This window comes from Pleurodeles waltl, chromosome 2_1, assembly GCF_031143425.1.
Source record: "Pleurodeles waltl isolate 20211129_DDA chromosome 2_1, aPleWal1.hap1.20221129, whole genome shotgun sequence".
Classification (NCBI taxonomy): Eukaryota; Metazoa; Chordata; class Amphibia; order Caudata; family Salamandridae; genus Pleurodeles; species Pleurodeles waltl.
The window spans coordinates 211,620,109-212,773,541 of record NC_090438.1 but is presented as its reverse complement, the minus strand read 5'-3'; the positions used below and the strand labels follow the sequence as shown (position 1 = coordinate 212,773,541).

The 1,153,433-nt window shown below is 43.7% G+C and overlaps 1 protein-coding gene across 3 annotated transcripts; it reads left to right on the top strand.

Annotated features, from left to right (window-relative positions):
- Positions 1-182,049: 182,049 nt before the first annotated feature.
- Positions 182,050-1,110,920, top strand: AFF2 (ALF transcription elongation factor 2). 3 transcript variants are annotated; one of them, XM_069212416.1, is made up of 21 exons: positions 182,050-182,305; positions 361,269-361,401; positions 383,948-384,826; positions 606,184-606,228; positions 668,653-668,739; positions 692,703-692,739; positions 692,977-693,028; positions 825,542-825,593; positions 852,059-852,096; positions 973,271-973,433; positions 979,441-980,463; positions 1,008,375-1,008,496; positions 1,012,027-1,012,243; positions 1,017,129-1,017,265; positions 1,017,993-1,018,056; positions 1,032,571-1,032,707; positions 1,052,975-1,053,046; positions 1,053,381-1,053,474; positions 1,057,384-1,057,433; positions 1,104,801-1,105,012; positions 1,107,463-1,110,920. In XM_069212416.1, exons 1-21 carry the CDS (start codon positions 182,259-182,261, stop codon positions 1,107,582-1,107,584), a joined length of 3,783 nt encoding a protein of 1,260 aa, XP_069068517.1. In that variant the 5' UTR covers positions 182,050-182,258; the 3' UTR covers positions 1,107,585-1,110,920. The 3 variants fall into 3 exon arrangements, with proteins under 3 accessions (XP_069068517.1, XP_069068516.1, XP_069068519.1); XM_069212415.1 differs by having other exon boundaries at positions 1,008,372-1,008,496; XM_069212418.1 differs by having other exon boundaries at positions 182,065-182,305; positions 361,269-361,389; positions 1,008,372-1,008,496.
- The last annotated feature ends 42,513 nt before the right edge of the window (positions 1,110,921-1,153,433 follow it).

Sequence of the window (1,153,433 nt, the reverse complement as noted above, 5' to 3'; positions counted from 1 at the left end):
CACAGAGGGCCGAGGTGACAATCAAGAAGGCTGGAGGGCACACAGAGGAGGAGAATGTGGGTGGGGAAGTGCAGAGGATACACAGTGGTGTAGTGGAGGTACCTGTTACGCCTGGGGGGAGGGTCCCCAGGAGGGATGGCAGGGTGTCACCCAAGGGTCTGACTCCTGAAGAGTTACAGGACAGACAGGCAGAAAGGGTTCGCCGGTTGGAGGCAGAAAAGTTGAGGATGCAAAGGGAGTATGACAAGTGGGAAGAGTTGGAAGTAAGGAGGAAGAACTTAGAGATTAAAAAAATGATTTATGCTTACGAGCTTAAATTGAAAGAGCTGGAAGTCATGAGGGCTGAGTCCAGCTGGAATGGTGGCAGCAACAATTGTATATCCAGTGATGCTGCAGAAGTGCACATGCCCAGAGAGGTGGTGCCCTACTTGAAGGAGGGAGTTAACACACGCCAGGAGGTTCAGGGGTATGAGGTAGCTCCAGTGATGCACAGGGTCCCTGAGGTGGATTGGGGAACTGGCATGGGGAGTCATATTCCTACTGGTGGGAGGGACACTCTACTGACTCTAGGTGAGAGTGACAGGGAGAGGGGTTCCCCCCAGGTAGAAGTCCTGGTTATGGAGTGTGAAAACATCCCAGAAGAGTGTGGGTTGAGTGTCAGGGACAGTCAGGTACTGTCTCACCAGTCTCAGGAGGGTGATGTGGGGTGCTTTTTCAAGGCAGAGTCACTGGATGGTTGGGTGACGGGTACTTTGGTTAATTCATGTGAGGGGCTGAGTGATGTAATTGCTGGAGAGCATATGTCTAGTCCTTATGTTCCAGAGCTATGCCAACACCAGGTGGAGTGTGAGTTCTCTGACCCCAGGGAGCTTACAATGGAGGCAGACTTCTGGGTGAGTACCAGAGAGTCTGAAGAGGCATTTGGGGGTGCTCCTGAGAGGAGTGGTCTAGGTAGTTCCCAACCAGGTGAGGTAGGGAAGGATTGTAGTGTCCCAGGTAGGCCCCAGTGTAGTGGGATGGGTGAGGGACCCCATGTCCAGTCTCAGAGGAGAGGGAATGGGGATGGGTTGAGGCCCAAGGTGCCCGAGATCCGGTCCCAGGTCCTGGAGGGTTCCCTGCGGGAACACCAGGAAGGGAGCCTAGCCTGTACCATAGGGCCATCTGTTGAGGGAGACCCCACAGTGTCAGGAGAACTTGGGGTGGCGGCTGTAGCCAGCGTCCCACCAGTTCTGGTGTCTGGCAGTACCACTCCTAGTGAGGGGGTGCAGAAGTCCGGACAGAGGGTTGAGAGGGGGTTGCGGACCCCAGTGGAGAACCTGGAGGGTCAGGGGTCAGCTCTGAGAGCAGAGCCCCCCATGAATGACCTTGGTGAGACCATTTCTGGGTTGGGGGGAATCCAGACTCTGTCAGATGGGCAGAGGTCAGGAGACCTGCGCCAGCCAGACTCTTGTGTGGCCCTTCGGGACAGTGTGTCCCTTGAGGGGGGTAAGTGTGCCCCCCTGGAAGTCCTGGTGTGCCAGGCAATGGTTCAACCGCAGGGTGGTGACTCTGGGTTGAATGATCAGGTTCAGGGGGTAAACTCTGACCTGATGGGGGGTAAGTGTGCTCCCAAGGAAGTCCTGGTGTGCCAGGCAGTGGTTCAACCGCAGGGTGGTGACCCTAGGTTGGATGACCAGGTTCAGAGGGTAAACTCTGACCTGGTAGGGGGTAGGTATGCCCCCCAGGAAGCCCTGGTTTGCCAGGCAGTGATCCAGTCTGTGGGTACAGACCCTGGATTGGGAGGCCCGGTTAAGGGTGTCCCCCCTGACCTGGAGGAAGGGGCTACTGCTAACGGTGCCCCTACCATGTTGTCTTCTGGGGGGGCCACTCCTAGTTGGGTGGTTCAGGACCCCAGAAGAGAGGGCAGGGGGAGGGAAGCCTCACCCCTGGCCCTGGTCCAACCTGAAGGTACAGACCCCAGGTTGGAGGATCAGTTGCAGGTTAACATCCCTGCACTGATGGAAGAATTGTGCAGGACTGCTTCTACAAGCACCCTGACAGTTTTTGACTCTGGGGGTGCCGCTTCTGCAGGGAGGGTACAGAGCCCCAGAGGGGAGGACCAGGGTCAGGTTAACATCCCTGACCTGGTGGAAGAGAGAGTGGTCAAAGGGTGCCAGGCACCTGGGGCTACCACCCCCCACTCTCCACAGTCACAGTGGTTAGAGAGGCCTGAGGTCGGGCTCTCATCCCTGACAGTTGTCTGGGGCCACTGTGGCTTGCTGTCCTGGTGGACAGAGTTGCCCCTGGGGGGGGGAGGACGAGAGTCACACCCCGGGGGTGGAGTGGGCAACACCACTGTGTTGGCCCTGGTGGTACTATCTGCCCATTGCAATACATCTGTGAGCAAAGTAAAGTTAGGTGTTGCACAGATGGTGTCTGTAGATGTGGAGAAGGGTTCCCCATGGGTTAGCTTAGTGGGCCCTGAGAGTATGGACAGAGGGATCCAACTGGAGTCAGGAAGGCGTAGAACTGGAACATGCCCCTGCTGTTGTGGGCCTGGGTCCCTGTTCTATCGCCCCAATCAGGGAAGTACATCAAGGTATTGATTGTTCTCCCCTGGCTTTAGGCTGGTAGGGGGTCGTGTTGGACTTTTGCTTATGCAGGGTCATCCCCAGTCTTTTTTGCCTCCTGCCTCCTATTTTTTTCTGACCTGTTGCTGTTGGCTTTTCAACTCTGAGCACTTTACCACTGCTAACCAGTGCTAAAGTGCATATGCTCTCCTGTTTAAATTGTATGTAAGTGGTTTATCCATGATTGGCATATTTGAATTACTAGTAAGTCCCTAGTAAGGTGCACTAGAGGTGCCAGGGCCTGTAAATCAAATGCTACTAGTGGGCCTGCAGCACTGGTTGTGCCACCCACATAAGTAGCTCTGTAATCATGTCTCAGACCTGCCATTGCAGTGTCTGTATGTGTATTTTTACACTGTAAATTCGACTTGGCAAGTGTACCCACTTGCCAGGCCTAAAACCTTCCCTTTCCTTACATGTAAGGCACCCCTAAGGTAGGCCCTAGGTAGCCCCAAGGGCAGGGTGCAGTGTATGGATAAGGTAGGACATATAGTAATGTGGTTTATATGTCCTAACAGTGAAATACTGCCAATTTCGTTTTCACTGTTGCAAGGTCTGTCTCTCTCATAGGATAATATGGGGGCTACCTTTAAATATGATTAAAGTGTAGATTCCCCTAGAGAGTAGATGGACATGTGGAGTTTGGGATCCCTGAACTCACAATTTAAAAATACATCTTTTAGTAAAGTTGATTTTGAGATTGTGAGTTTGGAAATGCCACTTTTAGAAAGTGAGCATTTTCTTGCTTAAACCATTCTGTGACTCTGCCTTGTTTGTGGATTCCCTGTCTGGGTCAGTTTGACAGTTGGGTTGTTTTTCACCTCACACCAGACAGTGACACAAAGGGAGCTGGGGTGTGATCTGCATTTCCTGATTAGCCATCTCTGCTAGGAGGGAGGGGTGGAGTGGTCACTCTCATCTGAAAGGACTGTGCCTGCCTCTGACAATGCTGTCTCCAGCCCCCTGGTGTGTGTCTGAGGCCTTGCCTGGGCAAGGCAGGATTTCACAAGAAGGTGTGAGTCCCCTTTGAAGAAAGGTGACTTCAAAGACTAAAATGGGTATAAGAAGGGCACCCAAACTTACAAACTTTAGAAACACTTCTGGAATCAAGGGGAACCTCTGCCTGGAGAAGAGCTGATCGCTGAGGAACAAGTGCTGCCCTGCCTGTGACTGTGCTTTGTGGAGCTTTCCTGCAGTGCTGCTTCTGCCAGAGTAAGAGGGCAAAGACTGGACTTTGTGTGCCTTCCATCTTGAAGAAGAAATCTCCAAGGGCTTGATGTAGAGCTTGCCTCCTGTTGTTGAAGTCTCAGGGATAGCAAAGACTTCTTCCTGCCAGCACCTGGAGTCTCTGGAGAGACCCCTACTCTGCTCTGTGGTGCCCTTCCAGTTCCTGGGACCCTGAAAGGAGAGGCTGGCAGCCTAAGGACAAAAATACACGCACCGAGCGCCGTGCGGAGAAAAGATCGACGCGAATCCGATCGCGGCTGAGAAAACGACGCGACGCCGGTTCCGCAGCTGAGAAACGACGCCGCAGGAAACGCGACCGAGAAACCGACGCCCGGAGCAGGAGAAACGACGCGCAGCATCGCTGACGGAGGCTGAGAGATCGCACCCTGCGCCGCGGGACTTTCGGATCGTCGTGTGGCTGGCTTTTTCAACGCGCACCGCCGTGCCGAGTTGTTTTCGACGCACACAGCCGTGCAGGGTTACTTTCGACGCACATCGCCCGTGCGGGGTTATTTTTGACGCAAACCAGGTACATTTTCACGCTAGCAGCGCTAGTGTGGTGTTACAACTACCTAAAGACTCTTTTTATTTTTTAACCTTTAAAAAATCATAACTTGACTTGTGTATGTTGGATTTTTGTCGTTTTGGTCTTGTTTTGTCTAGATAAATATTTCCTATTTTTCTAAACTGGTGTTGTGTCATTTTGTAGTGTTTTCATTGAGTTACTGTGTGTGTTGGTACAAATACTTTACGCCCAGCACTCTGAGGTTAAGCCTACTGCTCTGCCAAGCTACCAAGGGGGTAAGCAGGGGTTAGCTGAGGGTGATTCTCTTTTATCCTAACTAGAGTGAGGGTCCTTGCTTGAACAGGGGGTAACCTGACTGTCAACCAAAGACCCCATTTCTAACACAGCCCAACTGTCAAACTGACCCAGACAGGGAATCCACAACAGGCAGAGTCACAGAAATGGTATAAGCAAGAAAATGCTCTCTTTACCAGGGACTTACTAGTGAATTAAATATGCAAGTCATGGATAAGCCAATTACATACACATTTTGTAAAGGAGCACTTGCACTTCAGCACTGGTTAGCAGTGGTAAAGTGCCCAGAGTAACGAAAACAGCAAAATCAGAGTCCAGCACACATCAACAACCTGGGGAACAGAGGCAAATATTTAAGGGAGACTACGCCAAGGATGAAAAGTCTAACACAGGGCATCAACTTTCTCCAAATGCGTCTTAAAATGTCCTATCATTTTATCCTTGAAAACAGATAAAAATCTTTCTACTGAGCTAATAATTGACTTACTACATGAATGAATAACATCTTTGGCAATGTCCCAAAGTGATTCACCAAGGGTGTGGGCATTTGATGAACAAGATATAATGTTGTCTCCATCAGTCCAGTTCGCTGGGCCATTTCCAGTTTTGCCATTACATATCCTGTTATGGGCAATTTTTTGAGTGGTCCCTGGTTTTTCCCCTGCTACTCGTTTTCTCTTGGTTGGTGGCACAACTTTTGGGGATTCAGAGCATAATGGGATTTCAATGATATCTGTGGTTTCCTCTAGAGCTACACAGGGACTTCCTTTCCTACGTTTAATATGTTTAACACTTTTTGATGTTTTGGCGACTTTCTTTGGTAATAAACTAGCTTTGCCAGGGCCCCCACTAATATCACCTTTTTGAATACCCTGACTTAAGTCTAATGGAGGTGACTCTGAGATAATTTTTTCAACACCCTTGATATGGTCCTCCACTATGTGAAATTCTGAGGAAAGGGCTCCTATAGCTGATGAAAGATAATTAGTAATCAAGGGAGTAGTACATAGATCCTTTTCCCCTTCCTTTGGAGTCTGGGAGTTTTTCTTCCCCGTGATAGAAGTATTAATCCCCCCAGTCAATGACTTTACAACAAATTAAGAAGAAGAAAAATATGACTGGGGTGTAAGAGACGAACAGCAAAAAGTTGACACCAAGTAGGGCTCACCCAAACTCCTATGTCCATAAGTCTGATAGAATCCCAAAAACCAAAAGACCCGGCTGAGCCCCGCCTCGTTTGGATGCAGACAGGCGCAGATAGGCCCGCTCTTGGTTTGGCCTTCAACCAGGCACGTGTCCATGTGCGACCCATGTGCATCCGGTGCCACAGTGACGGAAGCAGCACTTTATAGCGCTCAGAACGGCTGGTGGAGAACAGGCAGTTGTAATCCCACAGGGCCTTCTCTTGGGGCTCTGTGCACTCTGGTCAAGGTAGTCCCTTTCAGCGGGCTGGAAATGCATGCCCTGCAGTGATAGAAGCAGTGATTTGTAGTGCTTAGAGTGGGTGGCGGAGAACAGGTGGTTGTAAGCCCACAGGGCTGCCTCCTGGGGCCCTGTGCACTCTGGTCAAGGTAGTTCCCCTTCAGCGGGCTGGAAATGTGTGTCCCGTGGCATGGTGATAGAAGCAGCACTTCATGGCACTCAGAGTGGCTGGCGGAGAACAGATGGTTGTAATCCACAGGGCCTCCTCCTGGGGCCCTGTGCACTCTGTTCAAGGTGGTCCCCCTTAAGCAGGATGGAAATGCACATCCTGCGCAATGGGGATGGAAGCAGCACTTTATAGTGCTTAGAGCGGCTGGTTGGAGAACAGGTGTTTGTGATCCCACAGGGCCACCTCCTGGGGCCCTGTGACCTCTGGTGAAAGTAGTTCCCCTTCAGGGTGCTGGAAATGTGCACCCGGCACCGCAGTGATGGAAGCAGTGCTTTATAGTGCTTAGAGCAGCTGGCGGAGAACAGGTGGTTGTAATCCCACAGGGCTGCCTCTGGGGGTCCTGTGCACTCTGGTCAAGGTAGTCCCCTTCAGCAGGCTGGAAATGCACAGATATGTATAGGATATATCTATTTCCTGATGCTGTCTGAGGGTCAGGGGGCAACAATATCAACCCCTACCCTTCCAAAGGGTACCCCATGACAGGTCAGGTATTGGAATTAAGGGGGCCTTAAGGTGGCCACCTGCTTTGCCACTGGCTTGGTAGGTGGCACAGGACTGGCAAAAGTCCTTCACCTTCTGGGACATTCTATGTCATTAAAAATGATTCAGTGGCCTACTCCAACTTTTAATTTGCCCCAAATGCCCAGCTGGGGAAACGTCATGAGCTAGAGTGAGGAGAAACTCGTTGTACTGTTGAGGCACTACCATCCTCCTGGCTGCACCATGCTTGAGGTCTCTGGCATCAGTGAACAGGAGTCCATCCTCCCAGTAATCCCTGTAGGTACCACTGACACTACCCTTTTTTTCCTGTGCAGCGTGCTGCCTCAGGCCTTCAAGAATGGGACATGTTCTTTGTCCCTGGTATAGATCCTCCCTAGATGGTCCCCCTGGGCCTAGGAGCTCTGCGTGGTGAGGCTCAAGCTCTGCAGGCTCAGTTCCCTTTGGGAATAACAAGTCTTCTTCCTGGGAAGAGGGGTTCTGACTTGAGATCTATTTTAAAGCTGACTCCCCAGTCTTCTTGTATTTTCTCTTGGGAGGTTGGTCTAATGTTTCAGGATCCAACTCTCCTTTTTCTCTCAGAAGTTTGCACTGTGCACTAGTCTTAACACAGGCTACTCTGGGATTCCAAAAATTGCTGCATGGGTCTTTGGTTCTACTTCAGCCCAGGGGGAATGTTCCAGGTCATTTCCAAGCAGACAATCTACTGGAATAGATGAGAACACAACCACTCCCCCCCCAAATCAAATGTTGCCATAGCCATGGGACGGAATTGTGTCTCATTGTCAGCATTGGTGACAGGATAAGACTTCCCCACTGTGGTGACACTAGCTCCTGTGTCCCTCAGGGCTTCAACTTCTTCCCCATTTCTCAAAGTGTTCTGTCTGTATTTCTGCATATTGCTTGGCCAGGCAGCACAGGGTAATTCTATCCCTCTCTCTTAGACTAATGTTGCCTCTGTGTGTACACTGACAGGGTGGGGCCACAACTGTGATCGAATCTGGAGATTAGCAACTGCATTTACTGCAGGTTGACTAGAGGCATTGTTCTTGATTTTACTGCTAGAGTCTCCAGTTTGGTGCCCTCTATTTTTGTAATCATAGCACCAAGCCTTGTTGGGATCAAGGTTCTTTCCTTTCTACACACCCCTAGACTGTGAGAAGCCTCTGGGCCCACCCTCCTGTGAAGGTTTTTGGGTGCCTTGTGAAGACTCTTTATTTTTATTTTGGCTCCCATCCTTCCCTTTGGGGGGGCTTTTTGGCCTCTTCCTTTTGGTCTCCCCCACCAATGGTTGTTTTGGTCACCCTTGTCTAGACCAAATGGTCTGCCTTCTTTTCCAACTATAGAGGAGAAAGTGAACCTAGGTCCTCCAGGTATTGATGTAGCTTCTCATTATAACAATTACTTAGCAGATGCTCTTTCATGAATAGGTCATACAGCCCATCATAATATTACACATTGTTACCAACTAACCAAACCCAAGCATTTTTACTGAATAGTCCACAAACTCTACCCAAGCTTGGCTCCGGGTGTTTTGAGCCTCTCTGAATTTTACACGGTATTCTTCAGTTGTAAATCCAAAGTCCTCAATCAGGTTACCCTTCATAAGGTCATAGGATTTAGAATCTACCCCATTCGGTGTCAGGAGTATATCCTTGTACTTTCCTGAGAATAAATCCCACAAGAGTGTGCCCCAATGTTTCTTTCAATTTCCCACCCAATGCAGGCTCTTGCAAAGGCAGAAAAACATTTTACCATATCATCCCCTTCTGAGAAGGGATGGGCATCTCATTTTGCAAGTTTGAGTTTGAAATGTTTCTCTCACAGTGCCTGAATGCTGCCACAAGAGGTGGGTCCTAGGCCCAGCTTTTTTCTCTTTGTTTCTATTTCCAAAAGCTGAGCTTCTAGGTTCAGTCTTTTGGTCAACCTGGTAAAAGCCAGGTCTTCCTCTGTAGGTGCACTAATGCTAGGGGTAGAGGAGCTACCCTCAACCCCACTGCCCACAGCACTTTCCTCTACACCAAAGGTTTAACCATCTATTTCTTCTGTGGAGTATGCTTCCTCATAATGGGCTACCAGATTACTAGGTTGGTCTAATTTGGCATGTCTTCCAGTAGAGTTTCTGTACAGCATGGAGAGTTTCCTTTACTGGGCATAGTTATACACCATGAAAGGGGCCAGGTCGAGCTCCTGGTTCTGGTTCTCTGCATCGGGCATGTTTCATGTTACTAAAGGTCTGACCTTTTTAGAAACGTGGAACCCCTTTTGTATAAGGCCAACTAAAGTAGGGACTTTTAATTCTTACTCTTGTTTTAGGGACCTAACCAGGGCCCTAGCAGTTAGTTGAAGATTTTGCAAAGATTTTAGCATGTTGAAAAAAATGCAATTAAGCTAAAGACAATCTGGAGAGTTATTCATATGCTCACAAATTGGCAAAGTGGCATCAGCAAATGCAAAGTCTTTACCCCGCCATTGCCAACAGATGTAGGAAGCTGGCTCTCTTTATGGTGTACAAAACTGATGTGCACTGTGCAAAGAGTCCATGCAACCTCACCTTGGTTTACAGAGGTGAAACCTAGACCACCTATTGCTCTAATTTTTATGGTATCTTGTTCGAGTAGTTAGGTCAATCTTGGAGAAGTGCTAAGTATATGTTGTACTCACAGTATCAAAGATCATCAAAATTGGGTAAGTACTTTTTAAGTTATGATTTTTCAAAGCTTAGCAAAAATAGTCTTTTTGTGTGTAATTACACACCATATAAATCAATGGGAGAAAACTTTAAAAATGCATATAAAATCAGGCAATGTGTTTAATTTGTTTATAGGTTGAGGTCGTCGAGATGTCCTGTGGAGCAGCCCGGGAAGTTCAGCTAGCTCCCGGTTTTGGTGGGAGAAGCTGCTGAGAAGTCCTTGGAGCTGGTGTAGGACCACTGGGGGAGACCATTCGGGAAAACAATGCACAGCTGGACTTCAAGGTGGGTCCGGTGGGTCCCCTGGGAGTGTACAGGCTGCAAGGGTTGGGAGACCCTTAGAATACAGCTGGTTCCCCTGTGCAGGGGCCAGGGAGGCCAGGTGCAGAGCAGATATATGAGCCAGGAGCTCTGGGCGAAGGTGCCCTTGGAAGCAAGAGGCAAGTCATTTTGAGGATGGATTACACGTCAGCAGGACCACTCTGGGGTGGTTCTTATGTGTCCTTAAGTCCCTCAACTGGGGCTTGCTCCTGATCCTCTGAGAGTCCGTAGTAGACTTTTCTTCTTGGTGTCCAATGTTGGGTAACCAGTACCTAGGCTATTGCACGGTTCAACCACTCGAGGTCACAGGGTCATCAAAAGTGGCACACCTGCAGAATTTGTCCTCCAGGTCCAATAGTTGGAATTTGGTCTGGCTGCTGTGTCCGCGGCTGGTCAGTGAATTGGACTTTACTGTATTTGTGCTTCTTTGTTGCAGGGAGTGATGCCTTCACTTTGGAGGTAGATCTTTGGTGACTTTCAGAAGGGTGGAGGTCCACTGGGGTTTTGTCCGATGTCCATGCAACCCCACAGTGGTGATTGTCGAGTCCTAGGTTTAGCACGCAGGGTTTGGTGCTTTTTTCTTTGTGCAGCAGGAGTGCAGTTCTCGAGCTTTGGGTCTTCTTTGTTGCAGGCTTTCTTGTGTCCTTGGAATCTGAACTGAAGGTCTAGGTGTGCTCACTAAATATTGCATTTAGTGGGCATTTAGGGGAGTCCTTAGTAGTGATCAATGGGTCATCTACCTTAGGGAGGATACACCCACTATGTGACAACATTCTGATCGCAGAGGACTGTTCCCTATCCCTGATAGGTTATTTTCCTGCCATGGAAGATGGAGGAAAATGAAACAGAGAGGTCATCTTGCATGCAACACCTTAGAGGTGGTGCAAGCTGGGGGTGGCCACTCCTCCTATCCTTTGTGCATTTTCCCACTGCTGCTCCTACAAAAAGTGGGGGCTTGCGACGGGGTGACCATCTTCTGCTAGCAGCAGAGCTGGGGGTCGATTTTCAAAGGCAGTAAGCCTCTGCCCAGGAAGGACTTTGTTTTCTGAACCCAGAGAGCACAGGCTTTCACCCCAGGGTTCCCAAATATTGTCTGGTGGTGGCATGCTGCATGTGATCAGCCAGCAATCATGCCAGGATTAATTAGATTTTGCAGGGGGCACCTCTAAGGCTGCCCTTGGGTACATTTTGCAATAAATCATACCAAATACCCCAGTGTTCAGAGTGACCATCATGTAGCTGTGAAACTCATTCTGACCAGTGTCCAGCACATGCATTTAAAATGGCTGCTCTGTTCAATTACTATGTCCCAGGTTTGGCAAGGACACTGTAGGGGCATATTGCTCAATATCTATGCCCACACATGCAGTATAGTGCACCCTGGATTAAGACTGGAAGGCCTGCCAGAGGGGTGGCTTACCTATATTGCATGCAGTGTGTTGTGGACAGGTCACACAGTTTGTGTGCCGTGTCGAGTTTGCATTCTAGGATTGCACCAGGACACTCAGCCTGTAACGGCAGTGCTGGGTGCATTTGGATGCACGGTCCCTGAGTGTAGCACAGTCAGTGCTGCCACCATCAGGGGCCTATCTTTAGTACTCCATGTACTGGGTGCATAAGTACCACTTACTAGGGACTTATAGTGGCAGCTAAAGGTGTTGCCAATTGTGCCAATGCATCACAACAGTTTTTGGGAAGAGATCTGCCCCAGGGAACCTGGTTAGCAGGGTCCCTGGGCACTAACAATTTTGAACATCAAATACAAGGCAAACATTGGAGGGCTAACCATGTCAAAAGAGGCCCTTTCTCACAATAAGAGAGGCAAAATTGTCATGGTTCATGAATTATGTATTGCCAATTGGAGTGATTCAGTGATAAAGATAAAAAGCAGGAGTAGTAGACCCATTTTCTCCTCAGGAAATGCTAGTGTTCTCCAGGGGTGACGGGGGGCCTTTTTGTCCACATAAATGGAATAACAAGGCCCTACAATTTCTTCAACAAAGGTCTCAAGGGAAAGTGTAGCAGATGTTTTCGAAAACAAATTATCCACATTGGGAAGACAAGTATCTCAATTGCATTAAATGTCCCTATATTTTTCATGGAGAAATGTTGCTGCTTTCTCAGCTTTTCCCTCTCATGTGGTAGCAACTACTATTGAAGGTGCGGGTGATGAATGGAATGCTTGACTTAATCTCATTCTCTGGTGTTCACTTGGGTTTGCATTACAGTCCATCATTTTTTGCGCAGTTTGCAACTCTAGAAAAAGGCTATCTCCTTCTATCACCTTGGAGTTTTTACAGTAGAGGTCCTGTAAGAAATTGGGTTGCTGGTTGAGGGGGGTGAAACCCTATTTAAGCAGCAACCACAATCCTTGTCCAAGTGAAGTCACAAGCAAACCTCAAATGAGCCTGTGCTATCTCTGGTAGCTTGGAACAAAAGAAGTCAGGCTTAACTTAGAGATAATGTGTAAAGTATTTATGCAGCACTCCAAATTGTAGTAAAGTGAAATACAACAAAATACAAAATCCCACACCAATTTCGAAAAAAATTGAGTAATATTTTAATTATTTAGGACAAAAATGACAAAAATCTAATCAGTAGAACTGGAGGCATGCAATTTTCACAATTTAAGGTAAGGATAGTGCCTAAAAGCACAAAGCACCACTCATGGTCATCTGTGCATGGGAGACGGGGTAAAGTCACAAATTCAGGCCACCACAATGGAGCATGGGCCAGATGCAGGGACCAGGTTATTCCTCCTGAAAATGTTACCTTCTAAAGTCCAGCGCATAGAGTTCTGTTCATGGTGGAGAGGGCCTAAGGAGCAGGCAGGGTATCGTGGACGGTCATCACTGTGCTGCGAAGAGTAGGTAGGGTGTTGTGGGTGGTCATACCTGCAGTGCAAAGATCCTGTCAGGTATCTTTAATGGTCATTGCTGGAATTTTGTGTTGGCAGTCCCCGCAAGCTGTCGATACTGTAGCGCAAAGAGGAGCTCTTGTGTTGCTGATTGTCGTTAGTGGCCACTGTAGCATGAAGAGTCGGGTTCACCGAAGCTTTGATTTGGCGGCCTTTAAGGGCAGTTGATGCTGTAGCATGAAGTGCAGATCTTGCGTAGCCTGGGATGAAGGGTGCAGGTCCAGTCTTCCTCAAGTAGGCCTCAAGCAGCAGTGCAGCCAATTTCTATAGTATCCACAGGTCCAGGAGAGTACTGAAGAGTGGGCCTGAGGGTCCCATTTTTATTCCAGGTCCTAGCTTTGAAATGCTTCAAAGAGTTTTTCGCCCATGAAGGTGTTTGGAATGTCATGCCTTAATTTCCTGGTTCCCGTTTGTTTCACAACAGTCACAATAGGCTAGCGTGAAGTTCTTTGTGTGTGAGCTTAGTCAGAATCTTTGAAATGCAAGTATGATAGGTGACAGGTGACAGCTTCACCCACAATGTTCAACTGCGAAATGTACTGAGTCATGTGACCCATGATCCAGGCTGCAGGCACCAAACGGTTAGCACAAGAAAGTGCCACATTTCTAAAAGTGGCATTTGTAGAACAATGACTAAAAATCCAACTTTACCATTGAAAAGGGTTTTAAATTGCAATTCCTCAGACCACAGCATGACATCCCTACCTGCTCCCAAACAAAGTTATCACTTATTAAATGTAATAAAATAACCTGTTGTTATGAGTGAGGCCTAACAGCGGTGAAACACAAATTTGTTAGTTTTTTCTACCAGCACATGTAAAACTTAAAAGTACATGTCTAATTTTTTTAATACACTACTCCCTGCCATAGGGTATGTTTAAGACCTCTCCTAGGGTGATTTGTATGTATTAAAAATGAAGGTTTAGGCCTTGAAAGAGAGTTAAGCTGCCAAGTCAAATTAGCAGTTTAAAACTGCACACACAGGTTGCAAAGTAAGGCCTGAGACATGTTTGAAAAGGGCTAGTTAAGTGGGTGGGACAATAAGAGCTGCAGGCTCACTAGTAGCATTTAATTGACAGGCCCTTCGTGCATTTAGTACTACTTTACTAAGGACTTACAAGTACATTAAATGTGCCATTTGGGTGTGAGTCAATGTTACCATGTTTAAAGGAGAGAGCACTTCAGCACTGGTTGGCATTGGTAATGTGCACCATGTCCCAAAAGCTAACATAAAGGGGTTCATGAAGCAGGAGGAGTGAAGGCAAAACGTTTGGGGTTGATCCTGCAGAGAGGGACAGGTACAACAGCTATTTATTTCGATATTGACAGTATAGAATACAACTGGCAGCAGGCACTTATGTTTGAAGTAATGTGAAATTGTGTTTTTTATTTAGCATCGATATCTAAGTTATAACTTAAAATGTTATTTTTTCTTGGTATTCCTTGAAAGAATATCAAATACAAGATACCTTCAGTTCATGATAATCACCACATAACACAGTGATTAAATTGTTCCGCAAAGTGCTGGGCACAAAGACCTCAGGTTTTCTGGCACCTATAATTTTGTCTAATGTTTAAAAATCGCTCTGACCTTCTGTCACCTCTAACCTGGCATGAAATATGTTACTTTCTCTGCCTGCAGGGCTTATGAAAGGATTTGTTTTACATTTGGCTTCTTGTTCATCAAAGTACCTTCTAAAACCTTATAGTGTCTAACATTTTGTCCATTTCTTTGAACCATTTGCACCTTTCTAATTTCAAATAACACATTATTAGAAATCAAACTAGCCTCCACATTGCTAGTGATTCGAAAGAGTAAACACTTAAGACGAAGAATGAATGCTTTCAAGACAGACATCCCGCGTTATATTTAATACATAATCTTGCGCACGAGCCTTCCTGGTCATTAATTGGAGATGTTAAAAGTCAGTGTCATAAAATGTGAGCCCTTGAGGCTTAAAGCTCAAATCTATAGAAAAGTGAGGAAACTAACAAGGTCCGCAACAATTAAATAGGTTTCCTTCTACACGTGCTGTAAAACATGCTTCATGTTCAGGGACAGGGTGCCTTGACTCCTGCGCCAATATAATGTTACGCCCTGGTTTCCAGCGAACACCAGTCATAAACACAGACCAGCACACAGCTGCTCGTAAAAGTAAAAAAAAACAGAGACCATTGAACGAAGCAGACAAAGCCATGAAGGTAATGTCTGTTTCGAGGCAGCCTGTGTTAGGAGATGTGTGACTGAAAGTTATCGGAAGGAGGTAAAAAAGTGACATTCTTGCAGCAACACATAGTGCCTCCTATGACCTAGTTTTAATTGCGTTTAAGGTACCTCTAAATTCCACTGTGCTCTATTCTGATTGTGCATGCTTTCTTACGTTATGTGCCTAGAAGCAAGCAGGGGTGTTTTCTAATGTACATGGTTTGATATTTTAACGTTGAAATACAGACATGCACACAGTTTTTCTTTTGGGATATTTATTTATTTTATAGGTGTGCACAGTGTATGCCCCTTTGGGATTTCTCTGTATTCCTTTGCAGCTCGAACGTAAAGTATGTCTGTCATAATGTAGCCACTGTAGTTATGTTATTGTCTTACTATGGGAACTCACAGCTGATTTCCTAACCCAATATCTGTATAATTGTATTGTGTTTGGCAATCTTAACGTTTACTGCCACTATTAGTGTGGTCTTCAAGTACTGTGCACCCCTTATCCGTTAAGCGGTACCTGCATATATTTTCAGTAAATTAGATGCTTATTGTGTGGTCCATGAAGGCGTTGTATACGAAGGGCGATTACCAGAAAATCGTAGTTTAAACACCGTGCTACAAAAATAATTCAGCCATAATTTCGATAATTGGCTTCAATACTATTGTAGCAGGATATTTTCAGCATTTTGAAATACATCTTGAACAGGTCCAGAGGGGGTGCTTCAGTCTTGGCGTGGAAAACTTGGGTGGTCATTACAACCCTGGCGGTCGGTGTTAAAGCAGTGGTAAGACCGGCAACAGGCCGGCGGTAAAAATGTGCAATTACGACCGTGGCGGAAACCGCCAACAAATACAGCCACTTTAACACTCCGACCGCCACGGCGGTACAAACAAACAGCGCAGCGGTCACCACCAATAGACAGGCGGGAGACAAAGTACCGCCCACAGTATCACAGCCTACCAATCCGCCACCTTTTCCGGGGCGGATTCACCGCGGATAAAAACACGGCGGAAACAGGATTCCGAAGGGAAAACGCTCACCTCTACACACCCCACGAGGAACGAGGACACCATGGATCCGGAACTCCAAATTCTCTCTGCGATAGTCTTCCTTCGCCTCTACTAGGAGCACGAACGGCGGCAGCAAAGACCACGGTGAGTACTGCACCTACGACACAGGGGAGAGTGGAGGAAAAAAACAGGGACACACACGCAACACCCCCACCCCCACCCTCACCCACTATAACACACACACTAATATATATTGATACATCACAGTTATACCCCCCAATCCCTCCGGAAGAATGCAAAGACCAAAGGAAATGAGTGTAACCATTGTAATATATTAAAATCAAGTAAGCAAAAATATATATATACACCATTAACAAAATATACACCAAGCATAGTAGTCCAGGTAGTGCTCCAATTAAGTCCCTGGAACACTGGACCCACACGGTATGGGCGAGGCCCACACAAGATCCCCGACCATGATGAAGAGAACACTGCAGGGGCATCAGAGAGCAAGAAAACAGGCACCTCAGGGTGAGGGAATGGGGGGGGGGGGCACCTCAGCCGCTTGAGTGCACAACGCCAATTCCACGAGGGGGCCACATGCCCACTGTTCAATCCTGGGGAGTGCAAAGCCACAGTCTCTCAAGTCTCTACAGTGGGTGGGTTGCCCACTGTTCCATCCTGGGGAGTGCAAAGCCACAGTATCTCAAGTCTCTACAGTGGGTGGTTTGCCACTGTTCAATCCTGGGGAGTGCAAAGCCACAGTCTCTCAAGTCTCTACAGTGGGTGGGTTGCCCACTGTTCCATCCTGGGGAGTGCAAAGCCACAGTCTCTCAAGTCTCTACAGTGGGTGGGTTGCCCACTGTTCAATCCTGGGGAGTGCAAAGCCACAGTCTCTCAAGTCTCTACAGTGGGTGGGTTGCCCACTGTTCCATCCTGGGGAGTGCAAAGCCACAGTCTATCAAGTGGATAACAGTCTCCACTGGTTCTGGAGGGGGCATGGTGCCCAGAGTGCTTCATCCTGCTAAGGACAGAGGTAGTGGATGGATCTCTCCACTGGTTCTGGAGGGGGCATTGTGCCCAGAGTGCTTCATCCTGCTAAGGACAGAGGTAGTGGATGGATCTCTCCACTGGTTCTGGAGGGGGCATTGTGCCCAGAGTGCTTCATCCTGCTAAGGACAGAGGTAGTGGATGGATCTCTCCACTGGTTCTGGAGGGGGCATGGTGCCCAGAGTGCTTCATCCTGCCTGTGACAGACACAGTAGCGTCAGTGCCCTTGGCGCTCATGGGCCAGCGGTGCTTGAGATGGCGGTGCCCTGTTCAGTGGTGCGTGAGACGGCGGTGCCCTGTTCATCAGTGCTTGAGACGGCGGTGCCCAGTTCAGCAGTGCTTGAGACCGCGGTGCCCTGTTCAGCGGTGCTTGAGACGGTGGTGCCCTGTTCAGCGGTGCATGAGACGGCGGTGCCCAGTTCAGCGGTGCTTGAGACGGCGGTGCCCAGTTCAGCGGTGTTTGAGACGGCGGTGCCCTGTTCAGCGGTGCTTGAGACGGCGGTGCCCTGTTCAGCGGTGCTTGAGACAGCGGTGCCCTGTTCAGCGGTGCGTGAGACGGCGGTGCCCTGTTCAGCGGTGCTTGAGACAGCGGTGCCCAGTTCAGCGGTGCTTGAGACGGCAGTGCCCTGTTCAGCGGTGCTTAGAGCGGCGGGCTCCTTTGCAGTGACTCAGCTGCTGGCGGTCCTTCATGGCCCATCGGTGCTTGTGCTGGCGGTCCTCTCTGGCCCAGGGGGGATGATAGCGGTCGCCTCCTGGGCAGCAGGGCTGGTGGCGGTGGCCTCCTGGGCAGCAGGTCTGGTGCTGGCGGTGGCCTCCTGGGCAGCTGGGCTGGTGCTGGCGGTGGCCTCCTGGGCAGCTGGGCTGGTGATGGCGGTGGCCTCCTGGGCAGCAGGGCTGGTGGCGGTGGCCTCCTGGGCAGCAGGGCTGGTGCTGGCGATGGCCTCCTGGGCAGCAGGGCTGGTGGCGGTGGGCTCCTGGGCAGAGGGGATGATGGGGTCTTCTCCGCTGTGCTGCTTTTCCCAGACTTGCTGAGTTTCTTGTGCCCCTTCCCCACCTTGGACGGTGTCACAACTGATTCCACACTCCCACCTGGACCCCTGGGAGCGGCTTTAGTGTCTGGAGTCTTCCCCCTCTCCCGCCGGGCACTGGCCAACTTCTGATGCTTCACAGGTGGGGGACTGTCTGTGCTGTGGCTCCGTGCCACACTGGCTGCCCTGGTGGCCGGTGCACTCCAGATTACGGTGACTACAGGCACCACTGGTCCCGGAGATGTTGTGGCTGAGGTGCTAGTTCGGGACCTAGGAGACGGACGGGGTGGGGGAGCTGTGGGAAAGAGGTCAAGGTTGGACAGGAAAAGTTTTTGGGAGACACTGGGACGGGTAGCTGGAGGGGGTTTGGGAGTGGCAGAAGAGGTTGTGGTTGTAGGAGGTGTTCGTTTGCTGACTTTAGGTGAAGGTGCATGCGCTGGAGGCTGTCGTGAGGTGGATGGCTGTTGGGTGGGTGTGTGCCTGCGTTTGTGTATCTTGGGAGGGGGCGTCACAGACACACTGGGAGAGGACACAGGGTTGTTTGCGCTGATGATGGGATGTGTAGTCATTCTTTGATTTGGGTGCAGTGTTTGTGAGGTTCTACTTGGTGTCCCTGCAGAGTGTTCTATGGTATGGTGATTCTGATTGATGGGTGTGAGGAAAAAAATGTATTATAAGGTATGATTGTGAGACCGCACTCTGTAATAAACTCACTATCTCTACTGGGTCTAGTCAGATTTATTTGAAAAACCTTAGCTCAACCCTGGGTAACTGTGGTTCGGCGCTATCAGGCTTTATCAAAGGAACAAGTGTAACTCATTCAAAATGTTCCAAAGTAGCTGAATAGGAACAAAGCAGGCTCAATAAAAATCCAACACAAATTTATAAAAATAGGTTGTAGTTTTATCTTTAAAACACACATCAAAGACAAGATCCACCTGGATTTATGAAATATTAACAAGATAATAAATCACTGCTTTTCATTTGAAATGCAAACAAACATCGGGAACTACGATGGTTAGTGGTTCACTTTGGAAACCACCCAGTCCACTGTAGGTGACCATCTCTGGCAGAGAGTAGGTCACAGAGGTCAATGAGGCATGTTTGAGCAGTTCCCTTGCAGTCAAGTCAGTCTTCAGCCTAGTTCCTGGCTCTATGGCCTCACCACCATAAACTTTAATGGAGTAGTCCTGATATAGGATTCTGAATATGTTGAAGAATGCTGAAGATGCTGATCTGGTGAGTGGGATCTTCCTGGTGCTACTCCTCAATCCATAATCACAGTGGGGTGACTTTGGCCACAGGGGTCGAGGTCCCTCGAAGTCCAGCTGAAGTCCAGCAAAAAAAAGTTGTGATTGGTCTACTGGTATCTGGTTACAATGCAACCAATGGTTCCTTTTAACTGGTGATAACTTCCAACTTGGGTGACCAAAATACACTCCAAACCCTCTCCCCTCGTTGCATCATTTCATTACCAACTTATCAAGGCCGGCTTCTTCAGCTTTTGTGGCCCTGTTGCTGTAACAGGAAGCTATCCAACTTACTCTTGGAGTCACTCCTTCTCTCTGAGGCTTGGGGATGACCTTTAGTCAAACAAGGCACCTCAGGCACAGGCCTCTATTTGCTTGTTCAAGGAACAACAGGGGCAGTTCACTCTTGGTGCAACCTCACTTAGTTGGGTCCTGGAAACATCAGGGTAGTCTTTCTTTGGTTTGATCTTGAGTACAGACATGATCTGATGTATAGGTGCAAGAGGTGCCACTTTTATGCCAGTTAGGATTTGAGACTACTAGTCAGTGGGCTACCAGGTCCCTTCCCACCTAGTGACAACTTCCTGTGAAGTGGGGCATCTAACTATCTCCGAAAGCACTATTCCCAACATGGCAGACCCCTTTGCTTGGTGTGAATACCTCCCTAGTCCACCCTAGAGGTGTGGCTAGCTGGGAACTACACAAATATGGAAAAAATGGTTTGGCAACGGCTTTCCCTTCTCATACTTGATGGCAACCTGTCTGCAAGAATGAAAGAGTAGCCTCTCTTGTGTGGATTCACCATGTGTCCTTCAAAGACAGCTTTCATTTTGAAGATCTCCTGGTGGGCTCACACCCTGTTAAATCAATCAATCAATAAATAAATGGATTTGTAAAGTGTGGCTTATCAACCTGGGGGGGAGGTATCCAGGTGCTCTGGGAGGTTTGTTGTGCGCTGGTGGCTATTCCTCAAGCAGCCATGTCTTGAGTTTCTGCTGAAGTTGAGGAGTGTGTGCGATGTGCTTAGTTTAAGGGGGTGGCCATTCCAGGACTTTGTGGCGAGCCAGGAGCAGGAGCTACTTCTGCTGGCATCTACGTCAGATTCTTGGGACCTGTGTGAGGGCAAGGGTTGTAGAGCGAAGCACCCTGGTTGGGTGGTGGAAGGAGAATCTGTGGTTGATAGGCTTCGATCTGATGTTGTGGAGGGCTTTGTATGCGATGGTGAGAACCATAAATTTGCACCTCTTGTGCACCGGCAGCCAGTGTAGCTCTCTGAGGTGGGGGGTGATGTGGGCCATTCTGGGGAGGTCTAGGACAAGTCTTGCAGCTGCATTCTGAATGGTCTGGAGGTAGTGGAGGAGCTGGCAGGGAGTCCGACATTGATGGTGTGTCAGTAGTCTAGTCTGCTGGCAATGATTGCCTAGATGACCATCTTTCAGGTTTTGATAGGGATCCATTTGAAGATCTTACATAGCATGCAGAGGTAATGGAAGCTGGAGGAGGCCACTGTGTGTATCTGCCATTTGAAGGTACGTTTGCTGTCAATGATGATGCCCAGGTTGTGTTCATGGTACGTAGGTGTCGGAGGATGGCCGAGTGTGGATGGCCACCAGGAGTCACCCCAGGTGGAAGGGTTGCTTCTGAAGATGATCACCTTTGTTTTGTCGGTGTTCAATTTCAGGCATTTGGATCTCATCCATTCGGTGACATGTGTCATGGCATTGCTGAAGTTGTCTCTGGTGGTAGCATGGTCTTCGGAGAAGGAGATTACTAGTTATGTGTCATTGGCATAGGAGATGATGTTAGGTCCATGGGAGCGGGTGAGGTTGACTACCGGCGTCACATAGACATCGAAGAGGGTGGGGCTGAGGTGTGGCCTGTGATGAAGGCATGGATCCATTTGAGGGTGTTGCATCAGATCCCAGTGGCGTTTAGAGGTGAGGGCAAAGTGGGAGATGGTGTTGAACACAGCAGAGAGGTCTAAGAGGATCAGGGCCACTTTCTGTCCGTGGTGCAGATGGGTCCTGATGTCATCTGTTATGACAATGAGGGCAGTCTCTCTGCTATGGTTGGAGTGGAAACCGCATGGGAGGAGTCTAGCAGGTTGTGTCTTTCAAGGTGTTCGGGGAGTTGCTTGTTGATGGCTTTTTCCAGGACATTGGCTAGGAAGGGGAGCAGAGAGGTGTGGCTGTAATTTTGTAGCTCACTGGGGTCAGCTGAAGGTTTCTTCAGGAGCGGTTTGACCTCTGTATGGTGGCAGTGTCGATGGAGGTGTTGTGGATGTGTGTGGGGAAGCTGTGGACCTTCTTCTAATTCATGTTGAAGATGTAGTGTGAGCTGCAGTTATTGGGTGTACCCGAGTGGGTTCAGGCCATGAGGGCAGCTGTTTCCTGCATGGATAGCGACATCCAGTCTGTGATGATGAGGCTGGGGGTGGTCCTCAGATGGAGTCGAAAGGTGATCTATGTTGGTGGGTTGCTGAGAAAAGTTACTGTAGATGGCTGTGATCTTGTGGAAGTAGTCAGCAAGGGTAGGGAAGGGTGGATTGTGTTTTCAGTAGTTGCTGGTTGGAAGATCTCTCTGACAATCTTGAAGAGTTCCTTCGGGTGGTTGGTGCTTTCCACGATGCGACTGAACTTCTTTGCTTTTCTGAGGCGGCGATGGTACTTGTTCAGCGCGTCTTTGAAGGTCGGCGATCTGCAAGGTTCCTCGTGCAACACCAACATCTTTCTAGCCTTTTGCATTCTCTCTTGTGAGTGCACAGTTCAGGTTTGAACCACCTGGGAGGGCTCACTGGATCTTCTGGAGGTGGAGTTCCTCACGGGGTGACTTTTTTGGCACAGTTGATGAGCCATTCAGAAAGGTTGCTGGCGTCTCACATGAGGTTGACGAAGATGCTGTGTTTGTTGGACTGGAGGGTGGTGGTCCATTGTACCTCTGCGACCTTACCCCATCTGCGGAGAGGAGGAGGCAGAGGTGTGTTGGATGGTCCTGGTCTGCTGGCTATGGTGATATGTACCAGGTGGTGGTCAGTCCATTCCAGGTAAGCTCTATTGTGTGGGTGAACTTGATTTTCTCACTGGCTGTGAAGATGGGTAGAGGGTGTGTCCCGTGGGTGAGTGGATCTGGTGACTAGTTGTTTGAGTCCAATTATGTTAAGGTTGTCTAGAAGATTGGGGATATTATGGTTGGTGAGGTCATCCAGATGGAAGTTAAAATCTCCCAGAAATATGTAGTCTGTTGAGTTGATGGCTAAAGAGGAGATGAGGTCAGCAATGGCTCTGCAGAGCGTGGGTCGAGATCCATGTGGTCTGCATGTGAGGGATGCTCTGATGGTTGTTCTGGTGTCGGTTTGATCTTCCCGCCAGATAGAAGTCATAGTTCTCACTATGGCAGGCCCTTTGTGTTCCTTCCTGAGAGTCAGTCACACCTCCCTCCAGAAGGGCAAAAGGCTGTCCCGTGGCCAGCAACTGTAAATGGTTGCAGGAAACTTTGGACAGCAAAGTGGCTACTTATTGAAGTGCAAAAGTTATATCACATTTGACTTGAGTCATTTATAGTGCATTGATTATTTTGATATCTTGAAGTGTCATATTTAGTAGTCCCATTCAGAATTTAGTGCTGCTGAGTTGTCAGTGGTAGCTCTATATTTGCCAATGGGGCTACTACCCTTCCACAGTAAAAACAACAATGTGAGATGTTTACTGTCAAGGCAGGTAAAGTCCAGTACTATATGCCCAACTATTTAATATAATGCACCCTGCCTTTAGAACTCAGTAAGCCAACCTAAGACATGATTTATAAATATTAAAAAAGAAAGGTTTGTGCTTTGCCATTGCTTTAAATGGCAAAGTTTACTTAGCAGCTGGAAAATGTTCTGCCAGCATACTTTGCGTTGTTACACTTTTGAGATACTTTAACTTGCATGTCCTCGGTCCCCCTAGTACCATATGCCAGGGAGCTAACGTGCCAATTATAGGTGAACCAAACAGACATAAACCATTTCAGGGTTAGAGCACTGGTCTCAGTGCACCTTCAGAGTAAAAAAAAAACAAGTAGCATTCGTCCAAAAACGCGGGTATGATCATGTAAAAAGAGGCATTTCCTGACAACGTACACCAATTCTAGTAGTGTAATGAAGTATAACTCAAATGCTTTGAGGTTTTGTTCTGCTGTTTGTATCAGGATGTTACCATTTTTGTATATTGATATGAATCCTTCTCCTTTGAAATTCTTTGATGGCGATGTTGCTAGCTGTAGGCTTTATGGATTTTGACTGTGTTGGGTATGAGCAGTTTGTAAGGAATTAATTCCATCTAATAGGTCTATGCATGTAGAAGATTGGGTCCATTTTCTGCCTGCCTTTTTGAGTATAGAAGTAGTTATCTGAGATGAGGGTCTCACACCATTCTTTGAGCAGTCTGTGTTTTAGTTTTTTGGGCATTTTTGGGAAGATTTGATGTGTAGGTGATTCTAAATAAGTTAGAACCACATTACTGTAGTGTTTTGTTTGATGTTTAATTTTACAGATTTTTTTTTAAAAAGTGGGACCACTTTTACCCAGTAGCACAGAATGTATCCACCCCTCCATCCCCTATCTCTGAATGCGCACACAGGGGCAGCGTGAGTGAATATGGTGGGATGTTCTTCAACGAGTTTCTGGTGAAGAGATGAGATTACCCTGGCGTCCCTAAAACTTGCAGTGCCAAAGTGTTTGAAAATACTGGTGTGTGATCTTCATGCCCTCTTACACTCCTGCCATGGAGAGTGTGTGCCCCTCAAGCCCTGAATGTATGCACAGGGGCAAGGCAATATTGGGGTGAACTTCATGGACCTCTCATACGTCTGCCATAGGAAGTGGACACCCCTGGAGCCCTGAATGCAAGTGCTAGAGGCAGCATGTATGAATGTATATGTTTTTTCATCCTGCAATTGGCACTAACTTATGATTAACGTTAAAGCATTTCTCGTGGATACACATATCGTAGTAATGGTGTGTGAAGATAGCGTTTCATTTGTGAAAACAAAACAAATTAAAAACAAAGGTATTCTGGAACCTCAAACGTTGTTTCAGTAGCCAGCCCCCGGTGCTTTTGAATGCTGCTACTGAGCCTTTATTCCATCTCATGCCTCTTCGCCCCAGTACACCAGACTTCCTGTCTCTTTATCTCTCTCTTACTGATTTTGTATCCCTTCTTTCACCCTTTGTAAGTGTTTAGGTATCATTTTCTTCCTCCTTCTTTCTCGCTTTTTGTGCCTTTCACTCTCTTGCTCTGGTGCATAATCTAGTAATGAACTGTAAGTCCTGGTCCCTCAAAATCAAAGCCGCTGCCTACCACCTGCTAAGTGTTGGAATGTTGGTTAATTTAAATTCAGTCAAGCCTCCTTAAAAACGAACAATAGCAGGGGCTCTATTGTTCCACCTCTGCCCAGAATGAACAATGCTTTGGAAAAAGTGACTTTTAATAAAAACGCAGCACCCCACCACCCATTGTACCCTGCTTTATGGAGCTAACGTGATCCTAGACAGTGCTGACCTCACGCAGGCGAGGCCTGAGGGATCCTAAAATGGCAATCAGGCAGGGATGGCTCCTCCATTAGGAGAAGCTGCAAACCTTTCACCACAAAGGGATAATAAACTATATTTATTGTCCCTTCGTGGTGGAAGGGACGGGGCCACGGGGTGAGAATCAGTGAGGGGAGTGCACTGTGCACTCCCCTCAGAGCGCATGTGTGTTTTGCCGGCTTTCCCGGGCCGGCCAAACACACATGCGCTGTAGGCTCTCTCTAGCCTAGCAACACAATTGCTGGGCTGGAGAGACCCTGCATAGGCTCCCAGTCTGCCTGGGAGCACCCAGCCAGGGCACTCCCAGTCAATCCCGATGCTGCTCTGAGCAGCATCTGGGCTGGCCGCAGGGCAGGCTTGGAGCCTGTGCCTGCCTGCAGCGAGACGGAGGAGAGGAGCGGTGTGGCGAGGAGCGAGGTAAGTTTTTATTTTATTTTATCATTTTTTAAATTAATTTTTTGACCCACGCGTGGCCACCCATGCGTGGCCAGCCCCGCGCACACACCGCACCCGCTTTCTTCCTCATTAATGATGTGAGCCACGACTGTATTCAGGTAATCTTACATAGAAGTTAGATACCTGTTAACTTTGCTGTTTTTTGTATTCATATTTTTCACATATTTACTTGCAGTTCTTACAGAGAGAACTGAAACCAGAGGGAAATGAAGGCACTCATGTAGGGACCCTCAGTCCCATTTCGAATCCTTGTGAAGTTGACAGAATGAACATCATTGCTTATGCTAGTCAGACACTGAAAGTTTAACTGTCTAGATACAAATCTGCTCGCTTATACTGTAACCTTTACTACATGGGAGGGATATTTTAAATGGGCAGAGAATATCTGATGTTTCAGGTCTCTGAAATAACTGCATTATTTAGACTAATAACGAACAAACGCACTTAAGAGTGAAGTGGCTTTCCATTGTATTGTGTAATGAATTACCGCTTGGGAAAGGAAAAATTCACCCAAGAAAAAATTCCCAATGCATATATTTACCCTTTCTTTCGTTGGGTAAGTAGCACAAGTGCTGCAAATATGTCTGGTGTATTTTTCAACCTGTGTAAATTGAGTACACAACATGGACACAATTTCCTGTGTTTGCTTCTTCCTGTTATTTTAATTTTCATTATTCTTATTATTACTAATTTTTGGGCTGTTTATGTTATATTAAATCACCATTAATGGCAGCGTTGAGAACAATATTAGGGCCTGATTTAAAGAAAGTGGCACTGCACCCAGTGCAGCACCATTTTCCTTGCACCCATACGCACTCCCCTAATACCGCCATGTGTAGCCTGTATCTAAGATACGGCGCACCATGGCAGGAGTAAGGGAACTAGTGTCAACATTTTTGATGCTAGTTCAGAGCTTTGCGGGATTAGCGTAAAACAAATGGACGCCAATCCTGCAAAGCCCATTGAGGCCCATTGTAAACAATGGTGTGCCTCCTTTTAATGCCTGCTCTGAGTGTTTCTGGCCTCGTTGGGAGCAAGGAGACTCTAGGATCTCTTAAATCTGCCTCTTACTGTTTGCTCTCCCTTGGCAGAAGCTTTAAATGGATCAACTCAAGCAAAAGCAAACAGAGGTTTCCCTGCCTGCACTAATGCAGGGAGAGAAAACACTATGGGGGTCATTCTGACCCTGGCGGTAAATACCGCCAGGGCGGAGGTTGGCGGTAGCACCGCCAACAGGCTGGCGGTGCACCGCCGGGCATTTAATTCCTATCAAGCTAGGAATTAAATATATATATATATATATATATATATATTTTAATATATAAATTTCAAAAAGTATTCACTGCACTCCACGAGGTATCAATAGTGCAAATTTAATCCAAATAACGACCACCAATGCGTTTCAACTCCCTCAGGATCTTGTTCACAGTAACAAGAGTGGAGTGCAGTGAATACTTTTGAAATTTACATTTTTACGAGACTGGTCCTCTCCGTCACTGGCACAGACAGTGGAGTGCGCCGCTCAACAATTTTCAGACCATATTTGCTTGAGGATATTTTAATATATATATACTTAAGTAGTTATAGTGAGGACCTAGTTTCCATAGGAAAAGCAATTTTTGACTTGCCTATATATTTGGCACCGTTTGACAACTCTTCATGACATTTTCCAAAAAGAAGTGTTCTCTAGGGACTTGTTCTACAGGGAAAGGTTCAGGGTGATCCGTCAAGCGGGGACCGAGAAAAAGGGGGTCCAATAAAGTGTGTTTCCTAAGTTAATTCACATAGGGATTTTAGACACAACTGCAGCCCCAACCACTGGACAGAATTATACCAAATTTGTCAGAAAGGTAGCTCTTAGTCCAGAAAGTACCCTTTTTGTTATTAGATGTAAATATGTTCAGTAGTTTTTTAGATATTTACAGAAAACCAAATTTGTATATCTGGGACCAATAAACATGATAGTACCCATTAAAATGCATTGTAGGGAATGGCTGATTTTGAGGGTCACAAAAGGAGAATGTAAAAAAGGGTGATAACAGATTTTAGTTACAATATAAACCATTTGTTGCTAAGGTGTGAAAAAGCTTTCTGCTGGGATTTCGTGAATCATGTTTCTATAAATTCACACTATCATTCTAAGTCATATGAGAATGACGTCTAACATTCTCAGTAAAACATATACTTCCAACAGGAGCAGTCTGTCAGTTGATTCCTTTATGTTCTACTGCATCCTCCCAGGGTGTTCTAAGGGTGATAATAGTCTCACTTCTTACAAAAGTATGGCACACCTGAAGCAATCTTGATTGAATCAAACTGGTAAAATGTAAAGCATTCAGTTACGAAAGGAACAATTTGTCATAGAAATCATGGTTAGTGCTGTAGGAAGTAACATTAGGACACATTTCAAGTGAGTTATCAAATATCTTCCTCTTGTACCTCCAACAGGAGCACCCTGTCAGTTGATTCCTTTATGTTCTACTGCATCCTCCCAGGGTGTTCTAAGGGTGATAATAGTCTCACTTATGACAAAAGTGTGGCACACCTGAAGCAATCTTGAGTGAATCAAACTGTTAAAACTTAAAACATTTAATTCAGAAAGGAATAAAATGAGGTGTTTCATTTTCTCATATTAATTATCGTTAGTGCTGTTGAAAGACAAATTAGGAGACATTTTAAGTGAGTTCTTAAGTATCTTTCTCTTGTATTTCATTAAAGCATCCTGACATATAGAAATATGCACTTTCAACACCAGTTGTGACTGCCAGTTAACTCCCTGGTGATCAGCAGTTTATTACAATGTTTTAATGAGCAACTAAAGTACTAGCATTCTGAATTTAGGTCAAACGCATGGCATATCTGACTGCCATCTTGATAGTATCAAAATGGAAAACTCAAAGCATTTTATACTAAGAATATTGCAGTAAATGAGATTAGGGTGCTTCTTAACAAATACGTCTCCCAAGGTTGCCATCAGAGAAAAATTAGCCCAAATGTAGCACAAATATCGCCCAAATGCAGCCCAAGTGTAGCCGAACTACAGTAGTGTGCAAAACGCTTATGTGTTTTTGTTTTTTTTGCAGTTTCATATAGTGTAGGCTTGACCCAAAGGTGTTGGGGTGCTTTACGTGAGCATCAGTTACATTACACAAGGACACATTCCTTTTGGGCTTCAAGCATGGGGAAATTAAGGGGCAGATTTAAGATTTCCTTGCGCCCCTTAGCGCCCACCTACCGCAACCATGAGTGTGCTGTATCTAAGATACAGTGCACTATGGGGGGGAGGGGACAATAGCGTCAACATTTTTTATGCTATTGATGTACTGTTCAGAGTTAGCAGCAAAGTTTTGCTGCTAACCGTGAACAGTACATAGGGGCCCATTGTAAGCAGGCATTAAAAGTTCCACAAAAAAATGACACAAAGAAATCTCTTCAATTTCTTTGTGCCATTTTTTCGGCCCCCCTAACGGGGGGCGCCCCCATTGCATACATTATGCCTGATGCAGGCATAATGTAGCGCAAAGGGTTACAAAGTGGTGCAATGCATGCATTATGCCACTTTGTAAATCTAGCCCGAGGAAAAGGCCACCTCAGTGCCGCCCTAAGGTGAAAAAAAAAGGCACAGACGCGCTAAAGTGGCACTAAGTCCTCTTAAATCAGGGACTAAGTGATTTGACCTGAATCACAGGATGTCAACCTGACACCTAATATCAAACCTATTTCCCCAGATGCAAAGTCTGCAGCTCTGGCCGTAACACTACATTCTCTCCTCTAAGTGTAACATATAATCAAGTGATCAAGTGGATACAAAAATATCAAAATAGCAAATAATTTAAAAGTGCTTTGTCGCTATTTGAGAACTCAGAAGATATACCCTCATTTTAGTATTTAGTGCACTAACCATAATTCCTATGAGAGCCTACTGTTTTTTTTAATTTCTAAAAGGAAATGCTTTAGGTATTTTAGTTTTGATTACATCAAGATGGTGTCAGGCATGCCACACTTTTGTAATAAATATAGAATGTTAGCAATCTTGCTGTTCATTAGAATACTGTGGGGAGGAAGATGTCAGGGGCTCGGACTTGGATAATTGAGGGCAGGGAGGAGGGTGCTGAGGCAACAAATTGACCATGCTGGGCAGGCGGGAGAGGCAGTTGCAGGACAATCAACAATGGAGGGCAGGTGAAAAGGGGGTAGGAGTAACAAACCAACCATGGAGGACAGGCAAGAAAGGCTGTGGCAATATGACAGACCATTGAGGGCAGAAGGAAGGGGCAGTGGTAGCACAACAATACATGCCAACAGACCCAATTGAGGCAGAAGACTACCAATGTTTTAAAGCCCAACATGACTTTATTTTATCTGTCTCTTAACTAAAATCTCCTCTTTTTCAATGTAAATCAATGGGGGAAATCAATTATGCCTCCTACCAAGTTGAAAATGTTGTCAAGTATCGTACACTGAGGAATGGGATAGGGACCTAGACTCAGTAATCACTTATGGCAGGATGGAGATGGGCAGGGGAACCAAACTGACCTTACAGGTGAGGTGTCAGGAGTTGCAGCAGCACAATATACCACAGAAGGCAAGCGGGATGGCAATGCAGGACAACAGACCATGGAAAGCAAAAGGGAGGTCATGGACAACAGAGAGCTTAGGGGAAAGAGGCAAGGGCAGCAAGCAACCATACCGGACAGACAGGAGGGACAGTTGCAACATAATAGACCATGGAGGACAGAAGGGTGGGGGCAGGGCACAACAACGGATCAGACAAGACAGGAGAGAGGCGATAGAGGCCTGCACATGGAAAACGGAGGGCAGGGTGTAAGATGGCAGAGCTGGAGCAGCAAGCCGACAAGAGAGGGCAGGCATGATGGGCACTGGAAGCACAACTCAACAGTGAGACTATGATGGCATATACACAGACAACTGAGGGAGGGTGGGGATGTCAGGGGCAGCAAGCAGACCAAACAGGGCAGGTAGGGGGGGCTGTGGCAGCCCAGAAGGCCATACATGGCAAGCAGGAAGGTTAGTGTCAGCACAACAGCCATGGTGGGCAAGAGGGAAGGGGCAGGGGCATGAACAAATAACCATGGAAGACAGATGGATGGGTATAGGCTGGACATGAACAAGAGAGGGCAGGGGTTTCACAACAGACTATGCTGGGGAGGCAGGAAGAGTAGTTGCAGCACAACAGAGCATGAAGGCAGAAGAGAGTGTTAGCAAAATGGACCATGGAGGATGGGAGGGGATAGGGACATGGAACTCGGACAGGCAAAGTAGAGGTGGCAGGGACAGTTTGCAGTCATCTAACTTTGCTAGGCAGGTGGGAGGGGCAGTGGCAGCTCAACAGAACACTCAGAGTAGATAGGAGGGGCAATAGCAGATCCATGGAACATAGTGGGCAAAAAGGAGGGAGCTGGGGTAAGCACAAATACATCAGAGGGCAGTGGAAAGGAGGATAGGTGAAGCAAGCTAAGCACAGCAGTTAAGCAAGAGAACAATGATGGGACATAGATTTGGGAAATGGAAGGCAGGAGGAGTTGACAGGGACATCAAGCTAAAGGATGGCAGTGGCAACACTTCGAGCCATGCAGGGCAGAAGGGAGGGGGCTGGTGCATGGACTCGGACCACAGACGTTAGGGAGGAGGTCGATGGGACAGCAAGCTAACTGTTCAGGGAAGGCAGGAAAGGCAGTGGCAGAACAACAACCACACAGGGCTGTAATGATGGGGCTTGGGCATGGACTTGGACAATGGATGACAAGGAGGAGGGAGGCGAGCAAGGTATTTCCCGAGGTCCGCCGGGCGTGCAAGACTCCCTGATTCCCAAAAAAGAATGAGATTGTACTTGAGAACTGGGTAGAGTCTTCCCACAGTACTGAGGCGCAAGATGGTCGTAGGACCCTGCATATTTAATGTGCACAGTTCTCTTTGAACGAGGAACCCCTTGACTGCCACAAGTCTCATGAATAGTCAAGGCAATGTTGTCCCTCTGTAGTCCTGATGAGGCCCCGAATTGAAGGGGCCAAAACGCGTCTACAACTTTGTTGATTGTGGCGAGGTTGGGTAAAAAGTGTACTTGTCTCTTTAAAATTACATCACACAGTTCCAGGAACCCTAAGAAGAAATTGTTAAGGGTCCAGCACTTGTGGGTACAGTTACCCACAACCATCGCTCTTTAGTGGATCACGACTTTAAGCGATTTTTGTACCACCACCTCTTCTGGAGATTTATTTGGGACAATTGTCAAACGATGTATTCTTTTCACTTTTGTGATTATTCTTTATATGTTCCCTAATTGTTGATCTTGTGTAAATGTTATTCCAGGTGCTATGTTTTGGTTTAATTGGGACATTCTGTCTTCGTGTATGGTTTCTTCGTCCTGTTAAATCACGGATTAATACATTTAGAAAATAAATTATTTTTCAAAGAGAGTATTTATCACTTCTCTTTATAGAAAATAGGGCAATTTATCCCGATCTTATGACCAACTTTGTATTATAATGTGTTCTCTTACCCAGGTTAGGTAGAGTAGTTGGGTAAACCTCTTCTTTATTTCAAGGAGGAGGGAGGCAGCAGCAGAAAGCTTGCATGGGGACAACACAATGCCATGCTAGGACCTGCATCCAGCCCCTTCACCATGCATTGCGATGGGCATTTTACCTAACATTAAAAAAACTAGAAATTAACTAAAAAACCAAAGGTTATCGGAATGTTACATTTAGCAAAAATATTTTTTTTTTTACTTAGAAAGTCACTAAAAAAACAAAGGTAACAGGGGCGTTACAGTTGTATTCAGATTTTACATGTACAAAACCGTAGACATTTAGCTGCTATAAAGTTATTTCAAGGAAGTATAACTTGTGCCCTAAGGCAGTGGTTCCCAACCTGTGGTCCGGGGACCCCTGGGGGTCCGCGAAGCCTTCTCAGGGGGTCCGTGAGAGCTTATAAAATTTAAAAATATTAACAAATATTGACAAATTAGGTCCCCAGCTTCCAGTAATCACTCAGGCGGGGGTCCCCGGATTCCAATGAAGTTTCAGTGGGGGTCCCTGGGTTCCATTAATGTTAAAGTGGGGGTCCACAGAAATCAAAAGGTTGGGAACCACTGCCCTAAGGTAACTGTAACTCATGCCCTCGCCATAACAGCTACATTTCAATGGTCTTGTACATGTAAAATCTGAACCTAACTATAACTAGCTAAAACGTCCCTTTAGTTTTTTAGTGAATATACATATATATATACACACTCACACATTATTTAATGCTTGCCATGTACATAGGTCACAATATAGTTTTCAAATCAGTTATGTGATTAGATGTTTATAAGTCCCTATTTATTTATTTTTCTATCACAGTATTCAAGTATGATCATAAAAGTAGTACATATAAATATATATAAGTGAACCACTATTTATATATTGAGGAAAACATAAAAATAAAATAAATATGTAAAAAAGAAGAAATACAAATAAATGAGATTTTACATACAGCAATACCTCAAAGTCTCTATCTATTCATACTTGCACATATGGAACGTTATACAATACAATTTTACATCTCTTTATTTTTTTCCTTGTACTGTTTCTATGTAGTTATGTATATATATTTAGTATGAGAAAGAAAGAAAGGCTTCAACTCCCTCCAATATACTTCTCCATGTCTCATCCTATACCTCTCTCAATATATCCTCTACCTCTCTCTGACACATCCTAAACCTCATTCTCCTGGTCTGTCTAAGATCCTTTCTAGACTCTTCCCTCCTCTATCCCTCGACTCACCATAAAAATCATTTTACCAATATGATCTCCAAAATGCCACTTCCTAGACTCTTCTCTCCTGTATCCCTCCTTGGACTCATCCCAAACCTCATTTTACTGCTATGATCTCCCAAATAACTATTTCTAGGCTCTTCCCTCCTCTATATCTTTTATGACTCATCCCAAACCTCATCTAACTGATATGAACTTCCAAATAGCACTATTTAAACTTTTCCCTCCTTCTCCCTCTACTTTATCCTATTCAATCAAACTAACAGACTCCCATCTCTACCGAGCAAATTATCAACTTATATTTCTCTACAAAAATCACCACCAATCCTTTGGTTTCCAGATGAGCTTGCTACTTCCTGAAAAGTGCATCAATGCCTCAACAGGGGTAGTAAGTAATTATAAATACAATATATATGTGTGTGTGTGACATCACTCATGACATGTTCTATGACATCAATGATGACATCTTTGATGTCAACTCAACTAACATCAGTGATGAAGTGTGATTTTTATGGGAAGGGGACACATGACACCCGTCCCTGGGCCAACTTGGCCTAGTGCCCCCATCTCATGGGACGCAGTGCATTTTTCAGGGGGAGGGGACTTGTGGTATACCTCCCTAGCCCATTTCGGCCCGAGAGCCCCATCCATCAGGATGCCGGGCTTTTTACATAGGAATGGGGAATATGCCCCCTCCCCTGGCTGACTTCAGCCCCAGAGATCTCATCTTCCGGGGCCCTGCTTTATTATCAGGGGGAGGGGGCACACGCTCCCCCTCCCAAGGCTGATTTCATCCCCGGGGATCCCATACCCCAGAATCGGCATGCTTGTTTGGAGAAGGGGGTCATGTGCTTGTTCATGTGCATCTGCTTGCTCAGGCCCATTGCAAATAAAGAATTAGTGCCCTGTACCCACCCAGTACACCCACCATAGTGTCATTGGGGGCTATGGGAAGAGCCCAAAGGCCCCGATACTCACACCCGGTTCCTTGCATCCAGCAGAAGTGGGCATTTCTCTCACCCACAGAAAGCAGCTTCTAATGCTACTCCAGTGGAGAGAAGCACTATTCAGATCTGTTTCCCTGCCCACATAACAGTCCTAGCCGACAGGAGCATTTTTGATGCTCCCGCTTGCTGGGAGCTTACTTCATATTTGCTCCCTCTTGGTGGGAGATTTGAAAATATTCCTGCCAAGAGCGCATACACAGTTTAACCTGTCCGTGGTGCTGGGGACAGGAAAATTGCTGCTTAGCTGTAGTGAGCTTCCTGGCCCCCCAGGACATAGCTTGCAAGCCAGTCCTGAGAGATAGGGTTCCCTTGGGCCATTTATTGCTCAAGGAGGGGACCAGTGTGACCCCCTCCCCATTTTCTTAAATTTCAACACCAGATGTGTGCTCCCAAGGTCTTTTGAGGCTTAGGAAGGAGGGCCTTGTGACCCCCATTTTCTTAAATTTCGGCCCCTGGGGTGTGCCCCCCAGGGCCTCTCAAGGGACAGGAAATGAGGGTTCCAAGGGTGGGCTTCCCTGGGCCTCTAGAGGCCCTGGAAAGGCAGCTGCATGGCCTCCTCCCCATTTTTTTACATTTCAGCCCCCGGGGTGGGCTCCTCTGGGCCTCCTGAGACTTGAGTAAGGGGGCTGCGATGCTTCCCTCTCCATAAACATGTATATATGTATATATATATATATATATACATTTTTATTATTATATTAAAATGACTGACCCTTTTTTAGTGGAGTTGTGAGCTTTTGAGTGTTATAAGGTTGGGTGCGTTTTTAAATAAATAGTCTTAATTACTTATTTCTATTTCTAATTCTTCCATTATTTTTAAGATTTATGCTATATTTATTAAATGTTTCCAAATTACATTTGCATTTTAAATGCTAATTTAGTTAATATTTATTTGGAATTGAAGTTTTAGTTTTTGTTAGTTCGTTAATTATACTTTCTAGGTTTTTTATATTGTTTTTGGATGTAATAATATATGGGATGAGTAAATTAATATTATTTACATACACAAATACATTTATTATTTGTTCATTTTTGTGCACTATTATGCTTTATGATTTGTTATTTATATACCTGTTTTTCTTAAGCATTTTATTTGTTTATTGTTTTACTTCTTGTTGTATTTTGTTTTATTTTAGCTTGTTTCCTAATTATTAGTTCATCTGGAGTCAGAATAGCAATTCTGATCTCCAGATACATGCATCATGACTAGCAGCACCCAGGATCTTGAACAATATCTTTGTATCCATCAGGACTACCCCAAAGCTGTTTCAATTTAGGAAAGAGTTGAAGATGCTCCTCTTTAAAGAACGCTACATCACAATACATTTAGGGGTGGGTGGAATGTTTCCTCCCACCCGAGCTTTGCTACTCTTCTAAAACAGAGTTCCGGTCAAATCCTGCCAATCGCTGTGTGGTGGAAATTTTTTCTTGTGAGTATCCAGAAAAGCGAACAGGAACAAGATTTGGCATCTCCTGGTGCCATTTTCTAATGCGGGCAGTCCAAGTCAGAGGGCTGCTTCTCAAGTAGATTTGCTGCAACTCATGAAAATTTTGTACTTGACCGCCAGCAAAATGAACTTGAAAGGCCATGGCCTCTTGTGCACCGTGTGGTGCCATTCACACTGATTTTTCAGCACTGCTTGTCCTGCTGGCACTAAATTGCAACGCAAATAGAGTGATATGCATATTTCCACCTCTTGGCAGAACTCTGTGGAATGTTAATGAGTTTTTATGTAACATTAACTGGCCACAAACCTGCATAGTCTCAGATCAGTTGTTGACTTTGTGATAGTCTTGGACCCTTTACAACACTCCAATGCCTTTTGGTTATGTTTGAGATATAAAACTTTTAAGTGGATACACAAATACTGTAAAAAAGGTGGGTTATTACTTGCAAAGGATGTGAGTCATTCCTAAGAAGTCCAAAATATTTTCAGTTGCAACACACAAGCCCAATAAATAAATATGGACCCAGCCATTTGTTTCTATTCCACAGAGCAGGCCTTTAGCGATAAGTGTGTGAAGTGTTTAGCATCACCAAAACAAATGAAATTTAAAGCACAAAACAAGAAAAATCCCATAACATATTCATCAGAATAGAGAAAATTCAATAAGAAAAAGGAGATCAAAATGACTAAAATCTATAAAGAAGAGCCAGAGATATACATTTTGAAAATATTAAGGTAAAAAGTACCAAGAACAAGTAAAGCAACAATCAGAAGTTACTCCTAGTAGCTGACTGGGGTCCAGGCATGATTTCAGGCGAACTGCATCGGAGAGGAAGTCGGATGCCCCATGATTGTTTTCCCAGATAAATATTTTATCATCTGACTTGGTCCAGATAGAAGGCAAAATAATCCAGCAGGGCAAGGCTGCAACCTGTATCTGATGAAGTCTTCTTAAGGTAAGATACCCATTGAATTAGAACCTACTGAAGCCATTGGTTTTATTAGGAAAACCTCTGAGCAGGGAAATTCAAATTTCATTTCCTCCGAAGTCTTATTGTCAGTCAGATTCTTTTGCACCTTTGCCTAGTCACACGTTCTACCTTCCGTGGAGCTTAGCCCCAAACTGCATTTTTGTAGTATATTTACTAGGACTGCAATGGTACTACTAACATATTGCAAAATGTGATTCACAAACCTACATGTGGAGTTCTCTGCCACTGCCTATACTGTGTTTTCTATGCAGAGATCTCTGGCCCACACATATGCAAAGATTTTTGTTGTAAATGTTAGAGGCACTGGGTGAGTGGCAGGAAAATGGGGACTGCTTACTACAAAAGGAGAGTGCTTTACAGAATGATTAGGAGGGGTTTTTAGAGGGCGTAACATTCACCAAATGGAGGAAGACAAATGCTATTCAGAAATTGTTCTTCTAAATTTACAACAGCCAAAATTTGCGGCAGCGTCAAAATCGATGGTTGTTGCTGTAGAACACCCACAGCAACACCCATTGCATGCTCCTCTGACACAGAAAACTGTGTTGGAGGGTGTTAGAAATGGGGTTTTTGGTTGGCAGTCAGGTTACCCCCTGTCCAAGCAAAAGCCCTCACTCTAGTCAGGGTAAGTCACACACAATCCAAGCTTATCCTGTGCCCACCCTCTGGTAGCTTGGCACGAGCAGTCAGGCTTAACTTAGAAGGCAATGTGCAAAGTATTTGTGCAATAAATCATACAATACCACCATATAGCACCACAAAAATACACCACACAGTGTTTAGAAAAATATATAATATTTATCAGGATAATTGTTGGTCAAAACGAATAAAGTTGCAATGTGAATTTGTAGAGATATCACTGAAAAGTGATATAAAGGCCCTCATTCTGACCCTGGCGGTCGGTGATAAAGCGGCGGCCAAGCCGCCAACAGGCCGGTGGTCTAAAATATGCAATTCTGACCCTGGCGGGAACCGCCAACACAGCCCGCCGTATTAACACTCCGCCCGCCACGGCGGTACAAACAAACAGCGCGGCGGTCCCCGCCAACAGCCAGGCGGCAGACAATGTACCGCCCACCCTATCACGACCCACCAATCCGCCACCTTTTCCGGGGCGGGAGCACCGCCGATAAGAACACGGCGGAAACAGACTACGAACGGGAAAACGCTCACCTCTACGCACTCCACGCGAGATTCCGGCAGTATGGAACCAGAGTTGCAGGTCATCCCCGCACTCCTATACCTGCTCATATACCAGGAGCACGCCCGGCGGCGCGGAAGACATCGGTGAGTACTGCACCTACGACACAGGGGAGGGAAAAGATTACCGGCACACACCCACCCACCCACACCCACTACAACACACACATCAATGCATTCCCACAGATCACTGTCACAACCCACAAACCACCCCCCTCCGAAATAATGCAAAGACCAAAATAAGAGATCATAAACGGGCAGATATATTGAAATATGTACACCAGTAATCCCAATAAATAAATAAACTATGTACAAAATATACACAGCTACTAAATGTAGTCCAACCACTGTCCGTGGATCACAGGGGTCCTGTGCAAAGGGGCAAGGCCCAGTCCCACGACAAGAACTCCACGGAGAGAACACTGCAGGGGCATCATAAAGAAAATAGGACAGGCACCTCAGGGGGAAGGGAAGGGGGGGCACCTCAGCCACTTGAGTACACGACGCCAGATCCACGAGGGGACTCCATGACCACTGGGCCATCCTGGGGAGTGCAAAGCCACAGTCCATACAGTCCATACAGTGGGTGGCCTGCCCACTGGGCCATCCTGGGGAGAGCAAAGCCACAGTCCAAACAGTCCATACAGTGGGTGGCCTGCCCACTGGGCCATTCTGGGGAGTACAAAGCCACAGTCCAAACAGTCCATACAGTGGGTGGCCTGCCCACTGGGCCATCCTGGGGAGTGCAAAGCCACAGTCCATACAGTCCATACAGTGGGTGGCCTGCCCACTGGGCCATCCTGGGGAGTGCTAAGCCACAGTCCATACAGTCCATACAGTGGGTGGCCTGCCCACTGGGCCATCCTGGGGAGAGCAAAGCCACAGTCCAAACAGTCCATACAGTGGGTGGCCTGCCCACTGGGCCATCCTGGGGAGTGCAAAGCCACAGTCCATACAGTCCATACAGTGGGTGGCCTGCCCACTGGGCCATCCTGGGGAGTGCAAAGCCACTGTCCATACAGTCCATACAGTGGGTGGCCTGCCCACTGGGCCATCCTGGGGAGAGCAAAGCCACAGTCCAAACAGTCCATACAGTGGGTGGCCTGCCCACTGGGCCATCCTGGGGAGAGCAAAGCCACAGTCCAAACAGTCCATACAGTGGGTGGCCTGCCCACTGGGCCATCCTGGGGAGAGCAAAGCCACAGTCCATACAGTCCATACAGTGGGTGGCCTGCCCACTGGGCCATCCTGGGGAGAGCAAAGCCACAGTCCAAACAGTCCATACAGTGGGTGGCCTGCCCACTGGGCCATCCTGGGGAGTGCAAAGCCACGGTCCATACAGTCCATAACAGACCCCACTGCCACTGGAGGAGGCAAGTTGGCCAGAGGACATCCTGCAGCCCTGCCCGAGATAGATCCTGCCCTGCCACGTCTGCCAAAGGGCCAGCGGTTCTTGCCTTGAAGGGCCCAGTTCAGCGCTCCTTGCCTTGAAGGGCCCAGTTCAGCGGTTCTTGAGACGGCGGGGCCCAGTTCAGCGCTCCTTGCCTTGAAGGGCCCAGTTCAGCGGTTCTTGAGACGGCGGGGCCCAGCGGAGCGGTGCTTGAGACGGCGGGGCCCAGTTCAGCGGTTCTGGAGACGGCGGGGCCCAGTTCAGCGCTCCTTGCCTTGAAGGGGCCAGTTCAGCAGTTCTTGAGACGGCGGGGCCCAGCGGAGCGGTTCTTGAGACGGCGGGGCCCAGTTCAGCGGTTCTTGAGACGGCGGGGCCCAGCGGAGCGGTGCTTGAGACGGCGGGGCCCAGTTCAGCGGTTCTTGAGACGGCGGGGCCCAGTTCAGCGCTCCTTGCCTTGAAGGGCCCAGTTCAGCGGTTCTTGAGACGGCGGGGCCCAGCGGAGCGGTTCTTGAGACGGCGGGTCCCAGTTCAGCGGTTCTTGAGACGGCGGGGCCCAGCGGAGCGGTGCTTGAGACGGCGGGGCCCAGTTCAGCGGTTCTGGAGACGGCGGGGCCCAGTCCAGCGCTCCTTGCCTTGAAGGGCCCAGTTCAGCGGTTCTTGAGACGGCGGGGCCCAGCGGAGCGGTTCTTGAGACGGCGGGGCCCAGTTCAGCGGTTCTGGAGACGGCAGGGCCCAGTTCAGCGGTTCTGGAGACGGCGGCCGGTCTATGGCCAACTGCTCATTGCCTGGTGGTGCCCTCCTGGGCAGCGGGGATGGTGCTCCTTCAATGCCCACCTGGGCTGTGGGTGGTGGGGCCCTCCTGGCCAGCTGGGCTGGGTCCTCCCTGGGCAGCGGCTATGGGGGTGGTGGGCTCTCCCGGGGCAGCTGTGCCGGTTCCTCCCGGGGCAGCGGCTATGGGGGTTGTGGGCTCCTCCTGGGCAGCAGGCCTGCTGCCTGACCTCTCCGACTTGCTGCCCTTGCCCTCCTTAGTCGTGGGCCTGTGGCCCTTTCCTCCCTTTGGAGCTGTGGCTGGTGACTGTCTCTGGGTGGTGTCCGGGGGGGATGTAGAAGGCGGGCTCCTGCGGCGCCCCTTCCGCCTTCTGCTCCTCTTCCCAGGGGGTGGGCTGGCTGTCCCCTTGCTGCTGGGCGAAGATCCAGACATGCGGGCTGGCGGGCTCCAATACCCCTGCACCCTTGTCAAGGGGGCTGCAGGGCTGGTGGTGGCTGAGGTGCTCTTCTTACCCCGACGAGAAGGAGGGGGGGGCTCAGGGTCAGGAAAGAAGTTAGTAGTGGCGAGGAAGAGCTTCTTGGGACAATGGAGAGTGGTAGGTACAGTGGGAATGGGAGTGGAGGGAGAGGATGTGGTTGTAGGTGAGTCACGTTTGCTGTCTTTGGGTGCAGGTGCAGGAGGGATAGGCTGTCGTGAGGTGGATGGCTGTTGGGTGGGTGGGTGGCTGCGTTTGTGTGGTGTGGAAGAGGGGGTGACAGACACAGTGGGAGAGGACACAGGGGACGTGTAAATGGCAGTGGGGGTGGTGACTGCACGTGTGCGGACTGGAGTGGAGGGTGTGCTGGTGATGGAAACACTGGCTGATGGTGAGGTGAATGGAGGTGTGAGTGTAGACGTCACAGGGAGGGAGGAGGGAGACGAGGAGGTGGGGGTCACAGAGGTGGTAGTGACTGTTGGCATGTCTGCATCGGAATGTTGCGTGTGTGAATGTCTGCGTGATCTGTGGTGCTTATGTTTGGATGAGCTTCTCTTGGGTGTTGAGGTGTGTGCAGGCTGGTCTGATGGTGTGGGTGGGACAGGCAGAGGAACAGGAGACTGGGAGGAGGGAGTTAGTAGAGGGAGGCAGGAGACAGGGACAATGGCTGCCGTCAGTGCTGAGGCCAGAGCCTGGAACGATCGCTGATGGGCAGCCTGACCCGAATGAATACCCTCCAGGTACGCATTGCTGCGATGAACCTCCCTCTCCACCCCCTGGATGGCATTCAAAAGGGTAGTCTGCCCAACAATGAGCGTTCGGAGGAGGTCAATGACCTCCTCACTGAGGGCAGCGGGGGTAACAGGGGCAGGGCCTGAGGTGCCTGGGGCGAAGGAGATGCCCGGCTTCCTGGCAGAGCGGGCACGGGGCGAACGCTGAGGGGCTGCTGGGAGGGCGGAGATGGTGCGCTGGGTGGCGGCTGTACCTGTAATGGCGGGGGGCACGGATGGTGCCACCCCCGCAAGGGAGCCCCCTTCCGAGGACGTGTCCGTGTCGCTGCAGGGTCCAGTCGTCCCCGTCGTGGAGCTCCCCTCGCCCTCCGTCTCACTGGTCCAGTCTGACTCTGTGGCATGGCCCTCCTGGGCCATGTGAGATGCAGCTCCCTCCTGCCCCGATGCCACTTCTCCTCCGCTTGATGATGCTGATGCACACAAGCACAGAAAGACAAACAAAAAGGGGGGGGGAGAGAGAAATAAAGGGATATTGATTACATGGATCTCCGGTACAGTTAGCGGACATGACAGACACAGATGCCCCCTGCACTAAGTTGCGCACTTGGGGTCCGCTACGCATTCCGTGGAACATGCCCTACACGCCTAGAGTTGACAACTGCACCCATGGATGACACGGCCCAGGGATGGCTGTACTGACAAACTACTGAGGGTGGTGGCTGGGGACACAGGGGCTTACGGGGGTGCCCAGCCTACAGATATCGCCCTGGCCTAGGGGGACCCCCAGCCCTCCTCCCCCACCCAGACACCTCCACTGCGCGACAACAGAGTAGATAATGCTTGTACTCACCCCCTTGTGTCTGCTGTGCTGCCCTCACGCGCCCATCCAAATCAGGGTAGGCCACCACCAGGATCCGGAACATCAGGGGGCTCAGTTGACGGCAGGCACCCCGCCTACGTTGGGAGGCCATCCCCAGCAGAGACTCGGCGGTCTTCTTGGTCCCGCGGCAGATGTCCTCCCACCTCTTGCGGCAGTGGGTGCCCCGTCGATGGTGGACCCCCAGGGTCCGGACTTCCTTGGCGATGGCACGCCAAATCCCGATCTTCTCATGGGCGCGGACCTATGTGACACGTACAGGGAGGGAGAAATACCACGTTCAAGTTTGTCAGCATTTTCCTTGCCAGTGGCCCAACGCCCCCCATCCCCGCCAGGCCCCCCGCCATGCCCCCCGCCAGGCCCAACATGCCCCCCATCCCCGCCAGGCCCCCCGCCATGCCCCCCGCCAGGCCCAACATGCCCCCCATCCCCGCCATGCCCCCCGCCAGGCCCAACATGCCCCCCATCCCCGCCAGGCCCCCCGCCATGCCCCCCGCCAGGCCCAACATGCCCCCCATCCCCGCCAGGCCCCCCGCCAGGCCCCCAAGCCAGCCAGTGGCCCCAAATCCAAATTGAATTAAACTCACTTGTTGGTCTGGAGGACCGTAGAGTAGCGCATACTGGGGGAGGACCCCATCCACAAGTTTCTCCAACTCCTCTCCAGTGAAGGCAGGGGCCCTTTCCCCAGGCGCAGCAGCCATTGTCCCTTCCAGACCGAGGTCACAGCAACACTTGCAGTATAGGTCCTCTCCTGTGAAAGTTCAAGTCGCAAGTGGATAAGTAGATAGAAAATGGCGGTCACGTCCGCCGCGGTGCGTACCGCGGCGGTGCGTCCCGCCACCGCCGGCGCCCTTCGCCATTGGCTCCTGAAACCCATAGGCTTCAATGTTAACCAATGCGGCTTCGCGCCGCGGTCTTCGCCCGCCGCCCGCCGCGGTGTGCCACGCCAGCGCATTGACCTCACATCCCATTGTCACACTTCACAGGTCAGGCAGCCGCCATTTCCAGGGCCCACATGGCTCAATTTCAACTGCGTCACACAGGCCTAGGCCTTGCATAGCCACTCAGACACGCCATTCACTGCATAGAGAATCGTTTACTGTGCTAGCTGTGAGTACGTACCTGTGGGTTGCTTGACTGTGTGCTCCATGTTGTCCTTCCTAGGCACCGTCCGCTGGGTTGGGCGAGGAGACGGATGAATCCTCCCGTGTACCGACCGCTGGTGGACCTGTCGACAATGGAAGAACGCCACATTATCCTGACCTACCGTCTTAACCGTGCCACTATCCATGAACTGTGTGCCCAGCTGGAGCCCGACCTGATGTCCCCCATCCGCCAACCCACAGGGATTCCCCCTCTGGTGCAGGTCATGTCAGTACTCCATTTCTTGGCAAGTGGGCCATTTCAGACAACAGTGGGAATTGCTTCTGGGATGTCTCAGCCCATGTTTTCGAAGGTGTTATCCAGAGTGTTGTCTGCCCTGATGAAATCCGTGAGGAGCTACATCATTTTCCCTGAGGTGGGCGAATTGGCTACAGTGAAGGGTGATTTCTACGCCCTTGGACATATTCCCAGCGTAATTGGTGCCATTGATGGGACCCATGTGGCTTTGGTTCCCCCAAGAGACAGGGAGCAGGTGTACAGGAACAGAAAAAATTACCATTCAATGAACATCCAGGTGGTGTGTTTGGCTGACCAGTACATCTCGCATGTAAATGCCAAATTCCCAGGGTCAGTGCATGACGCCTACATCCTCAGGAATAGCAGCATCCCTTACGTGATGGAACAGCTACAGAGACACCGTGTATGGCTAGTGGGGGACTCTGGGTACCCCAACCTGTTGTGGCTACTGACCCCAGTAAGGAATCCCCGGACCAGGGCAGAGGAACGGTACAATGAGGCCCATGGGCGTATTAGGAGGGTGATCGAACGCACCTTTGGCCTCCTAAAGGCCAGGTTTAGGTGCCTGCATATGACAGGTGGATCCCTAATGTACTCACCTAAGAAGGTGTGTCACATCATCGTGGCCTGCTGCATGCTTCACAACCTGGCTTTGCGCCGCCAGGTGCCTTTCCTGCAGGAGGATGGTCGAGACGGTGGTGTTGTGGCAGCGGTGGAACCTGAGGAGAGTGACGAGGAGGAAGACGACGGGGCTGAAACAGACAACAGGGACAGAATCATTGAACAGTACTTCCAATAGGACACAGGTAACATTTCAAAGATAATTTAGTAAATGTTAACTACTCTCCTGCATCTCTGCTGCCTGTCTATTTGCCCCAGTGTATGATGACTGAGTTTTGGCTTTTCCCTCCCTATTTCAGATCTGGGGTCCCCACTACGAGTCCTGTGCTTCGTTTCCCCATGGACTACAGCTTTGTGGCAGCTGTTTGTTGACTTCACCATGTACAAGGACATATTTGCACTGTCATGTCAATTACAATATATTGAAATCACAGCCAGACTCCAGATATTTTGGTGCAAAATAGGTGTTTATTTAAGTGCTCAAAATGGGATGGGTGGTTTCAAGTGGGTGGGGGCTATGGTGAAGGAATGTCCATGGCAGAGTCCAGAGTAACAGTCACACAGGTGCATTGTCCAGAGGCCTGTGGAGAGATGGAGCATGGGCAGTTCAAGGATGGACAGGGTGACAATGTGGGACAGTGGGATGACATCAGGTGGTATCCATTGCTGGCGGGGGTCTTGACATCCTACTCTGTCTTCTTGCGAGATCTCAGGGCCCTCTTGCGGGGTGGTTCTTCTCCTGCAGGAGGTGGGGGTCTGGTGGGCTGCTGCTGTGCGGGGGCCTCCTGTCCACTAGCGCCGGCGGAGGTGGTTGGCTGTTCTTGGTCCAGGCTAGTGGCAGGGGCCCTTGGGTGTTGTTGAGTGTCCGCCCTGGTGTTGACGAGGTCCTGCAGCAGCCCTACCATGGTAACCAGGGTGGTGTTGATGGCTCTGATGTCCTCCCTGTACCCCCGATAGTGTTCCTCCTGCAGTACCTGGATCTCCTGGAACCGGGCCAGTACCGTCGCCATCGTCTCCTGGGAGCGGTTGTATGCTCCCATGATGGTGGTGAGGACCTCGTGGAGAGTGGGTTCCCTGGGCCTCTCCTCCCCCCCCTGTCGCACAGCTGCCCTCCGAGTTGCCCTGTTTCCCTGGGCCTCTGCCCCCTGGCCGGTGTGCCCACTACCACTGCCCCCAGGTCCCTGTTGTTGTTGGGGTGGTGGGTTATCCTGGGTGCCCTGTAGTGGTAGACACACCGCAGATTGACGCGCCCTGGAGACAGAGGCATGGGCCCGCTGGGTGGGAGCTGTGCTGGTGTTCCCAGAGGGGTTTGGGTCTGTAGTGGCCTGGGCCTGTGTGAGGGGAACCGACTGTCCAGAGGTCCCCGATGGTCCGGTCTGGTCATCGGTGTCCAGGTCGACAGAGCTGCTGTCATCGCTGACGGCCTCTTGGGTGGGGGGTGTGGAGAATTCTGGCCCCTCCGCCGCGGTGTGTTGACGGTCGGGTCCTGCAGGGGTATAGAGGTATGGTTATAGTTTCAATGTGTGGCATATGGGTGTATCTATGGGTTCTCGTGTCCCCAAGTGCTGGCATTCGTGTGTGGGGGCTTTGGTGAGGGTGGCTTGTGGGGGGGATGTGTATATGCATTGGGCATGCTTTGGTGATGGGTGTCCATGCTTAGTGGACGCATGCAGGCCTAGGTTTTGGGATGTGTGGGTTGTGATGGTGAGACATTGGCGGGGAATAGGTGTGCTGGGGGTGGGGGTGAGGATGGTGGTGGGGGTGAGGATGGTGGTGGGGGTGAGGGTGGGGGTGAGGATGGGGGTGGGGGTGAGGGTGGGGTTCGAGGATTGGGGTGAGGGTTGGGGTATGATTTGGCATGCAGGTGGGGGGGAAGCAGTATTGAAGCTTCAACTTACCAGTATCCATTCCTCCGCCGACTCCTGCGAGGCCGTCAGGATGCAGGATGTTCAAGACTTCCTCCTCCCATGATGTGAATTGTGGGGGTTGAGGTGGGGGTCCTCCGCCAGTCTTCTGCACGGCGATGTTGTACCTGGATACCATGGAACGCACCTTCCCCCGTAGGTCGTTCCATCGCTTCCTGATGTCTTCCCGATTTCTGGGGTGCTGTCCCACTGCGTTGACCCTGTCGACAATCCTCTGCCATAGCTCCGTCCTCCGGGCAATGCTGGTGTATTGTATCTGTGTGCCGAACAGCTGGGGCTCTACCCGAACGATTTCCTCCACCATGACCCTGAGTTCTTCGTCTGTGAAGCGGGGTTGTCTTTGGGGTGCCATGGGGTGGTGTGTATGATGTGTGGGGTGGAGTATGTGTATTTAAGTGTGTTGAGTGTGGTGGTGTGTGTTGTTTTGTGTGTGGATAGTGTGTGGGTGATGGTGTTGAGTGGCTGTGGCTGTTAGTTTGTGGATGCTGGTGTCTCGCTCTGGCCTTCTTTCAGAATTTTTTTGCGTAGGGGTTTGTGGGTGATGTGGGTGGGTGTTTTATATTGTATTGTGTGTGTGGGAGTGGTGTGTGTATGTGTATCAGGTGTGTGGGATTCAAATCGTCCAATGTGGCTGAGTTTTGTTCGTTTGTGTGTATTCTGACCGCGGCGGTGTGTCCCGCCAATGGAATACCGCGTTTGAATGACCGCCGCGTGGATTCGTGGGTCGTAATGGCATGGGCGTATTTCTGTTGGCGTGGCGGTGGAGGTTTGGTCACCTCCACCTTTCCGCCGACCGCTGGTCTGGCGGTCGGTTGTGGCTGTCGGATTTTCGGAGGTTTGCCTTCTGCGGGTCAGAATGACCGTGGCGGGTTTCCGCGGCCGCGGCGGTGTTATGGCGGTCTTCTGACCGGCGGTAAGTGCATTTTACCGCCGGGGTCAGAATGACCACCAAAGTGTCTTAAGTCTTTAAAAAGCAAACAAGGGTGGTCATTCTAAGTTTGGCGGGCGGCAGTCGCCGCCCGCCAAACTTACGCCGTCAATTGGCCGCTCCGCGGTCAAAAGACCGCGGGGGCCATTCAGACTTTCCCGCTGGGCAGGCGGGCGCCCGCCAAGGGAGCGCCCGCCGGCCCAGCGGGAAAGGCCCTGCAACACAGAAGCCGGCTCCGAATGGAGCCGGCAGTGTTGCAGGGGTGCGACAGGTGCAGTTACACCTGTCGCGATTTTCACTGTCAGTGAAAATCATGCTGGGGCCCTGTTAGCGGGCCCCTGCACTGCCCATGCCAGGGGCATGGGCAGTGCAGGGGCCACCAGGGGCCCCACGACACCCGTTCCCACCATCCTGTTCCTGGCGGTAAAAACCGCCAGAAACAGGCTGCCGGGAAGGGGGTCGGAATCCCCATGGCGGCGCTGCTTGCAGCGCCGCCATGGAGGTTCAGCCCAGCCAGGGGAAATCCGGCGGGAAACCGCCAGATCCCCTTTTCTGACCGCGGCTTTACAGGCGCGGTCAGAATGGGCAGGAAAGCACCGCCAGCCTGTTGGCGGTGCTTTCCGTCGTTCACGGCCCTGGCGGGTTTTACCGCCAGGGTCGGAATGACCCCCAAAGTCTCTTTCAAGCACAAAGTACCTGGTTTGGAGTGGAAAATCTCCTCAGAGGGCCACAGAAGAAGAGATACGTGGAAAAAGGGTGTGTGCGTCGATTTCTCCCCAGCACACACGGACTTGCGTCGTTATTTTTCACGCAGGGAAGTCGTGCGTCGTTTTCCGGCGTGCGGACCGTCTCTTTCTGTGGATCGCGGGGATTACCAGATGTCCCGGGTCTGTGCGTGGATTTTCCTGCTTGTTTTCCGGCTGCACGTCGTTCTGCTGGGCTGCGTGTCGAAATTTCGATCTCCCGGCAGGCATCGCGTCGATTTCTCCTCTGGAGGTCGGGCGGCGTTGTCCTTGCGAAGCCGTGCGTCGAAGTTCCGGTCGTCCCGAAGGCGTCACGTCGATCAGCGTCGGTGTGCGGCGTTTTTATCGCCGCAGAACATGCTGTGCATCGAAAATTTAAGGCGCACGGAGCGTCCAAGTGAAAAAGATAAGTCTTTTTGGTCCTGAGACTTCAGGGAACAGGAGGCAAGCTCTATCCAAGCCCTTGGAGAGCACTTTCACAGCCAGACAAGAGTTCAGCAAGGCAGCAGGCCAACAGCAAGGCAGCAGTCCTTTGTAGAAAGCAGACAGGTGAGTCCTTTGAGCAGCCAGGCAGTTCTTCTTGGCAGGATGTAGTTTCTGGTTCAGGTTTCTTCTCCAGCAAGTGTCTGATGAGGTAGGGCAGAGGCCCTGTTTTATACCCAAATGTGCCTTTGAAGTGGGGGAGACTTCAAAGAGTGGCTAAGAAGTGCACCAGGTCCCCTTTCAGTTCAATCCTGTCTGCCAGGGTCCCAGTAGGGGGTGTGGCAGTCCTTTGTGTGAGAGCAGGCCCTCCACCCTCCCAGCCCAGGAAGACCCATTCAAAATGCAGATGTATGCAAGTGAGGCTGAGTACCCTGTGTTTGGGGTGTGTCTGAGTAAATGCACAAGGAGCTGTCAACTAAGCCCAGCCAGACGTGGATTGTAAGGCACAGAAAGATTTAAGTGCAAAGAAATGCTCACTTTCTAAAAGTGACATTTCTAGAATAGTAATATTAAATCCAACTTCACCAGTCAGCAGGATTTTATATTACCATTCTGGCCATACTAATTATGACCTTCCTACTCCTTTCAGATCAGCAGCTACCACTTCAATACTGTATGAGGGCAGCCCCAATGTTAGCCTATGAAGGGAGCAGGCCTCACAGTAGTGCAAAAACAAATTTAGGAGTTTTACACTACCAGGACATGTAAACTACACAGGTACATGTCCTGCCTTTCACCCACACAGCACCCTGCTCTAGGGGTTACCTAGGGCACACATTAGAGGTGACTTATATGTGGAGAAAGGGGAGGTTTAGGCTTGGCAAGTACTTTTAAATGCCAAGTCGAGGTGACAGTGAAACTGCACACACAGGCCTTGCAGTGGCAGGCCTGAGACAAGGAAAAGGGGCTACTTAAGTGGTTGGCACAACCAGTGCTGCAGGCCCACTAGTAGCATTTAATCTACAGGCCCTAGGCACAGAGAGTGCACATTACTAGGGACTTATAAGTAAATTAAATATTCCAATCAGGTATGATTCAAGGTTACCATGTTTTAAGGGAGAGAGCATATGCACTTTAGCACTGGTTAGCAGTGGTAAAGTGCGCAGAGTCTAAAAGCCAGCAAAAACAGTGTCCAAAAAGTGGAGGGAGGTAGGCAAAAACTTAGGGGTGACCACCCTAAGGCTGTCAGGTCTAACAGAGGGGCCCATATTTACAAGGAGGCGTAAAGCCACAAAAGTGACATTACACCTCCTTGTAAATATGGAGAAGTGTTTAGCACCACCGGAGCGTTGCACAAAGTGACACTCCGGTGGTGCTTGGGCCTTGTAAATCTGGCCTACAGCCTCTCACATGTTCTGCAAAACACTCTCATAGAAAATAATAGAAAAAACAAATAACCTTATAATTATGCCTCAAAATAGAATAAATTTGTGGCTTTAAATATGAATTAAAGAAATATTGTGTAATGTTGTTTACCATTTTTGCCCATCAATGTTTTCAAGCCATTCCAGTTTTTGAGGACAAGTCTAATATTTGTTCTTAAATCCAACATTTGTTTCTTAAAAGAAAATCCTGTTGAATTTTAAGAAAAAGGGTAATATTGTTTTAAGATCCTAATTTTTTTTTAAAGAAAATCCTTTTGAATTTTAAAACAAGGCTAATTGTTTTAAGATCCTATGCTTTCCTTCAAAACAATTGATTTTGAACTGTAGAACACTTATAATACATGTGCTACTGCAAGGTATGATTGTTATGAACTCCACCACCTATCTTCATGTGAAATGCAATTCAACATCAGCCTATCGCAGCCAGAATCATCACATAATAAATGAACTCACACACCAAAGAACGTTTTCTGCCTTCACTATGTCAGTAGAAATGCTTGTTGGTTTGCCCCTCATCTTGAGGAATCATACGTTGAGGAGGAAAAAAGAGGAGGTTTACAGGCAAAGGAACTGCATCTTTTGACACGTAAAGAGAAGAAATCATTGTCAGACAACACCTCTAACCAGATGTGATTCTTTACATGGTTGCAGACTGGAAACAGAAGCTTTATTCACTGGCAGCCAGCTCCTAAGCTACCACTGCCTGTTATCAGAATGCTGGCTGTGCTCTATTTTATGGCCACTGGAGTCTTCTAGAGATTCAGCTCTGACAGCATTGGCACATGACAGGAGTATCAGTCCAGATGTTTGCACCATGCCCTGAGATGCAACAGCAGAAAAATGAATCAGGTTATTGGTGTGCCACAGTCACAGGGAGAAAGGCAAAGGTTGTCTAGGCAATTTTATGCCTTTGCCCATTTCTCTCATGTGTAAGGTGCCATTGAATGCAACCCGGTGGCATTTCAGCCACCTTTCCACGCAACACACATTTTCTGCAATAAACACAGCTGATAGTCCATCTATATGGGAGTTTTCTGTGATGCTATGTTTCGTTCACTAATGTGTATGCTACCTTTCTTGGAAGAACACACAAACTTTGCATGTTCTGAAGGTCACATCTTGCATGGCACCTGGTTGCTCGGAATTTCGGTGATATGTAACTCATTGTTACATATCAACACCTCAGTCCTGGGCTATATGGGCACCTGAAGATGCCATCTGAAACATACTCATTAATTACTACAACACAATACACACCTCCTTATCCTCACTCCGCTGCATGTTTGCAGACCTAATGTTTTAAATTTAGAATAGAGGACCTGTCATGAAAATCCATGTCTTTTTTTCAGGTGATGCTGGATATGATGTCTCTCCCCATCTTCTCAGATCATGCAGACATCCAAGCACATCAAAAGTACAATACGGAACCCGTACATATGTAAGCATTATTGAACATACATTTGGTATCCTTAAGTCATCATTCCGATGTCTTGGCCATACATGGGTGCTGGTGTATTTCTCAGATGCTATGAACAACATTGATGTTCTTTATTGCTCAGGATGGGGCTTACAAATAAATCTTGACTTGGTCTACACCCACAACCAGGTAGCTGGGGTAGGCTACAGAATAGGATTCTGTGGAATTAAGGGTGGGGTTGTAAGTTAACAAATTTGTTTTGCTGCTGCTTTCTTGTGGGTGGATGGTCTCTTGTAAATGATGAATAGTAGACTACTATCACACTGGCCATAAATAACATCCTGAGACAAATAGTGAAAAATAATTTGTCTCTTCATTTTGTATAACATTTAAACCCTTGTCATTAACAACACTTAATGACAAACTCATGTTTTAGGTCAAACATACTAAAAGCTTCAGTTTACACACATATATTAGGTACACACACATCCACTATTATTAGTTTTGTAGTCCTATCAATTGTTTTGGGTTTTCTATGCTATCAGGGATCTCCCTCTGTTAGAAATGGGGTTTCTGGTTGGCTTGGGTTTTCACCTAAGCCAGGCAGAACCCACCACTCTAGTCAGGACTTGTGCCCTCTTGGAAGCTTGGCACGATACACAATACACGTGACAATACACGTGACACAATAAATACACTACATAGTAAACTCTACAAGTTATATAAAAATATACTGTATTGCACAAAACATCATTAGACCAAACACGACAAGTATCGGTAATACCCTGCTACACAAGCTGTTGTCACACAGGTTACTAGTACTCTGCAAAAGCAAGCAGTAGTCAGGTAAACAAAGAGGTTACCAGTATTCTGCAACACCAGCAGTAGTCAGGTTGTCATTATCACCAAAAATGCACATGCCAGAATAAACATATTATCAGAAATGTCAAGAGATCATCATGAATGCACATAAATTGAATCATTCTCATCTGGCACGTCAGGCACCAGTAATGCAAATCAGAATAACCATATTATCAGAAATGCCAAGACATTGTCATGAATGTACATATCATGAAACATTCCCAGGAGAGGCCATAAAAAGGAAGCATCTCCATATGGCACAAAAGTATTGTAGAAAAGACATTATCGTGCATACCACAGTGTTTCCTGAACAGCATTTTGTGTCCCTGTCTGCTTCCAGCAAGACCTGCATCAGCATCGGAACATCGATATGCAGCCTGTTGTAGAGCAGAGCAGAAGCGCCTAAGGCCCAGCGCTCCTGGGTCCCTATTGTAGATTATACGTGGATCACAGTCCTCCACACTCACACCAGGAGCTCTTGTGCTCCTAATACAGCAATTACTTGAATGGGTGGCTTTGGCAGGAACAGGCCCTCCTATATGGATTCCCTTCCCATTCTGCTGGTCGTACTGTGCGTTCCCTCAAACAAATGACACCACAAAAAAGGGGGTGGGGTGCACACCACCGAAATCTGTGGGGAGACCTTGTCAGGTGCCCGGGCCTACCGCCGGGCAAGGCAGACTGCCAACAAGACTTCATGTCACATTTCCCTCCTGGACTGCTGAACACAAAAAACATATCTCCACTGGTCTCTGGAGGGGTAGCTGCTTCCTGCTGCTCCACTTTTCCTCACCCTGCTGGGCTGCACACACTGGCAGCATGGTCCTGACCACCTCACGGTCTAAGAAGTCTACCAGCAAATGCCCAGAAGGGCTTTCCCACCCTCATGGGCTCCTTTAGTGAGCCCAGAGCTGTCCTCACCTTCTGGGCCAGTGGGGCAGCTGCTTCCCGCTTCCATGCCGACAGTGCAGTTCCAGTTGCCCTACTCTTCAGAAGGTCCTGCACAGTCAGCCTGGGGCTGCAGCAGTGAATGGCCTCAAAGGTGGTACCCGATTGTGCCCCTGGGGCAGGACACGGAGCACGCTTGTCTGTATTAGGTCAGCGGCTCCTCAGGACCTCTCTACATTGGGAAGAGGGACCGCGCCCATGGGGATGATTTTCCTGCGCCTGGAACGGAGGCACACAGAAATAAAATAAAGCACTCTTCATGCGATTAAGGAGTAGCACTCTGGAGAACAGATACAATGCACATCCTGTGCCAAAGTCCCTGAGGCTCTGTCCTCTTACTCAGCAGAGGACAACAACACAGAAGCGACACACATTCAGGGGAGATGGGGACACACCACCCGGCCCCTGGAGACAGCTATAGGAGCATAGGACTGCAGGACTCAGGCCAGCCAGCCAGCACAACGGTCCAGGCAGCAGTGGAGGTCCCTCTCAGTGACCTAGCAGGTCGCAGGCCAGCACAGCAGCAGAACAGTCTCAAGGCGGTTTCTGGTGAGTCCTTCCAGCATCTGGGTCCACGTTTATCCAGAGTCTAAACATGTGGGGGTCAGTCCCCTATACTTCTAGTAATTTTTGCTCAGCTTACATAAAGGAGGGAATGGGGGTTCTAACCAGCACTAACTGGTTCCAGGAATGCCCCTTTCTTCTCCAGCACTGGCTCCAGACATATGTAGGGGCTAAGCAAGCCCTTTGTGTGAGGGCGGGGTACAGCCTATGCAAATGTAAGTGCACTCCACCTCTCCCTCTGCCAGCCCAGGAAGACCATTCAGTATGCAGATGCAATTCTGTTACACCTCCACCCTCCCTGTGTACTAGCTCTCTGAGATGTATGCACAAAGCTCAGCTGTCACTCTACCCCAGACGTGGATTGGAGTCAAGCTGCAAAACACCAGAGTCATAGGCACAGCAAAATGCTCACTTTCTATAAGAGGCATTTCTATGATGGTAATACAAATCCACCTACACCAGTAAGCAGCATTTCTCACTACCATTCCAACCATATCAAACATGCCTGCACTACCCCTTCAAGATCAGACAATACCACTTAGACATATGTTAGGGCATTTCCAATGCAATCCTATGAAAGGAGCAGAGTTCACAGTAGTGAGAAACTAAATAGGCTGTTTGTCACTACTAGGACATGTAGTACATAAAGAAATATGTCCTACCTTTTACATATGGGAAGCACCCTACTCATAGGTCTATCTAGAGCCTACCTTAGGTGTAGGCCTTGGCAAGTAGTTGGACTTGCCAAGTCAATGTCGCAGTAAACTGCGCACACAGGCTCTGCAGTGCCAGGCCTGAGACAGGTTTGAAAGGCTACTTCTGTCAGCGGTGCAAGCTGCGCTGCACGCCCACTAGTAGCATTTTATTTACAGGCCCTGGGTATAGTGATACCACTGTACAACAAACTTACAGGTAAATTGAATGTGGCATTCAGGTGTAAGCCAATCATACCAGGTTCAGAAGGGAGAGAACATGCACTCCCTGACCAACAGTGATAAAGTGTTCAGAGTCCTAAAGCCAACAAAAAGAGGTCAGGAAAATAGGAGGGGGAAGTCAAAAAGTTTGGGGATGACCTTGCAAAATGGGCCAGGTCCAATACCCTCCTACAAGTGGCGGTATTTCTTCCAACTGGGAACAGTTTCCTCCTGCATGCTGAAGGTTCCCTTCTACATGCAGAGAGTCTTTCCCACATGTGGAACAGAGACCTCTGATCTCTTTCTATGGCAACAAGCCAGGAATTACCTACACAATGAGGAAGTCATCCATTATGTCGTCATTCTGAGCAGTCCTCTCACCACCACAACAAAGTCCTCCTCCATCCTGCTGCTCCTTTCATATTCTAACCCCGAACATGGCTGAGAGGGAAGATGAGCGGGTCTCCTTCAACCACCAGTGAGGAATTAAAGATTATTTGTGAGGGCAGTCTCCAAAAATACTGTCAGCTGTATAGGAGTCCAGAGACATTGCTGAGTAATGCAGTGTGGACCAAAATGTGGCATGACATTGCCACACCCTGCACTGAAGTGAGTCCACACCTGGTAAGCAATGTGCAGAGGTAAGCTCTGAGAGGACATTTATTTGTGGGCCCAAATCAAGGCTTAGGTTATTATGTACTTGTCCTCACAGCCATATTCTAGCCCCCCTCCACTGACACCACAGTGCAGCCTTGCTGAACCTTCATGCACTGCTTGAAGAATTTAAGCAGCAGACTGTTATTGTACTTTTTGAATAGTCATTTAAGTACACATGTGTTTTTCATTTCATGTTGTGTTCAGTTGAAGCTTCATTCTAATACTTCATGATGTCTTTCACCTGTGCTCTATGTGTGTTATGAAATGATTGAAACATACAATTAGTAACATGTTTATATATTTGTAGTTTTATCAGGATTAACTTATCAGGTGATAATATAATGAAAAGGTTTTTAAAGTTAAAGTTTTCTATTTGTGACAATAGGACAGTTAAAACACAACGGGGGTCATTACAACCCTGGCAGTTGGTGATAAAGTGACAGTAATACCGCCAACAGGCTGGTGGTAAATACCGCCAAATTATGAACATGGGGGAAACAGCTCAGACAGACAGCCACTTTAACACACCGACCGCCAGGGCGGATTCAACAGGCACCACAGCGGTAACCGCCTACAGCCAGACGGAAGACAATGTTCTGCCCACCATAATATGAGAGTCCAATCCGCCACCTTTTCCAATGACATCAAAAGCCTGGCGGAAACACTGCACAGAAGGGAAACGACTCACCTGTGGAGACTCAGGGAACAAACACGCCGCCATGGAGCCCGAGCTGCATGTCTCTCCCCATGCTCTTCTACGTGCTGCTCCACTACAAACACCAACGACGGCGAAGACAACCACGGTGAGTACAGCCACCTAGCACACAGGGGAGGGAGGGAGGAAAAAGAGAGTGACACACACATGCAACACACACACCCTCAACACCACACACACATGCAGATGCAGCAACATAACATACTGACCCCGTACCTCTCAGGTGTAATGCAAGGACAACTACAATAGAGTAAAAAGAGTGTAATAAGACAAAATAGTAGCAATCCGTGCATTCAAATCAAAAAGTATATGTATATTTACAAATGAAGGGACACTGCCCAGTCCTCAATGTTCATGGGCCACAGGGCCACATTACAAAGTCCAAGGCCCCACTTCACTTCTGCAACAACAGGGAGAGAACTCTGCAGGGGCATCAGTTAGAAAATAGGCAGGCACCTCAGGGGGATGGGGAATGGGCGGGCACCTCAGCCGGAAGATGTTACAACGCCACTGGTCCTGGAGGGGGCAACATGCCCTGTGCTTGGTCCTTGGGAGTGCAAGGCAACAGTCTCTCAAGTAGGTGACTTGCCCACTGGCTCTGGATGGGGCAACATGCCCGGTGCTTGGTCCTGGGGAGTGCAATGCTACAGTCTCTCAAGTGGATGGCTTCTCCACTGGTTCTGAAGGGGGCATTGTGCCCAGTGATCTTCATCCTGGGGAGGATGGGTTGAGTGGATGGCTTCTCCACTGGTTCTGGAGGGTGCTTCTGGCGGTGCTGCTGGCAGAGCTGGTGGTGGGAGAGGCTCTAGCCCATCCCCTGCAGCCTCGGACGGATGCACAACCATGGTTGGTGGTGGGGTCTCCAACTGAGTCCCAGCACCAGGCCCCTGGTCCTCACTGCCTGCTGGTGCAGGCCCCCTGCCCTTCCTGCCAGCAGCTGGAGCTGGCTCCTTGCCCTTCCTTCCTGCAGCACCTGGGGCTGGCTCCTTGCCCTTCCTTTCTGCAGCACTTGGGGCTGGCTCCTTGCCCTTCCTTCCTGCAGCACTTGGGGCAGGCACCCTTTCTGTCTGGCTGGCTGGAGTTACTGGGGACACTACTGTGCCCATGGACTTGGTGGCTGAGGTGCTTGCCTGGGTTTTGACCACCCTGGCCTGACATGAAGGATGGGGGTGGAGAGATCAGTGTTGGAGAGAAAAGCTTCTTAGGGACATTGGGGCGGGAAAAGGGAGATGGTGTGGGAGTGGAGGAAGAGGTAGAGGTTTTAGAAGTAGTCAGTCTGCTGTGTTTTGATGCGGGTGTATGGGCTGGATGCTGTTGTGAGCTGGATGGCTGTAGGGTGTCTAAATGCTTGCATTTGTGTACTTTTGGAGGGGAGGCACAGACACAATGCGTGAGGACATAGGGGATGTGTGCATGGATGTGGGGGTGGTGACTGCCAGTGAGGGGTGTGTTCTGATAGGTGTGCGGGTGATGGTGGTAGTGGATGAGGATGTAGTACATGCAGGTGTGAGTGGAGATGCAACTGGGAGGGAGGTGGAGGATGAGAAGGAGGGGGCCACAGTGGAGGCAGTGGATGTTGGTATGTCTGCATCTGGATGGTGTTTCTGTGAGTGCCTGTGGGATGAAGTGTGGCGCTTGTGTTTGCCATGTCCACTCTTGTGTGTTGTCCTGGGTACCTGCTCTTCTGACTGTGTGCTTGGGATAGGTTGGGGTTGAGGGGACTGGGATTGGGTGGAGGAAGTTGGAGGGGGGAGGGTGTAAAAAGGGACAATGGCTGCCATCAAAGAGGAGGCAAGAGCCTGGATTGATCTCTGTTGGCCCGCCAAGCCAGTGTGAATGTCCTCCAGAAATGCATTGGACTGTTGCATTTGGGCTGCCAGCCCCTGGATGGCATTCACAATGGTTGACTGCCGAACAGAGCTGGATCTCAGGAGGTCAATAGCCTCATCACTCAAGGCAGCAGGGCTCACTGAGGCAGGGCCTAAGGTGCCTGGGGTGAAGGAGATGGCCAACTTCCTGGGTGAGCGGGCACAGGAAACTCGCTGAGGGGCTGCTGGGAGGGCGGTGCTGGTACGGGGGTGGCGGCTGTACCTGTAGCTGGGGTGGGCACAGAGGTGTCCGCCACCACCAGGGAGCTTCCATCGGAGGAGGTATCCCATCCAGTCTCCGCCATGGTGCTCCCCTTGCCCTCCGTCCTACTGCTGCCCTCACCGTAAATTCGGCCTCCTGGGTCCTGTGGGATGCAGATCCCTCCGTTGCTGGTGCCTTTGCTCCTCCGCCAGATGATGCTAATGCACATAAGGACAGGATGACAAAACAAAAAGGGAGGGGGGAAGAGACAAAGGATACACTTGGTCAATTGCGGCACCAACACCCCTGTTGTCGTACTCAACACACTCACACATAGGGAACAGCCCTATGCACTAGGCAATGCACTACCAGTTACAATGCTAGTCACCAGGCCATGGGTAGGGACAGATACCACCAACTGCAGCATACCTGAGACCCACACACCCCTGCCCAGTAGTGGATGCCTACTAGCTAGGTTGGAGGAATTTCACATCAGGACCCTGCCCAACATGGGACCTACTCTGCAATGTCAAGCCTGGCCTAGGGTCACACACAGGCCACATCCCCCACCAGGATACCACCCCACCAGGCTTAAGTAGTAATGAAGGACACTGAACTCACCTCCTTGTTGCTGTTGTAATGCTCCCAAGTGCCCATCTAGCTCCTGATAGGCCACCGCCATTATGCGGTCCATCAGGGGGGTCAGGGTTTGATGGGCACCCCTTCCTCGTTGGGAGGCCATCCTCATCTGGGCCTCCGCCATCTTCCATGCCCAGCATCTCAGGTCCTCCCACCATTTCCCACAGTGGGTGCTCCACCTGCTGTAGACCCCCAGGGTCCGCACGTCCTTGGTGATGGCATGCCATATACCCTTCTTTTGATGGGCGCTGACCTGCAGAGGAAATATACACAGGGAAAGGTATTAGTCTGACCGTCCTGCCTGTTACACTCATGGCTCACCATGCCCCTTCCCATCCCCATTAGCACAGACATGGCCCACCATACATGCTGCATGCTGCCCAGGGCCAATCCATCAACCCCCCCTACACAAGGCCTTCACACACAGCAATCCATGCATTCATGCCCCATGCATCGTACTCACAGTGCACTCACCTGTTGTTCTGAAGGCCCATTCAGCAGTCGGTACTGGGGTAGGACCCCATCCACCAGTCGCCCCAACACCGCTGAGGTAAAGGCAGAGCCCCTTTCTCCAGTCACACGCGCCATGGTAGGTTCCAGACACAGGTCACAGCAGCACATGCAGTGTAGGTCCTCTCCTGTTGAGGGTCAGGTAGCAAGTGAGTGAACAGATAGAAAATGGCAGTGATGTCTGCAGCAGTGCGTACCATCACAGCCGGCGTACATCACCATTGGCCACTGTACCCCATAAGGCACAGTGATAACCAATGAGGAGTTGCACTGCGGTTTTCGACCGCCTCCCGCAACGGCGCACAACATCAGCAGAATTACCTCATTTCCACCTGTCCCTCCATACTGAACAGGTGGACTCCTTTTCGGGGGCGAGCCAGGCCATGGATCCTAACTGCGTCACAGTTCACTATTTCACATTCTGGACATACGCCACCAAAATATTGTAACAATCACAATATGCATTGAACTGTAGTGGTTACAATGTACAGATAATGACCAGCTGCTCACTCTTTTACCCAATAGAATGCAACCACTGCGGATGAATAGGAGATGGAGACATCCCCGGTGTACAGACCCCTGGTGGACTTGGCAACAATGGAGGACAGACACCTTATCCTCACCAATAGACTGGACCGGGTCACAATCACAGACCTGTGTGCCCAATTGGAGCCTGACCTAATATCTGCTATCCGTCACCCCACTGGTATCCCCCCCCTCTTGTGCAAGTCCTATCTGGGCTACATTTCTTGGCAACTGGTTCTTTCCAAGTGGCAGTGGGCTTGGCAGCAGGAATGTCACACCCAATGTTCTCAGACGTGCTGAACAGAGTGTTGTCTGCCCTGATTAAACACATGTGCAGCTACATAATTTTCCCCCAGGTAGAGGATTTGGCAACAGTGAAGGCTGACTTCTATGCAATGGGACATATCCCCAACATCATTGGTGCAATTGATGGGACACATATTGCATTTGTCCCCCCACCAGCAAAATGAACAGGTCTTCAGAAATCATAACAGTTATCACTCGATGAATGTGCAGATGGTGTGTTTGGCGGACCAGTACATCTCCCATGTCAATGTAAGTATCCTGGGTTGGTGCATGATGCTGTTATACTGAGGAATAGAAGCATCCCAAATGTGATGGCCCAACTCCAGAGGCACAGGGTGGGTCTAATAGGTGAGCCCTGGTTCCCACCCAGTGGATGTTGGTGTATGGGTATGTTGTGGGCCATAAGGGTTAGTGTGTGGCTAACAGTTGTCCCTCGATATTTGCACGTGACTCTGGTTACCCCAACCTCTCATGGCTACTGACCACTGTGAGGTATCCCAGGACAAAGGCAGAGGAGTGTTACAATGAGGCACATGGGCGAACAAGAAGGATAATAGAAAGGACCTTCAGGGCCGTATTTATACTCCGTTTGCGCCGAATTTGCGTTGTTTTTTTCGACGCAAATTCGACGCTAAACTAACGCCAACTAACGCCATATTTATACTATGGCGTTAGAGGCGTATAGCGCCAAAGTTCCCGGAATGTGCGTCATTTTTTAGCGTGAACCCCTTCCTTGCGTTAATGATATGCAAGGGAGGCGTTCCCGTCTAAAAAATGACTCCCAGGCCTTTACGTGGTATTTATACTCCCGGGCAAAAGAGACGCCCGGGAGTGGGCGTGGCTAAAAACGGCGCATTTGCGCCGCTTTTTAACGCCTGGGTCAGGCATGGCGTTAAGGGACAAGTGGGCTCAAAATGAGCCCAGAGTGCCCTCCCCTTCCCCCAGGGACCCCCCCTGCCACCCTTGCCCACCCCAGGAGGACACCCAAGGCTGGAGGGACCCACCCCAGGGACATTCAGGTAAGTTCAGGTAAGTATTTTTTTATTTTTTTTTAATAATTTTTTTTGGCATAGGGGGGCCTGATTTGTGCCCCCCTACATGCCACTATGCCCAATGACCATGCCCAGGGGACAGAAGTCCCCTGGGCATGGCCATTGGGCAAGGGGGCATGACTCCTATCTTTACAATGATAGGAGTCATGTTGATGGGGGATGGGCGTCGAAAAAAAATGGCGCAAGTCGGGTTACGACGATTTTTTCGACGTAACCTGACTTGCCCCATTTTAAGACGCCCATACGCCATTTTCCCCCTACGCCGGCGCTGTCTGGTGTACGTGGCTTTTTTCCACGCAAACCAGGCAGCGCCGGTCTGCTTGCGCCGGCTAACGCCATTCCATAAATACGGCGCCCGCATGGCGCTTCAGAATGGCGTTAGACGGCGCAAAATTTTTTGACGCTAAACTGCGTTAGCGCAGTTTAGCGTCAAAAAGTATAAATATGGGCCTCAGTGTCCTGAAGGCCAGGTTTTGTTGCCTCCATCTAGCAGGTGGATCCCTGTGCTACTCACCCAAGAAGGTCTGCCAAATCATCGTGGCATGCTGTATGTTGCACAATCTTGCCTTGCGACTCCATGTGCCTTTTCTGCAGGAGGAGGCTGGAGATGGCCGTGTGGCAGCAGTGGACCCTGTGGATAGTGAAGATGAGGAGGCAGAAGATGAGGATGAGGACAACAGAAGTGCAATTATTTGTCAATACTCCCAATGACACACAGGTAAGGCAGTGTTATTTCACATTTCATTGACAGTTTGATGTGTAACATTGTCACAGGCAGGCTGTGAATTCCTACTTCTATGCCCACTTGCTGTACCCATTGGCATCTCTTTTTGCAGATGTTGGTGCCCCACTATTGATGTGTTCAGTGCAGCCAACTACAGGTCTTTCCTATGTAAACATTACTGTACATTTGAATTGCATTGTTTGAACCTTGTTAAATGAATACATTTTTAAATCATTTGACATACTCCATACTTGTATTTTTCCAATGTGTATTTATTGCAGTGCTCTGATGACAAGGGGGAAGTGCAATGGTCTGGGGTGATGATGGAGGACAGTCCAGGATAGAGTCCAGTCTATTTGTAGGAGAGGTGCAGTGTCCAAGGGGGCATAGGAAGGGGAGCAATGGCAGTTCAAGGTGGACAGGGTGACTGAGTGGGACACATGGGTGACAATCAGGAGAATCTTATTTCCTGGCGGGGGTCTCGGCAATAGTCTCTGGCTTCTGCCTGGATCACAGGGAACGTTTGTGGGGTGGTTCTCCTTCTGCAAGGAGAGGGGTGCTGGTGGCCTGTTGGTCCTGTGGCAGGGCCTCCTGTCCACTAGCGGCAACGGAGGTAGAGGGCTGTTCAGTTGTCTGGCTAGTGTCAGGGGCCCGCTGTTGTGCACTGCCTTTCTCATACTGTTGGCCATGTCTGCCAGCACCCTTGCAATGGAGACCAGGGTGGTGTTAATGCCCTTCAAGTCCTCCCTGATCCCCAGGTACTGTCCCTCCTGCAGCCGCATGTTCTCCTGCATCTTGACCAGGATCTGGCCCAGTGTATCCTGGGAATGTTGGTATGCTCCCAGGATCGTGGTGAGTGCCTTCTGGAGGGTCGGTTCCCTGGGCCTGTCCTCTCCTTGTCGCACAGAAGTCCTCCCAGCTTCCCTGTTGTCCTGTGCCTCTGTCCCCTGAACCGTGTGCCCACTGCCACAGACCCCAGGAACCTGATTGTCCTGGGTTTGTGGGGTTCCCTGGGGTTCATGTAGTGGTGAACACACTGCTGATTGACGTGTCGTGGGGATAGAGGTATGGGCCCGCTGGGTAGGTACTGGGGTGGTGTGGGACTGTGCATGGGTAACTGACTGTCCGGCAGTCCCTGATGGGCCAGGTTGGTCATCCAGATCCAGGTGACCAGAGCTGCTGTCATCACTGTGGGCCTCTTCTGTGGGGGGACTGGATGTTGCTGGCACCTCTTCTCCAGTGACATTGGGTTGGATACCTATGGGAATGTAAATGCAGTGTTATTGTTTCTGTGTGTGACATATTGTGCATGGGTGTGTTGCCCTCCATGGTTGTTATTGCCCTAGCAGCTTTGCCTTGTGTGATTTGTTATTTGGTGGGCTAGGTGATTCTCCCTAGTTTGCATGCTGTGGTAATAGATGTCCATGCAGGTCTGTGAGGGGTGTCCATGCATTGGTAGAGCATGCAGGGCTTGGCATTGGGATGAGTGGGTTGTGATGGTGGTGTTTGTGGGAAGTGGTGGAGTGATGGGACTGAGGGAAGAGGTGGGGGTATGTGATGGCATGCAGGTAGGGGGGTGATAATAATATAGAGTTGACTTACCAGAGTCCAGTCCTCTTGCTACTCCTGTCGGGCCCTCAGGATGCATGATTGCCAAGACTTGCTCCTCCCATGTTGGTAGTTGCGGGGGAGGAGGTGGGGGTCCACTGCCAGTCCTCTGTACTGCGAGCTGGTGTCTTGCTGCAATGGAACGCACCTTCCCCTGTAGGTCGTTCCACCTCTTCCTGATGTAACCCCTTGTTCTGGGCTGCTGTCCCACGGCATTGACCCTGTCCATGATCCTCCGCCATAGCTCCATCTTCCTAGCAATGGATATCTGCCGCACCTGTGATCCAAATAGCTGTGGCTCTACCCGGATGATTTCCTCCACCATGACCCATAGCTCCTCCTCAGTGAATCTGGGGTGTTGCTTTGGTGCCATGGGTGTAGTGTGAGTGGTGTGGTTGAGGATGTGCAGGGTGATGTGTTGGGGTGTGTGATGTAAGGTGAGTGGGTCATGTATAGGTGATGGTGGTATGTGGCTCTGGTTGTGTGAGTTCTCTTGCTGTCTCTCTTTGCTGGCAATTATTTGTATTCGTAAGGGGTTCTGGGTAGTGTGAGTGTGTGTTTTATAGTGGTGTGGGTGTGGTGTGTGTATGTGCGTCAGGTGTGTGTAGTTTGAATTGTCCAATGTGATGTTGTTTTGTGTGTGTGTATTTTAAACGTGGCGGTATGTACCGCCAATGGTTTACCGCCATCGAATGTCCGCCTTGGTGATTTGTGGGTCATAATGTTGTGGGCATAGTTCTGTTGGCGTAACGGTGTGGGTTTGGATACTGCCAAGTGACAGATTAGTGTGTATGTGTCAGAATATGGTTAGTGGATATCCGCTGCAGCGGCGGTATGTTGGCGGCAGTCAGCATGGCGGTAAGTGGTATTTGCCACCAATGTCATAAGGAGGGCCAAAATCATCATTTGGGATTCAGTAAGGTGGTCATTACAACCCTGGTGGTCGGTGTTAAAGCAGCAGTAAGACCGCCAACAGGCCGGCGGTAAAAAAAATGGAATTATGACGGTGGCGGAAACCGCCAACATAGACAGCCACTTTAACACTCCGACCGCCACGGCGGTACAAACAAACAGCGCAGCGGTCACCGCCAACAGACAGGCGGAGGACAATGTACCGCCCACAGTATCACAACCTACCAATCCGCCACCTTTTCCGGGGCGGATTCACCGCGAACAAAAACACGGCGGAAACAGGACTTCGAAGGGAAAACGCTCACCTCAACACACCCCACGAGGAACCAGGACACCATGGAACCAGAGCTTCACATTTTCCCAGCCTTCATCTTCTTGCTCCTCTACCAGTAGCACGAACGCCGGCGGCGAAGACCACAGTGAGTACTGCACCTACGACACAGGGGAGGGGGGAGGGAAAAAACAGGGACACACGCACGCAACATGCAACACACCCACCCCCACCCTCACCCACGACAACACACACACTAATACATATTGATACATCACAGTTACACCCCCCAGTCCCCCTGGAAGAATGCAAAGACAAAAGGAAATGAGTGTAACCATTGTAATTTATTAAAATCCAGTACGCAAAAAAATATAAACACTATTAACAAATATATACACCAAGAATAGAAGTCCAGGTATTGCTCCATTTAAGTCCATGGAACACTGGGCCCACACTGCATGGGCGAGGCCCACACAAGGTACCCGAACATGACGGAGAGAACACTGCAGGGGCATCAGATAGAAATAAAACAGGCACCTCAGGGGGAAGGGAAAGTGGGGGCACCTCAACTGGATGAGTACACAACGCCAAATCCACGAGGGGGCCACATGCCCACTGTTCAATCCTGGGGAGTGCAAAGCCACAGTCTCTCAAGTCTCTACAGTGGGTGAGTTGCCCACTGTTCAATCCTGGGGAGTGCAAAGCCACAGTCTCTCAAGTCTTTACAGTGGGTGGGTTGCCCACTGTTCAATCCTGGGGAGTGCAAAGCCACAGTCTCTCAAGTCTCTACAGTGGGTGGTTTGCCCACTGTTCAATCCTGGGGAGTGCAAAGCCACAGTCTCTCAAGTGGATAACAGTCTCCACTGGTTCTGGAGGGGGCTTTGTGCCCAGAGTGCTTCATCCTGCCAAGGACAGAGGTAGTGGATGTAAATCTCCTCTGGTTCTGGAGGAGGCTTTGTGCCCAGAGTGCTTCATCCTGCCAAGGACAGAGGTAGTGGATGCCTGTCTCCACTGGTTCTGGAGGGGGCTTTGTGCCCAGAGTGCTTCATCCTGCCAAGGACAGAGGTAGTGGATGTAAATCTCCACTGGTTCTGGAGGGGGCTTTGTGCCCAGAGTGCTTCATCCTGCCAAGGACAGAGGTAGTGGATGTAAATCTGCACTATTCTGGGCAGCGTGGCTGGGGCTGGCGGTCGCCTCCTGGGCAGCGGGGCTGATGGCGGTCTTCTCCGGGTTTCTTGTGCCCCTTCCCCACCTTGGAAGGTGTCGCAGCTGACTCCACACTCCCACCTCTACCCCAGGGAGCGGCTTTGGTGGCTCGTGTCTTCTCCCTCTCCCGCCGGGCACTGGCCAACGTTTGATGCTTGACAGGTGGGGGACTGTCCGTGCTGTGGCTCCTTTCCACACTGGCTGCCCTGCTGCCTGGTGCACTCCAGAATCCGGTGACTACTGGCACCACTGATCCCGCCGATGTCGTGGCTGAGGTGCTAGGTTGGGACCTGGAGAGTCGGGCCCTAGGGGACTGACAGGGTGGGGGAGGTGAGGAAAAGAGGTCAAGGGTGGACAGGAAAAGTTTCTTGGGAACACTGGGACGGGTAGCTGGAGGGGGTTTGGGAGTGGAGGAAGAGGTTGTGGTTGTAGGAGGTGTAGGTTTGTTGACTTTGGGTGCAGGTGCATGTGCTGGAGGCTGTCGTGAGGTGGATGGCTGTTGGGTGGGTGTGTGCCTGCGTTTGTGTACCTTGGGAGGTGGCGTCACAGACACACTGGGAGAGGACACAGGGGATGTGTGAATTGGAGTGGGGGTGGTGACTGCACGTGAGCGGGGTGTGGTGGTGATGGAAGTAGTGGCTGTAGATGTAGTGCATGCAGGTGTGAGTGGAGATGAGACTGGGAGGGAGGAGGGAGACGAGGAGGAGGGGGACACAGTGGAGGCAGTGGATGTTGCTATGTCTGCATGTGTGTGATGTTTGCGTGAGTGCCTGTGGGATGTGTGGTGCTTATGTTTGTCTGAGCTTCCTTTGTGTGTTGGGGTGTGTGCATGCAGGCCTGATGGTGTGCTTGGGGTAGGCTGAGGTACAGGGGTGTGGGTCTGGGTAGAGGAAGTTGGAGGGGGAGGCTAGAGACAGGGACAATGGCTGCCATCAGTGCTGAGGCCAGAGTCTAAAAAGCTCGCTGAAGGGCTGCCTGACCAGAATGAATGCCCTCCAGGAATGCATTGGTTTGTTGCAACTGCCTCTCTACACCCTGGATGGCATTCAAAATGGTAGACTGCCCAACAGTGATGGACCTGAGGAGGTCAATGGCCTCCTCACTGAGGGCAGCGGGGGTGACTGGGGCAGGGCCAGAGGTGCCTGGGGCGAAGGAGATGCCCACCCTCCTGGGTGAGCGGGCACGGGGCAAAGGCTGAGGGGCTGCAGGGAGGGCGGTGCTGGAAGGGGGGGTGGCGGCTGTACCTGTAGATGGGGGGCGCAGATGGGCCCGCCACAAGGGAGCTCCCAACAGAGGTTGAGTCCGTATCACTGGTCTCAGCTCCTGTCCCCGCCGTGGAGCTCCCCTCGCCCTCCGTCCCACTGGTGAAATCCGACTCCGTAGTGTCGCCTTCCAGGGCCATGTGGGATGCAGCTCCCTCCTGCTCCGGTGCCACTGCTCCTCCACCTGATGATGCTAATGCACACAAGAACAGGGAGAACATAAAACGGGGGAGGACGACAGAAGAAAGACATGTTGAGTGCATTCATTACCGCTACAGTTGGCGGACACGACAGACACAGAAGCCCCCTGCACTACACCGCGCACTTGGGGTCCACTATTCAATCCCTGGGACATGGCCTACAAGGCTATGGCCGACATCTGCACACATGGATGTCACAGGAGCCTGACTAGGTGTAGTTGGCACTGTACCCAGGTGGGGTGGGGTGCCACAGGGCCTGCCTAAAAAAGGAGACCTAACTAGCACACTCGCCCTGGCCTAGGGGAACCCACAGCCCACCTCCCCCACCCAGACACCTCCACTGCACGCTGAATCAGCATAATGAGAGTGTACTCACCCCCTTGTTGCTGCTGTGATGCCCTCAAGTGCCCATCCAACTCCGGGTACTCCACCGCCATGATCCTGAACATCAGGGGGGTCATGGTGCGACGGGCACCCCTCCCACGCTGGGAGGCCATCCCCAGCTGGGCCTCCGCCGTCTTCTTGCTCCAGCGGCGAATGTCCTCCCATCTCTTACGGCAGTGGGTGCTCCGTCTGTGATAGACCCACAGGTTCCGGACGTCCTCGGCGATGGCACGCCAAATATCCTTCTTCTGGTGGGCGCTGACCTGCAGAAATTGTACAGGGGAAAAAGAGAAGTTAATACCAACTGCACTGTCACAGTCATTGGCCCGCATCTCTACCCTTGCCATGTGGCACATGCACTCACCATCATTTCATGCACGACTCATTCTCCCCCCCATCTTTCATCCACCCCACTCCACACAGGCATTGCCCATACAGCATGCTCCCAGTGTACTTACCTGTTTATCTGGAGGACCGTAGTGTAGCGTATACTGGGGGAGGACCCCATCCACGAGTTTCTCCAACTCCTCCGATGTGAAGGCAGGGGCCCTTTCCCAAGACCCACGAGCCATTGTCTCTTCCAGGTCACAGCAGCACTTGCAGTGTAGGTCCTCCCCTGTCGAAGATCAGGTATCGAGTGATTGAACAGATAGAAAATGGCTGTCACATCCGCGGAGGTGCGTACCGTCACCGCCAGCGTACATCGTCATTGGCTCCTGGAACCCATAGGGTCCAATGTTAACCAATGCAGAATTGCGCCGCGGTCTTCGACCGCCTACCGCGACGGTGTACAACGCCAGCGCAGTTACCTCATATCCCATTGTCCCACTTTACAGGTCAGGCAGCCGCCATTTCAGGGGCCCACAAGGCTCTATTTTTAACTGCTTCACACATAACTAGGCCTTGCCTCAACACTCATACATGCTAATTTCGGATTATGATTCTTGTTCTGTGTAAACTGTGTGTACGTACCTCTGAGTTGGTTGACTCTGTGCTCGCTGTTGTCCTGCATAGGAACCGTCCGCTGGGACATGTGAGGAGATGGCGGCATCCTCTGGTGTACAGACCGCTGGTGGACCTGTCGACAATGGAGGAAAGACATGTAATCATCACATACAGGCTTGATCGTGCCACAATCCTGGAACTGTGTGCCCAGTTGGAGCCAGACCTGATGTCAGCTAGCCGCCATCCTACAGGAATCCCCCCTCAAGTGCAGGTGCTGTCAGTACTCCATTTCCTTGCAAGTGGGTCATTTCAAACAACAGTGGCCATAGCATCAGGGATGTCCCAGCCTATGTTTTCCAACGTGTTGTCCATAGTGTTTTCTGCCCTGCTGAAACACATGCGGAGCTACATCGTTTTTCCTCAGGTGGAGGATTTGCCTACAGTGAAAGGTGACTTCTATGCCATGGGACATATCCCCAACATCATAGGTGCCATTGATGGGACACATGTGGCCTTGGTCCCCCCCGCAGGAGTGAACAGGTGTACAGAAACCGGAAGAGTTATCATTTGATGAATGTGCAGATGGTGTGTTTGGCAGACCAGAGTATCTCCCATGTGAATGACAAATTCCCTGGCTCAGTGCATGACGCTTACATCCTGCGGAATAGCAGCATCCCTTATGTGATGGGGCAACTCCAGAGGCACTGGGTGTCGCTATTAGGTGAGCACCTGGAACCAAATCAGTGGGAATAGTTGTCTGGGTCTGGAGATATCCCTACAGGTTAGTGTGTGTCTAACAGTTGTCCCTCACCTTTTTCAGGTGACTCTGGTTACCCCAACCTGTCATGGCTACTGACCCCAGTGAGGAATCCCAGGACAAGGGCAGAGGAACGCTACAATGAAGCCCATGGGCGAACTAGGAGGATTATACAGCGGACCTTCGGCCTCCTGAAGGCCAGGTTCAGGTTCCTCCATATGACAGGTGGTTCCCTATTCTACACAACTTAGCATTGCGACAACAGGTGCCTTTTCTGCAGGAGGATGGTCCAGATGGAGGTGTTGTGGCAGCTGTGGAGCCTGTGGACAGAGAAGACGAGGAAGCAGAAGAGGAGGACATCGACAACAGGAACTTGGTTATCCTGCAATACTTCGAGTGAGACACAGGTAAGAAGACAAACTTGCCTACTACATGTAATGTAACACTACTAACTCGCTACTGTCTGTCCTTTTCACCCAGTGTATGGTCACTGAGTTTTCACTCTCCCTTACGATTTCACAGATGTGGGTCCCACTGTGTGACATCTGCTTTGTTTCCTCATGGACTAGAGCTGTGTGACATAGGTATGTTGACATTACAATTGTAAGAGCATTTTGTCACTGTAATTGCTAATACACTATTTCGAAATCACAGACAGACTCCAGATTGTTTTGTGCTTTAAGGGTGTTTATTTAAGGGCTCAATATTGGAGGGTGCTGTAAAATGGGGAGGGGTGATGGTGGAGGAATGTCCATGGCAGAGTCCAGTCTATCAGTCTCACAGGTGCATTGTCCAAAGGGGCATAGGAAGTGGAGCTGGGGCAGTTTGAGGATGGACAGGGTAACAAGGTGGGACAAAAGGATGACATTCAGGGCGGTCTCATTTCTTGGCGGGGGTCTTGGCATCGTTCTCTGTCTTTGTCCTGGATCTCAGGGACCGTTTGCGGGGTGGTTCTCCATCTGCAGGGGGTGGGGTGCTGGTGTGGTGGTCCTGTGGCAGTGCCTCCTGTCCACTAGCGCCGGCGGAGGTGGTGGGCAGTTCATCGTCCAGGCTAGTGTCAGGGGCCCCTTGTTGTGCCACAGTGTCCCTCCTGGTGTTAAGGACTTTCTTCAGCACCCCTACGATGGTGCCCAGGGTGGAAGTGATGGATCTGAGTTCCTCCCTGAGGCCCAAATACTGTTCCTCCTGCAGCCGCTGGGTCTCCTGAAACTTGGCCAGTACCGTTGCCATCGTCTACTGGGAATGATGGTATGCTCCCATGATGTTGGAGAGGGCCTCGTGGAGAGTGGTTTCCCTGGGCCTGTCCTCCCCCTGTCGCAGAGCAGCCCTCCCAGTTTCCCTGTGTTCCTGGGCCTCTGTCCCCTGAACGGTTTGCCCACTGCCACTGCCCCCAGGTCTCTGTTGTTGTTGGGGTGGTGGGTTAGCCTGGGTTCCCTGTAGTGGTGGGCACACTGCTGATTGACGTGGCGTGGGGACAGAGGTGTGGGCCCGCTGGGTGGGTGCTGTGCTGGTGTTTCCAGAGGGAGGAAGCTCTGTGGTGGCCTGTGACTGTGTCAGGGGATCCGACTGTCCCGCAGTCCCAGATGGGCCGTGCTGGACGTCTAGATCCAGTTGGACAGAGCTGCTGTCATCACTGTGGACCTCTTCTGTTGGTGGTGTGGACATGTGTGGACCCTCCTGTGCAGTGACGTTGGGTAGGGGTCCTGCAGGGGTGTAAAAGCATGATTATTGCATCTGTGTGTACCATGGTGTGCAATGGGTGGGTGACCGTGTACCCCAGTGCTTGCACTCCTGTGTGGGACCTTGTGTGATGATGGTTTAGGGGGGTGTATTGGTATGTCCTGTGGCCATGCATTGGTGATGGGTGTCCATGCTTTGGTGTTGGGATGTGTGGTTTGTGATAGTGGGACATGTGTGAGGAGTTGGAGTGATGGGGGTGAGGGCGAGGGTGGGGGTATGTGATGGCATGCAGGTAGGGTGGAGGTTGTAATAGTTAAGGTTTGACTTACTAGAGTCCATTCCTCCAGCTACTCCTTCAAGGCCCTCAGGATGCAGAATCGCCAAGACTTGATCCTCCCATGTTGTTAGTTGTGGGGGAGGAGGTGGGTGTCCGCCGCCAGTCCTCTGTACTGCAAGGTGGTGTCTGGATACCACGGAACGCACCTTCCCCCGTTGGTCGTTCCACCTCTTCCTGATGTCATCCCTATTTCTTGGTTGCTGTCCCACTGCGTTGACCCTGTCCACTATTCTGCACCATAGCTCCATCTTCCTAGCTATGGAAGTGTGCTTCACCTGTGATCCGAATAGCTGTGGCTCTACCCGGATGATTTCCTCCACCATGACCCTGACCTCCTCCTCCGAGAACCTGGGGTGTCTTTGCCGTGCCATGGGGTGGTGTGGGTGATGTGTGGGGTGGTGTGTGTTGTGATATGTGGGGTGATATTTAGTGGTGTGTTGTGTGGGGTGCGTGGATGTTATGTGGGTGGTGGTGTTGTGTGCCTGTGGATGCCTGGTTATAGATTGTGGTGTCTCTCTCTGGGCTTCTTTCAGGATTTTTGTCATAGGGGGTTGTGGGTGATGTGGGGGTGTGTTTTATATTGTATTGTATGTATGGGAGTGGTGTGTGTATGTGTATCAGGTGTGTGTATTTTGAATTGTCCAATGTGGATGTGTTTTGTATGTGTGAGTGTATTTTGAGCGCAGCGGTGTGTACAGCCAATGGAATACCGCTGTTGACAAACCGCCGCGTGGATTCATGGGTCGTGATAGTGTGGGCGTATTTCTGTTGGCGTGACGGTGGAAGTTTTGTTATTGCCAGTTTATCACTGACCTTTGGTGTGGCGGACTTGTGTGGGTGTCTGAATTTTGGCGGATTCCGAGCTGTGGGTCATAATAGCTGTGGCGGATTTCCGCTGCCGCAGCGGTGTGTTAGCAGTCTTCTGCACGGCGGTAAGCGGCTTTTACCGCCAATGTTGTAATGACCCCCTACATTTTTACTTTGTCATACTTAGTTTATGATCCTTACATTGTGTACTTTTAACTTTTTTTCTATCTATCATATATTTTTTTTAAAATACAATATCATTATACAAACTAATATTCAATATTTTGGCGAATATTTCACAAAAATCAAGAAGAAGACATTATTCTTTAGAATGCATTTGTTGCCTTGTAGTAAGGCACGCTAATCTCCAATAGTTAATATGTGGAACATGCTGCAAAACATATTTTTCTACTTTAAGTAAAGGAATAGGCAAAAAAAAGTCTTAGCATAACCCTTTCTCCTTCTTCGAATGGGTCATTTCAAAGATTACTTTGAAAAAAAAACATTTTTTAATTTGGAACTTCACAAAAGTTAGTATGTAAACCTTTGATAGCGGCAGGTTTGATAAAGACTGAACATCAGCTCTTGTATTTATAGATATAATATGCCTTTTAAATAAAATACTTGCATTATTGAACAAAGGAATTTAAAACACCTCTCTTATTTCACTTTGCTTTCAGTGAACCGGGCTGGCCAACTGTCATGACAGCAGGACAAGGGGCAAGGAAGAAGATCCTTAACTGTGAGGTCACTTTTTATCAGCAGCATAAAGGAAGTGGAAGCTACCTCAAACAGGATCAGTCCACCACAGAAAAGTGATCTCTACTGTAGGTGGTGATAAACCTAATTACATTGTTTCTTTGGACTTCCCCCTGGGGTCTCCCCTTGAATAATACTTTTTCATTGCTTTGTTTCTTCACTCTCTCTCGTTTGCTGTCTTTGAGATATTATCACTGTATTCCCTTCATTTGAATCTTTCTGACATCTCACTACTTATTCTTCTTCTGAAACTGTGTTGGTATTACAAGATCCCCTAGCTCTCAAACATTCTCCATATAAGATACTTTTTTCAAACTCTCCGGGTGGCATCTAGCAGCATGTAACACAATATTTCCTGATGTTTTCTTCCGGTATATGCCTAACCTGCCTTCTTCAATGTCAATAGCGATATCCAGAAACTTGCTGTGGGTCGCTCTTATTTGCCTAGTCAGTCTTAAGTTGATATTGTTATCCTTCAACTCCTGAATGAATGATTGGGCTGATTTTACATTACCTCGCCTGATTACAAACAAATCATCTATATATCTTATCCAACACACTATCTTTTGGCTCCAGCTGTTTGAAAGGTCATGGACCACCTGCTCCTCCCACCAGCTCATATGCATATTCGCATAGCTGGGGGCAAAGCAGGTGCCCATTGCCATCCTGCATTCTTGCCTGTACAAGTGCCCATCAAAGAAAAAGTTAGACAGAATTCAATAATTTCCAGCTACATTTTACTATATTCATAAAACTTGATAGGTCTTGCTCGGAAGAAGTGTTTTACTGTCCTTATGCCATCCTCATGAACTATACTTGTATTTAGTGCTGAAATATCCATCATAATCATCGACATATCAGAGTTCCAAACAACATCAAAGATCCTTTTAAAAATTCCATAGAATCCTTGATGTATGTTGGAAGACCAGTTACAAAGGGTCTTAAATAAAAGTTCAGAAACCTTGAAGTATTTTCCAAAAGACTACCATTGGCCAATATAATGGGCCTCCCTGGAGGTCGCTGGGCATTCTTGTGCACCTTAGGTATAAGGTAAAAAATTGGTAATTTGGTAAAATAATTTTTCTGAAATCTCACTTCATCATTATTCAACAAATCCTTTGAGGACCACTCTTTCAACTTCACATAGAACTCTTTGAAAGTATCCGTATATTCACGTCTTTCAATCTTTGTTTATCAGATAGGGTCACTTAATTGCTTATAAGCTTCTTCCATATACCAGTCTCTGGGCCATAACACCCTATTACCACCTTTGTTTGCTCTTCATATTAGACATTCTCCCTCTTTTCTCAGTTTACTCTTCAGACAATTAATCTCCATTTGTGTTGCACCATTATCTCTATTGAAACAATTGTCAGAGTTTGAAAAAGAGTGCAGTGGAGAGAAAGCGGAAATTGATTAATCTATTGAGGAACAAATGGGTATGGAATTATCAGCAGATGGAGAATCACATTTTAGAGTCAAATAAAGGGTTATTCCACTGAGTGTACTCGACAATATAACCCTGTTCTCAAAAGCAATGGAGAAAGAACTATGTGAATTGAATGTTAGATAAAAGTTCATTAGAGGACGTTGTTTTTTACCTTAGATATATTACATCAGCTGGTGATGCCTCTCTGCATCTAACTGCCTGTGGTCCACTATGTTACACTCCTTCTCCAAATCCTCAGAAGGCAGGCACTCCATGGAAAAAAATCTTTATTGTGTGCAAACCAACACCAGGAACAGGAACGTGGGTTGGCATTTGTTGACCTTGTCAACCTGTTCTGCGTTATTTCCTCATGACATTTAACCTCACACATGATTATTCATTTGACATTCAATATTCTTATTAAAACTAGTCATTTTTCATTCTTCGCTTGTTGGCAAATATTGAATTCATCTCCGTTTGATAACTATCCAAGTTAGATATCTAATATTACATTAGTTTACAAGATCAACCTATAAGAACCGTATTATTCCCCAAACATTGCACAAAGAGGTAGATGGTTAAATTTTTACCGGCACCCATTGATGTTCTGCTGCAGAGTAATATCAAAATCGCATGTGGAATTAGAAATATCCTGACAGCCACATGGTTATGTACATATTTGCAAACATCTCTGGTGCACTTAAAGTTCATTTATTCACCTTCACTGTGCCGCCACTGGATAGGAGCACCTATATAATTTTTATTGTTCATTGTTTATTGTTTTTAATCTTGATTTTTTCATATTACATGATATTGGATTGATAAAGACAAACCAGCTACAAAGGAATTTGTTGTGCATATGAAAAGTATTTCAATACTAGGGAGAATTTATTGTACTACTGCTGAGGAAGTCGAGGCTTACACTTCCCCCGTAGAGGCCACTCTTTATCTGACACTTTCTTACCCAGGTCCATGGGTGACAGGGTCCGCCCCTTTTTTGTTTAACTTACCATCACAAATGAGAATAGGTAATGTAGACCCTGTTACTGGTAACATGGCAAAATGCACACATGATACAGTAGATGTATCAAACTTGACACTGGTAAGTTGGTGATATGGCAACATAATAATGAGTATCTGCTCCAATAGGACTGGAAACTTGTTCAATACCATCATCCCTTATCATATGTGTTTGAAAACTGTTTTCACAGCAAACTTCTAGTCAGTTCATGTGGACAGTAACAGATTGACATGAGGCCTTAGACCATCATAAATTTGCATGTAGGCCAGTCTGTGCACAAAAAAAGGATTTTGTATGCCAACCTATTGATTGCAGCAGACAGGAATGTGTCTGCATTGGTGAGAGAGTTGCACATACCCCTAAACAACATTTTGGTGTCCTTAGTTCTGTCCAGATGGGAAATCAATGATGGAGAAAATGTGATACTTAAAGGGACATTTGCAGATGGAAGGTTACACCACATAGATGGTGTGGTATCACATCTTGAGAAGTCAATATATGGTCCAATAGATGTTTGCACTCTGTCAAAGTAGGGATCACAATCCTAGATTTGACATGAAAGGTTTACTTGTGCTCACCCTCTTGTCACAGAGCAGTCAGACTAAACTAAAGAGGCAATTTTTAAAGAATATGTGCACACACACACACACACACTCACTGTAACACAGTGAAAAAAACAAAAAACAACTCTACACCAGTTTAGAAAAATAGCCAACATTTATCTAAGTCAAAAAGGGCCAAAACAACAAATATCCAACATACACAAGCCAAGTTATGAATTTTGAAACGTTAAGTAACAATGCAGTGCTGATAAGACAATAACTCCCACCGGGGGATATTTGTGCTGGACTGGGGCACAGCCACAAGTTCACTCCGACTGCAATGAAGCGCTACCTGGGTACAGGAGTCACGCAGACCTGCTAACAGTACTTTGGTTGCGTCAAGGCTCGGTGACAATCTATTGATCCAAGGAGGTGACGTTTTGCACTTGCAGGCAATGCGTCATTTCCTGATCGGGCAGAGGCCCAGAAGTGATAAGTACTGGTTTTGATGTGTCGGTGTTGTTTCAGCCAAGCTGGGGCTGCATTATAAGTTGGGGTTGTTGCATCACAGAGTCAGTGAGCAGTGTCTGTGGCTTCAGTGCAGGCAGCAGCAAAAGCAGTGTTTCTGCAGCAGGATGTATCGGTCCAAAGTAAGGCGCCTGTGTTTTTGCCTCAATTCTTGTGTTGCAGCACCACACTCACCTCTAAGGGCCCAGGACTAGATTTGGCACCACTTAGCGGAGCAGGACTCACAGCAAAGAAGCCCAGGTGCTGGTAGCAAGATGCAGGTAAAGTCTTTGATATCTCTGAGACTTCAGAAACAGAAACAAAAGCTCTGTCAGGCCCTTGGGCAAACTTTAGATTAGAGGATTTATAGTGTTAGATCTAATCCTTTCAGTCCCAGGCAAGAAGTAGCAGGCAGCAGACCAACACAGCAGAGCAAACAGCAAAGTGGAAGTCCCTCCTGACAGCCCAGTGGTCTTTTTTCCTGGTAGAATGTCCTCAGTCCAGAAGTGTTCTGGGTATATGGTGTCAGAGGCCCGGTACTCATACTCAAATGTGCCTTTGAAGTGTGGGAGAGTGGTTTTGAAGTGCCTTAGTTGCCTTGCAGCTCATTCCTGTCTGCCAGGAGGTCTGTGGGGGGTTAGCAGTCCCTTTTGTATGGTCAGGCCACTATCCATTGAAGTGTAAGTGAGAGCCCGTCCACCCTTCCTGCCCAGGAAGATCCATCAGTATGCAGATGAAATGCAGGGGCAACTGAGTGGCCTGTATTTATGGCTGTCTGGATGGAATACACAAAGGTAGCTATCTACTAACCTTACGCAGACCGGACATGGATTGCAGGCAGGCTAAGGCACAGGATGGTTAAAGTAAGAAAATGAATTTTTCAGACCTGCATTAAAAATAAAACACTTTTGCCACAAGATGTCTTTTAAAATTGTGAGTCCAGAGATATGAAATGTCCATGTTTCTATATTTTCCCAATCTGAAATTATACTTAAAATAGGCTGTAAGGCAATCCCCATATAAGCCTATAGGAGAGATAGTCCTTGCAATTCCAAACTGGAATGGCATGACAAGCAAAACACTGATGGATTAAACTCAGATCTGGGACTGAGGTGAATGTTTGATTTGTTCTGCATTCCTGCCATCATCTGTTGTTTTTTGCATTTGTTGCCCTAAGTGGGAAGGGTATGCCTAGACTTGGGTCCTGTCCTTGCTATGCCACCAGATTCAAGGTAGCCTGGCTGATGAAGGGTGATACCTTGAAACTGGTACCAGGATGCTTGTTTCTGCTCCTGAGAAGATCTGGCCTGGCAGGTTGGGCTGGACTGTTCCCATGGGGAACTGGGTCAAGACTGATTTGCATATGCCTGGGTCCAAACTGGAATGGCATGGCAAGCAAAAAATGGATGGATTAACCTCAGATATGTGACTGGTGTGAATGTTTGATTTGTTCTGCATTCTGGACATCATCTGTTGTTTTTTCATTTGTTGTCCTAAGTGGGGAGGGTATGCCCAGACGTGGGTCCCATTCTTGCTATGCCATCAGATTCAAGCTAGCCTGGCTGATGAAGGATGATACCCTGAAACTGGTCTCGGGATACTTGTTTGTGGTCCAGAGAGGACCTGGCCTGGCAGTTCTGGCTGGACTGTTTACATGAGGAAAGGGGTCAAGACTGATTTGCTTATGGCTGGATCCAAATTGGGGTGGTATGCTGAGCAAAAGAATTGATGGATTAAACTCACATCTGCAACTGGGGGTGAATGTTTGATTAGTTTTGCATTCTGTCCATCATTTGTGTTTGTTTGCTTTTGTTGCCCTACGCATGCCGGGTGTGCTTATACGGTTGTCCCGGGCTCACTGTGCCACTGGATTCAAGCTAGCCTGGCTGATGAAGGTTGATACTCTGGAATAGATCCCTGGATGCTTGTTTCTGGTCCAGGGAGGACCTGCCCTGGCAGTTCGGGCTGGACTGTTCCATGGGCTACAGGGTCAAGACTGATTTGCATTTGGCTGGGTCCAAACTGGGGTGGCATGGTGAGCGAAAAAATGATGGATTAAACTGGGGGTGAATGTTAGATTGGTTCTGAATTGCATGCATCCATCATTTGTGTCTGTGTACATTTATGATGGACATATTCATTTTGGAGCAAGCATTTGTCATGTTACTGAACACCAAAATGGTGTGTTTCCGATATTGTAAATGGAGAATGCATTTGTGTTTATTTTGACAGGTTGTGCCAATAATATGCACTTATGCATTTCACAGGGAACCTGACACATTGGGTTAAATGTCATCTACTGTTTTTCAAAAATTGCACACAGCAAGGAAACAAGCGACCTTCGTAGATCTCTAGCATGTTTGCAGTTTGGAGGTAGGATTGTTTGTATATTCTGTGTACACCCCCTTGTAGCATTTTGCAATGCTATTGCTACAGTATGATGGATTTGAGTAGTTCCTGCTGGGTATGCTATTTATGTATGTGATGTTAGTTTAGGGGACATTATAGCACACAAGTATAGAGACACCTTTTTATTTAGGATCGCTGTGACTGTTGGTATAGGTGTCCATTGCCAGGAAGGCAGTTAGTGCTAGATTGGTGGATATTACTGATATCTCGAGGTGTGTTTTTAAACATTTTTCTAAATACAACAATACAGACATATGCACTACACGTCATTGTACTGTTGTTTGAAAACTTTTGGTAAACAAGCTCAAGTCCAGTGCTACTGTACAATGACAATTCCGGGGATGACAGGTAAAACAGTGACTTGCTTTCTATTTCGGTGATCCCTCCCAATCTGCCAATTCAGGTGTGGAGATTTAGCCACCACAGCTGCATTGGCAGGAATGCACATCATGATTGTCTTGGCAGTAAAAAGGGCTGGAGTCCCACCGCCAGCCACTTTTGCCTCTGGCACCATTGACTCAGGTGGGGATTCTTGCCAGTGACGGCAGACCATTAGCCATATTTCGCCTATGGTCCCACTAACATTTAAATAGAGCAGCCCCACCGTCATTGCAGCGAGTGGATTTTTAGATACAAACATGACAGTAGGACCATTACCAGCAAGATCTAAATCAAGCCTTTAGTCACTTTTCTTGAGCTTTTTCTCTCAATGCCGAGTGAGTCTCCTTGGCAGGCTGGGTTGCAATTCAATAACAGCAGCCTGCTTCAGCGTGAGGACTCAGTGAATGCTAGAGGTCTTTGTTCTCATCGTCGACGGCGAAGAGCTCCATAGCTTCAGTGGGGCAAGCCTCAATTTCAGGCCAAATTCGCCAGCTTGACTCTCATCTACAGGTCGGTCAACTTATGGAGCTTTTTACCCAGAACTCTCCATATTATTCCAAACTTCTGGATCTTCTTCCAGAAGGTCCTTTTAGGGCCTTAAAAGGGTCATGAGCCAAGGGTCCAGAAGCTCTGATTTGCCTCTTAGAGTTTTGGGACTACAGTTTTCAGAATGGACAAATCCTTAAACGTCCAGTTGGTCAGCTGGGCTTGACTTTCAAGAGTTGATGCAGGAGACTATTGGTAGCTCTCTTGTACCTGTTGCTTTCAGGGAGTTTGCTACTTAATTCTTTTGAAGTCAGGCAAATTCCTCTTTTTTGAAGTTCAAAGTGTTCAGCAGGTGCAGTCCTTTTAAGTGTAGTTCTCTTGGAGTACAGACCAGGGGCTCAGCAGAGCAGTCCTTCTTCACTTGATCTTTTTTTGATGAATTTAGCATTGTGGGTTGAAATGTCGACAACTTTCAGATGTGGTCTGTTTTTAATTTGAATGTGGATTGTGATAATACAGAAGCAAGTATTTCTAAAAACATCATACCATCCATTTCAGTCACATGTATATAATATAGTATATAGCATCATTGCACAATTTATTCACCTTGTCACTTTGCACAGTGCCATCATTGAATAGGAACACCCTTATGCAATATTAGTTTTTACATGAATTTGAGATTAATTTGTTGCATTATAAATAAATTACATTGAATGTATAAATAATCCCTAATTGTGAGAAGGATTTTGTAAGTAACCATTGCTGTGGAAGTCAAGGGCTACACTTCCCTTGCGGGGCCATTTGTGCCCTCATTTATACTATACCCAGGTCCTAGGTATCTAGGAAGAAATGTAGGGATAGTCAAAAGATTTCCCAGCAGACCTGGGTGGATTGTGTGGATTCTTTCTGCAAGGCACTGGATGGTTGGGTGAGGGGCAGTGACATAAACTTTTATCAGGGGTTGTGCAATTTGTCTGCAACAGAGCACCTATTCAGTCTTTGTTTTCCAGATCTGCACCAACACCTTGTTCACAGACCGCACAGAAATTGCTAAGGAGGCAAATCACTCAGTAAGCACTTGGGTCTACAAGAAGGTACCTGAGAGTGACCCCAAGGAGGGTGGTTCAGGTTCCCTCCAGCAGAATGAGGGGGAGGTCAAGCTAAGCTACCAGAGGGTAAGCACATGTTAATTTACGGTGTGTATCTGACTTACCCTGACTAGGATTGTAGACCCTACTTGGACAGGGTGCATACCTCTGCCAACTAGAGAGACATTTTCTAACACAGAGGGTCTCATCTGGCTGGGGGTGCGGGAAGTGAAGGCGGGCCTGGGTCCTGTGTTGTCTTTCTCCCTTTGAAGACCAGTTTGGCTACCTAGCCCCCTTCCTGTCATGGCATCTGCAGCAGCAGATCTTCTCCCACAAGTTGGTCTCTTTGTATCAGCTCAGGTTACTTCACGCCTCATCAGAACAGCTTGGGTCAGCTTGTCATAGGCTGCTGCAGGGCTGTTTTATGTAACTTTATGAAAGCAGGTCTAAAGCTCAGAAACAGTTATAATAAATCGAACCATGGCAAATTGTTGGATTAATTGTAGTTAATATTTTGATACTTTGAGTCACTGTTCTAGTTCGTTCTTGTCGAAAGTTAGTCTTAATTGAAGTTTAAAAAGCCTTCCCATGTTAGCCTAGGGAGCTAGCAGTGGTACAATGGGGAAACACGAAATAGGCAGTTTTCCCTCACCAGGGCATATAAAACATATTTTATAATATCGCTGCTTTTAATGACAATCCATCCTATCCTTGGGGCACCTAGGGAAGACCTGCAGACTGCAGACACCACACCAGTGCACACTTAAGTGCATTAAGTTCACTGGGGTCTCTAAGCCTACATGCCCTACCATAGACTAGGGACTTGCAGGTAGGTTGTCAGAGCCAATTGCAACTATGCCTAATTACCATATACCTTTTAAACAGAGCACTGGTCCTGGGCCTTATTAGCAGAGCTCAGGGCACAATCAGAGTCAGAAAACCAGCATCTAGTAGTCCAAATGGGGGCCAAAAAGTCGGGGGACATCTACAAAAAACCCTGTATTCTTACACATAATAAAATATTTTGTATATGTAGGTAACTTTGAATTTGCATACACTATGACTAATTGTTGGTGAGAGTCCAATTACACGAGACGCTGCAGATGCCACAAAAGTCAATGTGCAAGGAGCGAAACACTACAGACACTGTAGAAGCTGCATAAGGAAAGTGTTGCACAAGGAGATTGAGGAAGCACAGGATGTGGGGAGCTAGAGCCTGTGTTTGTGCCCAAACCTGTACTATACTGTGCTAGACCATTAGTAGTAGTTCCCTTACTTGAGCTCTGTTTTCAGTGACACTTGAGTATATGCTGTGTGCCCCGCACAGTGAAATCACTAGGTTCTGCATGGGGAACAACAGTGGTAGAAGGCAGTAGGGACACAGTTGTATGTTGTGGACCCTGCAAGATCACAGGCTGATATCTGAGAAGGTGGTGGCTGGTGTACCAGAGATTGAGAAGCAACAGAAAGGACAGACAGTGGCAAGGCATTAAGATTACAGCAGAGCTCTAAGTCTTTGGGCTGCCAGGAGTAACAGTGAGCAGTAAGCGTTTTCAGAGAGCATGCAGCTTGTGTTGTATTCCCCTCTGTCTACATATTTCAATTAGATACTTGATTATTCATTCATTTGCTGACCACCTTGCTAATCTAACATCCTTCAAAACTCTACAAGACTCACCAATACATTTTGCCTCTTTTTTCCATTATGTGGTAAATCAAGGAAGCAGCTGGGAGTGGCCGTGCCCCATGTCCCCTCATTTTGCAATTTATTATTTACCTGGCCGCCTGCTCCAACTTTGGTTTAGGCAAACCTTCAATAAGAGTTTGGGCTTTTCTGGCAGTGGAAGCTACCAGTGAGCATACTTTGATGAAGGTGATTGTATTAGAGGTGACAGGGAGTGGTGAGTGCTGTGGGTAGATGCATGTAAAGGCGGCTTTAGGAGCAGCTTGCAGATCACAATAGGAAGCATGGACAGACAAGAGTAGTTGATTCAGTCTCTCACTTATGCAAGATGTTTGGATCCCTCACTCCTGTGCCAGAATGACAGCCAAGTAACTCAGATCTGGAATATTAATCAGCATGAGATCATGAACAAAACTAAATCAAATTGCATGCAAAATAAAATCTTCCATTTTGGGGTTTTGAATGGCTAGGCATCTATTCTAACTTACTTCTCAGAGGTAGAAGAGAACATCGAATAGGAACCACTAAGATGAAAAATCAACATATTTTGTACAGGTATGATGCATTAAGTTGTATGACACTAAAACTAAAACAAGTCCATAGAAGATACAGAAGGACATCAATAGTGCAATTTTAGTTGTTGTTGCTTATTTTACTCTTCCTGATATTGACCTTGATGTTAACACTTATATCGAAGGTATAATAGTGAAGGTATAGTAGTGAAACCCACTTGTGTAGCTCTTATCAATTGTCAAAAACAACTAAAATGTGTTTAACTGCACACCAAGTATGCAATCAGTTTCAGTATCTGAATTATCTGTTACTCCTGAAATTGATATTAAATCAATTGAAAGGTTCAACTAGTAATTCTGGTCATATCCTTAATACCCCCCCCCCCCCGGATTTCTTTCAAATTTGGCCTCAAAGATTACAGGGGCCCTTGTCATTAGTTGCAGAGATCGTATAACCTACACAGAGACAGCAACTTTCAACATCAGGACCAAATATGCATACAACCAATAAGAGGACGCTGATCTGAAAAATATACTTCTCGATCTATACTATCATACAGGAGAGTACAACCCAAGGTTAACCTGGATTTTGAAAGACAAATTTGTTCAAAGAATGAAAGGAAGGCAACAATATACATGGCTCGGATACTACTGAAGCCCTTTTTCCTATTTTTCTAAAAAAGGGAAGAAAGCTCAAAGCAGTAATTGAAATTGGAAAAACAGTCAGAGAAAAAGAAATAAACTTTAAAGTAAACACCAGATGTTACATAGGAATAGTGAAACTAAAATTAAACTTGATCCATCCCTGTCCAACAAAATTTCTCTGTTGTCACTGCAAGACTGAGATAGTTATCTCATCCTTTATTATAGTTAGTGGATAATACTAACCCAGAATTGGGCTAAATAACTCTTTAGGCCACTTGTAGGTACAAACACATGCCCCAAAAGATAGATTAATACATATGATGACTCAAGAAAACTACAGATTAACAGCCTCATTATGAGGCTGGCGATCCTCGGACCGCCAGCCTCGTGATGGTGGTTGCACCACTACGGCTGTGAAGGTCCGACTGCCACATTACGACTTAGGTGGGTGGACCTGCCTAAAGACCACTGTCCCTGCCAGGATCACAGGTCTCCATGGGGTAATGTCTTAGTTGTAATCAGTGCTGAACTCAGCACCGTCCTGCTGATTACAACCTTCTTCTCCACCAGGCTTTCATGGCGGTTTACACACCACGAAAGAGCTGGTGGAGAACAAGTGCAGGGGCTACAGGGGGCCCCCTGTCCAGCACCATTCAAATGGGCACTGTCTGCTTTGCAGACAGTGTGCATTCTGAGGGTGCTGGTCGCCCCCACTCTGTGCTACGAGATAGCACTCGCCTCCTTTAAGGGACCCGAGTGCTACCTCGTAGCACTGTTCCCACCGGTGTGACTGGCGGGAACACTTTATTTAATGGTTTCCGCTGGTCAGCCAGGTCAGGCCAGCGGAAACTTTGTAATAGGGTGGGGGGGATTCCAACGCCATGGTGATGCTACCACCATGGTGGCTTCCCTGCAAGTTTGGTGGTCCCACGGTGGGACAGCTGAAGTCGTAATGAGCCTCAAAGTTTTGAATTAAATCCAAATGCAAAATCTTTTATACTGCCTAAAGTGTCATCTCCATCATATATAACTTGATTAACAATATATTCGTTTTTACCAAATGATGACAATTTTACTGGAATTTCTTTAACATGAGATTTTATTGTACTCTTTGATGAACAAAGTATGCCTTTAATAGATCCTTTTTTACTAAATTGTTGATCTGAAATAGAAGCATCGAAAATGGTAAAAAGTACCTGTTGCCATTCTTGAATAATATAGTGGCAATTTTTCTAGAGTTACCTTTAATTCAAATGTAATTGTGAATTTGATTTTAGAAAATTATGAATATTTTTTCAGTAGAGGAACTGATGCCATCTCTTTTTTCCCCTACAAATATGCTAAAATGGGGTTTTGAGCATCTTAGTGACACAGAATGGTGCAATGATTTTAAGGTGTGTCAAAAAGATGTATTAAAAATGCAACAGTAGAATCTTTAAGGTCAGGAGGGTGAATGGTTTCTACTTTACAGCAAAAGGAAGTGCCACGTTTTTCATGTAAAGATGATGACCTATCAGACTGAGATAGGTTGGCTGGTACATTTAATAAAAATTCTAATAAGGGACAAATGAATCACTAGCAATTTTAACAAACTGATAAATGTCCTATCCTAGAATATGGCAGAATTTCTGATGGGCAGCCACATTTTGGTTTATCTAAAATGCTTAAAAGCCAATCTCACTTATGTTCAAGAAATGTGGTGTATTAATAAGGTTGAATTTCAGAAATAATTTTTACTTAGTTGCCCGTAAAAAAATCCAAGAAGGGCCTTGATAACGGAGGTATAGACATCCTTTTAAGTATGAAATATAAATGGTCTTATTGCTTGACCAGCCACCCATCCAATCTAGCACTATATATAAAGATCATTGAAAATATAGGTACAACAGAAATAATTTCTTTACAGCTACCCAATGTATATATGCCACCCAGTATAAAACATATCTCTCTGACTAAATATATATTGTCATTAATATCTCATTTATATATTAAACCATTAAAAAGCAAAAGTGTTACCATATAATTTTGTTGTGCACTTGTTATGCACTTTTAATGCTAGAATGTCAAATCAAGTTATTGAGATATTAGGAACAAGAGAAAGCCTTTGATCCTATTACTGATATTGCCTGCTAGTTTCAAAGCTGACAAACATGGACTGATAATCTTACATTTTCTATTTAAATTTGACTATTATCCATAATGTGTATAGTGATCACAAAATATTAACTCTGAATTTTAAGTTCTTACTTGATATTGTATTGCTTTGTAACATGATTGGGGATATGGTTTAATTTTTGAAAGATGGTATGCATTAGAATGCGAGAAAGACAGGTCACTGTGCTATTGCAGAAATGTCTAAGTCTGATTCAAATCCATTGGTAAGGTATTAGTCGTGTATAAGAATGATCCCCAGTAACAAAAGTAGCCTAAGATAAAGTCAACTGTGAAGAATTATCATTGGAATGTAATCTTACCAGGAAACAATAGGCTAATTAGACATCAGTTTATATACTTTTCTTCAATAACAAGTAAAACAATAAACCTTAACAAAGGTGGAGAATCCTTATGGTAACAATTTGGGCAGACCGACTTTTGACTGACTTACAGACTTCAAAGGCAAACAATATTAAGAAATAATGAAGGTTTCTTATTAAGTCCAGTGGCAATTGAATTGAGTCAAAGCCAGTTCCAGTTAATGATGGTGAATGGATTACACATCTTTCTGAGCTATATGCACCTAATTCTGCACAACTGGCTGACACGTCAACGTTTTTCTGCCTTCTTTTGGATTATAGATGCAAATATGGATCCTGTCTTTAGATCAAATAAGGGATTATATTTCAAAGGGTAGATCTTCAGGAGATCAGGGACAAATGAAATCTCTATTACGTCATAAAGAATGAAGGAAACTAATGGGCCACTTTTCTAGATCCTGTAACCTCCCTAGTGATTATAAGTAGAGAACCTTCTTAGATTCACTTTGGAAACTTTTTTTGCAAACTTGTATTAGAATACCTTTAAAGTTGGGTAGTAGACAATGACATTGTTTTATTAGATCAGACTCCAAAGGGTCTACAAAAATGGCTTGATGATCTTCATCAATATAGGTAAGAGTGTTATTTAGCTTTGAACCTAGTGAAAAGTAAAGTTATATTTTTTAAGGGTATGAGATGTAAAAAAGAATTAACTACATCTGGTGTTTGGTGAAATAAAGTTTTAAAGCTGTAAAAACATATCCCTATTTAGGGACGATTCGCTCTTCCAATTTGAATTGCAAAGGATACGTTTCCCACTTGACCCACATCACATGCAAATGGTCTTATAAATTTCTATAATGCTTTTGGGTGCACACATTTTACTCACATGTCATTGCTATATCGGTTAAAAAGTACCTCCATGCCTAATGTATACAATCAAATGTTTTTGTGTGATTTTTTCAATTACTATGATATAAAGAAAACTATTGGGTAAATTATATAATTTGAAAACCTGGCAGCTATCCAGGCTATTTCCTTGGAGGATGGTATGAAAAGTTCCTTTGTTTGGGGTCTAGCCGCAGTGCTACAATGAAGATATCCACTGCTTCACTGTACTGAAAACTATTTGTATAATTTATTCCATTTTGAAATATTTTATCCAAATAAAAAGGTAGCATATTTCCCAGAATTTATTTTATGTGTGTTACAGCTGTTTGAGATCCAACAGGATGACTTTGAGTCTGTAACACTGACTCAGTTGAAAGTCCATCTTAAATCATTTACTGCAGCATGAGTATACAATTGTTTGTTGAATACAGCTTGTTCGAGTATAAATTCAGCACGATTATCTCCTCCTGTAATGAACAAAAAACACAGCCCTATCTGACTTGATAAATGTGGCATGGTATTGCTGCTTCTTTTTATTGGTACAAATTAATATATTACCATTTAGAATTTAGAGCCAGATGTAGCAAAGGTTTTTACCCATTCTGTGTCTATGGGAAAAAGTGTTTGTACATATGGCCCTTAAAGTTTTAAGTAAAAAGAGAGCCGGAGAGTGTTAAGTGCCAACCACAGTCATATGCTTGCACTTGACTGGTACCTAGACATGAGTTAAGGCCGACCGTGATGGAGGGCCATATGTACGAGCACATTTTCCCATAGACATAGTATGGGGAAAACCCTTTGATACATCTGGCCCGGAGTGTGGCTCAGATACAGAGACCATGTTCATCCCGGTAGGAAGTATTACCTTCTGACTTAGTCTCGGAAAATGAGGTAAAAAATAATCAGTGGAGCAAGGCAGCAGGCTGGGGCCAAGATGGGCTCCATGAGGCATTTAGCCATCAGAGGAAGTCCCTGTGAAGTTGTTGATTTTTGGTGGGAAAGCTCTAAGCAGGGGGAATTAAACATTTGTGCCCAAGGAGGGAGTTTTGCCACTGGATACTTTTGGCACCTTCGCTTGGTGAATATTTCTACCTGTGGACTTTGAGGCCTGATTCAGAGTTTGGCGGATGGGTTACTCCCTCACCACTGTGATGAATATCTCATGTGCCATATTACAAATGCCATTGGATACAATGCACTTGTAATATGGTGGACAGGATATCCATCACAGTTGTGACAGAGTAACCCTTTTGATGCACTCTAAATCAGGACCTGTTATTGTTTTTAAGCTTAGATTCCTCTAGAGGGACAAAAGTGCAAGCTGTAACTGAACAGGGCTCAGTAAGGCTGGACACCTTCTCTGCTATGTTCCCTGAAACAGTTTTGCTGCTGCAAAAAAGCTCGGAGCAATAGCAGCCTAAATGTTTGGCCCAGCGACAACACACTTTAATTGGATTGACTTAGCAGGTTTGTTCCAGTCCTCTGTCAGTTCTCCAGACAAAAAACCTTGAAAAGGTGTGTAAATCCCAGGTTTTGGGGTAACACAGCAGAAGTACACTCTGATACTGGACAAGCCTTCCAGGACCTCAAGAAAAGGACTTGTGGGTTAGGACTCATCTCACGGAAGCCATCCGCAGGGTCCAGGGAAGGCGCAGATGAAACTGGTCGGCTGGGTTCCATCAGGAAAATAAGCTTCTTCTAACTTAACAATTCTTAGTCCAGGGTACAAGTGGGAGCAGGTCCAGTGCTTACAGTTCTCCTCACAGGTCACAACAGCCAGTACAGTCCTTCTTTTGTCAGCCACAGGACCACTGGTGTTCTAAAGAATATGCTCAGTGTTGGCACCTTAATGCCTGGCACTAACCAGTGGGTGGGGTGACTCTTGGCCCGCACTGACTGAACAGGGAAAATGTTCCTTGGGGCAATGCTGTCCACCTTTGCAGAAGTTCCTGTATGCCCTACTGCAGATAATATCACACTACACCTATCTACGTAAATCCAAGATGTCAGAATATTTCATTACTTGTGCAAGCTCCTTTGCCCACCCTAGAGGTGTGCCAGGGACATGATCATATCCTCCCTTGTGGTCACTCAAACCCTGTTCTAGGGGTAGCTTTCTTACCAGTGGGGTCAGTGACTGGATGGCTAGAAGACATAAGGGAAGCAGGCCCAGGTTTCAGCTAAATCAGTCACTGACAGGGTAGATATCCTTTGAAAATATGCAAGGGCCTGAGCACAGCCCCAAAACCATCCTCTCATGGGACGGTCAACCTCTTCCCACACCTAAGGCCTTTGTGTCAGCTCTAAAACTCAATTCTCACCTCGTCAAGGAGCTATTCAGCTCCTGGGTGACAGTTGGACGCTTAACCAAATAGGCTTTTAGAGGCTTTAGGCAGATTAAAAGTGACTTTAAAAAAAAAAATATGCAGCACAAATTTGACTTTACCAACGTATTGGATTTGTAATAAATATTTTAAAAGGCTCAAGAATTCACTTTTTATCTGGTTCATAGGCCCAGATAGCATTATTAACTTAAATAAATGATCCCAATGCTTTTTTATGTAATGGCATACCCTGCTACAATGAAAATAACCTTTAGGATATTGTCAACATAAGGACATGTTTTTCAATAAACGGTTACATGTCCTCCTTTTAAATAGCATTCACCTTTTTTAAGGCCTTCCTAAGGATGACATTAATATTTATAAGGAGGGTTCAGGCCTGCCAAACGGGCTTATTTTGACAGGTCAAAGTTGCAGTTAAAAGCTGCACAGCCAGGGTACTGACCGCAAGCCTGCAGTCATGTTTTACATTGTCACCTTAATGGTGACATAAAATGTGCTGCAGTCCACTAGTGACATTTAAATTATAGGCCCTGGGTACACATTGTACTATACACTATGGACTAGTAGGTACATTAAATGTGCCAATCAGGGAGTATACCAATTCCACGTGTTTTAGTAGTTAGGGTGCAGAAACTGCAGAGTCCCAGTATGCAGATTCCAAAAAACAGAAGAAAAAAAAATAGAGCAAAATGGGGGAAATCATGAATAAAGGGACACAAAGGGACATGTTCCCACATTTAGGATTGCCTACATTCTTGGTAGACCTCACATCTTTGGCGTGGTATTCCCTCAGACGTTTTTGCTTTTACTACCCTATTTTTGCTGAACTCATTTTTGTTGACATTAAGAGGGTCATTACAACATTGGCGGTAAAAGGCGCTTACTGCCATGCAGAAGACCGACAACACACCGCGGCGGCAGCGGAATTCCACCACGGTCATTATGACCCACTGCTCGGAATCCGCCAAAACAGAGACACCCACACAAGTCCGCCACACCAAAGGTCAGTGATAAACTGGCGATAACAAAACCTCCACCGTCACGCCAACAGGAATACGCCGACACTATCACGACCCATGAATCCACGCGGCGGTCTTTCAACCGCGGTATTCCATTGGCGGTACACACCGCCGTGCTCAAAATACACACACATATACAAAACACTACCACATTGGACGATTCCAAATACACACACCTGATACACATACACACACCACTCCCACACACCCAATACAATATAAAACACCCGCCCACATCACCCACAAACCCCTACTACCAAAAATTCAGAAAGAAGGCCAGAGACAGACACCACAATCTACAAACAAGCATCCACAGGCACTCAACACCATCACTCACACAACATTCACGCACCTCACACAACACACCACTAAATATCACCCCACACAACACACACCACCCCACACATCACCCACACCACCCCATGGCACGGCAAAGACACCCCAGGTTCTCTGAGGAGGAGCTCAGGGTCATGGTGGAGGAAATCATCCGGGTAGAGCCACAGCTATTCGGATCACAGGTGCAGCACACCTACATAGCTAGGAAGATGGAACTATGGCGAAGAATAGTGGACAGGGTCAACGCAGTGGGACAAGACCCAAGAAATAGAAATGACATCAGGAAGAGGTGGAACGACCTACGGGGGAAGGTGCGTTCCGTCGTCTCCAGACACCACATCGCAGTTCAGAGGACTGGCGGCGGACCCCCACCTCCTCCCCCACAACTAACAACATGGGAGGAGCAAGTCTTGGCTATTCTGCATCCTGAGGGCCTCGCAGGAGTAGCTGGAGGAATAGACTCTGGTAAGTCAAATCTTAACTATGACATCCCCCACCCTACCTGCATGCTATCACATACCCCCGCCCTCACCCCCATCACTCCAACTCCCCACAAATGTCCCAATATAACAAACCACCCATCCCAACACCAAGCCCTGCATGCAACAGCAAAGCATGGACACCCATCACTAAAGCATGGCCACTGCACATACCCATACAGCCACCAAACCATCATCACACAAGGTCCCACACAGGAATACAAGCACTGGGGTACACGGTCACCCACCCATTGCACACCATGGCACACACAGATGCAATAATCATGGTTTTACACCCCTGCGGGACCCCTACCCAACGTCACCGGACAGGAGGGTCCAGACATGTCCACACCACCAACAGAAGAGGCCCACAGTGATGACAGCAGCGCTGTCCAACTGGATCTAGACGACCAGCCCGGCCCATCTGGGACCTCAGGACAGTCGGTTCCCCTCACACAGTCACAGGCCACTACAGAGCTTCCCCCTCTGGAAACACCACACAGCACCCACCCAACGGGCCCATACCTCTGTCCCCAGGACACGTCAATCAGCAGTGTGTCCACCACTACAGGGAACCCAGGATAACCCACCACCCCAACAACAACAGGGACCTGGGGGCAGTGGCAGTGGGCACACGGTTCAGGGGACAGAGGCCCAGGGAAACAGGGGAACTGGGAGGGCTGCTCTGCGACAGGGGGAGGACAGGCCAAGGGAATCCACTCTCCACAAGGCCTTCTCCAACATCATGGGAGCCTATCATCATTCCCAGGAGACGATGGCAACGGTTCTGGACAAATTTCAGGAGACCCAGCGGCTGCAGGAGGAACAGTATTTGGGCTTCAGGGAGGAACTCAGATCCATCAATTCCACCCTGGGCACCATCGTAGGGGTGCTGAAGGAAGTCCTCAACACCAGGAGGGACACTGTGGCACAACAAGGGGCCCCTGACACTAGCCTGGACAATGAACTGCCCACCACCTCCGCCGGCGCTAGTGGACAGGAGGCACCGCCACAGGACTACCACACCAACACCCCACCCCCTGCATATGGAGAACCACCCCACAAACGGTCCCTGAGATCCAGGACAAAGACAGAGAACGATGCCAAGACCCCCACCAAGAAATGAGACCACCCTGATTGTCATCCTTTTGTCCCACCTTGTCACCCTGTCCATCCTCAAACTGCCCCAGCTCCACTTCCTATGCACCTTTGAACAATGCACCTGTGAGACTAATAGCTTGGACTCTGCCATGGACATTCCTCCGCCATCACCCCTCACCATTTTACAACCCCCTCCAATATTGAGCACTTTAATAAACACCCTTAAACCACAAAACAATCTGGAGTCTGTCTGGAATTTTGAATTAGTGTATTAGCAATTACAGTGACAAAATGCTCTTTCAATGGTAATGTCAACATACCTATGTCACACAGCTATAGTCCATGAGGAAACAAAGCAGATGTCACACAGTGGGACCCACATCTGTGAAATCGTAAGAGAAAGTGACAACTCAGTGACCATACACTGGGTGAAAAGGACAGACAGTAGAGAGGTAGTAGTGATAAAGTACATGTAGTAGGCAGGTTTGTCTTCTTACCTGTGTCTCACTAGAAGTATTGCAGGATCACAGAGTTCCTGTTGTCGATTTCCTCTTCTTCTGCTTCCTCGTCTTCACTGTCCACAGGCTCCACAGTTGCCACAACACCTCCATCTGGACCATCCTCCTGCAGAAAAGGCACCTGTTGTCGTAAAGCCAAGTTGTGAAGCATACAGCAGGCCACAAGATCTGGCACACATTCTTTGGTGAGTAGAATAGGGAACCACATGTCATGTAGATGCACCGGAACCTGGCCTTCAGGAGGACGAAGGTCCGCTCTATAATCCTCCTAGTTCACCCATGGGCCTCATTGTAGCGCTCCTCTGCCCTTGTCCTGGGATTCCTCACTGGGGTCAGTAGCCATGACAGGTTGGGGTAACCAGAGTCACCTGCAAATGGCGAGGGACAACTGTTAGACACACACTAACTCTTAGGGATATCCCCAGACCCAGACAACTATTCTCACTGATTTGGTTCCAGGTGCTCACCTAGTAGCCACACACAGTGCCTCTGTAGTTGCCCCATCACATAAGGGATGCTGCTATTCCGCAAGATGTAAGCGTCATGCACTGAGCAAGGGAATTTGGCATTAACATGGGAGATGTACTGGTCTGCCAAACACACCATCGGCACATTCATCGAATGGTAACTCTTCCGGTTTTTGTACACCTGTTCACTCCTGCGTGGGGGTACCAAGGCCACATTTGTCCCATCAATGGCACCTATGATGTTGGGGATATGTCCCAGGGCATAGAAGTCACCTTTCACTGTTGCCAAATCCTCCACCTGAGGGAAAACGATGTAGCTCCGCATGTGTTTCAGCAGGGCAGACAACACTCTGGTCATCACGTTGGAAAGCATAGGCTGGGACATCCCTGATGCTATGGCCACTGTTGTTTGAAATGACCCAGTTGCAAAGAAATGGAGTACTGACAGCACCTGCACTTAAGAGGGGATCCCTGTGGGATGGTGGACAGCTGACATCAGGTCTGGCTCCAACTGGGCACACAGTTCCAGGATTGTGGCACGATCAAGCCTGTAGGTGATGATTACATGTCTTTCCTCCATAGTCGACAGGTCCACCAACGGTCTGTACACCGGAGGATACCGCCATCTCCTCACATGTCCCAGCGGACGGTGCCTATGGAGGACAACAGCGAGCACAGAGTCAACCAACTCAGAGGTACGTAAACACAGCTGACTCAGAAAACTATTCATAACCCGAAATTTACCTGTATGAGTGTTGAGCCAAGGCCTAGGTATGTGTGACGCAGTTAAAAATAAAGCCATGTGTGCCTGACCTGTAAAGTGGGACAATGGGATATGAGGTAACTGCACTGGAGTTTTACACCGTCGCGGTAGGCGGTCGAAGACCACAGTGCAATTCTGCATTGGTTAACATTGAACCCTATGGGTCCCAGGAGCCAATGACGATGTACGCCGGTGGTGACGGAACGCACCACCGTGGATGTGACCGCCATTTTCTATCAGTTCAATCACTCTATACCTGATCTTCGACAGGAGAGGACCTACACTGCAAGTGCTAATGTGACCTCAGTCTGGAAGAGACAATGGCTTGTGCGTCTGGGGAAAGGCCCATGCCTTCAGCACGGAGGAGTTGGAGAAACTCGTGGATGGGGTCCTCCCCCAGTACACGCAACTCTACGGTCCTCAAGACAAACAGGTAAGTACACCGTGAGCATGCTGTATGGGCAATGCCTGTGTGGAGTGGGGTGGATGAAAGATTGGGGGGGGGAGAATGAGGCGTGCATGAAACGATGGTGAGTGCATGTGCCACATGGGAAGGGTAGGGATGCGGGCCAATGACTGTGACGGTGCAGTTGGTAATAACTTTTCTTTTTCCCCTGTACAATTCCTGTAGGTCAGCGCCCACCAGAAGAAGGATGTTTGGCGTGCCATCGCCAAAGAAGTCCAGACCCTGGGGGTCTACCACAGACAGAGCACCCACTGCCGTAAAAGATGGGAGGACATTCACCGCTGGAGCAAGAAGACGGCAGAGGCCCAGCTGGGGATGGCCTCCCAACTTCGGAGGGGTGCCCGTCGCACCATGACCCCCCTGATGTTCAGGATCCTGGCGGTGGCGTATCCAGAGTTGGATGGGCGCTTGAGGGCATCACAACAGCAACAAGGGGCTGAGTACACTCTCATTCTGCTGATTCAGCGTGCAGTGGAGGTGTCTGGGTGGGGGAGGTGGGCTGTGGGTTCCCCTAGGCCAGGGCGCGTGTGCTAGTTAAGTCACCTTTTTCAGGCAGACCCTGTGGCACCCCATCCCACCTGGGTACAGTGCCAACTACACCTAGTCAGGCTCCTGTGACATCCATGTGTGCAGATATCGGCCATAGCCTTGTAGGCCATGTCCCAGGGATTGAATAGTGGACCCCAAGTGTGCAGCGTAGTGCAGGGGGCTTCTGTGTCTGTCGTGTCGGCCAACGGTAGCGGTAATGCATGCACTCAACATGTCTTTCTTCTGTCTTCCCCCCCTTTTCGTGGTCCCCCTGTACTTGTGTGCATTAGCATCATCAGGCGGAGGAGCAGTGGCACCGGAGCAGGAGGGAGCTGCATCCCACATGGCCCTGGAGGGCGAGACTACAGACTCCAATTTCACCAGTGGGTCGGAGGGCGAGGGGAGCTCCACGGCGGGGACAGGAGCTGACACCAGTGATACGGACTCATCCTCTGATGGGAGCTCCTTTGCGGTGGCGGGCCCATCTATGCCCCCGCATCTACAGGTACAGCCGCCACCACCCCCTCCAGCGCTGCCCTCCCAGCAGCCCCTCAGCCTTTGCCCCGTACCCGTTCACCCAGGAGGGTGGGCACCACCTTCGCCCCAGGCACCTCAGGCCCTGCCCCAGTCACCCCTGCTGCCCTCAGTGAGGAGGCCATTGACCTCCTCAGGTCCCTCACTGTTGGGCAGTCTACCATTTTGAATGCCATCCAGGGTGTAGAGAGGCAGTTGCAACAAACCAATGCATTTCTGGAGGGCATTCATTGTGGGCAGGCAGCCCTTCAGCGAGCTTTTCAGACTCTGGCCTCAGCACTGATGGCAGCCATTGTCCCTGTCTCTAGCCTCCCCCCTCAAACTTCCTCCACCCAGACCCACACCCCTGTACCTCAGCCTATCCCAAGCACACCATCAGACCAGCATGCACACACCTCAACACACAAAGGTAGCTCTGGAAAACATAAGCACCACACATCCCACAGGCACTCACGCAAGCATCACACATATGCAGACATACCAACATCCACTGCCTCCACTGTGTCCCCCTCCTCCTCATCTCCCTCATCCCTCCCAGTCTCGTCTCCACTCACACCTGCATGCACTACATCTTCAGCCACTACGTCTATCACCAGCACACCCACCACCACACCCCGCTCACGTGCAGTCACCACCCCACTACCAATCACACATCCCCTGTGTCCTCTCCCAGTGTGTCTGTGAGCCCACCTCCCAAGGTACACAAACGCAGCCACACACCCACCCAACAGCCAACAGCCATCCACCTCACGACAGCCTCCAGCCCATGCACCTTCACCCAAACTCAGCAAATGTACACCTCCTACGACCACTACCTCGTCCTCCACTCCCAAACCCCCTCCATCTACCCGTCCCAGTGTTCCTAAGAAACTTTTCCTGGCCAGCCTTGACCTCTTTCCCTCACCTCCCGCACCCCGTCAGTCTCTTAGGGCCCGACTCTCCAGGTCCCAACCTAGCACCTCAGCCACAACATCGGCGGGACCAGTGGTGCCAGTAGTAGATTATGGAGTGCACCAGGGCAGCAAGTGTGGCAAGGAGCCACAGCACAGACAGTCCCCCACCTGTCAAGCATCAAAAGTTGGGCAGTGCCCGGCAGGAGAGGGGGAAGACACCAGCCACCAAAGCCGCTCCCAAGGGTACAGGTGGGAGTGTGGAGTCAGCTGCGATACCTTCCAAGGTGGGGAAGGGGCACAAGAAAACCGGCAAGTCTGTGAAGATCAGCACGGCGGAGAAGACCGCCATCAGCCCCGATGCCAAGGAGCCGACCGCCAGCAGCCCCACTGCCCCAGACAGGACCGCCAGCAGCAGCCCCGCTGCCAAGGAGCCGACCGCCAGCAGCCCCACTACCCCGGACAGGACATCCAGCAGCAGCCCCGCTGCCCAAGACAGGACCACAAGCAGCAGCCCCGCTGCCCAAGACAGGACCGCCAGCAGCAGCCCCGCTGCCCGAGACAGGACCGCCAGCAGCAGCCCTGCTGCCCAAGACAGGACCGCCAGCAGCAGCCCCGCTTCCCCAGACAGGACCGCCAGCAACAGCCATGCTGCCAAGGAGCCGGCCAGCAGCAGCACCACTGCCAAGGAGCCGACCGCCAGCAGCCCCACTGCTCAAGACAGGACCGCCAGCAGCAGCCCCGCTGCCCAAGAGAGGACCGCCAGCAGCTGAACCACTGCCAAAGACACCGCCGCCACAAGCACCGCTGCCAAAGACACCGCCGCCACAAGCACCGCTGCCAAAGACACCGCCACCACAGGCACCGCTGCCAAGGACACTGCCGCCACAAGCACCGCTGCCAAGGACACCGCCACCACAAGCACCGCAGGCCCATGAGCGCAAAAAGCTCTGGCGCTACTGAGGCCGCCACGAGCAGGATGAAGCACTCTGGGCACAAGGCCCCCTCCAGAACCAGTGGAGAGATACATCCACTACCTCAGTCCTTGGCAGGATGAAGCACTCTGGGCACAAGGCCCCTCCAGAACCAGTGGAGAGATACCTCCACTACCTCAGTCCTTGGCAGGATGAAGCACACTGGGCACAAGGCCCCCTCCAGAACCAGTGGAGAAAGGCATCCACTACCTCAGTCCTTGGCAGGATGAAGCACTCTGGGCACAAGGCCCCCTCCAGAACCAGTGGAGAGAGACATCCACTACCTCAGTCCTTGGCAGGATGAAGTACTCTGGGCACAAGGCCCCCTCCAGAACAAGTGGAGACTGTTATCCACTTGAGAGACTGTGGCTTTGCACTCCCCAGGATAATGCAGTGGGCAAACCACCCACTCAGAGACTTGAGAGACTGTGGTTTTGCACTCCCCAGGATTGAACACTGGGCAAACCACCCACTGTAGAGACTTGAGAGACTGTGGCTTTGCACTCCCAAGGATTGAACACTGGGCAACCCACCCACTGTTATCGACTTGAGAGACTGTGGCTTTGCTCTCCCCAGGATTGAACACTGGGCAAACCACCCACTGTAGAGACTTGAGAGACTGCGGCTTTGTACTCCCCAGGATTGAACAGTGGGCATGGGGCCCCCTCGTGGATTTGGCGTTGTGCACTCAACCGGCTGAGGTACCCACCCTTTCCCTTCCCCCTGAGGTACCTGTTTTATTTCTATCTGATGCCCCTGCAGTGTTTTCTCCGTCTTGTTCAGGAATCTTGTGTGGGCCTCACCCATGCATTTTGGGCCCAGTGGTCCACGGACTTTAATGGTGGAATACCTTGGACTAATATTATTGGTGTATATATTTGTAAATAGTGCATGTATATTTTTTGAATACTGAATTTTAATATATTACAATCGTTCACCTCATTTCCTTTTGTCTTTGCATTCCCGCCGGGGGGGGTTGGTGGGTGTAACTGTTATGTATCATGCTGTATTAGTGTGTGTGTTGTCGTGGGTGAGGGTCGGGGTGGGGGTGTTGCGTGTTGCATGTGTGTGTCACTGTTTTTTCCCTCCCCTGTGTTGTAGGTGCAGTACTCACGTGGTCTTCGCCGCCGGCGTTCATGCTCCTGGTAGAGGAGCAAGAAGATAATGGCTGGAAAAATGTGGAGCTCTGTTTCCGCCGTGTTTTTGTTCACAGTGAATCCACCCCGGAAAAGGTGGCGGATTGGTAGGTTGTAATTCTGTGAGCGGTACATTGTGTTCCGCCTGTCTGTTGGCGGTGACCGCCGCTTTGTTTGTTTGTACCGCCGTGGCGGTCGGAGTGTTAAAGTGGCTGTCTATGTTGGTGGTTTCCGCCACGGTCGTAATTCCATTTTTTTTACCGACAGACTGTTGGCGGTCTTACCGCTGCTTTAACACCGACCGTCAGGTTTGTAATGACCATCTAAGTCTTGGTGCACTTTACTCCTGCTGACCAGTGCTAAAGTACTTGTGTTCTCTCCCTCAAACATGGTAAAATGGCATACACCTAATTGGCTCATTTACTTTACATGCATCCCAGGTATAAGGTACTCACTGTGCCGCTCACTCATGTAGCAGTATAAAATATGCCTCAGGCCTGCCACTGCATCCTGTAGTGCACTTTTAGACTGCCTGTTCAATATTACAATGCACACCTTTTCTCAGGTCTAAACCTTCCTTTTTAATACTTATAAGTCACAATATGGCAGGCCTTTACGTTTTACATGTCCTGACTGAAAAACTCCTAAAGATGTTTTTCACTGTAGGAAAGCTATCTTGCCCATAGACTAACACTAGGTTATTTCATCACACTTAATATCTGATAGCTTTCGGTTTGGGTGCAAATAGAGAAATACTTCTGACCCTCATGAATTGTAATTTAAAATCCTCTTTAATGGAAAAGTCGGATTTTAAGTGATTATTCTGAAAATGCCACTTTTAGAGAGTTGCCATTTTCCTGTCTAATTCAAATGTGCATTTCTGCCAGTGTCCAGGTTCACATGTAATGGCTCTTCTGTGGTGTGATATGTGTTGCTCCCAGAGGGGGATAAAAAGGATCTTGGGTGTAGGGAGGGGTAGGGAAGAGTTCCCCTCAACTGAGCAGAATGGCCTGGTAATTGTACTCAGCCTTTCCTGGGTGTCAAAGGGTAGCCCGAGGGCTATGCCCTCCCCCTCCCTGGCTTCTTAAGCTACCTACTCTGTCACCAGAAAATGCAGCGGACACCTGTGCCTGCCTGACCTTTGTCACCCTAGACAACTTGGAGCCAAACCTAAGGTTAGGGTGACTGGTTAAGGGGTATACAAAGAGAGACATCAGAACAGTCCTGGACCTATGGAGGATTCAGAAAAAAGGACTGCCCTGCTGTCTAAAGAAGGAAGACTGGACCTGCTTTCCTTGAACCCAGGATCCTCAGTAGGCACTCTAATCCTCAATCGGCTGACCTCCTCTATGAGCTACGGGAACATGAAAGGCTTCCGCTGGCCTTCACTGCATCTGCCCAGCACCAACTGGGCCTGTCTGAGCCCTGATGCTAGTCTCTGTTGGAGTGAGTCATGATACACATGAGGTGTCCCACAAGGCCCTGGGCCCTAGGCTGGCATCAGAATGTTCTCATCCTACTTGCAAAGACTAAGTTGCAGGTGAAAAGCCAGCTCTTCCCAACTGCAAGCAGGCTCTTCATGCCAACTATGACAGCTGCGTCTCCTGCCAAGGTGAATGCCTCTTCATGCCAACAGCATCCGCCAGTATCTCCTGCCAATGTAAGGCTCCAGTGGCAACCTGCTGTTCACGCTGACAATGATCTCCATGCGAATCCAGCCATCTTGAATGGCTGATTGAGGCTCCTAACATGGACTTGGACTGCGAGAAGGAAAACTCTTCACCAGAATGAAACTGATCCCTGTACCTTCCCCATGATCGATAATGGTTGGCCTGAACTCCTGACTTTGACCTGGTCCAGCATGACCAGATACCCACAAGCGGCACTGTTGGATCCGACATCCTTGATGTGGTTTTCCTCCAACTTTTTCCCATCAATCCTCCTATTTTACTGACTTCCTTTTTGCTGGCCTTAGGACTCTGTGCACTTTACCAATGCTAACCAATGCTAAAGTGCTTGTGCTCTCTCCCTTAAACATGATAGAATTGGCTTGCACCTAACTCACACATTTAATTAATTGTAAGTCCATAGTAAAGTGGTACCACATGTACACAGGGCCTGTAAATTAAATGTTCCTAGTGGCACAGAAGCACCTATTGTGCCTTACACCTATGTAGCCCTCTTAAACATGTCTCAGGTCTGCCACTTCAGCCTGTGTGAACAGATTTAAACTGCCATTTTGCCCTGACTAAATAAACGTTTTTTCGGACCTAACATTTTTAATACATATAAGTTACCCCTAGTTTAGGCCTCAAACAGCCAATAGGGCAGGGTGCAGTGGACTTAAAAAGTTGGACATATACTTTTGACCTTTACATGTCCTGGTAGTGAAAAACTCTTACATTCTTTTTTTTCACTACTGCAAGGCCTACCTCTACCATGGGACTACTTTGGGTTACCTTATTACTAATTAAAAAGTGATAACTTTCCATTGGGAGCAAGAAGAAATGTCCAATTTGGTCTCTATAGAATTAAAATTTAAAAGCCTCTTTGATGGTAAAGTAGGATTTTAAACCACAACTTTGAAAATACTACTTTTAGAAAGTTGGCATATTCTTGTCCCAACCATTTGGTGCCTGCAGTCTGTATCCTGGGTCACTTGGCTAGGTACAGCTGGAAGTTGGCCTTTGTGGATTTCTCCCAGACAGTGAAACCAGTGGGGAATCTGTGTTGGTAGGACAGGCCATTTGTGACCTAATGAAGAGATGAGATGTTACCTACCACAAACACATTCCGGACACCTCTGTAGAGGGAAGACTCTAGAAATTATAATGCTTCAAAGTGGGCATCAGGTGCTAATGGTGGACCCTCAGACTCAACATTGTAGATCATCTCTGGACCTGTGGACTGTGCCGGGAAGAAGGACTACTCAGCTGTGAAGTCTGCCCTGCTGACCTGCTTGCTGACCAATAAAAGGCCTGCTGTGGCTGTACCAGGACTCTTCTGATGCTATAAGGAGACCTGTTACATCCAGCCTGCCTGTGGGCCACAGCTCTAGGGAATCTGTAAAGGTCAGTTGGCTGTACCCCAGTTCAAAGCCATAGGGATATAACAGGCTTCTCGAAGTTGATGCATCTTCACACATCTCCATGCAGCTTGGCACAGCTCACTATTGACTCTGGCCGAGAGCAATGCAGCTCATCCTTGACACTGACTCAAATCAAAGCAAATCCTGGCAGCTCCCTTGATGATAACACAGGACCTTGCATCACATTGCCTCATCGACGAACCGTTGACCCACTACTGTGCAAAGCATCTCGATGCCACAGCTTGCATCGCATCTCCTTGTCATAGGCTCCTCAGTGCTGGCCTGATCAGCGTGTCAAGCACTTTGCTTCTCAATGTCCAGGCTAAAAGATACTTTTCAGCAGACTACACTCAGTCCTATATCTGGCCCACTCTCCGTCATGGTTGGCCTGAGCTTCTGACTGGGACCCAGTCTATGGTGACCAGATAGCCACAATTGATGCTTTTTGCTTCTTAGCACTTGATTTAAAAAAAATAATTCAAATTACGTAGCTCTGGTTCTACTATTGAGTTTTGTTATTTTGGTGTCAAAAAATTAATTGTGTTTCACTCTTTTTCTAAATTGGTGTCGGATGTTTCTTTTGTTGTGTTTACACTTCATTACTGTTTGAAGTGCTGCATAAATACTTTACACATTACCTCTAAGTTAAGCCTGACTATGTTTGTGCCAAGCTATCAGAGGTTAATTTGGGGTTTGCTTGTGTTTCACCCTGACAAGAATTGTGGTTGCTGCTTGAGGAGGATTTTACCTCCTCAACCAGTAACCCAGTTTTCTACAGGAGCTTTCTACTTTTTGGTGCTACTTTCACTTGAAATTTTACAACTTCATAGCTTGCATTTGCTTATTTGATTTTTGTTGTTTTTGTGGGTTTTTTAAATGAAAATCTACTCTATTTTTCTAAATTGTTTTTGATTTTTCTTGTGTTTTGTTTTCACTTTATTACTGTTTGAGTGCTCATAAAAACTTTACACATTGCCTCTAAGTTACGCCTGACTGCTTTTGGCTCAGACTACCAGAGGGTTAAACACAGGGTTATTTAGTTACATTTGTGGTACACTCTGGCAAGGATCTTGTTTATTACTTGACCCCTCTCCATTAATAACCCAGTTTCTCACACTGATGCACACATGTTGACAATTACTGATCACTGCCCGCATTACTCTTTTGAATCATGTGTTAAATATATATAAATAAATATATGTATGTATATATATGTGTGTGTTGATGGATTACAATTTAAATCAATTGGAATCAAGGAAGCAACTGAGTAATATTGCACACTATAGTTGCCTTGGAGAAAAGGAAAAAGAATATCATATGATATTGAAATATTGGTTTGACTGTGAGTTATTAGATTGGGAAGAATACCAATATTTAAGAGTAGAGCATGCGGTTATGTCAACCATCTATTTCTCCCAAAGATTCATAAGAATAGAAAGATTTCTCGAAGAAGACCAATTGTGAGCTTAATTGGGTCCCTAAAACAAAACATATCACAGTATTTGGAGCTGTTTCTACAGGAATATGTGATTAACATGCCTTCATTTTTCATATGGATGGTACACCTTGGAAACAGGAGTATATCATGGTGATGCTCGATGTGATGTCCCTATGCATATCAATTGATCATAAACAAAGGACACAAGCTTGTGAATATTTCCTGAGAGGGAGCCCTATAGAATTATTAGAACTTACGCAGATGTTAATGGAAATGCTTAGATACTGTCTTACACACAATGTATTCCTCTTTGATAAAAAAAAATACTATCTACAGGAACAGGGTAATGCAATGAGCACCTCCTTCACCCCCACCTATGAAAGTTTATTCATGAGATGGAGGAGATAGCCTGGACTGAGGAAAATGAAGTACATCCAGAAGGTTGCATTATGGACAAGATTTATTGATAATCTTTTTATGCTTTGGGAGGGTGATGAAGTGGTGTTGTGTTCCTTTATTGAGAAGTTAAATCACAATTAGATGAATTTACAATTTAAAAGTTCATACAGTAGAATGCATTTGGGGCCTGACAGACTTCACCCACCCGAACAACGTCTCCCTCACCAAGACACGGACAAATACAACATCCGAACCAGACACCTCCATCCCCAGAGACTATAAACTGCTCCGCAAGGACCGACCCTCAAGACCAGGCGGGGTCATAGCCATCACCCACAAGACCACCCTCCTACTAACGATCAACACTCATGAATTCTCCCCACCATGAAGCACCTCCACTTGTAGACCACCCCTAAGACCACCACTTGTGTCACTCTCATCTACAAACCACCCCGCCCACGTCCAGCTTTTAGCAACTCCATCGTCGACCTCATAACCCCCCACGCACCTGCCTCCACCAACTACATACTCCTCAATGTCCACATCGATGACCACTACAACCACAACACCTCATCTCTGCTCAAGAACATGGACACAATCAGGCTCAAGCAACTGGTCACCTCACCAACTTACTTCGTCGGACACACTCTCAACCCCATCTTATCTGCCAGCAGCAACGTCACCATCGATGACTCAACACTGCTACACTGGACTGACCACTACTGCATACAGTTTTTCATCTCCACACCTAGAGCGCGCGCTTACGCCACTCACCCTCCCACAGGACATGGAACCAGACCACAGAGGAATAACTCGTCAACACCCTTAGGAACTCAACACCCGACACAACAGATGCCAACACCTCTGCACACAAACTCCACAAATGGATCACCGATTGCTCCAACACCCTAGCCCCTCTCTGAACAACCACAGGGAAACCTACCACCAAGAAAGCCAGCTGGTTCACCCCGCACACCAGGAATCAAAGGGCACCTGCATGAGGCTGGAAAAGAAATGGAGGATCAGCAAATCCCTGGAGGACCTTGCAGCCTTCAAATCCACCACAAGATCCCACCATGGCCTCATCAGGTCTACCAAGAAAACAGCCCTGCAGGATCGCATCAACACCACCACATAAAACGCAAAATAACTTTTCAACATCATCAAAAAATTTGCCAAACTACAACCTGAGACCACTAACATCCCTCCATGTCAGGACCTCTGTGACAGACTAGCTGCCTTCTTCCATTGGAAAATCAAGCACATCTATGATAGCTTCGGACCCCAAGATTTCAAACTCACCAATAATGTCACAAACAGGATCCTCCGAACCCTTACTGCTCCTGCAAGCCTGGACCCCCTTCATGTTGGATGAGACTCACCCATCATGACTAGCATCAATTCTGGAGCCCCTACCGACCCCTGCTCTCAATATATCTTCAACAAGGCCAGTGCCTCGATCGCACCCGAGCTTCACAAGATCATCAACTGCTCCCTGGAGTCAGCGACCTTCTCCGAGGACTGGAAGCATGCTGAGATCCGCTAGTGAAGAACCCATAGCTGACCCACTGGGTCTCAAGAACTACCGCCCCATCTCGCTGCTGCCTTTCTCAGCTAAGGTCGCTGAGAAAGCAATCAACGAGCAGCTCCGCTAACACATCGAGGACAACAACATCCTAGATCCCAATCAGGATTCAGAACTAACCACAGCACCGAGATCACCCTTCTCACTGCCACAGCTGGCATCTGCTTTCTCCTCGACCGCGGCCTGACAGCAGCCCTCATCCTACTGGACCTATTGGCCGCCTTTGATACAGTGCCCCACTGCACCCTATGCACCAGACTCCACACAGCAGACATACGCGGCAAGGCCCTTTGATGAATTCACTCCTTCCTGACAGGCAGCAAGCAGAGAGTCAAGCTCTTGCCACACCTGTCAGAACCTACAGAAATCAGTTGTGGAGTACCTCAAGGATCTTCGTTGAGCCCCACGCTGTTCAACGTCTACATGACTCGCTCGCCCCAATCATCAGGAACTATGGTTTGAACATCGTCTCCTATGCTGTTGGCACCCAGCTGACCATCTCCCTGACTGAAAACCTCTCAACAGCCAAGAAGAATTTCAATGATGGGATTGAAGTAGTTGTCGCCCGGATGAAGGGCAGCTGTCCTAAGCTGAACTCCGACAAGGCCGAGGTTCTCATTGTGGGACCATCCTCCTCAGCCTGGGATTACTCCTGGTGGTCCTCAACACTTGGCAGCCCCACCCCACCCACACAGATCATGCATGAAACCTCAGTGTCGTCCTCAACTCAGTGCACACCATGACTAGACAGGTCAACTCTGTCGCATCCACCTGCTTCCACACCCTCTGACTCCCAAGGAATATTTTCAGATGGATATCAAGTGACTGCCGCAAAACTGTGACACACTCCTTGATCACAAGCAGACTTAACTACAGCAATGCCCTCTATGCCCGAACCACCAAGAAGCACCTGAGCAAACTGCAACAAATCCAGAACGCTGCCACCAGACTCGTCCTGAACATCCCCGGGCGAGAACACGTCATAGGACACCTGAGAGACCTCCATTGGCTCCCTGTCAAGAAAAGGATCAACTTCAAACTCCTCATACATGCCTACAGAACCATCCACAACATTGGACCCAGCTACCTCAACCACTGCATCACCTGGTACTCCCATTCTAGACTCCTCTCTGCTCCTTCCAGCAGTCACTAGCCACTGTAGCCCGCATAAAGAAGTCCTCGGCTGGAGGAAGATCGTTCACTTACCTGGCGGCAAAAGGTTGGAACACCTTACCTCTCCACCTCAGACAGTCCCCATCGCTACCTCAATTCAGGAAGGACCTCAAGACCTGGCTCTTCAACTGAACCCTGTAGACACCTCACAGTGCCTTGAGATCCTATGAGTGAGTAGCGTGCTCTACAAATGGCTGATTAATTGATTGATTGTTTGTGAACTTTTGGATTTTGAAATGTTGATCCTTGATAATCAGTTGGGAACTAAAATATATAGGAAACCTTTTGTCACCAACACATTACTGCATTCCAATAGCGGGCATCCAAGAATTTGAAATGGAGCATTCCCTATAGCCAATTATTGAGGGCCAAGAGAGCGTGCTCAACAGTTGATGAATACAACAAGGAGGCATCAGGCCTTATGAAAATGTTTCTAGAGTGTGGGTATCCTAGGAGTGTGCTTGATGATGCAAAGAGGAGAGTGGATATCAAATCAAGGGAACAGGTGCTTTCCCCACAAGAGAGGAGTATGGGTAAACAGAAGAATGGTATGAAAAGACTGTTTCTCAAATATGATATGGCACAGTCAAGTGTCAGAAAAACACTATGTAAGAACTGGCATATGTTGAACAAAGATAAACACTTAAAAACAATAGTGCAGGCTGGACTGCAGATCACCTTTAAGAAAGTGAAATCGCTGGGGGACATTTTGATCAAGTTATCAAGTTATTTGGATGTGGACATGAGGAGTGAAAATTGGATAGTTAAGAACATTTTGGGCTTTAGTAGATGCCCCTTATGTAAAGTTTGTCGATATGGTTTGAAATGCAAGAGCAATCAAACCTTTGAGGGACGACATGTGCCAATTCAGGAAAGAATCACCTGCAATACAGACCATGCGGTTTATGTTCTAAAGTGTGGGTGCAACAAATTGCACATAGGGAGTACCATTAGGAAGTCAAAGAGCAGAATTCTCCAACATATGAGAGCCATTGTGAATGATGATAAGAGATATCCTATGGCAGCTCATTTTGAAAAATATCATGTCCGTTCCCTGGATACTTTTAAATATTTTTGGAGAAAATACATCAGGGCCCATACAAAAGGGCGTGATAGAGAGAGATCACTGTAAAAGTAGGAATCCAGGTTGATGTTGGAAACGGATGCTTCTTATGGTCACAATTTGGATGCTGAATTATATTTTCATTTGTGATGATGCAAATTGTTGCACTTTGTTACTTATTTACACATTCTTAAGCACTTTAAAGCACTTGCACTTAGAACAAGATCCATTAAATGTATGCATTTCCGATGTGGTTGATATGAATAACAAACACTTCTAAAACTGAGGTGTCTTAGAAATGCAATATACCATCTTTTGAGATATTGCCCTTGGCCCATACTCTATAATCTTAGATTTTTTGACTTGCTGAGTAAGGTTGAAGCCCTTAATCACATGACAGTGCATATGTATTACGAACTTTGCACATCATTACGGATTCCACCTAGGATAATTGTTTATTATAATAAGCCTCTCCTTTTGTTATGACTATTGTGTGTTATAATTTCATCATTGATTGAGTTGATTTGAATTGAAACCTATGGATTGTCAGATTAAATAATATTACAGGTGGAGATGCTTCTATGCTTCAGGTTTTGAGGCGATGCCTTCTTGGTCATTGTCGTATATTCACACTCAGAATTCTGTTTTGCATTTTAGATGCTGAACGAGTAACCCTCATATATCATGGTACATGTGGTTTTTAGAATTCTGTATAGTATGGTTCAATGCTTTGAATATTGTAGTGATGCTAATTCAGTCACTCATTGCATATTGGCACTTGGATGTTTTGCCCTGGTCTCAACTTTTTTGCACTTCAGATATCAAATATGGTGTTGGTTCGATATTTCAAATTCTGAATTGATGCCCCTTTGCACATTATTGCGTATTTGCACTTAGAATCTTGCATTGCGCTTTAGGTAATGAGCGAGTAAGTTTATGAACGTTATTGTGCAATTGCACTTAGAATCTGGTTTTGCACATTAGCACTTGAATTAGTACCCTCATGAACAACACTGCATATTTGCACTTAGAGTTCTGCATAGCAGAGTATGGTGCCTCAGACATCATGTTGATGGTTTTTCAGAAATAATCATTTAGAGTTTTGGCATTATGTTTCCTAGAATCCTATGTCACCTAGAATTAAATAAAATTAATATATTGTAATACTGGACTAGGTGCCGTTTGTACCTGTGCCACCATACTGCCGGTCTGGAGGAGGGACTATGCTTATCAGAAATATATATAAACTGGATACAAAGGATTGGTGGGACGCTGCAATCTTTCCTGGAGTTTTGGGCAATTTGATTAACTTTTAGGATTTGTAACGGAGTGCGAGTCATCACTGACACCTGCTTCGCTAGGAGGGAACACTGCAGTCATGAATATAGTTTTATGGAGTTATATCGAGTTGAAATGCTTTTAAGCTCTGGAGGGGGGGGGTCTCTCTGGGACCCCAGTATCAGAGCTAAAGGGTTAAGGTGTCCCTGCCTGACCTCTTTTGTGTTTTTACATCTTTTTTTTCTGGGACTCGGCTGAAGCTGAGTCCTAAGATGGCTGCCAACACTTCCTCGTTGAAGTGTTGGCAGTCAATAAGATCTCAGCACGAGATTGGGAGGGTTGGTGGAGCCTTCATGTCCCTATATATACAAATTTGGATTTTCTTTAGTTTCTCAAAAACTACTCAACAGACTTACACTAGATGACAACAAGCATTTTCAATGCAACGGGCCTTGCATTTGCTCGATTTAGAGCTAGTAGGGTTGTAAAGAAAAAAACGCAGTGCAATCGCACTATGTAAAATGCACGTGCTGCGTGGAAGATAAACAGGTAAAGTAGTCCAGACCCCAGGTTGACAACATCGAGCATCGTATGTTTTTAGTAGTTTACCTGTGCTGTGTAAGTGGGCTAAACACCGGAAAAGGCATGACCTATGCATGCCTTTAAATACACAAGAAAGTACGGGGTTCTCTAACGAGGGCGTCGCGGGTACCAGCGTGGCCCTGGGTAGTATGTGTTCCTATTTGGAAGGGTAATGTCAGTGAAATGTCAGTAAGTAACTGCAGAGTGCATGCGCGGGGAGAAACACCGGGGGGAGTTCCTTTACGGACTAGGTGGTCTCACACACTGGCGGGAGCACCGCCAACAGGCTGGGTGGATTCAGACACCCCATACCGCCATCCTGTTCCTGGCTGTTCGCCCGCCAGGAACAGGATGGCGGTATGGGGTGTCGTGGGGCCCCTGGGGCCTGCAGGGGCCCCCGTAAGAGGGCCCCACAAAGTATTTCAGTGTCTGCTCAGCAGACACTGAAATACGCGACGGGTGCAACTGCACCCGTCGCACCTTCCCACTCGGAGCCGGCTTCCTCGTGGGAAGGGGGTTTCCCGCTGGGCTGGCGGGCGGCCTTCTGGTGGTCGCCCGCCAGCCCAGCGGGAAACACAGAATAACCGTAGCGGTCTCTTCCCTCCATTAATTTTAATTTTACTTTCTATCTGTTTTTCGACTACTAATTGTAGCCATCCCTTGTTACTACTTTATTTATTATGTAGTATCATTTTATTTAACAATGACAGTGGGTTCCTAGTGGGAACCTCGCCGCCAGTCTTGTTCTCCCCTGTATTTATACTGGTTACACCTGTTCCCCTCCCTTCCTCACTTTGTCTTTGTGTCCGTCTCTTTCTGTGTCTCCCCTTAGTGTTTGACTATAAGGGGGCACTCCCCCTCCTGGATACCAGAGGCTAGCAGCCTCTATGAAAGGGTAAGAGTTGTAATTCCCTGCAGTGGTAGGACTGTCCACTTGTATAGATAGATGTACCCACTTGGTCACTCTACGCATGAATATTGCCTATTATGAACATATGTGTTATGTGCATGAATGCATCCCCTTGACACGTGTGTAGTTGGTTGGTTTTTGCAGTGTCGTGTGCCACTATTGTTCTAATTGTCTGTTTATCCCCCATAGGCCGCCTCAAGGTAATTCCTTGGGTAAGGTAGACCTTTTACTTCACACTTTTTGACCCTCACATAGAGTATATTTCCTCCAACGTGAGACGTAGGGATCCTAGGCCCTGACGAATGCCCCGAGACCTTCATTGGCTCACTTCTGAGGGCAGAAACATGTTGGCTATTAGTTAGGTGACCCTGTGAGTCCTTATCCTCACAGAGGTGTCCCAACCCCTGTTTTAACCACACCAGTCAGACACCACCATTAAATTTGTCACTCCTCACAGGTGTCTGCTTAGGTGTTTTTAATTTTTTCACTAGATTAGCTGGATCCCGATCTTTCCAGAAACAAGTTTATTTACGCACTCCCTCCTGTTCCTTTAACAGTGAGGTTGAGTCCGCCCAGGTGGCACTGTCCTACCTGGGTGGGTCTAGGTGGTCAAATGATGAAGCATGACACTATATAGTGTGTGAGACCACCTAGTCCGTAAAGGAACTCCCCCCGGTGTTTCTCCCCGCGCATGCACTCTGCAGTTACGTACTGACATTTCACTGACATTACCCTTCCAAATAGGAACACATACTACCCAGGGCCACGCTGGTACCCGCGACGCCCTCGTTAGAGAACCCCGTACTTTCTTGTGTATTTTGAGTTATAGGGAGCTAAGTACGGTGTGTTCTTCCATATTTGTCCCTCCTTCTCCCTCCTCCTCTCTCCATGTGTAATGACTATGCATGCCTTTCACAAATGAAAGCAAGCGGATTTTAAAAGGCAAGCCCACAAACCAATGTAAGTGACTGACGTGACATGGGCGTGGTTTGAAGCCCAAAGAGAAATTACAGAATGGACAGAGCGCTTTGCGCTCACCCATAAAAGGGATGCTTTCTGGACCAATAGCTACCTTTTTCCCAAATTTAGTGTAATTCTGTCCAGTGGTACAGGCGCTATTGCTGTAAAAATCCCTATGAAAAAATTAATGGGAAAAAAGCACTTTGAGTCCCTCCTTTTTCTCGCCCCCTCTTGACAGATCACCCAGAAACCTTCCAGACAGATGCTGAAGTGAGGGTTGTATTTTCTTGATAAAGTTCACTAAGATTCCTTAAACAGCACCAAAGTTATTAGCAAAACAAAAAACGCTTTTTCTATAGAAACTAGATCCTAACTATAACTACATTGGAATTGGATTATTGTGAGGAAATAGGGCTGATTGCAGAGGACTCCTAACTTTTTGCCCCCATTTTTCACTTTTTGTTGGTGTTTTCCTGACGCTGATGGTGCCCTGGGTACTGCAAACCAGTCCCAGGGCCAGTGCTCTGTAGAAAATGAGTATGCCAATTAGGCTAATTATAATTGGCTATGTCAACCTACCTATAAGTCTCTAGCATGTGGTAGGGCATGTAGGTTTGGGGATCCCAGCATAGGTAGTGCCCCAATAGGTGCATTGCTGAGGTGCCCAGTGTCATTTTGAAGGCAGGCCTGCCTTGCTTGCTGCTTTTAAACTAAAGTTACATGCAAATTCAACTTTGTAATTAGAAGTACTTCCAAAGTCTTAACCTACCTTATTTTTACATATAAGTCACCCCTAATGTGTGCCCTTTTGTGCCCTTAGGGCTTGGGTGCCATGTAACTATAAGAAGGGACATAATGGAAATTGTTTTACAGGCCCTGGTGAGGTAAAACAGCCAAATTCGTGTTTCCCTCACTGTAGTGAATGACCTCCTTAGTCTAACATGGAAAGACTTTATTTTAATTAACAAAGTCCCCTTAAGTGTCAGATACCTTGGGTTTGGTATCAAATTGATTGTTATAGTGAATCCCACAACTTGCAATTGTTGTATTTAATATAACTAGTTCGGGTAAAGAGTTTTTTTACACTGTACCTGAAAGTTGCCAACTTCAGCTCTGTAGTGACCTTCTCTGATTGGCCAGCCTCTGGAAGCCTGACCAGGCTGCCTTGATGAGGTGTGAAGTGGCCTGAGTTGAACACAAAGGATGTGTCTGGGGGAGAAAATCTGCCTTTATCCCTGTCCAGTGTGACCTTTTTTAACCGTTTGAACGCTAGTTGCTTCTATGTGCTAAAAAACATAAATTCTTTACAAATTCATATCTCCGGTTCCCTTTATCCAATTTTAATCATTTTGGTTTCATTTCAAAGATAAAAATAGAATCTATTTTTATGAATTGGTGTAGGATTTTTATTGTGTTTTGTATTTTACATATTTACTGTTTTGTTCTTTTGAAATGCTTTACACACTTGTCTCCTAAGGTAAGCCTTGTCGCTCGTTGGCAAGCTACCAAGGGTTGGGCTGGGTTTAATTTATTGAGACCTAACTGGACCTAAGTGGAGGTTAGTGGCCTATTGCTAATGGTAGGTACTTACCTGCCCTTACCAATAAACCACTTTCCAACAATTATTAATTGTGTGACCTCCAATAGGTACACAATTGTTCTAACTGGGAACCAAACACCTCATTGTATCGCCTGACTCTCATAGGGTAGCGGAGCAGTCCAGGTCCTACTCAAGGGAGGTGGTGTGGGCTAGTAATCACCATTCACTGGCACTCAATAATAATAATGCTCATAAATGATTGTCCAGTCAGTACTTTTTCTTTAGAAAAAGGAGAATACATTTATTACACACACTACTAAATACAATGCAATCATTTACAAATATGGATATTGGCAAATCGAGCATACCATAACTGACATTGTGTACCCACTGGTGATCCCCTTAAAGGGGCCACCCAAACATACCAAGTGAATATCACCTTTTCGTACTGAAATAAAACACATTTTATACCTTTAGTAACAGTCATTGTCATGATTACAGTAATCAATAAAGCACTTGAGATCATTATGGTGAACCAATAAATTGATTGTTATGAATAAACCCTTTGTTTGTGTATTTCTTACACATCTTACCATTAAGCTGTGACAACAAAAAGAGTCCCTAGAGAACATCACCTTGATATAATATTGCATTACAAGTATACACTTTGCCCCTAGAGGGTGTAACAGTTCCAGTACTACATATAACCACTTTTAGGCCAGTCGTGCCCACATGAATATCACCACAGATATGGCCTCTAGAGGGCGCAGCACTCCTAGATGTAAAGCAAAAACTTCAGCTTTGGGAGTGCTTGAAACATAAAGAAAAGCAAGGTGAGGTAATGATTTTGGAGTCCCCACAACTTTTAGGGGGAAAGGTGGCATCTTCCTGAGTTTGTTGGTGCTGGCCTCGTTGTCTTGGGGCCACCACAAAGGGTGCTATATCCTCCAACAGGTTAAAAACGGTCAAGCCCTGCAATGCATTATGGGATGATTTGTGTTGAGTGCATTGAATTTCATAGCATTGGCTCTCCCTCTGGCTAGATGAGCCTCTTCAGGTTTCCTTTTTGTGGTACTGTTTTAGTGGCATTGCGCAGTGTCTTGGCTTCCTGAGGTGCCCGGTCCCAACCGGGCACCCAATGTATGACTCCATCATTGAAAGGCAGTCTCAGGGAGCCCACCCCCAGCTGCCCTCACTAGATCTCCTTACGACCAGCTCACTGGTGTGCTGCTGTGGGATCTGGCTGCTTCATTCTGGTGTACCCACTCCTGAAGGCAGATGCATGCTGTATGGCTGACCTTCCCGCTCCCCCCAGTCACCAGCATGGGAAGTGGGAAAGAAGGGTCACGTGGGGGGAGTGCAGTGGCATCCCTCCATTCCTTGTTGTTACTTTGGGCCCAGGGATAGGGTCATCTGCCCCCTTCCCACACTGGCAGAGGAGCGCAATAGTGTTCCTTCATGCGCTTGTTTTTCTCAGGTTTTTCTCAGGGATGGGGGCCTGGCCCCCGACAACATTAGCGCACCCAAGTGATGGGGTCCCCGGGTGAGATGAAGGAAGGGGTGGGTGTCCCCATGCATGCCCTCTCCTCCTGAGCAAACAAACAGCTTCTTTGCACCGTCCCCTGGGGGAATCTTACTGGCTGGGCAGTGGATCCCCAAGCGCTCCAAAGCAGCAAAGGGTCTAAGGTCACCAAATTTTAAAATGCCATAACTCAGGCTCCGTTGAGCCAATGTGGGAGATCATGGGCTCATTTTCCTCCTGGGGACATGCTTCTTCGACCAGGGGTAGTTGCAGCAACCTATTATACCTCCAAAGTGGTGCAGAGCTCAAACTGCTGATCCCCCTGGCACCTTGCACCAGATATCCTCTTGATCTTTGTTTCTGGGTGCAGAAACGTCCAGGGCTTTCCTCCAACTGGTCCTCAGGTGGTGCAAGGGGGCCAGTTTCACTGGTCTTTGGGGAGACCCACAGGTCCCTGGGAAGAACCACTGGTCCTGGGGTCAGCTTGGTCCTGACAGATGGGTCAGGGGGTTCCTCCTTCCAGTTCTCCATGGCAGTCCCAGCATCCAGTAGCAAAATGTAGAAACATTCACAGGCAAAAGAGAGTCTCCCCCTTGTGCAAGAGTTTTTAAAGGAGAGAGGAAGTTTCCAGAATTCAGACACCCCTGGCAAATCCTGGGGTACCACGTCACCTGTCCACCCCTGTCCCAACCCTCCTGCATGGCATGCTGGGACAGTCCAAAACGGCATCATCCAGGAGCCACTGCTCACATCAGCTCCTGGGGTCTCGCTCCACCCGCTGCTGACATCACCAACAAGGGCTTGCACACTAGAATTTCAAAGGAAGCACCCAGTAGGTTGGCTCCAGCTGTCTGGACACTCTACTTTGTTCAGTTGGTTTGGCCAGGCACATCCCTGATACAGTGTGACATCTGGGTGATAGCTGCAGATCATTCTGCCCCACCACTTCCCTCCTCAGGAGCTGGGAGAAGTACTGCTAATTGCTACTTTTGTGTTGGGCGGCCTTTGGTCCTGCTGCTGGAGAGAAATGTCATTAACTGGGCACAGCAGGATGACAAAAGACCTAGGCTCTGATCCTGAGGTGACTCATGGAAATATAAAAACTCTGGATGACCGATTGGGTATACATTTATCATTTGGTACGTTATATAACTGATTTTCTCACACAGGTTACACTCCTTTTCAAGACATGAGTGGCTGTAGGCTAAAGAGAAGTAAAACCTCACTATAAGGCAGTTCTTGCCCTATGTGTATAATGCAGTGCCACTATAGACAAAACAGGAAATCATACTGACTTTCTCTATTAGTGGATGATACCCTTATAAAGCCTGTACCAGGTCAATACCTAATCCTGCAGAGCCCCCAGTGTTCCACGCTACCTGTGTACAGGTACTGGGCTGGGCACAACAGTAGTCTTCCATGTGAGTCCACACATATGAGCACACATGTGAGCACACATGTAATTAGAAAAGTGCCCCTTACCCTTGCTACGTCATAGCAGCCTAATCTTAAAAGGCAGACACTGGCTGTAAACATGCACAGACAGTTTCCCATGTAATTTCGATGTGTGAGACACCAGTAGTGAGCCTCACCCCCACAGTAAAAAGTTAAAAACTGGGTGAACAAAAAAGCAAAAAATCTGTGTGTACTGAATGGGCCGCAACCCAATTGTAACATGTGTGTGTGTGTGTGTGTGCGCGTGTGTGTGTGTGTGTGTGTGTTGTGCATGATGGATGTACATGCACTCGGAAGGAAAATAAATGGCTTTATTTCAAGAGTGTTTTACTGGGATTTCATACAAAAGGAAAATTAAATAACATAAATGAAAATAAATAATACATTGTATTACACCAATAAATCAAGTGTGAATAGTAGTTTATGTCTACATAGAATGACAAGTCGTTCCACATTTACAAAAGTAGAGGCTAGAGATAAGTGTATTTGTTTGTAACGGTGAGGTGAGGCTTATCAGTTTAAGTATTGTGATGGAGCAGTTATTGATGTTGTGGTGAATGATTAAGGTACCTCAGTTGTAGATGAATGAGTCAGAGTAAAAGAGCAGAGATGAGAGAAGAGAAGAAGAAGGTGATGGAGATGAAAAGTTGGGAATACCTGGGAAAGGGGAGTAGGTAGGGAGAGGAGGAGGTGGGCGAGTGGGGAGAGGAGAGGGATGGTGGGTGAATGAGTGAGTGAATGCATGAATGGTGCAGTGAGACATGAAGTTATAAAGACGAGTGAGACATGAAGTTGTCTAGTGTGCACCAGAGTTTACCATTCTTCTTTGCTGTTGTCATTAAGTGTAAGCTTAGTGAGTTACAGGCAGTTTTGGTGAATTGGACCTATTCCCACCATGTGTGGGGGGATAGTTTGGATGAGTCTTTCCATTCACTAAAGATAACTTTAAGACCAGTTGTGACTAGAATGTCCCTCTGGAGATGACCCTCTTTGTTTAATGCCTGTTTAATGTCAGTGGGTAGGATGCCCAGTGTAATAGAGGCTAAAGTAGGAGTCCATTTTGTATGAAGAATTTGAGATACTGTATTACTGATGTCCTGCCAGACCTTTTTGGTGGAGACGCACTCCATAACATGTGTTTTAAGTCTCATGTTTCCTTCTCACAGCTTTAGCATGTGTCAGAGGATCAGAGGCCTAGTTGATAAAGTTTGGCCAGAGTCCAGTGGGCCATATTGGCAATCCAGTATCTGCTTTGTGCTAGTGATAAAGTTATTATGTTGGAAGTGAGGTTACTCCAGGTAGATGGCCAGTCCGGTGAGACCTTTGGAGTGTTGTTAGAGTCTGATAGTAGAGTTTCCTACTTATGTTGTGTATGTTTATTTAGTGAGGTTTTGTGGGGGATAGGAGGGAGTACAGTTTCGAAGCTAGGTGACAGCCTTTGGCAAATTTTTCTAATGTGTTGGATAGGTCAGGGGTTGGTGGTTTATGTTTGGCTATCAGTGATTTTATTTTAAGGACATGGTAAAAGTCTAGGGGCCAGATGTAGGTAGCCGTTTGCGCCTCGCAAACGGCGAAAAACGCCGTTTGCGAGGCGCAAAAGGCCTCATGCGATGCAGAAACACATTTTGTGAGTCGGTACCGACTCGCAAAATGTGTTTCCGACTCGCAAATAGGAAGGGGTGTGCCCTTCCTATTTGCGTCCGCATCGCGATGTAGAGTTGATTTGTGACCGCGAAAGCGGTCGCAAATCAACTCGCAGTTACCATCCACTTGAAGTGGATGGTAACTCATTCGCAAACGGGAAGGGGCACTTTGTGAATGCAAACAAAAATATTTTTTCAGAGCAGGCAGTGGTCCTATGGACCACTGCCTACTCTGAAATAAACCGAAACAAAAAGGTTTCGGTATTTTTTCTATTTGCAGCTCATTTTCCTTTAAGGAAAACGGGCTGCAAAAAGAAAAAAAAACTGCTTTATTCAAAAGCAGTGATGGACATGGTGGTCTACTGTCTCCAGCAGGCCACCATCCCCGTGAGTGCCTAGACTCGCTATGGGGTCGCAAACTGCGACCCACCTCATAAATATTTATGAGGTGGGTCTTTGCAACCCCATAGCGAGTCGCAGAAGGTGTCTGAGACACCTTTCTGCATAACATTTTGCGAGGTGCAAATTGCGAGTCGCTGGTACTCGCAATTTGCACCTCGCAAAATGTTTTCTTCCCACATCTGGCCCCTGGTCATTTAAGTCAAATTTGTTATTAATTTGAAAGAATGGTATGGGTTATGAGGGATTGCCAATATCTCTCACCAGAAGAATATATTTTTCTGCCAATTTCTCTAGATACATACTCTCTTCAAGTTTTAAGTTTTCATTGTGCCATAGCGAGGCTAGAGATGAGTGTTTAATTTTGTTGGGTAGTTTGTTGTCAATTTTGGAGTGCCTGTGCTGTGCTGGGTAGAATGTTTATACAGTGGAGTGTTTTAATTTTTTTGACGGTTAGAAATAGAGTGAGAAATAAGGGCCAGATGTATGAAAGCATTTTGCATTCGCAAATGGTGCGAATGCCCGTTTGCGAAAGCAAAATGCCATTTCTGAATGTATGAAATACATTCTGAACGCAATTTTAAGGAATCGCTAAAATAGCGATTCCTTAAAATTGCGACTCTCTAAATTAGAAATCGCAAATAAGGATTCCTTATTTGCGATTTCTTAGCACATGTATGAAGCAATTCCTAAATGCGATTTTGGCATTTAGGAATCGCTAATTACCACCAAGTTGAACTTAGTGGTAACCATGTGCAAAATTTAAAAATGCATTTAAAATGCATTTTTAAATTGTACATGTAAAGCACACATGCCCTTTTGGCATGTGTGCACCTTACATGTCCCCCAAAAAATGTTTGGGGTGCAGCAGAGGGGGCCTTAGCCCCCCAGCACCCTGGGGTTTTGCATTTCCAAAATTGCGATTTCTGGTTCAAAAATCGCAATTTTGGAAATGCAAAAAATTCGCAGATGTGGGCCAACAGGCCCAAAGCTGCTAATGGGGCCGGTATCGCAATTTTCGATTCGGTAATAGCATTTGCGATTTTTAAGAAATCGCTATTATCGATTCGCAAATGTGATACATGGCACTTTGCGAGTCGGAAATAGCGATTTCTTAAAAATCGCTATTTCTGAATCGCAAAGGGCCGTGATGATACATCTGGCCCTAAATGCTTAGCAAGGGTGATTTCAACAGCAAGCCATGGTGGCGAGGTGTTGGTGGTTCCAGTGGCTCCCTTGTTTCACTAAGAAGGCATGTTGGTATCTCTGGTAGTCAGGTAAATTTAGGCCGCCAAGTTTTTTAAGAAGTCTCACTTTCTTTAGGGCAATTCTGGGCTTTTTAGACTTCTACATGAATTTGGTAAGGAACATGCCTATTTTAGTAAAAGAAAAAGGTATCTGAAAGGTATATGGGGGGCATGCTGACTGAAAAGTTAATGAGGGGGGTAATCATCATTTTGATAGATTCTATTCTACCCCACCAAGTAAAGAATCTGGTTGACCATTTGTCTAAGCTATCTTTGATGTTATCTACCATCTCTTTTTTGTTGAGATTGATGGAGTCTTTAAGGTTATGGGTGAACCATATATCTAGGTGTTTTATCTTATCGGGCCCATTTGAGTCCATAGGGGCTGATGTGTGAACGGTTGCAGTACAGATTGAGAAGAAGAACCTCCATCTTTTTCTTGTTGCAGCAGTAGCCTGACATCTTAGAGTAGTCGGTGATGGTGGTATTATGTGCGGCAAAGCTGAGTCTGCCTGGGTGGTAAAAAGGAGAATGTCATCCATGTAGCTGGCCAGTTTTTGTGGGCCTGATGAGATAGGGAACCCAGGATGAATGGATTTTGTCTGTAGGGATTCTAGCATTAGTAGAAATAGCAGGGGTTTCTTGTTAGAGGTAAAAAGGATTAGACAAATTTCCATTGATGTTTATTCTAGCTTTCAGTTCTTTGTATAGAGCAAGGATCAATTTTGAGAGAGCAGGGCCAAAGTATATGGAGGTGAGTGAGACTTGGAGGAAGGTCCACGTTATCTCATCAAAGGCTTTGTCTGCATCTAGTGCTATCGCACAGGTTGGTTGGTGCAGGATTTTGTCTATTTCAATTGCATGGCTAAAAAGTCTGATATTATCTGCGCTGAATCTCCCCTTCATAAATCCTGATTGAGAGGTGTTAGAAATGGGGTCTTTGGTTGACAGTCAGGTTACCCCCTGTTCAAGCAAGGACCCTCACTCTAGTTAGGATAAAAGAGAATCACCCTCAGCTAACCCCTGCTTACCCCCTTGGTAGCTTGGCAGAGCAGTAGGCTTAACCTCAGAGTGCTGGGCGTAAAGTATTTGTACCAACACACACAGTAACTTAATGAAAACACTACAAAATGACACAACACCAGTTTAGAAAAATAGGAAATATTTATCTAGACAAAACAAGACCAAAACGACAAAAATCCAACATACACAAGTCAAGTTATGATTTTTTAAAGGTTTAAAATAAAAAGAGTCTTTAGGTAGTTGTAACACCACACTAGCGCTGCTAGCGTGAAAATGTACCTGGTTTGCGTCAAAAATAACCCCGCACGGGCGAGGTGCGTCGAAAGTAACCCTGCACGGTTATATGCGTCGAAAACAGCTCGGCACGGCGAGGCGCGTCGAAAAAGCCAGCCACGCGACGGTCCGAAAGTCCCGCGGCGCTGGTTGCGATCTCTCAGCCTTCGTCAGCGATGCTGCGCGTCGTTTCTCAGCTGCGGAGCCGGCGTCGCGTCGTTTTCTCAGCCGCGATCGGATTCGCGTCGATCTTTTCTCCGCACGGCACTCGGTGCGTGTATTTTTGTCCTTAGGCTGCCAGCCTCTCCTTTCAGGGTCCCAGGAACTGGAAGGGCACCACAGAGCAGAGTAGGGGTCTCTCCAGAGACTCCAGGTGCTGGCAGGAAGAAGTCTTTGCTATCCCTGAGACTTCAACAACAGGAGGCAAGCTCTACATCAAGCCCTTGGAGATTTCTTCTTCAAGATGGAAGGCACACAAAGTCCAGTCTTTGCCCTCTTACTCAGGCAGAAGCAGCACTGCAGGAAAGCTCCACAAAGCACAGTCACAGGCAGGGCAGCACTTGTTCCTCAGCGATCAGCTCTTCTCCAGGCAGAGGTTCCCCTTGATTCCAGAAGTGTTTCTAAAGTTTGTAAGTTTGGGTGCCCTTCTTATACCCATTTTAGTCTTTGAAGTCACCTTTCTTCAAAGGGGACTCACACCTTCTTGTGAAATCCTGCCTTGCCCAGGCAAGGCCTCAGACACACACCAGGGGGTTGGAGACAGCATTGTCAGAGGCAGGCACAGTCCTTTCAGATGAGAGTGACCACTCCACCCCTCCCTCCTAGCAGAGATGGCTAATCAGGAAATGCAGATCACACCCCAGCTCCCTTTGTGTCACTGTCTGGTGTGAGGTGAAAAACAACCCAACTGTCAAACCGACCCAGACAGGGAATCCACAAACAAGGCAGAGTCACAAAATGGTTTAAGCAAGAAAATGCTCACTTTCTAAAAGTGGCATTTCCAAACTCACAATCTTAAAATCAACTTTACTAAAAGATGTATTTTTAAATTGTGAGTTCAGGGATCCCAAACTCCACATGTCCATCTACTCTCTAGGGGAATCTACACTTTAATCATATTTAAAGGTAGCCCCCATATTATTCTATGAGAGAGAGACAGACCTTGCAACAGTGAAAACGAAATTGGCAGTATTTCACTGTCAGGACATATAAACCACATTACTATATGTCCTACCTTATTCATACACTGCACCCTGCCCTTGGGGCTACCTAGGGCCTACCTTAGGGGTGCCTTACATGTAAGAAAAGGGAAGGTTTAGGCCTGGCAAGTGGGTACACTTGCCAAGTCGAATTTACAGTGTAAGAATACACATACAGACACTGCAGTGGCAGGTCTGAGACATGATTACAGAGCTACTTATGTGGGTGGCACAACCAGTGCTGCAGGCCCACTAGTAGCATTTGATTTACAGGCCCTGGCACCTCTAGTGCACCTTACTAGGGACTTACTAGTAAATCAAATATGCCAATCATGGATACCCCTTACATACAATTTAAACAGGAGAGCATATGCACTTTAGCACTGGTTAGCAGTGGTAAAGTGCTCAGAGTTGAAAAGCCAACAGCAACATGTCAGAAAAAAATAGGAGGCAGGAGGCGAAAAAAGACTGGGGATGACCCTGCATAAGCAAAAGTCCAACACGACCCCCTACCAGCCTAAAGCCAGGGGAGAACAATCAATACCTTGATGTACTTCCCTGATTGGGGCGATAGAACAAGGACCCAGGCCCACAACAGCAGGGGCATGTTCCAGTTCTACGCCTTCCTGACTCCAGTTGGATCCCTCTGTCCATACTCTCAGGGCCCACTAAGCTAACCCATGGGGAACCCTTCTCCACATCTACAGACACCATCTGTGCAACACCTAACTTTACTTTGCTCACAGATGTATTGCAATGGGCAGATAGTACCACCAGGGCCAACACAGTGGTGTTGCCCACTCCACCCCCGGGGTGTGACTCTCGTCCTCCCCCCCCCAGGGGCAACTCTGTCCACCAGGACAGCAAGCCACAGTGGCCCCAGACAACTGTCAGGGATGAGAGCCCGACCTCAGGCCTCTCTAACCACTGTGACTGTGGAGAGTGGGGGGTGGTAGCCCCAGGTGCCTGGCACCCTTTGACCACTCTCTCTTCCACCAGGTCAGGGATGACAACCTGACCCTGGTCCTCCCCTCTGGGGCTCTGTACCCTCCCTGCAGAAGCGGCACCCCCAGAGTCCAAAACTGTCAGGGTGCTTGTAGAAGCAGTCCTGCACAATTCTTCCATCAGTGCAGGGATGTTAACCTGCAACTGATCCTCCAACCTGGGGTCTGTACCTTCAGGTTGGACCAGGGCCAGGGGTGAGGCTTCCCTCCCCCTGCCCTCTCTTCTGGGGTCCTGAACCACCCAACTAGGAGCGGCCCCCCCAGAAGACAACATGGTAGGGGTACTGTTAGCAGTAGCCCCTTCCTCCAGGTCAGGGGGGACACCCTTAACCTGGCCTCCCAATCCAGGGTCTGTACCCACAGACTGGATCACTGCCTGGCAACCCAGGACTTCCTGGGGGGCATACCTACCCCCTACCAGGTCAGAGTTTACCCTCTGAACCTGGTCATCCAACCCAGGGTCACCACCCTGCGGTTGAACCACTGCCTGGCACACCAGGACTTCCTTGGGAGCACATTTACCCCCCATCAGGTCAGAGTTTACCCCCTGAACCTGATCATTCAACCCAGAGTCACCACCCTGCGGTTGAACCATTGCCTGGCACACCAGGACTTCCAGGGGAGCACACCTACCCCCTACCAGATCAGAGCTTACCCTCTGAATCTGGCAATCCAACCCAGAGTCACTACCCTGCGGTTGAACCACTGCCTGGCGCACCAGGACTTCCTTGGGAGCACACGTACTCCCCATCAGGTCAGAGTTTACCCCCTGAACCTGATCATCCAACCCAGAGTCACCATCCTGCGGTTGAATCATTGCCTGGCGCACCAGGACTTCCTGGGGGGCACACCTACCCCCCACAAGGGAAACACTTTCCCCAAGGGCCATACAAGAGTCTGGCTGGCGCAGGTCTCCTGACCTCTGCCCATCTGACAGAGTCTGGATTCCCCCCAGCCCAGAAATGGTCTCACCAAGGTCATTCCTGGGGGGCTCTGCACTCAGAGCTGACCCCTGACCCTCCAGGTTCTCCACTGGGGTCCGCAACCCCCTCTCAACCCTCTGTCTGGACTTCTGCAACCCCTCACTAGGAGTGGTACTGCCAGACACCAGAACTGGTGGGACGCTGGCTACAGCCGCCCCCCCAAGTTCTCCTGACACTGTGGGGTCTCCCTCAACAGATGGCCCTATGGTACAGGCTAGGCTCCCCTCCTGGGGTTCCCGCAGGGAACCCTCCAGGACCTGGGACCGGATCTCGGGCACCTTGGGCCTCAACCCATCCCCATTCCCTCTCCTCTGAGACTGGACATGGGGTCCCTCACCCATCCCACTACACTGGGACCTACCTGGGACACTACAATCCTTCCCTACCTCACCTGGTTGGGAACTACCTAGACCACTCCTCTCAGGAGCACCCCCAAATGCCTCTTCAGACTCTCTGGTACTCACCCAGAAGTCTGCCTCCATTGTAAGCTCCCTGGGGTCAGAGAACTCACACTCCACCTGGTGTTGGCATAGCTCTGGAAAATAAGGACTAGACATATGCTCTCCAGCAATTACATCACTCAGCCCCTCACATGAATTAACCAAAGTACCCTTCACCCAACCATCCAGTGACTCTGCTTTGACAAAGCACCCCACATCACCCTCCTGAGACTGGTGAGACAGTACCTGACTGTCCCTGACACTCAACCCACACTCTTCTGGGATGTCTTCACACTCCATAACCAGGACTTCTACCTGGGGGGAACCCCTCTCCCTGTCACTCTCAACTAGAGTCAGTAGTGTGTCCCTCCCACCAGTAGGAATATGATTCCCCATGCCAGTTCCCCAATCCACCTCAGGGACCCTGTGCATCACTGGAGCTACCTCATACCCCTGAACCTCCTGGCGTGTGTTAACTCCCTCCTTCAAGTAGGGCACCACCTCTCTGGGCATGTGCACTTCTGCAGCATCACTGGATATACAATTGTTGCTGCCACCATTCCAGCTGGACTCAGCCCTCATGACTTCCAGCTCTTTCAATTTAAGCTCGTAAGCATAAATCATTTTTTTAATCTCTAAGTCCCTTCTCCTTTCTGCCAGGGCTAAGGCTCTCTTCTCCTCGGCCCTCTTAAGCTCTTCCAGACTCCGGATTCGAGCTAGGAGCCTATCATCTCTTTCTGTTCCCTCCTCAGGGCCACTGCCCTCCTCTTTGGAGTAGTCCTCCTCCTCAGAGTAGTTATCCTCCTCAGACTCATTTGGTGGTGTTGCCTGACAACGTTTCAATTCATCCTGAAACAGGGCTGACTCAAGATCCTCCCTTCTGGATTCCTTGTTCACAGCCAGTCCCCTTTCCATGCAGAATGCTTTAAGCTGCCACTTTTTATACATAGATAGGTGCCAGAAATTGACTTCCATTTCTGCAAAGGCTTCACAACCAAAAAACAAAGTCCAAAAATATCATCAATACTTCCAGGAGGACATCAGAGAACAAAAAGCAGAATCACAAGACAAGTAGTATGTGGTCACGTAGTGGTCTGAGATCAAAACAGTAGTGTACACTTAATTACTGTATGTCAAGTACAAATACAAGTCCAAATCCCGACCGCTGGTCACCAATGTTAGAAATGGGGTCTTTGGTTGACAGTCAGGTTACCCCCTGTTCAAGCAAGGACCCTCACTCTAGTTAGGATAAAAGAGAATCACCCTCAGCTAACCCCTGCTTACCCCCTTGGTAGCTTGGCAGAGCAGTAGGCTTAACCTCAGAGTGCTGGGCGTAAAGTATTTGTACCAACACACACAGTAACTTAATGAAAACACTACAAAATGACACAACACCAGTTTAGAAAAATAGGAAATATTTATCTAGACAAAACAAGACCAAAACGACAAAAATCCAACATACACAAGTCAAGTTATGATTTTTTAAAGGTTTAAAATAAAAAGAGTCTTTAGGTAGTTGTAACACCACACTAGCGCTGCTAGCGTGAAAATGTACCTGGTTTGCGTCAAAAATAACCCCGCACGGGCGAGGTGCGTCGAAAGTAACCCTGCACGGTTATATGCGTCGAAAACAGCTCGGCACGGCGAGGCGCGTCGAAAAAGCCAGCCACGCGACGGTCCGAAAGTCCCGCGGCGCTGGTTGCGATCTCTCAGCCTTCGTCAGCGATGCTGCGCGTCGTTTCTCAGCTGCGGAGCCGGCGTCGCGTCGTTTTCTCAGCCGCGATCGGATTCGCGTCGATCTTTTCTCCGCACGGCACTCGGTGCGTGTATTTTTGTCCTTAGGCTGCCAGCCTCTCCTTTCAGGGTCCCAGGAACTGGAAGGGCACCACAGAGCAGAGTAGGGGTCTCTCCAGAGACTCCAGGTGCTGGCAGGAAGAAGTCTTTGCTATCCCTGAGACTTCAACAACAGGAGGCAAGCTCTACATCAAGCCCTTGGAGATTTCTTCTTCAAGATGGAAGGCACACAAAGTCCAGTCTTTGCCCTCTTACTCAGGCAGAAGCAGCACTGCAGGAAAGCTCCACAAAGCACAGTCACAGGCAGGGCAGCACTTGTTCCTCAGCGATCAGCTCTTCTCCAGGCAGAGGTTCCCCTTGATTCCAGAAGTGTTTCTAAAGTTTGTAAGTTTGGGTGCCCTTCTTATACCCATTTTAGTCTTTGAAGTCACCTTTCTTCAAAGGGGACTCACACCTTCTTGTGAAATCCTGCCTTGCCCAGGCAAGGCCTCAGACACACACCAGGGGGTTGGAGACAGCATTGTCAGAGGCAGGCACAGTCCTTTCAGATGAGAGTGACCACTCCACCCCTCCCTCCTAGCAGAGATGGCTAATCAGGAAATGCAGATCACACCCCAGCTCCCTTTGTGTCACTGTCTGGTGTGAGGTGAAAAACAACCCAACTGTCAAACCGACCCAGACAGGGAATCCACAAACAAGGCAGAGTCACAAAATGGTTTAAGCAAGAAAATGCTCACTTTCTAAAAGTGGCATTTCCAAACTCACAATCTTAAAATCAACTTTACTAAAAGATGTATTTTTAAATTGTGAGTTCAGGGATCCCAAACTCCACATGTCCATCTACTCTCTAGGGGAATCTACACTTTAATCATATTTAAAGGTAGCCCCCATATTATTCTATGAGAGAGAGACAGACCTTGCAACAGTGAAAACGAAATTGGCAGTATTTCACTGTCAGGACATATAAACCACATTACTATATGTCCTACCTTATTCATACACTGCACCCTGCCCTTGGGGCTACCTAGGGCCTACCTTAGGGGTGCCTTACATGTAAGAAAAGGGAAGGTTTAGGCCTGGCAAGTGGGTACACTTGCCAAGTCGAATTTACAGTGTAAGAATACACATACAGACACTGCAGTGGCAGGTCTGAGACATGATTACAGAGCTACTTATGTGGGTGGCACAACCAGTGCTGCAGGCCCACTAGTAGCATTTGATTTACAGGCCCTGGCACCTCTAGTGCACCTTACTAGGGACTTACTAGTAAATCAAATATGCCAATCATGGATACCCCTTACATACAATTTAAACAGGAGAGCATATGCACTTTAGCACTGGTTAGCAGTGGTAAAGTGCTCAGAGTTGAAAAGCCAACAGCAACATGTCAGAAAAAAATAGGAGGCAGGAGGCGAAAAAAGACTGGGGATGACCCTGCATAAGCAAAAGTCCAACAAGAGGGATGTATTATGTTTTTGAGAATGGGCTCTATTCTGAGGGCTAGGATCTTTGCGTATATTTTGCAGTCTGTGTTTATGAGAGATGTGGGTCAATAGTTCTTGTGATTGGATGGGTCATTTCCTTCTTTGGGTATAACAATTATCGGTGCCTCCATGGCAGAACTCTCAATGGAGCCAGTGGAGCAGAAGTGGGTGAATAACTCTTCTAAGCGAGTGATTAGGGTGGTACAACAAGTTTGATAGAATGGCCCTGGCCCTTCCTGACTTTCATTGTTTTGATCGTGTTTATGATTTCTTTGAGAGAAATCGGTTGTTGCAGTGATTCTTTTCTTGATTCATCTATCTTAGTTACATGAATTCTGTTGAGGTAGTTTAAGCATATGTCACAAGATGTGTTATTAGTTTTGGAGTAGAGGGAATGGTAAACTTTTTCAAAGGTATTTAGGATGTCCTTCTGGTTTGTTGCTGTGATGCCATGTTCGTTGGATATTGAAATAATTCTTCTGACGGGTCTGTTTAAAATAAGACACAAGTGTTTTGCCAGTTTTAGTATGTCCACAGCAATTGATGGCTTCAGATTTTTGGACGATTAGGTGGGCTTTGTTACTCAGAATCTTGCTGTATTCATACTTGAGTTTAATTAGATTGTTTAATTGAGTTTTGTCTTTTGTGTGTTTGAGATCTTTCTCTAATGTTTTTATTTATAGTTCTAGCTGCTCTAAGGTTTTGTTGTCTAATATGCTTTTCTTTGACATAGGTTTAATCATGTGCCCGCAAATAGTGCATTTCTGGGCGTCCCAGATGATTTGTGCAGAAGACCCAATTGAGTTCTATGTATTCATCAATCTCTTTTATTATTTCCTTGATGGAGGTTTCCTCCATGAGGAGGTCGTTCATTCTCCAAGTTTTTGTTCCTGATGTGTTGCAAGCGATATCATAGAGTAATAAAATACAGGCATGGTCTGAGACTAGGATTGGTTCAATTGTTGGGGAAGAGGTGGCTGGGATGTGAATTTTGTCAATTAAGATATAATTGATGCAAGAGAATGTATTGTGCGGATGGGAGAAAAATTAGTAATCTTTCCCTGTGGGATTGAAGAGACTCCATATGTCTTTACTTTTGAGATAATTGCACATGTTATAGCATTTGCTTATGGGATTTGTTGGGTTTAAATTGACATGCAGAATTCCTGTCAAGGGTGGCATCCCAGGGTAAATTGTAATCTCTTACAAGTATCTTTCTGCCATTTGGAGGTAAAGTTGAGAGTTTTTTATTTAGAATAATCCAAAACGTAGGGTTGTCATTATTGGGGGCATAGATGTTCATGGCTATGATTTCAGTGTTCCAACTCTGTATTTTAGTAAGAAGCCATCTGCCTTCGATGTCTGCTTCTAATTACAGGATAGTGAGGCCAGAGGCTTTCGATATGAGGGTGATCAGCCTATTTTTTTGTTTGTGGCTGGGGCATATGCTAAGTCCCTAACCCATGCTTCTTTAGGAGGAATGCCTCACTCATGGTCAACTTGGTTAGTTGAAGCAGAATGAGGTCTTCCTTAAATGTATGTGTTTGGTCTAGGATTTTCTGTCCGTAACAGTAAATAATTTATTAGCAAAGTTAATTAAAACCAACCTTAATCACATATTCGTACACTACAACACTCAAACATGCTCTTGAGTTAAAATTTAAATACAACTAAAAACTTGGTTTGTCCTAATGCTAATTATTTCTTAAAATATTAGGCTTAAAATGCTTACAGGCATGAATAAACCTACTCAACTAATTTAATAATTTCTTTGTTGGTCTTAAGTTCAAGCGCTTGCTTACGTCCATGAAAAAGTGACAGTGCATCCTAGTTACTAAAATAAACACACAATCGAATTCATAAAGACAGATGACTCATAATTTAAACTGATTGGACAATCTAAATGGCTTAAGACTCCCCCTGTTGTGCACACTAGTCCTTCAAGTCTAAAAATTGGTGCTGTTTTCTCTGTCCACCCAATATACTAAGATTTACCATTTAGGTTCTGTAAGGAAATGCCTCCTTGGCATGGTTACCCCCTGACTTTTTGCCTTTGCTGATGCTATGTTTTGAATTGAAAGTGTGCTGAGGCCTGCTAACCAGGCCCCAGCACCAGTGTTCTTTCCCTAACCTGTACTTTTGTTTTCAAAATTGGCACACTCTGGCATCCAGGTAAGTCCCTTGTAACTGGAACCCCTGGTACCAAGGGCCCTGATGCCAGGGAAGGTCTCTAAGGGCTGCAGCATATCTTATGCCACCCTGGGGACCCCTCACTCAGCACAGACACTCTGCTTGCCAGCTTGTGTGTGCTGGTGAGGACAAAACGAGTAAGTCGACATGGCACTCCCCTCAGGGTTCCATGCCAACCTCACACTGCCTATGCAGTATAGATAAGTCACCCCTCTAGCAGGCCTTACAGCCCTAAGGCAGGGTGCACTATACCATAGGTGAGGGCACCAGTGCATGAGCACTGTGCCACTACAATGTCTAAGCAAAACCTTAGACATTGTAAGTGCAGGGTAGCCATAAGAGTATATGGTCTGGGAGTCTGTCAAACACGAACTCCACAGCACCATAATGGCTACACTGAAAACTGGGAAGTTTGGTATCAAACTTCTCAGCACAATAAATGCACACTGATGCCAGTGTACATGTTATTGTAAAATACACCCCAGAGGGCACCTTAGAGGTGTCCCCTGAAACCTTAACCAACTACCCGTGTAGGCTGACTGGTTTTAGCAGCCTGCCACACTCGAGACATGTTGCTGGCCACATGGGGAGAGTGCCTTTGTCACTCTGTGGCTAGTAAAAAAGCCTGCACTGGGTGGAGATGCTATCACTTCCCCCAGGCAGGAGCTGTAACACCTGGCGGTGAGCCTCAAAAGCTCACCCCCTTTGTTCCAGCACCACAGGGCACTCCAGCTAGTGGAGTTGCCCGCCCCCTCCGGCCACGGCCCCCACTTTTGGCGGCAAGGCCGGAGGAAATAATGAGAATAACAAGGAGGAGTCACTGGCCAGTCAGGACAGCCCCTAAGGTGTCCTGAGCTGAGGTGACTCTAACTTTTAGAAATCCTCCATCTTGCAGATGGAGGATTCCCCCAATAGGGATAGGAATGTGACCCCCTCCCCTTGGGAGGAGGCACAAAGAGGGTGTACCCACCCTCAGGGCTAGTAGCCATTGGCTACTAACCCCCCAGACCTAAACACGCCCTTAAATTTAGTATTTAAGGGCTCCCCTGAACCTAGGAACTCAGATTCCTGCAACCTAAGAAGAAGAGGACTGCTGAGCTGAAAAACCCTGCAGAGAAGACAGAGACACCAACTGCTTTGGCCCAAGCTCTACCGGCCTGTCTCCCCACTTTGGAAGAAAACTGCTCCAGCGACGCTTTCCCCAGGACCAGCGACCTCTGAATCCTCAGAGGACTGCCCTGCTCTAGAAGGACCAAGAGACTCCAGAGAACAGCGGCCCTGTTCACCCAAGACTGCAACTTTGTTTCCAAAGGAGCAACTTAAAGGCAACAGCGTTTCCCGCCAGAAGCGTGAGACTTGCAACCCTGCACCCGGCGACCCCGACTCGACTGGTGGAGAAACAACACTTCAGGGAGGACCCTCCGGCGACTCAGAGACTGTGAGTAACTAAAGTTGTCCCCCCTGAGCCCACACAGCGACGCCTGCAGAGGGAATCCCGAGGCTCCCCCTGATCGCGACTGCCTGACTCTCAGATCCCAACGCCTGGAAAAGACCCTGCACCCGCAGCCCCCAGGACCTGAAGGATCGGAACTCCAGTGCAGGAGTGACCCCCAGGAGGCCCTCTCCCTTGCCCAGGTGGTGGCTACCCCGAGGAGCCCCCCCTTGCCTGCCTGCATCGCTGAAGAGACCCCTTGGTCTCCCATTGATTCCAATTGAAAGCCCGACGTGTGTTTGCACACTGCACCCGGCCGCCCCCGTGCTGCTGAGGGTGTACTTTCTGTGCTAACTTGTGTCCCCCCCGGTGCCCTACAAAACCCCCCTGGTCTGCCCTCCGAAGACGCGGGTACTTACCTGCTGGCAGACTGGAACCGGGGCACCCCCTTCTCCATTGAAGCCTATGTGTTTTGGGCACCACTTTGAACTCTGCACCTGACCGTCCCTGAGCTGCTGGTGTGGTAACTTTGGGGTTGCTCTGAACCCCCAACGGTGGGCTACCTTGGACCCAAACTTGAACCCCGTAGGTGGTTTACTTACCTGCAAGAACTAACAATTACTTACCTCCCCTAGGAACTGTGAAAATTGCAGTGTGTCTAGTTTTAAAATAGCTATATGTGTTTTATTTGAAAAGTATATATGCTATTGTGATTATTCAAAGTTCCTAAAGTACTTACCTGCAATACCTTTCATGCAAAGTATTACATGTAGAATTTGAACCTGTGGTTCTTAAAATAAACTAAGAAAATGTATTTTTCTATACAAAAACCTATTGGCCTGGAATTGTCTCTGAGTGTGTGTTCCTCATTTATTGCCTGTGTGTATGTACAACAAATGCTTAACACTACTCCTTTGATAAGCCTACTGCTCGACCACACTACCACAAAATAGAGCATTAGTATTATCTCTTTTTGCCACTATCTTACCTCTAAGGGGAACCCTTGGACTCTGTGCATACTATTCCTTACTTTGAAATAGTGCATACAGAGCCAACTTCCTACAGGTTCTCATCAGCATGGACCCATATCGACAATGCTGGGCACACACTACTTACTCAGTTATTTTCTCCATTTCTTTATGGGCCTGACCCATGAATTTAATCCCTTGACAAGAAAACAGGATTGAAATACCACTTAACCAACTAATAATAGCCAGCCTGCATGAGCGTATGTTCAGTGACCTAAGAATGTTTTCCAAGTACATTCTACTGTGTTCTGACAATGACGGGCACACACAAAAACATGTACAAGTGACTCTTGTTTGTACCCCCAAAGTCAATAAGAATTCAACAAGAATGTGACTGTGCTTGCTGTCTCCATGAAGGGACCATCTCTTTGGTTTCCATCATACCAAATTGTTCCATTAATGAACCATGGAAAGTTTGAACTTCATATCAACCAAAAGGACAACCTTAGTTTTGCTCAAGTTCAATTCCAGACTGTTGTGTTTATTAATTTAATGTCGGGCTCGAGGGATTTACATGGAAAGTGGGGCCCGTGGGTAGAATGCGGGCAATGGAATGTGAGCCTCGCGGGGGAGGAATGTAGAATGTACGGGAGTAGGGAAGGCGGTTGGAGAGGCTGTAACACGCTTGGGAGGTGGCTATCTATTCTTATGGACATGTTGTGAAATAAACCCGCTTTCAACGCCTACCTTGAGTCACAGCTTTCATTGGACCATAACATAATTCTGGCGACGAGCTGTGAGCCACCTCGGAACCTACGCACTGGTTTATCCAGTATCAGGAAGCGGACGCGACTCCACGGATCAACTTTATCCTCGTCTGTTATGGTGAGACCGGTTTAGATGCCAGAAGGAAATTATTGTTTCCGGTCTCCACTGAAGTTTGACTGTGTGTAGCTCGCACGCGCTGCGTCCACTCTTCGTGTTGTCCACGCGAGCTGTGCAGTGAGTCCTTCTCTAAGGCGCGAGGAAGACGCGCGTGCGAACCCGGTACGCTAGCAACCAAAGTGTACCATAACAACCGACTATATTACGCCTCTCGCTAAAGCGCGTGCAAGGCGGGCATGCGCAAGCAACCAACGCGCACCATAACAACTGACTCCTTTTATACAAAATACGATGATGTAACGCTGGTTGCTGTGCCAACGTGTGCCGCTTCTTTTCAAACAATGCCATTACCTGGTTATTTCTGGTGTTGGTGATACTTTGTGTTTTTCAAATTCTCCGATCTCCTACCATCTTCCTCTTCCTGCTCAGGTTATTAATCACAATTTGTCTATCCTATTTAAGTTTTTTTTTTCAGACATTATTACCATTTAAAAACTATGCAATCTGTGTCTGCCCCTCCTCCTTTTCTTGATACACCCGGTGAACCTCCCGTGTCTTGGTCTCAGTGGTTTGATGCGTTTGAAACTTATTTAGGGGCCATTGGTGCATCACGTTTTAGACCTTAAAGAAAAAAGGTTTTATTGCTTCATTCACTGGGATTTGAGGGGCGAGAAACTTTAAAACATCTTCCTGATATTGAAGCGTTAGAAGCAGAAGATTTGGATGAGTATCAGGAGACTGTAAAACAACTCATCTTGAGATTCGACAAACAACCTAGCATGGTCGTGCTGCGCTACAAATTCTTTAAGAGGATCCAACTACAAAATGAATCCATTGATTAGTTTGTCAGTGCGCTTCGTAAACTGTGTGCACAATGTCAATTTGGAGCTTTTCGTGATCAACTGATCAGGGATCAACTCATAGGCAAATGTTTTGACCAACACATCCAACAAAGATTACTGACAATGGGAGATCCCTCGCTCGAGGATGTAATAAAACAGGCAAAGAGTATTGAACTTGCTCAAGCTTCTTTTAAGGAACTTTCCTATCAACCCAAGGAAGAGGGGAAAGTTGGTGTCAATGTTGTCTCTTCGCGTAAAGAACTCAAACCATCTAATAATCTATTTTTCAAACGCAGTAATATTTGTTTCAGATGTGGCAATTCACCACATTCAAAAGACTCTAAGGGTTGTCCTGCTAAGAATATAGTATGTCACGAATGCGGCCGTACAGGTCACTTTGCTAGAGTATGTCAGAGTACAAAGAGTGATAAGAACGTCAAAATTAGCACTGTGGTTGATACTAGTGATGTGTCTAGTCAGTGTTTGGAAAATGATTTCCGTGACATGATTGTAGTTGTCACTGAGGAACAATTTCTTTCCGAGGATGTTGAAGAATGTGTGAACCCGTATGTAGATATTTGTGTGGAGGGCAAAACGCTCCATTTGCTAGTGGATTCTGGTGCACGCATTACCATGATAACTTTAGACCTGTTTAAGAAGACGTGGGGTCCTAGGGAACTGTTTCCACCTGATAGAGCGCCGGTTTCCTACGAGGGAAGGAGGATTGAGCTGGAAGGCTTTATTGAAGAGGTAATGGAGTTCAAGGGGCGCAAGATCCGTGGGAAGGTCTATGTTGCTCTCAAGGGCCTTAATATTTTAGGTTGGTTCCACCAAGGCCTCTTCGGTATGGTTTTGAGACCAGGAACTACTGAGCAAGTAATGGTGGTTAGGGACCATTGTGACATGGATCTGTTTACTATCCATGTGATGTTCCCAAATGTGTTTTAAAAAAAAATAAGGATGTATAAAGGGTTTTAAGCATTCTATTAAAATCAAAGTCAATGCTTTTCCCATAAAACACAAGTTGAGAGCAATCCCATTTAGTTTGAGGGAGGATCTTAAATCGGAGTTGGAGAGATTACAGGCGTCTGGTGTAATTGAGCCGGTTGAATCTAGTCTATGGTTATCTCCCATAGTGGTCGCTCGCAAACGCAATGGGGAAATCCGCTTATGTGTTGATTTAAGAAGTCTCAACAAAGAGATTTGGGTAGATTCCTTCCCATTGCCTAGGATTAATGATTTGCTTGAGAAACTCAGTGGTGCGGTTTGGTTTTCCAAAATTGACTTGGCTTCGGCTTACCACCAGGTTGTCCTTGAAAATGAGTCCAAACATCTAACAGCTTTCAACACTCCTTTTGGTACTTTCCAATTTTGTTGTATGCCCTTCGATCTTGCTTCGGCTGCTTCGATTTTCCAACGTATTATGTCGCAGTTGCTCAAAGATATAGAAGGTGTACTGGTGTTTCAGGATGACGTACTGATTTTTGCCAAACAGTTACTTGATCATAACACTGTGCTTAAGATGGTTTTACAAATTTTTGAGGAGAATGGGGTGGTTGTTAAACAGGACAAGTGTGCATTTTGGAAAAAAGAGATAGAATTCCTGGGGCATGTGGTTTTGTCGGAAGGAATCAAACCAAGACCTGGTTTGGTGGATGCCGTTCGCCATTGTCCTCCTCCTAAGAATAAGGATGAGTTACGTTCCTTTGTTGGATTGTGTGAATTTTATTCTAGGTTCACACCTAATTATGCATCGAAGATGAAATGTTTGTCCAACATGTTGAAAAAGTGTGTTGAATTCAGTTGGGACAAGAATTGTCAGGATACATTTGAATTGATAAAATCTGAGATGACGGATGCTAAGGCTCTAAGTCCTTACAATCCTGCATTAATGTGTAAGATTATGGTTGATGCTAGTAAGTATGGTTTGGATGCGATTCTAGTTCAAGACACAGAACAAGGTGAAGCCACAATCAGCTATGCTTCTAGAGTTCTGAGGGAAGCTGAAGTTAACTATTCTGTAATAGAGAAGGAATTGTTGGCCTGTGTCTGGGCAAGTGAAAAGTTTAGGAGTTATATATGGGGCAGGAGGTTTGTCATGGTGACGGATCATTAACCTTTACTTTACATTCTTGGTGGGGATAGAACCAATTATACCACCCCACGTATTGCCCGTCTCACCACTAAGTTATTGCAATCAAACATGGATGTCAAGTTTTTGCCTGGGAAGCTCAATGTGAGAGCCGATTTTCTTTCTAGATTACCCATGGATAGGCTAGATGATTTTGATTCCGAGGATGATAGGGAGGATTGTTTTGTGGCATCTGTCGACCTCCCACAGTCCAAAGCCTAATACAAATCTGATTGGGAGGTAGCCTGTATGAAAGATCCCATTTTGGCCCAGGTTAGTGAGCTTGTGATTAATGGGTGGCCGAAAGAAAAGAATGTTCCCTTACCATTGCAACCTTTTTGTAAAGTAGCGAATGAAATCTCTTTAGAAGATGGTGTATTGTTGAGAGGTGAAAGGTGTGTGCCTCCCCATGATTTACGTTCAGGTCTCATAAATTTAGCACATGATGGACATTTCGGTGCGACAATGACGAAAAGAAGGCTGAGGGAGAGTTATTGGTGGCCATCTATGGACAAAGAAGTTGATCTTGTGGTCAAGAGGTGTCTAGTATGTAATTCTGCAGAAAAGGGATTGAAAACATGTACTCCACCTTTACGTCCCATTGAGATTCCTGTAAGACCATGGTCTAAGGTGGGGATAGATATGATTGGACCATTTAATTTTCTCCCTTACAATTTAAGCTATGCGTTCGTTCTTATGGACTATCACAGTCGATGGCCAGAAGTTCGTTTTTATGCTGTTCCATCAGCATCTAATGCTGTTAACTTTCTTAAAGAGATATTTATGAGAGAAGGTTTTCCTGAAACAATTATTTCTGATAATGGGGTACAGTTTATTAATTCTGAAATGGAGAATTTCTTAAAACAATCAGGCGTTAGGCATTTGAAAAGCTCACTATTCCATCCCCAAACTAATGGTTTAGTTGAAAGAATGAATAGGGTGGTCAGTGATTGCATCAAATGGGCTAGACGCAATAATTATGACGTCAGTGAAGCGGTGAGCACCATGTTGTGGGTTTATCATTCCACTCCCCATTCATTAACCAATGTGTCTCCTTTTGAAGCTCTAAGGGGTCGCAAAGCTACAACCGTTCTTTTCCCTTCATGGTTAGCTAATTCCTTGAAATCTAAGGGATTCTGTGAAGGGAGAAGAGTAGTTGAGTGGGAAAAGGTGAGGTCAGGTCAAGAACGCATGAAAAGAAGATATGATGCTATTAAAGCAACCAAGTTTTATGTTGTTTGTCCTGGAGATTTAGTGCAAATTAAGAGTAAGGTGTCTGTTAGAAAAGGTGATGATATTTTCAGTAAACCTGTCAGGGTGAAGAAAGTATGTGGGAGTGCTATTATGGTTGAAGATGGTCGATGGTGGAATTCGTCCAAAGTGGTAAAACTTTCTGAGGGTTCTGAGTCGAGTGAGTGTATTGACCGTGATGGTTACAAGAGTAAGAGTTCCATGACACGTGTTCAGAATTCGCATGGATTGAATACTCGATGGTCTGCCTCGAACTGTGTGGAGAATTATCCACGCAGATCTTCGCAGGAAAAATTCTTACCATGGAAACTAAGATCTGATCAGTAATGTCTTTTAGTTCTGGATTTTCCTTGTTTTTTTTGTTTGTATTTTTGTATTCATAGGATGTATTACTTTTTTTTTTTTTTTTTTTTTAAAGGCGGGGAGATAGTATGTTGTGTTTAGTAATTTAATGTTGGGCTCGAGGGATTTACATGGAAAGTGGGGCCCGTGGGTAGAATGCGGGCAATAGAGTGTGAGCCTCGCGGGGAGGAATGTAGATTGTACGGGAGTAGGGAAGGCGGTTGGAGAGGCTGTAACACGCTTGGGAGGTGGCTCTCTATTCTTATGGACATGTTGTGAAATAAACCCGCTTTCAACGCCTACCTTGAGTCACAGCTTTCATTGGACCATAACACAGACCTTGCTTCATAATATAAGTAATAAGTGCATCAATGCTGTGCTGCAGTCCGACTGGTGTTTGACTTAGTAAAACTATGTCATCTGCAGCCATGCTATTCCTTCCCTGGCCAAACCAGCGGATGACTATTTATGGGTGCGAGGGCATCAGCCAAGTCTGCAAGGTGTAAATTGATGTTGTCTGCATACTGTAGCCATGCTATTCCTTCCCTGGCCAAAAGCGGCAGATGACTGATATGGGCGCAAGGGCGTCAGCCAACTCTGCAAGGTATAAATTAAACAGCATGGGAGCTAGTACACATCCTTGTTTTAATCCATTTGCTGTTTAAATTCTGTTGGTGACTTGGCCACTTCTCCAATTTTTACTTACGCCCAAGTACCCGAATATTAGTCCATCATTGCATTCATTAGACTGCAGGGAAGGCCCCAACCTTTCAATTTTTCCCATAAGCAAGTTCTTGGCACGCAGTCAAAGGTGGACTTCAAATCAATAAAACATGCAAATTACTGACTGTCTTTGAGTCTGGCTTTAGTACCCAACAGAGCCAGTGCTGCCAGATGGGTTGAGACTCCCATGCCAGCTCTGAAGCCGGTCTAACTTTGTGGCAAAAGTTGTCTTTTTTATATCCACACCGACAGCTGTTGCAATAGACAGGCTGCATACAGTTTGGCTTCCACATTGATCAAGGCTATTAGCCTATAGTTTGAGGGGGATGCAGGATTTCCTGTCTTGTATATCGGGTGGAAGATGCTGCCTTTCCATGCATCCAGAAGCCGCTTAGTTCTCTGGAGATCATTAAAAAGCAGAGCCAAATAGTAAGCCCAGTATGTAATGTTTCCTCTAAAAAGGGCATTTGGTATCCCACTCTGCCCGGCTGCCCCTTACAATTTTAGATTCTTAATGAGGCCTGTCAGCTGTTCAATGTCTATATTCATTAAAGTGTATTCTTGTTCAATATCAGATGGAGAGGAATCTGTTTTCAACTTCACTCTAAAGCCAAAGTTTGTTGTACTTGGATTATGGTGACTTAAGGCCCGAAGGCCTCCTCCTTCCTGTGATGCTCTGGGAGTGAATACATTGTTGATAGATAGGCTTCCCGCATGGCTGCATCTATACCTGCATTCACATGTAGATTATTACCCTGGCTTAGCCTGTTCACCAATTGCTAGAACTTTTTATTATTATTCTGTTTGTTAGACATAAGGAGCTTAGACAACAGATCTTCTTAATATCTCTGTTTTTCCATCCAGCAATTTTTCTTGTCTTTAGCTCTCAGTTCAATAAGCCTTGTTTTGTTGGTGTTCTTTCCCCCTCAAATATTCTTTGCCATTTTTTTTGTTTCACTAGAGACTTGTTATACCATGGGTGCTCCAGAAGGCCACCATTAGCTTTATTATTTGCTTCAATTGCCGTTATGGGAAAACGCTTTTTAATAGGGAATTTGATAATAGAGAATCGCATAAATGCTTTCAACCCTTCACCCATTCTCCTGGATTCAGTTCTGCTTGTTCTTACATTCTTAGTTTTTCTTTAAGCTCTTCAATAGACCCTGCACTGTGATACACTTCTTCCATCACTTTCTCACTGCCCGGTCCCCGCCATTTCAGTTTTTTTGCCTCTTAAGTCACAGGGGCAGAGATTAGAATGTTTGCAGATGTTAGCCATTTCCATTTGTGCCATATCTTAATAAGTTGTGGGAAGTGGTCGCTCTCTGGGCATACTTGAACATTATATGAAGAGACTAATGGCAGTGCAGTTTCACTTATTAATGTGAAGTCAATTTTGGATTTTTTTGTACCACTTAAGAAAGTTACTGTTGCAATGGGAATGTCTCCTGGAAAGGACGTCAAATGACACAAGCCAAGATTTTCAAACCTTTTATTCAGGTGGATTCCATGGTAGGGTTTTGTACTGCCTTTACTAAAATCTATGTTGAAATCACCAGACACAATAGGAGTAGCATCCTTATATTGCCTTTGCAGCATTTTTATGATACTGAACAATATTTCCATGTATTCCCTATTTTGGTCTTTATTCGGATGGATCAACAGCAATGTTCTGTCAGAACCAGATAAGTCCTGAGGTTTCAGCTTTATTGGTAGGAGCCAGTCGATTCCAAGATCGATCAGTTTAATGATACAGTTGATTTTGGTTGAACAGAACGTTGTGAGGCCACCTTTAGGGTGTCCTAATCTTTGAGGTTGTTTTGTAGAAACATTCATCCCAGTGTATTCAGAGATTTGAATCGGCTCCATACACCTGGAACATGATATCTAACTGTTGTAGCAATCTCCGTGCCACCACATCAGTAACCAAATGTTTCAAACCGTGGGTGCTCCGGGAGCATATGTAAATGCTGACATCAATTGCTGGTTTTCCGTCAGGACCAATTACGGTGATAGTCGTTTAAGGTTTGCCTTCCTACTTGTTTGTGGGTTGAAGGCATATTGTTAGAAATGGCAATCAGGTTACCCCCTGTCCAAGCAAGGACCCTCACTCTAGTCAGGGTACGTCACACACAATCCAAATTATCCTGTGCCCACCCTCTGGTAGCTTGGCACTGAGCAGTCAGGCTTAACTTAGAAGGCAATGTGTAAAGTATTTGTGCAATAAACCATACAATACCACAATATAACACCTCAAAAATACACCACTCAGTGTATAGGAAAATATATAATATTTATCTGGATAAATGCAGGTCCAAAAAGATTAAAGATGAAATAAACAAATGTAGGGATATCAAGTGTCTTTAAAGTTAAAAGATTACTGTTGAAGCAAACAAAAGTGTCATAAGTTCTCCTAGAAACAACGAGTGTCTCTTGCAGGGCAAAGTACCTGGTTTGCGTTGAAAAATCCTTGCGAGGGACCGCAGGTGAGGAGATGCGTGGAAAACGGTGAGTGTGCGTCAGTTTCGCCACTTCGCACACGGACTTGGGTCATTATTTTCCACGCGGAGAAGACGTTGCGTCAATTTCCGGCATGCAGACTTGGATCCTCTTTGGGTTGTGGAGTTTCCAGATGCCCCGGGGACGATGCGTGGAATCCTGGGCTTGTGGAGCGAAGTCACAGCGGCTGCGGCGATTCCGGTAGGTGATGCGTGGAATTTTCTTCCGCACGGCAGGCACTGTGTCGATTCCTCTCTGGAAGTCGGGCGGCGTCGTTCTGAGTCAGCTTGCATCGATCCAATAGGGCTGTGCATTGAAGTTCCTGTTGCGTCACTGGCGCTGCATCGATCTTCTGTCGTGAAGTCGGGCTGCGTCGTTCCGGACTCTGCGTGTGGTGAAATTTTCACTGCTAGCGGGCTGTGCATCGTTCTTGGCAGTTGGTGCGTAGAATTTTCCCTGCACAGGGTTTTCAGCTGCAGGAGAGAAGTCTTTTTGGTCCTGAGACTTAAGGGAACAGGAGGCAAGCTCTATCCAAGCCCTTGGAGAGCACTTCTGCAGCAAGGCAAGAGAGCAGCAAGACAGCAGGGCAACAGCAAGGCAGCAGTCCTCTTCAGAAAACAGTCAGGTGAGTCCTTTAGGCAGCCAGGCAGTTCTTCTTCTCAGGGTACAGGTTCTGGTTCAGGGTTCTTCTCCAGGAAGTGTCTGAGGTGGTAGGGCAGAGGCCCTGTTTTTATACCCAAATGTGCCTTTGAAGTGGGGGAGACTTCAAAGTGTGGCTTAGAAGTGCACCAGGTCCTCTTTCAGTTCAATCCGCTCTGCCAGGGTCCCAGTAGTGGGTGTGGCAGTCCTTTGTGTGAGAGCTGGCCCTCCACCCTCCCAGCCCAGGAAGACCCACTCAAAATGCAAATGTATGCAAGTGAGGCTGAGTATCCTGTGTTTGGGGTGTGTCTGAGTGAATGCACAAGGAGCTGTCAACTAAACCCAGCCAGATATGGATTGTAAGGCACAGAAAGATTTAAGTGCAGAGAAATGCTCACTTTCTAAAAGTGGCATTTCTAAGATAGTAATATTAAATCCAACTTCACCAGTCAGCAGGATTTTGTATCACCATTCTGGCCATACTAAATATGACCTTCCTACTCCTTTCAGATCAGCAGCTACCACTCAAACAATGTATGAGGGCAGCCCCAATGTTAGCCTATGAAGGGAGCAGGCCTCACAGTAGTGTTAAAACAAATTTAGGAGTTGTAGACTACCAGAACATGTGAACTACACAGGTACATGTCCTGCCTTTTGCCTACACAGCACCTTGCCCCAGGGGGTACCTATGACACACTTTAGGGGTGACCTATATGTAGAAAAAGGGGAGTTTTAGGTTTGGCAAGTACTTTTAAATGCTAAGTCAAATTGGCAGTGATACTGCATACACAGCCCTTGCAATGGCAGGCCTGAGACATGGTTAAGGGGCTACTGAAGTGGGTGGCACAATCAGTGCTGCAGGCCCACTAGTAGCTTTTAATCTACAGGCCCTGGGCACATATAGTGCACTCTACTAGGGACTTATAAGTAAATTAAATAGCTCAATTGGGTGTGATCCAATGTTACCATGTTTAAAGGGAGAGAGCATGTGCACTTTAGCACTGGTTAGCAGTGGTAAAGTGCGCAGAGTCTAAAAAACAACAAAAGCAGTATCTCAAAAGTAGAGGGAGGCAGGCAAAAAAGTTAAGGGGGTGACCACCCTAAGGCTGTCAGGTCTAACATGTCCCCCCCAGCTGAAAGTGGGGAGAGCTACCCAACCTCCTGGGAGCACTCATCGTTAAGGCATCACTAAGGCAGAAGTATCTGGAGAGACCAACAGTGTTGCCGTGGTCAATCCCCGGGTGATGCTCCACAGTAAAGTCAATCCCTGTAGGGAAATGGACCACCTCAAGAGTTTAGGATTCTCACCCCTCATCTGCATGAGCCATGTCAAGGGCCTGTGGTCTGTCTGAACCCGTAAGTGAGTCCCAAACAGGTATGGTCTCAGCTTCTTCAGTGCCCTGACCACAGCAAATGCTTCTCTTTCAATAGCACTCCACCTTTGTTCCCATGGTAATAGTCTTCTGCTAATAAAGACTACTGGTTAGTCTAGGCCCTCCTCATTTAGCTATGCTAGGACCGCCCCTATGCCATGCTCTGAAGCGTCTGCCTGCGTCTGTCTGCCCAATAAATTCCTTGGAGTAGTCAGGAGCCTTGAGCACGGGGGCCGTGCACATGGCTTCCTTCAGGGACTCAAAGGCTTTCTGACAAGCCTCTGTCCAATTCACCAACCTAGGTTGCTTTTTGGATGTGAGTTCTGTCAATGGTGTCACTATGGTTCCATAACCCTTGACAAATCTGCGGTAATACCCAGTGAGGCCTAAGAAGGCTCTCACCTCTGTTTGGGTTCTAGGTGGTTGGCAGGCCTCTGTTTAAGATGTCAAATGCCCCCTTCAAATCATAGCAAGGGATTAAAAGTAATTTATTATCTTCCGAAACCACATTGAGATGCGATGTCTGATATCTTAGAGTTCTTATTTGCACCGGGCTATTTGTACAATTGCCTGGCCAAGGGTGGTGTTCCTTGCTGGTGATCAGCTTTTTGATCCTTACAAGCTGGTTTAGTGAGTTTGTGGGATTTTCAGTGCTTGTACATTTTCGATTGTTTTCCCAAGATTTACCAGCTTCCAACCTGGCAGTGTCCCACTGATTGCCTTGTCCTCGGTGCTGACAAATGTTGAGTCCCTCTTCCAGGGAGTCGCTTACAGCCACCTCACCTTCTGTAGGACTTCCATCCAGGCCGCCGCTGGTAACTGATATTTTTATCTTAAAAGACTGTTGCTGCTGTTTTGGTTGACTACTGAGAGCAGATGGTTCAATAGTGGGGTTTTCCTTGCTATCAGGCTACACTTCCATCCTCTGTCTGGACAGTATCCTACTTATTGCCTTGTTACTATTGTCTGTCCCCTCTGGTTCCTTGCTCTGCGTACCATTGGAATTAGCAAATTTCTTCCATATACTATACTGGAACCCCTTAACCTCTTCCGTGCTTTCCTTTGTTGTTTCTTTTCCCTTTTCGTGAGTGAGGCCTTGTGCACTGTTAGATCCTTGGTAACTGTTCTCACAGTACCGTCCATAGCAAAGCTTATTTCTAGTGTGCTGAGACCTGACCCACCCTCAGTTATGCTCAAAGCCCTTTCTTGACCGGGGGAATGTTTAACCATTGGATTTTTGCTTTCATGTGAGGGGTACACTTCGTTGAATGCAATTTTCTTGTCCACAAGGTTTTTATACACCATATCTCCCCTACAGCTAAAGTGATCTTGTGTTCTGAGAGCCTGTGTCTTTACTTCTTTCAAGATGTTGTTTCAAATTTCTGTGGCCTTTTATGAATTATCACGTATAGTGGTGCAATGGCATGTCACTTGCTGAGTATACAAGTGGGTTTGAGCCCTTTTTATCAGGTTTTCAATGTTTGAAGCTTATTGTCGATGCTCACTATGTGCACTGCCAAGATATTAAGTAATTCTACCTGGGTGTCTTGTTTATCTGCTTGAAATTGGATGGCTACGGACATCACATTTAGGGTTGATAGCAAAGCCCTCCACGAATCTCCTGTGTCCCCTTGATGGGCTGATGCCATGTCTGCTGCAGTTACCTGTGTATCAGAGGTCATTGGACTCATTGTTTTGCAAAGGGAGTCTTCCTTTATTGGTGAGCTAGTACTACAGGTGGGTCTCAAAATGACTTTTAGGGTTTCCCTGGCAGCCTGTTTGCTGAAAAGTGTATCTGAGCAAGACTCTGAGAGATCAATTAATGGATGTTCCTCCTTCCTAATACAGTCAATATCGTTTTCCTCTTGCAGTGGTTGTTCAGTATGTGGTGTGGAGCACGGACTCTCACTCCAATTATTCCAGTTACTAAGGTGTAGAGTGGAGAATGAATCAAATTGGTAGCAGTTATGAATTCCTGCGTTGATCGTTAAGCCTGTGTTACTAGAATGCGGATTAAGTGTATTAATTGCTACCATGTCGACGCAATACCTTTCTGTGTCCTGAGGGGACTTCACAGCCACTGCAGCCATTGTCTCAGTGTCAATGGTGGGTAGGAAGACGCTGGGACGTTTGAAGGGGATGATGGAATTCGTAGCCATCTTGGTAATCAAAAAGTCACTGATTTTATCTCCTGCTTTCTTGTCGTGGCTCAGTGATTTATGAGAGATGTTCTTCAAATTTGCCAGGTCTGGGGGGGGTGGACTCACTCCTCTGCTCGATCTGACCCTTCCCTGGGGAGCCTTGTCTTTGCCTCTTTGCTGCGAGTTAGTGTCATCCTTACTTTACCACCAGAGTTATCAGACTATGTCAGAATAATTCAGCCAATACTAGAATTCTTGCGCAGGTAAGGGGTGGTTTGGCAGCTTCCCTTGAGCACAAGCCACACCGGTCTATTACTAGCCACTTCTGTGCAAAGAGGGCAGGCTGTGGCCTAATGCCTTGATGAACTCACACCCTATGGCTTACCTCTGACACCAGTCGCCAAGTTACCCTGTCTATACAGGCCAGTCGGTGCTGCTTGTTACTTGCATACTTGCTGCTATTTGCTGTTTACATGCTGGTTGTTGCCTTTAGGTGCTACTGACTTGCTTGATGCTTGCAAGCATGCCCTGTAACCATCGCCTGGTCTCCTGTCTCTGCTGCTCCAACTCCTTGGCCTGCCCTCTTTCTCCTCTTGAGGACCAGCTGAAGCCAACACCAAGAGGGTCCGACCAGGCATGTTTCAGGTTCCTCCACCTGATACAAACTAGGGGGGTGCCTGTAAGGTGGAGGGGGTGTCTTGTTAAATCTCAGTGCGTCTCTGTGCATCTCCGTACCTCTGTGCCTCTCAGTACCTTTCATCCTCCTCTCAGTTTCCTCTATGTGCCACAAGCCAGTGGCAACCGGGGGGGGGGCTGGGACTCTCAAAGCTGCAGCTCCTTTGGCTCCTTTAGTCCCCCGTTTCTAAATGGTGCAGTCTCTTTATAGCTGCAGCTCCTTTGGCTCCTTTAGTTCCCCGTTTTTTCAAACTGATGCAGCCGGGAAACCGCTGCGCTGCACTGCGGCGTGTAGCTGTGCAGTGATAGAAGCAGCACTGCAGTACTTCTCTGGCTTCTCTTCCTTGTGTAACAAGGGGTCACCTCACTCACCACTCGGCAAGCCACGCAGCCCCTTGGAAGCTACGGCACCACAGCAGCAGCAGCCGTGGCACCTAAGGCACTTATCCGGTGCCTGCAGCTGCCACTCCTCGCTCACTCATTGCCACGTCTCGCACCTTCCTTGCCGTGAACCACCCAGCACAAACGTTCTCAGCATCTCAGCTCTTCAGCATCACCGGGTCACTGAGTCCTCCTTGCTCAAAGGGCTCATAGAAACCAGAGTGCCCCAGGATTTTCTGTCATTTGGTTGGGTGATTTAGACCCTTGACATTAAGGGAGAGTATTTTTATGTTCTGCATTTTTGTTGGAGGTGTGTCTTCTTGTTCATGTAACCACCTAAATTCCAGTTCTTGTTTGCTGGTGAGGATGGGCAATGGGGGGTGGGCGTTTTGCTTTGATGGGACGGCATGGATGAGGGGAAAGGGAATGGATAAGAGAGGAAGGGGACGGGTAAGGAGGAAGAAAAGGAGATAGTAGAGTAGTACAGTACAGGAGGAAAGATAGGAAAGGAAAAAAGAAAATGGAGAAGAAAATGATAGTATAGTGATTGAATAAATATTTGTGATGAGAATCTAGATACCATGGAGAGGTATCCAACAAAATCTAATTGAGGAGGGGTGATGGAGGCTACGAGTGATCGAGCCTAGGTCCAGAGTGCACTTTTGCCATTCCCTGTATAGAATAGGGTGTGTTTTAAGAGTCATAGCAGTGTCTATGAATGGTATGTTTACATATATTGTATGGTGGCTGGAGTGCCTGGGTTTGTTTCCATAGTGATGCCTAGTGAGTTAGTTTCCATTTTGTGGGAGTGGGTAATAATGTGTATTGTGTTGTTTATATTAATGTATTTGCAGATACAGTAGCCATAGTATATAGAGAAAGTGTAATATTTGTAGTGAGTGAGGTGGCTATTTGTGGGATGGGTGTTAGTTGGTGACACATGTCATTATTTCTGCTGAGTTAAGGTGTTATGTCAATAGTTAGGGTTATGAAAAATGGTACCTGATGTCATTATAGTGCTATCATATTATCAACATAGTGTCAACGTAGAGCTAACAGATTTTCAACGAGTTATTAGTAAGATGTCCATCTAGAAACAACATAATATCAAACTAGTACCAGCATAATGTTCACATAGTGCCAGCATGTTCTCAACATAGATTCAACACATATCAAAGTGAGTTGATTGACTGCTCCCCCACTTACTGTATTGCAGGAAGTGCAGGCAAACGGTACAAATTTTTGTATGGTCCAACCTGTGGATCAAAACGCAGTTTCAATAGCAATTGGACAACAGCTATGTACCCATTGGACGGCACAAGATTTGTATGATATTATTACTAATGTAAAACTGGTATCAATATTAATTGATGCCAATATGAGATTTGATAAATGTAAATTATGTTGAAAGTGAGAAGAAACATTGCAATAAATCTGTCATCGGATTGAAGGCAATTTTGGAACATCCGATTTAACCAGAGCAGGTTGAAGGTCGGTATAGAGATACAGTACCAGTCATTGAAGAAGAGAAAATAAATCTTAACATTGGTTAGAGTTAACAGTAGGTTGTTGGGTTTATTATTAGGTTATTAGTAGGTTAGTAGGTGCTAGTTAGTAAGTTTATTTAAGGTTTTGTAGGTTGCAACCACTTTAATTATTCTGCCTTGGTTTGAAGAAGTAGAAGCAACTCAAACAAATATTTCGGACTGTTAGAGTTATTATGGAAGAATTAGCTTTTACGCCCATGTGTTGATCCCATGGGTCAATCACAGTTCTGCAGCATTATCGGAAGACCGTGAATTGGTATTTGTTTAGGGCGTTTGTGGGCAGTCTGATTATTGTATGTTACTAAGTGAGTAGAAAGTTATTGAAAGTTTGTAGAAAGGATTTGTGTTAAGTGTTAGCCATTCTGTCCTAGTTTTTAAGAAGTCATTTTCAGGTCTTGGATTTCCACAACGTAGGAGTCAATTTCCTTAGGGTCTTCAAAAATGATGGTTTTGCCCTTGTACATTGTTCTTATTTGTGCAGGACCAATAAATTAAAATTGTCTTGAGAGATCTTTCAGTGTTTTCCTTTGGGAAAGGAACACCTTTCATTTCTTGACAGTGTCTTTAGAGTAACCTTGAGAGATCCCAATAGAAGCACCTTGCCACTTAATTCTCTATATTTTCTTCACCTGTATGAGGATAGTTTCAATATTTGAGTAACGGAGGGGTCTGAAAAAGAGGGCTCTTGGAGCTTCGCTGTTTGTGGGCTTATGTGTGGGTACTCTTGGGTTATATAAAAGTCCTTGTCTACGTTTATATTGAGTACTTGGGGGATCCATTTTTCACTGAAGGTTGCACAGGAAGGAGCTTGGTTTTCACTACCGTTAGGAAGTCCAAAAATGCACAAGTTGCCCCTCCTATTTCTATCTTCGAGCTCGTTGATGTTCCTTTCCACTCGAGCCAGTTTCGCAGTGGTGGTTGATGAGGTTTTAGAAGAGCTGTGTGTGTGGTCTTCCAGGAGGTTTATCCATGATTCTATTTCAAAGACTCTGCCACCCAGTTGTATCATTTCTAGTTTCAAAGATGCAAGGTTGCACTGTATTATTTCTGTGGTAAATTTTGTCAGTTGAGCAAGCAAATGTAGCATGTTGAGTTTCTGCATAATTAGGTGTAGAGTTATGGAGTTCTCGGATTTAGATTTTATAGGGGAGTCTGGGGTCGGGGTCCTGCTTGTGTCTCTTTTGTGCTGGTTTGATGTCTTTCAGACCTCCCCTCTCTTCTTTGGGGTCGTGAAATTTGGAGTCCGCCATTTTGAGAGCAGACCTTACTTAATACTTTGCGTTAGGTGCACCTAGTGGGATTTCAGTAGTCCTTGTGATGTTTGACAGAGGTGCCAGATGTTGGGAGGTAGGGTGAGGTACAGAAGTCTGTATCCTTCCTGGGTTAGTAACACTTAAATAATTTTATATTGTGAGAAAACAGGACTGATTGCAGAGGCCCTCTGACTTTTTGCCCCCATTTTTCACTTTTTGCTGGTGTTTTCCTGACTCTAATGTTGCCCTGGGTACTGCTAGCCAGTCCCAGGGCCTGTGTTCTGTGTAAAATCAGTATGCAAATTGGGCTAATTATATTTGGCTAAGCTAACCTACCTATAACTCCCTAGTATATGGTAGGGCATGTAGGTTTAGGGACCCTAGCATAGGTAGTGCACCCATAGGTGCAGTGCTGAGGTGCCCGGTGTCATTTTAAAGGCAGGCCTGCCTTGCTGTCTGCTTTCAAATTAAAGTTACATGCATCTTCAACTGTGGAATTGAAAGTACTTCCAAACTCTTAAACTACCTTATTTGTACATTTAAGTTACCCCTAAGTTACCTCTAAGTGCCCCCATAGTTGGGTGCAGTGTAACTATAATCAGGGACCTCATAAGATATGTTTTATAAGCCCTGGTGAGGAAAAATAGCTACATTCATTTTTCCCTCATTGTGGTGAATAGGCTCCATAGGCTAAAATGGGAAGACTTTATTTTAATTAACAAAGTCCCTAAAGGAGCTAGACCTGTCAAGTTTGGTATTACATTTAATTTGCCACTGTTGAATTTAATATGACTTTCGCCTAGAAAGAGTTTTGGAACTCTTCCTAAACGTTACCAGTTTCAGCTCTGTAGTGCCCTTCTCTGATTGGACAGTCACTGGCAGCCTGGCCAGGCTGCCTTGATGAGATGTGAAGTGGGCTGGCCTGACCACAAAGGAAGTGCTTGGGGGAGGAGATTTGCCTCAGCAGATGGTGAAATAGGATGTGGGAGAGCAGCCAAGTTGGTCTTCCAAGTAGGGAAGGACATTTGGAGCAGCTCAGGACCTCCCCCATTTAATGCAAACCCAGACTGCCAGGTGCCATCTTGATTAGATTAGGAGAGGGGTGTGTTAAGGATGTTTAGCCACACCAGTGGGTGGGCTCAGCCAGACCTAACCTCTGAAATTCAGTTTCTGCCATTTTTGATTTTTAAGGAATGCTGCTCCCTGGGATTGCTTTTTGCCGCACTTCTCAGGAAGTGGTCATCCAAGAGGGTGTGGCCTGCCTGTGGTTGGACAGTTGCCCCCCTTGCTTTTCACCCAAGGAGCAAGGATAAATTTGGCAGAGCTGCACTCACACCTCAAATCCCTACAAGGAACAAGACAAGGAAGAAGAAGGACTGCCCTGCTGGACCCCTGACCTGCACCTGGACTGTGCTCTTTGAAGGACTGCACCAGCTGCACACTTGGGCTTCATCACTAAAAGTCTTTGGCCTGTCTTCAACTGCTTCAAGAAGGGACTCCCTGTAAACTACAGCTAAAAAGGAGTTGCCCAGAGTCCCCTGCATCAAGACCTGCAAGAAGAGCCCAGCTGGCCAGCATCCAGTGGCCATTAGAGAATTTTGTTGTGGTCCCAACTCCCAAGAAACAACCCAGAGCTTCTGGAACCTTGGATCAAGTTCTGGAGTCTTCAATGACCAAAAAAGGACCTCTGGAAGAAGATCCAGAATTTTGGTGACATTTGGAGCAACTGTTGTAAACAACCCCATAAGTTAAAGAGTTGCATTGTGAGAGATGTAGTCCCAGACCACAAAAGGCAAACCACAGCCTGTGAACCCTTGGCTGGTGCTGTGGACCACTTTCCTGTATCAAGAAACACTTCTGAAAGTAAGTGTAACATTGTTACACTGTGGGTGGCCTAAACTCTGGACTTTGTCTCTGTCCAGTGTGACCTTTTTTAACCCTATAAGCGCTATTTGCTTCTAAGCGCTAGAAATACTTTTAATCTTTAAAAAAATTCATATATCCAATTCCCTACATTGAATTTTAGTTGCTTTGGTGTCATTTTAAAGAAAAAAATATAGGCCCTCATTACAACCCTGGCGGCCGATGATAAAGTGGTGGTAATACCGCCAACAGGCTGGTGGTAAATACCGCCAAATTATGACCATGGCAGAAAGAGCTCAGACAGACAGCCACTTTACCAAACCGACCGCCAGGACGGAATCAACAGGCACCATGGCGGTAGCCGCCTACAGCCAGGCGGAAGCCAATGTTCCACCCACTGTATTAAAACACAGGAAACCACCACCTTTTCCTGGGCGGTACTAACAACATCAAAAGCTTAGTCAAAACAATGTACAGAAGAGAAACCTGTGGAGACTTAGGGAAGAACCACGCCGCCATGGAGCCTGAACTGCATATATTCCCAATGATTTTCTACATCTTGCTCCACCACGAACATCAACGATGGCGAAGATGACCACAGTGAACATAGCCGCCTAGCACACAGGGGAGGGGGGAGGAAAAAGAGAGTGACACACACACGCAAAATGCAACACCCCCAGCACCATACACACAAGCAGATGCAGTAACAAAACATATTCACCCCGTAACCCCTCAGGAATAATGGAAGGACAACACTAATAGATGAAAGTGAGTGTAATAAGATAAATACAGTAGTAATACGAACATCAAATGTAAAAGTATATACATATTTACAAATCAAGGGGCACTGCCCAGTCCTCAATGTTCGTGGGCCTCAGGGCCACATTATAAAGTCCAAGGCCCCACTTGACTCCTGCAACAACATGGAGAGAACACTACTGGGGCATCAGTCAGAAAATAGGCAGGTACCTCAGGGGGGCGGAGAACTGGGGGGCACCTCAGCCGGCAGATGGAACAACACCAGTAGTCCTGGAGGGTGCAACATGCCCTGTGCTTGGTCCTGGGGAGTGCAAGGCCAGTCTCTCAAGTGGGTGATTTGCCCACTTGCTCTGGAGGGGGCAACATGCCCTGTGCTTGGGCCTGTGGAGTGCAAGGCCACAGTCTCTCAAGTGGGTGATTAGCCCACATGCTCTGGAGGGGGCAACGTGCCCTGTGCTTGGTCCTGGGGAGTGCAAGGCCACAGTCTCTCAAGTGGGTGTCTTTCCCACTGGTTCTGGAGGGGGCATCATGCCCTGGGATCTTCATCCTAGGGAGGATGAGGTGAGTGGATGACTTCACCACTGGTTCTGGAGGGGGCATCGTGCCCTATGATCTTCAACCTGGGGAGGATGGGGTGAGTGGATGGCTTCTCCACTGGTTCTGGAGGGGGCATCGTGCCCTGTGATCTTCATCCTGGGGAGGATGGGGTGAGTGGATGGCTTCCCCACTGGTTCTGGAGGGGGCATCATGCCCTGTGATGCAGATCGTGGCGAGTGCAAGGTCACAGTCTCTCAGGTGTGTGTCATACCCACAGGATTTACAGGGGCAGGCCACACAACAGCCCATGGATGCAGGACTGTCCGCCGGCGGTGATGGCTGCCCACTGGTGCCTCTGCTGCTTGTGGGGAAAGCTCCGGCCCATCCCGTGCAGCCTCGGACGGCTGCCCACTGGTGCTGCTGCTGGTGGTGGTGGTGGGGGGAAGCTCCAGCCCATCCCCTGCAGCCTCGGATGGCTGCCCACTGGTGCCTCTGCTGCTGGTGGTGGTGGGGGAAGCTCCTGCCCATCCCCTGCAGCCTTGGACGGCTGCCCACTGCTGGTGGTCGTGCTGGTGCTGCTGCTGCTGGCGGTGGTGGGGGGAAGCTCCTGCCCATCCCCTGCAGCTTCAGATGGCTACACCACCATGGTTGGTGGTGGGGGCTCCGACTGAGTCCCAGCACCAGGCCCCTTGTCCTTTCTGCCTGCTGGTGCAGGCCCCTTGCCCTTCCTGGCAACAGCTGAGGATGGCTCCTTGCTCTTCTTGGCAGCAGCTGGGGATTGCTCCTTGCTCTTCTTAGCAGCAGCGGTGGATTGCTCCTTGCTGTTCCTGACAACAGCTGGGGGTGGCACCTTGATCTTCATGGTAGCAGCTGGGGGTGGCACCTTGACCTTCCTGCCAGCACTTGGGGCAGGCACCCTTTCAGTGTGGCTGCCTGGTGCCTGGGATCCTTTCGCACCATAAGTTGCTGTGGACACTAATGGACCTGTGGACTGGGTGGCTGAGGTGCTTGCCTGGGTTTTACCCACCTTGGCCAGACGAGAAGGATGGGGGAGGGGTAGGGAAGAGGTCAATTGTGGAGAGGAAAAGCTGCTTAGGAACATTGTGGCAGGGAGAGGGAGAAAGTCTAGGAGTGGAGGAAGAGGGAGTGGTTGTAGGAGGTGTTTGTTTGCTGTGTTTGGGTACAGGTGCATGAGCTGGATGCTGTGGTGAGGTGGATGGCTGTTGGGTGTCTGAGTGCTTGCGTTTGTGTATTTTGGGAGGAGGGGGCACAGACACAGTGGGAGAGGACAGAGGGGACGTGTGCATGGATGTTGGGGTGGTGACTGCCAGTGAGGTGTTTGTTCTGATAGGTGTGCCGGTGATGGCGGTAGTGGAAGAGGATGTAGTGCATGCAGGTGTGAGTGTAGACACAACTGGGAGGGAGGTGGAGGACAAGGAGGAGGGGGCCACAGTGGAGGCAGTGGATGTTGATATATCTGCTTCTGGATGGTGTTTGTGTGAGTGCCTGTGGGATGAATTCTGGTGCCTGTGTTTGCCTGTGCTACTCTTGTGTGTTGTCCTGTGTGCATGCTCGTCTGCCTGTGTGCTTGGGATAGGTTGGGGTTGAGGGGAATGGGATTGAGTAGAGAAAGTTGGAGGGGGGAGGGTATACACAGGGACAATGGCTGCCATCGAAAAGGAGGCCAGAGCCTGGATTGATCTATGTTGGGCCGCCAAGCCAGTGTGAATGCCCTCCAGAAATGCATTGGTCTATTGCATTTGGGCTGCCAGGCCCTGGATGGCATTCGCAATGGTTGACTGCCCAACAGAGATGGATCTCAGGAGGTCAATAGCCTCCTCACTCAGAGCAGCAGGGCTAACTGGGGCAGCGCCTGAGGTGCCTGGGGCAAAGGAGATACCCACCCTCCTGGGTGAGCAGACACTGACAACTAGATGAGGGGCTGCAGGGAGGGCAGTGCTGGTACGGGGGTGGCGGCTGTACCTGTAGCTGGGGTGGGCACCAGGGAGCTTCCATATGAGCTCCCTGTACAAACTGTCCCCTCCAGTCTCTGCCGTGGTGCTCCCCTCACCCTCTGTCCCACTGGTGCCCTCACCATTGGTGGACTCTGCCTCCTGGGTCCTGTGGGATGCAGCTTCCTCCGTCGCCGGTACCTCTGCTCCTCCGCCAGGTGATGCTAATACACATAAGGACAGGATGACAAAACAAAAAGGGGGAGAGAGACAAAGGATACACTTGGTCAATGGCTGCACCAACACCACCATTGGCGTATACACACAGGGAACAGCCCTACGCAGTGCACTACCAGTACACAATGCTAGTCACCAGGGCATGGGGAGGGACACATACCACCAACTGCAGCAAACCTGGGACCCACACACCCCTGCCCAGTAGTGGATGCCTACTAGGTAGGTTGGAGCAATTTCACATCAGAACCCATGCCCAACTCTGCAATGTCAGCCCTGGCCTAGGGACACCCACAGGGACACATCCACCACCTGGATACCAACCCACCAGGCGTAAGTAGTAATGTTGGGCACTGTCCTCACCCCCTTGTTGCTGCTGTGATGCCCCTTCCTCGTTGGGAGGCCATCCCCAGCTGGGCCTCCGCCGTCTTCCGTGCCCAGCGTCTCAGGTCCTCCCACCATTTCCGACAGTAGGTGCTCCGTCTGCCATAAACCCCCAGGGTCTGCACATCCTTGGCACCCCATATACCCTTCTTTTGATGGGCGCTGACCTGCAGAGAAAATATACACAGGGAAAGTTATTAGTTAGACCGTCCTGCCTGTTACACTCATGGCCCACCATAGCCCTTCCCATACCCTTACGCACAGACATGGCCCTGCATACATGCTGCATGCTGCCCAGGGCCCATCACCCCCCAACACGAGGCCTTCACACACAGCACTCCATGCGTTCATGCCCATGCATCGTGCTCACAGTGTACTCACCTGTTGGTCTGAAGGCCCATACAGTAGTCTGTAATGGGGTAGGACTCCATCCAGTGGTCTCTCCAACCCTGCCGAGGTGAAGACGGGGGCCCTTTCCCCAGTAACACGGGCCATGGTAGGTTCCAGACACAGGTCACAGCAGCACATGCAGTGTAGGTCCTGTTGAAGATCAGGTAGCAAGTGAGTGAACAGATAGAAAATGGCAGTGATGTCTGCGGCGGTGCATACCGTCATCACCGGCGTACATCACCATTGGCCACTGTACCCCATAGGGCCCAATCATAACCAATGAGGAGTTGCACGGCGGTTCCCAACCGCCTCCCTCAACGGCGCACAACGTCAGTGGAATTACCTCACTTCCACCTGTCCCTCCATACAGGACAGGTGGCCGCCATTTAAGGGGGGCAGGGCATGGATCATAACTGTGTCACAGATCACAATTGTACGTACAGGACATATGCTACTAATACATTAAAAAATCACATTATGCCTTGAACTGTAGTGGCTACAATGTAAAGATTATGGCCGGCACCTCACTCTTTTGCCCCATAGATTGCAACCGCCGCAGATGAATAGGAGATGAAGACATTCCCCCGTGTACAGACCCCTGGTGGACTTGGCAACAATGGAGGACAGGCACCTAAAGACTTGACAGGGCCACAATCACGGAGCTGTGTGCCCAACTGGAGCCTGACCTGACATCTGCTATCTGTCACCCAACTGGGATCCCGCCTCTTGTGCAAGTGCTATCAGTGCCCCCTTTTCTGGCAATTGGTTCTTTCCAAGTGACAGTGGGCTTGGCAGCAAGAACGTCACAGCCAATGTTCTCAAATGTGCCGACACGAGTGTTGGCTGCCCTGATTAAACACATATGCAGTTACATTGTTTTCCCCCAAGTGGAGGATTTGGTCACAGTGAAGGCTGGCTTCTATGCAATGGAACATATCTCCAACATCATTGGGGCGATTGATGGAACACATATTGCATTTGTTCCCCCCCCCCCGGCAAAATGAACAGGGCTTCAGAAATCAAAAAAGTTTTCACTCGATGAATGTGCAGATGGTGTGTTTGGCGGACCCAGTACATCTCCCATGTCAATGCTAAGTATCCATGCTCGGTGCATGATGCTTTTATCCTGAGGAATAGCAGCAGCCCAAATGTGATGGTCCAACTATAGAGGCACAGGGTGTGGCTAATAGGTGAGCCCTGGTTCCCACCCAGTGGATGTTGGTGTATGGGTATGGTGTGGGACGTAAGGGTTAGTGTGTGACTAACAGTTGTCCCTCGATATTTGCAGGTGACTCTGGTTACCCCAACCTCTCATGGCTACTGACCCCTGTGAAGAATGCCAGGACAAAGGAAGAAGAATGTTACAATAAGGCACATGGATGAACAAGAAGGATCATTGAACGTACATTTGGCCTCCTGAAGGCCAGGCTTCGGTGCCTCCATCTAACAGGTGGATCCCTGTGCTACTCACCCAAGAAGATCTGCCAGATAATCGTGGCATGCTGCATGTTGCATAACCTTGCCTTGAGACACCATGTGCCTTTTCTGCAGGAGGAGGAGGCTGGAGATGACCGTGTGGCAGCAGTGGACCTTGTGGACACTGAAGATGAGAAGGCAGAGGATGAGGATGAGGACAACAGAACTGCAGTGATTAGACAAAACTTCCAATGACACACAGGTAAGAGAGTGTAACTTCGCATTTAATTGACAGTTTCTTGTTTTGACATTGTCACTGGCAGGCTGTGAATTCCCACTTCTCTGCCCACTCACTATACCCCTTGGCAACTCTTTTTGCAGATGTTGGTGCCCCACTATCACTCCTGGTGTGTTCACTGCAGTCAACTACAGGTCTTTCCTATGTATACATTACTGTACCGTTGAAGTGCAATGTTTAAATCTTGTTAAACGAATACATACTTAAATCATTTGACATACTCCATACTTGTATTTTTTCAAAGTGTGTTTATTGCAGTGCTCTGAAGAAAAGGGGGAAGTGCAATGGGCTGGGGTGATGATGGAGGAACGCCCAGGGTAGAGTCCAGTCTATTTGTAGCAGAGGTGCATTGTCCAAGGGGGCATAGGAAGGGGAGCAATGGCAGTTCAAGGTGGACAGGGTGACAGAGTGGGACACAATGATGACAATCAGGAAAGTCTCATTTCCTGGTGGGGGTCTTGGCAATAGTCTCTGGCTTCTGCCTGGATCGCAAGGAACGTTTCTTAGGAATGTTGATATGCTCCCAGGATCGTGGTGATTGCCTCCTGGAGAGTCAGTTCCCTGGGCCTGTCCTCCCCCGGTGCACAACTGTCCTCCCAGCTTCCCTGTTGTCCTGTGCCTCTGTCCCCTGAACCCTGTTGTCCTGTACCCCAGTTCCCTGATTGTCTTGGGTTTGTGGTGTGGCCTGGGGATCCTGTAGTGGTGAACACACTGCTGATTGATGTGTCCTGGGTATGGAGGTATGGGCATGCTGGGTGGGTTCTGTGGTGGTATTTCCTGAGGGGGGAGGCTCTGTGGTGGCAGAGGACTGTACCTGGGTAATCGACTGTCCGGATGTCCCTGATGGGCCAGGTTGGTCATCCAGATCCAGGCGAGCAGAGTCACTGTCATCACTGTGGGTCTCTTCTTTGGGGGGACTGGATGTTGCTGGCACCTCTTCTCTGGTGACATTGGCTGGGATACCTGTGGGGATGTAAATGCAGTGTTATTATTTCTGTGTGTGACATAATGTGCATGGGGGGGGTTCCCTCTATGGTTGTTATTGCCCTGGCAGCTTTGACTTGTTGAGTTGTTATGTGGTGGGCTAGCTGATTCTCTATAGTGTGTATGCTTTAGTGATAGGTGTCCATGCAGGTCTGTGAATGGTATCCATACATTGGTATGGCATGCTGGGCTTGGCATTGGGATGAGTGGGTTGTGATGGGGTGTGTGGGAGGTGGTGGAGTGATGGGAGTGAGGGTAAGGGTGGGGGTATGTGATCATGCAGGTAGGGGGGTGATAGTAATAGAGAGTTGAATTACCAGAGTCCAGTGCTCCTCCTACTCCGGCCAGGCCATCAGGATGCATGATTTCCAAGACATGCTCCTCCCATGTTGTTAGTTGTGGGGGAGGAGGTGTGGGTCCACCACCAGTCCTCTGTACTGCGAGCTGGTGTCTTGCTGCAATGGAATGCACCTTCCCCCGTAGGTCGTTCCACCTCTTCCTGATGTCATCCCTTGTTCTGGGGTGCTGTACCATGACGGTGACCCTATCCATGATTCTCCCCCATAGCTCCATCTTCCTAGCAATGGATAGCTGCTGCACCAGTGATCCAAATAGCTGTGGCTCTACCCGGATGATTTCCTCCACCATGACCCTTAGCTCCTCCTCAGAGAATCTGGGGTGTTGTTGTGGTGCCATGGGTGTTGTGAGAGTATTGTGGGTGAGGGTGTGTAGGGTGATGTGTTGGGGTGTGTGATGTAAGGTGCATGGTAGGTGTATAGGTGATGGTGGTATGTGGCTCTGGTTGTGTGAGTTCTCTTGCTGTCTCTCTCTGTTAGCAATTATTTGTAGTTGTAAGGGGTTGTGGGTACTGTGAGTGTGTGTTTTATAGTGGTGTGGGTTTGGTGTGTGTATGGGTGTCAGGTGTGTGTTGTTTGAATTGTCCAATGTGTTTTTTGTTTGAGTGTGTGTATTTTGAGCGTGGCGGTATGTACGACAATGGTTTACAGCCATTGAATATCCGCCATGGTGATTCATGGGTCATAATGTTGTGGGCGTTGTTCTGTTGGTGTAATGGTGTGGGTTTTGATACCACCAGTTTATCACTGACCTTTGGGCTGGCGGACTTGTGTGTGTGGCTGAATAGTGACGGATTGGTATGTGTGTGTCATAATATGGTGAACTGATATCTGCCACGGCAGCGGTATGTTGGCTGCAGTCAGCATGGCGGTAAGTGGGATTTACCGCCAATGTCATAATGAGGGCCATCATCTATTTTTATAAATTGGTGTTAGATTTTTATTGTGTTTTGTATTTTACCTTCCCTCACCAATAATCCACTGTAAGACAGATTGTCATTGCAATGGTCTCTCCATACAATGACTTCAAAGAGTCAGACTAGCAAGAGGTTTGGTATGAATATTATAGTTAGGTTCGGATGCAGAGCAGAACAGAGTCACTTCTGGCCTAATGGTCATGGTCTTGTGCTGTCACTTAGTCGGCTGAAGGTTCAAGTCCTAGTATCGCTGGGCATGTGTCTGTTCATTTTCTAGTGTTTTGACTGTTAAACCTTCTTAGCGATGGAACATTGAAGTCTTTTTCCCCTCAAAATTTGTGGTTTGAATGCCATAGTTAATTCTGGACAGTGCACAGAATGGTTAGTGGTTAAGGTCTCAGACATGTGCACTAAAGGTTAAGGGTTCTAGTCTAGGGGAGTTTGTTGTCGTTTCCTGCTTTAGTTTCATTTCAACTATAAATGTTCAAGTTACATACTGAAACGCGATCTCATTCTTTTCAATTGACAAAAACATTTTTCCATTCAATTTCTCTGGAAATATCCCATTCTAAGTACATCATTCATCAAAGCCTAAATCTCTCTCTCTCTCAGTCTCTCACTTTCTCCTTCTCCCTCTCTCTCTGGGTTGGGTGGTTAGGGGGCTGGCTGCAGGTACTGGCTGAAGGCTGTGCGTGGTGCAAGGTTCGGTGGCTATATGGTTATAGGAGTTGACCACAGGGCCTGGCCATAGGCCAGACCATGTGCCCAATCACTGCTGCGCCACCATGCACGGCTGACGTGCATGGCCAAAGGACCACCACCTCACTGACCAAAACACTACCACCTCCCCGGGGCTAAGTACAAACATTGGAGGCCAGGCTCTGCAGCAACCCCACTCTGCAGAGCCAAAGGCTGTGTGTGGTGCAAGGTTAGGTGGTTATAGGGGTTGAACACAGTGCCTGGCCGTAGACTAGGCCCTGTGGCGAACCGCTGCCGTGCTGCTGTGCCACTGCGCCGCCATGCACAGCTGACGTGCATGGCTGAAGGACCACCACCTGCCTGGCTGAAATACCATAACATCCCCGGGGCTTCATACAAATGTTGGAGGGGGGCTGCGCAGCACCCCTCAAAGAGCCAGTAATGGACCTGCGGACCACCACCATGCAGGTCCGGCTCCTGCTAAGTCCCGGGTGACAACCCCCGGGACATAGCTGTTTGTTCTAACTTGGCGGGAGCTTTGACAGGTCCCGCAAAGTCAGAGAAAAGACAATTTTGCTGCCAGCAAGTGAGAGCTAGCAAACAGTTCTTGCTTGCTGGGAGCAGAGGTTTCCTCTGTTTCCCTGACTGGAGACATGTGGGCCGGGAAACAAGGGAAACGATTGCTATCACAGACAAGAAACTGCACATTTAGCACCTCCCTGTCTGTAACTGCAAGACTCTGTCCCACAGGAGGTGGGGAACCAGCAGGCACCGCTGGGTCCCTAAGATTTCCCCTGTGGTCCCATTGCACACTGGGTGCCCTGGAGGCCATCCAGGAGAATTAGTCAGGCATCAGGGATGGGGTCCCTGGGCCACAAATTAGCCCAGTGAAGGGGCATGTAGCCCCCTATTCCATTTAATTAAGGCTGGCTATGGATGATGGTGTCCTCAGGGCCAAGATCAGCCCAAGAATGGGTCACACAGCCCCCCTCCTGCATTTAATGGAGGCCAGGCCCTGTGGATGGGTTTTAGGGCCTAGACTGGTTGGGGAAAGGGGGGCAGCACAGTCCCTCTACACTAAATATAAAATATATCATAAGGCTGGGCCCAAGGAGATGGGGTCCATGGGGCCAAAATTGGCCAGGGGAAGGGATCTCACAGCCCCTCTCCTCCATGTAATGAAGGCCGGGGGATGAGGTCCCCAGGGCTGCATGCCCCCCTCTCCCACACTGGCCATTCACCCAACAAAGTAGCATTTACTAACTAACCAGTAGAAAGTCCTCCAGTTGAACAGACATTTGGTGCAAAACTGGGGACTCTTGCTTGATAAACAAGCAGGTGAGCTTCCGTTCTGGCCATGATGCTCATTTTGCAGAAATTAAACCACAACAGGAAGCACTTACAAATATAAATGTAGCAGGTGCCCCAGTTGAAGCTCCACTTCTGGAAAGGACTAATGATCCTAACTGCTGGGCTTCAAGCAAGTATGTTTACTTCGCGATTCCATACTGAAAAATGATCTGTAATCCTTCTTGGAGGTGAATGTTTCTTTCACCTATTGCAGCACAATCAGACTCTCTCACACCCACTCTCACAACCACATAGACCCTCTCACACCCACTCTCACACCCAGACACTCTCACATCCAGAGACACCATCTTGCACCAATTCTTATACCCAGAGAGACAGGCCTTGCGGCCAACTCCTACCTCACACAACCAAAGGCCATGCGCAGTGCGGGGTTGGGTGGTTAGGAGTGGGTGGCCATGTACAGCACGGGGTTGAATGGTTATAGGAAGTTGGTCACAGGGCATGGCCACAGGCCAGGCCCTCCAGCTAACCCCTGCCATGCACACCCAAAGGCCGCGCATGGTGGTGGTTGGATTAACATATAGTAATGAAAACTATGTTAAAAAATAGAAATTCACCGAAAAAAATCAAAGGTTACAATAGTTAGGAAATAGACCTTAAAAAAACACAGAAATTCACTTAGAAAAATAAAGGTTACAGGGATGTTATAGTTAGGTTCTGAATTTACTTGCACATAACCAGAGAATTGTTAGCACTTACAGTTACAGTTGCAGTTATTTCAAGTAACTATAACTACCTGCCTACAGTAGCTATGACTTGCGCCTTTGCCATGCACTGCTAATTACCCCAGACACCACAGCACTCATGACAACTTGTATAACGTCAATAAAAATATCAATAAAACAGTAGCAGTCAAATTATTGAAGAAAAAAACTGCACATAGTTGGGGGACGATTTATAGTTACCTTAGGCCGCGAGTTATAGTTACTTGAAATAACTCTACCTATAACTGCTGAATTTCTCTGGTTTTGTATGAGTAAATTGAGAACCTAACTAGAAGCCCCTGTAACCTTTTGAATTTTATGTGTATATATAGAGAGATAGATAGATAGATAGATAGATAGATAGATAGATAGATAGATAGATAGATAGATAGATAGATAGATAGATAGATAGATAGATAGAAATTGGGTCTCTAGTTGGTAGTCGGCTTACACCCTGACCAAGTAGGGATCATCACTCTAGTCAGAGTCAGGGAGTCACACTCCTAAGTTAACCTTGCTCACCATCTTTGGTAGCTTGGCACGAGCGGTCAGGCTTATCTCAGTGATAATGTGTTAAGCATTTGTACCCACAAACAGTAATACAGTGAAAACACAACAAATGGACACCATACCAGTTTAGAAAAATAACCAATATTTATCTAAGTAAAACAAGACCAAAATGACAATAATCGAACATACACCAGCAAAGATATGAATTTTGAAAGATTAAACCCCAATAAAAGCAATTAGAAGCACAATAGCTCTGACTGGCCCTATCACGGATTCATGATGGAGTCATTCCCAACAGTCTGACGCCACTCATGAGGGAGTGAGGAGCCGGTCATAGAGTCGCACGGACCCCAGGTACAATACCTTAGAAACAAAGCTGAGTCAACTACTTCGCTTGGAGTTTGGGAGGTTCGGTGTCACTGGAGCCGGTATGCTATTGGTTCGGTACAGCTATGCAGAAGGTGAGGCGTGAGTTCCTTACTGCTACACAGAGGAGGTGAGGCTTAATTTCCTTACGGAGGCATTGGAGGTGAGGTGGCGTTGCCAGAGAGGTGATGGTTCCTTACGATCCAGCGGGGTCGATGAGTGCAGCAGGTCAGGACGTGATGGGGCGACTTTGCAGTGTTGGTGTCACACCACAGGGCCACAGGTGCAGCAACGGAGTCGGGTGTCACAAATGTCGGTGATATGGCACAATGTTGTTGGACTTCAGAGGCCCTGCAGTGGTGTCGGGCCTACAGAGTAGGACGCAGTTGTCGCACTTCAGCAGTGACCACAGCTTTGGGTGCAGGCAGCGGAGTGAAGATGGGCAGCGGCGCCGGTTCAGGAGTTGTCCGGAGTCTGTGTGTCTGGTTCTTCTTGTTTTTCTGCCAGACTTCACTCTCAAGGGCTCAGGAACTGGAGTAGAAACATTTTGGCAAGTCAGGGTCCTCAGCAAGCAAACCCAGTGACTGGCAGATGAAGGTTTTGATATCCCTGAGACCTCTTAATTGGAGGCAAGCTCAGTCCAAGCCCTTGGAGAAACTTCATAAGCAGGATACACAGCAAAGTCCAGTCTTTGCCCTCTCCAAAGCAGAAGCAGCAACTGCACGCCAACCCAGCAAAGCACACACAGCAAAGAGACAGTACTCCTCCTCACAGCTCTTCTCCTTGGCAGAGTCTCTTCTTGATCCAGAAGTGTTCTAAAAGTCTGCAGTTTTGGGTCCAATACTTATACTCATTTCTGCCTTTGAAGTAGGCAAACTTCAAAGGAAAGTCTTTGTAGTGCACAAGACCCTGCCTTTCCTGCCCTGGCCCTGGGCACACTCCAGGGGGTAGAGACTGTATTGTTTAAGGACTGGCACAGCACTGTTCAAGTGCAAGTGTCAGTTCCTCCCATAACTCTAGCCCAGGAAGACCCATCAGGATATGCAGGGCACACCTCAGCTCCCTTTCTGTGATTGTCTACAGTGAATTTGCAACCACCCCTAACTATCATCCTGACGCAGACATGTATTCCACAGCAAGGCAGAGGCACAAAATGGTTAAGCAAGAAAATGCCCACTTTCTAAAAGTAGCATTTTCTAACACGCAATTTAAAAACCACCTTTCCTAAAAGATGCATTCTTAAATTGTGAGTTCAGAGATCCCAAACCTCAGATCTCTATCTACTCCCAATGTGATATATGGGATATTACACTTAAGATATATTTCAAGGCAATCCCCTTGTTGACCTATGGGATAGATAGGCCTTGCAATATTGAAAACTGAGTTTGGCAGTATTTCACTAGCAGGACATATAAAACACACCAGTACATTCCCTACCTTTTACATACACTGCACCCTGCCCATGGGGCTACTTGGGGCCTATCGTAGTGGTGCCTTAAATGTACAAAAAGAGAAGGATTGGGCCTGGCAAGTGGGTACACTTGCCAAGTTGGACTGGCAGGTCCACACTGCCCACACAGACACTACAAGGCCAGATTTGAGACATATTTACAGGGCTACTCATGTGGGTGGCACAATCAGTGCTGCAGGCCCACTGGTAGCATTTGATGTACATGCCCTAGACACCTCTGGTGCACTTTACTAGCGACTTACTAGCAAATCAAATAAGCCATCATGGATAAAGCAATCACCAATATCATTTAGACAGAGAGCATGTATAGATGTATATATATATATGTATATAGACTATATAGTGGTAGTTATAGTATTTTGGTTTGCTAATAACTTTGCCACCGTTTGATGAATCTACACAAACTTTTCCAAGAAAATACAATGCTCACTTCAGCGTCTATCTGGAGAAAGTTTTGGGGTGACTCATCAAGCAGGAGGCTGAGAAAAAGGGGTATCCCAAAATGCTTTTTCCCCCATTCATTTTTCCATAGGGATTCCGAACAGCACTAGCGCACAAACCTCTGGACAGAATTACACCAAATTCAGCAGGAAGGTAGCTTTTGGTCCAGAAACCGCTTTTTGTGTGATTTGGTGTAAATCCGTTCAGTAGTTTTAGAGAAATTAAAGAAAATCCAAATTTGTCTTAATAGGGATGCAACAAATTTGTGACCCCTCCTGATCTCATGTTGAGCTCTGAAAAAAGGTTAAAAATAAATAAAAGGGGCCAGGATAGGAACACCCTGACTCCTTGGCTCGGGTGGTAGGGTCCTAGAGTGACCTCCCCAGGGCAAGAAAGCAGTTTTTTTTTTACTTTTTGCCAGACAAAAGGATTTAAAAAACCAAGCTTGGCCTCCAGTGCTTGTTTTCTATCAAGCCCCGCAGCCATGGGGACTGCCACCTCCCCGGGGTTCTAATTACATTAAAGGCGGAGGGGCAACCTGGCCCCCCACAGCCCTGGGGACCACCACCTCCCCGGGGCACAGATCTGATTTAAGTGGGGGGGGTCCTACTGGCCCCTTGCGGACCCGGGGCCTGCCACCTCGTTTGGGCTGTAATGAAATTAAATGCAGGGGGTGCCCAGCCCCTTGCAGCCCCAGGTACTGCCACCTACCAAGGGCACTTGTCTAATTGTATGGGGGGCATGCAATCCTCCACAGCCACGGGGGCAGCCACCTCGCTAGGGCATTTGTGTTATTCTATTAGGGGGGCTGCATGGCCCCCCTCAGGCCCAGGGACCACCACCTTACCGAGGCAAATGTTACAAAAAACAAAAGTGGGTCTGTTTCAGACCTCCGCAGCCCCAGGGACCACCACCTCCCCAGGGCTCTTTTTGTTGGGAGGACCATGCGGTCCTCCTCATGGAGCCACTGGTGGCCCTGGGGTGCTACCCCCAGGCCCGGCTCCTGCTTTGTCAAAGGGTGCCCAGCTGAGGACATAGCTGTTTGCTGTGGCTTGGCCCCAGCTTTGGCAGCTGCAGCCAAGCCACAGCAAACACTGTGCTCGCAGCGAGGAAGAGCTGTCATACAGCTCTCCCTTGCTGCGAGCAGAGGTTTCTTCTGTCTCCCTGCCCATGGAGATGCAGGCAGGGAGACAGAAGACACAATTGTTCTCATAGAGAGGGAGCTTTGACAGAAATGGTGGCTCCCGCAAGAGGTGGGGAGCCAGCTGGGACCATGGAGGCCTTCAGGCTCCCCCTACGGTCTCCAACCTTGTGACTGGGTGCCCTGGGGGCACAAAGATCACATGGCCAGGCCTCTGGAAAGGAGGCCCGGGACCGAGATCGGCCCTGGGGAAGGGGCCACATGGCCCTCATCCCCCCAAAAAATAATTAGACAAGGCCCCAGGGGATGGGATCACCGGGCCGAGATCGGCCTTGGGGGAGCCGCATTGCCTCTCCCCTAAAAATAAATAAAATATTTAGGCCTGGCCCCAGGGGATGGGGTCCCTGGGGCCAAGATGGGCCTGGAGAGTGGGCCTGCGCAGCCCACCTCCCCCCCAAAAAACTTTTTTTAGAAGGCCGTGCCCCGGGGGATGGGCTCCCTAGGGCCGAGATTGTCCTGGGGAGGGGGGAAACGTGGCTCCCCTCCTCAAAAAAAAAACGTAATGTTCAGGCTGGACCCTCTGGATGGTATCCCTGGGACCAAGATTGGCCCTTGGGAGGGGGGGCCACACAGTCTCCCTTCCTAAAAAAATAATTAATAACTAGGCCAGACCCCAGGGGTTGGAGTACCCGGGGCAGAGCGCGGCCTGGGGAGGGGGTCTGCACAGCCCCCTCCTCAGAAAAACAATTAATATTTAGGCTGGTCCCTGGAGGATGGGGATTCTATCAACATTTTTGGGTAAGGATTCTGGAATGTAGGTGTAATCAGGATATGTAAACCTCTTGGCAGTTGTCCTACTTCAATATAGTTATCCAGATTGATCTCCTTTTTATACAATTTCTCATACCGATTTAGATTCTGCTTTAAAGTTTTGCAACTATCCAAGGAAACCATAGTCCCTTGTGGCACATCCATGCTTTGCATAGTATAATTTTCATCAAACAAACTCTGTGCAATTTCAAGTCTCTTCTGCACAACCTCAGGCATACTGCACTTTCCCAACCCACTCTCTGATATCCAAAATCAAAAGTTTAAACAACCCTATTTCGGCCGTAACGAACAGGAAATCAACTGGAACAGGAATTCTATATCAGGACTGGAGGCTCAGATTATGCTGTCTTTCTTTACTGAATCTCACAGCAGCCAATTAAAATACAGTAAACAAAAAACTACATTTCCCACGATGCCCAGAACCAGGCATCACATGTACCAATCACCGACAGTGACCTTAGCCCACATAAGCTGTAACCCCAAACGTCACATCCTCTTTCTTTGCTGCTTCGCAGCAGATAAGTAACTTTTATCTTTCCTCCGTTAGTTTTTATACTTTAAGATTGTTATATATAATTACTGTGTACTGTTAAGCAAGCGACCCAATTCCGCTCGCTTTTTCAATGTTTTTGATAGCATAATTCTTGGCGCTTTTCCGATCGCACGCTTTGTCTTTGTGTGTTTATTTTAGAATGGGAGCGGGAGTGCTGTACGCGCTACGCGCGTAGTCTGTTTTCCCTGGCAATGAGTGTTGCCGGGCTCGCACGCTTTTAAGAGCCAATCTCCTTTCCCTTAATACTTTGAAGAGATCGGCTCGTTTCAGCTAGCGCGTCCAGGCAAATCGAGTGTTGTCTGTCCACAGACACATTAAGTACCTCCCTGATGCCCAGAGTGACTCCCTCTGGGTTATGAAATATATATAAGGCTGGGCCTAGAGTAAATACCAGGCAGCTCCCTCTAATTATATTTATAAAGAAACTTTTTCATTTCTTTAGTGCCTGCGAGGGTTTTTTTCACTTCCCCTTGTTTCTGACCCTGATTTTTGGGACAGAGGGGGTCATTACAACATTGGCGGTAAAAGCCGCTTACCACCGTGCAGAAGATCGCCAACACATCGCCGCGGCCGCGGATTCCCGCCACAGCTATTACGACCCACAGTTCGGAATCCGACAAAATTCAGACACCCCCACAAGTCCGCCACACCAAAGGTCAGTGATAAACTGGCGAAAACAAAATCGACACCGTCACACCAACAGAAATACACCCATACTATCACGACCCACGAATCCACGCAGCGGTCTTTCAACTGCGGTATTCCATTGGCGGTACACACCGCCGCGCTCAAAATACACACACATATACAAAACACAGCCACATTGGACAATTTGAAATACACACACCTGAGACACATACACACACCGCTCCCACACACCCAATACAATATAAAACACACACCCACATCACCCACAAACCCCTACGACAAAAATCCTGAAAGAACGCAAGAGAGAGACACTACAATCTACAAAGAAGCATCCACAGGCACACAACACCATCACCCATATAACATCCACGCACCCCACACAACACACCACTACATATCACCCCACATATCACAACACCCTTTCCCCACACATCACCCACACCACCCCATGGCACGCCAAAGACACCCCAGGTTCTCGGAGGAGGAGCTCAGGGTCATGGTGGAGGAAATCGTCTGGGTAGAGCCACAGCTATTTGGAGCACAGGTGCAGCACACCTCAATTGCAAGGAAGATGGAGCTATGGCGAAGAATAGTCGACAGGGTCAACGCAGTGGGACAACACCCAAGAAATCGGAACAACATCAGGAAGAGGTGGAACGACCTATGGGGGAAGGTGCGTTCCGTGGTCTCAAGACACCACCAGGCGGTTCAGCGGACTGGCGGCGGACCCCCACCTCCTCCCCTACAACTAACAACATGGGAGAAGCAGGTCTTGGAGATTCTGCATCCTGAGGGCCTCGAAGAAGTCGGTGGAGGAATGGACTCTGGTAAGAAAAATCTTAACTATTACATCCCCCACCCTACCTGCATGCCAGCACATACCCCCACCCTCACCCCCAGCACTCCTACTCCTCACAAATGTCCCACTATCACAACCCACCCATCCCAACACCAAGCCCTGCATGCAAAAACAAAGCCTGGACACCCATCACTAAAGCATGCCCACTGCACATACCCATACAACCTCCTAAACCATCATCACACAAGCCCCCACACAGGAATGCCAGCACTGAGGTACACGGTCACCCACCCATTGCACACCATGACACACACAGATGCAATAATCATGCTTTTCCACCCCTGCAGGACCACTACCCAACATCACCAGACAGGAGGGTCCAGACATCTCCGTCCCACCCACAGAAGAGGCCCACAGTGATGACAGCAGCTCTGTCCACCTGGATCTAGATGACCAGCCCGGACCATCGTGGGCCTCGGGACAGTCGGTTCCCCTCACGCAGGCACAGGCCACCACAGACCTTCCACCCTCTGGTAACACCAGCACAGCACCCACCCAGCGGGCCCATACCTCCGTCACCAGGACACGTCAATCAGCTGTGTGTCCACCACTAGAGGGAACCCAGGATAACCCATCACCCCAACAACAACAGGGACCTGGGGGCAGTGGTAGTGGGCACACGGTCCAGGGGACGGAGGCCCAGGAACACAGGGGAACTGGGAGGGCTGCTGTGCGACAGGGGGCGGACAGGCCCAGGGAACCCACTCTCCACGAGGCCCTCTCCTCCATCATGGGAGCATACCACCTCTCCCAGGAGACGATGGCAACGGTCCTGGCCAAGTTTCAGGAGACCCAGCGCATGCAGGAGGAACAGTATTTGGGTTTCAGGGAGGAACTCAGAACCATCAGCTCCGCCCTGGGCACCATCGTAGGGGTGCTGAAGGAAATACACAACACCAGGAGGGACACTGTGGCACTACAAGGGGCCCCTGACACTAGCATGGACGATGAACTGCCCACCACCTCCGCCGGCACTAGTGGACAGGAGGCACCACCACAGGACCACCACACCAGCACCCCACCCCCTGCAGAGGGAGAACCACCCCGCAAGCGGTCCCTGAGATCCAGGAACAAGACACAGCACGATACCAAGACCCCCGCCAAGAAATGAGACCACCCTGATTGTCAACCCACTGTCCCACTTTGTCACCCTGTCCATATTTGAACTGCCCCAGCTCCACTTCCTATGCCCATATGGGCAATGCACCTATGAGCCAAATAGACTGGACTCTGCCATGGACACTCCTCCGCCATCACCCCTCACCATTTAACTTCCCCCTCCAATAATTATTATGTAAATAAACACACCTAAAACACCAAAAGATCTGGAGTCTGTCTGTGATTTCGAAATAGTGTATTTGCTATTACAGTGACAACATTTCCAGGAAATAGTAATGTCAACATACCGTTGTCCCACAGCTCTAGTCCATGAGGAATCTAAGCAGATGACACACAGTGGGACCCACACCTGTGAAACCATAAGGGAAAGTGACAACTCAGTGACCATACACTGGGTGAAATCAACAGACAGGATAGAGGTAGAAGTGTAAAAGTACTTGTAGAAGGCAGGAATGTATTCTCACCTGTGTCTCACTGGAAATATTGCTGGATGACTGAGTCCCTGTTGTCAATGTCTTCTTCCTCTGCTTACTCCTCATCACTGTCCACAGGCTCCACAGCTGCCACAACACCGCCATCTGGACCATCCTCCTGCAGAAAAGGCACCTGTCGTCGCAAAGCCAAGTTATGAAGCATACAGCAGGCCACGATGATCTGGCACACCTTCTTCGGTGAGTAGAATAGGGATCCACCTGTCATATGGACGCACCTAAACCTGGCCTTCAGGAGGCCGAAGGTGCGTTCGATCACCCTCCTAGTTCGCCCATGGGCCTCATTGTAGCGTTCCTCTGCCCTGGTCCTGGGATTCCTCACTGGGGTCAGTAGCCATGACAGGTTGGGGTAACCAGAGTCCCCTAATAGCCACACCCGGTGCCTCTGTAGTTGACCCATCACATAAGGGATGCTGCTATTCCGCATGATGTAGGCGTCATTCACTGAGCCAGGGAACATGGCATTCACATGGGAGATGTACTGGTCTGCCAAACATACCATCTGTACATTCATGGAATGATAACTCTTCCGGTTCCTGTACACCTGTTCACTCCTGTGGGGGGGGACCAAAGCCACATTGGTCCCATCAATAGCACCTATGATGTTGGGGATATGTCCAAGGGCATAGAAATCACCTTTCACTGTAGGCAAGTCCCCCACCTGAGGGAAAACGATGTATCTCCACATGTGTTTCAGCAGGGCAGACAACACTCTGGACAACACGTTGGAAAACATAGGTTGGGACATCCCTGATGCCATGGCCACAGTTGTTTGAAATGACCCACTTGCAAGGAAATGGAGCACTGACAGCACCTGCACTTGAGGGGGGATTCCTGTGGGATGGCGGATTGCTGACATCAAGTCTGGCTCCAACTGGGTACACAGTTCATGGATTGTGTCACGGTCAAACCTGTAGGTGATGATCAAATGTCGCTCCTCCATTGTCGAGAGGTCCCTCAGCGGTCGGTACACCGGAGGATTCCGCCATCTCCTCACATGGCCCAGCGGACCGTGCCTATGAAGGACAACAGCGACCACAGAGTCAAACAACTCAGAGGTATGTACCCACAGTCTAGACAGAACACGATTCATACACAAATTCAGGCCCGTATGTGTGTTGAGAGTAGGCCTAGGTATGTGTGACGCAGTTGGTAATTAGGCCATGTGGGCCCCTGAAATGGCGGCTGTCTGACCTCTAAAGCGGGACAATGGGATGTGAGGTAACAGCGCTGGCGTTGTACACCGTCGTGGTAGGCGGTCGAAGACCGCGGCGCAATGCTGCATTGGTTAACATTGGACTCTATGGGTCCCAGGAGCCAATGACGATAGACGCCGGCGGTCGCGGTACGCACCGCCGTGGACGTGACCGCCATTTTCTATCACTTCAATCACTCGATACCTGATCTTCGGCAGGAGAGGACCTACACTGCAACTGCTGCTGTGACCTCGGTCTGGAAGAGACAATGGCTCGTGCGTCTGGGGAAAGGGCCCCTGCCTTCACTGCGGAGGAGTTGGAGAAGCTCGTGGATGGGGTCCTCCCCAGTACACGCTACTCTACGGTCCTCCAGACCAACAGGTAAGTACACAGGAAGCATGCTGTATGGGCTATGCGTGTGTGGAGAGGGCTGGTTGTAAGAAAGAAGGGGGCCGAGTTCTGCGTGCATGAAAGACGGTGGGTGCATGTGCCACGTGGCAAGGGTAGGGATGGGGGCCACTCACTTTGACGGCGCAGTTGCTAATGACTTCTCTTCTTCCCCTGTACATTTCATGTAGGTCAGCACCCACCAGAAGAAGGATATTTGGCGTGCCATCGCCAAGGACGTCCAGACCCTGGGGGTCCACCACAGACGGAGCACCCACTGCTGGAAGAGATGGGAGGACATTCGCCGCTGGAGCAAGAAGACGGCGGAGGCTCAACGTGGGAAGGGTGCCCGTCGAACCATGACCCCCCTGATGTTCCGGATCCTGGCGGTGGCCTACCCGCAGTTGGATGGGCTCTTGAGGGCATCACAGCAGAAACAAGGGGTGAGTACACTCTCATTCTGCTGACATTGCGCGCAGTGGAGGTGTCTGGGTGGGGGAGGAGGGCTGTGGGTTTCCCTAGGCCAGGGCGAGATCCGTAGGCTAGGCCCCTTCGTAAGGCATGGCCCTGTGGCCCCCCACCCCACCTCTGTAGAGTGCCAACTACAGGTATTCATGCCCCTGTGTCATCTATGTGTGCAGATGTCGTACATAGCCTTGTAGGCCATTTCCCAGGAATTGCAGTGTAGAGCCCAACAGCGCGACGTAGTGCAGGGTGCTGCTGTGTCTGTCTTGTCCGCCAACGGAAGCGGTAATCCATGCACTCAACATGTCTTTCTTCTGTTCCCCCCCTTTATTTTTGCGGTCTCCCTGGTCTTGTGTGCATTAGCATCATCAGGCGGAGGTGCAGTGGCACCGGAGCACGAGGGAGCTGCATCCCACATGGGCATAGAGGCCCACACTACGGACTCAGAATACACCACTGGGACAGAGGGCGAGGGGAGCACCACGGCGGTCACAGGATCTGAAACCAGCGACACGGACTCGTCCTCCGATGGGAGCTCCCTTGTGGTGGTGGCAACATCTGTGCCCCCCACTTCAACAGGTACAGCTGCCACCCCCCCCCCTACCAGCACTGCCCTCCCAGCAGCCCCTCAGCTTTCGCCCCGTGCCCGCTCACCCAGGAGGGTGGGCATCACCTTCGCCCCAGGCACCTCAGCCCCTGCCCCTGTCACCTCTGCTGCCCTCAGTGAGGAGGCCATTGACCTCCTCAGGTCACTCACTGTTGGGCAGTTTACCATTTTGAATGCCATCCAGGGTATAGAAAGGGAGTTGCAACACACAAATGCATTCCTGGAGGGCATTCATTCTGGTCAGGCTGCCCTTCATCGAAACGTTCAGACTCTGGCCTCAGCACTGATGGCAGCCATTGTCCCTGTGTCAAGCCTCCCCCCTCCAACTTCCTCCACCCAGACCCAATCCCCTGTACCTCTGCCTATCCCAAGCACACCATCAGACCAGCCTGCACACACCTCACCACACAAGGGGAGCTCAGGCAAACATAAGCACCACACATCCCACAGGCACTCACGCAAGCATCACACACATACAGACACACCAACATCCACTGCCTCCACTGTGTCCCCCTCATCGTCGTCTCCCACCTCCCTCCCAGTCTCGTCTACAGTCACACCTGCATGCACTACCTCTACAGCCACTACGTCCCGCACCAGCACACCCACCAGCACACCCCGCACATGTGCAGTCACCACCCCACTACCATTCACACGTCCCCTGTGTCCACTCCCAGTGTGTCTGTGACGCCCCCTCCGAAGATACACAAACACAGGCACACACCCACCCAACATACATCCATCTCACAACAGCCTCCAGCGCATGCACCTGCACCCAAAACCACAAAACTTACACCTCCTACAACCACCACCTCTTCCTCCACTCCCAAACCCCCTCCAACTACCCGTCCCAGTGTTTCCAAACAACTTTTCCTGTCCACCCTTAACCTATTTCCCACCACCCCCCCCGCCGTCCAAGTCATAGGTCCCAAACTAGCACCTCAGCCACAAAATCTACGGGTCCAGTGGTGCCTGTTGTCACAGGTATGTGGAGTGCCCCGGCCACCAAGACAACCAGTGTGACACGGAGCCAAAGCACAGCCAGTCCCCCCCTGTGAAGCACCAGAGGATGGCCAGTGCCCGGCGGGAGAGGGGGAAGACTCCAGCCACCCAGGCCGCACCCAGGGGTCCCGGGGGGAGTGTGGACTCAGCTGTGACTCCTCCCAAGGTGGGGAAGGGGCAGAAGAAACCCGCAAAGTCTGGAAGGAGCAGCACGGCGGAGAAGACCGACATCATCCCCGCTGGCCAGGAGGGCCCTGGCAGCCCCATCGTTGCTGCCCAGGAGGGCCCCGCCAGCCACAGCCCAGCCGCCCAGGAGGACCCCGCCAGCCACAGCCCAGCTGCCCAGGAGGGCCCCGACAGCCACAGCCCAGCTGCCCAGGAGGGCCCCACCAGCCACAGCCCAGCTGCCCAGGAGGACCCCGCCAGCCACAGCCCAGCTGCCCAGGAGGGCCCCGCCAGCCACAGCCCTGCTGCCCAGGAGGACCCCGCCAGCCACAGCCCAGCTGGGCAATGAAGGACCGCCAGCCCCAGCCCTGCTGGGCAAAGAAGGACCGCCAATGCAAGCACCGCTGAACAGGGCAAGCACCACTGAACAGGGCAATGACCGCCAACTCAAGCGCCGCTGAACAGGGCAAGCACCGCTGAACAGGGCAAGGACTGCTAACTCAAGCACCGCTGAACAGGGCAAGCACCGCTAAACAGGGCAAGGACCGCCAACTCAAGCACCGCTGAACAGGGCAAGCACCGCTGAACAGGTCAAGGACCGCCAACTCAAGCACCGCTAGCCCATTAGCGGAAGGGGCAGTGACGCAACAGGGAACGTCACGGGGTGAGTAAAGCACTCTGGGCACCAGTCCCCCTCCAGAACCAGTGGAGACATGCATCCACTCCGTCTGTCCTTGGCAGGATGAAGCACTCTGGGCACCAGTCCCCCTCCAGAACCAGTGGAGACATGCATCCACTCCGTCTGTCCTTGGCAGGATGAAGCACTCTCGGCACCAGTCCCCCTCCAGAACCAGTGGAGACATGCATCCACTACCTCAGTCCTTGGCAGGATGAAGCACTCTGGGCACCAGTCCCCCTCCAGAACCAGTGAAGACATGCATCCACTCCGTCTGTCCTTGGCAGGATGAAGCACTCTGGGCACCAGTCCCCCTCCAGAACCAGTGGAGACATGCATCCACTACCTCAGTCCTTGGCAGGATGAAGCACTCTGGGCACCAGTCCCCCTCCAGAACCAGTGGAGACATGCATCCACTCCGTCTGTCCTTGGCAGGATGAAGCACTCTCGGCACCAGTCCCCCTCCAGAACCACTGGAGACATGCATCCACTACCTCAGTCCTTGGCAGGATGAAGCACTCTGGGCACCAGTCCCCCTCCAGAACCAGTGGAGACATGCATCCACTACCTCAGTCCTTGGCAGGATGAAGCACTCTGGGCACCAATCCCCCTCCAGAACCAGTGGAGACATGCATCCACTCTGTCTGTCCTTGGCAGGATGAAGCACTCTGGGCACCAGTCCCCCTCCAGAACCAGTGGAGACTGTTATCTACTTGAGAGACTGTGGCTTTGCACTCCCCAGAATGCAGCAGTGGGCAACCCACCCACTGGAGAGACTTGAGAGACTGTGGCTTTGCACTCCCCAGGATGCAGCAGTGGGCAACCCACCCACTGTAGAGACTTGAGAGACTGTGGCTTTGCACTCCCCAGGATGGTACAGTGGGCAACCCACCCACTAGAGAGACTTGAGAGACTGTGGCTTTGCACTCCCCAGGATGCAGCAGTGGGCAACCCACCCACTGGAGAGACTTGAGAGACTGTGGCTTTGCACTCCCCAGGATACATCAATGGGCATGGAGCCCCCTCGTGGATCTTGCGTCGCGTACTCATCCGGCTGAGGTGCCCCCCCTTCCCTTCCCCCTGAGGTGCCTGTTGTATTTCTATCTGATGCCCCTGCAGTGTTCTCTCCGTCATGTTCGGGTATCTTGTGTGGGCCTCGCCCATGCATTTTCGGACCAGTGGTCCACGGACTATGAATATTGCAATACCTGGACTACTATTCGTGGTGTATATTTTGTTAATAGTGTATATATGCAGATATTTGCTCACTCTATTTTGATATATTACAATGGTTCCACTCATTTCCATTTGTCTTTGCATTCTTCTGGGGGGGGTGTTGGGGGGTGTTACTGTAATGTTTGGATATGCATTTGTGTGTGTGTTGTAGTGGGTGAGGGTGGGGGTGGGGGTGTTGCGTGTGTGTGTCCCTGTTTTTTGCCTCCCCTGTGTCGTAGGTGCAGTACTCACCGTGGTCTTCGCCGCCGGCGTTGGTGCTCCTGGTACAGGAGCAGGAAGATTAGTGCAGGAAGAATATGGAGTTCCGGCTCCATGGTGTCATTGTTCCTTGTGGAATGTGTAGAGTTGAGCGTTTTTCCTTTGAAATGGCTGTTTCCGCCGTGTTTTTACCTGCGGTGAATCCGCCCCGCAAAAGGTGGCGGATTGGCCTGTCATAATGGTGTGGGCGGTACATTGTCCTCCGCCTGTCTGTTGGCGGTGACTGCCGCACTGTTTGTTTGTACCGCCGTGGCGGTCGGAGTGTTAAAGTGGCTGTCTTTGTTGGCGGTTTCTGCCACGGTCATAATTGCAATATTTTTACCACCGGCCTGTTGGCGGTCTTACCGCCGCTTTAACACCGTCCGCCAGGGTTGTAATAACCACCAGACTGTTATTGATCATGGCTCAATGGAGTGACCAAGATGCAGGTTATTACCCTGAGGATATAGATAACCAACTAGAGGTTAATCTAGTTGAAGCACTCGATTCTAGGGTGCAACAGTCAGTAAATGATGCCTTGGTGAGAGCCTTAGGCCCCTTTTCGGGGCAATTGTTAGAGTACGCTCACTCTCAAGGCTGGATGACTGATAATACATCTTCTGTCCCGGAAGAGAATAATCCTAAGGTTGCATCTAAGTCTAAAGCCAAAACTAAGAACCTCGTAAGAGAGGGTCCCTCAGAGGACTTATATGCTGACATGTTTGAAAAGCTACGCAAGAAAAGAAGTGCGGAACATAATTATGGTACGCTAAATAATTCCTCCACTTCGGGAGAATCTGACGATCAAGATTCTGATGATCTGAATAGTTCAGTACCTACTAAAAAAGCGAAAAAAACAGTCTCCTCCCCTTCAGGTGCTAGACTTCGATCCTTCTGATATTCTACACCCTAGGTCTTCTATTTGGGTCCCAACCTCGGAAGTTGCGCAGTATGTTCACGCTAATATACGTAGAGGTTTTGACAAGGAGGTTCGTTCTCGGCTCAAGGCGGAATGTCCTAGACCAGATCTGGCAACAATGTGACGGACACTCCGGAAATTGATCCTACCATGGTAACTTTCTTGAAAAAGTTTGAGAAGGATCCCAAAAAAGAATTAGATAGATCATGGCGTCTTTATCAAGACGGATTGTTAGACTTGTTAGGTCCGTTAACTAAGATTTTAGATATGGCCGTTGTCTCCAAAGAATCAGGTAACCCCGTTGACACAGACATTCTGCTGGGATGGGCTCAGAGAGCCGTGTGTCAGTTAGGTAACACTAACTGCGCCATCTCCACTGAGAGACGTAAGTCCATCCTGATGCGGATGGATCCTAAATTGGTAGATCTGGCCTCTTCGGAGGCAGGACCAGCAGCTGAAGGACTCCTATTTGGCTCGTCTTTTAATAAAGAGCTAGCAAAATTTTGTTCCACCTTTTCCACCCTGGACAAAGCTCAGTTGTCACTTAAAAAAGTCTTTAAACGTGGCCTTTTTCTCAGGGCTAGGCGTTATGGCGGACGAATGCCCGGCCGGGGTTCTTATACCAGTCCCCAAAACTACTACCCCAGAGGCAGGGGTAACTGGTCTGGTGACCAATCAGATGCTACCTTCTACCCCTCTCGTTCTAGAGGAAGTAGGTCCAGGTTTCGCAGGGGACAACGCAGAGGACAGCAAGGAGCGATACAAGACTCCTCCTTTTCTGGTAAGCATTATTCACCATTCTCAAGTTACTCTTGGGTGAAGAGTGGGTTTATTTGTGGACAAATGGAGAGACATCTCAGGGGATCCTTGGGTTCTTCAGACGGTAACAGGTTTTCATCTCGAGTTTACCAGTACTCCGGTCCAATTGTACCCCCCTGCACAAATGTCTTTTTCCCTAGAAAATCAGAGTTTTATAGACGTAGAAGTACAAGCTTTACTAAACAAAGGAGCAGTAGTTTTTTCAACTCCTCACACTTCTGGGTTTTGCAATCCCATTTTTGTGGTAGACAAGAAAGGCGGAGGACATCGTCTGGTGTTAAATCTAAAAGACTTCAATTCTTGGATAGTGTACAGGCACTTCAAGATGGAAGGAATTCACATGTTGAGGGATATCCTTTTAGAGGGAGATTGGATGGTACGTCTAGATCTAAAGGATGCGTATCTCTCCATTCCAATTTTTGCTCCTCACAGGAGATTTCTCCAATTTCAATGGAAGGGTCATTGTTTGGAGTTCACAGCTCTACCATTCGGCCTATCCTCGGCCCTCTGGTGCTTCACGAAACTGTTGAGACCAGTGGTAGAATGGCTGAGAACCAAGGGAGTTCGACTAATAATTTACTTGGACGACATCTTATTGATGGCGCAGGAACCTCAGACCTTGTTGACGCACTTGAACTGGACAATCAGTCTTTTACAGGATTTAGGTTTCCTTATCAATGCACAGAAGTCATTGTTGAAACCAACTCAGATGATAGAGTTTTTGGGTTTCAAGATAGACTCAGTTCAGTCTCAATTGATTCTCCCCTCGTTAAAAATACGCAGCATCAAGAGGGAGTTGAGATCGGCGTTATCCAGCCCGACTGTTTCCCTGCGGAACATTGCCTGATTGGTGGGACTGTTGGTCTCAGCCATTCAGGCACTTTTTTCCTGCCCCCCTGCATTACCGAGCTCTACAGAGGCTGAAGATTCAGTACTTGAGACAGGGCCTGAGTTACTCGGCTTTGATCCCCTTGTCCTCAGAAGTCAAGGAGGAGATTCAGTGGTGGCTTCATCACATGGAGGCATGGAATGGCAGAGCCATTTTCGGTTCTCACCCAGAGATTGTCATAGAATCAGATGCCAGTCAGTGGGGATGGGGAGCCCGCTGCGGATCTGTAGTGCCAGGAGGCCGCTGGTCACAGACGGAGCAAGGTCTCCATATCAATTGTCTAGAGCTTCTAGCGGGATCATTTGCAATAAAGAGCTTGTCTCCTCACAAGACAGATTGCTGCATCCTTCTACAAATGGACAACGTCTCAGCAGTGCGTTATGTCAACAAACTGGGAGGAACGAGGTCCAGAGTTCTCGCGGAGATAGCCAAGGAGTTTTGGCATTATTGCTTGAGTCAGATTGGTGGTCCAGGCAGAGTACCTCCCGGGAGTTCAGAACACCATAGCAGATTGGAACTCCAGATATCTGACGGATGCCAGCGATTGGAGACTGTATCCGATTATTTTCCAACAGATAGTACAGGAATGGGGGCCTTGCGAGATAGACCTCTTCGCCTCTCGTCTCAATGCTCAGGTTCCGAAGTTCTTCAGTTGGAGACCGGATCCCCTGGCATTAGCAACAGATGCCTTTTTACAGAATTGGTCCCCTTTTCAGGTTTATGCGTTTCCTCCGTTTCTATTAATTCCCAGGGTCCTATCTCAAATTCGGAGACAGAAATCAGACCTGGTCCTGGTGACCCCGTTGTGGAGGTCTCAGCCCTGGTTCCCTATTGCGCTCCAGTTAGCTTGTGCTCCTCCTTTGCTCATCCCTCCTCGCCAGAATCTGTTATTGAGTCCGGAGGGCCTTCAACATCCATTGATTGCATCAGGGAACTTAACACTGTTGGCTTGGATGGTTTCAGGGCAAGATGGAAAACCCCAGGCATTTCGCAACAGGCTGAGGACTATATCAAGCAAGCCTGGGCCTCTAGCACTCACAAGAGATATACGTCTGCATGGCGCAGATGGGTTAGTTGGTGCAATGGAAGGGGTATCAATCCCATGGAGTCAAGTATTGAGTTAATAATTTTTTTTTAGCTGAATTAGCTTCTTCAGGTCTAGCTTATAGGACGGTTAATAATTTTAGATCAGCGTTATCTTCTGGTCATAAACACATTGATGGTAAACCTGTAGGGGAACATCCACCAGTTTGCAAACTGTTGAGAGATATTAGTTTTTCTAACCCTCCTCAGGCCAAATATTCGGTCTTATGGGATGTTAACATTGTGTTGAAATTCATAAATGCTTGCCCCAGTAACAAATATTTAGCCCGCAAACAACTGTCGGCTAAATTAGCCATGTTGTTATGTTTAGTTTCCTGCAAGAGGGTTTCGGATGTCAGAGCCTTAGACTTGTCTGGGAGGATTTACTCTTCCGAGGGTGTTACGTTCAACATTTCTAGAAGAACTAAAACTAATTGCAGGTCAGTATCTTACCCTTGGTTTCCAGATAATTCAAAGTTGTGTGTTGTGCAATGTTTAAAGGATTATGAATTGGCTACCAAAGAATTCAGACAAAACATGAATGGTCAAGTACTAATTTCTTTGCAGAAGCCTTTTAAACTGGTTTCCTCAGCCACTTTGGCAAGATGGATAAGATGGTTAATGAGTGAAGAGGGTATTAATACCAGTCAATTTGGAGCTCATTCTGTTAGAGGGGCTATGGCATCAAAATCATATGCTTTAGGTTCTAGTCTTGAGGAGATTATGAAGACAGCAGACTTGTCTTCTGAAAGTACTTTTCGTAAATTTTATTTTAAACCTGTGATGGATGTAGCCTCTGTTATTGTTAGTCAGCTCTGAACTAGCATAATCTGAGCCTCCGGTCCTGATATAGAATTAAAAAAATTCTAGTTTACGCGTCAAGAATTTTCTATTCTATTAAGGACATGGAGGCGAGGATTATCCCTCCCTCAAAGAAATACTGTTAATGTATAGATGTATATAACCTTTCTTCATTTATACCCTCCCTGTATTATGTTGGAGTTTAAATTTGGGAAAGAAATGTTGTTGGTTTTGTCTACCACTTGGTGGCATTACCTGTGTTATTTATTACTTATCCCAGGTTCGGATCAGAAGAATTCCTGAGAAATGCATCCTGATGTCTAGCGGTTGGATATGTTCTGCCTTAAGAAGTTAGAAGTTTCTTCACGATCCAAGCTGGATGGTTTATTGATAGATGTTGATGCAGATGAGTGGAGTTTTTCGAATCTACGGATACAGAAGAAGTTTTCGTAGGGAAACGTTAAAAAGTTATTGGTTTGGACAAAGAAAGAGGATGTGATGTTTGGGGTTACAGTTTATGTGGGCTAAGGTCACTGTCGGTGAATGGTACATGTGATGCCTGGTTCTGGCCATCATGGGAAATGTAGTTCTTTGTTTACTGTATTTTAATTGGCTGCTGTGAGATTCAGTAAAGAAAGAGAGAGCATAATCCTCGCCTCCGTGTCCTTAATAGAATTGAAAATTCTTGAGGCATAAGCTAGAATTTTTTTTATCCCTGCCATTCTCCAAATCGACGTTATTTCCAATGTGCAGTAATCATAAATAAGCGTGGAACAGGGGATCGCCTGGCCCTGCATCTTGCAGCAAACGCTGACACCGGCACACTACGGTCTCCTCACTTTCCGTTTATCTCCATATGCTCCTCCTGAACAATGGCAGTAGAAGTTGGGAAAGCACTATCCCACATGCCGACTTCCTGCAATTTCTCCGATTACATCCACCAAAAGGGGTCAAATTTCTCCGATTGCATCCACCAAAGGGGGTCGGTGCCAGGCCGTGGGTGCAGGACCCACTATATATCGCAGATAGACCGTATTATTTTCAAAACACAGAAACGCCCGCACTCCAAGAGGGTTGTAGTCCAAAACGTTTATTCACGTCTGCTGACGCACTTCGACAGAATTGTCTTTATCAAAGCAAACTAGCACCGTGCGAACACACAAAACGCTGTCTCTGGTTGCAGGTTTTTAACTTTCAAGCAAATATGTCTCGAGGGTTGTGGGCTGTAGCTTGATCCGTCACTGTTCAGCCCCAATAGAGCAAAAGTGCAGGAAGCGCCTGAAGGACATATGGGAAGACGAATAGAGACACCCCATTTCCTAATGAGGAACTTAAACTAGTAGAAGTACGAACATATCAGCTACTGCAGCATACAATGAATTAAACGGCATTTTAAAAATAGCCTATAAAATAAAAAAGACATTTTTTTTTTTACTTTTCCGCCTACCACCCCTGCATACATATAATCAATTCATTCTCCCTCAAGCATGGAAAAAATGAAAACAAACCTGCAAATGTACCTAGACACGAAAGAACGCCAGAGTGCGAAGGAAGTTACTAAAACGGGTACTGTAGTGTACCATTGTGTAGGTAAGGGTTCTGCGCCCCTCAACGTACACGTGATTAATTGTATTATTTGTATTTCCCGGAGCACGTGCGCACAGGCGCACGAAAGTTGACTCCATCTGAATGAATGGTGATTGTACACGTGGCTGGTCCGTCCAGGATTTTCAGTGCGAGCTCCAGCTGCGCCGCAGGAGGTTCGGGATCGAAAGGCGCGCGAGTATCTTTGAACTAAAGACAACTTCTATCTTGAGCGGGACTGTTAAACAAACTCACAGATGTCCCATTGTGGTCTTGCCACTGTCGTTTTAGTGGCAATATGTAAGTGTCCTCCTGAAAAAAATATGTACATACGTTATTTAATCTGTCTGCAACATATGTTCGACTTCATGCACCCACTCACGTGTTTACGTTTCAGGAATGTGGTTGTGTGTGTCCCGTCCAATTGTTAAACAAGGACACTGGACAATGCCTAGTTGAACCCACTTCGCTTTCACAGGTGTAGACGAGCGAATGAGGCGCCCTGGCTTCTCGGCGCCCTTGACACTTGAGCGCTATGTATTGATGAAGACTGGGTATGCCTGGAGATCAGTGACACCCGGGCCATGACCCCGCCAGAGACCCGACCCCTTCACCGAGAACCCTGTCCCAGCAGCTGATTTTGACAGCCGGCATTCAAGGACCGGTCTGGATTTAGGGTCATGCGCGCGGCCTCAGACCCTGGCGCTGGCTCTGTGCACCCCGAGCCCGTGCTTCTGTGAGCTCCAGTCCACAGTTCTCAAGTCTCCAGTACGCTATTTGCGGCTGGCTCCGCCTCCTCCCCGCGGCCGCCTCTGCCTTGTGCATTTTACCATTGCTACCCAAGAGCTGGACGGCTGACGGTGCTGCTGCTGCTGTGCTGGCAGCCGGGGGAGGGATCACAGCGCTGGTAGCGGAGAGCAGTGCGGGGGGCTCGGAGCACTCAGGACACCGGGCGCGACCCTCACCGCCGCTTTCTGCATGCAGCCTGCGCGACCTGGCGCCGGGGGACAGCGCTGCCCCCAGCCAAGATGGATCTCTTCGACTTTATCCGAGACTGGGACCTGGAGCAGCCGTGGTAGGTAACGCAGCATCTGCTGCGCATCTTGCGCGCCGCCCTTGCATCCTCCGCGCTTCTCCTTCATTCTCTTTGTTGCGCTCCGCCCGCTCACCGGAACCGTGTGCTGGCTGCGCAGCCGGGTGGATACGCGCACAAGTTGCCATAGTGGATGACACTAATTGTGCTGGGTCCCGGTGGGGCTCCGTGCCTCGGGCAGACATGGGTAGGTGGGAGGTGCTGCCTTTGCCACGTAAGGCAGCCACACTGCTCTTGCTGCACCACCCTTAGCCACCACTACTGCTCTTCCCAAGGGGTAGTCAGTCACCCTCCTCTACATATGTGCCGCGGAATGTGTTCTCAGCAGGATACGCTGGGCCTCAGACGGAGAACAGCTTTGTCTGCCAGAGGGCAGCACCCCCGAGTTAGCTGCTTTGGTGGGGTCAGGGGCGGTGGGAAGGTGTTTACAGTGCGCCATCAACTAGTATGTTGGTTTGAAAATTAATTCCTAGCTTTGGTTCTTTTGTGCTCCCGGGGTTTAAACCATGGTGCATGCAGCCGCTGGCAAAGTTGTCAAAAAGTACTGACATAGGTGTTTGCTTGTTTGTTCTCAAAGGTAGGCGTGCCACTGAAGTCGCAATTGGCGCATAATGCAGCGTGTGTGCGGAATAAGTGCGAGCTATCTACTCCGGTGAAGGAAACACGCTCCTCCGCCTCGTCACTGCCTAGCTTGTTTCTGTGCTGCTGAAATTGCCTTAACGTAATTGTTGTTTTACTTGTGCGTCCACTATTTGTTCTTTCTTTATCACTGGTTGATGTCTCATTGACGCTAACAGAAGCACGAATCAAACTGTCCATATTACACCTGCTGCACTGCCTGAAATGTGACAGGGTGTGTGTGTGTGCAAAAGATAGTGGAAGCAGCTGTGGGCAGTTGCTGACGGCAGCAGACCCTGGTCAGAACTGATGCACACAGAAGTGTCAAGTGCAGCGGGCAGAAAGTTGAAAGCCCTTGAGCAGGAGGGGGCCACGCACTGTAGTGTGCTCGGGAGATGCCTCTTTTACTACTCAGATGTCTATCCAGAGCAGCTACATGGTGACCGCTTGTCCGCTTGGTGTAAATCTGTCACTTCTCGGCGCTGCAGGCCAATCGCTGTTGTAATAATGTTTATTAGTTGAGTTATTAAGCCGCTGGCTGACGCGCGCCCCAGTTCACCGTATTTCACTAGCGTTCACTTGTAACTGCGGGATTATTGTTCGGATAATCTGTGGAAACAAACGGGAGTAGTATTGTTAAAGCGCATTAATGCTGCTCGAGTCGCTGCCTCCGAGCGGCATTAGCAGTGCACGGTGTAATGCAGCGCGCCCCGGTGTTGTGACAGAAGCGTGAGGGGGCGAGAGACACAGCGTGTCACCGATTCTTTTGTGTATTTACGTTGCAAGCGGTTATCTCGCACTGCTGCAGAGGGTACGCTCACTCTGGCAGTTGCACGAATGCGTAAAGTAACAATACATGCTGACATCACAGACTGTGAGATGCGTGGGGCTCCAGGGGTATCTCCATCTCTCACTTCTTCGTACACTTAGCGGTGTGATGCACGGACATGTGTAACCTGCAGTTCTTGCAGCTACAAAACCGTTCCAGTACTGTGCGCACAACGCTTCTCTGCGCGCCTGGTTTACGATCCTTACGCATTCCGCGTGAGCGGACCTGTGGGATCCGTAGGGTGGGAGGAAACGAAGATGTTTCCCTCCAAGCCGCGATGGTGGGTGGTCTGAGGGTGGATCCCGAGAAGTTTTGGACTTCCCAGTAAAAGCCGCCAGAGCTCCGGCACCTGCTCTTGGGACAGGTCCATAGATCGATAACGCTGCCCGCGCTGACACAATCTCTAGCAAAGCAGGGACCAGAGAAGGTAGTAGGGGTCAAGAACTCACGACTGCAGACACAAGAGGCGGGAATGAAGGGATCTGTAGCCGATAGTTCGACCTCTAGTCACACCACAGGCACTCGTGCTAGCATGAAGAACGGAGTGGTGTATCATTCGCTCATCGGCCAGTCAAAATGTAAAATACAGCATATTGTTACCGTTACCTCGACAAGCATCGTCTTGTCTCTGAACAAAGACAAATGGGTAGAAACTGCTAGCAGACTGTGAGTCTTACAAACACCAAATAAAACACAATCATTAATGGACTTTTTAGAAGTAAAGCACATTTATAAATGCTATATGCATGATATACAGACAGTCACAGTTCTAGACAGATAAATATATTTAAAGATAACTCGATTTATAGTTAAACCGAGAGGTACATTGATACAACATAGAGAGACTGATTTACTGTTAGACATTTTTTATTGCTGAATATAGAGAGATAGCTAAACATGGATAGATAGACGGGCATATACATAGATAGGTTGATAGATAGATAGATAGATAGATAGATAGATAGATAGATAGATAGATAGATAGCGTTCACAGTAGGCGATCTGGCATGTTAAACATATTAAAAAGGTGCTGTGAGTTATGTCCAGGAATATCGTTTCTGTGCGTTTGTGGAAGTGATTTTTGATATCAAAACCAGTTGTGATTTGCCGCAGTTACACTGTTGTCACTATAGCAGGACAGAACCATAACGGGTGGACAGAGTACTGAAGACACCATACAAATGCAGGAGCTGAAGCTGATGGATGGAGTATTGATGGCATAAGAAGGCTGCACGAGAAGCAACTAATGGATTGGGAACTGGTGACATTAAACGGCTGCTGGAGCACAGACCCACTGACTGAGCACTGATGGAACAGAACAGGTGCAGGACCATGGGCTGAATGACTGAGCACTGTTTTCTGGCAAGAGGTGCATGAGCACGAACTGATGGATTGGTCACTTACAAAGCAGCAGCAGAAGAATGCAGAGGTCACTGATGCCACAGGGCGGGCGCAAGCGTGTAATCCTATGGATTCGCTACTTGGGTCACAACAAAGGTACACGAGCATGCACTGGTAACTTATGTCACAACACTGGTGCAGGAGCATGGACTGCATGACTGAAAACTGTTGTCTGGTAAGAGGCGCAGGAGCACGAACTCACAGAATGTTAACTTACAATAGAGGCGCAGAAGCATTCAAAGGACACTGATGAGTGTATACCTATATATCATATACTTAGGTTAAAAAAGGTACAAAAGCATGCACTGGTAACTGATGTCACAAGAGTGGAGCACGAGCATTAACCGATGGACTGTGCACTGGTGCCCGAGCAAAGATGCAAGGGCTTGATGACACAAGTACCGACGCCACTTCACAAGTGCAGGAACATCAATTGATCGATTGAACCCTGATTTCACAAGCAAGGCAGGAACATGAATTGATCGATCTTGCCCTGATTTCACAAACAGGGGCAGGAACATCAGTCGACGGATTAGCTTCTTACGCTGCTGCATAGGTGCATGACCTTATGGAGTGAGGTATATGTCGCATCATGGCCACCGGAGCTTGATATGGGCACTGCTATCACGAGGCAGAAGAGGGGCATGGACTGACGGACTGAGCTCTTAGGCCACTAAAGAGATTCAGAATCGTGCACTTGACACTACTGTCAGTGCACAGGTGCAGAAGAATGAACCTGTCATTGAAGTCTGGGCACAGGTGTGAAGGTAAGACGTGTTAGAACGGGAGCAGATGTTACAACACAGATGTTCACACACAGCTATTTGAGCAGTGATGCCAGTACAAAAATGCAGGAACATGAATTTATCGACTGGGTTCTGACTTCAAAGCAGAGGATCGGGAACGTGAACTGGTGGATTGTTAACTGGCCCCTGACATCACAGCAACGGGTCAGAAACATGAGCTGTTAGATTGTTTACTTGGCCCTGATGTCACAGCAGAGGGCCAGGAACGTGAACTGGTGGATTGTTAACTGGCCCCTGACGTCACAGCAGAGGGCCAGAAACATGAACTGTTAGATTGTTTACTTGGCCCTGATGTCACAGCAGAGGGCCGGGAACGTGAACTGGTGGATTGTTAACTAGCCCCTGTCGTCACAGCAGAGGGTCAGAAACATGAACTGTTAGATTGTTTACTTGGCCCTGATGTCACAGCAGAGGGCCGGGAACGTGAACTGGTGGATTGTTAACTAGCCCCTGTCGTCACAGCAGAGGGTCAGAAACATGAACTGTTAGATCGTTTACTTGGCCCTGATGTCACAGCAGAGGGCCAGAAACATGAACTGGTGGATTGTTAACTGGGCTCTGAAGTCACAGCAGAGGGCTAGAAACATGAACTGGTGGATTGTTAACTGGGCCCTGACGTCACAGCAGAGGGCCAGAAACATGAAGTGATGAATTGTTAACTGGGCTCTGACGTCACAGAATAGGGCCAGGAACATGAACTGGTGGATTGTTAACAGGGCGCTGATGTCACAGCAGAGGACCAGGAATATAAAGTGGTGAATTGTTAACTGGGATCTGAAGTCACAGAAGAAGGCCAGGAACATGAACTGGTGGATTGTTAACTGGGCTCTGACGTCACAGCAGAGGACCAGGAATATAAAGTGGTGAATTGTTAACTGGGATCTGAAGTCACAGAAGAAGGCCAGGAACATGAACTGGTGGATTGTTAACTAGGCTCTGACGTCACAGCAGAGGGCCAGAAACATGAACTGTCAGATTGTTAACTGGACCCTGACGTCACAGCAGAGGGCCAGAAACATGAACTGTCAGATTGTTAACTGGACCCTGATGTCACAGCAGAGGGCCAGGAACATGAACTGGTGGATTAACTGGGCCCTGATGTCATAACCTGCCTGAGGCTAGAAGCACGAACAGATGGGCTAGCCATAAGGGTACAGTTCAGGAGCATGAAATGATGAGCGGGCATTGATGTCTGAAAAGAGGTGCAGAAGCATGGACTGGGCATTAATGCCACAACACAGTAGCAGGACCCTGAAATGATGGAAAGATCGATCAAATCACATCATAGGTGAAAGAGTATGGACTGATGGCCCGGGCACTAATGTCTGAAAAGAGGTGCAGTGGCATAGTATGATGGAAAAGCACATATGTCACTACAGAGGTGCTCTGGCTGTGACTGAGCGCTGGTGTCATAGCACAAGTGCTGGGGGACACACCTATTGATCAAGCACAAAGTCTCGACAAAGTGAGAGGCCCATGGACTGATCAACAGATGCGACAACACAGTTGCAGGAACATGGACTGATGTCACAACACAAATTCAAAAACATGAACTGATAAACTGGCTGCTTCGGTCACGGCAGAGGTTGAAGAGCTTTCACTGGCCACTTCTGTCACAACACAAATGCACAAATATTAACTGATAGACTGGAACCTGGTGTAACAGGAAAATAGACTGATGTATGAAAAGAGAAAGTGGAACAGAATGATCCACTGAGCACTGATATTCCAACCGGGTTGCAGAAGAACAGAAAGATGGACTGCACACACGTCACAACAGAAGTGCAATTTGCATGCACTAGACACAGATATGCTCAGGACCACCCATTGCTGGGCTGGGAGCTGGTGCACAGGCACGGATGCGGGCCTGAGCACATACGATACGACAGAGGAGAGTGGACATGCATTAGTTAGTAAAATCAGAATAGGTACGGAAATAGGAACCGAGGACCTGGATCCTGATTTTACATCAGAGGTGTGGAATGGATGGATTGAGCACTGTGTGGGGTGGAGGAGAAGGAGATGCAGGAGACTGATGTCACACCAGAGGTGCATGAAACGATGAAATGGGCATACATTTCATATCAGAGCACAGGAGCCTGATCTGACCTGAAGGATTTGACTCTGAAATCAACAGAGTCAGGAATTATAGTTTGGTCTCTGGTGTCCTAATAGGGGTTCAGGAACTATTGGTTGGACACTGATACTTTGGGCACCAATGTTCTAAATGAGGTGCAAGAACTGATAGATATGGGAGTATTGTCTTAACACAGGTGCAATAACTGATAGATAGAGTACTGTTGTCCTAACAAAGGTGCAATAACTGATAGGGCAATGATGTCCTAACAGAGGTGCAAGAACTGATAGGCAGGGCAGTGATGTCCTATCAAATGTGCAAAAGTTGATAGGGCACTGTTGTCCTAACAGAGGTGCAACAACGGATAGATAGGGCAGTGATATCCTAACAGAGGTGCAAGAACTGATTGTTAGGGCAGTGATGTTCTAACAGAGGTACAAAAACTGATAGGGCAGTAATGTCCTAACGGTGGTGGAAGAACTGATAGACAGGACACTGATGTCCTAACAGAGGTGCAAGAACTGACAGAACGGGCACTGAGAATAATATTTTATTTTATCCGAAGAACAAAGCAGGCAATGGTGCGCACAGGAGGGTAGTTGGGGGACTGATGTCCTCACTATGGCCTTTATCATGTTTAGCATAGTCGAGCTTACCACCAGGCAGCAATGCCACTATGTAATACAGCTCAAACGGAGTCTAAAAGCATGCACTAATTTACTAGATACTAATGTCACAAGAGAGTGAAGGAGAGCAAGCCGATGGCCTAAGTAGTAATGTCATAACACAGTGGAAGACCTTACACCATCGGAGAGGGAGCTGATGTGATAGCAGGGCGCAGAAGCTTATGTCGATGGACAGGGTGCAGTTGTGATAGAGTGGAGAAGCCATTTGTGATTGGCTAGGTGCTAATGTGGAGGAGCATAAGCCAATGGAATGGGTTCTGATGTGATAGCAGGTGGAGAAGTTTAAGCTGGTGGACTGGGTACTGATGTCATTGAGAGTGGACCAGTTTGTGATAGAATGGAGGAGCTTATGCCGGTGGTCCGGGTTCTGCCGGTGTGAAATCAGGGCGGAGGAGCTTACATTGATGGAAAGGGTACAGAAGTGATACAGTGGAGGAGCTTACACCCTTGGACTGGCTGCTGGTGTGATAGAAGGATTAAAGAACTTACACCAATGGACTGGGTGCAGATGTGATAGCCTGGTGGAGGAGCTGACATCGCTGGCGATGGACCGGCTGCAGATGTCATAGAGTGGAGGAGCTTACACCAATGGACTGGGTGAAGATGTGATAGCCTGGTGGTTGAGTTTACGTCGCTGGCGATGGACCGGCTGCAGATGTCATAGAGTGGAGGAGCTTACACCAATGGACTGGGTACAGATGTGATATCCTGGTGGAGGAGCTTATGTCGCTGGCGATGGACCAGCTGCAGATGTCATAAGTGGAGGAGCTTCCATAGATGGACTGGGTGCAGACGTGATAGCCTGGTGGAGGAGCTTACATCGCTGAACCGGCTACAGATGTCATAGAGTGGAGGAGCTTACACCGATGGACTGGGTGCAGATGTGATAGCCCAGTGGAGGAGCTTACGTCGCTGGTGATGGTCCAGCTGCAGATGTCATAGAGTGGAGGAGCTTACACCGATGGACTGGGTGCAGATGTGATAGCCCAGTGGAGGAGCTTACGTCGCTGGTGATGGTCCAGCTGCAGATGTCATAGAGTGGAGGAACTTACACCGATGGACTGGGTGCAGATGTGATAGCCCAGTGGAGGAGCTTACGTCGCTGGTGATGGTCCAGCTGCAGATGTCATAGAGTGGAGGAGCTTACACCGATGGACTGGGTGCAGATGTGATAGCCTGGTGGAGGAGCTTACGTCACAGGCAATGGACCGGCTGCTGATGTCATAGAGTGGAGGAGCTTACACCGATGCACTGGGTGCAGATGTGATAGCCTGGTGGAGGAGCTTAGGTCGCTGGCGATGGACCAGCTGCAGATGTCATAGAGTGGAGGAACTTACACCGATGGACTGGGTGCAGATGTAATAGCCTGGTGGAGGAGCTTACGTCGCTGGTGATGGACCGGCTGCAGATGTCATAGAGTGGAGGAGCTTACACTGACGGACTGGGTGCTGATGATACAGTGGAGTAGCTTATGCCGATGGCCTTGGTTCAGATGTGATAGAGCGAAGGACCATAAACCCTAGGACTGGCTGCTGATGTGATAGCAGAGTAGAGGAGGTGTCGTTGATGTCTGAATGGGGGTACAGGAGGATGAAGAAATGTAGTATTGGGCACTGATGTCTGCACATAAACAGGGTCGTTATCGTATGTACTGAGAACTGATATCACTACAGGCTGCAGGAATATGACTGATGAATGGCTGTCATAACAGATCAGTAGCATGATCTAATGGACTGAACATTGATGTAATAGCAGAATGCAGAAACGAGAGCTGATCACATCAACAGTTGTGTCAGAAGCAGTAGCATCAACTGATGGATTCAACAGTGATGTCAGAACAGAGGAGTAGCCTGAACTCAACGATTCAAAACTGATGTCAGAACACAGTGAGAGCATGAACTGATGGGCTCAACAGTAATGTTGAGACAATAATGCAGGATTATGAATAGATGGAATTAACAGTGAATATGAATAGAGTTCCCTAGCATGATGGTTGATCAGTGATGCCAGAACAGAGGTGTGGTAGCGTGAGATGACGGATTCAGTATTGAGCTTTAAGAGAAATTCATTCATGCTTAAAGAACAAGAATTGTTACGATGTCTTCCTGCACTGCGCTGAAAACTAAGAGTGGAGAGAAAATATACTATTAGGGGTGTTTCTTATGTTTATGTGCTCGTGTATGGTGTGTGCTTTTTGCAATTTAAGAAAATCTTTTTCTTAAGTTTAGCTGTCTATAATCGTCAGTAGAGCGAAATTTGACATGTCTGTATCACATGTGAATATTTCATATGCTTTTGAACAAAATAAGGATAATTTAAAAAACGCGGCCTTGTTTGAGGGTTTTTTGCATAACTTTCATTTAAAAATGTTTGAAAATATAGAAATACACGTTGCTTTAGGTAATGGATCTTAATTTGAAAATAAATCAGTTTGTTCCAGTTAAGACAACAATTAAATTAAATTATTTTGGTTGTACCATTCGCGGCTGGCAAAATATGAAGTCATTTTCACACCACGTTTCACAAATGTCTGAACTACAGCTGAGCTCGAAAACGACCAGTTGAGAAGGCAAGGCTTCATGCTCACGAAATTCGTGTTTAAGTAGAGTTCGAAGGTCTTTGTGCGGCTGTCAAAGCCGCGAGCAGGCCATCTGCAGGCCAGGTTTCCCCCTGCTATGCATGTGAAAACACACCTCCTGCCAAGGCGGCCGGCTCTTCCAACATAAGCCCCGAGGACAGACAAGAGGGGAACTGTTCCAGCCGCAGCCCGGGCCCCAGCCGTGCGCCGATCCTCGCTCACTCTCTCCTACGCAGGAGGCGGGAAGTGCTCACGAAATAAACACCCGAGGCTCTTCCTCTTCATGTCATAGGCATTTCTCATCCGGATGTGCCTGTCCAAGAAAGAACAGGCGCAGTGTTTATAAAGAGTAGTTTTCACAGATTTGTTTGAGAGTTGCATTTCTCAACACATCTTGTACACATATTTGTTACTTTTTGATTCTCATTTGATACAACAGTATATGTTGTTATGTGAATATAAAAATAATATGTTTTAGAAAAAAATCTTTGTTTTGTTGAAAAATGCACACTATTTGTAGAAGGGACACATATTGTTGAAGCTGTTCTCTCCGAGGTGCAGCTAACAATAGGCACTGATTGGAATTAGAATGTTCAGATTTTGTTTACCTTTCGTGATGAGTGTCGATTAAACAATAGGACATAGTAAAACTGTGCAGAGAGATGTGAGACTGCCATGATGATGAGGAAACCCATATTTCACAGAGACCTCTGAAGTATTTTCTCTACTTCTAGGGTGTTGAAAAATATTTTCATACCACTGTATTTTCTCTCCATGTAGTAAATAAACACTCTGGCCTCTCGCGGGGTCCATATACTTACACTGAGCACTACAACTGAGATTTATGTTGCTGCTTCCTGTGACGCCAAAGCAGAGGCTTGAAGCATTTGTCGCACTTTCCGTGCTGACATGTCTGATCATAATTGTGGGGAAAGGAGTTTCTCGTCATTTACAAGAGATGTTAAAGGCACTTTAGTAGGCCTTCTAAAAAGTAAAACTAAAAGCTGACTAAAACTTAGTGATATGATTGAGAATTTCCCATGGCATTGTCCAATTACCCTCACAGTACTTTGTTATGCCAAAACCAATAAACACCAGAGTTGAGATGCAGTTTACTTTTCATTCCTCCACCCGTTATCTAAACAGCTACAGCAGTGGAGGAAACTTGCAAAGCCTTTCCCAGACACATACATCAAACTAAGCAGCTACCACACACAGCTGGCTACTTGAATTGCAATCAAACGTGTTTAGCTAATACTATACTAAGAGAGTGACAGTGCACCACACGATCCACTTTTTTCAGGAAGTGTGTAGGAAGTACTGGCCAGTATGGAAACATATACTTTTAGCGTAAAAATACAGTTAAACAAATAATTTGCCTTGTTCCATGTGCATGCTCAGTATTAGGTACAAGTAAACCAGGCAAACGGAGGGATGGAAAACTAGGCGCAAATTAACAATGTGCATGATTTCCACCCAAATAGGAGCATCAATTTTAGCAGCTATACTTTGCACATTTTTAGCACGATGATGCTCGTAAAATGCCAAACTAGTTGTAAATTGTGTGCATGTGGGGGACATATTAATACATGCTGCAGTTTACATGGACAAATCGTTGTCTTTGTGAATTTACGCTTGTGTTGTTATATCGTAAGTTGATTCATCTCCCAGGACCACATTACAGACACGATTGTACCTTCGTATAAAGAAGAGAGTGCAGTAATTGTTAATCTGGGCAGTTTGAAGTGCACACACTTTGAGCACACTTCACACGCTGACTTGGACCAGGCCTGCTGTAAACGCATCCTTCTCAGTTTACATCTAAAAAAGACTGCATGTGTTTGACGCTCCTCTTATGTGCTCGGCCTTTGTATAATACACAATTGGTGTGAAAATCAATTGGCCTCAGTCGTGCCTCATGCATAATTTGAAGGCTTAGACTCCCTCTTGGTTTTACTCCGCGATAAATTCAGTCATTTACCACCTTGTTAAAACTACAAGCCATAATTGAAAATATAGATTCCTGGAGAGCCCATCTCACGCAAAAAAAATGGACGATTGATTATTACTGTTTAATTGACGATTATTATGTGTACTGTTGTGAAACAGTTGGCTTGGCTCACGGGGGAACAGACTGCTCATATTTCGAGTTTAAGCTGGTTTTCATTTTACCTTCAGGAACATTTTGTAACAATAAGCTGTTCGGAGCCGCGCGTGCTGCCATGAGGAAGGTGGCATGGTCTGGTGCCATCGTGTCTGTTCGGCACACCATGTTGGCAAAGAAAGATTAATAGAACGCACGTGTCCTGCTTTTTCGAGCACAATCGTTTTACAATGTTCTTATTGGAACGATAAATCTGTCCTGGGTTTCCAGACCGAAAACTTTACAAGTTAATTAGATAAATAATGACTTGCAGGCCACATGTTATTTCCACGATGAAATGAAAGACTGACATTTGTAGAGCTGCTCCTTCTAAACTTCCTCTGTGCACTTCAAAGTTCTAACCTTCTTACACTTGTTGGCTTTGTCGGCTATATTGATAAAGCTTTAAAAGCTTTTTGTGAATTGAAAAATGTTAAATAATTTAGCACCACGTCATTTCTAAAACTACTTGTGAAACAATGAGTCATCATTAACCAGCTTTACGCTTAATAAAAGCTAGTCTTACACTTGTTACTGAAAGGGAGCTGTTGAGATTTTTGTCTTCTGAATTTGACAGTTCCTATAGTGGAGGTGCCTAATCAAAAAATCCCAATTATCTTCCTTTCACCATTTCCCATGACCCTAGTGACCTTCGAAACCAAATTTATTTTGTGTGTGGATAGAGAAAGGCAGATGGCAAAGGGTTCAGGAGCAATGTGGAAAGTGCTGAAGTACCTCTGTGTGAAATTCTGAACAATATTTCTGTCAAATTTTAATTACATAGAGGATCCTATCCAACAAATACACAAAAAGAGCACCTTAATGTGAATGCGGTAGGACCATGGTGGGAACAGTTGTGATACACCCTAGAAACGCTTCTAAAACACTATGGAACGATTCATAAAAGCCTTTTGTCAGTGCACAGCTTGAACATCCACAAGGAAAAAGTTGTATCTTACACATTCAAAACTCATGTTTATTACAACATGCAGTGTTGTGATGTATACTGGGAACGTTGTGTTTATTATCCATATTTGTCTGCATTTAACATTGACAGGGATGTCTGTAATTTGGTGCGGTATTTTGACATAGGTAATTTTGCCCTTGATAGTCTAGATGCAGAAATACTTCAGTTTAAAGTGATCTCCTATAGAAAGGTGAATTACTGGGGAAATTATAGTTACTACACACGTTTCCGTGGGTACTTCCCCATTACTGAGCCACCTTTTGCATACATATTATGCTAGTTGTCACTTGCTAAAATGCCTCAGAAAAAGATCGGGGATGAGGTAATTAATTAGGCCTGCAAAGTGACCAGATAATTCATAGCTCTAGTTCGAAGAGGGGCACTTCTAGGCTTTGTCACAGTCTTAAATGTATTAGTATTACAAATATTTGTGATGAGGTTCACACACTTTTAAGCAATTCTAAACCTATAAGTGAAAGGTACACCTGCAAGTGCTGAGCATTTGTAAGAACGTGTAAGAAGATCTCCCATGATTTCTGTGTGTCTACATGCGTGAGTGCGTGTCTGTTTCTCTTTAACACATATTGTGAAGAACAGACTGGTCCTCAAAGTGATGATGAAAGGCAAGCAACATCTCAGTGAGGACCATTGCACTTTGGAGACGTACAAGCGAGTACATTCAAACATTAAAAGCCGAGCTATATTTGATTTGGCCCACTGTATAACCTATTTCAGTATCAAGGTGGTTAGAATTAGAAGAGTAACCACACCCTCCAATATGGTCAATGGTGGGTGCGCGTGCACGCACGCACGCACGCACGCGCACGCACGCACGCACATACACACACACCATTTAGCTCTTTTTTCATATGGGTGACTGCAAACACTGTCTTGAAAAAAGAGGCGATTTTATTAAAGTCTAAAACAGCTCTATAATGTGTAAGGGCTTCCCTCATACCCGGTGACTTACAGTTGTCTTTGGATACCAGGCCTTTATCATTTTGTAGGAAACACTCCCACCCCAGGTTCATTTTCTTCGATTGCCCTTTCTTTCTGTGCCCAGACCTCCAGTGGAAAGGGGAGTAGAGATGTGCAAGTCAATAAAGACGTAAGCCAGACATTCAGCTGAGCTCTGGTTCTGCCTGCTGTGTGCTGTAAAATGTAAATCTTTGGACTAGAATCACAACTATCTGCCCAAGCTACACAACATTTTACACCTTGATGAGTTCGTTACTTGCTTAGCTCTTGCCTAGTTCTCAGCTCTGTCTCGGAATTGTTCAGTTTCACATTACAATTCAGCTGTGAACCCAATAATTATGAGGATCCCTCCTAGATAACAGCCAAGTGCTTATGTTAGTCTGTGCAACGTAAACCTTTTCTCACTTCCGTCCTCCAAAAAATATACCCCTACATTTTCAAGTTCATTCTTTTGTCTTTTAAGAATGATGCTATGAACATTTCTTGATTTCATTTCGATCAGTGTCTGTTTTAAATAATTTTCGATACACCATAGCTTGGTCACAAAACTCGAGCAGAGAGTTTTCTTCTTTTATTTCTAGCATACTTTTTAGTACAAAAACTGTTATACCCCAGACATGTTTTTCTTTTACAGGTTTACACTGTCACTCTTACTTTTCCTGCAGAAATCACTATTTGCTCCTCACACCACTTGAAGTGTGTGACTCAGAGTAAAAAGGTATTACATCAGTATAGTGCCAACTTTCACTAGGAGAGAGCAATGTGTCCTAATGTAAGCCGAAGGAGGCATTCATCATTATAATTATAGATTTATTCATTGCTATTTTAATTTGTGTATGGTTTTCGATAAACATAGACCAGTCCAGTTGAGGAATTAGAGTCAGATAAGACATTTGTTTCTCTAAAAATAACATTTCTTGATGATATGTGAAATGCAAGTGCAGGATGTTGATGCTGTAGATAGCAACATTGAAATTCCAAGACATATGTAGTTCTCAAACATAAAAAAGAGCATCTAATTACATCAGATAAGCAGAAGAGTGCAACCAAAAACATCATTTGTGATGTGTACCATTTATTTTTCAAATTTGGCTATAAACAAGAGAAAACGGTATATTTAGTTGACCTCCCTTCAAACAATTCAGTTTGCAGAAACATTAAGTGATTTGTTGATCCATACATATATGTAAGATTGAAACTACATTTTAGCCCTTGCATGTGCCTTCAGACAAACCATGACATATAGAGAGAGACAAGCCACCAAACACTTTGCTCTATAAACAGAGATCTGGGGAAGCCCTGAGTAGTTCACAACTTCATGGATTATTTGATGCACTTGGAGACTGAGTATTGTCTAAATTATTACCAGGAGTGCCAATTAAATGTGACAGTAATCATGCTAAAAAAAGAAAAATGTGTTAATCTACTTCCATTTTCTGGCTTAAGTGGATTTTCTTGTACACAACTTCAATTTAAATTATGAAACATTTCTCTCTAAGAAATGGAGAGTCTTCAACCTTTTCCTTGAGAATGTCCATAGTTCATTTTTTATTTGCTGATGACGATGAGGGCATAACCTTGACTAGGATTTTAGTTGATGTAAATATCACAGTTAGCATACCTGTTATCAGTGCCAAATATTTATAAACAAACTAATACCTTATCATTTAATCTTTCTACTTGGTCTTCCAGTTCTTTATCCTCATGAATACATTTTACCAAACCCATTTGCCTTCCTTCTCACTAATTGACATATGTGAAATTGCATATATGATTGAGGTTGGAGAGTGCATTGCAATGGTAGGCTGTTTAGTAGATTTGCTATTTCAACTTGTAGCCCTAGCTCCTTTTTTTTAGCCTTGATTGATGTGAGAGTATTCAGTTATTCTTTTGGTGAGGTCTGAAGTGGTTTACTTTATCAAGTTAACACTCACCAAGCTTTTACTCTACAGGTATTGGGTCTGCAATCGTACTCCTTGTGGGCTAAGTTCTTCTAGTTCTTTGTTCTGTAATAGGCTTTCAATTCAGAAATCTTTGACAGAATTCCTTTGGTAGCTTTAAAACATTTTCTAAATGACTCTCATTTAAAATCTTTTTGTGCTACAAATAATATATACGTGTCTCAAAGTTCTCGTAATGCAATGGGCTGCATTCACATTTTTTTAATAACATTCAGGCTCTTTAAAAATAAATTCTGCATCTCATGGCTTTTTGCTCTAAACGAATTTCCTAATTCTGAAATACATATGATTGTACTGGGATGTGTGTTCCATGATACAAATGTAATGTTTCACATGCCTTTTATTTAGGATTGTGGTTGCAAGTTGGTTTATTGGATTCAGGATGGGATTTACACAAAAGCAATCATTTTCACCTGATTACTTTCAAAACAGTTAATACCCGATTTTATGAAAATACATTTGTTTAGATTTTAAAAGTTGATTTATTTGTTTGCAGGAAAGATCCAAGTGGGCAAAAGTGATAAAATCCTATCATATCATCACAAAACTATTTGGATATCTAAGAGAGGGAAAAAAATCTTGTACAAGAAAACCAATGCTCCTGCTATGTGTAAATTGTCCCAGGAATCTCAACATGCAAGAGTTGCATAGTGACTATTTGCATAAGCACATGCGCTGTTTCATTACAAAATTTCAGGTGGAAAAACTGAAAATTACTGTGAAAAGAACAGGCCAGTGCTGTAAACATTTTTAATTAGCAGCTTTCCATTGCTACAATTATAAAATGTAATTTCTGTAAATCATATTAGTATAGGCTTGTTTGGGAACGTATAATCCACGTTCCAGATGTACATCCTATAAGCACCTATGAATCCATGTACCCGTGGAAGAGAAAATACATTTAATTGAATATATTTATAAAGTATGAAAGACTGCAAATTCCCAGAACTTTTATGTACATGTGTGGTTTCACATCCTCTTGTAACATAAAATTATCATCATGAAATTAGGGATTATCTAGGAGAGTATTCCACAAATTGAGGCCCAAGAATGAAAATCTACTTAATGCCATGATAGGAATAAGACAGTGTCTTAGATACCAGCAGACCTTTGGGCAAAGAAAAAAAAGAGAATCCTAGATGGTACAGATGCATATTTGTATAAGGTATGGTTCAGGTATTGTTGTTATTTAAATTTAACATGATCTTCCCTACTGGATTAGTTCTTCATTAGGAGGAAAAGGTCTTAGAATCATTATAGCGTGCTTTTAACATGGTCTTTACTATAATGGCAGACCTGGACATAAGACCTTTGGACTGATTGAGACAGGGTGGTAATGGGGAATCCTCTGATGCTAGGAAGAAGTGTTTTATTCAGACGAGCACCTCCTGGGTAAATTTTGTCTGCCACATTAACCTGTGGAGGAGGATGTTATACCAGTAGAATCATCTCTAGATGTAGCATTTCTCAATGTATCAGAGGATTTTCTATTAGAACTCTATCCCGAGTCAGGACCGTAGTCCATATTGCTCTTGACCAGAAGGTGCAAACCATTTTCCCAATACAAACAGGCCACAGCTGCAAAGTCCCCTTCTTTTTAGCAGCACCCATTTAAATGCAAGACTGACTGTTGTTAAAAGTTGTTACCTCGATCTTTCAGTAATCATCCGATAACCACACCAATCCTTTCCTCATCCAATTGTGGTCATTAAGGCTTTCCTAGGATAATGACTGGGTATTGCAGCAGCACCCACCTGGGCTTTTCCAAGATGGATGTGATAAAATCCCACAGTGTTCAGTATGAAGTGGTGCTGATGTTATTAAAATGAAAAAATTGGATCATGTTTTAACAACCAGACAGCCTTTCCTCTCTGCAACGTTTATGCAATAGATTGAATTCATGCAACTGTGCATTTTCCAGAGGTCCTTTTGGTCAGAGGTCCTCTGAAGGACATGTATCAAATTAACAAATTGGCATTTTTCCACAAATCACCTGTAACCCTGCCCGGTTGTACAGTTAAGGAACATGTTCTCTATGGACATTTAAGGGATTAAAATATACCTTTTCTCTAGACAAATTTAAAACTTTGATTACAAATAACTTGTTGTTTCTGCTGAAGGAGTGTTTCGTTGTTTTTTTTGTAATAGAACAAAGCAAAACATACCATAATATTGGAAAGCAAGAATAATGACGTCCCATTGGAGGATTAAAGTCGAGTTCAAGTGCCCTTCAAGAGTGAAGCATCCAGTTTACAAGGATCACCATCCCTGCTATGTGTTCAGTCACATTAGGATTTCAATTTATTGGCTGTTATTTCCCCAAATTTGAAATTCTTCATACCAGAAAAGGTATATATTTTAATAAAGCACGTAATACAAGTAATAAGTATTCAAATCAGTAGTGGACGAGCTAGGGCCAGCATACAAAATAAGAAAATCCTCTTTTTTGCTTATTTTCTTTTTTTCAGAGTTTCCAAATAGAATATAATTTTGAGTTTTGAGATCACAGAAGCATAAAACTATATGTCAGAAATGAGTATCAATATGTGAAATAAAGGGCCATACCTATCCGTATACTGTATATCACAGTCTAGTTTACCATTATTAATTTCCACTACTCTCTTCACAAAGGAGAATTCATGCAGTAATTGTGCATGAACGATGCCTTATTACAACACAACAGTGTTTGCTGAATGACCGGGCCAGTGTTAGATTAAGGCCACTGTAGACAGCTATTTTACAGCGCCAGCACAAAAGCCCACACGAAGGCACCAAACTGAAATGAATGGCTTCAAATATTAGCTTCTTACCTTGGGAAGGGGGGATGACCAAAGGTCAAGTTGCCATTCTGAGGAAGGTCTTCTTGCACAGAGATGCTTAGAGAATCTGATGCTAAGAGTGCCATGCCGCACATTGTTTAGCACAGTGTAATTCTTACAACCACCTGAAACACAAGGGTAGCCACTGGTGTTTCATAAGTGAGGTCTTTGGCAATGTTGAATGGACACGCTATATGGTTAGATTTTAGGAGCTGCTTTTAACATAGTTGTCATACTATGGTGAAGACTAATGTAACCTGCTTTGGTACCTCTCTGCCTTGACGTGAATTTGGTTAACAATGCAGAAGGTTTATGACAAGGCAAGGAAAATCAGCGCCATCAACTTCAAAATTGCATGCAACCTGACACCCACAAAACTGCTTTGCTCAATATGACAAGACGTTTGTGTGCTGCAATGATTGACAATTTGGCACATCTTCTACATGTATAGGCATTCAGGGGTGACAATTTAACATTAATTAGAGGATGTTTTGATGGTGGCACTGATATATGTGCTTACGTTAAGAAAGTCCTAAGATTGTTAAAGCTGCATAGGATCATTTGAGGCAGAAATATTCGAAGCACTTAGAGGGTTTTATTACCTTGGTTGGTCGTATCAAGCTCCTTCATGGATGATGGTGTGGGTGTCATGATGATAAGACAGGATGCTGCTAGTGTCAAAGGGTTGCATCTACTATAACGTATGGTAGACACTGCATTGCACTGAGACCTAGCTGTTCCTTTCCATGCTTAAATTGCAGCTTCAGGCCCAGATAATACATTATGCTGAATACTTACGGTCTTACAACCACTTAAGCCTCAAAGCATAGGATTAGTTTTGAGTACAATTTATATGCTTATGTCTACAGTAACAAGGATTTACTCTATTAAGGAGGGTCATCTGCCAAATAGGCTGTGGAGTTAGCGGCTAATTCAATAACCATTGCATCAAAACAGTATTTGGAGTTTTTGATTTGGTGATCTGTCATTAGTGCACAGCAGATGGGAGGTCCAGACCATAAACGAAATGTGATTTTTATCATTTATGATCCAGTCTTTTTAAAGCCATCAGCAGTACTGCTTATGCAGTGAATATCTTTCTAGTGAATTGAGCACTCCAAACAAACGGAAGCATTAAATACCGTGTCTCTGGTAAAAGGCTGTTGAAGCCCTAACTATTTTGTGCACTTTCCACTTCTGTTTAAGTGGAAGGTGCAACTGATGGCAACACCCAGCTTGCTTTTTTATTGAAATACATTTAATGGAACACACGCATTTGCAATTCACTTAGATTGAAGCACCAATGAAAATATGTTCGCCCATCAGTGAGCCCTCATTTTCAATCTAGAAGACATTTCCAAGACGAAACATAGATATCGTTAGCCAATCATGAATTTGAAACTACTTCAGGCAGAGGCAATAACCAGGAAAACAGCGATTACATTATCTCTCGGTATCCCCTGCAGACGTATTCTATTTCAATAGAGGAAAGCATTTTCCGGTTCGGTAATATTATTGTGCTCGACCCACCATTTTGTCAGATCGACTCTCAAGTGTCTCTGATACCAAACACACCACTACATCTGTACAGCTGATGAAAACAGAACTGTCGTGATGTAAACTACAAACATCAGTAAGATGTCAGAGTAGTACTTTTATAATATTTCGGCACTTTAGGACCTCAAAGTTAACATCGGCGTACTGTTGCTGCGCATGCTCTGCTTGTTTTCACAAGTATTCTTGTCTTTTTCAGATAAGAAAAGAGACGCTGGTTTGTCATTTTGCTTGGTGTTGCTTACAACATGACCTTTCTAGCAGGTGTAGGAGATCTTCTACCTGCTGTTGAATTTTTAGGCCCTGTCTGTAAAGGGCTGGCTACACATCTTGTACCCAGTCTGCCAGTCATGCAAGTTCCATCCTCACAAATGAAACTTGTATGTTTTGATTTGTCTGGCACAGTGCTTAATTTGTAAATAAAAAGGTGCCGGTGCCCAAAGCCCTCCTCTTAAACACGCGGCTGCTGCAATTAAATGTGCCAACAATGAAAACTGAGGCAGCGAAATCGTGGAGTTATCTCGGGCCTCTTCAATACATTTACAGCCACTCCCTGCCCCTTCAGCACACTCTTGCTGCTTTCTACTTTTTCCCTCTGTGACGCTTTTCTGTTCTTCTCTTCCTCCGCATTTCCCATACGCGTCTTTTGCTCACAGTAAATGCCTGAGGCAAAAGAATAAGCGCCGGCCCGCAAAAATAAGTGCCAGTTCTCAGCACCGGAAACAGCAAGCACAAATTAAGCACTGGTCTGGCCGAAATTACAACCAGTTCCCCCTCCCCTAACGATTCATTGTGGGGTGCATGTCAATATTTGCATACATGTTAGCGCCTCCCATCTATGTGGGCAATGTTGAAAACGTTACATCTTAAACCTTTACAAATGCTGGTTAAGGTAAAAAAAAATACAGTTTATTGTCTTTTAAGGGCTCATCCTCTGCTATGCCATGTATTTCAAATCTCTGTTGTCCTCACACACGGGTAAATGGAAAACAGGAGCACACATACATGGCTACAGTTCATGCATTTCACTCTTTGCAGTGCCCCAAAATGGACTGGGGATGAAAAATGAGCTAAGCGCAACCGTGGGAAAGGATAGATTAGACATACTTAAATAATAGCAAACCCTGTTTGGGTTAGGGACGTGCAATCATGTCCAACCTGAGTCCTTTGTGTATCTCCAAAGAACAACATAAATTAAACAGAATCATTATGGACATAAAAATGCCCTTAGCTTTACTAGTTCATGTACATAGGTTTTGCAAGTTAAAAAATGTGAATACAGGCTTTGGTGTCAGTTTAATCAGGTGCCAGATGCGCTGATGTGTGAAAAACAACTTATTTTTCTCTACCAACTGTAATGTCCACCAGCCTTCCCTTGCATTTATGCTTCTAGTTTTATGGAAGATAGATAACCTGGTAATGGGCGCATCACATTGTACTGATTACTATAATATTTGTGTAATGACTCAGTTAATGGTCTCATATCCTGTAATGTCACTGGATTTCGTAGCAGCTGATTCTGATGAGTTTTTAGATTTTTCAAATAGCATTTGTTTTCTGAATTATACCTGTAATTAGAAAACAGCCTAACCAGGTCTTGCTATTTCGGTAACTCCTTTAACACCACTTAATACATTCAGGACTGCAATCTTAACAGATACTAATGTGCTGAAATCATCAACGGATATAACAAAACCCAGGTAGGGAATAATATGGGAGTCCAAGGTTGCATTGAAGCTCATTTTAATTCATTCTAAAATGTAAAAACAAATGTTGCTTCCATGCATTGATTCTGATTTTTTCAACATATACATGACTCCACTCGTAGTCATTGTCAGAAGCCACGGAATGAACACTGTGTCATACGCCAGTGACACACAACTCATCATTTCCCTCAATGAAGAACCGGACACGCCCAAAAGGAATTGCCACTCGGGAATGGAAGCCGTTGCCACCTGGATGCCTCAAGCTCAACTCTGACAGAGCTTATCATCTTTGGAAACGCCACCTCAGCATGGGACGGCTCCTGGTGGCCCACATCTCTTGTCGCGTAGGCTCTCATTATTCTAATGAGTCTACTGGATTTTGAGCACAGAATCACCCGCAGCGTGGGAGACTGAGTCTAACCCACTGCAGGTGACACCTGTCGTTCCAACCCGGGGTTTGCTCCAGCCACTAGCAGTGCCTCATCTCTACCCAAGGGCAGGGATGACTGGGCAGCCGAGTGCATGACATAATTGGTTTCTCAGGGAAGCCGTGGTCACTCGGGTCTCAGCCGTTTCTCTCAGTTAGCTTAGTCTCATATATAAATGACAAACAGAGGCAGTATATGTTTTAATAATGATTTTAATAAAACAACTGCATCTTAGATAGCAAAGCGTGAGCTGCAATAACCAGGACGATACAGCATGACAATATTAAAATGGTAACGAGGAGAGTGAAGCATAGAAATAATGCTACCATATTGTCGCTACAGTTAATAAACAAATTCCTACCTAAGCTTTAATAGAGCACAGCATATTAAGCTCTAATTCTGCCCTTCAGGTTCCCCTGGTAAGACATCATCCCTCATACCTGAGCAAAGGCCTGCAGTCTGTGTTAGCATCTGTAGCGAAGTATTCAGCAATCGGCATACAGTCGTGGTTCTCTGGCTGGAATCTCCCTCTAACGTGTAAGGGACAGGGAAGTGTTTTTATAATAAAACAGAAGATGTTCTGAGAAAATGTCCCTACTTAAGGATGTGTATTTTCTACGAATGTCGGAGACTAAACTTATTACTTTCACCGGCAATGTACCATGCTGTAGCCTTGGAAGAAGCACAGAGTGAGCAAGAATGTCTTGTTTGAGAACATTGTTCTGGCCTAGGAAAAACAATTAGATAAACAGAAAATAAAGCAAGACCGTAAAAGTGGCTACTGTAACAATAAAATAAAGCCAAATAAAATATATCTAGGTTAGAGTGCACAGCGGCTTGGCCTAGTGTGTTAAAATAACGTTCACTGAGCTATAGCTAAAATGGCTACACTACACTCTCACCACCCCGCCCTCACCGACTGAGCACGCCAGCAACCTAGGCATCATCCTCAACTTTTCTCTATCTATGACCCATCAGGGAAACTCAGCCACCTCTTCCTGTTGGCACACCCTCCACAATCTCCGGAAATTTTTCAAATGGATCGCAGCAGACTGCCGAAGGACAGTCACCCAAGCCTTAGTCACAAGAAAGTTTGACTACAGCAATGCTCTCTATGCCGGCACCATGGCGAGAAACATCAAAAAGCTGCAACTCATCCAGAACACCGCTGCCAAACTTATCCTCAACTTCCCATGCCAAGAACATATCTCCCAGCACCTGAGGGCCCTCCACTGGCTTCTGATAGAAAAACAAATCACCTTCAAGCTACTCACCCACATGTACAAAGCAATACACAATGTCAGACCCGCCAACCTGAACCGCTGAATCTCCTTTTACACCCCTGCCAGATTCCTCTGATCAGCCCAGCCACCATGCCATGCATATGGAAAACCACAGCCTGAGGAAGGTCCTGCACCTACCTCGCAGCAAAGAGCTGGAAAAATCTACCCCTGTACCTCAGACAAAGCCCATCGCTCACTATCTTCAGGAAGAACCTCAAGACGTGGCTTTTCGAATGAGGCTCTGTCTGCTCCCCCAGCGCCTTGAAACCCTCATGGGTGAGTTGTGCCCTCTACAAAAATTGAGTGATTGATTGAATTTATATATCACTTACGTCACAATTTCAGTGCCCTTGGTGTTTCTCCTATAAATGCTTTTTAGAAAAGAATATGCCAATTCCATTGGACGTATTCATTATTATTTATCTTCACAGGATTGTGTTGTTTATTTTAACATGAATGAAGAGCATATGACATACACTTGTAACCTTTTCTGATTACCATACAATTAAATTTCAAGCAATATTATTGTAAACTTTCCGTATTGGTCATATATACCACAGAAAGCTTTAAAATGACGTGCATATTCTTGACTAACTAAAGCTTCCAGACAAGGTACATATCTTGGACAGAAAAAGCAATGTGATTCTGACTTTGCATTATACTGGGGAATGTCAAATGCAACGGAAGAAGTCAGATAAAAGGGTCTCAACATGTAGAGCTGAATGTCCTAAACGGATTTGTGCTGATAGTATCTGAATCCATTGGCAGTATTATAATTTTTCAGCATTAAAGGCTCTTCATCTTAATGTGTTGATGCCAAAATCTGTAGTATAGATAGCACTGCAATGCTACTATGTAACAGTTTTCATTGTTGTCTGGGGTATTTTAATAAATACAGTTTTTCACAGTCAAGCTACTGCTTGGCGGATACACTGATGTATTTGTATGAATGTGTGAATGGTGCTGTTTATGTTTGTACCCTCTCCACAGAATATTAAATAAGCATTTTTACAATTGTGAACTGGATTCAGGGGCTTTACCTCTAATGTTTTTCTTACGTTTTCAGCTTTTGTTAAGGTTTTTCTTGAATAGGTAAGGACATTAGCAAAGCAGTAATAAATAAATAAAAATATTGAGTTATATTTTGGAATTCCTCCAAGTGGACAAAAGTTTCATCTCTCCTTTGAACAAAATATAAAAGAACACCTCAACATATATGCAACCAATACCCTTAAAAAAGCTGACTTAAGTATGGAAACAGAAAATATGGAGATTTCCATTGTTTCACTAAAATAAGCAATAAAAGCATAAATATGCACTCTTGAAATATGAAGAAATTGTATATTCCACCTATACACTGAAATGATACTGTTGCCTACATGGTTGTGTATGATTTTTCAAAAGAGGGACTGATTTCTGAAGAATTAAATTGGCACTTCAATTTTAAGTTTAGAATTCAAAACATAACTTTAAAAACAGGTAATGAATATAAAAATATACTGAAAGCAGAGTGTTTTAAAGATTAATATAAGAACTTCTCCCCAATAATTACACAAGCACTGACATTACTGCAAGTAGAATTTTAATTGTCATAATGCCATGGTTACAGAATGTAGTAAAATTGCCATTATCAAGTGTATGTTATGTAATGTGCAGATGAAACCCAGCATTAGCTTCTAATTGAATAATTCTCTATTTAATAGAAGTCCCACTAGCAGAGGTAAGAACAATAGTATATAGTGCACTGTGATGTTGACTTCAAGTGATGCACAATTCAATACTAATTTGTTTACTGCTATCAGTTTTCAGTGAAAATAAATTCAAATACTACCAACTGAAAACTGTCTATGTAATCACTGAAATACTTGAATACTGTCCTGCCAACACAAAACTGTCTTTGTGATACAGTCAATAAACCAATTACTAAATGTTTCTTGGAGGTAAATGAAAGCGGCTTAGGTATACAGCATTACCTCAGGTAATTTGTCTATGATTGCAAAGACTTTCATCCAGTTTATACTAGTGTGTAGAATCTTTAATTTAGTGTTGCATAAAATGTAGCAATAATTTACACAGCATTCACCAGATCTCTCTTTAAATTAAAAAAAATAGTGCCATAGTCATACTGCTTACCTTGCTACTTTAATAATTCTCTGATTTTAGATCAGTTTTGGTAACTTTTTTTTTATATAAGCAATGCATATTGAGAACATTATTCTACCCTTTTATGAAAGAATTGTTTAAGGTAACTCACGAGAGTGTAATCTTGGCTCAAAATGTGATCTTGGAAAACCAACCCTTTTAATGTGCCTCCATTGCTTTGAATGAAAATTGAGAACACTTTATTTCCTTTTTGATGCCATTTACAATTTTTTGAATGATACATTTAATAATGCATTTAATGTTAGCATTGAAATCGTTTGTTTAAGATGATTTGTGTTTTCTAAGGACAGCAATGAGCCATTTAGAACGTATGTTCCAGTGTCCTCTAGTATGGCACTCTAGGTACACTCTGTCAACACTATAAAGTTTTTTTTGTAATACTCATGCATCAACTACACTATGGAAGTAATTCTCACTTGTTGGTCACATAATAGGTGATTTCATTAATAGTAAGCATTGATAATTGCAAATTACAAGTTACTATTTAGCCTCTTTTAAAGTCTTATTATCATTTTCTTTGCAAGATTGAATTGACAATATATAAAAAGTGCCAGTGGGACTTGGCTGTGATGTTAGAAACCAGCCTGTATTAGTTAGTATATTTCTCTGCATTACATTTTGGGTCAAGACTTGGTTCTTATCCTTTTGGAGAATGGTCACTAGATTGTCCCAGATGGGTGTGCCCTTTTTGAGTTTCTGATACATTTGATGAGCTAACAACATAGCTGTTTTTTATGTATGTTGAATACTTTACTAAGGACATGATCTTCAATATTTCCATGTACAGGAAATGTGGTTATAATATCCATAGGTAAATTTGTTTTCAGTTTTAGTTCTACTATTTGTATCACTTTCACATTAAGTTAGAATTAGAAATGCATGCAGGGTATACGTGAGAATAAGCTGAAGTAAAGAATCCGCACATAATGCTGTAACCATATGGTGCAAACATATGTATATTTATCAACTAAAAAAATCTCAATATTATAAATTTTGTTGAGATTTTTTAGTTGAGAGGTAGAAGTTGGGCTAAGTTATAATTTGTTAAAACAAATGATAAATTATATTGTTGGTGTGTCTATTTTATTGAATCTTTAATAATAAGAAATGCCTTTAAATGATTTTGAAGAATAGAGTCCTATGTTAAGATAGCTTTGCCATCCAAAAATCCATGTTTAACTCATGCATTGGGTGTGCTTGTAGTATGGATGTCAAAGACAACATTCTGGCCAAGACCACAAATAATGACATTATGCAAATTACATTCTCTTGGAGAAATATTGCACTGAATGATTGCAGTAATTACTTAAAAACTCATTCAATAATTAAAACATGTTTCTTAATCAGGTCTATTGTTTTTCTATAAAATAACATTCTATGATCTCCTTCTTGAAAATTATCCAAATAATAGCATAGATGTTTGAACATTTGAACATCTGACATATCATGGTGATATTGCTAAACATATGCACAAGAAACTCTTTGACTCCCTACAAAAATCTCACAAAAACAGTAACCAAGTTCACATTACAACCACTCATATTCTGGAATGAAGTTAGACTGATTTCAATACATGAATATAAAAGTGAATTCTTCAATTACATTTGTGAGCAGTAAAAGTCTGCTGTGCTGCAATTAAGATGGAATGTCAAGGTTTATATCGTACATGGCTGGGTTTCCCACATGTTAAAACAACCAATAGGTTAATTTCACATAATCAAATTGGACTAATACAATTAAATAAAATACAGGTCAGCTTGTGGAAGAAACAGTGTATTTGTACGTGCTGAAACATTTCACTTCTTTTTTATCACAATGGTAACATAATTGTGCTATGAATGTTATTTTTTTGCATTTCAAAAAATAAATCATTGATGGATTAGAAGCAGGTAGTAAGAATTGTCTTTTCATTCTTCAGTTGCATTGCTTATCTGTGTGAATTCTGATTATCAGCCTTCCAAAGTGCTCAACAGTAGTAATAACACATAAGTGAGAAGAGAGATTTACTTGGGTGAAAATGTGTCATCTCAAAATAAATTAATATTTCCTCCATTATGTAACATACGATGGCAAATTGGACCTTCCATAAGGACTATTGCGAATTTCCTAACCAATAATAGATAAAGTTGGTAAAGTCATTGGAAAGTGCTGAACTTGCCTCTTCCTTGATTTCCCAAATGGCATGCTGTCTTTATTGACTACTATACTCAGAATACTTATTAGCCTTTCCTCATCAATCTTTATCGCCGTAGCTGTATCACCTCATTCACATGATAATCAGGAAGAGATGGTGTATGTATTTTTACTCTTCTCTCAGGGCCTATCTATGAGTCCCAGTGTGTTGCTTTGTTGTTTCTCTCATTTTTCTCTGTCTTTTTATCTAAAAATTCAAGCTCACCATTGTCCCAAGAAAACAATTTTGGAAATGAGCTACCCTTTTCTGCTGGTTTACCTCTGTCTCATAAATTGCTCAAGTTCTTAGTTATATCTACTGCTTATGTGATATCCTAGCTGCGGTGCACAACTTCTGACTTTATGATGCAGCATGAGATGGTTTCCTTTGCAATTTCCATGTGTAAAATACTAAAAACATAAACATGTAGTTATCTCATGGACAAATATTCTGTTAAATAAAAGATGAAATAAGAGATGACAGGTCTTCTAAATAAAGTAATGCACAACTCTTATTCAATATCCTAGGTGGTCATCCACACAATGTTTTAATTGGAATATACCACCAAATGCAAAAATCAATATTTGAAATCAGACAGAACATCAAAACACTTGTCTAAATCAGAAAATGTTTTTGTGCAGTTAGTTTCTGCATCTGTTTGTGCCATCTATTCCATGTGTATATTGCTGTCAGACTTTCTGTAAGCTAGGCAGTTCTCTTGACCACAAGTCAGTTTTATAACCCACTCAATACCTCACCAACATCTGACATCCTATAGTGTCCTTCCTCAACATGAACATATTCAGTATTCTTGATATCCATTGCATATGTGTATCCTTGTGTAGGAAAACGGAGTATTAGTTGTTTGGCCTGTACAAGCAATAGGTCCACAATTCACCTTACTTGGAACCAAGCACCCCATTGTAGCACTTGACTCTCTCAGGGTAGCGAGGCAGAGCAGGCCAAGGCCTACTCAGGGGACATCGTATTTGATAGTAATCACCATTCACTGGCACACAATAATAACATTCAGTAAATGATTGTCTAGTCAGTACTTTTTTTTTCGAAAAGGTGAAGTACCTTTATTGCACACACATTACTAAATGCCATGCAATTATTTGGCAGATGGAAAATACTGCAAGTTACATTTCATAATCACCTTTCACCCACCCCCAAAAGGGATCACACAAACCTACCAGGAGAGTCTATTGGTTTTGTCATCTGGCTCCCCCCAGACATGGGCATGGGGGGCAGAGGCGAGGCCACTGCCCTTTAGGGTGGGTGACAATGCTCTCCCATCATGCTTGGTATTTGGGGAGCAGGGATGGGGATCTGACCCCTCAGATAATAAGTTTTCCAGGGAGATAGGGTCCCCGGGCAATACTGAGAGTCCAGGGAGGGGGCCCTTCCCTGAGAAATAAATCATGCACCAACCCTGGGCCCCTGCCAACCCCGAAGGTAAAGTGAGAAAGAGCGGCGGTGCTCCACATGCTTCATCACCGAGCAAAACATCAAAGGTTGGCAACATTTAGAATGTCATAACTTGGGCCCAGTTGGGCCAGATTTGATGATCTTGGGCTCATTGAACAGCTCTAGCAACCAGCTTCAGTTGTAGCAGATCTTCGGACCTCCGCAGTGGTGCAATCCTCAGGGAACTGGTTCTCCTGGCTTGCTGCACCAGCCTTCCTATTGATCTTGACTTCTGGGCTCAATAATCCAGAGCTTTCCCCCTAGCTGGTTCTGAGGGAGATTAGGAGGGTCATCCTCACTGGCCCTTGGGAAGACTCATTGGTCCTGGGGTCGACTAGGGCAGAGTCCTTAGTCCTTTTTGGGCATCAGGGGGTTCTTCCTTCCAGTTCTCCATGGTAGTCCCAGGGTCCAGCAGTGAAGTACAGATACATCACCAGGCAAGAGAAAGTCTCCCCCTTCTGCAAGAGTTTTTAAAGGGAAGAAGAAATCAGTCATTCCTGGCTAATCCTAGGGTGCCACATTAGCTCTTTACTCCTGTCCTAACCCTCCTCCACTGCATGCTGGGACAGTTCAAAATGGCATCATTTATGAGTCACTGGTCACATCTACTCCTGGGGTCTCAGCCCTGTCCCTCACAGACATCACTTCCAGGGTCCTGTACATCACATTTTCAAAGGGAGACCCCTTTCTGGGTTGATTCCAGTTGTCTGCACTTTCCCCTTTGTTTAGTGGGCTTTGGCAGGTTCATCCCTGGTACAGTGTGACACCCGGGGGCCTGGTGCAGATCATTTCACCCAACCACTTTCCTCCTCAGGAGCTGGGTGAAGTACTTTTAATTGCTCCTTTTATGTAGGTTGTCCTTTGTTCCTGCTTCTGGAAAGAAATGTTATTAACAGGGCACTGCAGGTGACAAAAGGCTTGGGCTCTGATTTGGAACTGAGCCAGAGAAATATGACAACTCTGGATGACACATAAAGTGTACACATATAATTTTGGAAAGTACAGAATTGATTCTTCTGAGCAGGTCACACACTAATCCAAGACATCAATGGACTCTGTAGGCCAAAGAGAAGATAGACTGCACTCTAAGGCAGTTCTCTCCTTATGTGTATAATAAAGTGTCACTATAGACAAAACAGTAAATCTCACTGACATTCCCTATTACTGGTTAATATCTAATCCTTCAGAGTCCCCATTGCGCCAGGCTACCTGGGCGCAGTTACCTGGCTCTGCACAACCATAGTCTCCTATGTGCAGCCAGCATATGTGTTCACACGTGTGCACATGTGTTCATGTGTAAACAGTCAAGTATCCCTTTTCCTTGCTGCATCCCAGCAGCCTTATTTTAAAGGGCAGACACTGGGGGTAGACATGTGCAGTTTGTTTGCCATGTGATTACTGTGGGTGAGACACATGTAGTGAAACTCACCCACAGTAAACTGACGGGTGATTTAAAAAGCAAAAAAATCTGGGCGTCCTGAATGGGTGGAACCCAATTGTAACACCTTGCTTAGTTATTAAGATCAAAACCAGAAGAAACACATACAGGGCTTCTTTCCTCTGAACATCTTTCCATCCATATCCACCCACATCCATCCATCCATACTCTTGCCTTGCTTTCACCAGAAACATGTATGCATGCCCTGACCTGATTCATCATGGCAAACCCTGAACCTTGCTTAGCAGCAGGTCAACGTTTACAGAATAAGCAGTCTATATTTTGGAAGAACAATTCACTGTATATCATTAAAGATTATAACATATATATCAGTGGTGTTTAAACCTAGAATTCCCCAATAGATAAAAAGTAAGATAAAAATGTCTTTTTTAACAAACTCAGCCACAGAAAGACATTTTCTATTATTAACATATAAACCAATAACACAAGTAGCTTTTGAATCATATGCCAGCTTTTATTTGTTTATATTCCATTAGTTTTGTTAGTCAAACTTGAAAGGAAATGGAGAAAAATGTTGCATACTTTATTATACGTGCAGGACAAAGAGGGGTATGTTGTCATCTCTAAACCTGCTCTTGAATATTCTGGATCAAGATGGACCAGCGTCAGCACTTCAGAATATTTCATATACAAATAAAAAAATGTCAGTAATAATTGTGAGAAAGTGGTTTATTAGTTGGGGTGGATTGGTTTCTGCCACAAGTAATAAAGTCATAATCCTTTTAGGTCCCATCAAAATTTTCAATAATTTAAAATTGAGATCAACCCCCGTTAGCTATGGCACAAAGCAGGCAGGCTTAACTTTATGAAAATGAGGACAGCATTTAAAAGCACCAAACAGTATAAAATGAAAAAAACACAGCACAACAAAAATCCAACTTCAATCAAAAACAATATATAACCAAAATGATACCAAATAATAAAATAGCAATATAGGAAACCAGAGATGTGAATATTTAAAGGATTAAGTAAAAATAGTACCAAAAAGCACAAAATGCCAATGGTAGTCAGTGGTCGTTGTAGACAAGGTCTTAAGAGCGATTTGAGGCTGACAACAATGGAGCATGGCTTGAATTCACCAAGAAGATTGATATCACTATGGCCTAGAAGTACGGAAGTTCAAAAAAGTTTCTAAGTCCCAACCTGGAAAGGGACTTTGTCATTTGTTGGATGAAATATTCTTCACTATGCAAGACAAACCCTGACATTCAATCCAATGCTTTGTGCTGCCAGTTGGGTACTTTTTGTGGTTTGTCCCCCTAGAGAAAAAGTTAAAAAAGTTCCCAAGCTTCTTTTTGGTGCCCAAACAACTATAGCAGTACACTTCAAAGGTACCCACGACTTCAGGAGGAGCACTTAGAGACTCTTGGGGCGTCAGGCAATGGGCAACATCAAAGTCCAGTCTAGTCCACTAGTAAGCTTGGATTCGTCACAGGAATGTCACCTTCATCTTTGTTCTGTTCTTGGAGCCTTCCATTGAATCTACCTTACAATACTTTGAGATCTTCTGATCTTTGATTTTAAGTGGATGCAACCATCTCATTTCTATCTCACAGGCCATAGATGCCAAGTGCAGTAAGTCAAATATTTTTGGTATCCTTTCACAAGTCCAGAAGTGTACTGAGGCAGGCTAGGTAATGGTCTAACTTTATAGAGTTCACCAGCCTGTGGGTGGGGGACACTTGTAGACTCTCCTTTTTCCTCTCTGGACAATAGAATAAAGATTCCCAGGCCAGGATCTACCCATATTTGCAGTAGTTCATGTTTTCCTTTCTGCCAACAGGCCCAAAATGCAATGTTCCAGGGCAGTGCCAATATAAGCAAGGTGTTCAGCCACACTACACGTGTTCTCTGTGACTGGGTGTGTGAGGTGGAACTGTACAATGGTGATCCTAAGCTCCTCTCACATTTAACACTAAAATCCAGATTGAGCAGGCATTGTACCGAAAACAGACCCAGAGGCAGAATTTTGGTTTGACAAAAATGGGGTCCTTCAGCAACCAGACAGGAGATACACAAGTATTGTCCTAGTATGCTGTTTCTTCCCATAGAAGGGCTCAAAACGTTTATATTTGCTTCACTCACACCTGTCAGATAGGATTTGACCCTGTGGTATCAACAGGAGAGGCACAGTCCCAACCCTACATATTCTAGAGTTCAGAGGAGACATTCAGGTCAGCCTACTGTGTGCTCCTTGGATTAAATCCACACCTGTATCACACTTCTACCATGGCTCTGCATAGGCTGGGAGTAGCTGAGGCTAATGCTTATTAGCCACATGCACGTGCAAGCACGTAAAAGGAAACTTTCTTAAAGATACTTTTCCTTAATATTTATTAAACATGGGACTTCACCATTGAATTGGATGCTTACTAACTCTTAAAACAGTGGGTTCATTATTTTTCTTGCTGGTGCCATTTCTGAGAGATGGTATTAGTAACTTAATCTTTACTCTGGCTTTCTACATAGGACTGGGCCAGCCATGATGAAAATATCCTTTAGGCACATGTTAACATTAATTTTATACATGTCCTACTTGTAAATACCATGGGCCTTGTGGGGTGAGTTACTATTATTTAAGTGGGAGATTTTGACCTTTTAAATATTATTTTTAAAACTTCACACTGCAGGTTTTACACTGCTGTAGCTGGGCTACAATGATAGGCATGAATCCATGTTTTCATCTACATACCAGTGGATGGTACAGAACATGCTGTAGTCTAAAGATTACATATTAAGTTTCTATGGTATGGGTGCATTTTTTCACCATGTACTATGGCCTAATTGAGAATGCAGAATGTTCCGGCACCGTTGTTATTTTTATCAACTCCAGGAAATCCTCCCATTCCGTGGGTTAAGTGGAAAAATATTTTTGCTCACTACGCAAGGATGTGTGGAACTTCGCTGAGTGTGGAGAGGAAAACGTCATTGTTGATGCACTGTCTGGGTTCAGAAGGACAAGAAACTTTTGAGCATCTGCCTGAACTGTCTGAACAAGATGCGGCAGGCTTAAATGAATTTGAGATCTGCATTAAGAAATTGGATTTACACTAACTACCAAAAATAAGCACAATTCTCAAATGCTTTCATTTTGGTCGTAGGCAACAACGCTCAGGAGAATCCATTGAAGAATATATTACTGAGTTGCAAAAATTAGCATCAACCTGTAACTTTGGATCTTCACTTGATGAAAGACTGAGAGATCAGTTAATGTTAGGATGTACATCAGATAAACCATGGGACAGCATGTGGCACAAAGATAACCCGTCGTTACAGGAGGTCATCATTGCGGCAAAAAAGTTTGAACACTCAGAAGCGTGTTCGGAGGTATTGAAAAATGACATGCAGTCAAGTGGCAGTGGACTTGAATATCAGAAAGGAAACCTAGTGCAAGTCGTAAAGAATTCTAGACTCCTTCGCCAGTCATCTGAGATTGATACTAGCAGCATGAAACAAGTGAAAGGAAAATGTTTAAGGTGTGGCAATGAAGGACACTTTGCCAATAATAAAGGATGTCCTGGATGGAACGCTAAATGTAAAAGTTGTGGAAGGAAGGGGCTTTTCACGAGGTGCTGCAGATCAACTAAGAATCAAAAGAAAGTGCAGGAGGTGGATATTTTAGACAATGAGGAAAATTTAGAAAAGGAGGATTATATCTTTCAAATTAAAAGGTTTTCGAGTAGTGGCCTTTTGGAAGTTGTTAAAGTGAATTACAGTCCGGTCAAAATGTTGTTTGACTCTGTTGTCAAAATGACACTCATTCCCAAGACATTCTTTGAACAAAACTAGTGTGGCAAGGTTCAATTATTTGATCCTGACATCAACCCAAGAGGATATGGAGGTGTTCCTATACGTTTACTGGGATATTTTTGTGGCACTATAGAATTCAAAGACAGATTAGTTCCAGGAAAGATTTATGTCTCCATGAAGGGTGACTCTCTTATCAGTTGGCTGCATCAACATGACCTTAATGTATATTTAGATCCTAATGAGGATCCCCCAGTATGTCTGAGACAGAATTCTGGCGTAAAAGTGTGTGGTGTAAAGACAAAGCATGATTCAGTGGTCAGTTTGGTGGAAAGTAATGTAAGATGGATGCAGACGTTTCCTGAAGTTTTTGCAACAGGCATTGGGTGTCTCAATAATTATTGTCATTTAATAAAATAAAGCCTAATGTCATTCCCAAAGTTGCCAAAGTTAGGAATGTACCATTTTTGGTGCGGCAAGACATGAGACTGGAATTGGATGAATTGGTGAATGATGGTATTATACAGGCGGTTGAAGCTACAGAATGGTTGTTTCCAGTGGTTGTGGCGTGGAAGGCAAATGGGAGTGCAAGATTGTGTGTAGATTTAAGAGCACTCAACAAGGCGGTAGTTGTGGACCATTGTCCACTGCCTAATACTGTATATGTGATTTATTGTGTTCTTTGAATGGTGCTAAGCATTTTTTTTCGTCCTTGGATTTAATGTCTGCCTACCATCAAATTGCTCTGCATCCTGAGTGTCAAACTTTGACAGCGTTTGTGACACCTTTTGGAACATTTAAATTTGTAAGAATGCCATTTGGATTAATTTCTGCGGCTGCTGTATTTCAAAGAGTTATGGAACATGTTCTTAATGGGCTGGATGGTGTAAAGGTGTATGAGGATGATGTGCTAATCTTTGGGTCTGATGTCATACAGCATGATGATAGATTGAGGAAAGTACTGTCTCGATTGCATTCTGTTGGGTTAACATTGAAGGCAGAGAAGTGCAAATTCAATTTGCAAGAAATTGAGTATTTAGGTCATGTTATCAGTGGTGATGGCATTAAGCCCAGGGATGATTTGGTCAGTGCTATTTGTAAAACTTGAGAGTCCTAAAAACAAGGATGAAGTGATGAAACTCTTACGGATGGTGGAATTGTATAGCAAATGTATTCCTAATTTGGCTCAGAAGACGTCAAGTATAAGGGAGCTGTTACAGAAGGGTAAGAAGTTTCATTGGACAAGAGATTGTGAGGATCAGTTTGGAGTGTTGAAGCAGTGCTTAGTCTCAGTTTAGGCAGTTTTGATACTTCTGATGAATCTTGGATAGTGACAGATGCCAGTTCTAAAGGTTTAGGTGCTGTTTTTATGCAAAGAAAGGATGGTGTTGATCGTACCATTTTGTTTGTGTCTCATGCGTTGAGAGGTGATGAGTACATTTATTCTGTTATGGAGAAAGAAGCACTGGCTGTGTACTGGTCAGTGCGCAAGTTAAGAAAGTTTCTATGGGGAAAGAGATTCCAAGTTAAGATGGATCATAAGCATCTTAAAGAGGTGTTTTACAAGAAAGGCATAGATTTAGTATCTCATAGGATACAGAAATGGGTTGTTGTGCTGCAGGAATTTGATTTTGAGGTTTTGTATATACCTGGTGTAGACAATGTGTTAGCTGACTGTCTTTCGAGGTTGGTTAAGGGTGATGGTGATGAACGTGTCAGGGAAGATGTGGATGATGAGGATGAGGAAGTCAGTGTGTGTAAAATTCCAGAAGGAATTATTTTGGAAGAAATGTGGAAGGATGAATTGGGGAAGGATGTAGTCTTGTTGAAGGTCATGAGTCTGTAAATGAGGGTTGGTGTGAAGATAATAAAAGTGATAATTCTTTGAAGGGTATTTGGCAGGTCAGAGTTGAATTATCAGTTGTGGAAGGTTATGAGAGGCTCAAAACTTGTTCCTTCTTCCTTGTAAGAGAAGTTTTAGTAAATCACGCCCATTCAAATCACATGGGTATTGCCAAAACTAAAGAGAGGGTGAAAGAAGGATATTGGTGGCCAGCTATGGATGTACAGGTGGAACGCATGGTAAGAAATTGCATTGAATGTTCGACGTGCGATAAGGGATTGAAGTGCAGGACGCAACCAATGGTGTTGAGAGAACAAGCCAACAGCCCTTGGTCAGATATTGCTATTGACATATTAGGGCCACTGAGAATTAATTCTTTTGATCGTTATGTGTTGGTGTGTCTGGACATGTTTTCGCGTTGGCCAGAAATTAAAATTGTTAATTCGGTGGAGTCAAAAGTGGTAATTGATTTTTTGGAAGATTTATTTGAAAGAGAGGGGTTTCCGAGCTCTATACTTTCCGACAATTGTGTTCAATTCACTTCAAAAGAGGTTGAGGAGTTTCTTTGTAAGAGAGGAGTGAAGCACAAGAAAGCAGCTCTTTATCACCCAGAAAGTAATGGGGTAGTTGAAAGGTTTGTTAAAGTTTTGAAGGAAAGTGTACAACACGTTCTGTCTTCAGGGTGCAATTGGGAAGTGACGATTAGAAAAAAAGTAAGAGAATATCGGTTCACTCCACATTTGTCTACAGGTGTGACTCCTTTCCAATTGTTTAGAGGAAGGAGGCCAAATGTTGAAATTTTACCAGTCTTGGTTTCTGAGAAACAAAAGATGGTGGATAGGCATATTGGTGGAACTGGAAATTGGTGAGAAAAGGAGAGAGAGAAAATGTTGCGTAGTAAAGAGGTGTATGATGTTAGAAAAGCAGTGAAAGAAAGTGTGGTGAGTGTGGGAGATTGGGTGAAAGTAAAATTACCTAGAAGAGGTGGTGAATCCAAATTCAGTCAACCTTTTGAGGTGGGTAAAGTTTTTAAGAATGCTGTAAAGCTGAGTGATCATAGAATATGGAATTTGAATAGAGTGGCGAAGGTGGTGCAAGGTTGTAATGAGTGTAGTGATAAAATGCGAGGTGGTAATTTAAGTGAACACCGCAGAGGTATGGGAGAAGAAAATAGACTCAGGAGAGTGAGAAAGAGTCCCATTTTTTTAAGGATTATGCCAGGCATTAACTCCGAAGAAGATATAAATTGTAGTCATTAAATAAAAAAAAAAAAAAAACTTTTTTTTTTAAATGTGCATAGAAGAGGAAAATCATATCAAATTGTAGTATTATTTAGTAGGTTAATTCCCTTGTTTATATAATTGTAGTAGACTATGGAGTTGTGTATTTGTTTTTTAATGTGTAAGGGGGTAGCAAAGGAATGTTTTATTGTTGTTGGGTATAGTGAGGGAGGTGGTGTGGTTTTTTCCTTCCAATCTTGTTTTGGAACCCTGGGCGATAAAATGTATTGAGTCTCAGTTGGCAGTTGGAGGCTCAAGTGGCGGCTGGGGTTTTTATCTACGCTCTTATTCTTAAAATAAACGTTCAGAAACTCCCTTCATTTTCTCCATTTTCATCCGTGGGTACTACAACTGTGCTTGCAGTTAATGGTTTCTTTGTAATGTGTTTTCCTGTCTACATTTGTTTTGATAGTCTATAATGCTAGTGTATTGAAATTGTAGAGCACAAGTCTACCACTGAAATGTGGTGCCGGATGTAATCGGAATGGCCTCATGCATTCACTTGAAATGAGCCTTGCCTGAGTTTTTTATGGTCAATTCCTAATTAGCCAAGTTTCATTCCAGGAGGCAGTTCAGCATCAGTGCGTAGTGGCTGCTGAATGAGTTAATAACTGTGGCGATGAGCCTGGAAGACACACATAGAAGAAGGGGAAATATTGTTAATCATGTGAAAGTAATACATTAGCTGAGAAAATGTGCATGAGGTGGATGGGTATGATGATTTTTCACTGTCCAACTCGTGTCAGACTTGCTGATTTTCATATTTAGCTCTCCAATGTATAGACGTTTTGGGAAGGAGATGAACATGCATACAAATGTCGCGTCATTTCTTGCAAACCTGCAAACTGGCTGATTTTAACAAGTGGATCCTCCTCGCTGTGATAAAATAGGAAAGCGTAGCACCCATATGTGTATGCTGTATTGTGCCAAACTTAACTTACTTTCTATACAGGGAACACACTTGTAAGTTACTAACATTTAATGCAGTTCTAAGGGCAAACTGTAATTCAGAATAATTTTCGACATAGTAGTGACGTATACACAGCTGTTACCCAAAAAATGCTATCGGAGTGGTGTGAAATGAGTATTCCTACTCCTACAAGGATGAGTTTGCAATTGTATCTGTACACGTAGCAATCACTGAAAAAGTGTGATTGAGACATAAGAGTATTATAATTATGTTTGTACTCTATGGAGTTTAACTATTTTATTTTTATTTCAATTCGCACTTTAATATTTTTATTTAACAGAAAAGGGCACAAAGCATGCAGACTTAGCTTTCGAGGAAGGCAAATTTAAATTAAAGAAATATTTTGTGTAATAAGCAGCGATAATCGAATAAGAAACGTAACGATGAGAAAAACAGCAGGAGCTGCACTATTTAAGTGTTCATCTGATAAACATTTCAAGTAATCCAGGCGTTCAAGCTGTGCGAAATCTGCTTGTCGGCTGAATAAAGTGTATGGCTCAAGGGGAAAGTGGATCCTCTTGGCAGTACACGTGCAAGCAGATCGACAGGTAAGATCTAAGGCATGTCCCTGCGGTAATGCCAGCGTGCCAGCCCAGCGCCTCTATTACACCATTCATGCTGCTTTCTTTAACAGGAGACTGCTAATTGCTCTGAACTAGATAAGCCACACTACCATTTAATTGTTTCAATTACATTTAAAGTCGAATTGAATAAAGCATGTTGAAATAGTACAGGCTGACTGTGAAAGATATGGGAAAATGTCGTTTTATTTAAGAAATAAGCAATATTTTCAATCTCTCGGCGGTGAAATACTACTGTTTCTTCGCAAATGGCAGAAGAAGTGGTCACAGGTGAAAGGGATTTTGTGGTTTTGGCCCAGTCCCCGGCTGGTGTTGAGCTTCATTCAGAGAATAGATTGGTTTGTTATTGCTGGTTCTATGAGACGACAGCACTCAGCTAAGTTTAGTTGTACAAGTGAGAGGCCACATTACTCACTTTTTCTCAAAAACATACTTAGTGTTAATAAAAGCCAGGAGGCTCAAGGCTGATCTCTTATGGCCGGTTTGTCCAGTATATCTGAACAAGGTAAATGTGCATAATATTGATCTAAAAAGGAATCATTTACTAAGTGTTTTCCATGCAAACGTTGAACTACTTTAATCAAAGAGAATGAGATGGTCACTGTTATGAACAGTTGTCAAAGACCACTTCATTAGTGCAACAAAAAGTCACAAGGCATGAAGGGGTATTTTTACTTTTCTTTATAAAGCTTCACTATATACTTGATCAGCAAAAAGAAAATCCAAAGCATTACTCGGGTCTATCTGATATATTATTTCCATACTTAACACACAAATGTGATACATATATTTATTCCATTTTATATTAGGCAGTAAAGCCGTGTAATCATGCAAGTAACAGCTAAGCTGCACCTGACAAGTGCATGTTAGACAACAGTTTGTTTCCATTATTGCGGATCTGTTTTATTTAAATTGTCTATTATTGTTTCATACGTTCATATATGAATTAAATCTGTTCAGAATATGTTTGTATTAAGCATGAGTTGCACTGTACGAGGACCTTGAAATTGTTTCTTTAAATATATGTTGGAAGAGCACAGAAATCATTAGCTCTAATCCAATATGTTGGCTTGCATTGCTCGCACCGTGATATATATTTCAAGCAATTAAATAAAGTGATTTTATAGTGCAGTTTGGAAGTCATATTTTAGTAGTTACTAAGCAACACAGCAGCACTTTCATTACTTACAAGCAGCTTCAGCATATCATTTTCCAGGTTGCAGTTCTTTTTGCTCTTACAACTTAGAATAAATGAGCTTTAGCTTATTGTCAGGCACCTTGTTTGTCACAACCAATCATGCCTCTCTTTCTCAATTATTTTGAAGAGCATGTCAATAAGGCATATTCGGTTTCTTTGGTGCATTAAAGTCCTTTCTACAAAGTACTTCACATCGTGGAAGTGTTGTAAAGACATCTTATTGGCATTTCATTCATCTGTAAAATAGACATTTCTACAGACACTTAACATGTAGTAATGCTTTCATCGTAGGCAGAAAAAAAGATACAGAATCCATTGCTTTATTCAGTATGTACATATAACACACTTTTACGTGAGCAGGGTTCAAGGCGCTCTACGGCAATCACTTCAGGCACATCTATAGCTCGCCTTCAACGGGCAGAATACATTATCAACACTACAATCCTACATGTGCAGTTTTAAATCCTTGTTATAGCTCTGCCAGAATGACAATAGAAAAAACATAATCTCCTCTATTCAGGACTCTACCGATTCATGTGGTTTTATGCATAAATCACAGTCCTCTTCTTTAATTCGTCCATGCAAACACAGGGAGGAGATCATGAACGAGAGGACAATTAATGTGTACCCGGGGTCATACTTTACCCTGCAAGCCATAGATCATGAACCTACTATGTAACTCTGAGGGTATATATATATATATATATATATATATATATATATATATATATATATATATAAACTTATATATATATGTATGTGTGTGTGTGTGTATGAGAGGCGCTCCCACTCTTCCCTACTGTTCAGGCCCACTCTTAAAATATTGAACATGGACATAAAATACTGCTCTCCTCTCAACTATACTCCTTCCTCTACTTTTAGCTTCCAGTTTCTCTAAAATAAAGCAGCCCACATCACAATCACATTCTCTTTGCTTCAGATCAGAAAAATGCTCCACCTAAGGAACCCTAGTCTTACACGTCCTTTTTGCTGATTTATGTTCATTGATACTGATACTTAATTCACAACCAGTTTCCCAACATAACCTAGGCTGCATGGGCATACTGTCAAATATGCCACATTTTTGTTCGACAATTGGTGAAGGTTCTGGATTCATACGTGATGCCCTGACATGACAACCTAAGGTCCCTTATACACTGCTGGCACATATTGCATCCACTGCTTTTATAGCTGCCTACAATTCTTTCTCTATTTACATTCAATTGTATTTGCGGTTTCTTTTCTCTATAGGTGTGAACCACTTTGTTCCTGGGGTTCCTATTCCTACAGTACACAAAAGGGGGTCTTTCTAATTTAGCAATGTTTAAAAAATATGTTTGCTAGGGACCAGACACATGGGTTTTGCTCCTGTTTGCAGCATTCTAGAGATTCTCGCAAAGTGATACACATACAGGCACACCCGGCACGGACTGCCAAACCCAACACAACTTCATTTTTATATAATAAAATACAGCAATGGGGCATGTCTTAATTTCTCAAGGCAACCCCTGCTGTGTGCTGTCTCTCTGTAGTGCTAGCGCTGGCGGTTTTGGCACCTGGAAATAAACTGAACCTATTGATATCTGCCATCTGTTGTCTGTTCTGTGCAGATTCTAACCACTTCAGACAGCATTTCCTCGTAGATTCTTCTCCATGTCTGAAAAAGACACTATACTGATGAAAGAAAAATTTACTGCTTCAATCCAAGAACTTCCCGAAATAATTGCACACAGAAATATACAGATCTCCCACCCCTGGACTGCACTGCGCTATAAATCACAGCAGCCTCTGGTTTGCACTGCTTGACAGCCGTGCCCTCTAGTGCCATAAAACCTGGCGCTATACATTAAGGGATGTCAGATCCTTTGTGAATGGAGCGCTTGTTCGAATATGTTTGTCTAATTAGAGTTCTAAGTTGGATGTTAATGCTGTAATAGTTATATTACTATTATTGCATTTTGCCCCTGCATGCTTTCTCTGTAGAGACAACACCAATTGATTTATAAACGTGCTTTTAGGTAGCTCATGCTGTGGGACCTAATTTCATAAAGTGCCTCTCTCTAGTAGTAGAGTATGTAATTGGGAAGCACCTACGCGGTTTTTTTTCAGTCCTGGACACTTCTAAATATAATCAAAGCAGTGGTTAGTAAATTTCCTCTATTACAATTCCCATGATGTGGCATGCATGGTTCTACTCTGTGGAACCGGAAAAAGCTTTGAGAGCATTTATTCATCCTCCTCCCGTCTGCTGTTACTACAGGTTGTTTCTCTTCATTAGGTGGCTCTATTACACCGTGTAGGCTGGAGTTTCATACACTGGCTCTCTTTCTATCCATGAACAATCCTCTGCATTGCCACACATTGATCTGAAATTTGCAGCATGACTGCCATGCTCATTGACCAATCCCTTGAAACATTTCTTTCAGTTCCTTTCCTTTTTTCTTCACCTCCATCAAGCGGGCTTCCCTTCTCCAATAAGAGGCCAGACTTTCCTACATTCCTTAAGACTGTTTCAAACTCGTCAACCCACAGTCATTGACATCAGTATGGGAGTAGTCATGTTTTACATGGTTTAGTATCTATTTGTCTCTAAGCCATGGCTTTCCTTCTAATAATTGTTTTGCTTTCCACCTCTAAAGAAACTTATTCCTCACTATCCACGCTTATTAGGAAAGGATGGTGGTTACATTTCCCCTCCTTTCTCGTCCTTTTTTTGAAAGAGCACTTCTTCTTGTGCTCCTAAGACTGCATGTTGGGCCTCACAGGTACAGTGCAAAGTCATTTTATGTCTTATCTTAATGATTCATATTCAAGGTTTGTACAAGTACCAGTCTTAGCTTTTGTCTATTTGGTGAGACGAATTTCTGCAGCTAAAAAAGCTCACCTGCATCTGTGAACATGCTTGTTCTCTAGGTGAGGGTGAAAAGTGAGATAGAGGAGTTGTGAAAGACACTGATACGCACTTAGCTTCAAGGTCTTTCTCTCTCTATTTATTTCTGAACAGCTACTGTCACATTAAGCTCAGTTGAGGAAAAGTTTGTATTCATTTACTTCCTGTAACCATGGGGCGTATGCACAAAACTTATTTTTGGTCAGAAATGGCCCCTTTCGCAGAATCTGCCTATTTGCGACCACAAAAGCAATTTCTAATGTACAAATATTAAAAGTGGATTTAGTAACTTGTTGAAGAATCTCAGTTTGGTTTAGTGATTCGGTATTTGGAAGGGGCGTGTTTAGGGTGTCCCTTCCAAATACCGAATCGCAGTGGTATGTATGAATCTTTTGCGATCAAGTTCTGGTCGTAAAACATTCATTTTTTACCAACACCTCAAAGGAGGTGGTAACCCATTCACAATTGGAAAGGGGTCCCCAAAGGATCCCTTATCGTTTGAGAATGTAAAAAAACATATATTTTTAGGAGCAAGCAGTGGTCCCATGGACTGCTGCCTACTCTCAAAAAATTAAAACTTTAAATTTATATTTATATATTTTTTCTTTTTAACTCCATCCAGTTTTCCTTCGAGAAATACGGGCTGTGTTAAAAAAAAAAGTTTGCTTTATTAAAAAACAATTACAGACATGGTTGTCTGCTGACCTTAGCAGGCCACCGGCCCTGTGATAGTGCTGATTCCTAATGAGTTGCAAATTGCAACCTACCTCATTAATACTCATAAAGAAGGTTGATTTGTGACCAATTAGGAATCACTGGTTTTCTTACACAAGGAATTAATGACACGAACTGGAGAATATTTTAAGCAAAGAAACTAGAGACGTTATAGTAGTACTCACCGCTGTTGATGTTTGCACAGAGCTGGCAACTAACATACTGGGCTACCTAGCTATTCTTAAATGTTAAACAGTAAGTGCGTTCTTGCTATTTGACTGCACATTCCCTCCCATAAAACACATGCAGGAAGGAGAAGTTATTGTAGGTGTCAACAAACACTATTATCTCTACCTTCTTGGATCAGCGTCATCATTTCCCTGGATAGGTCTTAAGGGTCTCCCGGAGGAAATTATGTTTCATCTCTACTTACGTGTAGAAATCAAATAATGTCCATAATACTCTTCTTCTGCACCAGCGTATGGGGCATATTTGTTTTTTGTCAGAACTACTCCTTTACCAACAAGACTTGCAACAGGTCCTCCCTCCCACATTGGAATGAATGGTGAGGGAGAGTGTAGAATGTGAGCCATAGCTCTGGTAATTAATGCACTTGTGTCTGTGCCATTCTCACTTGCCACATGCACAATTTTTGTGCATTAATAGTTAGAATATCCACCGCCTTGGTAGCACGTATGCAGCAAAATGTGCAGCACTAACTCACTTCACGATTTCTGTCATATACACAAGGCACTGCCTTTCCAATCTTGCCCTCGAGCGTGTTAGAAGAAATTTGTTGCAGATTTGGCCCAATGTGTTTATTTATGAATGTTCTTTGGTGTTTTTTGCCACAGTGCTGATGTAGTCTGAAGTATTTGTGCTTGAATTCTGTGTTTCTTCCGGTGAACCCTCTTTTAACGATTTATCTGTGCCATGTAACAGACCAAATTACTGCTGTGGCTGCTGGCCTGTGCATGAAGTTATGAAAAACCCATATTCGTGGTGGAGAGTGTGTGCAAGAAAACAAGAATGGTTAAACATGATGTTCGTCGCCTCCTCTTTTTCACACGAGCCTACAAGATAACAGGAAGCCATACACCAAGTCCCTCCACGTGGTTAATCTTCTCTTTGCAGACGTGCGGTTTCAGCAATGCACTGGCCACCTGTTGTGACGTGAATTTGAAACCACATTTGCCTATAGAATATTTGGATTTGAAATCTCTAGTTTCTTTTTGAGCCCTTAAGGTGCAGGTGTGACTATCCATACTTGGTCGCAATAGGCACTATACTTTAGGCTGCATTTTACTCCCTTTTCGCTATTGGAAATAAGACAACAAACCACATAACATAAAATGCTGCTTGCACTGTCTCCAGGAACTTGGGACCACTTCAAAAATTCAAATGTTGGAGCTACGTGTGCCTTTGTCACACATAACACTGGTGTGTGCTTCATTGTTTGAAGTATGGTCGGTGGAACTCGTCATTATTGTGCATGCACCTGCTCCCGCATGTAATGTACTTTCAGCACTGTCTCGCGCGCCTCTGATACTGTGATTTGTCGCGAGCTGGAAATACATCTGTTAGGATTTCAGTTCCTAGAAGAATGCAAATGTTTGGTTTCACGCTCGATAAAGGTGTGGAATTCGCTCTGACGAAATCCTTTATTAAACAAGCACTGAATGTTTTCTACCTAATACTTATAGTTACGCATTACACATAATCTTTAGAGTCAGACAGTTCTTTTATTACAGTGATATGGTATATCGTTGTTTGATGTACCAGCAGTTTCTTCAACGTCTAAAGATAACTTTTACACTAACATCTGCGCCTTTATTGTTAAATGAGTAATATGACTAGTAACACATGTTCAAATGTGTAGGCTGGTTATAAAATGCACTATTTTGTACATGTATCAAGTTAATACATCACATCAAACTCACTCTAGTTCTGTTTCGATTGGATTCAGTTAGGAAATGCTCAACCTCTCCAAATTCATTAAGCAAGGCACGTGTGCTGGCTCTGTAAAATTACTGGAGATAGATACAGACAAACCTAACAGACTTTACCACAATTTGATCAAATATTTCATCTTTTCTATTGGGTCATGTAAGAAGCCCAACATATTCACACTAGGCTTGATTTATTATTTCTATATTCCTTGAGTTGGTAGATATCTCACTGGTATACTTCCTAGGGTTTAGATGTCATCTTTAATGGACTCTTTGGGCCCTGTAATACAAATATGGATACATTCCCACAGAAACAGTGAGGATGCAATATTAGCTAGTATAGCCAGATTACATAAAGACTTCAAGATGAGCTCTAGTTGACAGACACATTTAAAGGTATCACAAATGATGATTGTTAGTTGAGTGTCTCTCCCTTCATGAAACTACAGGCTAACTCAGATCAGCAAGAAATCGGGTACTGATGTTTCTCCTTTGGGCCTATTTATCAGGTGCAATAATTAACACCTATTATGAGTTCATGGGGAATAAGATTCATACTTTGGTGTTTAATGCACCAAAATCTACAGGTTATGGTAAGTATTGTATGTTTTCTCCTGTTAAATTTTGGCACATTTGACCTGCCAAACTTTAATGAAAGTTGAGGTATTTAACACATCCAGTAGTTGAGGGATGTGTTAAATACCTTCAAACCCGCAATTCTGACCCATGAGTAAACATGAGTTTATACAGGGGTCGGAATGTTACAAGTCCTTATAATCAGGCCCGTTGTGTTTCCATTTTCAAAATACATGGGGCCTCCCTCGGCCGCTTTTCCACCTCCAACAGCTTACACTGTGTCTATCTTTTCTTGCTGCGTCCCTTTTTTGTTACATCATTCTCTTTGTCTTCCTGCGACTTCATCAGGTGAGCCAAACCTTCGATTCCATATTTATCTTGTAAGTGAACTGTGCACTCTTTTTAGGGTTGGCCTCCCGTGACTTCATCTGTGGAGCCACAACTTCACTTTCCCTCCTGAAAATGGAAAGTGCACTTTTCCTTTCATTCCTGAGGCCGTTAGCCATTGGTTGGGTATTTTTCTTTACTTTCATTTCCTTCTCTGAGCCCCTGGGCGTTTCTGCCAATATGCACATTCCCGTTTGATTTGCTTGTAGCCAGTCAAATCCTTATCCACAAGTGTTTCCCTCATTTGCACTGGTCATACCCGCATGCAAACAAGGACATGTCCCTTTAGGATTGGGCCAGTACTACATGTACACCGGTACCATCTGTGTTACAGGAGAGGATGCACAAGTATCTGCAGGACCTTCTGTAATACCAAAGTGCCCAGGGAGTGATGAAAGTAAGCACACATGTCTGTTTCACCCCTGGGACAATTAAATAACAGCGGCCTTCGGGGTGTCATCAGTCTCTGTACTTCACCCCTTCCACTTGAATCTGTGTTTCTTTGATTCAAAATAATATATTTGTGGTTTTCAAGTGAGGTTGGTTGTGCCTGACCTGATGTGCACAACAGAGTTGCTGAGCACAACATCAGCAGAATGAACAACTTTGAATATTTTTGCTGTGTTCACAGGATTCTCTGTATTTCTTTAATCAAACCCTATTATACCTGGCACATTTTTTCTACCTCTCAAAATGCTGTCAGTTTTTCAGACACCCTAAACCCAGTGGCCAAAGTACAGACATAAAGCTAACTTACCAACTCGAGACAGGGAATCTGGTGGACTGTAACCCACAGACCAGCATTATATGGGGCTAGTGCATTCTGGGCAGCAATCCTTCTTGTGAGACTCACATGATTATTTGTTTATTAGCAAGCTTGAAAGACATTTCATATATATGTGTGTGTGTAACTATAAAACACACACCTTAGTGGCAAAGAAAGCAATTAATAAGCAAACTATTAAAAAGAATTACCACATTTTGATGGTGTTTTAGTAATACATGGCATTGAGTAATGGAGCCAACACAGTTCTTCTAGAGCCTAGTTAAGCTGTCTTAGCACAACAAGTGCCTATCTAAGTTTCTTAAGGCAGCCTCCAGCCCACATACCTCAGTTGAACAACAAGCCTACTGTTCTATACTTCGAGAAGGTTGCCCTTTTTCTTGGGTCCCTGGTTGATAATGCAGAGGAGCCAGTCATCTTCACTAGGGGAATGTATGTCGGAACCACGCCTGCCGGAACAACGCATTCCTGAACAACGCGGTCGGAACAACTACCTCGTTGTTACCACTAATGCCTTTACCACGAATGCCTTAACAACGCTTTTTCATTGTAAAGGCATTCCTGATAAAGGCATTAGTGATAGGCATGCATTGTTCCAGCATGCGTTCCACCTGGCCCCCCACCCCTAAAAATTACCGCAACCCTCCTACCCCACTAAAACCACACCAACCCCCCACCCTTGCCCCTAAAACTACCCAAACCTCCCACCTCCTCCCTAAAATTACCGCAACCCCCACCCTACCCCCAAAACCTAAAATAACCCAACCCCCACCCCATCCCTGAAACCTAAAGTACCCCACCCCTAAAACTACTCAGATCCCCCACCCTGCCCCTAAACCTAAACCCCCCAACCACCCACCCCGCCCCTAAAACCTAAAACCACCCCAACCCCCACCCCTAAAACAACTCCAACCCCCACCCCATCCCTAAAACCTAAACTACCCCAACCCCCACCCCTAAAACCACCCCATCCATAAAACCTAAACTACCCCAACCCCCACCCCTAAAACCAGCCCAACCCCGCCCCTAAAACTAAAAATACTCTGACCCCATCCCTGCCCCTAAAACTAAAACCCCAACCCCCCACCCCTGCCCCACACCTAAAAGTAAAAATACCCCGACCCCCCACCCCGCCCCTAAAACTAAAACCCCAATCCCCCAACCCGTCACTAAAACTAAAAATACCCGACCCAGACTCCCCACACCCACCGCTAAAACTAGAACTAAAACCCCAACCCCCACCCCACTCCTAAACATAAAAATACCCCGACCCCCACCACGCCCCTAAAACTAAGACCCCCACCCCTAAAACTAAAAATACCCTGACCGCCCCACACCCGCCCCTCTTACCTGACCCGACCCCCCCACCCCCGCCCTTAAACTAAAACCCAACCCCCACCCCCGCCCCGCCCCGCCCCTAAAACAAAAAATACCCCCACCCCGCCCCTAATACTAAAACCCCAACCCCCCACCCCGCCCCTAAAACGAAAAATACCCCAACCCCCGCCCCGAAAACTAAAACCCAACCCCCCACCCCACCCCTAAAATGTAAAATACCCCGACCCCCCACCCCGCCCCTAAAACTAAAACCCCAACCCCCCACCCCCGCCCCAAAAACTAAAAATACCCCGACCCCCCACCCCTGTCCCTAAAACTAAAACCCCCAACCCCCCACCCCCACCCCCGCCCGCACCTAAAAGGAAAAATACCCCAACCCCCACCCCGCCCCTAAAACGAAAAAGAAAAAAAAACCCCACCCCCGCCCCCACCCCTGAAAGTAAAACCCCAACCCCCCACCCGCGCTCCACTTACCTGACTCGTCGCGTCGTCCTCCTCAGCCGACTCCCTTGTTTGTGCCTTAACCACGCATGTACGTTGTTCAGCACATGCGGGATTAAGGCACAAAACAACGAAGTCGTGGTTAAGGAAAGCGTAGTTCCACTTTCGTTGTCCACAACTTCGTTGTTCCGGAGTCGGCCTTCAGGGTGTTTCCCTCACTAGGGACGTTTACAACATAGATGGCATGATCTAATGTCCCAGGAAGAAACTAAAGATTATTTTCTGCCTTGCACATTTCTGTACCAAACTTAAATAAACTTTTCTGAATATTTTGAAATGGGCAGGCCTTGTGATGAAAGATATACACTGCAAGATTTAGTATATTAATTCTGTTGCACCTTCACTAAATTCCAAAACACAAAATAAATCACATTGTTAAATATATCGATAATTGATGTGCTATCAAACTATAATAAGACATATGATATATGTTGTATATGTGTATTCAATACTGATTGCTCCACACATTTATTAATTAAAAGTGCGCACTCAGATACATAAATATATGATTATACAAAATGCAATTGGTGTACATAAGCAGAAAATGCAAAGATCATTCAGCCCTACTTCTTGCAAACAATTGCCTCTGCACTACTTGACATAGGAATGTATCCAGTGAGGACCCCAAGTCGCAACACAGATGCCGGCCTATGATTGGTAATAGTGCTGCAATTTAAAGAGGAGCAGTAGTCTCTTATCACTTATGTCACTCTTGTTGTCAATAATGTGACTGTGGCCATGCCCGCTACTGGCAGTATTATCATTTCATACATCAAGACAAAGGGTCTTGGGTCTGTATAATGGTCCAGAGGGTTAGGGGCCCATAAATACCCAAATAAACTGAAAATTCAGAATGAAGCTATTAAATCACAGTCGCATTTATGACAATAACCCACAAAATTATTACGTTTATAATTTGTTTCAATCCAAACAAACTTGTTCAAATTTGTTTTGGGGGTTTGCACAAATTTCTTTAAATAAAAGAGGCTATATAAGCTAAGTCTGTGCTTCAGTCATTCAATTGGGCAATTATACATCTAATAAAAATCAGTAAAAAAAAAACCATACACAGTTTTGGGTGGTGGCATCACCCATGGCCAGAAGAGTGATAACATAAATATCTATCGCATATTTATGACATCATAATACTATTGACAGGAATCTTTATTGAAATCCTGGTTCCAAAATGGTAAGTCCATTTCAAAGTTACAGTTAGAAAAACTGTAAGTATGATCCCAAGATTTTCCTTCTCAGCTAGGGGAGATGAGGGTCATAGTAAGCTGACAATACATGCTTTAGAGTCCCAACAGTTCACATGTCCCTAGATCAGTTCTTCATTTCTGTGATATTCACTGGTCAACTATTTAGTTGTAAAACAAAGCATTACAGAAATCTGACGTTTCTATCAGTATCAAACCGCTGATAGCTCACACATGCCTATGTGTTCTCTCTGCAGATCGACAGAGTGGTAAGTAAAAGTAGGAAGTCAGATCATCCATGGGGCTGAACACTGGGGAGTGGATAACAAGACATTTACCAGGATTTGAAACACGTGTATGCAGACAGAAAGAACATCTGTCGTAATTTGCCTTGCCCTTTCTACTTCAAAACATGAGAAAAGAGGAAAGAGGGAAAACTCTTTCCCCAGTTGTATGAACTAGTGACTCCACACAACAGCTTCACTTGGGCAATTGTGCCCTTGTTTTCAGTGGGAGTGTTAGAAATGGGGTATTTGATTGACAGTCAGGTTGCCCCCTGTTCAAACAAGGACCCTCACTCTAGTCAGGGTAAAATAGAATCACCCTCAGCTAACCCCTGCTTACCCCCTTGGTAGCTTGGCAGAGCAGTAGGCTTAACTTCAGAGTGCTAGGTGTAAAGTATTTGTACCCTCACACACAGTAACTCAATGAAAACACTACAAAATGACACAACACCAGTTTAGAAAAATAGGAAATATTTATCTAAACAAACAAAAATAGGAGGCAGGAGGCAAAAAGATTGGGGATGACCCTGCATAAGCAAAAACGTCCAACAGGGAGTTTTGGCTTTTTCTGGTGTATTGAAACACAAATGTTCTTGTCATACTGGTTTAGAGTTAAGGATAACCTACAGAGGGACTGTAAATGTTTTATTTGTTTCTCCACCTGGAGATTTGTGTTCTTGTATTGAAATCTCTTCCCCTACACAGCTAAGTGTGTCATTGTTTCACACACTCAATTTACACACTAGCAGTTTTAGACACTTAAAATATATGCATGAAGTGTGTAAGAATTTTTTTTGCAAATGTTTGTGAATACAGAAAAAATATGCTCTTCTGGGTGTTCACTATGATCGGTTGCAGTATATACCAATAAAGAAGTAGCCTTTCTGCAGCACAGTTGGAGAGCCTTAAATACAGATATTACAGAGGCACATTAGTGGGCCCTTGGACTGCAGTGTTCTGATGGCTCTGAGGATGGTTATTATGAAGGTCCAATGGCATTTCGGCAAGGGTCATACCAACTGTGATTCTCCCTTAGTATGTCACGCATGGATTATCTTAAGCAGTCGAGAGATGGCAGAAAAATAGGAAAAGGTCTAGGTTCCTAATGGAATTCTAAAATGTCTATTTTTCCCTCACCTTATTAGGCCACAAAGTGCTTATCCTGAATCAATGCTTCTCTCAACCAATCTCACCTTAGATTTGTTGAAATTAGTCTTTTAGCAGTTACTCCTTATGCACTTTCTGAGCATATACAGCTTAAAAAATTGCCAAGGACCCAGCATATGAAGTCAAAGAATAATCTTCCTATAAAAACGATTCTCCAGAAGCAAGTGAAATGATCAATAAGCTCAATATACAGAGTGAAGAAGTCTGGAGACAGTGCTAATGCCTGTAGAACTTGGTAAGGTAGATGGTATGGGTCACACAAGAATGGATAGCTGGTGCCTGGGTTCTATCCATGAGAAATGATTGGCCCAATTTTTCATATTGACCCATGGACATCTGCCACAGACAAGCAATTGGAAAGGATGTAGGGCCATGAAGTCTACTTGGATGTCATAGATGTTGTTATTAGTTTCTAGTAGAGTCTTAATCAGACATAACAATGTTCTTAGTTTCATGGGTAGGCTTTTTAAGGATCAAAACAACCACTGTTAATTTGAAGGATGAATGAACCAGACTTGAATATAATGAAACTTTAAGAATCTTTCAAGCTACTGCTGCATACATCTCTATATTTGTTATGTGCATCTGGAGGGCATGGCCAGAATCTGACCTAGATGCAAAATACAAAAGTGATTTGTTTGGGATGATTCAAATAATTCGTCCATACTTATCCAAAAATGCCTGGGAGGCCACCATTATGACACTCCTTGGTTACATACCTGAATATTGCAGTGGCACACACTTAGGCAAAACATCCACTCATAGTCGGTGCCTTCAATCCATTTAGAATCAAACAACCCAAAGTGAGGATCACTTTGGGTTCTCAGTTTTACAGAAACACTCTTGATTATGAACTCCTTGCACTGTCTTCCTGTACAGGCCAGAATCTCACTCAACGTGCTTTGGATTATCTAACAGAACTGAGAACCTTACTGTTTCCTCATCACTTCTCATAAAGCTGCACCATCTTTACGGGTTTTCTCTCTGTTGTTCTTTTTTCAATGTCAAAAGACCCAAAGTGTGGTAGTGTGCTGTACATTCTTAGCAACAACAATGATATCAATAACAAATATGTAATCTAGGAGTCAAAGCAGAAGAGTCAGGAGAGAGAACTGAACAACATTTGAGAGTTTCAATTATTTTCTCTTGAAAAAATCTGAAATAGATTCAGCCATTATTTCAGTGATTGTTATAGTCACTGAGGTTGGCCGAGGAGTAGACATTTCTTGAACTTAGAAATGGCAGAAGTGTTGCAAATCACATTATAGTAACAAAGATAATAGTAAAAAATAACAAAAACTGTTATTATTTAGTTGTAATTCGAGCTAACGTTGGTGAGTTGCCCTATTTAGAAAGTGTACACTCTATCGAGTACAGTCAGTTAATGGAGGTCCCATATCTGCCAAACTCTAAATAACCCCCTAAATCTGAAGTTTGACCTGCTGTGTGCACTGTGGTGTAATGAACTAGCACACTCAAAGCAGTTCTAAATTGACAGCTAGTAAAGAGCAATGAGTATTTAAAGTCTCTATTATTGTGAAATATTGTGCTGTATGAGGAAATGCACAAAACTGAAGGGTATGCTAAAATAGCCCTTAAAGTCTTTTAACACATGGTGTGCACAAATATGTTGAGATTTCTAACACGTTTTGCTGGTATGCCTTTGGGATTCAAATAAGCCATAAGAAGTTGCTAATTATTATGTCTATATTAATCTGTATAAATTATGCAAATCGTATGGTTATTAAGTGCCGCCATGCTTCAGGAAAATATCATGCAATTTATTTTCTTAATGTTAGACTGACATCGATTAATACACAGTTTAATTGTTGAATCTTTCTACAGTAATTGGCATTCTTAATTGATAGAACATGGGTGCAAAATAAATTGGCACTCAAATGTGCACGCTTGCACTTCCAAAAGCGAACCTCAGTGTTTGAACAACGCAACTTCCGTAATGTTGGTCTTATTGTCGAAATATCAAGCCCCGATGACACATTGTTCCATCAACCATCAGTAAATAAATTGCACAAATTGATATCTGTCACAATGGACCACCTCATTGCTCCTATTCTCTGTATCGATAGTACTCTTTTTGGCTTTAAGGCAACCATAACATTTCTCTGTCTTTGAATAACGTGTGAGGATAGATAGACAGTCTTAGATGTGTACTCAGTTGCATGTACCACTGCGTCTTGCTGGTGGCTGTACTCTGAATATTCAGTTATTTGTATTGAGACAGGACGACATGCACTGATAACATCCATAGTGGCATTTCTAGTTTGCAGTGTATTTAATCACAGGTGACACAATATTGGTTGCATCTCTGTAAAATGAGTTTTCAGTACCTCCAGAAGGTAATTATTGCTAGGAATAATCAATGCGCTTAGATATGTCACTTTTTTCGAAATAACTACTTGAAAGTCACACTTTGCTTGGAGGTGTCACAGGCACCTGCAGATATTTCCCCCTCCCTTGTCACTAGCAGCCTTGTGGCATGGGCACACATGTCTATTTTCAGTGTCACTGTTGAATATACTGCATGATTTTTTAAGGCATCAAACAATACGAAAAAATATGCTTTTTAACGCCATTAGAAGTGTGTGGGTTAAGTTTCTTAACATTGTTAGGTCAGGTTAGGGTCCTAAGACGGTCAAATGACGTGCAAATGTTCAACCGTTTAAAAAATTGCTGCAGGAATATAGAAGATGAAAACAATCGGTGAGGAATAAAGACAATACAAGGAAGGTGAATTACGTCTGCCAGGCTCGTGGCTAAATTCCACTGACGTAAGATTCTTAAATGTTTCATTCGTTCTGAACACGAGCTTTATCATTTCTGCACTTAGTAGAACAGATTGGCTCTAAGCATATTCTGCCAAGTTCCCTTCACACCTTTCACCTCTCACGTCCAAGCAATTTTGCACCTCAGCGAAGCTTGTTAATCCTTCAGTATAGCAAAGGTAAGAGAACAACTGCACATTTCATTTGGTTTTTTAGAAATTACATTTTCCTTATGAAGCTAATTGATAAATGTTAACACGTGAAATTTCACGTTTTCACATGATTTACAGATAGATATTTCCTCCTTGAAAATGTAATGAGTAAAAGTGGTCCGGTAGGGGCACTGCTGCAAATATATGACTTACAGAATTATACTCATGGGAATTATTTTGAAATGAACATTGTTAGAAATGGGGTCTCTAGCTGGCAGTGGTTTGCACCCTGTCCAGGTGGGGACCCTGACTCTAGTCAGGGTAAGGGAGTCACGCAGCTGATAACTCCTTGGTAACTTAGCATGAGTAGTCAGGCTTATCTCAGAGGCAATGTGTAAAGTATTTGTACACACACAGAGCAACACAGGAAAACACCACAAAAGTAATCCACAGCAGTTTTAGAAAAATAGCCAATATTTATCCGAGTTAAACAAGACGAAAACAACATAAACCCAAGATTAAATCTCAGTAAAGGGCTTAGAAACACAATAGCTCCAACTGGGGCTATCACGATGCCTTGATGGAGTCATTCCCAACAGTCTGACGCCATTCGCAAGGGAGTGCAGGCAGGTCATGGAGTCACACAGACCACAGGTATAGTGCCTTTGGAAAACCAGGAAGCAAAGAGGTTGAACAGTCAGGGAGGTGAGGCGTCGCTGGAGCTGGTGTGCTGTTGGTTCCCTTACTGCTAATGGGGAGGTGAGGCATTGGTTCCTTATTGCTAGACACAGGAGGTGAGGCATCAGTTGTTTACAGTTGCAGGTGATGCGGCATCAGTGGCGAGGCATCAGTTCCTTACCATCTGGTGGGGTCGATAAATCTTGCAGCCGATGTGGACCACAGGTACTGCAGCAGACCCAGCACTTGGAACTCATGTTGTTGTGCAAGACTTCAGAGGTGCTCCGGTGGCGTTGGGCCTGTGGTGTCTGTTGCAGTCATTGCACTCAGCGAGGACCACAGCTCTGGTGCACGAAGCGGCACGGAGTCAGACAGCAGCACCAGGTATGAAGTCACTCTGGATTCGATGTACTTGGTTTCTTCTAGGAGACACCAGAACTCACTCCCTAGTGCCCGGGAACTGGGTTTGGGACCACTTGATGAGTCAGGACTCTCAGCAAAAGAGCCCAGGTGGTGGCAGATGACATCTTTGATGTCCCTCAGACTGCTAACAGGAGGCAAGCTCAGTTAAGCCCTTGGAGAACCTTTGGAAGCAGGATGTAGAAAGCAAAGTCCATGCCTTTCACTCCCAGGAGAGACGCAGCAAGCAGCAGGCCAGCACAGCCAAACAAAAGGCAAAATGGCAGTCCCTCCTACAGCATCTAGCTCTACTTCCTGGAAGAATGTCCTCAGTCCAGAAGGATTCTAAAGTTGTGGTCTCAAAGGTCCAAAACTTATACTTATTTCTTCAAACTTCAAATGAAAATCTTCGTGGTGCACAAGACCTTGCATTTCCTGCCCTGGCCCTGCTTTGTGTATAAACAGGCACAACCCTATTGAAGTGCAAGTGTCAGCTCCTCCCACCACTGTAGCCCAGGAAGACCCATCTGAATATGCAGGGCACACCTCAGCTCCCTTTGTGTTACTGTCTAGAGTGAATTCACAAGTAGCTCAACTGTCATCCTGACCCAGACGTGTATTCCACAGCCAGGCAGAGGCACAGAATGGTTAAGCAAGAAAATGCCCACTTTCTAAAACTGGCATTTTCAAACTTGCAGTTTAAAAAACAACTTCACCAAAAGATGTATTTTAAAATTGTGAGTTCAGAGACCCCAAACTCCATAACTCATCTTCTTCCAATGGTAAATTACATTTGAAAGATATTTCAATGCAATCCCCATGTTAACCTATCGGAGAGATAGGCTTTGCAATAGTGAGAAACAAATTTAGCGGTATTTTAGTATCCGACATGTAAAACACATCAGTAAATGTCCTACGTTTAATATACACTGCACCCTGCCCATGGGGCTGCCTTGGGCCTACCTTAGGGGTGACTTACATATAATAAAAGGGAAGGTTGGGCCTGATAAGTGGGTGCACTTTCCAGGTCAAACTGGCAGTTAAAACTGCACACACAGACACTGTAGTGGCAGGTCTGAGCCATGCTTACAGGGCTACTCATGTGGGTGGCATTATCAGTGCTGCAGACCCACCAGTAGCATTTGATTTACAGGACCTGGGCACGCATAGTGCACACTACTAGGGACTTTCTAGTAAATCAAAGATGTCAATCCTGGATAAACTGGTCACCAATACCATTTAGACAGAGAACTCTTGCACTTTAACACTGATCAGCAGTGGTACAGTGCCCAGAGTCCTAAAGCCAGCAAAACAAAATTCAGAACCGGATAAAAAAAAAAAAAACAGGAGGTCAGAAGCCAAAAAGACAGGGGAGTGGCTGCAGAAAGGGCCATTTCCAACAAACATTGAAAAGGCATTGGAAGGAGTGCTTTCAATAAGTCCAACCACTGGCAATTGCTAGGAGTAGCATCCCAACTCAATGTTTTGCTGAGTTGGGTGTAGCTTAGTTCCTATGACACACAGCAAGGGACCCACATCTGGGCATACCCTTGTCCACTCAGACCATTACATCAAAAACACAAAAGATGACGGGAGGAATGCTTGCAGTAAGTCTAACCACTGAAATCACTCGGAGTAGCATTGAAACCCGTGGTTCTGTCGCCAACCTTGCCATCTCAGATTAGACCTAGCCATATGCAAATCAGTTTCCAATAATTCCTCTCATCACCGTTTGCTTCTCTGATGTAAGGTGTAGGCCTAATAATGCAGGAACAAATTTCAAATTTTTATTCATGTCCTTTGTAAATTAAACACCTTGGACCCAAAGCACAAGTGCATTTTCTACCTTCAATAATAAAACACTTGCTCGGCTGTTACAAAGAGATGCATAATAATGAAGACAAACTTGCCTACTGCAGACACACAAAGGTGCGATGCAACGAGATTTGTAATGTCATTAGCCCTGGAATCCGCTAAGTTATTTTTCTTTTAAGAAGACCTTTCTACACGAACACCTCTTTATAATTGACATCTTGGTCTGCACCTCCCTACCGGACAACTTATGCAGAAGTCCCGCCCCCTCCTTATTCAAATCAGAAAAATGTTCCTCCCACCTCAAGTACTGTAGCCTACACCGTTCTGTTTGCACAGCGCTCCTTTGTTTAAGAGCTGGATGGGCCATCTATAGGTGCTCATACAGAGAGGAGGGTATGACAATGTTAATACAAACAACAACGCTGTTTTCTGTGGGGGGATGATCTGCTTGACGTTTGCTGGAATCAGCGTTGCTACTGTACAGCGCAAAGGTTAATCGTGTGAACACGCTGCCCATCCTATGCGGTTATTTTAAAAGGACTTAAAGAACCATCGTGTTTTCTTACAGAGATAGGGATAATAAAGGCAGTGTTAAGAATTCCCTGGCAAGTGCTTCGGAAAGAAAGTTGAGAGTTCAAAGAGATAGTTATCTACAACTGCCAGACTTACAAAAATAGCTGGGATCTAAGTCGCACAAACAACTATGTTTCTACATTGAAATGCTCTTTCAATCCATGTACGAAACGTAGCATTTCTTCTCTCTTGTTATTTATGCACGCGGTGTTTCAACATCCCCAAAAGGCTAGGTTCGCATCCCTGTCGTGTAAGAAAAGTGGTTGCTGGGCTTCTGAGTTTGTCTCTATTCTAGCCCAGGACTATTTAGCGCTTTTCTGGTGAATGTTCCGCTTAATACATAAATAAAAAACAAATAATAAAAACAATTCATTTATGTAGACTCACAATGGTATCAGCTACAGTAAAAAAATAATATTAGCATGCCTGGAGGTTTTTTGTTTTTGTTTTTTTAAGCAAGGTAAAACAATATATCAATACACTTCATAAATAGGCCTTTTATACAAATCCCCTGCATCAACACATAGGCCCTCATTCTGACCTTGGCGGGCGGCGGAGGCCGCCCGCCAAAGTCCCGCCGTCAGGTTACCGTTCCGCGGTCGAAAGACCGCGGCGGTAATTCTGACTTTCCCGCTGGGCTGGCGGGCGGTCGCCTTCAGGCCGCCCGCCAGCCCAGCGGGAAAGAGGCTTCCACGATGAAGCCGGCTCGGAATCGAGCCGGCGGAGTGGAAGCTGTGCGACGGGTGCAGTTGCACCCGTCGCGTATTTCACTGTCTGCACAGCAGACAGTGAAATACATTTAGGGGCCCTCTTACGGGGGCCCCTGCAATGCCCATGCCAGTGGCATGGGCACTGCAGGGGCCCCCAGGGGCCCCACGACCCCCCCTACCGCCATCCGGATCCCGGCGGTCGGACCGCCGGGATCTGGATGGCGGTAGGGGGGGTCGGAATCCCCTCGGCGGCGCAGCAAGCTGCGCCGCCTTGGAGGATTCTATGGGGCGGCGGTACACTGGCGGGAGCCCGCCAGTGCTGCCGGTCCGACCGCGGCTTTACCGCCGCGGTCGGAATCCCCATTGGAGCACCGCCGGCCTGTCGGCGGTGCTCCCGCGGTCCTCCGCCCTGGCGGTCTTTGACCGCCAGGGTCAGAATGACCGCCATAATCTTTCATGCAAGTGCCCTCGACACACACTCAATAACCCTAATAAAAGATTCACAATCCAAAGTGGTAGGGAAACATGCGTTTGACATTTATTTTAATTCCAGGTTCATTTCGCTTCATTTACCTGCACCTGGGTAGAAATTTTTGGTGGTAGATGATGTAGGATTAAAATATCCAATTCAACGCCAAGAAAATGTATCAAACTGTGACAGATTCTTTGGGTTAAAAAATATATACAACAGGTTCTTAAAAAGAAACCAGCCGATATAGTGAACAAAAAGGAAAATACATCACGCATTTGTTTGGCATCTTACCAGCTCCATACAGCTTCCCATTCTCATAATATTTTCTTCACTGGATGATGATTTTCAAATATTCTTAAGGATGCAGGATGTCTGCAATGGGTCGCTCTGAATTGAACAGATTACTGTGTACTGACTCATTGGTTTCTCTCAGGGGAGTTCTGTAGCTCTAGGAATGATGAACATTTCCGGCAAAATCCTCCCCATCATTTGTTTTAGGGCTTTAGTGTTACGAGAAAGAGGAGATACGTCTTAACCTTCTACCTTTCTAGCCACCCTGAAATTATATTCTTTCCAGGAGTCCAGCAGTTTCCTCATAGAGCTCTCATGAATATTCTGGGCATTTGTAGACCAGTCAGGCAGTGGAAACAAATGGAATTCAGAGATCTGTTCTCTGGGCAATCTTCATCACTGACATAACCACGGATGCCTTGCGGGTGATAGTGCGCTATACAAATATACATAACAGAACATTCATTTGTGGTAAGAATTACTCCGATTGCATAGGCAAAACACAGAGGCGTGAGACTTCCACTCAAATTATATGCAAAATCAATGTCATGGTAAAACACAAAAGTCACTAAATAAACCTTTGTTTAACCCTCTGGAAGCTTGACACAAAACAAGTCAGGCTTAATGTGGAGACAATGCAGACAGTATTTATGCAGCACTCAAACATTAATAAGGTGAAAACCCAACACAAGAAAAACTGCAACTCATTTAAAACATAAAGTAAATTTTCAATAAATAAAATGAATCCAAAATGACAAACATCCCATAAGTAGAACAAGAGTTATACTTTTTTAAAGTTTCAAGTAAACATAGTGCCAAGAAGTACAAAGCAACAATCATGGTTATGTGGTTGCACTCCATGAGGGTCAAAGTCAAAATTGACGGCTGACCACATTGGATCACAGGTTGGCTACAGGGAAGAGGTTCGTTCTGGTGGAAAGTTTACCATTTAACTTAGTTCTGTCATACGCAAGGCTCCTCAGGCAGATCTTCACTTGTATAAAGAGCTAGTCACCAACCAAGGGTCCAGGACTGGGAGAGGTACCTCTTTGAGGTCAAGACTCGCTCCAGCAGAGACCAGCAGCAGAGTCCGGGTGGGTACAGTTGGTACAGGTTAGCTGGGTAGTTGTAGAACCCGGCCAATTTGTTGAGTCCCTGTTGCTCAGGTAGCTGACCCTTGGAGCTATTTCTGGGATCCTGGGTTCAAAGGAAGCAGATCCACTCTTCCTTCATTAGAAAGCAGGGCACAACTGCTTCTGAATCTTCAACGGTCCAGGAGTGTTCTGATGAGAGGGTCTGGAAGAGCCATTTTGAGCCACTTTTCTACCCAGTGCAAGCTGTGTTTTGGGGTCACCCCCTTAGTCTAACCTTAAGGTGCTTCTGGTCAGTGCTTTCATTTCCCCTTGGTCTTTGTAGGGTGGATAGACAGGCCCAGGTGTCAATGCATTTGCCGGGGTAAGCATCTTCAGAAGTCAGTAGCGAGGTGTGTACAGCCGTCAGGCTACCCTTTGAAGCTCAGGAAGGTCTCAGCACAGCCCTCCCGACCATCCTGTTCAATAGAGAAACACCCTTCACCACACCCAAAGTCCTTTAGTCCCATATTTGGAAGCAAAACACATCATACCACAGAGGATTCATTAGCAGTCATGTGACCCTCAACACTGACAGAAAGGCATGTCTAGTTTAGACAGGACAATGGCAACTTTCTAACAGAATAGTAACTTGAAATTCAACTTTAACCATAAAGAGCTTTTTCAGTTACAATTCAAAAGAATGGGAGTATTTCTCTATCTACATCCAAAATTAATTTATCACTTATTAAGTGTAATAAGTTAACCTATTGTTATGCTATGTGTGTGTCTTGCTACAGTAACAATTGACTTTGTGAGTTTTTCACTGCTACGGCATGTAAAACGTAAGTACACATGTCCTACATTTTAAATACCACCCACCCTGCCCCAGGAGCCTTTAAGGTCTACCTTAAGGGTGACATATAATTAGTAAAAAAGAAGGATTATGCCTGACAAAATATTCATTTTTCCAGGTCAAAGTTGCAGTTTTAAAACTGCACTTCCAGGCTCTAGTGGGAAGCCTGTAGACATGTTTTGCTGGGCTCCTTTAGTGAAAGACATAATGAGTGCGGTAGCTCACTAGCAGCATTTAATTTATAGGCCCTGTGTACAAGTAATACCATATATAAGGGACCTATAAGTAAATTAAATGGACCAATCACATTGTTAGAAATGGGGTCTTTGGTTGACAGTCAGGTTACCCCCTGTTCAAGCAAGGACCCTCACTCTAGTCAGGGTAAAAGAGAATCACCCTCAGCTAACCCCTGCTTACCCCCTTGGTAGCTTGGCAGAGCAGTAGGCTTAACCTCAGAGTGCTAGGTGTAAAGTATTTGTACCAACACACACAGTAACTTAATGAAAACACTACAAAATGACACAACACAGGTTTAGAAAAATAGGAAATATTTATCTAAACAAAACAAGACCAAAACGACAAAAATCCAACACACACAAGTCAAGTTATTAATTTTTAAAGATTAAACTCAAAAATAGCACTTAGAAACAACAATGCTTCGATGAGATATTAACACGGCGTCGTGACGGAGTCGTTCCCAACAAGCCGACACCAGCGGCGCCGGACACGGAGTCGTGTAGACCCCCAAGTACAGTACCTTTGGTGAAGAGTGAAAACAAGCCGATGCGCAAAGTCGGGAATCGCGGCGTCTGTGCGAAACGTTGAATCCGTGCACTTCGAGCGGCGTCGGTCACGACGTGGTGCGGCGACTTCCACGGAGTCGCGGACTTCAGCGGAGCTGCAGTGGTGTCAGGCCTGCAAAGAGCGTCGCGTTCCAGCGAAGGTCACGGCGTCGGGTGCAGGCGGCGTCACCGGATTCAGCAGCGGCGTCAGTCCGGAGTCGTCCGAAGTCGATTTCCTTGGATTTCCACCAGCTTTCCATTCAAGGGCCCAGGGACTGGATCGGGCACCACTTGTCACAGCAGGAGTCTCTCCAGAGACTCCAGATGCTGGCAGAGAGAAGTCTTTGCTGTCCCTGAGACTTCAAACAACAGGAGGCAAGCTCTAAATCAAGCCCTTGGAGATTTCGTCACAAGATGGAAGGCACACAAAGTCCAGTCTTTGCCCTCTTACTCTGGCAGAAGCAGCACTGCAGGAAAGCTCCACAAAGCACAGTCACAGGCAGGGCAGCACTTCTTCCTCAGCTATCAGCTCTTCTCCAGGCAGAGGTTCCTCTTGGTTCCAAAAGTGTTTCTATAGTCTGTAGATTTGGGTGCCCTTCTTATACCCATTTTAGTCTTTGAAGTCACCTTTCTTCAAAGGGAACTCATACCTACTTGTGAAATCCTGCCTTGCCCAGGCAAGGACTCAGACACACACCGGGGGGTTGGAGCCGGCAATGTCAGAGGCAGGCACAGTCCTTTCAGATGAGAGTGACCCCTCCACCCCTCCCTCCTAGCAGAGATGGTTAATCAGGAAATGCAGGTTACACCCCAGCCCCCTTTGTGTCACTGTCTAGTGTGAGGTGAAAAACAACCCAACTGTCAAACTGACCCAGACAGGGAATCCACAAACACGGCAGAGTCACAGAATGGTTTAAGCAAGAAAATGCTCACTTTCTAAAAGTGGCATTTTCAAACGCACAATCTTAAAATCAACTTTACGAAAAGATGTATTTTTAAATTGTGAGTTCAGGGACCCCAAACTCCACATGTCCATCTACTCTCTAGGGGAATCTACGCTTTAATCATATTTAAAGGTAGCCCCCATATTATCCTATGAGAGAGACAGGCCTTGCAACAGTGAAAAACGAAGTTGGCAGTATTTCACTGTCAGGACATATAAATCACATTACTATATGCCCTACCTTATCCATACACTGCACCCTGCCCTTGGGGCTACCTAGAGCATACCTTAGGGGTGCCTTACATGTAAGAAAAGGGAAGGTTTAGGCCTGGCAAGTGGGTACACTTGCCAAGTCGAATTTACAGTGTAAAAATACACACACAGACACTGCAGTGGCAGGTCTGAGACATGATTACAGAGCTACTTATGTGGGTGGCACAACCAGTGCTGCAGGCCCACTAGTAGCATTTGATTTACAGGCCCTGGCACCTCTAGTGCACCTTACTAGGGACTTACTAGTAAATCAAATAGGCCAATCATGGATAAACCAATTACATACAATTTACACGGAGAGCATATGCACTTTAGCACTGGTTAGCAGTGGTAAAGTGCTCAGAGGTGAAAAGCCAACAGCAACAGGTCAGAAAAAAATAGGAGTCCGGAGGCAAAAAGACTGGGGATGACCCTGCATAAGCAAAAGTCCAACACGACCCCATACCAGCCTAAAGCCAGGGGAGAACAATCAATACCTTGATGTACTTCCCTGAACCCAGGCCCACAACAGCAGGGGCATGTTCCAGTTCTACGCCTTCCTGACTCCAGTTGGATCCCTCTGTCCATACTCTCAGGGCCCACTGAGCTAACCCATGGGGAACCCTTCTCCACATCTACAGACACCATCTGTGCAGCACCTAACTTTACTTTGCTCACAGATGTATTGCAATGGGCAGATAGTACCACCAGGGCCAACACAGTGGTGTTGCCCACTCCACCCCCGGGGTGTGACTCTTGTCCCCCCCCCAGGGGCAACTCTGTCCACCAGGACAGCAAGCCACAGTGGCCCCAGACAACTGTCAGGGATGAGAGCCCGACCTCAGGCCTCTCCAAGCACTGTGACTGCAGAGAGTGGGGGGCAGTAGCCCCAGGTGCCTGACACCCTTTGACCACTCTCCCTTCCACCAGGTCAAAGAAGATAACCTGACCCTGGTCCTCCCCTCTGGGGCTCTGTACCCTCTCTCCAGGAGCGGTACCCCCAGAGTGAAAAATTGTCAGGGTGGTTGTAGAAGCAGTCCTGCACAATTCTTCCACCAGTGCAGGGATGTTAACCTGCAACTGATCCTCCAACCTGGGGTCTGTACCTTCAGGTTGGACCAGGGCCAGGGGTGAGGCTTCCCTCCCCCTGCCCTCTCTTCTGGGGTCCTGAACCACCCAACTAGGAGTGGCCCCCCCAGAAGACAACATGGTAGGGGCACTGTTAGCAGTAGCCCCTTCCTCCAGGTCAGGGGGGACACCCTGAACCTGGCCTTCCAATCGAGGGTCTGTACCCTTAGATTGCTCTGGGGTCAGGGGTGAGTCTTTCACTCCCCTTCCCCTACTTTCAGGGTTCTGCACCCACCCCTCAGGGAGAGTACCCCTTGAAATCACACCAGAGGGGGTGATTGGGCAAACCGCCCCCCCCCTTCAGGTCAGGGTTTATCCCCTGCACCTGATCCTCCAGTCCAGGGTCTGTACCCACAGACTGGACCACTGCCTGGCAACCCGGGAATTCCAGGGGGCATACCTACCCCCCACCAGGTCAGAGTTTACCCTCTGAACCTGGTCATCCAACCCAGCATCACCATCCTGCGGTTGAACCACTGCCTGGCACACCAGGACTTCCAGGGGGGCACACTTTACCCCCCTCAAGGGACACACTGTCCCCAAGGGCCACACAAGAGTCTGGCTGGCGCAGGTCTCCTGACCTCTGCCCATCTGACAGAGTCTGGATTCCCCCCAACCCAGAAATGGTCTCACCAAGGTCATTCCTGGGGGGCTCTGCTCTCAGAGCTGACCCCTGACCCTCCAGATTCTCCACTGGGGTCCGCAACCCCCTCTCAACCCTCTGTCTGGACTTCTGCGCCCCCTCACTAGGAGTGGTACTGCCAGATACCAGAACTGGTGGGACGCTGGCTACAGCCGCCCCCAAAGTTCTCCTGACACTGCGGGATCTCCCTCAACAGATGGCCCTATGGTACAGGATAGGCTCCCCTCCTGGTGTTCCCTCATGGAACCCTCCAGGACCTGGGACCGGATCTCGGGCACCTTGGACCTCAGCCCATCCCCATTCCCTCTCCTCAGAGACTGGACATGGGGTCCCTCACCCATCCCACTACACTGGGACCTACCTGGGACACCTCAATCCTTCCCTACCTCACCTGGTTGGGAAATACCAAGACCACTCCTCTCAGGAGCCCCTCCCAAATGCCTCTTCAGACTCTCTGGTACTCACCAAGAGGTCTGCCTCCATTGTAAGCTCCCTGGGGTCAGATAACTCACACTCCACCTGGTGTTGGCGTAGCTCTGGAAAATAAGGACTAGACATATGCTCTCCAGCAATTACATCACTCAGCCCTTTACACAAATTAACCAAAGTACCCTTCACCCAACCATCCAGTGACTCTGCTTTGAAAAAGCACCCCACATCACCCTCCTGAGACTGGTGAGACAGTACCTGACTGTCCCTGACACTCAACCCACACTCTTCTGGGATGTCTTCACACTCCATAACCAGGACGTCTACCTGGGGGGAACCCCTCTCCCTGTCACTCTCACCTAGAGTCAGTAGAGTGTCCCTCCCACCAGTAGGAATATGACTCCCCATGCCAGTTCCCCAATCCACCTCAGGGACCCTGTGCATCACTGGAGCTACCTCATACCCCTGAACCTCCTGGCGTGTGTTAACTCCCTCCTTCAAGTAGGGCACCACATCTCTGGGCATGTGCACTTCTTCACCAGTACTGGATACAAGATTTTTGCTGCCACCATCTGAACTGGACTCAGCCCTTATGGCCTCCAGCTTCAGCTCTTCACAGCTCAGCTCTTGAGCTGTAATCCTTTCTTTTTCCAGGACTAAGGCTCTCTTCTCCTCAGCCCTCTCAAGCTCTGCATCTAGCTCTTCCAGACTCCGGATTCGAGCTAGGAGCCAATCATCTCTTTCTGTTCCCTCCTCAGGGCCACTGCCCTCCTCCTCAGAGTAGTCCTCCTCCTCAGAGTAGTTATCCTCCTCAGACTCATTTGGTGGTGTTGCCTGACAACGTTTCAATTCATACTGAAACAGGGCTGACTCAAGATCCTTTCTTCTGGATTTCTTGTTCACAGCCAGTCCCCTTTCCATGCAGAATGCTTTAAGCTGCCACTTTTTATACATAAATAGGTGCCAGAAATTGACTTCCATTCTGCAAAGGCTTCACAACCAAAAACCAAAGTCCAAAAATATTAGTAATACTTCCAGGAGGACATCAGAGAACAAAAAGCAGAATCACAAGACAAGTAGTATGTGGTCACGTAGTGGTCTGAACTCAAAACAGTAGTGTACACTTAATCACTGTATGTCGAGTACAAATACAAGTCCAAATCCCAACCGCTGATCACCAATGTTAGAAATGGGGTCTTTGGTTGACAGTCAGGTTACCCCCTGTTCAAGCAAGGACTCTCACTCTAGTCAGGGTAAAAGAGAATCACCCTCAGCTAACCCCTACTTACCCCCTTGGTAGCTTGGCAGAGCAGTAGGCTTAACCTCAGAGTGCTAGGTGTAAAGTATTTGTACCAACACACACAGTAACTTAATGAAAACACTACAAAATGACACAACACCGGTTTAGAAAAATAGGAAATATTTATCTAAACAAAACAAGACCAAAACGACAAAAATCCAACATACACAAGTCAAGTTATGAATTTTTAAAGATTAAACTCAAAAATGCTTCGATGAGATGTTAACACGGCGTCGTGAAGGAGTCGTTCCCAACAAGCCGACACCAGCGGCGCCGGACACGGAGTCGTGTAGACCCCCAAGTACAGTACCTTTGGTGAAGAGTGAAAACAAGCCGATGCGCGAAGTCGGGAATCGCGGCGTCTGTGCGAAACGTTGAATCCGTGCACTTCGAGCGGCGTTGGTCACGACGTGGTGCGGCGACTTCCACGGAGTCGCGGACTTCAGCGGAGCTGCAGCGGTGTCGGGCCTGCGAAGAGCGTCGCGTTCCAGCGAAGGTCACGGCGTCGGGTGCAGGCGGCAACACCGGATTCAGCAGCGGCGTCGGTCCGGAGTCGTCCGAAGTCGATTTCCTTGGATTTCCACCAGCTTTCCTTTCAAGGGCCCAGGGACTGGATCGGGCACCACTTGTCACAGCAGGAGCCTCTCCAGAGACTCCAGGTGCTGGCATAGAGAAGTCTTTGCTGTCCCTGAGACTTCAAACAACAGGAGGCAAGCTCTAAATCAAGCCCTTGGAGATTTCTTCACAAGATGGAAGGCACACAAAGTCCAGTCTTTGCCCTCTTACTCTGGCAGAAGCAGCACTGCAGGAAAGCTCCACAAAGCACAGTCACAGGCAGGGCAGCACTTCTTCCTCAGCTATCAGCTCTTCTCCAGGCAGAGGTTTCTCTTGGTTCCAGAAGTGTTTCTAAAGTCTGTAGATTTGGGTGCCCTTCTTATACCCATTTTAGTATTTGAAGTCACCTTTCTTCAAAGGGGACTCACACCTACTTGTGAAATCCTGCCTTGCCCAGGCAAGGCCTCAGACACACACCAGGGGGTTGGAGCCGGCAATGTCAGAGGCAGGCACAGTCCTTTCAGATGAGAGTGACCACTCCACCCCTCCCTCCTAGCAGAGATGGTTAATCAGGAAATGCAGGTTACACCCCAGCCCCCTTTGTGTCACTGTCTAGTGTGAGGTGAAAAACAACCCAACTGTCAAACTGACCCAGACAGGGAATCCACAAACACGGCAGAGTCACAGAATGGTTTAAGTAAGAAAATGCTCACTTTCTAAAAGTGGCATTTTCAAACGCACAATCTTAAAATCAACTTTACGAAAATATGTATTTTTAAATTGTGAGTTCAGGGACCCCAAACTCCACATGTCAATCTACTCTCTAGGGGAATCTACAATTTAAACATATTTAAAGGTAGCCCCCATATTATCCTATGAGAGAGACAGGCCTTGCAACAGTGAAAAACGAAGTTGGCAGTATTTCACTGTCGACATATAAATCACATTACTATATGTCCTACCTTATCCATACACTGCACCCTGCCCTTGGGGCTACCTAGGGCCTACCTTAGGGGTGCCTTACATGTAAGAAAAGGGAAGGTTTAGGCCTGGCAAGTGGGTACACTTGCCAAGTTGAATTTACAGTGTAAAAATACACACACAGACACTGCAGTGGCAGGTCTGAGACATGATTACAGAGCTACTTATGTGGGTGGCACAACCAGTGCTGCAGGCCCACTAGTAGCATTTGATTTACAGGCCCTGGCACCTCCAGTGCACCTTATTAGGGACTTACTAGTAAATCAAATAGGCCAATCATGGATAAACCAATTACATACAATTTACACGGAGAGCATATGCACTTTAGCACTGGTTAGCAGTGGTAAAGTGCTCAGAGTTGAAAAGCCAACAGCAACAGGTCAGAAAAAAATAGGAGGCAGGAGGCAAAAAGACTGGGGATGACCCTGCATAAGCAAAAGTCCAACACACATGTATACCGGTTTTACTGTGTTTAGAAGGGCAGGCACAAGTACTTTAACACTGGTTAGCAGGAGTAAAGTGTGCAGCGCCCTAAAAGCCAACAAAAACAGGTTCAGCAAAGGAAGAAAACATTCCAGAGGGGCTCTACAGAAATGGCCAGCTCCAACAGTTCCTTCATAATTAGCTGACATGAATGTACTGCAAGATTAGTCTCTTATAATTAGCAGTTTCAATTATACAACATCCCTTCACTATTTCCATGGTGATTGTTTTGAAAATATGGTCTTTCAGTGATCCCTTGTCATTGTGAAAGTCCTTTCACTTTTTTTTTATGCTGAGAGTAATATGCCATCTTTTTATGGTATTTGCTTCATGTATAAGTGTGAAAAAAGACTGCTTTCCAGAACAGAACTGTATTAGATATGGGAGACACAAGAAAGGAAGCAAGGAGAATTAGGAAAGGAAAATAAACCAGAACAATCCAGTACATAAATAGGAATGTGATGCCCTTAAAAATAGAAAACAGGGTTTTGTGTAAGGGGCATTAAAGAAGGAACAATGTAAGGTGTCAGCTACTTATCCGCTATTACTCATTTTTGCACAAAACCAAACAAAATATGTACGCTGAAGAATGAAAAAACAATTAAGAGCACATGCTAAGGAATGTGTTTACCATTGACAAACAACATATGAGCTTAATAAGGGCAAAATAGTTTCAGATGAAAAAAACACTTCTCACACCAAGAAATAACTTCTACTGTGGAACCTTTAGAACTCTGTGGCTGAAAAGAAGGGAGATTAAGCTATTAGTAGTAAATAGTCATCCCCAATATGGATTCAATGGGAACAAAGTTAACTCAGACATAGAAAATACCAATATACTTTGAGAAGCCTTGGTGTGCCAGGTTGGCATGGTTGTTTTCTCTGGCACAGATCAATAAATCAATCAATCAATCAATCAGTCAATCAACCAGTATTTGTAAAGCGCGGCTACTCACCCATGAGGGTCTCAATGTGCTTGGGGGATGGGAGTGGCCTTATCCGAAGAGCCACGTCTTAAAGTCCTTCCTGAAGATGGTGAGCAATGGACTTTGTCTGAGGTGCAGGGAGAAGTTGTTCCAGCTCTTCGCTGCAGTGTAGGTAAAAGATCGTCCTCTGGCGGTGTTTTTGCTGATGTGAGGGACGGTGGCCAGGGCCATCTGGGTGGAGCAGAGGGATCTGGTGGGGGTGTGGAAGGAGACTCCTTGGTTCATGTAGGCTGGTCCTGCATTGTGTATGGCCTTATACGTGTGGGTGAGAAGCTTGAAGGTGATTTGCTTCTCAACCGGTAGCCATTGGAGGGCCTTCAGGTGTTGGGAGATGTGTTCTCGGCGAGGGTGGTCCGGAATGAGTCTGGCGGTGGCGTTCAGGATGTGTTGAAGTTTGTTGATGTTCCTAGTTGAGGTGCCGGCGTAGAGGGTGTTGCCGTAGTCGAGCTTGCTCGTGACTAAGGCGTGAGTGACTGTCCTGCGACAGTCTGCTGGGATCCATCTGAAGATCTTCTGGAGTTTGCAGAGTGTGTGCCAACAGGAGGAGGCAACAGAGTTTACCTGGCAGGTCATGGATAAGGAGGATTCGAGGATGATTCCTAAGTTGCGGACGTGCTTGGTTGGTACAGGGGGGTTGCTGACGGATGTGGACTACCAGGAGTCATCCCAAGCTGAGGAGGCGTTTCCGAAGATGATGAGCTCCGTCTTGTCAGAGCTGAGTTTGAGGCAGCTTTCTCTCACCCAGGTGGCAACGTCTTCCATTCCTGCGTGAAAATTCCTTTTGGCCGTGTCCGGGTCTTCGGTGAGGGAAATTATGAGTTGTGTGTCATCGGCATATGCCACGATGTTCATACCATAGTTTCTGACAATGGCAGCAAGAGGGGCCATGTATATGTTGAACAGTGTAGGACTCAGTGAGGATCCTTCAGGAACTCCGCAGTTGACTCCTGTGGGTCTGGAGTTGTAGGGCAGGAGTCTGACCCTCTGCATCCTCCTGGAGAGGAAGGAGTGGATCCATTCCAGGGCTCTTCTGCAGATTCCTATGTTGTGGAGTCTGGTGGGCAGAGTGCTGTGGGAGGCCATGTCGAAAGCTGCGGTCAAGGAATATGAGTGCTGGGGTGTGGCCGCGGTCTAGAAGTAATCGGATGTTGTTGGTGGCTGCCAGGAGTGCTGTCTCTGTGCTGTGATTGTTGTGGAAGCCGGACTGGGAGCTGTCCAGGGAGTTGTTGTCCTTGATAAGTACAGCAATGAATCCCTAAATTATAGGCCTTTACATCATTATTTACATAATAGCTAAGAGAATATTATATCAAATATTAGAGAGTTCTCCTGTGATGTGCATGATGTTATGAGAAATATGTGTTTGTGGGAAGATTCTGTGTCTGTTGGAGAGCTCAGATGGGATTAGAGCGAGCCAACTTCAATATAGCTCCTGGTAGAGTGCACTATAAGTTAACTTGTTACTGAACTATGCCTACATACCTGCATTTTCTGTGTGAACATGGAATGTGCAGCCCAAGAATGGAAAGGAAAATTGCTACACTTCAAAGATGTCAACAGTGACAGGAAGTGGATTTAATTTATTAGTGTTTTCAAGAGGTGTGTCACCTACCAGAATATGGTGCCAAACTCATTGACTTCAGTGTGACAGTACTGGGAAGACCTAGCAAGGCTGCCAGCAGTGGAAGGAAAAAGTTGAAGTAAAAGCAATTGCAATGCGCATGTTGGACAGGTGGAGGGTTTTTTGTATGTAATTCTGTACCTCTTGTTCATTTTTATGTTAATATTATGTTTACTTTTGGTTAAGACCAGCATAAGACAGATCAGGGTCAATTATTAAGTCAATGAGTGATGGACGCTTAATGTATTGTGATGTAGTGTTCTTTAAAGAGCAGAGTCTTCACTCTTTACTGAACTGGACCAGCGTTGGGGGCATCCTTATGGATACAGGGGTGTTGTTCCAGATCCTGAGTGCATTGATGGAAAAGGCATGCTGCCTTGCTTATTTTTCTTTTTACATTTTTAGAATGCAGTCTGATGGTGTCCTAGATGCAGGTGTGCCGAGACCCACTAGAGGTGTTGAGCTTGTCTGCATGATAAGAGGGGTTGCTGGTTGTGATGGCTTTATAAACGATGGAGCTGGATTTGAAGATGGTGCCGGCTGGTAAGGGAGCCAGAGGAATTTCATCAGGATTGGGGTGATGTGATCACATGCCTTCAGGCCCAGGAGTAGAGGTGCTGTAGTGTGTGGGTTGCCCTTATGGGTGCCAGTGTGTAGTGTGGGCAGGGTAATCTCACCATCCAGATGCAAGAGTATGTGGCTTTCACAGCAATTCTGAAGTGGCTTTCTGGAAGAAAAAGTTTCACTTTCTGTAGAAGAGAGAGTTTGTACCAGATCATCTTTGTTTTTTTGGCAATGTGAGGGTGACAGTGGTGTCACTATAAATCCCTGTGACTTGGTGAAAGTTGGACTTACAGACTGCCCGATTCATATCATTTCGTTTGGTCTGTACTGTTTTTTTCTGTTCTTGGCAAATAACAAGAATACTGGCTTGGATGGGTTGGCTAGCAGGTGCCCGGGTGAACAAACTGGTGTCATCTGGAAAAGTAAGAGGCCCACAGTTGCTGCACCAAATACGTCAGTTGGAATCATTTGTATCTTTAAACATATCATGTTGCAAGCTGCAACAGTTGGCTTGTGTGCCCTGGTGTGAGATGTTGTATGTTATATGTTGCATATTGGATAGTGTGGTTCTGAAGGGAGCATGCTGAGGAAAAGAAGAGAACTGCAAGAGTCCCCACAAGTTCAACCACAATGGGGAGGCCATCATCTTGGAATGCCATGTGCATATGGGAAAGGAAACAATGGCACCTAGAATGTTTTCTGTTCATGTGTAAGTTTCCTAGTGATGGCTGCACAGCAAATATAGTGTGCATTAAAAAGCTCAATTATTCTCCCTTTATGGCACCACTCTTATGGTCTGAATTGTGTGTTTCATGCCTCTTAATGTTTGTATCCAGTAAAATTTGACAGCAGTTGTAGAACTGAAGTGCTGTCTAGTAGCAGTTTGTCACTGCTTAACATCAGCAGCATTTTTGTCCCTTCAAAAATGGTCCTGGAAGAGGTGCCTCGTGAACGTGGCCCTTGTGTGCACTGGGGAATCACACAACGTGTCATTTATGCTGTAATTGTGCATGTGGATACATGCCAATAGCAGTCCCAGTGGTTCTATCGGTTTAAATGCTATTCATCATACACTCCATACTTCATGGGACACTGGAATGTGTAAAATCACCAAGGAGTCCTTGACCCTGAAGTAGAGGGACACCTTTGATATTCATGTGGAAAGGTGATGTATCTATTGCCATCACAGGCAGACATGCAGGACACGTTGTAGAGACTTCACAGAGTGGTCTCTTTATTGCTCGTTGCTGCTCATTCTGACTCTTCCTGACTATTCACATAAGGGAATGTAAGCCTGAGCAGCAAAGTAATTGCTCTTGTCAGTTCATATATGCCACAGTTTCATCACTTTATTGATCAATTCTGGTTCCACATTTTGTTTAAATCCCCACCTCAAGACAGAATCTTGTCCTGGCACTGTCCAGGATCTCACTGTGGTTTTGAGCTAATGTGTTCTTGTGTTCTCTTTGTTTTACTTGGTTGTAGACTGTTCCAAAAGGGAGACAAAATTAATAAAATTGAGGTGAATCTTTCTATCTTGCCCTTTCTGCTTAACTAAGCAACATGCTCTGTAAATCAGCAAGGCTTTATTCATTCCACAAGAGTACAAAGTATATTTTCACAAATTATTATCTGCATAGAGTTGAGATGTTCAAAACAGTGTCCAAGCAGTGTCCCATAAGCCTCCCCCTCCCACTCAGAATTATGGAGAGAATCAGCCAGAGGAGAAGAAGCCTTGAGGTGGACATGAAGAGTAAGAAGGAAACTGCCCCAGTGTCAGATTCCAAGAGCTATCATTCTATTATTCCATGTTTATCAATCTCCAACCTGACCTCAAGTGATACAACTCCATAAGTGGCTCACACCTTTGTCCCATTAGCATCTGGGAAGTCAAAATTGTAGCTACAGAGTGAAAAAAATTAGAACCTGAATTCTTTGATCAGCACAGGTAGGATAACTGAGGACTCTATACTGCTCACTGGTCAAAATGGGACAAAACCTTTGGAAAATTCTTACTTAGAGAGGAACCAAATGACAACATTTGACAGCTGGGGCTCTTGATGACTTAATCAAAGGTCCCACTACTTTATTAGACAATTGAAGGGAGGCTTTCCTTCCAGCTTTCTTTTCTGCCTTTCAGTAAGAGATTTGCATATTTCATAGTACTCTTTTATAGAATGAATGAGAAACGAATCACTGCGAGTGAGTAGAGATTAATAAGTAGATAAAATCTTAGCAATATGCCCTTTCTGAGCTATCTTTAAGGTTCTGCTCCTCCACTGTGATCAGTCACTTTTTTCTGCCTAAGGCTGGTTATGGTTATTTTCATCTTCCTCTAAGTAAAATGCCAACTGGAGACCAGCAAAAACTACATATAGTCATCCCTTGCTTAGAGTGACAATTATCCAACAAAACAGTTGGAGTCTGAATACTCAGCAAAAGGACTTCTGAATGACTGTCACTTATTTTTCTTGCACATATTCACCCTTGAATCATTGGGAAGCACAGTCAAGGAAATCAATAAATAACTCCCAAAGGAAGGAAGAAAGTTTCCTGCCATTAGGGCTGTTTGTTCTCTGTTGAGATAAAACAAATTCCTACTTTGGGAATTTGTTTTTGATGATTAAAAATGTTTGACAGACAGGTGCATTAATCATAGTGCCTGCTCAGAAAATTGTTGTGCCTCCCTTTACAGCACAGAAATCCCCACCAGGAAGATGATGTGCTTTTTAATTGGAGCAGGCAGTCCTCCATCTCTGTGGGAAAAATCATGACCTCCACCCCTCCTCATGGATCTGAAGACCTTCTGTTATGGTCTTTACTATTTTTCCTCATGCTCATCTTGCCCGTGGCAAAATAGGACTATGCAGCTTGCAAGGACTCCATGGTGCCTATATCTTTAGCGAGGCCCGGCTAAAGGCTTGGGTTTTGGTACCTAAAAGTCAGAGTGGGGCACAGTTGAAAATGGTTGATACCAAAGTTTCTTCATTACTGGGATACCTCCGCTGTTTTCACCCTGTCATGCTCTCTTCATTTTGACTTAGTCGCTTTCCAGAGCTCCAGATCCTCTAGTGGACACTTGGCAGTACACATAGATTATTGAGTCCCATTCAACCTTCATGTTCACAAATCATAGGATTTGGCTTATTGACCATCAATGCTATAGAAGAAAAACTGTGACTTTGTTATTTGTATAATACCGGAATATCATAATCTAAAAATTATCTGACAGAAATATGGTTTCCCAAAAACTATTTACAAAAATATCACCCCACTGGATTTAGTAACAGACAATTTACTCCCAAAGGGATAAATGATAATGAGGAAAATATTTCTGCCACATTATTATATTTTTGCTTACAATATTCTGACAAACAACCTTCTAATTTGGAGCATACTGTGGGACATATTTTCTGAAACAATCTCTTCACAATAATAAGGTCACTTAATTGACCTTTGTGTTTTACGGGGTCAATATAGCGCTAGTGTTTTGTGTTTATTTCCAGCCATCTGTATATCATATATTCATGTATTTTAGTAGCCTGTCACTAGGCAATTCTAGATTACTCTGATCTTGAAACAAGTGTCATAGTCATTAATGATGTCAAGGTAAAACTTTTTTTTAATCTCTTTGAGAGCGCAAGCCAGTGGAATAGCTTTTTATGTATCAACATAAAATGTTTTCGAAAGAGCATTGTGGTCAAAATACAGGAACAATAATTTAATCTGGTGCAAATTCTAGTTTACCAGCTCCAAAACCTTCACTCTGCAAGAACTAGTAGATACCCTTTGTATGCTGTCAAGTCCAAGCCCGAGACAAAATTATATTTGTCCATTTCCTTTTACACCATCAATACAGTCTTTAATAGGCCATTTGTTACACTATGGCATCCACTTGTGGTAATTTGGGGTGGGGGCAGTTAGGCAGCTCTCTATAATAACCCTAACGTACAAGCTGTTTTGAGGCCAGAATGGCATTAAAAACTCGGGATAGATCTGTGATTTTGCTTGCCAGGGTGCAATATAAGAAATCCCTATTGGATGCAAAAAAAAGATGGAGTAAGAGAAAAGTGAAAGGTCTCCTTGAGACGGCAAGAGCTAGGAACTCCTGTTCTTTCTGGAACATAGTGACATCCGGAAATCAAAATGGGCCATGTATCATCAAATGTACTATCGCAGCTTGTTACTGAGTTACGCACTTCTTGACCCTCTATGCTGATAGAGGCACCAAGATTGCCTTTTCAGCAGTTGAAGGTCCATTTGAGATACCAAACAAGCTAGGCAGTGTTGGTAGAAATTATGATGACATCCCTGAGGCTGGTATCCAACTCACTGCAAGGCAATCACAGGACAGCGATTATTGTGAGATCACAGTTAAAGGATTGACAGAAGCCGTAGGAGGGATTTTCCATTTAAAGCCCCAGGCCTTGACAAAATCCCCAGTGACTTGTTTTTGAATGAACCAGGAGTCTGGAGCGCTCTTTTTACCATAGTAGTTACTGCTGTCATGAAAGGGGCGCCATTCTCCCTCGATGGGCCGGGTCGAAATTATTCCCATATGTAAACAAGCATTTTCAATGCAATGGTTCTCACATTTGCTCGAGTTAGAGCTGTTAGCGTTATAAACTACTAACCTGACTTTTCTTGCCACATAATTTGAAATTCAAAGGTAAAACAGTTTCACATAAGCGAGCCGATTTACAGCGCCACAGCCGCCATGAGCATCAGTGATAAGGAGAGACACAAAAGGAAAAAGAAGTTCACTCGCACTCAAACTTATCGGCAAAAGCACAATTATCCATGCAACAGGGGCGATAGCCAAGGCTTTAACTAAACCTCCCTAAGGAAGGACAAAGAGAACCATTTACAGTTTTTTGAACGGCAAGCCCACAAACGAGTGATAGTGATGGGCGTGAGGTGGGCTTTGTTAAAAGCCCAGATACATACCAACACGGTGGAAAAGCAGCGCATGCGCACTGCTATACTCAACCTAAAAATGCCTATAGGATTCACCTCTAAATTATCTACCCATAAGCCTGATCAACAGTTCACAAAAACTCTTTACTAAAGTAATTCTGGCTGGATTGCAGGAGTGAATAGTTGATAACAATGTTCTTACACCTCTGCAAGCATGCTTTAGGGATTCTGTTAGCACCATCAACCAGGTATTTAGACTCCAATTGTTGTATTGGAAAATGGTCACTCTAGGCAAGAGATGACTATATGTTGTTTTTATTGATCTCCGGTTGGCTTTTGAGCTAGTCCTTAGAAGCACCATGTGGAGAGTCTTAGATGAAATGTGATCCCTGGTTATCTGCTGGATAGGTCAGAGAGGTTACACACCGGAACTATGCCCAAATGAGATGTGGTAGTCTAGGGGATCTAACTGATCCAATTGCAGTGTATAGAGAGGTGTGGCAAGGATGTGTCCTTGCCCTAAAGTTATTTTCCCTGTACATCAATAACCTTGTTGACTATCTCGAATTTTGTGATAATGACGCACCTAAATTGGCCTTCCCGAGGGTGCCTGCACTTATGTTTGCAGATGACACTATTTTACTCTCTAAAACTCCAATGGGTTTGCAGAGTTTGTTGGATTGATTTGAACTTTTTTTTAAAGAGAGCGGTCTTGAAATTTATGTGAATAAGACTAAATATATGGTCATGCACACTGGGTGTCTAAATAGGGCGAGCTCTAGGCTTGCTAGGACTTACCTTGAGTGAGTGCGTACCTTTGATTATCTGGGTATAACGCTAATGGAACATCTAGCGTGGCACTTGCATCTTCAGCAGCAAAGATTAAAACTAGGGCAAGTGACAGGAGATATTATTAAGATGTTGATACAATCCCAGTTTCGCCCAATCCAGCTGCCCCTAGAAATTTACAACTTGCAAGCTCTAGGGATGGCAAGTTATGGAGCTGAGTTGTGGGCATACCTTTGTGTGATTCCCCTGAGTGTAGTAGAAAAACGCTTCATTTGACAGTTGATTAGGCTTCCTGTCTGTACTCCCTTGTTTCCATTGAGGTTAGATCTCAGGTTGAGACCCATTAAGGATAAAGTCAGGCTGCATCCATTGCTTTATTGGAGAAGAGTCTGGAGCTTTCTTCGTACCGCAGTGGATTGGAAGAAGTTCTAGCCCTTCCCGGTTCTAATGCCATTCCATGGATCCGATATATCAAGGTCACTTTTCAGGATATTGGGTTTGAGAATTTAGGTAGTAACCCTGGCTCGACATTGGTAATCCTCAGGTCCTTAGTTAAAACTAAGTATTGGCAGTATAAGGACTGGGTCGAGCAATCTGATCTGAATAGAGGCTCACTGACAGAAGCCTTTTGGCTGTTAAAGACTCATATAAAAGGGAGACATTTTTGGACAAAATCAAAACACCATTGGTTAGGAGACTGTATATGCAATTGTGGCATGGAACTGACCAAGAAACTCAAGAGTCTATATTGTGGGGCCCTTAAAGAGACTGTAGAGCCAGCCTTATATTTTGTCTGCTTTATCAAAATAGCAGGAGAAAATGGATTGTGTCTGGATCTAGGAATCAAAGAGTATACAGCTGCAGTCAGGATACTGAAATATGATGAAAATTGCCTAACTGTATTTGGGAGTTAGTATATTTTTGTTAGGCATGTGGAGAACTAGACAAAGAATGAGAGACGATGCAAAGGTAAATGGATTTCGGGTGATTTTATAAAATCCAAGTTTCTCCCCCTAAACCCAATGGTCATTGTGTTGTATGAATAATGGTATCCACTGACAGCATATGACAATGGTTTGTACAGGGAATTTGATTATGAATCTGTCATCTTCTGCTTAAAAACGACTTGTTGTCAAATCTATCTCAACTTATAATATGAAATGTGTAGTTTTTCAGGGAGATGGTACTGTTTTAGCTTAATTGTCTTTAGATTTTTATCTATTTAACAAATATTATGTATCATGACAATTGTTTTTTATTTTAAACGTTTTATTTGTTTTATGCTTTTATGGCTTTCAGCCGCAATAAAGATTTTTGACTGACTGACATTTGGAGAGGGTTAGTAATTCTTACATCTGATAACCTATTTAGAATTTGGTCGGCATACAATGCAGACTGAGTTCAGACTGAAAACTGTGTTTTTAATGAGAATCAACCGGCAACAATTAGAGCCTTCTAATTTACAGGAATGGATTAAGCTCATGAGGTGACTTCTCATATAGCCCATTTCTAAACTAGAGTTCTCAGAGTATAATTTAGGAAATACATTGCAATTGTATTGCTGTGCAAAGTGCAGGTGCGTGGGTAGGAGGCCAGAAAATGTACTGGCAAATTGCCAAAAATTACGCAGAAAGTCTCTAACCCCCAACAGAGTTTGCATTATCTCACAGTTCTCCATCTCTTCCCTCAGGCATAAGATGCTGGTAATTCTTTAGACATTCACATTTTATTTTGTACAAAGAACTTCTCAGATTCCTAAATCTGTATTTATATACACATGTATTCCAGCGCAACAGACTCCAATTAAAAGGAAACTCAGGACTGAAATTGGACATATTGAGTTTATAAATTGAACATACCTATGCAAACAGCTGCCTGTGATTTACTTATTTTTTTGCAGGTGCGACCTACTTAGGTAATTGAGTCAACTGCAGTTTAAATAAGGTATTATTTCCACCGGGGAATAGAGCATTGCAGAAGCAATTTGAAAGAAGGATGCATTAAAATGTGACAGGAGAGTAAACATAATGTACAATTTAAGATACAGCAGTAGACACAAGGTACTGTTGTGTTAATGTTTGCAACAACGTTAACCAACCTTAACCCCTGGCAGAGCTATTTACTTCTAAGAGTGTCCTACATTGCCTTGCAGCACACGAGTCTGACTAATGCCGAGTGGACTTTACTTCATGAATGCAGTGTCCTAATAATGCACTATGATAGGCCCTTCCTCAAAACATGTTTACCGTTAGAGCCTTATATTTAATTCAGCTCATTGTGCCACTATGCTTCTGCTAACTCGAAGGTCCCAAGGATAAATTCAGAAAGCTCACTATTTAACATGACAAAATTTGCTCTCAAATGTTACTCAAGCATTTGAAGTAAATTTCTGAAATTTGAGTGATTCGGGGTTTCAGTAGTATTCTTAAGCATAGATCTGTGATAGTACGGATTTCTGAAGGTATTTCATTTCCTGGTGGATTTTCATATAAGTGGAAAGCTATGGACGTGTAAATGTGAGTCAGAAGTGGATTATCATATGTATGCTTTACACGTGAGGAACTTATCTTTCCCTTAGAAGCCCTCCCCGCCCCCCACTTAAATGTGTAGGAGATCCCTTCTCTTTTCAGGCTAGAACTTCACTAGCGCCAGCCTTTGGCAAGAGCAATATTGCGTGCATTCCTTGATAGGAAACTAACTGGAAAGTGTATTTGAAAGCTCATGAAGGGACAGGACTCTGAATGTTCATTGACATTTGCAGGATAATCACCCAGGAATAGCCATAATTTTACAATAATCCTAAATTTACAGAAGCCATAAGGCCTAATTTCTGAATTCATAAGTGTGCCTTAGAAGTATAAAATTTCACCAATATTGCTGATCTGATTCTAGATTGGATTTTCATTTTTACAAAGTGATGTTTTTGCGCAGTCATTCAGCTCACGAATTTAAGCAGATAAGTATGTTGTGCATTGGCCATTTAGTCATCACACTTCATCAATAAACCCTGGGTCAAGTGTAAAGCAATATTGTGTAACCGCCCATATTATGTTTTTGACTATACATGTCCTACATCCACTCCTATTATGCACTTCACTGAGCTATTTCCAAGACTCCAGTGTGACCAACAGGAGTTACCGGAATAGCATCTCCACGTCTAGGCAAATATTTGTAAAAGGCGAAAGGGGTGCAATTAAAAGTTACTGATGTGAAATGAACCAAGCTGTCATCATTACCACAGCATCAAATCACGCCTGTCAGCTGTGGCTATTGATTGACTGCTGATAGATAGTGGAAGATAATCTACTGTTGTACCCCTCAGATGTAAGTGCTCTGACTGTGTATCTGCATTCTTTCTGAAACCAATGCCTGTCTTTCACTTGAAACTACTGAGGATTTGTTTTTCCTGGCAGTGAAGCAATGCGCAGCAGGTAGCATCAAAAGTGGTCCGTGAATGAGAAATCTAATCACTTGTTCTGTTCATACTGACAGCAGCAATTTTCATGTTCCTGGAAATTCATTGGAATCTTGACATCTCAAAATGAGATATTGTACCTTTGATACTATAGGGGCTTAGTCACAGAAGCATCTTGGAGTATGTCGTTTTTTTACGTACTCTTACATAATTTTATGAACTGGCCACAAAACATTTAAAATGGGAATATTTAGGGCACATTCATAGAAATTATTTAAAATAGAAAGGTATGTTCCCTATTTGCACCTTTACTAATAGGGAGCTGGAAATGTCAGCACGGATTCCCTAAGGCATGCAATAATATGTAAATGAGTAGTCCTGCAGTACCACTTCCTGTTCTACTGAAGTGGACCCCCAGGCATCTGCAGTGCCCGGAACACAAATACTCAAACACCCCCAACACCCCTCTCAACCCCCACTGCTGGGCAAAAATCTGTATTCTGGCCCCAGGAACGGCCAAAGTATAATAGTTCCTTCAATGTAGTTAATAAAGTCCGAGCAATACAATCTTGAAGTACTTAACCCAAGCTACAACCTGGATCTAAAAATAATAATAATCCAGTGACATTAACAGACTGCATGTAGTAAAATACAGTACTTTTAAATCTCTAAACTGTGTGTAATTCCTGAAGGACACAGTGAGGCAAAAATACTGCTATTAACCGATGTCATAATCATAAAGCAACCAGGAGGCAAAATCTGTGATACACTAACGTCCAGGCTTTTGTATTATTGCTTTAGCTACATCTTTATTCGTGAATCTCACACACTATGGCCCTCATTACGACTTTGGCGGTCTTTGACAAATACCGCTGAAGCTGCGGTCGCCACAATCCCGCCAGTGCTGGCGGTATGCTTGGAGCCCTATTATGACTTTTCCGCTGGGCCAGCGGACGGAAACAGCGTTTCCGCCTGCTGGCCCAGCGGAAAAGTCACATCAACATTGAAGCCAGCTCGTTATAGAGCTGGTGGCAATGTTGATGTGCAGCGGGTGCAGCAGCACCCGTCGCGCATTGGAAGTGAAATGCACGATCCAGCTGTACCTGGGGGCCCCTGCACTGTCCATGCCAAAGGCATGGGCAGTGCAGGGCCCCTAGGGGCACCCGAGTCCCCCTTACCGCCAGTCTTTCCATGGCTGTGTTTACCGCCATGGACAGGCTGGTGGATGGGGACTCATAATCCCCAGGGCAGGGCTGCTTGCCACGCTGCTCTGGCGGATTACGACCATCTGGCGGTAGGCTGGCGGTACCGGCACTATGACCGTGGCGAATGCGCCACCGTCATAGTACACCTGGTAGACACCGCCAGTCTGTTGGCAGTACTACCGCCACTACTGGCGTGGCGGTCCAAGACCGCCGGGGTCGTAATGACCCCCTATGTTTGATTATATGTCAATGCATGTGAAACATTAGAAGACAAGAGACAAAAACACAAGAATTAGTTTGCAAGAGCCTACAAGGGGGGGCTGCATGAAACATCATCTCCTGAAGCCATAGAAACATTCAGTTCCTGGGATGGGATTCTTTGCAGCTATTGCGAGATTAGACTTTAGTTCAATATACATGAAGAGAAATGTATCAAAAACAGATTGAGTACCGAGGCCGTGATAATGGCAGCCTATAGAAGCGCGGGTTAGCTGTCAGCGCGCGCATCCCATTCGAAGAGCACATGATGAGAAGGGTTTTTGCTGAAAAGCCGCTGCCCCTGTGGAGTTAAATCTCCAGAGTGGGCCTCTAAGCAACTGTGCTCGTTGCAGCACAATCCTGTCGGAGGTACATCGAGCGTGAACCAGACGGGGGAGCAGAAAATATCAACAGATGAAAAGGAATTGAGGTAGATGTCACATCGACTGTGAATGTGCTAATTGTCATCAAACAGGGCCCTGGTTCAGCGGTGTCAAGAGGCACTGACTGCCAAAAAACTGTGACCACCATTATGATTGAGCTCATTAGATGTTTTTATAGTTCCCTGAGCAGTTATTATTGACTTCTGTAGCCATAAGCATACAAAACATGACATATTGCTATGTGATTAAATATAAAATCTGACCAACGTTCTGCTTGTTTGATTGATATGTAGAACCTACACATATTTTGAATGTATTTACAAAATGTAAAATGCGAGCAAAACTAAAACCTACTCTTACCGTAGGAGCTATTGTTCTGAAATATAGAACAATGCAACGTTTTCATTTCAAGCTTGATATATATGTTCTTGGTATTTCTGTCAGTGGTCATGTTTTACCTGCAGAGTAGATGCAGTTATGCCGTTTTTTTGTGCAATAGATTCCATGTCACTCAGCATCCCCCACATGTTAAATTGCGTTCATCAGTGTCGATTGATGTCATTGAGGGGTGGGCAGGGCTTACTGCTTCCTTCATCACATCCATTACTGTCCTTGGGACCGCTGACCTCAAAGATCTCAAAGTCAGCACCAGGAACAGAGAGGCAGCCTGTCATAGCTCTCAATAGCATTCCCCAACCTCTGGCCGACTACTTGGCACCTCAGCGGTGTACAAAATGTATCAGGGGATTTACAGATGTGCTCCCTTTGTCCTTTATAAGGGCCCAAGGCTGGAAACTTTCTTCATATTTCACAGGAAGTACAAAGGAAAGAAAAAGACTGTTCCTCAGGCTATAGCACGTGAAGATCTGTGAACTTCTCCTTTCATGTGTGGATAGTCATCTTCCCCAAGCCCTACATCCAGGGCAGGCTTTTGGGCGGTGCGAGCGGTGCGGCAGCACCGGGCGCTGACATCAGGGGGGCGCTGTGTTTAGCAATAACTTCCTAAAATTGAGATTTAAAGGCACCTGCTGAAAAGTTCCTTGTGCGTCCAGCCTTCTGGAAACAACTAAAATGCCAAGATACCTCTTGCGATTAATGTTCCTGCTAGGGAGAGAGATGAGAGTTTGCCTAGTGGCAGCTTTGACTCAACATAAAATAGCAAAGACGGTTAATATGCCTGCTGCAGAAAACAGAACTATGCAGCATATTTAAGAAAAGTGCTGCTGCCCACAATGCAGTGCCACTTTTCTCACACCCCTTAGCGCCTCTCTAACGCCACCATGTGTGCACCATATTTAAAATACGGCGCACCATTGCAGTAGTTAGGGGACTAGTGTCAGAATTTTTTACGCTAGTCGGGCGCTTTGCAGGATTAGCGTCACAAATGTTGCTTTGAGCAGGCATTATAACTGCCAGAAAAAAGTGATGCAAAGAAATCTGTCAGACTTTTTTGCGCCATTTTTTTGGCCTCCCCTAACAGGGAAATTCCAACTTTGCATACATTATTCCTGGCGCATGCAGAATGTAGCGCACAGGGATACAAAGCGGCGCAATGCATGCATTGTTCCACTTTGTAAATATGGCACAGCGTTTTTGGCTTTCTAATGCCACATTAGCATCAACAAAAATTATGCTAATGTAGCGTTAGAATGGCGCTAGGGGCTCTTAAGGACCTGCCGTAGGTCTAGACCTCGCCCCCCACGGCCGCAGCACCACCCTGCTGTCTCCTGCCCCTGACCCCCGCCCACGCTGCTGTTAGCGTGTTCGAGGCCCTCCTCCACCCACAGGCATCCTCCTGCGCCTCATCCCTGGTGTCTAGTGGGCTCTTGTCAGCTTCACTTGACCCGTGTGCCGCTTTTCGCCGTCCTGTAAGTTGTTTTTCTAATTTTCAGCGCCTTGCCCCCTTGCGCGTCTGCCCCCGTTGTGCCCCTTCTGATTGTGCCGCTTTTCGCCGTCCTGTAAGTGTTTTTTTCCAAATTTCAGCGCCTTGCCTCCTTGTGCTTCTGCCCCCGCTGTGCCCCTCTGATTGCTGTACCCCGATTGCAACTTGTGCCATAATTGTATTTTGTGCCTGTTGTTAAACTTTTTTCCTTACTGTTTTGTGCCTTTTTCCCTGTTTTTTTCACCCCTTGGGTGCTCCCCCTTGCTGATCTCCCCTTGCCGCTGCCTCCCTGCGGCCCCGCCCCCCTCGCACCCCCATTCGCCGCTCCCTCCCGCCTCCCGCCTCCCAGCTGCTCCCCCCTCCCTTCTTAATGGCTGGCGCTGCGCGTCGCGAGTGAGCGTCCTCTGACCTGCCTTAGGTCTAGAGCTCGCCCCCCACGGGCGCAGCACCACCCTGCTGTCTCCTGCCCCTGACCCCCGCCCACGCTGCTGTTAGCGTGTTCGAGGCCCTCCTCCACCCGCAGGCATCCTCCTGCGCCTCATCCCTGGTGTCTAGTGGGCTCTTGTAAGCTTCACTTGACCCGTGTGCCGCTTTTCGCCGTCCTGTAAGTTGTTTTTCTAAGTTTCAGCGCCTTGCCCCCTTGCGCGTCTGCCCCCGTTGTGCCCCTTCTGATTGTGCCGCTTTTCGCCGTCCTGTAAGTGTTTTTTTCCAAATTTCAGCGCCTTGCCTCCTTGCGCTTCTGCCCCCGCTGTGCCCCTCTGATTGCTGTACCCCGATTGTAACTTGTGCCATAATTGTATTTTGTGCCTGTTGTTAAACTTTTTTCCTTACTGTTTTGTGCCTTTTTCCCTGGTTTTTTCGCCCCTTGGGCGCTCCCCCTTGCTGATCTCCCCTTGCCGCTGCCTCCCTGCGGCCCCGGCCCCCTCGCGCCCCCATTCGCCGCTCCCTCCCGCCTCTCGCCTCCCGCCTCCCAGCTGCTCCTCCCTCCCCCCTCCCTTCTTAATGGCTGGTGCTGTGCGTCCGCGCAGCGGGCGCTCCGCTGGCGCGCCAGAGGCGCGCCAGAGGCAAGCCCGTCTGCGCCCGTCTGTGCCCGTCCGCACCTGGACCGCGCCCAGCGCCACCCCCCCTGGTCCGCACGCCCCCGCACCCCCAGCCTTCGCTACTCGGCCAGCGAACTCCTCGTCCTCAACCCTGGCTCCTCCACAGAATGCTTCCAGGCCACCCCGAAGCACACCAAAGGACCTTTTTCCTGCCGCACCTGCAACCTCACCTGCAACAGAACAACGAAGCCAGCAACAACCAACACAAACCACCTGCACTGCATCCTCCTCAACACACGCTCCGCACGAAAGCACGCCATTGAGCTCTGGGACCTGCTCGACACCGCCGCCCCAGACGTAGCCTTCCTATCCGAAACCTGGTGGAACAACTCCTTGGCCCCAGACATCGCCATCACCATCCCTGACGGCTACAAGATCACCAGAAGAGATCGCACCAACGGAATCGGCGGAGGAATAGCCATCGCCCACAAATCTACCCTCAAGATCCACACCCACACGGACGACACCCTCAAGACAGCCGAACACCTCCACTTCCAGATTCACACGGACCCCAACACTACCCTCAGAGGAACCCTCATATACCGTCCTCCAGGACCAAGAGCCCCCTTCAGCGACACCATCTCCGACCTCGCAAGCACCCACGCCCTCGCCTCTTCAGACTACATCCTCCTGGGAGACCTTAACTTCCACCTGGAGAACAACAATGACGCCAACACCGCATCACTGACCACCAACCTCTCCAACCTCGGACTCCGTCAACTGGTCAACACACCCACCCACATCGCCGGCCACACCCTTGACCCACTCTTCACTGCAAGCAACCACATCTCATTCAGCCACACCTCCGAACTCCACTGGACCGACCACCACTGCGTCCACTTCACGTTCAAGAAAAACACCGAACACCACCGCACCCCTCTACCGCCTTACCGCCGCTGGGGAAAAGTCACCGAAGATCAACTAGCCAGCACCCTCGCCAAAAACCCACCACCCGACCCCACCGACCCGGACTCCGCCGCTATCAACCTCCAACAATGGATCCTCAACTGCGCCAACATCCTAGCACCACTCAAGAGACCCACCGTCAACCAAGAAAAGAAAAAAACAGCCTGGTTCACAGATGAACTGACCACCTCCAAACGCACCTGCCAGAAACTCAAGAAAAAATGGATCCTCAAGCGCACACCCGACAAACTTGCTACCCTCAAGGAAGCCAACTGCGAACACCACCAACGGATCCGACTCGCCAAACGCTCCCACTTCACAGAACGCCTTAACAACAACACTCACGACTGCAAGGAACTCTTCTGCATCGTGAAGGAACTCTCCAACCCCAACGCCAACATCAACGACGTCCCCCCATCCCAGAAACTCTGCGACGACCTCTCCACCTTCTTCTACCAGAAAATCGCAGCCATCCACGACAGCTTCAACACCACACCTCCGCCAGACCCCACCCCCAACAACTCCTCCCACGCCGACCGCATCACCACCTGGACCCAAGTAGACGACGCCAAAACCCTAAAGACCATGAACTCCATCCACTCAGGATCTCCCTCTGACCCCTGCCCACATCACGTTTTCAACAAAGCCGACGTCACCATCGCCACCAAACTCCGCAAGATCATCAACCTTTCCTTCAACACCGCTACCTTCCCGGACAGCTGGAAGCACGCAGAAATCCAACCCCTCCTCAAGAAACCTAAGGCTGACCTCAACGACCTCAAAAACTTCCGTCCAATCTCCCTCCTCCCTTTCCCAGCGAAAGTCATAGAGAAGATCGTCAACGCACAGCTCTCCCACTACCTCAAAGACAACTCCATCCTAGACCCTTCCCAATCCGGTTTCAGACGCAACCACAGCACAGAGACTGCACTCCTCGCCGCCACAGATGACATCAGACAACAAATAGACAACGGCGAAACCTCAGCCCTCATCCTCCTAGACCTCTCCGCTGCCTTCGACGCGGTCTGCCACCGCACCCTACTAAATCGCCTCCACGAAGCCGGTATCCAAGACAAAGCCCTCAACTGGATCTCCTCTTTTCTCTCCGACAGAACCCAGAGAGTCCGACTCTCACCCTTCCACTCTGAAGCCACCAACCTCATCTGCGGCGTCCCCCAAGGCTCCTCACTAAGCCTAACGCTGTTCAACATCTACATGGCCCCCCTCGCACAACTGGCCCGCCAGCACAACCTCAGCATCCTCTCCTACGCCGACGACACCCAGCTCGTCCTCTCCCTGACCAAAGATCCTCTCACCGCCAAAGCCAACCTCCACGAGGGACTGAAATCCATCGCCGAATGGATGAGCAACAGCCGCCTGAAACTCAACTCCGACAAGACGGAAGTCCTCATCCTCGGTCGCACCCCCTCGGCCTGGAACGACTCTTGGTGGCCCACCACCCTGGGCCCCTCACCCACCCCAGCCAGCCACGCACGAAACCTTGGCTTCATCCTCGACTGCGCTCTCACCATGTCCAAACAGGTCAACGCTGTCTCCTCTTCCTGTTTTAACACCCTCCGCATGCTCCGCAGGATCTTCAAGTGGATTCCAACAGGAACCAGAAAGATGGTGACCCAAGCCCTCGTCAGTAGCAGACTCGACTACGGCAACGCACTCTACACAGGCATCCCAAAAAAAGACATCAAACGACTTCAACACATCCAGAACGCATCCGCCCTCCTGATCCTCGACATACCCCGCCGATGTCACATCTCCCACCACCTGAAGGACCTCCACTGGCTCCCCGTGGACAAGAGGATCACCTTTAAACTCCTCACCCACGCACACAAGGCACTACACGACACCGGACCCACCTACCTGAACACCAGACTCAACTTCTACGTTCCCTCACGCCAACTACGCTCTGCCAACCTTGCCCTCGCCATCGTCCCCCGAATCCAGCGCAAGACCTCTGGCGGCAGGTCCTTCTCCTACCTCGCCGCCAAGACCTGGAACTCACTCCCGACCTCACTACGCCAGACCAAGGACCTCCTCACCTTCAGGAGACTCCTCAAGACATGGCTCTTCGAACGATAGCAGCTACCCCTCCCCCCCCCCCAAGCGCCTCGAAACCCTAACGGGTACATAGCGCGCTTTATAAATTTAATGATTGATTGATTGATTGATTAAATATTTTATGTGGATAGATCAGTGGTTTAGTAAAGCCAGCCTTTACAAGTGCTATAAAACACATGAATGTATTTGAAAGGGGAGCGATAACGGGCACATTTGCCGGGTGGTAGTGATTGAAACCGAGGAGGAGGTCATGGGGTGGGGGGTGCCAAAATAAACTGTCGCACATGGCGCCACTAGTCCTTGCCTACATCTAACTCTCATCTGCCCTAGGCATCTATGGTGAGATAGGTCATGTTAAGAAGCCTGAAGAGTCTCCTGCTTCCCGTAGAGTTTCCCTGTTCAATGTGGGGTTGAACTGAACACTGGGGCCAAAGCTGCACATGAAAGGCTGCCTCTGGACTGATGGATGATATAGAGTGCGGGAAGGCTTCACGGGGCATAGGGCACTAAATCTGTTCATGTGGAGGGGGGCTTCACTGGGCCTTGCGTGATAAAGCTGCACATGAGGAAGGTTCTATGCGTTCAAGATGATGCTGTGAGAGGGTTGGCTGCACTAGGTGTTGGCTTTAAAGCTGTCCATAGTGACGTGACTGTGCAGGTTATAGCTATGCATCACAAAACTGCACTGGGCAAAAAGGTAAAAATGCTCATGTGAAGGCACAACTGGACAGTAGGTATAAATCTGTAAATCTGTAGACTGTAATAGATATTAGTAGCTAAATCTGGAATAGGGAGCTCCAGTTGGTCTGTCGGAATGAAAAGTGCACTGAGGCGAAAGCTGTGCTTTTCGGGGCTGTACAGGGCTTTGAGAGCTAAAGTGACTCGGGGGGAGGGGGCGTTCTGAACATTTTGATTAAGACTGCACAGGGAAGCTGCATTGGTGATAAAGTTGCTAAGGTGGATTCTCCAGTGGGTAACTGAGGCTAAAACCTCAGAAGGGGAGGCTTTATTTACAATGCAGGTTCATAGCAAAATACATGGGGCACGGCTATGGGGATTGGGGTCAATAGTTGCGCACGTCTTATCTTCAGTGATGTCACTTCCCGTAGTTACATCACGTTTTAAGGTCATAAGTCATCACCTCGTATGATGTCAAAGGTAACGTGATGTCGCTTTTACTGCCATTTGCACTCTGTACAGTGGATCATCATGGTATTGTTTTAGAAAGTGTAGTTACAGTGTTAATTTCTGCTCTGCTGGCTGTGACATGCCCTTTCTCTCCCGGTGTTGTAAAAAACACACGGCAACACCATTTAAAACGACTTTTACTCTCAGATGAAAACAAGATTGTGGTCTGTTCTGTGTGCCCCCCTATGTGGAGCGAGCTATCTATTGAGGGGAAAGATGGACAGTTATTGAATAATTTGCAACTTGCAATACAGGAATTTCATGGCCGGTAACAGTGGAGGATAGTGACTGAAATCACGGAAAGTTGGAAAGCTCCATTTATGAGTCAGAGGTATAGCCATTGTTCGAATTTGGTGAACGAATTACTTGATAAATCGGGGATATAGAAAATCAGTCAGTGAAATATGAGCACTATTCCTGTCTGTTCATTACCTTTTGTATGCTTTTAGTAACTGTTTCACTCCCCCTGAGTTAGTCTTTACTGTTTAATGTGTTTGCATGTTTTGTAACAGAGGACCCTGTGTAATACTGTTTGATGTTTCTCCTTTCAAGGAGGTATGTCGGAAATGGCGGTGTATTGATACAAACAAAATGTATCAGACATGCGTGATTTGTGCTCCAAATGTACTTGAATTGTAATTGTTGAGTCATTCTTGTCAGGAGCGTAACAAAGGCCCCCGCAGCCCCCGCAGTGCGGGGAAGGGCGTGAGGGAGTGAAGGGGGGCCTCAGCACAGTACACTGTGCACCGGCGGCAGGCCCCTCACTGGGTCCAGGGGAAAGGGGCACCCTGCAGGTACTTTGCAGGTGGGGCGGGGGCTCTTTAAGTTTTGTTACGCCACTGATTCCTGTAAGTGCGCATTGTAACACTTATGAGTAACTGGGAACAGCACGTGGTCACGGGTCTCCATATCTTAATCATCATTACCTTCTCTGGTTTTACACACCTCACTTTGGTTCAGCTTTGCTCACCTTTTTGCACCTTTTTACATACCTCTCCTGGCGAAAATGATCAATAATCTTGGGTCATAATGTCATCAATATCCAGCAGTCATACAAATATGCAATGTATTCTCTGGTCTATCACCGCAGTGTTGAGAGTTTTCATGGTTTTTCCAAGACACTTTCTCTGAGTGTCTTTATCTTACTCCGCTTTCCTTCTTCTATTACTCTATCATCCATTAATTGAAGTTACTCGTATTAAATGACATAGGGGGTCATTCTGACCCTGGCGGTCGGTGAAAAAGTGGCGGCCAACCCGCAAACAGGTCGGCGGTCAAAAAAATGGAATTCTAACCCTGGCAGGAACCGCCAACACAGGCCGCCACTTTAACACTCCGACCGCCACGGCGGGACCGACAAACAGCGCGGCGGTCACCGTCTACAGGCAGGCGGCAGACAATGTACCGCCCACCCTATCACAACTCACCAATCCGCCACCTTTTCCGGGGCGGGAGCCCCGCCGATAAAAACACGGCGGAAACAGACTACGAACGGGAAAACGCTCACCTATACACACTCCACGAGGAAGGAGGACAGCATGGAGCCCGAATTACACATCCTACCAGCTATTGTCTACCTGCTCATCTACCAGGAGTACGAACGCCGGCATAGACGACAATGGTGAGTACTGCACCTACGACACAAGCGAGGGGGGAGGAGGAAAGCTTACGGGCACACACATGCGCCATACACCCACCCCCCACCACAAATACCTACACCCCAATGCAGAGCAACAAGTCAGAGTGACACCACACAAACCCCCCGGAATAATGCAAAGACACAATTTAAATGATCTATAAAATATATGTATAAATAGCTCCATTGAAGGAATGGCAAATATGCCATATAAAAGATACAAAAATAAGGAATGAACATAGGCAACAATATATCCTTGGTCAAAAAGTCCAGCACATTCCGTCAAAGTTCCATAGTCCGTGGGCCAATGTGCACAAACACATGGACAAAGCCCACACAGGAGACCAGATACCATTGGAGAGAACACTGCAGGGGCATCAGATGATAAAACTACAGGCACCTCAGGGGGAAGGGAAGGGGGGGCACCTCAGCCACATGAGTCCACGACGCCAGATCCACGAGGGGCCTCCATGCCCACTGTCCCATCCTGGGGAGTGCAAAGCCACAGTCTCACAAGTCCCTACAGTGGGAGGCTTGCCCACTGGACCATCCTGGGGAGTGCAAAGCCACAGTCCATCAGATGGATTACCGACTCCACTGTTATTGGAGGAGGCATGGTGCCCAGAGTGCTTCCTGAAGCCCTGCTCGACACAGAACCGGCACTGTCAATGGGCCAGCGGTGCTTGAGATGAAGGGCCCAGCGGTGCGGTGCTTGAGATGAAGGGCCCAGCGGAGCAGTGCTTGACAGGAAGGGCCCAGCGGAGCGGTGCTTGAGATGAAGGGCCCAGCGGAGCGGTGCTTGAGATGAAGGGCCCAGCGGAGCGGTGCTTGAGATGAAGGGCCCAGCGGAGCAGTGCTTGAGACGGCGGGGCCCATCGGAGCGGTGCTTGAGATGAAGGGCCCAGCGGAGCGGTGCTTGAGATGAAGGGCCCAGCGGTGCGGTGCTTGAGATGAAGGGCCCAGCGGAGCGGTTCTTGTCCCGGCGGGGCCCTGTTCAGCGGTTCTTGTCCCGGCGGGGCCCTGTTCAGCGGTGCTCCTCCCGGCGGGGCCCTGTTCAGCGGTTCTTGTCCCGGCGGGGCACTGTTCAGCGGTTCTTGTCCCGGCGGGGCCCTGTTCAGCGGTGCTCCTCCCGGCGGGGCCCTGTTCAGCGGTTCTCCTCCCGGCGGGGCCCTGTTCAGCGGTGCTTGTCCTGTGTGTCTAGGGAGCCAGACCTGGGCAAGACTTCCCGCTCATTCACCATCCGAGCTTGCGGTCGCGACGCCCTCCTGTGATGGAGTCCTGGGCCCGTGGGTGTCGCCCGTCACACCCGGAATGGGGCTGGTGGGGCCCTCCTGGGCAGCTCGCCCTGCTGCCCTTGCCCTCCTTCGCTGGAGCTCTGTGGCCCTTGCCTCCCTTGGATGATGTGGCAGGTGACGGGGCAATGCTACTGTCCTTGGTGGCAGCCGTCTCAGGCTTGTCGCGCCGGCCCTTCTTCTTTTTTGTCCTCTTCCCAGGGGGGGGGGGGGCTGTCCCCTTGCTGCTGGCCGATGTTCCTGCCCTAGGATCTGGTGGACTCCAATAGCCCTGCACTATGGTCACAGTAGATGCAGGGCTGGTGGTGGCTGAGGTGCTTTTTTTACTCTTACCAGATGGAGGGGGTGGGTCAGGGATTGGAATGAGCTCAAGGTTGGAAAGGAAAAGGACTTGGGAAGGACAGGGACGGGTAGCTGTAGTGGGTATGGGAGTGGAGGAAGAGGATGTGGTTGTAGGAGAGTCAAGTGTGCTGTCTTTGGGTGCAGGTGCTTGTGACGGAGGCTGTCGTGAGGTGGATGGCTGTTGGGTGGGTGGCTGCCTGCGTTTGTGTGCTTTGGAAGAGAGGGTGACAGACACACTGGGAGAGGACACAGGGGACGTGTAAATGGCAGTGGGGGTGGTGACTGCACGTGTGCGGACTGTAATGGAGGGTGTGCTGGTGATGGAAGTACTGGCTGATGGTGGTGTGCATGCAGGTGTGAGTGGAGACGTCACAGGGAGGGAGGAGGGAGATGACGAGGTGGGGGACACAGAGGTGGTAGTGACTGTTGCCATGTCTGCATCTGGATGTTGCTTGGGTGAATGCTTGTGGGATCTGTGGTGCTTATGTCTGGATGAGCTGACCTTGGGTGTAGAGGTGTGTGCAGGCTGGTCTGATGGTGTGGATGGGATAGGCAGAGGAACAGGAGACTGGGACTGGGTGGAGGGAGTAAGAAGAGGGAGGCTGGAGACAGGGACAATGGCTGCCGTCAGTGCTGAGGCCAGAGCGTTGAACGATCGCTGATGGGCAGCCTGACCCGAATGAATGCCCTCCAGGTATGCATTGCTCCGATGCACCTCCCTTTCTACACCCTGGATGGCATTCAAAAGGGTAGACTGCCCAACAATGAGTGTCCTGAGGAGGTCAATGACCTCCTCACTGAGGGCAGCAGGGGTAACTGGGGCAGGGCCTGAGGTGCCTGGGGCAAAGGAGATGCCCGCCTTCCTGGGCGTGCGGGCACGGAGCGAAGGCTGAGGGGCTGCTGGGAGGGCGGGGCTGGTGCGCTGGGTGGCGGCTGTACCTGTTGTGGCAGTGGGCACGGATGTTGCCGCCACCGCTAGGGAGCTCCCTTCCGAGGACGTGTCGGTGTCGCTGACGTCTCCACGGGTCCCCGTTGTGGAGCTCCACTCGCCCTCCGTCTCACTGGTGTACTCGGAGTCTGTTGTATGGCCCTCCGGGGCCATGTGAGATGCAGCTCCCTCGTGCGCCGATGCCACTTCTCCTCTGCCTGATGATGCTAATGCACACATGAACAGGAAGACAAAGAAAATGGGGGGGGGAGAAATGAAGACAGGTTGAGTGCATGCATTGGCAACACCATTGGCGGAGAGGACAGACACAGAAGCCCCCTGAACTAGGCCGCGCAATGGGGGTACACTACTCAGTTATTGTGACTAGGCCTACGGGTCTATGGACGACAGATGCACACATGGGTGGGGCCGGACCATGGCTAGCTGTACTTGGCACCCTACAGAGGTGGGGGGCGGGGGCACAGGGCCGTGTCTAACGGAGGGGCCTAGCCTACAGAATGCGCCATGGCCTGGAGATAGCCACTGCCCTCCTCCCCCACCCAGACACCTTCACTGCGCTCAAAGATAGCAGAATGTGCTGATACTCACCCCCTTGTGTCTGCTGTGATGTCCTCACGCGCCCATCCAAATCGGGGTAGGCCACCGCCAGGATCCGGGACATCAGGGGGGTCAATTGCCGGCTGGCACCCCTCCTACGTTGGGAGGCCATCCCCAGCAGAGAATCGGCGGTCTTTCTGGTCCCGCGGCGGATGTCCTCCCACCTCTTTCGGCAGTGGGTGCCCCGTCTGTTGTGGACCCCCAGGGCCCGGACGTCCTTGGCGATGGCACTCCAAATGTCGATCTTCTGATGGGCGTTGACCTATGTGACATGTACAGGGTGGTAAAGGAAATCGCATCAGTTTTCTGCCTGGTCATTGTGAGTGCCCCCCCCCCTCCCCAACCTTGCCATGTGGCACATGCTCTCATGTTTCGTACGTTGCACTCCTCATTCGCTCCTCTATCCACCATCTTACATACACCCCACTCAACACAAGCATAGCCCATTCAACGTGCACCCTGTGTACTAACCTGTTGGTCTGGAGGACAGTAGAGTAGCGCATACTGGGGGAGGACCCCATCAACAAGTTTCTCCAATTCTTCGGCAGTGAAGGCAGGGGCCCTTTCCCCAGTCACAGCAGCCATTGTATCTCCCAGACCGAGGTCACAGCAGCACTTGCAGTATAGGTCCTCTCCTGTGGATGATCAGGTCTCGAGTGATTAATCAGATAGAAAATGGCGGTCACGCCGGCGGCGGTGCGTACCGCGACCGCCGGCGCACATCGTCATTGGCTCCTGAGACCCATAGGGTTCAATGTTAACCAATGCTGCTATGCGCCGCGGTCTTCGACCGCCTACCGCCACGGTGTGCCACGCCAGCGCAGTGACCTCACATCCCACTGTCACACTTCACACGTCAGGCAGCCACCATTTCAAGGGCCCACATGGCATGATTTCTACTGCGTCACACAGGCCTAGGTCTTGCATTGCCACTCATACATGCCGTTCCATGCATAGCGATTCGTGTACTGTGCAAGCTGTGTGAACTAACCTGTGGGTTGCTTGACTCTGTGCTCCATGTTGTCCTTCCTAGGCATCGTCCGCTGGGACTTGCGAGGAGAAGGATGAATCCTCCCGTGTACCGACCGATGGTGGACCTGTCGACAATGGAAGAACGACATATCATACTTACATACCGGCTTGACAGAACAACTATACATGAACTATATGACCAGCTGGAGCCAGACCTGATGTCACCCATCCGCCAACCCACGGGGATTCCCCCTCTGGTGCAGGTTCTGTCAGTACTCCATTTTTTGGCAAGTGGGTCTTTTCAGACAACAGTGGCCCTATCATCTGGGATGTCTCAGCCTATGTTTTCTAAGGTTTTGTCCAGAGTGTTGTCTGCCCTGATGAAATACATGCAGAGCTACATTATTTTCCCTGAGGTGGGCGAATTGGCTACAGTGAAGGGTGATTTCTATGCCCTTGGACATATCCCCAACATCATTGGTGCCATTGATGGGACCCATGTGGCTTTGGTTCCCCCCAAAGAAAGTGAGCAGGTGTACAGAAACAGAAAAAGTTATCATTCGATGAATGTACAGGTGGTCTGTTTGGCTGACCAGTACATCTCCCATGTAAATGCCAAGTTCCCAGGGTCAGTGCATGACGCGTATGTCATGCGAAATAGCAGCATCCCTTATGTGATGGAACAGCTACAGAGACACCGTGTGTGGCTAATTGGTGACTCTGGTTACCCCAACCTGTCGTGGCTACTGACCCCAGTGAGGAATCCCCAGACCAGGGCAGAGGAACGGTACAATGAGGCCCATGGGCGATCTAGGAGGATCATAGAAAGGACCTTCGGGGTCCTGAAGGCCAGGTTTAGGTGCCTGCATATGACAGGGGGATCCCTCATGTACTCACCAAAGAAGGTGTGCCAGATCATCGTGGCCTGCTGTATGCTTCACAATCTTGCATTGCAACGCCAGGTGCCTTTTCTGAAGGAGGATGGTCCAGATGGTGGTGTTGTTGCAGCTGTGGAGCCTGTGGAGAGTGAAGAGGAGGAAGACGACGGGGACGACACAGACAACAGGGATACAGTCATACAACAATACTTTCAGTAGCACACAGGTAAGAAACAGCCACCCCAATTTACATTTACTTGAGGCCTCATGCGTCTCCACTGTCTGTGTTTCCCCCCAGTTCCTGTTAACCGATTTGTGAATTTCCCTTCCCTTTTCAGAGCTGTATGACCCACTGCCTGACTTCAGCTTTGTTTGCACATGGACTAAAGCTTATTGAAATTGGTATGTTGTCATCACAAAGTAACTGGACATTATTGCACCGTTATGTCTAATACATTTGTTAAGAATACAAGCAGACTCCTGTTTTTTTATGTGGAATAAGTGATTTATTTTAAGTGCGACATATAGGTAAATGATTGGGATGCGGGGATGGGTGGGGGTGGAGTAATGTCCATGGCAGAGTCCAGTTCTCAGTCGCACAGGTGCATTGTCCATATGCCTGTGGAAGGATGGAGCAAGGGCAGTTCAAGGTTGGACAGGGTGACAATGTGGGACAGTGGGATGACATCAGGGGGTATCTTAGGCTGGCGGGGGTCTTGCAATCCTACTCTGTCTTCTTGTGAGATCTCAGGTTCCGCTTGCGGGGTGGTTCTTCTTCTGCAGGAGGTGGGGTTCTGGTGGCCTGTCGTTGTGTGGGGGCCTCCTGTCCACTAGCGCCGGCGGAGGTGGTAGGCTGTTCCTGTCGTGGGCTACTGACAGGGGCCCTTTGGGGTGCCACATGGTCCCGCAATGTGGTGACGATCTGGGTAAGGGCCAGGACGATGGTCCCCATTGCGGAACCGATGTTCCTCAGTTCCTCCCTGAACCCCATGTACCGTTCCTCCTGCAGTTCCTGGATCTCCTGGAACCGGGCCAGTACCGTCGCCATCGTCTCCTGGGAGTGGTGGTATGCTCCCATGATGGAGGAGAGGGCCTCTTGGAGAGTCGGTTCCCCGGGCCTGCCCCCCCCCCTGTCGCACAGCAGCCCTCCCAGTTCCCCTGTGTTCCTGGGCCTCTGTCCCCTGGACGGTGTGCCCACTACCACTGCCCCCAGGTCCCTGTTGTTGTTGGGGTGGTGGGTCAACCTGGGTGCCCTGTAGTGGTGGACACACAGCTGATTGACGTGTCCTGGAGACAGAGGCATGGGCCCGCTGGGTGGGAGCTGTGCTGGTGTTCCCAGAGGGGGTTGGGTCTGGTGTAGCCTGTGGCTGTCTGTGGGGAACCGACTGTCCAGAGGTCCCCGATGGGCCGGGCTGGTCGTCTGGCTCCAGGGAGACAGAGCTGCTGTCATCGTTGGGGGCCTCTTCTGGGGGTGGGATGGACATCTCTGTACCCTCCGTGGCAGTGTGGTGGCGTTCGGGTCCTGCAGGGGTATAAAGGTATGGTTATTGCTTCTGTGTGTGGCATTTCGTGTGATGGGTAGGTGTCCGTGTACCCATGTGCAGGCATTTCCTTGTGGGGCTTTTGTGAGGGTGGCTTGTGGGGGTGATGTGTGTGTGCAGTGGGCATGCTTTGGTGATGGGTGTCCATGCTTTGGGGTCGCATGCAGGGCTTGGTGTTGGGATGGGTGGGTTGTGATGGTGAGCCTTTTGCTAGGGGTTGGTGTGATGGGGGAGGGGTTGAGGGTGGGGGTATGATTTGGCATGCAGGTGGGGTGGGGGTGGGAAGCAGTAGTGAAGATTTGCCTTACCAGAGTCCATTCCTCCGCCCACTCCTGCGAGGCCCTCAGGATGCAGGATGTGCAAGACTTCCTCCTCCCATGCGGTAAATTCTGGGGGAGTAGGTGGGGGTCCGCCGCCAGTCTTCTGCACCGCAATGTTGTGCCTTGATACCATGGAACGCACCTTCCCCCGTAGGTCGTTCCATCTCTTCCTGATGTCCTCCCGATTGCGTGGATGCTGTCCCACCGCGTTAACCCTGTCCACTATCCTTTGCCATAGCTCCATCTTCCTGGCAATTGTGGTGTGCTGCACCTGTGCCCCGAAGAGCTGGGGCTCTACACGGACTATTTCCTCCACCATGACCCTGAGTTCGGCGTCACTGAACCTGGGGTGTCTTTGGGGTGCCATGGGGCGGTGTGGTTGAGGTGTGGGGTGGCGTTTGTGGTGATGAGTGTGGTGCGTGTGGTGGTGTGTGGTGTTTGGTGCGTGGATTCTGTGTGGGTGATGGTGTTGTGTGCCTCTGTGTTGTGGGATTCTCTATTCTGTGCTCTCTCTCTAGCCTTCGTCAATGATTTCGGGTCGTAGGGGCTTGTGGGTGATGTGGGTGTGTGTTTTATATTGTGTTGGGCGTGTGGGAGTGGTGTTAGTATGTGTATCAGGTGTGTGTATTTCGAACTGGCTAATGTTGCTGAGTTTTCTATGTGTGTGTGTATTTTGACCGCGGCGGTGTGTACCGCCAATGGAATACCGCGTTTGAAAGACCGCCGCATGGATTTGTGGGTCGGAATGGTATGGGCGTATTTCTGTTGGCGTGACGGTGGAGGTTTGGTCATCGCAATTTTTGCGCTGACCTTTGGTGTGGCGGACTTTTGTGGATGTCGGATTTTTGGCGGTTTGCCAGTTGCGGGTCAGAATGACCGTGGCGGTTTACCGTGGCCACGGCGGTGTTATGGCGGCCTTCTGGCCGGCGGTAAGCGACTTTTACCGCCGAGGTCAGAATGACCCCCTTAATGTCTTTATTCTCCTTTAGATAGCAGCATCCTGCATAACCTCGCCTCAAGCAATAAAGATTGCAGATCATAGTATTATTCCACACCTTCAATCAATTACCTGCACTATTTAGCAATGTAAATTAGGGTACCCAGCTATTGTAGATTTTCACCCAGGTTTTCTTGTGCCTTGAAGGCAGGAGCAGAAACAGAATGTAAAATTTCTTTTCCATTCCTTTCACGTTGATTGGGTATTTTACATAGTACAGAGTTATGGTTTAGAGCACCCTCTGTGAAATCGCTACACTCGCAAGGTCAAACAAGCATTGGAAAGACCAATAGGTCTGCCATTCACTGGCAGGCATTTGCCTTTGTCAATGTCTGTTTTGTTTTATCATGGTTCTCGTAAAACTTTGTTTTGGGGCAGGAGGTGGGTTTGGGCTGGGCCCTCACTAATATAAGATAAACATTGACTAAAAGCAAAAATATTTTTAGCTCTCATAAAGCACGTTGCCACAGTAGTCTACGGCACTGAAGGGAACTCTTTTGTGTGGGTATGTGAATGAACAGAATGCTGTGACTCCCAGAAAACCTAGTCAATGTCTGAAGTAGCTGATCCATTGCCCTATACTGTACATTGGAGTGGGTGGAAGTAAATTACCAATAGACGAATGAATGGAGAGGACTGGCTGAATGTCCTTATGAGTGACTAAAATTTCAGTAAAAGCAAGAGGTGTTTGGTAAAGCCAAACCTAAAAATGAACACTGCTTTATCTATCTATCTATCTATCTATCTATCTATCTATCTATCTATCTATCTATCTATCTATCTATCTATCTATCTATCTATCTATCTATCTATCTATCTATCATTTTTTCGAATGGTTGTATTGGTAAGAACATTTTACTAGAACGATTATAGATGCGAGTTTGGGAAAGAGGCTACAGTAAACAGGGGGAGATAGGCTATTCTCAGAGAGGTACATGTGAATTATGTGACACAATTATGTCAGATACAGAGACAAGTAGGTGGGTTATGCCCTGATTGCTTAAGCTGGGTAAACCTTCGTCACTGCTCTATCAGTGGCTCTAATTATATAACGCTGAAGTGAGGATCAGCAAGGATATCAAAGTAGGTATATTCTAGCTATGTTTAAGGTCTTCAGTATAGGAAGAAAAGAGAAAACAGAGTGCAGAGAAGTAGAGTCCTGGCCGCACAACTATTACCACACATGAAAATTCTAATCGACCTAACCAGTCGGGGTTCATCCTTGGCCGCAACTCGCCATTGAACATAAGGAGTTTAGAAGGTTACTTGACATGCTGATGAATGCCCCAAACATACATTTAGAGGCCTTAGCGATGTCAGTAGATATCAAGAAGGCCTAGACTGCGGATGCCTTTACACTGTGATGGCCCAAATGGATTTTGAGCAGGGATTCATTGGGTGGACTAGACTGCTATACTCTGCTCCAACAGATAGGTTCAAGTCAGGCTGAGTGATTTCTGAACCTCATCCAGTAGAGCGTGGTACAATGTAGGGATGCCCAGTGTCTCCACTGTTGTTTGTCATTGTGGTGGAGTCTCTGGCGAGCAGGGTGCAACTGGAATCTCACACTGGCATACACACTCCTGTTTTTCCGCATCATATCTCTCTGTACTCCAATGATATGTTGCTTTTCCTCAGTAATACGCAAACAGATTCCAAGAAGGTGGTACAACTATTGAGCACATTTAGAGACATTTCTGGGTTGTGCATAAACCTGCAAAAAGTTACCATGTTTTCCTTTGGATCTGACCAGTACAATGCCCCCGATGTGCTTGAAATAATATGGGAGACAACTGTGATAAAATACCAGGAGGTTTGCATATAAAGGGCCAAAACTGACATCTTGGCAGGAAATGTAGAGGCAGCCATCGCATCCTTGAGGTCCAGTGTGGATTTCTGAAAGTCTCTCCCAATATCCGTGGCATGTTGGACAGTGATCACCAAGATGGTAGCCCTACCATGACACTTGTACTATTTACTACATTACCGATGATTGTGCCCAGAAATAGATTCCATTTTGGTGGATTTGATATATGTAGGGTGTAGGTGTAGAGTAGCACTGTCCAAACTACACCTCTCTGTGACTGACGGAGGGCTGGAAGCCCTAGTCTTCAGATACACTGCTTGGCGGTGCAGCTACAATGGCTCATGGGATACATAGATGATCAACTATCTGAGGAGGTGCAATGATTATAGCCAACACCCCACTGATGAGAATGCTTCTGGATCCGAAGCAGGCTAACATAGAAGAACATGGATCGCTGAGGGTAGCCAAACATTGTTGGGTTAGGTGCCTGCAAAAACATGCCTCATATTCACCCAAAATCCCCTTGCAATTCCTGACTGTACTCCTCCATAGGGCCGGCTTGAAGGGCCTACTTGAGTGGACATGACCTATTTCAAACCAACAAAATCCTACCCTTTTGAGGATTAAGGGAGAAGACTGACCTTTCAACTGGACATATTATTTTGTATGATGCTGTGATGGCAGCTCTTAAGAAACATGGGATAGCTATATTGGGCCTTTATCAGGCACTAGGAGCAGATATGAAAACCTTCCTTAATGATCTTAAAGACAAATGGGCAGAAGACGTTGCGACCCTCATTACAGAAGATGATCGGGTAAAGGTGCTGGGTGCGGTTCTGAGAGTATCTAGGAATGTACAGTTTAAATTGATCAGTTATTACCTTGTCCACAAGATATTACTTATACCTGATAGTCTTCTTCCTACATACCCAGCATACTTGCACTCTATGTGGCCTCATGGGGCGGAGATGTTACACATGGTCAGTTATGACAATCTTTCCTTGATGAGACTCTACTGATTGGCTACAACAAACTTGGCTGCTTCAGCGAACTGATACCCTGGTAGCACTATCCAGGATCTCCATTGCATACTGTGCTGATTTTGCTCTTTTTTGTGTGCACAAAATGAAATAAAGTTTGTTTTTAAAAAGTCAGCTGCAGACAACAGGACGGATATGGAAGAAAAGCAAGTTCTGTGTTGAGTGATTTAATTAGAAGCAAGTTGTAGCTTACAATTAAGAGAAACTTATACATGTTGCATTTCAGCTTGAAATAGGTATTTGGATTGACACAAAACTCCCATTAGATACTATTTTGATTTCGTATGAGTGCAGAGCAATAGTGTCTGCTCCTTTTCTGGAAGGAAGACAAGGTTTCCTACTAACCTCTCTGCAGGCATTTTCACTTGTTTGTTTTAAAGGGTGTAGTTTCAAATTATTTCTAACTTATTTCACCTCTATTACGGATTTACACTTCAACTGCTAAACAATGATTGAATATGAAGAGCCCGTAGTGTGTTAACAGAGACAAATTTTCTGCTTGCTTTAATTTTGTTTTAAGTACATTTTAAGGTTATTGCACAGTTAATCTGCAGCTGCTTCCAGACTTTGCTTTTTATTCCCAAATGCTATACAGGGAGTGCAGAATTATTAGGCAAGTTGTATTTTTGAGGATTAATTTTATTATTGAACAACAACCATGTTCTCAATGAACCCAAAAAACTCATTAATATCAAAGCTGAATATATTTGGAAGTAGTTTTTAGTTTGTTTTTAGTTTTAGCTATGTTAGGGGGATATCTGTGTGTGCAGGTGACTATTACTGTGCATAATTATTAGGCAACTTAACAAAAAAAATATATACCCATTTCAATTATTTATTATTACCAGTGAAACCAATATAACATCTCAACATTCACAAATATACATTTCTGACATTCAAAAACAAAACAAAAACAAATCAGTGACCAATATAGCCACCTGTCTTTGCAAGGACACTCAAAAGCCTGCCATCCATGGATTCTGTCAGTGTTTTGATCTGTTCACCATCAACATTGCGTGCAGCAGCAACCACAGCCTCCCAGACACTGTTCAGAGAGGTGTACTGTTTTCCCTCCTTGTAAATCTCACATTTGATGATGGACCACAGGTTCTCAATGGGGTTCAGATCAGGTGAACAAGGAGGCCATGTCATTAGATTTCCTTCTTTTATACCCTTTCTTGCCAGCCACGCTGTGGAGTACTTGGACGCGTGTGATGGAGCATTGTCCTGCATGAAAATCATGTTTTTCTTGAAGGATGCAGACTTCTTCCTGTACCACTGCTTGAAGAAGGTGTCTTCCAGGAACTGGCAGTAGGACTGGGAGTTGAGCTTGACTCCATCCTCAACCCGAAAAGGCCCCACAAGCTCATCTTTGATGATACCAGCCCAAACCAGTACTCCACCTCCACCTTGCTGGCGTCTGAGTCGGACTGGAGCTCTCTGCCCTTTACCAATCCAGCCACGGGCCCATCCATCTGGCCCATCAAGACTCACTCTCATTTCATCAGTCCATAAAACCTTAGAAAAATCAGTCTTGAGATATTTCTTGGCCCAGTCTTGACGTTTCAGCTTGTGTGTCTTGTTCAGTGGTGGTCGTCTTTCAGCCTTTCTTACCTTGGCCATGTCTCTGAGTATTGCACACCTTGTGCTTTTGGGCACTCCAGTGATGTTGCAGCTCTGAAATATGGCCAAACTGGTGGCAAGTGGCATCGTGGCAGCTGCACGCTTGACTTTTCTCAGTCCATGGGCAGTTATTTTGCGCCTTGGTTTTTCCACACGCTTCTTGCGACCCTGTTGACTATTTTGAATGAAACGCTTGATTGTTCGATGATCACGCTTCAGAAGCTTAGCAATTTTAAGAGTGCTGCATCCCTCTGCAAGATATCTCACTATTTTTGACTTTTCTGAGCCTGTCAAGTCCTTCTTTTGACCCATTTTGCCAAAGGAAAGGAAGTTGCCCAATAATTATGCACACCTGATATAGGGTGTTGATGTCATTAGACCACACCCCTTCTCATTACAGAGATGCACATCACCTAATATGCTTGATTGGTAGTAGGCTTTCGAGCCTATACAGCTTGGAGTAAGACAACATGCATAAAGAGGATGATGTGGTCAAAATACTCATTTGCCTAATAATTCTGCACTCCCTGTATGTATGTATGTATAGTACCACACACCTGTCCAAAAACATGCAGATATTAAAAATGCTTCGGGCAGGACCTGTCGATCGGTCCAAAACAGATCAGACACCTATGGAAAACATCTGTTCTCAATTAGTCAAATAAGTTGTCAATCTTTTTATAACGAACATAAGTTTCTAATGAGCACATAACATACCATACCATAATGGTCTTTCCTAAATGCCAAGAACAGTTTTTTTCGTTCTATATCTGAACCAAAGGTAAAACAGCTGTTTCTAATGAGCAAATTGAAGGGCAGATTACAACAAATCTTTTAACATAGGTTTAACGTATAGACAGTTCCACACCATCAGTGAGTATGTAAGTAATTAAATTAGTAATCCATTGTATTATCAATTGATTACAATAAGTTTGAAAATCACATTAAGTAAAGAGTACAAAAACAGAAATTAACATTATTTTAAAAGAATCCTGTTCAAAAGAGTCTAGCGATAAACTGGATTTGGTAACCTGTCACAACTTAATATAAGCAAGATCTAAAAACTTAATTGATACACTAATAAATATTGAACATTGTGTCGCAAAAGAGTAAAAGATTCTGGGGGTGATTCTCACCCTGGCGGGTGGCGGAGGCCGCCCGCCAGAGTTCCCCCCTCCAAAATACCGCTCCGCGGTCGTGAGACTGCTGAGGGTATTCTGGCTTTTGCACTGGGCTGGCGGGCGGCCGCCAAAAGGCCGCCCGCCAGCCCAGTGCAAAAGAGCCTTCCCACGAGGACGCCGGCTCAGAATTGAGCCGGCGGAGTGGGAAGGTGCGACGGGTGCAGTGGCACCCGTCGCGTATTTCAGTGTCTGCAAAGCAGACACTGAAATACAAAGTGGGGCCCTCTTACGGGGGCCCCTGCAGTGCCCATGCCATTGGCATGGGCACTGCAGGGGCCCCCAGGGGCCCCACGACAACCCATACCGCCATCCTGTTCCTGGCGGGAGAACCTGGTAAGAGTGTTTTGGGGTTTGGGGCGGGTAGGCGTATTAGATGGTAAGGGTGTTTGTAGGGTTTAGGCTTGGGTATGGGTATTGTGTGGTCAGGGTGTTTTTAGGGTTTATGGGTGGGTAAGAGCATTGAGTGGTAAGGGTGTTATTAGGATTTAGAGGTGGGTAAGGTTTTAGAGTGGTAAGGGTGTTATTTGAGTTTGGGGCTGGTAGGAGTATTGTGCTGTAAGGGTGTTTTAGGGTTTAGGGATGGTTAAGGGTATGGGGAGGTAAGAGTGTTTTAAGTATTTGGAGTGGGTAGGAGTATGGGATATAAGGAGGTTTTTAGGGTTTAGGGGTCAGTAAGTTTATCATGTAGTAAGGGAAATTTAAAGTTTAGGGGTGAATAGGGGTTTGAGGTGGTAGTTTGTTTTTTAGGGTTGGGGCCATTAAGGCTATTGGGTGATTAGGGTGTTTTTAGGGTTTAGGAATGGGTAGACATATGGGATGGTAATGGTAATTAAAAAATGGGGGGGCTTGAGGGTTTCCTCACTTATGTATACTCACCTTGCATTGTTGTAAAAGCTTGCTTGGCATAGGTATATGCGTGGTAAAGGTTTTAGTTGTAAATGCAATGCATGGTAAAGGCATTGAGTGATAATGGATGCGTGGTAAAGGCACCCGTTTTAAACACATGCTCTGATAAGACATACATCCCTTTTGCTGTTGAAACAAGGGTTCCACAATCCCTCAAATTCGAATAGCAGTCTGTATAAAATAGTCTGAATCTCAGATATTTCCTTTTTCTCCAAGTTTGAATCAAGATACGTTTGTATGATAGTCTAGTAGGAGTTGTATACCAGTTCAGAAGGTTTGTAATTCACTAGCATTTCATGATCTTTCCCACAACAGTTGTTTGCACCCCAGATATCTCAGATTCTACTGTTTCCTGGAGATGCCTCCCCAGCTCTGCTCTTCTTTGGTACCAGATGTTCATTTTGTCCCATTTCAGTCGTCATTGCAAACCCTTTTCTTAACTAACTATATAGTTGTTTGATAAACACTCTGTATGCATTGCTTTAGGCACAACTCCAGTCCATGGTTGTCAGAAACAAAATTCCAGTTGTTTACATTGGCAAAACTTAAATGTTCGGTTGGAAAAGGTCAGGGGCACGATAACATAAAGTGAGGATCTCTGAATAGTGATGGAGTTCACACATCATTGAAATAGGGCACTTGTTGTGCTTCAACAAATATGCTCTGGGAATGTTGATTTGTCACAAAAGAATCTGATCCACTAAATACACACACAATCACACACCTACAAACTCATTTGTTATCCATATCACGGCTTGCCCTTTCACTGCTCTGTGTGTATTTCCTTTTTACAAATACGTAATGTACCCAAAGCCCTTACATATATGGCACTTTGGGGTGTCTATGCACCTTGGGGGGTTTATGCAAATTCTTACCATGCATTCCGTTGTCAGTGCCCCAGTACTTGGCTACGCGAGCACCCTCATAGGCCAGTGGCTTTTTCAACAATCTCTCAGGCAAGCATATTGGTTCTCAGCCTATGTAGGGGACTTCAGGGGCTATATTCCAAATTGACATTGTCATTTTTCCTTCCTTCCACATATGTTGGGTATATTACATTCTTGTTGTTGGACCTGGCTTTTTGACAGGGACATCCCCAAACTTTTTGCCTCCTTCCTCCTATTTTTTCTGACCTGTTGTTGTTATCTTTTGACCTCTGGGCACTTTACTGCTGCTAACCAGTGCTAAAGTGCATATGCTCTCTGTGTAAATTGTACTACTGATTGGTTTATCCATGATTGACTATTTAATCTACTTGTAAGTCCCTGGTAGAGTGCACTACATGTGCCTAGGGCAGGTAGATTAAATGCTACTAGTGGGCCTGCAGCACTGGTTGTGCCACCCACTTCAGTAGCCCCTTAACCCTGTCTCAGGCCTGCCATTGCAAGGCCTGTGTGTGCAGTTTCACTGCCACTTCGACTTGGCATTTAAAAGTACTTGCCAAGCCTAGAACTCCCCTTTTTCTACATATAAGTCATCCCTAATGTGTGCCCTAGGTAACCCCTAGAGCAGGGTGCTGTGTAGGTAAAAGGCAGGACATGTACCTGTGTAGTTATATGTCCTGGTAGTGTAAAACTCCTAAATTCGTTTTTACACTACTGTGAGGCCTGCTCCCTTCATAGGCTAACATTGGGGCTGCCCTAATACACTGTTGAAGTGGCAGCTGCTGATCTGAAAGGAGCAGGAAGGTCATATTTAGTATGGCCAGAATGGTAATATAAAGTCCTGCTGACTGGTGAAGTCGGATTTAATATTACTATTCTAGAAATGCCACTTTTAGAAAGTGAGCATTTCTTTACCCTAAAATCTTGTTGTGCCCTTCAATCCACGTCTGGCTAGGTTTAGTTGACAGCTCCTTGTGCATTCACTCAGACACACCCCAAACACAGGGTACTCAGCCTCACTTGCATACATCTGCATTTTGAATGGGTCTTCCTGGGCTGGGAGGGTGGAGGGCCTGCCCTCACACAAAGGACTGCCACACCCCCTACTGGGACTCTGGCAGACAGGATTGAACTGAAACGGGGCTTGGTGCATTTCTTAGAGACTCTTTGAAGTCACCCCCACTTCAAAGGCACAACTTAGTATAAAACAGGGCCTCTGCCCTACCTCACTAGACACTTGCTGGAGAAGAAACCTGAACCAGAAACTACATCCTGCCAAGAAGAACTGCCTGGCTGCTCAAAGGACTCACCTGTCTGCTTTTCTACAAAGGACTGCTGCCTTGCTGTTGGCCTGCTGCCTTGCTGAACTCTTGTCTGGCTGTAAAAGTTCTCTCCAAGGGCTTGGATAGAGCTTGCCTCCTGTTCCCTGAAGTCTCAGGACCAAAAAGACTTCTCTCTTCCTCTTGGACGCTCCGTGCGCCGAACTTTTCGACGCACAGCTTGTTCCGCGGCAAGAAAAACGCCGCACACCGACGCTGATAGACGCGACGTCTTCGGGACGACCGAAACTTTGACGCACTGCCTCGCAAGGACAACGCCGCCCGACTTCCCGGGAGAAATCGACGCGACGCGACGCCTGGCGTGAGATCGAAACTTTGACGCACGGCCTCGCAAGGACAACGCCGCCCGACTTCCAAGGAGAAATCGACGCAACGCCTGCCGTGAGATCAAAACTTTGACGCACGGCCTCGCAAGGACAACGCCGCCTGACTCCGCAGGGGAAATCGACGCGACGCCTGCGTGAGATCGAAACTTTGACGCGCAGCCCCGCAGAACGACGCGCAGCCGGAAAACAAGCAGGAAAATCCACGCACAGACCCGGGACATCTGGTACTCCCCGCAAACCACAGTAAGAGACTGTCCGCGTGCCGGAAAACGACGCCCGACTCCCCGCGTGGAAAATAACGACGCAAGTCCGTGTGTGCTGAGGAGAAATCAACGCACACACCAGTTTTCCACGCACCTCTTCTACTGTGGCCCTCTGAGGAGATTTTCCACCAGAAACCAGGTACTTTGTGTTTGAAATAGACTTTGTTTACTTTCTAAAGACTTAAGACACTTTCTATCACTTTTCAGTGATATCTTTACAAATTCGTATTGCAACTTTGATCGTTTTGACCTGAAGATACCCAGATAAATATTATATATTTTTCTAAATACTGTGTGGTGTATTTTTGTGGTGTTATGCTATGGTGTTGTATGATTTATTGCACAAATGCTTTACACATTGCCTTCTAAGTTAAGCCTGACTGCTCGTGCCAAGCTACCGGAGGGTGAGCACAGGCTGATTTTGGATTGTGTGTGACTTACCCTGACTAGAGTGAGGGTTCTTGCTTGGACAGAGGGCAACCTGACTGCCAACCAAAAACCCCATTTCTAACATTGGTGATCAGCGGTGAGGATAGGACTTGTGTTTGTGCAGTGACATACAGTAGCTAAGTATTTCACTACCTACCCACAGTTGAAGGTCAACTTGATTTTTCATCTTTTTTGGCTTTTGGTTCTCTGATGTCCTCCTGGATATACTATTGATATTTTTGGACTTGGGATTTTGGTTCTTGCTGGTAAAATCTTATCAGAATGGGATTGTGTACCTACTCATTCTTTGTTCGTACTGACCACCTCACTAAGGCTGACCTAAGGAAGCTTTGCAGAAAATGGGGCCTTCCTGTAGCAAGGAGATCTACTAAGGCGGAGATGCTACATCACTACATAGTCTGGGGGGAGGAAAGATGGGCAGAGAGAGAGGCAGCAAGAAACCAAATGACTAAGTACCCCTCAGATGAGGAGGAGGACTACGCACCTGAGGAGGAAGACTACTCAGATTTGGACAGTGACCCAGAAATAGATGAATGGCTCCGAGGTCAAAGGCGACAGGAGCAACAATTAGAGGAGTATCTTGCAGAGGTTGAGGCAAAAAGACTCTTAGCCCTGGAAGGAGAAAAGATTGCAGCTCAAGAGCTGAGCTGTAAAGAGCTGAAACTGGAGGCCGGAAGGGCGGAGTCTAGTTCAGATGGTGGCAGCAAAAATCTTGCATCTAGTACTGCTGAAGAAGGGCACAAGCCCAGAGATGTGGTGCCCAACTTGAAGAAGGGAGTTGACACACCCCAGGCGGTTCAAGGGTATGAGGTAGTTCCCGTTATGCACAGGGTCCCTGAGAAGGATTGGGGGACTGGCACAGGGAGTCATATTCCTACTGGGGGGAGGGACACTTTACTGACTCTAGCAGAGAGTGACAGAGAAAAGGGTTCCCCCCTGGTGGACGTCCTGGATATAGAGTGTAGAGACATCCCAGAAGAGTATGGGTTGAGTGTCAGGGACAGACAGATACTGTCTCACCAGTCTCAGGAGGGTGAGGTAGAGTGCTTTTCCAAGGTTGAGTTACTGGGTGGTTGGGTGAAGGGTACTGTGGTTAATACATGTGAAGGGCAGAATGATGTAATTGCTGGAGAGCATATGTCTGGTCCTTATTTTCCAGAGCTACGCCAACACCAGGTGGAGTGTGAGTTCTCTGACCCCAGGGAACTTACAATGGAGGCAGACTTCTGGGTGAGTACCAGAGAGTCTGAAGAGGCATTTGGTGGGTGCTCCTGAAGGGAGTGGTCTAGGTGGTTCCCAACCGAGTGAGGTGGGAAAGGATTGTAGTGTCCCAGGTAGGTCCCAGGTCCTAGAGGGTTCCATGAGGGAACACCAGGAGGGAAGCCTAGCCTGTACCGTAGGGCCACCTTTTGAGGGAAGCCCCGCAGTGTCAGAAGAACTTGGGGGGGTGACTGTAGCCGGCATCCCAACAGTTCTGGTGTCTGGCAGTACCCCTCCTAGTGAGGGGGTGCAGAAGTCCAGACATAGGGTTGAGAGGGGGTTGCAGACCCCAGTGGAGGACCTTGAGAGTCAGGGGACAGCTCTGAGAGCAGAGCCCCCAGGAATGACCCAGGTGAAACCGTTTCTGGTTTGGGGGAAACCCAGACTCTGCCGGATGGGCAGAGGTCGGGAGACCTGCGCCAACCAGACTCTTGTGTGGCCCTTGGGGACGGTATGTCCCTTGTGGGGGGTGAGAGGCAAAGATTCAACCTCAGGGTGGTGACTCTGGGTTGGATACCCAGGATCAGAGGTTAAACTCTGACCTGGTGGGAGGTAGATGTGCCTCCCAAGAAGTCCTGCTGTGCTAGGCAATTGTCCAACCTCAGGGTGTTGACTCTGGGTTGGATGACCAGGTTCAGAGGTTAAACTCTGACCTGGTGGGGGGTAGGTGTGCCCCCCAGAAAGTCCTGGCGTGCCAGGCAATTGCCCAACCTCAGGGTGGTGACCCTGGGTTGGGGAACCAGGCTCAGAGGTTAAACTCTGACCTGGTGGGAGGTAGGTGTGCCTCCCTGGAAGTCCTGGCCTGCCAGGCAATGGTTCAACCTCAGGGTGGTGACTCTGGGTTGGCTAACCAGGTTCAGGGGATAAACTCTGACCTATTGGGGGGTAGGTGTGCCCCCCAGAAAGTCCTGGTGTACCAGGCAGTGGTCCAACCTCAAGAGTGCTGACTCTGGGTTGGATAACCGGGTTCAGAGGTTAAACTCTGACCTGGTGGGGGGTAGGTGTGCCCCCCAGAAAGTCCTGGCGTGCCAGGCAATTGTTCAACCTCAGGGTGGTGACTCTGGGTTGGATACCCAGGTTCAGAGGTTAAACTCTGACCTGGTGGGAGGTAGGTGTGCCTCCCAAGAAGTCCTGCTGTGCCAGGCAATTGTCCAACCTCAGGGTGTTGACTCTGGGTTGGATGACCAGGTTCAGAGGTTAAACTCTGACCTGGTGGGGGGTAGATGTGCCCCCCAGAAAGTCCTGGCGTGCCAGGCAATTGCCCAACCTCAGGGTGGTGACCCTGGGTTGGGGAACCAGGCTCAGAGATTAAACTCTGACCTGGTGGGAGGTAGGCGTGCCTCCCAGAAAGTCCTGGTGCGCCAGGCAATTGTTCAACTTCAGGGTGGTGACTCTGAGTTGAATGGCCAAGTTCAGAGGTTAAACTCTGACCTGGTGGAGGGTCAGTGTGCCCTCCAGGATGTCCTGGCGTGCCAGGCAATTGTTCAACTTCAGGGTGGTGACTCTGAGTTGAACGGTCAGGTGAAGAGGTTAAACTCTGACCTGGTGGGGGGTAGGTGTGCCTCCCAGGAAGTCCTGGTTTGCCAGGCAGTGATCCAGTCTGAGGGTACAGACCCTGGGCTGGAAGACCAGGTTCAGGGTGTCCCCCTGGACCTGGAGGGAGGGGCTACTGATAACAGTGCCCCTACCATGTTGTCTTCTGAGGAGGCCACTCCTAGTTGGAGGGTGCTGGACCCCAGAAGGGAGGGCAGGGGGAGGGAAGCCTCATCCCGGGCCCTAGTCCAACCTGAAGGTACAGACCCCAGGTTGAGGGGCCAGTTGCAGGTTAACAGCCCTGCACTGGTGGAGGAATGGTACAGGGCGACTTCTGTAAGCACCCTGACCATGTTGGACTCTGGGGGTACCGCTCCAGGAGGGAGGGTACAGAGCCCCAGAGGGGAGGACCAGGTTCAGGCTGTCATCCCTGACCTGGTGGAGGGGAGAGTGGTTAAAGGGTGGCCAGCACCTGGGGCTACCGCCCCCCACTCTCCACAGCCACAGTGGTTGGAGAGCTTTGAGAGGCCTGGGGCCTGGCTCTCATCCCTGGCAGCTGTCAGTAATCACTGTGGCTTGCTGTCCGGGTGGACAGAGTTATCCCTGGGGAGGGGACAAGTGTCACACCCCGGGGGTAGAGTGGGCAACACCACTGTGTTGGTCATGGTGGTACTATCCTGCTCCTGGGATACATCTGTGAGCAAAGTAAGGTTAGGTGCTGCACAGATGGGATCCGCAGGTAAGGAGAAAGGTTCCCCATGGGTTGGCTTAGTGGGCCCTGAGAGTATGGACAGAGGGATCCAATTGGAGTCAGGAAGGCGAAGAACTGGAGCATGCCCCTGCTGTTGTGGGCCTGGGTCCTTGTTCTGTCGCCTCAAACAGGGAAGTACATCAGGATAGTGATTGTTCTCCCCTGGCTTTAGGCTGGTAGGGGGTCATGTTGGACCTGGCTTTTTGACAGGGACATCCCCAAACTTTTTGCCTCCTTCCTCCTATTTTTTCTGACCTGTTGTTGTTGGCTTTTGACCTCTGGGCACTTTACCGCTGCTAACCAGTGCTAAAGTGCATATGCTCTCTGTGTAAATTGTACTACTGATTGGTTTATCCATGATTGACTATTTAATCTACTTGTAAGTCCCTGGTAGAGTGCACTACATGTGCCTAGGGCAGGTAGATTAAATGCTACTAGTGGGCCTGCAGCACTGGTTGTGCCACCCACTTCAGTAGCCCCTTAACCCTGTCTCAGGCCTGCCATTACAAGGCCTGTGTGTGCAGTTTCACTGCCACTTCGACTTGGCATTTAAAAGTACTTGCCAAGCCTAGAACTCCCCTTTTTCTACATATAAGTCATCCCTAATGTGTGCCCAAGGTAACCTCTAGAGCAGGGTGCTGTGTAGGTAAAAGGCAGGACATGTACCTGTGTAGTTATATGTCCTGGTAGTGTAAAACTCCTAAATTCGTTTTTACACTACTGTGAGGCCTGCTCCCTTCATAGGCTAACATTGGGGCTGCCCTCATACACTGTTGAAGTGGCAGCTGCTGATCTGAAAGGAGCAGGAAGGTCATATTTAGTATGGCCAGAATGGTAATATAAAGTCCTGCTGACTGGTGAAGTCAGATTTAATATTACTATTCTAGAAATGCCACTTTTAGAAAGTGAGCATTTCTTTACCCTAAAATCTTGTTGTGCCCTTCAATCCACGTCTGGCTAGGTTTAGTTGACGTTTAGTTGACAGCTCCTTGTGCATTCACTCAGACACACCCCAAACCCAGGGTACTCAGCCTCACTTGCATACATCTGCATTTTGAATGGGTCTTCCTGGGATGGGAGGGTGGAGGGCCTGCCCTCACACAAAGGACTGCCACACCCCCTACTGGGACTCTGGCAGACAGGATTGAACTGAAAGGGGGCTTGGTGCATTTCTTAGAGACTCTTTGAAGTCACCCCCACTTCAAAGGCACAACTTAGTATAAAACAGGGCCTCTGCCCTACCTCACTAGACACTTGCTGGAGAGGAAACCTGAACCAGAAACTACATCCTGCCAAGAAGAACTGCCTGGCTGCTCAAAGGACTCACCTGTCTGCTTTTCTACAAAGGACTGCTGCCTTGCTGTTGGCCTGCTGCCTTGCTGAACTCTTGTCTGGCTGTAAAAGTGCTCTCCAAGGGCTTGGATAGAGCTTGCCTCCTGTTCCCTGAAGTCTCAGGACCAAAAAGACTTCTCTCTTCCTCCTGGACGCTCCGTGCGCCGAACTTTTCGACGCACAGCTTGTTCCGCGGCAAGAAAAACACCGCACACCAACGCTGATCGACGCGACGTCTTCGGGACGACCGAAACTTTGACGCACGGCCTCGCACGGACAACGCCGCCCGACTTCCTGGGAGAAATCGACGCGACGCCTGCCGTGAGATCAAAACTTTGACGCACGGCCTCGCAAGGACAACGCCGCCCGACTTCTAAGGAGAAATCGACGCGACGCCTGCCGTGAGATCAAAACTTTGACGCATGGCCTCGCAAGGACAACGCCGCCCGACTCCGCAGGAGAAATCGACGCGACGCCTGCCGTGAGATCGAAACTTCGACGCGCAGCCCCGCAGAACAACGCGCAGCCGGAAAACAAGCAGGAAAATCCACGCACAGACCCGGGACATCTGGTACTCCCCGCAAACCACAGTAAGAGACTGTCCGCGCCCCGGAAAACGACGCCCGACTCCCCGCGTGGAAAATAACAACGCAAGTCTGTGTGTGCTGAGGAGAAATCAACGCACACAACAGTTTTCCACGCACCTCTTCTCCTGTGGCCCTCTGAGGAGATTTTCCACCAGAAACCAGGTATTTTGTGTTTGAAAGAGACTTTGTTTACTTTCTAAAGACTTAAGACACTTTCTATCACTTTTCAGTGATATCTTTACAAATTCGTATTGCAACTTTGATCGTTTTGACCTGAAGATACCCAGATAAATGTTATATATTTTTCTAAATACTGTGTGGTGTATTTTTGTGGTGTTATGCTATGGTGTTGTATGATTTATTGCACAAATGCTTTACACATTGCCTTCTAAGTTAAGCCTGACTGCTCGTGCCAAGCTACCGGAGGGTGAGCACAGGCTGATTTTGGATTGTGTGTGACTTACCCTGACTAGAGTGAGGGTTCTTGCTTGGACAGAGGGCAACCTGACTGCCAACCAAAAACCCCATTTCTAACACTTGTGTTTTATGCTCACAGTTCCAGTGAACAGAATATAATGGAACAGCATGCACCCTATGGTAATTACCAGTGGCTGAAATGAATTGAAGAGTTTCATTTCTCACTTTTGTTTGCTCAAGTGAGTCCCAACCTGTGGCTTAGGCATGCACGGGCCTGAGCCTTCTAGTTTGCTGTGCAATAGACACTCAAGATGCACTTCTCTGATGAGATCAACCAAGGATAAACCCTCATTCAGAGAGCACTTATCCTAGCTGCTTGGGCATGGCCAAGGCTGATTCAGAATTAGGACAATACTGATTTTCATGTGGTTGATGCATCTCTGGAATCACACACAGAACAAAACAAGGGGCGTCAATTATTCATACAGCAGTTAATAGTGGCTAAGATTACTTTACCTGTTCCATTCAGCCCTTTTTTCCTCGGAGAGCAGCTGCAGCTGGCACTGATCATCTCAGACATGAGCATGAGGTCTATAAACTTTAGCTGCACCCCAATCACGAAGACCAACAAGGTCAAAATGTATCTGCCGCGGCCTATGTTCCGATTTGAAGAGGACATAAACTAGCAGTTTAGGATGGATTTAGGGAAAGGACGGATTTGCACATCAATGTACCCTATCTAGAATAGCACAGTGGGCATAAAAGTATGGAATGGAATGTGTTCCAGAGTAAATTACCAGTGGTTTAAATTAATTCACATTTTACACACATCGTTTTTTGTTTATCCTTTGGAGCATGTGCTGTGGTAATCAGGAATTTCGCTGTTGCTTGGAGAACCACTCGCATGCAATCGATGAAAATCTTATATTTTAATGTTCACACGCGGTTAGCTACGTGCATATTAGGAATAACAGAATACATCTGAGAACAGTGAAAAATACCTCACAGAAACCAGCTCCTCTCGTGCAGACGGCATGTGTAGTAGCCTTGCACATGGTTTCCAGGGTCAGCTTAATCCATCATGCTAGATGGATCCTCAAGACAAAACAGAGGCCACCGCTAATGGAACATAAACAAACGTGCATTTAAAGATTATCTGTGCCTTCCAAGATCAGTCAGTGTTGAGGAATTAAACGCTTGCTACAGACACAGGATCTTCTCCAGAAATAATGGCAACAACCCTGCAAAGTAAAGCGCTGGTGTTAGTGTCTCCATTTCCACGTTTCCTTTACACTTCATTCAAGGCATCTGCCGCTGGGTTGGAAATCTGTAAATATGGAAGGTACCAAGCGCCCTGCAATTAGGGCAACGAGATGACGGCGTTACAATTATTGCCGCAGGAGGGTTAAGGAATGTTCATTTTTCAATTCCCTTTAAAGTGGTGCACAAGTGCACATGGAAGTAACGCCGCATGAAAATAAATCATAGTACTCTCCACGTAAGTAACTAAGATGCGTTGTGCCTGGGTACTGCAAATGAATGCAATTTCGTAGGTCCCTGCTGCAACTCAAATATGTCAAGTTCTGTGTTCCCTCTGGGATTTTCTCTACGTTAGTTACAAGTACTACTAATTTTTAGTGAAAGCATCATTACATTTAATTATTGATGCAACTAAAAGGCACTCTGTTTTGCAATAAAATTGTAACTATGATCATTTTAACTGTTTACATTTCTTGTCTGTTTATTGTTTGTGTCTTTATTGTCTGTCTGTATGTATTGTGTTTATTGTGTGAAATATTAGAAAAACATAACCATCACGGCATCCACAATGACTGTATGGGATGATTAGGAAGCAGTTGATGACACCCACTCATAAGTGAATCATCCTTTATCAAGACATACAGGTCAACAGAAATTAAGTGGCTGATTCACAACATTTTGCATATCAAGGTTTCAGCGAGGTGGGTAAAATTGCAGTCTAGGGAGCAATGTTAGTGCTTGATTCATAGTATAAGAACATGTGGGTATTCACACTGACAGATGGAACTTACTACTGTGGCAAATGGTTCAGCTGGATTTTTCACAGCGTATGTTAAGTTTATCACCACCGTAAGGGTGCTGCAAAGGAAGGTATCTTTGAAGAATGAAAAAACCCACCTGCAATGTCAGAATTTGTTGACATGCACAAATATTCCCAGTGCATTTCCTCACCATTCATGCACACTCAAGATTTCACCAAAAACGGTGGAGTAAATACATGTTTATTCTTGGGGAAATAACTTCAAACACGCTCATTATTTAAATTGGATTAGGGGCAGATGTTGCCACATGGAAATGGAAAAATATTCAGTTTCTCAATAATATTTGGTTGGTAGGTTCCCCACTGTGGTTCTGGTGATTTTTTTTGACCTTGTAAATCTGCAAATTTGTTGAAGAAAACTGTGACTTATAGCCTTTCAGGTTTTTTTTAAAGATTCAACCCTTGGAATACTATTGAATATCTATATTCATTTGAAAAGTAGCAGAGCTCACTGCATAGCTCCTTAATTCGCGAAACATAGTTTACAAAAAAAGATGGGGAACCAACAATAAAAGAAACGATGAAATAAGCATGTATTGGCACGCATGTTTCCAAAATTATTATGGATTTAATTTCATTATTCCTGTAGGCGTGACCTTAGTGCCTACAATAGTGAGATCGAATTTAAAAATGCAGAGATTCATTATTTCATATATGTAGCTGAGAACACGAGCATACCACAAGTGCCACTGAACTAAATGTGCAATTAGAGGATTGACACTTTTGTGTGTGTGCTTACCTCTAAAAACAACATCTTCTCAATAAAACAAGATTATGCAATTATAATGCAAAATAAACTATCCCATAGCCTATATTAGATAAATTGTGAATGCCACTTGGATAATTGATCTCATTAAAACATATATCTAATACAAACATGCACCCCAGCAACACCTTTGTGACAATTCATGAAAACAATAATTGAATTAAAATGATCTGTGTGTTTAAAAGATGCACAACTTGTTGGTCACTGGCTTTCTCATGATCCTAGAGCAAGTTAGCCCTCCTACCTGCATCCATCAATGACAATACAGTGCCAGCAGAAGCAGTCTTCTTGAGGCCGGAATAAGACCAGTAATTTGCTGGCCTTATTTTGAGCCATGAGCAAAGATGTCACCAATGGGTGTAACTGCTAAACTGAGAGATGGAGCTATGTGTGAAAATGATGAAGAGACACAGGCATCTCAATAAGATAGTGTTGTATTGCTAAATAGTATCTTACATGTCTTCAGATAAACGATTGTATTTTATTGTTCTATTTCAAATGTGGTTTGCACACGTTTTAACTCAAACCTGTAAATTACACTTTTCAGTATCAAAGATGTTTTTTATGAATTGTATTTCTGTCTTAGTTTGGGGAATATTGTGGACGCCTGATAATTATATAGTGTTAATAACAATTATTGGCAGATACAATAATGTCTACATCTGATGTGAATAAAATAGATAGTTTATTTCTAAGAAATGAGTTTTTTCTCTGCATGATTTTAGAGCAAAGTATGCAAACGTCTTCAATGGTGATAAATACTATACCGAATTTCATTTGGACACACTGGCATAAACAGAGACTGATGGCATAATTTATCTTATGATTTAATCGAATCCACTGAAAACTAATTAAAGACACTTGTGCATTATCAGTGAAATACTCTTCAAAAGGTGTGTCTTTTGAGGATTCTGTCAAAAGAAAAATATTTTTATGAACTTTGCTCTTAATTCTCTATTATGGATTCTGGTAAATATTGAATAATAACACTTAGAGTCTGATTTAGAGTTCGACGGATGAGATTATTCCATCACAAATGTGGCGAATATGCCCTACGCCGTATTCCATTTCCAGTATAGCCTATGGCGATCATAGTATAGTGGGTGGGAAATCCGTCGCATTTGTGATGGAGTAACTCACCTGTCAAACTCAGGCCCTAAGGCAATTAAGACATGTGGAGTGAGATTGTAAGTGAAATCCCACAATGCCATCTTGAGTAGACAAACAGAATGGTTGACATATTTCTGTGTCAAGTACAAATGCTGTCTGTGAGTGGGTGAGGTTGTGATGTGCCTAATCAAAGCAGGTAACACATGGGGGCTTTTAATAGGGCAGAGTGCAATACGTTTTCTTTACATCCCTTTGGATCTAGTGATGATATGCAGTTGCCCCTGCCATAACGTGTATAACCAAACACTGTTCTAGTTTTGAGCAGGTTTCTGCCTACCCTAATTGGATCTGTTCTTGAATATCTCATGAGGGCGTATTTATTTTATGTTTTACTTATTGAACGTAACTACAGAGAGTGCACCTAGTTGCTACATGGGCAGTGGTGTGCTTTACATGTAACAAGAAATCCAATAATGGTAAATATGAGTTGGATTCGCAATAATGATTATAACAACAGACTGGGTGTTTGGTGGGGGGCTTGAGAGAATGTAGTCTTTGGGACAGGCTTTATTTAAATATTTTTTCAGGCCTTTCCTGAATGCCCGCAGAGTGACATTATGTTTAGGTCTGATATCTCAATACAAATTGTTCCAGAGTCTTGCAGCCAGGTATGAAAGAGTTTAGTTCAGTGTCTTGTTTTTTCCTGCCTTTGAAATTTCTATGACAAGTTCTGATTTGCTTTTGATACTTCTCTTTTCTCCAGTGAACATAATTTTGTAATCAGAGGTTCAATGTTTTGTGGGTGATACATAAAAATGTGCATGGGAACTGATTTAAATGTACTTAAGTAAACCCCTGCCCACTTAGAGGAGCTGAGTAGGGTACTCACCATCAGTGGAGAACAATGCTAAACTCTGTTGCCCATTACCATTATCTAATGAAAACTAAGTTGTGTCTGCAATCCTGACTCCTGCTACATAAAAATATATGTATACTTTTTAGTACAATTTAATTGAGATGAAAATGTTAGCATACATTTTACAAGGCTGGTCACATTCGTTTGTGCTCTCTTATCGTGAAAGATACAGATCTTCTGAATAAATAATTATGTTTCCAGATAGGTTGTCATAGAAACTATAGCAGGGCCATACATCTGGGTAACGCGAATTACATATGTATAATCAAATATCAAGGGAGACAGTAAAGACGGTGTCATTATGACCTCCAGTGCAGGCGCCTTTGTCCTCTGTGGATCCAATTTAATATATCTTTTGAAAAGAAGGTCACATTTTCAACCTATGAATTAAAACACACACATTCCGTTAAAACCACAAAACCTTATACAGTAGAAATGGAACAATAGGGTGCTGGCTGTGAGACTCCCAGAATCATTCGAATTTCATTGCTAACACCTTTACTCTGTTACAATTCACACCATCATACATCTTTTCACCATGAGTGTAAATTTAAACTGTGCCCCATCAACAATTTAGTGATTTATTTGCAATGAGTGCATGTTTGCTCCACAGACTCAATTTCCATTTCTGTGTTAATAATATGTACTGAAACGGGGAGGGAGTAATGATGAATTAAAAAGGTGAAACAAAAGCTTTCAAGAAACTCAGTGGTTGATGTCTGCTATTGATTGCGCGATAGGGAGGACTCATCTACCCCATGGTCAGTTCATAAGCCCCTAAACATGTAGGGTAAAAGTAAATTTTGTCTGCATATTAGCTAAATAAAATATACTAATCTGTGAAAACGTTGATTAGAAAAACACAACATTTAAAAAAAGAACGTCATTAGATATTAATTAAATGCATTGAACAGCGTATTTTTATGAAGCAATGAAACTATCACTCAAATGGTGCTCAGCATAACTGCTAAATAATACTTCTGTCAATGGAAATATCTTAGCACATATATAAATTATAGTTTTCTGCGTCCCTTGAACGGAAACAAAATCTACATATAAACCACACAATTAATCGGTAGATATAGATGTCAATTCCTAAATTGTGTAGGATTCCCTTAGAAGAATGGTACTTCTCTGACCTCGCTGCACAGGCATGGAGCCAACTTCCACCAGCACTTCATGTGAACACAAAACTCCTTAATTGTCATGGAGCACTGAAAACTAGTTTCTTCCAATGATGTCAGTGTGATCTTCTGTCTCCCACTAGAGGCAGGATACCATCGGGTATTGGTGCACTCTATAAAATCCAAATCACTGTCATAATCATCAAGGAAGATAGTGATCATATCTGTAGAATAATGATGTGTATTTTAGTGTTATAGTCATGTTGATGATTAATATAGATTCTCTTTTCATTGTTTAGGTCTGGGTTTCTGCAATGTACACATGCTCAGATGGGCACTCCTTTGATTCTGCAAAGGAAAGACATACTAAAATTATCTATATATACTTAATTATTCAGCCATTGCTAAAGTATGTAATAGGCGAGTCCAACACAGCTAAATACTTATTTTAAATGATTAAACGAAGACAGTTAGATATTACCTCTGTGCTTGATACCATGGCTCAGGTGACTAACAGATCTATTAGCAGCATAGGTGTTTGAACCCTTGGAGACAGGTTTGATTCCCAGTGGGTTCACTCATCCTTTCATCATTCAGTTGTGCCACAGTATACATCTGTTAAGTAGCTCAGGGGTAACATGAGCTTTACAAATACATGTTTAGTTACTTTACAGATACATTTGGAATTACCATTTACACGGACTTGTGTAAAAGGAGGCATGTTGGTATATTTATCAGCTAAAAATCTAATTTTATTTCCCGAAAGTCATAATTTTCATCAATTTTAACATTAAATCTGGTTTGTGCCTTTAGGGCTTGGACATACTAAGCACACACTTTCATGCAACTGTGATTAAACCTATGAAGGCAGTCCTCGGAGACGTAGCCCTGCACTGCTATTTAAACCTGTTGTCTTTTACAAACTGTAAAAGTCTTCTGGTATGTTTACACCAGCAACAGGTTCACAAAGTGCTGTATCTGGTGTTCAGTTTCCTAGTTAAATAAATCAAGCATTAATGGATCCCAGGAGCATTGTTCTTTCTATAGCATAATCTGAATTGATTTACCTTCGAAAGCATTAAGCTTGAAGCCGTTAATGCTTGGAGCATGGTTCCCTGTTTGAATTTAGCTGCTGAAATGCGTCCTTTGCAATGCATGTCTAGTGTTCCTTTATAGAGGTCTCCTGAGCCAACACTTCACCTCCTGTTACTGAAGTATTGCATTATTATTTCTGTTCACTGGGGTCAAAACAACTAGCATTGGTACAATGCAGGTTTATTGTCCAGTTTATGATTTTCCTTAGTCCAGCCACTTAAATAGAAATACTACAGTAAAAATCAAAGATAATGTGTTTGGAGTTTAGTAGCTGACTTTCAAAAAGTCAAGATTCCTTCAACAACCTACAGCCAAGTGATACAGTAGAGAGAATGTGGCCCATAAAAAGCTACATTTTATGGGGCTTCCAAATTTGTTTCCCAATGAAATCCCATAGCATTTTTTGCTCGAGCACTTGGGGAGAACCACTGAGCAAAACATTACCACATTTGGTAGAACTCAGCATTTGATCCACTCTAGAGCCCCTGTGAACCTAGAACTCTTTAGTGTTTTCCTGTAAATTTATGAGTACTTTGTGTTTACAAATGAAACTGAGAAATACCAGTAATTAGCCAGTTGGGAACTCAAACGAGCTCGAAAACTAACATTCAAATAAAAAAAAAAAAATTGAAGTAAAAGAAAAAGTAGCTTCTAACTTCAAGAGGTCTAAAATTGATTCTTAAACCTCTGAAATCTGGTTAGACAAAAGCAGCTGTTCTATCCACCGATATGTGGTTTGTGAACAAGCATAGTCCTCAAGCCCCAGTCTCTCATTTGATTGTTTTCGAAAGAAGCAAAACACTGCAAGTTAGAGGACTTGTTGCTACCAATTGTCTGGCCAAATATCTGGCTAAGCCCAGGAGAGAAGAAGCAAAATCTGAGGGCAAAATAAACTCTTCACATTCTAATCCCATCTTGCCTTTGCTTTTCGGAGTAAAATGTATATGCTCCTTTCCTCATGTTTTAGGAGCTAATAGCTACATTGTCTTCTTCACTTGTGTCAAGGTGGAGTAGGTAAGGAAGCCAGCAACTGTTCCAGTCCATGGCTGCATCACATTGATGTTGCTGTGCACTCAGATAGTCGTCAGCTTACCATTTTACTCTACTTGTTTGACGGTGAAACTGGCAATGCTGGTCATTACTGTCCCAGCCTGTCAGTATCAGAATGATGCATTCTAGGACTGGAAATATTTGGTAAGTGGTAAGCAGCATATTGCAAATTCAGTGCCCAGGCAAGCATCGTTATGAGCTCTCCCTTAGCACCACCTGCATAAGGATGGAGCAAATGAGCTAATGACTAGTGTCACGGTTTGGAGCAGGCAAAATCATGAGAGAAACAGACACTTTTATTAGAGGTGTGTGAAACTTTCATGATTTGCTTTTGCATAATTAATCAAAATTTCTGCTGAATTAAGTGTAATTATGCGAAATGTAAATCCATCATTTTGAGGTACACTTTAGGGGGGAAATACTTCCTTGTGGCAACCTTTGCATGAGAATATATTTAAACAATAACACCACAAACCACAGCTGGTAGCTTTTTGTTGTTCTTGTGCATTTCCAGGAAATGGTTTTTACCATAAATTACTGCAAATTGTGCTAGTCACTGTAAATTTGTACCGCAAATGGTAAATAATCATGCGAAGTGGAACAACTGTCCAATTACAGGAACTTCAACCAACATGCGTAATATATAAGTTCCTGTTTTTAAATGTGTGGAGGTCTAGATTTTTACTATCAATTTAATCATGACAGTGAGCAGTTGAGGGGTAAAAGAAGAATAGCTTGAAAAGGAAGAGGTGTGTATGAGGGTGTTGGAGGAAAAGAGGTGAAGGAAGAAGACGGAATAGGGAAAGAGGAGGTGAAAATGAAAGTGAACAAAAGAAACAGCTGCAGCTAGACTGAGTAAAGCTGCCACTGCAATTTTGTTCTGCGGGTATGTAACAAAGAGTAGAACCGGATTCTTGTCTTCTTTGCTCACCTTTTACCATAATTGCCACAGATGGCTAGTAACTGTCTAGCGTAGATGTGGTTGTAGGATAAGTGAGTGCCAGTCTCTGGGCTCTAATCTTAGGGGACATGTTGAAAATGCCTTATTCCTAATAAAGAGGCAAACTTTGGATGAATAAATACATAAAAGTGTTTTACTTTATCATTTTAGAATTTGTACTAGAAGGGCATTATTCAAGTTAAAAATACTGTGCTGAGACAAATGAAAAATCATTTCACACATTGCATGTGTACTGTACAGTGCTGTACAATGCAGCATTCATACAATGTGTGAAATGTTAGAAGAAATATCCATTCCTCCAAATTATTATCTGTCTCAAAGAAGCCTTATCTTTTTTTTACTCAAAACCATGGCTGACAAATTTTCAAGATCTGACCTTGCGTCAAAATCCATGATTGGTAGCAACACTATTTGCATTACTTGGGGTTAAACATCCAGCAAAAAAAAGTTTGAACTAGAAAGTAAATACCTTATTAAGACTTTGTGCTTCTTTGTGTAATTGTGCATGACTTTGCAGCAGTGCAGAGGCTTCATAAATGTGCCTCTGCAATCATCTTTTATTTAAATACTTTGTGCAACTTCTAGCAACTTCTAGTAGGTCATCATGATGTAGTGTCAAGGAAGGCCACACCTCATTTTAGATGGTGCTTACTGAAGTATGGATTAAGTGATGGCCTGACCACCTTGGTTTTAGATGCTGCCAGATACCATAGCATGCCATGTGGCCCACATTTTCTCACTGCCACCGCCATGCATTGCGGTACTTGGCCACAGGACCTAATAGGAGGTTGTAGCCAACCTCCCATTACCCAACCTTGTGCTGCGCAGGGCTAAAGGTGTGCAGCCCATCCCTGTTGCCGACCACCCAACCCTGACAGAGTGAGAGAGAGAGAGACAGAAAGTGAGAGATTGAGAGAGAGCAACTTAGGAGTTGATGAATAATATACTTAGAATTAGATATTTCTGGACAAATTGAAAAGAAAAATGTTTTTGTCAATTAAAAAGCATGAGATCACTTTTCAGTATGAATCTTAAACTTTTGAAGTTTAAAGAAAATGAAGAAGGAAATTAACCATGGAAACACCTGGAGGAGAGCCCTCAACTTTCAGTGTGAGGGTCTGTAATGTTAACCTTTAGCCCATAGTGACTCCTTACTGTGATACTTCCAGACATACCATGAATGATTGGCAAGAAACATGAATGTTCCATCACTAGGAAGATTTAACAGTCAAAACACTAGTACATAAACAAACACACTCCCAAGCAATACTAGGATTTAAACCTTCAGCCTACTAAGTGACAGCACAAGACCTTTGCCATTAGGACAGAAGTGAGTTTGTTCCACTCTGCATCCAAACGTACCTATAACAATCGTACCAAACATCTTGCTACTTTGATGCTTTGAAGTTACTGCATGGAAAGACCATTGCAATTACAATCTCTCTCTGTCTCTCTCCCTCTCTCTCACTCTTTCTCGTTCCTTCCATTATGAACCTCAAGGCCCCGCGGTCCTAGCCGGCTCTCCACATCCTGCGGGCTCCAGCATTGCTCCCACAAGCATGGAACTGCTTTAAATAGAAGCTTCCTGCTTGCGGAGCAATGCTTTCATATGACATGGATCAAAACTTCACTTTCTGCAAGTGAGAGCTCTTTGACAGCTCTCACTAGCAGAAAGTGATGTGTTTGCTCTGACTTAGCTGGAGCTGTCAAAGCTCCCACCAAGTGATGGCAAACAGCTGTGTTCCAGGGATGGAAATCCCGGGACATAGCAGGAGCTGGCCCTGGGAGGTGGCGGTCCCCAGGGCCATCTGTGGCTCCTCGAGGGGGGGCATGCAGCCCCCCCTCCAATGTAAATAGCCAGCTGGGGGTGGTGGTCCCCAGGACCAGGGGTCTGCAAAGGACACGCAATAATTTTTAAATTTAGCTCTGTGGAGGTGGTGGTCCCCGGGGCTGTGGGGGAGCCTGATCGCCTTCTGCATTGGATTTAGAAGATGTGCCCTGGGGAAGTGGCAGTCCCCAGAACTGTGGGTGGGCCAGGCACCCCCCTCCTTGGATTTAGAAGATGTGCCTTGGGGAGGTGGCAAACACTGGGGTTGCGGGGGGTTCTGAGTGGCCCACCCACATTGGATTCAAAAGATGTGCCCTGGGGAGGTGGGAGTCTCTCCAGCTGCAGGGGGAGCTGGGCACCCCCTGCATTTGATGTTAAGTTGGCCCCCGAGAGGTTGTGGTCCCAGGGCTGTGGGGGGCCAAGCAGCCTTCCGCATTTGATTAAAATTGAGCCCCAAGGAGGTGGTGGTTCCTGGGGCTGACCTGAGCTGCAGGTGGTTCCCCGCTTTCAATTTGCTTAAAGCCCGTGGAGGTGGTGGTCCCAGGCCTGTGGAGGGGGCTGGGCATCCTCCTGCATTTATTTACAAAATCTGTCTCAGGGAGGTAGCGGTCCCTGGGGATGCAGGGGCCCCCAAGATATCAATACAAATTCTGTCCAAGAAGGTGGCAGTCCGTGAGGCTGCAGGGGAGCCGACTGCCCCCCCACATCCTAATGAAGCTTATGTCCTGGAGAGGTGGCGGTCCCTGGGGCTGCTGGTGGGCTAGGCAGCCCCCCCATTTAATTCAAATTGCATCCCAGGGAGGTGGTGGTTCCCAGACCTACGGAGGAGGCCCAGCGCCCCCCTCATTTATTTACAAAATCTGCCCCTGGGAGGTGCCAGTCCCCAGGGCTATAGAGGTGGGCTAAGCACCCCCCCACGTTCAAAATTGTAATGCCCCCGGGACCTCACCCACCCAGGGGCTGCAGTTAAACAAGCTCAGGAGCCCACGTGGATCTGCGGGTCCTGCTGAAAATTTAAAAAATATATTTTTTGCCTCGAGGGGTCCTTCTGAGACCCCAGCACCAGAGCTAATGGGTTAGGGTGGCCCTAACCAGGCCCCTTTTCATTTTTGGCGTATTTTTCGGGTGAAATCAAGTCCCAACATAGCTGCCAACACTTCCTTGCTGTAGTGTTGGCAGCCAATCAGATTTCGGCACAAGATCAGGAGGGTTTGCAGAGTCTTTGTGTCCCTAAAGATCCAAATTAGTTTTTTCTTATATTTCAAAACCTATTAAACTGATTTACACCAAATAACAAAAAGGGTGCTTTCTGGACCAAAAGCTACCTTTCTGGTGTAATTCCGTTCATTCTTGTTCAAAATCCCTATGGAGATTAACATGAGAAACTCACCTTTTTTGACCCCCTTGTTCTCGCCCCCGCTTCACAGATCACTTCAAAACTTTCCAGACACAAGGTGACGTGAGCATCTACGTTTTTGAGAAATTTTTGTAAAACTGTGTCAGGCGGCACCAAAGACATAGGCAAGTAAAAAAAAAAAAACTTTTCTATAGAAACTAGGTCCTAACTATAACTACCTACTGGCGACTGTCATATATATGTATATATATTTATATAAATATGTATGTAATGTGTTATTTTGTTACTTTATGTTATTAGCATTGTTACAGTGCAAGCTTCCTTGCGCTATACAAGTAAAATAACGCAACCTGAACTCAATTCAGATGAATGCTCTAAAACATGTCTTTATATATACCACTTTTGAACGGCAGTCAGACTAGCCCTCACCATACCTCCGCCTTTAAAATACCTTGGAGTTCTGCACTTTAATTTTGGCTTTAACGTGTTGGGGGTATGGAACAGCAAGCTGAGATCATGGCTGCTTTGGCTCACAGCGGAGATAGGGTGAAGGCTTGTGCCTCTTGGCGAGTAGGTAACTGATAGCGCGGAACTCAGCAGCAAGTCTCCGCTCCTTGTATCCAGATGAGAGGTAAAATAGGATGGCTTTAGCAGCAGGGATGTCCGAAAAAGCTCTAATCATCCCTCGCACAGCACGAACCTCTCCGCTGCCTCAAGGCAATCATCTTGACAGACTTTGAAAACTTTTCCCTTTAACTATTAGAGCAGAATCATGAAATAGATAAAGGCAAAAGGAACAGGGAGAGGCATGTGCCTGTGAAAAGGTATTTCTTTTCGTTTTTTTTTTTTTGCACATTGAGCACACTGACAATAAACCTGACAGGGTTAATCAGCAGAAATTAAAAAGCCACTCAGAACAGACTGTGCCTTCCGTAGTCCAATAAAGAGCCGGCTTCAGAGTGAGAACATTTCTTCATTGCCACTTGTCTCCCCGTGGGCAACTACAGAAAGCTTTCTGAATATGAAACATAAACTCCCAGGGCTCCGTCAGGAATTAAAGGAGATGGAGTGCAGGGGAGATTAACTGTGTTTCTTTCACGCTTCAGCACAATATATTTTGGTTAGGTGGGAAATCACCAGTCTCCTTGCATTTGCAAATCAATGAATTTATTCGCATGTTGGCATGTTGCAGAATTTGAAAAACAATTCCGCAAAACATCGTGCGCATCAAATAATGTTGCAGCCTCAGTCCGCAATTTATATGGTACCCTAGAAAACCAACTCATGTTATTAATCGCTGAGCACAACATTTTCTGCAAACCGCTTCAAGGCATTCTGGAGGAGGAAAAATAGAATCGCATCTCACACTCCAAAATATAATTTAATTGAATGAAACAGAATTCTTGTAACACAAAATAACTTGATAAACAAAGGAAAATGATGCAACATATGGAAGATTTGTTGGAGCAATTTTGGTGCAGCAGATTGAAGCGTTGGGACCGCCAGCGATCAGACGGTGCAGCATAAAGACGATGTGAAATCCCATTAGAATAATTCATATAATGTGTGGTTAATCTGTTGAGGGAAGTTACAGTTTTACGAAACTTAGATTGCTGAAGTGATCCTCAAGTGGTACAATTAGGCAAATCACTCTGTGCCCTTACTATGCAACTTCAATTCAATCGCACACAAAATGGTAAATTAATAAAAAATATGTATTGCATGAAAATGTATATAAATACAACAACAAAATGAATAAATCCTAATAGGCAAAACAATGCAATTTAGGAACCTGGTCAGATATAGTTACTATAGACATGTTAAAAGTACTATTTTATTGCATTAAATTGTCCTACTATTGTGGTCTTTGCCAACAGTAGTATATCACAAATTGCAATTTAATTTACCGATATGTGAGCCAGTCACAGACTCACATGGACCCCAGGTACAATACTTTGGAAAAGAATGAGGAAACAAAGGTGTTGCACGGAATTGGGGAGGGGAGGCATCACATGAGCCAGTGCAGTGTCATTTCCTTACTGCTCCCACAAGGTGAGGCATTAGTTCCTTACTGATAGACAAGGGAGGTGAGTTGTTGTTTCCTTATAGTTGCAGAAGAGAAGATGCAGCATCAATGGAAAGGAGACGGTTCCTTTCGACCCAGTGGGGTCAATGAACCCAGTAGGTCAAGATGCAAGGCGTATATTTTGTGGTGTCCAATCACACCACAGGGCCAGAAGTGCTGCAGCAGAGTTGCAGTTGAGTGTCCTGGACGTCGGGGACATGGCGCTCAGGACTCATGCTGTGGCAGGACTTCGCAGGTGCTGCGGCGGTGTCCGGCCTGTATCGCAGATCATGGTCATGGCATTCAGTGGGGACCACGGCTCCAGTGCAGGCAGCAGCGGGAGTTAGAGAGTGGTGCCAGTTCCAAAGTTGCTCTGGAGTCGATGTGCTTAATTTCTTCTTGGTTGCACCAGAGCTCACTTCTAAGGGCCCTGGAATTGGATTTGGCACTACTTGGCAAGTCAGGACACTCAACAAAAGAGCACCGGCCCTGGTAGGTGAAGTCTTTTATGGCCCTGAGACTTCTGTATGCAAGCTCAGTTCTAGCCCATTGAGAACCTTGGGAAGCAGGATATAGAAAGCAAAGCCCAGTCCTTTCACTCCCAGGACAGAAGCAGCAAGCAGCAGGCCAGCACAACAAAGCAACAGGCAGAATGTCAGTCACTCCTACGGCATCCAGCTCCTCCTCCTGGCAGAATTTCCTCAGTCGAGAAATATTCTAACTATGTGGGATCAGAGGTCAAGTACTTATGCCCATTTCTGTCTTTGAAGTAGGAAAACTAGTGCACATGACCTTACCTTTCCCAGCCCTAGCCCCAGAAACACTCCAGGGGGTTGGAGACTGCTTTGTGTGAAGAAAGACACAGCCCTATTCAAGGGCAAGTGTCAGATCCTCCCACCACTCTAGCTCAGGAAGACTCGTCATCTTGGTAATGGGCCATCAGGCTTTCAGGGCACACCTCAGCTCCTTTTCTGTTACTGTCTAGAGTGAATACACAAACAGCTCAACTGTCATCCTGACACAGACAAGTATTCAGCAGACAGGCAAAGGCACAGAATGGTTAAGCATGAACATGGCCATTTTCTAAAAGTGGCATTTTCAAACTTACAATTCAAAAAACAACTTCACCAAAAGATGGATTTTTAAATTGTGAGTTCAGAGACCCAAAACTCCACATCTCTATCTGCTCCCAAAGGGAAAATGTACTTAAAATATATTTCAAAGCAACCCCCAAGTTGACCTATGGGAGAGATAGGCCTTGCAATAGTGAACAACAGTATTTCACTATCAGGACATGTAAAACACACCACCCTTCCCATGGGGCTGCCTTAGGCCTACTTACATGTAGTAAAAGGGAAGGTTTGAACATGATAAGTGGGTGCACATGCCAGGTCGAAATGGCAGTTTAAAACTGCACACACAGACACTGCAGTTGTAGGTCTGAGACATGTTTACAGATCTACTCATGTGGGTGGCACAATCAGTGCTGCAGGCCCACTATTAGCATATGATTTACAGGCACTGGGCACACATCGTGCATTTTACTAGGGAATTACTAGTAAATCAAATATGTCAACCATGGAGAAGCCAGTCACTGATACATTTTAGACTCTAGCATATGCACTTTAGCACTGGTCAGCAGTGGTAAAGTGCCCAGAGTCCTAAAGCCAACAAAAACAGGACATCAAGAGGGATAAATCCTTCAAATACCATTTGATTAGGTTGGGTTATGAATCAGATTAAGTTACAGATTTGCACGCAAAGTTGATGGCCTTTGAAAGGAACAAGTAAAAGATTGCAATTGTCAAAATCAAGAAATAACCAGTTTAGCTGACATAAGCTTGGATGTCAGCACTAGGGGTAGGCAGAACTTGCAGAGCTTCACTGCGTAGAATTTCGTGGAGTTACATAAAAACTTTGTGAGATTCTGTGGAGTCTTGTGAATGTGCAGAAATAGGCATGTCATGCTGCTCAAACTGATTTTTAGCGCCAGGACCTTGTTCTGCGCTGCAAAATCAGCATGAACAGCATCATGCTGCAGGCCAGAGCAGCACAGGTTCTCACATTGATTCTTCTGTCGCTCAAGTAAATTTTCTATTCGAACTGCATGTTTCTGATGGTGAATGGTTGTGACTCCCTGTATTGGAAAAATCTCATCAGATGGCCTCCTAGCAACTGCGAATCACATTAGGGAATGCCAAATCTCACTTGTGCTCACCAACTAGCCATTGGCGAGCCACATGCAAGAATAAACTCTGCTATACATTTGTTGTTATTTGGCTGGAACTCTGCATTACAAGCGTAACACAGAGTGCCCAAATTTCCGTCAACTCAACCATGGAGTGGAATTTATTGCCCATCCCTAGTCAGCACTGACACTGGTAAAGAAGTTGTTGCAAGTACATCTAATGAGCACCAAGAGAAAATAACTCTTTTTTAAAATGAATTCAGACAAGATTAATGTAAGAAACAGAGATGTCACAAGAGAAAGCAAGACAGCAAAACCTAAAAGGAAACAGAGAAGAGGAGGTAGAGGAAAAAGGACAAGAAGATGATTTGAAAAGTCTAATGCACAAGGACAGAAAAAGTTAATTTACCAACTATCTTGATGAATGACTTTGTTACACGTATGAGTGAGCACACAATATTTAACTTGAGTAACAAACCCTTGAAACAGATAAACCAAACACTCTCTCTAGGCCTATCATTCTTTGGAGAAACATGTTTAATTTATGCTCAAATGTAAATTGATGTGTATAAATGTTTCAGAAACTGGATGTCCTTAAAAACTTTACTTTGAAAAAAAGAAAAGAGAAACAAGCTGTTGATTTGAGATGTATGGGTGGCAACTTACTGATATTTGATGTGGAGCTAACACATGATTGGACTGCAGTATAGGCAGAAGGTGAACAAACTTGCCACAAGACATTAACACCCTTTTCTTTGACCTTACCACTTTAGGTTTAGATTTGGTTGACAGTGCTAAAATGTTTTTTAGACCTAAGTCAAAGAATATACCACAGATAAAAACTGACACATTAGATGTGTACCATTGTCTGATAGTGGATGTTTTAAAAATACTACAAGAAAAAATTGAAAATAGTGAAATTCTGCTTGAGTGGCACATTTATTTATGGGTATATGTTTAGTTGATACGTCTGATAGTGAATAGTTTAAAAAACTACAAGTGCAAAAAAATAGTAACACAGTTAACTGCTTGGAGACACAATATTTTTGGACTCCTAAGAAACTGAATGAGGGGTATGATTTGGTTATGAAACCAATGGACAGTTTTATGATTTGGCCCAAAAATATGGTCTTCCATGAATCACTAAGATGTATATGTGCAAGTGAAACAGGATTTCTTTTAATTAATTAATGTTTGGCTATAAGTGTGTTTGCTAATGAATTTTTGCTGGCCGTAGAAATCTTTACTCCTGGTAACCAGTGATAAAGTGCCTGTACTCCCCCTTTCAACATGATGAAATTAGAATATCCCTGATTGGTATGTTCAACTTACTTATAAGTCTGTAGTACATTATACAAAGTGTACCCAGGGCCTGTAAATTAAGTGTCAGCACTGGACTGTAGCTAAAATTGTGCCACCCACTGCAGTGACGATGCAAACATGACTGAGGACCAGATTTCGACCTTGGCTGAGGGAATAACTCAGTCCCAAAAATGATGCATATCCCACCCGCCGTATTACCAGTTCCATTATATCCTATGGATCTTGTAAAACTGTCGACTGGATATTCGAATTGGATAAACGTGATGGATATCTGTCGCATTTGGGACGGAGTAATGCCCTCCGTCAAGGTCCTCAATGTCTAATTTTGGTAGCATGGCTGTGCAGTTTTTAAACTGCAGTTTGACGTGTTAGAATAACTCAGTCTGGTGAACCTAAACCTTCCTTTTAATAAGTCACCATAAGTATGCCTTACTGCCCATAAGGCACTGTATGGGGATATGAAAGTATTTGCTGTCCTATGTTGACTGTAATTGTGCAAATACCTCAATTTGCAAGTGTAACCGCGTTTTGTATTTACAAAATGTGAATAGGCATTTGTTAAAAGTGTTCTACTAGGAGTGAGTTGTGTGCTTATCAGGACTGTTATGCTTGCCCAAACGTGTATTTACAAATCTTTAACAGACTCATTTGTAGTAGGAGGAGAAATCAATCCCCCAAATTAGTGAATGGAGAAAAAAATTTAAATAGTGAATTTCTGCCTGGGTGGCACATTTTTTTATGTGCACATGTTAATCTAATAAAGTCTGAAGTCTTGCTTATGAATATGCAATCATAGTCAAGTCACCGGCAAACGACAAACGAATTCCAGGACTATCCCTAGGAAACCACGAAAGTCTCAGCTTCCCAGGAGTAGCTCTGGAAATTCACTGACAACTTTCTCCATTTTTTGAGTGACTCCGGCTTCTTGTTTTTTGCATTGTAGAAAAAGGCGTGTGTTGTATATTGTGATAGTTCTGCGTGTGGCTCTCTTGGATTTCTTTTATGTATTTCAAAGAAGTGTTTGCGCATATCCCTTTATTATTCCTCCTCGCGTGGCTCCTGTAACATGTACATCACTTACAGATTTTACTTACCCATGATGAACGCTAACAATTGCACATCTTCTCATTAGTGTCCCACCAGACAGGTCTCTTCCTTGCAGCTGATAGGTCTTTATCAACCTTTCAGCCAAATGACTGATGTTCCTCTCGCCGTATCAGATGCGAGTGCCCTTCTGGAATCCTTCTTCCTTTACTGTCTGCCATGCGCCAGTAATTAGGTTTATTATTAAAAAGTGCTCGGGAGCCTGCCAACACCAATTGTATTTAATCTGAAGAGGAAAATATGTGCTGCCTCAAGCCGACAGTTCTGCACATGTAATATTTAGAGGAGAACCCTGTCTTTCGGGTGAAAGGAATGCACTTCGCAAGAGCTGGACTTCAGACATCAGAGTTATTATTACTTTATCACTGCAAAGACTACAAGAGGATTGTAAAATGGCGTTGGGGGTGATGCTGACTGTTTTGTTCCTTTGCCACTTAGTAAAATACACAACAGGAACGCTGTCAGACTTGGAGAACAGCTGTCAATCAGCTTTTAAGTGAGAACAGATTATTTTTTTCAGTGAATTTTGAGAGCAAGGGTACTTTTCACAGTAGCTTTGCACTAAAAACCCGTTTTTATATAATGCTTGTGATTTATTAGCTATGAGCTGTCAAAAGCATTATAATAATAAAGTGCACCCAATATCTGATTTATAGTGTAAGACGCTTTGTGAAACCGTACAAGGAGAAGTACCTGTTAACAGTAGGTACACTCTGATAGCCTGTGCACCTGTCAGACCGGAAGTAAAAACAAGAACTCCGTATTCAAAAAACACCAAGGCCACAGGGCTCTAAAGAACCTTTAACACCAATAAAAAAGGGAAAGCCTCTCTTTAACTCTCTTGCGATCCTGCATATCAAATGCATGAGAAAGCCCGGCCACATGGTGGCATAGTTGTCAAATTTTGAAATAAGAAAACAACCGGTGTTTAATAATTTAATACACATTAAAAATGACTACTACCTGCCACCCAAGCCATCCTTGTAACTTTGTGTAGCCTGGCATAGCCTAAACTGTCACATTTGTAGGAGTGTGATAGTAAGCAGTTGTGCTGGCAGGCGCAATGGGTGGTGCAAGCAGTAGAGGACTCCTGACAGGGGCCCTGGCACTTTCTTTTTTTTTTACAAATTAAGCACCTGCATGGTATTCTCTTTCAGACTCCCCTTTAATATGCTTGCTTGCTCTGGCTAGAGTGGACAGTTCATTCTAGGATCTACACTTCTGTTTGATAAAATGAAAATAAATTCTCATAAAAGCCCAACCTGTCACAGCTACCTCCAAAACTAAGCACTTTCACTCAGCAGCGTTCATTGTTCATTGCTCTTTTATTCTTTATCCATCACAGATGATCCATTTATCATGGTGAACCCACACTTCCAAGCAACAGTACCATTCTTTCACGGACTTAGCTATTGGCACACAAACGCCTAAACTCTGCACACTACTTACCCAATTTCAGCTCATCCATCGACTCATCCACCTTGAAAGCCATCACTGATATCCACAATACACTGCTGAAATGATACTTTAATCTGAAACCCACCACACCTTGGCACATGAATTAGTTGATACCATGAAATCAACCTTAGTGTAATCACGAAATTCAAAGATATAAAACCCATCTCCAATACAGCCTCATTCAAGTGAAAAATTACACTTCGTCACCCTTGTAAAGTCCCTGTGACTACATATGCTTCCAATATACGTAATATAAGGAAAACCCTAGTCAAACAGATCAACTAATGCAATAATCTATGCCCACCCCACTGAGGCCCACCCAGCTAACAGCTAAAACACCAAAATCAATTCATCATGAACAAAAAATATAGAGTATTAGACACCAAAATCAACCATTCTACCATCAATACACCCTTTCTATTATACCACGTTTCAAAATGGTCACTCTTCAAGAAGATTTGGCGAAATTCTGTCTACCTCAGGCCATCACATACCATGATGGCATTCCCATACACCATCATGAAAAAAATCCGGAAATTAATCACTGGACGTAGGCAATGAATTCCTTGAAGATTATATCTTCTTTGATATACTTATAAAAGACATTGTGATACTATTTTGAAGAAATCAATTAATTACCTAATTGATCTAGCCAACTATCAACTCATCATACACCCACAATGTACAAGAAAGAAACAAAGAACAGAAGGAAGTAAGCATTCACCATCCATCTGCACAACCACATAAATAGAAACTCCCTCTAGCACAGTTACTAGTATGTTTTCAGACTACGTTGCTGGTCTCAAATGGAAATTGTCCCAGTCATCAAAGACCCGACAGTCCCAGTCTCATGACCTTGTCCATGTATCTCTATAGCCCTCAACACAGTTGACCACTCTGTCTATTTTATTTGTGCCAATTCTTTATTGATTTTGTTTAATTTTTATTTGAGGATGACTTTTAAAATGAGAAGAGGAACCAACAATAAACAGTTTAGAGCATAGGATGCAATAGGGATGCAGTCCACTTGTGTCAAGTCATTACCATGCATTCCAGGGATATGGTTACAGGGAGAGATTTTCCAAGACATCCAACTGGGAAATGTTGGCAGGAAATAGAAGCCATTGTTGTCCTGGGGAGATCCAAGGTCCTGACCCAAGAAGGGGTGAGGAGGTGATAGGTGAGTGGGTAGATTAGATAGTAGGTAATCACAGAATCATGATCTACATTTTGCTTGAAATCTGACTGACCTAGTCTGTTCTGGTTCTTCTCTTATAACTTTAGTGACTCGTGGCAGCATTATGAGTTTGGTGGGCGGCAGATGCCACCCACTAATATCTTTGGGCTGGAAAACCAACACCACACTCCGGTTTCTGCATGCAGGCCCTATTATGAGTTTCCTGCTGGGCCAGCAGGCAGAAACTGTTTTTTAGCCCAGCGGGAAACTCACCACAGCATTGACGCCCGCTCATAATCGAGCCGGAAGCAATGTTGCGGTGTGTCAGGTGCAACAGCACCTGTTGTGTTTTTCACTGCCTGTAATTCAGTGCATGGGCAGTGCAGCGGCCCCCATGGGGCCCCCGGCACCTAGTCTCCGTTGACCTTTGCATGGCGGTGGGACCACCATGCAAAAGCTGGCAGCCACGGGAGTCGAAATCCCCAGGGCAGCGCTGACCTGGTGGATTAAGACCGTCTGTGCCGCCAGGTTGTCTGCCGGCCTAAAAGTGACTGTGCCGGCAGTCCAACCATGGCACCTTTGCCATGGTCGCTATGTGGAGGTCGAACTGCCACTTTGTCGGTGATCCGACCACCACTGCGAGTGTGGCAGTCTTAAGACCACCACACTCATAATGAGGGCCTCAGTGTCATCATGAGGGGCAGGTCCCGAGCTCAGTAACATTTAGAATACCTTAAGCTTCTGTTTCCTGTGGTCTTCAATTTGTACAAAGAGCTTTGTGGAGTCCTCCTTGCAAACCACAAGCTCAAAGTTTACAAGTATACACAATTAAGTCTGAAGAATATCCACAATCAAGGATATCCATTGTGACTGCCTAGATGCAATCAATGCTTACTTGAAGCTAAACCTGACAGAGGTCAATTTCGTCTTCATATCTGGCAGTACCATACATTTTTAAAATTGACTCTCCATCATGAAACTAAATAGTTTTATGCTCCATTTCTCCAGAAACACAAAAACACCGCTACCTCACCTTCAGAGAGAACTCAAGTAGGCAATACCAGCACCTGATCTACATTTCAGAAATACCACCCAGACTCTTGTACTCTGCCACATGGCTAGCGACAACTTGCATCCGTGGCTCCACTTGTGAAAGTGCTATACATGTATTATCACATCATCACCACCCTGAGGGATCAGCACTGGTCGCACCTCCTGTGTGAAGAGGATCTCTGAGGATGGAGAAGTAGTAGCCACATCTAACTCTCAGGTCACCAGGACTGGTGTAAACCCTCCTTACAGGGTACGACTGCCTTACATCACCACAAATATTGCAACATATTTAGAGCAGGTGGTAAAATGTAAACCAGATTGTCCTCTTTCTGTTACCTTAACAAGAGGTCCACACGTTAATTGGTGAATACCTTCCTTGAAATGCTGCACTTTAAAATATTTTCGACTGGCATGGCACCCACAAGAATATATTAGGTGCTTCATTAGGCATATGCACTTTATGTGTATGAAAATAGCATGCAACCCAAGTCAATTCATAGTATAGCACACCAAGTCAATTTGGCAATTTAGCAATTGCAATTTGAGAACTGGGTGCTATGCCTATGGTTAGGGGAGGGAGGAGGAAGTAATATTGATTTTATCTTGATTACCAATAAAATGAGGTCACATGTGCAGCCTGAACTCATAATAGTAATGAAAGCATACACAACCCCCTTAGTATTGATATCCTAATTAGAAAATACAGGGACATAATAACTACCCCGGAATACCTGATACAAAATAAAATGGTTAGGCTCAATGTTCCTACCTTCAGATGCAGTAGCATCCATTCTGAGAGGCTTTCATCAAAATTAATAACTGAGAACTAAAGGCACTTTGAGGTTTTATTCATGAGTCATCTAATGACAAGAAAAATAAGAATGCCTTTGTGAAAATCTCCAGTTGTATCAAACTGAACCTAACCACATCGTCTATGGGTAGGAGTCTTAATAAAAGGATGTAGTATGTTAGTAACTAAAAGAGTCCATAGTGAATTAAGGTGGGCACTTGGAAGGAAAAGTAGGAACAAATGAGAAATCACTTGATGCAGGTGGAAGTACCAAATAATTCAGAATTCTGGGAAAAAATCATTAAGGAAGATGCATAAACTGCAATTCTAGCAGAAAGTGAGATGAATGACAGTTCAAAGTTCTGGAGGGTGATTAACCAACTCTATATTAGTGAGAGTTAAGATGTTACTATCCAGGTTTGAATCATCGGATGAGGAATTATCTATCCTTCAATGTAGGTTTTTAGAGGAATAAGCATGGTTGATTAGGATTTTTTTTAACTCAAATCCAATGTCCAACCTCAATATCCACTAGTTTTGTGATATTTCTTCAAATGTATTGTAACTTAGTCTTACTGTGGGTCTGATTAATTATGAAATGAACATCTTGCACAGACCAGATCATCAGCTTTAAATACCCATCCAGGACTGTCCTTGGCTGTAGGGTTCCTTCCCCTCATGATTATAAGTGCAAACAGACCGGTTTCTTCATCACTGGTCACTCTATAAGCCCAAACATGATTCCTAATCGTAGTTACTCTTAGTTGATAATTATATAGCACATTTAAGGAGATAATTAATGTTGAATTATATCATTGCCACTTGGGTTGTAAAGGGTATCAGCTTAATGTTGAACCCCCCACTCATTCAAAATAACATTTAGCCTTATTGGCCAAATACCACAGCCCTTTGTCACTCAGCAGAGTTGTGGGTTTCCCGTTACAAATAAGAACACAGTCCAAAAAATGTACCATTCAGTCCATGTCAGATATGTCCACTACTTCAACAATGAAGTGAAAAAATGTCAAAGAAAGCAATTATGTATTTTTTGATAATTGCAAACTGGACCCATGAGGTCGATTGCCATAGATTCCCAAAGATACCTAAGAGCAGAAACTTTACAAATTGATGGTCTCAATGTTGTCAAAGACTTATCCACTAAGAAACAACCTCAGCATTCCCTCACACACTACTCAATTTTTCAATCAATCCCTTGCCAACAAAATAAAGCTTTGCTACCTGTCTACTTAAAATGAATAAGTGACCTTCATGACACAAACATATGATATTTCATAATATGTCTTGTCTCTACCAGTTCTAATAATCATACAGTTTCTCACAGTCAATCATCATCTCAGTTCTCCAAACGTTTTCATTGACTTCTTTGTCCTCCATGTATTCACATTGTAAATTACGTTTTATAACACTTCATTCTTATCCTGTTGCATCCCAAATACAATTTCATAATTGGCAGTAAACCACAATTTTGCACTTATGCAATTGACTTCCATTCCACACTTCATCCTTATTTATTTTCTTTGTTTTAACATCCTAGAAAGGAAATGTGCAGTCATATTTTCTGGGTACATATACAACCTTATATGCAGATGGTCCAGCACCAGTGGAGAAGGCTGGAGATATTTGTGCTCATTGTCTCATTTCCGGTCTAACTACCAAATGTATATTTTTTATCCAATCTCTGTCCAATGCTCCAGGAGGTCAAGGTTCTAACATGTCATTAAAGGATGAGGCAGTGTTCTGACACCACCTGGTCCTCCCCCTAAGGTTGAGATCAAGGAGAATTATGTGTTCCTCCACCTAGGAATAACATCAAGGAGGGAAATATGGACCATCTGTAGCCATGACACTGGAGTGCAGTTAAAGTGGTCATTAGTCAACTTCAAAAGCTAGCAGGAGGATCCCATGAGCAGAAACTTTGATCAGCTTTCTGCAACAGAGACTCCCTGTGCCCAACCAGTGAAGGAGTTCTATGGGTTCTCTTGAGCCGTAGTGCCACCAGCGGTTGCAGCTGCCTTTGATGGTGCATTCTACTTTTCCAACTTTGCTACAATTACTGGAAGCCTACTGTTAACTCGCACATTGCAGCAAGGAAAAATAGTATTATGTGAGATTGAGTATTGTGCACTGTTGTGCACTGTTGTGCAGAAGCATACTAAAATCGAATGCATATGTTGAGTAGATCATGATTCAAAAACTTATGTATAGTGCATCACTGATATAGAGCAGATGTTGTCTATTCCCTCTGGATTCATTGTCCCCATAAAGTAGAAGGTTATAATATTATACGAGGAAGCACTTTTATACCTTATTGAACATGTGTTGGCCCATTCTAGACAAGATCTAGCAGCCCAAAAGTTTCTATACGATAAAATGTAGGGGAAAATGAAGACACAGCTATCCACTATTATAGTGCTGTATTGAATAGTGGAAACTTGTTACATAAGAGGAGACTCATGGAAATATGAAGATATTTGTTTTTCTGTGAACAAATAAATTTTTCTGACATTTAAATTGTATGATGGGGATGAATGTCTTTAACCTACAATACAGTTATGTTACTTCAAATGTGTTAATGGGAAGAATGTAACATAATTGTATTGAGATACTGTCACTCAATTTCTGTTTTTATTACAAATGTTCAAAGGTCTTTATAAATTTCTTGTGGCTTAGTCGGACATTTCTTGGGAGTTCTCTTGCCTGCCCAACCTGATGACATCCAGAGTACTAACAGTGCAACGGTTTCAAAGGTTATCATTGGTAAAGAAATAAATGAAATTAAATTATACAAACTTTCTAAATCGCAACTGATAACCGAAGGAGTCTTGTGGTTGTGGAAAAGCATTGTGCGATTTCTGGCTAAGTCTGCAATTATGTTGGTTACTGCAATAGTTGAACTTTTTAAGTCATATTTGTTTGAAACGACAGCCACACTGTATGTACGTATGTGTGTATGTGATATGTGTATAGCACAAGCCTAGCCAAAGTGGGGAAGTCCAGAACTTGTCAACAAACAAACAGCAGTGGACAACGGTAGTGCCAAAACCCGAATGGGAGGGGGACTGTCTACAGAACCATCAGATAATTTTTATTTTGTAGATGTGAATCTTCAGCTGCTCCTTGAATTGCAAGTGGATAGGGGTGTTTTTGTGTTCTGGCAGGGTGTGTGGTTGCACCATTTCCAACTCTGAAAAATCTTTGTAAAAACACAATGCACTTCTTAGAACAGAATGTTGCCTTTCTGGATCTTTACTGTATCACACCAATTCCTTGTAAATTATTTTCAGCGTGCCATATAACCAGTGACTGAGATAAATTCACATCACTCAGTTAAACAGTAGGTATGTTAGGACTTTCGGTATTCAACATCTAATCTCTAAAGCTGTCCGTCAATATCTGAAAGTAAAAAGACTCGTCAATATCTAAAACTGTGGATGAAGAGTCATATGTACAAAGACTGCAATCCACAAACCCATAGGGTCCTCAAAAAGGACGTTTGTTGTGTACTAAAACCATTTGGTGATATTAGTAGTTACTGAATCACAAAATGGGTTTGGAAATCCATAACAAGAGGTGTTAGAAATTGGGTCTCTAGCTGGAAGAGGTATACAGCCTGTCCAAGAAGGGACCATAATCCTAGTCAGGGTAAGTCAGTTAGACACCAAAAATTAACCTGTGCTCACCCTTTGGTAGCTTGGCACAGATCAGGCAGGCTTAACTTAGGAGGCACTCTGTAAAGTATTTGTGGAACATTTCAAAGAGTAACGCAGTGAAAACACCACAAAAGGACTTCATCACACAATGTTAGAAAATTAGATTATATTTTTATGAAAAATAACAAGACCGGAACTACAAAAAACAATGAGTAGAAATCAAAATATGAATTTTTAAAGAATAAATAAAACTGTAGTGCTTAGAAGCTTAAAGCACCAACTGGGTCACGCTAGACCAGGTCAAATCTGAATAGGATCAACTTTGTCCTGCTGAAAAAGTACCTTTTTGTGGAGGTTCCATCGACGTCGAAGACCCAATGTGAGGAGCAAAGGAGACAATGCACTGACATTGATCCCTTCAAGTGTAGGCAGTGCATTGGTTCTGATCCACACAGTCAGAGATGCATCATCTGGAGCCCCTTGTGATGAAGATGATGCATCGAACCATGCAGCCAGAGATTCAAAGTCCTCATGTAGAGAGGTGTCAAAGGTGATGCATCAGTTTTGCTGCTTCATCACAGGAAAATCCACCTCCAAGTGCCCAGGGCTGGATTTGCACCACTTGATTAGGGTAGGACTCACACCATAATCCAGGTCCTGAGATGTTAGAAGAGGAGGGAAAAAGGCAAGTACTTGGAGTCACTCTGGGTTCAAGTAGTGTAAGTCCAGTCCTTTTGACCAAGGCAGAGAAGGCAACAGACAGCAGGCAGTTCAGGACAGCAGAAAGCAGTTCTTCTAGAGCACCATTCCAGAAGTGTAGCAGTCCTTTCAGCAGCACAACAGTCCTTCTTCCTGGCAGAGTATCCAGAAGTGTACTGATTTGGTAGGGTCAGAAGTTCAGTTCTTATAGTCAGTGGTGCCTTTGAAATGGGGGTGTCTTCAAAGTGTCGAGACGGGCCACTCACCTGAAAATCAGGATGTCTTCAGGGGCGATGGTATGCCCCCGACCTCCTGGAACACCTCACAGCACTTCCTGGTGAACACAGAAACCTCGGCAGGTGACCCAAAAGGAAAGGGGAAGTGGAAGAGAAGGAGACAAAACGCTGCCACATCCTGCCGGTCCAGCCAGGCACCCTGTATCTTTGGGTGGGCAAATCATTGTTGACAGAGTGATAGTAGAGTTAGTGCACTCAACTTCCTTGAAACTGAATCTCTCTTTCTGATATGGGCACAGGAGTGGTGGAAGAGCACCGGGATGCTCCAGCACTTTTCTTGGATAATAATAACTGTTGGGACAATTACTAACACTGCATTACCAAAAACCCAAACTGAGTACCATAACAATAAGTACTGCAACACTAGGGCTGGCTTCACAGAGATTCACTGTTGTACACAACAATTAGAACTGTGGTTGCACTTATCATGCACAAGAAAGACAAACAAGGGCATTCATTATATCACATATAATTTTCCTGCATGTATAGGGATAAACTAAAAGGAACAAAAACAATCCAAGAAATACAAATGTCCACTCCGGGTTTAAACAGTTAGGGTGGCACAGTTTGGTTTCACTGTGTGTGCAAAAAAACCTTCAAAAGCAAATTCCTCAAACCTGAAACACAGGCATGAATGACACAATTTAAATCCAAGAGTTATGCTATTAGAGAAAGAAAAGTCATGAAAATGCTCTTTTAAAATTGCACTGTCATTTTTTGTAGTACTTGAGCTCAAGCAGATTTACTGAAGCACATTTAGGCAAGTAACTACAATAATAATGTAGAATGTTCAGAAATGCATTTGTCTCTTCAAAACAAGCACACTGCCAAAATATGAGGTCTGAAATACACCAGCTATTCTAGGATAGTGTGGTGCTCAAAGAACAAACTCCCTGGAGAATAATAGTCACTTAGCGGAAGTCTTTTCCGGAGTGCTGGAGGAATGCCTGGTGTCAGCTGGTACAGGAACAAAGAAAAGAATTGCCTCAAAAGTCCTGAATATGAGGATGGCAGCAGGGGCTGGACTGCCAAATCAGATGCTGAGATCAGGAAGCAAAGCAAAGCCAAGCAGGGAGGCATGCTTCACTCTGCTAGTATAACCATTCAGGAAAGCAGTTGAGTTTCCACATGTGGATGAGTCACCACACCCAATTAGAAGCACATGTCTACACCACACCCAATTAGAAGCACATGTCTACACCTGCTCACATTAGCAAACAAGCATTGGCAAAACAAGGATTGATAAAACCAATTGTGTAACACAGCACATTATGTTTACTTAGAAACATGAAGGTTTAACCAAGAACAGAGATATGATTTAACCCTAATCCCTGGGGATGCTGACAGATAATGCAGGAGCCATTTTGGGGATTCCTGACACAAAGAGGGGTCTTTGAAGTGCACAGAGGTCCTCCCTCCCTGCCCCGGCTTCAGACTCACTACAGGGGGTCAAGCAGTCCATTGTGTGGGAGCAAGACACTGCCTCTTCAGGTGTAAGTGTCAGCTCCTCCCTCCCAACCTGCCCAGGATGACCATCAGCATGTAGATGGCCATTCAGTCACACCTACTCTCCCTTTGTGTGAGGCTGTCTAGAGGGAAAGCAGGAAGCCACCTGTCACCCCAGTCCAGGTGTGTATTGGAAGCAGGCTGCAGGCACACTGGGGTAAGAGCAGGAAAAAGCCAACTTTCGAAAAGTGGCATTTTTAAAATTGCAATAGTAAACTTGACTTTACCAGTAAAGAGGATTTATCATTACTATTCTATAGGTACTAAACATAACAGGCCTACTCCTTTGAAGTCAGGAATTACACTTTATTAAATGAAATAAGTAATCCCAAATGTTAACCTATGAGAGCGGTAGGCAGCACAGTAGTGAAAAAAAGAATTTGGGAGTTTTTCACTACCAGGACATGCAAAACTTAAAATTATATGTCCTGCCTTTTAATGACATAACACTGTGGGCTACCTAGGACCTAACCTAGGTGTGACCTATATGTAATAAAAGGAGAGTTTTAAGGTTTGGCAAGGGTTTGTGAATGCCAAGTCAACATGACAGACAAATGCACACACAGGCCCTGCAGTAGCAGGCCTGAGACATTTTATAAAGCTACTTAAGTGGGTGGCACAATCAGTGTTGCAGGCCCACTAGAAGCATTTTATTTACAGGCCCCGGGCACATATAGTGCACTTTGCTAGGGACTTACAAGTAAATTAAATATGACAATTGTGGATACACCAATGTTGCCATGTTTTAGGGCAGTGAGTACATGCACTTTAGCGCTGGCTAGCTGTGGCAAAGTACCCAGACTCCTAACGCAAAAAAAAAACAGATTAGCAAATGTGTGGGAAAGCAGGCAAAACGTTTGGGGATGACCACCGTAGGGCTGACAGGTCTAATAAATGGATATTTAGAAAGGGTTATTTACAGTGTTCCTTTAAAATTGCACTTTACAATGCAACATATTAAAATGTTCTAATGCTAACCTGGTCACAAAAGATTAAGAAATACTGACTGTCAACTTGATGTGGTAACCCACTGAAACATGAGTCTCAATTTATGAACCACCTCATAAATATTAAGGCTGTAGGTCGAATTATGACCCCCTCTGAATGTAAATGTTGTAAACAACCTAATAGTGTGTGGTTCAGTTCTCAAGATTCTATTCCATCAGGAAAAATTCAGTGCCATTTTGCAACCAGCATTTGTAAACAGAATTTTCAATAATCTGGCCTGAAGTTCTGCTGTGGTATGTCTATGTATTCAGCACTGTATCCCTGTTGTATGACACAGTGTACAGAAGCCGAGCAAATATGTGACATGAACAATCAATTTTCTTTTCAGTCTTTCCTATTCCAAGGCTCAAGCATGATGAATTCTTCCTGTTTCAAAGCATTTTTCTTTCAAGACATTTATCAATCATGAAGGTCTAGCCATTCATGTACTTCCAGTTTAGTTACTTTAGTGAAGTGAAGTCCTCCAACTGGCCAATTTGCCTGGTGATTCTACCTCTTATGTGTATGCTATGTATGCTGCGCTTAACTGTGGCTTTGTTGAAACTACCATTGAAAATTAGCCGTTAGTGCACAGTATTGCAAAGTGGCATGGTGGCACCTCCAGGGAAAGACCCTGCTTATGGTTACCTCTTTGTTACCTTTTTGAATGTTGCAAGTTTTAATGTGCTATCCAGATCCTATTGGCAAATGAAGGCTCATAGAAATGATCAGAGCCTGTATTAACAAAGACGTTTAATTAAAAAAATTGTAAGGTTTCAGACTTTATCATTTCACAGTTTTAACTTGAAGTGTTTTATGATACAGGGTACATTTTTAGGAATTGCGTCATGCATCTGATGTAGAAAAAGGTTCTGTAATGGAAGTCATCCTTGACTTACTCTCATCCATTGGTCATTACTCTGGACCATCTATCTAGGGCTGTCTGTCCTCTACAGACCAGGACCAATCAGAAGCTAAATCGTCTTGCTCCCACTCCAATAGGAATACTCAGACCTTAGCTGCTAGCCCTCATCCTCTCTGATAGAGAGCACAAGTTAGCCAATAATGATTTGACTCTTGCTGGGTCTCATCTGTTAGGTCCTGATTACTCTTGTGGCCTAATGAAACAGTGCCTGAGAGGCCAATTCATGAAGCACTTAGAAATTGCAGCAGAATTAGACTTGAGCCTGCATCTATCGGGATGTATAACTTATTTGTCTTTTTCACCATATGGGGAAGCCCACTTGAAATGTATAATTTCTCAATTTTCCTGCCCGTTTCTGCCACACCTGCATAGCAGTCTAAACAGGAAAAATCTGTGGTGTGTACTCTGTCTTAAATTTGCCGGAAGGAGGGTTTCTGTCAGTGCAGACAACAGGTATTGTGTTGTCAGGCTATCAGGAAAACTCCTGCTCCATCAAAACACTCAATTAACCCAAATAGTTTTTAGAACATCTTTAGTTCACTGTTTGATAGCTTAGGCTTACTTCAAAGGGTTAAATCTTGCACAACCTCAAAACAGCTCCAGCTATAAGGGATGGCCTACCCAGACACTAGAAACTAACAAAATAAGAAAATGTATTAGCTACTTTAAAAATAGGAAATAATTTCACTAAACATTCATAGATATTTAGATTAAAGGTTTTGTTAAACCTGGCCCTCTCTGCAGGGTCACCCTCCAACCTTTACCTTCTACCTTTTTTGCTGAATCTGTTTTTGTTGGCCTGCTACCCCTGATAAAGTGCTGGTGCTCACTCCCCTAAACATGATTTGCTTTGCTTACACCTGACTGACTTATTTAATTTACTCATAAGTCCCTTGTAGGGTGGTATATAAAATACCCAGGGCCAGTAAATTAAACACAACTAGTGGGCCTGCGGTGCTTATTGTGCCACCCACTAAAATAGCACCTTAATTTGTGTCCCAGGACTGCTATTGCAGCCTGATTGCAGTTTTAAACTGTCAATTTGACTTCATGATATAATCCCCTTGCCAAGCCTTAAACTCCCCTTTTATTGCATATAAGTCACCCCCGAGGTAGGTCCTAGGTAGCCCTTAGGGCAGACGGCATTGCAATCATAATGTTGGTAATGTACTTTTAAGTTTCAGATGCCTTGCTAGTGAAAACCCCCTAAACTTTTTTGTCACTACTGTAAGGCCTACCCCTACCATGGAATAAAATTGGGTCATCTTAATACATTTATTGAGTGCTGCTGTTAGACCCGGCCTCCTTAGGGTGCTCTTACCCCAGACTGTTTGCCTTTTCCTCCTGTTCTGTTGCTGTATCTTTTTGTTGGCCTTTGGACTCTGAGCACTTTACCACTGCTATCAGTGCTAAGGTGCATGTGCTTCTCCCCTAAAACATGGTAACATTGGTTTATCAACAATTAGCATATTTACTTTACCTGTAAGTCCCTTGTAGAGTTGTCTACCATATACCCAGAGTGTAAATTAAATGCTACTAGTGGGCCTTCAGCACTGATTGTGCCACCCAGTTAAGTAGCTCTTTATTATGTCTCAGGCCTGCAGCTGTAGAACCTGTGTGTGCAGCCTCACTGCCACCCTGACTTGGCATATAAAACCTCTTTCCAAGCCCAGAGCTGAAGCAAGTTCCTCACAGTTGTTCTCCACTTGCCAATGGGATTAGCGCTCCCATTACCCAAGCGTCAGGGGAGGAATGTTCCTCGCTGGGGACGAGCGTTGGTAAAACTGCGCTTTCCGGCATGGTCAAAGTGGGTGCTCCTTCTGGTCATCCTGACAACCTTGGTGCTCTGAGCATGCGCCCACCAGTTTCCCCAAGACAGCCGGCCACTTGTTCCTCCCCCTCTGCAACTTCAAGCCATGTAGCAGCACGACTCACAGTCCAGCGGCTGTGACGTCCCCCGAGAAGCACATATACTTCAGTTTAGCACCAGATCCGAGAGGTCTAAAAAGATTTTGCTGCACTCTTCTCAGCTGAACCTAGTTCACTTTCAGTTGACCTAATAACTCTATCCAGACTCCAGTAGTCTTGAAGTTTCTTTTCACTGTGTTCCTCACAGCTAACGCATTCCTTAGTTACCTTAAAGACTCTAAGATGATCCCCCTTTCAAGTACTGCTTTTTGGTTAACCTAAAAAGTGAATTTCTTGAGAAACACTAATTGAATACTTGACGTTTTGGTCTTACTTCAATCAGATAAACCCTATCTATTTTTATTAACCTGTGTGAAGTCTTTTTGTGGTGTTCTCTCTGTGATCACTGCATGTGTGTTGCACAAATACTTTACACATTGCCTTTGAAATTAAGCCTGCCTGCTCCGCGTCAAGCTATCACAGGGTGAGCACAGGTTAATTTAGTCTGTGTATCTGACTTGCTCTGACTAGAGTGGTGGGTTCTGACTGGTTTAGGTGCATACCCTAGCCAACCATAAACCCCATAGCTACTGTTTGACTGGGACTAGATAGCCAATTCATGTTTGGTATCTATGAAATTTAAATGAAACATCCTCTTTAATGGTAAAGTTGGATTTTTATTTACAATTTTGATAATGTCACTTTTAGAAAGTTCAAATATTCAAAAAAGTGATGAATGGAATGCTTAAATTAATCTCAGCCACTGGTTATTACTGAGGGCAGCGTCCCAATTGATCATTATTTTGCACATTGTCACCTCAGCTTGGACCCAGCTATATGAAAATCAGTCTTGACCCTGCTCCAATTCGAACAGTCCAGCCCGAACTGCCAAGCCATGTTCTCCAGATCCAAAACACAGCAAACCAGGACCAGTTTTGCCCTAGTTTTGGGCTCATCAGCTGGGTACAGCTTGGTTCCAGTGATGTAGTCTGCACAGGACCCATGTCTGGGCATACCCGTCCCATTTAGTGTGACAATATACCAAAACATGATGGATGGAATAGTTGAATTAACCTCAGCAACTGGTAATTACTTGAGGCCGCATCCATATGCATTGTTATTGTGCACACTTTGTCACCTCATTTGGACCCAGTTACATGCAAATCAGTTTTGACCCTTGCTGGTGAACTTTTCAGAGCCACAGGGAAACAAAAACAACCTGCACCTGGACCCAGCTAGAGTGAGTCCTGAATCCCTAAGTGGTGTCCCACCAGTCCTGCACCCTTGGTTGGTGTGGTTAAGGTGCCCATATGGCTAAACACAAAACTGCCAACTTTTGTGCAAAAATCACTCTAAGAACTAGGTGGAGACCGAGACCAATCTGCTCACCTATCTGCCAAGATGCATTGCCAATCAGATTGACTTTGTGCCTCCTCCTGCTACGTTCTTCAGTGCAGCAGCAAATCCTGGTTAGCAGTGCTTCACCAAAGGGGTGTCCAAGCCCCTGAAACTTTCGTCAGCTACAGCCTTCTGCCTCATCCCGCTGAGATTTTTGGCTTCCGAAAAAGAGGCTAAATCAGAACATCAAAATCTTCTCCACCGCTCTGATGCATGGATCCCTGAGGACTATGCTCCCTCCTTGTGCACCGCCTACTGCATTGCCCCACTGAACTTTACCCTCTCAGAAACCTTTTCTCAATATTTCTTCTAAATCCAAGGTAAGTGTTGACTGGGCCTAGCCCACTTTTTGTATATGAACTGTTCTTCATCACTGTCGTACATTTTTTTTACTTTGACCCGGTCTTGCGAGATTAGATGTCCTCAGTTGGTGCTTTGATCCTTTAAGCACTAGTTTTTATTAAAAACTTAAAGAATTCATAACTCTGGTTCTTCAGTTTGAATTTGTGTTGTTTTGGTGTCAAATGATTTATGAGACTGCCCTATTTTTTCCAGATTTGTGTGAGATTTTTCTTGTGCTGTGTTTTTACTTTATTACTGTTTGTTTGCTGTATAAATATTTTACACATTGCCTCTAAGTTAAGTCTGATGGCTTTTTATGCCAAGCTCTCCAGGAGTAAACACAGGTTAATTTAGTGATTTTTTGTGGTTCACACTGCAAGAGATTGTGGCTGTTGATTGACCAGGTCTCACAACCCAGTCAACTAACACCCTTTTCTCACAGGTTTATTGTAGAGTTCATCATGGTTGAATATTATTCAGAAAAATAAAACACAAATGCCTTATTTCAATGTAGTGCACTTGCGTTCGTTCTGAAAGTGTGCAACATGTGTTGTGTATAAAGTAAGTGATCCACAAATTGTGTATAAAAGGGTCAACAGAAAACATGGGCTGTTCAAGTTTATACACGTCCTTAATTCATAAAGTAGTGAAGCTCTACAGGCTAACATGCTAACTCTGCCACCAAGTGCAGGGAATAAGCAAATTATTCAGGGGCCATTTTTAGACCTTTGTATATTTTCTTAGCGTTCTGTACACCAAAAATCATATCATGCTTGAATGTTGGAGTATACGTTTACATTTCCATTAACAATAATATGTGTGTCCTCAGCCTTACAGGGGGTATCTTGGCTCATACTCTAGAATGTAATACATCACTTGCCTCCATGCAGATGGCAGGCCAATGGCTTGCTTATGTCAGCAGGATTCTGTTCTCAACCTACAAGTGCAAATATTCTTTCACATCTAATTCTTCAGGGTTTCCCTAATACTTATTCAGTGGTGACACTGCATTCCCAGCTCCCCCACAGCATGCCTGTGCCTTTTGTGTTACTTGAATTGATCAAAGAATGTGGTGTGGATAATCACAACATGTGAGCAGTTCTTTATAAACATTCTTTATAAACAAGGGTTGTCAGGCTCATTCATTTCTTAGGATACCTTTCACAAAAGCTTTTAAAATATACAGGTACCTTCAGCACCACAAGCACTCATTCTGTCGATTGATGAAGTTCTAAAATAACTGAATTGTGAGTAAACTATGTGCGTTTGTGTATTTTATTATATGTGAGTAAGGTTGTATTTGGGTGTGTGGTCACTGAGAGATGGGAGATAAATGGAGACTCATGAAAATCACTCTTTTTATATATGCAAAATGGGAGTGGACTGGTACATACATTTCTAACCAGGGGCACATGCACATTGGAACTAAGCCCACAAAACAGAAATGGGAACAAATAATTTGGAAACAGAAATGGGAGCAAATAATTTGGTGTTTGCTTTGTCAGGTCTTTTACAGAACCTGTTCCAACGATTTGTGAATTTAACCTGGGAAAAACTAAATGAACAAATATTGCATCTTTCCATAGATAAACAGAAAATTAACTTTTCTAAAGTTCTTCTGAAATTTAGCAACAATTGTAATGAAGTCTAACAATTTTGCATCCTGAGAATTGACCATAAAAACGTGTATGGAACTAGCACATCAAATGAAATTTTGCTCAGGACTGCATCACTTTTGTTTGGTGGTCCAATGCAAAATCTATTTGGGGATTTACAAAGCCACAGAGATCCTGATTCCCCTGGCTCTGAGTGGCTTTGGAAGAGTGAAGCACTGCCTTGTATTACTTGTGTCAGGTAGGCATTACATAGGCATTCCAGTGCATCAACTCATGTATTTTGATGCAAACCCATTTTTCAAAGTCTTGTAAACCTGGGTTATGTTCCAAAATGGTGTGCTTACATGAGGCCGGTGTAATGTGGAGAAATAGCTTTATTTCTCCTTGTTTTTTTCTCTTTGCATGTATGTTTCATTTTGCAGAACACATTTTAAAGGGACATAACATTAAAGGATAGTTTTGTGCTGGAAGGTATGCCTTCCTGCACGAAGACTACCCTGTCCACAACACAGGCACCTTTGTGACATGAAGTATGCATGCCTTCACTCGGGCTAGACACACATAAGTGCACCAGTGCTAGATAACAGCAGAACTGCACCTTATCTTTGAAAATATGGCACAGTCCCCCTCTCTCCTTTTCACACAAAGCAGTACAACTCCATGCACTGTACTGTGTTGTGTGAAATGTTAGTAAATATGCCCGCAAGTCTTTGTACATTAGTAGCAGATAAGCTGATGGCCCAAGTTTGCACCTAGCACATTTGATTAAATTAATTCTCCTATCTCTTATATTTATGGACATCTAGAAATTATCAGGAAAGTAATAGTGCCAGGAAGTGTCCAATAATACATTTTCAGTTACATCTTGTTTCTCAATTACAGAAAATGTATCATGTTTACAGCGGTGGCTCCTCCGTTAGGGCAGAGAAGAGTTGCACCCCTACCCCCTGCCAGCAGCAGAAGCTGCAAAACCTTTCACAACAAAAGGATAATAAACTGTGTTGATTATCCTTTCATTGTGAAAGGGGTGGGACATTGGGGGTTCGAGCATTGAGGTAAGTGCAGTCCCCTCAGAGCGCATGTGTGTTTGGCCGGCTGTCTCGGGCCAACCAAACACACATGCTCTGTGTGCTCTCTCCAGCCTGACACTGTGTTGCCGGGCTGGAGAGTGGAGGCGCAGGCTCCCAGTCTGCCTGGGAGCACCCTGGCTGGGCGCTCCAGCCAATCCTGACGCTGCTCTGAGCAGCTTCAGGATTGGCTGCTGGGAGCTTGCGCCTGCAGTGACAGGAAAAAGAGGAGAAGAACAGCGGCAGACCAGGTACTTTTTTTTTTGTTGTAATTAAATATTACCATTTTCCACCATACCCTACTAACCACGCACCGCACCCGCCACTCCATTTGTGAGCGCAGTGAGCCACGACTGCATGTTGAAGCCTTATTTTGTGGCTGACAAGGCAACGACATAAGTAGGATGTGTATGTAAACATTTGTGTGTTAATTTGTCAACGTGAATACTGCATGAATTGAGCATTGCATTAAATACATTGTTGCTTTTCGACATCTTGACAAGGCAAAACTACTATTTCGATATCTTCGTGTTGTTTATTGCGATGGTACGGTCCTTAAAAAAGTGCATACATTCAGTTGAACAGGGATATACATACCATGCCTAAAGCCAATTTTGTGCTTCTGTGTTCAGTCACACAATGCTTCTCTATGAACTGAAGAGAGGATGTCCATTGCCTCGTAAAATGACCAGCTGCAGCTAACAATTACCTACCACAAGCTTTACTCAATAACACTCTTGTTATGCATACATTGGCTAATGCTGAAAAATAAATACAATATGTAAGATATTTATTGTGCGTTATATCACTTTAAAAACTGATTGTCTTTAATGTGCATATAAAAATATTTGTACTGTAATTGCATTTCATGACTGGAAGCGCTCTGCAAACTGGGAGCACTCTACTCTGTGGGTCTGCCTTGGATGGAAGCTGGTGTCTGACAGGCGGACTACATCCACACCGTGGACCTCTTGCAAGCTGACTCAAGCTGTGCTTTTTTCTTGTTTTCCTCGTTCTGCCTAGGCATGAATCAGAAGCAAAAAGAGTCAGGGAATAGGACGATTCAGTATATAGACTAGATAACGCAGTAGTCATGTAAACATTTTTAGGCAATTTTTTACAGAGAATAAACAGATATAGGGTTAGAACAAATGTATCGGGTAAACAGGAATAACAATGTAGGTCTGTTGCTGAGCAATCAAATAGGAACATAACTAATTTATGTTATGTTAGCCAAGCAAGTGCTTCTTTGTACGCACAAATTGTGAAGTAATCTGCATCTTTCATGCGTTACCAATATATTTTGTGGAACTTCCCCTATGTGTAACATCATAACATAATTGCAAGGCCAAAGTAGGTGCAGCTATTGCTTGCAATGTGCTGGCTTCCCTAATAGTTTCACGTTATGTTTACTTTGGAACTCAGTCTTCAATATTCAGCACGCTAATGTATTCTGTACCATTATAAGGCGTGCCATCTCTTTATAATCTCCTTGCGTGTTTTCAGGATGTATGAATCCACTTGCACAAATCGCAGTTTGTCATTTTGGAGTACACTTTTGGTTCATTGTTAATGACCATTGTTAGACGGGCATCCTTGGCATGGTCTCCCCAGTCTTGTTTGCTTCTGCTTCCCATGTTTTGACTGTGTGCTGGGCTCTATTTCTGATGTTTTTGGTACTCTGGTCACTTTACCACAGCTGACCAGTGCTAAAGTTAAGTGATCCTGTGTAAAATGTATGTGTAATTAGCTTTTCCATGATTGACACATTTGATTTACTAGTAAGGCCCTAGTAAAGTGCACTAGAGGTGCCCAGGGCCTGTAAATCAAATGCTACTAGTGGGTCTGTAGCACTGGATGTGCCACCCTCATTAGTAGCCCTGTAAACATGGCTCAGACCTGCCACTGCAGTGTTTGTGTGTGCAGTTTTAACCTGCCAATTTGAATTGGCAAGTGTACCCGCTTGCCAGGCCTAAACCTTCCCTCTTTATACCCCTAAGGTATGCACTAGGTAGCCCCGTGGGCAGGGCGCAGTGTATGTTAAAGGTGAAACATATGTTTTACATGTCCTAACAGTGAAATACTGCCAAATTTGTTTTTCACTGTTACAAGGCCTAACCCTCTCATAGGTGACCATGGGGGCTGCCTTTAAATATTATTAAACTGCAGATTCCCTTTGAGAGCAGAAGGAAATATGGAGTTTGGTGTCTCTGAACTCACAATACATCTTTTAGTGAAGTTGGTTTTTCGATTGTTAGTTTGAAAATGCCACTTTTAAAAAGTAGGCATTTTCTTGCTTTAACCATTCTGTGACTCTGCCTGTTTGTGGATTCCCTGTCTGGGGCAGACTGACAGTTGTGCTGTTTGTGAGTCTCCTCTGGACAGTGACACAAAGGGAACTAAGGTGTAGCCTGCATATCCTGATGAGTCACCTGAGCAAGAGTGGAGGGAGGAGTGGTCACTTACACCTGAATGGGCTGTGTCTACCTTCACACAATGCAGTCTCCAACCCCCTGGTGTGTGTCTGGGGCCTGGCCTGGGCAAGGCAGGATCTTGTGAACAACAGAGACTTCCCGTGAAGTTTGCCTACTTCAAAGGCAGAAAGGGGTATGGACCCAAAAACCCCAGACTTTAGCTTTTCTTCAAGATCACTTCTGGATTCAAGAGGAACCTCTGCCAAGGACAAAAGCTGAGGAGAAGTGCTGCCCCTTCCTGTGACTGTGCTTTGTTGGGCTATCCTGTAGTTGCTGCTTCTGCCTGTGAAAGGGGACAAAGACTGGACTGTGTGGTATATTCCTTCTTGAGAAGAATCTCCAAGGGCTTGGACTGAGCTTGCCCCCCATTCTGAAGTCTCAGAGCCACCAAATACTTTCTCTGCCAGCACCTGGACTCTCTGCTGAGACTCCTGCCTGGTCAAGTGGTGCCTAATCCAGTCCCTGGGCCTTGAAAGAAAAAGCTGGTGGAAAACCAAGAAGATCAAAGAAAACAGACTTCGGACAACTCGGACCGACACCACTGCTGAATCCCATGATGCTGCATGCAACCAAAGCTGTAGTCGCAGGCTCGACGCAGCTGCTGCCTTGCTGAAGTCCACGACTCTTTGGAAGTCGCCGCACCACATCATGCCGCCGGACATCGACTTCGCAAGAAGTGCGCAGATCCAGCGTTTTGCACCAACGCCACCTCACCACCACTGCTCAACAGCAAGGACCCAACACCTCTTTGTGACACCTCCACTCCTTCGCTCTGCAGCACCAGAACTCACGTCACCTCGGATCCAGCAACACCGTGATCCATGACTCTGTGAACCGACTTGTTTCCTCATTTTCACGAGGTACTATACCTGGGGATCCGTGTGACTCTGTGACCAGCGTCACTGGTGTTGGATTGGTGGGAACGACTCTGTCACAACATCTTGCTATCACGTAATAGAAGCATTTGTGTTTCTAAGCACTATTTTTGTGTTTAATCTATAAAAAATTATAACTTGACTTGTGTATGTTGGATTTTTGTCGTTTGGGTCTTGTTTTGTTCAGATAAATATTGGCTATTTTTCTAACTTGGTGTTGAGTCATTTTGTGGTGTTTTCAATGTATTATTGTTTGTGCTGGTACAAATACTTTACACATTGCTTCTGCGTTAAACCTTTCTGCTCATGCAAAGGTACCAAGGGGTGAGCGTGAGTTAACCAGGCGTGTTTCTCCTTTGCCCTGACTAGAGTGAGGGTCCTTGCTTGGACATGAAGTAACTTGACTGCCAACCAAAGACCCCATTTCTAACAACCATCTTAAGAGATGAATTTCTTTGTTTTATTGCTTATAAGAACATTTTCAAATATGATCACCTTGGGGCGAGTGATATGTGTGTGTGTGAAACAGAAAGAATTCATGTGTGTGAGTTTTTTCATGAGTGTTCAATTGCTCTAGTAAAGGCAGAGCCACTGGAATTATGCAGCAGGGGAGGTCCAAAATATACACCAGGATTGACTAAATTATGCAGCAATAATTCATTTTTTCGTCATTTTTTTACCCTTATTAAAACTATCTGGGTTTATGTTTCACCTTACTAGTACCAGGTTAAGATCCAAATATAACAACAGATAGGTGACCAGTCAACCTTGTGTAAGGCTTACCATTGTGCGGGAACACGTGTTGATAAGTTTTTACATTTTTTTTTTTAAATCTACAAATTACACAGAAGAAGACTGAATATGTGGCAAAAGTGACGAATTTAGAATCATGCAGACAATGCTAGAGCCGGCAAATAATTTTTATGGTCCTGGTAAGAGGTCCCTTTCACGCATAGTTCCATGTTCAAGTGCACGGTATTGTAAGTACACTGAACAAAACCTTGAATTCTGAATATAGTTATTGATTATAGGTCGTGTCTTAAGATTTCAGAAGCTGAGTTGCAATAACTGAAATAAGGGAAAGCAATCTATTAAAATAACTATGTCACGGATGCCAATACATGATAGATACTAACTCATTTTGCTAGGTATTAGCTCTGCAGATTAATGTGCAGTGTCTATTTACATCCCAGTGCTCGTTCTTCCTTAAATATATAATGCATGATTGAAATAGACATAATCCTATTAACCTTCCATTTTCCTTGTACTTGTGTTTGTCAATAAATGTGTGTTAAAGAACAAGTTGCGGCATTTTAAAACATGTATAGCTGTGGCAGTATGGTTATCCCACTATTACGCTGCAGGACACATGTTTGCCACTATGCATTAATGCAGTTTCCTGTTTTGCAAGTATCATGTGCAGGTCAGAAAATGTGTAAACTGCCCAGTAAATTTTAATACACACTGTTAGGTTCTGTTTTAAGATCATATACATTATTTATTCATTCATGTTTTTAGGAATATATATTTATGATCATTTGTTGTGCGCACTCAATGTTGTGGGGCTACTTCAGAACACTGAGCGGCAATGGGGAAAGGGAAGAATCATTAACAACTTACTTCAAGACAGCATTAACTTGTGGTACAATCGACACATATGATTTAAAAATACTTAGCCAATTAGTCCGGTGCTCATTTTTAATTAAGAGATGAGTAAAATAGTGACCCCATGTCTAAGGGCCTTTGCTTCAAAAGAAATCTGCTTCACTGGACTTTTGAGTGTGCTGTTGATAGCATACTCCTAAAGGATGTGTTGATGAGCAGGTGTAGGGCAGATATTATTATAATGAATCTAACATGTTAAACCCTTAATTGGAAGCTGTCATTAGAAGACAACGAGCTAGTGGTTCAATAGACAAATACGGAATGTGTGTCAGTATCAATTAGAATGTTCTTGTCTACTTGAAAGCTCAACCTAACACATTTTGTGGTTGGTATGTTAAAAGGTAGCTTTGTGTGTTTTTAATCTGGTGACAATTAAAAAAACATTTGCACCGTTTAGCCACGTTCCATGTTTCATGCAATGTTGCCTCCCATGCTCACGTCTTGATAAAGCCAATAGGCCCAATTTTTATATTTTGGTGTTTGATCCTTTGACAAAGTCAATAAGATTTCCTTACTTTAAAAAACACTCCTTATATATTGTAACATCACATAGTCAGCTGTGCATGTCTGTAGAGGGTAGCCAGCCCTTAAACCCACACCATGCAGGGCATTTTTCAGTGGGGATGTTGCTTGCCAGTGAGGAGTTGAGTACACAGCTTGGCCACAAGCCAGGCCTTCCAGCCAGGGACACTCTGCACATTACTGAAGGCCATGTGTTGCAGGGCTGTGTGGGAGGGGGGAGCTAGGATGCTCATGCGGGGATGGGGCAGGGCCTGGATGCAGGCTTAGTCCTGCACCTAACCTCTTGCCTTGCTGCGCCCAACCACACGCCACACATGGTGATTGACATCTAACTTAATGCTAAAAAAAAATTGACATTCACTGAAAAAAACAAAGGTTAAAGTGAAATTATAGTAAGGAATTGTAATAATATGTCAATTTACTTTTAAACAGAGTTATAGTGCATGGGTGTGAGTTATAGTTAATTTAGGGCACAAACTATAGTTACCCGAGATTACTATAAATGGTGAATTTCAGTAGTTTTGTTGGTTTAAAAGTGTATGTTTTAACCAGCATTTTCACCTAACTATAAGGTCCCTTTAAGGTTTTTTTTTTTGTGAATTTCTAAGATTTTTTTTAATGCACAGTAAGATATTATTACCTTACCTAACATACATATATACATTCAGAAATGATTGCAATTCGCTGTCAGTTGGCACTATTAGTACTTTTGGTGTTGTTATGATAGAAGGGTTCAAATTAATCACAGTGTATTTCGACTCATCTGTGAATTATTTCGGTGCACGAATAACTTGAAATAATTGTTTTCAAAGGTAAAGCTATTTTTAAAAACCATATATTAAAGTACTTTGTTGGGATATCAGCACAAATAAACCATATTATTTTTAAGTCTTTTTCTATATGTCTGTGTGTGAGCTAGGGAGAGAGCGCATAAGAGATCACGAGAGAGCACTTGCATGTCGGTACGTGATGCCCTGAGGCATGATAATGTTTTTTCCGCCTATGCAACTAAGCTGAATTTAACACTCCATTAAAAGGCAAGGATAGGTTCTTATAACCTTGAAAAAAAATACATTAATGTTCATTGCATTAAAAAAAAACACTCATTAAATCACACAGCATATGCAAAGTAAAAACACATATTCGACAAATTTGCATTATCATTAACATGGGTAGTTTTCAGGGAACAAATGTTCTTTTAATTTGATGCCTACACTTAGACTGAAGTGTTTAAATGGAGTGATTGAGTAAGACAAGCGTTAGACTAAAACCAAGCAAACGTACTTTGATCTTTGTTAATGTTACACTATTTCCGAGTTCTATCTGTGGATAACGAGAATGAGTTGAAAATTGCGAGATATGATCTTTTTTAATAAATTCCTCTGATCGCGCCCCAGTCATTTCTCCCCCTCGGCAACCCTCCTCCGTCTGGCTGTCTTTAACAGGCAGACTTCCACTGCTGCCACGTCTATTACAGATTGATGGAGCCCCGATTTGCACTTCAATTCCCTCCCTCCCTCCCAGAGATCTCCAGGCTGCCACAGCTGACATCAGTGGCGCATAACGGCGTAAATGTTTTATTATTTTCCCGTTTTGATGAGTGAGACTGATATCTGCTCAGACTGAGCAGAGTCTGACACCGGAAACACCAAATGCCTCCCTGAAACAGCAGCTATTTGTTATTCCACCTCCATTGCACAGAGATGTCGCACTAAAAAGATACCTCTCCATACTTTCAGATCCTTTGGATTTAGATTGAACTGGGGACCGAGATACCCAGAAATGTGCAGAGAATAAAAAAATGTATAATTGTAGCAGGAAATTCGCTATTTATTGAACTGCGGAATTATGAACTTTACAGCAAGTGTATCTAGTTAAGCGCAGCTGATGCTTTGTACACCATGGTTTTTAAATTACACTTTCTATAAATGGCTCGCCTCTCCCTCCGGTATTCCTGCATGTAGATAATTTAATCTCATGTGCTTTGTCACAAAACCTGTCAGAGATGCATGTTTTTTTAAAACAGCTATGTTGTATGCGTTTTCCGGTTTTTGGCTTTTCGTTTTTTCCCCCCATTAACAGTTAACTTGAGAATAATTTCTTCTTATGTTGTTAGTTAAACATTTGTAATTTTAATTATGCATTTAAAAATGCCTGCTACAGTTACAACATAATTCAGTTGATGTTGCTAATGTTAGATGACGCTCGGTTTTGCAAAAGGAGAATTAAATATGATTGATCTTGTTGAAGACAATAGAAGAAGACGTGGCCTTAGGGCCAGAGCTGCCAATGTAGGGGCAGGGGAACCAGGCCCCAGTGTAGGTGTGGGTTCAACATCCTGTGCTTCTGACCGCTTAATCTCCCTTGCCTTAAAAACATGAATTTGACCTTGTGCAATGTAACTGGTGCTCATGTAAAACGCTCCAATACATTCGGGTAGAGCTTACGCTATATAAAACTGCAAAAAATAAATAAATACAATAAAACAATGTTTGCTGGTTGCATGCAAAATATGTTTATAACTGTCCATCAGAAAAAATACTGGAAGCAAACCATTACAAGAAAAAATATTGAAGAAAAAAATATCTTATTTCGGAAAGCCATGTAAGGGTTTGCTCGTCCATAAAAAGTTAAGAAGGTTCCCCTGACCTGCCAACGCAGACAGTACTAGCATGTGATACAGGACAGCAGCTCCCTTCACATGGTTACCTGTGACGGGAAGACGGAATCCAGTGCACTAAAGGCATTTCCAGCCCTTTTTCAGAAGTTTTGAGCAGCTGATGTCTATTAAGGCTTTTGAAAACACCCTAGGGCATTTTTCAGCAGCCTCAGCAACCTTGAATTTTATTGGGGTAGGGGATGTCGGCATGGTGCCCTGCTCCCTCCAAGGTCCCAACCTGTGTTCACACTGTGATTCTCTTCTGAATGGCAGGTCTTGGTCTCGATATAGACCCACACTTGAAGTAGGCTGAATCACAAGGAATGTGAACACAGGAGTAAAGCAGGTCTGTGCAGCTGTGCTAGGTAGGAAGGAGAGCCATAAGCCAGGATGCAGAAGGTGAACAGTTCTCACCAGTAAGGGGGGTAGGGAAGGCTAGATGCTAAAGCTGGAAAGTTTGAGAGATGAGTGTGAAAGACAAGGTGAACATTATATGCATTTGTATGTACTTGTGACACGCTAGTAGTAAATTATTGTAGATCTAGATTAATGATATGCATTTCCTAAAATATTTTGCTTACAAACTTAAATGGCATTTTCCATATGTTTCATTATTGATTGCAAAATATTGAGTGTGTGGAGAACATTTGATAAAAGGCATACTTTATTCTATTAGCTAATACCATCACAATCGGTTACTTTGTGATATTTTTTCAATTTTCATACGCGATGCAGCTCATCATTTTTTGCTAAGTAATGTTTTACATTTCATTATTTGCCCAATGAGCTATCGTGACAAGATATATTATAACATAACATGCCATGCTACTTGTCTGAGGCTATATGATGGAACAGCACATGCCTTTACAATGCGGTAAGTACAATGCATGGTCATTACCACGCATGCACTTACCACAAAATATATTGACCACGCATGTCTTTACCACGAAAATTTTGTAGTAAAGGCATGTGCATGGTAAAAAGTAGAGGTAAGTGTAACATACATTATATATATTAATATGTGTGTGTGTGTGTGTGTGTGTGTGTATATATATATATATATACATATATATTAATATGCGTTTGTGTGCATATATATATATGTATACATATATATGTATATATATATATATATATATATATATATATATATATATATATATATGTGTAGTAAATGTATAAACCTAAACACCCCTTACCACCCCAAATCCCATACCCACCTTAAAACCTAAAAATGCCCTTACCACCCCAAAACCCATAACCACCCTAAAACCTAAAAATGCCCTTACCACCCCAAAACCCATACCCATCCTAAAACCTAAAAATGCCCTTACCACCCCAAAACCCATACCCACCCTAAAACCTAAAAAGGTGCTTACCACCCAAAAACCCATACCCACCCTAAAACCTAAAAATGCCCTTACCACCCCAAAACCCATAACCACACTAAAACCTAAAAATGCCCTTACCACCCCAAAGCCTATGCTCACACTAAAACCTAAAAATGCCCTTACACCCCGAAACCCATACCCACCCTAAAACATAAAAATACCCTTACCATCCCAAAACCCATGCCCACACTAAAACCTAAAAATGCCCTTACCACCCTAAATCCCATACTCACCCTAAAACTTAAAAATGCCCTTACCACCCAAAAGCCCATACCCACCCTAAAACCTAAAAATGCCCTTACCACCCTAAAACACATACCCACACTAAAACCTAAAAATGCCCTTACCACCCAAAAAGCCATACCCACCCTAGAACCTAAAAATGACCTCACCACCCCAAATCCCATGCTCACACTATAACTTAAAAAAGCATTTACCACCAATAACGTTACCCACCTTAAACTATATATATATATATATATATATATTACTCAACCCACTTAATACTTACCTTTAAAACCTTTATCATACACCTTTACCATTCATGCCTTTTCAACCAAATTTGTTGTAAAGGCATGCGTGGTAAAGGCATATCCGCGGTAAAGCCATGCGTGGTAAAGCCATGCGTGGTACATGCATATGCGTTGTAAAGGCATTGTGGTAAATGCATCTCGTTGCATTTACCGCATTGTAAGCGATGTTTCCCCTTGTCTGATGAATTATTAGACTAATGCATTCACTGCTAGGGCTTTTGTTGGCCCACGTTGTCACAGAGTTGGATCCTGGCTGTCCACTCAGCCTCTCATCCTTCTGATAAAATGACCCTCGTTGAATTAGGGAAAAAAATCTGTTATGCGTGTCAAGAAACTGGTTCTCTGTGACATGTCCTTTCCGAGCTAGACATTCCTCATTGTCAGCCAATTATATATTGAACAACTATCCGTTTCAGTTCAATGGGGTGTCATTTAAAAACTCTTATACATTTATTTTAAAAGCAAAACTAAAAACATGTTATTGAAATTCCACTCTCATTTCTATTAGTTTATTCATAGCATCTGAACTTTAAAGGAGACTAGAACAATTTGTTTCCTTATCATTATATCACAGCTGTAGTTACACCAGGGTAACCGATGTGAAATAAAACAGTTATAGCCTGTCACAGACAATACAGCGTAACAGTTTATCTCATGCTGGCCGTCATGCACTCTAGCATACTCTGGTGAATATTTCGCTTCGGCCCTATCAGAAGGGATATGCCTTACCGTAGGATGCATGCTTCTTTACAAACTTTTTGATCACTACATCATTCTGTTTTGCTACTTTTTATCAATATAAGCCTCTGTAAATACTTCCATTTCTGCGAAAACATCAACTTGTTTTATTAAGGGCTTCATAGCACACGTCTGCTATTTTTAAGCCATATAAAGTTATTATCACTCAGCTTAATGGTATGTAATGTGTATATCACATCCTGGTGGGAAATTAACTTACTATTAACATATCTTGCTCATTCTTATATGAACATTTGTAATTGTGTGTGACATTTTTATTACGTGACTGCCTTGTTTCTACACAGAGGCCTATTTACGAAGGCATTTTTGAGTACTAAAGAAAGTAGTACTCCTGTTATATACTCTTTTATGCCTTTGTGAATTGCCCCCAGAATATCTAAATCGGGAATAACAGAGAAACATTCAGGGAATATTCATACAGTGATCAGAGATAGAAAGAATGGAGCCCTCTGCACTTTTACTAAAAGGGAATTGGACATTTTGTGGCCAAGTTGCTTAGGCATGTAAGAATATGTAAAAAGATTACTCTTGCGCAGCCACTTCGTGTACTAATACTTTTGAGAATTCACCCCATGTTGAATAGAATGAAGGATTGAAAATATGTACTACTCATCACTTACACCGTTAGAGTGATTGACAGTATTTTCATACTGCTAACAATGCGCTGAATGTCTCTGTATCACTAAGGGCCAGATGTACCTAGCACTGGGCTCAACATACTGATTGCAATATTTGCCCAGTGTTTGTGAACCAACCAATAGGTCGGTTTAAAAATTGCTGATTTCTAGTGGGTCACTATTTGACTTACCTACTGAATATTAATGAGATTGGTCACAAATTGCGGCCTACTAGTAATTGCACCATCACAGGGATTTCGGCCCGCTCAAATCAGCATACAACCACCTCTGAGGCTGCTTTAAATAAAATATTTTTTGTTTACATGCATCCTGTTTTCCTCAAAGGGATACATACCAATGCGGTACAGTATTTGGAAGGGACCCATTACCAATTCAGACTATAGTCGCATATCTAAATTGTGATTTGGAAACATGTTACTGAATCGTAATTTGTGGTTTGTTCATACAGAAAAGCCTTTTTGCGTCTGCAAATGGCCCGATTCAGCAAATTATACATTTTGTGACTGAAAAAAGACTACATACATCGGGAACCCAGTGCCTTAAGGAGAATGTTGATTAACTCTGATTCCAAATAATTGAAAAAAAAACAAGTTACCCCCTCTTTTATACATAGAAATGAGATGTTTTAGTTTTTGTTCAGATTCTGAAAGCAATTACAATTTAGAAGCGGTGCAAAATTACTAATGCTCATGATGCAAATTAACCTTATTTGAGAGACACATGTGGTGGTTAATTTCCTATCATTGCAAGGCAAGCTTAAGTAGACTAATTAGCGTTAATAAAATTAGAGTACAGATTATTAGCTAAATCCATATTTCCCTTTATTTAAGAGCCAGTTGGAAGCCCAAATCCTATAGAAAGCAATTATGCTTTGAACAAAACGAACTCCTAGCTTCTCAAAAATATTTTTCAGGGGGCCCACTATTGCCTAATCTTCCTGTTTTAAAAAAAATAATATTTGCACCTATGTCTATTTCAACATTACAAAGCTTAATAGAAGTTAACCAAAACTTGACTTCAAGCTGCTTTTAAATACTTGATAATTCAGCATACATTCACAATCTCTATAATTGTCTCCGAGGGAAAGTAATGTTGTTGGTAAAAAGGTTGAGTGACACAAATATTCATAATACATCGTTGATGCTGGAAATGATCGTTTTCCTATCGGATAGCACTGTTTTAGGGTTTACGGGGACAGTGTAAAATTAATTCTGTGCACGTGTTGGGGGAAAGACACCAATTCCCACGGGGCTTTGCTGATGACAAATGCTGCACAAGGCTAGCATCGGCAGTTTGTAAACATCAGCAGAACCCGAAGGAATTACTTACTGCCCTGTAGTAGCAGTCTCGTGTGTGCATTACGTCTGTAATGCTGTTTCTAGTGAAGACTGCAGCTGAAGATTTTAACAGTCTATCTCAACGCGCTGCCTTAATTTAGAAATAAAACACATCACAAAATCTGTATAAAATCCACTAAAATCCACTATTCACAGCCTGGTTTACCAAATAGGCAGCTATGTTAAATCAACATATATATATATATATATATATATATATATATATATATTCCATACAGCAAACTCCGTTAAAGAGGGCCTCCAACTCTGCAGGGCGGCTCCACAACACGGGAACGGAGAATCCCGTGAAATTGATCCAAAAAACAAACAAAGTGCAGTTGTTAAAGAGACTATTCATGGCAGTGAGTATAAAGAAATACGAGTTGCTAAAATCATATATAATGGAGTGCACGTGGCCACTTTATGAACAGGAATATTTGGCACCTTTAAATATGCTATTAGAAACTGTGGTGAAATAACGCTATTAAGCAATACTGAAGACTACACCATTGTTTTAAAGACTATAAGGATGCATTATGGACATTGAAGTATTATACGCTAATTGGCACGTGACTGAATGATATTTAAGCACCTATGGTAACTTGCAATCACCTGTGAACAAGGCAACAATGCCGAAACGCGTCAGGAAAGTGATCTCTGCTGCCAGTATTATTGAGAAATAAACGTGTGGCTTACATGGAATCGGGGCTCCTGCACTTTGTTTGTTTTTTGGATATATATGTATATATATATATATATATATTTATATATATATATATATATACCTGTCGGCTGACTAACTTTGGCAACAGTGAGGGAGTAAATCTGAAGTGAAAATTAGTGCTTCATCGACCATTTATCAGCATATTCATTGACACTCAGAGAAGTTCAAACACATGAGGACATGAATGGTGTGAAACAGGAAAATACTGTGAACCAAGGACTCTGGAATAAGAACCTGGAAATAGTGCCATGATTGTAGGACACGCACACTGAGTCACAAGCCCTTGGAAACAGACACTGACATGGATACTAAGACATTGACCAGAAACTAACAGAGTCACATGCACTGGGATATGGGCAGTGGGAACTTCTAAGACACTGCAGTGAAGAATATTCACCATTTCAATACCATTACAATGCGAACCCCCTGAACCATGCACATGTTTTTTTCTTTTCTGCTTCTGAGGAACTTCCTCAGTGATGCCCAAAACACCTTTGTGTACTTATTCCTACCTTACACCTGTATTCTTTGGCATGCAGCACTGCACTGTTGCTTGCAATATGCTTCCTTCCTCCCTTGTGTCTCTGTGACCGTGGCACCTTTGCTGGCTTGTGAATCTGGGTGAAATTGGGGTGCGAACTGTCCTAAGTGCTTTGACTAAGCTAAACAGCACAGCTATTCTACTTTTAATCTTATGTCTGAAACATGGTGAGCTACTGGTCTGGTACAGATCCTAGTTCCTGTGTCTGCATAGATCAGTGACTGTCAGGTGCCCACAAGGTTGTTATTCTCCCAGTGACACTGGGATTATTTTGTGCATTTTTGTTTGAAGATTTGGTTTAGTATAGGGATTTTGACAAAAGGACAAAAACTTCTGTCAATTATGTAAGAAGTGATGAGGTGCACTCTTTTAGGTCTGACTAAACTGCATTTGCTGGAGCTAGATCTCATGTCACCACAACACACAATATAGAACATATAAAGAGGGCTTCCACCTGAAGCGGTTAGCTTGCGTGGGTGAACCCTCTAATGGCACTGGCTGGCTAGGGCGTGTGTGCCACATTTTAGACCATTCTATGGCATTTGGTGGATGTTTACATTTTTGTAGTTACATCTGTCTTCAGTGGCTAGTTATCTCAGAAAGACCTTCTCACACAATAAGCCAGATAAAAAAAATATATTTCACATCATAGTACAGTCATGCAGTGATGTCACTGGATTAAAGGATACCCCATCCTCTAATAGGGCTGCTATGAGACTGTATTAATGCAGCAATCTAAGATGAAAAGATTGCATTGGTAATGAAACGAGATAGCTACTGTTCATTCTAAAATGTATGTAGTTTTGATTTATTTCTTACTTGCATTGTGGGCTCATGATGAGCAGATTGAGTCCCTCCATTTCTTGCTCATGTCACCTCAACAACATCTAAGAAGAACACCAAAGGCCTCACTGCTTTTCACAGTCAAACATTACAGTTGAATTAAGAGCTAGAATAATGCAGACCGATAAGAAGCGAATGTTTTCCATGATTGGGGTTGTTTCACCAGTTACACCTCTTGTGATACCGGTGCTCATTTACAGAGCCTAACAAGACTGTGCCAACTTTCACATTTATTTGTGTACTGGCCCCGCAGTTTGTCATTGGTACTCATTATAGTTATCTTACTACATTTTATGAAGAGGTGTTGTATTTTGCTTGTAATATCAAGTCTTTTTATTGCCAAAGAGGAATATTCAGTCTCACAGATGCATGGGCGCAGGACCCTGAGGAAATGAGCGGCTTTGTCTCACACAAACGTTTTGTATGAGGCGAGACATGAGGGACAGACAACTGAGAGTACTGCCATCTAGGTATCACTTACTTTATTTGTTCCACCTAGAAATCAAAGCAAATCCATGATGATGTCTCTCTAGAACCCAATTCTTCTCAGAAGAGTGCAAGGCCATATAGGAGCGCTGGGACAAAATGATTTATAGGAGCTATTTTTCTGCGTTTCTTCAACCAGGCCCTTTCCTCTGAATAAAAATACTTGTTTTTCTTCTTAAATAACTACAGAACAAGCAACAGAAGAAGTCTGAAGAACAATTTGCAGATTGGAGTTTATATACATCAAGTGAAGCGTAAAAAATTAAGTACTCTTGAACAAAATGTGAACTTTTAGGTTTCTGTGTTTCACCAAAAAGTCTTACCAAATATTTAGCACTTACATACGCAGATATTGTTGAACACATTTTGAAACTTTTCTATTCTGTAATTGTATTAAAAAACAAGATTCCCACCTTGTCACTCTCACTTAGTGAGTTTCCAAAATGTTCACAATATGTGCAACAGGCATGATATGTAGTGGGTTAACAGTGACTATTACTTTGGAAAGTAACTTGAAATTCATAACATCTAGCTCCAACTCTACAAGCTTTATAAGCAGACAGCATAGGTTAAAATCCTGACTTTGCCATTTTTACAAATATTGTGATCTTGGACAAATGAGCTTCTGTCACACATTTTAGAATGCCTACACATCAGTCTACATTATGAACTATGCAAGAGGAATAATTCATAATGAGGCATTGCAAAACTTCCACATAGATCTATAGTGGTCCCATTCCAGTAGGAGGTAGATCATACATAATACAATAATAATAGTTTTGTTTTACATAGTCACTCCACACTTTTCTGTGTCTGAGCACTATAAATAAATAACAAGTTTTCTTATTACTCAGTGTAATGGTACTGCATTGACTGACCTCAGAATGACGAAAGGATGAGTTGGCCTAGCTGGGGTTGAACTTGGAAATGCAGATCACATTTTGCGTCTTGCATCATACATACAAAGATAAGATTGTGAAATTCATTGTTGAACACTTGTTTGGCACACCATAAATGTTTTTGTGTACTCCAAGAGCGCAGCTTCGAAGCATAGGGATTTTTATCAAATTTATGGAAAGATAACGTTTTAAAATTTTCCTATTTCACACTATGCTCACAAACTTTTATTGGGGACACTTCAAGCCACCATGGCTTTGTCACCACGTGTGGCTGGTATTTATACTCTGCCACTTTAAAAGTCCTTTTGTTATATTAGTAAAGATTTGTATAGCACTGCTTTGCCATTTGTATGACCTTGTGGGTCTGTGATGCAATAAACTGCGTGAAAGAATATAATTGGCAAATATACATATGATCATTGTGTCAGCACATTAAGTCACAGCTTAAAAATTGATAGTGATTCCAGCTGCAGAGGTGCTGAATATCTGAAATGAATGACATGCTTTCACAGAAATTGTGGCTCTCACTCCAATTTTATCATCCAGCACTTAATAGAATTGTTTGTTTCATTGGAAAGTGAATTGGTACTGTTAGGGGAATAGAGTCTTACAAGAAGAAACTGGAGATGAAAGGCTGTAGTAAATGTGCCACTCTGAAATTAGTAGAATAGATGCCAATGAAGGTGTAAAGAGGTTCTTAAAAGAGACAAAGTAAATCAGCACCCGAAGGCACTGAATTCCAGTTCAACTCTCAGATTAGAATATTTAGTCACCAATGTTCTTTTAGAAGTGCATCAACCAGAAGAGATAACACAGGGAGAAATGGACAATTACAATAGAAAGAGTGCAAGGGGGATATATCCAATAAAACTGCATGTTGTAAAACAGAACACTTCATTTTCCTTTGAACAAAAGAAAGCGTGTAACAGGTTAAAGAATAAAAGAGATGACATATCAGTCTTATATGATTTTCCAAAAAGGGTTTTTGAGCCTGGCATTTACTTTAACTCTGAAAGCAATTAAATCCTTTGCACTGTTATCCACAGCAGAATGTACTATTCACCTGCTGTAATTGACTTCCTCATGGGTGGAGGTTTTGACTGTGCCTTAAAGATCAACATTAGGGTAAGCTAGATCTTTAATTTGGGAAGACAACGTAATACCCCATTCAGTACATTTTCCAAAGATCTTATTAGTCATGAAAAAGACGTCTTCAGAACTGGTGATGAAGTTCCCAAGTTCAGAAGGTGCCTTCCTTTGCCATTTAGACACTCTTCCTACTTTCCAATACTCGTCATTCACCACACTGCCCTTATTTTCTTTCACCACCTTCATAAAACATGAGAATTTAGAATATTTTCTTATAGCCTGCTACCCAGGGCTGTACCACTTGTTAAAGCCCCTGGACATGGGTTAAAGGCCTGAGCCTCAGGTGAGGGTCTAAAACGAGGGAGAGGGCCTCTTTTGTCTGAGGGAGAAGGGCTCTAAGGCTAGAGGAACATTTCCCTCACTGAGGGCAGAATGTTCTAAATAAAAAACGGAGAACCAGGAAGACAAACATCGGAATGTTGGAGCAGAAGGCCTATTCCAGCCATTATAAGCCCAGAGCCACTCCATTGTCTTAAATGGAGCTTTTAACATTCCAATTTTCTTGTATAGACTAAGAGCCCAATGTCAAGGGTTACATCAGTTGCTTATGGCCCTGAACCAGAGTATTGACCCGAGCTGCAGGCAAGGGCCTGTACTGAGGGAGAAGGCCTTTAGCAACCTGTATAGCCTGAAGCAGAAGGGCTTTAAGGCTCCTAGAACATTCCACCCACTAAAGGTAGAATGCTCTAAATTAAAAAATGAGAAATATGAAGATAAACATAGGAATGATGGAGCTCCAGGCTTACGCCATCCATCAAAAGCCTGGATCCACTTCATTGTCTTCAATGGAGTTCTCAACATTGAATGTTCTAATTAGCCTTGGTTATCATGCCAGGAGCTTGGCTTCTTCCCCAGTCTCCTTCCTTAATGTCAAGAGTTGTGGCTTTGTTTCTTTTTTCATATTTCATTTTGGATTTGAATTGTCTGTTAGACACTGTTTTTTCAAAGTCTTTTTTGAGTTAAAACTGGTGATAACTTTCTCTAGCTGCCAGGGAAGACTTGTGATGCTGGTGTTTTGCATCTGAGAAGGAAGAATGGCTTCTACCAGTGACTGAATTCAAACAGATCCTGTAAGCCCATAGCTGTCTCTTATAGTTTTCATTCAAGATTGCCTGCACCATGACACCAGTGATTTCCTTCAAGTGACGGTTGAAGCTCTCCACTTGACTGTTGCATTTTGGGTCATAAAGAGCAGTATTGATGTGTCCATTGCCTTACTTTTCCAGGAAAGTTCTAATTTCCTTAGAACACAGTTGAACTCCATTGTCTGTAACTAACGTGTCAGGAAATCCTTTACTGAAGGCTTCCATCAGAAACTCTACAAGTGTCTTTTCAGTGAGATAGAAACCCAGTTTTTAACGCTTCATATATGTGTTTTTATTGTAGTTTGGTGATGTTAAGTAGTATCAGCTTCCACCAGCAGTTCCTTCTCAGCACTAGAGTACGTGTGCACTCTGAGGTTTCATTCAGTGTCACATTGGTGCTACAGGGTGGATTTTACTGCTTACTCCAGCAGAGCCTCTTAAGTGAGAAAAGACATATTTGTGAACTATCACTATTTCGCAAGCACAGCTTTTCTTTCTTTTGACAATTTAACTTCAAAACCCTGTGATTTTGTGTTTAATCATGTTTTACGGGATTCCACGTTTTAGTACTAAGGCCACCAGCTATTTGAGATATATTGGCACTAATTTCTTAAACCTGTTTTCCGTCCCCATCCCACCCAGTAGTTTACTGTCCCCTATGCTTACAAGCGTATGCATTTTATGAAGTGAAATACTTTTCTGAAGAAGGAGTGGGTAAGCTGAATAAATATAGTAATTAACCACTTCTTAGGATGATTGATCTTAGAAACACCTTATTTAAGGGTACATTATGCAGTTCTGTCTTAAAGTAATACTTGAAAGCCAACAGCATTACTACATCATCTGCTACAAATCCCACTATTTTTTTGCAATTTATTGCCTCATTTTGACGATAGATGAGCACATTTGGTGTAAAGGAGTGTCCTTCTTCTTTGCACTTTATTTGCTTTCGTGATAAACAGAAGAAATGTAAATACGTTATAACTTCAGCAAATGTTCACTACTTATATTGAAACATACATTGAAAGAGATGCCCATTAACCCTAGCTTGACATTGCTAAAAGGACATTGCATATGTTATACAATGAAAGCCATTTGAAGTGGTCCAGGTCAAGGTGAAGAAACAACTCACAAAGACAACAGACCTGGCTTCAATGTGTAAATGCATGCAAAGACTAGCATGCCTTAGCCCATTAGATCCAGACCTATTTTGTTTACCATTGTGTGTTTATATCACGTAAGAAGGCAGCCCTGCAGTGAGGAGATGTTCACTATTGACTGTGTCCTGAATGCTGATGCGTTGTACATTGACGGCAGGAAGCAATCCCTAACAGTATATTATTTAAAATCGAGATTTAGCTCAAAGAGGAGCTTTGTTCAGAAGAGATATTTAATTCAACTGCATAATGGAGTGACTTGTCCATACATGCAGCAGATGGCCGTGAAATCACTGGGATGTTCGCTCATTTGTATAAATATCACATTCAAATTATTTACAAATTGACGCATGATTCTTGCAAATACGAACAAAGTGATGACTCCGAAGGTAGTTAATAGGATGAATTAGTCGGGGTATGATATGTGAGGTTTTTTTTGTTTGATTGGGCTTCAAATCAGCGGATCCATTTGTATTTACACGAGGGGTTATGCTGTGCATCAAGGTGGATCCACAGATTTGCAGATTAGCCAAATAAAAAAAATATTGGGCAATTTGTGCCCATGAGGGGTTTCCCTCAGAGACCACTCCAAATATCCTGTGGGGTCAGAGTGCCCTCATACTGAATACTTATATGTGTTTTATTTGTTTTCTCCCCGGGGGCCCAGACAAGAAGCAAAATTGCAGCCACAACTTTCCTTTCAAGTTGTGGCCTGCATTCAGAGCCTGGCTTTTCAATCTGATCCACAAAGGATCAGTGTCCCTAGATATCTCTATTTTTTTTTTTTTTAATAACTCTAAAACTACTGAACAGATTTGCACCAAATAACAAAAAGAGATCTCTCTAGACGAATATCTAGTTTCTGCAAAATTTGTTGTAAATCCGTTTTGTTTAACAGTTCAGGCTGTAATCCTGTTCAAAAAATGAAAAATTCCCATTGACATTGCATGCTGAAAAGGTGTTTTGTGGGACTGCAACGTGATCTTCTTTTTTTTCCTATATACATATATATATATATAGTATACTATATAAATATATATATATATATACATACAGTATATATATATATATATATATATATATATATATATATATATATATATATATATATATATATATATGCACACCAACATTTGTTATAACCCAATTTACACACCATTTCCTGGTGGTTCCCTAAACATAAATATATTTCAGATATTTCAAGGTTGTTATTTAATGGTTGTTTATTATCAATGGAGACTCCTTTGGGACAGAAGATGGTGGTGTGGAAAATGTACTAGGATTGACAAACCAAATGTTCTGGGTTTTTATTAGGGGAAGTATTTGATAATATTTGGGTGACTTGTTTACATTGTATCAGTGGTCCAAGAAAGAAAATCCCATCTTGAAGTAAAGTCTTTGGCTACAACAATATGGAAACTGGGAGTAGGGCCCCTTTGCTGAATAGAACACATTAGAAGAGGTAAGCTTTAATCTCAAAGAGTGTTACTAAAATAATTCAGAAAATGAAGTTTTCTTATAAGCAGTGAACCTACAAGGTATACACAGAAAAAGGTTGCACTTAAGAATCTTTTAACAAAGGCCAGTACTTTGTTGCTTCTTTTACAAAGTCTTTGAGTACCATGTCTTTAATTTGGGAATAAAAAAATCCATATATCTAATTTTAACAGCAAAGAAAAGCAAATGAAGACACACTGGTGATTAGAGAGTAGTACTCTTGCGTTTATAGCAGGCTACTTTATCCAGATAGCAAACACTTTTTGAAATAAAGAAGCCATACATCAGCAATTAAAAGGTTGTTATGACAAAGTAAATATATCAAGGGGCACACACTGGTTCTCACTTCAAAGGTGCGTGTCTTGTTATAATCTTCAGTCTACCAAAAAAAATAATGTACACCATAATACTAAAACCCAAAGGGATCTCATATTGGGCAATGTAACTATATACCAAGTATTATTGCCTGGATGGGCAACTCATCCACACAGTGGTAAACCATGAAAACTCATAAAAGCCAGTGTCTGAAAAGGCTGTCCTTAAGACCTCAATGAAAGCTGGCACTGTCTATAACCCAGACCTAATGAAAAAAGAGTCTGATATGTTGATGTGCATGTCAGCTCCATTTACTTCCACAAGATTGTTAACCATGCACATCATTTGCAGGTATAAGTTAAGAAGAGGAGTGCTTCTGCTTTGGTTTCCTTGGTACCCTCAGGATTTTTGTAAACCTCCAAAATGTCAGAATTATACGGAGACTGTCACAGGAAACAAAAAGTGCATTTAATTCTGGTTTTCTAAACAATCTTGGTTATATGGCCATGTAAGTCATTCACTGATGTAAATATGACAAAGTGATGGACATATTATTTTCACATGCTTGTATACATGCTTCTAATAAGTAACACACCGAGAATTTGATCATAATATTAGAAAACTGCTTTAATTTGTATTCGTGTTTCTATTAGCTCTTCTTGTAAATGCTTATGGATCATTTGTTTCATGTAACTTTGAATTGGTCACTTGGTTCTCATTTCAGAACACTTTTATAGATTCCTTTCTCTGTTCACATGTACGATGTATACCTGATTGTCATAGACACTTCTGTGAACCCGCATATATTTTAAAAACACAACATTGAATGAATCATTCAACTTAAATGTTGTTGTTTACGAGATGAAAACTTTAGTCGCAATGCATAATCAATAAAGTATGAAATTATATCATAGCCATGTGATTTATTTTCTAGATAGTCATATCAATGCATGTGTTTTACCTTGGGATAAAAATTAATGGCATCGCAAGAGCTAAGGGTAAAATAGTAACTTCAATGAAAATTACACTTTGCCTCAACGTTATTAACATCCACTTATTTCTTTTTTAGGAGTGAACATTCTGGGGTGCAGTGGGTTTAATTAAATCTGTGTTTTATTGATAATCTCTAACCCAGTACATTTTTTCATCCCCTTACCTAATTGGATTGATATGGTGTTTCATCCATATAAATCAAAAATTATGTATACATTTAAAAACATTAGATTCCTAAGAACTTAAATTACTTTCGACTCTGGTTTCCCCATATGTCTGTGGAATTTCTATTAAATGATAATGACTGATTAAACTTGCTCTCCTTGTCGGAATTGGTTTTTACCTTGTAACTTATTTTACGTTTATTTATTGGCGATATTGTTTTCTTCTCTGGTAACATTTCTAAGCTATTATAGGTTCTCAACCTGCATGCTTTGGTTTCTTTTTACAGCTACATATCATGTGTTTAAGCATTGTGATTAGTTAACAGAAAAAACTGTTGTTTGTCATCTGACGTCGCATTTGCCGAACTTCACCACAACATGCTGTTATTTTTGATATTTTTTATATTTTTCAACAAACCACATATAATTGTAATCTCACTGGTGTTAAGGTTCTTTACAATATTAAGAACACGATATGAAATATTAGCTCGATGTTTAATTTTAAGTAGAGGATACTAAACTGTGTAGTGCCTTGGCCAAAAAAGGTTATGATTCCTTTCCTTAACATCGAACATCCAGCGAGATGGGGTAGACCAAAAGGCTTGAAAATGACGTGGGTGCAGGTGAGATAGCCCTCCAAACATGAGGAACTACACTCAACATTGCTGACCACCCAAGAAAAGTGCAAAATCATGTGGCACAATAGTTGAGAGGATGTCATTCAGCACCTTATAGATCTCTACAGTTAAGGCCAGATGTAGGAAGAAACCAAATTGCGACTTGCAATTTGCGAGTCCGTGCAACTTGCAAATTGCAAGTCGCAATTTGGTATGCAGAAAGGTGTCTCAGACACCTTCTGCAACTCGCAATGGGGTCGCAAAGACCCACCTCATTAATATTAATGAGGTGGGTTGCAGTTTGCGACCCCATTGCGAGTATGGGCACTCACGGGGATGGTGGCCTGCTGGAGTCAGCAGACCACTATGTCCGTGACTGCTTTTTAATAAAGCAGTTTTTTTTTTCTATCTGCAGCCCGTTTTCCTTAAAGGAAAACGAGCTGCACTTAGAAAAAAAACCGAAACCTTTTGTTTCGGTATTTTTCAGAGCAGGCAGTGGTCCATAGGACCACTACCTGCTCTGAAAAATTATTTTTATTTCCATTCACAAAGGGGAAGGGGTCCCATGGGGACCCCTTCCCGTTTGCGAATGGGTTACCATCCACTTCAAGTGGATGGTAACTGCGATTTTATTTGAAATTGAATAGCATTGCGAGTCGCAAATAGGAAGGGAACACCCCTTCCTATTTGCGAGTCGGAAATGGATTTTGCGAGTTGGATCTGACTCGCAAAATGCATTTCTGCATAGCAAAGAGGCTTTTGCGCCTCGCAAACGGCATTTTTTGCTGTTTGCGAGGCGCAAACACTTTGCTACATCTGGCCCTTAGTTCTTTCTGTGGCCCATTACGAGTGAGGCACAATTAAGTGAATGGGGTGACAGGAGACTGGAATGAACAATTCTGACTGGTATTCAGAGTTTTTTCCCCCAAAAATGACTAATGATACATAGGCTCAAATTACTGGCTTCAAATCCACAAGTGCAGTCCCCATTCTGGGAACAATTCCATTCCCATTTAACACCTACCCTGATCAGGCGGTAAATAGGAGCCGGTGGTTTATAATAGTACAGGGCTGTACAGGTCAGGGGCAGAAGGTGTGGAAGAGGAAGGGGCAGGAGAGGCAGCTACCAGGCAAGGTGTATAATTTCTTACTTCTCTGTTATAAGGAATGGGGTTATTCAGTGCATTGCAGCACTTGACTGCCAGGGTAGCGAAGCACAACAGTCCAAGGCCTGCTCAGGGACAGTGGTGTGGTCTAACAATCTCAATTCACTGGCATGCAACAAGCAAATGGCAGGGCACAAGAAGGACTAATCTGCAGCACCTTGATAACACAAGTCCTCATGGAATATTTAAATGTAGCCCTATCTCCATCCTCCTCACTTCAGTATCTGGAGCGCTACCCTCTAGGTACATTCAACACACTTGCACTGTCTGTGGAATCTCTCCTCATCCTTCTGTTTGTACTATGCCAAGCCAGGATAACACAGAATAGATTCCACTGGCCTTAATATTCAGACTCACTGACACACAGAGCCCTACTACTACCCATGTGCTACACACACTCTGCACACGTGCTAGACATACACACACGTAGCCAGCACATGGTTCTGGGCACAGAGTAGTCCTCTATTTGCTGTGAGGACATGCTTGGTGTGCCCCTCCAGGTAACAGAACAAGTCTAGAACATGACATGGACATGGGCAGGCCTCGATCTCTGTGCACATACATAGATTAGTGTGACGCTAGGACCAAAATAAAAATCAGGATTACAGATACACATGTAGTTGGCCACTCAGGGCAGGAGTATACACCTAAATACCATGCAGGGAACATTCCTGTCCCAACACTCTCCTTATTGCCCAACTGTTATCATCATGTATTATGGGTTTCCATGTATAGATAATACTAAGTGCAGAACAGGCATAGCCACTGCACCATTTGTCCACAACACACATTCCAGCTAAAAAGAAGCAGCAGTTGTTACTAGCCTCACGGTTTGTACATGGGACTCTGCTTCCTGGTTGGGACACATGTCGCTCTTTGTGGTGGAATGCCGCTTGGAGACTGGGGCACACTTTCTAGACGAGCTCCAGTTTCGATCATTACGTACACGTACCTTAAAAAGACATAAGTGCCCCTTGCCTTCCTTACATGCACACAGACAAATAAAAATTAGGGAATTGCATCCCTCTCTGTCTTGAATTCGTTGCCACACAGCAGGAACGCCATCACAATTATTACATAAAGGGCTGTAACACAAAGCACCACACAGCTGAATGTATTACATAAACACTCTGCGCCAGCGTGCCAGTGTCTTAACCTTTAACCACGTGTTGATATCAGCAACATATATTTCCAGTGTTGTATTTTGTGCTGTAATGTATACAAAATACTGAAATAATGTGTTTACGTTTTTAAATATATTTTAATTGTTTCTACTTCAGCCACTTTGAACCAGACCGGAGTGCGCTAAAAAGGAAAGAATGGGAAAGAAGGAACCAGGAAGTCCAACAAGACGAAGATCTCTTTGCTTCCGGTTTTAATCTTTTCGGGGAACCCTACAAGGTATTTTCATCTGTACGTGATTTACATAGCTCTAACCTACATGAACTGTCTTTCAAAATAAACTGTTGCAACCGATTTGGAAATACTGTCGAGTTATAACTTACTTGATTGTAAACCTATTGCTTCAAAGGAGGACTGGCTGTAAACTGTAGATCCCATAATCAATGCTAAACGTGTGGGAACATCTGTGAAATAAGCTGATAAGTAAATTATATTGTATTAAAAATGTGACTGCATATTTTAGTTGCAGCAGTATTCTTGGGGCATGCAGTTTCCCTGTATTTATTTGATGGAGTCGTTCCTAAAAGGTATAGTGGAACATTACTGTTATCTGGAGAGACCGTACACGTTTCATTAAGGTATTTTTTTTTTATATCTGTAGAATCATCCCACCTATTATTTTGAACACTTGGGATCGTCATTGAAACGTCTTTCAATTGCGTTTTATAAAATGGCTTGTCTTAGCGATCGCTATGTTTTTTTTACCTGAGCGCGTGACCCATATTGGAATCTTAGCACAAGCCCCTTGATTCGGGCCATTAGAAAGGCCTCTAAGAATTAAAATGCGTTGACTGCATACAGTACAGAAAGCTCTTTCTAGTTTTACTTCTTTACAACTATAACAATTGTATCCTTAAGGGGCAGGTTTACATGTTAATAGCAACCCACAAAAGTAGCTTTGTGTCAGAAGGAAAAATCAACAAATTTCCAATTTGGCTGTGGGTAGACCTCATCTACATGAGTACAAATACATAAATATCTGTCTCTCTCGCTCCATAAAGAGAGGTCGTCGCTATGTAGTTATATTTAGGTCGGGGTTTCCATGGGACATGTTTGGTATGCTGATAAGTTTGGCCCTGTTTAACAAGCATAAAAAAAACTTTCCACAAAAAAATAGAAAGTGTGGGGTGGTCGTCAAGCAGACCTGAGGACTTTGGGTCCCACAACACATTTTCCCATGCAAATTCACACAGGAAAAATGAACAGCATTACAGCAAAAGTGGCAGAACGGAATTATGCCAAATTTGGAAAAAATGAGACCTTTGCCAGAAAGCACTGTTTAAATCATTTTATAAAAATCATTATAGTTTTTGTGAAATAAATGTTCAACATATACGTGTATATAGCAACACTGTGCTAATGTGGAGTACTGTGGTACTGCAAGCTCAAAACACTCAATCTGATTGCTAACCACCATGAAGAGCACCCATGTCTTAGAAAATAAATATAAATAAGAAATAAGGGGTTAGGGTAGGGGGTACCCTGACCACTGGCCCTTATCTGGGGGGTCCCAAAGAGACACCCTCTAGGGTAGCACCCCAGTGCTGCAGTACTACCGCAATGCTCAGCATGGTCTCATGTAATTTTGGGGTAGTACTGAAGTACTGCAGCACTGTGGGCTGGTGGCACTGCAATGCCGTGGTGGTTGGCCAGCAAAAGGGTACTGGGTGCTTGTGAGGGGCTGGATACAGGTTTAGGTCACAGACCAGGCCCCGTAGTCAACCCCAAGTTGCAGATGGTCCGATATTTTGGGCACAGGACCTCACACTGCATATGGCCAAAGGACATGTTCAACAGGGTGTTGGTTACCCAGCGATGATTATGTACAGGGCCTAGCCCGTGGCCAACCCATACCAGGAGTGAACAGCCAGGGACAAACTTAGTTAGACATTGTAATAAAATATTACTATAAGTTAAAAAAAACTAGAAAATCACTGACAAGAACAGAAATTAAAGAGACATTCTAGTTAGGTATGCTTATACTAACCTAATTTCCATTAAAAAACTGAGAAGTTCACTGAAAAACACAACGGTTAAAGTGATGTTATGGTTAGGTAAAAATATGACTTAAAATGTTACCTTATAAAACGTAAAAAACACTGACATTTTATAGTTACTTCAGTTAACTATAACTGGCGAATTTCAGAATTTTTTTCATTAAAAATTGAAGGTTTGAACTGACATTTTCATTTAACATCACTTTAAGCTTTGTTTTTTCAGTGGAAACAATCTCTGAAATTTGTCAGTTATAAGTAACTGACATAAGTGTAACTTGCACTGGCATATATTTCACATCTCATCAGTCAAAAAGAAGTGCATCACATCTTGGCCTTCAGATCCAGCTTTCTCTGCCTCCTCTAATGGGCCAGCAGAATATTTTTCTCCTCCAATGCCAGGGTTGCTACCGTCTTCTCCTATGCAGCCATAGTCCAAAGTGACCAGCTGCAACATCAGAGCCCTCTCAACCTGTCTCTCCCCAGCTCTGATAAGGTCAAACTGTAGGAGGGTACTGCTCCCTGCTTTGGACAAGGCAGGCGATTCTGCTCACTGGGGGATGTCATCCTCGGGCAATGGATACCCTCAGATGTCATTGTCCTCTTCTTCCCCCATTTCCTCTACCTTCCTCTCAACCACTTGCTCCTGTGGGGTAGACTGAAGCATACATATTTCCCTCCATGCCCCAAGTGCAGTCTTGGACTCCTTCATTAGCACAGCCCTCTGTACTTGCACATCCTCCTTAGATCTGTCATGCTTAGACTCTCAATTCTGCTCATATCCCCTTCCATTCTTTCACAAATAAAAGGTGCAAAATTGGAGAGTAGGAATGTAATTTAGGAAAAATGAAAACAATGATCAATTAAAAATCAGAAGTCACTTTAACCACTTCTGTGCTGGGGACGTAATGGTTACGTCCACCGGCAGAGTGCTCCTGTGCCGAGGACATAACCATTAAGTCCTTGGCATGGAGCTCGGAGGGAGCACTAGCGCTCCCTCCATGGGGTTCCCTCCCACTCCCCCAAGGCAGGGATGGAATGGGAAGCCCTTCCCCATCCACCCCTGCCCCCGACCCTGCCAACCCCCGCCCAGTGACGTCTGATGACGTCAGTGCGCATTTGCACGCTGACCTCATCAGAGGCCACTTCCCCATTGCGCTGGAAGCTCAGCTTCCAGCGCGATCGGAAGAGAAATGCTGAGCATTTCTCTTCCGATCATGTGATGGGGGCCTGAGAGGATTCAAAGGGAAGGAAAGGAATTTCCTTTCCTTTGAAGTCTCTCAGAGCATTTCAGAAGTCGGATCGTGAAGCGATCCAGCTTCTGAAATGCCCACTAGACATCAGGGATTTATTATGAAAAAGAAATTGGCATAAGGAGAGCAACTTCTTGGGCAAGGGTTGCTCCCCAGGGGGGCAATTTTTTTCAAGGCCTTTTCTGCCCCCTGGGGGGAGATCAGCCAATGAAACCTCTAGGCACCAGGGATCATTTTTTTTTCATTTTTTGTTTTTTCAGAGGTGGGGAGCGACCCCTTAGGCAAGGGTCGCTCCCTTAGGGGACAAATTATATTTAGGCCATTAGGGGCAGATTAGCCTATTTTTATGAGGCCAATCTGCCCCCAAATGGGGCAGAAACCACTAGACACCAGGGAGTTTTTGTTAGATGGTGACTTCATGGAAGGGGAGCGACCCCTTAGGCAAGGGTCACTCCCCAGAGGTGGACACATTTGTTTTAGGTCTTTTCTTTCCCCCGGGGGCAGATCAGCCTATTGTTATTAGGCCGATCTGCCCCCGGGGGGGGGGGGCAGAAACCTCTAGGTGCCAGGGATTCATTTTTTTTTTTTTTTTTTTTTTTAGACGTGGGGAGCGACCCCTTAGGCAAGGGTCACTCCCCTGGGGTGCAAATTGTATTTGAACCCATTTCTGCCCCCCTTGGGGACAGATCGGCCGATTTTTGTTAGGCCAATCTGCCCCAAGGGCGGCAGAAACCACTAGGCACCGGGGATTATTTTTTTGTGCCAATTTCACGCAAGGGGAGTGACCCCTTAGGCAAGGGTCGCTCCCCGGGGGGGGCAAATTTATTTTAGCCCATTTCTTCCCCCCTTGGGGGCAGATCGGCCTATTGTTTTTAGTTTTCTGTGTGAAAATGTGCTGTGTCCACGTTGTGTTTTGGGACAATTTCTGTTGCGGGCGCTAGGCTCCCCACAAGTGAGGTACCATTTTGTATCGGGAGACTTGGGGGAACGCTAGGAGGAAGGAAATTTGTGGCTCATCTCTGATTCCAGAACTTTCTGTCACCGAAATGAGAGGAAAAAGTGTTTTTTTGGCCAAATTTTGAGGTTTGCAAAGGATTCTGGGTAACAGAACCTGGTCAGAGCCTCACAAGTCACCCCATCTTGGATTCCCCTAGGTGTCTAGTTTTCAAAACTGCGCATGTGTTCTAGGTTTCCCTAGGTGCCAGCTTAGCTAGCGGTCAAAATCCACAGCTAGGCACTTTGCAAAAAACAGCTCTGTTTTCTTTGTGAAAATGTGATGTGTCCACGTTGTGTTTTGGAGCATTTCCTGTCGCGGGCACTAGGGCTACCCACACAAGTGAGGTACCATTTATATCAGGAGACTTGGGGGAATGCTGGGTGGAAGGAAATTTGTTGCTCCTCCCTGATTCCAGAGCTTTCTGTCACCAAAATGAGAGGAAAAAGTGTTTTCTTTGGCCAAATTTTGAAGTTTGCAAAGGATTCTGGGTATCAGAACCTGGTCAGAGCCCCACAAGTCACCCCATCTTGGATTCCCCTAGGTGTCTAGTTTTCAAAACTGCGCATGTGTTTTAGGTTTCCCTAGGTGCCAGCTGAGCTAGAGGTCAAAATCCACAGCTAGGCACTTTGCAAAAAACAGCTCTGTTTTCTTTGTGAAAATGTGATGTGTCCACGTTGTGTTTTGGGGGCACTTCCTGTCGCGGGCGCTAGGCCTACCCACACAAGTGAGGTACAATTTTTATCAGGAGACTTGGGGGAATGCTGGGTGGAAGGAAATTTGTTGCTCTTCTCTGATTCCAGAACTTTCTGTCACCGAAATGAGAGGAAAAAGTGTTTTGGGGCCAAATTATGAGTTTTGCAAAGGGCTCTGGGTAACAGAACCTCGTCAGATCCCCACAAGTCACCCCATCCTGGATTTCCCTAGGTGTCTAGTTTTCAAAACTGCGCAGGTTTGCTAGGTTTCTGTAGGTGCTGGCTGAGCTAGAGGCCAAAATCCACAGCTAGGCACTTTAAAAAAAACAGCTCTGTTTTCTTTGTGAAAATGTGATGTGTCCACGTTGTGTTTTGGGACATTTCCTGTCGCGGGCGCTAGGCCTACCCACGCAAGTAAGGTACCATTTTTATCGGGAGACTTGGGGGAACACAGAATAGCAACACAAGTGTTATTGCCCCTTGTCTTTCGCTACATTTTTTCCTTCCAAATGTAAAGTGTGTAAAAAAGACGTCTATATGAGAAATGCCCTGTAATTCACATGCTCATATGGGCACTCTGGAATAAGAAAAATTGCAAATAACCACTGCTTCTCAACACTTTATCTTGTGTCCATTTTGGAAATACCAAGGTTTTCTTGATACCTATTTTTCACTTTTTATATTTCAGCAAATTAATTGCTGTATACCCGGTATAGAATGAAAACCCATTACAAGGTACAGCTCATTTATTGGCTCTTTGTGCATAGGGTTCTTGATAAACCTACAAGCCCTATATATCCCTGCAACCAGAAGAGTCCAGCAGACGTAACGGTATGTTGCTTTAAATCTGACATAGCAGGAAAAAGTTACAGAGTAAAACATGGAGAAAAATGGCTGTTTTGTTCACCTCAATTACAATATTATATTATTTCAGATGTTAGTTTCTGTAGGAAACACTTGTAGGATCTACGCAAATGACCCCTTGCTGAATTCAGAATGTTGTCTGCGTTTTAGAAATGTTTAGATTTCTGGGATTTAGCATTGGTTTCTCACACTAACTGGAAGGAGGCTTAAAGCACAAAAATGAGTAAAAATGGGGTATGTCCCAGTAAAATGTCAAAATTGTGTTGAGAAATTGGGTTTTCTAATTCAAGTCTTCCTGTTCCTGAAAGCTGGGAAGATGGTGGGTTTACCACCACAAACCCTTTGTTGATGCCATTTTCAGGGAAAAAACACAAGCTTTCTTCTGCAGCCGAAATGTTCGCTGTATTTTGTCTAATTTCTTGGTCTCCTTCAGGGGAACCCACAAAGTCTGGGTACCCCTAAAATCCCTAGGATGTTGGAAAAAAAAGGACGCAAATTTGGCATGGATATCTTATGTTGAGAAAAAGATATGAGGGCCTAAGCGCAAACTGCCCCAAATAGCCAAAAAAAGGCTCGGCAGAGGAGGGAAAAGGCCTGGCAGCGAAGGGGTTAAAAATAAAGAGTCAATTTTAATGTCAAATTATAACAGGGACATTTTATTTTAATGTAATTCTCTGAGTAGTACTGTGAAACACAGGTCATTGATACCCTCATTGAACACCAATGTGAGAAACTGAGTTGTTGTTTGGGAGAGGTAACTAACCCACCTTAAGGAATAATGACAGCCCTTGTCAGGGTGAACCTAAGCTCAACCCCCTGGCAGCTATGGCGCAGAGGAAGCAGGCTTAAATTGGGGCAATGTGTAAAGTAAGTGTGCAATTCTAAAACAGTAATAAACAGCAGACTTAAACTTAATAAACAAATTACAAAGATCAAATAGGGGGCCGGAGATATTACTTTTTAAAGTTTTAAGCAGGAATAGTGCCAAAAGCATAACATACCAATGAAGGTCAACTGTCATCATAGATCAGGGCCTTAAATTTGTGCTGTCTGCCTTGAGGGAAGCGGGTTGGATACACCAACCAGGTCAGTCCTGGTCAAAGATTTAATCTAGTGACTAATTTCTTTAAATCTCAATACACTTCTAAAGCCCCCCAGGACATCAGGAGAGGCTCATAGAGATTCACAGGCTTGTCATACCGAGGCCAACAGCAGGGTCCATTCCAGGTCAAGGTACCACCATTCAGCTGGTCAGTTGCAGGAATGGTCTATGATAGCTTGTGTATTACTGAGCTTGAAACAGGACTTCAGCCTTATGATCTTTGGAGTCTATCTCTCAGATCCAGTCCTTCTCAGGTCAACTTGGGCTCTGAGGGCTGGGGAGTGTATTGACAGTGCACTATGGTAGTCTGAGTGTCCTCCCACGTCTAACACTGAAATCCAGTTTGAGGCAGCCACTGTACCTGCAATAAGCCTAGAGATAGAAGCATGTTAGAACAAAAGTAGTATTTTCCAGGCAGTGGGTACACAAACAATGTCTTACCATCCTATTCTCTGCCTTTTAAGAGTTCGCCCTGAAATTGGTATAAGTAAACCCAGCAGACTTGTCAAGCAAGATGTGACAGGCAAGCAGGATTTGGCACTATAATGTCAGAAGAATGCCCATAGCCCCAAACCTGAATATACCTTGAGGTTCAGATGAATCATGTCTGCCCATTCAGGTCAGCATTTGACTCCTTTTTAGCAGCTATTCAAATGTTAATCCTTGACTAGGAAAAGTTTGAAAGCAAATGCAAATAATTCTTGTGGAACTTCAAACAGGGAAAAAGTAACTTTAGCTACTTTTGCTTAATATATACTAAAAATAAAATGTCACCATTGAATAGAATTACCACCAACTATTAAAAACAGTTGTTTAATTATTTCTAATTGTAGTTCAGTTCCTCAAATGCAGTATTAGGATTTTAATCTGCACTCTGGTTTTCTACATAGAACAGCTAGGCCTGCAACAGAAAAAGATGGCTTTTGGCTGCTAGTCACTGTACGGACATATTAACTTCATTTTGTATTTGTATTTTGTATTTGTAAAGCGCGATTCCGGCCTAAGCATCGAAGCGCTAACAAAAGAGGAGAAGGCGCAGAGAACGCAGGAGAAGGAGATCAAGACAGGGAATTAACGTGGATATAACCAAGTTTTAACTAGCTTCCTGAAAGTTAGGAGCTTGTGTTCCTTCCTAATTGTCAGGGGGAGAGAATTTCAGCACTTAGCTGCAGCTACCGTAAAGGCTTTGTCTCCCCATTTTACTTTGTTGGTGTGAGGAAACTGGATTCTATAGGCTCCTGAGGATCGAAGGGGCCGATTGGGTCTGTACCAACAGAGTTTAGAAACTAAATAATTAGAGCCAATTCCATGAACCACTTTATGCGTTAAGCATAGCGTTTTGAAAAAGATACGCTGGGCCACTGGCAGCCAGTGGAGTTGATTTAAACTGTCGCTGGCAGAGGCAGAGCAGGGAAGGTTCACAATAGCTCTAGCAGCCATATTCTGGATCATGGGTAGCTTATTCTGAGACAGTTTGTCTATATTGAGCAACAAAGCATTGCCATAGTCCACTTTAGACATTACCAGTGCTAAGGTGACAGTAATTTTCCATTCCCTATGAAGATAGGGGAAGACTTTCTTGAACATTCTTAAGAAGCATGTTTTCACCGTGTGATTGACATGAGATTTGAAAGAGAGGCGGTTGTCAAACATAATCCCTAAATTTCTAATAGCTTTAGAGGGAACTGGAAGAGTGCCACAATCAGTCGGCCACCACCGTGGGTTCCACTGTTCACTACCAGGCCCAAAACAAAGTATCTCAGTTTTGTCACCATTTAGTTTAAGCCAGTTCCGCTTTCCTCTCAGTTTTGCCACCGTTTAGTTTAAGCCAGTTCGTTTTCATCCAGTTGTTGACTACCTGCATGCAATTATTAAAACGATCCGCCACTTCCTCCCAGTTTTTATTGACTGGGATGATCAATTGGGTGTCATTAGCATAGGAAGAAGGTATGAAGCCAAATGATCAGACCAGATTGGCAAGCGGGGCGACATATAAATTGAACAGGGTGGGGCTGAGTGATGAGCCTTGGGAAACACCGCAAGGTAGTAGGTAGGCCGGGGAACTGAAATCTCCACAGCTGACTGTGGTCCATCTATTAGTCAAAAAAGATTCTAGGAGCTTGAGAGTTTTATCTCTAATGCCTTCTTGATGCAGTCGGGTTAGCAAAATTTGCAGAGAGATAGTGTTGAAGGCCGCGGACAGATCTAAGGAAGTAATAAGGGCTGACTCAGTACTGTGAGCTTTCCTAAATTCATGTTGGGAGGCATCAAAACCTTCAGATTCTGATAAAAATTCCACTAGTTCATAATTAATATGTTTTTCAAATATCTTAGCCACGAAAGGGAGCAAGACAATAGGCCGTAAATTATTGAGATCCTGGCTGTTGCCGTTTTGCTTGTTTTTCAAAGGGATTACTGTGGCTTGCTTCCATGATGCAGGATAAGCCCCCGAGGTGAGGACCTCATGAAAAATAGGAACTAGGGCTGAGGAAATTAAGTCGGGGGCCAAGTGAAGAATGGCAGGGGGCATGGGTCCAGAGAACCAGATTTTGTTTCCAAGATCAGCTTCTTTATGCAATCCGGGGGAGAAAGTTGAAAGGTGGATAGAGTGAAATGACTGACCCTGGAGCCTGTATGAGCCGTAATGGAATGGCCCATTTCTACATCACAGGAATTGAAATTGGCATGAATATGTAAAATTTTGTTTTCAAAGTACGTAGCTACTTTGTTGCAGAATTCCTGTGAGTTCTCCAGATCTGATCGTGTAGGGGGGAAGACATCGCTTTAATTACTTTAAATAGTTCTCTAGGGGCGTTAGAGCCCTCTTTGATTTTAAGAGTAAAAAATTTGGATTTGGCTTTAAAACTAGCTTCTTTATCATTTTTAAGCACGGTGTTCAGTATAGCTTTCTCTCTTGGAGTTGGATTCAGTTTCCAGCGTCGCTCTTGTTGGCGATACTTCCTTTGAAGAAATTTTAGGTCTTTAGTGAACCAAGGTTGACTCGGCTTCTTAATGATGCGCGGTACAAAAACCTTAGGGGGAGCCAGTGAGTCCATGGCAAATGCAATGCCATGATTAAACCTCTCTAGAGGAGATAAGGACGGCTTGTTTTTCCTATTCCATCCATCTTCCAAAGCGGGCCCTAACTGTTCTTTTTTGACCCGTTTGCAGTGCCTGACCATAATACTGCTGGATTTAGGTGACTGGAGGGGCTGGCCAGTGATGAAGTTAAAAGTAAGTAAAAAATTGTCAGTCCAGCTTAACGGGCCATTCAGCAATGCTAGCTGGTCCTTAGAATGGGGAAAGAAAACGTCAATTAGGTGTCCTGCTACATGAGTAGCAGAAGATACCTTGAGTTCCCAATTCATAGCCATCATGAGATTAGTGAATTGTATCACAAATGGATTATGAATTTCATCAAAATGAATATTAAAGTCCCCTAGAATGATGGCTTTAGAAGACATGGCCAGGTCTGAAGGAATTTAGATGGTGGGCCGGGAGGACGATAGATCAGTAAGCCTTCCAAGAGTAGCTAATTATGCTGAGAAATTTTGAAGGATATCGCTTTGCATATCCCAGAGGAGGCGGGGTTGGAGTTAGTCCATAGGCATGTGAAATCTGACTTGCAGATAATTGCCAATCCGCCTCCCCTGCCAGATGTCTTGTCTAATCTATGGAAGGCATAGCCTAAGGGAGAGGCCTCAATAAAGTCAGGGTTTAAGTCTGGATTTGCCCAAGTTTCCGTGATAAATAGGCAGTCAATGTTATGAGTGCCTATCATCTCCCTGATTTCTACTTTATGTTTAGGGAGTGAATGAGCATTGATCAGGGCATAACTTAGAGGTTTCTTGCTGCCCATCTTGTCACAAAGGGGTTTACTTCCTGTCTTGGAAAGAAACTTTACATTTCTATATATTCTACTTTTAAATATCATGCACCACACCTTATGGACCATAAGGCCAACATAGGAATGACATTAATATTTAAATAATATTTTGACCTGCCAAAGAGGCTTATTTTGACAGGTCAAACCTTACTGTTTAAACTGCCACAGTCAGGCCTGTCGCTACAATGGTAGCCTTGAATCCATGTTTTACACTGTCACTGTAGTGGATGACACAATAAGTGCTGCAGTCCACTAGTGTCATTTAATGTGCAGGCTCTGGGTGCATTTTGTGCCATATACTATAAACTAATGTTTAAGTGAAATATACCAATTCAGAACATACCAATTGCATTATGTTGAAATGAAGAGCATAGGCACTTTACCTCTATTTAGTAGGGATAAAGTACACAGAGTTTTACAGCTAGCACAAACAGTCAAGGCAAAAATCTACAAGTACACTACGCAAAAGTTAGCCTTACCTAATTTACAGCATATGTGAGAAAGTGATTTATCAGTTGGAGCAGATTGAGGTCCACCACAAGTAATAAAGCCCAGTCAAAGTTTTCAGTAATTTAAACCTGAGCTCAACTCCTGGTAGGTGTGGCAGAGAGAAGACAGGTGTAACTTAGAGAAAATGTGTTAAGCATTAGAGGTAAGAAAGCAGTTAAAAAGTCAAAAACACAACATAATAAAACTCCCACTCCAATTTAGAAAAAATGAGTAAAATCTAATGAATAAATGAACAAAATGACACAAATAAAATTAGGGGCACGGGAGATATGAATTTTTAAAGATTTAAGTAGACAATAGTAGCAAAAGTGCAAAGCGAAAATGGTGGTCAATGCTCATGGAAGACCTGGACCTAGACAAGATTTGAGGCTGACTGCAATGGAACATGGGTTAGATACAACAAGTAGAATGCCCCCATTTGGGCCTGGGAGCAGGCTAGTTTGAAAATGTTTCTACTTTCCAATCTGAAGAGGGACTTTCTCATTTCACTGAAGAAAAAGTATTCTCATGGGAAAAACCTGAAATTCAATCTGACACCATTGAAATGTCAGCCAGGTACTTTTTGCAGTCAATCTCTTTGAAGCTCTTGAGCAAAGTTTAAAAAAAGCTCCCATATTTCTTTTGGCGTCCAAACAGCCACAGGAATGTACCTGTAAGGCTCCCAGGACCTCAAAGGGAATACCCAAAGGCCCCCATGTTGTCAAGCAGGCAACAGCATAGTCCAGCACTGGCCCAGTTGCCACTGGTGAGCTGGAATACTTCACAGGAATATTCTCTTTAGCTTTTTATGTTTCTAGAGCATCCCAGGGGATCAGCTTTATGATCACTGGAGATCATTCTGTCCTTGGATTTCAAGTGAAAGAGTTCCAATCACCTGAATTCCTTCTCAAAAGTCACAGATGCCTATTGTAGCAGGGTCAGTCCACCTGGTATAATTTTGCATGTCAGCGGCTTTATGATGAAGGCTGGGTGAGGGTCCAGCATTGTAGGGTTCACCAGTTTGTCGGTGGGGGACACCCTAGGATACTTCTAGATGCTCTCTCTCTATAGGAGTAAAGGTTCTTGGACCCTGACCTACCTACGTTTGCAGTTGTTCCTATTTGCATTAATGAAAACAGGCCCAACATGCCATATGTCAGGGCATTTTCACGATGGTGAAAGCCTTCGACCACGTAAATGTAGTCTCTGAGAGCTGGTTGTGCGTGTGCAGAGTTTACCATTGTAATCTGAGTGTCCTCCCACAGCTAATATCAAAATTCAGTTTGAAACAGGTATTGTGCCCACAATGAACACAGAGACAGGAGTCTCATATGACAAAAGCAGGGTCTTTCAGCCACAAGACAGGTGATATGCAAGAATTACTCTAGCATCCTGTTTGCTCCCTTTCAAGGGCATAACAAATTTTGCATGTGCTTCGCACAGACCTGTCATGCAGGATTTGGCACTGGGGTGTCAATAGGAGGGGAACAGCCCTCACCCTCCATATTCTATTAAACTCACAGAAATCCAATTCAGGTTAGCCTATTTTGTGCTCCTGGTAGGAATTTCAAACCTTATCCACATGTTTAAGACTGAGCACTCCCTTAGAGTCACTGATGAGATAATGAAAGGTTAGGCTGTAGAAAGCCCAGACAGGTCAAGGGTAAATCAAACTACACGGTTAAATTTGAGTTTAATAACTAATAAAAATAGTGCTTTAATTATTTTTGTAGCTGGCCCCTTTCCTGAATTAGCAGCAACTGTACTCTGGTTTTCTATAAAAGACAGCCTCCCACATTAAAAAATAGTGTTTTGGTCATTGTCATTATAGAGACAGGTTAACATTAGTTTTATACATGTCTACTTTTAAATATCATGCTCCCTACGTTGTGGGCTAAGAGGCCTACAAAGGGGTGACTTATTAATATTTAAAACAGAGGTTTTTACCTGTGCAAAGGGGGTATTTAAACAGGTCACACTATAGCTTTAAACTACAACAGCCAGACTACAATAATAGGCCCAAAGCCATGCTTTCCTTGTCTAGCCAGTAGACGGCACAATAGGTGCTGGGGTCCAAAGGTGATATTGATGTTCCCAGTGCCTAAGGTGCAGTCTCTACCCCATATATTTTGGCCTTCTAGGAGAGTTAAATGCACCAGTCAGAGATTAGCCAATTTTTAAAAGCTTTAGGGGTTAGAGCACGCACACTAGGCACGGGACAACAGTGCCTTTGTGCGCAAGTCTAAAAAATAGCAATAAAATCAGCATAAAACTGGGGTTGACTATGTAAAAAGGAACATTTCCTCATAGAGTACATCATATGTCAAATGTGGTATGGTGTTTGAGAAATGTACAAAGGAACGTTGGTGTGGTTGACTCAGCAATATGTTTTTAGCTTTTGCAGTTCTGAGGCATTGGACCATCCATTTAAAGACTAAAAGGTCCCTGTCAATGTCTCATGATAAATTGTTTGTTGCTATACATGTTAACAGTGATTTATCTGAAGGTGGTTTGTCAGACAGAAGCTTTTAATCTATGGCATCTTGAATTTCTGAGATCTTGTATGGGGTAAATTTAGACTACAATGTGTCAACTCATGATTTTGGTTTGGAAGAAGAGGATGTTGGGCCTGAAGATTTTTGTTTTTGGGCTAGTGCAGATGTCAGCAATGAGAGATTCTGGGTTTCAATACTCAGTGAAATTTTTCAGAATTTCTTTTGAGCATTTGGGAATTGAAGTTGGTGACTGAAAGACAGAGAAGATCCCAGAACATGTCTTTTGTGCTGTTTGACATGTTCATTGTAAGATAGTGATAGAGAAGCTTACATGAATGAAGGGGTATGGAGGTGACTGGCAAAAGCAGCTTCTGTCTGTCAAGAACAAACACCTCTGAGCTATGATTTAGAGGGGGGATGGTAGAATGGATGGTATGAGGGAAGGTTCAGACGCAGGGCCAGAAATGTTGCCCTTAGCCAAAGGACAATTGGGACAGTTTGTAAGGAGTATGATAATTCTGGAGAGGGTTATAAAAGATGAAGTTCTAGGTGTGAAAGATGTGTGTGTATTATGTTTTCAGATGTAGAGAAACTAAGGGCATGCAATTTGAAAGGTTCATTGTGTAGAGGCAGTGGATTTGCGCTTGAAAATGCATCCATGCCAGTAATACCAATTACTTTAAGCAAAGGATACTAAAATCATGTCTAACAGACACGTGTTGCAAAAATCCAATAGTTAAATAACTGAAATGTAACTCAATTTGGCCATATGAAAGATATATTAAAAGTAAGTAATCCAGTATTTGTTAACTAATCCTCTTTAAACTGTAAATTTCAAAATACTATTTAGAGTTACATTTACTTTCAGTGTTTTAACAGTCTGCTTTTCAGCTTTCAACACAATCAAGTACTGCGGTAGCATGAAACAGAAAGAAATAACACTACACTGATGAGATTGGTCGCAGGTCACTTTCATTAATACATCAATTAGCATATATTACACCTTCATGTATTAACATATGTGGCCACTGACACACAACCATGACCACATCTTCAGTGCACTTAACTACTACTCAGACACATAGATACAGATACACAAGTTGTCTGAAGATACCTCTAGTAACTTGTTTGCCAAAGCACAGTTTGCAACATTCTTATATTAGTCAAACCAGGGTCCTCAATGCCATTCTGCACCCATTCTACAGTGCTGTTAATTTGGTTAGAAACACTACTTCCCCAAACAAAATTGCAGTTTAATCATTCCAAACTCACAAAGGTGGCTATTTTACTTGTAATAGATCTATATGCATCACAGCTGACAATGAATCCACCTCACCACAAACTTAGAACTCAAAGGCATGGATTACATATTTTGCACTGGATTGCAATGGTTGTTGAATGCTTGATTTGTTAATTGATTGATTTAGATATACTTGTTTGGCACCAGGATTCTTGTCACTAAAAAGCTGAGTCAGTCCTAAATGCAGCAAGAACTAAATCTAGGTCAGCAAAATTGATGCCTTTTTAAGGACCTTACATATTTTCATTTGGTCATAAATCTCCAATGGTAAATAGAAAATGAGTTTCAAAGTTTGGGCAGTAACACTGTTAGAGACTATCCATCACAGCATGATCTTTTGAAATGGGGCAGAGAGAACAGTGTCTGCAATGTTCAGTGCAGAGTTCTAGAGGGAATGTCATTGCCTTGTGGATAATATGCAAAATCTTAAAAAACATGTCTTACTAAAACAGCAAAACTGTGGCATACAGCGGTGGGTATATAAAGTCATAGTTTTCACAACAGCTGAAGCTCAATGAAGCAGTCAGAAGATATGGTCTTAGTCTTGTTATCCAGAATTAAGTCTTGGTCCAGAAAGAACCAAAGCTTCCTAACATTAGAAAATGGAAATTTCTGATAGATGCAGTCCAACTACAGAGGTTTCACAACTGGCATATTAGCAGGACCTGTGCTTTTCAGCATTTAATTTTTAAAATTTTATTTGCTATTTGAATGCTTTATGCACCTGTTTCTCGCACCTCTCTCGTATGCCGCTATCACGCACCTCCTCAGCCCCACCCACTGCCCCATGCGCTCCTTCCCTCTCCCAGGACCAACTTAATGGTGGCCACAGTGTAAGCACACCACTAGCATGCTGAAGGGGCACCAAAGCTAAGCCTGCCTGTGCTTCTCCATACCTGGGCAGCAACCAGTGCTAGAAACCCTGGTCCTCCCTTGACCCACTACTAACCCTCTGCTCTACTTCATTTCTTGAACCTTGGACTTTTTACCACCCTCTCCAGTTACGCCACATCATACAACATGGAAGAAGCTTTCACCTGCTTCCTCTGCTGCTTCACCAGCATCACTGCTTCTTGATGCCACACAATCAGTGATTAGACCCATTCACAGGAGGTAAATCACCTCTACAGCAGCAATGGATGACATTCAGATGACCCTAGGTGGAGGTGGGAGGATGGGGCACTGCAGCCCTCATCCTTCTAGAGCTATCCGAAGTCTTAGACACCATCCCATTCTGATCTGACAACTACATGAAGGAGGCATCCAGGATCTACTCCTTCCTCACCAGAAGAACCCAAACCATCAACATTCCCCTCTACTCCTCCATAGCACGAGATGTTACTTGCAGAGACCCAAAGGGCATCTCGCTCAACCCACTGCTTTTCATGACTGAACTGGCCAATGTTATATACTCTTGCAACATATAGATCCTCACTGACGGCAATGACACACCTCTGATACTGCCCTTCTTTGACAAAACAATCAACTGCAGGAACAAGTTCACCAATTGTGTGAAAGAAGTGGCCACCTGGATGCGTTAAACTGAACTCAGGGAAGACCAAATTGGTGTTTTTTGGGAAGAGCACCTCACCATCTGACTCCACCTGGTGGCCCACAGACAATGAACCCACTCATATGCCTTGCTTGCAAGCAACAAAGCTCATAATCATCATAAACAACAAAATGGACATGACCGCCCAAGTCAACGCAGTGCTCTTCAACACCCTAAGAAAATCTTCAAGTGGTTACCAAACAGTACGAGCAAAACGACCACTCAAGGCCTCGTCACCAGCAGACTAAGCAATGAAAACACCATGTATGCACTGATAACCAACCAGCTCACTTAGAGACTGCAGAGCATCCAAAACTCAGCAGACAGACTAGTCCACAACCTCCCATCATGAGCCCACATCATATCACACTCAGGGAACTCCACTGGCTTCCATCACACAAGCATGTACACTTGAAACTCATCACCCACACCTAATAAGCAGTTCACAACACAGGCCCTACCTACTTGAACAGATGTGTTGACTTTTCGAAGTAGCACAGTCCCCAGGCATACACAAAAGCAGAGCAGGGGGGCATGCCTTCTCCTACATAAAAGCCTAGGAAAACCTCCCAGTACCCATCAGAACGTCCTCCAGTGTTCTTGATTTTAGCAAGAAGCTGAAGACCTGGATTTTTGAGTAAACCCTCGAGGGCTAACCACTCACACTAGCTACAGAGCACTTGCATGTCCTCATGGTTGATTTAAACTCTGATAACATAGCATAACATAATTCTAAATGCTCAGATCGGTACTCAGTGATGTTACCTGCTTACTGATTGAATGTGTTGATACCACCATAATAAAGAGGATGGGCATTAAGCTATCTGATCACTACCTCAAAGATTTAAGAAGAGTAATAAAAAGAATAGGGGAAAGAGAATAGCCAGTACGTGGAAAATTCATATCACTGTAAAAGTCTCAAAAAGCCCACAAGATGAGGAGGCCAATCGTCCAAGTCTTATCCTATGTTGTCCACAGAAAGGGTGGTTGACCATAATTTTCTGATCACCAAACATTGTGGTAGAAAGGTGTAGCATTGCCTTGTATCAATCACAACTCACTTTGAGTATTGGAAAATACTTCTCTTGCTACTCTTTTTTCAGTGACTGGGAAAAAGAAGTTGTTATCTCATTCTGAAAATTGGTTCAAATGGCATTTGGCTAGTACATTTTTGTGATCTTTGTCAAGGTATGAAGATCAGTTGTGGCCCAATAGCAGTCCACATTATCAACAATCAAAATTGAGCTTTTCTGGTAGAAAGTTTCAAACATCTGCCTTTAAAAGAGGTGGACAGCAGCCTTAAAGAAGAGTTGCCTTAATGATGTTATGTATAAACCATGACACAACTAGAAACAGTGAGAATAGGCAGGACTTCAGGTGATCTTGACTTGAGCAGGAGCAGAATGCACTTAACATCAGACTGTTTTTTGTAGATTGTATTTGTGCAATGGTAACCTCTAACAGAGGCTATCTCATTTGTATTGTATGTGCTGGACTTTTTTCATTATGCAGGTTCATCCCCAGTCTTTTTGCTCCTTCCTCTTATTTTTTCTGACCTGTCGCTGTTGGCTCTAGGACTCTGAGCACTTTATCACTGCTGACCAGTGCTAAATTGCAGGTGTTCTCCCATCTAAACTTGGTATGATTAGCTTATACCTAATTGGCATATTTAATTTACCTGTAAGTCCCTTGTACAGTGGTATCTCTATACCCAGGGCCTGTAAATTAAATACTACTAGTGGGCCTGCAGCGCTGCTTGCAACACCCACTGAAGTAGACTTTCAAACCTGTCTCAGGCCTGCTAGCGCAGGGCCTGTGTGTGCAGCTTTCTGCCACAGGGACCTGGCATCTTAATTTACTTGCCAGGCCCAGAACTCCCCCTTTTCTACATGTAAGTCACCCCTAAGGCATGCCCTAGCTAGCCCTTTGGGCAAGGTGCCATGTATATAGAAGGCAGAACATGTGCCAGGTTGCGTGGCCTGTCCTGGTAGTGACAAACAGCCTAACTTGGTGTCTCACTGCTGTGAGTGCTGCCTTCTCATAGGATTGCATTGCAAATGCCCTGCCTTATGTATAAGGGATATTGTCTGATTTATGAGGGGTAGTGTAGGCGTGTTTGGTATGGTTGTGATGGTGATAATAAATGCTGCTTACTGGTGTAGGTGTATTTTTTATTACTATGACAGAAATTCCCCTTCTAGAAAGTGCGCATTTCTCTGTGCTTATGACTCTGCTGTATTGCAGCTTGACTCCAATCCCCATTTGGGCAGAGTGACAGTTGTGGCTTTGTGCATACTTTTCAGACAGCCTGCACACAGGGAGGGTGGAAGTGTCACAGAGGTGCATTTGCATACTGAATAGTCTTCCTGGGCTGAGAGAAGGGAGAGGCGGGGCACACCTACATTTGTAAAGACTGTGCCCTGGCCTCACGCAATAGGGACGTTTACCCCACACTGATGCTTGAAGCCTGTGTTGAAGGAGTGAGGGGGCACTCCCAGCACCAGTTATAACTGGTTGGAACCTCCTCTCCCCACCATTGTAAAACACTGTAAGGACTGAGAATAAGTACAGGGGAATTTTCCCCACAATTTGGAGACTCTTGGAATCATCTTGGAAATGGACACAGAAGGCTGGAAGGACTCACCAGGGACTGCCATGGAGTGCTGCTCTGCTGACCTGCGGGTCACTGTGAAGAACTTGTCACCTGCTGCATCTTCTCTGTGCTGGCCTGTTGCTGGGCCCCTCCACCTGTGGGCCTTTCTCCAGAACATTGTCACCCAGGGGCAGGGTGCTGTGGCCCCTGACCCTTGCATTCATTTTTTTATATACGAGGAGTGCTTCCTCTGCTCATCACCCACTGCTTTGGGAAAGCGCTCTCCAGCTGTCTTGGTGCCTGGAATTCACCGCCGCGATCCGGGCGTAAATTAGTGCTCAAGCGCTTTTGAAAGCGCGTCATGTTGACAGAGATCACCGCCGCAGCCTGGGGAGGCTGTTCCATTCAAGCGTGAGTGAAGCACGCTTCACGGTGCCCCCGGGGCACAAAGAAAACCTTTCTTCAGAGGAACGGAGCAAGCGTGCTCCTATTGGTGCCCCAGGGGCGAGGTCCGCTCTGTAAAGCACCCCCGGGGCACCGGAAGGCCCTGACTCGGGACAGGAATGTCACAAGAGGCAGGAAGGAGAGGAGGACACCTCTCCTTCGCCTGCCGAGCCCCAGAGGGCTCCTGTTTGATCTGCAGGCGGGGCGGCAGCCTCACCGGAGGCTCGCCCGTGGCGCAGACCCCTCATTGTCCCCTCGTGTGCTAGTGTCAGTTTCGTGGTCCCCCTCCCGACTCGGAGGGCCAGTGCAGGCCCGGGGGGAGGGACCCCAAGCAATCGCAGGCCCCAGGAGGGGCCCGTCACCACTTGGAGGGGGTGCATGGCACCCCACTCCCCTCTACGATATCTTTGGAGGACTTTTGTCCCCCTCGTGAGGGCCCGTCAATAGTTCAGAGAGGCCCTCCTCTGCCTCACGGATACCAGATTTGTCTTCTAGGCACTGGAGGTGCCTTTATCACCAGAACAGGTACTCCCTAAAGGATCCATATATATATATTCTAAGTTCTTGCTACAGACTTTGTGGATACATATATTGCCTACCTGCTTATGATGTTCTATATATGTATGCAAATGTTCCTATTATGGACATACCATACTGATATGTTTTTATGACTTGCCATATGGTTTATAATGTTCCTACTATGGGCGTTTATGATATTCTTATGACAATTGCTTTAGTGTAATAACGTGTTTCCTGACTACTGCTTATGTTGCAGAATATTGAGTAACCTGTGTGTTATATGTGATTACTACTAGTTTGCAGAGTAACTAATGTGTAACGTTCTGATAACTGCTAAGGTAGCAGGATACTACTGATATGTGATGTTTGGTCTAATAATTGCGTTGTTTACAATACAGTATATTTTCATATAACTGGGTGTTGTATTTCCTTTATGGTGGGGATATTGCGTCAAATGTGATGTGTGTGTTGTGCAAACGCTTTACACATTGCCTGACTGCTCTTGCCAAGCTACCAAGGGGGTGAGCAGTGGTTATCTTGGAAATGTAACTCCCTTGACCTGACTTGAGTGGGTGGATTCTGCCTGGCTGAGGTGCATAACCTAGCCAACCAGAAACCCAATTTCTAACAGTATGCATAATGGAATAGTGTTTTGCGCAGTATCATAAATGAAACATTATTTACACAGTGCAGCACACCAATGCTTTTTAATAGTGCTGGTTGTACTAGTGTCAATGTTCAGGGCCCAATTCACAAAGGTAATGTTAGACCAAATGTTTACGTTTAGAGCTGAAGTCTAAGTTTAGACCTAAAATCAAACTTTACACCTGTAGTCTAACTTTACATAGGAAGACTAAATTTAGACCTGAAGTCTAAGTATAGACCAAAAATCTAACTTTACTACTTTTCGGTATTCTAAAAGTGAGTTACTTCTAGACTTTAGATCCAAACTTAGGTCTAGATTTCTACTTTTTGCCTCAAAACTGTGCAAATGCAGTTTTGTGGCAAAAAGTATAGTGCCGGCTTGCGCTATTCCACAGTGCCAGCCGGGCGTCATATTAAAGGAATGGTGCAAGCCGGTGCTAATCTTGGGCTAGTGTCTTCAAAAAAGATGCTAGCCAGGTGGGGGTGGCAGTAGGGAAGGAGGGGGTTGTGCGTCAAAATAATGCTAGCCTGGTTAGAGGCAAAAAAAATGCCTCTAACCAAACTAGCACCATTTCCTGGCACACAACCACCAAAAACATGACTCCTGTCTTAGGAAAGACAGGAGTCATGCCCACCACCCCATTGGCCAGCACAGGGGACAAGTGTCCCCTGGGCATGGCCATTGCACCCTGTGCATGCAAGGGCCCCCAAGTTAAGGCCCCCGATGGAAAAACAAATGCTTACCTGGACTTACCTGGGATGGGGTCCCCCATCCTCCAGTGTCCCTCTGGTGGGAGTATTCCTGGGGCTTTGGGAGGGCACCTGTGGACCCATTCCATGGTGTTTAACCATGGAAATTCGTCCACAGGTCCCCTAACGCCTGGTCTGACCCAGGCGTTAAATAATGGTGCAAAGCAAGCTTTACACCATTATGTAGCCCCTCCTCCCACCTGTGCATCATTTTAGCATGGGGGAATAAATATGGGGCTATAGAGATAGCACCATTTCTTAGATGGGAAAGGCTACCTTGAATCTCATTTGTGCAATATAGGTGCAAGCATCCAAAATATGGTGTAAACTCCTATATTTTGATGTTAGACGTATCTAACATCAAAATATAAATACAGAGTTAGGCTTGTGCCAAATTTGCATTAAAAAAACGACACAAATTCGGCACATACAGAGTATAAATATGCCCCTTAGTCTCATGTGTAAAGTTAGATTTCAAGTGTAAAGCTAGACTTTAGGTCTAAACTTAAACTTCAGATCTAAAGCTAGACTTGTGGGTTAACTTTACCTTTGTGAATTGGACCCTCAGGGCCTGATTTAAAGTTTGGCTGATGGGGTTACTCCATCACAAATATGATGGATATCCTGTGCATGGTATTGTGAACCCATTATATCCTGTAAGAATCGTAATACCATGGACGGGATATCTGTCATATTTGTGATGGAGTGACCCGTCAACCAAACTCTAAATCAGGCCCTAAGTGTTTAATTTTCAAAAAGTAATTCTTCACAAAACAATCTATTTTTGTATGGAATTCTTGTTTATAAATTATGCACTGATTTTAAATACTGAAGAAGAAGATTCCTAATATGCCATATTGTTTACAGATACATGTATTCCTCCTTAATGCCATTTATATTCAGAGAGTCTCTCTAGTTGGAGCAACACAGAGAATCACATTTTTGGGGTCTCTTAACTTTATGTTCTTCACAGAACAAATGTAACATAAAAATATTATTTAATCACTAGTATATTTGAGTAGGGTTTTTCTTCGAATAGTCAAACTGACTAATAACTAGCTATTATAGTTATCTATACTTTTATATAACTAGTGGACACAAGAATACCTATATGTGTAAATAGTTCACATGTACAATTGTAAATGAACATTACATAGTTATTATTCACACAGCAATTGTCTTTGTTTTCTTTGATGACTTAGACCAACAGAGGTGATGCACTTGCCAGCCGCGTGCAGAATACATTGGGAAACTACGATGAAATGAAGGATTTGTTAACCAATCATTCCAACCAGAGCCATCTTGTAGGAATCCCAAAGAATGCAGTGCCCCAGACTCCAAAGGAGAAAACTGAACAAAATGTGTTCCATGAACAAAGAAATAAAACTAATCAGTGTCAACAAAGTGGTGGAAATTTATCATGCTCAATGCCTCCCCCTCCTCCAACATTGGTAAATTCAACATTGCTGCAAAATCACCAGAGTAATGTAAAATCCCGAACAGACTGGTCACGTAGTAGCCAAAGTGTTAATGTTGGCCATTCAAGTCAAGCTTGTGGTCAGCCAATCAGAACAAAGCATAGCTCTTCACATGACCAGCCTCAAAGCAGATTTGAGGAGCTCTACAGCTGTGAACAGCATCAAAATACAAGCACAGAAGAGCCAGCAGCTGCATCCTCCCACTCAAGGAGGCATAGCCACTCTAAGTCAACCTCTGCAGAACAGTCCCACAGAGACAGTCATCATTCCAGTTCACCAGTAGAGGCAGAATGCATAGGGCATGTTTCTGGATCTCCACTCCCGTCCACTTCTTTGCTAACTGTGAACACTGGACTTTCTTCTCAGACATTTCCTCCTGTGCTTCACCCTAAAACAAGCACCATGCAGCAAAAGCCCACTGCCTATGTTAGGCCCATGGATGGCCAGGATCAAATACCCAGTGAGTCACCAGACTTGAAACATCTGTTGGAGTTAGAAGATGGATTTAATAATCAGGTTTTTGGATCAATTCTAGAAGGAAAAGGCAGTGCAACCGGAATTAAGAACAAACTACCAAAGCTCACAATCCCACAAGCAAGTGAAGTAAGTCTTTTTTATTCTTAACACCACATGCTCACTGTGATTGTAAGTTTCTCTTGTATTAAGGATCTCTAAATTCGAACTATTGTCCAACTTCAAATTGACAGACAAGTGTGCCTTTATCTGCATGTTCAGATAATGTAAATAGAAAGCTTATCATGCCAATGCTGACAATATATTTTGCTGCCTTTCGTAATACAGCTCTTTTTGACTTCTCAGTAATCCTATTGCTGTCACACAACTAGCATATGTCTGCTATCAAAATAGCCTTTTTCCTCAAGTATTTGTTGGTAAGGTTTTCTGACAATCACAAGTGTAATATTGGCCTTGTCATAAGCTTTGATTTCCACAATTGAGGGAATTACTGTTTGATGACAAATGGTTTGACATTAAATCATTAATGTTAATAAAAGGAGTAGCAAATTACCTACTTATCCTTGTGAATTTGGTTAGTTGAATCCCAATACATTGTGCTATGTTAACAGTTACTATTTACAATGCTTAGAAATGGGAAGAATTGAGATACAAAACGCCTCATTAAATATAAGTAATTATTTCAAACTGTTGACAATTCTATTTTATAGTTTTCCCTTGACACTTGATACTATTTGTGCAGTGAGATGCTTACTTATTTACTTGCTGGATGTTCCTTGTTTAGCCCAGTGCAAACCCTGTAACAAGAAACAGTGTTTACAGTACAAGATATTGTTGCTTTATCTCACTCCATTTTATTTTTTCGAAATAAATGAAAACAGTGTTTTTTGTATAGTTCATTTATAGCAAGTATCAGTACAAGTTTTCAGCATTCTTCACATGAAGCCATGAAACAGTTCATAACAACCCAGAAAAAGAAAGCACACCCTTTTCCCTCTGCCCCTATATGCTCTACCTAGGTAACAATACTGACATGACATGCATTTACAAGAATATTTCAATCCGGATAGTTTCCAACGTGAGTATTAGTGCCTATGGCTGGCATACTCTGTGATATGCAGTACTCCATGACCTGCTCCCCCTGCCTGTCTAGGATCCTTGCTCTGCAATTCCATTCATCACAATAATACCCCTAGGACTTCGGGGGGCCTTGCATCCTCCAGCTCAAGCAGCTCAGTAAGTATGGTTGCATTTCATTAGCTAGTTTGTTACCCCTCCAAGTCTTGCACATGTGCTTATCTTCAGCCATTTCCCACATATCTCACAGCCAGTCTGCAAACAGAGGTGTATCCCTTGACACCCACTTCAATCCTCAGCCACTGCCAACAAATCTCACAGCCAGTCTGCAATCAGAGGTGTGTCCCTTGACATCCACTTGATAGCAATCCTGCATTTTGCAAGCACTAGCCTCAGTGACTAGAACCACTTGCTAAATCATCTCTTCTTGGATGTGAGATCATTCCCAATAGGCATACCTTAAGAGCCAAAGATAGAAACCATCCAGAGGCTTTCTCCAGCCTGGCAAACACTGTGTGCCAGTAAACCCTGACAACTGGGCACTCACATGCCATTTGCCGAAAATCCTCATCAGCCATGGAACAGCAAGGACAAGGATAGGTGCTTCAGATTTATAGTGTGTAGCAGTTTTAGGGTCAAATATTCCTGGTGCACAAAGTTGTAATGGATTTGCTTCAAGCAGGCATTAGAGATTGCCATCCCCCTTTTTGTATAGACTCCCATTCGGAGTCCATCTGTTGCAACCCATGGCCTCATGCCACCTACTTTGAATTGCCAATTCAGGTGAATGTGCATCCTCCTGCAGTGCCCTGTACCTGCGATATCAACCACTACACTTCGTCCAAACTAAGTAAGGCCTCCAGCATCTGAGGCTCCTGTGGTAGCTCTGGGAACAAGGGCCAACTATACCTTGCTGTGGCTGCCATTTTAGCAAATTTTAAGAATTGCCCTATCCTTAAGTCAAAAGTACCCATGGCACCCATCAATGTGATGAACCTGTCATTTGGGTATACATCGCACAGTGTCTCACAGCCCCCTGCTCTCTCCTGGTCTGCTAACATCAGCTGTGTAATTGGTACAAAGGATCTCAGTGTCTGGACACACAAATCTAGGGTATGAGGAGCCCATCTCAATACCTTCCAGACTACTTGTTCCCACATCGGGCAAACTTGTTCCACAATATATGGCGCAAAGCTAGGGACACTTGTTCCCATCTTTAAAAGTTCTGTCAGGGAAGATTCCCTTTTAGTACCATCTCCTATTCTCTTCTCCCTATTGTTCCTCTTGTCCAGCCAGTGCACTGTGTGCTGCAGTTGGGCAGCCAGGTAATAGAGTTTGATGCAGGGAACCTCCATTTCACCCTTCCTCCAGATCCATTTCAGCGTGACAAGACCAATTCTCCTTCTCCCATTAGCCCAGAGTAGTTTTACAAGATGTCTATCTAGTTCTCAAAAGGTCTGTTCAGGTATATCATACAGAGTGCCCTGAAAAATATACAGACACCGGGGCAAAATTATCACCTTGACAAAGAGTATCTTACAAAACAGAGCCGGCGAGTGTTCCAGAATTGCACTAAGGATTTGTGACCAACCAGCACTCTACCCATAATGAGCCTGTGGTACACCTTGGGTCCCTCTCCACCCTGATTATGAGGTATGGTACACTGTCAAGGGAGACCTACCTACGAGAGCTCTCGCAAAGACACCTCTGCCAGTGTGCCCAACAGGAACAATTTAGATTTTGTGTGGTTCATATGAAACCTGGGCATCTCCCCAAACCCTGCCAATGCGCTAACAATATGGGACTGAATATTCTCGCTGATGCAAATATAACAGCACATTGTCCACATATAAGGAAACCACATGGTTGGTGAAGCCCACTGTCACCCCCCCATCCACGCAGTACCATCCTCAACCTGCACATGAGCGATTCCATTATCAGGGCAAACAGAAATGGTGAGAATGGGCAGCCCTGTCTGGTCCCCCTGTAGAGCAAGAATTTCCCTGACACTGTCCCTCTAATACACACCCTCACCATCAGATCACTATACAGTAGTTGCATCCACCACAGATAGGAACCCTCTAACCCCAAGATTGGTGCAAGGGGGAATAAAAGGGGCAGTGCAAACTACATAGTGTGTTCTGAAGGGGGATAAAGCTGCATTGATCCTCATGCCCCAGGTATGGCAAGCGATGCAACATTCTGGACACCAGGATTTTACTAAGGATCTTTACATCTGCATTTAGCATTGATTGTGGGTGGTAGGACACCACTTCTGTCCCATCCTAATGTGGTTTAAACAGCATCGCTATAAGCTCCTCTCTCATAGACTGTGGCAGTATGGGACGCATATACGACTCATTATAAAGAGCTACGAGGTGATCACGCCACCCTGACTTGATAAAATTCTACGAGAAAGCCATCCTCCCACAGGGCTTTGGCGGTATTTAGAGACCCTATCGCTGCAAGAATTTCTGCCCAGTCAATAGGGCTATCCTATCCTTCCCACTCCTTATCTTTTACGCCGGGCTAGGAGTACCGTGGGTAGGTAATCAGCCACCTTCTCCTCGGGGCTCACCAAGGTGACGTTGCTGATCTTGGTCTTTTCTCTCCAGCCAACCAAGAGGACTGTCAGCAGACCTACAGGTTTTGAGGTATGAATTCAGGGGGGGTCCTTCCACAGACTAGTACAGGCAGAAGGGCTAACACTGCTATGCTCTCACGTTAGATGCTAGAAGTGTAAATATGAATCCCTTGACAAATGATTATTCCAGATTGACAGGACCTTTTATACTTTTCACTCTAATGGTCACAATCACTACTGTGTTATGTTTCATCTTCCCAATTATTGCAGCTCATGCCTTTTATCATAGAATGCAGTTCTTTCACTAAATGTATTGAAACTTAGCCTGCATCTTCTTGTCTGCCTTTGCATGTGTGAGACTTGTGCAAATGAGAGAAAGGGGTAAGATCTATTCTACCACGACTTCCCTGAGGAGTTAGAGTTTTATGCTTCAGGCTACCACAGATCACCTTTACTTTCTAGGTTTGGGTGAGGTGCTGATAGCTAACCGAGAAGGTCAGGCCAACAGCTTCCAGTCGGTGTGAGACTGACTCAGTCACCCACATGCGGTGGTGCTGCCATCCAAAACCAAGCAGTCTTACCCCCATGGTGCCAAAGAGAACCTCATAATATCCTTCCATATCCATTTTCACCCTATTTGCACATATACCCAGGCCCTGTGCATACCCAGAATATGAGGTTTCAAATAGTTGTGCCCTCCACCATCACCTCAACTGTACAATGCCCCACATATATGAAAACTTTGTTTTGCCCGATTTGACAATCCAAGTCAGATGATAATTTCACTCCGAACCGTGTTTTTGGCCCCACATAAGGTTTGCATTTTAAAAGTGGGGAACCATGCTGATATACCATGCAGTAGAATCAAAATTGCAAACTATATTGCTTTCGATCTGTACAACGTGAAGTGAGAAGGTAAAAATGTGGGAGCATTCCATTATTATATCATACATCTCAAAAATGAATATTGTGCTTAGGTGACACTATGGTGGACTGACGCATGAATCGAAATAAATGAGTTTGCATGAAAAGTAAAGGTTTTGGGCCTACTTTGCTTAAGTGATTCATACAAGCTGGCGTCAACATTGTATTTTATTAACCACTGAGGGTCTAAGAATCAAACTTTCACTTCGAATTACCATTCCCCCTTTTAAGCCTGGCTGAAATTATATAAGTGAGTGGTCAGTAGAAGTGCAAACGTCAAGAGAAAAATAAAAGTAATTAAGCTCTTGGCTGATAAGTATTCATTTTTACACATCCAGTCTTTGATTTGATCCCGATCAAACGACTGTATTTTTGTGCTGGAACAAACCTATGATGTGATATGTTAAACACTAAGATTAGTTTCTCCATGGCAAGGAGATGTTTGATCTAAGTAGCAAAGAATGAAAGCATTTGGTGAAGCTAGTGTAAATCTTTCTAACAAGAGTGATGTTGTACATGCCTACAGAAGCTAGTTTTGGTGACCCCTCACATTAGACCTGACAAAAGTGATTTGTTCTTGTCGAATAATAATATTATGGTTTTGAGGTTTGACATTGGAGAAATACATTTCACTTAACGTGGATCTAATTAGACGAAAACATGTTCATTGATTATTCATGTCTGACCTTTTATGATGTCATTAATACTGAGAGTTTGTTTAATGCCACGTATGAAATATTTTTAGGATACCTCATGAAAGGCACATTGAAACGTAAATATTTTGAAAGAGTTCAGTGTGACTACTAAGTAGCTCTTTGGAAAAATAACATTTTGGACTATAATGAGCTCAGTGTTGTTTAACATTCCAGAGGCAACAAGGAATAATGTGTGCTGGAGTGTTACTGGGTGTACTTTATAAAATGATTATCTATTTTTATCACATGAATGTTTTCTCTTGTATGTGAATTTATTACATTTAATCTCTGTATGGGTCTTTTTACATGTGTGTACTTTGATTCACAGAAGCTATTTTTATATTCAATGGGTAATAGAATTTAAACACAGGGGCCGATTCACAAAAGGTTTTATGAGTACGGGAATTAAGACTGCATGAGTACTCTTACGTGCCTTTTTGAATCCGCCCAAAATATCCATCTCCCTATTTCGAAGCACAAAGAGGGACGTAGTCCTTTCTATTTGTACTAAATGCATGTGACTATGTAAAGTATTACGAAAGGAGTACTACTTTACACACTCCAAGAAGTCTTTGTGAATAGGCCCTAAAGAGCTATAGTATAATAAACTGCATGAACATTAAAGGCTAAATCATATGCCCTAAACATACACAACCATACTGCTTAGCATTTAATTATTTAAAAACATATACCACGGGGATCGTTGCCAATCAACACACATGATGAAAATGCCTGCACGGATAGAAATGCAACTTTAAGATGCTTTTAGAGTGGTCATGATATGATATCTGCTTTGTCAAAGCATTAAGATGTGCTCATCATGCAGAAGGTGCCTGGTTTTTGACTGCTACTTCTTTGATTTTTCCTATTCTACTCCAGATGTCTATAAAATTCTTTGACGCAAATGTGCATGAGGTCAGGGAAGGGAGTCCTTTGTGGGTCATAGAGTGTCTTTGGCTTTAAAAGCATGACTGATTAGGGATCACCAGGCACCAAGGTTTTTGTAAGCTATTACACAACAGTCTACTCTTTCTCACTGACTATGCTGGTGGCCTTCCACCAACCTGGTGCATCATTTTATTCTATCAGTGAAGGGATCAGCTAGAAGCCAATCTGTAATATATGACTGGCTCTGCTGAGAGAATTTAACCTGCATACAGGTGATACTTTTATCACAAGAGCTGGAGTTTATTCAGGCCATGAATAAATTGGGCTAACAAACATTGGTGCAGAGGGCACCGCATAGTAGCTTGCATACTGTTGAATTAGAGACCCATTTGCAAAGATATTTTTTGCCTTACACATAGGCTTCTGGAAGAAAATACTTTATTTACCCCTCTGCTCCTATTTACTGCTCTGGATTTCTCTGCACGAGTGGGAAGAGGAACAGATTACCCACATATCTGCTGGAATTTCAGGGCAAGGGCTTTCTCCACAAGAAAAAACATTTTCCACGCAGAGGGGCAAAATCTATTTGGGCTGAAGTCTTCATTCCCCAGTGAGGTATTCTAGATTAAATAGACATGCCTCATAATATGAATATCAGTTGTCATGGAAACCTGTTCTGATGGATTTCTAGGCATGCTACTGAGAATGTTTTTGAAAGGGAAACATATAAAATTATTTTTAAGTGGAGATGTAAATCTGTGCTTGTACTTACATATTTTCCTTCCTGACAATGCCACTTAGTGTACGAGAGCTCTGGAGTTTACATGAACGATAGGTAATGTAAACTTTATAGAGTTGCAGTATGGGGCTAAGCATAGAGCTGTTGCATATTGTATACTTAGGGCCTGATTTAGAACTCAGCGGATGGGTTTCTCAGTCACAACGATGATGGATATCCCATCCGCACAAAATCTAAATCCCATTGTATCCTATGGGATTTAGATTTTAAAAGATGGAATATCCGTATCTGTTGTGATGGAGTAACCCATCAGCCGAGTTCTAAATCAGGCCCTTAGTGTTAACATCTCCTCAATTAGTTAGAGCAGATAATGCTGTGTCACCAGGCAGGACGGACCACATCGTAAATATGTATTTTTGCAGTAATCTGCTCTTCCTGCTCAGTTCTAAGGAACCAGATATGTCATTTCCCAAACATCTGGGATAAGAATAATTTGACTATATGATCAAACTTGTGCTCAAGCTTGTTGGACAATTCTACGGACTCTGCCCTTAACCAGGCAGTAACCACTTTGATATGTGTAAAGCATTTTAACAGTTCAAGCGCTCCATTTTGGCACATGAGACTGTTAAAATGCTTTTTGGAATGTGATGATCCCATTTTGGAATCTGTAAACTTCTACCAGCTCTTAAAATGTGAGCTGTCAATGGGTACTGATCAAGGATATGGAAGGGTTTTTTGGGGGATTCCCTTCTAAATAACGTATCAGTATGGTTGTAGTGTAGCCATTTTTTAACGTAGCTTTATGCGCGCTTGCTTAACGTGTTAGGCCTCTGTGCACTTTGTCCTAGATGCATTTTATTTAGCCTTGCACTGTTATTTTACAATAACCAGTTTCACGGTCTTGTTTTATTTCCTTCTATCACACTGTTTAGCTTACTTCAGCACTGTGTTTGCAAACAATACATTCTTGCTCATTCTGTGCTTCAGTCAAGGATACAGTCTGGTACATTGCCGATAGACGTGGTAGAAGTTTAGTCTTTATGGTTCGTAGACAGTACACATTCTTATGCAGGAACATCAGGGTGTTAGTTCACATCAATAGTATAAAAACACTTTCTAGTCCCACTACACGTAAGAGGGAGATTCCAACCAGGAACCCACAACTAGATGCTGACTGCCCTGTTGCAGATGCTGATCCAGATCACAGGCTTTGCTCAGGTATGAGGGTTGATGTCCTCCCGGGGAAACCAGAAAGGCAGGCTTAGAGCTTCACATGCTGTGCTCGAAATATAACATAGAGAGAACATAATTTAGTTACAATATGATAGTCTTATTTTTATGTTTCACTCTCCTTTGTACTATTTCCATCTTACTGTGTTGTATGGTTCTGGTTATTGCGGCTCACGCCTTGTTATCTAAAATGCAGTCTTTTTATTAAACTAATCTTTAAAACTCAAACTGCCTTTTTCATTTATATATGGGACCTTACTTTGTATGAGAGAACTGGTTGTGACCTGAGTGACCACAACTTCCCTGGGAAGTACTAAGATGTCATGCACTCGGCTGCCCAATTGTCTCTTCCCTTCGGGAGAGATGAGGCACTGCTAGTTAGCCGGAGCATAACCCGGATTTAGAGTGACCAGGGTCCTTCACCGTAGGTCAGATTTAGTCCCCCACACGATCTTGTTGCCCAAAAAATCCAGTAGTCTCATTAGGATAATGAGAGCCTACGCGACATGGTTATGTATCAGTCGTTTGTAAGTGAAATCTGGTCATAAAACATTGTAAAAATAATGACTCTTACATTAAAGTGGTAACAATTTCACAAAAGAAAAATGGTCCCCTTCTTTGTGAATGTTAAAAAACGTTTGTAGGAGAGTAGACAGTGGTCCAGGGAACAGCTAACAACTCCCAGTCAAATTTTTCAAAAGTAAACTGCTTTTTCTAAACATAGCCATGGTTTCTTAAAAAGAAAATTCTCTGCATTTTGAAAACATCATTACTTTCTGAAAGTCAAATATAGACATTAAGTTCTGATGACCCTAGTAGGTCCCCATTCCTACTTTCCCACCCAGATGGAATAAATTGTAGTTTGTGACCTACTTTGTTAATATTTATGTGGTTGGTCGGATTGCAAAATCTCCAGTTCAACTGACCTATTAGTAGATATGTCAGTTTGTTAAAGGTAGGAATGGTCTTGGAAACACTAAATGCAATTTGCGACCCTTATTTTGAAACCAGTTATTAGTACTTAGTACTTAAAGCCCCATATTCCCTCTCAACCCCAAAGGCAAGGTCTACTTCAAAGCTCAATTCTTGGTTTAAGGACTCACTGAGAATTGAAAAGCTTTGCACCAGAAAATTAAAATACCAATGACATAGCTCCTATGAGGAGCAGGTTCTTTTAGATTACAGAGTCCAAGTTATGATTTATAACCAATCAATCAAGAACAACACCACCACCTATCTCTGCAATAGTATCCTGAAGGTGCAACATGTTCTCAAGAGACCAATCTTTATGGGATTAAGAGAGTAGTCAGATCCTCTCTTAATCCCATTTTCTTGGGTAATTTAATCCAACATTTACAGGTCCTGTGTGTGAACATAGAGCCTTTTCAGTTGTAAAATCCAGACTATTGTGATACCTAATCATTTCTGGCTGGGTGTATATATGTAAGTATCTGTGTGTGTGTACGGTGTGTAGGAAAGTGAATTGGGGTGGACGACTGCTCACATCAAAGAACAACATTTCTTGTAAGGTGAACTCACTATGGGGGTCATTACGACCCTGGGGGCGGGGGAGAAGCAACGGTAAAACCGCCAACAGGTTGGTGGTCAAATTTCTGCTATTATGACAATGGCGGTTACCGCCATAGTCATCCGCCGCTTCCCGTTCCGCCCAACAGGGCAGAGACGACCGCTGGGCTGGAGACCTGGGTCTCCAGCCCGGCGGTCATCACTATACAGCCGGCGGTATTTGGACCCGGCTGACCGCCATGGATTTCATGCGGTTTGGAACCACCATGAAATCCATGGCGGTAAGCACTATCAGTGCCAGGGAATTCCTTCCGTGGCACTGATAGGGGTCTCCCCCATCCCCCACCCCGACCCCTTCCACTACACCACCTGCCATCCCCCAAGGGTGGCAGGACCCCCCCCCCACCCCGATCCCCAACATCACATCACTCATTCACACACGATACGCACACAGGCACCACCAACACACATACACGCACACACACCGACATACATGCCAACATCGACACACAGAGTCAGACACGCACACCCACATTCAAACATACACGCACACAACCATACAGACATACCTACAGACATACACGCACTCATTCCCAAACTCACAACACCCCTGCAAGCATACAGGCACTCACACACCCCCACTACATACACACACGCACACCCCCCTCCACCCCTCTCCCCTAATGGATGATCGACTTACCTGGTCCGTCGATCCTCCGGGAGGGGACGGGATCCATGGGGGCTGCTCCGCCGACACCACACCATCAACAGAACACCACCACGCCGAATCACAGGACGTGATTCGGTGGGCGGTGTACTGTTGACGTGGCGGTGGAGGTGGAGCAACCTCCACTTCCCTGCCGACCGCCAGTATGGCTGTTGGTGGCTCTCCGTCCAAAAAAGGACGGAGAGCTGCCAACAGTCATAATACGCCGAGCGGAAAACCGCCACCACTGGTGGTCTTCAGCACGGCGGTCCCTCTGCGGTCTTGACAAAAGACCGCCGAGGTCAAAATTACCCCCTAAGTCACTAATTTAACATAAGCTGAACCCTGTGAGCCTTAAAGGTCCCTAAATTAACATGAGGTCAACCTCCTTAGAGGTATGGCACAAAGCAAACAGGCTTAACTTAGGGAGATATGTAAAGTATGCAGTACCACAAGAGTAATACAGTCAAAACACCAAGCAATAAAAATCTCAAACCAAATTAGAAAAATATTTAAAATGAAAACGAAATGACAAAAATCAAATAAGGGTAATTGGAGATATGCTTTTTTAAAACATTTTTAAGTAAAAATAGTGCCAAGGAGCATGAAGTACCAAAAATAGTCTATGGAATTGGCATACCAGGACCGAGACACTATCTGAGGCTGATCACAATGGAGCCCTGGCCAGATACAGAAAGTGGATTAATTTAGTGAATAGACTGAAAGCCAAAAAGTTCAAAAAGTTTTTAAGTCCGACTTTAGAAAGATACTTTGTCACTTTTTCTGAAGAGAAATGTTGATATTTCTTTTAAGTCCTAACACAGACAGGGACTTTGTCACTTTTTGAGAAGAAACATTCTCCCTGAGCAGGCTGCCACTGAAATTGTAACCACTGCTGTGGAACCAAAGGCCGGATAATTGAAGCAGGTTGGTTCAGCTGGAGCTCTGGAGCTTTGAGATTTGTTACTGAAAATTTTCTAAGTCATAACATAGAATGGGAATTTCTTTTTTCAGAGGTGCTGGGAGTCTAGGACTGGGTGAATCTGAAATTCCATCTAATGCAGTAGAACTACTGTCAAATAATGTCCCCCACAGGTGCTGCTGGAGCTCTGGAGCAAAAATCTGCAAACTTTCTTCTGGTGTCCTGTTAAAAGTTGGGTCTCTAGTTGGCTGAGGTATGCATCTTGTCCAATTAAGGGCCAAAATCCTAGTCAGGGGTAATCAAAAAGACACCCTAAATTAACCTGTGCTCTTCCTATGGTAGTTTGGCACAGAGCAGTCAAGCCTAATTTAAGAGGCAATGTGTAAAGTATTTGTGCAATACTTAAGTTACAGTAATGCAGTTAAAAAACACAAAAGGACCCCACATCAGTTTAGAATAAAAACACATTTTATGAGTAAAACAAGACCAAAATGAAAAAAATCCAATCAGTTGAACTTGCGATATGAGTTTTTAAAGAATAAACTGCAACATAGGGCTTAGAAGTCAATAGTGCTTAAAGGTTACTTGAGGTCACACTAGGCTGAAATAAATCCAAAGTTCAGGCCGCCGGCAGCAATCGAGGGCAGGTCGGCTACAGGACCCATGCAAGGCCTGCTGAAAAGTACCTTGGATGGAAGGTTGCGTCAACTTTGAGGACGCGATGTGAAGTGGATTCGTGTGTTCCAATCTACGCAGGTGATATGTCATTGTTTAGCTACGCAGTTGTCGAGGCAATGTCTTAATGTGCAGCATCAAACCCTTGGCAATAAAGGCGATGCTTTGTTGCCAAGCTACATATCTGGTTATGCAAAGGTGTGGTAGGTACAGAGGCTGGTGTAGGTGCATCGATCTGGAGCTCTGCAGTCGATGCGAAGTCCTCATCCTCGGCGACAGCAGCAATGCATCAGTGTTGAGGAGGGATGCAGCGGCTCTGATTGGCACAAAAATGATGCATCGATTTATGTTGAAAACCAGCTGCAAAATCCACTTTCAAGGCCCAGGACTGGGTTGGCACCTCTTGGCATAGCATGACTTACATTTGGCAGAGTCCAGCAGCTGAAGCAGGGTTGAAGGAAGTGTTTGATGGACCTGACACTTCAAAACAGGTGCAAGCCCTGGTTTTCAGTTAAGTTCTTGAAGGCTGTAGGGAGGCAAGTCCAGTCCTTCTCACTCACTCCCAGGCAAGAGGCTGCAGGCAGCAGGCCAACATAGCAAAGCCGTTCAGCAGAGTGGCAGTCACTCCTGACAGTGCAGCAGTCCTTATTCCTGGCAGAATGTCCCCAGATCCAGAAGTGTACTGATATGGTGGGGTTTGTGGTCCAGTACTTATACTCAGTTGTGCCTTTGAAGTGGGGGAGACTTCAAAGAGAGGCCTTTGAAGTGCACAAGGTCCCCACCCTTTCTTCCCTGGATCCAGACACTCTACAGGGAGTTATGTAGCTCTCTGTGTGAGGACAAGCACAGCCTTATTCAGGTGCAAGTATCAGCTCCTCCCTCCCAATCTACCTCAGGTAGGCCCATCCACATGATGATGGGTCATCAAGATGTAAATGTCACACCCCAGCACTTTCTTTTGTGACTATCTTTAGGGAATGCACAAAGCAATGCTGTCACCCATCCCAGAAGTTTATTCAGAGACAGGCAAAGGCATAGAATGGTTAAATAAAAAAAATGCCACATTTCTTATTGTGCCATTTTCAGATTTACAATTTAAAATCCAACTTTTCCATAAGTTATGATTTTAAATTGTGAGTCCAGAGGCACCAAACTAATTCCAGTGTTAACCTATCAGTGAGATAGGCCTTGCCGGACTGAAAAACAAATGTAATAGTTTTTCATCATCAGGACATGTTAAACTTAAAAGTACATATTCAACTTTTTAAATACACTCAACCCTGCCCTTGGGGATACGTAGGGCCTACCTTAGGGGTGACGTACATGTATGGATGGTTTGGGCCTGGCAAGTGGGTGCATTTGCCAGGTCAAAATGGCAGTTTAAACCTACACACAAAGGCTCTGTAGTAGCAGGCCTGAGATATGTTCAAAGGACTATTGTAGTGGGTGGAACAATCAGTGCTGCAGACCGACTAGCAGCATTTAATTTGCTGGCCCTGAGCACATGTAGTGCACTTTACTAGGGAACTACATGTTAATTTAATATGCCACTTGTGGATGAGCTAATATTACCATGTTTAGAGTACAGAGCACCTGCGCTTTGGCACTGGTTAGCAGTGGTAAAGTCCACAGAATCCTAAAGTGCGATAAAATCATGTGAGAAAAACAGGAGGTCAGAAGGCAAAAGGTCAGGGGCAACCACGCCAAGGATGCCAGGTCTAACATACATAAACAACCACAGGAGTACACTTTAAGACAATATATAATATTTTGGGGGGCCCTGATTGGAACATTTTTAAATGTATTCCACCTTTTTGGCTCATTTGAGCCCTTGTGATGCTGAACAATATTGAATTATATGCTAGACCTTCAGAAACATGCAAAAACAGCTGAAACATCAAGCTGGCTGCTGTTTGAATGCCAAATGGTTCTAAAGGAAAGTTCCTCTGCATCTCTCTCTACGTTTCCTTCTCCTTCTCTCTCTATATCTTACTCTTCTGAACTCTAATATTTCCTCTTCTCATGTCTCTTTATCTTTCCTTCTGGCTGCTGTGCCTTTCTCTGTTTACTTTAATTGTCTCCAAACATCACATATCTTTCCTCATCAATTTCTACTTCACTACTTCAAGTTCCTTGATATACCATTCCCTATATGTCTCTATCCATATCCTGTGTCGTGAACCATCCCATTTCATCTACTCAGCAGAGTCACATGTAACTGTCTGACAGGAGAAGTGCAAAATTATAAAGAGAAAGTGAGACAAAATGGGGAAGAAAAATGAGGAGGAAGTTATTAGATTTTTACCAATTGAATGGTGACATTTCTTATCTTCACTGTTGCAGCAATAACACAAGTAGTGAAGAGAAAGTGCACTTGTGATTACAAATAATTAGCAACTAACGCTTCAATTTCACGAACTATGTGCATATGCCTTATTTTAATACTAGTTCACTAAACATCTAAGGCAACCACTGTTTGTGTGAATGTTCCAAATGGCTTCTTGTATAGATTATAAATGTATCATTCATCACATTATTCCTTGACTCAATTAGTCTTTGGCAATTGTGTAGACCTCATTCAGTGTGTCATAAGTAATTTGATGTAAAAATTGTTTTGGGGGAATATCACTGCATTTGTTATTCAGGAGTAATGAGTTTATTGATCAAGCAAGTTGAGCAGCTGCATTGGTGAATATATATTTATAGAGGTGACAACATATTTTTGTAAATGTGGTGCTCATATTGTACACTGGAAGATATTCATACTAACTGTTACTTGATGTCAGCAGGAAGGATTTTAAATACAAATTCATCCTATGCTACATTGAGAAATTATCTGTCAAACATTAATGTTGCATGTGATTGACTCAACTGATGATGCACTATTCAACTACTATAATGGAGGTGTTTGCTGAAAAGCTGTGTTTAATACATGCATCCGATGCCTATCAGTGTAGAAAACAACTATCTAATTTATAGAATATTCATTTGTATTTTGTGTGTTAGTAAATAGGTCTGATGTCCTATTGCAAATATTAGTTGAAACTTAACTAGCATATAAAGAAATATAGTTTATTTCAACTTCTTTTTGTTATCTATGATCTGGTGCACATATCATTCCATCCTCTCTTGCATCCCCACTTCGAAATATACTTGCATTTCCTTTCAGATAACCAGAATATCTTTGTTAATGCAATTCAGCTGTTAAATACAGTATAAGTAAAATAGATCCTGGATTCTACCTGAGAAAGGGCACAGTACCTGGCTTACCTAGAAAACAAAAGCAGGATTTTAATTGATTTCAGATGGAATTACCCTCTAGAAAGGTAACATATTGTCGTCTTTGAAAGAGATGTATTGGCGGCTTAATGAACGTTAGATAGAGTAGCTACTTGATATATCCTTTGGAAATGTATCCCGTAGTGAATTAACTTTGGGTGACATCATTATTTCATAGCATGATCTTCAAGATGTGGGCAATGTTGATGAAATGTAATATTCATAGAAGTTCTTAGTGTTGACCTATTTGTGACCTTCAAGTTATAGGTTTAAATCTTAGTGAGGTCAACTCACACCTTCTTCATGCTGAGGTTGATAAACTGAATGCTGATAAACTGGAAAACTCACATTTTCTATTATGCTGAAAAATACCAAACTGGGTTATTTAAAAAAGGAAGTTTTCATAATGAATAGATGTATTATACAAGCCTGCAGATGAAGAAGTGACTGTCGAACCTAGACGACACCTTACCAGCTGCCATCTAAATGTTAGTACCATTTCCAAATGTCACTTCGACCTTACATTGTGAGATGTGCAAAGACCGCCTTAACACCCTGACATACAGATCGTATACAGGATACATTAAACTGGATGGGTCAACCATAGAGAACGTTTGGGCTCACCTCAGGGCAGGAATCTCAATACCATTGCTCAAACATCTAGATTTGTACCTACATTAATAGTCAATGCTCAAAGGGTTGAGCCAAATTCCCCACAATATTGTTTCAAACCCAACTTTGTTTGGCTAATGAAAGATATATATTATTAAGTTACTGAACCTTTATTTGTGGTGCAAGCCTTTTTTTATTAGTTTAGATTAATACCTGGACTTCATATTTATTGTGTGCCATTTTATAGTTCACTGCATCTGAGCATTTTATGCCATGCCACCCTAGGTGGGCTACTCACCATCACAACCTAATCATACAAAGATTAAAAATCAAGTTTATGTCATCACATGATATACATTCCATGAGCTCCCAGTAGTGTCTGGTTCCCGATAATCCAGGAAAAACAAGCAATGCTTGCTGCAAGATTACCCTGTTCCTCTTAAGTAAGTAAGACTTACAGTAGTCATTAAGCGTGTTATAGATAACAAACAACTTTCAGTTGCCCTCATATATACATATTATAAGTAATTAGGTTATTAGTTGGGATGGATGGTAGTTCATCACAAACAATAATGGCACTTTCTTTGTTAGGTCCAATAAGGGTTTCAGTCATTTAAACTTGAGCTCGTCCTCTGGTTGCTGTGGCGCAGAGCAGACATGCTTAACATACGGAAATGTTCAAAGTATTTAGAAGCAACAAAACAGTTAAAAAGTCAAAAACACAGCACATCAAAAATCATGCTCCAAATTATAAAAAAAAATAGAGAATATTTTAATGAACAAAATGACATCAAAACAAAAACCCAATAAGGGGAACTGGAGATATGAATTTTTAAAGTTTTAAATGGAAATAGTGCCAAAAAGAGCAACGTGCCAACCATGGGCAACTGGTCATGCTCGATGAGGTAAAAGGTAAGTTTTAAGGCCAAACATGATGGATTGTGGGTTGCGTAAACAGTCCAGGTTCATCTCTAGGGAAAGGTTGCCTTTCAGCATCAACATCCTTCAGTGAAAGCAGACAGTGGACTGGCTTAGAGAGAAGGGGCTTGAATTATATGGCTGCTGGCATCAAGATGGAGCCTTGGTGAAATCATTGGCTTTGAATGAGAAAGCTCAGGCAAGAGAAGTTTGAGATTTGTGCTCTGGGGCCGTCAGCCTCAATCAGGTCCTTGTTGATGGCAGTGTTGAGGGAGCAGCCGATGGCGTATAAGTGGACTCAGCCTCAACGGATTCCATTGTCAAGTAGCTATGGTGATTGATTATTACCAAATCACTGGTCGGTTGATCCCAGTCCCTCAGCAGTATTTCAGGCACAAAGTTTGGAGAAAGTGTAAGCTTTTAGGTTTGAACAGGAGGAGTACATTGTGACACTTGCCAAGGCACTTGAGGGTTTAGACTTATTTATACAGGGTCCCAGGCATGTCTAGTTGATAAAGGTCAGCTGGGCTCTTCCAGGAAAGTGGGTTCCTGTAGCTCTAGTGTCCCTGCACCTTAACAGGAAAACACCCAACTGACCCTTGGAGCCCACTTCTTATTCTTCGGTACACATGGTAGCAGGTCTACTATTTATGGTTCTCCTCATAGATCCCAACTATTTATGGTTCTCCTCATAGATCCCAATAGCAGGTGGAGTTATGCTTCTGTCTTCTACAGGTCTAGAAGGACAAAAAGGAGGCATGCCCAGGTATAAGTTAAATCTGCCAGTGCAGGGTAGGCATTCTTTGAAGCTCATACCTGGGACAGGAACAGCCTCCAGTCCTTCCTGCTCAAGGGAGAAAGACACCTCTCCACACCCAAAGCCATTTGTCCACTGTCTGGGAGTAATCCACATTACTCCATGGAAGCCATGAAGGGTCAGGTCATAACTAGCAGGAAAGACTTTTGGTTTTGTCTAAGAAACAGATAGCCTCCTAAAAGTGCCAGATCAGAATTTAAAATCCAACTTTACAATTAAATCGGATTATAAATTACTATTATGAGTCCCCAAACCATGTTCCTAGCTACACCTAAAATTAATTTGCTACCTATTAAACATAATAGTGTCATCCTCTAAGCAAGTCAGCCTTGCCACAGTGAAAAAGACTTTGGAGCTTTTTTCACCGCCAGGGTATGCAAAACCTTAAACTACTTTTAAATACCATGCACCATGCACTATAGGCATTTGAGACCTACGTGATAGATGACTTACAAGTATAAAAAAGGATGGTTTAGACTTGTCAAAGGGTTTATTTTGACAGGTCAAAATGAGAGTTTGAAAACTGCACAGCCAGGCTGCAGGGTCTGGGCTCGTTATGTGTTTTTTATATCACTGTAGTGGTGACACAGTAAGTGCTGCAGTCCACTAGTGTCAGTTAACTTACAAAGATTGTGTACATGGGGTACCATATACCAGGCACTTACAGTTAAGGTAAGTGTGTCAATCAGGGATTTAGCCAATTCATCATGTTTTAGGGGTCAGAGCAGACATACTTGGGCTTGGTTGCAGGGTTCCAATGCACATAATTAAAAAAACATCAGCGACAGTCAAAACATGGAGGTGATCGTGCAAAAAGAGATAGTGGCATTTTCCTTTACATTTTATATAGTTTATAGAAAGAATAGACTGATGTTTAAGCAAACATGAGTATAATAATATCCTGGTCCCAAACCACGGGTGATGCTGTTTGATTTATTTCAGAGAAATAAAATTTATAAATTTACCTACAAATAGATTACACTTAGGTTATCACTTAAATCATGAAATATAGACAACCTCCATGTTTGTATTCTTACCCATAAGATACTTGATGGGATTTAGTGACAAGGCAAAACGACAACCTTGTGTCAGATGTCTCCCAGATTGTTCTGTTATTGCTGTATATATTGATTAGTTCATTGCATTCCTGTCTAGCTGTAAAACAAACTGCTGGCATTCTGCATTTAACAGAAAAAACGATGATAGGTTCTTAGATGTATTGATTCATTCAGGTGTTACTGTAGGAGGGTTTCTAAATGACTGCACCTTAGATCTTCACATGCTATTACAGATTGTACTCCACTGAAAGTGGTAATGTACTACTTTTAATATTGAAACATGTATACAGCACAACTTTAATGGTGAAACAGGCAATTTGTTAAGGGTGGTAAACATATAATTTTGTATATAAAATGTGATTGAGTATGACTTTACATCTAGCTTAAAATTTCCTACGTAGGACTTCTTTAGCGGATTGAGTTATGGATGTATGTCGCAGTAGTGCTATACTTATATAGATATAAGCCCAGATTTTTTGCTTAGTGTACTATTTAATTCTCATTGCCTGGTTACGTACCATGGTCAATTAATTATTTTTTGTGTGATGGCTAATGTTTTAATACATGCAGAACATTAATGTTTAACTTGTGTCGTAAAATAGATTGGTCTGGTCTAGCATCTATGCAAAATTGGCAATGCTCAAGACAGCGCAAGTGTAACTTTTATTAAACACATTCTGGGGTTAAATGTATAGGCCCAGGTGTAACACTTGCCAGGCAGGTCACACCAAAGTGAGACTGTGGCAGCTTGAACCATGCTTTGTGGATATCGTGATGAAATCAGTACGTTTATTTTTCCTCAAGGACTCCAACAACATTGGAGGGCTTAGGAGGCAAAGTTCCATTGTTATAGCTAATAAGATGGACAAGGAGTAGGGGATCCTCTTTGGAAGCCTTCTCACTAAAACAACTCTGGCACCAGGGTTAAGGTGTCTTGCAACATCACAGACAATCAACCATCATGTCCAGCTACTCACATGATGTGTAAGATATTAGAAAATGGTGAGGAGCAACCCCAAACAGCAGTGACAAAACACAGTCCAACCACAGGAGTGAGATCAAACCTCACAAGACCTCAATCTTTGGCAAGACTCTTACCATTAGATGCTTTGATGTGAAAGGAATGATGATTCAATTAAGCCTGGATATTTTAGGGACGTCAGCCTGTTGAAGGGGGTGCTGGAATCTGTGCACACACCAATAAAAAATATGAAATGCAATTTGCACATGCATGCAACACAAACTAAATATAGTATCTTTTATCAAGCTGACCCACAGGAGACACAACTCACCCAATCTAACCTCAGTGACACTGCAAAGGGACCAGCACAAGGTGCTTCTCACAGTGAAACAGCAGGCATCAGCAGTCATGTTTCACAGACCATGCTTACTAGTGTTCAGGCCTCAGACCTCAATGCCCATGCATTGCCATGCTTACTATCATTCAGACTTCAATTCCATCAATATGCCTTCTGGCACACTATGGCCCTCCACCTTGAAGATATCCTTCAGGTTGTCCTTGCAGAAGCACTGGTATTATGAAGGAAGTTCACAACTTGCCACTACTCACACAGTTGTTAACTGACAACAACAATACAGCCCTTGTACATATGCAACAATTCCCACAAACAGGGTATACACCAGTGTGACTCAAAGCCCAACAACATTGGCTAGCATCTCACTATTGCCCATGAAAATGATCAGCATCAACATTTGGAAAGCTTAGGAGCAGCCCATAATAGCTAGACCATGGGAAATGGTATAGAATGCACATTTCCTGTCACAGTTTATTTACCTCTTTAATCAGTCTCAAAATAGAAGGGGAAATTTGCAAACACGAATAGACAAGAGAGTAGGCTAATAGCACTCTCAACACTGGTCTACAAACAATTTGCCTATATAGCCATGATCCCTAGTTCCTTTGATGGCCATAGTGGATTTCTCTATATAAGTACATTTTTGTAGAAAACAATCATGAAGTGTCAGGATGTTTGTGGTGGATATTGTATTGAGGTGTAGTACTGCAATAATGGGGCTCAAGCAAGTGGGTTCCTGGGTTTATGAGGCTGCAGAACTTTGATGTTGAGGTTTAATAATGACGTGCCATAGGACTATGGAGATGTTAGGATTGTAGTGGTGTAGATCACTTGTGGGGATGTTAATATTAAGCAGTAAAAAGGTTTTGGAGGATAGTGATCTGTCTTTGGGTGCACAATGGCTAGACAGGTGTAGGATTGTGATGATGGGAATCATTCAAAGTGTGTGTTCTCTAGGTGGATGAATAAGTGGGTAGGTAAGGAAGTAGTAGGAAAGGAGTGCAATGATAAAAGTTATTCATGAGGTATGTTTCGGCGTGAAAGTAGAAATGCATATATATGATGACTACTAACGAGTTTGTAGAATTCTGTAGGGCTGATGATTTTAGGTTTGAGCTGGGGTTGCTCTCTACTCAATTGAAAATGGAGAGTAAACATCCTCATCCTGGTTTATTTTAGGTAGTCTTTGCACTAGAGTAATTCTTAACAGGGTACTTCCTTGATGATAGACCCATCTCCTTCCTCCTACAGCTGTACAGTTCCCATATCTATATTTTGTCCATCTCTATGATAGATTCCTTCTTCATCTTCAATGGTTACATGTGGGCTTGCTGCCATCACAACATCCTCGTATATGTTATACATTATTAAATGTATGTTCTCAGCCACCCTAGTCATATGTAGGGCTTGGAAAAGATGAACAAAGGCACTGCCGTCTGAGTTGCATACTCCAATCTATGCAACGTTACATCTATGCTCCTGGCCATTTGGATGGCACCCTTGTGTGAGCCAGCATTCATGGCAGCTTCCATGGCAGCATTCATGGAAGCATGTGTTAGTCAATCAATATCCCAAAATGTGGCAATTCGTATGTGTGGACTGGGATCAATATGTAATCTGCATGTGGTACTCACTCATTAATGGCCTTAGAATTCCTGATCTGGTCAGTGTTTTCTGAAAGTAAGTGGTACATGCATTTGTACAGTGACACTGTTTTGTCATTGCTTTCACTGTGATTGTGTGGCTTACTATTGTTATGCCCTGTGATGGACATATGCAGTGGTGAATGGCCTCATCATGTCACCGGGACTGCTTAATTTTCTTGTAACGCATTACTATGCCCTTTTTAGGCTTACTCGTGTTTGAGCTTAGAATGGCACAAGTGCATTCTTCCATCAGTTATACTTTCAAGAAGAAAAGAATTCCACAAAAAGAGGAAGACACAGAGACAACCCTTCTCCAGGCTTGCTCCCAATAGATACAACAAGATTCCCCAAATCCATGGTCCAGCAAAGAACTACAAACAGTTGGAACTTTGGGGCGCTGATTAGTCTGCGATAGGGACTTATTTGATTTTTCTACTGTCATGGGCAATACAATTTTGGTGATATTCTGATTCTATTTGTCGTGATCTTGATATCTATGTTCTGATTTTAACATAATTCTTTTCTATTATGATGCTTTCTTTTTATTGTATTTGTATTGTTAAAGCTAATGCCCACAACAGACTAAATACATGACTATTGGAGCTTTATTGATATGCGTTCTCTCATCCACTTTAATGATGTAACTCACAAAGCCAACACTTTCATTTAAATCAAATACTTTACTACTTTATTTCTGTCCAAGAACTTTGACATAAAACTTTTTCAGCTATGCTGGAGCTGCCCCAACAGCATAATATTAATATTTGTGTTCTTTTGTATGTAACATCTCTAGACTTACAATGGCTTAAATCGTTAATTTTCTGGGGTAAGCGCAGAACATGTGTGATTTGCAGGCATTGTTTTGTTTTAGCAGAGAGGAGTGTAGAGTTATAACTAGACAGATGAATGCACAGCTCAGTGAGCATGGCTTTATTGTACACTGCTACCAGGGTTCTGGTTCAGCACTGGTATAGTTTATCTGCGCTTACCATTCTTATTTCTTGCTGCTTTTAGGAATATGTGCTACATCAAATCTGGTCCTCAGCATCACCTCTACTTTATCAGGTTACTTGAGTCAAAGAAAACCAAGGTGTAATTATCTGCTGCCTATCCTGTCTCCCCAGGGACTTTAGAACCAACAAAAACTGTAGTAAAGGCAGGTACTGGTGATGCTGACTCCATTACTTAGTCTAGAACTGGAAGAAGAGTGGATCTGCACTGAAATAGGTATTTATGCCCGTGGTAATTTTGAGCATAATGCTTTCTTCCTGTGTTTCCTGATGATGTGTGGGAGTCTGTGTGAATGTCCATGCAGGCATGGATATAAAGCTATTTCCCCGAGAACATTTTTGGCCAATTGTAGAAGAAACCTATTTAGGTGATCCCAAAGAGTTGTCTGGTTTCACAGACCATGAGTGTTAACGGCCCGTCTTTTATTTACTTCTAACCATGTAGGGCACGCATGCCATGAAAATTGAGAATAGCATGCAATTTAAATGGATCTATAAATGCTCCCTTATTCATGCAGACTCATTGGAGTCTGGGATTTTACTTTTTGAGGGTTCCAGCATAAATGCATGCAATCACCCATCTCTTCCGACACATGGTTGACCTATTGTAATGTCCAAAATATGCATGTTTTGCAGTTAATCTCAATGAAACGTTAATTACTTTGCTGGCGATCCATTATCTGCATGATATATATAACTTTTGTGAAAATTAAGATTTAGCTAAATGAGTTCACGCTCTGCCTCAACAAGCAGACATTGACTGTATGATACAAATCAGTAAAGAAAACAAAAATAGAATATGGAAATAGGCAGACGTTAATCTGAAACTCCTGCCGGTTAGACCAACATTCCATAAAATGTAGTTTAACAGTTTACTGAATGTACTTTTAATATATTATTGAGAAAGAGATACCTCTTATCAAGTAATTAACATTTACTTGATTATAAAATATCTATATATACCTGATTCATTTCAGTTTAGGAAAATCCTCTTTTGCATGATCATCCCCATTTTGGACTTATACTGCTGTTTTTTTTACTCTGTGCAGTAGCACCCTGCTATCCAGGCTTCAGAGATGTGTTCTTAACCATAAAACATATCAAAATAGAGTATACTCCTAATGGGCGAATTTAAATCTCCAGTAAGTCTCCAGTGTATGGTACAAAGGGTAATCAGGATTTGTAAGCTAAATGTCACTCGTGGATAGCAGCACACACTGTGCTACCACTAGAGTGACAGTGCAAAATATGACTGCAGGCACTGCTGTAGCCTGCCTCAGCACTTCTAAAACTCCAATTTTGATCTATCAAAATAACCCCTTTTGAAAAGCCTAAACCATCCTTTAAATATTAATGTCACTCCTAGGTAGGCTTTAATGCCCATAAGACAAGGTGCATGCTATTTCAAAGTAGAACATGTAAAAGTTGAATGTTAAATATGTTTTCACATTGACAAGGCCCTAAAAGCTATTTCCTGTAGAAGGGCTAGCTGTTCCATAGGAAAGAACTGGAATACATTATTAAGTTTAATAAAATTATATATGCCTAGGAACCAGATGAAAAATGAATTGCTGAACTTATAAAAATATGGATTACGAACACAATCAAGTCATAAAGTCGAATTTTTACTACATATTTTACAAAAGGTACTTCTGAAAAGTCACCTTTTACCTGCCCAAAGCCTCTAGGAGCCCATTTTCATGAGCAGTCAGCTGTCACCCAGGAGCTAAATAGTTTCTTGATGAGACGTGAACTGAATAAATGTCCTTGGGTGTCGGAATGAGTTCTATTCATCTGGCAACATTATCATATTGGCAATTCCCTGCTACTTAATTAACTTCAAAGGGGCCTACCCTGTCACAGGCAGATGTAGCTTACACTGAGGCCCACCCCCTCTTTTGTCTTTCCCAGTAGGAGATGGGCTACTGCAATAACCAGTTTTGAGTGACCATAGGGAAGGGGTTGCTCATTTGCCTGGCCACACCTCTAAGGGGGGCACAGGAGTTCTGCACAAGGAACAGAAGGTTTCTTGAACTTGGTTTTATGTAGAAAGTCCCCTGTGGGATTGGTTTCAGTACAGGACACAGGAACTGCTGCAAATGTGGGTAAGGTTACCACTGGGATCTTTCTCCCTATTGATTAGGGATGGGCCAAGAGTCAGACCATCCATGGGCTAGTGCCAGGTATAAATTTGAAACACATGTGGCACCTTCTTCTGAACATTACCGACCGGGTTAAGAAAGAAGAACTGCATCTGCTGTTGTGACCTGTGAGGAGAACCCTCATGGCTGGACCTGCTCTCACTTACATCCAGGGCAGATAAGCGAAACCTAAGGGTCAGTTGGTTGACCTACTGTTAAGCTGTAGGGACACAAAAGCTGCACGATGCCCACTTGCCTTGGATGAGCCCAATTGACCAGTTTCTACAGGACCTCCCCTGGACCTTGCTGGATTGAATTTTGACCCTCAAGAACAGTTCCTGAGATCCTGGAAATCTTGGCTGGTGTCAGAATGTACTCCTTCAGCATAACCCTAAAACATGGGACTTAGAAACATTCTACAAACCTTTTTCATGCAGAACAATTGAGGTACAAGGTCCAATGTGCCAGCCAATCCCCCAAGAGTGAATCTCCTGTGAGCCTGACTTTGACTTGGCTGCTGCCACATTCTTTGCTCAATGCCAGGATCTGCTGACGCATAGGCCACTTTGACTGCATCCCTCACCTTCCTTGATAATGCTCTCAGTGAGTACCCGGTTGATGCCAAAGTCCTCCAGGGTGTGGAAGCGCAAACTTCACCCATCACAGTTTTTCACACCTAAACCAACATCAAGCCCTTTCTCTCTGCATTAGCACTGTCTGCTTTTACTGAAAGCTGTCTCCATCATAAGGTAACATTTCCACTGAGACAGAGCTTGTCCTTGTATCCGACCTGCGCTCCATACTGGTTGGCCTTAAACCTTCCCCTTGTCCTGGTTTAGTATGGTGAGTTGCCTGGGGTAAACGCTATTTGCATTTAAAACTTTAAGAATTCATGTCTTTGGTTCTCCTTATTGGATTTTTAGCTTTTTGGTGTCATTTTGTTAATTAAAATATTCTCTATTTCGATGCATCAGAGTGAGTTTTTTTTATTGTGGTGTATTTTTGACATTTCAATTGTTTTTGTACTTCTAAAGTCTTAAAGTCCGTCTGCTCTGTGGCATAGCTACCAGAGGATGAGCTGAAGTTTGAATTACTGTACTAATGGGCATACCAAGAGTTATTACTTGCAGTGGACTATCATCCATCCTAACTGATAACTCATTTTCTCACATTCAGAAATAAAAAAAATATATAGTATACATATAGAGATCTAATGCTAAAAGTGGAGTGGGGTTAGAGAGGAGCTCTTGACAAAGGTACAAGGAAGAGGTAGAACATGAAATGTACTTCTTCAATGGTGTCAAAATGCTTTGAGACAAACCATGTTCACCTGACCTGTGCCGCATTGCCCCTCCAAATTAAATACTACATGGCTACCATGCTCAAAATGGTACACTGTCTATCCTTAACACTATCCTATAGACAAAACTACCTTTCTCAAAATAAAATAACATTTCTTTAAGGAACATCACTTACTTCATCATTTTTTTCAAAGTTTTTAATCATAATGTTATGGCAAGCACAAATTATCACGGTGTGTACCATTCTGACTACTAGACATATCAATGCATAATTAAAGACAAATGTGTAACTCAAATCTTCATCTGGCCGTTGTTCCTCACACAAAGCAGCCATTCTTTCTATCACCTGCTACCTTAAAAATGGAATGCACTAACTCTGCTTCTGAGTTTGCTATCCAGCTGGATTTTTTTCAGGAAATACCTTATAACTTGCCTTTTCTAAGCTGATTTCATTTTTTTTTTAGAAACCCTCTAACTTGTCTTTTATCCTCACTGCTTGTCTTTTCTTGTTATGTTTCCAGTGCCAGGACAACCGTATCGGGTAGCAGTTTCACTTTGAAAATCTAGTAATAAAACAAATCAGTAAACAAAGTCTGCTAGACTACTACATCACTATATTGTAACTTAATATATTGTGTTCCTTGAATACAAAATCTGGCATGCAAAAGTTTATAACAGTACATCTATTTTTTAATTTCTCCAAACCGAGTTGGGTGGATGACCCATCCCATTATTGCAAGTGTCTTATAGACATGTTTTGACAAAGCATCCTGTCTGCCAATCTCTAAAAAAGGCTCTTAGTTGCTAATTATGCAAATAATTTCTAAAGCTGTGTAACAGATATTAATTTCCCTAGAGCCGTGAATAATCTGTGCAGCAGATTCCACAGCACAGGCAGATGCATGGGAAATAGTAGTGCTGCTGTCTTTGAACATACACTTACTGAGCAGGAAACCTCTCCACAGAGACTGCACTGCTCATCATATAGCTGTGTGATAATTATTGCCCTCCAGCGGCTTACTTCAAGTTAAGTGTTAGTGTATTTAGAGCATAACAGTTTGTTTCAAGATTTAATGATAATAATCTTAACTTTAAAATGCAGTTTGTCTTAATTCCTTCTGGTTAGGCATATAAACATGATGCAAATTAGTTGCCCACATACTATCGTTTTTGCAACGTAATTCCAGGGAAAGCACTGCAATAATGATTCTGTAGTAACGAATTATGTGATAACGAGCATATTTGATTTCAAACAGCATTGTTGGCAAGAAAGCAAAATTGTTCTCTTTATCATGAAATGCTGCTCATAAAAATCCACAATGAAATATGTTGTGGATGTTTGTTTTGTAAATTGCATCATTTCAATTTGAACACAGGATTGTTATGCATTGAGAATGAGGAAGTCGGAGTCGAAGGATTCATAAAGAATGGCTGCATAGTGTTACATTAAGTTGTGGTGCATTATTTTGTGTTAATATATGGTACACTACACTGTGTAATTGCAACATCACCTTTTTGTATGTCATGTTAGGCTACATTATGCTAGGTTAACTTGTGTTTATCTCTTAAATTGATCCATTTCATTCATAGACAACAAACTAATTTAAAATCATCTTGAAAATAACTTAAAATGTACATTCAACATCATTAATGGCTTCAAGCTCATCTAATACTGGGTGAGAGAAAACGTTCTGGTCCTAAACGATGAAGATAAATAGAATTCTACACATGGACCCATTCGATTCTACTTCTCTTCTCTTTAGCTGATGTGTTAACCTAGACGTAGAACCACTGACTGCCACGAAAGCCAAAATGATGGGAATCATCTCTGATTCTGATTTTTGTTCTTCACCCAAATCAATGCTGTTGTTAAGGGAAGATGGTTAACAATGCCCCAAAACTCCAAAATTGGGACACCAAGAGGTAATTGATCTTGCCACGTCGGCCTTGAAATCTCTTCACTGGCTCCCTGTGGTAGCTGTGATCAAATTCAAGTCTTCCTTTGTTTACCATTAAGTCTACTGCAACCAGGGCCTAACATATCTCCATGAAATCATCCCACATGATATTTCTACCTGAAACCTCTTTGTAGTTTTACTGTACCTGGTCTCACAATGCCCATGCAAATGTCTATTAAACAGCAGCAGATCCTCATCGTTTGTGGGCTGCAAATTGTAGAACTTACTGAACATCAAGTTAAATTTGAACCAAACTATCTCTGATTCTAAACATGTTGTACAACTGAATTTGTTTAAAAAAACAACTTTGCCTAAATCCATACATACAATGTGGATTTGGGCTATTTAAAAATAGCCAATAATTTAATTTGATAGTTTTCACCTCATCCTGCCAGACCTGTGCAATCCACAAGCAACCATCCTGCAGTACTCTAATGTCAAGAACAAATCACTACAAATTTATTGCAAGATCCCCATCAGCCATTTAAAAAACACCTGAGTAAATATGATCAGTTATATTATGTAAATTTGCTTATGGTTTGGTATGATATGTGTTGGAAATGGGCCTTTTTGCAGGGTCATCCCTAACTTTTTGCTTCCTTCCTCATATTTTTTATGATCTGTGTTTTTGGGGTTTAGGACTCTGGGCACTTTACCACTGCTAACCAGTGCTAATGTGCATATACTGTCTGTGTAGATTGCAGCATTGATTGGTTTATCCATGATTGGTATATATTTACTAGTAAATCCCTATTAAAGTGCACTAGAGGTACCTTGGGCCTGTAAATCAAATGCTACTAGTGGGTCTGCAGCACTGGTTGTGCCACCCACATTAGTAGCCCTGTAAACATGTCTCATACCTGCCACTGCAGTGTCTGTGTGTGCAGACTTGCACTGCCAGTTCGACTTGGCAAGTATACCCACTAGCCAAGCCTAAACCTTCCCTTTTAATCCACGTAAGGCACCCCTAAGGGAGGCCCTAGGTAGTCCCATGGGCAGGGTACAGTGTATGTTAAAGGTGGGACATGTACTGTTGTGTGTTACATGTCCTAACAGTGAAATACTGCTAAATTCAGTCTTCACTGTTGTAAGGCCTATCTCTCTCATAGGTTAACACAGGGGCTGCCTTTAAATAACTTTAAAGTGCAGATTCCCATTGAGAGCAGCTTGAAATTTGGAGTTTGGGGTCTCTGAACAAAATTACATCTTTTAGTGAAGTTGTTTTTTATATTGTTAGTTTGAAAATGCCACTTCTAGAAAGTAGGCATTTTCTTGCTTAAACCATTTTGTGACTCTGCCTGTTTGTGGATTCCCTGTCTGGGTCAGTTTGACAGTTGGGCTGTTTGTGAATCCCCTCTAGACAGTCAGACAACGGGAGCTGGGATGTAGCCTGCGTATCCTGATGAGACATCTGTACTAGAGTGGAGGGAGGAGTGGTCACTTACACCTGAATGGGCTGTGCCTGCCTTCTCACAATGCAGTCTCCGACCATCCTGGTATGTGTCTGGGCCCTGGCCTGGCCTGGGCAAGGCAGGATCTTGTAAACAAGAGAGGCTTCCCCTTGAAGTTTACCAACTTCTAAAAGGGAAAGGGTACCCAAAACCCCAGACTTTAGATTTCTTCAAGATCACTTCTGGAACCAAGAGGAACCTCAACCAAGGAGAAGAGCTGAGGAGGAGTGCTGCCCCTACCTATGACTATGCTTTGGTGGGCTATCCTGCAGTTGCTGCTTCTGCCTGTGAAAGGGGACAAATACTGGACTTTGTGGTATATTCCTGCTTGTAAAGAATCTCCAAGGGCTTGAGTTGAGCTTGCCTTCTGGTTTGAAGTCTCAGGGCCATCAAGGACTTCCTCTGCTAACATCTGGACTCTCTACTGATACTCCTGCCCTGCCAAGTGGTGTCCTATCTAGTCCCTGGGCCCTTGAAAGATGAAGTTGGCAGACAAGAGCTGAAAATCCACACACAGAATGACATGCAGGGACATTTTCAATGCACCATCTGCAACGTGGCTGATAAAAGACGCACCGCCGGCCTCACGGCTAAAATCGGCATTCCACCTGCATTGCGGCTGGGAGATCGATGCATCATGCCTGGAGAAATGACGCACAACACCCAATTGTAGCCACTGATAACGACACAAACCCCATGCAGCTCGGTTTCCTAATACCGTGTGACAGGATTTTCCGCGCATCATCCCTGGGCGCCAAACTCTGTGCTGATTCGAGGTGCCCATCACTCTCTTGCAAGGGAGAAAAATGACGCATCGCTGGCCTAACCGGAGAAAAAATGATGCACGGCCTTCCTTGCTAGGAAGGAATCAACACATTGCTGCCTCTTCCGATGCACGCTTGCCCGTGCGGCTTTATTTTTTATACTAACCAGGTACTTTGTACAAAATCATAATTTCCATTGTTTTCTACGGAGTAAGACTCTTATTCTTTTGAAAATTCATATCTTGACCTGTGTATGTTAAATTTCTGTCGTTTTGGTCTTGTTTGATTTAGATAAATATTGCATATTTCTATAAACTGGTGTGGTGTCCGTTTTGTAGTGTTTTCACTGTATTACTGTGTGTGTTGGTACAAATACTTTACACATTGCTTCTGAGATAAGCCCGACTGCAGTGTGTTTCTCAATTGCCCTGACTAGAGTGAGGGTCCTTGCTTGGACAGGGGGTAACTTGACTGCTAACCAAAGACCCCATTTCTAACAGATTACCATCAGCCATTTACAAAACACCTGAATAAATATGATCTTTTATGGTTTGGTATGATATGTTATTGTAAAGTCATTTAAAGGTTGATCTATTATGGAATGGAGTTCCATGTCCTAAGGGCTCTACCAGTGTTATAAAAAAAAAGCAATACCTTCTGGAGGCTTGAAAAGAAAACAAACATTCTTTTCTGAAGACCTTATAGATGTACTTCTGACAAACGTTTTACTCAGGGAGGCTCAGCACTGGATATGGGGGCTATTAATTATGAAATACTTCCTGGACTACATATGCTGCAGGTGACCAGGGTGCAGAAACATTTGAAATGGGAAGCTGGTTTAACCAACAGCAGTGGGTTTCAGAGCATACATATTGGAGTTCATCAGCAAAGTCTGTTGGGGAGGATATAGGAAACTAATCACAAACACTCAGTGCAAACTAAAAAATGAAAAATCCTCCTCAGTTTAATCCCTTATAACTTCTGTGATCTGACTGTAATTTTATTACATCCATCAAAGTTGGCAACATGATGAAGCCAAAAATATTGATCATAACACATTAATTTACACAACATACAGGTTTAAAGGCATCAATCCATGTTCAAATATCATTTGCATTTGTAATACAGATAGCACAGACACACATGTAGCGCAAGCACTGTACTAAAGAGGTGTTCTTTCATTGGTTTAGGGGCATGGCACAGTGCAAATGAGAGAAAGACTTTGCCTCTGCACCTGTGCCGTATAGTGAATGTGAAAGCAGAGGCACCTGTGCTGTATAGTGAAGGTGAAAACAGAGGCAAAGAAGCCATCAGGAGGTGCAGTGTCTGTAAGCCACATGGCAGTGACACACAGTAAGTGCACCCCCTTAAGGTTCACCACTGCAAAGGGGACCCCTGCACCCATATGTAAGACATTCTCTGTTCCTCTTTAAAGTGTATACTGGGTGCTATCTTCACTGCAAAAAGATGAGGAGGCTGCTTCAAACATCAGCTCCCCCTATCATTAACTTAGGGCCTGATTTAAATTTCAGTGGATGGGTGACTCTATCACAATGTTGACGGGTTCCCATCCGCTGAAATATAAATTCAATTTTTTCCTATGTGATTTATATACAGACGGATAGGAAATCGGTTGCTGTTGTGATGGAGTAACCCATCTAATGAAATTTAAATCAGGCCCTTAGTCTCAGAGCACCAAAGAGTTTGCATCTGCCGGGGGGGGAGCACATTCTGCGTATTTGGGTGCATTGCTCCTCTTTGCACATGGTGCATTCTGTGGCACAAACAGGGACAATGCTGCCTATCTATAATACGGCCCCCACTCATTGCTCCAAATACATCTTATCTCATCACTGGAATCGTCTGATTGCTCCACTATTCATAAACAAAGTATCACTCCGTGATTATTGTCCAGAATCCAAAATCAGATTTGTCCCTAAACATGAAGCGAAGGAAACAGCTCCACACTTTGACTCCAAATAATATATAAGAAATAGCAAAAACTGGAACCCACGTAGTTTCTGTAGTGTCTTGCATGATTTAGAATGGAACTTTTCTGGCTCCCTGAGGACTCCATATCACTGAGATGTAATTGCTAGAATACAGTGTACTGAAAGCTTGGTTTGGAATGTGGGAGTTCACAGGTATACGCAGGGGAATAAAGATGTGTGATTTACAGCTCTGTGTATGGTCTAGTTATTCAGCGAGTACCAGGCTATGGAAGACGATAAAACTGGTGACAAGATAGGGGATAAGTAACCCGAAGAAAAAAGTGCTGTCCTGGAGAATTTGTCTTGGTCAAAGCAAATTGCTTGTGTGTGCCACGTGTGCCTTCGTTGAAGTGCAGAGTCATAGTGCAACTCCACCCAGTGTGGAGTTTGTGAGTGGAAAGAGATCTTAATGGAAAAGTCTATGCATCTTTGATCAAGAAACTATGACCAAGACCCTACAAAAAGGTACTGCGCAGCCACTCAAAATAAAGTTCCACTGTATATGAAGCATTAAAGCTGAAGGCTGGTTCAACCTGGTTTACAAAGCACAGTTAAGGACAATTATCAGATACCAAATAGCACTGCAAGGCAGTAATGAACCACGTGCAAAACCATCCAAATTGAAGTGTAACAAAAATAAAATAGATGACTTACCAAGTCTGATAAGCAGAGTCATAATACCCCAGTTGAAGGTTGAACCAAAAGAAGTGCCAGGGTTCTTCTAAAGGAGCGCTCCATATATACAGAAACCAGAGCCTTGGCAGAAGGCTGTTCAGTCAATGGAATCAACCAAGGATGACCCAGAGGCTGGCCCATTGCTGGGCCAGGGTTGGGGCATGAGTGGAACTATCATGATCCCAGTCAGGGAGGCTGGGAAAAGCTCAGATCTTGATATCAGCAAATTCCACACTGGTTTACAATGCTGCCGCCTTCACTGCCAAAAAGCAAAGTATTGGCGATAGAAGAACTGCATGGATAGAGATATTTGAAGATTTCATAGATGCTCTTGAAGAGACTGATAACAGGAAGATTATCAAATATCTAAAAAATATTACTGGTGATGGTGTGGAAGAAGTCATAAAGAAAATGCCAAGAGCTGATGAAGAACAATACGAACTATATGTTTGCAGTCAAGAACGTGAAAGAGCTGGCCAAACAATCAATGAATTTATGGAAAGATTTGGCACACTCATCAAACACTGTAAGCTCAATTCATTGAATGATGAAGAAGCCATGCATCGAGTGATCAATGGATGCTTGTCCAATTCAATCAGACGATGAATGCTGAGAGAAACTCTTAGTCTGTAGTGAGTAATGATAGCTGCCAGAGCTGAGGAATAGGCTGAGAGACAAGTTTCCAACATGGAGGCTGGAGGTGCCCAGAGCGAGTCAGTCATGAGTGTGATAAGTAATCTGAAACAAAAGACTGATGTCCACATGCAAAAAGAAGTGTTTTAAGTGTTGCATTTCCATATGAAGAAAAGTATCCTGTCATTGGTCAGATATGCAACGGCTGTGGTAAAGAGAAATATTTTTGATGATATACAGAGTGAAGGAAAAAGTATGTGCGTCACAACGTGAAGACAAAATGCTGCCAGAACATTACAGAAGCAACGTTCAATGAAGCCCACTAGGCCAAGCAGTGGCATCAGTTGAGGCAAATAGATAGATACTAAACAAAGCCAATCATCATCAAAATCATTGTTTAAAAGTTCTTCAGCCTCAATAATAAGTAAAAGTGAAGAAAGAGATTGTGCCATGTCAATGCTTACCTCAGAAAAATATGCATATGTTGGAGTAGTCACCTGTGAGGAGAAAAGTCAGTCAAAGAAGAGTCAACATTGTCCAAAGATTACATTGAAAATAAATGGATATTCAATACCTTTCATTACAGAAAGTGGTGTCCCGATAAATATAATGCCTGATGAAAAGAATAATAAACTGTCTCCATTACCGTTGCTTAGACCGTCGAAGACCAAAGTGTACACTTGGGCTACATCAATGCTTACAAAGAGCCGAAGTTCATTCATAGCAACAGTGAAACATAAGAAAATAAAAGTACAAGCACCGATTCATGTGCTTCAGTGTACAGCTGTAAGTGCCTATTTCAGCATGGCTGCTGACATGGGACAGATTTCAGTGAATTAAAACATTAATACTCACCAGTCGATTGCCTTAATTGTTCCATGGTTTAGGAAAGTTAGAAACTATGAAAGTAAAACTGCAAATTAATGAGGATATCTGTCCTGCTGCTCAGAGACATAAATGAGTTGCTTTTCGTTGACAAGAAGCTGTTGAAAAAGGGCTTGAACTATTTCTTAATCATGACATTATTGAACGTTCAACTGGTCCAGTGCCATGGTAGTACTCCCTAAAAAGGACTGTGAAGGAGCTGTGGGCATATGCATTGACATGCACAAGGCGAACAAAGAGAGTGAAAATGAAAGACATCCAGAGCTGCACATAACTAACATAATCACGCACTTGAATGGTGCCAAAGCATTTTCTCGACTTGATATAAAGGTTATCATTGATTGGAACTTGAAGAAAGCTGTATGTATATGCCTATCTTTTCTACACATGTTGGTCAGTGTGGATACATGAGAATTAGTTGTGGTGTATCATCAGCTGCAGAACTTTTCCAAAGCCATATTAAAACACATCAATCAATCAATCAGTTTTTGTAAAGCGCAACTACTCACCCATAAGGGTTTCAAGGCACTGGGGAAGGGTCTGGTCCTGATCTGAAGAGCCATGTCTTGAGGTTCTTCCTGAAGATGGTGAGTGATGGGCTTTGTCTGAGGTGCGTGGGTAGGTCGTTCCAGCTCTTAGCTGTGAGGTAGGTGAAAGATCTTTCTCTGACGGTGGTTTTACGTATGCAGATGGTGAATAGTGACTGTTGGGAGGAGCGGAGGGGTCTGGCGGGGTTATGGAAAGAGATGCGAAGAGTCAGGTAGGTTGGTCCAATGTTGTGAATGGCCTAGTAGGTGTGGGTGAGTAGTTTGAAGGTGATTTGATTCTCCACTGGGAGGCAGTGGAGGGTCCTCAGGTGTTGGGAGATATGATCCTGGTGGGAGAGGCTTAGGATGAGTCTGCGGTGGCGTTTTGGATGAGTTGTAGTTTCTTGATGTTCCTTTTTGAGGTGTCGGCGTAGAGTGCATCATACATACATACATACACATCATACAACCTGTTGTGAAACATTTAATTATAGTGATGACATATTAGTATTCAGAGTCACAAAGAAGGAGCATGATAGGACCCTCACACAAGTATGTTAAATACGCAGCGATGCAGGTTTGACTTTGAATGCTTACAAGTGTGAGTTTAATAAGACACAATTGAATTTCTTGCCCATATCTTTTCCGATGGGGAATGAGGCACGATCCAGCAAAAATACAAGCTTTGACAAATGCTGAACCCCACAAAATGTTTCAATGCTACGTTCTTTTTCAGGCATGGCTAGTTAATGTTCACAATACATAAAAGACTTTGGCAGTATTAGTGCTCCATTATGAGAGCAGACAAAGAAAAATGTTTCTTTTCAATGGTCACAGGAATTTGAGAAAACTCTCAAGAAAATCAAACATGCTGTTAAAGATGCTATTGAAATGCCATACTTCAATCCAACGTTTCCTACAGAGGTTGTGGTTGACACTAGCCCAGTCTGGTTAGGCACTTTCCTTACACAGCATTGTAAATTCCCAAATGCTAGACGGCATATTGTGGCCTAAGCTAGTAGAAGTTTGTCTCAAACAAAAGCTTACTCACAGCCTGAGAAAGAAAATTTGACCATGGTATGGTTTATGAGCATTTCCATGTATTCCTGTATGGAAAGCCCTTTACGCTGATGACTGATTGCCAGGCTTTGCTGACCATCTTTGGCAACCCAAGAGCCAAGATGCCTCCTCCTATTGAACCAAGGGGCATATGATTGCAAGAGTATGATTATACAATTGTGATCCAACCAGGGAAGGATCAAAATCCTGCTGACTAGTTTTCGAGAGTGCCTATCCAAGGCCCCGGTACTCCATCTAAGATGGCTGATGCCTACATCAGTTTCATTGTCAAGTCAAGTACACCAGCTGCTGTATTGTTAGCCCAGATTGTCACTGCCATCAGTCATGAGAGTGACCCGCTGAATGTAAAAGGCAAAATTACAGCTCAGTTGTGGAATGAACACATTCGACCTCTCAGTAATGATGGTGAAAATCAAAACTACAAAAATGTCAAAGATGAATTGTCCATGCCTCAGAAAGGAGTTATATTGCGAGGATCAAGGATCCTGATTCTGGAGAGTCTACAACAAAAAGTGATTGAAGTAGCTCACGAAGGACATTGTAGTATGGTTGCCACAAAGAGAGCTCTTCAAGTGTGGTTTCCAAACTTAGATGAAAGAGTTGAAAAAGAACTCAAGGCCTGACACATATGCAATCGCCCATCAACCAAACTTACTGAAGATACTGTAAACATGTTAAAATGTTGGTAACTTTATAAAGTTCTTGTTTCTGGAAATGTGGATATACAGGGGCCTTAAAAATAATCTTAATCTCAATGGCGCAGCCAGAAGTTAGGTGAATTTGTGAATTTGTTTCATTTCAGTTGGATTAGTTTTGTGTCAAAATAAACATGTGATATTTAAGTGTGGATTAATTGCTCTATACACTAGTAATAATGCACATTTTGATTTAAATGCACAAAAGCACTAACAGGCACAACAATAGTGAAATTTGACATTTCATCCAAAATGAAACAACTTGAATGATGAGAAGTTAAATCAGTTTGATCCTAGCAAATACAATCTTATCTAAAATAATAGCAAAAGAGAGAGTTAAATTAAAGTTACTGACATACATTCAATATTTTAACAATGTTTATAAAATTAAAATTAAAAAGAATAATTTGGAACATTTCCAACTTAAAGTTTTTGCACCGTTTTTTGTTACCATCCTAATTGTCCCTACATCAGAAAGTATTTGAAACAAATGTGAATGAGATCTCCTTTTACTGCATTACATATGGAAAAAGAGGAAAGATAAAGCTAGCTCCTTCTAACAATTCCTAAATGTATGCCTGTCTCAATTTTTACTAGATTTACTGTGCTCTAGACTTTTAAGACGAAATCAACTGTGAAACAGCAAAAAAAAAATTAAGCCTTGCCCTTCCTTTAATATCAACTTGTTATGTCATGGGGCTAGCATGTTGTGGCGCAGTCCAACTAACCCAACTATAAAGGGGGGTTTACATCCACCCCTCCCCCTTTAAGCAGGTTGTGCTTGTAACCCCTGACTTAAGGAGTTTTGTTAATAAATGAGCCCAGGAACTTCCACCCACGTAGTTATTACCACATAGAAGAGTCCGAGTCATTTGTACTGATCAGCCAATGACCGAGCTGGTCTAGCGATGCGTGGTGTGACCTACCAGTAACTCTGGTAGCCGCTGGACACGCCTCAACACCACTAAACACACCTGGATATCCTCACAGGTGGAAAGCAGCTCTCTACATATCCACCTTTATTACTCTAAAGTGATGCCTAATATACTAAAATACCAGGTACTTAAACCCGGGTCAGGTAGTTTGTAATGCAAGCAGAAATGCTTTGGCCCAAGTGACCCATGCTTACTGTAATCAATGTCATGTTGGGAGAGGACCAGAGTCTCAACTACTTCTTTTAGTTCTTGTTCCAATAAAACGATGTAAGCGTCCAAATTAATGATAGCTAGTGACAGACACGCAGTGTTGTTGCGTGTAGGAGAGTCACTTGATTCTTTATACAGAAACCAAGTAATTTAGCGCTGCCCATAAGTGAGGAAAATGAAATTGATGCATTCTTACTGTTAACATGTAACAAATTATTTTTTTTCACTTAAAATGTGATAGATGAAAGTAAGGTAAACTCAGTTTGATCATAATCTCTGGTTAAATAAAGAAAATAGTGAATATTAATTCCCTCGGTCTTTTTTTTAACGAAACACCTTGATAGATACATTGTTTTAGCAGCCATTGTATTAGACAAGACAAATGATTTATTAGCGTTAAATGTTGCATACACATACATTTTTGCACTGGTTTAAAAGTTCGGTTCTTCATTTATTTAATATGCACCATAACATGCACAAGAAAGACTACATTGATTTAAAACATATTTTCCCATTCTTAACAGGGCAAACCTTGCACAATGTGCCCCACCAAACAATACAAACGTGCTACTGAACAAGTAAACTATCTATTATATGTATCCAAGTGAAAAGATTGCTTGGTTTACATAACATTCTGATAAACGTAATGATCATTTGTGTGAAAACATTTTGTACAGTGTAGCCGGTGCACTTAGCAAAGACCATGTTCCGGATTTAATGTAAAGAGGCCGCTTCTCCAAGACTTCGCCACACGTGATAAGATCGAAACACGAGTCAGTTTTCATGCGAAGCAATTTACAGAGCTGAACTACCACAGGCAATTCAAAGTCTTCTCGAAGATTGCTGCTTAAATCGGATCACAGGATCTATCTCAGCAGGGGAGAAGAACAGAACGGAAATGTCCAGAGGCGAAATGTGATTTATTTGGTTTATATATGTAACATTGAAAGGAAACAGATTAAGTGAAATTACATTGATATAATCACAATTCTACCTTTATTTTTCCAGAGCAAATTAATAGTCATTTTTAATTAAATTGCTTTAGATATGGCTTCTATTTTGTGTTGAGTATGTACAATGGCTGTTGAGTACTTGTTTGTGGTGTAAAATGCTGATAAAATGGTAAAGAACGGATGTAAATAATAATTGAATGGGACTTGTGTGTTGGAGATGTTCACAATATGCACTTATATATTCACGCAGACATGAATTCTATGGTTGTACGAATTCTATGAGATAAACCCAATATTATGCAAACATGCAAAAAAATTAAGGCAGGAAGAATTAAGACTAGGAAAACTAGGCAAATAGGCATGGATAGTATCCCCAAATAAACTAGGAACATGCGTGCATAAACTAACTTTCACTTTTCAATGACATAAACTTAAAATATACAAAAGGTAATACACCGAAAAATTTGCAATACATTAAGATCTATATAACACAATAACTCTGGAAGTGAGCCAGACTATCAACAGGGAACTAGTTCACCAAGCAGGAAACATATAATGCCAGCCATCATTTACCATCCCCTTGTCATTCTGCAGATACCAGCTTTTCGTACTATTTTATCTTCACCATCTCATAGTTTGTTTATTTCCAGTATGAATTTTATCTTACAACCCGTTTACAAATAATTAACCTGATATAATCCTTATCTTGTTACCCTTACCTATCACCTATAACCTCTTACCTTTCCACCCTCAATCTCTTACCCCCTTGCCTCTTACCTATAACCTTTAACCAATAACCCCTTCCTCATAACCCATTCACTTATTCTCTTCCCTTTACATCCTTAACCTCTTACTCCTTGCCCCATTACCGCAATCCTTTACCTCTTTCTCAGTCCCTTACTATTAACTCATTATCCTTATTCCCTTAATCGTATCCTCTTCTATTACCTTAACACATTATTTATAAACCCTTACATTTGCATGCATAGGGCATTGGCCCTTAGGCCTTACCCTTAATCCCTTAACCCTTACATCAGTCTTCCCCTTGAGCCCCTTAACCAATAATCTTATCCACAACCCATTTCCTTGACCACCCTTTTACTTATCCTTAGCCCTACCTTTATTACCTGACCCCTTACATAAATCTCATCCCCTTACCTTAGCCATACCCCATTAACATAACATCTTCATCTTTACACTCTTAAAACCTTACCCTTGCTCTTACCCTAAACCTTTAAGTTTAGAGAAGTGTAGGAAGTTGGCTCTGTATGCACTATTTCAAAGTAAGAAATAGCATGCACAGAGTCCAAGGGTTCCCCTTAGAGGTAAGATAGTGGCAAAAATAGATAATTCTAATGCTCTATTTTGTGGTAGTGTGGTCGAGCAGCAGGCTTATCAGAGGGTAGTGTTAAGCATTTGTTGTGCACACACAGGCAATAAATGAGGAACACACACTCAAAGACCATTCCAGGCCAATAGGTTTTTGGTATAGAAAAATGTCTTTTCTTAGTTTATTTTAAGAACCACAGGTTCAAGATTTACAATCAATACTTCAAATGAAAGGTACTTCACTTAGGTATCTTCGGAACTTTGAATCAGCAAAATAGCATGTACAGTTTTCACAAAAATGGCAATAAGCTATTTTAAAACTAGACACACTGCAAATTTCAACAGTTCCTGGGGGAGGTAAGTGTTTGTTAGTTTTGCAGGCAAGTAAACCATCTACAGGGTTCAAAGTTGGGTCCAAGGTAGCCTACCGTTGGGGGTTCAGGGCAATCCCAAAGTTACCACACTAGCAGCTCAGGGCCGGTCAGGTGCAGAGGTCAAAGTGGTGCCAAAAACACATAGGCTTCAATGGAGAAGGGGGTGCCCCGGTTCCAGTCTGCCAGCAGGTAGGTACCCGCGTCTTCGGAGGGCAGACCAGGGGGGTTTTGTAGGGCACTGGGGGGGACACAAGTCAGCACAAAAAGTACACCCTCAGCGGCACGGGGGCGGCCGGGTGCAGAGTGCAAACAGGCGTCAGGTTTGTAATAGTTTTCAATGGGAGACCCAGGGGTCTCTTCAGCGAAGCAGGCAGGCAAGGGGGGGGGGAGGCTCCTCGGGGTAGCCACCACCTGGGCAAGGGAGAGGGCCATCTGGGGGTCGCTTCTGCACTGGAGGTCTGATCCTTCAGGTCCTGGGGGCTGTGGGTGCAGGGTCTTTACCAGGCGTCGGGTTCTTAGAAGCAGGCAGTCGCGGTCAGGGGGAGCCTCTGGATTCCCTCTGCCGGCATCGCTGGGGGGGCTCAGAGGGGTCAACTCTGGCTACTCACAGGGTCGCAGTCTCTAGGGAGTCCTCCCTGTAGTGTTGTTTCTCCGCAGGTGAAGCCGGGGGCGTTGGGTGCAGAGTGCAAAGTCTCACGCTTCTGGCGGAAAACGTGGAGTCCTTTTAAAGTTGTTTCTTTGTTGCAAAGTTGTTTCTTCTTTGGAGCAGAGCCGCTGCCCTCGGGAGTTCTTGGTCCTTTTAGATGCAGGGTAGTCCTCTGAGGCTTCAGAGGTCGATGGACCCTGTGGGACGCGTCGCTGTTGCAGGTTTTCTTGAAGTGGGGAGACAGGCCGGTAGGGCTGGGGCCAAAGCAGTTGGTATCTCCGTCTTCTCTGCAGGGCTTTCAGGTCAGCAGTCCTTCTTCGTCTTCAGGTTGCGGGAATCTAGTTTCCTAGGTTCTGGGGAGCCCCTAAATACTGAATTTAGGGGTGAGTTTAGGTCTGGGAGGGCAGTAGCCAATGGCTACTGTCCTTGAGGGTGGCTACACCCTCTTTGTGCCTCCTCCCTGAGGGTAGGGGGGTACATCCCTATTTCTATTGGGGGAATCCTCCAAAACCAAGATGGAGGATTTCTAAAGGCAGGGGTCACCTCAGCTCAGGGCACTTTAGGGGCTGTCCTGCCTGGTGGGTGACTCCTCCCTGTTTTTCTCATTATCTCCCCTGGACTTGCTGCCAAAAGTGGGGGCTGTGTCCAGGGGGCGGGCATTTCCACTAGCTGGAGTGCCCTGGGGCATTTTAACACGAAGCCTGAGCCTTTGAGGCTCACTGCTAGGTGTTACAGTTCCTGCAGGGGGGAGGTGTGAAGCACCTCCACCCAGAGCAGGCTTTTGTTTCTGTCCTCAGAGAGCACAAAGTCCCTCACCACATGGGGTCAGAAACTCGTCTCTCAGCAGCAGGCTGGCACAGAGCAGTCATTCCTGCACTGAACAATTGGGTAAAATACAGGGGGCATCTCTAAGATGCCCTCTGTGTGCATTTTCTAATAAATCCAACACTGGCATCAGTGTGGGTTTATTATTCTGAGAAGTTTGATACCAAACTTCCCAGTATTCCCAGTGTAGCTATTATGGAGCTGTGGAGTTCGTTTTTGACAAACTCCCCGACCATATACTTAATATGGCCACACTGTACTTACAATGTCTAAGAATGGACTTAGCCACTGTAGGGGCATATTGCTCATGCAGCTATGCCCTCACCTGTGGTATAGAGCACCCTGCCTTAGGGCTGTAAGGCCTGCTAGAGGGGTGACTTAACTATGCCACAGGCAGTATTTTGTGTGCATGGCACCCTGAGGGGGATGCCATGTCGACTTTGCCTTTTTCTCCCCACCAACACACACAATCTGCAATGGCAGTGTGCATGTGTTAGGTGAGGGGTCCCTTAGGGTGGCACAACATATGCTGCAGCCCTTAGGGACCTTCCCTGGTCACAGGGCCCTTGGTACCACTGGTAGCTTTTACAAGGGACTTATCTGTGTGCCAGGGGTGTGCCAATTGTGGAAACAATGGTACATTTTAGGTGAAAGAACACTGGTGCTGGGCCTGGTTAGCAGGGTCCCAGCACACTTCTTAGTAAAGTCAGCATCAGTATCAGGCAAAAAGTGTGGGATAATTGCAACAGGGAGCCATTTCCTTACAAGAAGCTTTACCATTTTACTGTTTAAAGCCTTCTCCATTATCCTTTTACTTTTAGTCCTTATCCTCATCTTTACATGCTAAACCCCTTACTATTTTACCCTTTGCCTTATGCCAAATCGTGTCATCCCTTAACCCATTACCATAAACCCCATACCCTAACTTCCTTACTTTAATCTCAGTACCCTAAACCCTTTTCACTACCCCTTTTTCCCCATGTCTTTAACCTTAATTCCTTACCCTAAACCCCTTACCTTTATACTATTAACCCCTTACCCATGCAACCTTACCCGTTATAAATTTTCTTTAACCCCATGATTAACACATTTCCCCATGTCCTACACTGTAAGCCCATTTAAACCCTTATCCTTAACTTCTTATATTTATCCATTTGCCCTACCCAAACCTAAAAAAGTATCCATAGTATCACTTATGTATTTTCTTCGTAGAATCACTTGCAATTAAATAACCGGGATGAGATGAGATGGTCTACTGTGAAATTGTAGTAGGCAAGGAAATGACAGCGTGACAGTGAAATAGATGCAAACATATTTTGTTTCATTTTAGAGCACATGCAACAGAAATTCCTAAAATTATGTGTTAAATTCTGGTACAGATATTATGGCAATAAACCACCAGTAGAGATCATTTACAACAGAAAACAGGTTAACAAACAAACGCATTATCAGAGCGCACACATGAGGAAAGCCTGCATTTAATGCTTCAGGGAACCTATAATAAATTTGAGAAGTAAAGCAATGTGCTACCTAATTGCTTAGCTGGCACCATCTCTTCTTTCAATTTCTTACCATATTTATGACAATGCGACCTAAATCTTCAGTTTTGTTGCAGTTACTCATTAGTGAATGCCTGAACACTCCCTAAAACTGTGGTCCTGTATATTCCTTCTTCATTTACACCTTTATTCCTCTACAGTCCAGTTTCCTTCCCTCCTGACTTACTGACCTTTGTCTCCTATCCCAGAAATCTTAACATTAGTATCCATAGATGAATTATGTATCTTCCTTATGTCCTTATTAGTGCTAAATAAGGCTTTCCAGTATGGAGTGTTTTTCACCATTCCCAGATAGCATTTTATAATTATTATATGCTATATGTTATGTAGTGCCTGGATCATTGCAACATGATTTAACTTAGCTGCACTTTAGTGATTTTGTTTTACAAAAATATAAAAGGTATCCGAAATGGCATCACATGTCTTCTAACCCCAAGATGACACCAAAGGAAGGGACATCACATGAAAGTGTTGTGTTAACGATGACAAATATGTTTTTTTAAATAATCCTAATTCAAATATACTATAATGAGTCAAATCTAGAGAAAAAACTGTTCTGAAAGAGAACACTGGTGCATTGCAATCTACAGGGGACACAAAGAGCAATACGGAGGGTGGGATTGCAACCACAACTCCCTCTAAATGATGACATCCTGTAGAATTTAAAACCATGTAACATGATTGATATTCTTTTAGAGATTAAATATCTATATCACTCCCACTTTGAAGACACCAAATATTCTCCCTTTCAAGAGTAAATGTATTTTAAAGTGCACAAGGTCACTAATGGCTCCTCTTCCCACATTTCAAATGTTAATCTGCACTTACTAGTCCAAAAAACAACGTCTTTGAAAACTCTTTCAATATTCTAAGAAAAGGGCATATGCTTCATAGGGTGAACCCTCATATAACCAGGTACAGCCTCAGAACTTCCTCTAACAGCACGTACAGCTTCTGTGAATGAAAACCAACCTTCTCAGAGTCCTGAAGGATCTGAAACCTTTCAAGGCACAAAGACATGTTATAACCTTCTTGAGAGATAGAAACCTTTTAAGTAAGTGCACTTCCCTTTAACCTGCAAGTTCACCAGACTTAACCAGCAGGTTAGCCAGCAGATTCAGATGGCATGACTCCAGCAAATATAATATAAACAACACATTTGCTATGGTGTATATGCTAATAAAAGTTACATATATTTAGAAATGTTTTTTAAAAGTTCAAAGACTCTGAGCACATTCTAAAGCTGAATACAGAAAATAAAAAAGTGAACAGCATCAATATGATTCCAAAAAGAGAGACAAATCTTGACCATTCTAATTCATAAACTTTAATATTTCCTAAACAAGAAGGTGTTCAGACTTTTAATGTTTTAGGTGGTAGTTGACTTTCTGAGACTATGAAGCAGTGCTTTGGATAATGTTGGGTGATCTCTTAAAATGTGCCTTTTTATTGTAGATGCTTTGGTAAATTTGATTAATGGAAGCACATTTTTTATTCTGATTTTAGTGGCATGTAACACTATTTTTATATTTTAACTAATTGTCTAGCACAATCCATTAGGCAAAAGGCAGTCACTACAGAGATGTCAAAAGTATTGTGATAAGATCATAGTTGTGGGATTTTGTAATTACCACCCGTGCTGCAAAAAGCAGAGTGGTCACAATAGCTGCAGTGGTGTGAAGAAGGCCAATATCTGCTCTATAATTAATACTAGTCACATTCTGTCCAAATAAGATTAAGCATAGACCAAACTAAGTTTATTAGTAATAATATGTTAAAAGATAAGTTATTTCTTCATTATACTACCTATTGTTGTTAGTGACTTAATGGCAGTGTCTGTACGGTGCTTAGTTTCTTGGTTTACAATTTTCAACTGTCTGTCAACAAGCGATGATGAGTAACCCACCTACATATAGCACTGTGTTGATTAAGAGGCTTATTCTTATGGTCTTTGCTCATATGGTCATTGGTGAAATTAAGTTTGGATACTATTTTAATGCCCTTAATGTGCAATTCAGAATATTAAGTAAATAAACTTTAATGTTTGATTAATTTACAATCATTACAATATAAGTAATGTAACATGAATAAATACAATAACAATGTTATTCCATAAGGCTTTTAAAATTGCAATAGTAATCATATTTTGACTGGAGTGTTAAAAATCATGCTTGTGCAATCTGCAAGTGACTTAGCAAACATTTGAAATTAACTCTTATTCTCCTCATTTGAGGCTGTGATTTTATGCAAGAAGAGATCCAGTGTTGGAGGTATTTGAACAGCAATAAAAAATACATGCCCTAATGTGGACATTGTCAGTCCCAGCATGCAGTAGAGTTTGTCTAGAGGACTTTTTATTTGACGCTTCAACCCAGAGTAGGGGCAGGGTTTGTTTAATCATGGCTTTTGGTCATGTCTCTGCTTAAGCCGCAAGCTGGTACAGGAATAAAGTGCCTTTGTGAAGAGGAGAGCTTGTGAACAGTTAGTTCAAGGGTGAGTGCTTGTGCAATGAAAATAACTTATTCAGATTACTTTTTTAACAAAGTGGTTAAGGGTGATTGCCTTCCGGCCATGCTATGCTGGTGTTTCCCTGGATGCCAAGCAAGTTATTTTTTAGCAGTGCGCCTGGATTGTTGGAAGGAGCATCACCCAGATGTTTAGAGCTGGCAATTTTGTTCTGGTGGAATGGGTGCCTCCCTTAAAGCCCTGTAAACTCCCTGGAGATACTTTACTGTTTTGGAGGTTCCTTGTGGATCTCTCGAGATTAGGCAGGCTAGCTTGGCTTGTCACACCCTAGCCTGATTCCAAAAAGGCCACAGCCAATAGTGGCAGAGGCTTAAAATGGATCTGCAGAGGCAGATGGTCTAAATTGTGTCCTCCATTGGGTGACTGCACAGCCTAAAGGCAGCCTCTCCTGCCCTGAGCCATGGAGCCACGTGTGTTTCAAGAGAGGATGCCAAACCAGTGTTTCAAAAAGTTGCCTTTTGTTCTGAAGCTGAATGCCTCACCCAGATACTCCTGCAACATTAGCGATGTATAGCTATTTAACACCATACAGGCATGGGCACATTTCTGAAGTGATGCCCTGTCTTCTATGGATAATGTTAATTTTGATTATTTTGTCAACAACGTTTTTGAAGAGTTCAAGGCTGGGTAACGTAGACCACAATTGTATCAGTCAAATCAAGTCAATTGATCTTTTAAGATAGTTTCTGGCCACTGAGTGGGATTTGTTGGTTATTTCCAGCCAGACGTTGTGATTTATAATGTTCTTGTCGGCGGACTTGAGCCTGTAACATAGGTTGGTAAATGCAGCACTCCTGGCAACTGACTGTTTGACTAGACCAAATTCCAGCCTGTTTGAGCGGGTGAGGTGTATCTGGGGAGTTGAAAAATGTCCATGTAGATTCATACAATGGTAGTGTCCAGGGTTTTTGAGTCCTTCCCCCAAAAGGTTTGCTTCCATATGACAGGGCACATACCACTTGTTCCCTTGCTGTTTCTAAAATGTGGCTGTAGGGCACCCATTCTGATTTCTGAATAACGCCCAAGCCCTGCTGCCAGTGTAAACTCTTTCCTTTTCATCTCCTCTTTTTGGACTTGAAGCTCACCCTTGTTGCCAAATATAAAGCTGAGGTATTTATATTCGCTGACTTAATCAACCTTGGTGGAGTCAAGAAACTAGCAATTTTACCTCTTATTTTTCTTGCTGGAACAATTTATGATTTTATTTTAGTATTCTTGGGTGGAGTTTAGAAGACGTTGCAGCCCTACTTTTGTCTGGCTGATTAGCATCACGTCATCAACGTAGAGGAGGTTTGAGAGGAGGATAGAGCCAAGCTTAGGGGCATGACAGTTGACAGAAGACAGGGCTAGAAGAAGGCCTACCAGAAATAAGTTGAAGAGGATGGGGGCTAAGACGCACCCTTGTTTGAGTCCACAGGATGTTTCGATATCCCTAGAAAGGTTGGCCCCACTTTCCTGCCTAATGCTGACCCAGTTATTGGAATATAAGTTTTCAATTGTCCTTAAGTGCGCCAGTGGTGCTGACCAATCTCTTAGTTTACTCTGGAGACTGTTTCAGTTGCTGCAGTCAATGGCAGCTTTGTAGTTAACATAGCAGAGCTAGAGGGGCAGTTTACCGTTTTTAGAGGAGTCCAGAAGTAGTGACAGTGCGATGATGTTAGTCGAGGTCCTGTTATTTTTTGTGAACCCCATCTGGTTGATCGGGATGATCCAGCAGAATGCCTGCATAATACTTCACTTCTGTTTTCAATAAAGGCTATCAGTCCACAGTTCACAGCTTTTGATTTGTCACCTCCCTTGAAAATCGGCGCTATGTTGCATCCTTTCCAAGATGCTGGTATTGTGGCTCCTGATAGAGTTTAGTTAAATAAAGGGACCATGTACACTGCTCATTTTGCCGGATTGATCTTGTAGATGGCCTGAGGGATTCAGTTAAGGCCAGGGGCTCCCGTGATTCTGCCTTTTAGTTATCTGTCATTGGACAACAGCTTTGTCTATGCTTTGCACTTTAACTATGTAACTGGGCGGGGCTGCCGACATGCTGTACACCCCGGCTGTAGCTTTCTCTATATGTTCTGAAATATCCACTCTTCAGCCAGGTTAGATTTCGGGTTTCTCTGTGGTGAGCTATTTACGATGCTGACTGTTCGCCAGAATGCCTTGGAGTTATGATGCTTGATGTCCCAGATGAGTTTGGCCCACAAAGTTTCTGTGGTTTTATTCTTCTTGCTCCAGACCACCCTTTTTTACTCCCTTTTCTTGAGCATTAAATCGGCGATGAGGGTTTCATCCTATGAAAACTGCCCTACTGCTTGCAGGGCTTTGTTTACATCTTTCTTCAGTGAATTAGTTTTTCTATTCCTGCACTGATTTTGACCTGGCAGGCATTGTCCTGTTGTTGGGAGGGCTGTGTCTGGTTTTACTTTTGTGGCATAGAGTTTGCAGAAGGAGTCTATGAAGGCTTCCCTGTTTTCTCTTGCAGAATTCCTGTTGCTCTGAGTCAGTTTTGTGTGGTTTTTGGCTACCTCCTCCAATGGTTCTATGGTGGTAGAAGTCAATTTTATCCTCCTTAAGGTGGCAGAATAAGTTGATCCTACTCGATTTTCAGTGTGACTGTTTTCAGTTACAACAAGGACAAGTTCTAGCTCCTGGGGCAGTTGGTCATTTGCTGATCTTTCACCTATTTTGAGGGATCGGATTAGCTGTAGTAGAGTCAGGGATCCAAATATGTAGTCAATCAAGGTATAGCCATTGGTGGAGTGAAAATATATGGTGGGCAGAATGTCACCTTGGTAGTGGCAATTGAGGGCCCTAAGGCCCAGATGTTTCAATTTGGTGAGCAAGCTAAGACCCTTTATATACCTCCTCCCCCCTAGCTCAGTTGTTGCTTATTGTTGGGATGTCCCAATGGTGCTCTTGTGCCTTAGTGATTTCATACTTTAGTGAGTGGCCTAACCGGTGCATGTTGAAGTCACCTGCTACTATGTTATAGAAGTCGGGCAGGACGCCCCTACTTTGAGAAGGTTTTCTAACAGGTTTTCCAAAGTCTCTGCATGGTTTTTGCTACTAGATGGCAAGTAAATATTTATTAGATTCAGTGTAATGGCTGTGCAGTAGTTTCTGGTTGTTTGAGTTGGATTCCTGGACCTTGCTGCTGGCTTTGATTGTAGTTGGCAGTTATATTGCAGGGCTCCCCTTAGTACCACTGAATTGTGCCTATGTGGTGGCCAGGATTGCCTTTTTTCGAGAAGCCTAGGATTACGACTGTTTCTTGGGCCTATGTGTCCTGAAGAGTGGACACCAAGAATGACTGGAAGAAGCTAAGGAGGTCCTGGTCACCAAGCTTGCTTACCAGGCCTTTATGTTCCATGAGAAGAGTTTGAGAGTAGATTTTGTATGATCTGTGGTGTCTGCTTGTACTGCATTGGGTCACTTTGCAGGCTGTGACATATTTAATGACCTTGAGTTCATTGGGGACCTTCCCTTAAGATGAATCGTAAATTGTAGGCTAGTGCATTTTTTAGGATGGAGTAGGGCTGCTGTGGTAACCTTGTTTTCCCTAGCTCAGTGCCTGTATCCCTCATTAGTGGGTGTGGGTATCCAGTTTCTTGTTATTTTTCCACAATTATGTCCCAGGCTGGAAAGTGTTTGCTCTTGCACTGTACCTTGTCATCCGTGTCCAATGAGCACCGAGTGGCCTTTGTCGAAACTCTTTCATGCTCTTGGTTCATATTTACAAACTAGCTGGGGAATTAGACAATCTTTGGAAACACAGCTTTGACGCCAGAAAGGCAAGGGGAGAGGACACCCCTCAAGGGAACGGATCAACAATGGAACACACATCTGAGAAAAACCATCCACTCTCCTCCCACACAGCAGGAACTGACACAGAGGGTCAAGAGGCCACGTTGCTTGGTGTAGACCAGCTCAAGATTGGCTCCCCCTCGGTCTCAGAGGCCCAAAATCCCAGGAAAGAGCCACATAATACCCATAGCCCCTGACTAGTCATCATGGTTGAAGAGAACCTGGATGGGAAGACTAGCAGTACGCCAATCCCATCAACAAAGACGCACAGTAACCCCTCCCCCAAGGGAACATGCTCTGTAACTAGTGATAAAAAGAACTATTCAAAATAAACCAGAAGGGTCCCTGGCTTCTCACTGTGGCCAGGAGAATACATCTCCAACTAACCCCCTGACACTGGATATGAGAACACTGGCAACATGTGAGTACTCCCAAAAGAGGGGCTAAAGTGTAACTCTGTTTAACCTGCTTTACTGCTCAACAGGACATGACAACATCCTCAATTGAGGCAAGATCATAAGAATGCTGAATCAGAGTACAGCACTTGCCAGAGCAACCAGAATTTTTGTTCCTTGATTTCCTTTCCTAGTGCCATTTTAATCTTCTGGCTCTGGCTGTGGTCGTGGCAGCTGGTAGAATGTTTTGGGGAGGCCAATTACTGTCATGTTGGCTTGACCCAATTCTGCTACTATTAACAGTATCAATATTACCTCTGTTTTTTCTGTGGTGTTCCGCTGTCACTGGCCCTATTGCCGTGGTCACTGTGAGGGGCTGGGAGTTGGTTGCGGGCAGGATGGAATTGGGTCATTTGCTTGGGGGCTGTGAGTGATGATGCTGGTCCTTGGCTTGGGCTGTTTTAGCACTAGGCTGCCTCCTTTTTGCTGGATCTGACCCTGTAGGAGATAATTCCCCTTGATTGCTTGAATCTTAAGGATGTCCTTCAGATCTTTAAAGAGGGTGCTTAAGGTGCCGGGTAATGTACTCAGTTTCAAAATGAGGGAGCAAGTGCACCTTGGGGTTAGATCCATTGATTCATTTTGAGCCCTTTTAATGAGGTTGTTTAGGTCTGCATTTGTACCATCAATCCCAGCCACATGCATTGCCAAGGTGATCAGTAGCTTTATTTTAATGTCCAATTTTGCTTAATTGTAGTCAACAGTGTCAGTCAATGGCTTGGATGTTCTTTAGCATGGAGGGCCACACTCCTTTGTCTGGGAAATTGTTTATTTTGCAGCTTCCCCTGATAAAGGGATTCTGGCCATTCTTGCTTTCACTAGAGTGGCTTCGTGGTCATTTTCAGTGACATAGGAGGCTAACATCTCATCCCACTCCTGTGTTAAGTAAGATAGTTCAATGCACTTCATGGCCTCATGGGACACTACCTGGATTCTGCCTTCTTGGCCTGTAGTGTTACCACTTAGACTTGGTGAGTTATTCTCTCCTTCCTACTGGGAAAGGACAGTTCTGGTCTCTGTGTTGTTGGTTCATTTGGTGCTGCTGAGTCCACATGTATAGTTACTTGGCATAGGGGCTTGGAATGTAGTGCTGTTCTCCACAACTTGCAGTCTTGGGAACTGCGCTAGATTGACCCTCTCCTGCAGTTTTTAAGTTGGAGGATAGGTCGATCATCTCCTCTGGCTTCAAGTCCCTGCTAGCTAGTCTTGCTGGGCTTACTGAGCTTTCTCCTTCTGCTTTGTCTGTGTCGCTGTGATGGCCCAAGTGTGAAACGTAGAAGTTGGGGATCCCATCATAAGAGGGATTGGAAGGGGTATTCCCATCATTCGAGGGATTGGACGTGAGGGTCGTGTTCACAGCTTGGAGTTGGGCAGTGGTCCTGGTGCATACGACTGTGGTTGGTGGTAGGGTGGCTTTTTGGCCCATACAGTCAGTTTTATTTGAGACAATAGTTACGTTTGCATCCTCCAAGAACTAGAACTTTGAGGAGATTTTGGGTTGGTTGTTAGGGCTGGACACTAGGCAGCGGGTAGCATCTGGCATTCCATGACCTCATGATACTGGTGGAGCTGAGTAGCGTGTGTTGTGTTAAGTCCTTTCCCACTAGGCCCAGGCTCGGAGGGACAGGTGGTGGCAAACCAGGAGCTGGTAAGGGCTGCTGTTCTTCTGGTTACTTTCTTTTTGGTTGGCTCGGCTTTAGGCTCTAGGCCTGCTCCCCCATCCCCACAGGTCTGGTGCTTCCAAGCTTGGTTCTAGGCTATATCTGGGCTGCGCACTCCAGGTCTCCAGGAACCAGGCTCTTGATTCCTCATATGGTCTGGGCTCTGTCTCTTCAGTTGAGTACCAACCTTGCCTACCCCTAGTGATGGGTGCCTGTAGATTACAGGAGAGGGGCATAAGCACTCTCTAGTCCCAGGGAGTTTGGATCATGGCATTAATGTATTGTGTGTAGGGGGTTTTGGGGAATCTTAGGGGTGCGGCAGTGATTTCTACTTGTAGTTTTAGTTGAAGATGTAGTATTATTGGTTTGGCAGCTTTACTGCTTTTGTGCTTGAGAGGAATTAGGGGTTTGAAGGATGGGCTGAATTGTGCCAGATGGATGCCAGAGGGATTGACAGTCCGGTGACCTCTCTTACTCTCAGTTTGATTGAGTCACTGGGCTTTTGCCTATGAGTAAAGGCAAGGGGAGACTATGGATTAGTCTGGAGGATCTTTGTTGTCATGGTCTGCACCACGGCTGCCCACTAGTTACTAAATCCACTGGTTCACAAGCGTCCAGATTGTTTAATTTAGCAGCACGGGGCAGCAGGAGGTGCTGGGTGGTGCTGGGTGGCTCTGGTTGGCATAGGGTGGTGGAATGCAGGGGGTAGGTGCACGCAGTGGCACAGGAGGGAGCACACCCAGACCGCAAGCCCCACCTGACCCTAGGCAGGCTGCTTCTGCAGGCCGGGGCTCAACCAGTGCACCGGGACCTAGCCCCCTATACCTGCTGCAACTGCTTGTCCCTTGTTTCCCCCTGCCCCTTGCTGGCTCTCTTTCCTCTACCTTTCCTTGGTGGGGGAATGAGGAGGTGGTGAGGCTGTCAAAGGATGAGCCCCTCCAACAGCCCGAGGAGTAATCCCTACATCGGGGTCGGTTGAGCGTTTATCTCCACTCTGTCAGCTCTTGAGTCTTCATGGCTCACGGGTCAGTGCTGGCAGTGCCACCGGTGAATCAACAAGGTGCCAGTGCCACCTCACAGCCATGGTGTCCAGTGCCAGTGTCCGCTTATGGGTACGGCCATGGCCACGGCTGCGACTGCAGCTCCTGCTTGCAGCTCCCACTTGTTGGTTGCGCAGATCGTGTCTTGCGGTTTTGAAGCTGTCCCAAAGCATGCTTCCTTGCTCTTCCCCTTCCTCACAGCCACTGAGCACAGTTACTCACTAATCAAAAAACGGAAAAACACAGCAGGGTACCTGATTAACCAGCATTTCTTAAACATAATCATTTGTAACATTAAGTTCTATGAATCCTCATTTTATGCAGTTGTCCATGACGATGTGAAATTACTGAGTTAACCTAATATTTTCATATTTTCAATTCAGCCATAATAAAACCATATACCACAGCAAAACTATTTCTTTTCGTGAGTTCATTGTCTTCTATTGTGATGATTGTAATTTTTGTTTGTAGTAAATATAAATATTTCTGCTCCTGGAACATAGCAATCCATGTTTAGTTGTCTCACTCTAGTAAACCTCTAAACCTCTGCATTAATCTATTTTCTGTAAAAAAATATAATGAACATTCACAATTTAGTTCATTTAAAATGTATGTTTCTAGAATTAACACATATACATATATAGTTAGTACCACTTAATGTTCTTTATTCCTGTTTTCTTTAACAAGAGCAAAAAGGTTGTTCTCACATAGTGGCTATTGCCGCACATCTGTTCTTTCTGCACATTGTAGATAACATATGATACTATTACCCAATTTATGATGTTTCATTCACAATCCTAGGAGAATAGGCGGCTGGGTTTTCACACTTGTGACCTTCAGATGACCTCATCTGTCTGAGGCAAAAGTTGAAGTCACATAGCCATAATATTAGTTACATGTATTATATAATAATAGGTAAATGTTACAAAATTCTAATTTATGCATACTATAGGCAATGACCAATCATAAAATCAATCACAAAATTCACATATACAAATATCTGCCTATCATAAATACTATGAGGATAAACTCTCAATTAACAAACATCCTGCTTAAAAATGTTTATTGAGTAGCTGTTATCATTCATCGTGAACATGCGGTTCTACAGAGAGAAATTTTTTAAGACGCTAAGAGTAATTAGATCAATATTGTAGGATTAAAAAAAAGTCATAGTAGCCCTAGTAGGAATTTTCAATTGAAAAGATCTCATGGTAGAATTGCTATTGGTTTCTCCATATGTTGCATGTATCATTTCTCCTATTTAGCTTCAAAGTGCAAGAGTCAAGATTTATGGTTTTTGTTTTCGATTACTTAAAATTAAAGCAAACATTACGAAAAACAAACGCACAGTTCTTTTTCTAATTTGATTTTGATGTTTTAGGGTTTCTGATATCTGTTATTCTGTATGTATAGTATTGTAAGTAAGACTATCATATAATTCTGTTGACATGTATTTTGGGACAGCAGGTCGATATCATTGGGAAATATGCAGATATGCAATGACTTCCCAGGTAAAAAGAACAGAGATTTTCTACTAGAATATTTACATAAAATATCTATAGTTAAACAAGATGAATAACACTGAAATCTGACCGATAAGAATCGGCTCATAAAAAAATAGGTCACAGCAGCTTGCGTGGTCTTAACATTGTCATGGATGGTTGGTTATTCCCATCACCATGTATTTAAAATAATTTCAGAATTAATTGACATTCATTAGCATATAACTTGCAGCAGCTTTTCAGAAGCACTTGTTAGTTTAGCTAATAAACATAACAAAGATAAAAGGATTCTACTACTAGGTCCCCAAAGGCTGTTAACTAACAATTGGAATATTAATACATAATCATTAATTATTTTTCATATTTTTTTTACAAACTCTTGAATATGTAGGAAGTATGACAGATTTTCTGGTATATTAAAATAACGTAATCATATTAGTAATCGGCTTATCTGTTTTCATCATTTTCAATACACAAGAGGATAGCCCCGCTTCAATACATTAGTCTTAAATGTTTACTTTCAATGTGTTGTAGGTTCTGAATGTAACATTCTGATGTCTAGGGAAAATAGGTGAGTATATTCTTTGTCCTGGTTTTATTTGGAGAACATTTTTTACTAAGGTGGATACCACTTTCATCATGTATCCATTCAATGAATCTACCACTCACATTTCTGCTTCATCAAATAACCCTGCCTCATTTCCCTAACAATCCCTTGTTTACTTCTCACTTCAATGATTAATGTGTCCCTATCACCTTACACCTCCACACTCTCCTTGCTCTTCTACTTCTCCCTTTCAGCTAAAAATGTTCTTTATCTCCCTTTTCATATGTGCCCCTTTCACATACCCATCCTTTGTAATCATGCAGAAACCCCTGTAGGCTACTTTCTTATCACATTCTCCACATCCTCTCCCTAACCCCTTAATGGGCCTTTTCACATTACTTTAACCAATAATCTAAGACATAACTTATTTCACAGAGAATCTTGGGGAAACCTAACTATATGACAGTATCCTAACCAAAGGAAATTATCTCTTCATTGTTGCAGCTCTCAGCCTCTCTGGATATACTTGCATTTCCCACAGGGATACAGTAGGAAGCCAAGCTATCTTCAGACAAGTATACTAATGTGATAGACATGCAGTAGTCACACTATCAATTTATTTCACAAGGCCAAGGATAAAATGTATACCAACACCAGGCCAAACACATCTGAATTAGGTATTTACCAACAGTGAGGCATTATCAGTTTCTCTTCCTAGGTTTCCATTATACCAGATCACTTTAAAAGGTGGGGGGAAGTTTGAAGATGTCTTCAGTGAATAAAAAGGTATATTTGTAGCTAGCAGATGATGCCTTACCCCACTAAAAGTGAATTCCTTTGCAGTAGATAAATATCTGTGTTTTCTTGGATTCTAAGTTCTCTTAATTAAGGATGAATATGGCCCTTAGGCATTTTCAGTTCATTTGTTAACTGTGTACTGCTGTGTGCTAAACCAAACCGCTGTAAGAAAGCTCATTAAAATTGCAATTCAATGTTCGTACCACCTATGTGGAGAACATTAATGTACTACTGAGAAAATTACAATTTTGCAGCACCAATTGGTAGGGTTTTACTTATAATACACTAAGGCCCTCATTACAAGGCTGGCGTTCTTACGACCGGCAGCCTCATGATGGCGGTTGGTCCCCCGCAGGCAGGGTGGTCCGACTGCCCCATTATGACCCTGGCTGATCAGCCACGATCGTACCGCCGACACCGCCAGGCTGCAGCCAGCCTGCAGCTTGGTGGTTCCTGCAGTTGTAATCGCGCTGCCCTGGGGATTACGAGTCCCCATCTGCCAGCCTGGAAAGGCTGGCGGAATGGGGGCATCGGGGGGCCCCTGGTGGCCCTTGCACTGCCCATACACTTGGCATGGGCAGTGCAGGGGCCCCCATGCACACCCCCTTCGCACATTTCACTGCCTGAATTACGGGCAGTGAAATCCGCGATGGGGAGCTGCTGCACCCAAAGCACCTCAACATTGCAGCTGGCTCGATTACGAGCCGGCTTCAATGCTGTGGTGAGTTTTCCGCTGGCCTAGTGGGCGGAAATGCTGTTTTCATCCACTGGCCCAGCGGAAAACTCCTAATAGGGTGGCAATCATACCACCAGCACTGGCGGTATGATGGTGCGCGCAGCTTCAACGGAAGTCATAATGAGGGCCTCAGTTTGTAGGTTGGGGTAGTTTATTGTATTACACATTTTCTTTCTGGAATTTATGTTTGAACATTTTCGTCTGTGAAGGAGATGCTAGACTCAAACACAAAATGTAAAAGAATCCAGGAGAAAAGCAATCACATTAGCATCTTGGTTGGTTTGAATTTTGAATTTAACACTGATTTTCATTGGGAGTAATCACAGGATTTGATCCTATAAGGATTATGGGGAGGAAAAATAAAAACAAGAAAAACCCCATTCACCAGGAATTCAATAATGATTCATCCAACACATCATGAAATTAAGCCATGTGTATTTTTTAATTATTTATGAAGATTTAATTGTATTTAGTTGTTTTTAGGCACTGAAGACAAAGGTTTTCTTAAGAAACAAACAATTATGACATACTACAATTCAGCACAATGATACACAAGAAACATAGGTCCTCATTACAACCTTGGCGGGCGGCAGAGGGCGCCCTTCAAGGTTGAACTGCCAAGCGGCCGCCTATGCGGCCGCAAACCTGCTGGCCGTATTTCAACATCCCGGCTGGGCCGGCGGGCGGAAACAGCGGGGCTGTCGGGCGTAACATTGAAGCCGGCTCCTAATGGAGCCGGCGGTGTTGTGGCCGTGCGACCGGTGCAGCTGCACCAGTCGCACTTTTCACTGTCTGCTGTGCAGACAGTGAAAAGCAGGGTGGGGTTGTGCCTGAAGGGGCCCTGCACTACCCATGCCAAGTGCCAGGGGCCAGCGACTCCCCTTCCCGCCAGACTTTCCATGGTGGTCTCTACCGCCATGGACAGGCTGGCGGGAAGGGGAGTCATAATCCCCTGCAAGCAGCGCTGCCCTGGTGGATTATAACCGCCGAGACAACTATGGCGGAAAACCGCCGAGACAACTATGGCAGAAAACCACTGCGGTCAAAATATGGCGAATTGTACCGCCAGCCTGTACAGTACGATCGCCAATTCAACCCTGGTGGTCTTTGACTGCCAGGGTTGTAATAAGGGCCAAAGTATTTGAGTCCACCGAACAATGGCATACAGTTATCTTTCTAGTCAGAATGCATTGCCTTGCTTCTCGGTTTCACCATGCAACTGCACTGGGAACACATTCTCTCTGTCACTTCTGCCCTTCCTTCACTACATTTATCAGGTGCAGTAGGCTTCATTCGGCACCTTTACATTCTTATCCATTCAAACATGGCTCTCCAGTTCCCCATCGTGAGAAACCCATTAATCAGCAGGGGCCAAAACACATCAATTACCCAGTCTTTGGGAAAGATGCATCAAAATCTTACCCCTGAAGATTGACCATAACAGACAAATTATACTGCTCAGTTTTCCAAGAAAATTAGCTGCATTCACCTCCCTTTGGCATTATGTCATAAAGCTTTGTATGAGGATTTAGTCATATTTGTAAAGGACTACCGTGCTATCACTTTTCTCATAGAGCTTGTTGGAACTAAGATTTTTTCACCGCTTTAAGATACCCACCTGGTAACACCTCTGAAACATATTATTAATTTGGTATTCCATTGTAATATGTAACACATTGTAAGTTGAAGGGTTTTCTCACATATTTTACCACTGCTATGATCTGTTGATTTATGTTTTATCAATGGTAATGTTGCACACTGTCTGTTTATGGAGCTGCATTTTGTTAAATGTTTTTAAAAAACGTGGGCAATGTGAAATAATTGTTCTACATATTGAACAAATAAACACATATGGACCAATTAATTAATTGCTTTGGTCATTTGTTAAAAACGTCTTTAAATAAGTACACATGCAAAGTTTTTTGCTTTGCTCAACAGTGGTCCATCCTTTCGTGTTCTATGGACCCACTCCTTTTCCCTTTCAAGGAATAGATATACCATGTGCACGAGAGTGGCACCGGCATTGTTTGAATGTCAAAGCTTCTTCTTGACAGAAGTTCTAGCACATTTTTGAATACTGAGAGTCTACAAATTTTGTACTGCACTGTAGCAATGAAAAGGTAGTTCAAACTCCCTTTCTGTAGTACTCTTCAGTCCAACCTGCAGTAGCATTTATCAGAAAATATCAGTTTATTCTTTCATACTGTAGTAATTTCAGATGTGAATATACATTTATTATAACCTAGCATCAGACTGTAGAATAAAATCCAAAACAGAATGCCTTGTTATGTAATTAGTACACCATTAGAAGTTGTACTATAGACATGTTAGAAAAAACATGCAAATGGCTTTAGGTGTTACCAACTACTGCTTCTGTGATCCATGATTTATTTGGTCTTTCATCCAACCTAATTTATTTTTGATGCAGCATTCAGTTTCAGAATCACACTTTATGGCCCCTAACAAAAGCATTTCAGTCATTTTTTGCATCTGTGTCAATCGGTGCATGACTTGATATGCAAATGTAGTACCTAGCTGCCAAATCTGAAATCATACTGTTAGACCTGACAGCCTTAGGGTAGTCACCCCTAACTTTTTGCCTGCCTCCCTCCATTTTTTTGGACACTGTTTTTGCTGGTTTATAGACTCTGCGCACTTTACCACTGCTAACCAGTGCTAAAGTGCATATGCTCTCTCCCTTAAAACATGGTAACCTGGAATCCTACCTGATTGGACTATTAATTTACTTATAAGTCCCTAGTAAGGGGCACTTTATGTGCATAGGGCTGGTAAATTAAATGCTACTAGTGGGCCTGCAGCACTGGTTGTGCCACCCACTTAAGTAGCCCCTTTTTCCTTGTCTCAGGCCTGCCATTGCAAGGCCTGTGTGTGCAGTTTCACTGCCACCTCGACTTGGCATTTAAAAGTACTTGCCAAGCCTAGAACTCCCCTTTTTCTACATATAAGTCACCCTTAAGGTGTGCCCTAGGTAACCCCTAGGGCAGGGTGCTGTGTAGGTAAAAGGCAGGACATGTACCTGTGTAGTTATATGTCCTGGTAGTGTAAAACTCCTAAATTCGTTTTCACACTACTGAGAGGCCTGCTCCCTTCATAGGCTAACATTAGGGCTGCCCTCATACACTGTTGAAGTGGCAGCTGCTGATCTGAAAGGAGCAGGGAGGTCATATTTAGTATGGCCAGAATGGTAATACAAAGTCCTACTGACTGGTGAAGTCGGATTTAATATTACTATTCTAGAAATGCCACTTTTAGAAAGTGAGCATTTCTTTGCACTTAAATCCTTCTGTGCCTTACAATCCACGTCTGGCTGGGCTTGGTTGACAGCTCCTTGTGCATTCACTCAGACACACCCCAAACACAGGGTACTCAGCCTCACTTGCATACATCTGCATTTTGAATGGGTCTTCCTGGGCTGGGAGGGTGGAGGGTCTGCTCTCACACAAAGGACTGCCACACCCCCTACTGGGACCCTGGCAGACAGGAGTAAACTGAAAGGGGACCTGGTGCACTTCTTAGCCACTCTTTGAAGTCTCCCCCACTTCAAAGGCACATTTGGGTATAAAACAGGGCCTCTGCCCTACCTCATCAGACACTTGCTGGAGAAGAAACCTGAACCAGAAACTACATCCTGCCAAGAAGAACTGCCTGGCTGCTCAAAGGACTCACCTGTCTGCTTTCTACAAAGGACTGCTGTCTTGCTGTTGCCCTGCTGCCTTGCTGAACTCTTGTCTGGCTGTGAAAGTGCTCTCCAAGGGCTTGGATAGAGCTTGCCTCCTGTTCCCTGAAGTCTCAGGACCAAAAAGACTCCTTCCTTTCACTTGGACGCTCCGTGCGCCGAAAATTTCGACGCACAGCTTGTTTCGCGGCGAGAAAAACGCCGCACACCGACGCTGATCGACGCGACGCCCTCGGGACGATCGAGACTTCGACGCACAACCTCGCAAGGACAAAGCCGCCCGACTTTCCAGGAGAAATCGACGCGACGCCTACCGTGAGTGCGAAACTTTGACGCACGGCTTCGCAAGGACAACGCCGCCCGACTTCCAAGGAGAAATCGACGCGACGCCTGCCGTGAGACCAAACTTTCGACGCACGGCCTCGCAAGGACAACGCCGCCCGACTTCCAAGGAGAAATCGACGCGACGCCTACCGTGAGATCGAAACTTCGACGCGCAGCCCCACAGAACGACGCGCAGCCGGAAAACAAGCAGGAGAATCCACGCACAGACCCGGGACATCTGGTAATCCCCGCGATCCACAAAAAGAGACTGTCTGCGCGCCGGAAAACGACGCCCGACTTCCCCGCGTGGAAAAGAACGACGCAAGTCGGTGTGTGCTGAGAGGAAATCGACGCACACCCCCCTTTTTCCACGCATCTCTTCACCTGTGGCCCTCTGAGGAGATTTTCCACCAGAAACCAGGTACTTTGTGCTTGAAAGACACTTTATTACATTCTAAAGACTTAAGACCCTTTATATCACTTTCCTGTGATAGTTCTACAATTTTCCATTGCATCTTTATTCTTTTTGACCTACAATTATCCTGATAAATATTATATATTTTTCTAAACACTGTGTGGTGTATTTTTGTGGTGCTATATGGTGGTATTGTATGATTTATTGCACAAATACTTTACACATTGCCTTCTAAGTTAAGCCTGACTGCTCGTGCCAAGCTACCAGAGGGTGGGCACAGGATAATCTTGGATAGTGTGTGACTTACCCTGACTAGAGTGAGGGCTTTTGCTTGGACAGAGGGTAACCTGACTGCCAACCAAAAACCCCATTTCTAACACATACCCTTTCACAATTACAAGGCATTTTAAGGCACTTTAGAAAGCGTTGACTATGTAGCATAAAAGATGGTGAGACTTAAATCATCCCCATTTTCAGGCATATAATGGAAACATTGTATTTAGATTAAGTAGAAAATTGACAAACCCCTCAATTATGTTATACTCAGTGGTTGCCTAAACTTGTTGTAATGCAGTGCTTTAAACATGAGACGTGTCCTGCTTTGTGCGTTTCAAAAATAAACAACAGAAATGAGTAGCTCAGTCACAACTCACCATCATCATTAGAGAACCACAATAGAAAATCAAATAATTGATAAAACCTAGCTCTATGTATTTACATGTATATTAATTGAATGACTTGGCCACTTCAACAGATTTTACTGAAGTAATATTGTATGTGATTCCCAAACATTTAGCACATTTTAAATTTGTGTATGGAAATTCCAATTCCTGAGTCACAGAATCCGTGTTTGTTGATCTTCTAATGGAAAATGGCACTCCAGACTGTAAAATCTGTTTTTAAGGCAGAATTGTTCCCAAGGGATGGCATATGGAAATTGAAAGGTAATGAATGCCAGTATCTTTGTGGCTATTCACAATGGTTCTAAACATCAGAGAATTGCTGCAAATTGGGTGTGTTTAAAGCACCCTCATTCTTTATGCGGTGTTTAGGAGTTTATATGAAGGTATGATGTGATATGCTGATTGCCTCGGAACAATGGTCAACATGTGAAAACAATTAATTGAACTAGTTGCTGAATTCAAAATCTTACTTACACTCTGTTGTCTTCTATTCATTTTCACTTGTGCTCCCTCATAGCTCACAAGAAAAGGGGACAGGAATTTAAATAAATCAAAATATGCAATTGTTTATGACTATGCAAACATTGACTAGAATATTTTATCTTTGGAATAAAGAGCTATATTTTCTGTGTTGTCCACATTTATCCGCTCCCATGCCCCTGAAAAGATTTTAACCATAAACTCTCTAAACTGATCACTCCATAGGTTCTTACATTTCAAAATCTGGTCTTTCCTTCCACCTAGACAATATTAACAGCACATAGGCTTTCTCTAAAACTAAACTTTACAAAACATCAATGACTTTCTGCTAAAATATTTTGTGTGTGATATAGTGGAATGTTCTTCCAATGGCATGCAACCACATTGCTTTAAGTGTTTTTGGAATTGAATCAGGAAGACTTATAGGAACTGACCTGCGCTGCCTCTTTTGTTGGAATGTCTAAAAAATTGAAACTTAAAAGGACTAGTTTGATGGTTGTAGCCAACTGACTGAGCACTAAGACAGGGAGCCCAGTGTCAAATGTCTAATTTGCTTGATAAGGTGAGTCATTGACTAAATATTTTGGGCCCCTTTGGAATGAAGCAGTTCTCAGGAAGTGTTGTGAGGTGTGTAATGGATGGAAACTGAGAGAAACCTGCAGCATATGAAGCGTTTGGCCTCTGAAAATAATGTCCTATTGATAAGTTTGCTACAAAGGAATTTGCATTGTCATCGAAACGATTCAAAAAATGAAACCATCTTGGAATACATTTTCACAATGTAATCTGTATTTTGAGAGGTATTTTTCTGTGTAGCGAGACAAAAGGTTCATATTTCTTGGTTTCTCAGGAATGGTAAACAAGGTGAGTGTAACCATTTGTGAGACCTTGTCTGACAACCACACTGCCTTGCTATGTTCTGAGATGTTTGATATTTTTGATCACTAAACAATGTTGACTGTGTCCCCAACACAATAACTTTATCCTTATCCACCCTTTATTGTATAAAGCTCCTGATCCATTAGATCATTTTGAGTTCTACAATAGCTTCAAACAACGGAAAGGTAGAAAGAGTGCCTATGACCAGTCGGACTGCTGATGTGCATGTTGTCATTTTGTACCTGTTATTCTTTGTGCAATGTTTTTCACATTTGATTTTCACTGGCTATGTTTCCCTTTTTTCAGACAAATTCTTACTCATTCATATTTTTTTCATTGGTGAAAATGTATCTTGATTTGAAAATTTCAGTTCTTTTTTATCAGGTGCTGTATGTCTGTGTGGTTTATTTGAGGTTCTCTGATGATTGCCTTGAAAATCAGGGCATATACTATTATTCAAACATGATGACGCCTGTTGCCAGTTGCCTCTTTCCTCCAAATCCGCCTAGGTGATAACTTTGACTTCAATTGCATTGAATACAATTTTATCTTAAAAAAACAGGAACTGTTTTTTTTAATTACCACTAGAATAAAGAGAGCCCATCCTATCTACTTCATTGCCAACTTGCATCTTCGTTCATGCACAACTTGTACTGAATATGTTAAAGACATCAACATCAAAACTATGCAGGCATTTGGGAAAAGGGAGGAAATGATTTAACATCATCCTGTTTCTTACAATTAGTGAAAGATAGTGAATTGGATCTGCAAGTACATAAAAATGAATAGAAAAGGAATGTAAAAGAATGTTCAATAGTGACATAAGGAGTGTTCCCTGGGCTGAAAATTAGAAGGTGATTCTCTACAAATTAGGATCAATAATGAATCTAAAACATCACACTTACAATGAGAAAGCATAAAACAGCAAAGTTCACAAATGCAATCCACTTTGGTGCCGGTGGAGGAAATTAATTTATGCCAGTTTCACCTGCACACAGAATGTAATTGCCATGTTAAGGCAAGAGTGAGCGCATATTCACTGAGCATCAGTGCCGGGTTGAACTTGCTAAAATGCCGGAAAATTGGATTTACATTTACTTATACAATCTAAATTTACTCAAACTTTAGAGGAAAGAGAAGTCATTGATTCTCTATTCATACTCCTTTTATATTTTCAAGTCCTCTATATATTTCTGATAAATAGGGTGCTCAGTAGATTAAGATAGGGTTAGCCAGGAAAAAGCATAATAACAATATAATAAAATTATATTTACATCTGCAAATGTTATGGAACTCAGATAAAGATGTATCCACAGTGGACAATGTACTGTTACTTCAAAAGTAACCGTACATGTACATGATGTTAATTTACACTACACAACAATCTCTATAAAACATTAGTATATGCAAATGAATTCAGATCCTTTATAGAGTGTGACGTGAACACCTGCTCTAAATTATGAGGCATTCTGAATGGCAATTATAACCAAAAACGCTCCTTCTTCTGAAGTAATTTAGCAGTAGATACAAGCAGGTATTAATCATGTTAGGATGCAACTGTGCTGAACAATTACCAACAAATCTTTAGTCAGCTTTTTGTCAAGAACGAGTTGGTGACCTTAAAACCATAAAAATTTACCTGCTATTCGATTCCTAAATAACCATTGCCAGGATATTTGCCTTTTTGTAAGAGAGGAACTGTAAAATTACATATGACTGACAATCTACCCACAAATGAATTTTGATTGTATAATCCTGAATATCAGAAATATATGGAGGTATTAATAAACATCTATTTCCTACTAATTAAACGTCTCGCACTTAAGTGTGAGATGGCGTTTACGTGGATTTTCGACCCATCTAAATACCACACATGAGGTTAGCACAAGATTAATTTAGTAGTCATTTGATGGCAATGGAGTAATTAATATGAACGTTGTAGTAAATACAATGAATGAACTATGATGATGCTTAGTGTTTTTTCTTAGTTCATGATCATAATGCCAGTAACACTAATGTCCATAAAGGTTTTGGCTAGCAGCATTTCCTAAAAGTTCAAATAAAAGGTTGTAGTTCAAACACAACCAGGCTGTTTTATGGCATTATAGTGTGTAGTTACTGTCTGTATAAGGTGTTCGGACATCAATAAGAATTGTACCATGAACTCTCACATCTGTGCCCAGACTTCTTCATCTGTTGTTTTCAAATGTCTTTGAATTTTATCCTCCTGTTAGTCAGAATGGCCATTCATTGGCAGTAAACTGATAATAGTGTTATATGACAAGTTGCACTATAACACTGCACAGCTAAGTCTTGATTCATCATCCCGTTGTAGGATTCTCAAGTTATCACTCATTCGGTCTGAGAAACATATTGTGAACACTTTGACAGTTCCCATTCTAGCTCTCTTAATTTCCATAGTTTAGCTCTATTAGCAGTGGCAGCTGGTAATTTGAGCAGAGGGGTGCAAGCCACACATGCACATTCCCTCGCATCCATGCAGTCACACATACACACATATGTTCACAGTCCACACTCACAAATACTTTTTTATTCAGAAATACACACATCAAAAATAAAAAAAACATGAAACTTACTGGCTGCATCATCTCAGTGGCAGAAGGAAAATCTTAGTGGTTTATGATGCTTTGGAATGCCACCTCGTCTCAATGGCTGACCTTAGGGCAGCCAATGAGAGGAGGTGGCAGTCCTTAATTGGCCACAGAGTGGGATGGGGTCAGTTAATCTCGCTGACCCCACCCCACCCCACTGTGTGACGAGACATTAGTGATAGGCATTTGGTTCTGGGTAGTTCAGGGATTAAATGTGAAGTGCCCAGGTCTAAGCCTATTAGTGACACTCTCCTGTGGCATGAAGGGGAGGACTACCAAGGGAGTAGCCAGGCATAGGATGTCAGACCCTCAGGACTGTGACATCTAGAGTCCAGCTCAGGAAGCCAGGCGCATGTGCATTTATAGCGTATACAGCACCTGTCTGCCTGACCTGAACAAGACATGAATTGAAGTATTGGTATCATGTCTCCTTATTGCCTGTGACTACATATTATCATGTCCCCTTAAAGTCTAGTTTGCCAAGTTATCAGATCCCCTAACTGTTTGGGCTGCCATATCATCATAGGTGTGGCCGAGGAGGGCACCTATCACTTGACGCAGCACCACTCAGGCCCAAATTCCAATAGAAGTAACCTAATGGCAGTACCTTCACATTACTTGGTCAGGTAAGGCCTGAGTAAGAAGAGCAGATAAATCACCAGCAACAAGCGAATTAGCATGGGAGGCCCTATACGTAAGCTGTTTGGTGCTGTCAGTTGATTGAAACTCAAGTTTAGGAACATTAACTAGTACCAAAACATAAAGACAGGCAGCTGGAGGGAGGTGTAGCACCTGTAAGTTTCCCCTAAGAGTATCCAGAGCTGGTGGAGTAAAGCAACCACGCGAAAGGGCCTGGTGAAGAGGTGGCACAGGTGACTGATTGATAGGTGGCACTGCGCATGAGACACCAGGCGGTTGTGAGTGAGAAGGTGAGCAAAGGTGAGTTAGGTCCTTGTTGGCATCCACAAACGTTGAGGGATGGGTAGCCATGGATTCTGAAATAGAGTTAGGATTCTGAGAGAAGAATCCATGAGAGGGGCCCAGCCTTCTCCAGGTCATGACAGGTGAAGATGGGCCTGCTCCAATGCCTGGGTGCATCCTGCACAGCACAACCGAGTGCTGCCTTTGATGCACCTGTCTGGCACTGTGTCAGAGTCCACCCCTTTGCCTCAAGGGAAGGGAGACGTAGTCCTGCTCCTCCTCCTGGTGCTGGTAAAATACTGCTGGTAAGCGCATCTTGCACTGCAGGGCTGAGCGTTGCATTATATGCTCCCAAGTCAGAGTCTGACCCCCTGCCTCAGGGGAAGCTGGGAAACATAGCCCTGGTCCCCCTCCTGGTGCTGGCAGAGTGCTTCTGGTAATTGCATCCCATGCTGCTGGGCCGAGTGCTACCTTATATACACCCGACTCCCACGGCTGGGCTGGCACTGCCTTATATGCGCCCGACTGGCATTTCCCCAGAGTATGCCTCCCTACCCCAGGGTAAGCTGGGAGACATAGACTTGGACCCCCTCTTGGTGCGGGCAAAGTTCTTTTGGTAAGCGCATCCCATGCTGTGGGATGAGTGCTGACTTATATGTGCCTAACTGGTGCTGCGTCAGAGTCTGCCCCCGTCACAGGAGAAGCTGGGAGACATGGTCCTGGTCCCCCTCCTGATTCTGGTGAAGTGCTGGTGGTGAGCACATCATAATCAGTATGTGAATTGAGATAATGCCTTTGTAGCTACGATTGTTTAGTCAAGTCAAGATAACTTATTTCGGTTCATTTTAAAACCACTAAAGAAATATTACGATTGACAAACAAATGGATTTCTCAGTGCAACCCATTTAAAAATAGTTATAGTCATCCCGAAACATCGCACTGTAATACAAATTGGAAGTTCATATATGCACATAGCAAAGTTAATCTGTTATGTTAATGATATGTTAATTTAATTTATCATGCACACAAATCATCCTAGCCGAGAATCTCGGCGCAACCATAAGTTGGACGCAAAGGAGGCAGCTAAGGTAGAACAATGCTGTTTTTAAAGCTTTCCTAAAAAACGGTTAAAAGCAATAAAAATGGTGTTAGCATGATTCTAGTAACCTTGCCTGAGACGTAATGGCCCTGGTATGTTATGAATCTATGCAATAACTCAAGCACATCATAAAGCTTATCTCAGAACTTAGCTGTAGAATGATTACATTTGGAAAGTTAGTTAACCATATGCCAACTGGTTTGTCCTCTTCCTGGCCTTCCAAATATATCTAGAATTGGACAGACATAAGACAGGAGAGTGCAATTATTGAAGAAATGACAGAGCAGTTCTCCAATGGCTAAAATTCAAGCTTTGGGGCATCAGTTTAATAAAATGACATCTTGGCCCAAAATAAAAACAACAAAAAAGATGAACTATACAGTGCATTGTGAAGAGATATTATCACATGGACAAATGGGAAGATCCATGTACCTGGCATGTATTTCTGCAACAGCCACTAAATGGCGGGCAATATTAAATGGGAATCTTGTCAGTACAAATCTATGCTGTAAATATATTGGCAAGTATAGGGTTGAGATCATGGTATTGATAGCAAGGCTATGTGTGCATTGATTGTAGATGTATGCCCTTCAGTGAGCATAAAAAGTGCCTTCAGATTACTTTTGGGTAAAGACTGTGCACCATCCGGATTTTCATAATAATCTAAAAAGTATAGATTGAAGCAAAGGTCTCTAATAATTGCATATCATATCAACAAACAGTCCCACACAATTGATCTGTTTATGGAAGCCACAGGTTTAGTCTAAATGGAACTCCATAGTAAAAGTGGGCGTAGTTTAATCAAATCTTGCAAATGAGGCATACCAAGCTCACTGGCAATCTCCTCAGGCATGTATTCTCAAACCTTACAATTTGTCAACATTTTCATAACCCTAAATATTGGCACCATATAACAGAGTGCCGAAACACAATTCCATTTCTACACAATACAGTAGACAGCTCTCTAAGTGGTTCAGTACCTAACTTTGGTAGCAAATCAAAACACCAAGCCAATTAATTGTTCACATTTAAGAGCGCTCACATTATTAAAATGGAACCAATTGCCTAAGCTATCAAGTTGAAATCCTAGACAAGTAACTATTCCAGACTTGGTTATTCTGTCCCCTTGATAAAATGTAAAAAAGCAGTGGCCTTCGCAGGTCCACAAATCATGGTGGAAGTCTTGTTAAAATTAACTTCCAGACTCAAAGCTTGCATGAAAACAAAGAATGTATCTTCAGTATATACAATGAATTTGTCATCTGTAAACCAGTGCCAGATTGAGCAAACAAGGAGACAGTGTCTACATAGAGAAGTGTCATTATGTATTGAGAACCTATCTGTGGGACATCCTACAATTTTGAATGATTAACACAATCAGAGGTGCATGGCAAGTTTATAAAGGGCATGTAATGGTAGCTTTTTTAGCTAGTGAATATTTGTTCAAAAGAAGATTAAGACAAAAACATTACTCACTGTTAACAATCTAGTTACGGACGCCACAATGGATAGCTGAGCAACCCAATCCTATGCTGGAATAAGGGCTTCAATGAGTGATTATAACTCCTCCCTGAAATATGGTAAATTTTTAAAAGGGCAACAAGTGGAGCTATTTTTCAGTTTATTGGCTTTCATCCGCTTCTCCCAAGCTTCCTGTTTTATAAATTTTTTCCTCTTCAATATGACATTTTCCTATGAGGGTCTGCATGCTTTAACTTCAGTATTAATTGTTGGCACTCTATGTGATGCTTTCTTTAACTTTTTGTGGACTTTTGTGCATGCTGGGTGAACCAGCCAGCTTGTTCAAAACTTGTCTTGGATTGTTTAGAGAAAATATTCTTAATATTTGAAGAGATCACTCCATATGATCTCTTAATATATCCGTCCCTGGCTAACTCATCCACTAAAATCACAGATGTGGTCAGTCAATTGTGAGAAGTTAGAAAAATGGCAAAGTGGAGGCCAAGAGGGGAGGCCCAGCCTGGACTCTGACGGGCACAGATGGACCTGCTCATGGCTCAGCCTCTGCCTGGGACATGGCTTCATGTGCCCTGTGGCACTGGAAGTTCTCTGGTATACAGGAAAGGGGGATTGTGGTCAGGTAAGCGCCATCAAACAGCAGTGTGTACAGCAGCATGAGAAGCTGCCTTTCATTAAGTAGAACTACCCCCAAAACACCTCCTCCTCCCCTCTGGTGTGCAGGCAGGGAGGACTGTAGTCAGGTAAGTCTCAGCAAACAGGAGTGTGAAATCAACTAAAGAGACCTAATGGTCCTCGTGCTAGTGACTCTTTTCATTCACATCAGAGCATCAGAGGGGACACCACAATCCCATCAAAAGCACACCATGTTGTGAGAAAAGCCATAACAAGGCAAGCTCCCAAGTTACACAAAGTCCGTTTTATAAAACGCCAACAAAGTGTTGTAGCAAGTGTCCCCACCAAGGAGCAAGTAATAGCCAATTATTGCTGCTGGACTCCGTTGGTGAGCTTGAGTGACCACATTCATCCCGTTGAGAGCCCAGACAGATCTGACAATGGTCTCTCCCAAAGGACCTCAATGTCTATTGTTGTGTGCCAAGCCTTGGTACCAGGGGAGGCCCCAAATATCTATGTGTGGGAGGTCTGAGCTGGTGAGAAGTTCAGAGCACCTGGCACTCTCCCTATTTGCTGCTGGGGAGGAGTCCTAGATCTCCTGTGCTCTTGCCTGCTGAGGTTGCGGTGTCTGCAGCACTCTTGGACCACTCTTCTGTGTCTCGAAGGATGGGAGCCCCTCACAGTCAAGGTTTGCTGTTCATTTGCTTAAAGGCCCTTCAATCGCCGGGGGTCAGTGTTCTGTGGCCCTCCAACAAGGCCTGTTTAGTCCTCTGCTGTCCTGCAGTCCCACTCTGTTAAGGAGGAGACAGTGCTTCTCATAGAGGCTTGTATAGATAACTTTCTTCAACCTAGCAAGCCTGAGATGCTGCCCGCAAATTGTTTAGTCTTGTGGGTACTCTAGTGTCTGCAAGTGCTGTGTTTATTTTTGGAACATGAGATAAAATTGGCAATCATATACTTTGAAAACCCAGGTTCAGAGAATCAGAGAGGTACTTTGCACTTGTACTATTACACCAGAAGTTGAGCTGGTTTGCGGCACTAACCCATCTCAGTCGGAATTGACATTGGCGATAGTTAGAAGAAGTGACCTTCAACTGGTCGCTGTTTATTTTTCAGCCCTAAACAAGCTGTGATAGGGAATGGCTGACTTTCTATATGATAATAAAAACAATTGTATGCTGTGTAGTCCATTCAGAGAAACTAAAATAAAGGCTTGCTATTTACTGCTTCAGCTGAAGTTAGCATAGTGCTTTATAATAGCCCAAGGGTGCTAGGATGCCAAGAACTCAATAATCATACTGGAAATATTTTTTGCTGCTTTTGCTGACCCCAACATGCTTAGTTGCATTTCTCTTTGTGTTCTGTGTGGTTATCATTCATAGTTTATGCACTAAGATATGATTTTAAAATAAACATTTTTAAATACATGTCCCATTTCTCAGTACTATTTGAGCGTGTTATTAATTTATGAAAGAGGGTTTGTAGCTCTATTGTTTCAATGAACTAAACTTGTGGAACTGATCATTACCAAATACACCTTATGTGCAGTATTGCTCAGTCGGATGTGTACGTGTTGCAGTTCAAGTGGGGTTTTAATTCATATTGGAGCACTAATTGTCATTGGTCTAGGGGGTTGGAAATGTAATTCTGTGACACTGGGGGGTGGAGGGGAGGTCACATCGTATAAAGCACACCTCATTTGGATTGTCTTCACAGGTTTGGAGAGCTGTGATTAGTGACAGCACTATGGTATCTTCTCTGTGTCTTTAGTGTGCACTGAATAATTTATTTAAATCTGAAATAGATGAACACCAAACTTTAGGCACTTTTCCCCTGGAGGGATGAAATAAAGAAACACACTTCCATCATTCTAACAATGCAAGTCAGTCTCAGTAGTTCAATGTATGCAAGTGAATGAACAAAGTTAGAGTGGCTGTGCTTCTTCCCTCCTGCTAAGTTATGTTATGAGGATTTGTAATGCACAACGTCTCACCCACGAGGATATTCAGGCGCTGGTGGTAATTACCATCGTTTATATTGTATTCCCTAGATTTTTGCCTTCACTACCCTATCTTTGCTGAACCATTTTCTTTGGTATTATGACTTTGCACACTTTACTGCTGCAAACCATTTGTAAAGTGCTTCTGCTCTGTTGTCCAAACATGGTAAAACTGTATACACCTGATTGGTACACCTAATTTACCTATACATTACTAGTAGATGGTACTACATGTATTTAAGACCTGTAAGTTAAATGCTATTAGTGGGCTGCACCACTGATTATGCCATCAACTAAAGCAGCACTATAAAAGATGCCTCAGGGCTGGCACTGCAGCCTGCGTATATTTTTAAAACTGCTATTTCGGCCTGGCAAAAATAATCCTTTGACAGGCCTAAACCTTTCATTTAATACTCTTAAGTCACCTTTATGGTAGGTCCAAAAGGCTCATAGGGCAGGGTGCATGGTATTTTAAATGATGACATGTGTACTTATGTTTTACATGCCTATGGCAATGAAAAAACCCTAAAATCAGTCTTCACTGTGGCAAGCCTAGCCTTCCCCAGACTGACTCTGGTTTACCTTATTACATTTATTAAGTGATACGTTTAGTATGGAAGCAGCTGGAAAAATAATTCTTCAACTCATTTTAATTGTAATTAAAATCCTCTTAAATGTTTTTTTATAACTTCATTTTATGGGTTTTCTCATGGCAAACAAATGTATGAAAGTACAATGTACAAATCAGGAAGACAGTGCTATGGTCCGAATTCATGTTGTAGGATGACAGAATAATAGGAGCACAAAAACTTGAAAGAGGAAATTACATGACATATGTCAGCATAGACGTTAGTAAAGAACATCACAAAGAAGCAAGCATACATCAGTACCTGAACCAAACCAATAAGCTAAAGTCTTGGTGCATCCTAGGAAGCAATTGCGCATTTGGTTGTCACTAAAATTATGCAAAATGGTCTCATCAAGTACATTACCCTTCATCATTCCATTAGGTATTTCAGCCACTGGTCCAGTCATGGCCTTCTGAACCCCAACCATCTGATGGCCACTCTCCTCTCTGCCAGCAGAAGGGCAAGCTGAGTAAGCTAGATGGGAATCTTCCTGCCCTTAGGCCTAGTCACTACACCCAACAAACAAGCAAACGGGGACAGTGGAATCACTATGCCTTTGATATCTGCTACCTTAGGTACCACCTCACTTCAGAAAGTCTAGACCCCACTACAGGCCCAAGCCAAATGTAAGTTAGTAGTGTCCTCTTCCCCACATCGCACACAACAAGCCCCACTGGCAGAGTCAATCCTATTAAGTTTATGTGCTGTTAAATAGGTGTGGTGTAAAATATTGAAATGCAACAGTTTGAACCTATTATTGCATAAAATGGTATGAACCAGATCAGATGCATACAGTCAGAATCAGAAATTACGTCCCTTGCCACACTTTCCAGCTAGGCAAAATATAGAATTTGTCCTGGTCCCACTTGTGCCTCTTGGAAGGTAATGAAACATTCCCCCGGGTAAACATCCTCTGCCAACTGACAGTATTCCCCTCTCCACTCTTCCATGGACATATTTTTACTTCAATTGCTCGTAACAGTGCCAGGTTCCATAAATTACATTCCCTAGCAAAGGGGTCCCTGCTAATGACCCTCCGGACCACCTGTTTCCATAATGTTGGCATTGTTTCAACTAAACCCGGAGTCTGGCAGGATGCAACAGCATGTAGCAGATGCCCATGGATCAGAGCTTGTCTTTGGCTTCCAGGAAGTTTTTTCTTGAGCTTTTGACATTATTAGTGCAATCAGGATAAATGGATATCCTCTGATTTACAAAGCGGGCTAGATCCAGCTCCCTGGTCATCCACTGTACACAGTCATGATCCTTATAGTTCAAAATGTGCATTATGGTAGCTCGTGACTGGGCACCTGGCCTGTGCCATCAGCACACATGGGGCTCTCTCAGTGTCAGAGGGCACAGGCCAATTGGTTTCAGGGGGAGTATGAATCAAGTGCTCCACAAATTGTGCAGTAGCGACACCCCTCAGCTCTCTTGGGAACCCCAGGAGTCTAATATTATTATGGCAGGACCTCCCTTCCGTATCCTCCACCCGTGCCTCAAGGGCCCCATTTTGGGCATGACCATGGCCACCTGTTTCTGAAGAGTAGCCACCTTGGCCTGCAGTTCCAAAATAGATCCCTCGGCCACTCGTACTTTGTCAGAGACCTTGTGAAGATCTGTGGGGAGGAGGCCGCAGTTTTCCTTCCAATGCTTCCCTGGAGCCACGAATAGCCGCAAGAAACTCCACCATAGGAAGTTTCCCCCTCAGGTTCCTGGTCATGTCTGCCAGTCATCTGCTGTGTAGAGGGCTACCACGGGGTCACTGTGGTTGTATATTGCTCCATTGTGTTACCCTGGGGTAGCTTTGTCTGCCTGTTCCTACCCATTCCTTACACCAACTGTATCCTGGGTAGTCCAGCTCGGATGCACTAGCAGGCCTCAAGGAGGTGTCCTCCCGTTGTCCATTGGTGAAGAGGTTTGCACTGGGAAGCTGTGGGTACCCTCCCACACATAGCAAACCCAATCTCAAAGGTGCCGAACAAAACAGCGCACCTCACTGCTGCAGCTGTACCTCTCTCTTAGGCAAGGAAGAGTGTCTAGCTAGACATTGGTGCCACACACAGGTGTCTCCACCCCCACAGAGTCTCAAAGCATCAAAGCATCAAAGGGGTGCCCAAAAAGCTTGTCTGTGGTCTTAGCAAAGACATATAGCACCCTAGTGTTAATGACCTAACCAAAGGATCCTCCAGACCTCATAAAGTGACTTCAGCTTTCCTTTCCCACTGGTGTTGCAGGATGCTGCTAGGAGTAAAGCCCCGGAGGGGCAGGCCTCCACTGTCAGGATAATCTTCTCAGAACCCAGGGGGGCTGGCCAAACAATGCCCCACATGGCGAAGATATAAACCTCTATAGCGATGCCCCTGATGGTGCAGCACAACTTCTCCCTGCCATGCTAGGGTGGCTCTCAGCAGTGCAATTGTTGCAAACACCCCAAAGCCTTTGCCAAAGGGTGGGACAAGCGGCCTCACGCTAGTGCTCCAGCACACAGGGAATCTAGCTGGGTGTGCCATCACACAGCAGTCCACTAACAGCAACTCCTTGCCTCCTCCCGGGGCATTAGAGGAGCCCACCACAGCCCACAACAAGTAGTCGCTCCCCTGCTTTCTCAGTGAAGCCTCCACAGGTAACAGCAATAGGGGTCATGATTGTCCCTGCGGCCTCACAAACTTCAGTGCAGCATCAGGCCTGGTCAAGAGGTTTCCACATCCTCTGGGTCTGCCACACAGCTGTACGTTCCCCTGGCCACCCGCGCCTGCCACTGGCCCCACTTAAGGTGCAGTGTGCGGCCACGGTGCCATCTGCCAACAGGGCTGACCACAGCTGCAGGTTTTCAGGCAGGATTGTGCAGGATTGTAGCAGGGTCATCCTATAGCCTCTTAGGAGTGCATCCCATTGGCCATCTTGCAAAAGCCACAACCCTAAAATCCTCTTTAATGTTAAAGTCTGATTTTCGATACTATTTTGAAAATGCCACTCTTACAAAATGTATGTATTGCTGCTAAACCAATTTTGTCTTTCTGTCAGTGTCTAGCATCACTTGACTGTTAACGGCTTCCTGTGGTATGATGTGTATTCATCTCAAACAGTTGTTAAAGGACCTGGTTGTGGGGAGGTGAGGGTCTTCCTGGCAGGATGGCTGGGGAGGAACAGTGCCTCACCCTTAATTGCACTTCAAAGGGTAGTCTGGGGTTTGTACATAGTGGTTCAGAAAAGGCCAACCCTGTCACTGACAAATGCACCTCACATCCAAGCCTGCCAACCCTTTGTTTTACTACACCCTCTGGAACCAAGTCCATGGGAAAATGAAGAACTCACTAGAGCCAGTTCCACAGATAGTCAAGAAGTGTCCCCCAATCACAGACTGGCACTCGGTATAAAGAGGCACCTTCAAAATCTGAAATCAGAACACTCTCGGATCTCAGAAGATTCAGAAGAAGGACTGCCCTATTGCCTGAAGAAGAAAGACTGGACCTGCTTGCCTTGAACCTTGGATTCCAGACATGATTCCAGGGTCAGTTGACTGGCCTTCTGGTTAAGCTACGGGGACACATCAAGTGTCTAGGGTCCTGTCTTGCCTTCCAGCTGAACATTATAAGTTGGACCTGACCTGGTCCCTTCTACTGGCCCCTTTGGGAGTGAGTCCTGATCCCCAACTGCTGCTTTCAAGGTCCTGGTACCTTGGCTGGAGTTTAGAGTGTAGTTCTCCCTGCCTAACTGACGGTTCTATTAGTTGTGACACTAAGCAATATAGAGCCTCACACAACTTCAAATTGAAGGCTTCACCGGATCTGTCTCCAAGCAATGCAGAGACCCAGAGACCTCTGCTGTGCAGCTGAATATCTCACTGATCCAATACCTGATGCAGAGCTTTGCAGTGCAACTTCACACAGACTTTGCAACAAGGACAGAAGGTACAACTCCCAGCAGGCTGAGCTTAGTCCTGTACCTTGCCCACACTCCACTGTGGTCAGCCTGAACTTCTGTCTTTTTCCTGGTCCAGTTTGTCCAGCTACCCTCAGTTAGCACTTTGTGCCTCTTGCTGCTATATTTACCTTCATTTTTTTTAAAAACCATAACTGGTTCTACTGATTGGATTGTAGTCATTTTGTGCCATTTATTAAGATGTAATATATTTTTCTAAATTGGTTTGGGATTGTTCTAGTTCTTTTTCACTTTATTACAGTTTGAATGCAGCATAAAGACACATTGCCTCTAAGTTAAGCCTGAATGCCTGCATGCCAATCAATCAATTAATCAGTAATTTGTTAAGCATGCTACTCACCCGGTATTGTCTCAAGGTGCTGTGGGGGTGGGGGTTGCTACTGCACGAAGAGCCAGGTCTTCAGGCACTTACTGAAGGTCAGGAGGTCCTGGGTCAGATGTAGGTTGACGGGGAGGGGGTTCCAGGTTTTGGCGGCAAGGTGGGAGAAGGATCTGCTGCCGGTAGTGGTCTGGTGGATGCAGGGGACGGTTGCGAGGGTGAGGTTGGTGGAGCGGAGTTGGCATGTCGGGATGTGGAAGTTGAGACGCTCGTTGAGGTAGGCATGTCCAGCGTCGTAGAGAGCTTTGTGAGCCAAGGTACCAGAGAGTTACACACAGGTTTATTTTGTGACTTTTGTGATTCACCCTGACAAGGATTTTGATTATTACTTTAAGTGGATCCTCCTCACTCTCAACTATTAACCCAATTTCATACATCTCTTTAACTGAGACATGATGTAAAGTGTCCTGTTTACAATCAAAGCATTTTTTGTGGATTGGTTTCTCTGAGGTATTAGTACAATCTCATATAACCCTTTCTACTGAGCCCTTTCTAGGCATTTATGGCAGTTTACACATCAGCCTTGATAACAGTTTTCCACAAATGTTATCCACACTCAATTTGAGTCATTTCTTCTAAACTGGTGGTGATTTTTGTGAATTAGCATGCAGAAAGTGATGTGTGAGAAGGTGTGTGTTTTTTTTATACGAGGGTTTGTGGTGCTAAAATTTACCATTTTATATAATTCGGAAAATGTGATAACATAAAAAAATCTTTTCACCACTGAATACAATTTTTTCATTTGTGGTAAATTTTCCCTAGAGCTACCACAGTTTCTAGCTACTTGCAATTCCAAGTCTGAAACAAACATGAAACACATGGGTGAACCTAGAAAGGAATACAATAAATAATAATTTGTTCAGCCTAAGTAAGTCATTAAAGTTCATAAAAACAAGTACATCAATATAAAAATCACAATCTATCAACACTTAAAAGAGAGACAAATATTAATTAAATACTGCAAAAGTAAAACTATAAACATTATACATACAGATAAATAAATGCCATATACACAATTTCTCAGTACCTAATTCTAGTTTGCCTCATTCAAGTTTGTAGGGCACTTGTCATGAAATTCATCATAACATAACACAGCTCTAGGCTGCCCTGGGACTGTAAATAGGTGAGAGATGTCTTATGGGATCTAATTTTAGATTCTCGCAAGACTAGAAGCACAAATCGTGTCTCTAGCATAGTATACAGTGAGCAAAAGAAGACTGACTGCAATGTGCTTTGTGCTGTACTGACATCACATGGGCACAGGGGTATGAATGAAAACCATAATCCTCCATTAGTGAAGGCCAACAGTAAGTGGAGCAAATTTAGTTGAAACCTAGTTAGCAAAAATGTATGCTGCTCGTTAGAAATTAATTGAAGATACATAGCTGGGGGAAATTCCCATTTGAATTCAGGTGGGAGAATCCACTGGCCATGTTATCCTGATTTGCAATGCGAACAGATTGGCTACGCCTTTAAAATATTCTTTTAACTTCAGTGGGAGTTTAGTGGACTAGGAAAAAGCTCTGGTAGAACTATATAATTAAAACTCTGTTTTACATAGAAAAGCCAGGGAATATCTGATATATTTTCTAAAGAAACACAGTAGGAAGCAACTACTCCACTGAAGTGTGCATCAGGCTTTCTCCATATTATAAGCCATAAAAACATGGACTGGAGATTGACATAATCCGAAGCCCACGTCAGTATAACAAAAACTTGTAGAGGTTGATTTTGGAACTGCCAAGAACCTTCTTATAAATTTGTTGTCCACTTTCTGTAAAGAGATGCTTTTAGTGTATCCACACACCCCTGCTCAAAAGGTTCCAAAAGATAAACATCTGCATTTAAAAATATGTACTAACTCTTTGACAGGTTTGTGTCCAAGCCTTTTCGCAAATTGGAAAATGGCATCAATAGACTTTTGCAGTTGCATACCCCTGGCATTCAATAAAAACTTCCAATTAATTGCTGACTCAAATGGGATACCCAGATATCTAAAATTCGATACTTTTGCAACCTCTTCCCCGGCAAGCCTAAATTTCTGTGTTTTAGAGAGCCTGTGTAGGAGGCTGGACTGGCTTGTAGTGAGTACCAAGGGGTACTTGCACCTTGCACCAGGCCCAGTTTTCCCTTATTAGTGTATAGGGTGTCTAGCAGCTTAGGCTGATAGATAATGGTAGCTTAGCAGAGCAGCTTAGGCTGAACTAGGAGACGTGTGAAGCTACTACAGTACCACTTAGTGTCATATGCACAATATCATAAGAAAACACAATACACAGTTATACTAAAAATAAAGGTACTTTATTTTTATGACAATATGCCAAAGTATCTTAGAGTGTACCCTCAGTGAGAGGATAGTAAATATACACAAGATATATATACACAATAGCAAAAATATGCAGTATAGTCTTAGAAAACAGTGCAAACAATGTATAGTTACAATAGGATGCAATGGGGAAACATAGGGATAGGGGCAACACAAACCATATACTCCAAAAGTGGAATGCGAACCACAAATGGACCCCAAACCTATGTGACCTTGTAGAGGGTTGCTGGGACTATTAGAAAATAGTGAGAGTTAGAAAAATAACCCTCCCCAAGACCCTGAAAAGTGAGTGCAAAATGCACTAAAGTTCCCCTAAGGACAAAGAAGTCGTGTTAGAGGAATAATGCAGGAAAGACACAAACCAACAATGCAACAACTGTGGATTTCCAATCTAGGGTACCTGTGGAACAAGGGGACCAAGTCCAAAAGTCACAAGCAAGTCGGAGATGGGCAAATGCCCAGGAAATGCCAGCTGCGGGTGCAAAGAAGCTTCTACTGGACAGAAGAAGCTAAGGTTTCTGCAGGAACGAAAAGGGCTAGAGACTTCCCCTTTGGTGGACGGATCCCTCTCGCCGTGGAGAGTTGTGCAGAAGTATTTTCCCGCCGAAAGAATGCCAACAAGCCTTGCTAGCTGCAAATCGTGCGGTTAGCATTTTTGGACGCAGCTGTGGCCCTGTAGGGACCAGGAGGTCGCAAATTGGACCAGGAGAGAGAGGGGACGTCGAGCAAGACAAGGAGCCCTCTTAGCAGCAGGTAGCACCCGTAGAAGTGCCAGAAACAGGCACTACGAGGATGTGTGAAACAGTGCTCACCCGAAGTCGCACAAAGGAGTCCCACGTCGCCGGAGACCAACTTAAAAAGTCGTGCAATGCAGGTTAGAGTGCCGTGGACCCAGGCTTGGCTGTGCACAAAGGATTTCCGCTGGAAGTGCACAGGGGCCGGAGTAGCTGCAAAAGTCGCGGTTCCCAGCAATGCAGCCCAGCGAGGTGAGGCAAGAACTTACCTCCACCAAACTTGGACTGAAGAGTCACTGGACTGTGGGGTCACTTGGACAGAGTCGCTGGATTCGAGGGACCTCGCTCGTCGTGCTGAGAGGAGACCCAAGGGACCGGTAATGCAGCTTTTTGGTGCCTGCGGTTACAGGGGGAAGATTCCGTCGACCCACGGGAGATTTCTTCGGAGCTTCTGGTGCAGAGAGGAGGCAGACTACCCCCACAGCATGCACAAGCAGGAAAACAGTCGAGAAGGCGGCAGGATCAGCGTTACAGAGTTGCAGTAGTCGTCTTTGCTACTATGTTGCAGGTTTGCAAGCTTCCAGCGCGGTCAGCAGTCGATTCCTTGGCAGAAGGTGAAGAGAGAGATGCAGAGGAACTCGGATGAGCTCTTGCATTCGTTATCTAAAGTTTCCCCAGAGACAGAGACCCTAAATAGCCAGAAAAGAGGGTTTGGCTACCTAGGAGAGAGGATAGGCTACTAACACCTGAAGGAGCCTATCACAAGGAGTCTCTGACGTCACCTGGTGGCACTGGCCACTCAGAGCAGTCCAGTGTGCCAGCAGCACCTCTGTTTCCAAGATGGCAGAGGTCTGGAGCACACTGGAGGAGCTCTGGACACCTCCCAGGGGAGGTGCAGGTCAGGGGAGTGGTCACTCCCCTTTCCTTTGTCCAGTTTCGCGCCAGAGCAGGGCTAAGGGGTCCCCTGAACTGGTGTAGACTGGCTTATGCAGAATTGGGCACATCTGTGCCCAACAAAGCATTTCCAGAGGCTGGGGGAAGCTACTCCTCCCCTGCCTTCACACCATTTTCCAAAGGGAGAGGGTGTAACACCCTCTCTCAGAGGAAGTCCTTTGTTCTGCCATCCTGGGCCAGGCCTGGCTGGACCCCAGGAGGGCAGATGCCTGTCTGAGGGGTTGGCAGCAGCAGCAGCTGCAGTGAAACCCCAGGAAGGGCAGTTTGGCAGTACCAGGGTCTGTGCTACAGACCACTGGGATCATGGGATTGTGCCAACTATGCCAGGATGGTATAGAGGGGGCAATTCCATGATCATAGACATGTTACATGGCCATATTCGGAGTTACCATTGTGAAGCTACATATAGGTAGTGACCTATATGTAGTGCACGCGAGTAATGGTGTCCCCGCACTCACAAAGTTCAGGGAATTGGCTCTGAACAATGTGGGGGCACCTTGGCTAGTGCCAGGGTGCCCTCACACTAAGTAACTTTGCACCTAACCTTTACCAGGTAAAGGTTAGACATATAGGTGACTTATAAGTTACTTAAGTGCAGTGTAAAATGGCTGTGAAATAACGTGGACGTTATTTCACTCAGGCTGCAGTGGCAGGCCTGTGTAAGAATTGTCAGAGCTCCCTATGGGTGGCAAAAGAAATGCTGCAGCCCATAGGGATCTCCTGGAACCCCAATACCCTGGGTACCTCAGTACCATATACTAGGGAATTATAAGGGTGTTCCAGTAAGCCAATGTAAATTGGTAAAATTGGTCACTAGCCTGTTAGTGACAATTTGAAAGAAATGAGAGAGCATAACCACTGAGGTTCTGATTAGCAGAGCCTCAGTGAGACAGTTAGGCACTACACAGGGAACACATACATATAGGCCACAAACTTATGAGCACTGGGGTCCTGACTAGCAGGGTCCCAGTGACACATAACAAACATACTGGAAACATAGGGTTTTCACTATGAGCACTGGGCCCTGGCTGGCAGGATCCCAGTGAGACAGTGAAAACACGCTGACATACACTCACAAACAGGCCAAAAGTGGGGGTAACAAGGCTAGAAAGAGGCTACTTTCTCACAGCCTGGGCCCTATTTCATTATGAATGACTTTGTTAAATTTGTTCTGAGTCCCAATTCAGTCATGAGCGTGTTAAAAGCATCTAGCAGCATCTGTAGCCCATTAGCTGTTCTGGCTATAAGTACCACATCATCTGCGTACAGTGGTACCAGTACCAGGCGAGGTCAATTTTAGCCAGTCTTTGCCTCAGTAATCTTCAAGGCCATTAATAAACAATAAAAGGAGTATAGGAGCTAGGACACAGCTTTTGCGGACCTCTATTACAGAGTTGATTTTGTATTAGAGGGCTACCTCCCTGCTATAGCAGATCCTAGCTGAAGTATGTGCGTATAAACTACAAAGTAGATCAACAATGACCCTACCAATTCTCATTTTTCCATGATACCCCAGAACTTGGGACGTTGGATTGTGTTGAACACACTTGTTAGGTCCACAAAGGCCATGTGTATGCTACCTTTGTTGGCCTTAAATAATTTTTGTGTAATAAGATATAGGCTGAGGCTCTCCTCCACAGTGCCCAACCGAAGACAAAACCCAAGCGGAGCGTCACAGAGACCCCCAATTTCAGTTACCCATGTTTCCAGTTTAGACAATATGACCCTGCACAATATTTTGATTATCTAATAGTGATATGGGGCGGTAGAAATGTGGTTGGTTCTGTTCCCTTTTTTTGAATATGGGGACTATTATTGCCTCCTGCCATGTTGAGACTAGTGGACCTACATTTGCTGCTCTTTTGATATTAGTAATTTATGGACCTCAGACCTGGGGGAGTGCCTTAGACAAATCTGCTGGAACTCCATCTGGGCCTGGAGCTTTATCACCGAGGCCGTTTTCAGTGGCTAATATAACATCTGATAGTTCAATTGAGCTACTCAAAGCCTCAAGATCATAATTAATGTCTTCCCCCCGCTGCCACTGAATGGGTTGGATCACTGGACTCAAACATTTTGGAAAAATATGCTGCCTTAGCATCCACTGGTATAACTGTGTCTATCTGTGGACTACCATTATTTGAATAAAAAGGCAATTTATTCCTCTCCAGAAGGCATGGTGGTCCTTCTGGATGCTTGCAGCCTCAAGATCGTCCCAATCCTTACTCCAAATTTCAGGTTTCCTAGCAGCAATAGCTATTTTGTAAGCTTTCCTGGCCTTAGTTATTTCTGGCTTATCCTAGAGCTGCCTCCTAGGTGTCCTTTTGAGAGTTTTATGGGCTTTAGAACAAGCTTGGTTAAAACAACGTGGGCTTCTATCCTCAGGGTTATCCTTAGTTATTTTGCTGCAAGCTCAAAGAAGTGTATGCCTGAATGATATCACTGGAAGATCCTTCAAGGTGTAAAGTAGTGATAATCAAAGCCTGCTTGTTTGTCAGTAGGCCCTTAAAAAATGAGTCCTTATCGACCTGATACCACCCAATATGCAGACCCTTATTCCTTGTGTATTCAAGTTTATTGTATGTTGAGTTTTTACTTTGGTTACAAAGGCTCATTTTTAGCCCTAAAGAAAGTGGGTTCTGATCACTTATGTAGCTTGTGATTACCTCATGTTTGTAGAAGACAGGTACTAAATCCCTGGAGAATAGCATGTGTTTGATAGTTGTGCACAAACCTGTGACAAAAACTGTTGGAACCAGACCATTATAATAGGGAGTATAATCCTGGGCAAAGACCAGAATTTTAGTGTAAGCCTTTCTGTTTAGAGCATCTTCACAAGTGATGTGTCTAAAATGTATTACTGGCAAGCTAGAATCATCCCAGAGGCCACAGGTCATCATGATTGTAGGGTCACTTGTGCATATATTAAAATCTCCTACCCATAGTATCAACAATTCCTTACTGTGGGCGCTCTACTTACAAAAATAATTGTCTAAATTGTCTGCATCCTTAGTTGCTTAGGGATGAAAAATATTTTGATAAATATTAATGAACAGTAAATCAAACCATTTCTGGAGCTTAAAAAGAAGGATTTAATAATATGATGTACAAAGCATTTCTCAAATACGTGTGTTAACAAGGCCGAACAACACAAAAGTTGTCAAACCACTCTTGGCTTTTCCTGCGGTTGATAAAGTGGAAAAAATGCTAAAACCTGAATAACTGTTAATAAACAAATGGTCTTATGTTCTTGTCTGTTGGCAACAGATGATATCATGCTGCTCCTCTAGCTGCAGCCAGTAATGATTGCACAATTTAGATCACAACCCCGCCACCTTCCAGGAGATCACATCTGGACTCAACAGTCGAACACTGTCACCACCACTCGGTAATGAAGGTGGAGAAGTGTGGCTCAATGGTTAGAGCGGCAGACCCTGAAGCAGAGATCTGGCTCAAGACCAGGGTTCAAGTCCCGCTTCGGCAGGTCTTGGGCTCAATTCCCCTTGACCAGATAATTCTCGCCTCAGTGCCTAATCTAATTCATGGGTCCCACTCTGCAACTTTGGGCAATAGCTTGCTTAATCTCCACAACGGCCCCAACAGCGCTTGGATGCCTGGCTTCACCCTGGGGGTGCTCAGGAGTGGGTGCCTCACAGGGAAAAGCCAGGAGGGGTTCCATAGCGGTATGAGTACAGCGCCTTGAGACCCTAACGGGTGAGTAGTGCGCTATACAAGTGCTAATTTACATTTACAAGTAATTGTATGAGAAAGACTGGGTGCTTGATCAAGACCAAAGGTCTCAGAGGGGCGTAGGGTTCAGTCTAACTGCTCTAAAGATGATAGGCTATCAAACTTGTTGGATACTGGCACATTACCTGGGAGGAGAAGATTTGCATTACAGTGCCCAATCAATCTAGTATTTAAACCCAAACCAGAAGAGAGTTGCAGGTGATTTTTCCTTGGGCTATAAAAGAAGCCTAGGGGCTGTGCGTCCCCTGTCAAGTAATTAATGGATATAAGCAATGTAGCAAAGCTTGTGTAAAATCAGATCTTTGAAATTGATTATTATGCAGTCCTCAGGTGAGGATTTCACCAATTGCCCAGCCCAGGAGACTCTCCTCTCCTTAAACAGGTTGTGTGGGAACACAGCACCTTTATGCGTTCAGTTGGTAAGTCAAGAGCCCTCCTCTCTGGCTTGTGATGTTGGCTGGGGGCTGTATGCCAGCCCCCACAGCAGCCCCAACCAGTGCAGAAGGTGTCCTGCACCTGCTGGATCACAGCACACTTATGAGTGCAGGCAGATAGTCAAGAGCACTTCTGGGCTCACGATGTTGGCTTGGGGATGTAGTTCCCCCGCAGCAGTCTCAAACTGTGCAGAAGGGAAAAAGTCTGAATTCAGCAAGGGGTTATTTTTGTAATTGTTGAAGATGTTTAAAAAAATAGTAACCACTGAACAAAAAAATAAATATAAATGGGAGAAATATTCTAAACAGTATTGATCTGTACCCCAAATAATAATACACTGCTTCATGTGTAAACAGTTTCAATCACAGAGATGTAGAGGTGTTTGGAGTTGCCCAAAAATTGGTGATACCAAGAGATAACAATCAAGCCATGTTTTGAAATTATGTTTCATTCTGTAGGTTCATGTATTACTTGATAACAAAAACTCTTATAGATTAAAGTTAAATATGAAATAACCCCAATCTATTTTTTAAATGTACTTCAGAAGTTTAGAGTTGCATTATTTATACCAATCAGTGTAGGATTACTCACAAAGCCTGCTAATTAAGAGAGAGTGTATTCAAAAAGTGTTTTTCATCACACATACAGTAGTTAGCCAAAATATATTTGATGAGATTAATAGAGAATGTTTTATCATCTATCATCTTGCATTCAAAGCTTTCTTCTGATAAAGCATCAATCTGAACGTGTGGGCAGGCCTTTCCCTTGAGGCATGAAAGGCTGAATAATGTGGTAATGTAAAAGGCATCCAGGTTCCTGTGAAAATTGTTAATTTTGGGGATGTTGGTAACTGCTGTGTTTAGGTCACGGGATGGTTGGCACCAAGAGAAATGTATCAACCCCAGGCATTTCTTAAACCTAGAGAATTGCAGACATCTAAGGTGGTGAGGCATATGTGGATCCCACCACATTTTTCTTACACATAATGCATGGGAAATGTCTAAGTTTGCTTTAGAAACTGAACCTCCTTACCTTTCAACAGCAGAATACTGAACTTTATTTGTGGGAACAGATTTAGCTCTACTGTTGAGATTTAACACTTGTCTGGATAAACATGGTGCCCTACATGTGAGGGTAGGCCTTTTAACCAGAATAAATGGTCACCAACAATGAAGGAAGAGCATGTGTTTTAAAAAGAGATACTTAGGGCATCTTAGTTCACTGTAGTGTTTGGGTTTTGAGTCAGCTGACATTCAGAGAAACTTACCAACCATAGATGTTTTTAAAACAACAATAGAGACTGTGTGAAACACAGGTTTCGAAGTGTTGCACAGATCCCACCATGGTTTTTTATGTGGAATCCCTTGCAAACATCAAGCTTTCCTTTAAAAAACGATTTCCACTCAGTTTACCTGACAGATGGGTGAAGTACTTGGGCCTGGGAGTCACCAGCAATAATGGGTTGCCCTACCAAGCCCACACTATCAGAATCTAGGGTTCATAGCTTATGTAGAAAGCAACTTGCATGGGTTTCCTCAGTTTTATTACCCAGAATGCTAAAATATTGCAGTCATTTGTTTCAAGATGATCATTATGGTTTAACAGTGTTAATTACTAAACCACATTTAATAGGGCTGTGACTATGTCATTCTCTGCATAAATCTCCAGTGATAATCTCACACCGATTAGTAAATAGAAAGCAATTATTTGTATATGAAATCATTGTGTGAATGTTTGTTATTGTCAATGAATTATGATGTGCATCACTTCATACATTTGAATAAATGATGCTTTCCCCAATATTTGAATTTGCAGCCACTTTTGCTAACAAATTCTGGTGGGTTCTGTGCAAATGTCGCTAGATTGCTATAAGTCTTTAAATCACAGATATGTATAAGATATGTATAAGGTGGGTATAATTCTCTTAGAATCCAAAGAACCCAGGGCCAAAAACGTCAGACATACCACTTGTTCAATCTCATTAGCAAACTATGTGTCCAAAATTCTCAACACCGGGATAATTTTTACTCTTCCTCTGCATTTGTGAATTTATTTTCACATTGTGAAGCTTGGGCTAGCTAGTTGAGTGATCTTAAGGGATCCAGCTACTAGGCCACATAGGCAGCTTCTCTAAATTTCCTAGCTATCAAAAATATGTGAACCATTCCAATGTATGGCTCTCATGCTCATAGAGTGCAGGATTAAAAGGAAGTCCTTTGATCTTCTCTCCCAGAAGAGCTTTAATGCAGAGCCTCTGTATGGTTCTGAAGAAGGCTGACCTCCAGCCTGGATGCCCATTAGAATCCACGATTGCCACAACATGCTAGAAATTACATACTAAGCCAAGGATGAGCACAATATGCCCCCCAAGTTGTATGCCTACTGCTTAGAGCAGAGTATACGGAGATCAAATTCTCTGCATTTAAAGTGTTAAACTCATTTCATGAAAGTGGAAAATGAATCCTTCCATGGAAGTATTTTCTGGGATTATGTTGGTGTTCTTGTACAATGCTCATGAACATACTTTAGGGTACGATGATAAATTTCATTTAGAAATGTTCTTTTAGATTGGTAAATTCAAAGTCCAACAGCAGTTTTCAATGTAAAAATATAGGGGCACAAAATCTTAGTGGATTATCTTTAGCAGTACATGCTCTCCTATGTATACTGCAACATATCCATCTGAATGAACTCTTGCTGACCATCTGCTTTATTGCAGCTCAAAAATATCCTCAATGTATAATGGCAGACATTTGCTTTATTTTGGATTGACTATTTTGGAGATATTGTTGTGCTGGTATTTTTTTATGTTTGCACATTGTTCACTTGATGATGCACTTATTGGAATGATAGCAGTTGAATTCAAATTTGTCAGCTCATTAGACGGGATACAAACAACACATTAAAAAATAAACAGCTAGAAAGATGTTCAATGGTTGAGAGAATTGGATTTGATGGTACTTGTTTTGCACATTACTCATAAATCCTCGCAGCAGGCAATGTGTTATTGCATTAATTCATAGGGTGAATGTTTCATGTGATATACTACGTGTATTCGTAAATTCAGTTGTAAGTACACCACTGGTGACATGATTTGCCTAACTTACTATAATATTGCTATCAAATAAGTACTCTATACATTTGATATCTTTATGAATGACCATCTCTTGTGTATACTGAAAATTCAGGTTGTGAAATTAAATATTTGAGATTTTGCCTTATGCACATTCCAGTTATCAACATGAAAGCTTGTGAAACAGTAAATGCCTTCCAACAAAATCATGTCGGCTTTGTGGTTATAAGACTGAATCAATAGAACGTATTGTCTGCATATGCCCTAAACTACTGTGCTTAAGGAAAAAGTACATAAAGTCTGGTTTTGTTATAGCTAACTGTCGAATAGTTCATGATGCAATTAGATACTGTTTCTCCTCGAATGACTCCCAATTCTTAAGAAAGCTTACTAAATTCTTGGACTGTGTACATCACTGCATTTGATTTCATTTATCTGAGCTGTTTTAATTTATGTATATCATTTTATATCTTCGTATTTTAACATTTTGTAATACTTTATTTGATTTTAGGATTGCAATTGATATTTACTTTGTCTATACAATAAACAAACATTCATGCAGTTGTAAGTAGATCCACTGAAAAACAAGCTGTCATTTAATTGAAAAAAATAAACAAATGTTGACAACATTTTTCTCTCACTTCATTTAAAGGTTTAAATTAAGGAGACATTTACATTGAATTTGCAAATAAAGATCTTAAGATAAAGTTCTTAATTTCAGTGGCATGATTTCAATCCATGTTATTGCTATTATCTATAAGAGAACAGTGGTTAGCTAAAATGATAAAATATACTTACTATAAGAGAAACAACTACCTCTGTTAATTAGAATTAATTGCTGAAATTATTCTAAATAAATATTATTAGAAATTGGGTCTCTAGTTGGCAGAAGTATGCATCCTGTCCAAGTAAGGGCCACAATCCTAGTCAGGTCAAGCCACAACACAACCTAAATTATCCTGTGCTCACCCTCTGGTAGCTTGGCACAGAGCAGGCAGGCTTAACTTAGAAGGTAATGTGTAAAGTATTTGTACAATACACATACATTAACACACTGAAAACACCACAAAAAGACTCCTCACCAGATTAGAACAATAGACTATGGGGGTTATTCCAACTTTGGAGGAAGTGGTAATCCGTCCCAAAAGTGACGGTAAAGTGACGGATATACCACCAGCCGTATTACGAGTCCATTATATCCTATGGAACTCGTAATACGGCTGGTGGTAAATCCGTCACATTTGGGACGGATTACCACCTCCTCCAAAGTTGGAATAACCCCCTATATTTGTCTGAGCAACACAGGACCAAAAAAACAAAAATCCTATCAGTAGAAGTCGAGATATGATTTTTTAAAGATTATGGTGGTCATTACAACCCTGGCGGACGGTGTTAAAGCGGCGGTAAGACTGCAAACAGCCCGGCGGTAAAATTTGTGGAATTATGACCGTGGCGGAAACCGCCAACAAAGACAGCCACTTTAACACTCAGAACGCCACGGCGGTACAGACAAGCAGCGTGGCGGTCACCGCCAACAGACAGGCGGAAGACAATGTACCGCCCATAGTATCACAATGCGCCAATCTGCCACCTTTTCCGGGGTGGATTCTCCGTGGATAAAAACACAGCGGAAACAGTTTCTGCAATGGGAAAACGCTCACCTGAACACATCACACGAGGAAGTAGGACTCCATGGAGCTGGAACTCCAAATGCTACCGGCCCTTGTATTCCTACTCATCTACGAAGACCAACGCCAGCGCCGGTGACGACAACGGTGAGTACTGCACCTATGACATAGGGGAGGGGGGACGCAAAAGTTAGGGGGACACACACGCAACACCCCCACCCCCAACCCACCCTCGCATATTACAACACACACACCAAAGCATTCACAAAAATCACATCAACAACTCACAACCCCCCCGGAAGAAAGCAAAGACAAAACGAAATCAGTCCAAACATTGTAATGTATCAATATACATGTCTAAAAAATATACAGATATATTAGCAAACCATACAAAAGTATATACATTCCGAAAAGTAGTGCAGCTATGCACATATAAATGTCCGTGCACCACTAGTCCAAAAATGCATGGGCGAGGCCCACAAAAGATACCTGTCCACACACGGAGAGAACACTGCCGGGGCATCAGATAGAAATACTACAGGCACCTCAGGGGGAAGGGAAGGTGGGGCACCTCAGCGGGAGGAGTGCAAAGCCAGATCCACGACAGAGCTCCATGCCCACTGTTCCATCCTGGGGAGTGCAAAGCCACAGTCTCTCAAGTCTCTACAGTGGGTGGGTTGCCCACTGTACCATCCTGGGGAGTGCAAAGCCACAGTCTCTCAAGTCTCTACAGTGGTTGGTTTGCCCACTGTACCATCCTGGGGAGTGCAAAGCCACAGTCTCTCAAGTCTCTACAGTGGGTGGGTTGCCCACTGTTCCATTCTGGGGAGTGCAAAGCCACAGTCTCTCAAGTCTCACAAGTGGGTGGCTTGCCCACTATTCCATCCGGGGGAGAGCAAAGCCACAGTTTCCAAAGTAGATAACAGCCTCCACTGGTTCTGGAGGGGGACTGGTGCCCAGACTGGATTAGTCTCCCCATGGAAGTTCCTGTACCATCCCTGTCCCACCCGCACATGGGATAACGATGCTTAATGTGGCGGACATTTCATTCTTCCCCGGTGCAAGCCCTGTTCAGCGGTGCTTTGCCATGGCGGTTCTGGACTGTTCAGCGGTGCTTTGCCATGGCAGTCTCTGGACTGTTCAGCGGTGCTTTGCCATGGCGGTTCTGGACTGTTCAGCGATGCTTTGCCATGGCGGTCTCTGGACTGTTCAGCAGTGCTTTGCCATGGCGGTTCTGGACTGTTCAGCGGTGCTTTGCCATGGCGGTCTCTGGACTGTTCAGCGGTGCTCTGCCATGGCGGTCTCTGGACTGTTCAGCGGTGCTTTGCCATGGTGGTCTCTGGACTGTTCAGCGGTGCTTTTCCATGGCGTTTCTGGACTGTTCAGCGGTGCTTTGCCATGGCGGTCTCTGGACTGTTCAGCGGTGCTTTGCCATGGCGGTCTCTTGACTGTTCAGCGGTGCTTTGCCATGGCGGTTCTGGACTGTTCAGCGGTGCTTTGCCATGGCGGTCTCTGGACTGTTCAGCGGTGCTTTGTCATGGCGTTCTCTGGACTGTTCAGCGGTGCTTTGCCATGGCGGTCTCTGGACTGTTCAGCGGTGCTTTGCCATGGCCGTCTCTGGACTGTTCAGCGGTGCTTTGCCATGGCGGTTCTGGACTGTTCAGCAGTGCTTTGCCATGGCGGTCTCTGGACTGGGCATTGGTGTGTGGCATGACGTTCTCTGGACTGGGCATTGGTGTGTGGCATGACGTTCCCTCATTGCCCAGTGGGGCTGTGGCAGGCAGGGCCCTCCTGGGCACTAACTTTGGCGGTGGTCTCCTGACCAGTGACGATACTTGGGCCCTCCTGGGCACTGACTCCGGCGGTGGCGGTGGTCTCCTGACCAGTGACGATACTTGGGCCCTCCTGGGCACTGACTCTGGCGGTGGTCTCCTGACCAGTGACAATATTTGGGACCTCCTGGGCACTGACTCTGGCGGTGGCGGTGGTCTCCTGACCAGTGACGATGGTGCTGGCGGTGGCGTCCCGACCGCCGGGAAGGATGCCGCCCTTCTCCGCTGTGCTGCTCAGACTAGGCTGTGCAGACTTCCTCTGGCCCTTCCCCACCTTTGGAGGAGTCACAGCTGACTCTGCAATCCCCCTGGATCCCCTGTGAGTTGTTTTGCCTCCAGGAGTCTTCACAGGGTCCCGTCGGCCACTTTCCAATTTTCAGAGCCTTTACAGGGGCAGAGATTGCAGGGTTCGCTGAAGGGCAGCTTGACCAGAATGAATGCCCTCCAGGAATGCATTACTGTGTTGCAACTCCCTTTCTACACCCTGGATGGCATTCACAATGGTAGACTGCCCAACAATGAGGGACCTGAGGAGGTCAATGGCCTCCTCACTGAGGGCAGCAGGGGTGACTGGGGCAGGGCCTGAGGTGCCTGGGGCGAAGGTGATGCCCACCCTCCTGGGTGAGCGGGCACGGGGCGAATGCTGAGGGGCTGCTGGGAGGGCGGTGCTGGTAGGGGAGGTGGCGGCTGTACCTGTAGAAGTGGGGCGCACAGATGGTGCTGCCACCACAAGGGAGCTCCCATCGGCGGACGAGTCCGTGTCGCTGGTTGGTGATCCGGTGGCCGACGTGAAGCTCCCCTCGCCCTCCGTCCCACGGGTGCATTCAGAGTCCGTGGTGTGGCCCTCCAAGGCCATGTGGGATGCAGCTCCCTCGTGCTCCGGTGCCACTGTACCTCCGCCTGATGATGCTGATGCACAAAAGAACAGGGAGAGCACAAAAAGGGGGGGGAAAGACAGAAGAAAGACAGGTTGAGTGCATGGCATACCGCGACCGATGGCGGACACTACAGACACAGCAGCCCCCTGCACTACGCCGTGCTCCTGGCCTCTACAGATGCAATTCCTGGGATCTGGCCTACATGGCTATGGTGGACCTCTGCACACATGGATGCCACAGGGGCATCTATACCTGTACTTGGCACTCTACTGCGGCAGGGTAGGGAGCCACATGGCCTGCATTACGGAGGGGCCTAGTCTACCTATGTCTGCCTGGCCTAGGTACACCCACAGGACTCCTCCCCCCCCCAGACCCGTCCACTGCACGCAAAGTCCGCAGAATGATGTTGTACTCACCCCCTTGTGTCTGCTGTGATGCCCGCAAGTGCCCATTCAACTCAGGGTAGGCCCCCGCCAGGATCCGGAACATCAGGGGGGTCATGGGGCGACGGGCACCTCTCCCACGTTGAGAGACCATCCCCAGCTGAGCCTCCACCGTCTTCTTGCTCCAGCGGCGAATGTCCTCCCATCGTTTACGGCAGTGGGTGCCCCGTCTCTGGTGGACCCCCAGGGTCCGGACGTCCTTGGCGATGGCACGCCAAATGTCCTTCTTCTGGTGGGCGCTGACCTACATGACATGCACAAGGGAAGAAGAGAAGTCATTAACAACCGCACCGTCAATGTGCGTGGCCCCCCTCCCTACCCTAGCCATGTGGCACATTCATTCACATGCATTAATGTTCCCTGAACTCTGCCCCCTTCCCTCTTCCAACCAGCCCTCTCCACCCAGGCCTAGCCCATACAACATGCTCCCAGTGTACTTACCTGTTGGTCTGGAGGACCATAGTGTAGCGTGTACTGGGGGAGGACCCCGTCTACCAGTTTCTCCAACTCCTGAGCAGTGAAGGCAGGGGCCCTTTCCCCAGACGCAGCAGCCATCGTCGCTTCCAGACCGAGGTCACAGCAGCACTTGCAGTGTAGGTCTCTCCTGTCGAAGATCAGGTATCTAGTGATTGAACAGATAGAAAATGGCGGTGACGTCCGCGTCGGTGCCGATCATCACCACCGGCGCACTTCCTCATTGGCTCCTGGGACCCATAGGGTCCAATGTTAACCAATGCAGCATTGCGCCGCGGTCTAAATGGTGATGGGTGATGGTGGAGGAATGTCCATGGCAGAGTCCAGTCTATTAGTCTCACAGGTGCACTGCCCATCTGGGCATAGGAAGTAGAGCTGGGGCAGTTAAAGTATGGACAGGGTGGGACGGTGGGGGGTCAATCAGGGTGGTCTCATTTGCTGGCGGGTGTCTTGCCATCTTGCTCTGTCCTGTTCCTGGATCTCAGGGACCGCTTGCGTGGCGGTTGTCCGTCTGCAGGGGGTGGGGTGCTGGTGTGGTGGTCCTGTGGCGGGGCGTCCTGTCCACTAGCGCCGGCAGAGGTGGTGGGCAGTTCATCATCCTGGCTAGTGTCAGGGGCTCCTTGGAGTGCCATGGTGTCCCTCAAGGTCTGCTGTATGTCCTTCAGCACCCCTACGATGGTGCCCAAGGCGGAGCTGATGGTCCTTAACTCGTCCCTGAAGCCCAAATACTGTTCCTCCTGCAGGCGCTGGGTCTCCTGAAACTTGACCAGGACCGTCGCCATCGTCTCCTGGGAGTGGTGGTATGCTCCCATGATGGAGGATAGAGCCTCGTGGAGAGTAGGTTCCCTTGGCCTGTCCGCCCCCTGTCGCACAGTAGCCCTCCCAGTTCCCCTGTGTTCCTGTGCCTCCGTCCCCTGGACCGTGTGTCCAGTACCACTGCCCCCAGGTCCCTGTTGTTGTTGGGGTGGTGGGTTATCCTGGGTTCCCTGTAGTGGTGGACACACAGCTGATTGACCTGTCCTGGGTACGGAGGTTTGGGCCCGCTGGGTGGGTGCTGTGCTGGGGTTACCAGAGGGTGGAAGATCAGTGTTGGGCTGTGCCTGTGCAAGGGGAACCAACTGTCCGAAGGCCCACGATGATCCGGGCTGGTCATCAGGCTCCAGTAGGGCAGAGCTGCTATCGTTACTGTGTGCCTCTTCTGTGGGTGGAGTGGAGATGTCTGGACCCTCTGGTGTGGTGATGGTCCTTCGTGATCCTGCAGGGGCATAAGAGCATGATTATTGCATGTGTGTGTGTCATGGTGTGCAATGGGTGGGTGAGCGTGTACCCCAGTGCTAGCATTCCTGTGTGTGGGTTTATGTGATGATGGTTAGGGGGTTGTTCTGGGTATGTGCAGTGAGCATGCTTTGGTGAGGGGTGACCATGCTTAGTTGTGTCATGCAGGGCTTGTTGTTGGGATGTGTGGTTTGTGTTCTTAGTACATTAGTGTGGAGTTGGAATGATAGGGGAGGGTGTGAGGGTGGGGGGGTGTGATAGCATGCAGGTAGGGTGGGGGATCTGATAGTTAAGATTTGACTTACCAGTGTCCATTCCTCCACCGACTCCTCCGAGGCCCTCTGGATGCATGATGGTCAAGACTTGCTCCTCCCATGTTGTTAGTTGTGGGGGAGGAGGTGGGGGTCCGCCGCCAGTCCGCTGTACCGCGATGTTGTGCCTGGAGACCGCTGAACGCACCTTCCCCCGTAGGTCGTTCCACCTCTTCCTGATGTCCTCCCGATTTCTTGGGTGTTGTCCCACTGCATTGACCCTGTTGACTATTCTGCGCCATAGCTCCATCTTCCTGGCTATGGAGGTGTGCTGCACCTGTGAGCCAAATAGCTGTGGCTCTACCCGTAGGATTTCCTCCACCATGACCCTGAGCTCCTCCTTGGAAAAGCGGGGGTGTCTTTGGCGTGCCATGGGGTGGTGTGTGTGATGTGTGAGGTGGTGTATGTGGTGATGAGTGTAGTGATGTGTAGTGGTGTGTGGTGTTTTGTGTGTGGATGTTGTGTGGGTGATGGTGTTGTGTGCCTCTGTGTGGTGGTATTGTCTATTCTGTGCTCTCTCTCTGGCCTTCTTTCTGTATTTTTGGTCGTAGGGGTTTGTGGGTGATGTGGGGGGGTGTTTTATATTGTGTTGGGTGTGTGGGAGTGGTGTGTGTATGTGTTTCAGGTGTGTGTATTTTGATTTGTCCAATGTGGCGGTGTTTTGGAGATGTGTGTGTATTTTGAGCGCGGCGGTGTGTACCGCCAATGGAATACCACGGTTGAAAGACCGCCGCGTGGATTCATGTGGCGTAATAGCATGGGCGTGTTTCTGTTGACGTGAAGGTGGAGGTTTTGTTTTCGCCAGTTTATCACTGACCTTTGGTGTGGCGGACTTGTGTGGGTGTCTGAGTTTCGGTGGATTCCGAGATGTGGGTCATAATAGCTGTTGCGGAATTCCGCGGCCGTGGCAGTGTATTGGCAGTCTTCTGCACGTCGGTAAGAGGCTTTTACCGCCAATGTTGTAATGACCCCCTATATGTGAAATAGTGCTTAGAAGTCACAAGCACTTAAAAGGTTACTTGAGGTTGCGAGGGACCAATGTAAATGCAAAGCTCAGGCCAAACGCAATGGAGGGTAGGCCGGCTACAGAACACACACAGTGTCTGCTGAAACAGTATCATTGATGGAGCAAAGTGACGACGTTGAGGGCCCAATGTGTCATTTCCAATCCTCGCAGTCGGGTCTGGTTTCTTCCAGAAAAGCAGACCAGTTGAGTCCTTTGAGCATCTCAGAAGCTCTTCTGACATAGGTTTAGTTTCAGATTCAGAAGTGTCTGATTTTAGGGGGTTAGGGACCCAGTACTTATACCCAAAAATGCATTTGAAGTGGGGGAGACTTCAAAGAGTGGCTTTGAAGTGCACCAGTATCCCTTTCAACCCAGTCCTGTCTGCCAAGCTATCTGTGTGGGGTTCGACCACTACCCTTTGAAGTGTAAGTGCGAGTCCCTTCCTTCCTTCCTGCTCAGGAAGACCTAAGTGTCCTGTGTTTGTGGCTGTCTGGAGGGAATGCACAAAGTGTAACTGTCATCTAACCCATACATGTGTTGGAGACAGTCTGTAAGGCACACAAAATAGTAAAAGCAGAGAAATGTCCTCTTTCTGACAGTGGCAATTCTAAATCAGTAATGTTAAATACAATTTTACCAGTAAAAAGGATTTATCATTACCATTCCAAAGATATGAAACATGATGTAGCTACACCTTTCTGATCAGGAATTGCATCTTACACCTATATTAAGGAATTTCCAATGCTGGCCTATGAGAGGAGTAGGCCCAACAGTAGTGAAACATGATGTTGGGAGTTTTTCACCACCAGAACATGTAAAACTTAAAAGTATACGTCCTGCCTTTTAACTGCAATGCACCCAGCCCTGTGGGTTACATAGGGTCTACCTTAGGAGTGAACATGCATGTAAAAACGAGGGAGTTTAAGGCTTGGCAAGGGGTTTTAAAAGCCAAGTCGAGGTGGCAGCAAAATGCACCCACAGACATTGCAGTGGCAGGCTTGAGACATGGTTAAGGGGCTACTTAGCTGGGTGGCACAATCAGTGCTGCAGATCCACTAGTAGCTTTTAATGTACCGGTCCTGGGCACATGTAGTGCACTTTACTAGGGACTTAAAAGTTAATTAAATATGCCAGTTGGGTAGAAGCCAATATTACAATGTATAGGGGAGAGAGCACAAGGACTTTAACACTGGGGACCAGTGGTAAAGTGTGCAGAGTCTTAAAAGTAGCAAAAAAGAGGTCAGAACAATGGAGTGAAACAGGCAACATGTTGGGGAAAGACCACCCTAACGTTATCAGGTCTAACAAATATCATTTTAATAGAAGACTGTTTTCTCATTAAAAAGTGGTTGGATAATTGTCAGTGAATGTGTTTATTTGTTATTGTTAGTAGCAAGCACTAAAAACAATTTGTAAAGCAAGTAGCTGGGCTGTTAAAACTGGAGTTATACAAATAGATGATATTGGTAATGGACTCTTACAACCCTTTGTTCTCATCAATCGTTCATGTGGGACTCTTGCTATGTCATCCTTAGAATTAACAATGTTTCCACAGCAAGAAGATTAGTCTGAGAAAATTTGGGGACTTTTAATTTAAGAATCTTGCAGGGAACTAGACTTTTTCCTAGGGTAAACATGTTTGGTTGTAGGGTTTTATCATGTTGGGAATGGTTTAAACTGGATTATCTTGCTGGTGTGCTTTTATCTGCTGACTGGTTCACCATGCTTAAAATCATTGAAAATGTATGGCATTGATCTTTAATGTGAACAGTGGTGTTTGACATAAAAAGGCATTTAACCAGTAAAGAGATTCTAGTCAGAGGGTGATTCACATTCCAACCTATGAATGCTCTTCTACCTCTTGCAAGCTCTTGTCCAACAAGGTCTGAATCCTCTGTTTGCATTTTTAAAAAATTGTTGCAAGATGTTTGGTATTTGCTTAGACACACCCCTTAAATTTTAAACTTTTAGACTCCTTTCATGGGCAGCTACATTGTAACACTCCGCTTCCACCCTAGCCACCCACATCTCCTGAATTAATACATCTCTTGTGAAACCTTTAAATATTTACCTTCTTCTGACTCTGAATCTCATTTAGCAGTGTAGCGTAATGTGTGCACCAAGCATAGGTTGGGTCTTAGATGTTGGCTTACCTGACAGTGCCAGAATGCTAGATTGTCCGACAAGCCAGTACAGGATGGATGCATGCTGCTGCAGACTGTATTTCCTTTACCATTTTTGATGATGTTTGATATTTCTTGAACATTACTGGTTGAATTCTGACTTTGGCTTTTATGAGTCCACCATTAGGACTTTGGGAGCTCTGCTGTATTCTTTTACCCCTTAGAGTGAGCTTTGTGCTGAGTGACATGCCCGCATTTTGAAGCTAGCACTGTTGCTGTTGCTTAGAAGCAGCTATTGGGTGGAAGGACATGCTGCCAGATGGTGATTGTGAACAATGGTCATGACGGATGATGGTTGGTAGGGTTATTAACTACTGACAATAGTCAAGTTTGTCGTTGTGTAGAAAAGCTGTGCAATCAGCACAGGAATCAGCTGAGCTCGTAATTGTGTCAGTTGCTCCTCATATATACACCTTTAACAACACCTTAACAATACAAGCATCATCTAATTATTAGTAAATATTTTGATGACTTTTAAACTGATATTGATAATTACATATTTGACTAACTCCCATGGCAGATTACATACATCTGGCATCACCATTTCCCATTGTAAAATGTTAATTGTATTTAACATTTAATTATGGTGCTAATAGACAATATTGTGGAATAGTTATTTTACCATTAACAGAGTAGGTTTGGTATGATTGGGCGATACCTGAATGGGAGTGCCAACATGAAATTTTTTATGACACTTAACTTGATCAAAGGCAAAATATAGTGCTAGATTCAATTTGCTTTAATTTCAATCTATTTTTTTGCTTTTCTTATATTGAGAGGTTAACTTGAAAAATGACTTAAATTCTTGACAGGATAGTTATTCTCTCAGTGGAATGTACATGGATTGTCTATAAACAGGAGACCAGCAGTTACAACTGAACTCAAGACTACCCATGTCCCACACACAAGAAAATAAACTTACCCATGGAAGTGAATTCAGGTTTCTCTGAGATAGATATCCTGCATTGGTGGGTAGATTGAAATAGGCAGGCTGTTAAATGAGGCAGCAGTTTTGCATTTCAATTAGTGTGCTTATGAATTATTTATTTGTCAAAATATTTTCCTTCCTAAGTACACCATTAAGTAGTGGTTAATCAGAGCTGGGTGTGTGGCTCAAGTAGCTTTTTTTCTTATGTAATATCTACAGCATTGCTCTAATTTAAATGCAAATACGTTTGTTATCCAGCAAATACAGCAGGACCATTGGCAAATTACTTTCTAACGATTTTCACTAATACCATATGCCAGTACGCTAGAGTCATGCCATGCAGTCTACCAACCCAAGTAAGAAGTTTCCAACGACAAACTAGGAAGCTGGCTTCAAGGTGACAAGGTGATACACCGCTCCAAATAAATGAGATCCATGTTACCCCAATGTATTGCCGAGGACTGAACACTAAGCAGACTGTACCCAACCCAAAGTCATCCATCACCTAAACATAGGGAAAAAAACTTAATTCTGTAGCTCCTCAAAAAACATTTTTATAAAATGGAACACTCTTGATCATAAAATCCAGATCATATGTAGAAAAATAGCATTGTCATGAAACAAATGATGAAGGGCCAACTAGTGCACTCCATATATGAATGCAAACTTCACTTTGAAGATGAATATAATGTCTCCTAGCAAAGGACCTCAGTGCAGACATGCATTAAGACAAAAATGATAGATTAAGGATTATAACAATTCTTTAATGTTATTAAAAAATATATGATTTAGCTTGGAGTAAGGAAGGTATGAATTTAATGTATTAAAGATTTCCAGTATTTATTTCCTTTTAGAATGGCACCGTATCAACTAAGTGCAAGTGGCACTGAAGGCAATGTGAATTGCCAGTAAATATCACACTTGTACTTTATCAATGATTAAAATCAAAGAACCACATATACTCTAAAAAAAATAGGTTGAAATCCTCACACGTAAAGAATATTTTTACTAGGACAGTGGTTCAATAGTTTATGCAAACCCGAGAGAGCCAGAGGGTCATTTGAATGAAAGAATTTGAAGTGCTTAATTGTAAGAGAATGAGTGCCCTTGCTCAAAGCGCTGCTCAGATGCCTGCAGTCTTGGTTATTAAACAGCAGCATGCCGAATAAATAGGCTTGAATCCACCTCCTGCCGCTTTAATCTACTACCACACACACCCTGCATCTTTATCTCACTTTTGTGGGTTCATGCTTTCTGCCTTTGTCACAGTTTTTCCTTTTTCTTCCTCCTTCGTTCCCCTTTGCACGTGCTTCCCTCGGTTGCTCTCGTCAATGTCAGACCATAAAAATGAGTGATGTAGGGTCCCTCGGGCAACCACCGGCTCAAATTAAGCATTTCTTTTCAGTCTCCTGTTTTAGTTAGTGACTTTGAGGCGTACTATTCCCTCTTCCCACTGACTCCTGCCAGTGCCAGGAACTTATTTTCTCGTTTTCTGGAAAATGCTTTCTCTCCCTTTTGTCCTTACAAGTTGAGGTGCTGTCAAATGCTCCGAGGCGCTGTGATTCCCTGCGCCCAACTAACTTGGGCGCACGCAGACCTTAACCATGATTTATGGGCAGAGATTTAGAAAGCTAAGACATATAAGGAAAATAATATCAGAATGTTGCAATTTGCTTGCTGGAGAATTAGGCTATTTAACCTTCACCCTAAAACATTCATGACATATTTATAAAGCATGGTGACTGTGAAAGAAAATGCACACTGATAAAATATACAGAAATGGAAGCGCCTTATCAGCCTGCTTTTTGACCTGTAGATATTCGAATCAGCTTTGCTGAATTTACTTATATTTTACGCACTGTTAAAAGACAGAAAATTAAAAGCAGCACAAAAGGATTTGGAAGCTCACCCTGTAATTCCAAGGTTACTGTGAAACATAAACCTGCCTCCTAAGTAAATAAGTGTACTGACATCTGTAGACCTTTCTTTAATGGTGTTCGAAGAATTTGCATGGACAGATGGCAAACAAAGGAATGAACATTTACTAGAGCATTCTCAAAGTCTGCAAAGCTTTACATGTGTTTATTGATTTTAATTCGGTAAATGTAGAACAAGCTTGCCGAGATCGCACCGATTCAGGAAGATTCGCAGCACACGTAAATCATAATGTAATCTTAAATTTTGCATATTAGGTGCATATTTTTTGTTAACATGTTTTTCTTGAATCTACGTTTTGCAAACTTAATCATGCGGAAGTGATTGACACTTCAGTGCCAATGGGAGATGCTGAATGATATCTGTAACAAATATTTGATTCAGCGATAGTGTTCATCAATGTGCATTAACTCAGCTCATTCAGTCATGCATTCTGAAATGAGACTGCAAGCAGAGGTACCAGTTAATGTCGACAGCAGTGGTGCTTTAAGTAGCCTGTATCTACCAACAAGTGGTTAGACTCGGACTCCTAAATGATTGAAGGAAACACACTGACAAATAGGAATGTATTTCGGTCACTACCAATCTGCATGGGTTTCAAACTAGTTATGTAAAAGGCCCATAATCCGTTGCTAAACAAGTACAAACTCTAATGATTGCCCTTGTGTGCATATTATAATTGCAAACAAGAAGCAACTCAGGGTTTAGGTTTTGGACAAGTGTCGTGCCTTTGTGCTATTATTACCTTCAGGTTGGCGGAAATTTCTGTTTATATTCATGTAGGATTACATAATTTCAGCTCACTTTATAAAGCAAATCATAAAAAAACAGGACGAATACAAGTGCAGAGGCACAATGTTGGTGCAGGGAATATTGAGAGAAGGGGTTAGGAAATCATGGTTGGTGGTGGAATTACAGGCCTGGAGACTGAGGAGAGCAGCAAAGATGTCCCTAACCCCTCAAAGTGTGTGCTCATTTAGCAATGCTCCAAATGTCCCAAGCCACTCTCCTGTAAACCTGCTCCCAAACGCACTAGATTATACTGTGTTGTAGCATTTACATATCTTCCTCCAACCTGTGGCACTGTCCAAAACTTACTTTCTGTTTGGTTGAGCAGGTAGGTTCTTCCTCTGTTCTTCATAGTCTGAAAAGTTTGTTTGGGGTGCAATCTTCGAGGAGCATGTTTTGATGTTTTGCATGCGGCTCAAAGGTATGCGGCAAGCACTATCAAATCATAAAACATAACACAGAAAAAAATGAATATATGCTACCCCGGAGCATGTCTTTACCAAATAGGAGACAGTGTTGTGGATGTGCCTTCTAAACACACCAATGTGAAGAATCCCCATATCTGTGAAAGCCCATTTACAAGAAAAATTATTCTTGACCCGCACTAGATCTGTAGGTCACAAGACCAGAGGTAAAAGGGGGCACAATATGGAGCTACATATAGAGTTTGTTACTCATAGAGTAATATTTTCACATACTCTGTGAAAAGTTATCTTAAAGAGGACAAGAACAAGTGTGTTGGGATAATGAAAGAGCTTCACCTGTTAAAGGTTAGGTGAAGATTTACTAGTAGTATTAGTAGCACTAGTAGTATTGTAATGAATGATAGCAGAAGTAGTGGTGTCACCAGCAATATTTGTAATATTAGTGGTTGATGCACTGGTAGGCACAGTAGCCCATTACCAGTGGGATCGAAGAAGGATTAGTAGTGTCCTAGTTTTGTTGAACTAGACTTTGTATTAGTAATAACACTTGTAGAAGAAACTCTATAGTAGTTTCATATGTACTTGCACCACTAAATATACTTGTAGCAGTATTAGAGCAAGTGTAAGTGGTATCAGTCATAGTGTTAACAGTAGACAGTCATAGTAGAAGAGGTAGTAGTACTCTGTGCTGCACTATTTTGAAAAGTAAAACCTGGAATAATTTGTGATAGAAATGAATAGTTGTTTGAGTAATAGTAGTAGTTCCCATAGTAGTTCTCATATTAGAAGTCATACTAGGCATGAGGCTATGTGCCACGATAGCAGCAGTAACACTGATACTAGTAGTAATGTTGCAGTATGTATGATAGTACGTTTAGTATTTTTAGTGAAAGGAAACGCATTGTGCCGATAGTTACAGTAATTTTAGTGTTACATGGCGAATTTATCATGCAATATATTTACATTATTGAAATACTGTTTCCAGAGGGAATCAAAAGTCTATGACACATGATAATAGAGTGTGATGCCTTAGGCAGTCCAAAACTTGTGGCAAATGTTGGGTTGCTTAATAAAACCCTAATTAAATGCAAATATTCATAAGCGCTTGTAGTAGCGGACCATTCAAGGTTGACAGTACAATAGAAAGTTGAAGGTCCAAGAGACGTAGGTTCTAGACCCACGTTTGGCAGTTGATCAAACAATATGTACTTTCTCGCCATATGCCTTAGATTGTCATTATGAATGATGTGAAAAGCACTGCCAACTACTATGCCATTTATATGTGTCTGACCCACTCTCCATTACGTCCAAATGTTTTTCTCAATATATATTCTGTTCCTTGGAGTCAGGTCAGTACTATTTCAAATACCTAAAATTAAGGTAACCTATGTGTGCTCTATTGGACTCCAAATCATACAAGAAATACAGGACAGCATGGGTCTAGATAGTTTACATAAAATGTTGTAAAATGCTTGTTTTAACAGTTAATTTTGGAAAACTCGACGATAAAGTATGTTCTATCCTGCAACATGCTTGTTATACATACTAACTCTGTGAAATAAGCGTTTTGCCCTATTAATCAATTAATCAATCAGGGATTTGTAAAGAGCACTACTCACCCATGAGAGTCTCAAGGACCTATCCTACTCCTAGATTACTAAAGTCTGCTAAATTCATACTTGCTCGCTACACCCGCCACTTTCCGGCAGCCAGAGGCTAAGCTAGTGTCTTCTAGATGGTGGCAGTCATTATCAATCCAACCAAGTATATGTATTGGGCTTCCACAGCAGGGCTGAGATGCAAAACTCAGTTTACTCACAGGCAGCACAAACTGCAATGTCTTAAAGTTAATTTTCCACTAAAGTTATCAACAATCTACTTTTTTGATACAAAGTGGAAAATAACTTTTAACTATCACTGTCACATTTTCCCCAAGCGTAGACATTGTATCATGATTTTATTCATAGCCAGGCCTGTTCCTGGAAGTGCAGCCTCATCTGCACAGTGAAAACATGTTATGGGTAATTGTTTAGTATGAGACCATGCTATTCTCAATGTGTAGTATGCCACATTGTATATGTTAAGCATCCAATACTTTGGACTTAAGAGGCACTGTTCAGGGACTTCTTATCTGATATATAACAATAGCTATTTTTTCATGACAAAGGCAATGTTCCCTGCTATGCATGCAGCAGAGCTAAAGCACAATTGTGGTCTCTGATGCCATAGTTTTTGTCAAATGTGTGGATGGTGTAAATACACACTGCAGCCTACATATTAAATTTAACGCCCGCACCATTGGTGCCATTTCTGTGTCAACCTGCAATGGCCTTACTGGAAAATTGAAAACAGCAGTTGAGTGAAACCAATTTTACAGTACAGTTTTAGGAACAAGGCAAATGCATGGGTGCAATGAATTGCAGTACCATAGTGCATAGACTCAAAAAACTGGCAAAGATCTGGTTAATATAGGTAATCAGAAAATGCTGGGTGACAATGTTGCATAGGCCAACGTCCTACAGTAACACTCTTCCTTGATGGTGCATCTTAAATCTGGTAATGCAGTCTGTCCAGCAAACTGACCTACTTCCAGCTTTCATTTTGTTTTAGTACAATACGTTATGTCATTGTGGGATTTTCTTCCAAGGATAGCTGGAGGAAACACATACAAAGTGAGCCGATTATTACCAAACACCCCCCCTCCCACATAGCTAAGAATATTGGCTTCAGCAATCTATTTTCATGAAACAAATGCTACATTACCGTAGAATTAGAGATACTTGAAGTCAACTTATTAGCTTGTTTATTTGACAATTGTGTTCTGACTAAAACGTCGATTTTGACTGCTGCTGAGCCAAAAGGTGAGACGTGATGATTTGAAGTGTGTCTACAACACTGTGCTGCTCATTCATCCATCGACAGCGCATCCCACTAGCATTTTCCATCTCATCTGTCTCTCCAGCCTCTTGTATTATTAAAAAAATATAACTAGACATATATACATAAATGCTTACATAGAGGGGATTGAGTAGGCCCTCTTTATCAATCGTTTTACTAAATTGTCACTCACATTTATTGTCTTCCTACCGCCATATACAGCATGGGTCAGTCCACCTCAGCAGTCCACTTTCCTGCATCATGAGTAGTGCCAATTTTCCTGATCACAGATCATGACTACGTAAAAAAGTAATGCACCTCTGTGCCATGTCTGAGGAGTCAATCTCTCCTTTTTTTTAATTTATTTATTTATTATTTTTGGCCTCATTATTTACTTATTTATCCTTGTAAATATTTGCTCACCAACATTAGGTAGCGACATTTTTTTTTTTGCTTTAACGTTTAGTTTTGATTGGTTTTTTTTGCAAAATGATATCAAAAAGTTGCTTGATTGCTTAGGACAGACCTATTGGTTTTACCAATTTTTGTTCCACTATGAAATTTGCAGTGGATCCTGCCTGAAGTACTGCAATGTAGGAGCCCGTTTTAGCCATACACCGCACTCATTAACTAAAATATGGGACACGCACATCGCTTTCCGTGCCTTAATGGGAGAATGGAAACTTAGGAATTGCATCAAGGTGTCCAATTTAAACCAGGACATTTTCGCACCAAATAATGTCACTGACGTAGACTGACGCTACTTTTTATTATTGGTTGTTTTAGATTTTGACAGCAGCAACGATCACAGTATTTGTTAAAGCTAAAGACATGCATTTTATGCCTAGCTGTCTAACTGAATCATGTCCTTTTAAACCCTATGGAAGCATTAGCCCAGTGGTCCACATACATCTGAGTTAATGTCAGTGAAACAAATGTCCTCCAGAGGCCAAGTTGAAGGTTTCATACAAATTGCACTGGTTCTGCTTCCAGCAGTCTGCGGGGTCAGAAGAGGGCACACAGGCTTCTTTTGTGCGGATTATATAACAGATAACAGAGAAATCCAATGGCCTCTCACTGATAAAACCTTGTAGAAACCAGTTGACCTTTCCTGCTGAGCTGAAATCTCTCACTGCTTTAAGAAGCTGCTCTAAGCAGTACTGCAGCCATGTCTTTCATTTCAAGAATTGTCCTGGACAGCAACACTGATAGTACAGGACATGGTGACAGTCATTTAAGTAGCATTACTTTTTACTTCATCCCTACAGCAAGTGCGTTAATACGTTATTTTTATACTGTTGTTATATCACCACAATCGCTCTTGCTATATCCCCAATTAAAATCTGTGTTTTGCTAGCTCAGTATTGATAATTAACAGACGCCTAGAATTCCTAATTGTGGAAATCAAGTATAATTTTTGCATTGGCTAATTAAAAGCAGTTCTTCATATGCTACATTTCAGTTATGTGTGCGTGCAACATAGTGGCACCAACAGCTTTTGCAATATTGATCAAGATAGACTTACACTTTAGAAGACAACATTTCATTTCTGCATGGGTGCTTCTTTCTGATGAATGGATAATGATGTTTTATTACGGATGTCTCCTTAAAACACCCTGAATGGATAACTACAACAACTGGGTTTTCATGTCTCATTTGTTGATTGGGGTTATGCAGTGTATGCACTGGCGTAAGGCATGGTGATGGGGCCTACCGCAGAATATAAAGAGTGGCTCGAGCTTACCATATCTCCCAGATATTATTTGGACTTGGCCTGGATGGGGGGCCCTTGACGGGCTGGATCACCCCTAAAGGGTTGGAGACCTGCATGCACCACAGGGGCTACAGAGGCCTGCATTACACCCTGAGTTTATGTGTTTGTGTATTTGGATGTGTGATTGTGTATTTGTGTGCACATCACTTTCCTTTGCACTATGGCGTTATCATATTTTAATTTCAATTGCATACAATATCACATATATTTATGGCTGTCACTGAAAGTTTTGCTATGGCTTCTATTGTGATATTTATTATTGACACTGACATTGAAATTCACTTAAATGCAAGGTCGGACAGGAACAAAAAAAGCAAGCCTGGGCATCAAAATGGGCCCAATAGTGAACCAGATAGCGAAAATGGTAGCCCACATTTTTCAATCAGGCGAGTTTTGAACTTAGTAAAAAGAGACGCTTTATGATTGTTTTGCATGGTATGGATACTCTATGGATTTGTGCTTCTATGTATGTAGGAATGTCAGCGTAATTGACAGTAAAGCCTACCCAACAGACCATATAACAGGCAATAAACAATCGAATAGCCGGTCCAAACACTGACCAGTCAGACCATCACATCGTGCACCGCCTGATTGCCTTATAGGCCAGTCCAACGCGGCTTTAATGGACTGCGCTGAGCCGGGTTCAATGCATCTGTCTATCCGGGTAATAGGGGCACTTCATTTTCATGTTCAGTGAAAGGTATGCAAGTGAGATCAGTTGCAGTCCCGACTACTAGGTTCTACAATATACTGGATGCTATATATTATTATTCCCATTACTCCTAGTGGAAGAAAGCAGAACACGAATATAGTCTTAGAATTATTGATATGGCTTCTGGCAGCAGTACCATTAAATCGTATTTTGAAAATTCTCTGCAATCAGTAATAATTACCCTCCTCACCCTCATCGCCATCGTCATTAACACAATCACAACAAGCATAAACATAGATCATAATATATATTCTTGCTACTGCTAAGCGGGTTAGGGTTGTTAAGAGGGTTAATAGCGCTAAACAATATCTCACTCAGAATGAAACAGTTATATTTAGCTTGCCTTTGCTTTTTATATGTTTTATGCATTTTTAAGGCCCTACTCTGAAAATCTATAGTATTATTACAAATTGATGCACAGTTCATAGTCTCTTCGCTCATTTGTAGTTTTTTAAAACAGTTTTTAATGCAGCACTCAGAGTGTTACCTGATTTAGGTTGGTTGTTGCATATACTTATGCATTAATTGAAGTTATTTGCAAGCCCCTCATACACACCGGAAACACCCGGAGGATGTCTAAACAAAAGCAGCCTGATAAAAAAAAGATGTGACTGTGAGTAGGTCTGACTTACACTTACCAAACGCCTGACCTATTCCTGCATACCAGGAGTAAGTCAATACCTGGCTGACTCTTCTCAAGCAGGAGTAAGTCAGGAGTACTACTAAAATAAAGCACAGCAAAGATTTTTGAAGCAGGGCCAACGAAAGCATGTGCTATCTATCAGAGCTGTTAGTTAGCTAGAAAGGACTCCGTGCGTCCTGAATTAAAGTGGTGACTAAATCTTAAAAAGAGGTACATTATGTTCCGAAAAGTCTTATTAGTGTCATTATTTATAACGCCATGCCCTTTCAAGTACAAAGTAACAACGATGATTTGAAAATATGTGAATTTTTAACAGGTGGCACACATTACCGTTTCTGTTAGATAATGAGCATATTTATGCCAGACTGCATCTTGCAAATGGTTACCGTACTCACCCCAAGCAATCATGGCGCTGTTTATCAGTCTGCTCTCGTGAAAGGGCAATGTTTACCAACAGTACAGTGCTGGCAGTTCTCTTGTTGTAGCAACACACATGTTTAATCTGCCTGCAGTGCTAGTATCCTTGGAAAGACAGTACTAGGTAACTGGACGTGTAAGTAGAAAATCTATTTGTATACAGTAGTTGTTACACGGGGGCTCTGAGTGCTGAGTGAGGCTAATGCCGACTTATTCAAGCAGATCAATAGCGGTTAATCTGTCAGTGTCAGCCGGCAGAGTTCTGGACCGGTGATGAACGACTGGAAAGATGAAATGTGGGAATGCCAGGCAATTCTGCGACAGCTACAGATGGTGCCAATTACTGGCAGTGGAGCCTATCACACTGTAAGCCCAAGGTGCCTGATTTGTGGTCACAGTGATATAAAAAAAACGGAGTGGTTTTCTAGCTGGCTTGCCACACGCCTCTCAGTGTTTATAAAATGGTTCCTAGGTTAACGTCCGAACAATAGGTAGCGTGAGCTGAGTCGAAACTGACCGATGTATATATAATCTCGATTTTGACTAACGCCAAGAAAGTCGTAGTTAGAACACATCACCATTGGAAGGTACTAAAGAAATAAAGAGATGAAATATCATAGCCTTTATAATGACATATTAATTGTACATATATTTTAAGTGCAGCAATAAAAGGATCAAATATCTGTAAAAGGCACAATATGTGAACAGTGGTTGAAGGGAATGTAATGGTCGCTTCAGATGTTCAGGTACAAAGGGGCTCTCCAAAATTTCTAGAAATAGGGTCTCTAGTTGGCAGTAGTTTGCACCCTGTCCAAGTAGGGGCCCTTTCTCTAGTCAGGATAAGGGGGTCACACAGCTAAGATAACCTCTGCTCACTCATTGGTAGCTTGGCTCAAGCAGTTAGGCTTATCTCAGAGGCAATGTGTAAAGTATTTGTACACACACACACACATACACACACAGAGTAATACAATGAAGACACCACAAAAATACTCTAGTTTAGAAAAATAGCCCATATCTGAGTAAAACAAGACCAAAGTGACAAAACTCCAATATACACAACTGAAGATACAAACTTTCAAAGTTCAAATGTAGTACTGGTGGGTTTTACATGTCCTATTAGAGAAATACTGCCAAAACTGCTTGACTGAGTTGCTTCCAAAACTGCGGTGCCACCCGTGAGGGAGCGTGGAAGGCCACGGAGTCGGAGAGGTGAGGCATCGCAGGAGTCAGTGCGGTATTGGTTCCTTACTGGCACTGGGAAGGTGAGACATCAGTTCCTTACTGCTAGGTAGGGGAGGTGAGGCGTTCGTTCCTTATAGTTGCAGAGGAGATGATGTGGCATTGTTCGTGAGGCGTTGGTTCCTTAAGACCAGGGAGGATCAATGAAACCAGCAGGTCACAACGCGAGGTGTCGACTTTGTGGTGTCGCGATCACACCATGGGGCCACAGGTGCTGTGGTTGAGTTAGAATCGGGTGTCATGGATGTCGGTGACGGGCACTCTGGACTCACACTGTGGTGGGACTTCGGAGGCGCCGGCATGTCGGGTGTGCATTGTAGGTTGCGGTCGTTGCACTCAGCGAGCACCATGGCTCCAGTGCAGGCAGCGGCAAGGGGTCATAGAGCTGCACCGGTTCCAAAATCAGTCTGAAAGTTCATTCACTAGTTTCTTCCTTGTTGCACCAGAACTCACGCCCAAGGGCCCAGGAACTGGATTTAGCACCACTTGCCAAGTCTGGAGTCGCATCAAGAGAGCCCAGGTGCTGGCAGGTGAAGTCTTTGATGTCTCTGAGACTTCTTAACAGGAGTCACCTCAGCCAAATCCCTTGGAAAACGTTTGGGAGCAGGATGTACAAAGCCAAGTCTAGTTCTTTCACTCCCAGGACAGAAGCAGCAAGCAGCAGGCCAGCACAGCAAAGCAACAGGCAGTGGCAGTCGCTCTTCTTCCTGGCAAAAAGGCCTCAGTCTGTAAGGATTCTAACTATGTTGTGCCAGAGGTGCAGTACTTATACCCATTTCTGTCTTTGAAGTAGGTAAACTTCAAAGAGGAGTCTTTGTAGTGCACAAGACCCTGCCTTTCCTTGCCCTGTCCGACACACTCCAGCTGGTTAGAAACTACTTTGTGTGAGGACTGACACATCCCATTCAGCTGCAAGTGACAGCTCCTTCCAACACTACAGTTCAGAAAGACCCATAAGCCTGCTGATAGGCCATCAGGATATGCAGGACACACCTCAGCAGCCCTTGTGTGACTGTTTAGAGTGAATGCACAAACAGCCCAAATGTCATCCTGACCTAGACGAGTATTCAGCAGACAGGCAGAGAAAAGAACGGTTAAGCAAGACAAAGTCCACTTTCTAAAAATGCAATTTTCAAAATCATTGAAAAAACAACTTCACCAAATGATGTATTCTTAAATTATGAGTTCAGAGACCTCAAACTCCATATCTTTAGCTGCCCCCAGTGGGCAATTGTGCTTAAAAGATATTTCAAGGCAATCCCATGCTACCCTATGGGAGAGATAGGCCTTACAATAGTGAAACACGAATTTGACAATACTTCTCTAACACACCAGTGCCTGTCCTACCTTTTAAATACACTGCAACCAGCCCACGGGACTACCTTAGGTCTACTTTAGGGATGACTTACATGTACTAAATGAAGAAGTGTACTTGTCAGGTCGAAATGGCAGTTTAAAATTGCACAAACAGACAATGCAGTGGCAGGTCTGAGACATCTTTGCAGGGCTACCCATGAGGGTGGCAATATCAGTGCTGCAGGCACACTAGTAGCATTTGATTTACAGGACCTGGGCACACATAGTGCACTTTCCTAGGGACGTATTATAAATCAAATATGCTATTCATGTATCAACCATCACCAATACAACAGGATGTACTTGCACTTTAGCACTAGTCATCAGTGATAAAGTGCTCAGAGTCTTAAATCCATCAAAATGAAATGCAGCACACAGTCAAAAATAGAAGATCAGAGGCAAAAAGTTTGGGGATAAACCTGCAAAAAGGGCCATTTCCAACAAAAATGATCAGCATTTCCCTTATTTCAGCAACATATGTATTCATGTATTTCTGTTTAATATTATAAGCATCCCTAAAGAATGTAACAAGATGTACAAATGTATATTTTGTTTTGTCACTCAATCTTTCTTCACAATCCCCATAAAAAAATTGAGAAGATAGCATTCTGCTGCTGAATGGCCCTTACTAACTAACAGTTCTTTATTACTTTCCAAATTGTAGCAGAGGACAGTTATTCCTAGAAATAAAACATGCAATAAAATCACAATGACAGTAAAAAGAGGACTACTCTTAGATGACAGATGTATTAACTGAAAGCTTCAAAAGTGTAAACTCTGCTGCATTGAAATCAAATGAATGCCTTAATATAAAAGGCATTTCATGGAGACTATTATGTTGCTGTCATTGTTTTTGTGCCACTATCATCTCATCTGGAAGCTCTTCATTTCAAAGTGTCATTTTAATGTGACAGCAACAGAAACATTCTTTTATATTTATGCTGTAGAACTGCAGAAAAATCAATCTCTGAATGCTTAACAAAGCTGCATTTTATTTGATAGTCGGATGTAGATCGAAACATAGGTAACACCGCCATGTCATTCTAATTGGAGCATGAAAAATAAAATCTGCTTTTTTAACTGAACTCTTTCAATGGGACTACCGGCAGATAACTAAATGTTTTTGGGACATCCTTCTCTATTTATTAAGCGCAACCTTCAATAGTAATATTTTTACCCTCAACTTCAAATAACAATGTTTAGGACATTTTACATTAGTTTAACAACGGCTGTAAATCAAGATGTAAATTACGCTATAAAAAAACATTGCAGCAGCTGTTCAGCAGAACCGGCCAAAGTAGTTTTAGTGCCTAAGACTGAATCTCCGTGTTCTGAGAATAATGAGTTTGTAGTTACAAATGAGCACTTAGTTGCCAGAATCCCACAAAATAAAAACCATTTATTTAGGAATACTATCATTTCTGCACTTAATGCTTTTGGATGAAAACCCTTATGCCACACACATGCACAAACACCAGATACCCAATTCTCGAAGTAATTTTCACATACAACTTTAGATTACATATTTAAATACCCTTTGTTACAAGGTTCCAGGGCGGCAGGCTCCGGAAAGTTTCTGCACACCTCCAATCATACTTGTTCGTCTGTACTCAATTATTTGAAAACCGATTCTCATCCTGGAAACATTTTAGCTGTACTCCATGGCAATACTGGAATAAGGGATATCAAAAAGTAGATATCCTTGTATAAAAAAAGGTAATATGCAAGTTAGCTAACGTATTTGCTCGTACTCATAAATTTTAGTATAATCAACAACAATACATTTTGTTCATAGAAATCTTTTACTGTACTGCGTGTAAAACTGCCAGACTCTAAAACAATTGCATATCTACCAAGAAAGGAAGGAAACATACCGGAGTAGGTTTACAATTATTTTATGAGTCTACCCCCACGTTAAACAATCCATTTAACATATTGTACCTATAATATATTCTCTATAAAATCTATCTAAATTTAATATCGCTTCTATGTTGTGTCCTCCACAAATTCATGATACAGACACTAAGCACCACACTACATCAGCTTCCTCATGTAAATTACTTCTTTACTCAAAACAATAAGCACACTAACTCCTTCTCCACCTTAAGGAAAAATAACCAGACCACTTACCAATACTCATTTAAACATTTGTTAGAAATTATGGCCCTCATTACGACCCTGGCGGTATAGAACCGCCAGGGCCGCGGCACGCGGGAGCACCGCCGACAGGCCGGCGGTGCCCCGCGGGGCATTCTGACCGCGGCGGCTTAGCCGCGGTCAGAGAAGGGAAACCGGCGGTCTCCCGCCGGTTTCCCGCTGCCCCCAAGGAATCCTCCAAGCCGGCGCAGCTTGCTGCGCCGGCTTGGGGATTCCGACTCCCCCTCCCGCCATCCAGTTCCTGGCGGTTGTCCCGCCGGGAACCGGATGGCGGGAGGGGGAGTCGCGGGGCCCCTGGGGGCCCCTGCAGTGCCCATGCCAACGGCATGGGCACTGCAGGGGCCCCCGTAAGAGGGCCCCAAAATGTATTTCACTGTCTGCATAGCAGACAGTGAAATACGCGACGGGTGCAGTAGCACCCGTCGCACCTTCCCACTCCGCCGGCTCGATTACGAGCCGGCTTCATGGTGGGAAGGTCGTTTTCCCCTGGGCTGGCGGGCGGCCTTTCGACGGCCGCCCGCCAGCCCAGGGGAAAACTCTGAATACCCGCCGCGGTCTTCCGACCGCGGTGCGGTATTCACGACGCGCAACTTTGGCGGGCGGCCTCCGCCGCCCGCCAAAGTTGTAATGAGGGCCTATGTCTCTAGGTGGCAGAGGTATGCACCCTCTCCAAGTAGGGACCACAATCTTAGTCAAGGTAAGTCAGTTCCACACCTGTGCTCACTCTTGGCACAGAGCAGGCAGGTTTAACGTAAGAGACAATGGCGGTCATTCTGACCCTGGCGGTCTTTGACCGCCAGGGCGGAGGACCGCGGGAGCACCGGCGACAGGCCGGCGGTGCTCCAATGGGGATTCCGACCGCGGCGGTAAAGCCGCGGTCGGACCGGCACCACTGGCGGGCTCCCGCCAGTGTACCGCCGCCCCATTGAATCCTCCACGGCGGCGCAGCTTGCTGCACCGCCGCGGGGATTCTGACCCCCCCTACCGCCATCCAGATCCCGGCGGTCCGACCGCCGGGATCCGGATGGCGGTAGGGGGGGTCGCGGGGCCCCTGGGGGCCCCTGCAGTGCCCATGCCACTGGCATGGGCATTGCAGGGGCCCCCGTAAGAGGGCCCCTACATGTATTTCACTGTCTGCTGCGCAGACAGTGAAATACGCGACGGGTGCAACTGCACCCGTCGCACAGCTTCCACTCCGCCGGCTCGATTCCGAGCCGGCTTCATCGTGGAAGCCTCTTTCCCGCTGGGCTGGCGGGCGGTCTGAAGGCGACCGCCCGCCAGCCCAGCGGGAAAGTCAGAATTACCGCCGCGGTCTTTCGACCGCGGAACGGTAAGCTGACGGCGGGACTTTGGCGGGCGGCCTCCGCCGCCCGCCAAGGTCAGAATGAGGGCCAATGTGTAAAATACTTGTGCAACACTTAAAAAAGTAGATTAGTGAAAACACTACACAAACCTAATCTACACCAAGTTAAAAAAAAGATCTTCATTTCTTGAACAAAACAAGATCGAAATTACAAAAATCCAATAAGTAGAAGTCAAGCTATGATTTTTTTATGAATATCTGCAATTGTAGTGCTTTAAAGCTTAAAGAGCCAACCAGGGCTATCTGGTCGTGCTAGACCAGAGAAAATTCAAAGTTCAGGACAACTCCAATGGAGCGCGGGCATGTTACAGAGACCAACCTTGTCTCGCTGAAACAGTACCTTGGATGGAGGGGTGGGTCGATGTGGAAGATCTGATGGGGGGAGCAGAGTAGGCGATGTGAAGGTGATACGTCAGTTCCGATACTCAGAGTCAGGGGATGCGTCATCACCAAGCTGCGCAGTCATTGATGTGATGTACTCAAGTTGTGGCATCAACCTCTTTGAGATGGAGGCGATGTATTGTCATCAAGCCACGCAGCCGGCAATGCAAAGGCGATGCACCAAGGCTGATGGTGATGCGTTGATCCTAATATGTGCAGTCGGCGATGCAAAGTCTTCATCCTCAGCAGCAATGTGTTGAGGAGAGATGTGGTGGTTCCGATCGGAGCACTGATGGCGATGTACGCATTTTCTCAGAACACAGTTGCAAAACTCACTTCCTAGAGCCCAGGACTGGATCAGAACCACTTGACTGGGCTGGACTCACAGTTGTCCTGAAGCTGTTGGAGAAATGCAGGAAGTCTTTGATGTCTCTGAGTCTGCAGAACAGGAGGCAAGCCAGAAAGCCCCTGGAATCACTTTTGTTCTGGGGATGTAGAGATGCAGGGCCAGTCCCTCTCACAACAAGCCAAGGAAGCAGCAGGGTAAGCTCAGCAAAGCAGGAGTCCAGCAAAGTCTAGCAGAGTGACATTCCTTTCAGCAGCACAGAAGTCCTTCTTCCTGGCAGAATGGTCTCAGGCCCAGTGGTGTACTGATTTTGTAGAGTAGGAAGCCTAGTTCCTATACCCAGTGGTGCCTTTGAAGGTGGGGTGACTTCAAAGAGGGGCCTTTAATTGCACAGAGGTCCTCTCTTTCCTGGCTCCAGAAACACCACAGGGGTAGGCAACTCTTTGTGTGGGGACAGGCCCAGCCCTACTCAGGTACAAGTGTCAGCTCCTCCCTCCCATCTAGCTCATGAAGGCCAATCAACCTGGCGATGGGCCATCAGGATGAAAATGTTACACCTCAGCTCCCTTTGTGTGTGACTGTCTATAGGGAATGCACAAAGCCCAGCTGTCACCCAACCCGAGCGTGTATTGGAGGCAGGTGCACAGGGCTTAAGAGCAGAAAAATTGCAACTTTCTAAAAGTGGCACTTTTAAAGTTGTAATCATAAATCCAACTTCACCATTAAAGTGGATTTATTATTACGAGTCCAGAGTTACCAAACACAACTGTATTGCCCTTCTCAAACAGGGATTACAGTGTATACAATATACAATACAGTAGGTGTTAGAAATGGGATCTTTGGTTGACAGTCAGGTTACCCCCTGTTCAAGCAAGGACCCTCACTCTAGTCAGGGTAAAAGAGAATCACCCTCAGCTAACCCCTGCTTAACCTTTTTGTAGCTTGGCAGAGCAGTAGGCTTAACTTCAGAGTGCTAGGTGTAAAGTATTTGTACCAACACACACAGTAACTTAATGAAAACACTACAAAATGACACAACACTAGTTTAGAAAAATAGGAAATATTTATCTAAACAAGACCAAAACGACAAAAATCCACAATACACAAGTCAAGTTATCAATAAAAATGCAAAAAGAGTATTTAAGTAGTTTTAAACATACACTAGCGCTGCTAGCGTGAAAATGTACCTGGTGCGCGTCAAAAATAACCCTGCACGGGCGGGTGTGCGTCAAAAATAACTCCGCACGGCGGTACAAGAGTCGAAAATCCAGCCGCACGATGATCCGAAATCCCCGCAGGGCAGGTTGTGATCTCCCAGCCTCCGTCAGCGAAGCTGCTCGTCGTTTCTCCTGCTCCATGCGTCGATTCTTCGGTCGCATTTCCTGCAAGCGTTGTTTTCTCAGCTGTGGAGCCGGCAGCGCATCGTTTTTTCAGCCGCAGATCAGAGTCGCGTCAATCCTTTCCCCGCACGGCGCTCTGTGCGTGGATTTCCTTGTCTTTAGGCTGCCAGCTTCTACTTTCAGGGTCCCAGGAACTGGATGGGATCTACACTTTAATCAGATTTAAAGGTAGCCCCCATGTTAACCTATGAGAGGGACAGGCCTTGCAACAGTGAAAAACGAATTTAGCAATATTTTACTGTCAGGACATATAAACCACATTACTATATGTCCTATCTTAATCATACACTGCACCCTGCCCTTGGGGCTACCTAGGGCCTACCTTAGGGGTGCCTTACATGTAAGGAAAGGGAAGGTTTGGGTCTGGCAAGTGGGTACACTTGACAAGTCGAATTTACAGTTAAAACTGCACACACAGAAACTGCAATGGCAGGTCTGAGACATGATTACAGAGCTACTTATGTGGGTGGCACAACCAGTGCTGCAGGCCCACTAGTAGCATTTGATTTACAGGCCCTGGCACCTCTGGTGCACTTTACTAGGGACTTTTAGAAAGTGAGCATTTTCTTGCTTATAGCATTTCTGTGACTCCGCCTGTTTAAGGATTCCCTGTCTGGGTCAGTTTGACAGTTGGGCTGGTTGCACCTCACACTAGACAGTGACACAAAGGGAGCTGGGGTGTAGCCTGCATATCCTGATGAGCCATGTGTGCTAGGAGGGAGGGGAGGAGTGGTCATTCACACCTGAAAGGGCTGTGCCTGCCCACACACAATGCCGTCTCCAACCCCCTGGTGAGTGTCTGGGGCCTGGCCTGGGCAAGGCAGGATTTCACATTCCAAAGAGACTTTACTTTGAAGTAGGCATACTTCAAAGGAGAAATTGGGTATAAGAAGGGCACCCAAAACCACAGACTTTAGAAATACTTCTGGAACTAAGAGGAAGCTCTGCCTGGAGAAGAGCTGAATAGCTGAGGAAGAAGTGCTGCCCTGCCTGTGACTGTGCTTTGTGGAGCTATCCTGCAGTGCTGCTTCTGCCAGAGTAAGAGGGCAAAGACTGGACTTTGTGTGCCTTACATCTTGTGAAGAAATCTCCAAGGGCTTGATTTAGAGCTTGCCTCCTGTTGTTTGAAGTCTCAGGGACAGCAAAGACCTCTCTCTGCCAGCACCTGGAGTCTCTGGAGAGACTCCTGCTCTGACAAGTGGTGCCCTATCCAGTCCCTGGGCCCTTGAAAGGAAAGCTGGTGGAAATCCAAGGAAATCAACTTCGGACGACTTCGGACTGACGCCACTGCTGAATCTGGTGACGCCGCCTGCACCCGACGCCGCGACCTTCGCTGGAACGCAACGCTCTTCGCAGGCCCGACGCCGCTGCAGCCCCGCTGAAGTCTGCGACTCCGTGGAACTCGCCGCACCACGTCGTGACCGACGCCGCTCAAAGTGCGCGGATTCAACGTTTCGCACAGACGCCGTGATCCCCGACTTCGTGCATCGGCTTGTTTTCACTCTTCACCAAAGGTACTGTACTTGGGGGTCTACTCGACTCCATGACCGGCGCCGCTGGTGTCGGCTTGTTGGGAACGACTCCGTCACAATGCCGTGTTAACACCTCATCAAAGCATTTTTGTTTCTAAGTGCTATTTTTGAGTTTAATCTTTAACAATTCATAACTTGACTTGTGTATGTTGGATTTTTGTCCTGTTGGTCTTGTTTTGTTTAGATAAATATTTCCTATTTTTCTAAACTGGTGTTGTGTAATTTTGTGGTGTTTTCATTAAGTTACTGTGTGTGTTGGTACAAATACTTTACACCTAGCACTCTGAAGTTAAGCCTACTGCTCTGCCAAGCTACCAAGGGGGTAAGCAGGGGTTAGCTGAGGGTGATTCTCTTTTACCCTGACTAGAGTGAGGGTCCTTGCTTGAACAGGGGGTAACCTGACTGTCAACCAAAGACCCCATTTCTAACAATTGCATTTACTGATTTCGTCTGTGTGCACATTCTCACATTTGAGGTTAATCTATAGATTGAATGGGCTTGTTCATTAAGGGCTCTTAATTCCTTCCAAACTTCCATAAACCCCTTCTACTCTAAAAAAAAATCTTAGGATGTTTGCTCATAGTAATGTACTTACTTCTGTTATTGACCCCAGTGGGTTGGTAGTGGAAATCTTCAGACGTGAATTTAGGTTTAACAGATCTTTTGCCATTTTGTTTTTTATTTTCCTGCTTATTTGTTTATTTGGCTCACTTAATTCTTATTACTTTGTTTCCCGCCAGTACCTTACCATACCATTTTCCATAGTTTTTTTGTGGCAATGTGTACGACTTCCCTTTTTAAACTCACATATTTGTTCACAGATAGTTTCCTGGAAGAATCGGCTAAATATGGTCAAGTCTTTTATTTAAAGTGGGTCTGAAGGCATAATTTGCAATTTAATCTCCTTACCATCTGCTTATAACGTTGTCATGGCATGCCCATGTTACTGATACTCAATGCAAATTACCAGTTTAGTGCAGAGTGCAAAGTCAAACATGTTGGAAAAGTAATAGCTGGGGCTTGGAAAGACCTGAAAGGCTACTATAAAAATTGGGTTACTGGTTGAGGGGGTGAAACTCTACTCAAGCAGAACCAACATCCTTCTCAGAATGAAGTCATAAGCAAACCCCAAATTAACCTGTCCTCAACCCTCTAGTAGCTTGGCAAAGAGCAGTCAGTCTTAATTTGGAGCCTATGTGTTAAGAGTCAGTGATTAAATGAACCATACACCACAGACAGGATCCCACACTAGATCAGAAAAATAGAGTAATCTTTAGTAGATAAGACAAGACCAAAATGACCACAAAATCCAATTAGTTAAACCAGAGATATGTAGATTTACAGATTTAGGTGAAAAAGTGCCAAGAAGCACAACACTTCAACTGTGAATATCTGGTCATTCTAGAACAGGACAAAGTCACACGTTTAGGCGGACCATGAAGGAAGCAGTGCCAGCTACAGGAAACCAGTTAACCCTGTTGAACAAAAGTATCTGAAATCTTGGTTATGGAGCATTGCAAGGTCCTGTGTCTAGAATGTGTTGTGCAGCTGAGGTGATGCATTAGATCCGAGGAGCTGCACAACTGCGATGAAAGGTTCTGGGTTGTCGTTGAGGATCCCATCAACGAGGGCTTGTGATGCAAAGTCCAGCGTCAAGAATATGTTGTGCAGCCAATACAATTCGTTGTTTCTGAGGAGCTATGAGGTTGCAATCCGATAACATGCATCATTGTCAAGGCTGCCATCGACAAGAGATTTGAGATGCGAAGGTCTGTGTCATGCAGTGGTGGCTCTGATGTGGGCTGCAAGGTCGATGTGGAGTCGTTGCATTAGATTAATCCTCACAGCAGGGGCAATGCATTGGTTCTGCTTGCCATAGCACTGCACAGCAGAGAAGGGCAGGTATCATCAAGCAATATCCACCATCAGGGCAAAGCTTGCCACTCCATAAGACTGAATAGGTTTCCCACAATGTCCTGCTGAACCAGCTTTCTGAGCAGCAATTAGCTTGGAGTAGGACACACTTAGTTTTATTGCCCACCAAATGCCCTTTCCTAAGTAAGTCTAAGCCGTTATTCTGGTCCTCCAAAAGTAGGAGTCTTTAGTCAATGGAGCCTTGTGATTCAGGAGTCCTTCTTATTTTTTTGTGCCAGTAGCAGGTAACAAGAAGCCTTGACCCTTGGGAAGCGGTTTCAGTCTGTGTGCCATCAGAGGTCAGAAAACCTTCCTTCCTTCTTCCAGCACTCCTAAAACAAAATGGCTCCTACCATCCTCCATTTGAAGGAGCCCAGGCCATTCTCCAAGCCACTGCTCTAAGGAGACTAGGGATCCCCCCACATAACTGGGTTTCCCTCCTGTTGGGATGAATGCCAGAAATGCTACTTGTTGGGGGCATTGGGAATGATTGGTGGCAGTTCATGACTCATTTAGTCTTTTGCATTGCCTAGTCTAAGAAAGAAATGTGTAAGTTTTCATTTGTTCTGCAAACTGTTCCTGTCCCCCACGCAGAGGGCCACACCCTTCTAAATCACCATTTGTAGACATCATCCTGCCATCCTGGGCCCAGAAGCCAACCCATTGTCCTCCAAGAGCAAAGTCATTAGCAAACAATGAACAATGTACTTTTCAAGAGGTACCTCAATTCTAAACTGGTTTTCTCTCAGTCAGCACAAGGTGCATTTTCTTAAATTAACCTTTCTTCAAATATTATAAAAAGTTGACTTTCACAGTTGAATTAGTTTTTTAAAATTAAATAAAAAATTACTTTTAATCATTACACTAGCATATCGTGAGGCAGAGATACAAAATAAATATTGTATTCATTGTATGAATAAAATGTCTAGGCTTATTAATTGGAAATTTAACCTTGCCTACACAGGGAAAACAGCTTTTGGAGAATTGTTCACTATGAGTGCATGATGTTCCCAATGTGTAAAATGCCACATTTGTATATATTAATTATCCAACCCAGTGGGCTTACAAGACACACTTTGAAAAACTTTTTTCTGCATGACTCAAACCCTTTTCCTTGGCTTCTGCTATCGCAGGAAGCTTGAACTTGTACAATGGTACTTCTTGAAGCCATATGTTTTTGTCATATATATGGGTGGTGACAAAACACACTATAGCACATGTGCGAATTTTAACTTCCATTTGTTTTTACATTTTCGTGCCATTCACCAGCGGCCAGATGTATCAAGCTCCCGGTTTGCATTTCTTAAATAGCGAATTTTAAGAAATCACTATTTAAGATATGCAAAATGGGATGTATGAAATTTGAGATTCGGTAATAGCGATTTCTTAAAATTTGCAATTGCTATTACCGAATTGCAATTAGAGAATGGAACTCCATTCATCCCTAAGGTCCTGCAGGCACATAGGTCCGATAGGTTTTGCATTTCCCAATTTGCGAATTCCAGTTAGGAATTAGCAAATTAGGTAATGCAAACCCCAGGGTGCTGGGGGCCTAAGGCCCCCTTTGATGCACCCCAAAACAATATTTGCGGACATGTGAAGCACACATATGCCCTAGGGGCATGTGTGTGCTACATGTCGTTCTTAAAAATGCATTTATAATGCTTTTTTAAAAATTGCAAGTGCTTACCACCAAATTGGATTTGGTGGTAATTGCATTTCCTAAATGCCCAATTTGCATTTAGGAAATGCTTGATACATGTGCTTTGGAAATCACAAATAGAAATTCCCTATTTGCGATTTCCTATTTAGAGAATCGCAATTTGCGATTCTCTAAATGGGGTCGCAATTTTAAGGAATCGCTTTTTTTGCGATTCCTTAAAATTGCACAGGGAATGCCTTTCATACATCTAGAAAGGCATTTTTGCGTTCGCAAACAGGTGAATTTTGTGATTTGCACCGTTTGCGAATGCAAAATTGCTTGATACATCTGGCCGTAGGTCTTTTAGACTAGGGCTAAAAGTATGTATTTTCCTTCACCCAGAAACACACAGGCAGGAATTTTTAAGCTTAGAAATGCCAATTTTAACATCACAACTGCTGCCCCCACCACCTAGCCCAGTGCTGAACCCTTTTCCTGGCTCTTTGAGTAGTTTGAGCTTAGACCTCCATAAACTTTTGTCCACATAAGCTATCCACAGCAAATGTGTACCCAGTGTTTGTGGATTCCCCTTGAGGTGCCTGAGAAAATAGCCAAAACATAACAAAAGTTTTATTTTTCGGGGTAAAATAGGAAAAAGTATCTGTTTTTTCATAAAAATGGCAACAATAAATGGTTTGCTGCACAGAAGTTACCATCTTCCCAGCTTTCAATAACATACAGAGCTAAATTGGAAAATTATTTTTTTTATCACAATTTTTGAATTTTTCTTAGAGCTAGCCCACTTTTCCTATTTTTTGTGCTTTCAACCTACTTCCAGTTTGTGGTAGAAACCAATGTGAACCTACGGCTGATCCAAGAAATATATTTCTGACATGTGGACAAAATTTCAAACTTAGCAAGGGGTCATATGTGTAGATCCCTCAAGGTTTTTCCACAGAAACTTAGACCCCAAATACAAGTCTGGCGATCGTAGAACAACCAGACTTGCGGTGGCAGTCAGACCATCATGGCTGCGACAGTCTGACCGGCACATTATGAGGTTGGGGAAAGACCGGTTGACCTATCCCATCCCAGCCAGGATCCTGAATCCCGACGGGCTGATGGCGGGGTTGGTTGTAATCAGCCAGGGCAGTGCTGAACTCAGCACCGCCCTGCTGCTTACAACCTTGTTCCCCGCCAACCTTTTCATGGTGGTGCCACCGCCATGAAAAGGCTGGTGGAAAACGAGTGCTGGGTGCCACAGGGGCTCTGCACTGCCCATGCAATGGGCAATGCAGGGGTCCCCCTGTCCAGCACCCTCAAAATGTGCACTGTCTGCTGTGCATTTCAAGTGTGCTGCCACACATTTCCCACTGGGCTGACTGGTGGAAACCGTGGTTTCCACCGGTCAGCCCCGGGGGAAAGTCGTAATGGGGCCGGCAGGGAGTTTGGCAGGCAGATGTTTCCATCTGCCAAACACATAATCAGCCCCTAAGTGTAAAAATTAAGAAAAATGAAAACAAGTTGGAAAAACAGCCATTTGTAACAATGTTTTAATCTAGAACTCCTTGTCGTGATGGTCAATTTACTAAAGCAATGTACCATTAAGTTCACTAGCCCCTTTTGGTTTGGGGATATATAGAGTTTGCAGGTTCTCTAAAAACTTGAGTTACCCAGAGCAAACAACTGAGCTGCTCCGTACATTGTTTTTTCATTGTGTACTGAGTATAGACCAATTCATATGGTGAAATATGTAGCCTGAATAACTATGTGTTTCTGAAATGGGCACAAGAAATGGAATTTAGGAGCAGAGGTTATTTGTGCAACACTGAATTTGTGGGTACCCTTTAGAGCATATGACATAGGGTATTTTTCAAAAGTCTTTTTTCTTACACACTGGCTTACATTTGGAAGGCACAAATGCAGCAAATCCAGTTGGTTGTAACAAATATCCTTTTACTCAGTGCTCCCACATGTCTTCTGATAAAAATGGTACCTCAGTTGTGCAGGTGGACTTAGTGCCTGCGACAGTAAATTGCCAAAAACGCAACATGAATAAATCACAATTTTCCACTCAAAACTGACCCTTTTTTTTGCCAACTTGATAGCTGTGCATTTTGGACCCTAGTTCAGCCAGCACCTATGGAAATCTAGCAAACCTGTACATTTAGGAAAATTAGACACCTATGGGAATCTAGGATGGGGTCAGTTGCATGTCTCTCACCAGGTTGTCTTACCCAGAATCCCTTGAAAACCTAAAACTTTGACTAAAAACACATTTTCCCCACCTTTCTGTGATGGGAAGTTCTGGAATCTGCAGGGAGCCACACAATTCCTTCCACCCAACATTCCCCTAAGTCTTCAAATAAAAATGTTACCTCGCTTGTGTGGGTAGACTGAGTGCTCTTGACAAGAAACAACCCAAAACACAACATGGATACATCACTTTTTTCACTCAAAACTGACCCGTTGTTTGCAAAGTGGGTAGCTTTGGATTTTGGCCCATAGCTCAGTCGGCACCTAGGGAAACCTAGCAAACCTGTATATTTTTAAAACGTAGCTCCCCATGGGAATACAGAATGCAGTGACTTGCACCAAGTTGTTTTGCCCAGAATCCATTGCAAACCTCAAACTTTGACAGTAAAAAAACACATTTTCCTCATATTTCTGTGATCGAAAGGTCTGGAACTTCTGAGGAGCTACGATTTTCCTTCCAATGAGCATTTCCCCTAGTCCTCCAATAAAAATGGTTCCTCACTTGTGAGGGTAGGCCTACTGCCCATAAAAGGAAGCAACCCAAAACTCAGTATGGATACATTACATTTTACCACTGAGAACAGCCAATTTTCTGCAAAGTGGGTAGATGTAGATTTTGGCCCCTAGCTCAGCTAACACCTTGGGAAACCTAGCAAACTTGCACATTTTAAAAAACTAGACACCTAGGGAAATCCAGGATGGGGTGACTTCCATGGCTGTCACCAGACTGTTTTTCGCAGAATCCATTGCAAACTTCAAACTTTGACAGAAAAAACACATTTTCCTCATATTTCTGTGATGGAAAACTCAGGAATCTCTGGGTAGCCACAGATTTCCTCCCACTCAGCATTCCCCTTAGTCTTCCAACAAAAATGGTACCTCACTTGTGGGGGGTAGGCCTGGTGCGCACAGCAGGAAACAGCCCAAAACACAACATGGACACATAACATTTTTCCACTCCAAACTGCCAATTTTTAACAAAGTGGGTAGCTGTGAATTGTATCCCCTAGCTGAGCAACGCCTAGGGAAATCTAGCAAACCTGCACACTTTTAGAAAGTAGACACCAAGGGTAATCAAGCATTGTGTGACTTGTGTGGATCCCATGAGGGTTTCTTATCTAAAATGCCTTGCAAACCACAAATTATACCTGTAATCACACAATTTTCTTACAGTTCTATGATGGAAACTTCTGGAATTTACAGGAATCCACAAAATGCCTACAACCCAGAATTATCCCACTTGTGCCAATAAAAATGATGCCCCACTTGTGTGGTTGGGCCTAGTGCCAGCGACAGGAACTGATATACCCAAGGTCAATGGAAGCCCTTGCATATTGGGCAACTGTTGCAGATTGGACCGATGACAAAAGCCGATTATCCCACCCTCCGTGTGGAGTAGCGCTCTTTTTTTGTTTTTTACATTGTTTGTGTAGTTTTAGTTGCTGCAAATTAAGGGAGGAATATTTTTACAGTGATCGCTTATGTTTTACTAGTTTGGATTATTGAATCTTATCTTTAACTAGAAATGTTGTATAGCTGCATATAATCTGCATAAGGTTTGGTGCTATGAAAACTGTTGTCAAATTGCACTTTCACTCTTAACTGAGAAAAAACATCCTGTTTGATGATACCCAAGATATAGCTTGGGGCACTTTCACTAGTTCTGGGGTCTAATGAATCTTTTCTTCTCAGTTCCAAGGGGTCAAGAGTAACACATTTCTATTCTATGAAACAGTTTCTCCATAACCCAAATGTCAAATAATAACATTTGGAGTCAATGCATAGGGTTAAATAGATTTATTACAGACTCAAAGTCAATGTTGCATGAATGAGTGTCAAAACCATAGTATACACATGTAATATCATTAAAGTAGAATTAAAGTGTTGCACAATGTTAACCCTAGTTAGCATATACAAGACTAAAACTTCTATTGCAACGATACAAAAGATCAGGAAAAGCATATGATTCTTGGTCACAAGACCCAAACTCTTCTGCCTAACCATTTAAACTAAACTCTAACCATCCTAACACAAACAATATTTGAGAAAGGTCTGTAAACAGAAATTCAGTAGAATATTCTCTTAAGAAAGTTGTGATGGCTTGAAGACCCATAATGAGGTCTGTAGCTCAGAATCGTATGTTCAGCTGTAAAGATAGGACAGGGTCTGCATCGTTACTAACTAAACCCTCCTTAAATCATGATTTCACAGGAAGATTACATCACAGTTTAAGCTTCTCAAATTAAACCCTAATCAAAATTAATTGGAAGTTACAACTTCCAACCACTAACGCATCCCATCTTGATACTGTTCAGCCTCAGAAAATTCAAGTTATCAATCAATCAAAGAAATTTGTAGAGCGCGCTACTCACCCGTGAGGGTCTCAAGGCGCTGGGAGGGGGTGGGGGGGGCAGGGATGGTCACTGGTCGAACAGCCATGTCTTGAGGTTCCTTCTGAAGACCAGTAGGTCTTTGGTTTTGCGAAGGTCGGTGGGGAGGAAGTTCCAGGTTTTGGGGGCGAGGTAGGAGAAAGACCTGCCTCCTGGTAGTTATGACCACCAAGCTTCCAGAACACGCCTCTCTTCATCCGTGCATAGTTCCTCCAAGGCTTTCTTATTTTTAATGCACAATGAGCTTCTTGTTGACTTTGTCCCCGCCCCTAACACCTGCATCTCAAAAGAAACATTTAAGAAAAAACAACTCCACAAATGAATGTTAAATGGAAAAGGAAAATTATATGTGGAGGCCTTCACTCCAGCGAATTTAATAAAACACAAATACATTTTTAAATTACATAAATTCTAAACACTAAATATAGGAACATACCAGACGAGTATGCAAAATAATACTAGTAAAATGTTAGTCTTGAAATGATAATCATAAAATGTTGATTATATACCATAAACAAAGTTGCACTCCACTCACATGCTTTGCAATGCAGGAGTTAAATGAATTGTATTAAATGTTTCACAAAATGTGGCCATCATCTTCTGACCACCAAAAAAAAATGATCACCCATTCACATTCTTTTTCCCAGATATGTAGTGGCACAGCCAAGCTACCCTCTTTCAATCCTCCCTCTGATGCCTTTTAGAGTCATCACAAATCCCTCTTTATTCCTGGATGGGACTCTGTAAAACCTAGTTGTTTTAAACAACTTCCACCTTGATTCTTCCATTCACTTGATATCATCATATCTACACTGACTATCTTCCAGTTCAACTTCTGCTCTCTTTCTTTTCCTGCCTTTTCCTGCCTTGTTGAACTTTCGTTCTCTGAAACATTTACTATCCCACAAACAATACTTTGGCTACAAGTAAAAGAACCAACTAAGGTTTCCCAATATTCCAAACCATCTGCCTATAGCAGAAAATCCACTCCCGATTGCCTCCCATGAACCTGTTACTTCCAATTCTTTCAACTTTTTGGTCAACCCTGAAATATTCTGAATATACTTCTTTAAATCTTCACTTTTATCTAGTGTCCGACAGACTCTGCCCTCTTTTGCAAGCAACATGTCTAATGCAAGTCGATTTTTCAAAACCATAGTTCTGATCGGTATCATCTCAGTATTGACAATCAATGGTGCTCCAGCAGTACTAGTGGCCAGTTTATCCACTTCAGTAGACAGCCTTCTGATTTTCAGATCATTCAAAATCACTCCCACAGATGGAATCATAGCACCAAACATGTCTCCTACTACCTCCCTTGCACTCACACCTCATTTAGGTCTAAACCCCTTTGTCCAAACAGGATAATCAAAGTGCTCCACATGAGAGAAACACAATTCCCAAATAACATGTACCATACCATCCTTTAGGTAATCTAAAATATGTTTGCTCACCACAAACAAAATAAACACCAGGGATCCTAAGCTAAAGGACCTATGTTTCCAGCTACCTGATGCTCTATTTCTTCCTTTGTCCATTTATTCTGACTTCGGAACAACTCAGCTGTCTGTGATTTGGATTTCAACTATCTCCTCCTGCTTTCAACTAAATTCAAAAACATTTTTTCTGCATCTGATAAACGACAAGTTAAATTGTATCTATGTGCATATACAGAATCTAAGGTAGAAACAGGTTTTAACAATCTTGCAATAATCTTTATTTCCATTGGAGTTGGCCTTTATTTAAATGTTGAATTATAGGAATTTCTGAAAGAACCATATCATAATTGGAGAAATAATATTGATAATGTCCTGAACCATAAAATAAACTCAGCAACAAACTGCATGGAATTCCATAAGTCACAGGCATATGGTGATAGGTTATATCCTCTGAAACGGAAGCAAGCAATTGAGTGCATACATAGCAATCCCTTGCCTTCATGGTTTCTACAAATCTATATTACAGGTGAAAATGCACATTTGCAGAATAATATCCTCTAGATGTATCTACGTGTAATGCTTTCTCATTTAACCTATTACCTTTCCTAGAACTAATAGGAAGGAATATTAGAATACACCCCTCCCTCTACAGGATCAATGGGGTAAAACACTCCTATTAGTAAGGTTATTAATATGATAAACAAAACAAGCATTAAAGCACCTATTATACATGCACGTCTATTTCTTTGATTTATCTCCATTACGTCTTAGAATCAAGCAAAATATGGCAGCAATAAATGTCTCTTCATTGAATTGATCAATACGATCAGAAAAATAGAGCTTAAAAGTTCAAAAGTACAAATTTAATTTAGTGTCAGTACATATACCTGTTCCTGAGGCTTCCTTACCCTAATCCGTGTTCTTCTAAATGACAACCCTCATTCTTCTACTGAGGCCTAAGTGTCTTCCAAAGTTCTTGATCCTGATCAATATAAATGTGCACAAATTATGCTATCAGATGACAATCCCGGATACAGCTCAATCACAATGTCCAGTTCACAGAGGCGCAGCTGAACCAGTATGCTGATGCCAACATTCTCAGAATTCTTGATCTACATCTCTTCATGTGAAGAGTACCTACGACTGGTACTCCTGCTCTATTTGACTTTCTCTGTTTTACACCTTTGTTTTCACTTTCACTCACATCAGAATGCTCTGTTTTCTCAACAATCGACGATAGCACACACTCTAAACAGTGCCACTTCTTCTCACTCTTGTCATCTAGGTCATCAGTCTCCAGCTTCCACTCGCCTTCCAGTAACACTCGTTCCCTCACCGGGGTCTGATTCTGAGTCTTCCTCCTGATTCTGAGTCTTCCTCCTGCTCTTGATTGGTTCTGCTTCAGAGTCAGATGTGATTTGCTCTAGACCCCCTTCTGCTTGGCTAAGTGCTATTTCAAGCTCAGGTTAGTTCCTGGCAGTTTGATTGTTCTCTTCTGTTCTGTCTGCCTTTCACACACTACTGGCTCTTCTGAGACAGGTACTCTTTCATCAAGGGGACATTCCCCCCTGTGAGTGTGCGAAGCATGGATCCAGTTAGGGAGACCTCCACACGTGACAACAGTCACTGTCACCAGGATCACCTGATAAGCCCCATGACAACAAGGTTCCCAGCACATCTTTCTGAAGTGCTTCTTCACCAAGACCCAATTGCCAGTACTGAGGTCATGGCACTGTTGTTATTGTGGGGAGGCTGTGACTGTTCCAACCTGATGAGACACAGAACGCACCACATCAGCTAGTCCCTTGCAATCGTCTAGAACAATGTCATCAGTTATATTCACAAGTGCATTTGCAGGAATTGCTGGCAGTCTCATCGCCTTCCCCATCAGGATTTCATGGAGGGACAGTACTGTCTTTAGATCAGGTACACTTCAAAGGCTCATCAACACCAGAAGCAAAGCATCAGGCCACTTCAGAGACATTGAAGCACACACTTTTGCCAACCTCAATTTCAGCGTGCCATTCACTTGTTCAAAAAGACCAGAAGCCTCAGGTTTATAGATACAATGTAGTCTCTAATCCATCTGCAATTCTGCACATTACAATTTTAGGACCTCATTATTGAAATGAGTTCCTGGATCTGATTCCAAAGAGGTTGGGAAGCCAAACCTCGAGATGAGTTCTCTCAGTTACAGTTTTGCCACTGTAAGACTATCATTTCACCTAGTTGGGTACACTTCAACCCAATAGGAAAAGACAAACACAGACAATCCATTGCACACAGGCATCTCAATGAAATCCATCTGGATTCTGTTAAAAGGTGCTCCTGACTTCCCTATGTGACTCAACACACCTGTGACACAGCTCTTCAGCCATTACTCTGAATTTGGGATTGCATCAAGCTTGCCTGAACAACCTCACCAAAGCATCACTACAAATGTGAACAGGGCCATGGAAATATTGAGCCATAGGTGGAAACATACTGTTTGGCAATACTGGCCTTCCATCCATTGAAACCCAAATATCATCATCTCTCTTGACACTACCTGCTGTAACTCAACTTTGCTGTTGTTCCTCAGACACCACTTCGCAGTTCTCAGCTGTTGTCAACAAAATATTAAAGTTAGTCTCATCCATTCCTTCGTTGTGAGTTCTCCATTAAATGTGCACACATTATGTGCACAATACCTTACAATCTCATTGGTGTACCAATCTCCCAAAGTCACATGATCATCTCCACAGCAGTATGCAGAACACTTAACCACTGCAACCTATTCATGAAATTGGATTGCGTCAAGAGGATTTTTTCACCTGTTCACCATTCCAGGTCGTTGATCCAGAGGATGTCATAAATGCTTGCTCAGACCACAGTTGCCAGAAGTCATGAACAACACCAAAGCCATATTGACTTTCAGTAAAGATCATCACTTTCAATTGATCAGAAGCACAACATGCTCTTGTAAGAGCAAACAGTTCAGCCATTTGAGCTGAAAATATTACTTGAAGCCAAGAGATTTAAACAACTCCAGACAAGGTACAGACAGTGTAGACCAATCTCAGACTTCCTCCACTGTCTCGTAAACATGAACCATCAACATAAAGGACAAAATTAGGTTCGAGCAATTGTTTGTCTTGTATGTCTGGTCCAGATTTGGTACATAGTTCAGTGACATCAAGGCAGTTGTGGTCTCTCTCACAGTCTTCAACTGATCCTTGACCCACTACTGGCAATGGAGTAGCAGGATTCGGAATTCCACATTGTTTAAATGTACCATTCTCCACAGCCAAAACAACTTGCTCGTATTATGTAAGTCTACTGCTGGTAAGATATTGAGTGTGTGTCCTCGTCAATAAGAGCTCAACAGAATGGGGCACATACACAATTAATGGATGACCCATAACAATATTTTCACACCTCTCAATTGCAGTGCTAACTGCAGCCCCCGCTTCAAGGCAGCCAGGCAAAGCAGACGCAACAGGATCCATCAAAGCAGAACAATATGCCACTGGTCTTTTGCATCTCCATGCATTTGTGTCAGCACTGAGAGAGCACAGCCCTCTGTCTCACTGCAGAAAAGTACAAAGATGTATTATAATACTTCATCCCTAGAGCCTGGAGGAGAGATTTTCTCAGCTCAAGAAATGCTACATTGCAGTTGTCTGATGGTACCGGATCAGGCACATCTTTGTGCATCGGCCTGTGTAAAGGCTTGGCCACTAGAAAAAAGTTGGGTATCCACTGTCTACATTCCCAAAAACCTGCCTCTCAAAAGAAACATTTAAGAGAAGACAACTCCACAATGAAAGTTAAATGGAAAAAGAAAATCATATGTGTAGGCCTTCACTCCACAATTTCAAATTACATACATTCTAAACACTACAAATAAGAACATACAAGACGAGTATGCAAAATAATACTATTAAAACATTAGTTTTCAAACGATAATCATAAACTGTTGATTATATGCCATAAACCAAGATGCACTCCACTCACATGCTTTACAGTGCAGGAATTACATGAATCGTATTAATTGTTACTCAAAATGTGGTCACAATCTTGTGACCATCAAAAAAGAAATGATCATCCCTTCACGTTCTTTTTCCCAGAGATGCAGTGGCACAGCCAAGCTACGCTATTTCAACCATTTTAATCTGCTTTTTTAATTCCCCACTATGGTTATACAAACGTTTGGAAGTTCTGATGAGTTGTGTAATTTTGCTTTCATTTTATGATTGCCATGTTTTTTATAAACTGCGCAAATAAAGATTTGATTTTCTTTTGAGTAGCCTATGTGTAAAAAACACCTTTGCACTAAAACATGAGGGCAGAATTGCTTGCACACTCTCTCTTGCACATAGTAGAACTATATAGAGTCCTAGCAAAGTGTATGTGGTCAGAGAGGCTTGATTTATGAAGCTTTTAACATGGTAAGATACTTGAATATTCACCCTCAGTGTAGCATGTGTCACACTTGGCAGACATCAGATAGCCTCCATCATTTTACTTAGATGTATGTCAGTTGGCAGAGAGTTGTATTCATAATCTTGGATTCACTTGGCTAAATCGTTAAGTTTCTGGAAAAGTTGTTCTCTGAAACCAAAAAGAAAAATATATTGAAAACACATTGGGCCTGATTCTAACTTTGGAGGACGGTGTTAAACCGTCCCAAAAGTGGCGGATATACCACCTACCGTATTACGAGTTCCATAGGATATAATGGACTCGTAATACGGTAGGTGGTATATCCGCCACTTTTGGGACGGTTTAACACCGTCCTCCAAAGTTAGAATCAGGCCCATTATGTTTTGTTTCAGCTCAGTGTTAAAGGCTAAGAATGTCTCAACACAATTTTACAATGTAGTGACCATTTTGATTTTGATAGCTGACAAAATGTGTGTGTTTATCTTAAAAACTACTAAAATATATTAGGACAAAGATATGCAAAAGGCAAAAAATGTATAATTCTAACAGAGAATGTTTTCAGTTGCATACAATTAGTCTATGGTCAATCGAATTTGAAGAATTGTCTGTGTTGTATTGTGCTTCAAAATGCACTCCTGTAAAACCGGTTGTGTTACTATTACCCACTCTAACGGTATCTAATTTACCTTATTTTGATAGATGAAACTCTGAATCAGCTTTGCTAGGGCTTAAACACTTTCCCATTAGACCATTGCAGAACTCAATAAGCCATGTTAGGAGCAAGCGGATAAAGTTTGGGGCATTTTTAAAGTCTGTGCCATCTCAAATTCTCTTTACAGCAATGTAGTTCACTTGAGATTCTATCAGCGTTCAGTACTTTATACTGCATTTGTAATGCGAATGTTAAGTTTAAACAATGAGACCCTCACTATAATTACTGTAGGTATGTGTCTTAATCATTAAGCAGATTAGTTTAGTGGCCACAGTAAAGCTGAACGCAATAAGAGCCTTCTTAACAATATTAGAAATATACTGTAGCCAAAACAGGATAGAGAGGGTGTAATATATTAGAAATGCTTCTATTTCTATTTTAGTTTTTGTTATTTATTTTCATTGAAAACAGCAGCTCGTGAATCAGAATACATATACCTTCCAAAAGTCCACTAGACATGTTAATTAAAGAGACCCACAAAGGGATATCTGTACATGTGTTTTTTTTATAAAGTGTACAAAAAGTTGGGCCATCGTGCATGTCTGTGCACATTTGGCGGCTATCTGGGAAACAAAATACAGTGACAAAGCAAATAATTGCCCTATATTAAAAGTGTGATCTATTTCGTTTGTTAATGCTTGTTTAAATATTTTTAAAGTCTGCTTTCTCATTAGCAGAATGTTAATATGATTATTGTTTACAATGCTAACCTTTTAATAACGAATTCAAAGTAATAATCTTTAAGTGATTCATTGCATTTTATTACATAAACAGAAGGTTCTTGAAATATATTTTTTGTTTTCAGGTTTCAAGAAACTTGCCCTCCATTTCCCACTCTCTGGCCAAATTAATTACTCTTTCCATTGGTAAATCATATTTAAAAAAACTATAATTCAAGCGCATGTTTTGCACCTGTAACTCAGTCATTTTAAAAAACCTTTTAAAGGAAATTAGCCATTTTATATATGAGGTATATATGAGCTGTTACTTTTAAATGTTAGTGTTCTAATCAAATATGCAGTCCCTACCCAGATGTATTCATCCTCATCCAGCCATAACTTCTGGCTCTTTCCATACAAGCTACCAAACCCCTTCTCAACAATAATTTTGATTTTAAAGTCACACATACTTATGAATCAGAAATTCCTCCTCAAACTAATTTTAGTGACTGCCAAAGCCTTCACCCAAGATCTTGCCTGCCTGAATGGGCTTGGAGTATTCACCTCCCATATTCACTAAACTCCCCATCATACTATTATTTTTAAATAAACGTGTTTTGAAAAAGATCATGAATTATTAAGCATTTTTATATGTTCTTCATTTGTTATTCTTTTCTAAAGCATTGTCATTAGCATATTTTATTGGGTGGTTCCAAACCTCTCACTTTTACAACCTTTTAAATGTGGAAGTAAAGCAACCATCACACTCCTTGTTTCATTTTGGGTCACTTTTCATTCAAAATGTTTTGTTATGCTCTCTTTCAGAGTACTGAAAGTCCTGGGAGTGTCTCTTGGCTCATATGGTACACTAATAATTGTTAAATGCATTATTTGCATTGTTTACACTGGTGTTGTAATTCATGAATAAGTGCTTGCATTTGCTTGAGGTGGAATCTTTTGTGAACTTCACTTCCAGTCTGGCCAGAGTGGCAATGGGATTGTTCTGGACTACAGGCTGTTATCTAAACCACCACCAATCTCGGACTGCATATCTATACACATGACATGGACTAAATGATATGATTGTCATAAACTGTTATATCTTCTTAAAAGATCAATTTTTGTGAGTTTGTGACAAGGCTTACTTCAACAGATTACCACACAGATGAAAATAGGCATACACCTTTCTTCCTTTTTTAGCTCTACAATCTGAGACCGACAGACACCTGGTTTATTGCTGAAGACATCATCTCGCCATCAATAAACCCTGCTGCATTCACACTACTCTTGAGTATTTGTGACAATTTCTGATCCCAAATGTTTTGCCATCTACACCGATGAAGGGCCATGGTTTAATAGTTGCTAGAGAAATGATAGTGATAATAGCAGGTTCGATTAACACAAATACACGAAGCATAGGCACATGCAGGGGTATTTGTAAACTACAAACCTAGTTGTGAAAGAGTGCACTCTTTTTAAACTGGACACCTTAGTGGACATTCTAATGTTAACCTAAAGATAACCTATGCCATATCCTGCTCATAACCCAAACACAACCCAACCTTAATCTAGAGCTAAGTGTTGTATTGGCCTCATAATTAACTTAATGCTATTTTATATCTTGGGCGTAATCTAACCATAATCCCAAATTGTCACTAACTGTGATCCTAGTTGCAACTCTGACCCTAACTTTCTCGTTTTCTTGTATTTAACTTGGCCCTTAACTAATGCTAGCCTTGTTGCTAACGTTAATTTTCATTTCTCCTAAACCTAATATTCAACCTGACGTCCCCTTCTACACCTAATTCTTTTGAAATGTACTTCTCTGATTTTGGTTTTATATGATATGGTTTATCAAAGAAATGCTTACTTTGAATGTGGTTTGTTCGAAAAAGAGGGATGAAATGACATGATCCAAATATTCAGAGCTGTGTCTGAAAATGTATTCCAGTGTTTTATCATCTCCTAAGTGTTCTGCTGTGAACTTGACAAACGAATGGCTATGATAGTGACTGTACCCTCTTTCGAAAGAAAAAGAGACATGAAAGAATGGAAAAATCACGAAGGAAGGGTATTATTAATCACTTATTAGGGAAAGCACATTTCACAGGAGTACATGCCATAATGCAATGTTTCACGTTTACATTTGTTCATACTAAACCTACGAATTTAATATTTTCATTGTGTGCAATCTAGTTTCAGGTTTCTTGAATTTGTATAGTGCATAAGAAGATAATAATGTGCATCTGTGACTTGAAGAGAATGATTTCCTCTATGGCTTGGGTTATTAGTATTCATAATACTGTTACACCAAAAAATAGTTATATTGTTTCATGTGAAAGTAAAATTGATTGCACTATGTCAATGATTGTCACCATTTGGGAAAATACAGAAGATGAGTAAACATGCATATATTTTATTCATAGAGAAAGTCTATTGCTTGTGTAATTATGAAGGGTTGTTCTGGTTTCTTGGCTGCTGCTTCTTTGGAGAGGTGCCATGATTTTAATGCATCAGTATGTGTGCGTAGCCAGCAGTGAATGTAATTAATGCTGCGACGTTGTAGCTTTCAATCCTTCCAAGCACAGATAAAATATTTCAGCTTGACAATGTGACTGACAAAATGCTAATTTGTTTGAAATCGGACTCGCAGGTAACAATTCATATTTTAATAAAATGGATAAGGAGATTGCCTAACAAATATCTGTGTCAGGTTTAAGCAAAATAAAATATCAACAATATAGAGCAAGTTGCCGGTGCAGCACAAAGCACCTCTTTATTGGAGATGAAAAGATCAATGTCTTCCAGATTTTTATTTTTTTCTATCATTTGTATTTTGCAGTTAACGTGCTTTGGACCCATGAGCTTGTTTGTTCTTAACTACTTTTATTTTCAGCAAACATTTATCAGGTAAAAATGTACCTGTAATATTAAACGTTTGCTAGATGTTTGGAATAGTCACAGGAATATGAGTCACGACCTGTAGTACAGTCGATTTGTCATTTCAGTCAGCCAGCTGCATTGTTACTGGAAGTAAGTATGTTTATAAAAAGGCATACTTTAAGCAAATATTTTTTTTTCTGATGCCACAAACTGAAAAGCTGACCAACAGCGGCTTTCCTGGGTGACGATTGTTCTCACAGTAAAATAGTATTTTGGTGCATTGGAGAATATTTTATTTTTCTACTTGTGAAGCAGAAATAGTGGGTATTTTCTTAAACAGATCATCCATTACATCATGATAATTTTTCCATACATGAATGTGTCAAGATCTTAGGTCTATCATTCTTGAAAACTCAAATCTCTAGTAACCTTGACTCCTTTCCGCATTTACTCAGGCTCATCAATCCACTGTCTTTTGTGTTGATCAAAACAGAACGCGTTAAACATATACTATGGCAGCCACTCATCACCGTGTTGTTCAAATCTCATCTAGCTGCATTAACTGATTTGCTACTACGTTAATTTGGCCGGCCACCTCTTGTCAGATGTCCACTATTTTCTGTTCTTTTTCTGCCGCGTATTCAACACGACCTTCCATTATTTCATGTATTTGCTAAATTGTGTAACTCCCAGATCTAGCTCTTTTCTTGCGGTACTCTGCATGCACTAGTCACTCCCTAGTTTGCAGCTCAGTTTGACGTTGCATTTGAACTTTGGGTGGAATGTGCCTTGCGATATTGTCTTCTTCAACATTCATTGTAGCAAGGAGATACTGTTCTTAAAATCAATTTGGATAACGCTTGCTGTTCTAATTTAGCCACATTTTAGGGTTCTCTAATGCATTAACATTTCATTTTGCAAACGAACGTAATGTACACATTTTGTACTACTTATTATTTTTCCTTCAGAGGAATAAAAATATTAGCAATTGGAAATAAGTATGTTTTTTACCAACAAGGGGTCTAAAGTTTAGCTTCAAAATAATTTTCGTTTAATTTCTTTATTGGTAGAACCTTTCTATGTTCTCTTCCAAGTACTGCAGTTAATACATGGTCCATTCTTACTGTGCAATACTGGTGAAACAGCCCCTGTCCACCCTGGACTTATCTCAAGTATCTTGACAGTTACCTCGCTAGAATTTGAAATAATATAGTGTTAGGCCATTAAATTATATATTGAGATGAAAATAAGCTAAGCAAACAAAGGACAAATAAACAAAGGACTAGATTAACTTGCACCATGAATAGTATTGGAACCTGGGAATGACCCACTCCTTCATCCAACAGTGGTTAGTCATTACTCTCAGTCAGTATGTGCACATGTCATGTACATGTTACAAAAGAGACAGTGAGGTACCTTTATAATGATATCAAGGCAGATCATTATCCAATTCAAAAGGACAAATGAAACGGAATATATCATAATAAAAATTATCACACAACATCCAATGGGATATCTGCTCATGAAGACCCACCTTTTTGGATAGCATGAGCATAGTAGATGAGCAGCCTGGTTCACTCACTAGTATTGAGTTCAGTTCTGTGCTGAAATGTGCAGAGACATCATTATTGGAAAAGAGGCTATATGTTTCAAGTACTTTCCATAATCTTGAAAGCTATATTACATAAGTAACTGCTTAATCAATAAATAATAGTTCCCAGATTTACTAATAAATTTCAGCTTTGTCAGCTGTAAATAAAACTTGTCTGTCACTTCACTGTCACTGTTAAACCACTTTGGACTAAACTGCTGAAGCCTTCGCCATTAAGGAATGCACAAGTCACTTTTCACCTTTATATACTCTTTGCACTGGCACCTTGGCTCTTTGGCTTGTGGCTCCTAGCAATCAATCAATCAGAGAATTTGTAAAGTGCACTACTCACCTGCGACGGTCTCAAGGCACTTGGGGGGCTGCTACTGCTCAAACAGCCATGCCTTAAGATGTCACCTGAAGGTAAGTAGGTCCTTAGTTCAACGCTGGTGGGTGGGAAGAGTGTTCCACGTCTTGGCAGCGAGGTGGGAGAATGATCTGCCACCGGCTGTTGTTCTGCGGATACGTGGGATGGGGGCGAGGGCATGGTCGGCAGAGCCAAGCTGTCAGGTCAGGTTGTAGAAGGAGAGATGTCTGTTGAGGTATTCTGGACCAGTGTTGTTCAGTGCCTTGTAAGCGTGGGTGAGGAGTTTGACCCTGATTCGCTTGTTGACGGGGAGCCAGTGTAGGTCTCTCAGGTGGGCTGTGATGTGGCAATGGTGGGGGATGTCCAGGATGAGGCGTGCAGAGGTGTTCTGCATGTGTTGCAGTCTTTTCTGGAGGTTGGCCGTGGTTCCTGCATAGAGGGCATTGCCTTAGTGCAGCTTGCTACTCACGAGGGCTTGGTTGACCGTTATTCTGGTTTCCGTGGGAATCCATTTGTAGATCTTCCGAAGCATGCGGAGGGTGTTGAAGAAGGAGGAGGAGATGGCATTGACTTGCTGGGTCATTGATAGTGAAGAGTCCAGGATGAATCCCAGGTTGCATGCGTGGTCGGTGGGTGTTGGTGCGGGTCCCAGTGTTGCAGGCCACCAGGAGTTATCCCATGCAGAGGGGTTGGAGCCGAAGATGAGGACCTCAGTCTTGTTGGAATTCAGTTTCAGTCAGCTGTTCTTCATCAATTCGGCGATGGCCTTCATTCCTTTGTGGAGGTTAGTCTTGGAGGTGGCGGGGTCATTGGTAAGGGAGAGGATCAGCTGGGTGTCATCAGTGTTTGAGATGATGTTAAGGTTGTGAGATCGGGCGATGTTAGCGAGCAGAGCCATGTAGAAGTTTAAGAGGGTCGGGCTGAGGGATGAACCCTGGGGTGACTTTTGGTGGCTTCAGAGCGGAATGGAGGGAGGCAGACTCTCTGAGTTCTGCCGGGTGAGGTAGGAGGTGATCCAGTTTAGGGCTCTGTTGCAGAATCCTGCATCGTTGAGGTGTGTGTGTAGGATGTGGTGGCAGACGGTGTCAAATGCAGCTTAGAGATCTTTGCTGTTGTCCAGTATAGTTCTGATATCGGTGGCAGTGATGTGGGTGGTTTTGGTGCTGTGGTTGCTGCGGAATCCGGATTGGGATGGGTCCAGAGTGTTGTCCTCCTCAAAGAAACTGGTCAGTTGTTTGTTGACAATTTTCTCTTTGACTTTTGCCAGGAAGGGGAGCAGGGAGATGGGCCAGAAGTTCTTGAGGTCCTTTGGGTCTGCTTTGGGTTTCTTGAGGAGGGTGTTGATTTTGGCATGTTTCCAGCTCTCCGGGAAGGATGCGGTCTCGAATGAACTGTTGATGATCCTCTAGAGTTGTGGTGTGATGACAGAGCTTGCTTTGTTGAAGATGTGGTGATGGTGTTCATGATTTTGATGGTGTCATTGTCATTGATGTGGGTACAGGAGAGCAGGAGGCTGGTGGGTGGTGAGTCTGTGCTATCAGTGGTTGATGGGGGAGTCTGAGTACTGAAGCTGTCATGGACGTCTGCAGGATCTTGCAGTAGAAGAAGGTGGCTAGGGAGTCTCAGAGGTCTTGTGATGGTGGGATGTCGTTGACGTTGGAGCCGGGGTTGGAGAGCTCCTTCATGATGTTGAAGAGCTCCTTGTGGGCGTTGTTGTCAATGCGTTCTTTGAAGGCAGTTCTCTTGGCATTTCGGATGAGTTGGTGGTGTCTGCGGATGGCGTTCTTGAAAGCTGTGTGCTTGTCCAGTGTCTGATCTTGGTGCCACTTCTTTTTGAGTTTTTGGCATGATTGCTTAGATTCTTGGAGGTCGGTGGAGAACCAGAAGGCATTACTGTCAGTGTGTCTGTTGAAGGGATTCTTGATAGGGGCAAGAGTGTTGGCACAGTCGTTGATCCATTGCCTGAGGTTGCGGGCTGCTGTGTCAGTGTAAGTGGTGTCGAAAGGTGGGTTCCGGGAGAGGGTAGTGATCAGTTGGTCTTCGGTGACCTTGTTCCATCTGTGGTGTGGAATCCATTGTGGGTGATGGTGTGTTGTGGGTTTCTCAAAGTAGGAGTGGGTGCAGCAGTGGTGGGTCCAGTGGCGTACGGTGGTGTGGCTTAAGGAGACGTGTTTGCTGGCGGAGAAAATGGGGTCTAGCGTGTGTCCAGCCGAGTGGGTGGGTGTTGTGACGAGCTGCTTGAGGCCGAGGTTGTCGAGGTTGTCAAGCAGGGTGGTAGAGTTGTTGTTGTTGGTATTTTCGAGGTGGAAGTTCCAGTCACCAAGAAGTACGTAGTATGCAGATGCGAGAGCGTGCATGCTGATGGCGTCGGTGATGGAGTCACTGAACTGCTGTCGGGGCCAGGAGGGGTCTGTAAACGAGGGTCCCCTGAGGGTGGTGTTTGGGTCGGTGTGGATCTTGAAGTGCAGATGTTCGGCGGTGCCGAAGGTGTCTTCGGTGCTGGTCGTGATTCTAAGGGTGTTCTTGCAGACGATGGTGATGCCTCCTCCTGGTTTGTTGGTGCGGTCGCTACGGTTGATCTTGTAGCCGTCCGGGATGGCTATGGCAATGTCGGGAGCTGAGAAGGGGTTCATCCAGGTCTCAGTCAGGAAGGTGACGTTTGGGAAAGCTGAGTTGAGTAGATTCCGAAGTTCAACGGGGTGCTTGTGAACGGAGCTGGTGTTGAGTAGGATGCATCTGAGATGTTTGCATTCTGCCTTGGTGGGTGGGTCATCGGCATGGAGGCTGGTGAAGGTGCAGTTCCGGCAGGGTAAGGGTCTGCGGGTGAGCTGAATGGTGGCTTGATGGCAGGTGGGTGACTGTGTTGAGTGCATAGAGGGTGGTGGCTTCGTACCGGAGTCAGGTGTAGCAGGGGTGGTGGGGCCCCAGGGATGGGCCTTGACCCATATATATGAATAAGGTAGCTCTACAAGGTGCAAAGCTGCCCCCCAGGTTTTCTTTTACTGATCAACCTCGAGAAAAGAATGACCCCCTTTGAGCTGAATTGCTGATGCCTCCACTATTAAGGAATGTATAAGACACGTTCCGCCTTTATCCATTTTTGTCCTGACACCATGGCTCTCTGGCAACTTGCGTTTAGCTGGGCCCCCAGAGATTGGCCCCTGTATTCTAACTACATGTAAGGTAGCCCCATCAGGTGGCCTTTATCTTTTATTGCACTGGCATTTTGGCTCTTGTGCTTCTTGTATTTTAGTAGGGTCCCTAGGGATGGCCTCTAGCAAGCTATATGCATAAGGCAGCTGTACGAGGTGCTGTAATTACTCTGTAGCTTCCTTGGCCTCGAAAGGTAGCTTGAGCCCAGGCATGTGCACTAGCATTAACAAATGCTGCCAGATTATATATTTTTCAGCCTCTTAAGACTTTTTATGAATTCTGATCTTAACTTTTTGGCTGATGTTACATTTTATATCTTACATTTTGTGGGTTTTTGTGCTGTGCAATGATTTTAAGTAACTAAGCAATAAAATTCAATGGAGAATTCTAACTATATCTGTCAGCTATTCTAGTGTTTGACCTTGCGATCATCTTCAGGCACATAGGATGGATATCCTGGCAATGAAGTTGCAATCCATCTTCATCCTATAACATCAGTTGTGTCATGTAATACTGCTTATTGAACTTGCAAATCAATATGCAGTCCACTCATAGCAGATATTCTATGCCAGATATCTGACCAGTACGTGGTAGTATGGGGAAGGGCCATCATATGTATATCAAGACACATCCCATTAAATAACACTTTGAGAATTTTGGAGTGTAGAAGCATACATCACTTCAAAGTAAGAGAACATGAGTCCCACTTTGATCCTCTGGCCACTATTTAATGAGATTGCACTAAATGTGACCATTTATTTGGGAAAAGTTAATGTTGTAACTGTTCCATCAAGTATATTCTAGAGAAACATTCAATAGGTTTGGAGATACTGAATAGTTAACATCCAATACGTTTGGAAAAACAGTAGTAAACCAATAGGTTTGGAATTACCATGACTTCACTCCTAAGAATTACTCCAACACTTAATACATTATAAATTAGGAGATGTAGATAGTTCTGATTGGAAGAACCCAATCACCATCCCAAAGAGCGCAATATGTGTTGAAAATGCCACAGGTGAGTGCATACCACACTAAATTCAGTACATAAAGACTGGAAGGTTTTGAGTAATCAATTATAAAATAGTCACAACACCAAAAAGAATGGGGGAGGTGTATGGTCACATCACCAATAAGGAGAAGGAGATGTGACATATTAGCCATTTTTGCCAACCTCCACACTTAGAAGACAGGGAGCCAGGTTCCAATGGCAGTCTTGGCTCAGCATTCTGTGATTGTGGACAAACCATCCCCGTGCCCAAATAAGTGTAATATAATATTATTCTGTTGTAAAGCACACTGATGCTCTTGGGCAAGAATCACACTATAAAAAACCTACCAAAACACTGTCAAAAATAAAAGCATTCCAGCCATAAAGGTCTATTGTAATTCTAATTAGGGTCTACTGAAAGCTTTTAAAGTGAAGATTTTCAAAAGGTCAGCATTATTCCAATTACTCAATTTCCTAATGCCTTAATGTATGTGATATGTCTTGTTTTGCTATTTTGGGGCAACTCCCACTCAATAGGGAAACATCCGTTTCACTATGGCTACAAAACCAGTTTTAGCAGATATGTCAGATGTGGAAGATGCTAAGATATGAAAATGTTTTAAACACAGATTCCATGTGTAGCAATCAAAATCTGCCCAATGTCATCTGAGCTTGCAGTTTGTGCAATTTAAGGCAAGGGTGTGTTCCACCAGAGAATGTATTCATGTCAGTGTCTCTATACCTCAATAATGATTTTTACATTGCCAATGACTATGTCCCAAAAATGTAGTTGTACTAGAAGTGACAAGCATCTTACAATCTATTCAACTCCACAAAGACAAATTAAGTTGTGACTACCACTCAAAATCATTCTGCAGTCGATTTGTCTTTAATCATCCTCTCTAGTCCTCAATTAATACAGATTTCAAGATGGTTTTGTCCTTTCGGTATATATGTCATGGTAGTAAAGGTTGGCCTTAGAGGTAGTATATGTGAATGCCTTACAAATTCCTGTTTAATCTTACATCTGTCAAAAGCATTTGTTCTGTCTAACAAAGAGTACATTTAGTACCACGTTCTGTGAATGGCCTTGACAAATGAAAGACAAACGCTGTTCTTCTATTAAGGAGAGCCGCGTTAAGAGTTTTCATGTTAGCAGAAGTGTATTTGCCATCAGAGTCTGAGCAAGTCTTAATTATCCTATTGAATACTGTCTTCCATATGAGGAGAGCCATGCCACATTTTTTGAATATTTACATGACAAGGAAGTCAATTCCTACAGCATCTTGTATGTGGTTGCTACTGACCACTGAGACAACTCTGTCACATTTCAGTTTTGCTGACTCTGTGATAGAAATACTTGATCCTGTAGGAGTGCAATATTTATCCATTTGGCTCTGAAGTGAGGACACTCTCTTGTGCAAGACTGCCCTTAGGCCATGGCAGGGTAGATACATGCAAATAGATTCGGAGAGTAATAGACATTCTAATGCTAACAATGCAAGTAGCAAAATATCCCATACCTTTCTGATCACTTTTATTCACAGTTATTTTTGATAAAGCTATACTTAATGTAGGAATTCGCAACTGAAATCATTAATAGATTCATTTGCTGTCCCTAATTCCTCCACTTAGTGGCTGAACTCAAATTATTTTCTTTGTTGTGTATGACATTGACCTGAAGCCCATAGTTTGTCATGTTCCTATTGGATTAGAAAACACACAGGGTGTTGTGAGAAAAACACTGGACTCACTGTATTGCATTTCTCAAATTCAACAGGTTGACCATATAGTTATATTCCTGATACTGGGACTGTGGGAATTAAATTACATCTCTGGTGGCTCTTATTGACTCAATTGGTTCTGGATTAAAAAAAAGAAAAGTACACTATTGCATTTAAGGGCTTATGTGAGACCGCACCTTTTGTGTCTAAGATAAATAATAGGCCAATCTGCCAATGCACTACCTCAGGTTTGGCCAAATCACAGCAGTCCCTGCACCAAGGCTGTTGATTAATCTATTGTTTCATCTAAGGGTATGTGATGATATTCTGACACTAAAAAAAGTTTAAAAAGATTATTTTTTAGTAAGTTGCCATGAGAACTACCTGATCATCATTTTGAAACAGTGTACACTTTTAACTCGCTTTTTGGAATAGTTGATTTTGCATGGCCAGTTTGTCCTGGAATACATATTCATGGTGTTCAGAGTTTCTTTAATTTAAGGATTGCCGCATGTATTAAAAACAGACTTTCTATGAAGCAAATTATGCCGAGGCATGCCAAGATAACAAGGATAATCTGACATGCAATGTGCTTTCCTTTCTTCTATTCTCCAATCACATCTTTTTCTTTCTTTGTTTTTTGAATTACTTTATGTTTTAACATAGGTTACATGCAACCAATTACTTTCTCAGTGTATCATAGTATTTGCAGATACACATATTAAACTATCTGAACATCAACTCCTTTGGTTTTAACCAAAACCACTGCCCTGGATAACTACTATTAAGCAAGAAGACTTCCACATGGCTATTGCTGAATGTGGTATTTTACTAATCAAATAGTTGCATGATATAAAATCGTTAGACAGCAATGCATATTATTTGTATTGTTTTATTTATGGTGTATGCTTCAATGTCAGTCACTCTGATAGACTTAGCAAAACTGTAGGGAGACCTTGAATTGCACTTAGGCAAGCAATATTTTAAAGTAGCCTATATTCCAACACAATATTGTCTGATAAAAAGAGCGCCATCTCTTTGACTAAGAACATTAAAGTCATGTGACTCTCTTAATTTTCACAAACATATGAATATACATATTTATGGCAAGAGTATTGACAGCAATAAAGCCATTAATAGGATACATTTGCATATCTGCATTCTAGGGGAACATCATTGGCATAACCCCTAAGTATATATAAACGATCTTAAATGTTCTATTTTCTTTTCTATACATTTGACATATAGACTGTGTTTCCAATACTGAAGTATATGTTCCATGTATTATCTTTGTAGAATATCCTCAAAGTATCATCACTTGATTCTTTTTACTGAGCTATAAACTCTTGTAAATTTCATGAAAACACATTTTGAGGTTTTTAAAGTTAGCAAAAACATTTCTGTGAATGATTATCATTATGTGATAAAGTTTAATTTGTGGACTTATTGTATTTTTTTCATCTGACTGGTATGTTCACTGATTTGTGTAGTTGTGTCTTCCCAGCCTTGGTACCCATTGAATAACTAGGTCACACATGGAGCTGTAAATCACACGTCTTCATTCCTCTGCATGTACCTGTGAACTCCAACATTCTAAACCAAGCTTTCATTGCATTCTATTCCTGCAATTACATCACACTGATATGGAGTCCTCAGGGAGCCAGAAAGGTTCCTTTCTAAATCATGCAAGATACTGCAAGTTGTATCTAAGAAAGGTTTTTAAATAAAATCACTTATTGAGTAGTGAGGAAAAATACATGTTGTGAAAACGGGTAGTGGGCCACTGAATATGAATAAATATGTCACTTGTTATTGGCAAATAAAACGCAAACATAGAGATAAATAGACATGTGAAACCTTGATTCCTAGTGTTTTCAGGGGTGAGTGCAAAGCACTCCGTCCCTCTTCTAATCTCTCTTAGGGAGATTTTAACCACGCTTATGTAAGTCACTTTCATTGGTATGTTTGCATGCTTTTTAAAATCCGCTTGTTTTCATTCGTGAAAGGCATGCATATGTCATGCTTTTTCTTATGTTTAGCCCTCCTCGAGAGCACCGGTAAACTACTGGAAACATAAAAGGCTCCATGTTTTCTGTATGATTTCTGGACTACATGTTCTCTTTATTTTGCAGCGCGATCGTGCTTGTTTTTTTAAAATGTAATGTCGCAAGAGAAGTCTGTTTAGAAGTTTACAATGCTAATAGCTCTAACTTGACGTAATGCGAGACCTGTTGCATTGCGAATGCTTGTTTAGCTATTGGAACACCTCCTAAAATTTAAGTATGACAGCTACCAAGTTGTCTGAAGACAGTAGCTGTTATTTTAATTATCAGCAAAATCTATATATGATGTTGAATTCAGTCGCATAATATCATCAGGAGGTGTTTGTAAGCATTCAATATGCGGTTATTACATATTAAAAACAGAGGCTAATGTTTCAGAGATTCGTATTTCACTATAATTATATGGTTCAATGGAAGTCATTACATCTCTTTTTCAGTTAAAGACCAAAAAGTTTAGGTTTGGTAGCTTCCTCATAATTTACTGCATGGGCATATTAAGCTAGTCATGTGGAAAAAAGATGATAAACGATGCTGGCCAGGATTCATAGATTTATTAAATTTCTATCAAACAGAGCAACACAGGAATCTGCTTAAGTTGGTAACAGTCTAACATTTTTAATCAAAATTCATGAGTCTCAATGCTTGGTTCAGTGGGCTCGGGGAAGACTTGAATTGGAGGCTGATTAAAAAAAATAAAAGGCTTATTTGAAGTAATTTTTCAATGACGCCTTTTAATTAGATGTTAAATCAAATCCTTATCTGCCTTTCTGCAGATAGCACGTTATATGAAATACAGTTAGTGCCAAAACCAATGAAAGTGATACACTGAATAACAACTAACTTTTGACTTTTTAACGAGGCGAAAATGCTATGGTTGTCAACTTGTCAAAAATGAAGGATGTCAAGTTATGTTTACATATTTGATCTCGATTTACAGTACACTGGAATTACAGTGCAGTAGAAGCGTACATAAACATTTCTTTCAATGTCAATAGGTCTATATATTTACACACACGAATTGTAATTTTCTTGGTGTGTAAGTAACAGTGTCGACTACTGTGACAATTTGGAATGAAAATTATGTCTTTCTATTTCTTTTCTGCAAGTATTAGGTTAGAGTGTAGGAAGAAGAAGTAAATATATGGAAATGTAAACACTTGTTAAAATGCAAGCCTTTTAAACCGAGTGATTCAATACAGCTTTTTGAATGGAATTCACCTCTCTTTAAGGTTTTTTTCTTGCATTTACTATGCTGGTTTCTATTTCAATTATCTGTATCTGTGGTGTACATCACTGATATTGATGAGACCACAAGCCTTCAGGACAGTGACAATTAGCAGGTGACAGAAACAGACTACAAAGGAGAGAGCAAATCTCGAATACTCGTTTGCAGATGAAAAGCAGAACAGGAAGAAGTCACAGGAAAGGAGTAAAACTTTAATATGATGGGCCCTAATCTAAAGATGGTGATAAACATACGCTTATGATTTCATTTACCTTTTCACAGCTGTCAATAACCCATAAAAGCATTCTTGATGAGCGTAATTCATAAATAAATTCGTAAATGCATGCGTTTCTCCTCCGTGAGTCCAGAGCAATCTGTGGTAGTAAACTCCCACTGAAGAGATGGGAACAGGCAGCCTAAGGTGATGCTTACCTTAGAAGTTTGGGAGTATGTAAATTCCTGAGGACACTCTAACTCCTCTTTGACCTCTTACTGCACAGGAAATGGTAGATGTAAGTATCTTTCTGGAAAGGGAAAGGGAATTGATCACTCCCAGACTTGCTGGGTGTGGTGAAAAGGTGTTCTCCACGGGAAGAAATGCTTTCCCTGAAGAGAAAGAAAACATGCATTTCCGTAAGCGTGGAGTTCTTGGCTATGGAGATCTATGCTCACGTGGAATAGGTACAATTAGGACATTCCTAGAAGTACTCCTCGAAACCTGAGCGAGGCATAGATTTTCAGGTGTACTTCTGGGAATATCTGCGAATTAAAAAAATATTTAAGTACATTCTGATGGAGATATATAATTCTGTCTGCATTTGCATGTTTTAGTTTGTGGACACGGCCCCTTGTATTTCATTGCCACTTAATGGCGTTACTCTCACTATTAATATTCTCTTCCTCTGTGCAATTGATCATACCATAAGGTAATGCCACTTTAGGTAATCAGAGTCCTCCATCTCCTCAAACATTCAGTTTTCTGTCCTGGTGTTTTCTTTTAACAAGCAATTGTATTCTGTGAATTTTATTTGCGGATCATATCAACGAAACCAAATGGAAAATCAGACCTGGTTCCATGATGACTTGGATGCATATTGTAACATCATACCTCAGGTGCCATTTTTTGTTGTATTTGACTGCAACAATAACAAGGTGATGAATGGAATGCTTGAATTAATCTCAGACACTGGCATTCGCTCAGACCGCATCCTAGTCTACCGCTATTCGCCCTATATGCCACCTCCGTTTGCACCCAGGCATATGCAAATAAGCCTTGAATCTTCTATAAAAGGAACAGCCCAGCCCGAACTGCCAAGCCAGGTCCTCCCTGAACTAGCACACAAGCAACATAGCACTATTGGGGTGTCACATAAAACCACATGCTAATTGTAGCTTTTTGCTTTAAGGCATTACTCACCATAACGTATAGTAATTTTCTCTGTACTATTTCCTTCAGTTTATGAAACAATACATTGAATTTTAATACAATACCATAATTTGGGAGATGTTAAAAACATCCTCTCTGCTGTTTCAACAAAAAACTCACTAGAATGGTGCACACTATTCAGAACTGGCGGCTAGAACTGCCCTCAACCTACCACACCACACTCACATCACACCACCACACCTGAAGGCACTCCATTCGCTCCATATTCTCAAGCGAGCACAATTCAAACTCCCCACTCACACTTTCAAGGCACCACATAACACTAGCTCAGCAAACCTCAACAATTGCATTTGCTTTCACAAACCCTCCAGACACCTTTTCTCATGCGGACTTCTACTAGTACACATTTCACACATACGGAAAACGGCCCAGCGGGAAAGCCCCAGCAAAGATGAAGCCGGCTCCGAATGGAGCCGGAGGATTTGCTGCGGTGCGACGGGTGCAGTTGCACCCGTCGCGATTTTCAGTGTCTGCCAAGCAGACACTGAAAATCTTAATGGGGCCCTGTTAGGGGGCCCCTGCACTGCCCATGCCAATGGCATGGGCAGTGCAGGGGCCCCCAGGGGCCCCACGACACCCGTTCCCGCCAGCCTCTTCCTGGCAGTGTAAACCGCCAGGAACAGGCTGGCGGGAAGGGGGTCGGAATCCCCATGGCGGCGCTGCATGCAGCGCCGCCATGGAGGATTCCCCCAGCCGGGGGAAATCCGGAGGGAAACCGCCGGACCCGGCTGGGCGACCGCGGCTTCACAGCCGCGGTCGGAATACCTGATGTAGCACCGCCAGCCTGTTGGCGGTGCTACCTCCGGCCTCCACCCTGGCGGTCTATGACCGCCAGGGTCGTAATGAGGCCCACAATCTGCACACCATAGTGCATTGGAGTCTGCATGCTGTATAACATAGAATTTGTACTGGAAGCATATCTTTCCAGTGTGAAATCCTATGTTTAGACAAATTAAGTACATATATAATGTGTGTAACAGTTGGAGAAATTAAATAATTTTTAAGGAGGCTTTTTTTTAATGCAAAGCCTGATCTGGATATCTTAGGAGATCTAGCTTAGGGTAAAAAACTATGAAGTACTTGTACTAAGCTGCCTAAGTTACACTCAAGTAAGACCCCTTTGAGGCAAATCGGTCTGGTGCAATATGGAGAACAGTAACATAAAGCAATATAAAGCACGATTTGTTCTGAGAAAAGGGAACTTTAGAAGCACAAAATATTTTTCATAGACAGTAAATAACCCCGCAAGGGTGTGTGCTGCTTTGAATCACTTTGTGAGACTTGGTCTCAGGGCAAAGCTTAAGTAAATTAGCACTTCAGTTTCTGGTAAGCATGCTCGGCGGTCAAAATAGAAAAAGAAACAGTTTTTAATGAGCAATATTATTATGTCAGGAATGTGAATTCCCCCACTCACTGTACCAGGGGGCCCTTGGCAGATGGAAGCCCTGTACAATTTCCAGTGCCTTAAAATATCTTCGACTGAATGGTGTTTTTCTATGATTGAGCTATTAGCAGCTGTGCTATTCAGAACAACATCTTCCAAAGTCTTCCACATAAAGCAGCAGATTGGTAAATGCAGTCCCTGTAGGCAAATGTGGGTTGAAATCCATGGAGGTGGGCAATCATTTATTTAGTTAATTGAAATAACTATCAGATGACACTGAGGGGGTCATTCTGACCCTGGCGGTCACCGACCGCCAGGGCCAACGACCGCGGAAGCACCGCCAACAGGCTGGCGGTGCTTCCATGGGCATTCTGACCGCGGCGGTAGCGCCGCGGTCAGAAACGGAAAACCGGCGGTGTCCCGCCGGTTTCCCGCTGCCCCAGGGAATCCTCCACGGCGGCGCTGCTTGCAGCGCCGCCATGGGGATTCCGACCCCCTTACCACCATCCTGTTCCTGGCGGTTTTCACCGCCAGGAACAGGATGGCGGTAACGGGTGTCGTGGGGCCCCTGGGGGCCCCTGCAGTGCCCATGCCCATGGCATGGGCACTGCAGGGGCCCCCTAACAGGGCCCCACATAGATTTTCAGTGTCTGCCAAGCAGACACTGAAAATCGCGACGGGTGCCACTGCACCCGTCGCACGCCTTCAACTCCGCCGGCTCCATTCGGAGCCAGCTTCCTCGTTGAAGGCGCTTTCCCGCTGGGCCGGCGGGCGGCCTTCTGGCGGTCGCCCAGAATGGCCGCTGCGGTCATTCGGCGGCTCCCGCCGGGCGTGCGGTTACCGCCGCCGGCGGGAGTCGGAATGACCCCCTGAGTCCTCTAAATATTACATTGAACCTCAATAGGCATTACCATTGTGTTTCATGAAAAATAAAGGGTCTATTACGTTTTCCTTTCTGGCTGAAATGTGGCAACGTCGTTTCACAAAATACTAAAGGATATGATAGCAAATTGTCAGACTGTTAGCTGAAAAGGTTTATAATGCAAAATAATTGTTATGCAACCTTTGTTTCTTACTCAATGGCCTGTAGATGATATTATATGTATCATCAACATTGACACTGCAAATGGCAAGAACAAATGGATAAAACTAAGTAGCTTACAGCATATCGCAATGTTGCAATAATCCCAGCATGGTTTTGGCATATCTGGCTGAGGCTTTCTATATTTTAATGTTGCTAGATTGCATCTTTTCATTATACAATGGATGGGATCCCCTGTCACCCACTGAACAAGCAATAAGACGCTGTCTTCATCTGTCCACTGAACCTCTACTACAAAAATAGAAGTGCCTGTCTCAACCATCATTCCTATTCCAATTCCAAACAGTGAACTTCAGTGCCTCTTCAAAAAGCATGAGCTTCCAACAAATATCTTCTACTTAACCCTTTACTTAACTGATGCACATAGGAGGGATTCCCTGTGTAGGTCTTGAACCCTATTACTATACTAGTCTATACTTGTATCTCATCCCAGAAAAAATTATGTGCTTACTGCCTGTCTCACACATTATAATGTCATGATGGATATTATTATTAATAATCATCCTAATATTGTTAATAATGATAATGCTTGTTTAAAGCATGTTAGACCTCACTGCTATCATTACCATTTCTAAGTACTATAAATAAAAGATGGTAATATTAATATATTTGTGACACTCAGATTATGGTATCAGCATCATGAACTTGCCAATACTTTATCAGTATGCATCAGTCATACAAACACAACATCAGTCACAGCTCCCTTGTTACCACCCATAATGAACACAGACAGCTCAGATCATTTAGACCAGTGGTTCCCAACCTGTGGTCCGGGGACCCCTGGGGGTCCGCAAAGCCTCCTCAGGGGGTCAGTGGCTGCTTAAAAAATTAAATAATATTAATTGATTAGGTCCCCAGCTTTCAGTAATGGCTCAGTGGGGGGTCCCCGGATTCCAATAAAGAGTCAGTGGGGGTCACCGGGCTCCACTAATGATAAAGTGGGGGTCCACAGAAGTCAAAAGGTTGGGAACCACTGATGTAGACCAATTTGTCACACTACTGACATCTGAGATTTCAGCTATTATAATAGCACACAGACTAGATGCAATTGTCCTAGAGACCTGGAAATCCTATACCTAAGCACATCCTCAACAGTCTCAAATTGGAAGGAAACAACCTATGATACATTGACCTTCCACAGAAAACACAATGTCCAATTGTAGATATTCTTAAATCTACGTAGCCCCATATCCTCTAATAACAGACCACTCCCTAATTACTAGAATGCTTCACCTGATATTTTCTGCTACCTGCAAATAAGATTGTCATATTCCACTTCATCTGTGAATGTCCCAGAGTTTGCTGATCTTCAGCACCACTACCATTAAATAATTTCTCAGCTTTGTAAATAACATATTACATTGAGATGTCTACCTCAACAGAGTCCATGAAGAAAGCAAGCTTTGTCTTTCTATTCACCATGGACATCAGACATCACATCTTTCTTCTGACTATCATCAAAACAAAACCATCAACTTGATCTTTTTTACGATTCCAATCTTCAAATACCACCTACCGCAAACTTTGAACCATACAGACCACACGCCATCCCATCTGCTATCTTAGTGTGTTCAGATAAATGATTACAAGTAGTAAATTCATTCTTTCAGTGATACCTCTCTGATAACCTCCAACAAGACCTGAGCTTACCATATGCCGCACTGATACCTCCAGTGATGTTACTGTCTACATGATGCCATGCTTAGAACTTCATACTCCAAGGCAGTTTGAAATCTCATGAAACTGTGGAAAATGTTCTATCAAATTCATATCCTAAGCACTTGGTTCCTGCTAGAATTCTCAGACAGCAAGCACTATTCATCAGCAAGAGAAAATGTGTCAACATCATCCTTTCCATAAAAGTGAAGTCAATTTATTATGAGGCATACAAGCTTTTGTTAACCCCTTCGATGACAGGCATTTTCCCCCTCCTGTGCAGAGCCTTTTTTGGGCTATTTGGGGTAGTTCACACTTAGGCCCTCATAACTTTTTGTCCACATAAGCTATCTATGCCAAATTCGTGTCATTTTTTCCAATATCCTTGGGACTCTAAAGGTATCCAAGGTGTTGGGTTCCCCTGGAGGAGACGAAGAAATTAGCCAAATACAGCTAAAATGCGTTTTTTTCAGAATAAATGGGAAAAAGGCTGTAGAAGAAAGTGTGTGGCTTTTTCCCTGTACATAGCATCAACAAAGGGTTTGCAGTGCTAAAATCACCATCTTCCCAGCTTTCAGGAACAGGCAGACTTGAATCAGAAAACCACATTTTCCAACACAATGTTGGCATTTTAATGGGACATACCCCATTTTTACTATTTTTTGTGCTTTCAGCCTCCTTCCAGTTGGTGACAGAAATGGGTGTAAAACCAATGGTAAATCCTGGACAGCTAAACATTTATGAAAGTGGACAAAATTCTGAATTCAACAAGGGGTCATTTATGTAGATCCTGCAAGGTTTACCTATAGAAAATAACAGCTGAAATAAAACAACGTTTAAAATGATCTGAAAAACAGCCATTTCTGTCCATGTTTTCTTTTGTAACTTTTTCCTGCTATGGCAGATTTCTGAAAACAAAATACTGTTACGTCTCCGTGACTCTTCTGGTTGTGGGAATATATAGGGCTTTTAAATTCATCAAGAACCCTAAGTACCCAGAGCCAATAAATGAGGTGCACCTTGCAATGGGTTTTCATTGTATACCAGATATACAGCAATTCATTTGATAAAATATGAAGAGCGAAAAATAGGTATCAAGGAAACCTTTGTATTTCCAAAATGGGCCCAAGGTAAGGTGTTGAGAAGCTGTGGTTATTTGCACATCTCTGAAATCAGGGGGCCACATACTAGATTGTGAATTATAGGGCATTTCTCAAATACACTTCTTTCTAACACACTGTCTTACATTTGGAAGGGAACAATGTAGAGAAAGAAAAGGGGAAATAACACTTGTTCTTCCATTCTGTGTTCCCCCAAGTCTCCTGATAAAAATGATCCTTTACATGTGTGGGTGGGCCTATTGCTGCGACAGGAAACACCCCCCAAAAAAACATGGACACATCACATTTTTACATTGAAATCTGACGTGTTTTTTGGAGTGCCTGGCTGAGGATTTTGGCCTCTAGGTCAGCCGGCACCTAGGGAAACCTAGCAAACTTGGGCATTTCTGAAAACTAGACGAATAGAGGAACCGAGGATTGGGTAACTTGTGGCGCTCTCACCAGGTTCTGTTATCCAGAATCCTTTGCAAACCTCAACATTTTGCAAAAAAAAACACTCTTTCCTCACATTTTGGTGCTGCAAAGTTCTCGAATATGAGGGGAGACACAAACGTCCTTCTACCCAGCATTCCCCCAAGTCTCTTGATAAAATGGTACCTCACTTGTGTGGGTAGGCCAGGTGTCCCCAAGAGGAAACGCCCCAAAACACAATGTGGACACATCACATTTTCTGAAAGAAAATGGACCTGTTTTTTGCAAAGTGCCTAGCTTTGGATTTTGGCCTCACTTCAGCCTGCACCTTGGAAACTCTAGCAAACCTATACATTTCTGAAAACTAGACACCTCAGGGAATTCAGAATGGGGTGACTTGTGGGGCTCTTACCAGGTTCTGGCACCCAGAATCCTTTCCAAACCTCAAAATGTGTCTAAAAAACACTTTTCCCTCACATTTCGGTGCTTCAAAGTTGTGGGTTCTGAGAGGAGCCTCAAACTTCCTTCCACCCAGCATTCCCCCAAGTCTCCGGATAAAAATGGTACTTGTGTTGGTAGGCCTAGTGCCTGCGACAGGAAACACCCAAAAATGCAACATGGACACCAAATTTTTACAGTGAAAACCGATGTGTTTTTTTGGAAAGTGCCTAGCTGTGGATTTTGGACTCTAGCTCAGCTGGCACCTAGGAAAACCTACCAAACATGCATTTTTAAAGACTAGACACATAGGTTAGTGTGAGTGGGCAGCACCCTACTCCAATAAAGGATACTAATTGTACTTTTATTTAGCGCAATGGAAGATAGAATGAAGATAGCAGAGGAACTTTTTAAGAGCCTAGATAGTGGATGTACGGTTAAACAAGCAACGACTGGTGGGAACCGTGGAAGTAAGAAAGGTTTAAAGGATAAATTTATTAGGTTGGAAAGGATGAAGAAAAATGAAATGTCGAGATGGTGGGATGCAACCACATTGAGACAGTATAAGAAACTGGATAGAATTCCCAGGGGATTGAGATCACACATTTTCCCCATATATGACGATTTGGATGCGGATTTGTTGGTAAGATGGGAAGAAGAACTTAGATCCAACTCAATGAAATTTATGGATATTTTAATAGAAAATGATGAGAGAAAAGTAGTGAAATTACAAGCAGATATAGAGAAGTTAGAAAAAGAGATCAGTGAGCTAAAATTGAGGGAGGCTACAGAAAAAAATTATGTCATTTTAAATGATGTGATAATGAAATTTCAGGAGGACATTAAGCAAAGAAAAGCCAGGAAATTGAAGAGGGATGAACTAGATTACCTTAATGGTAGAGTGTTTACGTTCTCGCGTAAATATGACCACTTGGTAAAGAATGCAGTATCTACAGTAGAATCTAGTAATTTGACAGACTCAGCATCCACCTCTAGAAGTAGTCTAGTGACAGACAATAGTGATACGGAGACTAGAGATTTGCATATTGGTTCCGACTCGTTAGCAGTAGGTTTTTTACAAGAACTGAAAAGAATAAAACAAGGCAATTGGGAGATAAATCAGAAAAGAAACTGGGTAGGAGGACACGGAGAGGGAAAAGAGGAAGCAAAGGGCGACACTTATATGGGCATGAAGACAAGATCACGGGACAAAAAGATACAGATATAAGTATCAAATCTGAGAATAATGTGGTTAATTTATCTGATAAGCAATTATCCCCAGGGATGTTATCACTCTTGAATAGGGGATTGGGTTTTTGCCCATCGTTTAAGGGGAATGTGTGTCAATCTAAAATTGATTTATTTAAATTCATAAGAAAATTGAAACTTAAGAGATACTTTGAATCACGTATGTTGGAAAATGGGTTATTGGTAGGGCAGGTAGGTACCTACACCTAGCAACAAGCCACTAACCTCCACATAGGTACAGTTAGGTCTCAGTAAATTAATCCCAGCTCAACCCTTGGTAGCTTGGCAACGAGCGTCAAGGCTTAACTTAGGAGACAAAGTGTAAAGCATTCAAATATCACAAAACAGTAATTAAATAAAACAAAGGAAACAGTTTAAAAATCCAAAACCAATTTATAAAAATAGTTTATATTTTTATCTTTAAAATGACACCAAAACGAATAAAATCGGATAAAGGGAACCGGAGATATGAATTTTTAAAGAATTATTACTTTTCTAGCGCTTAGAAACAAAAAGCGCCAATCGGGTCATCTGGTTGCACCTCGACCGGGGCAAAGTCAAACTTTCAGGCCGACCGCGACGGAGCCCTGCTCGGCTACAGGTCGCGGGAGGCCTCGGTTAAAAAGTTACCTTCTGACTTAGTCTTTATTTTGAAGATTTTTCTTCAGCGGGACGAACCTGCCAGTCGAATCCGACCTCCTGGAGCCCTTGTCCGGATACGCGATGTGGGTTTCCTCGGTGGAGACTTTTACCTTCGGACTTAGTCGTTTTTTCGAGATGAAAATCCTTCGACCGGGGTAAACCTGGATCTTGATCCGACGTCCATGGAGCCCTTCTCGGATACGATGGCTGGGAGGTCCCGGTCAACTTTTTACGTTCGGACTTAGTCTCTTTTTTGGATGTTTTTCTTTACCAGGACGAACCACGAAGTCAGGCCGGATCGCGGTTGAGGCAAGCCGGCTAGAATTTCCGCGGCGGGTCGGTCCCTCTCTGGAGCTTTTTTCCAAAAATTCTCAAATCTTTTCCAAACTTCTGGGGCTTCACCCAGATGTTCTTTTAAGGTTCTTTTGGGGTCCACAGCTCACCCCTAGGGTCCAGAAGTTCTGTGATGGTCCTTGGGGAGTGCGGACTTCAACTCCCAGAATGCACCTGGCGCAAACTCCTTTTTGGCCACTGGACAGTGGTCAGCTGGTCGCTTTCTTCAGGAGTTGGTGCAGGGGACTCTGGTTAGCAATTTTTCACCTGTAGCAAACAGGGAGTCCCTCCTTGAACCAGTTGAAGCCAGGCAAAGTCCTTCTTGTGGTGAAGCCCAAGTGTGCAGCTGGTGCAGTCCTTCTGAGTGCAGGTTCCAGGTGCAGGCCAGGGGTCCAGCAGGGCAGTCCTTCTTCTTCTTTAGTTCCTTTCTTGTTGAATTCTGGAGGGGATCTGAGGTGTGGGTGCAGGTCTGCCAGTTTTATCCTTGCTCCTGGGTGAAAAGCAGGGGGGCCCTGGTTCTCCAATCAGGGACAGGGTCGTCCCCCTGTGATGACCACTTCCTGGGAAGTGTGGCAAAAATCCATCCCAGAAGGCAACAGTCTCTAAAAATCCAACATGGATGAATCTGATTTTTGGAGGTTACATCTGGCCGAGCCCACCCACTGGTGTGGCTAAAAATCATAAACACACCCCTCTCCTGCCCTCTCCTAATATAATCAAGGGGGCACCTAGCTGTCTGGGGTTGCAGGATGTGGGGGTGTTGCTGGGTGCTGCAAATGTCCTTCTCTGCCTTTGAAGACCAGTTTGGCAGCCCTCCCCTTCCTGCCTCACCATCTGCTGAGGGGAGAATCTCTCCCCCAAGCACATTCCTTTGTGTGAAGTCAGGCCACTTCACACCTCATCAAGGCAGCCTGGCAGAAGCTGCTGCAGGCTGGCCAATCAGAGCACAGCAGCAAACACAATGCAGAGCTGAAATTGGCAACTTTTTAGGTAAAATCTAAACTTTTTACCTGGACAAGTTATATTAAATCCAACAACTGGAAGTTGTGGGATTTATTACAACAATCAATTTGATACCAAATTCTTGGTATGTAACATTTAAGGAGACTTTAGAATTTAAAATAAAGTCTGCCCATTCTAGCCTATGAAGACCATTTACTTCAATGAGGGAAAAACGAATTTGGCTGTTTTTACCTCACCAGGGCTTATAAATCTATTTTTATAAAGTCCCTGCTTATAGTTACATGGCACCCAGCCCTAGGGGCACATAGGGCACACCTTAGGGGTGACTTATATGTAAAAATAAGGTAGTTTAAGACTTTGGAAGTACCTTTAATTCCAAAGTCGAATTTGCATATAACTTTAATTTAAAAGCAGCCAGCAAAGCAGGCCTGCCTTTAAAATGACACTGGGCACCTCAGCAGTGCACCTAGGTGTGCACCACCTATGCTGTGGTCCCTAAACCTACATGCCCTACCATATACTAGGGACTTATAGGCAGGTTAACTTAGCCAATTATAATTAGCCTAATTTGCATATCCATTTTACTCAGAGCACAGGCCCTGGGACTGGTTAGCAGTACCCAGGGCACCATCAAAGTCAGGAAAACACCAGCAAAAAGAGGAAAATGGGGGCAAAAAGTTATGGGGCCTCTGCAATCAGCCCTGTTTTCTCACAACGTATAACTGATACAGCAATGGCCCCAATGGGAACGGGGGCATTTAGTAAATTGTCGATTCAGGATGTTTATGACACTGTAACATTAATGACAATCACAGACTATGAGGGAGATCCAATAAGTACGTCTACAATTTTACAAGACCTGAGTATATCTCCTGATAAACATATTGCCAGCGGTTTGAAACGAAGATCTACCTGGGTACCCAAATCAACTATGGACAGTAATATAGAATCCTTTTTTGGACTTGTATGGAATGACCTGGATAAAGAAGAAAATAAGAAGAGACAATGGAAGAAATTTAATCTGAAACAAGATGAATATATGGCTTTAAAGACTTTGAAATCAGATATGGACTTAACGATCAAAAAAGCAGACAAGGGCGGCAATATAGTGGTAATGAATCGAATAGATTATGAGCAAGAAATCAACACACAATTGAATGATATTGCCTGTTATGAAAAGCTTTCGTATAATCCAATGTCAATGTTGACAGGGAAAATAAATAGACTGTTAAGGAATTGGAGAGATAAGAATTTACTGAATGAGGAAGAATTTTTGTACTTACAAGTATTTCGGCCCAAATATCCGTGCTTATATACATTACCTAAGATTCATAAACTATCCAAATTCCCACCGGGAAGACCTATAGTTTCAGGCATAGGAGGGCCCACTGAGAGATTGTCGGAATTTGTCAATATTTTTTTTACAACCATTTGTTAATAATTTACCTTCACACATTAATGATACGAAACATGTACTGAGTTTATTGTCAGATATTCAATGGGAACCAGGTATGTTTTTGGTGACTCTAGATGTGACAGCACTTTATACGAGTATTCAAGATGAATGGGGACTGAAAGCAATAGAGCACATACTTAATAAGAGATCGGCGAGTTTATTAGAACATACGCATATGTTGCTGGATATGATTGACCTTATACTCAATAATAACTACTTTCTGGTTAAGCAAAGTTGGTTCAGGCAAAAGCAGGGTGTAGCAATGGGCTCAAAATTTTCACCATCTTATGCTAATTTGTTCATGGGATGGTTCGAAGAAAATTGGGTGTGGGGCTCCAAAGCGGCAACTTGGCACCCATATATTCTCTATTGGGGGCGATATATTGATGACTGTCTCATGTTATGGACAGGGGATGTAGTAGCGCTGGAAAGTTTTTGTGATTTCCTTAATGGAAATGATGTGAATATCAAATTCACATATAAATACAGTGAGTTTAAAATAGATTTCCTAGATGTTGAACTTTTTGTGGAGAATAATAGGATAGAAAGTAGACTGTTTCGGAAAATTACCTCCTGTAATACTATACTGCATGCGTCAAGCTCACACCCTCAACACCAAATAGAGGCTATACCGCTGGGTGAGATGATCAGAGCGAGGAGAATTTGTAGTAGAGACTGTGATTTTCATGATACTATCATGGATATGGAACATAGATTTAGAGCTAGAAGTTATTCGGAGAATAATATACTTAAATCCCGTAATAAGGCTCTCAGGACATCTCGTTCACAGACACTGTTACCAATAACTCAAAAGAATGAGGGGATCAAGGAGACTAGTGCTCAGAGATTGAGGATTGTTTTGGATTATACAGATGTCTCTCAGAGATTATTAAAGATAATGAAAAAACATTGGCCAATATTGACTCAAGATGAGGTGCTTAGGAAATATATAGGTGTGAAACCGGAGGTATCGTTTAGAAGGGGGAACACCCTCCAAAGTATCTTAAGTCCAAGTTATGTATCTGAGGAGACGAAGGCAAATTGGCTTAGTGTACACAATTGTGGTTTTTTCAAATGCGGGTCATGTGCAATGTGTAAATGGGCATGGCAAGCCAAGAAAGACTTTCTTGATAGAAGAGGATGTAAAATACACATAAAGTCACATATAGATTGCAACACAAAATTTGTAGTTTACATGCTTATATGTAAATGTGAGAAAATATACGTGGGCAGTACAATACGCCCACTCAAGACAAGAATTTCGGAACACTGGAGAGCAATGAGACAATTGGATGAACGTTATCCGATAGCCTCGCATATGATGATATGCAAAGCACAAGGGACATATAAAGATTTTAAATTTTTTGGTTTTGAACAGTGTGAACAGAACCCACGGGGAGGCAATAGAGAATTGGCCTTGAGAAGAAGGGAATCGTTATGGATCATGAAGTTAGGAGCGGTAGAATATGGTTTAAATACAGATCATGAAATTGAGTATTTTTTGGGTGAGTAATAATAAGTATTTGTTTAGTGAGTGAACGCATAATTAATGAAATGAGATTGAATGTTAGAAAAATACTATTCTCTGGGATATTACATAATAAATTTTCTATGTTGATTATGGTGGAATAACCTCCTGTAAAAACAACTTATTAAGATTGTTCTTATGGAGTGAGTTACAAATAAATATTAGTGAATAGACATATGGTATAGAGAGAATAGAATTAATAGAAATGTCACAGTGACTGAATCAGTGTGGCTGCTCCTCCTCTCAGGTGTATTGGTAGCGATTGTAGTCCGTTTTTGATGTTTAGTATTATTTGGAGCTCATTTAGATAGAGGAAGTCGTAAGATAGAGGACATCATTTGTGTTGATTGCGGAGACGGTCAGGATTGCAGTAGTCCGTCTTTTATTTCGATAAGCGTCTTAGGCATTTAAATATGACGCGCGGCAGGGATTCGGTTTAATCACTCAGTAGCGTACTCGCTGGTACTGAAGCATCGCAACAGGTAAATAGCGAAATGGAGCGTTCGAATTATAAGGGTAGATTCAATTAGACATGATTTGTCACTAATGGATGCTTACTTTTGTGATAGAGGCAATTGATAAGAAAATACATGAAGACGCGATATAGAATGAACTCAAATAAATAAGCCAATTGGTAAGCAGTTTATGGAATCATATGGATATCCTAAATACGCTATTAAATGCATTACAAACGCAATATTCTTGTATATCTTACTGTACTTATTTATCATTAGAATTCACTTCGGATATAAAGGGGTGTATTGGAGCATGTTAAGAGATTAGAAACAATCGAGACTATAAGGTAAAATACCTGGATGAATGTGGAGACACACTTCTTTTTGTAGAGGCTACAAGAGAGCACATTTGGGTTCTTCTTAGTTAAATGAGGAGCATGGCACACATGTGTATTGTTGTCATAATTTTTATAATATAAACTAAATTCTGGTTATTTTATTGATTTATTCATGTATACGCAATTCAGGCACTTTATATGATTTCAATATAACTTTTAGTGGGGATGCACTTACTTGGTCTATACACTACCAAATATTCTATAGTATAAGGGGGGTGAAACCTTTGAAAATGAGTAGTTTACTCAGTCGCACAATAAAGCACCACTCATATAATGATGATGTTAGACTTTTGCATGGTTCTCACCTGAGCACACGGTTGGTTCTTATATTTTTTATATTTAATTTTATTTTTTATATTTATTTTTATTTTTAATTTTATTTTGAAATTTATTATTAGGTTTGGGATGAACAGGAGACAGTAGTGATTGATTCGTGTCATATGATAATATTGTTTTGTAGGAAGCCTTTCATGAATCTTCATTTTGACAAGCAAGTCCTGAGGAAATCCTAGGGGTACTCCCCCGGATGAAACACGTGTTGACAACGAACTGCATTATTGCCATTCAGATCAAAATTTGGGTTTGATTATGTACTTTGTAATTGACAATGAATTGTATTTCATTTTGGATGTATGACTTTATATAGGTTTTAGAATAGAGTGATATTTTCAAGTGTGTATAGTTTATGTATTGTTGTGGATTCCAAGATTATCATTAGGGTCTTAAAATATGTATTAGGATATGACTAGCAGGATCAATAAATGTATATAAGGATTGAATGTTTGGCGTTCTTCTAGATGGATATAGCGCATAGATTTTTCTGATTGATGCAGGACTGACACTTGATCTACTTAGAGTAACATATCACGTGTGTGCCATTACTCTTTATAACATAGACACATAGGGGAACCCAGGATGTGGTAACCTGTGGTGCTCTCACCAGGTTCTGTTACCCAGAATCCTTTGCAAACCTCAAAAACGAAAATCACTTTTTCCTCACTTTTTGGTGATAGAAAGTTCTGGAATCTGAGGGGAGCCACAGACTTCCTTCTTTCCAGCATTCCCCCACATCTCCCAATAAAAATGGTACCTCACTTGTGTAGGTAGGCCTAGTGTCCGCAACAGGAAATGCCCCAGAACACTACATTGACACATCAAAATTATCAATTACAGAACTACCTGTTTTTGCAGGGGGGCACCTGCGTTTTCAGTTCTGGGCTCAGCAGCCATCTAGGGAAATATACCAAACACAGACATTTCTGAATACTGCCCCCCAAACAAAACACACACACATCAATCCCTGGTGCCTAAGTGGTTTCTGTTCCCCTGGGGGAAGATTGGCCTAATAAAAATAGGTTGAGCGGCCCCCAAGGTGGGTAGAAAGGGCCTAAAATGAATTTGCCCTCCAGGGGAGTGACCCTTGTCTAAGGAGTCACTCTCCACCTGTGAGAAATACAAAATAAAATATATCTGGTGCCCAGTGGCTTCTGCCCCCCGGGGCAGATTAGCCTAATTAAAATAGGCTCATCTGCCCCTAAGGGGGGCAGAAATGACCTTAAAAAGAATGCTACCCAGGGGAGTGACCTTTTCACAAGGGGCCGCTCCCCTCCTTTGTTTACTACATATAAACAAAATCCCGGGTGTCTAGTGGGCATTCCTGTAGCACGATCTCTATGTGATCGAGCTACAGAACTACTCAGAGAGACATGAAAGGAAATGAAAATCCTTTCCTTTTGTTTCATGCCTCTCCGATCTCCCCCACCCCCTGATCAGAAAAGAAACAAAAATGTTTCTCCTCTGATTGCGATAGAAGCTGGGCTTCCAGCGCAATGGGGGCAATCTCTGATGAGGTCAGTGCACAGTTGTGCGAGGCAATCTCTGATGAGGTCAGCGCACAGTTGTGCGCTGACATCATCAGACTTCACTCAGGGGAAGAGCTTTCCCTGCCATCCCTGTCCAGGGGCGAGGGGTGGGTGGCCCACGGGAGGTGCCAGCGCTCCCCTGGGGGGCCAGGTGCAGGATGAGCTGGTCTCGCCCTCGGCACGGCAGCGCTGCAGCCGAGGAAGAGACCAGCTTGTCTACGACACTGAATGAGTTAATACTTACTTCCTTCAAGGCACCCACTCTCCAGCCCTCTGTGCTGGTCGGACCTCCCTGCTTCTGGAGAAGATCTATCATGACCAACATTTCCTTAGCAATTACTGCCCATTTGTTCACATTCCATGTCTCCAAAAGATATTGAGTAGACAGGTACTATCCAACTCAATGAATAAATAAAGACTATATTTGTTCTACATGTCTATCAGACAATGGTCATTACCTAGTGTAGTATAGACACATCAATCACCCAGGTAGTCAATAACACCATCTCTATCACTGTGGTAACTTCTGCTTCCTCATTCCTCTGAACCTCACTGAAGGTCAAGGGCCCAGTTGACCATCAAGCCCTGTTCAACATGAAAGATTCTCCTACCATTTTAACTGGAAGTAGACCTGACCACAATATATTCTTGCCTGTGCAAAGTAATGTAGTGACTGTTACGATGCTAAATAGAAAACAACAAAGGAGAAGTTGATGATAGCTCAAATGAAGATCTTTCAGAAAGGTAGTCAAAGTCATTTTCAGGCACCTGATTCCGATGCTGCTGTGCGAGGTGTCAATGCACAAGGCAATGGTTACAACTTGTGCAAGGTACATATGGTAGGTCCTGTGATGGAGGTAGAACATTCTATAACAATTTCATCCGAAAAGATTACAAAATGAGTCACAAATGGTTCCCCAAATACAACTGAATATGAATCAGATGACACGGAATGAGATGACAGAGTCAATGGTCCCAATCCTTCCAGCCCCTGTGCAGAACATGCAAACACCAAGGTAATTCAATGGGAATATGCCTTAAGCCCCAGTCATGCAATGGCTTTTGTAAAATAACATGCATGGATTTCAGACAAATTTCAAATAAATCATTTTTCTTAATGTTAATTTCCACAGTTTGCGGCTACACTCCATTTCTCTAGAACTGAGCTAAATACAATGCCAGTGCTGGAGGAGGGATGAGGATTGAATGCTTAGTGCAGCCCAAGAGGAAAACCTGGATGGTCGTTTTGTAAAAGGAGAAAAAATCCAAGTTGTAGGCATCTCGAATAAACAGTTGATTAATATGTTGTCAGCTAACATGCTGGTAAAAATGTGTTCAATTATAACTAATTATGAATTTATAATCAGTGAGACCAGTCCAGCTAGTTTGTTGTGGTGGGATCTCTTGTATAAACTGAGGAGCATGATTTACTTCACACCAGATGGTGTTGACATTCAAATATAAGATAAGGAGTTATACTTCAAAATAAAATCACAAGAGCCAATGGTAAAAAGTTGCCACTGCTCACTTCAGAAGACCTACCTCAAGATTTAAGACAGACTGTGAATAAAGTGTAATTTCATAGGAAAATCAATTGGGTTGATTGCAAGTGCTGAGCCAGTACAGATCTCTGTAAAACTGAATGCAATGTACCCTTGTACTCCTTAATACAGGCTCACTTGTGAAGGAAAGGAGGGAATTTCATCTGTCATTGACAAAGTGATTAAACATAGCTTTGTTAAAAAGAAGTGCTAGAGAGCCCATGTAACTCTCTGATCATTGGAAAAATAAACCGAGTCCCTAAGTAGTAGAAGACCTGTGCAAAAATAATGATATAATGATCCCATGTTGTCCTATAGTACTTAATCTTGCAGAAATTTATTTCAGATTACCACAGAAGCTGAGTGGTTTACCATCATAGACTGGTGTCAAACAATTTTCTTGATTCCTCGTCATAAGGATAGTCAGTAAATCTTTTTATATTTAGATTCTGAAATAAAATTATCATTTGATGCAGGAGTCCCAAGGGTATACAAAGAGTCCTTCCATCTTTTCCCAAATACTGAAGAAGGATTTTGAAAGTTAAATTTGCCCGGCAATTAAGTGTTGATCTAAAATAATGTATAGATATCCTGATGGTAGCAGCCAGAAAGAGAGAGGGATGTAGACTTTATACAGTTGCTCTCTAAATCATTTAGTTGAAAATGGGGAGAAAGTATCTCCTGCCAAACTACAGTACTGTCAAAAAGAAGTAATTTATTTAGGACACCAACATTAAAAAGGGAGTGAGCAAGGACTCCAAGCAATGAATATCTATAATTTTGAGAATAAAGCTACCAGTCACACTGAGAGAAGTGTTTATGGTTTTGGGAATGGATGTCCACTGACATCAGTAAATTCCAAAAAGCAAAACCTCTAGGAGTTGACTCACAATGATGAGAGAGGCCCGTTGCCCGGGGACGATGAATGCATACAAGCATTTCTAGAACTCAGACATAGTTTGTGTAGCACCCCTGTTCAAGGAATGCCTATCTATAAGAAAGGTTTTTGTTTATTGGGTTATGAAAGAGAAGGGTGCACACTTTCTGTTTTGACTCAATTACCCAGTGCATATTTTTCTGTAACATGTAGCTACTGCTCTACCTGGTTGCATGAAAAATATCACAGGAACATCTTTGACAATTTTTCATAGTGAAGCAATTGTTATTGGTTGCTCACTCATTGTTTTTGTTCCACTTTCACTAGAGACAATGCTGACTCATATTTGCACTCAGCATCTTGCAAATAGTTGCTTGTGTAAGTGAAAACATGTAATCTTAGCTGTAGAAAATATTTGAATTAGACGTTGGAATAGACTGAATCCTGCCACACCTTTTCCTCTGCCAAAGTAGCATGATGGAGGCGCAGTAGATGATGGTAATCATGATTGCATTGACATGACATGACAGACTTGTGCATTCAAGATGTACCACTCATGTTGACTGATTTGATTTCATTTGTGGATGGTTCTTGTCTGATAGGCCATTATGGAACACTTCGAACAGCATCTGCAGCCTACACAGTGACACCTATGGTGGAGGCATCATACTTGTTTATTGTAATTTCATCATGTATAACAGAATTCACTGAGATTACAAGAGCATGCTGTTTTACCAACTAATTCCGTGATTCATTGTACATGGATGGCAAATATGGTAAGGAGTGGTCCACAAGTCTGGACAATTGTGGTTGCAAAGGGGGTTTGCAACGTCATCAGGAACACCCATTAACATGGATGCAAATTCTAGATGTACTTGCTGCCCTACAAATACCAAGAACAAATGCTGTTGTATGGTGTGCCACACACAAAAGTGGACATGACATGGTTACATTGGGAAATAACTATGCAGATGAAGTTGCAAAGTACTGTGGTATTGCATCTTGTACATTAGAGCTGAATGAAAATTCAAGACAGAGGATAGAAAAATAAACAGCTGTTTCTCAATGTCAGTGTAAATAGTTGATAAGTTGGAGAATTTGCAATGTGAGGCATTAGAAGATGAAAGAAAGTGTTGGCAAAAAGCAAGATATTATCTAACTAAAGATGATCTATGGTATGGTTGTATAGTCCGATTCAGCACTATTGCAGATAGCAGGATACATGCACGGACATACACATATTTGGCGTGATGGAATGACTTTAGTTGTGAGTCACGTATGAATCACAAACATTTTACTGTTTAAGAATAACTAAGTCTAAGATTAAATGTTAAACCCACCAGTGTCAACGAGTGGTGCTTAAGGGGAGACACTACCCAGTGGATGTCATGTCAGAGATAGATGTATCAACTGTCAGCAGGTAAATGCTGGATAAAGACAAGGGTGACCATGAGTCACATGGGAAAATCTGATGGTCCTTTCACCAGATTTCAAGTAGATTTTGCAGTGATTCTGTAATGATTTACATTATATTTTGGTTGTTGTCTGTTTCTCCAGGAAATGCATTGAATCGTTCCCAGCTAGGCGTTGTGATGCACTCACTGTAGCACAGCTATTGCTGAGGGAGTTGATCTCTGGCAACTTCTTTGAAATCAAATAGGGGCATTCATTTTTAAAACAAGGCCATGAGAATCCTATGCATGGCACTGAACATCAATCAGAAATTCTGTTGTAGTCACCAGCCCAAATCATCACATTTCTTGGAAAAGGCAAATAGTACAATGAAAGAAAAATTGACTGAAGTTTGTGCCTCAAGTACAAGTAGAGGATTAACTCCTATGAGGTGTTATTAGGAAGGCTCATAATGATTCCTGCCATTCCTTCAGTTTCTCTTCTGAATACTACTAGTAATCTGGCTGTAGATTAATGCAAATGTTTGGCTAATTTGGTACACTTAAACTCTCTAGGGAAATTTGCAAAACCTTCAGCAGGTGAAGAGCTATGATCTAGAGCCTGGATAATGGGTCAAGGTGAAGAAAAACATTGAAAAACATTAGGAGGACATGTTTAGAGCCTCAGATAAAAAGCCTGTATGAAGTGACCTTGGTTTTGAGCACTGCTGTAAAGTGTGGAGGATTGTTGTATTGGATCTGTGCATGAAAAGAGTGAAAATTAAATACAAGACAATTAAATGCAAGAAAATCAGACTTCAAAAATGTTAGCTCTGAATACCCCAAAAGCAACTTAAGGTGTTCCAGTAGCAAGTGGTGCAAATCAAGAAAAAAGTGAAGATGTAAATGAGGCCAGTGGAGTACATAAGAATGTATATGAAAGCTTGATACAAGCTGAGTGGTCCAAATGTGTGAAAGAAAGAATAAGAGCATTGCAAGACTTGACAGTCTGAAGTGAATGGGAGAAAAATCAGCTGAAGATCAGATCTGAATGACAAAGATACTGAAATGCCCTAAGTTAAATAAACATGAGCAAGAATGACAAACAAGGAATGGGCATATCTGGCACAGATTGAACCAGAAGAAAGAGAAATTGATCTGAGAGACTATTGATTTCTGTTGGAAGACCTCCTTGAATCGGCATGAACTGAGAGATCAAAATTGAGGGCCTGATTCACAAGGGTAAACTTACACTTCTATGTACGTTTACTATTTTTTGGTATTTACAAGATACATGAGTAGTTTTACAACTCTGAACTCCCTATTCATATTTGTGCAGAGCTCTCCATCCCGGCTGAAGAGACTCGGGTGTGGATAACTTTACACACTTAAGTGTAGGTAGTGCTGAGTCATACAGCTCCACACATAGTTTGTAAAAACTAAAATGTCGTAAATCTAGACAAGAGTGTAAATTTATCTTTGTGAATCAGGCCCTATATAATGTTCTGATGGAGGAACAGGATACATTTTTGGAGTTAAAAAAAAAGAGAAATTGTCAATTTTTAAATGTCTTATAAGTCTGCCTGCATTGCTCTTGTAGATTACAATTAAAATTGTTGCTTTAGTCTTTGCTTGCATTTGACAAATTTGTCCCTAACTACATATCTCCATCTGAAGAAGAATGATTTTGTACTTAATTAAGTATTGTGGGGTCTTTGGTTGGCAGTTAGGTTACCCCCGTCCAAGCAAGGACCCTCGCTCTAGTCAGGGTAGAAGATAATCACCCTCAGCTAACCCATGCTTACCCCCTTGGTAGCTTGGCATGAGCAGTAGGCTTAACTTCAGAGGCTAGGTGTAAAGTATTTGTACCAACACACACAGTAAGTTAATGAAAACACTACAAAATGACACAACACAGGTTTAGCAAAATAGAAAATATTTATCTAAACAAAACAAGACCAAAACGACAAAAATCCACAATACACAAGTCAAGTTATCTCTAAAAATGCAAAAAGAGTCTTCATGTAATTTTAAACACACACTAACACTGTTAGCATGAAAATGTACCTTTGGTGCATCAAAAATAACCCGCACGGGCAAGTGTGCGTCAAAAAGGGCTTGCGATGCATTGATATCACTCACGAGTGAGACCTTGCGTCGTTTCTCCTTTAGACAGGTTGGCGTACGTCGTTTGATCTCTCCGCAGGAGAGCGATGCGTCAATCCGGTTAGCACTCTCGGGTCTGGGCAGGCCTTGCGCAGTTTTCACACGGCCAGTGGAGCTTGCGCCAGAAATCCAGCCGCACGATGATCCGAAAACAACGCAGCACGTGTTGCGATCTCACCAGCCTCCGTCAGCGATACTGTACTTAATTTTTCCAGCACCCAAGCATCGATCTTCAGGTTGTGTTGCAGGCGAGTGATGATTTACAGCCGCGAAGCCGGAGGCACGTCGGCTTTTCAGCCGCAGATCGTAGTCGCGTCAATCTTTTCCCTGCACGGCGTTCTGTGCGTGGATTTCTCACTCTTGGGCTGCCAGCTTCTCCTTTCAGGGTCCCAGGAACTGGATGGGCACCACTTGGCAGGGTAGGAGTCTCTCCAGAAACTCCAGGTGTAGAGAGAAGTCCCTGAGACTTCAAACAACAGGAGGAAAGCTCTAAATCAAGCCCTTGGAGATCTTCAAAAGAGGGAAGGCAACACAATGTCCAGTCTTTGTCCTTTAGCACAGGCAGAAGCAGCAACTGCAGGATAGCTCCACAAAGCACAGTCACAGGCAGAGCAACTATTCTTCCTCAGCTCTTCAGCTCTTCTCCAGGCATAGGTTCCTCTTGGTTTCCAGAAGTGTTCTGAAGTCTGTGATTTTGGGTGCCATTCTTATACCCATTTTGCCCTTTGAAGTAGGCCTACTTCCAAGGAAAGTCTCTCTTGATTGTGAAATCCTGCCTTGCCTAGGCCAGGCACCAGACACACACCAGGGGGTTGAAGACTGCATTGTGTGAGTGCAGGCACAGCCCTTTCAGGTGTGAGTGACCACTCCCCCCCCCCAGAGCACAGATGGCTCATCAGTAAATGCAGACTACACCCCTGCTCCCATTGTGCCACTGTTTAATGAGAGGTGCAACCAGCCCAACTGTCAAGCCCAACTGTCAAACTGACCCAGACAGGGAATCCACAAACAGGCAGAGTCACAGAAATGGTTTAAGCAAGAAAATGCCCACTTTCTAAAAGTGGCATTTTCAAACACACAAAATCAACTTTGCTAAAAGATGTATTTTAAATTGTGAGCTCAGTGCCCCTAAACCCCACATGTCCATTCACTCCCAATGGGAATCTATACGTTAATGATATTTGAAGGTAGCCCCCATGTTAACCTATGAGAGGGACAGGCCTTGCAACAGTGAAAAACTAATTTAGCAATATTCACTGTCAGGATATATAAACCACATTACTATATGTCCTACCTTAACCATACACTGCACCCAGCCCTTTGGGGCTACCTAGGACCTAACTTAGGGGTGCCTTACTTGTAAGGGAAGGGATAGGCCTGGCAAATGAGTACACTTGCCAAGTTGAATTTACAGTTAAAACTGCACACACAGACACTTCAGTGGCAGGACTGAGACATGATTACAGAGCTACTTAGGTGGGTGGCACAACCAGTGCTGCAGGCCCACTATTAGCATTTGATTTACAGGCCCTGTGCACCTCTAGTGCACTTTACTAGGGAATTACTAGTAAACCAAATATGCCAATCATGGATAAACCAATTACATATACATTTTGTATAGGAGTACTTGCACTTTAGCACTAGTTAACAGTGGTAAAGTGCCCAGAGTAACAAAAACAGCAAAAACAGAGTCCAGCACACATCAACAACCTGGGAAACAGAGGCAAAAAGTTAAGGGAGACCACACCAAGGATCAAAAGTCTAACAAGTATCAAGTCGAAGATAGATTGAATTTAGTGCTACATGAGCTACTCTTTTGTTCTCATGCCCACTTAATTAGAAGAACATTTGAAATGTTGAAAATATTTTTGTCCGTATTATTCTCACTTTGCTCGTAATCAACATTTTGAAGGCCTGTTTACTAGAAACTCAATTTTGGAGAATTATTGGGATTTTGCACCTTGCTTTTGAGACTGAAATTTTACTGACACGCTCAGCACGATGTTCTATACATAGGTTATGTTGGAGTACCAGGGCCTGCATATCGAAAAACAACATTTACATATTTACCATGAGGAAATGGTCTAGAGCAAATGTGAATGGATCAGGGTACTAGAACCTGAGGTAATTAGCTATATCTCAAGCAAATTTAGGCATACAGCTTTGAGAGTGTATGCTATGTGTGCATACAAAGGAGTTACAAATGGACACTAGAACATTGCATACTGCAGTGACCGCCTGCTCAGAAGAATTGGTGTCCTTGAGCTATATGAATGAATGAGTGCATGAATGAATGAGCCACTTATAAAGTGCACTGCTGTTGAACAGACGTCCGAGCTCTACTTAATGGCTGTACTACGGGGAGTGAGAGGAGGATTATCGAGACAGAAACAGCCAGGGTTTCAGTTCTTTGAAAATGTGTTTGGTAGGTGAAACTCAAATTTGAGTGCAAAGGCATTCCATAGTTTAGGGGCCAAGTAGGAAAAAGACCAGCCTCTCAAGCAAGCTCTACATACTGTGAGCATTGGCAACAACAAATGATTGAAGGATTTCAAATATCTCACAGGATGCCTGAATTCTGTCCCTCAGGTACACAGAACATCTGCTATGAAATGTTTTGGAAGTGAATAAAGACATTTGAAGTAAATTTGTTGCCACAATGTAAGCCAATTTAGGTTCCTTGAATATGATGAGACGGATTCCTGACTTGTGGTTTCATTCTGTATCAATTGCAGATGACTGAGGAGAACTGCTGATGGCTGAGAAGGTAGTTTGGAAGGCCCAGATATAGAGCATGTTGGGGCAGGACAAGCACACAGTGACATCAGCATGCCCCTGCCGTCCACTCACATAGTTAACGGAGCACATGTCCCAGGATAGGCCTCAAACTAATATTTACAGATTGTAAGGTGCAAGCTTGTAATCAGGAACCTAGCAGGAGAGTTTTTAAATGAGTTTGTGTATCTGTATTTTTATCCTCAGTTTGCTGTGTTCCTCTTCCTGAAGAAGCCATGGGACAGGTCATAAATGCTCTAGAGAAATCATATTAGAAACTTGGGGACCACACACCTACACACCTGCCCAAGCACCTGGATACTTTCTCGGGTGATTAACAAAACATAACAAAACCTTGAATAGTGCAAAAGCAGCTAAATCTGTTTTTGAATTAGATATGTACCTGCTTTTACGACAACAAAACATTTGCTCACACCACTATCTATACATTTCTGTGCATTGTCAACGTGCAGGTTATTTTGCAGAAGAGTGTTGTTAATTCAACCCAGCGAATAATGCATTATTTACTAATCTATGCATAAGGTTATGGTATCAAATTTTTGGTGTATCTAGATCTGAAAGCCGTATTTGAATCCTGTAAGTTACCAATTGTTTCTCAACTCCTCAGTAGTGAAATATTCAGAGAAGCAGAAACATTAAAAATGAAATGCAACTAATATTAAATTACACCATGTGTCGGTCACTAAACAAAACATTTTAAATTTACCGTCTGGTACTGGCCCTTTCAGACACAGTTCCCTTTGGCAAACGTGGAAAGTATCCAAATAGTTTTCTGCATTTAAATATATTAGACCTACCATAAAATATGTACACTGAACTACTATGTTTTTCTTGTGATGGGCCTCTGCATGCTTTATGAATACAATCAGCTGTAAATAGTTGCTTATTTCCCCAGGACTATATCTATCTGGTCATATGAAAAAAGGCCCTAAATGTAAAGTGAAAAAAAGTCTCTTCAAACATGAATCCCTGGATGCCATTTCGTACAAGTACAGTTCATAAAAGAACCAAACCTGACCTTCGTCGATTCAGTCCATACATTAATGTTTACTGTTGGTTTGAAAAGGTGTCCAATGCAAAACCACAGATTGTCCTCTGGTAAAATTCCACATTTTTAAAAGCCACAGAGATTGCACGAACCTCGAATGAAGGATGATTTAAGTGGGTTACATGTCTAACTACTGCATCTGAAAGTCATTAGAAACATAGCTTGTCATATTTAAAGATGGCTTCACTAAGAACAAGAACAAAAGCCTGTGATCCTGTTCCATTGCACAATTAGGGCCTCAATGGCAAGCCTTTTGCACCACTGCTGCATCATTTTTTTTTTTAATGCAGCTGTGGTGCTAGCAGTGCACTTATTTACAAACTGACACATTGGGTCCAATCTAATCTATCAGTTTGTAAAGCCCTGTGTCACAATATACCTGCAAAAGGTATAATATAAGCAGGGTTGGCATTCCCACTGTAAAACCCAAGCACAACTGATACTGTGAAATTTACAACATTTAACTGCGTCATTCTGTGACTTCACTGTGTCAAAAGTTTACTGCCTGCTCAGAGCAGGTGTAAAATTGATGCAGGGGTTTTCCCCATGGGGTACTTCTCACATTGCTGGAGTTGCAATAGTTTAACAATGCTACTCCAGCAATACGTGAGAATTTCTGACGCATCTGTGAAAATATGCGCCATGGAGACCCGTATTGTAAATACTGTGCATCTATGGCATCGTTAGGGAATATTTGGAAAGCGCAAGAAATCTGACGCATGGATGCCAATGCTTCAGATTCTTGTAAATGAGGCCCTTAGTTTAGAACCAGTGGGTTTGTGTAAGTGCATCTGCTGTCAACCTAGAGGTTTAGTACAAATGTCTAAGCTTGACAAAACATACCTCAGTAGGCACCATGCAGTGCTGTTGGCAGATTAATTCCTTGGAACTAAGTGAAAACAAGTGTGCATTTCAAGAATTAAATGCATTTGTACCGCTGGGTGTAGACAAGTAACTGCATACAATCTTTTTAATTTTGTGGCACAACAGGTTAAGACAGAAAAAAACAAATAATATGTCTTCTGCCTAATGTTTGACTGGATACATTAAATTAAGACTTACAAACTGAAATCATTCCTACTATGTGAGAGTTCTTTATGTGATGGTTCCTTCTTCTTCAGTCAATCAACATATAATGGCCCGAGCAATTATGCTGCTATTCAGATTGTCATATGGATTTAAATGCACTTCCTTCATAGAGTACATTACACTTTTCAAAACTAACTTGATTTTTTTTCAGCCATTAATAGGTTTATCTCTGTTGTAATTGATTCTTACTCTACGAATTATTTAGCAAAGGCATTTTTCAAAGGTATGCGATGCGTCAGTCACATCCAATACGCGTCTGAATTTCGAGATGTTTGCCTTGAAACCAAACCTCTGCCCTGGCAAATCAAAATAACTAAAATTGCAAACAACAACCCCCGAGCCCTGGATCCTGTCAGCTTCGTTGCTTCATAAAACATAAAAGAGGGGTTCGTGTTCACGTTGTATCATATCAAAAACCTGGGAGGAAGTTCTGCAGTCTGTTTAAATTGCATTTGTCTTACTCTTCCTTCCTAAGGCTATGCTCCTTCACGTCTGAAAGGTACTGGAAGTTCTCCCATGTACCCAGATAAAGAGCAATCGGAATGCTAATACAGGAAAATGTTATTTTTCGGTCAAATTAAGTGAATTGTTTAGTTTGAATAAATAACCACCCACACATACAGGGAGTGCAGAATTATTAGGCAAGTTGTATTTTTGAGGATTAATTTGATTATTGAACAACAACCATGTTCTCAATGAACCCAAAAAACTCATTAATATCAAAGCTGAATATTTTTGGAAGTAGTTTTTAGTTTGTTTTTAGTTTTAGCTATGTTAGGGGGATATCTGTGTGTGCAGGTGACTATCACTGTGCATAATTATTAGGCAACTTAACAAAAAAAAATATATACCCATTTCAATTATTTATTATTACCAGTGAAACCAATATAACATCTCAACATTCACAAATATACATTTCTGACATTCAAAAACAAAACAAAAACAAATCAGTGACCAATATAGCCACCTTTCTTTGCAAGGACACTCAAAAGCCTGCCATCCATGGATTCTGTCAGTGTTTTGATCTGTTCACCATCAACATTGCGTGCAGCAGCAACCACAGCCTCCCAGACACTGTTCAGAGAGGTGTACTGTTTTCCCTCCTTGTAAATCTCACATTTGATGATGGACCACAGGTTCTCAATGGGGTTCAGATCAGGTGAACAAGGAGGCCATGTCATTAGATTTCCTTCTTTTATACCCTTTCTTGCCAGCCACGCTGTGGAGTACTTGGACGCGTGTGATGGAGCATTGTCCTGCATGAAAATCATGTTTTTCTTGAAGGATGCAGACTTCTTCCTGTACCACTGCTTGAAGAAGGTGTCTTCCAGGAACTGGCAGTAGGACTGGGAGTTGAGCTTGACTCCATCCTCAACCCGAAAAGGCCCCACAAGCTCATCTTTGATGATACCAGCCCAAACCAGTACTCCACCTCCACCTTGCTGGCGTCTGAGTCGGACTGGAGCTCTCTGCCCTTTACCAATCCAGCCACGGGCCCATCCATCTGGCCCATCAAGACTCACTCTCATTTCATCAGTCCATAAAACCTTAGAAAAATCAGTCTTGAGATATTTCTTGGCCCAGTCTTGACGTTTCAGCTTGTGTGTCTTGTTCAGTGGTGGTCGTCTTTCAGCCTTTCTTACCTTGGCCATGTCTCTGAGTATTGCACACCTTGTGCTTTTGGGCACTCCAGTGATGTTGCAGCTCTGAAATATGGCCAAACTGGTGGCAAGTGGCATCGTGGCAGCTGCACGCTTGACTTTTCTCAGTTCATGGGCAGTTATTTTGCGCCTTGGTTTTTCCACACGCTTCTTGCGACCCTGTTGACTATTTTGAATGAAACGCTTGATTGTTCGATGATCACGCTTCAGAAGCTTTGCAATTTTAAGAGTGCTGCATCCCTCTGCAAGATATCTCACTATTTTTGACTTTTCTGAGCCTGTCAAGTCCTTCTTTTGACCCATTTTGCCAAAGGAAAGGAAGTTGCCTAATAATTATGCACACCTGATATAGGGTGTTGATGTCATTAGACCACACCCCTTCTCATTACAGAGATGCACATCACCTAATATGCTTAATTGGTAGTAGGCTTTCGAGCCTATACAGCTTGGAGTAAGACAACATGCATAAAGAGGATGATGTGGTCAAAATACTCATTTGCCTAATAATTCTGCACTCCCTGTATGTACAAACGTGAACGTGCAGTTTTCTTGAAAGCTCTGAAAGCTCACCTCCATCTAAAGAAAGACTAATGCTTTCCTTTTGAGAGTGTGGAATATTACTAGGGTGGTTGGAAGTCCACCACAAGTAATAACGTCGCTATCCTTTTTAATTTGAAGCAATTTATTTTTTATTGAAAGAGAATAGGCATATACATCATGTACAATCAACAGTTATGTGTAGGTATGCATAATGCGTTTTTCCATTTGTATTCCCCTCCATATCATGCCCTCTTCCCCTAACACCCCTCTACACACATATTGCTGTTATATATATATATATATATATATATATATGTATAGTACCCATTGCAGGTGCCACTGTTTCAGGGTGATCCATCAAGCAGGAGAGGTCCCAAAACTTATTTTCCCCATTCATTTTTTATATGAACTTTCAACACTGGTACTAACCAAACTGCTGAATGAATTTACACCAAATGTGTCAGAAAGATCTTGGTCCAGAAACAGTGATTGTTATGTTTTGGTGTAAATCCATTTAGTAGTTTTGGAGAAATTAAGGTTACAAAAAATTGTATATTTCAGGCCACGGAGGATCAGCGGAACTGACAAATCACAAAGTGAGATCTGATTGGCTGCCATTACCTCAGTCAGGATGTGGTGGCGGCCATCTTAGAACTCAGGATTCAGTCCTGAGTCCTAAAAAAAGGTAAGGAAAAATACATAAGGAGGGAGGGTAGAAATACCCTGACCTCCTAGGTATGGTAGTAGTGTCCCAGAGGGGCGCCGCCTGGGATCAAAACATTTTTTTAAAAAACATTTTGCCTCACATTCACAGAGGATCCACTAATCTGCTTCAATTGTCTTAAAAAAAAAAAAAAAACTCAGACGCTAGTGCTTCCTTTTGGGCCAGGTCCCAGGGGGATGACACTTTTAATTTTTTGGGGAGGGAAGCGAGCATGGCTCCCCTTCCCAAGCCATTTACAGCCATGTGCACCCCATCCCCCAGGGCCTGAATAATGCTTTAAGGGGAAGGAGGTGTGTGGCCCGGTCCCTGAGCCACTTTTGGCCTAGGGACTCCATCTCTAGGGTACAAAGTATTTTTAGGGTAGCGGGGTGCATGGCCCCCCTCACCAGGCTGTATTCAGCCCTGGGGACCCCATCCTCTGGAGGCCCACTTTATTTTTAAGGGGCTCAGGAGACCAAATTCCCTGGGACTACTAGACTAATTAAAAGGGAGGGTTTTGTATGTCCCCCCTCCCTGAGATATTAATGGCCCCAGGGACACCATCCACCATGGCCTGCTCACATGCTGTGTCCCTAAGAGCCCATCCCCAGGACACCGAGGGGAAACCTGTGTTTGCGCCACCTAGGTGGGAGCATTTTCAAAACTCCTGCCTTGCTGGAGCAAACACAAATCCTGCCTCCAGCCAGCGGAAGCCTTGAAAATGGTCTGTCCAACTGGGAGCAGACTTATGATCTGTTTCCCTGCCTGCACTGCCCCATTACTGCCCCTTTTCCTGGCTCAGGGGGATGGGGTTCACTGGGCCAATAAGGCTTGGGGAACAGGGCTACAGGGCCCTCCTCCCCTCATGATCCCCTCTCCCCTTTAACATTAATAAGGCCCAGGGGGATGGTGTCCCTAGGGTCTAATGAGGCTTGGGGAGGAAGGTCAGGTAACTATAAGTTGCGTCTTTGCCGGGCACTGCTAATTACCCTTTATGTTACATCACTCATGACTTGTATGAAATCATTAATAACATCACTGCAACATTTGGACTGAAATTATTGATGAGAAAATTGGGCATGGCGGTGTGTGAGTTACAGTTATGTTATGATACAAGTTATAGTTATTTGAGATAATTATGGGCCTCACTTTGGCTTTGGCAGTCAGATTGGTCGGACTGCCAAAGCCTCCGGGAGGAGGCTGCCATCATGCCGGCAGACTCACCCCTGTCATATTACAATGTTTCCACCAGGCTGACTGGTGAAAAATTCATTTTACAACATTTCTGCCGGTCAGAGTGGCAGAAACAGTGCCATGCCATCGGCCTCGGTTCCCTTAAGGGAACCGAGGCGAATGCTGTTGCACACAGCACTTTTGGAATGTTCTTTTTTGGCAGAGCAGACAGTGCGCATTCCGAGGGTGCTGGAAGGAAGGCCCCTGAGCTGCCCATGCCATGGTCAGGGTCAGTGTAGGGGCCCTCCTGTGGCCCCCAGCACTGGCTTTCCGCCAGCCTATTCATGGCGGGGACCCCGCCATAAAATAGCTGGCAGAAAGGAGACTTGTGATTAGCAGGGGGTGCTGAACTCAGCGCAACTGTCACTGACCACGACTCTGACCGCCACCAACCCACCGGGACCCATGATCCTGGTGATGGTGGCAGTCAGATAGACAGGGTTGTAATCTGATGGTTGGACCACCAGGTGTGCAGCGGTTCGACCGCCAGCAGCGGTTCGACCGCCACCATGGGTATGACAGTCTTTGTACTGCCAAACTTGTAATGGAGGCCTATAATTGCTGAATTTCAGTGGGTTTTCACCTAACTATGATGTTACTTTAACTGATAGATAGATAGATAGATAGATAGATAGATAGATAGATAGATAGATAGATAGATAGATAGATAGATAGATAGATATATGTGAGGTAAGTTCGGTTGGAGGTTTAACCTATTTTGTCTCTGAAATTCAAAACAGAAATCGCCAGCAGGCCAGGCAGCAGGCTGTGGTTAGCAAGGGCTCCACAATGTCATATAGTCATTGAAGGTGGTACCAGTGAAGCAGATGAATTTCGATACAAAGGTCTGCGAGGGAGAAATTCAAAATTCATGCCCAAGGAAAGTTTATTTTGGCAGGTCAAAGTGATAATTTAAAAATGCATAAGGCTACAATGGCAGTTCTGAGAAGTGTTTAATGGACTTCTTAAGTGGGTAGGTCAATAAGTGCTGCTGGCCCACTAGTAGCATTTAATTTAAAGGACCTAGGTACAGGTAGTACCACTTGACTAGGGATAAGTAAATTAAATGTGTCAATTGGGTGTAAGTCAATTTTACCATGTTTATCGGAGGGAGTAAAGTACATTAGCATTTGTTAGCAGGTGTAATGTGCACAGATTCTAAGACCAACAAAAATGAATTCAGCAAAACAGGAGGAGTGAAGGCACAAAGGTCTGGGGGAAAATCACACCAAGGAAGTCAGGTCTAACAGCATTGAAAGCTATGTCTATCTAAGGTATTTGTCATGGATTCATTAAGATGCCATGCATATTTTGATGAACTCAATAACAGTTTGAACTCAGAGGGCTTGATTCACAAAGGTAACTTACCCTTTTGAACGAGTTTACATTTTGGAGTAAATTTCCTACTCTTGATATTCACAAAGTTTGAGTGGATCTACTATTAAAATATTTCTCTTGACATTTGATGTATTTCCATGAATGCATATCTTTAATTTTTAAAAGATTATACTAATATTCTGTAAAAAATGTATTTTAGTATGCCATTTTAAAGTCACTCATTGGCAATGAAACTGTGGAATGTACAGTGCATCAGATGCTTTGGCCGTAGATTGATCCATATTAAAAAAAAAAAATCAAAAATCAATGTATTTGTGTTTGTCACCAAAAAGCAAATTTACTAAGTGAAATTATGACCTTACTTCCATTCAGTCAAAAAAGTCTTTACATTAGTCCTTCCATAGGCGTAAATATCTCCCTTCATAAAGGGGTGAATGAAAGGGAAACAAGGATAAAGAACAGAAATAGTACATGTAATTACAGCCAGCAAATATAGCCCACATTCAATTAGACTTCATCTGTCAGGTAAATTTATAGTTACAAGTGCTAAATTGAAAACACAATTGAAATTTTAAAAAGATAATTAAGATGATAGGGCACACAGAGCGGCTTTCTACATGCTGAATTGTGAAGCATGCTGACAGTGATGCTTGTAATAATTAAAATTAGAAAAACAAATGGAGAGCCCTTTTTACAATAAAGTGGCATACACTAGCTACAAAATATAATTTGATGTGTTATGTTTGCTAATGAAAAGAACACCAATAATAACATCCTCAATGCAGATGATATCAAGAACAATCAACGCAGAAACACAGCAATATGTAGTCATGAAAGTACAAATAAAATGCTATCACTTACACTTTTGTTTTTTCTGAATTCATATTGGAGTTTATGATGGCATATTACACTAGCGGAGGCTTGTTTATTATTATATACAATGTATACAATACTTCATGAATTTTAAGCACTGACTTATGACTCAGGACCCTGAGGGTGGGGGCTCAGTTCACAAAGCTGCTTCCATCCTACTTGTGTTGTAGATGTGAATTACTCCTAAAAATGTGCATGTGATTCACAACACATTCTCTGTGAGTAGTTGTCTCTTAGTGTAGTCTTATATGTGGCCTACTGATGATTTTCCAGGAGTGAGATATGTACTCATGGAAACATGTTTTAGGATTTTTAAGGTTTTTTTCATGGCCCACATACTCTGGAAGTATTCCAACTAAATATTGAATCTAAAATAATGTCTGACGATAATATCATGGTCAAAATATTGTGATTACAAAAATATTGAGGGCAAAAATATCAGAGGTTTTTTACCCTAACAATGATATTAACGTGTAAAATATTGTTTATTGTAATGGTGTTTTTGATATGGTGTTTTATTGCATCGTATATTTTCATCTCTGTGTTTGTGAATGTATTTGTAATTATTTCTATATCTATTTTTGGGGGGTTTCAGGTTGATTGAAGGATTGTACAGGTAGTATGTTTTTAATTTACATACTACTGTTAAATGAAATCCAAAATAGCTTGCAAAGTGTATCTTGCACCCAAAAGTGGTGGAGCGCATACCGGTCAAACATCCAGTAATATATTTACAATCACAGCTCCCAAAAGAAAGAAACCCTCACTTGGGTAGCAGTTGCCAAAAGGTTTATTGTCCATCCATCATGATGAGTTTTGGCCGTACAAGCAGCCTTTTTCACATAAACCAGCATGTATAATCAAAAAGTATATAAAACCTTCCATCATCAACACTAACAATGGACTCCCATACCCCGTAAATGTGTAAAGTGAGTGTCAGCGCTATATTGGTCTCCTCTTTCTTGTAATTTAAACAATGCTCTCATTTATCTCACACTCGGTGTTTGCATATTACTAAAGATCATTGGACCAACATTAAATGAATATTGAAAAAACACATTGTAATGCAACATAATATTTTGACTCAACTTATCTCTTGAACCTCACAATCAATTGGCAGCATATTAATAATGCCTGAAATGTTATACATTCATAGGAGATATCTATTTTGCAGTTATATAACTTGCCAAATATATTATGCCTTAAAAATAAATTAAACAAATACACCGTGCTCTATGATCAAAAATGTTTACCAAATAAATAAACAATAGACCAGCATTCATCATTATTGTGCATAAAACCCCACATATTAAACCACTGATGTACAAACACTGTGAATATACATATCTTATGTGTTCATGTGCTAGCTCAAAATACTTGCAGGCCTCAGGCATAAATATAATAAGATCATTAGTCAACCCGGACACCTGGACCCATATGATGCAATGGAACCAGTTCTACCTAATATGTGCATATAATAGATAAATACAGGACTCCTTACATCTCATAAAACAGAAATTATGATATTATAAGACCTTCAGAAGTAGTAACATATATACATCTATTTGCTATAATGCACATGACTGATATCACTTAAAACATCAGATCAAAAAATACACCAGGGGACTCCTATACACTGTGAGGCCAATGGTGACTCCTATACACTGTGAGGCCAATGGTGCCATATCAAAGTTCTTGTATAATGTAAAAGAGTGGAAGCAATTTGAAAAAGCTGCAAATTGTATCTCATATAGCACCACACCAGTGATTTGAAGAATGGAAATGAAGAAAAGTGTGGTGGTGCTCCCCTGACAACCAGGGAGAGCGCAGATTGAACGCCTCTTCCTTTTTTCTTGTAACTAAATACACAATGGTGAAATAAGTACCAAAAGACTAGAATAAAGCTATACTAGGCACATAAAATATAACATTAACATTAAAACCATTTCAATTCACTGCATGTCATAAAACAAAATACAATAACACAGAAACAAAGTTTTGCAATAACAAATCTCTTATTATTAGCACCTAATCAGAATGTAAGTGTATGCTAAGCTCTTCATCACATTTGAAACCATTTGGAATTATTTTTTGGAGCTCAATAATCAATTCAGATTATCTCTTTCTAAGATGTAAAGTGTGATTTCCTCCTCTCATATTTTTATTAATCTGTTTTATAGCATAGAAAACTAGCTTAGTCCGATCTTAAAAGTGACCAGCGTGAAAGTGTCTCACTACCGGGTATCTGGGATCACCATGTTCAATAGTATGCATATGCTCTAATATGTGTTTTTTGACTAGTAAATATGCACTATTCCTAATTTAAATGTTTATTTGTTCACATATTTAATACATTTTATAATTATGTAATACATTTACGTTTAAGGGTGTGACATTTATTTGGGATTGAGTGGGTAGTGTTTTAAATAAAATACATCATTTTGTTTTTTTATTAGTTGATTTTAATATATGTATATCTATATGATTTGTATAAGAATTTGTGAGAATGTACTTAGTTGTTGTTGGGTGTGGGTTGCATTGATTTTAGGTGGGTAGTGTTATCTTTATAATGTGCACAACTTATTTTTATTTTTTATATTTCACATTTGTAATTTGTAATGCTAAACTGTGCTATTGTTTTAATGACCTGTTATCATTTTAAACTATTTTTGAATAATGTTTTGGGGGACCAGCTTTATTATGGCTAGTACTTGAATGGACATATAGCATATTAATTTATATCAAACCAGTACATTTCTGGACCTTAGGATATTCTGCCAGCAAGAAGGACTGCTGTGCTGCTGAAGGAAATGTCACTCTGGTCAAACTCTGCTAGACTTCTGTTTTGCTGTGTCTGCCCTGATGTCCTCCTTATCCAAGAATAAGAAGAACTGGGACTGTATCTCCACATCCCCAGAACCAGTGTGACTCTAAGGGCTTGCTGGCTTGCCTCCTGTTCTGAAGCCTCAGGGACATCAATGACTTCACTCAACTCAGCTACAGCTTCTGGACTCTGCCATTGGTTAGGTCTACCCTGCCATGTGGTGCCAATCCAGCTCTGGACCCTTTGAATTGTGTTCTGCAGCTGTTTCCTACAGAAATTCACACATTGCTGTCACTGCGCTGATCAGAACTGCTGTATCTCTCCTCAACCCTAACGCATCACCGCTGCCTCTAAGGAGAAAGACACTTCAGCACCCACTGTGCAGCTTGGAATAGGTGCATCACCATCAGCCCTGATGCATCTCAGGCTGTACGGCTTGATGATGATGCATCTCCATCATCAAAAAGAGTTCTAAGCCATACCTCGAGGACATTGCATCAATGACTGCACTGCTCGATGATAACGCATCCCTGACTATACAGATTGGAACCAACCGATAGCCTTTGCACCATCGGCTCTGTTACTCTCATCAGATCTTCGACATTGATAAAACCATCCAGACAAGGTACTGCTTCAGCGAAATAAGGTTGGTCCTTGTAACCGAACCACACTCCACCGAGGTCAGACTGAACTTTTGGATTCACCCCAGTCTAGTGCGACCAGATTCCCATGTGTGCTGCTCTAAGTTTCTAAGCACTACATTTGCAGATATTCTTCAAAAATACATACCTCAACTTCTGCTTATTGGATTTTGGTCATTTTGATTTTGGTTTGTTCATTAAATTAAGCTTTGGTTTTTTAACCTGGTATGGATTATTTTTGTGTCCACATTGTTTTAAATGTTTCACAAATACTTTACACAATCGCCCCCCAGTTAAGCCTGCCTACTCTGTGCCAAGCTACAAGAGTGTAAGCTGTGGATAATTTCTGGTGCGTATCTGGCTTATACTGACTAGCACTGTGGTTCCTGCTTGGGTAGGGTACATACATCTGCCAACCAGAAACCAAATTTCTAACAAATGCAATTATAGTTAAGATTTTTGGAGGATTCACAATAAGGTTTCCAAGAAAGCATTAACTTTAGTATTCTCTAGGCTCCAAGTGTGTATATGTATCTTTTGAAATAGGTGGAAAAACATGATGAAAGTATGGGAAAAGTATAATTAGCGCAGTTAACTTTTTTCTACACAGGGAATATAGTTTTCCTTATGGATAAATGGCATCTGTTGATATGGGGCTGTTACTTACACTTTCACAGTTAATACAACACGTATGTGTGCATGTAGCAGCACAGGTTTATATGAGTTTCTAGGATACAAGCTACATGCCAAATGTAAAACCCACACATGTATAAGTATGTGGGTTTTCTTCACTTTTTATGGAAAAAACCCAAACAACTCATATTTCCCACTCTTAACCCTAAACATGCAATAGTGTAAAATCTGGCAATTAGGCAGATTTTCTGTTGTCATTGCTGATGTCATGAATGATGTCATTTCACATGCCAGGAATTGTGTAATATGTGAAGTAATAAGTGGCGCATTAGGGGATTGTGACTTATAGTTAACACACTAAACAATAAGTGGTGAATTTTAGTGTTTTCTTTTATTTTCTAAAGAATTATTTCTTTGCCTTATTTCATTTTATGACTAACTATATTGTCAGTTCAAACCCCTTTGCTGCCAAGCCTTTTCCCCTCCTGCGCCGAGCATTTTTTTGGCTATTTGGGGCAGTTCACACTTAGGCCCTCATAGCTTTTTGTCCCCATAAGCAACTCCACATTTGTGTCCTTTTTTTCCAACATCTGAGGGATTCTAGAAGTACCCAGAGTATGTGGGTTCCCCTGGAGGAGACCAAGCAATTACCCAAGATATAGCGACCATTTCTTTTTTTTCTTTTTTTTTTTTTATGGGAAAAAGGGCTGCAGAAGAAGGCTTGTGGTTTTTTCCCTGAAAGTTGCATCAATAAAGGGTTTGCAGTGCTAAAATCACCATCTTCCCAGCTTTCAGGAACAGAAAAACTTGAATCAGAACACCACATTTTTCAACACAATTGTGGCATTTTACAGGGACATACCCAATTTTTACTATTTTTTGTGCTTTTAGCCTCTGTAGGAGGCTGGAATGGCTTGTAGTGAGTACCAAGGGGTACTTGCACCTTGCACCAGGCCCAGTTATCCCTTATTAGTGTATAGGGTGTCTAGCAGCTTAGGCTGATAGATAATGGTAGCTTAGCAGAGCAGCTTAGGCTGAACTAGGAGACGTGTGAAGCTACTACAGTACCACTTAGTGTCATATGCACAATATCATAAGAAAACACAATACACAGTTATACTAAAAATAAAGGTACTTTATTTTTATGACAATATGCCAAAGTATCTTAGAGTGTACCCTCAGTGAGAGGATAGCAAATTTACACAAGATATATATATACAATAGCAAAAATATGCAGTATAGTCTTAGAAAACAGTGCAAACAATGTATAGTTACAATAGGATGCAATGGGGAAACATAGGGATAGGGGCAACACAAACCATATACTCCAAAAGTGGAATGCGAACCACGAATGGACCCCAAACCTATGTGACCTTGTAGAGGGTCGCTGAGACTATTAGAAAATAGTGAGAGTTAGAAAAATAACCCTCCCCAAGACCCTGAAAAGTGAGTGCAAAGTGCACTAAAGTTCCCCTAAGGACAAAGAAGTCGTGTTAGAGGAATAATGCAGGAAAGACACAAACCAACAATGCAACAACTGTGGATTTCCAATCTAGGGTACCTGTGGAACAAGGGGACCAAGTCCAAAAGTCACAAGCAAGTCGGAGATGGGCAAATGCCCAGGAAATGCCAGCTGCGGGTGCAAAGAAGCTTCTACTGGACAGAAGAAGCTGAGGTTTCTGCAGGAACGAAAAGGGCTAGAGACTTCCCCTTTGGTGGACAGATCCCTCTCGCCGTGGAGAGTCGTGCAGAAGTGTTTTTCCGCCAAAAGAACGCCAACAAGCCTTGCTAGCTGCAAATCGTGTGATTAGCGTTTTTGGACGCTGCTGTGGCCCTGGAGGGATCAGTAGGTCGCAAATTGGACCAGGAGAGAGAGGGGACGTCGAGCAAGACAAGGAGCCCTCTCACCAGCAGGTAGCACCCAGAGAAGTGCCAGAAACAGGCACTACGAGGATGCGTGAAACGGTGCTCACCCGAAGTTGCACAAAGGAGTCCCACGTCGCCGGAGACCAACTTAGAAAGTCATGCAATGCAGGTTAGAGTGCCGTGGACCCAGGCTTGGCTGTGCACAAAGGATTTCCGCCGGAAGTGCACAGGGGCCGGAGTAGCTGCAAAAGTCGCGGTTCCCAGCAATGCAGCCCAGCGAGGTGAGGCAAGGACTTACCTCCACCAAACTTGGACTGAAGAGTCATTGGACTGTGGGGGTCACTTGGACAGAGTCGCTGGATTCGAGGGACCTCGCTCGTCGTGCTGAGAGGAGACCCAAGGGACCGGTAATGCAGCTTTTTGGTGCCTGCGGTTGCAGGGGGAAGATTCCGTCGACCCACAGGAGATTTCTTCGGAGCTTCTGGTGCAGAGAGGAGGCAGACTACCCCCACAGCATGCACAAGCAGGAAAACAGTCGAGAAGGCGGCAGGATCAGCGTTACAGAGTTGCAGTAGTCGTCTTTGCTACTATGTTGCAGGTTTGCAGGCTTCCAGCGCGGTCAGCAGTCGATTCCTTGGCAGAAGGTGAAGAGAGAGATGCAGAGGAACTCGGATGAGCTCTTGCATTCGTTATCTAAAGTTTCCCCAGAGACAGAGACCCTAAATAGCCAGAAAAGAGGGTTTGGCTACTTAGGAGAGAGGATAGGCTAGCAACACCTGAAGGAGCCTATCACAAGGAGTCTCTGACGTCACCTGGTGGCACTGGCCACTCAGAGCAGTCCAGTGTGCCAGCAGCACCTCTGTTTCCAAGATGGCAGAGGTCTGGAGCACACTGGAGGAGCTCTGGACACCTCCCAGGGGAGGTGCAGGTCAGGGGAGTGGTCACTCCCCTTTCCTTTGTCCAGGTTCGCGCCAGAGCAGGGCTAAGGGGTCCCCTGAACCGGTGTAGACTGGCTTATGCAGAATTGGGCACATCTGTGCCCAAGAAAGCATTTCCAGAGGCTGGGGGAGGCTACTCCTCTCCTGCCTTCACACCATTTTCCAAAGGGAGAGGGTGTAACACCCTCTCTCAGAGGAAGTCCTTTGTTCTGCCATCCTGGGCCAGGCCTGGCTGGACCCCAGGAGGGCAGATGCCTGTCTGAGGGGTTGGCAGCAGCAGCAGCTGCAGTGAAACCCCAGGAAGGGCAGTTTGGCAGTACCAGGGTCTGTGCTACAGACCACTGGGATCATGGGATTGTGCCAACTATGCCAGGATGGTATAGAGGGGGCAATTCCATGATCATAGACATGTTACATGGCCATATTCGGAGTTACCATTGTGAAGCTACATATAGGTAGTGACCTATATGTAGTGCACGCGTGTAATGGTGTCCCCGCACTCACAAAGTTCAGGGAATTGGCTCTGAACAATGTGGGGGCACCTTGGCTAGTGCCAGGGTGCCCTCACACTAAGTAACTTTGCACCTAACCTTTACCAGGTAAAGGTTAGACATATAGGTGACTTATAAGTTACTTAAGTGCAGTGTAAAATGGCTGTGAAATAACGTGGACGTTATTTCACTCAGGCTGCAGTGGCAGGCCTGTGTAAGAATTGTCAGAGCTCCCTATGGGTGGCAAAAGAAATGCTGCAGCCCATAGGGATCTCCTGGAACCCCAATACCCTGGGTACCTCAGTACCATATACTAGGGAATTATAAGGGTGTTCCAGTAAGCCAATGTAAATTGGTAAAAATGGTCACTAGCCTGTTAGTGACAATTTGGAAAGAAATGAGAGAGCATAACCACTGAGGTTCTGATTAGCAGAGCCTCAGTGAGACAGTTAGTCACTACACAGGTAACACATTCAGGCACACTTATGAGCACTGGGGCCCTGGGTTACCAGGGTCCCAGTGACACATACAACTAAAACAACATATATACAGTGAAAAATGGGGGTAACATGCCAGGCAAGATGGTACTTTCCTACAGCCTCCTTCCAGTTAGTGACAGAAATGGGTTTGAAACCAATACTGGATCCCAGAAAGCTAAACATTTCTGAAAATTAGATAATATTCTGCATTCAGCAAGGAGTAATTTGTGTAGATCTTAGAAGTGTTTCCTACAGAATATAAAAGCTGAAATAAAAGAATATTGAAAATGAGGTGAAAAAAACAGCCATTTTTCTCCACATTTTACTCTGTAACTTTTTCCCTGCAATGTCATATTTTAAAAAGCAATATATCGTTACTTCTGCTAGACTCTTCTGGTTGCGGGGATATATAGGGCTTGTAGGTTCATCAAGAATTCTAGGTACCCAGAGCCAATAAAGGAGATGCACCTTGCAACAGGTTTTCATTGTATACCGGGCATACAGCAATTAATTTGGTGAAATATAAAAAGTGAGAAATAGGTATCAAGAAAACCTTTGTATTTCCAAAATGGGGACAGGATAAGGTGTTGAGAAGCAGTGGTTATTTGCATTTCTCGGAATTCCGGGGTGCCCATACTAGCATGTGAATTACAGGCGATTTCTCAAATAGACGTCTTTTTTACATAGTCTTACATTTGGAAATACATTTTTTAGAGAAAGACAAGGGGCAATAACACTTGTTTTACTATCCTGTGTTCCCCCAAATCTCCCGATACAAATGGTACCTCACTTGTGTGGGTAGGCCTAGCACCCACGACAGGAAATGCCCCAAAACACAACGTGGACACATCACATTTTCCCAAAGAAAACAGACCTGTTTTTTGCAAAGTGCCTAGCTATGGATTTTGACCTCTAGCTGAGCCAGCACCTAGGGAAACCTACCAAACCTGCACATTATTGAAAAATAGACATCTAAGAGAATCCAAGATGGGTGACTTGTGGGGCTCTCACCAGGCTCTGTTACCCAGAATCGTTTACAAACCTCAAAATTTGGCTAAAAAAACACTTTTTTCCTCTCATTTCGGTGACAGAAGGTTCTGGAATCTGAGAGGAGCCACAAATTTCCTTCCACTCAGTGTTCCTCCAAGTCTCCCGATAAAAATGGTACCTCCATTTTGTGGGTAGGCCTACTGCCTGTTAAAGCAAATACCCTAAAACACTATCTGGACACATCAAAATTATCAAATACAAAGCAACCTGTTTTTGGGGACAGGAGGTGCAGCCCTCACCATTCCAAGTGGGACGATTTTGAGAGATAGCCAAGCTCTCATGCCAAAAGGCAAAACTAAAACCCAAAATAATCAAATGTCCTCTTGCTTGCAGTGGGATAAGATGTTTTAGTGTGCGGGGGACAGCTGAAAGACTGTTACCCCCTTCAGTTGGGGTGGGGGCATAACCAGGCCCATACTGGTTGGTAGCCACCACCCCACTACTTTTTTTTTTTTTTACTCCCTGGCATCTAGTAGACTTTCTGCCCCCCCCCCCCCGGAGTGTGGATCAGGGGTAACTGCCCCATCTTCCCACTGGTGGGGGGGTAACAACTTTGGCACCATTTATTTGGGGTGGGGGTATGGCCATACCCCCACTCTCCTATTTTAGAAAGAAAAATCTTCCCTGTTCCCTGGTGGGCTTTCTGCCCCCCTTGGGGGCAGATAGGCCTTACAAAAATAGGCCGATCTGTCCCCAAGGGGAGCAGAAATGGCTTAAAATAAATTTGCCCCACCTAGAGGAGCGACCCTTGCCTAAGGGGTCGCTCCCCTTGCATGAAATTGGCGCAAAAAAATTAAGATCCGGGTGTCTAGTGGTTTCTGTCCCCCTTGGTGGCAGATTGGTCTAACAAATATTTGCCGATCTGCCCCTAAGTGGGGCAAAAATGGCCTAAATACAATGTGCCCCTCAGGGGAGGGACCTTTGCCTAAGGGGTCGCTCTCCACCTCTAAAAAACAAAAGAAAAAAAAAGATCCTTGGCACCTAGAGATTTCTGCCCCCCCGTGGGCAGATCAGGCTAAAAACAATAGGCCGATATGGCCCAAGGAGGGGGGCAGAAATGGCCTAAAATAAATTTGCCTCCCCCACCCCCCAGGGAGCGACCCTTGCCTAAGGGGTCACCCCCCTTGTTCCTTAAAAAAATAACTCCCTGGTGTCTAGTGGTTTCTGTCCCCTTGAGGGCTGATTGGCCTCATAAAAAAAGGCCGATCTGCCCCCAAGCGGGGCAGAAATGGCCTAATTATAATTTGCCTCCTAGGGGAGTGACACTTGCCGAAGGGGTCGCTCCCCACCTCTAACAAACAAAAAGAAGGATCCCTGGTGCCTAGAGGTTTCTGCCCCCGTGGGCACATTGGCCTAATAACAATAGGCCCCCAAGGGGGCAGAAAAAGCCTTGAAAAACATCCCCCCCCCCGGGGAGCGACCCTTGCCCAAGGGGCCGCTCCCCTGATGCCAATTTCCTTATTTGAAAAAATCCCTGGTGTCTAGTGGGCATTTCAGCAGCCAGATCGCTTCACGATCTGCCTGCTAATATGTTCTGAGAGACTTCAAATCGAAGGAAATTCCTTTCCTTCCCTTTGAAGCCTCTCAGACTCCCATCACATGATCGGAAGAGAAATGCTTTGTATGGGAGTTGGCCTCTGATGAGGTCAGCGTGCGATCGCGCGCTGTTGTCATCAGATGTTTCTGAGTGGGGTGTCGGGAGGGGTCGGAGGTGGAAGGGGAAGGGCTTCCCCTTCCATCCCTGCTCCGGGGGGGTGGGAAGGAAGCCCACGGAGTGAGCGCTAGTGCTCCCTCTGAGCTCATGTGCCCGGACTTTATGGTTACGTCCTTGGCACAGGAGCACTGTGCCGGTGGACGTAACCATTACGCCCCCGGCACAGAAGGGGTTAACTTTGTTTTTTTCAGTTATTTTCTGGGTTTTTACATATGTAAATTAAAAAAAAGTATTACTTCCATACATAACTATAATGTCACCTTAACCTGTTTCAGCATTTTTTTAATCATGTTAAAAGTTGAATAAATAAATGCAATGAATCTACGAAAGCCATAAACTCAATATATGTTCCAAAGGCAATCATTAAGAAAACAATTGACACATTCACTGGGATATACAGACCAAAGATCCGGCAGCAGTAGCAACAGATTTTGGAGTTCTTCAATGTAATGGTATTGAAAATCCCATTAATAAACTGACAGTCCCAATAGGTGAAAAAGATGCTAAATGTGGTGGTGCAGTGGCACAGTGAAAGTGAAAATAACTGGAAAAGTGCAAAAGAATGTTTAGTGTGCAAACACAGTAGTCTTAGCCAACAGGACAACAATTGGAAAAGAGAACCCTGAAGGAAAACAGATCAAAATAGGTTTCTTAAAGGCTATTCAATAGCAAAAATGTGGTTAAGACAGAGGCAGCTTATGTTTCCACCCGGAGAGGTTCTCTGCCAGGGTTTTCCCCAGGTCAAAGCAGTAGCACCCTTACTAAAAAAGGAGCCAAAAAAGCATATGAAACCATTGTTATCCTATGAGAAGCGCCACAGGAGAGAGAGAATGAAATCTCCACACGTCAAGAGAAATACAAGGGTAGTGTCATTCATACTGCATCACACTTCTTATAAATCCTAAAATATGTCATTCCTAATGAAGCCCTTAGGGCGCATTGTAATTAAAATATTGGACAGTTTTCACTACTGTGAGGCCTACCTTTCCCATTAGACAACTTTGGGTTGCCTTATTACATTTAATAAAGGCCCAATTTTGATTGGGAACACATCAATTTTTCATGCATGGTGACTATAAAATTGTAATTTTAATACGTACGATTTTAAGTTACAATTGTGAAAATGCCACTTTGGAATTTGGAATTTTCCTGCCCTAACTATTTGGCACCTGCAACCTGTTCTTGGCTCACATGGTTGATTGTAGTTAGCAGTTGGACTTTGTTTGTTTCCGAGACAGCCACACAGTAGAGGTATTTATTATGTCTGGATTGGCCATCACTGGCAGGATAGGAGGGAAGAGATGAGCACAGAGGACTTGTCATCACTTCATTGCATACAGCCAGGATGGAGCCAGAGCAGGGAGACAGGAAACTTCAAACACATTTTAGAGAATTCCGTAGAAACGTCTCCTATTTCAAAGAAGGTATCCATTATAAAAATAGGGCCCTCTTATGCACTCTTCAGTTCCCTTTCTTGACCTGCGAAAGACTCATGGAGGACTGCTGTGTATTTCAAAGACTGCTTTGTTGCATCTAGAAGGTCTGCTTTGCTGCCTGAAACCTCCATTGAACCTCCAGAGGTCGGACCTGCTACTTGAGCCCTGTTCTAATTCTTGAGCTCTGGGCTACAAAAGTGACTCCAAGGGCTTGTTGGTTGGCTCCCTGATCAGAGCATCAAGGACAGAAAAAACTCAAACCGTCTTGAACCCATCACCTGACCCTAGCCTGAGTGGGTTATAAACCCCTAAAGGTGCCCACATATCCAAAATCCAATAATTGGGACTTAACCCTTTTTTTGGCTAAAAGCTGCTCTGAAAGCCAAAAGGTGACCAATATGCTTGTCTCCCTCCCCTTCATGGCAGCTCCTGCTATATTCTTTACCGTAGCAGCAAATCCTGCACAGCGGTCCTTCGCCAAAGGGATGTCCAGCCTCATGGAACTCTTGTCAGCTATAGCCTTCAGCCCCATCCTGTGGGAGATTTTTAACTACCATAGATATCCTTACCACAACTCCATCCAGCAGATTTATGGCAATGGCTCCTCCTCCTTTGACATCGCCTGCAGCCTTGCCTCATGGAATTTTTCTTCCTCAGACAACGTTTTGCAGAAATTTCTTCTAAATCCAAAGGTTAGTGCTGAAGGGCCAAATCAACTTCTTGCATCCGACTTACACTCAATTACGGTCCAACATATTTTTCGACTTTGTCCTGGTCTCGCGCAACTAGATGTCCACAGTTGGTATTTTGATCTTTTAAGTGCTAGTCTTTACTTTAACCTTTAAACATTTATAACTATGGTTCTACTGGTAGGATGTTTGCCATTTCAGGGTCAAATTTTACCCTATTTTTCAAAATTGGCCTGGGATTTGTCTTGTATTATGTTTTCACTTTATTACTATGTATTTGCTACATAAGTAGGTTACATTACCGCTAGACCAGATCTGACTGCTTTGGTGGCAAGCTTCCAGAGGGTTAAGCACAGTATTGTTTGTGGTTCACCCTGACCGGGATTGTGGCTGTTGCTTGAGCAGGGTTAACGCCCCACTCAAACAAAAAAAAGGCCTTTGGGGCGGGAAGATGTTCTGTTCCTATGTCAGGATAAACTATCTGGGATGTGACTGGGGACTTAACTAACTTCGACCTACCAAGCTGACGTGGTGATGGCCCATGGCCACTGGTCCAAAGATTCAGGTTGCTCTAACTCAGAGCTTTTTCGCAGTAGAAAATGTGATTTAGAGGGAGCTTGCAGAGAAGATATCTGGGGTTGCGGGGTGCTCTTCAGATACACCCTTTGCCTGATTCCGCCAGAAGAACACAAGCTTCAAAAAAGTAACTAAGTCTGAAGGTAAGAATCTTTTTGCCCAGGATGAACCTGGTTGGTGTATCAAGGCCACGCTCAATTGGTCAGCGTCAACTTCCACCTAGGTCTTGTTCTACCATGACAATTGACATTTTCACTTTTTTGCTTGTTGGAGCTATTCAGCTTTAAAAATTATTATATCCAGAACCCCTTGTTGGATTTTTGTTATTTTTATGTTATTTAAATGTATTTTCGAGTTAATTTTGGGATTTTTATATATTGTTTTCCATTTTGACTTTATTTATTTTTAGTACTCCATAAATACTACATTGCCTCTAAGTTAAGTTGGTCTGCTCCTTTCCATAGCTACCAGGGTTTCAAGCTCAGGTTTTTTTTTATGGTCTTTAGTGGTTCACCCACAAAAAGACTATCATTAAGGCCCTCATTACGACTTCGGCTATCTTTTCACAAGACCGCTGAAGTTGCAGGTGCCAGAAAACCACCAGTGTTGGCAGTCTGAAGGTGGTCAATTAGGAGTTAAGTTGGATTTCTGCCTGACCGATGGCAGAAAAGAGGTGTTTCCACTGCCAGCACCGCCACGGCAATAGGACTGTGCCCGCCTTATTACAACAATACATAATACGGCACAGCGGTTTCCTGCACAGAAGTGCGGCACTGGCTGTGGAAAAGCTGACACTCATCCCATCTTGGATGACCACCTCCCTGAGATAGGTAGGTGGACTGTCCGGAAGGAAGGGAATGGGGGTGCAGAGGGGTGGGGGTATCTGTATGAGTGCATGTATGTGTGCAAATGGAATGTCTGAGTGCATGTATGTGTGTGAATGGTGGTGTCTGAGTGCGTGTTTGTGAGCGAGCTACTGGGGGTGTCTGGATGTATGCATGCGTTGGGGGGTTGTATGCATGTGTGTGGATGGGGGCGTGTGCATCTGCCTCTGTGTGGATGGGTGGGGGGTGTTTGCAGGTGTGTGGACATGTGGAGGTGCATGTGCTGGCAACAGGAATGGGGATTCCTGTCTCCAGGTGCGTTACCGACAAGGTATTCATGGTGAGGTGACCACTGTGGAAAGGCTGGCAGTTTGCTGAGTCACCATCGGTCTTACGTCTGTCGCGGGCCAGAGATCCTCACCTCTGGCCTGGCGGTCGGACCGCCCTGGCGGTACTATTGACATTGTGGTGGTTTGACTTTGCCCAAACTGCCAGTCTCGTAATACGGCAGGCTTCACCACGTGGTCCGCAGGGTAAGACCGCAAGTGGGTACTTACACCCTCAACTAGTAACCAAATTTCCTGCAATATTTATTTTGAGAACCTCACTAATGATTTTAACGCATTGCAGATTATCGAGTAATTTAGAATGCAAGGGGGCCCCATTTAGAGGTGCCGTGCTCATACCATGCTTGCCAGTGTGATGTGAAATGTTGCTATTGAGCGTCCTGGCGTCCCAGCCAGTCAACTGCAACACAGTCTATTCTCAGCTGTTCCCCAATGTACATCGGCCAGCTGGATCATACCCTCATCAAAAACCTCTCAGTCTCAGCTTGCTGATTGGCAGGAGGCCTCACTTGCTAGCTGTGTTCTTCATCTTTTCTGCCATTTCCTGATGCTGCTACCTGAAGATTTGTTTTCAGACTGGCTTGTACAACAGGTACAAGTGGTGTTTGGCTGCCTTCCTTGGATGCCAAAGTGCTGACATCCACAGGAGTTCTACATTTAGCAGATGGAGAGGGGTTTTGTTAACAGAGTAGCACATGTGACTGGACTTCAGCCTCCGGTTGGCTGGGAGCTGTGGCAATAAGTGATGTGGTGCAGGAGGGCTGCAGGTGGGCAATGAGAGTGGGTGGGATGAAGTGTGGTTTGGGGCACAGGGATATGTGCTAGCACTGGGTGGCTTGTTTGGCTGGTTGGCTCTACTGTTGTGTTTTCTTTTTTCACATGTTGGCTGCAGCCTACCCAGTGATCACCAGTGCCCTCAAGTGTTTGCCATTAGCTAAGCCACATTCCTTGTTATTTCCTCTAATTTATGTAATCCCTTGAACCTCAGGCTTATTTTGCAACTGACATTCAATTTGTTTGGTTTTAATTATGAAAACCAGCTAAAAAAAACTTTGCTTAAAAAATTAAAAGTGAAGCTAGCTGGCACGCCGGAGAGTTCTACGAAGATCACCATTATAAACTCCGCAGATTTGGTCGCTACACCCCAGCAACTGACTTTGCTAACATTTACTCCTAGACTAATGAAGCAAACATTTATGAAAGGAAGCTTTAGCAGGTGATTACCCCAACAGTGACTATTCACACACATTGCATGACTTTTGCACAAGCCTGTCAAATCAGACCAATACTGATCCTGATGACTCCACTGCAAGATCAGCTTAGTAACAGGTAATGCCTAAAACAACATTTTTAAGCAGTGCTATCCCTGAAAATGTTCATATATTCAACAATGACTCAGACTCTAATTCCACTTTTGGTATAGATCCTCAGATGTATTGAACATAATTTGCTTGTAAATCCCTTGGATGATTCTGCTTTGTTATTGAAATTAACCTCCCTAAAAGATCTGTCACTTGTAGGTCTGCAGTCCTGTTTAAATCTTGCAATATCAATCTTGTAAACCAAATGACTCAATTATTGTATCTAGGCATCAGAATGACTTACTTACACCACCATTCTACACAGCAAGCATTGGAAGCAATTACCACAGCTTTCTGAAAATGGTGGGCACTATCGGTAATCATGCTTCCACTTCCCTAGAGCACGCAGCCTTATTAAAAGATATTAATAATGAACTCAAAAACATATGCGATCTCCAGAAAATTCTCCTGAAGTATCAGAAGGCTCTATAGAAGTTGAAATCCCATCTAACTAATATTACTAGACTACATGACATAGTCAATTTATTGCAACTTTTACCTGAGAAGGTAAATTCAGCCAAGTCTGACATCCTCAAGCCAAAGCCTCTCCCAGCCTGTGACAAAGTCAGTGCGGTCTCTTGTCCCTGAACCATAGAAAGTAATAATAGCAGCAACTCCATCAATCACTCACTAAGCCTGGTTCTGCTCTTCTAACTGACCTAAACACTACATAACTCTGGGCTACACAAATCGTTCTAACAACATAGTGGATGGTTTTGTATTTTTATGAAACTTTCTGGAATGGCTTCAACCATTGCAAAACAAATACTCAGACCTCGTCCAGTGTATGAAATGTATCCCAAAGTAATCAAATTCAAGATTCTACAGGTGAGATAAATAATAAAAATCTGCCCCTGCTTGGAAAGCTGTCCACCTTATCAAGTGATAATTCCAATGACACTTCATGTACCAAATATTAATTCTATAGTATTTTCACCAATTAATGCTGACAATGACAGTCCCAATCCTCATGTTGTTCCCGATCAGTGATTACATACCACAAGGATCACATGATATGCTTAACTATCCAAATATTGGGAAAATATTAAACTACTTCGTGGAACTGAGGAATGTATCTTAGGGAGATTTAAAAAGTATAAAGTTCTCTCATGAACTCAGCTCTAAAACTCAACCCACCCAAATAATATAGACTGCAAAAAATGCAAAAAATATGGTCCAGGGAAGCTAAAATGGCTTCTTGTGGCATATTATCATAAAACCAACCAAACTATGTGTGTGTATATATATATATATCTTCCAAATTGATGAGATTCTACTCATCATATGGCTGCACCACAATACAGTTCCAAGGATGCCATCTCATGAAAAAGTTGATGTTTATATTCTTTAATATTTATATTTTTTATTCCAAATAAAGTGCACGTTTGGTGCTGCTCCCAAATAAAACTGGGATGTCATATATATATACCAAAATCCATGATAGGATTAACTCAAAAGTGAATAGGCCTCACATTTGTTCTTGAACTGCAGATGGACTAGGCACATATATACATTTGAGCACCATTGATCTGAGAAGTATTTTTTGGATAAAGATTAAGAGGACTGCCTGTGGGAAACCTGGCATATTAAACTTTTAATTTATGTAACTTTCATGCATGTGCAATGTGGGCTAAAGAGTTCTAAGGGACATCCAGCTGGCAGACAGGTAACATTATTTTATACTAGCCTCAGGTTTAGAACTACTGTAATTAGTGCTAGATCTTAGCAAATATTAACAATTTTACTAATTTACAAAAGGCACAAGCAAGGTCTATTATTGAACATTTACATTCCACCATTATTATTAAAGAATACATTGGGTCTTCAAGTAGTGCTTGAGGAACTTGAGCCTATTATGGACCAGAATCCAGTTCATATGGTTCTAATCAAAGGGGATTTTAACAATAATTTATTGTTCAGCCACTTCAAGAAGATCCCATCAGTGGATTTCCCAGACCCTTCATCAAATGTAGCTTTGACATCCATAACCACAAGACATTCTGCTGTAATGCTGCATTTGTGTGTAATTGTATTGAGGCTCTCTAGGATTTCTGGTATATAAAGACTTAATACATGAAAATGGTTATAGTTCTGAATTGAGCATGGCAGCTGCAAACAAGGTCATTAACCACCATTTGACCTTACAAGGTTGCTGTAATTATGAGAAAGGCAATAGACTAGTAGATTTGACCATTTTTAGCGAAGTATATGTACATGGACTCAATACACTTAAATCATATAATTATTTAAAAACAGGAATATTTAGCTCAAAATGTGGAACCTGGATGTACATGTTATTAGAACATTGGAAGTTGGCAGCTCCATTGAAAACAATGGAGTGCTGCGGGCTTTTACTGGCCGGTAAAAGCCCGCAGCGCCAACATTCCAATGTTCGCTTTGTTCATAGCAGCAGCTGTGAACAAAGCCTCACGGAGCGCGAGGGGATTTTAATCCCCTCGGGCTCCATGAGCAATTTGTTTTATTCGGCTCGGGCCTCTAACGCTGGAGCAGGCCTTCAATGGCCATTATAGCCCTCTACGGCAGGCTGTAAGGCTAGAATATTTATGATTTTGTCTTCTGTTTATTCCAATACATTGATTTGAAAGCATTGACTACAAGCTACTTTTCTTTGAAGATATGTTGCCTCTGTGAATAGAAGGAGGAATCCACTGGCAATATCATTACTCTATGTGCGGCACAATGGGAATTGAGGAACAAATATAATAAAGTCTGCATTTCGTATTGGTAATTGCAGACCCATTAGGGAAGCTATTATGTTCTGTTTTTCTGAAAATGACTGCCAATTCATTGTAAACTGACTAAAGTTCTAGATCTTACTTACTGCTGCCTTTTGAAAAAGGTATATGAAAAGTATATCATGAGTGTTTTACTTATTCAGCATTGTATTAATTATTTATGTATCACAGCTTGCGTTCTTAATTATTGTAATGAACATTTTAATATTTTCATAAAGTAAAATTATCATTACTTAGTGGTGGTTTATCTCATGCTGGTTTTGTAAGCCTTGCTGTAAGATATTATGCCTTTATGCCAACGTCAGGAATGTGTATAGTGTATTTTACTAAACTATGAGGCATTGTTCATAGGTCCTAACAGTAGATGTTTTTATAGTGACAAAAGCATACCTGTCAACCTCTTGATTTAAAATTGCTGCTCATGTCCAGGTGATGTCTTTAAGAGGATAATCAAGGTGAATAGAAAATTGTCCACGGGTGTTTCATGTTCAATTATTTCAAGTTTGTAAACCATACAGGATGGTATCAAATTGATTTTATGATATCATCAGTGATGTCATGAATGGTGTGATTTTAGGCGTCATCAGTGACACTATACATGACACCATTTAGCATGTCTTGAGTGATACAATGTGTTAAGTCATACGTAGTGCACGGTGGGGGCACAAGTTATAGTTAGCTCAATATAGCTGCTAAATACGTATATGCATATATATTTGTGTGTGTGTGTGTGTGTATAATTTATATAGTTTCAGTTTTTCAGTGTTCTGTATATATTTGTCAAAACCATGAGAGAGTGATATAAGACTGAGATTTCCAGTATTGCTTAAATGTTGAAACGCTTGGGACGTGTTGTTTGGGGAAAGTAAAATGGTTTATTTATTTTTCTAAAGACATATCTTTCTTAACTAAGAGCGTAGATGCTTACTCACTGCAACACCAACAGAAAATAACCCCATCCCAATCCACCTGTAAAGGTTCTTCTATCAATCACTACTTTTGTTGCAAAATAGAGGTTTTACTTTTAAGATTGAAGGGAAAACCGTCTAAAACATGTACAGAGCAAGAGGAGTGGGTGCTCCTAACACAGAATTGAAATCTGAAAGTATTTTTCATATGCTACTCCTATGCATTGCTTTCAAGGTGTGTTGTCTATCACTCGCACCTGTTTAAGGTCTCTATAGGTAATTACAGTTGTAGCCATCGATACAGAATGATAAATGATCTGAATTTTGATGTTGTTGTTTTCTAAAGGTTGTGTACTCTCTTTCCTAATTACAACATCTGCATTTCATTCATCCCATCTACTTCAAAAACATATTTTTTCATGATGCATATGAGTTCCAATACAAATAAAGCTGTGGAATGTACATAAAAGACATGTCTACATTATTTCACAGAAACATAAATATCACTCAGAGGTTCCTTAATTGTATAATTTATTTTATAACCTGCTGCTCTTAATTACGTAAATGTTGCCCATCTTTACTGTAGTGGTACATTAATATACTAGATAATTGTGCAGAGAATCTGGTCAATGATGCTCTTTTGCAAGTCGCTGACCCTAGTCATCAGCCATTCACCAATGAAATCTCTGATGCTGTGATGCTCCCTTCCTCCTTGTACATCTTCTTACTATCAGATTTCCAGGTTTATGGTCCTAACCAAACCTGACCAAACAATTGTGTGATTTGTGGGCAAATGCCTTTACATTCAATGCGCTCATAATTGACATGTATTTGGTATATTGTGAACCTGTAATTTACAAGTCAGTATAAAACAACATACATTAGTAAAATAGACAAAAAGACAAATTAAATGTACAGTAAAGCACATAAAATACCTAACGATGGTTCCTGGGTAGGAGCAAAAGTGTCTAGTAGGCCAAGCTGTCACTACTGCAAGTTATAATGACAACAAATATTAATCACCAACAGAGTATTACATTTGCAGTGTGCAACGAGTTAAAGTTTAATAGTTATATTGCATAACCTAGTGTTCAATAATAATTCTTCTATGATTAGAACAGGTTCATCGTGGATGTAGCTTGGATGCTGTTTTCTTCTTGTTACAGCTGCCCTCTTGATGCATTCAAATCGATTGCAATTCCCTCATTTTGTTTGCATTGTATACATCATGAACAATTTTCTTTGACTTGGTGGTTTATAAATACCAAGCATGTTTTGCTTTAGGCTGTTCCATTAACCACTAGTTGCTAGATTAGAAGATTCTATTAGAAGGTAAATCACAATAGGTTGTGTGTCACAAGTAAAAGTTGCCCAATAGCAAAACAGTCATAAACTGTCATAAAATATCAAGGAGTCATCTCCGGGTCAGTATGCCACTATCCCACCTTGACTTTTTGACTTTCAATCCTGCGTGGGATAGAGGGATCAGAGGGAGCAGATCTGATCAAAGTGAATGAAATGGCAAATGTTCAATATAGCTGTATTTTGTTATTTCTTGGATGTTGATACACAATATACAAAGTAGTTTTGTGGTTGCAAAGCCTGCTATTTGCAAAATTACAGGCTTTGTGACCTGAGGACAGAAGTCACAGTGTAATACAAGTCATTTGGGAGTCAGACGAGTCATGCTAATTTGCCAATTGTCTTCAGTGACTGATCCCAAATCAAAAAGGGGAAAGGAGAGGAAAGGGGAGTCCCCCTTCGTATTGCTAATTACAAGGATATGTATCAATATTATGTGACAGCAGTTGTAGTTGCAAATATTTAAAAGGTTATCAATATCCGACATGAGGTGGTAACCTATTTGCAAAATGGAAATTGTGAATGAGGCTGGCAGCCACGGACGGAGCAGATAGTGGCCTAGGGGACCATGAATTCCTTTTCATTCCATGTATAGCTTTGTACCGTTTTTGAAAGCAATACCTTTCAGGTATGTAAGATGCCTATATATACATACATAAAAAATGTTGACATGTAGGAAATGTGAATGCAGGGTGAGAGGTCAGCAGCAACCATCACTGCATTTTGAGATATTCAAAGGGGGGTTCGAAATCACTCCAATTTGTGATGTGATTATTTAGTACATCAGTTTCATCACAACATAAAGAGCAGGTCCAAAACCAGTTGCTGTACAAAAAATACAGATTTGTTTGTGACCTCTCCTCTGCACGTTGAGCCACTAATCTACTTATATAAGCAAGGAAAGAAACATATGGCCTTAATTGGCCAAGGGTCTATTCAGATGTAGGTCGCGTGCTCACTATGCCACAGGATCTAAGCTATCTTTCACTGCAAAGGCCTAACAGAACTGAGACCAGTCTGGGGTTGCTGTTTTTACCTTTCGGTAGAAGGACTCACATCTCTGTCCATGATGGGCTGTTCCCATGAGGATCAGGGTCAGTAATGATTTGCATATGGAGACCCTCTTTCTAGGGTGGCACAGACGGTGAAAACGATGGGTTGGAATGCTACTTCAAGCGACTGCCAGTGGTTAGACTAATTGGAAGCATTCCTTCAATTACTATTTCTGTGTTTGGAGAAACATAATGATGTCACAACATAGCAATCATCAGATCTACTGACAGAAAAAGAGGATGATGGAACATTCTTTATGTTGAAACTGTCAGTTTTTGAAACTTACTTCTGGTTTGTTTGATTGTGCCTGCAGATACTCTACTACTGTACCTCATTGCCATTGTATCACATTTTCTCATTAGATTAACAATGTCCCAAAAGTGCTCCTCTGTTCCTGCTGATAAAAAGTATTTGTTACATTTAGCTACAATTGCAACCTTGTGTTTGGTACCCAGACACTGTGTTGGAATATCTGCTGGGATCTATAATCAAAACTCCTCTTTAAATTCTCCTTTTAACCACTTAAATGACAGGAAACATATTCCTTAGATTCATTTTTCAGTTCTTTGCCGATACCCACATCTCAGTGATGATTCTATATAGTGCCCAGTTTAGAATTTAGCAAAGGAACTAGAAACCAAATGATCATACTTCTGCCTCCAGCGTCCTCTGTGTGGGAGCTGCTGTAAGGATATCATGCTCCAACTGATAACTGAAGGAGCTGTTATCCACTGACAAACTTAATGTAGAAATCACAAATCTGTCTAACAGTGCCCTGGCCAAAGATCCTCTAGCTAATACTGCGCACTCTTTCAACCCAGTTAAAAATTCAGGAAAGAGTACAATTGCTGCCGTTAGTGATTTGAGGTGTCATGTAAAACAGATATGGCGTGGCACAGATGAGCCAGCACCAACAGGTAAAAGCACAGAGGAGAAAGGAGACAGAGAGGACAATAGTGGACTAACCAATGTACGGTTGACAGCCCCTTGAGCGCCAAATGTAATGTAGAGATGAAGAACACCATTGTAAGTGAAGCAGCAAACTGAGGGTGTCCAGAGTTAGAAATACGATGGTAATAAGAAGCCAAGATACTGGCAAAAGGTGGAGGTGTCGGGGGTGCAGTTGGAGTTCTCCATGCCACAACCAGCATTGGTACATGTCCCATCAGAACCCAAAAAAAGGCATATACATATTTTTCCATACCAGACCTGTTAGGAACTGATGGTGAAAGGCCAGCCAATCAGAGACCACCATCCAGGGGAAGTGGGCACCTGTCTGGGTCCAAGGGGAGGGGCACCCCTCTGGGCACCCCTCTGGGCTCCTTCAAGTTTCATTATGCTACTGTCCCAACATCAGTGATAGTGTGAAAACATTTGCCTGCACCCCCATGGACATCGTAACAATACCTCTGTGTCTGCAGAAAGCACTGATGTTGTGAGCAAGATGGTGGCAAGTTACAGAGCCACACTGCATAAGGTGATGAAAGATAGAGAGTTGAAGTCGTAAGAAGGGGCTTTGTAGGTTTTGTTGAAGGAGGAATATGAACTTTAGGTTGCAGCATAGTTCCTGGTGGGTCAACTTGGAGATCTAGTGAGAGTGCAATTTTCACATGAATTTTCCTAACCCCGGTGAAGTGGGGGAGCTTTTAGCCAATGCATTCCAGTCAATAGGTAGTGTTGTTTTAACTTATGATTGCTTTGCCTTGTGCAGGAGAGAGAAAGGAGTCTGAGTGGAATTTGGAAGTAGTAAAAACTGAATTTGAGAACCTGGACAGGAAATAAAAGTATAAGACAAGACAGTCATATATAATAAATATATATATTCTGTGTTAATGCTTACATGAAAATATATAATATATTGTTCATGTCCCCTACATGACTATTTCTATGTGTGTTTGTTTGGGGGTATGTGTGTGTGTGTGTGGGTGAGTAACCAACAGCAAGGATGTTGTGTGGTATCCTTTCTTGTGCCCAGTGTTTGTTTTTCTACCTTTGTCTGATTAGAATGTTATTTTATGGAATTGTGCTATTCCGAAATTTTGACAGTGTTTATTAAGGTGGAGAGTTAGGGAAAGTGGGAAACCGTATGGTCATTCAGATGAGATTGTAAAAATATACCTTTCACATTCATGTATTATTGTTATTATTATTACTGTTATTATTAGTAGTAATAGTGCATTTTTGTGTGATGTGAATATATTTCAAGTCCTTATGTTCTCATGCTTGGTGTTTGTGGGATGGTTCAATTACTTTGGACCTGCAGTGTGTAAAGGTCATCGTTTGTGATTACCCACATTGGTAGCACTTAGGGGGTCATTCTGACCCTGGCGGCCGGTGACCGCCAGGGTCACCGACCACGGGAGCACCGCCAACAGGCTGGCGGTGCTCCCGAGGGCATTCTGACCGCGGCGGTTCAGCCGCGGCCAGAAAGGGTAAACCGGCGGTCTCCCGCCGGTTTACCACTGCCCTTGTGAATCCTCCATGGCTGCGGAGCGCGCTCCGCAGCCATGGGGATTCTGACACCCCCTACCGCCATCCTGTTCCTGGCGGGTCTCCCGCCAGGAACAGGATGGCGGTAGGGGGTGCCGCGGGGCCCCTGGGGGCCCCTGCAGTGCCCATGCCCATGGCATGGGCACTGCAGGGGCCCCCGTAAGAGGGCCCCGCAAAGTATTTCAGTGTCTGCTAAGCAGACACTGAAATACGCGACGGGTGCAACTGCACCCGTCGCACCCCTGCAACTACGCCGGCTCAATTCTGAGCCGGCGTCCTCGTTGCAGGGGCATTTCCTCTGGGCCGGCAGGCGCTCTTTTGGAGAGCGCCCGCCGGCCCAGAGGAAATGTCTGAATGTCTGAATGGCCGCCGCGGTCTTTTGACCGCGGTGCGGTCATTCAGCGGCGGTACCTTGGCGGACGGCCTCCGCCGTCCGCCAAGGTCAAAATGACCCCCTTAGTCAGTACTCACATAAATTGCAGCATCCGGTCCCACATTACTCCCACATAAAAACACAGGTCTTTCTCTTAAATCACAGGTACAAGTCGAACTGGGCGTTATTCTTGTTTTCCACAGTTTAGAGGGAAATGTCTGTGCTGAAATATTTGCCCATCCTCTCCAGGCAGCAATTCCATTTTTTGCGATCTGAATGTAAACATATTTGTGCAAGCTTTATGTGAATATGACTAGACAATTACTAAATGCCACAAATGTATGCACAACATTGTTAAGGAATCTCTAATAAACTATATGTGAGAGTCTATAGTTCCTGGAACATCATGCTTTTTAGAAAAGCTACTAAATAAGAATCTCTGTTACTTATGTGGGAGAGTAGCAGTGTAGGAATATCAGATTTCATAGTTTACGACAGTGGGCGATTATAGACACACAACTGATCTCTTTCAGTAACTGGATTATTTTCTTTACGACTACATAACTTAATATCACAATTAGTGTGCAAATTGGCCGACTTTTTACTCTCCTTTATTCATTTTACAATGTATACACTGAATCACACCGTGCATCTTTTTTTTAAAAAATACAATGGTATCTTATCTAAAAAAAAATTAGAATGAAATCTGCTGCCCGCACATACATTATCAAATAATAAAATTAATATAGGCCAACAGACTGCCATTATTTGAACGTGTAAAATAATCTGTTCTCATTTTTCAGAAGTATGTATCCCTTCTGTACGGTACTGAGCTTTCACCTTGCGCGTTTTCATGCCTGGCTAGTCATATTCAGAATTTTTCCAAAGAAAAGCTTTTTATATAGTCACATTACCCATCACATTCAAGGATGATGTGCTTTGCATGATAATTAGGTTCTTTTGTTTCTTCGGTTCTCGGTGACTTCCTATTGCATACTCGACACTGCGGGCAGTTTATACAGTACTAAGACAGCGGAACAACATGTCTAGTAGGTGTACTGTGACCTAATCGTCTGAGATTAGAATCGTAGGTATTTGTAGTAGGCATTTCTGGAAAATGACAATGTCCTCTTTAGTCGGATAAATTAGAACAATAACAGCATAAACCGCCTTATATCTCTGTAAATTTTACATATTGTAGAAGAATCTTGCAAGGATTTGTTTTTCCACACTGCAACTCTGTTTGCACAGTATATCTGTGTGTGTATGCTATTAAAAAATAGCAAAATGCACTTAAAAAAAAATATCTCTTGGGCACAATAACTTTCTCCCTCATTCAATTTTGTATAAAATGAGAGATGTAATTCATCAGAGGCAGGGTGTGAATTTCTTAATAATATATTAGCAATATAAAATACAGAGCCATGGAAGAACTCTAGTAATTATGAACGTTGCTCATTTAATCCAGCAGAATGGCTCAGTGAGTTTAACACTTGTTGATGAAACATGTGATGATCTGCATAGCATGAGTTTGAATCCTGACAGGACTGACTCAGGCTACCATCATTCTGGGGTTGGTAAAATGAATACTAATTAACTCTATTAATTACAGTGCTTAGAAAGAGTAAGAGTAAAAGTTATTTATGGTGTCTCTAGTTGGTAGTGGTTTGCACCCTGTCCATGTAGGGACTCTCACTATCATCAGGGTAAGGGAGTCACACAGCTAAGATAAATCCTGCTTACCCCCATGGTAGCTTGGCACGAGCAGTCAGGCTTTTCTCAGAGGCAATGTGTAAAGTATTTGTACACACACACAGTAACACAGTAAAAACACCACAAAAGTACTCCGCACCAGTATGGAAAAATGGCCAATATCTATCTTAGTAAAACTGGACCAAAATGACAAAAATTCAACAAACACAAGCAAAGATAAAAAAATGTATAGATTGAATCTTAGTATAGCGCTTAGAAAAACAATAGCTCCAACTGGGGCTATCACATCTGTACGGAGTCATTCCCAACAGTCTGACGCCACTCGCAAGGAAGTGCGGGCTGGTCATGGAGTGGCTTGGACCCCAGGTACAGTACCTTGGAAACTGAGGAAAAAAAGATGTTGTGTAGAGTCGGGAAGGTGAGACGTTGCTGGAGCCAGTGTGGTGTTGGTCCCTTACTGCTACCTGGGAGGTGAGGCATCAGTACCTTGCTGCTAGCCAGGGAAGGTGAGGCATTGGTTCCTTACTGTTGCGGCATCAGTTGCAAGGCCTCGGTTCCTTATGACCTGGCTGAGTTGATGAATCCAGCAGGTCAAGATGTGAGGCATCGACTTTGCAGTGTCGTGATGACACAACAGGGCCACAGGTGCTGGGCGGAGTCATAGCCGGATGCCATGGATGTCATTGACACGGCGCTCTGGACTCACACTGTGGCGGGACTTTGGAGATTGTGCGGTGGCGTCGGGTCTGCAGCATCAGTCATGGTTGCTGCACTCAGCGGGGACCTTGGCTCCGGTGCAAGCAGTGGCGTGGAGTCGGACAGTGGTGCCAGTTCTGAAGTTGCTCTGGAGTCGTCGATGTACTTGGTTTCTTCTTGGTTGCACCAGAACTCACTCCCAAGGGCCCAGGAACTGGATTTGGCACCATTTGGCAAGTCAGGACTCTCAACAAGATAACCCAGGTGCTGGCAGGTGAAGTCTTTGATGTCCCTAAGACTTCTTAATAGGAGGCAAGCTTAGTTCAAGCCCTTCTAGAAACTTCACAAGCAGAATACACAGCAAGGTCCAGTCTTTGTCCTCTCCAAAGCAGAAGCAGCAACTGCAGGCCAACCCAGAAAGGCACACACAGGAAAGGGGGAGTACTCCTCCTCACAGCTCTTCAGCTCTTCTCCTTGGCAGAGTCTCCTCTTGATCCAGAAGTGTTCAAAAAGTCTGGGGGTTTGGGTCCAATACTTATATTCATTTTTGGCTTTGAAGTAGGCAAACTTCAAAGGAAAGTCTTTGCTGTGCACAAGACCCTGTCTTTCCTGCCCTGGTCCCAGACACACTTGAGGGGGTTGGAAACTGCATTGTGTAAGGACAGGCACAGACCTATTCAGTGGCAAATGTCAGCTCCTCTCACCACTCTAGCCCAGGAAGACCCATCAGGATATGCAGGGCACACCTCAGCCCCATGTGTGTGACTGTCAAGAGTGAATTCACAACCAGCCCAACTGTCATTGTGACCCAGGCGTGTATTACACAGCCAGTCAGAGGCACAGAATGGATAAGCATGAAAATGCCCACTTTCTAAAAGTGGCATATTGCAAACTTACAAATTAAAACCAACTTCATCAAAAGATGTATTTTTACATTGTGAGTTCAGAGACCCCAAACTCCAAACCTCTGTCTGCTTCCAATGGAAAATTACACTTAAAGGATATTTCAAGGCAATCCCCATGTTACCCTATGTGATAGTCCTTGCAATACTGAAAACTGAATTTAGCAGTATTTCACTATCAGGACATGTGAAACACACCAGTACATGTCCTATCTTTTAAATACACCACACTCTGCACATGGGGCTACCTTGGGTCTACGTAGGGGTGACTTAGATGTAGTAAAAGGGAAGGTTTGCACCTGGTAAGTGGGTGCACTTGCTAGCTCGAACTCGAAATCTGCACACACAGACACTGCAGTGGCAGGTCTGAGACATGTTTACAGGGCTACTCATGTGGGTGGCACAATCAGTGCTGCAAGCCCACTAGTAGCATTTGATTTACAGGCCCTGAGCACACACTGTGCACTGTATGAGGAACTTACTAGTAAATCAAATAAACCAATCATTGATAAACCAATCACCAATACCATTCAGACAGAGATCACTAGAACGTTATCACTTGTCAGCAGTGGTAAAGTGCCCAGAGTCCTGAAACCAGCAAAAATGAAAGTCTGCACAGGATCAAATACAGGAGGTCAGAAGGAAAAAAGCAGAGGAAACCCTGAAGAAAGGGCCATTTCAAGCATTTATCATAATGTAATAATGCCTTCCAGTGTAAACATTTGTGAACCTTTTCAGTTTAAGGTTTCTAATTGCCATGTTCTTGAAAATTCTTGCAGTCTTGCCCTTGTGTGACCATAGCAAACCACATTCTTTTTTTTACCACTTTTGCCATTGTCTCTCACTAATCTGAGAAAACTTTATTAAACAAAACCCACAAAAGTTAGAAAGTATCTCACACATTCATTAGGGAGTGTGGTACAAAAATTGTACTTTCTACTTAACTTGCAATAGACATATTTTTGTCAACGATATAGGAAAATGATTGGCTGGAATGACACCAACCATAGTATGAACCTAGCAAGCACTCTGCTTCCCTTCCTATGCCTTTTAATGTTGTGTAAATCCTTCTTGAGATTATCAAAACGAGGCTATAAAGGCAATGAATTCTTGGCAGGTCGTTCTTCAGGTCATGATTGAAATTTGAATATATGACCTTTTACAATGATATTCAAAATGGCTTCAGCCCCCTACTTTTGAGAAAAATATGATGGACTCCACACTGTACACTATGCCAAATATACAAAATCCTTGGTTCCTCCGTCCTCAAAGTATTCTTGAGCAGACCTGCCTACAAACAGGTCCACACTGGAACCAATCAGTGGCTTTTAGCCAAGCACTAAACAAATGAAGTTAAATTAGGTATTTTTGGTGGCTCTGCTGGAATTTTTTTTAAAAATGGTAGTGAACAAACCAATGATTGCTGAATGAACTATGTCCTTGGTCCAAAAGAGATAATATCCCAACCAGGAAAACAATGTCAACACATTGCTGTTATAAAGTTGCCCAGATTGGCTGCTACAGGCTCCACTGACGTATTTATACCAATCTTCAAAACAAACTAAAGCAACAGTATCAACTGAAGATTATGACCCGTGCAAGGAGCCACTTTGACTAGAGAACTCCTTCCCTCTGTTTCACTGTACAAATAAGCACATTGTAGGCGGGGTTATAACCGACTAGTCAAAACGTATCTTCACAACACCATTGTTCCACAGCACAGAAATTGAATGGCAACATAAATAATATGCACCTTCAGAGACGCATGCAGTTCTATCGGTTTCATAGCAAACTCAAAATGCACACAAAATCATAGGTTATGCCATATGTTTTCCCTCACACATAAACAAGCTAGATATTATCCACATTTACATCAAGTTCCTATTCTCTGCAACATGCAGGAAATTGGTCATTAAGGAAGTGTGAAACATGAACAATGGTCCATAATTCACACTTGACTAGGTCATCACAATCCAGTGCAGATCAACCATCACAAATTCAAACATAAGTGTCCAATAGGGATGTGACTACTAGTTCAGGCAAGGTAATTGTCACCTTGTCTTTCCATTAACAGCAAATAATTATCTTCAAAGAATTTGAACAACTGAATGTAAAGGCATGCACTTTTTGGGTCTGGATTTACGTGGCAGGATAAAGTGTAATGAAAGAAAACCATATCAGAAATATATAACTTAGCTTGGTCCAGGGCTTAATTTGAACTGGTGGCTTCCGGTGCTGGGCACTGGCACTTAATTACCAACACAGGCTCTTATGACAGTCTACCAGATGGTGGTGGTGTTTGTTTTATTTAGAGATGGGCACAACAAAAGTTGTTTATTAATGCAACATGAATTAAAAATGACTAATGCCTGCCACCCAAGCCATTCTTATAGCTATGGGGGCCTGAAATAGTCTGAATTTTCACACTAACAGGAATGTGATGGTTAGTAGGTGTGTTTGTACTGTCACTGGCAGCGTTGGCCTGGAAATGAATAGTGCAAGAGACAGTGGCGTCCAGACGAGGGCCCTGGCACTTCTTTTCTTACAATCTAAGCACTGGTTTAGTCCTACACCGAGAGCTACTCTTCAAATCTTTTTTATCTTCATTGCCACCAGAGTATTACGAATCCAGAACACAACTAAGCAAGTAAACCATGAAAATAGATTAGTAGAACAAAGGAACTATTTATACGCAAAAGAGCGTTAACAAGTAACCCCTACCAATCGCCTTTCACTGGCTGACCTTTCCTGTGTGCACTTCTCATTCAGCATTGCATTGTACTTGTGCAGGTTTCTTAAATCTGGGGTGTTCATCATTAAAGTTGTGCAGTGTGCTTGAAATCTCATACAACATCTACCTTTGCCTTGGTGGACACTTGTGGCCTCTTGGTCATGTGATTACCAAAGAAGAGATATTGCTATCAACTGAGTATAGCTTTGTGTTGCTACTGTCAGACTCCCAGTATTCTCAAATATGACATATGCCCAAGAAATGCATCAGTTTTCTTAGTGAGCCACAGAGGAGTGAGTTACCGCCTATAGCAAATACAACATTTATATGTATTTCACTTATTTGCTATGTTCTGGTTTTCTCTTGCTTTTGGTGTTAATTCATATTTAGGAAAACTTTACCTATGACTGTGATACAGCACTTGAGACTAATAATAGACAGAGGTCACTAAAATGTCTCACTGTTACCGAATAAAACATTGGTTTGCTGTCCTTTAATTGCACTCCTTTTGTTCAGCATTGTCACTTCTGCGAACACAATGTAAGACTCCTAATGGGCGGTGTACATGTTAGAAGAGCTCAGCAGTTCAGCTGAACGCACTGTACTAAGAGGATGCTGTAATTATCTCACTGTCCTGGCAACAGACCCATCTTGCCTTAAAGTGGTTCATCTTGCCTGAAAGTGGCTCATCTTGCAGCTTATTTCAGAGTATGTAACGTGATTGTTCTGTGTGCGTATCTATGCTAAGTGGATATGTAATTAGTTTGATGCCCTCTAGCCATGTCAATGCAAGGTCTCAAGGAAGTGCGTGTAAGTATTGCTGGTTCAGTACATGGGCAAAAAGGATTTACAGCAATTTTCCTATTGCTGGTAGCTGCAAAGGCAGTTATTTTGCAAACATAGTATGTTAAGTATATCACCAATACCATCTTAGTAACACATAAATCTTCAACAGCGCTGTCTTCAGAATTATCTGAAAAGGGAATATTTTTCTATAAAATGTAAACGCAAATAACGACAAATTCTAACACGAAAATCTGAGCTGTCTTGACATGGATGTCAACAAAATCAGGCTCCTCTCATCCTCCTGCTTCCAGTTCTTACAAAGATTTCACAGGAATAAAACGTTTTTACAAACAATTGAGAGAGACATTTCACAGCATGCAAATTAATTGCGTTTTATTGTATTTGAATGGAGGTGCTGTCAAATAAACCATGCCATTACAGTTAATGGCCTCGTTTACAGGCAGAACGGTATCAGCTTCTGTGTTATTGGATAAACGGGTATGCAAACAGAGTATTAGAAATCTTAGTGTGTTTAAAATTACCACTAGCAATTTATGGACATTCTAGTTGGGCTTAGTGCCTCATGAAAGGTTAATTATTTTGTTCTTTCTAATTGTGTTTGTCATAATTTAATGTCTCATTAGAGTTAGCACTCACCACTACTGGAAATGTAAAATGGGCTCACTTTCGTTTAAAAAAAGTGGCAATTATCAGTTTTTAGTTTTGTTTAATTTATTGTGTTATTTATTTTTGTGGGCTTATATAACACACACCAGACTGAAGTGGGTTGCAGATCACTTTAGAAAACCCTGTCAATTCTAAGTTAACTGTTATATTTGCTTTTCCTTTTCAATGGGTGGTCAGTGTAGCATCTTCCCCAGCCTGGGTGCCTGTCAATGAATATGCCACACATGGAGCTATGTATTACATGTCTTTATGCCTCTGTGTGTAACCATGAACTCAACATTCTAAACCTGAATTCACTTCACTGCATTCTATCAGTTAGGTCATCTCTCTACAGAATCTTTCACATGCTCACAAGGCACAACATCCCCCTTTGTTAAAGAAACAAATTGCACTTTTTTACGGGAAACATCCTTTTTTACGACTTTTTTGTTCCGAAAGTCGTGGCTAACGAAAGCGCAACAACGCTTTTTTTAACCACGACTCCGGTTTTTTGTGCCTTAACTACGTATGTTCTGAACAACGAACATGCGTGGTTAAGGTACAAAGAAGGGAGTTGGCGAAGGTAAGTGGTGGGTTTAGGTTTTGGGGAGGGGGTGGGGGTTTTTAGATTTTGGGGTGGGGTTGGGGGGTGGGGCATTTTTGGTTTTGGGGAGGGGGTGGAGGGTCAGGGGGTTTTAGGTTTTGGGGTGGGGTCGGGGGGTGGGGCGTTTTTGGTTTTGGGGAGTGGGTGGGGGTTCGGGGGTTTTAGGTTTTGGGGTGGGGTTGGGGGGGTGGGGCGTTTTTGGTTTTGGGGAGGGGGTGGGGGTCAGGGCGTTTTAGGTTTTGGGGTGGGGTTGGGGTGGTGGGGTGAGGGATGTAGGGTGAATGGTGCCTATTATTAATGCTTTTATCAGGAATGCCTTTACAACGAAATATCGTTGTTAAGGCATTCGTGGTAAAATCATTAGTAGTACCAACGAGGTCGGTGTTCCGACCTCGTTGTTAAGGCAGTAGTTGTTTTTGAAGTCGTTGTTTCATCGTTCAATCCTTTTTTACATCATATACACATTATAACTCTTCAATGAGTATTCTTGGTGCTTTGATAACTCATCCCGATTGTGTCTTCGGAAACTGTGAATCAGTAACCAGAGTGTCCATGAGCTGCCTCGAAATATAGGAGCTATAGCAGTCTGGGATTCTCCAATGTCCTCTCTGAGGCAGTCTCTATGTTGACATCAGTGTTCGACAAGTGTGTTGAAGTGCGAGGATTTTCGCGTAATGGATTTCCCTGGACTGTGGGCATTCATCATGTGCCCTTTGCTTGTTACCACATGAGATGGTTGGTCATCAAACGGAGCATCTGATTTACGTTTTCATGACTGACGGATGACCACTTAATCTCTTTGTTTGAAGACAATGTTCTTTGCATGTCATCATGATCTTCACAGGCCTTCACTTTCTGTTTATGACTCAAGTCTGTTGTATGTGTTGTTTTATCAGTTCTGGATCTGATGTTGTTTCACTGAGATAACCTGGTCATCATGGCTCTCCCAAATATCAATGTTGCAGGGTTTTTACCTGTGGTCAAGTGAGGAGTTGAATGGTAAGCTCATTAGGCCGAATTTAAGACAGTCTTGATGTTGAGCTTCTCTAATGCAGCATGCAGAACAGCTTTCTATAATGTTATCATGAAACATTCAATGAGGCTGTTAGCCTGTGGCCAAAGAGGTGTGCTCTTCTCATGCTTCATATTAAGTAGCTTGAGAAATTCTCTGAGTTCTTTACTAATAAAAGGTGGGTCATTGTCTGTTTTAAAAATTGTAGGAATGTCCCATGTCGCAAAGATGAAATTTAATCTCTCAATGACTCTATCCTGAGTGATAGATGAGAGATCTTCAATTATTGGGACGCAAGAGTATTCATCCAAAATCACATCAGCTGATGTCCATTGTCAAGTGGGCTGAAAAAGTCAACAGCAATGCTTTCCTAGGCATGGTTTAGCAACTCTGACAACAATTTTCTTAGGTGACAGGTCTTTAACTCTTAGACTCAATCTCAGCCAGCTCGTCTAGTGGTAACAATTCCACAATGTCCTCCATGGGCCACTTCAATCACCTGCTGTTGCACACTCTCCAGAATGACAATGCTTGAACCCTCAGGTTAATTCCTTCTTGTGTCACAGACAGTTCATCTTAGACATTTTTATACTTTTGATCTTAGCTGTAACTGGTAAGAAGTTGAGTATGTTGATTCTATGACTGATGAGTAATAATGTCTTTTAGTTTTAACATGTCATTATCTTGACTCATGGCAGTGATATTTGGCCCCAACGGAATCGCAGCTGCTGTGTTTGATTTCACAAAAAAGTATATGTAGGCTTCAACAGTGTTAATTGGGATATGAGTTACTTACTTTGGGCATCTCTGGGCTCCATGTCAGCAGCTTCTCGATCAGCACATTATTCAGCTCTAGCAGCCATGCAAACTTGCTCCAGACTAAGAGTTTCTCTCAGCATTAACTGTCTCAATGATTCTGACAAGCATCCGTCAATAACTCTGATACGTATTGATTTTTCATCATTAAATTCATTGAATCTGCAGTGTTTATGAGTGTATCGGTCTCTCAACAAATTCACCCATGATTTCACGAATTCTTTGTCATTCTTGACTGAACATGTACCTTTCATAATCTACATCCTTCACTGGATTGAACTTGTGATTCAAGGCTTCTTTAGTTTGAACTTGAGTTTCAAGGCTTCTTTAGTTTGACTACACGTAATTTCATCAGCTTGCAGCATTTTCTTTCTGACTTCTTTTACACCTTCAAGATTCTTGAGGTATTTGATGATCTTTTTGTTATCTATCTCTGTTATAGTGTATCAATGAAATCATCAAATGGCTCTATTAAAGCCATCCATCTATTGACAGCAAAACAACTTTTGCATTATCGCTGTAGTGGTTCAAAATCTATATCAATCCACGTGGCAGATGAAACACTTGTGTTGTCAACTTGTATCCCATTAAACTGCAATGACCTCTGACACAAGTTAGTCCTTTCATGCGCAGCACTATTGTTCTTGCTCAGTACCTTCAACTACCTGATGAAGATCTCCAAAGTGGTTTACACAAGGTCAAGCATTGATGAAACACACTTAGACTGTCAAAACCTCCTCACCCTCTCTAATAGTGTGTCTGAGGATCCTCGCCAGCTCCCAGCTCGTCTTCCACCAGCTTGCATAGGATACTCTGGTTTTAATAGGACACTGAACTGCTGGATCAAATGTGTCAAGGAGATATGCAAAAGGTCTGTGTTGGTCTTGTAAAAATGACTGACTATCTTTTCTAGAGTGACTGTAAGTCCAGGCATACTTTCCTAATGCTTACACATGATATCCAATATATAGAATCTTTGTAACCCATCTTTAACATAGCTGTAAGTTAAGCTGAAAAGATTCCTTCAAGCTGCTCCTAGGAGAAGCCAGTTTTCTTTGTAAATATTTTCAGTTGTTACACGGCTCAGCAAGGTCTTGTTGCTTAGGAAAAACTACCCAAGTATTCATTGATCTTGCCCATCTTGAGGTATTGAGTTTATAGAGAGAATTTGTTTTTTTGCTCCATTGCTAAATGTAAATGTAACTGACACATATCTACTTAAAATGGACTAAGCTTATTCTATAGAAGGGAAGGCTCAATTAATAAATCCTAAACATCTCCATTTAAAACTATGCTTTGAGCTGTCAATTATATGCATTGTAATCTCAAAACAGTTATACTGCTTGTGAGAAAGTGGATTATTTTTTGGAGTGGGTGGTAGTCCACCACAAATAATGATGACACTATCCTTGTTAGATCAGTAAAGCTTTCAGTAATTTGCAGTTTAAGCTGGCACATTCAGGTTACTCATGGCAGGCCTGCAGTCATGGTGTGCATGGCCACTGTAGTGTTGGCACAATGTGTGTTGGAGTCCACTGGTGAAATGTAATGTACGTGCCATGGGCACACTTTGTATCATATAACAGGGACTTACAGGTAAGTTAAGCATGCCAAATATGATCACACACAATTTTCATATTTTAGGGTTTAGAGCACATGCACTGTGGCCTTTCTAGCAGAGTCCCAGTACACAGATTCGAAAAACATCTGCATCAGTCCATAAAATGGGTGCAATCATGCAAGAAGAGGCATGTATCTACACTGCTGATTCCTCTTCTCCATCCCAGGATAGAGAGAATAAATACACCTAATGCATACAGAAAGTTGTAATTGTCTTGATAATCTTGTACCTCTCATACTAATTGTCTGTTTAATATATGCATATGGTTTATCAACTTCTAATCCATACATTGCCATTCATCCCTTTGCAGGGTTTTTTGTGCCTATGAAGCCATTCCAAGTCTTTGGACTGATGTGTTGAGGTACTGACGCCCTACGATTTTTTTCACTGTTAAGAGATTTGTACGGTCAAGAAGTGCTCCAACACAGCTGTCTTCGTTTTGTTTAGCTATCCTAATAAATCGTAATAAATGGATATGCAAAGTAACATTTTAGTTTTACATATTCACAAACAAATGAAGGTTCTACACCTATGCCAAATCTTCCAGTTCAGTAGAACGTTCAGTAGTTATGGAATTAGCTTTTTGTGGCTTTGACACTTGGCTTCCTAAACGAACTTCAGTGTTATTCAGCTTTCAAGTGAAATGTGAATTACTAACTTCAGTGCACTATTTCCGCATCATTAAAAAGAGGAGGTTGTTGCATGGTTTGCCTCAATCCCATAATGACCAAGCTCGGTTTGTCAGATCAGACACCTTCAAAGGGAGAGCACTGCAAATCAACACGTACCTTCTGAGTTCTGCTTGTGTCCTGTCCTTCACTCCATACCAGTTATATTTGCTGTTTTTATGTTGCATGAACTAAAATCAACTGACCTGAAAAGCACACAAAAATAATATTTAAACTGGTCTGCGTTAACAAAGATTCATTAACAAAAGGAGGTTGGTTTGCCAGCATGGACGTCATTAAGAGGTCACCAAGGGTTGCAGTTGCGACCCCTAACTTGCCCCTTGCATCACCTGGCACTGCCTTTGTGACCCCTGACCTCAGAGTCGCAAAATCAGTGCCAGGGACACTTCAGACATTGGTTGAGGTTCCACTCTCTTCGTTTTCTGATTTTTTTTTATTACACTAATAGTGAATAATATCATATTATTCACTATTAGTGTAATAAAAACCGAGTTCAATTAGCTGGGACATGACCTTCCCTGGCAGCTGAGGTAAGTAAGGAAATGCTTTTAAATGTATTCTATTTTAAATGTATGCTGTGTGCATGCTTAAGGATAATGGTGTTTATGTGAGAGAGAGCGTCTGTATTTGTAAATGTGAGTGTATGTGTAAGGGTGTGTGTGAATGAAAGTGAAGTTCAAAGGGCGTGTGAGTTCAGACATTGTGTCAGTCTGTTGGTCATGACTGACATCCTTTACTATGTATCAGTGTTTTGCTCCTGATTCAATGACTTAATTCATTAGTTTTGAGTTGTTTTGCCCAAGCGCATTTTGGTTGCACAGATGTCCTATTGAATGAGTTCTATCCTTCCATCACATACCTCAGAGTTGTTTTCATTATTTGCAGCACTCTATAGAAGTTCATGTCTTCTCCCTCCTTTTCTGTATTTCGTTTTATCCTACTCCCGTGCGTGCGCTCTCTCAAATAGCACTGCAAACGGTTTTTCTTTTTTTATCAGGGAGACCTATTGGCTTAGCCAGTGCCTGTTGCTGTTCTTATCTTTCTGCTCCTAGGTTACTGGAAGCTTTACTAATTACGTGACCCTTAGTTAGTCGAGGCGAACATTATTACTCACAATCGGGACTGTATTTTACATCAAATTAGAGAAATCATAAATCAGTTAACTATTAAATAACTCAAAAATAATTAACCATAATTCAACAGTCATATTAATCATTATAATTATTAATAATAGTCGTTTATTAGTTGAACAATTCACTTTTTTAAATATAATAAATCTTAATCAAGCCCAATTTTTAGTCTTCTCTCTACAAACCATGTACCACACTGCTTCATTCCCTTCAGCCCTGAGACCTCATACAAGATAAAGTATGCATGAAAAATGTGTCAATGTTGTTCTCAGAAAGATTCTAATACAGGTTGCATGCTCACCCAAACAATTCGCCTTTTTCTTGCCTCTGCTGTAGATGATATCATTACTCTATTGCACTTTACTCTTTGGAGCTGCTGTTCAGTACTCTGGCCCTGACATGTCACTGGTAAAGCTGATTTAACTACATTTATCTGTTTAATTTGTATGTCATGTCATGGTATTAGGAGAAGAAAATGCAACAATGGCATGGAAGTTAAATTACTATGGGGGCTACAGTGTGTATTTAAACCACACATATATCATAAAAAGATATAGCTGCCAGGAGCACCACTTTGCCTTGGCTGGGCTGCAGGGCAAAAGCCCTATAGTGACACAAGGAAGGAAAAATGCTTATGAGATGAGGTAAAATTATTTTTATGCATTGAGGCACCCCTAAAGTGAGAACTTAAAGTGAGAACTTTACGCCTTCCAAGGCCGAATAGTAAATATATACAATTAGCTGAAGGCGCAACACATTCTCCTAGCACAGGCCTGAGTAAAATACCAAATCATTAATACATATCTATTGTTACTAACCTGCTAGATAAATGAACCTGAGTTATGTCACTTAGTTCTCAAAACCTAATTCATTGGTGAAATGAGAGTTTTTCTCACTTTAGTGGAAAAGTAACTGTATAAAAATATGTGCGATAATCGCAGCTCCCTTCATAGCCCTGAAGGTTTTCCAAGTGGGCTCCATATTTAAGCCATCCACTCAGCGAACTATATTTGGAAAATAAGCCCCCAAAGCAGGAGTTTGTCTTCTCAATACAAAATATAAATCGCCTGATGCGCAGGAAGGTTTGGCCACGTCTGTGGGGGGGCCATCCAGCATGGCAGAAATAGGGGAAATCAGTGATGGGTGCCCCACCACCAGCAGGGTGGGACAGCCATCACTGCAATATGGAGACCCTCAGCATGCCTGAGGTGTACACTGCTGAAGCACAACACTTCCTCTGACTCGAAATAGAATGAGGGTACTTCCATCTTTGGTGGGGCAAGAGGACGGCTGATTTCTGGCAGTGCTCCCACTCTGCCGAACTCCAACAATGCATTTTCTCCTCTGTATACCACGGCTTGATGGGAATGTTATACAAATAGATTGAAATTGGCTTTAAGAGTAACATGTTAGGGCCAGAGCACTGAATAGCAGCTACACAGTGCAAAGAGTTATCATACCAACTAAACAGAGTAAAAAAAAAAGTGAACTCTCTGGGTAAGCATGCACAAAATATGGCCCTTAGCCTAGGAATGCCCATACAAAATGTTTGTGAATCCTCAGCAATCCGTTTCCATTACCAAGCCTATGTATTTGCCATAAACCTAGGGGCTAAAAATCTTTGTGAAAAGTGCTGAAGCACAGAACTCAGCTGTTCCAGATTTATGACATGAAAGCAAATAAAAAAGATGGGCACCTTTCCAAAGAATGCTTTTATTTTATGGTTAAACTTAGTTATCATATGTCATGAACTTAAGTATTATTGACCACAACCAGTTATAAAAATGCTAAGTGTGCTGTTTTATTTATCTAGATCGTCCTTCCTAATGATTCCAGTTGCGTGGAAGAAATATTAAGGGTATGTGCAACTTTCTATCCTATTCTGGATGTTTGTCTTGATTTATCTTAGTTAAGTAAAAGTTTGATTACTGTGCATTTTTGAAAACCTGAAAATGAATGATTATCGTTTTCATGGATCACTTCAAAACATTCTTTGTAATAGTATTACAGTGTTTCTTGCAATAATTGACTGTGTTTGTAAGCTTTATAAAACAATGTGTTGTGTTGTTTTCCACTGTAAATCTTTCAGCATTTTCACCCATTCTGCAACATTTAATTGATGCAAAATCAGGAAGGTGATGGATGACATGCTTGAATTATTCTCAATCAGTAGCAATTGCTCGGGACAGCAAGCCACCTCTGTTAGGACACATCCGGAGGCCCATCAGTCTTGACTCTGCTCCAATGGGAACAGTCCAGACTGAACTACGAGGCCAGGTGTTCCCTGAACCAGAATACACTCTACATAGGACCAGTTTTGCCATGGTTAGGGCTCACCAGCCAGGTAAAGCTTGGTTCCAGTGGCTCAGTGAGTAGGTGGGCCCACATCCAGAGTACCTTGTATATATATTACACAGTCTAAGTAACCAAACCCTTTAACATGGACATTTACATCATTTTATTGAGACAATAGGTGTTGGACTTGGCCCTTTCTGCAAACTATTTGCCTTCACCCTCCTTTTTTTAGCCTGTTTTTAATGGCTTTTACGACTCAACACACTTTACCACTGCTAATTAGTGCTAAAGTGCTTGTGCGCTCTCCTTTAAATGTGTTAAAATTGACCAGTCCCAAGTAAAGTGGTACTACATGTACCCAAGGCCTGTAAATTAAATGGTACTTGTGGTCCTGCAGCACAGATTGTGCCACCCACTGAAGTAGTCTTTTAAACATGTCTAAACCCTGCCATTGCAGCTTGTCTGTGCAGTTGTAAACTGCTATTAAACCATATTTTTCAATACATATGTCAGCCTTTGGGTAGGCCCTATAAAAGCCCAGATGGCAGGGTGCAGTGTATTTAAAGAGTTGGAAATGTATTTTTAACTTTTACAAGTCCTGGTGGTGAAAACCCCCTAAATTTGTTTTTCACTACTGTGAGGTGCACATCTCCCATAGGATAACCTTATTACATTTAATGTGTGTTAACTTTTCATTGGGAACAGAAAATACATTTCGTATTTGGTGTCAGAAAATTTTTAGTTAAAAATCATCTTTATTAGTAAAGTTGGATTTTAAGTTACAATTTAAAAAATTCCACTTTTAAAAAGTTGGCATTTTCCTGCCCTATCATTTGGTGTCTGCAGCCTGTGCCTGGGTCGTATGGCTGGTATAGTTGGCAGCTGGGCAATATTGGGATTTGGTGTCCCTGGATGAGGCATCTACTGGCAGGATGATTTGGAAGAGCTGGCCATAGTCCCATTTGTAACTGAAGATTGTACAGTGTCTTTGCACAAAGGACTTGCCACCACTGCAACATTCATGCTACTAGCTTTCAGCCAGAGCAGGGGAGACACAAAACTTCAAGGACATCAAAGGGAATTCTCTAGAAACATCTCCTACTTCAGCGTGGGCACCAGGTATAAATAATGAAACCGGACACCCATCTCTTCAGTACACCCCTTGACAGGTGGATAGTCCAGAAGATAAACTGGTGTGCTGCTTTGCTGTCACACAGCTGCCCTGATACTCGGCTGCTCTGCTGCCCTTCTTGCTGAGAAGGAAGAGGGGACCTGAACACGTCATCCCAGGCTGAAGTGATGCTAATGGCCTGAACCTTTGGTGTAGCATCGGGTAAACTCCTCTCCAAAGAAAAGGAGCAATCCTGAAGTTTTGGGATCTCCACAATGAGAACAGGTCTATTCACACTAAGATCTTGCCACCCACGCCTCCTGGCAATGATAAGGTCCAGCAAACCTGATTCATTGTGCCACATTCACTGCCATGATGCCTGGCATCATGAGATCTGTAGTTTGTACTACAGCATCAACAGCTAGCACTAACCACCAAAGCAAAGGTCCAACAACTGCTGTCTGCAACACTCTACAATCCTCGTGTTACAGTGATAACTATCTGAAACGCCCAACAGGACCGTCACAGTATATTGATGACCATCTACAGTGCTCTCTCAGCTCCTTGCAGCCCCTTCCACCATGAACAGAACTCTTTTCACTGGACTTTGAAGGTAACTCTATCTGCAGGACTAACCTGACACCTGTATCCGGCCTGTGCCCCATTGTGGTCCTCCTGAACTTGTGACGTTCACCCAGGCTCACACAACCAGGTAGGCTTGAGTGGCACTTTATGCTTTCAGGTGCTTTAGTTACCTGAATTATTTTAAATTGCATCTCTCCAGTCCTACTGATTGTATTTCTTTCATTTTGGTGTCAAGTAATTTATTAGCTTTTACCCTATTTTTTCTAAATTGGTGTGGGATTTTCTTGTGTTGCATTTTTTACAGTATTACTGTTTGAAATGCTGCATAAATTCTTTACACATTGCCTCTAAGTGAAGCCTGACTGCTTTTCTGCCAAGCTACCAGAGTATTACGCACAGGTTAATTTGGGGTTTGTTTGTCTTTCACCCTGACAAAGATTGTGTTTTCTGTAGGTTTTCACCGCTGTCAACCAGTAATACAATTTCCAACAATAGGTCTAAAATTTGATCAAATGAACCTGCTGGTTTTCATTTGGTAAGTACCTGTGAGTTGAGTATGCACAAAAACTGGGAGGACTTGCAAGTTTTCACAACAGTGATGTCTCCAGACAATGCAACAACGCACAATCATACACAGCTCATTGAAAGTCATCGCATGTTTTAAGAAATTAAAACGTTTTTCTTAAAAGTAATTTTACCTACTGTGACCTCATAAGAGCACTGAACTATAGCAATAAAAAATATGATTTTTTTAGTATGCCTTACTCTCAGGGACATGCATGAACTGCCTTACTTTCATTGTTTCAAGACAAACATGTCCCCATTGTGTAGTATCAATCCCTCTGAGTGAACAGACTGAAACAACATCACTGACCAGGATAAAGGGAAATATGCTGATAAAGGAAAAAGGCACTGGGTGTGTCCACCTTAACATTCTCCTGCAGTTACACTTTGGTTTTTTTAAATTTTTATCGAAGGCCACAATTTGTTTCAGGCATGGCTGCTGCACAACCCAGGGATACTACGGGATGACAAGGAGAGGACACACATATGCAAGGCAGAATGTTATCATGCACCTTCTATACTGCAGTACATGATTAGGAGTAGTGCTCTTCATTAAACATGCCTCTTAAAATACCTGGGTTTTCAGAGCTATTTGACCCCAATTCATTCCAAGTGCCTGTATGGGCCCGTAGCTTCAACAGAAGTAGGTCATTATGAGGTCTGGCTGTCTCCATTGCCCTGTAACAATTAGAACAAACAATTTAAAATATTCCTCAATGAACTATGTATGGAAGGTGGACCCACAGCCAGTTTTGACAAATCACACAGATCTTAATGGGGAGACCCAGTAGGTAGTCTTCCACCACTGAGGTACAAGTGAAAAGATGAATACCCACATTTTATTGATTGATTGCTACCAACATGTATTCATGTCAACGCCTGGCCATTTAGCTGGTATTCACTCATGGTAAAAAGAGTACAGCTTTAGTTCCACCTGTACAGTTGTTTCAGAGGGTCCAGAGCTGTGCTATATAACAGCAACCAAAAACATGACAAGACCTTGCCAGAGGAATTGTGCCATGAAACCACAGAATAGATAATCATACTGAGTGGCCTGAATGCTGAAATGAGGAGCCGCATGGCATGTGCTGATTGCTCCATGATCACTTGACACAACAGCCTTTCTACCTAATTGGTTTGAATGAATCCACAAAGTGTGTGAACAATCATTTTCCTAAAGTTACATAGAGAAGATATCCCCAGGGGGATCGTGGCTAATATAAAATCATTCTTTTAATAAATGGCTGTTCATTTAATTAATGGTATGATATGAACATGCCCTGAGATCAGTACAATTAGAGGTTTGAATATATGTTTCTTGATTTATATGGTTGTTAAACACGGGAATGACCAATTCCTAGTAACCCAACTTTTTTATTAAAACTTTTGGAAGCTCATCTTGCTTTTGTTACTTCAACAAATTCCCTTGGTTTTCAGGCCAATGTCTAGATCAGAGAGATAGCGAATCTTTGGGAATTTTCAGAGAAACAGTATTTAAACAAACTTCCCTATTACAGACCAATCATCAGCTATGTGTAGTTATGAACATTTTTTTTATCTTTTGAGTGAACCAGGTGGCACCTAGTCCTCTTTAAGGAAAAGGTCACATTGTGTACTGAAATGATTAACATGGAAATTCGGAGAAATGTGCAAGAATGAGAAATATCAATTGGGGTGGATGTAGTCCACTAACCTTTTCGGTCCAGACAATGGTTTCAGTATATTTAACCTGAACTCAACTCCTAGTAGATATGTCACAGAGCAGACAAGCTCAATTTCAGAAAATGTTCAAAGCACTTAGAAATACCAAAATATTTAAAAGCCCAAAACATAACCCAATAAATATCCTAATCCAATGTATTAAGGTATAGTAAATACAGTAAAATTAAATAAACAAAATTACAAGAAAAGGATAAAAATCTAACAAGGGGACCAAGAGATATGTTTTTTTTAAATCTTAGGACGAAAGACACCAGTCAGTAATCACTGATTGTGGCTTACCAGGACCTTGGTGTAATGTAAGGCTGTCTGAGATGGAGCACGGGTTGAATACACCAAGTTATTGTCCCAGTCAAATATTTTACCTTCTGACTTATTCTTCAAAATGAAAGTTAAAACCCTACAGTGGGGCTAGAATTCAGTCTGTCTTCATATAAGTCTCCTTGAAGCTGAAAAACATATGGATAAGGTTCTGCAGAAGGCATTGGTTTTGGTGGGAAAAGCATAGAAGAAAAGATATTCGAACTGTGGGACAGGCAAAGTCTCGCAGATAGTTTCCACATCTTTGGTAGATTTCATCCCCTGGACTAAGGGCATGATTTAGAGTTTGGCAGACAGGTATTTACTCTCTCAGGGTAACAGAGTAAAGTATTCCATCACCCTAATGGAGTACCCACGACAGATTTTGAGATGTCCTCTGGTCTGGTAGTTTCTGTAATCACATTGGCAGTGTGACGGATGGCTCAGTCAATATGATGAAGCCAGGAAGCAAACTTTCAATGGGTTCTTTTACAAGGAAATCACAAAGAAAGATTTTTTTTTTGGGAAAAGCAAAAACGACCTCACTTTGGGTATTGTCTCCCATGGAATGGGGTCATTTCACAATTTTCACCACCCCTTGCCATCAAGTTTTAACTGGCAGTGACGGACAGTGAAAACTGTCCATTTCTCCACATACTCTGAAAAGGGTGGGAGGAAAAACTGCCAGGCCTCTAATAGGGCCCCCACTCTGTCATACCATCAGAGTCGTATGTCAGCGGACGAGATGAAATAGCCTTCACTGTTCATATACTGAATGTCTGTCCGATTTTAAGTGAGGTGGGCAGACCTTGAATTAAATAAATGAATGAAATATTTATAAAGTGCACAGCTGTGAAGCAGATGTCCTGGTGCTTACGAGCTAAAGAAAGTGTCCTAACTCTGGCTTACTAGGCTGACTGAAACAGCCAAATCTTCCGGTGTTTCTTGAAAGTTAATATGTTAGCTATTTCTTGGACTCTCGAAGGTGAAGCATTCCAGAGCCAGGGGGCTAAGAACAAAAACGATTAAGATTAGCTGCTGTGGCGAGTCCTGCAAATTCTTGGGACTGTAAGTTGAAGCTTGTTTGTGAATCAAAGTGTTCCAGTAGGATGATACTCTTGGATTCTGCCTCTCAGATAACAAGGTCCGCTGGTGTGTCCCACTCCGAAACTGAAATGCAGATATATAAAATTAATGCACAGGCAAACAGGGAGCCAATGAAGATTTTTTAGCTGCTTAGAGAGGAATTCCATCTTAGGAATTCCTATCAGAACCCTGACTGCAGTATCGTCTACCATCTGTAGCCATTGTAGGAGATATTTTGGTAGACCCAAGTAGAATATGTTGGCATAGTCCATCCTTGAGGTATTAGTAGAATGAACCACCATTGTCCTTGTGAATTCAGGAAATAGATTAAGAACGTTTTTCAAAGTGTTTAAAGAGCACAACAGACAGCTGTCACTGCTTTTATTTGAGATGCATACAAAGACTTCGTTGTTCAAAAAGGTAAGTTTTATTGTGAAACAGGACGATCCAGAGTAACGTTACACCTCCTTCCACCTGACCTCTTCTCCCTCCTCCTCTCACCGCTTCTTTCACAACCGCCCGCTTTCCACCTCGAACATTCCACAAGCTCACACTCTCAGAGTTGTTGAATGTCAACACTCTGAGCTAAGCTGAGACCCAACACATCTTTCCCTAATCAAAAACAAATAATAAACATGCTTAATACCTAAACCCCAGCACTAAATCAAAACTAAAACCTAAGAATAGAACACCAATTTACACCCCATACCTGTTTCCCTAATATTAAATCACATAACAAAAGATATACAGTAAATTTTACAGATGATATACATTACGTTTTCGTGGGTACATTAAGCACATAATTGTGATGCTTTCTCGTCCATGTCTTTTTTCTTGGAACTACTTTTGGCTCCTCTTCCTTGTCAAGCTTGTTGCTTCCACTTGTTCCTTCTTTGTTACAACCATTCGTTTTCCAAGCAATTGAAAACTTTTCTTTGTTCCACCACTTTCCATCATCAAATTTAACAGCATTTTTAAGCACTCTTACAACCAATTTAGGTGACGAAAACGTTGACTCCCCCATCTGAATTTTCTGGACACTTTTTACCTTCACTTAATCCCCCACTTTTACACAAATTGTCTTCCTCAGTTGCCCAATATACCTGCTTTGAGCTTGCACCCTTCTTTCACTCACCTTTTCAACCAATTCCCTGTCAATGACAAACTCACCTATCCATTGTCTTGTTAACTTAGTTGCTGCTCAACAACACAAAGGTGGGAAACCTTTGTATCCTCGTTGGGAGTTGTATGCATGCCCCACACCAACTTCTTGAGCTCCAATTTACAATTTAAACTATTTGCCTTAGCTAACTGTACATTATCCTTAACAACTCTATTGAATCATTCCACCAAACCATTGCTTCTAGGATGATACAATGAAGTCTTTGTGTGCTTGATGCCAATAAGTGCCACATAGTTAGCAAATTGCGCTGACACAAACCGACAACCACTGTCAGTCACAATTGCATTGTGTATTCCTTCCTTATCGAACACCGAATCCAGGAACTCAATAAACTTTGTAGTATTGGGAACCTTCACAAATTTGAGTTCAGGCCATCGACTGTAAAAATCCATGAGTGCTAATCCATATTCCGTCACGCCATTCAACAGCACCACAGGACCAATAATGTCCATAGCAATTTTACTCCACGGTTTGCCAGAACCCTTATCGTCTCAACTGGAGTAGGTAGCGCGAACTGAGATTTGTCGCTGACAGCACACATTACACAATCCCTCACAAAGTGCTCCTCACTTTTATCCAACACGGGCCACCCAAAATTCTCTCGGATTCTCCTTTTCATAGCACGCATACTAATGTGCCCTTCATGAGCCAAAGTTAATATCTTGCGCCTTAGACTCCCTGGCACCCCTAATACACTTGAACGCATCAAGATATGATTTACCACTTCATAAATCTGTTTGTAAGCTTCACTTATACTTTCCTTGCATTTCAACTTTGTCCATCCTTGCGATGAACCATGTTTGACTTCACACATCTGTTCTTCTGCATCACACGCAACCTTCCATTCACCTTCCATCACAACTCCTTCCAGACAACTTCCAACAGAGCATACAACAACGTCATCCTCACTCGATCCTACATCATTTTTACTGCTCATATTTTCACTGGGAAGCCGTGAAAGACAATCTGCTAACAAGTTCCTAGCACCAGGTACATACTCAATGTGGTAACCAAAAGTTTGCAATCTGTATTGCCACTTGGCCAGTCCAGGAGCATGTCCTCTCCCTTTGTAGAAAATAACTGCACTAAGGGTTTGTGATCCATCTGAACTATAAAATGCTTGCCCCACAAGTAAGTCTTAAAATGCATAATACCCTACCAGCACGCAAGTGCATCTCTTTCTATTGTTGAATACATAGGTTCCGCACCTCTCAGGCTGTGAGAAACAAATGCAATTACCTCATTCTTGCCCTGTTTCCGTTGCAATAAAACTGCACCTAAGCCTCTTTGACTGGCATCCGTCATAATTATAGTCTGGTCCATAGGATCGAATGGTTTTAACAGAATCGCCTGAGCTACTTCATCCTTTAATAATTGAAGTTCTTGTTCACAATTCAAACCCCATTCAAACTTGACATTTTTCTTTAACAAATTCCTCATGTTAAATGACTTCTCAGCACAGTTAGGAATAAACCTACTATAAAATTCTACTATCCCCATAAAGTACCTTACTTGATCCTTGTTTCCATGAGACCGGAAATTCTCAATTGCCCTAACTAAACTGACCTTAGGTTCTACGCCATTCCTTGAAATCTTGTATCCCAAATAATCTATACAGGACACATTACATTTGCATTTGTTCAAACTGAGAGTAACCCCTTTTTCCATTAACATGGATAACACTTGTCTCAGCCTCTCATTATGTTGATTCTGATTCTTCCCAAAAATTAAAACATCACCCTGGAATGCCACAATTCCCTGAATATTGTTGAACAAATTAACCACTACCTTTGGAACTCAGCCAAGGCAGAGGCCAACCCAAACGGCACACGCTTGAATTGGAATAAACCCTCCGGAGTAATAAATGCACTTAGATGCCTAGACTCCGGATGTAAATTGATCTGATGGTAAACCAAAGCCATATCCAAAACAACTGAGCTTATTGGCCTCCTTCAAGGTGGACAGCATCTCAGTAATATTAGGTCAGGGATGGCGATCAACCCATATTTGACTATTCAAATCACGCAAGTCCACACACATGTGAATGGACCCATTTGCCTTATGAGCTATAACAATAGGAGCAACCCAATCAGACGATTCAAATCTTTCTATCACTCCTTGACGACACAGTTTGTCAAGCTCCTTCATTAAATCTTCTCTTAAGGCTAAAGGAACTCTATGCACCTTAAGTATTCTTGGAACATCATCATCCCTCCTCTTGATCTTATGAGAAAAACCCTTGAACCTTCCAAGTCCATCCTGGAACACTTCCAAAAACTCACCTTCCCATATGTTATTTTTGATAGAAAACACAGACTTGTAATCCTTCCTTAAAATCACCTGAGCAGTATTGTTAGGATCAAGTACATTTCCTAAACTCTTTTGATCATTCCAACCTAATAAACATGTGTCATCCGTAGCAACATATACCACACCTTTTGCAATATTGCCTTGAAAATTGAATTCTGCTTCATATTCCCCCACAACTTCTACAGGTTTTCCACCATACCCAAGAGGTTTAATGCAAGAATCTTTAAGACAAATATGATTAAAACATTCCCTTCATTTTGTTCACTCAGCAAGGTGAAAGGTGAGCCTGAATCAGCCATCACTCTCACACCCCTCCCATTAATAAGTTGGTCACAAAATGGTCTCTTAATCTTCCTAGATGTTATGCCACATACATTTTCCTCCTGTGTTTCACATGCATCAATAATGGTCAAGATTTCATCTTAATCACTGGATGTTACCTCAAAACCAGATGTTCCATCTTTGATTACAAGAACATTTCCAGGTGCAATTTTACCTTTATCCTACAAATTCTGGCAAAATGCACCCTTTTCATACATTTGCAACACTTTTTATCCATTTTGGACACACATTTGCAGTACCTAAATTGGACACACTGCCACACCGATAACATTCCAATTTTCTTTTTTCCGTTTCAACCCTTTCTTTTCCTTTACTTTTCATTTTCCCTTTCACAAATGATACACTCTGATGCAAATATTTTTCCTCCGAAATACTCATTTGTTCCATATACACAGTTGTATTCTCTACTCTAGTTGCAATTTCAACTGCTTTTTCCAGAGTTAAGTTCGGGGTGGACAGCAGAGTTTCTTCCACCTATTTGCTACTCATTTTCTCTACCAGTTGATCACGTATCATTTCATCTTTGCATGCCTTGAACTCGCATGTAACAGCAAGTATTTTGAACACCCCCACAAAATTTGCAACAGGTTCACCTGAAACTTGAGCTCTCTTGTACAATTTATGCCTGTCCATAATGACATTCTTGCAAGCCTTAAACCTAAAATCCATAGATTTAATGGCAGGAGCATATTTGTCAGTTCCTCCATCTCCTGCACCTTCTCCTAACTGAACTCATATTTGGGGTATGTGTTTTAAAATTTTCTGACCTTCGGATCCCAAACAGTGCCGAAGAATGGCAAACTTTTTCCTATGTGTAAAAGTGTCACCATCCAAGGCATCCAGGTACAACTCAAAACCATCTCTCCATAATTCCCAATCCGACTCAGAAAAAGCAGGGTCAGGAGTAAAAACAGGTAGTGGAATTATAGAATGTTGCATGACTAAATGTACAAATGCAAGTTATCTAACTTGCACTGTGCACTAAAATCTTTTGCAACTTCAATGTCATATCCAGAAAATTAATGCAGGTATGCTGTGTTTTTCGCCACACACACTATCCACACTGAAATAGAGTGAAAAGCACATTATCACTGAACTTATTTTCATTCTGGTGTGCGTATCACTGTGCACCAGTCGATACGAAGTTGATTGCAAAGAGATATGGTGACACGCACAAATATAAAGGTATGCGTATCACCGTGGTACAACGATGAAAAACTAAACCAAATCCCAGGTTTGCATTGCTTGGAAACAAAATGTTTGTGGGCCCACATGTACTGCGGTGCAGCGTACGCAGGATAAACCACAGCTCGGATGCCTTTCCGAACACGAGCTGACGTTGTCAAGCATTGCTAGGAAACAGAACGCAGGACTAAATGTCATGTGTCATGCGGAGATCGGCTGTAAACAGACACGCGCCTTCTAACAACGGTTCCTGCTGCACGTGCTGGGTCCCCCAAGCATACTCCAAACCTGGGTATTCAGAGGCGGTCCACTGGGAAATGGAGAAATGCCAAGACAAGGTTTGGAGGTTGGGCTGGGAGACCTGGAAAACTTCACCGCATGTGCAACGCAGGCAGAGACCAAATGAAGATATGACTGCACACGTGGGGGATCGTCCTGTTCTCAGCTCGTCACCAGTACAAAGTCTTCGTTGTTCAAAAAGGTATGTTTTATTGTGAAACAGGACGATCCAGAGTAATGTTTCTCCTCCTTCCACTTGACCTCTTCTCCATCCTCAGCTCACCGCTTCTCTCACAACCGCCCACATTCCACCTCAAACATTCCACATTTTCGCACGGTCAGAGTTGTTGAACGTCAACACTCTGAGCTAAGCTGAGACCCAACAATGCACAAGATAATTTATAATCAAATTTAACCCCCTAGATTCTGAACCTCCAGAGGCGGGCTATAAAGAGGGCCACAGCAATAAACCCTCCAAACTGCTTGACATGGGCTGATAGGTGTCACATACCTCAGCCCTAGCCCTTTCTGTCCAGCAGACCTAAGCCATTGATTTCTTTGTTGCACTAGTGGTAGGTACAATAAATGCTGCCATGGGTGTATTTTCATGGGTGTGATTGAGTGAGTCAGTCAGTCAGTTAGTTAGCTCGAGATGTAAGCTATTGAGATAGTGGTAAGCTTTAAATTGTCTCAAGTTCATTAGCACACTATTTTGCAGAATAATTTAACAGAAATGGAGGTTTCCAAAAGTATCAATACAAAGTGGCAGTAGCTATATGCATGGTATGTATAGTGGCTGGGAGCTTTTCTGATGCAAATGGAGAGTGGTATAATATTACATTTAGCTACATTACATTCTGTGGATTTGAATACTATATTGCTTATTCTTGTTATCAAAGTGTGCAATAGTGAAAAAAACTGAATTTAAGGACTCTAGTATTTTGAGACCTGTAAACTACCTACACTACTAAACTACAGGGTATATCTCTAGAGGTTCACAGAGAGCACTTAACCCCATCATGAATTTTTAGTTGATATGGTAATGGGGAGAACATATTTATTTTGTATAATGTGCTCTCAAGAAGGTGGGACACACTGTCAACTCAGACATAGAACTAGTTTGCTATACAAACAGATAGTATGTGAATAATTTATTATTTGAGGCATTAACAAACTATTTAACTATTTTTTAACGAAACTAGACTATTTTCATACAAATATTTTCACTCACCCTTGCTTTTGTTTTTAATTTAATCCACCACTTTTCCTGCGCTGTTTCACTAAACACTCCACTGTATATCACATTGTACATTGATGCATGAAATCCACTTTGGGATTTGAGTACATTATACTAGAAATTTGTTGGCTCCCTTTGATACAAATCTAGCAATAAAATATCACTAGTCTAACGAGCCCTGAAGTACCATTTTATAATTTCATTGGAACAAAAACCGCAATGCATGTCATAACAGACATCCCTTTAATTGGCAAAATAGTCTCCCTCTGGGGCCCTATTTCAATATATATTTTGAGAGATTGAGAGCATCATTGTGTATGTGAACAAAGAAAATTCTTCTCGATTTCATTTGCAAATAATGTGGAGGTATCTTGCTAAAGATATGTATTTTTGTGTGCCAGACCATTGGGGCTTATGGGGCACGCTGAGACCCAAGGCTATTCCACTTGTTTTTATCTCCCTGCTTTAATTTGGCCATGGGCTTTTCTTCTGATTGTAGATGATACAGGCTTTCAAAACACAAGAGCCCACGCCCACCTATGGCACCTGTCATATGTCTGTGAATACGTGGCAGTCCCATGGTGGTGTAGTCACACAATTCTCCTTATTGTCCCACACTCCACCTGTTAGGAGCAAGGTGCTGCCACCCACTACCCTTTGACTTCAACTAGGGAAGGAGGAAAAAAGCTCTTGTTGCCCTAGGCCTCATGTCATAGGTCTACACTGCTGAGAACTTGGGGCTGCCCCAGAGAGGCATTTTTGACTATGCCACCCCCACCTTTACTTCAGACAATGTTATTAAAAATGTGGGCTCATAACAGAGTTGCCACAGAGGTCCTATATCCAGACGAACACCCCTGATGAAGTTCAACAATGGTGTTAGGAACTTCCTTATGGTTGAGGTGCTGCCAGATCAAATGGCGTCCATGATAAAGCTCAAAACATTGTACATTATTGGAAAACTAATGTTATAATACTTTGGTCTGTACTAGACAGATTACAGTACGTATTTCACTGTTGGGCTCTAGCTAGCACGGGCAGTCATATGAGGCCTCCAGATGTTTATTGGAGGATTTCCTGCTTCCTCCTACTGCCATTAGCACTTTTGTGTTGTTATGAACCTCCTCCGCCTCCCCCAAACTTGAAGGGCTCACCGGAAAGATTTCCCCAAGATAGATCCAAGATGATCTTTCTTATCGCACCCCTTTGGAGATAAGGAAACAGACAGGTGACTCTCTTTTCTCTAAAATGAGGTAAGCTCATCTAGTTTCAGTGTGTTATGAGTCAGACAACCCTGCTAGGGAAGCTCTTATCTGCAGAGGCTATATGTAGATGTGTGAACCCTCACCAAGACCTCTGAAAGCAGGAGACACACACAACAGTTGATGCTTATAACAATAGGTTATTTAATATGGACAGTCAACAGACAAACCTTGTGCACCAGAATGATGAAAATGAGTATTTTAATCTTTACAGCCATAATATAAAGCCAGGTGAATTATAAAAAAATCCAAAACATTTTATATGCACATCCTTTTTGTCTGTACTAGTCTAACCTTTACCTACCTCTAAGTAACATCAATTCATATATTATTAGCAGCCTTATAATTATGGTATTGGCTAAATGTGTTGTATTTTCGCTCACCACTTTATGCAAAGCCTCATTATCTTATGCATACCTTGAGAATGATCACAGGCCTGCTGTTGGATATTGGGACTCTGGCATTTCTCCCAAGCACCAGTCTTTGTGTTTGCCCCCTTAAATTCTAAGGTATCTTCATAGGCTTCTCTCTAATAATTCTGTTTAGGTACAGTGGGAAGGGGTTGTTGTGCAGTTTCTTGATTTGGCATAGTTGTATTAATAATACCTGACTTAGATGCATATCCCAATGCTAAGTAATTATATCAAAACATGCTTCCTTCCACATTAGGGTTGTGCCCTGGCAGACAGCCTTGTAATATTGCTCAGTACATGTAGCTATCTGGACAGCAGAATAGAAGTTTTCTCTTTGCTAAATTTTTGTTATTTCTGTTAGTGTGACTAATGTAAGCCTTCTTACAAAGTTCCTTAGCAATCTCACACACTCTGTTAGCTATTGCTATTCAAAGCATTAACTTTCTAGGGCCTTGCCTTTCACACACACACTCAAAGACTTAGTGCACTCATGAGTGTTATACCTGCTTATCTGTTTACTCCTGATGGTCTCCTGATCTGGGGTGTTTCTGTCAGCAACTGCCTAAGGTCCTCCATAATAGACCTCTCTCCTTGTCTGTACTCCCAAAACACCTAGGCTTATTCCACTGGCATTGTGATTATGCTTCCAGCAAGAGTTTGTTGTGTCTACTGCTAGGATACTCACAAAAGGACCAATCCAGACATGTTCAAGAGACCCCACCAATAGAGTCCTCAGGAATTCCACCCTCTACTGGGCCTGACAGTGGGTCAGGTAGTTGGTGTGAAGTCTGAAAGGGGGTTAGTGAGTTGGTGTGACTATCCAGGAGAGGGTACACACTGTGTACAGTACAAGCCAGGATAGGCACCAGACTGCTGACAGGGGCTGCATCAACCCAGACCTATCCATGCTCCAATCTTGCATGATCGTTTTCAGCTCTCTGAGACTGTGCAGAGACTTAAAAAAGGAGTTGGAAATTCCTATGTTTGAAGATTATCAAGTGCTAGTGTCCCATCATTACTCCATTTCTTTTGTCACTAATATGAAACAGCCTATTGCCTGTTTAGTAAGGATTACAGATGCCACTTCTCTTCCCAATTATAGTACATAATCTCTAGGCACCACTCTCCACTCACCCAGGACTGGCTTCTTCCCTCCAAAACTTCAAAAAAGCCTTCTGGAGTAAATGAAGCCACAGGTCTGGGGGCTCTATATTTTCCCATGTGGGAACACGGCTAATTGATAGAGAGTTGCTATTAACAGCTATGAAGATTCAAAACCCACTTCTTCTTCCAGCTGGGGAAGCCAAATATCCTTGGAGAGGGCCTATTGTATATAAAGTATTTTATCTGCCAGGTGGGGCAGTCAAGCAATTATTAACTCAAACCACAAATCTCATTAAGGCTGGGTCAGACAAATATGCCAAATTATGAAGGATCCACAAATGTCAAAGCTGAATTCTTTGTTGGATTCCAGACCCAACTGATCACTGATGGCATCACTGATGACATCATCCAATGAGTGTGTGTTTTCTAAAATGTTATGAGTGTTAAGCATATATACCAAGGTACTGCAAAACGTAAAATAGTATACTTTATGTACTGCTAATGAGTGATACTATTTCTAACATATATTATGTGAGTGGCCATGTGACTGTGGATATCTGTGTGTAGGCGGGTGTCTGAGTGACTGTTTGGGTGTGTGAGTGGGTATGTGAGGTCCTGTATGGGTGTATAAGTAACTATCTGTGTAGCTGTGTGGGTGAGTGAGTGGCTGTGTGAGTGACTATATTGGTGAATGAGTGGGTGTGTGTTAGAAATGGGGTTTTTGGTTGGCAGTCAGGTTACTTCCTGTCCAAGCAAAAGCCCTCACTCTAGTCAGGGTAAGTCACACACTATCCAAGATTATCCTGTGCCCACCCTCTGGTAGCTTGGCACGAGCAGTCAGGCTTAACTTAGAAGGCAATGTGTAAAGTATTTGTGCAATAAATCATACAATACCACCATATAGCACCACAAAAATACACCACACAGTGTTTAGAAAAATATATAATATTTATCAGGATAATTGTAGGTCAAAAAGAATAAAGTTGCAATGGAAAATTGTAGAAATATCACAGGGAAGTGATATAGAGTGTCTTAAGTCTTTAGAATGCAATACAGTGTCTTTCAAGCACAAAGTACCTGGTTTCTGGTGAAAAATCTCCTCAGAGGGCCACAGGAGAAGAGATGCGTGGAAAAAGGGGTGTGTGCGTCGATTTCTCCTCAGCACACACGGACTTGCGTCGGTCTTTTCCACGCGGGGAAGTCGGGCGTCGTTTTCCGGCGGGCAGACAGTCTCTTTTTGTGGATCGCGGGGATTACCAGATGTCCCGGGTCTGTGCGTGGATTCTCCTGCTTGTTTTCCGGCTGCGCGTCGTTCTGCGGGGCTGCGCGTCGAAGTTTCGATCTCACGGTAAGCGTCGCGTCGATTTCACCTTGGAAGTCGGGCGGCGTTGTCCTTGCGAGGCCGTGCGTCGAAAGTTTGGTCTCACGGCAGGCGTCGCGTCGATTTCTCCTTGGAAGTCGGGCGGCGTTGTCCTTGCGAGGCCGTGCGTCAAAGTTTCGCACTCACGGTGGGTGTCGCGTCGATTTCTCCTGGAAAGTCGAGCGGCTTTGTCCTTGCGAGGTTGTGCGTCGAAGTCTCGATCGCCCCGAGGGCGTCGCGTCGATCAGCGTCGGTGTGCGGCGTTTTTCTCGCCGCGAAACAAGCTGTGCGTCGAAAGTTTCGGCGCACGGAGCGTCCAAGTGAAAGGAAGAAGTCTTTTTGGTCCTGAGACTTCAAGGAACAGGAGGCAAGCTCTATCCAAGCCCTTGGAGAGCACTTTCACAGCCAGACAAGAGTTCAGCAAGGCAGCAGGGCAACAGCAAGACAGCAGTCCTTTGTAGAAAGCAGACAGGTGAGTCCTTTGAGCAGCCAGGCAGTTCTTCTTGGCAGGATGTAGTTTCTGGTTCCGGTTTCTTCTCCAGCAAGTGTCTGATGAGGTAGGGCAGAGGCCCTGTTTTATACCCAAATGTGCCTTTGAAGTGGGGGAGACTTCAAAGAGTGGCTAAGAAGTGCACCAGGTCCCCTTTCAGTTCAATCCTGTCTGCCAGGGTCCCAGTAGGGGGTGTGGCAGTCCTTTGTGTGAGGGCAGGCCCTCCACCCTCCCAGCCCAGGAAGACCCATTCAAAATGCAGATGTATGCAAGTGAGGCTGAGTACCCTGTGTTTGGGGTGTGTCTGAGTGAATGCACAAGGAGCTGTCAACTAAACCTAGCCAGACGTGGATTGTAAGGCACAGAAGGATTTAAGTGCAAAGAAATGCTCACTTTCTAAAAGTGGCATTTCTAGAATAGTAATATTAAATCCGACTTCACCAGTCAGTAGGATTTTGTATTACCATTCTGGCCATACTAAATATGACCTCCCTGCTCCTTTCAGATCAGCAGCTGCCACTTCAACAGTGTATGAGGGCAGCCCCAATGTTAGCCTATGAAGGGAGCAGGTCTCCCAGTAGTGCAAAAACGAATTTAGGAGTTTTACACTACCAGGACATATAACTACACAGGTACATGTCCTGTCTTTTACCTACACAGCACCCTGCTCTAGGGGATACCCAGGGCACACATTAAGGGTGACTTATATGCAGAAAAAGGGGAGTTCTAGGCTTGGCAAGTACTTTTAAATGCCAAGTCGAGGTGGCAGTGAAACTGCACACACAGGCCTAGCAATGGTAGGCCTGGGACAAGGAAAAGGAGCTACTTAAGTGGGTGGCACAATCCGTGCTGCGGGTCCACTAGTAGCATTTAATCTATATGCCCTAGGCACCTGGAGTGCACATGACTGGGGACTTATAAATAGATTAAATAGTTCAATCAGGTATGATCCAAAGTTACCATGTTTACAGAGAGAGAGCATATACACTTTATCACTGGTTAGCAGTGGTAAAGTGCGCAGAGTCTAAAAACCAGCAAAAACAGTATCCAAAAATGAGGAGGGAGGCAGGCAAAAAGTTAGGGGTGACTACCCTAAGGCTGTCAGGTCTAACAGTGTGTCATTGGCTGTATGGGAGAGTGTGTGGCTGTGTGAGTGGCTGTATGGGTTGGTGTGTAAGTGACTGTGTGTGTGAGTGAGTAGGTGCCTGAATGGCTGTATGACTGAGTGACTGGTTGTGTAAGTGGCTGTATGGGTGAGTGAGTGGGTGTTTGAGTGGCTGTTAGGTTAAGTGAGTTAGTGTGTGAGTGGTTGTATTGTAGAGTAAGTGCCTGTGTGAATGGATGTATGGGTGATGAATGAGTGGATGTGTGAGTGCTTGCATGGATGTGTAAATGGGTATGTAAGTGGTTGTGTGGGTGGGTGAGTGAGTGTGTGAGTGCTTGTATGAGCAACAGAGTGGCTGTGTTGAGAGACTGTATGGGTGAGTGAGTGGATGTGTGAGTGAATATATAGGTAAGTGAGTGGTTGTATAAGTAGCTGTATGGGTGAGTAAGTGGCTATGTGAGTGCCTGTGTGAGTGAGTGGGTGTGTGAGTGGCTCTATGGATGGATGAGTGAGTGATTGTGTGAAAACTTGTATGGGTCTGTGAATGGGTATGTGACTGGTTGTGTTGGTGTGTGAGTGGATGTATAAGTGGTTGTATAGGGTGTAAGTGGGCATTTGAGTTCTTCTGTGGATGATGTCATCAGTTGTGTCATTTGAGATGTCATCAGTGATGTCATCCGTGATGTCACTGACCATGTCATTCACGAGTGATCCAATAAGCAGTGCATTGCGGGGAATGTGAGTGTCTTAATGGGTCTGTGAGTGAGTGTATGAGTCTCTGATTGGGTATGTGAGGGGGTGCATGATTAAGTGGGTCTATGAGTGGGTACATGAGGATCTGCGTGGATCTGGGAATGGATGCATAAGGGTCTGAGTGGGTCTGTGAGTGGGTGTCTAGGTGTCTGAGTGGGGCTGTGTGCGGGTGCATGAGTGTCTGATGGGTCTTTGAAGGGGTGTGTAAATGTCTGAGTGGGTCTGTGAGTCGGTGTGTGAGTGAGTCGGTCTGTGAGTGGGTGCATGAATCTGGATGGGTCTGTGAGTGGGTACCTGAGTCTCTGAGTGGGTCTGTGAGTGGGTGTATGGGTGTTTGAGTGGGTGCATAAGGGTCTGAGTGGATCTTTGATTGGATGATGGGGGCTGAGTGGATCTGTAGACGGGTTCATCAGGGTCTGAGTGGATCTGTGAATTGGTGTGTGAGTGGGTCTGTGAGTGGTTGCATGAATCTCTGAGTGGGTCTGTGAGCGGATGCATGATTGTCTGAGTGGGTGTGTGAGTGGGGGAATGATTATCTGAGTGTGTCTATAAGCAAACTGTATTAGTGTCTGAATGAGTCTGTGAATGTATTCTTTCTTTAAAAAATCCGATATTCGTGAATTCTTCACAATGTTACATTTGGGACCACCTGACGGTCACAATGAATTTGCAAATATTGTGCATGGGGAAAAAACCTGTTTCTTTACATATTTGGTTCCTCAAAGACCCATATATGCCAAGCATAGGGTCAGGGTATCTCTACATGGACTGTTTATAACTCTATTAATATTAATTTACAATCCCAGGACAGTATCCTGTTACCTAAAATGACAGGCGCAACTTTCTGCTCAGGTTGTGGGCAGCCTATCACAATATTCCTGCTGGAGTGCAAATTTACAAATTTGTTGCAATAATTGTAAAAATGTCACACAGGAACAACAGCCCTAGAGACACAAATTTATTTTCCCTTTGAAATCTCGAAAACTACTGAACAAATTTACAGCAAATAACAACAAGCACAATTCGTGGATGCAAATCTACCTTTCTGCCAAATTTGATGGGGGTGGAGAAAAAAGGGGGAGTCATGATAAGTGTGTTCCCTATGTTAATTTCCATAGGATATTTAGACACAGCTACAGCCCGAACCGCTGAACAGAATTACACCACATTTGGCAGGAAGCTGGATCTTGGTTCCCAGATTGTGCCTTTTGTTATTTGGTGCAAATCTGTTCAGTAGTTTAGAAGTTATTAAAGGTTTAAAATATTACACCAAACAAAGTTCAGAAGGTGGCACTCCAAACAACTGAAATGTTTATTTAGACAAAAAAATCCTTGTCAAATTTCAAATTCTCAAATTCAACATGCAAAAGCAGGGCAACGCATTTCAACCATCACGGTCTTCTTCATTAGCCCAAAAAGAAAAAATGCAACCTCACCATGGCCCCTCCTACCTTAGTTATATAATCCCTTACTAGTCATAGACATAAAAGAAATTTTTAAGATTTTTTTTTCTCTCTTTTTTCTTTTTTCTCTCAAATAAATACTACGATAAATACAGAATAAATTTACAAAATTTCCACATGACCAATAATATAATGATCTAAACACTACTTTAGCAACATTTCCATTCAATTTCCAAATTGAAAACAAACGTCATGACAATTTTCCTACTACTTGTAGGATGGCCACATTTACAATAAAATCATGTTTATATTGTAAATGTGGCCATCCTACAAGTAAAAGGAAAAGCGTCTGAACTTTGTTTGGTGTAATAGTGAAATGGGTCCTGCGCCCATAATGGAGCACCAACATCGCTAGGCGAGCGCAGGAAGAACAGCAGTAGCTTTTCAAGTTGTTTAAGGTTAAAAATATATAGACATCTAGGGACGCAGATCCTCTGCAGATCCAACAGTCGCTGTGTCGATATCTGATTGGCTGCCAACACTTTAACCATGAAGTGCTGGCAGCCATTTTGTGACTCACCAAAAAAAAAGAAAAGGTGGCTGGATAGGATTACCCTGGCCCCTCCCCTTTGTCCTGGTGCCCCCCTGGAACCCTGCCTGGGCAATAAAGCATTTGTTTTTCACATTTTCAAAAAGATCCACTGATTTTGTCAGATTTTTATTAAATAGCGGTCACCCACCATCTTATTTATTTTACCCTGGGATGGGCAGGTCCCGGGGGCATTGCAGTAATTATAAATGAACACAGGGTTCCCTTCCAGGGGCTTACCGAATCCTCCGGGACCACCATCTCCCCGGGGCTGAAATTAGTATTATGCAGGGGCTGCGCAGACCCTCCTGGGCCCCAGAACCACCAACTCCCTGTGGCCATACAATGTTACAACAAATAGGGGGCTGTGTGGACTCCGCTGGGCCCCGGGGACTACCATCTCCCTGGGGCAAAAACAATATCATTGGGGGGGGGGGTGCACAGACGCCCCATACCCTAGGGATCACCTCCTCTCTGGGGTCTTTTTAATTTTTACAGGAGGGAATTACAGCCTCATGACCACCACCTCCCCGGGGCTGGTCCATGCATTGCATAGGAGGGGGGATGTGCAGTCCCCCCCTCCTGGAGCCATATATGGCCCTGGGGGCAGCCACCCTCCAGGACCGGCTCCTGCTACCTCCAGAGATGCCCACCCTCTGGAGGTAGCTCTTTGCTTTTGCTTGGAGGGAGCTATGACAGCTCTAGCCAAGCAAAGGTTAACTTAACTCTGTTCCCAGCAAGCAAGAGCATTAAAGATGCTCCTGCCTACTGGGAGCAGAGTTTTCTCCTCTTTCCCTGCTCGCTGCTGTGCAAGAAAAGATTGCTCCTGCACACATGGAGCTGCAATTTTAGCACCAGTTGCTCCTCCACGCAGGGAGATGCATTTTTATCAGCTCCCTGCTTGCGGGAGCAGTGCCAGCTCCTGCAGGTGTCGGGCCCAACTGAGACTGTGGTGACCTTGAGGCTTCCCCTGTGCTCTCCTAATCATGAAATGAAATTTTCATGATTTATTCATCCTTTCATTTTTCTGAATACTATATGAGTAACATTAAAATTGGCAATAGTGAAACTGTATATTTTAAGTGTAAAAGGAAGGCAAATCTGCATTACTGGATGCAATAAAAACTATTATAGTCAAATGCCAAAGTCGATGTCTCCTCTGTTCTAGGGTACTGTAGGCATATTTTTAAATCCCTGCGACTCGGTCAAATGTATATGTAAGTTTAAGACCATTAACTGGCAGGTCACTAATTCCAAATCATATTATACTTTAAGAAAATATGCCAATAGTAGAAAGTACACTAGGCTCAGGCATTTTATGCAATAAGGACTTCACGGGTCTCATCCAACGCACTAAAAGCCATTATTATTTCTCTACTCAATAGAGTTGTTTTCCATTAAATAAATGAACTCTTTAAATAAAAAATAAATAAATAAAAACATTTCCTATTCCTCGTTGATTTCTTTCGCTAAAACGCAAACCAACACGGTCGAAAGATGCTAAATGCAAAGATAATAACCTTAATACGGAAGGGGGTGGGCTGTCTAGTCTAGTTACCAATGCACTGTGTAGCTGACAAGTCGCTTAAGTATTTTTCTGTGGATTCCGGGGGGCTGCTGTGGACTACATGATGTGAATTGAAAATGATTACACAGACGTCACTGGAAAAGTGAGTAACGAGCTGGCTCGCCCAGTGAATCATGCAAACCTGTCAAAAGCAGGAACACTTTTGGGAAGAGATGATGTCAAATAGCAGTAACTTAGCAACACAGCATTTAGCTGTCAAGAGAAAGAATTAGAGTAGCCACTTTTAAATCGCTGAGTAAATAAATGAATCTCTCTCTGTCTTGGGCCTGCTTTACAAATAGCACTGTGAGCTGTGTACTCTGTCAAACAGTTGCTTTCTTTGTGCAATGACATTTATTGTTTGTTTTCCAGTGGTTAAAGCTTTTTAGAGTGGGGTTTGAACAATTTCCAATATTTAATTTTTCTCTTCTCTTTTGCGTGATTCCCGCTTCCATTGCCTCTCAAAAAGATAGACATCGAGTTCTAAGTTGCCATCTTTCTGTTCTTTTTTTCTGCAAATAAAGTGGAGCAGATTTCCCGGTGACACATTCGATTTGTGTTTGTTGTTTTTTTTACTGAGACGTTTATCCTCAATCACGCGTTCAGGAGGCTATTTATTGCACAAAGACAGACATTACTAACAGCGGACATGCAGTTCTTCGGCAGAGAAGTTGCGAGTACATGTGCGCATAAGAGCCGCGTAATTAATTTAAACAAGTAGTGCAATTGTAAAACTACAATAAAGTGACGGTTTTAGGTTCCATTCCAGATTTTACTTTCGCAAGTCACTTAACATTAGAAGTTTACTCCAATTAGTTCAATTGATTTTAACGAGGTTTATAACTCTCACTAGCAGTTCGAGCTGCTAAATGATTGCCCAAAGCTGGAACGTGATGTCAACTGTAGAACACAGGCCTAGTTAAAACACATGCTTGTTAAAAAAACAGTTTTTCCCTAATGTTAACTAGTAAGATGCAGTCACGTATCCCTAGGGGCACGCGCGGTCATTTCTGCAGCTGTGCAGTGGCGCGCCTGCTTGACCAGAGGCATAGCTGCCAATGATGCAGCAGGTGTATTGCAGTCCCCTAAAGGCCCGTTGAACACTGCAAATGCTGTGTTTTACTACCTCAATAGCAGTCAAAGTGGCTGTTTTCCTTGCTTGCGCCAGGCATCGTTGGTACACTTCCGTGCTTGACTTGTACTTGGTAGTGATAGAGCGGAACGTTGTAACGATTTACCTGCGTTCGGACGCTCTTTAGGCCAATGAATCTTTTGACTAAGTGGGAACTCTCTGTACTCTTAATCGATCAGTCGCATCAAATCAATAATCAATAACGTACATAAGCAATACCTTGATCAACATAACACTTAACAATTAATCCAGAATACATTTCGGCGAACCCTGACCTTTCAGTCAGGAATAACCACACCAGTTTATTGCAAAGTTAGTAAATTTATTTCCCTATATTAACAAAGCTAGTACAATATATATGTCTCTCAACACCAAATGATAAACATATATGAACATTAATAGCTGTCCATAACGTCGAAACAAGTGTAATCTATGTAGCATTTGAATCACAAGGCATTCGATAATGGCAATGCAAAGCACTAATACGATAATCTATAATGAACTAATTGCGTACATTTAGTCAGCATAACAAGATCTCAAATTGCATCGTGCGACGTATGGAATCCTCGTCTAACCTCAAATTAGCATCAGCATGTGGGAATTCATGCAAAAACAATTTGGTAACATTAATTTAGAAAACTCCTAGCTAGGGCTCTTACCAAAATCAGCAGTTGGTTACCTAAAAGCAACACAATGCAATTTTACAATTTCCTTTCATAATTACCAATTCCGATCAGCAATCAATGAATTCTTCGTCTCACAGGTATCGTTTCTTGATCAGCATAGGGCCGGGACGAAAGGGGCAAAGGTGAACGGGGCAATTGCCTCACGGCGGCAAGGTAAAACTACTACTTCATGCAAAGGGACAAATCAAAGTTAAAGTCTCTAGGGCAAGAATCATTAAAGTCTCTTTCTCTCGACTAGAGAAAGCATCAAAGTCTCTCAAAATGGCGTCGCAGCAAAGTGGGCCATACTAGCTACGAAGTCAAAATGGCGGGATGTCCGAAGATAGAGAGAGCTTTCCTCTCGTGCACCTGGGTTTTATAGACAACAGTTCAAGTCCAGTAGGGTCTCCATTGGAGGGTTCATAGGTTAGCTTCAAATTGACCAATCAAAAACGACAGTTCTCAAGCTTTTACTTAAGCATACATTATCCTTGGAGATGGGTACGCAAGTTGCAACATTGTCTCTCGATTAGCTTACTCTCAGAGCCTCCATTGTCCGCACCTGCAAGCCGACCTTGAATTAAAGAGAAAATATGCCATGCTGGCACCAACTTTAAGATAAGCATGTGAACAGTCTCTGTGGAAAAGTACAGCTTCAAGCAGAAATACACGTTTAATAGCACAGTGGAAAAATACGAACATTTAAACCGTGAGACCAGGCAACTAGGCCAAAGCCTCCGCTAAAGTAATGCTAAGCTAAGGCATTTCAAATAAGCAAATCGTAGCACATGTTTATGATTATGTCGGATTAGTGCAATTCTAATGCACCACGTTATATAAAGCACGCATATAAAGGATGACAAACTACTCTGAGGGCACATTTTGTCCCCGTACAATCTTCATTAATTCGGTTAATGTCACACGCGATTATGTCAGCACTACGTTTATGCGTTAATAAGTCAAAACCTTCATTTTCTGCTTCATCAGTAGTCAGAGGTCTGCATACATTATACGTGGTTTCTGACTACAACGTGTGCTTCTACAGCACTGACACTGTTCGGGGGACCTGTTGCCTCTTTGCAAATTGGAACCCGATACAAAGGTTGTCAGTTTTTCACCACTCATAGTTGAGGTGGACAAGCCACTGAAAGCTCGATCAAGGCCCGAGCTCAAACGTTGCTTTGGCTCAGCAGGTCCTGTTGAGCCCATAACTTTCTGAGCTCTAAGAGCCGAACCAAAACCCTCGACTCGGTTCTCCCTGTTAATTTGATAGCTCGTCCACTTCTCCCCCCTAAGACTGTCTGAGAAGTACCTTTGCTAGAACTGTTGTCAACTTGTCAGTATATTCTTAGGCATTTACAACTCAGGTCTTGCTGCCACCTTTTAAGGTTGCGCTATAGTCAGAGCAATAAAATTGAATGCGAATAAGTTTGAACTTATACCAAACTCAAGTCCCCTCTTTAAAGCACAAGGCTATTGTATTTTAGAAATATTCAGCTGAGTTCTGCATCTATTATATATATATATGTTTAGCTGATTCGGCAACACTAATCAGTAATTATTTAAATACTTTTTTGAAACGACTACATTTGCAGCTTGAACTAATTTTCTGGAACGTTTTCAAGCAAAATCAGCAAAGTCAGGCAGCGGATGCAACAAACCTCTGTAAAGGATTTATTGTACTTGTAATATGGCACGCTTCATGTGGAACAAAAGGCAACAAAAAAAAAAATCTCCTAAATTAAATAACCAGACTAGATGATATGCATGGATAGATAAGGATTTTCATGCAGAGCCTTTTATTGTCTCTAAAATGTTATCTCATTGAGCAATGGAGAGGTAATGTGTGGAACACAAATCCTCAACTACAGCCCAATCAGATCTACTTTGGAAGATGATAAAGTTATGATGTCTTGTGGGTAGATATGTGATCTACAAGATATCCGAACGGTTTCTGTGAAGGTCTTTGTGAACCGGAGTCAGCATTTCAAATTGGTAGGATGGAGATAACATTTTTAAACCAGTGCAAAATGAATACAGTTCAGTATTAAGCCATCTAGTTTGAGAGTGATAAGTGTTTGGGTAAAGGATCTGAGGTTGGGAATTCGGATTTAGTGTTTCATGTTCTTAATGAATTTAAGACACATTTGGCTGAAAACATGAGGCTTGATTTGGAATTTGAAAAATAAGAGCAGGCGCTGAATGGCTGCAACTCTTTTGTGAGTATATGTATTTCTGTTTGTTAAACACATAATTCAAATATCGTCGAGATTGTATTGAGGGAATACGGTTTTGCATATTATTGTGTAAAAATGGAGACATCCTGTAAGCACTTTGAATTATGTAGGGGCATAGCATTTTAAAGGGGTAGAAACCCCCATTGCGTGGTCCCTAAAGAAAGATGTCGCCATTTCTTTAAATTGACACAGGGCTGATCCAAATTCCACTACTAATAAAATTGTATTAAAATGGCTGTTTTGTATGCAGGCATTATTACACCAGTAGCCTAAGCTGTTGCACATTAGTATTCCACCTTTCTATTGATCTGCGTTTCAAATGGCAACATACCTTCAAGAAAACTGGTACTTGCCTAGCATTATGGTAGATTCTTTGAAGGAGTCAATCTCTGTGTGAAATACCCTTCTGCTGTCTGATTCTATAAAACTGCACTGCACTAAACATTCATAGCAATAAAAAATAACAACGCTAAAGCCTCAGGAGTAAAGCTAGTAATTCATTAATTCATTCCTACAGGTGTAAAGCAGAGACTGGAATAGAACATGAACACAAAATTTCATGCACGAAGTTAAGTAATGACATTGCAAATTAGGGCCCTTTTCTATAAGTGTCAGATTGGACACTAATACTCTTTCCTAGAATGGGGAACCAGATTGGCAAAAAAAATAAAATATGTAAGGTAGTTGTAGTTAGGACCTAGTTTCCATAAAAAGCGTTTTTTGACTTGCCTGTCTTTTTGGCACCATGTGACGAATACTCACAAAATTTTCCAGAAAAATTCCCTCTTGAATCTTGTTGCATATGGAAAATTTCAGGGTGATCTATCAAGTGGGGGCTGAGAAAGAAGGGTGGTCAAAATAAGTGTGTTTCCCATGTTAATTCCCATAAACTGTTTAGACACGCCGGCAGCCCGAACCACTTGGCGAAACTAAACCAAATTTGGCAGAAAGGTAGCTTTTGATCCTCAGTTGAGGCTTTTTGTATTTTCTTTAAATCCATTCAGTACTTTAGGAAAAATTAAAGGAAATCCAAATTTGCATATATAGGATCATGACGAATTTGTGAATACTGCAGAGATCTGATTGGCTGCCAACACTTCAACCCAAAAAACTGAAAAAAGAAAGAAAAAGGGGCAGGGTACTGTTACCCTAACCCCTTAGCCTTGGTCCAGGGGTCCCCCGGGGACTCACCCAGGGCTAAAGGGCATTTTTTTTAAATTAACAGTGAAGATCATGAATATTTGCAAATTTTGCTGTAGATTAAAAAAAAAAAAAGCAAGCATGGTCTACCACTCTTACTTTTCATTTAGCCCCCTGCTGGGCCAAACCCAGAGGCATACATAAAATATAAGAGGGGGGCAAAGGAGCCCCCCCCCAGGGCTTATCAAAGCCTGGGGACCACCACCTCCCCGGGGCAAGACAATTATAATATGAAGGGGGGGCACATGGCTCCCCTGGTCCCCAGAGACCACCATCTCCCTGGGCAATCTCTAATTCTACTGTTCGTGGGTGGGCCTGTGCCGCATCCCTGGGCCTAGGGACCGTTCCCTCCCTGGGGCAATGAACTAATATGTATGCAGAGGGGCCTAGGCTGCCCCCTTGCAGCCCAGGGGGCCACTACCTCCCCGGGGCAATGAGCGATTATGTATGTGGGGGCCACATGGACCACCACTTCCCTGGGGCAAAATTGAATGATGGAATGGGACACAGCGCCCTCTTGGAGCCATACATTGCCCTGGGGACCGTCTCCCCCAGTGCCAGCTCATTCTACCTCTGGAGGTGCCCACCCTCAGGAGGTAGCAGATTACTTTTGCTTGACGGGAGCTGACATTTCCTGGCAAGCCAAAGCAAACGTAACTCTGCTTTCTTCCAAACAGCTTCTACTTGCTGACAATTGAGTTTTCATCTCTTTCCCTGCATGCAAACATGCCTGCAGGGAAAGAGATGAAAACATTGCCCCCACAAGCAGGGAGCTGCTATTTAAAGCAACCTCCTGCTTGCAGGAGCAATGCCAACTCTCAAAGGACATGGGCAGCTGGCTAGGACCACAGGTGCTTTGAGGCTCCCCCGCGGCCCTGTCATTTTACCTCTCCATCTTATTGCAATGGTCTCTCCATACAATAAAGTATAAGCATCACACTAGCAAGATGTTTGATTTGCATGTTATAGTTCCCTTTTGATGCACAGCAGAACAGAGTCACCTCTGGCCTACTGGTAAAGCTCCTGGATTGTCACTCAGTAGGTTGAAGGTTAAAATCCAGGTATCTCATGGCAGTGTGTCTGTTTAATTACTCATGTTTTGAATGTTAAACACTCATTGTGATGGAACATTTATATATTTTTCCCGAACTCCATCTTTGGCTTGAATGCCCTAGATATGTCTGGACAATGGGCACTAAGGATTTGCCTGTGGCCGGTGGTTGAGCTCTCATACCCTCACACAAAAAGTTGAGGGTTTCAGTCTAGGTGTGTCAGTTGTCACTTCACAGCTTTAAATTCTTTTAAACTTAAAAAATGTAAGGTACGTACAGAAAGGTGATCACACTCTTTTTACTTGTCAAATACATGTTTTTTCTATTTGTCAGAATAATTCTTATTGTAAGTGGCATGGGGGTTAGGTGGTTATAGGGAGTTGACCGCAGGGCCTGGCAGCAGGTCAGGCCTTACCGCCAATCCATGCCACACACAGCTGAAGGCCATGCATGGTGTGGGGTTGGGTGGTTATGGGGGTTGGTTGCAAGGCCAAGTCCTTGGCTAGGCCCTGTGGCCAACTGCTGTGCACGTGCAGGGTTGGGTGGATAAAGGGGGTTTGCTGCAAGCCACGCATGGCCAAAGGCTGTTCATGGTGCGGGGTTCGGGTGGTTATAGGGGGTGAACCGCAGGTCCTGGCCAAGGCTAGGCCCTGCGGCCAACTGACACCACGCACAAGGCCAAAGCCTATGCGTGACATGGGGCTGGGCTCCAAAGTACGTGTGCGGCAGTGGTTGGCTTAATGTATAGTAATTAAACTTATTTTATGTTAAAAAAAAATAAAAAATGCACTGAAAAAAACAAAGGTTACAGGGATGCCATAGTTAAAAAACAGAAAATGTATAAAACCATAGAAATTCACCTGCTATATATAATTGGTTATTTCAAGTAATTATAACACGTGCCCTAGCGTAACTATAACTCATACCCTCACCATGCACTGCTAATTACTCCAGATATTATAGCATTCATGAAATCTTTTATAACATCATTGATAATATCACTGTAACATTTTTTTGTAAAAATATTCATAAAAATACTGTGCATGGTGGGGGCGCTAGTTATAGTTGTCTTAGGGCACGAGGTATAATTACTTGAAATAACTCTAACTATAAAAGTTGAATTTCTATGGTTTTGTACGTTCAAAATGTGAGCCTAACAGTAACATCCCTGTAACCTTTGGTTTCTAAGTGAATATATATGTATATATATTTTTTCAATTAAAAAATTAAAGGCTACAGGGACGTTATAGTTAGGTTCTGAATTTACTCGCACTAAACCATAGAAATTCAGCAGTTGGAGTTATTTCAAGTAACTATAACTCGCACCCTAAGGTAACTATAACTCACGCCCCGGCCATGCAGGGTTAATGTTCAACAATTTGACTGCTAATGTTTCATTGGTATTTTTATTGGCATTATAAAAGTTGTTATGAATGTTGCAATATCTGGGGTAATTAGCAGTGCATGGTGTTGGCACGAGTTATAGTTATCTTAGGGTGCGAGCTATAGTTACTTGAAATAACTCTAAGTATAACTGCTGAATTTCTATGATTTTGGGCGAGTAAATTCAGAACCTACCTATAACCTCCCTGTAACCTTTGTTTTCTTAATTGAATTTCTATTTTTTAAACATTTTATTTCCTAACTTTAATGTCCCCTGTACCCTTTTTTTTCAGTGAATTTCTATGGTTTTTAAAAAAAATGTAAAGTAATTTAAATTATTGTATGTTAACCCAACCACTGCTGTGCACAGCCTTCAGCCATGCACAGCTGGGGTTCACCGAAGGGCCTGGCCCTGTGGTCAACCCCCTTTATCCTCCCAATCTGTGCTGTGCACTGCCTTTGGCTGTGCATGGTGGGGGTTTGGCAAAGGCGCCGGTCGCAGGCTAAGCCCAGTGGCCAACAACCATCACCACCCAACCCCACACTGCACATGGCTTTTGGCTGTCTATGGTGTGGTTGGCAGCAGGGTCTGTCTCTCTGGATGTGAGAATAGGTGTGAGAGGGTGTCTCTAAGTTTGAGAGTGGATGTGACAGTGTCTTGGGTGTGAAAGTGGGTGTGGGAAGGTCTATGTGGGCATGAGAGTGGGTGTGAGAGTGTCTCGGTGTAAGAGGGAGTCACTGGGGTGAGAGTGGATGTGAGTGTCTCTGTGAGTGGGTGTGTGAATGTATGTGTGGGTGTGTGAGTGAGTGCGTGACTCTCTGAGTGGGTCTGTGAGTCAGAACATGAGTCTCTAGGAGGGTCTGTGAGTCTCTGAGTGGGTCAGTGAATAGATGCATGAGTGTCTGAGTAGATCTGTGAGTGGGTACATGACTGAGTGCATCTGTGAAAGAGTGCATGAGTTTCTGAGTGGTTCTGTGAATGAGTATGTGAGTCTCGTAGTGGGTCTGCGAGTGGATGTATGAATGTCTAAATGGGTCTATGAGTGGGTGCATGAATGCCTGAGTGGATCTGGAAGTGGGTACATGAGTGTCTGACTGAGTTTCTGAGTGCATCTGTGAGTGGGTGTGTGAGTGTCTGTGTGGGTGTGTCAGTAGTTGTGTGAGTGATCGGACCCAAAGGAACCTCACCTGCCATTTTATCCAACAAGAGTCCACAGTTTTGCACAAAATGGCTACCCAAGTGGAGCTCTTTCTGCTTCCTTGGCTAAATATCCAGTATGGTATGTATTCTACACTACAGCTGCATAATGGAGCACAAGGCAAGGTCACCACTGTCCTTGTGTGTGTTTTGGCAATATGATTGTGACTGGTGCCTCTTTATCTAGAAATACATGATAACATGAATCCTCCTATAGAGAGGCCAACACGACTACAAAGACATAAATGTCCACCAAACCAGGGTCCTTCCTCTTACCTATATGATGTAAGTTCTTGTTTGCTTTGTGAAGTTCTCATATTCCTCTGCATCAATAATGTGCCACCAAATTCAGTGGCAAAGGCCCTGGGGGGGCCTTTGGTAAGCTGTACATCATGGCAAAATGCAGGAAGACCTTTGCTTACTACTAAGGTGGACGGTGCAGGACAAAGTGGGTGGAGCTTCCAGGTGATTTGCACATTTGTATACTTATAGCAACTTAAGCAGAAAACCATGGACTCTTCTCTCACCAGGAGAGGAGAAGAAACAAATGAAGGAGGGGGGGCACACAGCTCCTTCCCTGGGCCAATTTTGGCCCCAGTGACCCCATATCCTGGCCATGTCTGCTGGGTGTCCTGGAGTTGGACTGCAGAGGGAGCCTCAAGGCCCTGCAGTCCCAGCCAGCTCCCCACCTCCTGTGGAAGCCGGCATTGCTCTTACACCCAGGGAGCTGATAAACATGCAAGGGGGGACCCACACAGCTTCCCTCTAGTGTTTGACTTAGCTCTGTGGAGGTGGTGATGCCCAGGGCCGGGGGTCTGCAACACAGCCCCTTCATCATGTTATTTCATCTTCGGGGAAGTGGCAGTTGCCTGGCCCCCCTTATCTTGAATAAATTGTCATTGGAGGTGGTGGTCCTTTGAGCTATGGGAGGGGCTGTGCGGGCCCCCGCATTAATTTCATATTTAGCCGTACAAGCCACCCCATTAAAAATTACTATTTTGCCCCGGGGAGGTGGTAGTCCCCGGGGCATAGGGTGCTATGAGGCCCTCCCACACTAGTATTTTATTGTGCACCTTGGAGGTGGCTGTTCCTGAGGCTTTGAAAAGCCCTAGGAGGGGGGCCCATGGGCCCCTCCCCTTTTTTCACTCAGCGAGTTATAGTTCCCTAGTACGTAAGTTATAGTTACTTGAAATAACTCTAACAATAACTGCTAGATATCTATGACTTTGTATGAATAAATTTAGAACCTAACTATAACATCCCGGTAACCTTTGATTTTGTTAAGTGAATTTCTATGTTTTTTCACCCAGGTGTGGTGGGGGTAGATCTCAGGGACTGTCTTTCTGGTGTGAGAATAGGTATGAGAGGGGGTCTCTGGGTGTGAGAAGGTGTCTCTGGTTTTTCATACTGGGGGAGAGGGGGTGCGCAGCCCCCCTCCCCTGGCCAATTTTGTCTCTGGGGACCCCATCCCATGGGGCTGAGCCTTAATACATATTCATGGCTGGCTCTAGGGTGGTGGGACTGGTGCCACCTCACTGGGTGCTGACTTCCGGTGGGGGCGCCATGCTTTCAAGATTATTATGGTTTCAAATGCACCTGCTGCTGCATTTCTTGCCTCCAGCAGTTTTCAGGCATCAATAGAAATTTCAAGGTGACTCCTGATTAATGTTCTTCCTGGAGATTGGAGTTTTGTCCAGTGGAAGTTTTGACTGATCATAAGGTAGCGCTAGCACAGAGGGTTAATATGCCTTCTTCAAGAAACATCTACCATGCAGATCACAAAGTGCATGTAATATGAATAGGTCAGTTGGTTACAGCTTTTGTCAGAGAGGTCCATTTATTGCTTGCAGGTTAGAAGTTAAAATCCTAATGTAGAATATTGAGCAATTAACTGTCATTGAGGAGCTGCATGCAAACTTCAACGTATAGATTAGAGCATTATGATTTTTTCCCCCAGTCTTTCATTAACCTAATGTTGCAAAACGGGTTAATTTGAGTAGAAATCAATTATTACTATTAAAGAGAACCCCCAACCATGGTGTTACATTTTAAATATTGAGTTTGTGCTTCTCCAGACTATGCACTCTTAAAATATACTTCCTACCAGTATGGGTGACGTGACCCCTTCACCTTGTAGTCCTCTGTCCTATATAACATTTCCTATACACTGATTTACAAACCTATGATTGATTGTCTCTGTGTATTGTGTGTGTGATGTAAAGTGCTCTGACAATGTTATGAATGGCACTATAAAAATAATGAAATGCATCTGAGAGAGACTGGTTATGGAGTCTTGAGGGTCACTGTTAAAGGGTGGTAGTGAGGGAATCCGTGGCAGAAGTGGTCACTAAGGAGCATCAACAAACATTGTCTCACAGGGTACCACCAGCACGAAAACCCGCACTGTACCTCAAAATATATATATTTTTTTATGTGGGAGGCACATGGGGCCTGTGGCACGCGCCCCAGGCCGATTTCCTCTCTGGGAACCCAAGGGCCTGGCCTCAATATATATATATATATATTTTTATGTGAGAGGGGGCCGTGTTGCCCCCCCAGGCCAACTTTGGCCCCAGAGTCGACATTCCCCTGGGCCCAACCTTAAACTATCTTATGTTTTATTGGAGAGGGGGAGCTGTGCAGGGCCTGGCCTTAACATATATATTTTTTGTGGGTGAAGGGGCCCGCAGCACTTCTCCTCAGGCCAATCTCAGCCCCAGTGACCCTATCCCCTGGGGGCCAGCCATGTCCCACCCAGTCACCAGGATTGAGGACTGCAGGGGAGCCTGAATGGCCCTGCTGTCCTAGCCAGCTGCCCTCCTCCTGCAGGAGCCATCATTGCTGTCACAGACAGGAAGCTGCTAAACATGCAGCTTCCTGTCTGTGAGAGTAATATTTTTGTCTGTTACCCTGCCCACATCCCTGTGGACAGGGAAACAGATGAAAACTCCGCTCCCAGCAAGCTATAGCTGTTTGAAAGCTCTTGCTTACTGGGAACGGAGTTGTGTTTCCTCTGACTTGGTGGGAACTGCCGAAGCTCACACCAAGTGAGAGCAAACATCTTTGTCCTGGGAATGGGCATTCCGGGGCATAAAAGAAGATGGCCCTTGCAAGTGGCAGTCCCCAGTGCCATTATTGGCTCCACAAAAGGGCCTGCTCTGCCCCCCTCCAATGTTTAACCAGCCCTGGGCAGGTGGCGGTTTCCAAAGCCAGGGGTCTGCAACAGACCATCTTCATTCTTTCAATTCAGGCCCAGGTAGGTGGTTGCCCCTGATGCTGCAGCGGGGGGCACGCAGCCCCTGCATATAATCAAATCAGTCCCGGGGAGGTGACGGACCCTGGGGCTGCAGGGGGGGCGTGTGCTACCCTCTTATTCTGAAACAATTGCTTTGGGAGGTGGCGGTCCTCAAGGCTGCGGGAGGCACACGGCCCCTGTATATAATCAACACAGCCTCCAGTAGCTGGCAGCCCCTGTGGCTGTGGGGGGCATGCTGCCCCCTTATTTTTAAACAATTGCCCTGGGGAGGTGGCTATACCTGGGGCTGTGACTATAATTAACACACTTGGTGGTTCCTGAGACACAGGGGGCTGCACAGCCCCTTGCATGCTATTTAATTTAAGCCCAAGGGAAGAGACGGTCCCTGAGACATAAATAAGTCCAGGAGGGGGCCCTGTGCACTCCCCTTCTTCATTTTTTATATGCCTCTGGGACCTGGCCCACCCAGAGGCTTTACTAAAACAAGCGCAGGAGACGGTACTTGTTTTTTTTAAACTTTTGCTGTGAATTCATTGTGAATTTGCTGCAAATTTGTTTTTAGAAAAGTGCTTTATTGCCCTTGGTGGGGGGTCCATTTGGGACCCCAGCACCAGAGCTAAGGGGTCAGGGTGTTCCTACCCTGTCCCCTTTTCTTTATTTTAATATTTTTCTGGGACTGAGCTGATGCCAAGTCCTAAGATGGCTGCCAACACTTCCTGGTTGGAGTGTTGGAAGCCAATCAGATCTCTGCACGAGATCGGAAGGATTTGCAAAGCCTTCATGCCTTTATATATACTAATTTGGGTTTCCTTTAATTTCTCTTAAACTACTGAACACATTTACAATAAATAACATAAGGTATAATTTGCATACCAAAAGCTACATTTCTGCCCAATTTCGTATAATTCTGTCTAGTGGTTCAGGATGCAGTCATGTTCAAAGCCCCTATGGAAAAATGTACTTTTTTGATTTGGGAACATCTGTTAATGTTTGAGTTTAAAAATGGCTGTGATTTTAAGAGAAACATATTTATGCACTGGTTCAAAGCCCTCCCTAAATGTGTTTGTGGGTGGATAATATTGGTAAGGTGCAGTAGATGGGTTAGTGAGTTAAGTGCTCACTCCAGAGAGCTTTGTGTAATCTGCAAATCACTTTATTCAAGCAGGACCATTTAAGCAATGGCATATTGTGAAGTAAAAAACAACAGCTTCATTGAGAATTAGTAGTTCTTCCTATTCACAGTGCTACAAAAGTGACAGGTGTTCTATAACAAACCTTTTCTATTATGTTATTTTGCCAATCTCTTTAAATAGTAGTACCTGATGATACCCAGTACCAGTACACATTTTTGGACTTGGCACTCTCTGCAGGGCCACCCCCAAATATTTTGCCTTTTTCCTTCCACTTTTTGCTGATTTTTTAATTTTTTATCTTTAGGACTTTGTGCACTTTACCACTGCTAACCAATGCTAAAGTGCACGTGCTCACTCTGCTAAACATGGTTTGACTGGAATACACCCAATCAGCATATTTCATTTACTTGTAAGTCCCTTGTAGAGTGGCATACCATATACCTTGGGCCTGTAAACTAAATTCTACTGATGGGCCTGCAAAACTTATTGTGCCACCAACTTAAGTAGTCCCTTAAAATGTGTCCCAGGCCTGCCACTGCATCCTGAATGCAGTTTTAAACTGCCATGTTGACTTACCATTTAAACCCTCTTGCCAAGCCTTATACTCCCCTTTTATTACATATGTCACCCCGTGTAGGCCCTAGGTAGCCCATAGGTGAAGTGCTGCATAATTAAAAGGTGGGGCATGTCCTTTTAAGTTTTACATGTCCTGGTAGTTAAAGATTCCTAATTTTGTTTTTCACTAATGTAATGCCCCTCCCATAGGATAACATTGGGGATTCCGTATTACATTTAACACGCTGCAATTTCTAACTGGAAGCAGGTGGCTATTTCATTTTTGGTATCTATGGAATTGTAATGATAAACCCTCCTTAACAGTAAAGTCTGGTTTTTCATTACAAATTTGAAAGTGTCACTTTTAGAAAGTTGGTATTTTCCTACTCTTAGACCCTTGTGCCTGCAGTCTGACTTCGGTCACATTAATGGGAGTAGCTTACAGACTTTGTGAATTCCTCCTAGACAATCACACAATAGAGGGGTTAGGTGTGCCTCAATGGACCACCTGCTGGCAGGATGGGGGCCAGATCTGAGCACAACTGTACTTGTAACTGTATAGGGTGTGCTCTAACTTCACACAAAGGACCTAACAACCTCACATTGTCACTGCAGCCTCCTTGGAGCCAGGACAGGGGAGGCAGGTAAATTCATACAAAGAACCTTTCTAGAAGCTTCTCCCACCTTTCAGAAGAAAGGCATCGTGTTTCAAAAATAGGACCTTGAGATCTGCGCTTCACTTCACAACTGGGCCTGCAGAAAGACTCTCAGAAGACTGTGTGCTGCTGTGACCTACTGTACACTCTGCCTCACTGCTGCTGTACCTGGAAGGACTGCTTTGCTCTCCAGAACCTGCCAGCCGTGATGCTGAACCCTATATATTCAACTGCACCCAGGACTACCAGAGCGACTCCAAGTGCTAGTGTGCTGGCCTCCTGTTCAGAGCAGCAGAGGTGTTCCACCAGTCCTGGACCATTGGTTGTGGTGCTAAAGGTGCCCAGGTGGCCAGATCCCAACACAGAGGACTTTCGCTAAAAAACTGCTGCGAGAACTAGGAGGAGACCATTACCGATCTGCTTGCCTATATTTTTACATTCTGCGCATTTTATACTTTGTGCTGATGTTCTTGATGTCTTTTTTATTAGGCTACAGCTACACATCAAGTGCATGGATCAATTCTGGAAAACAATTAATAGAAAATATTAAACATGAATGATTATTATTATTATTGTGTTTTTTATGGATGAAATTAATTGGTCTTGCTTCTTATATAATCAATGATGTACAGTTAAACCTGCCTCCATATGTAGCCTGTTAAATCATACATAGTTTGGGAAATTTGAATCATGCACACACAATGGGATGCATGAATGTCAAACAATGGCAATTAAACAGTATAAATTGTATTATACTTTAGAAAACAAAAAAGTTATTTTTGCATGCACCTTGAGTAAAGAGAGTTAAGTATTGTTTCCATGTGTAAGGATTTTCTGAACTTTTTATAGAGAAAAAAGAAATAAGACAAAGCCATCTCCCTGTGTACTTTTTTAACTTGTTCTTTGATACTAGGAGTGCACCCATGCAATATTCAGAGAGCCTCATTTTTCTTTTCTTGAAAAGATGATCCAGGTGGATTCAAAAAAACATTTTGGAGATTTGTATAAAGGCAACATAGTGCAAGGGGCAGGAGATAATAGTCAGAAGCAAAGTTCTAGGCCTTTGGCAACCTTGGGAATTTAATATTAATTTCTCTGTAGCTGACAACATTTGCCTCTTCCTTCATCCTCTTCCTTCCCTCTTGTATTATTTGTGATAGATCAGAAATTTTTTAGGAATCCAGAGGTTTCCAACTATGGTGGAAGGCAATTGAGATACTGAACAATTAGAATGAGAGCATATATGTAATATGTAATATGTAATTGATCAATAGTTAAAATCCTGGTGACACTTAGGTTAGGTTGGAAGGCACTTGTTTCTCTGGCCTCAGTCTGTGGACAGATATGTGAGTCATACTGGTGAGTGTGAACTGAGAGTGCTGCTATGAAGAGCCAGTGAAAGGGATGGGGTCCAAGGTGCATATGCTTATGGCTGGGTCTGTTCACAACAGTACCAGCTAGGGAAGTGGGACAGATGTGGGTACGGTAGGTGTTGGGGCGACCTGAAGTTTTTTGCAGTACTAAAGACCAGCCAAGATTGAACAATCTTCAATAAAGTTTTGAGCTTGGAGATGGGAAGTGACCTTGTTAACATGGGAGGAAAAGGTGAGGCACCAATAAAATAACACCTACATGTTTGTTTAGGCTACTTTAAGAACAAGCACTGTCAACACCATTAATTCTAGCCAATTGTCTTTGCAAATGCTTGCTTGCATGGCCTTCCAGCACAATTTATTTTTTATTTTTTCCATCACCAATTTGAAATGGGCCTCGGCCATGGTGGAACAATAAAGTTAACATGTCAAAATGTACACTGTTGTATCACAAAACATGTGTGTAGATGTATTACAACATGTGTATGAGTTTGCAAACGTAGCAGCCATCTTGGAATGATTTTCTATGTAAAAATAAAAAAGTGCACCTTGCACAAAAATGATGTGGAGTGGGAGAGCACTGTGGAGTAGATTATGATCATGTCAGCTGAGGTGGATCTGTTGATAGTGGTATGGGGCAGTGGTCATTGGGGTGAACAAACAATGAAGCATAGAGAGGCGGGGCAAAGAGCAAATCTGGGTGAAAGCAGAGAAAGTGGAGAAGGGAATGGTAGGGGGAAGAAGCAGGTGGGGAGAATAAGGGAAGAAGAGATGGGCCCCTCTGAAGCCCTGAACCATAAATAAAAAAGAACCTTAAATCAGCCATGGAAGAATACACCTGAATTTATAAGAAGCAATGGAAATAATTAATGTTCTAGGGGCCGTACAAACACAAGGATAGGGAGGAAAGCAATCAAATACTGAACATGATCCTGTGAAAACAAGATAGCTCTTCAGTTATGAGCAAGAGGCTGACCCAAAGCAGTGGCATAATTAAATGTGAGGCCCCCCTTGAAATGTCCATGGAGGGCTTCCCTCTGGATGCACTCAGGAACACTCAGGCCAGGGTACAGTACTGGAGATACCCTGGAGCTCAGGGCTCAACCTGCACTGCAGGGGCTTTGTTATTCCACTGACCCTAAGCTCAATCTATATATTACTTGTAACACACTAGATTTAGGCATAATGAGACCTAAAAAGACAGCTGTCGGACTTTAAGGGCCTCATTAGGAGTTTGGCGGTCGGACGAGCCGACCTCCAACCATGTGTGGAGGATGCCACCGCCATGGCGGTGGTGTCCCTCTCAAGCGTATTATAATGTTCCTGCTGGGCTGACCTGCAGGAATATTGTATTACGCTGTTCCCGCTGGGCTGACCGGTGGGAACAGTGCTACGATATTGGCCTCTGCTGTCTTAGGTGAGCCTATACTGTAGCACGCCAGCACCATCAGAATGTGTGTCTGCAAAGCAGACAGTGCACATTTTTAAAGGTGCTGGGCAGGGAGGCTTCTGAACTACTCATGGCCCTGGCACTGGCTTCCCACCAGCCTTTCCATGGCGGGTTGACCGCCATGGAAAGGCTGGCAGAAAGCTAAGTTGTAATCAGCCCAGCTGGGCTGAGTTCAGCGCCGCTGTGGCTAAGTACAACTCAGACCACTGTCAGTCCATCAGTAGCTATGTTCCTGGCAGTGACCGTGGTCTCCTGGCAGGTCCGCCCGCTAGGGTTGTACTGTGATTGTCGGACCTCCTGAAGTGCGACTGTCCGACCATCACCACGAGAGTGGAATTCTTCAGACAGCCACATTTTTATTGAGGCCCTTAGACACTTATGGATTTCAATATGTGTGATCAATCGGAAATAATCAAGTGTTTTCCCACATATGTGGAAAGGAGCAAGACACCCATTTATCAGATCCCCTAGAGACTTAAGATATACCTTTACGAGAATGGATGTAGTGGAGGTACTTAGAATGAAGTGTGTGTGTGTGTTATGGTGTATTTATGCAGATGTGCATAATATTTTGCTGTATATTATACTTGTGGACTGTGTGTGAAGGGGGGTTCATGACCAAGATTCAAACTAGGTTATGGTGGCTCTCCCCTTCCTCAACAATGGTTATAAATTGTATTTTAGTTTCGAGGATCCGTAACTATGGTTTACTGGTCTATGCCACATTGTTTTTTCATATATAGCACATATAATAAATGTATTTACACAACCTAGGTAGGAACAATGGGTGAAATCTGTATAGTACAGCCACATGAGATCGCAATAGAGAGGTTAAGTGAATATTAGAAAGATAGATTAAATATTATCTTTAATTTGTAACGTCATTGTAACAGGAACTCAGTGAGAGACTAAGCAGTGTTTCCTCACATTTGTTATTCTGTATTATGATAATTACAGGTGTAGAGGTACTGCTTTGTCCTGTACTTCTATTGGATCAGGAATGTTTTCTGATTTGCTGTTGCTAATAAGAACAAGCATATACTTCTACACCTGCAAATATTGTGAAGTATTTTACCAAGCACACATTTTAACATATTGTTTGCCATACAAATCTTTGGGTCACAGTTTAACACAAAGATACTTAATTATATTTCAAAGTGTGATTCTTTTGGCACTGTAAAAGCCACACCGTGAAAAAAAAAGGAAATCGATCCGTAGTGGCCTCTGATTCTTGAAAGTGGTAGGCCACTAATACCAACTGATAATTTCACCTAGGAAACAAAGGGATCAAACCCAAACTCGCCCAGGGACACTTTAATGAGTTTGGGGGCCCTGGGCCAAACGTAGTTTGGGGACCCCTGTTCAGAACAGCTTTAAATTTATGATGCAATTTCAAATGATTATGCTGTGTTTGGCCAGGTCACAGAGGGTGCACATGTACACTGGTCCAAATGTTAAATGTGTTTAAGTCTATTATTCAGAGATAGTGACTTGTGTGTTTCAATATTTAACACAGGAGCAGCTCACTAATATTACTGAAAATAATCACTGTGACACATTCCCATGTTTTGTGTGTGAGGTCCTGTTTTTATTCAAAAATAAACTTTTTTATGGATGTAGCATGAAACATAAAACAGCATTTCTCAGCAAAATGTCCATAATAGACTCTCAGACGTCACCCACATTAATAATAAATTAAAGGACAAGGTATTTAAAACTATTTGTTTAAGAATTACTCAAGGTCATCAAGGCAAGACTGCATAACAGAGTTGGCTTTTTCAGGGGCCCCTTGAAAGGCCGGGGTTGCGTCAGGATTGTCCGCAAAGCAGGTTGGGAGCCTGTGCCTGCAGCAGATTAGCGGCTGGAGTGGTGCAGCCCACGGCGGTGGCGATCGAGGTGTTTATTTTTTTGTTATTAATTTAATTTTTAAACGCACCACCCCATCCCTTCCACGCACCGCAAGCCGCTACTGGTAGTTCAGTAGCATATCCCTAAAAATTCAGTGACAAGCCCTAGGTATTACACACAGTGTGAAAAGTATGGGCTTGCCTTTTCCTAAGGCATGTTATTTTTTTTCAAAATGAATGTAGCATCTTTCTTCACTTTTACAGTACTATTACTTTCATTTTGGAACCTACTGTTATAGAAGAGTTACTCAGTCAAATGTTGAAGCAGAGAATCTGCTTTGAAAGGTTAAAGTTTGGAAATTAAATAATTCACAAGTCTCACACTCCAGGCCACAAGCAGCAAATATTGCTGGCCCAAACATCAGACGAATTACTCTTGCTGGAAATTGTATACATTGAAATACCTAACAACAGATTGTGAAGGTGACCAGTGTGCCAGACGTGGGCTCCATAAGAAAACGAATGCATAAAATAAAACTTTAGCTGTACCCTGCACTCACAATTACACATACGCGACACACTCTTTACAGCACTGCAGTAATTACATAGGATAATTTGTTTTCAAATACTGGGAATCTATGTTCTCGCATTTTTAATTCTTTAGATAGTGTAATCACACTGCAACCCTGCCTAATCAGTCATTTTGAACAATAGCAAATATAACATTAATATTATATTTGTGAATTTCGGCATGGGGCTCTATTAACTAATAACCTATTTGTATTACACTGTCAACTTTAGATCTAATTGTGTATGCACTAAACATTTGAGTGTCTTTTAATTTATTAATATTAGCAACGCTTCACATTGCTCATTTTACAGTACTGAAAATGCCTTGGATGGTGAGATGCATATGAGCTCTTCCAATTGTCACATTAAAAATGACACATTTGTTTAATTACACTGTTGAGTCTGCCAGGGTGATTTATGTTCACGGTGTGACAATCTCTCTGGGCATTCTGCGAATCCTGGACTGAAATTATTTCTTTTTTTTGTTTCCCCTGGTCACGTTCTGTTTTCAATTTCTTCAAGTTTGGATGAACCAAGTAACTTACTTATGTCTGATAGAAGGACTAGCTGGAGTGGCAGTAGAAAGAAAGACGGGTTTATTCATTAGCACTGCAAATCAAGTAGCTAATTTCGTCATTGCCCAAGTATGATGTTCTGTGTTCTGTGATTCAACTCGTTTTATGCGATTGTCTTTATTGTGGTTTGTTATATAGGTTTAGAAAAATACGTTAAATGACTCAGATTAACTGTAATACAGTTCGCGAATTTTAATGCATCTTTATCTATCCAGATACATATAAATAGATAATTTCCGAACATATCAGCAGGAAATACAAAAATACACACATGAAACTGAGACCACGATTATGAGCGGCAAGGCACTAGGTGATACAAAATCCGCTCCTATAATTACCAGGATTGTGCAATAACACCATGCATTGTGATTACAAATGAAATCCCATGGAATGTGGACTTAGTTGTACATTTACATGATATTCTCTACCCCGTTCTGAGTGGTATAATGTATATATGTACCACCTTTTCGGGATGGGGATAAATGTGGGCTGGGGGTGGTGTGAGATGGGGTATTGCGGATAGGTCAGCAACATAGGGGAGGTAAGAGGAAGCTGTGTCATGGCATGGAAGATTATTGCATCCTCCCGTTTGTCTATAGGAGGAGGCCAGACATGGCTGGGGGTGATTTCACCAGAAATTTCATTCACCTGGTAAAATTGGGTATTCATGATGGGGCACATTGGTATATCACTGGAGGGACCTCGCCACTCGTAAACAGGCCTTAAGCTATGTCATTTTTGATGGGTAGAGTTTTGTACAGGCTTCTCCATAACTTTCAGCATTTGAAGTTTAAATCTTCCTGCAGTGTGTATATACTCGCTACAAAATATTCAACTGTAGTCTTTCAAAACTCTTGTAATAATATTTATTTAGAAAGTAACCTGCGGCATTGCCCCCAAGTCCATCAATGTGGCGGGGGTGAAGTTGCTGTCAAGGCGGCAGCCTCACCTCTGTCATATTACGATGTTTCCACCAGGGTGACCGGCAGAAACGTTGAATTATGATTTTTCCGCCAGCCAGCTCAGTGGAAACAGTGGAGCTGAGGCCAATGCTGTTGCACACCAGCAACCTCGGAATGCATTGCAGACAGAGTGTATTCCGAAGGGTGCCAGTGGCGGGTCTCTGCACTGCCCACAACATGGTCGTGGGTAGTGCAGGGGCCCTCCTGTGACCCTCACCACTGGCTTTCTGCCAGCGTTTTCATGCAGGGACTCTGCCATGAAAAGACTGGCAGAAAGTGAAGTCTTGATCAGCATGGTGGTGCTGCCATGGGCACCGCCATGACTGACCACAACTTCAACTACTGCCAACCCATCAAAATCCGTGATCCCGGCAGTGGCTGCAGTCTTCTGGTGGTCTGAAACCCAGGGACAGAATCTGGTGGCTGGACGGCCAGGAGTGGGGCAGTCCGACCACCACTGCGTGTTGGTGGTCCGTGGACCACCAAACAAGTAATGATGCCCAATGTCATAGGCTGTACTTATTTTCTATAACATTTTTTATTTAGTGAAATAGCATATTAAGACACATCATCATAATAACATAGTCATCATTCACCCATATAGTAGAGAGTCGAGTAACATGCAGAGTCCTTCCCATGGGAATAATGCCTCCCTTATACCCCTTCACCTCCCATCATGACAGGTCATATCTCAAGCCTTTGCTGTAATCCAGTTGTAGTTTTCTTACATATAATTACATAATTTGCATAAAATAGTGCATGCATGCTTTTACTTGATAGTTTGGGTGGTAGGTATTGATTTCAGTCAGTGCCTTTAACAACTTACTGATGTACATTGCAAATAGAATGTGCTCAATGGATCTGTCCAGCCTTGTCCAACTAATCAATCACACAGACTGTATTTGGATGTAGGCCACTGTGAGCAATTGAGTTAATGGTTGACTTGGGTGTGAGCCCTGGTCAAGCAACAGCCACAATCCTTGTCAGGGTTAGGCACAAACAAATCCTAAATTAACCCACGCTCAACCCCTTGGTAGCTTGGCACAGAACAGCCAGGCTTAATTTAGAGCCAATGTAAAGTATTTGTGCAACACCTCAAACAGTAAAACAGCAAAAACACCACAAAAAATGATCTCATGCCAGGTTAGAAAACCTGAGCAAACTGTAAGATAAAAACAACAAAAATGCAATCAGTAGAATTGAAGTCTTGAATTTTTTAAGAATAAAGAGAAAAATACTGCCTAAAAGCATAAAGTGCCAACTGGGACATCTGGTTGCACAGGATCTGATCATTGTTAAAAGTCCAGGCTGACTGTTATGGAGCATAGGTTGATAACAGTGCCAGAAAAGTCCAGCTGAAGGTTTACCTTCTCATGTTTTGTGACAAGAGTCATGTTCACATTGCAAGGGTCGCTGGGAGCAAGGAGACTATCACTGGCAGTGATCTGTGTGGTGCAAGGCTTGCTGTGTGAAGAGATGGGCTGGTGGCGGCTCGCACTGACTTATGGTGCGAGTGGCACTCTTCAGGTACAAACGGACCGGTTTGCAGTCACAAAGAGCTCAAAAGCTTCTTTCAAGGGCTGTGAGCCACACCAAGGGTCCAGGACCTGAGAGGCACCATACAGGGGTCAGGAATGTGCTGCAGCTTGGTCCAATATCTGGTTAGGGAGCCTTTTATTTACCTGAGACTCAGAGCAGGAGGCCAGCAGACTAACCCTTTAAGTCATTCTGGGATCCTGGTTTCAAGATGAACGCGCAGGTCTTGTTCTGCTGCCCCAGGCAAGTGGGCAGCAGGTCAGTGCAGCAGTTCCTTTAGAGCAGCAGTCCAGCCAAATGGCAGTCCTTGTAGCAGCACAGCAGTCCTTCTTTCTGGTAGAGTATCCGCAGGTCCAGTAGTGTACTCAAGAGTTGGTGTCTGAGGCCCCCTATTTGTACCAGTTGTTTGATGTGGGGGAGACACTTCTAAAGGCATGCTTCTGAATTGCACAGAAGCCTTGCCTTTCTGGCCCTGGCTCCAGACTGACTACAGGGGGTGTGCATCCCTTTGTATGGAGACAGGACACTGCCTATTCAAGAATGCGTGGGGATGGGCCCAGCTTCTCCCAACCACCCTGTCAGTGACAGCCTATCTAGTCACACCTAAGCTCCCCATTGTGTGTGGCTGTCTACTATTGGCTATGGACTTCTTGGGGGGGAACCAAGCATATTCATGGGTGCGGAGCCTGTAAAAGCTTATGGCCCTTTAAATGCGTTCTGCACAAAATTATTATCTACGTAGGCCAATCATTCTGCAGGCAAAATAGGAAGAGGCTTGACAGCTATAATCCCTAACAACTTGAAGTTTACCAGTCTGTCTGCCTTCGATATTACAGCAGTTGACAGTCTTTTTTATCAAACTTGATTCAATATCCACTTCCTTAACTTGTGTGCTGGTATATAGACCTCTGGGTCGTATGCCTCATTTTCCAAATTCTTTGGCAGAACACATCTCTCCCCTAGTAACTGATCATGCCAAAACCTGGTAGTTGGGGATTTCAATTACTGGGCCAATGAGGAAATGGGTGGGCAAGTATCCTTCGAATTAACTGATTTGCTATCTATCCCGAATTTCGAACAACATATAAATATAAAGGGCCATACATTAGACCAGGTATACTCATGTTAAGGTAGCTAACCTTATGGTCATGCCCTGTGTCTGGTCAGATCCCTTTCTAATCAAATTCACTTTAGCTGAGATGGCTCTTCCTAAACCCCAACTCAGTACAGAGACAATAGCTAGAAACTGGGTATAGACAAAAATTTACTCTTTCTGTAGTTAATTGGAAAAAAAAACACCTAATAAACATGCCAATATTAATCAAAAAGAGGAAAACATCACAGCGTGGCTATCAGAAGCCAGTAATATACATGCTCTCTTTCTGGAAGTCATTTTGGCTAATCATCTTTAAGCCCTTAATTTTCAGGGATGTAGAACCAAACCAAATTGTAATTGGCAAAGGAACTATTCACATGATAAAAGGGAAGTCTATCTGTCTCAGCGAAAAGAATATACAAAATCCATTATCAAGCTAAATCTCCCTTTTTTCTCTGGAAACAATTATAAATTCAACAAACAAGTCAAATGATTTCTTTGGAATCGTGTCTGCACTATCCAATCCTGAAAGACTGGCTGCCACGATTCTTCTTTTCCAATCCTTTTGTGATGCACTTAATTCATTCTTTGTTGATAAGATTAAAGGCATTAAAGAAAGCATCCTTCCAAGCCCCCCCACAAGAAAATAGTCACCACTGATAAGAATCCAGATTTACTGTCTGAGCTGCCACTATCAGTTAGGTGCGCCTCACGGACCTGCTGACAAAAGTGACGTTTGGACACCCTTCAGAAACTTGTCCTCTGAAAATGCTAAAAGACGTTTTCTCTCTTTCCTGACCTGGTTCTATACCTTCTCAATGGTTCTCTACGGCAAGTTTTGGTTTCTAGCTCTTTTAAGGAAGCGATGGTGGTTTCTCTTTAAAAAAAAAGCCAGTGACGATTCATATATTCAGAACAACTATCGCCCTATCTATCTGCTTCCTTATTTAGGAAAAGTTTTGGAAGCACATGTTGCTAGTTGTTTATGTTCTTTGTGAGGAAACCCACTTTCTGACCCTCCCAGCAAGTGAGTTTCTGGCCAGCCCATCATACCGAAGCTGTGATCCTCTTGGTTGTGGATGATATGAAGGAAGTTGTTGATAGGGGCCTCATTCAGGAACTTGTACTCGTTGACTATTCTTCAGCATTTGAAACGGTCGAACAGTATCAGAACTGGAGGTCTGTGGGGCACGGTGCTTGATTGGATTGTCCCCATTTTGAAGGATTGTTCTCAGTCGGTCTTCTTATTTCCTTTTGGCTCGCCCAAGGTCCAACTTACCTGTGGCGTACCCCAGGGGTCCTCTTTGTCTCTCCACCTTTTTCATTTGCATAAATGTCCCCCAGTGCTCTCCCTGAGAAAAAAGGAGAGAACTTAGAACTACGCAGATGATATGCAATGACGTTTTGCTACTGGTAACTCAGCAGAATCCAAATGACCTTCCAAAACACAATGCTGTTCATCCGTAATTGGATGAATAGTAATCAACTTAAATTAATCTCTGATAAGATGGAGATTGTTTTAACTTGCAGCATGCATGACCTATAGAACTCCACACTCTGATCAGTTGCAATTGGTTAGTTAGGAGTCTTGCAGTCCTTGTTCGCAAAACCTTGTCCATGAAGCATCAGGTAGGGGCAGCTTTTTGAAGCTTTGGAAAATTGGAAAAATTGGTCAGTTCTTGACCCCCAAAACTCTTGTCCAGGTAGTCCTCTCATTAGTCATCTTATGGATAGACTATGCAAATTCACTTTACCTAGGTTTTTCCCAAAGCCTCACTCGGTGATTACAATTGCCACAAAAATCAGACACATTAATCCACCATCATCTTAGGAAGTGCCACATCACCCCCCCTCATGAGGAAAGTACCCTGGCTGCTGGTAAAACAATGAACAGCTTTTAAGACTGGATGCATTATTTTTAAATCTTTCTGGGGTAAAGTCCAGAGTTTATCTCTTATAGTACCTAAAGGTACACACCTACCCGTAACTTGAGTTCTACTTACCTGAATCTTTTCACCATTCTGTCCTTAAAGAAGAAGCGACTTGGGGGTTACAGATTGTCCATGCTAGCGCCCCTCACCCATTTCTGGAACTCCCTTCCACTTGACATCAGGATGACTTCTTGCTACTCTAGATTCAGACAACTCCAGAAAACATCGCTCTTCATGCAAGCATATGAGTGAAATAGTGAGCAGTAGATTATGCTTCTGGTACCTACCACCAAAGTTGGTGTACATGCACTCTACATGTATTTTTGACATAACATAAGAAGGATCAATATATATGTTGAAAAGGTGAGGGCACAAAGCACCACAGGTCAAGCAACAGCAAGAAGAATGAGAAGAAATCCAGATTTACCAACTGGAATGAGTTGTAATGGAAAGAATCAGCCAGGCAAGGCCAATAAAGTGACCCTGACCAAGAGTGCCAGGAGAATGGATTTGGTAGTGTGGCTGGAGTGAATCCCAGCGCACCAGGAATTAGGGAGACCTAATAGCTGATGAGAGGTGTAATAAATTTTAATGCTCATGTTTTCTACTAGCTCTTCAGAGATTAATTTGGTCTGTGATCTCATTGTTGCTCCACATTAAGGCACATGAGGGTTTTATTGCCACAAATAAAGTAGTGTTACAGAGCAATATGAGTATATCAGGTGCTTGTATGAAACATATTTGTTTCATTAACAATGACATTTTGGAAATTTTTTAAAGAAAACAATGCATATGTTTTGTTGTCCAGGCCACAGTGATCCAAACAAGGCAATATATTTTACTTTTTCCTTAACTTCTGTTATATGTGATGAATACAAACCATCTACCATAGCAATCAACATATCTGCTACATCAGTTAACATATTTTTGCAATTATACTGTAAACTAGTTGAAAATAAATCAAAGCTTTGTTGGTAGACTAACTGCCACTGATTTCCATAATAAACAACTGCATGTGGATGTTTGGCTTGTTCCTGTTCCAAGAAATATCAAAAACCTTCAAAATGTGCTGAACCAGCGACCCAGCTTTGAAATAAAACTGCAGTTCTTTCTGTGAACAGGCAGCATGCCAGTGGTCAGAAGTAAATGATGCACTTAAGGCAGCAGTAACAAATGCTGTTGTTATGCTTCTTTTTACAATATATTTTCAATTATGCCAATGTGCTTTAGGATAAAAGGCAGTATGTGGTCTTAATAAAGCATTAATGAATGTCTTAGAGAGCATTTCCAGAAGCGTTCTCATTATCAAATATTGAATTTCATTGTATTGTATTGTAGCTGTCCTATAGCACTTCTGGTACCGCTTGACAAGGCTTCACAGCTACGATCAGGTGGGGCTCAATCTTCAATACATGTAGCAATGCATGCAACACATAGATAAGGAAAGTTGTTGGTTGTAATTGTCAACAAGTGCTGGGTTTTCATGTCATGCCTAAAGAGTGTGCTACAAACTTGTCAAAAGAGTGCATAGAGGTGCTTTATGCATGAAGCAATAATGCACTGGTGGGACAGAAAAGTCCCTCGCATAGTGATTAACCTGCACCCCTGCCCTGAGTGCCCCAGTTGCAATGATGTCTGGATCTCTTGTGCTGATTTTTGTAGTCATGTGTGAACCCAGATCATATGTGTATGCCATTATGTTACCCTGTATCTCAGATTGTGGTCTCTTTGGCCCAGGAGGGGCACGCAAAGTACAACCCTCACAGTGGTGGAAGGCGACTTCCTTTGCCAGGAGTTAAGCAGCGTGTGCAAGGTGGTGGCAGCATACTATGTAGTGATCAGTAGCAGTGAATAGGCCTTTTTACCTGTGTCTCTAGAGTGAGGCCTACAGGCTCGCTCATTTAAAGTTCCGCAACTGTGTACTTAACTCACCCTTGGCCTACATTGGGCTGGTGTGTACTGCTGAGCTGTGCATATGTTCTATTTGTGGTGGATGTATGCATGGCTGTGAATGTTACAAAACAGTGATGGTGCAGTGCATGTTTGCTATATGCATGTGCTGAGTGTATGTGTGCCTGTGAGTCAGACAATACATGAAGGTTTCTGAGTTCCATTTGGGAGATCCAGGGCTAACTGGAGGGACCTGAGGAGGTAGAACAATTGCACAGGTTTGTAGATTCCTGCATTTCTGTGAGCTGTTTGGGACACAGTGGAGGAACTGAGAGCCATGCTCTTTGGTACGTTTCAAAGAGTGTTCTTACATTCAGAAAGATCAGTGAGAAGAAACCTGGGCTCTCTCAGGAAGGAAATAGGGTTTATAAAAGAATCATGAAAGGTAGGGCTGAGGACCTAAAGGAACCGTTTGATACACATGTTACTGTTTCTGACATCCAGATGTGAACCTCTATTCACAACCAACGCCATGTGTTGTGGGGCGATCAGATTTGGAGTCACTCCTGCTATGACAGACTAGGTTCTGGTGAAAGGCAGGGCAGAGGAGAGCACACTCTAAAAGGAAGCAGACCACCAACATAAACTTCAAAGACTCAAAGTCACATTTGGTGCCTGGAAACCATAGAAAGGGGAGCTTAATGCCCCTAAAATTGTTAACTGTCATGAAGCCAGTTAGGCAACAAAAGAAGGAGAAGCTCAGCAAGACTTCTGTCTGTGACTAGGATTGGTGGCCAAGGCCTGCCAGTCTCATAGCTGGGTAAGGAACATCATCCAGGGACTCCAAGACCATCTGCCTACCTGCACCTGCCTCAAGCATTAGAGCCTGCCTGCTTGCCAAGATCATTGTGCTCTGTGTGGAAGATAAGAGGGTTGAAGTGAGTGGGCAACGATGCATTTGTGCTGGATAAATCATATTCTGTATGGTTATTTTAATTGTGTGAAGCAACAGGGTGCACTTTTTGAAAAAAATGTGATTTTTAGTTAAAGTATGTTTTTCTTAGCATATCTTTTATGTGTGATGGAAGAAAACACAAAAAAAGGGTATGTTTCTGGTCCCTACAGTGTCCCAGGATCCCTGTTTCAGGACTGTTAGTAACTCAAAAACATTGATGCCACTTCAATTCTACATATTGGGTTGAGTTCTGTGGAGGACTAAGCTCTTGGTGTAGGCGATGAATTGCATTTCACCTGCAGGGTTGGCAGAATTTTGGCCACTTCACATTATGCTTGTAACACGGAGTTCCAGTCTGGTTCCACTAACCACCGTGAGGTGGAGTTTTTTCTTGCAGACGGCTAGCCAATGGTAAGTTGGTGAGTGCATGTGAGAACTGGTGACCCTAGCTTGATTTTCAGATCTTAGGAGGGCACCAGGAAAGATTTTTGTTCACATGGCGAATGGTCACGGGTGGTCACGACTGTTTGCAGTGAAAAAGCTGCAACTTGAGTAGAAAATCTAATCAAGGGGCAGCAAAATCAACTCACACAGCAGTACCCTCTGGCACGCTGAATAATGCCATTCATGGTGATTTGTCAGCATGGAATGAGCTCCTGGTGTTAAAAATCAGCACAAATAGCATGATGTGTTGATTTCTGCCCATTCACTGAACTCCACGAAACTAGTGCAGTTTTCATGTAACTGCAGATTTCTGCACAGTAAAATTCTGCAAGTTCTGCCCTACTGAGCTCCGTTGTGTCATCCATAGGTGGGATAGTAAACATTGTAGAGCTCAGCCAGAGTCTCGGTTTATGAAACAATGCACTCTCTCAGCAATAAATAAATAATTCAGCCTGAGTTTTCTGTGTAGCAAAATATATGAAATGGAGCAATGAATCAATAGTGTAGTCCAGCCTGGACAGCCAGGCCAGGATCAGAAGGAGGCACAGACCGTATTCAGCTTAATTGGGCTCACTAATTAATCTCAACATGACAAACTACAATTTCAGAAGCACTAAACACAAATTGGCTCACTTCTTCTTCAACCTTGAGGACCTCTAGCTCTCCCTTAGACACCCCTATTTAGATGAGGTATCCTACCTTCTGGCACAGTTTGGTGTGCAATTGATGGCAGAATGTTGATCAAAGCCCTAGGAATGAATGGGACCAGATCCTGTCAGGCCAATTTGACATCTCCAGATCAAGGAGGAAGTTTGAAGACTGCCTTTGTTCTGCCAACACTTCTTCTTCTCTCACAGATGGCAAAATCTATTGGGTTGCAAGTACCCCTGGGTCCAGAAGCAAAGCCTGTGTCTTCTGGTAGCATTGTTGTTAACTATGAGGCATAAATAGGTTTTGAATATCTGGGATAGACTGGCAGGCAAAACTGATTTGAAACCAGTTTTGTTTCAGGCTTCACAAAGAACCTTTTAATGAAATTATGGTTCCATTAAAGTATAAAAATATTTATTTAGATATTGTTTACAAAGGGGAAGTAACATTGTATACTTTTTCTAGAATTTTCCTAAGCAGACATGTGAAACACTGATTTTTCTACAGCTAAGACTGTTAAACAAACTTCTAGCTTAACATACATAGGGTAAGCAGCTTGTTGGGCATGTATTCACTGTGAGGGCACATAATTCCTAATATGAAGTGTGCCACTTTTAAAATGTATGAAGCATCCTGCTATGTGTGTTTATAAGACACATTATTGGGGTAACATGTTACAATATAGGTTTTCCAACATGGAAAAGGCAAATTTCTTTCACATTTGTCACTGCAGTACTTTTAAAATACAGCCAAAACAAAGTACAGTGATGCACCTGGTAGCAATATATTTTTGTTGCATATGTGTGCAATGTATATATAAGAAAAAAGGAAAACAAATAGGGGGGCCACCGAGAAAAAGGCAAGTTTCCTGCAGAGAAGGAAACTGTGTGATTATCCTTTACACCTGTGACAGTACTACATTCTACTGTATCCTAATATTTCAGTAATTGTATATTTAGATTTAAGAGCCAGAAAGTGGTTGTTTTGAGGCGCTAGCCAGGCAAATTCAAGTGAATACCCACACTCTCAGCTGTTTGTAGGAATTTACAAACATTTTACTGATATCTCCCTCCCTAATAAACGCATCACAGTAGTTCTGAAAATGTCAGACCAAAACAAGGCCTACCAGAGTTGGAAAGAAAAATAACCCTTAGCATCATTAAATGAGGTTTCAGGGAAACAGTATCTCTACAATAAATATAAAAGATACATGTGCAAATACACATTTCTGCATGGTCTCCTCATGAACATTTACAAGTTTCTTGAGAAGATATTGTCCAACACTCTTCTTCAGGGCTACAGATTCAGTTTCAGTGCAATCATAGTGATTACTGAAGTAATTTACAACACCCCTCAAATAATAGACAACAGTGACCCATGTCTCATTGTCTGTGTGACCAATCTGCAGCCTTGTACACCATCATTTACAAAGCCCTGAGTATATTTTATCACTTGAATGGCCTTCAACATTGTTGGCCTTCATTGGTTTAAATTGTAACTGAGGTGTAGAACCCAGGTGATCCAGATATGATACACAGGTCCAATTAGAGTCCTACACCTGCAATGGTCCTTCATACCCCATCCTCTTGCAAGTGGTTTTCAATCCATGCAAGGAGTTCCTGAGGGCTGAGGGTCTGTGTTGGCTAGAATTTTACCATCCACCAATATGTGGGTGATCTCTAAAGCTACATGAAGATCACTGCTATCAATGAAATTGCCAGGCTGAAAAACTACCTTATTACCATCCAGTCATTTATGTCTCAGGTCTAACTGAAGCTGAACACACTAAGACAGGGTTTATTCTTACCACATTCTTTCTAGCCATGAGTATCAAGTACAAGGCTGGCTCACTATAATGAAACGTAATGGCTTCACTACTCAACATTTCAACAGCACCATGTCCTCAAGAATCCATAGTGACATCCCTTAAAGTTCTGGAATCATATTTCTCATAGGGCCAGACTTGTCTGCCATCAATTGTGCAGCACTGGGAAGTGAAGGCATTCATTCAGATCATCTGTCTAGGTGCTGATCTTGACCCATCTTGAAAGAGGAAGCACCTTGTCAGCAACACAGAGACTCACCATGTGAACTGAGGAGCATGCTTCACTATGTAACACAGCTTGTAAATAGTCTGGCAGGATACTATGTGCTCTCAGTGAAGCCCACAGTTTATACCACCCTATTTACATCATCTTCAAGACCTGCTGCACTACTTCCAAGGCAGTCAAGGCTGGTACCCTACCTAACTACGACAACCCAGACCCCAGGAGGACGTTGCAAAACATGCAATAGCAATATGACCTGTAACAAAAAAAGAAGACAAGGCCTTTGCCAGCTAAACCCATAGCATCCAAAATGGCATCTCAGTTTAAATCTGCCAAATGTTCTCCCTCTTCCACGTCAGGAACTTCTTGAGCTACATCTCTTCAAACAACACCCCATAAATGTTTTAACCCTCCTATCTCCTAAATCCACTCTAAACCTGTTTGCACAATATCCACAACCACCCACTCCCTCCTTTCTGCACCCTCACATCTGTCTCCCCTCCATTTCCTCTCAGCATGACTCTATTTATTGTATCCTTAAACCTCTATAGGGCACATTCCACACTCAGATACATACATTCTACATCATTAAATCTTCCCAGTGAGAGTAGTTCTTGAAAGTTAGCACTGCAGTAAATGTGAAGAAGTATTCCTGGAATTCTTTGGGAATCCCCAAAATGTCTTGTGAGTTCCCCAAAAACCTATTTTGAACACTGGGGTAAATCTGTTGGAGTATATCCCCAGTGATTTTAAGTCTGATTTTGTAAATTGGGCTCATGTATAACTGGCAGATACATCCCAATCACTTTTGTGTTTGCCTTCCTCACACAGGAAGCAGTAATTGCTGTCAGATCTCTCTTGGGAGGCAATAGCACAATAGCAGAACCCATTATAGTGTATATAATAAATCCTCTCCAAACCTTTCATTGCACACCAAGTAGAACAACAAAATAAGGCTAACATTATGGATCAACTTATCTGTGAAACCCTCAGTCACCCAACAAAAGTTGCAAAAAAACTGAATATAAAGGCCTATCATCAGATTTTTCAAACTTCCACCTCTACACCATTTAAAAACAAGCATTACTTTATATAATGTTACCTACAGTGCATAATTTGTAGAATATCTCCCAGAGCTGAAATATAATGACGTAGTGGGTCCTGTCTGGAATGTACCAGTGATGATCCTACACAAGGCACAGGTGGATCCTAGAGGGGATTCTAAAGAGATACTTTCTGAGGAGAAGCAGAAGGCCTCCAGAGTGGCAGTACAACTGAGGGTGCCTAACAGCATCACAGGGTGTCATTATATGTTTATTTACAACCAAGCTGTTATTCACAACTAGGTGTCCCTGTGATTTCAGCAGAAATAAGTGTTGTTACTTATTGATGTTACCTACTTAGCATAATGTGTAAAGGTTTATCTGCCAGAGCCTAAACTAGATTGACACAGGAGGCCCAGTCTGGAATGTGCCACTGCTTTTTTTTTAAGTTTGAGTTCATTAAAAAAGAATAAACAGTGATGAGAAGTAACATACGCAGATAGTGAAATACAGCAAGAGTAATAAATGTAAAATACAATACTTAATACATAATAAACCTATGGAAGTAGTTATAAATATGGGAACGTATACATGCTATGCTGTAAAAAGCTATGGGAATGCAAAAGGTATATGGGGGAGTAAAAATGTAGCTATGTAATATAGATTAATAAATAGTAACAACAGAAACTGTAGACATTTTAAAAAGACAGCAGAAGAAGGGTATTGCATATACCTATTAAACAAAACCTGTAAAAAGGTTTAGTAAGACAAAAAGGCAGATGAATGAATTCAAGGTGGTTTCATTACTTCAGCAAACACCGTGATGGTATTATTTGTAAGTAAGCTACAATGTGTTAAGTAGTTAGTCATTGGGCACCCAATAGGTTCTTCTTTATGGCTAAGGATATAGGAGAACCGTAATTGGAGTCTAACCTTTGATGGAAGCAGATAGCAATTCACCAGACTCTAAAAGTAATATTGGAAGTTCCAAATGGAAGTTATTAAATGAAAAGCAACAATCAATTTATGACTTGGAGTAAAGTGAGACCAGAGAGGTGCCACACTGCCAAACTGCCTAAGAAAATATTGGTAAAACAAAATGATATAGCAACCTTGAAGATTGTATTGATTTGTTGCCAAACCAGTTTCCAAAACTGGAGAACAGAAGGGTATTCAAACAGCATGGGAATCAGATATCTGATTTCAACAGAAATAAGTGTTAGCACTCATTGATAGATGCTTCAGTACAGCACCCAAACAATGGAATAGAATAAGCACTACACAGGATAATCCTATTGCAAATGTAAGAAATGTATGTCATGCTCCCTGGACCTTCTATTGCATCTTCGAGAATCAGACTGCAGAGCTGTGTGTTATGTCACCAAACACTGGGTAATTAACATATTCAGTCTCGAGATAAAGGGCCTTATTTAGAGTTTTTCAGATAGAATACTGCAGCGGTCCCGTTTGCAGGATTACAAGTCCCTTAGACTATAATGTACCTGTATTACAGTGGATGGGATATCTGCCTAATTTGTGATGGAGTATCCCATCAGCCAAACTCTAAATAAAGTCCAGAGATTTCCTGTACAACCTTATAGACATACACCTACATCAAACAGATTTACAAACACTGGTAAAACTGATACAATCTAAAATATGTTGGGTTGATTTATAGTTTGGCAGACAGAATACTCTGTCGCTAACATGATGAAGTACCCTGTCTGCCAAACAGTCTGTATGCTGTTTTCATGATTAAGGAGGACCACTGACTTTCCATTGATTGACCTTCCATTGACAATGTCGATGAAAAGGTACCTTTCATAGATCAGCGCAGTACAGGCCATCGGAAAAAAGCCATCATACTGCCTGCTCTATTTAAAGTGGGTAGTGTCATGGGGTTTATTTCTGTTCACCACTCGAGTATTGTGGGGTCATTATTGTTTTATTTTTCAATAGCAGATTGCCATTTTGGAGGTCCTATCAATGTACAGAGCTGACCATGGGTCGCCAGTCATCTCTGAATATGACTACCATCCATCCTGGTGGCGGAGTTTAAGTACCCTGCCATCCTGACAGATAGTACACAGTCCTCTGCTGATCAAATTAGGCCCATACTGTCTCTTGTTCAATACTAGAGAGAGACACCCATGACAATAAGTTTTACACACAAAATGTGTTAGCTACAACCACCCAAAGTCACTCTTTCTCTCTCTCTCACACACACACACACACACACACACAAAACTCTACCTAGCACATGCACTGAAGATTGTTGTGATTGTTGTCAGTGCATGCTCCACGGAAACACGAGCTAATAGCACACACACATATACCATTTGTTTGCATTGCAGAGCAACTGCTGTTAGAAGGTAAACATGAGGTTTATGTAAAGGAGCAGATAGTTAGAACGTCCAGGACTAACATACAAAACCAAATTTCACACAATGATTTCAATCGTCAGCTACAAATACCTCACAAAATTATTTTCACACATGTTTCATATAAATGCTACACTTGCTTATTTGAAAAATAAGAAAGGACTGGAGGTTTAAACTAATATTGAAAATCTTTACTCTTCATAGGTGAGCTTTTGGATTGGCCCTTGCCCCTATGTATTGTTCTCTCTATATTTAATGTATTTTTGAAATGGTGCTACCCTAGCTCCAGAGAGCAGCAGAATGCTTTGTTCAGGATAGCTTATTTTAATAGAGTTTGTCAAACACTCCGTGTTCTATATAGAGTAGAAAATAAATGAGTGTATATGTCTGAAGATTTCCAGTTAAAACCACATTAACAGAAGACAGTTTGTGATGGTGAAAGATCGGAAATATCTAGCCAAGACAGTTCAATCATTGATTACAATTAACAAAACAAAATAATTTTACATTCTGCTTTGTCTGGGCTACAAAGTAAAGTAACAGCAGCTAAGAACATTTTGCTGGATCATGCTCAGAATGTTTGTTATTGAAGAAAGGAGTGCATTTCAGTTAGTCAAATGAGTGTGATGAAGTGCTTAAAACGATTAAGATGGATATTAGCAAAATGCCTACTCTGGGATACTTTGACACCAGGAATAAGACTGTCTTCACAACTGATGCCAATTTCAGGGGGTTAGGTTCAGTGTTGTCCCAGATGAGTGATGGTGAAGGGAAAGTGATGGGGTTCACCTCGAGAGCAGTTAAAGGGGCAGAGGAACATTTTTCATGCATAGAAAGGGAAGCTCTAACCATAGCTTGGGCTGTGAAACATTTTAAGTTTTATTTGTGGGGCATTCCTTTCCTTGTGAGAATAGATCATCATCCCCTGGGACAAGTTTGTTCTTGCAGTCAGAATGAGAGATTAACTCCCAGGCACCAGTGTTGGAGTTACGGCTTGGAAGAGTTTAACTTTCAGGTGCAATACCTTCCTGGAATAGTGAATAAAGCGGCTGATTGCCTATCAAGATTACCTTTAGAACGTAAGGATGATGGGGTCAGCAATGATTCATGTAGTGTGAATTGCATCATGAAATCTACGACTTTTCAAGGATAAACTGGCCAGGAGCATGGGCGAAGATTATAAAGACTTAAATGGTAAAGGGTTGCCAAATTACAAAGTGTTAGACCAGGAATTGAAATCATTCTGGTATGTCACAGTTGAACTTATGTTGAGTCAAGATATTCTCATGAGATGGGACAGAATGATCCCTCCTGTGAGTATAAGGTATAAGGTGTTTAACCTAAGTCATGAGGGCTGTTTTGGAAAAAGTTTCACAAAAGCCAATGTGAGGGAAATGTATTTGTGGGCGGGCATGGGTCGACAAATGGAGAATGTAGTAAAAGAGTGTTACGTGTGTGCTACCAATGATAAAACTTGCCTTACTAATTCTGTTCTACTGTCACCAGTTGTGATGCCGCATATTCCTTGGACCAAGCTAGGTCTGGACATCACAGGACCATTCGAACTGCTGCACTTACAGAGAGGCTTTTGATAGTGTTCATGGACTATACCTCTAAATCGGTATCAGTCATATGTGTGAGCACAGTTAATACTAGAACACTTTGGGAATTTCTAATAGGTGAGTTTGTGAGTGATGGAGTTCCTAAATATCTTGTCACAGATATTAGAGTACAGTTTACATCACAGGAAATGCAGGAATTTGTGACTGAGTTTGGAATAACACTCCAAAGCATGGCCCTTATTGCACCACAAACCAATGATCTAGCAAAGCGAATGAATACAATTGTGAAGGTGTGTGCGCAAAGGACCATTGAGACTAGAGTCCCTCTGAAGGGAGTACTCAGAGACATGTAGTGGGCACACCACACTGCTCCGAATAGTATCATACAAAAATCACCTTTTGAATCTCAGAGAGAGTGGCTGTGTCTAAATCAAATCCTGAGAGGTTGCCTGTCAAGAAGGCAGTGTACTTGGATGAAATGGAAAGAAGTCCATACTCAGGTTGTATCAGCAAAAGTACAAGTGCAGATTTGATGAAAGAACTCAGTGAAAAAGACTAAATGGAATTTAGGAGATCAGAGTTTATGGGCCCGTATTTTATCACTGCCATCAACATGACTGTGAACATGGAGCATGAACAGGTTGGTGAAGAATTCTGGAAAAAAAATCAACTCAAATAGCGGAAATTATAATGTGATATCAAAGGAAAACGTACCCAGTGGTGGTGGGACTCCATCAGACACCCTTTGCAGGCAAGATGCCTCTTACAATATTTTGCCCAAGCCATCTTTTACACTATTCAGGAGAGCTCCAGTTGGTTTCAATGATTATATTAAGAAATTATTGTTTTATCTAATCCTTCTTGAATATGTCACTGTTTTATTATTTATAGGTATTCATGCTTAGTTTGTATTTTATTGCAATTTTATTTTTGTTAAGTGGGGGGTTGTGCTGTAGCTGCAGCCTAATTGTATGTGTATAGTTTCCTTTATTGCTGTTCCGTTAATTGCTGTAAAGTTGGACATTCTAGGGATGCTCATGGTCTCCACGGATGCCATTTCCATTTGTGCAGTGCTTTAAATGGGCCGGTACTGTCTGGTACGGAGTACCGGCACTTTTTTATTTTGAGAGGGAGAGTACCTGCACTTCTCAAGAAACACGTGATGCTTTTAATTGGAGAGTACCGGCACTTCTCAGAAGCAAGCAGGTACTCAGGTTCAGAGTGCCTGCACTTCTATTTTTCCATTTCAAGTACTGCATTTGTGGTAGTTGAAAATTGTGAGCTGACCTAACTTGCTGGCACTGTTAGTGGTGCATGCATTGGGCAAATACATCTACCTGAAGCTTAATGGAGTCTGCTCCCTGACATTTGCAGCTGAGATTAAGCAAATTCCTGGTTGCACTTCTTAGGGAGTTACCACACTGCAAGCCGAAGGGCTCATTTTGGACGTTTGATTTATTCCTATTCCTATCTAGTATGTCATACTGGAAAGAACCCTTCATTTTATACATGCTTCATATAAACAACAAGCAGGACGACATGAGCCAAAGAAAACATCCACAATACATAACTAATTCACCTAGAAAACGTGTGAGCTGAGTGTGTGCAAGCAATGGACTGGCTCTTGCCTGTGTGAATATGGAAGTCCTTGAGCTTACTTCAAGAAAGTGATTACAAGAGGCACACATGCAGAAAACAAAACCGCTCAAGAATTTATGTATTCAAAAAATTTAAATGTAAGTCCTAGTTGACCTGTGGCCTACTACAGAAAAAAATAAGGGACATTTTTATAACAGATTACAAATGTAAGGACTGTCCTTAACGTCTGTCTTCTATCCTTCATTCATTCGTGAATTGATTGCATCTTTGGTAAAACGGTGCACATCGGCCCCTGAGTATATTTTCATTCATTTCAAACAGATATCGTGGTGGTGGTTTTTGAAAGTGAAACCGCAGCAGAGTTCTAATTTGAAACGTTAACTGTGGTGTCACAGTATCACGCCCAGAGCGATATATTTCGGTTACATGCAAATTTTATTTTAGTCTTTACTCAGCTTCTGTGAGGATAGGACCTGTAGATGTGTGTGAGTAAAAAACAAACATGACTGAATATTAATATAACATGTGTTGCCGTGTTTACTGTAGTAGCAGATCTCTACTGCAAATAAAAGTATTATTTAAATTAAGAAATGGTAAATACATGAGTCGCACATGTGAAATTCCATAAAGCAAAACATGTTGGCGTGGTACTATTAATCTGCTTGCTGGTGTTTACAGAAAGTGTGTGTTGAAAAATACACTTCTGGCGTGAATTTGTGTGTGTGGGGGTCTTTGAATTTAAAGCAAACTGATCATGTAACATTTTCTTACCATTTGAAACATGGTTCAGTTTTATATTTTACAACATTGCTGATGTGTCTGCCTTATCAACAATGTTAGTCAATGTTAACTCTGCACATTGTAGATATGAGACTGGCCAACGTTCACGAGAGCGGGGGCAGGGTGGAATTTCTGAAAAACAGCAGTTTGGTGTGTTGTACTATTTGCTGTAAATGTTTATTTATTTATTTGTTTGCACATTTAGTATTTAGGCTTTAGGGTTGAGTGCCCCAAGCTAATACTGTTATTTGTGACTCCACGGAATTAGCTGCGTTGATAATTTGCAGATTTTAAACCACAATAGTTTATGCTTTTTAAAGTGTGCTTTTGAAAGGGGCAGCCATCTTTGTCAGTGTGGAGAAGGCACTGATTGATATAATACTTTTTGTTGTTGGTTATACCTCGACATTATTTGTTTCTGTGATGTACATGTACTCATGGAATGTTTATCTGAAAGTCAATGCAAAGGTCAGGGATTCATAATGACTTTTTTGAAAGAAGAAGATTCTTCATTCTTAAATCAAAAAGTAATTTATTTGTGCTTGCAATGGACCTATTGGATTATGAATCAAGAGCATTTGTGAATGCTATCCCTCAAACATGATGACATTTTAATCTCCTGGAAAATTCTGCTATGATAAATATATGTACCCTTTTACTGTATTGCCAGAACACACTGATTGTAAGGTAGGTAGGTCTGCCGGAATCGGGATGGAGCATGAAAAGTTGAGGTTTGCTAAGTTTTCAACGTAGTCCTCTTTGTTGGTATTCCTGTTTGCAAATGGTACGCCATCTGAGAAACGCATACAGCTCAACATAGTTCTTTTATTTGTGTAAATGCACAGTAATGTGGACTCTGTTTATTTCCACTGACTTTTAGGAGATGACTCACTCCTGGCCCCCTCCTCTGACTGCTATTCACACACCTGGAAAGGCGGAGCAGACTAAGTTTGCCATTCCTGGCAAGGTAAGTATGCATTCAATGTTATTCATATTGATTTTGATGTATTTGCTGTGAAGCTATGGATTTCTCCCCCACGAACGACTGAGCTGAAGTTCTTTATTTTATAAGTCATACATGAATGATGGCTGTTCGTTGGATGAGCAGATGAATGGATCAACAACATTTAGGTGCAGAAGGTAAAAGGAGGCAATTTAATTGTTGGCGGAGAGGAAACTCCATTGCAAAGATGACAGAGTTCCCTCCCCGCCAGCACTATGACCCACCTGCTTCTGATTTGGGTGGGCCATAGTTTGAGGGCCACACAGATTATTCCGCCTCCTTCATCGTTAAACTTCTGTGATGGGCTAACAGAGTGAGAGTCCTTGGAGATTTGGCTATAAGTCTACCCTCTGAAATTAGATGGGCGGACATATAGCCATTTTTTTTATCACATCACCACCAGGAAAAGCCTGACGGTAAGGAGCACTGAAAAGTGCCAAATGCCCCCCTCGCCATGGGAGGAAGCTCTCACGGAAATGGGGGGCACTCTTTTTTTTTATTTTTAAAAAGAAATCCCACTTTAGGATTTTTTTTTTTTTTAATAAAAACGAAATTGGCAAGGTTAAAGAAACCTTCCAGCACAGTTAGAATGTATTAGCAGGAACAGCCTTGACAGGATATTTCAAAAGTTGGTGGGTGGCACCTTCGTTAGAGCGACTGAGAAATTAACTTTGCCGTGCTCGTGGATGACAAGCTGTCTGCCAAGATCTAAGTAGGTCTCTTAATGTTGATCTTGATAACCACCTGCCATGACAGATGCTTGCAACTTTTGAGAAAACAAACAATTGCTAGATGTTTTAATTAACCCCGGCTATTCGTTATGCCTCAGGGACCAACTTTACACTTCCTATCCTTGGTCTTGTCCTTGCCAGGACAATCCAGTTGAACTTCCAAGGAACGTCTCCTCTGAACAGTACCAAGAGCAACCCCAGACTTGTTTTGGCTTGTTGAGCCTCATTAGTAAGATGCATTAATATAGCACAGTGAGCACAGGACATAGCCTGAACATAACCATCACATTTAGGTCATCCCATTGAGGAAACTAAAAACATGATGGGTAGAACACGTGAATTAATTTCAGTCACCCGGAGTTTGTCCCCTATAAGGGGGGGGGGCAAAAAGAAACAGTTTTTGGCAAGGAAAGGGTTAAAAAATGTAATCACTTCTTGGATTTCAAAAATTAAAGACAATTCCATTAATTGGCTATTTAGCTCTCTCTTGCAGGCACAAATTGAGGGCAGTGCTAAAACTTACCTTGTTTTCCAAAGAAATGTTCATCCATGATTGTATTTAGGAATAACCTGGCAGGAATAGCCTGTAAAACATGCCACTATTGAAGAAAAAGAGCCCACACTGTCTTCACAACTGCCAACTTCCATACTAGATGCCAATGCACACTTACACAGCCGTTATATTAGCATAGAATATGAGAAATGGCAAAGCAATGTTGACTGCAAGAACCCCAGATAGGCTGCTGAAGATTTCAGTCACAGCAAAGCCCACTCTCAACTCAGTAGTATACACTATCTTGGGCAACTATACAATGCACTAATGGACATGTTGATAGTAGTACAAAAGTGATAAAACAAAGTACCCATTAATAAAAGTTAACAAGCTTAATGTAACACAAATTTAGTTGATACAGTAATAATATTATCATTAGATCTAGTACCATTTCTGGAGTTCATGGTACATTGAAAAATGAAATGCTGATGATGTTGGTGCCTTTTAATAAAAGGTATGCAGGAGTACTACGTCATAGTGAAACACCATTTGACAGCATGTTCATGGAGATAAGCTATAAAGAACACACAAGTGGTTGAAAAGTAGTATCCTAACAATGAAATGTGTTAGGGCACAGTACCTTATGATAATTCACTTACAGAAGGAGAATACACTTCCCCGAGCCTTCTTCTCTACAATCTTGGTTCTCCTTCTTCTCTCCTTGCTAGCTCACCTCTGTTGTTGCCTTCCATTTTTTAGCACAATCAATTCCCTTCTACTTCCACCACACTTTTAATTCTTAGTTTTACTTATCCTAATTTTTCTGTCTTCTTCTTTTTTTCATTAGCCCCGAAGTCTCTTTCCTGGTTTGCACAGACTTTGAAAAAGACTACCACAAACTGTTTTTTTTTTAAAAACCTCTAAAAGCCTATTTCTGGTGAATAAACAATAAAAAACCTGTGTTACAATTCTAAACATAGTCTGAATTGTAAGAAATTGCGACTTTCAATAAACTAGATCTAGAATTCCATCCCAGCTCAGGTATGTACTGATTTTTAATTGATATTTTACCCATGATTCTATGTGTATCACTAGGAAAAAAAATGTCCTCACTGTCTTATTTCCCAGAAAAGATATTTACAGTCTTTGGCTGTCCATTTTGGATTTTCCTCAAAATAAGGTTGTAACCTTTGTCGTAGCACACATATCATAATGTTTTATTTGCCTTATGTATAGTTGTCTAATCCTTTGACTGAAATCTGGCTTTAATGATTTCAATAGTGTTCAGATTAATTTAAAATATATTTGTTGATGGGCCACATGTACATTCCCTGTTGGGCATTCATCCTGCATTGTCTCGCTCAGTCACTCTAGTGCCATATGACAGTGTAAAGCAGGGGTCTTCAAACTGGGGAGCTGGCCCCCCTGGAGGGACCTCAAGTGATTCCAGGGGGTGCCAGGTTCTGGCCAAAAGAAGCATTATGCTGGGAACAGTTCTTTATTGTAAGCTGATAAAAATGGGCAGCAGTAAACGGCTCTATAATGGGCCATCACTAACATGTTTTGTTATTTATATCCAAGCTGGGAGTATGTGTTAAAAGAGAAGAGACTCTAACTACTCTTCAAACCCCCCACTTCTAATAATCACACTTTGTATATTTTTATATGTTAACAAGGGCTGTCTGACCAGAATAGTATGTATGGCATTTTTGAAACAATAACATAATTAAACTGCAATGTTTAAGTAAGTCAACATATTTAAATACCACTAACACTATTCAAACAACACCAATTAATAATTGTGAGAAATTTGTAGGGGGTCCTCAATATCTTTTTTCAGTGGGGGTGTGCCAATAAAAAGTTTGAAGACCACTGGTGTAGGGTGTGAGAGGATAGTAACCAGGTAGAGGGTTATGTTTCACTTAGTGAGAGGTTTGTAATTCATAACCCTCAGTGCATATTTCCTAGTGACTTACATATTATGCAGAAGCCCCAATTATCCCACCCTCTGTTACACTGGCTGCATTTATCAATGATATGTATGCAACCATTCATGCTGCATCAAAATTACGTCACCTCTGAGTAGCAACAGTCAGCAACAGTCAGCTTGGATAATGTGTTCATATGTGACGTTAAGGAGAGGGGTGAATGAAACGTATGTCTATTTTCTTACTACAATACATTCCAGCACAGGAGTAATGTGAGGCAGGTGTGAACTAGGTTTTAATAGAAAGCGGTGGGCAAATAAGAGTAATTGCTGGGGCTTTGAACTCTAATGTCCCAAGGTCAGTGTTAGAAATTGGGTCTCTAGTTGGCAGCCTGTCCAAGTAGGGACCACAATCCTAATCAGGGCAAGTCAGATACACACTTTAAATTACTCTATGCTCACCCTCTGGTAGCTTGGCACAGAGCAGTCAGGCTTAACTTAAGAGCTAATGTATAAAGTATTTGTGCAACACACACACAGTAACACAATACAACACCATAGGAAGGACTCTGCAGCAGTTTAGAGAAATAGAGAACAATTTTCTGAGTGAAACAAGACCCAAATGACAAATATCTAATCAGTAGAAGTCGAGATATGAATTTGTAAAGATTACATCAAACGTAGTGCTTAGAGGTTGCACAGGACCAGTGCTAAACCAAAGTTCAAGTGGACCACGATGAAGGGTAGGCCGACTAGAGAACCCATGCAGGGTCTGCTGAAACAGTACCTTTGATGGAGCAAAGCGTCAACGTAGAGGTCTCGAAGCAGCAATTATTTCCACGCAGCCGGTAAATATTATGACAGTGCAGACAGCAAGGAGCATGTTTGGCTGTGTCAGGAAGAGTATCACCACATATATTATTACCACTATGGTTTCATTCACAAACAGTATAGGATCCTGTTCCATTCAACACATTTTTTATATTGAGCAGCATCAAAATGATCAAATATTTCATCAAACATTGGAGCATTAATTAAGAGCAATGCAATCAAAAGCAGCTTAGATGCAAAAGTGCAACAAATGCAATAATAAAGTGCATTACAATAGTACAATCATTAAAAAAAGCAAACACACATCAATGAAAAGCTATTAAAATCCATTGATGGTATTACCGTAAATATTGATCGAAAACTTGCCAAACAGTGTGAAATTTGGCAAAGCCATTATTTTTCAAAGCAGATAGGTATTCACAACAGTGGTGTCCCAGTTGTTTTAGATTATCACTTTTGACTTCCAGCATTGTAGAATAAGAGAACAAGTGATAAACATTGCAATAAATATAAAATCCTGTACACATTTCTGAAGGTTGCTCATAGTCCTGAAATATTCAGACAGTGCTAGACATGCTTTAGGCTGAGTGTTTATCCAAAGCATGATTCAGACACTGAAAAATAAAAAGGCAAAAATCAATCAATGTAGGGCAGGTAAAGAAAACATGTAGCCAATCTTCCAAAGCATTACTATAACATCCAAAGCATTTATCTGAGCTGGAAGGCTATATCTTATGCAGAGAACTAGGCGTGTAATATGCCATCCTTCTTGAAAGACAAGACATCCTTTTAAAATGCACTGCCTGCAGCAAATGTAACCCATAGTTAAAATCACCTGCCATTCCCCTGGTGTTGTGCTGCAATCTGTAGCTTTTCTAATTTTATCTAAAACTACTGGGGCTCATCAGTGGATCCACATTTTGATACAAAACTTTATACAAATTCCCAACCCCAAGATACTTTTTCTTAAACAATAACTTAACAATCACATAGGCAAACTCATTTAACATAGCAGAATATTTTTTGTAAAACCTGCTTATTTGAGCAAAGCTAAACAAGTTTGATGGATTCTTTCCATCAATTATATGGTCTATGTCCACCCAAACGTACCACAGTTAATTTGAAACAAAGTCACATACTTTATTAAAACAATTTTCATTCCACTTCTCTATTATATGATTTGACATACCCACAATCAAGTACAGACACTCTTTTATTAACATTAAAAATGCCAACTAGAAATATGATGTATTTTTACATTTAAATAGCTGCTTACTCTGCATAGATATAGCATATAGAGATATGTATCTTTATTTTTTTTGGACACTTTGCTGAGTTCTGAAAGACCAAAACTCCTTTAACGACATAAAAATAGTATCCAGGACTACAATATTCTTTAAATAGCTGATTAATCTGCACTGCTATAGCATATAGAGCAGCCTTCTCCAACCAGTAACTGGTGAGTCACTGGTAGCTCTCCAGCTACTTATAAGTAGCTCTCCTGTCTGGAGCCCAGTGTAGTAAATTAGAAGCTTTTGCTTGGTGAAATATTAAAAGTACCAAAATTGAAGTGTCTATTCTAGATAAAAATGTGTGCATCTTCAGAGCTCATAAACTGATGTTTAGAGAAAAATGGTTTAATTTCTAAAATATATTTACAGTTGACATATAGGTGCTCAATTGTGTGTTTAAGAAGACTTATTACTAATATAGTTACTGTGGTGCCAGAAGCTTTGGAGATACGGTTGTTCTACATTTGACCCTAGGGTAGGTCGCTCCCCCCGCCGCTGCAGCTCCACCTGCCCAGGCTCCTGCCACCTCCCAGCAAAATCGTAAGTACTCCCTGCTCCCCCCGTCCAGCCCTTCGTTACTCACCTCTGTCTCCTGAACTCTCTCTCCTCCAACTTTTCTTCGTACCTCTGCTGTCCTCTCTCTGTCCATTTCCCTTCGCTTTCTGCTCTTCCCTCTGGTAGCCATTTTCCTCCGTTTTCTGCTCCTCTTCTGTAGCCCACTTGCTGCGTGTTCTGCTCTTCTCCTGTGTCCTTCTCTTCTTCTATACTCTTCTCTTCTTCTGTACTCCTCTCTTCGGTAGTCCATTTCTTCCGTGCTCCTCTCCTCTTCTGTGTTCTTCTCTTCTTCTGTACTCTTCTCTTCTCTTCTTCTATTCCTCTCTTCTCTTCTTCTGATTCCTCTCTTCTCTTCTTCTGATTCCTCTCTTCTTCTGTAATCCATCTGTTCCCTTCCCTATCTTCTTTCCCTTCCCCTCTATCTGACCCCCCGCCCTCTGCTTTCCCGCCGCCACCACCCATTCGGCCCCGCCCCCACTGCTCCCATTCGTCACCCCCCCCTCCCGCCCCCAGCTGACCCCTCCTCCCCCCCTCCTACCTCTTATGGTGCCCGCTGCGCGGCAGAGACAGCGACCCTTGACCCTAGGGTAGGTCGCTCCCACCGTCGCTGCAGCTACACCTGCCCAGGCTCCTGCCACCTCCCAGCAAAACCGTAAGTACTCCCTGCGCCCCCCCCGTCCAGCCCCTCGTTACTCACCTCTGTCTCCTGAACTCTCTCTCCTCCAACTTTTCTTCGTACCTCTGCTGTCCTCTCTCTGTCCATTTCCCTTCGCTTTCTGCACTTCCCTCTGGTAGCCATTTTCCTCGGTTTTCTGCTCCTCTTCTGTAGCCCACTTGCTGCGTGTTCTGCTCTTCTCCTGTGTCCTCTTCTTCCTCACCGCATTTTCTTCGTGTTCTGCTCTTCCTCTGTGTTCCGCTCCTCTTCCTCACTGCATTTTCTTCATGCTCTGCTCTTCCTCTGTGTTCTTCTCTTCCTTTTTCTTCTTCCTCACCGCATTTTCTTCGTGCTCTGCTCTTCCTCTGCGTTCTTCTCTTCTTTTCTCTTCTTCCTCACCGCATTTTCTTCATGCTCTGCTCCTCCTCTGTGTTCTTCTCTTCTTTTCTATTCTTCCTCACCGCATTTTCTTCGTGCTCTGCTCCTCCTCTGTGTTCTTCTCTTCTTTTCTCTTCTTCCTCACCGCATTTTCTTCGTGCTCTGCTCCTCCTCTGTGTTCTTCTCTTCTTTTCTCTTCTTCCTCACCATATTTTCTTCGTGCTCTGCTTTTCCTCTGTGCTCTTCTCCTCCTCTGCACCCCATCCTTCGTGTTCTTTTCCTCTTCTGTGTTCTTCTGTGTTCTTCTCCTCCTCTGCACCCCATCCTTCGTGTTCTTTTCTTCTTCTGTGTTCTTCTGGTGTTCTTCTCCTGTTCTGTGTTCTTCTCTTCTTCTATACTCTTCTCTTCTCCTGTACTCCTCTCTTCTTCGGTAGTCCATTTCTTCCGTGCTCCTCTCCTCTTCTATGTTCTTCTCTTCTTCTGTACTTTCTCTTCTCTTCTTCTATGTTCTTCTCTTCTCTTCTTGTATTCCTCTCTTCTCTTCTTCTGATTCCTCTCTTCTCTTCTTCTGATTCCTCTCTTCTTCCGTAATCCATCTGTTCCCTTCCCTATCTTCTTTCCCTTCCCCTCTATCTGACCCCCCCACCCTCTGCTTTCCCGCCGCCACCACCTGTTCAGCCCCGCCCCCCCGCTCCCATTCGTCGCCCCCCCCTCCCGCCTCCCGCCCCCAGCTGAGCCCGTCTGCACCCTTCTGCGCCCGTCCGCGCCTGGACCGTGCCCAGCGCCACGACCCCTGGCCCCCAGCACTCCCAAACCCTGCAGCACCGCTACGACCCCACCTCCCTCCATGTACTCAACCCAGGACGCTCTAGAGCCTGCTTCCAAGCCAACCCGAAACGCACTCATGGACCCTTCGCATGCCTTACCTGCAAGCACACCTTCCACCGCGACTGCACCCCGCCCGCCAGCCCACGCGCCAATAACCATCTCAAATGCATCCTCATCAACGCACGCTCCGTCCACAAGCACACCATTGAACTATGGGACCTCCTGGACTCCACCACACCGGACATCGCCTTCATCACTGAGACCTGGATGAACGCCTCCTCGGCCCCCGAAATTGCCATAGCCATCCCCGACGGCTACAAGATCACCAGGAGAGACCACACCAACCAAGTCGGAGGAGGAATCGCCATCATATTCAAGGACTCCATCAACGTCACCACTTCCACCGAAGACATCCCCCTTGCCGCCGAACACATGCACTTCCAGATCCACACCGACCCCAGGACCACCCTCAGAGGAACTCTCATCTACAGACCCCCTGGACCACGCACCCTCTTCAGCGAATCCATCGCTGACTTCATCTCCCCGCACGCCCTAGCCTCGCCGGACTCCATCCTCCTCGGAGACCTCAACTTCCACCTGGAGCAGAACAACGACCCCAACACCACCACCCTGCTCGACAACCTCGACAACCTCGGTCTCAAGCAACTGGTGAACACCCCCACCCACATCGCCGGACAAACGCTCGACCCCATCTTCTCCGCCAGCAACCATGTATCCTTCAGCCACTCCTCCGTAATACACTGGACCGACCACAGATGTGTCCACTTCACCTTCAGACGCAAGACTCTCCACCTCCGCACACAACTCATCCCAAGCAGACATTGGAAAAAAATCCCCACGGAACAGCTACTCTCCACTCTCAGCCGCAACCAACCCACCATCTCCACCGACCCCAGCAACGCAGCCCTCAGCCTCACAGATTGGATCACCAACTGCGCGGACAACCTCACACCCCTCAGATGCCTCCCAAGACAGACCAACACCAGGAAACCTCAATGGTTCACAGATACCCTCAAGGAATCCAAAAGAAACTGCTGTACCCTCGAGAAAGCCTGGCGCAAAGACCACACCGTAGAAAACATGTCTGCCCTCAATAACGCCACCCGCGAACACAATCAGCTGATCCGCGCCACCAAAAGAACTTCCTTCAAAGACAGACTGGACAAGAACACATTGTCAAAGAGCTCTCCAATCCTAACGCCAACTCAATCACGCCCTAACAAGATCTCTGCAACTCCCTCGCTACCTTCTTCCATCGAAAGATCATCGACCTACACAACAGCTTCGGTCATCAGACCCAGCCAACCACCACAGAACCCACAACCCCAGCCATCACCCTCAACGCCTGGACTCACATCAGCGCGGAAGAGACCAAAGCTACCATGAACACCATCCACTCCGGTGCCCCCTCGTACCCCTGCCCCCACTTCATCTTCAACAAAGCCGACTACATCATCGCCCCCCATCTCCAGACCATCATCAACAGCTCGTTTGCTTCTGCCACCTTCCCCGAGAGCTGGAAACACGCGGAAGTCAACGCTCTCCTGAAGAACCTACGGCGGACCCAAGCGACCTGAAGAACTTCCGCCCCATCTCGCTCCTCCCCTTCCCTGCCAAAGTCATTGAGAAGACCGCCAACAAGCAACTGACCAAATTCCTTGAAGACAACAACCTACTCGACCCCTCCCAGTCCGGATTCCAAGCCAACCACAGCACAGAAACCGCCCTCATCGCAGTCACAGATGACATCAGAACTCTGATGGACAACGGAGAAACAGCCGCCCTCATCCTCCTCGACCTCTCGGCTGCCTTTGACACCGTCTGCCTCCGAACCCTAATATCCTGCCTCCGCTCCACCGGTATCCAAGGACAGGCCCTGGACTGGATCACCTCTTTCCTCTCTAACCGCCCCCAAAGAGTCTACCTCCTGCCGTTCCGCTCGGACCCCACCAAGATCATCTGTGGCGTCCCACAGGGCTCCTCGCTCAGCCCGACTCTCTTCAATGTCTACATGAGCCCCCTCGTCGACATCGTACACAAACACAACATCAACATCATCTCCTACGCCGACGACACCCAGCTGATACTTTCCCTCACCAAGTACCCCACCAGCGCCAAGACCAACTTGCAGGATGGAATGAAAGACGTCGCAGAATGGATGAAACTCAGCCGTCTGAAACTGAACTCAGACAAAACGGAAGTCCTCATCCTCCGAAACACCCCGTCTGCCTGGGACAACTCTTGGTGGCCCACGGCCCTAGGCACCGCACCAACCCCCTCAGACCACACAATCAACCTTGGATTCATCCTGGACCCGCTTCTCACCAAGACCAAACAAGTCAACGCCGTATCGTCTTCCGGCTTCCTCACTCTTCGCATGCTCCGAAAGATCTTCCACTGGATCCCCGCCGACACCAGAAAAACTGTGACCCACGCCCTCGTCACAAGCCGCCTGGACTACGGAAACAGCCTATACGCAGGAACCACCACAAAACTCCAAAAACGTCTTCTGCGAATACAAAACGTCTCCGCCCACCTCATCCTCGACATATCCCGCAACAGCCACATCTCCGCCCACCTGAGACACCTGCACTGGCTACCCGTCAACAAAAGGATCACCTTCAGGCTCATCACCCGCGCACACAAAGCCCTCCACAACAAGGGACCCGAATACCTCAACCGTCGCCTCAGTTTCTACACGCCCACTCGTCAACTTCGCTCCGCCAACCTCGACGCCGTCCCTCGCATCTGCCGCACTACGGCAGGTGGAAAATCCTTCTCCTACCTGGCGGCCAAGACATGGAACTCCCTCCCCGCCAACCTCAGGACCACCCAGGACCACCTCGCATTCCGGAGGCAGCTCAAAACCTGGCTCTTCGAGCAGCAGTTACCCCCCCTCCCCTAGCGCCTTGAGACCCTCACGGGTGAGGAGCGCGCTTTATAAATGTTATTGATTGATTGATTTGAAACAGACAGGCATTCTGCATTGACAAAGCCTTTTTACCTCGCTGCTGGCTACCATGCCTGATGCACAGAGGGTATCACTGCTGGTAAACTTGAATATAGTTACCAGTATTGAAATTTAATCTGGCGTAGTCACTATTACAACACTAATAATATTTGCAACTCAGGATGATTTTCACTGAACATAAGTACAGAAAGGTTTGGAGCCCCTTAATGTAGAAAGTTGTATCTTTGTTATTTTTAGAAGTTAAGCTGATTTCAGAAAGATCGGAAAATCAAAGAATATCCAACATAACTGAGGTATTGATCTTCAGAAAGAACACCTCGCTTGGGATCACAGCTGTTGGCCAGAAAAACTCAGACCCCCCGACACTGACTGACCACGCTCGCAACCTCGGCATAATCCTGGACAGCCAACTGACCATAAAATAACTAGTCAAAACAGTTGCCTCCTCCTGCTTACACACCCATCACATTCTCCACAAATTCTTCAGCTGGATCTCAGTAAACACCAGAAAGATTGTCGCAGAAGTCCTCATCGCCAGGTGCCTCGACTACGGCAACTCCCTCTATACTGGTATCTCCTCCCAGCCCCTCAAAAGACTCCAGACAATACAGAACAGGGCAGCCTGACTCATCCTGGACCTCCCCAAGCGTACCCACATCTCTCCTCACCTCAGAAACCTGCATTGGCTCCCTGTCCAGAAAAGATGCGAGTTCAAGACACTCACACACGCCTAAAATGCCCTCCACAAACAAGGAGCTTCCTACCCCACAACCCCTAGCCCTTCCTTAATAAATCTGAAAAAGAAAAAATGAAAAAAGAAAAAGAATATCCTAATCTTGGTCCCTTGTGCAGAAAACATGAATACATTATACAACAATTTAATAAAAATTATTAATTTCAAACAATAAGCCTTATCATTCTGATCCTGGATCGCTTTCAATAGTGCCTGTGCCTCTCTGTATGTCAAAAATCTGAACCGTCCCTTGAATAAGATTTTCAGTTTTGATTGCTGCATTAGGGCAGTCTGAGCGCCTGCAGCCCTAAAATGAAGCAATAAGCCCAAAAACCTTCTCTGATGGTAAACAGCTGAAATTGAAATCTCTGAAAAGACTTGAAATGTTTTCCCATCAATCTGTTGAATAGCTACAAAGATAATTTGCTCCTTGATCGCCAACAGTGCACCCTTTTGCCCTCATAATTGATGGGGTTTTGATAAATTATGCAGTATATGTGACCGTATCAAGTTTTCAATAAGTTGGATTTGCCTGTAATGACCCTCTTGGATTTCACACATCCTCAATAGTAATTTAATATCACTATGTAACTCTGCAGCTGTTGTACCATGAGAAGTCAATTTATCTCAAAGATCTGCCACCCTTGCTTCAACTGGTTAAATTCTAATAGGACCTTCCGAAGAGGCTTTTGCAAAAACTATTTTGGTGGCCATTAACTTACATAAGGAAGCCAAAAATATGATAAATTCAATAGGTGATTGCAAAAGTCCTATCATCCTGTATTCCTGCAACTATCCCAACTAAAACTGTAGCCCACACGTATATTTCCCCAAAAGGGTAAGGCACAAGAATGTGACTTTTTAAAGCACAAGAAAGAACTAGGCTGTTTTTTGGAATGGAAGCAGCTGCAGAATTTGGGCCTGGGTTCAGCCAGCACTCAGATAAACCTGCCACCACAGACATTTATGAACACTAGAGAAATGGAGGAGTCTTGGATGGTGTGGCTTGCATGAATGCTACCACTTTTTCGTACCCAGACTGCCCTATGATATCAAAACATTTAAATGTTCACACACGTCTACTAATAAAACAGTTCCTTACATGTGTGGATGGATCTTTAATAAAAGTAGTTGTCCAAAACAGTGGCTTTGTGAAGCCAACATACGGTCAATGTGGCCTTCATATAGTATCAATTTTGGCCTACTTCTGACCCATGCAAAAGACCCACCTACACATGGAGGGGTGCCATCTTTATCAGGAGAAGTGTAGAAACATTGGAGCAAAGGGCTTTTGTAAATTGCATTAACGTCTGGAACTTATTATGAGAGAGAAACAAAGAAAGTGTGATATTTTTTTCATTTGGAGAGGATTCTGGGTAATAAAACATATTGGGATAGATACACATCACATTACCCTGGATACTCCTGTGTCTCTAGTTTTTTGAAATTTCTGACATTAGTAGGTTGCTTTGCAAGTTGAACTAATAAAAGCCCAAATGCTAGGGACATCCCAAAGGAACCTCCCCCATCAAAACATCCCCTGGTGTTTGTGTGTGAATCCCTGCTCAAACCAGTACAAAGCCTGCTCATGTCTGATATCCCCATACTAAAAAGGACAAATAGAAAAGTACAGCTCTTGGTCAAGGATTGACAGAGATATAGGTCCTCTGTGAGGAGGACAGAAGGCATTTTAAATAGAATTAAGAATGTGGTATTGTCAATTCATATTTTTAAGAGGCATGTTATACCTAATATCTCAGTAGTATCATGGAGTAGGATCAGTTCTGAGAAATGTTTATAGATATTGAACTACTGAAGTTCATTGTATTAGCTATTCTTTGCCAAAGGAGCTGTAGTGATCTTCAAGACCATATGAAATGCATTTTATACCCACCAGGTTTGTCATTCCTTCAACAGTCCTATGTGTGAGTTAGAGTAGCAATTTGTGGTGTCTGACCAGTGCCAGTCACGTAGCGGCTTGAAGACACTAACATTTAGTGAAGCCTCTCATAAGCCACTGTCATGAGTTTCCAGTATCAGGGACCATTCCTCGTCAGAATATTCTTGTGTCAAATTAGTTTGCAATCTATGTTTTAGAGTATAACATAATGGCCTAGACTTTAATTATTCTATCAAGGTGTTTTAAAGACCACAGAAGACTCCTTTGAAGTCACTCAATCTTTGGAGATACTTGTGGATTGGTGAGTTCAGGAACGTGTTGGGTATTAAACATTGTTTTGAGCAAAAACAGTGTTTAACTGTATATATATTCAATCCTGATTTGCTGCAATATAGAACCCAGTTTACAGTTTTTTTAAAGATTTCACATTGCTTTCCTCCAGTATGTGACCTGGTTTCTTTATACTAAACCTTTGGCCAACCATTTCTTCCAGCATAGCATGCGGCCTCCACTTGCAAATGTTGCATTATTCTAGATTGGTGCCTTTTGATGAAGGTCGCTATTATTTTTAAAAAGGGCTAAGAGTGTAGAACTTCCCTCATAAACATTGTAGGGTGTGAAAATCTGCTGTTCATTGTGAGACTCTCACATTCTTTCGCTTTCTCAGGCCTTCTCATTTATCAGTCGCCAGAGCAAACTATAGAATTTGCACTAGCCATTCTGGAAATCGGAGCTTCTCACAGCTTCTAATCAGCTAATTTCACATTGCTGGGGGACCTGAATATCCATTTGGATGACAACACCTGTTTACTAGCTACAAACCTGAAGCATGATCTAGCAGCAAATCAGTTTGCACAGTTAGTCACACTTCCCACACACAATAACAGACATTTATTGAATCCTTGTTTCACAAACATGACTAACCTGGTTGTGAACGAGCCACAAATCGTACTCTGGTCTGACCATCTGCTGATGGAGTTCTCTATTGAGAGGATACGGCCTTTTAAACCCAGCACCTCCTCTACCAGCCTGACTAGACCATGGACCAAACTGGACATTACACTCTGGACTGAAGCTTTGCAATCCTCTTCCTGGAGTTTGTATGAGGCCATTGATACAGACTACCGGGCATTTGCGGAATGGGTGCAATCGTCATTGGATGTACTCATCCCAAGAAAACTCTGGAGGTTCTCCTGAACTAACTCTAGTATTACATGGTTCACGCTGAAAATCAGGTAGCTGAAGAAGGCATGTAAGAGAGAGGAAAGAAAATGGAGGGCATATTATGATGAAGAGAGGAAGGCCACTTATAAAAAGGTGTTGAAAAATATCAACAAGTAATCAGGAAAGCACGCCTAGTGGACTTTGCCCTAAGGATTTCTCAGTTCTCTCAAGCCTCAAGGGAAATCTATACAATTGTGAATTCCTTCTTGAAACCGAAAGTCACAAAAGTTGTCCCTCCTCTCTCTAAGGAGCAATGCAATGAGATGGCCAACTTCTTCCTCTCTAAGTTTGGGTCTATGTATGACTCTCTGGCAGGGGATGTAAACCCTTATCTTGATGAGAATTAGGGTTTATTGGACAAGAAAACTTCCTCAGTTCTCTCAGTCCTCCCCCAACTTTGCTGAAATACCATTTGGGAAGCAGCAAAAACAGTTAAGGTCGTACCCCCGGACCGAATGACGTTGGATTTCATGATGAAAGGAAGAGACACTACTACCAGCCCTTACCAGCATTTACAGTCTATCGATGGACAGTGGGCAAATCGCTGATTCATGCAAACACGTGATCATTAGTCCTCTGTTGAAAAAACCCTTCTTAGATCCTGCCAAGGCAGATAATTTTAGACCCATATCTCTGCTACTAGGAGTCAGTAAGATCTTAGAAAAATTGGTCAGCAGATACTTGACCGATATGGTGGAGACCCATAATCTCCCGTACCAGACACAGGCTATATTCAGACCCAGATACAGTACTGAGATGGCTCTTTTACTGGCTATGGAAGATCTGAAGAAATATTTTGATCAAGGAGGGTCAGCTGCACTCATTCTCCTTGATTTGAGCGCAGCTTTCAATACTGTCTCCCTTTCCAACCTTCATCATGGACTGGAGATGCTTGGGATTACTGCAAAGGTATTAAAATGGCTTTCCTCATTTCTTGATAACAGACGTTTCCAGGTCAGGGAAGGCTCCTGTCTATCGGTGGTCCATCAGCTTAAATGTGGTGTGCCTCAGGGGTCATCCCTGAGCCCCACTCTTTTTAACATATATGAATGGTCCCTAACTGATGTTATCTGCTCATTTGGTTTCACTATGGTGTCCTACACAGACAACACCCAAATTGTCATCTCCCTGGCACCAAATATGTGTCAAACCATGGTGAACATAGATAGCTGCCTTGAGCAAAACAACAAATTGATGGGCTCTAGTTGCCTTAAATTAAATGGCAACAATATGGAGGTCATGTTGGTCGGGAACATCCCATCCCTCTGGGACAATCTTAGGTGGCCTTCATGCCTGGGGGAACCATCTGTCTCCTACACCGGAAGTCAAGGGCTTGTGAGTTCTTTTGGATAAAGATCTCACCATGGCCTCCCAGGCCAAAAAATGTCCGGGTCTTGTTTTGGCCTGATAAGAGCTTTAAGGAAGATGCTTAAATGGCTCTCTGCAAAAACTCAAAAAATAATTGTACAAAGTATCATACTCTCACGGTTGGATGATGGTAATTTGCTTTACCTTGGTAGCCCCAACTATGTCTTGAAGAGATTGCAGACTATTCAAAATACTGCAGGTTTTGTTGAACCTTCTAAAATGTCAGTCTGCAAGCCTGGCTTTGGCCAGCCTTCACTGACTGCCAGCAAGTAAAAAACTTTATTTTAAGGCTCTCTGCATTGCACATAAGATAAAGCATGCTCAGGGACCTCTTATCCTGAGTCATCTAATTGTCCCTTATAGCAATGCACAAGATCAGAGATCAGACAACTGCTTTCTTCTGACCATTCCCAGAATTAAAAGCCCCCGAAGTTGAGGATGATCATTTGCCTACCAGGTGGCTAAGCGTTGGAACTCAATCCCCATTCATCCTAGGGCCAACAGCAACCTCCTCAGCTTTAGAAAACATCTACAGACCCATTTGTTTGCATAATGAGCGCATCATTGCATTTCTTATGATTCCTGTCAGCAATGGGAAGCCAGTGTCTGGATACCCATGTGCTCTACAAGAATAGTATGATGATAATGATGACAATTGATCTCCAATTGCTTAGGATTGGGAGCCCACATTTACCCGTTTCTTTTAGTAGTGGGTTCATAGCATCAATTAATGCTGTTACATAACTATATATTTTCTTAGGAACTTGTGTGTTTCCCTTTAAATGTTTCTCCATGTGGACACAGTCTAGTGTTTTGAGTTCTGAGGGGAATAAATATGCTAAACGTGCCAGACCTTATAGTATAAATCCATATGTGGAAGCCTTAGTCCTTCATAAGTCGTGGTAGCTTGAAACTTAAATATTTTATGATTATTGAGATCCCTTTTTCTAATCCATGATTGTTTTGTCCAGATTCTGCAGTAGAGATGGTGTGAAAAGCAAAGGAAACATCTCAAAGATGTCTGTACTCAATCCCAGAAGAGTAACTAGAAATGAGACCAACATATGAAGTCTGCTGTAGTCTAGTCTGATAAATTCATGGAATGTTTAAGGATTATTGCCTTTAAGTCTTTGCAAATGCAGATACAAAGATACATGACCACATTCTGAGACAATTTATAAGAATATTGTTAAACAGAAGTTGACAGAGTGTACAGATGAAAAGATAAGGCTTTGCATTTCGCCCGATTTATTTATTTTATATGTGAAATACTGCCGAATCTCAAAGCGTATTATTCAATAATAATGTCTGGTTTTAGGAGTAAAGAAATGGTAACTCTTTCTAATTTTGGCAGAATGCCATCATTTTCTCCTGCAGACTAAAAGACCTTTCATAGCTTAGGGCCAAGGGTCCAGATATGGATCTTATAATAATTAAATTGTTGAACTTTCTTCCCCATGGTCTTTTCTCAGTCGTATAGTGTTGTAGCTTTCCTCCTCTGAGATGTCCACTTCTCATGCTTCTGTAACTTCTGCCTTGAGCAGAGGGATGTTTAACTATGTGGAGAAGTCCTTGCCCTCCATTTGATAGAGCTAAACGGTTTTATAGGTGCACAACAATCTATAAAAAAATTGCAAACTTTGAGATCCATAATGTGTTGGGAATTAGCCCACCTGTTGGAGATCTAAATGCTGGGATGCAGCAGAAGCCTTCAGCTGCTGTGCCAACAGTATCTGTTTATTTCACCACATTCATAGTTGCTGGGTAGCACTGTTTCATCGTTGGAGGTCAAAAATAAATTGAGAAAATCCTGGGCTACAGATCTCAGCACTTTTGGTGAGGGGAAGTCTGTATTGTTTCCTTAAAGTGCAGATTTGTAACTCTAGCTACTGCTATTGTTGGTTAGCTTTTTCATGGATGATTGTCCATTCCCTAATGAGTTTTCCCTCTCATGTATGATTTATATGCCACCAAATAGGCTTTGAGGTGATAAGACCGAGTGTCCCTTGAGGGTCATATATTTTTGCAGGTGCATTTGCAGCTTCTTTTTTTTCTCTAGCTCTTTGAATTTGGATGTCAACATTTTCCAAAAATGGTTTTGGAGGTGTAGGAGACCAAATTCAAATGTTAGTTTTAGAACTGAGTGTTCTAGTATGCCATTGGCCAATATTTTGTATTCATGAAATCTGGGGATTGCAGCATCATATTTTAAGAAATAGTCAATTCTTGTCTCACTTTCTTCTTGTCTCAGTTCCATGGACGCATGATAGGAAAGTGTATTTTCTGCTCCTGGGTGAAGTAAGCATCATGGGCAAAAGAGGGTGTGATCACACATTAGATCTATCAGTAGTCTTCTGTTGGTAACCTGTCCTATCTCTGGATGTACTGATCTATCTTTAAATGGTTCCAAGATTAGGTTCCAGTCTTCTCATACTTTAGTTTTACTTGTGAGATATGGGAGACAAGCCCCCATCATTTACAAATTGGTTGGCTGTAGGGAAGGTTGGGTTTCTTCATGAATGAAATATTTTTCACCTAAAACACAAAACAAGGTGAACTGTGCAAATGCACTCATGTGTGACTTTTACTCGAACAGAAATTTAGACATGCTATATATCTCTATGTAGAAGTACTTAAATATCCGGGTACTCTTGCATACCCATGACACTCACAACTTCCAAGAACCATGAATGGAGTTTTTCATGAATTCCAAAAAAGTCAGAGGTTTGTTCCCAACATAGGAATAACTAAGGGAGCACATTTTCATCTTTCTCACCATGCTCTTTTATTAGTATTCCCAAAACAGTCAACACACAGACTACCAAAGCTATTAAGGATGAAATAATGAAAGTGAGTATATTTATTGAAAAGTAAATATTTTATTGATGAATACTCCATTAGCCCCTTCACTGCCATGCCTTTTCCCCTCCTGTGCCAAGCCTTGTTTTGTTTATTTGGGGCAGTTTGTGCTTAGGCCCTCATAACTTTTTGTCCACATAAGCTACCCACACCAAATGTGCGCCCTTTTTTTGAACATCCTAGGGATTCTAGAGGTACCCAAAGTTTGTGGGTTCCACTGTAGGAGACAAAGAAATTAGCCAAAATACAGCTAAAATTTTGATTTGTTTAAAAAAAAATCACCATCTTCCCAACTTGAATCAGAAAACCACATTTTTCAACACAATTGTGGCATTTTACTGGGACATGCCCCTTTTTAGTATTTTTTGTTTTTTTCTTTCAGCCTTCTTCCAGTTAGTGACAGAAATGGGTGTGAAACCAATGCTGGATCCTAGACAGCTAAACATTTCATTTCTGAAAGTAGATAGAATTCTGAATTCAGCAAGGGGTCATTTGTGTAGATCCTTCAAGATTGTCCTAGAGAAAGTAACTGCTAGAATAAACAAATATTGAAATTGAGGTGAAAAAAAGAGCCATTTCTGTCCACGTTTTCTTCTATAACTTTTTCCAGTTATGGCAGATATTTGAAACCAATATACTGTTACGTCTGCTGGACTCTTCTGGTTGCAGGGATATATATGGCTTGTAGATTCATCAAGAACCCTAGGTCTAGACCCAATAAAGGAGCTGCACCTTGCAATGGGTTTTCATTGTATATCGGGTATACAGCAATTCATTTGGTGAAATATAAAGAGTGAAAAATAGGTATCAAGGAAACCTTTTAATTTAAAAAACGAGCACAAGATACGGTGTTGAAAAGCCGTGGTTATTTGCACATCTCTGAATTCTGGGTCCCCATACTAGCATATGAATTACAGGCCATTTCTCAAATATGTGTTTTTTTTACACACTGTCTTACCTTTGGAAGGAAAAAACACAGGGAAAGACAAGGGACAATAACACTTGTTCTTCTATTCTATGTTCCCCCAAATCTCCCTATAAAAATGGTACCTCACTTGTGTAAGTAGGCCTAATGCCCGCAACAGGAAACGCAACATGGACACATCTCATTTTTACATTGAAATCTGATGTGTTTTTTTAAATGTGCCTAGCTGTGGATTATGGCCTCTAGCTCAGCCGGCACCTAGGGAAACCTACCAAACCTATGCATTTTTTTAAACTAGACACGTAGGGGAACCGAGGATGGGGTGACATGTGGGGCTCTCATCAGCTTCTGTTACCCAGAAACCTTTGCCAACCTCAAAATTTGGCAAAAAAAACACTTTTTCCTCACATTTCAATGCTGCAAAGTTCTGGAATCTGAGAGGAGCCACAAACTTCCTTCCAACCAGCATTCCCCCAGGTCTCCCAATAAAAATGGTACCACACTTTGTGTGGGTAAGTCTAATGCCCATGACAGGAAATACCCCAAAACACTACGTGGACACATCAAAATGATCAAATACAACACTACGGAACCCAGACATTTCTGAAAACTAGCACCTGAGAGAGATGAGGGGGGTGTGACTTGCGTGGATCCCCCACTGTTTTCTTATCCAGAATCCTCAGCAAACCTCCCATTTAGCTAGAAAATCATACTTTTCCCACATTTCTGTATGGGCAAACCACACCAGCACAAATTTCCTACCACCCGATGTTCCCTTCAGTCTCCCAATAAAAATGATACCTCACTTGTGTAGGTGGGCCAAGTGCATGTGACAAGGAAGAACCAAAAACATGTTGAAATTGAGGGGGAACCAAAGCAGGTCCAATAGGGCAGTTTGAAAAGAAATGTTTTAGGCTGGCAAGTGGGGCAGAATTTTTATTGGTATAGATGCGACAATGCTGGGTGGTAGGAATTTTGTGGATTCCTGCACATTCCGGAAGATTCCATCACAAAAATGTGGGGAACATTGTGATTTCAAGATAAGTTAGAGGTTTGCAGGGTATTGTGAGTAAGAAAATGGTGCAAGTGCATGTGAAGCACACCACCCTGGACTCACCCAGATGTTTAGTTTTCAGATGTGTCTATGTCTTGTAGATTTTTCTACATGGCAGCATCCCAAAGTCCAAAAAGTAAAGCTCGCACCATTCGAATTGGTACGATTTTGAGAGTTAGCCAAGCTCTCATGGTCCATATGTAAAACCAAACCCAAAATAATCAAACGTCCTCTTGCTTACTGTTGGCATAAGATCTTTAAGTGTACAGGGGAGAGATGAAAGACTGTTACCCCCTTCAGTTGGGGTGGGGGCATAACCATGTCCATACTGGTTGGCAGCCACCACCCCACTATTTTTTTTTTTATTCCCTCGCATCTAGTAGGCTTTCTGCCCCCCCCGGGAGTGGATCGTGGGTAATTGCCCCATCTGCCCTCCGGTGGGCAGAGCAACTTTGCACCCATTTATTTGGGGTGGGGGTATGGCCACACCCCAACCCTCTTTTTAAAAAAAAAAAAAATCTTTCCTGGTGTCTGGTGGGCTTTCTGCCCCCCCGGGGGCAGATGAGCCTTCCAGAAAATAGGCCAGTTGGCCCCAAAGGGAGGCAGAAAAGGCCAACAGTAATGTGCCCTCATGGGTAGCGACCCTTGCCCCAGGGGCTGCCCCCCAAACAAAACACACACACACACCAATCCCTGGTGCCTAAATGGTTTCTGCCTTCCTCCCCCGGGGGCAGTTCGTCCAAATAGAAATAGGCTGATCTGCCCCCAAGGAGGTCAGAAATGTCCAAAAATAAAATTACCCCCCCCCCCCAGGGAGCGACCCTTGCCTAAGGGGTCACTCCCCATCTGTAAAAAAATATAAAATAAAAAATCCCTGGTGCCTAGTGATTTCTGCCTCCCTTGGGGGCGGATCAGCGTAATTAAAATAGGCTGATCTGCCCCCAAGAGGGGCAGAAATGGCCTTAAATAAATTTGTCCTGCAGGGAAGCAACCCTTGCCTAAGGGGTCGTTCCCCTTGCATGAAATTGGTTCACAAAAAAAGAAATTCTTGGTGTCTAGTGGTTTCTACCCCCATTGGGGGCAGATTGGCCTAAGAAAAGTAGGCTGATTTGCCCCCAAGGTGGGCAGAAATGGCCTAAATAAAATTGCCACCCAGGGGAGCGACCCTTGCCTAAGGGGTGGCTCCACATCTGTAAAAAAAAAATGAAAGAAAATCCCTGGTGCCTAGTGGTTTATGCTCCCCTTGGGAGCAGATTGGCCTACTTAAAATAGGCCGATCAAATGGCCTAAAATAAATTTGACCCCCAGGAAGTGACCCAGGCCCAAGGGGTCACTCACCTTGCGTGAAATTGGCACCAAAAAAATCCCTGATGTCTAGTGGTTTCTGCACCCTTTGGGGGCAGATTGGCCTAGTAAAAATAAGCCGATCTGCTCCAAAGGGGGGCAAAAATGGCCCAAAAACTATTTCCCCCCCCCCAAGGAAGTGACCCTTGTGTAAATTGTTTTTTGTAAAGTATCCCGGGTTTCTAGTGTCTTCTGCCCTCCCCTGGGGGCATAATTAAAAAATGTCGATCTGCCCCCAGGGGGGCAGTAAAGGTCTAATAAAAAATTGTCCCCTGGAGAGCGACCCTTGCCTAAGGGGTTGCTTCCCTTATAACAATAAACAAAACTCAAAAAAATTCCCTGGTGTCTAGTGGGCATTCCTGATAGCGATCAGGCTGCAGGAATACTCAGAGAGACATGGAAAAGGAAAGGAAAGGGAAGGAAAGGAAAGGAAAGGAAAGGAAAGGAAAGGAAAGGAAAGGAAAGGAAAGGAAAGGAAAGGAAAGGAAAGGAAAGACCTGAACTCCCCTGCCCCTGTACCGAGGAGAAACTAATCTGTTTCTCCTTGGTCATGCTTCCAGCGCAATGGGAGGTGACCTCTAATGAGGTCAGCGAGTGATCGCACGCTGATGTCATCAGGCGTCACTGGGGGGGGTCGGTGGAAAGGGTAGCAATTCCCTTTCCATCCCTGCCCTGCGGGGTGAGGAGGAGGCCCATGGGGGGGGGCACTAGCACTCCCCTCATGCCCTCCATGCTCCAGTGCGAGGACATAATGGTTACATTCTTCACCACACAAGCACTGTGCCGCGGGACATAACCATTACGTCCCCAGCACAGAACCGGCCAAGGAAGTCATCCATTCTATTAACGCTAATTCTAATATTGGAATGCAGTGCAATTCTACATTTGTGAAAACTCTAATAACTTTCATATATTTGCAGAGGCATGCACAGAACATGTTGAATATGTTTACCTTTGATACGGCCTAGTTTATAAAAACACACTGCTCCTGGCAGTTTTAGAAATCACTTCTTGGTTCATCTATAAACATTTGGCTTTATGTGCTCAGTTGATTAAAAGGCCCATCTATGACAGCACTGGCACCTGGATGAGTCAAAAATATTCCTCATCTTGAATTATTCCAGTTGTGTGTCTTTGTTCGTGTTAATGCTCAGGGGAAAACATGATGGCATGCCCACTATGTCAGTACTTTTGTTTATCCCCATATGAAGGCTGTGTCTTTGGAAAAATCATAACAAATGTCTTCTATGGTGTTGTAACAAAATATGGTAGTCAGGATACTTTCTTCAATAAATAGTGAATATTGTTTACAACAATATCGTCGTAGTGGAGGTAAAAGCAATCAGGCGTTAGTAGGATAGAAAATCTACACCCAAAGGGTTGATAGTGTTGTGAACATTGTTCAGGAATGTATATATATTTCTGATAAAAAATGTTCATACAATATTTTTATGTACAGCCTCCCTTGCAGTGGGAGTTCAATCCCATTTCTTACAAGAAATTAGTGAACTTTTCTTGTCCTGGATTGTCATGGTTTAGAAGGACACAGAGGAAAATCACCAACAGGAATGTAATTGTAGGTCATGCATTAAGTGAGTTGTCCCTCAAAAACCATTGTTGTTTATGCCCAGGCTATTGACATAGCATTTCTGGAATCAGGGGAAAGTGTAAATGAGACATGGGATACAAAGGTGGAGAGACAAGACATGTGCCAATGTTTGCCAACCATCCAATGGCTGCCTACCTCCATCTGAGATATTTGGTAGATCATATAATGATATAATATATATTAATTACATTGTTAGCAAAGACTAACATATTTTTTTTCTTTATTGTAGGACTTGCAGCACCTGAACTCAGGGTACAACTTACAAAGTAGGTCATTATTGAAAATAGCGCAAATAATATATTTTGCCTGCCTAACTTCATTTCTACATGAGAAGAGCAACAAATTACCGTATACTTTGTTCAATTTTGCCTTTGAAATCTTTATTGAATGTTCTAAATATTGATGTGTCATGATCTGAGTATAATTTAAACGATCTGGCAACCTAGACAGATTTTAATATATCACTGCCTTTGATGGCTGAAATTGTTTTTGTTTTTTTTCAGAACGGTGTGAAGCTACAAGCAAACAATTAACAAAGCCAGTTCCACAAAAATCGTAAGTTTATTTTCTGTTAATGTTATCTTATGTAAAGCATTAATTTTACAACTTAAAAATGCATGCAAAAATCAGCTTTTTAAAATGCACCTTAGATGTTCATTGTTGGGAATGTGATGACTAAGCTGATTAATATGATCTGGTCACTTTTTTTTGGAAGAACCCAATCTCAATTTACTGTCAGAGCAGGCACAGAAGGATACCTATTTTGATATTAATGCAGACACCATTATTGTTTTATCTTAAAAATGATCTGATGTCTGATTTATCATTTGATATGAATGCCATCACCTTATGGAGTTCAGCTGAAAGCTGCAACCAAGGATAACTTGGAAATGTGCCACTAATAGAAGAAAGGCTATTAGGGCCTCATTACGAAGCTGGTGGGCTGACTACTGACCCGCCAGCCCAGTAGGAATGAGATTGCAGCAGATCTAGCAGTCACCCCCTGGCCCTATTATGATGTTTTCACTGGGCTGATCGGTGGAAACCTCCAGCACCCTCAAAATGCACACTGTCTGCCGTAGCAGACAAAAGACATTCTGAGGGTGCTGGGCAGGGGAGAACTGCCCATAACATGGTCTTGGGCAGTGCAGGACCCCCCCTGCAGCCCCAGCGCTGCCTTTCTGTCAGCCTTTCCATGGTGGCGACCCAACCATGAAAAGGCTGGCAGAAAGAGGAGTCATGATCTGCACAGCGGCACTGAATTCAGAACAGCTGTGGCTGACTACAACGCTGACCGCTGCCACCTTGTCGGGAACAATGTTCTTGATGGTGGCCACGGTCCCCTGGCAATCCAACCTCCAGGATCGTGATCTGGCAGTTAAACCGCCAGCTGTGTGGCATTCGGACCGCCACTGCGAGTCTGGCAGTCTTAAGACTGCCAGTCTGGTAGTGAGGCCCTTCATTTTTTGTCTAACTTGGTAGCCATTGTGGCAGGTTAAGAGATCTAAGTTTAAGATATATTATGAAAGGTATGATAAAAGAATGCTGTGTTGGATGATTGGTGCTCACTACACTATGTAGGCCTTGTACTAAGGATACATATATTCTCCTGGACCACTAAGTCAATATGAACTTTAAACTGGTGAAAGCAGCATATAATGTGACCTGTTGTCCTCCTTCTCAAGCTCTATGTATGTGACTCTTATTAGGACTCTGGAGAAGATTGTATCCAACATTTAAAGTGCCAAGTTTAAATACATACAATTATAGATGGATAACTGTGAATAATAGAAATACCTTTCAAAGAGGTGTTCTGAGTGACATTAAATAGAAAATAAGTGTGAAGCTTGTTTTTATAAAACATTTTATTTTTGTGCAAAATTTTACGAAAACAGTTATACAGTTTTGCACAACCATTATCCTTAAACAAGGGCATTCTGTGAGACCACTGTAATAATTATATGACTCAACTACTTATCAGAAAAAAGTGTGTGTTAGAAATGGGGTCTTTGGTTGACAGTCAGGTTACCCCCTGTTCAAGCAAGGACCCTCACTCTAGTCAGGGTAAAAGAGAATGACCCTCAGCTAACCCCTGCTTACCCCCTTGGTAGCTTGGCAGAGCAGTAGGCTTAACTTCAGAGTGCTAGGTGTAAAGTTGTTGTACCCACACACACGGTAACTTAATGAAAACACTACAAAATGACACAACACCAGTTTAGAAAAATAGGAAATATTTATCTAAACAAAACAAGACCAAAACGACAACAATCCAACATACACAAGTCAAGTTATGAATTTTTAAAGATTAAACTCAAAAATAGCACTTAGAAACAAAAATGCTTCGATAAGGTGTTAACACAGCGTCGTGACGGAGTCGTTCTCAACAAGCCGACACCAGCGGCGCCGGACACGGAGTCGCGTAGACCCCCAAGTACAGTACCTTTGGTGAAGAGTGAAAACAAGCCGATGCGCAAAGTCGGGGATCGCGGCGTCTTGTGCGAAAGGTTGAATCCGCGCACTTCGAGCGGCGTCGGTCACGACGTGGTGCGGCGACTTCCACGGAGTCGCAGACTTCAGCGAGGCTGCAGCGGCATCGGGCCTGCGAAGAGCATCGCATTCCAGCGAAGGTCACGGCGTCGGGTGCAGGCGGTGTCATCGGATTCAGCAGCGGCGTCGGTCCGAGGTCATCCGAAGTCGATTTCCTTGGATTTCCACCAGCTTTCCTTTCAAGGGCCCAGAGACTGGATAGGGCACCACTTGTCAGAGCAGGAGTCTCTCCAGAGACTCCAGGTGCTGGCAGAGAGAAGTCTTTGCTGTCCCTGAGACTTCAAACAACAGGAGGCAAGCTCTAAATCAAGCCCTTGGAGATTTCTTCACAAGATGGAAGGCACACAAAGTCCAGTCTTTGCCCTCTTACTCTGCCAGAAGCAGCACTGCAGGAAAGCTCCACAAAGCACAGTCACAGTCACAGGCAGAGCTATTCAGCTCTTCTCCAGGCAGAGGTTCCTCTTGCTTCCAGAAGTGTTTCTAAAGTCTGTGGTTTTGGGTGGCCTTCTTATACCCAATTTCTCCTTTGAAGTAGGCCTACTTCAAAGTAAAGTCTCTTTTGAATGTGAAATCCTGCCTTGCCCAGGCCAGGCCCCAGACACTCACCAGGGGGTCGGAGACTGCATTGTGTGAGGACAGGCACATCCCTTTCAGGTGTAAGTGACCACTCCTCCCCTCCCTCCTAGCACAGATGGCTCATCAGGAAATGCAGACTACACCCCAGCTCCTTTTGTGTCACTGTCTAGTGTGAGGTGAAACCAGCCCAACTGTCAGACAGGGTATCCACAAACAGGCAGAGTCACAGAAATGGTATAAGCAAGAAAATGCTCACTTTCTAAAAGTGGCATTTCCAAACACACAGTCTCAAAATCAACTTTATTAAAAGATGTATTTTTAAATTGTGAGCTCAGAGACCCCAAACTCCACATGTCCATCCGCTCCCAAAGGGAATCTACACTTTAATCAGATTTAAAGGTAGCCCCCATGTTAACCTATGAGAGGGACAGGCCTTGCAACAGTGAAAAACGAATTTAGCAATATTTCACTGTCAGGACATATAAAATACATTACTATATGTCCTACCTTAACCATACACTGCACCCCGCCCTTGGGGCTACCTAGGGCCTACCTTAGGAGTGTCTGACATGTAAGAAAAGGGAAGGTTTAGAGTCGAATTTACAGTTAAAACTGCACACACAGACACTGCATTGGCAGGTTTGAGACATGATTACAGAGCTACTTATGTGGGTTGCACAATCAGTGCTGCAGGTCCACTAGCAGAATTTAATTTACAGGCCCTGGGCACCTCTAGTACACTGTACTAGGGACTTACTAATAAATCAAATATGCCAATCATGGATAAGCCAATTACATACATTTTGTAAAGGAGCACTTGCACTTTAGCACTGGTTAGCAGTGGTAAAGTGCCCAGTGTAACAAAAGCAGTAAAATCAGAGTCCAGCACACATCAACAACCTGGGGAACAGAGGCAAAAAGTTAAGGGAGACCACGCAAAGGATGAAAAGTCTAACAGCTCCATAGGCTAAAATAGGAATATTTTCCATAATCATGAGCATTGTTAGGAGGGATCTAAATGTGTCAGGAAAGGACTCAAATGAATGTTAATGATAAACCCAACAACTTGCCATTGCTGAATTTATCACAACTAGTACAGAAAATATGTTATAAGACATTATTTTCTGTAAGGCAAATTCCGGCCTGCTATTGGCCTCTACTGATTGGTCAGTCCTAACATGATTAACCAGGCTGTTTTAATCAGGTAAAGAAATGGCCTGAGCTGAGCAGAGGTTATCTGATGGGGGGGGTTGGCAGATGCTGAGGCCAGGCCAGGAAGGGGGATGGGTAAATCAAACTGGGCTTCAAAGGAAGCAGGAAAGAAAGGAATGTCAGCCAGTCTGCCCTCTCACTCTGTAACCCACAGATAGATAGCAGGCCCAGTAAAAAATGTGCAGATGTCCAGAAGGAGAGTGTAAATGAAAATGAGCCACACAAACAGCTTGGTTTAGCCAGGTCTTGCTCCTTTGGAGGAAAACTGTCTATTGTGGAATGTTAAAGTCCAGTGCTTTATGGGACAGGAAAATGACACACTTTGGAGGAAGCTGTCATGCTTTTGGGTAGCACCCTGAATCTCATTGGACCAGGCTGCTCCCTGCTTGTCTCAAGAGGTAATTGAATAAAAGTGCCTGATCTGCATTGAAACTCAGCTCTGCTGCCTGAAACCACAAGAAGACAAAGGGCTGCCCTGCTGGATCCTAGAGGACTGCACACTGAAGTTCTGCTCCGTTGCACACTGGAACAACAGCCCAAAGGACTTTGCCTTGCTTCAAAAAGGACTCAGCAGTGGACTCCCTGAAAGCAACATGTTAACAGAGCTTGCCTCCATCAACTATTACAAATGTCCCCAGCCTGGAGTGAGTCCAGTGGACTTTTAAGTATTTGGCTAAGTGCATTGCGAGATCAGTGGTCCTAAACTTGCAAGGACCATCTCAGAGCTTCTAGACCTTTGGATGTGTTTTGGACACTTTTAACCCTCAAGTGGAACCTCAGGAAGAAGTTCCAGAAGATTGGAGAATTTTGGAGCTACTTTTGGAAAAAGCTTCGCAAATAAACCGACTTGCCGTCGTGGGTCAAGTCGACTACCTTCAACCGCCACCCGGACAGGATTTCAGGTTCACTCAGCTGAAAGCTCCGGAGCTTCAGACTTCCAGGATTTGACCAGGGCCCCAAGGAAAGGAGTCCGATGATGTTGCATCTAAATCGGCTTAAATAAAGGCAAAATTTTGACCGAGGCCTCCCACTCAGTGTATCAAAGCAGGGCTTTATTGCGGTCAGCCTCAAACTTTGACTTTGTTTTGGCCAAGCATGACCAGTTGTCCCTGGTTTGTGCTATTTATTTCTAAGCACTAGAAAGCACTTTTTTATTTAATCTTTAAAAATTCATAACTCCAGTTCCCTAGATTGGATTTTTGTTGTTTATGTGCCATTTTAAAGATACAAATATTTCCTATTCTAATACATTGGTTTAGGATTTTTATTATGTGTTGTGTCTTACTTATTACTGTGTTTGTGTATTTAAGTGCTTTTGCTTTACACACCTGTCTCCTAAGTTAAGCCTGCCTGCTCATTGTCAAGCTACCAGGGTTTGAGTCAGGGGATAATGTTTTGAGACATTGACTGGGCCTAACATTGTCTGGGGGCATTATTACTAGCGGTGGTTGCATATTTACCCCTACTAATAGCCAGCCTCCAAAACCTGCACTTTATAGGACTTTTTGAGATACAACATAACTGGTGTCGGAGAAACCTCTGTGAAATACCAGTAAACTGAAGAGGAATATATTTAAGGGACAACTGTACATAATCAATTGAAGAACTATGAAGAAGAATGGCATGGTTTATGAAATTTCAAGAATTTAGAATGTTTCATTCAATGAACTTATTGCAATCTTCCAATATTTTAAGTAGTATTGGGAGATTAGACAAAGGAAAAATCAGCAACATTCATTAAAACATTCATAACAAAGGCACATTTGTCTCTGACATATTTGCCTTAAACTTACTTTTAGCCAATTTTTGCTAATAGTCTATCCAGTCATGGGGGACTAAGTCGATCATGAAAGGTTATCGGTTGACAACTTGGAAAGATGCATATATCTTGGTCAAAACATTGTTTTGTTTCCCTATTTGTTAGAAACATCTGCCAACCTTTCAGGGATTTTTCAAAAGAACTGTCAATTTAGGTAGGGAGAGGGTACATCGTGGAAGTAGCACACCATTTGCACATTTTCCTCATGATTACAGATACCCATTGCTATGGTTAAATCTCAGTATTAAACAAACCCATCTTAACTCCCTGTGATGGTGAAATCAATTTGGACCTTATAAACCCTCTGAATGAAGGCAGTCTCTGCCCAAGCCCTGCATCCTGGGTCCCATTCGGAGTACCTACTAAGCATTGGGGTAGCATCTACCCCTAGCACATTTTACTTTTTATCTAGTCCATGGACTTTAGTTGAGGTTGTTTTACATGTTAACACATTTTTGTCCACCCTGAGTATGAGAGGACTCCAAAAAGTGTTCATATTGTTTTTTGAAGCCAAACATGGCTTTGCAGACACCACTACAAAAAGTGTGAAATGGGTGTTTTCAACAATTCTGTAACAAAATGGTTTCTGAGAAGGAACTTAAGGGTTAATTTTGAGTCTGCAAAGTTCTTGATAGTTCAGAACAGCTACTGGAAACAGGATTATGACCTAACATCTATGCATTTTTGCCCCTCCTTCTTGAGACATTTACACTCAATCACCAAAAGCACACAGCGGGCCTGCCAGTTCACACAGTGCTGCCAAATGACAAATGGTTTCATGTTTTATCAGAGACACAATCCCATTGCACCGGAAACCATTGCATGCACTGAACACTGTACATAACTGCACTAGAAATTAAAACCAACCGAGGACTTGGAAGGCAGTGTCAAATGAGATCCTTGGTGCTGTGTGTAGGATCCAGGCATATCAGAATGTCATTAACACATCTCTGTGTGCTATGACAGAGAGAAGGGCATGGAATTTTGAAAGTGGACCTAGAATCTAGCCAAAGGTAGAATGACGCAGAGCCAGTTGATTTCTAGCAGCTATCTTCGATGGTACATTTTTCTTTACCATTATATTGAAATAAATACCTTTTCCTCTTCATACCGGTGGACTAATCTTCTTGACAATAGCAACAAATGTGGTTTTATCCAGCTGTTCCAGATCCTCATTCACCACATAATTTAAGAAGCTGCTGCTTCAATATTATAAAGAAATGTCTCAACAACGGAAATCGGAGCTGCTCAACGTTTGGAATTTTATTTCAAGGCAGAATGAAGTACTGTGTTCTGTGATTCCTCAATTTTATGTTAGCAGTGTTTTAGGTGCATTTTAGGAGCTTTCCCCTGCTCTCTCATTTGCCTTTGCTCTCGCACCCTGCCTTCATCCCTCAGAGACGTGTGCTTACTTTAACTTACTTTATGAGCGCCATCTATTGAAGACGCATGAAGCTTTGTTATCTAACAGGGATGTGCAAGGCCTTGTCATGAAACAGGGAAGAGCGAGGCCTTGACCAAGTCATTGCTGATCTATGGCGTCCTCTCTACGTGTTGCTAGGAGAAGCAACTTGTGAGCTGTGAGGTGACAATCGAAGCTTTGACTGAGTATTGTCTCACCCTGTTCATGTGTGGATATTTTCAAATCACGTCCTCTGCTGGAATTAGCTGTGCATGTTTTGTTTCCTAGAAAGAGAAGTATGTTTTCTTGGTAGGGAGCATGGAAATTTCTTCGGTGATGTGCACACCTTGGAGGGTGTCCATTTCTCAGTGATGTGCACATCTTCCCTACAATGTTTCCATGTATAAATTTGTCAGAATACCAGGAGTTTTCACTGGTGATTTGCACACCTTTGGAGCATGTCCTTCTCAGTGATGTGCACATCTTCTCAATAAATACTTCCAAACTACGTCATTAAACTAAGTTTTCATTGGGGATGTGCACACCTTTGGAGCGTGTCCTTCTTGGTTATGTGCACACCTTCTCAATAAATACTTTCTTATGAAAGCAAGGACCTCATTACGAGTGTGGTGGTCCTAGGACTGCCAGACTTGCAGTGGCGGTCGGACCGCCGCCAATGTAGCAGTCTGTCCTCCACCTTATGACCGTGGCAAACACCTGCACCTGCACCTGCACCTACACTTTTTTGCCGGCCCAGGACCTGCCGGTGCCGGCGGGCTCAGTAAGCCAAGGCAACGCTGCAAGAAGACACTGACAGTAAAAAGCGCAACGTGTGCTGCTGCACCCGACGCACTGCAACATTGCCACTGGCTCTATTATGAGCTGGCGTCAATGGTGTGGGTTGTTTCGCGCTAGTCTACAAACCCTGTGGGAAACTCGTAATAGCCCTTACGGTCAGGTCACTGAACTGGCGGTTTTCTGACCACATGACTTCAGCGGGCAGGCTTTTCCATCCGCCGACGTCGTAATGAGAGCCTAAGTTATTAAACAAGATTTTCATGGTCATATGCACACTTTCTCTATGAACATTTACATGTACTACTTGAGTTTGTTGCTGAACCTTGCACTGTTTATTTACAAAAAAGGTAAATTCAGTTTATTTCGCATAACCACTGCATATCTTCCTCATCAGTTATATGCTCATCTTTAAAATCATCACCAAGTTACAATTTTTTATCTAAATTTAATTTTATCTCCAGTACCTCTGTATATTTATTGTTTAACTACCTTCTGCAGATTATATTGAGCTATGTCATATTTCCCCCATACAAAATGCAAAATGTTACATCACCTCCATTTGTCTTGTCAAGCCCAGGAGAACCACTGATTAGGTGGGCTAAATAAAATAGAGGGTTTTTTTTTACATTATGATTACGTATGCCATTTTACTGAATGCAGAAAGGAAGACATCATTATTACATCATTGTTTACGATCAGAAGGCCAAGAAGTATTTGAACATTTACCAGATTTAAGTAGCTGTGCTGCTAATAATTTGAATGAATTTGAAATATGGTCTAGCCAAATTAGATAATCTCTATTTACCTAAAGTAAGTACTATTTTGGAGTGCTGTCATTTTGGAAAATGTATGCCAGGCACATATGAGTCATTTGAATCTTATATCACTAATTTATGCAAAACTTGGAGCTACGTGTAAGTTTGAGGGGTTGTTGGAAGAGCTAATATGACACCAATTTATACTAGGATGCAATACAGAAAAAATCAAAGATAATCTCTGACCAAAAGAGAATCCCACATTAGATGAGGTATTCATGATTGCCAAATGCATCAAACATTCCCTGGCATCTGTTGAGGTATTAAAGAAGGATAATAGTGGAAATTGCCCTGAAAAAGTGCAAACTGTTAAAGGTACCTCTGCTAAGCGCTAAGGAAGTTCTTCAGTCAAAAGTAAAAGTTCTTCATCTGTTGACAATATGAAATGTATTAACAGGAAGTGTTTTTGTTGTGGAAGCAGTGAACATCTTGCCAACAACAAATCTTGTCCAGCTCTCTCTGTCAAATGTTGCAGTTGTGCTAAAACTGGGCACTTTTGCAAATCTTCTTAAAAAATCAAGCGTGTGAAAGAAGTAAGGTTTGATGAAAGTGGCAATCATGACTGTGAATATGATGAATTACATTGTGGTGAAGTTGGCCATCAGGTAGATCATTACAGAAACAAAGGTCCCATTGACAGTGTGTGGGTCAATGGTCAGCCTGATAAGATGTTGTTTGATTCTGTGGCTCATATTTCACTTACACAGTAAACATTCTACTTGGAAAAATTAAAAGGGAAAATCCTATTAATAAAACATGAAATTAAACCCTTGGCTTATGGTGGTTAGCCAATAAAATTGTTATGGTATTTCTGGTATGAGCTGGAATACAGGGGTCGCTTAAGTGTGTTTAAGATCTATATCTCATGCAAAGATGATAGCATCATCAACTGGGTACACCAGGGTGATCTGGAGATTTTGTGAGCGCCCAGTAGTGATCCTTACATCATTTTGAAAGAATCGCCAAAAAGGGATAAATCTGAGTTAACTTCAGCATCTGTGGTGGATGTAAGCATTGGAAGTAAATAAGGTGTAACTAGGAATGCTTGCTTGCTTGCGTGCTGAGTTTGAAGATATGCTTACAGATAAACTTGGTTGTCTCAATAACTATACTCACAAAATTGTTCTCAAAGACAAAGCTGTGCCTGCATCTTGTAAAGTACGAGGTGTGCCTTTGTCTTTACCTGATGCCATGCTTTCAGAATTCAAACAAGTTGAAAGATGAGGGTATCATTGAGACAGACATAACTGAGTGGTTGGTGCCTGTTGTTCTTGTGCAAAATGCTTCTGGTGACATAAGACTATATGTGGACCTAAAGGGTCTTTATAAGAGTGTGGTTGCCAATAGGTAGCCTCTTCCCAATATTACAGAGATGCTTACTTTACTTGATTGTGCTGTTGTCTTTTCTACATTAGATCCCAGAGCATCATTTCATTAAATCAAACTAGATGAAGCGTATGTGAATCTTCCCTCATTCATAACCCCTTTTGGTATGTTCAAATTCACAGGCTACCTTTTGGGTTGAACTCTGTGGCTTTAATCCTTCAAAGAGCAATGTAGGATGTCTCAAGGGCTATTTCTGGGGTAAAACATTATCAGTATGATATCCTGATACACAGGAAGAACATGATTATAGGATCAAACAGGTTTTAGGTAAATTTAAGGAAAGAGGTTTTACGCTGAGGTAGAATAAGTGTAAATTTAATATTTAGAAATTGAATATCTTGGTCACAGACTCACCAAGTATGGTGTTAGATCAAAAGATCAACTAATGAAGTTGATTCATGAACTTCCCACTCCAAAATACACAGCTGGTTTAGTCACTTTTTTAGGCATGGCTGAGTATCATAGTAAGTTCGTGGATGAATGTGTGAGTCATACTTACCACATGAGAATGCTTCTTAAAAAGGAAGTTAAGTTCTATTGGTGCACTCGATGTGACTTGAAATTTCTGGATGTGAAGAGTGCATTATGTTACGCACCATTTGAGAAGCTTTGACACTAGAAGGAAATCCATTTTAGTCACTGATGCTAGGGCCAAAGCTTTGGGTGAAGTTTTGAAATACGTTAAAGTGGGAAAAGAAGAAACTATAATGTTTCTCTCTAGATCTTTAGTTGGACCTGAAAATCATTACTCGTTGATAGCAAAACCGTCTCTTCGTATCTATTGGGCTATCAAGAAACTAAAAAAATTCCTCTGGGGTGGAACCTATGTAGTCGGATCTGATCACAAACCCCTAAGATAAATATTTTCAAAGAAGGGCCTGCATGCCATTTCTTCTTGCATCTACAAATGGCTAGTTGCATTCCAAGAGTATAATTTCAGTGGTGAATATATTTCTGGACCTGAAAATAAAGTGGCTGGTTGTTTGTCATGTTTAGTTACTAAACAAAGTGAGAAGGAGGAAGATTCAAGGTATGATCAATGGAAGTTGGAGAATTTTAGTGTCTGTGAAATCACTGAAGGAGTGATTAGTGAAGAAGTGTGGAAAGAAAGGTCAGCTGAGGATCTAGTGTTATAGCACACATTTCTGGGGGGTGGTCTAGTAAGAAGGTACTGTGTGATGAAGTTCAGAACTTTGGGAATGTATGTAATGAGCTGTCTTTTATGGAGGGTCTTTTATGGAGGGATACAAGATTAGTGCCTCCCACTCAGATCAGAAAAAAAAAAAATATTCAGCTGGGATATCAAGGACACCAAGGGATTTCAAAGACTATGGAGAGACTCAGGTTATACTTTTGGTGGCCTGGCATCAATATACAAGTGAGAGAGCAGTACGAGATTTTGTGGAGGCTGTGCTTCCAGTGATAAAGTATGTAAGTCCAGAGTTCAGCCCATGATTGTGAGAGACAAACCTATAAGAGTGTGGCAGGAAGTGGCCCTGGATATACTGGGGCCTATAACCATCAAGACTGGACACAATGATGTTATAATTTTGGTTGACATGTACTCAAGGTGGCCTGAGATTTGCATCACTCAGAATGCAGAAACACAGAAAGTAATTGAATTTCTCAGAGATCTGTTAAATAGGGAAGGTCTGCCTGAATGCATTTTAACAGATAATGGTGTTCAGTTGGTCTCCAAAGAAACGGAGGTGTTTTTATCTGATTGTATTTCACATAAAAAGTGCTCTCTCTTCTAGCAGGAAGCAAACAGAATGGTAGAGAGGCTTAACAGAGTCTTGAAGAAGGCTATACAAACTGCAAAATCTCAAAAAATAAATTGGAGGTCAGAAATTGTGGAAAAAAAAGGGCACGTATACAATTTCACCCCTCATTTGATAACTAACAGCTTGTCGTTTGAGCTGTTTAGGGGTTGAAAGCCAATTACTATGACCTGTCCCTGATGGATAAAATATAAAGACGTTGGTAAACGTTAGGTCACTAATGACTGGGAAAAGACTCAAAAGGCGAAAGTGGAATAACTTGAACTTAATTTTGACATGAGACCTGCTGTCTCCTCCACTATCATAAAAATTGGTGATATGTTGAGAGTAAGATTCCCACAAAAAGGAAAGTCTTCTAAATTCTCAACACCTCTTAAGGTGATTAAATTGTTTCACAATGATGTCAAATTAAGTGATAATTGTGTATGGAACTTAATCAGAGTGACTATTGTTCCTAATTACTTCAGAGGAGTAAAAGATGGTGGGGTGAGAAAAATGTTTATGGGGTTGAGAAAAGTGCTCATGGACATGAGAAAAAGGTTCCTTCTGCCTTGAGGAGAAGTGGACGTACAACACTTTTCCCTAAACATTTGGAAGATTGTGTCTAGTATTGTTCATATTGTAGTGGAGTTTAGATATAAGTTGTATCCTATCATTTTTTTCTACTAGTGATCCTATTTACTTATTAGATTTCATGTTCTTGTAGTTATTATAGAGCTTACATAAGTTAATATATATATATATATATATATATATATATATATACATACATACATACATATATATAGTTTGTTTGAGAATTTGGGAGGGAGGTGTGTGGTATCCAGACATATCACAATGTCATTAACACATCTCTGTGTGCTATGGTAGAGGGCATGGAATTTAGAATGCGAAACTAGAATCTAGCCAAACGTAAAATGATGCAGAGTCCCTTGGTCTGTAGCAGCTGACTTGGATTGGACGTTTCTCTGTACCGTTATACTGAAATAAAGGCCTTTTCCTCTACATACTGGTTGACTTATCTTCTTTACACTGTCAGAGTATGGGATCTAAAATCCCACTTGCCATGGTCATGCCCTTTAACCATGGCCACACTCCTTTCTCCCTGTACGCTTACCTGGTCAAAAGTATTCTCAGGTTAGCAGGTCTGACACAGAAAGTCCTTTACTCATACCCTGCTGTGCTTGGTGTTGATTGTGCCAGACCTGCTTATGGAAAATGAAACAGTAACATTGACCCCTTATAACTTTTTCTCCTCATGAGTCATGTGCTACAAACGCTCCAACGGCCTCACAAATGCATTTTATGTACTGTGATGTTTCACCAAATGAGGCAAACATTATTAGCAAAACAAGAAATGATCTTCCTGTGGATTTATGAAACTCAAATTTGCCTCAGAGGCATAATCGTCCCCTCTGTGTCACACACACCACGTCCAACACACACAGGGCACACACAGGAACCAGACACATATCAGACACACACACATATACGCGCAAAAACCACACAACTGATGTGTAAATGTAATCTCTTTCCCTAAAAATACATCCAGTTAAATTGTGCCCCATACTTGATGTACCAGCGCTTATAAAAGTTTGAGCAACATTTAACGTGGGATAAATGACATTATCATAGAAGCAATGGGTTTGACATAGACATTCCTGAAATTGCACGTCATTATCACAGTTCTATTCTTTAACATTTTATTTTGTGATGGAAGTTGAACTGAAACGAGTAATATGTTTTGACCTTTAACACCGGATTACAATACCATATTGTTGCCACGGCAACAGGACACTGAACATTAGATCTTGACAGAATAGCGAAGAAACTTGAAACAGCGCGGCCGCATTGAACTGAGGGAAGGTTGCTTACAGATGGCCGCGCCAGCACGCAGGTTGCAATGATCTGGCGTCTCCAATACATAATAATGAAGCAGAGCAAAGATGATATCTTTGTGCTAGGGATATTTGTTTCTCAAACATGGGCTGCGTTTAGAAGTGAAAAGAGAGCTGTCCGCCTGACATCTGATCCAGTCGTAACTCGGCAGAAGAAATCAAAAGAAAAGCTGGTTATAAATATGGCAACAGACCAAACAAACCCTCACAGCCGGTTTCTGACGAGGCCTGTTAAAGGGCTAGAGTGCTTGAAAGCCAGGGCCAAGCCTCAGGTTATCTTTGACTGGCTTTGAAGTTCACGGGCCAGGCACCGCAAGTGATGGGCTTTTATCGTGTTATCCTGTTATCAGAGCGGTTTATCTGCTCAGTAGCTCCGCGGTGAAGCGCATGAACGAGGTAACGGAAGGCCAGGCCGAGAGCGCGAGGCGGTTTAGCCAGCTCACTATAATCGATACTCTTACCAAGGATGATTTTGAATTGCTTTGCGCAAACCGCAAATATGTAACAAACTCCGTGTTTTTTCGCCTGTTAAAAAGAGTATATACATGGGAAACATTGCGAACGGGCACCGTTTCTTAGAAATCCATTCCTGCCCATAAGAAACGCTTGTTTGAAGCTGTTCTATTGATCAATAGAAATCTTGGTCGATATTGCACATCCTTGGAGTCAGTCTCAATTTGTTGTTCCTCATTTGATGGCTAAACTTCATATTCTTGTGTTTGTCTTACCGCTCACTACGTTGATCCTGAATGGATGAGATGTATCATTCCACTATTGTCTTAAGGGGACTCTTTTTATATTATCCATTCAACACTACATGGGAATGCAAGTTATTTTCTTGTTCTCTCACTCGTCTACTTGTTCTCCCTATAAACCCCTCCCCCTGCACCTTATTTTGTGTTTTAACCCTTGTTCATCCATTGTTACCCCCAACATATTCAGCATTTAAAAAAAAAAATAAAATGTAATGGTCCCTTGCTGCTCTCTGACTCACCTATGTGTTTATTGATTCTCCTGTCCTCCCCCACCCGACTTCAGATTTGTTTTAAAGTCTTTTTTTTCTGAGGCCCAGCATCTATAAAATCCTAATGGTATGTTTTCTTCTCTTTCTGCTCTCCTCTATACTTTATTTTAATTTTTATTTTACGGTTAAAAAAATGGCTGTTTGCCTGGTTGAAACAGTTAAGTAAAAAAGAAATAGCATAGTGGAAAGTATTTCAAGAAGACTGCAATGTTCATGTGTGCATTCGCATGTATCATATGTACTGCAACCCACCAACGGCCACTATGGGTATTTTACTTTACCCTTCCAACATGGCCAACAGCCATTTTAGAGTAGTAAATTTAAAAAATAAAAGATACATCTCAGAAATGCCAATGTAAACAAGTATTTGCAAAGTCAGTAGGTTGAAATCCGCCCTTTAAAGCTGGAGATATTTGCTTTATCAAAGCTTTTTACTTTCTGTAGTTCAGCAGTAATGAGGTGTAACTGTGAAAGGGTAAGTGCATACTGTAAGCTATGTTAATACATGCACTTATCATACAAATATTTAATGCAGTTTGCAATATATCTGGGAGACACTGGATTGTGGTGGGCAGCTATTCCTTACAAAACTTGCACTATTTGAGGACTATAAAAAAGGAGGGAGGGAGAAAGGAGGACGTTTACTTTTGAAACCATTTAAGGTTAACTACGTTGGCTGAACGAAAAATCTGGTAGTCTCGCTTATGGTTCATGAATAATTAAAATGAATGGAAGACAAAAAGGGTGAGCTTGTGCCATCTCTATATTGTTGCTGAGGTACTGTCAATGATGACCTGAAAAATATCCTGTTGCAGGCTGCTGTCTTTGGTGGGGAATTATGACAATAATATTTGTATTTGCTGTACCAGCATTAAAGGCCTAGTCAGTTAGGATTGCTTCCGTGTGGCTCAGTGCCTGCCACCACCAATTCACATGTCTGGAATTATGCAGTCGCAATTTAGAACCCTATATTCTCAAATTAGATCACCCTTCAGTGGTGGTTGTACTCTCAAGCTCCAAACAGGCCGTAGCAGCAGTGTACCTTTTGGTTGGAGGGTTTAAGAGGTGTAACTACATCTTCGTGGCCAAAATTTGGTGCATTATATTTTCAAACATGATATAGTGTAATTTAAAATATAGTTTGCCTTGCTCCAACATTTGCCTTGCTCCAACATTAGCCACCTCTATTCCTGTGGCGTAACATCAAGTGATACACTCATATTCACTTTTTCTTCTTTTGGGAACACAGGATTCAAGAAGAAAGAATCAATTTGTGGGACCAAGCAGTTTTCTATAGGTCCAAGACATACCTCTCTGTGCATCTAATACTTAATGTCAAGATTCCTTGGTAATAAGTAAAGCTGATGTCAGGGCCGAAGATAACAATCAAAACCAGTATCTCCACCCAACCAGTATCCCTCCATTTCTCTACTGAGTCTCACAGGTTTTCACGCCCTGGAACTGTGAATATTACGCTAAGCCCAGAAATGCCATGTCCTTTATTGCATGCAGTTCAAAATTTTGGGACCTTTCCCACAGTTCGAAAATGTCTGCTTAGAAGTATTTGGTATTTGGTGTTACTGGGCGTGGTCCTAAAACCGGAAATTCTCAGAATCTGGTGGGGTAGTATTCCCATGGAATACTGATCCACCCAATTCATAACGAGGCACTGAGTAACAGAGAAGAATGTACTGAGATGTTGTAGGAGGCTCGCCTGGCTTGTAGTGAGTACCAGAGGTACTTACAGCTTGTGCCAGGTCCAGTTATCCCTTATTAGTGTAGAAGAGGTGTTTCTAGCAGCTTAGGCTGATAGAAGGTAGCTATGGCAAAGCAGCTTAGGCTGAACTAGGAGACATGTAAAGCTCCTACTATACCACTGGTGTCAAATGCACAATATCATAAGAAAACACAGTACTAAAAATAAAGGTACTTTATTTTTATGACAATATGCCAAAAGTATCTCAGTGAGTACCCTCAATATGAGGATAAGTAATATACACAAGATATATGTACACAAACCAAACTTAGGTAAGTAATAGCAAGAAAAGTAACGCAACAGTGTAGAATTACAATAGATTGCAATAGGAGCACATAGGTATAGGGGCAACACAAACCATATACTCCAAAAGTGGAATACGAACCACTAATGGACCCCAAACCTATGTGAGCTTGTAGGGGGTCGCTGGGACTGTAAGAAATCAGTGAGGGTTAGAAAAATAGCCCACCCCAAGACCCTGAAAGGTAGGTGTAAAGTGCACCTACTACCCCCAGAGAGCACAGAAGTCGTGATAGGGGGATTCTGCAGGAAGAACAAACACCAGCAATGCAACAACAGTGGATTTCCGGACCTGAGTACCTGTAAGACAAGGGGACCAAGTCCAATAGTTGCGACAGTGTTGAGAGTGGGCAGGAGCCCAGGAAATGCCAGCTGAGGGTGCAAGGAAGCTGCCACCGGATGGGAGAAGCTTGGAGTTCTGCAAGAAAGAAGAGAGTTAGGGACTTTCACTTTGGAAGACGGATGTCACACGTCGCAATGAAGCTTGCAGAGGTGTTCCCATGCAGAAAGACCGCAAACAAGCCTTGCTAGCTGTAAGGCTCACGGTAGAGGTTTTTGGGTGCTGCTGTGGCCCAGGAGGGGCTAGGATGTCGCCACTTGGAGGAGGAGACAGAGGGGGCGACCCGCAACTCAGGGAGCTCTCACAGAAGCAGGCAGCACACGCAAAAGTACCTGAACCAGCACTTGGAAGGAAAGTGAACCAGAGTCCACGCAAAGTCACAAAAGGGAGTCCCACGACGCCGGAGGACAACTCAGAAGGTTGTGCACTGCAGGAAGGAGTGTCGGGGACCCAGGCTTGGCTGTGCACAAAGGAAATCCTGGAAGAGTGCACAGGAGCCGGAGCAGCTGCAAATCATGCAGTACCCAGCAATGCAGTCTAGCGTGGGGAGGCAAGGACTTACCTCCACCAAACTTGGACTGAAGAGTCACTGGACTGTGGGAGTCACTTGGACAGAGTTGCTGAGTTCCAGGGAGCATGCTCGTCGGGCTGAGAGGGGACCCAAAGGACCAGTGATGCAGTCTTTTGGTGCCTGCGTTAGCAGGGGGAAGATTCCGTCGACCCACGGGAAATTTCTTCAGAGCTCCTGGTGCAGGGAGGAGGCAGGCTACCCCCACAGCATGCACCACCTGGAATCAGTTGAGAAAGCCGGCAGGATGAGGTGATACAAGGTTGCTAGTAGCCGTCTTGCTACTTTGTTGCGGTTTTGCAGGCGTCCTGAGCAGTCAGCGGTCGATCCTTTGGCAGAAGGTGAAGAGGGAGATACAGAGGAACTCTGGTGAGCTCTTGCAATAGTTATCTGAAGAATTCCCCAAAGCAGAGACCCTAAATAGCCAGAAAAGGAGGTTTGGCTACCAAGGAAGGAGGATTGGCTACCAAGAGAGGTAAGAGCCTATCAGAAGGAGCCTCTGATGTCACCTGCTGGCACTGGCCACTCAGAGCAGTCCAGTGTGCCCCCAGCACCTCTAAATCCAAGATGGCAGAGGTCTGGGACACACTGGAGGAGCTCTGGTCACCTCCCCTGGGAGGTGCAGGTCAGGGGAGTGGTCACTCCCCTTTCCTTAGCTGGGGGGATCCCTGAACTGGTGTAGACTGGCTTATGCAGAGATGGGCACCATCTGTGCCCATCAAAGCATTTCCAGAGGCTGGGGGAGGCTACTCCTCCCCAGCCTTCACACCTATTTCCAAAGGGAGAGGGTGTAACACCCTCTCTCAGAGGAAATCCTTTGTTCTGCCTTCCTGGGCCAGGGCTGCCTGGACCCCAGGAGGGCAGAAACCTGTCTGAGGGGTTGGCAGCAGCAGCAGCTGCAGTGGAGACCCCTGAAAGGCAGTTTGGCAGTACCCGGGTACTATGCTAAAGAACAGGGGGATCATGGAATTGTCACCCCAATGCCAGAATGGCATTGGGGTGACAATTCCATGATCTTAGACATGTTACATGCCCATGTTCGGAGTTACCATTGTGACGCTATACATAGGTAGTGACCTATGTATAGTGCACGTGTGTAATGGTGTCCCTGCACTCACAAATTCCGGGGAATTTGCCCTGAACGATGTGGGGGCACCTTGGCTAGTGCCGGGGTGCCCACACACTAAGTAACTTTGCACCCAACGTTCACCAGGTGAAGGTTAGACATATAGGTGGCTTATAAGTTACTTAAGTGCAGTGGTAAATGGCTGTGAAATAACGTGGCCGTTATTTCACTCAGGCTGCACTGGCAGGCCTGTGTAAGAATTGTCAGAGCTCCCTATGGGTGGCAAAAGAAATGCTGCAGCCCATAGGGATCTCCTGGAACCCCAATACCCTGTGTACCTCAGTACCATATACTAGGGAATTTTATGGGGGTACCAGTATGCCAATGTGAATTGGCAAATTTAGTCACTAGCCTGTTAGTGACAAATTTGGAAAGCAGAGAGAGCATAACCACTGAGGTTCTGGTTAGCAGAGCCTCAGTGAGACAGTTAGGCATCACACAGGGAACACATACAGGGCACATACTTATGAGCACTGGGGCCCTGCCTGGCAGGGTCCCAGTGACACATAGACTAAAACAACATACATACAGTGAAATATGGGGGTAACATGCCAGGCAAGATGGTACTTTCCTACAGATGTTCAACAGGTTCATAGGTATTATGAAATGTAACACATAAGAAAGTGATGTCTTATCTTTGACTATTGCAAGTCTCAAGGTGGATAGTATCACTAATGTTTTACAGGTAACCTCATTGCTTGCATTTGCTATTAAATATTTTAAGAGGTAATACATAAATATAAGTAAATACCATGAGGCATTATTTTGTGGGTCACGCAAAACCAATTACATTAAACAATTTACCTTATTTGCGGGACAAAAATTAACACTGCATATTTAATCATAGTGAGTATTAATATAAAAAAAGGTTTACTGATATCCATTCCCATGTTCAAGTAGTTCCCCTACTATTTTTAAAGTAACCTGCAAGCAATCATTCAAAAAAGGCTTTAGCTTCCTATATTTGTGCACCTTTGATTGACATGAGGCGTACACTCCTTTAGGTGCACAGTCTCAGAATTCCTGCGTTTTTGTGCATGACAAAGGCAGGCGTGAAGATTTAAGGATTGCAGAGTTGTAAATAGGCGAACACATGGACATTTATTTTGATTGTTCTGTAATAACACCTGTCATTGCTTGAAGTGATTGGAATAATCGACATTCTCTTTATGAACCAGAGAAAAGCTGATAAAGAAAAAAATGATATTTTATCATGTGGCAAGTTGGGAATTATAACTATGCATCTATTGCTTACGGCGTTTTTCTTTATATTTGCTATTCAAATATACAGCGATGATCTTTCCCGAATGTTCCTGGTATACTGAAGTTGCATTAACTCTGCAACATCTACGAGTCGTAACCCCATGAGATGTTCTTCAATGGCCTCTCTGGCCGTAAACTTGCATCCTCAGTATGATACGCGCACACGTGCAAATGTACTCGATCGTGAGACCATGTCCCTTTGCAAAAGGGGGAAAAGCCTATTTATTATCATGAACAAAAACTGTATTCCCAGACCGTAGACATTCGAGAAGAAGGTCTGCAGCACTTTCTGTAATAACAGTGACACGGCAGCAATAAAGTTTGGCACTACCACCTTCAGTGTTCCTGGGTTCCTTTGCTAATTTGCCGCTCAGTGTCATCATCAGGCTCGGAAGAACTGTGAGTTAAATGGGAAAAAACAGAATCCACGTAGCTGCTTGCTTTAAATGTAATTGAAGGATTTCAATGTTTTTGCGCATTAAAGTGAGCTCTTTCGCACCCTGTAGAAACAATTTCCCACTGCAGTAGATTATCCCTCACAGGTTTTTCCAGCGTTCCATTATGACACTCGAGAGGAGAGGATAAAAGAAAAGCCATGACTGCATCCTCGTTTTGGGCAGGATACAAAAACATTGTTATGGTTGTAAATCATACATTACTGTGCAAAATTAAGTTTAGAATCTAAATTCGGATTATTAGAATAGATATTTGAATACATTTGCCAACACTAAAGCCCACTGACAACAAAGGTAATTAGACAAATAAGAATATTCTGCTGCCCAATGTACAGGGTCGACGAAGTGAACATGGATGTCACCAGAGGAACAGCAGAAGGATGACCTTTGGAAATCTTGTGAACCCCTAAAGTGTTGATTTTATGACTATTCACAAACATTCTGAAGGCCTCTCACGCCCATCTCATGTTCTTTCATTTAGTGAAATAATAGTATTCTAGGTGTGATAATAGGCGTGGAAGAGCCCACCCACCACCCACATTTTATCAGGTGATGCAGAATAAACTCTCCACTTGGAAATTTTGCACTTATCATTAAATAAAGCTGCTAGATTCTTTGGATGCACAATATGAAGGTTTTCTGATATTTTTCATAAAATGAAAACGTCACTGTTGAAGGCAATAAGCTTATGACTTCCTTGTGAAATCCTCACAAAATATTTTAATACACAATTATCTCTTTCGCTTTTCCTCCCACTTTTTTGCCACTGTGAGGAATCAGGTTGTTGGTTGAGGATGGTGTGAGTCATTCTGAAGCAATAGCCGCAGTCCTTTTTTTTTCAGGATGAACCACAAGAAGTCACTCAATAACCTGTGCTTAACCCTTTGGTAGCTTCTCACAAAAGCAGTCAGGCTTAATTTAAAGATAATATGTAAAGTATTTAAGCAGCATTGAAACAACAATGAAGTGAATACACAACACAAGAACAATTCCACACCAATTTGGATAAAAGAATACATTTCAATAATTTATTAAACCCCAAAACAGCAAAAATCCAATCAGTACAACGAGAGTTATGCATTTTTAAAGTTTAAAGTGTAAAATAGAGTCTAAAAGATCAAAGCACCAACTATAGACATCTAGTCACGTGAGACTGGGTCAAAGTTGAAAATCATGGCTGACTGTGATGGATCGCAATTAGGATACATAAAGTTGATTCGGCCCTGTTAGACCTGACAGCCTTAGGGTGGTCACCCCTAACTTTTTGCCTGCCTCCCTCCACTTTTTGGACACTGTTTTTGCTGGCTTTTAGACTCTGCGCACTTTATCACTGCTAACCAGTGCTAAAGTGCATATGCTCTCTCCCTTTAAACATGGTAACCTTGGATCATACCTGATTGGACTATTTAATTTACTTATAAGTCCCTAGTAATGTGCACTATATGTGCCTAGGGCCTGTAGATTAAATGCTACTAGTGGGCCTGCAGCACTGGTTGTGCCACCCACTTAAGAAGCCCTTTACCTTGTCTCAGGCCTGCCATTGCAAGGCCTGTGGGTGCAGTTTCACTGTCACCTTGACTTGGCATTTAAAAGTACTTGCCAAGCCTATACTTCCCCATTCTCCACATATAAGTCACCTCTAATGTGTGCCCTAGGTAACCCCTAGAGCAGGGTGCAGTGTGGGTGAAAGGCAGGACATGTACCTGTGTAGTTTACATGTCCTGGTAGTGTAAAACTCCTAAATTCGTTTTTGCACTACTGTGAGGCCTGCTCCCTTCATCTGCTAACATTGGGGCTGCCCTCATACAGTATTGAAGTGGTAGCTGCTGATCTGAAAGGAGTAGGAAGGTCATATTTAGTATGGCCAGAATGGTAATACAAAATCCTGCTGACTGGTGAAGTTGGATTTAATATTACTATTCTAGAAATGCCACTTTTAGAAAGTGAGCATTTCTTTGCACTTAAATCTTTCTGTGCCTTACAATCCACGTCTGGCTGGGCTTAGTTGACAGCTCCTTGTGCATTCACTCAGACACACCCCAAACACAGGGTACTCAGCCTCACTTGCATACATCTGCATTTTGAATGGGTCTTCCTGGGCTGGGAGGGTGGAGGGCCTGCTCTCACACAAAGGACTGCCACACCCCCTACTGGGACCCTGGCAGACAGGATTGGGCTGAAAGGGGACCTGGTGCACTTCTTAGCCACTCTTTGAAGTCTCCCCCACTTCAAAGGCACATTTGGGTATAAAACAGGGCCTCTGCCCTACCTCATCAGACACTTGCTGGAGAAGAAACCTGAACCAGAAACTACATCCTGCCAAGAAGAACTGCCTGGCTGCTCAAAGGACTCACCTGTCTGCTTTCTACAAAGGACTGCTGCCTTGCTGTTGGCCTGCTGCCTTGCTGGACTCTTGTCTGGCTGTGAAAGTGCTCTCCAAGGGCTTGAATAGAGCTTGCCTCCTGTTCCCTGAAGTCTCAGGACCAAAAAGACTTCTCTTTTTCACTTGGACGCTCCGTGCGCCGAAATTTTCGACGCACAGCTTGTTCCGCGGCGAGAAAAATGCCGCACACCGACGCTGATCAACGCGACGCCTTCGGGACGACCAGAACTTCGACGCACAGCCTCGCAAGGACAACGCCGCCCGACCTCCAGAGGAGAAATCGACACGACGCCTGCCGTGAGAGTGAAATTCGACGCGCAGCCCCGCAGAACGACGCGCAACCGGAAAACAAGCAGGAAAATCCAAGCACAGACCCTGGACATCTGGTAATCCCCGCGATCCAAAGAAAGAGACTGTCCGCGCGCCGGAAAATGACGCACGACTTCCCGCGTGGAAAATAACGACGCAAGTCCGTGTGTGCTGGGGAGAAATCGACGCACACACCATTTTTCCACATATCTCTTCTTCTGTGGCCCTCTGAGGAGATTTTCCACTCCAAACCAGGTACTTTGTGCTTGAAAGAGACTTTGTTTGCTTTTTAAAGACTTAAGACACTTTATATCACTTTTCAGAGATATCTCTACAAATTCACATTGCAACTTTATTCGTTTTGACCTACAATTATCCTGATAAATATTATATATTTTTCTAAACACTGTGGTGTATTTTTGTGGTGCTATATGGTGGTATTGTATGATTTATTGCACAAATACTTTACACATTGCCTTCTAAGTTAAGCCTGACTGCTCGTGCCAAGCTACCAGAGGGTGGGCACAGGCTAATTTTGGATTGTGTGTGACTTACCCTGACTAGAGTGAGGGTTCTTGCTTGGACAGAGGGTAACCTGACTGCCAACCAAAAACCCCATTTCTAACAGGCCCAATCTCAGCTTACCTTCATACTTAGAAATATATTGGTAAAAAAAGTCTGTTAAATTAAAGCTCAATTGGGCAAGCAGTAGGCGATGTCCAAGGACGAGACATCATTGTCAGAGAACCACTGAATGATGTTGCAGTGAAGATTTGATTGGCCTTAGTACATTTTTTGGAGGTTGAAAATCTTCAGCATGGCAAAGCTTGCAGGTTATTATTGGTGACAAAGCTCAGCAGGCTGTAGATGACACGGGCTTCCCGATGCCAGGTACCCCTTCTTTAAGGAGCTGCTGAACAGGATTTGCTGCTGCAAAGAAGAATGTAACAGGAGCAACAGCAAAGTCAGGCTGATCAGCGATGTATCTTGAGTGGATCATGAAGCAGGTAGGTCCCGGTTTCCTCTTGGTTCTCCAAGTACTTTTTGGCTGAAAATTCTTTAAGTCCAACATTTGTATATAGGCTACCTGGGCACCTTTAAAACCACTTACATGGGTCCAGGACTGAAGGGGCACCACTTGGAGTGTCAGGATTTACTCAGGCTGAGTCTAGGCGTGGCATCAAGATTGTTAAGCCTTGTATGCCCTGAGGTTCTGATTAGGAGGCCAGCCAAAGAGCCATTGGAGTCACTGTGGAAGTCCTGGGCTGAAGCAGGAAAGCAGGTCTCAAGCAACAGGGTATTCCTCTGAGGGCACAGGGCAGGCTTCAGGTAGCAGGCCAGTCCTCTTGATGCAGCAGGGCAGTCCTCTGAAGAACACAGCAGACTACAGGCACAGTACTCTATACATTTTCTGTAAGTCCAAAAGTTAACAGAACAGTGGGTAAGTGGGATCGAATTTTATACGTGGTACCAGCTTCAAAGTGGAAGAAGCTTCAAGGATTGTTCCTCACAGAAGTGTCTGAAATTTCCTGCCTCTCTGTCCTGGTCCTAAGATGTCTGGGGCCACAAAAGGCTAGTGTGAAGTTTTTTGTGTACGGGCTAAGGCAGTTTCTTCGAAGTGCAAGTGGGGCTGTGCACAGCTTGGCCCCTCCCATCCTGTTAGGATGACTCTTTCTGCCAATGCCCAATCCTTCTTTGTATGACTGGAACAATACAGAAACGCCAACTGCCAAAAACACCTAGTCATGTGGCCCAGAAACAGGCATGAAATGGTTAATGCAAGAAAATGACAACTTCGTTTCTAAAAGTGGCCTTTTCCGAATTATGGCTTAAAACCTAACTTCACCATTACAGAGGTTTTTAAATAACATTTCCTTAGACACCAAACATGAACTTTTGAGCTCCTCCAAAACAGAAATTGTCACTTATGAAACATACTGAGATAACCTGATGTTATCTTATAAGATAGATAGGCCTCACAGTCATGAAAAACAAATGAGTACGAATTCACTACCAGGACATGTAAAACTCAAAAGTACATGTTCAACTTTTAAAATAATATGCACCTTGGCCTATCGGCTGTCTAGGGCCTGTCCTAGGGGAAAGTTATTTGTATTTAAAAGGGAGTTTTAGACTTGGCAAAGAAGTTAGTTTTCTAATTCAAATTGGCAGCTTAAACCGACACTCAAGCTGCATGGACAGGCCTGAGACATGTTTTAATGGGCTGCTTGCCTGGTGGCATACTAAGTGCTGCAGGCCCACTTGATGTCTCACTTAAAAATGATCCTAGAGGAATTATTTAGATATAGTATGCGTACATATTATACAGTCTTCAATTAATGAATAAGACAACTCTGTAGTGTTAAAATCCAATATATTATACAATAGGACTCAGGAAGTTCAAAAACATGTACAACAATTCCAACTAATGTCCATTTCGTAAACAACAACACTGTATATAACCCCTCTAGAACATAAGATTGAATCCCAACTGCAGATCCAGGAAGGGGTTATAACCCTCCTCATGACTCAGTTCTGAACAATAATTGCCTCGTTTTCAGTCCCAGTTCAAGCATGGACTTCAGCTTGTCAAATGAGAAGGTAATGTCGATGTTTCAGCCTGTAGTGGCAGTCAGAGGTCCGTCAGACCATCATCAGGAGGCCCACTTGAGGCATTTAATTTAACAGCCCTATTTATATAGCTCACCACGTTACTCAAGACTTACAAGTATATTAAATATGCAAATCAGGTGGAAGCCACTTTTATCCGATTTTAGGGAGTGAGAACACACACTTTAGCATTGGTTAGCAGTGGTAGAGTGCACAGAGTCCTAAGGTCAACAAAAGGAAATTCAGGAAAACAGTAAGGGAGAAGTCAAAAGGTTTGGAGGTAGACCATCCTAAGCTGACAGGTCTAACAGCCACCTTTTTCTGGAGCTCTTGGATGTGTTCTATTTTTTTCGAAGAAGAGTTGTAATATAGGCTTTGTGTAATTTGTTTTGGCGAGTATCTTGAAATAAAGCTGTGGTTGCCTTCCATGCCCTGCTGTCATGTTGAGGCCCCATTTTTATATTTTATCAAATCTTTGCATATTACATTATTTTTTTAAATAGGGGGTGCTCCCTGGTTTTCACTGCAATACTCCTTATGCATTTTTACAAACATATTAGGAGCAGCCAGCAGTAAGTCTACTTGCAGCAAGGAGTAGGAGGCTTCAAGTCCGTGTGCTGGAATGTCATACATAAAAAATCTATGTTTTTTGTAGAATTCCTTCCACAATGAAGCATATATTTCTAAATGCCTACAACAATAACAGAGCTTAACCCCATTACTCATTTTGGGCCAGTTGTACAAAGCATTTTGCAAATGCAGACTCCCCAATTAAGGGTTTGGCATTGCAAAATGTTTTTGGCCATGTACCAATCCCAATATAGGAGTTGGTAACTCAAAAAATGCATTTGCAACTGGGTACCAATTCAGTACATGGTAGGAGGCAAGTTGTGAGTGTCCCTTCCAAATGCTCAATCAGCACCAGATGTATCACTTCCAATCTCAGATCATTGATAAGTTACAAACTACAAAGTTAGGGTGGTAACTTACTTAGAGACAGGAATGGGTCCCCATTGGACACTTTCCCCTGTGTGAATTGTGGAAAAGGTTTTAGAGGGAGTAAGCAGTGTTGTAGGTGACCACTGCCAACTCTCACAGGAACTTTAACAAATATACATATTTTTTTAAAGCAGCCTTGTTTCCTTTAAAGAAATCAGGCTGTTTCACAAACATCTTTATTAAAAAACAGTCACAAACATGGTGGTCTGCTGATCCCTTGAGGATGCAATTCCTGTGAATGTCACCATTCCGAGGGTGTTGCAATTACTGATCTACCTTATAAATATTAATGAGGTAGGATGGACTGCAACCTGCTTTGATTCAGAATTCTTTAAACAACATATTGTTACATAGATAATTTTGCAAATTTCAGTACTGATCACAAAAAGTCTGGTTGCAAATTGCAATTATACTTCACATGGAAACATCCAGCCTACAAGTACGTATTTTCATGTGAATCAAACTCTCTGCCTTTCATTTTATTCAAGCAACACATTGCCAAGAAGACCAAGAAAGCTAAATTCCATCTCTTGCAGAAAGTGAAGCTGTTTATCCCAGAAGACAACTCTAGAACAGTAGTACAAGCCTTAATCCTCCCTATTTGGAGAAAGGTAAAGACTCACTCTGTTTTCCACCTGATACCAGCCTAGCCTCCTTGAAACATATCATACATTAAGGGACATGCTTCATCAAGAGCTTGAAGAAATTCAACTACTTTACCTCCATGTTAACATACCTACTTTGGCTCCACCTTGAAGCCTGGGTCATCTTCAAAAACAGCTGTATTACTTATACAGCTCTCAAAAATAAGATCCCAGCTTACATGCTAACATGCTAGCACATCTGTGGGACAACACCGGACCAGTAGTCTGAATAGCGCCAGAGTGGACACAAAGCATTGTAAGAAGGAAACACTCAGAAGGCAAGCTTTCTGTGTTCATGCTTTCAGGGTCTGGAATAGCATCCCTCTTGACATGAGATACACACCTCTTCATGGAGCACTAAAACTGTCTCTACAGCCTACCCTTGACATTCCCTGAATGATGTATCTTTCCAGGGGCCATGCACCCAGTTCACTGCTCCATTTCTTTTGAGCTAGATATGTGCTCGACAAATGCCATACATACATGCATCACCTTAGTCCAACCAGGCAACTAATGTGTCAATTAATACAATGTCTGACTGTGCTGGGACTCTTTATCTCTGTTGGGATAGCACAAAGCTAGCGATCTCAGAATTGTCATGCATATACATAGCCAGTACCGCTATGTTCAAACACACACAAATCAGAGTCATATGTCTATAACAATTTGTCTATAGAAAGTGAACCCTTTGCCTTGTCCAAGTAGTTTCCATTATGCTATCCAAATCACAATGAGCACATCATAGGTTAGAAATAGTAAACATATCCCACAGTGGCAAGAAGTTAGAGCTGGTTTGATTGTGATATGCAAAGGTCGGGCATTAGAGACTAGACTATAGCAGGTAAACTAGGTGATGCTTATGCCTTATTTCACTGCCACATTTATCTGATCATCACAAACACACATCATGAGATATCTCTATGTGAGGAGACTACAATGGAGTGTGTTTTTATTATTCAAATTTTACACAAGCCTTGATTCTGGGGTATATTATACTCCAGACCAAAGAGAATATAACCTCACTTTTAGTTTTGCACAAACATACCTAAAACACAATTGAACTCGTGCCAGTAGTGTGATAGTTCTCATAAGCTAGTGTTTGTCTGACTTTGTCAAGGTTTGCCAACAATTCGAAAACTGGTCTGGTCCCCACTGTGTGAGAAAACACACACACTCTCTCTCTCGTGGTTATAAATGTTCCATTACAAACTGAAACCTTTGTGTTAGTGATATCTGTGTGTCTATGTGTTTAATTTGCTATTGATGTATTCTTATCTTCTGTCCATGAAAGTCAGCTATACCAAAGCACCAATATCAATTGAGATGTGAGGAGAGATACATGTGTCAACGCTGAAGCAAGCATCTAGGCACAGTAGATTCAATTAGATATCTCTTGCCACTATGTAGTTCAATTTAGAAGAGTCAGCTAAATTGAAATTGTTTTTAAAAGGAAATCCTCATTAACTAAATCAGACAGATTATTCACGCAGAGCATTAGAGAAAGTCTTTCATTACATGTTCCTTCAGTAGTAAAACAAGTGTCTATCAATAAATTTGTTGGTGCGGTTATGCCAGGGGCTTGACTGGGTCCAAAATGGAATGGCATGGTGAGCAAAACAAGATGGATCAAGGCCCAGATCTGTAACTTGGGGTGAATGTTTGACATTGTTCAGTATTCTGCCCATCATTTTTTCTTTTTGCACTTGTCTCTCTAAGTAGGAAGGGTATGCCCAGATGTGAGTCTTGTGCTTGCTATGCCATCGGATTAAGGCTCGCCTGGATGATGAGGGGTGATACTCCGATACTACTCCAGGATGCTTGTTTTTGGTCCAGGAAGAGCCTGGCCTGGCAGTTTGGGCAGGACAGTTCCCATGGGGAACAGGGTCAAGAATGATATGCATATGGCTGGGTCTGAACTGTAGTGGTGTGGAAAGCAAATAAGCAATGTGAATGTTTGACATTGTTCAGCATTCCGTCCTTTATGTGTTCTTCTGCAGGGTTTAAAATCAAGGCATTTTGGACTCTGTTGACATATTAAATTATGTTATGTCTTACTGAAAACCGGGACACAAATCAACAGGATTTACCCTGGTAGAAATGAAGGCACATCTACAGTCTTCCTGTAGGAAAGTACCATCTTGCCTGGCATGTTACCCCCATATTTCACTGTATATATGTTGTTTTAGTGTATGTGTCACTGGGACCCTGCCAGCCAGGGCCCCAGTGCTCATAAGTGTGCCCAGTATGTGTTCCCTGTGTGATGACTAACTGTCTCACTGAGGCTCTGCTAACCAGAACCTCAGTGGTTATGCTCTCTCTGCTTTCTAAATTGTCACTAACAGGCTAGTGACCAATTTCACCAATTCACATTGGCATACTGGAACACCCTTATAATTCCCTAGTATATGGTACTGAGGTACCCAGGGTATTGGGGTTCCAGGAGATCCCTGTGGGCTGCAGCATTCCTTTTGCCACCCATAGGGAGCTCTGACAATTCTTACACAGGCCTGCCACTGCAGCCTGAGTGAAATAATGCCCACATTATTTCACAGCCATTTTACACTGCACTTAAGTAACTAATAAGTCACCTTTATGTCTAACCTTCACCTGGTGAAGGTTGGGTGCCAAGTTACTTAGTGTGTGGGCACCCTGGCACTAGCCAAGGTGCCCCCACATAGTTCAGGGCAAATTCCCCAGACTTTGTGAGTGCGGGGACACCATTACACGCGTGCACTATACATAGGTCACTACCTATGTATAGCGTCACAATGGTAACTCCGAACATGGCCATGTAACATGTCTAAGATCATGGAATTGCCACCCCAATGCCATCCTGGCATTGGGGAGACAATTCCATGATCCCCCGAGTCTCTAGCACAGACCCGGGTACTGCCAAACTGCCTTTCCCGGGGTTTCACTGCAGCTGCTGCTGCTGCCAACCCCTCAGACAGGTTTCTGCCCTCCTGAGGTCCAGCCAGGCTTGGCCTAGGAAGGCAGAACAAAGGACTTCCTCAGAGAGAGGATGTTACACCCTCTCCCTTTGGAAAAAGGTGTCAGGGCTGGGGAGGAGTAGCCTCCCCCAGCCTCTGGAAATGCTTTGATGGGCACAGATGGTGCCCATCTCTGCATAAGCCAGTCTACACCGGTTCAGGGATCCCCCAGCCCTGCTCTGGCGCGAAACTGGACAAAGGAAAGGGGAGTGACCACTCCCCTGACCTGCATCTCCCAGGGGAGGTGCCCAGAGCTCCTCCAGTGTGCTCCAGATCTCTGCCATCTTGGAAACAGAGGTGCTGCTGGCACACTGGACTGCTCTGAGTGGCCAGTGCCAGCAGGTTACATCAGAGACTCCTCCTGATAGGCTCTTACCTGTGTTGCTAGCCTATCCTCCTTCCTAGGTAGCCAAACCTCCTTTTCGGGCTATTTAGGGTCTCTGCTTTGGGGAATTCTTTAGATAACGAATGCAAGAGCTCATCAGAGTTCCTCTGCATCTCTCTCTTCACCTTCTTCCAAGGAATCGACCGCTGACTGCTCAGGACTCCTGCAAAACCGCAACAAAGTAGCAAAGACGACTACTGCAACCTTGTATCGCTGATCCTGCCGCCTTCTTGACTGTTTTCCTGGTGGTGCATGCTGTGGGGATAGTCTGCCTCCTCTCTGCACTAGAAGCTCCGAAGAAATCTCCCGTGGGTCGACGGAATCTTCCCCCTGCAACCGCAGGCAACAAAAGACTGTATCACCGGTCCTCTGGGTCCCCTCTCAGAACGACGAGCGTGGTCCCTGGAACTCAGCAACTCTGTCCAAGTGACTCCCACAGTCCAGTGACTCTTCAGTCCAAGTTTGGTGGAGGTAAGTCCTTGCCTCCCCACGCTAGACTGCATTGCTGGGTACTGGGTGATTTGCAGCTGCTCCGGCTCCTGTGCACTCTTCCAGGATTTCCTTTGTGCACAGCCAAGCCTGGGTCCCCGACACTCTAACCTGCAGTGCACAACCTCCTGAGTTGTCCTCTGGCATCGTGGGATCTTCTTTTGTGACTTCGGGTGAGCTCCAGTTCATTCTTCTTCATAGTGCCTGTTCCGGCACTTCTGCGGGTGCTGCCTGCTTCTGAGAGGGCTCCTTGTCTTGCTGGATACCCCCTCTGTCTCCTCACGCAAGTGGCGACATCCTGGTCCCTCCTGGGCCACAGCAGCATCCAAAAACCCTAACCGCGACCCTTGCAGCTAGCAAGGTTTGTTTGCAGTCTTTCTGCGTGGGAACACCTGTGCAAGCTTCTTCACGACGTGGGACATCCATCCTCCAAAGGGGAAGTTTCTAGCCCTCTTTGTTCTTGCAGAATCCACAACTTCTACCATCCAGTGGCAGCTTCTTTGCACCCTCAGCTGGCATTTCCTGGGCATCTGCCCAATCTCGACTTTGTCACGACTCTTGGACTTGGTCCCCTTGTTCCACAGGTACTCTCATCTGGAAATCCACTTTGGTTGCATTGCTGGTGTTGTTCTTTCTTGCAGAATTCCCCTATCACGACTTCTGTGCTCTCTGGGGAATATAGGTGCACTTTACACCTACTTTTCAGGGTCTTGGGGTGGGCTATTTTTCTAACCCTCACTGTTTTCTTATGATCCCAGCGACCCTCTACGAGCTCACATAGGTTTGGGGTCCATACGTTATTCGCATTCCACTTTTGGAGTATATGGTTTGTGTTGCCCCTATACCTATGTGCTCCTATTGCAATATATTGTAATTTTGCACTGCTTGCATTACTTCCTTTTGCTATTACTGCATATTTTTGGTATTGTGTACATATATCTTGTGTATATTTGGCATCCTCATACTGAGGGTACTCGCTGAGATACTTTTGGCATATTGTCATAAAAATAAAGTACCTTTATTTTTAGTATATCTGTGTATTGTGTTTTCTTATGATATTGTGCATGTGACACCAGTGGTATAGTAGGAACTTTGCATGTCTCCTAGTTCAGCCTAAGCTGCTCTGCTATAGCTACCTTCTATCAGCCTAAGCTGCTAGAAACACCTCTTCTACACTAATAAGGGATAACTGGACCTGGTACAGAGTGTAAGTACCCCTTGGTAGCCACTACAAGCCAGGCCAGCCTCCTACACTTCCATTTTATAACATGTTTTACTGGCTTGACGACAATGAGTACATTTTTCAAGATGTGAAGACAGATTAACAACTTTTTGACAATTGTATTTGCATGTCAAGTGTTTGAGAATGGTCTGGCACTGTGAAATTGCTTCCACTGCCACATTTGTAAATAAGGTTAAAGATTTTCATTCACATGCTGAGATATTCTGTAATGCTCTTAAGATTAGAGTAAATCTGTGGGAATCAGTCACAAAGGTCCAGACTGCTTATTAGCTTTTGCAGAATAATATTGCCTTGAAATGACTGCCCACTTTTAACTAGTAGCTTGTTAGTAGCTATCAACAGACCTTAGATGTAGCACATGGTAAATGCTTTGCCAATGGGTTGGTTGCAGACTAGCAGTCTGGCACTCATTTGCCGGGCTAACTGTTTCATGAGTAATGACATTTTCTAAATGAAGACAACTTCTTTTGAGATGCCAACAAGTGGTGCAGCATCTTCATATTTTGGGCCTCATACAGCAGCCAACTTGATTCAGGAAAGTATAGCAAATAGTATTAAGAAATATGTAGACAACAGAAGTGCCAATGAAGTAGATGTTACATGTAGGAGAAAATGACTTACTCAAATTTGCTATATAGACATTTCTCTGTGAGTAGTGACCCTTTGAATTTTCATAGTGGCTTGCTTCCTTCACCAACACAAAACTAATGGCAACCACAAAGGTGATTAGTTCCAGGCGAGTTACATTTTATGTCACACCACTCAGGAGGCCCAGGCACCATGCAACTAAAATGTTGAAAGATCTATTCCAAGCCCAGACACTATGCTGCTTTCTGTAGCATTAGAGATGCTCTATCTATTAGATTAATAATGTGGGCCTTAATCCATTAGCAACACATCCCTGTTAATTACGCTCCCCAATCATGTATCTTCTGCAGTATAAATTGCAGAAATTAAAAAGGAGATACAGTGCTCAATTTGTGCTGGTTGTTGTCGGTGGTGGGAATCAATAGGTAATTTTGAGGACTCAGACCTATTTGTCATTTTCAGAATAGACCCAGGGATAGAGATAGAAAGACAGAAAAAAGGGAAAAGTGTAGAGCAAATTAGAGGAGAAATGTAGGAAAGAAAGTAGAGTTAAAAAGGAACCTGCTAGAGTGAGGTAAAGAATTATAAAGTTTAGGGTGGTGTAAGAAAGAAGAATGGAGTGTCATCAAAACTAGACAGCCTTGGTGTTGTGTAAACTCATTCAGCAGCATTGCCAGAATCGGCGGATGGCGCTTAACAAACACTTTGAGCCACTACATTTATTGTTAGTACACATTAAGGGTTGTGTGTTATCTATTTAAATCCAACAGTTTTCATATTACATTACTAAATCATATTTCCACCAGAATTCCATTTTATCCTATATAAATCATAATACGTGGATGGGATATTCGTCACTTTGGAGTAACCTGTCCACCTAACTCTAAATCAGGCGCTATGTCATTATGGAACATTACTTCACATTTTTAGGTAGAAATACATATTCCCCATCTATGGAAATTTTCTCTGCCTCCAAGAACATTTATTTTTTAGTTATTCCTATTTGTTCGCGGTACCATAGCCTTGTGAGATCTTCATTTAGTACACAAAATCTGTTAATATGGGTGTGAGTTCTGTCTTATTAGGCCATCATGCAAATAATATGTTACTAAGCAGTACCACTTACGCGTCTTTAAATCCATTACAGAATAAACCTACTCTCTTGAAATGCGCTGGACAGTAAACACACAAAGAATGTAATAGCTTGGAAAGCGTTGGTAAATGTTTGAAAAACCAACAAGTGAATGGTCGCTGCATTAAATAGTTGTGGCATTTCACCTTTACAGTGCTACTTAGCAAACAGTAATGTCTTCACCTGTTGTATATCATACAGTGAGGTGGGACATGGATGTCAGTCTCTGCTGTAAGAAGGGTTCACGTCTGGCTGCTTGCAGGTAAAATACCCTTCCCCATTCACACCACACACACATCTGGGACAAATAGCAATGCATGCTGTTTATACGGCTGCCTAATACCTTGAAGCCATTTTGGGTCTTTGAATGCAGGGTCTCATGTACTATATATCGCACTTCAAATGTCATCCACAACTCAACTTGCAGTCAGTATTGCTTTGAAGGGCATTGAGATGTGACTCGGCAAAAAGATCTTCACTAAAGCTCACTTTGGCTTTGGCCTACAAAGTCTGCTTCACTTTGTAGGCCTTAGAGTCCTTGCATTTCATACTTCCCCTTGTCCAGCTATAATTCAGTAGTGTTACTAAGTAATTTAATCACTAGGGAAATCACTGCTTTTATAGTTCTCTGTGTCTAGATAATGAAAGATTCTTTACTAGAGAGGGCAGATGAATGGAGCCTATTATCACCATCCATCCATGGTTCACATAAGAGAAACTTATCAATCCCTTCCAAGATTTCTCACTACAGCAGATGCTGAAGATCGCAAACGACGTTCCTGTAGGCAAAAACTAATACTTTAGCATGGACAGATTTTCTGCTATCAACATTTGATTTTGGATGGGGTTCATTTTGGAAAACTACAACATATGTTATATTAGGTGTAAGGATTTTGGTTATTATTAGGGTTGGGCGGAACTTACAGTTTTACTATGCGGAATTCCTGGAGTCACATAAAAACTCCAAAACATTTCACAAAGTTCCACCCACCCACCCTACCGTGCAGTGCCAACACCACCAGTAGACAGAGATCATGGGCAGCAAATCATTTTCCCTCAAAACCACCATAATGTGCATTAAGTCGGCATGCTAGCAGGTGACAGAGTTAATGGATCTAGGCACAGCTGGATGCGCATGGCTATAAAAAAGCACCAATGAAAACACAAATACTAACTTCCTCACCTCCTAGGCCATATGTCAGGGCTGCGCAAAGGCAGACCACGCCAAGGGCTCTGTATGAGTTCATTTGCTGCCCTTAACCAGGTTGCTCTGGTTCTCTGAAGTTTGTTTACTGAACAGCGTGTGGTGCTGAGACACACATTGAGTGCAGGTAGGTCTAGAGGGAGCAGAATTCACATGACATTTGGCTCACACATGGCATTCCTTTCGGGCCGTGTGTTCTCATCTCCTCTCACAAACAGGAAATGGAAAAGCCACTAACTCAGAAACTCTCTGACCTACTGTAAAATGAAAGTTATGAGGTTATAGCTGATATCTTAGTGGGCTGGCACTCCGCAGCAGAATTATACAGGGTTAGAATTTTCAACTGATGGAGGTAGCTGGCACAGACCTGTGGTGGGAAATTCTATTATATTTAAATATATTGCGGTTTTATGAGAGTTCTTTCTAATCAAGTTGATATTGAATTATTACCACAACCAGTTTTGGATTAATATTGTATCTATTATCTCTGCCTGGAATCGACTTCCGATCAGGATTTACTGCAAAGTTACCATTCAGTAGTAGTTAATGGGGCCTTACTGTGGTGCATCCAATGAAAATGAGGTGGCGAATGGCGAAACTGGTATTCATGATACCAGCGGCTATTATCACCTCATTCTGAGATTTAGGCCTATGGAGGATAAAATGCAACTCTGGGAACTACTGGGTTGTTTAGAGTATGCTTTTAACAGGTGGAATATATAATAGGAAAAGCACGTAGAATTCACGTCTTCAAAAATCCATAACTGCTAAAATGTATTCTACACTACTTATTAGTGAATCGCACCACCATATGTGGAAAAAGTCCAATGTGTTTTCAGTGTCCAGTGAGACAAAATTGGCATGTACAAACAGAGTTAAGTAGAAAGCAAAGAATAAGTCATTCGAAACTCAGGTGTAACAAAAGTAATAACTTGTACCGTGGGTGCTCTCAAATTAATAAGTTTAATTAGTTACAAGAGTGACCCAAATGTCCACATGAATCTAGGTTAATATCTGAAAAGCGCACACATTCACCTGAAACCCACTGAAAATTATTCTACACTGAGACAGGAATTCCGGCAACTGAATTAATCACCAAATCAACTTTTTCATCTGGACAGTTATTATTCTGCCAAAGCTATTATAAAAATATATTATGCCACCAGTACTAACAAAATACATTTATTACATATCAACATGAGAATCAAACAGAGTTGATTTGGTGATGAATTCAATTGGAGAAATTCCTGCCTTAGTGTAGAATAATTTTTAACGCGTTTCACATGAATGTGTGCTCTTTTAAATTAATACGGACAAGTGTGCACTATACCGGGAGAGGGCTGCCTGTAGTGTAAGACCTCCGGGCAGTAAGAACTCTCAAGCCCTGCGCATAAACTGTACTTGATGGCAAACTCGCTATGGGGTCAGCCAGATCTTCAGAAGTGCAGCAAACATGGGGCTGGCAGGCTCAACTTTGGGAGAGACTGTCCCAGAGTGCAAGCACTGAACTACTTTCTATCCTGCAACTCAACCAATACCAAAGAAAACTCATGCACCTCTGTGAAAGTGTCCATCCTGGCGGAAGACTCAGACTCTTCTTCTCTCTGGATCTAGCGCTATGAACTACAGACTCATGCTATCTTTTCTGAAAGGAAAACAAATCTGTTACTGCAACACTGGCTTCCCTCTGTGTTTATAACACTATCTCTCAGGGGCTTCTATTACTGGAAAATGGGCCACACCCGACCCCTGTAACGAAACTCCACATTTTTTTTAAACAAGGTGGCGCATTTGGCTCCATCCCTTCCGTTCAGTCAATTAGGAGGAGAGTGAGGTAGCCTTCCCATCCACTGGCTGAGACAAGTCAGGCTTCCATCATGTGTGTGATCACCTAAAACTCCTCCCAGCCTTGGAACTCCTGCTTTCAAGACTCTTAACACTGCCTTATTTCCTACCATTTGGCAGTTCCTTCTTCATTCACTGTAAAATTCTTGCTTGTGTAAATTATCACCATTATTTATCCAGAGCTTTCCTAGTGTTGGCTTTGAATAGGCACAATAGGTATTACTCTACACAATTCGTACTTGTCGTTTTGTCGATCTAGCGGTGGGTGCCGGTAGTAAACTCTGCCACGTGGTGGATGACAGAGTTTTTTTGGCTAAACTCTGCTCTGCAAGTGGAGCACAGAGTGGCAAAACTCCATGAATTCTGCCAGCGGAGCAGAGTGTGCCATCTACCCCTGGTTATTAGTTGAGAGGGGTGAGTACCCACCTCATTTAATAACCACAACCATTGTCAGAGGGAACAGGTTAAAGTCACTAAATTAGCCTGGGGTCACACACTGGTAACTATCGCACAGAGCAGACAGAGTTAACTTAGAGGCAATGTGTAAGTATTCATGAAGTACCAAAACAGTGGTAAAGTCAGAAAACAATATATAGGAACATTTTTTAACCAATTGTGCAAAATAAAGTACATTTTTATAAATAAAATGACACCAAAATGGCAAAAAAACAATATGGGAAACAGGAGTTATGATTATTTAAAGGAACATGTGAAAATAGTGCAGAAAAGCTTAAGCGTCCATTGCAGTCATCTGGTGACACATGGCTGGTTCCCAAGCACAGGTTAAGGCTGACCATGATGGAGTGGGGGTCGAATACAGAAACCAGGTTCAATTTGCTCAAAAGTTTAAGCTTCTTACTTAGTCTCTGGGATGTAAATCAAAAAATTGCCATCGGACAAGACAGCTGGCTGTGGCTGAAGAGAGCTCCGTGTTGTTGGATTGCATCTGGGTGAGGTCTTAATGAAGCTGTTGACTTTTGGCAGGAAAGCTCAGCGCGTGAGAAATTTGAGTTTCACGCAAAAATATAGTCCCTTTCCAGCCAGATACATTCGGCCTGATGAAGATTTCTACCTTTACACTTGTAATAAGATGCATAGCCTCTGGGAAAAGTCTGTATTTGTGAAAGGTGACCAAGTATAAACCATGCCAATAAGTTTCTTTCTAGAGGGTTAGTCACTTATCTTTTGTACAGCTCCATTTCCAAGGGTGTCATTTTAAGGAAATGAGCCTTAACTGTTAGCTTGCTTAATTCACTCATCTCCTGGTGCTAAAAATGTAACTACAGCTGATTTTACCCAGTTCCTACTTTATATGTTATAACCACGGAATAGCAGTAAATGAGTCCAACCTCAGAATATCCATCAGAATGGATTTGGATAACACAGGATATCAGTTGACCAGATTGACATCCACAACATTAGCAAAGGCACAATGATGGACTGATTTACTGTTTGAGGAGGACATTGCCTGATGTCTGTCCTTCAAGTTCAGATATAGCCACCTGCCCAACAGTGATCTCTGCACATTGAAAGGAACCACTGTCACTGCAGTTCCTTATACAAAACGTTTATGGGATGCCCACTGTTGATTTTGACAGCTACACACCAGACTTTTACTTCTTTTGTTTTTTTTGGATACAAACTTCCAAGGGAGGAGTTTGTTTCGAAAAATTAAAAAAAGGAATGAGTCTTATACTCTGAGAACTTTTTCTGAGGTTGTGGGGGTCATTTTTTTTTTCTATGCCTAACCAATGTTTTTCATAGCAGTAACAGGCAGGAAAAAAACACACATTACACCGTGCACATATAATAGGATGGATGATGGAATGTAATGCCTCGAACAGAACAACAGAATAGATTTTTCATTGACAAGGACAACATGGTCTCCATCAATGCTAGTCTTAAGGCTCTCCTGTCTCAAAATGAGGCAGGCAAGCTAAAGGTTTGGAACACAGGGTGCTCTATTACCTTGATGATGGAACACCACCTGCCAAACTCTAAACTTGGCGTTTAGTCTTGCCCTCACTCTATTCTGTGGCAAGCTGCTGATGTATGTATTAAGTCAGGGCCACCTGTAGCAAACCAAGAATCCAAAAAATAGATCTACTTTCCTTCTATGTGTCTAGAATGTACATGAACCCTTATCCCAGCTCCATATGCAACGTCTGCATTATTCTTTGCTGCATGGATTTTAAGCTGCAATAGAATATGCATTCTCCTCCCTCCTTGAAAAACTCCAGATGCCACAATTTATTCTTGCTAGTTTAGTATTTTTTTTTCCTTACGTTACATAATTCTGGCAAGGTTTATAATAGGCAACCTGTCCTGATATTTATTTCTATCATGAATATTAAATTTCTAACTCTTCTATTCTGTTATCTTACCTTTAAGTGAATCTCTATATTCTTGTTAGGACAGAGATTAATAGGAAGCAATTCGTGTTCAGAGGCGAAACATTCATTTGAGATAATTGAACTGTAATCTCTTATTATAACTTGTTCTTCACTAAGTTCATCACTTGCAAATAATTGCAGCTTTCATGTTGATGGTTAGTTAAGTAAATCTGCTACCCACCCAAAACAATGAGCCTGACATGCTAAACACAATTGAATTTGTAAAGACTGTGATGCACAAAACCACAGAATATGCTAATGCAAAACTATTGAGTGCAATGTTCTAATTGTTTGCAAGTTGCATTTGCCTTTCTGACTCACAAAATAAATAAATGGCTGAAGCCAAACAGCCACAACACCTCCAATCCCACTTGTCCGGTTGGACTGCCGCGGGCGGCGGGGAGCGCCTCCGGGCCGACGGCTGGCCTAAGACTGCCGTCCATATTAGGAGGCAGAATACCGCCAGACTTTTCGCGGCAGTCACCCCATCACGAAAACCCTGCCGGTAATGCACCTGGTGACAGGAATCCCCATTCCTGTCACCGGCACACACACCCCCACCCGTCCACACACTTGCAAACACCCTCCACCCATCCATGCACTTGCAAACATCCCCACCCGTCCACACACTTGCAAACACATCCCCACACTTGCAAACACCCATCATTACACTTGCAAACACCCCACCCCTCGACACCCTTGCAAACACCCCCTTGCCTTACCACAATACATACATACAAACACCCCCACCTGACCACATGCTTACATACAAACACTCCCACCGACCACATGCATACATACGAGCACCCCCACTCGCTCTCACACTGACACTTGGTGAGGCGGTGCTGGTGGTGGAAACGCCTCTCACCCGGGCCAATGTCATAATGAGAGTCATAGTCTGATATTCTTTCTCTTTTTTCAGTATGTTTAGCAGTGAACTGTTTATGCATTCTATGATAGATCTTTCATTGAATCTTTTGCAATAGATGTCATTGTGATTGGAGATAATTTGTATATGAAAAATTAAGTGGGTATAACTCACAGATGAAAAAGGAAGAGCAGGAATGGGCTTCTCACAGCTATGTATAATCTTTCACAATACTCAAATGCAGAATTTTAAAAACATAACATAGCTCTTTCAGATCCCTTTCGTTATTACATGGGTAGCTTGGTCAAGCTGGAGGCTTAATCCAGAACAGGTGCAGAAGCATGCTGGAAAAATACATATTTAAATCTGCAGGTCCAGTTAACATACAGGCTTGTATTATTGTTCCTATGTTACTGTGCATTCAGCCTGGCCCTATTGTTCCTAAATAGTGGTGCATTCAGTCAGCTGTAAAGGTCTGCCAACTCATCACACCGAAAGTGAGCATGTACTATGTCAATGTTATTCATCCCCTGACTCCATTCAAGGTGAAAGCCCTTTCAAGTTTACAATGACTGTAGGAAGGAAGAGAGGCCATTTAATTTAAATCCACCCATTTTCTGGTTTCTGTCAGAACAGACTTTGGATGGTACATACATAACACTAATATCCTCCTCCCTACACACAAAAACAGCTAAGTGAATGCATGCAAATGGAGAAATGCCAAGGCTAAACTTCTTGCTAATCCATAGGGGAGGCAAGCGATAGAACCTATGCTGATGACCTGGCTGATTAGCCAAAGAGTACCGAAAACCCAACAGGTGCCATACATTTTGGGGTTCACCCCCTTCTAGACATCTTAGTCCAGGCATTAAAACTCATGCAAAGGGTGGTGCATTAACAAGAAAAAACCCCAGTTGCTCAGGCTTGCAATTGCCTGCCAGACTAACAGAGCATCATCGTTTCATCTCTGGTTCCTGCCATAAGAACTCCTTAGGAATTGGCGTGAAGCGGAGTGTATGTTTGTGTGCATCTGAATGCTTGAAAACCATCCCAGAGGAAGAGGGCAGGATACTGTAGGTATATATACCCCCACAGCCCGAATGACTACCCCGTTACCAACATCATCGTACTTCTCTTGCCCCTACCCCCACCCCAGCTGGGCTGCTAGCTTTTCTAGCCAGATGAGATAATGTGGGGAGGGATGGATGCTTGGGCATGGGAATTCAGCACTTAGGCCCTCATTCCGACCCTGGCGGTTTGAAACCGCCAGGGTGGAGGGCAGAGGAAGCACCGCCAACAGGCTGGCGGTGCTTCCTGGGCCATTCTGACCGCAGCGGTAAAGCCGCGGTCAGAAAAGGGGAACCGCCGGTTTCCCGCCGGTTTACCCATGGCCCAGGGAATCCTCCATGGCGGCGTTGCTTGCAGCGCCGCCATGGGGATTCCGACCCCCTTCCCGCCAGCCTGTTTCTGGCGGTTTACACCGCCAGAACCAGGCTGGCGGGAACGGGTGTCGTGGGGCCCCTGGGGGCCCCTGCACTGCCCATGACACTGGCATGGGCAGTGCAGGGGCCCCCTAACAGGGCCCCACAAAGATTTCCAGTGTCTGCTTTGCAGACACTGAAAATCGCGACGGGTGCCACTGCACCCGTCGCACCCCTGCAAATCCGCCGGCTCCATTCGGAGACGGCTTCCTCTTTGCAGGGGCTTTCCCGCTGGGCCGGCGGGCGATCTTTTGGAGATCGCCCGCCGGCCCAGCGGGAAAGTTAGAATGACCGCCGCGGTCATTTGACCGCGGTGCGGTCTTTTGGCGGTTTCCGCCCGGCGGGGTCGGAATGACCCCCTTAGTCTCTGCCCTCCAGAGAATCATGCTGCACATAACAAAGGCAGTCACATGTCTCTATGAATTCTGCTTGATATACTTTGTATCTGAGGATCCTTGGTAATCCCTGGAAGTTTACACCATAGCTTGGCTTCTCAGATATTTAGCAAGGAATGATAGTGGGGTGCACGTGCTGAATCTATTCCAGAGCACGCCAGTCCTGTTTGTCCTGTGTAGGACAGACTTTGGGGTATCCACAAGACCCTGATCGTCACTTGAGAACGTGTCCTCAGGGGACCACCAATTGTATGCCCTTACTTGGTCTACAATCTACAACTCGTCAGAGAGAACTTCTTTGCCCCAAGCTTTTCCTTTTTTGGTCATGGGAACTGCATCATTCGCGTGCAGAAAAAGACGTAACTTCTCTCTGTAATAGCGCATCCCCTTTAGTGCAAAATATTAACATCTATTTTACTGCCTAAACGGGAAAGCACTTTGGAATGTGGAGAATAGTTTACCACTGAATTTGCCACAAAGCAGCAGTTAGATATAGTTTACAACCATACTCATACTTTTATTGTTTATGGTAGAAGTATGCAATGTGTAGTTGACCTTTCTGCGCTACTATTTTATTTTAAAAGATCTCCATCAAAAAAATGACCTTACTTATTGTGAATTAGAAGTGTTTGACTAACTGAATTCAGTTTATGAATGATTAAAGTAGACTTTCTAAAACTTCCTAAATGCAGTTTTCAATTATGTTTGATATAAACACCCCACATTGTTGTGGTCAGCCTAAGACATTCTGCTTAGCTTCAACATTCTTCTCAAACGCATGTCTTACTCCAGGCAGTTCGAACAAGTAGAGAACTGATCTCCAGGATGATGTCAGCTATTGCTTGTGTCCCATTATAAAATGTCTTTTATCCTGACTAGGTTAAAATGTTTAATTACCTTTGGCAGCACCGAGATGTCAATTTTAAGAAAAATATTGTTAGCATCAGTGACTGCTTATGTGAATTAGATTTGAAGGTTCATAACATATGGCATTAGTTTAGAGTGTAGTCTAAGAAAAGCAAGAGTAGATAAGGAAAACATAATATCCATGGAGCTGAGTCACTTACATTTTCAAGACAGTTTGAAATCTACGAGCCTAGATTTTCTCTTAGTAGTTGTGTAGATGTTAACATCCGAGACGATTCACAAAGGAATTATTTTATATAGAAATCGTTACATGTATATTTTCATTCCTTCCCTGTGCTTATTGCCGAGGACTGTTTGCAGATTAGACAATTTACGGAAGTAGGCGATATGGAAATATACATTGCTTGGAGATATACACTGCTCGATAAGCTCTTTTCCATTGGGCAAAATCGTTTTCCCTAAGCTGGAACACCTTCTCCTACGGCCCGTAAAAAGAGGTTTGTGGAACGCTTTCTCCCCATTTACAGACGTGCCCCAACCTCTTTTAGAGTGGCTTTCATTAATAATTGGATTGACACGGCATTGGGCGGTTGTGTGAATTCCTACAAAGCAGTGACTGCAATGTATTTCCTTACCTTGGGACTGTGACAAATCTCCTCTTCTGTGGTGGTCTGTAACCACTACATTCACTACTGCATCAAATTAGCAATACTATAACTTTTTCTGTGATAATAAGTTCTAAATGAATCGGGATTCTCGACATAGTTCTGCAAAGGCATTTCCAGTAAAATATAAAGTATGTATTCAGGAATTTTAACACGTATGATAGATTCTGCCACAATAGGGTAATTGTGTTAGATGTCTCAACTAGCTTGACAAAAACACACATATTATTGCATGTGTGTAGACCTGCACATATAATGGTAAAGACAGATGTAAAAGTTTTCTCTATCCTGTAGCATGTATTTACAAAGTGATGCACAGCGGTGTAAAGCATGTGTTGGAAAATGGGTTATTGGTAGGGCAGGTAGGTACCTACACCTAGCAACAAGCCACAAACCTCCACAAAAGTACAGTTAGGTCTCAGTAAATTAATCCCAGCTCTACCCTTGGTAGCTTGGCATCGAGCGTCAAGGCTTAACTTAGGAGACAAAGTGTAAAGCATTCAAATATCACAAAACAGTAATTAAATAAAACACAGGAAACAGTCTAAAAATCCAAAACCAATTTATAAAAATAGCTTATATTTTTATCTTTAAAATGACACAAAAACGATTAAAATCGGTTCAGGGGAACCGGAGATATGAATTTTTAAAGTATTATTATTTTCTAGCGCTTAGAAACAAAAAGCGCCAATCGGGTCATCTGGTTGCACCAGGACCGGGGCAAAGTCAAACTTTCAGGCCGACCGCGATGGAGCCCTGCTCGGCTACAGGTCGCGGGAAGCCTCGGTTAAAAAGTTACCTTCTGACTTAGTCTTTATTTTGAAGTTTTTCTTCACCGGGACGAACCACGAAGTCAGGCCGGGTCGCGGTTGAGGCAAGCCGGCTAGAATTTCCGCGTCGGGTCGGTCACTTTATGGAGCTTTTTTCCAAAAATTCTCCAATCTTTTCCAAACTTCTGGGGCTTCACCCAGATGTTCTTTTAAGGTTCTTTTGGGGTCCACAGCTCACCCCAAGGGTCCAGAAGTTCTGTGATGGTCCTTGGGAAGTGCGGACTTCAACTCCCAGAATGCACCTGGCGCAAACTCCTTTTTGGCCACTGGGCAGTGGTCAGCTGGTCACTTTTTCAGGAGTTGGTGCAGGGGACTCTGGTTAGCAATTTTTCACCTGTAGCAAACAGGGAGTCCCTCCTTGAACCAGTTGAAGCCAGGCAAAGTCCTTCTTGTGGTGAAGCCCAAGTGTGCAGCTGGTGCAGTCTTTCTGAGTGCAGGGTCCAGGTGCAGGCCAGGGGTCCAGCAGGGCAGTCCTTCTTCTCCTTGTAGTTCTTTCTTCTTGAAATTTGGTGGGGATCTGAGGCGTGGGTGCAGGTCTGCCAGTTTTATCCTTGCTCCTGGGTGAAAAGCAGGGGGGCCCTGGTCCTCCAATCAGGGACAGGGTCGTCCCCCTGTGATGACCACTTCCTGGGAAGTGTGGCAAAAATCCATCCCAGAAGGCAACAGTCTCTAAAAATCCAAAATGGATGAATCTGATTTTTAGAGGAGAGATCTGGCTGAGCCCACCCACTGGTGTGGCTAAAAATCATAAACACACCCCTCTCCTGCCCTCTCCTAATCTAATCAAGGGGGCCCCTAGCTGTCTGGGGTTGCAGGATGTGGGGGTGTTGCTGGGTGCTCCAGATGTCCTTCTCTGCCTTTGAAGACCAGTTTGGCAGCCCTCCCCCTTCCTGCTTCCCCATCTGCTGAGGGGAGATTCTCTCCCCCAAGCACATTCCTTTGTGTAAAGTCAGGCCACTTCACACCTCATTAAAGTAGCCTGGCAGAAGCTGCTGCAGGCTGGCCAATCAGAGCACAGCAGCAAAAACAATGCAGAGCTGAAATTGGCAACTTTTTAGGTAAAGTCTAAACTTTTTACCTGCACTAGTTATATTAAATCCAACAACTGGAAGTTGTGGGATTTATTATAACAATCAATTTGATACCAAATTCTTGGTAGGTAACATTTAAGGAGACTTTAAAATTTAAAATAAAGTCTGCCCATTCTAGCCTATGAAGGCCATTTACTTCAATGAGGGAAAAACGAATTTGGCTGTTTTTACCTCACCAGGGCTTATAAATCTATTTTTATAAAGTCCCTGCTTATAGTTACATGGCACCCAGCCCTAGGGGCACATAGGGCACACCTTAGGGGTGACTTATATGTAAAAATAAGGTAGTTTAAGACTTTGGAAGTACCTTTAATTCCAAAGTCGAATTTGCATATAACTTTAATTTAAAAGCAGCCAGCAAGGCAGGCTTGCTTTTAAAATGACACTGGGCACCTCAGCAATGCACCTAGGTGTGCACCACCTATGCTGTGGTCCCTAAACCTACATGCCCTACCATATACTAGGGACTTATAGGTAGGTTAACTTAGCCAATTATAATTAGCCTAATTTGCATATCCATTTTACACAGAGCACAGGCCCTGGGACTGGTTAGCAGTACCCAGGGCAACATCAGAGTCAGGAAAACACCAGCATAAAGTGGAAAATGGGGGCAAAAAGTTAGGGGGCCTCTGCAATCAGCCCCAGTTTCTCACACAACCCCCCCCCAGCCCACACGCCCAGGAGACTCAGCCCAACCCTGGGAGAGTCTTCCTGGCTTGTTAGGCGAGGAAGACAGTGAAGAAAACTGGCTGTCCCTTTGCAGGGCCTACTCTGCCTTACATCCTCCTGTCAGGGTCTCTCCCTCTGGGTAGTGAACCCACCCCAACAATGAAAGGACCCATTTCAAACTGAAACTTCCCTCTACGGGGGTCTTCCTCCTCTCTCTCTGCCAACTTGGGTAGTGAGGTGCCTACCTCCCCTACTCCTAACTTTGCAAGGGCAACACCTAGCTTACCCAAAGAGGTCACCCAACACTTGAGCAACCCCACCATGACCAATAGGGTCAGGGGGCCTACTTTGCTATTGGCCCTGGGGTCTGCCTCCCAGGCCAAGTACAGTGCTGCCAGGAAGGCTAGCACCCAGCAGAGGCTACTGACAGCTGTCAGTACCCAGAACCACACCCTAAGCTCTCCACTGACAGGTGGCTGAGCTGCTTTAGGGGCATCTTTGGGGTCCTGGTACCCCTCTTGCTGTCTAGAGTGGGGGGCTACCACCTCCTGTGGCAGACACCCTCCTTCCACTCTCCCTTCTGTCAGTGCAGGGGCAACACCTTGCATCTGGACAGCTGCCTGACTACTCAGGACTTCCTTGGGATCAGGTGAGGCCTCACCAGTGCCAACTCTGGGCTCCCCCCCTACTGGGGCAGAAGGCCTTTGGCTCCTTGGAACTCTCTTTAAGAGTGGCCTACCCTTCCTTTTCTTCTTTCCTTTTCTTGGGGACCCCTGTCTCCTAACTGTAGGGACTGACTCCCCAGGACTTTGGGTAGGGGGGGCGCCCTGGGCGACCACCCCATCTGTGACCAGACTCACCTCTGGGAGGTCATTGCCCAGGATACAATCTAGGGGAAGGTCAGCACTGACTACCACCCTAATCCAGTCAAGGATACCCTCCCTCTCTAGGGGCACTATGGCTACAGGTTTGGAGGTGACCTCCCCTGTGGCTATCCTGACTTTCTTTGTCTTTCCTGGGACATACATGTCTGGGGTCACTAACCGGTCACTCACTACAGTGTGACTGGCACAGGTGTCTCTCAGGCCAGTGGTAGGGATCCCATTCACTTGAATGTGGTGGAAGTGCCTACTCCCACCCTCAGGGATCACCAGCTTACCATCTGGTCCTGTCTCCCAGCACAATGCTAGGAGGACTTCATCATCTGAGGAATCCTCCTCTATGGCTACACTGGACAGCCCAGTGCTAACCACCTTCTTTGGACAGGCTGCATCTCCTCTGAAGTGACCTGTCTGCTGACAGTCAAAGAAAGCCCTACTGTCCAAGAGCTTTTTTAACCCTGGGTCTCCCTGTCTCTGCATGTCAGAGTGGGAGTGGGATTTACTCTCCTCCTTCTTAGGGTTCTGGGGTACAGAGGGAGTCTCTGTGGTGGGCTTACCACCTCCCTCCTTAGGTTTTTGGGGACCTGTCTCCCCCTTCTTGGAGTCTCCCCCCTGGGACTTGACAACCACCCTGGTTCTCAACCACTCATCAGCTGCCTCCCCTAGCTCTCTAGGGTTGGTCAGCTTAGAGTCCACTAGATGCTGGCGTAACCTTTCTTGGATACAATTGGTCAAGATGTGCTCTCTCATGATCAGATTGTATAACCCCTCATAAGTATTTACTTTGTTGCCAATAATCCAGCCCTCTAGTGCCTTTAGTGAGGTGTCCACAAAGTCAACCCAAGACTGGGTACTGACCTTCTGGGTGTCCCTGAACTTCACTCTATATTGCTCTGGGGTCAGACCAAACTTCTTGACTAAGCACCTCTTCATACTAGGGTATGAATCTGCCTCCTCCCCCCTTAAGGTCAGAAGCCTATCCCTCCCTGAGTTGGGGACCAACTCCCACAAAAGGGAACCCCAGTATTGAGGCTTAACCCTTCTCATTTGGAGTGCCCTCTCAAAGGCCCCTAGCCACTTATCTATGTCATCCCCCTCTATATAAGCAGGAACTACCCCCTTGGGTAATCTGGGGCAAACTCCCCCACCCATGGACACCTCAGCTTCTTTATCGCTGCTTCCATCTCTTTTTTCTTTGTATGCCCACTTTTTCTTCTCTAGGGCCAGCTTCTCTGCTTCCAAAGCTATGTAGGCTAGCTGGGCTTCCAGCTCTCTCTCCCTGATGGATGGGTTCTCTCCTCCTGAAAGGACCCTCTTCCTACCACTAGCTTTGGGTCTACCCCTAGTGACTGTGTCCAGTGAGGACCGTTCCTCCTCTTCCTCACTTGGGGTCTGATGCCTTTCCTCCCCTGAATGGTTAGAGTTAGCATCATCTTCTTTTGGTTCCTCCTCTGGAGCTTCCTCTGTCTCTACCTCTTGGGCCTCAGCCCATGCTGTCAGGGATTTAATCAGGATTTCTTTCCTGAGATTAGTGGTTGCAGGCAACCCCCTCTCAATACACAACCCCCTAAGCTGGACTACTGTCAGTGTGGGTAGGCTAGCCAGATCAAGCTCCATGGTTCCCTAGTTTTGTGTCAACAAAAGCTTTTTGCAAAAATTGGAAACAAGAATTTAGAAAAATTACAAAAATTCAATAATTGAAATTAATCCAAATTAATTTTTTAAAAAAATTAAAATTAAAAATTAAAAACAATTTTTGCACTAGGACAATTTAAAGGATTTTTAATTTGTTTTATCTAAAACTGTAACGTGATATTGAACACAAGTACAGGATCCCGTCGCTGCTTCCAATTATGTTGGAAAATGGGTTATTGGTAGGGCAGGTAGGTACCTACACCTAGCAACAAGCCACAAACCTCCACAAAAGTACAGTTAGGTCTCAGTAAATTAATCCCAGCTCTACCCTTGGTAGCTTGGCATCGAGCGTCAAGGCTTAACTTAGGAGACAAAGTGTAAAGCATTCAAATATCACAAAACAGTAATTAAATAAAACACAGGAAACAGTCTAAAAATCCAAAACCAATTTATAAAAATAGCTTATATTTTTATCTTTAAAATGACACAAAAACGATTAAAATCGGTTCAGGGGAACCGGAGATATGAATTTTTAAAGTATTATTATTTTCTAGCGCTTAGAAACAAAAAGCGCCAATCGGGTCATCTGGTTGCACCAGGACCGGGGCAAAGTCAAACTTTCAGGCCGACCGCGATGGAGCCCTGCTCGGCTACAGGTCGCGGGAAGCCTCGGTTAAAAAGTTACCTTCTGACTTAGTCTTTATTTTGAAGTTTTTCTTCACCGGGACGAACCACGAAGTCAGGCCGGGTCGCGGTTGAGGCAAGCCGGCTAGAATTTCCGCGTCGGGTCGGTCACTTTATGGAGCTTTTTTCCAAAAATTCTCCAATCTTTTCCAAACTTCTGGGGCTTCACCCAGATGTTCTTTTAAGGTTCTTTTGGGGTCCACAGCTCACCCCAAGGGTCCAGAAGTTCTGTGATGGTCCTTGGGAAGTGCGGACTTCAACTCCCAGAATGCACCTGGCGCAAACTCCTTTTTGGCCACTGGGCAGTGGTCAGCTGGTCACTTTTTCAGGAGTTGGTGCAGGGGACTCTGGTTAGCAATTTTTCACCTGTAGCAAACAGGGAGTCCCTCCTTGAACCAGTTGAAGCCAGGCAAAGTCCTTCTTGTGGTGAAGCCCAAGTGTGCAGCTGGTGCAGTCTTTCTGAGTGCAGGGTCCAGGTGCAGGCCAGGGGTCTAGCAGGGCAGTCCTTCTTCTCCTTGTAGTTCTTTCTTCTTGAAATTTGGTGGGGATCTGAGGCGTGGGTGCAGGTCTGCCAGTTTTATCCTTGCTCCTGGGTGAAAAGCAGGGGGGCCCTGGTCCTCCAATCAGGGACAGGGTCGTCCCCCTGTGATGACCACTTCCTGGGAAGTGTGGCAAAAATCCATCCCAGAAGGCAACAGTCTCTAAAAATCCAAAATGGATGAATCTGATTTTTAGAGGAGAGATCTGGCTGAGCCCACCCACTGGTGTGGCTAAAAATCATAAACACACCCCTCTCCTGCCCTCTCCTAATCTAATCAAGGGGGCCCCTAGCTGTCTGGGGTTGCAGGATGTGGGGGTGTTGCTGGGTGCTCCAGATGTCCTTCTCTGCCTTTGAAGACCAGTTTGGCAGCCCTCCCCCTTCCTGCTTCCCCATCTGCTGAGGGGAGATTCTCTCCCCCAAGCACATTCCTTTGTGTAAAGTCAGGCCACTTCACACCTCATTAAAGTAGCCTGGCAGAAGCTGCTGCAGGCTGGCCAATCAGAGCACAGCAGCAAAAACAATGCAGAGCTGAAATTGGCAACTTTTTAGGTAAAGTCTAAACTTTTTACCTGCACTAGTTATATTAAATCCAACAACTGGAAGTTGTGGGATTTATTATAACAATCAATTTGATACCAAATTCTTGGTAGGTAACATTTAAGGAGACTTTAAAATTTAAAATAAAGTCTGCCCATTCTAGCCTATGAAGGCCATTTACTTCAATGAGGGAAAAACGAATTTGGCTGTTTTTACCTCACCAGGGCTTATAAATCTATTTTTATAAAGTCCCTGCTTATAGTTACATGGCACCCAGCCCTAGGGGCACATAGGGCACACCTTAGGGGTGACTTATATGTAAAAATAAGGTAGTTTAAGACTTTGGAAGTACCTTTAATTCCAAAGTCGAATTTGCATATAACTTTAATTTAAAAGCAGCCAGCAAGGCAGGCTTGCTTTTAAAATGACACTGGGCACCTCAGCAATGCACCTAGGTGTGCACCACCTATGCTGTGGTCCCTAAACCTACATGCCCTACCATATACTAGGGACTTATAGGTAGGTTAACTTAGCCAATTATAATTAGCCTAATTTGCATATCCATTTTACACAGAGCACAGGCCCTGGGACTGGTTAGCAGTACCCAGGGCAACATCAGAGTCAGGAAAACACCAGCATAAAGTGGAAAATGGGGGCAAAAAGTTAGGGGGCCTCTGCAATCAGCCCCAGTTTCTCACAGCATGGCATTCTATTTACTATGCAGCACAAAAGGTGTATTGAAATGGAAGCGGGAACTTTTTACAGCTCAAAAACTACCTTACATCACTTTGTGTCACTTTGCTTCAAGGGGACACTACTGGGGCAGATTGGCACATACACCCTGGTTTCAAATACTACCTGAAGCAGGCATAAAGAAGGGCAAGGGTAGGAATTTGTACTAGAAGCGTATCCTTCCAGTACAGATCATATACTGAACAGTGCACACTCACCTCTGCACCATGGTGTGAGACTGTGCATTGTGCAAAGTAGCCTGACTCTGTGCAGTGCAGGTGATGACACCAGCGATAGGCCAATCTTTGTAGAAACAGTGGCACGCTGTGTTTTCTCCGTTGAGCAGTGCAGAATAGTGAATTGGGTAGTACACTAAGGTGCATGAATAATTTTGTAAATCTGGCCGTAAGCGTAGATCCCATCTATGCTTTTTGGTGAATGTGCTACATTTCTAACGTGTTTATTTGCAGCCATGTCTCACAAAGGTAAACTTAAATGGACAATATCACTTGAATTTCAGTATTGTGGCTGTATTCTGTCCTGCTAATGGGCATTTTTCCAAAAACAGAGCAATGCCTTATTGACATTTGCAACAACAGCCAGTGCAAAAACACACTGGGCCTCATTACGAACCTGGCGGCCGGAGGTAAGCTGGCAGTAACATCGCCAACAGGCTGGCGGTGTTCCGCCAGCTATTATGACCGTGGCGCAATAGCCACGGCCATACCGCCGGCTCCTCCAACATAATCCCCAGGGCAGCGGTGCAAACATTGCTGCCCTGGGGATTATGATTCCCCGACTGCCAACCTGGCCCCAGCGGTAAACACCGCCATGGAAAGGCTGGTGGTAAGGGGGGCTCGGGGTGCCCATGCACTTGGCATGGGCAGTGCAGGGGCCCCCAGGCACAGCCCCATCGCGCATTTCACTGCCCGAATTTCAGGCAGTGAAATGTGCGACAGGTGCCACTACACCCGCTGCACATCAACATTGCCGCCGGCTCTATTACGAGCCACTGCTATGTTGATGTGACTTTTCCGCTGTGCCAGCGGACGGAAACACTGTTACCGTCCGCTGACCCAGCGGAAAAGTCAAAATAGGGAGCCAGATATACGGCCAGCATTGGCAGTATACTGGTTCCCGCAGCTTCGGCGGTCTTTGGCAAAGACCACCGAAGTTGTAATGAGGGCCATTGTTTTTACTGATCAGTCTCAGTCCGTGGTCAGTCAATACAGTGATATTTTGCACTAATAAGTTAATGCAAATGTTAGTATATGATTGAGGCAATATACCAAGCACATGTTTAATTTACATGGCCCATCTTGTGAAATGATTTTGTCTGCTATTTGGATATAGTGTTCACACTCCTAGTACCTCAAATCGATCACTAAAGTGAGTCAACAACTTATGAAACTAGCACAGTTACAAACATATCACGGTAACAATTGTTGAATGGAGTAAGCAATGAGTAATGCAATTTCAGCTGTTTTGGCAGCTGAATTACCCACTTCAATTCATAGGTTCTGAACCAGACTAAGCTCCAACATTGAGCTTATATTAATTCCATATTGTTTGGTGGGTCGGCAGCACAGTCTAATTATGCCTCAAATTGAAACAAATTCAAAACAGAGTTCTTAGTAAGCCCACTTAGCAACATTACATTAATGCAGAGGAGAAACCCCAGTGGTGAAGCATGACTCTTACTGTAGGTGAAAGTTTTGCATCATTTAAAGGGGAGCCATCCACTGAAATAGGTTCCCAGATAAAACCTTCCACACCATAAAAAGATCAGGCATGAAATCCTCTTTGCTGACTAGGCAGTTTTACCGGTTTGCTTTCATCATTGTCTGTCATAAGATTGTACTATGTGCCTTAATTCCTCTGTTTAACCTGAAGTTTTTTTTTTCTCACGCAGTTTAATTCATAGATATTGCCTTGTTTTCTGATTAATTCAGTTGTTTGCTCAGTTTGGCAGTTTTGTAGTGCAGTTTTTAGGAACCTGACAAAATAAACAAAAGAATAGAAAAAAGTGCAAAGTATAACATGGAAAAAGTGTGAACATTTAGAGCAAACTATATAAGGAACAATAGGAGTATTAGCAAAGGAAAAGGATAGAGTATATCAATCAAATATTATTTAAATTTCACAATATTTCTTGAAACAATCTACTCATATTGACTTGTCACTACTTACAGCCATAGATGAACTTTCTAGGTCTAAGAACCAGTGCACCTCATTCAAGGACTGAAAAGGTTTGACCACATCACAACTCTGAAGGATCTGCATTGGTTCCCCCCTTAAGACCACATCATCTTCAATTCTAGCTGCATGGAAGGAAGCTCAAATTCTTCTTATTTTAAAAAAACGAAATGCTGACAAGGATCAACTCTTTCATAACAGGCCTATCTGATCTCTGCCATTATTGAAAAGGCAATTAACCGGCAATTGGTTCAATTTATGTAGAACATGTTCAGTTAGGACCCTAACTTATACTGAGACTGCACTTGTAACAATGCTGGACAGCCTATGGATTTTGTTGGAGAAGAGTCATAGTTTTGCACTATTCATAATGGATCTTACTGCTGCATTTGACACGGTTTGTCATCCTAATTTGTTAACAAGATTAAGGCCCTTATTACTAGTCTGGCAGTCTTAAGACGGCCAGACTCGCGGTGGCGGTCGGACCACTGCGGTCGTGGCGGTCCGACCCCCACATTATGACCGTGGCAGAGCCACCACTGTCCTACCGCCAACACTGCCAGGTTGCTGCCAGTCAACAGCCTGGTGGTCTCGTCAGTTGTAATCCATCAGGGTGGCACTGCATACAGTGCTGCCCTGGGGATTACGACTCCCAATTCTGCCAGCCTTTTCATGGCGGTTGGACCGCCCTGGAAAGGCTTGTGGAATGGGGATGTCGGGGCCCCTTGGAGGCCACTGCACTGCCCATGTACTTGGCATGGGCAGGGAAGAAGCCCCCATGGACAGCCCTGTTATGCTTTCGACTGCCCGAATTTGGGGCAGTGGAAAGCGCGGCAGGTTCTGCTTACCCACTGCAGCACCACATTGCCGCAGGTTCGATTACGAGCCAATTTCAATGTTAAGGCCCTGTTTCCTGCTGGGCTGATGGGTGGAGATGCTGTTTCCGCCTGCCGGCCAGTCGGAAATGTGTAGTAGGGCCAGCGGTGTTCTGGTCGCACTGGCGGTCAGAAGGCTGTACAAGTTTGCCGTGCGGCCTCCGCCAACCACCAACCTCGTAATAAGGGCCTAAGTGCTTTGGGAATTAGAGAAAATGCTTTGGCTTGGTTGCCTTCATTTCTAACTACCCATGTTCAGCCTGTTAGGATCGAATCCCATTGCTCTAAACAAAGAGCTTTAACATGTGTAGTGCCACAAAGCTCAATCTTAAACTTGACTTTGTTTAATCTTTACATTTCCCCTCTTTCAAAACTGGTTTGGAACCTTGGGTTATCATGAATGTCCTATGCAGATAACATAGTTCCATCTTTACTGATGAATTAACTTTGGCCAAGAACATCTGTAATTGTCTGCAGGAAGTCAAAACAATGGATGTGAGAATTATTGTGTTTTGGTCCTTATCCATTACTAAGTCCCCAAAATGGTAGTCATTGGATTTAGAAGAAGCACCTCCACCGGCACTCTCTGCAAAAAATCTGAGAGTCATAATAGACTCTGAATTAAGCATGAGCAAGTAGGTCTTCCAAGTATCAGTGATTTGCTTTCTTCATCTAAAACTGTTATGAAAAGCACCCCTGTTAATACCTAAATGAACCCACAACTGATAATCCAAATGTTGGTACTAGCATTGTTCGACCATTTTAAAGTCCTATACCTAGGACAACCTGCTAAAACTCTTGAAGGACTTCAATGAGCTCAGAATTGGACCACTAAGTTAATAACCGTAAGGGGAAAATATGATTTAGCCTCTGCTGCTATGAAAGAGCTACTCTGGCTGACAATAAATCAAGGGGTACATTTTAAATCTGCCTGTATAACTCACTGAGCCTTGTATTCAATGGGCCCAGTAAGCATTACTGAGAAATAACAAATATTTTCCGAGAAGGAATTTGAAATCAGAACTTGCTTTATTTTTAGCTGTCCAACATTTTAATATGGAAAGGAAAAGTGGCAGAGCCTTTTCAGTTTCAGCCCCAAAGTTATGGTATAATCTTGTTCTCGAGTTTAAGGCTGACACAAAATCTTTGGAAGTTGTGTTAGCTTTTAAAAATGTATCTGCTCCAAAAGGTATACCTTTTCTTGCAACTAATTCAGTTATTTACTTAGCGCCAAAGCACCCGTGTCACAGTATAAAGTTTGCGCTTTATCAATATTCTTCATTATCATCTTCATCATCAGTAGGTGTGTTTGTTAGCAGAAAAGGTGTGTGACTATTTTATTTTCTTATCAGTGAATTGAGGGATACTTGAAAGTAGTATCAAAGTGCTTTAACACATGCATTTTTCATTATGGACAGTGACACATACATAAAAAACCTTTCAGTGAACTAAAGCAAAATACAGCTGAAATGTTATAGGGCTGACAAATTCATATATCACAGAGCAAAATCTGTTCGGGTAACTGGTGCCGAATTAGGAACCAAAAGCAGCCGCGGCAAAAAAAAAAGCTCAAACCAGCCCTTCTCCTTTACTCGTGTTGCTCTTCTTCTCTCTTCCACAACATCTCTTCTCTCACTGTTTTCGTCTCTGATAGTTCGCTCTCTCACCATCCCTTGCTCTTCCATCTTTATCAATCTATGTTGAAGCCTCCCCGATCCCTGCTAATCCTAATCTCAGGGAGCTAGGAAAAGTGACGGAGGCACTAGGAGTGGCCCTTGGGTTTCAAAACCAACCTCCAGTTCCACCAACCTAGCAGAAAAATGTTTGATGAAATAAAGGCCAGTTTTCCCTGAAGTAAAAATTAAGTATCCCAAAGTCAGATGCTTTCAGTATGAAACTCTTTACTGATCTGTCCCCAGAATGACCGCAGCAGTCTGGGTTTTATACTAAATGCTACTGCAAAAAGAGAGTTTCACCATGAACTGCCTTAAACGGAACACTTAGGGATTATAAAAATCCAGGATAGCTTGGACCACCTCTTTTACTGGCTAGGGATGCTCAGGAGACAGAGAGGTTCTGTAGAAACTGCTGATGTGTTGAAGTGATGGGAGTCGAGTGAGAGCAGATACTCAGACACCTTCATGCCTTCCTAGGTGTAGCGTACAAAAGGGTTTTATTCACAGAACTGTTTAAGGACTGAACTGACGATCGCTGATGAAAATAAAACGCGAATTTGTTTTGAAGTTACAAAACAAGAATCAAGAAAGATGTTGTTGGACCTGGCTTTTTGACGGGGACATCCCCAAACTTTTTGCCTCCTTCCTCCTATTTTTTCTGACCTGTTGTTGTTGGCTTTTGACCTCTGGGCACTTTACCACTGCTAACCAGTGCTAAAGTGCATATGCTCTCTGTGTAAATTGTACTACTGATTGGTTTATCCATGATTGACTATTTAGTTTACTTGTAAGTCCCTGGTAGAGTGCACTACATGTGCCTAGGGCAGGTAGATTAAATGCTACTAGTGGGCCTGCAGCACTGGTTGTGCCACCCACCTCAGTAGCCCCTTAACCTTGTCTCAGGCCTGCCATTGCAAGGCCTGTGTGTGCAGTTTCACTGCCACCTCGACTTGGCATTTAAAGGTACTTGCCAAGCCTAGAACTCCCCTTTTTCTATACATAAGTCACCCCTAATGTGTGCCCTAGGTAACCCCTAGAGCAGGGTGCTGTGTAGGTAAAAGGCAGGACATGTACCTTTGTAGTTATATGTCCTGATAGTGTAAAACTCCTAAATTCGTTTTTACACTACTGTGAGGCCTGCTCATTTCATAGGCTAACATTGGGGCTGCCCTCATACACTGTTGAAGTGGCAGCTGCTGATCTGAAAGGAGCAGGAAGGTCATATTTAGTATGGCCAGAATGGTAAAACAAAATCCTGCTGACTGGTGAAGTCAGATTTAATATTACTATTCTAGAAATGCCACTTTTAGAAAGTGAGCATTTCTTTGCACTAAAATCTTGTTGTGCCCTTCAATCCACGTCTGGCTAGGTTTAGTTGACAGCTCCTTGTGCATTCACTCAGACACACCCCAAACACAGGGTACTCAGCCTCACTTGCATACATCTGCATTTTGAATGGGTCTTCCTGGGCTGGGAGGGTGGAGGGCCTACCCTCACACAAAGGACTGCCACACCCCCTACTGGGACTCTGGCAGACAGGATTGATCTGAAAGGGGGCTTGGTGCATTTCTTAGAGACTCTTTGAAGTCACCCCCACTTCAAAGGCACAACTTAGTATAAAACAGGGCCTCTGCCCTACCTCATCAGACACTTGCTGGAGAAGAAACCTGAACCATAAACTACATCCTGCCAAGAAGAACTGCCTGGCTGCTCAAAGGACTCACCTGTCTGCTTTTCTACAAAGGACTGCTGCCTTGCTGTTGGCCTGCTGCCTTGCTGAACTCTTGCCTGGCTGTAAAAGTGCTCTCCAAAGGCTTGGATGGAGCTTGCCTCCTGTTCCCTGAAGTCTCAGGACCAAAAAGACTTCACTCTTCCTCTTGGACGCTCCGTGCGCTGAACTTTTCAACGCACAGCTTGTTCCGCGGCAAGAAAAACGCCGCACACCGACGCTGATCAATGCGACGCTTTCGGGATGACCAAAACTTTGACGCACGGCCTCGCAAGGACAATGCCGCCCGACTTCCCGGGAGAAATCGACGCAACGCCTGCCGTGAGATCAAAACTTTGACGCACGGCCTCACAAGGACAACGCCGCCCGACTCCGCAGGAGAAAATCGACGCGACGCCTGCCGTGAGATCAAAACTTTGACGCACGGCCTCGCAAGGACAACGCCGCCCGACTCCGCCGGAGAAATCGACGCAACGCCTGCCGTGAGATCAAAACTTCGACGCACAGCCCCGCAGAACGACGCGCAGCCGGAAAACAAGCAGGAAAATCCACGCACAGCCCTGGGACATCTGGTAATCCCCGCGATCCACAGAAAGAGACTGTCCGCGCGCCGGAAAACGACGCCCGACTTCCCCGCGTGGAAAATAACGACGCAAGTCCGTGTGTGCTGGGGAGAAATCGACGCACACAACCTTTTTCCACGCACCTCTTCCTTTGTGGCCCTCTGAGGAGATTTTCCACCAGAAACCAGGTACTTTGTGTTTAAAAGAGACTCTGTTTACTTTCTAAAGACTTAAGACGCTTTCTATCACTTTTCAGTGATATCTTTACAAATTCGTATTGCAACTTTGATCGTTTTGACCTGAAGATACCCAGATGAATATTATATATTTTTCTAAACACTGTGTGGTGTATTTTTGTGGTGTTATGCTATGGTGTTGTATGATTTATTGCACAAATGCTTTACACATTGCCTTCTAAGTTAAGCCTGACTGCTCGTTCCAAGCTACCGGAGGGTGAGCACAGGCTGATTTTGGATTGTGTGTGACTTACCCTGACTAGAGTGAGGGATCTTGCTTGGACAGAGGGCAACCTGACTGCCAACCAAAAACCCCATTTCTAACAGATGTGAATTGGGAAGCATGTTTATGTCTTAAATACATATGAAACTGCAATACTTTTCCTTTGCTGTTATGTATCATTATTATTGATTTAATAATGTCCCAGCTCCACTCGGGACTCCATCTAGTCAGTGCTTACAGAAATCTATGAGTAAAGGTAATTCGACGTTTTGCAAGTGATGCTACATAATGTTTGGACGACAATGACAGCACTCAATAAAAATATCTGAAAAGGTGGATAACAGAATCATTTTCAGAACACCATAGTAAAATCAACTGCCGCCCCTCCCTTTACCCCCACCCCCGCCCCACATATCTTTTTATTTCATGACCAATTAAAAGCTGAAATAGTAACGCACTGTTGCAGAAAAGTGTTCCTCGCCGACGCGTTTTGATCTCCTTTGTATGGCATGAGACAGCCGTCAAAACCCTGCTATGTGAAGGGTCTATTTGGCTAAATGTGGGTCACTGCGCACGACAGCCAGCAGTCTTTGCATTTTGACACATTGAGTTTTGAGGGGTTCTCATTATTCTCTTAGTGAATTGCTCAGTCTGCAGGGCCAGAATATTGCTCTGCTGACAGTGGCTCTCTCGACTTCACCCCGGTTCTGTTTTGAATTCTAATGCACGCGTTATTGAAATGGAGGACTATGTTGCACTGGGGGGTTCCGGGCGCATTGTCTCCGACACAAGAGAACAAGGGGGTGCAATAGGGCGTCAGCCAGCTTTCCAGGGCATAAGTGTCGGTTCCGTGACGACAGCAGCTCAATAGGAAGGCCGTAATGCTCAAAACGTCTTTTAAAATTAATTTTGCTTAGATTGCATACATTTTATCATTCTTCCAGTGCCATTAATAACTGTAATTTCCTCAGAATGACCTTTGCTAAGGGAGCTGGAAGCAGGAGCCCTGGGCCTCCTCGGAGGCAGCTTGGTTGAAGCTCACTCATAATTAGCAGGACGTATTTCAAGCAGCAATCAATCAAGCGCGCTCTTTCCCCAGAGCTCAAGGCAACCCGACGTCTGCCGTCCCTGCTTTTGTATTCATATGCACGCAGGTCACGTGCACGGGAAGTCCAATGCATTACGTTTTAAATTAACAGAGTACTTACATTTGATTTCTTTGAAGTTTAGTGTGGATTTTTAACTCACTGGGCAATTTGAGGCTGCGTCAGCCACTGCTGTGACATATGTACTACTCCGATAGAAGGGGAGAATAGATGAACAGGTGATAAGATATATCGCAGAAAGTCCTATCAAAGAGTGCCAAGGTCTGAAAGCATATGTGTGATGTGCCTGGATGATGAACACGTCTCCCCATTGACCCCTGGGGGGAGCAGTGCGCATATGCTAGTAAACAATTCATCATGTTATGGACGTTGTGCTTCTTACCAGCAGGGCCTTTCAGGAAATCACAAATTGCGCCGATCAGCTTAAGTGTGGCCAGCAATGATAGCTAGCACAAGATCAAACAGCTAAGCCAGTGGAAAGATGTAACGCAAAACAAGAAAATACCAAATGCAAAACGTTACAGCCTTTCATAAAAAAAAAAAATTATAACTTTTTTCTTGAGTTAAGGCCCGACGATTCGCACAATATAAGGGTTTGCAACTGCAAAATGATATTTGCAATGTACCAAATTATTTTGCAATTCTGTAAAGCCTTTCCAAATGCAGTTACATAGACTAAAAGGGGGACCCAGACTGTTTTCAAATCACAATAAAATGTACCAATTGTTAGTGATCTCAATTGCGGTCACAACTCTTTGAACAATTAAACAGTTAAAAACACTTAAAAGGAGTTGGTAGCTGATACCCAACTGGGAATCTGTTAATGTTGGCCAGCTGACCCTTTTAGAATTGTACCAGAGGTCTTGGGTAGAATATGCAGTAGTCCAGGGGACTACCAAACTGAAAACATTATTTATTAATACTGCCGAATGAATTGCTATGAGTTACTTTAAAACAAACTGTGCTTTCCATTTGGGAATGCGAACAAAGCGATGGTAGTCTGCTGTTCCTTGCAGGCTATCATTCCTGTGTGCACATGCAATCACAGGGGTCAGAAATAATGATCTACCTACTAAATATTCATGAATCTGGTCGTTTTGTGACACCCTGCGACTGGACATTCTGTGCTCAATTTGCACTGACTATTTGCAAACTACCTTTTCATACATCAGACCCCTTAGTCCGCCTACATTTTGATTTCACCTAGTTTTCCAATCTATTCTATCAGCCTTGTCTAATCTGCACAAATGCTTGGCAGCTACACTCTGTTCACTTTTAACTTCTATTTCTTTTGATGTTATATAATCTGTTAACAGTAACAATTTTTGTTTAATGTAAGCAATCACACCTAGACAGTCCAAATACTCACATAGCATTGGCACAAGACATAGACCAATCCCTGTACACATTCGATTATTTACCATACACACCTCTCAAGATGCAGATCACACATTTCAATCCATGCTCATTAACTCTCCCTCTGCAGCACACTACATACCAGGCATTGCAGATCTCTAGTTAACTCAAGCTTGGAACCCTCTTCATCACAGAAATATGGTTACCACCACAGCCTCACGTATGCTAGACGTCCTTCTTCCCAAAGGCAACATCATCCAATGTGTAAATTGCACACATAAGAAGGGATGAGACATTGTTATCATTCGTAAGTCATCCCGGTCTTGCACCATAAGCATAGTAACACTCAGCTCAATAGAGTGGCTGACAAGATATTTACACTCTCTGAAACTCAGACCACCACCTTCCATTTTAGTTAGACTTCCTAGGCAGAACAAAAGCTTCATTGATTAATTTTCAGCTCTCCTTTCCACAACACCCACATGTCCAAAGCCCCCTCTTTGGTGACTTCAACCACCCAAACAAAGCAAGCTAAAGGAAAAACAAAAGACACCCTTCTCAACCTCATTGGCACACTCAATGTTGTATAGCATGTCACTAAATCAACACACTCCAAAGGCAGAAATACTCAACCTTGTCGTCTCAGTATCATCAACAATCCATGACAAACCACTAATACCTCCATACTGCACTAACCACTTCGTCCTCCCTATCTCTCAGCTCAGCATCCTACCAAGAAACCAAGGCCATCTCAAAGAGAAGACCAAACCTTCAGGCCCTTCAAACATGTCTTTGTAGACAACCTAATGATTTAAATAATCTCTTACCCTATCAACTCCACCACCTTCTAAACAATGTCAAAACCTTTGTGAAAAACTATGTGAAGGTCCACTCCCTAATTAATACACACAAGTACTAGCAAAAGCCTTCAGCACTAAATAACTTGATGACAATAAACAATCCTTCCACAGGCAGGAAATAGAATAGAAGAAAACCAGAACTCCCAATGGTCTCATGATACTGGAGTCCTCTGCACAACATGCAGTCACCCCAACACATCAGTCTGTATAAAGTATTACAACAGCAGTAAAGCCACTAATAGTAGCACAATTACTTTCAAGATAATCAAGCACTGCATCAAGTTCATACAGGACCCACCAATTCTCTACACATCCTAGACAATGCCCTCTTGACCACAGATGCAGATGACCCTGTCTCTATTGCTGGACCTCTCACCTGCCTTCAACACAGTCAACCATCCCACCCTCAGTACCCAGGAATGGGATACACTGGCAATGTCTTCTGCGGTTCTCTTCCTGCTTTTCCAGTGAACATCAGTTCACCTGACCCAAAAGGTTTCTATCACCTTCGAAGTCCCCTGAGGTTTCGTATTGTCTCCTGTCATCATCAGGTTCTATGTGGAATCACTTGGCATTCTACTCTCAGAAGCTGATGATATATAACTCAATTTGAAAGTCTCCTCTGATCTAGGCATTCAAAGCTTCAAACACTGCTTGCACATCATCTAAGCCTATATTTACAGGGCCTGTCTGGGGTCAGAGCAACACTCCAAAAAATTATTTGCACCTGGATCAAAGATTTGAAACGTGATCACCTTGAATCTCATCTTTCATTGAACACAAAGGCATTTGAATTGACTCTTAAACCAACCTCAGTCTTAAGGAACACATTTCCAAAAAAAAAGAAAGAGAGTCTAGAACCATGTCTCTCTTCTGCAGAAAGTGAAACAGTTTCTTCATGAAAGCAACTTTTGAACTTCTGTTCAAGCCCAAGGCTGTCAGAAATATGATCACATCATCTCCAACCTTAGTGAACTTTGTTGGCTCACAACACCTGCAAAGCCAGCAACATAATTTGCAAAGCTATCACGACCTGCACCCCAACTTATCTTTCAGACAAGCTCATCATCTCTGGTAGCTCTTTGCACACCCACAGCCAGCCATCAGACTGAAGACTAAGGAGTGTAAAAAAGAAAAAAAACAAGGGAGCAGGCCTTTTCGAACTATGCAACCCTGACCTAAAACAACCTTGAGCTACTCCAATTTAGGAGAGAGTTGATGATGTATCTGTTTAAAGCACACAACATCACAATGCATCACAATGCATTAACAGGCTGCCTCATGGAGTTATGCTTTTCTTTGACCCTGTTGAGCACTCCTCTCTATTTGGGCCAGGCTCAAGCTGTATAAATAACACATACATACATTCACACACATGCTGCTTAAATACCTGCCACCTCTGTTGTTGCTACAGATTTGATTGTAACACCTAGAACATAACTAATCATTGGTGGTGGCAAACTGAATTCTTTGGAAACAGATTGGCTAATCCTGCTCTTATAGCCATAGTCCATTGTGATGAGAAAATAAACACAAGATTAGATACTATATTGGTAGTCAGATAGTTAAAATTAGCTTTTCTACCAAAAGCCCTTTGACTGCAGAAATCCACTGCCAGAGAGTGATTGGCAATAACTATTAGGATAGGGCACGCATGTGAGAGACTTAGATGAGACGTGGACCGTCGCCAAGTACAATGAGATTGTAATGTGTTTTTGTGGAATGTCTTACACAGTTTGTTTAAGTGTTGTAAATACAAGTGTTTTTATCACCCTCAAACCAGGAACATTTCAGATGGCTCTACTGAATTATAACTTGTGATCTGCTGCTCCAAACTATAATCAGTGTGTGCTTAACTCACAGAAATGCCTTACCCAGTCATTAGGATGATTGTTAATCTATTTCAGGAATACATGAGCGATTGCCACTAATCACATTTTGTACTTTATTAGCAAATTTTCCACTTTACTCTGAGCAGAGACTAGAATATTTTGTAATTTTTGCACTTTGGGGTATTGTACTTTATGTACATTTGGGGAGTGGCCTAGTGACTAATATGACCATAGGTTGACTCAGACGTTTATGTCTGAATACATTTTTGGAATATGCATGATGAATGAAGAGTCATCAAAAACTTTAGGTTTGGAAAGTTTCACTGTTTTGGCACATGTGATATTTGGTATTGTGAATGATAATCTTAATTTTTTATTGTACACTATTCCACTTTGTAATCAGATAGACATTATTCTAAATACCTAAGCCACAGCAAACTATTACTAGCAGTGACACAAGTTTATGTACTAGTCTTCTCAGGATTGCCAGACAGAACCAATATGATGCTCCATGTCAGAAAATAATTTAGCCGGATTAGAAACCAAAAGCAGCCCAGTCAAAAATGTTTCAACCAGACCCCTACCTTCCCTGTTCCCTTTTTTCTCTCTCTTTCTCTTTTCTTTTTCACACGTAAAGCACCGGCTGTGCTCCTGTATTTACACAAGGGAGATGAAGGAAGTGGCAGGGGTGCCAGAAGTTGTCCCCTGTCTTGAGAAAGTGGCCTCCTATGCCCAGCCCACTGGGGTAATATCCTCAAATAAACAGGCAGCTGGGCCAGCAGAACAGACCAAGGGTTGAGATCATGGGGGTGGGGAGGAGAGTTAAGAGTCTAGCCACATGCCTTTCTTGCAGCCTGATTTATACAAAAGTACATTTTCTGCAGCAAGAGTAGAAAAATGCAAAGCAGTAAGGTGTTAAAGAATAAAAATGTCACAGATTTATCAAAGGAGAAGTCCGACCTGAAAAAGGTCATTGAAAATCAGGCCCTTCTTTAGTAAACCCACAGCAATCAGTTAGTGTATCAACAGGTACATTGTTCTTATATGTAATGAAATGAAGTCCAAGGCAGTTTTCATTCCACAATATTTATTAATATATTTACACAATTCGCAAACAGTAGCAAAGTGAAAACACAATGCAAGAAAAATCCCAAACCAATTTAGAAAAATAGGGAAACATCTAATAAATAAAAAGACTCCAAATGAAATAATTCCAGTCAGTAGAACTGAAGTTATGCATTTATGAAATGGCCCATTCTGCTGGCACCCAGTCTCTTTTATCTCACTGTTTGGCAGAAATACACAAACCCCAACAGCAGAGCCATTCACAGCCATTTGACCAAAGACACTGGCAGAGGCATATAATTTGTTAGGACAGGAATGTCAACGTTCGAGAAGTGGCATTTTCAGAACTGTGGCTTAAAATCTGACTTTACCATTAAAGAGGATTTTAAATTACAATTCATCTAAGTTTAAACATGCATTTCAACCTGTTCCGAGTCACAAGTTAGCACTCAGGAAATTTAATAAGGTAACTTATTAATATCCTATGAGAGAGGTAGGTTTTACAGTATGAAAAACAGATTTAGTAGTTTTCCACTTTCAGGCCATGCAAAACCTAAAAACACATCTACTTTTTAAATACAATGCACCCTACCACATGGGTTTTAAAGGACCGACCTAAGGGATAGCATATGTATTAAAAAGGAGGGCTGAGGCATAGCTAAAAGGTTTATGCTGCCAGGTTGAATTGGCAGTTTAAGACTGCACTACAGATTTCAGTTGGAGGCCTGAGACATGTTTAAAAGCATTATTTTAGTGGGGGACACAATGAGAGCTGCAGGCCCGCTAGTAACTTTTAATTTATAGTACCTGGGTACATGTGGTACCACTTCACTAGAGTCTTAAAAGTAAATCAGAAATACCAATGTGATGTAAGATAATTTTACTTTGTTTTCAGGAGAAGACACAAACACTTTAGCACTGGTTAGCAGTGGTAAAGTGCACATCATCCGTATGTCAACAAAGCAAATTACAAGCATACAAAGGTCTTTATTGTTAATTTTCAAAGTGAACACATTCATGGTTATCCGGGGGTTGAACAGCACCTCTAGCACCCCGAGTTTGAGCTCCCCTGCTCTTGGCTGAGTTTGGTCAGGGAGGCGATTTCTGGGGATTACTATGTTGGAGATTAGTCAAGCATGGAACTGGCAGGAGGCTGTTATGTATTTGTTTAGAGAAAACATGATTTCCACAATGAGCTTTGTATGATGAATCTGTCACTTAAAGTGCAAAAGAGAATAATACATTTAATTACTCAGATTTGGAAAATGTGTTATTCGTTCTCTTAATATTAAGTGTTTATAAACAGTCTTCACACTGATAACAATTGCCTGATTTTATGATGCATTTTATAGAGGAGACCACCTGAAATAAACATTGCATTTCTCCCTCTGAATATTTGTGTAGCGTGTTCTGCATATTTTACATGTGTTGCTGAAAGAGAAATCTATTAATCGCAAATAAAAATACAAAGTTTCTGCAAGTTCTGTGTTCACGATTCATCCAGTATATACCTTTTTTCGAATTGCACAGCTTTGAGAGATACATAGAGGCTTTAGTGGAAACAGATGCTAGCTTTGTGACTCAATTGATAGGATATGTCTTGTCAATTTTCCTTTAGCTGTCAGCTTTTCCTGGATAGCCACTTTACTTGGCCTTGCAAAGTGTCTGTCACACTTTTATCTTACAGCAGAGCGGACCTCAGCCACCTTTTCCCTCTGATGGGGTTACCATGCAGTTAGAAAGAAAATCTATCTCAATCCGAAAATAACTTCTCAATAGATTCTTTACCATTACCCAGAGCATTCTTGTAATTTTGAAGATACCAATTTGTGTAAATGATTCTTTGGAGAAAATCTGAGAAACAAACCCTAGAAGCCAAGAAAAATGAGTTCAGCAATGGAAAGCAAAAAATGTGATCCTGTAGAAAGGGCCAGGTCCAACATGAAACAACATAACATTGGTATTAAGTACGTTCATCACAGAAATTGAGTGATTACTTAAAGCTACAGCAATGAAGCAAGGGACAGCTGACTTAAAGTGCCACCATAGGCAGCCACCGACCACTACTTGCCCCACTCCATAAAAACTTGAGGATCTGATTGTTTTCCATAGCCCTGTAAGTAGCATTATAAATCTCTGTAGGTAAATACAGGCTGACATAATAGAACAATGCTGCATACCAGTCCACAGAGGCTCTATTGTATTTGTTTCCACCATCATAATAGTTGTCTCAAAAACAAAACTTTTAATTCCATGGTCAAAATTGAAATAATTGAGATTTGGGGCTTGTTATGCACTTGAGCACTTCGTATTTATTTGTGGGCTGGCTTGGCACTTATTCACTGTGTACCTGCTCCCCTCACCCACTTCCACTTTTTGTACAATCAGGCACATGACTTCATGTTTGGATTTGAAAAAAGTGCCTAGCCTGTACACATGTTGTTTCCAACATGTGAAAATGAATTGATCCAGTAGACAGTTTCATTATTTGAGAGCATTTGAGAAACAACGTTGCTGTTAAATCTATTAGTGTAAAAACATTTAAAACTATTTGAACTACAAACTTGAGGAACCACTAATCTTTCAGTCTGAAGACATGATTGGACAGGGTTATGCTTTGTTCAGAATGTAATTGCAGGCAAATGCTCATTATATCCTTAGGCCATTATGAGGTTACAAATGGTATCACTTTTAAACAATGGCTGGAGAAATGACTGCAATTGAATATGAAGTAAAATTGCAAATATATGTAGCACAAAACATAGCCAGAGATCTTGGCAAAATTGCACACTTTCAAGGAAGCTAGTGTTGATTTCCATCCAGATCTGTTTAAAGTGCAGGACCCACTACTCACAATTTACTTTGCACAAAGTCATAAATAAATAACAGTACAGTGATATTTGATAATTTCAGTGTTATAATCGAAATCACAGTCACAATAGTCTTCTTTAAGGATAGAGACAAATGCCTGCTTCACATTTGATCGATTACATCCTGTTTAATTTCTTCTTCACAATGGATAGCTAATGGCAATAACCATGTGCTTCAAACTTTGCAAACTGTGTGACTGATTTTTATTTGAACTGTTGTAATCTGTATTTGAAACGAAGCTTTACTAGGAATGACAGTAGCTTCTTTTAAGAACAGATGACATATGTTTATTTTTTAAAGTAAGGAGTTGAGATAGATGGTCATCTTATTCTACAGAATGTATACAAAAACAACATACAAGGATGGATACCAAATGAATTAAAGCTGCCCTTGGTGGTTCATGATTTTTTATTTCTATACAGTATAGAGTGCACAGAAGAAACAAACCAGAGTGTGAAATCACAACAACCCTTTGAAGATTCATATCCTATCCTGTATTTGTTTTATAGATACACACTTTCTACAACATGTTAGGCTGTGGTTTCTACTAAAGTAAATACAAATATGTCTCCCAATGAGTCCTTTTTTTGCAAAATGTTAATTCCATGACTATTATCAGTTACTGTATTGATAGGTATTATAACAGTGTTTCAAAATACTAAACAAAATAAAGATTTTAAATTGAACACTGTGTGCGTGTCATCATTAGGGCAGCCAGTTACTCTAGTATCACCAGAACTGATGTTTTATAAGTAATGTATAGGCACAAAATAGTACCCAGTATTTTTATATTAAACCTAATTACTAAAGAACTGCTCTTACAAAAATGTTTAAAGTGCTATATTGTTCTAAAAATGCAAATTTCATGAATATAAAATGTATTACAATTGCACAGTCTAGCTGTGTTAACTAAACACTAGTGAGAATAGTATATATTAAATAGAAACATAAAATTAACAGATGTCTTTGCATCAATGTAGAAGGACGAAAGAGAAAAGAAGATGGATATACCAAAAAAGATTTTCCATTTCTTATGCATGTAAGAATTGTAACTTGGGGAATTCAGATCAGGAGTAGAACAAGTCCACCAACGCACAAGATTTATTTTGTTGATTAATAACTTTAACTACAAAAGATAACTCTCTCTACAATAGTTAAGTAGAATAGTGTGGTGTTTAAACTTTTATTTCGGATTAAATTGTTAATTTTCGGAATTGTAGGAGGATTTTATTTGCAACCTTCAATGTTTTAACATATCAACACATTACATTTCAGGGATCAGACTGCTGATTTAAATATCTGAAAGAACATCCAAGAGAAAAACATTTTGGTTTCAAGTGAATGACTTGCATAAAATTGTCTGAGTTCTGTGAAATTATCCCAAATAGTTATCTTAAATCATTTGTGAATTACATACAAATGAAGCATTAGATGTATAGTAGCACCTAAATACACCTTGACCTCATGTTTGCTCATGTTTAACAGCATCCAGTAAAGTTTTGCCAGCATTTTTCAGTGTGCACAAACAAGCTGTAGGCTGAAATTAATCTAATTTCCATTGATAAGAAATTCTAGTTTAATCTGCATTGGTCATCAAACACCGTTTTAAGACCTATCTGCATTGTACACAGTTTCAGAGCTCATCATACTGAAAATTTCTCACATATTTTATGATTGAGAAGTGATTAGTTTTGTTAGCTATCAATACCAGTGTTCATACCCCAATGCAATTTTTCTCTAGTTTAATTTACAGATTCTTCCACAAAGCAGCTATGCTTTGTCTATTTTGACTTTTCTATTTTTGTTTCCTGTCTAAACCAAACCATATTTTTGATATTTTCTGTTCAGACACAGTTTAAGTAATGCTTTATTTCATTCACCTAATTAAAATTATCTCAAAACTTTCACTATGCATAAAATTAGATTATAACGAAATGATGTCCGATAAAAGACCTCAAGTGTTATCTTGTGTGCCAAAGAATATAACCATAGCACAGGTGTGATAAAATCCTTTTCACAAATATATTCAAAAGGAAATGCATAACAGTCATATTGACAAAGCCTAATAATGGGCATCCCTTGGATCATTTGTGTTCTTTGAGGACCCTCTTCTAAATTGAGCAACATGGAGTGGAATACATTGCTGTGCGGGCCTCATCTATAAAGCACAGCATGGAATAGAGTGCATTACTGTACAGGTCAGACCAAATCAATTGAGTCAAAAGGACCGTCCAGATACACTGACACTTGTGTTAGAACCTGTTCAGATTTTAAAGTGCACAGTGCCAGTTGCAATAGCATTTATACTTCTGACTTATCATTATTCTGGGCCATGCTGAGTTTGTGTGTTGCCTGGCACATAAATGTTTGTACATGTCTGGGCATTAAGCAGTTTTCAGGTCAGTTCAATAAATATGGCAAGTCTTGCCAACTCCACAGAGGTTTCCAGTTAAAAGCAGCTCTTTAGCATATTACAAGTAAAGTGGCTTTAATAAAGTGTGGCGTGCATTTAGAAGAACAAGGCATACACAGATTAGATGGTTTAAGGATTCCTTCTTTAAATGGCATACGGGGTTATTCCAACTTTGGAGGAAGTGGTAATCCGTCCCAAAAGTGACGGTAAAGTGACGGATATACCACCAGCCGTATTACGAGTCCATTATATCCTATGGAACTCGTAATACGGCTGGTGGTAAATCCGTCACATTTGGGACGGATTACCACCTCCTCCAAAGTTGGAATAACCCCCATAGTCTGCAAGTGTCAATGTTTATAAGTGACTTCCAGTGGACATTTAGATCTTTGATTGTAAGAGCCATAAGTCTTGTGAATAGAATTTGCTTTAGCATTGGATGACTTAGGGCACAGTTTACGAAAGATTGGAGGAGTTTTATTTGTGCAAATTTAGTATAACGTGGATGTTGCTATTAAGAGTCTTCCACGGATTTAAGGTCTTCCTATTTGTATAGGAGCCAAACTTGTTTTTCAGTACAGGTTATTAGGCCGTAGGTTGATTTGCGAAGTTTTCCTAGTTTTCTATCACCAAATTGCATTTGGAGCAATCTGTATTCAAATAACCTGACCAAGAGTTCTTCTCAATTATGAAAATGCCCTACTGAATCACTTTCATTGTATTGGGAGGTAAAACACAAACTCTGCAATAGTACCAGACAATCGCTGCCCAGTTCTCAAGAGATTGTTTATTCAGACCAAACTCAAGGCATACTATAGAATTGTGGACAGGTGAAGGGATTTGGAAGATACATTGGTAAGTACGGCATTGTACCCGCTCCCTGGCATCCACTAAGGCCCCTGTGAAGGCTGTTTGGCCATAGCTGAGGGAGGGTAAGAGTTTTGCACTTATTGCCTTCTGTATGGCTTCAGTGGTTGGGCTATATAATATAGAGTACGGTTTACACAGGGCGTAGGTCACTGCCTCGCCCTTTTATTCCTTCTAGGTGATGTGCAGCTTAGGCTTACCATTGCTGGTGAACCACACACCCAGATAATTGTAGGTTGTATTTCCAAATTCCCGATCTCTGCTGGAGCCTATGTTTGCTAGGATAGCACCCGAATATGACAACCTTTGCTTTCTTGCACTTCACCACCAATTTATTGTTGATAATGTAGGTATTTAGGGCTTACAGGAATCTCTGCATTTCTGCTTTCGGATGATCCTTTAAAAACATGTTTTCAGTGTTCTGCATCAGAATTATACAATCTTGGTCAATTACACTAACAGATTTTCAGCTTTTAAGAATTTCCCTTGGTCATCAGTGTACAGATTAAAGAGCATGGATGCAAGAACACATCTTTGACTTAGGGCTTGGTCCGTGGGTATCTTAGCACTTGCCAAGTTTTGTGTGAGCTTAATTCCCACCTGGGTTAGGGTGTAGAGTGCAATTAACACATCCAGTAGCTTTTTTGGAATTCTCCAGCAGTTGAACTTGTACAAGAGGATTTTCCTCTCCACATCATTGAAAGAAGCAGAATAATCGACAAAGTATGCAATAAGCAGGTGATTATTCGGCAGAGTGGCCTGCGCCACCAAATATGCCAGTGCCGTCATGTTATCCATAGTAGAAGCCCCTTCCCTGAAGTCTGATTGCAAGAAAGGCAGAATGCCCTCTTCTCTGACCCAGTTATCTAAGTCATTTAATAATCAACTTGTAAAAGTTGTGGCTTCAATATCCAGCAGCACAATCATTCTGTAATTTGATGGATCTGCATTGTCACCCTTTTTATGTGTAGGTTGGGGAATCAATCCTCTCCAACAGTCGGGGACTTTGTCAGTCGCAATGGTAAAGAGGAGACAGGACAGATGTCCATAACGCATAGTCCTCCTTGAATGAATGGATAGACAGTCCACTCGGGCCCGGGGCCCCATCCTTCCTTATATACTTGAGGCTTTTGGTCATGCGGTTGTTGTCTCCAAGTGAAAGACTTGTTACAGGGCTCATGCTGTGCCGTCCCGTGTTTTTGACGTGTTTAATTAAGTGCTGCAGTAACTGGTGGCTCAAGATGATTAACACAAGTGTTTCTGTTAAACGGCAGGCAGTACAGTGCTTGAAGGTGCTTGATCCATGTGTCTGCTGTTGTATCGGTGTTTCATATAGAATGTTTAGAATATTAGCTTTTGAGAACTGGTGTGGATTCTAAAAGGGTTAGACGATGGATGAAGGAGTGGGAAGGAGGTGCGGAGGTTGGGATGTTTCTCTTGTTGGATTCTACATAATTTCAACCCCAATAAATGAAGATACTCGGACCATCATCGCGTTCCTGATTTCCTTGATTTCACCGATTCTACTTTGCAACTCTGCGGGGTCACCATTATGTCTGTCATGGGAGTAATCAATTTGATTGCTAATATGCTGCCAGAATGCACCCTGAATGTGGTGTTTTAAGAGGCTGTACACATGTAGATATTTCAAATCTTCTTGTTTTTTGTGCTTCCGTACAATCCTATTGTGTAGTTTTCAAGCTGTGGCACATTTGTTCTGAAGCTCTTCACTATCAATTTGGTTGTATTTGTGAGTGGTATGCTCAAAGCTCCTTTACTGTCTTTCACCTCCGCACTGTATCATTATTCAAGGCAGCACTGTTTTACGTTGATGGAATAGTGCTTGCTGGTTGTTCTTCCGTGAAGTAGTTGGTGCAGAGCCGCAACTATTACTGTCCCATGCATTGATATGTCAACTCCAGAGCAGTTAGTATACACCTGAAGTCAATTGCTTTACTAATTTGCCAGAGGCAAGGTGTTTATTTGATTCCATTTTATTGGTCTTTGAAAGTCGTGGATTTATTCCCCTGTGGTAGAGCCCAGTGTGTTTAATGTGTAGGGGCTAAGAAACTGCAGACATATCAAGACAGATAGTGGGAGATGATCACTGGAATGTTGCTGCTTTATTGAAAAGTACTGGTGTTGGTTTGAAAGGACCTTGTTCATAAACATGTAGTCCAGCATGAAAACGTTATTGTGAGACTTGGGTATTTTTGCAGATGGGAATCCATCTTGTGCAGACTTCAGTTGATGTGTTTTACGAAATGTGTTTAGGATGTTTCCTGCAAGATCAACTGGGCAATTGCTCTCATGCTTTGCCCCTATATTGCATGTGTGGAAATCACCAGTGATGATTTTCTGAGTGGTGGGATGTGAGTAGATTAGGTACCTGCAGTCCTGACAGATGGGGGAAGGATTTGTGCATTGTTTCCACTCCTGTAGCGACAGCTACCTCAATTGAAACATGAAGGCTTTGGAGGAATTTGGTGCAGCTTTCTGTCTTTGGCAGTCACAGCCCCACTAGGTCTGGTACAGAATTGATGCAGGCTTATCTATTGTGACCTCTCGGATGATCTCAATGTTGCAGATGGCTTCAGCAGCTGTGGTCTCCAGGCGGATTAGGGTACACACCTCCACTTTTCTGGAGCACATGGATTCCAATGTTGGCAGTGGCAACACCAGTCTTTAAGCTGCCCAGGCTGATAATTTACCTTTCTTTTTGTAGAAACAACACAGAGATGGATGTGATGGTTGAATTAATCTCAGCCACTGGCAATCGCTTGGTCCACAGTTCTGGCTGGAAAATTCCCATTGGAGAAGGGTCAGTACTGATCTGCACATGGCTAGGCCGAAACTGAGGTAGCATGTTGTACAAAAAAAGGATGAACTGGGATGCAGCACTAGTAATTACACATGGCTGAGAATAATTAATGCATTCCATCTATCACTTTTTGTATGCTTTTTTCAGAAGGCTTGATGCAGTTCACACTGAGAACAATTTAGGCAAAATGGGGAAACCTGCTTCAACACTCAGGTGGTACTCTTGGCTTCACTCCCTGGCAATCCCTTGCTCTCTCTGCCTATCTTGGGGACATGCTGGGCTTCTCTTCCAGGAAAGTCTGAATTCCTGTGTGTCAAACACATTCCTTCCCTCTCTCAGCAGGCAGATAGGCTTCTAGGTTTTAGGAGGACTATCAGCTCCTTCAGCAGAAAGTGCAGACTTCAGGTGATGTCTCCTCAGCTCTGATAGACTGTATGCTTCATCCCAGATAACACAGCAGTCCTTTGAGTAGTCTGGGAAGCACACCCTTCCTTGGAGATGAAGAACACAACTCTGGAACAAAGTAATGTGGGTTTGTATACCACTTTTATGCATTTGTATAGGTGTGAATGTACTTTCTAAAAATTTCAGATCCTGCTCCTAACTGCTCTCCAGTCACAGCATGTTTGTAAAGTGATGGTTCTCACATCAGGAAGCAATGGGGATACCTCTGACAGGAAAAACCAAAACATGGAAACATGACTTCCATCACCTTACTGAAACAATAATCAGAGACAGACTAAAGATCATGCACTTGCCTCACCCTTGATCAACAGAATCTGCAGTCCCGACCCTCATCTCTACCATCTATGAAATGGCACTACTCAGGAAGAACTAATTTCAAGCCCTTTTCTAGCAAAGGCCTCATGAAATTTCTAAAGGTAGCCTTGTCTCCACCCACTTTACTTCAGTGTCTGGGGCCCAAACCTGTAGCCACAGAAAAAAGGCAACACATTTCCACCCTCTGGGGTAGTTATCCTCGGCCACCATCGTGTGCAGTCTACACTAGGGGTATCTAAAATGAACCCCACTGGTCATAGCATTCCCATTGAAACTCCACAGAGAGTCCTACTATTATACCTGTGCTATTCATACACACACTGTTGGCATACATATGACCTGTCAGCACAAGGTTCTGAGTTTGACATAACAGCAGAACTCAACACAAGAGGGGTCACTAGGCTGCATTTTAACTGACACAGAGAGAAAGGTCTGGTCTCCAACAAATACCAAAAAGATGGCATGCTGTTGCCTCTGCTTAAATCCACTGCCAAACATAAGGGCATGCTTGGTGAGGCCCTCCACGTCACAGGACCTAGAACTCACATGCATACTAAAGGACAGGCACAACCTACTACGTCAGCATCAGGCCAGGGCCAGAAATAAAACATTTTCACATGCAATTGGGTACTCGGTACCTGCTTGTTTACAGTGCAGGGAACATTTTCATCCCAAAACGTGTCCAGATAAAAAGTATAGCATGCCAAACATAGAACCTGGTAAAATTTAAATTTTCTCTCTCAGTGAAGAGGTAGCTTTAGCAGTTGTATGTAATTATTGGTGCAGTTTGCATACATCAGTACTTGGCATAGCAACCATCAGTCAGGTTTCAGGATGGATAGGCAAATGTGAGTCAAACAGAACACCTTTCCCAGAGGAGCAGTTCATCCGTACTGGTTGGGGGATCTTCAGTCTCAAGACAAGACTGGTCATTGTGAATCTGTGAATATTTGTCTTGATGGTTCCCCATTCTCTTTAATTCCCCCCCCCTGAAATTGATAGAAAGGCATGATGTCTCTTCTTCTTTTGGCCTTGAATCATTTTTAATTTATGATTTCTAAGCTGCACTTGCAATTGGTAACTAAATCTTAAAGGCAATACAGAAAGAACATATTCATGTTATTGAGCACACCATCTTCTTTCAAAGGTTATTATCCATCATGGATGATAATGAGCCAGTGTACATTTTGTGCTATTTCTACATCAGGATTTATTTCCTAAGACATATCACGCAGAGATTAGATATTCTACAAATACTTCAATACTGTTTTCTCACACTACGTCCAGACTGGGACATACAGCCATTTATCAGTTGAGGTGGTGCAGTCGATATTCTACTGGGTTTAGGGTCTTGTGCTATTTTTTGCCTTTTGTTAAAAAGTGCTTCTTTTTGCGTGGTCACCCCATTTTTCTGTGGACTGATGCTACTGTTTTTTCTAATCTATGCAGTGGGACACGGTTAACCAGGCCCCAATGCATGTGCTGTGACTCCTAAACACTGGCTAACTCCTATTTACCATATGTAACTTTCCTATATGACCATGGTATACAGTGCCAAAAAACACCCAAGGCATGGATAGTTAGGGTAACCTCTGGACTACATCACACTGTGCCATCCATAGTATGACCATACAACTATGCTTCTAGCATATAACTAAAACCTGCAGCCCAACCTATCAAAATAAAGAGTTTTTGACAGGTGAAAACCTTACATATAAATACCAATAGGTCACCCCTATGAAGGCCTTGTAGCCCACAAGGCTTGATGCATAGTATTTAAAAGTAGGACATGTATGAATTTAAAGTTACCATGCCCATAAAATAACTAGCACTAAAAGCTATTTCTACTATTGTAAGGGTATAGCAAGGTTGGCTGGCCCCAGTCTCATAGTGAAAAACTGGCACTGGGATATTAAATATTAATTCTGCTATCTCTGGACTGCTGTGAGCTAGAAATATGATTAAACCATGATTTTTAATATTTTTTATATTTTTGCATATTATAACAAGTAGGTACTAAGGCCCTCATTAGGAACATGACGGTTTGGCCCGCCATGCCAGCATTGGCGGCTGAAGCCGCCAGCCGGCATGGTGGGCCAAACCGCCATATTCTGAAACATGGTGAAGGCCGCCATCGGCAGCCCTCACCCACCGCCAGGTTCCTGCCGTCAGGCAGCCTGGCGGTGAGTTGAAACACTTTCCTCCAGGGTAGCTGCGCTACCCTGCGGATAATGTTTCATTTCCTGCCAGCCTTTTTCTGGCACGATATCCTGCCATTTAGGGCAGTGATCTGCGCGATGGGTGCAACTGCACCTGCCGCACAGAGGCATCATTGACGGCGGGTCCATGTGGAGCCGCCATCAATGTCCCGGCCGGGCCTTTCTGTGAGCTGGCGGGCGGAAACAATGTTTCCGCCCGCCGTACCACAGAAATTTTCATAATGTGGCCGGCTGGGTTCCGGGGTCGCTGGTGGTCAGTGTTTTGACCGCCAGCATGAACACAGCAGTTGTTACCGCCGTGTTCATAATGACCACCTAAAAGCCCAACAACATGATGAAGTTGGATTTTTGATCAATATTAAGGAAGATTAAAATTTCCAAAATTACCCTTTATCTGCATGAGGCTCTGAAGATCCTGGAGGCTAATTTAAATTCCCTCTTCAGCAGTAGCCCAGTAAGTGCTGAGCCCTAGAGAAGAGGGTAATGACTTGGGTGTGGAAGGTGTTTTCCCTTGCTTCTCTTCCCCTGGCAAGGGTGTACCCAGGAACTTACTTTACATCAAAGGAGCTTTCTCTGTCGCACACAAGTTTTAGGTGACCCCTGCAAAGGTTCAGCATTTGTCCTTCCAGTCAGGCAGGCACCAAACACAGTGGGGGGGAAAAGAGCCCCCAGAACTGGTTTTAAATTCTGGGGGCTGCTTGAAGAAGGCACTGCCCACTACCATGGCCACATCCCTGGGTGGGAATCCAGGCTCTGCACAAGGGAGAAAGATTTTAGAAGTGAGGGGCACTGTCAGGCTGTTTGCAGTAGGTCAAACAAAAACTTCTGCAAATGTGGGTAGCCTACCCCTGGTAATTTGTACCCAATTGGTTGGGAGGGCAGGCATCACGTCTGCCCACTAGCCAGTGCTAGGTCTAAATGTACCATCCCAAGGCATCCTTTTCAGAGCACATTCTGGACCTCTGGAAGAATAGGAGATGAATTTCTCCTATCTGTAACCTTAGAGGAGCCCTGAAGGACTGGACCTGCTTCTTGTCCCCAGGGAAAAGAAATGGACTTGAAGGTTCAGTTGTCTGATATCATATGTGGTTACAAGATTGACAAAAGCTACAAGAGGCCATTTCGTGAATTGCTCAGCTTACCAGTATCAACTGGTCCAGACCTGGACCCTGCCCGTGGCCTCTGCTGTAGTGAGTCATGACCGCAGATGCTGTTCATGTGGTTCTAGGGCCCTTGGCTGTGTGTAACTTAGAAAATGTTTGTTCTTCCAGACTTCTGCAGCGTCTGGACAAACACCCTAATCTATTCAACCGAGGCACAAAGAAAACAGGTCTAGACCAAGAAAACAGGATTCTCCCACTCTGAGCTTCTCCAATTCAGCAGACCCTTGGTGAGAATGCATTTGGCATTATGGAACACAATGTCAGATACAGCCATAGTCTTGTATCGCTGAAGGATTCCGAGCTCCAGAAAAGAGACAAGAAGCCTGATGTATGAAAAGCTAACTTACTGATTCTTAACTGCAATTCATACCAATTGGGATTCAATTTGGGACTTGAATGCTGATGCATTTTTTCTGTATGCCACCAATGCAACTGACTCCCTGGACTCTCCAGAATGGGAGTTCTTTATGCAGTACTGTGCAGAATGAGCATGCCCACCAGCTTCTTGGACTGGATACAGCTCCTATACACTCAACCAATGGCTAGGCTACATATTAATTGAGTGTTATTGGACCCCTTTTAGCCTGACAAGAGACACTAGACAGGGCAAACTGCTCTCTCCTCTCCTGTTTTTGTTTGTTGTGGGCCTCTTGCCGGCAAGCTTATGCAACTTTACTCACACCATGCCCTTCAGCACATATTAATATCTCTCTTTGCATATGACACACCACTTTATATATGAGAACCAAGGCTATGACTGAATGCCAAATTCAGAGTTTGTTAAATGTGAGCATTCTCTGGAGTCAACATAAACTGGGGGAAATCCCATATGGATTTTGTTGCTTCTGTCCTTCACAGGGTGCATAGGCTCCATTAAGATGGAGTTACTCTCAATAGTGCTCAACATTCCATTCCTGCTTTCCTCAGCAATCTTGCAACATTAAAATCACAATTGTCTGACTGACGTGGACGGGGAAACAACCCAGAATAAAACGGGAGACATTTATGCTGCCTTTCCAACGGTGGGGGATTTGAGGTCCCTGACATGGAATTATATTACCTATGAGCTCAGACGCACTTCACCTTATACTGGTACCAGCCACTGCCCTTTCTTCTAAATCTGGTAGTAGACTCAATATCTCTAGTGCCTTCCCCCTCACTTATTGAAATTTCTTCTGCTAGACACACACACCTCCTGTCTACTATTGAGTGCACTACTAGGGCATGGCAGATGCTGTGCTGGAGGGCAAGTACAGGATTCATCTACTCTCCCTGCCTCCCACTGCGAAATCACTCACTGATACCAGTAACACATGAGAAACCTGTTCATTCTAAGCTACAAGCACGGGGGTTACTATGATGTGGTGGCCTGTACTGGGTAGGCGCCATTCTCTCTTTCGCATACTATATGCGGGACACCCTGGCTCACCTCTATAACATTTCAATGCTATTGGTTTTGGAGCAGGTGCAGGTGGGGTGTCCTGGAATTTCTTGAGGAGCCCCCAACATTTGCTACCCTGGACAGCCACTTAGAAGCTGCTACCACCATGCATCTAATTTCCATAGTCTATCGCTCTTCCAAGAGTGAGGCACTGGTACTGCTTCAGGGTTTACACTGAGACGGAAGGAGGAAGTGAAAACAAATTGCACTGTTGTTCACCAGAAAGCATAATCTCAGAATAAATAAAAAAATTATAACTACTTTGACCATTTGCTGTGAACCTTTTCCTTATATTGGTCACATCTGTTGCAAGTACCAAAAAAAAGTTGGTTGTCCCATCATGTCAGTGTCAAGTTCTTTAGCAGCTCTTGCAACATGAAGTCCTGGATGCAGTAAGCAAAGGAGAATGTCATTATTCTCATCTTCAGAATCATCACTTTCTGAATCATTTGGCAGATTTCTATGCACTGATAGATTGTGCAGCATAGTACACGTGCCTATAATCTTGAACCATATTGTACGATCATATTCTAGGGTACCCCCACTTTTATGCAAATATATAAATCTGCCTTTAAGGAGTTCAAAAGTGTTCTCTTTAATGGTCCTTGCTTGTTTGAGGGCAGCATTATTTCTCCTTTGTCTTGTAGGTCTAGGCTACAAATATTGAGACATAATCCAAGGCCTTCAGAAATGTACATGGTCATCAGAAATATAAAACAGCTGGGTTAGTGTTTATACAATGTTGCATTTAAGAAAATATGCAAGCTAGTGCATAGTAATTACCTAACAACCAGCCGGCTCCATAGTCACCTCTGGCTAGTCGCTCATACAGTCAACAGTGTCTAAATATAAATGAGTCATAAGTGCTACCAGGGTATCTTGCAGCAAGGTCTGTGATCATACATTTTACATTATGTACTACTTATATGTTTAAAGAATACTAGCTGTTATGGTTACGATACACATAATCTTCGTTAAAGGGTAGGCAAACTAAAAGAAGTACTTGTGGATAATGTGCTACTGCATGGAACTGGATTTTGGTACTTTTGCAACTCTTAAGGTGTGCTATGAAAAGAAATATTGTAATTTAATTAGGCCAATATTGCCTCTATAGGATTGTGGAAAACTTTACATAATGCGCTCTGTAAAATTCCACCTACTACAGCCAAAGTGTGTTGGTAGCTAACAAAACTTGAAATGCATGGTGTAGGACGCTGGCCTGGCTTATAGTGGGTACCTGATGGTACTTACGCCTTGTGCCAGGTCCAGTTATCCCTTATTAGTAGATTAGTAGTGTTCTAGCAGCTTAGGCTGATAGAGGTAGCTAGGACTAGGAGACATGCAAAGCTCCTACTATACCACTTATATCATATAGCACTATATCATAAGAATCACAATTCTCAGAGTTACTAAAAATAAAGGTACTTTATTTTAGTGACAATGTGCCAAAAATATCTCAGAGGATATACTCCCTTAGAATGTAAGTAAAATACATAAAATATACACACAAACCAAAATCAGGTAAGTAAACAGTTAGAAAAGTAGTGCAAACACTGCAGAATACAATAGGATGCAATAGGCCTAGGGGCAACACAAACCATATACAAAGAAAGTGGAATGAGAACCACTTAGGGACCCCAGGCCTAATGTAGTGTGTAGAGGGTCGCTGGGAGAGTAAGAAAGCACTAAGGGTGTCCAAGATACCCCACCTCAAGACCCTAAAAAGTAGGAGTAAACTTTCCCTACTTCCCCAGAAACACACTAAGGTCGTGATAGGAGATTAAGCAATGACCACAACTGACTGCAAAGCACTGAAGATGGATTCCTGGACCTGAGGACCTGTAAAGGAAGGAGACCAAGTCCCAGAGTCACAAAGTTGTCCAGGGGGGGCAGGAGCGCACTAAACCCCAGAAGAAGGTGCAAAATGGCTGCCTCTGGGTGGAAGAAGCTGAAGATTCTGCAACAACAGAAGATGCAAGGAACCTCTCCTTTGCACAGAAGATGTTCCACGGTTTGCTGGAGGATGCAGAGTTGTTTCCACGCAGAAAGACCACAAACAAGCCTTGCTAGCTGCAAAGGTCACGTTTGAAGAAAAAAGGTGCTGCCCGGGCCTAGGAAGGACCAGCAGGTCGCCACTTGGACGAGGAGACAGAGGGGGCGCTCAGCAATGCAGAGAGCCTACGCAGAAGCAGGCAGCACCCGCAGAAGTACTTGAACATGGGTTCAAGAAAACTGAGCATGGCAGTTGTCTCAACACTACAAAGGAGGGTCCCATGAAGCCGGTGCTCAACTCAGCAAGTTGAGCAATGCAGGACAGAGTGCTGGGGACCTGGGCTGTGCTGTGCATGAAGGATTCCTTGCAAAAGTGCACAGAAGCCCTAGCAGCTGCAGTTCATGCAGTACACAGGATTACTGTCTGGCGTGGGGAGGCAAGGACTTACCTCCACCAAATTTGGACAGATGGACCACTAGACTGTCGGGGTCACTTGGATCCAGCTCCTATGTTCCAGGGACCACGCTCGTCATGATGAGAGAGGACCCAGAGGACCGGTGAAGCAGAAGTTTGGTACGTGCGTTAGCAGGGGGGAGATTCTGTCGACCCACGGGAAATTTCTTCTTGGCTTCCAGTGCAGGGTGAATGCAGACAGCCCCCAGAGCATGCACCACTAGGAAACAGTTGAGAAAGCCGTCAGGATTAGGCGCTACAATGTCGCTGGTAGTCTTCTTGCTACTTTGTTGCAGTTTTGCAGGTGTCCTGGAGCAGTCAGCGGTCGATCCTTGGCAGAAGTCGAAGAGGGAGATGCAGAGGAACTCTGGTGAGCTCTTGCATTCGTTATCTGAAGAGAAGCCCACAGGAGAGACCTTAAATAGCCCTCAGAGGAGGATTGGCCACCTAGTCAGGTAAGCACCTATCAGGAGGGGTCTCTGACGTCACCTGCTGGCACTGGCCACTCAGAGGCCTGCATTGTGCCCTCACACCTCTGCATTCAAGATTGCAGAGGTCTGGGACACACTGGAGGATCTTTGGGCACCACCCCTGAGGTGGTGATGGACTGGGGAGTGGTCACTCCCCTTTCCTTTGTCCAGTTTCACTCCAGGGCAGGGGCTGGGGGATCCCTGAAATGGTGTAGACTAGTTTATGCAAGGATGGCACCATCTGTGCCCTTCAAAGCATTCCCAGAGGCCAGGAGAGGCTACTCCTCTCAGACCCTTAACACCTATTTCCAAAGGGAGAGGGTGTAACACCCTCTCTCAGAGGAAATCCTTTGTTCTTCCTTCCTGGAACTGGGCTGCCCAGACTCCAGGAGAGCAGAAGTCTGTCTGTGGGTTGGCAGCAGCGGTAGCTGCGGTGAAAACCCCAGAGAGCTGCTTTGGCAGTACCTGGGGTCCATGCTGGAGCCCCGGGGATGCATAGGATTGGCACCCCAATACCAGATTTGGCATGGGGGGACAATTCCATGATCTTAGACATGTTACATGGCCATGTTCGGAGTTACCATTGTGAAACTACATATAGGTATTGATCTATATGCAGTGCACGCGTGTAATGGTGTCCCTGCACTCACATAGTTCAGGGAAATTGCCCTGAACTATGTGGGGGCACCTTGGCTAGTGAGGGTGCCCTCACACTTAGTAACTTTGCACCTAACCTTCACCAAGTGAGGGTTAGACATATAGGTGACTTATAAGTTACTTAAGTGCAGTGTAAACTGGCTGTGAAATAACGTGGACGTTATTTCACTCAGGCTGCAGTGGCAGTCCTGTGTAATATAGGTCTGAGCTCCCTATGGGTGGCAAAAGAAATGCTGCAGCCCATAGGGATCTCCTGGAACTCCAATACCCTGGGTACCTAGGTACGATATACTAGGGAATTATAAGGGTGTTCCAGTGTGCCAATCAGAATTGGTAAAAATGGTCACTGGCCTGCAGTGACAATTTTAAAGGCAGAGAGAGCATAAGCACGGAGGTTCTGATTAGCAGAGCCTCAGTGACACAGTTAGGCACCACACAGGGAACACATTCAGGCCACAAACTATGAGCACTGGGGCCCTGGCTAGCAGGGCCCCAGTGAGACATATAAACACACTGACAAATAGGGTTTTCACTATGAGCACTGGGGTCCTGGCTAGCAGGATCCCAGTGAGACAGTAAAAACACACTGACCTATACTCACAAACAGGCCAAAAGTGGGGGTAACAATGCTAGATGGAGGCTACCTTCCTACACATGGGTATTTCTACACTGCTTAGTTAGGCCTGCTTAATACAAGGTCCACCGTATTAGTTAAACTCAAACTAACCTGCTTTGTAAACCTGTATGTGGCATGAACTTCCTCATTAGTTTGTTCAAACAAAGTCACCCTCTGCCTGAATATCCTTTTTCTCTTCCTCCTACTCCTCTTGGGTTGGGGTAAGAGCATCCACATTCTCCTTAGTCCAGCCTAAAGTGCAGCCATTGTCAAAGATTGCAAGGCATTTTGGGACCCCTTTTACACTTTACACATGGCTACCACCTGTGTAAAACCCATGATATTTGGCACATGCTAAACAATTTGTTTCAATTAATTTCCTAATTTCAAGTGCTTTGCATATTGAAATAGCGACTCACAAATTGGAAATCAAACTTAGCAATTCAGTATTTCGAATCTCAAAGCTTAGAAACTGCATATTTATTTGGTGTGGTATGCACTTTTAAAGAAATACTAATTTAGAGAGTCTTTGTACATCACTATTTAGAGGTTGCTAACCAGTTTGCATCTGATTACTAACTCGCTAAATGTCCATACTTCAGACTCTAAGTCCAAAGGTAAAAAGATAAAAATCTGGACCAGGCAAAAGTGCCAAAAGTATCAAAAAAGCAAGGGAATTTCCCAGAGTGCAAAATTTTAATTTCTTAAACTCTGAGTTTTCCTGCCAAAACCAATGCATCCAGGGGGACCTCATTCAATGCCTATCTGACTTTGTGAGAACTTCTTCAATTATAGCCTGCTGCCATGCCATGTCACACTACCAGAAAAAAGACTAAGGCCCTCATCATGACCCAAGACCGCCAGGGCGTTGTGGCAGAGTCACTGCTGAGAGGCCGGCAGTGAATACCACCAAATTAGGAGTTTGGCGGTTTGGGCGATGCCTAACAGCCGAGCCTCCAGCCATCCTGCCACATTACCGTGTTCCACCGGGCTGGAGGTAAGCACCTCCAGCACGGTGGAAGGCGTGACACCACTAGTGGTATCAGAAGGCGGGAGACCGCCAGAAAAAGCTGGCAGTCTTGCACCCTGGCAACATGAATAAACATTCCTGTATCCAGGATACACTCGCACACATGTCCACACACCTGCACACATGCACTCACATACTCCCGCACACAAACACTCACCCACGCACTCGCGTCATGCACCCCCATTTACATTAACATACATACACAAACTCACTGCACTCATGTACACATTCACTCCCTCCTACCCCTGCACTGCATACATACATTCACACACCCCGTCCCCACTGCACAGCATACATACATTCATACACCCCTCCCCCTGCACTGCATACATACATTCACACACCCCTCCCCTCTGCACCTCAAACATACATTCACTCCCCCCACCTGCACTGCATACATACATTCACGCCCTCCTGCACCGCATACATACATTCAATCCCCCTTTCCCTGCACTGCATATATACATTCATACCCCCTCCCTCTGCACCACATACATACATTTACACCCCCTCCTCTGCATACATTCATTCACATCCCCCACCCCCTGCATCAAATACATACATTCACACACCCCTCCCCCCTGCACCGCATCCATACATTCACTCCCACTCCCCCTGCACCCCATACATACATTCATGCCCCCCTACCCCCTGCACCGCATACATACATTCATACCCCCTCCCCCCTGCACTCACCCGCTCTCCCCATCCACTCACACAAACACACCCCCTCCTCCATCCACTCACACACTCACCCCCTCCCATCCACTTACACACTCACCCCCTTCCAACACCACTTACATACACATGTGCACGCATACATGCACTCACCCCTTCCACCAGCTCAATCGCACTCACGCACTCAATCGCTCACACACGCACTCACCGCCCTCGCCATCCACAAACACTTACTCACACATGCAGACACACACCCACAAACACTCTCCCCTCTCCCCTCATTCACAACATTCACACACACACTCACACACACAGACACTTACACAAACACACACACCCTCCCCTGTCAGATGATCCACTTAGCTCGTCCATCAAGGTGGTCGTCCGGGAGGGGACAGGTCCTGGCACTTTCACCGCCGGCAGCACCTCCCCATCTGGACACCGCCACACTGTATTACAGGTTGTAATATGGTGTGCGGTCTCCTTTTGGTGTGGCGGTACCGGTGGCGGTACTGCCTCTGCACCACTGACCTCCAGCACAACTGGCCTGGAATTGCACCCAATTTCAGGTGAAATTCAGAGATCAGTCATATTAGGGCGGTATTTCAGTGACGGTGGCTTCAGCGGTCTCTGGAAAAGACCGCCGAAGTCATGATGATGGCCTAAGTCCCAAGGTAAACACCTTTAACCAGGTTGAACCTGGGTGTTGTGTTGTATTCAACCCAACCTCCATCTCCAGACTAAAATCACACCTGTGTCCCAGTCTACCACAACTATTTGTGTGTTTGTGACGCTGTTTTTTTTTTTTAAATTCTCGTTCTCGTTTTTGAAATTTTGTCATTTTTTTGTCATTTTGCTAGTAACATTTAACTCTATTTTTATAAATTGAAGTCAGACTTTTATTGTGTTTTTTAAATTTTTTGGTACTTCTAGCTGCTTTACAAGTGTTCTCTCAGTTAAGCTTGTCTGCTCTGTGTCGTTAAGCTCAGGTTTACTATACTAAAACCTTAAAATGGACCGAACAACTTTATCACAGCCATCGACCCCAACTAATAAGTCACTTTCTCACACTTTTAAACTGCATTAACTATTTCTAATCATATATTTTGTCTCTAAATATTAGGGCTTTTAATGGCAGGGCCAGAGATACTTATATTTTCCAAGTGGTATGGGCTGATTTCTGCACATGCCTTTACAGTCAGTATTCCATTGTAAATATAAAACATTCATTTGTTATAGTAGTAGTTGTCAGATTCACATTTGGCAAGAAAATAACTGATGATGAAAGAAGTGAGTCATCAAGGAAGATGAAAGAAGTGATTTCTTCTATATATGGGTGCCAGTGTAGTATTAGTCATCTCCTGAAAGCATGAGCCTAGGATTTCGCATTTTAACTATTGTCTACCTTATTTTTCTTAAAGCTGCTGAAGTCTTGCTGTATTTTTATTCTAGTGCCACCTTTCTCAAGACTTAAACTTTGTTTGCCACTAACATACAATGGACACAACTGTGTACATCGTTTTACCAGGATCTTTTTACTCTTGGGTTTGCTGGCTGTATAAAGTCAACATTTTATACTCCCAGACTCAGAGGCTTCAATTCATCAAACTCCAATTCCATTATGAATGACTTAAAGCTTCCAGAATCAAAGGCTATAGAATCGTAAGTATTCATGCTGGCACTTCTTGTAAAGGTAAACAAACACTGCCAACCTTACTAAAAGTCTGGAATTATTGTTACAAAATAGATGCAAACAGCATGTAATATGCTTTGAGATAACTGTTTCTCAAGGGATCTTATCCATCACAGACTTTCAGGAACTAGTGTAGTACTACCAATATGTGTTGGATGTGAATGAAAGTAGCTAATCATAATTTTATATCATACTTAGAAAATAAATAACATATGTAGAATATAGGCGAGAGTTGCACGTGAGGAAATGGAAAGTAAACAAAATTCTAAATCCTAATAATATTTTACTGCGGCAGCTTTCAGAAAAGTGATAAGGTTTTGCTGCAGTTTTATTTTGTTTAAGCTCTGTCAGTGTTTGAACCTCTGCAGATATCAAATATTGTTACATTCAATGCAATATTTTATAACTACACATAGAGCTTGATTTGATATTGATTTATAACTGCTTTCGTGGAACAGGCTTAAAGTACACCTTCAACACAGATTGCATGGATGCTGAATGCCAGATAGACACCCCACTCTTTTGAGTATACATAAGCTGCTTAGTACCTTATTTGATAGAATGACAATGATTTTAGGTTCCCACAACCCTATCTCCCCTTACGTAGAACTTACTATTTGCAGAAAAATAAGGTGTATGTTTCAGTCCTTAAGTAACCATGGGCCTGATTTAGATATTGTCGGACGGGTCACTCTGTGACAACGGATATCTTGTCCTCCGAAATCTAAATCTCATTATTTCCTACCATTGTGACAGAGTAACGCATCCCCCAATATCTAAATCAGGCCATAAGTTATGAGTGGTATTACATTGTCACACTTTATACTCCAGACTAGGCCCTACACTTGCTATCAATCTACCATTGTGTGAATGCAACTCTCCTATAGAAACCTACCTCTACAAGTGCTTTAAGGTGGCAAATATTAGAATGGCAATGTTAAAAAAGAAGGCTATAAATTAAATTTAAAGATTGTGTATTCTTTTGGGTTCCTTAACCATAACTTGAAAAATGTGGGGTTAAGACAGTCTCTAGAACTAAGCATTACTGGAACATTGGAATGTCGAGAATTCTATTGAAGACAAATTGAGTGACTTTACTGGCTGGTGTACGTCTTTTGCTCCAACATTCTAATGATTGCCTTTCTGTACCTCCCTTTTTAATTTTGAATGTTTTACCCTTAGTCAATGGAATGTTTCAATAACCCTTTAGCCCTTCTGCCTCTGGTTATACTGTATGTGATATGTCCTCTCCCTCATTTACGTCTCAGGCCTATAAATTAGTACTTTGGTGAGTATTACAACTGTGTGCAAATACTCCTGCAGTCTCTCTAGTAAAAAAGAGATGTTGTTACTTTCCCTGCAGGAAAATAACAACTTGAAAAGAGGTATGTTCCAATTTTGAATACTCAGCACTCAAACCTTAATCCGAACTGCTTTGATAAATTAAATATAAATATTATTAAATGTATTTGTCCTAATATGAAGATCAAAGTCAATCTGAAAAAAAAACTATTAATGTTTAGTGGTGGGTGACCTTGCAGATCTGGTAAACTATTAAATTTCTTGTGTACATTAAACATTTTATGCTGTCTAACTCTAATAACGACCAGCATAGTAGGCTGATGGAGTCAATGGTAGAGCATGAGGGTATGAGAGGCATTTTCTTTAAATTTGGTAATACGTTACGAAAATATGATTCAGAGTAAAACAAATCTATATTCACCTGTATCGGAGATGCATAAAATCCCTTTAGACCTAACCTGCATGAACTGACTCCTATTTTGAACCAAAGTGAGTTTGGATCCATCAATATGTTGGTCTTTATGGTCCTGAATGGAATAAATGTACTGGGTAATTCAATAGAAGGGAAGGATTTTAGGAAATCTACTCAATAATTTTAGATCAATATAATTTGCATCCTTGTGGAATTGTATATTTTAAATGTTTGCAGCCAAGAGACTGGGCAGCTAAAAATAAACATAATTATGGAAAATATGTCAATGAGAAGGAGAGCAGCACTTTGTAGTAAGGAATGGATGTCTTCGGGAAACAGCTTAAACCACGATAGCGGAACAATGATGGTCGTTGTCCACGAAAGCGGAACAACGCTTGCCTGAAGAACAACCCTGTTTTCTTGTGCCTTAACCATGCATGTCCGGAGCAACGAACATGTGTGGTTAAGGCAGAGGAAAACAGACTCTGGATCGGAGAGGAAGTGGTCAGGTAAGTGGGGCTGGGGTACGGTTGGGGGGTAGTTTTAGGGGTAGTTTTAGGTTTTAGGGATGGAGTGGGGGTTGCGGTAGTTTCAGGGTGGGGGTGTGGGGTGGTTTTAGGTTTTAGGGGTAGGGATGGGGGTTCGCAATAATTTTAGGCAGGGGTGGTGGGTTGGGCTGGTTTTAGGTGTAGGGTTGGGGTCGCGGTAATTGTAGGGGTGGGGTGGGAGGTTGGGGTGGTTTTAGGGGCGGGCGGGGTAGGGGTGGTTTTAGGGGCGGGTGGGGGGTCGCAGTAATTTTAGGGATGGGGTTGGGGTAATTTTAGGTTTTAGGGGTGTGGGTCACAGTAGTTTTAGGGGCAGGGTGGGGGGTTAGGGTAGTTTAAGTTTTAGGGGCAGGGGTGGGGGTTGGGGTGGATTTAAGCTTTAGGGGCGGGGTGGGGGGTCGCAGTAATTTTAGGGATGGGGTTGGGGTAATTTTAGGTTTTAGGGGTGGGGTCACAGTAGTTTTAGGGGTGGGGTGGTTAGGGTAGTTTAGGTTTTAGGGGTAGGGGTGGAGGTTGGGGTGGTTTTAGGTTTTAGGGGTGGGGTGGAGGGTTGCAGTAATTTAAGGGGCGGGTGAGGGAGTTGGGGGTAGCTTTAGGTTTTAGGGGCGGGGTGGGGGGTTGCAGTAATTTTGGGGGTGGGGTGAGGGTTGGGGTGGTTTTAGGGGCGGGGTGGGGTGTCAGTAATTTTAGGGGCAGGGGTAAGGGGCTCGGGTAGTTTTAGGTTTTAGGGGCAGGGTGGGGTCAAAGTAATTTTAGGGGTGGGGTGGGGGGTCGAGGTAGTTTTAGGTTTAGGAGTGGGGGTTGCAGTAGTTTAAGGGACAGAGGTGCGGGGTCGGGGCAGTTTAGGTTTTAGGGGTGGGGGGTCGGCGTAGGGTTATGTTTTAGGGGTGGGGGCTGGGGTAGTTTTAGGTTTTAGGGGCAGGGGTGGGGGCTCACGTAGTTTTAGGGGCGGGGTGGGGGTTGGCCTACTTTAGGTTTTAGCGGCGAGTGGGGGGTCGAGGTAGATTTGGGGTGCGGTGGGGGTTGAGGTAGTTTAGGTTTTATCGGTGGGGTGGGGGGTCGGGGTAGTTTTAGGTTTTAGAGTCCGGGGCGGGAGGTCACAGTAGTTTTAGGGGCAGGTTGGGGGGGTTGGGCTAATTTAGGTTTTAGGGGCGGGGTGGGGGGTCGGGGTAGATTTAGGTTTTAGGTGCAGGGGTGGGGGGATCGCTGTAGTTTCAGAGGCGGGGGTGGGTGGCCAGGGGGGTCGCATGCTGGAACCATGCATGCCATTCCAAGCATGCCTTTACCAGGAATGCCTTTACAATGAAAAATCGTTGTTAAGGCATTCGTGGTAAAAGCATTAGTGGTAACAATACGGTCATTTTTCCGACTGCGTTGTTCAAGCATGCGTGGCTCCATCATGCATTGTTATGACATACATTCAATGTCTTCACTTGATAACATTTTGATTGAAGAAAAGAGCTACTTAAGTTCATATGGGAGAAATGGGCATGCTTCTTACAATAATACAGACATATAAATAAATACAAATGTTTCTCACTGAATTTTGTGGCAATGTCCACTGACCTTTTTGAAATGGAGTTTTATTTTTTAGCCTAGTTACAACTTACTCTGCAACTGTGTAGTTGAGCTGCAAACTATGGGTCAGTTTAATAGAAGGGCATTCTACTTATCTTCTCATTTGTTTAGTCTGGAATTAACAAGGCACAATTTACTGGTACGCAATCTCACTTTGCAGTCAGCAGAACATGCCCCCCCCTTTTAGTTGTTAATTTAAATATTAAGATTAACATGGTCTTGTCAACCCAGGAAATCAAAATTGGATCTCTGTGCCTTATTTCACACAGAGCATAATTAGCACACAACACCACAATAACATATTTGAAGCAGGAAACACCAACCACCCAATAACCTCCTGCTCCCCGATTACCACACAGACCACCGCAGCTATCATGTCATCCATCCACTCCGGGGCACCCACTGACCTCTACCCCCATCGGCTTTTCAACCTTGGAGCAAACACTATTAGCTTACAACTAACCTGCATACTCAACACCTCCATCTGTGCTGCAACCTTCTGGGATGAAGGGAAGGATGCAGGGGTCAGTACCCTCCTAAAGATACCCTCCGCCAACCTCAGCAACCTCAAAAACTACAGACCAATCTCCCTTCTCCCCTTCCCTGCCAAAGTGCATGAGGAAGCCATCAACCAACAGCTCACCGATTACCTCGAACAAAACCACCTTTTCCACACTTCACACTCCAAAATATAGGCATTCAAAATGCACCCTTAAGAGGGTTGCCTCTTTCCTTTCAGGCCACACACAGAGCATCAGCCTTCCTCCCTTCACTTCTACACCCAAAAACATCACCTGCAGTGTACCCCAAGGATCCTTCCTCAGCCCAACCCTGTTCAACATGTACATGATCCCCCTCCAGTCATCATCAGATCCTATGGACTCAATATAGTCTCCAATGCCAATGACACTCAACTAATCCTCTCACTCACTGAAGACCCCCGCAACGCCAAAGCCAACTTCCGCACTGCAATGACCAATGTAGCAACATGGATGAAAAAAAGCTCCCTCAAACTAAACACTGACAAAAGGGTAGTGCTGATCTTCGGGAAAAACACCTCTGTAGGGACCACAGCTGATGGCCTTCAGAACTTGGACCAAGACCCTCTCCATCAGACCATGCACAAAACCTGCACATCATTCTTGACTGCCAACTATCCATGAATCGACAAGTACACTCAGTCGCCCCTTCCTGCTTCTACATCATTAGTATGCTCCACTGAATATTCAAATGGATCCCTACCGGCACCAGGAAGACAGTCATGCCCTAGTCACCAGCGACCTCGATTATAGCAACGCTCACTACGCCGGAGCGTCCTCCCAGCTACTTAGAAGGCTCCAATCTCTACAGAACACCACAGCCAGACTCATCTTCAACCTTCTCAAGTGCTCAAGCATCACCCCACACCTTAGGAGCCTCCACTGGCTCCTCATCCAGGAGAGATGCCAATTCAAAATCCACACACTCACATACAAGGCTCTCCACAGCCCAGGGCCATCCTACATCAACAATTGACTGAGCTTCTACGTCCCAGCAAGACAACTACGCTCCACCTTGCTAAACGTTGGCACACCCCCACATCCATTGTAGCTGCAGCGGAGGACAATCCTTCTCCTACACTTCAGCCAAGTCCTGGAATAGCCCCCCCTCTACCTTCGAACACCCCCCTCCCTGGTGGACTTCAGAAGGAGACTCAAGATGTGGCTTTTTAATGCAGAAACCGCACCCTCAGCTCCCAGATACCCTTGGGGGTGATAGTGTAGTGCTTTCCAAATGATTTAATTGATTGATTGATAACCACTTTTAAAATATGATTTGTGCAATGAAATGCCTGCAGCCATGATAATAAGAGGATGTGTGTCTTTTGAATTTGAATTCTTCTTTAACTTTAAAGAAGAACGGGAGTGAAAGGTGGAAGTTCGGGGGTCTACACATTTTGTGACACACCTCTGGCTCTGTTTGTCCCCCTAGAGCAATAAGACAGAGGTACACCATCATAACAGTATTTGATTCTCATACATGACAATATAGTGTGTGACTAAAACTAAGTACAGATTTTCAATTAAGGGTGACAGGCTACAAAAAATACCAATAGTAAGTTTTGCTAGTGTTTGAAAATTAGGTCCACTAATTCCCATGGTGGATTTTATGAAACAGGACTTTATTGGACTAGGCTTTAAACCATTAAAATTGTTTTTTTTATTAGTTAATGCTACTCTGCGGAGCGGAGTGCTGGACATGTTGCAGTTGTTCTTTTGGATCACATCTGAATAATCAGATCAAACATGGCAAAAGGTAGAAGTCAAAGAATTGTATTTATTCAGATTGACAACCGAATGGCTAACTACAATGGCAGTGAAGTTCAAAACGGTCTTAGGCTTGCGAACAGACACCATAAAGGTAATTATAAAATAGCTAGATATATTAACTTAGCACTGAAGTAGATGTAGAATAGAAAAATTTCATAAAATCTATTCTCCCTTCTGATGTGCTTGTGCTTCAAATCATATAAGATCACCTTTGGGCTTCATTGACAAAGCTTTTGCTATGACTTATACTTGTACTACGCAGGGCTTGATAATGAATCCAGGAGTAAGAAGCAACTGTACTTTTTGAATTCAGTAATAAGTCATAAGTACAAAAGTAAGTCTAAGTAAATTATTTGTGACTCGTTGTATGATGTCAACGTACATAGCAAGCACATATGGAATATTTTTGTCTCATTGTGAATGAGCTCTATAGCACAACAAATCCAATCATCCATTTCTAGTCACTGAAGGTTACTGGCCAATTTCATATGTGGCACAAAGAGACCTCTGATGCACTCCCTTTGCCTCCACTCTCCATCTCAACTTGTTCAGAATTGGCTTTCCCACTCTCCCTATTTCCTATGTCTGTTTTCTCCCTTCTGCTCTCTCTCCAACTCTGTCTTTTTCTTTTTTACTCTGTAATTCTTTATCTCCATATTTTAATATCCTTTGTTCTCTCTTTCTGTTTGTCCATCTCTTCTTTGTTCTCCCACAATCCTTTTCTCTCTCTGACTCTCTAGCTACCACACTCATTTTCCTCTTCTTTTAACATTCTAATAAATTAATGTTATAATTTCTATGGTACTTGCACTAGTAAGCAGTTCCCTTGTGTCGTCCCTCGACATTAGTTCATTATTATCGACCATTCTGTTGACTGATCCTCAATTATCTGTCAGAGTTCCCTGAAATCCCCTAATCACAGTCTGTCACTGTGGCTGCATAAAATACTTGCAAAAATATGACTACATTCTGGACGAAAATGTTAAGACGCCTGTTTTCTTGCTTCCATGTAATGTTTTGTGGTACATTTGTGGTCTATTGTTAATGTTGGATGGAGTGTTCCTTGTATGTTAGGCCAGTGGTTCTTAACCTTCTGACTTCTGTGCACCTCTAGTAAGTCATTATTGTAATCAGGGGACCCTTCTAAATCATTATTGTAATCTGGGGATCCTCAATCAGTCATTACATTGATTATAAGCAAGGAATCCCAGCTTAAGAAATTTCGATAATTTGAATCCAAAAACAATACTTAAAAATACAGTAGCAAGCATTCAGCAAAAAAATAAAAAATGCACATTTTTTTTCAAATTTACAAATGTTTAAAGAATATATATATATATATTTAATGCAAAGTTTAGGGCATTTCTAAATTCAACTGAGACCACCCATTGCACATACTATATTAACTATATTCTGTTTGATGCTTTTGCACCGCTACCACAAATCATTCTGAGGATACCAATTTAGGGCCTGATTGAGATCTTGGCAGTAACAGTCCTTTTTTAACAAAAACTTGTCCGCCGCCATGATGGCCTGCATGTCAAATTTACATGTTGGGGGTCCCATAGACGAAAGCCTCTATTTGATCTGCCATCTACACCAAGAAACACCACCAACGTTGATGGCGGGTGAGGGAAAAGTGAATGCCAGTGGTACTCCAGCCACCCTTACTGCCATGCAGGTTTGGATGTGCCTTACCTTCAAGAAAAAAGTTGTGGTCTGACCTACATGTCTGAGTTGGCATATTGGGTGGAGAAAGAAGTGAAAACTCACCTTTTTTCCCCATTCCACCTCCATCTTTGACTGGACACGTCTGGACCACACCTGCAATCACTGCTGCCACCAAACCATGGAGGAAACACGACCATCACATTGCCAGGGTACATTGGGTGGGCACTGCAGGGAAGGTCAGGACCACTGCAGGCACATACATGTCACAGTAATTTTTAAAAATTACGTTGACATGCATAGGTGTGGTACACAATGGTGTCACACATGGCTGGGGGCACACTAGCCCAACATGCATATTGCACACATACACAACTGTCATTGTGGTGTCATCATTCATTGCATGACAGTACACTCACAATGATGTCCATCTGTGCGCATTGCAAGGGGACCTGTACTGGTAGGTTTGTGCTATCTGTTGTGTATGTGGGTTTGTGTGTGTGTATTGTCTATTTGAGGAGGAGAGCGCTAGTGGGTGGTGTGATTGTGTATATATGTGTGTCACTTGCATGTGAGACCAATGTTGTGTATGTTGTGTTTCTGTGTGAAACATTCAGGTGAGTGTCATTGTTGTGCGGCAGACATTGTTGTGATGTGTGAACTTGTGCTTGTCTGTGACTGTATTTATGTAGCAGAGTGCGTAGTTGTGTTAGTTGTTGTGGTTGTGTCATGTGTGGGTGCAGTGTCAATGGTGTGTATATGTTGTGGCGTGGATGTGTGTTTCTGGCATGTATGGGTTGTGTTGTGTTGGAATGACAATAGATTATTGTGTGAATGTGGTGTGTTGTATAGTGCAGGGGTACACATATGGCTAAGGAACAGTGTGTGTGTGTAACTTACCTCTCTTCCATAGCCCCTGCCATTGTACCAAGTCTATTAGGTCCCACCACCATCTTTCTCCGTCAGAAATCCGTCACCAGTCAATCTGCTTTTAGAGCTGTAATATCTAAATATGGTGGGCGGAACACATCTAAATCAGGCCCCTCACTCGGTGTTATATTGTGAAAAATTATATATATATATATATACACACACACACACACGTGCGTGTTTATATATATATCTATCTATGTATATATATATATATATATAGATATATACACACACACATATATATATATATGTATGTGTGTGTGTGATATATATATGTACAGGGAGTGCAGAATTATTAGGCAAATGAGTATTTTGACCACATCATCCTCTTTATGCATGTTGTCTTACTCCAAGCTGTATAGGCTCGAAAGCCTACTACCAATTTAGCATATTGGGAGATGTGCATCTCTGTAATGAGAAGGGGTGTGGTCTAATGACATCAACACCCTATATCAGGTGTGCATAATTATTAGGCAACTTCCTTTCCTTTGGCAAAATGGGTCAAAAGAAGGCCTTGACAGGCTCAGAAAAGTCAAAAATAGTGAGATATCTTGCAGAGGGATGCAGCACTCTTAAAATTGCAAAGCTTCTGAAGCGTGATCATCGAACAATCAAGCGTTTCATTCAAAATAGTCAACAGGGTCGCAAGAAGCGTGTGGAAAAACCAAGGCGCAAATTAACTGCCCATGAACTGAGAAAAGTCAAGCGTGCAGCTGCCACGATGCCACTTGCCACCAGTTTGGCCATATTTCAGAGCTGCAACATCACTGGAGTGCCCAAAAGCACAAGGTGTGCAATACTCAGAGACATGGCCAAGGTAAGAAAGGCTGAAAGACGACCACCACTGAACAAGACACACAAGCTGAAACGTCAAGACTGGGCCAAGAAATATCTCAAGACTGATTTTCCTAAGGTTTTATGGACTGATGAAATGAGAGTGAGTCTTGATGGGCCAGATGGATGGGCCCGTGGCTGGATTGGTAAAGGGCAGAGAGCTCCAGTCCGACTCAGACGCCAGCAAGGTGGAGGTGGAGTACTGGTTTGGGCTGGTATCATCAAAGATGAGCTTGTGGGGCCTTTTCGGGTTGAGGATGGAGTCAAGCTCAACTCCCAGTCCTACTGCCAGTTCCTGGAAGACACCTTCTTCAAGCAGTGGTACAGGAAGAAGTCTGCATCCTTCAAGAAAAACATGATTTTCATGCAGGACAATGCTCCATCACACGCGTCCAAGTACTCCACAGCGTGGCTGGCAAGAAAGGGTATAAAAGAAGGAAATCTAATGACATGGCCTCCTTGTTCACCTGATCTGAACCCCATTGAGAACCTGTGGTCCATCATCAAATGTGAGATTTACAAGGAGGGAAAACAGTACACCTCTCTGAACAGTTTCTGGGAGGCTGTGGTTGCTGCTGCACGCAATGTTGATGGTGAACAGATCAAAACACTGACAGAATCCATGGATGGCAGGCTTTTGAGTGTCCTTGCAAAGAAAGGTGGCTATATTGGTCACTGATTTGTTTTTGTTTTGTTTTTGAATGTCAGAAATGTATATTTGTGAATGTTGAGATGTTATATTGGTTTCACTGGTAATAATAAATAATTGAAATGGGTATATATTTTTTTTTGTTAAGTTGCCTAATAATTATGCACAGTAATAGTCACCTGCACACACAGATATCCCCCTAACATAGCTAAAACTAAAAACAAACTAAAAACTACTTCCAAAAATTTCAGCTTTGATATTAATGAGTCTTTTGGGTTCATTGAGAACATGGTTGTTGTTCAATAATAAAATTAATCCTCAAAAATACAACTTGCCTAATAATTCTGCACTCCCTGTATGTGTGCGTGTGTGTGTTTACCTGCTGAATGTATGGCTATTATTTGTTAAATGTTTCGTACACAGGCAAAGGGGAAGCTAATTGAACACTTTTGATTGAGCACAAAACGGTATCTGATTATGTGTTAAGCTCTTTTTATGCCACTTTCTACTTAAAAGGAGTACTCAGCAAGCAAATGGAGCTATAATTTAGTTATGAGTCATTGTTTCCAATAGATATTGCTGTTGAACGTAACACCGTGCATGGAAACATATGATGATGCCTTGGGGGAAATCAGAACTTATTCTGAAATGACCAAGTGACATAAATTCAGCATGAAATTACCCGTAGATTCAAGTGCTCACCATTTTTTTATTTAATCCAAGAAATTATTGGCGACGAAATTGCAGTGGCAACATTTTGAAATAAAATGTAACTGAATATGGTTTTTTGATCGTGTCTCTGTGTCAGGCATGGTTTTCATTTCTCTGCTTTTCAGAGAAATATTATACAAAACGTCTCTGGAGCATAAATTGCAGTTCAAATTGCTGTTTCGAATTCCCTTTTCACTAAATCACATTTTTCTGGTGTAGACCTTCATGTTGTGGCACTGTCAATCTAAAAAACATTGGCTGGGTGGAAGGAAGTATTGTGTTACGAACTACAGGAATCGTTGCAAATTGAAGCTCACCTGGTGAGAATTTAAATTTGTGAATAACCAATAATCGAAAGAAAATTCATTTTGGAATGTGCTCCCTATAATTAGTAAAAGGTAGGCTGTCTTCTAAGCATGGCATAGGACATGTCTAAATCGTAAACAGTGTAGTGTATTGCAGTTGTATTTATATACCGCTTACCATCCCTAAGCTGGACAATGTTGTGAGCCATCAGGAGCAACAACATCTCTCAGCAAGATTTTAAGGTGACCCGGAACCTGTAGGTGCCTGTATCTCCTTGGGAGATTTGGGCAGGGTCTGCAACTATTTGGAAGGCCTGACCATTCAGCAAAGATTGTGTCACTAGTAAGAATATTCAAATCTGAGAGGATTCACAGGGTGTAGAGTATGATTGAGGCTTAAATTAATGGCCATGTAATATCCCACTATGTTTACAGGTTAAACAGGCTGCAGGAAGAGGGAGAAGCAGTGATCCATACATTGTGGGTGAATTAGAGTTATCACTGATAATGGAATAGCAACATGTTTTCCTTTGTCTCTATGCTCTTCTGTAGTCATCTTTTTGTTAACAGTTTATAGAGCTGCTAATCCATATGCTCGTTAGGTCTGTCCTTTTAGTGGACATTGAGAAGGGAGACCCCAAACATAGATCAAGTTGGACTGCCTGTAGCATGATATATAGTTTATTGACAGCTCCCTTGGCAGTAGCCTACTGGCTTCCTTGTGTAAATTTAGTTTGATGAGCAGAGAGGGCATTTTGTGTTTTTTTAATTATGTAATGTTTGCAAAGGGTTTGAAAACATTATAGTGTACCTTTTTTACATTATTTGTAACTGTTGCTGGAAACGTGATTTTCGATATGGATGGGGCTTGCATGAGTGAAGACGTATGCTGATGCTGCTCCCATCAGTTATTTAATGTTCCCCTCTTCTGCTGTGGGAAGGATTTTAGGATGAGTGTTACTCAAATGGCCTTCCTCAGGAGGGAAACCCTCCCTCACCCTGATTGGCTAAACATATAAACTCGTAAGATGCAACTGAACACTGATTGGCCACAGCCTTCTGCCCTCCTGGTTCTTGATGACCATCTACTAGACTTAGTCCTGTGAGGCCATTTGTTGTTGTGGTGCATCATGAATATGATAGCAGCATGCTTGCCTCTTCCTCCTCTGCTTCTTACCTTACCCTGTTTGGAAGTCTTCCGCCAGTCCAAGCAGTCCAAGTTGCTGAAAAGGCCTGAGACCTTGAACATCACAGTACAGTTGGAGATGGGCTGTGTTACGAATGGGGTCTTTGGTTGGCAGTCAGGTTACCCCCTGTCCAAGCAAGGACCCTCACTCTAGTCAGGGTAAGTCACACACAATCCAAATTATCCTGTGCCAGCCCTCTGGTGGCTTAGCACTGAGCAGTCAGGCTTAACTTAGAAGACAATGTGTAAAGTATTTGTGCAATAAATCATGCAATAACACAGTATAGCACCACACAAACACACCACATAGTGTTTAGAAAAATAGATAATATTTATCTGATAAGATGCAGGTCTAAACGATTAAAATGCAATAATGATATGTTGAGATATCACTGTAAAAGTGATATAAAGTGTCTTTAGTCTTTAAAAAGCAATAATTGTCTCAAAGTACCTGTTCGTGTTCAAATCTCCGCAAAGAACCTCAGAGGAGGAGATGCGTGGAAAACAAGGGGGTGTGCGCTGATTTCTTGGGTGCAAATGACGATGCGTCGTTTAGTTTTCACGCAGGGACGGCTGTGCGTCGATTTTCAGCGTTCGGTCGTGGACCCTCTTTGGGATGCAGGGTTTTCAGACGCCCCGGGGACGATGTGTGGATTTCCGGCACTGACAGGACAAAGTCCCAGGGGCTGCGTCAATCTGGTGGGCATTGCGTGGAAGTTTCTATTGCACGGCAGGCGCTGCATCGATTCCTCTCTGGAAGTCGGGCTGCGTCGTTCTGGCTCAGCTGAGTGTCGATCCAGTGGGCCGTGCATTGAATTTCCGGTCGCTACACTGGCGCTGCATCGATCTTCCCGCTGCAAAGTCGGGCTGCGTCGTTCCGGTTTGGCGTGCGGTGAATTGTTCACCGCAGTGCGGGCTTTACGTCATTTCTGTCAGGCTGTGCGTTAATTTTCGCTGCACAAGGAGCTCTTCTTATAGAGATTAAGTATTTTTGGTCCTTAGACTTCAGGGAACAGGAGGCAAGCTCTATCCAAACCCTTGGAGAGCACTTCTCACCACAGCCAGAGAGCAGCAAGGCAGCTGGGCAACAGCAAGGCAGCAGTCCTTCACAGAAAGCCGTTAGGTGAGTCCTTTGGGCAGCCAGGCAGTTCTTCTTGGCAGGGTGCAGGTTCTGGTTCAGTTTCTCTTCTCCAGGAAGTGTCTTGTTAGATGGAGTGTCTACCTCAGAAGTGTCTGAGTTGATAGGGGCAAAGGCCTTGTTTAAATACCCAAATGTGCCTTTGAAGTGGGGGAGACTTCAAAGAGTGGCTTAGAAGTGCACAAGGTCCCCTTTCACTTCAATCCTGTCTGCCAGTGTCCCAGTAGGGGGTGTGGCAGTCCTTTGTGTGAGGGCAGGCTACTGTCCTTTGACATGTAAGTGTCAGGAGCTCCACCCTCCCAGCCCAGGAAGACCCATTCAAAATGCAGATGTTTGCAAGTGAGGCTGAGTATCCTGTGTTTGGGGTGTGTCTGATTGAATGCACAAGGGAGCTGTCAACTAAACTGTTCCAGACGTGGATTGTGATGCAGAGAAGGATTTAAGTGCAGAGAAATGCTCACTTTCTAAAAGTGAAAATTCCCGGTACACGAGTGGACATTGTTAAAGCTAAATAAACAAATACCGTGAGCCTGCCCAGCCACCAATATTGCACGGCTGGCCCTTTGACATGAACATAAGAAGAATGCCATACTTTGGATTTACGGAAATAGTCCTGGCTTCACTACATCAGTAATAATAATTGAGCATGCAGATGACTTTGACCAGAAGACCATAATAAATTACTGGAATTTCTAGGTGCTACCGAATACAAAATATCCCCGGTCCTGATGATGACCCTACATTGATTTATGTCTATAAATGGGGTCAAAACGCCAACACGAAATTGAATGTGGATTGTAACTGTAAAAATACTTTGTGACTTCAGGGCTTCCTGGATTGACGGAGCCGTTAGAAGTCCATATTGTTCTCTTATCCACCTTCTGTACATATTGTATATAACACTATCACTCTCCTCCACAATGTTCACTTTCACTGTGTTTCAACATAGGAGCACCTATTATCACAGATATTGAAAATGTGCAATATATGCTGTTAAAATTCATTAAAGGAATTAAACAAGAATAAAGTACAATTAATACAATAAAGATTAGATATACGTAATTGTCAAACTGACAGCTTACCGTGGAAGTCTAGGATTACTTCCTCCTTGCATTGACCATATAATAATCTTCTTTCTCACTTTCTAAAAGTGGCATTTCTAAAATAGTAATATTAAATCCAACTTCACCAGTCTGCAGGATTTGGTATCACCATTCTGGCCATATTAAATATGACCTTCCTACTCCTTTCAGATCAGCAGCTACCACTCAAACAATATATGAGGGTCACCTCAATGTTAGCCTATGAAGAGAGCAGGCCTCACAGCAGTGTAAAAACAAACTTAGGAGTTTTACACTACCAGGACATGTAAACTTCACAGGTGCATGTCCTGCCTTTTGCCTACACAGCACCCTGCCCTACAGTGTACCTAGGGCATACCTTAGGGGTGACTTATATGTAGAAAAAGGGGAGCTTTAGGCTTGGCACGTACTTTTAAATGCCAAGTCAAATTGGCCCTTGCAATGGCAGGCCTGAGACATGGGTAAGGGGCTACTTAAGTGGGTGCCACAATCAGTGCTGCAGGCCCACTAATAGCATTTAATCTACAGGCCCTGGGCACATATAGTGCACTTTACTACGTACTTCTAAGTAAATTAAATAATCCTATTGGGTATGATCCAATGTTACCATGTTTAAAGGGAGAGAGCATATGCACTTTAGCACTGGTTAGCAGTGGTAAAGTGTGCAGTGTCTTAAAACCAGCAAAAACAGTATCTGGAAAGTTGAGGGAGGCAGGCAAAAAGTTAGGGGTGACCACCCTAAGGCTGTCAGGTCTAACAGGCTGCCTGCTACATCTGCAGGTGTGAAAGTTTTATGCACCCTCCTCCTGGTACTTTTGCTTTGGTTTTTTGACTTGCTATATGCTGAAGTTCATCACTACTGTAGGTAAGCAGGTAGCTTGATCTAAAGTTTGTTATGGGTTGTTAGGATTCCTAGGTGTAGCCCCTGTAACTATCTCTATATACAGAGGTTGGAATACTTCCTTTTTTGTCAGTCGTAACACCAAAGGATTATGGAACACTGTCCCCTTCCTTTGAATGAACTGTAATAGTGTTTTATATATTGTCAATATTGTTTTGTTGTTTGTGCACTTTTAAATGTTCATGGACATCTGGAGCACTTAACCTCAACCATTACTTAAAGACTCAAAGTAACCTGTGTTTGGCAGGAAAGTTGTGATCTTCCTTTTAAATACCATATCAAGTTATTGTTCATGAAAATGTTGACACCATATGTGATTATTGTTTGAAAACATTATCCTTTTGAGTGCAGTAAGTCATGGATGAAAGGTCCCATGCTGCATTGTGTTGCCATGTGTCTCTATGGCCTATATGCATTCTGAGCTTCACACAAAATAGATGTTAATGAGAATTCTAGCTAGGAGCACTGATTCTTTGCCATATTATGATTAACATATTCATCTGTGATTACATTATTTCATTTGAGGTGACTGATTTTCATTCTGGGTCAACAATTTCTTAATGACATTAGCATTCTGATTGAAAATTATTGGTCTCACTGTAGGAATACAGTTTTACATCTCGTGTTATGCTACACAATGTGTTTTGTGTATTTCCACTACTCTGACTGAATGTTTATACAGTAGATATATTTTACGTACTGTTAGATATCATTAAAAGCATTAAAAGTGTTGCATCTGACAACATTGGCAGGACACTGGAATTTACTTGTAAGATTATGGTACCTAGGCCCCACTCACTCACCTCGCTTAAGACTTAAGATAGGCCATGGCTGTTGAGGCCAATCTACCAAAAGAGTCAAGAAGTTTAAGTGGGATGTAGACGCTGAGTTTGCCTCTTGGGTGCTGGTTGCTAGAGATTTTCACCTTTCTCCCTTCAAAAAGGCCCTGTGGCCCCTATAGACATACAATAGATATACACTCTCCATGTCTTTTAGGCATAGATTGCATAAGGAAATTGATGAATTAGAGTCTTACAAAACACTTTAGGAGTCATCAGCAAGGGTGAACCAGAGGCTCTCAATGAATAAACTAGAAAGTGAAGAAGGGATTGGAAAGTTAATAGGAATGTGCCAAGTCCTTTAGAAACCCCTGAAATGATGGGTTGGGTTTTTGAAAAGAATGGATTGACACCATATACGTTTGCCAAAGAAATATGTAACAAGGCTATGACAGTGCTTCAAATGGTGACACAGATGAGGCTAAAGAATTATGTCTGGTGAGAAGTATTGAAAGGAACCAATATATTAAGCATGAATGAGGCAGGTGTTCTTCCACTGTTATATTTTTTCAATGGACAATAAGCAGCAAGGTTAAGAGATTGAGATGGATTTAGTTCCTAGTGAAAGAAAGATGCCTATGTGGAACTGATTATATTAGCCATGGCTTTTGGTGAAATATTTTTATCTATGGGATTATATTTAATTGCTAAAGTGTGGCAGTGTATACATTTTTTTTTTTTAAATAAGCAACTCCTTGAAGGATCATTAGTCGCAATAGGTGATTTATTGATGACAGTGAATCAATCTGTCTGTAGAGCATGACTTGTCACTGTGATGGTATCCAGGTTCTGGCAGGGTCCAGGGTCTCAGTCGAAGAGCCAGGGTTTCAGCATCCTACGGAACTCCTGTAGAGTTGGGGAGGTCCTGAGATGCCTGGGAGGCAGTTCCAGGCTTTGGCTGTGAGGTAGAAGAAGAAGCGTCTTCCTGCTCTCCAGCGTGGTATCTGGGAGGTATGGGCCAGCGCAAGGGAGGCAAATCAGAGGTGCCTGGGGGCGTTGTGGAATCTTAGGCGGTAGTTGATGTAGGTGGGTCGGAAGTTGTGCAGGGCCTCAAAAGCGTGGGTAAAGAGGTTGAACTGGCATCTCTTCTGAACCAAGAGCCACTGGAGTTTTTTGAGGTCAGGTTTATGTGGATCCGACGAGAGAGATGGTCTGTAGTCTTTGAACTAAGTGGGCCATGATTCCCACGTAGACAGTGTTTCCATAGTCCAGTTGACTAGTAATGAGGGCTTCGATGCTTCTCACATTTTGGGTAGGCCACTTGAAAATGTTATGTAACATGCACAGGATGAAAAAGCAGGAGGATGGCACAGCACTGACTTGAGACCTGATGGTGATTTTGCTTTCTAGGATGATGCCAAGATTTCCAGCATGCTTAGCTGGGGTTAGAGTGGGTCCTAGTTCTTTTGGCCACAATGGGGTGTCCCAGAGGGAGTTGCCACTGCTGAAGATTAAAACATGTGTCTTGTTTGTGTTGAATTTGAGGCAGTTATTCTTCATCCAATTGGCGATGCTGGTCATGCATTGATGAAAGTTGATTGTGCCTTTGCTGGAAGTTTTGGAAACAGAGATGATGAGTTGCATGTTCTTTGCATAGGATATAATGTTGAGTCCGTGAGATCTGACTATTTTGGCAAGGGTGGACATATAGGCGTTGGAAAGGGTTGGAAGAGTGATGAGTCTTGAGGGACTCCACAAATGATTGGTTTGGGTTTCGAGGTGAAGGGTGGAAGGTGGAAGGTCTCTCATTGTGCTCTGCCAGTGAGGAAGGACACAATCCATCTGAGGGTGGTTCCTTGGATGCCTATGTCGTGAACTCTGGAATTGTGCTTGTCAAATCTTCCTGGAAAGTAGAAGTGAGGTGTTGAGTAGGGTGGAAGTTCCAGGCTGATCCTGGATGCTTTTAGGTTGAAAATATAGTAGGTAGATGGGTCAGCTGCACCCATGAATGAATGGATTTCATGGTGATGGTGTTTTAAGTGGCAAGATGGTTCCAGGTGGTTAGCCGTGGGATGGTTGTTTGTGTGGAGGTATGTCCTGATTCATGCAGTTGTGGTGTTTGAACAGGTTGAAGGTGAGCATGTTGGTCTATTCAGTCCCTGACGCCTTGTTCCAGCTGCAACGGGTGCTGTTGGGGTGCATAGGGTGGGAGGACATGGGGGTTGTGATGATGAAGTGGACAATTGAGTGGTCGGTCAATGTGAGTTAAGTGGGGTGGCTGTATTTGATTTGGTTGCTAGAGGTGAATATGGGATTGAGTGTGTGTCCAGTGATGTGCATGGGGTCATGTACGAGTTGGTTGAGGCTGATGTTGTTCAGGCTGTGGCGAATGTTGCTTCTATTAAGGAAGATAAGATATGGTTAAAGGTAGCAAGGATGCTTGAGACATTTGCCATGGCCCTAAAGTGTATCTTTCAGCATTGTTGTAGTGAAGAGCTTGATGTGCTGCCTTTAGTGATAATGAGTTTATGTTCAGAGTTGTTGATGGGTTAAAAGGAGCCCAAGCGACAGATTGCATGGGTGCTAATGTTTGTGGGCACTTATGATGACGTAGTGGCAGATTATATTCATTATAGTTTGTAGGCCTTAAAGATGTCACTATAAAAGTGAAGCAAGAAACGAAATATGGTTTGTATGTCGCATGGAGGAGTGTCCATAAAGTTGGAATATTAACTCCTTACGAATAACTGTTCTTTATAATGGCATTTACTACAAAAGGAAACATTCATATTTTTCCTGTTCCTATCAAGAAGAAGAACACTTCAAAAAAGATGCTCAAACAGAAAGTAAAAAGGCAACAACGTAAAACATTTTTTTGTGTTATGCATTATCTGCAAGACAGCCAGACATGCACAGAGGAGAATAAACTGCAAATCCCAATAAATCTGTGATGCTTTGAAATAATAAGCATGGAGCGTTTCTCACACAAGAAATGCCTTCATGATGGCTAGAGCATCTCAGCGTCATCCATTTTCAAGATTTATTTGTGGGGTATTTAAAAACCTAAAACGACACTTCTTCCTGCATATTTAACAGTCTTTCAAGCATCCACATTAGTACAGTCTCATGGGGGGACTTTTGGAAGTTTGATTTCAGAGATAAAAAATTATCAAACTTGCTTTTATTGAATGGGATGCATTCTTGAAATGTCTTCGGCTCCCCAGATCTGTTTTTCCAGCGAAGACTATATGATAAAAACATGTGAACTAAGAAGTAAGAAAAGTCAAGATGTTACCACTTCCTGCAGTTCTGCAGTCAATATATTACAACCAACTTAGTTTGTTGCGCTCTGAAGAAGCAATTATTTCATTTGTATTTGCATTTCATTAAAATAATTAAGATTTTTTGTTCAGGCTGTTATTTCTGGCAATCTTTCCCACTGATCCTCCTTTCATCAATGGAGTATTCATCAAAGGTTAAAAAAACTAAATATCCTGATTTCAATCAGTGTCTATTGTTAGTTGCACCTTGGTGAGTTCACCTTCAACAATTCCTTCCTTCTATTTACAGATAACTGTTTAACAATGCAAGCGGTGTTTTTTTCTGAATTTCCAACTTTTCAACTACATAATTAGGAGTGCTCTTTCTTTTCTCTACAGAGAATGAAACTGCGTAGTATGGTGTTCACATACAATTTTCAAAACACTTTGTCCCGATTGAAAAAGCACACTTTTTTTGAGATATTAGCATTTGAAAAGTCGGTGCATGACAGGAACGAAAACATACAAACACCACTACAGTTTGGAGTTAAATCCCAGCCTCATACCATATCAAAACATTTCTACTGGTTTCTAAGTCAAAAGAACAGACCCACATTATCGTTCTACTTCTAGAGTATACTCTACCTGTTAAAGTGATATCTGCAACATGAAAACTGTATTTCATTGAGCCTATGAGTTGATAGACTATTTGTATTTTAAACTAGTACTAACTACTTGAATGCATCCTTACTCCCCTCACTCAAAAACAATAGTTATAATTTCTCTGGTTGGTAAATTCTTTTCTGGTTTGAAAAAATGCAAGTGCATGGTCATGAGTTTATATTCTGGCACCTTCCATAGAATGTTGATTCCAGAAATAGTACATACTGCTTATTACAATATACATTCTATAATCAATTCAAAATCTATTTCTTTATCTGACAACACTGAGGCAACACATTTCATATACAGTGAGAAAAGTCATGGACGATCCAGATCAAAACACTTTTACACACTGAGAACACTTCAAAATATAAAAGCAATTCAAAGATAAATGACCCTAATTAGGAACAAAATAAATATACAGAGGGATTCTTACATTTGTGCCTCGAGGTACTTTTCCTATTCACATTCTCAGTAGTAAATTGGAAAAGCTGTGCCAGGTGCCGTCTTGAAGGTGTATTACTAAAAATGTCAAGTGACATACCCCATAGTGCCCTGTTCCATCCCATACAGAATTTTACATGGACTAGAATTCCACATCAAGGAGGTAAGGGAGCCTGCTGCACAAATGCCCATTTTACTCTCTGTGAGGGAAACATTTTTCCCGGTAGCCATATCTCTTCCCTTACTTCTCTAGCAAATCTAGGTGTGATGCATCAGGATGGCAACACTGCAGATCTGAGTTTGGGAATGCCCACAAACATACATGCTTGTGAACATTAACAAACTTCTAAGGCATACTGTGGGATGCCAAGTTCCCATCAAATAAGTGGGATTTACAACTGCATATTTCTATCCATTCTAGTGGAGAAAGCTGCAGTAATTAGCACACTTATAGCCACCTGGTATCTATTTGTGATTTCCTCACAATTGATAAAACGTTTTTGAATAGAACCCAAACATGTTTTTGTGGACTTTTTTTTTAAGAGAATTTGTAACACAATGATAAGAAGCATTTTCATGATACACATTTGTTGTGGATTTTGTTAGTTTTATTGAGGCTCAGGAGGTTAGCTTAGCCTTTTGGCTTGCAGGCCTATGCCCCTGTCACCAAGTGACTTTTGACCTACTTAGTTTGGTCTGTCTTAGCCCATTGATTGTATTATTTCTTTTAAAATGGCTGTCATGTTTATAGTTAGAGAAATGTTTAGATTTTGCGTTATCAGTACCATTCTGTGAAGGCGTCACTATCAGTGTCAAATCAAGTGATGTGCGTAGGTAGGCACATCATGTTTCCTTCTCACTGATGGGTGACAGGAACATAATGTGCACTTGTCAGGGATCATTTACATAATTACCACCACAAGTATGCCTCCTTATCTATTGTTTTGGAACATACCTGTGTCAAGGGTCCGACATGGTGTGTATAAATACACCTCATACAGACAGGGTTATCAGAGGGATTCCTACCAGATGCCATTGAAACAATCTATGCTGCACATCACCTTGCTGCAGAAATCAGCTTCCTGTTCCCACAAAGTCTGACCTAGAGACCTCATTCCAGGGTAGCGAGGGTTGGGGGGTGCTTCTCATGGACAATGTACTAGCAGATTAGGATTATCACACCTAGCTCTCATTAGGTTAGAGATTAGATTCTCCATCCTAGGGTTATACATCTCATGCTCATTGCAAGATGGCAGGGGTCTTTATATTCATGACTCTCATCTTCACAATTATGTTTCTTTTATTATTCATTATCATAATCATAGCAGCTCATGAATTTCATTGTAGATTGCAGTCTTTTCAATAAACGTATTGAAAACTTCCTTGCATCTCCTTTATTACCTTTGTGTGATGAGACTTATTACTAACGTAAGAAAAGGATACCTTCCGTTCCACCACAACTTCCCTGAGGTGTCATACTCTAGAGTCCATGCATAAGGCTTCCAGAAATCATCTTTTATTGTTTGGATTTTTGGTGAGGTACTGCTTGTGAGCTGGGAGGGTTGGGCAGACAGTTGCTACTTTTTGTAGGAGTAACCCAGCCACCTACAAACAACAGTGCTGTCATCCCTAAACCAGCAGTCTTGCCTAGGAGCGAGAGTCCAACTACAACATATTCAGCTTCCTGTACATGAACATGGCGGATTCTGGAGCTGTCTTGCCCATAAGCATGCCTGCCAGTGAGCAAATAATAACACCAGTTTTTTATTATACCTCTGTAATAACAACCCGCTATTGTTATAGAAATAGAGTGTAGTGATAATGTTGGCTATAACTATGATGCTTACATACAAAAAAGGGATAGGGAAATTAAAGAGTCCAATTTATAGCCTCCCAATTCAAACAAAGGCAAGGAGTGATGCAAGAAGTAATGTTCCAACACTCACTTTGGTGAGTGTTGGGACGTTACTTCCTGCGTCACTCCTTGCCTTTGTTTTAACCTTGCTATAGACCCTTTTTGAATTATTAACCACATAAGTTTAGGGCCTATAGTCAATTTTAATACACTTTTTCCCGTCCGTCACTTCCTTTTTCTGCGGGATGAATTTTTCCCTGCGTTTTTCAACGGCACTGATTGAAAAAGATCTCAGGTGAAGAGCCCCCTAGAGGGGCCCGTTGGGTTCTGCAGCACTGGCCCAATGTGGAGCAGGCCGTATGATGAAGCATGACACCCATCTGGGTATGTGAGGGCTCTTGCTTCTAAACATAGAAGTGCCCCGTTGATCTGTGATCAAAAGAAGGGACTCATGACTCTCTCCAAAATGGAACAGTGTACTTTGATGTATTGACTATAACTGTAATGCGTCTGGTCTAAGTTTCTAACTCTGAATTTGCTGAAGAGGATCCAGTCAAAACTCAGCATTTTGGTGGTTAACAGCTGCCTGATCCACAAGTGATTATAAAGGTGACTGTGAAACATATTGGGTGAACCTCTTTAAACAATATATTTTAATGTTGCTTTGTGGCAAATCATGGCTCCTGTTTATTTGTACTAAAGGCAACCATTTAGTCTATTGGGAACTTATAATTAGATGTTTATAAAGCAGAATTTCGGAGTAAAATGTAAGTAAAGGCCTGAAAGAGTGAGAAAAGAACAGTGGTTAATTTGAGCCAGTGGTTTGTGGTGGGGGGCACTGGCACTCATTTCTTGGGGGCTAGAACTAATTTTTTCTCACATCACACTTCCCACCAGCAAGAGAGAGCAAACAAACAAAGCGGAAAGACAGATGAAGAGAAATACAGAAAACGATCACAAAGGAGGAAGCTGAAACTGGCAAGAGTGAGATAAAGTGATATGGTACATGTTAGAAATGGGGTCTTTGGTTGGCAGTCAGGTTACCCCCTGTCCAAGCAAGGATCCTCACTCTAGTCAGGGTAAGTCACACACAATCCAAATTATCCTGCTCCCACCCTTTGGTAGCTTGGCACTGAGCAGTCAGGCTTAACTTAGAAGACAATGTGTAAAGTATTTGTGCAATAAATCATGCAATAACACAGTAGAACACCACAAAAATACACCACACAGTGTTTAGAAAAATATATAATATTTATCTGGTAAGATGCAGGTCAGAACGATAAAAATGCAATGAGTATATTTTGAAATATCACTGTAAAAATGATATAAAGTGTCTTTAGTCTCTTAAAATCAATGAATGTCTTGCACAAAATACCTGGTTTGCGTTCAAAATTCCTGCAAAGAACCGCAGAGGAGGAGATGCGTGGAAAACAGGGAGGCAATGCATTGTTTATTTTTCACACAGGGAAGGCTTTCTGTCGATTTCCTGGAACTCAGTCTCAGATCCTCATTGGGTTGCAGGATTTTCAGAGGCCCTGGGGCTTTGAAATCTGGTGCTGGCAGGACTACGTCACAGGTGCTGCGACGATCCGGTGGGCGTTGTGTGGAAACTTCCACCGCACGGCAGGCGCTGCGTCATTTCCTCTCAGAAAATCAGGCTGCATTGTTCGGGGTCGGTTGTGCGTCAATCCAGTGGCCCGTGCATCGAATTTACGGTCGCTACGCTGGCGCTGCATCGATCTTCTCCTTGCGAAGTCAGGCTGCTTCATTCCGGTTTGGCGTGTATTTCCGCCACACAGAGAGTTCTTCTTGCAGGCATGAAGTCTTTTTGGTCCTGAGACTTCAGGAAATAGGAGGCAAGCTCTATCCAAGCCCTTGGAGAGCACTTCTCAGCACAGCTAGAGAGCAGGAAGGCAGCAGTCCTTCACAGAAAGCAGTCAGGTGAGTCCTATGGGCAGCCAGGCAGTTCTTCTTGGCAGGTTGCCGATTCTGGTTCAGGTTTTCTTCTCCGGGAAGTGTCTCAGTTGGAAGGGGCAGAGGCCTTGTCTAAATGACCAAATGTGCCTTTGAAGTGGGGGAGACTTCAAAGAGTGGCTTAGAAGTGCCCCAGGTCCACTTTCAGTTCAATCCTGTCTGCCAGGGTCCCAGTAGGGGGGGGTGGCAGTATTTTGTTTGAGGGCAGGCTACTGTCCTTTGACATGTAAGTGTCAGGCACTCCACCCTCCCAGCCCTGGAAGGCCCATTCAAAATGCAGATGTATGCAAGTGAGGCTGAGCATCCAGTTTTGGGGTTTGTCTGAGTGAATGCACAAGGGAGCTGTCAACTGAACCTAGCCAGAAGTGGATTGTAAGGCACAGAAGGATGTAAGTGCAGAGAAATTCTCACTTTCTAAAAATGGCATTTCTAAAATAGTAATATTAAATTCAACTTCACCAGTCAGCAGGATTTTGTATTACCATTCTGGCCATACTAAGTATGACCTCCCTACTCCTTTCAGATCAGCAGCTACCACTCAAACAGTATATGAGAGTAGCCCTAATGTTAGCTTATGAAAGGAGCACGCCTCACAGCAGTGCAAAAACGAATTTAGGAGTTTTATACTACCAGGACATGTAAACTACACAGGTACAGGTACATGTCCTGCCTTTTGTCTACACAGCATCCTGCCCTATGGGTTACCTAGGGCCTACCTTAGTGGTAACTTATATGTAGAAAAAGGGGAGTTTTAGGCTTGGCAAGTACTTTTAAATGCCAAGTCAAATTGGCAGTGAAACTGCACACACAGCCCTTGCAATGTCAGGCCTGAGACATGGGTAAGAGGCTACTTAAGTGGGTATCACAATCAGTGCTTCAGGCCCACTAGTAGCATTTAATCTACAGGCTCTGGGCACATATAGTGCACTTTACTAGGGACTTCTAAGTAAATTAAATAATCCAATTGGGTATGATCCAATGTCATCATGTTTAAAGGGCGAGAGCATATGCACTTTAGCACTGGTTAGCAGTGATAAAGTGTGCAGAGTCCTAACACCAGCAAAAAGAGTACCCAAAAAGTGGAGGGAGGCAGGGAAACATTTAGGGGTGACCACCCTAAGGCTGTCAGGTCTAACAGTACGGTAAAGTGCCTCGCAGTTATTTAAAGAAGCACGAAGTGGATTTAAGACTGGTATTCAGTGAGCTAACATGTAATTGCACTGACTGCAGGCAATTGACCAGAGCTTTGGGCTCTAACATGAACTCATTTACAACTTAAGCAGATGAAAAGAACTGAGCTATTTTTATATAAAACCATGCAATAGATATATGCAAATATTGTAGCGGCTAATGCACCTATATATAAATATAACATTTTGTCTCCAAAACTCTACCTGCCAAAAGTACATTTTTTATCACATACACCAACTCAGTTAGATTGTCAGGATATCCATCATGTTTGGAAATAATGCAGAAGGCTCAGCAGTATTTTTATTCTGAAGATTACTTCTGTTTCCAGCTCAAAAGGCTTAAATGATATACAAAAGTACTTGGCTGGTCTTTTCTCTTTCTTATATTGTGTCAAAAGCTGACATACCTGACTCACCAGCTTCCCTTGTGTAACATTAAACAGCTGTTCACAGGTGTGAAAAGGCGGTAATGACCCACTAAAAGACAAAAGGCAGAACAAGAGAGGAAAAAAAGAAACATTAACCTTTTTACAAAAGCTTGAGGTAGCAGCAGCTCTTTGAAAACAGCTGACAATTCAAAACATATTTTGGTAATGCTATACATTAGTAACCTGGAAGTGTTCCATGACCCTCAGGATAAAGACCGCCATTTTTAATAAGTATTAGGATGAACTTACAAGTGTTATTTCATGTATGTATTGAAAACATAGCACAACCAATCTGGAGAGCAACTGAGTTCCATTTTCAGTGAGAAGCTGAGAGTTGGATTCAAATATTATACATCAATGACAGCCATACATATTTTTACATTGCACATATATTTATAGTTTGAGGTATCTAGAGAGTTCTGATTTAAAATACTACAAGCGTACATAAGTTACAATTTGGATATCATAGAGGATCTCCAATACAGGATACAAAAGTAGGGTTTAAATTTTGCGAACTACAACAGAAATAGCTGCTCCCTCCGGAAGGAGCACTGTCGGCTCCTGAAGCTTGTAGGGGTTCAGCTGGAACCACAGGGACCCTGGGATTTCCCAGCAGCTCTCAACATTGTGGATGGTAGGGTTCTGGGTGGGAACAAGGGCACGCACCTTTAATTAATGTGAGTATGGAGTCCCTGGAGCCAAAATGGCTCAGGGAGGTGGGATGCATGGCCCCTCTCCCCTTTAAGAAAGGTAGTGGCTCTTGAGGATAGGGTCCCCAGGGCCTTTTAAAGGCTTGGGGAGGGAATGATGCTGTTCCCCTCTGCAGTTAATAAAAAAATAGTTCCTGGGGATGGCCTCCTCAGAACTTAATAAGGCTTGGGATGAGGCTTGGGGAGAGTGGTCACATGGCCCTTCTCACCTTTAAAATACATAAGACCAGGGGATAGGGGCACACAAGGCCTATTGGTATCATCCCATGAGATGGGATCCCTGGGGCCTAATAAGGCTGGGGGGGCGGGGCATGCAGCCCCCTTTAATAAAAAATAAAGGGCCCTGGGGAGTGGGGTTCCATAATAGGCTTGGAGAGGAGGGCTGTGCAGATCCCTCACCTTTTATTAAAATACAAAGCCCTGGGGTTGGGGTCCCCAGGGCTTAATAAGGCTCAAGGCAGGTAGTCACATGGTGCTCCTCCCCTTTGAAATACACAAGGGCCTGGGGAATAGGGTCCCGAAGGCCTAGTGAGGCTTGGGGCAGGAGGCCCCATGGCCCCTCCTCTTTTTTTATTGCAAGTTATATAACTATAACAATAACTTTCTCCCCCCATGCACTATGTATGAGCTCACATATTACATAACCCATGGCATGTTCTATTACATCATTTTTGACATCACTGATGAGATCTAAAATGACATAATTGATTACATCACTGATAACATTACTGATGACATCATCCAAACTTTTTTTGCACACATTGCTCTATAAAGTAGTATGGCACTAGAGGCCTGAAAATAAGTACAAAATAGCTTACAGAATAATATGAAGCATCATTAATGCCATCAAAGCTGCAATTCACTTGGGTGTAGCAAGCATGGGTTATATGAAACATTGACCCTCCACTATACACTTCAATGGTAGCCTAGTTCAGATTAACCATCAGGAAGATGCGAGGGAGCTTTATGTTAGATATGTATGCCCCTTTTCTCTTCACATCTCATCCATCTGCACATTTTCAACCTCCTCTCATTCCTCTTCAGCGCCCTCTTTTCCCTCTCCCCTGAATGCACTCCCTCGCATTTCCCTGATTTAACCATCCCAAACATATACTGCACTCATTCACATTTAAGCGCTGTATTTCATTTTGCATGCTATTTAAAAGTAGGGCATGTAAACGCTTAATGCTAAACATGTCCTTTTTCACTGCAGCATGGTTAGCTGTTTCATACTAAAGCCGTGAGAAACAGTAATAAATGTACAAACATTAAATGTGATGCCTTTGCTCAATAAACAGCTGCAGAGTTCATTTTGTTTTTTTAAAATATTTATTACAAATCTAATTTATTGGTTAAGTTGGATTTGTAATAAATATTTTCAAATACATACTTTTAAAAAGTTATGCATTATCTGCCTAAAGCCTCTAAGATCTCATTTGCATGAGCTACCAACTTTTACCCAGCAGCTGAATAGCCCCTTTAATGAGGTGTGAATTTGATCCCAGAGTGGAGATAAATGCCTTGGTTGCAGGAAATGTTCTGTTTCTGTGGCATGTTGACCATATGTATGGTGCTGAAGAACTTAATTGACTTCAAGCGGGGCTCCACTGTCACAGACAGATACAGCTAATAACCGACTCTGAGTGGCAGTAGAGGAGGGGTAGCTCATTTACCCAGGCACAGCTCTAGAGTTGTCACAGGAACTCTTCATAGTGGAAGAAAGATTCTAGCATATTGATTTTGAGCAGAGACGGGGCACTGCAGGATTGTGTGCAATAAAACACACAGAAAGTGCTACAAAGACTGATATGGTCACGCCTGGTTAGGGAGTGGCTATGGGTTTTTTCCACCCACAGGATAGAACTGGGCATAAATGTGTCACCCACAGCAACTTGCTGGATCTGAGGAAGAACAGAAGAGGAGTGGACTTGCTGTCTGTGATGTGTGAAGAGCCACAAAGACTGGGCCTGCTCTCCATCTCATATCCCAGACAAAGAGGTGGATTTCAAGGGTCATAAGGAGGACCTCTTATTTGGGCTAAAGGGTCACAAACATCTTCAAGAGTCATTTCTCCTGCATTCACAACTGACCTGCTCCAGCTGGAGCTGCTCTAGACCCTGCTGCTGAAGTGTCTCGACCCCCAGTGCTATGCCCAAGGTTCTGGACCTTTGACTGGCATACTCCTGCTAACAAACCCTAAATCGTGGGACTTAGAAACTTTTGCCAACTGTTTGCTCCCAAAAACTATAGAGGACCAGGACCAACCTGCCAAGCTGATCTGACAAAGGTACACTGCCACTGGGCCAAACATTTAGGTTACTTTTATTGTGTTCTTCTCCACCACAGAAAATCTGATCCAGCAGGACCTCGCAGAAAAAGTATATGCCCCACTGGAAGAATCAGAGCTCCAAAAAAGTGACTGCATCTAAAGGTAGAAATCTTCAGTGAACGAAGTAGCAAAAACTTTAAAGCCAGCATGAAACATTCTCTGGGTGCAAGATTAAAATTTCTCCCATTCAGTTCTTTCCTGCCAAAAGTAAATTGCATAACCAAGACCTCATCCAGTGACTATGTGTCAGTGTGGATTACAGTGTATTCACAGCCTGCTGCTTTTCCCTTCTGAAGACTTTTGACTTCCACTGCAGAGAGTAAGTCCGAAGGTAAACCTTTTCACTGGGATGGACCTAGTCCCTGTATCCACTCAATTGGGGTCATCCTTAAACCTTACCTTTGTTGCAGTCAAGTGCAAACAAATGACCGTGGTTCATGTTTACCACATTATTGCACTAGTTTCAAACTTAGGCCCATATTTATACTTTTTGACGCAAAACTGCGCTAACGCAGTTTTGCGTCAAAAAAATTAGCGCCGGCTAACGCCATTCTGAAGCGCCATGCGGGCGCCGTATTTAAGCAATGACGTTAGCCGGCGTTAGCCGCCGCCGCTGCCTGGTGTGCGTTGAAAAAAACGACGTACACCAGGCAGCGCCGGCGTAGGGGGATATGGAGCTTGGGCGTGAAAAAATGGGGCAAGTCAGGCTGAGGCAAATTTTTCGCCTCAACCCGATTTGCACCATTTTTTTCCATTCCCAACCCCCATAGAAATGACTCCTGTCTTAGCAAAGACAGGAGTCATGCCCCCTTGCCCAATGGCCATGCCCAGGGGACTTCAGTCTAACGCCAAAGTATAAATATGGAGTTACTTTTGCGTCGGAATTGTGTAAAAAAAAACGACGCAATTCCGGCGCAAACGGAGTATAAATATGCCCCTTAACCTTTAAAAATTCATAACTGGTTCTACCTTTTGGATTTTTATCACTTTTGTTTCACTTTATTTATTAAAATTGAAAATATTGTACTACATTGGTTTGGGATTTTACTTGTTTTGTTTTTGGCTTTATTACTTTTTAGTACTGCTTAAATACTTTGGGGCATATTTATACTCCGTTTGCGCCGGAATTGCCTCGTTTTTTTTTACGCAATTCCGACGCAAAAGTAACTCCATATTCATACTTTGACGTTAGACGCGTCTAGCGCCAAAGTCCATGGAGTTTGCATCCTTTTTTAGCGTGGACACCTACTTTGCGTTAATTATATGCAAGGTAGGCGTTCCCGTCTAAAAAAGTGACTCCGCGGCATGTGCGCCGTATTTACACTCCCGGGCAAAATTCACGCCCGGGAGTGGGCGGGTCAAAAAAAATGACTTACGGCCGCTTTTGCGCCGTTTTTTTTGCGCCTGGAAAAGGCAGGCGTTAAGGGACCTGTGGGCTCGGAAGGAGCCCAGAGGTGCCCTCCCATGCCCCCAGGGACACCCCCTGTCACCCTTGCCCACCCCAGGAGGACACCCAAGGCTGAAGGGACCCATCCCAGGGACATTAAAGTAAGTTCTGGTAAGTATTATTTTTTTTTTTTAATTGTGGCATAGGGGGGCCTGTTTCGTGCCCCCCTACATGCCACTATGCCCAATGACCATGCCCAGGGGACAGAAGTCCCCTGGGCATGGCCATTGGGCAAGGGGGCATGACTCCTGTCTTTGCTAAGACAGGAGTCATTTCTATGGGGGTTGGGAATGGAAAAAAATGGCGCAAATCGGGTTGAGGCGAAAAATTTGCCTCAGCCTGACTTGCCCCATTTTTTCACGCCCAAGCTCCATATCCCCCTACGCCGGCGCTGCCTGGTGTACGTCGTTTTTTTCAACGCACACCAGGCAGCGGCGGCGGCTAACGCCGGCTAACGTCATTGCTTAAATACGGCGCCCGCATGGTGCTTCAGAATGGCGTTAGCCGGCGCTAATTTTTTTGACGTAAAACTGCGTTAGCGCAGTTTTGCGTCAAAAAGTATAAATATGGGCCTTTATACCTTACCTCTAAGTTTAGCTTGTCAATCAATCAATCAATCAAATTTATTAAGCACGCTACTCACCCGGTAGGGTCTCAAGGCGCTGGGGGAGGCCGAGGGGGGTTTACTGTTTGTCTGCTCTGTGACATAACCACCAGAGTGTTGATCTCAGGTTAATTTAATTACTTTTAGTTGTTCACCTTTAAAAGGGCTTTGGGTACTTACCACCCTCAACTAATGCTCCCAATTTCTTACAACCATGTCATCATCTTTCACCATAATCTTACTTACACTCCATCCCTAACAACCTCCTTAAATACCAACATGGAAGAAACTGAATAGTACCATTCTTCAATCACAGTCAATTGAAAAAATGATGTCAGTTCAGGGGATCTAGCGCTTGCTCACCACTCCCTTCAACAAATTAATCCCTCTCAAAACCCCCTCTCCCACAGCATTGATCGAAGAGTGGTTTGCTCTCCTCAGAATTAAGAAAACTTAAACTAGATAAGAAACCTCTGAAACACAATGGAAGGAAATAATTGACCCCAGTAATAAGTTATTTCTATAATGGAACTTCAAAATTTATAAAGCCACTGTTAGAAAGATAAAGCTACTTCACTACAACACCAGCATATTTGAACCAGCATGCCTATCAAAAAACTACAGAAATGCATTAATGAACTGTGAAATCCAATGTCATCATCAATTGTTCTCTGCCACGTTCCTCAAAGCTAAAACTCTGACTGACTACAACCCAACCAAGTCCCAGGATGAAGCACTACCTCATCTCTTTTGATACAAGACTCAAGGCTCTTGCCAATCAAACAACCTCCTTCAATTTACTCATTAGAAATGATGACAGAGAATGTATCAAATCTAGTACCATTTCTTGCATGTCTGCAGATAACTGTCACCACCAAAAGTTCATGAAATTCTTCTTCTTTACCTCTGCAACAGTGCTGCCCAGATATATCATCAACAATGATGTCTGGCCAAATTCCTTGTGGATTCAAGACATCCCAAATCAAGGGTTGAATTGGGCCAGGAAATGGGATTGGGCACCAAAATAAAAATTGCCTTCATTAGCTGATGAGGTAGTTAAATAAATGTCCCTCATTTGTAAATTGGGGGAGTTTTGAATGTGTACTAACATGCTATGCAAGTGTTTTGCAAGGCAAGGGAGACTGAATGCATTTGTTTTTGCTGCTAGCAATGGTTTTGGCAATATCAGGGAAATCAACAGAAGAACTAGGCCAATAGACCATGAAACATGCCCACATGCTGCCAAAAAAGGCCCAGCCCTGACATTTTAGCCCATGAGGCATTGCTAAGTAAAGTCATAACTTTCCTTAAGGAAAATCTCCGGCTCTCTGTTAGATCTGTCATCCTTTGGGTGGGCTTCCCCCAAATGTTTTGATTGTTTCACTCTTTTTTTGCTGAAATCCATTTTTTGTTGGTTTAGGGCTCTGTGCACTTTACTACTGCTAACCTGGTCTAAAGTGCTCACTCCCTTAACCATGGCAAAAATGTTGTACACCTGATTTACATATTTAATTTACTTATAAGCCATTTGTAGAATGGTATACATAAACCAAGGGCCTGTAAATTAAATGCTACTAATGAGATTGCAGCATTTATACTGTTGTGTAGCCTCTTAAACATATCTCAGGCCTGCCTTTGCACCCTGGATGCAATACAACCCCTTACCAAGCCTTAAACCTCCTTTTTAATGCATATAATCACCCTAAAGGTAGGCCCTAGGTAGCCCATAAGGCAGGGTGCATCACAATTAAATGGTTAGAAGTACTTTTAAGTTGTGGCAGTTAAAAACTTCTACATTCTTTTTCACTACTGTAAGGCCAACCTGTTTCATTGGAAAACATTGGGTTGCCTTATTACATTTAATAAGTGCCACATTTTGAGGGGGGACAGAGAAACATTTCATGTCTGAAATCTATAGAATTGCAAATAAAAATCCTCTTTAAGGGTAAAGTATGAATTTAAATTACAATTCTGAAAATGACCTTTTTAGAAATTTGGCATTTTCCTGCTCTCTGCTATTTGGTTTCTGGCAGCTTGTTGTAGGTCAAATGACTGGGTGTAGTTGGCAGTTAGACTTTGTGAATACCTCCCAAACAGTATTACAATAAAACAGTGGTTCCTAACCTTTTGACTTTGGTGGACTTTCTCTTTATCATTACTGGAACCTGGAAACCCCCCAATGAATCATTATTGGAATCCTGGGACCAAGCCTATACATTGCCAATGATTTGAACCACAAAACACTACACAATAAATGCAGAAACAAGCATTCCATCAAATACATACACAAACGATAACACATTTAATTTTCAAACAAATAAAATAAGAAAATAAAATTTAATAGGAAGATTAGAGATTTCTAAATTCGATTGAAGCCACACATCATGAATAGCATTTTCTGTTTGATGTACATGCACTGCTCCCACAAATCAATTTGAAGATACTAATTTAATTTTTAGATTCCAATTTCAAATTCCTTGACATCTACAGTATGTTTTAAAATTTCCAGTTGTGCATTTAGCCACTTTATTTATATACACCTAATTAATCTGTTAATATTGATTTATTTTCTAAGCAGTCACTGACCCCATGAGAAGGCTTCACGGACCCCCAAGAGTACCCGGACCACAGGTTGGAAAGTACTGCAATAGAGGTATTTGATGTGCCTGAATGAGCCATCTGCTGGCAGGACAAGGGGGGAGCTTGCAATTGCAACTGAATAGGCTGTACTCTAACTTCACACAAAGGGCTTGTCACCACTGCATTGTCCCCTCAACTAGCCTGGAGCCAGGACAAGGAAGTCAAGAAATTCCAAACACTTCAAAGAGAACCTCTATAACTTCTCCTAATTCAAAGAATACAGCAGATATAACAACAGGGTCCTCATACCTACTCTTCAGTTGACATTACGGACTTGCAGAAGCATTCTCAGAGGATTGGTTGCTTCTGTGGCCTGCTGTGTGCTCTACAAGAGTGTTTTGGTACACCTGGAAGGGTTGTTTTGCAGCCTGGAGCTGCCATGATCCCTTAGATGCCTGCCCTACTATTTGAGATCTACCTCGTCACCTAATCCAAGAATTACCAAAATGACTCCAAGGGCTAGTTTGGTGGCCTTCTGTTCAGAGCCACAGAGACATAACAGGCTTCCACCATCTTGAACCTGCACCTAAACCCAGTCTGAGTAAGTCCTGAACTCCCAAGTGGTACCCCTCCAGTCCTGGAGCCTTGGCAGGTGGAGCTAAAGGTGCCCATGTAGCCCCATTCCAAAACTTTGGACTTAATTTCTTTTGGGCTAAAACCTGCCCTGAGAACCAAGAGATGACCGGGACTATTCACTCAAGGTTCATCACAGGTCAGCCTGATTTTGCAGCAGCTACCATTATGTTCTTTTCCACAGCAAATCCTATTCAGTGGTCCTTTGGCAAAAGGTTATCCGGATTCTCGTAAGCTACAGCTTCCTACTTTGTCCCACTGGAATTTTTCAACTTACAAAAGAGTCCAAACAGAGAAATCTTCACCAAAATTTCATTTAGTGGCTTTCCGACAAGACACTCCCTCCTCGTAAACTGCCTGCAGCCTTGCCCAGTTGAAATTTTTTTCAAGAATGTCTTCTAAGTCCAAAGTTAAGCACCAACCAGGCCAAAGCCACTTCTTGTATCTGACCCACGATCCATCGCAGTCAGTCATATTTTCTGACTTTGACCCAGTTTCATGCGACTAGCAGTCCGAAGTTGGTGCTTTGATCTTTTAGGTGCTAGTTTTTACTAAAATCTTTAATTCTTTAAAAATTCATACCTCCATACTACTAATTGGATTTTTCTAATTTCTGTGTTGAATATAATATTACATTTTACTCTATTTCCCTAAATTGTTGTGGTTTTGTTTGTGTTTCACTTTATTACTCTTTGTGTGTTGCATACATACTTTACACATTGCCTTTATTTTAATTCTGGCTGCTCTTATGCCAGGCTAACTGAGGGTTAAGAACAGGTTAATTTAGGACTTTTTGTGGTTTACCCTGACAGGAATTTTGGCTGTGCTTGAACAGGGGTCACTCCCCCACCCCCCTTCAACCAACACCCCAATTTCTCACACTCTCTAACCATGAAAACATGATTCCACCCCGGATGAAACATCCCATGTAGTGATGCTTCCCACTTTTCTACTTGCTCCTTTGAACTCTAAGGTTGACATTCTTTAAGATATGGCTTTTGCTCTACTCTTATTTAACAAATACTTCAGTCCCCTTCTCTACCTTATCAGACCCTTTAACCTGACTAGGGACATCTATGTCAGTGGTACCTGATGATGTTAAAGCTGTAAAATTGCTTAGAGCTTGGCTCAAGAACACCCGGGCCATTTTTCAGAGCACTACATCATTGGATGCTCTGCAACTGCTTCAGTAGTAACTTACCTAAAGTCGAAGTCCTCACGTGAACCTGAACCAAGTATTCTAAATTTCTGTACAATAGTTAAAAAGTAACTTAGTTTTATGTATTCTTCAAATGAAATGTATCCACATATTTACTAACATCATCCAGCAAAATCCACATTGAATGCTTTTCAATTATTTCATGAATTAGATAGAAGTAGCCAATATGTTTTGCCAACATTGCTTCATTAGGCTTAAAAATAATTGGTGTCATTAATCTCCCTTTCAGAACCTGCAATCATAAGAGATTTCTACATTTATATAACTTTATTCAGTTCCAGTATATTCATCTTCTTATTGTCAGTTTTCATGGTGGCCATGATATGCCCATCGTATCTCATGCATCTTATCTCATGCATTGATATCTACATAGTACTATAAAGACACACAATGGCCTCAGCAAGTTGGACTCCCAATAAAGTGGGAAAACTAACAATGATAATTTACTCCAGCATCTCAATGGTATCACAGGTTACTGAAGCGACCAAAGGCTCCTTCTACACCATGCAAATCTTGCACCATATTGTATCTCATTTTAGGATTCCCACACAGGTTGCAGACTGCCATCATCTTGGTCCTGTTACTCCTGTCACACCACGACTATGCCATCATCCGGTGTATTGAATGCCAACTCTTTCTTCCCTGAAGACTCCAACTTGTCCAGAACCTGGCTGAAAGACACCGTCTACATCTCCACATAAGTGACTGAATCAAACACTCTTTTAAATTCTGCACTGGCTGTATCTACAATCCTATCTCAATCAAGGATGTAGCTATACCTTCCATGGCACAAATGCAACCTTCTTTAATCTCAAACTGAGCACCTGCTGTTACAGAAGGGGCCACCAATCCAGATTGTCAATACAGTCTTTACAAATAGCTAAGCTCTAACACTTGCTACTAGTAACTATAATAATTGTCCACAACCTCCATGGTTTCAAATTGAATTATAGACCTGTCTGTTCTCAAACCCATTCAGCCAAAGATCACACAAATGGAAAGTACTAAGCATTGTCAATTATCATTTCATCTCAGTCAGGTTTGCACTTTAGTGCATCTATTACTTTATTCCCTGTCCAAGCATAACTTCATGTTCACCATGACAGAAATGTAATGCTTGTCCAAACCTTATGTGTACATAATATATGACTCATTTCCTCCAAAGTAGGTCAGTGCTCATTGCAAGATTTCCACTATGGAAAATCCTGATAAATAAAGTAACTACAATTAAAATGAAATGTGTTTATTAAACTATACAGATTTCATAACATGCTTGCATTTGGAGGTCTACTTCTTAATCCACAATGCAACTTGAACACAAGGATGACAGCAGATTTTGGCTATATAGCATTATCATTTTATGGCTTCCAAATGATAGGTGGTGACAATGGCATAGGATACAGATAGGCCCTCATTATGAGTGTGGCGGTCTCAAGACCGCCACACTCGCCATGGCGGTCAGACCGCCGCAGACAGGGCGGTCCGACCACCCTATTATGACTGTGGAAAATAGGCCACGGTCCAACCGCCAACACCACCAGGTTGCCACCTGTCGGCAGCCTGGCGGTTGCAATCTGCCATGGCAGCGCTGCAAGTAGCGCTGCCCTGGGGATTACGAGTCGCCTTTCCGCCAGCCTTTGCATGGTGGTCTCACTGCCATGCAAAGGTTGGTGGAAAGGTGGCATTGGAGGCCCAATGGGGGCCCCTGCACTGCCCATGCACTTGGCATGGGCAGTGCAGGGGCCCACATGGACAGCCCCTTTGCGCTTTCACTGCCTGAATTACGAGAAGAGAAAAGTACGACAGGTGCTGTTGCACCGGCCGCATCACAACATTGCCGCGGCTTTATTACGAGCCAGCGTCAAAGTTGTGAGTTTTCCGCTGGGCCAGCAGAAAACTCCTAATGTGGCGGCCAGCATACTGCCAGCACTGGCAGTATGCTGGCTTCAGCAGCTTTAGCAGTCTTATAAAAAGATAATAAGGGACAGAATGTTTATGAATCAGATTGTGTTTGCAAAGCTGAATTTTTGTTCATTTAGTGGTAAAAATAAAATTTTCTGTTACCCACATCATATTAGCCTCATCATTCAATTGACTGAGGTTCATGAGCTTCAAAAGGAATCTTTGGACTCTCCTTTCTCTCTTTAGCTCTACCATTCCTCATCTGGGTAAGTCCTTCTGTCAAAAAACACCCCTAATTACTGAGTACTTTAGAACGATGCTTAGAATGAGATTACATGTGTTATTAATATATCTTACCCACTTAACATAGCAATTGACAATCCACAGTTTGAACACATTTGTAACTATGGTATCAAAATGAAATGCATCATGCAGTGTCAGGCTAAATAAATCACTTTCATATATATTCACTGTAGTTGTATTATGTGATCAAGTGTGTTGATCCAACCCGAAGACGTGACTCAGAAATAAATAAAACATTTAGTTACTATGAATTTGCCAATTGAGTATTTCGAGGAGCATTCCCTACATAAGGTAATGAAGCACACATAATAGTAGGTATTCATGTTTTTTAAGTAATCACATAATAATACTGTTCTACTTTGATCATCGTTATCCAAAGCCTATAAATGTAGGCAATTTTGTTTAGTCATATTTTTTTTGCAAATGCCCAGGATTTACATTTTAATGCAAATAATCATAAATGTATCTTAGAATGATGGAATGCCTTGCTTTGGTTCCAGTTGAGTTTTTATCAGTATTACAGTAAACAAGTGCATGTCTTAAATCATCTTGTTTTCAATTTCCTTTTATTTTTCACTGTGGTATTACACATTCTTAATTCCTTTAAGATTACTGCCACCAAACGCTTGTTGGTAATTGCAAATTGTTGAATGAGGCAGTTGTAACATTGTACACTTGAGTTATCCTCCATGTTTATGCTGAGAGCTCGAGAAAACATACAGTTACATAATTTCTGCTCACCAATTCTTACTTTAGAACTTTAGTTTTCCAAGAACGTAGATTAGGTTAGTATACGTTTATATTTGGTACGCTTATTACTGTTCTCTTCATAATGTGTGAAATTTGACATTTATACTCATGTTCTCAATATAATCAATCTCTAAATATCGGGGCAATAACAGCAGCACCGTAAAGACTGATAAAGTCCTCTACATGAATGGCTCTTGTCCTAAAATACACATTTAGTTGTATCAATATAATGTATCATGCTCTCATAATAATGTATGTACCAATGTGCATTTGTGACGATATTGTATGGCTCAGGGAAACCCTAAGTATTTCCTAATCATACTATGCACTGTAGCAGTATTGTTTGACACTGATTGTATAGCAGTGCAGAATGACAATGTTCAGACCCTTCAAAAATAAAATAGAGCGGCATTGCATTTTTGTGTGTATTCATGTCAATAGCGAGCAATAGAAGTGTACGTTGCTATTTGCAGGCAACATCTCTGGAAAAATGTCTGTTCAGGATCACAATATTATTATATTTATTCAAAACTCCTGTATGCCTCATGGTGATGTATGTGCACTAGTTGCCAAAGTAATATCTCAGTAGGTCATCCTTAAAACATAAGGTGTGTCAAAACAGTGCTGACATACCAGGCAATAGTCTACACAGACTTGTTGGCAATAACATGTACAGTGATACCATATATGTTGTAGTAATGATTTTGGCGATTTGAAGACGGCAACACAGCTGTAAGTTTATTTTATATGTGATTTAGTGTGGCTAGTGATATTTTGTGTTTATTCCTTAGGCCAAATTCAGGCTGTGGTCGTTTATGAGATTTTATTTCAGTATTATATGACTCTCTCGCTCTCATTACATAACCTTAATAGAACAAGTTTGAAAATGAAATCCTCAGGAAATTACATATAGGTGCTTGTATGTAACTGTTAGAAATCGAGTCTCTAGTTGGCAAAGGTATACACCCTTATCCAAGTAAGGACCACAATCCTAGTTCGGGTAAGTCACATCACAACCCAAATTATCCTGTGCTTACCCTCCGGCAGCTTGGCACAGAGTAGTCAGGCTTAACTTAGAAGGCAATGTGTATTTGTGCAATACACAATACATCATACAGTAGCACAGTGAAAACACCACAAAAATACACCACACAGGTTTAGCGAAATAGATAATATTTATCTGAATAAAATAAGGTTGGAACGATGAAAATCCAGTGTACATAAGTATAGTTATGGTTTTTTAAAGATTAAATCCCACTAATGTGCTTAGAAACACAATATCTCCCTCGGAGGCTATCACAGACTTGTTCCCAATAATCCGATGCCACAGGCGCTGGCCACGGAGTCCCACAGACCCCCAAGTACAGTACCTTCTGAAAACAAAGTAACAAATACGTCGCACGGAGTTGGGGAGATAAGGCGTCGCTGGGTTTGGTGCGTTGTCAGTTACTTGCAGCATCCGGGAAGATGAGGCGTTGGATCTGCACTGTGAGGCAGGAGAAGGTGATGCATTGGTTCCCTCCAGCTGCAGAGGGAGCTGGGGCTGCGTCGGTGGTGATGCATCAGTTCCTTTAGACCCAACGAGTTTGATGGATCTAGTCAGTCAAGACATGATGTGTCAACTTTGCAGTGACGCGATGACCCTGCCTGACATCAGCGGTGTTGCAGCAACATTGGAGTTGCATTGTAGGCTGCGGTCGCTGCATGCAGCGATGTCCACGTAGCTGGGGCAGGCTGCTGCGTTGGTGCTGGCATTGCTGAAGTTGAACCCGGCATCGCTGACGTCAGAAAACTAGGTAAAAACCAGTGGATGAAGTCTTTGCTGTCCTTGAGACTTCAGAACAGGAGAACAGGAGAACAGGAGGCAAGCTCAATCCAAGCCCTTGGAGAGCACTTTTAGGGAAGGCAAAGTCCTTCCAGCAAAGTCAAAGGCTAGAAGGGCAACAATCAGGGCAGCAGTCATTCTCAGCAAAGCAGTTCAGATGAATCCTTTGGGTAGCCAGGCAGTTCCTCTGACAGATTGCAGGTGTAGATCCATAAGTGTCTGATTTGGTGGGGTCAGAGACTCAGTTTAGATACCCAAAAATGCCTTTGAAGTGGGGAAAACTTCAAAGAGTGGTTTTGCAGTGCACAAGTTCTCATTTCAGCCCAGTCCTGTCTGCCAGGATCCCTGTGGGGGGTTATCAGTCCTTTGTATGAGGGCAGGACACTAGCCTCTGAAATGTAAGAGAGTGCCCCGCCACCCTTCCTGCCCATGGAGACCCATTCAGTATGCAGATGAATGCAGATGTGAACCAGCACAGACCAGACCTGGATTGGAGACAGGTTGAAAGGCACAGATGGCAGTAAGTGCAGAGAAATGCCTACTTTCTAAATGTGGCATTTCTAAAATAGTAATATTAAATCCAACTTCACCAGCAAGCAGGATTTTCTATCACCATTCTGGCAATGCTAAACATGACAGGGCCACTCCTTCCAGATCAGAATCTACGATTCAGAAGTTTATAAGGACAGTTCTAATGCTAGCCTAGGAGAGGAGCAGGCCTCACAGTAATGGAAAACAAATTTATGAGTGGTGAAAATGTATGAGCTTTTCACTACCATACCACAAAACACATAAGTACATGTCCTGCCTTTTACCGACATAACACCATGCCTTATGGGTTGCCTAGGGTCTACATTAGGGGTGACTTAGATGTAGAAAAAGGGGATGTGGCAGTGAACTTGCACACACAGGCCTTGCAGTGGCAGGCCTGAGACATGGTTAAGGAGCTACTTATATGGGTGGCACAATCAGTTCTGCAGTTCCATTAGTAGCATTTAATTTATAGGCCCTGGGCACATGTAGTGCATGTTACTAGAGTCTTATAGATAAATTGAATATGCCCATGGGGTAGGAACCAATATTACTATGTTTGGGGGAGAGGGGACATATGAACTTTAGCACTGGTTAGCAGTGCTGAAGTGTGCAGCGTCCTTAAACCAGAAAAAACAGGGTCAGTAAAATGGAGAGAGGCAGGTTAAAAGTTGGAGGGGCCCCACCCTAAGGCTGTCAGGTCTAACAGTAACATACAAACTAATACTCCAATAGAAAGAACTGCTTTTGTCCAACCCACATTAAATTACCAAATTAGAAGAAAAAAGATGAGGGGTTTACATGCTTAGGGAAAATGAAAGGTATCATCATAAAATTCAAATCGCCTGATTCACAAAAGTAAATTTACACTTTGGTTGAAGTTTACAATTGTTTGCTATTCATAAAGGTATTCTACTAGTAGTATCTTTATGACTGTGGAGTTTCCGCACATAAAAAGATAGGACAATCCTATGACAATGTTCAGGTTAGTCGCATTCTCTAGTAAGAAGGACTCACAAGTGGTTCCCAGTGGGGGCTGCACAAGGTTGAACTGACTTTGTGGAGTAGCTCAAAATATTCTGCAGACTTTAAAAAATACTGACAAGACTATGACTAGATGGCTATTCAAACAGGTTACACTATAGTCAGATAGATCCCTTATATACCTTAATTGTTCCAATCCGAAGGCATTACCCAACACAAAACAAATCCCCTCAATTTTTTATTTCACTTGTATACTTTATTCCACTGGTCTTGGGGCAGATCACAGAAGCCCTGGCCCGCGTGAAAAAAATAGTTGCTTATGGATTCTTTCATTGGGCGGATGTCCAGAAATGACCATCTATGAACCTTTCTGAATAAAAATGCCTCCAACCCGTCAGCAGATACGACTGACAACAGGATTAAGCAGAAAACAAGTGGACTTGTTTCAATCACACAACTGCTTGTGTCCACTAACTAAACCCAGCACTTCCTATGAACTGAAAAGCTTACTTAAACCAGTTGTTCCCTCTCAATATATATTATCCCAAAGGAAACAGCTTGTGGCACTTACAGTCACCCACTAGACAAACCAAACTGGACCTGGGAACATTCAAGTAAGAGTTAGCAACAAAACTTTAAATGTTTCCTCCATCTAGATTGGAATCCATACCAACCACTGCCAGAGAAGTTGTCTTTTTCAGTCCATCCCATATGTTGATCTGATGAAGACAGAATGAGCAGGACTCCAGCTTTGCTTGTCCGAGGATTCCCATAATTCCCATTTTCCCTTCTTCTACTTTTCTTATAATATAGTTTTTGCCGTGGAAAGGGGACCTATATAAACAAAATCTTCCAGAGCCTGTTGCAAAAAGTAAACCTTTCATGGTGGAATTTCCAAACAGTGAGGCACCGCTTTCTCCAAAGCCAGAGACATCATCTTACTTCTAAAGTAGCCCTCCAAGAAAAGAGAGGCATTCCATACCTCCATTTGAAACCAGCAGACAGGAAATCTTACAGAGGGTTGGAGTCAGTGTGGTTGGAAGGCTGACCTTGAAGCATTAGCCTAATCTCTAGTAGCCCCATCCCATCTTTCTGATTCATTGGAAATCTATGAACTCTGGGAACTCTGAGATAGACAGAGTGCACATCAGGGCTGTTCACACACATAATCTGTATTTAGCTCCAGGGCATTCAGTTAAACCGATACGTCATCTGAGGCTATCAAAAATACTACAACATCCAAGAGACTTATTTCAGAAACTACAAAGGATACCCACAATATGTGTAATATTTTTAGCTTTTATGGTAACATCACTGCTGTGCTGACCATTTAGTCTTAATTGCTACAACTCAAGTCAAATTATGAATCTCGAGTTTCTGATTTCGGTATATGGACAATATTGGTATAAATATACAAATGTTTAGAATGACATGTTAGGTCACCAAACCATATGTCTTGATTGTAGATATTAAAATCCTGCTTCAATATTCCATACTCATGCCGTGTATGTAAAGTATAAAGCAGAGCAGTTTGTACTTTTACAGTTACCTTCTGATGTACGCATTTGTAGAATTGGACACGTCCAAGGGTATGCCTAGATGGCTTAATTTATGTCAGATGTGCTGTACCCCACAATTGTACAGTTTCATCCCAGATGACATATCCAAAAGCTAATTATCTTGATAGTGCATAGTAAGCATCAGCTGAAATCTACACTTAGGTAAATACATGGGTCTTATTAGTTAAGAAATGCTGTTGAATCTAATCTGCTTTGGCATTCAGTGAAAATGTCGCTACCTTATCCTCCTTAAAAATTGAATAAAAGAACATCCTAAAACGGTCCTTTATACTCCAGCGTACCAAACATTTCAAACTTTACTTTTTCAAAATAGAGATATTTAGGTAGAATAGGTGCACCAGTTATGTGAAGAGAACAAGGTATAGTGTGAATAAAGATCTACATTCCAGTCAGGATTAGTCATGTCACATCTACCCCTGTTAAAGGCTCATTGCTGAAATAGGTAGCAAAACCTTAGTCTAACTTAATAAGAATGTGTTCTAAAGGTGGCATAATTGTATATTGTGTACCATACTCTTTGAAAAATATGTATAGCCTCTAGGGAACAGTACAATGTTTTCTTACATAGATTTCATGGTTTTCCTCTGGTTGATAAATTTTATTCCATTTTAATTGGAACAAGAAACTTTTTCTGTTATTTACCTGACTCTGTCTCCCTTTTTTATACCGGAAGAAAAGTGTTACAGACAACTACATTGTTTAAAAATGATTTACCAATTTATACACAATGTTAAAATACAGTGTGTTGCTGTTCTAGAATTTGAGGACCTGGCAATCAGTCAAACGATTTCCATCTTGCAACAGTTGATACTTTTTGATGATTACAACAATATAATTGCAATATAATACCCATTGTATATCTACCCCAAAGTGTTTCTTTCCTGTCTGTATGGAGAACTTACTATTTTCTTTTTTGAGTGGGACATATTTTTAATTCTTCTCTGATTGTATTCTGTTTGTAAATAAGGAGTACCAAGTAGATTGTGAGTCAAACTATTTTTGCCTTCCCAGACCTCATATCAGTTTAGTCATATAGCAGAATAGGTAAAAAAAAAAGGTAAAGGAAAATTACATTTGATAGAGATCAAACAATGGTTGACACCTCTTTATCAGGCCCAGGACCACACCAAGGAAAGGAGTCCCAAGAGGAAAACAAACTGTTTTTTTTCAGCAAGGCAAAAACAGTTTTTTGGAGGGCTTGAAGACATAAAGGACTTTTTGTAAAAATGTCAACAATTACCTATGATCCAGCAATGCGCAGCCCAAGCAAATGATTGGGAATGGCAGCTCCCCAAAATAGACAACAGAGATTATGTGAGCATGTATACTTTGCATTCCAATATTTGTTTACTAATAATGTTTATTCCTCTTTTACTTAAAGGATCAAACTATGGAATAACTTTTTATTTCAAGTGCATTGTGTGTTTAAATTATTTTATGTTGCTAAAATGAATCTGGATTTCTTACATAGAGGTTTTTTTTTATAGAATGCTTGAAGATGACCTTAAACTCAGTAGTGATGAAGATGATGGTGACAAGGTAAGATAACACATTCTAATATTTAAGCCACTTCAATTTGTATCAATTACACAGTTTCGCCATACTAGCTCATTACCTAATTGGTAAACTTGTGGATCATGTCAGTAGTATGAGGTATGCCATTTCTGCCTATGTGCTATCCTATTAAATATTCACCTTACATATGCCCTCACTAATTGTAATAAATTGCCTTTTTAGAGAAATGTCCACTATAAGGGTCTATTCACAAAAAATGGAACAGCAAGGGAGGAGATGTATTTCTCTGCCTAAGTGTACTTTTTTGTTTTTACAATTGACATACATTCCTTGACGTATACCTGTATAGCAGCTTTAGGTGCAGATTTCCATACATACTTGGAATGTCATGTAACTTTTTTAAAGTCTCCCATTGTCCCTGTGAAGAGTTCTACATAATAGGAACGTGCACACAAGGAGAATATGGCTCTCTGAACATATGCACACTTTGGGCTTATTATGCAAATGTCAACATACACCTCAGTGTACGTTAATGATCATTTGCTATACACAAAGATATTTTTTCTAGTAGTATCTTTACTACTGGGGAATTTCTGCACATAAAAGATAAGACAGCCCTATCTTTTTATCTATGGAGAGTCCGCAGTCATAAATATACTATTAGTAAAATACCTTTCTGAATAGCAAACAAACGTAAACTTAAACAAAGTGCAATTTACCTTTGTGAATCAGGAACTCAGTTTAGCAACTAGCTACCCTCGTCAAAAGCTATGGAATAAACATCATCTCCTACGCCAGTGACACCCAACTTATCCTCTCCCTCTCCGACAAACCTGACAAGGCCAGACACAACTTCCACGAAGGCATGGAAGCAGTCACCAACTGGATGAGAAACAGCTGCCTTCAACTCAACACAAGCAAGACAGAAGTACTCATCATGGGCCCTCAACCCAATGCATGGTGCGACTCCAGGTGGCCACCCACCCTCTGAAACCCACCCTGCCCCGCCAGCCAAGCCCGCAAGCTCGGAATCATCCTGGACCCCAACCTCAGCATGAACCATCAAATCAACTCAGTCACCTCCACCTGCTTCCGCACCCTCCACCTCCTACGCAAGACCTTCAAATGGATCCCCCTCGAACATAGAAAGACCATCACACATGCCCTCTTCACCAGCAGACTGGACTACGGCAATGCACTCTACGCTGGAATCAACAACAAAACTCACCCGTAAATTGCAAAACATCCAGAACGCCGCTGCCAGACTGATCCTCAACTTACCCCGACACTGCCACATCTCACAAAACCTATGTATACTGCACTGGCTCCCCATAGAGAGAAGAATCACTTTCAAGATCCTCACCCATGCACACAAAACCCTCCACAGCACCGGACCAGCGAACCTGAACCAACAACTTAACTTCCACGTACCCCACAGGGCCCTACGCTCAGCCCAGCTCTCTCTCGCAGAAGTACCCCGTATCAGAAAAAGCAGAACAGGAGGACAATTCTTCTCCTACCTCGCAGCCACTGCCTGGAACGCCCTACCTTTCCACATCAGACAAACAACCTCCCTCCTCAGCTTCACGAAGCAACTGAAGACATGTCTTTTTTAAACCACCTCTCCGGTATATGCTACACTCACCCACCAGTGCCTTAAGACCCTAACAGGTGGATAAAATGGGAATGTTTGTGAGTGTTCCCAAACTTCCAAGGCTACCCAGATCTTGGAAACCCATCTTCCCAGTCTTTGTGTGATATTTACGAGGTTGAATTCTCCCCAATCACAGCAAATTAACCGCACTCCTACAACCACTTATGCCTGCTAAGAATCCCTTTATGAATTTCTGTCATGCAAGAAGGTAAATTAATTGATAAATATATGTTTACCACCTAATTTAGTTTTTGAACTGACTAACCCCCTTAGGGTAGTGCATTACTAACAGTTCTAACTCATCCATAGCTTGACACAGTTGTGCAGGTGGTGTTTAGAAAGACATGTAGACACAAATAATTGCCTACTGAGGGGTGAGCTCGAAGGTCGGATGGAGGATAAGGCTTCATAACCATCAACCTATGCCAGAATCTATGTTTTCAATCACTAAGTACGCTCTGCTTGTCCAGAGATCACATTCCCATACTAGTCTAGTGTATTTCATTTATCTATATGGTACTTTTAGAAGTCATGTATTTTCAACCCTCATGTACATAATTTCTGATATATGGTTGCGCAGGTACCACTACTGACTTTGCAGGCCTTTCAACGGAACCTCCCCCTCATTTGCATCTAACTGAATTATGTGAGGATTGAGCTAAGCAGATCATCAGTCATAGAGCATGTGAGAGAGACATTTCTTGTGTAGTATGAAGTGGCCTACAAATATCATTGCCAGTTAGATAACAATGCTCACTATGGCAGCAATGCTAAGCTTGGTAGCTCACTAAAAGTCACGTTTCTATTTCATGAAGGTGCTGGCATCTCTTTTACCTGTATTGCTATTCCTTCATTGACAAAATTAGGTTTCATTCTCTTTCAAGATCACTGATGTATAGCTGAACTGGTGAATGCTATGTTCTGTGGTATGCTCTGATAAGGGGTGGCAGTGATGTGTTTGAGGCAGTGTGGTGTACAAAAGATACAATGCCATGCAGTGGTTTATGTGACTTGACTTTGTATGGTCGGGTGCACTGAATTATTACGGTATCGATGGTGGGAGTGTTAAATATAGACTAGCAGGTGTGGTATTTGTATATATTTCAACACACACCTGTGCGTGTAGCACTTCCATTTTGAATACTTTATCATTGGTCATTACACTGTATTTGCGAGATATTATTCTGTACTTTACCTTAGGCTATCCTGAATTAGGAAGCACTATTAACGAAGGTCTAGATTTCAAATAAACTTTTATTTTCAGCAGAGAAGCAAGTATTGATGCTGCTCTCAAACCTCAATAGCAAAATCAAAATAAACATGCTGTGCCTCTCTTTTTTAGTTTAAGCAGAATGAATCCGTACCATTTACATTATTATCAAAACCTCTGTCTTTAAAGTTAGGCGGTAGCCGGCCTGCTTTAGTGAGATTAAAATGCATTTTGGTCAGTGCAACCCATCCTTGATAGCAGTCAGTAAACAGCTGCCTCGTGTTTTACAGATTAATCATGTAACGGGCAACAACTGATTTGAACATCCTTTGAGCTGTCACTTTTTTGTATAAAATGCCTATTTTATATTACTGCACCACATCTAAGAGATATGTGTGTATAATGAGAAAACTGTGCAGTTTATTCTCAGATATAAATTAGTGTCATTAAAAAGCATAATGTGCACATTAATATTGTGAATATTCAGTAGCCGCTATCACATAAGGAGCGCTACGCACTCATATCCTTTGTTTACATGTTTACAGGGATGTACTTTCAGTCGGCCTCTTAGTATGCCGAGGAGCACTGCCAGATTAAGCTTTAATGAATGTTTTCTTGTAGAGGGAAATAGAGTGAAAAACTAATGCATGAATCGACTTCAAGTTGGAGTAACATTTGACAGGCTCAGGTACTGATGAAAGAACAGATTCGCGGAATCAGGTGCAATCAGCCTAATACTGCAGGGTTCAACAGGAGTGATCTAAAAGGTTGAATTTATAGCCATCGGATACAGCTAGGTACTCAGTCTAGGTCATACATATCATTAACCCATGGCGAAAATGTTATGCTTATGGTCCATTAAGCTATACTTACCAATAGATGTATGCCTGACAACATTTTGGAAAAAGAAATCTAAGTAGATGTCTGTAAAGGAGGGTTTCCTCATTATCTTAAGGAAGGTAGAGGTTTCCATTGTATACAAAATAGTGTCTGGAGTGGAAAGACAGTGGAAGTCATCAGCCTCTAATTCAAATGCCTTGTCATTAAGGCCCATATTTATACTTTTTGATGCAAACCTGCGCCAGCGCAAGTTTGCGTCAAAAAGTTTAACGCCGGCTACCGTCATTCCATCGTGCCAGCCGGGCGTCATATTTAAGGAATGACGGTAGCCGGCGCTGCAGCCTGGTTAGCATCAAACTAAATTACTCTAACCAGGCAGCGGAGGCGTAGGGAAGACTGGAGGTTGTGCGTCAAAGAATTGTGCAAATCAGGTTAGAATTAAAAAAAATGACTCAAACCTGACTAGCGTCATTTTTTGACACACAACCCCCATGGAAATGACTCCTGTCTTAACAAAAACAGGAGTCATGCCCCCCTGCCCAATGGCCATGCCCAGGGGACTTCTGTCCCCTGGGCATGGCCATTGGGCACAGTGGCATGTAGGGGGGCCCAAGTTAGGCCCCCCATGCCACTTAAAATAAAAATAAAAATTATACTTACCTGCACTTACCTGCACTCACCTTGGATGGGTATCTGCATCCATGGGTGTCCTCCAGGGGTGGGCTAGGGTGGCAGGGGGTGTCCCTGGGTGCAGGGAAGGGCACCTGTGGACTGCTCCATGGTCTCCCACCATGGAAACGAGCCCACAGGTCAGTAAATTTTTTATGCAAATCGGGATTTACGTCATTTTCTGGCTCCGCCTCCCAGCCGTGTGCCATTTTTGCGCGGTTGAATAAATATGGCGCACAGGTGTTTAAGTCATTTTTTGGACGGGAAGCCTACCTTGCATGTCATTAATGCAAGGCGGTTTCACGCATCCAGAAAATGACGCACACTGAGATATTTTGACGTTAGCGGGGTCTAGCGTCAAAGTATAAATATGGTCTTAGTTTTGCGCCACATTTGCGTAAGAAAATTGACACAAATCCAGCGCAAGCAGAGTATACATATGTGCATAAGGCCCATAATTATACTTTTTGACGCATATCAGCACTAGCGCAGATTGGCGTAAAAAAGTTTACCGCCGTCTAACACCATTCCAACACGCCAGACGGGCACCTTATTTATGGAATGACATTAGCCGGCACTGCGGCCTGGTTAGCATCAAAATAAGGCCCATATTTATACTCTGCTTGCGCCGGATTCGCGTAATTTTTTTTACTCAAATTTGGCGCAAAACTAAGACCATATTTATACTTTGACGCTAGAGTTCACTGTTGTTGTCCATCAAGACTTCAATGCTCAATGCAGTCCGGTATACAAGTCATTTTTCTTCCATTTTCTGTTTTCATTTTCTTCTATTAGACTTAGTGCAAAGAAAAAGAAACACAGGACATCCACCCTTTAGGCTCAAAGTTCCAGCTTTAGGAAAGCTTGAATAATTGCAGAAGGTCTCTACATATCATTCTTTTGTGTTCCTGGGAGATATAGGATGACACATTAGGGGCCTGATTGGTATTCACAAATTATGTTTAGTTTTTCCAATACTAATTATACGACTGTGAAGATTCTGCACATATTCTATTCTTTGCTTCTTACTTCACTTCAATTGTATCACATTTTTAATCCTATACAAATTATTATACCAAAAATGGGTTGATTACGAAGTTACTTCATACGAAGATGATTTCCCATACAGTTACTCTTTGGGTCTAAATTAGACCTCAGGATGATGATTATATAAGATTGACTTAGTTACTGAGCCTTGCAAAGGTCTTGATTAGATGAAACATGTGTTGTCTGCCTGATGTTCTATGCAAATTCGCAATCAAGATTTGAATCACTGTTGTCATGACTCTCTATGCAACTGTGTGGACTGTTTTTGACATGAGATTTGGTAACATTTGTGTTATTCTATTCTATCTATTCCATTCTAATGTCTGGTGACTTGAAAAGTTCATGGCTACCCACAGAGGGGCCTCCCGGAGTTAATAAATAAAACAATAGGCATGGGAAATCGGGTTCTTGGTTGAGGGGGTTAGAAGCCCCAATAAGGCAACAACCATAATCCTTGTCAGGGTGAACCATAAACAAGTCACTAAATGAACCTGTGCTTAATCCTGCTGTAGTTTGGCACAAAGCAGTCAACCATAACTTAGAGGCAATGTGTGATGTGTTTATGCAGCACACTAACAGCAAAAAAGTAAAACCACAACATAAGACAAGTCCCTAACAAAATAATTAAAATGACACCAAACCAACAACAATCCTATCAGTAGAACATTGAATGTTAAAATGTTTAGTAAAAGTAGCACTAAGAAGCATAAAGTGCCAACTGTGGGTATCTGATCATGCTGGATTGAGACAATATCAAAAGTTCAGGGCGACAGCAATGAAGTGCAGACTGGGTGCAGGCCTTTGCATTTTTTCGCTAAGTTCTGATGAAGCTTTCAGCTGGGGCACAAAGTGTTTTCAGGGTTTTTGCTTCCCTCAGTGTTGAATCCGATGAAGCTTTCAACTGGGCAGTGAGGCTTTCCAGGGCTGGGTGTAACACTGCATTCGATCAGGGAAAGCTTTCAAAAGGGAAGCCCGATCTGATGGAACCTTCAGTCAGGCAAGCATGAGTGCCCTCTGATTCCAGACAAGGGTCCAGGGCCCGGAAAGCACCTGTTGAGATTGGACACACTCCAGCAGTAGGCAGCAGCAGGGCTCAATCAGGTCCAGTCAGTGTTGGTCAGCTGGGCAGTTGCAGGGCAGGCCTCTCAAAGCTTTGTGTGTTACTGTAGCTCACACAGGAGGAAAGCCAACTCACCCTTGGAAATCACTCTGAGTAGCCTGGAAACAGGGCAACCTGGTCCAGTCTTCCTTCTTCAGACAGCAGGGCAGATGTTCAAACTACAGGGTAGAGCTTTTGGCTGTGTGCCACTCTTTCTTCTGAATCTTCCTTGGTTCCAGAAGTGCCCTGAGTTAAGGCTCTTAGAGTCCAATATGTATTGGTAGTGTGTAGGTGGGGTATGCTGCCTTTGTCTAATCTTCCCCCTTTCTTGGGTGTGGCTCCAAACTCCCTAGGCCTACTAAAAGACAGGCATGCCTATGTGTTAAGCTGTATTGTCAGTGGCACAGTATGCTGCCCTTAGAAGTCAGAAAGGGGTTGGGCAAGCCCTTAGGCTGTCCCTTTAAAGCTCAGGACATTTGAGTATCAACCTCCCAGGACAGCCTGCTAAGGGAAGCAACACTCTGCCAAACCACAAAGAGAGATATGAAAACAGAAAACAACCATACATCCCCCAAAGAATAACACGATAAACACAATAAATACAGGGCAAACAAAGCTCTTATACACTAAACAAATGGGCCTCTTGGTCCTCTTGGCCAAAACTCAATCCAGACTTTCTAGATTAGAAAGCCTCACTCATGATATGTGGCATGTGCAATCATTGGTTTCTTCATCCCACCCTAGTGAGAAGGGGTTCTGGTTAAGATATATTTCCTGGTTGAATTAGAGATCCAGCTATACAATACCTTAGATTAAACCTGAAGGATTTTCCTTTATTCGTAGGACCGTAGGAATGGTTAAAAACTATCACTGAGATGTTATGGGTACAATAGCCTCTACATCCATTTGCGTCCCAGCATGTTTCTGTCTACTGGATTGCCTTAGAAAATATCAAGGGCCTGCACCTGAAGGGTTCCCACAAAAAAAACACCTCTATGGCAGGTGAGCCATGGATTTTCTACCTTCACCAGGTGCAATGTATGGGCCTGGGGACAAAATTAAAAGCATTTTGTAGGTTACATAATACTAGACATTAAGCATTTGTCATTGGAAAACAGTCAGCACACATAGTCCTTTTTGTGTTGCCCTTGCGTTTATGACCATGATGTGACTTTTGGCCCATTGCTGGGTGAGTATGGATGCATGTGTACATGCATGTTTTTCTCTTCACAGAAGCACAGATTCACATGTGCAATTCTTTTGTTTGTTGTGCAATGACACGAAAAAGACTACATGTGCTGATTGTTTTCTACTGACGATTGCTTGACTTCTAGTACGCTGTAACCAAAACATGGTTTTAATGACTTGTGGGGCAACATTTAAACTTGAGGCGTTCTTTCACTTTTTTGTTTCAGTTTAATAAAAATGTTCACAAAGGTTACTTTTTGTTGTTGTAGGATTTTGGGTGTCCCTGCTCCTCCATAAGAGCACCCAGGATGGTATGGTGCAAGGGTCTCCCTAATCACATGTGACCCGGCTGACTCCCCACCCAGCAGACATAGTTTCATGCACTGCATGTGAGCTGACTGTGTTTGCTTTGGCCCACTGGTATTTAGCATGAGAGGATCATTCACACCCAGTGCTCCTCACTCCTCCCAGTTATGGGTTTGTGGAGTGGGAGGAGGTACTTGCTACCGATCCCAGGGTGCTGGCCCATCTAGTCGAGAGCCCTGCAGTGCTGAGGAACTACTTCAGGGTCCTGGCTCTACCCACAGGGATAACAGCTGATTGGTGTGGTGGGAGGGCCCTGCTTCCTGCATCCACCTACAGAGCCAAGGTCATTCCCAGTGGACATAAAGCTGTTGAAAAGTGAAAAGCACCACACACACACCCACAGTGGAGCACTGTAAAAGCATTCACAGACCTGGTGGCGCTGAAGGAGTGCTGTGTAGCGGGAAGCTCTTACCCAGAGGAAAATTATAAAATCCATTTTCTTCAGCCCTGTTGGTCCATTTTGTGATGGGACAGTTACTTTTTGCACCTGGTCATGCAGTCAGGATTCTCTTCTTTAGGCCTCCTGATATCTAAATGTTTGGGTTTTTCAGGGTGCTGTTTTTCAGTTGTGTTTTCTGCATTGAGGGAGAGCTCAGGGACAGCTATCCTGCTCTTCAGAATCTCAAACCCAGGACCTGCTCTCTATTTCTGGTCTTCTTGTACTTATCCTTTGCACCACCTCTTGCCCTAATCCTCAAGGCAGATAACCCTCCCTATCTGCACGTCCCGATCGCTGCAGCGTCCTGGGCATTTTCAGGCCACTTGCATGACCAGCAGAATTTAGAGGGTCCCTCTTTAGGAATCATGTGCTGTTTAACAAATGTGTGCACAAGTGGTCAAGTGCAACTTTCCCAGAGCTTTTTTTCCGAGCTCAACAGCAGAAGATCTTATTTTTTTTAACGTTATAGCCATTGAGTCTCAGCTAGAGAGACTCACTCACAACAGATTCCAAAACTGGGTGGTCCAAAAAAGCAAAACATTTACGGAGGCTACAGGGGCCAGAACCCTATTCTTCACACATGGTAATAATTCCTTGTCCTAAGCCCAGCCTTAAAAAGGGCAGCTATCTGAATCCTTTACCAAGAAAGGATAGACACAAAATAGGCTTCCTTCAACATGAATTTCAAGCACCAGTGTTCAGCGATAGACTAGAGCAGAAAATAGGCCCAGACACCAAAATAAAAATGGCTCCATTAGTGAATCAGATGCCTATCAATATGGTCCACATTTACAAATCTGGTCAGTTATGAACATGTAAAAAACACTGTATAGGTGTTTTGTAAAGTAAAGGAGACAGCATGCATTTGTGCCTCACACAAGCATTGTTTGTGGGAATTTCAGGAAAACTGACAGCCAACTGTAAAAGTCTACCCAGCAGACCATAAAACAGGCCCACAGAGAGTCAAATAACAGCTCACACACAGAACTGGCATACCAGTACTTCTGGCACTGCCATATGGCTCCCACAGGCATGTCCAACCCTGCCATTGTTATGTCCACACTCAATCGCTGTTGGCGACATGATCGTAATGGCAGCAGGGAGCAGCAGAAGAAATGTAAAGTAAATACTCATCATTACATCTGCCCAAAACTAAAGTCAGTCTCTGAGTTATCTTAATTACATGTGGTTAGACTTGTCATCCTTGTTGTGGTATCCCCTGACGTTTTGCCTCTGCTTTCCTTGTTGTTGATGTGTGCTGGATTCTGTTTTTTCTGTTTTACATACTCTGGGCACCTTACACTGCTAACCAGTTCTAAAGTGCAAGTGCTCCTATGTAAAATGTATGTGTGATTGGCTATCCATGATTAGCATAAATGATGTACTAGTAAGTCCCTAGTAAAGTGCACTAGAGGTGCCCAGGGCCTGTAAACCAAATGCTTTTAGTGGGCCTGCAGCACTAGTTATGCCACCCACATGAGTAGACCTGTAAACATGGTTCAGACCTGCCACTGCAGTGTCTGTATGTGCAGTTTTAAACTGCCAATTCAACTTGGCAAGTGTACCCACTTGCCAGGCCTAAACCTTTCCTTTTCATAAATGTAAGGCATCCCTAAAGTAGGCCCTATTATCCCCATGGACAGGGTGCAGTGTATGTTAAAGGTGGAACACGTACTAATGTGTGTTACATGTCCTAACAGTGAAATACTTTCACTGTTGCAATGCCTATCCCTCTCAGAGGTTAACATAGGGGCTGTCTTTAAATATTATTAAAGTGTAGGTTCACTTTGAGAGCAGATCGATATTTTGAGTTTGGGGTCTCTGAACTCACAATTTAAAAATACATCTTTTAGTTAAGTTGTTTTTTAGATTGTTAGTTTGAAAATGCCACTTTTAGAAAGTAGGCATTTTCTTGCTTAAACCATTCTGTTACTCTGCCTATTTGGGGATTCCCTGTCTGGGTCAGTTTGACAGTTGTGCTGTTTGTGAATCCCCTCTAGACAGTGAGACAAAGGGAGCTGGGGTGGAGCCTGCATATCCTGATGAGCCATCTGTGCTGGAGTGGAGGGAGGAGAGGTCACTTGCACCTGAATAGGCTGTGCCTGCCCTCTCACAATGCAGTCTTCAACCTGCTGGTGTGTGCCTGGGGCCTGGCCTGGGCAAGGCAGGATCTTGTGAACAACACAGACTTTCCTTTGAAGTATGCCTTCTTCAAAGGCAGAATAGGGTACACGTAGCAGACCTAAAAAACCTGAAATTTGGATCACTTCTGCAGCCATGAGGAACCTCTACTCTGGAGAAGAGCTGAGGAGAAGTGCTGTCCCTGCCTGTGACTGTGCTTTGTTGGACTATGCTGCAGTTGTTGCTTCTGCCTGTGAAAGGGGACAAAGACTGGACTTTGTTGTGCATTCCTGCTTGAGAAGAATCTCCAAGGTCTTGAATTGAGCTTGCCTCCTGTTTTGAAGTCTCAGGGCCATCAAAGACTTCCTCTGCCAGCACCTGGACTCTCTGCTGAGACTCCTGTCCTGCCAAGTAGTGCCCTATCTAGTCCCTGGGCCCTTGAAAGGTGAAGTTGGCAGACCAAGAGCTGAAAATCCACACACAAAACACTGTGCGGGGAAATCTGCACCATCTGCAATGTGGCTGATAAACGACACACCGCTGGCCTCGCGGCTAAAATTGGTACTCCACCTGCATTGAAACTGGGAGATCAAAACATTGTGGCTGGAGAAACGACATGCAACACCCACTTGCGGCTGCTTATAAAGAGGCAAACCCCACACAGCGCAGTTTTCTAACACCGAACGATCATATTTTCCATACATCGTCCCTGGGTGTCAAAGTCAACTCAACTCTGCCCAGACTTGAGGTGCCCCATCAAGCAATCAACACATTGTTCTCTTGCGAGGGAGGAAAATTATGCATCACCTACCCGTTCAGAGAAGAAACAACGCACTGCCTCCCTTGAGAGGAAGGACTCGATGCATCGCTGCCTTTTCTGACACTCACTCGCACATGAGGCTTTATTTTTAACGCAAACCAGGTACTTTGTGCAAAGTCAACATTTCCATTGTTTTCTATGGAGTAAGACTCATATTCTTTTGAAAATGTATATTTAAACTTGTGTATGTTGGATTTTAGTCATTTTGGTCTTGTTTGATTTAGATAAATATTTCCTATTTTTCTAAACTGTTGTGGTGTTCATTTTTGTAGTGTTTTCTCTGTATTACTGTGTGTGTTGGTACAAATACTTTACACATTGCTTCTGAGATAAGCCTGGCTGCTTGTAGCAAGCTACCAAGGGGCTAAGCAGGGGTTATCTAAGTGTGTTTCACCATTACCCTGACTAGAATGAGGGTTCTTGCTTGGACAGGGGGTAACCTGACTGACAACCAAAGACCCCATTTCTAAGACATGTATTGAGCTATGATGATGTTAGAATGCTGTGCATCCAATATCTTTACAGTTAAGCTTGTGAGGAAGGGGACATTGCACCTGAATGATCACACCATGGTCTCCGAAGACACGTGACAGATAAAGTCAATTCCTGTAAAACTGTAGCACCTATATCACAAGCAGGCATTGGCTCTCTTGTATTCTATGTGATGACATTTCTCCTAGTCACATTTGTACATTTGATTAAAAAGACGGGCTCATAAATGCCAGTGCTGGTAAGCCAATGCTTTACTTTGTGTTTGTAGTGTGTCTGTTTCTTGGAACTATTTGATTTATAACTAAAGTAACAAGAGTTACCAGACCTGTTATTAGTTGCAGTACTTCGAGCAGATTTTGGCTTCTGGGAGTAGCCAAACTCTGTGTGCTGAACACTGAGGGAAAACATACAGGTGTCAGTATAGACAGAGTTCTAATCAAGGATAGTCCTATACCCTCAGAAGGTCCGGCCCACCACTAATAGTAATTCATGGGTGGGGTCATAACAGGGAATCCCTAGAAGGGTGTTGAGATTTGAAGACAAATGCTCTATGTTTCTTACCAAGCAAATCCCAATTCAGATTCAAACAGAAATTTGACCTGAATCAGGATAAAACCTGGTGCTTTGTTACTAGTGCGCGTGTGTTTTCCTGAATAATTTTCTCAAGGGAAGACTGGTGCAGAATATTTCATTATACATATGAGTTTCAGCACCTTAGGGAGCTGGAGAATACACAAGTTATCAGTGGTCATCCCAAATTTCGGATTTGGGATGACCAGTGATACTCCAGCAAGTTTGAATGCTGGAGTAATTGTGCATCTGTTAACAGTGGTGCATTAGAACAAAAGACCTAAAATATGGGAAAGAAAACCAAAAAGTCTGCAAATCACCTAACTGTTTCCTGAAAATGACTTTTCTTTTGTTCCACCCAGGAGTTAACACTATTTCGTAACAGCCTGCATGACTTACCATAAACTCTCTCATGCTTGGTAGGTTTGTTGAATTGGGATAGTGGCACAAGTCGATAAGTTGCATAGGAGACATAGCGCTGTGTGTCACAATTAAAGTGATGATACCTCCATTTGGTGATGCATTTAATACCTCCTGATGGATTAGCAGGCACGCAGAACAGAAGAGACGACAAGGCGGTGAACAGCGAGACACCATGGAGCAGAAGGGAAAGGTCTGTCAAGCCTCCAATTAATCGTACCAGGGAAGTGCTTTTAAAAACCCAGAATTATTAATCAAGCACATTAAACGGTTCTAAATATGTTAAACTCAGACATGAAACAGCACAAATGTATTATTAGGTGAGTGGCAATTCCACTATCACGCTAATGAGATCAGTGTGTTTAAAGATTGCAAGCTCCGTGCACAGAGGTAATTGAAGCAGATTACTATGAACACATTATACTGGAGCTGTTACATGCAGTAATAATCAAAAGCTAATTATCAAAGCAGGGAGAGCGCCGCACAAGTCATTTAAGTCAATAGCTAAACAACCTGAAATGGAATCACTTGGAGGCAGTACTTGAGTGTAATGAAATGCCAGGAAGTATACCAATGCCAAAGGAGGCGCGCATCCACCGGACCAATCAGACCAGACTGGTGGAGGACCCCGGCGTGCAGGGAGCACAATAGAGATGGCCTTCTTCCTGCCCAGAACCACTTCTCTCAAACAGACAGATTCGCTGTCAATCCCTGTTTAACAAGGATGCCAGTATGTTTGTACATGAAATCTACCAGCTACACAGCGGTGGAGTGTTGTGATGTGTATACTCTGCCTCTGTGTGGTGATGCGTTGGTTCTGCTTGTACGTGGCTCTGTGCAAGCGGGAATTACCAGGAAACACCAAATCAGATATATTTTTTTCTGGGAGAATATAATCCATTTTCATTCTGCATTAGCTGAACCAGTGAGAATTAAAATAGTACGGGAAGTGACTAGTCCAGGACAATAAAGGAAGAGACATTAATGCGGCTACACCACACATATCTAAGCAAGTGGATCTAAACTACCACACAGGAATGGTTAGCCCTTTCATGGTGGAGTCTGAAAACAGTCTGAGGAATGAACTTCCGACCTTAAGGTTCCATCTTTATAAAACAAGAGGTCACAGTCCAAACACAGTCCATCATATGTCCTTCAACACTCATGAAACACTGAACAGAAAGGCTAAAAAAGCACGTCACACTGCATGCTGACATCAAGGAAGGAAAATAAAACTAACAAGAGAAGATTAAATAGCCAGGCCTAATCCTCCATATAACTAGGTTGCAGCGACTCAAATTTTCCACAAACGTTTGAGTGTGTGTTGCATGCCATTGTCATCTTCATCATCTTCATAACTTCTTCCAAATTCATACACTCACAATTTACACCATGCATCCTGCTGAAGGCAGCAACATACACAAACCTGCACTCACTGTATTGCTTGCCAATGTTGAACAGCATCACCTCTTTGTAAAAAGTAGCCTCTTATTAAAACTGGGTTCAGAAAACCTGGAACATTTTATCTTCATTCTCCTCAGGTAGATACAGCTTCTAATTTAGCTGCTCTTGACGTCTGCATGATGATTATACATTTCTTGTAACCATTCAAACACAGGCGGGCACAGGACAGCCCTGAAGAACGTGTTTATTGCAGCTAAATGACAAACATCTGAATAAGTAGGTGGCAAACAGTAACTGCCATACTGGAAGAGTCCCCTATAGCCCTTTCTTTGTGGAAATGATGCACAGTCCAAGGAATGTTTAAACCCAAGTTGCACTTTCATAACATAACATATAACAGACAACACAAAAATCAATAGAATCATCACCGCATATAGCACAGACAAAGCAAGGAGACATAACATAACGTTACATCAGGACACAAGGATGGAAAAAATTTGAAAGGAGAATAGATAAGTCAGGCATAATCATTCAAGTAACCAGAGTTTTTTCACTTTCTTTTTTAATAGAGTGTTGACTCGACTAAAAGATATTGGAGTGCTTCACATGAGCTCCTTTTACATTACACAAGGGCAGAATAATTGTTTAGGCACAGGAGATCAGCGGCCTCATTACGAGTTTGCTGGAGCGCCAAACTCGCGGGGAGGGCACCGCCACCATGGCAGTGGCATCCCCCCGACCCTATTACAATGTTACCTCCCGCCTGACCGGTGGTAACATTGTAATAGAGCATTCCTGCCAGTCAGATCGGCAGGAACAGTCCTATGAGATAGCACTCGGCTCCCTTAAAGGAGCCAAGTGCTATCTCGTAGCACAGAGGGGGCTGACCATCTCCATCGGAACCCGCACTGTCCACAAAGCAGACAGTGTGCATTCCAAGGATGCCGGGCAGGGGGCTCCTGCACTGCCTATGCCATGGGCAGTGCAAGGGCCCCCCTGTGGCCCCCAGCACAGCCTCACTGCCAGCCTTCCAATCTCAGCAAAGGCTGGTGGTGAGGGAAGTTGTAATCAGCCAGGCAGTGCTGAGTTCAGCGCCGCCCTGGCTGACTACAACTCTTACTGCTAACATGCAGGTGGGAACCATATTCCCAGTGGGAACAGCGGTCCCCTGGTGGGTCCACCCACCAGGGTTGTAATTGGGTGGTCAGACTGCCTGGAGTGTGGTGGTCCGACAGTCAACGCGAGTCTGGTGATCCTTGGACCGCCACACTCGTAAAAAGGCCCTAAGTGATTTGCCTGGAATTATAGTATATTGAGCCAATACCTAGACTCATACCTGGTCCCAAGGTCGGCAGCTCTGACCATCATGACACATCTTCTCCCAGAGTGATTCACCACCTATTTCTGACAGGGTACTGGATCCACATTGGATGTGTGAAAGTGCATGCTAATGTTATCTCCATCATCCTTCTTAACTTCATCCTCCCAGAGATTATCAATATTGATCCTGCCACACACAGTAATATGTGCCAACCTGAAACTATTCGTCACATAATTCCCAAACATATCCATATCTGCTTAGCATGCACATTTTTAGAAAACCTGTACCAATCATTCCTTATATGCCACTCAATAAATGTAGGTCAGTGGTTCCCAACCTGTGGTCCGGGGACCCCTGGGGGTCCACGAAGCCTTCTCAGGGGGTCCGCGAGAGCCTAGAAAATTTTAAAATATTACCAAATATTGACAAATTAGGTCCCCAGCTTCCAGTAATGACTCAGACGGGGGTCCCCGGTTTCCCATGATGATTCAGTGGGGGTCCCTGGGTTCCAGTAATGTTAAAGTGGGGGTCCACCGAAATCAAAAGGTTGGGAACCACTGATGTAGGTAACAGATGCTATCTGACACACTAATGTTTGCACTACGGGACCTCATTACGAGTGTAGTAGTAAATTACCAAGTATTTGTTCCAAGATTTTGTTATATAATAGTTATTGATAATTACAGGGGCGAGAAAGAATTACCCTTATTACAAGTTGGACTTAAAAGTCCTTCGAGAAATATAGAACTTCCAGGGATTATTCCCTGATTATTCCTCATTCTCCCCCAGCGATTCATTTATATATTTCAGCTCCTTTCAGCAACGTGTCAGGGTGAAACACACCAAATTCGTGGAGTTACCATGGATCTAGATCCCAATAGGGTTGGTAACTCCCTTTACCGACCAGTTGGGATTAGCTTGGGACTCATAATGAGGCCCACAGAGGTTTCTTTTTTAAACCATCAACACTCCAAGGCATAGTTAGCCACGATAATCCCATATTCTTATAATCAGTCATTCACCACCACAATCAATGAGATAGTTTTCCAGCTGTCCATCAAAATGCACTTTGGGACCATATGTACCTAAAATACAGTGCTATGCACCACAATTTTATAACCAAAGCACAAGCATAATCCAACATAAGGCCCTCAGAAAATGCGTTGACATAGTAATTGTGTTTAGGGGTCTTTCGCATCGAGACATTTTAAATGATACCAGTCAGTGGATGTAAAAGAACAGGTCTCTACCCATTCATAGCAAACAATCATAGATACTATCCGGAAAGCCGCATTCTTCGACGAGGATTGGTTGTCTCTCGACACTTGTTGTGACAGCAATCATAGAATGACCACTTGAGCCAAGGGATCAGAAGGGCTCCGATTTCTAAACCCAGAGGTCAGTTTTCACTACTCTTGCCGAGCACTGCATGTTTCATATAGTTCAGTGCCTTCACCACTCATTCCAAATGCATCCATCACGACGTGCGCGCGCTGCGAGCCCCTCGCGGTGTCTCAGGCTTCATGCCAGGGCTGCCTTCCAGATGTAAAGCTGTGACAGTTTAGTCCCGAGAAGACTAAAATAATTGCTTCTCCTTCGGAAAAAAGCTTTTCCGCGCGACTTTAGCCGGCTTTGCGAGCCTCTGACAACACCGGTATCGCATTAAAATAACACCATTTTAACCCAGGCTATTAAGTACACGGAGGCATTCTGGGATATTCAGGTTCGACTCCAAGTGCATAATTATGCTGCAGCCGTTCTAAAAATCACCATTAAAAGCTCCAGCTGCTTAAACAGTTTGATAGACTGAAACCATTCTGCCATCCGTGCCCCCCAGCTGTGTTGCTTAGCAACATTTTAATTCAAGAAGAATCGAAGGAGATGAAATCCCTGTGGAGAAGGAAACAGAAATAAGAAGGCCGCTGACAGATGATCCGAGTTGTTTCTTCTAATATACTGTGAAGATCACGGGCTCTTTTCATGAATGATAAATGCACTGTACACAGATCAATGGGTTCAGCAAAAAACTGGAACCAGCCTGCATGTCAGTGGCACAGCGGCCAAGGCGACCCAGAGGTTTACTTGTTTGGGTGGCGCGTGCGTGCCTGTGTACATGAGAGTGTGTCCGGCCTTTTTAATTGACACATTAATGATGGGATTTATCTTCTCTTTTGCCAGACTGCCCCTTTGCACACTCTCGGGGCCTCGTGTATATTCCCCCAGGTATCACACGTAGGAATTTGTCCAGGTAAAATCAAGGATTGATGTGCACTTTGTGTGTGTGGTTTGCATAATCGACACAAAGAATGAAATGAGTGCCAGATCCATTTGTATGCGATTTTTCACTTCGCATCTACCTCATGAGACCTTTAGTATGGGCTTTTGGTGCAGGTCATTTGGCAGTCGTTTTGCTATCCCTCTTATGGCCTGCTTTCCACCAAACACAGATGACCTGAAAAGAAACATATGACGCTGATGGGCACCCTCATGTGAATAGGGCATGCCCTGTGCCCGTTGGAATACCAACAGTGCGCTAACACATCGTCCCATAGGAAAGACTCACTGGTCTGGCTTAGTCACTAACAGGGCTGCAGAGTATAGAGCAACGGCTCTTAACCTACGGTTCACAGACCCCTGGGGTCACATCTACTCAGGGGGTCCACGACTACATAGAAAATTAAATACTAGCAGAGGAATTACCTATATAGTTTAAAATGTTAGGCAAATGTGAAGGACTGAAACTGAAGCATAACATTAGGTTGGTATCTGTTAGAAATGGGGTCTTTGGTTGACAGTCAGGTTACCCCCTGTTCAAGCAAGGACCCTCACTCTAGTTAGGATAAAAGAGAATCACCCTCAGCTAACCCCTGCTTACCCCCTTGGTAGCTTGGCAGAGCAGTAGGCTTAACCTCAGAGTGCTGGGCGTAAAGTATTTGTACCAACACACACAGTAACTTAATGAAAACACTACAAAATGACACAACACCAGTTTAGAAAAATAGGAAATATTTATCTAGACAAAACAAGACCAAAACGACAAAAATCCAACATACACAAGTCAAGTTATGATTTTTAAAAGGTTTAAAATAAAAAGAGTCTTTAGGTAGTTGTAACAACACACTAGCGCTGCTAGCGTGTAAATGTACCTGGTTTGCGTCAAAAATAACCCCGCACGGGCGGTGTGCGTCGAAAATAACCCTGCACGGGTATATGCGTCGAAAACAGCTCGGCGAGGCGAGGCGCGTCGAAAAAGCCAGCCACGCGACGGTCCGAAGTCCCGCGGCGCTGGTTGCGATCTCTCAGCCTTCGTCAGCGATGCTGCGCGTCGTTTCTCCTGCTCCGGGCGTCGATTCTCCGGTCGCGTTTCCTGCGGCGTCGTTTCTCAGCTGCGGAGCCGGCGTCGCGTCGTTTTCTCAGCCGCGATCGGATTCGCGTCGATCTTTTCTCCGCACGGTGCTCGGTGCGTGTATTTTTGTCCTTAGGCTGCCAGCCTCTCCTTTCAGGGTCCCAGGAACTGGAAGGGCACCACAGAGCAGAGTAGGGGTCTCTCCAGAGACTCCAGGTGCTGGCAGGAAGAAGTCTTTGCTATCCCTGAGACTTCAACAACAGGAGGCAAGCTCTACATCAAGCCCTTGGAGATTTCTTCTTCAAGATGGAAGGCACACAAAGTCCAGTCTTTGCCCTCTTACTCTGGCAGAAGCAGCACTGCAGGAAAGCTCCACAAAGCACAGTCACAGGCAGGGCAGCACTTGTTCCTCAGCGATCAGCTCTTCTCCAGGCAGAGGTTCCCCTTGATTCCAGAAGTGTTTCTAAAGTTTGTAAGTTTGGGTGCCCTTCTTATACCCATTTTAGTCTTTGAAGTCACCTTTCTTCAAAGGGGACTCACACCTTCTTGTGAAATCCTGCCTTGCCCAGGCAAGGCCTCAGACACACACCAGGGGGCTGGAGACAGCATTGTCAGAGGCAGGCACAGTCCTTTCAGATGAGAGTGACCACTCCACCCCTCCCTCCTAGCAGAGATGGCTAATCAGGAAATGCAGATCACACCCCAGCTCCCTTTGTGTCACTGTCTGGTGTGAGGTGAAAAACAACCCAACTGTCAAACTGACCCAGACAGGGAATCCACAAACAAGGCAGAGTCACAGAATGGTTTAAGCAAGAAAATGCTCACTTTCTAAAAGTGGCATTTCCAAACGCACAATCTCAAAATCAACTTTACTAAAAGATGTATTTTTAAATTGTGAGTTCAGGGATCCCAAACTCCACATGTCCATCTACTCTCTAGGGGAATCTACACTTTAATCATATTTAAAGGTAGCCCCATATTATCCTATGAGAGAGAGACAGACCTTGCAACAGTGAAAACGAAATTGGCAGTATTTCACTGTCAGGACATATAAACCACATTACTATATGTCCTACCTCATCCATACACTGCACCCTGCCCTTGGGGCTACCTAGGGCCTACCTTAGGGGTGCCTTACATGTAAGAAAAGGGAAGGTTTAGGCCTGGCAAGTGGGTACACTTGCCAAGTCGAATTTACAGTGTAAAAATACACATACAGACACTGCAGGGGCAGGTCTGAGACATGATTACAGAGCTACTTATGTGGGTGGCACAACCAGTGCTGCAGGCCCACTAGTAGCATTTGATTTACAGGCCCTGGCACCTCTAGTGCACATTACTAGGGACTTACTAGTAATTCAAATATGCCAATCATGGATGAACCACTTACATACAATTTAAACAGGAGAGCATATGCACTTTAGCACTGGTTAGCAGTGGTAAAGTGCTCAGAGTTGAAAAGCCAACAGCAGCATGTCAGAAAAAAATAGGAGGCAGGAGGCAAAAAAGACTGGGGATGACCCTGCATAAGCAAAAGTCCAACACGACCCCCTACCAGCCTAAAGCCAGGGGAGAACAATCAATACCTTGATGTACTTCCCTGATTGGGGCGATAGAACAAGGACCCAGGCCCACAACAGCAGGGGCATGCTCCAGTTCTACGCCTTCCTGACTCCAGTTGGATCCCTCTGTCCATACTCTCAGGGCCCACTAAGCTAACCCATGGGGAACCCTTCTCCACATCTACAGACACCATCTGTGCAACACCTAACTTTACTTTGCTCACAGATGTATTGCAATGGGCAGATAGTACCACCAGGGCCAACACAATGGTGTTGCCCACTCCACCCCTGGGGTGTGACTCTCGTCCTTCCCCCCCCCAGGGGCAACTCTGTCCACCAGGACAGCAAGCCACAGTGGCCCCAGACAACTGTCAGGGATGAGAGCCCGACCTCAGGCCTCTCTAACCACTGTGACTGTGGAGAGTGGGGGGTGGTAGCCCCAGGTGCCTGGCACCCTTTGACCACTCTCTCTTCCACCAGGTCAGGGATGACAACCTGACCCTGGTCCTCCCCTCTGGGGCTCTGTACCCTCCCTGCAGAAGCGGCACCCCCAGAGTAAAAAACTGTCAGGGTGCTTGTAGAAGCAGTCCTGCACAATTCTTCCATCAGTGCAGGGATGTTAACCTGCAACTGATCCTCCAACCTGGGGTCTGTACCTTCAGGTTGGACCAGGGCCAGGGGTGAGGCTTCCCTCCCCCTGCCCTCCCTTCTGGGGTCCTGAACCACCCAACTAGGAGCGGCCCCCCCAGAAGACAACATGGTAGGGGCACTGTTAGCAGTAGCCCCTTCCTCCAGGTCAGGGGGGACACCCTTAACCTGGCCTCCCAATCCAGGGTCTGTACCCACAGACTGGATCACTGCCTGGCAAACCAGGACTTCCTGGGGGGCATACCTACCCCCTACCAGGTCAGAGTTTACCCTCTGAACCTGGTCATCCAACCCAGGGTCACCACCCTGCGGTTGAACCACTGCCTGGCACACTAGGACTTCTTTGGGAGCACACTTACCCCCCATCAGGTCAGAGTTTACCCCCTGAACCTGATCATTCAACCCAGAGTCACCACCCTGCGGTTGAACCATTGCCTGGCACACCAGGACTTCCAGGGGGGCACACTTACCCCCCTCAAGGGACACACTGTCCCGAAGGGCCACACAAGAGTCTGGCTGGCGCAGGTCTCCTGACCTCTGCCCATCTGACAGAGTCTGGATTCCCCCCAACCCAGAAATGGTCTCACCAAGGTCATTCATGGGGGGCTCTGCTCTCAGAGCTGACCCCTGACCCTCCAGGTTCTCCACTGGGGTCCGCAACCCCCTCTCAACCCTCTGTCTGGACTTCTGCACCCCCTCACTAGGAGGGGTACTGCCAGACACCAGAACTGGTGGGACGCTGGCTACAGCTGCCCCCCCAAGTTCTCCTGACACTGTGGGGTCTCCCTCAACAGATGGCCCTATGGTACAGGCTAGGCTCCCCTCCTGGTGTTCCCGCAGGGAACCCTCCAGGACCTGGGACCGGATCTCGGGCACCTTGGGCCTCAACCCATCCCCATTCCCTCTCCTCTGAGACTGGACATGGGGTCCCTCACCCATCCCACTACACTGGGACCTACCTGGGACACTACAATCCTTCCCTACCTCACCTGGTTGGGAACTACCTAGACCACTCCTCTCAGGAGCACCCCCAAATGCCTCTTCAGACTCTCTGGTACTCACCCAGAAGTCTGCCTCCATTGTAAGCTCCCTGGGGTCAGAGAACTCACACTCCACCTGGTGTTGGCATAGCTCTGGAAAATAAGGACTAGACATATGCTCTCCAGCAATTACATCACTCAGCCCCTCACATGAATTAACCAAAGTACCCTTCACCCAACCATCCAGTGACTCTGCTTTGACAAAGCACCCCACATCACCCTCCTGAGACTGGTGAGACAGTACCTGACTGTCCCTGATACTCAACCCACACTCTTCTGGGATGTTTTCACACTCCATAACCAGGACTTCTACCTGGGGGGAACCCCTCTCCCTGTCACTCTCAACTAGAGTCAGTAGAGTGTCCCTCCCACCAGTAGGAATATGACTCCCCATGCCAGTTCCCCAATCCACCTCAGAGACCCTGTGCATCACTGGAGCTACCTCATACCCCTGAACCTCCTGGCGTGTGTTAACTCCCTCCTTCAAGTAGGGCACCACCTCTCTGGGCATGTGTACTTCTGCAGCCTCACTGGATATACAATTGTTGCTGCCACCATTCCAGCTGGACTCAGCCCTCATGACTTCCAGCTCTTTCAATTTAAGCTCGTAAGCATAAATCATTTTTTTAATCTCTAAGTCCCTCCTCCTTTCTGCCAGGACTAAGGCTCTCTTCTCCTCAGCCCTCTTAAGCTCTGCCTCTAGCTCTTCCAGACTCCGGATTCGAGCTAGGAGCCTATCATCTCTTTCTGTTCCCTCCTCAGGGCCACTGCCCTCCTCTTTGGAGTAGTCCTCCTCCTCAGAGTAGTTATCCTCCTCAGACTCATTTGGTGGTGTTGCCTGACAACGTTTCAATTCATCCTGAAACAGGGCTGACTCAAGATCCTCCCTTCTGGATTCCTTGTTCACAGCCAGTCCCCTTTCCATGCAGAATGCTTTAAGCTGCCACTTTTTATACATAGATAGGTGCCAGAAATTGACTTCCATTTCTGCAAAGGCTTCACAACCAAAAACAAAGTCCAAAAATATTATCAATACTTCCAGGAGGACATCAGAGAACAAAAAGCAGAATCACAAGACAAGTAGTATGTGGTCACGTAGTGGTCTGAGATCAAAACAGTAGTGTACACTTAATCACTGTATGTCAAGTACAAATACAAGTCCAAATCCCGACCGCTGGTCACCAATGTTAGAAATGGGGTCTTTGGTTGACAGTCAGGTTACCCCCTGTTCAAGCAAGGACCCTCACTCTAGTTAGGATAAAAGAGAATCACCCTCAGCTAACCCCTGCTTACCCCCTTGGTAGCTTGGCAGAGCAGTAGGCTTAACCTCGGAGTGCTGGGCGTAAAGTATTTGTACCAACACACACAGTAACTTAATGAAAACACTACAAAATGACACAACACCAGTTTAGAAAAATAGGAAATATTTATCTAGACAAAACAAGACCAAAACGACAAAAATCCAACATACACAAGTCAAGTTATGATTTTTAAAAGGTTTAAAATAAAAAGAGTCTTTAGGTAGTTGTAACAACACACTAGCGCTGCTAGCGTGTAAATGTACCTGGTTTGCGTCAAAAATAACCCCGCACGGGCGGTGTGCGTCGAAAATAACCCTGCACGGGTATATGCGTCGAAAACAGCTCGGCGAGGCGAGGCGCGTCGAAAAAGCCAGCCACGCGACGGTCCGAAGTCCCGCGGCGCTGGTTGCGATCTCTCAGCCTTCGTCAGCGATGCTGCGCGTCGTTTCTCCTGCTCCGGGCGTCGATTCTCCGGTCGCGTTTCCTGCGGCGTCGTTTCTCAGCTGCGGAGCCGGCGTCGCGTCGTTTTCTCAGCCGCGATCGGATTCGCGTCGATCTTTTCTCCGCACGGTGCTCGGTGCGTGTATTTTTGTCCTTAGGCTGCCAGCCTCTCCTTTCAGGGTCCCAGGAACTGGAAGGGCACCACAGAGCAGAGTAGGGGTCTCTCCAGAGACTCCAGGTGCTGGCAGGAAGAAGTCTTTGCTATCCCTGAGACTTCAACAACAGGAGGCAAGCTCTACATCAAGCCCTTGGAGATTTCTTCTTCAAGATGGAAGGCACACAAAGTCCAGTCTTTGCCCTCTTACTCTGGCAGAAGCAGCACTGCAGGAAAGCTCCACAAAGCACAGTCACAGGCAGGGCAGCACTTGTTCCTCAGCGATCAGCTCTTCTCCAGGCAGAGGTTCCCCTTGATTCCAGAAGTGTTTCTAAAGTTTGTAAGTTTGGGTGCCCTTCTTATACCCATTTTAGTCTTTGAAGTCACCTTTCTTCAAAGGGGACTCACACCTTCTTGTGAAATCCTGCCTTGCCCAGGCAAGGCCTCAGACACACACCAGGGGGCTGGAGACAGCATTGTCAGAGGCAGGCACAGTCCTTTCAGATGAGAGTGACCACTCCACCCCTCCCTCCTAGCAGAGATGGCTAATCAGGAAATGCAGATCACACCCCAGCTCCCTTTGTGTCACTGTCTGGTGTGAGGTGAAAAACAACCCAACTGTCAAACTGACCCAGACAGGGAATCCACAAACAAGGCAGAGTCACAGAATGGTTTAAGCAAGAAAATGCTCACTTTCTAAAAGTGGCATTTCCAAACGCACAATCTCAAAATCAACTTTACTAAAAGATGTATTTTTAAATTGTGAGTTCAGGGATCCCAAACTCCACATGTCCATCTACTCTCTAGGGGAATCTACACTTTAATCATATTTAAAGGTAGCCCCCATATTATCCTATGAGAGAGAGACAGACCTTGCAACAGTGAAAACGAAATTGGCAGTATTTCACTGTCAGGACATATAAACCACATTACTATATGTCCTACCTCATCCATACACTGCACCCTGCCCTTGGGGCTACCTAGGGCCTACCTTAGGGGTGCCTTACATGTAAGAAAAGGGAAGGTTTAGGCCTGGCAAGTGGGTACACTTGCCAAGTCGAATTTACAGTGTAAAAATACACATACAGACACTGCAGGGGCAGGTCTGAGACATGATTACAGAGCTACTTATGTGGGTGGCACAACCAGTGCTGCAGGCCCACTAGTAGCATTTGATTTACAGGCCCTGGCACCTCTAGTGCACATTACTAGGGACTTACTAGTAATTCAAATATGCCAATCATGGATGAACCACTTACATACAATTTAAACAGGAGAGCATATGCACTTTAGCACTGGTTAGCAGTGGTAAAGTGCTCAGAGTTGAAAAGCCAACAGCAGCATGTCAGAAAAAAATAGGAGGCAGGAGGCAAAAAAGACTGGGGATGACCCTGCATAAGCAAAAGTCCAACAGTATCCTTTGCTTGATTTGAGGTAGCAGGAAAAGTGTCAAATTTAATATGGATGATCAATGGCCTTCACTGAAGCACTAGAAGGCGCTGGCAAAAATAAAGTGTGTTTTAGGAACAAAAAAGAGAAAGTGGCATGCTATAGCCTGTGGTCCCTGGCTTCTGCTAGTGATTTAGTGGGAGTCCACAGAATTCAAAAGGTTAAGAATTGCTGCTATAGAAGACACAGGTCATATACAACATGTCCCTAGATGGAGTTATTCTTGTGAAAAGCAATGTAATGCTCCACAGACCTTATTGTGTCCTATAGGGTCTCCCTAAACAAACAGCTACCTCTTGGTAATGTGTACAGCCTTATGCCCACAGACACACAAGGAAGGTGAAGCCTGTCTGTGCAACAGAAACTCTTGCTCTGTGCATTTGATGGAGGTGTTGGCTGGTAGCATCCCCCCATCCGAAAAGGGTGGCAATCAGGGGCTGTTACCCTCATGATCCAAGGGCCAAAGTTTTGCAGAACCCCCTCTCAGGGCAATGATGGTAACATTGCTCTGTACGTGCATGTAATCAGTGTGCAACTGGGCAGTAGCCAAGTCTTCCATTATTGTTATACAGCACACCATTCTGTTGTGTGTTGGACCCTCAACAATTTCCATTGCGTCCATGCACATTAACTCAATGTGCTGTGACAGTATTCTAGGACATAGACCGTCAAAACAATATCTTATATCAGTTTAGGCACAGTAATCAAATAGACATAGGCCTATTACCAACACCTTTTCATCGAAACATGCCCAATTCCTGCCTCAAAAATAATAAAGATCATGCCTGAAGTTTTCTATTTTATTGTATTACTGTCGTGTTTTTGTTTGCAAGCTAAAGCACGAAATGATTCCTAACTAACCTTCTTCTTACTGTTGTTTTCTTACAGGCCAGTGAAAAGATAAAAACTAGAAATGCCTCTGGAAAGTAAGTTTAACTTTTATATGTTTGTACCTCAGTTTGAAAGAAGCTTTTGTGACTGAACACGATACAGCCACAGGAAACAAAATGTTTACTGTGATTCCCTTATAGTTATTATTCTTTAGCAGCCATTAAATACTGAGCAGCCAAGACAGGCTTCTCTCGCGAATGCTTCCCAGATGAAGTAGGCCCCAGCCACTTCAGAGCTTAAGTAAAGAGAAAAGTTCATGCGTCAGCTTGCCAAGTAATACGATCATGTGCTTATGGTTCACAGATGTCCTTATGTTGCTCGGTTAAGTTTGACTAGTCTTTAAAATAAAATGGGCTTTTTTAATTATAATGTCTAAACATTTTTGGGAAGAAGTATGAAGAGATGAAAGCCAAGAGGACTGGTGAAAGGCTACATTGCCAAAGCTGCCAAATCTAGAACCAAAAGCAACTGCCTCCGCCTTGTTCTGATTGTGAGCAGACACTCGTAGATGCCCACCCCCAAAACGCACCCACAGAAACAAGCGCACAGACATGACGTGTACAGACACACGTACAGACACACAGAACCGTATTTCTTTATTTTATGGTCCCATAAAATGTAAGCGAACTAACAGGGACCGATTTCGAAGACATATTATAATCTGAATTTATGACTATCGTGTGCACTAGCAGAAGTAATATAGTACCTTAATCAAATATAGACATTTAGTAGAAAAGCACTAGTAGGAATTAAAATTCACTCCTAATGGCCTAGCCCCCTCCCTCCCTTCACTGTTCATGTTGTATTCATGCCATGCTGCGAAACATACTCTCAAATTAAATTGAATGACATTAAAGCATCGTTTAAGGATTACACCGTTAGGTTTAATGCCTATAGCGTATGCGGAGGCTATGCCACTTGTGTTTTTGCTCTATATCTGGATTTCACTCGTGCTTTTAACAATGAGATCACTTTGTCACATTACTTAGCCAGACTGCAGCGAGTCTTGGCAAATCACTAACTTTTTCAGTTTGTGTGCAACAGAGAGAACATTGGAAGATATGTCTCTTTCGAGTAGTCGTACTGTGTTACAATAGTAAGCAGTTGTTAATGGACTTCAACATTAAAGGTGTGAAAACACCTCATCATCATTAATCACACACAACCACTAACAGTACCATGGCGCACTGTTATCTAGGATCAATTATCAGCCTCTGATGCATAGAAAGAAATAACAAAATCAGTTAGTAGGTCTTATTAACTGCCAACACCTGCACCTCACTAATGTAAATGTGTATCATGTCCAACTTATGGTGGAAAAAACATTGTATTGTTGAAGATACCAAAAATGGGACCCTTCAACAATGGGTGCTGGAGGGTGGAGTCGAATTTGTCAGAATGTAGGCAAACATTTTGCTGGTCTTCTTTTTTGGGATGTGTCGGGCACTGGTTGGTGCCTATGCATGCTGGGATGATGTACCCGAGGGAGCACCACCACCACAGACAAGTGAGCTATCAGTAGTTCAACTTGAGACGCGTTCCTACACTGCTCCATTCTACTGAGTGGGACTGCTTCAAGTAGGTCTTGAATTTAGTGCTGGGGAGGGCGGGAGAGCTGGCAGTGGGAGAAACAGATTGGCACAAAGCAGGATTAATTAATGTAAACTCTATGTATTTAGTTGTACCTGCACTGTTAGCAAATCCATCTTCTGTCAAGGCGGGATGATCATATTAAATAATTTGGCACCTGATGTTTTTGACTGCCTTTCCTTTTGTGTGAGCAAGTCTATCTTGTGTCATTATGCAATAGTTCATGATTTATATTAATATGGTACTTTGATGGATAACCACTTTTCAAAAATGTTGACAACTATAACTGTCTTTGTACAACGTGAATCTTGTATTCTCTATTGCATCACCTTTGTATTTACTTCAAGCAATGGCCTTGCTTTAAGCTGTTGATTTAATGTTGTGACCATGTTTGCTTCTATTATGGCAATTCCATTTTCACGTGTGACAACAACATGTTTCATGTCTAAGTTCATATGTACTACTACAACTTTTGCTGTTATCCTCCAATGCTTCCTTGTATAGTGTTCAGGAGTAATTTAAGGGGTCTGTTCTGTCCTTTGTACAATGGTAAAAAGTAATTAGTAAACACATAAATGAGTGAATAAATATTTTTTTATGACTTAAAGCTTTTAGGTGCTCACGGTGAAGTTTCTCAAACTCAATCCCAGGCTGTAGCTACAGGTTCGCACATTATAGTAACTGTTAGAAATGTGGTTTCTGTTTGGCAGAGGTATGCACCCTGTTCAAGCAGGGACCAGAACAGTGGTCAGGGTAAGTCACATCACACCCTAAATTAACCTGTGCCCAATCCTTGGTAGCTTGGCAGAGAACAATCAGGTTTAACTTAAAAAGCTATGTGTTAAGTATTTGTGCAACACCTCAAACAGTAAAACAGTGAAAACACCACACAAAAAGATACCACACCTGTTTAGAAAAATATATCTTAATTTAACGAACAAAACATGACCAAAACAACAAACATCCAATAAGTGGAAGTTGATATATGAATTTGTAAAGAATAAACTTAGTTGTAGTGCTTAAAAGCATAAAGCGCATACGAAGGGCAATCTAGTCACGCGATGGAGCTAGGGTCCGATACAGGGACTAGCTTTGGCCCACTGAAAACAGTACCTTGGTTCAGAGTTGCATGATGTTGAGAGCAAGGTGTGAGAAGCAAAGGAGGGAATGCGTTGGCCTAGATCCCGAAGATGTAGGCGATGCATGGGCTCCAAGCCATGCAAAGTCGACGATGCATCGGGAATAGAGACAATGTGTCATGCAGTCGGAAATGCAGGGTTCCCGATTCTTGCAGCAGCAGCAATGCTCCAAATTGGATGGGGATGCAATGTCCTCTATCCTCACAGCAGCCATGATGCATCAGCATCGATGAAGATGCGCAAGTTCTGAGTGGCGGAACAGCGTCGGTGTGTGGAGTTTGGACTTGTGCAGCACTTTATATTCACTTCCAAAGTCTCGGGACTGGATTGACAACACTTGGCAGGGCAATACTCACAGATGACAGAGTCCAGGTGCTAAAGGTGATGAGTTGGAAGTCTTTTGTGTCCCTGAGACTTCAGAAGAACAGGAGGCAAGCCAGCAAGCCCTTGGAGTCACTCTGGTTCTTGCTTCAAGTGTTGTGGGTCCAGTCCTTCTCACCCAGGCAAGGGGAGCAGCAAGCAGCAGGCCAGCACAGCAAGAAAGCAGTTCTTTCAGAGCAGAGAGCAGCAGTCCAGCAGAGTAGCAGTCCTCGTAGCTGCACATCAGTCCTTCTTCATGGCAGAGTATCCACAAGTCCAGAAGTGTACTGAGTTGGTAGGGTCAGAAGTCCAGTTCTTATACTCAGTGCTTCAAGCCTTTGAAGTTGGAGAGACTTCAGTGAAGGTCCTCCTTCCTGGCTCCAGACTCACTACAGGGGGTTGAGCAGTCCTTTGTGCGGGTTCAGTATACAGCCTATTCAGGTGTAAATGTGAGGCTGTGGCCAGCTCCTCCCTTCTATCCTTCCCAGGTTGGCCCATCAGGATGTTGATGGTCCATCAGTCACATCTAAGCTCCCTTTGTGTGTGACTGTCTAGCAGGAATGCACAGGTCCAACTGTCATCCCACCCCAGAAGTATATTGGAGACAGGCTGCAGGCACACAGGTGTAGTAGATCCAATTTAGTTTTAATTGGAATCAGGAGTTTAGCTTAGCCTTGGCTTGTAGGCTTGTGCCCCCATCACCTAGTGACTTTTAACCTACTTAGCTTGATCTGTTTTAGAATATTTATTTAATTATTTCTTCCAAGATGGCTGCTATGTTTATAGTTAGGAAGATGTTTTAGTTTCAGGTTATCAGTGCCACTCTGTAAAGATGTCACTATCAGTGTCAAAGAAAAATGAGATACATAGGTACTCACATTATGTACTTTCCCACTTTTGTGTGACAGTAACAGAATGTACCTTTTCAGGAAATTATTTATATAATTGCTGCACCAAACATGTCTTCTTATCTATTGTTTGAGAACATACCTGCATCAGGTATCCTACAAGATCTGTATAAAAACATCTCACACAGACAAGATAGAGGGATTCCTACCAGATGACATCAATGCTATCTATGCTACACATTGCCTTGATGCTACCCAGCCTTCGTGTCCTCACGGAGTCTGATTTAGAGACCTCATTCCAAGGTAACGAGGGTTTGGGGGCTCTTCTCATGGACATGGTACTGGCAAATTAGGTTTAACACACCTAGCTCTCTTTAGGTTAGAGATTAGGTTCATCATGCTAGAGTATTAGAACCTATTTCACATCTATTTCATATTTCATGTTATTGCAAGATGGTGGGGGTCTTTGTATTAATGACGTTTTTACCATTCTGTTTCTTCCATTGTTCATTATCCTCATCATTGCAGCCCATTCAATATACAGTAGATTGCAGTCTTGTTAATAAAACCTATTGAAAACTTTCTGCATCCCTTTCATTGCCTTTATATGACTGAGACATGTTGTTCACGTGGGAAAAGGGTAATTTTTGTTTAACCTCGACCTCACTGAGATGTCGCACTCTTGAGTCCATACATAAAGGCTGCCACAAATCACCTTTTACTGTTTGGGTTTTTGGTGAGGTACTGCTTGTGAGCCGGGAGGGTTGGCCGACATTTGTGACTTGTTGTAGGATTTGCCTAGTCACCTATAAACAAAAGTGCTGTAATCCCTAAACCAGCAGGCTTGCCTAGAGCAAAAGTCAAACTACGACACAGAGTTAAAAGCAGAAACATTTCAGCTTTCTAAAAATGGCGATTTTCATAATTGTAACAATAAATTCAACTTTACTATCAAAGAGTATTTATCATTACAATTCCATGGGTAGGAAACATGACAGGTCTACCCGTTCCCAATCAGGAATTATAACTTATTTAATGTAATAATAAATCCCCAATGCTATCCTATGGAATGGGTAGGCCTCACAGTAGTGAAAAATGAATATGACAGTTTTTGACTACCAGGACATGTAAAACTTAAACGTATATGTCCTGCCTCTTAATTACATAGCACACTGCCCCATGGCCACCTAGGGCCTACTTTAGGGATAACTTATATGTAGTAAAAAAATAGTTTAAGGCTTGGCAAGGGGTTTTAAATGCCAAGTCAACATGGCAGTGTAGCACTGCATCTAGGCTGCAATGGTAGGTCTGAGACAAGTGCCACATAAGTAGGTGGCACAAGCAGTGCTGTAGGCCCACTACTACCAGTTAATTTATGGGCCCTAAGCACATATAGTATGATTTACTAGGGATCTATTAGTTAATTAAATATTCCAATTAGTTATATACCAATCACCCCATGTTTTATGGAGAGAGCACATGCACTTTAGCACTGGTCAGCAGAGGTAATGTGTTCAGAGACCTAAGACCAACAAAAAAAAATCAGTAAAAATGTGAGCAAGCAGGGAAAAAGTCTGGATGAAGACCGCCCTACAGGTCCAACAGTAACATTGAATATTAAGATGTTATGTGAGCTGCACAACCAGTCATTGAAAGTATTTCAAGACTCTTGTAGAGTAATAGTTTGTAGTAATACAGAATTCACAGCTTCTCAATGGAAACCCTATGGTAAAATGTAGGAGTGTGTGCTCCCATGAATGTAGATGTTCCTTCTGCCAAAGCTATTCTTCTCTTTCCCTCCATACCCTGCTAGCTCCGTCCCTCCATCCGGCCCCACAGGGGCTCAGAGAAGGTGGTAACTGAGCATTTAAACCCCTCCAAATTCGGAATACTCTGTGGTATTTTACAATTTAATTCCGTATCTACACAGTTATTTCACACAATAAGGGGTTTCACTCATAAATGGCAGAATTCATAGCTTTTTGGACAGCAAGGTTTTGGTGTTTGTTTTGATGTGAGACCTATAAAGCAGGTGCCACAAACTATAAGTCCTTATTAAATTACATTTGTTTCATGTTGATTACTACGCATCTGTTTAAGCAATTACTTTCATTAGTATGTAAATACACTATATGATTTGTCAGATATTATTTTTAAGCACTTTTTGTTGGAACCAAATGTTACATTATAAAATAGAAAAATCAAAAGTAATGATTTTAATGAAAATTATGAGTTGATGTCATATCTCTGGTATTTATTTTACAATGACCTCTCTGTAAATTCCTCATTTCCAGCCTACTCACCTATACTGCATTCCATGTCAACCTACCTTTTCTGAACATCACTGGAACACACTTCCGTCCATAGATTGTGACACCTGTAGGGCAGGGGAAGTGTAAAGGTGTGTCAGGGATGCTTTATAGCCCCTACACATGGAAATGGTGAAAACAGAACCTACCTAAGTATTAGCATTATCCTAGACTCATTCATTGCATGGCACAGAAGCTGCTGCTCTTCCACACATAGCTCCATGTAGCCAGGCCCCGTAGCTAGGGCTTATGGATGCAGTCACTCAGAGTTAAAGGACATGAGTGCCAGGTTGAATGGGGCATCTTTAGAAATAACAATGAAGCTCTTCAGAGTAGGTGCGTTCCCAACTCACTCTACCCTCCCACAGTCTCCCCTCAAGCAATGGTGGCTTGTGACACTAGAAAACGGTAGGGCATTAGCCCATCTGGTGTCTACTGACAATGCACACACAATGCTTTAAGTTTAGACCAGCAGGCATATCGAACTCTCTGGGCACTAGCATAACAAATAATGCAGAACACAATGGCTTAATGTGGCTTTAACAGAGCATAATTTACAATAATGATCCTACTCCGGAGTCTGCGATCCTTTTTGCTTGGCGGGCCGACTCTTCAAAATCAACCTGCACCTCATATGCTGCCTGGCTGTTCTGAAGTGCTGAGCATACTGAACGGGAAACTAGGCATCACGCAATTCCAACCAATAAAAGCACTGCTCTCATGCTGTATATAGTAGTAAGCAACGTAGGAGCAGTGCAAGTGTTGGCTGGGACAGTTGAATACAGCACTCCATCTGAGACCGATGGGGCTGTGTCTCTGCTTCCTAGCCCTGTTACAGCGATGACTGGGGAGGTCTGAACTACGCATGTTAAGCTGCCCACAGCAAAATATCGGCCAACCTGACATGCGCAGTTCAGATACACAAGCAAACAAATACAAATGATGGACGGAATGTGGAACAAATCAAATATTCACCTCAGTCACAGATCTCGGTTTAATCCATCAATTCTTTTGGTCACCACGCCTCCCCAGTTTGGACTCATCCATATGCAAATCAGCCTTGACCCTTTTTCCCATGGGAACAGTCCAGCCCGAACTGCCAGGCCAGATCCTCCCTGGATCTTGTACTGTTCATACGAGAAGAGACGTTTTGAAATTGTGGATCACACTCATTGAAAAAATAAAAGTATAAACAAAATGAATCTGAAATTAATTAGAACTTTCATGCATAGTTTTATTTGTGCTATGTCAAGGCTTTAATCAGTTGTTTGTATTAATTCCAACTTTATTAAACTGGATAATGCCTATATTGTCAGGGTTGCAGATCTATAAAGCTTTTCAAAACTTGGTTAGTTAATTAAAAAGTTTAGAGTCACTGCGAGAAGGACTTATGTGTACATTTGTATTTGCATATAGTAAGTTCAGCTGTAATTTGCTTTACTGCAAAACAGTAATCAAAATTGAACAATTGCGTGCCACAAGCTATACTTCTTGGTCACTTACCTTTTTCTCCACTGTTTGGAACTTGTAGCTTCTGGGTGAGTATCACATGGGGTGTAGCCTGAATGCTTAATAAGTACATGCTACAGGATAGTAGGGTGAGTATGCTCCATTCACACCTTCCTATGCACGCTGAACGTGTCACAACCTCTCCTCTTTTTCTGTATATGTTATTGTAATCGCCCTCCGCATCTCCAGTCTCCTGCTAGGATCGATCAACATCAAGTATGGAATCTTCTATCTCCTGAACCAGCTTCACCACAATATAAATGGTGCCTCATGTTTTTCTGGGTCATACAATACTGCTACCTGATAGGCCCATAGTTCCTTTTCTATGGTTGGTGTCTGCCAATTTCTTAGGTTTGACACTTTACCCCAGAGTTGATATCAAAGGCCCATTTGTGAGTGGTTTTCATAATCTCCTGACACAGACTATACCGCATTTCAACACCTGGATAAGCATTTTAAAATGCAATTTCTTTCATTTTCTGCCTTTTCATTCCAGATGGATCCCATAGAACCAAGAATATATGGTGTCTCTTAATCGTCCTGGATAAAGGTGTCTCTACACCTTTGTCAAGTCTATAGACCCATATAGAAATTGCACCTCCTAATCTTCCTGAGAAACAACATCATGGTTATTGGGTGGACCATATACACCCATGTAAGAATGGTGTCTATTGTTCACATCCTTTCATGGATAGTCTACAAATGCACCCCTACTAGCCAAGCACATTACATGGATAGTTCCCCACAACGTCAACACAAGAAAACATTGTGCTAAGTGTGGCAAGAATGTGCAGATGCAACTATTGCTACCAATGTATTTTTCACTTTATATCCTCTAATTGGTACAACGCAATACTTGTGAGCTGCAGTAGTGCCTCTAGAATATCCTAAAAGTGTTGACTGAGGAACATCAGTCCTAAGCTTCGTGAAACCAGCAGCCTAGTATATCACCTTCACCACGGGTAGCCAGGTCTTATTCAAATCACCCTTTTGGGAGGCACATCAAAATGTGCTCTGCTCCATCTTCACCGGAAGCTCCATGATAACAATCACAATGCCAGGACTCCCCTAAATTATTTAAAATAACATAATCTGAAGGAAACTTTGCTTTTTGTCCACAGATCCTTCCTTTCATGGCTGTTAGATTACTGGTATGATGTAAGGCTCTGTCTATTCTGTCAGCTTTGCCACTGCCACCCTATACTCCTGAAACTTTGCTCTTTCTATTTGTAATTGTTTATCTAGGCCACTGTGTGCTTATCTGTAAGACTTTTTGAAGCAAATGATAAGCAAAGCACACTACACAGATGAAGCACAACAACTTGACAGTGAGGTCACTGTGCACTAACTAGGGCAGTGGTTTCCAACATGGGATCCGGGGACCTCTGGGGGTTCCACGAATCCTCCTCAAGAGGTGCGCGACTGCTTAGAAAATGCAATAGTATTAACCGATTAATAAAGTGCATATACAAAAATTGTAAAACGTACTGTAAAGGTCAAGGAATCTGAAATTGAAGGCTAAAAATTAAATTAGTATCCTCAGGTTGATTTCTGGGAGCCATGAGGATGCATCAAACAGAATATAGTATGGACGCTGCATGGCTTCAATTGAATTTAGAAAAGCTCCAACCTTCCTCTTAAAATTACAGTTTGTTATTTTATATTTATATTTATTTGCCAAGTAAATAAAATTTGTTATAATTTGTGTTTGTGTTTGATAAATGCTTGTTTTTGTACTTTCTGTGTATTGTTTTGCATTTTAAATCACCAACAATGTTTAGGCCAGGGTCCCCGGCTTCCAGTAATGACTCAGAGGGGGTCCTCGGATTCCAATAATGATTTAATGGGGGTCCCCGGTTTCCAGTAATGATAAAGTGATGGTCCACAGGAGTCAAAATGTTAGGAACCACTGTACCAGGGTATTTAGGCTATGCAGCATTAAGGAGTCAACAGATTGAGTTATGTTTTTTTATTCAAATGTTTCTGTATTCATAGCACATTTTGAATGTGTGGTTGTGTGAATTACCAATTAGATTAATGTGAAAATGAGTGAATGAATCTACGAATAAATAAATGAATGAGTTCACGGGTGGATAACTGTATGAGTGATTGGTTGCATGGATTGATGGATAGATGGCTATAGAGGTGCATGGATGAGTGAGTGGATGGATAAATGAATGGGTGAGTGAATACATGGACAGGTGGCTAATGAATAGATAAGTCTGTGAATGGATGGATCGGTGAAACGTCACTAACTAAATGTTTTACTGAAAAGTGACACTTCTGATCATTAAGGCCCTAGCCAGTATATCTGGCTCCGACAAGCTTGTGTAGTAGTTATTGTTTTATTTTCTTTATCAATCATAGGCCAAAAAAGATAAAAGAAGGGAAAAAAGAAAAGTTGCTGCCACCCAGATGTGGAAGCCATACTTTTGCAATAAACATGTTACTTTAAAAAAGTGATAATCACATAATTTTATTAGAGCAGTAGGGGTGCTTCATAGAAGGCAAGGGTACTTAGTACAGATACAGAAAACGGTTTTAGTTCTAATGTACATCACAGAGAAATATGATACTTACTGGCAGAAACAAATGCACCATTGACTTTGAATTGACTGAAGAATCAGTTTATACACAGGTGGCTAAAAAACAAAAATGGATAAAGAATGGGAAAAATAAGCATTGACACATAAAGCAGTGACCTAAGACTCCTAGCACTGAAGTGTCTTTCCTTTTAGGCAGATATCCACATATGATAATGCAAATTGACATAAATTGCTGAGATTTCGTATATGAGTTCATATTAACTTAAAACATTTATCTGACACTTGTGTGACTCCTGACGTACACATGTTCGTTTCCATTAATTTTGCATATGATGATTGGTATAATAACTTAAATGCATGTTTTAAGAGGAAGGCAGAATGCATCTGTCGATATCTTTTTTTTTAATGATTTGACGAATGTTTGCACATTTGCCTATTGTTTCCCTGCTTTTTGTAGTGTGATAACAGTAGACATTTCAGCTGAATATTTGTTGATCTTCCAAATGTAAATGACGAGGAGAAGCTGCAGGACAATGTCCCTCATTATGAGTTTGGCGGGCGACAACACTACTGGCCCTATTTGTAGTTCACTGCAGGGCTGGTGGGCAGGAACAGCATTTCCACCCACCAGCCCTTTGGTAAAGAGGGCCTTAACATTGCAGCCAGCTCATAATCGAGACGGCGGCAATGTGGAAGTGCAGCGGGTGCACTAGCACCCGTTGCTCTTTCCACTGCCCGTAATTCAGGCAGTGGAATGTACGACGGGGCTGTGCATGCGGGCCCCTCCACTGCCCATGCCAAGTGCATGGGCAGTGCAGGGACCCCCCGGGGGCACCCGACACCCCCATTCCGCCAGCCTTTCCATGGCAGTGAAACCACCATGAAAAGGCTGGCGGTGTGGGGACTCCTGGTGGATTACAACCCCAGGGACCGCCATGCTGCCAGCAACCTGGCGGTGTCGGTGGTCCGACCGTGGCTGCTCTGCCACGGTCGAAATGTAGTGGTCGGACCGCCACTACTGTGGCGGTCCAACCGCCACCGTAAGTCTGGCAGTGTCAAAACCCCCAAACTCAAAATGAGGGCCTATATGTCAGTTGTGAGTTTTTAGAAAAAAGTGAAAAGAGGCATATTTTGTGTACTTTACGGGGTGTATAGGGATGGGCGATGGGAAGGCCATTTGCCACTCTTCGGTATAGATAGGTTGATATTTGCATTCAGGAAACGGTCAGACAGATGTACAGACCTACGTTTCATGTCATTTCGCTCTAGTAAGAGGCAGAACAGAAGCAGGTTTTTTTGGCGCTTTTACACTACACTGCTTGCTCGACCTTTGACCTTTTTAATCACAACTTCACCTGAGGCGACAAGCAAGGCCTACTTATGCATGTACTGACAGGTTTAATTGCTCAAATCATTGCTTATGTTTTCCGGCGCCTCGGTGCTCTCGGGTCATTCATTCGTGTCACGAATTAATATAGAAATATGCATTTATAATAGCAATACTAAATCAAAATACAGTTCTTTATTGTTATTTATTTATTTATTTTTTAAACTACAATTTAAGAGTGTGGTGCACAAACGGTTCGCTTTTCCAAGGCCTGTCTTTATAATTGGTACAATAATTTTGATATGAAGTTCACAAAATAAGAAAATTGTTAAGTTGTATTTGAATATTACACATTAGTAAAACAAAAAATAATAAGCTTCAACCGTGAAAAGAGAGTTAAAAAGAGGAATGGATTTCTTATACCATATGTGAATTATAGCACAAAAAGACGCACATTTCGCTCATTAAGACATGTGTGTTTGAGCATGCCAACAAATGTGAAATGCAATTGGCCGCATGCCATGCACTGATAAGTGGTGTATTCTAACTACTGAAGACATCTGTTACAAACAAATGGAAATCTCGGGTGTCAATATTGTTTAAAGTGTTTCTAGATCTACATTTTTTAGATTTCTTTCCAAACTTTTCCCACTCCAATCAATGTTATATTTTTTAAATAGACTTCTGCAATATATTTTTGATGGAATGCTGCAGTCTGGAGATAAACAGATCATCTTGTATTCAAAGCAGAATGCTGATTCCCATCTAAGTATTAAAACGTAGCTGAGGTTTTATAAAAACATGTTAGACTGCCTGGTGTGAGAACTTTCCAGCAGCTCAGGGATAATTACTTCATTGTGAAACGTAGTCATGTACGGTAAGACTGTCGGAGCAACTCGGCGGTATTTTAAATAAAAAATACCCAACCACCTTCTCTCTCCATCTCAGTGCTTAATTTGAGCTGGTGGCAGCAGGCCCTTATTTTGGGGGACTAGCACTTCCTTTTTCTTAACAGGCTTTATGCATATAAGGGGGAAACAAAGAAAATGAGAAAGACGGAGAAAGCAGGGATGAAAAAGAACTTGCAAGAGTAAGATAAGGAGTCTGGTGATGGATTAAAGAGAAATGAGGTGGAATCAACACTAAGCAGCCTTGGGATTCAGCAACTCAACATTTGATGGTGTCAGTCAGTGGTTTCTGAGCTAAATTTAAAACCCTGACACTTATTCCTGTAAAAATTAGGCACTGCTCTCTGTCTCTCTCTCTCTCTCTCTCACACACACACACACACAGGCGAACAAACATATGACCACACACACACATATATATATTATCTGGCAGCTGCACATTTAAAGGCTTGTTCACAAAGGCATTTTGTAGTACGCAAAGCAGTACTCCTCTACTATTCTGTGAATTTAGCTCAAAATATCAAAAACTTAAAAAATTGGAATATTCATATACAACTAGTACAAGTGGAAAGGACTGCCTTCTTTGTAAATTTAATAATAAGGAGTTTGGCATTTGGGGGGCGATTCATAAAGGCATGCAAGACTATATAAAAGAGTTCTCCTGTACTACAGCTTCTCATACTAATAAACTCTTTTGCAAATGAGCCCCTTAGCGCTTCAGTTCCCATGAGAACAGATGAATTATTCAGGATATCTTAGTTTTATTATCATGTTATGTGTTTCACCTTTTGGGATGTAATCAGTGTGACTCATAATTGTAAAAAAAAATGTTATTTCGTACCCTTGGATTATATAATGCAGTTTGTCTGAATAAAACCCAGCTATCTTCTCATTTATCAATCTGCTCATGCACAGGTCCACCCATCTTTCAGTTCTCTATTGATCTTTACACTAACACATCTCTTCATGCAGCTAATATACCTGACTCGTTGTCTGATTTGCAAATGTCAAAGTTAGTTCACTATTTTAATGTAATATTAGGGTACAAATAATGTTCTTCAAATCCTGATATCTCTAACATTGCTGAAGCCTTACTGATCTTAAATTGAAAGGGGGTTAACATGGTTTTATTCCCAGCTCTTCTGTTCTCTTCTCCTCTGAGCGCTATAGTTAAATGTATCAATTAGGGCATGATAGAGAAGACAGAATGTGAAGACAATGGGTTAATTTACAAAGGCATTTATGAGTATGTGAAGTAACATTCTTGCAGCACTACTTCACATATCAATGCCTTTGTGTGAATTGGCCTCTATTTGCTGGCAAAGTGTGAGTGGGCCACTCACTAGGCAAAATTGTTCTCACTTTTGTTCCCTGAAATCAATCTATTTGTTCCCTTCTCTAAAGTTAGTTTATTGTGGCTCAGTGGACTATTGCATCCACCACAGGGATCTGTTTTTGATTCTAACCCTGGTGTGTCCTCTCAGACTTTAATCCTTTTTTAAGTTGTGAAAATGAGTACAATTGAGCTAATATAAACCATGGTCATTCAGAAGCAAGGTTTTCCTAGGGGATGAATGTGCCCTTTACAAATACACATGGTATCTTAGTGTACGCCAATGTTGTTTATGATTCCTTCCACTACCACCTTCTGGTTTCTCTATTTAGCATCGCAGTCAGGGCCTCCTCATCCTGGGGCCCTCTCCTACTGACACTTCAGTCAATGGACTGAGCATTACAACCAGCCAAAATATCAAATCCCAGCTCTGTGTGCCGTAATGTCACTAGTAGTCATTTCCTGATCTGTGTGTTATTGCAAGGTCCACATTACTCTTTCAATGACCCTGAGTTTAAGCTATATACCTGAGGGTGGTGCAAAGACACAACTCAGTTCTCAGTTTACATTTTACAAGCTTAAGTGTACGAAATTCCATAAACATTATACAAAGTTAAGCTAACTTATATGAAATAGCTATACATATTAATTTATGACAAGTAGATGCATTTTGACCTAAAAAACAGCACAACAAAGTACAGTGAACAACAACCTCTTTCTTCCTGTTTTTTTCACGTTGTGCCCTTACTGAATACACCTTAATTATGCCACATGTTGTAATTCCAGGATTTTAACTTAACAAGGATTTCACCAAATTCACCAAATTAACCGAGATGACACTTGTGTAAAGAAAAACATTACCCTGACCTAGTTAAAAGAACCCATGGCAATCACGTTATCCAATTTATATTTATGGAGTTACTATATGAAATTCATGGCAATACCTAGAACTGAACATTGAGGCCCTCATTATGACCGCGGCAGTTTGAGGACTGCCACGGTGGAGGTGCAGTCTCATCGCCGCAGTCTTGGCGGTGAAGACTGCCGTATCATGAGCATGGCGGTGCGGCTGATGTGAAACAGCCACCCCGCTGCCAGTCCTGCCAGTGCAGGTGGACCGATGCAGCCGGCAAGGGCCTCCTCCAGGTCGGCAGCCTGCCTCACACCACCGTCAGTTTTACGAGGATGCAAAATTGATTACATAACAGGTGGCATCTGCCTTAACCATGATACTGGGTAACGTACATGTGTCTTGCCGGTTAATAAGTGCATGTGTTCGTCTGTCTAAGGTAGTAGGGCGTTTGCCAATAGACAGCAAATGGCCCAGCACTAACACAGATAGGCATAGTGACTTCCTAAGCCACCATTTAAGAATAAGCCTACATGGTCCGAATAGTCATCTTGTCTTATCTATCAAGAGTATTTACTGATCCTTTATGCGGGATATTAATTGCAGGTGTTGTGATAACAATACACCCATTACTTAAGGGGATCTTCAGGTCAGGTCAGATGGATTTGGCAATAGCTGGTCGAAACTTTACACTGTCCTCTATTTACAACAGTGCAAGCGACGTTTAGATTATTATCTGTGAGATGCTCTACTGTTTTGCCTGATAAGACGTCTACCGGAAAACCTCAACTTCCTCGTCCCTTAGCCGAATTAACCTGTCAACTGACCCCTTTATTTTCATCCAAATTTAGAATAACTGAATGTCTTTGTTAACATGTGCTCTTTCACGACATGTTGTTGTTCTGTGTAGTGTTGGAGGGCAGTTACAGCTTATGGTTGGCTTTTAAAGTTTCAGTTTCATGTAATATCAAAAAAGTGTGGCCCTCGGTGAGGAATTAGGGTACGAGAATGATTAACTCTCTCGTATACATTTTTCATGTAAAAGAAGCAATGCATGCTGATGGCTGACATGTTGTGAGTAAACCACAGTAAGTCAGTAACTGTGTCTTTTCAGTAGTTGACGTTCCTACAAATTGTGGTGAACACTTGGTGGTCAGTGTGAAATCTCTCTGTCAATGGAATGGATGCTAATAAGGAATGCAATTTAATTTGTGCGTATCTTGACATAGGAACTTTTCTGAGACTCCTTTATTATAGACATCTGCAAATGTAATATGGAAACGTTCTTAAGACCTTTTTATTGTATAGAGTCTAGGTGAAGCAGCAGAGTGTTTGTTTCCTGGTGGCACAAGGAATAGCTGGAAAGGACTGGTTTAGACACATTTCATGGCTCTCTGATGCTAATGTTAGCTGTAAGTCAAGGAGGCGTGGACTGATTGTGGTGCTAGGGCCATTTTAAAAGACCAGTGGATGAAGGAGAATGACATTTAAATAACTGTTTTGCTGTTTTAACAGGGATATCTACAATGAAGTGTCTAGCAAAGGCCAAGACACGTTGATTATTGTATTGAAAATGAACACTGGGCTGGTATTTACAATAGAGGATGCCTAGTACAATTCCATAGTGGATATGGCACAGCAATGCCGAGGTCCAGGTGTAGAGTGGTAAAAGAGAACTCAGACTGGACTTTACGACAAAAAAATATTTTGGTTGATTACATTTTCAATAGCAGGGCTTCTTACAAGTTTTAGAAGCTATGCAATTCAATATAGATTTGCTTGTATTATTTCTATTTGCACAGGTGCTAAGTTAAACGCCTCATCAAAAGCTAATGTAGAGGGATATATGTACATCTGAAATTGAGAAACATAGAGAACTTTTTTGTTTTTCCAGAATTCATGACGTTATTTGTGTACACAAATGCAATTGATCTCTGTTGGTACAGTTGAGATCTCGTGTATTATTAGGTTGGGGCATGGTACACGAGCATGGGTAGCCATAGTTCTAAAGGATAAACATGGGTATTGTTGTTAGCTATGTGTAGTCAGCCATGTGCCTGTCGGCAAAGACATATTGGCTTCCAACATTTTGGGAAGGGCAAAACGCTCCAAGACATTGGGGTCCATAAACTCCCCCTGAGGCATTTGGAAGCCAACAGGGTCCTCTGCCACAGCCAGGAACCAAGATGGTCAAAACATTTGGGCAAGTGGCACATGTTGGTCTTATTTCTGGTGGTGTTGCAACCCTTGGATGTGCCAGGATTGGTTCAGTTATGAAGTAGTGGGAGTGGGAGTCTTCTGCATTTGGTATGCTCCATTCAGGTAATCCTGTTAAAAGTTGAAAAAAGTAAGGAATGGACATTAGGTTAGTGTTGTCAGTATCTTGATAGATCGCTGTACCAATCTCCACCCCAATTCTGTTTCTTTTTGCAATATAGATTTGTGATTGCTTTTACCTAGATGTCCTGGAAGCAGTATTTATGCTACTATACTATACTATGCTACTATTATACCTTAATATAATCCAGGAATCCTGACTCATTGAAGTGGATAGGATGTAACCCCTACATGGCATTGACATATATTGCATTTACCTTAAAACAATCTATACGCTACACATAGTGTAAACATGTATTTCGGTTCTGTTAAGGAAACAAGGGATGTTTCACTTTATATTTTGCTATTTATTTTAACATTGAAACATTTTGACAAAAATGAAATGTGATTGATGTTTCCAACCAGTGAAATAACTGCATTATTAATTATTAGTCATGACTAAAAGGACGATGAAACATAACTCTAAAAAGAAAAATTGCACACTTGTAGGATTAAACCCAGATCCGTTCAATTGGAGTTGTGTGATACATCTGCGGGCTGAGCCACTCATGGTAAAAATGCCACTCTTAACATAACATCCAGGTTTCAGTCACTGCAAGCAAATGAGGAATAACAAGAGGTTACACCATATGTGCCTGTTTGTATACATTTATGTGTGTGTGTGTGTGTGAGGGGGTTGGGTTATAGCTATGTGCTGGCAAACAACGTTCAAAATATGTTGCTCTTCTCCAGCTGGTGTGGTAATATCTCATGTCTCCATCATCACTCTAAGAAAGCAGTAATCGAGTTCCCCCCGTTATTTTTGTCTTAAGTCAACAGTGCTGTAGCTCTGAGTCACTTCAGAGAAGGAGACACGGGTGCTTATCGGTATATAGAAAAGCCTTACAGCAAGGTGCATTTTACGTTCCCTTTCATCATCTCCAAGTGGTGGACTGCCTCCAGCGTTCCTTCAGAGTCTGCACCCGTCTTGTCAATACGCGAGGATGTTTTTTGGAAGTTTAACTCTTGTTGGGTGGCATACTGGGGAGGAAATGTTGAATACTGAAAGTCAGCTTTTAGTGCCAGGGCCAGGCTGCCGGGTCCAGCATAGTTCTCAATCTGTCTGTTCATTCAAGTAGCAAATTCATTAGCAGACCTTCTGGCATGGCTGAAAAATGCACACACTATGGAACATTACTTTAGATTACTTGCAGGACTTGATAGTGCAGCGATCCGATAGTATATACTTCAGCAAACATTACAGTGGGTATAAATAGTGCCATAGAATCTTTGAATTCTGCTTTGAGAGTTCTGTAAACACATTCTCCCATTTAGCAAATATGAAGGGGATGTTACTTCTTCAAAAGGTTGAAAATCCGACTTCCATTGGTTGATTAATTAAGGATGTATGTCTGTGTTAGTCTGTGTTTGCGTGTGTTCATATCTGGATGTTTGAAAGGTGGGACTGATGTACATGTCAGCACAGCGGTATAAAAATGATTTAATATACACTCTTTAGTTTTGAAATGGAGTATAAATCTATTTTGCAATTAGCCCAATTCCACAACGGATTTAGCATATTTTACAATATTGTTTACATCAGCATTTACTGATAACTGCTATTCAACTGGTAGTATCATAATGTGTGAGAAGGCACCCTCGAAAAGAGCATCATGTGTGGTAAACTAAGATTAGAAATCAGTTAAACATCCCCTACGTAAAGCAACATGGAAAAATTAGTCAACCTTTAGTGCAAAAATTAAGCTTACGGCGTCCAAAATGTTGCGTGCAAGCAACAAACTGCCATAGATTCAAAAAAAGAGATTCTCTGTAGAGCAAATGGCTCTTCTAACTGTGGAAAATCTAAAATTTGGGGGTGGACTTTTGCAGTTACAAGTTCAGGGTGGAAATATTTTTCCCATCTGAATGCCCTGGCAGGTGCTGCTATTGATATGGTTACACCTACACTATCATGATGGTATTTTTATTCTGATAGATTGAGAAAACTTTTAACACACTTGTTGCACCTCTAAAATGATGTCTACAGTACAAGAAAGACCAAAGAACTGTGCCCCTGCACCTCTACTTCTCAGGGTACGTGGGCTGCAGATTGTCTGCCTCTTTCAAGGGAAACTATTTACAAAGGAACTTTTGTGAGTTGCAGCGGCCTGCAGATAGGAGTACACCCTAATAACAGTGGAGAAGTGTGGCACAATGGTTAGAGCGGCAGACCCTGATGCGGAAATCTGGCCTGGACCAGGGTTCAAGTCCCGCCTCAGCAGGTTTTGGGCTCATTTCCCTTGGACCAGATAATTCTCTCCTCAGTGCTTAATCTAATTAATGGGTCCCAATCTGTAACTCTTGGCAATAGCTTGCTTAATCTCCACAATGGCCCCCACAGCGCTTGGATGCCTGGCTTCACCCTGAGGGTGTCCAGGCGTGGGCACCTCACAGGGAAAAGCCAGGAGGGGTTCCATAGCAGTATGCGTGCAGTGCCTTGAGACCCTAACGGGTGAGTAGTGCGCTATACAATTATGAAGTTTACAGTTTTAACAGTTAGAGAATTAACATGAATCAGTGAAATACGAGTATATGTCCTTAAATTAATAAATTATGCACTTATACGTTTTCTCTTACATTTAGTTTGCAGGCGTTCCTGCAGGAAGGTGCCTGAGCAGCTCAGAGCACGAAATATGCAAAAAAGGGTCTAGGCATGACGATTTAGAGCATGGATACGCAAAGTACGGCCCGCGGGCCTCATGCGGCCCCTCTGACCTTTACATGCGGCCCCTTAGGCAACAGGAGCACTGAGCAGCTGTTTGATCGACCGCACTAACAATAAAAATATTAAATAGACACACAATCATTTAGTTCAAACTTAGTTGGTGTTAAAGAAAGGAAGTAACTAGGGACTCCTGCACCTAACTTTAGAAGCGCCTTCATTTTTAAAGACATCTTACAGCATAAGTGTAAAACTAAGACAGTCTCTTCAAAATTAAAAAGTGTATTTAGTTAACATGCAGAACCTTTTCGCCTTACTACAATCTATTTTATCAGTGCATTGAGATGTATTCATTTAAAAGTGATAGTTTTCAAACATACATATGGAAACATTAATTCTTCTCCTTACCCTGAGAACACCACCAATAGTAAATTAAAGAGGCAAGTCACTTGGTATGTGCACTTTATGGGTGGCCTGGGTTCCTATCATACGTGAACCAAATTATAGTTTATTAAATCAAACATAGAAGCAGGTTATGTGCCGCACACACCATGAATCATATATTTCGAGGTCCCCTTAAGTGTGATAATGCAGAGAAAGGAGGGAAAGAGAGATTTAAAAATTGCCTTTGATCACACAATTTGGAAAAGTGGGTAAGCCGGGATTAATTCCAAGTTTTCTGGTATCCTATTGTGTATTTCAGCCACTAGATGTATATTCTTTGCTTCTTCTACACCTACCTTGCCACCAATCCCCCCAGCCACCCCACCCCACCCAACCGCCACTGCCCTGGCATAAATGCGGTCCCCAGGCACACCACAGACCAAACGTTTTGGCCCCCTGGGAAAATATTTGCGAGTACCCATAATTTTGAGGATCCGAACACTTAGCATTGTTTTTTTATGACAGGCATAAGGCGTAAATTATACCTGTTCGAGGATGAGATTTGCTTATATACCCCCAAGGTTACTAACTCAAAAACAGATGTAGATGTAACATACAGGAGTGGTAATTTATTCTATAAAATGTATCGAACCTGGGAGCATAGTGAATCACGCGAAATTCAAAAATCAAGGCAAATGTGGATACATGGCAGTAACAGCGTAGCTTGCCATATGTTTTGTGAATCAGCCCATCTGCTGTAAGAATCAGAAACCGTGTAGACTCAAGTGCATTTGCCCGCTGCAAATGACGTACTCTGAAAATGAGATTACAAGAGTTATGGTAATGCCATAGTTTTAAGAAATCTCAGAAAGAAGCATCGGTACCTCACCGAAATCAAAGAACCTTTTGTTTTCGTCTTATAAAGTGCTATATTTGTAGTGTTTAATGTAGTGCTTAAACTTGCCAACACATTTGAATGGGGAGGGCTCCCCGTTGCTTCCCGAATATTAGACACAATCCCTCCATACATAGACTTTTTCTTTGATGCGTCTTTATTTTGATTACTTTGTTTCATTTTATTCTGTAGACAGTATGTTCAGTCTATATTAGTGAACTAATGCTTGGTGCAATGCTGCATGTATGCACGTGGATGGTTGGTAAGGAAAGAATACTAGTGCATTGGGAAGTGGAGCAGTGCACTGACGTGCATTAGGCATAAGACACACAAGACGTCCACAGCCTCAACGCAGGCCGTTGGAGTCCCACCTACGGGGATCCCCCACCGTTAGAGTGGACACCATGCAGACTAATGAATATGAATATCTGTGGATACGGGAGTCCCAGGGGCCCCACAACAGTTCCTCCAGGGCCCCATTGCTTTGTGGTAAGCCACTGAAGACACATACGGACTACCATAAGTGTCGTGATACAATACTATTGGCGATCTCTGCACTATAAAAATGTCAAAGGACATAAGAATATTTGTGGAGCTTCCCTGCATGTCAATGTAGTCCCTTTATTGTGGACATATGTTGTCAGACAAGATCAAGTGGTTTATGAGGCATAGTTCGCCCGTTTGCAGTTTGTACTGTATGTTGCTGAAAAAAGCATGCAGAACCTTTTGCAGTATTCTACAGGTGGCATTACTACTGAGATAGCAAGGGGTAGGAGCCTGGAATATAACTGTACATTATGCAATGTGTATGCAGCTTCTAATTGTGGTACAACACATTGACCAGAGTCAAATATGATAGCAGAGAATGCCCCAATGACCCCATGAATAAAATGTGTCATTGCTGCATTTTGATGTCAATTTATTTGGAAATTCATGCACCTCAATAAGCAAATGGCAAGAACCCCTTTTTACCTCCTGTGATTCTCAATGGCTGTTGGACAAGTGATTAAATCACTGGGAAAATGTAATGATTTATGTAGTCTCTGATGACCAGTGTAAGGTGTGGGTCATTAGGGGCTGAATCTTTGACCTACATATTTTACGGATGCACACATAGTCTAAAAGAATTAATTCATGGATGTGCTGAAAAAAGTACAGACAGCACACTCCTGATAAACGTAGATGCAAGCCCCCATCTACTTTGTACCCTACTTCTGAATCCTAAAAATCCTTTTCAATGTCCAAACTTCAGGTATTCCGGACGACAAAAAACTCCTCAACACCATTAACATTGCTCATCCATGTACCCGAAAACCCCATAGTATTCCTGAACTCCACCCAAGTTTAATGTAATTTTGATTATTTTTAAATGATCTTTCTTTTAAAATGTCTTTTTTAAATGTTTTTTTTTTTTTGCATTCACTCAAAACTGTCTTTCCTTAAAATTGGTTTTCCTTGATTTGTTGGTTAACATGAGCCAGTAGTCACCCCATCAACTAGTTAGTGCCAATCATAAATGTGACACCCAAGGCACCCCCCACACACAACTTTCTGGGCCTGTAAAAAAACAGAAAAAGAACTGCTCCTGATGCTTGTGACCTGTGTGGAGACCTGAAGGACACGGCTTTCTCTGACTTTTACCCAGGGCAAAGAAGTGGACTCCAATGATCAGTTAGCTGTCCTCCTGTGAGGCTCCCTACAGGCACACAGCAAGCAGCAAGAAGCCTTTTTTTCTGAAGTGCATTCCTGGTCGGTAGCAGCTGGACTTAGAATGGATCCTACTTAAGGCCCCTCCTAGAGTGAGAGCTGTCCCTGACGTCTTGGGACTCTTGGCTGTGTCTAACTGGGCTTCTACGATTTCTGAAAAGTTGTAGGACGTAGACAATTCTGATTCCAGTTGCTGAAGGACTGGGACCAACCATGTAGCCTATCTGGCCACAGTGCAGCTTTGCTGAGCTGAAGAAACAGATTTCTCAAGTTTGGGCGTTCTTGGCAGCAGCAAGTCCATTTCCAACGGCCCTTGGAGAGAAGGTATCCAGGTTCCTGAAGCTCATCACTGGATACACTCTGCAGCGTTGACTGGCTGGAGGATTCAGAGCTCCGACAAAGTGAGGAAGCCTGATTTAGAGTTTGGCGGATGGGTTACTCCGACACAAACGTGACGGATATCCTGTCCATCATATTACGATGTCCATAGGATATAATGCAATTCTAATATGCTGGATGGGATATCCATCATGTTTGTGACAGAGTACTCCCACCCGCCAAACTTTAAATCAGGCCCTAAGTCCAAACACAGAAATTGTGACTGGGTGAAATTAACTCTCAGGTCAACAAATTCTAACTGTTCTTCCTTTGAGCTTTTCCTGCTGAAACCAATGGCTTCCATGAGACCTCATCAAATGACTATCCAGCTTCGAGAGGACTTCCTTGGAAACTGTCTGCAACCTTGCCTTGCTGAAGGATTTTGACTGCCATTACAGAGATTAACATAATCAAAAGATATAGAAGTTCTATTAATGTAGGGTCTCCAGCCATTCTTGTTAGTGGTGATGGAATTGATTAAGAATCGATAAATTCTTAGTAGATCAGTGTGGCAAATCAACTAGCCAACACGTGTTCATCCCCTAGTTGGCACACAGGCCTGGGGCTTTTTCAACGCTTTACATCATTAAACAAGAAATAATCAACAACGTACATTTATACACAGAAAATGTAAATGAACAATAAGGGAATTTATAGACATTGCCATACAGGGAACAAATTGAGAATAAGAGTGCGATAAACAAAGGGGAGAGCATGTGACAGTATTTTAAGAAAATATATACAAAAATAAAAAGAAAAGCAAAGCTAAAAGGAAGAAAGGGAGACAAACCATAGGGGTATTTATACTTTGTCAAAGACTATAGTAACATCAAAAGTCAAGTCAAAAAAGGTTTTATTGATTAAGAGCCCATCAACAATATAAAACAGAATACAATAACAATTTACAAAATCAATCCATAGGATCAAATATACACATACAAAACAATTAATACAATTTCAGGAAAGATTTAAAAAATGTAAATACATTGAAACATAAAAAATCATTTGGTGGAGACCTTATAAATCTTAACATTTCATCTGCACTTGTGCAAAATATGACAGATATATCTAACAAAGGCATGCTTCTGAAACTGCAAGACAGATGTCAAACATATGCCTTAGATCCTGGATTCCTCTCTGACACAAATCACACAACCCTCTTGAATTGTACCTACCCCTATCCTGAGAAACAGAAGAGGTCACCTAATGCTGTGATCTAGATCAAATGTGAAATAGTTTTGTATATCATTTTTATCTCTAGCTGCCAGCACGGATTTATACATTTTTAGTTTCATATAATGATTAGTGTCCCTCAAGCGACTTAGGGCCTGATTTAAAACTCAGCAGATGGGCAACTCCATCACAACAGGGATGGATATCACTTCCGTCGAAATCTAAATGCCATTCTATCCTATGGGATTTAGATTTCTGTAGATGGGATATCCCGTAAATTTGTGCTGGAGTCCAGATGAATAAATATTCAACATTATGTTCAAATTTATTTAAAATCATTTTTAGGTTTTCAATAAACGTATCTTCTTTTTCTGGAAATAAGAAGGTATTCTGCATCAAAATATCTCTAACTTTGCTTTCTGTTGCATGATACAGGCTATAAGCCCAAGAGATTATACAAATCATGTCATCTGGTGAAAAGGTTGCTGTTGGCCATCTGTAAATGTCTGTAACATGAAGAAAGTTCATAAAGAAGGGGATTAAATTTGGTCTTGTGGAAGACTAAAGTAGAATTTTGTAGAGAGTCTTGATAAATCTCCAAGAAGCTCACAACTGTCATGTTCCGGAATATATAGTGTAAGAAGAAATCATGGGAGTATTGGATATGCAAAAACAAATGGATAGAAATGCACTCTTTCAAGTTGGTGTGATATTGTAGAAAAGTAATTAAAATAATTAAATAGTATTTAGGCATAATGGTATGACTGTGTGACTCAGTAGCAGGACTGCAGCGGCAATATTGGGAAATGTATGGATACAAAGAAAATCATTATGAATTTGAAATATTAAAGGTAGAATAAGGTGATTAGCAACAAATTAGTGACCAATCAGTACACTAAAATGTATGGTAAGCATGTGGTGGTAGTCATGAAATCACAGAGGTTTATCAAGACCCACTGAAAAATTCTACTTTAGTCGTGCAAGAAGACTGAGGGCCTAATTATGATCTCAGGGCATTGCCACCAAGACCATCAATACGATGGGGATGAGGTTGCCTACAAGGCAGAGGTCTCACCCCAATTGTATTACGAAGGCTCTACCAGGCTGACTGGTGGTCAGGCTGGTGGACACAGTGTGGCAGCACTGGCCAATACACCTGCACACCAGTACCGTCAGAATGCACAATGTCTGCAGCGCAGACAGTGCGCATTCCAAGGGTGCTGGCCGGGGGCCCCTGCACTGCCCACGACATAGTCGACATAGTCGTGGACAGTGCTGTGGCTTCCCTTTGACCCCTATTACTGCCATGGAAAGGCTGGCAAAAAGGGAAGTCATGATCATGGTCTGTGGAACTCCAAACGCGCAATGAGACCCTGAGTTTTTTCAGTTTTAATCCTCTTCTTTATGACCTTTTTCATACTACGGACATTTACAGATGGCTGTTACGATCGTTTTTAAAAGATTACATGACTTTTATGGTGTTCAACAAAGGCTGTACTAGCAAAGTAACCCATATTATGAGTTAGGTCACATGACCTTTTCTTTGTACTCACTTTAGTCAATACTATTTATAAATATTGTGTCTAGTATTAGGGAAAATCAAGACCCACTATATTAGCTCATTCTGATTTGTAACATGATTGAGCTTTCTTCATTTTTAATTTGTAACTTATATGATTTCCTTTAAAGCCTGATACTTCAAAGGACAGCCACTGCAATCTTTTCACATGGTCACATGACCTCCAGAGCATTTTCCAGATGCCACACTATTTAAAATCCCAAGGTATATGCAATGGGTTTACAGAACTTATACTCATACTACTCTTCTTTCCAATCACAAGGACATTTCACCTCTGCTGGTTATATAGGGCCTGTCTTAAGGGTGACATATGTTTAAAAGGGAGTATTTAAGCCTGGCAAGGGGCTTATCTTGCCAGGTTGACATGGCAGTGCAAAACTGCACAAACTGGCTCTGAAATGGCAGGTCTGAGGCAAAGTTATAGGACTACCTAAGTGGGTTCCACAATCAGTGCTACAGGCCCACCAGTAGCTTTTAATTTACAGGCTCTGCGCAGAGGTAGTACAGTTTACTAGTGACTTATAAGTAAATTAAATACGGCAACAGGGTTATGCCAATGTTACCATGATTTAGGGGAGAGAGCACAAGCACATTAACACTTGTTAGCAATGGTAAAGTGCACAAAGTTTTAAAAACAACACAATTGAGGTTAGAAAGTGAAGGGAGGCAGGCAAAAATGTGGGGTAAGAGCAACCTAAGGATGTCAGGTGTAACACATTTGCCCCCCCCCAACTGAAGGTAGGAAGAGCTACCTAACCCCTTAGGTGTTCTCTCAATAAGGCAGAAAATGCTGGAGAGACCATAAGCATTGGCATGGTCTGAATCCAGACACACTTCCACTGTATAGTCCATCCCCTGTAACTTGCGCTTGAATGGATGTGGATCTGGTACTGTCTTGGTGGAAAGAAGTTACTGCCCATAGAGAAAATCTACAGCCAACCTCAAATGAGTGTCATAGAACTTAAAAACAAGTTTCTTAGTCAATGAGGTCTCTATAAACAATAGGGTCCCTTAAAAGAAGAAGTCTTCTACATCAGATGGCTGCTCCGAAAGTCTGGCTAAATGTTCCTGAATTTCCTAAGCTGGAGAACAGCTCTTTGGATGTGCTCCTGGCCCATTCTAGGAATGTTGCTTGATTAGAAGGCAAAGGTATACAACATTTTCATAGTCCAGGTAAGAGGAAAAAATAATTTGTTGCAGTAACCTGGTGAGTGAATGACAAGAAGGAAAGAATATACCTAAGTTGTATCATCTGATAGAAGCAAACCTTCACAAACCCTAATTGGTGAAATGGGGAAACTCAGGAGTGAAACCAAGATTATACACCACATTGGTCATTGACCCAGAAACCTGACTAGAATCTAGGGGGCAGATGTATTAACTCAGCATTTTGCAATTCTCTATTTGTGAAAAATAGTGATTCGCAAATAAAGAATCGTAAAATGGCGTCCACCATGGCCAGAATCTCAAAGCATTTGCAGCAGTAAATAGAGAATAGCATTTTGTGATTACCTATTAACCCACAAATTGCGAATAGGAGACGCAGATTGCACCCACGGTCACAAATAGCAACTCCATTGAGCAAAATCAGGGAAAGTGCTTCCTGGGTCATGGGAACGACCCTAACCACAAGAAGTGCTACCCACATGAATTCAGGTGACCAACCACAGTGTGGAGGCCAGAAGTGCTGCACAGCACCAATGAGTTAAGGAGTGCCTGGAGCAGTTGAATATTGTGCAGGAATGTCCAGCCAACACCCAAAGAAGGGGACACCAGCAAGGAAGCGCAAACTGAAGTTCTCAGAGAAAGAACTTGAAATACTGACAGAGGAGTGCTGCAACTTCCATGAGCAGCGGTTTGGACATACATCCCTGACCGTGCCTGAAACACAGAAATGCAAGATATGGAAGGAGATGCAGCTTAAATCAAATCTGTTGGTGTTGTAGAGTGGTTGGTGTAAGAAATTCGTAAGAGGTGGTACGACCTCCAGTCCCGCACCAAAGAGCGTGTGACCAGCCTCCTCAGTGAGTCCCATGGAACAGGAGGCAGTCCATCAATCATGCCCGCTCAACGGCAGTGGAGGCAATGGTGAGACAACCTTGGAGCAAGAGGCTGTTGTAGGATTTGTCAGCCTTGACACATCAGCAGTTGTATCATTGCAAGTGTACCCCTGTGTCTCTGTAATATGGATGCATGTGAATTAAGAACTGAGTCAGGCAGATTAACATGGCACCATTATACAGCAATAGTGGCCCTAATGGTGCATCATGGGACTGGCAGGGAAAAGAATCCAAGATGCACTTAGTGTCAGATATTTATTCAAAACAATGTGTGCAACTCAAATGGCATCCCCAAACATCAAAATTAATAGTGTGTCCTTTCCCCCAATAGATGCATGTGATGACAGATTAGAGTCCCCAACTGCTGTGGTAGATAAAGAGGTCCCAATGGATGAGGAAGGAGCAGTATTTGGTGATAGTCAACCCACAACACCACATGCCCACTCCATCTCACCAAAGCCACCTTCATGTAATGAAGTGGAGCCTGTCCTGCTGCCCAACTCCATCCCGCCATCAGTTGAAGGTCCCCATATCCAGAATACTGCAGTACGTGCCCACAGATGTCATGAAAGACCTCAGGCGCATGTGCTTTCTGACTCCCAGCCCAGTGCAGGACAGGAAGCAATATTTAGTGATCTTGAGGCATACATGCTTCAGATTCAGCGACTGCAGCACAATGAAATAAAAGGGGTGAACCGGAAATTGCATAACATGCAGCATGCTATGTCCATGGGATTCAATACATTGGCAAGTAAAATGGACAGGTTGACTGATGTAATTGAGAAACTATACACACAGTTGACAGAGGACAGTAGCAAAAGGAGGCACAGAGGGAGGAGCAGTGATGAGCAGTGATGAGCACATGGCTGACTTAATGCGCTCCATTGGACGTCTAGCACATGTGACCTCATCCTTATCCAGGTGCACTGTGACACTACAGGCCAAAATGGAGTAGTTCAGTAGGTATGTGGCAAGGGCCCTTGGCCACATTGCTCCTGCTGTGGAGGCCATGCAGAGAGCTCAACTTGATGGTGGGGGTGTTGTACGCCTGCTTGATAGTGGGATCAGGTCAAGTGTCAGCTGTCTCTTTGCCATCGAAGTCAGAGTGCTACGACACAGTTCCACCCATACTCCTGCACCTCCACATCATGTATCTACACATAATGTATGCACACAAACAAAATTGAGGGTTAAGGACCCTGGCAGGTCAATTTTTATCTAAGTCAGGTTGGTGATGTAACCAACTCACATTTTGAGGGACATTGCAGTCATTGAGGGGCTATGTTGTTAATTTCAATACATCTTCTGACACCTGACAATAAAGTTTTGTGCACATGCATCATTCAAACTATTGTACAAGCATTTTCATTCGTCATATTGATGTGTCCATGACTGGCCTTGAAAAGTAATGTGTGGCATTGTGGTCATTGTGCCATCTTCCCTCAACTGCTCTACTCTTCTTTGTTGGCAGCTGAACTGGGGTGCAGGTTGTTCATCTTCTGACTCTGAATCTGACATGGCAGTTTGGAGGCCTTTGATACACGCAATGTTGTGTGGGATGGCGCATGTTGCTATCATCTTACAGGCAATCTCAGGTTTATGTAGATGAGCATGGCATCTAGCAAAATAGTGACTTTTTCGCAATTTATGACTGCCTCATACATGCATTTATCGACTCATATTCAGAGGTTTTTTTTATCCTGGAGAACTAATCTGAAGAAGGTTCTCCAACTTCCACCAGTAAAGAGGACATGGATGTTGTTTCACCAAAAGCCCTGGGTTTGTGCAAGAGACATCACATAGCCTTTGACATCATATGACTCATGATCCTGCTTTTTTAAGGAAATCATGTTACACGACCTCATCATGCTATCATCAGAATAACTGCAATTGCTGAAGTTCCATAATAACTGCATGATTAATGTTACAACACATCGTAAATGCCTATTTAGGATAACACCTATTCAACGGTGCTGGCTTGATCTTTGAAAGATCTGAAAGAAAATACTTGCCCTGAATTATAGTGATCAAGTGAAGCGAGTAAGTCAGACCTCTTCTAGGGAGTTTTATCCCCCTAGATAATTTTGGAAGTTATGGATCTAATAGTGCATTTTAAAGCACACTTTTCCCATGAATTTGCTAAAATGGCACAGGCTTTGAAAGAAAACTCATTAAATATTCAACTCTTCTCATGATCTACAGGCTTTTGAAACCTGACAAACTCCAGGAGTAGACCTCATCATTTTCAAAATGTGCTGTGGGTGCCTTATATGTCAAAATGTATCTCCATTGTGCCAGGAATCGCATTTTGTCATGGGTATCCCATATGCCTTGGGTGAACCTATTATGCCAGTGCTTGAATTTTGCCATTTATGCTGTCCATATGCAATAGATGACCCTTATTTGTAAAAGCACCTCTGTTTGCCAGTTTCAGACTTTTGTCATGGTTTCCACCTTCCCATATGTCAGGTTGACTTCCTATATGCCAGGAATTACCTCCCATGTGATAATACCAGCATCTTGTCATGGGTGCCCACATGATAAGAATTTCCTCAAGCATGCCAACATGTGCCTCATATGAAATAATTATCTCCAGCATGCCTGCATTTTACCATCGGTTCCTACTATGCCAAGAATAACCGTAAGCGCCAGTATTTTGTCACAGGTGTCTGTCATGTTAAGAATTGTCTCACTATGCCAGTACCAATATTCTGCCATGGGTGTTTCTGTAAGGCAGAAATTACTTTCAGTATGCCAGGGCCATGGACAGATCACAAGCACGACACACCACCACACTCTCACTCGCATTTACTCACTCATACTTTCTAACCCTCTCTGACACTCATTCTATCTCACACATTCTCACTCACTACCTGCCACTCACTCACTTTCATTCACAGACAGGCGTACGTAGACACACTTACTCATACAAAGACACGCAGGGTCACTTATACACATTGTTTCCCTCACATAAGCACACTCTCATCTCCAAGCAGGCACACAACATTCATCTAAAAACAGCTTTTACTGACCTCAGTTGGCACCAACCCTTTGAATGGTAGAATATTATTCACTGCCACTATTATGAAAAATTAACAGAAAACAAAGTTTACGCAGACCACCAACTTCTGAGGAAAACTTTTGGCCCCAATATGTATTCTTTTACAAATTAAGCACTGATAACAACGCATTATTAAGGCGTGTTCCAAATGGGAATCCGCGTTGTTGCTTCGCACAAGGCCCTCTCAAGCTGCATTACTCCCACGCCGTTGTGCACATGATTCCAGCAGCTCGTCTCTAACATGCAAATCGTCATAGTTAGTGCCAGCCTCGTCCTTGGTAAATGAATTGTTGTTAACCTGCGTAGCATTCCAGGGCCACAGATGGAAAGCGAGAGCCATTTTTCAATGACGGTAATGGCATTTACACTGGAAACAGATTCTGAAGCTCACGTAATGAAACACTAATGAAAGAAAATGAGCGAGCTGAACGGAGATTGCGGCGTTCCTCTGCACACGCAGAGCGATCATTTGTAAGGCATTCAGATTCAGATGAAATCTGCACTATGATTACAAATGCTAAGCCGTACACCGAAAAAAACGAGCTTCCTTATGTTGTTTTTCCTACAATTTAAAATGCAATATGAAAAGTAATTTGTCATGCAGGGGTCCGAGGACACGAGGGAAAAAAGAGTAAACCGGAAATGCGGCTTTCGGTTATTCCATCATCTTGTCTGTTTTTCCAAGAAGCGTAAAGTACGCCGCAGCATCAATCATATGTCTTTTACTTTAAAATTGGCGGCAGATGGCTTGGTAGATGGGTGTCTAGCAATCAGTTATCAAACTGCAGCAAAGCAACTGCAGTGAAGTTCCACGGAGATAGGAGAAAGATGATTTCGATATCTCGAAGTCCTGCAGTCAGTTAAACACGCTGTGACTCATTCGGCAGCATTCATTTTCACTTCAGACGTTTCAAAACTAGCCTTCGTCACACATGTTACAGATTGTAGTCGATTGAGCCCTCTCTGCGGTACTTAATCGTTCATTGGGATGAAGACAATTGGCAAGGCGTGATAGAGACCGCAGGGCAGCTCTACCACTTAACAAAACGCTTTCTAAAGCAATGCACTTAGATGCACTTTGATATAAGGCCAGTGGTATTTTACTAATGATTACAATTAGCATCTATCTTCTGAACGTAAGAGGGTACACCGCACAGAATTCTGGGTTTCTTCGTCCACCTGGATTTGTCATTATATGGGCGGTTTTATTAAAGATTCTTGAAAATTGTGCACTGTGAGAGGCCAGAACTACTTACATTTTATAGAACGTGGGAAATCTAGGAATATAGACCCATGACACCAAATTGCCATATCTCTGAATTTCTGAGGATTTACCAAATTCCCTAGGAGTACGCATGCAAATCTATGCACATTTTGCTCATGTTAATTTCCCTCCACAGTTTCTAACGCCAGGCAACATACACAAACAATTCCAGGGATCTGTGCATATGCACGAAAATCCTCTTTTCTCTACAGTGGGAATATTTTCTATGTTAAGAACCCCCTAAACCTCATGCAATTTAAAGAAGTTCCATGTCTCTTTCAAAGTGGTGCAATACAAGAAAAATACTGTGAAAACCTCAAACGGTATGGGTTTGTGTGAATTCCATAAATTTGACATGGGCACCTGCAATTTTCCACCCACAACTGCAAACTTTGAACTGAAGAAAATATGAAGTTTCAAGAGGCCTTCAAGGCCATGAGTATCCTTAAAGCTCAGACTGGACTGCTCCCATGAGGAACAGGGTCAAGACTGATTTGTATATGGCTGGGTACAAACTGGGGTGGCATGGTGAGCAAAAGAAAGATGGATTAAACCCAGATCTGTGACTGGGGGTGAGTGTTTGCATTGTTCAGCACTCTGTCCATCATCCTTTTGTGTTGCTATAGTTGCCTAAATGGGAAGGGTATGCCCAGATGTAGGGTCCCTTGCTCACTGTGACACTGGATTCAAGCTAGCCTGCCTGATGAAGGGTGATACCCTGAAACCGGTCCCAGGATGCTTTTTTCCAGTCCAGTGAGGACCTGGCTTGGCAGTTCGGGTTAGACTGTTCCCGTGAGGAACAGGGTCAAGACTGATTTGCATATGGCTGGGTCCAAACTGGGGTGGCATGGTGAGAAAAATAACAATGGATTAAACCCAGATCTGTGACTGGGGGTGTGTGTTTGCATTGTTCAGCACTCCGTCCATCATCCTTTTGTGTTACTAAAGTTGCTCTAAGTGGGAAGGGTATACCCAGATGTGGGCCCTTGCTCACTGTGCCACTGGATTCAAGCTAGCCTGGGTGATGAAGGGTGATACCCTGAAACCGGTCCCAGGATGCTTGTTTCCAGTCCACTGAGGACCTGGCTTGACAGTTCGGGCTGGACTGTTCCCATGAGGAACAGGGTCAAGACTGGTTTGCATATGGCTGGGTCCAAACTGGGGTGGCATGGTGAGCAAAAGAACGATGGATTAAACCCAGATCTGTGACTTGGGATGAGTGTTTGAATTGTTCAGCACTCCGTCCATCATCCTTCTGTGTTGCTATCCTTTAAGCTAGACAGCAAATTAGTTTAGGGAGTGTGATGGGATATGGAAAGTTACACAATTTAAGAGGTAGGGAAGCACTTGTCAATGGGTGTCTTTGAAAAGAAGTATCAGAAATTGTAAGTGCATTGTATGTTTGGCAGATAGCTAGTGTTAGAAATGGGGTCTTAGGTTGGCAGTCAGGTTACCCCCTGTCCAAGCAAGGACCCTCACTCTAGTCAGGGTAAAAGAGAATCACCCTTAGCTAACCCCCACTCACCCCCTTGCTAGCTTGGCACAAGCAAGCAGGCTTAACTTCAGAGTGCTAGGTGTAAAGTATTTGTACTGATAACGCGTCCAGCCCTTATAAATTACCTGTACCTGGACACGTTGGAGGTCGGTGAATCTTTTAACCGAGTCGGGCTCTCCTCATCCTAAAATAGTCGAATCACTCAGATCGATAATCAATAACTATTGCAATCGGTAATCGATACTCAATTAATAGCTCAATATAGCACATCAGAAATCAATAACAGTTGGTATTTCGGCGCACCATGACCTTTCAGTCATGAATAACCACACCAGTTTATTAAAATTTAGTGAATTTTTTTCCCTATATTAACAAAGCTAACACAATGTATATAAGTCTTAAAACCAAATGATATATGTATATGAAAATTACTGGCTGTCCATAACGGCGGAAGAAACGCAATCTACGCAAAATCTGGATAATGATACACTCAGTTATGGCAATGCAAATCACTAATATGACTAACTGTATTTGACTAATTTCATACATTGGTCAGCATAACAAGATTTCAATTTAGCGTGGTACATTGAATGAATACCTCGACTAACCTCTAATTAGCATTGGCATGTGGGACTTCATGCAAAACGAATTTAGTCAACACAAATTTGGAAAACTTTAGCTAGGACCCTATCAAAATAGCAGTTGGTACCTAAAAGGAAAAACACAATGCATAATACATTTATCCTTTCATATTTACCAAATACAATCAGCATTCAAGAAAAGTCTTCGTCCTTCAGGTACCGGTTGATCAGCATGGGGCAAGTTTCAAAGGGGCAAAGTTAAGGGCAAGCTTCCTTGCAGCGGCAAGGAGAATGGGGCAAAGTTACTGCATGGGCAAGACAGGGCAAATCAAAGTTAAAGTCTCTAGGGTGAGAATTCTTAAAGTCTCTTTCTCTCAGATAGAGAAAAGGGCATCAGGGTGTCGTCCAAAATGGAGTCTGGCATCTGGCTTCAAACTGGCATCGAGGAAAATGGCTGACTTCTCTTTGTCCAGTGGGTTTAAGTAAGAAACATTCCAAATTCTGCAGGGTCTTCCATTGGAGGGTTCATAGGTTGGCTTCAAATTGTCCAATGAAAATTGTCTTTTACTAGCGCTCGTTTATGCATACACTGTCCTTGGAGCCTTGGAACACAAATTGTAACATGGTTTGCCCATTATTTTACTATCTGTACCTTCATTGTCCGCACCTGCAGACTGACCTTGTATCAAAGGGGATGAAACCGGCCTAGTACGAAACCTTGGAGATAAGTGTATCAGTCAGCCCTACTGGAAAAATACAACTTCAAGCAAGAATATATGTTTCATTAGTTCAAGGAAAAAGCCATGCAGTTAGAATTTGAGACCAGGCAACTAAGCCAAAGCCTCTACTAAATTTAAGCTAAGCAAAACAGTTTCAAACGAGAAATCATGGCATACATTTGCAATTATGACGGATTACTACATTTTTCAATACTTCATGATTAATAAAGCTCGTTTACAATGATGGCGAACTACCCCGAGGGCACAATTTCCCTCGTACATTATTTTCTTTACTAAAATCACACTACATTATACGTTTTGATTACACAATATGTATGAATATATGTCGGACCTTCTTTTTCTGCGTCATCAATCCCTCCTCTGATGACTAATTATGTCATCACATCAAATCTTCCCACAAATTTTATTCCATTAAAATTCTGTATAGTAATTTGGCACTTCAGTCAATTCCCTTTTGATTTTTCTCTATATATTTCCACCATTTTATTCTCTAATTTCTCTTCTCTCTTCCTTTTGTTCCTTGCTTTTAAGATTTTGATAGCTTTCCATATTCTCCAAGAGCCTAATAGACAGATTAATATTTGTAATATTCCCTTTACTATTTTTAGTAACAATCCGTTCCAAACGTTGCTGAGCCAATTTCCCACAGAAGCAAATCCTTTTCCAACTTTCTCCCAGACTCCAGGTTCTTTCAATTCCTTTAAATCTACACTTTCTTTAGTTAAATTTGTAAGCATCGTTTTAATTTTTCCACTGCTGTCTGGTATATATGTACAACAGTGACGTGTACCAAGCATTTTGCAAACGCCGCCATCCTTTGCTAAAAGAATGTCTACGGCAAGCCGATTTTGAAGAGTCATAGCTCTTTCTGCAGCAAGTTCAGCATCCATCAGGATTATAGCTCCTGAAAACTTTGTCAGCATGTTATCCACAATAGTAGACAACTTTCCTATTTTAATTGAATTCAATATGACTCCCACTGAAGGAATCAATGCTCCAAATATATCTCCTACCACACCAGAAGCTGTCTCTCTTTTCTGAACATGATGTGATTCAGACAGCTTTGGAAATTTCGTTAAGTCGTCTAGTTGGTAAATCTTTGGGAACACTATTCCCAAATAACATCTCCCATACCATCCTTTAGGAAGACGATAATAGGCGTTGAGTCCACAAATATAATATATCCCAGGAATAACTGGGTCTTGTCCATTGAGCATGAACGTCCACTTAGGTGGTAACAAAAACGTATGTTTGCATTCACTCGTTCCCACAAAAACTGTGTCATAATATGATTTATGTCTATGTATACAAAATCTTTCTACATGCAATGTATCTAAAGCTATCTTCCCTTGTGTCTTTATTGCGGCAAAAGCATAGTTATCTACAGATGTCCTTTTGTGTAATTCCTTTTCTAATTCCTCCTTCATTTCTTTCCTTCTATCATCAGTGCGGTCTAAGAAGTTTATCTCGTGAAAGCAAGCATGTAAGGTTCTCTCTGTGTGCGTGTGCTGTGTGAAAAGGTGACATCGGGTCGAAGAATTTCCTCATTAATTTGACATATAATCTCTAGCTATTTTACTCAGGTGCCCTATTATGGGGACATATGCAAAAGTAACATCATAATTAGTGTAAAAATAATGAATGTACGTTTGACCATAAAATCTGGAAGCTATTATACTACATTTAATTCCATACGTAAGAGGCATGCTATGATATGTCACCCCTTCCACCACTGAGGTAGGTATTTGTGTACACACATAACAATCTTTCGCATCCATGGTCTCAACATACTCTCTCAGTAAGCGATAGAAAACGTTAGATGAAAGTTCCTTCTTATCATGCAAGTGTCTCTCGTCTTGCTCGAGTCTCTTCAGAGCTGTTAGTTCAGTAACGATAATAGGTTTAGAAGTAGGAACATCATTCGTCTCATTCTCATTCTTATTCTTACCATGCATTCCAAGAACTATTGCTACAATGATTAGTACGCATGCGGTTATTAAACCTATACACATGTATTTACAACACTTAATTTTCCGTCCCTGTGCAGTGTAGCCTGTCATGATCTGTATAGAATCAGAAAGTTGAAGACACTTTATCAAAGCGGATTTGCAGGTATTTACAAAGCTGAACGAGTTCAATGTTCACACAGTTTTCTTTAGCAGCTTTGGTCTCTTATCGGTTAGCAGCGTTGTCTCAAGATCGGTTTCAAAGTCAATCAAGTTAGCAATGTCTTAGCCGGTTGAAAGGTCAATCAGGTGATCAATGTCTTTAATCAGTAAAGTTCATGAAGTTTTATTTCTCATGTGCCAAAATGAAGTTCTGCCTCTTCATTCTCGAGACTGAGGGATACGAATTCGTCTGACCAATCGTTATTGGCTAAGTATGCCCACTCCGGACCGGAATACCTTCTGCTCGGTATCCTTTTTCTTTTCAATTTTGCATCTCTCTTTGATTCTTTCTCACTGGTACTTTCCTCTTTGGCCAAGTCCTTTTCTTCACTTGGTGTTGGTACTACGACAGACACTTCCTTTCTTTTCTCTTTCACTTTCGGCCCTTCACTGTCGTTCAACGTTTCTCTAATTCTTAATTTTACTGGCGATATGCTTGGTCTTCTTTTTGCACTGTGTCCACTTGATGGACCTGCAATCTCTTCTGAAGGAGTTTGAGCAGTTTCGTTCTGTTCTGCCTTGTCCCCTCCTTCTGGGGAGTCAATCAGGTTTTCCTTTTCTTTTCCTGTATCGTCTGCTTCTGGGAAAGCCCTCCTCTGATCAGGCTCTCCTGCTTCTTCACCTGTTTCGAGCCCTTTGTCACCGTTACTTTCTTCAGGCTCTTTGTCACTTTCAGCTGTTTTAGGCTCTTTGTTACCTTCAGCTGCTTCGTCGCTTTCTGAGGCTCCTCCTTGGTCTTCCCCAAGAGAATCAGTTGCTTCGTCCTCAGAGAATATTTCTCCCTCCTCTATTTCTGCCTGTTCGCTTCTAGTTCTTTTTCGCTCTGTCTCAGCGCTTGGCACTTTGTTATCAGGTACTGGTAACTTCAGCGCTTCAACTTTCTCATCTGTGGGACACAATACCCTCTTTGTGTGACTGGTATGAATCCAGTTGGGAACTCCCGCACACTTCACAGCGGTGGTAGTCGTCAAAATCACTTGAAAAGGTCCTTTCCAACGGGGTTCCAAACACGACTTCCTCACGTGCTTCTTTATCACAACCCAGTCACCTGCTTTCAGGGCGTGTCCTGGACCCTGGATCGGTGGCAAGGTGGTTGCCTCCACCTGGTGAGAGAAAGAGCGAACCACATCAGCTAGACCTTTACAGTAGTCTAACACCATATCATCTGTAATATTCAAAAGCGCATTTGCAGGAACTGCTGGAAGCCTCATAGCTCTGCCCATGAGAATCTCGTGTGGGGACAGTCCAGTCTTTCTGTCAGGGGTGTTTCTCATTGACATTAGTACCAAAGGCAATGCGTCAGGCCATTTCAAGTTTGTTGATGCGCATATTTTCGCCATTCTTGATTTCAATGTGCCATTCATTTGCTCCACTAGACCTGAGGCTTCAGGGCGGTAGCTACAATGCAACTTTTGCTCAATGTTCAGCGCTGCACAAAGTAATTTTATTACTTCGTTATTGAAGTGACTTCCCCTATCTGATTCTAAGGAGATCGGAAATCAGAAACGTTGTATTAACTCTCTCAAGAGTAGTTTTGCAACTGTGAGACTGTCATTTCTGCGTGTAGGGTATGCTTCGATCCAGTGGCTAAAAATGCACACAACCACCAACACATACTTCAAGCCTCCATGCACAGGCATCTCAATGAAGTCCATTTGCATCCTGCTGAATGGACCCCCTGCCCTTCCTATGTGGCTCAAATTTACTACGGTTCCCTTCCCTGCGTTCATCTGTTGGCAAATGACGCAACAGTGGCAAACTGCTTCAGCAACTTGACGGAATTTGGGGTTAAACCAATCCGTTTTAAACAATCTAATCATGGCATCCCTCCCAAGATGAGCTTGTCCATGGTAAAATCTGGCTATCTGTGTCAAAAGGCTGTTTGGAAGAACGAATTTCCCTTCACTTGAAACCCATAATTCATCTAGTCTCTTTACACATTGTGATTTGGTCCACGTGAGTTTCTCATCCTCACTGACATCATTCTGTAAGGATTTCAATTCGTCCATCGTATCTACCACCTTTAGAGCAAAGATTTCGCTTGGTTCGAGTTCTGGTTCACTTATCAAATTCCATTCATCCCTAAGCAATATACAGTTCAATGCGCAAAACCTTGCGACTTGATCCGCATATCCATTTCCCAGAGAAACATAGTCTTGTCCCTTTGAGTGTGCACTGCATTTTACCACTGCTACTTCTCCTGGTAGTTGGATGGCATGTAACAATTCTTTTATTCTTTCATCATTTTTCACTGGTGATCCTGAAGAGGTCATGAAGCCTCTCTGTGACCACAATTGTCCGAAATCATGCACTATTCCAAACCCGTACTGGCTGTCAGTGTAAATGGTAACTTTCATTAATGCAGAGAGTTGGCAAGCTCTAGTAAGGGCTACCAATTCTGCCACTTGTGCAGAGTAAACTCCTTGAAGCCAAGATGCTTCCAAAACACCTGTTACCGTACATACAGCGTACCCTGCTTTCAATATACCCAGTGCATCTCTTAAACATGAACCATCAACAAAAATAATTTGTTAATTTTCTTCCAATCGGGTATCTTTGATATCAGGTCTTGGTTTGGTGCAAAATTCAGTCACCTGAAGACAGTCGTGCTCGATGTCTTCGGCGTTCTTAATTTCGGCATTTTCACTGGGAAACAAGGTTGCTGGGTTCAACGTAGTGCACCTTTTCAGCTGCACATTAGGTGATCCCAGAATTATTGTTTCATACCTTGTGAGTCTAGAACCAGTCATGTGTTGTGTTCGGGAACGTGTCAAAAGTATCTTGACTGAGTGAGGGACCATGACTGTTAAAGGGTGTCCCATCACTATTCCTTCACTCTGAGTGAGGCTGATACCAACTGCGGCTACGGCACGCAAGCACCCTGGCAGTGCTGCTGCTACCGGATCCAAAGTAGCTGAAAAATATGCTACTGGTCTGTTTACGCCACCATGGGCTTGGGTCAAGACAGACAAGGAACATGCATCACGTTCATGACAAAACAATGTGAAAGGCTTTGTGTAGTCAGGCATACCTAAAGCTGGAGCCCTGCACATGCATTCTTTCAATTCAATAAAAGCATCCATCTCATCTCCTTTCAGCTCAATTTCATCTAATGCATCCTTCTGGGTCAGTTTCAGTAAAGGTTTTGCTAGAGTTGAGAAGTTGGGAATCCATTGGCGACAGTAGCTCACCATTCCCCAAAACTTCCTCACCTCCCTCCTCGTCTTTGGGGGACTCATTTGGAGTACACTTGTTATTCTTTCCTTCATTATTCTCCGTGACCCTTTCTCTATTTGGTGACCCAAATATTTCACTTTCTTCTGGCAGAATTGTAATTTTGAAGGTGACACCTTGTGTCCATTCCTTCCCAAATAGTTCAATAGGGCAATGGTGTCGGCTGTGCAGTCACTTTCTATCTTAGATGCAATCAGTAAATCGTCAATGTACTGTACTAGGGTTGACTCGAATGGTAACTCCAGTGCTTCCAAATCTTTCTTTAGAATCTGATTGAAAATTGACGGTGACTCCGAAAACCCTTGAGGAATTCGACACCAACTGTAAACTCTGTCTAAGAATTTGAAACAAAAGAGAAACTGGCTGTCCTCGTGTAGGGGCACAGAAAAGAATGCTTGTGATAAGTCGATAACTGAGAACCACTCAGCGTCACAGGGAACTTGAAACATTATCACAGCTGGATTCGGTACTACGGGACAACATTTGATTATTATGTCATTTATTTTCCTCAAATCCTGAACAATTCGGACCTTCCCACTCGGTTTTATTAGTCCCATAATTGGTGAATTACATGGACTGCTTAACACCTCTTTCAGTACTCCCTGCTTTACAAACTCATCAATGAGTTGGGTGACTTTCATGAGGGTGTCTTGTGCCATATGGTACTGTGGGGTCTGGGGAAAGGTTACATTGGGTTTTACGGTCACTTTCACTGGTTCCACTCCTTTCACCAATCCCACCTCTTTTCCTGTCATATCCCACACTTCTTTTCCAACTGTTTCCTGTAACTCAGCAGGAATATCTGCTTCAGTGATCATTGGGTAAAGGGTAATCAGGGGATACTCTTCATCAACAGTCTCCACTTCGTCCCCTCCTACACTGTCCTCTTCTTCCCCATCACTGCTCGTCTGAATTTTAATTCCATTGTTCGAACACATAATTGAACATCCCAATTTGCACAGTAGGTCTCTCCCTAACAGTGATATTGGGCTTGAGTCACACACCACAAATTTAAGTGACCCTTGGTAGTTGCCAATTCTGACTTGAACTGGATCTGTGATTGGGTTCGTCAGGTACCTGTTTGCTACTCCCACTACTTGAACTGTTATCCCTGAAAGTGGCAAATTTGGTACTTCAATGCTCCTAACAGTGGAACGTGTAGCTCCTGTGTCAACCAAGAATAAAACGCGATGACCCATAACTCTTCCCTCCACATACGGACCCTTTTGATCAACTTCCAAGGATGCTGCAAGCACACAATTTCCCTCCTCATCTGAACTTTCACTCTCCCATACATCGTTTATTCCATTCTCGCTGTGTAGTGGGAATTGGTGTACTGTGTCATTTTGACTCATTCCCTGACCCGTGACCTGTTGAGGAAGCATTGCTTGCTGCTGATTCATTGGTGCTAAGGGTATTTGCATTTGCTGATTAGGTACCATAGGAAACTGCTGTTGCATTGGCTGCAATTGTGTCATTTGCACACAGGGCATTTGCACCTGTTGCGGTTGCATGGGTTGTAAACCCTGCAGCTGGTTTATATTGTTTTGGAAATTTGGATTTGGACCTCTCAATTTCGGCCCTCTCATAGTCTGGAATGCATTGACATCATTGTTTTGCTGACCTACACCTTCCTGCACCATCATTGGGCACTCCCGTTTCCAATGCCCGACGATTCCGCACGTGTGACATGGCATCACCTTCTTCATTGCCTGTATACCATTTGGAATCATAACGGTATTCAAATCAGGACCATTATTCACAAAACCTCCTCGGCCTCTGCCTCTCATCTGTGGCTGAAACATAGCGTTTCCCTGTTGCTGCTGCTGCGGCACCTGTTGTTGGAAACCTTGTAAACCTTGCAAACCTGTCTGAGCTGCTCTAAGCTGCATCACCATCACCTTTTCTTTCAATCTTTTCTGCTTGGTCTCAATCTCATCACTGCAGTATTTCGCATAATTCAACACTTCATCGATCGACTTCGACTGCCAACAAATCAAATGCGTTTTAATCATCTGGCTGATTTCAGGTCTCAACCCTTCCACAAACCTGAACACAAAATGGAGCATGTCCTTTGCCTCAATCGTTTCCGTGCCACTGTAATTCTTAAACGCTTTCAACAACCTCTCATAATACGCATGTATAGACTCTTTAACCTCTTGGGCGGTCCTGTCAATCCTTTGCCAATCCACATTTTTCGACGCAACCTTGGTTTTCAAGTGCTCGATCACCTTGTGGTACAAACTCATTACCGTAGGTGATGGCGCACCTGTGTCCCTATCTCTCTCTGGTTCACTCGTTGGCCAACCTACAGCCCTTTTACAATCTTCCCACAAATCTGACGGAACCACAATTTCAAATAGAGTATTCAGGTCTTCCCAGAGACATTTCGCGAGTTTCACAAATCTATCTGTTTGTTGATACCACTCAATCGGCTTCTCTCTCAATTTGGGAGAGTCATCCGTAAAGGATTGAATATCGCACCTGTGCCATGGTACATGTACAAGTTTTCCCCCTGCTGTCTCTCTCATTGGTAACATAGTTATCTGATCGTCATTCTGTTGTTTTTTCTCATTCCGCTCTGGAGTATTTTCTTTCTTTTTGTCCTTTTTCTTAACCCACCTGCTTTCCCACTTGTCTAAACATCTCCAGACCTGTGCACTCTGCAGTATCTCTTTAAGGTGTGTTTTCATCCCTGCGGATCTCATGTGTTCAAAATCTTTTGTCTCAAAGTCTAACCTGTAACTTCTCTAATATCTTTTAACCCCCTAAATCCTCACAAACTTCTCAATTAGTCTGCGGCAATAAGCTGTGCAAGCGCAAAACCCTAACTTCACTCATACCGTCACTAGAAACGCCGAAACCATTCTCATACCTCCATGTTCTTCATTCGCAAGCTCCGAGATTCCGGGAAAGTCATTGGGGACTTAGGGCATCATCATCCCTCCAACTTGTTTTATCAACGAAAATTCTAACTTGACTCTGTCTATTGTTCGGATGGGGTCCCAAAGGGCTAAACCATCAATCTCTGCTACCATCTACTGATAACGCGTCCAGCCCTTATAAATTACCTGTACCTGGACACGTTGGAGGTCGGTGAATCTTTTAACCGAGTCGGGCTCTCCTCATCCTAAAATAGTCGAATCACTCAGATCGATAATCAATAACTATTGCAATCGGTAATCGATACTCAATTAATAGATCAATATAGCACATCAGAAATCAGTAACAGTTGGTATTTCAGCACACCGGGACCTTTCAGTCATGAATAACCACACCAGTTTATTAAAATTTTGTGAATTTATTTCCCTATAGTAACAAAGCTAACACGATGTATATAAGTCTCAAAACCAAATGATATGTGTATATGAACATTACTGGCTGTCCATAACGGCGGAAGAAACGCAATCTATGCAAAATCTGGATAATGATACACTCAGTTATGGCAATGCAAATCACTAATATGACTAACTGTATTTGACTAATTTCATACATTGGTCAGCATAACAAGATTTCAATTTAGCGTGGTACATTGAATGAATACCTCGACTAACCTCTAATTAGCATTGGCATGTGGGACTTCATGCAAAACGAATTAATTCAACACAAATTTGGAAAACTTCTAGCTAGGACCCTATCAAAATAGCAGTTGGTACCTAAAAGGAAAAACACAATGCATAATACATTTATCCTTTCATATTTACCAAATACAATCAGCATTCAAGAAAAGTCTTCGTCCTTCAGGTACCGGTTGATCAGCATGGGGCAAGTTTCAAAGGGGCAAAGTTAAGGGCAAGCTTCCTTGCAGCGGCAAGGAGAATGGGGCAAAGTTACTGCATGGGCAAGACGGGGCAAATCAAAGTTAAAGTCTCTAGGGTGAGAATTCTTAAAGTCTCTTTCTCTCAGATAGAGAAAAGGGCATCAGGGTGTCGTCCAAAATAGAGTCTGGCATCTGGCTTCAAACTGGCATCGAGGAAAATGGCTGACTTCTCTTTGTCCAGTGGGTTTAAGTAAGAAACATTCCAAATTCTGCAGGGTCTTCCATTGGAGGGTTCATAGGTTGGCTTCAAATTGTCCAATGAAAATTGTCTTTTACTAGCGCTCGTTTATGCATACACTGTCCTTGGAGCCTTGGAACACAAATTGTAACATGGTTTGCCAATTATTTTACTATCTGTACCTTCACTGTCCGCACCTGCAGACTGACCTTGTATCAAAGGGGATGAAACCGGCCTAGTACGAAACCTTGGAGATAAGTGTATCAGTCAGCCCTACTGGAAAAATACAACTTCAAGCAAGAATATATGTTTCATTAGTTCAAGGAAAGCCATGCAGTTAGAATTTGAGACCAGGCAACTAGGCCAAAGCCTCTACTAAATTTAAGCTAAGCAAAACAGTTTCAAACGAGAAATCATGGCATACATTTGCAATTATGACGGATTACTACATTTTTCAATACTTCATGATTAATAAAGCTCGTTTACAATGATGGCGAACTACCCCGAGGGCACAATTTCCCTCATACATTATTTTCTTTACTAAAATCACACTACATTATACGTTTTGATTACACGATATGTATGAATATATGTCGGACCTTCTTTTTCTGCGTCATCAGTACCAACACACACAGTAACTTAATGAAAACACTACAAAATGACACAACACAGGTTTATAAAAATAGAAAATATTTATCTAAACAAAACAAGACCAAAATGACAAAAATTCACAAAACACAAGTCAAGTTATCAATTAAAACCTAAAAAGAGCCTTCATGTAATTTTAAACACAATGCTAACGCTGTTTGCATGGAAATGTACCTGGGTGCGTAAAAAATAACCCAGCACAGGCAAGTGTGAGTCAAAAAGGGCTTGCGATGCGTCGATTTCACTCACTCACGAGACCGTGCGTCGTTTCTCCTTCAGTCGAGTCGGCGTGTGTTGTTTCTCTTCTCTGCAGGAGAGCGATGCATTGATTCGAACCGAACTCTCGGGTCCGGGTAGGCCTTGCATGGTTTTTACACACCGAGTGATGTTTGCGTCGGATATCCTGCCGCAAGATTACCCGAAACCATGAAGGGCGGGCTGCGATCTTACCAGCGATGCTGTTCGTCGTTTCTCCAGCCACGGGCATTGATCTTCGGGTCGTGTTGCAGGCGAGCGTCAATTTTCAGTCACAAAACCGGCAGTGCATCGATTTTTCAGTTACGGATCGGAGTTGCGTCGATCTTTTCCCCACCCAGTGGTCGGTGCGTGTATTTCTCACTCTCAGCCTGCCAGCTTCTCCTTTCAGGGTCCCAGGAACTGGATGGGCACCACTTGGCAGAGTAGGAGTCTCAGCAGAGGCTCCATGTGCTGGCAGAGAGAAGTGTTTGCTGTCCCTGAGACTTCAAACAACAGGAGGAAAGCTCTAAATAAAGCCCTAGGAGAGTTCTTCACAAGAAGGAAGGCAACCCAAAGTCCAGCGTTTGACCTCTAGCACAGGCAGAAGCAGCAACTGCAGGATAGCTCCACAAAGCACAGTCACAGGCAGGGCAGCTCTTCTTCCTCAGCTCTTCAGCTCTTCTCCATGCAGAGGTTCCTCTTGGTTTCCAGAAGTGTTCTAAAGTCTGAGGTTTTGGGTGCCCTTCTTATACCCATTTTGCCTTTTGAAGTAGGCTTACTTCAAAGGAAAGTCTCTCTTGATTGTAAAATCCTGCCTTGCCCAGGCCAGGCCCCAGACACACACCAGGGGTTGGAGACTGCATTCTGTGAGGGAAGGCACAGCCCTTTCAGGTGTGAGTGACCACTCCCCCCCTCCCTCCCTCCTAGCACAGATGGCTCATCAAGAAATGCAGACTACACCCCAGCTCCCTTTGTGTCACTGTCTAGTGAGAGGTGCAACCAGCCCAACTGTCAAACTGACCCAGACAGGGAATCCACAAACAGGCGGAGTCACAGAATGGTTCTAAACAAGAAAATGCCCACTTTCTAAAAGTGGCATTTTCAAACACACAATCTTAAAATCAACTTTACTGAAAGATGTATTTTTAAATTGTGAGCTCAGAGACCCCAGACTCCACATATCCATCTGCTCCCAAAGGGAATCTATATTTTAATCATATTTAAAGGTAGCCCCCATGTTAACCTATGAGAGGGACAGGCCTTGCAACATTGAAAAACAAATTTAGCAGTATTTCACTGTCAGGACATATAAAACACATTACTATGGCCCTCATTCTGACCTTGGCGGGCGGCCTCCCGCCGTCAGGTTACCGTTCCGCGGTCGAAAGACCGCGGCGGTAATTCTGACTTTCCCGCTGGGCTGGCGGGCGGTCGCCTTCAGACCGCCAGCCAGCCCAGCGGGAAAGAGGCTTCCACGATGAAGCCGGCTCGGAATCGAGCCGGCGGAGTGGAAGCTGTGCGACGGGTGCAGTTGCACCCGTCGCGTATTTCACTGTCTGCGCAGCAGACAGTGAAATACATGTAGGGGCCCTCTTACGGGGGCCCCTGCAATGCCCATGCCAGTGGCATGGGCACTGCAGGGGCCCCCAGGGGCCCCGCGACCCCCCCTACCGCCATCCGGATCCCGGCGGTCGGACCGCCGGGATCTGGATGGCGGTAGGGGGGGTCGGAATCCCCGCGGCGGTGCAGCAAGCTGCGCCGCCGTGGAGGATTCAATGGGGCGGAGGTACACTGGCGGGAGCCCGCCAGTGGTGCCGGTCCGACCGCGGCTTTACCGCCGCGGTCGGAATCCCCATTGGAGCACCGCCGGCCTGTCGGCGGTGCTCCCGCGGTCCTCCGCCCTGGCGGTCTTTGACCGCCAGGGTCAGAATGAGGGCCTATATGTCCTATCTTAACCATACACTGCACCCTACCCTTGGGGCTACCTAGGGCCTACCTTAGGGGTGCCTTACATGTAAGAAAAGGGCAAAGGGAAGGTTTGGGCCTGGCAAGTGGGTACACTTGCCAAGTTGAATTTACAGTTTAAAACTGCACACAAAAACACTGCAGTGGCAGGTCTGAGCCATGTTTACAGAGCTACTAATGTGGGTGGCACACCCAGTGCTACAGGCCTACTAGTAGCATTTGATTTACAGGCCCTACGCACCTCTAGTGCACTGAACTAGAGACTTACCAGTAAATCAAATATGCCAATCATGGTTGAACCAATTACGTACACATTTTGTATAGGAGTCCTTGCAGTTTAGCACTGGTTAGCAGTGGTAAAGTGCCCAGAGTAAAAAACAAAAAACAAATACAGAGTCCAGCACACATCAACAACCTGGGAAACGGAGGCAAAAAGTTAAAGGAGACCACGCCAAGGTTGAAAAGTCTAACAGCTAGCCTGGCACATGTCTGTTAAAAGTCGTGGGGACTCAGCTGTTCAGAATGAATAATGTGCATTTAGAAAAATTTATACTTTTTTGCAGATAATATACATTGGGTGGGTTGTAATGAGCATCCTGTCTATGAGGCCGTTTTTAGGTCGAGCTCGCAAGTGCTCTGGCCTGTTGTAATCTGTCTATGGGCTTTTAACTATGCCCACCACACGCCCATCGCTATCACGTGTTCATGGGCTCGCCTTTCAAAAATCCTTTGTTATCATTGTAAATGGTTTACGTTTGTCCCTCGTTTGGGCAGTTTTGTTACCGCCTTGGGCATAGACCCTGCTACATACGTTTGCTGATACTTTTGACTGCGAGCGAACTTCTTTTTCCTTTTGTGATTCTCCTATGCTCTCATGCTCATGGCGGCCGTGTTGCTTTGAATCTGCTTTCTTATGTCAACGCTTTACTTTTAATTTTAAATTTATGTGACAAGAAAAGTCCAGTTAAGAATTTACAACGCTAATAGCTGTAACTCGACCAAACGCGAGACCCGGTGCACTGCACATGCTTGTTTTCCTTTAGCCTTTTTGTTTTACCCATTGCCTGCTCACACAAATTTATTAGAGTGCTTATGATAAACGAACGTTTCATAGGCTTTGGCCTTGCGTGCTCCAGTTGACTCCAGCTGACGCCGGTGGTGCTTGTAATTATATAATTTTCTCGTGTTATCCCGTCCCGCTGACAGCATGCATACTGCAGCGAGTTGCAGTTCACACTGATTAAAGAGATCTGACACGCCCTCGCTCACTTTTTTAAACAATCATCTCGAGCGCTGTGATCCCCGCCGCCATACTTCCCAGTACTTGACTGAGATCCGAATGAAAGCAGCAGCGAGCTGCTGTCAGCCACAGAGACATGTCTTCAATAGGGGTGTGTTTCAAGGACCACTCAGTTTGTTTTAAGAGAGATGAAAAGAGGAGTGCCAATGTGTGTAACTCACAAAGGCGGCGCGTGAGAGTACAGAGAGAAATACAAGTCTGGCAAAATAGTTAAACAATACAGAGGACAATTTAGCATTGATTTGCTCCTTTTTTCTGTCATTTCTTTTTAACTGAACGACATCCCAGAAGATATTTATCAAAGCATGCCACACTGGAAGGAAGCGCCCCGAATTCTCTTTAATATCTTTCTACTTCTTTAGACATACTCTTATCAAGAGATCTAATTCTTTGAAAATATGTGCATTTTTGGCTAGAAGTCCTCTTCATGTCTCTTTGATTCACATCTTTAAAGAACATAAGGTTCGTAGGGCAGCTTCTTTTTATGTGGAAATGAGGCGCACCGTTGAATATTGTCTATGAAGTTTTTCAAATTATTAATATTCTCTCTGCACCCCCTTCTGTGATCCCAAACAGCATTAGAGTGTTTCGTTCCAGAATGTTCATTTTAATACCCCATTTGTGCATGTAGCTGAGCACACATCTCCTTTCTGCTCAGCCCATATTCTTGTCCCTGTGCAGTAACATTTTGAAAATATTGTTCACTCTGGTGCTATGGTATTTCTTTTTATAAAAGGGAAAAACACCTTGAAAGATGGCACACGTGGATGGATATGTCTCTGGGTGTTGATGTTAGCAGTATTGTTACAAAACAATACTGTATTTGTTGACCATGGAAGGATCAAGGCATTTTTCAGTCAGGTAGTGTGATAAACCGTGAACATGAAACATGTCATCTCTAGTGGTTTGGTGGCTTCCTATAATATATATTTATTTTTACCCAACTCAGTGCCCCTCACTTTATTGACTGAGGAAGAAAGCCTGAATGAACCTGCCTGGGTTCGAGCGTGTATGTAATTATGGGTCAATTGTAGACCCCTGCTGATTGTGGCCAATGATAACCCGGGCTCCTGCAGGCCCTGTGGCCCAGGGGTTCCCCAACTCTTTATGGTTCCACCAGTGCTTCAGGGTGCCCGCATTGAGCCCAAGACCAATGAATATATGTGAGCTATGGAAGACTCAGGGCCCCTCACTTTAGTGAGTGAGGAAGAAAGCCTGAGTGAGTCTGCCTGAATTCGAGCATATATGTGATTATGGGGTTAATTTTAGACTCCTGCAGACTGTGGCCAATCATAACCCGGGACCCTGCGGCCCAGGGGTGCCCTGAATCTTTAGGGTGCCTGTTAAGATTAAAGGGTGGCGAGTAGACGTGTACACCAAGGACGCGTTGGTGAGAATGTACAGATATTTATTAAGTAGAATACATGCTCTGTACAAAGCCCTTCGCCAACCAACGACCCTTCCGCATCCAGCCTCGTTCGCCCTCACTGTCTCTCTCATACGTTCCACCTACACACATCACACCACAGTCTCTACACCACAATCTCTCGCCACATTCTCGTTCGTGCTTCGAACACCCTCACGAGGATACCACAGTGCCCCCAGTTCTTCAGGGTTCCCCCACTGTGCCCAAGACCAATGAATATATGTGAGCTATGGGAGACTCATCTGCAGTGGGGGGGAGGGGTGGCGGGCATTATTTCGTGTTACATCTCTGGTTCATGCATTAGACCACTGAGCCAGCAGATCCAAATAAGCCTGTGCATTTCTTTCTGCAGTGTTTTGTAGGTAGGCACAAGGTCCCCCGAGAGCACCAGAGTATCTTGCAGTTCTTTCAAACATTTGAAACAAGGGTCAAGGGATAACTTCAACATATGTGCGTCTAATTTTAAGCTTACCATCAGCATGATAGAGTGGTCATACCATGGAACTACCGTAGGGTACTACAGTCACACAAGAGCATTCAAAGGTCGAGCACTCATGCACCATTTACGCTGGGGGAGGGAGGCTAGACAGTACAAGGGTTAAATAATAGAATTTCATTTTAAACAAGAATACTTAAAAGAAGAATGCTGTGCTTCCATCGTTAAATACGCTTTAGATGGGGATTTTTTCACATGACTATACCTTATCCCACATAGGAAAAACAGATGATTCCATTTGATTCTCAAAGGTCAGGCTCGAATTTAAAGGTTATAAGGTAAAAAGTGCGTGCCTTAGTAATGATGGCGGTGGAAGATGGGTGGTGGTGAGCAACGCATTTCCAAAAAGTAGTGTGGAAATGTTCTTGGAAGGCTTTATCTATAAATGATAATTTCCTGGCTTCCAACCTTTCTGGAGCTTTCATGAGTGGTCAGTTTGGGAAATCTCTGCAGCAAGTGCATTACCCTACTAAGTGATTTTACCCGTTTTATTCAACATAGTGTTGTCGAAAGCTTGCAGTGTTTTGCTTTGATTGAATATAGTTAGCTGGAAATATCTGAAAATTCCAAAAAGCATAAAATGCATGCTCTTAGGTATATATATGTTCTGTTGACAGGCAGACAGGATCAACATATGTAAAATATGCAAAGTATTTATAAGTACCAAAACCGTTACAATGTAAAGAACACAGCATAATAAAAATCCCACTTAATTTTATAAAAATAGAGCAAAATTGAATTAGTAAAATGGCACCAAACAACAAAAATCAAATATGTGGAATCTAAAATATGATTTTTTAAAGACTTAAGAGAAAGTAGTGCTTTAAAGCACAAAGTTCCAGTGGTAGTAAATGGTCCCAGTATAACAGGACCTAGGCACGATTTGAGGCTGACTAGTATGGATGCTGGGTCAGATACTCCAGGTAGATTGTCCCCGCTGGGGCCTCAAAGTAGGGGATTTTGAAAACATTTTGAAGCCCCAATATGAAAAGGGACTGAGTTATTTTGCTGAGAAAAAAACTCTTCTCGATGCCTGGAAAACCTGACATTCAGTATGATGCCATGGACAGCCTGTTGGATAATTTTCGCAGACGATCCCCTTGAAGGTCTGGAACAAAAGTTTAGAAAATGTTCCTAAACTTTCTACTAGTGCCCAAACAACCACAGGATTACACTTACAAGGCTGCTATGGCCTCAGGGAGCACTTAAAGACTCTAGGGTGTCAGGCAGGGGGCAACAGGAAAGTCCAGTTCAATTCCAATTGCCACTAGTAAAGTGGGATTCCAACAGGAATGTCCTCTTCAGATTTTTTTTATATTCTTGGAGCCATCCAATCTACCTCATATCCTTTTGGAAGTATACCAGTGTGCTGATGGCATGCCTTGTTTTGCTACATTTATGCCTTGCACTAGCTAGTGGGTGTGGATGATGCTTGGGCACCCCATAATCATTAGGATAAGACCCTACATACTATATATATATATATATATATATATATAAATCATTTTTTATATTTATATCCTGGTGACGGTCACCAGAAGGTAGTTATAGTTAGAACCTAGTTTCAATAGGAAAAGTGTTTTCTGTCTTGGCAATATCTTTGGTGCCATTTGACAAATCCTCATGAAATTTTCCCAAAAACATGTCAAGTTGGGTCTTGTTGTGCACAGAAATTTTCAGGGTGATCCATCGGGTGGGAGCTTCAGAAAAGGGGTAAAATAAAGTGTGTTTCCCATGTTAATTCCCATAGGGATTTTAGAAACAACTACAGCCCGAACTGTTGGATGGAATTACACCACTAAATGTAGCAGAAAGGGAGCTCTTGGTCCAGAAAGTGCCCTTTTTGTTCTTTGGTTTTAGTCCGTTCAGGAGTTTTTGAGATATTCAAAGAAAACCAAATTTGTATATCTGGGTGGAGCCTAAATACAAATCGCATGGGGAGATCTGAGTGGCTGTCAGCACTTCAATCAAAAAGTGATATATGATAGGACCCCATTGAAATGCATTGTAGTTAACAGTAGGTTTTGAGGGTCACAAAAAGCAGAAGATTTATGTATATAGGGTGATAACAGATTTTAGTTAAAATATAAATTATTTATTGATGGTACCGTACTAGTTTTAAGAATTGTGGTGTGTTCTAAGGTGATATTACTCTGTAGAAAGCCTTTTGCTGGGATTTTTCTCAGCCATATGAAAATGAAGTCTGACAATCTCAGTAAAACATGTACTTGCAACAGGAGCAGCCTGCCAGATGATTCCCTCCTTGGAGATCAGTAGCTAACTGTGTTTTAATGAGCAACTAAAGTGCTAACATTCTGAATTTATGCCAAAAATGTGACATATCTGAATGCCATCTTGATGGAATTAAAGTGGAAAACTGAAAGCATTTTCTACTGACGGTACTGCAGTAAATGAGGAGATTAGGGATCTTCATGACAAATAAGTCTCCCAAGATGACCAACAGAGAATAAAGAGCCAAATGTAGCACAAATATCACCCAAATGTAACCCATGTATAGCCTAATGACCGAAGTTTGCAAAACACATTTTCTTTTTCTTTTTTTTTGCAGTTTTATATAGTGCAGACGTGACCCAAAGTTATTGGAGTGCTTTACCTGAGCATTAGTTACATTACACATGGACTAATTCATTTTGGTTTTATGCATGGAGAGATTAAGGGGGTCATTCCGACTCCCGCCGGCGGCGGTAACCGCACGCCTGGCGAGAGCCGTCGAATGACCGCACCGCGGTCAAATGACCGCGGCGGCCATTCTGGCTTTCCCGCTGGGCTGGCGGGCGACCGCCAGTAGGCCGCCCGCCGGCCCAGCGGGAAAGCGCCTTCAACGAGGAAGCCGGCTCCGAATGGAGCCGGCGGAGTTGAAGGCGTGCGACGGGTGCAGTGGCACCCGTCGCGATTTTCAGTGTCTGCTTGGCAGACACTGAAAATCAATGTGGGGCCCTGTTAGGGGCCTGCTGCAGTGGCCATGCCATTGGCATGGGCACTGCAGGGGCCCCCAGGGGCCCCACGACACCCGTTACCGCCATCCTGTTCCCGGCGGTGAAAACCGCCAGGAACAGGATGGCGGTAAGGGGGTCGGAATCCCCACGGCGGCGCTGCAAGCAGCGCCGCCGTGGAGGATTCCCTGGGGCAGCGGGAAACCGGCGGGACACCGCCGGTTTCCCGTTTCTGACCGCGGCGGTACCCATGGAAGCACCGCCAGCCTGTTGGCGGTGCTTCCGCGGTCGTTGGCCCTGGCGGTCGGTGACCGCCAGGGTCAGAATGACCCCCTAAGTGATTTGCCCATCACAGGTGATGTTGAATTGCCTCCAAAACATGAACCTGGTTCCTAAGTGGCGAAGTCTGAAGCTCTGGCCATAACACCGCATCCTCTCATCTAGGTGCAGCAAATAATTAAGTGATCAACTGGATAAAAAACATAAAAATAGCAAATAATTTAAAAGTGCTTTTTTGCAATTGAGAACTCAGAAAATATGTCCACATTTTAACTTTGCGGTGCACTAACCATAATTTATATGGGAATAACACCCTCTCATTTTCATAATTTCCAAAGGAAATACTTTAGATAATAAACTTTTGATTACATCAAGATGAAGTCAGATGTGCCACACTTTTGTAAAAAAAAACTTAAAATGTTAGCAATCTAGTTGTACAGTAAAGGCCAGGGGCATGGACTCAGATAGTAGAGGGCAGCAAGAAGGGAGCTGAGGCAACAAGTTCACCATGCTAGGCAGGCGGGAGGAGTAGTGACAGTACAACAGACCATGGAGGGCAGAAGAGAGGGAGGGCAGGGGCAACAACCCAACCATTCAGGACAAGCAAGGAAGGCTTTGACAATATAACAGACCATTGAGGGCAGAAGGAAGAAGCAGTGGAAGTACAACTATACATGCTGTTAGAAATGGGGTCTCTAGTTGGCAGTGGTTTGCACCCTGTCCAAGTAGGGACCCTCACGCTAGTCAGGGTACGGCAGACACACAGCTAAGTTAACCCCTGCTCAACCCCTTGTTACCTTGGCACAAGCAGTCAGGCTTATCTCTGAGGGAATCTGTAAAGTATTTGTACACACACACACACACACACACACACCCTCACACACACACACATTAACGCAGTGAAAACACTACAAAAGGACTCCACACAAATTTAGACGACTAGCCAATATTTATCTGAGTTAAAGAAGACCGAAACAACAACAAAACATACACAAGTAGTGGTAGCACTTTTTAAAGGTTTAAATGAATTTTTGTCCTTGGGAATCAATGGTTGCATCTTTTTAGCACACAGTACCTGGAATGTGTCAAAAACAAGGACGATGTGGGCCACAGGGGTGGTGAGGCACCGAAAAAGCGAAGTGGTGCGTTGGTTCCATACTGTGCAGGGGAGGTGAGGCATCAGTTGTTTCCCCGCAGCTGAGGCGATGCATTGGTTCCTTACTGGCAGGGGAGGTGATGCATTGATTCTTTCCTTGCAGGAAAGATAATGCGTTGATTTCCAGACACACAGCTTCGGTTCCTTACTGCAGTGCGGGGGTGATGAGAAATTGATGCCTAGGGACGATACATGGAAAATCCATATACGCTGTGTTGATGGGGCCACATTGAAGTGGGCCCTGCACCAATTCTGAATCTGTGAGACAGCACTGCATCAATTCTCCAGCTGCTGAAGAGACACTGTGTTGATTTTTCAGCCACAGCACATCAGTGCTTGGATTTTCTCCTTCAGGTTACCAGCTTACACTTCTAAGGGCCCAGGGACTCGAGTTGGCACCACTTGGCAAGTGAGGGCTCTCAGCAGAAGAGCCCAGGCACTGGCAGATTAAGCTTTAGATGGCCCAGAGACTTAACAGGTCTCAGTTCAAGCCCTTGGAAAACCTTGGAAAGCAGGTTATAAAAAGCCACGTCGAGTCCTTTGACTCCCAGGACAGAAGCCCCAAGCAGCAGGCCAGCACAGCAAAACAACATGCAGAGTGGCAGTCCCTCCTACAGCATTCAGTTCTTCTTCTTGGCAGAATGTCCTTAGTCCAGAAGTGTTCTAACTATGTGATATCAGCAGTCCAGTACTTATACCCATTTCTGTTGTTGAAGTAGGCAAACATCAAAGAGAAATCTATGTAGTGCACAAGACCCTGCCTTTCCCTGCCCTGGCCCCAGACACACTCCAGGGGGTTGGGGACTGCTTTGTGTAAGGGCATGCACAGTCCTCTTCAGGTGCAAGTGTCAGCTCCTCCCACCAGTTTAGCTGAGGAAGGCCCATCAGGAAATTCAGGGGCACAGCTCAGCTCCCTTTGTGTGACTGTCTAGAGTCAATGCAGACAATCCAACTGATTCAGACCCAGACGTGTATTCCACAGATAGACAGATTCACAGAATGCTTAACCAAGAAAATGCCCACTTTCTAAAAGTGGCATTTTCAAACTTACAATTCAAAAAACAACTTCAACAAAAGATGTATTTTTAAAGTGTGAGTTCAGAGACCCCAAACTCCAAATCTTCATCTGTTCCCAATGGGAAATTGCACTTAAAAGATATTTCAAGGCAATCCCCATGTTACCCTATGGGAGAGATAGTCCTTGCAATAGTGAAAAATGAGCTTAGCAGTATTTCACTATCAGGACATGTAAAACACACCAGTGCATGTCCTACTTTTCAAATACACTGCACCCTGCCCATGGGGCTGCCCTGGGCCTACTTTAGGGGTGACATACATGTGGTAAAAGTGAAAGTTAGGGCCTGACAAGTGGGTGCACTTGCAAGGTCAAAATGGCAGTTTAAAATCGTACACATAGACACTGCTGGTGCAGGTCTGAGACATGTTTGTAGGGCTACCTATATGGGTGGCACAATCAGTGCTGCAGGCCCACTAGTAGCATTTGATTTACCATCCCTGGGCACACATAGTGCACTTTACTAGGGACTTACTAGTAAATCAAATATGCCAATAATGGCTAAACCAATCACCAATACATTTTAGACAGAAAGCATGTGCACCTTAGCACTGGTTAGCAGTGGTAAAGTTCCAAGAGTCCTAAAGCCGACAGAAACAGGTCAGATAAAATAGGAGGAATAAGGCAAAACATTTGGGGACAACCCTGAAAAAAGGACCAAGTCCAGCACATGCCAACAGACCCAATTCAGGCAGGAGACTCCTGATGTTTTTAAGCTCAACATTGCTTTATTTTACCTGTCTCCTGTCTAAAATCACCTCTTTTTCAATGTAAGTCAGTTGTAAAAATCAGTTCCCCAGTTTTTATTTTCAAAATCTCCCTCTTACCAAGTTCAAAATGTTGTCAGGTATGACACATTGGATCATGAAGGGCAGGAGGAATGTGGTAAGGAGATTGACTCGGATAACAGATACAGGAGGGATATGGACGGGGCACCAAATTGGCCTTACAGGGCAAGCATCAGGAGTTGCAGCAGCACAATACACGACACAGGACAAGTGGGATGGCAGTGAAGCCCAAGGGACTATGGAAAGCAAAAGGGAGGAGACAAGACTATGCGCATGGACAACAGACTGCAGAGGGGAAAGAGGCAAGGTCAGCAAGTTGACCATACGGGACATACAGGAGGGACAGTTGCAGCAATGGGGAGCAGAAGGGAGAGGGAAATGGCAGCACATCCGACCATGCAGGGCAGAAGGTAGGGGGCTGTTGTGTGAACTCAGAGAACAGAGGGTAGTGAGGAGGTGGATGTGGCAGCAAGCTAAATGCTCAGGGCAGGAAGGACAAAAGCCACATAGGGCTGTATTGAGGGAGCAGGGGTGTGGACTTGTACAATGGATGGCAAGGAGGAGGGGGCAGCAGCAGCAAGCTTGGATCGGGGCATCATAATGCCAGGCCATGCATACAGACTGTGCATTGCGATAGGCATCTTACTTAACGTTTAAAAAAAAATAGAAACTCACTAAAACACCAAAGGTTACAGTTTTACACACTCAAACCACAGAAATTCAGCTGTTAGAGTTATTTCATGCCCTAAGGTAACTATAACTCTTGCCCTTGCTATGCAATGCTAGTTACCCCACTCATGACATCTTCTTTGACATCATTGATAATATCACTGTAAGATTTGCAGTAAAATTATTGATGAGAAAACTATACATGGCGAGAGTGTGAGCTATAGATACCTTAAGGCACAAGCTATAGTTAATTGAAATAACTCTAACTACAACAGCTGAATTCCTGTGGTTTTGTGCCTGTGAAATCGGAACCTAAGTATATTGTCCCTGCAGCCTCAGCTTTTTAGTGTACATATATATATATATATATATATATATATATATATATATATATATATATATATATATATATATATATAAAAATATATATATAAATATTTTACAAGCGAAGATCTTTGTTTGTAAAATATTTCCGAGATTGGTCTTCTGTCTTCTCCGTCACTTGGCACCGGCAAAGGAGTGCGCCGCCCAGCAACTCTTTGACCACAGTGTTTTCATATATATATATGCTGATCCAATGCTTAAAAACTTTGCTAGATAAACAGACATTTGATTTGAGCAAATCTAGAGTGTCGCTGGTGTTGCAGGGTGCTCCTTACTAGAGCTGCTCTCCACCTAAACTTGGGAACTACCCAGAGTTCTCTATTTATGCGGCACTCTAACCCTGAAAGGGATTTGTTTTGACTTATACTGGGTGCTCCCTTATGTCTGGACAAAGCTAAATCTCTCTGATGAGCTCTAATGAGAGCGAAACACGTGTCAGGGGTTGCTTTTACTCATTCCAAGTTGGCTTGGACGGTATTTTACCAGTCCAAAGCTGTAATACTGTGCCTGGAGTGGTAAATGGCTTTTGTCATTTTACAGCTCTGCAAGTTTGACACTGTGTCAAACCTATGCTTAAAGACTTTGCTGTACAAATGGCAAAAGACTTTGGGGGTTATTACAACTTTGGAGGAGGTGTTAATCCATCCCAAAAGTGACGGTAAAGTGACGGATATACCACCAGCCATATTACGAGTTCCATAGGATATAATGGACTTGTAATACGGCTGGTGGTATATCCGTCACTTTACCGTCACTTTTGGGACGGATTAACACCTCCTCCAATGTTGTAATAACCCCCTTTGTCACTATCTAGCTCGGCATGGATAGCACTGTGCTGATCCAATGCTTAAAAACTTTGCTAGATAAACAGACATTTGAGGTGAGCAAATCTAGAGTGTCGCTGGTGTTGCAGGGTGCTCCGTACTAGAGATGCTCTCCACCTAAACTTGGGAACTACCCAGAGTTCTCTATTCTTTTTTGCATATATATATATATATATATATATATATATATATATATATATATATATATAGTGATACATAGATGTGGATATAACAGTAGTAATTCTATAATAAAAAATGGGTTATTAGTTGTGTGAGATGTGGGTCCTATGCCAGTAATAGATCCACAAGTGTCTCCTTACTGGAAGCCAAAGTACTCGTTCAAGGTATTGAAGCAGAGCAGTTCAAGGCCTATTCAAGGGAGGTGGTGTTGGCTAATAATCTCCATCTGCTGGCACACAATCACATCACTCAATAACTCATTGTCCAGTCACTTCTTTTTCTTTGAAAATGGAAAAGTACATTTATTACACACACACTATTAAATACTACATATTTATTTACAAATATATGCTGTAGGCAGATAAAAATAACTTTGGTGATATTTCTGAATCAGTAATAATGCTGAATCACATTTCTCCCCTAGTGAGTCATGTTCCCCATGATCACAATATCTGGGGTGTCATTTTAAATAAAGCTTGTCTACTGCCTTTGTCAAGAAGTTACCACATCAATATATATATGGCAGGCCTATTGGCTTTGTCAGGGGTCACCATTTAAAATATAAGGCAAGCCTATTGACTTTGTCGTTGGGTCACCAAATACTAATGGAATCAATAACTATATTTTAATATCATTATTATTGTTGATAAACGCATTGCAATGTTTATCAACAATCATTATTAATAGAGTACTTTAAATAAAGTATCACAAATCGACATAACATGGCACAGTCTTACTTTACACTCATCAGGCCACATAAAAATGCAATCGTAAGACTGGCCACTACTGGTCTCTGCACTTCTAAGGTGTAGAGCAAAACCTTCCGCTGCAGAACTGCTTATAAAAAACATAACTCTCTCCTGGGGTCATGGCTGCAATGCCCTTCGAAGCAAACAGCAACTTTGTGAAATATGTCTATGGGCTGCTGCACTCCATGCAGCCCCCCCACTACACTTCACATACTGTTGGTGGTTCCCCTACCACTCCTTGTGGCACCACAAGGAAAGAAACCTGTGCAAAAAGCCCTTGCAGAACAAAATTGGATACTCCTTTGATCAGGGCCATGGATATTATAGTTCCTTATTAATGCAGCTTTGAGCTGTGCGTTTTCTCCTTTTTGAATTTTAGTATGCAGGATGCTCTGACCCCTGGGGCACCATCAATAAAAAGCATTCACAGGACGGGACCTCATGCACGCCCACTTCCCAAACAGAATAACTAAATATAGATGTGCCGACCCCCAGGCCCGGACAACCCCGGATGTAAGTCTAATATCACGATGAAGCATCACTTGCTCCATTTCTTAAAAGAGGAGACCAAAGGTCAAATTGCAGAATCAGTACTTGGGTCCCGTTGGCCAATTATCTCAATCTTTGGGTCATTTTGCTCCAGATGGTGAGCTCTAGCCACCAGGACTATTCTCAACAGGCCTTCTGGCCTCTAAAGGGTACACTTCCCAGGGATACAGATCTAAAGGCTCTCTGCGCCAGTCTTTTCCTCTCCTTGATCCTGGTGCTCCTCTCCTGCTGGTGGGGTCATCTTGCCAGACCTGCTGCTATGGGGTCTGCAAAGCACCCTCCTGTCCACACTCCCAAGCCCTGGAGCATCCTGGATGTATTCAGGGTACTTGAGGTGGCAATGGAGACCAGATCTTACCCTTACTATTCTTCAGGAGAATAAACAAGGCAGCACCACTGGCCCTGGAGAGGCCCATCTAGTCACGGAGGTCAGTTGAAGACAATGTCCTTAGTATGCATTAAGGTGGCTTCTTCTTCCAGCTGTCCATTATTCTGGTGACATTGCAGTCCAGGTCCAGGGTCTTGCTCCCTGTCTCCCCCTTTTGCAACCATTTATAAGTGTGTGTGGAAAGTTCATACCAGGTACCCATAGCCAGTCCTAAGATGCCACATCATCCGTCCACATCTTTCCGAACCCTCTTACACAGGAATCAGGGACAATCCATTATGGCTAAACCCTTCAATTACTATGCAGAGCTACTGTTGGCACTGGGAGGTGTGGCTATGATAAAGAGCAAATTCTCCCTTGTGGTCATTCCAAATCATTTCTGGGGCAGCTCCCCCTCCTACACGGTTTGGTGCCAAGCTGGCTGGAGGTACAAAGGAAGGGTTAGGCCTTCTGTCAGGTTTATGTGCTTGTGACAGGGTAGGCCTCTTTGAAGTGTAACTACTCCTTTGGTACAGCCAGCAGACTATCCTGTCAACAACAAAAAAACTCTCTACACCCAAGCCCTTTGACCTCTGTCTAGGAGCAATCCACATCTCACCACAAGGTTGCCATCCAGCTGCCACATGACAGCTGAATATTTGCAAGTTTTACGCAGGGAAATGGTTACTTTTAAAAGTGCTTGCTGTTCAATAGTTCGACAAAATTAGATTCTACTATTAAATTGGATTTGACTCACTCTCAAAATGAGTCCTTGTAATAGTTCTTCAGCTCTACCATTCTGACTTTATCATTTATTAAATGCAGCAATGTTGCAAAGTGTTTCCCTGTGGAAAGAGCCAGCCTTGGTACAGTGAAAATAGCTTTTGCTGCTATGCTACTGTAAGGACATTATCAAGTCACCTTTTACATGTGGTTACTTATTTATATTTAGAAGGAATATTTAGGCCTGTCAACTGTGTTATTTTGACAGGTCAAATTTGTAGTTTAAAACTGCCCAAGGCCTGGTACCAGTATGCAGCTACTAGGCTGCGTACAACAGTATTCACTGATATGCAGTCACGCAAATGCACATATGTTGACATGTAACCAGCCCAATGTCTCCTACCCTAAATGTGCTGCAGTGGCCTTAGCTTATGTTGGACCTGGCTTTTTGACAGGGACATCCCCAAACTTTTTGCCTCCTTCCTCCTATTTTTTCTGACCTGTTGTTGTTGGCTTTTGACCTCTGAGCACTTTACCACTGCTAACCAGTGCTAAAGTGCATATGCTCTCTGTGTAAATTGTACTATTGATTGGTTTATCCATGATTGACTATTTAATTTACCTGTAAGTCCCTCTTAGAGTGCACTACATGTGCCTAGGGCATGTAGATTAAATGCTACTAGTGGGCCTGCAGCACTGGTTGTGCCACCCACCTCAGTAGTCCCTTAACCTTGTCTCAGGCCTGCCATTGCCAGGCCTGTGTGTGCAGTTTCACTGCCACTTCGACTTGGCATTTAAAAGTACTTGCCAAGCCTAGAACTCCCCTTTTTCTACATATAAGTCATCCCTAATGTGTGCCCTAGGTAACCCCTAGAGCAGGGTGCTGTGTAGGTAAAAGGCAGGACATGTACCTGTGTAGTTATATGTCCTGGTAGTGTAAAACTCCTAAATTCGTTTTTACACTACTGTGAGGCCTGCTCCCTTCATAGGCTAACATTGGGGCTGCCCTCATACACTGTTGAAGTGGCAGCTGCTGATCTGAAAGGAGCAGGAAGGTCATATTTGGTATGGCCAGAATGGTAATACAAAATCCTGCTGACTGGTGAAGTCGGATTTAATATTACTATTCTAGAAATGCCACTTTTAGAAAGTGAGCATTTCTTTGCACTAAAATCTTGTTGTGCCCTTCAATCCACGTCTGGCTAGGTTTAGTTGACAGCTCCTTGTGCATTCACTCAGACACACCCCAAACACAGGGTACTCAGCCTCACTTGCATACATCTGCATTTTGAATGGGTCTTCCTGGGCTGGGAGGGTGGAGGGCCTGCCCTCACACAAAGGACTGCCACACCCCCTACTGGGACTCTGGCAGACAGGATTGAGCTGAAAGGGAACTTGGTGCATTTCTTAGAGACTCTTTGAAATCACCCCCACTTCAAAGGCACAACTTAGTATAAAACAGGGCCTCTGCCCTACCTCATCAGACACTTGCTGGAGAAGAAACCTGAACCAGAAACAACATCCTGCCAAGAAGCACTGCCTGGCTTCTCAAAGGACTCACCTGTCTGCTTTCTCCAAAGGACTGCTGTCTTGCTGTTGCCCTGCTGCCTTGCTGAACTCTTGTCTGGCTGTGAAAGTGCTCTCCAAGGGCTTGGATAGAGCTTGCCTCCTGTTCCTTGAAGTCTCAGGACCAAAAAGACTTCTTCCTTTCACGTGGACGCTCCGTGCGCCGAAAATTTCGACGCACAGCTTATTTCGCGGCGAGAAAAACGCCGCACACCGACGCTGATCAACGCGACGCCCTCGGGACGATCGAGACTTCGACGCACAACCTCGCAAGGACAAAGCCGCCCGACTTCCAAGGAGAAATCGACGCGACGCCTACCGTGAGTGCGAAACTTTGACGCACGGCCTCGCAAGGATAACGCCGCCCGACTTCCAAGGAGAAATCGACGCGACGCCTGCCGTGAGACCAAAATTTCGACGCACGGCCTCGCAAGGACAACGCCGCCCGACTTCCAAGGAGAACTCGACGCGACGCCTACCGTGAGATCGAAACTTCGACGCGCAGCCCCGCAGAACGACGCGCAGCCGGAAAATAAGCAGGAGAATCCACGCACAGACCCGGGACATCTGGTAATCCTCGCGATCCACAAAAAGAGACTGTCTGCGCGCCGGAAAACGACGCCCGACTTCCCCGCGTGGAAAAGAACGACGCAAGTCTGTGTGTGCTGAGCGGAAAACGACGCACACACCCCTTTTTCCACGCATCTCTTCTCCTGTGGCCCTCTGAGGAGATTTCCCACCAGAAACCAGGTACTCTGTGCTTGAAAGACACTTTATTGCTTTTTAAAGACTTAAAGACTCTTAATATCACTTTTCAGTGATATCTTTACAAATTCGTATTGCAACTTTGATCGTTTTGACCTACAATTATCCAGATAAATATTCTATATTTTTCTAAACACTGTGTGGTGTATTTTTGTGGTGTTATACTATGGTGTTGTATGATTTATTGCACAAATGCTTTACACATTGCCTTCTAAGTTAAGCCTGACTGCTCGTGCCAAGCTACCGGAGGGTGAGCACAGGCTGATTTTGGATTGTGTGTGACTTACCCTGACTAGAGTGAGGGTTCTTGCTTGGACAGAGGGCAACATATCTGCCAACCAAAAACCCCATTTCTAACATTGGTGATCAGCGGTGAGGATAGGACTTGTGTTTGTGCAGTGACATACAGTAGCTAAGTATTTCACTACCTACCCACAGTTGAAGGTCAACTTGATTTTTTATCTCTTTTTTGACTTTTGGTCTCTGATGTCCTCCTGGATATACTATTGATATTTTGGACTTTGGATTTTGGTTTTTGCTGGTAAGATCCTATCAGAATGGGATCGCTTACCTACTTATTCTTTTTGCCTACTGACCACCTCACTAAGGCTGACCTAAGGAAGCTTTGCAGAGAATGTGGCCTTCCTGTAGCAAAGAGATCTACGAAAGCAGAGATGCTACATGCCTACATAGTCTGGGAGGAAGACAGATGGGCAGAGAGAGAGGCAGCAAGAAACCAAATGACTAAGTACCCCTCAGAGGAGGAGGAGGACGACTCAGATGAGGAAAGAGATCCAGTGAAAAAAGAATGGCTCATGGCTCAAGCACGGTGGATGGAAGAGCTAGATGAGTTTATTGAAAGGGCTGAGGCAGCAAGTCTCTTAGCCCTGGAAGAAGAAAAGATTGCAGCTCAAGAGCTGAGCTGTAAAGAGCTGAAACTGGAAGCCGGAAGGGCTGAGTCCAGTTCAGATGGTGGCAGCAAAAATCTTGCATCTAGTACTGCTGAAGAAGGGCACAAGCCCAGAGATGTGGTACCCAACTTGAAGAAGAGAGTTGACACACCCCAGGCGGTTCAAGGGTATGAGGTAGTTCCCGTTATGCACAGGGTCCCTGAGAAGGATTGGGGAACTGGCACAGGGAGTCATATTCCTACTGGGGGGAGGGACACTTTACTGACTCTAGCAGAGAGTGACAGAGAAAAGGGTTCCCCCCTGGTGGACGTCCTGGATATAGAGTGTAGAGACATCCCAGAAGAGTTTGGGTTGAGTGTCAGGGACAGACAGAAACTGTCTCACCAGTCTCAAGAGGGTGATGTAGAGTGCTTTTCCAAGGCTGAGATACTAGGTGGTTGGGTGAAGGGTACTGTGGTTAATACATGTGAAGGGCAGAGTGATGTAATTGCTGGAGAGCATATGTCTGGTCCTTATTTTCCAGAGCTACGCCAACACCAGGTGGAGTGTGAGTTCTCTGACCCCAGGGAACTTACAGTGGAGGCAGACTTTTGGGTGAGTACCAGAGAGTCTGAAGAGGCATTTGGGGGTGCTCCTGAAGGGAGTGGTCTAGGTGGTTCCCGACCAAGTGAGGTGGGAGAGGATTGTAGTGTCCCAGGTAGGTCTCAGAGCCTAACCTGTACCGTAGGGCCACCGGTTGAGGGAAGCCCCGCAGTGTCAGAAGAACTTGGGGGGATGACTGTAGACAGCATCCCAACAGTTCTGGTGTCTGGCAGTACCACTCCTAGTGAGGGGGTGCAGAAGTCCAGACATAGGGTTGAGAGGGGGTGGCAGACCCCAGTGGAGGATCTTGAAAGTCAGGGGTCAGCTCTGAGAGCAGAGCCCCCCAGGACTGACCCAGGTGAGACCGTTTCTGGTTTGGGGGAAACCCAGACTCTGCCGGATGGGCAGAGGTCGGGAGACCTGCGCCAACCAGACTCTTGTGTGGCCCTTGGGGACGGCGTGTCCCTTGTGGGGGGTGAGAGTGCCCCCCAGGAAGTCCTGGCATGCCAGGCAAAGATTCAACCTCAGGGTGGTGACTCTGGGTTGGATAACCGGGTTCAGAGGTTAAACTTTGACCTGGTGGGGGGTAGAGGTGCCCCCCAGAAAGTCCTGGAATGCCAGGCAATGGCTCAACCTCAGGGTGGTGACTCTGGGTTGGCTTACCAGGTGAAGAGGTCAAACTCTGACCTGGTGGGGGGTAGGTGTGCCCCCCAGAAAGTCCTGGCGTGCCAGGCAATTGTCCAACCTCAGGGTGTCGACTCTGGGTTGGATGGCCAGGTTCAGAGGTTAAACTCTGACCTGGTGGGAGGTAGGTGTGCCTCCCAGAAAGTCCTGGGGTGCCAGGCAATTGCCCAACCTCAGGGTGGTGACCCTGGGTTGGAGAACCAGGCTCAGAGGTTAAACTCTGACCTGGTGGGAGGTAGGTGTGCCTCCCTGAAAGTCCTGGCCTGCCAGGCAATGGTTCAACCTCAGGGTGGTGACTCTGGGTTGGATATCCAGGTTCAGAGGTTAACCTCTGACCTGGTGGGGGGTAGGTGTGCCCCCCAGAAAGCCCTGGTGTACCAGGCAGTTGTCCAACCTCAGGATGGTGACCCTAGGTTGGAGAACCAGGTTCAGAGGTTAAACTCTGACCTGGTGGAGGGTCAGTGTGCCCTCCAGGAAGTCCTGGCGTGCCAGGCGATTGTTCTACTTCAGGGTGGTAACTCTGAGTTGAATGGCCCAGTTCAGAGGTTAAACTCTGACCTGGTGGAGGGTCAGTGTGCCCTCCAGAAAGTCCTGGCGTGCCAGGCAATTGTTCAACCTCAGAGTGCTGACTCTGGGTTGGATACCCAGGTTCAGAGGTTAAACTCTGACCTGGTGGGAGGTAGGTGTGCCTCCCAAGAAGCCCTGCTGTGCCAGGCAATTGTCCAACCTCAGGGTGTTGACTCTGGGTTGGATGACCAGGTTCAGAGGTTAAACTCTGACCTGGTGGGGGGTAGGTGTGCCCCCCAGAAAGTCCTGGCGTGCCAGGCAATTGCCCAACCTCAGGGTGGTGACCCTGGGTTGGGGAACCAGGCTCAGAGGTTAAACTCTGACCTGGTGGAGGGTCAGTGTGCCCTCCAGGAAGTCCTGGTGTGCCAGGCAATTGTTCAACTTCAGGGTGGTGACTCTGAGTTGAATGGTCAGGTGCAGAGGTTAAACTCGGACCTGGTGGAGGGTCAGTGTGCCCTCCAGGAAGTCCTGGCGTGCCAGGCAATTGTTCAACTTCAGGGTGGTGACTCTGAGTTGAATGGGCAGGTGCAGAGGTTAAACTCTGACCTGGTGGGGGGTAGGTGTGCCTCCCAGGAAGTCCTGGTTTGCCTGGCGGTGATCCAGTCTGAGGGTACAGACCCTGGGCTGGAAGACCAGGTTCAGGGTGTCCCCCCGGACCTGGAGGGAGGGGCTACTGATAACAGTGCCCCTACCATGTTGTCTTCTGAGGAGGCCACTCCTAGTTGGAGGGTGCTGGACCCCAGAAGGGAGGGCAGGGGGAGGGAAGCCTCACCCCGGGCCCTAGTCCAACCTGAAGATACAGATCCCAGGTTGGAGGGCCAGTGGCAGGTTAACAGCCCTGCACTGGTGGAGGAATGGTACAGGGCGACTTCTGTAAGCCCCCTGGCCATGTTGGACTCTGGGGGTACCGCTCCAGGAGGGAGGGTACAGAGCCCCAGAGGGGAGGACCCGGTTCAGGCTGTCATCCCTGACCTGGTGGAAGGGAGAGTGGTTAAAGGGTGCCCAGCACCTGGGGCTACCGCCCCCCACTCTCCACAGCCACAGTGGTGGGAGAGCTTTGAGAGGCCTGGGGCCTGGCTCTCATCCCTGACAACTGTCAGTAACCACAGTGGCTTGCTGTCCGGGTGGACAGAGTTATCCCTGGGGAGGGGACAAGTGTCACACCCCGGGGATAGAATGGGCAACACCACTGGGTTGGTCCTGGTGGTACTATCCTGCTCCTGGGATACATCTGTGAGCAATGTAAGGTTAGGTGCTGCACAGATGGGATCCGCAGGAAAGGAGAAAGGTTCCCCATGGATGGGCTTAGTGGGCCCTGAGAGTATGGACAGAGGGATCCAATTGGAGTCAGGAAGGCGAAGAACTGGAGCATGCCCCTGCTGTTGTGGGCCTGGGTCCTTGTTCTGTCGCCTCAAACAGGGAAGTACATCAGGATAGTGATTGTTCTCCCCTGGCTTTAGGCTGGTGGGGGGTCATGTTGGACCTGGCTTTTTGACAGGGACATCCCCAAACTTTTTGCCTCCTTCCTCCTATTTTTTCTGACCTGTTGTTGTTGGCTTTTGACCTCTGAGCACTTTACCACTGCTAACCAGTGCTAAAGTGCATATGCTCTCTGTGTAAATTGTACTATTGATTGGTTTATCCATGATTGACTATTTAATTTACCTGTAAGTCCCTCTTAGAGTGCACTACATGTGCCTAGGGCATGTAGATTAAATGCTACTAGTGGGCCTGCAGCACTGGTTGTGCCACCCACCTCAGTAGTCCCTTAACCTTGTCTCAGGCCTGCCATTGCCAGGCCTGTGTGTGCAGTTTCACTGCCACTTCGACTTGGCATTTAAAAGTACTTGCCAAGCCTAGAACTCCCCTTTTTCTACATATAAGTCATCCCTAATGTGTGCCCTAGGTAACCCCTAGAGCAGGGTGCTGTGTAGGTAAAAGGCAGGACATGTACCTGTGTAGTTATATGTCCTGGTAGTGTAAAACTCCTAAATTCGTTTTTACACTACTGTGAGGCCTGCTCCCTTCATAGGCTAACATTGGGGCTGCCCTCATACACTGTTGAAGTGGCAGCTGCTGATCTGAAAGGAGCAGGAAGGTCATATTTGGTATGGCCAGAATGGTAATACAAAATCCTGCTGACTGGTGAAGTCGGATTTAATATTACTATTCTAGAAATGCCACTTTTAGAAAGTGAGCATTTCTTTGCACTAAAATCTTGTTGTGCCCTTCAATCCACGTCTGGCTAGGTTTAGTTGACAGCTCCTTGTGCATTCACTCAGACACACCCCAAACACAGGGTACTCAGCCTCACTTGCATACATCTGCATTTTGAATGGGTCTTCCTGGGCTGGGAGGGTGGAGGGCCTGCCCTCACACAAAGGACTGCCACACCCCCTACTGGGACTCTGGCAGACAGGATTGAGCTGAAAGGGAACTTGGTGCATTTCTTAGAGACTCTTTGAAATCACCCCCACTTCAAAGGCACAACTTAGTATAAAACAGGGCCTCTGCCCTACCTCATCAGACACTTGCTGGAGAAGAAACCTGAACCAGAAACTACATCCTGCCAAGAAGCACTGCCTGGCTGCTCAAAGGACTCACCTGTCTGCTTTCTCCAAAGGACTGCTGTCTTGCTGTTGCCCTGCTGCCTTGCTGAACTCTTGTCTGGCTGTGAAAGTGCTCTCCAAGGGCTTGGATAGAGCTTGCCTCCTGTTCCTTGAAGTCTCAGGACCAAAAAGACTTCTTCCTTTCACGTGGACGCTCCGTGCGCCGAAAATTTCGACGCACAGCTTATTTCGCGGCGAGAAAAACGCCGCACACCGACGCTGATCAACGCGACGCCCTCGGGACGATCGAGACTTCGACGCACAACCTCGCAAGGACAAAGCCGCCCGACTTCCAAGGAGAAATCGACGCGACGCCTACCGTGAGTGCGAAACTTTGACGCACGGCCTCGCAAGGATAACGCCGCCCGACTTCCAAGGAGAAATCGACGCGACGCCTGCCGTGAGACCAAAATTTCGACGCACGGCCTCGCAAGGACAACGCCGCCCGACTTCCAAGGAGAACTCGACGCGACGCCTACCGTGAGATCGAAACTTCGACGCGCAGCCCCGCAGAATGACGCGCAGCCGGAAAATAAGCAGGAGAATCCACGCACAGACCCGGGACATCTGGTAATCCTCGCGATCCACAAAAAGAGACTGTCTGCGCGCCGGAAAACGACGCCCGACTTCCCCGCGTGGAAAAGAACGACGCAAGTCTGTGTGTGCTGAGCGGAAAACGACGCACACACCCCTTTTTCCACGCATCTCTTCTCCTGTGGCCCTCTGAGGAGATTTCCCACCAGAAACCAGGTACTCTGTGCTTGAAAGACACTTTATTGCTTTTTAAAGACTTAAAGACTCTTAATATCACTTTTCAGTGATATCTTTACAAATTCGTATTGCAACTTTGATCGTTTTGACCTACAATTATCCAGATAAATATTCTATATTTTTCTAAACACTGTGTGGTGTATTTTTGTGGTGTTATACTATGGTGTTGTATGATTTATTGCACAAATGCTTTACACATTGCCTTCTAAGTTAAGCCTGACTGCTCGTGCCAAGCTACCGGAGGGTGAGCACAGGCTGATTTTGGATTGTGTGTGACTTACCCTGACTAGAGTGAGGGTTCTTGCTTGGACAGAGGGCAACCTATCTGCCAACCAAAAACCCCATTTCTAACAGCTTAATATTTGCATTCACTGAAAAATACATCAGTTTAAAGTGGTGTTATAGTTAGGTGTTGTAATAATTAAAACAATAAAACCCACTGTAATTCACCAGTTATATTTTACTGAGCTAACTATACCATGTGCCCCACCATGACCTGGTAATGACCTCACAGATTGCATAATTTATGACATGTTAAATGCCATCATCAGTTATATAATTGAGGTTAATCCCTGCGCCAAGCTCCTGGTAGTGGCTAAACTCCTGTTGTTGGCCAATCCCCAGAGGTCACCCAACACCCCCCTCCACAGACCACCATCCCACATTTTCCATTTTGTACTTTGTTTAAAAGTACTGGGGACTCCCATGATATTGCTGTTGCCCTACAAAACAGCCGACCTTCACTTTTTAACACTTGTACTCTCCCATTGTAGCCCAGGGTTCTTCAGCTGTACCACAGAGGAGGACTGTACTGGGTCCCACATGAGCCCTGTGGGAGTACTTCAGTACCTGGGGCACAATTTGTTTTCAATTTGGCTTGAGGAGGAGCCTTTGGGACCTTACAACAAGCCCAGGGGTGAAGACTACCACTACTCTGCCCCTTTGTGTGTTTTTTTAGAAACTCAAGACATGAGAAATCACTGAGTCCTTAAATTTCAGCCGCAACATTTCTGTTGCTATTGTGGTCAATCAATCACATTGCTGGGTCCAACTGGAAAGGATCAGGTCCCGTAGGACCGAAGGGACTGATGGGTAAAAATTAAATTTCAGCCAATCAAATATGCTTTTTTTAATTTATGGTACCGTGGGAGTAGCCCAGTATCAACTGTCCAGATATCACTATATTTGGACCTTTAATTTCTCAAAAAGAGCTGAATGGATTTACAACAAATCACAAAAGTACGCTTTCTGAGTAAAGAGATAGCTTTCTGCCAAATTTAGTTTAATATTGTTCAACTGTTTTTTTCTATCGCTTTCTAAAATTCCTATTGGAAATTGCATGGGAAAACATGTTTTGTGTCCCCGCTTATCCTCTGCTCCTGTTGACAGATCACGTCACAAAAATTCCAGGAAGGAGCTGGATTAAAAAATGTTTGCAAAGTTTTGTGACGGTTCATCAAACAGAACCACAGTTATTAGCAAAATAAAAAGCACTCTTCCTATGGAAACTATGACCAAACTATAACTACATTATAGTTTGGCGGTATTGCTGGGGAATACAACTTGGGCCAATATTGTATTTGCCAGTGACCCTCCATATAAAATGACTAGTTGTTGGAATACTAGGCCTGGTTTTACCAGGTGTACTTCTGTACCAGGTAAAACCAGCTGTGTGTGCACTGATATATTCCAGTTGCTTAAAGCAGGCAGAAAATGACTGTTTTGCAAACCTGCATGTGACAAAGACCTGTTAGCCCCCTGTATGCTTCATAAACCACTTTTTGGGGTTGCTATTCTATAACGGTTAGATGCAGGGGTAGAGATACTAGCTAGAGTCTTTTATTCTTCCTCATGAGTTAATCGGAAACTACTAATGGATCCCCCAGGATATGAGAATCAGTCTTTGTGATTAATATAAATGAAGAATGTTCATCTTTCCATACAGGGCAAAAACAAATATAACTCAAGCTCACCGTTAAAGTGCTAAAACAAGGTATATTATATTTGTGTACGTCAGTGTTTTTGCTAGGAAAAGCCAATTGCTTGTTGTCATTATAGTGTATATAAATCAAAAGCTAGACAAAAGATGTATAATTACAAAGTACACAATTCTTCAACATTCTCTTTTAGAACGTGTGTGCTAAGTTATCTCTAAAAGGTTTGGAACCAATGCATATTTTGTATAGTGTGAATAGAAGAATGTATATCAGCACCCCATGTGTATCCTCATAGCAGGACATATAATAAGGAAACATACAATGCCTGATTCACAAAGCTATTTTAGAATGTAGAATGGTTTTGCAAATTGAAATACTCTAGTTTACAAACAAGTGCTAAAACACTTTTGGAATTTACAAAAGCTGTTCTTTTTACTCTTTAAAGAATTTACTCAAACACAGATTTTCTTGTGAGTTAATATACTCCCAGCTGTAGGAATGGGGCTAGGAGTGGGCTTCCAGGGCAGAACACAATGTGAATTTGTGCGCACCCACAAATGTATGCCTACTCCTGTCTGTTCCTGTCTAACCATGCAAAAGGACAGAAATGTACTGCAAGAAGGGGTGGATTAACTCTTTCCAGGGTACAGAGGGATGTGAAACACTGTCACAGCTAATGGGAGTTTAGGTGGAGGATTTTACCTTCAAGGACAAATTTTTGGTTTGAAGAAACATATTGCTTTTAAAAAAAAAAAAAAAAAAAACAGACAACGGAAAAGTTATTACCAGACATTTCACCATAAGACAAACACTGACACACTCTGGAGCAGGTGTTTAAACCGCAGTGATTGCCTTTTTTTGGGAGCGCCTCCCCAAGCCCCTGCTACCCCCCGCCCCCCTCCCCCACCGCGCCCAACAATGGTCCACATACTGTAACAATTCACACACATTTTGTGGGAGCATGTGTTGGTTGGTTCCCCTCTTACACATAAGCAACTCAGTAACCATGATCACACATGCCAATACACCATATTAAGGAGAGAGACTCATGATTTTTAAATCCAAAAGTGGCTTTATTTTAGCATTTACCTGCCTAACGTTGCATCCGCTCAATGCAAGTCAATGGGGAAAATAAATCCCCACGTTTCTTTTTTCAAAATCTCCCACTTTTACGTTTACAAATGTTAGCATGTATGCATGATGGTTGCATTAGCTGTAGAGACCAGCAGCAAGTGCTGAATGCCGCATTTAGCTGTAATCTAACCTGGGTACCATGTTGTGTCAGCTTGGAGAAGGCCTCCAGGAAACAGTTTCTAGAAAAAAACACCGGTGAATCATGCGGCATTAACTTTTTCAATATCCTACCGGCTCGCCGTGCCCTGATAGACAGAACTACTGTTTAATGCCCTATTTCATTGGGTAATTGCTATTACTCCATGTCGTGCAAATCGAGATGCGCCATTTGCTCGGCCCTGAGGGAAGGAGGAAGAGGTTGCGTCTGAGAAATTGTCAGATGAAAGATTCCAGGAATTTAAGTGATACTGTTTTGGCCTCGTTTGTAACACAGGTGTCTTCAAAGTCCACAAAGCGCTGCAAACACGTTTTTACAAACAATCTCGGAATCAGGACTGCTTGTTATTCACACAAACAGGATCTAAAACATCTGAATTCCGCCGTTCCCCAGAATTCAGATGCTTTTCAAAGGCGCGTAATGAGACGCACCTGCGCTCTCCTTTGTTACTCTGTAGTTCAGAACAGCAATGAGACGGATTTCTGCGTGTTTCTCAGAACGGATTAAGTGATGTTCGTCATAACTGCCTTCGGAGGCTCAAAATGCAATTTTGCTACATGGTCATAAAACGTGTATTAAAACTATGGCGTATATTCATCAACACTCCGTACAAGAGAAACTGCCAAAAATTCAACCGCCGGAAGCCAAGGCCCATATTACAGGCCGAATGCTTGGCTGACGCGCCACCATTTTATTACGTGTACTGTAATTTAATTTCTGTTAAAGCGCAGAGCCCAATTTAACATCTAGGAATGTATGTGTATATATTATGGCCGTGTTTCAGGTACAATTGCATGCTGTTTGAGTCATTCGAAGGACTGATGTGTATTCCCCACGAGAATACGCGGCAGACTGTAAAACAGCCAGTGAGTGCATCAGCGGAGTGTGTAGACAATTGAATTAATTGGAGCCAGGGTCATTAACTTAACCTGAATACATTGGATTGCTTCCATAAATAATCTAGCACGGCAATTTGCTAATCTCTGTTGTCATTATAGATCCTGTTGTACATGTTTACACTGCCTGTTCGTGTTGTCTGGCATGACATGCAACTACAGGCAGGGCTGGACTGGCCGTTCCGGGCATCGTCTGTTTCCCAGGGAAGCTGGAAGGGTGAGGGGCCGCAGTGCCTAGCTTTAGCGCTGGTGGCGCCCTGTGCAACAGTCTTTTTTGATGCCCTTTACCCCATGACCACCTCCTCGTATTCCTTTACTACCAACCGGCAAATGAGTACCTCATCTCTCCTTAAGCCCCATTTCACATACATTCATTTTTTTTCAAGCGCTTGTAAAGGCTGGCTTTACTAATCAACTCAGCTATCCACATAAAATATAGTTCTGGTCTTTGCAGCAGATACATTAACCCTCTATGCTACTTTATGGTGAGTCAAAGCTGCCGCTAGATAAAACTCCTTATCTCTCTCCCTAGCAGCAACATTAATCTTTTTTTTTTAAAGATGTTTTTTATTGTCAAATACAAGAACATTAACTTAACATTGCCAGGACAGAGATATGCAGTTGTGAATATATATGCATAAAGAATATTGTACTTATAAATGCATATTAAACATGTAAATGAATTAGGCATAAACAGCAATATAGTATCAAAGACTCCAAGTTTGAATAAAGAAAGAAGAAAGAGAAAGGGAGAGGGAGAAGAGCTATAGGGACAGAAAAGGGAATCAAGTGATAGCCATGTGGAGAGAGAGGTAATAGACATTAGTTACAGCGAATGTAAGATGAAATAAGTATACATAAGAAGAAAAACAGGAAATATATTGACATTTTTAAAAAGGAGGAGAAAAATCAATTTCCTTCGCATTGCGTGAGAAATAGTTACTTAATGGCAACCATAGCTGATGATGTTTGGAGAAAGATCCTGTTAAATCAAGCTTGTAGCTGTCAAGTCTATGATGATAACATACAGAATTCCACCACTGTCTGAGAGTAATGTTCTCCGAAGATTTCCAGTTAGAAGTAATAATAGAGATTGCAATAGAAAGCAAAAGGTCCACCAATTTTCCAAGAGGCCTGAATGAACTCCAGATATCATGTATGCCACCCAAAAACAGTAATTCATATGACATTGGTAAGGAGATCTGAGCTATTGCTGAAATGCAAGACCATATTGAGGACCAAAAAGTAGATAGGGATGGACAAGAAAAAAAATTGTGAAAGTCAGTACCCTGTTGAGTGTGGCAATGCCAACAATTGTCATTCTGTGCAAGTTTAAATTTGTAAAGGCGTACAGGAGTGTAGAAAAGTCTGTTATAAAAAAATGTAGGGTCTGCGTAAGGCTTGCAGTGCGTGCAGTAGAATGTATCTTATACCATATTCTATCCCATAATAAGTTGGCCAAACAACACCAAGATCTGATTCCCACAATGTCTCAATAGGTGATTTGAGTCTAGGTGAAACAGATGTTCTTAAACGTTTCTAAATTCCAGCTGCCCTAGGATAATTAGAAGTTACGATCAGGTGTGGAGATGATGCAAGAGAAGAATGATTATGATGTATAAGTTTATTGAGGGCCTCTTGGACCAGAGTAGAAGCAACATTAATCATAAGAAGTATCTTGACATTTTAATTGCTTCCTGTAGGCTGGACGCACAAAGAACTTTTCAGCAGGTGCTTTTAATTTGCAAGTTTCATAAGGTATTGCTAAACACAGTGCCCCCAAACCCAGGTCAGCACCCGGTGTGGCCACACCGCTCACACCGCCCTAAAGCCGGCCCTGAGGGCTTCATTTGTTATGGGGGCGGAGGGGCGGTTTTGTAGCAGTGCAGCAGTTTCAAAACTAGCATTTGCAATGCAACGGGTCTCGCATTTGCTTGGGTTTGAGCTATTAGCGTTGCAAACTCCTAACCTGACTTTTCTTGCCACATAAATTGAAAATTAAAAGTAAAACATTTTCACATAAGCAAGCCGATTCACAGAGCCACGGCCGCCATGAGCATCAGTGTGACGAGACAGACACAAGGAAAAATAAGTTAGCTCGATGTCAAACTTATTGGCAATAGTGCAATTAGCCATGTAACAGGGGTGATAGCCAAGGTGGTAACAAAACCTCCCCAAAGAGGGACAAATGTAAGCCATTTACCAATGTCATCAAAGGATTTTTGAAGGGCAATCCCTCGAACGAGTGGTAGTGATGGCTTTTTATGTGCAAAGCTCAGTGAGTTGCTGCTTTTGTCACGGAGATCCTTTGGTTACTGGGCCGTTCATAAATTACAATTATAATCTAGCACAGTGAGCTATGAACTGCCGTTGAAGAGCTGTACACAAACAGAAGTGGCAAGTTATGATATTTTCTAGTCTTGCATTATCCTAATTTTGCTGAATGGAACTTGTTTGAGTAGAAACAAATTCTTATTAGTAAAGTCAACAATAACCACTGTGTTACGTTTTGAATCCTGAGTTTATGCTTTCCCAGACCAAGCGCTCTTAAAATTTGCCTACCAATATGGATGACATGTGACCTTGTAGTCCTCTTTCTCTTATGTATCTTTTTCACTACACTGATTTACACATGTATGATTCATTCTCTGTTCGAGTGTAAGATGTAAAGTGCTCTGACTCCACTATTAAGAGCGGCGCTATAAAACAATTGAAATACATGTGAGAGGGGAGCTATGGAGAGATGAGAGTAACACTGTTGGAGGGTGAGGGAATTATTGAAGAGCTCCATTAAAGGTTGCTGTATCCTGGTGCACTATACCATCATCGTTTACTATGTTTTAAAACCAATGGATTATATATATAAAATGTGGTGTAGAATGGACCTTTTTTGCATTTTTCCCCCAATTTTCTTGAGGGGGGCACCCTAAGACCCCTTGTAGTGGTCTAGCTCGCTCACTAAACTTGCTTGCTTTGCACAATATGGGCAGTGATCTGAAAATAATTGCTGGGCTGCTTTGGATTCCTAGTCTGGCCCCGATTGCAGTGGTATCAGTCGCAGCTAGACTAACCCAAATGCATCTAAATTAACGATCTAGAGAAAGAATGGTGCCATATTTCATGCATAGAGGGCACTGAAACACTATAATTAATTACTTTTGTGTTAATACCAAATAATAACTTTAGGTGCCACAGTGACAAATGTTAGGATGGAATATGTCTACCTAGCACCCAGATTCTAGGGATGTGTGACTGTTTCACTTAATGTCCCCACATAGTGAATTCTTAGTCAGACGGAGCAATGTACCTATTCTCTGTGTGGGCAAAACCAATTATTTTTCTGAAAGTCTATAAAAGGTAGTCAAATTACACTTTTACAGTGAAATGTTGCTAGCCATGTCTGATGTGGCTTTTCAAATGAGCAGTTCAGGTAAAAAGGTCTTGAAGGGCAGTGGCTGCAGTTTGACTCAAGCAAAAATATCTCATGGTGAGATATGTCCAGTGAAAACGTGTCTTTTCTGTGTAAAAATTGCACAAAACTGCCAAATGCATAGTTCAAGTAATTTTGGGATATTTCGTGTAACAAGAAATTCTGGAATTATGTGAATTTCGCTCAGGCTTTCTATTCACCAGGAAATCAAATTGAGGCAATGTATCTGTCAAATTTAGATATTAAGTAGTGAATTGCTGTTCTTTTTTGGGGTAAATAGATGTATTTATTTATTTGTTTGGTTGGTTATTTATTTAAGCAAGAATCGAATTAATGTGTCTTTTATCATTTTTCATTTGTGATACCAGAAAGAAAAGCAGCCCCACCTGACATAATCCAGGTTCAAAACATTGTGTAATCCCCTACAGATGCCACGAAGCAAGTGCTACCTGTCCAGGTGTCCCATCCATACCTAAACCTTTTAGTTGTGTTACACTTTAAAAAAGTGTAAGAACATATTAATACCCAGAAACATATTTGGAGAAAATGCCGAAGTATATGCTAATCGTTTTATGACAAGAAAAATCACCTATCAATTTTACATTACATTTGCTCTTCATTCTTCTACAGAATACATTTAAACTAATTGGGTGGATTAATACTCTTGGGGCTCAGCGGGCATTTCCTCAACTTTTTCTTCCATTACACTGGGCACTTTTGTACTATACAGGGAGCCATTGATGCTTACTGAGTTCCTTTCTTTATTACGCACATTGTGGTTGAACTTTTTGCTCCTGTGGAATGGCAAGGGGCAATCCTTCATTTGCATGAAGGCACGGGCATATGCAGACGAAGAAACACCTTTTTCCATCGGCCTACATAATACTGCTAATGCTACCACAAGAACAAAGAGGCTCTTGTTGGGCAATAAGAAAGGACCCAGGGAGGTCCAGGCACATGGCCTACGTACCAATGGCTTCACTGATACCGCAAGGTAGCTGCAAAAGGTGTGCATTTTGCAAGACTTAGGGTGCCTCAGTAGGTTGGTTACAGTCGAAATTATTTTCTAAGGGGGCCTACTGTCACGGAGCACTTGTAATGTGTGTGCAACCGATTTTAGCTGCTAGGCCATGTTCCTAACCCACCTGTCTCTCAGGTTTCTCTTTTTTACCTGTTCCTAACTCCACTTTTTCATTCTCAACTGTCATTTTCTCACCCTTCACAGACCTATTTTGTCCTCTATATCAGTCTTACTTAGCTTTCCCTTTCCCATCTGACTGTCTGTTACAACTCCTCTGTGGTTCTCTTATTTTTCTTAGTATCTGTGTCCTCTGCTATCTTTTTCTCACTATTGCCTGCCTTCATGACCGCTCTCTCCCATTTACTGGTTCATCACATTCATTTATTTCACACCAACATGTGTTTCCTCATCTCTCTGAGATTTCGATTTACTATTTCACTGACACACACACATGCACACAATCAAAACTTTCTCTGTCTTTCTCAGCTATCTGCAGCACCATCTTCTCTTTTTTTTTTTTATCTCAGTGCTTCCCCTTCTCATCTGTTAGTTTTCCTTTGTCTCTTTCACATCTGCTCTATTTCTCCTTTTTCTGACATCGTCAAGAACAGTAAAACAACAGAAGCCTTTTTGCTTTAGCCTTCTCAACCAGCAATAATAAATTAACTATCTTGCACGTTTGTTTCATTCTTATTAGGACACCACCCTATGGTCTTGCTGCATATTGTTATTGATGCACATCACATTCTGCTAAGGTAGCCTAGTAACACCTCAGTCCATAGTTCAGGTCCATAGTTCAGGTCATGAAGGGCGGCAGTGAGAGATTGCATGATGCAACATTCTTTTTCAGTGCATTTCCATCGCTGAATTACCTTGCTTTATGACAGGGCATTGTCCTTGTTGTTAGCAGGTTAAAGAAAGTAAACAAGGATCTTAAGAGCTTTATCTTTTGCTTCTGCAATAAACAAGGCAATTAATGGAATCCTTGAATCCATCTCAGCCACTGCTGATTGTTCGGGCTCCTTTGTATTCTTTCGTTTTCTGCCCACCATGCATCTCTAGGTAAAGACCCACCTTATGCAAATCAGTACTGAACATGTTCCTCTTAGGAAAAGCCCAGCCCAAACTGCAAGGCAAGGCCTCCTTCAGAAGTGACCACAAATAACCAGAGAGCAGCTTCTACCTATAGAAGCCTTGTCAGTATGATCTGGCTTTAGTGCTGTGGAACAGTGAGCAGAGGACCCTATCCTGAGCACACCCGTCGCACTTAGGGCATCTACAACAACAAATAACAAGGTGATGGATGGAATGCTAAATTACATTTGTAAGAGACCCGTGAAAGAACATGATCAACATAGAATTTTTATTTAAAGGTTGACAGGTGCATCTCAACATCACAGAAACCTTCAGCTACCCTCACTGCCCTCAGATCGATAAAGGTTTGCTGTGCTAAGCTCACATCTTTGGTGAATTATTTCAGATTTCCTTTGACCTTCCTAGTTTTGTGAAAAGTGTTTATCAGGTGAGTGAATCCCAAGAGATCCCAATATGAGACCTATGCTTTGTTCAAAGAGTTTCATTATTTTACTGATTCTGTGCAATCATGTTTTTTTTCCCCTAAAAACAAAAATACAGGCAGTAATTTTCTGCAAGTATCGATATTTTCTCATGAGTGTAACTGGTGCTGAAAACGGTTGCTCCGTTCTCTTGTGAGTTAGATTTAAAATCATTTTTCTCATATCTTTGAAATTTATTGGATGTTGACTTTCTTTTTTCACTCTAAGCTGCAGAGAGCATAACTACTCATTTTATTTTGAACCTACTTGCAGACAACATCCGAACCAATTATATTAATCATGTGATTTACACGATTTACGGAATGTTCACGAGAGAAATATGTTACAGTGTCGCACATCCACTTTACTCCTGCGAGCAATGCATTCCCTTAGCTGGCTTTGTTGTTTGCATCAGTGTTGACACTATGACCTGCCCATCCAGAACTTTATCATTTGGTTTTACAGCATGTGTGATGGAGCCTTGTAGAATGCAGTCAAGCCTGAATCTTAAGTTCTGCTGTTTTTGGATCCGTCAGGCTCTCCATCGAATTTTAAGAAAATAGTTATTGTTTCTTACAATTTAAATGGCTCATCCAGGAGAACTCGATAAGATACTGTTTTCTTTCAAGATGAAAAACACATTATGCCCACTTTTGAGAAAGTTTACAAATATTTTTCACCTATACATGTTGCACCGTTCAGCAGTTAAGCCTTTCCTCGACCGATATTTGGGCCTAACCCAAAGGTCAGAAGGTGAATCTTGTTCGAACCTCTTTTATCTTTCCAAGGTACACATGTAGATTTAGTTGATGCTAATACCTGGTGTTGGACTTTTGCTTATGCCGGGTCATCCCCAGTCTTTTTGCCTCCTGCCTCCTATTTTTTTCTGACCTGTCGCTGTTGGCTTTTGAACTCTGAGCACTTTCCCACTGCTAACCAGTGCTAAAGTGCATATGCTTTCTGTGTGAAATTGTATGTGATTGGTTTATCCATGATTGGCATATTTGATTTACTAGTAAGTCCCTAGTAAGGTGCACTAGAGGTGCCAGGGCCTGTAAATCAAATGCTACTAGTGGGCCTGCAGCACTGGTTGTGCCACCCACATAAGTAGCTCTGTAATCATGTCTCAGACCTGCCACTGCAGTGTCTGTGTGTGTATTTTTACACTGTAAATTCGACTTGGCAAGTGTACCCACTTGCCAGGCCTAAACCTTCCCTTTTCTTACATGTAAGGCACCCCTAAGGTAGGCCCTAGGTAGCCCCAAGGGCAGGGTGCAGTGTATGGATAAGGTAGGACATATAGTAATGTGGTTTATATGTCCTGATAGTGAAATACTGCTAAATTCGTTTTTCACTGTTGCAAGGACTGTCTCTCTCATAGGATAATATGGGGGCTACCTTTAAATATGATTAAAGCGTAGATTCCCCTAGAGAGTAGATGGACATGTGGAGTTTGGGGTCCCTGAGCTCACAATTTAAAAATACATCTTTTAGTAAAGTTGATTTTAAGATTGTGCGTTTGAAAATGCCACTTTTAGAAAGTGAGCATTTTCTTGCTTAACCCATTCTGTGACTCTGCCTTGTTTGTGGATTCCCTGTCTGGGTCAGTTTGACAGTTGGGTTGTTTTTCACCTCACACCAGACAGTGACACAAAGGGAGCTGGGGTGTAACCTGCATTTCCTGATTAGCCATCTCTGCTAGGAGGGAGGGGTGGAGTGGTCACTCTCATCTGAAAGGACTGTGCCTGCCTCTAACAATGCCGGCTCCAACCCCCTGGTGTGTGTCTGAGGCCTTGCCTGGGCAAGGCAGGATTTCACAAGTAGGTGTGAGTCCCCTTTGAAGAAAGGTGACTTCAAAGACTAAAATGGGTATAAGAAGGGCACCCAAATCTACAGACTTTAGAAACACTTCTGGAATCAAGAGGAACCTCTGCCTGGAGAAGAGCTGTTAGCTGAGGAGGAAGTGCTGCCCTGCCTGTGACTGTGCTTTGTGGAGCTTTCCTGCAGTGCTGCTTCTGCCAGAGTAAGAGGGCAAAGACTGGACTTTGTGTGCCTTCCATCTTGAGAAGAAATCTCCAAGGGCTTGATCTAGAGCTTGCCTCCTGTTGTTTGAAGTCTCAGGGACAGCAAAGACTTCTCTCTGCCAGCACCTGGAGCCTCTGGAGAGACTCCTACTCTGCCCTGTGGTGCCCATCCAGTCCTGGGACCCTGAAAGGAGAAGCTGGCAGCCTAAAGACAAGAAAATCCACGCACAGAGCGCCGTGCGGGGAAAAGATCGACGCGAATCCGATCGGCGGCTGAAAAACGACGCGCCGCCAGCTCCGTGGCTGAGAAACGACGCTCGCAGGAAACGCGACCGAAGAATCGACGCACGGAGCAGGAGAAACGACGCGCAGCATCGCTGACGGAGGCTGGGAGATCGCAACCTGCGCGGCTGGATCGTCAACTCATCGTGCGGCTGGATTTTTGACTCGAGTACCGCCGTGCGGAGTTATTTTCGACGCACGCCCGCCAGTGCGGGGTTATTTTTGACACACACCAGGTACATTTTCACTCTAGCAGCGCTAGTGTGTTTTTAAAACTACTTAAAGACTCTTTTTGATTTTTAATTAATAACTTGACTTGTGTATGGTGGATTTTTGTCGTTTTGGTCTTGTTTTGTTTAGATAAATATTTCCTATTTTTCTAAACCTGTGTTGTGTCATTTTGTAGTGTTTTCATTGAGTTACTGTGTGTGTTGGTACAAATACTTTACGCCTAGCACTCTGAGGTTAAGCCTACTGCTCTGCCAAGCTACCAAGGGGGTAAGCAGGGGTTAGCTGAGGGTGATTCTCTTTTACCCTGACTAGAGTGAGGGTCTTTGCTTGAACAGGGGGTAACCTGACTGTCAACCAAGGACCCCATTTCTAACACCTGGTATATAAAGCATTATGAAACTGCAACTATAACAGCAGAAAGTGTTCTGTAAATGTAAAAGGCATTAATATCGCCAACCTTTCAGGTAGGTTTTGTCTTGAATTGCATACTGATTAGTCTGCACGTAAGTAAGGGCCTGGATTTCTGCAGCAGAACTGCTCCAATGACCTTGGAATGCAGTGAAATGGTCATGTTTCACATCTGGTTTATGCTAATTGCAGATAAAATGCAATCTGCCTTCACTGGTATTTCAAAACCTAGTTCTTCAGATCTTTTGAAATGTGGATGATGTCTGTATCTGCGGTAACTGATCTAAAATGTAGGATTTAAGAGTGCTATTGAGCTGCTCATCAATACAATGGATTTTTAGTGCTATAGAAACCTAGATAAAATGTTGTTTATGCAGACATAATCTTGCCTAATATCCTGTATTTCTTCTTACGACTGTTAAGCGATATGACCAAATTATGCCATTACACTACGTCATGTAACTGAAATTGTATTCAGGTAAAAATCCTATTGTAATGCAAACAAATAGAATATGAGTGACTGTTGTTTGCCCCACACTCAATTTTGTGCTATTTTTGTCTAAAATTGGCAAAAGGATGTATTTTGAGCTAAAAAAAATACCACACCATGCAAGACCATAATTTGACATAATTTTGTGTAATTGTTTGGGCAGTTTGCATAATTCCTGTTAAGAAAATTCTGCACATTTCGTCAAGGCCTAATGATATGCTGGCATGGTTCAAAATGTGGATTCTAAATATCGATGTGGATTCTAAACATGGCTTTTGAGCCACAGTGGTAAGGTCGAGCGAGTCAATAAATAAGCGATCTCACCTACAAGGCGAAATCAAAAACCTAAACTTCTACAGATAATAATGAAAACAGTGAGAATATATGTGTGCAAAAACCTAGAACTAATACAATTTATTTTAGATACTGAATCCTTGCCATAACAGATAACACTGAGTTGAATATATTTTTATTGTAAAGATGTAATGCAATAGAAATACAGAATTATAACAATAGAAGTGAATAAAGTGAATACATATAAAAAGGATTTGATATTAGAAAATACATAAGTGAGCAAAGAGAGAGATTTTTTATTTTTTATAAAAAAGGGAACTAGAAAGAGGTAAAGAGGAAAGGAGAAGAAGATATAAAGGAAAAAATGAGAAAGGCTAGGAAGAAGATGAGCGCACAGAAAGAAAATTAGTGAAAGCTAACAAGTATAAGTAAGAGTTAATCTTTGATGTAGAGTAATAAAAGAAACAGTTTGTATTCATCATATAAAAAAATCCACTATGTAAGCATAGGCAATTCTGAAAAATCTTTCCAACTGGAGAACATAACTTTAAATGCGAGTGCAATAAAAAGATAGAAAATTTTGATCTTGGAGACAGAGAGTCAACATGAGATTATGAGGAACCCAGGAAAATATTGTGAAATGTAAACATTATGTTACATTTTAAGATTTTTAAACATTTACACCAAACTGATTTCTAAAAGATATTAACATGGCAGCAATTGTATAGCATGTGTAAAAATGAACCATTTTCTTTAGAGCAAGACCAGCATAAAGGCGAGAGAGAAACATCAAATTTTGCTATTTGTTTTGTTGTGATGACAACTCTGTGGTAAATAAAAAAAAGTGACAGGGTGATGTGAGCAACTCTGGAGTTTGTAAATATTTTAAACCATATTTTATCCTAAAATGGGGGCGTGAAGTTATTGGTCAAATCAGCTTCCCATAGTAATTCCAAATAACTTTTAGGCCTAATCAAAATTAGAGAAACGAGGTTTCTATAAATTAGTGTATATTTGGAAACTGCATCATGCTCAAATAAATCAATAAAAGCATCTGGTTAAGGGTTCATGTGGTATTTGGAGAAAAAACACTGGCGAGAACATGTAATTAATTTGTACTCCTATATAAAAGAAGGAGGTAAATGGTATCATGTTTGTAATCAAAAGCAGCAATAAAATTACCATTCATCAATTGATGTACTTAATACTCTTTTCTTTCCAATGTTTAAAATAGAATGATCTATTACGAAACCTAAGTTATTTGTTATACCAGAAGGAGGAATATAAAAACACTGTTGAAAACTACAGTTATTAAATAACAGCCTGTTGACTAAATAGTGAGAATATTAAAAAAAAAGGATTTTTATAAATAAAGGTACAATTAGACATAGAGATATTCTCCTTAGAGGAAAGATTATTCAGTGAAGAATGTTCAAAATTGATCTACATTGGTATAGGTTGATTTAAAAAATCAAGGGTTAAGGCATAAATTTGTCTGAGTAGAAAAGAGAAATAAAGAGCACCTTCAAGATTTGGACGTTTGAGCGGAGAAAGTGCTATTTGAGGGGGTTTTCTATGACATAGAAATTTAGTGCAAAAAGACTCCAGTTGTATAAAATAATACTTGTGAATCTTCAAAACATATAACATGGAAGTAGTATCCAAAATATGTGGGACAATCATCATTTTAATAGTGTCCAGTCTATCCCACCATGACAAGAATGATGGAGACCAAGAGGAAAGTAATGCTTGTATTTTTTAATTTCAACATACTGAAGTTATGATTGAGCGTGTCCCATAAACTGGAGGAAAACCAAATGCCAAGGTATTTGATTTTTAGGGACACCAGGTAAAATTAGTATTGGGGAACATGTTTGTTGGAAATGGTCCTTCTGCAGGGTTATCCCCAGACTTTTTGCCTTCCTCCTTCTCTTTTTCTGACCTTATTTTTGCTGGTTTTTAGACTCTGCCCACTTTACCACTGCTAACCAGTGCTAAAGTGCATATGCTCTCTCCCTTTAAACATGGTAACATTGAATCATACCCAATTGGACTATTTAATTTACCTATAAGTCCCTAGTAAGGAGCACTGTATGTGCCCAGGGCCTGTAGATTAAATGCTACTAGTGGGCTTGCAGCACTGGTTGTGCCACCCACTTAAGTAGCCCCTCAACCTTGTCTCAGGCCTGCCATTGCAAGGTCTGTGTGTGCAGTTTCATTGTCACTTCGACTTGGCATTTAAAAGTACTTGCCAAGCCTAAAAAAAACCTTTTTCTATGAATAAATCACCCCTAAGGTGTGCCCTAGGTAACCCCTAGAGCAGGGTGCTGTGTGGGTAAAAGGCAGGACATGTACCTGTGTAGTTTACATGTCTTGGTAGTGTAAAACTCCTAAATTAATTTTTACACTACTGTGAGGCCTGCTCCCTTCATAGGCTAGCATTGGGGCTGACCTCATACATTGTTGAAGTGGTAGCTGTTGATCTGAAAGGATTAGGAAGGTCATATTTAGTATGGCCAGAATGGTAATACAAAATCCTGCTGACTGGTGAAGTTGGATTTAATATTACTGTTTTAGAAATGCCACTTTTAGAAAGTGAGCATTTCTTTGCACTTAAATCTTTCTGTGCCTTACAATCCACGTCTGGCTGGGTTTAGTTGACAGCTCCTTGTGCATTCACTCAGACACACCCCAAACACAGGGTACTCAGCCTCACTTGCATACATCTGCGTTTTGAATGGGTCTTCCTGGGCTGGGAGGGTGGAGGGCCTGCTCTCACACAAAGGACTGCCACACCCCCTACTGGGACCCTGGCAGACACAATTGAACTGAAAGGGGACCTGGTGCACTTCAAAGCCACTCTTTGAAGTCTTCCCCACTTCAAAGGCACATTTGGGTATAAAACAGGCCCTCTGCCCTACCACCTCAGACACTTCCTGGAGAAGAAACCTGAACCAGAACCTGCACCCTGACAAGAAGAACTGCCTGGCTGCCTAAAGGACTCACCTGACTGCTTTCTACAGAGGACTGCTGCCTTGCTGTTGCCCTGCTGTCTTGCTGCTCTCTTGCTTTGCTGCAGAAGTGCTCTCCAAGGGCTTCGATAGAGCTTGCCTCCTGTTCCCTGAAGTCTCAGGACGAAAAAAGACTTCTCTCTTGCAACTGGACACCTTATGCGGTGAAAAATTTGATGCACAGCTTGTTCCGTGGTGAAAAATTCACCGCACACCGAACCGGGACACCGCTGCTCGACTTCGCAAGGAAAAGATCGACGTGGCGCCTGCGGTGCGACCGGAACTTCGACGCACGGCCCACCAGATCGACGCACAGCCGACCTGGAACAACGCCACCCGACTCCCAGAGGGGAAATCGACGCAGCGCCTGCTGTGAGAGAATAATTTCCCCGCATCGCCCACTGGAACGACGCAGAGCTTGCCAACAAGCCCAGGATTCCACGCACAGACCCCGGGGCATCTGAAAACCCCGCAACCCGAAGAGGAGGCCTGTCTGCGTGCCGGAAATTGACGCAACGTCTTCCCCGCGTGGAAAATAACGACGCAAGTCCATGTGTGAAGGGGCGAAACCGACGCACACACCATTTTCCACGCATCTCCTCCTCTGCGGCCTCTTTGCAAAGAGTTTTCACTCAAACCAGGTACTTTGTGCTTGAAAGAGACTTTGTTTGCTTTTAAAAGACTTAAGACACTTTATATCACTTTCCAATTATATCTTTACATTTTCTTATTGCATCTTTTATCGTTTTGACCTGCAAATATCCAGATAAATATTATATATTTTTCTAAACACTGTGTGGTGTATTTTTGTGGTGATATATTGTGTTATTGTATGATTTATTGCACAAATACTTTACACATTGCCTTCTAAGTTAAGCCTGACTGCTCAGTGCCAAGCTACCAGAGGGTGGGCACAGGATAATTTGGATTGTGTGTGACTTACCCTGACTAGAGTGAGGGTCCTTGCTTGGGACCTGACTGCCAACCAAAGACCCCATTTCTAACAATGTTGTAATAACAGGGCGTTTAGGGGTAAGATTTCAGTTTGTAAAGAGAAATACTGGAATATTAGAGAGTTCTTTTGAAAATGGTTCTAGAAACGTAAGTGGATTTGACATATATATTAGAATGTCATCGGCATGAGCAGACAGCTTAACTTCCATGGTGCCATGCTTGAATCCTGAGATGACAGTATTACAACAAATTTGTTCCAAGAAGGGTTCCATGCATAGGACAAATAACAGAGGGGATAGAAGACAGCCTTTTCTGGTATCCCTACGTAAATCAAAATAAGTAAAACACCCATTAACGAAAACACTAGCTCAGGGATTAGCAGACAGTAATTGAATATAGAAGCTCAATCTTGGACCAAACCCAAAGTAATGGAGAGCAGTAAATATAAATTGCCAATTAATACGGTTGAAAGCTTTTTCAGCATCCAGGGAAAGAGCTGCAAGTGGAAATTTATACTTATGGGTGATATTCATAATATTGGAAAACATTCTAGAATTATCTGAGGCAAGTTGTCCTTTAATAAAATCAACAGGCTCTAGTCAAGAAGGAAGCATCTTAGAAAAGATCTTACAATCATAATTGATAAGGGAGATAGGTCTATAGTTTTTACAAACTTTGGGGTCCTTATCTTGCTTAGGAATAATAGTGATCCACACCTCCATAAAAAAAAACACTAGCTTTAGGGTCAGAAATAAAGGAATTAAAAAGTTCTACCAACTTGGGAGCAAACAATTTAGATAAAGAATAAATTAGTTCAATACAGAACCAGGCCGGGATTTAATAATTTATTAGCAGCTTAGATTTGTCCAAGGGTAATATCAGGTTCCAAATCAGAAATGTATTGGGGAAAGAAAGGCGGATGGGGAGCTCTTTATAAAATCTTTGAAGATTATGCATGTGGGGGAGGCTCTCCACGTATACATTTAAAACAAATTATTCAAAAAAATTGGATATATCAGCATCAGAAACTGATACCGAATCATCCAAATAATTAATAATGGATCCAATAGCCTTACATTCAGTTTTAATTTTTAAGTAGTTAGCAAGCATTTTACCAGCTTTATTTTGGCCACAGTGAAACGTACGTTTAATTTTAAGCAGTATATTACAGGCATCAAAAGTAGGAAGTTTACTAAGGACCAATATAGCATTAATTAGTGCGTGAAGTATAGTCAAAGATTTGGAGGTAAAATAAGTATATTCAAGTGTTTTAATTTGGTTTAGGAAGAGGATGTACTGGGCATTTAAACTTTTCCTATTCATGGCTGAGTAAGCAATAGTGAAGGCTTAAAATGAAGCTTTAATAGCATCCCAGTTATTTACAACTAAAATATCTTGAGATGTATTAAGCTGGAAAACGTCTTGCTTGAAAGAGTTAAACTCAGTAACAAAAATGATTGTCAGATAATAGCAAGATATTAAATATTCTTCTACCCATTTTAGAGGTAATATTTGAGAAATTTAGGGAGGCTAAAAATAGAGCATGATCCAATATAAAAATGGAGCAAATTTCAGAAGATTGGAGAGTGGGGAGCATTGATTTAGTAACCAAAATATAATCAAATCTGGATCTTGTATTAAACACACTGGAGAAAAAAGAATATTCTATCTGACCAGGATTACAAGTCCTCCAAACATCAAAGAATAGTCTAGAACTAATTGCTGATTGAAAATCTTTGTGCGATTTATCAGGTTTGAACTTGCGGTGAGATGTTCTATCCATGAAGGGATCTACCAGTTGGTTAAAGTCACCTGCCAAGATAACATTACAGTTAGGAATATTTGCAAGTTTTACTTTTATTGAACACCAGAACTCAGGGTCAGATTTAACAGGACCATAAATTTTAAATAGGGTAAGGTGTGTATTATCAATGACAACATGAGCCAACACCCATCTGCCACCAATATCACAATCAGTAGAAACAAATTGCAGTTTTAAAGTTTTATGACAGAGGATGGCAACACATCCTTTATGATCAACCCCTGGTGGAAAAAAAACCTGACCCACCCATTGCTTCTTTAACTTAAAAGATTTAGAGGCAGAATAATGTGTTTCTTGTATAAAAGCAATCATTGAATTAAGTTTAGATAGGTGAGAAAGTACCTTTTGCCACTTAGGAGGATGTCCAAGACCACAAACATTCCAACGTTAAACATAATGGGGACATGAGGAGTGTATCAGGAAGAGAAATGATAAGCTGCCAAAAATAGGATAAGGGGACAACATTACATTAGGAATATATATATGATAAAGACAAAGGGAAGAAAGGAGGTCAAACTCCATACCAGCAGTCATCGAGAACAGGAGGGGAGGAAAGAAGAGAGAATAAGAAAGTTGAATACATAAGGAAACAAAGAAAGTAGCAGATCAAGGAAGAACATCTAGATCTGAATATACAGTAAGGAGATATGAATATGGGGCATGTCAACACCATAACAAAATTGACAGCCAAGCAAAAATAAATATACTAAAGAAGAAAGGAGAAGATCCATCATCAAAATACATAGAGGTACATCATATATTTGAGGTTTCTGAGCAACAGCGTCCATCACCTGAGGAGAGATCTTCTGGAGGAACAATTGCAGTTTATCAGGTTAATCAAACTATTTGATGCTGCCGTTGTACATGATCTTCCATGAGAAGGGATGTAGAATACCATAACATATATTGAGTTGTCTCATTTGGGGTTTTAGGGCAAGAAATGCCTTCCATCTGGCATTGGTGGCTGTAGAGAGGTCCAGTGATATGAAGACATCATGACCAGACCAGACAATCTGTCTCTTAGCTTCCTTCAGGACACGGAGGAGATCAGTAAATTCGAGAAAAAGCATTTTGATGCCATGAGGTTTGGAGGAGAGAAGTTTGATTTGACCCAGACGGTGAGCTCGCGTCAAATTAAGAAGATAATCAGCCAGGATGCCCAGCAAGTCTGGAAAAAAATCAGTAAGATTTACACCTTGAAGAGCCTGTAGTACCCATAAAATCAAAGATTAGTGTGACGATCCCTGTTTTCCAAGTCTTCAGTGTGAAGCTTAAGTAGTGATAGCTCTTGTTCAACCAGGGGAATCTTCAAAGCTTCATCTTTAAGAGATCCAATACATTGCTCCATTTCAACCATCTTACCCTCCATAATAATCCATCTATCTTATTTCCGCTGAGATTTGTCATTAGTGGCACTCATAAAAGGCTGCAAGCCTCCTACTTCATCAAGAATAGTGGGTTACTAGAGGATGCAATAGGGGAGGAGGGGTCACTCTTAGCCCTTTGGATTTTGCACCAGATAAAGTAGCTTTAGCCAGCACATGCAGAACGGTCACTATTTTCACACCAAATAATTTGTGGGAACCCTGCAGCGATTTTGTTCTGCCCATAAATTAAGTGTAAACAACTATGAAAGAAGGTCCATTAAACAGTAAAAAGGAGATATCAAGGGAGCATCCAGAAAAAGCACAATAATCTGTAGCAAATGAGCGGCCTGCATAGCAGTCAACAATAATTCATTTTTACACTATCAAAGTATCAACCACATCTGTTCTGTTAACAGAATATTGGCACCACTGATGCAAAGGAGCTGTGTCGCAAAGAAGCACAACGACCTGGATATCTGTGCAGAACGTAAACCTCACAAATATCTCTCCAGTTCATGCCAGCACAGTTGTTTGTAACTTAATAGTCTTGGTATGAAGGCAGCCATGTAGAAACCCAATTAGAGGCCTGCCAAAGCTAAATTTACAATATCATGAGGCAGCACCAGGTACTGCAAGCATCGAGTGCATATCTTAGAAAGCAGCCCTAGGGGTCGAACAAAGTTCCATAAACAAGATGCAGGCATAATATAAGACAAGCCAAAAGTGAGAGGCAGTCATGAGTCCTAATAAATATGTTGGTGAGTTAACTAGAAATACCTGTGAGGCATTATCGGGAGATGAAAGACAAGCAATGCGCTGCTCAAAATGTCATCTGCTCATCTGAAAAAAAACAAAAGAAGCATGTTCCTCAAAGCACCTGTACTTGGGAGAAAAGTAAAAAGTGTCTTAAGCGTAGGGCATACTCAGAAGAAGATGCAGGCCATAGGGGTCCTGAAAATACGGCTTTTGATGGTTGGTGAACGAAAAGATGCTCTGCGGAAACCGGAGTTTACAGAATCGCCACCATCTCGATTGGTATGCAAGTCATGCCCCTTAGGCCTTAGTTCTGCCTTGCACAACGGTAATTCTTTTTGTGTGTGAGAACATACATTAAAACCAAATTCTTTACAGTGACATTTTCCATCACCTTAAAGTAGGTGGTAAGTATGCATGGAAAAGGGCCAAAAAGGGCACCCATATCCAGGAATGAACTCAGTAATCCTGGTTCTAGTATGTTATCCCCCATTCTGGGCATAAAAATTGTGAAGGCAGATAACTAAGATGTAGATGCTGGCCTGAATCTCTCAGTCCCCACCACTTAGCAAACATCTTGTAGTGAGGGCCCATACATCTGTGCTCATATATAACATTAAATCTCTATAAATGAATAGCAAGTGCCACAATCAAACAGTATATATAATTAAAAGAAAGGTAATCTTGTCATGAATGATACATGATTATATGCCCCTCTATAGACCTGAGCATTATGATGCATTTGTGTGGGCGACTACAAAAGACAAGTTAGATTTATGAAGTTCTTCAAATGCTTCTTGGTATGCCTTTTGATGGAATGTCATCAGTGGTTTGCACAGGTGCATAAGTGACATTTTAGGGGGTTTGACTGTCTGTTTTTGATGCAGAGAAAGGACTAACTCATAGTGATTGTTAAGACCATTATTCAAACACAGGCAAGTAGCACACAGCTTGGTCTTATTTTGTGAATCAGGGTTTTTATGCTTTGATGTTTGGAGGGTCATGGGAGAGTCAAAGATTGAGCATGGAGTATGCATTGTTCCAATCTATACTTAAAATCCACCTTTGTAATTCCTTACAGAGGCTTTTATAAATAGCACTATGTGCAGTTCTTGAAGTGAAGAGCTGACCTATGACAATTGTATAGATTAATAATTGCACAGGTAGGGTTTGCAAATGTCACATTGGTTTTGGTAAATATATGGACATGCATCTTCAAGGTTCGGTTGTCACAGCAATGTGTTAACAATTTATAACATTCAAACACTGAGAGGGCACAATGCTCAGTGCTTGCTTCCAGAGACAATGATCACTGTTATGTTAGCCAAGTATTCATTATTTCTCCAGCTGTTATTAATATGAAGTCAAGTTTTACTGAACTCAGGACAAGAATATTTGAGGGAGAGGAGAAGCTGTGCTCACTAAGCTCCTGGTTCACTTAGTTTTTGTTGTCCCTGGGTGTGGGGCTTCACATGTGCAACAGAAATTATGATGAAGAGAAATTCTCCTAATCCAGAATTTTCTGCTGAAGAAAGTGAGAGGTTTAATGGGAACCCTCTTATAGCTTTTCCTGTACGTTTCGCTGTTATAACATGGCAAGATTGAGGGTTCTTGACAGTATCCCTGCATAATGAGCCGGTTGACTCTGGCTTCCTATGAAATTGAGAATTCAATTTAAGGTTTTGTGCTTTATGCATGGAGTCTTCTACAGAAAAGAGAAGTCCCCATTGGCATCTTTATTTAATGTTTATACTCCTATGCTGGCCCCCCCTCTAGGAAAGCTCTGCTAATGTATGTTTGTATAAAGCTCGGATTGGCAGAAGATTCTTTAAAATGTGTTGTTCTTAGCTATGTAATGATCCCCGATTAAATTAAAAATCTGATAGAGACTTCTAGCCGCAGATTCCTTATCTTTGATTTTCCCAGGCATCAGGCTGGATCCAGAAGCTTTTGCTGAGAAATACACATTGAGTGCGCTGTCGGGTGACTCCATCCAGCTCCTCGTGGCATTGTTGGCATCATTGGCGCTGGATGTGACATCACTGCCACCTATATAGGTGCCAACCATGCATGCAGGCATCAGTTCTTTTCTTTCTGCACCAGTTTGTGCACAACCCTCATAGAACTACCCCCTGTCACTTTTTGGCAGGTTTTTGTTCAACTTTTTGTTGAGTTTTGCATTTTTTAGTTTTTGATTATGTTGAGATGTCCTGGAGGAAGGTGGGGTTCAAACCATGTGATGCATGTCACAATACCATGTGGGTCACTGATCCCCACCTTATTTGTCTCTATTGCCTCACACACGACCATGACTCCAAATCAGGTAGGAGGTCGTGGGACTGATCTCGGAGCCCCAAGTCCTCTTCCTCTCATTCCAGGTCATGAGTGGAACTCAGGCCTCCGTATGCCTTTCCACCCATACCACTCCTGCCCAGCGTTCTCCAGACGATCCAGAAAGATCAGGCTCAAGCAATCCTTGTGGCTCAGGACTGGGCATGAGAGTCTGGAAATGAGCATTGTCACTCTTCAAATATTGTGTAACCATGTCCAAAGATGTATGTGATTTTTAGGAGAATGTCATTTGATAATGGTGCTACAGCTTGTGTTTTTGTTTCTGTAATTTGATATTTACCATACCAGCCATTATCATTTTTAGCCATATTTTAAAATTGAAGAATTTTATTCAAATTTGTATGAAACTAAATATAATGGACCGGCTAGTATACTATAATGATACTAAATGATCAGCAATAAACACTAAAATTAACCGTAGTGCGATACGTGCAAACCAGATTGGTCTGACACATCCTATATTGTGTGCAATTCAATGTTTATTTCTGTTTTTATTAAGAAGGATCAACTGATGTCACCAAGGAACAAAATATATTTGCTGTTCCTAATACTGTTGATTGATCCCACTGGGTCCTTTCATTTTAACTATGAATGTGAAACTCATCTGTTGCGACACAATGCCTGGAAGAGTTCCAAGAGATTAAAGCTCAATTAATCTATAATAGAGGTGTTTTTTTGGTCACTTACTTGTGGAACTTGTCCATATTATCAAATCTACTGTTCATTGACACCTCACACCACCTTGGTAAAGGTGTGAAATATTGGGGTGTTTATAGTGCCAAGATTATTCCTGGGCCATTCTATGTTGAAAGCAGGCTTGTTGTCCCTGGGTCCTGATGAACTTTTCCAGTACCTTGATTTTCCTTAGCACATAAATGTGGTAATTGTGCTAGTACCTCCACACTACAAAAAAAGTGAGAGCCTTTTGTTGCCCAGCTACATCAATCAATGTTTGCAGGGGCTTCACAACTCTTCATGGATATACATGCAATGGCCATTTCTTCTGTATTAAATGTTTTGACTGGTTGCTGTGATTATGCCAATGACCTGTGATCAATTCTTCAACTAAGGTCTCCATTTCTAGTTTGTCATAACCCCTCCCGCCAAAGCTACAGATTACAAGGGCATTGGCAACTCTGAGGGGAGGGGAGGAATAAAGGCAGGTATGAGATTGTGGGAAATACCATGTCTGAATCAGTGTTTCAGCTCTGATACCAGCATGTTTACCCTGGGTGTTTCACTGGATTATGTTGTCACTTGTCAACAACTAAGATTTACAGGTGAAACTCCACAACTGACAATTATGTTTGTACCAATAGCTCCTGAAACTGACCCTAATGGAATTAACTGGCACTAAAGAAATGCTTTAGAATCCTCATCTACTCTGCTATTGAAAATCCTCAAAATTATGTATGGGGTAAAAGGAATACTGTTTTCGATACTAGCCTCCCTCTTTCTCTTTTCATCTGCATTCAACTGAGAACCAAGTCACCGAAAAGCAATATTGATTTGAGAAAGATAATACTGAGTAGGCATCTGACAGGAGAACCACAGAATGAAGTGCAGAAGTGGTACCATTTAATAGCAGTGCAGATGACAGGCGATTTTAAGCAGAGTGATTTTAAACTGGAGAAATGTTGACTATCCTCACATCATGTGGTTGTAATTGCTGTAGAGAACATGGAACAACAGTAGCTTTTAGTCAGTTAAGAATTGTGAGGTGTGTTGTGAGGTATGTTCTCAGACTATGCAATGTTGCTGTGAGTTGGGTATTGGCAGATTTTTAAATTTTTTGATCCATTGCTCACTAATTGATAGTACTCAAACAATAAGGCGTGAAAGACCAAAGAGAGTTTTCAACAATGGCTTTTATAGCATTTTGTAACATGGGGTTTGTTTGTGTGCATATTACTACAGTAATGTCAAAATTATTTGTGATACTGATTAATTTTAATGTATTGATTAGAAGTTCAGGTTATCTAAGGGTGAGTGGGTAGTGGGTAAGATTAAGGGTATACTTGCAGGTATAAAATGGTGATGTAAATGCTGTAGCTTGGAGTTTAAGAAATAGACCTTATACGCGGATGAGACTGGCACTGTAAAGTCTCCTTCTTGGGTGGCTGAATGAATCATTCAACTCCATACATGTTCATACAGAGTGCAATGTATCTGACAGGATGACTCTGCAAGCTCAATAATCGCTGCTGACAGTTGCACTTACCTCAGCCTCCATATGCCTGAACCTGATAAAGTGTTCATCATTGAATTGCTCAATCTAAGGGCTATGATGGGCTATAAAAGAAGCAAGTAATATGTATTATTGTGTTTGAGGGGTTTTGTGCCATAAATGGCTCAGAGCATTTGGTCTTCCAAACAAACAAAGTACCAATGAGCCTATGCAATAGCCTGTGTGCACAGACTCCTGCCCTCAAGGTAAATGGGAGAAACCAGGGCTTTGTAAAGTCCCATTTCTCCATTTACAGTCAGAGAAGACATTGCATATGTCTGGCATTTCTGATTTTATAGTGAATGCCATGATTTAAAGTGGTTGTACCGTTCATATTTAACATACTATGAGGCATTTGCCTTGTTGGTGGTTGTCATCAACCTAAGAATGATTAGTTCTTGAGGATGAATTAGGTTGTCTTTCTATTCCATCTCATGAATGTATATGTTACATTTTTATGTGTAATTGACCATCTGTAAATGGTTGCTGAGGAAAGGGAGGCAGAGAGTGAGAAAGACTACGCTAGAAGACAACAGTTCAATTCAGATAATCCCAAAGGAGTATAGATTTTCCTTTTTCCATTGCTTTTGCGCCTAATTACATAGAATACAGACGTCCATTGAAACAGGCTATGCCCATTGACTTATTTTTTATACAGAAGATTTGATGTGCTATACTTCATCCGAAAAACATAGAACCTTAAGCAAAATATAAGGCAGACAGTTGTAAAAAAAGCTTGCGTAAAAGCTAGAGCGTAGAAGGTCTTATGACACCAAGGCAAAGCTGTTTACTAAAGTGGCTCTCAGCAAATTTCGTAAACTTACGCAGAAGACCATGCAAGAGCATTTCTCTTCACACATTGAGGTTGCTTCCCAGCCCTCCAGGGAAGTATTTAACATTGTGAAGTCCTTTCTTTCCCCTGATGCGGCACAAGGGGCTTTTAATCCTTCTCCTGAACTTTGCACCAAATTATCGAATTTCTTCAAAGAGAAAATACATAAATTGGCTTCCACCTTCACAGATGGATCGTATGTAGTAGCCTTACTGGCTCCTACCTGTAGTCATAAACCAGTTCCTCCCAAGTTCTTTTCAATATCTGAAAGTGACACACTCAATGAGCTAGTGAAATGCAACTTGCGCTCACACGAGGATTCCTGTCCTTGCCAAATTTTCAGGAAGATAGTGCATTTTGATAATCCTTTTCTTAACAAAATCTGGAAAGCATCCTGGAAGTCTGGCATCTTCCCTGCCACCTGGTCACAGGCATTCCTTCTTCTACTTCTCAAGAAACCCAATGCGGACTCAGTAATTTCTGGCCCATCTTGCTGTTGCCGGCTCCTGCTAAGATTCTAAAGAAGCTGGTGAATCACCAAATCTCCTCTTTTGTAGAGGCTAACAGCCTTCTCCATGGTTTTCAAGCAGAATACAGAACTGAAACTACACTTTTGGAAATGTCGGAGTTTGTATGAGAAACACGCGACAGAGGTTCTTCTGCCATGGTGGTAGTATAAGACCTGTCAGCACAATTGACATGTTGTTTCTTACCCACCCTTTTGAATAGAATTAGGCAACTCGGCTTTCAGGGCACAGTCCTTTCCTGGATGAAATCTTTCTTGGAAGACTGATCAGAGCGTGTCTATCTCCACCCTTTCTCTTCACCCCCCAAACCTCTAGCCAGTGGGGTGCCTCATGGTTCTGCCCTAAGCCCGCTGCTTTTCAATCTCTACCTGGCCCCAGTTATGATCCTGATCAAAACCTGGGGGGGTGAAGATGGTCTCTTACATGGAAGTCAGGCAACTGCTGTTTTCCTTACGGGAGCACTCAAAAGCTACTTTCCTCAAATTTAAGAAGTGTCTCAAAGGCGTAGCATCCTGGATGGATTCTAACTTCCTAAAACTAAATTTGGACAAGACTGAGGTCCTTTTCATTAGCCAGAATGCCCCCCGCAAATTTCTGGTGGCCAGAAACTTAACTCTCCTCCTACGCCTATTACGTTGGCTAGGAATCTGGGTATCTTGTTTGATTCTGGCCACTCCTTTAAGACCCAAGTTAGACTGATCTCCTTGATCTGCTTTCTGAAACTCAGATCTGTTAGGAAGCTGATCCATTTGTTCCCGGGGGAGACCCACAAAATTTGTTGTCCATTCACTTGTGACGTCATGTCTAGACTATGCCAACAGTCTTTACCTGAGTCTTCCTGCTTTTTTGACCCACAGACTCCAGATCCTTTAGAATGCTGTGGGCAGGCTGATTCATTGTGTCCCTTTTTGCCAACACATTTCACCTCACTTAAAGCAGTTGCATGGGCTCCCAGTGGTGAAACAGATTAAATTCAATGCCATCACCCTGGCCTTTAGAGCCCTTGAAGGCAAGGGCCCTTGAGGTCCTATAACTGCCAGCTCACGTGAATTCCGAGATATTCAAAAGTCTGTCGTGGAGGTCATTCTTTCACAGCACTCACCGCAAAGACCTGGAATACCTTACTGCTCAAACTTCACCTGGCTTAGTCAGTTGACAGCTTTAAAAAGTAAAACCTGGCTTTTTGGTCAGAATTAGTCCTTAATGACCTGGTGCATTCTCAGTCACTGCTTTGAATGCCAGGATGCTTCTGCCAAAGCAGCCAAGCACTTTATAAATGCATCTGATTGAGTGGTAGAAAGACTTCCCTTTTGTTATCAGTTGTAGATGACTCATAATGAGCACTATGAGGGTTTACTGCCAAATATATTGCAACAAAAAAGACCCTTTTGTGTTGAACACATATTACAAAGAATTTGAGGGAAAGGTAAACCCATCTATGTTTCGTAACATTCCTGTAATATATGTGCATATATAGCTTCCAAATAATTGGATTTTTAACATAAAATATATTGCTATGCTATATTTCTTACAATAATATATGCTTCCAGCTGTCAGGGTTTATTATGATGTAATACAGATCCCTCCGTATTGTAGTTGTGTTCTCCCAGCAATTATATGGCATTTTTAATGGAGGCAAGGAGAGACAATACTAAATAGTGCTAGTGGTAAGATAATACTCAGACTTCAGGCATATTTTCTAGCAGCTAAATAGTGGCAATCAATTATCTACATAAGCATAAAACATGTCCAAAATAATTCATGGCAGGGACTGGTTAGCAGTGGTAGTATGGGTTTTGCTCTTTTTAGTGTCAGCTCAAAACTCATTTTATTCTGCCTACTACATACATAATTTTCAGATGGTATGTCATCTGATAATGGGGATTGGCTGGTAGTAGTATATACATCACCTGTGATAATTTTTCCACTAATGACAACATACAGGCCTATTCGCAAACTGTATTTTGCTTAGTATTACAACATTGGTACTTCTTAAGTACTACACTTTGAATGGACTCGGTGGGATCAAGAAGTGGTTTAAAGGAACACATTCTTCTTCCCTCATGTAGCCACACATTGGAAACCTTTTATAAAGCATTACCGGCTTTAAATGATGTTTCCTATTCAGGAAAGCAAATGCAGGGATAGTGATCTGCTGTTACTTGCTGATCTGCTTTCCTGCATTTGAAGCCATTCTCATGGGGTCACTAAATGGGACATGTTTAATATTTATTAGGCAAGTTGTTTTGTAATCCCCTGTGAATGGCCAGGTTTCAGTATGACCTGTTAGTACATAGGCTACTTTGCAAATTGTATCCCTATGCGCAAACCAGTCAGTATGCATGTTGCATATATCTAGTTTACAAATGGGTAAAGTACATCAGATCTTTGATTGGAACTTTGAATCATGCCTCTGTTCAATTCAAGATTCATGTGCATAAATTGGCTGGCTCTAAGGTACAGTGACCACTGTTATGTACTATTGATTGTGATGTTCAAAAGTTGGAAGAGGCAGAGGGAAGGAAAAAAGGTGAGTGGGAAGGGGTAGCAACATGTTGTACCACTTGCATTTTGTTAATATTGTGTGCTGGAGAGCTCTAAATAAAGGATCTATCCCTGTAGACTAGATTAGAGCCACAATACCTACCTGTATTACTTATTTGTAGCAGTTAAAAGGATGAAGAAGAATGTTTTTTCTCAATATACGTAAATGGTAGAAGCAGCACGCTACCGATATATCAATTTGCTGAGTAAAAGAAAGAACAGAAATAAGCCTAAGCTACAAGTGAGATTCACATGCCACACTGAGCCTAACACTTGCTTCTATATGGCTACCACTTTTAAAATGGTATCCCACTCAATTTATAAAGCCATGCTCATAACTATAAGACCCCAATCCCTACTTGAAGGTCTGGTTATGACGTTGGCAACGTCCATCCTATTTGGAGGTCTGTGACTAATGTTAGTGTGAATCTCTATCTTCATAATCCTTACCTCTTAATGTGAATACCCTAAAGTCTACAGGTCTTGGTTTTATATATGTATATGCAGTTGCTTTAAAGCTGCTAAACCAAGTAGTCTTTTCACAAAGTACTGTAATCTGTCTTTATTTTGAGCACCAATAATGTGAATTAAAGTATGTCATTAACAACTGGTTGCATGTCATAATATCATTGACAGAAATATTTTCTATCATTGAAATGTGTCCTAAATATTCAAATTATAAAGTAATATATACACAATTATTATCATATATAGTGTAGGTTATATTATTATTAACTTCAATTGGGCAATAGTTGTGTAAACATTTAGGACACAATATGAGCAAGCTATATATATACATATATATATATATACTGAACCTCCTCTGTTTATGACATTTGTATGCATTAGAAATGAGTGGAAAACAAACAATATGCCATACAAACATAAATGAAAGCACAAAAGGCAATGTTATGCTGAAGTATTTTTTTAGTTTGGTTCAAATTCCGAGAAAACAGAAAGAGACTGAGTACTTCATAGGGCAAGGAAAAATGCCAAGTCTAACTTTCTAGCACTCTAAAACACTCTTTCTAGGGAAGTAGTCAATATATGATTGTAGCTAGCTGAGGTCAAATAATATTTTTTGGGGGTAGAAGAAATAGGCAAGTTAAGCATGAATGTTACTTCCATAGAAAAAGGAATCAATAACACATGTTATATTTCATTTTCTTCCTTCATCTTTATTAAAACATGACCTTTTGTTCCATAGTGTTTTGAATTAAATGGTATTTATATCATGCATGGTCATCTGCCATATCATGGAGCTAGGATCACAAGAGGGGGGGTGTCATAATTGCAAGAGGTACGAGAAGACTGGGTCTGACCACTTTCCTAAATTCTATGTGGTTATTGATCATTTTTATGTTGACAATCAGCGTTCCACAGCTTCTTGGTAAGAACTAAGAAAGATTTAACTTCAACTGTGACAACGCTTAAAGACTGGGGAGATGTTTGATCCAAGAGCATTTTCTGGACTGCATTTGGACAACTAGATGCTTTCATTTGGGAGAACAAGTGCCACAACTGGATTAGCTATTGTAATTGTAAGTTGTCTGCAACATGTGGAGCCTCACGGTTTGAAACTTAGTAAGATGTATTCTTTTATTTTCAGTATTATGAGTCAATATTGAATGAGTGGGCTACATATTGTATTCGTACTGTGATATAAATATGTTGAATTGTGCATTTTTTTCTCACATGCACTTGAAACTAAGGTAGCATTGTGATTTAAACTGCTGTATGTAAGATGCAATCCAATTTGATGCATGAGAATTTATTTTACTTACAAGGTGATGTTAATGTAATAACCACTTATACATTTTCAGCATTCAGTGTTGATTTCCCACCTCCTGACTTGCTAGAGGAAGTACAATGCAGAACAGTTTTCTTTTGGTTCCTATTTGGCACCAGTTTGAGTTGTAAAAGAGACAGCCCCTAAATGATCATCTGCCAGGTTTGATAGATACCACTTCGACCTGCAGATGCTAGTGTAGCTCAAGATGTTACCATGTCATTCTTTGGTGGGCTGGGGCCAACCTCCATGAGGGATTGAAATCCATTGCCGAGTGGATGAGAAACAGCCGCCTGAAATTGAACTCCGACAAGACGGAGGTCCTCATCCTCAGACGCACCCCCTCGGCCTGGAACGACTCCTGGTGGCCCATCGCGCTGGGACCACCCCCAACACCAGCCAACCACGCACGCAACCTCGGTTTCATCCTCGACTCCGCCCTCACCATGTCCAAACAGGGCAACGCAGTTTCCTCCTCCTGCTACAACACCCTCTGCATGCTCCGTAGAATCTACAAATGGATCCCGACGGAAACCAGAAAAACAGTGACCCAGGCCCTCGTCAGTCGCAGACTTGACTACGGCAACGCACTCTACACAGGCATCCCAGCAAAAGACATCAAACGACTCCAACGCATCCAAAACGCCTCCGCCCGCTTGGTCCTCGACGTACCCCGCCGATGCCACATCTCCCACCACCTGAAGGACCTCCACTGGCTCCCCGTGGACAAGAGGATCACCTTTAAGCTCCTCACCCACGCGCACAAGGCACTCCACAACGCCGGACCCGCCTACCTGAACAACAGACTCAACTTCTACGTCCCCTCCCGCCAACTCCGCTCTGCCAACCTCTCCCTCGCCATCGTTCCCCGCTTCCAACGCAAGACTTCCGGCGGCAGATCCTTCTCCTACCTCGCTGCCAAGACCTGGAACTCCATCCCGACCCCCCTGCGCCAGACCCAGGACCTTTTCACCTTCAGGAGACTCCTCAAGACCTGGCTCTTCGACCAATAGCAGCCCCCCCCCTCCCCTCAGCGCCTTGAAACCCTAACGGGTACGTAGCGCGCTTTATAAATATTGTGATTGATTGATTGATTGATTGACACAATCACTCAAAGCTACTGTGATGATGTAAATAGTCAGTAGAAATTATCCCACTCAGGAACAGTCAGGCATGTCAACAGTAGTGGTTTGCAGTACAGAGAGAGAGAAAGAGATGTCAGGTTAGAGGCTAACAGTGGGACAATTCAGCAAGCCACACCATGGACCAACAATGCAACTGCATGTGCATGGCTGAGGATGCTTCTGCTACAAGTAGAACCACTTGTCATACCTTGTACACAATAAGGTAGGGTTAGGAGTTATACAAGGACAACTGTTAATAGGGATTAAAGAGAGGAGAAGAAAGGGTAAATAAAGAGTATCAGTAATGCACCTTTACAAGCCTAAGGATAGACACTCAAATATGTCTTCATGCCACGTTACCAGATTATTCATAATCAAGATAGTTGTTGGGGACGCGCTGTGTTTTGCCGGAGGGAAGCTGTGAACGGGCAGGAGCCCTTTAAAAGACGTGAAAGCGGTCCCGCCTCGCGGGACGCGCTGTGTTTTGCCGGAGGGAAGCTGTGAACGGGCAGGAGCCCTTTAAAAGACGTGAAAGCGCTCCCACCTCGCGGGACGCGCTGTGTTTTGCCGGAGGGAAGCTGTGAACCGGCAGGAGCCCTTTAAAAGACGTGAAAGCGCTCCCGCCTCGCGGGACGCGTGCGGGCGAAGCCCGGGCCAAGGGCGGCCCCTCCTTCGCCCGTCATTGTCCGGAAGAGGCCGGGCTGGGCCCCCTCTCTTACATTTCTTTTTTCTTCCTGCCAGTGGTACTTTACTCGGGCGTTGAGCCAGGGGCGGAGCGGAGCAGAGGACGCGGAGCAGCTCTCCGGACCCACAGGCTCCTCCGTGGCGGATACAGCCCTCTCAACCCTCTCAACCCTGGTGGGACCTGCAGGAGGCTTTTCCCACCACGGGTCCGTGGTAGTGTGACATCGGTTCCAGCAGTGCTCGGGAGAAGGACGCCGAGCACCGCGTGGACAACTGTGTACAACAGTACCCAGGAGCCGGAAAACATATATCGGACCCCCCCAGGAGGTTTAGTACTTGTTGCTGTGCCGACACAGCGAGGTGGTACAAGCGGCTCTTGAGACCCCGGGGGAAGCGGACACGAGGTGAGACCACGGGAGGAGGCAAGGTCAGAACTGCAGACTGTGGAGGGGGAGCCGGGAGCCGGACACGAGTCCCGCGCAGTGTTAGAACCCTGTGACCCTGACACACCACTGACCCTATCTAGTGTCGTCTGATTTGTGCAAACAATATAGTACTGGAAAATAGCCCTACACTGTAGGGTGATCTGGAAGAGAACCAGCGAACCCAGACAATCGACGTCTCCTCTGCTCCCATCATGTCCAAACTGAGGTCTTCTAAAATAGCTATAAATAATGATTCAAAGACCCTGGATAACTATCTTTTTAAACTAGTTAGTAAAATCAACAAAGATAGGAGATCATCATTAAGTAGGGTTAGTCCAGAAACATCTCCCACAAGGCAGTGCTTACCCCCTACATCAATGTTTCAGAGTGTCTCGACTATTTCCAACAATGAGAAAAATTTAAATATTGATGTTTCTGTGGTAGAGCAGGATTGTTGTTCCGAACCTATTCAAGTACAGGATTGGACATTACCATCAAGGTCTCCTCCTATTCAATCTCCTACTAGGAGAGCGGTACGTGCCTGTAGGAAGGGGCCTGTTAAGAAAGCAGGGTGTCGGAAGCCAAAAAAAGCTGGCCCAACAGCTACCAATAGGGGAAATGTCCCTGAGTCCACCAATACTATTGAGGGGACTAGTCTGCACTCAAGTCAAATTGATCTCTTGGTCACAATTCTTGAATCTAAATTGGAAGTTCTGATCAGTCCCCTGGTGGCCAAGGTAGAATTAGTGCTTCTTAGGGTTACCAGACTGGAAGGCCTTGTAGAATCTTGTCTGACTCGGTCCACTGCTCCACTGAGTACCCACTTAGACTCAATAGGCTCTATGGATAACCGCCCAGTGGGTTCAGTTACACACTCTATAGATAGTAATAGGGTGGAAGGTTTGGGGGCTACTGTTCAGGTCCCACCAACTGTAAGTGTGCTGACCGCCTCATCTTCATCCTCACCTACATTGCCAGTAGGGTCGGCTAGTGCACAAAACACATTTAGTCAACCACTATTAATACAAAGGAGTACTCAGGAGTCTATAAGAGAGCCAGTTATTGATAGAAGAGGTATAACTAGGCGACATAATTCTATTAATCTCCCGCCAGATTGTGCACCATATACTGTGGTTCTAACAAATGTCCCAGAGGTTGACTTGTGCTCGAATGGCTCTGGGGTAGAAACGTATCCTGCTCTTAAAAACAAGACGCTTGCTTGGTTGAATAAGAACTGTGGATTTCCTTGTGCCCTTGCAAATGATATTTTATTTACCCGCAGAGTTAGTTGGATTGGCAATGGCCCTAAAAATAGAGGTGGAGACTGTATTATTATAAATTTCAAATACCCACAACACGTGGCAACAGTGCTTCTGAGAGCTACAACCTTGCCAACTCTAGAAAATATGGTTCATGCTAGACCTCTAGGTTTCTTTTATAATCATGGGCTCAATACTCAATGTCGTTTGTCGTATGTGCAAAGGCAATGTCCAAATGAGAACGGAAGAGGTATGGATGTCTGTACCCCGAATGTATCTGTGAATATGTCCCGGTCTCAAACTAGGGGGGAGCCAAGTCATCATCAGTCGTCTTATAGACAGACCGTTAACACTTTACCTCTTCACAATCGGTATGCTGCCTTATCTTCTATGGAGGAAAATGATTGACTGCCAAATGTCTTGGGAAACTCTTCCCAGTCGTCAGCATCGTCCATCAAGATTGCTACATGGAACATTGCTGGTTTAAAGAGCAAGTCTGGGATAGCTGAATGGGAAAGGACACTAAAATCTTTTGATGTCATTGCTTTACAAGAGACTTGGGACCAAACGAATAGCTTTTCCTTAGATGGCTTTTGTCATTTTTGCATTCCAGCTACAAATAGCGTGGCAGGGAGACCTAAGGGGGGACTATTAAGCCTTTTCAAATTGGATATGAAAGGTACCTTAACTCAATGCCCCTCGGGCTCAGTAAATTGCCTAATTGTTGAGCTTTCGACCCAGGATAAGGGTAAGATCCTTTTTATAAATTTTTACAATTCGTATGCTAATGATTCCACCAGTCAAAATCTGGATGACCTGGATACATTTTTGTCAGTCTATAGTATAAATGTTAATACTTTTGAGTTAATATTACTAGGGGACTTTAACATACATCCATGTACCCTACCATGTATTAGGAGGGATGAGGAAGGCCCTCCCTTTTCCTCAACTGCTCATCCAGAACATACTAGGCAGGGGGATTATCTTGAGCTTTTCCTTGCTAAATGGAATCTATATGAGTCTGGCTGTGGAGACGGGAATAGCAGGTCCCCTACGTTTAAGGGCAAAGAAAATGGTACTATTATTGATTATATTTATTTGTCTTCTTTTTTTCTAAATAGTGTTTTAAATTATTGTACTGAGGTGTCAGTTTTTAGTGATCATAATCCTGTTGTACTTGTTTTTAAGAACACTGAACTGATTTCTCTCAAACTAGTCGCAGAGAGTGGGGGCTTGAACCTCAAGGTCAAAGACCAGAATCGAAGGTTGAAGTGGACAAAAATAGTCCCTGAAACTTTTTTTCAGGAGGTCTTTTCTAAAGTGGAGGATGAAATCTCTATATGTCTAGCGGCAAATCCAGATCCTAAGGAGGTTATAGTAGCATTTGATCAGATTTGCTTAGAAATTAATCGTAGTCTCCAGGCTAAATCTAGCCAGAAGGCTCTAGATGGCAATAGATGGTTTGATAAGGAATGCTCTAAGGCACATGGTGTACTACTTAAGGCATTAAAAACTATTCCTCAAGATCGATCAAAAATAGTAAATGCTAGGAAAGTGTATAAAAAAACCATTCTAGAGAGGAAAAGGACTCTGAAAGATAACGCCCTGGCTCAACTCTTGGATCCAGATACCCTAAAAAACAGTGGTTCATTTTGGAAAATAATAAATCAGCCCTTTTTTTCTGATGACACTAATACTCCTTTAGAGGCAAACATTCCAGATGAGGGCTGGATAAAACACTTTAGTCAGATATATTCTAATATTGGTCCTCTTGGTGGAATTTTAGCAGATGAAGTGGGGGAAATTTCCCCTGACAAGGATGCAGTTATTTTTGCAGTTGCAGATGTTGAAAGGGCCATAGACCTAACCACAAAAAACAAAGCCCCGGGCCCAGATGGGGTACCTGGGGACGTATTTAAAAGTTTTCCAAAATTTTGGTCTAAGGTATTATGTAAGGTTTTTAATAATCTTGCATTCGATAAAATCCCGTCCTCCTGGAAGAAATCTATAATTATACCAGTGTTTAAAAAGGGTAATAGGCAAGACCCATCTTGTTATAGGCCGATTTCACTGATTGATTCCTCAGTGAAAATTTTAGGTCGAGTTATCTTAAATAAATTGAACGATTGGTTAACAGAGAAAGGGGTCCTAGCAGATGTGCAGTATGGTTTTAGACCTAAAAGGAGTACTATAGATCAAGGCTTGAATTTGTATTTATTAATAGAGAAATACACAAAGGCAAAGGAGGGTTCCATGTATCTGGGGTTCATGGACCTCTCGTCAGCCTTTGATCTTGTAAATCGATCTAAATTATGGAAAATCTTACTTGACATGGGACTGGATAAGGCTCTTGTTAACCTTTTAGTAGATTTACATACTGACCTAACAGCTTCTGTTAGAGTTACTACTGCGGGGCGATGCACCAGCCACTTTAACTCAGAAAGGGGAGTCAGGCAGGGGTGCATCCTGGCTCCCCTTCTTTTTACTATTTATATAAATGCCTTGGAATCTACACTAAAAAATGCTACCCAGGACACCCCACGGATAGGAGAACTCGGTATTCCGGTTCTACTATACGCGGATGATGCTGTCCTGCTTTCTCGTACTGGTGTTGGTCTTCAACGATTATTGGATGTCTTTGAGGTTTTTATGACTTCCTTGGATTTAAAGATCAACGTTAAAAAGTCCCAGATTATGATCATGGGCAAGGGTAATAAAAATAAACTCCCCAAAACTTTTACTTGTGGGAGGCAAGAACTGTGTAGAGTAGCAACATTTCCATACTTAGGGATCACTTTCGATGATAAAGGTTCCTGGGGCCCCCAGATAAAAAATAGAAATGTTGCCCTTGTAAAGTCGTCTTCTGCTCTTCGGGGTTTTATGAATAAACTCGGGGCGAGGCCAATTATTAGTTTGCTAAATATTTATGAAGCAAAATGCCTTACAATAGCAACGTATGGAAGTGCGATATGGGGCTATTGCTCTATGGAAAGTATTCAGATCACGGAAAATAAATTTCTAAGATCGGTTCTCTCTCTTCCACAGTCTACTTCCACACACATTGTCCATACTGAATTGGGTGTGGGCTATATTTCAGACTTGATCAAACTGGCCCCCGTTCTAGCCTGGCTAAAGATCTGGCTGAATCAAGAAATTCCGCTCAACCATTCCATTTTAAAAGATTGCCTGCAGCTGGATAAAGTTAATAAAATAGCGTGGCTAGTTTATATCAAAAATTGTTTTGTTAGATTAGGGAGAGCGGATCTTTTTTATTCCCCGGATTCAATAACTGTTAAAGATATTGGACTGATTAAAAGCATAATGAAAGATCTGTTATGTCTAGAAAGAGAACAAGTTGAATATGAGAAACCATCGGTGCGGGCCAGTATCATTTTGAGTACTTATGTGGGCCCCGAATTATATTTGTCTATTGTAAATCAACCCTTTCACCGGTTTCTACTTACACGCTTTCGGTTTAACCTGATCCATCTAACTCTTGGCCAGTTTCAAACCTGGTCTCCTCCGGAAAAAGGAACGCCGTGTAATTGTGATAATTTTTCGATCCAGAACACAATGCATTTTCTGTTATTCTGTCACCATTACGCGGCCTTAAGAAAGAAATACTTGTTCCCAATTCTAAAGGAGGAGGGGTTCATACAGGTCAAACCTGCCCTCTTGTTCTTACAGTTATTACAGACCCCTAGGATTATGTTCCATGTTGCTAGTTTTTTAGTGGGAGCTGTTAGGGTTAAGAAAAAGAAGTTCGCCATCAATCCGATTATTTTATTGTAATAAATTGAGTGACTAATTAATTTTTTATAGGAAATGTAATTTCTGCGAATCTGGGAGAATATTAATGTTTTACGTTAAATGATGTTTTTTTAGGATGTTTTACTTTACTGACCCCCCCTTTTTAAACATTGTAGATAATATGAATTGTTGATTGCCGTAATATTTGATTGCACTTTTTTTTTTTATGCCTTTTTATGATATTTGTTTATCGAAATAAAGTAGTTTGACTGACTGACTGACTAGTTGTTATATTCGGACAGAAATAGTTTAGAATAGAAATGAATCAGCTTCTAAACCGCAGATACGTTTGAGTCACTGTACTGATATTTTGTGGGACACTCCGCTTAATGATATTAAAGTACATCACACCACCGACCTTTGTCTGGCTCAGGTAATTGCAAGATGTGTGACATAATGGGCCTATTTCCTGGTCTTTGAAGAACTAAACCATTCAGCCGGTAGTATTCGCTTCTCTATTAATATTCCCAAGCCTTTCACATTACCTTATTATTTCCAGGATTATGATTATTTAGTGACAAGCATTTATTAGAATGATTCAGTGGGTCTAAAATGGCCTAAAGTCGGCGATGGTCTCTGAAAGCGTGTTGTTTTTTGAGTCTCGTTTGAAAGCTATTTTCAGGATTAGCGAACATTAGAAATCATTTCTCCATATTTCTAATTTTGCTTTTGAAGCAGCAACGGACGTTGGGAACGTTTTTTATGCGACTTTTGTAGAGTTAAATTCCCTTCTCGTTCCCATCATTTTAAAGCCGCATCTAGCTGCTGTAGCTTAACCCGGCTCGATTTCTTCTCTTGCCTTCCTATGATGTCATCACTTGAGACCCCCCGCTGATTGAAAATTCCACCTAACAAATGACAGTCAGTTGGTAGACATTTAAATTGTGAAAAACACATGTTCCTTTAACAGATGGAAAGAGTAATCTTGGAATGGCAAACTACCTTTGTAAGAGTGCCTAAATGGAAAACAATTAAACATCGTAATATGGCTACATGTAAAAAAAAAAAAAAAAAAAAAAAAAAAACAACTGTCTTGGATTTAATCCAGTGCATATTTAACTCTCTGGGCCGGTTTACTACCCATTTGTTAAATATGTTACACTTTATGTAGAAATACGCTGCGTCCCATCATACAGTCAACTGTTTTGTAATTGCCCAAGTAAAGTCTTTGTTGCTTCTTTTCCCCTAGTCACAAATCTACTCTTTTCAGGTGACTGTGTCTCATCCGTAGATATCATGAATGTTACTATCAGAGCTGTGGAATTACATTTAGTTCAGTTTCTCCTACATTCTCCCTTACCCGCCCCCAGCACAGCTGCACGCCCCTAGTGTCTGCTGGAGCAAACTGCATAGTAGTAGTTAGCCTTGTAGCAGCTATTTAACTAACTTCTCACTGGTGGTAATGATGATCATGTCTCCTGCCATGTCTTAGGTAATTCTCATTCTCTGCCTCTCAGTCTCCTGATCAGTCCAGCTCCCACAGCCTTCCGCTGGCACCCACCGGCTTCCACATCCCAGCCCCCACAACTACCACTAGATTGCACCCTCCTGTGAGTTCAGCTAATCACAACCCTTTCCTTTTATTTCCACGTCCAGGCTTCCTTCTCATAGACCATGTTATAGTGACATTTATTATACGGTTTCATTGACGCCAGTGCAGATGTGCAGCAACCTTTCTGATCATCATAAACTGCACATACACACTTTGTATCCCCCGACTAGCGCGAAAAACGTTTGCACACTGCAAAAAACAGTTGTATTGGTTGGTCTGTTAGACAACGGCTCTTGTCGCACCAGCTACAGTTTCAGATTGTGCAAATGTTCGAAAAAAATGTCAACAAATTATTCAATCTGGCCCATAAAGACTAGACTGGTGCTAAAAAACAGCAAATACGTTTTGAGACTGGTTTTGGCACTTGGGTGAGAGAAAATAGAGCAAACAGATTTTATTTGACTACATATTTTTGCATTAGGTCTAAAGGAGGGAGGGAGTTTGATTAGCAATTGGAAAATACATATGACCAAACCTTTTAATAGGAATCAATTTATGTTTTAACAAAATCCTTATCAAGGACTCACCTGTATAAAGAAAATATGAAGCACACTCACTGATGCATAGTTCTTATGTTAATGTACGTGGATGAACATTCGTATTTACCTTGCGTGCAGTTAAAGGGAATGTACTAAATTGCTCACATTTCCCTGAACCTTTGGTAAGCAACAGCACTTTCATGTGTTTGCGTGGGTAGTTCTTCCTTTGCCTCCATTTGGAAAGTACTGAAAGAAAGACTTGCATCTCTGCGGGTCACTCGGTGGGTGAAAGAAGGGCAGGGTAATGAGAGATTTAGCCACATTTCACACAGCCGAGCCATCTGCTGACAGCTACAAACGCCTCCTCACACTCTCAGACCTACCAGGGGATCCGCGTAAAGCATTATTTAGTATGGCTTTCATAATTTCAGATGTCAAAATGTATCTTTGAGGTGTCAGTATTCTGCAACGCGGCCTACAAGCCGTAGGAGAAAATGACAGCCATCACCTGCTATCCAAAATTACCTTTTTTCCTTGTTTACTTTCGCTGTCGAATCACGCCTATATAACATCATAATTAAGGACAGTCAACACGTGAAAGACATTCACTAAGTGACAAAATCATTGTTTGAATTGTTTTATGCGTTCTTATTCTATATGTTGGTCCTTCTTCTGTGTCAGTTTGTTTTACCCGGCCCTAATTTGTTGGCAGTTAATTCTGCAAGGTAATAATAGTACCAGGAACTCACTTTCATCCTTATAACATGTGTTAGTTAGCTTGAAATTAAACTGAAATGAAATTTGAAGGTATAAATCAGTGGTTCCCAGCGTGTGGTCCGGGGACCCCTGGGGGTCCGTGAAGCCTCCTCTGGGGGTCCAGGACAACTCAGAAAATTAAATAATATTAACAGATTCGATCCCCAGCTCCCAGTAATTACTCAGTGGGGGGTCCTCGGATCCCAGTAATGATTCAGTGGGGGTCCCCGGGTTCCAGTAATGATAAAGTGGGGGGCCACAGAAGACAAAAGGTTGGGAACCACTGGTATAGATCGTATTAACTCCAAGGATATCAAAGAGCTAAACGAGAAAGACAGAACTCTCTAAGGTCTACAGCAGTGGTTCCCAACCCTTTGACGTCTGTAGACCACCACTTTAGCATTACTGCAACCCGGGGACCCTCACTGAATCATTATTGGAATCTGGGTACCCCCCACTGAGTCATTACTGAAAGCTTGGGATCTAATCTGTTAATATTATTTAATTTTCTGAGCAGTCGCGGACCCCCTGAGGAGGCTTCACGAACCCCCAGGGGTCCCCGGCCCGTAGGTTGGGGACCACTGGTCTATAGTGTCCAGGTGAACTAGGATGATAATAGCCAGGATTTCATGGATTTTTTTGAACAAGACAAAGCATTCGAGCTTGGAATTGTGGGACGACAAAGTGTTCCATAACCTGGTAGCAGCCATGGAAATAGAAGGGCCTCCCATCTGACTTTGCAGATACTAGGAATGACAACGTTCCTACCTGAAAAAGATCTGAGTGTCTTAGCTGGAACGCACCAGTTGAAGAGAGCAGAAAAATGTTGCGCTCCTTTATGATAAAGGACAAAGAAGATCAAGCAGAGAGCCTTAAAAGAGATGCGCGTCCTAATAGAGAGCCAGCGCTGAATGCTTGTAGGTCCTACTGATAGTTAGGATTTCAATCGATCACTGTTGTACCATGGAGGAGTATTTTGAAACAGAATGAAATGCTCTGGTTTCTACAACAGAGTTCAAACATCTTTTTGCCATCTCTAGCATTCCTGTCTTGTCTGAGGCATGTCAAGTATCGTATGTTTATTATTAGTTAATATGTATGGTGATGAATAAACTTAACAGAGAAGGGAAGACATTCAGTCAGTATAAATTAAAATAAGGTTTATCAGCATTGCTGCAATTATTCTAAAATGCCATTGCTTTGCTATATGAATAGTCCCATTTACGATTTGAGGCTAATATATTTCAGCATTGTAACTCTTGGCCCTGTTATGAATTATTGGCAGCTTTCTCCTGTCGTGCTCATTATTAATTCAAGCTGTCAATCACTTTAGTCCTGCTTTCGTGTAGATGATGGCTTGTATGAGTTATGTCAGATGTTACAAAATATATATATATATAACTTACTGTAGTTCTACGGGAAGCTTTCAAAGATGCTTTTGAAAGAAGAAATATGGTATCTGTGGTCACTTGTAACACTTGACAGGGTTTGTTTTTATTGTAACGCATACTTACTGCACTCCTTCACAGGGAGAATAAAAAATATAGTCAATGTGGCATTTTGGAATTCTGGCTTAATCAAGGTAGATCTCATGACATTTCCTCGGATCGTGCCTTTTACTCTGCACGTTCTGTTTGACAGTCCATCATACATACATGTTGCGTCTGTCAGTGTGTGACAACACATGCTGAAGTGACATGTCATATAACTTTTTATGTCATCTGATTAGATGCAGGCACATGCTGCGAATCTAGTGAAAGCTTGAAAGGAAATTCACATTTATTGTCAGAAATATTCCTAAAAAATATGGGTTAGAACACACGGAATAATTACATTGTGGTTCTTCTCTTTTTCTCTGCAAGACACTCTTGTGTCCTCTCTGTTTTGCCCACGCTAAACAAAATACAAATAGTATAGAAATACAGATAAATTATTGATTGGTCTTGAGAAGTGCAGAAATCAAGAGCCACAATTAGGTAAAAACGCTGAATTTAAGAATGAAAGGTCTTCAAGAACCCGGAATTGTCGAAGAAACAGCAATGTTATTGGCACATAATTAATGTGTACTGTTATAAGAAGCTTGGTGAGGTTTCGTGACAAAACATTGAACTCATGTGTGCAAAAAAAGCAAATTATGAGGGTAATCTTCATGCATTTGATAAAATACATTGCATTTAGAATACAGAAAACCTGCATGCGTGATCAATGATCAACACACACACACACACACACAGTCACATACACCTGTAAATATGTCAGTATTTAAAACTAAATATCAGGTAGTTTCCCACTCTGACTTTGCATTTAAAACAACTCCTATGCAAGGGTCTTTCTTGGGTGGAAATGGGACTGTGCACCTTGTTGCACTAGCAAAAAAGATGTGGCTCAGGGCAGTGCTGAAAATGTGTTGGGGACAGATTGCAGTGCATTCCTCTCTCCCAAAAGGATGTGCTGACATTTACACAAATGAATCCCCACACTCCAAACGGTAGCTCCATACAATGCCCGTACATTGTCCACACACGGGACTGCTCTAGAGAAGCCACATTAAAAGTAGGGCATAGAAAGATGCCTCTATTCGTTGTTGATCCCATGGTCCTTTGCAGTGGGGAACACATTTACAACTTTGCCTGGTCCTTGGGGGAGAAGTCATAGCAGTAATTACTGAAATATGTGTGCTCTTAAAGACCATACAAGTGAGTATACTTTCTTGGGTTGACAGATGGTGCCTGCTACATAGAAGGCCCTTGTCAACATACTCAAGTTGCTCATTCGATCCAAAGTCTAACAGAATAGCAAGCACACATCCCAGTGAGTCAGGTGAGAAATTCAAGCACAGCATGCAAGCTTGCTGCCTAGATTTCCTCCTCCTAAAGATCCTGATAGCGAATCAGGACCTAATATCAAAAACTGTGGCTGGCCATTGACAACAAACATTGTATCCATCACAACTGCTCAGACTCATTTCTGTGGTTTAGTTTCTTAGTTTGGTTTGTTAGTTTTGCAGCATAATTTTCATATTCACAAAATATTTATTTATTTTTTACTCAGGTGGTATGCCTTAGGCTAACTGCCAATCACATGACAACCACCTTACATTAATGCAAACAATAAAAAAAATTGAGCAAGCCAGTGTTAAAAATAGGCACCATCCCTCACACAACATAAGGAAAGATATTTCAGTGAAGTACAAACAGTGGATATTGTACATTTTATTGTGGTATGAGGTTTGAAGGTTTAACATGATCTCAATGAAGTGTTATATGCATTCCTTTGAAAATTGATCACCAGTTTACCTACCACTGATCTTAAATACTTCCTAGCATTCCCTGCAACAATCCTTAGATACTGAGTAAAAACCACTTCCCAGAAGGACAGTCTCCCAGTTTGGTGGGTGACTGTCCATCAGAGTGGCAGTGATACTGGCCTTCACTGTCCCGGTGCATGGCAGGCCACCTGACAAACTCTAAATGATGGTGAATATTTGCTCATCAATTTATATTGCCATTACCTTTAACATTATCATTAGTCCCAAAGGTTCTTTAAGTAATGTTTCAATGGGTAGAGCATAACGCCATAATTCAAATTTCACTGCCTTAATTTGCATGTGTTTCCACTTTTTTCTTTGTAAACTTCCATGGAAGGTGTAAATACTTTGCCACGTACTTTTTTATTAAAAGTGAACAATCAATCTCAAGCTGTTGTAATATAGCTTCAAATTCACATGTTCCAAAAACATAATAACCAAGTGAACTGTAAGATGTTAATGGTCAGCCTCACACTGTGGGCACAACAGAGCGCAATGTCAGTTGACAACACAGGAGCTGGTCTACATTTTACAGTCATCTGAAAGGGTGAACACGGGATCCCATGGCTCATCTGCTCCCTGAAGGGGGACAGCAGGTATTGACTGTACAACACCTGGGGGCCTCAAGGTTAATACATCCATGTTAGGAACCCAAGGATAGGCTCTGTTACAAGCATACCCTCATGACCCACAATTCTACTTGTGCACATTGTGACAGGCCTATGTCTGAAAGTATTCTCCTACTTCCAATAGAGAGAACATATATGGAATGGGGCAGGTACATTTCAGCAGCCTGCAGTATTATCTGCACCGTAGGACCAATTTATGGTATGTATTTGTGCATTACCATAATAACACCACAGTTTTATATCATTCCCTGGTCATATGTTTTTTTAAGCCTCTTACGGGAGCATCAAGTTCCAAGCAAAAAATTGTTTGCTTGGCTGTTTTCTCATTCTTACTATTCATGTTAACGTACAAAGCTGATGGAAATGCCTATGTGAGAACTGTAATGTTAGGTCATTTGAAATCATGTTCTGAATTGTGAATAATCAATTGATTTATCAATAAGCTATGAGTTTTATCTAGACAAGCTTTGCTATACGATGTCCCTAATTTCCTCTGAATAGGTTTAAATTAAGGGGAGTGGTCTCTTTTACCTTTTTTGCATTGGGAAGGTTGCAAATCAAGCTGCAGAATGAATACATTGAAAACATCTCTTCTATTCAAATAATTTGTATGTCTATTTGATTTGAAGAAATGCATAACCCTTAATTGCATACCTTGGTACCAGCCATACATTGATGAGATAATGTTTATTTTGCAAGGGAAATTCGGCTTAATCTGCCTCTGTGTTGCAAATAATGTATGGAATAAGCAGTGACATTAGCATGAGATTTGTTCAGCAGGAATAAAACATATCACAACACCAAATGAAAAAAGCATGGTGCATTAATCAGAAAATGGTTCAGACGTTTACTGTGAAAAAGGCACATAATGAGGTGTCAAGGGGGGTGTCTAACAATCTGCAGCTGATTTTCCAATGCAGTAAATATGACTCACATTATATGGTTATATTCTTATCGAAGTCCTTATCATATATGAAGCAAAAGTGAATATCATTAAAACGTAGTTCACAGGGCACCGAAAGAAAAATCCCACCATTTAATAAGCCAATCTGTATTAGAGAATTAGAGAATGTATTGCTTTTTACTTTCATTTATTACATAATTGTAAATTGCTCTGCACATTTAGTTAAAGCCAGGTATAATGATGAGTAACGGTGATTGTGGATAAATGTATTTTACTAGATCATCTTTTGAGCAGCGTACATGGTATCCCATTCAAAGATACGGGAGGTTTATGTATTTCCCTTTAGTGCAGAGGTTTGGTCCAATTGTTATTGAATTTGGGCCCAAGTTGTAAAACCCATTGGTATTATATATATAACTTGAATATCAATTGGTGGCTTTTGGATATCTGAGGGTACTGTCAGCAAAGTGTACAGATAACATAGACTATTATGTCATGTGTATAGGAAGTACGTGGAATGGATGGTATGTGATATCATTTCTGCTACTAGGAGGGCTAGTAGGCCTGAGAATGTCTGCTGGACCGTTGGTTCAACGTGAGTTGTTGATGTAATTTTCCTTAAGAAGGTAGCCTTTTATTTCAACACTCACCCAGCCACAGTGAACGTGTTTTCAGTTTTCGAGGTAGTTCACACCTTGTCTGCTGCATCTCCCTTTCCCCTTGGTCATCGAATGGCTGGTCCTTGCTTTTAGGTATTAGGGGAGTTCACACATGTTCTGGCCTACTAGAGCAAGGTGAATGTGCATACTTACTGTGTCTTCTGCTAGTTCATGAGTGAATGACAGGGATCATTGCCCTCAGCACTTGGCATCCTTTTTTATTTAGTCAAGTACTCTTGGTGAATATGAAAGATAACACAGCATTGGTATTATTTGTGTGAGGGGACAACTTTTCAAGTGTACTTTCTAACATTTTAATGGCTATTTGATCCTTGATCACTCAGACAGTTGCTGCTATACTCATTGATAAAATCTCATTCCATACCTCTTTCACAAATTAAATCCTCATTTTCTTTAACATAATTACCAAAAACTGATACAGTATTACTTGTTGTTGCCAAATGTTATCAAAACATGATTACAGATATTTTCAACAAGTTGTGATATAAAGGACACGCAGTAAAGAAAGATACCCCTGTATAAAGAAGGGGATACCCACTTAAGCTGCAATAGGTCAGACTCTCAATAACACGTGTGGTGACAGCTATGGGCAAAAGGGTGGCAGTGAATGAGAGGAGATTATTTTCCTGTTTGCTGCTACTGTGCAGAAAAAATGCTAAAATGCTTTGAAACATGAAATGCTGTGCAGGTCTAACCATATGTAGCTAAATACCATCGCAAAATTATAGCCAGAATATTCATTAATTAAAGGCAGTTCTTCCTGTTTGGTGAATAACTATTAACTGACATATTTTAACAAGTATTTGAAATGCAACAGGTCTCGTGTTTGCTCGAGTTAGAGCTATTCGCTTTTTAAACTCCTAACTGGACTTTTCTTGCCACATAACTGAAAAATAAAACAGTTTCACATAAGTGAGCCCATGGCCTCCATGAAGCATGACGGAGACACTCAAAAGGAAACAAAAGTTTGCTTGCAGTGAAACGTTCTGGCAAAAGTGCAATTATCCATGTAACTGGCAAAAGTGCAATTAGCCATGTAACCGGCTAAAGTGCAATTAGCCACGTAACAGGGTCGATGTCATGCAAAGCACATGACTACTGCCCAGCAAGATCGAACTACCTGCGAAATAAACAGAAAAAGTAGTCAAGAAAAAATATGGAAAATATGGAGCCTCACATGTTTTCAGTAGTTGACCGGTGCGCTTGTGGCGGGGTTAACACCGGAAAAAGGCATGACCTATGCATACCTTTCACTAATGAAATGAAGCAAATTCTAAAAGACAAGACCACAAACCAACCAGACTGATGGGTGTGGTTAAAAGTCCATAGAGAGATTATACCAGGGACAGAGCACTCTGCGCTAGACCCTAAAAATCGGGAATTTAATCCTTGTGCACCCGATACATGGATATTTTGCTATGATTTAGTCTTGTGGTACTTATGACTTAGCACTGAATTCCAGGCATAAACCAGGGATACCTGGCTTGCTCATTGAATTAACATATAACCAAGGAATACTACAAGAGTAAGTCACACCTACTCATAACAAAATATTTGTGACTCAAGCCCTGCATATTTTCCCCTCCATTAGGAGTACAAATCCAACCTCTTTGAGATTCACAAATGTCACACTGATTACTCATGAATATCGTGGACTTCTGTAGATTTTCATGATTACTCCTGCTGTATCTTAACTAGTTCCAGAGAGGTTCGCTAAGATGACATTTCAGATGATGATGTATTGATGACTCACAGTTTTATATATGAATGTTTCCTTGTTAGTTCCCTAAGGTAAAACATATTTCTCTAGGTATAAACATCCTCCCTTGCACCTCCATCAGATATGAGGTATCTCTTCCTTGTATCGATCCTAATACATGCTAGATTATTTTTCCATGTGCATCTAAGGTTGTAAAATGGGTAAACACCCCTGTAGATATTCACTAGAGTGTGCATCACCACCTCTCTACCCCCACTGTTCCTGCAACATCAGTTTCTTACCCCTTTTCTCGTCAGACTACAATTAAGTTTTACACGTATGACAAAGTCCACCATGTCGGTGTACTTTTACACGTGAATAAGACAATTGGCCTCTGGTAATATATGCAGTCTCTGATTACATCTGTCAGCATTTGCACTTTCGAAGTGCAAATTCACATTGCTTATAGATGCCTGAAAGATATAGTAAATAGAGTCCTTGGCACCTGGAAGGAAATGAATTATGAAACTAACCTAAGGGCTGTTAGAATTGTGTAAGCTCTAATAAAGACTGCATAGACTGCAGCTAAATGAAAGAATCATTTTTCCAACTGAAGAAGTTAACACCTCCACACTGCAAAGTTCCATAGCAGGAACACACACTCAAGATGTCCTCACTAATAAAATGCTCCAATGCCATTTGAAGTTACCTTAAATTAGGCCATTGGACTTCTAGGGTGCTGCATTGCGCACAGTGGAGTGGCAGAGGGCCATTCATCTTCTGCCCCAACATTCCAATGCTTGTCTTATTGTCTCCCTTTGCTTAGTTTAGAATAACTTCCAATGAGTGACATGTTCTGTTCGCTTTATAGCTCTTCTGCCTCAGACTCATTGAAGTGCCTGGCCCTTGTCATAACTTGAGTAGAGAGCCTTTACCAATAGAGCGTTTTGCAGAAGCCTCTATTATAACTGATTGCAGTCATTGAATGCCAATGTAACCACTGGAAAATGAATCGGTCAGAAACTAATCATTACCATTTTAAACTTCCTTCCTTTTATTGCCCTTTGTGCTTGATTGACAAAGGTTTAGAACCTGGCTCCGAGGTAACATTTTAATACAGACTTAAGTGTTACGTTCATGAAAGAACCCACAAACACTGGCAGAAAGCAATCCATGGAAGGAACAGTTTACAGAAAAGAGTAACACACCATACCCGGTTCCATTACTCAGGCCGTCTTGTGTTCATATGCTGCAGATGCCATTTTAACAACCAGGGGTATCCAAAGTAGGTCAAGGAGAGTAGGATCAACACCACTTTTCCAGGATATTCACAGAAGTTATATTTGCATAAATGAATCTGTATGGAAATAGTTTACATAGTAAGGCGTTGCCCTGAAAATCTGGCATGGCTAAACTCCAGTGGAGCCACAATGTCAACTCCAGTTGTAAGTGATCCATGAGTTGTTAAAAAGGGTTTCTGATAACTTACTTTAGAACATACAACAACCATACATATCTGTACCTACTACCTCCACATTTTGTAAATAGAGGTGAGCGTGACTTGTGGAATTTTCCTTAGGGTAATTATGTGAAATTGCAGCAAAATTATGTGAGGTTACAGAATTATGAAAGGAGTGTAACCCAGAATTTAGCACTATTTAAATACTACAAAGTGCTCCAATGCATCCAAAATGGGCCGAGAATGCATTTTGTACTAAGAAAATAGAGCTAAGTGCACCAGAACACAAACAGCAGCAGTCACTCACACTCACTGTTTGTTGTTCCTATGCTCCTTCAGTAGAACTTTTGTGGCAAATTACTCATAATTACGCCAACAGGCATAATTACGGATTTTTTTAAATTCTTTGCCAACCAGTACCCCGAAAATCTTCAGTATAATTAAAATTTTGTCCAGGCCTATTACATATATGATGACTACTCCATGCAGTGTGCTGCTGCAGAAACAGTTTTTCCAAATAATTACATGATTAATATTTGCCAACCTTACTTTGCAAGATTCTTTTAAATATACTTTCCTGTGACTCAGGAAATGCTAGGTTGATTAATGTGTTTGTCTGTTGTAGACAGTGTATCACAGGAAACGCTTGTTTCCAGGTCAGGAAAGGAAGAGAAAGTCCACTCAAGATATTATTCTTTGTTCCTAGCGGTCTTCATTTGCGAGCAGCGCACAACACAAGTTTAGTGCATTCCAGCGGCGGGTCTGAAAGCTCCAGTGAATCGGAAAGCAGCTCGGAGTCCGAGACGGATAGCGAAAGCAGTTCGAGTGACAGTGAGTGCAACAAGGTGACGCGAATTCCAACACCAGAGGTAAGGGGTGGCATCAACCAGCTGGGCTGGTGATCACACATAAATGTATCAGGATATGTCTAGAAGGATCAAACGCCATATTTATGCTTTTTTACGCCACATTTGAGTAATTTTTTACTCAAAAGCGGCGCAAACTTACAAAATATAATTATGTTTTATAAGTTTGTGCCACTTTTGGGTAAATAAAACATAAGTATGGGCCCAAGGGTGCCTCTAAAACCACAAGGAACCACCTCTAATTGAATTTTTAAACCCAATGAATAGCCTGAAGTTCTCTAGAAATACTGTGGAATAAATCTCATTCTGTGCATTATGTGCTCCACATCCTTCTGAATAGTCAGACTTTAGGAAGTAGTTGACACATTTGTTTAGGATGGTTATAGCTGTTTTTTTTCCTTTTTGGCATTGTATTTCGTAAATCATGTAATGACTGGGAATGTGATTTAATTAACTAATTTAAGTACATTCCTTTTTAGTGAATGTTTGTGTAGGGGAGCGATTGTATTAAAATATTAATTTCCTTCAAGTGAAAATATCTACGACCAAAACCAAACATATTTTACCAGAACTTAGGAACTTGAGAACAAAGTCATCGGTGCAGAAAAAAAAAATATTATGAAAACGTTATCCTAATTGTGGGGTTAGAGATTTTTTAATATGAAGCAAAGGGGTATTCCTCCTATTATCAATGCTGCACTATTGTGATACCTTAAAATGTGACCTTTCCTATCAGGATAGGTCTGACCTTTTAGGCATTGTAGAAGGGCTTATGGGTAAGAAGTTTATTTTATCTGTATGTGGCCTGTTTTATTATATGGTGGACCGGTTTTGACTGTTGATTTCCCTGCTATTGCCTCAAACATTGGCTGCACCAAGCACAAATGTATGCAGTCTTGCATTTCTTGGAAAATACCTATACAGTGTTCCTCTACAAGTTCAAAGTGCACCAATTTGCAAATATGAGCTGCTTTTTAAACTATCTGATTCTCTAAGAGGGGGCAGTTTGGATTTGGTGCCCATGTCAATTTTTCCAATGTGGTAGCACATTGGAAATGTATGTTCATTGGTACAATTCTTTGAATAGCATATGTACCAATAATCTTACCTTCAGTCTTGTTTTTTTCTACAATGCAGATGTCAAATTCCTTATTATTACTTTAATACCACGTAATGGACTTGAGCAAACATTGCTTATCGTCTCACAGATTCCATTTGAGGATCAGGGAACAAAAGAAAGAATTGTGGCTATAGACACAAAGCTTAGTTATAAGTACAGATTTAGCCCCTCTAGATCTAGATATGATTAAACAGATTTGCTTATAATGTGGAACATGAAAGCACAGCATGTCATAAACCATACATTCAGACGTGCAGTGTGTTATATTTTATTTATTACTATTGTTGAGGAGAGGAGGGGCACTAATGACTCACTCAAGTCTATGCCTCTTGTGAGTCACGGCACAATCTCACTCTCAGCAGTGATAATAATTAGTATTGTACACTCAGCATATCTGCAAGTATAATATAAATATTAATTGCTAACTTTGTATTAAGGTCAAATAATGCCACTGACGTGGGCTGGTTTCCAATGTCGCCTTGTCACTGCAACCCTAAATGAGTTAACTGGAACTTCACGCTCTTGTTACCTGTTGTAGATCACCTTATTGTGTATTATTCCTGTTACTCGTTCATGTTGATGCAGTCTGCACCTGTTAGATGCTTTTTGTGAAAAAGGAAATGTTTTTAGAAACAATTACTTAAATACTAGGCTATATATAGTATTTGCTTCTCTGCAGCAAAACAGAAAAATTAAAAACAGAAAAACCTTTTAAGGTATCTTGAAGGCAGCTTTTAGTCAGAACTAACATTCCCTATTTGTACCTCTAGAACGTACTAAGAATAGCGCTTAATTTGAGCTGGTGGCTGCCGGTGGGGGCCACCGGCATTTATCTTTACTCACCAGACATTTCCTGAGTGCAAGAGAGGGGAAAACACACCGAGGCGAAAGCAGGAGGAAGAGAAAGACAGAAAAAAAACATCACAATAGGAGAAAGCAGGAACCCAAAGTAGTGTAATAAAGGGACAGGGAGTGTCTGGCTGTGAATTAAAGAGAACTGGGGTGGATTCAAGACTATGCAGCATTGGTATTTGGTGCGCTGACATTTAATAATGTCGACCGCAAGCTTCTGAACAGTACTTTAGGCACAGGCACTGTATGTTTTACAAACTGAGCACTCCTTAAGAAGTACATTCTATCTGTACATGTGAGAATTGTGACACTAGTGTCTTGAAGGTTCAGTTACCAGTTACTCCTGCAATTAGAATGTTTGAATTGTGTTTATGTCACATGAGAAGGAAGCTAATTAAACAATGGGCAATTGGGAATCTTAGCAGCTTGTCCTTGATTATTGCCTTTTCAACTATTTTGGTCAGGAAAGAGATGTGGGCCGACAGCCGCTTGGGTATTCAGGATTGAGATTGGGCTCCTTTAATAATGGGAGAATGCATGTTATTTTCCATTCTCTAGGGAAATAACCTGAACTGAACAAAATGTTAAAGATGTTCGTGAGGTGGCTTCATAATATCTCCGGGGCTAACTGTATAATTTTCGGGGGGCAAGGGTCCAGTGGAAAGCCAGATTCAAGAGTCAGCGACATCTAAACTCTGCTGAATGGTAAGTGAGGAGAAGGAGCACAAGGTTTCTAAGTTAATGAAAGGAAGAACCTCCTCATTAACCTTGAAGGCCGGGTAATTATTAGCATGGAAGATGTTGTAAACATCTTCCACTTTGGCCTGGAAGAAGCCTGCCAGAGTTTTACAAAAGGCTTGATCGCAATTGGTATTATTGTCAGGGAGATTAGCAAATTTTCTAACTGTCACAAATAGTTCTTTTTTTGAGTTCTTGGAAGTCTTTGTAATGGGGAGGAAAGTAGTAACTACCGGTGAGTTGGCTGGAATCCTAAGTACAAATATAACTGCCTTGTGGTCCGACCATGTCAGTGGCAGGGATGCAGTAAACGAAATAAATGGTTTGTCAGAGAAAATGCCATCCAACGTGTTGTCTGTCAAATCTGTGGGGGCGTCAACTCATTGAGTTAGACCCAAACTGGCCATGGTGTCAATGAGAATTTCGGAGTCTCTATCTAAGTGGTTCTCTAGATGGAAATTCTAATCTCCGATATTAGTTGGTGGACTTAATACCAGATTCAAGAATGGTACTGATGGCTTGAAGAAAAGTTGGTTTAGGGCCAATGGGATGGTAAAGTACCATGCAACTAAATGTATGGTTATTGGCTGTCTCCACTTTAAAGGAGAGTGCTTGGCATTCAGGATTGGTAGACACAGCAGAAAAAGAGGTGGTAAGCTGCTCGCTATAAATAACCACCTGTCCTCCGCTCTTCTTGCCAGCTCTGTCCCGTGTGAAGGCGGCATAATTGCCGAGATCAAATCCGGACTGGAGGCAGAGCCTCATCCAGGTTCCTGTTATAAATGTAATCTCCAATCTGTAAGAATCTAAAAAAAACTGTAAATTCGATTTTATTTTTTACTAACGACCTAGCATTTAATAAAGTGCTTGAGGAGGTTTGCTGTCTGCCCATGTTATTGATATCACTAAAACAGCTGGGACTGTTACAACCTATTGAGCTGTTCATTACCGTGAAATCACACTCCCTACGTTTTAAAGTGTTTGTGATACGCTGAAGATCAAATATTGAGCTTAGCAAAAGAGACCAATGGGACTGGAAGCGGGCAGGGGGTGGCATGGGACTCTCCAGGCACAGACAGGCTTGCCTCTGGTGTGACTTTGGTGCACTAGCGGCACACACACTTCGAGGACACACAATGAGGCTCGCTTTGCAGCCCACCATCCTGGGGGGCATGTCAGGGTGCGTGGTGGATCAGCACCACTCAGCACAACTCTAAAAAGGTGAAGGCAAATCAAAGATCAAACTTGGGACCAGCAACCTCTCTATGATACCAACTAGCTCCCCTGTGGAGCATAATAGTGGTAAAGGACTGATGACCTCTTTCTTAACTGCCAATCATCTACTCAACTCCACTTAATTTTGATTTAGGAGTGAGCACAGCACAGAATCGGCCCTAATTGTTGCCTCTAAAGAGTTAAGAGCCACTCTTGATATAGGAGGTAAGAAGCCTTTATGTTATTTGATCTTTCTGTGGCATTCAACACGGCGAATCACTACCTGTTGATTGACCCTCTTTACAACATTGGCATTAGGGGAGTAGCTCTCACACTCTTGATATCTTTTTCCACTAAACGCGGATAATTTGTTGCCATGAACAAATCTGCTTCCAGGTCCCTTGCCCCACTGTGTGGGGTGCCTCAGAGGTCCTCCATGAATGTACCCTTTTTAATCTAAACATCACCCCCTTGGTTAGGCTTATTAAAATTTTTGATTTTTCTGTACTAAGCTATGCTGACGACAGTCAAATTGTATCTCAGTGTCCAGCAATCTGGATGACAGTGCTACTAGATTTCATAGTTGCATGAGGCAAATAGGTAACTGGATGACTAATAAACTTAGTCATCCAGAATTAAACTCAGGGCAAACAGAGGTTCTTCTCTCCAGCAATGGCATCTCTTTTTGGATCCCCTGTTGGTGGTCACAAAATGGGCACTTTGGCGACCCACAGTTAACTAAGTAAGAAATCTAAGAATTCTCTTTGGCTATAAACTTTCCTTTGGGAACGTCAAATCAGTGCTGTGACTTCGTCATCTTGTTACCTAATAAAGATCATTAGGAAAGTGCTTCTATTCATTCCTCATGAATTACAAAAGACAGTGGTCATTCCCCTTGTTCTTTGAAAAGTGGGCTACTGCAATGCTCTTTATTTGAACATGCAGCAAAAACTTCTCAACAAACTCCAAATCCTGCGGAATGCAGCTGCTCGACTGTTGGTGGGAATCCCTAGGCATCAACCTTCCACACTGGAATTAGTCAAACTGCATTGGCTGCCAATAAGGAAGCATATTGAGTTCAAAGCATTATGTATTGCTTTTAACACTCTTCACAATGCATGCCCACTTTATTTCAAGCACAAATTTACTTGATACATGCCCTCTAGATCATTGTGCTCCTCTACAGCCAGGAATATCATTGTTCCAAAGTTTAGACGATCCTCATGGTGCGGCAGAAGCTTTATATCCTCGTCTGCCAAACCATGTAATTCTCTTCCTTTATATATGAAAGAAATGTCAAATATTTTCCCCTCTAGGTAAGCATTAAAACCTTGGTTGTTCTGTCAAAAGCTTATGAGTCTTTTTCATGCAGTGGCAGCGACAAGGTGTCGTTAGGTAATCGAATGCTTTGTAAAATGACATTCCTTTTCGTTAGCGATATCTAAAACGCAATGCACTGTTATGCCTAAAGTCTAAACAGCTAGAAGGAAATGAATCAGAATGAGACTAAGGGCCTGATTTAGATCCTGTTGAAGGGAATACACCATCACAAACGTGACGGATATCCCATCTGCCATATTACGATCCCCATAGGCTATATTTGGATAATAATACGGGCGATGGAATCATTCACGTTTGTGATGGAATAACCCCCTCCACCAGGATCTAAATCTGACCCTATGTCTTCCATTGGATAAAAGCAATAGTCCTCATAAATTATGTCATATTTTATATTTATGGAAGATGATATACAGGTATGACACTATTCCTGTAATTACTGTTTTATGGAACAAACACTCCCAAACATGTACCTAAAATGTTTACACATAGCAATGATCTTAAGTAAAACTAGGTATTTGCTTGTAAACCTCTCCTACAATAAGTTCTAGATGGATTTTCAGAATAGTAAAAAAGAATGTAACACCCAATGAAATTTATCCTATAAATATATATATATATATACATATTTTTTTTTTTGCCTCATACATATAAATTGAGGATACCCTAAAAATCTAAAAATAGTCCACTCCTAGTTTAAACATATTCAGAACGTCAACTGTTGTAACATTTTTATATGATCCACAGCCTGAACCTCCATCAACCAACAAGTGGCAACTCGACAAATGGCTGAATAAAGTAAACCCCCAAAATAAGACAATAATTAGCAGCCAAAATGAGTCTCATGATGACTGCATTTCTCAGCCTCAGAATCACCAAATGTCTGAAGAACAGAGCACTGAAAAGTCTATTGTTACTACGCTACAGACAGAGTCCAAAGAAACACTGCTGCTTAGCCCCATTAGAGACAAAGCAAAGCTGCGGATTGCCCACAGAACAGCAGATGCAAAAAGCACAAAGCAAAAGTCACCAGCCCAAAATGAATCAGCCCCACAAAGGACTGCTAGCAAAAAACAACCCAAAAAAATTGAAAGGACTTCCAGTACAGAAGACTTTCACTGGTCTAAGCCAAATACCGTCAGCTGTACTTCCAAAGATAAAGCTACACAAGACACACCAGATACACAAGAAGCCCAAGAGCAGGTTAAATCACGAATTAAGGCATCCATTGGTAAAACAGCACCAAGGAAAGAACCACGGACCAGCACTGAGCCCGTCACAGAGAAGCAAAAGCTCAAAGGGCCCTGTAAAATCGTGCCAACACATAGAGACCTATTTGAAACAGATTCATCTCTTTCGGATACTAATACAGACCAAGATGAGGTCTTACAGGTTATATTATTCCCTCCCTGCATTACAACTACAGATGCAAGCAAATTGAAAGATGCCAGCATCATCACCACTGTAAGTAAGATGGACTGCGTCAGTGGCAAACCAATGAATCAAGACAGCAATGACATAGAGGAGCCACCATTTTCACCCATTCCAATTGTTCAAAATGAACTTTTGTCTCCAATACGGGAATACGAAGACATTAAATCCTTATGGGTGAAAATAGAACTAAGTTTGCTCTCCAGAATTCCTGGTTGTGACACATTGGAATCCATTTCAATAAAGACTGAAACAAAAGAGACAAATGCCAAGCACAGATTAAAGACCCCCACATCAGCACCTGAAAAGTCCTTCTTGAAATCAAAAAGAAAGTACAAGGTGAGTGATGTAGATGTTTCATTTATTTTTATGCATGCATTTTATACTGTGTGACACTACTTTAATCTATATTTGTTTTGGCACCAACATGAGATTTATGTAACTCAAATATATGAACACATTTGTGAGGATGAATCAATGTACTTTTCTCTGGTGGTGGGTTTGGGCAAAGGTTCTTATAGATAATACAACACAATAAGTGCATAGTTGTGAAATCAGTGATTAATGGAGATCAGTATCATTTTAGTGACATATTACAATCCATTGACGTTTTTCTTAAAATATGAATTTGCTTTTAACAAAGGGCAATCTTTTAGAAGACTCTTGCATAAGGGCACACTTGTATATGCTAAATAAGTTGAAGAAGGCTTGGCTTTTTACCATTTGTAAGTGCTTGTGGAGAAATAATTTTGAACCGCAGTGTTTATTGTACTAGTCTGCCATGGGTCGACATGATGTTTGTAAATATGTAAATGAAAACCATCAAAGCATTTTGCTATGCCATTGTACCTTATTATCTTGGGGCATATCAATTTGCAGCTATCTTATATTTTTCTGATGATCTGGCTTGTATTAAGATGTAATCTAAATGCAGTTGTTTTCACACACTGTACGGGCTTTATCTATAGTGAACAGCTATATTATTAGCAAAGTCATATTTTTGAACGAACTATCTCAATTATTCAATGTATTGCATTGTGGGAAAAGCATGAGCAAAAGTGTTGTTTTACCTTGAACAGATAATCAGTATGTATTTTGAAAGTCTACACTTTGAAGGATGCACTGTGTTGGTAACTTTACAAAGCTAAACACATAAATAGATCCCAAAATGTATTTCATAACATATCAGCAAAATGTAATTAAAAAGCAAAATGTGCCCATATGTGTTGCATATTTTTCTCAGAACCTATAAGCGATCCAAAACACCCTTGAGCAGAGCATCTCATGGGTTTTCACTGGGAGGTGTGAGAGTTGGGGCCAGGCAAAGCAGTGCACATGAAAGCATGCCTTTTTAAACATTGAAAAATGTTTGTACTGCATATCTGGCACCAATTTCTATTTCTCAAATTACACCAGTTGTGGGTGCAGGTAATGCAGTAGATGTGAGAAAATGTTCCAATATTGTTAGACCTGTCAGCCAAAATGTTTGCTTACATACCTCCAATTTGTTGCTGATATTCATTTTTTGTTGGACTTAGGACTGTACATTTCACCACTGCTAACCAGTGCTAAAGTGCCTTTGCTCACTCCCTTAAACATGGTTTGATTCGTATATACCTAATTGGCATAGTTAATTTAATTATAAGTCCCATAATTATACCGAAGCCCTGTAAACCACATGCCACCACCGGGCTTGTAGCACTTATTGTGCCACCCAGTTAAGTAATCGCCTAAAACATGTGTCAGACATGCCATTGCAGCGTGAATGCAGGGTTAAACTGCCATGTCGAATTGGCAGTAAAACCTCCTTGCCACAATTACACTCCACATTAAGTACATGTAAGTCACCCATAAGGTAGGCCTTAAGTAGGCGATAGGCTTGGGTGCTGCGTAATTAAAAGGTTGAAAATGAACTTTTAAGTTTTGCATGTCCTGGTAGTGGAAAACTCCTAAATTAATTTTTCACTGGAGACCTACACCTCTCAGAGGATATCATTAGGGATTCTGTATTAAAATTAATATATTGTAATTCCTAATTGGGAGCAGGTAGATATGCATATGAATATGTAATGATAAACCCTCTTTAAGGTTAAAGCCAGATTTCTAATTACAAGTTTGAAAATATCAGTTTTAGAAAGTTTCTACCCTTAGCCTTTTTGTGCCTGCAACCTTCTCTTGGGTAGACAGAACTGGGGCAGAGATGGAGGATGAGGAGGAGGGGGAGACAGTGGAAATTGTGGATGTTGGTATGTCTGCATCTGGATGGTGTTTGTGTGAGTGCCTGTGGGATGATGTGTGGTGCTTGTGTTTGCCTGAACCACTTTTGTGTGCTGTCTTGTGTGCATGCTTGTCTGCCTGTGTGCTTGGGATAGGTTGGGGCTGAGGGGAATGGGATTGGGAAGAGGAAGTTGGAGGGGGGAGGGTGGAAACAGGTACAATGGCTGCCATCAGAGAGGGGGCCAGAACCTGGATTGATCTCTGTTGGGCCACCAAGCCAATGTGAATGCCCTCCAGGGATGCATTAGTCTGTTGCATCTGGGCTGCCAGCCCCTGGATGGCATTCACAATGGTTGACTGCCCTACAGACATTGATCTCAGGAGGTCAATAGCCTCCTCACTCAGGGCAGCAGGGCTAACTGGGCCAGGGCCTGAGGTGCCTGGGGCGAAGGAGATGCCCACTCTCCTGGGTGAGTGGGCATGGGCAACTCGCTGAGGGGTTGCTGGGAGGGCGGTGCTGGTACAGGGGTGGCGTCTGTACCTGTAGCTGGGGTGGGCACTGAGGTGTCCGCCACTACCAGCAGAGCTTCCATCTGAAGAGGTATCTGTGTCCGAACTGTCCCCTCCAGTCTCCGCCATGGTGCTCCCCTCGCCCTCCTTCCCACTGGTGCCCTCACCGTCGGAGGACTCTGCCTCCTGGGTCCTGTGGGATGCAGCTCCCTCCGTTGCCGATGCCAGATGATGCTAATGCACATAAGGACAGGGTGACAAAACAAAAAGTGGGGGGAAGACAAAGGATACACTAGGTCAGTGTCTGCACCAACACCACCGTTGGCGTACACACCACCCTCAGACACAGGGAACAGCCCTACGCACTATGCATTGCACTATCAGTTATAATGCTAGCCACCAAAGGCATGGGAAGGGGCACACAACACCAAATGGAGCACACCCGGTTGGGGATGCCTACGAGCTAGATAGCAGGATTATCACTTCAGAACCCTGGCCTACTGGGACCTACTCTACAATGTCAGGCCTGGCCTAGGGGCACCCACTGACACACATCCCCCACCCGGGTACCCCCTACCATGCGTAGGTTGTAATGGTGGGTACTATTCTCACCCCCTTGTGACTGCTGTGATGCCCTCAAGATCCTATCCATCTCTGGATAGGCCACCGCCAGTATGCGGGCCATCAGGGGGGTCAGGGTTCACCTGACACCCTTTCCTTGTTGGGAGACCATCCCCAGCTTGGCCTCCACCATCTTCCATGTCCAGCGTCTCAGGTCCTCCCACGGTTTCCGACAGTGGGTGCTCTGCCTGCTGTAGACCCCCAGGGTCAGCACCTTCTTGGCGATGGCATACCATATACACTTCTTTTGATGGGCGCTGACCTACAGAGAAATACAGACAGGAAATGGTATCAGTCAGAACATCCTGCTTGTTACACTTATGGCCCACCATACCCCTTCACATCACCCTTTACACACACATGGACCAGCACACAAGCTGTACGCCGCCCAGGGGACATCCACCCACCGCCCTACACGAGGCCTTCACACACACCACTCCATGCATTCATGCCACATGCATCGTGCTCACAGTGTACTCACCTGTTGGTCTGGAGGCCCATACAGAGGCCGTACTGGGGTAGGACCCCATCTACCAGTCACTCCAACTCCACTGAGGTGAAGGCAGGGGCCCGTTCCCCAATCACATGGGCCATGGTAGGTTCCAGGCGCAGGTCACAGCAGCACATACAGTGTAGGTCCTCTCCTGCTGATGGTCAGGTAGCAAGTGAGTGATCAGATAGAAAATGACAGTCACGTCTGTGGCAGTGCATACCGTCACCACTGGCGTACATCACCATTGGCTACTGTACCCATTAGGGCCCAATGTTAACCAATGGGCAGTTGGACAGTGGTTCCGACTGCCTCCTGTAACGGCGCACAACGTCAGCGGAATTACCTCACTTCCACCTGTCCCTCCACACAGGACAGGTGGATGCCATTTCAGGGGGGGGGCAGGCCCTGGATAATGACTGCGTCACAGTTAATAATGGGACATACAGAACAAATCCCACTTACCCATTACAAATTAACGTCATGCATTGTACTGTTGTGGCTCCAATGTTCAGTTTGTGACCGGCTCCTCACTCTTTTGTCCCTTAAACTGCAACTGCTGTGGATGAATAGGAGATGGAGACATATTCCCGTGCACAGACCCCTGGTGGACTTGCCAACAATGGAGGACAGGCACATTATCCTCACCTATAGACTTAACAGGGCCACAATCACAAAGCTGTGTGCCCAACTGGAGCCTGACCTAATATCTGCTATCCATCACCCCACTGGGATCCCCCCTCTTGTGCAAGTACTATCTGTGCTCTATTTCTTGGCAACTGGTTCTTTCCAAGTGGCAGTAGGCTTGGCAGCTAGAATGTCACAGCCAATGTTCTCAATAGTGCTGACAAGAGTGTTGTCTGCCCTAATTAAACACTTGTGCAGCTACATTGTTTTCCCCCAGGTGGAGGATTTGGCCACAGTGAAGGCTGACTTCTATGCAATGTGACATATCCCCAACATAATTGGGGCGATTGATGAAACTCATATTGCATCTGCCCCCCCGGCAAAATGAACAGGTATTCAGAAATCATGAGAGTTTCCAATCCATGAATGTACAGATGGTGTTCTTGGCGGACCAGTACATCTCTCATGTCAATGCTAAGTATCCAAGGTCGGTGCATGATGCCTTTGTCCTGAGGAATAGCAACATCCCAAATGTGATGGCCCAACTACAGAGGCACCAGGTGTGGCTACTAGGTGAGCCCTGGTTCCCACCCAGTAGATGTTGGTGTATGGGTATGGTGTGGGCCATGTAGGATAGTGTGTGCCTAAATGTTGTCCTTCAATATTTTCAGGTGACTCTGGTTACCCCAACCTATCATGGCTACTGACCCCTGTGAGGAATGCCAGGGCAAGGGCAGAAGAACGTTACAATGATGCATATGGGTGAACAAGAAGGATAATCGAACGGACCTGAAGGCCAGGTTCAGGTGCCTCCATCTAACAGGTGGATCCCTGTGCTACTCACCCAAGAAGGTCTGCCAGATAATCGTGGCATGCTGCATGTTGCACAACCTTGCCTTGAGACGCCATGTGCCTTTTCTGCAGGATGAGGAGGCTGGAGATGGCCGTGTGGCAGCAGTGGACCCTGTGGACATTGAGGATGAGGAGGCAGAGGATGAGGATAAGGACAACAGAACAGCAGTGATACAACAATACTTCCAATGCCATACAGGGAAGACAGTGTTACTTCACATTTCATTGTCATTATTTAGATTATCTTTGCCACTGGCATGTGTTATTTCCCACTTCTATAAGGACAAACACTCTCCTCTCAAAATGCCAGAAAACAAAAAATGAAAACAGATAAAATACAAAATGTATAACAACCACCTTTAATGGAAAAAATTATATTCAAGACAAACAAAGCCTACCCTCCTACAATCAATTCATAACAAAATCAATTCTATTCACTGTAAATTGTACAAAAAGCATTAACAACACAACATAAATATACATATACACAAACTGAAATCAAGGCAAACATTCATCGTCACACACTCTAGACACATCCCTTGTTTTGGGGTGCTGTCCCATGGAGTTGACCCTGTCCACGATCCTCCGCCATGCTCCATCTTCCTAGCAACGGATATCTGCTGCACCTGTGCTCCAAATAGATGTGGCTCTACCCTGATGATTTCCTCCACCGTGACCCTTAGCTCCTCCTCTGAGAATCTGGGGTGTCTTTTTGGTGCCATGGGTGTTTTGTGAGTTGTGTAGGTGAGGGTGTGTAGGGTGATGTGTTGGGGTTTGTGATGTGGGGTGCGTGGGTGGTGTATAGGTGTAGGTGGTGTGTGGCTCTGGCTTTGTCTGTAGTCATGGTGTCTGTCTCCTGCCAATGGTTTGTATTCGTAAAGGGTTGTGGGTAATGTGGATGTGTGTTTTATAGTGGTGTGGGTGTGGTGTGTGTATGGGTGTCAGGTGTATGTTGTTTAAATTGACCAATGTAATGTTGTTTTGTATGTGTGTGTGTATTTTGAATGCAGTGGTATGTACCTCCAATTGTTTACCGCCATTGAATATCCGCTGTGGTGATTTGTGGCTCATAATGTGATGGGCATAACGGTGTGAGTTTTGGTACCGCCAGTTTATCACTGACCTTTGGTGTGGCGAACTTGTGTCTGTGGCTGAATAGTGATGGATTGGTGTGTGTGTGTCATAATATGGTGAACGGATATCTATGGCGGCGGTATGTTGGCGGCAATCAGCATGGCAGTGAGTGGGATTTACCACCAATGTCATAGTGAGGGTCTGTGTGTCTGTCAAGGCATTATTGAAAGAGTCATTCACTTATATTGTGTCGGCGTTGGGGGGTGTTTGCTCTGAATATGCTTTCTGGCCGCTCTGAGAGAAGTACTCATGGAAAATCAGTTCCAGGATTTTGTGCAACTTCTTGCTTTTTCGTGAATTGTCCTGTGGAATTTTTTTTCTGCTTTGCAAAATATTTAAATGAAGGAAGAAAATGTTATAGGAAAGTGTTGACAACAGCTTAGAAAAGAGCATATGCCCAAATGAACGTCGGATATGTAAACTGCTTGGAGTATTCTGCTGCTCAAAGTACATTATCTGTATTTTTTTAGAACTTCAGTCACAGTAAGTATGCAGCAAGAGAGGATTGTTATCTTGTCAGCTGTTCTCTTATGTCTTAATCTGCTGTGCTTGCATTGACTCGGTGTGTCAGGCATATCAACATCAAACAGGTTTTCCCACAATAATGATTCGTTCCTATTTACACTTCACAAGCCACTTAAAAGTGATGCCACCTTATAAATTATGTTGTACTGAATCCCATAATTATATCCTAGCATGTCGAAAATGCTATTAGTTTTCTTAGTTTAAAAGATAATAATGAATTTAAGGTTTTTAAAACATAAAGACATATGTTTAATCTAATACACGTGTGTGTGAATATAGCTATTGTTTTCACATTAAATCAACTGCCTTACACATCCCAATCTATATTTTACACCCCATAAGAAAAACTCTCCTTGCTGAGAGAACCAATTATTTTACACAGCACATAAAACATAATTCAATCTTAAGTATAGCTAACTAGGTATTTTTCAGAAGTCAACCAAGGATAAAAAGACCTACGAAATTAGAGCTCAATAAGAAGAGCTAAGATGTTGGCTATTGTGTGTGAATAGGATTATCAGAGTTTACTTCAGCTTTGTAGAAAGGTCTTGGCACAGATTGACTAATTAGATGTGAACCATACAGTTTTTCTATAGCAAGTGTACGAACTACAGTCTCTGAGTTATGCATTTACATCACATAATTTCCATATAATTTATATTATACAGCCTCTAGGTTGTGACTGTATTAGAATAAAGAACACTGTGCTGTGAAACATGTTACCAACTTGTTGGATAATCCTAGAGCCCCACATAGGAGTAGTCTATGAAGAATGTCAACTGTGATGTTGTCAAATGCACAGACTGGCTCAATGGCCCCTGTATCCTCCCGCTGCACATATTCAGCACAGTATGGTACCAGAATATCATATAACTAAAACATTGTGTCCTAAATATCACTTACACTGTTTACAAAGTAGACAATATTGCTGCTTGGCTGAAGGTTTCAACAATATCAACTGCACTGCAGTTTTTTTTATCACTCTAAAAATATTTATTTTGGCTGCTGTGGGTATATTTGCTGTGAGTTATTTATTTACTTGGGTACATTGCTAGCAATGAACCGGAACTCAGTGCCTGTGGTGCACTCTACTGTTGCTATGCCTTGTAAAATATAAGTGGGCAAATTCTTCCCAAATGCATGGATATTGCTACGTGGACCATCATGTACATAATTGGAAGAGACAGATGAGTAAATTTCTGTGCATATCTTCTGTTTATCAGAGTTTTATGTTCTTTACCACTTAGGCCCTCTTTGCAAATTTGACATTATGTAACCCACAGTTACATAATTAGATTGCTGTCTTCTCATTGGCCATTATTGTAGAAAGACGTGTCCATTTACTAAAGGACCTTTCTGCCAAGAGCCGTGCACTGTTTTTTCTGTTTTTCTTTAACAAAGAATTGTAGCCATCAGTATTCCAGAACTCACAAAGCATCCTTGCATCTTTCTAAAGGCACTTTCCATTCTGGGACGTCTTTCATCAAGTACAAGGTAGGAGAATGAATTGGTTATTTTTTACACACGTTTATCACCATCTACAGGGTGCTGTTTTAATAATTTGTTTTACAAACATTTAAACATCCAATGGAATGGAGACAATGAATGCTTGGTAAACACACAGGTAAATAAATCAGAAGGTTAGTCCATCATGTATTTCTTAATATATAGGATTGAAGATGGGTAACTGTGAATTACAGGGGTGTTGTTCACAGAGGGCTTCTCAGTGATATCACATAGACAACAAGATCAAAGATCAAGTTGCCTATGAAGTCACTCAGATGCCTTCCCTGTAATTCATAATTTACTCATCTATAATTTTATGTTATTTATGGCCCCCAAAATCATCAGTCCTTGCTTTCAAATGTTGCACGGGGCAGTAGGAGCAATGGTGGAGCCGTACATAACACAGACTCTTGTAGGAAATTGGTTTACTGTTTGAGGAGGATGAAGTCGTACTCAAGCAGCTACCACAATCTCTGTCAGGGTGAAGTTCAAGAAAGCCACAAACTAACTTGTGTTTAACCCTTTTGTAGCTTGGCACAAAGCATTCTGGGTTAAGCTAAAGGAAATGTGTCACAGTTATGCAGCACTTTCAGAAGTAATAAAGGGAAAATCTAACAAGAAAAAATCTCACAACAATTTATAAAATAGAGTAAAATTCAATAAATTATTTGAGACCAAAGGGGGCATGGAGAACAAGATGGCCGAATAGACACTTCTTTGCAACGTCCCACTTACTGTCTATCAATCCTGCATATTCCTGCCTTGTTTCATGCCATCTACACCTCCTGCACCCTCCCTCATTGATTTAGAGCACAGTTGGTGGCTGACTGGAGCCTTTGGAGCCTCGTAGCAGCTATGCACCCTGTAGATGGAGGACCTGATTGCTGGCCCTGGTGGGAAGCTCCCTGTAAAGGAGGGGAGGATGATGTGGTGCCTGTTGTGAGCTGCAACATACTATGTCCCCTATGAAAATTACCTTCTCTCCTTGAGTGACTCCTGTGGCCCTAACCTACTGTGAGCCATTTTGCTGAGCACCCGCCTACTCACAGGACGTGACATAACTCTGGGGTGTGGAGGGCGGTGGTGCCCTGCATCCTGCTGACAAGGCCTCCTGTGCTGCATGCGCCTGGGCCCTGATGGAATACAGCGCTAAGGCCTTTGCAATCCTGGGCCCGATGACTGCTGCTGCCGGAACTCCTGCGAGGTGGCCCCAACATTTGCCGCAGTTCCTGCTGCCGAGCCTGGGTCTCTGGCTCCACGCATGCCCCTCTGCTGCTGGCCCATGGGAAACAGAGTGGCAGGAGGCCTAAGAACCAAAGACCAACGCCTGCCTGCCTGGGATGAGGCCTAGAGCCCGCCCGCTCATGCATGGCTGTCCACTCACACTTCCCCCTTACTCCCCGGGTACTGAGATCTCCCGAGGTGCGAGGGCCAGGTACCCAACATTGGATGGATCCCTGTGCCCTTCTGATGACACCTGATGAGTGCCTCTATTCACTAGCCCTGGATAGCAGTACTGGGGCACTTAATATAATCTCCCTGCTGCTGGAGTTTGTTGGAACTTTCAGAAGGTTTTTGCCCATCTTGATCCTAGCCCTCATAGGTGCCTATGCTGCAGGGAGCTTCAGGGTGCAAGCCTGCTTCCACCCGTCTCATTGCAGTGTGGTGTCACCAACATTGTCAAAGATAGGAGCTCCAAGTTGGTGCAGGCGAACAAAATCATCAACTACGCCCACCCGGTCAAACCCCTGGCTTGCCTAGAGATTGCAAAGGCTCCCAACCCTGGCACGCTAATCGTAGAACTGGAGAATCCTACTCTGTCCTTGCCAGACCTCATGGTGAAGATTCAGGGATCCAAGGCTGAAGTAATCCACAAAATCAAAGCAGTGGCAATAGATGTCAACTTGCTGCAGGCAGATTTGTGTATCAGACCGGGTGGGCACGATGGAATAAAATATAGAGTTGCTTCAGCGGGAAGTTACTCACCTGCTCACCACAGTGTCAGACATCCAAAAACTAATATGCATTGAACACGCATGGAAGATTCTGATGGTCAATCCAGGAGGAATAATCTCCCCTCTGTGGGGTTTACAGAGTGGGTGGAGGGACAGTCTGCTGTGCAGTTTCTAGAGGAGTGACCACCCCACGCGCCATCATCGCCCACCTACTGATCTTTCACAATTGAGATGTCATTCTGCAGGGCCCTCGAGAAGGGCAATGACCTCCTCGTTCTGGGCACAAGAAATGACAGTGCAAACACTTGACAGCTACTCGACACCTGGAGAAGATCTTGGTCTGCCCAGTTGGAATGATCTGCTCCACAGATGTGGTCCCCGACTCGACAGAGTTCTTCCAACGGTGACACGGTGTATTGGGCACTGCAAGTGATGGTACAGGCACAGACTGATTTTTGGAGCTCTCTTTTGAACATTAAGTACTGTATGTGCCCGAGTCTGAGCCCTGACTGTTTGTAATATTGACTCTCATGTAGCCGGGCTAACTGTGATCACCCTTGCTGCAAAGAGATACTTACCTGATCACATGGCAAAGCATTGAACTTAAGCATGGAGAGGTAGCTTGGATAGTTACTACCTTCATTAAAAATATGTTTATCCTACTGTTTCACCCCGGTGTTGGGACACTTTAGGGGCTCGATGTGTGATACAGAGGAGGAGTTCGAATGTAGTTGATCTCAGCCCCTTTCTTGTGTCGGCACCTCTAGCATAGCCACTTTTATTATAATTTCGACACAGTTTTTGGTTTGATTTAGTTTAAAAAATGGTTGTCTGCTTGGGATATGGGGCAGCTACTGCCATCCCCTACAGCCACATTGTTAGGCGGGTGGATACAGCGATGCTGCCCATGGGGAGGGGGGAGTTGGGTATCACCAGTGTGTTACAGGGACTGTTGATACGAGATGTTATGTTTTGCTCTTGTGCACCACAGTTAATACCACTACTTCACCACTGAAACCCCACTGAACATCACAGACATGGCACCCCTGTACTGGGAAGAGGGGGTAGAAGTATCCATACTCATCTATGGCAGATGTCAAATTTAAATTTATGACATAGATGGTTCACGGTATTGCCCAATTGGAAAAACACCAGAGTCCACACCTACATTACAAGGTGTCCATCACCTTTTTGCAGAAAACCCACATCTGGGAAAACTGTGTTCCCTCTCCAGAGGCACTAGAGAGGACAGCTTTATGCTACATCCTAATCTGGCTCTGCCTGTGGTGATTTGATTTGGGTAGCTCTGGGGGTGCCCTTCCATACTTTGGATCCAGAAGGCCGCTATGTCATCCTACACGGTACTTTAGACGGTAAGGAAATTTGTGTTATATACATATATGCCCCTAATAATAATTGCACAGTTTTCCATCCTAGAGTGGCCCGAGCAAACCTCTCCATATTTAGCTGCTGATGTTATGTTGGCAGGGGATTGTAATTGTGTTCTGAATGGTACCATTGACTGTACTCCACCTCAAAATGGCACCAACGTCACACAAGCTACACAGTTCTCCTGCTATACACCAGCCACTGGCACCCAAAGACATCTTGATAATTGCCCAGTCTTGGACATTCTGGCTCCTCTAGCCTTCAATAAATCCTATTTGCCCAGATAGCTATCAGGCCTATGAACACATGGGAAATCGGCCAGTCGTCCCACGATGCAGCTTTGGCGGCTCCTTGCAAAGGCACTAACTGACCCTTCCTTTGCAACTACTATCACAGATACACTGACACATTACTTCTGGGAAAGCTAGAGCACCTGAAGCAGTAAACGTACAGATTGTGAGACAATTAAAATTGTCCTTCAGTGAGTCTGCTTCCGGACGACTTATGGAGTCTGACAGCAGACTGAAAGGGATATGTGGGCACATGAGCAGACATTGGGAGAGAGCACTCACACTTCATTCAGAGTGCATCATGGACTGGACCGAAGAACAGAAAATCCTGTTAGATGACTGGTGTAGGTTGTAAAAACACACTTTCACTGCAAACGAACAGTGATTGCACATGGAGGCGGACAAGACTGGGGCAATGTTTGCTCGCCTGGTGAGACAGAATGCCTCACGCACCCTGATCCTGCTTCTCCATGACAGCCCAGGACACCCCATATGCAAACAAAAAGCCATCAATGCTGTTTTTCACACTCACTTAAAGTCCCTCTCTCTGCCATCTTCCAGAATGACTGTAGTAACCTGGATATGCCCATCACACGTGGGGAGGTTCTTGAGGTTGTTCGGGCATTGAAGATGGCCTGGCAATGACCGGCTGCCTGCTGAGTTTTACCATTGATACATAGATAACCTAGCTGATAAATTCTTAGAGGTCTGTGAGATGGCCTTTCAGAGGGGCACCCTTCCCCCACTCTCCGGGAAGCTGTTATAGTTATGATACACAAACCCAGTAAGGACCCTAACCTGGCCTCAGCATATAGGCCTAATTCCCTCCTGATTATTGATATGAAAACCCTATTTGGTATCTTGCTGGCCCTATTGGTGGCCCCTATTCTTCCACATCATCCTTCATCATACACACAGATCAGTCATGGTTTATACCCAGACGAAGTATTTGCACAATCTGCGACAACTCTCCAATTGTGTACCATACTTCATGAGCACAGGATCACAAGTTTACACTGGGTCTCTTGGATATCAAGCAGGCGTTTGACTCCCTGGACTGGACTTACCCCTGGCAGGTCAGAATCAGATTGGGACTTAAATTCATACAATGACTTTAACTTCTGTATACGCGCACTTATGCCCGGCTGCGCTCGGAATGGGAGGAGTCTGGCCTGACAAATTTGTATAGGGGTATCCGCAGGGATGCCCCCTATCATCACTCCTATTCACAGTTGTGATGGAACTTCTGGCCCAATGGGTCCCTGGGGAATTCCTATAGGGAGACCACCCATGTGGTCTCCCATTTTGCAGGCGTCACACAGATATACCTTCATCGTCCCACCTATTCTATACCCATACTTCTGCAGGTGATGCCAGAGTTTGGGAAAATCTCTGGGCTTCGGGTTACCCCCTCCAAATCCTGACTTTATCTGATGGGCTCCTTTATGGGTGTTTCTCTAGAGGACCTCCTGTCGGTGGGTCTCCCCTGACAACTTCAAGATGTCCGATACCTGGAGATCTGCCCCTGTGGAGGGGGTCTTTCTGGACCATGACATTGGATGGCTGGTCCGGGTCCTCCAGGCCTCTGTATCCTTCTGGAGGGACCTACCACTGTCCCTCATGAGGAAATTAGCTATTGCTAAAATGATATTGCTCTCTAGATGTTTATATACCCTACAGGGTACATTTTTCCCGATCCCACACTGATACTTATTAATTGACCTTCTATGGGTGGGCAAATGCAAACGCCTAAGTCACTCCAGACTTAAGAGGCCATGGTCCCAAGGAGGGATTGAGGTTCCTGGTCTGGAGCTCTATTATATGGCAGCCCATCTGCAATATGCCATTCCATGGCTGGACACGGAGGACTTCTGGGAGAAATCCTTCCTGATGGGTTCCCATGATGGGTTCCCATGTAGAAGGAACTCTTCTTGCATTGCTAATGAGGGGCTCACACGTCCCATATGCCATGCCGTATATGATACATCAGGTGGCCGATGTATGGGAAAGGGCTGTTAATATGGAGCCCCATTTGCTCCTGACTTGGCCCTCTGCATACTACAATGCTTCCACATGATAGCGGAGACTATGGGCCTGATTATGAGGCTGGTGGTCTTGAGACCGCCAGCCTTAAAGTGGTGGTCAGGACCACCGTTGCTGTCCGACTTCCACATTACGACCCTGGCGGTCAGACTGCCAGGGTATCGCCGTCACTGTTGGGATCGGTGATCCTGACGGGCTGACAGTGGCGGAGGTAGGTTGGAATCAGCCAGGGTGGCATGCAGCGCCTCCCTGCTGATTACGACCTGGTTCTCCACCAGCCTTTTCATGGTGGGGGACAACAGGTGCAGGGGGCAACAGGGGGGGACCCCTGCACTGTCCATGCCCATGCAGGGGTCCCTCTGTCTAGCACCCTCGCAATGCTCACTGTCTGCTCTGCAGACAGTGAGCATTGCGAGGGTGCTGGTGCCCCCTGCGTCTGCAGTATTGCCGCTGGCTCACTTACAAGCTAGCAACAATGCTGCTGCCACTTTCCCACGGTCCTGATGGGCAGAAATGTTGATTTTCATCAGTCAGCCCACCAGGAAAGTCATAATGTGCCCAGCGAGAAGGTAGCCAGCATGGTGGCAACCTCTCCATCAGAAGATCGACAGACAGGTCTTCCCGTCCACTGACCTCGTAATGAGTACTTATAAACCACAGAGGGTAACCCAAAAACCCGACCGGGCTGGGTAGAAGATAACCATTACATACAACAATGCACTAACGGGGAGAAACCGACAAATTATTTATACATCATAAAACAACATAGGTGAAAGCAAAAAAGCTATTTATTCATATAAATATATATTCATTTATTTACTTATACATAAATATCAATTTAATATATTCATCCTAAATGGACAGCCCATCTGATAAAACAACACACCCCGGGACAGATAGTGTGAGAAAAAGTGCTCGTGATAGATAGAAAGGAGAATAATACATATTCCAATGAATCAAAAACCTATACAAAAAACATTAACCTCGTAATGAGGCCCTATGTCACTCCAGAGGTGGAAGAACTGGGGTTGTCACACACTGGGAAATCTATACACTGGGAGATACTTTGTTTTGTTCCCAGAGGCGATGTAGTACTTTAACTTGGGCCCTGGACAATTTTTACAATATGAAAAGAATTTCTGCCATGGCGAGGGAGATATGGCCCACGTTCCCTGATGCCCCCACCTAGCTCACTTACCCTTAATTATTCTTACGATGCTGCTTGCAATGGCTGAAGATCAACACATAGTATCCCATCTTTACAGAGCCCTGTAGGAGTACCTCCAGAGAAAACCTCTCCCGATTCAAGCAAAATGGGAAAACCTCTTGTCCGAACCTATGACAGAAAGGGACTGGAGGCGTGTGAATGAGGTGACCCACCTGGCCAGCTCAAATGCTAGATTCAAACATATACATTACATTACAACATCATCCAATAAAATTATTTATCTCCCAAAAATGCTACATATCATATACCCCACAGCTCTGACACATGTCCCTGGTGCCGACACTGCATGGCCGATTTTATACATATTATCTGCTACTGTGAGGCTTTTTGCCTGTACTGATGACTAGAGTTGCTTAATCTCAACAGAGCTACTGGATAGAAGATCCCTCTAGAGCTCCGGCAAGTGATCCTAGGTTTGATTCCCTTCCCCTCTGGTAGGAATTAAGCAGCAGACTTGTCCTACTGGGCCGGGCCTTATCCTAGCAAAACATCTCATAGCTGAACACTGGATGAGTGTTTCCCACCTACATACGCCAATTGGCTCAGAAACATCACGGAATGGGCCACCATGGAAGAAGTCTGTATGAAACACGTTTGCACTGATAATAAATTAGTGAATGATTTACAAGCTTGGGCAGCTATGCTTATGGAACTGCAAGATTCTGTTACCAAGGAACCCTCTGACCATGCATCGACTGTTGTTCATGTCCTAAGTGGTGAATAGTTTAGATGAAATTCATATTACAGTTACAGAATAGGCAATAGCTGTCAGACACACATACATGCTTGCATGTTAATGTAAGCATGTGCACACATACACCTCTCGCCCCCACACACCTATCGGTAGAACAGGAACACTGCACTCATACAAAATGAAACAATGAGACAATTTCCTCAGCTCGTCCTCCAGGGAACAAGTGACGTCTGGTCCAACATGTTTAGTACATCAATTTACTTAGGGGAACAAAAACAAAAATATGTTAAGGCACTCAGTGAAACAGGTGCAGGGACATAAGGTCAAGAAGACAAACAGACACAAGGACAATCATAAACATTGAGCGTTATCAAGTAGAAGAAAGCTGGATGAAGCTTGGGGCAGGGAAGCAAAGGAGAGAAGAGTGCATTGATGTATAGGGAAATTAGGTGCAAAAATGTGTAGGGTGTTAGCAATGAAGCAGTGGTATGCGCAGATGGAATAGGCGCGGATGAAGACTCAGATTTGAAATCGAAAAGAGGCAAAATTAGGGATGCTTGGAGCCAGGGAGGAAGAGGGGCATGGAGGCAATGTGGGCTTTGACCAGGGAACGATAGGAAGGCACAGAGAGGGTACAGAAATGACATAAGCAGGATTGAAAAGTTGGAGTCATTATCAGGCAGGAGTTAAAGGTGAAATGCAAAGTAAGATGACACAGGAGATATTTTGGACTGAGGTGACACAGCAGCAAAGTAGGAGTGAAAAGAGCTTGGTGGAAGGAAGGCACTGGTGTATGAAAAGCATCAGGACACCATATGCAAGGGAGTACAAGATGTACAGAGGCATGAAGGGCATACGGAAAGTATCAGGGTCCCAAAGAGGAACTGAATGCACACAAGGGGCCTCTACAGGAAGTGACATCACTACATTCCCCAGCATCCACCAATCAGAAAGTGACATTACTGGTTTCCTGCCAAAAACCATCATTAAAAGAAGACATCAGACTAGCAGATTTCATGAGCCATTTTATATATACAGTGAAACCGGTACATTTCCCATCATCCACCTCTACTTGAAGTGAGATCACTGCATTTTGCAATATAAACCATGCTAAAAGGGGTTGAGAACCCATCATAACTCACAAATCCACACATAAATTCTTTGATACATTTTTTATGTTAGTTGTACATAATATTTCTTCATAATTATTTAGTTAAGTTTTATTAGTGATTGTGTTATCAGTTAATATTTTGCAGTTTAGTGCATTTACTTATTTTTTAGTTGTTTTTATTTGTATTTTTTTGGCAGGTTGTTGGCCGTGTAGGACAATAGGATGGGGAGTTTTTAAATATGTTAATTATATAAATAATTAGCTAATGTTTAGGAATTAAATAATATAAACAATATAATACATCTTTGCTTTGTTATTTTATTAGGTAGATTATTGATTGTCTTGATTATTTGGCTGTGATAATTTCATATACGTTAGATAAACATTAGCTAATTTTATTATTTTTAAGGATTTTGTATAATTGATTCTATACAGTTATCATTTTTAAATGAATGTGAACTGTTATTGTTTCTGTTAATAATTGTAATTGTTTATGTGTTTTTAGAAGTTTAGAACATTGTAGAGAGAAGTAGTCTTTTATTTAGTTTTTGACTGATATATTTTTAATGTGTAATATGTAAAAGTGTACATGTTAATATGTTCTCTTTCAATATTTTGTATGCATTATATAACAATAACATATTTATAGAAATATATTCATGCTTATTTATTTTATACATATATATATGCACATTACAATTTATTCATTTAGGGTAGGGAAAATTACATTTAACTCCTGCAAATTGCAACACTTTCCTTACTATTGCTTACATTGCAATGACAACATTGAATGTAACCCCTGCTAAGTCCAACACTTTTCCTACTATTGCTTATTTTGGATTCTGAATATTAAACCGGAGCCCTCCAAAGTCCATCTTTTTTCTTACTGTTGCTTAGGTTTGCACATGAATAGCAAATCTGACCCTTTCAACACACCACACCATCCATACTGTTGCTCACATTGGACATAGTAAATGCAACCACTCCAAAGTCTAGCACTTTCACTAATGGACCCTTTGCTGGAGTTGTAATATTTTCTAATGTTTACATGTAATTATATTTAATTTTGTTAGTATATATATATTTTTAAAGTATCTTAATTTTTAAATATTATGTTTATTTTTTGCAATTAATATAAATAAAATTACACTTTTTTATGTCTGTTTTAAATGTTATCTTATATTGCATAATAGCTAAAACTCAATATACTTACCTATTTCCTGATGATATAGTGGTCTTCTGTAGATTTTGTTGCCAATATTCTTCTTGTATAATGTTTGTACTAATAAAAGTAATAAAAATATAAAACGTTTTTTTTTATTATGATAATATTTATTTTTAAAGTATAATTCTATATTTTTAAATATTATGTGTATTTATTGCAACTATTTTAGAATAAATAATTTTATTTTATTGTTAGAGATATATTTTTATATAAGTATATTTTTTTACAATTAAATATTTTTAAAGCCAACATAGGTTTTAAAGTTAGTATAGTGTGTAACAGGTAAAATTCAATAGACTTACTATTATTGGATGATACAGTGTTCTTTTGTAGATTTTTGCTGATGATTTCTTTGACTTTACGTACAAAGTATGTCAACAATGTTTTTGCTAGTGATATTTGGTCAGACAACCACTGGCCTGTCATTCATCCAACTCCAACTCCCATAGTCAAGGATTTAAAAAAAAATGATTCTAAATCTCAACTTCTAGATCACATCAACACCAACTGTCTGCTGCATGACCATGAATCTGGCTTCAGATTAAGCTGTAGCAGACACAGCTACCATACACATTATAGGCAATGCTCTCTTGACTACAGTTGATGACCCTTGCCTCCTGATATTGCTGGACCTTTGAGCTGCCCTCAGCACCGTTGACCATCCCACCTTCATCCATACCCTATCATCATCATAGTCCACTGGAGTTCCATAATATCCCATGTCAACTTCAACCCCTACATGAAGCCCCTTTAGCCTCTACTCGCTGATAACAGCATCAAAATTCACAAAGATGACAATTCTGTCTAGAAGCCTCCTCTGCTCTAGATATCCAATGCCTTAATCACTGCACCTCATCCAAACCTGGATGCCCAGAACCTACCGGAAGCCCAACCACACAATGGCAGAATTTTTGTTTTTTGCCAATACCAAGAAGAAAAGCTCACAGAAAATAATCTTGACCACTTTGAACCCCAACTTTCACCCATTACCAAGTCACTTGGATTCATCCTGGACACCGATCACACCCTCAAGGAGCACACTGCAAATAAAACTTAGGTTATGGAAGTTATAATAAGGGCCACATCCATAGAAACACATGCAGGAGTAAGTGGGATAGATAGAAAGGCACAGCGGTTTAAAATGTTTTAAGGCCTATGAGGTTAGGGAAGGTAGGTCCAAGGGGTTAAACACAAGGACTCACAAAATCAATATGGATTTAGAGACAAAAAGGGCAAAATCAGGGAGGCAACAGAGACAGGGAGACTCTGGGGTAGGGGGGAGACAAAGGTTGCACAGACAGTGAAGTATGTGGATGGATCAAATGGGGCCTGAACATTAGCAGAGGGGAAATATGGGGGGCATAGATGGAGTGGCACTGTTGGAATGGTATAGGCTGATATACGAGGAACAGAGTGTGGAAGACAGTGCACCGGAATAGGCAAAGGAATGTACATGGAGGCATATGTAGACTTTGTCACAATCAGGGATGATACAGGGATAGAGCAGCAATCCCTTGCAGGATGAACTACAGAAGTCACTAAACTAACCTGTGCTCAACCCTCTGGTAGCTTAGCACAGAGCAGTCATGCCTACCTTAGAGGCAATATGTAAAGTATTTGTGCAACACTTCAAACAGTAAAGCAGAGAAACACCACACAAAAAAATCCTACATCAGATTAGAAAGATAGAGCTCAATTTAATAAAAAAGAAGACAAAGAGGACAAACATCCAATCAGTAGAACTGGAGTTATGCTTTTTTAAAGAAGAAATTATATTAAAATGGTCAGCGATATATATGTGTAGCAGTGTAAATTTGGCTCCACCCTTATACGTCACACATATTTATGTGCACTTGGCACTACGTATTTTGTGAGTTCTAACGTTATTAATGTGAAGTGTTGCACTAGAACGCAATACTGTGGTGCATTCACTGTATACCTAAAAAATCATATACTCTGTGTGCCTTAACCTTATTAAATAAAATGTAGTCACTGAAATGAATTAGAAACTGTCACCTTAATAATGAAATATATTTACTTTAGAAAAGAGAAGAGTTAATATAAACATGTGCAGTAATTTTTTCTCATTTGCATTTAAAATGTAATTCTCAGTTGCGTTTATACTCTTGTATTCAAAGTTACCTTGCTTTTATCTAAACTGCAATATAAGTATAATTAGAAATCATGTACTTACATTCTTTTATATTTGTAGTATTATGTGCACAACTGACTCATATTAAATGTGCAACATAGAACTATGGGGGTCATTACGACCTCGGCGGTCTTTTCAAAAGATCGCAGAGGCCGCGGGAGACAGAATACCGCCATTGCCGGCAGTATTTCTGTCTCCCTATTATGACATTGCCGCTGGGCCAGCGGAAATGTCACATCAACATTGCAGCCGGCTCGTAATAGAGCCGGCGGCAATGGTGATTTGCAGCGGGTGCAGTAGCACCCGTCGTGCATTTCACTGCCCGAAATTCGGGCAGTGAAATGCGTGACGGGGCTATGCATGGGGGCCCCTGCACTGCCCTTGCCAAGTGCATGGGCAGTGCAGGGGCCCCCAGGGGCACCCCAAGTCCCCTTACCACCGGCCTTTCCATGGCGGTGTGTACCGCCATGGACAGGCCGGCGGTCGGGACTCACCGCTGCCCTGGGGATTATGACCGCCAGGCGGAATCCTGGCGGGAAAATGGAGGGGCCGGCGGTATGGCCGTGGCAATTCCGCCACAGTCATAATTGCTGGCGGAACACCACCAGCCTGTTGGTGGTGTTATTGGCGGTGTTACCGCCCACATACCGCCGGCCGCCAGGGTCGTAATGACCCCCTATGTGTTTAAACTTACATGACTAGGCCTGAATATCCTTCGACATGAAATGTTAGTTTCCATTTCTGCTTGCATGTTGTTTTCTTTGTAGGATTGTTCACATGAATTGTTAGCTTGAGAATAGATGTTACACCGTACTAGCGATAAAGAGCTTGAGAAATAGACCTTGAAGATGAACATGGAGAAACAAAGGCCCTCATTATGACCCTGGGGAGGTGGCAGTCGGACCACTGCCAATGTGACGGTCCGACAGCCGCATTACAACTGTGGTGGTAGCACCGTGGTCGGACTGCCAGCATCGCCACTATTCTGCCACAGGACAGACTGGCAGTGCTGGAGGTCCTAATCCATGCTGCTCTGGGGATTACGACTCCCCTCTCTGTCAGTGGCAGAGACGGGGTGAAGAGGGCCCCAGGGGGACCCCTGCAATGCCCATGCATTTGATATAGGCAGTGCAGGGGGCCACCTGGCCAGCCCCATCACGATGTTGACTGTCTGCTTTGTAAAAATCGGGACGGGTGCTTGTGCACCCTACGCACTACAGCATTGCCGCCGGCTTTATTATGAGCCGGAGGAAATGCTTTAGGCTGTTTTCCACTGGCCCAACTCGTAATAGGGCTCGGGGGAGGCAGCATGCCCTTTGGGACTTCAGTGGACAGGCTTTTCTGTCTGCTGAAGTCATAATCGACCCCAAAGTGTTAACTGACAGTCTCTATTCAGTTATGTAGTGAGAAGCCACAAGTGTCCAAGGCTGACTTCACCTTTACCAATAATTTCTTTCAGTTTGACCAGCAGTTATTTTTTACAGATAAAAGGAACAGCCATGGGCTTTTCCTTTTCTCCAAATTTTGCGAACTTAACAATGGGCTGGTTTGAACAGAGAATATCATGGGCAGAAGAAAATGAAAGATTCCAGCAGAAAGACATCAGCTGGTTAAGATTCATTGAGGATCTATTTCTAATTTGGGATGGCACAGAAATTTAATTTAAGGAATATTTTAATGTTTTGAACAATACTGTTGCCAAACTGCAATTCACTTATGAAATCAGTGACACACGAGTGACGTTTCTGGATACAGAAATCTATATAAGAGAAGGAGAGATACATACCACATTACACAGAAAATCTACTGCCACAAATTCAGTGTTACATGCCAATAGTTTTCACCAACCCAATACTAAATGGAACATACCATATGGCGAATTCTTACAGATAAAAAGAATTTGTTCAGAATCTGGAGAATTTGCTAAACATATGAAGGCCTCAGAAGAAAGATTTATCTCCAGACAATATCCCAGGAAATGTATTAATAAGGCAAAACAGCGAGTGGAAAAGATTTCGAGAACAGAATTAGTTCATAAAAAAACTTCTGTGTTGGAAGGTCAATCGGAGGATCCTATACGTTTCATCACAACATACTCCAATAATGTCTTCCAGTTACGGAAGATTCTAACAAAACACTGGTCTATTCTCCAATTGGATCCTATAGTAAAGGAGATTATGGGAGACTTTCCTCTAATGACTTTTAGAAGAGCACCAAATTTGCGGGACAGAATCACAAAAAGTCACTTTAGCTCTCAGACAAGGGGCAACTGGCTCAAAAAAAACAGGTTTCTGGAAATGTGGCAATTGCAAGGCTTGCAAAATTGCGAAAAACACTAAGGAATACACCATTGGTAATGGTGTCACGAAAAGCATTAAACAACATATCACTTGTAAGAGCCGGTTCACAGTATATGTTATTGAATGCCCCTGCGGTTTAAAGTATGTTGGGAGCACCATATGTGAAACAAAGAAAAGGATCCTTGAACATATTCGTGCCATCGTCAACACAGACAGAAGTTATGCCACAGCTAAGCATATGGAGTTGGCACATGATAGCCAATGGGAAACAATGACTTTTAATGCGATTGACCATGTCCCCATAAGTGAACGAGGAGGGGACAGAGAAAAGAGACTACGACAATTGGAGTCTAAACACATCTTGGAGATTCGAACCTTGACCCCTCTGGGGATGAATCAGGATGAGGAGTTATTTGTACATTTGTAATTTTACATGGCAGCCATTGCAAATAATCATAAAACACAGTTTTTTCTATTTTCTATTTTCTATTCTGTAGCACTTGCAGCTAATATTCAGTTTGGTTAATATTTTAGTTTTTTTATTATGGGGGGAGACACAGACAGTATGTCACGTACGCACATTTATGAGGTGTATCAACATATTGATTAAATTGGTTTTGTTTTGCGGTAACTACAACTCCCAGAATGCAGCATTATAAGTTTATAGTGCACTAGTTAATAATCAAACTTATTTGGAAATTATGGGTGAGTTTTAGTTGTGCAGACTGCAGTTATTAAACTTAACAAGCAGAGAGAAGTAGTTTCAAAGTGCAATTAGAAATATGTTGAGTCTTAATGAGTTGTTATCTGTAGATATCAATGTGGAAACAGAAACTCCCTACCGGAAATGCCCGTGATCAAGGTCTCTCAGACCGAAACGCATTGGGCGGGTGATTGTTGAGCTGTAAACGAAGTTAACGGAGCCTGAATAAATAAATTTTGTGAAATAAGAGATCCCGGAGTACGGTCGTTCGTGAAGTATTTCATGAATGTTGTTGATATATATATATATATACATATATATATATATATAAAAGACCCAGCATCATCCATATGTTTGGTTCAGAAAAAAAATTGTTGTCTTTTTTGAATGATTTACTTCATCAGAATGAAAAGTCATGAACTATTGGATCCATTTTACTTCTTTATTGATCCATTCAACATTTAATAGCCAACGCGTTTCGTCCCACCGGACTTCTTCAGGGCTACAAAAATACAAAAAACACATAAAACTGTGGTATCCCAATAGGAAAATAATCTATCAATATCTATAGAACACTCTATTTGTCACCACAATCGTTAAAATCTTAAAACTCAAATGCCGTGTAGTTCTAAAAACTGCACATCGATTCTTAATATCGTTAGTTTCAAACTTAATCCAATATAAATGACAAAATAATTGTAAAAAAAATAAATTAATATGACATATTTCACAATCATTATAAACTTATAAGCACATATTTATTTGTAATTCGTACATAATTCTTTTTCATTTAGGTTTCTTTTAAATAGTGAGTAATTTAATATATATATGAGACTAAGTAGTTACATTACCATTCCTACATATTTCTCATTCTAAGTCTTGTTCTTTGTAAAACTATAATTCTTTTTAAGTATTTTTCCATTGTTCGTCTTTTTATATTTTGCAATAAACATATTCGTTTTGTGATATAGACACTTTAATAGTTATGAAACATTAAGTCATGTATTACAAGTATCATATTTATGGATTACAGGCAATAGAGAAAAAGAGACCGCCTAATCAACACAATCTAATAAATATACAAGAGTTATCTGTTACACATCCTCACAAAAACGAACGCAGAGGCTGCCATCTTAATGAGGCCGCCATCTTAATGTGATCTAGAGTATTAATCCTTCTAAAGAAAAAGAATTGTATTTCTTAAATTAAAAGTGACCCATTCATAAATTCAAGGCAGACTGTATGTACTGTTATGTGATCATTAATTTCATATTTATAAATCATAACTAATTAAGAAGAAGAAAGGCCACCTTTTTAGCACAGTCTAATATGGGTATAAATCTTTGTGTTGAATTTACATGTTATACCTCACCACAAAAACAAATACAGGAGTCGCCATCTTAGTGCGGTCACTTGTGAGAGTGGCGAAATTGACATAAAAGGATTGAGACCTTTGAGAGTCAAGAAAGAGACCGCCATCTTGGTGTAGTTTGATAAGTATCATTGTTTTTTTTTTTAAAAACAGGTCATCAGCTTACCACAGTCTAACGAGGATTTACGATATATAACCTCTGTTCTCAAACAATAATTGATACTCTGTGTAACCATACAATTGAATTAGACCATGGTAAGCTGATGACCTGTTTTTTTTAAAACCCCCAATGTTCGTATCATGGCCCTCGGAACTTCATTGTCTTTTCAATTTCGTTCTTGTTATCCAAATTACATTAAGATGGCGGTCTTCATATGCCATATGACGTCTGTATTTAGTGTTCAGCTTACACTCTTTATACTACAATTTACATACCTACCAAACTGCACCAAGATGGCGGTCTCTTTCTTGACTCTGAAAGGTCTCAACCTTTTATGTCAAATTCGCCACTCTCACAAGTGACCGCACTAAGATGGCGGCTCATGTACTTGTTTTTGTGGTGATGTGTAACATGTAAATTCAACACAATGATTTATACCCGTATTAGACCGCGCTAAAAAGGCGGCCTTTCTTCTTCTTAATTATTTATGATTTATAAATATGAAATTAATGATCACATAACAGTACATACAGTCTGCCTTGAATTTATTAATGAGTCACTTTTAATTTAAGAAATACAATTCTTTTTCTTTAGAAGGATTAATACTCTAGATCACATTAAGATGGCGGCCTCATTAAGATGGCAGCCTCTGCGTTCATTTTTGTGAGGATGTGTAACATATAACTCTTGTATATTTATTAGATTGTGTTGATTAGGCGGACTCTTTTTCTCAATTGCCTGTAATCCATAAATATGATACTTGTAATACATGACTTAATGTTTCATAACTATTAAAGAATCTATATCACAAAACGAATATGTTAGTTGCAAAATATAAAAAGACGAACGATGGAGAAATACTTAAAAGAATTATAGTTTTACAAAGAACAGGACCTAGAATGAGAAATATGTAGGAATGGTAATGTAACTACTTAGTCTCATATATATATTAAATTACTCACTATTTAAAAGAAACCTTAATGAAAAAGAATTATGTATGAATTACAAATAAATATGTGCTTATAAGTTTATAATGATTGTGAAATATGTAATATATATATTTTTTTTTTTACAATTATTTTGTAATTTATATTGGATTATGTTTGAAACTAACAATATTAAGAATCGATGTGCAGTTTTTAGAACTACATGGCATTTGAGTTTTAAGATTTTAACGATTGTGGTGACACATAAAGTTTTCTATAGCTATTGATAGATTATTTTCCTATTGCGATACCACAGTTTTATGTGTTTTTTGTATTTATGTAGCCCTGAAGAAGTTCGGTGGGACGAAACGCGTTGGCTATTAAATTTTGAATGGATCAATAAAGAAGTAAAATGAATCCAATAGTTCATGACTTTTCATTCTTATTAAGTAAATCATTCAAAAAAGACAACAATTTTTTTTCTGAACCAAACATATGGATGATGCTGGGTCTTCTATATTTATTTTACTATAAAAACCAAGGTTTTTTCTGAGGCCTAAGGGGTTGGTCCTCGTGATCCAAGCACCATATGATTTAACCTACTTGAAGTATACAAAGTAAGGGCAGCACGCTCCACCTCAACCCTTTCCTTATTGGATCTTGAATTAATATATATATATATATATATATATATATATATATATGTATATATATATATATATATATATATATATATATATATACATATATATATATATATATATATATATATACAATTGTCCTACTATGCCCTTCTGTTCAAGTGCACTATTTCTGTATGGATGGCTACTTTGTGTATTAGAAGAAGCCATTACTCACACAGAAGGGAGCCAGTGGTTGAAGTAGGCTGACCCATTTCCCCATGCTGTAAGCTGAAGCAAATTGTGAATGACACTACCTCAGACTAATGGATGCAGAGGTCTGACTGGAAGCCCTGCGTGTTTGTATGACAATGCCTGGGCTCTCCAAGAATTAGCTAACACAAGAATAACATTTGTAGGTATATAATGGTATTTAGTGTTATGTTATGTTATGTTATGTTATGTTATGTTATGTTATGTTGATTGCTTGCATTCCAGTCCACCTCAATACATTCGGGGGATTGTGAGAGGTGCTAATTAGGTATCATGAGCTAGAGAAGAAGGGCACAGCTGACAGGGAATGATGTTGTACTTAGTTTTGAGAATTGAATGATTCCTCTAATTATGCTCATGTTTTTAGCTAAATATTAATAGTGTCAGTGTACAGGTGAGTTTCTGTGTCGGAGCGGGACTGGGACGTATATTGGAATCAGTTAAAGATTGGACTACAGCACACCACATTAAAGTTCAACATGGCCTAAGAAAGTAAGACATTTTAAAAAAGGAGAGTCCGGAAAAAGCATTGATATGTGCCTTTTTTTCAAGTCCCTCAATCTCATGTCACTTATATCATATGCACCATCACATAGTATTTTCTGATATACCTTCTAGGATTAAGACAAGTGGAAGGGCTTACTGGAATCCATATTGTATTGTAACCATTTATTCTGAACATAATGCATAGACATTTGTGTTGTACAGAAATGTGGCCAATTTCCAAAGGCATTTATGAGTGCATGTAGGAGTATTAGAGAAGTACTAATTTACATACTCATAAACTGCTTTATGATTAGGCCACATTGAGTCCACATCTCTCGTACAACAACAACATATGTAACTTCAAGTGTGGTACCTGGTCCCACAAACTAGGTATTGTATTTGTTTTTTCTATGCTTAAATAACTCAGGTGTGATTGTCAGATTCTAGAAATACTTATGTATGCCTAGAGACTGGTAGTTTCCAAAATCTACTTCATGGTAAATATACACATATATTTTGCATCTAAATTGTTTAGCTGCAGTCTATAGTTGGTGGTAATGCTTTTGCTTTCCTTCTTTTTTCAGTTTTCACTGTAGAAATGCAAAACAATCTTTAGGGTTTGGAAGTCGGAACCCAAAGCCCATGTTTGCACATTTCCTTCAACTGATCTTTTTCATGTAAAAATTCAAACTAAAAGTAATGTATTAAAAACTAGAAATGTGTGCATTGTGAATTAGCAATACTAATCACTGGTAAGATAACACCTACTAAATGCATTGTTGATAGTGCATGATATACAGATAATAATATCCTCTGTCTTCTGTTTTGTCTATTTAAGCAGTCTGACATCTCTGACACTCCCGCTGATAACAAGAAGCTGTGTCTGGAAGACACCTCAACATTGCGCCTGTTACCACCCTGTATTTCTCCAATACCTAATCACAGATTATCCAGCAGTAAAGAGTAAGTTGCGGAAATGTCAATCTGCTTTCAAAAAGTTGGAATGCCTTTCTATTTTGAGTATAGAAGTTTATCATAATGCCATTTGGTTACCTAATTATTGTAAGAGACCATTGTGTATCACTTCACACTTTAAAAGTGCAGGCTTACGCTTCCCGAAAACTGTTCATAGAACTGCTCATTCAATGGAGACAGAAGGAAAATGAACACCATAATTCAAAAAGTGTGTCATTGCAACACTTCCCACTTGCAGGGGAATAGTGTTATAAAAAAAAGGTAATAAGAAATCAACAATAAAATACAGAAGCAGAGGGATGGTTAGCTGTTCAAAAAGTGGAAAATCTGCAGACTAAATTTGTCAATGGGTAAAAACATTCTAACAATTTAATACATGCTAACCACCATTATTAGCACTAAGCGACTCATTACAAGTTCTGTGCTAATTCCAATGGGTCCATTAACAGATGTTTCTAGTTCATCAGGATTAAGAGGTCAGCAGTAACTACTCTGAGGTGATGAAGTTACTGATTCCCCCAGTAACTTCCCATATTTGATGGTACTCTCACAGTGACCACTTTTAGACGAAATCATTGCACTTCCTGTGGTTGTCGTAGTAATCAAAGTTTATCCTCCCTTGTGTGCTGGTGTGGTGTCACCTGCTGATCAAGGGTGCCCTCAGAGAAAGTATAATTGCAGTGCACCAAAATTTGCTATAGTGTCTCCCACTGCATGCCTTATCGTCGCCTATGGGTTCTGAATTTACATTAAATATCTTTGAGTGTTTCTGCTTACTTCATAGATAAAATACCCCTGATCAAGGAATGGGGGGGAGCTGAAATGAATCGGGCATACACCTAAATGATTTTGTAAAAAGAAAATAATATGCAAAAACAGAAACACTCTAAAATTGAGTTATTCAGCAATGAGACTTCCAAATAAAAACGTATGTGAGAACTTGAAACACTCAGATTTTCTTACTGTTTAAATCACTGGAAATTTAGTCTTAATCTTAAACACATATAGGGGACCATAAGGACTGTGGGGGGAGACACTATACCAAATTTTGGTTCAGTATAATTATACACTCTCACAGTGACTGCATAAACTGCGGCAATTAACTCCACTGCTAGTATCACTGATGCTCCCAATATTGATAATTTCAGAGAGGGGATAAATTCAGGCTAAAATTTGGGCCCTCATGATAAAATATTTACTTCAGTTTAGAAGCAACTGTAGGCTATTTAGTTCACACTGCTGAGCTATTTACAGCTGTACGAAATTGGGTTGTTGGTTGACTGCGGTGTGAGTCCTAGTCAAGCAGCAACCACAGACTTTGTCAGGGTAAGGCACAGGCAAACATCAAATTAACATGTGCACAACTCCCTGGTAGCTTGCTACAGAACAGTCAGTCTTAACTTAAAGGCAACGTGCAAAGTATTTGTGCAACACTTCAAACAGCAACACAGTGAAAACACCATAAAAGGCATCCACAACAGATTTAGAACAACAGAGCAGACGTTAATAAATAAAACAAGACCAAAACAACAAGAATCCATTTAGCAGATCCAGAGATATTGAATTTGAACATTTTAAGAGAAAATAGCGCCAAAAGCCAACTATGGTGATCTAGTTGTGCGCGACCGAGACAGAGTCACAAGTTCAGGTCTACGGTGTTGGATCTTGGGCCAGCTATAGGGACCCAGTTAAACCAGCTGAACAGAGTACCTTAATTTTGGTTTGCAGAGCAATCCGTGGACTGTGTCGAAGATGCGTTGGGCAGTTGAAGTGATTCCTTCTGAGATGCAGTGAGACTGCAGTGTGAAGTCCTGCTGCATGAACATTGAGGCCCTCATTATGACTTCAATGGACGGAAAAGCCCGTCCACCAAAGCTGTGCGGTCAGAAACCACCGGTGCGGTGACCTGACCGTGAGGGCTATTATGAGTTTCCCGCTGGGTGGGCAGGCAGAAACAGAGTATAGCTTTTGAATGGTGGCAACAGTAAAAAAAAAAAGAACCAAATTACCTCAAATATCCGAATTCTGCTTGTTAAGCAAGCAATTAAGACCAAAGCAAGGACATTAGTGGTAACTAGAAATGGTATGTGGGTCATATAAATTGTATTCTATCTGCATTAATATGTAACATATGGAAACTTTGGGCTACATAGATAAAAAAACATGAAGGATAAAAGATAACACCGACTCTAATTCCTTTCTCAACAGATTCCGTTAAATACTTAGGGCCTACCGTCAATGCCACACTGGCAGTCGGACTGCCGAACTCCAGGTGGTCTGACTGCCACATTACGATCCTGTTGGACTGTCTTCCCTGTCTGTAATATGGTTCCCGATGAGATGACTGGGGTCGGAGCTGTGGTCAGCCATGGCGAGGCCTAGTTCAGTGCCACGGTGTTGATCACAAGTCCAGTTTCCACCAGCCTTTTCATGGCGGGGACCCCACATGAAAAGGCTGGCAGACGGGGGGCTCTGCACTGCCCATGTCTATGTGAGTTTAGTTCTGCTCTGGTTCAGACTTCTGGCAAGCGTTTTGCCTTCCCATTGTACTGAAGGGCTGCTTTTTGCTGTCACATATACATTCTGCTTCAAGGACATGCATTATTCCTGCATTTTGTACAGCATTCTGGCTGCACCACTGATTAAAACGTCTAACTAAATTACAATTATCCAATTCGCCTTGCCAAATTAAACCATTAAGATCAAATAATTATTGCAATGAATTCGTTTTGAACATGCGACCACTTGAGCTTTAACAGCCCAAAGCTAAGTGATAACTCCGTTAACTAATGCACATGAAACAACTCACTCCAGAGAGTAAGATAAACTGTCCTCTCAAGTTGAGGGACTGAAAAACAGTTCGGAATATTGTATACACAGTGCCCTGTCCATTTACTATAGGATGGAAGAATAACTGGGCCATGTTTTTTAAATATTCAGAAGGAATAATCTAAAGAGGCATGACTTGTCCAGCCATAACAGAACAATTTTCATACAGCTAATTTTGGCAGAAGCTTTCGAAGAAAACCGTTTTATGAATACAGGTTAGTGGTCGGCGTTTTGGATGCGGCAGTTTATGGCATTTGAGTTGTGTCAGTAAAACCTTTTGCTTTTTTCGTTTTTTTTGTTATTGGGGGACATGTGCATGCAACGTGGCTTTCTCTGGTGAACACAATAATAGCAGTAAAAGAAATGTACAGCTTTGATTTCTGTAAACCTCTCCCAAAATAGATGAGCATAGAAATTAAGCGCACATTTTAGCTTTTGGTACCAGATGACTGAAAAGGTGTGGGGTGATACCACAGGTGGAATTAACGATTCGGCCCGTAGCTCCACACTATTTCTTTTTGTAATTTTTAATTCAACATTCCATTTCTATATAACTTTCTTATGCCACTTGTCTTGGTTGAAATTCTCCAAAACCGTTTTTAGTCTTTGATAAGGTGCACAGCTGCATGCCATGGTCATTGAGAAGACGCACCTGCCTTACAACATGCGGTGCTCTTTGTTACCTCTAGAATTAGCACTAAAAGAACAACAAAAAAAAGAGAAGAGAAGCTGCTCCCCCCGCCACTGTCGCCACTCATGGATGAGCCAGTCAGCAGGAGGCACTCAAGCGGTAATACCTCCCTCATTCAGGAGGACAGCAGTACCACATCATTGATGTGCAGCAGTGTATCCTCTTCAAAACACTGGAAAAATGAGAGCAACGCGTCTGACCACAAAGGAATCGATGTGAGCACCTATTCTGTTTTCTTCAATGTGCATGTTTCTTTTTAAAACTGTGAATGTAATGTGAACCTTTTACTGTGAAAACGTCAGGGTCATCGAATGACATGGAGAAAAGAACACCTTGGCCATAGATTCTGCAGCATAGCGTTATAGTTTATCTTGGAGAATAGCTATACATTTTCACACATCGAACTATAAAGCTGTGAAATCACTCACTACTGTATTCCAGTGCTCCGTTTTACAATAATCCATAGAAGTAAGAGACTCAGTGGCCTGTGTAAGTGGGCCACCATCACAGACATTGTGGGTAAGTCAAACAATTCCTGCTTCTCGTTTAACACCAAACAATACTGCTGATATTAAACGCTATAGAAAGATGAAGTGAGCACAAGAGAGCACACGAAGCTAATGACAGGAAGTCAGGCAATGTAAGCAGAGAGCTGGATCAGCAAATGCAACCACTTGGCTGCTAAGCCTCCTCCCCCTACTGATGATCATGTTTTTTGGAAGTTTGGGTCTGTTTCTGATTAAGGCTTTATGGGCCCAATGTACAACGCTTTTTTGCTGTCGCAAAAGGCAAAAATTGCAGTTTGCACCACAAAAAGGCCAGGTATGATGTACCACCCCTATTTTGTGAGTCGTTACACAGTTACTGACTCCCAAAATAGGGATTCCAACTTGCAGTTATGAAGGGGCGTCCACAGGGCCTCCCTTCCTAATTCGGATTCACTGTGGCATGTATGATTGTTTTGTGACCGTGAATGCAGTCGCAAAACAACCATAGTTAACACCAATGTCAAAATGGTGTTAACTCATTTGCAAATGGAAAGGGGTCCCCATTGGACCCCTTTCCCTTTGTAAATGCATGCAAAAATATTTTTTCAGAGCAGGAAGAGGTACCACGGACCACTGTCTACTCTAAAAAATAAACAGAAAACTTTTAATTTTTCTTTTAGAAATGCATCCCATTTTCATTCATGAAAAATGGTCTGCATTTAAAAAAACAACTTTATTGAAAAGCAGTCACAGACATGGTAGTCTACTGAGCACAGCAGGCCACCATCCCTGTGGGTGCCGGCCATTCCCATTGGGATCCCAAATTGCAGCCTATCGCAGTAATATGAAGTAGGCCATTTGCGACCCCATTGGGAATTGCTAAAAGTGTCTAAGACACATTTGTACTTTTCATTTGCAAGTCTTTAATTGCAATTCGCAATGAATTGCAAGTAGAGACTCGCAAAATGAAATGATCATACATCTGGCCCTATATGTTGGTTTTTCCACAAAAGTATCCAGGCCAAATGAGCATGCTAGTTTCCCACACATTCAGATTCTGAAGATACTCAGGCCCTCATTCTGACCTTGGCGGGCGGCGGAGGCCGCCCGCCAAAGTCCCGCCGTCAGGTTACCGTTCCGCGGTTGAAAGACCGCGGCGGTAATTCTGACTTTCCCGCTGGGCTGGCGGGCGGTCGCCTTCAGACCGCCAGCCAGCCCAGCGGGAAAGAGGCTTCCACGATGAAGCCGGCTCGGAATCGAGCCGGCGGAGTGGAAGCCGTGGAAGCCGTGCGACGGGTGCAGTTGCACCCGTCGCGTATTTCACTGTCTGCGCAGCAGACAGTGAAATACATGTAGGGGCCCTCTTACGGGGGCCCCTGCAATGCCCATGCCAGTGGCATGGGCACTGCAGGGGCCCCCAGGGGCCCCGCGACCCCCCCTACCGCCATCCGGATCTCGGCGGTCCGACCGCCGGGATCTGGATGGCGGTAGGGGGGGTCGGAATCCCCGCGGCGGTGCAGCAAGCTGCGCCGCCGCGGAGGATTCAATGGGGCCGCGGTACACTGGCGGGACCCCGCCAGTGGTGCCGGTCCGACCGCGGCTTTACCGCCGCGGTCGGAATCCCCATTGGAGCACCGCCGGCCTGTCGGCGGTGCTCCCGCGGTCCTCCGCCCTGGCGGTCAAAGACCGCCAGGGTCAGAATGACCCCCTCAGTCTGTGTGTTTTCCCTTAGAGGGAAGAGAGAAAATAGCTGAATGGTAGGAATTCGTTTTTTGGGGAATAATGTCCTGTACATGAGAATATGTTTTTTTTTTTAAAGAATGGCATATGCAGATTGTTTTCTTTGCTTTGCTTTGCTAAGATCACACTTTTTCAAGGGTTCAGGAACAAGGTGAGTTGTAAAAATAATCATATTTTTTGGCACAGTTTTTGCAATTTCTCAAGTACCAGTCTTTTTTCCTTTTATTGTGATTTCATCAAATATATGCATTTTGTGGTGGAATTAGGTGTGAAGCCTGTAAATGCAACTGAGTGAAATGTTTCTTAAATGCTTTTTCAGTTTCTTAAAAGTAGAAAACATTCTGAATTTATGCTAAGGCTGATATGGATAGATCACACAAGTTTTACTCAAAGAAACTAATGAAAGACAGTAGGGAAAAAAGAAATATGAGATATTGTTTTCATCAGCATCTTTTTTTCTCAATGATTCTTCTGGATACAGATGTATATATGTATAGTCTATTTGTTCTACGTACACTTTTATTAAAATGTGATTGTGCATCTACAATGCATCAATTCCTATGCCACAATCTAGTGGATTGAGACTCAATGGATACTAACAAAGGTTCTATTATTCTGTGTTCCGATACTTTTGGTGATAAAAATGGTACGCACTTCTGTGGGGGACCTATCACCCACAAAGGAAGGCTTAAAAACCCAACAAGGAAACATCAAGATTTTTAATTCAAATTCACTTATTTTGGCAATGTGGGTAGCAGTAGGTTTTGGGCCCAGACTCGACTGGCGCACAGGCAACCCAACCAACTACACACATCTGTGAAAACTAGATAAGTAGGGAAGTCTAGTGCGGTGTGATGTGCATGGAAGCAAATAGACTTTCTTTCCCAGAATGCCCTGAAAGTCAAACTTTGGCTACAATCATAGATGTTACTTACATTTCTCAGAGGGAAAGTCCCAGAATATGTAAAAGTCCCACCAGCCAGTGTTACCATATGTCTTCTCCTGATAAAATAGTTATCTCACTTTGTGGGTGAGCCTATCACCTGTGACATGAAAGGCCTGAAAGCACTACAAGGAAACATCAATATTTTTCCTATGAAATTTACTCACTGAATCAATGGTTGGCATCTACAGTATTTGGGCCTCTGCATAGCTGGCACCGAGGCAAACCTATCAACTCTTTATATTTCTGAAAATAGGACCCTATAAGTAGGGAGGTTTGTATGATATATATGAATCCAATCATCTTTTCTTTCCCAGAATGCCCAAACTGTGGCTTATAGTACAGTTTTTCCTTACATTTCTCTGAGGTAAAATTCTAGAATCTGTGGAGTTACACAAAGTTCCTGCCACCTAGCATTCCCACACCTTTCTTGCTAAAAACAATACCTGACTCGCGTGTGTGGGCCTACACCTGTAACAGGAACCTATCAAAACTTGGACCATGTGAAGTCAATGTGGAGTCAATGAGGTCATCACATGATTACAGTTTTGGCCTGTTTCTATGAAGTGCAGGTGTTTCCCGTGCCAGAAACATGCATCCTGGGACAGGTTTCGGGGTGTCATCCCTCATCAGCCAGGCTAGCTTTAATCCAGTGGCGCAGTGAGCAAGGGACCCAAGCCTGGACATATCCTGGCCACTTAGGGCACACATAACAATACCACAAAATAAAATGATGGAAAGAGTGTTGAAACTTTTCAAACACTCACTACAAGGGTGCCATGGTGACCAAAACAACAATGGATTAAACCCAGATCGGTGACTGGGGGTGAGTGTTTGAAAATTTTCAGTACTAAGTCCATCATCCTTTTGTGTTGCTAAAGTTCCCTTAAGTGGCCATGCTATGCCCAGACGTGGGTCCCTTGCTCACTATGCCACTGGATTCAAGTTAGCCTGGCTGTTGTGGGGTGACACCCCAAAACCAGTCCCAGGATATTTGTTTCTGGTCTAGGGAGGACCTGGCCTGGCAGTTTGGGCTGAACTGTTGGCATGGGGAGCAGGGTCAAGACTGATTGCATATAGCTGAATCCAAACTGGATGGTGAGCAAAGTAACAATGTTGCCCTAAGTGGCCAGGGTATGCCTCAGCTCCCTAAGGGGTGTTTCCACCGGGCTGACCCATGGAAACGTTGTAATACGATGTTTCTGCTGGCCAGCACGCAGAAAATGTTGTAATGCGATGGGGGTTGAATCCCCCGACTGACGGCAGCCTCACCCCTGCCATATTGACAGTCTCAGCTGCAATGCCACCGAGATTCTAATCAGGCCCTGTCTTCATTGAGTAACAATCACGTGTTAATGTAGCTCTGCAAAAAAGTGTCTTCTTGAGAACCTGGCAACTAGGTGGGGAAGGGTAGAATAGGAAATCTGACTCTAGAGAAAATCCAGCTCATTACAGGATGGACCCTGTTAGTGTAATATGCACCCACTTTCCTCATGACTACCGTAATTTCTTAATGATGCCGCAGATTATTTTTAAATACTTGCAGTGCCCAGCCTAAGTTTTCACCTAAGTGCTTTCTTCATGTAGTTGGACCTCTTGTCTTGATGTAAGGAAAAAAAGATATTAGTACATTGATGGTGCAGCACTTCTTTCACCAACCTTGCATTTTTACTCTTTGCCTCAAAACCCATTCAATGCAACCTTTGTTTTCAAGATGTGATAACGTGGCTTTTTGCATACTACATAGATTTGTCTGTGTGCTCCACCACATGCTTGATAAAAAATAATATCAACATTTCTTTGCTTGAAGTATAGTAGTGATTACCTGCTACATTAAAATAGAAAGTTTTCAATGTAGTGTACACGCAAGTATATTTTTTTGAATCACCCAATCTTTTAAAGAGTATGACAAAATTGTACTTTTTTTAGGATGAAGACTCTCAAAGTAGGCCATCGAGCAGCTTTCTTGACAACAAACAGCCAGAAATGGACACATGGCAAGGAAGGACCACGCTGTCAAATGGAAATTCAGAGTCGACAAGGCCAAAAATATCATTTGACGAAATGTATGTATCTAGTGCAGTACATTGCCTCAAAACATTTCGAATAAAACTATCTGCAGTCGTGTGCGAGTAATACTTTACAAGTTTCATATTTCAGAAATAAGCAACTTCATTCCAATTTTGATTTTTTTATAGATAGGTTTATGAGTCTAGAGCACGGTGAGGCAGCCCAGCAGCGAACGTTCTGTGTCAGAAAATACACAATTAAAATTTCCTGAGACAGAAGAATACGCTCGAGGGCAGAACCAGTGTCATGTAGATAGGTAACTGTCATAAATTTCATTCTGAAGTTTGGAGATGCTAATCCATTGGCCATTAAGAGTCCCAACAACACACCAAAGAGGAAATATTCTGAGCAACGCTTGCAAGGAGGATGGTGGGTGGTTGTTGCTTGCTGCTATATATATTTTTAAATGCTAAGTGTAAGGAATATATTATTGTGTAGAGTTTAACAGAACAGGGGAAGCTTAAGAAGGCAACATTATAATCTACTCTCACACAATTGGCATAATATTAAGTAGTGCCCCAATAAAAATGTATAGAGAAGGATCTAAAGTATTACTTATATTGGCTGCACCGTAAAAATGTAAAGGCAAGGGGCAGAGTGGCATCTGCCAGATTGAGTGGAAGTATCCTGGAGGCTACATTAGACAGAGAAGACAATGTGTTAAAATGTTCAAATAACTAAGTGTAAGTGAACGTTGGTAAATTATGTGACTTTTTCATTTAGGATTCATAATGCAGATTATTATATGCAAGAAGCAAAGAAGCTGAAGCACAAAGCAGATGCACTGGTATGTCTTTTTGATTTTCTTTATTGCATATTGTTTACTTATAGAAGGTGGTAGGGCCGACCATAATGTGAGGAATCAATGGTAACGTGAATCACAAATTAATGATTTGCTTTGTTATTGATGTCTTAGGATAGCCTTACCAGCAGAAAAGCATTACAGTGTATTCTCCTCTGTGTAGTAATGTTGGTGTTGAAAAACTGAACTTTTGAGGTATGTTGCATGTTTCAGTCCACAGTGGTGACTTCTCTAATATTTATTTTATCATCTTGTGTAGCTGAGCCCAAGCAGCAATTCAATCTCCAGAAAAAATCATGTGAGGGGTTAGGTTTAAAAGCAGTTCTTCACAATAGTACTATTGTTAGAAATTGTGTTGTTGATTTACTGGGATGTAAACCTTAGGTAGGAACCACAATCCGAGTCAGGGTAAATGTCAGGCAAACCCTAAATTATCCTCTGCGCACCCTATGGTAGCTTGGCACAGAGCAGTCAGGCTTAACTTTGAGGCAGTGTGTAAAGTACATGTGCAACACTTCAAGCAGTACAACAGTGAAAATGCCTGACAAAATGAATCTAATCCAGTTTAGAAAAATAGATTATAGGTCAATGAATAAAACAAGACCAAAACAACAAACATTCAATAAGTAGAATTTGAGTTATGAAGCTGTAAAGATTAAACTGTAAAATAGTGCTTAGAAGCACGAAGTGTGAATATCTGGTAATGTCGGACCAGGAAAAAGTCAAACATTCAGACCAACCATGAAGCTGTGTGGGCTGGCTACATGGGTGCAGATGGGCCCACTGAACAAAAGTACCTTAAATCCTGGTTACAGAGCATTGCGTTGGTCCTGTACCACACCGTTGAGGAGATGCATTGATTTTCCCCAGGCAGCAATGTTGTCTGTGCCGAGATCCAGTGGCGTTCAGGTGAGGGCTCCATCTGTGTTGATGTCGAGGTGATGCCTTGAGTCTGAAGAGGGCAGAGGCTGCAATATGGTGTGTCCGTGGCATTGTGAAGGCTGTCCTTGATTGGAATGCAGGGACTTTGCATCAAAGAAAGCAACGCAGTGTCAGTTCCGAAAGGCGATGAGCCGATTCTGTTCCACCCAACAGCTGCAATCAATCAATCAATCATTTAAAGAGCAAGGCTAATCACCTGTAGGGTCTCATGGTGCTGTTTGTGGACGTGCTGCTCAGTCAAAGAGCCAAGTCTTGAGGTTCTTCCTGAACTGCTTCAGTAATGCAGTCTGCCTGAGCTTGAGAGGTAGCATGTTTCAAATCCAGGCTGATCGGTAGGGGAAGAATCTTCTTCCTGCTGTGTTTTTCTGGATCTTGGGAACAGCTGCAAGAGCGAGCTGGGAAGAACAGAGATGGCCGTTGGGTATGTAGAAGGCGAGGCAGTGGTTGAGGTATGCTGGTCCTGTGTTGTGCAGTACCTGGTAAGTGTGGATCAGGAGTTTGTATGGGATGCACTTGTTGACTGGAAGCCAGTGTAGATCTCTGGCTGTGTCAGGGAATGGCCAGGATGAGTCTGACTGCTGCATTCTTTGCAGTCTTGAATATAGTTTCTTTGTGATGCTGGTGCAAAGTGCGTTGCCTTAGTCCAGTTTGCTAGTGATGAGTGCATGGGTGACTGTCTTCCTCTTGTCGGAGGGTGTCCACTTGAAAATCTTTTGCAGGAGTCAGAGGGTATGGAAGCATGATGATGAGATGGCATTGACTTGGCGGGTCAAGGATAGAGATTAGTCCACGATGATGCCCAGATTGCGTGTGTGGTCTGTGGGGGTGGGGTGTTTCCCAGTGCGGTGGGCCACCAGGAGTGAAAGGGGTAGAGCCGATTACTAGGATCTCTGTCTTGTCCGAGTTGAGTTTGAGGCAGCTGGCTTCCATCAAGATGGCGACTGCTCTCATCCCATTGTGGAAATTTCTCATGTAGATGTTCAAAAGCATCGGGCTGAGTGAAGATCCTTGGGGTACTCCACACCATATGTCTTTGGTTTCTGACATGAGTGGCGGTAGTCTGACATGCTGTGTTCTTTTGGTGAGGGAGGACCTGATCCAATCCAATGCTTTATCTCTGATGCCGGCGTCGTGTAGTCTGGTGCGGATTCATCCGTTCTGCCCATGCAACAGCAGAGATGCATGAACTCTGTCCAGGCAGCAGGGGATGCATCAGTTCCACTTGAGCAAGCACCTTAGATCCACTTCTAAGGGTTCAGGACTGGGATGACACTACTTGGCACAGCAGTCTTACAGATAGCAGAGTTAAGGAGCAGAGTGGTTGGAAGTCTGTTATGTCCCTAAGAATTCAGATCAGGAGGCCAGCCGACTAGCCCTTGAAGCCACGCTGGGTTCAAGTGTTGCAGGTTTAGTCCTTCTCACCCAGGCAGGGTAACAACAGGCAGCAGGACAGCACAGCAAGGCAGCAGTCCAGAAAGACAGCAGTCCAGCAGAGTGGTGGTCCTTCAGCAGCACAGCAGTCCTTCTTCCTGGCAGAATATTCATAGGTCCAGAACTGTACTGAGTTGGTGGTGTTAGAGGTCCAATACTTATACCCAACTGGGTCTTTGGAATGGTAGAGACTTCAAAGGCCTGCCTTTGAAGTGCACAGAAGCCATGCCCTTACTACCCTGGCTCCAGACTCACTACAGGGGGTTATGCAGCCCTTTGTGTGGGGACAGAACACAGACAATTTAGGTGTAAGTGAGGCTGTGACCAGCTCCAAGATGGCCCTTCAAATCACATTTAAGCTCCTATTGTGTGCAGCTATTTAGGGAGAATACACAAGGCCCAGCTGTCACCTACCCCAGACAAGCGATCAGAGACAGGCAGCAGGCACCAAATGGCTAAAGTCAGAAAATGGCAACTTTCTTAAAGTCGCATTTTCAGAATTGCAATTTAACATCAGACTTCCCAATAAGTTGTGATTTTAAATTATGGTTCTAGAGACAACAGACTTGAAAAGATGATTACTTCCAGATTGCGAATTATACTTAAAATTTTTTAGGTAATTTCAATGTTATCCTATGGGGAAGTATAGGCCTTGCTGTAGTGAAAAATGACTTTGGGAGTTTTTCACTACCAGGACATGTAAAACCTAAAAGTGCATGTCCTCTCTTTTAAATACATTGCATCTGGCCCTCTGGGTTGTCCAGGGCCTACCTTAGGGGTGACATATGTTTCAAGAGGGAAGGTGTGGACCTGGCAAAGGGATTACTTTGCCAGGTCAACTTGACAGTGTAAAACTGCACATACATGCTCTGCAATGGGAGGCCTGAGACATGATAAAGGGCTTCTTCAGTGGGTGGCACAATCAGTGCTGCAGGCCCACAAGTAGCATTTAATTACCAGGCCCTGGACACATGTAGTGCACTTTATTAGGAATTTATACGTAAACTAAATATGCCAATAATGAATAAGTTACCATGTTTAAGGGAGAAAGCACATACACTTTTGCACTGGTTAGCAGTGGTAAAGCTCAGAGAAGAGGAAGAGGTCAGTAAAATGTTGGGGGGAAGACCACATTAAGGGTGTAATGTCTAGCAACTATTAGGAATTTAAGAATACATAGGTATTAGATCTGACATCCTTGGTGTGTTATTATTCCCCCTAATGTTTTGTATTCATGCCTCTGTTTGGCTGAATGCACTTGTTGCTGGCTTTAGAACTCCGTGCACTGTACCATTGCTAACTAGTGGCGGTGCTTTCTCCTTCAACATGTTAAAAGTGGCTTGCACAAAATTGGCACATTAAATTTACCTGTAAATCCCTCATAAATGGTACTATATGCACCGAGGGCCTGTAAGTTAAATGCTACTAGTGTACATGCAGCCCACATCATGCCACCCACTAAAGCAGCCTTTTAAACATGTGCCACTGCAACCTGTATTCTAGACTTGAACTGGCATTTCAACCTGGCAAAATAAGCATTTTTCCAGGCCTAACATTTCCTTTTTAAAACATATAAGTCACCCCTAAGCTACTCTCTAAAGGCTCATAGGGCAGGGTGCATTGTATTTTAAAAGTAGAACATGTGCGCTTAAGTGTTACATGTCTTGGCAGTGAAAACAATTGAACAGCCCTTTTTCACTGTTGTAAGGCCTATCTCTCCCATTGACTAGCACTGGGTTACCTCAATACATTTAAAAAGTGATAACTTTGGATTGAGAGAAGATAGAGGTATACTGTTTGTACTCAGAGAAAATGTAATTTAAATACCCTTTATTGGTGAATTCAGATATTACATCACATTTCTAAAAATGTGGCTTATAGAAAGTTGACATTTTCTTGTCTTAACCAATTTTACCTTCTACCTGTGTCCTGGGTCACATGACTATGAATGGCTCTACTGTTCGGGTTTGTGTAGAGGCAGTGTGGGCCATCCTACCAGGATGGCTGTGGGAGGAGCTGTACCCAGCCTCACTTACATTCCAAGGAACTTTGCTTCCTGCTCCCACAAATAAATCTGAGACCAGGTCTGCCCTGTCTTTTGCCACACTAGATTTCTTGGAGCCTTGACAGGGGAAGGGAAGAACTTTCCGGAACCAGAAGTGTGAATAGGACAGGGTGACACACACACAAATGCTGGCACCTTTGACCTTGACAACTCCTGTGACTTATAAGGGAGGTAAAAAGGCCAGGCACAACACTTGGACAGACCCAGTAAAGGCGATTTGGGTTACACTTAAAGAGACTTAAAGAGAAATAAATATGTCCAGCAGACCCAACCTGGAGGTTCTAGAAATGGATGGCTTCCTCCAAGATCATATATGTTGTTGAAGCTGTCTTTTGATTATCATGTTTGAAAAAGCTGTAAGTGAATATGTTCCACTTCTCGAACACAGAGGTCCACAAATCCTTGGTGGCCAAGTCAGGATACAGGCTCCTATAATTTCAGAACAACATCCTCGATACAGAGATTCAAGGCAGAGAGAATAATACATTTCTCTATGCTTACAGTGCAGGCAGTAGATCTTGTAGCAAACAAGGAGTGTTCCTGCCCCTCTTTGGTTTAAGTCTAGTTTAGCATACTATTGGACTGTATTGCCTTATTGCCTGTATTAAACGTTTTGCCTTCCTCCTTCCTATTTTGTGGGGTTCATTGTTGCTGGCTTTAGGACTCTGGGCAAGAGGAGCGCAAGAGGAGACTAACTGGAATGCTGGATTCTTTGGATCCTCATAAGAACGGCAGACCCTCCCTTCTGGCAAATACAATCCTTTACAAGGAACAAGCAGATTAAACATTGGGCTGGGCCTAGACAGCCTCAAATTAGCTTCAACTTAAATCCTATTTTGGAAAGATGGATCATGTCGCCATGAGGGCAGGGAGTTATTTCCCTCTGAAGTAGTGATGTGACAGTTTATAGGACCAGTCATGTCTCCAATGTTTCCAATATGTACACGATTGTTGGCCTGAATATTAAGTGGAGACAGCTGCTGCAAGAGAGGGATAATTGAAAAGACCTGGCTTGTTAGTAACTTCACTTGTTCTCTAACGTGCTTCAGATCCAACTTTAATGTGCTCACTACCTTGAGAACATCTCGAATTGCTGACTCTCTTTGTGCTGGATGGTCATGAGCCAGGGGAGGATCCTGTTTGCTAGTATTGCAAATCAATTTTCGCAATGTACCATGATGTCACAGGAGTCCACTGTGAGAACAGTGTCCAATATTACTTCGACCCATAGTGGCTGTCTTGAACATAGCCATTGATAGCTGGTTGAGAGCACTTAGCCTGGTCTCTTGTGATGTCCATGCACTGACAGTTTTTTTCTCAAATATTTTTGCCAGTGATTTTCGTTTTGCTTTGGTCTTAAGTGGGACGGAGGGGGGGTTGAAAATAGACTCCACTTTATCTAAGAGCTCATCAATTTCTATCAATCTATAGTCATCTGATGGCTGCTTATATGGTTTCTTAGTCAAGGACACCCCATGGGGAGTCTCAAGGGCCTTCCTTTTCCCCATTGTACTACGTGAGACAAGGGCAACACACATAACTATACAGTAGATGCACAAAAGAGAATTACTTTATCAAAGTCTCCACTTCTGCTTACTGAGCCAAGAGAGGTAGCCCAGCCTGGCCTCTTACCTGAGCATGTGCCTTGACACTCTTAAGAGAGCTTTTGTGAGTGCAGCTCCTCCTCCTGGGCTTCATTATGGATGCTGGGGTTGGCAGTCCCCTCTGGTGTGAAAAATGCGGGTTTTGGTATCCCCATTTAGGAACCTGTCCCCAGAGGAGCTGGTGAACAGGATGGAGGACAGGAAGCTTAAGTCGGACCTTGCAAAACTAGACAAGTAGCAAAAGCCTGCAAAATCTGAGAAGGAGCATGCTCTAGAGTCAGTCACTGCTGTGAGGGACACCAAGGCTAACCACACCATGAGAGTGGAGAGGCCAGTTTCCCTAGAGCAGTATAACAGCCAGATATGTAGGGTGCCCCAGCCCATGGGGAGGACTTTTTCTGCCCTATGACCCTGGTATCTTTGAAGTGGGGTGGGGAGGTTACCCAGAGGAGGGTCATAGTTAGTCCCCATATGCCCATAGACTGCATTCTCGGGAATGAGTGCCGCCTGGTGGCAGGAGAACTGAGAGGGGCAACCACCCAGGGTGTTCGGGCAGTTCCGTTTTTTTCTGTGAGTACCACTCCCAAAAGGGAGGGTACAGGAGCCCAGATAGAGGGGCAGTGTAAGGGAGGACTCACCCTGTCCCCTTGTCAGCATCAGAATAAAGGTCTTGGGTTGATTGGCCAGTATCAGGATACCATCCCTGGACTGGTTGGAGGTAGAATGGAGAAAGGTTGCAGGGCACCTGGGGCTACTGCACCCCTCTCTGAGAAACCACATAGGTCAGAACCCCCTGGATGGACTGGGGCCTGGCTCTTGATAATGGCAGCTGTCAGTGTCCTCTGTTGGTTGCTGTCCTTATGGACAAAGTTTTCCTTTGGGTTGGGAACAGATGTCTGATTCAAGGGGTGGAATGGGCCACATCACTTTGTTGGCATCTGTGAGCAAATTAAGGTTAGGTGCTGCACAGATGAGGTCCACAGGTGAGGAGAAGGGTTACTCATGGGTCAGTCCAGTACATCCGGAGAGCTTAGACAGAGGGGTCTAACTGATTTCCGAGAGGTGTAGAACTGCCAAGTGCCCCTGCACTAGAAGGCCATTGTCCTTGTCTTATCGCCTAAGCATGGAAGCCCATTAAGGTATTGATTAGTCTCCCCCACTCTAGGCTGGAGGGACTTGTGTTGGACTGGGCCCTTTCCGCAGGTTCACCACCAAACATTTCACCTTCTTCCTCCCCTTTATGAGGAATTTGTTTCTGTTGACTTTAGAACTCTGGGCACTTTACCACTGCTAACCAGTGCTAAAATGCATGTGCTCACTCCTTAAAACATGGTAATAGTGCCTTATCCCCCATTGGCATGATTAATATACTCATATGTCCCTAGTAAAGTGCACTACATGTGCCAAAGGCCTGTAAATTAAATGCTACTAATGAGCCTACAGCACTGCTTGTGCCACCCACTTATGTGGCACCTTAAAACTTGCCCCAGGCCTGTCATTGCAGTCTGAATGCAGTATTACCCTGCCATGTGAACTTGGTATTTAAAATCATTTGCCAAACCTTAAGCTTCCCTTTTATTACATATAAGTCACCCCTAAGGTAGGCCCCAGGTAGCCCCCTAAGGTAGGCCTTAGGTATCCCATAGGGTAGGGTGATATATAATTAAAAAGTAGAACATGTGCTTTTAAGTTACTCCCAAATTAGTTTTTCACTACATTGAGGCCCACCCCTCTCACAGGATAACATTAGGGATTCCCTATCATATTTAATCAGCTGTAATATCTGACTGAAATGAGGATAACCTATCATGTTTAGGTTCTATGGTATGATAAATCCTCTTTAAGGGTAAGTTCGGATTTATGGTTGCAATTTCGAAAATGCCACTTTTAGAAAGTTGGCATTTACCTGCTCTTAGCCGTGTGTGCCTGCAGTCTGTCTCCAATACAAGACTGGGATGGGTGACAGCTCGATTTTAAGAATTCTGTTTAGGCATCCACATAAAAAGGGAGTTTATGTGTGACTGATCGTCCATCAACATCCTGATGGGCCATCCTTGCACCTAAATAGACTGTGCCCTCTCCCCACACAAAGGTCTACATACCCCCTGTAGTGAATCTGGAGCCAGGGCAAGAAGAAAGGACCTCTGTGCACTTCAAAGTCCCTTCTTTAAAGTCACCCCCACCTTAAAGGCACAACTGGGTATAAGTGCTGGACTTCTGACCCTACCTGCTCAGTACACTTCTAGACACAAGTCCACTCTGCAAGGAAGAACAGCTGTTGTGCTTAGGGACTGCCACTCTTTCGGACTGTTGCGCTGGAAGACTACTGCCTTTCTGTGCTGTCCTGCTGCCAGCTGCTCTCAGTGACCAGCTAACGACTGGACCTCCATCATTAAACCAAGGTTGACTCCAAGGACTAGCTGACTAGCCTCTTGTTGCAAGACTCAGGGACATCAAAATCTTCCACCCTGCTCCTGTGTTTGGCCCATTGGAAGTGGAGCTAGGTGCTTGCGCCAGCAGAACTGATGCATCCTCTGCTGCAAGAGCAGAATCAACACATTACCACTGTTGTGGGAACAGGACCAGTGCATCACACTCAGAACCAGCACATTGCCACTGCAAGGAGATGATCGATACATCCCTACAACTGCGTTGAGAAACCCGGCGCATCAGCCTTGGAACTGTCACTTCTCCAAACCGGCACTTCATCTTCAGAACCCATGCATCGCTGTGTGGAGCAAATCAATGCATCACCTCGACTGCGGTATCGACACAAACGCATAACTCAGCTGCAACCTGCATCTCGCTGTTGCAACCATTATCAAGGTAATTTTGTTCAGCTGGCCTTGTGTGGTCCCTGTATCTGGCCCATGCTCCATCAAGGTCAGTCTGAACTCTTGACTTTGCCCTGGTGCAGCACGACCACATAAGCCCATAGGTGCTTATTACTTCTAAGCGCTACTTTTACTTTTAAAAATTAATATCTTGACTTCTACTTATTGGATTTTTGTTGTTTTGGTCTTGCTTATTTTTATTAAATTAAGCTCCATTTTTCTAACTAGGTGTGGTATCGTTTTGTGGTGTTTTCACTGTATTACTGCTTGAAGTGTTGCTCAAATACTTTACATATTGCCACTTAAATTAAGCCTGCCTGCTCTGTACCAAGCTCCCAGAGGGTGAGCACAGGTTAATTTAGGGTGTGTATCTGACTCACCCTGACTGGGATTGTGGTTCCTGCTTGGATAGGGTGCATACTCTGCCAAAAAGAAAGCCAACTTGTAACATATACAAATAAAAGAGTATCCTTCAGTGAGAATTAAAATTCTGCCATTTACTGCACCCCTGTTTGCTTCACTATTTAATTTTTCAGTTGCTTTGATGCTGGACGTTGTGTTCGTCGTGAAGCTTGATTCTGATTTATGCCTTCAGTAAGGCCAGTAAGAGGTGCGAGTGAAACTTAGCTCTCCATCAAGAATGTGTGACGCTATTGAAAGATCTCGGCTGCAACCATGAATTTCATTAACTCACTACATATTAATTATATACAAAATATTCCATATTTCAGAAGTCTAAAAAATAAACCCAGGAACTCACATACAATTACAAATTTGATTGATTCTGGCCAGATTACCTTAGTCTGTCACTTTGGTACTGTTTTGTTTTACCATATCTGAAATCTATTTTAATATGCTGCGGGGCTTCAAGAATTTTCTAAACTGACTTGTGTAATTTACCCTCAAAATGGCAAGCTGTCACATATTAGCATTGCTGACTTGCTTTGGTTACTTATCACTATTACGACAGAGTAAAGGTTCCATACCAGTGTCAGATGACATTAGCATGCATATACTTATGCCAGTAGGAGCTGTACAGACGGGATACAAAACATACAATGGGCATAGTCTGCAATAGATATTAGAAATACTAAATTCTAAATACCAAAACAATGGGAAATTCTTTTAAATTGATGGATATTCTCACACAGTGGACGAAAGCGTAGGTTTGGTTAATTAGATAATAATTAAAGCTACGCAGGTATGTGAATGCAGATTGAAAACGTATTTTATTAAAACTAAAAAAAGAATAGAATTTCAATAAAATGACAACAGTTCATGAAAACTATTCAAATTCACAAAAAACTGCAATTGTTTATAAAATGCAATGAATTATTTATAAGGTTAACTTCTACTGTGTAATAATACATTACAAAGTGCCGTAAATGCATGCTTATTGAGTGTAGTATAAACTGGAAAAGTGCACAGTGTTGCGAGTTTAAGGTGGAAGTGACAGGAAATGTAGCATTGGAGTGAAAAATTAATTTCTACAGCTAAATCACAGTTATTGTTACAGTGAAAAGATAGTGTCCACCTCATCAATGCAGGTGGGCAATAATATGTGGCGAGACCTCAGATTTAAATTTTGTGCGTCCATATGCTGCATGATCTTTCATATAAAGTGTGATTTTAATCATATTTACAATAAAGCGTTCTAAGTGGGAATCAAGCACAGGCACAAGAAACTGTATTATCATAGGAGCGAGGGCCAGATGTAGAAAGATTCCAAATTGCGATTTGCAATTTGCGAGTCCCTGCGACTCGCAAATTGCAAGTCGCAATTTGGAATGCAGAAAGGTGTCTCAGACACCTTCTGCAACTCGCTATGGGGTCGCAAAGACCCACCTCATAAATATTTATGAGGTGGGTCGCAGTTTGCGACCCCATAGCGAGTCTAGGCACTCACGGGGATGGTGGCCTGCTGGAGACAGCAGACCACCATCTCCGTGACTGCTTTTAAATAAAGCAGTTTTTTTTTTTCTCTTTGCAGCCCGTTTTCCTTAAAGGAAAACGAGCTGCAAATAGAAAAAAATACCGAAACCTTTTGTTTTTTTCAAAAAAAATTTGTGAGCATTCACAAAGGGGAAGGGGTCCCGTGGGGACCCCTTCCCCTTTGCGAATGAGTTACCATCCACTTAAAGTGGATGGTAACTGCGAGTTGATTTGCGGCCGCTTTCGCGGTCACAAATCAACTTAAATCGCGGTGCGAGTCGCAAATAGGAAGGGAACACCCCTTCCTATTTGCGAGTCGGAAACACATTTTGTGAGTCGGTTCCGACTCGCAAAATGTGTTTCTGCATCGCTTGAGGGCTTTTGCACCTCGCAAACAGCGTTTTTCGCCGTTTGCGAGGTGCAAAAGCCTACCTACATCTGGCCCTAAGTCTTTTCTGACCTGGACTGTAGAAGAGGCAGAACTGAATAGGCAAAATTCTGCATTGTTTGTCATTATCAAAAGGAAACATCTACATTCAGCCCCCTGTAATTAGATTGTGTTTATGAGCGATGCCTTGAACCAATCAAACGTTTCAATATGGTTCTATGACACTTTATCAAGTCAATACCAACCTAGAATAATATTGCACCGCCTATTCTAAAATCCATTCATGACTTCCTTCCATAGGTAGAATTAGGAATAGCCTGGTGATTGTTGTTGTGTATCCGACCACTCTAACAATATTATGGTAGGTTGATGCAGTGGATGCAATATTATTGCCATATGACCTATTGCATATTATATAGTTTTCTACCACCTTCAACACATGCATATTTGGAGCAAGATGGTCTGCTCTGGTAAAGTATATCTCACCTCCTTTGTGAAGCAAAAGATTATTTATTTTCCAAGCACTTGGAATCTGTGTCGAAATTCTAACCAGTCATGGCTTAGGTACCACGCTTAATTAGGCACAAGTATGTCCTCTTACAAAGCTGTTTTAACACATCTCCCTCCAAACTGTCGATCTAACTTAATTAGCATGTTACAGTTTAGAAGACATCCAAAAAGTACATCATCACCATGAGTAGAAATAATTTACTATTTTTGGTGTTTTAATATTATTTCAATATTCGCTACAGAAAAAGCATATTCTAAATGCTCGGGAGAAGGAATAGCAGTTGTCTATTTTTATTTTAAGATAAGACCATGCTCTTCTATGTAACATCATTAATGTTTTTATGTTGTCAGAAATTATTACTATCTTTATTATTATTATTAATAGTAGTAGTAGTAGTAGTAGTATTAAATACATTTTTTTGCATTTATTGATATGTTGGCACTTGTACTTGTATACTGATTTTTAATATTGTTTACGATTTTTCTAAGCACAAAAATACGGCAGAAAAAAGTATATTTTTACAAGTGTGAATGGTTTGAGTTAATGAATACAAAGAAATAAAAACGCCCTTCTTTCAGCATTTCTCCATTTATATTTTTCTTGTGTTTTTTTATTTATGCTATGCCAAGGGTGTGATTCTCTTTCAGGTCTCCTATTAACACTTGGCTAATGCCATATGTCTTTTAGAGAAATGCCTACTGGGTATTTACAATGTGTTAATGGAAAAGCAGAGAGGCAAATGCACAGTGGAGGAGAAAGGGAAATCAGAATTCACACACGGAAGCATCCGTTTCGTTACTTGACTGTAACTAGATTTTTTTGCAGTGCATCTTTCATGCCATAAACTCTTTTAACTATGTTTGTTGCAATTGTAGATGTGGTCGATGGACTAACATACCATTTCCGAATTTGCTTGCGTTTTGAAGCCTGTATATCCCATCTATGGAAAATTCATATGCAAAGCACCTCCCTTTTTTCAATGTTGCATTTAAAAGCGCGTTTACCTTCTGTTAAACAACGATACAATCCGTTCTTGCCAAACTGCATTTGTTTTTGTTTTTTTTACTTTGGTATTTTAAACACTGCATTATTTAGAATTTCAAATATTGTTTTCAGTATCCTGGTGGTTGTTGTTATGTGTCTATTTTGATGGCAAAAACCTAGGGGCATATTTATACTCCTTTTGCGCCGAATTAGCGTCGTTTTTTTCGACGCAAATTCGGCGCAAAACTAACGCCATGTTTATACTTTGGCGTTAGACGCGTATAGCGCCAAAGTATGAGGAAAGAGCGTCATTTTTTTGCGTGAACGCCTTCCTTGCGTTAATGAGGTGCAAGGTAGGCGTTCCCGTCTAAAAAAATGACTGCGCCGCAAATGCATCGTATTTATACTCCCGGGCAAAAATGACGCCCGGGAGTGGGCGGGGCAAAACCCCCCGCATTTGCGCCGGATTTTAGCGCCTGGGTCAGGGCAGGCGTTAAGGGACCTGTGGGCTCAAAATGAGCCCACAGCTGCCCTCCCATGCCCCCAGGGACCCCCCCTGCCACCCTTGCCCACCCCAGGAGGACACCCAAGGATGGAGGGACCCACCCCAGGGACATTCAGGTAAGTTCAGGTAAGTATAATTATTATTATTATATTTTTTTTTTTTGGCATAGGGGGGCCTGATTTGTGCCCCCCTACATGCCTCAATGCCCAATGACCATGCCCAGGGGACATAAGTCCCCTGGGCATGGCCATTGGGCAAGGGGGCATGACTCCTGTCTTTACTAAGACAGGAGTCATGTAAATGGCGTCTGGGCGTCGTTAAAAAATGGCGCAAATCGGGTGGAGGCGATTTTTTGCGTCAACCTGACTTGCACCATTTTTAAGACGCCCTAGCGCCATTTTTCCCAACGCCGGCGCTGCCTGGTGTACGTGGTTTTTTTCCACGCACACCAGGCAGCGCCGGTCTGCTTGCGCCGGCTAACGCCATTCAATAAATACGGCGCCCGCATGGTGCTTCAGAATGGCGTTAGCCGGCGCAAAATTTTTTGACGCTAAACTGCGTTAGCGCAGTTTAGCGTCAAAAAGTATAAATACGGGCCCTAGAACTGAACAGCTGTAAGCACATTTATTTAAGGAAAGGAGATGCCTGCCGTATTACTTAGTTTTGTGGGTATCAAATCCCCTGCTATTAGGATTAGGACTTCAGAAACAGTGCAATACAATTTAAGGAGAGACAATAAAATAGGCTAAAACTACCGCCGGAGTATGTATAAAGTTTGCTTTGTTTAAAATTATTAAGGACGCTTGATAAACGTCTTTGCAGATGCTTTGCTGGTTGAGAAAACTGAGTAACGAAGGAAATATAGATGTTTGAAATAAAATGCTGTGTCAAAGACAGTGATATTGGAAACAATTGAGAGGGTTAGGCGAGAAAAGTGTATCAGAGAAAACTGAAAGATCTCTGCAACCTGTGCTCTCGCATTTAACATGTCAGTTTGTGTTCTACTTCGTGATCAAATAAAAGTTTACAGTCCTTCCAGGCACGTGTGATAATCTAACGTGATACACTTTTGCACTGAAACAATTACGCCCAATCAGATTTGCTTTTTACATATTGTATCTTGTGTGTTATCTGAAAGAGCGAGAAGATATTGTTAAATAGGTATTATCCCGTAGGGATGAGTAAGAAAGTTATCTACCCAAATACACCTGACATTTGCATTTCATTCTGTAAGGTGCACATGGTATGTTCCTGGATTATCACCGCGGTTCATTCTTTTCAAGGCTTACTTTGTGTGTTTCAGATGGAGAAGTTTGGCAAAGCTGTGAATTATGCTGATGCTGCCCTTTCGTTCATCGAGTGCGCCAACGCTATGGAGCGAGATCCATTAGAGGCAAAATCTCCGTACACCATGTACTCGGAGACCGTAGAGCTCATCAGGTTAATGCTCTTTATGTGATCCTGCCACACATCTAATTTTATTCATAATTAAAACCCGCTTTGTTGGAAGAAAATCGTTTAAGCATAATGATTTGTCTCAGGCATCCTTCTTACAATGAGTTCTTGTCTTTTCATTAATGCCGTGGAAAATGTTACATTGATGGACACTGCGTTTATCTATGAATTATCCCCTATCGATTTTCGAATGTAAATATTATTGTGCAATATAGATAAACTTAATTTATAATATTGTAGGTTTGAGTATTTTTTTTTCATTTTGCACTAGGGTGCCTTTGGAACACACAGTCTCTCCCCTAACAATTAGTTTAGTATATTATTCATTAATAACGGAGATGTTTTGCATGATTCAACTACAGATCATAAATTAAGTTCCTTACATCTCTTCATTAGGAAAAACAATGTATGATGAAATAGGTCTTCCTAAGAGAATGTTACTAATGAACACCCACGTACAAAAAACTAAAATAGATTATATGCAGATTTTATGTCTCAGTTTGTCTGTTCGTATCCCTGACCATTCGTCACCATGGACATGCATTCTACCTGGTCTCCTTCCTAAAATAATAGCAGCAACTGGTAATGATGTCTTTGCAAAATACACCAACGTTGCCAGTTTATTTGTTTTTGCCCATGTGCACAGTGTTCCAGGCTAAAAGGCTGGACGTAAACAGAGAATAATTTAGTTACAAGCTTTTGGCAGACCCACAGAGCGAGACTTAGTTTATCTCCGATTTAAGTATCTTCTGTGCATAATGCATATCAGATGGGGTTTGCTTCGGATCACGAATCTTCTCATACAAATATACTATCATGCAAATGAAGAAGAAACAATAGATCTAGAGCTTACATGTTGCATTACAGCAAATGGTAGGATATGCAGCCTGTGGGCGAAGGGCGCACCAGAGACCATCAAATTTTGATCAATGAAATTTGCTTCCGAAGATCTGTCAGGGTAAATCGAAGAGGATTTTAAAATCTGTCCATTTGAAAAATGGCTAGGGTAGTAGTTACCATTGCTGCTGTGAGAACAACAATGTACACTGTTCAGGATACTTTGGGGGTGTGCCATATTTCTTCCAGCAAACAAAGACTGAGGGCCCACCCCATTCAGCCTGTATGGCAATTTAGACCAGGCACCTCAATTTAAGGGAACATTGGCTTGTTACGGAGAAATGCTGTGAGAGTAGGATGTAACCTGTTGTCATAGAAGGAAACTGGCGTGGTGGTTCTGAAAAGTGGAAAAGGAAACATCATCCATTTTAACCTTAGATTGACAGGAAGGCAATTGTTTTTGCCTCAAAACATAGTCTTGGCACACACCTCCTCTGTATGAATGCTACCGAAAGAGTAATGACTTTGAATGTTGTGAGGAGAGCACAGGAGGGCTATACAGAATTCTTAAGGCCAGGTTTATATTTTCTGATACAACACATAGGGCCTCTTCTGTTTTTGGTGGGTCGACTGTCGATCCGGCAGACCTGTAGGAGGAGACCGCTGTGAAGCTGGAGGTCTCCCCCCGGCCCTATTACAGTGTTTCCACCGGGCTGACTCATGGAAGCGTCTCTATTAGGTGGTTTCCTCCGGTCAGCCTGGTGGAAATAGTGCAGCGGCATTGGCCTTGGCTCCTTAGGGCAATGCTGTCACACAGAGTGTGCTCACTGTCTGCCATAGCAGGCAGTGCACATTCCGAGGGTGCTGGGCAGAGGGGCCGTGCAATGTCCACAATACGGTCGTGGGCAGTGCAGAGGCCCCCTTGCGGCCCACACCACTGCCTTTCTGTCAGCCTTTTCATGGCGGGGAGCCTGCCATAAAAAGGCTGATGGAAAGGGAAGTTGTGATCAGCACGGCTGAGATGAACTCAGCACCGCAGCGGCTGACCACTACTTCGACCGCCACCAACCCATTGGGATCTTCGATCTTAGTGGTGGTGGCAGTCCCCTGGAGGTCTGGCCACCAAGGCTGTAATCTGGCAGCCAAACAACCAGGAGTGTGGCGGTCCAACCACCAGTTTGAGTTTGGCAGTCACAAGAACAGCAAACTCATAATAAGGCCCATAGATTTAGCCCTACTGTGCCAACCCTCTGATTGGCTGGAAAGATAAAGACTCTCTCCAAGAGAACTGCAACACCATGTAGTGATACAAATGTACAATTTCAGTGTGAGTGGCAAGAGAAACATATGTTGTTGTGACATCTGGCTAAATGATGCCAACAGGGCTAATGATACCAGGCCTAAAGTCATAACCACTCCCAAGGTGGTGTTATTTCTGCTTGTAATCCTTGATCTTGAAAACAGAGGCAGGTTTGTCAGCATTAAACTGATTGCAAGCCACTCACTGCTTGCCAGCACCATTTAAAGGGAAAACAAGTATGTGGTTTTTTAGAAATAGGGTCTTTGGTTGGCAGTCAGGTTACCCCCTGTTCAAGCAAGGACCCTCACTCTAGTCAGGGTAAAAGAGAATCACCTTCAGCTAACCCCTGCTTACCCCCTTGGTAGCTTGGCAGGAGCAGTAGGCTTAACTTCAGAGTTCTAGGTGTAAAGTATTTGTACCAACACACACAGTAACTTAATGAAAACACTACAAAATGACACAACACAGGTTTAGAAAAATAGAAAATATTTATCTAAACAAAACAAGACCAAAACTACAAAAATACACAATACACAAGTCAAGTTATCAATTAAAAAGCAAAGAGAGTCTTCATGTAGTTTTAAACACACACTAACACTGTTAGCATGAAAGTGTACCTTGGATGAATCAAAAATAACCCCGCATGGGCGAGTGTGCATCGAAGAGGGCTTGCGATGCGTCGATTTCACTCAAGAGCGAGAGCTTATGTCATTTCTCCTTTCGTCAGGTCGCGGCGCGTCGTTTCTTCTCTCCGCAGGAGAGCGATGCGTCGATCTGGTCAGTACTCTCTGCTCCGGGCAGGCCTTGCGTTGTTTTTACACACTCAGCAATACTTGCGTCGGAAATCCAGCCGGCTGATGATCTGAAAATCATGCAGCCCGGGTTGCGATCTCACCAGCCTCCATCAGCGATGATGCACATCGGTTCTCCAGCTCCGTGCATCGATTCTTCGGTCTCGTTGCAGGCAAGCGTAGATTTTCAGCCGCAAAGCCAGCGCAACGTACATTTTTCAGCCGCAGATTGGAGTTGTGTTGATCTTTTCCCCGCACGGCGACCTGTGCTTGGATTTCTTCCTCTTAGGCTGCCAGCTTCTCCTTTCAAGGTCCCAGGAACTGTATGGGCACCACTTGTCCGACTAGGTGTCTCTCCAGAGACTCCAGGTGCTGGCAGAGAGAAGTATTTGCTGTCCCTGAGACTTCAAACAACAGGAGGCAAGCTCTAAATCAAGCCCTTGGAGATCTTCACAAGATGGAAGGCACACAAAGTCCAGTCTTTGCCCTCTTACTCTGTCAGAAGCAGCAACTGCAGGATAGCTCCACAAGGCACGGTCACAGGCAGGGCAGCTCTTCTTCCTCAGCTGTTCTCCAGGCAGAGGTTTCTCTTGGTTTCCAGAAGTGTTCTAAAGTCTGTGGTTTTGGGTGCCCTTCTTATACCCATTTTCTCCTTTGAAGTAGGCCTACTTCAAAGTAAAGTCTCTCTTGAGTGCGAAATCGTGCCATGCCCATGCCAGGCCCCAGACACTCACCAGGGGGTTGGAGACAGCACTGTGTGAGGGCAGACACAGCCCTTTCAGGTGTAAGTGACCACTCCTCCCCTCCCTCCTAGCACAGATGGCTCATCAGGATATGCAGGCTACACCCCAGCTCCCTTTTTGTCACTGTCTAATAAGAGGTGCAACCAGCCCAACTGTCAAACTGACCCAGACAGGGAATCCACAAACAGGCAGAGTCACAGAAATGGTTTAAGCAAGAAAATGCTCACTTTCTAAAAGTGGAATTTTCAAACACACAATCTTAAAATCAACTTTACTAAACAATGTATTTTTAAATTGTGAGCTCAGAGACCACAAACTCCACATCTCCATCCGCTCCCAGAGGGAATCTACACTTTAATCAGATTTAAAGGTAGCCCCCATGTTAACCTATTGGAGGGACAGGCCTTGCAACAGTGAAAAACGAATTTAGCAATATTTCACTGTCAGGACATTTAAAACACAGTACTATATGTCCTACCTTAACCATACACTGCACCCTGCCCTTGGGGCTACCTAGGGCCTACCTTAGGGGTGTCTGACATGTAAGAAAAGGGAATGTTTAGGCCTGGTAAGTGGGTACACTTGCCAAGTCGAATTTACAGTTAAAACCTCAAACACAGACACTGCAGTGGCAGGTCTGAGACAAGATTACAGAGCTACTTGTGTGGGTGGCACAACCAGTGCTGCAGGCCCACTAGTAGCATTTGATTTACAGGCCCTGGGCACCTCTAGTGCACTGGACTAGGGAATTACTAGTAAATCAAATATGTCCATCATGGATGATCCAATTACATATACATTTTGTATAGGAGCACTTGCACTTTAGGACTGGTTAGCAGTGGTAAAGTGCCCAGAGTAAAAAAACAGCAAAATCAGAGTCCAGCACACATCAACAACCTGGGAAACAGAGGCAAAAAGTTAAGGGAGACCACGCCAAGAATGAAAAGTATAACATGGTTTATTTATTATTTTTTGCAATGTGTTGACTTGTGCAGTTTGCAATTTTGCAGTACTAATGGCAGTTATGATGGCCGCCATTGTATAACAATCAATCCCTTGCAGAAGGTGTAGGGACCAAAAATGATAGCAGAACTTTTTTAAAGAGCCCACATAAACATCTAACGTACTGATATTTTCCTTGAAAATGTGCAAATGATTGATCCCTAAACCTATAAATATTCATTTACTAGGGGCTTAATGCTTGCAAATACACGTGCTATGAAGGATAATTCATCTTTGTGAATTCCGGGCTAGATTTCAAAATGTTCAAAATGTCCAAAATCCAAAGTACAAATGTAGAGCGGACGGTGTAAATTCTTTTGCAGTCTATATGGGGTGGAAAATACAAACATGGTCTGAAGACAAATAAATATCTGGAGTTAGGTTTGCGGTGAATTAGTGTAAAAAAAATGACGCTAATTCGGTACAAACCGAATATAAATATGGGCCTTAATCTGGCCATTCCTTGAATACATGCTCTGCTCTATCATTGAGTTGTCTACTAGAACACAAGAGTACATGCATATATAAGAACTGTGGTATTGCTGGGTTGAATATTTGCCAGACCACTTTCTGAAGGCTGTAAACATTAATCTTAGCATGCAAGGAGGAAGAATATTGACAAAAAAAATTACATTGTTAGAAAGAAGAGGTTCCAATGAGCAAACTCCTCTTTATAGTATTTCACTGTTATCTCCTCCCCAGATACAGGGTGGCCCTGTACCACAACCCCAACAATAGTCATGGGACATAACCCACAAACTCATGTTCTTAGTACAAAATAAATTATCTGTTATCCCCTTTCGTTTTTATTTTTTCTTGCAGAAGAACCCGTCCATCCCCCTATCTACACTCTCCCACATATAAAACACTCACACATACATCTGTGTTTTTATACAGATGAGTGGAACCTACACTCTCCCAATCAGCATGCATAGATTTACTAGTTGAAAGCTCTCAAACTATGTGGCCTGGTCAAACACATTTCACTTCCAGCTGATGGTTGATTAAGTGGTGTCATATCTGTTGGAAACATTTGTGTTGACCATCTAAGTCATACATTGTTTTTCTATAGACAACTCATCCCAAACTTTGATGTACCATCAGCTTGTTTCCAGTCTGCCACTATTACCTGTTATATTGTCATTGTTAAGTTGTTTACTACTATTCTCATTTTTTCTCCATTCTCCCTGACCTCTTGGGCTTATCACAGCAACCTCTGGTGTGTCCTGCACTGGATGTCCTATGATATTCTTAATCTGGCATGGGATTTCCTTCCACAAATGTTTTAGTTTACTGCAAGACCACTAAATGTACAGGGCATATTGATCTTCTTCCCTACATTTCCAACATAACCCCTGCATGTTTTGATACATTTCTTTTAGATGTTGAGGGGTAAGACACCAATTGTACCTCAGTTTATTCTTTTTTTTTTTTTTTACCTCTTATTATGTCTTTCTGTCATAGTTTGGACTTTTGCTCTGGGCAAGACTGCTGGTTAAAGGATGACAGTACTTTTGATTGTAGGCGACTACGCCTTTCCTACAACAAGTCGCAACTGTTGTCCCAGCCTTACCGGCTCACTAGCAGCACCTCACCGGAAACACAATAGTAAAATGTGATTTGTGGCAGCCTTTACGCATGGACTCAAGAATAAGACATCTCAGGGAGTATCATGGTTAAATGGAGATTACCCCTTTCTCACAGATATATCATTTTTCATACAAACACAGGCAATGACAAAGATGCAGTAAAGTTTCAATAGTTTTTATTTAACATAACTGCAATTTGCGATAAGTTGCATGGGCTGCAATGATTAGGATAATGAATAATGCAAGAAACTGAATTGTGAAGACGAGAGTCATTATTACAAAGACCCCCACCATCTTGCAATGCATAGAAAAGACATACGAGATGTAATATGCCCTACTACCCTAATATGAGAGGCCTAACCTCCTACCTAAAGGAGAGCTGGGTTTGCTAAACCTAATCTGCCAATGCCATGTCCATGAGAGGAGCCCCCAACCCTCGTTACCTTGGAATGAGGTCTGTGTCTCAGACTCCGCAGGGACACGAAGAGTGGGCCAGCATCAAGACGACGTGCAGCATCGATATCAGCGATGGTGGCGATGCCCTCTGGTCAGAATCCCTCTGATTATCTGTCTAAAGTGCAATGTATTTATACAGATCTATAAGGACCCCTGACGTAGGTGTGTTCCCAAACAATAGATAACAGACATGCTTGGGACGGCAATTAATATAAACAATCCCTCAAAAGTATAGAGAGGGAAAATCCCTAAGTGTGAGCACCTAATGTTTGTTTGTCTTTGTTGCTTGATCTCGTCGCCTTACCGAGGTGACACTGATAATTTAACTCATAACAAGTGGCCTAACTATAAGCAATGTAGCCATCTTAGAAGAATTAAATAATTAAATGGGCTAAGATAGAGAAAGCTAAGTAGGTTAAAAGTCACTAGGTGACGGGGGCACGAGTCTACAAGCCAGAGGCTAAGCTAACTATCCCATTAAAATGAACTAGGATTCCCTACATTTCTGTAACCTTTCCCCAACCCTGGCCGCGCCTTCCCTCCCCTACATTCTCTGTCATGTATTCTGGAAACCACATTTTTCTTTCTTTTCTCCCATGCTTAGGGGTTTGCATACATTTAAAATATTTTTCTTGGATTTAGGCATGCTATGATATATTTTTTAATGGCAATGCGATTTTGTATTTCTCCCTCTTTTACCTAGGGTAGAGGACCTGGAGATTTAATTGTGAATATGTTAATCTGTCTTTTTAGTTGATTTCAAATTCTGCCTTGCATTGTGGGAAAGACGCAATACTTCCTTTTAAAAAGGAATTTTCCCCACCTTCAAAACGTTTGCGCCTTCTTTGCCAGTGTTATGTATGTTATCTGTATAAGGGTATCTAGGTGCTGAGCAGATGTTTGTGCCTAGCACTGCATATGGTAGGTTGGTTAATTGGAAATCCATGTCTTCAGTATCTTGTGTAATTTAATAAGTTCTGTGTATTTGGGGGATGTATGTGAAAAGTAGAGAAGTAGTCCTTTGGAGCAGTGGTGTCTGTGTGGCTGGTGGAAGGAGATGCTACTGTTCAGGTAGGTGTGCCTGAGTTTTGTAGTGCCTTGAATATATGTCTGAGGAGATTGAATTGAGCATGTGTGTGTGTTGGACTTTTTTGCTTATGCACGGTCATCCCCAATCTTTTTACATCCTGCCTCCTATTTTTTCTGACCTGTTGCTGTTGGCTTTTGAACTCTGAGCACTTTACCACTGCTAACCAGTGCTAAAGTGCATATGCTCTCTGTGTAAATTGTATGTAATTGGTTTATCCATGATTGGCATATTTGATTTACTAGTAAGTCCCTAGTAAAGTGCACTAAAGGTGGCAGGGCCTGTAAATCAAATGCTACTAGTGGGCCTACATTAATGGTTGTGTGTGCAGTTTTAACTGTAAATTATGCTTGGCGGGCCTAAACCTTCCCTTTTCTTACATGTCAGGCACCCCTGAGGTATGCCCTAGGTAGCCCCAAGGGCAGGGTGCAGTGTAAAGTTAAGGTAGGACATATAGTAATGTGTTTTATATGTCCTAACAGTGAAATATTGATACATTTGTTTTTCACTGTTGCAAGGCCTGTCCCTCTCATAGGTCAACATGGGGGCTACCTTTAAATATGATTAAAGTGTAGATTCCCTTCAGGAGTGGATGGACATGTGGAGTTTGGGGTCCCTGAGCTCCCAATTCAAAAATACATCTTTTAGTAAAGTTGATTTTGAGATTGTGTGTTTGAAAATGCCACTTTGTGGGCATTTTCTTGCTTATCCCATTTCTGTGACTCTGCCTGTTTGTGGATTCCCTGTCTGGGTCAGTTTGACAGTTGGGCTGGTTGCACCTCACACTAGACAGTGACACAAAGGGAGCTTGGGTGTAGTCTACATTTCCTGATGAGCCATCTGTGCTAAGAGAGAGGAGGGTGGTCTCTTACACCTGAAAGGGCTATGCCTGTCCTCACACAATGCAGTCTCCGACCCCCTGATGAGTGTCTGGGGCCTGGCATGGGCAAGGCAGGATTTCACATTCAAAAGAGACTACTTTGAAGTAGGCCTACTTCAAAGGAGAAATTGGGTATAAGAAGAGCACCCAAAACCACAGACTTTGGAAACCCTTCTGGGAACAAGAGGAACCTCTGCCTGGAGAAGAGCTGAAGAGCTGAGGAAGAAGAGCTGCCCTGCCTGTGACTGTGCTTTGGGAAGCTATCCTGCAGTTGCTGCTTCTGCCAGAGTAAGAGGGCAAAGACTGGACTTTGTGTGCCTTCCATGTTGAGAAGAAATCTCCAAGGGCTTGATCTAGAGCTTGCCTCCTGTTGTTTGAAGTCTCAGGGACAGCAAAGACTTCTCACTGCCAGTACCTGGAGTCTCTGGGGAGACTCCTACTCTGCCCTGTGGTGCCCATTCAGTTCCTGGGACCCTGAAAGGAGAGCTGGCAGCCTAAAGACAAGAAAATCCATGCACAGAGCGCCGTGCGGGGAAAAGATCGATGCAACTCCGATCTGCGGCTGAAGAAACAACGCGCCGCCAGCTCCGTAGCTGAGAAACAACGTTCGCAGGAAACGCGACCGAAGAATCGATGCACGGAGCAGGAGAAACGACGTGCAGCATCGCTGACGGAGGCTGGGAGATCACAACCCGCGCTGCGGGGTTTTTGGATCATCAGCGCGGCTGGATTTCCGACTCAAGTACCGCTGTGCGTAGAAAAACAACGCAAGGCCTGCCCGGACCCGAAAGTCCTGACCGGATCGACGCATCACTCTCCTGCGGAGAGAAAAAACGACGCACCCAGACCTGACAAAAGGAGAAATGACGCACGGTCCCGCTCATGAGTGGAATCAACGCCTCGCAAGCCCTTTTTGATGCACACTCGCCTTTGCAAGGTTATTTTTGACACGCACCAGGTACATTTTCACGCTAGCAGAGCTAGCAGCGGGCGCGCCGCTGGCGCGCCAGAGGCAAGCCCGTCTGCGCCCGTCCGCGCCTGGCCCGCGCCCAGCGCCACGACCCCTGGTCCCCAGCTCTCCCAAACCCCGCTGCTCCGCTACGACCTAACCACCCTCCACGCCCTCAACCCAGGGCGCTCCAACACCTGCTTCCAAGCTCACCCTAAACGCACCCATGGACCTTTTGCCTGCCACTCCTGCAAACGCATCTTCCACCACGCAACTACCACGACCACCAGCCCACGCGCCATCAACCACCTCAAGTGCATCCTGGTCAACGCTCGATCCGTCCATAAGCACGCCGTTGAACTCTGGGACCTCTTGGACTCCACAGCACCGGACGTCGCCTTCATCACAGAGACCTGGATGAACGCCTCCTCGGCCCCTGACATCGCCACTGCCATCCCCGAAGGCTACAAGATTTCCAGGAAAGACCGCACCAACCAAGTAGGAGGAGGAATCGCCATCGTCTTCAAAGACTCCATCAGCGTCACCACCTCCACCGAAGACACCCCCCTCGCCGCTGAACACCTGCATTTCCAGATTCGCACCGACCCCAGGACCACCCTCAGAGGATCCCTCATCTACCGGCCCCCGGATCGCGCGCCCCTTTTAGCGACTCCATCGCCGACTTCGTCTCCCCGCACGCCCTCGCCTCGCCGGACTACATCCTCCTAGGCGACCTCAACTTCCATCTGGAACAGAACAACGACCCCAACACCACCGCCCTGCTCGCCAACCTCGCCAACCTCGGCCTCAAGCAACTGGTGAACACCGCCACCCACATCGCCGGACACATGCTTGACCCTATCTTCTCCGCCAGCAAACACGTCTCTTTCAGCCACGCCTCCGCCCTACACTGGACCGACCACAGCTGTGTCCACTTCACATTCCAACGCGAGACTCGCCACCTCCGCACTCAACCCATCCCTCGTCGACAGTGGAACAAAATCCCCGAAGAACAACTCTTCTCCACACTCACCGTCAACCAACCTACCCTCACCACCGACCCCAACGACGCAGCCCTCAGCCTCTTGAACTGGATCTCCAACTGCGCAGACAACCTTGCTCCCCTCAGACGCACGCATCGACAGGCCATCACCAAAAAACCTCTCTGGTTCTCCGGCACCCTTAAGGAATCGAAGAAAACCTGTCGCGCCCTCGAGAAAGCCTGGCGCAAGGACCACACTGCCGACAACATGACCGCCCTCAAAAACGCAACCCGCGAACACCACCACCTGATCCGCGCAGCCAAAAGGAATTTTTTCACCGACAGACTGGACAAAAACAGCCACAACAGCAGAGAACTTTTCAGCATCGTTAAAGAGTTCTCCAACCCCAACGCCAACGCCGTCACGCCCTCACAAGACCTGTGCAACTCCCTCGCCACCTTGTTCCATCGTAAGATCACCGACCTCCACGACAGCTTCGGACACCAGACCCAACCAAGCATCACCGAACCCACACGCCTGGACCCACATCAACACTGAAGAAACCAAAACCACCATGAACTCTATCCACTCCGGCGCCCCATCGGACCCCTGCCCTCACTTCATCTTCAATAAAGCCGACGACATCATCGCCCCGCACCTCCAGACCATCATCAACTCTTCATTTTCTTCTGCTACCTTCCCCGAAATCTGGAAACACGCCGAAGTCAACACCCTACTAAAGAAACCTACGGCTGACCCAAGCGACCTGAAAAACTTCCGCCCCATCTTGCTCCTCCCCTTCCCTGCCAAGGTAATAGAGAAGACCGTCAGCAAACAGCTCACCAACTTCCTGGAAGACAACAACCTGCTCGACCCTTCACAAACCGGATTCCGAACCAACCACAGCACTGAAACCGCCCTCATCTCAGTCACAGACGACATCAGAACCCTGATGGACAACGGTGAAACAGTCGCCCTCATCCTCCTTGACCTCTCTGCTGCCTTCGACACCGTCTGTCACCGCACCCTAATAACCCGCCTCCGCTCCACCGGGATCCAAGGCCAGGCCCTGGACTGGATCGCCTCCTTCCTCTCCAACCGCTCTCAAAGAGTTTACCTCCCTCCTTTTCGCTCAGACCCCACCGAGATCATCTGCGGTGTACCTCAAGGCTCCTCGCTCAGCCCAACACTCTTCAATGTCTACATGAGCCCCCTCGCCAACATCGTACGCAAGCACAACATCATCATCACCTCCTACGCCGACAACACCCAACTTATACTCTCCCTCACCAAGGACCCCGCCAGCGCTAAGACCAACCTACAAGATGGCATGAAGGACGTCGCAGATTGGATGAGACTCAGCCGCCTAAAGCTGAACTCTGACAAAACGGAAGTCCTCATCCTCGGCAACACCCCGACTGCATGGGACGACTCCTGGTGGCCCACGGCCCTTGGCACCGCACCGCACCGACCCCCTCAGACAAAGCCCGCAACCTCGGCTTCATCTTGGACCCTCTTCTCACCATGACCAAACAAGTCAACGCCATGTCCTCCGCCTGCTTCCTCACCCTCCGCATGCTCCGCTGGATCCCCGCTGGTACCAGAAAAACCGTGACCCACGCCCTCGTCACGAGCCGCCTGGACTACGGCAACACCCTCTATGCTGGGACCACCGCTAAACTCTAAAAACGCCTGCAACGTATTCAAAACGCCTCGGCCTGCCTCATCCTCGACGTACCCCGCAACAGTCACATCTCCGCACACCTGAGACACCTGCATTGGCTCCCAGTCAGCAAAAGGATCACCTTCCGACTTTTCACCCACGCACACAAAGCCCTCCACAACAAGGGACCTGAATACCTCAACCATTGCCTCAGCTTCTACGCCCCCACCCGTCTCCTCCGTTCCTCTGGCCTCGCGCTTGCTGCCGTCCCCCGCATCCGCCGCTCCACGGCGGGTGGGAGGTCCTTCTCCTACCTGGCAGCCAAGACCTGGAACACCCTCCCCACCAGCCTCAGGACCACCCAGGACCACTCCGCATTCCGGAGACTCCTCAAGACCTGGCTTTTCGAGCAGCAGTAACCCCCCCTTCCCCCTAGCGCCTTGAGACCCGCACGGGTGAGTAACGCGCTTTATAAATGTTAATTATTTGATTTGATTTGATTTGATGTGTATTTAAAACTACATAAAGACTCTTTTTGCATTTTGTATTGATAACTTGACTTGCGTGTTGTGGATTTTTGTCGTTTTGGTCTTGTTTTGTTTGGATAAATATTTCCTATTTTTCTAAACTGGTGTTGTGTCATTTTGTAGTGTTTCCATTAAGTTACTGTGTGTGTTGGTACAAATTCTTTACACCTAGAACTCTGAAGTTAAGCCTACTGCTCTGCCAAGCTACCAAGGGGGTCAGCAGGGGTTAGCTGAGGGTGATTCTCTTTTACCCTGACTAGAGTGAGGGTCCTTGCTTGAACAGGGGGTAACCTGACTGTCAACCAAAGACCCCATTTCTACCAGTGTGTATTTGTAGCCAGTGGAGTTCCCCTGAGGTATGATGTGAGTTTTGTAGGGGAGTTGAGGATGAGTCTGGCTGCTGAGTTCAGGATAGCTTGTAGGCTTCTAATGAATTGTTTGGTGATGCCAGCATAGAGGGTGGTCCCATAGTCCAACTTGCCAGTGACTAGGGCATGAGTGATAGTTTTTCTAGTACTGCTTGAGAGATTTTAAGATCTTCCTCAGCGTGTTCAGGGTGTGAAAGCAGGATGCAGTGGTGTCATTATTCTGATGTTCCTGGCACAGGTTCGGGCTGTTGGCTAAGTTTGACTGGCCACAGTCCGATGGTGAGATTTTCTTAATTCTGCTTGTCTGTGTTGACCTTGAGACTGCTTTCATCCAGTTAGCGTCTTCCATCATGCTGGTGGTAAACTTGTTTCTAGTGTTGGGGGTCTTGTCCTAGAAGGAGAGTATGAGTTGTGTGTCATCAGCTCAGTAGAGTACGTTGATGTTGTGTACACAAATTATACTGGCCTGAAGGATCATATATGGTTGAAGATGGTGAGGCTGAGTGATGAACCTTGAGGTACTCCACAAATGAGTTTGTGGGCTTCCAAGGAGAAAGGTGTCACATTGACAGCTTGTGATCCTTCCATGTAGTGTAAAGATTGGTTCTGGTGAATGGCTATATAAGCCTTTTCTGCATCTAGTCTGCAGAATTTCTCTGGGATCCTTTTCTTTATGGCTTTCTCTATCAAGTGGGCCACCCCACAATGTTGCTGTGGGTTTTGTCTAACTCTCATGAATCTAGAGTGATCCACTTCAATGAGGCTAGGGAGGTATTTTTCCAGTTTGTTTGCAAGAACCTTAATATAAAAAGTCGTTATATCCAGATTTACAATCTATGTAATAAACATTAATGTTTTTCTTGTTTTGGGACTCAGTGTCACATCAGCCTCTCTCAAGCATGAGGTGACCCCACATTCCCACTCAAACGAGTTTAAAAACTGTGTAAGCTGATGAACCTATAACACAGCTGTTTTACAGTGATTTTCTTAATTCTGCTTGTCTGTGTTGACCTTGAGACTGCTTTCATCTAGTTAGCGTCTTCCATCATGCTGGTGGTCAACTTGTTTCTAGTGTTGGGGGTCTTGTCCTAGAAGGAGAGTATGAGTTGTGTGTCATCAGCTCAGTAGAGTACGTTGATGTTGTGTACACAAATTATACTGGCCTGAAGGATCATATATGGTTGAAGATGGTGAGGCTGAGTGATGAACCTTGAGGTACTCCACAAATGAGTTTGTGAGCTTCCAAGGAGAAAGGTGTCACATTGACAGCTTGTGATCCTTCCATGTAGTGTCAAGATTGGTTCTGGTGAATGGCTATACAGGGTGATATATATTTGGTAAGCCCCATTTTTGGGTCTACTACATTCCATGTTTTCATTTTTGTGTTAGTGGGTAGCTAGAAGATATGTTTTTGGGCCTAGCATGCTTCAGCATCATGGAGCATTCCAAAGTGGCTGTCCCATCACCGCTCTGTTTACAAACACCCATTTTTTGTCCATCTCTCTAATAATTCAGGCCTTAAGAAGCCGCAGTTTTATCTTGAAATGACAACCACCCTCAATCTCTGAGTGCCATCATTTTCTTTCTGAATACCCTGCCCTTTTACTGCTCCAAACAAAGGTTTCTCTTTTCAGCACAGCACTTATTTCACCCCTTGGTGTGGAGCATGGAATGGCTGGAAATATGTAGGTCTGGTGAAATTTTAAACGTACCAGTGTAATGGTCATAATTTTGGGAATTTTGAATCGTACTTGTTATGTGAAAGTCCCAAAAAGTATGCCACTACGTTACATCACAGAATTACACGCCATTTATTGTAAAAACTTATTGCAAATTATGCACTTCATGGTCATCACAGAACATGAATGGCTATTGTTAGTAGTGCTCTTGTTTAACTGCATCACACCATTGAGCATGCACATTGCTCAAAAAAGAGCAAAATGACAGATTACCATTTTGCGTAATGTTTCATAATTTTGCAGATTTACATGAAAGCAAGTTATGTAAATTTAGCGCACCCTTAGAAATCTGCAAACAAGCCTTTGTAAAATATTAACGTTGACTATGGCAATCCTAATCATCCATGAAAAAAGGAGGACAGCCCATGTGCCTAAATCCTTTGTTATTATACTGCTCAAAGTGTACCAAATAGCCTGTATCATTTGTTGTTAGAGAAGGTGTAATATTTATGCTCAAATATTTTATGAGTTGCAGCCCTCCTAAAAAGAAAATAACACAAGCAGTTTAATTTCCTGTTCTTGTAGTAATGTGAAATCTCAGACTTGCATTGATTGATTTGAAACCTCACAATTTTTTTCAAAGTGTTCCTGGGCAACAGCAGCCAGAGACATTGCAGGTCTAGTCAGCATCAGGATAACATCATCTGTGAAGAGGACTCACCCCTAATCTTAAACTCATATACCTCCAGATCTTCTCATAGCATCACTGCCAGTAGCTCTATGGATAAAGCAAACAGTAGAGGTTAGAATAGGCACACATTTCTGGTGCCCCTCTTTAGTGTCACTATGTCATATTTGTCAATATTCACTATTATTATTGCTCTTATAATTAGCCAATATCTGAACTGCTAATCTTAGTTCCAAAAGCATACGAACCACTAAGAACTTTTTATTTTAAAACTCTAACTAAAGCAAACAAGCCTTTTCTGCATCTAGTCTGCAGAATTTCTCTGGGATCCTTTTCTTTATGGCTTTCTCTATCAAGTGGGCCACCCCACAATGTTGCTGTGGGTTTTGTCTAACTCTCATGAATCTAGAGTGATCCACTTCGATGAGGCTAGTGAGGTATTTTTCCAGTTTGTTTGCAAGAACCTTAATATAAAAAGACTTTATATCCAGATTTACAATCTATGTAATAAACATTAATGTTTTTCTTGTTTTGGGACTCAGTGTCACATCAGCCTCTCTCAAGCATGAGGTGACCCCACATTCCCACTCAAAGGAGTTTAAAAACTGTGTAAGCTGAGGAACCTATAACACAGCTGTTTTACAGTGGGACCCAGGTAACTTCCCCCCTTTTAGTGCCATTATTGCTCTTAACACTTCCTAATTTTCAATGAGTCAATCAAGGTACTCTCGCTGAGCAAATGCCAAAGTGGTGAGCTTACATTTCCATAAATACTTCTAAAATCAAACCATGGTCATTCCTACCTTCCACTATGTATGCTTTATAAATTTTTGCCATAATGTATTGGGCTAAAAGATTATCTATTTTATTGCCTGTAGACTAGAATTTTTGTTCAGTTGTCAACAGCAAGTGTTCTGCTTTATAGGTACAGAGAACACTTAACTGTCCCTTCTGTCTATTTATTTGTTTTACCCTTCCCGCCGTAGTTAGCTTTTGGTCACACTATTCATCTAATTGCCATAAAATGTTCAATTGTTCTGAAGTCTTTTCTCTCATATTACGTGCATCCATTACATCAAAATGCCTTTCAAGAATGCCTTCATTGCATCCCATTGAGTGGACAAGGTGTGTTTCTTTACCTGCATAGTTAGTCATTAGGGGCTCATTATGAGTGTGGTTGTTTAGAGACACTTACTTCCGCCAATGCAGCAATCCGGCCACCACATTAAAACCCCAGCTGTCGGACTGACAGCTCCACAAGGATCTTGTATCCTGGCAGTATGGCGGTGGCAGAGATCCTAATCCGCCAGGGCACACTTGTAACGATCTCATAACACTGTTATGAAATGGTTGGCAGAGGACAGATGCAGTGAGTCACAGGGGGGCCCTGCACAGCTGATGTACTTGGCATGGGCAGTGCAGGGGCCCTCCTGCCCAGCACCATCGCAATGTTCACTGTCTGTGGGCTACAACATTGCTGCCTGCTTGATTACGAGCTGGTGACAATGCTGTGGCCTAATTCACGCTAGGCTGGTATGCAAAAACTGAGGCTTCTGCCTGCCAGCCTAGCTGGAAATCTTTAATGGGGCTGATGGGGAGGTAGCCTGTGTGGTGGAAATCCCCCCGTCGGAGGTTCGCTGGTGGTAAAAACCACTGGCAAACTCATAATGAGCCCCCCAAAGTCTTTTCTGTGATCACAATTTTCTGTAAAATGGTTTGATTGCTCAGTAAGTAGGATAGTACTTCCTGTAGGTTCATCTCATACACCTCAATAAGACATGGGAATGGGCTAAGAGACATATATCCCCATTCTCCACCTTTCTACTGTCCACATCATTTTTGCCACTAGCAGATAATCAATCCTATTGTAGGTGCTAAATGTTGCTGAGAAGTATGCTTTCTCTCTTACACTTCATGCATCAACCAACCCCAGTTCCTCTTATAATATTTTCAGTGCTTTTTTGCCTGCCTTATGTGCATGGTCCTGAGGGTTGAATGATCCAAATCCCATACTAACATAAATCTCCCCTACTATTACATTATCCTGCACGGTGACCCACCACCTGCAGCAAGGACCAGAAATATCTATCCTGACCTGTGTTTGGGGCATAAATATGAAATAATGTAAATTTTACACCCCGTACTCTATCTGAAGAAGTACATATCTGCCTCCTTTGTCTCATTTTGTCAGTATCATCTGGCCTTGGTTTGTATTCCTAACACCCATTGCTACACTAGCTATCTTAGTGGGTGCCAACTATTGAAGTTGAGTGGTATAGCCTTTTTGACTCTTCTGTGCTTGGTCTGTGTCCAACAGGTGTGTCTCCTGAAAAATAATCTATTCAGGCTTGACCCCCATTAAGGAGCAGCCATAATTTATGAATTTTAATAGGGGACTTCAGACCCCTCAAACTCATGGAAGAAAGCCTCAACATCTACATATCGTTAACTATCTTGCCTATCAAAAGAATCTCAAGCTGTGGGAATAACATACATTGAAAATGTACCAAATATTTAAACAAAGAGTTGCCAATTATAAGTTATAACAACCATTGCAATTATATTTATAAACCTTATTTAATATTTCAAATTAATAAATAGTATCACCAAATCCCCCAAGAAACCCCAAAACAAGAATTAAAAAACCCAATAACACATAAAAAAACAATATTTTAAGCTTCAATATGATAGCAAAAGACTCAAAACAAAATACATATCTTTGATATTTTGGTCCACCTGTTTGTATTGAAGGCTTTTCACCACAGTACTATGGTTTGGTGAAATGTTTGAATTAAAATGTTTGTTACAATACATTACCAGGGCTTTTTACTTCATCTTAACCCAGCTGGATGAATGATGAACAGTGAAAAGAAAGTTAGATAATGCTCATCTTTATTTATGTATCCTACTCTTAAACAAACTTCATCAGTCTGATTCACAAAGCCTTATTTTGTGAATAAGTGTGGCAAATAATTCAGGAGTAAATGACAGTAAGAGTCCTCATTATCAGTGGTCTACTAACTTGCAGCCCTTTACTAACCCCAGTTTGTGTTGGGGCTGCAATTATATGTTACTCAGAGTTTGTCGGTGCTGGAGTTAACTTTTTGCGGGTGGAAACCTGCCCATATTTAACAAGTAAAAAATGTCTTGAAAAACTGATACATGCTGGTTTTACTGTGCTTCTGCATCAAAATCTACATATTATTCTGCATTTGGATGAGGAAAACCTCTTTATAAATTATTATCAGCTCCTATAAATATTGATTTCTGGTGTATCTGCATTGATCGGGCTATTCAATAGCATATACCTGGCAGAAACACTTGTAATGAGGGCCAAAGTCAGGAGTAATTGACACTTACACACAATAATCTGGCAACTGCCATTAAAATCAGTGAGCAACTTACAGTCCGACTTGCCAAGGCAGACTTATGCCTGTAGCGTTGCATGGAGGCAATGGGCCCAGGTCCAAAATAAGGAAAATGGCCCCTTTCACTGCTGTTGGTGTAGCAAAACAGAACAATTACCAGGATTCATTGGGCCCTTTGGGACCTTGGACCCCAGTGCACTACATAACTATGAACATGAGAAAGCTTCTCCTCTCTTCCAAATCTCTGGCGTACAAATTGTCTACCTTGAATAGTATTGTGTACTGAAAGGGAGAATTTCCAGTACCAAATATTATTTGCTCATCACTACTTTGGCGGTTGGAACCGTCTGACCACTAAAGCCGCGGGGAGGAGGCTGCTGTCATACCGGTGGCCTCCCCCCCAGGCGTATTACGATGTTCCACTAGGCTGAACATCGTATTACGACATTTCCGCAGGTCAGATCGGTGACTAAAGAGCAATGGCATTGAAGGGGGCCGAGGCCAATGCTGTGGCACACCAGCACCCTCGAAATGCACACTGTTTGCAGTGTGCATTCTAAGGGTACTGGCAGGGGAGGCCCTGCACTGTCCATGCCATAGTGATGGGTAGTGCAGAGGCCCCCTTGTGGCCCCCAGCATTGACTTTCCACCAGTCTTTTCATGGTGGGGACCCTGCCATGAAACGGCTGGTGAAAAGTAGACTTCTGATCAGCACAGAGATTCTGAGCTCAGAGCTGCCATGGCTGACCTTGACTCTGACCATCGCTACCCTATCGGGAACCATGTTCCAGGCAGTGGTGGCGGTCCACTGGTGGTCTCACCACCAGGTTAGTAATATGACAGTCAGACCTCCAGCAGTATGGCAGCCCGACCGCCACCGCGAGTCTGACAGTTTCAAGACCCTCGGCCTTGTAATGAGGCCTAATGCCTTCACCACTTTGTATGTTTGTGTACAGTGCAGCACACATATAAAGTTTGAAAAGGTTGGAGAAATAAAAATAGTACTACTAGTTCTCATTTTCCTCAAGTATATGTAGTTCTTTTGGTGAAAAGCCTAAAAACGTTAGTACATAGGTCCTTTTAGTATGATGGCAGCCAATGTACCATGCCAGGGGCACTCCCATAATGCAAAGCAGTGCTTTAAATCTAGGCTATCAATGTAAATCAACACTTTGCACAGCTTACCTCACTCTTTGGTGATTTTGCACCAACGCAAAGTGCAAGCATGTGAGTACTAATGATATAAGAAATTTGAGATATTTTTATTACCTTTCAGTCATTTCATGTATTTCAAAAGACATATTTCTCCAGGACTCATAGCAGATTCATATTCATTTTACAGGTATGCCTTAAGACTGAAAAATTTCACTGGCTCGTCTGCAACTGAAGGAGAGAAAAAACTTGCAGTTTTATGGTGAGCCCTTAACTGAGAATTTTCGAAGCTCCTGTGCCTTTGCATAGACTTAGCCCAACGGAATTACTTAAACAGCTTACTTTAAATTATTACTGCTGTTTCCATTTAAGAATGACAAGTGGGTATTACAAGCAGCTGAACAGGAATTGCTCTAAATCTTGCTGTTATCAAGATAGCGTTTTATAGTGTGTTACAGCTTTGTTTTCCTCTTGAGTGTTCATGTGTCACACTCTAACCTCTCCTACTTAGATAAAAAGTACATTGCAGCATGTTTTCTAGTGCATATGCTTCATTCTGGATGCAAATGAACCTAATCCCTTTGTAATTACCACAGCTACAGATGCCTATCTCTTCTCTACTTGAGGATGTTTAAACTAAAGAAGGACCATGCGATGAAGTACTCGAGATCTCTAATGGAATATTTTAAGGTAATCCTTTGGTTTCCGTGATTTCCATGAGCACATAATGAATATATTAACTCGCGATACGTTACACTCTTTGTGAAATGAAAAATCACCCAGATATGTTTTCTTAAAAGCATAAGAAATCAATTTTATTGTTCATTTTTCCAGGAAAAAGATGTATGATCTAAGTAAAAGGCATCTCGGCCAAGTGTCTTCTCAGTGGGGTTTCACTGTTATGTTCTGGTTTCTTTCAACGAGTAACCCCAATCTTGACCTAAAAAATGTTTCTTTACGAGACCCACCTTCCTTCGTGAAACAGTGTTTGCACAAAGAACATTAGTTGCACAGCCAGAAAAAGCTCTTTTAAGATTCATGAAACTAAATGATGAATTCGCAAGCCTGAAATCCGAGTTTTAAACATGAGTTTTAAACATTAATTTTAGGCAAATGTTTCCAGCAGACACTGAGAGATGCAAGAACATATGGGTCTCGCGCATCATTGTAACTCGTTATTTGGCCGATTTGCCTGCGATATTTAGAGTGGTGCTGTAATATCGAATGTCGATCGGACAGGCATGCAATGGTTTACCCAGTCAACATGTTTTTGATGGTCAGAAAGAAATCCATAAACGTGTGTTTATTTTGTTAATGAAAAACACCTAAAAACGTCATTGGCAAGTTAGGAGTTTTCTACAGGCATGTCATGTTCATGTATGCTTTTTTTCATGTTCTTGACAACCATTTCCTGCATGGCTGTCATGAACATGACAAATCAGCATCATAGTCCCGCGCAAAATAGGATAGCCTTCTAATGCGGTTGAGCTGGTGGCCCTGTGGGGGATGGACTGCCAGCAAGGAGGTTCTGGTGACAGAGGCAACTGAGGTTCTGTCATGAAAATCTCAGCAATTCCCCCAGCTCTAATGAGGTGGAGAAGCTGAGAGACGGGTGGAAGGGAACTTCCAGTGATTTACAGCAGATGTCCTGTTACTTTCCACTTCTAAATAATCTAGCAGGGGCCAGGTTACTTCAGACTATAATTAATATGTTGACAGCTTCAACTGCTTTTAATGAAGGAAGCACATGAAGAAGGAGAAAATGCTTGAAGAACACTTGGCGGGAAATAAAAACTGTATTGCCAACCATGTAGTTAACATTCTCCAATTTCCAGAACAATATGAATTAGAGCAAGTGGAAGATCTGCTGGAACAAATAACACTATTTATACAAGTAATAATAATAATAATAATAATAATAATAATAATCATAATAATCATAATAATAATTTGCTTTCTATGTAGCACTTCATACCATGCTAATACCTCTTTTATGTTCAGTACATAACACGTGCCACAGATAATGATACTTAACTCACTTTCATTGGAAGGAATGTCTTGTTAGGGTTGACACTCACCAAACCCTCTTTTTGGCATACTTACATTTGCAGATGTTAAATTACAAAATCCTGTACTAAAAGTTGAACACCAATGCAACTCAAATTTAGATAAAGATACAATTCTTTGAGACTTCGACTCCTTCTGGTTATAAGCCTTGGGAGGCTAGCATCAACTACAATTTAAATACCTCTCAGATGATTGATAATGTCGAAATCACACTAGTAGCTGACCTATTGAAGATTAGCAGGGTAGCAAGATAGTAATTCACTACCATTGGCAATTACTTTCGGATATTGTTCACTGCTTTTGGCTGCAATGCATGTCCTTCATGGCAAACTTTAAAACAATAAGGACACATCTATGGCCACCCATCACACTGAAGCACTTCCCCTGATATGCAGCACTACAAACCCACAACTTTCCAACCAAGCTCAACCTCAAGAATAGCATGTTTCTAATTTACCAAGATGCTTCTGAGGCGTGTCACAGGTATAAATGACTATGTGAATTCCATTACAATGAAAGAATCCTACAGAATGCTGCAAGTCTCCCTGTGCATAAACGAGTCAAAGGACCAAATTCTCTCGGTTGACTATGACTGTGGGGGAAGGGTCTAATGCAGTTAAAGGTAATGCCCTAGAGAATCATCCAGACCCTTGCTATTTTTGTAAAATATTATATGCAGTGGAAAGTCGAAGGAGAAGGAAAGCTTCCTGATAACCTTCATCCAGGGTTATGGGAAGATTCAGTCTAGTAGTCACAATTGTAGTTTAGTGTTCTGGTATAATGTATGATTTCCAGAGTGAAGTTGGCTATGATGTTCCATGTACTACTGAAGTTTCATTTTGATTTCCACCTCTGGAATGTTACTTGAGTAAAGGGTATTAGAGTTTAGTCTGAGGTTGATTAGGGTTGTGTGGGTCAGCCAAGGGTTATTCAGAACTGTAGTGATGGTTATCTGGTTCAGAAAGCCAGGGTCTCTCAATTTTAGGAGGGACGTTTTAATGAAATTATTTATGCTGGGATGAGCACATCAGAAGAAACTCCTTGGTACAGGATGCAGAGAAAAACTGTATCCCCACACAACTCTTAAAAGATGTTTTAAAACATGTATGATACTTTTACATATATCAAATATGACTAAAGTGGTGCACGTTTTATGTAAACCTTATGCATAAATTTGCATCTTTATATATTTTATACTGAATACATTCTGACTCAGCAATGTTCAATATGACACATTCAATAATTTAGTTTTCTATGCTACAGACCCATGTAATGACTAGTAGGTCACAATAGTGGTTACAGTAAGACAATGGTTTGCTTGTTAAGATTGTATGTGTTGTAGTGTTGCTTTCTGAGATAACAGTGTGATTTTTACATCTATGTAACTGAAGATAACGTTCCACAGAAATTTCCTTTACATGTCTGATTAATTATTATACATTATTTTCTGGCTAAGATAATTCCATGTTCTTTCTATTTAGATATATGTTTATCTCATCTGTTAGTTAATTTCCTAGATATCTTAAACTATATCTGCATGTTAGCATGGTTATAATTGTATATATCATGATATGTGTAATGGTCTTGCTATAACAAATCATCAAACAAATGTGTTTCCTAGATCATGTTATTGACAAAAAGTTGATATAGCTCTAAAGATCATTTTGATTTATGTGTATCTTCCCTGTGCTAATGCCAAGTGAAGGTGGTTTAGTTTGTCCAGAGGTTAAGGAGTTTGGACAAAGGCTGGTCATGAAGAAGTGGTGTGAAATGTAGGAAAATAAGTAAGGTGGGGACAGGAGAAACTCAGAGGAAAACATATTGGAAGGGCAATGTTGCCTATAGAGTTATAAGGAAGCTATGACATCTCACATTTAGCTTTGCTATTGAGCATTGAGAGTTTTAAGCGTGCATCATAGCAGCACTGACACACTGAACACAAAGTCGAACAGAACACTTTTGCTCTCTCTGACCCTACTTTCTTTACACCTTTGATGGAAATGTCAGCTGTTCCCCACCCTCTTCCCCTAAGTACATACATAGTATAAATTGTCCATGCCTGCCTTCATCTAACTCTTAAGAGATGTGTTTACCTTACACTACAAAGAGAGTGTGGATGTATAAGTGGATACATGAAGAGCATTCAGGTCTGAGGTAACAACTATTTGGAACTCCATTTCTTTCACAATCCACTTCCTGGCTGCACTTTTAATGTTTAGAAGGCCTGGAAGACTTTAAGCTTTTTTGTGGCATCTAATGGGTGTACTTTGGTCACCTTAAAAGTTTAGCGGCCAAAGCTAGGCAGCACCAAGAATCTCCAGAGGTGTTGGTTGCTCTGTACAAATGTCCATAAATAAATAAATGTGGGCACTTTTTGTACAACTTTGAATACAGCAATTTGCTTCAGTCATTTGACCACAGTGCAAAAACTGGGGACACCTGCAGCATAAATAATTGTATTTTCCTACACTTTAACAAAAATAAAGTGTATTTTTTCACTGAGTTACATTTTTGTTTTTGTTTTTGTTCCAGAACTCTTCTAAAGTCTCACAGGCACCTTCTCCCTGGGAAGGCAACGGGAAGTGAGTATTTAAACTGTGCAACCATATTTTGTATTAACAAATGCTTGGTGAGTAAGGTATTGAAACTGCTATATGTCAGCATTAGAATTAAAGAAAATTCTAGCTGGACTGCAGTTACATTTCACATGTCAAACCAATTGCTTGAGGTTGAGCCTGAATTCTCTAATAGTTATGTGTTCAAGTTAAATGATGCTCACAAAATCTATGTTAATTAGATTGAGAGTTCTATATTAGTTCAGAAAGTCAGACTAAATTTAACCTCATTGCAGCAATTTTTCAATGAAACATTCAGTAATGAAGGGCTAATTATTTTTTACTGATATATGATAAATGCCTTTGAATTAAAATGAAGTTAATGTTGAAAATATGATTGCACTTATGCAGCAAATTATCTTAACCTTTATTACTATCCCTATTTTAAAACTTACCCACCATGACTAACAATTCTGAACTAACTGCAGACCAAAGTAATCATTATCTGAATTCTAATAAAGTTTCTGTATTTTCAATTCTTTCTTCTTTCGTTGTATAATATTGTTGTGACTAAGTTATAAGTTAAGCACCATAATATATTTGAGTGTTCTTGTGCACTATAAAACAAGTTAAATGAAAAATAATCAAAATAATTCATGCTTTGGTTCATCTAGCACATTTTAAAGGCTTGCCAAATATAATGCTCACTGCTCTATCAGTATGAAACATGAGAACTAAATCTCTGCTCCACTGTGGCTATATCGATAAATGACACTATTACATATCACAATATTTCTGAAGAACATTTTATGAAATGTAATAGATATGTGTACATAGTAAGTTTACTATAAGGTTTTATGATATTTCTAAATATACATAAGCGGATAAGTCCAACATTGCATGACAAGAAGAGCATTGTTAATTAACTACATCCTTTCATAGCCTCACATTAATCATGCCACCTTCATCATAACCATCTCTTCAACTCAATCTTGCCCCGCCAGAGCTATGTCTGGACCCATCGCCTATTCTGAATTTAAGCCATGCCCCACATCATGGCTCCTTCAAATTAGAATTTCGGTCTGACATTGTAAATGCTATTTTTGATAGTCTCTACTTGTACATGGTGACTAAGTAGTCAGCCAGAGTATGCCATTTTGTAGGAGACCATGCTGATCAAAAAAAAAGTTCAAAGTCCACACCCTAATACTTCCATTAGGGGGTGTTACATAGAGAATACTGCTGTTGCTTAGGGACCTTTATAGTGAAACGTAAACATTATACATGTTAAGTCTCACAACAGCTCTGTTCTGATCCAACAAGCCTGGGGTAAGAGACAGAAGAGCACTCACTCCTTACTTATAGCCTGACGTTTCTGATATTTCTCCAGAGGACAAAATTATGATGACACTGTTGATTTTAGAGCCTTAGGTGAGACAGAGAAATTCGATGTTGATATTCCATTTCCACTATCTGTTACTGACATAGAAAGAAAGAGCCAATGAAAGAAATATCCTGACTTTCCTCTTTCCACAGCAGCACACATTTACAAAGTGTGAAAGTTGGTCGAACACACTCCTGTGTTCCACACCTTTATGATGTCTTATTTTTACCAATGTTGAAGCATCTCTATCAAAGATTAACTTTTTGAATATTCTGGAGCACATACAATTTGGATAGTTTTTAAAGCACCATTTATGCCACATACAATCACTTGTATATTTCAGTAACTAGTAGCACATCATGTTTCAGATGTTTTAACTGCTAGATATGATCATCTAGATTTAAGATGTTGAACCTAGGTTATCCTGAAAAGAACCTGTTTGATTATTGAGTTCTCCTGCCATACACCGTAGCTCTGTACAAGTGTCCCCCAATGCCAGGCACAATGTAATGCTCAAGAAGAGCATGATACTTTATGTAAGAACAGGACATTGTCTTTTGCATGGTTCTCCAGTAGCCATTACACTTAATAAAACATTTTTAATAAGCCACAGTCCTCCATATTTGCCTAATGCTAGCAGTGTTTATTTAAATGTATGTATGTCATGGAGGCAGTTGGGCTTTGTTCCAGTCTGAGACCCAAGGGTCTGATTTACTACTCTGATTCACAAACCGGAGATAAGCAACTGACTGGCTTGCAAATGGAAATGCAATTTCACATTTGCAAGACCTGTCTGATAAAGATAATTAGGCAAGTCACAATTTAAAACCCCCTGTGAACCAGGGAGAGAGGCCTGCAAGAGACAGTAGATTTCCTTCTATGTATTGTTATTTTCAAGACAGCAGCCTGTGTCCATTAAAGTGGCAAGTAATACTTTAATATGGTTGTGTTTTAGGAAAACATCCAGGGGGGCAGGTACTTTGGAACACTGCCTATACACCCAAGGCCACTGACTTATCTCCCAAAGGGCAATCTGTCCAAAAGGGGCTACTTTCCCTTTGTAAATCAGTTAGACCCACAAGTCAGGGAATTGAAAACTGATCAATGGTTTGTGACCAAAATTGTTTTCTCGAACCATTGACAAATTCCACTGCAATCCAAAATAGAAGGAAATTACTCTTTTATACGCCCTTTCTAATTGTGATTCAAAATGGATCACAAAAACCCTTCAAAGAGCTAGGGAGATTTTTCCAACTAGTATAATTGTTATGATGCATTTTAAAGAAGGTGTTTTGCCCTTGCAAACCCTGTGTTTTTACAAATGCATGTTTCATAGCCACAAAACACCCTTTTACATCAGACCTTCTGTGTATAAATGAGACCAGTCTTGATACTCGGATTGTGTGGAAATTAGCATAGTGCATGTATGTTAAGGCAGCTTCATAAACCTTTTCACTGAAGTAATTGTTGCTATAAATCTCTAATTCTCTTGTCATCAATGTGAATGTGTGTTTGTGTGTGTGTGTGTGTTCATAAATGGTTGTCTTTGAGCCTGCACTGTTATTTGTGTCCTTAACCTGGTAAAGTGAGATTGCGTGTATCAGAAGTCATACAATGCAGTTGCCTTCATCAGACCTCTCCCTCTGATGTGGTATGAAATAGTGGGGAGAGTACAGTCAGTCAGATGATGCCTTGTTTATTAGAGATGCAGTAGCAAAACCGTTATTGTGGCCTAAGTAGTTAATAGGGTTAGGGTAAAACATAGTGATGTGGCCCCTTTCTCACAGATAGTTTCTGTGCTAATTCTTTATTTAATAAACACAATATGGAAAACAAATGAATTTAACAGTCAAAATTATTAATAAGCAAAAACACTGGAATGTCAACATTCAATTTTAATACAAAAAGACAGCTACCAGTTTCTAAATTTACATGTCTGCTTTTTCTATCTCTCTATTGCTTTGATAACAGCTAATATAGCTAATCAACATTTAGAGTTTTTTTCTTTTTGTAACTGGTGAATGCCTTACTCTTGATGATTTGTCCTTTCCATAACCATTTGCGACCAACGTTTGTCAGCTGCAAATATGGTGTTCCAGTAAACAACCTGGGCTCATCATCATACTCAGGAATGAAATGTATTAATAATTCCTAGTTCTCTTTTCTACCTCTTGCTCTATAGTTGACTTTTATGTTCCCTCTTGCTATAATTGCTCTTCAAGAATCATCACATATAATGCTCCGCACCTTCACGTGCCTTTTACCTTTTATTTACAAATCTTTCATATGCCACTAACATATTTCTCCACAGCCATCATAGCTCACTATAATTGCAGTCTGTTACTATTATCATTTCTCAGCACTCTAGTAGACTTTTAATAAAGACCATGCAGTATCAAGTGCAACTAGTGAAAACATTTTTTCCGGTTGGTTTATTCTCAACTCCGTATTACATTTCTGAATTTTTTGATATTTATAAACGTTTCCATGTATACTACTGGGACTGCTGCTGTTGTTTTCCAGGAGTACATCTGGAAACCATCTGTTGGTCATGAGGATGTAAGATAGGAAAGACTCTGTAAAGGAATCTTGAAAATGTGTGATCATTAGAATGTTTCTGGGTTTTACTCATAACACTGATGCACCCCAACTAATGAAACGGAGTTTGCTAAAATGCATTAGCAAATTGTATTTTCAGATCCGAAAATGCTGTCAGTCTCTCCTTTCGTGGAATATCCACAATACGAAATTTAGGCCCTCAATATGAACATGGTGGTCCAGACCGCCATGCCGGCGGTGGCGAAAGTTACCGCCACTGGCATGGCGGTCTGGACCGCCATATCATGAACACTGGGGGACTGCCACAGACAGCCCTCTGCCACAGCCAGACTACCGCCGCTAGAGAGCCTGACGATGGCGGAGTTCTCTATCTGACAACCTGTGTTCCTCTAGCCTTTCCCTGGCGGTTTCCCCTGCCAGGGAAAGGCTGGCTGAAGGGGTGCTCCTGGGCCCCCCTGAGGGCCCCTGCACTGCCCAGGCACTTCGCATCGGCAGTGCAGGGGCCCCCGTGCACAGCCCCATCGCACAGGTCACTGCCCGATTTACTGACAGTGATATCCATGACTGGTGCTGCTGCACCCGCCGCACTGTGGCATTGACGATGGCTCTATGTGGAGCCGTCGTGCAATGTCCAGGCCCAGCATTCCTCTGGGGCGGCTCGTGGAAACACTGTTTCCGGCGGCTGGCCTAGTGGAATGTTTATTATTGGGCCAGCGGGGTCTTCAACAGACTGGCAGTCTGTGTTTAGACCACCAGCATGAACATGGCGGGGAATCCCTCTGTGTTCATAATGACCCCCTTAGTGTTTGGACCAGGTTTGTGGATCTTTCTAAAAGGTCTTGTCTGCAGAACTAGATGAAAACTCACAGGTTCGAAGATTTCTGGGTAAGTGCACGCCCATTCCAGGTATTTTGACAACCTGGAAACACTTGCAAATGTACTCCTGTCAAGGGCAAAAGGAAGTGTGTTGAAGGGTGGAAACGGTCACAAATTTCCCCACAATGAATGTGTGTCCAACAATAAAGGTTTTCTCCAGGAGAGAAAACATTACTGTCCTGGAGATACAAAAGTTACATTTGCAAAGAGTGTTTTGCATTACATTTGCACACCTGGGAAAAATATGCAGGTACTTTTAAAAGAGGCCTCTGGTAATTATTTATGAGCCCCATAAGAAGCGGCACTTGCTCCAAACTTTGCGGTATTCCTGGCGATATACTTGATAACATTTTTCTCTAGGTTTTTTAAATCAAGCAGTAAAAAGATGAGCACAGAATGAGATGGTGCAGAAGCACATAATTTTAACACTAAGGTAGAGAGATCGGTCTACATTCTTCAATACCTGGGAATGAATATATAAAGTTCGCATTCAAGTGGATGTAATGTATAGTTTGGAAGCTGAATATTGTGTGATGATTTTTCTCAGTTATGATTAAAAAAAAATTAATTAGATTTTCGTAAACAGCTTTAGGTTTTTTTCCTCACGTTGACCTCAGTGAGCCTCGCATTTCTAAATGTTTTTATCAAGTACAGGTAAAAAAAATCAAATGGAGCATATTTACAATAAAGTGGCGCACCATAAAAGATGCACCACTTTTCTTGTCCCCCCCCCCCACTGGCACCTAACGACACCATGGTAGCACTTTATTTATGATACAGTGCACATTGGAGGTCGTTAGTCCAATAGTGTCAGAATTTTTGACACTATTGTGGCACTTTGCTACACTAGCATCAAAAATTTGGACGCTAGTGCAGCAAAGTGCAAGGAGTCCCATATAGATGCATCATTTTAGCACCTGCTTTGCGCAGGCATTCAAAATGACATAAAAAATAGCTCAGTGAAATCTTGTAATTGTAATTGCGCCATTTTTGCAGGCCTCCTAACAGGGGGACGCCCTTCTTGCATACATTATGCCTGGTTCAGGCATAATGTGGCGCATGGAGTCACGAAGGGGTGCAATGCATGCATGGCGGCACTTTGTAAATATGACGCAGCAAAAATGCCTCCTTAACGCCACATTAGCATAAATAAATGATGCTAACGTGGTCCAAGGAGACACTAGGGGCTTGTAAATATGCCCCATTTTTTTTGGTATGACTTTAGTTGTTAAACAAAAATGACTTTTAATCTCCCATTGATTGGGACTGTTTGCCAAGAATTGCATCCCTTTTGCACCACTTGTGTATCACAGTCAATTATCCCTCTCACTTAGTTTAATTTGAAAGTATTAGAACAAAATAGTAATTTTGGTAAGTGACAAAGAATAGCAGTGAGGGGTAAATGATTGGTGGCTTTTAAGACCCTACTTTTATATAATTGATGGTTTACACCGTAAAAATAATAGCAGTTTAAAAGGTTTGTGTTTTGCAATGTGTTTCTAATACTTCTGGAACTCCTTTCTGAAATCGGAGGTATCCATGGACAAATGTAGGCTAAACACAATTCAATACATGCAGTATGATATTGCATTACTTGACCTCGATGCAGTGGCCTGGCAGCAAGTGCCTTCTAATTGCCACTGTATGAAATAGGAAGCAATGTATGAAAAATGCACTTAGCAGCTCCTTCAAACTCCTATTCTTTGTAAAGCAGTGTGCGAGCGCGCGCTCTGCAATTAGAAGCACATTTCCATTGAAGCGCCAAAGGACTCCTGCTGAGACGTTTATAATTCTACTTTACTCTGAGGTGCCAATACCATTTCCTGTGGTGCTTTTGAGGTTTTCACTTTGTCTATTGTAGTGGGTGCGCTTGAAATAAATTGGCATTGTACTTTGCACAATAGACCTTGATAATACACCAGCACTGCATGCCCAGAATGCTCTGTCAGTAGCAAACACTCAAACTAGATCTACATAACATACTGCAATCATTATTTGTTTCAGGTATTTATTTCTCAACACCACCTATTCTATTTCGTTTAAATTGAATGTTAAGTCTAGCAAGCATTTTTTACATAAATAGCCGCGAGAGATCAGCCAGGCCCATCCAGCCTTCATATTGTCTGCTTCTACTTTACTCACAATATTCTTCAGAAACACGATTTGCTTAGTTATAATTATTATTACCCTATTGGTATCTGAGTTCTTCATGAGCTCCTCTACCATTTGCTGTGTGGACCACGACAACATTCCTGTTCAGAAATGTTTTCTAATGCTAATTTCATGTCGCAATTCCACCCTTCCCAGTTTCTCATGTGTCGAGCTGTGCTTCTGAGAGTTGCGTTGAATTGCACTGAAAGGTTTTTACCTGTATAGTACCCCTCATTTCATGTTAATAAAATTTAAATTACTCAGGTCTTGCTATACAGACTGCCAGGCATTGTTAATTTGCGCATAAGGGCCATTAAGCATCATATTACATACTGGAATGGTGTAGTATTTTGGTCCATTTTTTGTGATGATTGTTTTTTCTTCTGAATACTGAAAATAATGCCAAACTTAAGAAATATTATTCAAGATGGAGGGTACCCACGTAATTATTGTCAAGAGTGGAGCTTCACTTCAGAGCATTACTCCTCTCAGGCAATACCTACCTCAAAGTGCTCTCACCCTTGGCTACGTTTTGCAATTGTACTTCAAACCTGTACAATTTGGTATAAAATTCACAAACACATGTGTTAGGTGGTGTGTTTTTCTCAGTACCATTAGGTGTAAGGTTACAGTAATTTGATTTGCTGGTAAGGCTCTGCCATTTTTGTCCTAATGAAATGCACTGTAATAAAAGCTTGGTTGTGAGTAGAGTGAGTATCTCACTCCATCTCATGATGGGCACTATTTCCAGTCCTGAACTTTATAACTACAAATCATTCCTATCAGGTGTGTAAATCACTATGTTACTCATATATAGACAAAGTCCTCCTGGCCACCGGAGATGTCCCTGCATTTTAATATTGTTAAGCCCTAAGCTGACTTTGACACAGTCAACCATCCCACCATCATTCACAGCCTAGTATTTACTGACATTTCCTTAACTAGTTCTCTTCCTACCTTTCCAAATGACACTAGTTATTTTTTTTAACCTGGGCACCTCTAGATGAATGCTTTCACCCGTGGAGTTCGCCAGAATTCCTTACTATCCTAGGTCACCTTCAAAGTCTACAGAGAGCCCTTTGGGCCTCTGTTTACAGATAATAGTGTTAAAATACAACAATATGCTGATGACACAATTCTACTCCAAAACCTCCTCTACTCCAGACTTCAGACATGTCAGAAACTGCCTGCACCACATCCAGACCTGAAGGTCCAGTGCCTATCTGAAGCTCAGACTCACTAAGGCAGCATTACTGTTATTTACAGAAAACAAAAATCAAGAAATAGCGCAAACCTTAGTCAAGGGCATGAACCTAGATAGTTTTGTACCCCCGAATACCATGTCACTTGGATTCACCCTCATGAGACATAGCACCAAAAAACAAAGATTGCCTGGTACCAGCACTCTCTTCTAAAGATAGTTAAAGCATAACTTCCAAAAATGACTGCTTTTGAAGCCCTCTCACTGTTACATCTGGATGATGTAAATGCCATGTACTGTGGCCTCCCAGACTTCACATTAGTACCCCTTAATGACATCCTACAACATCATACACACTGCTGCTTGTCTCAGCCAGGCCTTGAAAAAATGTGTTCACATCAACCATGACTGATTGCCATTGGCTGCATTTACCAGTCTACATCATCTACAAAACCAGCTCCATTGTTTACAAGTCAACGCAACCAGCACCCATGTTTATCTTGTAGACAAGCTCACCATCTCTGGTGGCTCTTGCCACCCTTGCAGCCAGGACACCATCACACTGGTTTCTAAGAAGTGTATAAAAGAAAAAAAACAAGTTACCAGGCCTTTTCTATCTGCCATCCATCAGGACTGCCACAATGCTGCAAAATTGTAGGAACAATTATAAAGGCATCTATTTAAAGTCCATTATATCACAGTGCAATAATAGTACATTTCTGTTCGCAAAATCCAGGTACCACTCGTATCTCTTATTGACCCTATACTTGCTATTGACCCTGTACAGTACTCTGCTTCCTTTTTGCTGGGTGCGTGCTACACAAATACAATATACCATACAATAACATCCTTAAACCATGACAAATGCAAGGCACACCCGAACACCATTTTGCTGGAATAGGTGCTGTATAATTAAAAAACATTTGAAGAGACAGGGGTAAACGAACAAAAAAAGTTAATTTGGTCATATAAATAATGGGTAATGCTTCAGATAGTTAAACTAAGGACACATTTTCTGTAAATTCACATTTTTTTCCTCATCATTAATGAAAAAAAGGCTGACATCATGAATGGAACATGTATTTCTAACAGCTGTAACAGCCTAGGAGATTACTAAATTATCTATGTTAGCTTCTCCACGGAGTTCAAATTAACAACTATAATGTAAACATTCCATTTTCCTGCCAAATGCTGGGCACTCCTGGGTCCATGGTGCTGGAACAGAACCCTTTTCTAATAACACATGCTGAAGTAAATGAGCATAGACAAGTTAATGAAGGTATGAAACATGTCATAGAAATAAGAATGTTTAGTTGTTTTTGTCATAGTATATTTTTAACAACCTTCCAGTTGACAGTTGTTAAGTAAACAATCACTATTTAACTTCAGCACCCCCTTCCACTTCCTTTTATTCAATCTGCCATTGTCATTTGTGTTCTGATGCCTCCTTTATTTTAAAACAGTAACATGTTGGTAAACATATTTGTTTTTTAATCTCTCATTTAAACATATTGGTGTAGATTTTTCAGAGATAGGTCTCAGATTTAAACTGAACATATTTGTCATGCTTTGGGTAGTGATACCCTCTCAATGAGTTGCCATTGGGACCTGTTTTCTTTTAACACCCCATTCCCTTTTTTTAAAATCTGAATCTCCCTAAATGAAGGTACACTGACATCAAAATATTTTTTATTATGAGTCAAATATAAGTAAATAATAAAGCATGTATCTATTGTCCAAAAAGTATGTCTGCATTTCTTAATTACATTAAAAGCTGATCATTGAAAATACATTTTTAAAACAAGTATTTTGAATCAAATAGGACAATAAGACAATGTCTTATAGTACTCTTAAATATTTTGTGGCCACACAATTTTGCAGGATGGAAACACGTTATGTATGTAATACAAATACATATAAATGTTTTTTTCAGGCACTCACTTATTTCAGGAACTTGTAGCAGCCAGGAAGAGGACCATTGTCCTGTACATAAGCTGCCTTCTGCACAGAAAAGAAAATTATTTTAAAGTTGCCTTCTTCAGCAGTGTGCCTAGCAATGCAGGTGCATTCTCTTAGTGAGAATTCTATTTCTTTATTAGAGCTCTGTGATCCCCAAAGGAAACTGTGATGGGAAAGAGAATTAGTGATTTATGGGCAGATATTCTAATGATGCTTTCTTCTGTTACGAGCTATGAATCTCCTGGGAAGATATTAACCAGTCAAGAGACAAACAAAAAGTAGCATTTTGTTAGTTTACAGCTATCTGATATACACCTAGGTGGAAGACAGGAGGAAATGGGACTCAAAGCTATACTCTCCCTACTGATAGTGTGTAAGAAATTAGGATACTGGTGGACTGATGTGTGAACCCTGGCCAAGCATCAACCACAATCCTTGTCAGGGTAGCAAACCCCAGATTACCCTGTGTTCAACCTGCGGTTAGCTTTGCACAAATCAGTCTTAACTTGGAGGCAATGTTTAAAGTATTTGTCCACACTTCAAACAATAAAACAGTGAAGACATCACACAAAAAGAATCCCACACTAAGTTAGAAAAATAGAACTTTCAGTAAAAAATACAAGACCAAAACAACAAAAAGTCAATCAGTAGAACCAGAGATATAAAATATTAAAGACTTAAGTAAAATTATTGGCAAAAAACACAAAAGTGCAAACTGTAGATATCTGGCCATGCTAGCACAGGACAAAGTCATAAGTTTGGGCTAACCGTAAAGGAACAGGGGTCAGCTACAGAGAGCCGGTTAGGCCATCTGATCAGAGTACCTTAATCCTTGTTTGCTGAGCATCGTGAAGATCTGCGTTGAAGATTTGTCATGCGGCCGAAGCAATGAGTTGGTTCCATGATGCGGTGAGGCTACAGTGCAAGAGCCTGCATCATCATTGAAGGTCCCGTCAATGGGACTTGCAATGCGAAGTCCGCCGTCAAAGTGCAGAGTGCAGTCAGGGTGATTGGTTTCAAGGAGCTGTGAGGCTGCAATGCAGAGCCCGGAGTCGTCATTGAGGCTGCTATTGATGAGGGAGACAGGGGCCTGTGCCGCAGATGCATTGCACAGTTGGTGCAATGTTGTGGTTCTGAAGAGCTGCAATGCTATGCAGATCTTTCAATAGGTCCAATCTGTGCAGCAGCAGTGATACATCGGTTGTGCTAAGGTTTGCAGTGTGCAGCAGAGGAGATTCATCAGTTTTACTGGCACTTGGCAGGGTAGACTTTTAGATGGCAGAGTAGGGGTGCAGATGCAAGGTTTTTGGAAACCTGTTATATCCTTGAGGCTTCAGATCAGGAGACCAGCCAACTAACCCTTAAAGTGACTCTGGGTTTTGGGTTGAAGAGATCTGGATCCAGTCCTTGGTATTTATGAAAGAAGGCAGCAGACAGCAGACAGCAGGTCAGCATGGCAGGGCAGCAGTTACTGTAGAGCAGCAGTCCAGCAGAGTGGCAGTCCTTTCAGCAGCACAGCAGTTTTTCTACCTTATAGAGTATTCACAGATCTAGAAGTGTACTGAAGAGTTGGTGCTTAAAGTCCAGTATTTATACACAGATGTGCCTTTGAAGTGAGGTATAAGCTTTTAAAGGTTTCCCTTTGAGGTCGCCTAGCATCCTCCCTTCCTTGCCCTGGCTCCATACTAACTACAGGGGGTATGCAGCCCCTTGTGTAGAGGCAGACCACAGCCTATTCAGGTGTAAGTGCGGCTGTGCCCAGCTCCTCCCTCCCATCCTGCCAGTGATGGCCCATTCAAGCACACCTAGACTCTGTATTGTGTGTGGCTGTCTAGGAGGAATACACAAAGCTTAACTGACAGCTACACTGAGTCAAGATACAAGAGACAGGCTACAGGTACTAAATGGCCGAAGCAACAAAATGCCAACTTTCTAAAAGTGGTTTATCATTGGACCCAAGTATTGTGATGCTTAACATCTGGCTGGTGTAGTTTGGATATTTCTAAAGATCTTTTTCATAGCTGTTAGAAGCCAGTGATGATGGGCTCATCCAGGGAAATACTGTATCCAGGCCTGTTTTGGCAAGCAGCTATAGGTTTTACCGGGTCCACACCCTGCATAATGGAGTGGGTCAGGGACCCGCCAACCCTTATTCCAGTAAATCTAGGGCCACCCCGTATGTAATATATGCACCCCAGCTTTTTTTATTTAGTAGTAAGTATAAGTTAGAAACTTATGTGGGGCATTGCTGATGCTATGGTGTGCTGCTAGGGTGATAAATATCCCATTATCCCCTTTCCTGCCAAAACAATAGTGCATTACATGTGCTCTGGCACTTTATACTCTAGGTGCACAAGCACTTTAGGCCTTATACCTTCAACATTTATACCTGAGGCACCTAGTCACTTTACATTCCATACATCCTAGGCAGTTTAGAAACTGCCACCTGCTACATGCGAGAAGTTAGAATAGCTGCATCATGGAAGCATCTGGGGTCGTCGTCTATGTTAATCATCCTGTTAGGGCCACCAAGGAATCTTTTTAATGGGGTATATTTTGATTTTACTGCCATTTGTGTGATTTTCTTGTAAGTAAATGTGTCTATCGTGTATTGTTTTAACATTTGATCTTGATGTGTTTTGCTGTGATGTGAATTGCTGTAAATTGCTAATGTGTAGGTTTATGGTTTTTATTAATTAAAAAAGAATATGTTCTACTCCAAACGTAGTATTTTCAGAATGGCAATTCATAATCCGACTTCACCATAAGTTAAGATTTTAAATTGTGATTCCAGAGACACCAAACATTTGGAAATTACACTTATAAAATGTAATAAAACCACTACAATGTTATCTAAGGGTGGGCAGAATTGGTGGAGTTTCATTCTGTGAAATTAATTCTATGGAATTCTTTTGGATTTCACCAAGGGCCAGAGTGGGCACCACAGTTTGCACTGCATAATCATTGGTGCCCTTAAACAGTGCACCATAGTGCAGTGCATATGCCTCAGAGGCAATACCTAAGTATGTGAGGGATATCTACCCCAGTACATCCCCCTCAGTGCCCTTACATAAATATGTAAGGTCGCCGAGGGGTATGCAGTGTAATACAGTACACTGCATACCCCTTGCTGCACTTATATACTTATGTAGGGGAATGGAAGGGGATGCAGTGCACTACACTTCCTTTAATTAGTTAAAACGTGCTAAGAAATTGACATATATAAGCCTCCATGAAAAGTGAACTAAACCGGGTGAAAGAGCTTTCTTCATGACCAAAAATCTATTTCTGTGAAGCTCTTAAAATATCACTCCTACCCTCTTGTCTAGTGGTGACTGTACCAAATAAACTGTATTCTTAAAAAGCTGCTAATTTGTAAATATATGCTATATTATAAATAAGATTAACTCTTGTTTAATTTATCTTATTACCATCCATGGAAACCCTATCTAAATGGGTGCTGTTCCTGTTGGAGTGGACCTGGCAGGCTTTATGAGCTGCTTTATATTCAGTGATGTTCTACACACTACCCATTTTGTCCTTTAAAAAGGGTTATTTAATGAAGTATGCCACCCAAATGGTGGGTGAGGGTCTTTGGACCTAAAAAACGACACCTTCCTACTTGAGTGACGTTCAACACCCTCCACAGTCATTAGTGTTAGAGCAATAGTTGGATCATACAACATTAATGACCTCTCTTGTCCCATTGTACTTGTAGTTTATGTAATGTTATTTAGCTACATTAAATATTAAATCTGAAATGCAGAGTTTTCTCTTAATACATGCAGCTTTGATGCATTAGCATACTGCTCAATATGTTCATACTGGCTAATGTAATGATATTTTTATCAATTATATTATCCAAAAAGTGAAACTGTCTCTTCTTGTTATTGCTATAATTGTCATTTGTGATGCAATATTTGCTTTATATGGCTTGTTACTCCTAATAATGTAGATAACATTGAGAAATAAGTGTCAGCAAATGGGTTTAAAGATTAAAACATGCTAATCAATTGAAGTGGCTGCTTGCATCTTGAGGCATGTTTCCTCAAAGTGTCTGTCTAAATTACATATTGCTACTCAGTGGCCAAAAAGGAGTGGACACTAAGGGCCTCATTATGAGTCTCTTGGTCCTTGGACCCCCAGACTCACTGTGGGGGGCGGTCCGCTGCGGTAGTGGCGGTCCGCCTGCTGATGACCATGGCGGAGATGCCACAGTGGAAACGCCCCCGTCGCCAGGCTGCCGCCACCAGGCTGCTGCCACCAGGCTGCCTGGGGGTGTTTCAAATCCAACAGGGCAGCGCTGAGGATTATGAGTCCCATTCCACCAGCCTTTTCTGGGTGGTTTACACCACAATTGAAAGGCTGATGAAATGGGTGACTCGGGGCTCCCCTGGAGGCCCCTGCACTGCACATGCACTTGGCCCCATCGTGCATTTCACTGCCCAAATAACGGGCAGTGAAATGCGCGACGGGTGCTGCTGCACCCGCCGCACTGCCACATAGGCGCTGGCTCCTTTAGGCGTCAATGTAAAGGCCCTGTTTTCCGCTGGGCTGGCATGTGGAAACACTGTTTCTGTCCCCCGGTCCAGCGGGAAAATCATAATAGGGCAGGCAAGGGCTCTGCCGCACTGGCGGTGAAGTGGGGGGGTGAGTTCCTTCCTTCCTATAAGGACATAGTATATGTGTTAAAGCCATATGAAAAACATAGCTTTCCATTTTTACCTTCCCAATCACAGCTTAAACACTGTTGCCCAGACCTGTGAAAATCTGCTTTTTCATACATTCAAAAACCTGATATTGAATATTAAATAAGCTACCTGTCAGAGTGGAACATGCATGACATTGGAAATCCAGTGAGTAGGCCAAAAACAGCATTGCCAAAGGATAGATTATAAACTTTATTACTTTTGATCTCTTCCAGCTACGGACCCAAGTGAAAGGCCTTTATTTATATTTAAAAAAAATCCAATCTAATGGTGAAGTTGAATTTCTATTAAATATTTTGGAAATGTAAAAGTTACCTTTATCCTGACTGAAGCTGCTGGAGACTAATTTGTATTAACTCTTCAGCCACTACCTGTACTTGGCCTGAATGAGGTGTCAAAGAGATGTGACAGCTAATTCCACAGACGGGACAATGGACTGACAGAAAGAACAGCTGAGGTGCACCTCAGACCTTAATTTATTTCCACGGGGCCTGCCCTGTCACAAGCAAATGTGACACCTAGAAAAGCCTCAGCCTTTGTCCATAGTCAGTCCGGACCAAACTCAGTGGGAGAAAAGCTACCCCCAGATAATGTTTTGAATAACCACAGATGAAGGGTCTTCTCTTTACCGTGCTACACCATGGTGGATTCACAGACTATGCTCAAGGGGAGAACTGTTTCCCCATCTTGGATTTTGAGGATGAGGAGCACTGGGAGATTCTTTGCTGATAGGAATTGCTGAAAAAGTGGGTTGGGATACCACAAGGAACATGTACCCCATTGGTTAGAGAGTGCCAATAAGTCTCCTCCAACCACTAGCTGGTGCCAGGCATGAATGTGGCACTCCAAGGCACCAACTCAGAATACTCTCTGGAGTTGTGGAAAACAGAAGATGGACTGCACCTGTTGTTTAAGACCTGTGAGTAAACCTGCAGGGCTGGACATGTTCCCACAACAAAGAAGACTCAAGAGTCAGTTTGCTAACTTCCTATGTGGCCACAGGGGCATGAGAAGCTGTAACAGGCATTTTTCCTAAAGAGCTCACCTGGCGTGTAGCAACTGGACCTGGACTGGACACTGCTGTTGGCTTCTCTCTGACAACCTGAAAGCCTCTAAATGCCTCCCTGATGTTCCGGGAATCATTGAAGTGTACTCCTCTAGTATCATTTGCACTGGAAGAAAGTTTGGAACTTTTCCCCTACAGCTTCAGAGCCTCAGCAAGACCAATAAATTGCTTCAGGTAGCTGGCATTAGGTTCAACTGTGGTGGAAACAATTTCAGTGGTGTCCAGCTCAGAAAGGATTTTTCTTCTTAAAAAGTAATAAAGCCCCTTTCTATTTTAGGACTTAAAACGTTTTTGAACGTTTTGACTTCCAGGCTTTCATTGGTACGAATCCACCTGTTGGATCTGATCAGGACCCCATCTCAGTCAGCCTCAAAATGTACCTAGGTCCTGGTCTACTGCTTCTATAGACTATCATTGGATTTTTGGTGCTATTTTCACCTACATCTTTAAAAATTCACATCTCTGCGTACCCTCATTGGATTTTTACAGTTTGGTTACCATTTGCTTATTACATTTGCTTATTAAATGTTCCTTTATTTAAAAAAAACTCAAGTGGCATTTTATTGTGTCAATCAGTCAGTCATGACAACTTTATTTGGCAGAAAGCCATAAAAGCACACAAAAATATTTCCATTTACATTCATGAAAGTATAAAATATAATTCATTAAGATCATCTGATATATGTAATTTGGAAATCAAACTCATTTAACACTCATTTAAAAAGTGCATATAAGAGAACCATTGACCATTAGATCATCGCAAGTGCAACTATTAGTTTTCACAAAAGCTCATATCGCCCTTCAAATTCCCTGTTGTTACACAATTTAGGTGATAAGAAGTTTTACATGAAGGCAATTAACAGTGTTATCACTAGGTCAAAAATTCATACAATTTTCTCAGTAAAATTTAGAATTACATAGCATATCGTTTTCGAGGTCAATTTTTGCAAAAATTCCAGTACTATTTGATATTGTATAATTTTTTAATCAAGCGGATCTAGGTCCAGAATATAATGGGAAAAACATCATAAAGTGGCATGTGTTCTGTTTCATTGCATTATTCCAGTGGCAAGGGGGTAGATCATGCTGCCAGACACATTGCTCTGGCAAAGCTACCTTAAAATGGATCAAGTTTAGCCTGAAGTGAGTAAGGTAAGAGTGACAGAGATGCATGTCCTTACCATCCCTTTTGGCATCTACCAACATTTTATTCACAGGAGGAGTGGAGCCACTCCTATCAGGTCCTCCACGAACTGAAGGCCCAATTCATCATGACTTATAAAATAGGCAAACTATTTTGGAACAGCTAACATCCTGTGAGAAAAGTCATTTTCAATACATTGTAGGATATCTGCTTTGTAAAACCCCCACACTCCAGCGCCATGAAGAGCAGCTGAAATGCACTTCGATATGTACAGGGTCATAAGCTCAGCTATTGGTTTGTGTTTACATTTTTGGTTGTAGAGAAGAATTTCTTCAATATTCCTGCTAAATTGTTGGGTTTTTGCCAGCATAAGGGTTTTCCAGGAGCAAGAGGATCTAAAAGTTTTCCCAATCAATCAATCAAAAAAATGAATAGATCACGCTACTCACCCGTGAGGGTCTCAAGGCGCTAGTGGGGGGTGGGGGTGAGGGGAGGTTACTGTTCGTATAGCCATGTCTTGAGGTTTTTTCTGAAGAGTAGGAGGTCTTTGGTTTTGCAGAGGTTGGTGGGGAGGGAGTTCCAGGTTGTGGGGGTGAGGTAGGAAAAGGCCCTGCCTCCTGTGGTGGTTTGATGGATGCGGTGGACTGTAGCTAGTGCGAGGTCGGCTGATCGAAGGCTGCGGGTGGGAGTGTGGAAGTTCACTCTTTGGTTGAGGTAGGTCAGGCCAGTGTTGTGGAGGGATTTGTGTGCGTGGATGGGGATCTTGAAAGTGATTCTCTTGTCTATGGGGAGCCAGTGAAGAGATTTGAGGTGTGGTAGGATTCGTTTGTGGCGGGGGAGGCCAAGGACGAGGCATGTGGCTGTGCTCTGGATTCTCTGGAGTTTGCGTTTGAGTTTGAGTGTGGTGCCGGCGTAGAGGGTGTTACCGTAGTCAAGTCTGCTGCTGATGAGTGCATGGGTGACTGTCTTCCTGGTCTCTGGGGGAATCCATTTGAAGGATTTTTTTAGAGTGCGGAGTGTGTGGAAGCAGGAGGAGGTTAGTGCATTGATTTGTTGTGTCATGGAGAGGGAGGGGTCCAGGATGATGCAGAGGTTGCGTGTGTGGTTTGCGGGGGTGGGTGCGGGGCCTAGGGCAGTGGGCCACCAGGAGTCGTCCCATATGGTTTTATGGGGGCCGAAGATGATGATCTCGGTTTTGTTGGAGTTAAGCTTGAGGTGGTTAGTTGTCATCCAGTTGGCGGTGTCGAGGAGGGCAGCGTGTAGGTTGGTTTTGGCGGTGGTGGGGTTGCGTGTGAGGGAGAGGATGAGTTGGGTTTCATCTGCATAGGAGAGGATGGTGATTCCGTGTGGTCGGAGGATGTTGGCTAGGGGGATCATGTAAATGTTGAAGAGTGTGGGGCTGAGGGAGGACCCTTGGGGGACTCCGCAGATGATCTTGGTTGAGGTGGAGTGGAAAGGTGGAAGGCAGACTCTCTGGGTCTGGTCGGTGAGGAAGGAGGTGAGCCAGTCTAAGGCTTTGTGGCGAATTCCTATGTTGTGGAGGCGTGTGCGGAGTGCTTGGTGGCATACAGTGTCAAAGGCTGCGGAGAGGTCTATGAGGATGAGTGCAACAGTCTCGCCTTTTTTTCGACTTTGGTCCTGATGTCGTCAGTGCATGCAATGAGGGCGGTTTCCATGCTGTGGTTCTTGCGGAACCCAGATTGTGAGGGGTCAAGAGTGTTGTTTTCTTCGAGGAAGTGGGATAGATGGGCGTTGACTAGTTTCTCGGCAACCTTGGCGGGGAAAGGGAGGAGGGAGATGGGGCGATAGTTGGAGAGGATCTCCGGGTCAGCTTTGGTTTTTTTAGGAGAGCGGTGATTTCCGCATGCTTCCAGGGGTCTAGGTAGGTGGCGGAGTCGAAAGAAGAGTTGATTATGTTGCGGAGTATGGGGGCGATGGTTGGGCTGGCTTTGTTGTAATTTTTTAATCAAGCAGATCTAGGTCCAAAATATAATGGGAAAAACAGCATAAAGTGGCATGTGTTCTGTTTCATTGCATTATTCCAGTGGCAAGGGGGTAGATCATGCTGCCAGACACATTGCTCTGGCAAAGCCACCTTAAAATGGATCAAGTTTAGCCTGAAGTGAGTAAGGTAAGAGTGACAGAGATGCATGTCCTTACCATCCCTTTTGGCATCTACCAACATTTTATTCACAGGAGGAGTGGAGCCACTCCTATCAGGTCCTCCACGAACTGCAGGCCCAATTCATCATGACTTATAAAATAGGCAAACTATTTAGGAACAGCTAACATCCTGTGAGAAAAGTCATTTTCAATACATTGTAGGATATCTGCTTTGTAAAACCCCCACACTCCAGCGCCATGAAGAGCAGCTGAAATGCACTTCGATATGTACAGGGTCATAAGCTCAGCTATTGGTTTGTGTTTACATTTTTGGTTGAAGAGAATAATTTCTTCAATATTCCTGCTAAATTGTTGGGTTTTTGCCAGCATAAGGGTTTTCCAGGAGCAAGAGGATCTAAAAGTTTTCCCAATCAATCAATCAAAAAAATGAATAGATCACGCTACTCACCCGTGAGGGTCTCAAGGCGCTAGTGGGGGGCGGGGGTGAGGGGAGGTTACTGTTCGTATAGCCATGTCTTGAGGTTTTTTCTGAAGAGTAGGAGGTCTTTGGTTTTGCAGAGGTTGGTGGGGAGGGAGTTCCAGGTTGTGGGGGCGAGGTAGGAGAAGGCCCTGCCTCCTGTGGTGGTTCGATGGATGCGGGGGACTGTAGCTAGTGCGAGGTCGGCTGATCGAAGGCTGCGAGTGGGAGTGTGGAAGTTCACTCTTTGGTTGAGGTAGGTCAGGCCAGTGTTGTGGAGGGATTTGTGTGCGTGGATGGGGATCTTGAAAGTGATTCTCTTGTCTATGGGGAGCCAGTGAAGAGATTTGAGGTGTGGTAGGATTCGTTTGTGGCGGGGGAGGCCAAGGACGAGGCATGTGGCTGTGTTCTGGATTCTCTGGAGTTTGCGTTTGAGTTTGAGTGTGGTGCCGGCGTAGAGGGTGTTACCGTAGTCAAGTCTGCTGCTGATGAGTGCATGGGTGAGTGTCTTCCTGGTCTCTGGGGGAATCCATTTGAAGGATTTTTTTAGAGTGCGGAGTGTGTGGAAGCAGGAGGAGGTTAGTGCATTGATTTGTTGTGTCATGGAGAGGGAGGGGTCCAGGATGATGCTGAGGTTGCATGTGTGGTTTGCGGGGGTGGGTGCGGGGCCTAGGGCAGTGGGCCACCAGGAGTCGTCCCATATGGTTTTATTGGGGCCGAAGATGATGATCTCGGTTTTTTGGAGTTAAGCTTGAGGTGGTTAGTTGTCATCCAGTTGGCGGTGTCGAGGAGGGCAGCGTGTAGGTTGGTTTTGGCGGTGGTGGGGTTGCGGGTGAGGGAGAGGATGAGTTGGGTGTCATCTGCATAGGAGAGGATGGTGATTCCGTGTGGTCGGAGGATGTTGGCTAGGGGGATCATGTAAATGTTGAAGAGTGTGGGGCTGAGGGAGGACCCTTGGGGGACTCCGCAGATGATCTTGGTTGAGGTGGAGTGGAAAGGTGGAAGGCAGACTCTCTGGGTCTGGTCGGTGAGGAAGGAGGTGAGCCAGTCTAAGGCTTTGTGGCGAATTCCTATGTTGTGGAGGCGTGTGCGGAGTGCTTGGTGGCATACAGTGTCAAAGGCTGCGGAGAGGTCTATGAGGATGAGTGCAACGGTCACGCCTTTTTTTCGACTTTGGTCCTGATGTCGTCAGTGCATGCAATGAGGGCGGTTTCCGTGCTGTGGTTCTTGCGGAACCCAGATTGTGAGGGGTCAAGAGTGTTGTTTTCTTCGAGGAAGTGGGATAGGCGGGCGTTGACTAGTTTCTCGGCAACCTTGGCGGGGAAAGGGAGGAGGGAGATGGGGCGATAGTCGGAGAGGATCTCCGGGTCAGCTTTGGTTTTTTTAGGAGAGCGGTGATTTCCGCATGCTTCCAGGGCTCTAGGTAGGTGGCGGAGTCGAAAGAAGAGTTGATTATGTCGCGGAGTATGGGGGCGATGGTTGGGCTGGCTTTGTTGTAATTTTTTAATCAAGCAGATCTAGGTCCAAAATATAATGGGAAAAACAGCACAAAGTGGCATGTGTTCTGTTTCATTGCATTATTCCTGTGGCAAGGGGGTAGATCATGCTGCCAGACACATTGCTCTGGCAAAGCAACCTTAAAATGGATCAAGTTTAGCCTGAAGTGAGTAAGGTAAGAGTGACAGAGATGCATGTCCTTACCATCCCATCTGGCATCTGCCAACATTTTATTCACAGGAGGAGTGGAGCCACTCCTATCAGGTCCTCCACGAACTGGAGGCCCAATTCCTCATGACTTATAAAATAGGCAAACTATTTAGGAACAGCTAACATCCTGTCAGGAAAGTCATTTTCAATACATTGTAGGATATCTGCTTTGTAAAACCCCCACACTCCAGCGCCATAAAGAGCAGCTGAAATGCACTTCGATATGAACAGGGTCATAATCTCAGCTATTGGTTTGTGTTTACATTTTTGGTTGAAGAGAAGAATTGCTTCAATATTCCTCCTAAATTGTTGGGTTTTTGCCAGCATAAGCGCTTTCCAGGAGCAAGATGAACTAAAAGTTTTCCCAATCAATCAATCAATCAATAAAATGTATAGAGCACGCTACTCACCCTTGAGGGTCTCAAGGCGCTAGTGGGGGGTTACTTTTCGAACAGCCATGTCTTGAGGTTTTTTCTGAAGAGTAGGAGGTCTTTGGTTTTGCAGAGGTTGGTGGGGAGGGAGTTCCAGGTTGTGGGGGCGAGGTAGGAGAAGGCCCTGCCTCCTGTGGTGGTTCGATGGATGCGGGGGACTGTAGCTAGTGCGAGGTCGGCTGATCGAAGGCTGCGAGTGGGAGTGTGGAAGTTCACTCTTTGGTTGAGGTAGGTCAGGCCAGTGTTGTGGAGGGATTTGTGTGCGTGGATGGGGATCTTGAAAGTGATTCTCTTGTCTATGGGGAGCCAGTGAAGAGATTTGAGGTGTGGTAGGATTCGTTTGTGGCGGGGGAGGCCAAGGACGAGGCATGTGGCTGTGTTCTGGATTCTCTGGAGTTTGCGTTTGAGTTTGAGTGTGGTGCCGGCGTAGAGGGTGTTACCGTAGTCAAGTCTGCTGCTGATGAGTGCATGGGTGAGTGTCTTCCTGGTCTCTGGGGGAATCCATTTGAAGGATTTTTTTAGAGTGCGGAGTGTGTGGAAGCAGGAGGAGGTTAGTGCATTGATTTGTTGTGTCATGGAGAGGGAGGGGTCCAGGATGATGCTGAGGTTGCATGTGTGGTTTGCGGGGGTGGGTGCGGGGCCTAGGGCAGTGGGCCACCAGGAGTCGTCCCATATGGTTTTATTGGGGCCGAAGATGATGATCTCGGTTTTGTTGGAGTTAAGCTTGAGGTGGTTAGTTGTCATCCAGTTGGCGGTGTCGAGGAGGGCAGCGTGTAGGTTGGTTTTGGCGGTGGTGGGGTTGCGGGTGAGGGAGAGGATGAGTTGGGTGTCATCTGCATAGGAGAGGATGGTGATTCCGTGTGGTCAGAGGATGTTGGCTAGGGGGATCATGTAAATGTTGAAGAGTGTGGGGCTGAGGGAGGACCCTTGGGGGACTCCGCAGATGATCTTGGTTGAGGTGGAGTGGAAAGGTGGAAGGCAGACTCTCTGGGTCTGGTCGGTGAGGAAGGAGGTGAGCCAGTCTAAGGCTTTGTGGCGAATTCCTATGTTGTGGAGGCGTGTGCGGAGTGCTTGGTGGCATACAGTGTCAAAGGCTGCGGAGAGGTCTATGAGGATGAGTGCAACGGTCACGCCTTTTTTTCGACTTTGGTCCTGATGTCGTCAGTGCATGCAATGAGGGCGGTTTCCGTGCTGTGGTTCTTGCGGAACCCAGATTGTGAGGGGTCAAGAGTGTTGTTTTCTTCAAGGAAGTGGGATAGGCGGGCGTTGACTAGTTTCTCGGCAACCTTGGCGGGGAAAGGGAGGAGGGAGATGGGGCGATAGTCGGAGAGGATCTCCGGGTCAGCTTTGTTTTTTTTAGGAGAGCGGTGATTTCCGCATGCTTCCAGGGCTCTAGGTAGGTGGCGGAGTCGAAAGAAGAGTTGATTATGTCGCGGAGTATGGGGGCGATGGTTGGGCTGGCTTTGTTGTAATTTTTTAATCAAGCAGATCTAGGTCCAAAATATAATGGGAAAAACAGCACAAAGTGGCATGTGTTCTGTTTCATTGCAGTATTCCAGTGGCAAGGGGGTAGATCATGCTGCCAGACACATTGCTCTGGCAAAGCAACCTTAAAATGGATCAAGTTTAGCCTGAAGTGAGTAAGGTAAGAGTGACAGAGATGCATGTCCTTACCATCCCATCTGGCATCTGCCAACATTTTATTCACAGGAGGAGTGGAGCCACTCCTATCAGGTCCTCCACGAACTGGAGGCCCAATTCCTCATGACTTATAAAATAGGCAAACTATTTAGGAACAGCTAACATCCTGTCAGGAAAGTCATTTTCAATACATTGTAGGATATCTGCTTTGTAAAACCCCCACACTCCAGCGCCATAAAGAGCAGCTGAAATGCACTTCGATATGAACAGGGTCATAATCTCAGCTATTGGTTTGTGTTTACATTTTTGGTTGAAGAGAAGAATTGCTTCAATATTCCTCCTAAATTGTTGGGTTTTTGCCAACATAAGGGCTTTCCAGGAGCAAGATGAACTAAAAGTTTTCCCAATCAATCAATCAATCAATAAAATGTATAGAGCACGCTACTCACCCTTGAGGGTCTCAAGGCGCTAGTGGGGGGTTACTTTTCGAACAGCCATGTCTTGAGGTTTTTTCTGAAGAGTAGGAGGTCTTTGGTTTTGCGGAGGTTGGTGGGGAGGGAGTTCCAGGTTGTGGGGGCGAGGTAGGAGAAGACCCTGCCTCCTGTGGTGGTTCGATGGATGCGGGGGACTGTAGCTAGTGCGAGGTCGGCTGATCGGAGGTTGCGGGTGGGAGTGTGGAAGTTCACTCTTTGGTTGAGGTAGGTCTTGCCAGTGTTGTGGAGGGATTTGTGAGCGTGGATGGGGATCTTGGAAGTGATTCTCTTGTCTATGAGAGCCAGTGAAGAGATTTGAGGTGTGGTAGGATTTGTTTGTGGTGGGGGAGGCCAAGGACGAGGCATGTGGCTGTGTTCTGGATTTTCAGGAGTTTGCGTTTGAGTTTGAGTGTGGTGCCGGCGTAGCGGGTGTTACCGTAGTCAAGTCTACTGCTGATGAGTGCATGGGTGACTGTCTTCCTGGTCTCTGGGGGAATCCATTTGAAGGATTGTTTTAGAGTGCGGAGTGTGTGGAAGCAGGAGGAGGTTAGTGCATTGATTTGTTGTGTCATGGAGAGGGAGGGGTCCAGGATGATGCTGAGGATGCGTGCATGGTTTGCGGGGGTGGATGCAGGGCCTATGGCAGTGGGCCACCAGGAGTCGTCCCATATGGTTTTATTGGGGCCGAAGATGATGATCTCGGTTTTGTTGGAGTTAAGCTTGAGGTGGTTAGTTGTCATCCAGTCGGCAGTGTCGAGGAGGGCAGCGTGTAGGTTGGTTTTGGCGGTGGTGGGGTTGCGGGTGAGGGAGAGGATGAGTTGGGTGTCATCTGCATAGGAGAGGATGGTGATTCCGTGTGGTCGGAGGATGTTGGCTAGGGGGATCATGTAAATGTTGAAGAGTGTGGGGCTGAGGGAGGACCCTTGGGGGACTCCGCAGATGATCTTGGTGTAGGTGGAGTGGAAAGGTGGAAGGCGGACTCTCTGGGCCTGGTTGGTGAGGAAGGAGATGAGCCAGTCTAAGGCTTTGTGGCGAATTCCTATGTTGTGGAGGCGTGTGCGGAGTGTTTGGTGGCAGACAGTGTCAAAGGCTGCGGAGAGGTCTATGAGGATGAGTGTGACGGTCTCGCCTTTGTCGACTTTGGTCCTGATGTCGTCAGTGCATGCAATGAGGGCGGTTTCCGTGCTGTGGTTCTTGCGGAACCCAGATTGTGAGGGGTCAAAAGTGTTGTTTTCTTCGAGGAAGTGGGATAGGCGGGTGTTGACTAGTTTCTCAGCAACCTTGGTGGGGAAAGGGAGGAGGGAGATGGGCCGATAGTTGGAGAGGATTTCCGGGTCGGCTTTGTTTTTTTTAGGAGAGCGGTGATTTCCGCATGCTTCCAGGGGTCTAGGTAGGTGGCGGAGTCGAAAGAGGAGTTGATTATGTCGCAGAGTATGGAGGCGATGATTGGGCTGGCTTTGTTGTAGATGCGATGTGGACAGGGGTCAGAGGGGGATTCGGAGTGGATGCAGTTCATGGTTATTTTGGTTTCTTTGTGTGTGGTGGGGGCCCAGGTGGTGAGTGTGGTGGGGGGTCGTGAGTGGGGGTTGAGTTGGGTGAGTGAGGGGTGTGTGTGGTGGGTGTGTGTGGTATGAAGCTGTTGTGGATGTCTAGGATTTTGTGATGGAAGTGGTTGGAGAGGGCGTCACATAGGGGCTGTGTGTGTGGGGGGGTCTATGTTGCTGACTTTGGGTTTGACTAGCTCTTTAATGATGGTGAAGAGTTCTTTGCAGTTTTGAGAGTTGTTGTCAAGGCGTGTCTTGTAGTGAGCTCTTTTGGCGGTGCATATGAGTTGGTGATGGGTGCGGATGGTGGCTTTGAGGGTGGAGAAGTTGTTTTTAGAGGGTTCTTGTCACCATATTTTCTCCGCTTGGCGGCATTTGTGCTTGGAGTCTTGGAGTTCGGGGTGAACCATGGGGCGTTCTTGATGTTGCGGGTGGCGATGTGTTTTCTGAGGGGGGCTAGTGTGTCTGTGCAGGTAGTGATCCATTTAGAGAGGTTGTGTGCTCCTGTGTTGGGGTCATTGGTGTGGGGGGGAGGTTGTGAGCCAGTTGGGAGTTCAGGCGTTCTGTGGGGATCTTGTCCCACATGCAGTAGGGTGTGGTGTGTTGATGGTGGTGTGTGGGGGGTTTGGTGAAGGAGAAGTGGACGCAGTGGTGGTAAGTCCAGAGGTGTTTGGTGGTGTGGGTGTAGGCTATGTGTTGGCTTGAGGTGAAAATTGCGTCGAGCATGTGTCCTGCTGAGTGGGTGGATGCTGTGACCAGTTGTTTGAGTCCGAGGTTGGTGAGGTTGTTTATGAGGGAGGTAGAGTTGTGGTCTTGAAGGTTCTCCAAGTGAAAGTTGAAATCACTGAGGAGGATGTAGTCTGTGAAGGTGAGGGCGTGCAAGCTGATGGTGTCAGCGATGGTGTCGCAAAAGGCGGGGCGTGGTCCTGATGGTCTGTAGATTAGTGTACCTCTGAGGGTGGAGTTGTTGTTAATGTGGATTAAGAAGTGCATGTGTTCTGTGTTGTCGATAGTGTCTTGGGAGCTGGTGGTAACTTTGATGGTGTCCCTGTGTAGGATGGCGATACCACCACTTGGCCTGTTGAGGCGGTCTTTGCGTTGGATTTTGTATCCCTTGGGGTTGGCGATGGCTATGTCGGGTTTGAGGAGGGGTTGGTCCAGGTTTCCGTGAGGAAGGTGATGTCAGATGAGTGTGATGTGATGAGGTCCCAGAGTTCTATGGCATGTTTGTGAAGGGAGTGGGTTTTGAGGAGCAGGCAGTTGAGGTGGTTGTGGTGGGTGGTGTTGGTGTGGTGCATATGGGTGTTGTAGCGGGGTGTGGTCTGGTTGTGGGGTGGTTTGGGGCGAGGTTGGTTGGTGGGGGTGGGGTAGTGCAGGTGAGTATTGCGTTGGGGGTGTTGTGTTTGTTGTAGGGGGGGTCGCTATGGTTGGTGTGTGGTGTGAGCGATGAGGAGCAGAAGAAATGACAGGTGTGGCAGGTGAAGGGGCCATGAGTGTGTGTGGGGCTGTAAAGGATGCAGGTGGGGCGAGGGCCTGGTTTGAGTGAGTGGAGGGTGAGGGGTAGTAGATTTGTCTGAGGGGGCCAGGGGAACTGGCGCTGGGCGCGGTCTTGGCGTGGACGGGCGCAGACTGGCTTGCTTTTGGAGTGCCAGTGGCGTGTCCGTGCCGTGGTTGCCATAAATGGGGGGGATGGAGGGAGTGGCAGCTCGGAGGAGGGAGGGCTGGGTGAATGGGAAGGCTGGGGGGGTGGGGCCGAAGGGGATGGCAGCGGCAGGTGAATTTCAAAAAAGGAAAGACGGATGGAGAAGGAGGTGGGGGGATGCGGGAGGGGCCGCATGGATGCAGTGGCAGGGGAAGTTCAAAAAGGAAAGACGGACGGTGAGGAGAAGGGGGGAGGCGGGAGGGGCCGCAGGGATGCAGCGGCAGGGGAATTTCAAAAAAGGAAAGACGGATGGAGAAGGAGGTGGGGGGAGGCGGGAGGGGCCGCAGGGACGCAGAGGCAGGGGAAGTTCAAAAGGAAAGACGGATGGTGAGGAGGTGGGGGAGGCGGGAGGGGCCGCAGGGACGCAGCGGCAGGGGAATTTCCAAAAAGGAAAGACGGATGGAGAAGGAGGTGGGGGGAGGCGAAAGGGGCCGCAGGGACGCAGTGGCAGGGGAATTTCAAAAAAGGAAAGACGGATGGGGAGGGAGGTGGGGGGAGGTGGGAGGGCTGCAGGGACGCAGCGGCAGGGGAATTTCAAAAAGGAAAGATGGATGAAGAAGGAGGCGGCACGGGGCGGCGGCACAAGGAGCGACCTGCCTGCTGGATAATTAAAATCCCTTACCTTTCCAAGGGAGTGACCCTCAATTTTAAAGTGCTTTGTCCTAGTGCCTGAGGGCCCACATGTCATAATATATGACTTAGAATGATTGACTTTTAAGTCTAAGTTCTCCTTTAAATCCACAAAATATTCTAAAAATCACTGAAGGCCATTAGTCATGCGGGCCATCAGAACTGCATCATCTGTGGTCTAGGTTCCCATTTTTGGCAAATCCATCCTACTTAAATTAGATGTTGAGTTATTCCATTTATGTAAAGCAACAAAAGCAAAGGGGCTAGAATATAACCCGGCCTCACTCCTCTTAACAAATCTATTTATGACGAGGTTTTAATATACAGCTACTTTCAAATCTTGATGTAAGCGCCTTACTAAATTAAGGAATTTTGAATCAACCCACACACTCTGCATTATTTCCCATAGTTTTTTGCAATTCACTAGGTTGAATGCGCTCATTATATCAATAAAGGCCATATGTAGCGCCCCCTTTTTTACAGACACATATTTAATTATTATAAGATGGGGATTTAATGGTTGCTCAACCACTCCTATGCCGGCTGTTAGAAATGGGGTCTTTGGTTGGCAGTCATGTTACCCCCTGTCCAAGCAAGGACCCTCACTCTAGTCAGGGTAAGTCACACACAATCCAAATTATCCTGTGCTCACTCTCTGGTAGCTTGGCACTGAGCAGTCAGGCTTAACCTATAAGGTAGTATGTAAAGTATTTGTGCAACAAATCATACAATAACACCAGAAATACACCACACAGTGTTTAGAAAAATATATAATATTTCTATGGATAAATGCAGGTCAAAACAATTAACGATGCAATAAGTAAATGCTGAGACATCACTGAAAAGAGATATAAAGTGTATTGAGTCTTTTAAAAGCAAACAGTCTCTTTCGTACACAAAGTACCTGGTTCGCGTGAAAAATCTCCTCAAAGGACTGCAGAGGAGGATATGCGTGGAAGCAAAGGAGGTGTGCGTTGATTTCTCGGTCTGCACACGGCGATGCGTTGTTTATTTTTCACGCAGGGATGGTTGTCCGTCGATTTCCGGAGCTTGGTCGTGGACCCTCTTTCGGTTGGGGGGTTTTCAGACGCCCTGGGGATGATGCATGGATTTTCTGGGCTGGCTGGACAAAGTCACAGGAGCTGCGTCAATCCGGTGGACGTTGCATCAAATTTTGTACCGCATGGCAGACGCTGCGTCAGTTCCGCTCTGGAAGTCAGGCTGCATCATTCCGGCTCGGCTGTGCGTCGATCCACTGGGCCGCACGTCGAATTTCAGATCGCTACGCTGGCGCTGCATCGATCTTCTTGTTGCAAAGTCGGGCTGTCATTCTGGTTCGGCATGCAGTGAAATGCGTCGTTTCTGGCAGGCTGTGCATTGAATTTCATTGCACAAGGAGTCCTTCTTGTAGAGATGAAGTCTTTTAGGTCCTGAGACTTCAGGGAACAGGAAGCAAGCTCTATCCAAGCCTTTGGAGAGCACTTCTTCACCACAGCCAGAGAGCAGCAAGGCAGCAGTCCTTTACAGAAAGAAGACAGCTGAGTCCTTTAGGCAGTCAGCCAGTTCTTCTTGGCAGGATGCAAGTTCTGGTTCAAGTTTCTTCTCCAGGAAGTGTCTTGAGTTGGAGGGGGCAGAGGCCCTGTTTATATACCCAAATGTGCACTTGAAGTTGGGGAGACTTCAAAGAGTGTCTTAGAAATGCACCAGGTCCCCTTTCAGTTCAATCCTGTCTGCCAGGGTCGTAGTAGGGGGTGTGGCAGTCCTTTGTGTGAGGGCAGGCCTGCCACCCTTCCAGCCCAGGAAGACCCATTCAAAATGCAGATGTATGCAAGTGAGGCTAAGTATCCTGTGTTTGGGTGTTTCTGAGTGAATGCACAAGGAGCTGTCAACTAAACCCAGCCAGACATGGATTGTAAGGCACAGAAAGATTTAAGTGCAGACAAATGCTCACTTTCTAAAAGTGGCATTTCTACAATAGTAAAATAAATCCAACTTCACCAGTAGGCAGGATTTTATATCACCATTCTGGCCATACTAAATATGACCTTCCTACTCCTTTCAGATCAGCAGCTACCACTCAAACAATGTATGAGGGCAGCCCCAATGTTAGCCTATGAAGGGAGCAGGCCTCACAGCAGTGTAAAAACGAATTTAGGAGTTTTACACTACCAGGACATGTAAACTACATAGGTACATGTCCTGCCTTTTGCTTACACAGCACCCTCTGGGTTACCCAGGGCATTCCTTAGGGGTGTCTTATATGTAGAAAAAGGAGGAGTTTTAGGCTTGGCAAGTACTTTCAAATGCCAAGTCGAATTGGAAGTGAAACTGCACACACAGGCCTTGCAATGGCAGGCCTGAGATATGGTTAAGGGGCTACTGAAGTGGGTGGCACAATCAGTTCTGCAGGCCCACTAGTAGCATTTAATCTACAGGTCCTGGGCACATATAGTGCACTTTACTAGGGACTTATAAGTCAATTAAATAGTCCAATTGGGGTATGCTCCAATGTTACCATGTTTAAAGGGAGAGAGCATAAGCACTTTAGCACTGGTTAGCATTGGTAAAGTGTGCAGAGTCTTAAAACCAGCAAAAACAGTATCTAAAAAGTGGAGGGAGGCAGGCAAAAAGTTAGGGGCCACCACCCTAAGGCTCTCAGGTCTAACACTGGGCCTAAATACAAACTGTGCTATTGATTTTATTTTCTTCTGCCCAGGTCTCTAGTCGGGCCAGAATTACTCTCCCCATGATTTTGTGAGTCAATAAGCAAAACTGGCCTATAATATGCAGGTGTTAATTTGTCTACTGGGACGCAGTGGTAAATCTTATAACCGCACTCCTTAGGATGTTTGTGAGCATTGGGGCCCATGAAAGAATTTTAGATTGAAACCCCGTCTGGTCCCGGCGCTTTCTCTGGAGTGAATTGTTTAACGGCTGATATTACTTCACTTAAAAGAATGGAAAAAGTGAGATACTGCAGGGTAAATTCATCCACTGGCCTGCTATGGTCATCATGGCCCTAGTGCCCTGTGTGCAGTTGTCATTTGGATGAAATACTTTCGTAAAATGTCTCACCCATTTGTGTTCTGAAATCAGAGATACCACCATTGGGCCATCTTGGTCAGAAAAAAGGGGCTGATTTATCACCTCCCAAAACTTGCTGCTATCCTTTGAAGTTGCAGTATTAACTACATTATCCACAGCTTTCGTTATTTCTTTTTTTTCTTTCTTCTAAGATGTTCTCATATTGGCTGCTGGTGACCTAGATATCAGATTGGGATTGTGGTTTTGACTTTAAAGCATATTTCAGATTCATAGGAGCAGCTGCACAGGTCTATTTAAACCACCTATGTAATGGGTACTTGTGCTTTGGCCTTTTTGTTGTTAACTCATCTGAGATTGACCTTAATAGAAGTTCAAACTTCCTTAAAATGGTTGAGTCATTTGAATTATCCATTAAACTAGCTATTATGGATTACATGCCTCCTTTATTTATAATTTCAATCAAATCTATGGGCACAACTTCATCCCACTTAACTCTCAACACTTTGGCCCTCATTTTAACCCTGGCGGTGTAACACCGCCAGGGCAGAGGGCAGAGGAAGCCCCGCCAACAGGCTGGCGGTGCTTCCTGGGCCATTCTGACCGCGGCGGTAACGCCGCGGTCAGAAAAGGGGAACCGGCGGTTTCCCGCCGGTTTTCCCCTGGCCCAGGGAATCCTCCATGGCGGCGCTGCTTGCAGCGCCGCCATGGGGATTTCGACCCCCTTACCGCCAGCCTGTTTCAGGCGGTTTTCACTGCCAGGAATAGGCTGGCGGTAACGGGTGTCGTGGGGCCCCTGGGGGCCCCTGCACTGCCCATGCCACAGGCATGGGCAGTGCAGGGGCCCCCTAACAGGGCCCCACCATGAGTTTCACTGTCTGCTGAGCAGACAGTGAAAATCGCGACGGGTGCCACTGCACCCGTCGCACCCCTGCAACTCCGCCGGCTCCATTCGGAGCCGGCATCCTCGTTGCAGGGGCATTTCCGCTGGGCCGGCGGGCGCTCTTTTGGAAAGCGCCCGCCGGCCCAGCGGAAATGTAAGAATGGCCGCCGCGGTCTTTTGACCGCGGTGCGGTAATTTGTCGGCGGGACTTTGGCGGGCGGCCTCGGCCGCCCGCCAAAGTCTGAATTAGGCCCTTTGTTTGTTGAATATACTGCTTTATAGCCTTTTTCATCAGGAACTTTTTTTCAGATGACTTTTTAGCATGGTTATTAATGGGCTATGATCACTTGTACATTGTGGGATAATTTTAAAATCCAGGATAAGTGACATGGCTTCCACCAATATTTTACAAAAATTGATAGTACTTTCTGGGGAAATTCCTGTAAATGTGGGAATAAGTGTAGGAGTGAATTGGTGGTTCCCCTACAGCAATACACAAGTGAAGATTAAGGCCCTCATTACAACCCTGGCAGTCGGTGATAAAGCGGCGGCAATACCGCCAATAGGCCGACGGTCACAAAAATGGAATTATGACCACAGCGGAAATCGCTCAGACAGACAACCACTTTAACACATCGACCGCTGCGGCAGTAGCAACAAGCACCACGGCGGTAACCGCCAACTGCCAGGCGGAAGACAATGTACCGCCCACTGTATTACAACAGGCCTATCCACCACCTTTTCTGGGGTGGTACCAACCACATCAAAAGCACGGCAGAGACAGTACACAGAAGGCAAAGGACTCACCCCTGGAGATACAAGGAAGAACCACGCCACCATGGAGCCTGAGTTGCAGGTGTTCCCCATGCTCATTTATCTCCTTCTTCACTATGAACACCAACGCCAGCGAAGATGACCATGGTGAGTACTGCCGCCTAGCACACAGGGGAGGGGGGGAGGAAAAGGAGAGTGACACACACACGCAACACGCATCACCCCCACCCCCTACGCCATACACATAACCAGATGCAGTAGCATTACATATTCACCCTGTACCCCTCATGAATAATGCAAGGACAAAAGGAATTGATTAAAGTGAGTGTAATAAGATAAAAGTGTAGAAAATAATGCTTCAAAATCAAAATGGAGGGACACTGCCCAATCCACAATGTCCGTGGGCCATAGGGCCACATCACATAGGCCAAGGCCCCAATGGACTCCTGCAACAACACGGTAAGAACACCGCAAGGGAATCAGGTAAAAAATACACAGGCACCTCAGGGGAACGGGGAACCTCAGCCGTAAGATGGTACAATACCACTGGTTCTGGAGGCGGCTACATGCCCTGTGCGATGTCCTGGGGAGTGCAAGGCCACAGTCTCTCAAGTGGGTGGTTTGCCCACTGCTTGGTCCTGGGGAGTGCAAGGCCACAGTCTCTCAAGTGGGTGGTTTGTCCACTGCTTGGTCCTGGGGAGTGCAGAGCCACAGTCTCTCAAGTGGGTGGTTTGCGCACTGCTTGGTCCTGGGGAGTGCAGAGCCACAGTCTCTCAAGTGGGTGGTTTGCGCACTGCTCGATCCTGGGGAGTGCAAGGCCACAGTCTCTCAAGTGGGTGGTTTGCCCACTGCTTGGTCCTGGGGATTGCAAAGCCACAGTCTCTCAAGTGGATGGCTTCTCCACTGGTTCTGGAGGGGGCCTTGTGCCCAGTGTGCTACATCCTGGCAAGGATGGGGTGAGTGGATGGCTTCTTCCACTGGTTCTGGAGGGGGCCTGGTACCCAATGTGCTTCATCCTGGCAAGGATGGGATGAGTGGACGGCTTCTGCCACTGGTTCTGGAGGGGGCCTGGTGACCTGTGATGCAGCACCTGGGAAGTGCAAGGCCACAGTCTCCCGCCTTGGTGTCTCACCCACAGGATTTGGAGGGTCCAGGACACACTACAGTCCATGGCAGAAGGACTACACACTGCCCGCCGGCAGTGACGGCTGCTCAGTGGTGGCAGTGGCGGTGCTGGTGTCGGTGCTGACAGTGGTGGTGAGAGGCTCCAGCCCTTGCCCTGCAGCCTTGGACAGCTGCACACTGGGACTGCTGCTGCTGGCAGTGGTGCTGGTGGCGGTGCTGGCAGTGGTGGTGGAAGGCTCCAGCCCATCCCCTGCTGCCTCGGACGGCTACCCACTGAGGCTGCTGCTGCTGGCAGTGGTACTGGCAGTGGTGCTGGTGGCGGTGCTGGTGTCGGGAATGCCAGTGGTGGGGGAGACTCCAGCCCTTCCCCTCCAGCCTCAGACGGCTAAACCACCATGGTTGGTGTTGGAGGCTTAGAATCAGCCCCAGCACCAGGCCTCCTGTCCTTCCTGTCTGCAGCTGCAGGCCTCTTGCCCTTGGCAGTTGGTGGTGGCTCCTTGCCTTTCCCCTTGGCAGCTGGTGTGCCTTCTTGCCCTTGGCAGCTGGTGGTGCCTCGTTGCCCTTGCCCTTGGCAGCTGGTGGTACCTCCTTGCCCTTGCCCTTGGCAGCTGGAGGTGCCTCGTTGCCTTTCCCCTTGGCAGCTGGTGGTGCCTCCTTGCTTTTTCCCATTGGCAGCTGGTGCAGGCACACTATCAGTGTTGATGGCTAGTTCCCCCAGAGCCTCTCACACCTGCAGTAGCTGCCGACACTACTGTGGCCGTGGACTGGGTGGCTGAGGTGCTCGGTTGGGTTCTGACCACCTTGGACCGACGTGCAGGATGGGGGAGAGGGGGGAAAGAGGTCAACGGCGGAGTGGAAAAGCTTCTTAGGGACACTGGGGCAGGAAGAGGGTGAAGGTTTGGGAGTGGAGGAAGAGGCAGTGGTTGTAGGAGGGGTCTGTCTGTTGTGTTTGGATGCAGGTGCATGGGCTATATGCTGTTGTGAGGTGGATGTCTGTTGGGTGTCTGAGTGCTTGCGTTTGTGTACTTTGGGAGGAGGGGACACAGACACAGTGGGGAGCACATGGGACGTGTGCATGGATGTGGGGGTAGTGACTGTCAGTGAGGGGTGTGTAGTGATAGGCGTGATGCTGATGGGGTATTGGATGAGGATGTAGTGCATGCAGGTGTGAGTGGAGACGCTATAGAGAGGGTGTTGGATGACGAGGAGGTGGGGGACACAATGGAGTCAGTGGATGTTGGTGTGTCTCCATCTAGATGGTGTTTGTGTGACTGCCTGTGGGATGATGTGTGGTGCTTGTGTTTGCCTGAGCCACTCCTGTGTGTTGTCTTGGGTGCATGCTGGTCTGAATGTGCACTTGGGATAGGTTGGGGTTGAAGGGAATGGGACTGGGTAGAGTTGGAGGGGGGAGGCTAGAGCCAGGGAGAATGATTGCCATCAGGGAGGAGGCCAGAGACTGGATTGATCTCTGTTGGGCTGCCATGCCAGAGTGAATGCCCTCCAGGAATACATTTGTTTGTTGCAAGTTTCCTGCCAGCCCCTGGATGGCATTCACTATGGTTGACTGCCCAACAGAGATGGATCGCAGAAGGTCAATAGCCTCCTCACTCAGGGCAGACTGGGGCAGGGCCTGAGGTGCCTGGGGCGAAGGAGATGCCCACCCTCCAGGGTGAGCGGGCACAGGAAACTCGCTGAATGGCTGCTGGGAGGGCGGTGCTGGTACAGGGGGTGGCGACTGTACTTGTAGTTGGGGTGGGCACAGAGATGTTCGCCACCAGTAGGGAGCTTCCATCGGAGGAGGTATCACTGTCAGAACTGTCCCCTCCTGTCTCTGCCATGGTGCACTCCTCACCCTCCGTCTCACTGGTGCCCTCACCGTTGGTGGATTTGGCCTCATGGGCCACGTAGGATGCAGCTTCCTCCATCGCCGGTGCCACTGCTCCTCCGAGAGATGATGCTAATGCACATAAGGACAGGGCGACAAAATAAAAAGGGGGGTAAGAGACAGAGGATACATTTGGTCAATGGCTGCTCCAACAACACCATTGGCGTACACAGCACCCTCATACAGGGAACAGGCCTACGCACTATGCAATGCACTACCAGTCACAATGCTAGTCACCAGCCCAAGGACAGGAATACCTAATGCCAATAGCAGCATTCCTGACACCCATAGACCCCTTCCCAGTAGTGGATGCCTACTAGCTTTGTAGGAGGTGGTGTTCATCAGCCCCTGCCCAACATGGGACCTACCCTGCAATGTCTGGCCTGGCCTAGGGGCACCCACAGGCCCACATCCCCCACCCATAGACCACCCCACCACACGCAAGTAGTAGATTTGGAAACTGTACTCACCCCCTTGTGGCTGCTGTAATGCCCTCAAGCACCCATCCAGCTCCAGATAGGCCACCACCAGTATGCAGAATATCAGGGGGATCAGGGTTCGACAGGCACCCCTTCATCGTTGGGAGGCCATCCCCAGCTGGGCCTCCGCCGTCTTCCATGCCCAGCATCTCAGCTCCTCCCACTGTTTGCAACAGTGGGTGCTCCGCCTGCTGTAGACCCCCAGGGTCCGCACGTCCTTGACGATGGCATGCCATATACCCTTTTTTGGATGGGTGCTGACCTGCAGACAAATAAACATAGAAAAATGTATCAGCCATACCGTCCGGCCTGTTACACTCATGTCCCACCATAGCCCTCCCATCCCCTTATCCACAGACATTGCCCACCATAAATGCAGCACGCTACCCAGGACCCTTCCACCAACCCCCCTTTACATGAGGCCCTCACACACTGCACTACATTCATTCATGCCCCATGCATCGTGCTCACAGTGTACTCACCTGTTGGTCTGGAGGCCCATACAGCATTCGGTACTGGGGTAGGACCCCATCCACCAGTCTCTCCAATTCCACAGCGGTGAAAGCAGGGGCCCTTTCCCCAGTGACTCGAGCCATGGTCGACTCCAGACACAGGTCACAGCACAACTTGCAGTGTAGGTCCTCTCCTGTTGAATGTCAGGTAGCAAGTGAGAGAACAGATAGAAAATGGCGGACACGTCCGCGGCGGTGCGTACCGTCACGGCCGGCGTACTTCACCATTGGCCATTGTAACCCATAGGGCCCAATGACAACAAATGAGGAGTTGCAGAGCGGCACTCGACCGCCTCCCGCATCGGCGCACACCGTCAGCGGCATTACCTCATTTCCACATGTCCATCCACATAGGACAGTCAGACGCCATTTCAGGGAGGACAGGCCATGGCACCTAACTGCGTCACAGTACACATAGGGGGTCATTACAATCCTGGTGGTCTTCGACCGCCAGGGTGTTTTGGAGGAAGCACCGCCAACAGGCTGGCGGTGCTTCCAGGGGCATTATGAGCGCCGCGGTCGCACCGCTGGGACCGGTGGTCCCGCCACATTGGTCCCAGCGGTTTAAATCCCCCAGGGCAGTGCTGCTTGCAGCGCTGCCCAGGGGATTACGAGTCCCCCTCCTGCCAGCCTTTTCATGGCGGTAAGAACCGCCATGAAAAGGCTGGCAGAAAGGGAAGTGGTGCTATGCAGACAGTGAAAAGCGCGACGGGTGCAATTGCACCCGTCGCACAGCTGCAACACCGCCGGCTCCATTTGGAGCCGGCTCCCGTGTTGTGGCCGAGATCCTCTCTGGGCCGGCGGGGGGAAACCAAGTTTCCGCCCGCCGGCCCAGCGAGGATCTCATAATAGACCCGCTGGAGTGCGGCCGCATTGGCGGACGCCCGCCAAGGTTGTAATGAGGGCCATAGTCACCATTTGGGCCTATCCAAAAACATACTGTACGGTGCAATACGGTATACAGTTTGGAAATGTGGAATACTGACCAGCTGCTCACTCTTTTGCCCCTTGAGTACAACTGCTGCAGATGAATAGGAGATGGGGACATCCCCCCGCGGACAGACCCCTGGTGGACTTGGCAACAATGGAGGGCAGGCCCATTATCCTCATCTATAGGCTGGACAGGGCCACAATCACAGAGCTGTGTTCCCAATTGGAGCTAGACCTGATATCTGCTATCCGTCACCCCACTGGGATCCCCTCTCTTGTGCAAGTCCTATCTGTGCTCCATTTCTTCTCAACTGGTTCTTTCCAAGTGACAGTGGGCTTGGCAACAGGAATGTCTCCGCTAATGTTCTCAATAGTGCTGACCAGAGTGTTGTCTGCCCTGATTAAACACATGCGCAGCTACATTGTTTCCCCCAGATGGAGGATTTGGCCACAGTGAAAGCTGATTTCTATGCAATGCGACATATCCCCAACATTATTGGGGCCATTGATGGTAAACATATTGCATTTGTCCCCCCTGGAGAAATGAACAGGTGTTCAGAAATAGAAAGAGCTGTCACTCCATGAATGTGCAGATAGTCAGTCAAAGAACTTTGTTTTGTCTACAAGAGCCAGAAAAGCATAGCAACAATAAATAACTACACAGAATGAAATAAATATGTGTATAAAATATGTACAGTACATGTATATGAATAAAATGATAAAATTAAATAGGAATAAGAATTTAACTAAAAGTAAATATTGAATGCGCTCCTGGGGTAAGTCTAACATTCTTGCTAACACCATTATATTGGTAAAAACTTCCCTCTGACAATCCAGTTTGCCCCAAGGAATTTGGCAACAGCAATCACTAACATAGGTCGAGTGTCTGATCTAAGAATTCGAAGAGCTAAGTCGGACCTGCACACTCCCAGCTGTCTACAAGCCGGGGTCAACCATTTCCTGCATGGAGCAGTGTATGCAGAGCAGACAAATAGGACGTGGGGGAGGTTTTCAATAGGGGCAAATTGTTGTTTCATCATGTGACTAGTGAATAGTCTTAATGGCATGGTGCCAATACGGAACTGGAATGTGCAGCTAGTGCGCCTGGCGGACCAGTACATCTCCCATGTCAATGCTAAGTATCCTGGGTCTGTGCATTATGCCTTTATCCTGCGGAACAGCAGCATCCCGTATGTGATGGCTCAACTCCAGAGGCACAGGGTGTGGCTAATAGGTGAGCCCATGGTTCCAACCAAGTATATGTTGGTGTATGGGTATGGTGTTGGCCCTAAGGGTTAGTGTTTGGCTAATAGGTATCCATCAATATTTGCAGGTGACTCTGGTTACCCCGACCTCTCATGGCTACTGACCCAAGTGAGGAATCCCAAGACAAGGGCAGAGGACCGTTACAATGAGGCACATGGGTGAACAAGAAGAATAATCGAGAGGACATTCAGCCTCCTGAAGGCCAGGTTTTGTAGCCTCCATCTAACACGTGGTACATGTGCTACTCACCCAAGAAGGTGTGCCAGATCATCGTGGCATGCTGTATGTTGCATAACCTTGCCTTGTGACGCTAGGTGCCTTTTCTGCAGAAGGATGTGGCTGGAGGTGGGTGTGTGGCAGCATTGGACCCTTTGGACAGTGAGGAAGAGGAGGCAGAGGATGGGGATGAGGACAACAGAACATCAATCATACAACAGTACTTCCAGTGACACACAGGTAAGACACTGTAACTTCACCTTCCATTGACAGTTTTGTGTTGGACATTGTACATGGCAGGCTAATTTTCCCCACTACTATGGCCACTTACTGTACCCTTTGACATCTCTATTTTCAGATATCTGTGCCCCACTCTGGCTCCTGGTGTGTTGACTGCTGCCAATTACAGGACATACCTATGTTTACATTATTGTACAGTTGAATTGCAATGTTTACAGCTTGTTAATCAAATACATATTTCAATCAATTGACAGACTCCATACTTGTATTTGTTCCAAAGGTGTTTATTTAGGTGCTAATAAGTGAGGGGGTATTGCAATGGGCCGGGTTGCTGATGGAGGAAAGTCAAGGGTAGAGTCCAGTCTATTGGTATCACAGGTGCATTGTCCAAGGGAGCATACGAAGTGGGGCAATGGCAGTTCAAGGTGGACAGGGTGACTGGGACACAAGGGTGACATTCAGGAGAGTCCTATTTCCTGGCAGGGGGTTTTGGCAATGTTCTCTGGCTTTTGCCTGGATCGCAGGGACTGGTTGCAGGGTTGTTCTCCTTCTGCAGGGGGAGGGGTGCTGGTGTCCTGTTGTTCCTGTGGCGGGGCCTCCTGTCCACTAGCAGCAGTGGAGGTGGAAGGCTGTTCATCGTTTTGGCTAGTGTCAGGGGACTGTTGGTGTGCCACTGCCTCCCTCATGGTGTTGGCCATGTCTGCCAGCCCCCTTGCAATGGTGACCAGGGTGGTGTGGATGTCCTTCAAGTCCTCCCCGATCCCTAGGTTCTGTCCCTCCACAGCCACTGGGTCTCCAGCAACTTGTCCAGTATCTGGCCCATTGTCTCCTGGGAATGGTGGTATGCTCCCTGGATGTTGGTGGGTGCCTACTGGAGAGTGGGTTTCCTGGGCCTATCCTCCCAATGTCACACAGCAGTCCTCCCAGCTTCCCTATTGTCCTGTGCCTCAGTCCCCTGAACCGTGTGCCCACTGCCACTTAACCAAGGTCCCTGATTGTACTGTGTTTGTGGGGTGGCCTGGGGTCCCTGTAGTGGTGGACACACTGCTGATCGACGTGTTCTAGGGACAGTGGTATGAGCCTGCTGGGTGGGGGCTGTTGTGGTGATCCTTGAGGGGGGAGGCTCTGTGGTGGTATGGGACTGTGCCTCGGTTACGGACTGTCTGGAGGTCCCTGATGGGCCAGGTTGATCATCCAGATCCAGGCGTCGAGAGCTGCTGTCATCGCTGTGTGCCTCTTCTTGGAGGGGACTGGATTTTGCTGACACCTCCTCTCCGGTGATGTTTGATGGGGGAATTGTGGGGATGTAAATGCAGTGTTATTGTTTCTGTGTGTGCCATCTTGGGCATGGGTGTGTTGCCCTCTATGGTTGTTATTGCCCTGGCAGCTTAGCCTTGTGTGAGTAGTGATTTAGTGGGCTAGGTGATTGTCTCTAGTGTGCATGCTTTAGTGGTGTGTGTCCATGCAGGTCTGTGATGGGGGTCTGTCCATTGGTGTTACATGGCAGTGGGATGAGTGGGTTGTGATGGTGGGGTGTATGTGAGGTGGTGCGGTGATGGGGGTGAGGGAAACAGTGGGGGTATGTGATAGCATTCAGGTAGGGGGGTAATAGTAATAGAGTTGACTTACCAGAGTCCAGTCCTCCTGCTACTCCTGCCAGGCCCTCAGGATGCATGATTGCCAATATTTGCTCCTCCCATGTTGTTAGTTGTGGGAGAGGAGGTCGAGGTCCACTGCCAGTCCTCTGTACAGCTACATGGTGTTTTGCTGCCATGGAACGCACCTTTCCCCGTAGGTCGTTCAACCTCTTCCTGATGTCATCCCTTGTTCTTGGGTGCTGTCCCACAGAGTTGACACTGTCCATGATCCTCCGCCATAGCTCCATCTTCCTTGCAATGGATGTCTGCTGCACCTGTTATCTGAATAGTTGTGTCTCTACCCGGATGATTTCCTCCACCTTGACCCTTAGCTCCTCCTCTGAGAACCTGGGGTGTCTTTGTGGTGCCATGGATGTAGTGTGTGTCATGTGTGTGAGGGTGTGTGGGGTGATGTGTTGTGGTGTGTGCTGTAAGGTGCGTGGATGGTGTATGGGTGATGGTGTTTTGTGGCTCTGGTTCTGTGGGAGCTCTTGGTCTGTCTCTCTCAGTTGGCAATATTTTTTCATCGTAAGGGGTTGTGGGTATTGTGGGTGGGTGTTTTATAGTGGTGTGGGTGTGTGTGTGTGGTGTGTGTATGTGTGTCAGGTGTGTGTAATTTGAATTGTCCAATGTGGTGTTGTTTTGTTAGGTTGTGTGTATTTTTGAGTGCGGCGGTATGTACCGCCAATGGTTGAATGTCCGCAGTGATTCGTGGGTCATAATGCTGTGGGCATAGTTCTGTTGGCATAACAGTGTGGGTTTTGGTACCGCCAATTTATCACTGACATTTGGGCTGGCGGACTTGTGTGTGTGTCTGTATAGTAATGGATTGGTATGTGTGTGTCATAATATGGGTATCGGTAATCTGCTGCGGCGCCAGTATGTTGGCGGCGGTCGGCATGGCGGTAAGCTGGACTTACCGCCAATGCCATAATGAGGGCCTAAGTTTCTGATTTAGATGTTGGTGGTAATGGTCCCGCAGTCAACTTTTTGCTGAAAACCCTCCCGCCATTGTGACTGTCCACCCACCCTAGTTAGATGTTGGTGGTCCCAAAGTCGAAAGCCCTCATTCGAACTGCCATCTCTGCCAAGAGACATCAACAGCGGAAGTGGGAAAAGTGGATGCTGGTGGGAACCAAGACTTCCTTACCACCATACAGATTTGGATGTGCTTTACTACCAAGAAAAAAGTGGCTGTCTGACCTCCACTTATGAGTTGGCGGATTGGGGTAATTTTTCCTGATTCCACTTCTGTTTTCCACTGGACTTTGTCTGTGTGTTACCTCTATTCCATAACTGGTGCTATTGTACGAAGTCCATTGGGTACCACTGCCATCTCCCTCCATCAGCAATCCATCTCCAGTCCACCGCTTGCAGATCTGTAACTTCTAAATATGGCAAGAGGAACACCGTTGACATGCCAGTCTTTTTGGGTCTGCTGCTGATGCTACTTGAGGGTAACGCTGCCAAGATCGCAATCAGGTCCTAAGTCAAATTTTGCTATTAAGGTTTTTTTGTTGTATGAAACAAGGGAATCCCATTTGTATAGAGGGACCAGGAGAACATAACATATTATTAGAATCACAATCCCTCAAACAAAGCATAAAATCTATCTATCTATCTATCTATCTATCTATCTATCTATCTATCCATATATATATATACAGTATATGTACATATATATATATAGTCTACTGGACACACTGAAGGTTCATCCTGATCTTCATTTACATTGCAATTGCAGTTTACATGTTTTGGTTGAGGGACTGTTGGTCCAATAATATATTAAGGTGCTCAGGGCACCCCTATTCTTGAGTGTTTATAATGAGTCCTATTAACACCATCTTTTATGAAGCCACATAAATGTCTAAATTCCGCCTGACATAATGAAGTATTAAAATTCCCTACCCACATTAGCACAGTCTCTCTATTCAAATGCAAATACCATTTTTCCAGAAAGTCAGCCAGTACTTCATTTATATCACACACACGGTGATTAAAAACATTGTTTTAAAAGTTTAATAACAAAATATTGGGCTCCATGGCACAAGCTACACTAGAAAATACGGTGCGGACCATTTCTGGATAATTGTGCAGAGGGAAACTCAACGGAGATGAAGGTTGCCAAGTCACCCTTCGCAATCCTAGCCACAGCGGTTGGAAAAGGGCATTATAACCATCTATAAAAAAAGGCTCAGTCATCCACGTTTCCTGGACACATATAATGTTAAAAGAGGTCACAAAACTCATCCAGTCCAGATTTGTTTTATTTTTGATCTCGTCCCCGTAATGTTTCATGAAACCAGTCAGCCCTTTTTGGCACTCCTTGATTGCTGCATCTATGCCAGGCAGTAAAGGGAAGAGAGCTTCCAATGTTTGCTGATACTGAGTTGGTGAGGAGATATCAGAAAACTCCTCCTTCTCACTGCCCAGGTATTTGGGTTCAGTATCCAAGGAGAGTCAATCAATTATGGCTAAGGGTCTAATTAGGAGTTTGGTGGTCAGACCTCCAGAACTCCAATACAGCAGTGGGGAGGTGGCTACCAAGCTGGCAGACTCCCCACCGCCATATTACAATGTTTCCGCTGAGCTGACCAGTGGAAACAGTGCAATGGCTTTGGCCTCGTCTCTCTGAGAGAGCTGGATCCAATGCTCCTGCACACAGCACACTCAGAATGTGCACTGCCTACCTTGGCAGACGGTGCGCATTCCAAATGTGCTGACAGGGGGGGCCCTGTACTGCCTTTAACATGGTCATGGGCAGTTCAGGGCCCTCCCCATTGCCCCAGCTCTGCCCTTGAACCCACCATGAAAAGACTGGCTGCGAGGAAAGTCTTGATCAGCATGGCAGTGCCAAAGTCAGCACCGCCATTGCTAACCACAACTTTCACCGCTGCCAACCTGTCAGGATCTCTGATCCTGGTGCCCGTGTTGTGATAGTTCAACTGCCAACATTGTAATCTGGTGGTTGGAGGCAGGTACAGCAGTCCTATGGACCTCTGTACTCATAATCAGGCCCTAAGTCACTTAATGGATCAAACCGGTTTGATACAGGTATATTTGATGCTGAATAGATGATCGTTTTTAAAACAAGCCCAGGGGCTGAGTACAATTTCCCTCCCGATATCTTGTTAAATAGTTCAGATGTTCAGATGTTGCAGCAATTGGTTAAAATTAACAAAAATCTAGTCTGCCATCAAAGTTTTCCTAGATTAACCCAGCCAGTTAACCCACGGAGCATACAACATTTTATTGTTGAGGTTGTCCAAGAGGCCAGTTATTTAAGAGAACCAATGCACTGTCTTGTGCTTAAGTTCCTCTGTGTCTTCACATTTCCCCAGGAGTAACAGTGAAACATTTTCTAGTATCACCACATACGGTTTAAACTCCTGTGACAATTAAAAGGTTCATATCATGCACGCCTACTGCAGCATCCGCTTGATCAGCACCCCATGTTCTAAGCTTGCTCTTGGGGTTTTCCCATGGCCTTTAATGGTTCCTGGGGGTGCTAATCCACTTCATTTCACCTCCCATAGCCCTGCTCGCCATTTGGTTTCCTAGATTGTTTGCGGCTGAGCCCCTAGATTTCACTGTTAATTCTGCTTCCTGGTCAATCGGAGCTACTACCTTCAACACCATGTCAGAATTATTAAGTGTTAGCACTAGTTCAGCTTTAATTAGGGATGTAATCTTTACTTCCATTTTCATACAAAAGTTATTTTATAAAACATCCATTTTGTTGAGAAAGTGATGGAAAAACACTCGCCACCATAGTTATGAGGTTGCATAATGGAGTAGAGTTTTTTAGATTTTGTTTAGGGCCTTCTGACTAATCTTATTTCTCTTTTGCCTGACAGATGGTTTTATTTTACTCTTTGTCTCCCTTCTCTTTTTCAATGGAGGAGAACTTGTTGGCAGGGAAGCCTCTCCGGTTATGTGTTCTTCTGTTTAGCCCTTTGAATGAGCCTCAGGTTGCCTTATGTTTGATGGTGAGAGGCTATTGGCCAGCTGTAAGATGTAATGCAAATTGTCAGGGAAATGTTATTGGTTTGACTCTGACCCTTTACAGTAGTCCCAATTGGCTCTAAAGAAAGTTTTGGGGTCAATTTCTGCACCACATCAATTCTCTCTACAACCTGTTCTAATTCCATTGTTTTAACACTTATGACAGTGGATAAATCATTGAAAATCATTGATTGAGAGGGTGGATTGACACTGTCATACCCGCAGTGGGGCCATTTTTCTTTTCCCCATTGTGCGGTTTTAAATGAGCCTTGCCTTCCTCAATGTTAACTGGGATTTTATTGTATTGTATCTTTGATTTTTTTATTGCTTAGCACTCCTCAATGCTGTACACATTTTCTTTAAGTTAAGCCCATCTCCTTTGTTCCATAGCTAACATGGGTTGGATCTTACAGGTTAGGGACTTTATTATTTGTGGTGGATTATCAGCCACCACAATTAATAATTTATTTTCTTGCAATATTCACAACTTAGTACATTTGTATCAACTGGAAAGATACACTAGGATACTAATTGTCTTCCTAAATTGACTAAGACAAGCTAGAGTTTCCAAGTCCCCCAAAAAAGAGGGCAGTTTTTTCAATGAAAGTGACACGTTAAAGTATCCATACTCAGAGAACTATGTAGTTGTCTGAATGAGGGTGCAGATGTTTTATTGACAGAGACATATTAGAATACCCATGCTGAAAGAAGATGGCACCTGTCTAAATGAAACTGAAAAGCTAGGGTAAGCTTATTCACAAGGGGATCCACAGCTTAATAGTATATGAAACTGAACTATTCATACTGTCAGAAAAGTACTATTGTTTGAATGGGAATGGGCAAGATAGAGTACCTGTACATACAAATGAGAACATTTGTCTCAGTCACATTGACCATTTAATGAACTGAAAAGACAAGCAATAATAGAAGTCCTTTAAAAACGTGCAGTTTTCTCAATGATGGAGGCACACTAGAGTATTCATACTCACAGGGGAGTGCAAATGTTTTAAAGGCAGCACAAAGTTAAAATATTCATATCAGAAAGGAGTGCAACTTTATCAATGGAAGAAAATGGAATCAAGGCTCAAAGAAGTATGGCCATGCCACAATAGCAGAGACAAGCTGGAGTAGCCTTACTCAAAATAAAAGAGAAGAGTTTTCTCAATTAAAGTTATAATCTAAAGTGTCCATAATCACACAGCAATGCAGGTGTTTCTATGGAAAAAGCAAACTAGAGTTTTCATATTCACAAGTGTTGTAGTGGCCTAGGGATAAGTTTGAATATCCATACACACAAAAGATTGCAGTTGTTTTATTGGGAGAGATAAGGTAGAGTGCCAATTCTCACAAGACAGTACAAGTATCCTAACGAGAGAGGCAAGGTACGATGCCCACACTTACAAAAGAGACCAATTGTTTCAGACAAGCTACTTTAGCTAAACTCACAAGAGTGCATTTGTCTTAGTGGCAGAGACCAATTAAAATTCCATGGCTAAAAGATTCTGCTGTTACTTCAATTGAGGGGACAAGGTAGAGTATTCTTATCCATGAGTACGCAGTTATCTAAGCACCAAAGACATTGGGAAGCATCTATACTAAAAAAAGAGTGGATTTATCTCAGTAACAGAGACAAGTTGTAGTATCCCAATCCCACTCGATGAATAAACAATGGCAAGAAAGACACATTGGCCTCATTACGAGTCCAGTGGTCACTAAACCACCAGACTAGTGGTGGCGGTCGGACCACAGCCAATGCAGCAGTCTGGCTGCCACATTACAACCCTGGCGGTCGGGCCGCCAGGGAATTGCCAGCTCCACCAGGATCACAGATACCTGTGGTCTGGAGGTCAGTGGCAGTCCTAATCCACCAACGCAGCGCTGCAAGCAGCTCTGCCCTAGGGATTACGACAGAGAATGGGTGCAGAGGGGGCCCCTTGCACTGCCCATGCGCTTGCCATGGGCAGTTCAGGGGCCCGCCTGCCAGTACCATCTCAGTGTTTACTGTCTGCTTTGCTGACAGTGAACATCACAAGGGTGCTGGTTCACCCTGCAGTCTACAGCACTGCCACCAGCTCGATTACGAGTCAGAGACAATGCTGTAGCCGGTTTTCTGCTAGGCCAGCAGGTGGAAACTTAGATTTCCACTCGCTGGCCTAGCAGGAAACCTTTATTAACACTGCTTAGGCACTGGCCACCCAGTTGGGAGTTTGGCGGATGGGCTTTCCCATCTGCCAAACTCAAAATGTGGGCCTTTATGTTTAAATTCAAATATAAAGAAATCTCTTTGAGTAATGAAACTCACTCTAGAAGCGAAAAATGTCTTGCATTTTACTTATCTACAGCTCTGTAAATGAACATGTCAAATGGCTGATTCCTTTAAAAAACTACAGGCCATTAAAAAACACATTTCCAACATAGCTATTAATAGAATATTATTTTTCTTCTGTCTTTAGTTGTTTTTATATATGAAAATAGAATAAATAAGCTCACGAGTACTAGTATAAATAGAACTTGTATTATTTAATGACAAGATAAGGTTTTCAAAAATGAAAAATTTAATAATCAATGAATACAGGAACATTATATAAAGAGGGGTGTTCATTGCTACATGTGTGCTCATTGGAAGTCTTTTAACATTTTAGGAGTACAGAAACCCCATCCCCTATGGCTGTCAGTCCCTCGCCAGTCACATCTGCTGGAAGCGGCAGTAGTGCTGCAGGCACTGCCACTGGCACAATTGCAATCCCACAGCGTATTCATCACATGGCAGCCAGTCATGTTAACATCACCAACAATGTGTTGCGCAGTTATGAACACTGGGATTTGGCAGAAAAACTGGCCAAGGTGAACAAAGGTAAATATGTATGCTAATATGTATTTTAAAATGTTCTCTATACATTATTAAAGTGTTCCATTCCCTCAAAATGTACTGTGCAGGTAACATGTTCAGAATGTCATACGCAGCATAGAGTTTTATCATCTAAACAAAATAGTATGAGAAACAAAAAAAACATAACTGTATAGGTGAGTCGGGCAGGCTCTTATGGTTAAACAAAAGCCTAATAACATGTAAGGAAGAGAACAGATGATTGTGTGGACTATAAGATGCAACACTTAGTTCTGCAAAGATAGTGTTCAAGTTATTAAGTTGTCCACTTTGGAAGCTGGTGACTGTTCGAATCCCAGCTACTGCTTAATTTGTAAAAAAAAAAAAAAAAAAAAAAAAAAAAAGGACCGGGCCCTTGTTAGGAGGCCAGTGCACCTTTCACCACCCATTGCCCCTGCCAGCACTGCCAATAACAGCACCAACACAACTACTACCCTTCAGACTCCTACACATGCTATTCCAGGCACCCAGAACTGTCAGAATAGCTTGGTCAGTAGGCTCTAGGCCTTTTTAATGTATAGTGAATCAATAAACAATTGTAGTTGTTCTCATTTCTAAATTAGACAGACAGTGCCACCAAATTGCAGACTTCCATAAGTGTCGGTGTTGACATTTAAGTGGCAAGGACTGGAAACCACTGGCTCAAACTAAGCACTGCTAGCACCAGTAGTGGGTTGCTGGGAAATCACAATCTCATTGTCACTTGAAAACATAAAATATAATTTTGTATATAACAGTGTAATTGAATGATGTAAATACTCACTAGCTGTCTACAACATTACATCATCACCATACACCCCTTTAATGAGCATATATAATACAATGCATATATAAATACAATGTGTACGTCTGCAAGAATGATGTATTCTCACTAATATAAATTATTCACTCATAAGTGTTACAAGCAGCACATTTTGGAATGGTCAGTGCATCTCTTTTCTCACTGTTGTCTGTTTCTGAATTCCTCTGTGCAATGATTTCAATTTCACGAAACTGAACTCTTTCACGATAATAAAATACATACACAACGTACTTTCTGTTTCTCTTGTCAATGGCTTCAAAAGCTGTTGTCATCCTTGCATTAATCTCTGACTCAAGTAAGGGTTTGGAAGGGTAAGTACCAAGAATTTTGACCAAGAAGCTTGGGTCATTTAGAAAAGATAGGGGTGATTCCTGTGGCAATCTTATGAAGCAATTCAAGAGCTGGTATGAAATTAGGATGCCCAATCTAAACGTGTCTTTCACAGTACAGTGATGAGTGTGTTTAAAATTAAGTAGAATAGAGGTTTTTGTTTCAGTAAGTCTATGAACATTTCTGAAATGTGTGTGATTGCATATCGCTCTGGCAGGTTAGCCAACAAATGTACATCCTCAATATGGAGTCCACTCTTGAATATAATTGTGAGTCTTTACTTTCTACCAACTAAATTGATTAGAAAATGTAGAGCTAAACCATTTCTACTTTCCAGGTTCTCTCTGGTGAATATTGGTAACAAACTCATGATACACAAAGGCACATATTTCAAAACTTTGCCTGACTCCAAATTGGTGGAATGTCTTGAAAGGGCATTTACTTTTCATGTTTTGCACTGGAAAAGTAGTCATTGTTTGGTCACAAATTGCCCTTTCTCTTACTTTGTGCCACTTTGCATAAAGGGATTATTACGTGGGTAGTATTGGGACTACCAGTACAAGCACATGTTGTTTTGATGCACCGCCCTATCTACTAAAATTGGCAGATTGGGATTTGCTTTAAACCTAACAGAAATAACAAAGTTGGGGGAATATATTTATTTATCCAAACTGTTCATACAATGAGTGAAATATGTTTCAATGTACATACTTATAGGATTTTATACTTGATAGACGTACTTCCAGTACAATAACTAAGGCATCATGCATACATCTTTGCAGTATGGTGCAAAGGTCTGTGAGTAATGCTAGCAGCCTGTTTGTGCACTACTACAGTAGAAGGTGCCAGCATCAGGCCAAATGAATTACATATGACTCTGCACTGCTGTTGCATCAAAGGGTTACTTTTTTATCCCCTATAGGTGAAACAGGTCAGGTACAGTTGTGTCACCTTTTTCTGGAATTTTGTAGGTACTCGTTCTGTGAAACTGAATTAGTCTATCATTCAACCCTTTTTACACATATACATCAGTGTCTCAGTGTATTTTGTATTAGGTTAAAAATTGCTTAATGTCACAGTCCTTCAGTTTTGTTAAAATCTAACCTTTACTAGGTGATTGTGTTGTAATCACTATACAAATAGAAAGCACTCAGCATACATGTGCAGCAGATACTTGATGTGCCCCTTATGTCGTCTGAGAATGTATTGAATGTTCTTGTATGATTTCCTGCAAACATATGATTTACTAAATGCACTTTTTAAATTTCTATTTACCATATAACAGATTTTTTTCAAGATCTGAATAAGATGATGGGACCATTAACACAACACACCAGCATGACTGATCTGGTCCGTTTCACAAAACAAGGACTCCACTGGCTCCGCCTTGAAGCTCACTTATTATAGCTACTTCTATCCTGCCCTTATCATGGTCACTGTTCTACCTCTACCAGCAAAGAGACTCTTACTGGTGGAATACCATTCATGTCTGCAACTTTTTTTTAGAGATTTTTTATGCCTCTTTTGATAGCCTATCCATTTAAAATCAACATTCCCATAAAGAGCTCAAAAGCGTTGTAAATATATTGCATTGGTTAGCCATTTGCTACTGTTTTTATTGCATTGCTTCTTTTGGATCTCACCATTATTCTGTGGTGTAGGAAATCACAGATTTCCTGAATTGATTACATATACATTGCCTTGAGTTTGGACATAACAATATGCAGCTTTGAATCAGCATTATATTTATATGAAGTTGTTAACTTTCATTTTGTGGATGTGGTATTTGTTTAATAGTACAAGCATTCTTTAACTTCAAATGCAGAGCTACAGTAAATTGAACATTGAGTAGTGCATAATACAGCAGCAGTTAGTCATCAATGCTAATGTTCCATAGGTTCTGATATCGCTACTAAAATTTCCGAACACATATTATTGATTCTGTTGTTTCAGTATAATCTGAATTGCCACATTGTTTAACTTCTTGATAACTAACTTACATTGGCCTGGAAGTTACCATGTTGTAAAACATCCACCTCAACATGGTTGCTTTATATTAAAAATAAACAAATATTTTGAGATTCATTGGTGGGAAGTACAAATATACAAGCCAATTTAATAACCTTCTGTACATGGCAATCATATTTACATGATTATAAAGTAGCACATATGCCTGAAATCAGAAAGATATTGATTCAGTGAATCAGATTCCATGGACTTTTCTGTTCACAAATGGAGAATTTGGTAGTTATGTAGATATTCCAATGTTATTGTTGTGAGGCAGTTGTGGGATCATCAGTATTCTCATGGCCACTTCCAAATGTTTAGCTTCTTCAAGAAGGCGTAGGTGGTGCAACATGCATGAGAGAGGTTACCAACCCCCCCATTTTTTCAAAGAATACTGTGGAATGAATGTTTGATAATGATAATGTTTTATGTGAATATTAAAATGTACAATTTCTTATCTACCATAGCATTATCTATGGATGGTCTGCTTTAAGGCTAGTCCACAGGAGTAGAATTAAAGACTGATAGGGGTTTGCTAGTGAAAACTTTGAATATTACACTTTTTCCTGGCGAACACCTGGTTCAATGTGACAAGAAATTGTGGGGAAATCTATGCAAATCAAATGCATCCCCTAAATCAATGTCTATGTGGGATGGCCATCCTCATTTTTCCTAAATTGCAGAGATCCTCCCCAGTCATAGCCATACTACTAAACTGGATATAGATTTTTACATATAACTAGATTTTTTACCAGCCAAATCCATCTCCAAATGAAATCATATTCAGATATTAAATATGAAGTTTTCAAGTTGCACCCTCTATGAATGCGCCTGTTAGATTTTTCCCTCAGCAGTGCCATCCATGTAGCTACAAAATATAACATGAGAATAGTGTAATTCATTGCTTCTTATATTCATTTTCATCTCCTTTGGTCCTTGTAGCTTTTGAGTTTTTTTCATTGAGTGTGCTTTAGATGGACACATCATGAAATACATGGCAATTGTTAGTCACCTGAACTTGACGGCAATTCTAAGAAAAGAAATGTCATTGTACTATTTTGTATTCTATATATGTGTCATTGTATATAAAACTAAAAGTATTATTGCACATCCAGTTCCTATATGGAGACTGCTTTATGATACCCATGTAGAAACACGGCATGAAATAATGTGGGTATTATCAGTTTCATGGAGAGGATTAGTTCTGTAGTTGAATTATTGATTTATGTCCTGGATAAGGAGCTCTGAAGTCCATTCTAACCCAGCTAAAAATGATTAGATGAACATATACACGTGATGAAAGCAGAAAGAGGCTATATTTTTAATTGAGGAAGGATTAGGCAGCTGTTCTGTCATGTATTTATTGATATTGTATTGAATAATTAACTAAGAAAAAATGGTGGAAGAGGAGAATATATTTGGCCTTGCATAATGTTTTATTGCCTATTTATTCCCAGCCATAGGTTGCATCAAATATTTATTTTATCATGTAGAATTCATACATTATTAAAGTGTTGCCTGACTCTAATTTTGATTTTACCATGTGCATCTCAGGTACATTCTTCTGCATTTGAATCAAGTGTAGGATCATTGAAAGATCAAAGCTATATAAGTTAATAATGCCATGAAATTGGTTATAATCAGTTAGGTGAGAACAAACGTAATGAATATGTGTTTTCACACAATTTGTAAGTATGAATAAATGTCAAAGTTAATTTGTATGTTTTTTAAACAAACAACATGTTCATTTTGAAACATAGTCTAGCATTATCAAAGGATTTGACGATCTTCAACAAATAATTTTTAATTTAAATCACTATTGTTTTTGCTACTTTATGCAAACTACTTCTTTTGATGTTGCAGAAAAAGCAATGGCAGAGGAAGACTGAAAAATATTTAATATAGTTGGGAAGTTGCCAGCTCCTTGGCTGGTATTTTACCTTGAGAGCAGAAATATAATGCTACTTTTTAGATAAATTATCCAGATATTATGAGTTTTTGCATTCCTGATAACATAGGCTTTGTAACTTAGAACTGGAGAGCAACAGAAGTGTGTGTGCAAGTGTTTTGTGTATGGTTTATGCCTTATGTATCTATGTCAGCAACTCATACTTCTCAATTACTCTATAAATATCTCCAAACTTTGATGTGTTGTATGTGAGTACTGAAAGACAACTTTTCACCTGCATATTTTTTTACTACTTTAGGTACATAAACAAATATAATGAGCCAAATACAAACAAAACAACTTGCAGAATTACCTCCAAGCCTGTGTATTTTTGGTAGCCTATTCACGGATTCCTTGGTAATGGATCTGCCGGCACAATTGTCATTTAAAGCCACCAAGGCTGTTTTCATCAAATACATTAGATTCATTGATGTAGTTTAATTGTTTCATAGCAAGCTAGAAAGCCATAATCATCTATATTATGTGCCTCTTGTGCATTAATGCACACATATAGTGGATATGGCTTGGTAACTTCAGCTGATATGTGTTTTAAGTGGAGGACGGTTTGCCTAACTAATGAGCATAGGTAACTCTAACAATTGTCAGTAGTGATCATATAATTCTGAACTTGACTAACCACACACTTGCCAATATAAAAAGAGCTGATGGATATAGTAACTGCCAGCATGATTACCATATTAAACAATCATTAGCAAAGCCAGTAGGTCAAGCTTTCCCAATTTTGTGTGATTGTTACTTTAAAAAAATATTATTGTACAAGTTGCCACAAAATGAAAAGGAAAAAAATAAAGAAAACATCCGGTGACCTAAAGATGGTGGCAATATACTTGCAATGTAAATTTGGAAATTGAAAAACATTCACTGAATTTTTCTAGTGATAACATTGAAAAAAACAATTTTGTTAGTCATCAATTTATTATTATTATAATTAGTTGTAAAGGAGGCAAGAATAGTTACAACCTAACCAAGTACCTAAATTGCTGTCAAATAAAAACATTTAGCTAACTTTAAAAGGGAGACATAACATAAATCATCATCTAAACGTTGCACACAATCTTCAGGGAAAATAAATAGCTGATATTTAGAGTAAAACAAAAATATAAATATAATAAAACAAACTCTGAACCAGATGTGTCTGAAGAGTGAGTGACTTTGGTTAAACAGATCTGAACAATGTGCACAGACTTTACGGATTTAATTGGAGGGAGCCTATGAGCTGACCCATTGACCATGATGTCTGCTGTGATGGGTGGAAGCAAAACATGAATAACAATTGAAATTTAACATAACAATGAATGAAGCCCGCTGGCAAAAAGGATCTCTAAATATGTGTATTTTGTATGATTTATTTGGAAAAGCAATAGTCTTTCAAGACAGATAAGGCTATCTCAAAGGACAGACCTAAAATGTTTTAAAAAAAACACTCTAGCAACACTGGTTTGTCCGGTGGCCTCTAATGGACAAATAAAATGTTTAGTAACCATACAAATTAGAGACCACTACTAAATGATGGTGCATAGAAGGATCTCATATAGATGTCCAGAAATTGTTAATGTGTTCTATGTAACAGGACAATACAGGACTCTACAACACATTTGGAACTATTTGACAAGGCAGCAAACAGAGAATTTCCACTTAGTTATTGAATGTTTGAAAAATATATAATACCTAAGAAGAATATTGAATAGTCACCATCTGATGAGGCTACTAAAATGCTTACTAGTGGTCATTAATTCCAGTACTGATCTGAATACACAAAGTTCTATAATTAAGCATTTCACATGAAAGAGAAAAATGTAATGTATATTTACACTCTGTAGTTCTCTTTCATTATTTCATTGCATTGTTTAGAATAAAGAACATTTGCATAGATTAAAAGTACAAATTAAGAAATGTATAAATGTATTTTTGCAGATAGATATAAAAAGGGAGAAATGATATACAATTTAAAATCAAAATCAGGAATTCATTTGAGCACATTCAGTGCACATTATTATATTTACACATTTGAGGTTCAAGTGTCTACTTGAATTACTCCACAGGCAACAAGAAGCTTAGCTCATTCAAGACCATTTAATAGTCTGTCCCTTTCCAGTTGAATGCACGATTAGTAACACACAATTGTTCGGCAATCAGCAATAAGTGCATTGTAACTGACAACAACCGAGTATAAGGAAATCCTTGAGGTTCTGCTGACCATTTTTCATGTTAAGAAAATAGAAATGCAGACATTGTTTTGATCTGTCTTTCATTTTGCCTTTATTACATATTTCTAGCTGCTCATATACATTTATACAATATTTGAGCAACATCACTATGTGCATCTACAACTAAATCCCTCAAACCACACTTTAATGTTGATATTCTGCAGAACTTGGTTGACCTGGGTACATCCCAAGTGTGCTATGTCAGCCAGTGCACAACACTGATGCTAGTTCAATATAATATGTAATTCTGATGAAGGCTATGTGCGGGAATAAGCCATTTGAACAGACAGTTTCACAGAAATTTGGAGAAGCCAAAAGTAAAAAAGATATATGACTAAATATTTATTACATATCTCTACATATATATAACATCTATTATTGATGGTAATTGGATTTGTCTCAGAAAGGTTATTAATCTTGGTAGATAAGTGAATGGGTTTCTTATTATGCACATGAAGATGTAAAATACATTTACCTTTCTAACCTGTTCAGTAAATGAATTTTGTATACCAACTTTCATTTTGATAGAAAGTTTTAGAGTTTCCAAATGTGTTAATTAATTCATATTCCCATACTATTTCAATGGATGAGAAGATACACTTTCACAATTAAACCGGATGCTCTATTAAAATTGTAAGGCAGAGTGGCTTACTTTTTTTTTTGCTTTTTGCAAATCACATTCACCACAAACAATGCTGAGCAGGTGAATAATTAGTGAAATGTGTGCTATCTATCAGTAAGTATACATCTTTTCTGTTGCCAAGTCTCTCTATCCCAACAGGATGTCCATTGTCAAAAATCTAATATCCGAAGACCTGGTAAATATACCTTGAGCTGCAATGTGTCAGTGTCCTCATTCTTTCCAGATCAAAAAATTCATACATATATACAATTAACAAACTGAATATTTGTCTTTACTATCAATTACTTGTATAGTACTTCTAGCATCTTATATGCATCATAGTATATGTTCTAAACTCATTTTAAGACACATTTATGATACATATCATGAAAACATTAGATCATCTTGTATCTCAAATATTGATTTAACACCAAAATACATTGCTATATACAGCCATAGGCACTTGTACATGGCATCAAAATTGAATAAAAGAAAGCAAAGCACTGCAGCTCATTTAAATAATTATTTTAATTTGAATATTTGCAGTTGTAATTTGTTTCATTATTTTCCATGGGCATATTTTTGAGAAAGAAGTGTGCTGTGCTGATATATTTTGTATCAGCTTTTAGGATGTAATGAATTGATTTGAGGTTAACACCTGTTAAAATACTTTGTTTAAAAATACATTAGGTGTATCCCCAGATACATGTAAAAAACAGTTCAAAGCTTCATTGCCAGTTAGGGCATAGAAGACATGGTGCCAATTAACATTTGTCTACAAAGCTGATTATAAGCAACTTCACTCCCTGAAAAGTAATATAATTACCAGGGCCAGGCCAACACATTTACTACCAGAGTTGTCATTGATACAGGTATTTTCCATTTACATTTACATGCCAAATTGTCCTTTCAGTTTTGCTTAAAGTTTGAAATATCTAAGATGTGATGTGTCAAGTCCACTAACATGTAGCAAACAAGGACATATAAATTACAAACAAATTAGTTATCTTTAAAAAAATGTGGCTTTGTTTTCTTTTTCCCAAACTCAAATGTGTTTATCTGCAGTTGATTCCCAGTTACAGGCTCTATTAAAACATTTCAGATTGCAGCTATGAAGTCTTTTAAACTGTTACAAATATTGCATTGAAATGTCCTTATTTGCTAAGTTAATTTGTGTGTTTTTTTTTATTGTTTCCACTATTTCATGCATACACAGCATTCCTCCCTTGTTCAGACCCCCAAAGTGTTCATTGGGTACTCTTATTTGGATATTTATTAAGTATTATATTTAACTACAAATTTAATGAAATCCTACTTCCACCTGCAGGCATACAGAGCCCAAATAGTAGATTTTGCAAAAATATCTTTTGAGGCTTAATAGGACTACTCCTGTAAGAGGTACAATTACTAATTGTAGGACTATTGACACAAAAGCAGTGGTCTGTCAGGTGCGTTAGTATTAGGATAAATTTGTGTTTGTGAAATAATATGTCACTATGTGCTGTCACTCATGTTATGATGGTTTCATAGCATGGAATCAAACAACCAACTTTGTTAACCACACAGAGTCAGTTTGCTAAGAAACACATGAAACACAGTTTGCACTTTCTACTAGTCAAAACCTAATACTATTATTGTGTACAAGCTGAACAGCAAAACCTTACAAACCATTGCCCTTTATTTTGTAGGATTTTCCAGGTAGCAAAATAAAAGAAATGCTCTTTTTGAAGTTCAGCCTAGTTGTCATCATGGATTCCTTGTTTCTGTATTTTTTCTTTTTATGTTTTGCAATCGTTTATACATACAATGTGTTACATCTACTCTTAATTAGCAAAACCCAAGTTCAGATAGTCATTAAAGTTTCACAAGGTGTCCTTGTGCTAACACGCATGTTATACTCGCAAAGTTTTCGTAAGTTAAGATGTTTTGTACAAACCTGGGTAACTGTAATGATGTCCAAAATTGATAAAACATTGTATAGCTAAAAAACTTTGATTCATTTTGCTTAAATTTGTAAAAAAAAGGTATCTCACCTGTTTTGTATTTCAAATGTGTTGCACATTTTCTCATTTTGTTTACATTTCTTTTTTTTAAAAACAAAATAGTAATACTTTGTGTACAAACATTTTAAATGTAGCTCTGTTGTTTTTAAATACAATGTATCTGTAAGAATAATAATGGCAGAGCTGGTATGTTTATTTCTCTCAAAGAGGGATTAATCATACCACCAGTGCAATGAATTATTTAAAAAAAGAAAACATTAAATACAATTTGTATTAAAATGCTTGTTGTTCTAGATGTTTCTGTGTCTTATTTGTGAACATTGTTAGATGCTAATAGTATTATGCTTTACATGATATATATATGTGAGGTAACATGGCAAAGTGCAATGCAATGCTAAAAGTTCATCCAGCATCATTACCTCAATAAATAATTTCTAGTAATTCACATAGTTCAAAGTTACTAACCACATTTTACATTGGTCATCCTATCTGTTGGAAAACATTGCAAAGACTCACAAATACAATTTAACTCAATACGTGGAGAAATTAATTGCGTTTCTCAAAGGAATCAATTTCAGTTTACCAGCTGTTTACTGCTGTTGGAAAGAAAACAATGCAACTATGCCTTTCATTGGGAATGTCTAGTCTTGTACAGCAATCCATAAAATTATATTGGTACCCATTCCAAACACCCTATACTGTATGTTCACACATTAATTCTATGTGGAGAAACAGACTCACCTTCATGCATTCTTGAGAGCAATTGTATATTTCAAAATTGTTTAATGAAAGTTCTTTTTCTAAAGAGCAGTGTCTGATCTTTTGATAGTGTCTGCTGCTATAAGGCAGTATGTTTTGAACTGTGTAATCTGTAGCAAAAGAAGAGGAGGAAGGCATTTTGTCCAGTGCATACTACTATGCTGTATATCTGTATGCCTGTGACACTTAAGTTCTTAGTCTAGCTCTGCATGTGGTTGATGGCAATAAGTCTATGATGTTTTCTTCTTTGGATTAGTACAATATTATTACTATAATTTATGTAAAACAACAGTCAATTTATTTTGCCAAGACATCTATTTTCAATTGAGAGCTTTTGTGGCCTCAGAATTATTTGTATTACTATATTAAATGTTTCTTACATGTGTAGTCAGAGATAATATTATCACACTTTAATTGCCAATTCTAACTTTTTACTTACAGCAGAATAATTAATGTATCTCTTCTTTCAATTATCAATCTCAAGCTCTATACCCCGAAAATATTCAATTAAATTAAACAAAACCTCTAAATAAGCACCTCGTACAAGGCTGTCAGGGCAGAAAATAAAAAGAAACATAATAACGGTAATTAAGACAGTTTTTTAATGAGGCATTATCCTCACTATGGCAAAACATAAAAAACATAAAATTATTCTTAGAGGCATGTTTCTAAGGCATAATATTTCTTGCAAAACCTGCGCTTTCGCATTGGTGTTAAACAGTTTCATTTGTTGTCATAGATGTTGCGTACTCCTCTGTTTCTTTCTTCTCAAAATATTGTTTATCAAACATTTTATTGGGACATATATTGTCAGGGCATAAGCAACAGGTAAAAGTGATTTTTGTGTCATAATTCACGTGTTGTTTAATTAACAATGTTCCTCTGATGTTCACTGAATTTTGGGATAAGGGATGGTACTTTCATCACAATTCATGTATGATTAAAGCAGTCCCAGATTCTGGCTTTTCTGCAAGTGTGTGTCTATTGGCTTTGCTCCACTGACAGTAAGCATAACATTGGCTCTTTATCCTTTTCATTCAGCTTAATATCTCTTGGATGTCCTTGTTTTTTATTGTTTTAATCAATCAATTCCTTCTGTGAGCTGAGGCTCTCCTTATTCAAATGTGTGCTTCATTTGTAGCAATTTATTTCTTGAGTTCTTCCAGGTTCCGCAACATTTTGCTTATTCTCTTATGGCTATATGTGTAACTAAATGTAACAGTAATTACTGTGTAAGAGCAACATTTATCCTGGACCTTCCTTATGCCATCTGATTCATGTGAAACTATGATACTAAGGCCCATATTTATGCTCTTTTAGCGTTGCATTTGCGTCATTTTCTGACACAAAAGCAGCACAAAATTACAAAATACGCCACATCTCACTGAGGAGTGAGAGATGAGGAGGTAGTGGCAGTAAGGTGGTGTGACACTGGGTCAGGGAATGAGCAGACCGAGTGAACAGCCTGAGTATGCCGCTGCAGTATTCCACAATTAGGCTAGAAGGCTTTCCTCTTTTGCCTAACCCAAGAAAGCCTGCATTCGGTGTACCCATCTCTCAAGCCTCTCTAGTCTCTCAAGTCTAGAAATCAAAAGCCGGGTAGCTAATGGGTCACCAGGCAGTGTCCTTAAGGCTACCCCATTGGATGTGTAAGTAGTTCTGGCAGACTGCAGAGGAAGCTGGCCCAGGTACCTGTGCAGCTTGTGTGCTCCAAAGCCTGTCCAGACTCTAGGTCTCGCAGACCCCTGTGTCCAGCTGCACACTCAGCACAAGCCTAACAAAAAGCCTAAGCACAGGTATAAGTGCAGTCAAAGAGACACCTACAATGAGATCTGGAAGGCTTAGATCTGCCTCACCAATGCCAGCAACAAGAAGATGAAAACATTTGCTCAGGGCACACAGTGCAAATCAGGACTTCAAGGGTGTTTTAAATGCAAAGCCACAGATTTATGATCAGTTCTTCATCCCCATGGTGTTTGGCCTCTTTAAAATATTAAAAGAAGAGGGCAGAGTTGTTTTATCGGGTGTGGAAACTTCTGCAAGTGAGGCCTTGACAAGCAGTGTCATCACTAACACAGCCAGTACAAGCAAAGGTCCAGAGGAAGATGGGAAGAGGAAGATGGGGATGAAGATCAAATCCCTTCTTACAACTCTAGTTTGAATTCTTCAGAAACCGAAACCACAGGAAATGGTACATTGAGCTTGCTATATCATTGCTCTTTCAATCTATAGACCACATTATTGTCAATGGACCAGACAGTATTCAGTTTAGTCTGTCTGCATCTCACTATCATTAAGCCAAAGAAATCTTAATGGCAACTTCACTGCCAAACTTCCTTCCCTCTATTAATCTACACAGTGTCTTGTAAGACCCAATTATGGCATTCTGGGGGCACATTTATCACTTGGAATAGACATACAAGAAGGGAGCCTGGAATGCGAGGAGGTCAAACATCCAGACCATGTAACCCATGCCTCTTCTTTACAAAATTTGGATCGATGACCCATAAGTGAAAGACAAGTGATTGAGGAAGATAAAATATAATTCATGGAGCTACACAGTCTCCTCCCGTCCTCACCTGGCCAGGTCATTTCCATCAGTTTTAAACAAGCAAGCACCCACTGCATATATAATTGGGCAATTATTCAAGGGAGAGCGATTTCCAGTAATGCGGAGTGTTGGACTACACTCCTAGATACATCATAGGTAACTGTGAAAGCAATGAACTTCCACTAGGCAAAGTTGCACTGCAGGTTGACCTCCTCAACACCATGGCAACATGCATCGCAGGAATAGACACTAAAGTGGAGGCTGTAAACAAATTAATCTCCAGAGTGAGCCAGAAGTTGCATTTACCACATGTCACTGCTTGTCCAAGAGTACAATGTTTATCCTTAACAGAAAAGATGCATTATCACATCAGGGCACTTCTCAGAACAACACTTTCTGGTATAAAACAACAAGCTCTACCAAACAAAGTTTTAAGGGTAACATTCCAGCCATCCATCTCATACTGTCCCATGTTGTTGCAGCTCTGCTGAACTTGACCTCATCGCTCCAACCACTTGGGAGGACTGCCAGTAGACCAACAGGCAACCCCCTACTTAGTATTCAGATACGTGGATGGGGCTTCCTTGCAGAGACTAGTAAGGGCAGATTGGGGCGAACACTGCTAACATTTCCTTGTCGATTTTTAGCAGTGCATGTAGGGATTTTAGATTCACTAGTGGGACAGGATGCTGGGACTTTTTATCTGTTTCACATTCCTTGTCACAATGATAATTATGTTGTGTTTCATCTTTCTAATAATCGGAATTCATGCCTCTTTATGTAGAACGCAGCTGCTTCAATAACTATTTTGACCCAAATCCTGTTTTTTGGAGAAGCTACATGAAGCTGCTGTTCTTAATGACAACAGGAAATTTTGGAAGCTGACAGCTAGTGGAGGTCAAGGACCAGTTAAATTTATGGCTGATTCTATTTCCTCAGAGATATGGTTCTCCCACTTCCTTGAACTTGGATTGTGATAGAACACCTGTATCAGTGGCATGTGGCCTAGCTGTGGCCTAGCTCCCACTGGTCTCTTTAAGCTGGGGTTTACTGACACCACCTCACCAATAAAAGCTGTAGCAAGGGGTTAGGCGTCGCGCACTGACAGTATCCCAGGTGACTTTTTTGAGCAGATACTGATTGTTGGGCATTCTATTTTAACACATTATTTAATTGTATTTACCAAGGGGCTCTATTCCCCACAGTTGGAAGGCAGCTGATATTGTACCGATATACAAAAAGGGATCATGGGACTCATCTTTAAACTACCATCTGATCAGTCTAATTGATGTTGCTCAAAAAGTATTTGCAAGGCAAATGTTTGAGTTTCAGAGAGGCTGGATTGAGGACCATCAGGCCCTATCACCTCTGCAGGTGGGGTTTTAAAATGGAGTTGGTACAATATACCCATGTTTATGCTTTTATTGATATATTGGAAGGTAGTTTTTCATCAAAAAGTACATTTATACCTGGTCTTTGTTGACCTACAGTCTGCATTTGTCTTTGTACCATGAGCAAAGCTGTGGGAAGTTCTTAAAGATAAAGGGGTTCCACATGACCTATTGAATGTTCTGATTCATCTGCATGAGCACACATATGCCCAAGTTTGGATGGGGAAGGGGTGGGGAACTTACTGATCATATATCTATTCAAAATGAGTATGCCAGGGATGTGTTCTTGCCCTGACCCTATTCTCTCTATACTTGAACAACTTAATGCACTCTTTAGAGGTTGTCCAAAATGATGCCCCATATCTAGCTGGTCGGAAGATCCCCCTTCCACTATTTGCTGATGATACCCTCCTGATATCTAAGACAACGAGTGGTCTCCTAGTGGACAAGTTTGCAGACTTCTTTAATGAATGAGGGTCAGTTATTAACCACTCTAAGATAAAAATCATGACCATTAGCCCACTTATAGGCTAAGTCTTTCAGGGCTTTAATTACTCTGGAGGGCAGACCAATAGATAGAGTACCCAAGTTCACTTATTTGGGGATCATGTTAATAAAATCAATGACTTGGAGGTCTCAGGATGAGAGAAATAGTTTGAATTTTACCCAGAACTCTGCTGCCATTCTGAGGCTATATCGGGCCTCTTGTGTCAGTTTAACATCTCTTGCTCTCAGAGTGTATGGAGCCAAGGCTGAGGGCTGTGCACTGTACAGGTCCCAAAATATGGGGTAACTCTGACTTAACAATGCTGGGGGTAGCTGAGAACACATTTATAAGAGCCTTAACCAATTTACCAAAAATACCCTATTGATCCCTCTCAGACAAGATCTGGGTATTGGCCCTATGACTCACAAGGGCCAACTTTGAACACTCCTATTTTGCAAAGACTCAAATATGCACTTTCCTTAGCGAACTATTATAGGGGGTCATTTTGACCTCGGTGGTCTTTTGTCAAGACCGCTGAGGGACCGCCGCGCTGAAGACCGCCAGTGGTGGCGGTTTTCCGCTCGGCGTATTGTGACTGTTGGCAGCCCTCCGTCCTTTTTCAGACGGAGAGCCGCCAACAGCCATACTGGCGGTCGGCGGGGAAGTGGAGGTTGCTCCACCTCCACCGCCACGTCAACAGAACACCGCCCACCGAATCACGTCCTGTGATTCGGCGTGGCGATGTTCTGTTGAAGGTGTGGTGTCGGCGGAGCAGCCCCCATGGATCCCGTCCCCTCCCGGAGGATCAACGGACCAGGTAAGTTGATCGTCTGTTAGGGGAGGGGGTGGGGGGGGTGTTGTGTGTTGTGTGCGTGCATGGGGGTGTACGTGTGTGTATGTAGAGGGGGGTGTGAGTGCGTGTATGCTTGCGGGGTGTTGTGTGTTTGGGAATTAGTGCGTGTATGTCTGTAGGTATGTCTGTATGGATGTGTGCGTGTATGTTTGAATGTGGATGTGCATGTCTAACTGTGTGTGTGGATGTTGGCATGTATGTCGGTGTGTGTGCGTGTATGTGTGTCGGTGGTGCCTGCGTGCGTGTCGGGTGTGAATGAGTGATGTGATGTTGGGGGTAGGTGTGGGGAGGGAGGTCCTGCCACCATTGGGGGTGGCAGGGGTGGTGGGGGGTGTAGGGGAGGGAGTTGGGGTGGGGGCGGGGGTGGGAGAGACCCCTATCAGTGCCAGTGAAGGAATTCCCTGGCCCTGATAGTGCTTACCGCCATGGATTTCATGGCGGTTCCAAACCGCATGAAATCCATGGCGGTCAGCCGGGTCCAAATACCGCCGGCGGTATAGTGACGACTGCCGGGCTGGAGACCCAGGTCTCCAGCCCAGCGGTCGTCTCCGCCCTGGCGGGCGGAACAGAGAAGAGGCGGATGACCATGGCGGTAACCGCCATGGTCATAATTGCAAAAATTTTACGCCAGCCTGTTGGCGGTCTTACCGCCGCTTCTCCGCCGTCCGACAGGGTCGTAATGACCCCCATAGTTCCTTTTAGGATGTAGTTGCTTACCATACCTTTGGTAAAATGAAATGGCTATCTAGCATTAAAAATCTTTTATCCAGACTTGGCTTAGGTGAATTTTGGTCTTCCTGCTCTGCCACAAACCAACTATCTAGGGCCTCTCTCAAGAAAGCTTATTGGGAGCATATGCATATTGAAGAAATCAGGCATGTTCCAGATGGGTCTCTTGTTGATAACTTTTTAAATGTTAAGATTGAGATGGGTTTTGAGCAGTGTTTTTAATATATTACCCAATCAGTTGCTAGGAGAATATATTTAAAATTTCGATACAGCACGTTACCAATATTGTCACTCTAAGCAAAATGGAACACTGGCAATCTTCTGACTACTTTATGTCCAACCTGCCAGTAGGTTGAGGAATTCCTGGCAGATTTTATTTTTTTCTGTCTCTCTTACATTCATCCTTGAAAATCCTGGATTATATCTATATTTAAACAACTAGGTTACAGACCTCAGGATGTCATACGGTTGTTGCGTACAGGATCTAATCAGGCAATTGTGCAGTTTCCAAGTTTCTTTATTGGAGCTGGTGTATCAGAACTAAAGCGATGGCTGACGTTTTTACTTATACGTTTGTATGATTGAAGCACTGACTTTCATTAGCTCTGACCTAACTAGATGTAGCCCCTTATCTAGATTGACCCTTCTTCTAATTTAGTCTTGAGATTTGCTATTTTTATCTGCATTTTTATCCATTATGAATTTGAATTTTGTAAAAATCTTTTATGTTTCTATGGTATCTTAATTGTTATTTATTACATATATATTTGTTTCTATGTTATGTGCTTTTATGGTTGAAAAAATACTGAATACATTATTTTTGATGATGATGAACCAAATCCTGCTTCTGTTTGTCTTTGCTTGTATGTATTTAAGTAACTGAGAGAAAGGGGTAGGATCTGTTCTACCATGGCTTCCCTGAGAAGTCACAAAGTGTCATGTGTCCGGCTGCCAAAAATCACCTTTACTTCTAGATTTTGGTAAGGTGCTACTACCTACCTGAAATGGTTAGGCCAACAGCTACCAGATGGTGTGGGGTAAGACTCAGTCCCCCACGTGGTGGTGCCGACACCGAAAACCAGCAGTTTTGTCCCGATTACTAAAGTCCTATGACATGGCACCATCAACATTGCAAATGTGCTCAGAAACGAAAGGTAGTAAATGGCAAATAATGTTGCACTTCCAAACAGTGTCCACAATAGTAAATTTAAAGTAGCAGTCAAATATAAATAGGTGCACGTGGTCAGGTGCCCTACTACCCGAAGGCACAAGAATAGTGCATACAAGTATACACAGCATACAATGAACAAATATGACCACAGCACTCAAAGAGTAAGGAATAAGAGAGTACAGGTATAAGCTTGTGTGAAGCAATTTTGTTAATGAATTGTTCAGTACTCTTCTTGGTGTTCCAGAAAGTTGTTTATTTGGATCAATTCTTGTAAATCCAGAAATACAGTCAAACAGGCACAGCCAATACGTGTTTCGTCACAACAGTGACTTCATCAAGGCTCCACTGGTAGTAAGTCAACGGAGTAATCAAAAGAGGCGAGGTATGGGAGCACATAGAGGATTGTGTCCTTAATTGATAAATCAGGAAGTCCGTTCTTATGTATCGATTCAAACAGTATGGAGACTCTGAGTTAAGGTAATAATGACCAAGAATAAATGGAACGTCCGTCCCAGGTAAGAGACGGTTCGGAGGACCTTGGTAAGTCCGAAGGATGGTATATGGAAGCTCATTGTCATTTTTAAAGAAATGGTTAGGCTCTAACTTTATGGATCTCTCAAGGATATCTGTCTATTTGCATGCTAAAGGCAACCCAATAACTTCATACGGATACGTCTGTGGTGTTAGGGAAATATCCTCCTCAGCTAAATACGTAGTACCTAATTTAGGCTGTAGGGCGTTCAAGCTTAAAACTTAAAAATGTATTTCCCCTAATTCGTGTTTCTGTATCTGAACTGACCATTTTTTAAATATGGCGGTCCCTCAAAGGGTAGCCTTTGCAGCAAACACGAGACTCCCTCTCACAACACATTTATCATATCATGGGCTCACTGCTGATGGCGAGGAGGTCACATTTGTAGTAGAGGCACACAGAGGATACAGAACAGAAGTTTTTATTCATTGGGTTACTCTTACAGCAGAAGATGGGAACACACACATTTTGCCATTACACAATAGCAAATAAACATGAACAATACACACCATATGCATATTTAGAAATACCATTATCCTTTCATGAACACCATAATTAGCTTGATAACATCCTATCACACATACCACAAAATGTTAGACTAGGGGGGTCATTCTGACCTCGGCGGTAAAAGGCGCTTACCGCCGGTCAGAAGACCGCCATAACACCGCCGCGGCCGCGGAAAGCCGCCACGGTCATTCTGACCCACAACGGCCAAACCTCCAAAAATCCGACCTCCACTGCAGGCCGCCACATCAGCGGGCAGCGATAAACTGGAGATGACCAAACCTCCACCGTCACGCCAACAGAAAAACGCCCATGCCATTACGACCCACGAATCAACGCGGCGGGCTTTCCAACGCGGTATTCCATTGGCGGTACACACCGCCGCGGTCAAAATACACACACAGCACCAAAACACAGGCACATTGGACAATTACAAATACACACACCTGATACACATACACAACCCACTCCCACACAATCAATCAACTATAAAACACACCCCCACATCACCCACAAACCCCTACGACCACAATTACTGAGAGAAGGAGAGAGAGACACAGCAGACAATCCATAGCAATACACACTGAGGCACACTACACCATCACACACACCACATAGTAGCACAAAGCACCACACACCAACATACTCATCATCACATACACCACCCCACACCTCACCCACACCACCCCATGGCACCCCAAAGGCACCCACGCTTTTCGGACCAAGAACTCCGGGTCATGGTGGAGGAAATCCTAAGAGTGGAACCCCAGCTCTTCGGCTCACAGGTGCAGCACACCAGTATAGCTAGGAAGGCGGAGCTATGGCAGCGGATCGTGGACAGGGTCAACGCGGTGGGACAGCATCCCAGGAATAGGGAGGACATCCGCAAACGATGGAACGACCTACGGGGGAAGGTCCGATCGATGGTCTCCAGGCACAACATCGCGGTCCAGAAGACTGGCGGCGGACCCCCACCCACCCCTCCCGAATTTACATCATGGGAGCAAGAGGTCTTCAACATCCTGCATCCTCAGGGCCTCGCAGGAGTAGCCGGAGGAATGGACTCTGGTAAGTCCAATCTCAACTACTAGATCCCCCCCACCCCACCAGTATGCCAACCCACACCCCCACCCTCACCCCCAACCCCCCAGCACACATCCTCCCTGACAATGTCTCACCAGCACAACCCACCCATCCCAACACCAACTCCTGCATGCCAACACAATCCATGGACACCCATCACCCAAGCATGACCACCGCACTTACCCCCCCCACTAACTACCCTCACAACACCTCCCTCAAGGGAATGCCTGCACTGGGGGACGAGGGCACCCATAACACGCACGCTATTGCACACACAGAAACAATAACCAAACTCTCTTACCCCATGCAGGACCCGAACGCCAAAACACCAGCCAGGAGGGTCCAGAAATGTCCATCCCACCCCCGGAACAGGCCCACAGTGAGGACAGCAGCTCTGTCGACACTGAACCTGATGACCAGCCCGGACCATCGGGGACCTCTGGGCAGTCGGTTCCCCTCACCCAGGCACAGGCCACACCAGACCCGACCCCCTCTGCCAACACCAGCACAGCTCCCACCCAGCGGGCCCATGCCTCTGTCTCTAGGACACGTCAATCAGCGGTGTGTCTGCCACTACAGGGCACCCAGGCTAACCCAACACCCCAACAACAACAGGGACCTGGGGGCAGTGGGAGCGGGCACACCGTCCAGGAGACAGAGGCCGGGGGAAACCGGGCAGCTCGGAGGGCTACTGTGCGACAGGGGGGGGAGGAGAGGCCCAGGGAACCCACTCTCCAAGAGGCCCTCACCACCATCATGGGGGCCTACCACCACTCCCAAGAGACGATGGTGACGGTACTGGCCAGGTTCACGGAGATCCAGGCACAGCAGGAGGAACGCTACATGGGGTTCAGGGAGGAGCTGAGAATCATCGGGACCGCAATGGGGACCATCGTCCTGGCCCTCAACAGGATAGAAGACGTGTTGCGGGACCATGTGGCACCACACAGGGCCCCTGTCACTAGCCCGGACCAGGAACAGCCTACCACCTCCGCCGGCGCTAGTGGACAGGAGGCCCCAACACCACGGCAGGCCACCAGAACTCCACCTCCTGCTGAAGAACAACCACCCCGTAAGAGGAGCCTGAGATCCAAAAAAAAAGACAGAGTAGGATGTCAAGACCCCCGCCAGCAGGACATACCCCCTGAACTCTTCCCACTGTCCCACATTGCCACCCTGTCCAACCATGAACTGCCTCTGCTCCATCCTTCCACAGGCAAAAGGACAATGCACCTGTGAGACTGAGAACTGGACTCTGCCATGGACATTACTCCACCCCCACCCATCACCCTTAGAATCACATGTACCAATATCTAGCCCTGTAAATAAATCACATATTGCACACAAATCAGTTTGGAGTCATGCTGTATTATTAGCAAATGTATTACATATTACTGTTCAATATCTGTTCTGTCAATTAGTGATGACAACATACCAATGTCAATACGCTGTAGTTCATGTGCAAACCAAGCAGAAGTCAGGCACTGCGTCATACAGCACTGAGAAGGGAAGGGAAAATAAAAAATTACCCAAAAATATCTGGTGGGAACTACAGAAAGTACAGATGCAGGAGGCTAGAAGCAATTGTGAAATGGCGTGGGTGATTCTTACCTGGGTGTTACTGGAAATACTGTTGTATCACTCTGTCCCTATTGTCTGTGTCGTCCTCTGAGTCTTCCTCCTCTTCACTCTCCACAGGCTCCACGGCTTCTACAACACCACCATCTGGACCATCCTCCTGCAGGAAAGGCACCTGGCGTCGCAAAGCCAGGTTGTGCAGCATACAGCACGCCACGATGATATGGCACACCTTCTTTGGTGAGTACATTAGGGATCCACCTGTCATATGCAGGCACCTAAACCTGGCCTTCAGGAGGCCAAAGGTTCGCTCAATCACCCTCCTAGTACGCCCATGGGCCTCATTGTAGCGTTCCTCTGCCCTTGTCCGGGGATTCCTCACTGGGGTCAGTAGCCACGGCAGGTTGGGGTAACCAGAGTCACCTATTAGCCACACACGTTGTCTCTGTAGCTGCTCCATCACATAGGGGATGCTGCTATTTCGCATCACATACGCGTCATGCACTGACCCTGGGAACTTGGCATTTACATGGGAGATGTACTGGTCAGCCAAACAGACCACCTGGACATTCATCGAATGATAATTTTTTCTGTTTCGGTACACCTGCTCATCGTCTTTTGGGGGTACCAAAGCCACATGGGTCCCATCAATGGCACCAATGATGTTGGGGATATGTCCAAGGGCATAGAAATCACCCTTCACTGTAGGCAAGTCACCCTCCTCTGGGAAAATGATGTAGCTCCGCATGAGTTTCATCAGGTCAGACAACACTCTGCTCAAAATCTTAGAAAACATAGGCTGAGACATTCCAGATGACATGGCCACTGTGGTCTGGAATGACCCACTGGCCAAAAAATGGAGGACTGACAAAACCTGCACCAGAGGGGGAATCCCTGTGGGTTGGCGGATGGTGGACATCAGGGCTGGCTCCAGCTGGGCACACAGTTCATGGATAGTGGCACGGTCAAGTCTGTATCGAAGTATTATATGGCGTTCTTCCATTGTCGACAGGTCCACCAGCGGTCGGTACACGCGAGGATTCCTCCTTCTCATCGCAAGTCCCAGCGGACGGTGCCTAGGAAAGACAACATGGAGCACAGAGTCAGCCAAACCACAGGTACGTACAGACAGCTTGCACAGTAAAAGAATGGCAATGGGTTGAAAGGCGTGTATGTGTGGCAATGCAAGGCCTAGGCCTGTGTGTCGCAGTCAAAATTAAGCCATGTAGGCCCTTGAAATGGCGGCTGCCTGACCTGTGAAGTGGGACAATGGGATGTGAGGTCAATGCGCTGGCGGGGCACACCGTGGCGGTAGGCGGTCGAAGACCGCGGCGCAAAGCCGCATTGGTTAACATTGAAGCCTATGGGTTTCAGGAGCCAATGACGAAGTGCGCCGGCGGTCGCGGTACGCACCGCCGCGGGCGTGACCGCCATTTTCTATCTGCTTAATCACTCGAGACCTGATCATCCACAGGAGAGGACCTATACTGCAAGTGCTGCTGTGACCTCGGTCTGGAAGATACAATGGCTGCTGCGACTGGGGAAAGGGCCCCTGCCTTCACGTCTGAAGAGTTGGAGAAGCTCGTGGATGGGGTCCTCCCCCAGTATGCGCTACTCTATGGTCCTCCAGACCAACAAGTGAGTACACCGGGTGCACATGGAATGGGCTATGCCTGTGTGGATTGGGGTGGATGTAAGTTGGTGGGGTGGGGGGCGAATGAGGAGTGCAACGCCCGACAGATGAGAGCATGTGCCATATGGCAAAGTTGGTGGGGGGGGGCAATCACATCTAACATGCAGGTCATTCATGATTTCCTCCTTTCCACCCTGTACATGTCAAATAGGTCAGCGCCCATCAGAAGATCGAGATTTGGCGTGCCATCGCCAAGGAAGTCCGGAACTTGGGGGTCCACAACAGACGGGGCACCCACTGCTGCAAGAGGTGGGAGGACATCCGCCGCGGAACAAGGAAGACCGCAGAAACACTGCTGGGGATGGCCTCCCAACCTAGGAGGGGTGCCAGTCGCACCATGACCCCCCTGATGTCCCGGGTCCTGGCGGTGGCCTACCCTGAATTGGATGGGCGCTTTAAGACATCACAGCAGACACAAGGGGGTGAGTATCAGCACATTCTCCTATCTTTCTGCGCAGTGGAGGCGTCTGGGTGGGGGAGGAGGGCTGTGGGTGACATTAGGCCAGGGCGCTTTCTGTAGTGTAGTCCTCTCCCTTAGGCATGGCCCTGTGCCCCCGGCCCCCACCTCGGTAGGGTGACAAGTACAGCCATTGAAGGTCCAGCATCTCCCATGTGCGCGTTTGACGTCTCTTGGCCTGTTGTCTTAGTCAGTAGTACTGAGTAGTGTACCCCGAATGCGCGGCTTAGTGCATTAGGCACCTGTGTCTGTCCTCTCCGCCAACGGTGTTGACATTGCATGCACTCAACCTGGTCTTCTTTTTTCTCCCCCCACCCTTTCTCTTCATCTTCTTGTGCATGTGTGCATTAGCATCATCAGGCGGAGGAGATTTGGCATCGGAGCACGAGGGAGCTGCAGGACACAAGGCCCCGGTGGGCCCAGGAACAGACACCGAGGGCACCAGTGATCCGGAGGGCGAGGGGAGCACCACGACGGGGACCGCTGGTGAGAGCAGCGAAAGCGACACATCCTCGGATGGGAGCTCCCTAGGGGTGGCGGCAACATCCGTGCCCCCCACCTCTACAGGTACAGCCGCCACCCAGCGCACCAGCCCCGCCCTCCCAGCAGCCTCTCAGTCTTCGCTACGTGCCGGTTCGCCCAGGAAGGCGCGCGTCTCCTTAGCCCCAGGCACCTCAGCCCCTGCCCCTGTTGCCCCTGCTGCCCTCAGTGCGGAGCTCATTGACCTGGTAAGGACGCTCATTGTTGGGCAGACAACCCTTTTGAATGCCATCCAGGGTGTGCAAAGGGAGGTGCAACAGAGCAATGCGTACCTGGAGGGCATTCATTCGGATCAGGCTGCCCATCAACGAGCGTTCACTGCTCTGGCCTCAGCACTGACGGCAGCCATTGTCCCTGTTTCCAGCCTCCCTCTTCTTACTGCCTCCAGCCTTTCTCTGTCTCCTGTTCCTCAGCCTATCCCATCCACACCATCAGACCAGCCTGCACACACCTCAACACCCAAGAGCAGCTCATCCAAACACAAGCACCACAGATCCCACAAACACTCACCCAAGCAACACCCAGATGCAGACATGCCAACAGCCACTGCCACCCCTGTGTCCCCCTCCTCCTCGTCTCCCTCCTCCCTCCCTGTGACGTCTACACTCACACCTGCATGCACCCCAACATCAGCCAGTGCTTCCATCACCACCTCACCCTCCAGGACAGTCCACACTCGTGCAGTCACCACCCCCACTGCCATTTACACGTCCCCTGTGTCCTCTCCCACTGTGTCTGTCACCCCCTCTTCCAAGACACACAAACGCAGGCAGACACCCACCCAACAGCCATCCACCTCACGACAGCCTACAGCACCAGCACCTTCACCCAATGACAGCACACCTGACTCTCCTACAACCACCTCCTCTACCTCCACTTCCATCTCCACTTCTCCTACCCTTTACCTTGGCCCTAAAAAACTTTTCCTGGCTAACCTTAACCTCTTTCCCCCCGATGAGCTCCCCCATCCATCTTCAAAGAGTCCCAAGAGCACCGCAGCCACCACCAGCCCAGCTTCGGGTGTCACTGTTGTGCCTGGGTTCTGGAGCCCACCCTTTGCCAGCAGTGACACATCGATCAGCAGCAAGGACACGTCCAGCCCCCCCCCCCGGCAAGAGGACCCGCAAAAACAAGGGCCGCCGTGCGAGGACCGACAGGGCTGCCCCCAAGGAGCAATGTGCGGCCACTTCACCACCCACACCATCTAGGGGAGGCAAGGGCCCGAGAGCCCCATCAAAGGAGCGGAAGGGCAGCAGGAGCGCGGAGAAGGTGGACCCCACATGCCACATCCCAGCTGGGAAGGAGGACACTAAGGAGGCCAGGAGTCCGTCCCCGAAGGGTCCAGAAACGTCACGGTCCGAGGGCGACTGAGCAGGGAGTCCAGGCCAGGTCTGGCTCCCTTGACCTGCTTGATGAGCACCGCTGAACAGGGCCCGCGGTGCAGAAGAGCACCGCTGAACAGGGTCCGCCGTGGAGTAGAGCACCGCTGAACAGGGCCCGCCGTGGAGTAGAGCACTGCTGAACAGGGCCCGCCGTGGAGATAGGCACCGCTGAACAGGGCCCCGCCGTGGAGAAGAGCACCGCTGAACAGGGCCCGCGGTGCAGAAGAGCACCGCTGAACAGGGCCCGCCGTGGAGATAGGCACCGCTGAACAGGGCCCGCCGTGGAGTAGAGCACCGCTGAACAGGGCCCGCGGTGCAGAAGAGCACCGCTGAACAGGGCCCGCCGTAGAGATAGGCACCGCTGAACAGGGCCCGCCGTGGAGATAGGCACCGCTGAACAGGGCCCCGCCGTGGAGAAGAGCACCGCTGAACAGGGCCCGCCGTGGAGAAGAGCACCGCTGAACAGGGCCCCGCCGTGGAGAAGAGCACCGCTGAACAGGGCCCGCCATCTCAAGCACCGCTCCGCTGGGCCCTTCCTCTCAAGCACCGCTCCGCTGGGCACCGCCGTCTCAAGCACCGCTCCGCTGGGCACCACCGTCTCAAGCACCGCTCCGCTGGGCCCTTCCTCTCAAGCACCGCTCTGCTGGGCCCTTCCTCTCAAGCACCGCTCCGCTGGGCCCTTCCTCTCAAGCACCGCTACGCTGGGCACCGCCGTCTCAAGCACCGCTCCGCTGGGCCCTTCCTCTCAAGCACCGCTACGCTGGGCACCGCCGTCTCAAGCACCGCTCCGCTGGGCCCTTCCTCTCAAGCACCGCTCCGCTGGGCACCGCCGTCTCAAGCACCGCTACGCTGGGCACCGCCGTCTCAAGCACCGCTCCGCTGGGCCCTTCCTCTCAAGCACCGCTCCGCTGGGCCCTTCCTCTCAAGCACCGCTCCGCTGGGCCCTTCCTCTCAAGCACCGCTCCGCTGGGCACCGCCGTCTCAAGCACCGCTCCGCTGGGCACCGCCGTCTCAAGCACCGCTCCGCTGGGCCCTTCCTCTCAAGCACCGCTCCGCTGGGCCCTTCCTCTCAAGCACCGCTCCGCTGGGCCCTTCCTCTCAAGCACCGCTACGCTGGGCACCGCCGTCTCAAGCACCGCTCCGCTGGGCACCGCCGTCTCAAGCACCGCTCCGCTGGGCCCTTCCTCTCAAGCACTGCTCCGCTGGGTCCTTCCTCTCAAGCACCGCTCCGCTGGGCCCTTCCTCTCAAGCACCGCTCCGCTGGGCACCGCCGTCTCAAGCACCGCTCCGCTGGGCCCTTCCTCTCAAGCACCGCTCCGCTGGGCACCGCCATCTCAAGCACCGCTCCGCTGGGCACCGCCGTCTCAAGCACCGTTTATGGTTCACTGTGCCCACCATGCCTCCTCCTTGACCAGTGGAGACTGTCATCCACCTGATGGACTGTGGCTTTGCACTCCCCAGGATGGTCCAGTGGGCAGCCCACCCACTGTAGAGACATTGAGAGACTGTGGCTTTGCACTCCCCAGGATGGTCCAGTGGGCAGCCCACCCACTGTAGAGACATTGAGAGACTGTGGCTTTGCACTCCCCAGGATGGTCCAGTGGGCATGGTGGCTCCTCGTGGATCTGGCGTTGTGGACTCATGTGGCTGTGGTGCCCCCCCCTTCCCTTCCCCCTGAGGTGCCTGTAGTTTTTACATCTGATGCCCCTGCAGTGTTCTCTCCAAAGGACTCAGGTCTCCTGTGTGGGCTTTGCCCTTATTTCTCAAGACTTTGGCCCACGGACATGCTGAATTCGTAGGATGTGCAGGACTTGGTACTTCAGTTATACACTGATGTGTATGTCATTAGTTTTGTTGTGAATATCTTTCATGGTTGTACGATAATTTTCTGGAGCTTTTTGGTACATAAATATTTATTCCAAATATGATTATGTCCTAGCATTTTTCAGGGGTGTTTGGGTGGTGTCACTGTGACTTGGTGCTCTGCATTGGTGAGTACATAGTTGGGGGGAGCGGGGGTCGCATATGTGTGTGCCCGTAACCTTTCGTCCTCCCCCTCCCGTGTGTCGTAGGTGCAGTACTCACCGTTGTCGTCTGCGCCGGACTTTGTACCCGTGGTAGATGAGAAGGTAGACGAGAGCAGGTAGGATGTTTAATTCGGGTTCCATGCTGTCCTCCTTCCTCCTGGAGTGCGTAGTGGTGAGCGTTTTCCCGTCCGTAGTCTGTTTCCTCCGTGTTTTTATCGGCGGTGGGGAAGATTAACACTGAGGTGGCCGTTGTGGCGGTCTCACTGCCAACGTGCCAATGGTGAAGACCGCCAAATTATGAGTATGGTGGTTTGGCCTTTGCCAAACCACCACTTTCCACTGCTTACCACCAGGGCGGTCTTGAAGTCAAAAATGCGGACAGGCGTGTCTCCTCACCCGCAAGCTTTATAACTTAAAAATACAAATAGAGTGAGACTTAAAGTGCACTATTAACATTATATTTTGGGGAAGATTAACACTGAGGTGGCCGTTGTGGCGGTCTCACTGCCAACGTGCCAATGGTGAAGACCGCCACATTATGAGTATGGTGGTTTGGCCTGTGCCAAACCACCACTTTCCACTGCTTACCACCAGGGCGGTCTGACCAGTGGGCCGAAGATAAGCATCTCTGACTCAGCAGTCCACCCACTACCGCCGGCGGTATCACGGCTCCCCTTTCCATCAGGAATTTTGAATCCTTGGCGGAAAGGCTACAGGTGACAGGAATTTGCACTCCTCCATCCCCCTCCATCTACCTAAGTGTCCCCCTTTCCTTACAACATTCCCACCCCCTGAACCCCTTGTAACACACCCACCCCTACTCCCAGTAGTGACCCCCACACCTCCCGATCCCCATACTTACCTCCCACCCCCACATACACACACACACCCTGACACTCACAATACCATTACACTCACACGCACCACACACACACACACACACACACACACACATGCAACACCCCGCAAATCCATACACACATATAAGCACACACAACACCCCCACTCACACATGCACTGTTAGAAATGGGGTCTTTGTTTGGCAGTCAGGACTCTCCGGTCCGGGCAGGCATTGCGATGTTTTTACATGCCCAGCGGTACTTGCGTAGGAAATCCAGCCACACGATGATCCAAAAACTACGCAGTGCAGGTTGTGATCTCACTAGCATCCGTCAGCGATGCTGCGTGCCGCTTCTCCAGCTCCGTGCATCGATTCTTCGGTCGCGTTGTAGGCGAGCATCGATTTTCAGCCATGAAGCTGGTGGCGCATCAATTTTTCAGCCGCAGATCGGAGTCGCATCGATCTTTTCCCCACATGGCGTTCTGTGCGTGGATTTTTTCCTCTCAGGCTGCCAGCTTCTCTTTCAGGGTCCCAGGACCTGGATGGGCACCACAGGACAGAGTAGGAGTCTCTCCAGAGACTCAAGGTGCTGGCAGAGAGAAGTATTTGCTGTCCCTGAGACTTCAAACAACAGGAGGCAAGCTCTAAATCAAGCCCTTGGAGATCTTCACAAGATGAAAGGCACACAAAGTCCAGTCTTTGCCCTCTTACTCTGGCAGAAGCAGCAACTGCAGGATAGCTCCACAAAGCACAGTCACAGGCAGGGCAGCTCTTCTTCCCCAGCTCTTCAGCCCTTCTCCAGGCAGAGGTTCCTCTTGGTTTCCAGAAGTGTTCTAAAGTCTGTGGTTTTGGGTGCCCTTCTTATACCCAATTTCTTCTTTGAAGTAGACCTACTTCAAAGCAAGGTCTCTCTGAATGTGACATCCTGCCTTACCCAGGCCAGGCCCCAGACACTCACTAGGGGGTTGGAGACTGCATTGTGTGAAGGCAGGCACAGCCCTTTCAGGTGTGAGTGACTACTCCTCCCCTCCCTCTTAACACAGATGGCTCATCAGTAAATGCAGACTACACTCCAGCTACCTTTGTGTCACTGTCTAGTGTGAGGTGAAACCAGCCCAAATGTCAAACTGACCCAGACAGGGAATCCACAAACAGGCAGAGTCACAGAAATGGTATAAGCAAGAAATGCTCACTTTCTAAAAGTGGCATTTTCAAACACACAATCTTAAAATCAACTTTACTAAAAGATGTATTTTTAAATTGTGAGCTCAAAGACCCCAAACTCCACATGTCCATCCGCTCCCAAAGGGAATCTACACTTTAATCAGATTTAAAGGTAGCCCCCATGGACAGGCCTTGCAACAGTGAAAACAAATTTAGCAATATTTCACTGTCAGGACATATAAAACACATTACTATGACCCTCATTAAGATGCTGGCGGTTGGTGGTAAAGCGGCGGTAAGACAGCAAACAGGGCGGCGAAAAAAAAAAAATGTAATTATGACCGCGGCGGTCATCCGCCAGTTCACCATTCCGACCCCCATGGCGGTGAAGACCGCTGGGCTGGAGATTGCGGTCTCCAGCCCGGCGGTCGTCACTAGACCGCTGACGGTATCAGGACCCTGAATACCACCATGGATCTCGGGTGGTTGGGAACCGCCATGAGATCCATGGTGGTAGGCACTATCAGTGCCAGGGAATCCCTTCCCTGGCACTGATAGGGGTCTCCCCCACCCCCGCTACCCCCCACCCCCCCACCCCCTGCCACCCCGCAAAGGTGGCACAACCCCCCTCCCCACCCCGACCCCAAACATGCACATATACACACCCCTACACGCACACACACCCAACATGCACATATACACACCCCCACACACACACATACACCCCAACAATTTGGATGGGAATGCCTACCTTGCATCTCATTGACCCAAGGTGGTTTCACGCATCCAAAAAATGACAGCTCTAGCGTCAAAATATAAATATGAAGTTAAGTTTGCGCTGAATTAGCATAAAAACAATGACGCTAATTCAGCACAGAGAAAGTATAAATATGTAACTAAGTGCCTGAAAGTTGGGATTTGAGTGCCTTCTGTGCGTTTGGTTCTCAAAGGAAATCTACCGACTCCCTCAAGTGTATAAGAACAGTCCAGGATTGTTCTCAGCCTATGCAACATTAATACTACATGATATTGACCCCAAGGCATTGTCTTATGTAGATGACATCTACCTCACAGATGATGATGTCAGAACACACCTAAAATGGATTCACTGCATTGTTGTGGGATTTGCCATTTTGGAATACAAATTTAATTTTAAGAAAATCAAAATTGCTTTTCTCAGTGTCCTATTTTTGGGATACAAGTTATCAGATGAGGGAAAGCGTTTGGCACCCCACTTTCTGGAAAAGTATGCACAATTACAACCTCCCAACACCATCAAAAAGCTACAGTCATTGCTGGGATTTTTCAACTTTGGCAGCACTTACGTTCCAGATTATGCACAACACCAAAAACCACTTTATGACTCAATATGTCCAGACTTTTTAAGCAAACAATTGGACACTTGAACATACATGCATTCTTAGACAGTACAACAGGACATGCTTGAAGATAAACATATACACTCATGTGACAAAAAAACAAATTTGGTCATCAGGGTAATTCCTGGTACAATCAGGTTCACCTATGTAGCATTCAATGAAGGTGACACAGTACCCATAGCATACAAATCACATTTGTACTCCAATGCTGAACTGTGTTTTGCTCCTACTGAAAAAAATCTGACTTCTGTTCAGATGGCTATCATAAAAGATAGCCAGTAGAAATGTATTATTGTCAGGACCCCAATGAGAGCCTTAGAGACTGTTACAAAGTCCAGCATTCCAAACGCAAAAGCATTACATTCACAATGGATCCAATGGGCCACCTCCCTGATGGCCACCAATGTTTTTGATTCAAAACTACAGACGCAAGAACTCCTTCAATATGAACTTGAATGCCCAATACTGACAAAATGTTTGCCTTTTGAACAATAATGGATCCTCACTTACACTGATGGTGCAGCTTAATCAGCAGAATATACCAAACACCAATACTCCACCGATGGCGCCACCATGAGTGGGATGCTGTGGGATAGTACGTTCATCCCTCAACATACTTACAGGCACACCCTTGGGGATTGCACTGCACAGCATGCAGAGCTTAAGACTCTGATTTTGACACTGGAGCACACAGATCCTGAACTTTCGACATTGATTGCGTGTGATTTGTACTATTGTGTCCAGTCCTTTAATGAATATCTGCATTATTGACTCCAAAATGGTCTCAGAGATTTCATAGGGAACACCATCAACACAAATTTTTGTGGGGGAGAGTAGCACATCTTAAAGACAAGCCACCGAAGGCCCATGTAGTTCACACATTGGGTCACCAACATGTTAGAGTACACGCTGAAGGAAACACTTTGGCAGATGAGACAGCCAAATCAGCAGTAGCCACGACTTCTGTTGCTGTGATCTCTCTGTCTCATACGTAATTGGATGATAAAACACTAGCTGCAGGGAAGGCTTCGTCTGACAGCAAACACTGACCATAGGCGTATCCTGCCAAATATCGCTACCACTCATGTGCCTGGAACATTGCCTTTGCATTAATTCCAGGTGTGGGTGAGCGTGTAATCCCCAATCAAGACCAGAGACGAGGTCTCATAAAAGCAGTGCATGAGGGGGTTGCTTCTACCCACACAGCTGTGGTGACTACTATTTTATTGCTTGAAAAGTGCTACTGGTGGCCAGGTCTATCCAAACAGATCAAACAGTATGTTTTTTTGTTGTGACATCTGTCAGCAAAATATAGAGTCCACTGTCAAGTGCCCACAGCGGACACCTCTCTTGGATTCCAATAAACCACTTTAATGTGTGTACCTGAACCATGGTGGTCCTTTACAACCTGATGGTGCCTTCAAATATATCTCAATCACTGTTGATTCATGTTGCAGATTGCTATGGGTATGCCCACAATGATCAGCAGATGTTGGAATTGTTATTAAAGATTTGCAAGTCTTCATTGGGACATATGCTGTTGCAGCATTACACTCAGACAAGGTCCCTGCCTTTGCCTCCAGGATATTCAGGAACACCATGGTGACATTGGATGTTCAGCTGCATTTCTCATCTCCATATCATCCAGAGGGAAATACGATTGTGGAGCGGAAAAAACGAGACTTAAAGCAATCCTTAACAGCAAGAGTACTAGGTACAAGTCATAGTTGACTGCACCACCTATATGGCGTCCAGAGAACATTAAATAATCTGCCCAGAAGGTCTTTGAGGGGACATACTCCATACTAATTCTTGATCGAGATACCTATGTATGTCTCAGATCTTGATGGCTCTGGAGCGGTAGCAGCAGAAACACCTTTTGACATAAATTAACATGTCACTGTCTTGCAGGAATCAGAACAGTTCTGTGACGAAAACTCACTGCACACACCACCATCTTGGAAATAAGAGATTTCCCAATAATATCCACCAAAAATCAAAAAATCTAAATCAGGGTTTTTTAAAGCACACCTACTCAACTATAAGGGTCTCAAGACGCTAGTTTTTTTTCCCTCTAGCTGCAGTTGAAGAGCGAGGTTTTAACATCCTTCCTGAATTGAGGTAGCGATGGTGACTGACTGAGGTGCAGGGGCCGGGTGTTCCAGTTATTTGGGCCAAGGTAAACAAAGGATCTTCTTTGTATGCGTGGTATGGTGGCTAGTGCTTGTTGAGCAGAGCAGAGAGGTCTGGTGGAGGAGTAGAAGATGATGCAGTGATTGAGGTAGGCGGATCCGAGGGCATGGAGGGCATTGTAAGCGTGGACGAGGAGCTTGAAGTTAATTCTTTTCTCAATAGGAAGCCACTGGAGGTCTCTTAGGTGATTGGAGATATGTTTGCAGCGGGGAATGTCCAGGATGAGTCTGGTGGAGGTGTTTTTGATGTGCTGTAGCTTCTTCAAGTTCTTCTGGGTGGCACCTGCGTAGAGGGCATTGCCACAGTCGAGTCTGCTGGTCACCAAGGCATGGATTATGGTTTTCCGGCCGTCCTTTGGGATCAATTTGTATATCTTCTGGAGAAGTCGGACTGTGTGAAAGCAGGAGGATGTGACTGAGTTTACTTGGCGGGTCATGATGAGCGAAGAGTTCTGGACGAAGCCAAGGTTGCATGCATGGTTTGTTGGGATAGGAGGGGTGCCAAAGGTCGATGGAGTCTTCCAAGGCTGATGTGGATGGTCCCAGGATGAGGATCTCAGTCTTGTGAGTTGAGCTTGAGGCAGCTGTCCTTCATCCAGGCGGTGACGGCTTCCATCTCGTTGTAGAAATTCTTTTGGTAGTAGTGGGGTTTTCAGTCAGTGAGATGATTAGCTGGGTATCATCGGCATAGCAGATGATGTTAAGCCCATAGTCCCTGACGATGTATGTGAGCGGGCCATATAGATGTCAAAGAGTGCGGGACTCAGTAAGGAGCCCTGTGGAACTCTGCAGCTTATCTCCATAGGTTCTGGCAGGTAAGGCAGGAGTCTGACTCAGTGTACTGCTAGACAGGAAGCAGTGTATCCATTTTAGGGCCTTTATGCGATGCCTGCTGTATGGAACTTGGAGCAGAGCGTGAGGCGTGAGACCGTGTTAAAGATGGCCGATAGGTCAAGTAGGATAAGGACTAATGTATGGCCGCGGTTGACAAGTGAGCGAATGTCATCTGTGGTGGCATGGATGGCTGTCTCTGTGCTGTGGTTGCTCCTGAAGTCTGTTTGGGAGGTGTCCAGGATGCTGTTGTCCTTGATGTGCTTACGGATCAGAGCGTTGATGCCCTTTTTGATGACCTTGGCTGGGAAAGGTAGCAGAGAGATGGGGTGGTAATTCTTGAGGTCCGGGGGTCGGCTGTGGGTTTCTTCAAGAGTTGATGAATCTTGGCATGCTTCTATTCCTCTGGGAAGGTGGCTGCCTCTATGGAACAGTTGGAGCTGTGTTGGAGCTCGGGTGCATTGGATGTGTAGGCCTTGTTGAAGATGTGGTGAGGACATGATTCTGTTCATGATGGTGCGGGCCTCATCTGTGGTGAGGCTGGTCCAGTGGTGCAGGGTCTGAGGTTGTTTGATGGGTCAGATCTGGGGGTTGTTGGAGGGCTCAGAGGATCTTGGGGTCTGAAGCGGTCATGTATGTCTTTGATTTTTATGGTGGAAGATGTTGGCTAGCCTGTCACAGAGGTCTTGAGATGGAGGGATGCTTGCCATTTCGGATTGGGGTTTGGCAAACTCTTTGACCGTTGTGAAGAACTATTTGGTGTTGTGAGTGGTGGTGCTGATATGATCCTGCAGAGTGGCTTTTCTAGTGACTCTGATGAGGTGGTGGTGGGATTTGGGGCAGCTTTGAAAGCCTCAAAGTCTTCTGGGGACTTGCTGTTCCTCCATCGTTTCTCTAGCCATCTGAAGTGCACCTGGAGTCCTGGAGTGTGGGAGAGAATCAGCTGGCCTTCTTTTGGGGGTGTTTAGTAGAGGTCTTACAGAGAGGTGCTAGGGTGTTGACCCATTTGGAGATCTATTGGTGGAAGTTCTGTGAGATGCCAATGTCTACGGTGAGGGGTGGGAGACTTGCTGAGGGTGTTAGATAGTTGTTTCTTGGCGATTCTGTTCTATTTTCTGCTTGGGGCTTGGAGTGTGTGAAGGTGGGTGGTTGGTTAGGTGATGGTGAAACGGATGCAGTGGTGGTCAGTCCAGTGAAGTGTGAAGGTGTTGTCGATTGTGATGTTTGCTGGTGGGGAAAATGATGTTGAGCGTTTGTCCAGCAATGTGTGTTGGCGAGGTGACCAGTTGCTTTAGTCCTCTTGTGGCTAGGTTGTTGAGCAGGGAAGCAGTGTTGCTGTTGTTGCCATTGTCAATGTGGTAGTTGAGGTTGCATAGACAGAAGTAGTTTGAGGAAGCGAGAGCGCGAGGAAAAAGGATGTCGACAATAGAGTCACTGAAGGCTGGACGGGAGCCAGGTAGCCTGTACATGAGGCTGCTGTGGAAGGGTGACTTGGGTGTGGCGTGTCTGGAAATGAAGGTGCTGCATGAGGGGGGGAGAGTTCTTCTGCATTGGTTGTTAAGTGGAGGTAGGATTTGGGTACAATGGGCAGGCCACCGCCTGGGCAAGAAGGCCGGTCTTTTCGGAGCAGCTTGTAGTTGCTGGGGATGGCAATGTCCAGTGCAGATGCTGAGTTTTGGCCACATTTCAGCGAGAAAGGCAATGTCGGGGAGGGTGGAGTCCAGTAGGTCCCAGAGCTCTATGGCGTGTTTCTGGAGGGAGCGAATGTTGAGGAGGATGCAGCTGAGACGTTCCGGGTTGGTGTTCATTGGCTCAGTTGCTGGAGGGTCCGGTGCTTGGTGTAGCTTAAGGGTGCAGTGGCAGTGGAGGCAGGAAAATGGTCCATGGTGTCTCTGGGTGATGCTACATGGCAGGATATGGATCATCCTGTGTTCAGAATGTGGAGGGTCTCCACATTGTAGCAATGGAAGCTTGGAGGTCCAGGGTTTGTGGCACTGGGCACGGTTCAGTGGTGGACGCCTTTAGGTTGGTGTTTTTACTTTGTCAGCAAGCAGCGCTTAGCAGCCAAATCCGAAGAGAGTGCTCCCCTGGTGCTTAAGAGTATAGACCACATACATAGCGGTGACCATCTTCCTCTTGGCATGCTCGGTGTAGGTGACAGCATCCGGGATTACATTCTCCAGGAAGACCTTGAGAAGACTGCAAGTCTCTTCATAGATGAGGCCGAAGATGCGATTGACTCCACCACGGCGCACTAGGCGGAAAATAGAGGGCTTGGTGATGCCCTGGATGTTGACCTGAAGCACCTTCCTGTGCCACTTGGCGCCCCCTTTGCTGAAACCCTTGCCTCCTTTGCCGTGTCTAGATATGTTCTCCTCTCAGTTGAAGCAGAAATGAGCCACTGGCTGGATTCCTAAAGTTGGTGATCTAGTGGAAGAAAAAATTGCTGTAAAGAAAGAATTTGGCCCAGCATACAGAGTACCTGTTCCAATCCTGGGTATATACAGTACCAGAACTGTCATTTTACCACCGCTGCCTGATTCTAAAGAAAACCATTTTATTTCAGTTGATAATGTCAAGCTGCACCATGTGGCCAGTTCTGCACAGTAGACCACAAGGACTCCTGGGTAGTTCCCATACCCCTCTCACTGCCATTCAGGATATGCCTCGACAACAATTAAAACATTTTGAAGAAACATCCTGAGCTTGGGGAGGGTGGAAAATGATCTTCCATTGTTCCTGTCACCACATCATCGTCAACGAATGTCCAACATTCTCATTTATTTTATTCAAATTCAACACAAATGGATGGAATTGCTTACTACGAACCACCAAGGGATACATTTGCCAATTGTTCTTCACCTGCAACAGCTCCAATTTTTGCAAGAACTGCTTCTGGTTATTTTTTTGACATCAATGACTCATTTTCACATTCTTCAGTATCTTTTGCAGGTTCTTCAACTACCTTAAATTCATCCATGGTATTATCTGTGGATATTACTGACTTTTCTTGCCTTCCTAATTTGAATTGGTTTTGTCACCTTTTTCTTTCTGATGATACATGGTCATTATCTTCCTGAATGCTTTGCTATTGAACTGGTAGATGAGGTTTTAAAACCTTACCCAGCCTTACATAAGGACCGAAGAGACTTGTCCCTAGTGAGCATTTCAGCTGTTCCAATAACTGATGGGATTGTTTGGGATACAGTACTGATCAATATCTTTGGCCCTATGGAAATGATTTGAATTCTACATGTATTCAAAGTTTCTATGAAGTATATTATAATACCAGGGGTTGTTTCTTATTACTGGGATGTAAAAACAGTTGATTCTATGCTTTCTGAGCTAAAATATTACACTGTATTTGAAAGTGAAGATGTTTATCAAACAACTGCCAATTATGGTTAAATGTTTTGCTACCACCATTATAGACATTATTTTCTACTCAAAGCCAGCACTCTGAGAACTGTTTATAATTATACACAATGAGAGCATAGTCTGCCCCACCATTGGGAGGTTCAAAAACATATATAGAAACATTTTCATGGTGTACCAGTAATGATGTTAAAAATGCAGTCTTATTATTTGAAATTGCCACCTTCAAAATTGTGCAACCTTTTGTTAACTGATACCAAATTGATTTATTCTGATTCCTTTGTTTTCCAGTCTTTTATGTACATTTTTACCCTATATTTCAGCCTGCTTTTAAATAGGAGCTTAGGAGTAGTGATTTCAGTATAGGATTTTTAGGACTGACTTCTGCAGTCTTGTACCGACAATGGGGACAATGTCATGGTGTTATTTTAGCACTTTGCATGGGCACAAATTTTAGCTCTGGGCCTGAGACCTATCCCTTTTAACTAGTTCATTTCAAGTTTTCCTTTTTATTATTTTAGCATGGCTTCATTTTAGCAGTGATGTTTTATTATTTTTATCAGTTTTCATCTCACACAGAATTTGTTAGTAGTTCTTTTGCCCAACATTTCATCTTGTGCTCTGCCGAGGGCTGTACACAATAATTTACAGAGTGTTGCCTGTGCAAGAACACAATGTCTACCCTACACAGAAAAGACATATTATCACGTCAGGGCAGTTCTCAGAACAACAACACATTTTGGCATAAAACAACAAACTACCACAAACCAGGTCAGAGAGGGACATCCCAACCAGCCATCTCAGACTGTACCATGTCATTGCAGCTCTGCTGAACTTGGATTCATCGCTCCAACCTCTTGGAGTGGTAAAATACAGTGCAGGGATGGGCCAGTTCACAGCCCGTTCCTAGGAAGTGTCTTTCAGGAATGGAGAGGTGATGTTGCACCTCTTTGAAATCTCCACCTTTATATTTAAAGCCTTGTACCAAGGAGAGACCCGGAGAGAAGAGGGAACTACAGAAAAAGGACAGAGCCTCTCTGGATAAACCTCCAAGTTTATAGGTTTTGGAATTCTGTTGGACCCTATCTTCAGGGCCAGTGGCACTGGTCTCCCCACTCCCTTTAAAGAATAGTTTACGGTGATTTTAATGGGGACCACAACAGAGAGGATTCAATTGACCTTGTGTGCTCCAGTTCTGGTGAGAGTTGACCTATGAAAGGGTACTACCCCAGCCTCCTGCAGGGTAGCCCTACAGGTGGCCAGGAGTCTATGGGTCCTGGAGAGCACAGGCATGCAGGGTAATGTCCCTTGAGGACTTTGGGTGTTGCTGCTGGAAGACTGTGGCCAAGGAACTATTATGGGTGGAGGAGGTGGAGGCTAGTTCCCCAAAGCACTCCATCAATTGATGAAGAGCAATCTAATATACATTTCATAATAATAAACAAATATTTCGAGACAAGAAGTCCAACATTTTTTTTTTCTGGTGGCTAGGGAGTGCTTCCATGAGATGAATGAAGCTCCCCAAATTTGGTCAAAAAGGGCCATGGAAGACTGCATTTGTTGGACCCACTAGCACAAGACCTGGCTGGTGCATTTGGAATGATAGTGAGTCAAGGAATCACTGTCTCATCACGTAGTTTATTTGATACTCACCCTTGGAGAGCCACTGCCTTAGGGGATCAGAGTGTAGTGAATACAAATTTTGATTATCCCAAAGAAATGACTGTAGCACTATGAAACAAAAATTCACTTCCCCTGGGGTGGAGAGCCTCTGGCTTTGGCCTACCCATACCCTAGAAATATCAAAACCTTATGAATTATCAATGGACTTGTCACGTAGGGTCTCATTATTCTAATGAGACTACTAGATTTTGAGCTGCAGAATCGCCCATGTTGTGGGAGACGGAGTCTGACCCACTGCAGGTGACGCCTGGTGCTCCAATCCAGGGTTTGCTACGGCCAACTAGCAGTGCCTCATCTCCACCAGGGATGACTGGGGAGCCGAGCGCATGACATAATTGGTTTCTCAGGGAAGTCGTGGTCACTCAGGTCTCATTCGTTTCTCTCAGTTACCTTAGTCATATATAAAATGACAAACAGAGGCAGTATATGTTTCAATAATGATTTTAATAAAACAACTACATCTTAGATAACAAAGCATGAGGTGCAATAACCAGGATGACACAACATGACAGTATTAAAATTATGACGAGGAGAGTGAAGCATAGAAATAACGCTATCATATTGTCACTACAGTTGATAGACTAACTCCTACCTAGGCTATGATGGAGCACAGCATGTTAAGCTCTAATTCGGCCCTTCAGGTTCCCCTGGGAAGGCATCATCCCCCATACCTGAGCAAAGGCCTGCGGTCTGCGTTAGCATCTGTAGCGAAGCATTCGTCAATCAGCATACAGTTGTGGTTCTCTGGCTGTAATCTCCCTCTAACATGTAAGCGACAAGGAAGTGTTTTTATAACAACACAGCTGATGTTCTGAGAAAATGTCCCTACGTAAGGATATGTGTTTTCTAAGAATGTTTGAGACTAAACTTCTACCACGTTTACCGGCAATGTACCGTGCTGTAGCCTTGGAAGAAGCACTGTTTGAGAACAGAGTGCTGGCCTAGGCAAAAACAGTGAGATAAACAGAAAATAAAACAAGACCGTGAAAGTGGCTATTGTAACAATAAAATAAAGCTGAATAAAATATATCTAGGTTAAAGTGCACAGCGGCTTGGCCTAGTGTGTTAAAATAACATGCATGCTGCTATAGCTAAAATGGCTACACAACAGACTGCTTACAATTCCAATAACAGATCACGGCACCATCACAAGCCCAAGTTTCCACAGTCAACGGTTTATCAAATCAACTCTAAACAAGGAAACCAAACCAACAACACTACTGAAGGGTGGCGCAATTCTTTTGAAGGCATGCTTGGAGACACAACCCAACCCTTTGTCAATTCATAAAATACTCCACAAACAATAGGGCCCATATTTATACTTTTTGCCGCAAAACTGCGCCAACGCAGTTTTGCGTCAAAAAAATTAGCGCCATTCTGAAGCGCCATGCGGGCGCCGTATTTCTTGAATGACGTTAGCCGGCGTTAGCCGCCGGCGCCGTCTGGTGTGCGTTAAAAAAAACGACGTACACCAGGCAGCGCCGGCGTAGGGGGATATGGGGCTTGGGCGTCAAGAAATGGGGCAAGTCAGGTTGAGGCAATTCTTTCGCCTCAACCCGATTTGCGCCATTTTTTACGACTCCCAACCCCCATAGAAATGACTCCTGTCTTAGCAAAGACAGGAGTCATGCCCCCTTGCCCAATGGCCATGCCCAGGGGACTTCTGTCCCCTGGGCATGGTCGTTGGGCATAGTGGCATGTAGGGGGGCACAAATCAGGCCCCCCTATGCCACAAAAAAAAAAAAAAAAAATACTTACCTGAACTTACCTTAATGTCCCTGGGATGGGTCCCTCCAGCCTTGGGTGTCCTCCTGGGGTGGGCAAGGGTGACAGGGGGTGTCCCTGGGGGCATGGGAGGGCACCTCTGGGCTCCTTCAGAGCCCACAGGTCCCTTAACGCCTGCCTTTTGCAGGCGCTAAAAAACGGCGCAAAAGCGGCCGTACGTCATTTTTTTTGACCCGCCCACTCCCGGGCGTGATTTTTGCCCGGGAGTATAAATCCGACGCACATGCCTCGGAGTAGATTTTTTAGACGGGAACGCCTACCTTGCATATAATTAACGCAAAGTAGGTGTCCACGCTAAAAAATGACGCTAACTCCATGGACTTTGGCGCTAGACGCGTCTAACGCCAAAGTATAAATATGGAATTAGTTTTGCGTCGAAATTGTGTAAAAAAAAACGACGCAATTCCGGCGCAAACGGAGTATAAATATGCCCCTATATTTACAAAAACCTAATACAGAAATAGGCTTCAGAAACTCAAAATCACAAACCAAACAAACGAAAGCAGAAAATATAATCCAACAAAGTGCATCACTTTGAAACTATGCAGCACATGGATTTTTTAGAATTTAAGGCATAGAACCTAATTTAAAATAAAGCACAATACAAAGAAATTACTATCAAACTGTACCAAATATAAACAAAACTGCTACACCCAAAGCTGACATTACGAAATACAATTTACAAAAGATTGCCAGTATATAATGTACTTTTTCATTTTGTTCTGGGACTTATTTTACCTGAAAACTGTCACAGCATGCAAACTGAAAACCATGTACTACAGAAAGCTTCCACACAATGTGCAAAACAAATCCCTTAGTTAATGCACTATATTGTACATGCAACTCATAGAAACGTACAATATAATTTAATAACAACTTAAAAAAGAGGTTGCCTAATAATTACCTTTTCACACCAACATAAATACTATCCCATACATTTTTTAATCCTTTTATAGAGGAGTGAAGAGTCTAGAAAGGGTTATTAGGGAAATCCCTGTAGTATGACCAAAATGTGTCAGAATTGCTTCCTTCATTACATTTGCACACCACAATAGGTATGTATATGTATTTAAATCAAAACAATACCTGTTCAGGCCTAGAGTGATGCATGAATTATGCAAAAGAGAAGAGAGAACTCAGGGTAGTTTCCAAGTTTAGGTGGAGAGCAGCTCTTGCTAACTTATCCACTTGGGTATTGATTTATAGCTTAGAGTCTATGGTCATTCCAAGTTTTCTTACTTCCATGGATATTTTAGACAGTGGTCCCAAAACGTCAGAATAAAACCAGAGTGGGTCATAAGTTTTCCATTTCCCACATGAGAGTATTCCAGTTTTGAGTGCATTCACTTTGAGATGGCTCAATGTCATTAACTGATCAACTGTTCTGAGGCAACTGAAGGCTTTTTACGAAGTATTTTTTGTGTTACCTTTGTAGTTATAGCATGTGAGCTGAATTTCATTGATCATTGCTGGCAATAACTTCATGTAGATGTTGAAATGCATGGGGAAGATGATAGAACTTTGAGGGACCCTTGCTTTTGTGAAGTATGGTTTGGATGAGGAAGGGTGAGTATGGATGACATTTGTTCAGTTTTGAAGGTAGGATGTGATCCAGTCAAGAGCAGTCCCTCTGCTGGCTTTGTAGATTTTTTGGATTAGAGTGTCATGAGCAACTGTATCGAAGGCAGCTGAAGGGTCCGAGAGAGTATCAGACAGATTCTGTACATCTTCCTGGGTGGAATCCTGTTTGGCTGTTAGAAGGCATGGAGTTATCTCTAATGAATTGTGACATCTGGTTGAATGATGCTCCATCTAACGTTTTGCCCAGAAAAGGTCAGTTTGTGATCAGTCTTTAGTTGTTTGAGTCAAATGTTTCTAGGTTTATTTACTTTAATAATGGGCATATATATGCCTTTTAAAGAATTCTGGAAAGATTCCTGTAGCTACAAAAATATTGATGATTGATGATGACATAGTTAAAAGAGTGTTCATGAAGATTTGTGATTGGCAAGGGTCAGATGGGCATCCGTATGGTCTACTTGTTTTGACAAGGTCCATAAATTAATTGTGTAATAGTTGTTTGAAGGAATGTAGTGGCTGGGTAGCCTGCCCTTGGAAGGGTTTGTTGGAAATGAGTTGTTACTGGTGCTTTCCCACCAATAATAGTCTTGTAATGATTTTCCAGTTTGTCATTGAATTCTTGAGATCTTCAGAAATGGGATGAGTTCCTTCTGTGCGTTTAGGTTTACAAAATTCAGGAAGAATTTTTCTAAAATTCTTTATTTGCACATTTGGCATTTTAATTCTGTTTGAATAGTACCTTTTTAGGTTTTTCATTGTTGACTTGTATAGTCTGGTAAGTGTGCATAGGTGAAGCTTGTCTTGATTGTTATTCGTGTTGAGCAAGGTCTGTTGCAGCTGTATAATTTGTTCTTTTTTCTTTTATAGTTCTGCATTCATCCAAGGTGCTTATTTTCATTTGTCCAGTTTTATTGTTCTCATTGGTATTAGGGTATCAAATCTTTCTGGAGCCACTCATAGAGTTTTTTTAACTCAATTTATTGTGTCTAAATCTGTGTTGGATGTTACAATTTCTTCTTTAATAATTTGACTGCTAATGTTACATTGATATTTGTACTGACATTATAAAAGTTGCCATGGGTGCTGTAATATCTCGGGTAATTAGCAGTGCATGGTGGGGGCAAAAGTTATAGTTAAATGGGCGCAATTTATAGTTACTTGAAATAACTCTAACTATAACTGCTGAATTTCTACGGTTTTATGCGAGTAAATTCAGAACCTAACTATAACATCCCTGTAATGTTTGTTTTTTTCAGTGAATTTCTATGTTTTTTAAAATTCTATTTCCTAACTATGACATCAATGTAACCTTTGTTTTTGTTTTTTAGTGAATTAATATTTTTTTAACGTAAAGTTATTTTAATTACTATAAGTTAATCCACTCACCGCCATGCATGGCCTTTGGCCATGCATGGCAGGGCTTGGCATCAGGGCCTTGCAGCCAACCCCTATAACCAGCCAACCCTGCGTGACTGGGGTTGGCTGCAGGTGCTGTCTCTCTGGATGCAAGAATAGGTGTCAGTGGGTGCCTCTGGGTGTGAGAGTCTATGTGAGTGTGAGAATCGGTGTGTGAGGGTGGGTGTGAGAGTGGGTGTGAGAGGGTCTATGTGGGTGTTAGAGTGGGTGTGAAAGTGTCTGGGTGTGAAAAGGAGTCTCTGGGTGTGAGAGAAGGTATGAGAGTGTCTCTGTGACTGGGTGTGTGTGTCTGTGAGGGCCTGTGACTGGGTGTGAGAGTCTGAGTGGGTCTGTGAGTGGGTGTGTGAATGTCTGTGAGTTGGGTGCATTATTTTCTACGTGAGTCTGTGAGTGGGTGTGTAAGCCTCTGAGTTAGTGTGTGATTGGGTGCATGAGAGTCTGAGTTGGTCTGTGAGTGGGTGTATGAGTCTCTGAGTGGGCCTGTGAGTGGGTGTGTGAGTTTTTGGATGGGTGCGTGAGTGTGCAAGTGGGTCTGTGACTGAGTGTCTGAGTAGGTCTGTGAATGGGTACATGAGTCTCTGAGTGTGTCTGTGAGTACATGAGCCTCTGAGTGGGTCTGTGAGGGGGTTTGTGAGTGTCTGAGTACGTATGTGAGTGGGTGTGTAAGTCTCTGGGAGTGTGTGTGGCTGCATGAGTGTCTGAGTTTGTCTGTGAATGGATGCATGAGTCTCTAAGTGGGTCTGTGAGTGAGTGTGTGAGTCTCTGAGTGGGTCTGTGACTGGGTGCATGAGTGTGTAAGTTGGTCTGTGGGTGGGTGTGTAAGTGTCCGAGTAGGTCTTTGAGTGGGTAGGTGAGTCTGAGTGTGTCAGTGAGTGCATGAGTCTCTAAGTGGGTCTGTGAGTGGGTGTGTGAGTCTCTGAGTAGGTCTTTGAGTGGGTGCATGAGTGTGTAAGTGGGTGTGTGTGTCTTTGAGTAGATCTGTGAATGAGTGCATGAATATCTGAGTAGGTGTGTGAGTGCATGCAATAGTGTCTGAGTGTGTCTGTGAGTGGTTGTGTCAGTTTCTTTATGGGAGTGAGAGTGGGTGTGAGTATGTCTGTCCGGATGGAAGAATGAGTGTGAGAGTTTCTGTCTGGATGTGAGAATGAGTGTGGAGTGTCTGAGTGTATGAGTGACTGTGAGAGCGTTTGCCTTACTGTTTTCATGGGTGTGTGATTATATATATAGATCCATGGATCCAGCAGATGGATTCATGGATCGACAGAAAGTAGAAAAATAATGGTTTCTACGTATTTCAAACCCATTACTTACTCTTTTAACATTATTTGTTTACCCTCATGGGGTCAGGGAACCTCTACTCTGACCCCATCATGTCCATTTTCCCCTACATTTCAGCCCTGGGACTGGTTCTGATAAACAAATATGGTAGCAGCAACCTTCTTGTCAGGTTACAGCCAGCCAATCAGATTCTTCTTGTGACACGTGGATCCGCAGATCGACCCAAGGAGGATTCACATCCCTAGGTATCTATATCCCTTGCCCTTTAATATCTCTAAAATCACTGAACAGGCGTACACCAAATCACAAAAAGCAGAAAAGCATGCTTTCCGGACCAAGAGCTGGCTTTCTGCCAAATTTGGTGTAACTCCGTCCAGTGGCTGTAGTCGTGTTAAAAATCCCTATGGGAAAATGCATTGTTTTGGGACCCTCATTTTTCTCTGCCCCTGCTGAACCAGATTAAGGCCCTCATTACAACCCTGTCGGTTGGAAATAAAGTGGCGGTAGTACCGCCAACAGGCTGGTGGTAGTTACTGCCAAATTATGACCATGGCGGTGAGAACTCAGATAGACAGCCACTTTACCACACCGACCGCCAGGGTGGAAACAACAGCCACCACGGCGAAAGTCACCTACAGCCAGGCGGAAACCAATGTCCCACCTACTGTATTAAGACCCTGCAATCCGCCACCTTTTCCGGGGCGGTACCACTGACATCAAAAGCCTGGTGGACACACTGCACAGAAGTCAAAGGACTCATCATTGGAGACACAAAGAACAACCACGCCGCCATGGAGCCCGAGCTGCATGTCTTCCCAATGATTTTCTACGTGCTTCTCTACCACAAACACCAACAACAGTGAATACAACGACGGTGAGAATAGCCGCCTAGCCCACAAGGGAGTGGGGAGGAAAAAGAGAGTGACACACACACACAACACCCCCCCCACCCCAACACCATAAACACAATCAGCTGCAGTAATAAAACATATATACCTCGTACCTCGGATGAATAATGCAAAGACAACAGGATTTTACTAAAGTGAGTGTAATAAGATCATCACAGTAGAAATAAGAAAAATGCAATGTACTAGTATATACAAATGTACAGTTCAAGGGACACTGTCCAGTCCTCATTGTGCGTGGGCCACAGGGCCACAGGCCAAAGTCCAAGGCCCCACTTGTCACCTGCATCAACACGGAAAGAGCTCTGCAGGGGCATCAGTTGGAAAATAGGCAGGCACCTCAGGGGGCGGGGAACGGGGGGACCTCAGCCAGCAGATGGAACAAGACCACTGTTTCGAGAGGGGGCAACATGCCCTGTGCTTGGTCCTGGGGAGTGCAAGGCCACCGTCTCTCAAGTGGGTGACTTGCCCCACTGCGCTGGAGGGGGCAACATGCCCTGTGCTTCGTCCTGGGGAGTGAAAGGCCACAGTCTCTCAAGTGGGTGGCTTGCCCACTGGTTCTGGAGGGGGCAACACGCTGTGTGCTCTGTCCTGGGGAGTGCACGGCCACAGTCTCTCAAGTGGGTTACTGCCCCACTGGTTCTGGAGGGGGCAATATGCCCTGTGCTTGGCCCTGGGGAGGCTGGGGTTGGTGGGTGTCTTACCCACTGGTTCTGGAGGGGGCACCGTGCCCTGTGCTCTTGATCTTGGGGAAGCTGGGGTTGGTGGGTGTCTTACCCACTAGTTCTGGAGGGGGCATCGTGCCCTGTGCTCTTGATCCTGGGGAGGCTGGGGTTGGAGGTGTCTTACCCACTGGTTCTGGAGGAGGCATCATGTCCTGTGCTCTTGATCCTGGGGAGTGCAAGGTCACAGTCTCTGAGGTCGGTGTCATACCCACTGGGTTAGCAGGGGCTAGGCTACACAGCAGCCCATGGAGGCAGGACTACATACTGTCTGCCGGCGGTGACGGCTGCTCAGTGGTGGTGGTGGTGCTGCTGCTGCTGGTGGGGGAAGCTCCTGCCCAACCCCTACAGTCTTGGACGGCTGCTCAGTGGTGGTGCAGCTGCTGGTGGGGGGAAGCTCCTGCCCATCCCCTGCAGCCTCGGATTGTTGCCCACTGGTGGTGGTGGTGCTGTTGCTGCTGGTGGGGGTAGGCTCCAGCCTATTCCCTGCAGCCTCGGATGGCTGCCCACTGGTGGTGGTGGTGCTGCTGTTGCTGGTGGGGTGAGGCTCCAGCCCATCATCTGCAGCCTCAGACGGCTGCCCACTGGTGGTGGTGGTGGTTTTGCTGCTGGGTGGGGGGAGGATCCAGCCCATCCCCTGCAGCCTCAGATGGCTGCACAACCATGGTTGGTATTGGGGGCTCCATCTGAGTCCCTGCCTCAGGCGTCTTGTCCTTCCTGCTTGATGGTGCTGGCTTCTTGCCCTTCCTGGCAGCAGCTGGGGCTGGCTCCATGCCCTTCCTGGTAGCTGGGGCTGGCTCCTTGCCATTCCTGGCAGCAGCTGGGGCTGGCTCCTTGCCCTTCCTGGCAGCAACTGGGGAAGGCTCCTTGCCCTTCTGGGCAGCAGCTGGGGTAGGCACGCTTTCCCTGAGGCTGGCTGGTGCAGGCTCCTTCACCTTCTGCACAAGGGCCCTGGATCCTGTCCCACCACGAGTGGGTGTGGGGACTACTGGGCCCGTGGCTGAGGTGCTTGTCTGGGTTTTTGCCACCCTGGCCAGACGTGAAGGACGGGGGGGTTAGGGAGAGGTCAGTGGTGGAGAGGAAAAGCTTCTTAGGGACATTGGGGCGGGAAGAGGGAGAAGGTTTGGGAGTGGAGGAAGAGGGAGTGGTTGTAGGAGGTGTCAGTCTGCTGAGTTTGGGTGCAGGTACATGGGCTGGATTCTGTTGTGAGGTGGATGGCTGTTGGGTGCCTGAATGCTTGCGTTTGTGTACTTTAGGAGGGGGGACAGACAAAGTGGGAGAGGACACATGGGACATGTGCATGGCTGTTGTGGAGGTGTCTGCCAGTGCTGTATCTGTGTTCTACTAGGAATGGTGGTGATGCTGGTAGTGGATGAGGATGTAGTGCATGCAAATGTGAGTGTAAAAACAACTGGGAAGGAGGAGGAGGAGGGGAGGCAGTGGAAATTGTGGATGTTGGTATGTCTGCATCTGGATGGTGTTTGTGTGAGTGCCTGTGGGATGATGTGTGGTGCTTATGTTTGGCAGTGCCACTCTTGTGTGTTGTCTTGTGTGCATAA

Bases quoted from the DNA above. Each gene is read 5' to 3' on its own strand.
- AFF2 (XM_069212415.1), top strand. From the start codon at position 182,259: ATGGATCTCTTCGACTTTATCCGAGACTGGGACCTGGAGCAGCCGTG. The intron at 361,402-383,947 runs GTACGTGATTTA...TTGATGACTTAG, and splicing joins CCTACAAGGTATTTTCATCT to ACCAACAGAGGTGATGCACT. The intron at 668,740-692,702 runs GTAAGTATGCAT...TCTTTATTGTAG, and splicing joins AGTTTGCCATTCCTGGCAAG to GACTTGCAGCACCTGAACTC.